This window comes from Schistocerca piceifrons, chromosome 5 (assembly GCF_021461385.2).
Source record: "Schistocerca piceifrons isolate TAMUIC-IGC-003096 chromosome 5, iqSchPice1.1, whole genome shotgun sequence".
Classification (NCBI taxonomy): Eukaryota; Metazoa; Arthropoda; class Insecta; order Orthoptera; family Acrididae; genus Schistocerca; species Schistocerca piceifrons.
Window position 1 is genome coordinate 402,173,187 of NC_060142.1, and position 1,153,433 is coordinate 403,326,619.

Consider the following 1,153,433-nt stretch of genomic DNA (forward strand, 5'->3'; position numbering starts at 1 on the left):
CTGGTACTTACAGGTGAGTTTACAGTACTCAGCACAAATAAACAAGATGCATAAGAAGCACTGGAAAACTTACAATAACTCTCTGTTTGAACAAGTCTACAGGTATCATATAAGGGAAACGCAATACATGGATAAAAATAACAACACACAAACCATGCACACCAAATACGAAAAAGGTAACACAGTGAAAGCATACAAGTAACTAGGGGAATATGACCAAATAGGAGGATCAAACAAAGCATTCTACATAAGACAAAGGGATAAAACTTCACAAAGCATGCAAACTCACATGGACGCATGACAATAAAAGAATCCTATCAAGACAGGCCAATCTCAGGCACTACAATACTGTTTTACTATCAGAAGCACTTAACGTACCAGAAACAACGACACTCAGAGCATCAGGTATCACAGGCGTCAATGGAACATAAAATTGTCATCAACCAAAGGAATGTACGAACACACAGACTCATAGACATGATCGGAGTACGCCATTCTGTGGATACATACATAGAATGAACAACAAAAAGAGAATTTTAGAAGTACTCAACAGGTCAATCAAAGAAACCAAGTGGCATCAAGAAATACGTGAAGACAAAAAAAAAAAGGATCAGTAGTGAAATGAAAAATGAAAAAGACAAATTCAGGAACATCTGGACTAAAGAAAGGAAGAAAACAGCGAAATAATGGACACAACAAAGGAAAAAGGAACACAGTCAAAGAATGAAGTGTGAAAAACAACCAAGAAATAAAAAATTGAATAATAATGTAATATTCAAGTTCAAACATTGTCTTAAGGACAGAAACGTATAACAACAGTAGCAATAATGTATAAATTGATAATCACACTATGACATTCCCTTGTGGCGCTCCTGAAATTACTTTTACGTCTCACAGTTTGGACCCTTAAGGAACGTGTTGAATTCTGATTTATAGAAATTCCTGGCTCTTGGTTTGTTCACTGAACTATAGTGCGTAGCTTTTCAGAATGTCATTCCGGCATATATGTAGCTAGTTGGAAACCTAAATCTGTGGGCCGGACGCGAGCATAAACCATGACCCTGACGAATGTGAATCCAGTTTGTTGACCATTGTGCAATGTCACTCAGTGCATTAAGCAGGAAGACACAACAGACATATGTCTTTCCTCACGAGCCAGAAAACGCGAGTAGCATCGTAAGTGTGATAATAATGAGAATTTTGGGGCGTGTAGCTCACTCCCCTTTCTGTTTCAGCAGCGGTTGGATCACTTGAAAATAATCCTTCAAAATTTCTGATCACGTCTTTAGAGAGTACAGTGTTGGCAAAACAATCAGTTGACGATACCGCAGGTCCTGTAGCTTTACCCAATACATTATCGAGGAGAAAAAAATGTTAATCTCCTCTCTTAATCGGACCAGCTCATCTGAAACAAACTATTAGATCAAATTGTGGTCACGCATATATCGTGAGCAAGATCACCGTCTTCGCCTGCACTGTACACTAGTGTACAATACTTAAGGACGAAAGTAAATTTCGCATGAATTCTCATGGCCAGGTAACATAGCTGGAAAGAACCTCGACAAAACACTGGAAAAGCTGCCGCGGTGTCGCACAGAAGGTAATCGAAGGGAACAGGTAATGAGGTGAACAGAGATGGTACTTTTATTCATAGACAATAATTGCACTTAAGTCACGGCAGTTTATGATGATTCGCTGGAGACTGTAAAAGGCGGGGCATGTGTTTTAGTAAAGCACTCCCTGGAACGTGCTGACATACTAGCCACAAGTCTGGGTAGGAATTCTTGCGGTATGTGTTTCACTCCACCACCGGCGTGGTTGATAATTGCTGAATGGTGTTTGATGCACGTGGGCGTGCTGCACAATGTCTCCCCAACGCATTACAGAAGTGTGCTTCGGTATGTAAGTCGGGATAACGTGCAGAGCATTCCCTCCGCTGTATATTCTCTCCTCCCAAGAGGTTCTCCACCTGTGCTGTTCGGTGAGGTCGCGCATTGTTATCCACAGAAATTAAGTCAGGGTTGAATGCCACTAAGAGATGACGCACGTGGGGAAGGGGTACAGTGTTAAAGTAACTTTGACCGTTGAGTGTACTGTGTTCAAAGATTATGGATCAATACGCCCATGCGATGTTACTCATCACAACACCGCGGCACCTAAGCTTCAAAACAATAACACTGGATAATGTTCCTAAGTGCATAGCTTTTTCCCACATCTCGCAATAAGGAGATACGTGTACAGCTTTGGGACTAGATCTGCTCTCATCCGAAAAGAGCACGCGACTACACTCGCCGTTGGTCCACTCAGTATGCTCCTCGAACCATTAGAAACGGCGCCACATTAGTGCGGGTGTCAACGTGTAATGGTTCTCTATTTTCGTGACCATTACGGCACTCCAACCCCAGTTCTCGATACCAGTAATATCATACTACTTTTCTGCGAAGTAACAGACAAATTCTTGTGACCATATTCACATTTCGTTTTATTAATGTATTAGTACTCAGATGTATCGATATATTATAGTGATATGGTTCTTGTGTGTATTCATTTCTGTGAGACTGTCATAATCTTTGACTTACTTGTAATCGTTTTGGCGCGAATGCGCACAGAGCAGTCTTTGTTTCACTTTGCAGAAGTTAAGTTGTTATTTCGCTTTGTAAAATAACAGTAAGTCTTTTGTTTGGTTAAAGTGGAAATTAAATATATGAAGATTGATACAAAACTGTTTTCTTGACGATGTGACAATTAGGAAGAAGTATATGTGAATTTACAAGAAGTTTAATAAATATGTGGATCCTGAACACCAAGTCAAAACTTATTTCTACCATACCATTGTTCTGATCTGAGATTATTTGATCATTAAGAATTTCATGAAAAATGCATTTGTTAGGTCTTCAAATATTGCTAAAATGCAGGTCTGGACCTTCTAGCAGTCAAAGTGGAATCTCCCTAGAATCAACAAGACGAGCCATAACGACGTCGACGAAATCTACGTCGGAATCCTTTCAAGATAAGTGCCAAATTAATGACTTTTTTACAGTGAACTCATTATTTCCATTCCGACGATACCATCCACAGTCAAGAACTTTGTTGTTGCCCGATAAAGCGAATATATGCTGAGTGAGCAACATTACCAATCTGATTTATAACCTACTTTGCAAGTGGTGGTATTGTTAGAAAAGGAACACAATGTATTGGTCGTCGGGCAAAGAGACCAGTCCCACGCAGTCGTCATGCCACTGTGATGTGTGGGACTGCGTGCCTTGTAGTCCTGTGGTTGCTATTACATCCGTTATTTGATGTGAGTCCCTTCCTGTTACTTGCACAATATAGGGGCCATCTGCGCCTCTAGTTGACCGTGGTGGACCACCTCTTCTCCTTCGACCAGCAGTACCTGTTGTTCGAAATGCTCCCCGTGCACGTGAAAAAATGCTATGAACGAAACGAAACCTGTTTGCTATACAAGTCACACTTCGTTCTTGTCCCAGTTTTCCGACCATTTTTCCTCATGTGAAGTTATCCAGAGGTTGTCTCCAGGCCTTAGTGCAAGGAGGAACACCAACAAAGTGCATCGTAATTACTCGCTGGTTGGCGCACACTTTTTGCCGCTCCTTCGACTGTCTGCTGTTGCAGGGTCGCAACCTTTTGGTGCTTTGGTCTTGCTGCCTTATGCCATCTGATTTCCAACTTCCTGTGCACAACTCAGAGACTTCTGAGATTATGTTATTGCAGTTTCATTTATTTCCACCGAGCAGTTAATATATTATGTTACTTTATCTACATCGTTCTAAAGTTTTGCATAGCAGTGACACTTCCAAGAATTCCCCCAGTAACCCTACGTCACCAATTTCTTCCCCTTACAATAGGCTTTATGCAAGAGTGTCATCATCTATAACTTTGCAATGTCGCTTCTAAATATTCAATCTGTACTATCGTATTCAGTGGCATATTGCTGCTGTATTTTCAGCACACACAACAGATAACTCTATCTTAAGTCAGAGGCCAATTTTTTCTCTCTTCATCGTCAAGGGTCCTGAAGAAAAACTTGTCTGTCTCTAAGTCATAATAAAAGTGACAATCAGTGATTGACGTTCAGTTTTAAGTGAAACAAATTATTTGTAAACAATAAATTGTTGGAATTTTACACAATTTATGAGATTAATAATCCACCCCTACGATTGAATTACAGTTGTGCTACTACACAATGAAAATTTCAGTTTAACATATTTCAGTGGGTTTTTGGCCTTAAACCATTATCAAGTAAGTCTTTAGAACACGTAAGAATGCTGCTGTAGTACTGGTGTTTAGATTTTACCCATCAATGATGTGACACTTCGCTTCCGAATTTTTGATGTGTAAACTGTTAATACTTTTTAAATAAAACGAACTTTATTAATATTCTCCATCTTTATCACGGCCACGCATTTATTTCTCACCATAGTCGCCCTGGTTACAAACACATTCCTCCCAACGGAGACCAGTTTCTGGACACCGTCACTGTTAAATCTTTGATTTCGTTGTTCACTACCAAAGTGAAGTCCTCGAAGGTGTTTTTTACGTCATGTAAACAGATGAAATTGAATGTGACCAAGTCGAGACTGTATGGAGGATGATCGATGACAGTGAACACAAGACGCCTGATTGTTGCATATGTCGCAGCGCTAGTGTGTGATGTGGCATTGTCACGCTGAAAAACAAAATGTGAACGAATTTTTCGAATTCGAATCTTGACTACAGCGAGCTGTTTCTCACGGATAGACATAGTTACGTCACACATCGCCTTGTTACACGTTATAATTCGGAGCCCTCTAGCGGCATAAGGCTGCAAATATGTAAGCATAAAGAATAAGGATGTAAAATGTTAATGACATTTGCTTTAGTTTAAAAGCTTCAACAGTTTTCGTATAAAAATGTCGGAGAAATTACTTTTCAACACGCCCTCGTAGTTGGGGGTCCGGTCGTATTACATATTTTTGTTCTTTCCACTAAAAGCAGTTCGCCGAATTTCACTTCATCTATGAATGTTAACCTGCCTTTTCCTGCACTTTTACCATCTTATGTTCCGTTTTCTTCCGTGACGTCTTAACATACGTTCTGTCATCCTATCCCCTACTTCTTCTGTGTTTTCTGTAAATTCTTTTCCTTTCGGTTTCTACAGTGAACTTCCTCACTTCATGTTATCGGTCAACCAAATTATCAAGTCCCTTGTATAGCACTACAGCTCAATCGATTCTATTCATTTCTTCTGCAGTTTTCCCACAGTCCATTACTCGCAGCCATGGAAAGCTGTGCTTCGCATTATTAAAAAACTGATTTTTAGATTACATTTTGCGGCTGTCGTCGTATCGGACTCGATATGTCAGTTTTACGTAGCGAATATATTTCGTTATGATATAAACCGGGGTATGCGGCTAATACAAACACATGTCTAGGTATACATGGTCTCCCAGAAATGTTGCGACAAAGTTCGAGAGGTTTTAGAGTTAGTTTGTACGCTGTGGGTCCATAGCGGAAAGTCTAGCAGTGTTGTCTGTTATTCAGTTATCGAGACTGAAGGCTACTATCGCCAATGGGGAAGGTAGAGTTAGCTCCTGCGTGTAAAGGCTTTGTCTCCTACGAATGCGATACTGTGTTGCCTCGGTTTTGAATACGAATTTCCAACTGCAGTTAATTTTTCTCCTGTATATCGAGAAACATTGGAGATTTTACAAGTTTCCAGGATAAAAATAAACTGCTGATGGAAACCTGTGTCCGAAAGTATCATCCGTCGTTGGTACAGAGCATCAAATTTGTGGGAAAATGACTATTCTACACAGCAGCTGGCTCCATTTTCTCCACTGGAGAACGTGGTAATCAGTGGCGAACATGAACAAGAAAGAACATTGCGAGCCCTTCCGCCTACTGTCCGGCGGCATACTACTGAACGGGTGGCCGAGTGGCAGGTTCCTGTTCCTGTAACTACGACGCTCTACAGCGTCGTTAAATGACGTCCCTAGACACTGTTTCCTATTCTTGTTTTGTGGTCAACATCCTCTCTAGGTCTCCTCGAAGTCTGTCGCAACATTTATGGAGCACCCTGTACTTCTCAAACATTCAAATTGTTCAGTTGAAAAATGCAAGTTGTCGCTTTGATGTAATAACAGTCAAGACACTCTCTAGATCTCCTCGAAGTCTGTCGCAAAATTTCTGGAGCACCCTCTACTTCTCAAACATTATAGAGGTTAACACGGATCACGAATGCCATTTCAATTGCTTTCTACTACCAAAATGTTCCTCCAATAAAATTACTGATTCACAAAGTCAGCACCGTTTCAACCATAAATCTCATAAGTAACCCCGAACACCATTCTAAATAAATTACTGAATCATTTCTTCTGTACGATGCCACATAACACTTTCCGTTCTTAATTATTTTACTACCAACTACTACATACTGTTTATCTGCGACGCGACTCCATGCGGTCGCCATGCCCTGTAGCCCACACCAAGACGGGGAGCGACCACTAATCCTGGCCATTATACGGCAAGACAATGCACCCTCCATGCAATTGGCACATTCACCTCACATCCGAAGCTGTAAGTAAGTAGTTCAATATCTATACGTTAACACCAAAGATACGAGTACTCCATACACAGTCTCGGAAATTTCTTCCTATACTTAATGTCAGGGTTTGATACTTACACTCTAGTAACAACTTGCAGCTAGTAAATCCCATTTTCCATTTGGCCGCCCACTTCTTATGCCCTCTTCGCTTTGTCCATGATGTGAAGTTTTGCTTCCGAGGTAGCAGAAGTCTTGCTCTTTCTCTTGTGCGGACCTCAAGTTTTATGTTTCAGTTTATCGCTAATTTCATTTCTGATACTCCTCATTTGCTTGGCCTTCCTTCACTTTAACTTAAATCCATATCCTATACTCATTAGACCATTAATTCCGTCGAGCGGGTCCTGTAATTCTGTTCACTTCCAGTGAGAACGGCAATGTCATCATTGAATCTTGTTGTTGTTGTGGTCTTCAGTCCAGAGACTGGTTTGATGCCGCTCTCCTTGCTACTCTAACCTGTGCAAGATGCTTCATCTTCCAATACCTACCGCCACCTACATCCTTCTGAGTCTGTTTAGTGTATTCATCTCTTGGTCTCCCTCTACGATTTTTATCCCCCACGCTGCCCTCCAATACTAAATTGGTGATCCTTTGATGCCTCAGAATATGCCCTACCAGCCGATCCCTTCTTCTAGTCACGTTGTGCCACAAATTTCTCTTCTCTCCAGTTCTATTCATTACCTCCTAATTAGTTATGTGATCCATCCATCTAATATTCAGCATTCTTCTGTAGCACCACATTTCGAAAGCTTCTATTCTCATCTTGTCTAAACAATTTATCATCCACGTTTCACTTCCATACAAGGCTACACTCTATACAAATACTTTCAGAAACGACTTCCTGACACTTAAATCTATACTCGATGGTACCAAATTTCTCTTCTTCAGAAACGCTTTCCTTGCCATTGCCAGTCTACATTTTGTATCCTCTTTACTTCAACCATCATCAGTTATTTTGCTCCCCAAATAGCGGAACTCATTTACTACTTTAAGCGTCTCATTTCCTAATCTAATTCCTTCAGCATCACCCGATTTCATTCGGCTACGTACCATTATCTTCGTTTTGCTTTTGTTGATGTTCATGTTATATCCTCCTTTCAAGACACTGTCCATTCTGTTCAGCTGCTCTTCCAGGTCCTTTGCTGACAGAATTACAATCTCATCGGCGAACCTCAAAGTTTTTATTTCTTCTCCATGGATTTAAATTCCTACTCCGAATTTTTCTTTTGTTTCTTTTACTGCTTGCTCAATATACAGATTGAATAACAACGGAGATAGGCTACAACGCTGTCTCACTCCATTCCCAACCACTGCTTCCCTTTCATGTCCCTCGACTCTTATAACTGCCAGCTGGTTTATGTAGAAGTTGTAAATAGTCTTTCGCTCCCTGCCACCATCAGAATTTGAAAAAGAGTATTCCAATCAACGTTGTCAAAAGCTTTATCTATGCCTACAAATGCTAGAAAGGTGGCATTGAACCTCATCATTTTTTTATCCGGAAATTCAAACGTAGATCTGAATATTTTATTTCCAATTTTGGTTCTCCAATGTTCAGGTTGAAAAGTTGGAGAGAAAAACGGCACCCATGGCGAACGCCCTTTTTAACCAGAGCAATTCTCTCTTGGTCTTCCATTCTAATTGTTCCGTCTTGGTTCTTGCATATTTTCCACAATATCCGCAGCTCTCAAAGGCCTGTGCATATCTCTCAGACTACAGAAAACATCGTACGGAATTTTACATTACCGAACACTTCCCCTAGCTCGTCTAATACTACGAGGGTTGCTATGTATGGCCTTTGCTCTCAATCCCCTCTGGTGTCTTTACTTTTCGTAAAGTGAACCTGATCGTGCTCTAACAGATAGTTATTTTTATTTTACATTCTTCGGCATATTATTCACGTTTGTTGGTTCGGCGATAGTTCTCGCACTTACCTGCCCTTTCGATCTACGAGATTTTGTGCGTAATATTTGTCCGGAAAGTCAAGTGGTGTGTATCTGGATTCATAGATTCTACAAACATACTTGGCTGTTCTTTTTTTGCCATTTCAGCCGGCCGGAGTGACCAAGCGATTCTAGGTGCTACAGTCTGGAACCGCGCGACTGCTAAGTTCGCAGGTTTGAATCCAGCCTCTGGCATGGAGGTGTGTGATGTCCTTAGGTTAGTTAGGTTTACGTAATTCTACGAGGTGCATTCAAGTTCTAAGGCCTCCGATTTTTTTCTCCGGACTGGAAAGTGATAGAAACATGCGCATTGTTTTAAAATGAGGCCACGTTCATTGTCAATACGACCCAGAGATGGCAGCACCATACGGCAGATGGAATTTTACCGCCAGCGGCGAGAATGAGAACTGTTTTAAATACTTAAAATGGCGACGTTATCCTTACTTGAACAGCGTGCAATCATTCGTTTTCTGATATTGTGTGGTGTGAAACCAATTGAAATTCATCGACAGTTGAAGGAGACATGTGGTGATGGAGTTATGGATGTGTCGAAAGTGCGTTCTTGGGTGCGACAGTTTAATGAAGGCAGAACATCGTGTGACAACAAACCAAAACAACCTCGGGCTCGCACACGCCGGTCTGACGACATGATCGAGAAAGTGGAGAGAATTGTTTTGGGGGATCGCGGAATGACTGTTGAACAGATCGCCTCCAGAGTTGGCATTTATGTGGGTTCTGTGCACACAATCCTGCATGACGACCTGAAAATGCGAAAAGTGTCATCCAGGTGGGTGCCACGAATGCTGACGGACGACCACATGGCTGCCCGTGTGGCATGTTGCCAAGCAATGTTGACACGCAACGACAGCACGAATGGGACTTTCTTTTCGTCGGTTGTGACAATGGATGAGACGTGGATGGCATTTTTCAATCCAGAAACAAAGAGCCAGTCAGCTCAATGGAAGCACACAGATTCACCGCCACCAAAAAAATTTCGAGTAACTGCCAGTGCTGAAAAAATGATGGTGTCCATGTTCTGGGACAGCGAGGGCCTAATCCTTACCCATTGCATTCCACAGGGCACTACGGTAACAGGTGCATGCTACGAAAATGTTTTGAAGAACAAATTCCTTCCTGCACTGCAACAAAAACGTGCGGGAAGGGCTGCGCGTGTGCTGTTTCACCAAGACAACGCACCCGCACATCGAGCTAACGTTACGCAACAGTTTCTTCGCGATAACAACTTTGAAGTGATTCCTCATGCTCCCTACTCACCTGACCTGGCTCCTAGTGACTTTTGGCTTTTTCCAACAATGGAAGACACTCTCCGTGGCGGCACATTCACCAGCCGTGCTGCTATTGCCTCAGCGATTTTCCACTGGTCAAAACAGACTCCTAAAGAAGCCTTCGCCACTGCCATAGAATCGTGGCGTCAGCGTTGTGAAAAATGTGGACGTCTGCAGGGCAATTACGTCGAGAAGTAACGCCAGTTTCATCGATTTCGGCTGAGTAGTTAATTAGAAAAAAAATCGGAGGCCTTAGAACTTGAATGCAACTCGTAAGTTCTAGGGGACTGATGATCTCAGAAGTTAAGTCCCATAGTGCTCAGAGCCATTTGAACTATTTGTTGCCACTTCTCCCAACGGTTTTAAAAATTCCGAATTAATTTAATGTGTTCCCTGTGTCCTATTTTAATGCAAGTACCCCGGACCTATATGAAACCGACCCTGATACTGTCTTCCACATCGACTCCCATTCCACCTTTTATTACATTAGCCTACAGTATCTCTCCCTCGTAGAGGCCTTCAATGTACTTTTTACTCATATTAACTCTCTCCCCTGCGTTTAACAGTGAGTTTCCACCGGCATCTTAACGTCGACCCCTTTGCATAACTTTCTATTTGCAGTCGAGAGACAGAATACTAACTGATGAAGATACATTAGTGGTTTTTTTTTTCTTTTCGTTAGGAGTGTGTGCTATCTGTGCCTCAACCAAGCGGAGATATTACATATTTGTTTGTAGATCTATGACGTATGACATAGCATTTCTAGGTGTTGAACGTACCCACGAGCAGTGAACACCGACTTGGGAAGACTGAGGATGCTGGCCCGCCGTTTCGGCCTGCTTTCCGCCTGTGTATAGCTACCGGTGTGCCTGGACATAAAGCAGGGATGAAGTGATGATCCCTGCTGAGTGCTTCCCGTTCGCTTGCCTGTTTACTGATGAGTGGATTGACCGTTAATGCCGCGGTATCTCGCCCAAGAGGATCGATAATCGATATAGCAAACGTGGTCAAGCAGAGCACAACTTATCGCATACCGTAGAGTGGCTGGATTTGCCTGCTGCTATGGACGATTTTAGTTTTCGGCCCGAAACTAAAGTTTGGTGGGCGTTTTGTGCAGAGTCATACGAAGGAGTGACATGAAGACATCCATTCTGAGACGTCATATTACTGTAACATTAGTGTAGTAACGGAATTTTCACTTTTGAATCGTTTTCGATATCTGGGACTAACGATGTCGTTATCACTGAATGTTAATAGACGAATCAAGAGTGGTCTCCTCCTACATCTGTAAAACTTTGTGACCTTCTGATAAGTAGCGTACGTGATGAGTCTAATTTAGACCTACACGTTATCGGAGATAGTAGATGTACACGAAGTCCGTTAATAGACTAACCGCTTCATTCAAAAACATTGTTTTTGAAAAACGTCACGTGATACTATTTTGAAATTGTACACTCGAAGATTGATGTCTTGTCACAAAAATAAGCTTGGAGTTTTAGTTATTTTTCTGTAAGTAAAGCAAGAGCTTGTGAGGATATTATGAAAGAAAATGTATAAAGATTAATTAACAGAGAACTGCAGTCGGCGACCGTATCCATAGGAATGGTGAAATGAATGAAATAACTTTCTTCTTTCTCCCTGCACATCTATACCGTCGTCCATGTGGCTTTCCATTTATTCTGAGCTGCATATCTTTATCATGCTGAACAGTTAAAAAGTTTATTCAGCTCTCTCAAAAACTAAATTCTTTGATGGAGCTGGATCATGACTGTGATACTACTGTCGTACACTTCTCGGTATTGGCTTCAGTATTGCTACAAACTCGTTGGACAATAGACCGCGCCGCTCGAACTGTCAACACAACTGACACTGCTAAGAGTATCATACGACTTCCACATCGCTGGCAACGGGTTGTACACAATGCTGGTGACTACGTTAAAGGTCAGTAAAACATTGAAACACGTATCTATTTTTTAAGTGCTGTAAATAAATAGTTACCACTATTAAAGCTCCAACCATCGTATTACTCTATTTTCACGCCACCTGACAGTCGTGTAGGAAGATTTCAACCTTGGTTCCGGTCAAACTAGGGGTCAACATTCAACGTCTGGTATCTGAGGATTTTTAATACGACGATTACTTCAAACATCATCTTGTAATATATCGCGAAACTGTTAGCCCAATAATATAACAGGTCGGAAATTTAGATTGCTGAAAGTGTCTGATTTGGCCTCCTTCTGTGTGGTGAACAACCGAGGTCCAACGCTGGAAAGATGGATTTACTGAGGAAAGGAGTTTCGTGTTCTTATTTAAGAACAGGGTACTTGTCGCCAGTATCACTGAATCCATGTTCCTCTCTTGTGACAGACTGCTCGCTCTTTTCCGCTGTAGTGCTTGCTGGTTGGTTACCATCTATCAAGAGGCAGTAGAAGAGAAGAGTGCTAGTGACACCCCATCTGAGCGAACATTGCTTAAATTATTTATAAAAAAGGAAACTTTAATTATTGTTGAGACATAGGCTTAGACAGAACTGAAGTTGATTATTTGTTAGCAATGTACGACGATAGAGGGAATAAAGATGAAAATTTTATGTTGTAAATATATGACATAATGAGATTCACTGTGATTGGAACGAAAAGTAAATTAATTTGCAAGTCAGCTACCAACAAGCAAAATACTATTATCATTATACTAATTTATCATCCTTTATTTTGCGTTGGTATATTCTGACTCAATTCAAAGTCATATTTATGAATACAGCGCTCGTTAGGTACAGTAACTGCGGAGTCCCGTCTGACCTATACATACAGGAAAATACACATAAGTGATGGAAAGTGGAAATTATTTTCTTTTATCATGGTTAATCGCTTGAACAAATGTAGGAGAGCAATGTCACTTGCATTGATATCGTTAAAGAACTAGCGGTGCTGCAAGTAAGTATACACGATATCACTGGAAGAATGGTCAGTGTTCAGGAAACGAGCATTTGAAGTAAAAAATTTCATATTCTTAGATTCCGTATTTCAAATGATTTCCGAGACAGAACACAATTATTATACATTCTTATTTATTTTCTGTATTATTCAGTTCATTATCAGTTTTACAGATGTATAACAATTGGTAAACATAGCAACTTGCGTTTTACAAAGCAGCCTATCAATTGAAAAACACGATTAGCAACACATTTGCTTTAAGCAATGTTGTACACGACAAATTACAGCTGTTTGGTCCTCTCCCCCCAAATCCACCAACCAACCAACTCTTAGGAGAAAATGTGTTGCTTGTCTGAGTGTCTCTGCACGTTCCCTATAGAGGACACCTGTGTCCATGATGCGACCAAGCGGTTCACCTCGCATATTCAACTTTCTTTTGTACACATCAGCCTTCATCCGACCCAATGAACAAAACTCTAGTGACGAAGAGTATGGCGATCTTGGAGGCCAGTTAACTGTACTACCACGCCCAATCCAGCGATTTGGGTAAGTGAAATTAAGATGTTCCCTCATACGTTTGGCATAAAGGGTTAGGTCTCCGTCATGGTGGAGGTACATTGCAGTCCTCATGGTGAAGGAACGTTCTCAAGATGAAAAACAAACGAATTTTTTTAAAAAAAATACAAGTAATTACATCCCAGAATTCGCTCTTTTAGAATTACTCAATCCATCAACATGTTACTGATCATGCAGCAAGAAACACTGGTCGAAAAACGAACTCTGAAATTGGTCCATTGCAGCCTGTGGATTTTCCTGCGATCACCGGTGATAGTTACATTTTGTTGATTCCATTCCGTGCAAATATACGCACCACCAGCCCAATAACAAACGCACAATATGTTCTATCAAATGGTTCAAATGGCTCTGAGCACTATGCGACTTAACTTCTGAGGTCATCAGTCGCCTAGAAGTTAGAACTAATTAAACCTAACTAACCTAAGGACATCACACACATCCGTGCCCGAGGCAGGATTCGAACCTGCGACCGGAGTGGTCGCTCGGCTCCAGACTGTAGCGCCTAGAACCGCACGGCCACTCCGGCCGGGTTATGTTCTATCCCAGAAACCATTCGTACTTGGGTATATGTCCATATAAAGTTCTTGTTTCAGTTGAGCAGTCCTTTATTGACCATTCCTCCCGTGACACCTTATACAGTGCCGTAGCGGGTGAATGTTACCTATATTTACATTTTCTGTGTACTTCCGCTACAATGAGCGAAATCAGAATTATGTTTCTCCATAGATATCAACTTACAATAACATATGCACCATAAAGTCACTTAGACTCTTACATTCAGTTCTTTTTCCGGTTTCGTACAGAGTATACCAGAGTGTTGTTCAAATGGCTCTGAGCACTATGGGACTTAACATCTGAGGTCATCAGTCCCCTAGAACTTAGAACTAGTTAAATCTAAGTAACCTAAGGACGTCACAAACATCCATGCCCGAGGCAGGATTCGAGCCTGCGACCGAAGCGGTTGCGCGGTTTCAGACTGTAGCGCCTAGAACCGCTCGGCCACACCAGCCAGCCAAAAGTGTTATCTAGACGACACACGCATAAATTTCTTCTTCAAATTGAAGGTGTGGTATCGAAACCAGTCGATAACACACAGGTGGCAATCGTTTGAGGCTGCAAGGTTGGCACTAGAGCTGCCCCGTCGTCAGAAAGCAGGACTGACAACGACCGGAGCCGACCAGCTGCTAGTGGCGAGAATGCTGCGCCTCCTGAGCTGAGACGCCACCGGCTGCACGCATCACAAGGATAAAGTGATCGCCTGACAACAGCTCAGCCAGTTCGTCCCCAGCCAAGTTGGTGCAAGTTTTTACGTAGTTCTTACTCACTTCTTACAGAGTTGTAGCTGATTTATTGTGTGGCTCCATTATAGATCAGTCTGCTATCGTCTTAGAGCAGACGAAAGTCTCTGGGTAGTTACCTATAAGGGCCGTGCAGTGGGACAACAAGGTCCACATCAGTGACCAATTTGCATTTTTAAATAATTAATTAGGGCAGTGTAGACAAGTGCAGCATTGATGTGAACAAATGAATGGTTCATCACGCTAACCTAACAGAGATAGCTAAGGGATGAGCAATGAGAATGTACTGCATTGCATTAAGTGCAAATAATTTTTGCAGACAGACTTTCGTGCGGGATTTTACTGAGGGAGCGGGTGACGTAAAGCCAGCGCGTTTGTACAAAGGTCAACTTTTGCAATTTGAAGCATTTCAGGAGGTGCTGTCCCCGCCAAGCCGGTCCGACGACAGGTGGCTTTTCCAGCAGAACACTGCGAGACAAGCAGAATGTCTCCCCATAGTCAATAACGGAGGGAGCGCTGCTTCCCTCTCGCCCGGGTCGCCCTGGGCTCAGAAAGGCGTCGCGGGCGACATTGCCAGCAAGGAATGTACCTCCGCAATCCCCTACTCGATGCTTTTTGAGCGTTGGCAGAGGAGCGCAATGTGTCCGTTTTACACGCTGGCGCCAAGGAAGGGTCTGGAAAGTTTTTCGGACAAGCGGCGAGTCCCACTGGCGACGATGTGAAGTAAGCAGTGTTTCCAAGCAGTGTTTCCAGTGCACTCACAGTCGAGAGGGAGTGGTGCTTAATGGTGAAACATTTGTTGGAATGTTGCGATTGGACAGCCGCAGCAGCGGAGCTGCACGCCACACTAGATTTTCGCGGAAATGAGACACTCGCGTTTCCGCGTCCGTTCTATAAGGGCGCAGTACTCTGTACTGGGCGATACGGTGTAATTGTGGAGTAGCTGCGTACCTTATCCGGAATTCCGGATAATTTCGTGGAATTGTGTCGTGTACATGCACCGCTGTAGCTGCAGCGACATCACACCAGATCGGTATAATTTCACGACACTAACACCCGGCTGGGGACCCTGTCGTGGAGCAGAAGAGCAGAATATGTAATACACGCAGCTACGGCCGCAGTGCGATCAGCCTTGCAGTTTATAGATGTTAAACGGGTGGCCAATAACCCACTGAGCATCACAGCACACTCTTGCATAATTTCTGTTATTAGATACTTATGGAAAGAGCGTGACCTACGATCTTGTTCTCTCATTCAATTAAGGGGAAGTGCCAAACCGTACTACTCTGTTTTACAGTCGTAGATTCGTGTTAACCTCCTTTCTATTTTTTAAGATATTAATCTGTTCACATTCAAGAGGGAACACCTCTTTAATGGAATTTATGAAGTATGTCAATTCTCAAATGAAATGAAGCTGGTTACCCTTCTCGACATTTCAGACTACATATGTACACATACCAACTCTACCCGACAAGCTTTTCATAAATGTTGGTGGGGTTTATTTGGGGTTAATAATTGACATCTGTCACTACTTTCTATGAGGCAAGCAACCTAACCAAATCGGATTCTTCGGCAGAGGCGTGTATTGCATAGTCAGATGTCATTAAAAGCATAAGAATCGCTTTGGGAGAATTTATGATAAGATTCTGAGTTTAGTAAATAGTTCATTTGTATATCGCTCCACGGTGGCAAAGGAAAGTCGGAGATCGCTTCCCATGCTTTATCCACGGAGACTGACCACCAGACTTAAGATTATTCTCAATACTTAAAATTTTTATGTGGTACCGGCATCTTCCAAGGATCTGCATTGGGTTTCAACGACTAGTCGTTGTAAAAAATCTTAGTGTAACAATAATTCTAATCTCAGTGGCAGTGTTATGTCAATTCCTGTGATTGATGCCTCAGAACGCACCCACCGTCCAGGTGGGACATTGTATTAGGTTGGTGCACAAGTTCGTAGAGGCTTTGTTTTATGTGTTGGTATTCCGATTCCTGTGGCTTGATTTAAATCCGATGAATTTTGGGTAGACGATAAATCGCACAAATCTAAGTTCTGTCAATTCGACTAATTATCTAGGAATTACGAGCAACTTAAATTGGAAAGACCACATAGATAATATTGTGGGGAAGGCGAAACAAAGACTTCGCTTTGTTGCCAGAACACTTAGAAGATGCGACAAACCCACTAAAGAGACTGCCTACGTTACACTTGCCCTCCTCTGCTGGAATATTGCTGCACAGTATGGGATCCTTACAAGGTAGGATTGACGGAGGACATAGAAAAAGTGCAAAGAAGGGCAGCTCGTTTCGTGTTGTCGTGCAACAGGGGCGAGAGTGTCACTGGTATGATACGTGAGTTGGGGTGGCAGTCACTGAAACAAAGGCGGGTTTCTTTGCGGCGAGATCTATTTACGAAATTTCAATCACCAACTTTCTCTTCCGAATGCGTAAATATTTTGTTGACACCCACCTACACAGGGAGAAATGATCATCATAATAAAAAAAGAGAAATCAGAGCTCCAACGGAAAGATTTAGGTGTTTCTTTTTCCCACGCGCCATTCGAGAGTGGAATAGTAGAGAGGTAGTATGAAAAAGGTTCGATGAACCCTCTGCCAGGCACTTAAGTGTGAATTGCAGAGTAACCATGTAGGTGTAGATTTAGATGTATTTGTAGTTCACTGTTGTTATATAAGTGTACATATTTCGTTTTGCCCTTAGTAGATAGTCAGAACATTTCCAACATAGTCTTCTGTTTGAGTTTAGCAGAGGAATGGCGGCAGCGAATGCAGCCAGCTACAATTCCTTGGTTTATGGGAATAATTCCATTCGACCGAGTATGGCAAGAAAATGTTTTTGTCGTGTTAAGGAGGATCGTTTTGTCATTAGAGACTCTCCACTTTCAGGAGGACCGTCAAGGTTTGAAGAAGATCGTTGAAAAGCATTAACCCTCAATGATACAGAGCAATGTAATCTAGAACTGGCCAATGTGATGAACTGTGATCCTTCCACCATTGTGCGACGTTTGCATACAATAGAAAAGGTTCAGAAATCGAGTGTATGGGTACCATATCCTCTAAACCAAAAAAAAAAAAAAACAATTATCGTTGGGACATATGTGCGTCTCTGCTTGCTCACCATCAATTGGCTCGTGAACAACGCCGACCATTCCTAGCCTATATCGATCCTGGCAACGAGAATGGTTGAGCCCAATAAAAGCATCAACTCCACGTACAAAACCTGTGTGCACTCACAAAACATAATGTCATACCTGTGGTGGAACAGCAACGGTATGGTGTACTACGAAATGGTTCCCCTAGCAGTAACCATCACTACTGACATTTATTGTCAACAGCTGAGACATCTTGCACACGCAGTTCAAGAACTACAACTAGGAAGACTGACTGAAGTGGTGCTACAACCCGATTAAGACCACCCGCATTCTGCTAGAGTGACAAAAAAGAAAGAAAGAAACATTATACAGCAGTTGGGATGAGAAGTCATACTGCTCTCACCTTATTCACCTAATCTTGCGCCATCAGATTTTCACCTTTGCACTTTCTCTGGAACAACCTTTAAGGAACTTCCTTTCCGGATGAAAATGCTCTCTGAACATGTCTCGACGAGTTCTTTGCCTCAAACGTCACGTGATTTCTACAGTTACGGAATCGAAAAGTTACCCCAACCTTGACACACTGTTTTCAGTAGTGAAGGAGAATATAATATTTATGACTAAATTGTCTGTTACGTTTATCTGTTGTGTTTACTAAACTTACGGCAAAACGCTACGAACCTGTGCACTGACTTAATACTTTTGGCGACGAAATTTTCTTGCCCACTTCAGAAGAAAGGAAGGAAGGGAGGAGAAACGATTAGGGCTGAATACAACGACTATATCGATGTCAACAGAGACGGAACACACGCTAGTAATGTTTCAAGGGTAAGGAAAAAAGTCGGACGGGCCCTTTTCAATGAGGTATTCCACCTTTTGTCTGGAGCGATTAGGGAAATCACGGAAAACCGAAATCTGCAGTGCTGGCCGCATATTTGACCCGTCGTCTTCCTGAATGCGAATCCAGTGGCAGACCACTGCACTATGACGCTCAGCACACTTTTATGCCTAAGAGGAGAACACAGCATGTACCATCACCTGATTTTTCAGGAACTTCACTCAGTACAAGAGGAGTCAAGCGAACGCCCGTCTCGGTTTATCCGTAGGTGGTTCGCGTCTCAGATATTTAATTTTGCACCTTGTTTTCGAAACCAAATTATCGTTTTCATTTCCTTTATTTTATTTTTATCGTTTTCGTTTATCTGTTCGTGTCCATAGACTGTTACTATAGGCCTGTTTCTTATCACATTATGGGATACAAGGGCGCTACATTAACTGTAATATTTCAGCTGTATCTTACAATAAGTCCAACACATTTATTACATAATAAATGTCTGTATGGAATGTTGAGGGGTTATAATATTTTCAAATTCTCATATTCTGATATTACGTGCTTATATCAATTCTATTATTTTATTTGTGTTTACTCTAGGATGCTATGGAGCATTCCCTTGCATCATACCGGTCGTGGAAACATTAGAGAAACCCATATTCCGAACAGTAGGAGCATCGCGTGAGACAGTTTTACCATAGCGACATTTCTTCTTACGAATCTCACTCGAGAAAGGAACAGCGTTAACATTACATTTGTAACGTGTTGCAAATATGGACAACCATCAGGTCTAGAAAATAATGACGACAATGAAAATTTCTACCGGACCGGGATTCGAACCAGGCTCTCCCGCTTGTTGCGAGAGGCCGCCTTACCATTTAGCTATCCGTGCACCACTCACAGCCATAGCCAAACTTCCATATCTCGACAACCATGCGTCTGCTAACTATATTCGTACATCCATTGTATATAGTTCCCGTAAAGGTGAGCCATTTTACTTCAAAATCTCTTTCGCTATGTCGGCAGATAAATACTGTACTGCTGTGCAGATTGCTTTGGACATGCATACATGTTCAAATGAACAGGCACTTGTGGCGACTACACCCATTATGAAATACGTGAAGTCTATTCGCAATTTCAAATAAGGAGAACCAGAATGCAACGACGACAGTGAGGATTTATTTTCCTTAGGACATTCATGCATGGCCGAGGTAAAATTGCATCGTAATTGGGAATAATACAGGCATTGCAATACAGTATTTACCCGCCGATACCGAGCAAGCGACTTTCAAGCAAAGTGTCCGACCTCTACGGGAATATATGTAACGGATGTACGAGTACAGATTGTAGACGCATGATTGACGACATATGGAAGTATGGGTCTGGGTCTGAGTCGTCTGCGGATAGCTTACAAAAGCTGATGACCCCGATGGCAGTGATCCCTAAGGCGTTTCCCGATCGCATCATTATCCCCGTTCACAGACCGCACTGGCGACAGAGGGTCCATCGACGACTCATGTTGCTGAGAAAAATAAATACACGCCTGCTGGCATTGCGACTCATCACGGTAGTACGTTACATCACATTTGTGAGCAGACTTCCCTGGGAGGCGACAGCAATATCAGTGCGGCCCTTTGCCGTTGCCGAGACATGATAGCAGTTCCTCGTCACCAATGTCTCCCTGGCGCCGTGGCATCACTGTGCTTAAGCCAGACCTTCGACCGTGTTGACCACAACAATTTGCGGACGGGTCTTAAGAATATGGGTTTCCCCGGTTGTATCGCCTTCATGTACATGGGTCGCCCCATGCCGCCCCCGGTCATAGCACAGTATCTTCGGCAAGGCTGCCCCCTTTCCACGGTTTTATGTGCTTTCGCTTTGGAACCGACGTCCCAAGGACTGTGCCAACGCTTGGAAGGTACGACGTTGCACGGACGCCGTTTTTGTTGCATGGCCTATGCAGACGACCTAGTCCTTTATCTGCAGAATAAGGATGAAGTTCGAGCAGCCCTGACATGGATGGAGGGCCTACCAGAGAGACGCGTCACCCGCTTAACGTCGCCGTCATCTCTCAGTGCCTTGCCGTTGAATACACTGCCGATTTCCGTCGCTCAGCGGCTGTCAACGGTAGGCTCTTACTACAGACAATCAGAGCAAGCCTTGAAGATTATCGGCTACGATCGCTCGACATTACCCAGCTCGCGCAATCATGCCTCCAGTATACCACGCGTGGCTCAGGTCCTCCGGGTCCCAACTCTCCTGGTTCGACGTCTGTTGATGTAATTGGGCTCTTCCATCAGCTCATGGATGTTATTCAAGGAGCAATGCGACTCCCTTGCACTCCCACGGGACCGTGGTGGAGTGGGTCTAACACACATGCTAACCAGATTCACTGCGCTGTGCGTCAGGTCCCAACAAAAACTCTGATATCGTTCCCCGCAAAGCCTCACTGGACCTCAATTCCAAGACGTTGAGCTGGTCTCTTTATACGCCCAAGTTTTGGTGTCGACCATTCCATCTCCATTTTATTATATCCTACGATTTTTCCGGGACATGAGTTGTGTCTACCAGTCTTTAACCACTTACACGTTTGCACCAGACGAAAACAGTGCCGCCCGCCCAATCTCATCAAAATTAAGTATCCCAGTATGTGTGGCTACCAATATGGAAACCGGTCCAAGCACGCTTCCTCAAATCAGACGTCCAGTCAACGTGGTATATCGCAGCGAATGGCAAACTTGTCAGCCAACGTTGACTGCAACGCATTCATCTAGTCGACTCGCCCCTCTGCACCCACTGAGGAATGGACGACACAGACGACAATCGGTTCCACTGTGGTCCAACGTCCGATGCCTGGGCGCTTGCGCGGCGTATTTTGGCGTTTCTTACACATCAAACACCCGCTCAGATCGACGTCCAAACACTTTTATTCCTCGCGGGGAATTTTACCCCACAACCAAAACTCACTCGTGAACTGGATCTGTGGCAACACTATCCGTTATCTTCATAATTGTGTCAATAAGTCAGTGCTAGGTTATTAGAATTACTGTATCTCAACGAACGGCACTGCATCCTAACATGCAACACACGCTATAAGCAAAACTTTTTCAGTTTCTACCGAGCATTGTTAATGATCCGCCTCGCAGCTGGAACGCCCAAGCCCTGAGAAGCTGAAACCTGATCTGAACCTACTCGAACCGAATAAAAGCGATAACGGAATTTACGTCTACTCAATGAGACGACACGTGTAGGCGCGCCGGCCGACGTAGAACCCGCTACTCAAGGTGCTCATATAAAATAATAATAGTAATAATAATAATAATAATAATAATAATTTTCATGGCTCCCCTGTGGTTTTCATTCCTTTTATCCTTTCTCGGTCCCTCAAAGCTCTACGTTAGTCGTATTGCGATGAGGATTAGATGGGGGCCAACGCCTGAGGGGCGGTTTGTTTTAATTTTTCTTAAATAGGACAAAAGTGGCGGCGGCAATGTTTCTTCTTTTTGTAATCCCATTTCTACTCCCAATAGGAGGAAAAAGAAAACAAAATATAGCCAAATACATTACTGACCATTAAAATTGCAACACCACGAAGATGACGTGCAGCAGACGCGAAATTTAACCGACAGGAACGAGATGCTGTGATATGCAAATGATTAGCTTTTCAGAGCACTCACACAAGATTGGCGCCGGTGGCAACACCTACAACGTCCTGACATGAGGAAAGTTTCCAACCGGTTTCTCATCCACAAGCAGCAGTTGGCCGGCGTTGCCTGGTGAAACGCTCCTGTGATGCCTCATGTAAGAAGAGGAAATGCGTACCATCTCGTTTTCGACTTCGATAAAGGTCGGATTGTAGCCTATGACGATTGCGGTTTATCGTATCGCGACATTGCTTCTCGCGTTGGTCGAGATCCAATGACTGTTAGCAGAATATGGAATCGGTGTGTTCAGAAGGGTAATACGGAACGCCGTGCTGGATCCCAACAGCCTCGTATCACTATCTGTCGAGATGACAGGCATCTTATCCCCATGGCTGTAACGTATCGTGCAGCCACGTCTCGATCTCTGAGTCAACAGATGCGGACGTTTGCAAGACAACAACCATCTGCACGAACAGTTCGACGATGTTTGCAGCAGCATGAACTATCAGCTCGGAGACCATGGCTGCGGTTACCCTTGACGCTGCATCACAGACAGGGCATCCTGCGATGGTGTACTCGACGACGTACCTGGGTGCACGAATGGAAAAACGTCGTTATTTCGGATGAATCCAGGTTCTGTTTACAGCATAATTATGGTCGCATCCGTGTTTGCCGACATCGCGGTGAACGCACATTGGAAGCGTGTATTCGTCATCGCCATACTGACATATCACCCGGCGTGATGGTATGAAACGACACTGGTTACACGTCTCGGTCACCTCTTGTTCACATTGAGGGCACTTTGAACAGTGGACGTTACATTTCAGATGTGTTACGACCCGTGGCTCTACCCGTCATTCGATCCCTGCGAAACCCTACATTTCAGCAGGATAACGCACGACCGCATGTTGCAGGTCCTGTACGGGCCTTTCTATATACAAAAAATGTTCGACTGCTGCCCTGGACAGCACATTCTCCAGATGTTTCACCAACTGAAAACGTCTGGTGGCCGAGCAATTGGCTCGTCACAATACGCCAGTCACTACTCTTGATGAACTGTGGTATCGTGTTGAAGCTGCATGGGCAGCTGTACCTGTACACGCATCCAAGCTCTGTTTCACTCAATGCCCTGGCGTATCAAGGCCGTTATTACGGCCAGAGGTCGTTGTTTTGGGTACTGATTTCTCAGCATCTATGCACCCAAACTGTGTGAAAATGCAATCACAAGTCAGTTCTAGTATAATATATTTGTCCAATGAACACCCGTTCATCATCTGCATTTCTTCTTGGTGTAGCAGTTTTAATGGCCAGTAGTGTAATAGAACGACCGCTCGCGAAAAGCGGGATATCCGGGTTCGAGTTCCAGTCCGGCACAAATTTCCAGTCTCTACCCCATTCTACAGGTGAAGGTTGTCCACATTCGCAATTGCGCGTGTATTGAAAACGTATTTCATAACGGCTGTAGACGCCGCAGTACCAGTTCCCACGTCAGATCGTATTTCAGAATAACACAGGCTTTTCAATATCGTATCATCTTTAACACTGGTGAAGATTTCACGCATTGGCGATAATACCGCAGCAAAGCCAGCATAAAAGATGATTTTTCCGGAAACTGGCGCTTCCAATTTATAATGGATCGAGATGCACTACAGGAATTTCACAGAAAAGGACATACAATTACTAGGCAACTAAGGGCAACGTTATGTCATTATACGCTGGAAAACATTCAAGTAATAATCTTCTACAGACATGGTTATATAAATGAAAAACAGAAATAAAATTAATACTCGAGTTTCGAATAGGGGGCGCGAAATAAAAAAACCGTGACGCTAACTACTGTGTCAATAGTTCGTCTGAGGATACCGCATAGTAAAAGGCACGTAAGGTACGTGGAAAATACATCAAAAACTTCGACTGTAGTTTTTCCAGAAACCGTCGAGTGTCTACGGATAAGCTGAGACACATGCTCGCTTATTTTGACCCCTTTTTCAGGGATCGAAGGTTCTGGGAAATCGGGTTTGGCACTTGCCGTGTTCTTCTCGTCAATAAACGGTTCATTTTATTCTAAAGGTTTTACTATTCCTCATCTCTTTACAGTAAAAATATGATTGTGTTATTACTGTTTGTTTATGAAAGTCGTAAGTTGAGAACACATGTTCTGTTTTAATTCTCATGGTATCCGCTCTACAGCTAACACTACTACATCTCTAAACCGGTGTGTGTGTGTGTGTGTGTGTGTGTGTGTGTGTGTGTATTTGAGTTTTGATCCAATAGAAACTTTCTCGATTAGCCCAGAGCGTCCCACGGACTGCTGTCTAGGGCCAATTCCTGTATCCTGCTACCACATGGGGTTTCATTTATGATTGCTTCTACTCGTTGTCTGGGCTGCGACAACAATAAAAGTGCCGCGAGGACTAGGCGATTGGGAGTGCTATGCGACGTGCATTCGCTACCAAACTACAATTCGGAACATTGTGATGATGTCCTCACGATCAAGTGGTTGTAGCACACAGTACGTACTCGTACATTGTTTTTATACTAAAGGCACGTTACCGGTTGTTGTAAAAGGTGAAAACATTAACAGATTTTACTATTTTCACTGCCAGCACTGCATCGCCGATCGCACTACAGAAAAAATAGAGTAATGCTTATAGGTTTTCACCAAATAACTTACAGCTTCCTACTAAGCGATCATTTCCTTGACAATCGACCATGCTAATCACCAAGGAGAGCATATTGTCTCAGCACGATTAGTTGATACGTTTCCGGCAATTATCATAAAACTACAGAAGTGTATATGTATAAACGTCATAAAACTTGCTTTCATAATAACAGAATTCTATTGGAATGTTACCTCTACCAACAAAACAACTGTCAGGAAATTTACTGCTAAAATAAATCTATGTTTACATCATACTTTGTGAAGAGAAAATTACGCGATTGCAGTCCACGATGTATTCTCGATGCTGTTTTGTAAACTATTTTTCTGTGTGAACGTTTACAATACAATTCTGTGATGCAAGGTGCACAAAAATTTGACTAGTGACTAACTGAACAATTTTAACGTTATCGAGTAAGCCCACTCTACTGCTGCTGTGTGTTATACAATCTGTTTTTCTTCGGGGAAATCCAGGGGATTCGTAAATTACCCCTCCTCCTTATATGGTTCATTACAGTGCAGTTTCATTTGCCCTGTCAAAATTTTTCCTTTCAGTCGCACTTGTAATACGAAGGTTGCCCAGAAAGTAAGTTCCGACTGGTCGCGAAATGGGCACCACAGTGGGAACGAGATGAAGCTTTGCACAGATGTGTTGAGTAGTGTCTCTACTGTGACCGCTGATCGCATCAAGGCGCTCTTCACTGGTGTGAGCGCACTGTGAGCGAGTAAAGGTGCGTAGAACAACGATGCCTCCCACCAAGTAGGAGGGCCTGCAGAGAGGATTCACCTTAATGAATGCAGCCCACCTAACACAACTGCCACGCGCTTCCTTCTTCATGCCAATTCTCAGCCGCACTCTGCAGAGGCAGTGAAGACGCTCCAGCAGCCTTTTCGATGGGAAGTGTTCTATCACCCACAACACAATGGTAACTGGCTCGTCCTGAGTATCATGTCTCTTCACATGAAATGCTGGATACGAAGACAACACTTGCGCGCAGGCTACACGCTATAGACCAGCGTAGAGAATTATCGGAAAGCACAGGTGGCTGCCTTCTATGACGATGGTGTTGGAAATTTGGTATAACGGCCCGACAAATGTATACGTCGGAGCGGCGAAAATGTAGAGAATTATCTGGAAAGTGTAGATAACTCCTGCAAATAAAATGTTTCTGATTTTCACTGTGATTTCCATTTAGCGACCGATCGGAACTTACTTTCTGGACAACCCTCGTATTTTACAAGTTTGTAATAGAGCACTTGTCAAGGACAAGATTATCTTCTTCGCCCTTGGAACACGTTACCAAAATTTACTACAAGTTGTTCAACGTATTTCTTTTCTCAGAAAAATTATTGTAAATTGCCGTGTAGTTTATTATTTAATGTGTTGCATGTTCGATCTACTTTACATCGCATTCTACTGAAATAACTCATCTCACAATTTTAGTCGTAATTCAAACACTTCAGCTGTCTTCTTCGAAAACCAACTCAGTTACCCTGTAAAAGAATCTAATTTAAGAAATTGGGACCCAAAAACATTTCTCAGCCATACATATATGTCTTTGTGCCTGAAGATGATGTAAGAGCCAACACTGGTTGATAAACTTTAAACAGTGAGAAAATTACGCAAGTTTCTTGAGTTATTTCGTTCGTAGTGTACAAAATATTATAGCATGAACCAATAGAACAGCCAAACCACATCTGTATGTTGGCCATCAGGAAACAGTCAGTAGTTACAAGGAGTGGTGCATGGGATGCCATTGGTTACACGTCTCGGTCACCTCTTGCTCACATTGAGGGCACTTTGAACAGTGGACGTTACATTCCAGATGTGCTACGACCCGTGGCTCTACCCTTCATTCGATCCCTGCGAAACCCTACATTTGAGCAGGATAACGCAAGACCATATGTTGCAGGTCCTGTACGGGCCTTTCTGGATGCACTGTGACATACGCTGTCTAAATTTCCTACAATCGCGCAAGAAACTTAAAATCTCACAGCCAGAGACCAACATAATATCAAAATTTTCATTCAGTATAAAGACAAATGACATACTTTGCCACAGATTGGTCTGTTTAAAATCTCTGTGGAAAATTATATTTTGTGCAGTTAGACAGAGCTGTGGCAATAAGGATATCTGAACATTAGCCAAGAGAGATTGTATTATGTCTACAATATTTTATTGTGTGTCTATTTACGCTGCTGCTTTCAGTAGTCATTTAATTTCCAAAGTGAACTGGGTACAAAGGAAGTAATTGGTCAATCTGACTACCTTCAGGTATGGCTCGTCACGTACATACACGCTTAAACACAGCTTGATATCCTTTAGCATCTGAAATGTTTTACTGTTGTTTACGTGCTAATTTTACCTTTATTGGACCCAAGTTTGATCCTAGAAACAACATTTATTTTCACCTGCTCATCACGACATGAACCCATAATCGTACATTTTGTCATTCACAAATTTATCATACTTCGCTGTTGTGATCTGGTAATGCCATGATGTCACAAAATATATCATCAAAATGGGTAAGTAATTGCTTTTCTGAAGATCGTGTGGCAAATATAACTTTTGTGACCTGAAATTAGTTAACTAATGCAAAACAAATGCTTGCCATTTGACTCCATATTGTGAGCGACAGTGATTCAGATTGAACTATCGATTGACTTAAAGACAAGAGAATATTGATCTTATTACTTCTGCACAAAGTCTTGGTGCAAGACCTCATAGATATTCATTAATACCACCTTGAAAAAATTTTTACTCCATTTAATTAGGAAAGGAATGAATTGTGAATTAAGACATTAAATTTTATTTCACAAGGTGAATATTATTTTATTTCAGTAACAGTTTCTACACAGGGCAACGCGATTGAGATTACACGAGACAAGTGACTTCTGTTTCAGCACAGTCACACAAATATCTCCTCCATAATTTTAATTAGAAGAAGAGTATAACGGTGAGAAATCTGTTTGGTTAAGGAAATGGCGTCTTACTAAACGTGATTGCAAGTAAAATACAGTTAATAAACAGAACAGAATCCGCCACATTTGATCGTAGCAATGAATGCCATTCATTCAATATCAGTGCCAAAGAAACCTCGCAACGTCAGTTAAGTTCGTCAAACATTCAGTTGTAGAAAAATGTATCCCTCTGTCATACAATAATTTCATGAGAGGAGCTACATTAGTTATTAATACAAACCAATTGCTACTTTCATGCAGCGCGCTCTCTCTGTCTCCTCACCTTCTCTCTCTCTCTCTCTCTCTCTCCCTCTCTCTCTCTCTCTCTCTCTCTCTCTCTCTCTCCCTCTCTCTCTCTCTCTCCCCCTTCTCTCTCTCTCTCTCTCTCTCTCCCTCTCTCTCCTCTCTCTCTCTCCTTTCCTTACCCTCTCTCTCTCTCCTCTCCCTCCCTTCTCTCTCTCTCTCTCTCTCTGTCTCTTTCGCAAGATACTACATGCAGGCACTTTCAGTAGCATACGGTATCACATCGTAAGAAATGTACACTCTAGCACAGCTTCAACCAGAGTAGAGTGAAGAAGAACGTTTTGTCTTGCTTCAAAACTTGCAAACCTTGCCTAGTCTCTGAGTGTTCTCGCTCCTCATTGCCTGAGTCCGCACACTTCTCGAAGATCATCGACAGAGAAACACACGGAAGAAGACGCCGTAGCGGACATACAGTAGCCGACCAGCGGGTTCCAAGGTAACGGTAAAAGTTGCTCACAAGTAGTTGACACATAATAAACTTGGATAATATAAAAGTCAGTCCTCAAGATTCAACGTTGGGGAACACGTTTTAACAGAAAACAATCCATCTTATGTAGAGTGTGGGGTTTTACATTCTGTTATGAAAAGCACGAAGGTGACGCTACAGGTATAACTGGAAACATTAAACGCATGATACGGACTAAATTACATTTTAGTTATACAAATAGCAGATTACATTTGTAAATCGAATTTTACTTTTCACCCGTTCTTAAATGTAACAACACTAACGTGAGTAATAAATTTTCATTATTTAGTAACATGTAACCATGTTACATCAAACAGTAGCACTTTCCTTTAGTTAGTACATGTCATCACGTTTCTATCCACTGTAGCAGTAATACCTGTGTAAGTAACGCGTCATTCCACACATGTTCGCGACAGTAAATTTCCACTTGATGAAGATCTCTGGAGCAGAAACCGCTTCGTGACTAAATAATACAATTTTGCAGAACATTAGGAACTTGTTTCCAACTATATTATTATAGTATTAATTTTTATATATTTCTTTATTATTATTATTATTATTATTCTTTCTTTTCTCAGACGTTATGTCTGGTCAAAAATGGAAAGTGGCCGGGACCTTGATCAAGAGTGACTTCCTTTTAACTGTACGGTATATGTTACATTGCATTTAGGAACTTTCGGGTAATTATTATTATTATTATAATTGAAATGCTACGCATCTGTGACACATTAATAGTGGAGGTGACGACAAGTTATACTACGTGCTCAAAAGTGTCCTGCCATCTATTTGTGGGCATTAAAATGTAATTTACCCTCAGTTCACCTTTATGACTGCTGGACGCAGTTTCATGGTGGTGTATCAAAATTCAGCAAAGGAATTACAGCTAAGGGATGTGAGGAAGGGTAAAAGATATAAAAAAAGCACTGCGTCTTCAGGCCACGAGTGGCCTACCGGGACCATCCGATCGCCGTGTCATCCCCAGTGGAGGATGCGGATAGGAGGGGCGTGGGGTCAGCACACCGCTCTCCCGGCCGTTATGATGGTATTGTAGACCGAAGCCGCTACTATTCTGTCGAGAAGCTCCTCAATTGGCATCACGAGGCTGAGTGCACCCCGAAAAATCGCAACAGCGCGTGGCGGCCTGGATGGTCACCCATCCAAGTGCAGACCACGCCCGACAGGGCTTAACTTCGATGATCTCACGGGAACCGGTGTAACCACTGCGGCAAGGCCGTTTCCGAAGGGTAAAAGATAGTAACAGGAATCTTTTGAAACTTCAGCATCACGTTCTAAAAGATGTAGCATAGAAATCTGTGATGTTTGCAGTCCTGTAGAAGAAATTAAACTTTGTTATTGTGCTCTAAATTTGACGAAGATGCAATACATTACAACGAAATACTTCCTGGACGCGCGCTTGGTTTCCTTTAAACAACTTACTAGAAATCAAGATAGTTTCCTTTGGGAATGACACCGCAGGTTCCTTTCTTAATCCCTCTCCACTCTAAGAATGTGCCCCGTCTCTAATTGCCTAGCCTAGTCGTTGACAGGTCGTCAAACTTCACGTTGTTTCTTATTTTTTTTTCTTCTAGTCCTCAGCAAGTACCGTCAAAGCTGCTTGCTCTTAACAAGGCACGGTAGCCGCACAAATCCGGCCGCTACTACTGTTCCGCTTGTGTTAGGTTGGTTGCTGGCTGCACTGCGAATTCACGCCTACGTAAGCCGGTCTCTGGCGGTCGCGCGGCCGCCGTCGGCCGCTTTGCAGGAATGGCCACAGCTCTCTCACACCCAGCTTACCCGTAAATTAATTTTAAATCCCGGCCATGCCTCAGCATACAGCGCGTATTAATTTTCGCCGTGATGAATGTGCGGCATCAGGAATAAAACGGAGAATTTCTCTCAAACGGTGATGTCGGTCGGTGCGCGCTATAAACCACTCGCGTGGCGTACCGCTATATAAGCACCCACTAAAATCAGACCAAAAGGAAACTCGGAAGACCAGCTTGGCCAAATTACGTAATACGTTAGCCACCAAACACAGTGACGGAAAAGGCACCAAGCTGTCTATCTGAACAAGTATTACAGATTTACTAATTGATTAAATCTCTATGTGTGTAGAGTGACGATGGCTCACTTCTTCGTTTATGGTATCGTAACTGCCTTACAGGAATTAAAAATTATTGCAGGAATTTGTAAGAGCATTCATTGTGTTTCCAAAAGGGTAACACTTTCACAATATCTTCGACATGGATGAACAGTGTTGATTAGATAGTTAGTTACATACACCATAGATCATTTGAACGACTCTCTTACTGAAATGACATGGAACGAATTTACATGATATGTATACACGTTTAATGTTAACATTAATGAACACATTATTTTTTATTCGTACTCATGCAACTACACTTAAAAACCAGTTTGCTTTAAAGAAGAAATAGAAATCTGTCTACGGAAGAGAAGGGGTTCTCCAGAAAAACTGTTTACATTTAAGACTTGTTTCGTTACATCTCACACATTTTATGTTACTAGATACATGATAAAAAAATTTTGTTGCTGGGTACTGAACTCTTTCCTGTGCCGTTGACAGCTTTAGTAATTGGTAATAAAAGACATTTTAACTCTCTTTTAGTAAGTGTGGATATCACAATTGTTCTCGAATCCTGATGGATTATGTATGACGAATTTCGTCAGGGAGTACATGTATTGTAGTGGTTCTGTTAAAATGCCTCTTACTCCAAGAGGAACCTACATGACGACCGCTGTACAGCACCGAGATTGTACTTACTGCTTGCTTTTGTGCCATTAGTACTTTTTTCTAAGTGATGCATTGCCCCAAAAAATTATTCCCTAATTTATTATTTAGTGGAAATGTGCAAAATATGTCAGAAGGTTAATCATTTTGTTTCCAAGATCAACAATTATGCGCGGATCAAAGGTAGCTGAACTTAACTACAAGAGACGCTCAGTAATACACTTCTTGTAGTTCAAGTTAAATCAAAATATACAACCAAAACTTTGGATCATTCTACCCTATTTACAACTCACGTCTACATCAGTTGTAGGTATGACCCTGTTTGTTGTACCGAACTCAATATAGTGAATACAAGATTAGTTGGTTAAATTTTAACTGACACATATTTTATAAAGCTTTCACAGTCAAACCAATTATCTGGGTTTATAAGCACAGGTCTTTTACATACGTCCACATAAGACCTTACTGTGTATTTTACAATTACGTTTAGCATCAGAATTTTCATTTACCGTTTACAAATGTTCATTGTGTTGTTCACTGGACGAACTAAAACCATGTAGTCTGTATCTAAACTAGTCCCATAATTTTGCGAACAAGTTTGTATTAACTAAAATTGTCTAGTGGCATCGTAGTTCACGCAAAGTTATGAGAAAGGGAGGCTCATAGACGAAGTGTCTCACAAACCCTCACGAATAAACCACATTCATAGAAATAAAGCTATCTGTGATGCAATATGGGATCCGTAAACCCCTTTTGTCCTTATTGAGACAGCTCACTGTTGAGGGACAGACAGGTGATACGCGGTTGTGCTCCGCCTTGTTGAAAAATGTTTATTTTTCAAGAGTCATAATGAAATTTTTGTCATTCTCTCGCAACTGTGGAAAGAGAAACAGATAAACGAGCGAGCGAGTGAGCTAACTATACCGGGATGACCCCTACAGCAACATCCTCAACTGGTTAAGGTAAAGTTTTAGTTTCAATGTGTAAGTCAACATGCATCGTGTTGAAACCTTGTGAAAACCGATGAATCTCTTTTTTAAAAAATCTGTGTGTTAAGTACCCATGAACATAAATTCGTGATGATGCTGCAACCAGAACTCAGATAGCGAGAATATTAATTTGCTCTCACAACTGGCGGCGTCTCATACTAGCAGTAGGCATCAAGCGCACTGAAGCAGACTAGTGCGTCACGTAGAGTGATCCTTTTGACTCTGGAGTGGAATAAGGTTGCCCGCACGGTGATAAGAAGTGTGGCCGTAGTCACCCTACATGCTTGCAACCTACATATCGGCTACCCTCTTGTCGACTGCCTACACTGCGAACTTCGACAGGATTTGGTGTTTGGCTGGATTCCTCTAATATTACGACGAACTTCGGCTCATTTCACGCTGTCCGCCTTCATCATCGTTACCAAAATTTGCCTTTATTTTACAACAAGTGTGGTATAAAACTACCTTTAAAACCATATAGGAGCTGTTTTTATCCATTTGAGATGACTGGAAGCTGGTTTGAATTCCAACGATCTATCTGCACCATATTACTCATGGTAATGTGTTGTGTTTTCGGAGCCCCCATGTTTTTGTCCATTCCCTGTAGCTCTGACCCTGTACTACGTTGGTCCTGTCCTGGTAGCTGGCAAGGGGTACTCTTTGTACTACTCTCTACTCCAATTACTGTTCAGATCGCGAATAGTGTGTGACACCATCTACTGTCAGTAAGCTCCATATGGGCTTTAGAGGAATTTTGTGTCATAGTGTGGCCGAGCGGTTCTAGGCGCTTCAGTCTGAAACCGCGCGACTGCTACGGTCGCAGGTTCGAATCCTGCCTCGGGCATGGATGTGTGTGCTGTCCTTAGGTTGTTTAGGTTTAAGTAGTTCTAAGTTCTAGGGGACTGATGACCTCAGCTGTTAAGTCCCATAGTGCTAAGAGCCATTTGAACCATTTGTGTCATAGTGACGTCAGAGAGGTATGTAGGAGGAGATAATATATTGCTTCACTCATCTTCAACCCTACGCTCTCGAATTTATTGATGCACAATACCTTCTTAATTAGGTCTGCCACTCGTTTTCATATGAGTATCTCTGCGATGCTCTCACATTCTCCACACAAACTACGTAGCGAAATGTGCTTATCTTCGAGATTCACTACTGGTATCCAATAATTGGCAATACGTGTAAGTTACACCTCCCTTGGGCAAATTAATTCCCTCACATTCTTTTCTTTGAATTCTTTGATGCATTCTATGTTCCAAAATGTAGGTTTATGAGATTTTTACACTTTAGGAAGTTCTGCGTTCATACTCCTACATAATGATTTTTATTGTGTTTCTGGATGCACATAGCCAATTGCGTAATTATAATGGTATGGTATATGCGAAAAGTCTTTATACTGGATGGTTATAATTAAAGTGCAGCTATTCAAAAGATCAGTGTGGACTTCCATTATCGTATGGCAGCGAAACTTGGCAAATATTCTAATGCCGTAGTGTGAAACCAGTTTACGCTGGAAGAGAGTTAGGTCCAGTTTTGGCTATCTGATGCAAATCTGGCGCTGTGAATACATTAAAGGCATATAGAAATTTTCTCATGTTTGGTGAATGGCAACATGAATTTATTGTTACACAATTTGTTCAATATGAGAGCTGGAGACGTTGGTTGCACAGAGTTAGATTTCCACCATGTGGTCAAAACTGGAACTAAATTTTTTTGAGTGTAAGTTGGTTCCTCATTAACGCATTAGCGTATCTACATAAGTTTCGCTTCCATACAATAATTACAGCCCACAATGGATCTCAGTAAGTAGCTGCACTTTACACGTAACCAACCATGTGCTAAAGGTTATCTGCTAGTCTTTGTATCAAGTATCGATCCTCAGCAGATCTTTCTCCATTTCATCACTGTTTTCTTTCTTGGCGAGGGAACGTTAGTTAAGTTTCATCACATAGCTGTTTTCGGAACGTACGTGAACTTTGAAACAGTAGCTTTTTGATTCACACTATAGCTGGCCCCGGAAGCTGACATATCGTGCGAGATCTTTTGTAGGGGATCCAATCCGCTATTTTCCTTAATCGACTGAGTAAAGCCCGATAAATCTTAATTAGGATAGCCCCTTAGAGATCTGGACTATGGTACTATCGCACGCCTGTCCACTGCTTTTATCAAAAGCGCCGTCTAATTCGTTCGCTAGAGCTGAGCTTCACACTTCGAGCTGTGAACAAGGCGTAATAGAACTCTGTCTGGCTGTACTGCTCATTGATGCCCTTGGCTCAATATTGGAACACGTTTTCACGTTTAAACATGAATTCAAAGCATTCGACAACACGTGTCGGGGCTCATAAAAGACCTATGACAATGCACGCTTGGATTTACGACTATCTGTTCTATAACTGACGTAATCACACTGCTGACCCATTGTATGTTCTTTGTTACTGATCTGAGCACAACGGCCAAACAATGGGAAGTCACACACTAGCACTTTGACATCCTGTGAAAGGGCATCTGCAGCCTGTTGACGAACAGTACGTTTCTTAGCTAATAGAAATTCCGATTTGTGTTCCTGATAGCACAGAGTAATGTTCGGCACGCTGCGGCACCATTCTTTCTTTTCAGGGAGAGTTTTAAACTATGGAGTACATGACTACTGTTCCTCTGTTCGTCACAACACTATTATGAAATGAATTAAGACGCTTTTTCTCATTTCAGGTGGTCCATGTCTCGAGTGAGTCCTTCCTATAGCTTTTAAGGTAAGTATCAACATATAATTTTCTTGAGTCTTTATTCGACGAAAATAAATTTGTGTCGTGCTACACTGTTTAAAATTGAAGTGAAGGGGAAAGTCGTTGCCTACTGCGAAGTTATTACAGAGCCATCAACATACCCTGTTGATGTCAGAAACAACTGTTAAGGGTGACCTTAGCGATACTAAACTCGCTTCCAATAGAGTCATGTGGATTTAATTACAGTTATTACACGACGGATAACAAATTTAATTCATTAGAGGGAAGGCCTTAGGGAGTTTCATCAGAATATTCAATGAAACAATGGTCACTATAGAATTCTATCTTTTGCATTATACAATGGACTTCAGATATACAAGGGCATGTAACCATTACGCTCATTGGATATTAATACAAGTAGACAATAGAAGTGATATAACGGCACCCTGAATAAGATACTCTAATGAGGTTGAGGTGAATACGTCAAGTCAACTCACTGTTTTAGGGGAAAGATTAAGTTAGCGAAAGTCGTACAGTGATTGTCGAATGTTAGAGAGGAATGGAAGAACTACAGAAACAATCATAAATGCACCCATTTTCTGGATTCAGCGCATCTTGAGTTCGATATTGCTAACAAAAATGGTTGAATTAGAAACCTAGATACTCTAATGTCATTCTGAAAACTTGGCATCTATCCCACCACTTGCTATGCGGACGCAGCAGTTGCTTATTGTACTTAGAATAACAATAACCAGCGAGTGGAAGCTGTGGCGGCTGAAAATTCTGAGTCATCAGGCTGCTCTTCCCGGAATCAAACTCCATCTCTCGGTTAAAAAGTCCCCTGGTGTCAGGCGAAAGTAAATGCACTCCCAGCAAGAAGCAAAATTCTTGGAACATAATATTCACTTGAGAACGATATTGCCCACCAGTGACAGTGATTCTTCTCAGTGTTGACCAATCATGTCTATTCCAATAATGCAGAAACTACCTTTCCATACTCAGATTAAACATAGTTAACAAGTCGTGTGGTTTTTGAATGCTGGTGTTGAGAAACAAGTAGCTTCTGACCACCACTTTCTGTCCTGTTTTGTCTTAGCCAACCAGGCCTTCCCCACATACATACAGTGATTTCATTTCTCCAACTCTAGATTTTATTTATGTTAGCCAATGGTAGCTGCTCTTCCTTAGCCGAGTCAACAAGGTTTAGCAGAGTCAACGAGGTAATTACTTTGGCGCCAGGCTGACACTTGCGGCTGTCGTGTCCTAGAACACAAAACGGCCACATGGCCTCCTCTTTCACTCTACTTTACAGACTGTATCATTCTACTGCTTCAGTTCCAGAGTTTCCCAGGGTACTGGCTTCCTGCGGCGGGCGGGCCACCGTAAAACTGCGATCTCTCATTACATGTTTGTGGCGAGTCCTCTTCGCGCCAGCGGAGTGCCTATGTTTCAGTCACGATACAATGGCTTTCCGTCATTTAGAACAGAGATGCTGTCTCTTTGGTGGAGTTCATCCCACGTGCAATACACAGATCCTAACTTCCTACCTTCTCTGCTCCTTCACCTGGTGGTGTTTGCATTTAAAAGGCTATGGTCGCTCTCAAAGAATGGACGCTGTCTTTCCTAGTCTTGTGGCCTTGGTTCAACCTGTACTCGAATCGATTCCCAGCCACATTCCAACAGACCTTCAGTAGAGAAATTTAATGTGGAAATATAATAATTGAATATGGCAGTCAATGATGTTAACTTCAATATAGCCTCACAAAAAGGAATCGTATGCGTTCAGATACGGAGATTACGGAGGCCTATCGAGGCCCAAGCCAGTGGTCTCTGGGTACGCCAGGACATCAAACACTCTCCAGCTTCGATGGTGTCGAGTTCCGTCTTGCATGAACCACGTCTTATCGAAATCAGAGTCGCTTTGAATAATAGGGATGAAATCATCTTCCAAAATCTTCACGTACCTTTCGGCAGTCAATGTACCATCAAGGAATATCGCATCGGTTATTCCGGGACTGGACATTGCACACCCTACAGTCACCCGTTGAGGGTGAGTAGACTTCTCGATCGCAAAATGCGGCTTCTCAGTCCCCCAAAAGCGTTACTTTTGCTTATTGACAAACCCATACAAATGAAAGTGGGTTTTGTCGCTAAACCAAACCATTCTGCGCACACTAATTCCCATCATGCCCCACGGTCAACCGCGCAGTTTGAACGTCATGATGCAAACCTTTCAGAAGTTATGAAGATTTTAATTTATGTGTTTCAATAACTGTCACCCTGTACTCGTACTTTCATTTCTAGATGGAGGTTAATTTTGATTGGATATATTTACTGATTTGTTGGGCTTTAGTAATGGTATGTGGCTGATTTGACAAAAATGGTTGAGTATCGGTATTACACCGGGACTGAATGCTGACAAAGGGTGTTCTGGTCGTGGAATCCAATCTTTTGTCTGTCTAACAACTCTAAAGCCCTCTGAGCCCGCCCTAGATTAAGTTTAAACTTTCTGTCTTGTGCTATTACATCGTTCACGACGATCTTCCCCAGTAGTTTTCTGGACGGCTTTTCAAGGTTTGTGTACCTACAGCCACTTGATTTCCCTACACTCTCTCTACAGTCTGAGGTGAGTCTAATCGTTCTTAGTTGTGCATTAGAAGCTACCAACCAGTACCTGCGATTAATATTCCAATATTATTACTTGCATTCTATTGTTGCATTTTTATTTATAGTTATTACCGGTTTCATTCAAATTTAGAATACTCTCAGTTCCATTGTAATTGTAAAGCAGCCCGTCAGTTGTATGTGATTCATGCAGGCTGCAAACAGAGCAAAAAACTGAAGGATTGTTCCACAACTGCAATGGATATGAAGACGTTCAAAATTTGAAATAAACCGCTTATTGTTATAAAGATAAATGTGACATTAGACTGCAGTAAAAATGATAGACTGATAAATCAGTTGTCGCTGGTGTATCTTCGGCTAGTAAAATCATCAGACAGTCAATTCCTATTACAAAACTATCTAGAGATAATTTCTGTACAGTGTGAAAAATGGCAATTGGCACTAACCAAAGAAAAGTGCAGGGTCATCCACATGGGTACTAAAATAAATCCAACTAATTTTGGGCATACGATAAATCGCACAAATCTAAGGGCTGTTAATTCGACTAAATACCTAGGAATTACAATTACGAGAAACTTAAATTGGAGACACCACATAGATAATATCGTGGGGAAGGCGAAACAAGACTCCGCTTTGTTAGCAGAGCACATAGAAGATGCGACAAACCCACTAAAGAGACACCCTACACTAGTCCGTCCTCTGCTGGAATATTGGTGCGCGGTGTGGCATCCTTATCAGGTAGCATTGGCGGAGGACATCGAAAAAGTGCAAAGAAGGGCAGCTCGTTTCGTGTTATCGCGCAGTAGGGGTGAGAGTGTCATTGGTATGATACTCGAGTTCGGCTGGCAGTCACTGAAAACAAAGGCCGTCTTCTTTCGGTGAGATCTATTTACGAAATTTCACTCAGTAACTTTCTCTTCCGAATACGTAAATATTTTGTTGGCACCCACCTATGAAGGTAGAAATGATCATGATAATAAAATAAGAGAAATCAGAGCTCGAAAGGAAAGATTTAGGTGTTCCTTTTTCCCACGCGCCATTCGAGAGTGGAACGGCAGAGTAGTAGTATGAAAATGGTTCGATGAACCCTCTGCCAGGCAGTTAAGTGTGAATTGCAGAGTAACCTTGTAGATGTAGATGTATATCATATCAAGCTCTAATAAATGTGACATTTCAGGCCTTACACTTTAAACATATAGTTGATTAACCAGCATTGGGCCTCAGATCCGTAGACTGCCCTTTTGTATAGCAATGAACGTGTGGTGCAATCACGGTTAACGTTTTATTGAACATATCAGCTATACTCTCAGCAAGGGGAGAATTTATTTCAAGACGAATTAAACAGTTTAGTTTCAATATCCTAGAGTTCACGTTGAAAAAAATCAGCTAATGTTCCAATCAAGCCAAGTCCCACACATTAACTATAGGCGTCACATATTGCTTTTTTATCGGCGTAAGTTCATTACCAGAGACATGAGTTTACCACTGCTCTCAAATTAATTCGCATGAGTTAAATTTCCTGAATATATTGATTTTGTTGTTATACCTCTACCTCGCTCAAGAATCTCTTCGATACCGTTATAGACACGCAACTAGATGACTATTTTTAATAAAGCCAACAGAACTCGTTCTCTTCTAAGTAAAGGGCAATAATTCAGATCTTAAGAAGCTTGAAATCTAGGTTTAAATTTACGCAAATACACGCCTGTCACCTGTATTGAAACGAGTCAAAATTAAATTTCGGTTACTTAATACAATGGACATGACTGTGGTGGGATTTTTAAAAATTAATATTTGTACAAATTTCTTGTGGTGGCCACTTTTCACGGCAGCTGTATATAAATTGCAGTATTCTACAAGAAAAAGCGCTTTTGCATGCTGAGTATTAATTTTTTATCTATGCCTTTTTAGCAAGACAGCTTTAATCGGTGTCCTCGAATCCTACAGGGTGTTCAAAAATGTGTTGAATACTTTGAGAGGTGATAGATTTCATCAAGAAAAATAAGTCCATTAAACATGGCCCTCTGTAGGCTGTTCGTCAGATATTCCCAGCGTCTGAGAGACGTAGGTACCCTTGCTCCTCGGAAGACTGGCAATGAAAGGCCTCTCACAATTCGCACGCCAGGCAAGGAAGAGGGTGTGCTCCATTCTGTGGAAGAAGCCGCTGGGACGGCTGTGCGACGAATAGCAGCAGCATAAGGCCTGTCTGACTCTCTTATCTGGAGAATACATCATGAAAAACTGCTGTCTCCATATCATCTACAGAGCGTTCAGGCAGCAGGCCACAGGATCATCACGGCAGACAGCGGTTCTGTACATAGCTGTTGCAGAAGTCTGCAGCAGATCCACTGTTCACATCCAAGATATTATATACCGATGAGGCATGGATTACAAGAGGTAGTGTTTTGAATTCCCATAACCAACTTGTATGGTCAAATGTAAATCCCCAATCAATTCAGGAAAGAGGGCATCAACACAATCAACCTATGTGCATACTGGGCGATAGATTAATAGCGCCACACGTGCTATCACAAATGTTAACTGGGGCACATTATCTGGAGTTTGCCATTAATGTATTGCCTGCCTTGCTAGAGGTTGTGCCATTGCAGCAACGAATACAAATGTCGTTCATGCGTGATGGCGCTCCAGTCCACTTTCGTCACAATGTGCTCGAACATGTGGCGGAGACATTTCAGGACCGCTTGATTGGTCGTGAGACCCCACACCTTGGCCTGATCGTTCCCCAGACCTCAATTCCGTAGATTTTTGGTTACGGAGATAAGCAGGAATTGGTCTTAGGCACGCCAATTAACGATGCGTGACAACAGGTACAGCAACAACCGGGAAAATATCAATTGGTGCGTCACTCCTTACGTGGTGGGCAGAGGGGTGAAGTGTCATGAATGGACGCCCCTTTGAACACCACCTGTAAACCTGCATTTATCACGAAACGTATACATTTTCAGACGAATGTTTATTGGACTTATCTCAGAAAGTATTTATTCGAGTCGTTTCTCGTGTTTTGATAAGTACTATCACCTCTCAAAGTAACGACACTTTTTTTTTGAACAGTCTGTATATAGTGTCTTTGCTGTCACGTGCTAGTTATAGATTTAAAAAAGAGTTTCTTGAAACTTTTTACAATAAAGTAGAAAGGTACAGTGAGTCTCAGACCGAATTAATGAAAGCTTGAACTACAGAATTTTTTTATAGTTACAGGAAACTACCATTACGATTATAACATACAGTGCATGCAATAATTAAACAAAAAGTATACGAACAATAATAGTTATGTGAAATACTGTAGATAATATTTAATTGAAAGACAACTAATGTAAAGACGTCATAGTAACTAACGATAGGGTTAAACAATTCTAAATTACAATACATATTCAAAGGTTACACAGACAATCTTGAGATATAGACTACTGCATATAAATATTACTCTGTGAGTTCAAAAATACAAGTCTGCCCTGTTCTGCAAATTTGTACGGTGCATTTACTGAAAAATGGTAAGTACTCGTATTTTACCACTTATTTGCTACTGTCATCTGGATAAACAATTATATGGTCCACAGCAACCAAATCGACACTGCTGCCCGACGATGATTCATAGCAAAATTTCATCCCTGATGTCTGTTAACAATAGCGTATACAAGGAAATTAGATTCTTTTGTGTATTAATCTTTCATCACTTGTTGTTGCATCCATTTTAGTGCATCTTCATGGGCGGGGCATGTTTGTGTGTATTTTGCAACGTTAGGGGCCAGGTGTCCTTCTTGTCGACCCCCCTGGCCTCTGACCCTCCTCAGTCCCTACTGGGGACGGAATTTATGTAAACTCCATTTTTCTGCGTCCGGTGTTATCCCACGTGAAAGAGGGAGTACGTTGTCGTAGGTGATAACAAATGCGGGTGCCAGCCCAGTATTCACCTGTTCGTATGCGAGAAACCAACTAACAACTGCATCCAGGCTGGCGGGCACACCAGTCGTTGCCGTTAACCTGCTCGGCGATTGAATACAGGGTCGGAGCGCCTCCCCGAATTTAAGGAAGCGGCGTGATAACGTGCGGGGCTGTCAGACCGTTTCTGAATGAGACTAATATTTCTTTCCCAATTGTTCCCCGCTTTTGACGGTTTAAACATTTAACAACTGTTAAGCACTCAATTCGCTGTAACCTTAGAGAAATTTTTATGTTATGTTCTTAATATTATTTAAAAAATGCATTAACAGCTATATGGCTCAAATGGCTCTGAGCACTATGGGACTTAACATCTATGGTCATCAGTCCCCTAGAACTTAGAACTACTTAAACCTAACTAACCTAAGGACATCACACACGTCCATGCCCGAGGCAGGATGCGAACCTGCGACCGTAGCGGTCACGCGGTTCCAGACTGAAATTCCTACAACCGCACGGCCACACCGGCCGGCTTAACAGCTGTCTGTATACCAATTAAAATTTTAATACTGAGAAGTGTTTTGCTGTTGGATTCAGAAGTATCCCACCCACCTTACATTTCAAGGTGGTGAGTTACTCTGTACTCTTAATGAAATAAGTAAATAAATTGGTGTGTCATCCGTACAATCACTAATATTGTTCACTATTTTTTCTTCGATGGAAACGTTTCATTGTCAAAAGAGCATTCCGTGATGGCTTCTATGACTACCTTAGCAGAATATTGTCGTATGATATTTTACAAAACCCAAAGAAATTTTGGTCGTATGTAAAGGCTGTTAGTGGCACCAAATTTGTGACCAGTCCCCATCGAATGAGACAGGAACTGAAGTTGAGGGTAGCAAAGCAAAGCCGAAACGCTTGTTTTGAAATGTGCTTTTACAAAGAAAAACCAGGAGAATTGCTCCAATTAAACCCTCTTCTCACTGTAAAGATGAATGGAATAAGTATTAGTGTCAGTAGTGTTGAGAAACAGCTGGAATTGTTAAAATTGAACAAAGCTCCAGGACCGAATCGAATCCTTGTCAGATTCTATACTGAATTTGCCGATGAGTTAGTCCGTCCTTAAACTATAATCTATCGCAGATCTCTCGAGCAAAAAATCGTCCATAGTTCTTAAAAAGAAGCACAGTCCACTCCCTCTACAAGAAGGGTAATAGAAGTGATCCTCAAAACATAGTCCAGTGTTTACATTAATTTGTTGTAGAAAATTAGAACATATTGTAAGCTCAAATATAATGAGCAATCTTGAAACAGAATGTTTATTTTCAAAAATAAAGAAACCACAGGACAGCTACTTAATCTACAATCTTTTATTGGGTACACGCTGGTTTCGGAACAGATACGGTTCCATCATCTGGTGTAAGAAATAAAATCACTTAATCATCTGAAGTCATCGTGGTGAGGGTGAGAACGACCTCAGATGATTGGTGCAGCCCGAATGGTCACAGGTTTGTTTGATAAAAGGGAGAGTAACAAAGAGATACTAAAGGAACTGAACAGGAGGAGTATTGAAGTTAGACGTAAACCGTTCCGAGAAAGTCTATTGACCAAGCTTCAAGAACCGGCTGTAAATGATGACTCTAGGAATATACTACAACCTCCTACATACCGCTCAAATAAGGAGCGTGAAGATGAGATTAGAGTAAGCACTGCACGCAGAGAGACATTCAACCACTCCTTCCGCGCTCCGTACGTGAATCTTAGGGGAAGAATCCCTAATAACTGATATAATGGGATGTAGCCTGTAGTATAAACTTCACGGTAATTTGCAGAATATGTATATAGCCAGAAAATAGTTGCTAGAATTTTTATCTTTATCTAGCCAGCCAAGACCATCCATGGCTATAGGTCCAAACGCGTCGTTCGTATCTCCCATTCCTTCAAGATTAAACTCAATTTCTTTGTTTCACAAAATGATATTCGATGTATTTTGAAGAGAAGGAAACAAACACAAGACGATCCGTTCTCTCGCTAGTGTTTAATGAACAAAGTAAGAGCATATGGACTATCGGACCAATTGTGTGATTGGAATGAAGAGTTCCTAGATAACAGAACGCAGCATGTCATTCTCAATGGAGAGAAATCTTCCGATGTAATAGTGATTTCAAGTGCGCCGCAGGGGAGTGTCATAGGACCGTTGCTATTCACAATATACATAAATGACCTTGTGGATGACATCGGAAGTTCACTGAGGCTTTTTGCATATGATGCTGTTGTGTACCGAGAGGTTGTAACAATGGAAAATTGTACTGAAATGCAGGAGGATCTGCAGCGAATTGACGCTTGGTGCACGGAATGTTAATAGCATCTCAATGTAGACAAGTGTAATGTGCTGCGAATACATAGAAAGATAGATCCCTTATCATTTAGCTACAAAATAGCAGGTCAGAAATTGGAAGCAGTAAATTCCATAAATTATCTGGGAGTACGCATTAGGAGTGATTTAAAATGGAATGATCATATAAAGTTGATCGTCGGTAAAGCAGATGCCAGACTGCGATTCATTGGAAGAGTCCTAAGGAAATGCAATCCGAAAACAAAGGAAGTAGGTTACAGTACGCTTGTTCGCCCACTGCTTGAATACTGCTAAGCAGTGTGGGATCCGTACCAGATAGGGTTGATAGAAGAGATAGAGAAGATCCAACGGAGAGCAGCGCGCTTCGTCACAGGATCATTTAGTAATCGCGAAAGCGTTACGGAGATGATAGATAAACTCCAGTGGAAGACTCTGCAGGAGAGACGCTCAGTAGCTCGGTACGGGCTTTTGTTAAAGTTTCGAGAACATACCTTCACCGAAGAGTCAAGCAGTGTATTGCTCCCTCCTACGTATAACTCGCGAAGAGACCATGAGGATAAAATCAGAGAGATTAGAGCCCACACAGAAGCATACCGACAATGCTTCTTTCCATGAACAATACGAGACTGGAATAGAAGGGAGAACCGATAGAGGTACTAAGGGTACCCTCCGTCACACATCGTCAGGTGGCTTGCAGAATATGGATGTAGATGTAGTGTGCTACCATTGTTCCACTCGTTCAGACGGTCGCCACTTCACCTGAAAATCGGGAGTTACGGGAAACTGGAAGGACCGGGCCCACAAATCAACTGGTTATTAGTTCATGCAAATAACAATTGATTGGTAAGTTAAAATTTAACTTAAAATGAAAGAAATGAAATGGCATTTTAAATCTTAAGGCCACAGTTTGGGGAGATATAACTTGCTTTTAATAATAATAGTAACAGGAAGAAAAGAGCCAGCTATGTAAAAGTTCAGCTGAAATTTGCAATTTAAATCTTACTGCGACAGTTTGGAGAAACATGACTACAATGTTATTCTTTTTAGACTACTAGTCAAACGAAGCCACACTTAATACTAATCTTGCATAAGGTGTTGGCATGGATTCCAGAGTTGACTTGATATGGTAATTTTTAAACAAACAATCAGATGGCGTATCCGGCAGAACGGTCCATGGTGAAGCAGACGAACCAGGCTGCAGACCCCACCAACCGACCGACACGCCCCACACACCACTCGTCCAACATTTTCCTGTGTCGGGCGGATGCGGCTTTCACAGGCCAACTTGGATCAAACAGCCCAACCTAGCTCCCACATAGGAACCCGATGTCACGGCAAACCGTCTCTAGCCGAGCAACTCCGCTGCCTCAGACTAACTCTCTTCCCACCCAGAGAAACACCAAACAGCCCGCACTTCCGCCCAGGGCGACTTCGACCAAAGATGCTTACTGAACAAATAGTAAATCGATGGCAAACTCGAGCGAGTGCCGCCACACAAGATCCAAGCGAAGTACAATATGGCACCACGGCTCAGCCAACAAGTCAATGATTTAGACCACGCAAGCCAGGAAAGATAGCAGGCTGTGCATCAAATTCAAGGACAAGAAAGACGCAAAGGAAATACAGACGCGTTTGCCACAGTTAATTGACCCGAATAAAGAAAATATAAGACTTAGGAAAATAGAGACAGCTACCAGTGTAGTCTGAAACAGAAACAGAAGAGGAATCGCTCCAGGCGAATGCCGGGATTGTTCCTTTGAAAGGGTGCGGCTGACTTCCTTCCCTAATCCAATGAGATCGATGACCTCGCTGTCTGGTCTCTTTTCCCGAAACAACCCAACTATAACTGCCACGGCTTTGAGCACATTGCAAAGTACTGTACGAAAAACAAGCCAACTAGCTCTCACTGTGGAGAGCATGACTCTCTCCTCTTTGTAATAAACGGAAAGATCCATCGGAAAAAAAGAGAGATACAGAAAGAGGCAAAATATTTTGGTCCATTGTGAAGGTCAGAACGAGAACAGACATAGCGACACAAACTGAAAACGTGACTGATCATATTAACAAGGACTATAACGAGGTGGACAATAAAAAGGTCAATAGTAATAATAATGGAGAGAAGGAGTCGAGTTTCTGAAAGTGCCTAAGAAGTAAGGAAAGCAAGGGGCCGACAGCATGGCTGCCTCTAGATAACGAAGACTGAAAGAAGGACATGCTGTCAAATTCACGCAAGGCTGGAAGTGCAATAAATGAAATCTGTGGCAGCATGAAATACGTTGTAGTAGCGGTGTGTGGTAGCGTGCAACAGCTAACAGAGTAAAGCCCAGTCATCCGAGAGGCTGCACGATAAATTTTCCTGTCATGGAGGAAGTTAATTATATTCAGCTCAGTGTCAACAACTTGCCAACAAATAGGAAGGAAATGTAGACTCTACTTGACGTCGTCTTTAAGATGAGACAGAAAACACTTGATATCGAGCACATGCACTGGCAATTATTGACGATATATGGCCGAAATTATATGACTACAGATTACACTAGCCGTATTGCTAAGTACTCACTAGGTTCCCGTAGCATTCACTAACAATCAGATCGCACCCCAACGGCACTGGAACAGAGGCAAATGATTAAAACGCCCAGATAAATGTGTTGTGCCGGGCCAGATAAAGACATAACAGTGACAAAGCTACACCAACTCTGTGACGAACACGCGGTCACAATGGTAATAAAGACAGCCTTAGCAAAAAATTTACATGACTAATCAATATTTTCAATACAATCAGGAGATACAGTCACACATAGAAAACTTAGAAACAGCAGCAATACTGGGTTAAGAGACAGAAAAATTTTCGTAATGAACGCAAAAGCGAAAACAACGTTGTGGCATAGCACAGTAGCGGACGAAAGAGGACTGCGCCATCAGGACACTATACAGGAACTTGGCCTTCATGTCATGAATAGGCCACTCAAGCCACCTGCTTTCCAAAAAAGCGTAGGTGCGACAGCAATGATAGATATAACCTCGCAAACTCGAAAGTCAGTGACCACACTGCCGACTGAAAGATCTGTGACGGATTTACAAGTGACCATAATATTATTTACTTCATAATTACAAACGCGGCTAGTGAGTTACACACTAAAATCCATCCCGAGCTACTACAAAATCTAAGCAGAGCCAATCGGAAAATTTTAAAGGTAGAACTCAAGACACAACCACCGCAAGGAAGCGTATTTGATGTTGACGACAAAGCGGACGAAATGGCGCGAGCGCTGCAGATGGTGCAAGACAAGGCGATCCCAACATTTGTTAGGGAGTCAAAAGGGTTTAAAATTTCCTGGAATCCCACCCTAAATGCAATAAGATGTAGAGCAAGGCAGACGATGAGACACTACCAAATATCTTTAAGGGAAAACGCAACTACAAAGAAGGCTGATTTCCTACCGAACAATCAAACGACAATATAAAGAACTACTACACCAAACAAGAGTAGAAAAAATGGGAGACGAAATGTTAAGGACCGAATGGTAACAAATGTTTGGTGTTTCCCATAAAAACTTGCAACAAATAAAGTTCGATTACGCACTGTATTATCCACACTGAGAATATCCGACGGCACGATGACGACAGACTGGGAAACGTGAAGTTTAGTACCTATTCAGAACTTTGTTGTCTGACGATACAACGATGGAGGACAAAGAGTTCAATCTGAATATTCGTTTTGAATAACTGGAGCAGCATGTGAAAAACAGTGTTGTGATTCCATTTTTCAAGGAGGAAGTGAGACTGGCAATAATGAAGTTAAAGAAAAAGAAAGCACCAGGACCTGATAGAACACTAGCAGAAGTGTTGCATCAGCTATTGGACCAAACTGTGACATATATCACAGTGTTATTAAATCAACATTTTTTGCAGGGTCGGGAGCCCAGAATACAAAAAATGTCGAATATCATTTTACTAAAAGAACGGGAATCCAAAAACCCTAGAGAAACGAAATCTTACAGGACGATTTGCATGGGAAATGCACTAGCCAAACTACAGGAAAAGGTTCTGTGCCGACGAGTGAGGGACAACGGACAGTCGGCATCAACCCCCTGCAGTACCAATTCAGGAACGGGAAATCCAGCGAGGATACGATAAATCACGCAGTGAATATTGTGAACTCCTCGAAACACAAATACGTCATAGTCATAATGACTGATGTTGCCGTGGCGTTGGAATTTGATAATCTTTGGTGGCCTGTCCTGTTAGAAAGAGTGAAACAGATGGACTGTCCAAGGTGTCTACGAAATTACTGTACAGACAGGCAGGTGTAATTAGAATGTCCTAGAAAGAAAATTTTGAAAGACATTATCAAGGGCTGTTTGTGGTCCAGAGTTCTGGGACGTTGGCATAAAGCCGCAACTGAACCAGAGTATTACGAACACTAGAGGCTGCATCGCCTACACACACAACCTGCTAACTATAGTCTCTGCTAACACAAGGACTAAATTAAAGTAAAACGATAGCGTTTTTCTTGAAAGACTAAGCAACTGGTGCGTAGTAAACAAACTAAGCATAGCAGCGCACAAAACAATCTGTATGGTATTAAAAGGAACATTATCAAGCACGAAAAAACCTGCAATCAGAATAAATGATCAACCTGCGAAAAGAAAAGAAGTATATTGGTACCCTTGAATTAACATCGACGAAAGGCAAAACTTTCATGCACATGTAGAAATCGTCTGCCACAGAGGCATTAAAATGCTGAATAAAATAGTAACAATTCGCCAAAGAAGTTTTCAGTTGCCACTAAATGCAACAAGAACGTATCATAACGCAATATTATTCACTATTCTGGGATATGGGTCGAGCCTCTGGGCTCATAGAGCAAGAAAGGTAAGGGCAGCACAGGCTCTACGGCGAGCGCAGAGGAGTCAACTGCGCATGACAGGTGCGTGTAGAACAACAATGGCTGAGGCGCTGCTGGTTATATCAGTCTTGCTACCTCTAGACCTAACAGTAAGACTGAGAGGTGCACAATATTGCCTCAAAGAGCCCGAATATGATAAGGTATAGGAGATACAGGGCACAAGAGCCGTCTCAAACAAGGAAATAAAACCATGCATTGATAGAGAAGGGCAAGAAACCTAGGACAAGGCATAAAAAGGAAGGAGAACCCACCAGTTCCTATCATAAAAGAAAGAACAAGAATGAGATATTTCCTTCCGACCGAGGGAGCCGTACACTTCCTGTCGGAACAAGGTCGAAGATATTGGCATACGAACTGCAGGCCTCCATGACTTAGAGACAACCAAGCAGAGTCCTTACATCGTGATAAAGAGACGCGAAACGGCAAAACCTCCCCTACGACAGGCTTATGGAAGCAGTGTGGAGGCGAGTCTCTGGAGGACCAGGAGAGCTAATGGCGTCGCGTTCCTTTTTTTCTTTTTTTTTAAAAAAGAAAAAAGACAGAATATTACGTCCGACCTCGAATCTTGTGTCGAGAATGGACAAGATTTTTTATCTTTCTGTTACCTTGAGACGTTGTTAAGGAGATCGTGAACTAATAACAGTATGGCATGTTGGGCCAATGAAAATGACATTTTTAGCTTGTTATTAATTTCGATTAAGTGCTAAGCCACGTAAGATACGCAGTTCACGAACAATGCTCGTTCATGTCCTTCAGCCAGTCGACCCCCAGTCACATTTATCGTGCGAAGATAATGATAATACTGTGCCTTGATCAAATATGGTTCTGTTCCTCCATTGTAATACAGCTTGTTTCTACTTCTGCTACGGGCACTGTGGTACATGTATGAGTGACAATTTATATGCCGTGAGTTGCCCTTGTTGCTGCCACCAACTCGTATATGTCAGTGCGTGGTGTTTGTTCTTTGGAACAAGAACAGACACCATCCATTCCCATAAATGATTCACGTCGAAGGCGACGAGGCCACCTTCCTCAGTACGGCACAGTTTATTTCCTTTTTTAACCCTAAACCTTCAATTTACATATAACCAACTTGTTTGACTGACTTCATCGTATCGGCTGCGGGAACTACAGAAAGCTACGGGCATCAGTTGTTATACAGTCACGGCCTCTTCGACTTCGTTTATAAAATGTCCCTGCCTTCTATTCAGACTTCTCGAGTACAATGTTACCTACTTTTGAAGACATAGTATTCTAGTGCAAAAAAAAAGCAATCCCTTTATTGACATGTCAGTACTTTAACGGCAGTGTGGGGCCGAATATCTGCTCTTATGATATGAGAATTCTTTTCTGCACCCCAATCTAAATATATTTCGCTGGATACAAAATCTCGCTTTGCATGAACACGACTGGGGCACTGAGGAACGACTGGGGCACGTTTCGCAGAAGAAGGTTACTCACTACAAAATCAACGGGAACAGCTCTCCTTCGCCAGTCTATTGCATTCATGGAAGGCAACATCTCTCAGAAGTCTCTGGCAAGAAGGGTTTCCGTTTCCTCGCTGTCTCCTGCCCTCTCCCCCTCCCTACCAAAGACCTCCTCCCCCATTTCTCTCTCTCTCTCTCTCTCTGTTACGACAGTCTGGGCCAATGCCACCCAATAAAACGTCTTAGTGGACTTAAGCAACCGCATGTAATATAAAAAGTATCACCTCTTACAATCATTTACCATTACAATTTACTGAATTCCTCTGTTGCCTTATTCGCACAGTAAGAACTTCACTGTCGGTGACTTTGGGGCTCCATGCTATGAAATCGGAACTTCGTAACCCGTGTAAACTGCACAGCTCCAGAATAATAATTATTGGAGAAACGTCTGACGGTCAGGAGGACATTAGACATGAAACGTAACGTCGGATACATATGCTGCTATCAATTTAAAAAAATGTAGTCGCACGTGTAGCAGACGAAGAAATGACGCAGTATTAGTTGTGGTAATTTTTCTGTCCATTCCCAATACTAGACTAATACGTAAACAGTGTACCGAACATACGCCAGCGGCGAACACCAGACAGTCCAAAAAAAAAAAAAAAAAGCACAGTCACGTTGTGACCGCACCGTTATGACGACATAGTAAGCACAGTGCCGGTACTGCTCATAGGCAGGCTTATGTCTGCGTTAGGCACCCACGTGACACACCAGTCCCGCTTTTTGGATCAGCAGGGGCGATTTTTCTGCTAGAGACGTGCAGCACCTCGGTTTCGACGCTGAAATCGATACTCACTGTAGGTGGGGACACTGAATTAATTCACTGTGCCATTTCTCAAACACAAATAAGATTATTCCGGCAATTTTTGGGAGTGCGTATTATTAACTCTTGTACCGCTATTTCCTCTGGCAACCTTTGAGCCATTCTCAAGGTGAATCATTTGTGACATGTTTAAAGCACTTTAAACTGTCGAGTAAACGCGCATGCGTTAAAAATAACGCTTCTGGAAACACGAGCATCAGTCACAGATATGACTAAGCCTCTAAGAGTAAACAAGAGTGGAAAGGAGTACGTCTGGTACAAGCATCGCTCCTATATGCCTCATTTGTAGCAGATCTCAGAATGTATTTGGCCTCACTATTAATGTGCTACAATATGCAGATGATACTTGCAAACGCACTGCATCTGTCAACCTGAAACTATGTTGCTCACGGACGATTAACACCACCGCTCCAGTGTGAGAATGGTTCCTGACGAATTATCTCAATCTGGCGCATGCAAAATCTTCTGTAGCTTCCTTTACAAGAAAACACCGGTAGCACCCTCTGAATACGACGAGGCAGGATCCTTTTAGATTCAAAGTACGAACATCAGCAAAAGTATTGGGACAGTCGACTATTCTGGGTTGAACACGTTAAACATTTTGATATGAAAACACAAAAAGTTCTGAATGCCTTCCGTGCTGCAAATCATGTGTGGTGGGTGGGGGGTCAAGCCGGACTGATCTTATTCTAACAAGGGAACTTCCCCATCGCACCCCCCCCCCTCCCCGCCCCTCAGATTTAGTCATAAGTTGGCACAGTGGATAGGCCATGAAAAAGTGAACACAGATCAATCGAGAAAACAGGAAGAAGTTGTGTGGAACTATGAAAAAAATAAGCAAAATATACGAACTGAGTAGTCCATGTGCAAGATAGGCAACATCAAGAACAGTGTGAACTCAGGAGCGCCTTGGTCCCGTGGTTAGCGTGAGCAGCTGCGGAATGCGAGGTTCTTGGTTCAAGTCTTCCCTCGAGTGAAAAGTTTACTTTTTTTTATTTTTGCAAAGTTATGATCTGTCCGTACGTTCATTGACGTCTCTGTTCACTGTAATAAGTTTATTGTCTGTGTTTTGCGACCGTACCGCAAAACCGTGCGATTAGTAGACGAAAGGACGTGCCTCTCCAACGCGAACCGAAAAAAATTGATCACAAGGTCATAGGTCAACCGACTCCTCCACAGGTAAACACGTCTGATATATTCTATACGACACTGGGGACGGTATGTGCGTCACATGACAGGAATATGTTGTTGACCCACCCAACCTGTACGCTTGGCGAATGGGTAAAAAGATTCTTCTAATTTTCCCGATTTAGGTTTTCTTGTGGATGTGATAATCATTCCCAAAAAAGTGATGAAAACATAAGAGTTTGTCAGATAACCGTCTGAGAATAAAAAGTTAAACTATTCACTTGAGGAAAGACTTGAACCAAGGACCTCTCATTCCACAGCTGCTCACGCTAACCACAGGACCACGGCGCTCCTGAGCTCACACTATCCTTGATGTTGTCTATCTTGCCATGGACTACTCAGTTTGCATAATTTGCTTATTTTTTTCATAGTTCCACACAACTTCTTCCTGTTTTCTCGATTGACCAGTATTCAGTTTTCCAAGGCCTATCCACTGTGCCAACTTACGACTAAATCTGAGGGGGGTGCGATGGGGAGGTTCCCTCGTAAGAATGATACGCTCTGTAATGGACTACTGAGGTTTTCTGTGTGGAAATGCCCCACAAAATATACTAAAAAAGCTATGAGGCACTGCCTAGGATCAATGAAGTCTACATCTACATCTACATTCTACATTTATACTCCGCAAGCCACCCAACAGTGTATGGCGGAGGGCACTTTACGTGCCACTGTCATTACCTCCCTTTCCTGTTCCAGTCGCGTATGGTTCGCGGGAAGAACGACTGTCTGAAAGCCTCCGTGCGCGCTCTAATCTCTCTAATTTTACATTCGTGATCTTCTCGGGAGGTATAAGTAGGGGGAAGCAATATATTCGATACCTCATCCAGAAACGCACCCTCTCGAAACGTGGACAGCAAGCTACACCGCGATGCAGAGCGCACCTCTTGAAGAGGCTGCCACTTGAGTTAGCTAAACATCTCCGTAACGCTATCACGGTTACCAAATAATATTGTGACGAAACGCGCCGCTCTTCTTTGAATCTTCTCTATCTCCTCTGTCTACCCAACCTGGTACGGATCCCACACTGATGAGCAATACTCAAGTATAGGTCGAACGAGTGTTTTGTAAGCCACCTCCTTTGTTGATGGACTACATTTTCTAAGCACTCTCCCAATGAATATCAGCCTGGTACCCGCCTTACCAACAATTAATTTTATATGTTCATTCCACTTCAAATCGCTCCGCACGCATACTCCCAGATATTTTACAGAAGTAACTGCTACCAGTGTTTGTTCCGCTATCATATAATCATACAATAAAGGATCCTTCTTTCTATGTATTCGCAATACATTACATTTGTCTATGTTATGGGTCAGTTGCCACTCCCTGCACCAAGTGCCTATCCGCTGCAGATCTTCCTGCATTTCGCTACAATTTTCTAATGCTGCAACTTCTCTGTATACTACAGCATCATCCGCGAAAAGCCGCATGGAACTTCCGACACTATCTACTAGGTCATTTATATATATTGTGAAAAGCAATGGTCCCATAACACTCCCCTGTGGCACGCCAGAAGTTACTTTAACGTCTGTAGACGTCTCTCCATTGATAACAACATGCTGTGTTCTGTTTGCTAAAAACTCTTCAATCCAGCCACACAGCTGGTCTGATATTCCGTAGGCTCTTACTTTGTTTATCAGGCGACAGTGCGGAACTGTATCGAACGCCTTCCGGAAGTCAAGAAAAATAGCATCTACCTGGGAGCCTGTATCTAATATTTTCTGGGTCTCATGAACAAATAAAGCGAGTTGGGTCTCACACGATCGCTGTTTCCGGAATCCATGTTGATTCCTACATAGTAGATTCTGGGTTTCCAAAAACGACATGATACTCGAGCAAAAAACATGTTCTAAAATTCTACAACAGATCGACGTCCGAGATATAGGTCTATAGTTTTGCACATCTGCTCGACGACCCTTCTTGAAGACTGGGACTATCTGTGCTCTTTTCCAATCATTTGGAACCCTGCGTTCCTCACCAATCAATGCCCTTCTAATAGAAGCAAATAAAATGGCTTTTGACGTCCGTAGAGAAGTACTCGTCAAAAAGTTTCTGCTTGAGAGATACCTGGTAATTAATGATCCAGTCATAGTTAAAGCTGAGCTATTGGCAGAATGAGGATATCCAGGGGAAGAAAATCCAAGACCACTGATAGTAAAAGTTTTCTCGTGTCTCAGATTTAGGTTCGGTTTTTGCCATCAGACAGAATGGATCAAGAGTTTAGAGCTGATTTATATTGATAATGAAGAAATTCCTCCAGCTGTATTTAAGGCGTCGATTTTATTTTGGTCATTAGTTTCAACGTTCTAACAACGTCATCTTCAGGCCCATACACTTTGTTGACGTCAACTGCATGCGGTTGATACTAGAAGTCAGTGGTGAGATATGGACGTGCTCCGTGTGGAACGTGGGTATTTAAAAAGTGTATGTTTGCAGAAAGAGTCCACTTTATAAGCATTATTAAAGTCTGTTGATTGCCTAATAATATTAGCTTCTGACTACCGATCCATTCTGTGAAAACCACACGTCAGTATTACATACCATTTCCGCAATATTTGGGGTGCAAATTTTAGGTAATTCACCCTGTATATGCAAAAAATCAGGCTATTTTAATTCACTTTCAACACGAAGCACGTCCGTATCTCACCACTGACTTCTAGTATCAGCCGCACGCAGTTGACGTCAACAAGTGTATGGGCCTGAAGATGACGTTGTTACAACGTTGAAACTAGTTGCCAAAATAAAATCGACAGCTTAAATACAGCTGGAGGAATTCCTTCATTTTTAATATAAATTTATACCAGCTGACGTCCCACTGTCCTCCATTTAAACTGTGGATGTACGAAGGTTTAGAGCGAATAGTGATATAACAAATTACCCTGAAATAAAATAGCCTGATTTTTTGCATATACTGAGTGAATTACTTAAAACTTGTACCCCAAATATTGCGGAAATGGGAAGTAATACTGACGTGTGGTTTTAACAGAATGGATTGGTAGTCAGAGGCTAATATTATTAGCCAATCAACAGACGGTAATAATACTTAGAAAGTGTACTCTTTCTGCAAACATACACTTTTTAAATAGAACAATACCTATTGAAATTAACAAACTAAATGTAGCGTAAATTAGAATGTCAGTGTTGTTTGTTGCAAAATTCTCGTGCGAGTCGTTTATGAAACGTATTTTGGAAAGTTTCCTCATTGACTTGCTAGGTACGAAGCTGTTACGTTTGCTTACATTGTGCGTGTGTTCCTTGAGTGCTTTGCGACTTGCTGGTCAGTTACTGTGTGACAGGGCAAACATTATGTGGTGAGTGGGCGATGAGATTTTCCGATGCAGAAATACCCGACATGCTCATTGTCTGTGGAGAGCGTAGGAAAAATGCACTTCATCCTTGTACAGTATATGGGGCAAGATGTCCCGATAGACGTCAACCAACTCGTCAGTTATTTATCAACCTCAACCAATTACGTGAGAGTTATATTGTAATAGCTAGACAATGTAACAGGAGGGAAATAAGTGGCGAGAGAAAAGCGGGAAGTTAACGTTCTTGCTGCTGTTGCAGTTGGTCCGCACGTCAGCTCTCGCACAATCGCTCTAGGAAGTGGTCTGAGTGATGCAACTGTCCTAAGTATTCCACATTGACATAGGTTCTATCCAAATCAAATCTTCCTCCATCAATTGTTGTATGAAAACGAATATAAGAATCCTGTTAACTTCTGTACATGGGCGTTGAGACAAGATACTCTAGATGTATCATGTATCTCGTTTAGTGATGAACCACACCTACTAATCATGGCCAAGTAAATCGCCGAAAAATGCACTATTGGTCTGTTGACAACCCCTCGGCTCCTTCAGGGGCAACGTCAGCGTCCATGGATTGGGAACGCAGGATGTGCGATAGTGAACCTTCATATGAAAGGTCCGTTTTTAATAGACGGAACACTGAACGCGCAGAGGCATCACAGCCTTCTAATAGACCATCCTCCACGGATGCTGGAAGACATTACTCTGCAGATTAGGAGAAAGTTGTCGTATCAAAAAGATAGTTGTCCAGTCCATAGTGCACAAAATACTACAACATGTGTTCATCAATTTTTTACAAGTCGCTTGATCTCACGCAAAGGACCAGTACCCTGGCCGGCTCGTTCCCCTTATTTGACGATTGTAGAAATTTTATTTATTTTTTTGCGGAAATCTCCAAAACGCTGTCTATACAGACACACCAAGTGTACCCAATAACATGCAACGACGTATTACCGCAGCCTGCTAGGACATCTCCAGTGAAATGCTAGTACGTGTGCAGTAGTCGTTCCATACCAGACTGGAACAGACTGGAAGCGGGTATCACCACTGCCTTTGGTCATTTTGATCACAATGTGTGATGATCAGTTATCTCCTTGCTGCTCAGAATCCACAATTCTAGCGTAAGAACTTCTCTTGTTCTACCCTACTTTAAGTTGGTAACGTCAAAAGGCATTGTTCCATTTAAAATAGTGTTTGCTTCCTCGGAAGTCCACTTTCTAAGTATTATTACAGTCTGTTCGTTGGCTGGGAGCCCCTGACTACCAATTCACTCTGTTAAACAGCAAATCATTGACACATTCCATTTCCGCCATATTTCCGGTGCCAATTTTAGGTGATTCACTCGTATACAGTGATGGATCCAATTTTGGTTGCGCATAATATTACCCTAGGTCGTTATAGGCTGAAAGTTTTATTGCCCCTGCGATGCAGTATTTACACTGCAGAAGTAACAGCAGGTAAAGAAGTAATAAAGTTTGAAACCTAAAAAAAAGAAACAAAATACTAGTTGTAACTGGGACCTCATCGTCATCATCATCAACTACATCTAACGCTTTGGAGTGATTAGAACATTGAAAGTGGAAAACTCGTAATGGCTTTATTTCTGATCGGATATAAGTAATAACGATAGGAAAAAAAAGAAAATAAATCCGTTCATTTAACTGGGTAAAGGGATATTCAGATTATTCGCCATTCTGAAGTAGTAGACAGTCTTGCTAAGGAAAGTGTCAAAGAAGGGGACCCGCATTTTACATAACATTGCGACTGTCTACGCGTATCAAAAAACGAGGCCTACGAGCGGTGGGAAACCCAGTGGCAAATGTCGCAGCTGGAAAAGGTATTTTTGTTTGCTTTATTTCAGCGCGTTGTAGCAACAAAATAGTGGTAAACCCAAAATAATCTCCCAAAGAGATATGTAACATAAACGATGAGACTGAGGTTCGGATACGCATGTTACATGCACGTCTCTGCAGGAGTGGAGGCACAGTATCTCCCAAGCGAACACCAAGAATGCGATGGAATTTTAGTCGTATCATATTGGTACGTTCCGAATATATTCCACATCAAAATAAACTGTGGACACAATCAAGTAAAAACGAATATTCCCTTGCCAAAAGATATTGAAGCAGTAATTGAGCCACGTTGCTGCTCACGTTGGTGCTGTTGATAGGTTGGCATCATGTGATAGGGATAGTGCCGTCTCGTTTTCTTCTCGTGTTTACTGGCGCCACTACGTTTCCTAGCGTTGTCTGTCCACGAGTGGCAGCAGCAGCAGTTATCGATATCTAGTACCCTAGTACTATCTTTGGAAGGACGTCAAGTGTTTCCCAGATCGCACTGAGACAGCTAGTTCGGTTGGGAAGGAGCAGCCGAATCGAGGGGCTGTAGTTGCGAGGGCCACAACCTCGTTGTCCACCAGACCCAGGACGTTTGTGTTGAGTGAACGTTAAGCCAGTAGTGAAACCTCCACCCCGCAAGGTAGCTGAGACGAAGAGCAACGAGTGGAGTCTTTGGAGTGGGCGAAATTAGCTGTCCTCTGCTTCTTTTTATCAATCATTGAATTCCTTGTGTTTATTGGTGAAGTTCAACCAGCGATATTTTTCTGCCTAGGGGCCGCTAACGACCCGGTTACCTTCCCTGGAGGTCAGCGTATTTTCGCGGCAGTGTACCTTTCCCCGCCGTGCTTCTGCTGTCCGGTAAGGCCTGTAGTTCGACAGCCTCCGTGATTGTGTTTGTGGTTCGGAAGTGTTGTTTCTGTTGCACTGCTTTGGTCGTAGTTGTTCCTTCTGCTTCTGGATGATCTGAACGCCGGATTGTGAAGACGCAGTACTGTCCGCCAGTTCCACCTTGCTTGGGTTATTCCATCGCTGTATTGGTAATCGGATGTTAGGTAGAGGCCGGCCGCAGTGGCCGAGCGGTTCTACGCGCTTTAGTCCGGAAATGTGCGACTGCTACGGTCGCAGGTTCGAATCCTTCCTCGGACATGGATGTGTGTGATGTCCTTAGGTTACTTAGGTTTAAGTAGTTCTAAGTTCTAGGGGACTGATGATGACATCCGATGTTAAGTCCCATAGTGCACAGAGCCATTTGAGCGTTAGGTAGATTTTTCAAGTGTTTTGGTCTGCGTTTAAACTGTGTCTAGTGTGAGTTGCCATCCGGTTACGTGATTACAACTCTTGGTTGCCTGTCTCATCGGTTACGAAGTTGAGTGATTTTCCCAGGCGGATCCTTGGAGCACTGTCTGAGGCCCACTTCTCTCTTGGTTTGATCAGATTGTGATGATTGTTTGTTTTAAAAAATATATATATTTTAATTTTGAGTTATTACCATAGGGGCCTTCAGCAGACAAGTAATTTGAATTTCTGGTCAATAAGGCCTCCAACCGTGAATGCAATTTGTCTTAAGAATTTTTAATTAGATATTGTCTCTCAATAGTGAAATGTTGCTGATTGTGTTTTTTTTTTAAAAAAAAAGTTTTAGTATCTGTTGGAGAAGTTTAACTGTTCTTAAGAATTCGGTACCCAGGCCTTCAGCCGTCAAATTGTTTTTTTGAGTTATTACTATTGGGCCTTCAGCCGACCAATAGTTGTGAATTACTGGTCAATAAGGCCTTCAGCCGTGAGTGCCACTTGCTTAAGAATTTTTTATTAGACATTGTGTCTTAACAGTCAAATTTTTTAATCGTTCCTTATTGCCAACCTTATTTGCAATTGGTCCTAATAAAGCGTACGTGATTTAAAAAAAAACTGAGCAACCAAAGGCAACTGAGTAAGGCCCCGTCCACAGCGAATCCTGCCTTTCTCTAAGACCCACAACTCAGTGATGAATGAGAACAGCCTTAAAATTTACTGTTTGATAGTACATTACCTACTAGGAGCACATATAAATCTCTGACATATAAAGGACAGAGTTTGCAATTTTATATATCTACAAAATAGCTGTGTTTTTAAGATTTAAGTGTAGTGACTAACCTAAGAAATTGTGAAGACTGTATTGTTTGCTGCAAAAAGCTAATATAATTTTATTTAAAAAAAGCAATGACATAATCAGCAATCTACGCTGCTGACGAAGTATTTGGTTCTTTATTATGGAAGTAATATGTTAAACTGCCTGACAGAGAAGACTTGGAACAGTATTTTCTTTGAGAGCGCAAATGTGAAATGACGGCTTTCCATTATTTGTTGAGGTGGGTGCCCTCGTCTCGGTTGAGTAGATTGTCTGCTAATTGTATTTTCACAGCTACCTAGACCGCTGTATCCCAGTGGGATGCGACTGTGGGCCGTATCTGATATTTATCGCAGGGCATGGAATAGCCAGTGGAAATACAACTTTCAGCCACTGCAGATTTGTTGGGCTGTAGTAGGCAAATGTGTCGCTGGTATTCAATGTAACGCTCTTTTAATGTGCGTATAGTTTACCCTATGTTTCGATTATCACGCTCACAAGGAATTTCGTATATACCCGCCTTTCACAAGAGATCGCAGAATAGTCGCTGTCTTGGTCGGTGGACGGAAGAACACATCTACTTTATGGTTTTTCTGAACCATCTTTGCTCGTTTTGATCAGTTACTTCCTCTCTACGATAGAAAAACCGTAGATTTTACTTGCCCATCTTTCGGATGGTCTATTGTTACCGTTTACAGTGTTCTATTTTATATTCTCTGTATGTATTTTTACGGGGTAATCCAAGTATATCACTTCACTCTGTAGCTGTCGGATACTACATGAGCCCTGTGTACAAAAGTTTTAAAAACGCTCGTAGTCTGTGGAGAACAGTCACAGCTACGCAAATGCGAGTAGTAATCGGTATGGGTGGGCTAACGGTAAACATCATGTCCTAAAAATCCACTTTCCTGTCGTCACGATAATGCGTCCAGAAAGGGTAAACAGCCATTGATTTCCCGTTTCATTTTAAACATGATATTTTCGTAAATCCATCGTAAACAATCAGATACTTCGTAAGTAAGAGGTGGAAAATTTCAGGGTAACGCTCATCTTACCAGACTTCTCGCAAACGTTACGTGATGTTGACATCAAATTCGATGTGACAGGTGGAATATTCATTTTGCCGTATTAAGCTGGTCTGCGTTGTAACTTCAAATATATAATTTCAAGAGAACACCACACTGAAAATTTATCACAAACACGTCATCCTTATTATTAAATGTCAGTTAATAATGCGTCAATGGTATAAGACATCAAGAGTCCCTATTATAACCAAAACAGAAGACAAAAATCGAGTCTGCAAGCCTTAGCGTCAGAGATAACGTCGTGATTTAAACATTCATATGTCGTAGGTTCTCATTACGCTACAAGTCATGTTTCTTTTTCGTCTTTTTTCATCTTAGCATTATTTACACAATCTGGGACTTTGTTATGAATCTAGCGTAAGTGTATTATTAGGTATTATTAGGTATTATTTATATTTACGTCTGATTCGAAAATGATGGATGAACTAAATACCATACCGTTTATTTCCTAATAATTGGCGATTTCCGAGAGTGTGGTTATACACGAATCCAAACTTCTTCCGAACAAGCCTCGGAAGCCAACGGTACCAATCGACCGCCGCGTCACTCAGCCGATAGGTATCACTGGATGCGGATACGGAGAGGCAAGGGATCCGCTCTCCAGGCCGTTGTCAGCCTTCGCGTCCAGAGCCGCTACTTCTCATTCAAGTAGCTTCTCTATTGACCTCACTAGGGCTGAGTGCACCACACTTGCCAAAGTCATTCGGTAAACTCGGACGATCACCCATCCAAGTGCTAGCCAAGCTGAACAGCGATGAACTTCGGTGATCTGATGGAAAACAGTGTTACTGCGGTGGCAAGACCATTGCCCAAGGTATCTAAGAGGAATGTTTAAACCTCGGCGATTGAAAGGATGAGCAATAATCTTCAGATAAATTTTCACCATACGTAAACGAAAGTTGACAGCCGTTTCTTCCGTTGTCGATATTGTGAGTAACATCAAAACCACATCAAGTTGGCATGACGACTTGTGAAATGAATAGTGCCCAAATTTTGTCTGTGACTGATGCTCCTGTTTCCATCAGTGGTATCTTTGACGCATGGATGTTTATTCCACAGTGAAAATAGCTTTAAAAATCTGCCTTGAATCTCACCCTCAGAATGGCTGAACTGTTGTCAGCCGCAATGTCGGTACCAGGGTTAACAGTGTCCCGGATATTCTCCAGAAAAAGTTTGAATATTCGATCCGGGGGGGGGACTTTAAGGTACCAAATCAGATTGTCCTGAAGAGTGACCATTTTTCTATGACAGACTAATAACACTGCTTTTTATACTAAATCTCTTACATTTAATTTGAGTCAGGAAGCAAGAGCCGGCCAAGACACATGCAGCAACAGAGAAGTAACCGAATTTGTGACATTTTACGAGTTCGTAACCCGGAGCACATCTGTCCGCCAATCTGTCCGGACCAGTGGCTAGCCCAGTTATTGCTCGGACTGAGGGTGACCCCTCACCCACGACAGTGCAGTGGGTGTTTTCCTCGAGGCGTGGCAGGCAACGAAAGACTTCCCAGAGGTCGAACGTAAGGTCTCCACGAATAGTCTGACAAAGAGGTTCCAGGTGCTGTCTGTGGCTGACATTGCCCCTCAGCCACATGCAGTCGCTTGTCTTGTTTCAGAGGAAACCTCTCACCTGCAAGATCCGGGCAATCAGAGTGGGTGAAATTTTCGGTAGTTGGGTGCTCCAGTTACAGGCGCGTTATGGGGGCCCGAAGGGAGGTGGCTGCCAAGGAGGGGAAGAAAGCCAATGTCCTCTCCATGGGGATACCGGGTGGAACGGATCCTTCCGGGTTCCTTGAAGAGCACGGGTCGCCACCAACTGCAGGTGGTGGCTCACGTCGTTGCCAGTGATGTGCATCGCTTTGGAACAGAACAGATCCTCTCAGGTCTCCAGCGGTTAACAGAAGGCTGCCAGTCTAGCTTGCGAGATGAAAGCAGAGCCTACCATTTGCAGCATGGTCGACATGACTGACTGCGAACCTCTGGTACAGAGCCGAGTGGAGGGCCTAAATTAGAGGCTCACATCGTTTTGCGGTCGTGTAGGCTGCAGATACCTAAATTTTCGAAGACATTCTGTGATTGGGTTTCGGTTTCCGCTAAACGGGTCAGGAGTACACTACATGCAGAAGACGGCTACACGGGTAGGAGGGGCTTTGTGGCGTGAACAGGGTGGTTTTTTAGGGTAGTGAGTCTCAGTGAAACATAAAAGGAGCTTCAGTCTCAAAGCAAGAACGTAAATGTAGGAGCCATCTGTATAACAGTTGAAAATAGTCGAACCTGTGTTGTGAAATTACCAGAAATCTAAGCGCTAATAGAAACCACTGATGTTCAAATCGTTTTACGCACTGAAAGTTGGCGAAAGCCGGACATAAGATCAGATGAAATTTTTACGAAGGACCTAACGGTGTTCAAAAGGTTAGGCTAAGCACAGTTGGCGGTGGCGTGATTTTTGCTGTCAGAATCTTGTAGCGAAATTGAAGTAGATAGTTGCTGTGAGTTTGTACGAGTAGAGGTCAGTCTTGGCAACCGGAATAAAATAGTAACTGGATCTTTCTTCCTACTTGCCAACTCAGATGATATAATTTCTGCAAGGATCGAAGACAATTTGAATCTGATTTCGAACAGGTACCCGGCTCACATAATTATAGCTGATGGTGACTACAATTTACCTTCATTCTGTTGGCGAAAATATACGTTTAAATCCAGAGATACGCATAAAATATCGTCAGAAATTGTGCTAAACGGATTCATGAATATTATTTCGAGTAGTTATTCATGAGTTACCCGAACAGTACACGGTTGTAGGAACACACTTGATCTGTTAGCAACTAATAATGCGGAGCTAATAACGAGCATCAAAACGGATATAGGCATAGTGAACAAAGGGTTGTCGTAGCGAGACTGAATATTGTAACTCCCAAATCCTCCAAAGATTAACGGAAGATATACATATTCAAAATAGCAAATAAAAATTCACTTGACGCCTCCCTGAGAGACAGTCTCCTCTGTTTAGAAATTAACAATGTACCGGTAAGTGTAGACAACATGTGGCTTGAATTCAAAGAAATGTTGTCGACAGCAATTATCAAACGACGGGGTTGATCCTCCTGAGTACACAAAACGTGTCAGACCACTGTTACAGAAACAAAAAAAAAAAAAACATGCCAAATTAAAACGAACGCAAAATCTCAAAGATTGGGGAGCTTTTACAGAAGCTCGAAATTTAGCGCGGACTTCAATGCGAGATGCTCATAAGGGTTTCCAGAACGAAACTTTGTCTCGGAGCCTGGCAAATGTAAAGTATGCTAGCGGAAAGACGCAATCAACGCCTTTGCTGCGGCATCGCAACGGAAATTCTATCGATGACACTGCAGCTATAGCAGAGTTACTAAACACAGCCATCCAAAATTTCTTCACCAAGGAAGACGAGGTAAATATTCCAAAATTCGAATCAAGAAGAGCTGTGAACGTGAGTAACTTAGATGTAGATATCCTCAGAGTAGTGATAAAAGCAAGTCTTCCGGTCCAGACAGTATGCCAGTTAGGTTCCTATCAGAGTATGCTGATACAATAGCTCCATACTTAAGTCATATTCAACCGCTTGCCCGACGAGAGATCCGTAGACAAAGAATGTAGGGTTGAACAGTTCACACCAGAATTCAAGAAAGCCGATAAATAAATGTCGTGTGACTAGGGCCTGCCGCCGGGTAGTCCGTTCACCGGGTGCAAGTCTTTTGTTTCGACGTCACTTCAGCAACTTGCGCGTCGATAGGGATGAAATGATGATGACTAGGACAACACAACACCCAGTTCCTGAGCGGAGAATATCTCCGACCCAGCCGGGAATCGAACCGGGCCCTTAGGATTGACATTCTATCGAGCTGACCACTCAGTTACCGGGGGCGGACAAGAAATGCGATAGGAGTAATACACTAAATTACAGTTCCATATCATTAACGTCGACATGCAGCACGATTTTGGAACACATATTTTGTTCGAACAGTATGAATTACCTTGAAGAGAGCGGTCTGTTGACACACAGCCAACAATGATTTAGAAAACATCGTTCTTGTGAAACACAACTAGCTCTATATTCACACAATATGTTGATTGCTATTGTCAAGGGATTTCAAATTCATTCCGTATTCCGAGATTTCCAAAAGGCTTTTGACACTGTCTCACAAGCGCCTTGTAGTCAAACTGCTTATGGAATTTTTTCTCAATTATGTTACTGGATTCGTGACTTCTTTCCACAGAGGTCACACGTGGTAATTGACGGAAACTCATCGATTAGAGCAGAAGTGATTTCTGGCGTTCCTGGACGTAGTGTTATAGGCCTTCTGCTGTTCCTTATCTATATAAACGGTTTTGGAGACAAATTTAACGGGTTGTTTGCAGTTTATGCTGTCGTTTATCGTCTATTAACATCATCAGAATTGCAAAACGATTTTGAAAGGATATCGCTATGGCGTGTGAAAATGGGCAGTTGATCCAAAATAATGTGTAAGGTCATACATATGAGTGCTAAAAGTAATCCATTAAACTTCAGTTGTACGATAAATCAGTCAAATCTGAAGGCCGTAAATGCAATTATATACATGGGAATCATAATTACGAACAACTTAAATTGGAAAGAACACACAGAAAATATTGTGGTGTAGGCGAACCAAAGACTGCGTTTTATTAGCAAAACACATAGATCTACTAAAGAGACTTCCTACTTTATGTTTGTCCGTCCTGTTTTGGAGTACCGCTGCACCGTCTAGGAACCTTACCAGATACGATCAAAGTTCAAAGAAGAGCAGCACTTTTGTATTATCGAGAAATAGGGGAGAGAGTGTCACTGACATGATAGAGGTTTTCTGGTTGACATTATTGAAACAAAGGCGTTTCTCGTTGTGGCAGATAATTAACACGAAATTTCAATCACCAACATTCTCCTACGAAGGCGAAAACATTTTGTTGCCACCGACCTACTTAGGAATAACCGATCATCGTAATCAAAAACGGGAAATCACAACTCGCAAGAAAAGGTACAGCTAAGTAACAGGAATCACATTATGCTGCCACAGTTTGAATAAAACTCTCTGAGCCACACGTGTGCAGTGTGACCAAGACGTTTGTAGAGCAGTTCAAATTTATTTTTTATTTATTAAAAATTTATACCTTATCTCTCACCTCTAATATCATTTGCTCCCAACATTAAATTAAATGTTAAATCGAATCAATCTGCAGTCAGTAATTTTGATGTAGAGGATAGTAATAGCAATACCTGAAAACAGACAAAAAATGTAAAAGGCATATTTTTCTCACCTTTTCAACATATGACTAAATTTTATCTTTACGTCGACAGTACTTCAACACAAAATTACAAAAAGTCATTTCTACTCTTCAAAACACTTCACTTTACGTAAGTCCGTTTTGCAGAAAATCTTATCTGAATTGCTGCTTCAATTACTATTTTAATGGACATTTCAGTCTTGATAACCTTTGGAGTTATGTACACTCCTGGAAATTGAAATAAGAACACCATGAATTCATTGTCCCAGGAAGGGGAAAATTTATTGAGACATTCCTGGGGTCAGATACATCACATGATCACACTGACAGAACCACAGGCACATAGACACAGGCAACAGAGCATGCACAATGTCGGCACTAGTACAGTGTATATCCACCTTTCGTAGCAATGCAGGCTGCTATTCTCCCATGGAGACGATCGTAGAGATGCTGGATGTAGTCCTGTGGAACGGCTTGCCATGCCATTTCCACCTGGCGCCTCAGTTGGACCAGCGTTCGTGCTGGACGTGCAGACCGCGTGAGACGACGCTTCATCCAGTCCCAAACATGCTCAATGGGGGACAGATCCGGAGATCTTGCTGGCCAGGGTAGTTGACTGACACCTTCTAGAGCACGTTGGGTGGCACGGGATACATGCGGACGTGCATTGTCCTGTTGTAACAGCAAGTTCCCTTGCCGGTCTAGGAATGGTAGAACGATGGGTTCGATGACGGTTTGGATGTACCGTGCACTATTCAGTGTCCCCTCGACGATCACCAGTGGTGTACGGCCAGTGTAGGAGATCGCTCCCCACACCATGATGCCGGGTGTTGGCCCTGTGTGCCTCGGTCGTATGCAGTCCTGATTGTGGCGCTCACCTGCACGGCGCCAAACACGCATACGACCATCATTGGCACCAAGGCAGAAGCGACTCTCATCGCTGAAGACGACACGTCTCCATTCGTCCCTCCATTCACGCCTGTCGCGACACCACTGGAGGCGGGCTGCACGATGTTGGGGCGTGAGCGGAAGACGGCCTAACGGTGTGCGGGACCGTAGCCCAGCTTCATCGAGACGGTTGCTAATGGTCCTCGCCGATACCCCAGGAGCAACAGTGTCCCTAATTTGCTGGTAAGTGGCGGTGCGGTCCCCTACGGCACTGCGTAGGATCCTACGGTCTTGGCGTGCATCCGTACGTCGCTGCGGTCCGGTCCCAGGTCGACGGGCACGTGCACCTTCCGCCGACCACTGGCGACAACATCGGTGTACTGTGGAGACCTCACGCCCCACGTGTTGAGCAATTCGGCGGTACGTCCACCCGGCCTCCCGCATGCCCACTATACGCCCTCGCTCAAAGTCCGTCAACTGCACATACGGTTCACGTCCACGCTGTCGCGGCATGCTACCTGTGTTAAAGACTGCGATGGAGCTCCGTATGCCACGGCAAACTGGCTGACACTGACGGCGGCGGTGCACAAATGCTGCGCAGCTAGCGCCATTCGACGGCCAACACCGCGGTTCCTGGTGTGTCCGCTGTGCCGTGCGTGTGATCATTGCTTGTACAGCCCTCTCGCAGTGTCCGGAGCAAGTATGGTGGGTCTGACACACCGGTGTCAATGTGTTCTTTTTTCCATTTCCAGGAGTGTATATTACCTCCAAAGGCAATAACAAGAATGAAAGAGCAGTCGTGTTTTTTCATTCGCTTCCTTATTGTATTTCATGGATAAAAGAGATCTATTTAAGAAAATGGGCAGCTACAACTCTTACTAAATTGACAATCAAATTAGTCCATCGCGCCATTGCAGCCTACAAGTAATCATCCCCACATGAACCATATACATATCTCTTCGGATTTAGTTCTCAGCGGAGACGTGTCGTTGGTAATGCTTATTCAGTAGACACTAGAACACAGGATGCTGTCAGTACATCGCTCTCAACATTTAGCTTAAAGTTAATAATATAAATTGTATGAAATGAATTATTATCTTTCTTGTGTGCTGAAAACATCTGCATGGAAAACTGTAAAAAAGATGCAAAATTTAGAAGAAAAAAAATTAGAGTACAGTCTCCATATAACTCACCCCATTTTAAAAGAAAGGAGAAATGTACATCACATGACGCACTACATTGAATTTACATTCTAGTCCACGGCCACTAGCATAAAAAACCGTCCAGCTGAAGTTTCCCGACGTTTCAGATGTTAGGACATGCGATATTCCCACGTTCTTATGGACTTCAAAACTTACACCAAAGTTTTGTGTTCTAGTGTAAGAGGACCTGATAGCTATCGATAGACATGAGACCACCTTATGTTACTCACACGGTAGATGTTTCCAGAACGTATTTGCTGCTAAAATCACCGTCACTTTGATGCAACTGATATACAGAAGTAACGAAAAAGATCGGAACTGAAGAAACTCTGTCTTTCACAGTTAAACAGAATATCCAGTTGCACAATGATTTACTGTCACGAAAGGCTTGTAATACTAACTGTAATCCGCACGGCTAACCATGAGTCCTTACGGTTAATGAGGAGCTTTGCGTGGTTGCTTTGCTTGTCTACCAAAACCGTTCACAAGAAACGATTTTGTATACTTCTTGACCACAACTCTGCTCTGCATGGCCATTGTTTTCAGTTAGGTGTCTTCGGTGTCACCAGCGGCCTTTTTCACTTCACAAGAAAATATAAAAAAATAAAATAAAAAGAGTACTGGCACCGTCCAGGGCTCTGCCTTAGCCGTACGTAATTCTCACGAAATTTTGTGGCTCTAATGGATATGCCAAAGTAGTGCTCATTTTAAAAAAGACTTTTTCTGGATACAAACACTGCCAAAGTGCTAGCAAGTGATGCTGAAGCTACATGGAATCATCATAAGGCTCTAAGGCAATTCTTTAGGAGGGACAAATCTGGAGACCGTCATTAAAGGGACAACATTTTATGAAGACTTATTGATTAGTCAGAAGTACACCGGAAGACCTATTGTGTGGAGTGTTGTGGCAGAGAAGCCTGAAAACTACAAGCAGAAGATTCGAAAATACTAACAGCGTCTGAAATGAAAGTCTTGAAACCAACGATTGGTTACACGGTGTGGGATCACAAAAACAATGAAGGGGTTTTGAAGCAACGTAAAATGGAAAACGTCAACAACGAATGACTTTAAAGAGCGTCCAAAAGCCATGCTACACCACCATCCCAACGATGCGAGTCGATCCGATAAATGTCGGCAGGAAAAGTCGACGATAATGGAAAAGACCAAGAGACCTAACACTTGGAAAAAGAAGAATAAATTATAACCATGTGAGCGTAATATATTTGTCTTCTTTTAAAGTGAAGGAAGTGGTTCTGGACAAGGACAGTTTTTCGTAGTCTTAATATTGCAGATACTGACAAAACACGTACTTCGTCGTTTTACACAGACGGCGACTTCTCCCGTTATGCACGGATGTAAAGATTTTCTACAGGTTGCGAGCCCTTAACGTTGTTCCCTGTTAGCATCTCGCAGGATATCAAATTCCAGCCACAAACTCCTCGCTGATCTTATGAATATTCACCGGAAATAATTTAATCCCACTCACGTAGCAACAGCCAGCCGAAGAACGGCGAAAATTCCTCTCTGCAAGCTGTTTTGATAATGCGTGGTGACAGGATCATCCGCTTACAGTTTCGTGTCTCTGAAATACAGTGATAATATTTTGGATGCTACGAGCAAAGGAGATAGTACGGAACAGCGGTTTTAGTTTTGGATCTCAAAAAATGAAACGTAACCTTTCTTTTTTATCCTGTAATGCTTAGTAGAGTGTAATATTATGTTATTAACTAATACCGTACTTCGTCCAATAACAACTGAATAAACCAATTTTTCGTGCGATAAGTGTTCCGCCTTCATTATTCGAAAGGCATCATTATCGCTAAATTTTATGGAAGCGTCTCTATATGTGTTCTTTTTTCAGTTTTATAGCGTTTTTTTCTGCTAGTTTGCCATTCGCAATTTCATCTGCATATCACTACGATATGACCGTTCATTTTATCATTCTTAACATAATCTGAAAACTAATTTACACGGAACAAACTGTTTCATAATACACTGCGGACAATGCTTACGGAAATAATCATCTTGAAAGTACAAAATGACTAGTTGATTCTGCAAGAAATCTCATCGTAAGAACTCGAAGAAAAATGTTATTCAGGAAAGTAATCCGAAAAAATTTAGAATTCCAGTGGAAAGTTTTGCATAATACGTCTTACAATAACGTATTCATGACAATCACTGGCTAGTATTTAACAGGTGAAACATTTTTTTCTTCTCACGCTAAGGGATAGGTAGAAAAAAGTTTCTGAAATGCCCTAAGACAATGTTCATAAGTGGAAAATGTAGCAAGTTTCTCTACGATACTCGTGAGATAGCGGGGTAACTTAGAAATGACATAGTGCAGGACAGAAAATATTACATTTTACTGTTGAGCTCGGAAATATTTTTAAAACAAATATGATTTAAATTTTAGTTTGATTCTCTACTAGAATTTTGCCGAAAGATTAAGAAAGTACTCATTTCCGGAAAATGATTAAAAACGAATTATAGCTATTAATGACATACTGAGTTCTGAGGAACACAGGAAACCTGTTGTAATTCTTTTGCAATGGTTGTCGGTTCCATCACTGAATCTCGTTATAGCCTTGTTGCGGTAGTATCGTGTCTTGATATCTGTCACCTACCCCGCACTCCAAACAAATAAAACAACTATCGAAGTTGAAGCCAAGCTGATGACCGAAAACGAAGTACGCAGCAAAATTAAGGTGATCTCAAGTCGTAAGTACTTCACAATCAGAACTCCAAGGTCCAGGTCCTCAGGGTGAGGTATAGTTGTATTCAGACATCAGTGTGTCAAAGGCTTGAACGGAGAGACACAAACTTTCCAGGGGGTGTATTCACACTCATGAGTGAAATCATTATGATCACTTGGTGAATATCACGTTGACCAACCTTCACAATGCAGGGCAGGACTGATTGCTTGTGGTGTGGATTCGATACATCCTATGTAGGTTCCAGAAGATATGTGGCACTAGGTGTCTATCCATATATTCGCCGTAAATTTCGGGTGGATGGTTTTTTGGCTGTGGAGCGTGCGCCTGATAGTGGCCCGGAAGTGTTCCATCGGTCAACGCCGAAGGAAGGAGCGTTCACCGAGCGAGGTGGCGCAGTGGTTAGACACTGGACTCGCATTCGGGAGGACGGCGGTTCAATCCCGCGTCCGGCCATCCTGATTTAGGTTTTCCGTGATTTCCCTAAATCACTCCAGGCAAATGCCGGGATGGTTCCTCTGAAGGGGCACGGCCGACTTCCTTCTCCATCCTTCCATAATCCGATGAGACCGATGACCACGCTGTCTGGTCTCCTTCCCCAAACCAACCAACCAAGGAGCGTTCACTGGCGAATGTTTTCGTGGCGTTCCCTCGGTAATCTCGCCATTCCGGAAAGCTCAGTGTATCAACACATACATGCATTTATCCTGTAGGGCCCCTGTCCACGTCTACATGCTTTCTGCTCGTCACGTCTGCATCTAACAGGAGGACAATGAAACCTATCACACAGCCCGCAGTGTACGTGAGTGGTTCCAAAAGTACCAAGACAGGTTTACCGTCGTCCCCTACCCACAAAACTCCGCCGATTAAAACCCAGTCGAGAATCAGTGACGTCAGATATGTATGAAAATTAGTATTTGACGTCGAGCAAATAAAGTCGTGTTTGTTAGAGAATGAAAATTTCTATGTAAATATCACCATAACAACTCAAAAGTCAGGATTAACAAAAACCTCCAACTACCAAAATCGCTTGTTGATCAAAAGTACGTTCGGAGAAGAGCATGCTGTTATGTCCTTAATTAGCGTAAAATGTTTGGCAGGTGTTGCATTGTGTGAACTGACTGAAAGAAAGCTATTTAACAGTCAGCACGATGAATCAATTTAGTAAAAATTGCATAGAAATTGAAAAGGAGCTTTAACACATCAGTTTTTCAGTAAACTTAATGTATTTTTATAAAATTATTTTTAATGTAATTGCTACGCTAGCGAATTACTTTTAAAGACAAAATAGATTCCATCTTTAAATGCGATTCCGTGTCCAGAAACATCAGTTTCAGATGACGAGGTACAGTGTTTCTCGACTTCTGAAGTGCACATGATCAATGTCCGTAAGAATATGCAAGTTCAATTAAATTGTTTAAAAATGTGCAAATATTATACGAGGAGTTGCTTTATTAAATTTTCATACCCTGCCCGCAGCTTACTTTGTGAAGGATAGCTAGACTGTTAGAAAAGTGTGTCGATTTAAGCTTGAGCAATGGGCGTAAATACACATAAATTTGATAACAGAAGCACAAAAAGAAAACAAAAAAAAAAAAAAACGCTGTGGATACACTCTATGTTTAGAGTACTTGGAACTGATGCTCTGTAGTTGATATTTTTTTCCCTTTGAGTCATTAGTTTCGTGACTTGTTTGATGCGGCCCGCCACGAATTCGTCTCCTGTGCCAACCTCTTCATCTCACAGTAGCACTTGCTACTTGCGTCCTCAATTATTTGCTGGATGTCTTTCTAATTCTCTCTTCCTCAATTGTTTTTACGCTCTACAGGTCCCTCTCGTGCCATGGAGGTTATTCCCTGATGTTGTAACAATTTCTTATCATCCTGTCCCTTTTTTTTTGGTCGGTGTTTTCCGTATATTCCTTTCCTCATACCCGTACATTCTGCCCAGAACCTGCTCACTCCTTACCTAATTTTCGACATTCTTTTGTAGTATCAAACCTCCAATGCTTCGATTCTCTTCTGTTCCGGTTTTCCCACAGTCAATATTTCACTATCACACAATGCTGTACTACAGAGGTTCGTTCTTAGAAATTTCTTCCTCAAATGCAGACCTATGTTTGATATACGCAGTCTCCTCCTGGCCGGGAATTCCCATTTTGATAGTGGTAGTTTTCTTTTTATGTCCTCCTTGCCCCGTGCGTCACGGATTTTTTTTGCTGTCTAGGTAGCGGAATTCCTTATCTTCATGTCATTCGTGATCACCAATTCTGATGTTAAGCTTCTCGCTATTGTCATATCTGCTACATTTCGTTACTTTTGCCTTTCTTCGATTTATTCTCAGTCTAATACTGCATTCATTAGACCTTTCATTCCATTCATCATGTCCTATAATTCTTCTTCACTTTCACTGAGCATAGCAATGTCATCAGCGAATCTTATCATCAATTTCCTTTCACCATGAATTTTAATTTCTCTTGAACATTTCTTTTATTTTCATTAGTGCTTCTTCGATGTATTGGCTACGCCTTTGCCTCACTCCCTTTATAACTCAAGCATTTCGTTCTTTGTCTCCCACTCTCATTATTCCCTCTTGCCTCTTGTATATGTTGCGTAATACTAGTGTTTCTACTACAGCTCAGCCTTATTTTCCTCAAAGTTTAGAACATTTTGCACCATCTGATATTGTCGAATGCTTTTCCCAGGTATACAAATCATCCAAAGAGTGCTTTTTTATATAGTCTTGGGTCCGTTATAAGCCTTAACGTCAGAATTGTGTCTCATCACGTAGCACAACTTTATTTCCATTCTTCTGTGTATTATTCTCGTCAGCAACATGGATGAATGAGCTGTTTAGCTGATTGTGCCATAAGTCTCGCACTTGCCAACTGTTGTAGTCTTCGGAATTTTGTAGCTGATATTTTTCTGAAAGTCGGATGGCATATCTCCAGACTCATACATTCTACACACCAAGGTGAATAACCGTTTTGTTGCAACATTCCCCAATGACTTTAGAAACTCTGATGGTATGTTAGCCATCCCTTCTGCCTTATTTGATCTTAACTCTTCCAAAGCTGTTTTAAATTCTGATTCTAATACTGGATCCCCTTCCATTTGTTCTTCAATCTTATCAGACAAGTCTTCCCTCTCATAGAGGCCCTCGTTGTACTCTTTCCATCTATCTACTCCGTCCTCTGCATTTAACAGTGGAATTCACTTATGCAGAATTCACGTTGTACTCTTAATGTTACCACCATTGCTTTTATTTTCACCGAGGGATTTGTATACACTGACTCAGTCCTTCCGACAATTATCTCTTTTCTATTTCTTCACGTTTCCATGTAGCAACTTCACCTTAGTTTCCCTTCAATTCATATTTATTTCATTCCTAAGCCACTTGTATTTCTGTAGTCCTGAATGTCCCTGAACGTATTTGTGCTTCCTTCTTTCATCGATCAGCTGAAGTATTTCTTCCGTTACCCACGGTTTCTTCGCAGCTGCCTTCTTTGTGACAATGTTTCGTTTCCAACATCTGTAATTTCCCGTTTTAGAGATGTATATACCTATTAAACTGAACCGCCTACTGGGCTATTCCTTACCGCAGTATCTGTAGCTTAGAGATATTCAGACGTATCTCTTCATTCATTAGTACTTCCATATCCCACTTCCTTCCCTACTGATTCTTCATGACTAGTCTCTTAAACTTCAACCTACTCTTCACCAATACTTAAGTGTGATCTGAGGCTATATCTATATCTGAGTACGCCTTATAATCTCTGCCTGACCATGATGTAATCTGATTGAAATCCTCCAAAATTTTTCGCTCTTTTCCAAGCATACCTGCTCCTTGTCGTTCTTGAACAGAGTATTCCCTATTATTAGCTGATATTTATTGCAGAACTCAATTAGTCTTTCTCCTCTCTCATTCCAGATACCAAGCCCATATTCTCAAGTAACCCTTTCTTGTACTTTTTCCTCTAGAACCGTATTCCAGTCCCCCATGAGTATTAGATTTTCATCTCCCTTTTTTTTACTGAATTACCGTTCAGTCTCCTCATATACTTTATCTCTTTCAGATTGCTACGTCGACATGTATACCCGAACTATTGTTGCCTGTGTTGGTTTGTTGTCGATTCTAATGAGAACCACCATATCACTGAACTGTTCACATTAACACAATCTCTGGCCTACCTTCCTATTCATAACTAATCATGTTCCAGTTATACCATTTTCTGCTGTATTGGTATTACCCTATGCTCAAATAACCGGAAATCCTTGTCTTCTTTCAATTTCACCTCTCTGACCCCGATTTTCTAGCTTTCCTACCACGTTCAAAAGTGTGGCAGTCTACTTCCGGAGATCTGAGTGGGGACTATTCCGAATATTTTTCCAATGGAGAGACCATCATGACACTTTGTCAATTACATATGTCCTGTGGATACACCTTATGCCTCTTTCACAAAGTGGTTTCCATTGCCTTCCATATCTTCATGCTGTTGATCATTGCTGATTCTTCCGCCTGTAGGATAAGTTTCCCACCCCAAGGACACGAGACTGCCCTCAACTTGTGTCCGCTCCTCCGCCCTGTTTGACAAGGTCATTGACAGAATGAAGGTGACTTCTTAAGCCCGATGGCTTCAGTCGCCAATGCTGATTATTAATCAAAATTTAAGCGGTGGCGTGGTTCGAGATCGAGCGTATTTTGATTACCAATCAGAGATACTACCCCTACACCACGGCTGATGCTACAAATGATAAATAAAAAGGTTGAATGGGGTGCTGGAGTGAACGCTTAATAGGGGCTGTGGGGGACCGGAGATCACTTGTCCAGCTATTACAATTTAGATTTTCTACTCTTTACATAAATCCTGTTAGACGGATACTGTATGAATCGTTTTCACCAAATTCTGATGTCTGTAGCTTCATAACAAAACTGAGATGTTAATATCAGCGGAACGACGTTATCAGTGCCTATCTATGTGGCTTTAATTTGCACACTGTAAGAAAATTTTATATTGTGTTGTTTTTGAAACTGATAGAACTTCCTCCGGACGTAATCTAATGTTTCAGATAAGAATTTACGCTCAACTTGGTAATAAATCAGTAACTGCTATAATGTTGTCATTGTTCGCTTATGATCCGGTTTTTCACGGTGGATTTGGAAAGTGAATCGATGATCCGTGTGACACATAATTCCGTTCACTTTCATCCTTGAATCTAATTATGCTGAACTAGGCTAGTTTTCGGTATGCCACAGAGTTCAGCGGGACTAAGTAGTTGACGTCATATACGTGTGAGATTACCTCTGTATCTCGCAACTTTAAATCGTAACTGAGCATACTGGATACACAATCCTTTATACAGGACAAATTCTGAGACAAGCTTAAAACACATAAGATAAGAACTGCAGCTACCACCAGGAACTATCATGAGACTTTACCAAAAGGCAGCTTCTGGCAGAACTTAACTAAAAAGGCAAACTCAGCAAAATTTACCCTTTCGATTTTATGATAGCAACCCTCGACAGTTTTAATAGAAACAAATTAATGAAATCAGTATTAACCATCACTGCCAACAAGATTTGCTATTGCAGCTTAAGAAGAGCGACTGTTATCACAACAAATCTGAGCAATGACTCCGAACAGAATTTCTACAGAAGCTTAAGGAAAGCTTAAAATTTAATAGAATGACCAAATGAGTATAAACTTAGGTAGTCACTGTCAATAAGGGATCATAAAAACTACTGACATAATCAGAATTTAGTATGATCCTAACAATTTAAGTGAATGTTAAACTTAATTCAGAGTAGCTAGTCCACAGATATACTGGAGTAAATATATTTACTAGTTCTGGACCAGCAAGGTCCTACTAAAAAGTGAAACTCAAAGCAAACGTTACACGATTTCCACCGGAAGACTTAATACAGAATAGACATTCAAAATTTAATAGCACGAACACTCAATACTACTAAGCATATCATGAAATAGTGTCAAGGCACACATAATTCTGTATGATGTAAAATCAGACCATTAGATGATGACTGATGCATACCAAAAAAGGAAAAAAATAGACTCAGCAGCACTAAACTAAACAGTTAACCTGGCGTCCTTCCTTCTTACGTTAACCCCTTTCGTACAGCTTACGGATGGAATAAAGCTTTTGCATTGCAAATGAACAACCCGTTTCAGTAGAGGTGTCACTTGTACATGCTGACACCAGGAAACAGACAGGATTACAAATCTCCCTTTTTGTAACACACGAAATGCAGACGAACAATCAGAAAAATTGCTAAAACGTACAAACGCAGAACAGAAAAACTTTTGTTAAGAGAATCACTCGTACAAGGTACGATAAATAACGTTAAATAAGATTGAACTACCACGCCACAGTAGTGACGTAATTCACCTGAAGTCTGCAATTTTGAGCGGGGCCTTCAAGAAACCCGACACATCTTTGCCAAGCGACACCATTAATACTGCAAGGTCAGCTACACACAGTCGCTAGAGCTCCACGTCACAAATCACATGACGTAACTGGTTTACCGATTCTACTGTGCAACTGGCAAAACTGAATAACCAAAACCGAGGGAAAAACAGTTGATAAAATTGCATAACAACACAACAGCCGTCAAAATGAAGAAAAAAATGCTCACCGACATTTCAGAATATTGGTGTATGAAGCAACAGCAGCTCAAATAACAGAGAAACAGTGAGGAAGCGGGTGTTTCCACAATATAACTTCAGTTCCGGAACCAACTAGAAGTAAACGACAACCAGCTCTTGTGCCCAGTGATCGACACTGAGGACAGATAAGAAACCCGCCACCGCAACTGATACAGGTTTCTTCCGAATACTCAAGCGCATAGCACAAGTAAATGTCCAACCGTCCTATCAGAATAAGTTTACCAAGTAGGCCAAACAACACAAATCGGCACATAGGACAAGCTCTCACTATCGTTTTAAGCGTAGCTGCCGCCCAAGTGTACCTACGGCCACAAAGCCACAGCCCTTGCGACACTCAATCTTTTCATAGGAACCAACTTTCCCCGTGAATGAGTGTGCGCTGCCCTACGTGGCGGCGCTTAAATCGCCATTCAGGAGATACTGGCTCCCGTGTGGTGGCAGAAACACCATTTGCTTGACAGCCAGATCCGTCTATGTTGCCAGCCAGAGGCACCTATCGATTGTGAGCCTCAAAGAAAGAAGTACCTCGCAGGGCACAATAGTACGAGCAAAGTATATGTTAACCGCAGATTTGTGCCACTTTCGTTTAGGGCCAGAGACTATTACATCGTAGTAATAGAAGCGTTCAATCGATGTACCGGACACCACATTAATTTTCGCATACTCTGCTGTTTTGTATTATAGCTTGCAGGATTTCGTTTCGAGGTAACGGGCGGCACATTGAGGATTTACCACCTTCACCTCATCTTTATTACTGAAAACATAAAATGTATTCGCAGTTTCCAATATGGACTACCATCAGCTGTGTAACGGAATGACGACAATGAACACGGATTCTCCGCTTATCGCGGGCGGTTGCCTTACCATTAGGCTATTCCAGCACGTCTCAGGGCAGAACCAAACTTCGGCACGTAGTCAACGATGCATCTACAACCTGTTCTCGTACTTCTCTTATGTATATTCCCGTACAGAGGAGACATTTTAATTGAAAGTTGTTCGTCCGTTAACGGCGGACAAATCTGGTCTTGCAGTGCCTGTATTGTTCCAAGATACTATGTAATATTCCTTCGGACATGCATGCGTCGGGTGTTGCATCGTACTTCGGAGCAGCACGACACTGCAATATCGTATTTATCTGCCGACTGGGCAAGCGACATTCAATTAATATGTCTCTCCTGTACGGGATTGCACGTAATGTGTTCTGGCGTAAAAACAAGCGCCTTGTATGCATGTTACTTGCGACACTGATGTAATTCCAGAGTTAAGTGCTGTCAATTTGTTTTATAGAAACAAAACTACTAATGTTATTTGCTTGAATTGTTGTGTAGCATTCTTAGAACGCAGCATTCTTTAGGCACCCTATTAGCGAAGAGTGGGCAAGATCCAACATAATGGATGTACGAGTACAGGCTGTAATACATGTTTGATAACATATAGAAGTCTGGGCCTGGCTCAGAGGGCCTAATGGTAAGGGAATGCTCATTATAAACATGAAATCTGGGATCGAGTCTCGAGCCAGCACAATTTTTCATTGTTGTCTACCCATCACGCAGCCGGTAGTTGTCCACATTCGAAATTGCGAATACATTTCATAACTTCTGTAATCGTCGCAGTGCCTGCTCCTTCGAATATAGCTGCATGCCTGCATTGCATCGTACCTCAAAACAACACAGGCACTGCAGTATCGTGCTTATTAAACATACTAAGCCCTCAAGAGATTTTACGATAACAGAGACAAAAGACGAGAATCTTACGAATTCGGCGTAGTGTAAAAGGTAACACTGTGGATTACAGGACTGACGAGGCTAGTTCCCGTCCTGCTACAGCAAATAATTTTTCATCTTAGCGTTGTTAACTCGTTCTGGGACCTCCTCACAAATGTAATACAAGTACGTGTTAAAATATTCGAACTTACTTATGTCTCAGTCCGATTAGAAAATTAAGAATGAAATAACTATATGGCTGTTTATTGCCGTATATGTGGTGACGTGTATAGTTAGGCAGGAAATCAAGAGGACAGCATGTTGTTTTTGTCGCAAATATCTCATTGTTTATTTCCTAGCGGACGCAAAGTTCATGAAGATATAAGATACTGTACATGTTATAAATAACAGCACTACCAGTTGGTATATTTCTGTCACAATTTTTTAAACTGAGGAGTCGTTACTATTTCATGTAAAGTGAAAGCAGAACTAGACTACAAGTGAGAAAATACGGACTATCGTATAGTATGGAATATCATGCTATAATGTGGACTAAATAAATAATGTTTTGTTGCAAACAAGACCATTTTCTCACTTAATGTATGTGACATGACCGTAGAATCCTGCATTGGCCAGTGGACAGTATGTCCTCTGTGGCGGGAGACGTATGAGGTCGCTGAGATATGCTGGGCGTTGAATACGGTTCCTTCTGAACCAATTTCCTCGGAAGGTAATGGCATCCCGAACATCACGAGCAGAAAAACAGCAATCACGTTCGTAAGCGATCCTAATCCTGCTGTGCTTGTAGTCGTTTCTCTTTCTTCCATGTGGCATAACACAATTACTCACAACAAACGATCAGATTTCTTATGCGATGTCTCAATGAGAAATCATCTGCAAAATATTGCCTTATACAGGGTGTTACAAAAAGGTACGGCCACACTTTCAGGAAACATTTCTCACACACAAATAAAGAAAAGACGTTATGAGGACATGTGTCCGGAAACGCTTAATTTTCATGTTAGAGCTCATTTTAGTTTCGTCAGTATGTACTGTACTTCTTCGATTCACCGCCAGTTGGCCCAATTGAAGGAAGCTAATGTTGACTTCGGTGCTTGTGTTGACATGCGACTCATTGCTCTAAAGGACTAGCATCAAGCACATCAGTACGTAGCATCAACAGGTTAGTGTTCATCACGAACGTGGTTTTGCAGTCAGTGCAATGTTTACTAATTCGGAGTTGGCAGATGCCCATTTGATGTATGTATGGATTAGCACGAGGCAATAGCCGTGGCGCGGTACGTTTGTATCGAGACAGATTTCCAGAACGAAGGTGTCCCGACAGGAAGACGTTCGAAGTAATTTATAGGCGTCTTAGGGAGCACGGAACATTCCAGCCTATGACTCGCGACTGGGGAAGACCTAGAACGACGAGGACACCTGCAATGGACGAGCCAATTTTTCGTGCAGTTGGCGATAAACCTAATGTGAGCGTCAGAGAAGTTGCTGCTGTACAAGATAATGTTGACTACGTCACTGTATGGAGAGTGCTATGGGAGAACCAGTTGTTTCCGTACCATGTACAGAGTGTGCAGGCACTATCAGCAGCTGATTGGCCTCCACGGGTACACTTTTGCGAGTGGTCCATCCAACAATGTGTAAATCCTCATTTCAGTGCAAATGTTCTCTTTACGGATGAGGCTTCATTCCAACGTGATCAAATTGTAAATTTTCACAATCAACATGTGTGGGCTGACGAGAATCCGCACGCAATTGTGCAATCACGTCATCAACACAGATTTTCTGTGAACGTTTGGGCAGGCATTGTTGGTGATGTCTTGATTGGGCCCCATGTTCTTCCACCTTCGCTCAATGGAGCACGTTGTCATGATTTCATACGGGATACTCTACCTGTGCTGCTAGAACATGTGCTTTTACAAGTACGACGCAACATGGGGTTCATACACGATGGAGCTCCTGCACATTTCAATCAAAGTGTTCGTACGCTTCTCAACAAGAGATTCGGTGACCGATGGATTGGTAGAGGCGGACCAATTCCATGGCCGCCACGTTCTCCTGACCTCAACCCTCTTGCCTTTCATTTATGGGGGTATTCGAAAGCTCTTGTCTACGCAACCCCGGTACCAAATGTAGAGACTCTTCGTGCTCGTATTGTGGACGGCTGTGATACAATACGCCATTCTCCAGGGCTGCATCAGCGCATTAGGGATTCCATGCGACGGGGGGTGGATGCATGTATCCTCGCTAACGGAGGACATTTTGAACATTTCCTGTAACAGAATGTTTGAACTCACGCTGGTACGTTCTGTTGCTGTGTGTTTCCATTCCATGATTAATGTGATTTGAAGAGAAGTAATAAAATGACCTCTAACATAGAAAGTAAGCGTTTCCGGACACATGTCCACATAACATATTTTCTTTCTTTGTGTGTGAGAAATGTTTCCTGAAAGTTTAGCCGTACCTTTTTGTAACACCCTGTATAGAGACTGTAGATGATTCTCTTACCTGTTTTGTTCGGTTGGCCTGACGAGGTATACTTTTTTGTATCCAAGCACTTGGTATTCTTTACACCATGCACTCTGCATGTAGATGCTATTTAAGTGGTAAGCAATGTAGTAGTAGTCATAACCATGCATTATTCTATTGGAGATTGTATTTCATTGGCCTCCTCCAGCCAAAATGGAGAACCAATACTTCCAGGTAGGCTGCGAACTAAGATGAAAGACAGCATTTTTTACATTAACTAAAGTTTCTACAGATAAAATCAGTGATCAGTGACTGATTAAAACCCCCAAGATTGGTAAAGTTTTAAAGAAGCTCGTAACTTAGCGCGAACTTTAATATGAGCTGCTGTTAATAGTTCCCATAGAGAAAGTCTGTCTGGAAATATGGCACAATTAAATAGATTCTCACCGTATGTAGCGTACACCAGCGGCAAGATACAATTAATACCCTCACGGTGTAATAACGGTGGTTGATGTTACGGATGACAGTGTCACTAAAGCAGTGTTACTAAACACAGATTTCCGATATTTCTTCACCAAAGAAGATGAAGTAAATATTGCTGAATACTAATGAAGAAGAAATGTCAACATAAGTAACTCAGAAGCAGATATCCTCGGTGCAGTGAAGCAGCTTAAATCACTGAACAGAGGCAAGGCCTTCGGTCCATACTGTACACCAGTCAGTTTCCTTTCAGAATACGCTTATAGATAGCCCCATAATTACCGGTCATATGCAATAGCTCGCTCGTGGAAACATCCATACCTAAAGACTGGAAAGGAAAAGGGAGTAATCTGCTGAATTACAGACCCATATCGCTAACGTCGATTTGCAGTGGGATTTTGGAACATCTGCTTTGTTCGAACGTTTCGCATGAACTGGAAGAAAACGATTTATTGACAAAGAGGCAGCAGGGATTCAGAAAATATAGATCTTGCGACAGTCGGCTAGCTCTTTCTTCTCACGAAGTAATGAGTATTATCGACAGGATGTCAAAATGCTTCCATATATTTAGATTTCCAGAAGACTTTTCGCAACGTTCCTCAGAAGCGACATCTAATGGAAGTGCGGGCCTACGGAGTGTCGTTCAGTTGTGCGACTTGATTCGTCATTTCCTGTCAGAAAAGTCACAGTTCGTAGTAAATGAAGGAAAGTCATCGAGTATAACAGAAGTAATATCGGTATTCCACAAGGAAGTGTTATAGGCCCTCTGCTGTTCCTAGTCTACATAAACTATTTAGGAGATAAATCTGAACAACCTTCTTAGATCGTATGCAGATAATTCTGTCATTCACCGTCTTATAAAGTTATCAGATAATCAAAATAAACTGTAAGACGATTTTGACCACTTATCTGAATTTATCTGTGTGGTGTGAGAAGTGGCAATTGACTCTTAATAATAAGTGTGTAGTTATCTGGGTGAGTACTAAAAAGAATCCGCTTAATTTCGGTAACAGGATGAACACACAAAACTAAAGGCTGTAAATTTAACTAAATACTTAGTGATTAAAATTATGAAAAACTTAAATGGGAACGATCACATAGGCAGTGCTGTGGGGAAAGCAATCCAAAACCTGCTATATATTGGCAGAATACTTTGGAAATGGAACAGACCTCCTAAGGAGACTGATTACACTACGCTTGTTCGCCTTCTTTTAGGATTATGCTCTGCGGTGTGGAACGTGCGTCAGATAGGATTGACGGAGGGCATCGAAAAAGTTCAAAGAACAGCAGCTCGTTTTACATCATCGAAAAACAGGGCAGAGTGTGCCTAGGATGTGATACATGACTAGCGACGGCAATCATTAATGCAAAAGCGATTTTCTCATGAAATTCCAGTCACCAACTTTGTCCCCAGAGCGTGAAAATATTTTGTTGGCGCCCTCCTACATAGGGAGGAATGATCATCATAATAAAATAAATCAGAGTTCGCACGTAAAGATTTGTGTTAGTTTTTCCCGCTCTCTGTTCGGGAGTGGAACGGTAGAGAAATAGCGTGAAGGTCCTTCATTATACCCCTTTGCCAGGCTCTTTATTGTGAACTGTGGAATAATCATGCACATGTAGATGCAGATATAAGAGTAATTGATGCCCTAACTCATGAGTTTTGGATTTGCAGCCTGGAAAATTACCTCTGTCACCAAAAGCTAAAAACTGGGTAATAAGTACCTCCCTTTATAATATGACTTTACAGGGCGCCTCGAAGCACGTCACACTTCCCCCAACGTCAACAGCTTTGAATGAATCACAAATTGCCGTTCCAGGTCGTTGGTAGCACTACCACACGCTATTTCTTTAGCTACGAATGTGTTATGTGTTGCTTTCTACTATATGTGTCATATTAAAACGTCTATTAAAATCATTCCATTGCGTTTTAGCGTAGGAGTAACGCTAACAGACACGTGTACCGGAATTAATCTACTTACTAAAGCACAAAAACAAATCGTTCCTTAACATTGTTACCAAAAGTCTCAGAAACTCCTTAACTGCTCTACTTCATACTTTTACACGATGCTCTGATAATGTTCAGAAATATGTGCTAAGTATTTTTTAATGTATGATTTATACAGTGTATAATGGACATAACTGCAGATACTTCTATTGTGAGTGAGGAGTATTGAACAACAATAGATCATTATTTACGTCATTTGCAGACCGATAATTATAGCAGTTGGGAAAAGTATTTTGTTGGTTCGTTAGTACCTCCAAGTACATGGGCAAGAGCAAGCAATTAATGCTTAATTACTCCTGGGCAGTAGATCAGGGGTTGAAGTGTGCCCCGAGGAGGCCAAACGGTTACGTGTAGTCCTATTAGTAATTCAGTTACAACAGCGCAGGAAAAATGAGGTAGCAAATTATGTGACGTGTTTGTGGGAATGCTGTTCGAAGCCAACAAACTGATGTTAGTACATATTAAGATACCACATTTAAAGACATACGTACTTGTACTTGGTACTCCCTGTATAAAGGGGAAACCTTTTTTTCAATAATCTTGAAAATTTCTTGACCGGTTTAATTCGTAGTTTTACACGTTATTCTAACAAACATTCTGACAGACATAACTTATATTATTTTAATACATGAATGTATGTGTACAAATATGCAAGATCTGTTCAGTAAGTACTACAATACATTACGCTTGTCAGCCAATTACTGTTGAAAAATTTGGGGATTGTGTACCACATATTTATATATATTATATATAGCGAAATATCCCCACTTCAGTCCCAATAGTTTCATGAAGTACCGGTAGGTGGCAGCGCTACCCGCTGCGCCGCACACAGCTGTGACTCCTGCAATATTGGAACGTGCAGTCACTCTCACACGAGGTGATCGACAGAGAATATTCAACCGCCTCGCTGCTAAATTGGACATCTCTGGTTGTAGTGCTGACACACTCGTCCACCATTTCGGGTACTCAAAGGTGTATGGCCGGCCCCGGTGGCCGAGCGGTTCTAGGCGCTTCAGTTCGGAACCGCGCTGTTGCTACGGTCGCAGGTTCGAATCCTGCCTCGTGCATGGATGTGTGTGATGTCCTTAGGTTATTTAGGTTTAAGTAGTTCTAATCGTAGGGGACTGGTGACCTCAGATGTTAAGTTCCAAAGTGCTTAGAGACATTAGAACCATTTGAAAGGTGTATGCACGCTGGGTTACTCGCCACCTGACAGAAAACCATAAAGAGCAACGAAGGACCATCTGTGCGGAGCTGCTGGCGCTTTTCAAGGCTGATCATAACAATTTCTTGTCGGACATCGTCATAGGGGATAAAACATTGGTTCATCACATGGAACTGGAAATAACATGGCAGTCCTTGGAGCGGCGCCCATGCCACCTTTTCTCTGAAGGAAAAGTCCAAAGCCACACCCTCACCCGGTAAAGTTACGGTCATGGTCTTCTGGGACTCTGAAGATGTCATTCTGTTTGATGTCACCCCTCATGATGTAACGATCAACTCTGAAGTGTGTTGTACTACCCCTCAGGATACCACTTCAGCGTGTACGTCGCCACAAAAATACAAACGAACTTCTCATTCTCAATGACAGCCCTAGGCCTCACACAAGTCTGCGCACCCGAGAGCAGCTCACAAAACTTCACTTTTCTTCCTCATCCAACCTGCATCCCGGATCTCGCGTCTTCCGACTTCCATATCTCTGGTTCAGTGCACTCCACGGGAAGCAGTACGTCGACGATGAGGAGGCTACTCAGGCAACATGGCGTCGAGTAATAGAGTGGTACCACGCAGGAAATCAGACCCTCGCATTAAGGTGCCGTAACGGCATCACACTGATCGAAGATTATGTTTAAAAATAGGGTTTTTCAGCCAAAATATTGGGGAACAATATAGTTTACTAGAACTCTGAATAAAACCAACTGCTTTAGGAAAAAAGTTTTGCGTTGCTTATGAACGCCCACATATAAAGACGAAACGGTGTTAATAAAAATTTCGAAAAGTTTTTGACCGACATGGTTAGAATTTTTACACGATACACTAATAAACATTTAGACGGACAAGAGCTTTATACGAAGGTTGGCGCTTAAATAATGGCAACTATTTATTCATAACCGATACAGCAGAGTTACATGTTTGCAGTTGTTACTGTCCTTCTGAGTAGTCACCAGGTTTTTGTAGAACCCGATGCCAGCGATATGGATGGCGTAGTATACTATTAGCAGAGCCTGTTATGTTGATGGTGAGAATAGAGCGAATCTCTGGAACTGTTCTGAAGCGAATGTCACGAAGTGGTTCCTTCACCTTCGAAATCAAATCAAAGTCAGAAGGACTTAAGTTCGGAGAGAATGGTGGATAGTACAGTGCTTCCCAGTCCCATCGACCGAACAAAGCAGCCACAGCTTGCACTCTTTTTGACTGAAGTAAAGATTAGCACATTTCTGCACATTCTACTGTATAATTCCGTTGTCCATATCAACGCTGGTTCCATTCCAGCATTGATGCATTTCTACTCACTATCAGTCAAATAAAATTTTCTTGTGAACAGCTATGTTGCTTTGATGGCTAGCTAGATGGCTGAACTGCTGCGTTTATATACAGACAACAACCCCTCCACTGTTCCACCCCAGTTGCTGGTAAGTAATCATGGCAGCTTACGCCCTTCTGGAGTGGTGGGAAGGGCACTATTGCATTTTCTAGATGTTGGTCCTGTCATGGGAAAAGGAATAGTAGATTATACACCGAAAATGTAACTGAAAGTGGGTCATGACACCCACCATTCCTAGGACACCATTCCAGTGACTCACTTCACTATTTCACATTGGAAGGCATTTATCAAAGTCGAAATGTGTAGTGTTGTCTTGAATGCCTTAATAACATTACTTTGCAGGGGAAAAAAATACAGATGGGTAATGTACTCTTAATCCTGTGAGGTAGATGTTCACATGTATTACAAGACGACCAACAAGTACTTCTACTGACCCCTCTCATAATTGTTATGACAGTAAAGTGAGCATGGTTTACTTCGATCCTTGTAAGGAAAGAGCATTTCACTTCCATGCTCATAGCTATGAGATTCTCGCACTAATATAACTCATGTAATTGCGCAGCGTGCATTTGTATGTGGTTGTTCGCTGCCTCACAGCTTCCAAGCCGCTGGGTGTACTAGCACTAGGAGTTCCCACATGCTTGCTATTGTACACATCCACTTTTTTATGTCCTAAAACGCAACAAACGTGAACTTAGTTATCTGGCCCTGCCCTGGAGGGTGCGCACTGGTGTATCAAATGGTTCAAATGGTTCAAATGGCTCTGAGCACTATGACACTTAATATCTATAGTCATCAGTCCCCTAGAACTTAGAACTACTTAAACCTAACTAACCTAAGGACATCACACAACACCCAGTCATCACGAGGCAGAGAAAATCCCTGACCCCGCCGGGAATCGAACACGGGAACCCGGGCGTGGGAAGCGAGAACGCTACCGCACGACCACGAGCTGCGGACCTGGTGTATCAGATTTATCTTTTTTCCGTCTACGCAAAATTACGAAGCATTATAGCCGTGTGGTTGGTGATATAGTCATTATTTAGCTTATGTTTAGTTCGGTAGGAACGAATGCATTATCAAGAGGTCAAGGGCAGCGATAAGTTATTTTTGAAACTGCAAAAATGGCTCTGAGCACAATGGGACTTAATTGCTGTGGTCATCAGTCCCCTAGAACTTAGAACTACTTAATTCTAACTAACCTAAGGACATCACACACATCCATGCCCGAGGCAGAATTCGAACCTGCGACCGTAGCGGTGGCACGGTTCCAGACTGTAGCGCCTAGAACCGCTCGGCCACTCCGGCCGACTTGAAACTGCAGCAGCGTACTGTATACACCACGTGCCTGGTTACACAAGCATTATATAAAACCGCCAACGCTATCTCTTGTACGTTTACTTGAAGTGGTGTACTGAAAAGCCGTATATCTTAAAAATGTCCTACATTATTTTCATTAGCCATTAACAATAGCACCTGTTTCTGACTTAAGTGCAAAAATACTTGACAGAGGATGGCTTAGAGTCGACTGTTAGAGGTGCTTGTGGAAGAAGATGACTTCGAAGATATTAATGATTTTTTTTTTCTGATGGAGAGGATGAAGTAATGTTACCGAGTGATCATGATAGTGATTCCGAACGATTGAGTGTGATGTAAGATTACATTCCTTCGCTACTAAACACGATATGTTTATTCAGGCATACTTCCATCAGGGTAGGGAGAAACAAACAAAATGGATGAAAACCAATATGCATAGACAGACATCACGTGTACCCATCCCGTGTACCAGCAAAAACATTATTAAGATACTTCCGGGCCCTAGAATTGTAGCTCCAGGTGTTGCAGAAGAAATAAATGTAACTCTTTTCTATTGGTTATGAGTACATAATTGCCACTGTTTAATTTCCAACCCTCGTATATATGTGGAAAACACTGTGCTGTGCTACTCTGTGAAAATGTGTGGTTTCGTTTTCTCTCTTGCAATTACTTTTAGCGTCCATAAAATGGCATATAAACAACTAGACAAATTGCTTCTCCCTTATATGCGAGGTATGTGAGAAATGTAATGAGACAAGTTTTCTATCTACAAAAGTTTCTTTTTTTTCTAACAACGACAAGATCGCTTTCGATGTAGTCCCCTTCGATAGGTTAACATCGGCAGAGTCGTCATTTGCTGAAAGGTTTGAACTGGTAATGCCTTCAACATGTCGGCCACGACCTCTTTAATGTCCTCCAGAGTCCCACGACGACTTGGTTTTAACGAGTTTTTCAATTTAGGGAAAAGAAATGGGTCATAAGAGCTCAGATCAGATAAATAGGGGACTGCGGAACAACAGGAAAGGCTTCTGAGGTCAAAAATTGCGTGATGCAAGTGGCCGTGTGACATGGGATGTTGACATGGTGCAGCATCCACTTGTCTGCAGTGTATGGTCGCACTCTATTCGTCCTTTCCCATTGCCTTTCAAGGACGTGTTTGTAAAACACTTGGTTGACAGTTCGCCCTGGAGCAACAAATTTCTAATGCACGGTATCCCTAATGTCAAAAACGCCAATCAGCAATATTTTTTCTTTGATTTGATCATTCTATCTTTCTTCGGCAGAGGAACCAATGTGCCACCCCTCCATGCATCACTTTGTCTCAGGATGTCACTAAAATATCCGAGATTAATCTCGTGTAGTCACACGACTAAACCTTTCTTGGACGTTGACAATCCTCTCAAGAAGATTAACGCACACGTTTTTTCCATTGTCCTTCTGCTCAGTAGTGAAGTTTTTCGGCATCATTTATACACAGACCTTTCCCGTGTGCAAATCTTCATTCAGAATTCGATGAACGATGAAAGTATGTAACGTGTCACCCATCATCCTTATTATTAAAAGCTGGTCTGTCTCTATGAGCGAGGTTCATCATCAGCTCATTCTCGGACTTACAGAAATGATTTGTACCAACGAAAAACCAGTGCTCTTGATAAGAAACATTTCCGATATATCTTTTCCAACTTTTCAACAGAAAACATGGTTGCATAACTTTGCTCCAAATTCCGCTGTTCCGTTTCCGTAACACACAACAACAAAAATCAAACTTCACTGATAACGCTGTCCAAAAGCACGGGATGGCTGTACGGAGCTGGAGCTCGTACTGCCGCGCGGTTTGAGGCGCCGTGTCACAGACTGCGCGGCCCCTCCCGCCGGAGGTTCGAGTCCTCCCTCGGGCATGGGTGTGTGTGTGTGTGTGCGTGTGTGTTGTTCTTTGCATAAGTTAGTTTAAGTAGTAAGTTTAGGGACCGATGACCTCACGAGTTTGGTCCCTTAGGAATTTACACACACACACACACACACACACACACACAAATTTAAAACTCGGACTGAGCAACTGAGCATCTATGTGGGATGAACACAACGGTCCACACACGTAGAACAGCACAGAGTTGCCAGATCGCTCACAGTGCTGTCAGGTTCATTATTTTTCTTACCGTCCTCGTATTCATTCTCCTTATATGCAATTTTAAACAAAAACTGTTTACGCAAAAATGTGCTGTTCTGTTTTCTGCGTCGCCTTCGGTTATCGGCTTCTGACTGCAATACTGGTACCGAATACGCATCTTCCAAAACTATTGTAATCTTACCCATTCACAGATTAAAACTGGGGGTAATACTGTCATTGAAACGACTAATTCACACATCCAGTAGATGGAGTGCTGTGTGTCAGACGCAATATACACTAATGATCACAACCGATTTTTCCATTCATCTTCAGTTACATCAATTCTCAATTAAGTTCTCGTTAGTAACAGCAATAAATAAGGCTTAGTGTAAGAGAAAGATAGAGGAGAAGAAGAGACGGATAGAAGGAGTTTACGATGTATACCCGACTCCCTTGTATATATAGGAATTGCCATGCTTTGCCGGTTTTGCTAGTTCATGAGACATTAATATGCGGGGAAATAGTAGACTGTTATCCGCGAGAAATAATATTTAAATTTCTGCTCAGACGTCCTAATTACGTAAAAAAACCAGTAGATGAATGCCGGGTTGAGGAACAGTTCACGAATTATTAAACAAAACTGAAACTTTTGCGAGGAACAGTTCACGAATTATTAAAAAAACTGAAACTTTCGGAGTCGTAATCCACAACGGTTTGAAACTAATGCTTTGCAGAATCACTATCATCTCTATCCTGAAGCGCTTAGGTTCTACAGTGATACAAATAGCACAAAAATTATGCCACTGGCCTAAAAAATAATGATGCAAAACTTCTCGTTATTCGTTTATTTCTTTATTATTCTAAACTAGTTTTGGCGAGAAATATCACCATCATCAGTGGTTTTTTTTAAATCTAAAACACGCAGAAAATGGCATGGTTGTACAAACACAGTAAAACATTATTACATTTTTACAATTCGTCTTTTTAACTATAGTTTTCTATTGATACTTTCATACTACCCTATTTATTGTATGGTACAGCATGTTTTAAGCAATTATTGGCGCTGTTTGCGATATATTTTCTGTGCCCTTTTTTTCTGTTGCCGTCTTTTTACTTAGCGAACATCATGTCATCGGCAACCATGTGAGCGGCTATTAGTAAACAGCCGCTCACATGCTCAAGGCAACAGAAAAAAAGAGCACAGAAAATATGTCGCAAATAGCGCCAATAATTGCTTAAAATATGCTGTAACATATAATAAATAAGGTAGTATGAAAGTATCAATAGAAAACTATACTTCAATGGACGAATTGTAAAAATACTGTAATGTTTTACTGTGTTTGTAAAACCATGCCATTTTCTGCATGTTTTAGATTAAAAACCCCCTCTGATTATAGTGATATTTGTCGCCGAAACTAATTTGGGAGCCGGCCGGAAAGCCGTGCGATTCTAGGCGCTACAGTCTGGAACCGAGCGACCGCTACGGTCGCAGGTTCGAATCCTGCCTCGGGCATGGATGTGTGTGATGTCCTTAGGTTAGCTATGTTTAATTAGTTCTAAGTTCTAGGCGACTGATGACCTCAGAAGTTAAGTCGCATAATGCTCAGAGCCATTTGAACCTAATTTGGGATAATAAGGAAACAAACGAATAACAAGGTGTTTTGCATCAAGGCGGACTCAATTTCTGATATTACTGTTTTCCCATGCAAACACGGACCAAACGGAAGAGTTCCAAGATAATATTATTGCTAATGAGTACAGCTATTTAAAAATTTCCCAATGTCATGCATATTTTCATTCCGGGTATGCTGCATACATAATTGAGATAAGACACCGATGGACCTGCTACCAAGATACTAGGATGTGCGACTATTTCACAGGATGGCTTATCATGTGTAATAATTTGTAACCTGTCTCAGTATAAGTCCATGCAATTATGTTTCTCTAAATACTGAAGACATTTTCCACACGGAATATACGTAAAACCGTGGTGCCCACTGAGTAGCTATTCTTATTTAAAGAATGTATCATTAGACACACAGTACTTTGTGAAGGATATCTGACATTTACATCTAATTTGACGCCACCTATGAATGCGTAATACAGTAAGACCAAACTTCGATGTGTACCACTGATAACTGTTTTACATATCGTCTGGTACTACAATACCTATTTTTGCTGCCCCTTCAACAGAGCGACTTAATCACTCTTGCACATCAACTGAAAATTCTGCCCAACATGTGAACACATTAAGCATGCTGAGTTACTCGTATTAGCCTTCACGTTTCAAGTCAAATGCCCACCTCATATCTGCTTGCGAATTTCAGATGAGGTATGGAGGAACATGACAACGTTTCCCGGAGAAACACGGTGTAGCACAATAACTATTTGTTGTATTTTGATTTTAATGATGCATTCTTATAATGTTAAAATAAATCTTGTCATTGTCTTCTTCCAAATAAGGTTGAAGCCTTTCCCTCATAATCAAAGCTACGTCAAAAGTAGAGTAGTGTGTGACAATTTTGTCATTCACTTACAGTATTTCTACGTGATAACTTTGTGACTTCAAATGTCTCTTACAGTTAGGATGGCGTTCATAAGTTAGAAGAGTCGCTGATTTTTTTGGGAAGAGCTGTGCTCCCGGAGAGTCAACAAACCGAGAGGTCAAGAGAGCACCGGGAAGTAAGAAAATATTTGTGCTTTTAGAACAGCTTTGCGAATCGTGGGAATGGAGGCCGACAGTGGATGACGTGACCGAATGGAAATGGTGTCAGGAATAAACGATTTTATGCAGTCGTTGGAGTTATCTCCTGCTGGTATTAGAAGTGAAGAATGACTGGCTCAAATTGATCCCATAGTTAAGTGCAACTCAGGAAGTCACAGAAAGACATAAGAGTAAATTTAACGTGTATTTTTAGTACCGCACATGCTCTCTCTCGCTCTCTCTCTCTCTCTCTCTCTCTCTCTCTCTCTCTCTCTCTCTCTCTCTCTCTCTCCCCCCTCCTAATACCCCCTCTCTCTCTCTCTCTCTCTCTCTCTCTAACAAACACAAACACACACACACACACACACACACACACACACACACACACACACATGCACCCTCGTACAAATGCGTGTGCTGTAATACACCTCTCCAAGACATCAGTTGAATGACATGCTCACTAATCGGACTTCATTCCTTATCCTGAATGAAGTGTCACTGAAGAGCATGTTCACTTTACTAAAGTATTACCTTTTACTTGGCTGTTGTCTTTGAAGTTCGTTTAGTTTTCTTCTTATCAGGGATACGACTGCGACAATAATTCTTGATTGTGCGAACAAAGTGAACTGTTTCTAAGATTTTGTATCTTCGATGACTTACTAACTACGAAATTTATAAAAATTCACAGCTTTTAATTATACTTATTTTTAACTCATCAAACATCAGCTGCAAAATTTAGCATCCAATCACTCCGCGGAGCTACAAATTCCAACTAAACATGGCTCCATTCTACAGCATCGCAAATATGGCTTGACTCCATTACTCACTAACTTCCCGCCAAGTGCAAATAAGAATTAGCACAAAGTTAACATTTGAAATAAAAAGTCTTAAATTGTTTACATTATTGTCAAGGACTAGAACTGGTACAAGATTCATCAAAACCTGATAAAATTAAATTTACAGATTTCGGGTTAAAACTTCAAAACTAATACTAATTAAAAATAATATAAATACTTCTGGAAGAAAAAATGAACTTAAGCTTACATAGTTTGATATAATACATAAAATTACCATTGTTGATCGATATCAAAGGCTTGAAAAGGTATATCATGCTTCATTATACCACACCACGCACATACGAACGTGCTTGCAATCGTATCTGAATTCACACGTCTGCTCGGCTCAAGAAAAAGATAAAGAATGTTTCCATATTTTCTTAATCATAGCAGGTAGACAGTGGTTCTAGTATTCCTATACCGAGGAAGGTTTAAATATATTCGCACTGTGCACATACATTCGCTGCAAATTAGTAGCTAAGCTCATATTTTTCCCCTTGGAAAATGTTGACATCATGTCATCGGTTGAACGATAATTTTGTGTATTGTCATTTGTGAAATTCACATCGACAGCCGTCAATTCAGAATACAGTGACCGCTTGAAATGAACACGTGCATGAATGACATCAAAAATTTTTAAATCGTGGTTACATACGCAAACGGAGAAATACGGCCCATCTAAGCCTAAAAATATGGCAGGTATTTCTACAACTTCCGAACACAGGTGTAGATAAGCTTTAACAGAGCAGAACAATGGCTTTTACATTCCCCAAAGTCGCACACATTATGATTTGGAACACCGCATCTGAACCTGTAGAAGTTGCAGGAACTGTAAGCACTGAATTGAGTGCCGTTGTTGCCGCAGACCTCTGGACAAAGACGTTTGGTTTTTGCACCTCTCCACGCCAGATGTCCTGTGCAGATGTGTTCATGTATGTGTGATGGCTCTAAAGTATAATCATTCCAAAATGTCTTGGTGTCCCATTAAAATTTTTAGCCCGTACTTCTTTCCATTACCAAGTTAACTATTTTTTTTAAATTTGTTCAGCCTCAGATTCTGTATTATTAGTTAATGCATTCTTAAGCAAGTTGCGCTACAAAGTATTTTCTCTGCTGTGCGATTCGCTAGCTGCTCATTAGTTAGTCGATACACCCGCACTTTTCAGTATTGTCCTGCAACACTACATTTCCAAGATTTATATCATCCTTTCTTTGTCCTGCTTTTTGTCCTCATTTCAGTTCCACACAAGGCTAAATTCTACACAAATACTTACAGAAATGGCTTATTAACGTTTCAATTTCTTCCGATGTAAACATTTTTTCTTTTTAACCAGAAATTTTTCGTTGCTATTGAACGTCTTCATTTCGTATCCTCTCTGCTTCGGATATCGTCTGTTATTTTGGTATTCGTTATTTTGGTACTGGTCTAGCACTTCTAATACATTTCCTAATCTAATTCATTCAACAGTGTGAAACCAAATTCGGCTATATTCCATTGTTTTGCATTTATTGACGTTCTTCTGAAAAACTCTTTTTGGACACTATCCTTTACGTCAAACTGATCTTACAAGTTATATTCCCTCATTGACAGAATAAGAACGTCATCGCCAAACGTAAAAGATATAATTTCATCTCCTTCAGCCATAGACCCTCCGTCAAATTTCTCTTTATTTTCCTTACCAGCTGTTTACATTTAGGGTAGCAAGTGGCGTGTGGCACAACTCAATCTCACTGCTTCCACAAATACAGCCTCCCTCACTTGTCGTCCACCTCTAACGACATTATTGTTGGTTTACTCTGGTTATTTTAAAACTTACAGGTAGCCTGTCGTGCCTTTTGTTACATGTCTCATAACTTCACAATTTGGAAGAGTAGTAGCAGACTCTTTCTGTGTATATGTGTGCTGCAGAATTACGTTTGGATAACTTCAATGCGTCCTAGGTTCAGAGGTTCAGTATTCCTGGCATATCCCTACCTTTCTCTAGAATCAAAAGTGCTTCTTCTGCCAGTTTCATCGGCTGTCAGTCATTCGATTGTTCTGTAGATGATTCGTTATAATCTTGTGCAACTGTTGTCCATTAACATGATGGGTCGTTAATGATTACAACTGATACCAGCCACATATTTGATAGTGAAATCATTAAGCACACAAAACAGAAAGCTGGTCATCTCCAGAGAACATCACGCTAATACTATGAAGCTGGAACTGAAGAACCTCTGCATCTGCACCGATACTCCACAGTCCACCTTAAAGCTTGCCGCTGAGGCTACCCCGTGCTACAACAACAACAACTACTACTACTACTACAACTACTACTACTACTACAACTACTACTACTACTACTACTAGTCATTGCCTTTCCTGTTCCACTCATAAACAGAAGCAGGCAAAAACGACTGTCTATATCCCACCATATCTCATATTCATGGTCCTTACTTGCAATGTGTGTTGGAGGCAATAGAATCATCAAAAGTCAGCTTCAAACGCCGGTTCTCTTAATTTTCTCAAAAGCGTTTCTCGAAAAGAATGTCGCCTTTCCTCCACACATTCGCATTTCGAGTTCCGAAGCATCTCCGAAACGCTTGAATGTTGTTCAAACCTACCAATAACAAATCTAACAGCCCGAATATGACTTGCTTCCATGTCTTTTTTTAAGCTTGCTTGGTACGGATCCAAACACTCGAGCAGTAGTCATGAACACGTCGCACTGTGTGCGAATTTCTTTACAGGTGAACCACACTCACCTTGAATCCTCCCTATAAGCCCAAGTCAACCATTCGTCTTGCTTACTATAAGCCTCACCTGCTCCTTCCATTTCATATCGCTTTGCAACGTTACACCCAGATATTTAAAAGACATGATTGGACAACATACTGCGTTCCACTATTTAAGAGCCACTCACATACGCCCGCACCTTCTTTAACGGCCTTTAATGGTGCACCGTCTCAAATACTTTCCGGAAATCAAGAAATATGGAATCGGCCTACTGCCCTTCATCGTACTTCGCATTTTATAATGCGAGAAAAGGGAAAGTGGAGTTCCGCAACAGCGATGCTTTCTAAAACCATGCTGAATCGTGGGCAAAAGCTTCTTAGTCTCAAGGATATTTATTATATTCGAGCTGGTAACATCTTCTATAACTCTGGAGCAAACCGTTATTAGGAATATTGGTCTGAAATTTTCCGGGTGCATTCTTTTGCCATTGTTATACACAGGAGTCACCTGCGCTTTTTTCCACTCCCGTGGGACCTTGCACTGGTCTAGAAATTCGCGATAAATGCAAGCTAAGTAAGAGGACAATGCCGTAAAGTGCTCTTTGAAAAACCGAACTGGTATTCCATCCGGACCTGCTGACTTATTCGTTTTCAACTCCTTCATTTGTTTCTCTTCGCCAGGGATGCTTATTACTATGTCGTCCGTATAGCTGTCTGCTCGATGGTCAAACGATTCTCCTGCGTGAACGATTATTGATACGTAAAATTTAGGACTTGGGCTATCGTTTCGCTGTCTCCAACTGCCACATCAGATGTGTCAACAAGTGACTGGCTGGAAGCCTTAGACGCACTTACCGATGTCACATAGGACCAAGCCCCTCACTCACTGACACGGTGCCCCACTGCAGACGAAGTTACGGGCATAAAAAATAGCTTCCCAGATATGTGAATGGCTCGAAGAGTTCTTAAATAACGGGATCCAGTACAATGTCCAGACGGCGAGTGTTCATCAGAGGCAAAGGTATCCTCAGGAGCCCCATCTTGTTCTTTATATACTTCAGCCTTGTAACGGAAGGCGTGAGCAGCTATCTGCGGCTATTGCGTGTTGATGCTGTGGTGTACTGGAGAGTGTTTTACAGTGACTGTAAAACGATAAAAGATGATTTAGTAGAAATTTATAATTGGTGTAATGAATGGCAGCTAGAGCTTAATAAATAACAAGTAAGTAAATTCACATTATTAGAAAAAACAATCTCATGGTGTTAGAATACAACATTAGTAGTGTGGTACCTGACACAGGTCGAGTAGATGTCCAGGTGTAACGTAGCAAAGCTATGTGAACTGCAACGAGCGCGTGAGGGTTGAGGTGAGGAAGGCGGATGATCGACTTCGGTTTATTTGTAGAATTTTGGGAAAGTGTGACTGACGTGCAAAGTGCTGTAGAGTGCTACTAGAGTGATTCTGATCTCCATCAATTCGGATCAAAGGAAGATATCGATGCAATTTAGAGGCGGGCTGCTACATTCGTTACCGGGAAGTTCGATCAACACGTAAGTATTACGGAGATGCTTTGGGACCTCAAACAGGAATCCATGGAAGAAGGTGTCTTTCTCTTCGCGGAAAGCCACTGACAAAATTTAGAGAAACGGCATTTGAAACAGACAGTATAACGGTCCTGCTGCCTGTTTCTCATAAGGACCATGAACACAAGATAACAGAAACCAGGGCTCGTACGAAGGTGTATAGAGAGATTCATAACTCGGTCTATTTGCTGTTGGAACAAGAAGGGAAAATACTAGTACTGGTACAACATTCTCTCCACCACGCGCCATCTGGCAGCTTGAGGAGTATGTATATAGATGTAGATGAAGGGGTAAAATGAAAATTTTTTGGGGTGAAAGTTAAAGAGATTGATGCGTGCTTCGGTAAGGAAAGTTTCTTCATCGACAAGCAAGCTGCATTCTTTCTGTTTCCCGTACAGTTGTCCAGTTTTAACAGTGGGACATCCTTTGTACATATATCAGAATATGAAGTGAAGCTTGAACTTTAAGATATGTGCTTGAAAATGATCCACGTTTGAAACAGGCCAATCGACGAAAAATGGAGTACGACCTACTTGGACTATGTCTTCGTTCTGAAGACGCAATTGGGCTGCTGACGCCCGCAAAAATAAAATTTTAAATTGTTTTTAAAGGATCATCATTACTGTCACTATTTCTTAAAACTATAATACCAGTTTCATTAGTTACGAATAATTATCTTTTTTTCAAATACCATCATTAACGCTTGACATAATGTGGTGTAGGTTACAGACAAGGAGACAAATTTGTGAAAATATTCCTCACATAGTCGACCCACAAAGTTCATACTTTATTCTAAGCACCACGCATTTATGACTATAAAGAGACGTATATATCTCATACTCTTAAATAAATCATAAAAAATGCCTTATCCAAGTTGGAAGTAGTTCCTACAATACACCAGATATTTTTTCATTACTACCTCCTAACAATAAACTAGCAAATTGGTAGCACAACACAACCGTAACTTCGCAATGGCTACTACCATGCTGAATGACGTACAAACACATATTTTAATTTGGTTGATTTTGAAGCAAGTGTCGCTAGAGAGAGACGTGGTGATGAGAATCATGGTTTGTAACTAACGCCTCTTCTCAGTGTGAACAGTTAGCGTTATTTGCTTGGAAGGGGTTACAAGTGTACAAAATGTATGCTATCTGTGCATGTTCCTTATCTCCTCATAAATCACTGGGTAGATTTCAACCAAATGTGGTACATGTATTACTTACTGCCTGGAACTGATCGCTCTGGGAGAAAGGCCCAATTACCTGTCAGAGTAGGGATGAAAAATAAGTGTAGCTCACGACGTGCACATACTCAGATTTTATTCATGCAGTATTTTAGAATGAGAACCACTAGTGACTTGCAACAAACTTAAAACTTAATTCTAATCTCCACTAAACTTTTACTTGCTAACTACCGCCGCAAAATTGTGGAAGAAAAATTAGTTTATCGCTTACCACATTATCGCAGTTCATGCAGTAAAACTGCTGCATTAGGCATGACGTTTTAATTGATTACTTCTTTACTACTAACCCTACTTCAAACGCCTTTTGGAAACAGTAATCAAGTATACCACTAAATTTAATTGCAAAATTACATCACTGTATGAAACTTAGTTCAGGAGATATGGCGCCATAAACAGCGAGACGCGTGAAAAACTGCCGCATAATGCACGACGTTTAAATTTATCGCTCAACAAATTTCGCATACAATATCCCCAAGCGGAAAAAATGGACAGAAAGAGAGGGGGGAAGGGGTATGGAAAATTAGCAGATGGTCAGAGGGCACAAGGAGCAGGACAGAGAGTGGGCGATGGAAGAGCTAGTCACAGAGGGGGAGAAGAAAATGGACAGAAAGGGGGGGGGGGAGAAAGAGATGGACTGACACAATCGTAATAAATTTATTACTTCTTTGTTACTAACACTCCACAAAAAAATCACAGAAGATTATCCACATACTCCCCTGAATTTACCTACAAATTTACACCAAGCAGGTGGCTAGTCACTCTATGAAAAGTACCGTGAGAGGTGGCGCAGTAGATAGCAATCAGGGCTCGCATTCGGGAGGACGACGGTTCAAACCCGCACACGGACTTCCTGATTTAGGTTTTCCGTGATTTCCCTAAATCGCTTCAGCGAAATTCCAGGATGGCTCCTTGGAAATGGCACGGCCGACTTCCTTCCCTAATCCGATGGGACCGATAACCTCGTTGTTTGATCCCCTCCCCCAAATCAACCAACCAACCTTCTAGGAAAAGGCTGTTGAAGGTAGGAAGTACCAATTATCTCACTGAATCATTAGATCTTGGTTTAACAGAACCTACAAAAATTAAACATCATCCATCTATCCCCGTTTTAAAAATAGAAGGGTTCAAATAAATTCTTTTTCATTCTAAAGTTTAGTTATGTATAGGTGTCAGTGGTGGGTGAGAGAGGGATCTACTGTCTAATATCCGACTACATTCAGGGGTAGTCGCGTCATAAGAGCGGAGAACAACTGTCATAAAGCTATCAAATTACATTGCACCCAGCTGTGTCAAATAGTTCCACAGTTTTATATTGGATGAAGTTGAGGTAAGATAGCGGATTAGTCAAAGTGCGATATGGAGACTGAGTAGCGGTAAAATCCCGGGACGTAAGCAAGCAGCTTTGTGACAATGACAGTCGTCATCTTGGAAGAAATGAGTGTCCACAGCATACGAAACATGAAGATGTGGAAGGAAAGCTAATTCTCTAACACTGATAATGTTGAAATAAATATCTATTTCCGGTGACATACAGTAATTGAGTACACTCCATATACGATACGAAAAATCTCCCTAAAAACGCTACAGAACCATTTCCAGTTAGATCTATAACCTGCACTCCGTGTGGGCTAGGCGCGTCTTTGGACTGTCGTATTTAACGCCTTGCGTCATTTGAAAAGAGGCTAATTCTATAGTACCCTGTATGCCTGAAGTCAGTTACTATTCAGTTTCAGTATGTTGTTTTTCGTATGTTGATGATGCGCTGCTTTATGCATGCCGTAAGTTACACAGTTTTCCAGTGTAGCTCACCGCAGATCTCCACTACATCTGCAGTGTTCGTTCGGAAACTGATGGAAATGGACTTGTATTCACTTGTTCCTTTGAAACAAAGTGTGACACTTGTTACAGCTCTGTGGTTTGGATCTATTTAAGATCGCTGCTCGTAGTTTTTTTTTTTTTTTACTTCGCTGCGAGTTGTACACCATTCATCGGCGAGACGATGGGCAGTTTTGACAGTCAGCGTTGGCACACTAACACATCTGGCAATTTCAGTCTCGGTGTGGGCATGGGAACGTTCAAACATGAATGATTTTTCCACCCATTATGTATTTTTCACAGAAGCAACTGATGGGAACGATTTTCTTAGGCTTTCTGGAAAGCGACCTATTTGACAGTGGTTGAACTGAACCCATCTTTGAGAAAGACGTTGCCCCTTATAGATCTCACCATAATGCGATTAACTGAAAGGCTACAGAAATAAATGCACCTTTCCATGTTTCTGCCCATTCTTCAATATATATGTCATAAAACTTCTGCCATGAATTACATAATTTAGGGACAAATATTTCGTGTGTGGCATGAAACGAACTACGGTAACTCCGTCATCTTTTAGGATAGGTAATCTGAACAACATATTGAACACCTGTTTCAGTGATTTATGAAATCTTTTTTTTATATTTCTGTCGCAATGATAGACAAATTTTTCTGCAACAGACTTGTTACGACGTGAGAATTTGTACTACCGTTGTTTGTAATACAGTAATTATTTGTGTAATATCCTTATTTATCTGTGCCAGAAGAAAATATACTTCACGGCTGCTGCAAATAAATCGCGGTTTCTTCAAAGTCGCCATGTCATGTCCATCGCTTTTAAGAAATAGTCGCAACAGAATAATTTCTATCAACGCACTATATCATTGCCAGACAACGTTCGTCTAACAGCCACGTACTGCAGTCCGCCTTCAGTTTCAGTGAATCGGGGAAAGGCTATAAGTCTACCAAATGTCATACTTAGACGACATTAACAACAATGTAACTGAACTCCAGAAGCATTAGGATGAACGGAGAATGAAGTGTGGTGATCTGGTACTCCAAAATACGACAGTTTGTGTTCCTCTGGTCAAAATTCCCCTCAGGGACGTTTTGCATCTCACACGTTACGAAAAAATATGATTTAGTGACTCACTTGTTTTAATAATTGACATATTTGTCGGAAACGTATTTTTAGGGTATCTCTAAGTAGCACGTTTTTCTATTGGATGCCGCATAGAGCCCTAACACTGTAGAACTGTACACAAAGCTTGCAAGTAACAATTAAGCGAGGGTACTTTCAGAGACATGGAGTTGAGTGCAGTTGAACCTGTTTTCGTATTTCCTTTGGATATAAGGTAAGAAATGATTATGGTGTGTTTTTTCTATTGTACTAAATTTTCCCAATTTTAGCGTCTTCGAACTTATTGATGTTCTAAAAATTTCTTTGGAACTGGTGGTACGAACTGTGCAGTTGGACACTACTCCACCAAAAGACGTCCGCGGATCTGGGATAGCGTGATAAACTGCATAATCTACAGCGTACTATTCCCAACTGTAGCGATTATGGAAACTTCAAAATTCGTAACAAGGTATACCATCTCAAAATGTAACAAAAAAAGGTGACTGAATCGCTTTTATCCTGCATGTAACCACGTTATACTGTAGCTTAAGTGCTGTATTGCATAGTGTAGGATAGGGATGGCGGTTATCGCTGAAACAACCGGTTTACGGATGTGTCTGTTTTCTCCACGCCAGTTTAACGTGACTGTTAAGAGCACTGAAAAAAAGTGATTGCTGAAGTAACCGATTTTTCTGATTTTTATTCGAATTATTTCCTGTAATAAACATACACGTCGAACGAAGATGGAAAAATTGGAATTCTCTCTTCACGGTACATAGAATCAGTACATTAAATTAAACAGCCATATAACAGAAAACTTTGACGGTCAGCAGTATTGTCTAATTGATTCCAGTTTTCTGAAACTCTGCTCAAAAATAGTGTTGTGATTGACTTTCACACCACCATTTGTGCATTACGAGTAGTCAGTGTTAAAGGGCGAACACTGGCGTTGAAGAACTCTGTTTTCGTGTTGATTTGTCTGTTTTGAATGGCTACTGAAAGATAAAGGAGTATTGTGTAGACACAGGCAGCAGATCAACTAGGAGGGTCGTTCAATAATTAACGCCCCAAATTTTTTTCTCAGAACATACATCAACATGTCTTGTCCATGTCCTATTTTTCTATGTAGTCTTCATCACGTTCTGTGGCTGTACGCCAACTTTGTGGAAGAGCATGTATTCTCTGCTGTGAAAGCTCTTGTCCTGTAAACCCCATAGAGAATCTTTAAGCTCCAACAGTTCAGATGAAATGGCCTTTCTTTGAATGTTATGGTCCGCTGTGAGCATTCGTAGAACGTATCGTGAGCACCTCTATGAATATCCGAGAGTCTCTATAATTGCAGACGCACTTTCAATGCTGAGCCTCAACCGTAGAGCCATTTGCCGAATTGTGATGCGCCGGTCGGTACGAGTAATGGCAGCATCAGGATTCAGCATATGTGGAGCAGTTACGGTGACGGGACGTCCAAAGCGTGTCTGATCATTTTGGAAATTTGTTGTAAGTTCCCATGGGACCAAACTGCTGAGGTCATCGGTCCCTAGGCTTACACACTACTTAATCTAACTTAAACTAACTTACGCTAAGGACGACACACACCCATGCACGAGGGAGGACTCGAACCTGGAAATGGGGGAGTCGCTCGAACCGTGGCCAGGGGCCCAGACCGAGCGGCTACCCCACGTGTATGTGGCTGTTTGTGGAGGTCTGTTTCTGCATTTCCTGGGTTTGTAACTTTCTTTACCCATCGACCGACTCTACTCATATCAACTGCAGCATCGCCATACACTATATACAAACGTTCATGGATTTCACCACGGTTTCTGTTTCTGTACACAAGAATTCAATAACAGCTCGTAACGTGAGTAGTATGAAGACGCCATTTTGATGCTGTACTACTGCTCTGCCATCTGCCACAACGGCTCGTACCTCACCGGCACACGGAACAAAGATCAGATATGAAGCACCAACAAGGACGATTGTCTATGTATATTAACGGCTTTTCCAAAAATGTGTGGGGCTTTATTTGTTGAACGACCCACGTACTTCCTGTTTTTATTTTATACTATGAATGAATTAATGTTCCATAGCTTCTTTCCTCTTTTATTATTTCATATAAATGGCAGATAAGTCTTTAATCTTTTAAAGCAAATGAAGCATCGTACTTCATTGATACATCACTTCGTAAGAGTATTTCCAGACTGGAGTTCGTGCCATTATGCAATACAACGGATGTTCGGCGACGACAGCGAGAAACTAACGTTTGAAACTCGTGGGGTCAAGTTTTGCACAATGCATGTACTCGCGTACCGTAACCCACAGTAACAGGAACCTCATCCTCAGCAGTATTGTACCAATCCTTATGCCATGTGTTTGTTGCTAGTTTCTGTCTACATTGATATTAAAATATCACTGGTCGCTTTTTCAGTTTTCTGTAAGAACGCAGTGTTTCAAACCAATGCAAATTTCACTAACAAATTATACTTCCTTCTTTTTTAAAGAGAAAGGTTTATTTAAAAATGCAAAAAAAAAAAAATTAGCACCGCTGCTATGGCTAATTGATTTTTCGTTTTTTTTTTCGCAATTATTAGTAAAAAAAGAGAAGTGTCTGTTACACCGAGACCAAACAAATACCGAAAAATACCAGTTATTCAGAACTAAAATACCGATTCTGTTTTACCCGATCGGTTTTTCCCATCCCTAGCGTGCGGTAGTATTTTACTGCACAACAAGAAATAAATTGTAGTTACGCGTCGCCTCTAGCATGATGCAATTAGCATTTTTTTAAATTCTACGCTAGCAATCTGCTAAAGAGCTTGTGTACAAGACAGTGTATTAATACACTCTCTACCATGTAGTGGCCGGAAGTACCAGCTCCTGCCACAACAATCGTTATCGAAATGATACAATGTAAAATCACCAAGACGCAGGTTGTGTCTTAAGTGAAATCGAGCCCAATTGGCCACAGGTTGTTGGTTTTGGAAAAGCTGGAGGCATGAGACTGCTTCGAGCATGGGTTCTGTTCATAATAATATGCAAACTCTGCGATCCAACACTCCGGTCTGCCAACAAGAGACGTGATCCGTCTCTCCCAGACGTCATTCCACAGTTGTTCGAATGCTCCCCAGCTGACTTGCATTGGCGGCGCGCGTGGAATGTGCGCCTTCTTGTAAGGTCTCACCTGGTAGTTGCGAGGGGTAGAGGGGGGGGGCGAGGGGTGAAGGAGCAGACAAAACGGCTCACTGGAGCCTCCCACATTCTTCATAGACGACGTCACGACGCCTAAGTTTCCATATCCCCCCCCCCCCTTTTCGTCGCATCCCATTGTATTTGTTTCTTTTCTGTAAAAGCCACGTTGGAACTAAACAAGAAAACTTACAAGGCTGAGAACTTACTGGTTTTAGAGGTGTGGCTGAAGTACTTGGCGAGCAGAGCTCCTGCTATGTTTACCGCTTCGCATCTTTGCAGCTTCCAGGTGCTCCACAGACATAAATTAAGTCTGTCCCGTCTGTCCTACGAGAATGAGTGGCTGTTTGAATTGCACAATGTAGTACGTTACCTGAGTATTTTGAAAGTTCTCCTCGTTGCTCGCCGTTCCTTCTTGCATAATATTTCTCAGTTAATTTCGTGTAAAACACAAACTGACATTACTGAAATTCGTATTTTATGTTCTCTCATCCGACCAACGAAGGGAAATTGAAAGCCGTGACAGTAAATATATTCGTCATATTTGCTTAATAAATGAAGTTTTAAATTGTTGGTATCAACATTACAATGGTTCATTACACACTGTTAATACGAACATGTTATCACTTCGCATATTTCCGTTTGAAAACCATCATACGTTGACAATTGTAAAGAGTTTCTGGAGCTCCCAGCATAATAAACTTTTTGATAAATAAAAAATACAGTCTTGATCTCAAGCTTCTTTTGATCGCAGTGACTGGTATCAGTCCTTAAGACTCATCTTCAGACTCCAGAACGGCAGATGGACTTCCATGGAGCAGGCAGCGCCGATTGCTAAACGTTTGGCTTATATTTTATGTGAAATACCTTCTACTGTAGCCCGCCGAAGTGGCCGTGCGGTTAAAGGCGCTGCAGTCTGGAACCGCAAGACCGCTACGGTCGCAGGTTCGAATTCTGCCTCGGGCATGGATGTTTGTGATGTCCTTAGGTTAGTTAGGTTTAACTAGTTCTAAGTTCTAGGGGACTAATGACCTCAGCAGTTGAGTCCCATAGTGCTCAGAGCCATTTGAACCTTCTACTGTAGCGGAGTAAAATTTTTCACTAAGAAACATTTTCTGTTATGCCGTATGTACTAATAAGAACGTCATGCATCCATAACTCTTCCATCTCAATGATTTTCGTGTGATCTGACAGTACTTTGGTTTCAACATACTTTAGGTTAGCAATTTCTAGAGTGTCTTATTTTTAACACGTTGCATCAATTCCAGGACACTTGTATCATTAAAACTTATGATTGGACAGAGCCGTATTACCGCAAAATTTACTGCACAACCGATTCCATTCGTTTACAGGGCATCTTCTGGTGACTGCGTACTACAGAAAACCAAAGTGAGACACAAAGTCTCGTCACAGAGATAAATGTAAATATAGTAGTCGACACATACAACTTATTGAGAACATACACTTTGAAATCGCAGTATGATACAACTTTTAATCATTATAAATCATTATGGCACAAGCCATCTTCTCCATTTAACTCTAAGGAAAAAGAACACTAAGAAAAACTTAATGAAGCTGATATCCTGAGAACAGGGGGCATCATCAAAGAAGTTAGACATGTAGGAAGATATCCTACACCTGACTAAAGAGCAGCACTTTAGCATTATTGTTCCAATAATAAAATAACAAAGAATTAGTGGAATACAGGACGACAAATTCTTTTGGATATGACCTTTTGTCATAGCGGATTGCATCGTGTAAAATAAAGTAGAATGATATTTTACATAATTATAGATGTACATAAAAAAAGAGGAAGTATAAACGTGAGGACATCATTGTCTCAAGAAATCATTAAACATCCCATATTGTCAAAATAGTAACATTATTCTCCTTACAACCATTTGTCATAGCGATTTACGGTACAGTATAATGCAAAATATTTAGAAAAAATGGAACACACATCTTGACAACTAGATCTTAGTATCTGACATGATTTGAACTGGATATGAACAGCCGTCCCTGAGAATGAGGGTTCTTAACAGTCCGACAGACAGACAGATGGGCAACAAAACGGTCCCCAAAGGTTCCGTTTTTATCGACTGAGGAACAGAACCTTAAAAATGAAACACACATTTTGACAATCAACAAAATCGTTCAGTACACTATTTAAGAAGAATCACGCTCCTTAATAACATAGTCACTATGTGTATGTACACAATACATTGAACCCATTTCATTGTGATCATCAGTAACCTAACATAACCTGAGAAAAACAGAGATTTGTTGAAAGTGTAAACAACCATGCAGCTGTACGGACCTGGTACTCATTCTGTTATTCACACTTACAAAATGAGCAATAAAATTATAAAAATGAAAAGAAAGATACAAAATGGAAGTATGTGGAACACACCCATGCTAAGTTAAAGAATCAGAATAGAAACATCTCAGTCAAGTAGTGCAACCAATACCACTATGCATATACAAAGGGTATTAGGAGTGTAGGTGCAGATATTGTGATCACTGGTACCTTAATCTGCACCCACTTCATTGTGTTAGTTGTTTCTTATCTTCCCGCAAACACATCACACAATTTACTGCCTGATATTTCCTGGATGATGGTAACTGCACCCTGTAGTATACTGCGCTTGAAACTTCCTAGCAGATTAAAACTGTGTGCCGGACCGAGACTTGAACTCGGGAACTTTGCCTTTCGCGAGCAAGTGCTCTACCGACTGAGCTACCCAAGATCGACTGACACCCCGTCCTCACAGCTTTACTTTCGCAAGTACCTCGTCTCCTACCTTCCAAGCTTTACCGAAGCTCTCCTGCGAAACATGCAGGACTAACACTCTTGAAAAAAAGGAGAAGTGAAGCTGTGAGGACGGGGCGTCAGTCGTGCTTGGGTAACTCAGTCGATAGAGCAGTTAAGTCCCATAGTGCTCCGAGCCATTTGAACCATTTTGAACCGCGAAAGGCAAAGGTCCCGAGTTCGAGTCTAAGTCCGGCACACAGTTCTAATCTGCCAGGAAGTTTCATATCAGCGCACACTCCGCTGCAGAGTGAAAATCTCATTCTGGAGACTGCGCTTGTCAGTTCAGACTCCCAGTTTTGTCTCCACACTTCAGTACATCACCTGCTTGAAAAGAGGATATGAGCACTAATGAGTGTGCTTGCGTAGTGGGAGGTACTAACCAATCTAGGAAGATACTACTCGTAAATACACTCATACTCATAAAATAAAGATAATTACAGAATGTGGTGCCACACAACGTGGCGCTACACAAAACTGGCGCTAATAGCATAGGCACATAGGGAACACACACGACACAGATCTGTGAGTCCACGGTATCGATGAGAAGTTGAGAAAACCGTCCCGAAACACGAGCTACAAAACGCAACTGTTTCCTGCGCATCTACCCCGACATCAGTATGGGATATGATCACCATGCAAACGTGCACAGGCCGCACAACTGGTTGGCATGCCCTGGATCATGTGGTCGAGCAGCTGCTGGGGTATAGCCTCCCATTCTTGCACCAGTGCTTGTCGGAGCTCCTGAAGTGTCCTAGGGGTTTGAAGACGTGCAGAAATACGTCAACAGCATCCCAGAGAACCGGCAGGCCACTCCATTCCTCTGTTTAAAGGTACTCCTCCATGAAGGCAGCTCGGTGGGGCCGTGCGTTATCGTCCATCAGGTGGAAGGTGGGACCCACTGAACCTCTGAAAACGCGGACACACTAGTGCAAAATGACGTCCCCATACACCTGACCTGTTGCATTTCGTCTGTCAAAGACATGCAGGGGTGTACGTGCACCAATCATAATCCCACCTCACACCATCAAACCATGACCTCCATACAGGTCCCTTTCATGGACATGAAGGGGTTGGTATCTAGTAACTGGTTCACGCCAAATGAAAACCCGGCGAGAATCGCTGTACATATACCTGTACTCGTCCGTGAACATAACCTGGGACCACTACTCAAATGACCATGTACTGTGCTCTTGACACCAGGCTTTACGGGCTCTCCTGTGACCAGGTGCCAGAGGAATGCACCATGCGGGTCTCCAGGCGAATGAACCGTGTCTGTTCAGTCGTTTGTAGACTGTGTGTCTGGAAACAACTGTTCCAGTGGCCGCGGTAAGGTCCCGAGCAAGGCTACCTGCAGTACTCCGTGGCCGTCTGCGGGCCCTGATGGTGAGATATCGGTCTTCTTGTGGTTTTTTACGTTGTGGACGTCCCGTACGTTTCCTGTCTGCTGCAATCGTTGCCATAATCTTGAGATCACACTTTGTGGCACATGGAGGGACCGTGCTACGACCTGCTGTGTTTGACCAGCCTCCAGTCGCCCTAATATTCCACACCTCATAACGATATCAATATGTGTTCAACATATTTTCAACACAGTCACCCTTTGCACGTTTGAAAACGCCTGCACACTTACTCGCTGCCCCGTATTCTGACATGCACCAGCACACCTCTGCGCATGTGGAGTGCTGCCATCACCACCGTGCAACGACCGCAGGTCAAATGCACCGCATGGTCATACCCCGAGGTGATTTAAACCCACAAACTGCCCACCAGGTCGTTGCTTCACCGAGTATCAGTATTATCCTGGTCTGTAAATAAAGTAAATACTAATGTAATGTTGTTCAGTACGCTGTTCTCAGTCATTAATAGAAATATCTGCACTTATACCCACAACACAGGCATCTTAGCAGAGGTAGCATCGTTGTCATAATATTTGGCAGCTTAGTACAGTCTGGATAAACACTGTAAACTGAAATGATTTACCACAATGTGTTTCTAATTATTAAACAAATAAACACCAATATGCATACATCTACATTTACATAAATACTCTGCAGTCTACAGTTCCTTAGCTGAAGACTCACAGAATTACTTTTAGACTATTTATCGACCGTTCTGCTATCGAACTGCAAGTGGGTAAAAATATTGCCTTGCGAGCTCTGAATTCTGTTATTTTATCACAATGGTCATCTCTCCCTATGTAGTTGGCAGTCAACAAAAATTTTCGTATTCCGATGAGAAAGTTGGTGATTTAAATTTCATGAAAAGATCTCGTCATATCGAAACACATTTTGTTTTAGTGGTAGCCACTCCAGCTCAGATATCGTATACGTGACAATCTCTCCCCAATCTCACGATAATACCAAACGAGCTGTCCTCCTTTGAACTTTTCCGGCGTCCTGGGTGAAACACAGCTGGTAGGGATCCAGAACAGGCCAAGAGTACTCTAGCAGTGGATGAAAGGTGTAGTGTATGCAATCTTTTTAGTAGCCCTGTTGCAATTCTAAGTGCTCTAGCAATAAAACACAGTCTTGTGTTCGCCTTCCCCATAACTTGTTCTGTGTGATTTTTCTAATTTAAGTTGTTTGTTATTGAAATAGCTAGGTACGCAGTTGAATGAACGATCTTCAAATCTGGATTATTTATTGTGTAACCCAAATTCAACGGCTTTTTTCTAGCGCTTGCGTGGAATACATCATACTTCTTATTGTTCGCTGTGAGCTGCTAGTTTTCGCACCATACAGGTATCTTGTCTGAATCATTTAGTAAACTGCATTGATCTTCTGATAAATGAGAGCATCAGCAGTAAACAATCAGAAACGGCTGTGCACATTGTCTACCAAACCGTATATTCCATCATACACGGAAGAAGACCTGTAACACTTGGTTGGAGAACGCTAGATATCTATTCTGTTTCGCTCAACGACTGTCGACAAGTATTACGAATTGTGACATTTCTGGCAGGAATTACCGAATCTTCTCCCACATCTGACACGATATTTCACAGGGTCGAAAGTTGGAAATGTGATTAGGAGCACCTTGTGAAGGGCGGTGTCGAAAGCCTTCTGGAAATCTGAACGAAATCTAGACATGCGGAATCAACTTGAGATCCCCTATCGATAACAGCCATTACTTCGTGTGAATAAGGGGATTATTGTGTTTCAATGTTCGAGCACAACATATGTACCAAACTCTTATTGCAAATTGATGTCAGAGATATGGATCTGTTATTCAGTGGACTACTTCCGTTTTCTTTCTTGTGTATTGGTGTGGTCAGTGCAACTTTCCAGTCCTCACATACGGATCTTTCGTTTAGAGAGCGGTTGTATACATTTTTTTAAACACGGTGCTATTTCACTAGTGTACACCGAAAGGAACCTAACTGATAAACATTCTGAATGGGAATACTTCTCTTTATTTAGTGATTTAAGTTGGTTCGCTACAATGTGGGTATGTTATTAGTTCCTCGTGTTCTTGGCTCAAATTCTGGAATATTATCTGTATCAATTCTAGTGAAGAAATTGGGGAAAACCGTGTTTAGTAACTACGCTTTAATGGGGATGTCGTCGGTAATATTAGCAATTCTGTGGAAGAGTGAAGATATTGTTTGTGTGCTGCTGCTGGTGTAGTTTACACACGAGCAGAATCGCTTTGAATTTTCAGCCAGATTTCGAGACAGAGTTTCTTTATACATAGTACAACAAGCATCTCGCAGTGATGTACGTGATAGATTTCTAGCTTCTGTAAAACATCGTCAATCTTGGAAATTTGTGTTCTTTAACATCTGGATTGCATTTTTCGTTGCTTCTGTAACAGTGTTCTGACCTCATTTGAGCGGGATATCGGAAAGTTACGTTTGATGAATATTTAGAGTAAAATGCGGTATGGAGAGTTAATGTGACAAGAAGTAATCTAATGACCACGCAATAAAATAAATTAACACGACAATTTTTTGGATATTTTTTTTTCTGTTTGTCGGTGCACAAGCCGTGAATATGATGTGTACTCACGGGTTATCAACGATTTTCAGTTTGCGTGTACACGTCAATTAGCGCAGCTGAAATGCTGTGAAGCCCCCAATCTTATAGGGAAAGACTGGCAGAATTCAGCAGTAAGTTAATTGCTATGTAAAATAACACACAAAATTCCTAATAATAAATATGAAGCATTTACCGATGAGCTTCACGTATTATTCTAGTGTTTTTTAACTTCTTCAAAACTTGCGAAAGTATTTTTCTCGCTATGAGCAACGAAAACACGATTTCAAAGTGATTCCTGTCCAAGAAATTGACCTTTCAAACGACTCTGGCGGGGAAAACATTTGCCAGTCAGCCGTGGGCAGGCGGTATCATTTGAGGGGCAGTCATGACCAGGCCTTGTTTGGGATCGATAAGGTCCTAGTCTGTCAAAAAGTAATTTTTTATATCCTTTCATGTTAACTTCATGCTAGCTATGAACCACGTAAACATAATTATTTATTTAATTTGTTCTCGCTTTTGCTACGAAACTCCTTATTATAAATAAAAAAATGAGCTCCTTTCTTTTGATGTGGCAACTTGATCCTCTTCAGTTTTTTTTTTTCATTTTCCTGAGAAACTCTTCATTTATTTGACATATAGACTGAATTTGTCTTTGTTCAGTAGAGTCTCCAGTTCAAACTACAGTTCTTTTAAGTACGTTTTGTATTGCCTCCACATCTATTTCCTTTGTTGGTTTTGGGAGAACGTGTAGATCTGTTTCCTTAATCGGTCTTCCTTCAGTCTCCCTAGAAGTCCATAGTGACTTTACATGATTTCATATGTTACGTTAAACTTGAGTGAGTATATATCCTTATCATATCTCAAGACCAAATTTCTATCTTTGTTCACAATTGGACCTAATATTTTTCGTGAGATTCCTGTTTCTTTCTTTTCCAAACCTTCGGAAACCATTTCACATCCATATAAAAGTAGTGTTGCATAATCATAGAGGACTTTTAGTTTTACAGCTGTATTACAATGTCTTAGTTTAACATTTTAGAAAAACTTTTGTACTGTACAGATTTCTCACTCTCATGTACTCTCTTTTAAGGTTTTCAGTTCAATTTTTTGTTTCTGATTTTAACTTTTTACGTTTACATTACCCAGTGACTTAAAGTTTTACATAACCTTGATGTTACATTTCTTTTTTTTTTAATTCTTGATGAGTCTCTTGCTGTGATCATATATTCTGTCTTTTCAAAAGATATTTGTAGACCTGTCCTTTCAACTGTCTCATTCGTAAGTTCTCGTTTTTTTCTTTGTATTCTCTAAGGTTACATCTATAATTACGCGATCTGTGAAGACTAAATCATTAATTTTTTCCTTCGATCTACACAGCTTTATGAAATTACTCACTTTTGTTCTTCTTCCTCCATTTTTCATTCTCCTATAACTTTTTCCAGCACACAGTTCACAACTGACTGACTTTGGTGACAGTCTTTTTTCTGACTCTTGACATTATTTGGAGGTGATTACAAGTTCTGACAAGAAATTTATCTTCAGTTACTATGTTTGTAAGAGTCTGTTTAGTTATTTCCAAAGGTTTCCTGCCTGTAGCTAATTTATTCATGATTTTAAGAACAGAGTCTCTCTCTGTCGAATCATAAGCCTTTTTAAAATCATCAAATGTTAATACTACGTTTACATTTTTAACTTCTTATATGTTTGAGGTTTAATCATTATTTAATGTAATGTCTTGTTAGCTCTTTTTGTTAAGTGTATTAACTAACGCAACCTTCATGTTTCCTGGAATTGTTTCTGTGTCTCAAATTTTATATGGTTCCTTCTTTTATAACTGACTCCCAGATTCCACTGTCTCTTAGAATTTCTGATGTGAGGTGATATTCACCTGGTGATTGTAGAGTTTCAATTGGTTGACGTAACGTAATCGTGTTTGACGGATTTGAAGTTTCATTTGGACTATTATCATGGAAACGCAGTAGTTGGGTCAGTTTTCCACAGTTCAGTGGCTTTTCGAAACATGCTGCCAGTAGCTTACGGTTTTGTTCATTGTTAAGGGCAATTTCTCCATTTTCTTTCCTGAAACGTACTGATTGCGCAGCTTACCTAGACATATAGTTCTTGAACTATAGTCTCTTGTGTTATATATTTTATGTGTTCTTCTATAGTTTCAAGTTTCTCTCTTTCGAAGAACCTCTTTTGTGTCCTAACAACTAGCAGATTTACCAATTACTGACGTGGAAATTCGATCCTGCCTTCAGTTTTTAGAATAACCTTTTTATACTACTGCTATGATCAGAATTGACAGGCATATTCTCAGAACGATCTCGATATAAAAAAAGAACAGTATTTATGGTTTTATGGATTCTGGTATGGATTAAATGGAGATAATGAAAAATCGGACCGTTTCAAAGTGCCAAAATTCCGTTAACCATTGGTTTAAAGTATATTACGTATATTTGGATTTGAAATGCATGGGGTGTGACCTAGTACTCCTGGAAATTTGGTGCGAGACAGACTTATTTCGCATCAACTGTCAACTCAAAAATTCAGCCGAATAAACCCACAGAAAACAACTACGTCTACAACTCTTACGATTACGACGGGGCAAGAATTCAGTATTAAAAGAAATATTTTATTTATGGAATTCTAACAAGACATTGGCAATAGCATTACCTGCTGTGTTCAATCTCATATTTTGCCAGTGCAGATGGTTCGGAAAAATAAAGAAAAAGATCCAGAATGAGATTTTCACTCTGCAGCGGAGTGTGCGCTGATATGAAACTTCCTGGCAGATTAAAACTGTGTGCCCGACCGAGACTCGAACTCGTGACCTTTGCCTTTCGCAGGAAAGTGCTCTACCAACTGAGCTACCGAAGCACGACTCACGCCCCGTACTCACACCTTTACTTCTGCCAGTACCTCGTCTCCTACCTTCCAAACTTTACAGAAGCTCTCCTGCGAGCTACGAGTTCGAGTCTCGGTCGGGCACACAGTTTTAATCTGCCAGGAAGTTTCAAAGAAAAAGATGTTTCAGTTATTTATCTTAGAACTAAGTACACAGTGTCGCCCGGGTGTGTATACATTTCAGTTCGAGTAACAAAGCTCTTTCTTTCCCTCTGTCTGTCCACCTATTCCACCCCATACTCTCTGTCCATGTTCTCCCACTCCTTTCTCTATCCCTCTGCTACACTCTGCTGTCTTTGTCCATCTCTTCCTCCCGATCTCTCTGTCCGTCTCATTCTCATCCCTTTGTCTCTCCATCCCCTCCTGGATCTCCCACTATGTTGTGCAAGGATGTAATTATGGAGTTGCATTCAGCGGCATATGAGGACATTGTTTACTAAATGTGTCGCAAATAAAGGTGGTAGCAATGAAGTAAGTTAAATGTCATGACATCAGGCCCAATGCTACCGTTTTACTGCATGAACAACAGAAGTCTTTTAAGTGATAAATTATTTTCTTTCTTTCTTTTTGAGTGGAGTTTAATCGAGGAAAGGTTTCGTAAAAGTTTGAAATTATGAGTAACGTTTTTTGCAATTCCTCTCGTTCCCAAATATCGATGAATAAATTCTGGGTGTCCGCCGTCGTGGCCTGCACTTCATTTTCACCCCTACCTCCACCCCTGTGTTAGGCTTATGGTTATTACTCCTCATCCTTTCTTTCCAGACAGTAAGAGATTTGTGTACCTAGTTTGGTTAAAATCAGCCCAGTGGTTTTTGCGGAGATGTGGAACACACGTAAGTATATATGTTTTTATAATATGTATAGGTATCTTCTTTTTTAGCGATTCAGTTGTGATGAAGTAAAGTCTGTCAGGTGCCTAAAGCTATACCGAAGTTACCTGTGAAAACGCCTTCAAAACTCGTCTAGTAGTTTTGGAGACTAACTTGCACGAACTGTCAGACAGAAAGACAAGAAAATTTTCTCGTGATCCTATATTGATGAAGTAGTGGCTGCACATTGCTCCGAGCCAAGCTGAAATTACCAGTTTATTGATATCTGTATGGTAGTTGTGGTGATCAATGTTTTCAAAGACAGACAAGCGAGACATACTTACAGTTTTGTAATTTCGAGGGGCCTTCAGTAAGTAATGCTAGGCATTTTTTTTCTGAAAGCACGTTAATTTTATTCAGGATTCCAATGTACCGAATTATTCCTCGTTCTTTCGACTACAAAACATTATTTTTCAACATAATCTCCGTTCAGTGCAACAGTCTTACGCCACCGTATTGGGAGAGCCTCTATGCCCGTATGGTAATGCTCTATTGATAGACGCGGGAGCCAATGGCTTGCTGCTTTAGTAACGTCCCAATCATCTACATGCCGACTAGTCAGCAAGTAGCTCTTAACGTGGTCAGGCAGTTTATGTGATTGATATTACTAATGTGACAAGTCCTTGATTTTAGGGGCTTTAACTTGTACAAATGGATGAACAGATCGCTGTCGACACATTTCGTGTGGATGTCTTAGATCTCATTAGTGATTGACTTTTTTCCAATGTTAAGTTTGTTTCTTGTCCGTCTGAAGAGGACTATTCAATCCGTTGAAACCATGGTTATGGCTAATTGGATACCACCATTTATTGCAACTGGATGGCTGTCTTATTCACCTGCTATTCTGTAACGGTTGCTGAAGCGCAACTATCTACAAAATAACTGAGACATCTCTCTGCGAGGATCGCATATCCGTGGCTGATGCCAATTTGAAGGCTACGTATAGCGTCGCCACATTTCGGAAGTTCATGAAACTGTAGTGTCTAAAGAAGGGAATATTTCACGATGTCCCACAACAACTTTAGCATTTTTATTCAATTGAAATTGGTCGAGTCATTACTTACCGAAGGCTCTTCGTAGTATAGATTTTTTGGTGAGAATCTTAGATGCAGCCCAGATATCCTGCGCAAAATTGCGGCCCTGGTCGTGGCTGCTATTGTAACATTACGTAACAGGAACCTAGGAAGTCCCAAAGTCACGTGTTACATGCTACCATCAGGCCACGTTTACAAAAGCCTAGAATTGGGAGCCATTCTTCAGGACAGCGCGTTGCCTCCCATCCACAGCCGTCGAGCAGCAGCGCGCGTTACAGATAGCGCCGCCTCAAAGCTGCAATCGCGTCCACGAGGGCGGGTCGCACCTGGAGGCGCGGCGCATGCGCGCTGCGACGATCGCGCCGTGACGTCACGCGGCTGCCTCTCGACGTCGCGCCGGACGCCACGGCCTGGCAGTCGGCTGGCGTCGGCGTCGCTGGCGCGCCGAAACCTCCCACGGCGCCGCTGCGTCTGCGAACGCGTCTGCGGACACCTGCTGAACGCCCGCCGCTCTGCTGCGCAAGAGGTACTCACATGGCACCGGTCAGCGATCCCACCCACAATACCAGCGCAGCACAAATGATATTGAATTTAAGAAACTATTTAGTAGGTCTTCTCTAGACGGTAGGCAGTGAACGTGAGCTTTTCACACAAATTGTCACTGATGGAAACATCAGTACACGGTGAGAAGGAGGATAAGTTATACAGTTTTATGAACCCTTGACGGATCCGCCTAGGCACACTTTATTCAGCATATGTTTGACTCCAGCACGTTTCAGGCAATGGGTCGCTCAGTAACAGGCAATGTACGTGCAGTTTGGAACAAAAGTTCATAAGTAGTCTCTTTCGTAAAATTAAGCTCTGCAGTACATGCTGTCTTTCACAACGTTACGTGAACTATCCGGCTAAGTGGCAGTACGCCTGACTTACCACCGCATCATCTATTCTTTTTTTTCCCTAACTTAGCGTGCCTTACTGTTGCTACTGTGAGTACCGTGTAAGTCAGATTCTAGGTGTAAGTATACTTGCTGTAGTCTTTGTTATCTTATCGATATGTAAAGAAACTCTGATAAATTTTGTCTCTTGACAGTACCCACCAGCAATACTAAAATTTATTTTAACTTACGATTGGCACTTGACTTTCGAAAAGCACCCCTAAGGAATTACTTAAGAATCATTAAACGGTTATTGAAGTCATGGTAATCGTAACCGATTACGTTATGAATGTGAAGAAACTTGAAAAAGCGTGTCACTCACTAAAAATTTTCAATTTACGATCCGCCACACATCATGTTTTTCCGCCATTACGTAACGCTCACCTGTTGGCAACCGCAATGTTTTGATCGTTAATTTAAGACCGTGTTATTGAGTTGCCTTACTTAGTTTTTCCTGTTTACTTTGTTCTACATAACCCCGCTGCTCTACCGAGGCAGAGTGAACAAAGAGATTGGATTGTGCTGATTATTTTTATTTCGTTGCATGTTCAAACGACTTAATCTAAAGTGTGTCACAAAGACGGTTACTATCGTACAAAGCGAATGATTTATTGTTATGTCACTTTCGAAATGACTTGCAAACATTTATAACGAATTCGTAAATTTTGAAGCACACATGCGATACACACATCACACCTACTGGCCGTAGCATCTAATAGACTTCTTATTATAGCTGTTATCACTCATGGCAATGCATGCATTTCGTACTGCTGGTGTAGCTCTAATGACAAAAATTTTATTAACAGATTTATAAATATAGAAGAGGAACGAATGGTTATCACGGTTTAGGCTGTCATTAACGGTTCCTCTGAAATTTTGTTACACAAAATTCAGTATTTTATAACCTACTACGCGTGAATTCCACCTCCAGCTAGGGGATTCAAAATTTCCAGAGTTTGTGGTGTTTAGTTCCCTGCCGCTAAAGGAATGTGTTAAGTCAGATGATTTAACTAAATTGTTATATATGGATGATTTTGATGTGAATTTAAAGCAGATGCCTCGCCCCTTTTTTATTGTCAGTTTTCTGTGTGGTTTAGCCACAGCTATATTAGTAAATATGTGCCCTGACGATATGTTTTATCGTATGAGTAGTCTTGTGTACGAATGCGAATGAGTGGGAAACATAACAGATTTTCGTGATATATGCCATATCTTCACTTTCAAATATTTTAATATTTTTTGTGTCTGGATACTACTCAGAATCACTCTTTTGGGGGCACCATTCACACAGTAAATAATTATTTCCTATTTCTACTTCCTTACCTCACGATTTTCTATATATGTGTGTGTGTTTTCTTTTAATTTTATTATGTGAGCCACGTTGCATTTATTTCCAACATGTCAAATTCAAACAGGTGAAATATCTCTGTATGGGTTCAGCTTTTTCGTAGCTAAACTTGACGAATGCTTTAGCAGACTTTACTAACAGTTAAGGAAGGGTTTTTTCTTTATCAGTTCATGACCTCATTGAAATTTTGCGACTATACTTCTGTCTGTATTATGACGCAACTGTAGTATATTCAGATCACACTACGAGACCTTGAACTGTTATGTCATAAGTTGCATGACTCATTAAGTGCTCCTTCTGTATCATGCTGTGTAGAAAACATCACGTAAACATATAGACTTAGCATAGCCACAGCTGATACGCCGTTCTAACGACGTTGCATGGAAGATGAAAGAAGTTCCGCTTTTAAGATGCTGATATCAATCAATCATTTTCTTTGTGACAAATATTTAAGGTACAACCAATTTCATTTATTTTCTAACTGGTGTACAAGACTTTAAGATAATACTTATTCTCCAAAATTGTATTAAGTTCTATTGAAAAAGGTGTAAGAACATTTCCAGAACACAAATGGTACCTGGACACAAAGCAAACTTCTAGATTTTTAAGAGAAAAAAGAGTGGTATAAACGCACTTGAATTTCGTCACTAAAACCGAATACACGCAATGAAGCAGGATAACAAGGATAAAAATGCCTCTTTAACATAATTCTAGGTTAGAAGTACAATTCGTGAAATGAACACATCCGTTCGACTGTCACATCATCAGCAACATCGTTGTCCTGTTACTTTGTTGTTGTGTTAAGAGCTTGGATCTCTCCTTTTTTTATTATTCCAAACAGGAATGTAACACTGCAAGAACTATTTGAAGTAATATTTTGTAATTTGACTGAAGGGATAATAAATCAATAAAAAGTGAGGATTCAAGTTGTTGATAAAGACAGATAATGACAAATAAAAGGTTGACATTATAAATTTTCTTCTGGCTAAGGCGTAGAATGCCAATTGACAGCAGAAGGTTTCTCGCTTACAGTAAGTCCGTTGTAGTGTCAACTACATAGCCATGTAAATGTATTTCCAATTATGCTCTGCTGGCCGATTTCTGCTTCACGTATGGCACATAGCTACTATTTATACGGCGTATTCTACCGCAAACTTTAAGAGGCCTTATATGAGTTTACATGTGTAAAAACTCTGGAAACCCTTTAAAATCCTATCTTTCTTCAGTATACAAATACAATGAAAATCTAAAATTATTAAACATACTGAAACATATTCGACGCTCTCGGAAATGTCACATACCGAAAACAATGTTCCGATATCCACAATTGTACTGCAATTATGCAGGATAAAGAATACTATGCAGTGAACCATTAAAACCCACTATTTATTCATAACTGAATGTATCGGGCGTGGGGAAATTGTTATCTTATCTGAAAACTAGTGCTTCTTCTTGCTTTTCTGTCGGAATGAATAAGAATAACCAGTTACTATTACAGATAACATACGAACGAATATATTATGTGTACTTAACAATCAGCACACATAGTACAGTTAGGAAATAAATACATTTTGGAATGATATTCTAGTATAGCACGTATCACCATTTATGTATTATCATTACCTTCAAATATTACATTTCTATCAAAGCAAATATTTTTAACGTAACTAAACTGCATCCGCAGATACACAGTGATGTACAGTTAGACAAATACCACTGCATATATACCCTCTCTCTGCCCTTGTATTTGAAACATTTCATTAGGAACGTATATAACGTGAGGGTATTTCATCTTTTTATTCTAGTTTAGGGATAGAGTTACATATCGCATCATGTAATGTTCATGCATTATCCTATTCCTTTGCTTGTTTTCGAGTGACAACAAAGTCTTCCAGTGACCTAGTCAAATTTTTAATTCGCAGAAGAATTAAACAGGATTCCGTAAATTGATCTTTTAGTGGATAATGCGGCTGAAATTAAAGTGATGTGCTGGAACTAGGCAAGCCATAAAAGATACGTTCCTGGATTTTGGCGGCAACTGCTCGATTTATTAGATATAGGGTGATCACCCTTTGTTGCATAGGAGCCTAAAGATGGTGGGTTGTATCACCAAAACTGAATGTAATTAAATAAAGTTAATAAGCACAGATGCTCAATTAATTGCCGCTACGCATATATTAAATAGGCGTCTCTATTGAGAAAATATTGTTGTGCATCGACTTATTGTGGTTTACGAAATATGTAAATGGCAGGAATAACGATAATGGCCCATTTGGGTGAGCAGTTTTTGTGTCACTATACGCAACTTCGGTGGAATATTTTCATCTTAAGTTAATGTGATAGCATACAGTTAATGCAGTGGCTTTATACTCTTTGTGTGGTGTCACCGCCAGACACCACACTTGCTAGGTGGTAGCTTAAATCGGCCGCGGTCCATTTAGTACATGTCGGACCCGCGTGTCGCCACTGTGTAATCGCAGACCTAGCGCCACCACCAAGGCAGGTCTCGTGATACGAGAGAGCACTCGCCCCAGTTGGACGAGAACCTAGCTACAGCCCAGTTGTACGAGAACCAAGCTACCGCCCAGTTGTACGCGAACCTAGCTATCGCCCAGTTGTACGAAGCCTTTCTCTCTCATTAGCCGAGAGACAGAATAGCCATCAGAAGTTAATGGCTACGAACTAGCAAGGAGCCATTTGTATCAGTGCCTATAGCTTCGAGTATTCAAGAGAGATGTATTCCAAGGAATCAATAAAAGTTAAGTAAAAAGCATCTACATACTTTTCTTCTTATTCATTCATAAGTTTTTATGTTCCAGACTTCACGCCCGACTGCTTATTGCCGTTCGTGCACTATCGGCCACAGCGTTAGTCTATAGTTCATTTTCAGAAATCAACTCCACGGTGTCGGTCCAGTTACCGACACTACACTTTGTCCTTTCTGAATTATTATGGCCAAGAGACCCTGAAGACAATACCGCTTTACAGTACATAATGGTATAGTGTGCGCCAACATCATTTGTTCATCTCTTACTAAGGACGGCCGATTGGGGCACGTAACGTTTGAAATCTGTAAGGAGGTCACATAAGACGTGACTCGGAATGTCCAATCAGCACCCACGTACAATCGCATTAGGCATCATTTCCTTTTCACTTAGCGTAACACATTGCATTCTTACTCGCTCTTTCCAACTGCGACTTGGCTACTAATGGAAATGATTAATATTTTTGAAAGAATCTTCGTGAATAACTCCAATGTGACTTAGTTTACGAACCAGTATTGCGGTAACATTGATCCCACTTAGCATAAAAGGCAGCAGGTACAGATCACACGAGTTTACTAAATGCTTTACAAACAGTCTGGGATGTCCAGCTCACGGCATTCCGTCTGAAAAACGTTTGCACAGACAATTAGATCCCTTCACGTCATTCACGGCTTGCACGATATCCTGTCGTTGCTCCCAAAAACTTTTAGCAACCCGTTTGGTTTCAGTGATTTTCTAGGGCTACTATTAACGTCTTGGAATTTGCTTCTCTTTACATGGCCGGGATAGCGTTCTATTAGTTTTGAAATTCTCTGCTGCTTCATCATAACCCGTGACAAGAATCACAGAGGTGTATTCAGCAGAAAGAAAAACCTTTTCCTCCGAAAACAGTTGCAAATCATTCATATTGAACAGAGGACTTCGTATTTTCCCCACGATACTGTCTAGAGAGTCTCGTGAAAGAGTGTGCCAAACAAAACACTAATTTTGAAAAATTATTGCTCTTATATGCTTAAGTTTTCTTCTGGCAATTTGCAGATCTTCTCACATTACCTTAGCGGAGTAGCTTATTAATAGGGCCCCTAAAAAAGGCTTTCGACCAGTACATGATACATAACGCAAGTGACGGGTGTATTTTAGTGGTTACGGAATTGAGCCATTTGCGTCCAGCTGAATATTCAATTATTTTTAGATACATGTAATCAGTCACAACTACTTGCCGGTAATGTAACTGTACAGGGCATGCCTAATAACTGTCATGTTGCAGCTAGGCAAGGCCTCCAGTGTACTTCAGTGATAAATCTCTTGTATTTCGCCAGCACTAGATAATAAATCACTCCACCTCCGAGGTCAGCGTGTCGGACTGCTACGCAGAGAATCTGGGTTCGGTTTCAGATAATGCCAGGAATTTTCCTAGCTGTATGGACTATAACGGGCTGCACTCAGCCTCGTGATACCAACTGGGGAGCTACTCGAATGAGAGGTAGTGGCTAAAGAGTCAAGAAAACCGAAAACGACGCGGAGAGCGGTGTGCTGACCCCACCCCACTCCACACTACAACCAATGTCGCCCTTAGCAGAGGATGACACGGCGATCGATCGGGCCCGATTAGCCCATCAACGTCAGGACACGGAGCTAGCTAGGCAATAACTCAGAAGCCAAGAGTGGTTTTCTTTTACAGATTACCTTCGTGTCCGTTGCAGGCAACTAAAATGAATTCCACCACGACTAGTGGTACGATTCCTGAAGACATGATTCTAGCCAATACTTCCATTATCTATGTTCATTAATATCTCTTTATTAATACAGTCATGCTACTGCAGTTAGTCAGCTTTACGTTTGTCGTTGTGTAACGTAAAAAAGACCTACATTTGGGTCTGCATGAGTGCGAACGCGATTATGTATTATTGTGGACTTGTCAATCGTCTCGATAGGCATTCACGTGAAGGGTTCCTACCAATTTACGGATGGAGGTCTGCAGAATACGCTCTCGCTGCGTGTTAGATATGTGACACGTCTCCCGGTGACATTTGGCGTACGGTCTGGTTACCAGGAACTATAAAATCTTCTTCACCTTCTTCTTTTGGTGACTAGGTTAGGCTTGTTTGTCTATGTCGTTCCTTGAATGTACGGTATTGCGCCAACTGGTGCCCCATTCGATGGTTGGTAGTCTAAGTACTCGTTTCCCTTCGTATCGTCCATGTTTACAAATTTTAGCCAGTGTTCTGGGGTCCGCCATTTCCACATGATCCGTCCAATTTGTTTTCCTTGCCTTCAGCCATTTATTTACATTCTGTATTCGACAATCTTCCTTACTGACACATTTGTTCTTTTGTCCCTCATGGTTACTCCTGGGATCTGTCTTAGTATCTGCATTTCCACTTCCGATAACTTTTGGTGTATCTTCTTCGTTTCTGCTTCAGTTTGTGCTGCATACGTCACAACGGGACCCAACTTTGGTTTATACATTTTTATTTTTCTCTCGATTGTCATAAATTTGTTCCTCCATATAGTATTTTGCAGGCACCTGGCTAATCTTACTGCCTGTGTCAAAATGTTTCAAATGGCTCTGAGCACTATGGGACTTAACCTCCCAAGTCATCAGTCCCCTAGAACTTAGATCTACTTAAATCTAATTAACCTAAGGACATCACACACATCCATGCCCGAGGCAGGATTCGAACCTGCGACCGTAGCGGTCGCGCGGTTCTAGACTGAAGCGCCTAGAACCTCTCGGCGTGCCAGTGTCATTTGATTTTTCACTTCCATGGTTAAGTCTTTATAGCTGATAATAACGCTCACTACATAATTGAAGTCCGGCATCTGTTCAATGGACTCGCCATATACTTCTAATGAAGTACTTTCCGCTCAAACGCCACCACTTTGTCGAGCATTTACGACCTCTGTGCCGCGCGGGATTAGCCGTGCGGTCTCAGGCGCTGCAGTCATTGACAGTGCGGATGGTCCCAGCGGAGGTTCGAGTCCTCCCTCGGGCATGTGCCGCGCGGGATTAGCCGTGCGGTCTCAGGCGCTGCAGTCATTGACAGTGCGGATGGTCCCAGCGGAGGTTCGAGTCCTCCCTCGGGCATGTATGTGTGTGTTGGTCCTTAGGATAATTTAGGTTACGTAGTGTGTAAGCTTAGGGACTGATGACGTTAGCAGTTATGTCCCATAAGATTTCACAAACAGTTGAACAGTTACGACCTCTGTGAGTGATAACACGCTTCTCAGCCGCTGGTGGTGCTGAAGTATAAGAGCTTATGAGCAACGTCGGAAATATTTCCCTGGCTGCCAGCGTCATGTGGTAGCACTGAAGTTGGTGGGCGTTTGGCCGGTGTGTCACCGGCACTGGACCTCGAAGTGTTTTCCTCTCCACCTATTCTGAGAAGCTGTTTGCGGCCGCTGCAGCGCGTGGACAGGAGACAAATAGACTCTTGTGGAGAGAGAGTGGCCGGCGGGTGTCTGCAGCGCGTTGAGGCGGCACTCGGCCGGCGCCTCGGTCGTTGCCGACGAGGCGCGTGCGTCCCTCAGTCAGCGTGGCGGTCACATTCCAGTCACGCGGAGGCACGCTTGCCGAATTGCTGAGTGCGCCGGCGGGCGCTGGACACGGTGAAAGGTTCTGCAGAGGCAGCCAAGTCTGCAGGCCATCTGCGTCTGTCGATAAGCCCGCTCCAGATACGCAGTAGCCTACATCTACGGCCCGCCAAATTATTTCGTGGTTAAAGCATAGTCTTACATGTGAAGTCCTGATACTCACTGCTATGAAAGCTGTTATAGTCTCGCAGCCGAAAACACACTAGCGCCCTAGCAGTGAGAGAGCCATTCGTAATCTTGGGTCGTATGTATGTTTTCTGTTCTTAAAAATGGTTCGAATGGCTCTGAGCACTATGGGACTCAACATCTGTGGTCATCAGTCCCCTAGAACTTAGAACTACTTAAACCTAAATAACCTAAGGACATCACACACATCCATGCCCGAGGCAGGATTCGAACCTGCGACCGTATTGATCTCGCGGTTCCAGACTGAAGCGCTTAGAACCGCTCGGCCACTCCAGCCGGCTTTCTGTTCTTATTCTACTTAATTTACGAAATACTGCTTTTGTTATACAGGGCTATTACAAATGATTGAAACGATTTCATAAATTCACTGTAGCTCCATTCATTGACATATGGTCACGACACACTACAGATACGTAGAAAAGCTCATAAAGTTTTGTTCGGCTGAAGCCGCACTTCAGGTTTCTGCCGCCAGAGCGCTCGAGAGCGCAGTGAGACAAAATGGCGACAGGAGCCGAGAAAGCGTATGTCGTACTTGAAATGCACTCACATCAGTCAGTCATAACAGTGCAACGACACTTCAGGACAAAGTTCAACAACATCCACCAACTGCTAACTCCATTCGGCAATGGTATGCGCAGTTTAAAGCTTCTGGATGCCTCTGTAAGGGGAAATCAACGGGTCGGCCTGCAGTGAGCGAAGAAACGGTTGAACGCGTGCGGGAAAGTTTCACGCATAGCCCGCGGAAGTCGACTAAAAAGCAAGCAGGGAGCTAAACGTACCACAGCCAACTGTTTGGAAAATCTTACAGAAAAGGCTAAAGCAGAAGCCTTACCGTTTACAATTGCTGCAAGCCCTGTCACCCGATGACAAAGTCAAACGCTTTGAATTTTAGGCGCGGTTGCAACAGCTCATGGAAGAGGATGCTTTCAGTGCGAAACTTGTTTTCAGTGATGAAGCAACATTTTTTCTTAATGGTGAAGTGCTTAAACCTCCTCTACCAAGAAACGTGCCAGAACTGTGAGCTCGCATCAACGATGCTTTCGAACTCATTGATGGGGAGATGCTGCGCCGAGTGTGGCAGGAACTTGATTATCGGCTTGATGTCTGCCGAATCACTAAAGGGGCACATATCGAACATTTGTGAATGCCTAAAAAAACTTTTTGAGTTTTTGTATGTGTGTGCAAAGCATTGTGAAAATATCTCAAATAATAAAAGTTATTGTAGAGCTGTGAAATCGCTTCAATCATTTGTAATAACCCTGTATAGTTGCTCTCAAGCTTCAGTGAAGTATCAAGAGACCTGAAAAATAGTAAAATAAGTGTAATCGAACCAAAATTTATTGATAGAATGACATAAACCACTGTGTCTTCGTGAAGAAAGAACTCTCAAATGGTTCAAATGGCTCTGAGCACTATGAGTCTTAACTGCTGAGGTCATCAGTCTGCTAGAACTTAGAACAACTTAAACCTAACTAACCTAAGAACATCACACACATCCATGCCCGAGGCAGGATTGGAACCTGTGACCGTAGCGGTCGCGCGGTTCCAGAGTGTAGCGCCTAGAACCGCTCGGCCACTACGGCCGGCAAAGTACTCTCAAAATTGTGTGTAACTTCAACTTTTCAAACTAAAAGCCATCTCCATAAATACAAGTAAAAGGAAATCTCCACAATGATTCAGTGAATCATCATCACCCAGCCCAGACTGCTAAGGATAGAAACTTCAAATTTTGGGAGAGTACTGATTTTACACAGTAGGCAGTTTAACAAGGCGAGTACGAGATAAAGCATGGCAGATTTTTTGAAAAAATGTCTCCATTAAGGCAATTTTAAAGCTCGAACTATAATTTAAAAAATACGTGGTTCATTGTGTTTGGAAATTCAACATCTAAGGGGGTTAAATAAGATACGAAAGGTCGTTTCGAAAAAATGTCGCTGTTAAGAGAAGCTTGAAGCTACAACTACGAAAATTGGTATATGGTTTGTCAGTTATAAGTAATAAGTACATGTTTCAACATTTTTGGAATTCAAAAATGAACCTGAACATTCTAAACCAGGTTGAAATGGTGGGTGGATATAATTCTTAAATAAATAAGTATTAAACCACTACTAAAGCATTTTTAAAGCTACATCTATGAAAATTGGCATTTTACTTCTCGATTAGTAATTAAAAAACACATTCTTCAGTACTTTGGAAAATTCAACCCTTAAAGTGATACAATAGTAAATGAAAGTTGTTATGGAAATATTTAATTGGCATTTTAGAAGCTTAAAAAAATATGTATTTTGCTTTTCAGTGGAAAAAAAATATGTTTCAATGTTTTTTGAAATTCAACCCCCAAAAAGGTGAAATAGGAGACGAAAATATTTCTTTATACGAAAAATTTTAAGACTAGAATTAATGAAATCTATGAGCATTTCCATTTATTTTTCAATACGTGTTAGGGGATGAAATATTGTATGGAAATATCACCACAAGAAATCGAAAGGCAGAATTTAAAAAATCTCAGACTCCAGCTACCAGAGTTTATTTTTGACCAGAAGTATATTCGGGAAAATATTCTTCCATGGCCCTAATTACGGTAAAAAATTTAGAAAGTGTTGCAATTTCTCAAATAAGTGAAAGACAACTTTTCAACAGTCACCACGACAAATCGGTTTTATCATAATTGAAAGACGAGCCAAGCAGTGGGCGCTAATCTAGTAGAATACATATAAAGTATTTCATTCAAAAGAAGTATACATTGTTGTTTTTTACTGTTTTTATGACTCACAACGATTTCGCACCAAGTCAAAAGACTTGCTCGCTGGTGCATTTAACTTTACATTCGAGTTCACAGTTGTTTTGTTAATATACGTAATTCTTTCTCAAAAGACGACTGTGTTGAAAATTTCTGACGTTTGTTGTTCAGATGTTAACAGCTGCAGGACTTATTTATTTTTTCTCTGGAAACAATTTCATGGTTTTTCCCTCTTATTAACACGTCTGGGGGTAGTTTTCCCTTTAGCTACAGATGTGGTGGCTTACCTGGTGCGTTAATTAATACAGTCAGTACATTCGATACAAGTTTCCTATTTTATGCATTCATAAACTGGTTTGTTTGGCAGTGTAGTGAACAAAATTTTACCTTATTGTGGTGATATACTACGTCTTCCTACGATTTAGGACGTCTTGCGCTATTTATCTATTGCTCGTTCTTAAAAAAAAGTATTTCTTCAGCAAATGAAGATGAAATGGGGACAGTTGTTATTGCCAAATCTCACATTTGTTAGGAGAATTTAGGAACAACGTATCCTTGTTTGTAAATAACTTATTTGTACCTAAAAAATCGAGAAGTTTTTCTGTTATCACAGAATTCTGGAGCTCAACAAACGACCGCAAAATATAACTAAACGAACTAGGGAATAAGCAATTTACTAAGGAAATTCTAATCGCCAGATGAGTAAACAGACGGGTTATAAGTGCAAGCAAGAATGGTTTTACGAGTCGATTCTTGAAAAGTAGAAAACAGTAACCAGGTAACGCTATTTATTTACATATATAGCGCCGTTACCGGTTTCGAACGTTCAAGTTCTTATTCAAACTCCTGCTCGAGCTTAACATACATTTGTGGTTCTTCATATTAGTTATTAGCTTTTTATTTACAACAGCGGCGCTGTTTGTTTCAATAAATAGCATTATTATTGACAGTGGCTGGTTGTTCTTTTCTTCTTAGCAAGAACCAACTTGTACATTGTACACAGCCACAGACTCAAAAATGTCCATTTTTGACAAAACAGGAACAAGAAAAGTTTTGTTCCCAGTACCATTAATACAGAGGCACTACGTTTTATTTGTGATAATAGAAAGACAGAAATCGAGCATTAAGTTATTAAATAGTGGAACTGCAGTCAATAAAAACCTCTTATCTTTCTATTTCGGAACTCCAGAGGGAAGCAAAACTCACACCAAGACCGTGCTGAATCAACTGACACATATTTAAGAGATTTTTCTCCAGCTGGAAAAAGTTTAGAGACATGTCACAGAGTACCAAGAACAAAACGGCACAGAAAACACGTTTCTTGAAAACAATGGCACCTTAGAAAACCAGTTACACAAGATACATTATATCCCTTTCCTGTTTCATGCACCTAGTGCAGTTCTTCAGATGGTTATAAATACTGCATTATGCATTAGAGCGTTCTGATATCTGGCAGATATTTATACTGCTCTCCTTTCGCATAAATGGTTACACACACACAATGGAACCTGTTAGAACAGTAACACTTGGTTGACCCAGTGCTTTTCACACGTGTATAACTGAGTTACTCGATAGTTAATGAAGTAGCGTTACATGTATATTTTAGTACCAGATTTATATTGACGTGTTATTGCAGTTGTGGCCTTCAGTCCGGCTTATATACACGAGAAGATACAACTTGTCATTGTTTGATGCAGTCTTCGTGTTATTCTACCCTGTGAGAGCCTCTTTATCTCCGAATAACTACTGCAACGTATGTCCTGAACTTGCTTACAGTATTCATCTTTTGGTCTCCCTCTACGCTATTTACTCCCTCACACTTCCCTCCAATAATGAACTGGTGATCCCTTGTTATCTCAGAATGTGTCCCGTTAACTGAAAACTTCTATTGGTCAGCTTTTACCACAAATTTCTTATGTGCCCAATTTTATTGAGTACTTCCTCATAGCCCCTCCGGTTAGCCGTGCGGTCTAATGCACTGTTTTCCGGGCGGAAAGGCGTGGGGGTCCGCGGCACGACTCCGCCCGGCGAATTAGTGGCGAGGTCCGATGTGCCTGACAGTCTGTGGATGGATTTAAGGTGGTTTTCCCTCTGAATCAGCGAATGCGGGCTGATTCCCCGTATTCCGCCTCAGTTACACTACGCCGGCGATTGCTGCGCAAACACTGTCACCACGCACGCGTACACCATCATTACTCTGCCACGCAAACATTGTGGTTACACTCGTCTGGTGTGAGACATTCCCTGGGCGGTCCACTGGGACCGAACCACGCAATAACCCTGGTTTCGGTGTGGGGCGGCTGAGGGTTGAGTAGACTGCTGTAGCGTGTTGTGGGGTTGTGTACCACAGAGGGCCGTTCGTCGTTTCCAGGATCCCAGTGCAATACAATACAATACTTCCTCATTACTTACGCGATCTACCCATCCATTCTTCAACATGATTTCGTAACAACACATTTTGAAAGCTTCTACTCTTTTTGTCTAAACTGTGTATCGTCCATGTTTCACATCCATGTATGGTTAAACTCCAGACAAATACCACCAGGAAAGACTTCCTAGCAGTTAAATGTATATTCGGTGATAAGAAATTTCTCTTCTTCAAAAATGCTTTTCTTGTCATTCCCAGTCTAATTTTATACCCTATATAATTCAACCACCATCGGTTACTTTGTTAAAAAAATAGCAAAACTGATGAACTACTTTTTCTAACCTAATTCCCTAGGAATAACCTAATTTAACTCCATCACGTTCCATTTTCCTTGTTTTCCTTTTGTTATTGTTCATCTTATATCCTTCTTTCAAGACACTGTCCACACCGTTCAACTGCTTTTACAAGTTCTTTGCTGTCTCTGACAGTATTACAGTGTCATCGGCAAACCTCAAACATTTTAGTTCTTCTCGCTAAGTCTTAATTCCTGTTCCATATTTTTCTTTGGTTGCCTTCGCTGCTTGTTCAATATACAGATTGCATATCACTGGTGATAGGCGACAAACTTGTCTCAGTTCATTCTCAACGGTTACTTTCTTTCATGCCCCTCGGCTCTTAAAGCTGGCGTCTGGTTTCTGTACAAGTTGGAAATTGACTTCCGGTGCCTGTATTTTACCCCTAATACCTTCAGAATTTCAAAGAGATTATTCCGGTCATTATAGTCAAACGTTTTCTTTATGTCTACAAATGCTATACTCAAAGGTTTATCTTTCCTTGACCTATCTTCTAAGACAAGTCTTAGGACCAGTATTGCCTCGTGTTCCTACATTTCTCCGGAATCCAAACTTACCTTCCTCGAGGTCGACTTCCACCAGCTTTTTCACTCTCCTGTAAAGAATTCGTGCTAGTATTTTGCAACCGTGACTTATTAAACTGGAAGCTGGGTAGCATTCACATCTGTCAGCATCTGCTTTCATTGGAATTGAAATTATTACGTTCTTATTGAATTATTATTAGATCCTTCTTGAAGGATGAGGATATTCCGCCTATCTCATACATCTTGCTCACCAGATGTAAGAGTTTTGTCATGGCTGCATCTCCCATTGCTATCAGTGGCACTAAAGGAACTTCAGTGGGCCTTGTTTCGACTTAAGTCTTTCAGTGCTCTGTCAAAATCTCATTGCACTGTCATATCTCCCATTCATCTTCATCTACGTCCTCTTCCATTTCTATAACATCGCCTTCAATTTTATTTCCCTCCTCTCATAGACCCTCCGTATAGTCCTTCCACCTTCCAGCTTTCCCTTCTTAGCGTGTTACTTGCTTTCCATCTGGGCTGCTGATTTCCATATAGCTGCTTCTCTTTCGTCCAAACGTCTCCTTAAGTTTACTGTAGACGGTAACTGTTTATCCCCAGTGAGATATTCTTCTAAATCTTTACATTTGTCCTCTACCCATTGCCGCCTAGCCATTTGCGCTTCCAATCAGTCTCACTTTTAGACGTTTATATTCGCTTCCGCTTGCTTCATTTACAGAATTTTTATGTTTTCTCATTTCGGCAGATAAATCCAATATCTCCTGTGTGTACCCAAGGATTTCTACTAGGCCTTGTCTTTTTACATATTTGATACTCTGCTGCCTTCACTATTTCATCTCTTAAACCTACCTTTTCCTAATCTACTGCATTCCTTTACCATGTTCTAGTCCACCAATGCCTAATACTCCTTCCGAAACTCCCAGTAGCCTTCGGCTCTTTCAACTTCTCCAGATACCTTCTCCTTACTTTCCTAACTTTTTGTAATTTCTTCAGTTTTTATCTACAGTTGGTAAGCAATAAACTGTAGCCAGAACTCACATCTGACCCTGAAATTTTATTACAGTTTAAAACTTGTTTCCTTAATCTGAAACTTTCCGGTGTCTTCAATGACTCTTAAACCAGGTGGTAGCAATGATTAAATTGTGCTCTGTGCAAAATTCTACCAGGTGGCTTCCTCTTTCATTCTTTTTCCTGATTCCATATTCGCCTACTATTTTTCCTTCTCTTCTTTTTCTACTATCGAATTCGAGTCCTCATCACAATTAAATTTTTGACTCCTACGCCAGTTGGCGTATAAACTTATACTACCGTGGCAGACGTGGGCTTCATGTGACTACGTGAATGCGATCATTATGCTGTTCACAGAAGCTTATCCGCGTTCCCATTTTCTTATTTATTATTAAACCCATTTCTGCATTACCGTTATTTGATTTTGTATTTATAACACTGTATTTAACTGACCAGAAGTTCTATTCCTCCTGCCACCGAAATTGAAAAATTCGCACTAAATCTAACACCAACATAGCAACTTCCATTTTTAAATTTTCTAACCTACCTGAATGATTAAGTTCAAAAATGGTTCAAATGGCTCCGAGCACTATGGTACTTAACATCTGTGGTCATCAGTCCCCTAGAACTTAGAACTACTTAAACCTAACTAACCTAAGGATAGTACACAACACGCAGTCATCACGAGGCAGAGAAAATCCCTGACCCCGCCGGGAATCGCACCCGGGAACCCGGGCGCGGGAAGCGAGAACGCTACCGCACGACCACGAGCTGCGGACTGAACGATGAAGTGATATACGATTTCACCCTTCAATCGGTACGACCCCAGATTTGTTCCGCCTCATGACGACATCCTCCTGAGTAATCCCCGACCGGAGATCCGAATGAGAAACTATCCTAGCTCCGCAATATTTTATTAAAGAGGAAGTTACCATAATTTAACCATAACAGTAGAGCTGCACATCGTCGAGAACAATTAAGGCTGCAGTTTCCATTTGCGCTCTGCCGTTCGCAGTACCTGCACAGTGAGGCCATTTTGGTTGATGTTACAAGGCGAGATCAGTCGATCATTTAGGTTGCTGACGCTGCAGCTACCGAAATAGCTGCTGGCCCTCTTGAGGAACCACATGTTTGTCTGCCTCCTTAACAAATACCCTTCCGTTGTGGTAGCACCTACTGTACGCCTACCTGTATCGCTGAAGCACACAAGCCACCCGAGCAACGGCAAGATCAATGGTTCATCGCCTGTTTATATCAACAAGAGCACTGTAAGCTGATGGATTCCTCGAGCTTCTCTGCGGTACAACCGTCACTACTTCCGCACAATCACTGTCTCGTTTCTGCCTAAGTCTCTTCTTAATATCCGTGCTACCGACTGTCGATTCTAAACTTCTCAACGCGCCTCCTCCCGTCACTCGCCTTCCTCCGCCGCTGTCTCTCTAATTATACACTATGTGATCAAAAGTATTCGGACACTCCAAAAACATACGTTTTTCCTGTTAGGTGCACTGCTCCGCTGAGCTCACGGACTTCGAAAGTTGTCAGGTGATTGGGTGTCATATGTGTCATATATCTGTACGTGATATTTCCACACTCCTCAACATCCCTAGGTCCACTGTTTCCGATGTGATAGTGAAGTGGAAACGTGAAGGGACACTTACAGCACAAAACGGTACAGGCCGAGCTCGTCTGTTGGCTGACAGAGACCGCCGACAGTTGAAAAAGGCTGAAATGTGTTATAGACGGACATCTATCCAGACCATCACACAGGAATTCCAAACTGCGTCAGGATCTACTGTAAGCACTATGACACATAGACGGGAGGTGAGAAAACTTGGATTTCACGGTCGAGCGGCTGCTCATAAGCCACACGTCACGCTGGTAAATGACATACGACATCTTGGTTGGCGTAAGGAGCGTAAATATTGGGCGATTGAACAGTGGAAAAAAGTTGTACGGAGTTACAAATAACAGTACACAATGTATCGATCAGATGGCAGGGTATGGGTATGGCGAAAGCCCGATGAACGTAGTCTGCCAACATATGTAGTGCCAACAGTAAAATTCGGAGGCAGTGGTGTTATGGTGTGGTCGTTTTTTTCATGGAGGTGGCTTGCACCCCTTGTTGTTTTGCATGGCACTATTACAGCACAGGCCTACATTGATGTTTTAAGCAACTTCTTGCTGTTAAAGAGCAATTCGGTGATGACTACTATATCTTTCAACATGATCGAACACTTGTTTATAAGGCACGGTCTGTGGCGGAGTGATAACACGACAATAACATCCCTGTAATGGACTGATCTGCACAGAGTCCTGACCTGAATCATATAGAACACCTTTGAGATACTTTGGAACGCCGACTTCGTGCCAGGCCTCACCGACCGACATCGATACCTCTGCTCAGTGCAGCACACCGTGAAGAATGGTCTGCCGTTCCCCAAGAAACCTTCCAGCACCTGATTGAGCGTATGCCTGCGAGAGTGGAAGCTGTCATCAAGGCTACGAGGCTAAGGTTGGGCCAACACCATACTGAATTTCAGCATTACCGATGGAGGACGCCACGAACTTGTAAGTCATTTTCATCCAGGTGTCCGGATACTTTTGATCACATAGTGTACATCTGTATCCATACTCCACAAGTTACACCACGGTTGTGGTTGAGAGGACTTCTTCTATCATTACTCGACCTTCCTGTTCTATTCCAGATTTGCGCGTAGACAGAATGTTGTTGTCGTTGTGGTCTTCAGTCCTGAGACTGGTTTGATGCAGCTCTCCATGCTACTCTATCCTGTGCAAGCTTCTTCACCACCCAGTACATACTGTAACCTACATCCTTCTGAATCTGTTTAGTGTATACATCTCTTGGTCTCCCTCTACGATTTTTACCCTCCACGCTGCCCTCCAATACTAAATTGGCGATCCCTTGATGCTTTAGAACATGTCCTACCAACCGATCCCTTCTTCTAGTCAAGTTGTGCCACAAACTTCTTTTCTCCTCAATCCTATTCAATACCTCCAGATTAGTTATGTGATCTACCCATCTAATTTTCAGCATTCTTCTGTAGCACCACTTTTCGAAAGCTTCTATTCTCTTCTTGTCCAAACTAGTTACCGTCCATGTTTCACTTCCATACATGGCTACGCTCCATACAAATACTTTAAGAAATGACTTCCTGACACTTAAATCTATACTCGATGTTAACAAATTTCTCTTCTTCAGAAACGCTTTCCTTCCCATTGCCGGACTACAATTTATATCCTCTCTACTTCGACCATCATCAGTTACTTTGCTCCCCAAATAGCAAAACTCCTTTACTACCTTAAGTGTCTCATTCCCTAATCTAATTCCCTAAGCATGACCCGACTTAATTCGACTACATTCCATTTTCCTCCTTTTGCTTTTGTTGATGTTCATCTTATACCCTCCTTTCAAGTTACTGTCCATTCCGTTCAACTGCTCTTCCAAGTCCTTTGCTGTCTCTGACACAATTACAATGTTATCGGCGAACCTCAAACTTTTTATTTTGCATGAACCTTAATACCTACTCCGAACTTTTCCTTTGTTTCCTTTACTACTTGCTCAATATACAGATTGAATAGCATGGGGGAGAGGCTACAACGCTGTCTCACTCCCTTCCCAACCACTGCCTCCCTTTCATGTCCCTCGACTCTAATAACTGCCATCTGGTTTCTGTACAAATTGTAAATAGCCTTTCGCTCCCTGTATTTCACCCCTGCCACGTTCAGAATTTGAAAGAGAGTATTCCAGTCAACATTGTCAAAAGCTTTATATAATTCTACAAATGCTATAAACGTAGGTTTACCTATCCTTAATCTTTCTTCTATGATATGTCGCAGGGTCAGTATTGCCTCACGTGTTCCAACATTTCTACGGAATCCAAACTGATCTTCCCCGAGGTCGGCTTCTACCAGTTTTACCATTCGTCTGTAAAGAATTCGCGTTAGTATTTTGAGGCTGTGACTTGTTAAACTGATAGTTCGGTAATTTTCACATCTTTCAATGCTTGCTTTCTTTGGCATTGGAATTATTATATTCTTCTTGAAGTCTGACGGAATTATGCCTGTCTCATACTTCTTGCTCACGAGATGGTAGAGTTTTGTCAGGGCTGGCTCTCTCAAGGGTGTCAGGAGTTCTAATGGAATGTTGTCTACTCCTGGGGCCTTGTTTCGACTTAGGTCTTTCAGTGCTCTGTCAAACTCATCATGCAGTATCACAGAACCTCTATGTACTCCTTCCATATTTCTGCTTTCCTCCTTTGCTTAGAACGGGTTTCCATCTGAGCTCTTGATATTCATGCAAGTGGTTCTCTTTTCTCCAAAGGTCTCTTTAATTTTCCTGTAGGCAGTATCTATCTTACCCCTCGTGAGATAAGCCTCTACATCCTTACATTTATCCTCTAGCCTTCCCTGCTTAGCCATTATGCACTTCCCGTCGATCTCATTTTCGAGACGTTTGTACTCCTTTTTGCATGCTTCACTTACTGTATTTCTGTATTTTCTCCTTTCATCAATTAAATTCAGTATCTCTTCTGTTACCCAAGGATTTCTACTAGCCCTCGTCTTTTTACCTACTTGATCCTCTGCTGCCTTCACTATTTCATTCCTCAAAGCTACCCATTCTTCTTCTACTGTATTTCTTTCCCCCAATCCTGTCAATTGTTCCCTTATGCTCTCCCTGAAACTCTGTACAACCTCTGGTTCTTTGAGTTTCTCCAGGTCCCATCTCCTTAAATTCCCACCTTTTTGCAGTTTCTTCAGTTTTAATCTACAGTTCATAACCAATAGATTGTGGTCAGAGTCCACATCTGCCCCTGGATGTGTCTTACAATTTAAAATCTGATTCCTAAATCTCTGTCTTACCATTATATAATCCATCTGAAACCTTCTAGTATCTCCAGGGTTCTTCCATGTATACAACCTTCATTCATGATTCATGAACCAAGTGTTAGCTATGATTAAGTTATACTCTGTGCAAAATTCTACCAGGCGGCTTCCTCTTTCATTTCTTAGCCCCAATCCATATTCACCTACTACGTTTCCTCCTATTCCTTTTCCTACTGTGAATTCCAGTCACCCATGACTATTAAATTTTTGTTTCCCTTCACTACCTGAATAATTTCTTCTATCTCATCATACATTTCATCAATTTCGTCATCATCTGCAGAGCTAGTTGGCACACAATGTTGGGAGGCGTGGACTTCGTGTCTATCTTGGCCACAATAATGCGTTCCCTATGCTGTTTGTAGTAGCTTACCCGCACTCCTATTTTTTTTCATTATTAAACCAACTCCTCCATTACCCCTATTTATTTTGTATTTATAACCCAGTATTCACCTGACCAGAAGTCTTGTTCCTCCTGCCACCGAACTTCACTTATTCCCACTGTATCTAACTTTAACCTATCCATTTCCCTTTTAAAATTTTCTAACATACCTGCCCTATTGAGGGATCTGACATTCCACGCTCCGATCCGTAGAACGCCAGTTTTCTTTCTCCTGATAACGACGTCCTCTTGAGTAGTCCCCGCCCGGAGATCCGAATGGGGGACCATTTTACTTCCGGAATATTTTACCCAAGAGGACGCCATCATCATTCAATCGTACAGTAAAACTGCATGCCCTCGGGAAAAATTACGGCCGTAGTTTACCCTTGGTATCAGCCGTTCGCAGTACCAGCACAGAAAGGCCGTTTTGGTTAGTGTTACAAGGCCAGATCATTCTATCATCCAGACTGTTGCCCCTGCAGCTACTGAAAAGGCAGCTGCCCCTCCTCAGGAACCACACGTTTGTCTGGCCTCTCAAAAGATAACCCTCTGTTGTGGTTGCACCTACGGTACGGCTATCTGTACCGTTGAGGCACGCAAGCCTCTCCACCAACGGCTAGGTCCATGGTTAGGGGGAGGGGGGAGGGGGGGGGGGGTAGAAAGAATATTGTCGAGAAACCGTTTTGCTGATTAATTTCTCACTGTAATTTCAAAAGACGTATGTCGAAGGAAGTAATAAGTAACTATAATCATTTCAAATCTTACTCTCTCAGAATTTCAATACCAAATTTCTCTGCAAATTACACAATAATTCTCACGTAGCATCTGCCGCTGGAGTTTGTGGAGCAGCACCTGCAATCCTCAGTTATTGGCTGGATATACCCCTCTGTCGTTCTTTACACTTTTTACCGTCTACAGCTCTTGTGGTACCACGGAAGCTACTTCCAGATGTCTTAACAGTTGTCCTGTCATCCTGTCCCTTTTTCTTGACAATGATTTCCATTTATATTGCTTTCCTCTCCAATCCTGCAGAGGACCTCAACATACCTTATTTAATCAGTCCACCTAATTTTCATCATTCTTCTGTAGCACCACATCTTTAGCACCATTTTCACACGGTTCATGTATCACTACCATGCACTGCTGTGCTCCAAACATGCATTCTCAGAAATTTCTTCCTCAAAGTGAGGCCTATATTTGATACTATTGGACAGGAATGCCCTTTTCAGTGTCAGTCTGCTTCTATTTCCTCCTTTCTCTGTCCTTTATGGGTTATTTTGCTGCCTACGTAGCAGAATTTCTTATCTTTATCTACTTCGCGAAGCGCATTTTTGGTTTAAATTTTCTCACTGTTCTAATTTCTGCTGCTTCTCATTACTTTCGTCTTTCTTCGACTTACTCTCCTTCCATATCCTGCACTCATTAGCCGTTCATTCCATTCAGTAGGCACTTTCGCTGAGGGAGGCAGTGCCATAGACGAATCATGACACTAATATCCTTTATACTACTTCTGTGCCTTTATTTCCCTCATTCAATCCTCGACGTATAGATTGAACAGCAGGGTGAAAGACTACATCACTGTCCCACTCCCATCTTAATGTGGGCTCATGGTCTTTCGCACTTACTGCTTCCTCTATGTTCTTACAAATATTGCAAATTATTCGCGTTTCCTTAAAGTTTACCCCAATTTGTTTCAGGATTCCTAAGAACTTTTACTTTTTGACACTATCGCCTTTTCCAGAACGACAAATCCTCTGAATGTGTTTTGACTTTTCGTTAGTATTGCTTCCATTATCAGCCGCAAAGTCAGAAGTGCCTTCAACTTCGCTAAAGGCAAACTGAACGCCGTCTAACGGATCCTAAATTTTCATTTCGATCCTTCTGTATACCATTCTTGTCAGCAGTGCGGGTAGTGGAGCTCTTAAGCTAATTGTGCGATAATTGTCGCACTTGTTGGCTCCTGTAATCTTGGGAATAGGGCGGATGATACCTTTCCGAAGGTCGAATGGTACATCGCCAGTCTCACACATACTACACGCCAACGTAGATAATCGTTTTGTTGCCACTTGATGATTTTTGAAATTGCGATGGAATGTTATCGACCCCTACTTTTTATCTGATTTTAAGTCTTCCAAATTCTTCTAAATCTGATTCTAATACTTGATCCCCTATCTCCTCCGAATCCTTTTCTTCTTCCCTCATAGAGCCTCTCAGCGTAATGTGTCCACCTACACGCTCTCTCTTCTGCATTTAACAGTGCAACTCTCATTGCACTCTTAATGTTATCGCTTTTGATTTCACCAAAGATTTTTCATAGAGCCATTTCGGCTTATCTTCCCTACACTTCGTTTTAATTTCATTCCCAAGTAAAAGTCACTTGATTTGTACTCCGGTTTTCCTTAATTTTCCTGAACGTTTTTGTACTTCCTTATTTCGTCGATCAACTTAAGTTTTTCCTTTGTTACCGAAAGTTTCTTCGCAGTTACGTACCTTGTAACTGCGTTTTTCTCTCCAACTCCAGTGACTGCCCTTTTTAGGCTTGTCTATTCTTCTCAAATTTAACTGCCACTGAACTAATCACTATCACAGTATCTATAGCCTCCGAGAACTTAAGACGTATCTCTTCACTTCTTAGAACTTCAGAATCCCACTTGTTTGCTCACTGATTCTGACTAGCATCTTAAACTTCTGGCTGCTCTTCATATTTATCAAAATGTGATCTGAGTCTATATCCGTCGCTGGGAACGCCTTACAATCCAATATCTGCTTTCGGAATCTGTGCTTGACCTGTTTCTCCCTACCTTTTACAAGTTTAATTCGTCCTCCTCTTTTCTCTTTATCCTCTACTAAACCAACCAGGTAAGAGTTCCAGATTGTTGAAGAGTACTCAAGAATCAGCAGAATTGTTATCTTTTAAGCCACTTCTTTCGTGGCTGTATCGCATTTCCTTAACATTCTTCCGATGAATCTCAGACTAACGTCTGCTTTTCCAACAATATTTTAAAAGGCCATTCCACCCTACATCTGTCTGAAAGTTTAGTCACAGTTCTTTAACGCTAGTTGCACTTTAGAATGATTCGTCACCAATAGTATATTCACACAGTGGTAGATACCTACATTTATTTATACGTAGCATATCATATTTATTTTCGTCCTTTTCCCACTGGATGTCCCTGCACCAATCTTCTTCTCTGCAATCCCTCCAGCATTTCGTTGCAGTCTTCTGGGGTGTTCATCTTCTTTAGACAACTACGTCACCCACGAACAACCTCATGCCGCTTCTCTCTCTCTCTCTCTCTTCCTCTCTGCGCTCCCACCTCTATCTCGATCTTCTACACTGGCCTTTAGTTTTACCCCGGCATTTTTTTCGTAATCTCTGTTTCTCTTTTTACCTTCCAACCCCACTTTTACCTACCTATTCACTGTCCTGCCTCTCTCCTTCCTTTCCCCGTCTGTTGCAAACAATTCTGTCACAAAAGAGTAACGGAGCGTGAAGATATGAGGTTATTGTACGTGTGTGTGTGTGTGTGTGTGTGTGTGTGTGTGTGTGTGTGTTGTGTGTGTGTGTGTCTGTACATGTGTGTGCTACATTCGGCAGACTGCGCCCGGTTAATCCGTCATATGCGTCCAGCGGACGCCACACAAATACGCATGCTTGCCGAATCCCCAGGGCTCAGCTTCTGACCGTACATGAATCACATATGTCTGTCCTCCAGACCACACAATTCCAGGTGCTCATCAGCGTGTTACCTGCAACCTGCTCGCTCTAATTCAGCATCATGTAATATATCACCCTTCATGTGAAGAGGAAATATGCCGCAACATTTATATGCTCTACAGAAATAAAAGTCGCTTTTATTTATTTATTTAGTGTCTTGATTTTTCCGTGTAACAAATACTGTAACGTGACACATCATTAGGATATAGAACATATCATTACGTTACAAAGTCAATATATGAGATACATCGATTAGATATTTTTATAGCTCTATGCTTTCCTTAAGCCTATTTAATACAATGAGTGTGATGTATGAAGTTACTCCAGCATTACTGAAAGAGGTTACTGAAATTTGTATGTAGCCACATTCGGTATAAAATTAGTGTATATGATATGAAGTGGTTACGACTGTACATGATATCACTTTGTTTCCAGAGTTACCTTTGTTAGGATGTTTGTTGCCCTTCAAGCACAGATCAAAAAATTCAGATATACTTGTGCCAGAATTGATACCATCTTCCTTTTATTATTGGCAATTAACTTGAGTAGTGTGCAGTGTTTGTGTTTCGAAAAACATCAAGATAAAATATTCAAAGATATTTGTGCCAGCATAGGTGCCTCCTTTCCGCTATTACTGGCAATTAAATTCAGTAGTGCGTAGCATGTATGTTTCTAATAGAAATTTATTAAATTTACTGTTGTTTTTAATGGCTAATTGACTATTGATCTAAAATTTCGAAGATAAGTAAACATGGTGTGCAGTTGTCGGCATCATCCGCGTTTCTCTACAGCGCTCTCTCCAAGCGGCTGAAAGATGAACACGAATTAGGTTCCCGAGAAACAAACGAATTCTTCTTCAACGAACAGCTTTATTCCTAATTTACTGTTATAAGCGCTATTTTACTTGATTTCAATTTTACTGTTTCATTTCTTTTACATTTCTGCTAAGTTTAATTGTAAATATAGTTCCACCTAAATAAGTTAAACTCCGATATTGTTCAAATGGTTCAAATGGCTCTGAGCACTATGGGACTTAACATATATGGTTATCAGTCACCTAGAACTTAGAACTACTTAAACCTAACTAACGTAACGACATCACACAACACCCAGTCATTACGAGGCAGAGAAAATCCCTGAACCCGCCGGGAATCGAACACGGGAACCCGGGCGTGGGAAGCGAGAACGCTACCGCACGACCACGAGCTGCGGACTCCGATATTGTATAATAAAAGTAACAGTATGAAGTATATGTTGCAAAAACATATCTGGTAACCAACAGCGGTAGTTATTACAAAAATTATTGCGATATCTTGGGAGTTTCTTCAATCGGTCTGGAACGATACTCTATGACATCCTCTACTAATCTCATTCTATTACGACGACTAACTAATGAAAGACCATTACTTTACCGTCTGGTGTCTTAATGTTAATTTTGGGGAGCAGTTTTTGCCAGGGAAATTACATAACGCAAGGGAAACACTTTCCACGCGTTTGCCGTTTAATCAGGAAGTACATTTGGACATCATTAAGTCTATTTATATTTCGAAATTCTAAGGCGTGGGGGGTTGTTTAGCAATATAGTTTTCTTCCGGTGATTGGCTGTCTGAACGTTGGTACGTAAGCATCTAACGTAAAGTTATATAATTCCCCACGCTGCGTGATCTCTTGGTGTGCTGTGTTGCAACGAATCCACATTCGTCTGACCAAACTGACATGAAGAAACGTGTGTGGTTTAATTCAGATACGATGCTACCTCAGTAACAGTAGTGAAACGTCGTGGTTTATCGCTGGTAAGACAAAGCTTCTACGACCGGATGACTTGTCTCGTGTAGCTGTGAACTAGTTTAGCGGCTACTGCGTAGTTGTGTTTAAAACTGCAACAGTTTGATATAACCGCGCTTTGATGCTTGCGCTTTGATATAACTTAAATGATTTAAGAAGCGCAGTTCAAAATGGTTCAAATGGCACTGAGCACTATGGGACTTAACTTTTGAGGAAAACAGTCCCCTAGAACTTAGAACTACTTAAACCTAATTAATCTAAGGTCATCACACACATCCATGCCCGAGGCAGGATTCGACCCTGTGACCGTAGCGGTCGCGCGGTTCCAGACTGAAGAAGCGCAGTTCTGAGGAGGCTCCCGTTCCACATTTCATTAGCGTTTGGAGTGACGTCTCATAGCAATGATGAATGATGCCAGATACCCTTCCAACAGGTCCGCGCGACTAAGTGCCTGCACATAAGACAGCATGAAATCTGTTCCCATCAACTTAATATCGGATTCATCGTAGGTCGTTTAAGAAGTCGGTGGCAGCTCACGCAAATCTCCCGCCAGCGTCAGATTGCGCTGTCCTGATACAAATGTTGGTTTGCCATACGCTAGATACACAGAGCTTCCTGCCGAACCAGGCTAGTATTAGTGGAAATAATATCAAAATCCGTATAGTGGTTCCTGCGATTAATACAAACATAAAGTCAGAAACTCCGGCGGGGGGACTTTATTTATTGGTGTATAGTTAGGACAGGATATACAGTAATTAGATGGAGCAAAAAGCTGGTGTATAGTTAGGACAGGATACACAGTAATTAGATGGAACTATAAGTATTACAGGCACTGTTTAGCAGAGAAGAAAGGCTGTTGGTTGTACGCGTTATGTGACGAATAAAATATTAGCACAAGGTAGGAAATGAGGTACAACGTCAAAACTGTCATCAGACTGAAAACTGATGAAATAAGTTAATAGAAATGGTAATAATCTTTATGTATTATTAAAAGTGATTAAACAATGAAAATCGATACACACAGATTTTTTTTTAACTTTAAATTGTAAAAATCATTCCCGAACGTTTTGAAATAAGGAGATTTTATTCCCTAGAAGCTACCTTAGAGATTAATTTCTGAGGCAAATCTTTCACAAGTGAATACATTTAACGGTATTTAGATACGATCCCCGATTTTGTCTTTATAATTATTCGGTCTTCTGAGCCACAAAACACAATCCTTGAAGATCCGTAAGGTACGGTTAGGAAGAAACAACGAATGATGCAATAATTTCAATACTCCACTATTGGTTAACGTAATCATCTTTGGTTTACAAAAGCTAACTGGGCAGTTCTCTTATTTATTTCTAGCAAGACCGTTTGAGCTGCGCTGAGTACCGTCGATGAGGCCGCTGAAATCAACATTAGAATATTTAATTTACGCGTGCGGCAGAGATCCATCTTCTCTGCAAACGGCCATCACAGGGGTTGAAATCAAACTTTTAGTAGCCAACGACATTAATGCATACACGTCTTGTCACATTTTGACGGACATTCAACCGGCATCCGTAGCCGAAGTCGCTATCGCATGCCTATGCAGTAGCATTCGACTCAGTGTACACCGGTGCGAATCCTGATGGTGGATGAAATTTACACTGCGGGTATTTGGTCGGCAAGGGGAGGAGAGGTGGCGACGTTAGGTTCCGATCACCAGTATACGCTCCACTGTCCTTAAATTCCAGACCTCTGTGCAGTGTCTCATGAAATGAGAGGGTGTGACATGGTCTTGTGACGTGCACGTTGAATATCGCTATGTTATACTCTATTGCCTTTAAAGGTCCCACTATCTGAAACCTTATTAAGGTCAAGAGGCGACGAGATCGTGGTACTTGACTGCTTCGACCTTTCCATCGCCCATAAAATATCTAGACCAGGTATTCTCATACGAGGCGCAGCAAATGGAGAGGTGCCTCACCTAGCAAGATTAATGTTCTGCAATATCGGAGAAAATTTTTCATGCAAAAATTGAAGATATACAACAAGCAATAATCTGTCTAGTAAAGGTTATGGCCCTATGATTCTATCGCTCACAATTCCTGCTAGCAAATAAACACTAAGGCGAACCTAATGCCTTGAATCTCTCATCACCCAGAAATTAGCTACTGTGCAGTCATGGTTACTGTGCCAATTTATTACCCAATTTGCGTGAATCCCACCTCATCCGCTAATAAATGCATGTTGTGAACTGTGTGTCTTAGAATTCATTGGTAGAACTGTAATCACCTTACACATTTTTCATGATCACGTACTCTTCGCAATGTCCGGCGTGTGAACTGTGCGTGGTCAGCCGCGATTCTCTGCCCTTATTGCGAATTATTCCATGGGTGACATTCGCTCCAATACGACTTATGTTAGTGAGTTACTGCGCGTTGTCCACACGGCGCTACGTCTTCCGACTCTGTTACGACTATACTCCTTCCGTGTCGCGTCGCGTGAATTCCCACATAACATACCGCATACTAGCTGTATTCAGTCACTAAAGAATAAAATAGACTAGGACGTCGATGAGGCTTTCGGGACTTAGTTTCTATGAGAAGTGAACAACAGCGGGAAAGAAAGAGACGTCGTTACTGGATGCACCCTCTTTTCAGTGCTAGAGAAGACGAATTCAACACAATATTTAAGAGGCTTGCTGATGACTGAGTGAAACTGATAAAGTATTTTACAATGAGATTGTCTGACAATTTATTGGATCCTCTTCTTCCTAAGCTTCAGGAAAAACACAAGAAATGGAGAAATTTATTTCAGCTAAGGAAGAACTGGTTGTAACATCAATGTCAGAAATTTCAATTTCAATTATCATTAGTGTGGAAGATAACTGCTTATTATGTATTTACGTTTATCATTGATTGCTTCTTGTTTTGTTCACTTTATTCATTCGTCTCATTTACCTGATTTGTAGATATGTCGCTAGTAGGGATTCTCAAGTTTCGATGAAATTCAGTTACAGAATATCCTCTGCGTCAGTTCATCGGATTAACATTTCCACGTGCAAGGTTCTGTTACCTCATGAAATTCCACAGCCAACGGAGGCAACGTGGAAGAAAATTGCTGGCGAGAGGTAGCAGTTTCCTAGCGGTCTAGGTGCTATCGACGGAAAACATTTGTTCGTACAAGCTCCGAAAAACAGTGGAAGTCACTACTACAAATAAGTCATTTCATGCAGTCCTGTTAGCAGTTCTGGACGCGAACTGGAAATTTATTTGTATTTATGTTGGAGGACGTGGGAAAACCAATGATTGTGGATTGCTTGCCAAGTTTTCAGTAGGAACAATGTTCGACCTCAGCCAAATGAACGTAACATGGGCAGCATTACCTCCCAAGGGCAACGAGGATCTACCGTTTGAGCGGTTCTAGGCGCTTCAGTCCGGAACCGCGCTGCTGCTACGGTCGCAGGTTCGAAGCCTGCCTCGGGCATGGATGTGTGTGATGTCCTTATGTTTCTTAGGTTTAAGTAGTTCTAAGTCTAGGGGACTGATGATCTCAGATGTTACGTCCCATAGTGCTTAGAGCCATTTGTACCGTTTTTGAACTACCGTTTGTTGCAACGTGTTCCATGAAAATTTTTTAATGAGACCGTATGCTTGCAGTCTAGCCTCTCGAAATACATCAGAGGCTGTATTCAGTTATCACCTCTCACGTGCGGGGCGAGTTGTGGAGGATGCCTGTGGAATGTTGGTTCATACGTTTCACGGGTTTGAAGAAGTGGAGTAAGGAATGGCAATTCATCTTTCTTTATCTTCTTAGCAGCATGGCCAGATGTGGTTTTGCGTCTAACACGAGCTCGAATAAAATACGACCTCAGTAGCTCTCTGTAGCTTTCTGCATTCATCACCTACAAGTCAGTAAACTGAATATGAAAAATATCATCACTGTTACCTTCAGTAAGTACAACAAGAGATAGCACGAACAGGAAAACAAACGCTATACTTATTTCATTTGTTAAGCTTCCCATTGATGTTCATTCACATAATGTCTTTGATAAGGGTATTGTAATCTTTATGCGACAAATCATAAGAGACCTAGATGCTGCTGAAGAAGTGTTGTAAGCTCCTTGTCCATGCTTACGCAAACACGCAAAACCTAGTGTGACGTCAGACAGGACACACGCGTTAACAGAGAGGTTCATAGGAGTTCGGACATAGCCAGAACGACGCGTACAGCGAACGACTGCCAAAATGCGACGTACCGGCGCCTTGATGTAGTGTCCACAAGATGTTCGTGTTCCCACTGTGCACCTGTCATACCCCGTGGAATCGCTCTCCCAGCGGATTGCGTACAGCATGACACGCCCACGGCATGGACACAGCAGTTACACAGCAAGCTATTTGGAAATGAGGCGCTCGATGCCTATGCAAAGTGAATAGGGCGAGTTCAGTCGTGCATGATCCCATGCTTCTTGAAAAGCCACGTCACAGTTTGAACATGTCATTGCGTGTCAAAACAGACTAAACCATGGTCGGATACCATGGATTCTACTTCCCGCGTGGGTTAACAAGACTTCCTTTCGCTTTTAGAGTTGTTCACAGTCCACGGAATCACAAATATTTTCCTGATGACAGCACACCTTCTATAACATATGGACCAAATTAGTGATATAGGAGCAAGCCGTAGGTGCTATGTCTCATTACAACATCACAGATGGAGGACAGGGACAGGCACAACCAAGAAGATATTAGTAGCGAATGTCAACAAGAAGGATAGCCCAGGTTACGGAATACTGGTTACTCTCGACACAAGTAAAATGGTCCGTATCTCAGCAAGCATATGTTTCGGGACATTTGTTCGGAAGATGTTTTCTTACTGTTGACCAATACGGGATTGTATTGTGTCTTGGTACACTTTTCAGATTTTTGCCTCTAGACAGCACTGTAACAGAATTATTTTTACTATAGCGTATCGACAGGCTCTGCGGAGCAGAACCAACTTGTCGCGGTATAGCAGTACGCTAGCGAAAGCATGCCTTTCCTCACTTGCTGTACAGAAGTGTTTACTGTATTTGCCTTAAGCTCTAAACATACACAGTCCGGAGCATTTAAGTACCTAGCCATCAGTGACAAAGCTACACCACGATCCTGTGACATCCAGAGAGACGTCCTGGAATGCAGTATGGAGTCCGCTGTTCGACCACGGGGCAGGGCAGCCTGCACTGAGCCATGAGAAAGCCGCCGCCAATGTAGAGAACCGGCCGCCCACTGGGAGGAGGTCGTGGCTGCCTCCACGGTTTTGTCAGCTGCGCTGCCTTGCTGTCATCAGGGCTGCAGCCAGTAACGTCACTGTCAGTGACATTCCAGAGAAGCCACGCTCGGCCACGCTCTTTGCGTTGTCTGTAAAGCCAGACGTCTCTTGTTCCGCATGAGAGGTAACTGGACACCGCCACCAAGCTGTTCTAGAATTATTGCGGCCAAGGGTCAGACTAAAGAAATCAATTAAACAAATCTTCTGTCATCCTGACGTCTCATTTTTCTCTCCACGGGTGACAAAGGGTCATCTAACACTATTACATATGTAAATGACATCATTCATCTTTTATGTGCCGCAGCTTTTTTTTTGTTTTTTCTTTTTGAAATTACAAAAATTACTCGGAATAATTGAGGTTTAATCAAACGTGAAAATATGTTCGAAGATACAACATGGACAAATACACAGGAAAAATATTTCATTCAAATTTAAAAGCATTGAAATCGATAATGTCTTGTCTATATAGTATATACAACCGTCCATCCCTTAGATTATACACATCACTATTCAGTAAGTGGAATCAGTTTAAGCAAAAGTACATGTTAAATACATTTTGAAACGGAAGCTTTTGGAAACTAACACAAACTTCAGTTTTCAAACAAGTGAAATTAAGATACTAAAGAAAGTCAGTTCGTCTGCAAGTATCACATGTTTCATAGTGAAAGACCTCTTCGTGTTTTCACGTAAAAGGTTGTGCTTTTACATAAATATTTCCGAAATTGTATAGGATTTTACTCACCATAAAATTCTTTACCTGAAGAATTAACTATGCAGTCCAAATATCTTTAACATATTACACAACACTTCAAAGAAAACTCAGTACATGGCATCAGATCCACGAGAAGTCGGCCACTTCACTGTTCGCGGAGAAGATCTACCAACAGTATTAAAATTTAAGTATCGCTGTTCTAGAATCTTGAGCGATGGCTAACTTGCAGACGAGGTCAATGTGTGGACAGAGGGAGACTGGATGAAGTGGGGAACGACAGCAGACGTCACCTGCGATGGTGAGATTAAGGATCATCTGAAGTCAAAGATCTGATCGACTGTCATCTGTCCTGTTCCTCTTTGCAGCACCGAGTGGTGGCCAGCAGCAGAATCGGCAGAACGACGATTGAGGGTAATGGAGACTAAGATCTTTCGATGGACAAATGGCATCACTTGACTGGATCACGTTTCAAATGACATTATCAGGGAATGTATTGGTGTCGCTCAGATCCAGGAGAAATTGCGAGAAAACCGTTTTCGGTGGTCTGTACATGTGCTGTGTACAGAGTACGATGCAGTAGCAAAGACAGCCTACATATTAGAAGTCATGGTATAGAGGACCAAGGCACGACACTGCACAACGACCTGAAGGTTGTAAATTTTCTTTCACATATGACCCACGATCGAATTGAATACAGACAGCGAATCCATTCAGCAGACTTTGCACTAGGTGGGACATACGAAAAAAAGGAGATACAACCCGGAATATTATAAAATGCTGCACGAATCATAACCTCAGTTGTTGTTGCGATCTTCAGTCCTGAGACTGGTTTGATGCTACTCTATCCTGTGCAAGCTTCTTCATCTATCAGTACCTACTGCAACCTACATCCTTCTAATTCTGCTTAGTGTATTCATCTCTTTGTCTCCCTCTACGATTTGTACCCTCCACGCTGCCCTCCAGTACTAAATTGGTGATCCCTTGAGGCCTCAGAACACATCCTAGCAACCGACCCCATCTTCTAGTCAAGTTGTGCCACAAACTCCTCTTCTCCCCAATTCTATTCAATTCCTCCTCATTAGTTATGTGATCTACCCATCTAATCTTCAGCAATCTTCTGTAGCACCATATTCGAAAGCTTCTATTCTATTCTTGTCTAAACTATTTATCGTCCATGTTTCACTTCCATACATGGCTACACTTCATACAAATACTTTAAGAAATGACTTCCTGACACTTAAATGAATACTCGATGTTAGCAAATTTCACTTCTTCAGAAACGATTTCCTTGCCATTGCCAGTCTACATTTTATATCCTCTCTACTTCGACCATCATCAGTTATTTTGCTCCCCAAATAGCAAAATTCCTTTCTACTTTAAGTGTCTCATTTCCTAATCAAATTCTCTCAGCATCACCCGACTTAATTCCACTACATTCCATTATCCTCGTTTTGCTTTTGTTGATGTTCATCTTATATCCTCCTCTCAAGACACTGTCCATTCCATTCAACTGCTCTTCCAAGTCCTTTGCTGTCTCCAACAGAATTACAATGTCATCGGTGAACCTCTAAGTGTTTATTTCTTCTCCACGGACTTTAATACCTACTCCGAACTTTTCCTTTGTTTCCTTTACTGCTTGCTCAATATACAGATTGAATAGCATCGGGGAGAGGCTACAACGCTGTCTCACTACCTTCCCAACCACTGCTTCCCTTTCATGTCGCTTGATTCTTATAACTGCCATCTGCTTTCTGTACAAATTGTAAATAGCCTTTCGCTCCCTGTATTTTACCCCTGCCACCTTCAGAATTTGAAAGAGAGTATTCCAGTCAACATTGTCAAAAGCTTTCTCTAAGTGTACAAATGCTAGAAACGTAGGTTTGCCTTTCCTTAATCTTTCTTCTAAGATAAGTCGTAGGGTCAGTACTGCCTCACGTGTTCCAATATTTCTACGGAATCCAAACTGATCTTCCCGAGATCGGTTTCTAGCAGTTTTTCCTTTCGTTTATAAAGAATTAGTATTTTGCAGCTGTGACCTATTAAACTGATGGTTCGGTAATTTTCACATCTGTCAACACCTGCTCTCTCTGGGATTGGAATTATTTTATTCTTCTTGAAGTCTAAGGGAATTTCGCCTGTCTCATACATCTTGCTCATCAGATGGTAGAGTTTTGTCAGGAGTGGCTCTCCCAAGGCTGTCAGTAGTTCTAATGAAATGTTGTCTACTCCCAGGGCCTTGTTTCGACTTAGGTCTTTCAATACTCTGTCAAACTCTTCACGAAGTATCATATCTCCCATTTCATCTTCATCTACATCCTCTTCCATTTCCATAATATTGTCCTCAAGAACATCGCTCCTCTATATACTCCTTCCACCATTTTGCCTTCCCTTCTTTGCTTAGAACTGCGTCTCCATCTGAGCTCTTGATAATCATGCAAGTGGTTTTCTTTTCTCCAAAGGTCTCATTAATTTTCCAGTAGGCAGTATCTATCTTACCCCTCGTGAGATAAGCCTCTACATCCTTACATTTGTCCTCTAGCCATCCCTGCTTAGCCATTTAGCACTTCCTGTCGATTTCATTTTTGAGACGTTTGTGTTGCTTTTTAACTGCTTCACTTTCATCAATTAAATTCAGTATATCTTCTGTTACCCAAGGATTTCTACTAGCCCTCGTCTTGATCCTCTGCTGCCTTCACTATTTCATTCCTAAAAGCTACCCATTCTTCTTCTACTGTATTTCTTTCATCCATTCCAGTCAGTTGTTCCCTTATGCTCTTCCTGAAACGCTGTCCAACCTCTGGTTCTTTCAGTTTTAATCTACAGGTCATAACCAACAGATTGTGATCAGAGTCCACATCTGCCCCTGGAAATGTCTTACAATTTAAAATCCGGTTCCTAAATCTCTGTCTTACCATTATATAATCTATCTGAAACCTTCTAGTATCTGCAGGGTTCTTCCATATATAGTACCTTCTTTCATGATTCATGAACCAAGTGTTAGCTATGATTAAGTTATGCTCTGTGCAAAATTCTACCAGGCGGCTTCCTCTTTCATTTCTTAGCCCCAATCCATATTCACCTACTACGTTTCCTTCTATTCCTTTTCCTACTGTCGAATTCCAGTCACCCATGACTATTAAATTCTCGCCTCCCTTCACTACATGAATAATTTATTTTACCTCATCACACATTTCATCAGTTTCGTCATCATCTGCAGAGCCAGTAGGCATATAAACTTGTACTACTGTAGTAGGCGTGGGCTTCGTGTCTATCTTGGCCACAAAAATGCGTTCACTATGCTGTTTGTAGTAGCTTACCCGCACTTCTATTTTTTTATTCATTAGTAAACTGACTCCGGCATTACCCCTATTTTATTTTGTATTTATAACCCTGCATTCACCTGACCAAAATTCTTGTTCCTCCTGCCACCGAACTTCACTTATTCCCACTGTATCTAACTTTAACCTATCCATTTCCCTTTTCAAATTTTCTAACCTACCCGTCCGATTAAGGGATCTGACTTTCCACACTACGATCCGTAGAATGCCAGTTTTCTTTCTCCTGATAACGACGTCCTCTCGAGTAGTCCCCGCCCGGAGATCCGAATGGGGGACTATTTTACCTCCGGAATATTTAACCCAAGAGGACGCCATCATCATTTAATCATACAGTAAAGCTACATGCCCTCGGGAAAAATTACGGCTGTATTTTCCCCTTGGTTTCAGCCCTTCGCAGTACCACAACAGCAAGGTCGTTTTGTTAGTGTTACAGGGCCATATCAGTCAATCATCCAGACCGTTGCCCCTGCAACTACTGAAAAGGCTACTGCCCCTCTTCAGGAACCACGCGTTTGTCTGGCCTCTCAACAGATACCTCCCCGTTGTGGTTGCACCTACGGTACGGCTATCTGTATCGTTGAGGCTCGGCAGCCTCCCCACCAACGGCAAGGTCGATGGTTCATGGGGGGAACCTGGTGTATAACAACATCAAAAACCGTAGAAGATGGCGGAAACTGTTTATGACGGTTACAATTGCGCATTTCTTCATGCGATTCTGAAATGAGTCTCTAGTCTGAACACGCTCCCCTACAATTTCCTGTGAGAGCATGGGACGATTCTAAGAACACACTAACTAATAAATTTATTAGTATGAAAATAATATCCACACCTGCACCCACCCTCCACACATGACCTTACTTTGTGCAGTGAAGGGTACTTCTGGTAGCCCTACCTTTCTCCATCTCCCCTGTTCCGTATGCGAATAGTCCCAGGGAGGAGCGACTGTATATACGCTTCCGTATAAGCTCTGATTTCTCTGGTTTTCTTCCCTTTGTCCTTTTGGTAGACATGTGTGATAGGAAACAATATGCTTCTTGACTCTGCTTCGAACATACGTTCTCAAAATTTCAGCAGAAACTCTGACCTGTGATTCACCACGCTTCCCTTGTAGCGTCTGCCACTTCAGTTTTTTCCCTGCAATTTGTTTTATGCGGTCCTTACACTTTAGGTTGTTGAGGACGGTTGCTCACAGGTATTTTACGATTTTCACTGTTCCCACTGAGTCTTGATCAGCAGCATACTCCATCAGTAAGGACTGCCAAGAGAAACAGTTGAGACACGAAGTATCAAAGGCAGTTACTAAGCACAGATTCATCCAACGATTTCTAGAGTAACATGGGGTAGTAAGGCACAAACATCGAGGAACTTTACGGCACTTACAGCACGGATGGACTTTAATTACTGGTTTTTTAACAGGCGCCTATGTCGGCTCAACTTAAGCGTTATAGCCCTATGTGTTTGCGGAGAGGAACAAGATCCAAACTACTCCTACAGTGCCATCGGAACACGAATCTCATAAACTTACTTGCAAGCAATCGTCGAGTTCATGGTCACTATTTCCCAAAAGACCTAAGAACCTTATTATCATCCAAAAATACAGCAACGTATGAAATTCTGTACGAGTTCATCAAATGTGCCAATGATATAGATTCCTGCGCTACTAAATTAAAGCTCTTCATAATTAGAATGCAGGGGAAATGCAAGTCACAATTAACTCACTATATTCCCACGACCTAATCAACAGAATATGGAACACTCAGCCTATAAATGCATGCACTATGAACCTATTGTATGGATGTATCTGAATATGGTGTCTCTGCACTTACGGCTGCAATACCCAAATCTAGTTCGTGCACACTCTTCTCATGTTGTATACATATATTACTTATACAAATAATCAGTTCTCTGTCCGAAGCTTTTATAACAATTCTTATAGGACATATAAACGAAGATTTTATTGCCACATTAGATAAATAGTCATTGATATGGACTGAGCCGTGATTATACAAACTCTGTACAAACAGCGATTTATCATTTCTCACTGTGTTACCAGTAGGATTTTTATAACATGCTACCTCTGTGTATCCCGTGTAATATTTTCATCCTCTTTACTCGTTTCAGTATCCTGGAGATATCGCAATTGTCTTTTGTTAAGCCTATTTAACTTCGTACCGGGCGACGACAGAAACTGATATAAACCCTAAATTGTAAAAACAAACATCAGTATAGCATTTCCAGAGTTCAGATCGCTGTATGGGCACGCTCCAATAGCCAAAAATGATAACAACAATAATAATAACAGTGACAATATTCATGAAACTCTTCATCCATTTACTCGCAAGATGTCGCATTTGTTTACGTTTAGCGACAACTGTCTGTCCTTGCACCAATTATCAATAACCCTGAGGTACCGAACGAGATGGAGCAGTGTTTAGCACACTGGGCTCACATTTGGGACGACGACCGTTCAAACCCGCGTCCGTGTCGTGACTTAGGTTTTCCGTGACTTCCCTAAACCATTTAAGGCAAATGTCGGGATGGTTCCTTTGATAGGGGACCGCCGATTTCTTCCCCCATCCTGCCCTAATCCGATGGGACCGATAACCTCGCTGTTTCGTTCCCTCCTCCAAATCAACCAGCCATCCGAGGTGTTCTTGCAATTCGTTAAAGTCTTGTTACCACAAATCTGTAGACGACAGCGTCGCGTGCGAAAAGCCTCATATATCTTCCAGCCTTATCCACTAGATCATGTACTGTTTATTTTGCAAACATACACTGAAGAGAAAGAGAAACTGGTACACCTACCTAATATCGTGTACGTGTTGACACCGTGAATCCTGCAGAGCTGATCCTAAGTGCGTAAGAGCAAGAGGGGGTGGAGATCTCTTCTGAACAGCACGTTGCAAGGCATCCCAGATATGCTCAATAATGTTCATGTCTAGGATTTTGGTGCAAGCGGAAGTGTTTAAACTCAGAAGAGTGTTCCTGGAGCAATTCTGGACGTGTGGGGTGCCGCATTGTCCTTCTAGATAGCCCAAGACCGTCGGAATGCACAAAGGATGTGAAAAGATGCAGGTGATCAGAAAGGATGCTTACGTACGTGTCACCTGTCAGGGTAGTGTCTAAACGTTTCAGGGGTCTCATATCACTCTAACTGCACATGATCCACATAATTACAGAGCTTCCACCTGCTTCAATAGTCCCCTGCTGCCATGCAGGGTCCATGGATTCATAAGGTTGTCTCCATACCTGTACAAGTCTATTGCTCGCTACAACTTGAAATCTGACTCTTCCGATAAGGCAACACTTTCCAGCCGTAAAGCTTTGTGTCGTGCTGTCATCAAGGGTAGTCGAGTGGGCCTTCGGCTCCGAAAGCCTATGTCGATGGTTTCGTTGAATGTTTCGCATGCTGACACTTGTTGGTGGCCCAGCATTATAATCTGCAACAATTTGTGGAATGTTGGCACTTGTGTCACGTTTACGGATTCTCTTCAGTCGTCGTTGGTCCCGTCCTTGCAGGATATTTTTCCGGCCAAAGTGATATCGGGGATTTGATGTTTTACCGGATTCCTGATATTCCCGCTACACTAGTCTAGTGGTCGTACGTAAAAATCCTCATTTCATCTCTACTCCGGAGATGCTGTGTTCCATCGCTGGTGTGCCGACTATAACGCCACGTTGAAACTCACGTAAATCTTGATATCTGCCATTATAGCAGCAGAAACCGATCTAACAACTGTCTCGTATTCAGACTGTTGTCTTATATAGGCGTTGCCGACAGCAGCGCCGTATTCTGGCTGTTTACATATCTCCGTGTTTGAATACGCATGTCTGTACAAGTTTGTTTGGTGCTTCAGTGTATATAGCCCTAAAACACTACCTTGAGGTACTACAGAAATTAGCTTTAAATCTGACAATTTCTTCCCTTTAAAAATAATGCCTTGCGGTCTAACTCTTAGAAAGTCGTGAATCCAGTCTCAAAAGTGGCTCCTATATTACTCACTAAACCTTTATGCGAAACTGCATTGAACGCCTTCCGGAAGTCAAGAAACACGGCATCAATCTGGCCGCGTTCTTCTACTGCGCACTAGATTTCAAGGACGAACAGGGCGAGTTGTAGTTTGCAGCTCTGCTCTTAACGAGTTCCATGTTGGTACTCGAGTACGTACATTCAGATCTACTCTACCTCATATTTCCTATGTTAAAATGACGAATTCATATTCCGCATATCTCCGCTTCTGCTGAATCACTTTGTATTTACCACCTTTGGTAAATATGAGCGAGGTGACGGGTCGCTACCTTCTAATACGTGTACCTGTAGAAGTACTGTTTGGAGGTGGTTGCAGTTCTATGGTTAACTGAGATAGTGTTCACAGTTCAGTTCCAACACAGCTCGTCTAGCGGAAATCGAAACGGACTTGGCGGCAACTCCCGGTTAAGCCGGAATACAGCCCGGCAACTGGGATGAGTTAGGCACGCAGTTGTATTGTCTGGACTAATCAGAAGCCGGTCTTCCTCCACTCCTACCAGCGCCGATCTTCCGCCCGGCTAATTGGAAGTCCTGTCTGCCATTAACAAAACAGGTGCGCCGTCGCGGGCAACCCCCCTGCCGCTACACGGTCCTGCTCACTGACTGCTTGTCTCTTACCGTGCACTTTGTAATCTCATTAAAAATAACAATGACCAAGCCTTGCCCTGCGTCACACAAAGGCCAGGTTCTTTGATGCTTCGTTAGGCGTGGTCGGGATTAAAGTCTGCGACCATTTCGCACGCACGGCTAAACTTCGTCTGGCTGAAAGTTCGTCATTTCTGAGCAGGTTTTTTCTTAGATCGTCATACTAAAACCGCCCAAGGCGGATGGTTATTAAACTAACGTGACACCTCTTTAATAACGCAGTATGTACTTTACTCATAACTGATCGTTTAACAGGGTATAGTTTATTGCGTTGAATTGCATAGATCCTCGTATTCAGCGATATCGTTATACATTGTCCCACAACATTGAAGTGAGCACTCCGTATGTTAGACGTCAACGTGCTATAGCCTCTCACAGAAGGCACCACTAACATGATTGTGGGGAGAGGAGGGGGGGGGGGGGGGGTGGTATAAAGCATCTCGGGGCGCACGCGAAAAACGGTACAGTCGTTCTCTTAATGTAGAAACGGAGCGATTTATGTGTCGCCCAAATGAGCATGTTCAATGTTCATTGGCCTTCGGGAAAAGTGTGGAAAGATTCCGAAACGGCTAATATGGCAACCTGTCGCGTTCCACCGTGGTTAAAGTATACCACGCATGGCAAAATCGCGCTTTCCAAAACCGCCGCCGGGGAAACTGTGGTGCAGTACGGGCCATCATAACAGAGGTGAATGACAGCTGCGGAGATGTGTACAGACCAACAGGCGCGCAAATATTGAGCAACTTACCGCCCAGGTGAACCAAGGAGGTACCAGCAGGGATGGTGGTGTCGCTGAAACAACTGCTTTTATGTTATCCCGGATTTTTTCATGTACAGTGTAACCTGGCAACTACAGCTGCTAAAAATAACCGGTTCCTTAAATAAGCCATTTTCAGTTTTTTTAATGTATTTATTTCCAGCAATAAACGTAGACATCGAACGAAGTTTGAAGAAATGTAAGACTGCCACAGCCTTTAGCATTATACGTTTAAAGACAAGTAGAGTCAAATAATCAAATGAGATCACTAAATGAAATAAAATTCAGTCTTCCGCAGTTCACTGCGTTTCTCTGAAGTACTGAGGGGTTGAACACTACAAAAAATCACCGGTATTCTCCTATTGATTCTAATTTTTAGAAATTCCGCTCAAAAATAATGTTGTAATAGAGAATCATACCACTATTAGGACACTAGGAATAGTCAGTGGGCCGCGCAGGATCAGCCGAGCGGTCCTGGCGCTGCAGTCATGGACTGTGCAGCTGGTCCCGGCGGAGGTTCGAGTCCTCCCTCGGGCATAGGTGTCTGTGTTTGTCCTTAGGATAATTTAGGTTAGGTAATGTGTAAGCTTAGGGACTGATGACCTTAGCAGTTAATTCCCATAAGATTTCACACACATTTTTTTGAATAGTCAGTGGTAAATGTGAAAATTGAGGCAGGATACCTCTACTTTTCGTGTTGCCAGTCTCTGAGGCCTACAAGCAGATAAAGGCCCATTATCTAGACACAAGCAGCAGATCATCTACAGTCTGTTTTATTATAAGCTATGAAGGAATTGTAAATTTTAAATTTAGTATTGTTACCGTATTGTACTTTATAGAAATGACAGACAAGTAATAAGTTTTCGTGATAATTTTGTAGCATTCTTTTTCCTTAATTATTGCCAATGAAAACCCAGCTTTATAGTAAAATATTTTTATTTACTTTTTAACATAATTTGTTTAAAATGGAATCTTTTGTGTTTAAAATAAATGCTTTTTAAACGAAACTAACTGAACAATTTAAACTGCAGGCAAAACGGAACATTTACAAGGAACAATTACATAACTATAGTTAGAATATTAATAATTTTTATAACTAATTTATGTGTTTTCCAATACTTATGTTACATTCTGGTCATGAATACTCTTTAGATGCTGAAATTAAAGCTCTGTTTATTTAGGAAATAAAGTTTCAGTCTGCACTAGCCCAGTCTTGGCTACTTCCTGATCATGTGACGGCCAAAGAGGATTCGCAGTTGCCCCGACCCCCTCGCCGATTTCGTCCAAGTAGTTGCTTAACACTTGGATCAAATTGTAATGGCTCTGCCTGCGGTGAGCGGATTTTTGTACATGCTATTAAAACTTGGATCAGTGAGTATATAACTGGACAGCAGTGATTTGTATAATACTTTGGCTCTTCCGTGCTTAAGGCTGCTTAGATGTTTGGAGACAGGACCTTGGTTCCACCCCTTTACAATAGATTTGTCTTAATGGTCATTATGGGAATGAAAATACTTCCTGTGATCTACTCGCTGCCAGAAAGATTCTTTGTGGCCTCCTTGAAATGCATTAAAATATCCGATGTTTCTGACAACAGTTCAATACCTATAGGCTAGGGCTGGTGTCATTCTGAAATATAACTGCAACAACGCATGTCCACATCTTGCGAGAATTCTGCTTGTGTTCTTGGATTAAGCGGAAACCGATGCTACGGCTTCGCTTCCTGGAAGCTCTGATTTGAATCGTATTGAGCGTGTATGGGACTATTTGCTGAGAAGGACATTGCATCATTAATCGTGAGCACACCTGAAACTTTGGAATCCGCGGTTGGTGCAAGAGGAGATAATACACGCTTTTGAAGATGCGAAGAAGAGGATGATGAAATACGAGTGAAGTGAGAAAACCAAAACACATGAGTTTCCTTAAAATTTGCTTGAAGTCTGGATTCATTCGTGTTTATAATCGTCTTTCGTTTCCATTGTTAGACGAATGTATGAAACTGTTTCACAATATCTTGCCATAAAATGGATGACTATCATGTAAATGACTGGACATTAAAAAATTTATTCAAAACGTTTGATTATAAAGTAAAAGTTTGTGTTTTTTGTGCCGGTCAGTGTATTTGTTATTAGCTTTTCCTTTATTATTATTGTCACCTACAGTGAAGACAGTTACTTTCGAAGTTATGGTATGATGCCGTACACGTTTTATTTTTAATTGATGCATTTGTGTAGTCTTAAATTTATTGTTTATGAAACGGTTCGGTGGACCATGCGAGTTAATCGGTGGTAGATTTCTGTAAGGAAACCATGTCAAGATTATATTTTGGAAGGTTAGAGTCAGACAGTTATCGTAGTCAGGTTGTACTTATCATGTCCCAATAGGAATTACTAACACTCTTCTCCAAAATACAACCTCAATTGTGTAGATGCTGAAGCACGTTTAAAACACTAATAGGAAATGATAAGGATACAGTAACTACTTCGGATGTTTAGTTGTAGTAGCTACTGCACACTTTTTAACTTTTGGTGTACGTCTCAAACACGTATGTGCCATTACTATTGTACCACAACTGAATAACACTGTGAAGACTTCACAGTTGTAACCGACTGCTCCGTTGGTTTAATGTTGTAGGGTATCCATATCTAGAAACACGTTCATACACACTTCTTAATGTGTGAATTAAATAACAAGAGAAAACGAATACCATAATCACTACATACATTCAAAGATAGTTTACGTCAATGTGCAATTCGCATGTTAACTAATTCTGCTGACAAGGGTAATTAATTAATTAGTAATTACATGTACAAACAAACTGATTGCAGAGCAATTAATTTTGTAGATCCATTAGCCTAAATGTGTTAAAGGAGAGCAAGACCTGCTGATATAGAATCGACGAGTGACATAGTTTCCTGTTTGGTCAAAGACTAACAGGAAGGAAATAAAGGAAATAGCGGATTTTGTTTTGACACAAATTTCGTTGTAAACTGATGCGGTCCAAGAGTAATTTGTTTCTGCTGATATTCAAAATGTGTGTCCCTAATTCCGAAGAAGATTTTACAGAATGAAAGGTTGGGAGTATCTGTACAGTAAAGAAACTATAAAACAAGGAGAAACCGGAATACAAAACGTAAATGATCCTGTAGCATCTATCCAAGCTAGAACAAGGCTTTGTTTTCTAGACCACAGGCTACACCGTTAACAATTTCATTCTTCTGAGAGCAGTTTCACGGCGGTCGGTCACAAGTAGAGTTCGCTCAGTTCTCTGAAGCCATCCGTTACCTGGTTTGCCTCCGTCGATCTCGCTTTGGTTTAGTTCAGGGTCATATACGGACTGTTTTCAACTGTATATTACTGAGAGTGCAATGGTGGGGAAAAAATCATGTTGAGGGGTGGGGGGGGGGGGGGTAGTTGCTCTCCACACAAGTTACCGCTTCAGTTACAGTGGAGCAGTACGACCTGCAAATTCGTTTGTTCATGTATCACTTTTACAATTCAGTTTATATTGACACGGAGAAGTCATAACACAATCCTCAGGTGCGTGGGACACTTCAGATCAACTATAAACGTAATGGATAAGAAGCGTACAGGTCCAAGCCACAGTGTAACGTAGCCAGAACATGCAGCATGGGTAAGGGAAGCGATAGTCACATGCCCAGAACCCTCAGCTAACGGCTAGTAATCATGAATCGTGAATCGGTCAGTGGAATTTTGACATACCATAAATTCCATCTGTACAAAGTTCTTTTTGTGCAACAACTGAGGCCAACTGATTTTGGAGACTGCAAAGATTTTGCGTTTGGAATGCAAGTGAGTTTGAATAGTGATGTGATTTTATTGACCAGTAATCAAGCTCATTTTCATTTACACGGTACCTTCGATAAACTAAACCTGTGTTTCTGGGCCCCTGAATATCCACCCCTTATTCACCAGCATACATTACACTCTGAAAATGTCACAGACTAAATTGCTCGTGGCTCTATCGCCATCAATGTTCCGTATGTTTTCAAAAAAAAAAAAAAAAAAGAAATGGGGTCAGAATCACTGTCAGTTAGGTTCAATACATTCATATGCTTGAAACAGTCTTCAAGCCAGAACTGAAGATATGAAGGATCCCTTTAAAAGATAATGTTTCCATAAGGATGGCGTTACCTCACGCACTGCAAACGTTTCAATGGCAGGTCATCGACGCCTGTATCCTAGACAGATTATCTCACGTTCTGACAATGCTCCTTGGCCTCCTGGATCTCCAGACTTATCAGTGTGTGACGTTTTTCTCAAGAGCCGTGTCGATAACCACAATCCACAGAAATTTGGACCGGTTAAACAATGCAATCATTCAAGAAACTGCTGTCATCCATACAGAGATATTTGTCTGTGTGTTGGGGGATTTGGAGAAAAGACTTGATTCGTGTTGTAGAAATGATGGCCCTCACCTCGACGACATTGTTTTTCATTGCGGTAAGTAATTAGTTTCGATTTAATGTCAATAAACATACATTAATTTTAAAAATTGACCGAGTATTCTCTATTTAAAAACCGTCTGCCTCCACTGTATCACTCTGTAATTTCGCTTGATTTGCCGGCTGGACTCGTTACATTGTCTTATGACGACTTTGACTCCGAATGCTAACTTTGAACTAGCTCGCAAGTGTAGTGACACTTTTGTACACCCACGAATACCATGCATAAACTGGAGTACTGACTGATCGCATTGGACGTGCTCTCAGCGGTAACTCTCATAAGGAAATTGCTAGTGAAATACGCTGCGGTATACTGAAGCTTCAGCTGCGAATGTAGTCTTCTCCAGATAACAAAGACAACAGCCTAGACTCCGACAGGTGAATGAAGCGTAAAAGTGAAAAGATTTAACACTGAACTTAACCACCACTTTGATTGCAGGGAAACTGTAGTTCGTTCAATACTTATAAATTACAGTCTCTATCTACATAAAATGAAATAACTTGGTTGCGTCTATCTGTATAAGCAGGCTTATCACATGAAATGCGGTGGGGATTTTGATTCGATTTTGACAAATAGATACAGTGATTCACGATGAAAGTTTTTGTATACAATTTATAAATATTTTGAGTAAATGGTCTGAATTGTGATGATTTAAAGTTAAGTTGCGAGAGTGATGCCATAACCACCTATGGAACAGCTGCCATAACTCGAGAAACGAGCAGTGTCTCGAGCATGCAGCATGTGGCATCTGATTTACCTCTGATGTGGTCGTCTAGCAGCTGAACGTGTGGCTGGAAACTGACAGGTTGTGGGATCGAATCAGTTATTTTCACTCTGTCTTTTAACCTAGCATTCACCTCTCAATGACGTGGAGATACGCTTTTCGAAATACGACGAAAATTTCAGACTGTTAGTTTCTGCTTTCATCGGATTAGCAATCGCAATTTACACACTTAATTCACTGAGAATTCTGCAAACAACGGGCAGTGAGTTACTCAGATTTGCAGTATCGTAATAAATATGGCTAGTAATGGAAAAATAGCCACTTCATTGTCAGGATGTGATGTGCGATCTAGAATTAGAAATGATAAAATATCTACAACCAATAGTTTCCCTTCAAGCATTTGAGAAAAATTGCATGTGAATCATAGTATGCGAAGTTTTGTTTTTTTGTGCTATATTTAAAACGTTTTCCAAAAAAACATCAACTTTGCTTCGCTTACATACCGTATGTTCTCTCAACAGCGCAGTTGATGATTCAGTTTTCATGTTTCTGCTTTTGTTGAACCACACCTAAATGTGGGCACGATTCGATGCGTGACACGGCGAGTAATTTTGCCATTAAGAGTCTCAACAATGCGTCAGGGTGCGTACTATGTTCCACAAGAGGTCTGCTGTAACACTAGCTAAACATACACATAAAGGGTGTTTTTTTCTGTTTTGTTTTATTCTCGCCATCTCAGCAACCCTCCCGCACATATTGAATAACTCATGCACATGCAGCCTTCATGCAGTTATAATATTACATTGGTTGTAAACATATTACTTTCATCACGATGTGCTCCCTTCACTGCCACGATGTGTCCCTCCAAGCGCTAATTCAAATTGCAACATTCATGCCTCCAGATAACTTTCCTGCCGTACATTGCTTACAGCACGTTATGTGGAAGTGACAATATTTAGCTACTTAATATTATTCTCTGAAATTTATTCATAATTCGACTCAGCGGTCTACAGACAAAACACGCTACGCCAAACAAGTCATCTGGTCGCAGGTACATAATACTGGCCGTGTCGCTAATTTGAGTATAGATATCTGTAAGCGGTTTCAAATTTTACGTCTGCTAATTCCCTTACAGACAGAATCATATCATTTTTCGATAGATCTATATGGACGATAAAGGAGCACAAAACTTGCAAAACACAGTGATGAATCAAAACACAGTACCCACATGCTTTATAACGCAATGTGAAACATCCCCTTAGAAAAATTTTATAGATGACAGTGCTGGAAAACCTGTATGTTGTTTGATTTTCAAACAGCTGAGCAGAACTGAACGTACTTAGACATTTCTCTCTTTCTTTATTCTGCTCATCACTAAACTGTCACACAATATTTTTTTAGCGCAACGCAGTCTCACTTTCAATAATCCCTACAAAAGAATGGCCCTGACTAACAGTAACCTATACCTTTCAAGAATCACTTACCTCACAAAAATCTTCGTTACTCGAACTACTCCAATACAGCGAGCGCCAATACTGGCAGCTAAATAAAAGATTCTAACTACAGAAGGCACTAACTACTGATAGGCATACTTAGTAAATGAAAGATTTTGATAGAGAACAAACAATGTATTTACCTTATTAGTATTCAAAAGTCATAACATATATATCAATTCATGACATCCAGTCTTACAAATTTACTGTCTCTGATGGACACACGTCCAGATCATCCGCTCTCAGAATTCTGCCATCTCTCTCCCCACATCCACCACTGCTGGCGGCTCACCTCCAACTGCGCAACGCTACGCGCTGTTCACATCCAACTGCCCAACACTACAATAGCAAATATTCCAACAATGCAAACCAGCCACAGACTGCACACAGCACAGTCAGTGATTTTCATACAGGGCGCTATGTGGCGTTACCAACATAAAAAACCTAACAGTCTGCTTACAATTGGTCCAGTTTTAGAACGCAAAAATGCAGCGACTCTGCATGGCATAGATTCAACAAGTCCTTGATAGGTTTCCGGAGGTACATGGGCCAGAGGGCTACAAAGAGATAATTTCTATAAATTTCGAGAAGATGGTTTAATCTATGAGGATCAGGCGCGTGACAGAGTACGAGATGCGTTTCATAGGCCTCAAATCTGGCAAATTTGGTCGTCAAGACATCAATGTGGCTAAACTATCATGCCTTTCAAACCACCGTAACACAATTCTGAAGTCAGATGCCATTACTGTAAGGGAAGACGTGAAGCATAAAGGGACGCAGGCCGTCCGTAATGACGACCACGGAGTCCATGGTAACGTATTTTACTACCACATGGAAATCCATTTGATTGCCCACATTGCATAATACTACCACCATCGGACACGGCCTGTGTTACAGTATATGTCGTGAGCAGAAGTTCGCCTGGACGACGGCGTATTGATCTGCTGTTACAGGAATCGCGTTTCATCCGACAAGACGATACGTTTCCACTGACCCACGAGCGAATCTCGATCATTGCGTACCAGCTACAATAGCAGAGAACGAGCTTTGTTGGGCCATCATGGGAACGCGTAGGGGTTTCATTTTTGAAGGGGTCCGTCTTGAGCAAAACACAATTTTATCATGGCTTCTGTTTACCAGAATGTTTTTCTGAAGTTTCAGCGTCTTATTTTCTTTCTATTAAACAAGAAATATGATTTGTACTACTAAAACTCATACAAATTTGACTTTTTGTCACAGAATTTACAAATCTGAGGGACAGACAATCCTTCATAAATGTACCTAGCTGCCACACAGTGTGGTTTTCCTAGATGTTTTTGTATTTTATTGCGACGGTTTGGTTTCATAGTTTGTCACCTGCAACCATATAAAACATCAAGCAGTAAAGTTATTTACTTCGAAATTTTACGAAGGGGAATGTTATGGTTAGGCCTAACATAAGGCTTATGTGTGTGTGTTTTTCCAAAATATTTCACATACTTTATCTGTTTTCCCTGTTATCTTCACTACGAAATCCAGCACTAAGTAGCTCTTACTGTAGCTGACTTCAAACAAGATGGAGGATAGTAGAATACACACACACACACACACACACACACACACACACACACACACACATACATACATACAGGGTGGTCCACTGATCGTGACAGGGCCAAATATCTCACGAAATAAGCGTCAAACGAAGAAACTACAAACATCGAAACTTGTCTAGCTTGAAGGGGGAAACCAGATGGCGCTGTGATTGGCCCGCTAGATGGCGCTGCCTTAGGTCAAACTGATATCAACTGCGTTTTTTTTAAAATAGGAATCCCCATTTTCTACATATTCGTGTAGTACGTAAGGAAATATGAATGTTTTACGTGGACCACTTTTTTCGCGTAGTGATAGATGACGCTGTAATAGTCACAAACATATGACTCCCAATTTTAGACGAACAGATAGGTTTTTAAAATTAAAATATAGAACGTAGGTACGTTTGAAAATTTTATTTCGGTTGTTACAATGTGATACATTTACCTTTGTGAACTTATCATTTCTGAGAACGTATACTGTTACAGCGTGATTACCTGAAAATACCACATTAATGCAATAAATGCTCAAAATGATGACAGTCAATCTCAATGGATTTGGCAATACGTGTAACGACATTCCTCTCAATAGCGAGTAGTTCACCTTCCGTAACGTTCGCACATGCATTGACAATGCGCTGGCGCATGTTGTCAGACGTTGTCGGTGGATCACGATAGCAAACAGAAGGAATTCCGGGGACGTCAGATCCAGTGAACGTTCGGGTCATTGTATGGTGCTTCGACGACCAATCCACTTGTCATGAAATACGCTTTTTCAATACCGCTTCAACCGCACACGAGCTATGTGCCGGACATCCATCATGTTAGAAGTACATCGCCATTCTGTCATGCAGTGAAACATCTTGTAGTAACATCGGTAGAACATTACGTAGGAAAATCAGCATACATTGCACCATTCAGATTGCCAGCGATATAATGGGGGTCAATTATCCTTCCTCCCATAATGGCGCACCATACATTAACCCGCCAAGGTCGCTGATGTTCCATTTGTAGCAGCCATCGTGGATTTTCCGTGGCACAATAGTGCATATTATGCCGGTTTACGTTACCACTGTTCGTGAATGACGCTTCGTCGCTAAATGGAACGCGTGCAAACAATCTGTCATCGTCCAGTAATTTCTGTTGTGCCCAGTGGCAGAGCTGTACACGACGTTCAACGTCGTCGCCATGCAATTTCATGGTGCATAGAAATATGGTACGGGTGCAATCGATGTTGATGTAGCATTCTCAACACCGAATTTTTTCAGATTCCCGATTCTCGCACAATTTGTCTGCTACTGATGTGCGGATTAGCCGCGACAGCAGCTAAAACACCTACTGTGGCATCATCATTTGTTGCAGGTCGTGGTTGACGTTTCACATATGGCTGAACACTTGTTGTTTCCTTAAATAACGTAATTATCCGTCGAACGGTCAGGACACTTGGATGATGTCCTCAAGGATTCCGAGCCTCGCATACATAGCACACGACCGCTGGGCATTTTGATCACAAAATCCATACGTCAACATGATGTCGACCTTTTCCGCAATTGGTAAACGGTCCATTTTAACACGGGTAATGTATCACGAAACAAATACCGTCCGCACTGGCCGAATGTTACGTGATGCCAGGTACTTATACGTTTGTGACTATTACAGTGCCAAATATCACAAAGCGAAAAGCGTGGTCCAACCGAAACATTCATATTTCTTTAAGTACTACTTGAACATGTAAAAAATTGGGGTTCCTATTTAAAAAAAAAGGAAGTTGATATCCGTTCGACTTATGGCAGCGCCATCTAGCGGGCCAACCATAGAGCCATCTGGCTTCCCCCTTCAAGCTAGACGAGTTTCGTTCTTTGTAGTTTCTTCGTTTGATGCTTATTTCGTGAGATATTTGGCCCGGTCACTATCAATGGTCCACCATATGTAGTAAGTTACGATGTAATAAAAAATTGTTTCAAATGGCTCTAAGCACTATGGGAGCTAACATCTGAGGTCATCAGTCCCCTAGACATAGAACTACTTAAACCTAATTAACCTAAGGACATCACACACATACATGACCCAGGCAGGATTAGAACCTGTGACTGTAGCAGCAGCACGGTTCCGGTCTGAAGCCCCTAGAACCGCTCGGCCAACGAAGTAATAGGTGACGGAAATATTTATTGCGGTAGTTTACCATGAGAAACGTTACATTATCTCCGCAGCTATGAACACAGTTTATTGTGTTATTATTCAAAGATTTACACCAAAAAGATACAAATTTTAAATGGAACAATAGTTAATTCTATTATGCACTGGAATCAGTAACACCAGCTGTGTATACATCAATTTAAATTACATTCCTATCACCTTTAGTTTGGGAGCTGCTACCTTTCAAAGTTTCTGTGGCAGATACCACATACGCTGCGCATAACCCAATGCTCCTTCTAAATGTGGTGCGACCGAGTTGTAACGTCACCGGTGTCACGGAGCGAGAAGCTTCCTTGACGCGTTGTTAGACCGCCGACTGTCGCCGCACACGGCCGTATGCCCGACAGTTCGAGCCACACACACAAATGGGGCTCAATATACCACAGTTGCTGACATTGGATGAAGATGGCATACAAACACAACGAGTACGTGGACATGTTGCCGGTGCTCGGCGAGTGCCGACACGATGCCACTGAAGCAACCATGGCGTACGCCGTGAGATACCTTCTGCGAAGAGCTCCGGCAGCCATTAGGTTCTTACGTGCCGACCAACGACTTCTGGAAACTGGCAGCCTGGCAATGCGCCAGCAGTAACAGACGAAGAACTGCAAGAAGTGAGGAGACGGAGGTGTCTGCTTTAGCTGCAGTACACCACGATCTTCATGTCAGCTTACGAGCCGTTTCTGCAGTCTCTGGTGCCAGTCTCACATCTGTGTGGCGTATAGTACACGGCCACAGGTTTCACCCGTACCGCCTGTCACTGACCCAGGAGGTGCATGGGAACGATTTCCGTGCGAGACTTACATTCTGTGAATGGACCATGAGTAATTTCACGCTGGTGACCTTACAAGGTTTTATGTTCTCTGATGAGTCCACGTTCACAAATTATGGTGCAGTGAATCGCCATAATGTGCACTACTGGACCGCAGACAATCCTCGGTGGGTACGACCTGTCGACCGTCAATGTGGGCGGTCTATTAATGTATGTGTGGAATCCTTGGGCATGAAATCATCGGTCCACCGTATTTCCCAGGTACACTGACAGGTGAGTTATATCGTACCTTTACAGTCGACAGTTTGGAGGGTCTCCTTGAACATGTGTGTCTAGACACGAGAGTCCATATGTGGATGGAGCACGATGCTGTTGTGGAAGAACTAAACAACAGGTTTGCAGGAAGGTGGTTGGGCCGCTATGGTCCGCTTTCATGGCCCGCAAGGTCGCCCGATTTAACACCATTAGATTTATTTTTGTGGGGATATCTAAAGAATCGTGTTTATGTCACTGAGCCCACATACCAAGATGATCAACAAACCGCGCATCGAAGATGCATGTTGCTCCGTGACACCGGCGATGTTACATCTCGTCCGCAGATCCTTTAGAAGGCGCATGGCATTGAACATTCAGGAACATGGACACACATTTGAACATCTCATTTAAATCAATTTCTCACCGTCAGAAAATCCATCAGCCACCACACAGCCACGTATTATTTACAGCGTGTGGTATGTGCCCCTGAAACTTTGAAGGGTTGTAGCTCCCAAACTAAAAGTAACAGGAATGTAATTTAAATTGGTGTATACACAACTGGTGTTACTGATTGTAGTGCATGGTAGAAACAACTATTGTTACATTTAAAAAATTTTATCTTTTTGCTGTAACTCTTTGGATAATAAGACAGTAAACTATGTTCGTAGCTCCCCAGACTGTGTAATGTTTCTTATGGTGACCTACTGCAATAAATATTTCCTCCACCTACTACTTCGTAACTTACAGAGGCAATCACATTTAGTGAAACACCCTAATATATGGTTCAAATGACCCTGAGCACTATGGGACTTAACTTCTGAGGTCATGAGTCCCCTAGAACTTAGAACTACTTGAAACCTAACTAACCTAAGGACATCACACACATCCATGCCCGAGGCAGGATTCGAACCTGCGACCGTAGCGGTCGCGCGGTTCCAGACTGTAGTGCCTAGAACCGCTCGGCCACTTCTGCCGGCCAGCTATATATATATATATATGTTGTTGTTGTGGTCTTCAGTCCTGAGACTGGTTTGATGCAGCTCTCCATGCTACTCTATCCTGTGCAAGCTTTTTCATCTCCCAGTACCTACTGCAACCTACATCCTTCTGAATCTGCTTAGTGTATTCATCTCTTGGTCTCCCTCTACGATTTTTACCCTCCACGCTGCCCTCCAATACTAAATTGGTGATCCCTTCATGCCTCAGAACATGTCCTACCAACCGACCCCTTCTTCTGGTCAAGTTGTGCCACAAACTTCTCTTCTCCCCAATCCTATTCAATACTTCCTCATTAGTTATGTGATCTACCCATCTAATCTTCAGCATTCTTCTGTAGCACCACATTTCGAAAGCTTCTATTCTCTTCTTGTCCAAACTATTTATCGTCCATGTTTCACTTCCATACATGGCTACACTCCATACGAATACTTTCAGAAATGACTTCCTGACACTTAAATCTATACTCGATGTTAACAAATTTCTCTTCTTCAGAAACGCTTTCCTTGCCATTGCCAGCCTACATTTTATATCCTCTCTACTTCGACCATCATCAGTTATTTTGCTCCCCAAATAGCAAAACTCCTTTACTACTTTAAGTGCCTCATTTCCTAATCTAATTCCCTCAGCATCACCCGACTTAATTAGACTACATTCCATTATCCTTGTTTTGCTTTTGTTGATGTTCATCTTATATCCTCCTTTCAAGACACTGTCCATTCCATTCAACTGCTCTTCCAAGTCCTTTGCTGTCTCTGACAGAATTACAATGTCATCGGCGAACCTCAAAATTTTTATTTCTTCTCCATGAATTTTAATACCTACTCCGAATTTTTCTTTTGTTTCCTTTACTGCTTGCTCAATATACAGATTGAACAACATCGGGGAGAGGCTACAACCCTGTCTTACTCCCTTCCCAACCACTGCTTCCCTTTCATGTCCCTCGACTCTTATAACTGCCATCTGGTTTCTGTACAAATTGTAAATAGCCTTTCGCTCCCTGTATTTTACCCCTGCCACCTTTAGAATTTGAAAGAGAGTATTCCAGTCAACATTGTCAAAAGCTTTCTCTAAGTCTACAAATGCTAGAAACGTAGGTTTGCCTTTCCTTAATCTTTCTTCTAAGATAAGTCGTAAGGTCAGTATTGCCTCACGTGTTCCAGTGTTTCTACGGAATCCAAACTGATCTTCCCCGAGGTTGGCTTCTACTAGTTTTTCCATTCGTCTGTAAAGAATTCGTGTTAGTATTTTGCAGCTGTGACTTATTAAGCTGATAGTTCGGTAATTTTCACATCTGTCAACACCTGCTTTCTTTGGGATTGGAATTATTATATTCTTCTTGAAGTCTGAGGGTATTTCGCCTGTTTCATACATCTTGCTCACCAGATGGTAGAGTTTTGTCAGGACTGGCTCTCCCACGGCCGTCAGTAGTTCCAATGGAATATTGTCTACTCCGGGGGCCTTGTTTCGACTCAGGTCTTTCAGTGCTCTGTCAAACTCTTCACGCAGTATCATATCTCCCATTTCATCTTCATCTACATCCTCTTCCATTTCCATAATATTGTCCTCAAGTACATCGCCCTTGTATAGATCCTCTATATACTCCTTCCACCTTTCTGCTTTCCCTTCTTTGCTTAGAACTGGGTTTCCATCTGAGCTCTTGATATTCATACAAGTCGTTCTCTTATCTCCAAAGGCCTCTTTAATTTTCCTGTAGGCGGTATCTATCTTACCCCTAGTGAGATAGGCCTCTACATCCTTACATTTGTCCTCTAGCCATCCCTGCTTAGCCATTTTGCACTTCCTGTCGATCTCATTTTTGAGACGTTTGTATTCCTTTTTGCCTGTTTCACTTACTGCATTTTTATATTTTCTCCTTTCATCAATTAAATTCAATATTTCTTCTATTACCCAAGGATTTCTACTAGCCCTAGTCTCTTTACCTACTTGATCCTCTGCTGCCTTCACTACTTCATCCCTCAAAGCTACCCATTCTTCTTCTACTGTATTTATTTCCCCCATTCCTGTCAATTGCTCCCTTATGCTCTCCCTGAATCTCTGTACAACCTCTGGTTCTTTTAGTTTATCCAGGTCCCATCTCCTTAAATTCCCACCTTTTTGCAGTTTCTTCAGTTTTAATCTGTAGGTCATAACCAATAGATTGTGGTCAGAGTCCACATCTGCCCCTGGAAATGTCTTACAATTTAAAACCTGGTTCCTAAATCTCTGTCTTACCATTATATAATCTATCTGATACCTTTTAGTATCTCCAGGGTTCTTCCATGTATATATAAATATATATATATATATATATATATATATATATATATATATATATATATATATCGGAATCGGGCAACACTGTAATCACATGTAAGGTAACTTCCCCTGTTAACATATAGGAATAACGTTGTGCAGTTGGTGCAGCGGATGGCATTCACACAGAAGGTGGAGAGTTTTTGAGCTTTTTTTTATTTATATGGCTTCTCGTATTTATACTCTATCTATACATCTAAAACAGAAGGTTACGTTGTATAAATAACTGTACGAAGAGCATACGTAATTGCATATATACGAGTACAAATATAAAAACGCAAGCCGTCGCAGAATCAACAACAAAATTATTACAAGTAAATTAGACAGTTTTGATTGTTCACATAAATTCTGCAATTTAATCTCATAAGCAAGAAAGGAAAACTAAAATATGCGTATCATTAAAACCTACAATATTTTCAATATACTCTTAAAGAATGTCTTTAGTAACCAAAGCAGAAGAAGCAGATTGAGGGAGGAGGTAGCCCGTACTCAAGGAAGTCTTCAGAAGTGCCGATCGCTCTATGTCAAATTTGTGACACGAAAAAAAGATGTGATTTAAATCAGTTTCTGACTCAGAATCACACATATGCAGCGAAACCATGAACGTTGATTCTGTATAGATGGAGAGTAAAAGAGGCATGATTAAAGCGTAGACGAATGATGATGGAAACCATTGATTGGTCTAAATGAATCCTGGTTTTCCCCAGCGTTGTAGGAATCGGTTGTTTTAATATTACATAATATCCACGTTTCCTTTGTTGGAAGACATTCCACAGTTTTTCCTGTAGCAGTAGTCTATTGCTCTTGACTTCACGTGTGAAATCTGTATACGGTAATTCAGAATCAAGAATATTTCCCATAGATGAAGCTTGCTTCGCTAAAGCATCAGATTCCTCATTATAGCGGATGCCAGTATAGGAGAAGATTGGTTTCTGTCCTCTCTCTTTACAGCGAACTTGTTCCTTTACTATATCCAATATATAAATTATATAAACTTACATATAACTTGTGTTTTTAAGGACACTCTAGGTGTAGGACACGTTTAATATTTGGCGAAAGAAGTTGAAGATACATTCTTGATTGCTTCCAGAATCGTAACATTCTTCGTTGTAAGAACTTAATCGTTTTTAGACTGTCAGAAGGCTTAACTGACTTGGGTGTGAGGGCACAGAAAATCAAATCCAGTGCACTCCTCTTGTTGAATTTTGGATCCACATATACATAAAATTAGGTCAGTGAGCTCCAAGGAGGCGATTATATCTGGAATTGGCAGTAATACGTGTCACGTTGATATAGTAAACTGGAATATGTCAGGTGATTGTGTCAAGATCATATTCAGATAATGGCAAATCTGAAGTACATCTCACTGAATGTATGGCAGAAGTCCAAGTTTGAAAGATGGTGCTGATGACCATAAATTTGTTTCTTCTGTTGAGGCTGTCCATGTTCGATAAATGCAGTCTCTGCTTTTGGAGACACAACTGTCGATAGAGGCCATTCCTTCCATGAAAAATCATTCTAATTTGATTTGACATCTAATGCTCAAGCTCATCTGTGCCTCATCTGTGCCGGCGGGAGTGGCCGAGCGGTTCTAGGCGCTACAGTCTGGAACCGAGCGACCGCTACGGTCGCAGTCTCGAATCCTGCCTCGAGCATGGATGTGCGTGATGTCCTTAGGTTAGTTAGGTTTAAGTAGTTCTAAGTTCTAGGGGACTGATGACCTCAGCAGTTAAGTCCCATAGTGCTCAGAGCCATTTTTTTGTGCCTCCACTAAAAGAGCATTTGTGGACGGCAAACGCTTGGCTCCGAAGCAGTTAGGATTGGCTTTGTAATGAAGAGTAACTTTCAGCTAATTGTGATACTGTATACAGCCATAGTCCAGCCTAGAACAAATAATCCCACGCTACATGGTGAGTACAATATTCTGATGCGCTCCTCACCACACAAAGCGAGTGAGCGAATTGCAATTAAACCCTCTTCATAGTAATAGTAGATTGAATGTGAGGCGCCCAGCTTAGCCATGAGTCCGTTTTCATTGCTAGAAATAGAGCATGAGATATTTATTACCTGTGAAGTATACATTCCACATGTGGCGTGATTGTCAATTCGAGCAACGTTCGAGCTGTAAAAAGAAATGATCACCGATTTCTCAGCTGAAAACTGCAGCCTGCTGGTAAACAACCATTCATCGATGCGTCCTGTGTTAGTGGCCCTAGAATACGGGTCTGTTGTTGACTAAACACATATGTCATCTTCATACTGTAATACTTCAGTAAGGAAAGTTATTGCTCGTTCTAAATCATGATTGTTCAGAGTATACGTCAGGACTCCAAGTTTCAACGTGCAGCCATCCCTCTGAGACAAAAAAAAAAAAAAGGGAACGAAAATATTTCCTTTGAATCTCATATAGATTGCTCTCTGAGTGACCAGGTTAGTGATGCCACATATCAAACTCGAAGAAGTTCCAAAGTGCGCCATCTCGACCAAGTGAACCTGAATCTGAACGTGAAGCGCCCTTAACGTCAAGGAAAGCGGTGACGAACTTTTTTGTTCCTTCGTTTGAAACGCCGAGATGATGTCGAGATCAGCAAGCGAATATGGATTGCCCATCGTCCCCTTGCCTTTACCTAATTGTATGGACCCTCAGATATCAAATTATGGCATTGCAGATATGCAGTAGTCTATACCAAAGCAGCAATGCCAGAAGATAGTAAGAATTTGCAGAAATACCTGCAGAGAATTGATGAATGGTGCTGGCTCTGGCAGTTGAACCTGAACGCAAATAAATGTAACCTACTGAGCATACATAGGAAAAGAAATCCACTATACACTTACACTATTGATGACAAACAGTTGCAGACAGAGCCTGCAGTAAAATACCTCTGCATTCCTATCCATGGCGACCTTAAGTGAAATGACCATATATAACAGATAGTGATAGAAGCACACACCAGACTCAAATTAATCAGAAGAGTCTTAAAGAAATGTAACTCATCCACGAAAGAAGTGGCTTATAGGGAGCTTGTTCGCCCGATTCTAGAGTATTGTTCATCTATCTGGGATCCCTATCAGGTAGGACTGATAGAGGACATAGAGAAGATCCAATGAAGAGCGGCGCGTTTCGTCACGGGATCGTTTAGCTGGCGAGAGAGCGTTACGAAGATGCTAAACAAACTCCACTGGCAGACGCTACAAGAGAGGCGTTGTGAACCACAGAGAGATTTACAATTGGAGTTTGGGGATATCACTTTTCAGGAGGTCAACATACCCCCCTCCCCCCCCCCCCCCCCACACATAAATATCGCGTACTGACCACGAGGTGAAAATTCTAAAAATTAGAGCCAGTACAGAGGCTTTCCTACAATCATTCTTCCCACACACTATTCGCGCGTGGAACAGGGTTGGAGGGACAGATAGTTGTACGGAAAGTACCTTTCGCCACAGTCCTTTAGGTGGCTCTCGGAGTATGATGTAGATACGGATTGTCAAGCAACTATCTCCTTTGTATCATTAGTTCCAGTTGTTTGCTACAAAAGACGACAAGGCTATCGGTTGATAGTTAGAAGCTATATATTTGGATGATATACACTTTTCAGAAATGTAATTATAGCCAGAATTATAACCACTTATGTCTTCCATATTTGCATGAGGTCTTATTGCACCCAATACTGTTTAAAGCAAATCCTTCGCTTCCATGGAGTTTCGCTAGGATAGAGTAATGAATGAAATCAGTACCACGACATGTGTCAAGCGATGATTTAATATCATCATTGAAATCTTCTTCAGAGAATGGATAAAGCAGAATACCATGACAGTAACCTTCAACAGAAAATTGATGTTCTTGAATGGGGCCGTTGTAAGTGCGAGCGTACTGGTAAGTCCTTCTATCGAGCAGCAGCAGTAGAAGAAATACGAGATGTCAGTCGTTTGGACATGCCTGCAAGTCCGAAGGCACTCTGCATGGTAATTCGGAATAACACAGGTACTGTAATGTCAGATTTATTCGCCGACACCGGGGAAGCTACTTTCAAGTAGAATGTCTCGTCTGTACGGGACTAAACATGATGGATGTACGCGTACGGGTCATAGACACGTGGTTGACGACATGTGGAAGTGTGGACCTGGTCGCGGGTCGTGTTCAGATAACCTAATGATAAGGATAGTGCTCGCGGTAAGAGGGAAACCCGTATTCCAGTCCTTGTCAAATACTAATTTTCATTGTCGTGATTCCACTATACAACTCACGGTCGCCCACAGTCGCAGCCGCGAATACATTTCATGCTTGTCATACTGGTTGATTTATTGAGTGGGGAGCAGAAACAGAGTGGAGTGTTGCTCATATGAGTGAACTTTTCTTTCTTTGGAATGCTTACAGCACATGCGATTTCCATAGTGTTCATTATGGCATGGTATTCTTTCCGTTCCCGTAAGTCATGCCGAATGCCGTCGAGTTTCCTTCGAAATATGTTGTTATATGTGTCCCATTTGGTTTCCGTAATTATTCGCTGATTATTACCGTAATATCTACTGCTGTGGGAAACTTAAGTTCAAAAATGGTTCAAATGGCTCTGAGCACTATGGGACTTAACATCTGTGGTCGTCAGTCCCCTAGAACTGAGAACGACTTAAACCTAACAAACCTAAGGACATCACACACATCCATGCCCGAGGCAGGATTCGAACCTGCGACCGGAAACTTAAGTGTGGGGTCCTGCCCACTCTTATCTTACAGGGTGCCTATAGGTTGCTGCTTCCTCGGATAGCTATACAACAATTCAGGCAAATCACATTAATGTTTTTTGTTACAATAAAGTAGATTGACAACACTTTGGTTTAGGAGAGTGTGTCGCAGGCGATTAGCGACATGCAGACAATCAATGTCCTTTGCTATATACAGTGTCCATGTAAGCACGTGATATAAGGCACAGGTCTCAGTATAACAGTTAGGATGACGGCTCTTGTAGTGCTGCTCTTCTAGTGTCCGGTCTACCAACTGTCTTCTACTGTCCGCGGAGGCTGCAGGAGCGGTGCTTATATTCCCTTCGGCTGGAGGCCGCTCCTGTCGTGGTACAGTTCTAGTAGGCGAACTATTGGCTGACGTCATCTCACAGCCTTCTCTGCTCTTACGTTCTCCATCTTCGTGTCAGAGCTTGTCGTTACGCCGATACATCAAGGACGAAAGTAACTTTCGCATGATGTGTCACTGACAAGAAACATACCTCGATGAAATTTGAACCATACCTACAGAGAACTGCTACAGTGTAGGACAGTAGGTAACTGAAACAAGTAAACAGTGAGACGAACTGTCAAAATACGTTTATTGAAAGACAGTAGTTACACTGAAGCCATCGCGATTTGTGACGGTCCTGTGGATTTTACAAAAGGTGGCACGTTATTCTTACTGGGTTGTGTTATCACCGCTGACTGCACTGCATGTATCACCATAGCTGGCAGTGCTTGCTCTAGAATATGCTCTCACTCTGCTCACAGGGTTCGTAAGGGGTTCTTGTAATACGGCGTTCCATTCCCCCAACAGGCGGTTGACTACCGCCGGGCGTTCTTTGGTGCATGTGTGCGAGGTACAACTCATCTCCCCAAGGTACCCTACAAGGGCTCGATAGGATTTAAGTCGGAGGAACGGATTTAAGTCGGCGAAACTGGAAGCCTATTCCATTCTCCGAATGTAGTCTCGTTCCAAGAAATACGGCGTCTGAAATGTTTGATGTAGTCGAGCACGTCATCCATAAAAATGAAGTCAGACGGGAATGCAGACCTGAAATGACGCACGTGTGGATGGACTTCAGTGTCACAGTAACATTGAGTGGTAGGTGTACCGTGTTCAGAGGTCAGTACTCCCATGCAACATTATGCCTTCCCACACGAAAACATCTAGACCACCTAATCGATAATGTTCGACTGTGCTGGATGTACCCTCGTATGGCGAGGGTGGAATCACGTCATGCACCCAGCAACATTGTTGAACACGATCGTTTTGGTGGTCCCTTTGTCCTGGTGTGGGGAGAAAATACTGCATGGGTCAACTGACCTCCAAATCTTTGAACACGGTGCATCCACCTGTTCATGTTATTGGGACATTGTACTGCATCCCCATGTACGTCTTTTCAGGGGCGCATTCGCCCCTTACTTCATTTATAAGGATGACAATGTGCAAACCCATCGAACAGCACGGACGCAGGAGCTCCAGGAACGATGGGTTATTCAGCGAAATGACCGGCCCGGCCGTCCTCATCACTCAAATTCCATCGGGCACGTCTCTGGTGCGTGGGATAGACGTACTGCAGCACGTGGACATGCACCAAAGACCACCCGGCAGTTGTCAACCTCGCTGATGGATGAATATGACGACCTAACACAAGAAATCTTTCCCAACCTTGTGTCAGCGTGGGAACATGTTGCAGAGCGTGCAATCCAGTCGGTGGTGATCACAAACTTTATTGAGAAACACATTTCTCTTTCATGAAGTCCATGGAACCATCATGATTCTTGATGACTACTTTCTAATTACTGTCACTAAGTAAAGGTGTTACGTCTGTTCGTCTCATAGCGTATTTGTTTCAGTTACCTTCTGTAGTATACTGTAGCAGTTCTTTCTGGGTATGGTCCATATTTCATCGAGTTGTGTGCTTCGTCAGTGACACATCATGCGAAAGTTACTTTCCTCCTTAAGTTTTGCTAAGCTGCTTAATTTTTTTAGTATCAGCGTTGACGTGAACGGAGAAATCGACTGGTAGAGGATCGGGCCTCATTGAGTCTCTTTCAACGTGCCATTCGTAAAGTCTAGCAAAACTGGAAGTGAACAGCGTTACATCTGTTGCAGAACATCTCCAAAAAGGGGAAGATATTAATCTAGGCAGTCACTGAATATCACTAGAGTGTCGTCGTTTACAACATTCATAAAAGCCCTGCCGTTCCTGTTAGTCATGTATCTTTCTCAGGCCACGTTAAGGAAATTCAGGTCTCCACCTACTGTAAAGGAGGCCGAATTTGACTAATTGTCTGCAGTTGTGTTCCACGATAGGCTTCGTAGTTGGGAGCTTTATACACTGGGACCACTGCAACCGAATCAACGCCCAATGGAAAGGGGTGTTTTCATCGACGTTGTTTGTGCCATCCCCTGAGGCCTTTTCATGTCGATTCCGAGTGGCAGTGTGTCTGAAATACCTCCTCGGCCACCGAGAACAAAACCGCATGATTTTATCACTGGGCGTCGCGGTTCTGACCCACATCGCAGAGGCGTCAAACGAAGTTAGGATGGTCAGCTGGGTTATGACGACTCACCATCGTCTGACACGTCCGCGGTGGCGTTGGGCAGAACTGTGCTGAAACATGGCGCCAGTGTGGCATCATTAACCCACTTTACACCTCATGTGGACCACTGTGCTCTGGCCCTTTTTTCGCTGTTTGAAGTGTCACCGAGTCGTAGGGTGATGTCGCAGGGCGTTGCGCTTTTTAACTGTTACTGAGCAAGTTTGTAGACACCATTGTGCAAAATGTAGAACTTCTACGAGGCAATGGCTTTCAGTTAAGAGGTTTCGAAAATGTGATCGTTTAAATGTGTTGCGCATTGTATACTAGCTATCTGACTGATGGGGTAATGAACAGTCTGCGACTATTTGCGATTGAGTGACTGTAGAAGGATGGCTTAGACAGAAGTCCTATTTGTTGTGGTGAATGGCAGCTTGCTCTGAATGTAGAAAAAAAGTGAGTTAATGAAGGTGGGGAGGAAAAAGAATCGTGTAACGTTCGATTTAGTAGGCCTGTGCTTGACGCAGTAACATTCATTAAATGCCTAGTCGTGTCGTTGTAAAGCGATGTGAAATGGAACGAATACTTAGGGCCGACTTCAGTTGACAAGAGAAATCATCGGAAAATGTACGATACCATTGAAGGTCACCACGTGAAAAAATTACTGTGAGCATTCTTGAGTACTGCTTCAGTGTAAAGAATTTCCAATTGGGATTAAAGGAAGACATCGGACAGTCGAGTATCTCGGTGATGCTTCGTGAACTGGAGTGGGTTCAAATGGTTCATATGGCACTGAGCACTATGGGACTCAACTTCTGAGGTCATCAGTCCCCTAGAACTGAGAACTACTTAAACCTAACTAACCTAAGGACATCACGAACTGAAGTGGGAATGCGTAGATGGAATCCGTTGTTCTTTCACGCGAAATACTGCTGAGAAAATTTAGAGTACCGGCATTCACGTCTGTCTGCTGAACGATTCTACTGCCTCTAACGCCACATTTGTCGTAACGACCGTGAAGACAAGATGAGATAAATGTGTTTTTCTCTTTCTTCATTTGTGATTGGAACTGCAAAGGAGCGATCAGTTGTGGTACAACTTTCGGGACGAAAACTTAGCCAGAAAATGGAAACACTGTGAAATAAGATTCTTTCGACCAACTGACATTCTTCCTTAGTCTAGGTTCTATGACTTCGCGGCCAAATTTTCCTGTTACCGGCGTTTGCATCACTGATCAGTGGTTTTGGAATTTTATCTCGCTCTGCAATTTGCTGTGTTGTTTCGGTGTTCGTAGTGTTCTCGAGTGCGACATTTAGATCTGCAGTGACTCTTGCAGATGTTATCTTCTTGTTTCTCGTCGCAATCTCTTCAATGACCGTCTGTCTCTATCACTAAACACAAACTTTCATCCTTGTTTTGAGTTAACAGATAATGAATTTTCGCTTTCCCTTTATGCGCTATAAATCTTCGACATGTTGCCTATTGAAACACCAAACACTTGGCCTCCTAGGTTATTGGACGCACCCACCACACGACCACCAACAATTTGCCCAAATATGAATTCACTCGCTTCCGCCATAACGCAATCGCAACTACAAAGAACATTGTTCTAACTACGACTGGCAAATACAACGTATTCACGAGATTGCACGAGTGCTGTTCGAGTTCAAATACAAAAGTGCAACCTGCAGATTCTTACGGTCTTCATTTATGCCCAAACAAGCAATTTTCGTGGTGTTTCCATATTATTGCCCAACCCATTTATATAGATCACGCGGTGAATACTACCCAAGATCGTTTTCGAGAACACTAATGGCAATGTCTATTTCTTCCATACTACAGTTCTGACACAGACATCTAACTTCTGGTACTGTATTATAAAAGAACTGAGATTCGAATTAGGGATCCGCTTGTCAGTTGTAATAGTGGCTGTCATCAGTAAGACATGTGAAGCTTCACTTATATTAAAAAAAAAAGAGTAAGCAGATATCTCAGAATGAATTGACTTTGGAGGCAGATGGAGCAAAAGCACTAATTCCGCCAACACGTATCTGAGGGCGCGAACCGAGAACGGAGTAGTGTGTCGGTGGGAACATGGAAGTACGGGACGTACCGCCCCCCCCACCCCCCCTCCCTGGGTGTGGACTACAAACAGCAGGTGTTAATGTGGGGGTAGACGATGGTGGAGAGGGGAGGGGGAGTTAGCAAAGCGCCACCAACGCAGCCCCCGCAGCGAGGCAGACGACGCAGGAGGCTTCACTGGCAGACACTCAAACACGGGATGAGGCCAAAAGGAGTTGCTTCAGATCACTGAGCTACTCAAATAACTCAGCACACTGTGTCAATCCCACTCTCTAGAAGACTGGAGCAATGAAGATGGGATGCTTCGTCCGCTTCCCGAGAAGAATCGAGACAGGCATGGTTCCTGAGAAATGGCTCCCTATCCCAACCAGTTCGGCCGTCGTCACCAACTCATTATTCATATATAGATCAATCCTGTCACTTCAGGAAATTACCTTCAGATAACCAGAGGAGACTGCTTCAAATCATACATTCAGATCACAAAGCCTCCATCCCAAACTTCATCGAATTCCTGTTAGAAAGCTAAAGTCCTGAGGTGCTTTTAATATACAAAATACAGACATACCAGACGTTACACAGTCGGGTCGTCATCACACCTGATGATCACAACGTGGTCGGTTGCCGAAGTATTGTGTCTGTTAGACACTAACATACGTGTATTCACCTGTGAACCTAGGCGATGCAACAGGTCCGGTAGAAACACGGCCTAAGTTACGCTTGTCCGTCCTCTTCTGGACTACTGCTGTGGGATCTGTGTCAGATAGAATTGACAGAGGACACCGCAAAAGTTCAAATAAGAGCCGCTCGTGTTCCATTATCGGGAAGTAGGGGAAAGAGTTCGGGGCCGGTGGGCATTAAAACAAAGGTCTTTCTCGTTGCGGCAGGATCATTTCATGAAATTTCATACTTTCTCCTGCTAATTCGAAAATCCGCACCCAATACTATCTATATTCTACTCACAGAAGATCCTATTTCCTGTCTGCCACCGCTAACCGTACAGATCATCCCGACCAACTACTGGGTAGTCGGCCAACTGGTCAAAAAAAAAAAAAAAAAAAAAAAAAAAAAATCCTGTCCTTCTCAGGCGTGAGCACAATCACCACCGTCAAAACAGAGATGAATCGATATCCGCAACCACACCAGATAGATCCGCACATACATTGCAGACAGTGATGATTGCTTGTCCGGATCACACGCCTGCGGCCCAGAAACTACGATGCTGGAGAAAGTTACCTGTTGATCGGATTGTCTAACGCAGCGTAGCTACATAGCCTTCCTGCTAAGGTCCACGTCTGCGTCTGGCTATTCTGCGTATCCTTCCCGAGTTCTGTGTACATTAAGTGAACCCCAGCACATTAGTGTGTCAGTGAACCAGTACACGTGTAATGTTTAAAAAAAATTTTCTAAACGGCAGATAAGGCTCTGTTTTATTAGAATGTTTGTTGAACGTTTATTTTGCTTATTTATCGTTTTATATTATGAGTTACATGTCTTGGACTGAGAATTAAAAATTAAGGATACTACCAAAACTTACCTTTGATGATGTCTTTGTTCAAATGGCTATGAGCACTATGGGACTTAACATCTCAGGTCATCAGGGCCCTAGAACTTAGAACTACTTAAACCTAAGTAACCTAAGGACATCACACACATTCATGCCCGAGGCAGGATTCGAACCTGCGACTTCGCCGTCGCGCTGTTCCAGACTGAAGCGTCAGAACCGCTCGTCCACTCCGGTCGGCAATGATGTCTTGTCTCCGTTGTTCTTGTACCTTCCACAAACACTCACCACCTTTCGTCAAACCATGTAGTTATTAAGTATACTCAACAGACAGGATGCAGTACATAAAATCCTCAAAGAATAATGTAACCATTCTTTAAACATGGGTAGTCATAAGAAAATTTATTTCATGATTTAATAACACTATTTAATAATTAACAGTCCTCAAGTCATGTTCTGCTTTGGATTTTTGCTTTTGGTCAGTGTCACGATAAATTCATCCACATTTAAGGGTGCATATGTACAAACTTTTCATTACACATGTTCTCACTGTTAATAAAGAAATTACAGTTTACACACTTCACACGTCTTAGACACATATATCAATGACATTCAGTCAGATGATGTAATGAAAGTGCAAGGAGCCAATGTAAATGTCAGGCAGAGCAAGTTTTCTAAGTATGCTGATTATCATAATACTAACTCTCACCAGTGAGTCAAGATTTGTTCTGCATTGTTTGTTAGATCGTCAGTCCTTGTTTGTTAAGATGGAATCATCTCGAAGGACGTGCCTTCTGCAAGCAATGCTACAGTAAATATACGGTTAGGGTACTTTTCTAGGATTTGAATGTGGTTGAGTGAGTTTGGTCCTAATAATCATACGACACACTATGGATAGCAGCGTCTCTTGAAGCTTGACAATCTGAACTGTCCTTCAGGCAAGCCAGAGGTTGTACAAACTAGTCGACGTACTTGGGGACAAAATTTTTCTTGTGACTGTCCCACTACCTCTATGCAAAATTTTAATTAGAGCAGTGAGTGTTATGAAAAACAGCAGGCAAATCCGCATACTGTCTTCAACAAAATGAGACTGCAATTTTGTAATTCAGAGACCGACGACAGGATAAAACGGTAAAGGAGCGTCTACTGGTAAAGTGGAATTACGGTGTCTGGAAGTACAGCGCTTTACGTAATTTTCATTTCTTTACTTTATTAACAATATGATGTGCCACTGATTTGCGAAAGTTTTTGGTCCACAAGCGAATATACAATGGGTTGGATCTGAGTCTAGCTAGCAGGGAACTCTACGGTCAAAGGGCACCGACTGGGAGCGACTGTAGGATCGGCCACCCTGCTGGTGAATTCTTAGAACGGAGGTCGGAACGGCCGTACTAAGAGGCGGCAAGCTATTTTCTGCATATAAGGCTGCACAGCCTAAAGTCCGGCGGGAAGTCAGTGAAATGTCAACTGCAGGAGGCGGAACTCCTTTGAAAGTAACTATCTACCGCTTTTGGACAGCGTCGGCTTCAGGAAACAAAGACTAGCCTTACACCGGTCTTTCCATATTTCTCAAGTTCTCAGTAGCGAAGATAACGGCATATGCAGGAGTAGGTGCGATTGGACTAATAGTGTTTGACGTCCAGAACGCAGCGATTAAATCAATGTTTCTCCTTAGTGGTGGGATTTGTTGGTGTTGTGATTGACGTCTGAAGGAGACATGCTATTTTGATGGGATTCTCTAAGTGGAGGGCACCCTAGCCATTGGGCAGCAGCGCTTCTTAATCTTTCAGAGGCCAATTAACACTTTTCCACGGGAAAGAATTAGAAGGGGGTAAGTGAGCGCTTCAGGAGAAGCACTTCGGGTTCAGTCACAGAAGCGTCCTCTTCAACTTGCAGTTTGGCCACGGAGGTGTCCGCAACATCTTGCATTTTGGTCGTGGAGGCGTCTGGATAGATTACGAGGGCGTTAGCACTAGAGAATGTATAAACTTGAATTACAGTTGATCCTGTAATATCTTCGAGTTTATGTCCAAACTAACTGCACGCCACGTTATCACTTAACACACAATACTCATAAGCCGCACAAGACCTTATCAGCTTACCACAACAAGAGCAGCTCCCAAACGGCCCAGACAACCATTCCGATTGCTCCTTCCTCAATTGTGTTCACGTAGCTCACTACTCAGGCCAAAAGAGCATCGGCATACCTGACCACAAGTGTCTACACATACGATTTACACAAATGTTGAGTATTCCGAGTATAAACATTAAATACATGTGAACAACTGCCAGGAATATTATTTCATTACAGTCAAGTACCATAACTTAATAACTTTAATTCGCGTCGGACATCGCATAACTGGAACGGCAATCGCTAGTCAAATGTGCTTCTTTATTCTCTCTTGACAGCGACACACTATGTTGTTCAGGTAACTCCCTTACAAATATTAATTGCAGATTTCTCGTTAAATAAAAATAACAATAATTAATTCAAAACAATAGGACAAATGAGTCATTCAGAGGAACTGCTCATGTAATGCAGACAATTATTTGCTTTGCCACGCAGAAATAACAATGATACATTTTTACTTACGACAGTTCGTTCGTCTGTTTGCCGGCTTGTCATATACACTTACGCTGTAGATCATTTCTATAGCTATTCAACAAATGTATGACCCGCATATGTAAGGCATTTTAGTTACTTGTGGCTTTTGTTACAAGCAATTTTACACATTAACGTTGACATCTTTCTATGCATTGTACAAAGTTGGTGCTAATTTTACTGAATTTGTCTCTCCATTATGATTTCAGTACTTTTATAAGATATTCTGTAGCTCTACTGGAACTGGTTTTAGTGAGTATATGAGCTTTAGTTCTCGACATAGAATCTCACCATTCTGCGTAGCGTCCATAAACTTGCTGAGGCTCAGTTTTGTTTCTTGCCGCCCACGTGAAAATCGAGGCGTCTTCCGTATACTGACTCGCTAGATACAATATCTACCCACTTCCACGACCGGCTCCTGCGAGCCCTCGGACATCCACACGGTTCCTATTGACCTACCTGGTTCGAACACGATACCGCAATTTGAAATCCATATATTATTCTGCGATGTACGTTTTGTAATGTTATACATAGACGCTCTAGTCCAAGCAAGCATTCTGGAAAATATATGTCTCCTTCGATGTCGTACGCCGTTGCTTGCTGTTGGAGAAAACATTTTCGTACCTACTACCGATATTATGTTGCTCATACACGAATCTATCAAAGCAAGATGCTCGACCTTTTACTCCACTTTTCTAATGATACTCTGCGTTTGACAATGTTTATTGGAACACTCGCTTTCAAATTCTGAAGTTGGCAATGATCAAATACAGGGAGCGAGAGGCTGTTTACAATTTGTAAAAAACCAGAAGTCTGTTGTAAGAGTAGAGGGACATGAAAGGCTCTGCGCACTATGGGACTTAACATCTATGGTCTTCAGTCCCCTAGAACTTAGAACTACTTAAACCTAACGAACCTAAGGACATCACACAACACCCAGTCATCACGACATGAAAGGGAAGCAATGGTTGGTAAAGGAGGGAGACAAGGTTGTAGCCTATCACCGATGTTATATAATCTGTATATTGAGCAACCAGTAAAGGAAAGAAAAGAAAAATTTGGAGTAGGAATTAAAATCAATGGAGAAGAAATAAAAATTTTGAGGTTTTGGCAACCACTTCGAAATTCTGTCAGAAACAGCAAAGGTCATGGAAGAGCAGTTGAACAGAATGGACAGTGTCTTGAAAGAAGGATATAAGATGAACATCAACAAAAGCAAAACGAAAGTATGGAATGTAGTTGAGTTAAATCAGATGATGCTGAAGGAATTAGATTAGGAAATCAGACGCTTAAAGTAGTAAATGAGTTTTACTATTTGGGAAGCAAAATAACTGATGACTGTGGAAGTAAGAATATAAAATTTAGACAGGCTATGGCAAAGAAAACGTTTCTGAAGACGACAATTTGTTAACATCGAGTATAGATTAACGTGTCAGGAAGCCTTTTCTGAAAGTATTTGTATGGAGTGTAGCTATGTGTGGATGTAAAACGTGTACGATAGCTAGTTTAGACAAGAAGATAATAGAACCTTTCGGAATGCGGTGCTACAGAAGAATGCTGAAAATTATATGGGTAGATAACGTAACGAATGAGGAGGCACTGAACGGAATTGGAGAGAAGAGGAATTTGTGGCACAACTTCCTAGAAGAAGGGCTCAGTTGATAGGACACGTTCTCTGTCATCAAGGGATCACCAATTTAGTACTGGAGGGAAGCGTGGAGGGTAAAAATAGTAGAGGGAGACAGATGAATACACTAAGCAGATTCAAAAGGATGCAGGTTGCATTAAGTAATCGAAGACGAAGGAGCTTGGACAGGATATAGTAGCATGGAGAGCTGCATCAAACCAGTCTCTGGACTTAGGACCACGACGACGACGACGACGACGACGACAACAACAACAACAACAGATCTGCCATAGACCCAAGATCTGTACGTCTACAAAGAGTCTATAGGGTGGTTGTGGTTAAACTTCTGGTACTTGAGATGACTCCCATGAAATACGAGTGATCGTAGGACAATGAAAATATGTCGAAACATTGTAAGGACTTTGCTGAAGAGAAATAAGGAAAGAAACACATTTTAATTTTCAGGTGCAAGGGTAACCATGTTTCCATTACAGGTTACAAACGGTGCTCGGTGTCACAACCATCTGCACGCACGACAGTCTGGAAGCTACTACGGATACCGTTTCACAATTACTCGCAGCACTTTTAAAACGGTCGTTACACAGCTTGTGCACTGCTTGAATATCGCACATTGCGTCCACCAATTTAGGCATGCTAACAGCAGCTTTTTCAATAATTTGAGGAGCACCCGGCTGTCATACTCTCTCAGGAGCAGTTAACAAATCGACAGTTAAATCGAACTTCCAGATCACGTTCTTCTGCCCCGGTGCGGAAGAAAGACCTCTCCGCTTTCCTTTAACGAGTCGATACTCGCGAAGGGCAGGAGAACTGTGGCTATTGTTTTGATAAAAATTTACGACTAAGCTCCAGCTCATCTTGTCCAGACCAGGTTGAATGTCTGCAGCTCTAATGCAAACTTACGCTTTTGTTTGAACCCCACGTCGCCGTGACAGTAGCTCCAATTCGCGACACTAACACTACGAACAACGCAAATCCTGCAGTGCATAGACTGAACATCATTGTTATAATCTTGTGTACGCACACGGTAAACAGTTTTAGGTTTACACTGGCTGAAGTAACAAAAGTTTAATTATAACCACCTTGTACCTCTAAACATAAACTACGATACCCCCATTGGAGCACCACCTGGAATGAACGAGTTGTACATGGTGGGAGAGAAGTCCGATGTGGTTTGCATATCTTCGCCAGCTTCACTACATGAACTATTGTCCACTGACTGTTTCTGCGGGTGGTGTTAGGTGATACTTGGACTGACGCGCTATCACATTGAGCATGCTTGCCTAATTTTTTTCATTTGTGGTTCCCTCAGCTATCCAACCCTTTTTTCCTCGCATGTTTTATACAACGCCGCAACTAATTCTTCTGGCAATTGCGGTACTGTTGTAGTGCCGGCTATTAGCCTGCGTCATCAATACCATTGTTCCGATTATATTACCTGTGTGCTACCAATATCTGAAACCTTATTGTCATCTGACGATACAGTTGCACTCCGGAATATAAACATCCTACAGATTTGTCAGTACCATTAATTTCGAAGTTTTTGAGCACTGCCGTTACATCGTTGTCCTATTTAACTAGTTTACTTACGGGATGTAGATTTTCTACTTATCACAATGCAAGAAAGTATAATTATTCTGTAATACCTTCGCCTTGCACTCAAAGTATGATGCGGCATGACATAAAAATAATTTAAAACATAAATCATCATTCTATTGTAACAATTGTGAAGAATTTATTCGGACCCGTTCTCTGGCGTTATTATAGCGATTTTAACATAAAAAGAACAAATAATACTACCGTTTCATAGATTCACGAGTACATAGCTGTAGGAATGCTGTCAACAAGACTTTAATTCATACGAATCATATAAATTCCCGTCTCAACACTTCTTGTATTGACTGGCGACTCCATGGAGTGCTGTGTGCACAACGATCATATATGTGATATTAAAAGGAAGGTCAGCGTTGGTCGAAATATTGATCGTTTATTGATAGCAAAATCGATTTTCAATCACATAGCGATCATCTTCAGTGCTGTGGTGTACAAATCAAACTCATAGGTACTGGTATGAAGTTATTATCAGTAACCAAAGCTGAGAAACGATCACAATAACCGAAGCCGCTGTTAACATTCACCTACCTTACCGTCGGGTAACATTTTTCTTCATAAACTCCTTGTTGAACAGGATATGTTGACTTGTGATCACCAGCTTGATTTTTTAATTTCTTGTATTTAAAATACGCTGCACATGCCCAGCTAGGCAAAATTTTATTGATTGGCGACTCCAAGGAGTGCTGTGTGCACAACGGATGGTGAATGTAAACAGCGGTTTCAGTTATTGTGATCGTTTCTTAGCTTTGTTTACTGATAATAGCTTGATACCAATACCTACGAGTTTAATTTGTACACCAAGGCACGGAAGATGATCACTATGTGATTGAAAATCGATTTTGCTACCAAGAAACAATCATTATTACGGCCAAGGCTGACCTTCCTTTTAACTTCTTGTATTACTTTGAGTTGAAGCTGCCCCTTATAGGCGAACCTCGAAATTATTTGTCAATGCCTGAGAAACCTGTGGACATCAGATACATTTATCGCAATAAAGACTCCAGTATGCTAGTGTAGATGTTTACAGATTTTTTTGATATCTAATACCCAATCGAATTCCAATTATACACATTTCGTGACTCAAAGTTAAGAATTGACTTTCTAAAACGGAAGTGACACTGAACTAAAAATACGACAGCAGCAGCAATCTTGAAACAACAATGTTTACAAATCCACGCAGCTCTAGTAAACACTTTTTCTGACATTCAGCTTAAATTAAGAGTCGAAATGACAACAGAGAAAGAGCAAGAATATTTACAGGGGAATGTTTACAAATCTATGAAGATACATTAATAACCACATCCTGACACTCGGCTGAAATTAAGAAATGAAATGAGATACAACATTTATAGATTGTCAGTTTTGCGCAAGATTTTACAAAATTACTTCAAAATTATTGATTTTGATATTTTTTTGTTTTCCTTTTGAACTTCACCCTGTTTAGAAATTTTTGCTGACCTACCATTTTAGCTTTTCAAAAATAAATAATTTCAGATGCTAGTGCAATGCACTTGTATATGAACCTGTTTCTGAATGATATAAGATCAATGTAAAACACGATATTCATTGTTGTGACCTGTAAGAAACATGGGGGGAAACTACTTCTAATGAACTCAAATCTCTCCCTATTACAGCAGTATACGCTGGTATTATATAAATAAGGTAAGGGAAGTAATTTGATTGAATAAGCTGCGAAAGCTGTTATGTTTTTAAGAGGTCATTGTGTTTTCCCTGCGGTGTAACGTACATGTATTGTTACTCAATGTGACACACGACGCAGTGGATCACAAATCAATAGCTCGTAAGGGTCAGCAGTTATGCAATGTACTCTAAATAGGAGTAGCTTAAGCATTAGGTTTACAGCCAACAGATTTCACCCAAAACAAAAAGAGAGGCGACGAAGTATTTCGCTTGGTTGGCCTTGAGAAGGTGTCTAATTCTACTTGAAATTCTGTGTCGCATTGAAAAGTGGAGGTAAAACTTTGAATGTGTGGAAGCGCCTGTTTCTCCCCATACCATTCTTACAAAATATTGTGGTATACGAATGAATGTAAGAATGAAAAACGGAAAAAGAAGCTAGAGAATTATAAGTGAGAGAAACCACGACACTAGTGTAGTATTCTACAACCATTATTTTACTATACAAGTGGGTTTTTGGCTATGATGCCATAGATGGAAACAAATATATCTTTGTACCCGACGATGGCGTAGCAGCTGAGACCCGGTTGATAAAATAACACATAATCGTAATATGGTAATATGTAATTCTACGCCAGTGGCGCATGTTTTTCCATTGGTAATGTATAAGCTGTTCTGCGAAGAACTGACGGAGCAGCCGTCGTAGTTTGATAAATATATTTATAGCTACGAATAAATCAACAAAAGAAGGCTCCCGAGGTCAAAAGCGACTTTATGCCGAGTAAACAATGACTGTTTCACTCCACTACTTTCTACATAACTATAGTTTACATTGTGAGCAGCGCAAATACCTAAATATTAGTTTGCAAAACATCGATTCAGCGTCACAAGCGAAGTTTTGTTTGACGAACGATTCTCTTTCTCTGCCAATGTTGCAGCTATAAAATCGTTCGCTTATTTTTGCGTTGCGATGTGTTTTATATTTTTAAACGGTGATATCCTCATAGCGAAAAGCTTTGCTAATCAACTACACAGTTATTTTATTCATGGATGTAATTTTCAGCAACAGTAGCATTATTGTTTCAGGATGAATTTCAGTCATGAGTTGCAAATAAATATTACTATCTTTACGGGTTTCGGCGAATTAATTTGTCACCTTCAGAAGCCTACAAAATTAGGGATACTACAAGTCTTCAGAAATTGTCTACACAGTTATTGGAGGAATAAAAAGTATATTACAGAAGTATATTACTTATTTTGGCATTCCTCCCCCAACCATTCTTAACACCGAAATTAGGGTTACAAAACGAACCTTTTAGAAGAATTTGGAATATATAAATGTTATCACCTAAACTCAAAAGATTTGTTGAATGATCAACTTGCATTTAGAAACATAAACTATTTTGATTGAATATCATCTCTTGTAAAATACGTAAATTAGCCCATCTCTTTCATATGTTAGAATTATGTGTCGCGTTTTTTTCAAATGTACTTCTTTATAGGACATAATCATATTTTATATTTGCTTTTATATATAATACTTGCTGCTAGCACAAGAGATACATAGCTGTGATTCAGTTATTATAAATTGTCAAACAGTGTTTAAAATACTCACACGCAAAATGTGAATTTCTAGACATAACTTGGCATCATCTTTCTGTCAGGAAGATATTGACTGTCTGATAAACTAAGTAAGTTTCTGTAATATTCTTTTTATGCTGCATCCAAATGCATACCAAAGTTCTAAAGAATTATAATATCCCAAATTTTTTAGTCTTATGACGATGAGAAAGTAATTTGTCGAAACCGGTAAGAACAATAAAATTTATTTGCAACTGATAACTGAACTTTATCCTGAAAGAAACATATACACAATATTAGTTGCGTGACTAGAGCCACATTGTTGAAACTTTTTTGGCATGCTTGATGACCTACGACAACTTCTGTGCAAGTATTCTTTTTCGTAAAGTGAAGTATACGTTTATAATTACTGTCAATTCTACTGGTAATGCAAAGGCTTATTTCAATTTGAACATTTTTAATGCTCTGTGTCACGAAAATCTGTTGTGCTATCCGATCTCTACGGTGCAGTAGCTATCTGGAAGACGGATTTGAAAGTAATGGATATGAATAACAAACTGCATTTTCCATAGTTTATGATACAAAATCAATACAACGTCTGCGTTAACTAATACGCACATCAAAAAAAGTTGTACCTGACCTCGGTTCCGAGAGTTCTGGAACATGTACATAAAATTGCAATAGAGAGCAACATAACCATCATTTACGCCCTCTTTATTGCTCATGAAGACATCACATTACATGTTGTACCACCATACAGCGAGACCTTCAGAGGTGGTGGTCCAGATTAAGGTACACACCGGTACCTCTAAAACCCAGTAGCACATCCTCTTGAACTGATGCATGCCTGTATTCGTCGTAGCATACTATCCACAAGTTCATCTAGACACTGGTGGTACAGATTGTCCCACCCCTCAACGGAGATTTGGCGTAGAACCCCCAGAGTGGTTGGTGGGTCACGTCGTCCATAAGCAGCCCTTTTCAGTCTATCCGATGCTGGCCACTATATTCGAGCGATGTCGTTATCCTGACTATTCACCAGATACGTACGGTGGGGGCGTGAATTGTAGTCCATGAAGACTAGTGCCTCGCCAATATGCTGCCGATATGGTTGCACTATTGGCGGAGGATGGCATTCACGTATCATAAAGCCTCTATGGCGCCTTCCATGACCACCAGCGGCCTACGCCGGGCCCACATAATGCTACCCCACAAGAGCAGGGAACCTCTACATTGCTGCACTCGCTGGACAGTGTGTCTAAGGCGTTCACCTGACAGGGTTGCCTCCAAACACGTCTCCGACGATTGTCTGCTAGAAGCCATATGCGACACTCATCGGTGATGAGAACGTGATGCATATCGTGAGCGTTTCATTCGGCATGTTGTTGGGCCCATCTGAACCGCACTGCATGGTATCGTGTTTGCAAAGGTGGACCTCACCGTGGACGTCGGGAGTGCAGTTGCGCTTCAGAGAGCCTATTGTGCAGACTTTTGGTTGTAATACGACGTCCTATGGCTGGACGAAAAGCAATGTTCAAAACGTGATGGCGTTTGTTGTCAGGAATCCTCCGAGCCATAATCCGTAGGTAGCGACCATCCATTGCAGTCGTAGTCCTTGGTTGGCCTGAGCGATGCATGACATCAACAGTTCCTGTCTCTCTGTATCTCCTCCATGTCCGAACAACATCGCTCTGGTTCACTCCGAGATGCCTGGATACTCCCCTTGTTGAGAGCCCTTCCTGGCACAAAGTAACGGTGCGGACACGATCAAACGGTATTGACCGTTTAGGCATGGTTGAACTACAGACAACATGAGCCGTATACCCATTTCCTGATGGAATGACTGGAAATGTTCGGCTGTCGGACCCCCTCTGTCTAATAGGAGCTGCTCATACAGGGTTGCTTACATCTTTGGGCGGGTTTAGTGACATCTCTGGACAGTCAAAGGGACTGTGTCTGTGATATACTATCCACAGGGAACGTCTACCTTCAGGAGTTCTCGGAACCGAGGTGATGCAAAACTTTTTTGGTTTGTGTATTTCATTCGCAGAGGCATCGAAATGTGATGCATTTCTTATCATTTCAAAGGTTCATATCGAAATGCTCACAGGTTTTCAGCGGACTATAATTGCAAATAAAAATGAAATTTTTAAACAAAAAAGAACTTTCCGTCCCTAGTAACCTTTATATATCAAAAATCTGAATGCTACGTAAATTACTGCGTACCGTCATTCAGAACTTGAATGTTGTGGTAAATGAAGACTTTCCAAGCGACAGTAATTCGCTAACACTTGTTGTAGAAAAGAAAGTATCGATAGACATTTTACATATTATATTGAACAGTAGTTAATCAAGATGCGCCTACAGAACACTCGGGCGTGGACTGGAACTGTTTCAAGAAAATCTCAATACTCCATTTTAAAAGGTGCGAGCATGCCAACCACGAGATAGCGGAAGCAATAAGGTAGACATTGAGTCATACTTCGTTGTAATATATGTGATACTTTAACAAGAACTTACCCACTCGAAAACAAATAATGTACAAGATTTTATACTGTCCGCCGTCGCTGCTCTCTATTTAAAAGAAATTGGGGCAAATGTAATTTTGCAAAAGGACCGTGTTCCGCCGCAGTGGAACTTGCGTATTAGACTGAGTCTTCAAGATAGTTTCTCACGTATGTGGATTCGTCAGGATTACCCCTTTACAGAAAACATCCTTCTCTTTGTCAACATTGACGTTCTTTCCATCTAAGGCTGTTACATTGAGGACATTGCAGGTTTGCTTCACTCGCAAGAGGACTTAAAGTAAATTGTGAGCATTCTGATCTGGCAAACGCTTGATGACAGACGCGTAGTACTATTGGAACGCCTACTTAAAAAGTTTAAATAACCATTGAGGAATGTCTGAACGCACCGCTTCCGTAGTTACCGCGAAGATAAGATTATACAAGTTACAGTGTACTCAGAGGCTCCAAAGCAATCATTCTTCCCTTGGTCCAATGAGACGAGATTAAGCCGTATAAAGAAAACCTTGGTATGAAGGCCTCTGCCGAGCTCTTCACGTTGGTGTTCCGATTATGTATGCAGATACAGAGATAAAAAAAAAATTGTACTTGGTCCACATATGTTGACTGGAAATGGTTCTGGTAGCTCAAAGTCGTATTTTTATTTACACTGAATTGCAAGATATTTCTTAGGATTACCATAATACTTGTTGACGCAGTGCTGTAAATATCTTTCAGTAATGACATTTTGCTCCTTACGCTATTGAGATATTCGTTGCTCCTCAGGAACTGACGCAAAAATTAACTTTACCTATGTTATATTACATCTGTTCATCGTCTACGAAGAAATGAGACAGCCAACTGGTTGCAAGTAATTGTTTAGTCAATTGACCTACGTTTCGACACCTCTAAGGTTTGACAGAAATATTAAGCAAGATGAAAGAAAAGTGGTATCGTAGAAAGGTTACTCTCGTAAAGTTACTTTGCAAGAAGACAGTAGTTAAAATTTAGAGCAGATATCCTCTAGCCAAAAATTAATAATTAAAAACTCTCCAGCCTTTAGTAGGTACATTTTGTAAGGAACAAATCAGACTGACGGGACCTGCGGCTTACATTTCTGCTACGAAACAAGTTGCGCCGCCTATCGGGCGCGCACAGTGGCATATGCCCATTTGAGACATTATAGCAGAAATAACCGAATTAAACAGCAGTTAATTTTAAAAAACAAAATTCTAAATATGAGAGCTTAATATATGTTTGAGAATACAACGTTATCAAGTAACGGAGAGCCATCCATTAGTCATTACAGAAAGTCCCATTACGGAAAGTAGAGAATATTGTAGCATATTTACAGATACGATTGCACAGTCCAAATAAACATCTGCACGATGCTCCTCTTTTAAAAAAAATTAACAGTAGCTTCAAGGAGCCCATTCTGTTTCATGAACTTCAACGAAGAGAAGATACCGCACAGAGCAACCCGATGTAATAGTTGATACTCATGACCATAAATTAATCGGAAACGGCAAACTTGCTACACGTTTGTATCCCTGTATTGCTATATAACAGTATATGTGAAACTGGGGCTCGAGTCAATTATTCGTACTGCCTGCAGTTCTCATCCGTACTTTATAATAACGTGCATCTAGCAACTAACAGTTGAATCAAAACGTCGAGAACTTCAGGAGTGTAATGTTCCTGCTCAGTAGCAAACGAAAATACAAAGAAACTATTATTTTAAGACGTACTTAATTGTAATTGGCCCCAGTGATTTTGGCCGCAAGCTAATTGAGATTGGACCTTTATCTTAGGGGCAGAAGGGTAAGTAGCGCGGTCACTGAGGGATTAGAAGACGTCTGAGGTGGAGTGTTTTATTGTCTGTCTTCTAGTGCTAACTTTGCATGGCTGTGCGTAACTTATGCAGATCAGTTGCTATGATACAAATTTCAAAGGGAACTAACGTGGATTCGTAAATACACATTATCGAGAAGTCCATCTAAGCATAGACTACATATTTGTAACAATGAGATGACATCCAACTAAGGCTGTTGTAGTACAGTACAACGCAGTCACTAGAAGAATAATCTCATTCAAAACTTATAGTAAACTCGGTGATCTTGTCTCATGTTGCATAATGCAATTAAATATACGTACAGTAATAGTCAGTTGACCATCTCAGTTATCAACTGACCATCCGCTCGTACAGACAACACAAAAACACTTCTTCACGTAGTTACAGTGGCACGACTCTGCCAACGCTGAGGGTGGCAGCAGCCTGAAACAGAGAACCACAGACACGTAATATTCCGAATTGTGCAGACTTTTTAATAGGAGGGCCGGTGGCCAGCTTGCAACGCCCTTACTATAGCTAATCTGTTAGGAACTTAAAACATACTATTTTTTGCAAGTTAATAATTAACTATAAAATTTATTCATGTGGTACATAAACGGCCCGAGATGCCACCGCACAATGTCAGTATAGGCTCTGGAGCAGAAAAGATTGAAAGTTTGACGGCCGCTGTTCTAGAAGCACGGCGGACTTTTACCAACGGCAAAGAGCTAGTCTCTATAGGGACGTCTAACTATGGAACGAAACAAGTTCCGCGCCGCACTGGGACGGTAACGATTCTACGGCGCTCTCCGAACATGTAGATGTCAGACGCCTGAAACCCTCTCTACAACTTCTCCCTCTCCGCCCCTCCCCCCCCCCTCCCCATCCGCCCGCTTCTCAGTACGTAAGATCACGCGGCACCATGAGGGTGGCTTTTGTGATGCTAATCGCAGGGGTCGATCTCTGTGGCAGTATCTCGAACAACCACCCTAGTGTACAGCCTGGTGAACATACGCTGCTTGACGTCTCTGACAGCAGCTGAATGCTGGAGCAGAACTTTGTATTCTTGTTAACTTCAAAGGCGCTTTTCGTGAACATACTATGAAAGAGCACAAATGTTGCAAACTCCTTCCCTTTTCACTGTTCCACTTGTTGTGAAATCCAGTTCTACATCTGGTGCAACACATGTGATGAATATGGGGGTAGGCGGGGTTATAGAATGTGGAACAAGTTGATTTTTCCTGACAGGAGGCCATCGCATCTACAGAGGGAGTGCTGAAATGTAATGCCTCTGAGTTTATTATATGAGAACTCTTACAGCTTTTTCAATAAAACAAGCTTTATTAGCATTCCTTATGTTTGTTCCTCCTGACTACATGTTTATTTCTCATCATAGTCACATTTCTCCCAACGAGAGATCAGTTTCACGATCACTGTAGAATGAAACTAACTGGCAGATTTAAACTGCGATAGAGACTCGAATTCGGGATCTTTGCCTTTCGCGGGCAGGTGCTCAACGGACTGACCTACCCAAGCACGTTTCACGCCCCTCCTCACAGCTTTATTTCCGTCAGTACTTGGGTAGTTCAGTCGATAGAGCACTTGCCCGCGAAAGGCAAAGGTCCCGAGTTCGAGTCTCGGTCCGGCACACCGTTTTAATCTGAGAAGAGGTTTCATACCAGCTCATACTCCACTGCAGAGTAATATTTCGTTCTGGGACCACTGTAGAATGTTTGAAATTGTTGACGAAGCCACAGCCTTACCTCTGCCTGCATCTGTTCATCACTATCGAAGTCCTCGAAGTTGTTCTTTAAGTTCTGGAAACAGATGAAAGTCGGCTGAGGTCAAATCGGGACTATATAGAGGACGATCGGTGACAATGAACCCAATGGGCCGTATTGTAGCAGATGTCACTGCGCTCATGTGTGGCCTGGCATTTCCATGCTGAAGTAGAGGGTTATGTTATGTTATGTTATGTTAACAGAAACCTAGAAAGACGAAGAGGCTCCGGCCCCGCCGCAGCCGCAGTGGTCCGCAAACCCACGACGACTACCGCAGTCCACTTCTCCCCTCCGCCGCCCCACACCGAACCTAGGGTTATTGTGCGGGCTCCCGGTGGACCCCCCCCCCTCCCCCCAGGGAGCGTCTCACTCCAGACGAGTGTAACCCCTATGTTTGCGTAGTAGATTAATGGTGGTGTACGCGTACGCGGAGAACTTGTTTGCGCAGCAGTCGCCGACGTAGTGTAGCTGAGGCGGAATAAGGGGAACCAGCCCGCATTCACCGAGGCAGATGGAAAACCGCCTAAAAACTATCCACAGACTGGCCGGCTCACCGGACCTCGACACAAATCCGCCGGGCGGATTCGTGTCGGGGACCAGCGCTCCATCCCGCCCAGAGAGCCGTGCGTCAGACCGCACGGCCAACCGGGCGGGCGAAGTAGAGGGTGCTCCATGGGTTGACGAACTCCTCGAATTCGTGTTTTCAGTTATCTTAGGGTCTCTCAGGGAGCAACATAGTTACTTTACACACCGCCACGTCACAACGACAATTCGGAGTCTTCCATCGACAGGGAGTTGCAACTTGCACCAGCGAAGCGGGAAAGTCCGCCGAATGGTATGCATGACATGTAATGGTGGTGGTGGTTAGTGTTTAACGTCCCGTCGACAACGAGGTCATTAGAGACGGAGCGCAAGCTCGGGTTAGGGAAGGATTGGGAAGGAAATCGGCCGTGCCCTTTCAAAGGAACCATCTCGGCATTCGCCTGAAACGATTTAGGGAAATCACGGAAAACCTAAGTCAGGATGGCCGGAGACGGGATTGAACCGTCGTCCTCCCGAATGCGAGTCCAGTGTGCTAACCACTGCGCCACCTCGCTCGGTCCATGACATGTAATACCTCAACCTATATTGAGAACATAAAATTTCTCAGGCATTACATTTCAGCACTCCCTGGTACTTTCATTGGTAAAATAATGTTAATAAGTAAGAACAAAAATGATCCAATGAGGTTCTCTAAACCTTATGGCTAGTCACCGTATATAGCAAGTGGAACCCTTCCACAAATGTGACTGACTCCTTCGTACCGACGTCGTAGGGAGTAAATGAGCTTCTTTGAATGAATATTATGCGCTAAATAATTGTATGAAAAACGAGATAAAGCAGTGGCACGTGAACATATAGTAAGATGATTTCCATGTCAATACATTTCTTAATAATTCGAAGCATTTTCTCAGAAATTCTAAGAATCGACTGATAAATCGAAAATTCATTACCACATGCCTGCAGTAAGTGGGAGTAAATTCATCACACTCTTAAATGAGCTTTCATTTAGAAACACAAGGCAGCTGTAAAACGTATGAACAGGATTATAGGAGGTCGCTCAACAACTTCGAATTGTGGTTTGGGTGGGATTGAAGGGACCAGACTGCTAGGGCCATAGGCTTTGAATTGTGCTGTGGCTAAGTAATAATTTAGGGAATATGCAGAAATTTTTTGTGTCGAAAAACTGAGCTGCTTTACTAAAAATTCCTCAGCATTTTAACCATACATGTAACCCATCCACATCACAAACCAGTGGTTAACTTTTAGAGTCGAGCACCACTACTTCGAAAATGACCCTTACCATTACTCTGAATGCACTTTTGATGTATTTGTAACGCCAGTTATTCTGTAGTAAGAGAAAGAACCTTTGCCATTAAGCTTGTATCACGACTTTGAATGGAAGGCTTGTAGTTAGAACATGATCTGACTTAAAGAAGACATTACCTGTATCTACTGAGCAGAATTATCGATAAAGATTTAGTTTTAACAGTTATACAAATTTCTATCATGAGATTGAATGCCCTTTTTATTATAAAATAATAAACTGGTAGCCAGGATCGCAGGAATTCTTATTATTCCATGATTACCGGTTTCGGCGAGACTAAAGCCGCCATCAACATGCGTCCTCACCTTATTTATGTCATTTCATTGTAGCCATTTTTGTTACTGTTTTTGTGGAATAAAAAAATATCCGATGATGACGGCTTTAGTTTCGCCGAAACGCATAATCATGCAATGAAAAGAATTCCTGCGATCTTGGCTACCAGTTTATTGTTTTACAAGCATCTAGATCGCTCCCACATGAGCGCAATGTGCTCCCTACGTTTTTGTTATGACTGTATTTATTTGCAACTTACATTCTCCACTCGGTCTCTCCCGCATATGTGCAATGAAGAACTTAATTGTTACTTGGTGGGCGTAGCGGCCACTGTTGGCAAAAATATTGAAAGACGCTTGTTTACCTAGCACTTTCATTTTCCTTACGTTATACCTTTTTTCTGTGAAACTCGATGTTCATATTTGCTATACTTTCCGCAAGTTTTCTATAAGAAGCTTCAGTCAATCAGTACAAATTCTGTAGCATCATCTTCACTTGGTCACTATGGCAGTTTTAAGTCTCGGCAGTCTGTTCTGCTTCCAACCAGTAGGATTCGTCCGCAGGTGTTGGGCCATGTGCCCCTGCTCATTCGAACAGAAGTCGCCAGTTCATTATGTTAAATTACTTGGAAGCTCTCTATTGTGACACAGTGTTGTGAAGTCGAAGAGGCTCTGTGCTTTGTTCTGAGGTTGAGTGGAACGCTGCCCTAGTCTGGCGGAGGTCTATGCTGTGTTGCAGATACTACAGAGCCTTAGGAATCGAGTAAGATCATTACAACTTATTTGCTATGATGAATTACTTTTCGTTAAGAGATTAGTGTGGCACAGATAGTGAAGAACATTCGGCGTTTAGGTATCGGCACCACACGTACTTTTTCTCGCTTCGGGATATTGTAAAGTCAGACATGTTAAACTCGCTCTAAAGTATAGCGATTCATTTGTCCAACAGATACAACTAATTATTATGAATACAATATGTCTTTCGGCTGAAAATTGTTATCCTGGAATTGTTGGTTGAAACATCGCTACGGTCAGTAAAGTAATTTTTTTTTTTTACTTGGTGATGATTTTAACTCATTTCTTTTCATCTCATTTTGCTACGAAGGTAGTCACTCTTTGTATTCAGACATGTAAGTGCACTACGTTGTTACTCTGTTATTCATGAGAGCTGAGTACACAGCCCACATGTACTTTGTTGGATGAGTACTCCATTACTGGTCTCATATTGGAAAATATTAATAATAGTCTTTCTGTCCTTGCTTCAGATTTCTTGTGCTGATGGAGGTATGGTGATGTCACCGACGTACAGTACTGATTTCGGGGGCGTTTATGGATGGTTAAAGAGTGATTAAAAGATTGATCATGTTGCTATTTACTTCGATTATTTATTTATTTGTATATTTGGAAGAGAGGTACTTGGTACTAGGCAGTTGTGTATGTGAAAGGGGATATGAGGCAAGGTTAGACATACTGGGACGAGTTTGAAATCATAAATAGAAACAGGCCGTTTTTGTTGTATATTCTGATTAAACGGCAAAAAAATCCGTAACTTTTATACATAACACTCTTTGCGTTACGTGATAGATGACGCCGTAAACGACTAAAAGAATTAACTGAGTTCCGGAATGGTATTATGTCGAGAAAAATGTATTGAAATAAAAAATAAATAAAACCTGACATTTTAAGTGATAGTGAAACAAGGTTTTTAATGTGTGTCTTTGCCGGCCGTGGCGGCCGTGCGGTTCTAGGCGCTGCAGTCCGGAACCGCGGGACTGCTACGGTCGCAGGTTCGAATCCTGCCTCTGGCATGGATGTGTGTGATGTCCTTAGGTTAGTTAGGTTTAAGTAGGTCTAAGTTCTAGAGGACTGATGACCTAAGATGTTAAGTCCCATAGTGCTCAGACCCATTTTTTTTGTGTGTCTTTTCGCCTCTCAAAGTTGTGCGCGTCCGTAAGAGTTACTTCACAGTAAGAACCCTAAAATGTGGCCGTCCACTGCAGTGCACTTATTTAATCCGAATATGGAATGATTCGACACAACTGAGAACTGTTTCCCATCTTCTGAATGCATTGATTATAAACCGAATAACGTTACCGCTCTTCATTATTAGCACTGCATTCTAACTTTCACTCTTGAAGTAACCCTATAAACGGAAGTCTGTCGACGTATGATCTAGCGATCTTACTGCACCACCTCTTGCGATTCACCAGCTCTAGTACGCGCGATCTAATACTTCCTGTACTGCTACGTAATAATGTATTGCGCAGTCATCGTGTTGAAACCACATTGTTCGTCGCCAATCCCAGGGAAGGTCTGCAAGCAATACTAGAAGCTTTTCCTTCAAGAATGTTCGTCATTTATTGCCATTCAGGGTACCATGGATAAAGAATGAACGAATGAGTTTGTCAGTAATTACTCCACACCAAACATTCGCATTCCGCGGACACTGATATTCAGCTTGGTGTAACCATTGCGGGTTTTCTGTATTTCGATAATACATATTGTGACGATTAATCAAACAGTGGTTTCTGAAGTTCAACTCATTAGAGAATAATAACCGAGCAAAGAAATATGGTAAATATGGTTCTCTGTGTATTTGCTTCGGTGGCCACTGGAAAAGCGTTACTCTAGTCTTGAACTCATTGCCGTGAAGTACTTGACGAAAAGAAATAAGAAATGGACGACGTTTTCTGCTTTTCAAAATTTGGCAACCCTTTACGTGCACACAACTGTCAGTAAGTAATTACAAGTCTGGAAAACTTTGCGAAGAAATATGTGGAAAATTATTGGGTTGCATTGAAGAAGCCGCAAGACGATTCTGCGTAAACTATTATTTTTGGCAAGCGTCCCCCGCTAATATATGTAGTTATAAACATGGCCATAGTCTGAAGCCGCATCAGTGCATGAATTTATACATTAACTTAAGTTACAAAATCATTGAGAAAACACACAGAGATAGTCCAAGCTGTTGTAAACAAAGTTCACAAAATGCAAGGCTGTCTATGTTAGCCTTAACACGCCCCGAATTACTACTTGGCCACTAAACAAGTAGTGAGTCTAGAACAGATTCCGCGAGCGCCAGCTGACTGCTATTCCAGAAGAGGGATATATTAATGACATTTGTTTTAACAGATAAGTAATACCTGGAAAATGGAGAGTTACAATAGACAGACAATCCACAAAATATACACGTACATGTTTAGCATGAGATATATTCGTCTCTAGGGAAAGTGCACTATACTCGATAAAACGCGGTTTTCACATTCCCCTGTTAATGAAAAGCTCTCTGAAGACCATTCACAATATATGTAAAGCATAGTGAAAATTTTTTCACCAAGTCCACAACTTTCAGCAGGCTCCATACAATGCGCCCAATTTAGCTCCTCCACAATGTCACGCCAATGTGGGTTTGTACAACGGGAAATGACGTAATATTCCCTGGACGACTTCACCGAAGAAAACATAGCAATGTGCACATGAGCCAGGTGGTCCATATAATGGTCGTGCCGATCACTTACTTGGCTGGTACAGGGGTAAATAGACAGCAATATGTTAATATGAAAGGCACGTTCTACCCTAAACACCAGTGCCATCGAAACTTTCTTAAGACTGGTCATGGTGTCCAGAAAACAAGGTCGGTATTGAGGAAGCCAGCAATATGCAAAAATGGTACACCAGATAACTGCAACTCGCGTCCTGATTAAGGCACCGGACTCCTGTCATGACGCGTACCGTTACCATACTGTTACCATTCAAGTGGTAACAGTTTTCTTTTTTTTCTGAGTCAGCAGCCTTATGAATGGCTTGAAGCGGCCTGCCACGATTTCCTTTCTTGTGCCTACTTCTTCATCTCTATACTTGCACCCAGCGTCTTCAATTACTTGCTGGACTTTTCCATTCAGTGCATTCCCCTACCACTTTTACCCTCTACAGCTTCCTCCACTTCCACGGAACATCTTTATGACGTCCCCTCTTCTTGTCAGTGTTTTCCATATGTTCCTTCCTCGCCGGTTACGCAGAAAATCACCTCATTCCTTACCTTAGCAGCCCACCTAATTTTCAACATTTGTCTGTAGCACCACATCTCAAATTACTCGATTCTGTTCAGTTTTCCACACTGTCCATATTTTACAATCAGACAGTTCTGTACTCCAAATTTATTCCTCCAGCGTAGACCTGTTTTTTATGATATTGCTCCATCCATCTTGAGTTATATTGCTGCCCAGGTAGCAGAATTCCATAACTTCGTCTGTTTCCTGAACCCCAGTTGTGGTGTTAAGTTACTCACTATTCTCATTTCTGCTACTTCTAATTATTTTCACTGTCTTCGGTTTACCCTCAGTCTATAGTGTGTACTCATTATACAGTTCATTCCATTCAACAAATCCTATAATTCTTCTTCACTTTCACTGAGGATAACAATGTCATCCCGGAACCTTATCGTGGCTATATTTTCACTCTGAAGTTTATTCCCACGCTTGAACTTTTATTTATATCATTGCTTTCTCGGTGTATAGATCGAGCAGCAGAGGGCAATGACCGGATCCCTGTCTTATATCCGTTCTAACTGAGCAGATCATCTTGTAATCTCCCCACGGAAAATTACCCTCTACCACGCAATAATTAATAATGGTCAACCAAATCATCCACATTTATTTACGTTTGAAAAGTATCTGATCAGATTTTCTAGTAATATATGCGCCGACAGCTCGTCGACGCCAAGGTATTTTTCTAGTACGTTTATTCTTTGGAATAACAGAGGTACAGAAATGTATGCTCCATGGTTATTATAGAGAGAGAGAGGAACAGCTTCGGAAGTATCGGTTGGAAGATTATCGGATTGCTAAAGGAGATTTATTTACTCTTCTTCGCGCTAAAGCGAGCTAGGAAGTTTGTGCCGCTAGCGTGATAGATCAAAAGAAAGTAAAAACCTGTAAAAGCAAATTGCATGAAACTTGGAACCCACACAAAACGGAGCATGTACGGAAATGGATTCAATATACAATTTTCCTCAGAAATAAGGTTTGTGACCATTTTATTCTAGAGTGAATGACGAATGAGTTCTCTGTCTGAATCATTGATGATTGTCTGGGCCCTGTAATTAATTGGGAAGTTTCAGCTGTGACGAAGAGAGCCTGCAATCTCTTAGTTTTTAGAAATCGTCCAAAGAGGCTTCGTCCACATCTGAAATTTTAGATCTGTCGTAAACTGAACGAATTGTTCAAACGATCGATTTTCCCAACTGAATGCAGCGCTTAATAATAATAACAAATGTAAACATCTTTTCTACAAGCCAGCCGGTGAATATAAAGACGAAGGGCTCCACCAGAGATTCTACTAGGCTGATTTCACGTAATTAATATATTTAAACTGGACACAGATAAAGGACAGAGAGAGAGAGAGAGAGTGAATGGAATTCGAGAAATTACTCAGAATCCTCCACTAGCATAATTGTTTGTCTGTCTTTTCACGGATCAGCCTAATAACAAAACACGAAGCCCTGACTTTATTGTACCGATTTATGTGTGAGAGTGAAAGAGTAATAAAGGCGACAGATACACCTCTGTACAGACAAAACATTACACCAAGTTAGCGGCAAGCTGCATTCACATAGACTTTCATCATTTACAGAGTAGAATTCATTATAATCTTCTAGTGTTATTGTTTCCTTTTTGTTGTTGTGCATACTATACGCCATCCTTCTTTCGATATAGCTTAATTTTTTTCAGAATTTCGAATATATTGCATCGTTTTAAATTGACGAAAGGTTTATACTTATCTACAGATCCTGTGAACGTGTCGTGATGTTTCTTCAGTCTTGCTTGCACTATGAAACGCAACGTTTGGACAGTATTACTGTTGCCTTTACCTTTTCTAAACCGAAACTGATCATCTAACAAATACATAAGCTGATTTTCCATTATTCTGTATTCTATTTTTGTCAACAACTTGGATGCGTGACGTGTTAATCTGATTGTGCTGTTGTTCTCGCACTTACTTGCCGCTACCATTTTCGGAGTTTTGTGGATGATATTTTTTCCAAAGTATAATGGTATGTCACCAATCTCGTAAATTCTACGCACCAACTTGAATAACCGTCTTGCTCCCACTTCCCCAATGATTTAGGAATTCTGTTGGAATGTTCCCTATCCGTTCCACCTTATTTTAAATAAAGTCTCCCAAAGTTCTTTTAAATTCTGAAACTTCCTTGCAGATTAAAACTGTTTGCCGGACCGAGACTCGAACGCGGGACCTTTGGCTTTTGCGGGCAAGTGCTCTACCATCTGAGCTACCCAAGCACGAGTCGCGCCCCATCTTCACAGCTTTATTTCTGCCAGTACCTCGTCTCCTACCTTCCAAACTTTAGAGAAGGTCTCCTGCGATCCTTGTAGAACTTCTAAATTCTGTCTCTATTACTGGATCTACTATATCTTTCCTGTCGACTCCAATATATTCTTATTTCACATCATCAGAGGCCTTGGATGTACCCTTTCCACATATCTGTTCTCTCCTCTGTGTTTAATAATGGAATTCCCGTTGTACTCTTTAGTTGGCCGCCCACGATTTTAATTTTTCCGAACGTCGTTTTCACTTTTTGGTATGCTGAAATGGTTGTATGATTTTTCGGTCTTTCTGATTTTTCTGTTGACCTATCTAGACTGCTTCTCATATTTTCTACAGCCATTTCGCACTGGCTTCCCTGCACTTTATATTTACTTCATTCGTCAGTGATTTATATCGCTGTACTCCTGTCTTTCCCCTATCATCTTTGTAGCTACTTCTTTAGTCGATCAATTGAAGTACCGGGTGATAAAAAGTCAGTATAAATTTGAAAACTTAATAAACCACTGAATAATGTAGATAGAGCGGTAAAAATTTACTCACATGCTTGGAATGACATGGGTTTTATTAGAACCGAAAAAAAACGAAGTATTGCTAGACGCGTGAAAGATCTCTTGCGCGCGTCGTTTGGTGATGATCGTGTGCTCAGCCGCCAGTTTCGTCATGCTTGGCATCCCAGGTCCCCAGACCTCAGTCCGTGCGATTATTGGCTTTGGAGTTACCTGAAGTCGAAAGTGTATCGTGATCGACGGACATCTCTAGGGATGCTGAAAGACAACATCCGACGCCAATGTCTCACCATAACTCCGGACATGCTTTGCAGTGCTGTTCACAACATTATTCCTCGACTACAGCTATTGTTGAGGAATGATGGTGGACATATTGAGCATTTCCTGTAAAGAACATCATCTTTGCTTTGTCTTACTTTGTTATGCTAATTATTGCTATTTTGATCAGATGAGGCACCATCTGTCGGACATTTTTTGAACTTTTGTATTTTTCGGTTCTAATAAAACCCCATGTCATTCCAAGCATGTGTGCCAATTTTTACCTCTCTATCTACATTATTCCGTGGTTTATTAAGTTTTCAAATTTATACTGACTCTATCTACATTATTCCAGATTTATTCAGTTTTCAAATTTATACTGACTTTTTGATCACCCGGTATGTCTTCTGTTACCCAAGGTGAATACGCGGCTGGTTCCCAAGTTCCTCCTCATACACTGAATTGTTCGTTCAGTATTTTAATATTCTTTATTTCTTTGTCATCTGCATGCGTCGTCTGTATGTAAACCTGAAATATTGTTGCCGCGGATTGTGATGTTCAGAATGACAACTGTTGGTACTGACACACTCTCTCTCCAACCTTCCTACTCATAACGGATCCAACTCCGACCATAACATTTTCTCCTGCTGTTGATACTATCCTTTATTGTTCTGACCAGAAATCCTCGTCTTCTTTCCACTTGACTGTAATGAAATCCACCCACGCAGATTAATTTCACTTCATCGATCCTTGCTAAGAGGAACGGCATATATATATATATATATATATATATATGTGTGTATATATATATATATATATATATATATATATATATATATATATATATATACATATCACCAAAATGAGAAGGAAGCAGGTCTTTTGGTTTATTAATTATTGGTTATATATCTATCTTAAGTTATATAGCTATCTTAGGTTATATATCTATCTTAGGTTATATATCTATCTTAGGATTTATCTTCTCAGGTTTTCTGTCTTTCTTACCATCTTCAAACTGCGCCCCAATTTATAGTCATTCAATCTTTTTGTCTTGGTTGGCTCTGCGTTGGCAGTCGCCTCCCGGATATCAGAGTGTGGAATCAATCAGGAAACATTTGTCAATGGGGAGATCATCACAACATCTTGCAGTGACAGGCCACATGCCCTGTCGATATAGCTTATGTGTCTTTAGTACAGTGGTTTCAGTTGGCTGCTGCTTCTTCAAGCCGTTGATCACTGTTGATTATTCGACCTTTACGGGCAGTTTCCCACCCCAAGAGCAAGAGAGTGCCGAGAACCTCTGTCCGATCGTCTGCCCTCTTTTTACAAGGGATTTTGCGGGATGAGAGTCATTCCTTATATCAGAAGTTATCGACACACACGTTACGTTCCGGACATTACCAAGTTTTTCTTTATTGTTCGATGAAGACTGTAACGAGTGAGGTTTCTCTTACAGTATACTTTACCCTCTGTGACCATATGATTAACTTTGACTTGGAAATGTAGTGTTAACGGTTCTCTCGGAAACTGCAGACATTTTTTAAATCATTATTGCACTGTCGGCCACGGAAAAAACTACTACTCATTTCGGTTTCTTTCGCTGATGTTACCAATCGGCAACGTAAGGAAAACACGTCAGATGAGCTATAGCTTACTGCAGCAGTGAATATACGAACAGGTTGTAACCTCCCCACCGTAATTTAAAAGGAAAGAAATGACAATATTTAATACAAATGGGAGCCGAGTATAACCTTGCCACCGAAATTTTAAAGTAATGACAATATTATTTAGGAATGCTAATGGACATTGCACTAAGTACAACTTTCCCACAATGGAATCTAGTGACAATGACAATTAAACAAAATTAGCAGTCTGACTCAAATATAAGTTCTTCACGAAAAATTAAAGTCTATTCAGTGATAAGAAAATTCAATTAAACCGAAATATCGGTCTTTGGCCCTGTGCAAGTCAGAAATTAAACTCTTACCTCAGAATAACTGGATGTCAAATTTCTACTCTTATTTTTGCGCACGGCTTGGAGGAACTGCATTGCAAATAATAATATTCCTTTTTTTTGTGATTTTACTGAAATTTTTCTTTAAAAAAAGTGGAGTGAAATGGGAAATGCAACGAAATCTTTAGTTCAATAAAAATTAAATTTTTGAAAAAATGCTTTTGAAATAAAAATTATTATTGGGGCACTTGTTGGAGAATATTTACAATAAATAAATTTTTACATTATCTAATGATTATATTAATTAACAGTATACCTCATTCAGCATCTTGACCAGTGTTGCCGACCGCCTACATCACACAACCGCACTGGGCTGCTACTACTGACCGACCGCTCTGCATGACGACTATTAGCGTACTGCACTACATGACGACTAGTAGCGAACTGCACTGCACGACTACTCCTGACCGAATGCTCGTAACTAAATCGAGCTACAGACTTCCACGACTACAGACAGAGTACTGCTCTGCATAGCGACAACTAGCGAACTGCTCGCAACACTCGCGCGGTCAAGCGCATACTCTCTGGTCAGAGACGCTGCAATGCCTCGCCATCGCTGCTGCGTTACATACGTGTTTCATAACCCTCCACTGGGGGGGGGGAAAAAATTTGGCAGCGATGGTGAGTCATTTGGACTTGCCAATCGCGGCAAAATTTTTAATTAACTAATAAACTACAATTTACAGAATATTTAGATGCAGTACATGAATTAAATATTGTGCACACGCACTAAGTACAAAATATATAAGACAAAGACAAGATGTGAGTACAAAACATAGTAGCAAATCAGAAAAATGTATATTCAAATTTTTTGACAGAAAACAAAGTGCAGAGGCACTGAAAAAATTCGTTGGCATATTCAGAACAAATAAACAGACTGGCAAAAAATATTATGTTGACAAGTGACATGAGTGCATATGCACTGCAGTTGAGAACATCTCAGTAAATGATGAAATGTATATACAATTAGTAACAAATGACATAAGTGCATACGCATTGAAGTATTGAATATACAGTATAGTACAAATCATATTGAAAAATGAGAAAAGTGCACAGGCACTGAAGTTCAATAGAAAACATATTAACACCTAACATAAGTGCACATGCATTGTAGTTCAGAACATATCATTAAAATAAAAATGTATATACAATATAAAAGACAAGAGTGTACATATACTGTACTTCAGAACAAATCGAAAAAAAAATGTCTTAAGCATTTTCGCAATAAATAAACATAATGGCAAAAAAATCATGTCCAAAGTGCACACGCACTGAAAAAATGTCTTTAGCATTTTTACAACAAATAAACATAATGGCAAAAAATCATGTCGACCAGTGCCATAAGTGTACTCGCACTGGAGTTCAACAAATCGAAAAATGTATAACCTATGAACATAAATGATGTTACCAAAAATTTTTTTTTTTCTTTATGTGACAAGAATCAGGATAGGAAAGGGAAGGATTGCATCATGGTTGTAGCACTTTAGATTGCACACAGCTGTTCTGAAAGTCCATATCTTTCCACAGAAGTACAACACCAAGTGACACAACTTGAAGTTCATTTCCCATCAGAATTTATCAGCGTAGCCAAGACACTGAACTGTCGTAGTAATGTTCCATGTTTTCATTTTGGCAGTACATTAGGTTCACCAAACAGTGGGACCATAATAATGTCTTCATCGCTCACGGTGGTGGACAGCATGTCGTGTCAACACCACGCTCTTACAAGGCACACCAACGTAGAATTAGTGCAAAACCAAAGATAGTGCTCCATGATCACTAGGATAAACAGGACATATGGACATTGCAATAATTCAGGGTAGTCAGCTTATGAGGTGAAGGACATCAAGTCACATAATATTGACAATTACAGACTTAATTAGCAGTTTGTGGCATTCATCGCCCAGTTATTGAACATTTCTGTACCAAGTATGTAGTATTACAGAAAAATGTTCAGTAATTGTTTTACATGGAATCAGTAGCCTTCTTTTCCTGGTTACAAAGCATTATGAAATAATCGCATTCTTTTCCAGTTACAAAGTATAGCATAGTTAATTAATTATTTGTCAGTTAATTAATCATTTGTCATTTGAATTTAGTAAGAATTATTAGCCTTCTTCTAATTACAGTTAATTAATCATTTGTCGTTAATTAATCATTTGTCATTCCAATAGTAAGAATCATTAGTCTTCTCCTAATTACAAAGCATTATTAAACAGTCTCATTCTTTTCTGGTTACAAAGTATCAACATTGGAAACAAGAGCTAATCAATGGCATAATTAATAACAATTCTTCAAGTGACATTAATTATTGGCACTCAGTGGCCAGCAAGTATTGAATAGAATAAAACATAGTTCATCATTCAGTATTATTCAGATCATTACAAAATCAATATTAAAATCAGTTAATTACAGTCATACCATTAATAATCATGGGCATTATAAGTAGTCTCATTACAATAAACAGTTTCTCATTCAGTAGTATTAGGATCATTACAAAGTCATTATTAAAATCAGTTAATTACAGTCATAGCATTAATAATCATGGACATCATAAGTAGTCTCATTACAATAAACAGTGTTTCTCATTCAGTAGTATTCAGATCATTACAAAGTCATTATTAAAATCAGTTAATTACAGTCATAGCATTAATAATCACAGGCATTATAAGTAGTCTCATTACAATAAACAGTGGCAGTTATTGTCTAGTGACAAAGCATTATCTTAAATATATCCTTTTTTTTGTCTCATTAAGAAGTCATTACTCAAGCGACATACTATTCAGAGCTAATCAGTATTATTCAGAATTATCATAAACTAGTGACATTATGTGTTTTTTTTTTTTTTTTTTGTTAGCAATGCATTGCGTTGGGATCGATAATTAATTGCTGAGGCATAACACTATTTGCTTTTGACCTATTGCTGCAAATGAGGATAGGTAACGTCATTCGTCATGAGTCAGCTGTAGCAAGGTTATGCAACAAGGCAGTATATGTGATCACATTCATAAATGATAAACACAAATGGGTAAAAAATAAAAATGCAAGTACTAGAACAGGTATAATAAGTAACTGGTTTAGTAAGTATCATGAAAAGCTTCTCCTGGAAAAAATACAAAATGAACTATTGACCTGAAAGAAGAAACGCACACTATGCTGAAAAGTAGTGAACTTCGAATTAACAGGTAGTGAAATGTGTATAAAAATGTGTTCCATAGCTGTCCTTTCCAAAACTTTCCGTCATCCTACTATGCAATATAACACCTGCTGTCAAAACAAACTGCAACAAATACTTAAATAACTACATAGCATAAACACATATCTTCAACATTATCATCATCTGTAAAGAAAAAAACTTCATTATCCATCACTTCATTATCCACATTACCATAACTTCATTATCATCATCACCTGTAAAGAAAAACTTCATTATTCATAATACCATATCCTTCATCATTATTCATTATCATCTGCAAAAAATCACTTCATTACTCATTATACAACTATTCCTTATCTCTAGCATATTTCATCACTAAAACTAAGATGTGTAGTTCTCTCTGACAGCCTGCATCAATCACCTTGTATTCTGAAAGAAAAAATTAGTTAAGACTGCTATTCTGTGATGAGTATTGTATATTCTTGTTAATGCCTGCCAATCCTGATCCATTTACTCTTCCTCATAAAGTTATTGCATCTTCTTTCGTTTATTCCGTAGGTGAAATTCCCATTTCTGTTGAATTTATCTCTTACACGCATCATTTCTTTCTGAAATTGATGAACAAAGATTAATGTCTTGCATTTAAATCCTATACCCACTAAATAATGACTGGTTTATGGTGACATAATTAACCATACAGCATAACATGACAGAAAACGTAATATGTCAAAGACATTGACAGTGTTCAGATGCAAAAATGTACAGAGAATACCACAATGCAGCAGCAAAAAATGTAAAACAGTCACGATCTTGAGATGTCATAGGGCAAAAAAAAATGTCAAAGTCGACTGGTGTGTGTTATATCTTAACTATTTCACAGTGCATATAAACAAAACTGGAATACAATCGTACATAAAAAGACAAATGTGACGTTCGTTGTGTTCAGCTTGTATGTAGTGTAATTAATCAAGGCGAGAATTAAAGACTTTAATAAAAAAATGTAATGAAATTAACATGTCATTAGCTAACATTGCATAATTAGTCATAAAATACGTAAGTTCATCTGGAAAAATATGCACGGTCTGATGTGTAACGACAAGAAAAGCGACCTGCTAACCTTACCTTGCCGGGCACTTGCCAAGAAAAAATACGATAATCATCAGTAATTAGTCAGGTGAAATAATTGCGTTAGTAAATGGCATCATAGTGTGTTGAATCATACAGTGGTTTCACTCAATAAACGGTTTAATGTTTGAGATATGGTGATTGCCTTTCGATTTTCTAGTTCTCAAAGTTTCGACGTGTACAACATTGGGGTGAGGGATGCTGCGAATCCGATATGGACCTGCGTATAGAAGTTCAAATTTACTGCACTTACCTTTTAATTTGCTGGATAAATAGTGTGTACGTACTAGTATCTTCTGTCCAACGTGAAAGTCGCGGCGTGTACAAACCTGTTTTTGCTGTCTTCTCCGGCGCTCTGCGGCACGTTTGATGTTGTTCAGCGCAATGTTAATTATTTCGTGGTGTCGTACGCGGCGATTTTTGGGGAATTTTACTAATTCTTTAATTTTGTTTGGTGGTTCAACGTTTTTCAGTATAGCTGACGGAGATAGCATAGTGGATTCATTTGGAATGGAATTAATTACATCTTGGAAGGAGAGTATGTGTGTATCCCAATCAATATGTTTTTTGTGGCAGTATATTCGGCACAGCTTACCAATTTCTTTCATTAATCTTTCACAGGGGTTCGAAGAAGCGTGGTACTTGGATATATAGATCGGAGAAATGTTTCTGGCTCGTAACATGCGTGTCCATATGGTACTACGAAATTGAGATCCATTGTCAGAAATTACTTTCATTACATGCCCTACATGAAATAGAAAATGTTTTACAAATGCTTTCGAAACAGTTTTAGCAGTAGCTTTGCGTAATGGAGTGAAAGTAACAAATTTTGAAGTGAGCTCAACAGCGACAAAAATGTAGCAAAAACCTCTGTTAGTTCTCGGAATCGGACCAAAAATATCTACTGCGGCCATGTGTCTTAATTTAACAGGTATAATGGGATATAAAGGAGGAATATGTAAAGTGGTGTCAGATTTAGCTTTCTGGCAAATTTTACAAGACGCTAAAACTCGTCGTATACGTTTCTCCATGTTGCTAAAATAACAGTTCTATCTCAGTATAAGAAAACATTTTCGTGCTCCGTAATGTGCGTAGCTTAAATGAGTGTACCAAATTAATTTGTTAACCAGTTCGTCAGGTATGCATAATAACCAATTGTTGCTGTCAGGATGAGAGCGGCGAAACAAAATGTCATTGCGTACAGTGTAGTGGTTCCTAATCGTAACATTATTCTTATCTAGCCAAAGCTGTTTAATTTCTTTCCACACGTTGTCTTTATTTTGTTCTTGTGCTATGTCCTGTAATGACGATGAAATAAAGTTTTCAAATGCGACTTGCTGAATGTACATGACACTGAAATTTGCTTTGCAGAAGTTGGTTGCTACGTCTTGCTGATTGTTGCCGAGAGAACGCGATAGTGCGTCTGCTATAACATTTTGCGTGCCGGGAATGTGAACTATTGTAAAATTAAATTCCTGTAAATATAGTTTCCATCTACTTAACCTGTCGTGAGTGAATTTAGCCGAAAGTAAAAATTGTATCGCTCTGTGGTCTGTGTAAACAGTGGTATGTCTGCCATAAAGAAAGTGCCGAAATCTCGTGAAAGCCCATACAACACATAATGTTTCCAATTCTGTAACGGAATAATTTCGCTCAGCAGGTGACAGAATGCGGCTTGCAAATGCGATGTTTTTAATTACTGTAGAGCCATCTTCTTCAATTTCCTGGAAAATGTGTACGCCTAAAGCGGTGTTGGAACTGTCGGTAGCAATGGAAAAATTTCTAGTAAGATCTGGGTGCGATAATAGTGGTGCATTCAACAGAGCATGTTTCAGGTTCATGAATTCAGAGTGTGCTTGTTTATCCCAAGACCAAATAGTGTTTTTACCTGTTAATTGGCACAATCTAGGCGTGTCTAAAGCGGAGTGATGAATAAATTTACGAAAAAAGTTAATTAAGCCCAAAAAACTGCGTAATTGTTTCTTTGTCGTAGGAACAGTAATGTCACGTAGAGCTTGAAGTTTTTCTGGATCAGGCGCAATGCCTTCTGCTGAAATTACGTGTCCAAGAAATTTTATAGAAGTTTTGCCAAAGTGCGATTTACTAAGATTAACTGTAAGTCCTTGTGCATGAAAAGTTTGTAACAGTTGTTCAAGAATCAGATTGTGTTCGGACCAGTTAGCTTCTGCGATAAGAATGTCGTCTACATACGTCGTAATTCTGTCCTTAAGTTCTGTCGGAAGTATTGTGTTCAAACCGCGAATAAAAGCTGCAGAAGAAATAGTTAAGCCGAACGGTAATTTGCAAAATTGATAACAGTCCCCGAAACAGAGAAAAGCTGTGTATTTTCTGCAATTTGGATGAAGTTGAATTTGCCAAAATCCCGATTTCAAATCTAATGTAGAATAAATAGCAGTACCGTGAAATTTTTGTAGAAGTTCCTCTAGTGTCTGTGGTCGATCTGTTTCATTAATAATAATGTCATTAATGTGACGTGAATCAAGTACAAGGCGAAGTGAGCCATCTTTCTTCTTAACAATATGTAGTGGGTTTATGTACGGACTAACTGCTGGTTCTATAATTCCTTGGTCGAGCATATCCTGCAATTCCTTTTTAACCTGTTCTCTGTGGATATATGGGATAGGATAATGTTTAGCTTTAAATGTATCGTGCTGTTTGACTTGAATTCATACATAAAACCGGACATAGTACCAGGAATGTTGTCAAAAACTGGAGCTTGCTGCAAAAGAATTTTGTGTAATTGCGTTCGTTCGTCGTCTGTAGTTGCACTGCTTTGTCTAACTTTATCGGAAATCATTTGCGTTACGTCGTAGTCAACTTCGTCTGGAGTATTATAATTGTGTACGTATGTATCCGTGAACAATGTGGGATTACAGTCCATGTTACGTGTTGCGGAAATGACCTCTGTGCGGTTAATTGTTTGTTCTTCCGCAGATAAAGAGTGCTGAAATTCTAAAGCCAATTGTACATTTTCCTCCTTTAACATTAAATAAGAATTTTGAAAATCAATGACTGCGTCGTGTTGTACCAGAAAATTCGTACCTAAAATAACGTCTGTTGTCAATAAAGGAACAATCCAAAAATTTGAGTGGAAAGTATGACCTCCAATACAAAATGATAAATGCGTCTGTAATTTAACGTCTACACCTTTACTCGATACTGCTCCTTTCACTTTTGTTTTGCCTAAAGGTAATGTCGGATAGGTATTCTCTTTGTTGCACTCATTAAAAGTCTCTTCATTTATTACTGATATAGGTGATCCGGAATCAATTACTGCTGAGAATTTCGATGAACCAATTTTAATTTCGATGACAGGATGTGAAATAGCCTTCTGAACAAATGGTCTTTCCTGCAAAAGAGTGTCTCTGATGTCGTCAAAAGTAATTACATTTTCGTGAACAACATTTTGCGTGTCTAAGGTAGTGCTTGTATTATTGGAAGATGCGTCCTGTACATTATCTAGTCAGATTCTATCTGACGTGTTATTATTATTAGGAGGATTCTGTGGCATTTCGACTATTTGAACTGTCCTATTACTTCTTCCAGACGTGTTACGCTCTGGATGGTACCTACTGTCGGGTTCATTCATGAGAATATGTTCTTGCGTATGATTTTGCTGTTGGTGAGACCGACTGTTATTATATGTACGCTGGTAATTGTGCTCATCGTTTTTACGTCTGTCGTAATAGTCATTCCTATACGGTGTATTGCGATGGGAATTGAAATACTGTCTTCTTTGTACATAGTAGTTTCTCTGCTCCCGTGCGTTACTATTTGTTGGACCAGGGACTATACGTCCACGCGGCGAAACATTTAAGTTTGGTTGACCTTGTAGACTGCATTGTTGGTTACGTATGCTAAGCGGCTGACTTTCATGCTATTGTGGTGAAAAACATCTATTGTTACTAAAATGTGGTTCCGATTGCTCAAAATTTTATACATACTGATGATTACGATTTTATCTGTAATTAAAATTACGGCGGTAGTTGTCATTACGGGAGTGCCTACTGAAAATTGTCACATTCGGTAAAAGTTTGTCACATCGGGTTTTCATTACTCGTTTCTTAATACTAGATAGAGCAATAGTTAAAGAGCAGTTTTGATAGATATAAAGGATAGTAGAAGAAAAGGCAGCAGTGCAGAAAACTAAAGATGAAACAGCACTACTACAGCTCGGGGCCCTATGCTCGCTACGGCACATACTCATTAACGCGTAATGAATCCCCTGGGGTCTGTCATTACGGGAGTGCCTACTGAAAATTGTCACATTCGGTAAAATATTTGTCATATCCGGTTTTCATTACATGTTTCTTAATACTAGGTAGAGCAATAGTTAAAGAGCAATTTTGATAGATATAAAGGATAGTAGAAGAAAAGGCAGCAGTGCAGAAAACTAAAGATGAAACAGCACTACTACAGCTCGGGGCCCTATGCTCGCTACGGCACATATTCATTAAAGCGTAATGAATCCCCTGAGGTCAATTACGCACTGCAAATAAATTTTAGTTTTTGCGTTACAGGCAATATCGGTAAAAATTCAAATGCAAATAGTTGTATCCATGTTAATTCTAGTTTCTGCATTATAGGCAATGCTGTTGTAAATACAATAGCAAATTGTCGCATCTGGTTCAAAGCTAGTTTCTGCATTACAGGTAGTAGCGGTGAATGAACAAAGATAAATTGTCGTATACAGTGCAAAGCGTGTACCTGTGTTCTGTCATTATTAAACTCCTTACATTTTCTTACAAATGCAAACTGCTTATTATCAACGTTCTCGTCCCTGAATTTGAGAACACGTTCGGGTTTGTGTGAGAATCTGTTCGTCTGTGTCATTTCGTACTTCAATTTGCGTAGCTTTTCAGATTTTAAGTCGCGTGTCTTTTCGGATTTTAAGTCGCGTAGTTGCTGTAAATTGCTCACATTATACACGCTGCGTAAGTCTGACAAATCTTCGCAACGTGGCGGATTCTGTGACGTATTGGTGACTGAAATAGTTTTTAATTCTGTTACTTGAAAACTTTCGACATTTTGGTTGTTCTGTCGTTCACTTTTATTATTGACTTCCGTATTCGGAGTGTGTGAAACTTCCACTGACTCTAAATTAACTTCGTCGCGAATCTGTACTGCGTTTTTAGGGCATTTTTCAGTGATTGCATTAATTTCGTGTATCTGTGTTTCGTTTGCTGAACATTGTTCGGTGACTGCAATAATCCCGTCTTTATGTGATTCTGTTGTGTCTACACGTGTGCTACTTAATTCTTGTGCAACAGTGCCAACTTCTTCATTACCGTTATTAGCACAAGTCTTAGTATCTACACGTAATTGTACTTTATTGTCCCGACATTGCACGGTAACAGCTGTAATCTGCTCACTAACTTGTTTGTTCTGTTCTTTAAGATCGTCTTGTTTTTCGTTTGTGAGTTCGAAACTTTTATCAATTGTTTCGCTAAGTTGTTTGTAATGGTTGTCGAAACTTTCACTCTGGTGTCTGATCTGTTCAATAAGTTTGTCTAGTTTTTTGTTCTTATTGACTAATTTTTCATTTAAGTGTTTGTTGTCTTCCCTAAGTTGTAGCAGTATTGCCATAATTGGATCCGAGCCAAAATTACCATTCCTATTATCTGTACTGTTTAATGGCGTACCTGCAATTGTCTCGCTTTCTGTAACCATTTGGTTATTCTGAGATTTACAAAAAGGTCTGCTTATCGAATCTCCACTGTGTGTCCCTATTTCGGAATTAAATGTATCCTTCGTACTCTCAGTACACTGTCCATTTTCATTAGAAATAATTGTCTGTTCGTCACCTGAATTTTCCAAATCTGGTATGTTAAGCTGGGCAGCGCTCATTACAATAGAGCGTTCTGCGTCATCAATTGTCGTCAAATTAACAGACGAGACAATTGAGTTCGTTTGTTCATCATTAAGACAAAAGTCATCATTAGTGGTTGGAATGCACTGATTGTTAGTGAACGCAGGATTGTCATCATTACACTGCGTATCACAATTACTATCGGTCACGTTGTTTAAGTCGGTAATTTCATTCACAATACCTCGCGATACACTATTCACAGTCTTTCGCGGCATTTTTATAATAGTCACAATTATTCAAAAACAAATAAGCACAAATGAAAAAGCAACACACAAATACAATAGAGCAACGAATTGCCGTTGACTTGTAGAAAGAAAGTCACAAGTTAATAAAAGCGTTGCGCCAAATCCTAATTATATCTAAGCAAATAAGAGCAGATATCTGACTGTTTTTCAAAAGATTCTCAACGAAATACGATCCTGGACTGGGTGTCGCCAAGTGTAACCTCCCCACCGTAATTTAAAAGGAAAGAAATGACAATATTTAATACAAATGGGAGCCGAGTATAACCTTGCCACCGAAATTTTAAAGTAATGACAATATTATTTAGGAATGCTAATGGACATTGCACTAAGTATAACTTTCCCACAATGGAATCTAGTGACAATGACAATTAAACAAAATTAGCAATCTGACTCAAATATAAGTTCTTCACGAAAAATTAAAGTCTATTCAGTGATAAGAAAATTCAATTAAACCGAAATATCGGTCTTTGGCCCTGTGCAAATCAGAAATTAAACTCTTACCTCAGAATAACTGGATGTCAAATTTCTACTCTTATTTTTGCGCACGGCTTGGAGGAACTGCATTGCAAATAATAATATTCCTTTTTTTTGTGATTTTACTGAAATTTTTCTTTAAAAAAAGTGGAGTGAAATGGGAAGTGCAACGAAATCTTTAGTTCAATAAAAATTAAATTTTTGAAAAAATGCTTTTGAAATAAAAATTATTATTGGGGCACTTGTTGGAGAATAATTACAATAAATAAATTTTTACATTATCTAATGATTATATTAATTAACAGTATACCTCATTCAGCATCTTGACCAGTGTTGCCGACCGCCTACATCACACAACCGCACTGGGCTGCTACTAATGACCGACCGCTTGCATGACGACTATTAGCGTACTGCACTACATGACGACTAGTAGCGAATTGCACTGCACGACTACTCCTGACCGAATGCTCGTAACTAAATCGAGCTACAGACTTCCACGACTACAGACAGAGTACTGCTCTGCATAGCGACAACTAGCGAACTGCTCGCAACACTCACGCGGTCAAGCGCATACTCTCTGGTCAGAGACGCTACAATGCCTCGCCATCGCTGCTGCGTTACATACGTGTTTCCAGGTCTAAGTGCACACAGATGCAGGTTGTCACTTGCAAAAATAGTGCCTCTCTTTGAAGCAAACTGAAATGCAGAAATATGATTGAAAAATTGTCGTTTGTCTTCTTAAGTTACAATCTCATGTACTGTAATAAGTACAGAAAGAGGGGCTTTGGGGCGTTTGAGAGTCAGTAAATAATCCTCAATAGTGAAGTCGTCGATGACGTCTGTCAGAAACACGAGCAGCTTTCCAGTTTTTATTCTATACCACTCCATCGTCAAACAACCCAGTGTTAAGAGAAGCAAATTCATGTCGGTATCTAAGAACAGCAGAGAGGCTGCGTCGCTGAAAACCTCACAGTCCCCGAATTCGTCAGAGAGCGGATATATGTATTCCTGTCTCTGGGGGACGACGTTAATGGGATTTAGAACCAAATATCGGGGATTGGGGGCGATTTGGGTTTTCGAGAGTTCTCGATGCGTCCTGAGTTTGCAATAACAAAAAGCCTATTGCAAAAGCAAGCAGAATCGGAGAAACGCAGAATACTTTTAGAGACGTAGTTGTGAAGAATAATCTGTTGTGGTCATTAGCCAGTGCTCCTACTGCTACTGATATTAGTTGAAACATGTGGCTATGCATTTTATTATATTGGAAAGAATCATAAATGAGTTGTTAAGGAATCAAAAATGACAGTGGACTTGGCCGGCTGGAGTGGCCGTGCGGTTCTGGGCGCTACAGTCTGGAGCCGAGCGACCGCTACTGTCGCAGGTTCGAATCCTGCCTCGAGCATGGATGTGTGTGATGTCTGTAGGATTTTTTTTTTTTTTTTTTTGGTCATCAGTCTACTGACTGGTTTGATGCGGCCCACCACGAATTCCTTTCCTGTGCTAACCTCTTCATCTCAGAGTAGCACTTGCAACTTACGTCCTCAGTTATTTGCTTGACGTATTCCAATCTCTGTCTTCCTCTACAGTTTTTGCCCTCTACAGTTCCCTCTAGTACCATGGAAGTCATTCCCTCATGTCTTAGCATATGTCCTATCATCCTGTCCCTTCTCCTTATCAGTGTTTTCCACATATTCCTTTCCTCTCCTATTCTGTGTAGAACCTCCTCATTCCTTACCTTATCAGCCCACCTAATTTTCAACATTCGTCTATAGCACCACATCTCAAATGCTTCGATTCTCTTCTGTTCCGGTTTTCCCACTGTCCATGTTTCACTACCACACAATGCTGTACTCCACACGTACATCCTCAGAAATTTCTTCCTCAAATTAAGGCCGGTATTTGATATTAGTAAACTTCTCTTGGGCAGAAATGCCTTTTTTGCCATAGCGAGTCTGCTTTTGATGTCCTCCTTGCTCCGTCAGTCGTTGGTTATTTTACTGCCTAGGTAGCAGAATTCCTTAACTTCATTGACCTCGTGACCATCAATCCTGATGTTAAGTTTCTCGCTGTTCTCATTTCTACTACTTCTCATTACCTTCGTCTTTCCCCGATTTACTCTCAAACCATACTGTGTACTCATCAGACTGTTCATTCCGTTCAGCAGATCATTTAATTCTTCTTCACTTTCACTCAGGATAGCAGTGTCATCAGCGAATCGTATCATTGATATCCTTTCATCTTGTATTTTAATTCCACTCCTGAACCTTTCTTTTATTTCCATCATTGCTTCCTCGATGTACAGATTGAAGAGTAGAGACGAAAGGCTACAGCCTTGTCTTACACCCTTCTTAATACGAGCACTTCGTTCTTGATCGCCCACTCTTATTATTCCCTCTTGGTTGTTGTACATATTGTATATGTCCCTCTCCCTATACTTACCCCTACTTTTTTCAGAATCTCGAACAGCTTGCACCATTTTATATTGTCGAACGCTTTTTCCAGATCGACAAATCCTATGAAAGTGTCTTGATTTGTCTTTAGCCTTGCTTCCATTGTTAGCCGTAACGTAAGAATTGCCCCTCTCGTCCCTTTACTATTCCTAAAGCCAAACCGATCGTCACCTAGCGCATTCTTAATTTTCTTTTCCATTCTCCTGTATATTATTCTTGCAAGCAGCTTCGATCCATGAGCTGTTAAGCTGATTGTGCGATAATTCTCGCACTTGTCAGCTCTTGCCGTCTTCGGTATTGTGTGGAAGATGCTTTTCCGAAAGTCAGATGGTTTATCGCCAGACTCATATATTCTACACACCAACGTGAATAGTCGTTTTGTTGCCACTTCCCCCATTGATTTTAGAAATTCTGATGGAATGTTATCTATCCCTTCTGCCTTATTTGACCGTAAGTCCTCCAAAGCTCTTATAAATTCCGATTCTAATACTGGATCCCCTATCTCTTCTAAATCGACTCCTGTTTCTTCTTCTATCATATCAGACAAATCTTCACCCTCATAGAGGCTTTCAATGTATTCTTACCTCCTATCTGCTCTCTCCTCTGTATTTAACAGTGGAATTCCCGTTGCACTCTTAATGATACCACCGTTGCTTTTAATGTCACCAAAGGTTGTTTTGACTTTCCTGTATGCTGAGTCTGTCCTTCCGACGATCATAACTTTTTCGATGTCTTCACATTCTTCCTGCAGCCATTTTGTCTTAGCTTCCCAGCACTTCCTATTTATTTCATTGCTCAGCGACTTGTATTCCTGATTTTCCCGGAACATGTTTGTACTTCCTCCTTTCATCAATCAACTGAAGTATTTCTTCTGTTACCCATGGTTTCTTCGCAACTACCTTCTTTGTACCTATGTTTTCCTTCCCAACTTCTGTGATGGCCCGTTTTAGAGAAGTCCATTCCTGTTCAACTGTACTGCCTACTGCGCTATTCCTTATTGCTGTATCTATAGCGTTAGAGAACTTCAAACGTATCTCGTCATTCCTTAGTACTTCCGTATCCCACTTCTTTGCGTATTGCTTCTTCCTGACTAATGTCTTGAACTTCAGCCTACTCTTCATCACTACTATATTGTGATCAGAGTCTTTATCTGCTCCTGGGTACGCCTTACAATCCAGTATCCGATTTCGGAATCTCTGTCTGACCATGATGTAATCTAATTGAAATCTTCCCGTATCTCCCGGCCTTTTCCAAGTATACCTCCTCCTCTTGTGATTCTTGAACAGGGTATTCGCTATTACTAGCTGAAACTTGTTACAGAACTCTATTAGTCTTTCTCCTCTTTCATTCCTTGTCCCAAGCCCATATTCTCCTGTAACCTTTTCTTCTACTCCTTCCCCTACAACTGCATCCCAGTCGCCCATGACTATTAGATTTTCGTACCCCTTTACATACTGCATTACCCTTTCAATATCCTCATACACTTTCTCTATCTGTTCATCTTCAGCTTGCGACGTCGGCATGTATACCTGAACTATCGTTGTCGGTGTTGGTCTGCTGTCGATTCTGATTAGAACAACCCGGTCACAGAACTGTTCACAGTAACACACCCTCTGCCCTACTTTCCTATTCATAACGAATCCTACACCTGTTATGCCATTTTCTGCTGCTGCTGATATTACCTGATACTCATCTGACCAGAAATCCTTGTCTTCCTTCCACTTCACTTCACTGACCCCTACTATATCTAGATTGAGCCTTTGCATTTCCTTTTTCAGATTTTCTAGTTTCCCTACCACGTTCAAGCTTCTGACATTCCGCGCCCCGACTCGTAGAACGTTATCCTTTCGTAGATTATTCAATCTTTTTCTCATGGTAACCTCCCCCTTGGCAGTCCCCTTCCGGAGTTCCGAATGGGGGACTATTTCGGAATCTTTTGCCAATGGACTGATCATCATGACACTTCTTCAATTACAGGCCACATGTCCTGTGGATACACGTTACGTGTCTTTAATGCAGTGGTTTCCATTGCTTTCTGCATCCTCATGTCGTTGATCATTGCTGATTCTTCCGCCTTTAGGGGCAATTTCCCACTCCTAGGGCAAGAGAGTGCCCTGAACATCTATTCGCTCCTCCGCCCTCTTTGACAAGGCCGTTGGCAGAATGAGGCTGACTTCTTATGTCGGAAGTCTTCGGCCGCCAATGCTGATTATTTATCAAAATTTAGGCAGTGGCGGGGATCCGTTGGTAGGGTGGCTACGGTGCCCCAGCGAGATAGTATTGTAGGAGCAACCATAATGGAGGAGTACCTATTGAGGGGTGAGACAAATGTGTTGTTCCTGAAAAGAGGCAGTAGCCTTTCAAGTATTTACAAGAGGAAAAGTCTGTATGATTGACTGATCTGGCATTGTAACATCAACAAAAACGACCTGGCTTTGCTGGTACTGCGAACGGCTGAAAGCAAGAGGAAATTACAGCCGTAACTTTCCCCGAGGGTAGCAGCTCTACTGTATGGCGCCCTCTTGTGTAAAACATTCCGGAGGCCCAACAGCACCCCATTTGGATTTCCGGCGGGGAGTTCTTGAGAGGTTGTCGTCATCAGGAGGAACAAAACTGACGTCCTATGGGTCGGAGCGTGCAATGTTAGATTCCTTAATCAGGCAGATAGGATAGAAAATTTAAAAATGGATATGCATATGTTGAAGTTATATAATTGGACTTAGTGAAGTTCGGTGCCAGGAAGAAGAGGACTCCTGGTAAAGTGAATACACGATTACAAATACAATGTCCCGTAGGAACAATGCAGGAGTAGATTTAATAATGAAGGAAGACTGAAAAGAATGAAAACTGTAGAGGGAGTGAGAGATTGGAATACATCGAGAAAATTACTGAAGACATACGTTGCTTGTGCTAGTTTCAGATAAAATGGTTGCAACAGGAAATGAACTCGTGGTGGCTCGCATCAAACCAGACTGATGGCCCAAAAAAGAAAATAGAGGAAAGAGCGAGAGAGAAAATAGAAAAAAAGTAAGCTATAATTAACAGCACAGTGATTGCACTATTATGTTGAAGACAGACACAAAGTCAACAAAGTTTGTAAGCCAACTAGCTCCGCATATGATGAAGAGACTGAAGAAATACTAGATAATATAAAAGAAACTGTTCAGAAAGTTAAGAGAAACTAGATTTAATTGTGATGGATTCGATACTACGAAAAGGTAGGGAAGCAAAACTTGTACCTGGATATGGACTCGGGGAAAGGAATGAAAGAGAAAGCCGTCAAAAGAATAAGCCGCGTCGTACAATTTTGCACAGAGAATAATTTAATAATAGCTAACAGTTGGTTTTGTTACGAATGAAAGAAGTTTGTATAAGTGGAAGAGACTTGGAGACACCGAAAGATTTCATAATGACTGTATGATGGTAAGCCAGAGACTTCGGAACCAAATTTTAAGATGTGAGACATATCCAGGGTAAATGTGGACCCTGACCACAGTTTACTACCTACGAACTGAAACTAAAAAAGGTAGGAAATTAGGGAGGTAGGACCTGGGTAGATTGAAAGGATCAGAGGCTGTTGAGAGTTTCAGATGGAGAATTACGCGACGACCGACTAGAATAGGGGAAAAATACAGTAGAAAACTAATTGGTAGCTTTGAGAGATGGAACAGCGGACGCTGCAGAGAATTAAATAGGTAAAATGTCAAGGCCTCTTAGAAATCCTTGGATAGTACAGGAGATTTTAAACTTAACAGATGAAAGGAGAAAAGCCGCCGCAAATGAAGCAGGCGACGGGAATTGCAAGATGGATGGCAGAAATGGCTGGAGGAGAAATGTAAGGATTTAGAAGTGTACGCTAGAGTAAATGCAGGTACCACCTACAAGAAATTAAAGAGGCCTTTGGAGAAACGAGCCGGCCGCTGGTGGCCGAGAGGTTCTGGCGCTACAGTCTGGAACCGCGCGACCACTACGGTCTCAGGTTCGAATCCTGCCTCGGGCATGGATGTGTGTGTTGTCCTTAGGTTAGTTAGGTTTAAGTAGTTCTCAGTTCTAGGGGACTTATGACCTCAGCAGTTGAGTCCCATAGTGCTCAGAGCCATCTTTGGAGAAACGAGAATCAGGTGTATAAATATCTAAACAGAAAGCTCTATACAAGCGGTATGAACTTGAACACAGTGTTATAGAAATGGAAGAGAAAGTAGTTGAAGATGAGATAGGAAATATGATACTGCGAGAAGTATTTGACAGAACACCAAAAGACCTAACTATAAACAAGGCTCCGGAATTAGACGAAATTCCGTTAGAACTACTGACAACCTTGGTGGAGCCAGCCACGACAAAACTTTTCCATCTGGTGGGCAATGTCTATGAGACAGGCGAAATACCCTTAGACTTCAAAAAGGAAGTATTAATTCCAATACCAAATAAATCAGGTGCTAAGAGATTAGATGTTACCGAAATGCCTGTTTAATAATTCATGTTTGCAAAATAAACGAAACTAAACTGCGCCCGAAGAGGCCATGAAGGCCCAACGCTACCGGCTGGCCGTTGTGTCATCCTCAGCCCACAGGCGTCACTGAATGCGGATACGGAGAGAATGTCATCAGCACACCGCTCTCCTGGCCGTATGTCAGTTTACGAGACCGGAGCCGCCACTTCTCAATCAAGTGGCTCCTCAGTTTGCCTCACAAGGGCTGAGTGCACGCCGCTGTGCAACAGAGCTCGGCTGACCGGATGGTTACCCATTCAACTGCTAGCGCAGCCCGGCAGCGCTTAACTTGGGTCATCTGATGTAAACTGGTGCTCCCACTGCGGCAAGGCCATATGGTTCCAAAATACTAATACGAATTCTTTACGGAAGAACAGATAAAACTGGTAGCTGGCAAAAGGGGGAAAGGTCAGTTTGGTTTCCGAAGAAGTGCAGAAACACGTGGGGCAATACTGATCCTAAGACTTGGCGATAGGTTAAGGAAATGCTAAACTACAATTATAGCATTTGTAGACATAGAGAAAGCTTTTGACAATTCTCTCTTGGAAATTCTGAAGCTATCGGGGTTAAAATGCACGGAGCGAAAGACTGTTTACAAATTGCTCAGCAACCAGACCGAAATTATAAGAGTCGACGGGCATGAAATTGTAGCAGTGGTTGAGAAGGACGTGAGACAGGGTTGTAGTGTATTGCCAGTGTTGTTCAATGTGTACATCGGTACACTGTGCAAGCAAAAGAAAAACTGAAGCAGGAATTAAAGTTCTGGCAGAATAAATAAGAACTTTGATGTGTGCCGATGACTTTGTAGTTCTATGCCAGAGACAGCAAAGAACGTCGAAGAGTAGTCGAACGGGATGACAGTGTCTTGAAAGTAGAATATAAGATGAACATCGTCAAACATAAAACAAGGATGCTGGAATTTAGGCGAATGCTGAGGGAATTAGATTGGGAAACGAGACACTAAGGGCAGTACATGAGTTTTGCTATTTCGGCAACAGAATAACTGATAATGCCCGTTGACGGGGGGATATAAAATGTAGACTGGAAATAGCATGAAGCGTGTTTCTGAAGAAAAGAAATTTAATAGCATCGAATAGAGATTTAAGTACTAGGAAGTATTTTCCGAAAGTATTTGTGTGGAGTGTAGCTCTGTATGGAAGTGAAACACGGGCGATAAACAATTTAGACAAGAAGAGAATAGGAGCTTTTGAAATGTGGTGTTGCAGAAGAATACTGAAGATTAGTTGGGTAGATAACGTAACTAATGAGTAGTTACCAGACACAACTGGGTAGTAAAGAAATTTGTGACACAACTTGACTAAAAGAAGGGCCTGGTTGATAGGACTCTTGCTGAGACATCAAGGGACCACCAACTTAGTACTGGAGAGAAGTGTGGTAGGTAAAAACAGTAGACGGGGACTAAGAGATGAATACAGTAAGCTGATTCAGAAGGATGTAAGTTGCAGTATTTTTTCTGAGCTTAAGAGGCTTGCACATTACCACTAGTATGAAGAGTCCTCCAAACTATTGTTCTGACTGAAGCATGTGACTACAGTAACTAGATACATTGTATTTCAACGCAGCGACGAAACAGTTTTCGGCATACTGAGCACATACACAAACCCTTACATAAGAAAAAGCAAGATATCCCACGCGCTGCTTTGATACTACACTGCTGATATTCTGTCATGGAAATCAAAAAAGAAGAACATACGTATGCCGCAAATCAGAAACAACTTGTCAGCAAAACTGTAGTTTGTAACTTTCCTAGCTGAGGTACTTCTTCAGTAGTTTATATGAATATTGGAAGCGTCGAGGCAGTCGCAAGTAGGATCAATTTTTCTGAGTCTCGCCGTGCTAGGCTTCGGTATGAAACAAGCAAGCTGTAAAAGATGTACCCTTACGACAATCTTCTAAATTGTCACATTAATCTGGTCTTTTGTATACAGGTAAAAGAAGATTATCATCTGCAGGAATTTCTTCTACTTGAATATCAAGGAGATAAGTCAGCGGTGACGTTCGATTTTTTAAAATTGTCTCTTTCTTTCACAATGAAAGCGTCTAAATTTTTCTTTTCTGATGTATCGGTCTTATGCTCAGAGATCTTTAGAAACGATTCTAAAATTCGGAATGGCCGTGGTAAATTGTTTTGTGAATATGATTGTCCATTCCCTGTCACACCGAGTTATGACGAATCAAGTTCTGTTTGTATCTTTGTGATGACTGTTAACAGAAATTCAGTAGTGTTTCGTTGCATGTATTTCGAACTGGACGTTTAAGATGTGAAAAAGACCAAGAGGACGGAAAGATACCACAAGACAGTATCCATGCTTTCTGTTCAGGATCTACGACCTTGTTACAGATAATAACATACCATGTCACTATAATAACTTCGGACAATGGATTAATGAAAAGAATAGAGAAACTTTAAGATGGTAGTTTTAACGCTTCAGGTGTTCCACGTACACCCCTACCCACTTGAATACAATGGACTCATTGGACATATAACTACGTGAAATTGTCGGAAAACTCCTTTGAAACGTTGTTCAATTCACGCGTCACTGTCGCACCTTCTTCGGTCTTGGCGAATCAGCAGACATCCATTCCACACTTTTGCCGTTTTGTAGGAGTTTTGTCTGGTAGGGTGCACATTATTTGTTTACATTTGTTATTTCAAGCTGCCACGGTAATTACTGCGTGGTCATCGCTTATACTCGACAAAATCCTGCTCGGAACTTTCTGAACGGACGCAGTATGCAGCCAGTAAGTGCTAGAAATGACAAGTTCTCCATCTCTAACTGCTGCTTCGGTATACACTTCGGTGCATATCGCCCTCTTACCTCCATAGGCGGCCAAATTCTTGCAATGAGAATGTTGTCAATAGTCGGCGTTCGAACAGACCAGCTTCGATTCAAGCATCCCTCATTGATAGTCTCAGCTGCGGACACGAGTAAGTATACTACCTATAAGTAACACGCATATAATCCATTATTCGTACTCATAAGTAAATTTCAAAGCAGTTCCGTTATGAAATATGGAAAAAAATATGCTTTAGAACTGTCTCATATATTTTTCAATGAAATTAAAACTGAGACGTTTCGGGAACACAGTTACCATGGGTGCAACGATCATATGTTTGCCCCTTACTGAATGCCAAAGATGTCGATGCCAGAGAAACCTAAATGTCCTTAATGAGTGCTCATAACATAGATGGTTACAAATGATCAGTTACTCACATCGCTGATCCTTTCATAACATGGCAGCCGATGCTCGCGGAAGTAATACTGGCGGTCAGACATTCCTCTTAGGGGGTAGGCATCAGGCAGTTGTGCACTGCCGCCGTCTGGGTATGTTATGAGTCTGCCAAGGAATTCGTATTACGAGTCGTGACAGATAGAAATGATCCTGTGCTGATTCCATTTCAAGCCAACATTAAATCTCTGGAACGAAACACGTCCAACTTTATTGCATACTTGCCACAGATGCAGAACTCCAAATAATTCTTCGTTCTAAGGATGACATATAAAAGTTTTTTCAAGGTATAGGAACGATAAAACAACCATTTAAACTTATTCCTGTATTTTATTACAATAGTAATGATCATGTATTCATTAATTGTTTGGTTTTTCACAAGGTTAGATGACATTATTGGGAACAGCGATGTGTCATCAAAGTAAAATTAGTAAAATTTTACGTTTTTTTTTCTTTTAATTCTGCAAAGTAATTGTTTTTGACATCATCTGTAAATTCACATCGTTTGTATAAATTTTTTGCCTCTGATGGTAATACTCTAAACTGCAGATGCAGTTAAGAGAAATTGTTTGTAGCAATTGCTTCTGAATGAGGCTAAGTTGAGAAATACAACTGTAATTTCACTGTTCATTTTGGGTCTGGCGCAATACGTAACAAATATCTTGCACTTCCGATTGATTTGTACTATCATAGGTTTGTTGTTTATAAATATATCTCATTATTCAAAAATGGCTCTGAGCACTATGGGACTTAACATCTATGGTCATCAGTCCCCTAGAACTTAGAACTACTTAAACCAAACTAACCTAAGGGCTTCCCACAACACCCAGTCATCACGAGGCAGAGAAAATCCCTGACCCCGCCGGGAATCGAACCCGGAAACCCGGGCGCGGGAAGCGAGAACGCTACCGCACGACCACGAGCTGCGGACTTTCCTTGTTCTTTGTATCCCACGAGTAAATTTCGCAAGATTCGTAACGTACGAAATAGTTCTTTATATCTGAGTTTCTTACGTGATGCTTTCTCTGAATTAGTCAGTCCATCCCTCAGAAAGTACGAAGTCATATTTTCCTTCGTGAATTGCTTTAAGATCGCGTTTGGTTACAGATTTGGCTAACATAATACAACTTGATTACGTTCCATTCCCAGCGAAACTTCTGTATCGTACTTGAAACAAACTTGTCAACAGGTGGGCGGGGACATATCCCCCATTCAGTCCCGATTTCTCTCCTTGTGATTTCAATAGTTTTGGAGCCCTAAAGGAAAATATTCGTGGCTGTCGATTTGTTTTGAACGACGACTTGCTCGCCTGGGTACAGTTATGGTATGTGGGCAACTGCAGAAATTTTTCCATGAAGGCAATGCCCGCCTTGTTCCGCAATGGGATAAAGTGTATTAACAATTACGACGTTTAGTTTTGAACTAATAAATGTCTTAGTTACTTTTGTCGATCCGTCTCGTTTCCGTTTGACAGTCTCTTACATTTATTGTTTGTCTAATTGCAGTTTACAGACGTGCATAGCCTACTGTGTTCTATATATCAATAATAATCCTTTTGCAATATCTGCCGGCCGGTGTGGCCGAGCGGTTACAGGCGCTTCATACTGGAACCGCGCGACCTCTACGGTCGCAGGTTCGAATCCTGCCTTGGGCATGGATGTGTGTGACGTCATTAGACTAGTTAGGTTTAAGTAGTTCTAAGTTCTAGGGGACTGATGACCACAGATGTTAAGTCCCATAGTGCTCAGAGCCATTTGAGCCCATTTTTGCAATCCCTGCTATATAAAATAGCTTTGGCCAAGATCGTTAATCCCAGTTTCCAAACTAATATTATCAATGCGAAAGTAAATCTCTCTGTTACGTTTTCACCAGTAAACTACTGAAATGATTTCGATGAAATTTGGTATGAAGATTTCTTAAACCCTCAAAAAGAACACAGAGTACTTTACAAGGTAAAGAAAGTTCTACTTCTAAGAGAATGAAGTAGGTAATGGAACATATTTTCTAGCATCAGTAAAGAAACCCATAAGAAAAGACTGAATAATCAACCAAAGGATAAAGTTATACGTGATCTGGGTGTGGCATGTAAGGAATTTGAACGTGCTCAGGAATCTAGAAAAACTGAAAAGGGAAATGCAAAGGCTCAGTCTATATAATGAGGGGATAACTGAAGTGAAATGGAAAGAAAACAAGAACTTCTGGTCAGCTGACTATAGGATGATGAAGTAGGAGGAGATTTGTGTTCAATGTCCCGTCTACAACTAGATCATTAGAGACGAAGCACAAGTTGTGGTTAGGGAAGGATAGAGATGGAAAGCGGCCGTGCCTTTTCCCAGGAACCATCCCAGCATTTGCCTTAAGTTATTTAGAGAAATAACGGAAAGCTGAATCAGGATGGCCAGACGTGGGTCTGAACCGTTGTCCTCTCGAATAGGACTCCAGTGTGCTAACCAGTGCGCTATCTCGCTCGGGTAGTATGTGGGTAACATCAACGGGAGCAGAAAAAGTTTTAACGGGTGTAGGATTCGTTGTGAACAGGAAGGTATGGTGAAGTATGAGCTACTACGAACAGTTTTCAGTTCAGTGATCCGACAACAATATTTCAGGTGTACGTTCCAATGTCACAAGCAAAAGATGAAGAGAGAGAGGCAGTGTATGAGGAGACGGAAAGCGCAGTTCGGTATGCAAAGGGAGATGAAAACCTAGTAGCCACAGGGGACTGCAATGCGATTCCAGGGGAAGTAGTAGAAGAAAGGGTTAAATACTAATATGGACTTGGCAGTAGTAATGAGAGAGGAGAAAGACTGATAGAGCTGCGCAGGTAATTTCAGCTAGTAATGGCGAATATTCTCCACAAGAGGAGGATGTTTACTTTGAAAAGCCAGGGAGATATGGAAATATTTCAGATTACATCATGGTCAAGCAGAGATCACGAAATCAGGTTTTGGATTCTAAGGCGTACCCAGGTGAAGATATAGACCCAGATCAATTTAGTGATGATGAAGAGTAGGCTGAAGTTTAAGCGACTAGTCAGGAAGAGCCACTGGGCAGAGAAATGGGATACGGAAATACTAAGAAGTGAAGAGATATGCTTGAAGTTGTCTGAGACCATAGATACTGCGATATTGAATAGCCCAGTAGGCAGTTTAGTTGAAGAAGAGTGGACATCTCTAAAAGGGGTAACCACGATGTTGGAAAGCGAAATATGTGTTCTAGTAACGTAACTGCGAAGAAACATGGATAACAGAAGAAGTACTTCAGTTGACAGACGAAAGAATTAAGTACAAAAATGATTAAAGAAGTTCAAGAATAAGAAATACGAGTCACGTAGGGATGAAATAAATAGAAAGTGCAGAGAAGATAAGGCGAAATGGCTGTACGAAAAAAGTGAAGAAATAGAAAAAGGAATTGTTGTCGGAAGAAAGGAATGAGTATACAGCAAGTCAAAACAACCTTCGGTGACATTAAAAGCGAGAACGGTAACATTTAGAATGCAACGGCAATTCTAATGATAAGTGCAGTGGAGAGAACGAATAGGCAGAAGTAGAAAATTAAGGTCTCTATGATGAGATCAAGACGTGATAGAAGAAGAAACAGGAGATCCATTACTAATATTAGAATTTAAAACAGCTCTGGAAGGTCAAATAAAGCTGAAGGAATAGGAACTTTCCATCTAAATTTCTAAAACATTTGTGGGATATATCAACAACTCGTGTAAGTGGACAGTATACATGAAAGTGGCGGTATACACCCAGACTTCCGGGAAACCATCACCCACAGAGTTCCGTAGATTGCAAGGAACAACAAGTGAGAGAATTATTGCACAATTAGCTTAACAGCTCATGAATCCAAGTTGTTGACAAGTACAGCATACAGAAAACTGGGGAAGGAAATTACGGCTCTGTTAGATAATGATCAGTTTGGTCCGATGAAATGGAAAGCCATGAGGGAGGCATACTGAGGTTGATAACGGAAGGAAGATTTAAAAAAATTCAACATACGTTCATAGGATTGGTCGACCATGAAAAAGCTTTCGACAAAGTAAAATGGTCAAGATGTTGAAATTCTGAGAAAAGTAAGGGTGAGGTACAGGGGACGACGAATGACTTATATGTATAAGAAGCAATATGGAACAATAAAAGTGGAAGACCAAGTACGATCTGCTAGGATTAAAAGGGACTAAGACGTGGATGTAGTCTTTCGCTCCTACTCTTCAGTCTATACATCCAAGAAGTAATGATGGAAATAAAAGAATGATTAAGGATAGGGATTAAAATTCTAGGCGAAAGGATATCAGTAATAAGATTCATTGCTATCCTTAGTGAAAGTGGAGAAGGACTACTGAATTTTCTGAAAGGAATTAACAGTTTAATGAGTACAAACTATGGACTGAGAGTAAATCAGAAAAAGATGGAAGTAACGGGAAGTAGCAGAAATGAGAACTGCGTGAAACCAAACACGTGAACTGGTGATCACGAACCAGATGAAGTTATAGAATCCTGCTACCTAGGCAGCCTAATAACCCAAGTTAGATGGAGGAGGAGGATATACGAAGCAGACTAGCACAGACAGAAAGGACATTCCTGGCGAAGAGAAGTCTGCTAGTTTCAAACATGGGCCTTAATTTGAGGAAGAAATTTCTGAGAATGTTCGTTTGGAGCATAGCACAGATGGCAGTGAAACATGGACTGTGGGAAAATCGGAACGGAATAGGGGCGACGCATTGGGGTAAGGAGAGATAGAGGAATATTGAAAATTAGCTGGACTGATAAAGTAGGGAATGAATAGGCTCTCGATAGAATCACGAGGAAATCAGTACATGGAAAACACCGAAAAGACGAACGGACAGCATGGAAATGGAAATGTACGTTTGGCGACATTGGCCGGGAGGCCACTTGCGAGGCAGGTCCGGCCGCCTCGGTGCAGGTCATATTACATTCGACGCCACATTGGGCGACCTGCGCACCGGATGGGGATGAAATGATGATGAAGACAGCACAACATCCAATCCTTGAGCGGAGAAAATCCCCGAGCCAGCTGGGAATCGAACCCGGGCCCGTAGGACGGCAATCTGTCAAGCTGACCACTCAGCTAACGGACAGCACGATATGGCATTTGTGAAGACATCAGGGAATAACTTCCACGGTGCCAGAGGGAGCTTTAGAGGGTAAAACCTGTAGAAGAAGACAGAGAGCACAGTACATCCAGCAAATAATTGTGGACATGGGTGGCATGTGGTACTGTGTTTGTGTTGGCAGAAGAGCCAACACCGTGTTACTAGTGGGGGCCGCAATGCACGCGTTTTACCGCACGCAGGCTGGCGTGAGGAGGGAAGGACTCCACTGACGTGAGGTCTGGAACATGACAAGGAATTAGAATTCAGTAAGCGGACATAATTAGTTTGATACTTAACTTTAATCCATTAATGATGAACGTCGCTCTTGACGGTACATGATTCACAATATTATCTGTTCAGAATAGTAATTGAATATGGCGCCTTGCTAGGTCGTAGCAAATGACGTAGCTGAAGGCTAAGCTAAACTGTCGTCTCGGAAAATGAGAGCGTATGTAGCCAGTGAACCATCGCTAGCAAAGTTGGCTGTCCAACTGGGGCGATTGCTAGGGAGTCTCTCTACACTAGACCTGCCGTGTGGCGGCGCTCGGTCTGAAATCACTGATAGTGGCGACAAGCGGGTACGACGTATACTAGCGGACCGCGGCCGATTTAAAGGCTACCACCTGGTGTCTGGCGGTGACACCACACTATGAGATGAAAATTTTGATACAGGAGAAGAATTCGTGGCTGGCCACATCCAACCATTCAGAAGACTGATGAAAAAAAGCATGTGAAATTTGTAGCCTCAGGTACACGTCCTGCAATACCCAATTACTTCAGAAGTACGTTGGTTAGTTGGACGCACCCGCCCACGCCCCTCTACATCTACCGCTCTGCAGTGGCGGTGTGTCTGCTACGTTCCATGCTTTGGACACTTGCTGGAAGAAGGGGCCCATCACGAGCTGTTATTACCCGAACTGGCAGACTGGTGAGGGCAGCTGACGTTATTGCACATGCGATAACTTACTTACTCGCCATCAATCAGCATAACAATACTTCTGACACATGCGTGCAGCTGCAGGTAACAGCTTGTTATCGGTTCTTGACAGTTCAAAGTGATTGTTGAATTCAGATTGTTGTTCTGGTATGTTTGTTAATATGGGTTGCATAAAAGGGTCTTTCATAAATAATAATAATAATGACAACAGGAAGAAGAAGAAGAATTGAGGTTATGTTGACCGATCAAGAATCACTGGTCAGGGGCCCCAATGCGACCGATTCCTCTACATCAAAATGGAAGTATGGTGAAGCATAATTTTTACTTATGACAAGAACTAACTTGTAATGTGCCCAGATCCGTATCCTGTTCCAAAAAGGAAAACAGGTCGTAAAGTTAGTGACTTCGCAGAGTGCACAGTAATTTGTAGTGAAACAGGGAAGCTAAGCACGATATGTATGAAAGTTCTGTGCACTTATTCTGCCAACTGTGTATGTTTACAGCAACATTAAAAATTTTGAAGCCGTTAGGAACTACAAAAGGTAAGGTTACTGCTTTTAGAATTTCCATAAGATTTTCCAAACAGTCGGTTGTGCAATATTTAGCTCTCTGCCCGCTTTGTTCGTTTCTTTCAATACAACGTAGGATAGTCATCGGTCCGTGCTAATACGCTTCCCCTGGCAGAAGCGTTGATTTCCCCTTACAGAGTCATCTACTGCTTTATCACAATGGAGTTGACACTCGTAGCTTCTTTGTGAAACCTCATTTTCAGCGCTTGTCAACATCAGTAAGAACTGTAGAACTCTGGTGGAATAAAATGGTATAAGGTGATAAAAGACAAATATTGAGACTTCATCGACGTGCATGTCAACATTTTGGACACTACGCCTGCGTTTAATAACATAGCTACTATAGATTGGTAAAGCCACATAAATCATTTGTTATCGGCTGTTAGGTAACGATACTGGGCTTGCAATCGAGAGGAAACGTTTTCGAGTCACTTTATTGTTCGCAGATTTAGAATTCAGTGATTCTCTGAATCACGAAACGAGTAAAGTGAGATGTTGGCCTTGCTTTAGTTAGTAAGAAGTGAGTTGCAGTACTCCTTTGCACATGCATCCGTGTCAGAGGAAACATTGCATCGTACTTTTTAATAACAAAGGGACCGCTGTTTTGTATTTCCTCGCCGAAACATGGCCCTAGACTATCAATAAATACACTCCTGGAAATTGAAATAAGAACACCGTGAATTCATTGTCCCAGGAAGGGGAAACTTTATTGACACATTCCTGTGGTCAGATACATCACATGATCACACTGACAGAACCACAGGCACATAGACACAGGCAACAGAGCATGCACAATGTCGGCACTAGTACAGTGTATATCCACCTTTCGCAGCAATGCAGGCTGCTATTCTCCCATGGAGACGATCGTAGAGATGCTGGATGTAGTCCTGTGGAACGGCTTGCCATGCCATTTCCACCTGGCGCCTCAGTTGGACCAGCGTTCGTGCTGGACGTGCAGACCGCGTGAGACGACGCTTCATCCAGTCCCAAACATGCTCAATGGGGGACAGATCCGGAGATCTTGCTGGCCAGGGTAGTTGACTTACACCTTCTAGAGCACGTTGGGTGGCACGAGATACATGCGGACGTGCATTGTCCTGTTGGAACAGCAAGTTCCCTTGCCGGTCTAGGAATGGTAGAACGATGGGTTCGATGACGGTTTGGATGTACCGTGCGCTATTCAGTGTCCCCTCGACGATCACCAGTGGTGTACGGCCAGTGTAGGAGATCGCTCCCCACACCATGATGCCGGGTGTTGGCCCTGTGTGCCTCGGTCGTATGCAGTCCTGATTATGGCGCTCACCTGCACGGCGCCAAACACGCATACGACCATCATTGGCACCAAGGCAGAAGCGACTCTCATCGCTGAAGACGACACGTCTCTATTCGTCCCTCCATTCACGCCTGTCGCGACACCACTGGAGGAGGGCTGCACGATGTTGGGGCGTGAGCGGAAGACGGCCTATCGGTGTGCGGGACCGTAGCCCAGCTTCATGGAGACGGTTGCGAATGGTCCTCGCCGATACCCCAGGAGCGACAGTGTCCCTAATTTGCTGGGAAGTGGCGGTGCGGTCCCCTACGGCACTGCGTAGGATCCTACGGTCTTGGCGTGCATCCGTGCGTCGCTGCGGTCCGGTCCCAGGTCGAAGGGCACGTGCACCTTCCGCCGACCACTGGCGACAACATCGATGTACTGTGGAGACCTCACGCCCCACGTGTTGAGCAATTCGGCGGTACGTCCACCCGGCCTCCCGCATGCCCACTATACGCCCCCGCTCAAAGTCCGTCAACTGCACATACGGTTCACGTCCACGCTGTCGCGGCATGCTACCAGTGTTAAAGACTGCGATGGAGCTCCGTATGCCACGGCAAACTGGCTGACACTGACGGCGGCGGTGCACAAATGCTGCGCAGCTAGCGCCATTCGACGGCCAACACCGCGGTTCCTGGTGTGTCCGCTGTGCCGTGCGTGTGATCATTGCTTGTACAGCCCTCTCGCAGTGTCCGGAGCAAGTATGGTGGGTCTGACACACCGGTGTCAATGTGTTCTTTTTTCCATTTCCAGGAGTGTATGTTCACCCCGGATGGCAGTACGGGTACAGTTTATAACACATGGACGACGTTTGGAAGTCTGCGTCTGCCCGTGATTAGTATGCAGATAACCGAAGGGGTGAAGAGACTGTTCGCGTAAAGCGGGTAATCTGGGTTCGAGTACATTCATCATTTTCTTTGAGCCTTCGTCCCACTTCAACGCGGGGTCGGCCTTGTTACTATCGATTTGGCGGTGTTAGTGTTAGGAAGTGCCGGGAAGCTAAGACGAAATGGCTGCAGGAAAAATGTGAAGACATCGAAAAAGATATGATTGTCGGAAGGACAGACTCAGCACACAGGAAAATCAAAACAACCTTTGGTGCCATTAAAAGCAACGGTGGTAACCTTAAGAGTGCAACGGGAATTCCACTGATAAATGCAGAGGAGAGAGCAGATAGGAGGAAAGAATACATTGAAAGCCTCTATGAGGGTGAAGATTTGTCTGATGTGATAGAAGAAGAAACAGGAGTCGATTTAGAAGAGATAGGGAATCCAGGATTAGAATCGGAATTTAAAAGAGCTTTGGAGGACTTACGGTCAAATAAGGCAGAAGGGATAGATAACATTCCATCAGAATTTCTAAAATCATTGGGGGAAGTGGCAACATAACGACTATTCACGTTGTTGTGTAGAATATATTAGTCTGGCGATATACCATCTGACTTTCTGAAAAGCATCATCCACACAATTCCGAAGACGGCAAGAGCTGACAAGTGCGAGAAATATCGCACAATCAGCTTAACAGCTCATGTATCGAAGCTGCTTGCAAGAATAATATACAGAAGAATGGAATAGAAAATTTAGAATGCGCTAGGTGACGATCAGTTTGGCTTTAGGAAAAGTAAAGGAACGAGAAGGCAATTCTGACGTTACGGCTAATAATGGAAGCAAGGCTAAAGACAAATCAAGACACTTTCATAGGATTTGTCGACCTGGAAAAAGCGTTCGACAGTATAAAATGGTGCAAGCTGTTCGAGATTCTGAAAAAAGTAAGGGTAAGTATCGGGAGAGACGGGTCATATACAATATGTACAACAACCAAGAGGGAATAATAAGAGTAGACGATTAAGAACGAAGTGCTCGTATTAAGAAGGGTGTAAGACAAGGCTGTAGCCTTTCGCCCCTACTCTTCAATCTGTACATCGAGGAAACAATGATGGAAATAAAAGAAAGGTTCAGGAGTAGAATTAAAATACAAGGTGAAAGGATATCAATGATACGATTCGCTGATGACACTGCTATCCTGAGTGAAAGTGAAGAAGAGTTAAATGATCTGCTGAACGGAATGAACAGTCTAATGAGTACACAGTATGGTTTGAGAGTAAATCTGGGAAAGACGAAGGTAATGAGAAGTAGTAGAAATGAGAACAGCGAGAAACTTAACATCAGGATTGATGGTCACGAGGTCAATGAAGTTAAGGAATTCTGCTACCTAGGCAGTAAAATAACCAACGACTGACGGAGCAAGGAGGACATCAAAAGCAGACTCACTATGGCAAAAAAGGCATTTCTGCCCAAGAGAAGTCTACTAATATCAAATACCGGCCTTAATTTGAGGAAGAAATTTCTGAGGATGTACGTGTGGAGTACAGCATTGTATGGTAGTGAAACATGGGCAGTGGGAAAACCGGAACAGAAGAGATTCGAAGCATTTCAGATGTGGTGCTATAGATGAATGTTGAAAATTAGGTGGACTGATAAGGTAAGGAATGAGGAGGTTCTACGCAGAATAGGAGAGGAAAGGAATATGTGGAAAACACTGATAAGAAGAAGGGACAGGATGATAGGACATATGCTACGACATGGGGGAATGACTTCCATGGTATCAGAGGGAGCTGTAGAGGGCAAAAACTGTAGAGAAAGACAGAGATTGTTTGAAGTGGTTCTCTCTGTTGCCAGTAAAATTGACTGAAGATTGTCAAGCATACTTTTCAGGTTAAATAAAACTAGACGTCATTAAAGGTAAATTAGATTATAGTGGAAATATTGCAAATCGTCAACAGCTTACAGTTACCAACAAAGTTAACGCTTGGTTAAAATCTCGAGGCACCTTGAAAACGACGTATTATTTACAGTAATATGTAGTATAAAACTGTCGCTAACGTCACCTTCAACGAGCGCTACATCCATGCACAGTAACATCTTTCTTCGCACATTGAGGTTGATCTGTAAAGATTTCTTTTTTATATTTGTACTATGAGCAGGTTCATCCCACATTTCATGTTATGACTGATACAGTATTAGGTACAAGGTTATGTTATAAATTCTTTCACATGAAAAGCAATTTTCTATGTCTCACTTTTGCAAACTGCATATATTCTGGTACGGGGATTAGATATAGCCAACCTGTGCGACGTCCTGAGATCGTGAGAAAATAGTTACATCATTGCTAAAAGTATTTTTTACCCCTCTACTAATATGGAGGGTGAATATAATTCACCCTCCATATTAGAAGAGGTAAGAAATACTTTTAGCAATGAAGTACATATGCTCGATAAGTCGAACGACGTTCATAAATTACTGTTGGTTTCAATATATTGTGTAACCCTTTTTACGAAAACCTGTGTTTCAGGAGCTACTTTTCTGTAGCTCGCAGATGACAGTTCAGAAGTACATAAAACTAATTCAGTCATGTTTAAAGTTATCACATTGTAAAAATTTCATAACCACTGAAAATATCATGAATTTCATAACTATTGAAAATATTACGCAGCGTTCTGCGAGCAACGACGATAATGGAAAGGGGAGACTACGTACGTAGTGTGCGACATAGGGAATTTGTTTTGTACAGGAAGCTTGATAAGATAGCTGAACTTGCTAAGGCGATTGTGCGCGATAAGCGAAAAATCCGGGTTGCAGTCCCGGTCGGGCACAAATTTTCACTCGTCGCCACTGAATTCTTTTCAACTCCAGATTGCAACTAATGTCGAAATTTCTGTAGTCATATTGGGACATCTACGTCGGCATATTAAGTGTTTAACAGAAATATTAGAATCAATAATTTTAGGAAAAAACGGTAGGGGAGGCCAAGGAGGAAAATAGGAGGCCAAGAAGGAAAATAGTCGAACACGTATTGCAAATAACAAATGGAATTATCAAGGAATGAAGAGGACAGCTCAAAACGAGGAAGAGAGCTTACAGCGATAGGTGTCTTTAGGCTATGATGATGAAAATTCCATAGAATACATTCGTATAAACGAAGATCGTTGGTCGTAAAGTGGAAAATAATTTCATTAGTGAACCAATCAAAAGGTGATCGAAGTTTTGGAGTCACGGTACTGCCTCTGGACTGGACTGGGAGCGTTACTGGGCGAATGTGGGGTACTTTTCATTGTAAAAATATGTCGCCTACTACTGATACGAATCTGGAAGTATCCCACAAAGCTGCGTATTCCAGATACAGGTGGTTTCCCAAAATCATAGCTGTAAACAAAACAACTGTGAACCAAAAAATGGAAGAGGAATTTTTGTCAGCAATTGATCCGTACCTTCTGCAGACAAATTGCCATACGCGTAGGAAAGTTACTCTATACATGTTGACTGAAGAGTTTTCATTGCAGTATTCCTAATGTCAAATTTTTTCATCTAGAAGACTTCAAAATAATGTTTCGCACCAGTAGCATACCATTAAACAAATTTTACTATGCATTCATGGGATTTAAGGTACACCATTTCGAATTAGTTTATATAAGGGACGATCAAAAAGTTTCCGGTTGAAAGCGTTGCTGCAGTGTATACGCACGTAGTATTGCTCCAAAGAAGGTATATAAGCACCGAGATGTAGCAAGGAATTCGTGTCTTTGTGACGTCTGTGCATTAAACTCGGAAACGTGAAATACAGCGACGTTATTACCATAAACGTCCATACAGGACGGATGTGCTATTATTCTCTTCTTGGCAGCCAGAAGACCTACACCAGTAGACTTCCATCAGAGAATGAAAAATGTGTTTTGAGCAACATGCGTGTAGAAGAACTTCCGTTGCGGAATGGTGCCCGACAAGGAGTGCTGCCGTTTCATGATAACGTACGTTGCCATTTCGCCAACACAAGTGGGAGACACTGTAGCTACTTCCCCATTACCCTGATCTCTCCATAAGCGATTATCACACCTTCGCCCATAAAAAAAAGTCTTGAGGGGTGGATGATTGCTGCCGGACGATTATGTGCAGCAAGCAGTTGCGACCTTCTTTGCTCAGCAGCTGGTGGCTAACATTGCTGCCTCTGGATCACCGGGTACCGGGTTCGATTCCCGGTCGGGTTGGGGATTTTCTCTACCTGGGGACTGGGTGTTTGTGTTGTTCTCGTCATTTCATCGTCATCATCATCATAATCATCATAATTCGGACAGTGGCTAGATAGGACTATGTAAAAAATAGGGCTGTGAAAAAAATTGGGACTTCTTAGCGCGCTGATGACCGTGCAGTTGAGTGCCCCACAAACAAAATATCGTCATCATCAACATGGTGCCTAGGTGGAATGGTTGCCTCCAAGTTCACGGCGATTCTTGGTAACTGGCATACCGATTCTAGATTGCACGGCCTTCTAAAAGAAACTTTTTCAACGGCACTTGTAGTTGCCTAAGACGGGACTCTGCGCAAGTTCAACGAAACTTCATGTGTGCTACTATGCCAGGTATCTGATTACTAAGCGACCATCTTGGAACCCGATATCAGATGCAGGTTGCCTGTCTAAAGGTTTTGATAAGAAACAAGTAATTTACAGTATCCTAGTAATTACTGAGCGAATTTAAATAATCCATACATTAAAAGGTATAATCTTACGTTTTGAAGTATTACAGTTAGTAATTGTGTGTTTGTCTTGAGGTAGCGCAACTGACGGCGCTTAAATAAACGGACTATACTTATCCAGTGTTTGGGAATGGAAGCTCTTACTGGCTTCCAACAAACTATAAATATAAATCCACCTTTCTAACATTATTTCTCGCCTACATGCTTAACGTCAAACTTTTAAGACTGTCACTTGTTTGTAAAGTAACCATGCTACTGAAGTTGCTTTATACGTGAAACTTCGATTCTTTAAAGAATCGGAGGTTTATTGGTTTTCTAGAATGCACCCCTACGTACACACTCACCCGATCGCTGTACAGTTTATGGTAGAATGTAATATCCAGTCTCTCGGTGGTGTAGCGTGATCAGTCCCACACGTACCAGCTTCCACGAGTCCCTTACACCTGCGGTGAAATTCCTACCGGCGATGGAAGGCCAGCACGTGGACACGTGCTGCCGACGTGGCATTTAGGCGGCAGTATCGGGCACGTGCGCTCCGGCCGGCGGCAGCCCCTCCCGTCTGACATCCAATACACCACGCCGTCCACCGATGAGGAACAGCTGCGCCATTCTGCACGGGCACGTGGAATACAGGTGTATACTGCCGTCGGTGACCGATAAGACTCCCCTATAACGTGCAGCTGACACTGTATTGTAAACAGACAAAAAGTATTCCGCGGAGGCGAACATATAAAGGAGAGAGGTATTTCTGTTTACCAAATGAAACTCCTTCGCTGGCGGTACGGTCAATCAAAATATGTGGAAGGCAATGAAATACCCTTTTACAGTTATTAGAAGGAGCGAAGAGAAATCTCAAAACACGTGAATGTAAGTGCTGATAGCGGTGTATGCTGTATACCGAAATAGGTATGTTTTCTTTTTCTAATGTAGAAGTCCTTCTTAGATTACCCAGAGAACCACGAGAATTTATGGAAGCGTTTAATGACAGTCTTTAAATTCAGTTCTGTTCTTTTGAACACCATATGTTCTCCAAAAGTGTTGAGACATTTTGTGTTTGCCCTCGAGCAGGCTGCTCCGTATTTTTGCAACTTAATGTTGCTTTTATTTTACATCTAGTACTGCATCGTGCGTGTAACTCAGAGAGAGCAGGTGTGTGGTTAGCACTTTTGATAACTATTCCGCAAGAACGTGGCTCTAGCTCTAATATGGTCATCATTCATGTATCCCGGCGTTTCCCTGTTTTAACTGAGATTATGGTCGGAATGATTATCTTAACAAGGGACCCCCTAATCTCATTACTGCTTCATTTGTTGAACAATCTGGACGTCTGTGGTTTATTTAGTAATACTTATTTCATTTGTCATGCCTTGTTGCGGAAAGCTAAGTTGTTTTGGGGTTTGGACTGCGCGTTAAACTGTTCTTTCTTCTGTATCTGGCTGCCTGAAGGTGGTATCAGATCTTATAAAAGCTAATGAAATGCTTTGTTATTGAAACCAATGCTTGAAACCATGCTTAGTCATTCTTTTTCTTTTTCAGTTCTTTAATTAACATACAAACTCAATTGGCCGGCCGGTGTGGCCGTGCGGTTCTAGACGCTTCGGACTGGAACCGCGTGACCGCTACGGTCGCAGGTTCGAATGCTGCCTCAGGCATGGATGTGTGTGATGCCCTTATTTTAGTTAGGTTTAAGTAGTTCTAAGTTCTAGGGGACTGATGACCATAGATGTTAAGTCCCTTAGTGCTCAGAGCCATTTGAAACATTTGAACCAAACTCAATTCCACAACAGGAAAAGCATGTATGATACCTGATCATGGACGGTGCAGTGTATGAAATATAGTTGAATAGACTGCGAATAGGAAAGCAGGTCCGTATACATTTTGCTGAAAACTGAGAAATTAATAAGCTAGATCGTCTTTATAATGTTTTTAGAGCAATTAAAAATTTGTTACAAAAACATTAGGACATATGTCAGCGTGTTTCGTACACACCGTAATCAAATACAGACATCGGTGATTATTGTACATGTGAAGCATTTAAACGAAAAAAATGGAAGGTACAGAATACAGGAATGGAGTAACGAAGCGATATCATACCGGACACCTTTGCGTTTTTAAATAAAAGCGTATACACTACCGCTCAACTCTCACAACTGTAGTTTTACTATTAAAACAAGGTTTCATTCTAATTCTGTCGTATCCCAGTTCTGATGATAAAACAATTTTAAACATACAAAGACTAAGCGCCTCTGCTGTGTATTTAACTGGTTGTTCGCATAAAGGGGTGGTTCCACAGTATACAGTTGCGCATTTTTAAATAATAGCGTACACCGGCTAATAGTTTTCAATTACTTCTCAAAAGTACGGTATTGTTATTAAAACAGGGATTTAATTCTGCATAGTCTATTATATCCTCATTCTGATAATAAAACAGTTATAATGACTAAGGGCCTCTGTTGCGTTCTTGGCTACTTGTTGGCCTAAAAGGTCGCTGATGAGTGTCCACAACGATACTGGCGTTCCATTCGAATTGGCCTCAGTCCTTTAGCTGTCTGTACAGTAATCAGTTCACATTAGTTTACAGAACATTGTGTATACTAGACATGTGTTTATTTACATAGTCGGAATCATACCATATTATCTCCTAATTGCACAGGAGCAGGAGACTGGAACTCAAAAACTTGCTGTAGCTGTAGCTCCACATCAGGAAGGCTATTCTTGTAAGACAACAGCAAAAGTCACCGTAGCCCAGTATTCAGTGGTGTTTACATTCAAGCGGTTCAAGCAAACTGGTGTCAATGCTCGGTACGGTCCCAACTGGAAGACCCCGAGTAACATCATACAAAGAAGATCAGTTCATATGCACTCAGAGTAAGCGTCAGAAAGCTCGTACTGCACCTGAAATTCGCTAGGAAGTCAATGGTATGCGAGCAGTTACAGTCTCTGTCCCAAGGTTTAAGGGAGTGCATAGCGGCAAAAAACATTTACTACACTAACTGAATAAGGTGAAAAGATTGCAATGGGCACAGCAACATAAAAACTGGAGAGTGCAGAAATGGTCCAAAGTGATATTCACGGACGGATCTAAGTTCGAACCAAGTCGAATGTTTGTTCGCAGACTTCGTGGAGAACGTCAGTATGTGACGCCAAGAGTGCAGCTGGCTGTAGTGTCGGTCATGGTGCGGAAATGTTGGACGAGTGATAAAGTCGATGATCTAATGAGCATTAACGCGACTCTAAATAAGGAATAATACCAAGGGGTACGGGTCAACAATGCAAATGTGTTGGGATAGCGGATTATTGGTCGTGGGTTTGTTCTGCAGAAGGACAATGATCCCAAGCATTCTTCTAAATTGCGCTGAGCGCACGTCAATAGAAAAAAGAAATATGTGAAACTGAAGAATGTCATTCGAACAAATCAGTCACCTGACTTAAAACCTATTGAACTATAATGCGATGAAGTTGACAGGGATGTCAGAAAACTAATATCATTTAACGCTGAATATCAGTGGAGTAATTTACTGACATGTTAGGCTGCAGTATCCTCAAACACACTTCAAAATTTTATCCGTAGAATGCCAAGAGTTTGTGCAGCTTTTCTCGGGGCGGACGTTTGATACTTTGGAGAGATTAAACTCTTACCTATAATGCCTAGCAGTTAATGACAGAGAGAGAAAATATTTATTTTGTTAGTATATTTAGTTTTTAAGATCTGTTTGCACGTTGGAATGAAGTATATACGTTTTGTCATGGGTGTTAGAAAACTTTCGACCAGAGGTGTATATTATGTTAACCCAGCATATTGCGTAAGTGCCAATTTGAAAACAGTTCCGACCAACGGCGGCTGCTGTGGAAGAGCACAGGAGCACATGAATACCCTAACATTCGACACTTTGCGGATTTATTGGTTATTTTTCTTTGAAAGCTGTTAAAGGTAACATAAATGCTGCAATCTGAAAGATACAGAACTGAAACCTACTTCGGTACTGCTCCTCCAGTCTGTGAAACTTGGCAGCAGGGTCACAAGCGGACTTTCAGTTGGGTACGTCTTAAGGAACTTTTGCACATGCGAAACTCGCATTACGTAATTGCCTTACGAGCCAAATACATAGGAAATTGATAAACAAAGTGCACATGTCTCGATGTGTGCAGGTATCCTTTGCCACTCAACTAGAACTTTACATCAGTGCCAACAGATGGTAGCACACTGCGGCACACTTTTATTCCCGTTCACTCTGCATGAATGCTGATGGGTGATAGCACATTCCTCAGATATGCTAATTCACTTACTTTATACTGCAGTGAAATTAGATCAGACGTCAGCATCTGTTAAAGTGGTACTGACAGTAAACATATTTTGTGAGTTTCTGAATGAATTACAGTGTATTAAGTTATGAATTGTGTCATACAGTAATCCATTTGAGGAGGTGAAACTCATGAGGACCTAAAGCTCATCACCATCCATTCTGAGACGTAGCAATTATTCATGCTTCAGAAATCTGTTGATCTTATGGTGAGTCAGGTTTATTTGTGCTGTAGCCCACACTGTATATATGAAAATTCACGAAAACCTGTATTGCTGGTTTCTTCCCTATTCACTTAAATGAGAGATCGGCAGCGGTGTGCTTTAGGCCATTATGGACCTCAGCGCCTCATTTGTATTCTAGTCAAGTGACCACAATGGTAGGCATTATTACTTGGGTTTAATAATTTCCAGAAACGACACTTTGTGTTTGGAGTTGGTTCTTTAATGTGTGGAAATTGGCTTTCGTGTGCAGTGTAAACATAAACGCTGTTGAATCTATATTAAATGCTAGCAGAGTAGTGAAATTGTGCGGACGGGTCATGAGTTGTGCATGGGTATCTCCGTTGCTAGTGAATTTGCCTGCGAAAGGGAAAGATCCCGACCTCGAGTCTCGGTCAAGCACACAACTTTAGTCTGCCAGGAAGTTTCATATCAGCTCACACTCCACTGCATATTGAAAATCTCTTTCTGGAAACAGAAAAGCAAATTACCAGGAAAAGGTAGCCGCAAAGGAAGTAGGGCCTCCGAGAACAGATCCTTTGACTGAGAGAGTGACGAAATCAAATAACCGTAACTACAAGCGAACGTTTAACAAGGAAGTGAACAGTTAGCACAAGTTATTGTGTGGGTGCAGCCAAGAATGTTTCATTTGCAGCCCGGAACAGAATTCGTGAACTAATACAGCTGTTAGCTATCTTGTACATTTTTCCGACAAATTGGAAAAGCACGAAAACACCCACATACACAAAAATTCGAAATTGAGAGTTGCGAAAGTTTGTATATTATTTCACAATTGCCCTAAACTGTACTTAATTATGTACAAAACAACAAAGTTCCATAAAAACGATTCTTTCTTTTCTCAGATAGGCTGAGACTCTTCTTCTTCTTCTTCTTCTTCTTCTTCTTATTATTATTATTATTATTATTATTATTACTGTTGACTGTTGTTGTTACTATTTTCAGTAGCCGTAGTTGTATAAATTTGTTTATAATCATAAATGTTATACAGCAGTTTGTATTAATATCACACTCTCGAACCTCTAAAAATCTGTGAACACTCAGAATGTATACGCCCGAGCCGCCACTTCACTCTTTTCGGTTTGATTTTTTAATGTCACCTTGTTAACTCCTATAATTTCTGAAGTCTTTTATGTTTACCAAATTTATAATTAGAGAATTAGCGTAATTTTGTGCACTTGAGTTTACTATTAATGTATCGAATAGGAGAGAAAGTCTTCCGCTTTGGGTCATAGGCAGAGATCCATGTGCAATAGAGGCTATGTTAAATACTGCTGATTGGAGGTCCTCGAACAGAGGACACATAGATTTCAGTGTAGTATTTTCCATAGTATGCTTGACAAGAACTCATACCACCTTGTGATAGTTTGCAGTATTTGCGTGAAGTATTATCGCCAGAGGATCGGCTGATGCTCATCAAACATCAAGTTCTACCCACGACCAGAATGTGGGTCATGCCTGAGATGTGACGTGAGTCGGCCAGATACGTTCTTATATTTCCACGCGACGAAAAATAATGGGATTAACGAAACAATCAACGAACTATTGCAGAGAAGTGAGGAACACGATCTCGCAATAACTGCTGCAGGCATAAACCTGGTGAATGGCAAAGGATCAGCGACCTCTATATCTCCGAGTCGTTCATGTTCCTCTCTGCTGACTGATCACCATGCCGACTGAGGTCATTTATGCACCCGATGACACTTGGAATACTCTTCTGGAGTAAGCCCCCACAGGGCGACCATGTTGTTGCCTGAATCACCTCACTGGACGATCACCGTTGTCATTAAGTAGCCGAATACGCAACAAATTCGAACGTCGCAATCCACCAGTACTCATTACTAATGTCCAATACAGCACGGCACGCCACGACTGACCACCATCACCATTGGGATCTGCGATCAAAGATCCACGTAGAACTATTTATGCACAATTACTATGTCGCCAAAGGCAAGTACTCTTAAATGTATCTAGCGACACTCTAGTATCATTGATTACAACAGCTTACAAATTACCACAAATATCGATTTCAGTGTGACTTCCTTAGCCATTTGTCGTTCTAGCAACCAGTTCATAAACTAGCTACTTTGATTGTTGACTGCTAACTACAAGAGTTCTAGCGTCTAACAATATCATCATCATCATCATCAGTTTAAGACTGATTATGCCTTTCAGCATTCAGTCTGGAGCATAGTCCCCCTTATAAAATTCCTCTATGATCCCCTATTCAGTGCTAACATTGGTGCCTCTTCTGAAGTTAAGCCTATTGCTTCAAAATCATTGTTAACCGAATCGAGGTACCTTTCCCTTGGTCTACTCCGACTCCTCCTACCCTCTGCTGCTGAACCCATGAGCCTCTTGGGTAACCTTGCTTCTCCCATGCGTGTAACATGACCCCACCATCTAAGCCTGTTGGCCCAGACTGCTACATCTATAGATTTCATTCCCAGTATTTCTTTGATTTACTCATTGTGGACACCCTCCTGCCATTGTTCCCATCTACTAGTACCTGCAGTCATCCTAGCTACTTTCATATCCGTAACCTCAACCTTATTGATAAGGTAACCTGAATCCACCCAGCTTTCGCTCCCATACAACAAATTTGGTCGAAAGATTGAATTGTGCACAGATAACTTAGTCTTGGTATTGACTTCCTTCTTGCAGAAGAGAGTAGATCGTAGCTGAGCGCTCACTACATTAGCTTTGCTACACCTCGCTTCCAGTTCTTTCACTATGTTGCCATCCTGTGAGGATATGCATCCTAAGTACTTGAAACCGTCCACCTGTTCTAACTTTGTTCCTCCTATTTGGCACTCAATCCGTTAATATCTCTTTCGCACCGATATTACTTTCGTTTTGGGGATGCTAATCTTCGTACCATAGTCCTTACATTTCTGATCTAGCTCTGAAATATTATTTTGCAAACTTTCAATCGAATCTTCCATCACAACTAAGTCATCCGCATATGCGAGACTGCTTATTTTGTATTGACATATCTTAATCTCACCCAGCCAGTCTATTGTTTTCAACATATGATCCATAAATAATATGAACAACAGTGGAGGCAGGTTGCAGCCTTGTCTTACCCCTGAAACTACTCTGAACCATGAACTCAATTTACCGTCAACTCAAACTGCTGCCTGACTATCTATGTAAAGACCTTTAATTGCTTGCAAAAGCTTGCCTCCTATTCATTAATCTCGTAGAACAGACAATTACTTCCTCCTAGGAACCCGGTCATATGCCTTTTCTAGATCTATAAAGCATAAATACAATTCCCTGTTCCACTTGTAACACTTCTCCATTATTTGCCGTAAGCTAAAGATCTGGTCCTGACAACCTCTAAGAGGACTAAACCCATACTGATTATCATCCAATTTGTCCTCACCTAATACTTGCACTTTCCTTTCAACAATACCTGAGAAGATTTTACCTACCACGCTTATTAATGAGATACTTCTGTAGTTGTTTAATAATAAAGATCTCAAAATAAAAAATGTTTATTCATAGTTGGAAGAATCGTGACTTATGTCAGTGAAATCACTGAGACTACTGAACTGCTTATTTCTTCATTACTTTAAATTACATTGATGAGGAAAACTTTGTGATCACCTTCATAATACCTTGTTGGTCCAGTTCTCAAATGCCATGTAACAGCGATTCCTAGTGGCGTGGATTCAAAAATTCCTTGCTGCATTTGCAGAGGTGTATAGCTCGAAATGTCCACCCACTGGTGACGCAATTCCCGTTCACAGAACCAATCTCCATTTTTAGTCGATAGTTTTGCCGTTCCTGATAACAAGATTCTCCGTAAACGGCAAATGAGATTGAGCGGCAGGTTGTTTATCCTTAATTGCTTCTCAATTATGCTACCCGGAAAACACTTACGTGTAACGTGTTACGTATCTGTCAGGTGCCATGAACAGCTGTGAATACAATTACTTCGTGTGACCCTTCAATGAGAGTGCTTTCAGCACAAATGAGGTATCGCATAATCTGTAGATAATTTAGTAAACGCCAATGCATTAAAATAGTAGCTTCAGGGGTTCGAAGACGACCGATGCCCCACGACAAGAAATACGGAAAGCAGGGACGCCACGCTGAAGGAAAATATGAATACGCACATCATGGCGAAAAAACATTTATCAGCGCCTGCGTAAACATGTTAAATACAAGTATACTCACCGTTATTAATCTATTAATCATCCGCTCACATAGACAACACAGAACTTCATGAGGTAGTTACAGTGCCACAACTTTGGGTTGTTGAGTGTGCCAGCGATCTGGAACAGAGTACGGTTGACACGAAGAGTTTAGAATGGTGCCAAATTTTAACGATCAATACTTGTGGCCGCCCGCCAACATATTGTATCCTTACTATAGCTATTCTGTTAGTGGCTTGTAACATTATAATTTATGTAGATTACCAACTAATAACAAAATCGGTACGAAAGGGGACTGAAGTGCCTCCATATCTGTCTCCATTGGCCCTTGAGCAAAAATGTTTGCCGGCCACTGCTTTAGATTGTTAATTGCTGTTATAATCGCATGATGTAAGAATAATACAATACTACCAACGTTGGATATTTCACAATTTTTTGAAAGTACTTACCAGTAACTAAATGTGTTATACGCTATTTTTCCACACAAATTTCTTGTTACATCAAATTTATCTTCGAGACTCGTTTTTTTTTTTTGTTGTACTTATTTACGTATTCTCATGCAGATAATTTTAGTATAAAATAAGCTTTCAGAATGTTACTCGAGATTCTCTAGTGTCAATATTAATCGAAAAATTTTCGTTAATGCTATTTTACATTAATTTTCGAAATCTTGCTGTTTTGAAAGAAATGAGAAACTGACATTGGAGAGGTAATTTTTGAATTAGTCTTAGTTATTAAATATTGGAAATTTTCTAGCCTATTAATCCTGAATCTGTTACAAATGTTTTTCCTTTTGACATACAGCTTTAAACATGGCTGTTACTCTGCAACAATATACTCAACATAGGATTATACAGTCAACCGGTTGCACATAACTGGTAGGCACATTGACCTACTAACGGTGTCTTCATCAGAATGAAATTCTGAGAACCGTAAAATTACATTGCGAAAAAGCAGTGGTCGGAATTAGAGCAGCTCAGCGCAAGTAAAAAATAAAAATAAAATTCTTCGCCCGTTGCCACGTCTGCCTAGCAGAGAACAACGTCAGACATACTTTCGTAAGTACAATAAATTAAGATTAATGTATAGCAGAGTAATTGTGAAAGATGCAATTACAGTTAAGAGGGCTATTCGGAAAATAAGTTCCTCTCGGTCACGAAATAGAAAGCAATGTAAAAATCCAATGAAGCTTTCCACATATGTGTTGTGCAGTATCCCTAGTATGTCCGTCGATCGCATCATGCCGCTCTTTTCGGTTCTGAGCACTCGGTGAGCACTTAAAAATGCCTCGAAAATGGTTTCTCCCACCACATATGGGGACCTAGTGACATAACTGTCATACGCTTCCTTCTTCGTGACAGTTCTCAGCCGCACTCTGTAGGGGCAATGAAGATGCTCCTGTAGCGTTTTCGATGGTAAGTTTTATCACCTGCAATACAGCCCTTAATTGGCTCCCTCTGAGTTTTATCTCTTATCACATGCACTGTTGGCTATGAAGTCAACGTTTTGGCACAGACAACGAGATGTTGTAGATCAGCGTAGAGAGCTGGCAGAAAGCGCAGGCGGCTGTCTTCTATACGAGGGTACTGGAAAGTTGGTACAAAGCTACGACAAATGTGTAAGTCGGAGCGCTGACTATGTAGAAAAGTGGCTGGAAGGTGTAACTAACTGTTGAAAATGAAAGATTTATGATTTTCACAATGTTTTCCATTCCCCGACCGATGGGAATTCTCTTCTCTAATATCAATTTCAAATATTAGTTCAGCGTAATTCTCTTCTCAGATGAATAGTCTGTTCGTAAGTACCCTCAAGAAATGTAACTGTAGAGTGTCGTAGTACTCAGAATCAGCGTTCGTACATCACTTTAAAGGACCAACCTGTAACACACTTCGAAAAATTGTCATAAATTACGTCTCTTTAGGTCACAATAAACATGGTATGATTTCCATTTTATTTAATTCTCGATCAGATTAAAACCCTCGTCTCCGCCTGTCTCGCATTCGTGAGGACGACCGTTCAATCCCGCGTCCGGCCATCCTGATTTAGGTTTTCCGTGATTTCCCTAAATCGCTCCAGGCAAATGCCGGGATGGTTCCTTTGAAAGGGCACATCCGACTTCCTTCCCCATCCTTCCCTAATCCGATGAGACCGATGACCTCGCTGTCTGGTCTCCTTCCCCAAGCAACCCAACCCCGCCTGTCTGATAACATCACTTGTGTGCATCCAAGTAAGATGGACTTTATCAGCGATTCTTGGCAGATAAAAGGAAAGTTTCAATTCAACGATCCGCCGGTGTCCAACGAGTCGAGGAGTTGGAGCACGAGAATAATTTACTCAGGTATGGGTCGCGAAATCGTCCGAGCCCGTTTCGAAAGAACCAACAAAGCATTCGCCGAGTTATACAACATACTCGCACACCAACTTGAAATACGCTTATCGTAATATCATGATTATTATTTCATTTTCCCTGTCCCAATCGACCCATTCATTTGAGTTAAGAATCCTGAAAAATCCGTGACAAATTGGCTGTGATGTCTCTTACAATCCAACTTGCGCTACATGCTCTTCCACAAGACAGAATGGCAGAGTAACGTTGTCTTCTGAACGGAAGCCGAGCTCCTCTGGCTTGGTGACAGCGTTGTCCTTTAGGAAGTGAGTAATGACCCTTAGAATAGTACAGTGGAGAACTTTTTCCACGTATGGAAATACCACGAGTGCGGGAAAGGTCAGAGCATGTCTAGCAGACGAGAGCGAGCATACCTTTCGATGCATTCTCGGTCAGCTAGCCCTACGCATTATGGTATCCCAGGGTGACCCCTGCAATGGCTTTTTTTGGAACATTTACTGAGTGAGAGCTCATACATAGGAGTAATCTTCTCATAAGTCTGCCTCTCATCTGTAGAGAGCCTCTAACGGAGTATCAAAAATCCATTTTGACCTTCTGGATTTCGTGAGGAATTTGGGAACATATCTTGATGTATCCCAGTAGTTTCTCTCCTACATAAGCAAAATATGCGAGTTTCACATCCCGGTATGGCTACACGAAATTCATTTGTGCTTATAGCAGGCTTGTTTTTTGTGCATTCTGTACCCAACTTATCGTGTTCTGCACTCAAGTGAAGTTTCTTCCTCAGATGTCTTAATCTGCATAATGATGTGAATCTGTTTTTAATTGACTAGGTTATGTTAATTCACCCTTTTCAAAATGTTTCAGTATATTTTCTGATACCCACAGGTAGCTAATATTTCGATTTACACCATTTTATCCGGGTATCTGAAAGGCTGTTATATTAACTGCATAAGCTAATATGAAATCTTTGTTTCTATGGTACTATTCGTTGAACAGATTTTTAAAACTTTCGCCTCCATGTTAGTCAAGATGCCGCCTCATTTTGAAATAATCTGTTATATCTCTGCCAGTCTCCGTACGCCGCATAAGGATGCCCAGTAAATGTTTCTGGACCTGACACAGGAATGATATTACCAATTCTTTATGTTGTCACATAATTACATAATTAGGAATAACGAAGCAATAACTTGCTGTACCGATTCACTTTTCATACGGTTGTTAAAGTGACTGTGTTTCATCTGCTTGGTTTGAATGGATGAATTGCTACACCATTCCGCTGTTAAATGCTTTGTTTCTGACGGTTTTTCATCAACGTTAGTTTATCTGATGCGAATAAAGGTTCATATGCACATCTGTGCTTCATATTAAGTCGATGTAAAATGGGCGGCTTTATTTAATGTGGAAGACTACCTGACCTGGAACCACACAGGAAAACATCGAGAAAGCATAGGGAAAGGGACCCTGGAGTCTTGAACACGATTGAAATACCTGTTGGAATATGCATGTTAGAAAGAAATGACTAAGGTGCATATCACATATATATGAAGCACGAGAATGCTTTGTACAAGATGGATTCCGCATGATTGCTCTAAAATAAATGTGTTTCATAGCGAACTTGATTCTGCGCACTGATATTGTATATTAGATGTAGGTTCACTACTTCACATCAGAACCGAAATCGCAATCGATAGACTTAGTGGAAGACATATTCCTTCAATCGAAAAGAAAGAACTGGTAGATTTCATTTGTTGGTTTCGTCAGCAAGTACCATACAACCTACAACAGTGCTTCTTCTGGTACAGAATTTTCTAATGCACGAAAAATGTCTTACCAATGTATTCTGTAGTAGACGAGATTAAAAACAGATGATATGGCGACAGACTTACAAAACAAAAATATAAAAACATTGGTCCACTGGAAAATCATGGAACGGAATTTAATATACTAAGTGATTCAAAGAATTAGTCCTTTTACACTACTGATTGTATTGATCATCGTCTATCTTTCACCTGAACCTTCAGAAACAGATATATGAAGCTGAAAAATAATTACCTCTATTAAATAGTGTCATGTCATTGCACAGGAGTTGCCATCAAAATTGACGAACGTGTGGTCTGCGTAGAGCACTTAGGATGTGGTGACATGTGGCATGAAGTCTATCAAGTCACCTGTTAGGATACTTATCACAAGTGGTTCTCAAACGGAGGGGAGAGGCTGTGCTAGGTAGGAAGTGAACAAGAGTGCATGATCTTCAGGACTGTATTTAAGAACGAACAGTTTTCCCAGTAGTTCAAGATTATTCGGAGAACTATCTCACAGTGGTTGTATAACTTTGCAAATTAATGAATATATCTCACCACTCTGTACGCTAGGATTTTCCAGCAATTACCAGTTCTTGAGTTCCATTTTTCGCTTTCAGACACAAGCGCTCTGCTTGCAATTTGTCACGACACTACACAATCAAATATCCTACTTACAATAAATTGGAGGGAAGTGCTGGAAAGCACTTGTTCCTCCCTTCACTGCATACAGAAAATGTCAAATAGTACTCGTTGCTGCTAGAAACAAACGCACTTGTGCCTGTTCTTCTCTCTCAGGCAGAAAAATGAAGATAATAACTGTAGCTCTACACTACTGGGAACTCAGTTGCCCTTCATCGAATGTGTACTGACTTCTTCTAGTTTTTGCTGCAGCAGCACCAAACTGTAATTATATAGTGACTCTGAAGCTTGGCAGTGGTACTGCTCCTGACGACTTCCAGCTGGGATCTCTTACTAGTAATCATTGCTTCTAACTTACGGTGCTGACTTTCTCGACTCCTTTGCGCTAGCTGTTAATACACTGATTTTACAGTGCTCTCTGACAAATTTCTCCACTGCTGTTACTTTCCCCTAGCTCTTCCGATGGTCTTCTTAAGGACCAAGAATCCTCCAGAACTTCCTCGAGTGATCTCGAACAGTCTGGTTTTATGCCAGCATCTGCTAGTCACTTTGGCGCCGAAGAGTGTTGTCATCGCTAGCCATTACAGCATCGCCACTTCCTCAGCAGAATGTCAACGAGTCTGACTTCAGACTGATCGTTGGCCTGATTCCGCATGCTTGCCTGGCTTCATATCTTGGGTAGTGTCTTACCATTACTCTTAATAAATTGTCTCTCCTTTTCTCACAGGTATGCCGCTTCTTATACGAAATTTGATAGCCAGCTCTAGACGGGTATTTTGCACAACACTGAGTCGCATTTTAGGACATAACGTTGTCGTATTCACATCAAGAGACAGAGTACCGTTACAATACTAACAAATTTTCATATAAGACGCATTCATGAAACACAATAAAATGATTTTAGATCTGGTATCTGATTGTTAAGAAATTTGTTATATTTTTGTACTAATCTCCAAACTACTACATTTAATACATTTCCTTCATGACTATTACATACTTAGGCGTGTGACGGGGATAATCTGAAGGCAGATTTAAAAAAAAAATTGCTTTTCGTCTAGCCATAATACATAGTTCTACTTTCGTATGCACTTCATTTCGGTTAACTAAGCAGGAGCTCAATATACGGAACTAGGCTTCGCAAAGTAAGTCCCTGCTGCTGTGCGTAACAACACGACTTGATTTTAAATTTATTCTTCATTCCACCGTCTCAGTTACACATTTATTATTTTGGTAACCAGTTTTGATCAATATTTGATCATCTCGAGATTTATCTAGTTGAATATGCGACCCGTCATTTCCACACGGAACTGCATTTTATAAAGTCACTCATAGAAGCTTTATGTGGCGCTGCACGCTTGATTCCAGTATTCGATGTTGATGCAAGCGAACGGAACTGAAATTGTGTAAAAAATATACACTCCTGGAAATTGAAATAAGAACACCGTGAATTCATTGTCCCAGGAAGGGGAAACTTTATTGACACATTCCTGGGTTCAGATACATCACATGATCACACTGACAGAATCACAGGCACATAGACACAGGCAACAGAGCATGCACAATGTCGGCACTAGTACAGTGTATATCCACCTTTCGCAGCAATGCAGGCTGCTATTCTCCCATGGAGACGATCGTAGAGATGCTGGATGTAGTCCTGTGGAACGGCTTGCCATGCCATTTCCACCTGGCGCCTCAGTTGGACCAGCGTTCGTGCTGGACGTGCAGACCGCGTGAGACGGCGCTTCATCCAGTCCCAAACATGCTCATTGGGGGACAGATCCGGAGATCTTGCTGGCCAGGGTAGTTGACTTACACCTTCTAGAGCACGTTGGGTGGCACGGGATACATGCGGACGTGCATTGTCCTGTTGGAACAGCAAGTTCCCTTGCCGGTCTAGGAATGGTAGAAAGATGGGTTCGATGACGGTTTGGATGTACCGTGCACTATTCAGTGTCCCCTCGACGATCACCAGTGGTGTACGGCCAGTGTAGGAGATCGCTCCCCACACCATGATGCCGGGTGTTGGCCCTGTGTGCCTCGGTCGTATGCAGTCCTGATTGTGGCGCTCACCTGCACGGCGCCAAACACGCATACGACCATCATTGGCACCAAGGCAGAAGCGACTCTCATCGCTGAAGACGACACGTCTCCATTCGTCCCTCCATTCACGCCTGTCGCGACACCACTGGAGGCGGGCTGCACGATGTTGGGGCGTGAGCGGAAGACGGCCCAACGGTGTGCGGGACCGTAGCCCAGCTTCATGGAGACGGTTGCGAATGGTCCTCGCCGATACCCCAGGAGCAACAGTGTCCCTAATTTGCTGGGAAGTGGCGGTGCGGTCCCCTACGGCACTGCGTAGGATCCTACGGTCTTGGAGTGCATCCGTGCGTCGCTGTGGTCCGTTCCCAGGTCGACGGGCACGTGCACCTTCTGCCGACCACTGGCGACAACATCGATGTACTGTGGAGACCTCACGCCCCACGTGTTGAGCAATTCGGCGGTACGTCCACCCGGCCTCCCGCATGCCCACTATACGCCCTCGCTCAAAGTCCGTCAACTGCACATACGGTTCACGTCCACGTAGTCGCGGCATGCTACCAGTGTTAAAGACTGCGATGGAGCTCCGTATGCCACGGCAAACTGGCTGACACTGACGGCGGCGGTGCACAAATGCTGCGCAGCTAGCGCCATTCGACGGCCAACACCGCGGTTCCTGGTGTGTCCGCTGTGCCGTGCGTGTGATCATTGCTTGTACAGCCCTCTCGCAGTGTCCGGAGCAAGTATGGTGGGTCTGACACACCGGCGTCAATGTGTTCTTTTTTCCATTTCCAGGAGTGTATTTTCGATAGGCGAAAACCATTTAGTTACAGAAAGGATATCTGTGATAATCTGCTGATTTCCGGTCGAGCATCGAGAAATATGACCAGATACAATCAGAACGTCGGTAGCATCTTGGTATCGATATTAGGGGAATAGAGGATTAACCACGAAAGTCTAAATTCCCTCTACAGAAAAGATTTGATAACGGACTGGATCTGATTCACGTTAGGCGCACAGAAAGAACGAGAGCAGTCGCTACAGAAAAAGCTCACTGAAATTTTATTGACATTTTGGCATTTATCTTTTGTATAAGAGAATATCAAATAGAATGAGGGAACTGACCCCAACCAGATCGATCAGAAGTAAGACAAACAACCATTACGAAAGACCATCAACGTTTGGCGGACCTCATAAGGCTCGTCAAATAAACGCCTCGCTCGATTTCAGACTAACCCTTTACTAAGTTTTTTGTACACAAAAGGAGTTATTGCCGTTAATTGTGAATACATCGAAGGCAAATTAAGATATTACTGAAGCGGATCATTATCTTACTGATCTGAAGATGGTCGTATAGATATAATCATATGGAAACTTCTGAAGGCTACAAAAAAAAAAAAACCAGTTGACTGTTTCGTCTGCTAAATACGTTCTGTATTACCACGTTACCTGAAATAAAACTAGACACAGCAAAAGGTGTGTGATGCCATAGGTACAGTGGGAAAAATCATAGGGTGGCTTTTCAGACGCCCCATTGTAATCAGACGGATTGTGGTGTTGGAGCAGACTCATCTGTCTTCATAACAGTGGCGCGCAATGGACTAAAACTATTCCATAAGGTAGGGAATAAGGGAAAGTAAACAGTTACAAAGAGTAGCAAACAAAAGAACTTTTCCAAGAATCGTCCCGATGTCACTCATACCTTATCTGTGGCTCTGCATCCCATCAGTCGCTGACAATCTGACGGCATGATATATAAGCAGGTAAAACATCAGAATGCCAAGCAGAAAGTGATCTTTGTCAGACAGCTTCATGTAGACGTTACGGAAGCCGTGCGACGCCACATCAAGTCTCGTCGTCCTCTGTCCATCGAGCTAGAGTGACCAACCCTTAGTAACCAACAATGAACTCTTGCTTTTCACTAGAAAGTCAGGAGCTGGCTTCGGTTCATGAAGCACCACTTGAGGAGATAATTTCTTTGCGTATTACATTACGAGTTTCTATTCAGAAGTGAGATATCCATTCACCTTTGTCTGTGTGATTTTGTGCAGTGCAGCATATCCCACGTATCCCCAAATCGGCCAGAGTTGATCCAGTCACTGTCCGCATTGAGGTTAACCCCTCGTCGGTGGACGAGGTAGGAGAGGTGGGAGGCGGAGTCTCACTTCAACACGTGACAATCAGTGAAAGACTTTCCCCAGATAGGGGGGGGGGGGGGGGGAGACGATCGAAAGGACCCCTGCTTGTCTGACAAGCAGGTCTCTGCCGCTAAGTGAGGCTGTTAATGATCATGTGCGGACTGAAGTCCCTAGTTTTGTTTCAGAGGAAGCCCGTCGACCTTCAACAGCTGGGTATTCAGACGATGTAATTTTTGATAGGAGCTCCAGTGTTAGGTACGTGATGGATCCGCTCAGGAATAAGTTTCCCAAGGAGACAGTCTCCACTGCTATAGTAACTGTGTTAGCGTAGACCAGTTATGGCCTTAACTCAACCAAGTTAAATGATAAGAGGCGGAACAGATCGCTCAGGCTACACGAAGCAGGTCACGAGGCTGTTGCACGAGCAAGAAAAAAATTGTGGCGTATTTAACACAAAGCAAAATCTCGAAGATTGGCAACGTTTTACAGAAGCTGAAAATTTAGCTTGGATACATTGCGAGATGCCTTTTATACTCGTAGTTTCCACAATGAAACTCTGTCTTGAAATCTGGCAGAGAATCGAAAGAGACTCCGGTCTTATGTAAGGTATATCAACGCTAAGACAAAGTAAATACCTTCGATATCTACGCTAATACTAAGAAGACAGTGGCACAAAAGCGTGGTTACTGAACAGACTTTTCGGAAATTGCTTCGCTAAAGAAAACGTAGTAAATATTTAAGAGTTCTGAACAAGAACAACTACCAACATAAGTAATTTAAAAGTAGATTCCCTCGGTCTAGCGAAGTAACTTAACTCATCCAATGGAGACAAGTCTTCTCGTCCTGCTAGTACACTACTTTGATTTCTTTCGGATTATGCTGATGAAATACATTGAAGCTGCAAAAAACAGTTGAAGGCATGCATATTTACATACAGAGACATGTGAACAAGCAGAATACGGCACTGCGGTGTGCCAAGGCAATATAAGACGTTAAGTGTGTGGCGCAGTTGTTACAGCAGTTACTGCTGCTACAATGGCAGCTTATCGAGATTTAAGGGAGTTTGAACATAGCGCTATAGTCAGCACACGAGCGATGGAACACAGCATCTCCGAGGTAGCGATGAAGTGGAGATTTTCACGTATGACCATTTCAGTGTACCGTGAATACTATGAATCCGGTAAAACATCAACGACATCGCTGCTGCCAGAAAAATATCCTGCACGAACGAGACTAACAACGAATGAAGAGAAGCGTTCAGCGTGACAGAAGTGCAACCCTTCCGCAAATTGGTACAAATTTCAATGCTGGGCCATCATCAGGTGTCAGCGTGCGAACCATTCGACGAAACGTCATCGATATGGGATTTCGGAACCGAAGGCTCACTCGAGTACCTTTTATGACTGCACAACACAAAGCTTTACGCCTCACCTGGGCTCGTCAACACCGACACTGGAATGTTGATGACTAGAAACATATTGCGTGGTCGGACGAATCTCGTTTAAAATTGTATCGAGCGGATGGACGTGTATGGGTATGGAGACAACTTCTTGGATCCATGGACGCTGCGCGTCAGCACGGTACTGTTCAGGCTGGTAGAGACTTTATAATGGTGTGTGGCATGTGCAGTTAGATTGATATGATACCCCTGATATGTTTAGACACAACTCTGACAGGTGGTAGATATGTAAGCATCCAAAACGTGCATCCATTCGTGTCCATTGAGCATTCCGACTGTTTTGAGCAATTCCAACGGGACAATGCGACACCACACAAGTCCATAACTGCTACAGAGTGGCTCCATGAACACTCTTCTGAGTTTAAACGCTTCCTCTGACCACTAAACTCCCAGACATGAACTTTATTGAGCATATCTGGGATGTCTTGCAACGTGTTGTTCAAAAGAGATATCCACCACCTCGTACCACCTCGTAGTCTTACGGATGTATGGACAGCCATGCTGGATTCATGGTTTCAGTTCCCTCCTTCACTATTTCAGACATTAGTCGAGTCCATTCCTATTGCGACACTTCTGCGTTCTCGCGGGGACCATGCACAATTTTAGGCAGGTGCACGAGTTTCTTTAGCTCTTCTGTGTATCTCCAATTTCAGGTATCACACACAATCTTCCTCTCTACAAAAGATCGATGTCTAGATACTGGAAAGTCGCTCAAGTCACACCAAAACACAAGAGAGGAAACAAGAGTATCTTGCCTATCCATCGAAGTGGATAGTGGGACCAAAGCTATATCTACCTCTTAATTTTCATCGGAAACTCTTAAAGATGTGTAAGTAAAAGAAACGTTATTAGCTCTCTACATTGTTATTATTCATGTGTAAATACTTGCAGCTCTCTGCTTCTGGAGGACTCCGAAATATGGCGTATAAAAGACGGCATGTAAAGCAAGTCTGACGATGCTTGAGAATCATTGTGCTGTAATCGAGATTCGAATTCGACGAGCTCTTCCATACATGGGGCACCTTTTCCTTCAAAGTGACAATGTCAGCTCGTACACAAGTTCCGCGACATCTGCAACAGTCCGGCGCCTTGCGTTCATAGACATCGACCTGTATCTGCATCTGTATTTCTAACCACCGTACGGCGTGTGGTGGAGGGTACCCTTTAGCACTATTAGTCATTTCCTTTCCTGTTCCACTGGCAAATGGGGGGAGAGAAAAACGACTGTCCATATGCCTTCTATGAGCCCTGATTTCTCATCTTCGTGCCCTTGGTGCGAAACGTATGTCGTCGTCAGTAGAATCGTTCAACAGCCATCCTCAAATGCCGGTTGTCTGTCTTATCTCAATAGTGTTCTACCTCTCTGTCCCAGGATCCCGGGTTTGATTCCCGGCCGGCTTGGAGATTTTCTCTGCCTGGGGACTGGGTGTTTGTGTTGTCCTCATCATTTCATCATAATCCTCATCAATCGTGACTGTGGATAGACTGGGTTGTGAAAAAAACGGACTGTGAAAAAATTGTGACTTTGTACAGGCTCTGATGACCGCGAAGTTGAGCACCTCACAAACCAAACTTTATCTTCACCATCATCATACCAATAGTGTTCCTCCAGAGTTTTCCATTTGAGTTCCAAAGACATCTCCGTAATAGTTGCGTGTTTTCCAAACTAATCGGTAACAGATCTAGCAGCCCGCCTCAGAATGGCTTCGATGTTTACTCTTACCTGATATGTATCCAAAAAAAAAAAAAAAAACTCGGGCAGCACTCAAGGAGACGTCGCACTAGTGTCCTATATGTGGTCTCCTTTACAGGTGAACCACTTTTTTCCAAATATTCTCCCAATAAACCGAAGTCGATCATTTGCCTTCCCTACCACTGTTTTCACATGCTCGTTCCATTTCATATCGCTCTGCAACGTTAATTCCCAGATATTTAAACGACATGACCTTGTCAAGTAGAACAACACTAGTGCTCCATCCGAACATCATGGTTTCGGTTTTCTTACTCATCGGCATTAACTTACTTGCTTCTACAATTAGAGCTAGCTGCCATATATCACACAAACTATAAACTTTGTTAATTCGTGTTGTATCCTTCTACAGTCACTGATTTCGGCGCCTTACCGTACACCACTGCGTCATCAGTATAAAAACTGCAGATTCAGCAGGTGTACTAAAAAGAAAGATTGCAGTCCGTTTGTCCGACCATTGCTGGAGTATTGCTGCATAGTATGGGATTCTTAGCAGAAACGGTTGACGGAAGATATCGAAAAATCAAAGCAGTCAGCTCGCTTTGTATTACCACGGAACAGATATGTCGCGGATATGTTACACGAGTTGAGGTGGCAGTCATTAATACATAGGTGTCTTCCGTTGCGGTAAGATTATATCACTAAAAATCTTCTCTGGATGCGAAAATATTTTATTGACTCCCAACTACATAGGGATAAGCGACCACGACGATGCAATAAAACATAGCTCGCACGGAAAAATTTGGGTGCTTCCAACGAGGTATTCTAGGTTGGAGCGTTCGGGAAATAGTCTGAAAAATTGATTTTATGAGCCCTTTGCCAAGCGGTGAAGTGTGAATTGCAAAGTAATGTAGATATAGACGTTTCTATTCCCTCAGCTGCCCTTGGAACTTTTGAAATTCATATTTTACAATATGGATGTGAATCTGTGTGTGTGTGTGTGTGTGTGTGTGTGTGTGTGTGTGTGTGTGTGTGTGTCTGTGTGTGTGTGTAGGGGAATGAGGTATTAATGTGCCGGTAGTATAAATCTTACACTTGAGACATAGTTTTCTATGTTTAATTTCCTTGAATTATTGAAAGGGAAATTTGATGAACCTTTCTTTTGTTATTTCAACAGTTTCGTTTACCTCGTGCTGCCCTGCCTTCTACACGTTCGTAATAAGTGTACAGTCGATCCTCCCTCCAAACTACTGATGGTAAAACAACACTGACATAGTTTTCATGATTTTGTATAAATAGGTATATAAAACTCGAAAACTTCTGCTAGGGTGTCTTCTAAAGATCGTATCAATACTTATCAACAGTTTACGTCAGTATCATTAGTATTTTGATACATGTAGACGTTCTAACTCGATAGTTTCTCACAAAGGTAGCGAAAAATGCGATCTCATAAACGAAGGATCAACAGAAGCAAAACACTACTGAAGACACGTTGCCGAAAGAAAATCTCATACAACAAAAAAGGAGTACATTGTTTAGTGTAACAGTTATCTCGCTTACTTCGATTGTAAAAATTTTAAAAACGGACTTGTCTCACGTAGATATTATTAATCAGTTCCCTTAAATCATGTCCGGGAATATCATCAAGCTGTCAGATTCTGACATAGTGAAACTTTGGAAGTACTTATCACTATATTTTCCACTTAATTTTTATATCGTTGCTGCGAGATTGGTATAGCTAGTGGTCCCTATAAACTTCCCATATAAATTTTCAATGAGATTTTCGGCGCTTCTTAAAGCAATTTTCTAGCAAATCAAATGTGTTCGCTGTTGTGAATATCAGCTACCATTAACTGTATAACTGAATGACAACAGTGAAAATTTGTGCCGGACCGGGACTCGAACCCGGATTTGCCGCTTTTCGCGATCTGTCTTCTCAGCATTTGGCTATCCGAGCACGACTCATGGCCGGATTAAAAATTCTCTATGTCGTCAACCATGTCTCTGCATTTAAATTGAAAGTCGCTTGGCTGGTGTCGGTGGATAAATAGGGTATGCCAAATAGGTTATACCAAAGTATGTGCTTGTAACAGCGAATACATAATTGCCGCAGTACTTGTTCCTTTGGATAAATGCATGCCCAACACTGAATTACGAGAGTGCTATTCTGCGCTAGTACAATTTGTTTTTAAGCGAGTTATACATGGCTGCGAGTTGTACACCAATCCTTGCAGACACGATTCTCAGTACTCGTTGACACACACATTGGGCCACTTCTTTCACTGTGTGGTCAGGGGCACGTGAAGAAACAACAGCTCCTACTTACCACCCTGAAGGCCGACCCACGTTACCTCTGTAATCTACTTCATCTAGTGGTACATACACATAATTAATCAATTGCCGTGGTTTACGTCATCGGTCATCGGCGGAGACTTACATGACAGCCTGGTACCAGTTCCATATCATGTATATCTCACCTAACTACTGATGATTTTTTAAGGAGATGACTAAAATCTTGTCCATTGACGTTATATTTATAATTATTATTTGTGTTATCATTACTGTATCATCCACTGAAACTCTCAGAAGTACGTTGTATAGTTCTATGTCAGTAAACCCCCAAATCTTTAAACAACCGAGCTACTAGGGCGTGCTGTGAAGTGCACATTCGAAATTTTTTTATGCGAAAATTCTCAATTAAATAATACAAACGTTAATAATTTTTTTACGTTTCTACCGTTCATGTCTACACAGTTGCAGCCCTCTAACGCTAGAAGCGTGTAACGTGGCCTTGAGTAACGCAACTAATTTGGTGCGTGAGAAACAGCGTGCTGTATTCGAATTCCAATGTCGAATAGTTTATCCATATAGGGAGTATCCTCTCCTTCAGCTTTAAAATGCCAGACCACACACGAGTGCTGCAACATCTGAAACAAGCCGACTTTTTGGGCCGACTGTCATCGATCATCCTACTTATAGTCCCGATTTGGCCCCATCCGATTTTCATCTGTTTCCAAAATTTAAAGAACACCTCCGAGGACTAAACTTTAATAGTGACGAAGTGATACAAGCAGATGTGATGTGGCTCGGTCAACAAAGTCAAACAGTCAACAGTATCGGTATCTCGTTGGGAGTGATGTGTTTATCGCCAGGGCGACTCTGTAGAGAAATAAATGCATGCAAATGAAGAATAAAGATATGGAATATTAACAATGTTTGCTTTATCGAAAAAGCTTTAAGAGTTTTCACATTAAAACCCATAGGCATTACTATTCTGTAGGCCATCGTACCATTTATATAACAGCTTCAAACTTTTGATTACCGCAGAAGTGAGTCAGTGTGTATTTGATATTAAGCATCCAGGTGAAATAAAGTTTCGAAAAGGTCTGAAATTATGCTTAAGGTTTGTTGAAAGTTGCTTTTGGTCTTATTATCATACATCGAATGGGTGTATTCTGGGTAATTTGTGCTACGTTTTAAGCAAAATCTAGTTTCCCCTGCATTTCATTATTTATGAAGTCATATTTGGTGAACCATGAGCGGTACTATGACAAAATTTTGCAGATAAATTAAATGCTATAAGCAAAATGTCTTGCAAGTAGAGTTGATAGTAAAGACGAAATAAATTTGAACGTCAAGCATGCTGATGCTTGTTTTCTGGTTGGACAGCGAAAAGGTAATAAGGGATAAAGTTTTTTTCCGTGCAGTGTTTTGTAGGTTATGTGAGCGATAAAGAGTTTCGTAAAGTAGTGAAATCATACATAAAGTTTTTTGCATCTTAGCGAGAGGTCTCATTCTCAAACACGGAAAGTATACAGCCTGGGTTCTTGTTTGCACTGAGTTATTGTGTCCGAAGGCATAAATACAGTCAGCACCTGTAATAATTATCTCTCTCTGTTGAACCTTTCACGTAAGATTGTGCCAGTTAATGACTTGATTATCTCAGCATTTTATATATTTAAATCCTGTCACTTTTTATATGAATTATTGATATTTGGGTTTTTGTGGCCCCTGGAGGCTGTTAGATACCCAACGTGAAAATGTTTCTGGTTTCGTGTCTCGGGGTACTCGCTTAGGGATGTATTGTCTAAGTCTGTAAGCCTTCGCGGCCTTTATCATTAACGATAAAAGTTTCTGAACCAGGTGGCGTCGTACTCCAGTTTAAGCTTCCCCAATGGTTAACTTCTCGATACCTCTGTTATTTCTTTCAGAATTCTACTGTTGTCCCTTTTTTGCTGTATACGTTGTATAGTTGTAGTGCACAGGGTGTAAACGATAAGTGTTTACAACACACCACAGTGGTGTAGGCAACGTAGAGACGAACAGTTATGTATAGAACACCTGTGGTCTGTCACGTCGAGAAATAAAAGCCACCTAAACTACAGCGTATGAGCACCGCTCGATTTTAAGAATATCGTCTCGCCCTTTATTCCTCCTGCTTACTAGGTGTTGTTTTGATACTTCTTATTTCGTGAGAATTAGTAGTTTAAACATTCCCCTGAAGGTAACGAAAGAAATAATACATTTGTAAATCTTATGCAAAGATTAATTACGGTGACAATTCGATATAAACTGAACGCATAGAGGCGGAGTTTCTCGTACTAAGAACGGCAGACAAACTAAAATACTGAACTTTTAATTTTACACTGTTAGAAACAACTAAATTTGAAGTTCTATTTACACAAATGTTCGTGTTTTCTAAGTGTGAGAACAAGGCATATTTAACGCTCTCCAGCCAGATGGGTTTCAAAGGACTCTTTACTTTATAGAGTCACTAAACAGCACGGGCTTGAATTCATGCGCTATCGTCCTATATGAATGTCTTTGTACCTCGTTCGTAGCGCAGGAAACTGGCTGTGATACTTAAACATCTCTGCCCACAGAAGACCGAAAACAGCGACAGACTTGTGTACCGCCGTGTTTTCCATATCGTCACCGAAAAGCACGGTCCCTGATTACGTGAAAGGACATTATTGTTAGTATTTCAGTGTCTATAAAATGATTTAAATGGCTCTGAGCACTATGTGAGTTAACTTCTGAGGTGATCAGTCGCCTAGAACGTTTATAATGTTGTTGAAGCGCGTCCCGGGCGTGAATGACCTTCAACATCTTCTCAGCGATCATGGAGACGCTTGAACTCTCAAAAATTCGCGAACTTGATAGTCTTCGCCATGCACTTCTATTAGTAACAGATCGGTTTTAGTAGCAGTTTTTCCAAGTTCCATGTGAAACTTGAAGACATATGGTTGCTCTGTTATTATACTTACCATTTCTCCGCTAACAGGTGTTACTCGAACAAAGTCCACGGCCACACCCTTTTGGTCGTTCACATTCGACGCATACGTACTTACTCTGTGATATCATCAGTCGCGTTATTTTACAGCAACACCTCGTATTCTGCGTCCCTTTCCTTTCAGTATATTGATCAATTTTTGAAGCCATATGTTTTGTCCTTTCGATAAGTCACGCGCCCTCTCCACATGTACTGTTACACATTGCCCGGGGGGTGGGGGGGGGTACAGCCCACATATTGAGAACTGCAGCAACAGTCTGTTTTTAGTTTGGTAATATTCTCCCCAAATACAAAATCTTTTGGTACAGTTCTCATACCTCGGTCAGAAAGCGGTTGAGCATAGTGATATCAATATATTTTCTGCAATGCGTACTACAAGGGTTGGGGGGGGGGGGTTCTTCACGCCCACCACAAAAAAATAAAATTTCGTTTATTGTTGCTAACCTTTATTAACAACATAGTTTTTAAACAGGTACTGAGCTGTAAATGGTTGCACAACCTTAAAATATCTTGTACCGCAATCTTATCAGTACCGATGCATTTTCCATTACGTGTATACAGACAGAAAAAGTACTTCATGACCATAAGAAAAAAAATTAAAAAATATACGGATTTCCTTCAATATCGCTGAATTTTATTCACAGCATACTTTTTACCTAGCTGTGTAAGTAGGGACCTGAACTCGAAAACATTTATACTGCATTTGTTTGTCAAAAGTCACATTTACCAATCAGGCTTTATGGGTAACGTTTCACAGAAAAACTGAAAACCCTTACGGAACCTGGGATAAGAAATCGTTAAGATAATAAATATATTTTCAAAATTTTAAAAAGGAAAATATATTTTCAGAAGTAAAAGCATAAAGTACACGTCCTCCCCCTCCCCCCCCCCCCCCCGCCCCCCCCACCTCTACCACTCTCCCCCGGGATCTTGGTATCGTGAGGGTTAATACGCTTTGTGGAACAAAACATGGGAGCTTTAAACAGTTAATATCGTTAAAAAATTCCTAAAATCAAGATCGCTTAAATATTTCTTCATTTTCAGCAGCCGGTTTCGACAGGCTTCACTCTATCTTCAAGTCCTCAAGGAAAAAGGAAAAAAAAAAATGAACTCCATTATTTGTGGCATGCTGCCACGGGTAGGCTGCTATCAGTGAGGATACTTGTTTACTTGTTTCCGATAGTATACCTTTCTGTACAGAACCTGTTCGTGCCTTTTGGCACGATATTGTATGAAGAGTTAGGAGTAATAAGAAGCTGTGTTGTCTGAGAGCCGGCGTGCCAGCCTGAAACCGATAACCAATACAACGAAAATTTTGTATCAGTGTGACTGAGACGGACAAAGACGATAAATCATCCAATTTTCTCAAAACTTTTAAAGACCTGAAGATGACAGCAATCTCTGCCGAAGCCGGTTATTGAAAGTAAAGAAATATTTATGCGATCGTGGCTTTAGAGAGTTTTGCCAAGTAAAACAGAGCGCTACTTCTAATTTCTCAACTCGAGAATAATCAGTTAAAACCGAATACGCTGGCGTTGTAAGATGGCAGGGAACCTTCCAAAAACTCATGTGGCGTGCATTCGCTTGCTTAGGTGGCTTCGCATTGCTTAGGTGGCCCCTCTAAACCTGTTTGAAATGCTTTCCCAGCTTGATAGACAACAAGTGTCCTATATCAAATAGCGCGTCTCGCCTTATCCTGCACTACTGCGGCACGGTGTAAACAGGCAGGCACGCACTGGAGCGAGCCGCCAGGCAGTTAGGCTTCTGCCGTGGCCTGGCGGATGCTGAGGCGTGGTTGGGGCGGTTTGAGTGGAAAGCCCCGCAAGTGCCTGCCGGCCACTCGCTGCGGCGGAGGTGGGGGTGTAGGTGAGGGTGGGGGGGGGGGGGGGGTGAGGGGAGTATAGACGGCCAGACCGTTCCAGGGAGAATGGGCGAGGCGCAGCTCGGCGCTGCTCGGCGCTGCCCGTTCCGGCCTCAGGAAATTAAGGCGCCAGCTTCCGCGCCGACCCTAACTACACCGGTCGGCAGCTGCTCTTTTCTGCAAACTGAAGCCGTGCCCGCAAAAGGCGGCCTCCTGTTATCGCCCCTCTGCCTGCGCCGGCGAGGCCGCCCACGCGCCTCGCTCCGAAATTACATTGCGAGATAAAGAAGGCGGGGGCGCCGAGGGCCGCCGATGGGTGGCCGGAACACAGGCGACTGTCCGGCCCGCCTCACACCGGCGGCCGGCGCGCTATCGTAATGGAGTGCTAAGCAGCGGCGTGGGTGGCCTCGCACCACGGCCTCTGAGGCTCATTCGACGCTGTGCTGAGCGCCACCACCATCCTATAGACAGGGAAATTTCCGTTTCGTTGCTTGTCTCTGACTAAAACTGATTGTCGACGTTGATCACCTATCCTACACCAGTTGGAATCCAGCACAAACGCTGTATTCGTCACGAAATAACACACCAACAACTGATAAACCGATAACTTTGTTTAGCGCGTTTCAAGTAGAAACCATCATCAGATTGTCTGCAGTCCAGAAATACACAGCAAATTAAAGCAAATGTAACTGCAGATATAATGTACAAGGGCATGAAACTACAAGTCTTTCTTTATTTCTTTAGCTTGCTTTTTCCCGCAATGACGCAGGGTCGGCGTAGTTAAGCGGACTTGGCAAGGTTAATAGACAGGGAAATTTCTGTTTCGTTGCTTATCTCTGACTAAAACTGATTGTCGACGTTGATGACCTATCCTACACCAGTTGGGATCCAGCACGAACGCTGTATTCGTCACGAAATAACACACCAACAACTGATAAACCGATAACTTTGTTTAGCGCGTTTCAAGTAGAAACCATCATCAGATTGTCTGCAGTCCAGAAATACACAGCAAATTAAAGCAAATGTAACTGCAGATATAATGTACAAGGGCATGAAACTACAAGTCTTTCTTTATTTCTTTAGCTTGCTTTTTCCCGCAATGACGCAGGGTCGGCATAGTTAAGCGGACTTGGCAAGGTTAATAGACAGGGAAATTTCTGTTTCGTTGCTTATCTCTGACTAAAACTGATTGTCGACGTTGATGACCTATCCTACACCAGTTGGAATCCAGCACAAACGCTGTATTCGTCACGAAATAACACACCAACAACTGATAAACCGATAACTTTGTTTAGCGCGTTTCAAGTAGAAACCATCATCAGATTGTCTGCAGTCCAGAAATACACAGCAAATTAAAGCAAATGTAACTGCAGATATAATGTACAAGGGCATGAAACTACAAGTCTTTCTTTATTTCTTTAGCTTGCTTTTTCCCGCAATGACGCAGGGTCGGCATAGTTAAGCGGACTTGGCAAGGTTAATAGACAGGGAAATTTCTGTTTCGTTGCTTATCTCTGACTAAAACTGATTGTCGACGTTGATGACCTATCCTACACCAGTTGGAATCCAGCACAAACGCTGTATTCGTCACGAAATAACACACCAACAACTGATAAACCGATAACTTTGTTTAGCGCGTTTCAAGTAGAAACCATCATCAGATTGTCTGCAGTCCAGAAATACACAGCAAATTAAAGCAAATGTAACTGCAGAAATAATGTACAGGGGTATGAAACTACAAGTCTTTCTTTATTTCTTTTGCTTGCTTTTCCCCGCAATGACGCAGGGTCGGCATGGTTAAGCGGATTTGGCAAGGTTAATTGAAGGGGTGGCCGGATGCCCTTCCTGCCGCCACCCCGTACCCCCACGGACGGAATTAGTGTAACCCCAGCTGTCTGCGTTTAGTATAATCCATGGAATTGTGCGAATATGTTCAGATGTCTGCGAGGTGGGACGTGGTGCCCAGCCCCGTATTCACCTAGTGGGATGAGGCAAACTGCCTGAAAACCACATCCAGGCTGGCTGGCACACCGGCCTCCATCGTTAAGCCGCCGGGCGGATTCGATTCAGGGCCGGCGGGCCTACCCCAGTCCAGGAAGCAGCGCATTACCGTTCTCGGCTAACCTGGCGGGTTTGAAACTACATATCTCGTTAAAATAAAATGTCTTGGTGATCAGATGTATAACGACAGTACCTGTAACTAACACAGAAAGCTCTAATGGCACACTGACTAGCGAAACACACTAACTGGAAAGACAGTTTAAGGCACCAGAGAAGTCGTGATGAAAAAAAAACTTGCACCACAAGGAGATAATCAGTGTTTCTTTTTTTAAGAAATATAGTATGCAAAATTGAAGATTTACAAAAGGTAAAAAGAGTGAATCATAAAATGAACGAAGAACAGAAATTAACGATTATATAAAAATACCCGGAAAAAAGGGACACACTTGTAAACTGACAGAGAAACAGCATGGAAATTCCAGAATAGTTACATAAATTCAAACCTTCACAAAAATTACACAAATAAACGAATGAAGGAAAAAAATTAAAAAGATATAGTAAAAGAGAAGTAATAAACGCAATCATAAAATAGGACAAGAACTCAAACCCTCGCAAGATAGGTGAGAATTAGAACTCTAGAGCAGTTACATCAAGTCAAACTTTCATCCAAGTTACTCATATAAAACAAGTGAAGGAAAAACTTTGGAAACGTGCGTTAAAATAGGAATAATAAAAGGTATCGTAAGTTAGGGCAGGAACTCAAACCCTCGCGAGATTATGTTAGTGGGATGGTGCAAGCAAAACATAAGTACATAACGAAATAGGAATGAAAACGAAAATATAGGACATAATAAAATTTTCTAAAGCATTACACCGAGCGGTAACAACAAACTGTTTCGTACATGAGCATTAATGGTTATAATATTAGGTGTCAAGGATGTCGGGTATTTAAAACCTCAAGAAATACATACAACATAAACGATAAGTAGCCATATAGGAAACAGCTGCATGGAGGTCGACATATAAAAACTGGGATAATACATGCCTCGCAGCCATGTATAGCTCACGTAAAAACAAATGGCGCAAGTATTCTTACGTCCTCCACACGTCTGTACAATTCTGTTGTGATCCTTCGATGATCTCAATAACTGTAGTATGTGACGTACGGTTACCAGAGGTGTCGCAAGTGAGTGATAGCTGATGTACGCTATAACGAGGACGTGGTACTGGGTATTATGGCTGTTCTCCAGGCGTTGCTGTTCGGTATTTAACTAGTGACTGCTGTAATGCTCATAATCAGTATACCACTTCCTATGAACACTAACAGCGGCCAATTTCCCCGGCTGCATGGGGACCTACTGATGGGGCGCCTCTGATTTCGTTGTGCATGGAAAGACTGTACCCTGTACAGTCCTTGAGCTTAAATACCTCACGTGTCGTACAGCTAAACACGATCAGAGGCTATGTATTACGTGTCTCGGACAAGCTTCCCTCGTGTCTCACCCCGACGGCCACTACAAGGTCTGATGAGATTCTGTTTACGAGATAACAGAACAATTCCAGTAGTCCGTTTACCAGCATATTGTAGATATTTGCGATTGCGATGTTTGCATCTTTGCTGGGTAATGCATTGTATTTAATCATATTTTGTATTTACATATACTTCAAGTAAGAACGAGAAACAATGAAATCTCTTCTCGACTGAAAATATAATTACTTCTTAACAAACGACCTCGAGCACTTCAAGAAAATGTGCACATACTACGTTACAATACAATTATTATTCATTGAGAAATGCAGTATAGAGCTGGTGTTGAATGACAAGGTACTGAGTCATAGTGAATTTATTAATGTTTCTAAAAACACTAATGAATTTATTTTTTAAACAACAAAAATCTATGTATAACACTAACTAATCGCCTCCAGAAGTGAAAAGACTCAATTTCAATAACGCAACTGGTAGCAAACACCTCAAAACGTCTACAGCATACAATCAAATGGCTCTGAGCACTATGGGTCTCAACATCTGAGATCATAAGTCCCCTAGAACTTAGAAATACTTAAACGTAACTAACCTAAGGACATCACACACATCCATGCCCGAGGCAGGATTCGAACCTGCGAACGTACCAGTCACGCGGTTCCGGACTGAAGTGCATACAATCACTTCCATTTAGTAAATAATATTAAATAAGGTAAAAATACAATATAAATAGCAAAATATATGATCAAATGAATACGTCACAAATATGAGTGACTGGCTACGGGCAGTAATGGCTATTGCCAGTAATTATCAAAATCGCATTACCTTTGGAGTAGCCAAAACGACTGACAAATGTGGTTCAAATTTATGATGATAGAGGCGGTGGTAGAGGCAACGCCAGTAGCAATAATTCCTCCTTCTCTACTAACACAGGACGGCGGTTGGCGCTATCACAGTACTAGAAACCTTCATTAAAGATTTCAGTCATGGTACACAGACCACTTCAAGTAGACCACAGTTACCAAGAGATACAACCACCTATTCTGTAACACAGAGACAACTCAATTATTTACTAAAAATAAAACATACTACAAATGCAGAAAAGTATGAACGTTCTGCAGGAAACTTTGATCTGATTACTGAGGGACTTTTTTTCCTTCTTTTTGTAGATGCAAACAATTTAGTAAACAGCTCGGGTTCGTGATACTAGCCAACAAATAATTATAGACATGCCTCAGAAATAAAGTAGCTAGACTAAACAATCTTCACTGACTATAAAGTACAATTAAGTCATAAGAAGTACATCTGCATTCTGTACCCTTAGATTCTAAAATCAGTTTGGAATAATGACAGCCACATGCCCACCCACATTGACAGAACTAATCCCAAGTAGTACCAGACAAAACCTTCATTAATAAGGAAACCAGGATACGGAGTCAAAATAGTCACCCCGCGACACGAAGTGACCTGCAGACCGTGATTTGGTAAAATCGCTTGCTTGGAGAGCACAGAGAAGGATGTGAGGAAGATTACTCGTAGTCGGAAACCCACGGGTATCATCCAGCAGACGACGGCACGTCCAGTACTCGCAAGGGTAAGAACCGGACTCCAACCCGGCACCACAATGGACCCAAACTGCTTCCCACTTCAATAGCAAAGGACACGCCGAACATTGAGCGTCCTGCCGAAGTAGCTTTTAACGAGCAATGTTCACTGCTCCGAACAACACTCGGCCCAGCCAAAACCCGCAGTGGGCAAAGGCACCACTCTTGCCAATGGACCACGGCAGACGCTTGGCCACAACAACATGCCACCTCACTTGCACTCTTCGCCGCCCGTGTCACTCTCTCCTTTTCTCCAGATCGCCGCAGCCGTTAATGACCTTCTCCTCCGGCTGCCCTCTGCCGGCGGCAATGATGCTCCATGCGCCCTCGCGGCCAGAGGCATTGCAGATCCGCGGGAATTACGCAAAATTAAACGCGGGCGCACGGCACACACTGTTATAACACTTCTATGAGCCATCAAGCGTATATTACGCATAGGAACATGAGCGTCACACTGAATTGACATTACCAATATCCACTGCGCATAAATCTTACTTTCTTGCCCCCAGCCAGTTTTAACACAGGCTCTTCAGGAAGTAACATTTAATACATCTACAGTTACATCTACATCAATACTCCGCAAGCAGCGTTATGGTGTGTAGTGGAGAGTACTTATTGTACAAATGTCACCTCCCACTTTGCTGCTCCAGTCGCGAAAGGTCTGTGAGAGGAACGATTGTTGGTAAGCTTCTGTGTGGTCTCGAATATTTCTAATTTTACCTTTATAATCATTTCGATGTACATACGAAGAAGGAAGCAATATGTCAGTTATGTTGGTAAGCTTCTCTGTGGTCTCGAATCTTTCTAATTTTACCTTCATGATCATTTCGAGGTACATACGAAGAAGGAAGCAATATGTCAGTTAAGTCTTCTAGGAACATTCGCTGTGGGAATTTTAACCGGAAACCACACCATGATGCACAACGCCTCTTTTGTAGCGTCTGCCACTGGAGTTGAAGGGGCGTTATGCTTTCACCCTTATTACGTATACTTGTGCCGAAACGCGCCTCTCTACTTTCTATTTTCTCGATCAATTGTATCTCGTACGTACCCAAAACTTACGACCGATATTCGGCTATTGGTCAATTGAGGGTTTTGTAAGCTACCTCCTTGTGGGTGGACTACAGCTCTTGGGGATTCTTCTAATGGATCTCTGTTGTCTGCCTTACCTGCGGTCAGTTTTATGTGGTCGTCCCTCTTTAAATTGTTCTTGCGCTTCTTTCAGAAAGCCTTTAGCAACGTGCTAAATTTCTTGTGTCTAATGCTGTTATTATTTGCGATTTAGATTAGCTTCCAGTAGTAACAATAAATTTCACTCATTATTAGTATAAATTGCTAGTGGACCAGCAATAAATTAAATTAAAGTTTCAGTTACCCTGTAAAATGAATGGAATTACTTTACCATGAAATATATCGTTTCCTCCGAGTGACGACTCGCACTTCGCGTACACACTTAGAGCATTAAAAGAACTGATATGAATAGAATTGCTTTACCATGAAATATATCGTTTCCCCCAAGTGACGACTCCCACTTCCCGCACACTCTTAGAGCATTAGAATAACTGAAACGCAAAAGCGCGTCATCATACATTTGAGGAATGATGGAGACTTGCAGAGTGTGACCCCCTGTCCTTGGCACATGAAAACGTAGCAAGACTGAGTGAAAGAGCCATCCTACACACTACGCCATTATTATAAGTATCCGTGTGCACAGTTAAACTGCAGGGTGGCGCTTGGAATACGCCTCTGTGCCATAAACCGGTCGTGCTGTACCCAGTCCAACACAGCACTGTAGACAGCGATGTTTGTTCTAGGATCAGAAGGTCTCTTATCGTTTTCTATAAATTTCTGCGTGAACATTAACAGTTTACTATGCACTTAGTGCAGCTACACGGCCCAGTCACTTTAATGTGACAACCGACTAAGTTCGTCAACGTGCAATAACCACTCACAGGCGGCAGGTGACAGTACTAGCAATGGAGGGTGTGTAAATCGTGTGGGGGACACATGGAAAACGGTGCAGTCTTTGTCGTATTGCGGAAACGAAACGATTTATCTGACGCCCAAAAGGACACGATCAATGGATTTTGGGTCCGTCCCCGGTAGCTGAGTGGTCAGGGTGACAGACTGTCAGACCTAAGGGCCCGGGTTCGATTACCGGGTGGGTCGGAGGTTTTCTCCGCTCAGGGAGCGGGTGTTGTGTTGTCCTCATCATCATTATTGCAACCTCATCGACGCCCAAGTCGCCGAAGTGGCGTCAAATCAACGAGTCGCAAGTGGCGAACGGTCTAGCCCACGGGAGGACCTAGTCACACGGCATTTACATTTAATGGATTTTGGGCCAAAGATGGATGAATTTTCGAAACTGTGAAATTTGCAAACTATTCGCATGCCGCTGTGGTTGAAGTACAGTATGCGTGACAGAATAGGGCTACTCAAAACCGACGCCGAGTCAGTTGTGGTGCGCCACGGGCCATATCTGACTGGGCTGAACAACAGCTGTGGAATTGTGTACGGGAAAGAGACCTGCAGCTGTTGAGTAGCTGACGGGCCAGATGAACAAAGGGGTTACGAAGAGTGTTCCCTTAACGACCATTACTTGAACGTTACGGCGACTGGGCGTCCGCAGTAGGCGCCTGGTTCATGCATCCATGCTGACTGCTGTTCGGCAGCGACTAATGCTGCAATTTGCACTCCAGTACCGCAAATGGACGTTCACTTTCGCGAAATTTCCAGATGACATTTCCATTGGTGTGTCCGGATGAAATTTCTCAGCCGGCCGGGGCGGTCGAGCGGTTCTAGGCGCTACAGTCTGGAACCGCGCAATCGCTACGGTCGCAGGTTCGAATCCTGCCTCGGGCGTGGATGTGTGTGATGTCCTTAGGTTAGTTAGGATTAAGTAGTTCTAAGTTCTAGGGGACTGATAACCTCAGAAGTTAAGTCCCATAGTGCTCAGAGCCATTTGAACCATTCTTTTGAAATTTCTGAAAGCAAAAAAGGAAATTAGCGTATGGTGTCGTTGACCGGGAGGCCCCAGTACGGGAAGTTCGGCCGCCAAGTTAAAGTCTTATTTCATTCGACGCCACATTGGGCGACTTGTGCGCCGGTGATGAGGATGAAATGATGATGACAGCAAAGCACCCAGTCCACGAGGAGAGAAAATCTTCAACACGGCCGTGAATCGAACCAGGTCCCGCTTGAATGGGAGACGACCATGTTACCACCCAACTAAGCGGGCGGACTTCTGAAAGCAAATACCCTGCAACAATCTTCGGAAACTCATCAAAAGTGTCCAGGCCGGAGGAGGGAGCGTTTTAATCTGGGGAATATTTCCGTGGCTTTCCTTGGGTGACGTCGTCATTCTGGAAGGCAGGATTCATCAACATAGGAATGCAACTATCCCAGGAGACCCACGGCCACGAATTATACACAATGCTGGTGACTACTTTGAAGGTCAGTAAAGCTTTTAAACACGTATCTATTTTGTACGACCTGTTAATAAATAGTTGCCACTATTAAAGATCCCTCGTATCTTTAAAGCGTGATATTGACAGACGTCATCCAAACAGTTGAAAGAAGGCAGCGAAATGAGAGAGTGCCACGCATGGTACGAGAGTTGGGGTGGCAGTCTTTAAAACAAAGGCCTTTAAAGCCACAGCGAGACCATTCCAAATCATTTTATCAACTAAATTTCTCCTCCGAATGTGAAAGAGCTTTGTTTTACGCCCACCTACATATGTAAAAACGACCACAGTAATGAAACCTGAGGAATCAGAGCTCGCACAGAAACATTTAGGTGTTAATTTTTCCCAAGTGCTATTAAAGAATGGATCGGACGGGAGATCGTCTTAAGGGGTCTAGAAACTTCTGCTGAGCACTTAAGTGTGAACTGCTGAGTAGTCATGTAGATATAGACCTGAATGTAAAGGTACTGAAACGTAAAAATGTACAAGCCTTTCATTAACGAATGGACGAATCACAACTAGTCACACATGCCATACAGCTCTCTTAGTGAAGCTATGCGCACAGATTGGAAATAGAAAGATGACGTCAACCTAACTGCCGGCTTTTGTGTTACTGTGAAACCTGCGGTCCGTCCGCAATAGTAGTTAGCAACACACCTCTACAGTCCATACTGGAATGTTTTTCAATTTTTTTGAATCCACACTCAGTTGGAGGGGAGTAGGACACTGCGTATGTACAGAGAAGTGTCGATCGAATACTCGCAGACAAGTCTACATCACGGAAGAGTTTAACGGCAATCCCGAAACTCTAGGCTGGCAGGTCTCTGACGGAAGGCTCCATATTTTACTTTAAAGCATACTGTGAGAATCATGGAAACAGGTTTTTAGGACCAATCTCGCAGAAACCGTAATGTGTAGATTAATAAACTCTAATACAGTTGCGTAAGAGGAGCGGACCGTGAAAACTTCTGTATGAAATTACGATCTCACAGGCACTTTAGAGCTTTTTGTGGAGTACGTATGTGCTTTTGGTAATATGAACGTACGAGAATTATTCGAGGTGACAGTATTAACATAAAAAGCGACGCCTGCCGAAGCGGCCGTGCGGTTCTAGGCGCTACAGTCTGGAGCCGAGCGGCCGCTACGGTCGCAGGTTCGAATCCTGCCTCGAGCATGGATGTGTGTGATGTCCTTAGGTTAGTTAGGTTTAAGTAGTTCTAAGTTCTAGGGGACTGATGTTAAGTCCCATAGCGCTCAGAGCTATATGAACCATTTGAACTGATGACCTCAGAAGTTAAGTCCCATAGCGCTCAGAGCCATTTGAACCATTTTTAAAAAGCGACGTAAACAACTTTATAGTTTTATTCAGAATCAATGAGATTTCCTTTAATGACAATCAATTGTAGAATGCTCTAGTATCTTCCACTGAGTTCACATGTAATACTAACAAACTGTAGTAGTTTCCAAGAAAAACGCTTTGTTCATGTTGCACATTAATTTTTATATTATTTGTGGTCTCAAAAAGACCATTCTAATTAGGCCTCTTTAGTGAAGCCCTAGAATATTACATGACTTTTTCTTTGACAAATAATGGTTAAAAATTTAAAAAATGAATCGTAGAAGGTTTTTCAAATGAAAATTAAAGGTACATACTTAATTCCTCTCGTTCATTATTTGAAAACCATACAGCTTTCCCACATGTGGAAGACCTGTTGAAAGCCTAGACCTTTCGTGTAATCACTGATAGTAATTTTATGCAGACATTATGAACCACTGACCGTGGCATTTTGCTGTATGCATCTTATTGTTGATATGATATCGCACTGAAGAAGGGCACTAAGTGTCCAAAGTGGTAAAGCAATTAAATTTCCTTTATGCAGCTGGTTGCTTATTATTTCGTCATATATAAGTTGCTGAACATGGATAAGATAATAATCATTAAGATTTCGTAACAATACGTTTCAACTGCCATTTTCGGTGTTCAGCGTGACATTTATATTTGTAAGTGTTGCCAACATTCTGATATTTGCATTTTCTCTCTTGTTGTAAGACTTTGTGTGTGTGTGTGTGTGTGTGTGTGTGTGTGTGTGTGTGTGTGTGTGTATGTGTCCATACATTACGCATATATAATAAGAAAAACCAGATAATTTTCTAATTTTACAATAAACTAATCATATATACGAAACAATGGGAGATAAAGCGCTATTAACTGACAACGTGAATATGACTAAACAAGCACTTTGTATACCAGCCCTATTCACTTGGTCAATTAATAGGACTATTTTGCCTGCTTTTGGTTTATATATGTGATTCATTTCTTGTAATATTAGCTGGTCTTTCTTAATATACATCCCCACGTCGTCGCCCATGTCCGTGTTCAACATATATATTGCACACACTTCGTACTCTCGTGCTCTATGTTCATGTATTCCTCCTCCGTCTCTCCGTGCAGAAGAACCTTCCAGTTCCAAACAACTCTCGGACGGCAGGTGAAATCGATGTTTGCAGCTTATGAAGTATAATATTATGGCTCAAAAGAAGAAATTAATGTTTTTAAGCTGGTAATTTTAAACTCGTTGGTATTGAACTAGTGTGTGTAGTATCTTTGTTTGTATGTCTGTGAAGGAAAAAGCGGCGTCGACTACTCCCAAAGCATATGTAATTTCGTACACGTAGACCAGTTACTCTCGTGGGGTAGAAGCAGCTGCCGCCTCCTACGGTCGCCCGTAAAATTCTTGAAATGTAAGAGAGAGAAAACTTCTATAGGATCTTCTCGAATTGGGATACTGCCATTCACATTTGGTCATTCGATGATTGTCTGCGAGTGAAATGAGCTCGTTTCAGCACAAAAAACTTTCTCTATGCTTTTGACGGCGTTACTGAAGCAGTTTGTACAGCAAACATCGACCACCAAGTCCTGTACAAGCTTGTCGTGCATTAAAATTTATCACAAAATCTTTTGATCAAAAATAAATTCGCAAAATTACCTTTGAAATGACCCGACTTTATTATGGTAATTACTAAACTCCACATTAACGTTACATATCGCTTGTGAATCTCAAAAAACACAATTTATACACCATGGCGGCTAACATTGGCTGTTTCATTGCACACACTTCATACAGGTCCTCTCGTTATTCTGTCTCGCAACAAATTCCGGTCACATATCGATTTTCTTACATTTCTTCGCTCGCCATGGAACAACTCTAGGACAAGGAATAAATATTAACTAAGACCCAATAACGATACGAAAGTCCTTGGATCAATCAGCTGATCCATTCACGACACCCAACCGCTAGCACTGGCCAAGGGCAATAGTCAGGAATTTCAGGAGTGGCGGCTTACAGTACAACCCACTCTCAATTGCAACTCGTCAGACTAGATAACCCAAAAATTTATCCTGAATAAGACAAATTGTTGCACGCGTTAGTGGCTGAGCTCCGTACACATTATGCGATTATCATTGCACCTCTATCATGCTTTCGTTCCTGTAGTAGCATCTAAATATGGTTTTTAGTAGCTCAAAGGACAAATTTACCTCATTCGTTGCTGCACTGGCATCTGCTGAATACCACGTCCAAAGATCTGTTGAGAAAACAATGGACTATCTTACCACGCAAAATTGCAACGATGTCATTTTGTTCGAAAGATGTCAACTGTGAATGAGTGTCTTCAGTTTCCTGGACCCCTCTGTATTCACACAGAGAAGTACATATATTGAAGAGCACATACGCAGCGGCAGTTACATGATCCCCATTAAGGAAAGTAGCACGCAATATACACAACTGACTATTTAACTGAATTGTAAAAAATACTTTTCTTTATACATCCAGGCGCTAGGATGCATAATTTCTGGGGTGAGCAAACTACGTGTAGATGTCCGTGGCAGAATCATGGGTATGACAAATCCACTTCATACTATGTAATAGACTGCCCTGTGTCCTGTTTAAAGTAATTGAAAGTGCAGGTCGTACGGGAAATTGCTTTCTCCGGAAAGTCAATGGGAGGTGTATTCCAAAACGCGGCATTCGCGCGATGTACATTGTTTAACCCTCTTTCGTTTTTGATATGTGGCAGCCTCAGTCACATTGGCCAGCGTCTTCGTAACACACGGGCGTGCTCCGTTGCAAAGTTTTCCTCCATCAAGATTTTGAAAGAACGTGGTTGGTGCTCCCACTTTGAGTAAACGGCGATACGGCATCAGACCAGCGACATCAACCGAGTTTAGTACCTCCATTGGTAACTGTAGGGCCTCAGCGCCAACAACAACATTGTCAACAGACTTGTACTCAGTAACGACACTTGATAACATTTCTAGTATTTTTTATTTCGTTGACGTTCTCTTTTTAGGCGAAAGGGCGCAATAATGGAAGAATGGCCCCCTTTCGAAATAGTGCATAGTGCAAAGGTTGTTCCAAATATAGGATCCAACCAGATCAATGAGCTTTGCAATGGAAGATATCAAAATACACACACATGCACCCTTACGTCAACACACATACCGTCACTTAAAGAAGTGGAAGTAAATATCAGAAAGTTGGCTACACTTACAAGTGACACTCTAGACACCGAAAATGATAGGTGAAACCACAGATGCAACATGGAAAATTAATAACTTTCAAGCGGTTTTCCACACGAGGGAAAGCTGCAACGTTTTAAATAATGAATCACACGCATTACTGTAAGTGCCTTTATATTAAATTATAAAAAACTTCCATGAACTGTTTTTAAATGTATAACCATTATACTATCCCGAAGAAAGACACAGTAGTCCAGGACACCCACTAAAGATGGCTTTTTAAGAAGGAGAAACGAGTGTGCATGGATAAATAAAATTAAACACTAACGTGCAATGTGCAAAAAGGCTTTTTCCTGCACACTACTGCAATTTATATACAGCAGCTTACACTATGATTAGCAACATTCAAATATTTTTTTACCCACAAAAAGTCAACAGTAGATTATTTTTGAATACTGTACTATGAAAATGATCAAAGTGTAATTATTACCGAGGCCTCTTTTATTTTGTTCACAGAGAGTCGTCTGCGCAGAATGAGATCACCCCTATTAGCCTATGTAAGTACAACTCATGGTAAATCCTATTTCTCTCTACGACTAACGTACATTTTACAAATACTTGTTGAACTAGCAGAATTGATCATAGTTTGCTTTTCAACCTTCAAATTTTACAAGACCTCTGATTTTTCATGTATTACTTTCACTTTTCTTTGTAAACATAGACGAAAAGACATACGTGTTTTAGACACAAAATATAGCTTTTTTATTATTTCATTTTTTTAAAAAATCACATTCGATGGAGCGTAATACATAGTACAGTGTTAGTAGAATCAGAAACATAGTGCTGAAAATATAAACACGTGAACAGACATGAAAGGGCTTAACTGGTTGTGAAATAAGTGTCACACAAAATATCAGTTCAACCTGAAGCTGAGCAGTCATGATGTACATTTGTCAACGGGTATAATATCCATAATCGCGGTGAAACAAATGTGTTCATGTTCGAACACTATAATCGGGTACAGAAAAGATGAGCTGTCATAATTCAACTATGTCTAGCAGTGATGAGGAAACTATTTTCATGTAACTTAATAATGTACAATCCTAAGTATTAAGTTCTGGACAGAAAAGTGCCATAAGGTTTAATTCATTATTTACAATCGCAATCTAGATAACACGAAACCCACAATGTTTACTATTGAGCGGCACGTTTTTTTAATTTCTTAATTAATGAAAACCCTACACGTAAAGGCATGCAGCGTTGAATTTATTCGTTGCAGGACTGATGAAGCTGGTAAGTTATTGCTGCACAAAACTGCTTCTTTAGTACACACCCAAAGGTGCTGCATAATGAATGCAACCGCTATTTTCTAAGTTGAACGGACGGTGATTGAAACAACCATTGTAGCATATTGCTGCATAAGTAAATTCGAGAAGATTCCATGTCAAACATAAATAACAGTGTTAAAATGAAAAGCTTTAATGTAATTTTACTTCTATATGAAATTAGACGAAATAAAACCAGTTAGTTCAGTGGAGTGATTTTAATTAACGTTTGAAGCTAGAAATTTTCATCCTCGACATCATTTAGTGCTTCTAATTGTTGCTTCAACAACAAAATCAAATGAAACGAGTTATTACTTGATCATCGGATAGTTGCGAATATTTTTGGTTCTTAATGTCTGTTTCCCATCGAGAATTACGTGTGTCATTACATGCCAAAAGCAAACAGTTCTTATGTTTGAGAAATGCATACTACCACAGAGTGAAAACAAAGCTCTCGCGACGTACGTAGTTTGTTTTACGTAAGACAGAACGAGGAAATATGCAAAATCCATTTGTGACACGGTGTTACAGGCACACGAAATGTCGCGTTTCTGGAAATATGGAATTACAGGGACAGACGTGTACACAGTGGCAGATCTTCTCAGATTATTCTGGCTTGCTAAAATGTTTTCTGTAAATGGTAGTCCTAGTACTTAATTCTCAACTGCTTGGCCGCATGTTGTGCGTGTTAGTTATCTCATTGGTCGGTGTGGGTCTCCTAATGTGTAGTCTGCGCACAGAGTAAAGATTTTCTTTTCTAGATGAACAGTAGGAAGGAATGGGTTTATGTAATTGCAAATGAGCCGAGATTATAGCCCACAGCCATTGCTCAATAGGTTTGCCTACAAAACTGTGTCGTTCAGAATGCGGCTAAAGCTGCTTCTCGAAGCAAATGAAAGCGCAAATAGAAACAAACACATCTCGAATGCCGGTACCTTCAATGTTGTTAGTCACGTACAGCAAAGTTTTGCCCATTTGAAAATCATATTACTAAGAAATGGGAAGGCGTGGCTAGGAAACCACATGCAGAAAACTCAGAACTGCTTTCAGGTTTTCAGGCGGGGAGATTCTTTTTCAGCGATGTCTGGCAATGGACGTATTTATTCGTAGGACCACAAGAAAGATACTAAGTAATTTTTTACAAGAAAAAACTTTTTGCAGCTTTCAACTCAGTTCTGTCCCAAGAAGAGGCAGATTTTCAATTTAATCTGCACACACCGCTTTGGGGAAGAGTCTTTGAGTTGTAGGATCCAAGAAATAATGAAATAGGGATACATGACTGACGTTTGGGAACGTCTAAAACAGGCTGTCGTAAGCTACATGCAATATCATCGTCGAAGCAGTTGACAGTAATCGGATAATAACGCAGCGATAAATTATGATGGTACATGTCTATAGAAAACTAAGTATATAGCTATCATTAAAGAATACTCTTGTCTTCTTATTGACTGATCACTTATTGACACTCAGTTAATATCCTTGCATAAAATGTACCATTTACAGCATTAGTTGGGGTAACGAATGGCTTATTAAATACAAAATGAAAGCGGCATCGCTACAGTTAAGACACTGAACTCGCATCTGGGGAGACCGTTGTTCAAATCGCCGTATGCAGAGCTAAATCTAGTCACCCAGAGGATTTTTTTTTCCTCGAGACCTGAAATTGGAGTAACGCGTCGAGGCATGGAACCTTCATGATCTTGAAATCGTTCTGGGGAACCTGTAGATACTTGATCCACGAGTCTTACAGTGTTACCAACTATTGTTCCTCTGTCTTTCGTGTTGCGTTCACGTAGTCTATATGGGTATCGAAAACATCCCATAAATGGTCGACTGAGTTCAGTTCGGGTGATGTAGGTGGCCAAGACGTTGTTGAGAATTCTCGGGAATGTTCATCAAACCACCTGCTTGCTACAAAAGGACGGCGAATTGAGGCATTGTCATGCTGGAAAAGGCCATCTCGTCAGGGTAGTCTATCGTCAGAAGGGGATCCAGAAGATCAGCGTCAATGTCTGTGTAAAGTACGTCTCTCACTGGTCATGGACAATAGGGCTTGATTGCAGCCATGTGATCACAACTGATTTTATTGAAAGGCCTCTAGTCCTAAATTTAATGAAATTAATTTCTGGTAATGATTAATTTGTCTTCATTGATTTCAGAAGAGTGCATTTCCGTTACTTGCTGACGGTACAGTCATGCCTGTGGAACCAATTTTGTTGATTTTATTTCCTTTCCACTTTATATCAGCGTGCTATGGACCTCTTATCCTTAGTTCTAACCACGGACAGGGCTGCGGTATGAATGTGTTCATCACTGGAAGTAAAATCAGAGTAGCTTTCTTGTTTCTTATTGTTGAGCCGTGGGATTGACTGTTGAATTTAGTCTTTTTAAAAACTACTTCGTGTGTTTGGTCAGGCACAATAATAGGGAAGCTGAGGAAATTTCCACCGAACTCTTGTTCAAATTTTGTACACTAAACTGAAGGGAGTCTTGAGAAATTCGTGCTGGCTTTTACAGCATCCAACCGATTGCGCAAAACCCTGCACTGCAGTGTTGGCTATTGCCTGTCCTCCGTCCCCACTCAAGCCACAGCTTTAGAATTTTTCTGAGTCAGTTTGTCGAGGTCTGACGGCGTGCTGAGTGCATCGTCATTTCGAGGGGACAGGATAAAAAATTTTTGTTTTGATTCCAGTGAGTCGTTTCGCTTCATAGTGTAGGTAATCTCTGTAGAATGACACTGTTATAAATGACATTACGTAGCTCACATTTGTGTGTATAGATTTTATGGTTTTAATTTAGTTTCTGGGAGGACGAATTTGATTTCGTTTTCCTCCATCATTAGGATTTTTCCATTGTCCTTTATAGAATTTCTTGAGCGGGATGAGGGATCACTAGCCAGATTCGACGGCAACAGTTTGTAATTCGCCGGAACTATTAGGATTTTCCTTGACATGGTCAATTTATTTTCTAGTGGTTTCCTTTCACACATGTAGCGAGCGTTTGAGTTTTATTGCACACACAAGAATATGCATGTCCAAGCTTTCTGATGACACAAATCTTTGCTGAGAGTTTGTTAACAACTAACCACCCGTGAAGAACCATGTTATCCGGACGTCCTTGCTTAGCTAAGAAACAAACTGAGGAGAGTACCTTTCTGGTTATAAACGCCATCACGGGCCTTTCACCACTGCCTTCCACCTCCTATGATTGCTTATAATAGTTGTCTTTTTAAAAGACCAATGAAAATCATTTCCTGGGCAGTCGAACTGATGTCGCTTACGCACCGTTACGCATTATAGACAAAAAATTGAGCCATATTACATCAAATTATCTCAATGGCTTCAGAGGACGTTGCACTCAGAGCAACTTTCAAACTGAGAGGCATTGTCTACTCGTGGTGAGAACCAAAGTGACTTCATGAAGTCCATGGATTATAGCGAAAGTTGTATCCCATATTGTAATAAAGTCAAATCATAAAGTTAGCGAAATGGTAACCTGTTTACATACAATGCAGCGTGGCCGGGTCCAGTTCCCGGCGGGTTGGAGATTTTCTCTGTCGACTGGGTGTTTTATTGTCTTCATCATCACTGACACGCAAGTCGCATAGTGGAGCGTCACCTGAAATAAGACGTGCAACCAGGCTGCGGTACTTCTCTGGTTGGGGTTTCCTGGCCAACAATACAACACGATCATTTAATTTTTTTCTTATCACACATACTTGGAGATACTGAAAATCCTTCTCCTAATTGCTATAATTATTAGACTGCAAATGAAGTAAATACTGATGTAATGTTATTCAGTGCATCATCCTCAGTCACCAATAGAAATATATTCACTTATGCATGTTACTTCCAGTAGAAAGACCAAAGGACATCTTACACCATAAATGAGCCGCCTCCTGCCTGGACAAGACAAATGGTTCAAATGGTTCTGGGCACTATGCGACTTAACTTCTGAGGTCATCAGTCGCCTAGAAGTTAGAACTACTTAAACCTAACGAACCTAAGGACATCACACACATCCATGCCCGAGGCAGGATTCGAACCTGCGACCGTAGCGGTCGCTCGGCTCCAGACTGTAGCGCCTAGAACGGCACGGCCACTCCGGCCTGCTGGACAAGACATTATTGGCTCTCGAATGCATATCTTCATGAGACACATGCAGCATTACAATGCGCCTGTCAACTCGCTGTAACTGAAATCGGGATCTATCAGACCATTCTATACCCATCCGCCGTTACGAAGGACATGACGGTGTTCGCGGAGACACGCCAGCCGTTAGCTCCATGTCAGACAGTCGGGAAACGGGTGATGGGAGATGGTGTAGCCTATGAGCTACGTTCGTCTCCGCACAATGATGGCAGAAACGGACAGCCCTCATCTGAGCTGACAGAGATCCGAGTCACAGTAGGTTGTCGGTCTTCCCATACAGCTCTGCAGATATCCTACGTCCCCTTGCGGTAGTTACGTATGTGAAAACATTCTGTCTGCGACACTAAAGATACACTGTAGACACTACTGATTTCGAAATTAAGAATTCTTTTGCCATCTGCTTTACGTACTGTTCAAGTGTCTTCTGCCGACTAACATCAGCTCTCTGAAACATACTGTTCCAATATTGTGTCTACATATGTTCTGAATGCCGCATCTAGCCTCATAGACGACATCTTCAGATGTGACTTTCGGTCACTCAGTTAAAAACGTATCCCAAAAAGCAAGGTTAAGTGTCAGCTTGTCGATACCTGACTGTATACTACCAAGTGCATGTTACCTGGCGCTGTCAGATCCGTCTCAGTTCACTAGATTCCGGTGTTAAAAGAACAGATCTGCCGATCTTATGAGAATTGTTTGCTAACCTAAAAGTAACATAACTGTATCGTTATAGAAGCCACCGAAGATGCCTTAGAACAAGAAAAAGTCGAAACGCATCTGGGAAAAATAAATTAAGTTGCTGCAAGGAAAGGCGGTTTCAGTTACAAAGCAAGTATAGCAGAAAATAAGTTTGCAAATTTTTTATGGCTAGGTATGGCTAGAATGATAGAAAAGTGAGACTTAGGGCGTCGACTATGACGGGATGACCGGTACTTAATCTCCTATGCGAGGATCTGGGGTGCGTGCGCAACGAGTAGCCAGTGAAGGAGACGTAGCGTGTGGTAGAAACGCAATCAGCCTTAAACATCTGAAGCGCTGACATGGTCACATACACGGATGTTGCAGATGTAACGCACACAAGCATTCATCGTTAGTTCTAATAATCTCGTTTTCTTATTACTCTTCCCGTGTTGTATTGCAACGCAATTGATGAAGTTGTGAGGCTCTTTTCCCCTGCTCACTTCGTTTTCTCGTCGATTATAGATTGTTCCACCATTACTATTGTTTGATGATCGGCTGGGTGAAGTTCATTATACACTACGGATTGAGATGCTGCCATTATTTTGTAATAAACTTTGTTGAAGGATGTTATTGCATGACAGCTACAAAATCATGACACAGGATTTGAATAAAACTATGACTATCACGAATGCTTCAGTTCCGGACGACGTTCGCTAGTTGCAAATTACTGTTTAATTTCCTTCCGATACGCAAACAGAAATTCAGTTCACTACATGGTTGTTTTATTTCGAATGCTTCCTCCGACCCAATTTCTCGATTGACCACGCCTGAACTCTCGTAATTAATTACTGTCGCGCTGGCGCACACCTAAAAATAAGCAACCGTAAAACCAGATTTTGAGACCAGAGGTGTTTAAACGCAAGACCTCTCAGAGGCTGTATATGTCATCTTACCGATCACGATTCAGCAACGATGAACGAATGATTGCAGAAGTTTAGGTTACGCGTCCTGGAAAAGTATGTTCCAAAATTTTTTGGGCCATAGAGGCAAGCGGTAGTCTTCTCGCATTGGCAATAGTCTTTTCTACCAGGTTGAGATGCTAATCCATGAGGTTCATAATCTTTCACCTGTGCGGTCGCAGCGTTATCTTTAGGTTTTGCACTTGGATATAGCTGCAGGTCGCACGCAGAGAAATAATATTTACAAGAGGAGAAATACCACATCATTGAAATACAAGGAAAACAAAAGAAAATGTTCAAATGTGTGTGAAATCTTATGGGACTTAACTGCTAGGGTCATCAGTCCCTAAGCTTACACACTACTTTACCTAAATTATCCTAAGGACAAACACTCACAGCCATGCCCGAGGGAGGACTCGAACCTCCGCCGGGATCAGCCGCTCAGTTTATGACTGCAGCGCCTCAGACCGCACGGCTAATCATGCGCGGCCGGAAAACAAGAGTGGGCGCAACATTGATACGTACGCACGAAGAAAACTGGAATGGGGTTACTCTGACAGCAGAGGAACCGACGGAATGAAACATCACTGCCTAAAAGTAAATTTCGTAGGACAAACGACAGAACTGTTGAATAGCTTAGTCGTTTATGGTGTGCAGTTAATACTGAAATCGAAACGGACAGCGTATGTTCACACACACAATGCTATGTAACTTTACACTCTGAACTTCGACATAGTACGTTCCAAAATACTAATTCAAAATAATCTTGTCTTTAAGTAAAAGATTCTAGATCAACCAACCGTGTTATCGAGAACTAGAATGGTCACTGTCAAGGTTATTATGTGACCCAAGAATCTAACACCTAGTCCATGACCAATTCTGAAGCAATTTAAAAAATAACGTTTTCACTTCTTATCTGGGGAATACTTCAACTGGATATTTTCTTTCCAGAACTGTAATACTTGTATATCAGTCTCAGTCAGAGACTAGTACCCTCACATTTAGAAAAAGATCTGTTACACTTTAAATCCGTCACCAGTCACGGATGGATAATTGTTTGTTCAACATATTTTATTATCTCTCGAGGCTGCATGTATCTGTAAAACTGTGACCGATTTTGGTTGCATCAAACCATTTTCAGATGTGAGTGCGTCGGCTGCAAGGATAACCTCCTCAGTTTCTATATGAAACTTACGTGCACATGAGTTTTTACAAAGAAAACAGTTTATACATGGAAGTTTATGTGCAGCAACTGACCTTTAGGGAAAAAAATCTATTATACCAGTCTCAGTTGGGTAGTAATTTGTTTAACAAATTTTATTGCCTTTCGAGGTTGCATATATTTCTAAACTCTGACCGATTTTGATCACATCAAACGATATTGAGAACTGAGTACGTTGACTGCAAGGGTGACACGTCTGTTTCTATATGGAAATATATGGTCACAGGAGGTTTTACGTGGAAATTAATGTCCCAAAAAACAGTGTCTAATTTATGTGTAAAGGCATAGAACAACATGTTGATGTTGTATTAAGTAGCATGGAAATTTGCGTATAGAAGTGACCGTTTACTCTTGAAGCTGAAGATGGTTTGACGAAATGGTTTTAGTACCAAGTACTATCTAGATGGACATTAAAATTTCTTGTACAACTATTCATTGGGAATTTCTAAAAGAAAACACAACATCTAATTTTCTGCAAAATTATTGATTTTATACTTTAACTAGTCGGTTATCGGTATTTGTGTATTGTGCAAATTTTCAGTTTAGTAAAGATCGGGATGGTGGGACAGTTTATCCTATACATCAGCATACAAGATCTTTTGTCATAACAAGACTTAGATGATATTCTGTATATTGATACACTTCTTTCAATATTTCAATGCTCCTACACAAATCGATCGTGAAATAGCAACAGATGGTAGCATTTCTTTTACTGCCACAACATTCAAGATATCGCTACTTAATTCAATTTCAAGTGTGCGTGAACAAACAATGACAGTTGACACATCATAATCGCGTAAGTAAAGCTTCACAGAGCCATTAGTATAATAAACAAGTCATGACTATAATAGGTCTAGAGCGCAATTATTTGCTAAATAGAACAGTTGCAAGAAGAGAGAAGGAGTAATCACATGGAAAATTCGGTTTCATTGATTACAGATTCACCAATAAGGTTGTAAAAGGTACATATATTAACTTTTCAAAGACGAAAAGAGGAAAGAAAGAAAGCTGATCTCTTTTTACAAAACTAAAACGTATCTACGGTCAATATTCTTGCTTTATTACAACTGAAAACTACTTAACAGCTCCCGATCTCTCATTGCAGCAACTCTATACAGCGTCTAAAGGAAGCGATCACCCAGCACATCAAAACTATTTTCGGGTTTCCAACACACAAAAGTCCCACTTTATTATATCTGTACATAGATTAGAAGATCGTGAAGCGAGCTTCTTTGTTGCTTGCTTAGTTTAACAATCCTACATCAATCAATTTCTCATTCGTAGCTTTTATAATTTCGTACCATTGCTATCGATTGTCTTGACGACGGTGCCTAAAATCTGAACATGTGCCAACGCTGTGTGTGCCTAAAGCGTTAGGTGCTGCTTCCCCTGTCTCGTACCAAATTTAATGCTACTTATCTCTTCGACGCTAGACCAGTTTGCACAGAATACAATAGAGTACATGGTTAAGATATAATTAATAACTACTTTCATTGTTGTGACTACGTAAGTTTTCCTGGCGTGTAAGCTGATAACATTCTTGCCGACTCTTCGGTGGGATAATACAAGCAGCTCACAATATCACGGCGCTACATACGGAATCAATTTTGGGGTAGGGTGCTATTTGCTAAATCTCACCGAAAAATGATTCCTACCATGAATTTTTAAAGTATTCATAAATCGCATCAGCAAAAGGACCAAAGTGAAAATGCAGCGCCCCAATGACGAAAAGTGGAAGATATTGAATGGCTACGGAGTACGTAGTTCTGCCGGCCGAGTCAAAGTCTGTTTTTAACATCAAGTAAAGGAGCATTACACATTTTAGTTAAATAATACTCCTTGTCTCTCTAAAATTATCTACCAGTACAGTTTCAGTCGGTTCCTACAACATTCAGTCCCAACAGCTAGACACTCACTCCGTCTGCAGGCCAAAAGCGGTTCATCGGGACCATCCGACCGCCGTGTCGTCCTCAGTTGAGGATGCGGATTGGAGGGGCGGGTGGTCAGCACACCGCTCTCCCGGTCGTTATGATGGTTTTCTTTGACCGGAGCCGCTACTATTTGGTCGAGTAGCTCCACAATTGGCGTCACGAGGCTGAGTGCACACCGAAAAATGGCAATAGCTCATGGCGGCCTGGAGGGTCACCCATCCAAGCGCCGGCCGTGCCCGACCGCGCTTAACTTTGGTGATCTCACGGCGGATCCACTGCGGCAAGGCCGTTGCCAACTACTAGGCGCAGGAGCCAATATTTGTGTCACATCATAAATCAGTTATCAACTGTTTCACCACCGCTTATTTCTCGCGTTTTGGTAATCGTGTGCGGCGACAGTGACCAACACACTCATTGTAATAGATGTGAATCGCATGGCTAAGGTAAGTTTCATAAGAAAGGCAAGGGATTCATTAAACACTGGACTTTTCGAATCGTAGATCATATTTAATCGATGGAGTTAGAAGTCCACTTTTTGGTTCGCGGACACGGAACACTTCTAAAATTATAAATATTTTAAATCTTTGCTACATCTGAAGATACACTACCAGCATTTGGTAGGAAAGCAACCGTTCTACGCGCGTTTGATGCTGATTCTGGCGAAGCACGACGGATCAGTTCGCCAGCGCAGCCATTCTGCTTATACACAAGCTTAGGGTCATTTAGTTCTTGTGTCAATGTGTCCACATTTCCAAGCGTTCGATTCATAACATTACAATTACAACGTAGGAAGCGCTATTTAAGAAGCAGATGATATTGTCAACTATGAATGTCTGTATTGTAGTTCCATTCATAGTAACTAATAATAGTCTACCAAGAGATAACAAACATATTTAATTTCATTGTAAAGGGTATAGAACATAAAGTGCCACACATACTACTGTTACGAAAGTTAGTTAAAGCTACGTACTATAACTACTAATAAATGTTCTTAGTTATTTCCTGTTGTGTTGTCACTTTTTGTTCCACGGCTGCCTGTCAACCAAGTTCATTTTCCTTGTATGCATACTGTGTGACAATGTTGGGTTGTCCTACACCATCTTCTTTTATCCACAGTCATAATCTATTAATTAAACCATATATAAAACATTTTTGTTTATATTCTTATTCAAATATTGATTGTAACATTATGCTAGTGATCATATGTTACACAAAATGTCAGTTTTGCATAAACGGAAATTCCATTCAAAACCTTATTATTCAGGTCACACTACTTATTGTTCCGATAGTAGTGTAATAATTAATTTCACTAGAAATGCAGTAGTTCAAAAGTAACTGTAATTTCAAAATTTCCTGCGGTCGCGGGTTCTAGTCCCACCTCGGGCAAGGATGTGTGTGATGTCGTTAGGTTAGTTAGGTTTAAGTAGTTTTAAGTTCGAAGGGGCCTGATGACCTCAGAAGTTAAGTCCCATAGTGCTCAGAGCCATTTGAACCATTTTTTTTAAAATTTCGTACAGCTAACTATCCACAGAAATAAGTTAAATCTAAAGGAAAAAAGCCATACATTATAAAAAGTAATTTACTCTGGTTTCGCGGGTAAGTGCTCTACCATCTGAGCTACCCAAGCACGATTCTTGCCCCGTCCTCACAGCTTTACTTCCGCCTCCTACTTTCTGAACTTCACAGAAGGTCTCCTACGAACCTTGCAGAACCAGCACGCCTGGAAGAGCGTGTGAGGCTGTGAGGACGGGGCGGGATCGTGCTTGGGTAGCCCAGATGGTAGAGCACTTGCCTGCGAAAGGCAAAGGTCCCGAGTTCGAGTCTCGGTCCAGTATTAATCTGCCAGGAAGTTTGATATCAGCGCACACTCCGCTGCAGAGTGAAAATCTCATTCTTCTTCAGTATATTTTAAAAACTACTGCTCGCATCTGATATTCGTTAGATCAAACTTGACTATTGTTTTAACTGCCAGTTAGAAATGAACGTTTTAACATACGTTAGTTTCAAACTATAACTAGGGAACTGACATTGTGCAATATTGCAGTGCGAGTCTTTATAAGGCCGAATCTAGTGCTATGTGAGTCAGTCTGCTCTAAGTCTACGCTTAGGCTTAGCTTTAATTTCTTTTCTGTCAGTACGTGTTAAGTCTCAGCTTTGCTTTAGAAGTCGTAGCATTGCATCGATCGCGTCACTGAATTACGCTTTTTTTTATTCCTTCGGCACCACATTTTGGTTACAGAGAAGTATGCAGTGCGTCTCGTATTTGTATTTATTTACAGCAGCCTCAGTAATCCTAGTATTACAATATAAAGTGGTACAAGCAATACCGTTAGTAAAGATTAAATGTTATACGTGGTTATTCTGGTGCAACTGGCTAACAATAGTACAAAGAAAATAAATTCATATGTAACCGGTGCAAATACTACTAGCCGCCAAATTTGGTACCCCTTTACGTAACCAAAAATGTTGACGTGGAGGACGTAGTATACATTTACGTAACAAAAATGTTGGCTTGGAGAACGATGAACAGGTGTATACTATGTGATGTGTGTACTGTCGTAGCTTTATACTCTGGGAGTGTCGTGCAACATGGAGGGTGAAATTTCCGCAGTATCGAGCGCCGGACTGCCTGCTCTCGGCGTGCGTGCTGAGACCGCGAAGGGAAACTGCTACGTGCACACAGCTTGGCTGGCAGTTCGTCAGATCTGCCGACGCCCTCAAATGCCTGCGACTCTCTCTGTCGGCGGCGTCTCCGTCAACGCGTCTGCAATTTGCCCCTCAAGTCGCCTGTTCGCCTACTGCGGAGAAGCTGCTCTCGAGCACACAGCCGCGAATACAAGTACAAAGCGGTTTCGTGGCTCCGTGTAGACACCGACTTAATCATCGGACCTGAAAGCTAGTTTACGTCGTCACTGTTTCGACTGTCGCTGCTAAGACGCACTCATGTATTAGCTTTCCACATTAGAATGTTTTTATTGTGTTATCGGACGTTTTTATCTATTATATCAACCATGTAATGCGTTCTGTTAGAAGGTTTTATTTTCTTTCTTGGATCTATTTTTTCTGTCATACCAATTCTTCACTGTTTCCATTTCCTTTCCAAGACACTTTTCTTTGGTCTTGCCCCTGGGCACAATATCTTCAGCATCATTCTCCTTTGCTCAGTTATAATAAAAAGTTTCTCCAAATTTACGCTTTATCTTATTGGAGTCAAGCTACGAGGATGAATCAAATGAAAACCTTACATTTTTAATAACAAAACGAAATTTTGCGCTGTTATCCTGTAAGTTGGTAAGCCTGCTACAGACAGCATGCAGAATGGCCTGTAGGTAGCAGCATAATGCACATGCACACATACCGTCGCAGTATCAGTATAAAGATGGCCGCCACATTTGCGGCTTGCACCAGGGAAGAACAGCGTTCTGTTATTCGGTTTTTGCGTAGTGAAGGTGTGAAAACTATTGAAATTCATCGAAGAATGAAGATTCAGTACGGTGAGATGCATGTTTGTCACAGCGGCATGTTCACTAACGGAGTAGGAAGTTCGCAAATCATGTGACTTCAGTGGACGATGCTCCTCGTCCAGGTCAGGCACAATGAGTTGTGACTCCACAGAAAATTGCAGCAGTTGAAGCCATAGTGAGGGAAAAACGCCGAGCGACACTGAATGACATTCCAGCATGTTTACAGATTCGTTATGGGGAAGCACACCACTTTGTGGATGATGTGCTCCAGTTTCACAAAGTGTCTGCAAGATGGGTGCCACGGCAGCTGACTCCTGAAATGAGAGAACGACATGTTGATGCTTGTGAAGAACTTCTTCGGCGCTTTGAACGAGAATGTGATGGCTTCCTTGCAAGAATCGTTACTGGGGACAAAACCTAGGTTCATTTCCACCAACCGGAAACGGAAAACCACCATACTCATCAGACCTTGCCCCAAGATATTTCCATATGTCTGGACCACTCAAAGACGCAATGAGAGGAGAGAAGTTCCGTTCTGATGAAGAGGTACGCCACGCTGGTGCATGAGTGGTTGCGCGGACTACGAAAAGAATTTTTTTCTAAAGGAATTTATGCACTTTGTAAGCGCTGGAGGATTTGCCTTGAGCGTGGGGGAGATTATGTTGAAAAGTGATACAGCTTTGTACACTTCTGCACAATAAATAATATAAAAAAAAAAGGTTTTCATTTGACTCACCCTCGTATATTGGCAACCAAATAGAATAGAAACTTAGTTGAAGGATATAAGCTAGCTATTTTTCGTTCATATTACGAATCAAAGACCGTCGATATATTTGATGTTCTTCCGATAGGTATTTCTGAGCGAAAGCTCCTACATAAGAATTTCCAAGATTAACCACACAGACAGTGGACGTACTTTTATTCGTAAAATACGTATTTCCCTGTCTTTGTGTGTCACGTCAAGCATTATGGAAGCATAAAAAAGGATGGTGGTTATGTCTGATTTATTGGGCGATTAACTGCGCGGTTATCAGCGCCCGTTCAAAATTTCCTGTCATTACCGAGTACAATCTCGCCAATTTCATTAGCGATGAATTTCAGGAATGATGAGATGACGAGGGCAACACAAACACACAGTCCTCGGGTGGAAAAAATCCCCAACCCGGCCGCATAAAAAAGGAAATGAAGGATTATATAATTAAGAAAATATCGTTTCTTTGTAGTTTGACACTAGAAAAAGTTTTGTGATGTACTTTCTGCTTTTCCTCTTTCATACAAATTTTAAACTAAGAACATACTTAAAATTATGCTATTATTTATTACTAATACCTATGTAATGAACTCTCTCAGATAATGTTCTAAATTTTTGGATTGGTACTGCAGTGTACCGAAGTGAGGCTCAAACGCGGACGTAGATTTTTCACAGCTATCAAACACCCGGTACCTTTACGCTAGCATGACTGGCAAACTGAGTTTCGATCTTAGAAAGTAAAGGATGTGCTGTAGAGAAGCTCGGAATCGGTCTCAGTATTCTTAGTATACAAATTCGTTTACTTGTAAGATACCCCACAACAGGGCAAAGTATGTGCGTCGTGGTCAGTTTGAGTGGTGGCTGGAACTACATGCTTGCGTACCTCATTAATTGAAAGGTTCTCTTTTGTTCGTGTCCTATCTGCACCTTTAATGTAATGCGGTCAAGTTCTGATGAAATTGAATAATGCAGCTTTATATGTGGGTTTATGCGTGCGGTTCAGCCACATTAATGTGGCCATTGTCTACGTTCAACGTCAGCGTGCAACAACCGCTCACACACGGCAGGTGGCAGCACTAGAACTGGAGGTTATATATGGCATGTCAGGGGGGACGCGTACAACAGTGCAGTGGTTGTCTGTCGTAATGCTGAAACGGAGCTATTTATCTGATTTTCCGGGAAGCATTTCCTGAACGGCTACATCTGTAACCTCTTCTATTACCACCGTGGTTAACGTATACTGTGCGTAGCAAAATGGCGCTATCCAAAGTCTGCGTCGAGGCATCTGTGACGCATCACGGTCCATAGGTGACAGGCCTGAGAAACGGCTGCGGAGATGTGGAAGAACAGACCTGCAGCGGTTGAGCAACTGATCGTCCTGATGAACCAAGAGGCTACGAACAGTATCCGCTCAACGATCGTTCAGCGAAAGTTGCTGCGTGAGAGTCTCTGCAGCAGGCCCTGCAAGCCAAAACGCCAACTCGACGTCGACTGAGTGTTGACAGGTGGCCTTTTCAGTTGAGTCACGTTTTATGCTCCATCGGACAGTTGTCCGTTGGAGTGTACCGCATAACACGTCTGAAAACAAACACCCCGCACCAATCGCCGGAAAGATCCAGAATGGAGGCAACCTGCTGGGTGATCTCGTCATTCTGCAACACACAATGGATGAAAAGCAGTGCGAACCTCTCCAGAGGCCCATGTCCACCCCTACAAGCGGCTGTTCCTCCTCGCCACGACGGCATTTACCAGGAGGACAATACGACGTGTCACACAGCTCGCAGTGTTCGTGCGTGGCTCGAAGAGCACTAGAATGAGTTTACCGAACTCCCCCGGCCCCCCAACTCCCTGGGTTTAAAAGAAGCCGTGAATCTGTAGGGCCACCGTGAGCGAGCTGTTCCCGCCGTGGATCCTCAGCCGAGACACCTTTCACATCTGGCCCCGCATTCCGGTTGCTACCGTCCAGATCCTAACGGGAGTACTACATGGAGGTGGGGCCTCGTGAAGATCTTTTGTCCTCTTCCTTGTGTAAACGGCAGCTATATAATAAAACTATCATGCATCGTATTCGGAACCGGAAATAGTAATTCACGAAATGAATTCTCATAATCAAGACCGCCCGTTTGTATAGAACGTAGCACTAATCACTTGGTGCTTAAACCTCGTTTTATTGAATTTGTTGTAGTATGAACTATGTCAGCACGAGCTAAAAACAGGAAAAGATCGAGTGTTAAATGATAATTTTTCTCTGTCGAAAGTAGGGCGCGAACAGATTAATAGGTCTCCTGATCGCACAGGCGGAGCGATAAGCGACGGTGTAGCGGCAGTGAATGTGAAGCTCGGCAGCTAAAACCTACACAGGAATGCATATCTCACATAATTCATAAGGTAGAGCTAGGGAGTCTGCAAAAGACCGTAGTAACAAGTCGTAACTGTACTACTAATAACGCCACAAATCAATAGTCTTTAACTAGAGTACAGAATAACATAACCTGCGTTTAGACTTGACGTTTTCATACTCTTGGGTTCACAGCCCCTTTGACCCAAACATAAATAACCGCGGCTCCTTTCGTACATGCGATTGGACTCGAAGAGTTGAGAAATTAAGTTAAGTTTCGAAACAAATGAATAAGAGTAATTATTTAATTATTCTTTTATTATCTTTTCATATAACACATTTCACACTTGTAATTTTATTGTGTCTTATCCATCCAACAAAAAAATGAAAAGGACGAGGTAGCTTTCTCATCATTAGTTCTTAAATCCCGTACAAGAATGGAAATTGCCTCTAGCATCTCTATCTCCACGTCCATTCGCGTTCTACGGCGTGTGTGAGAAAAGTAATGTGACTGATTTCTTATCGACCAAAGTTTTTATTTTTATCAAACAACAATATTTTCCCTTGAATATAGTTCTCTACGGCATCTAAACACCGGTGGAGTCGTTGTTCCCAGTCCTGGGAGCAACGCTGAAATGTTTCAACTGGCAGGGCCTTAAGCATGTCGGTCACATTCTTTTTAATGTTCTCCAGAGTCCCAGAACGTCCTTTTAAGAGTTTTTCGATCTCTGGGAAATAAAAACTATCACAAGAACTCAGATCAGGTGAATAGGGGGCGTGTGTAACAACAGAATTTCGTTATGAGGTAAAAAATTCGGCGGCGGAAATAGCTGTGTGACATGGGTTTTTGTCATTATGCAGCATCCACTTGTTTATAGTGTCCGATCTCACTCGAATCATCCTATTCCTGATGTTTTAAGGGATGTCTTTGTGAAACACTTGACTGATACTTTGTCCTGGAGGAAGAATCTCATAATGGCACGCAAACGTCCGACGTTTCGTTTGTTTTGGAAGTTGAAGATATCACTGAGCGAGGTTCATCTTCAACGTGATCTCAGTCTTCCTGAAATGGTTTGCACTAGCGATAAACTTGTGCTCTTGACAAAGAATGATCCCCATATGCCTTTTTTAAGTTTTCAAAAGTCACACTCGCGGATTCCCCGAGTTTAAGATAAAACTTGATTTCATAACGTTGATCTGAATTCCGCTGTTTTCCATTTTCTTAACGCATAACAGAAACACAGCCTCAGTGATGGCACCCTCAAAAATCACTTGATGGCTGTACGGATGTGAAACTCGCACTGAGCAACTGAAAGGAGTGAGCACAACGGCCTACACAAGTAGAACAACACAACGTTGCCCAATAGCTCGTATTGTTGTCAGTCTCATAACTTTTCTGATACACCTCGTATATGTCGTATTTATTTCTGCCAATTATGAAAAATCTACCGCACATACGTTGTAGCTCCTTGTTACCTAATTTCGAATATTCCCGCTTCACCTAGCACCAAAACTGGAGCAGTAAATGATGAAACTAACTTCGAATTCTATGTGACGCACGAATGAATGTCAATAAATTGGTCTTGTTCCACTTGTAAGTGTTGATAAGAGGTTTGTTGTGAAAGGGTGTTGATCTAGTTGTGTTGATCCACCTCTTCTGGAAAATACTTCAGGAAGTTATCACTGAGTTTGGTTAAATGACCGACAAGCACAAACTTTAATTCTTCACTTAACAGAAAATAACTGACTTCGGAAACCGCGCGAAGAGCAGGGAAAACTTAATCAGTGAAGTTTTTCTTCCACATTAGGAATTTCTTTCAGAAAGGTGATATTTTTTTCTAACAGCTGAGGAATGATGGTCTTATTACCTTGAAACGAGGCATTCAACGAATTGAGTTTTTCAGAGATGTCACTACCATACACCAACTTCAAAACAAAGTGACCGTCTAGAAACTTCTTGGAACTCAAATGTTTGCTCTGCACTAGATAGAGTAAAGTTCATTCTTGAGTTCGTACACACTCTTCAGTACATTCAGAACTGAGACTCAACGAAACCCTCGGTAATAAATCATGGAAATGAAAATGTGCTGACCTCTTATAAAAATTCCCATATCAATGCACATCTGTCGAAAAGATCTCGACTTTGGTGACCTACTTCTAATCACGTTTACAGCTTCGATCGCTGTTTGAAGAACCTTATGGGCAAGACTCATGCTTTTTTCATTCCGTTGGTTGTTGGTGAATAAACAGCGTGTAGAAATAGTAGGAGGAGTCTCTTAACGGATCAGAGCTTGCAGTCCGTTGAACTTTGCAGGGCACTGCACAGGAATGTCGGGATGGAGATAACATTCTGAGACCTTCGCCCTGGGCAACGCAGGTGAAGGAATCTCAGTCTACCCTAACTTTTTCTAACACTTTCCTTCAAACAAAAGTTTTTCTTTTATAATGCCCTGCATCGAAAGTGATGTATAATAGATTTGCAATACAGTACTCATTTACACAAAAAAGAGGACAAAAGTTCTCCACGAGGCCCCACCTCCACGTGGTGCTGAATGGGCGACAGAGCCCGCTGCTGCCTCAGCTGCGTAGCATGAGAGCTACGCGGGGGCCACTGCTCCCAGCTAAGGAGACTGCGTGGAGCACTACGGCCCGCACAAAACGTTTTAGATGGCGAGCATCAGTAGTTCAAACGCAGCGTGGTAAAAATTTCGTCCAGATAGTTCGCTGTGCCTGGTACACGCCGCATAAGCTGTTCCAAGTCACTAACGCTCCGTTTGGAGTAACCCTCTATAATAGCCTTCCTTTTGGCACTGCCAGTGGTCCAACTACTTTTCAACGGTCGCTGCTAAAACGCCAAGCGTTTCGTGGCCAATTTTGATGCCATGTCTGCCGTTCTTTAACGAGCCAATATCAAGTGTAATATCGACAAATGCAAATCCATTGTTCCTCATGTGGAATGTCTTGGTCATGGTCTCAATGCATCAGGAATACGACCCATTCCAATTTAAGTTGTCTAGTTGTCTAGCAACTCCGAATCTGAATGAACACCAAGCCGGTTTAATTAATATCGCAAGTTCATCCCGCATGCCGTGACCATCACGGAAACACTCCATCACACGTTGCGCAAAAATATGAAGTTGAACTGGACTTTCACCTGCGATAAATCTATCGAGATCTCAAGTAAGCCCTGCTCCATCCGACATGCTTTATGGATTACGACACATATAAACCTTTAATTTTAGTAGTCAATTCCTCTGATCACAGCTGGGGCAGGGTGTTATCTCTGTAGAAGGGGTGGAACGCCCTGTTGAATTCATATTCAGAACTCTGATACAGGCACAGCACAACTACAGCCAAACAGGAAGCCCTGACTATTGTTTCCGCAGTCAAAAAATTCCATGCTTATGTGTACGGCTGACATTTCACATTACTGACTGACCATAAACCTCTTTAATCCTTGTTCAAGAGAGACTCCACTATTCCGACCAGATCAGCATGTCGCTTCTATCGATGGGCATTGTTTTTGCCTCGTTACTCATAGGACGTAAGACATCAGTCGACAGCCTACAAAAAGGCAAATGCTGACATCCCCTCCGGATTACCATAGGGACAGTCGACGCATTTAGATTCAGAAACAGAGGTCTGTTGCCAGATGAACACAGAAGAGGAAGAAGCCGTTAAACCCTTCCCTTGGGAGCAAACGTCATGGCCTGCCGCTCCTCGGGGGTTCCAGTTACTCGAAGAATACTCCATCTGGTACACCGATGGTGACTGATCTGTAGAAAACGATTGGACCATCCAGAAGTACAAGCATACTGGCACAGGTGCCAATAGTTCTCCATCTTAAATGTAGTCCTCTTGTTGCAGGGAGGCGATTGTCACACTGGCATCATGATCCCACCCACTCAGTGGCACGACATCCGATCTCTCCGGCATCAGGGCCAGTAGGGGATAGTGCTCACAAAGAGCCTGACCCATCAACATGTACTTGACGAGGGATCGATGCAGATATTACCTGCGTGGTGGGGGCATGCAAGATCTGCGAAAACAAACAGATCGTACCTGCTCATAGATATTTCCCTTGACCAGTTGCTTCAGCAACATACACGCGGATCCATATAAACTTTGCAGACCCCTTCCTTGGCTACTCATGGTTTGTCATGGGCCGGCCGTTGTAGCAGAGCGGTTCTAGGCGCTTCAGTCTGGAACCAGGCGACCGCTACGGTCGCAGGTTCGAATCCTGACTCGGGCATGAATGTGTGTGGTGTCCTTAGGTTAGTTAGCTTTAAGTAGTTGTAAGTTGTATGGTACTGATGACCCGAGAAGTTAAGTCCCATAGTGCTCAGAGCCATTTGAACCATTTTCGTTTATCATGGTAGACGTGGGAATGGATTAGCGGAAGGTTTTGTTTTCACATTCAATCACAATTAGCAAATTTGCACCACCATCATGAATCAGCGGACCCTCACTGTGCTATTGGCATCTTATCGCTCTACCACTCAGGATGCTGCCAGTCCAGGCGAGAAGCTCCATTCATGGCAGCACTGGTCCAGTCCCTCCATCCTCTATCCTGTGACTCCCTATCCCCATCCACAGTCCCGGTGCTAACGCTGTCTTGTCAAAGGTGATATCTGGGCGTAGGTTTTTTCAAAAAATGGACACCAATGAGCCCGAGCAGTGGTTATCAATTTATTGGGACAGCCATGGTGAAAGTACGACTTTACGAGGGTCTCATTTATCACAAGCCTGTAAACCAGGTGCACCCATGAAACTCCAGGACACCTCCTGGCAGTGGATTGTCATGGTCTTTAGCTCCAGAATCGAAATTCTCCTTCCCAGAACCTTGAACAACGCAGCTCAACTGCAGCAAACATGGTCTCCACTTCCTGTGACCTGTGGCGAGGACAGATTTTCATGGTCCATACGCCGATACTGACGAACGTGTTCAGCCCACTGGAGTCACCAGTTCCACGAGTTGTCGACAAAGATGATAGACGATCCTTGGACGTCCCTTCTGTCGAGTGAAGAGACGCGCCGTGCTTGGACTGTATGCCCTACATACTAATAACACTTCTTACAGGAGTGCTGTATTAGCGGCATAGCGTCGAATGGGTTTCAACAACATATGACAGAGTTTGACTCTTACATCTACCTACGGCAGCAGGTGGCAGAGCAAGACCTGTCAAGTGTCGCTGGCCCCGTGGACCAGTTTGCCACCAACGGCCATATGATGTTACTTAAAATCCGTCTTGATTGCAAATTTTTTTTATTATTCATATGACCGGTTTCGGTTCATTCAGAACCATCTTCAGATCTGATATTTCAGTTACAGGAGTAACCCGTCCAAATCCAGCAACTTTCACATGCTACGTCACATGATCATAAATGGTTCCTCTAGCATCCTTACGTTCGCTGGGTATTTGTGTCGGTGCAAATCTGCTGCGAGGCAGTTTTCGTGGAAATCTGGACCTGGAGCCCACAGCAACGAAGTTCTTCAATCAGAAGCTCGATTGGAACTTGGTCTGCTTAGGTCATGATGCAGCACCAGCCACGGCTCTGCGGGAGCTGCCGGTTTCTGATTTCACCGTCACCAAGACTTGGTCTCCATCAGAGAAGACCAAGTACTTGGTTTCGGCTATCGACCTTCACTACGTTATTTCGTTCTACTTCCTATTGTATATTAAGCTTTCACTACAGCCCTCAATCTAAGTTATGGCGCCTAAATTCAGTGCCAATTACTAATTGTAACTACCTGTTGTAGTGACAAACTTTTCTCCAAAGGAAGAGTACTTTCGCTTATGTACTTTTCAGTAAAGCTGTTCTCCATTGTTTGCATGGACTTTGTTTTCATTGTGTCTGAACGGTTGGAAGTGTCAGCAACAAATATCAATGCGCACATCACACTTCTCAACCATCGTTTATACAGTAAATTTTATATGAGCGTATTTTACAGAAAAGGTCACTTAACAACTTCAAATCACTATTCATTTCAATATACTGAAAATAACTCCAAACACGAGCTCAGTGAAGTTATTTGGTCCATTCCCATAAGCGAACAGTATATCCTGCCTAAAAACTGGAAAGTGAGCAGTGCTCATGCTGGGGGAAATCGCTTTTGGCGGAAGCTGCCGTACAGGCTAACTAAAATCAACGTCCCTTCTGGTAGTGTAGAACAGTGAGGAGAGAGTTACATAAATTTTTCACTGCGCTTCAATTGCTTTAGTATTATTGACAAATCGTATGTGTGTACCGTGCGGTGTTAATGCAATTTTCGGAAATTCCTGTCTGCGTAATGCGTCAGTATTCATATGGCGCACTCCAGAAGGGCCGAACAAACATGTGAAGCACCTTGTGACATACTAGAGTGGATACATACCACTAAAACTTTGGATTTAATAATCTCTTATTCTTCCAACTTTAGGAACGCGGAAATTACTGGTCAAAAAGAAAAAATGAATAGCATCCCCTCTGTAGAAAATTCCTTATAGTTTAATTTTGTACCAGTAAGTATATTCACTAGAATCCACGGCTACGGGTTCTTGAAGAAAATCATTAAAATGTGACGTTCAAAGGGCCATTTACCCCAACCCTAACACCATCCGTTCAGAACTCTTGTTCATGGTACTTCCCCCAACACGAATTGTCCACCTATTCACCCATTTTAGTCTTCTTTCAGTGGGCTACTACGAGTGTACTGCTATTCACACAAATAGCTAAGCTAGGTCACAAAAAATATTTTGTTATATAATGCTTGCAAAATACGGTGAGTGGCATTCTAGTTGAGGAACTATTCTGCGATCCAAGCAGTTATTTCCTAAGGATATTATTGTTCTTCAGGTGTGGAGTACATCACCTACACAAAATTTTTCGAAAATGACATCACTTTTGAAATAGGTCGGTGTTGCTGATAGAGCTGCTGGCACCTTTGTAATAGATTAATTGAGATATGGCAAAGATCAGTCTTTCGGCAATTGTGCAGTGACTACCTGCGGAAACTGTCAACCCAAGATACTATTTTCTAAAAAGGGTCGTGTCTCTCTTTCAGAAGAGCAAAAGAGCCGCATTTAGCCGAGTAGAAAACATGGAGGTCAGACCAAGTAGCCCACGCCTCGTGGCTGGGATCTTCCTGACGAGGCTATAAAGACGTAGCGAGGTGGCGGGCTTCATTAGGCCGTCGCAGCCACTGCTGCCACCGTTGCTAATTAAATGCGCATCACTGCCGCCCCCAGCTGCCCCTGCCCCCAGCACTCGCTGTTATTAACACCTACCTTAAAGCCGAAAAGCCGCTCTAAGCGCGTAATGGTAACCGCTCATAATACCTTGAAACCCTTTGTCGAAACAGAATCTCAATGAAGCTCTCCAGGCACCCGCTGTTTCCCAACTGTTGATAAGGAAGCCACCATTAAGCAGTCGATTGTGCTAATCTAGGAACAAAGTTTGAAATGTAAAGGGTGAGTTACCTAAAACTTGCACGCAAGTATTGTGGAAATGGAAAGTGATACTGATTAGCGGTTTTTACAGAACGGGTTGGTAGTCAGGGACTCATATTGTTAGCTAATCAAAAGAATATAATAGTTCTTAGAAAGCGTATTTTTTTAATGACAAATACTTTTTTTGGATGGAACATTGACATTAAAAAAGTAAAATTGGGGTAATTAAAATGACAGTGATGTTTGTTGTAGCAATCTAGTGCGATTTATTTACGAGTTATCGTATTTTGAAAAGTTCCCAAACTCACACTTGTACAAAACTTGTGGTAATACACTCCTGGAAATGGAAAAAAGAACACATTGACACCGGTGTGTCAGACCCACCATACTTGCTCCGGACACTGCGAGAGGGCTGTACAAGCAATGGTCACACGCACGGCACAGCGGACACACCAGGAACCGCGGTGTTGGCCGTCGAATGGCGCTAGCTGCGCAGCATTTGTGCACCGCCGCCGTCAGTGTCAGCCAGTTTGCCGTGGCATACGGAGCTCCATCGCAGTCTTTAACACTGGTAGCATGCCGCGACAGCGTGGACGTGAACCGTATGTGCAGTTGACGGACTTTGAGCGAGGGCGTATAGTGGGCATGCGGGAGGCCGGGTGGACGTACCGCCGAATTGCTCAACACGTGGGGCGTGAGGTCTCCACAGTACATCGATGTTGTCGCCAGTGGTCGGCGGAAGGTGCACGTGCCCGTCGACCTGGGACCGGACCGCAGCGACGCACGGATGCACGCCAAGACCGTAGGATCCTACGCAGTGCCGTAGGGGACCGCACCGCCACTTCCCAGCAAATTGGGGACACTGTTGCTCCTGGGGTATCGGCGAGGACCATTCGCAACCGTCTCCATGAAGCTGGGCTACGGTCCCGCACACCGTTAGGCCGTCTTCCGCTCACGCCCCAACATCGTGCAGCCCGCCTCCAGTGGTGTCGCGACAGGCGTGAATGGAGGCCTTGGTGCCAATGATGGTCGTATGCGTGTTTGGCGCCGTGCAGGTGAGCGCCACAATCAGGACTGCATACGACCGAGGCACACAGGGCCAACACCCGGCATCATGGTGTGGGGAGCGATCTCCTACACTGGCCGTACACCACTGGTGATCGTCGAGGGGACACTGAATAGTGCACGGTACATCCAAACCGTCATCGAACCCATCGTTCTACCATTCCTAGACCGGCAAGGGAACTTGCTGTTCCAACAGGACAATGCACGTCCGCATGTATCCCGTGCCACCCAACGTGCTCTAGAAGGTGTAAGTCAACTACCCTGGCCAGCAAGATCTCCGGATCTGTCCCCCATTGAGCATGTTTGGGACTGGATGAAGCGTCGTCCCACGCGGTCTGCACGTCCAGCACGAAAGCTGGTCCAACTGAGGCGCCAGGTGGAAATGGCATGGCAAGCCGTTCCACAGGACTACATCCAGCATCTCTACGATCGTCTCCATGGGAGAATAGCAGCCTGCATTGCTGCGAAAGGTGGATATACACTGTACTAGTGCCGACATTGTGCATGCTCTGTTGCCTGTGTCTGTGTGCCTGTGGTTCTGTCAGTGTGATCATGTGATGTATCTGACCCCAGGAATGTGTCAATAAAGTTTCCCGTTCCTGGGACAATGAATTCACGGTGTTCTTATTTCAATTTCCAGGAGTGTACATACTGAAGAACAGCACAAGTGCAAAACGCAAGTTATGTGGATTCGTAGCCGTAACGAGACAACTGACCGTCACAGGTTGTGCTCAAAATGACCACCGGCAGCGGCCACACGCTTCCAGTCTGGTGTGGAACGACTGCTGCACGCGTAGTAGAATTTCTGTGGAGATGTCAGAGCAGGCTGCAGTAAAACGTCGTTGCATATCACCAGGTGTAGTTGGTATCTCCTTGTAGATAGTGTCTTACAGCTTTCCTCACAGAAAGAGTCTACAGGTGTCAAATCTGGGGAACGCGCCGGCCAAGGTACAGGTCCTCTGCGTCCAGTCAAACGATTTGGAAACAACTTGTGAAAACGTGCTGTAGTACTTCGTGCACGATGGGCTGGACAGCCATCACGTTGATACCACAGGTTCCTCCTAGTATGCGGAGGAATGTCGTCTACCGTCAATGGAAGGTGGTCTTTCAGGCGGTGACAATACCTGGGCGAGTTCCGTGTTCCATCTATGAAAAACGGGTCTATAAGATGATGGATCACTATCTAGCACCACACGTTTACACTCCATCGATGCTAACGTTACACCTGACGAAGCCAAGGGGGTTTGTCAACAGACCAACAGCGCATGTTTCGGTGGTTTATCTGGCTGTGATTGGTGAATATGGCTTCATTACTGAACATGAGACATAATACATCTGGTGAATCCTGTCATAATGACCATGTACAGAAGTTAAGGCGATTTTCATACTCGTTTCCATAAGGCCATTGATGGAAAGAGTTGTGATAGTGATGGAACCTATGTCGATGGAGAATGCGTAGGAGACTTGCCAGACTCATGCCACTTCATCGTGGGATTGCGCGGGAGATAACGTGCGGATCAACTGAAACAGCAGCAAGAACATTAATTTCCACCCCTCTTCTTTCGTTACTTGCTTCATTCAGTTACGTTGCCTAGGTGTTACACTAAAACTTGCACGCAACTAGTTAAAGAAGTTGAAAAGTAACTGCTGAGATGGTTGACTTCTATTGGGATATCTTGTCACATACGCCGTACAAGAACGAACTACATCCTTCCTTTACTCACCATACACCACGAGCACGTCGGCTTTTTCTGCTTATCTAAATCCCATCACCGTCACGACCCACTACTTGGACTGACACACACAGACTGACTAGCAGCGTGCAGTGCACTCGAACGACAGGCAAGCACACTCTAAGCAAACATGAGAACATCGCACCTAGCCACTATGTGGGTTGAATGGCACACACGACTAACAATTTAATAGTGAATATACACCACTGAGATTCTAATTTATTGTATTCTTAACTTTATTTCAGTCTGTTCATTAGCTAACAATACAAGCCCCACATTACCAACCTACTCTGTGAAAACTGCACACCACTATCGCTTTCCATTTCCGCAATATTTGCGGTGCAAATTTTAGGTGATTCGCCCTGTATAAGTCAGTTTAACAGTAAGCATAGCCTACGAAAAAGCAATTCAAATGTTTTTATTTGTTGGCGTCGCTTGGTGGGAAACTGCCGTCTGATAGTCGTTTAGCGGTCTATAGTCTCATAAAAATTATTCTTTTAGAAACCCTTTTCATTAGGACCGAAAGTCATATTTCTATTATCATTGTAGTCGTCATAACAGTCAAGAGTGATATAGATATGTTAGAGAATTCTTATTTATTGTTGCGTCTCAGCTGAAACTACTTATATCTTAATATAATCCAAAGTGATCGAAACATGTCACATAATTTTAAAAATGTGCGACTGAGACGGAACAATAAATGAGAATTACCTTAAATATTTGCATTACCTTCTGGCGAGTACAACAGTCGTAGAACATTTCTGACGTGGCACGATGTACGCCGGCGACGGTAATCATTATTTGTTTTCCAGTAACGGTCTGTTTTGACTGTTATTTCATTATCAAGCGGTAGGTAATGTGCATGAGAATAGACCACGTAGCTGCTCCGTAACCAGAATTTGATGAAACGTGAAAGTTATGCATAACTACGTGTCGCAACAAAATATTAAATCACTTTTGTTTACGCGCAGAATTTTTAGCATTACTGTTACAATTTAATATTAATATTGTTTTTGAAGGTAAAACGATAGCAGACAGTGGAAATAAGACACAGATGAACTATAGCAGATGTTTTTAAATTGCGTATGTCCTTTGTCCAAACAGTTTAGAGATTGCATTAATAAAAATACAGAAAAAGTTACGATGGTCTTTTTAATGCTTCAGGTGTCATACATAGTGAGACGCAACCTCCTTCCTCCCCCTCCCGCTCCCCCCTCTCTCCACATTTGAGTAGAGCGCGCAAAACTTTCCTACAACCATGTGGAACTGTCGGAGAGGCATTCTTTGGGACGTTGATCAAGTCGCACGTCACATTCGCACCTGCTTTTGTCTTTTTCTGCATTGTATTTTTCTGTGGTAAGTTAGTCACCTGTGATGATTTTCGTTTTCGGCAAATAATTGTCTACTTCTTCTATTTTCAATCAAGGTGCGGAAGACGTCTAGGTGTCGTTGTTATTGTTCAGGAGTCAAGACGTGCAGACTAACTTAGTATACACTTTTCTGTTATTCACAGAATTCCGGGGAATATCCTGAACACTTGATTTAAAGATGTTGCTTCACTCCGCTTTGTGACAGGGAACTTTGATACACCACGATTCGCATCTTCTACTAAACGCAGCCCGCTCGCAATTTCCTGATAGGATGCGCCGACTTCATTTATACGCATGAAATAATATCAGTCTCTGAATTTCTTGGACAGATGGTGTAAGCAGAATGGAAGAAAAGGGAAATGAATACCTCGGACCACCAAATACTTGGTCAGAAGTCAACAATGTTTTGAACAACTGGATCATTAATCCTTGGTCTAAGGTAAATATTCGTACAATATTTTAATAAAAAAAGTAACAAGAGTAGTTTCGGAGATTTTTGTTTATTATCTTAAAACAAGAAGGAGAATATTGGTTTAGTGTTACTTAGCTCAAGAAGAATGAGATCTTTCCCTTTCATACCAAGTGGGTGAAGGTATTTGCATCACAAAGTCGTAATAACTTTTTCAATTTCAGTTTTAATTCATCTCCTTATTAAAACTGCAAGAATAATAAATTATAATGTGTCTTCACTAACTATTCTATGGACCGGATGACAGGGGACGCCTCATAAGTTCACTTGTTACCCATTCACAGTAAAGAAGATTTTAATTTGCAAAAGTACAAATAGTTTATTTTCTGTAAAGATTAAAAAAAACTTTTATGGAAATGCTTTATTTATATTAAAAAGAGCATTTAAAGAAAGAATAATAACAGCCTCATAAGAAGGAGAGGTTTAAGAAAGAGAAGTATTTAGTTAATTTTAAGAAGAAGGCTTACATTAATTAAGATAAATACGAACATAGCCAAAAGAAGATAACTGACGAAAGCACTATCTGGCGAGAGGTAGGACGGGCGCTAGGAGCGGCGGATTGAGGCAAAACACCTATTTTTATAAAAAAAAAGAGAGCCTAGCTTGCTTGACGGGTAAACAAAACATCATGGGGCCGAGGTTTGTATTCAGCCACTTATATTTTGAATAAAACTTACCAGATCAGCAATGGCTACCAAAGACTTCCACCATAGGACGTCACCCTCGTTCTGCCAACGGCCTTGTCAAAGAGCGCGGAGAAGCGAACAGAGATTCGGGACACTCTCTTGTCCTTGGGGTGGGAAACTGCCAGCAAAAGGCTGTAGAATCCGCAGTGATAAGTGGCATGAAGATGCAGAAAGCAATGGACAACACTGTGTTAAAGACAAATGATGTGTTTCCACAGGCCATGCGGCCACTAGCTTAATAAGTGTCATGATAATCTCTCACGAATGGATCTCTGGAAGGGAAACGATCAAGGGAAGATATGAGGCAGAGATGCAGTAACTAATGTAGGGATAAGATTCCATGACTCGGAGCATGGAATGAACATACTAGGAAAGCTAGTAAATCTGAAAAGGGAAATGCAAAGGATCAATATAGATTTAGTGGGGATCAGTGAAGTGTGATGGAAAGAAGATTATGATTTATAGCACAGTAACAACAGAAGAAGAATATGGTACAACACGATCAGTATTCGGCATGAATAGGAAGGTAGGGCAGTGAACGAGTTACTGTGAACAGTTCAGTGATAACGTTGTCCTCATCAGATTCCACAGTAAACTGACGCCCACAATGGTAGTTCAAGTGTGCATGCCAACTTCGCAAGCAGAAGATGAAGAGATACCGAAACTATATGAGGATGCTGAAAGGGTAATTCAGTATGTAAAGAGAGATGAAAATCTAATAATCATGGGAGACTGGAATGGGCTTTGGAGAAAGGAAAAGAATAAGAAGTTACGGGAGAATATGGGCTTGGTAGCTGGATTGAGAAAGGAGCCGGACTATATGGGTTTTCCAATGAGTTTAAGAAAGTAATAGCGAATACTGTGTTCAAGAATCACAAGAGAAGAAGGTGTCTTATAAAAGGCCCGGAGACACAGGAAGATTTCATCCGGATTGAATCATGATCAGATAGAGATTCCGAAATCAGATATTGGAACGTATGGCGTACTCAGGAGCAGATACAGATTCAGATCAGAATTTAATTACGATGAAGGGTAGACTGAAGGTTAAGAGAAACGTGCGGAAGAATTAGTGCGGAGTGAAGTGCGATATTACAGTGCTGAGGAGTGGTGAGACGCGTTTGAAGTTCGCTGAGGATGTGGATACGGCGCTAAAGAATATTACAGCAGGCAGCTCAGTGGAAAAGGAATGGATATCTCTGAAAAGGGCAGTTGCCGATATTGGGCAGACATAGGTACAAGGAAGGTTAACTGCTAAGAAACTCTGAGTAACAGAAGAAATACATCAACTGATCTACGAAAGGTGAAAGTACAGACAGCTTCACTGTAAGATTGGAAAACATCAATAAAAATCACTTAAAAATGAAATAAATAGGATGTGCGGGGCAGTGAAGGCGTAAAAATGTGAACTAATCGAAATGACTGACTTAACATATTGAGAAGTGAAAACAAACATCTGTGTAATTAAAAGGAAGGGTGATAACGTTAAGAATACATGGGAATTAGCACTGTTATACGCAAAATGCACATGGAAGATAGGAATTGAAGACCACTATGAGTGGGAGGACGTGTTTGATAACAGAAGAAACCGGAAGCGATAGGGAAGGCAATTATAATGCAGTATTAGAACCAAAATTTAATATAGCTGTGGCAGACATGAAATCAAATAACGCAGAATTGATTCATAAAATTCCACCTGAATTTCTAAAATCGTTGGTGCAAACGGAAACCAAACGGTTATTCGAGTTGCTGCATAGAATCTGTGAGATTGGTGATGTGCCTTCCTTTCTGAAATATGTCATCCCTGCTTCGAAGATAGCAAGGGCAGGTATGTGCGATGCCTGTCGCACAATCAGCTTAACTGCTCCTGGATCTAAGCTGCTGACAACAATAACTGCCGACAAGAATAGTGTATAGAAGACTGAGAAAGGAAATGTAGGATCTGTTAAACGACCATCAGTTTAGCTTTAGGAAAGGTAAAGGCACCTGAGAGGCAGTTGTGACTTTGTGCTAGGTAATGGAAGTAAGACTGAAGAAAAATCGAGATACGATCATACAATTTCTACGTGTAGAAAGGGTCTCCGACAATATAAAATGTTGCAAGATATTCGCAATTATGAAAAAAATTTCAGTAAGCCCCAAGGAAAGACAGGTGTCTACTATATGTACAAGAACCAAAGGGATCAATGAGTAAAAGGCAAGTAATGAAGACTTCGAATTAAAGGGTCTAAGACAAGGAAGCAGTCTGTCCCCCTACTATTCCTGTCCTCAGTGAAAGTGAAGATACAGAGGATTTGAGCAGTCTAATGAGTAAAGAATATGGACTGACACTAACCCAGAAAACAGAAAAGTAATGAGAAGTAGCAGAAAGGAGAATAAAGAGAAACACAAGATCAGAATTTGTGGTCACGAAATACGTGAGGTTAAGGAAACCTACTTCTTCTGAAGCAAAGTAACCCATGACAGATTAAGCAAGGAGGATATAACAAGAAGAATAGGGCAGGGAAAGGGGGAATCCGCATCAAGAGAAGAGGAAGAAATTTCTGAGTATATACGTTTAGGCTACCGCTTAGTGTGTGGACTGCGGGAAAACATTAACTGAAGAGAATCTAAAAGTCAGTGGAATGGTTCTACATAAAAATGTTTAAAATCAGGTGGACTGATGAGGTAGGGGTTGAGGAGGTTCTCTCTACAATCGTGGAAGAAAGAAAGATATGGAAAAGACTGACAAAAATAAGGGACAGGTTCACAGGACAGTTATTACAGCATTACGGAATAAACTATATCGTAGTAGACAGAACTGTAGAATCATCGTACATACATATTTAAACTGGATGATGGTGGGAGATCAGCTGGTGTATTTTTTATTAAAAATGAAACCCATCCAGCTGTACTTAAAATTTCATATTTATTTGGCTACTAGTTTCGACGTTGCGTCAATTGTGCGTGGCTGCGTACTAGAAGTGCTCCTAGTACTCAGCCACAAACAGCTGAGTTCATCAAAGTGTACGTGCCTGAAGATGGCATTGACGCAACGTCTAAACTAGTAGCCAAATAAATATGAAATCTTAACTACAGCTGGAGGATTTTCATTTGTAATAGAAACTAAGTGTAGAAGGTGAAACCTATAGGGAGTGGCAGAGATTGGAATATATGCAGCAAATAACTGAGGTTACAGGTTGCAAGTGCTACTCTGAGATGAAGAGGGTTGCTAAGGAGAGGTTTTCGTGTCCGGTCACATTATGCCATTTAAACGGCACGCTTATAAACGTACAAACGTACAGCATCAGATAAATTATTATGGCAGCTGGTATCAACTGCATAATGTAAAGAGAAACATACAAAGAAATAAATTTACAAAACTCGTCCTAAAGTAATTCTTTCAAGGTATTATAAAGATAAAGCAGAAAACATGGATAAATTAAGCACATTTATATTGTTCTTTACTTCTTTACTTCTTCATAGTCTCACGCGAGTTATTAAACACTGTTATAGATAAGACGAAAGAACAACTGCATAATTATATATGTGAATTCAGTGAGGATGGAATACTGCCGATGGATCAATAGGAAGTGAGAAAAATGGGTGCCACACCTAAGATAGGAATAGTCAATGATTGTCATGTTACAGACCTTCGGCATTATTGAGCCGTACTTCACAAATTACATCCGTTATTGTAAAGGAAAGACTAGAATCTACAATTGACCAACATTTAGGAGAAGACTAATTTGGTTAAAGTAATGGTGATAAAAAAATCGAACAGACAAGTAAGGAAGGACAACACAAACATTAGGGGAAGATATAAAACGCTAATAAATGAATTTTTGTTCCTGGGAAGTACAATAACAGAACACAGCGGAAGTACAGTGAATAGCAAAATAAGGATTTCAGAACATAAACAAGCTTGCAGAAATAAGAATAATGTATTAACAAACAAAAAAATTCATATAGAAACAAGAAAGTAATCCATAAAGACTTTTATTTCAAGGTTTTGATACTAAGATTGTGAAAAGTGGACCGTGGGGAAACAAAGACAAAAAAAATTAAGTAATACACTACCGGCCATTAAAATTGCTACACCATGAAGATGGCGTGCTACAGACGCGAAATATAACCGACAGGAAGAAGATCCTGTGATAAGCAAATGATTAGTTTTTCAGAGCATTCTCACAAGATTGGCGCCGGTGGCGACACCTACAACGTGCTAACACGAGGAAAGTTTCCAACCGATTTCTCATGCACAAACAGCATTTGATCGGCGTTGTCTGATGAAACTTTGTTGTGATGTCTCGTGTAAAGAAGAGAAATGCTTACCAGCTCTTTTCCGACTTTGATAAAGGTCGGATTTTAACCTATCGCGATTACGATTTATGGTATCGCGACATTGCTGCTCGCGTTGGTCAAGATTCAATGACTGTTAGCAGAATATCTAATCGGTGGGTTCAGGAGGGTAATACGGAACGCCGTGCTGGATCCCAACGACCTCGTATCACTAGCAGTCGAGATGACAGCCATCTTATCCGCATGGCTGTAAGGGATCGTGCAGCCACGTCTCGATCCCTGAGTCAACAGATGGGGATGTTTGCAAGAACACAACCATCTGCACGAACAGTTCAAAAATGGTTCAAATGGCTCTGAGCACTATGGGACTTAACATCTATGGTCATCAGTCCCCTAGAACTTGGAACTACTTAAACCTAACTAACCTAAGGACATCACACAACACCCAGTCATCACGAGGCAGAGAAAATCCCTGTCCCCACCGGGAATCGAACCCGGCAACCCGGACGCGGGAAGCGAGAACGCTACCGCACGACCACGAGCTGCGGACACGAACAGTTCGACGACGTTTGCAGTAGCATGGACTATCAGCTCGGAGACCATGGTTGCAGTTACCCTTGATGCTGGATCACAGACAGGAGCGCCTGCGAGGGTATACTCTTCGACGGACCTGGGTGCACGAATGGCAAAACGTCGTTTTTTCCGATGAATCCAGGTTCTGTTTACAGCATCATGATGGTCGCATCCGTGTTTGGCGACATCGCGGTGAACGCACATTGGAAGCGTGTATTCGTCATCGCCATACTGGCGTATCACCCGGGGTGATGGTATGGGGTGCCATTGGTTACCCGTCTCGGTCACCTCTTGTTCGCATTGACGGCACTTGGAACAGTGGACGTTACATTTCAGATGTGTTACGACCCGTGGCTCTACCCTTCATTCCATCCCTGCGAAACTCTACATTTCAGCAGAATAATGCACGACCGCATGTTGCAGGTCCAGTACGGGCCTTTCAGGATACAGAAAATGTTCGACTGCTGCCCTGGTCAGCACATTCTCCAGGTCTCTCACCAATTGAAAACGTCTGGTCAATGGTGGCCGGGCAACTGGCTCGTCACAATACGCCAGTCACTACTCTTGATGAACTGTGGTATCGTGTTAAAGCTGCATCAGTAACTGTACCTGTACACGCCATCCAAGCTCTGTTTGACTCGATGCCCAGGCGTATCAAGGCTGTTATTACGGCCAGAGGTGGTTGTTCTGGGTACTGATTTCTCAGGATCTATGCACCCAAATTGCGTGAAAATGTAATCACATGTCAGTTCAAGTATAATATATTTGTCCAAGGAATACCCGTTTATCATCTATTTCTTCTTGGTGTAGCTATTTTAATGGCCAGTAGTGTAGACTTGTGGATGTGGAGAGGAGCCTCAAGGATATCATAGACAGGAAAAAAACGAAATGAACAAATACTAGAAGAAATTGAAGAGAAAATTATTGGTTTTAACGTGACGCAGAGGAACGGAATAAGAATTATGGTAAGGGTTTAAGGTCCCACCGATGACGACGTTATTACACACGGAGCAGAATCTCGAATTGGTTATGGATGGCGAAGGAAATAGTCGTACCCGTTGAAAGCAGCCAACCCGATAGTTTCCTTGAGCGTTTTAGGAAATAAGAGCAAAACTAAATGTGTATGACAACACGCGGATTGGAGCCGTCGCCCAGTCTTCTAATCACTGCGCCACCTACCTCTATACGAGATAAAGAGAAGAAAAATTAAATTATCTGGACGCTTAGTTCGACATTAGAGCTTAATAAAAAAAACATCTTGTAAGGAAAAGGCCGATGAAAAACTCAAGAGGCTCATCCGGAAGATCTGTATTGCAGAGAGTTATCTGTAGACCTGACTCCAGGAACTTCCACCAAATGGTGCATACTGAAAGGGACAGAAGGATAGCGGTATCACAAGGCTTGGCCTTTAGTGAGTGATGATGATGACTTGTTACGTGTCTTATGGTTTTCAACGGTTGGCTGGACAGTTTGGTGGCCTGTACGCAGGTAAACTATAATCATTTAGCAATAGAATAACAGACGAAAATGGCTCTTACCATAAATATTATTTCAGTACCATTTACATCTAGTAATTTGAGCCATTTAATCGGAACAGCCTCTGCAGGTTAATTTATTGGATTAGCTATTACGTTTGCATGATTTCGCTGCCTTGTCGCCCGGTAGTAGCTGCCTATCATGTGGTAGAAACTAACGATACACCAGTCATCTAGTGTACTTTCGGACTGGAATTTTCATCACTGCGTCGGTTTATACTGACGTGCCTACTGCCGGACAATAACAGTAGAGAAAACCGTAAAAGTATTTGAAGCAACAGGAATATGCTCAGACGAACCCGAAGTTTATTCAGCGCACGATTTCACCCTCCGTTGTGTGACGGCAAGAAACGGAACTGCATTTGAGATAAAGAGGACAGTAATACGACAGGAGACGTTGGTCCAGTGGACGTTTTGAGAGTGCTACGCAATTCAGTGCCGAGGAGCGCACACGTGTTTGTCACTTCTGCCCTCTGGCGTGGTTGTGGTCAGTCGACAGCAGGAGGAGCGGAGTCCACCAATCGGAACTCAGCTCCTCATTACCGATGAAGAATACTCTTCATCACAAACAGCAGATGAAGAAGGAATCGGGAGAGTGGACGAGAAAGATAGGAAAAGCAAAAATTTTTAGAGCAGAATAACACTCATTCTGCAAAGAGTAGTTACTCGTAACCCATCTGAAAGTTGATTCTGCAAAAAATGCATTTGCTCAGAATGTAGCTGTGATTTTGACAATGACTGGATACAGTGCAATAAATGTAAAGAACAGTTGCGTGAGGACTCTACGGACTGTGAAAGTGTAGCACGTTATCTCTGCGACCACTTCTCCAGAATTTCACTTACGAGCTCGGTGTCCTTTAGAGGGGTACACCTGGTCGCATGGAACGCAGTTAATGAAAACACTCTCGCTCTTATTGTGTCTGTACTAAGAGTGACCATGCACGTCACTGTATTGATTAATATGTTGGAAATTTGACTATAGACTTGTGTAAAAATAGAATATAAAAAAAAGTCAAGTAGATGTTGGCGTAGTTCTCTTAACCGCCTGCTCCTTCTCGAAACTCCCTTAGGTCTTGAAATTTACTTCCCGTAATCACAAATTTAACATTACAGCTAAGTAGACTCTCCATTTGTTATCAGCGTCACTGTAGTCTCGTTTGTAAATGCTGTTTCGTTTAAATTGTGTGGTTAAGCCTCGCCAGTCCACCGCATTCGCTAACAACTGGCCCCCAATAGAAGTGACGCCATAACATGAGGCATTGAAAGTATCTGATTCTAGTCTACCGGCAACTGTGAATCAAGCACTCACTTTGAACACTGATTACTTGAAATTATTAATGGGAATGTAGGTGAACAGGCAGGGATGTACAGCAATCACAACAACGTGTAGAGCCCAATTTCTGCTCTTGAACTTTGAGATAGTATGAATTCAAGATTTACGAAGCTCAGAAAACAGATATTAACCCTCGTAATACCAACGCATTTTCCATAATTCGCACTATCGAGGGGCTTGGTTACTTCATGGCCACCATAAAAAACTTGCAAAAAAACAAGATTCGTTAACTGCTGTTGACTTATATTAAAACCACACAACAACTAGGAGAGCCAAATTTCTGCTCTTGAACCAAGATATAGTATAAATTCCAGATTTACGAAGCTCAGAAAACAGATATTAACCCTCGTAATACCAACGCATTTTCCATAATTCACACTATCGAGTGGCTTGGTTACATCTACATCTACATCTATACTCCGCGAGCCACCTTACGGTGTGTGGCGGAGGGTACTTATTGTACCACTATCTGATCCCCCCTTCCCTGTTCCATTCACGAATTGTGCGTGGGAAGAACGACTGCTTGTAAGTCTCCGTATTTGCTCTAATTTCTCGGATGTTTTCGTTGTGATCATTACGCGAGATATATGTGGGCGGTAGTAATATGTTGCCCATCTCTTCCCGGAATGTGCTCTCTCGTAATTTCGATAATAAACCTCTCCGTATTGCGTAACGCCTTTCTTGAAGTGTCCGCCACTGGAGCTTGTTCAGCATCTCCGTAACGCTCTCGCGCTGACTAAATGTCCCCATGACGAATCGCGCTGCTTTTCGCTGGATCATGTCTATCTCTTCTATTAATCCAACCTGGTAAGGGTCCCATACTGATGAGCAATACTCAAGAATCGGACGAACAAGCGTTTTGTAAGCTACTTCTTTCGTCGATGAGTCACATTTTCTTAGAATTCTTCCTATGAATCTCAACGTGGCCCCTGCTTTTCCCACTATTTGTTTTATGTGATCATTCCACTTCAGATCGCTCCGGATAGTAACTCCTAAGTATTTTACGGTCGTTACCGCTTCCAATGATTTACCACCTATGGCATAATCGTACTGGAATGGATTTCTGCCCCTATGTATGCGCATTATATTACGTTTATCTACGTTTAGGGAAAGCTGCCAGCTGTCGCACCATGCATTAATCCTCTGCAGGTCCTCCTGGAGTACGTACGAGTCTTCTGATGTTGCTACTTTCTTGTAGACAACCGTGTCATCTGCAAATAGCCTCACGGAGCTACCGATGTTGTCAACTAAGTCATTTATGTATATTGTAAACAATAAAGGTCCTATCACGCTTCCCTGCGGTACTCCCGAAATTACCTCTACATCTGCAGAGTTTGAACCGTTAAGAATGACATGTTGTGTTCTTTCTTCTAGGAAATCCTGAATCCAATCACAAACCTGGTCCGATATTCCGTAAGCTCGTATGTTTTTCACTAAACGTAAGTGCGGAACCGTATCAAATGCCTTCCTGAAGTCCAGGAATACGGCATCAATCTGCTCGCCAGTGTCTACGGCACTGTGAATTTCTTGGGCAAATAGGGCGAGCTGAGTTTCACATGATCTCTGTTTGCGGAATCCATGTTGGTTATGATGAAGGAGATTTGTATTATCTAAGAACGTCATAATACGAGAACACAAAACATGTTCCATTATTCTACAACAGATTGACGTAAGCGAAATAGGCCTATAATTATTCGCATCTGATTTATGACCCTTCTTGAAAATGGGAACGACCTGCGCTTTCTTCCAGTCGCTAGGTACTTTACGTTCTTCCAGCGATCTACGATAAATTGCTGATAGAAAGGGGGCAAGTTCTTTAGCATAATCACTGTAGAATCTTAAGGGTATCTCGTCTGGTCCGGATGCTTTTCCGCTACTAAGTGATAGCAGTTGTTTTTCAATTCCGATATCGTCTATTTCAATATTTTCCATTTTGGCGTCCGTGCGACGGCTGAAGTCAGGGACCGTGTTACGATTTTCCGCAGTGAAACAGTTTCGGAACACTGAATTCAGTATTTCTGCCTTTCTTCGGTCGTCCTCTGTTTCGGTGCCATCGTGGTCAACGAGTGACTGAATAGGGGATTTAGATCCGCTTACCGATTTTACATATGACCAAAACTTTTTAGGGTTCTTGTTTAGATTGTTTGCCAATGTTTTATGTTCGAATTCGTTGAATGCTTCTCTCATTGCTCTCTTTACGCTCTTTTTCGCTTCGTTCAGCTTTTCCTTATCAGCTATGATTCGACTACTCTTAAACCTATGATGAAGCTTTCTTTGTTTCCGTAGTACCTTTCGTACATGATTGTTATACCACGGTGGATCTTTCCCCTCGCTTTGGACCTTAGTCGGTACGAACTTATCTAAGGCGTACTGGACGATGTTTCTGAATTTTTTCCATTTTTGTTCCACATCCTCTTCCTCAGAAATGAACGTTCGATGGTGGTCACTCAGATATTCTGCGATTTGTGCCCTATCACTCTTGTTAAGCAAATATATTTTCCTTCCTTTCTTGGCATTTCTTATTACACTTGTAGTCACTGATGCAACCACTGACTTATGATCACTGATACCCTCTTCTACATTCACGGAGTCGAAAAGTTTCGGTCTATTTGTTGCTATGAGGTCTAAAACGTTAGCTTCACGAGTTGGTTCTCTAACTATCTGCTCGAAGTAATTCTCGGACGAGGCAGTCAGGATAATGTCACAAGAGTCTCTGTCTCTGGCTCCAGGTCTGATTGTGTGACTATCCCATTCTATACCTGGTAGATTGAAGTCTCCCCCTATTACAATAGTATGATCACGAAACTTCTTCACGACGTTCTGCAGGTTCTCTCTGAGGCGCTCAACTACTACGGTTGCTGATGCAGGTGGTCTATAGAAGCATCCGACTATCATATCTGACCCACCTTTGATACTTAACTTAACCCAGATTATTTCACATTCGCATTCGCTAATAACTTCACTGGATATTATTGAATTCTTTACTGCTATAAATACTCCTCCACCATTGGCGTTTATCCTATCCTTGCGGTATATATTCCATTCTGTGTCTAGGATTTCGTTACTGTTCACTTCCGGTTTTAACCAACTTTCCGTTCCTAATACTATATGCGCACTATTTCCTTCAATAAGAGATACTAATTCAGGAACCTTGCCCTGGATACTCCTGCAGTTTACCAATATTACGTTAACTTTTCCTGTTTTTGGTCTCTGAGGACGGACGTTCTTTATCAACGATGATAATGTCCTCTCTGGTAAGCCGTCAGGTATTTTATCGTTTCGCCCAAGGGGGGGTCCCTCTAACCTATAAAACCCCCGTGTGCACGCCACACGTACTCTGCTACCCTAGTAGCTGCTTCCGGTGTGTAGTGCACGCCTGACCTGTCTAGGGGGCCCCTACAGTTCTCCACCCAATAACGGAGGTCGATGAATTTGCAACCATTATAGTCGCAGAGTCGTCTGAGCCTCTGGTTTAGACCCTCCACACGGCTCCAAACCAGAGGACCGCGATCGACTCTGGGCACTATGCTGCAGATATTAAGCTCAGCTTGCACTCCGCGTGCGATGCTGGTTGTCTTCACCAAATCAGCCAGCCGCCGGAAGGAACCAAGGATGGCCTCAGAACCCAAGCGGCAGGCGTCATTCGTTCCGACATGTGCTACTATCTGCAGCCGGTCACACCCAGTGCGTTCAATAGCTGCCGGAAGGGCCTCCTCCACATTACGGACGAGACCCCCCGGCAAGCACACCGAGTGCACACTGGCATTCTTCCCCGACCTACCCGCTATTTTCCTGCTTACCATTTTCATGCTTACCATAAAAAACTTGTAAAAAGAAAGATTCGTTAACTGTTGATGACTTATATTAAAACCATACATTTTAAAGAGATACTGACGTATAAGTAGGGTCCAGAAACTGAACATATATTTTAGTACACTCTTAGCAGTATAAGTTCATCTTAAATAACGCGTGCTACTGACCGGGGTGAGGGGATGTGTGTACTTCACGCCCACTGTAAAAAATATTTAAAAATACGATATTTGTATGTTGAATTTTAATCACAACACGTTTTTCAAGAAATGTTGAATATGATGCACTATGGGAACGTAGCGTCTACTACTAAACTTTAACTGAAAGATTTGGAACATTTATGCAGTGTTGTAGAAGAATTCATCAAAACCATAATATTTTTTCAAGATTGTACAGTATAAAATAGCTGACTAGTTTACAATATTTTCAGAAGGGGGGCCAATGCATCGCCTCGTCACTGGTATTACGAGAGTTAAGATCTGAAATCTGGAGGAAATGTTACCAAGCATCAATTAAAAGTAAGTCACAAAATGATCATCAATGAAGGCCCTATAATGGGGAGACTAGTGAGAAAAAGAAATGCTAGCAACGCTGGAAGATGATGGCGCGATTCCTAGTCTATAGACCGTAGCACAGCGTTTCTTAACGGCGGCGGTAACCACCACCAATGGTTGGTGCAGAGGTCTTGGGTGGAGGAGGGGGCGGTTTCGATCCAGGGCAAATTTAGGCGGAGCTGACAGCCACTCGTCGCTCCACGGGCAATACTCTTAAAACCGCAATGGAAAGGTGCAGTAAGATCAGAATTTATTAAACACTTGCTACAAACAAAAACAAAAAAAGATCTAAACTATATCCAGCTAAATTAGTCTGCTTACAAGAACAGCTTACTCTTTTACAACATTTATGACAAGACTACACGTCGTTTTACTTAGCGAGTATGAGCTGTTTTCTTAAGGTGCTATCTTTTCTTCTGCACAGCTTCTGATGCGCTCCGCTATCTGACACGTGGGCGCAGTGAGCGAGTAGTAGCACGTGTAGGTCAAAACACTGAACTCAATAACAAGCTATGGTTGTGGCCGAATCAACAAAGCCTGCGTCATAACAGTCTGCAGTCGTTCGTGGAAAGATCAACATCCGTGCAGAATAGCGAAGGTATATTCGGATGTTTTTAATAGTTCGTTTATTTACAGCATTTTAAGATTTTTGAAACGTCTTGTGACTCTCTTACACAGAGGTAAGTTGAACTTCTTCTGGCGTCTGACATCAGTAATGTGCGGAGTGGCAACTGAATGTATATTTATGTCAAATATTTTGATTAAAAACAGTACGGACGAAATAAAATGTATGTTTTTTGAGGTCGATGTTGGTTTTTAATTGAAAATTTTGATATTATTTTTCAAACGCTACTTTTCCATTAATAATGTTTTAAGAAGTCTTATATATTTATCCAGATTTTAATTTTATGTGTTATACATAACATCATATGTGAATAGCAGAAAAATATTAAAAAGGTGCTTACTCATATTTCGAAAACAGCAGACTTGAGATATCGTCTGTTAAACCACAATAAAAATAAAAAAATAAGTAAAAGAATGTGAACAACCAGTTACTTTTCTTATGGCTCTTTTAAAGCCCAGTAGTTGGTTTGCGAAACAGTCGATAAGCCGTTGACCTAAGATACTGAGAGGAAAAACCTCGCGCGGCAGGCATGCACAGTAGCTTCGGTGGCTTTTGTAGGCGAACTTGAGAATGTTTTCCGGTTTGAGCGACCACAAGTGTCCCGTATGAAGTTGTCCAACTCGACTTCCTCCACACCAGTGTGGTACAATGTAATCAGTTATTCTTTGCACCCTGTATAAACAAATTACATTTGTTTTTCAATCACAGAGACACTAAAAAAACATATTATTTAATTGTATGGTCTGTATCTTCTAAATTTTTTAACGTCTTACACGTAAATCAAAGAAAATCATTTTTGTTGCGTGTCGTTTTGGTGAGAAATATTCTTTCCACCATCTACACCAAATCTAATGATAAAATAAACGGTTAATGGAGCTATACCTCATTTCGAAGAAAGTACATTAGTTTTAAATGGACTTTGGTTTAAGTGGCCATTACTTGCCGCCATTCCTCTATCTCGCACAAAGACTGAAAAGGAAAAATGTGTTCCTAGCTCAGAGAGGCTTGTCATCAATCGTTTTTACCGTGCAAGTTTTTGTTACTGGAACATAAAATGTTGGAGTTGACAGGGTTTCGCAAAGTGCCCCCGAAGAATCACCAAAGGTAGCTTGCAGGGAAGAGATTAGATGTGCATTATTATTTAAAAATAGTGGCTTGGACCACTACCTGTGTGTTACGCTACTATTAAAACTGCCAGATACGTCCAAACAACAGACAGCATTTTGGAATAGAAAACGTCACTTAGAGAGCATAGGTCTTGGTGATTTGTATCGGGTGGTTATAATGGAAGTGTAGGTGTTTACAGAGGTCAATTGTCGGTTGTATGTATCGTATGGGAGTGAAAATTGACAGATATTCTAATGCGTTAATGTGGAATCGACTAACGCTGGAAAAAAAGTTTGGCCGTCCGGTGTACATCTGGCGTTGTGAATGCAAGACAGACGTATAGAAATGTTTCCATACGTAAGCGATTAGAAACGGGATGTGGGCTAAAAGAGTCACTCAAGTGAGAAAGGCCATATTATTCACCACCGCTTCAGTACGAGCACCGGAGACGTCGAATAAATGCTGCATCTACAAAACGATGTGATTAACAGATGCTCGCCGCATTTCCGTGGAATCTGAGTAACATGTTCATCTACACATGGCTTCACATCAGGTAGAGACCGAACGTGTCCCTGGTTAACGTTTTCTTCTAGATATCTCCAGAGCCAAAAGTCTCATTAATTGAGACCAGCTGATCATGCAGGCCATGCAACTGTAACACCATTGGAGATAACGTTTTCGTGGAGGGTTGCATTAAATAGATCTTTCACTGCGCGAGTGACATGAGATGTTGCCACTATTGCATGGAAAGAGTGGTTTCTATACATTTGCGCTCTTGCAAAGCGGGAATCACATGCTGTACGACAAAGAGGAATCACTAACATGGAGACGTCACGGTACCTCTGATAGGCCTTCTGGATGTATTCTCTTCAAAGAAGAACGAATCAAGAATAAAGGTACTTGTGAACCCACAGTACACAGTCACATACGCCGAGCACTCAGAATCCCATATTTGGCAGTTACTTGTATTCACTGGACTCTGTTGTGTAAAATGTGCCTTGTGACTCCATAAAACACTCCCGGGCCACATGTCTTTGACTCAAACTAAAGAGCAAATTCAGAGTGTTGTTACGGATCATGAAGTTTCAGTTGATGTACCGGTGTGAATCTTTTACGATTTGTAGAATAGATTACTAAACTTTTCGTATTGTTGTCTACTGGATGGAAAATTCTCTTGGCAACACACGAGTACTAAAGCTTCTCAGGGCATGTTTTGCATGGTCAACTAAAGCAACAGTAAACTTCTCAATAACTTCCACAGGGTGTAGGACAGCTTCCTCTTCCAGGTGCCACACCAAACTCACTCTTGCTTCCGACTTTCGTTATCATCTTCCTCAGACATTTAAATTGGGAGTACTCTCTCAGTGCAGCAATACCAATTATGTTGACTCGTATTATAGATTGTCAAATGTTTGTTTGGATGTAGTATTGTCATGCAAACAGTGTACAGCGCTGGATTTGCACCTTGTAGCCACAACTGGAGCCAATGTTTTTTTCCAGTGTACATCGTTTCCGCGTTAATGCATTATTTCAAATGGCTCTGAGCACTATGGGACTTAACATCTGAGATCATCAGTCCCCTAGAACTTAGAACTACTTAAATCTAACTAACAGTGTACAGCGCTGGATTTGCACCTTGCAGCCACAACTGGAGCCAATGTTTTTTCCAGTGTACATCGTTTCCGAGTTAATCCATTATTTCAAATGGCTCTGACCACTATGGGACTTAACATCTGAGGTCATCAGTCCCCTAGAACTTAGAACTACTTAAAACTAACTAACCTAAGGACATTAAACACAGCGATGCCCGAGGCAGGATTCGAACCTGCGACCGTAACGGTCGCGCGGTTCCAGACTGAAGCGCCTAGAGCCGCTCGGCCACAACGGCCGGCAATGCATTTGTGTATCTACGGAGATTTGCTGCCATACGATTATTTCATTCAACAATGGGCTTCGGTCAGTACCTGTGTTAAATTGGCCGGCCGGGGTGGCCAAGCGGTTCTAGGCGCTACAGTCTGGAATCGCGCGACCGCTACGGTTGCAGGTTCGAATCCTGCCTCGGGCATGGATGTGTGTGGTGTCCTTAGGTTAGTTAGGTTTAAGTAGTTCTAAGTTCTATGGGACTGATGAACTCAGAAGTTAAGTCCCATAGTGCTCAGAGCCATTTGAACCATTTTTTGTATAATTGTATCACAATTACGAACTATAGAAAAGTACCCGAATTATGCCTTAGATGGTACGTAAACGGATCACTCGTCTATCTGGAGCCATTAAGCAGAAAAGTACCCGAATTATGCCTTAGGTAGTACGTAAACGGATCACTCGTCCATCTGGAGCCATAAAGAGATAGTATTGCTGGAAGAAATAAAGAAAATTCGAAACAGAGCTGCGCATTTCGTCGCTGGTTCGTTTAGTAACCACTGTCATATTTAATAAAATATCATGCCTAGTAATGATGTTTTTAAAATATTCAATAACTTTTAATTGCCATCTCCTTTAATTCACATCGTTTTTAATGTGTAATATACGATTTCTGTTCACTTTTTAGTAATTTAGTGTCGCATCACTTCGGAACTGTCTCGTGTACTGTCCCACTAAGCAGATAAAAATCCGTGAGATGCCTGTATCGGGAATAATACTTCGTCTTTAGGGAAATAGCGGGTAATATTCGGTGAAGAGGGCGCCATAACAAACTCGTCGGGGGGCTGATGAACCCCTTTTCTCGCGGAGTGCGCGACAGCAGCGTGGCGTCCGCTTCATTTTGTATTCCTCCTCCCGCCGGTCCTCCAATTTTTCTCAGGCCTCTGGTAATGCAGACGAAATTCTCAGGGTCTCAATAAAGAAAGGGCCGTGATTACTGGCTGCATTTACACAAATGGAGCGGCCGCGGTTCGTTGCGCGCCCGGGTCGCAGAGCTGAGTGCCCTAACTCGGGGCGCGCCCTCCAGGAATTCATATCGGCGCAGCGGCGCCGAAGAGCAGATTATAAGAACCGCGCCGCGCCGAGCTGCGCACGCCTCTCGCCACCGCCGCTGACTGACACTTGACGGCTCACCCTGGCGTCCATTTCAGATACCGCATCACGGGAGCTAATTCATCCTGGGGGCTCGCTTCCCTCCTAACTTTAGACTACTCGTCGCCCCCAATCCCTCAGAGCAACTGTAAGTAGGCTGTTTAGGTTTTTTTATTGGTAACGCCACCTCTGTATGAAAATCACTGGCTGTGCTGTGTGCAGTCTGTGGCTGCTTTGCATTGTTGTAATACTCGCCATTGTAGTGTTAGGCAGCTGGCTGTGAACAGCGCGTAGCGTTGCGCAGTTGGAGGTGAGCCGCCAGCAGTGGTGGATGTGGGGAGAGAGATGGCGGAGTTTTGAAATTTGTCATGAACTGCTGTATTTATATATGATGATATCAAGGTAAATACATTGTTTGTTCTCTACTAATATCTTTCATTTGCTAACTATCCCTATCAGTAGTTAGTGCCTTCCATAGTTTGAATCTTTTATTTAGCTGGCAGTAGTGGCGCTCGCTGTATTGCAGTAGCTTGAGCAGCGAAGATTTTTGTGCGGTAAGTGATTTGTGAAAGGTATAGTTTAATGTTAGTCAGGGCCATTCTTTAGTAGGGAATTTTGAAAGTCAGATTGCGTTGCGCTAAAAACATTGTGTGTCAGCATAAGCACAGTCTTGTATAAATTGTTCAAAGGGGACGTTTCATAAATATTAAGCTACATTCACTATGATGAGGAATACTGTTATCCTCGAATATAATTGGCATTAATAATATGTTATTTACCTTATAAATATGCTTACACATTATTTATTCTGTTTTGTTTTAATGCTCATGTGTGAAGTTGATGTTTCGAAAGTGATTCTGATCTTTTATTTTTGTACTCATGTCATAATTCCTGTAACACTGATGTATATGTTCATTTCTATTCCTTTGTAAAGCCTGTACTACAGATGTTATCTGTATTATTATGTTCTTTAATGATGCATTTTGTACCTTTGTTATTGTATTTTTATGTTACCAAATTGTAATTGTTACCAGTTCTTCAAATTAAGTAACATTTCACTGCACACGTTTCTGTTGGTCATAGTACAAGGACAATATGTGAGAAGTAGGGACTGATAGTGTTTGCATGTGTGTTAATGATTCAGCAAGGGACTGGATAACAGCATTGCTGGATCTAAGGACAATTCCAGAAACTTTGTGAGTCCACAAGTGGTGGTTTATGGACTTGCTATATTGTCCGCAAGACTCTTCGATGGTGATTGTGCACCTGCACATTTGCAACAGATGGCTGCTGGCTGTCTCTACCAGGACTACAGTGGGTCTGCATCTTTGATGGCCCACCAATTGCTACAAGGACTGCAGTGGGTCTGCACTTCTGGTGGCCCACCAGTACCGTAATTTCTACCAGGACTACAGTGGGTCTGCTCTGTGATGACCTAACTACCAATATTCTTCAAAACGTCGACTGACTCTGCTGTGGGTTTACTCTGTTGTGGCCCATTACCTGTCTGCATGTCGAGTCAGCACTGTCTTTCCGTTGGAAGGACAACACTACTTCTTCAAGACTGCATGGAAATCCACTACGTCTGTGTGCATTGTCTTTTACTGGTCAGACTTTGAGAAAAACACTGCTATTTTACTGTGACGAATGATGAGGACTGTCTTTATGGACTGTGAGAAAATTTTAGCTTTTGACCAACATTGTATCAATAAGTGTGTGCCTTTGATTTCTTTGTTATTGTAATTGTGAAAAAAATTTTAACTAATATGTATTGGCCAGTGCCCAAAAAAATTTGTAAAATTTTTTTTGGGTAGCATGGGGGCTATGTAAGTAGGCTGTTTAGGTTTTTTTATTGGTAACGCCACCTCTGTATGAAAATCACTGGCTGTGCTGTGTGCAGTCTGTGGCTGCTTTGCATTGTTGTAATACTCGCCATTGTAGTGTTAGGCAGCTGGCTGTGAACAGCACGTAGCGTTGCACAGTTGGAGGTGAGCCGCCAGCAGTGGTGGATGTGGGGAGAGAGATGGCGGAGTTTTGAAATTTGTCATGAACTGCTGTATTTATATATGATGATATCAAGGTAAATACATTGTTTGTTCTCTACTAATATCTTTCATTTGATAACTATCCCTATCAGTAGTTAGTGCCTTCCATAGTTTGAATCTTTTATTTAGCTGGCAGTAGTGGCGCTCGCTGTATTGCAGTAGCTTGAGCAGCGAAGATTTTTGTGAGGTAAGTGATTTGTGAAAGGTATAGTTTAATGTTAGTCAGGGCCATTCTTTAGTAGGGAATTTTGAAAGTCAGATTGCGTTGCGCTAAAAACATTGTGTGTCAGTATAAGCACAGTCTTGTATAAATTGTTCAAAGGGGACGTTTCACAACCGCTAGCGAAAAGTACCGACGCTTTTCTTATGAGTGTTACCACTGTGCTTTTGGTTTTTAGTTCTGTCTCGGCCAATAGCAGTTCTGCTAATGATATGGGTATATGCCGTCTTTTGCGCCTGTAGTAAGAATCTTATTTAGTCCAGACGCATTTCTTTCTGTTTTCAAGTACATTCAAAAATCAACATTTTCGTTTCCTACTTTTGTCGGTAGTCTCCGATGAACCATTGAAAGTCGCGAGCTCTATCTCCTTATCTCGTGTTTTCCACTGAAAATCTTTTGCTTGTACTTTTGTTAACTTTACTATTACAGAGATCGCCAAATCTTTATTTTTTTCTTTATTGGTCCCGTGCGCAACAAATAACTTACTTGGTCTTTCTGCTGCCACTGCTTGATCTGCTGCATTGCAATACTTAACAAAAACATAAAACACCTGTTATTCATGCTGAGTGCAGTGCATGTTCTGTATAGAGGCTCCTGCTGTTGCTGCGGCTGCTGCTGCTTACTACGACTACATATAATTCAAGAGAAAGGATTTGGTCAAATCTGAACTCGATAAATGATAACCCAAACAAAAAACTATATTCTGAAAGCGATTCTTTCTCATACAATAAACAAAACGCTAGAAGGTCTTTGAACAATCGCTTCGTTTGTAAATCTGCCTCCAGTGGCATTAAAGCAATATTACAAATTAATCAAACTCTTGAGACAGACTGAAATACTTCTCAATTGAATACATAGTGAAACAATTCTCTGACAATTACAAAAGAAATCAATGACAAAAGTCAATACTTAATATAACAATCGTTTCCCCTTAAGAATTCAACTCGTATCATTATCAAAATTACCGTCTGCTGCTACGCACATACACAAACCCTTTTCTTTAAATTAATAAGAGCGCTGTAAATTATAATAAATATCATCTAAATGCCAAATCCTGCGTCGCTGCTGGCGGACACGGCAGTAAGGCAACTCGGCGACGAACCCTCGCCCAACACACGTGCGCACCACAGCAGGCGGGCTCCTACACTGGCTTCAAAACTTCCACTAGTTAATCCGTGAACTGCGAGGCGCGACAACAATATCTTAGATTCTAGGGCTTGTGTATGCGCGCTGTAGCCAACCTTTACATCCTAAGAGAGTATTGCCAACTCTCACCATGGACCTCGCCGTCGGTGGAGAGGCTTGCTTGCCTGAGTGATACTGACAGCCGTACCGCAAGTGCAACCATAACGGTTGGTTATCTGTTGAGAGGCCACATAGACATGGGGATTCTGAAGAGGGACAACAGCCTTTTGGGTAGTTGCAGGGGTAACAGGCTGGATGACTGACTAAACTGGCCTTACAACATCAACCGAAACGGCTTTGCTGTGCTGGTATTGCAAACGGCTGAAATCAAGGGGAAATTACAGCCGTAATTCTTCCCGAGGTCATGCAGCGCATCTGACTAGTCAAATGATGATGGAATCCTCTTGGGTAAAATATTCCATAGATGAAATAGTACCCCATTCTGATTTCCGGGCAGGTACTACTCAGGGTTACGTCGTTATCAGGAGAAACAAAACTGGGCGTCTACGGATTGGAACGTGGAATGTCAGATCCGTTAATCGGGCAGGTAGGCTATAAAATTTAAAAAGGGGAATGAATAGGTTGAAGTTAGATATACTGGGATCTAGTGAGGTTCAGTGGGAACAGGAATAGGGCTTCTGCTCAGGTGAATAGGGTTATAAATACACAATCAAATAGGGGTAATGCAGGAGTATGCTCAATAATGAATAAAAATGTAGGACAGCGGACAAGCTACTACGAACAGCACTGTAAAAGCATTATGTAGCCAAGATAGACACGAAGCCTACGCCCATCACAGCAATACAATTTTGTATGCCAACGAGCTGTGTAACTGACGAAGAGCTCGAGGAAATATACGATGAGCTAAAAGAAATTATTCAGATAGTTAAAGGATACGAAAAATGTAATAGTCATGGGGGGACTGGAATTCGATAGTAGGAAAAAAGGAAGAGAAGAAAAAGTCATAGGTGAAATATGGAGTGGGGGAAAAGGAGTGAAAGAGGAAGCCGCCTGGTAGAATTTTGCACTGAGCAAAATTTAATCATAGCTAACACCTGGCTTAAGAATAATGAAAAAAGGTTGTATACATGGAAGAGACCTGGAGACACCTGAAGTTTCAGGTTGAGTAAATAATGGCCAGACAGAGATTTAGGAACCAGGTTTTAAGTTGTAAGACATTTAAAGGGGCAGATGTGGACTCTGATGACAATTTATAGGTTATAAACTGTAAATTAAAACGGAAGGTACTGCAGAAGGTAGGAATTCAAGGAGATGGTGCTTGGGTAAACAAAAAGAACCATAGCTTCTAGAGAGTTCCTTAGGGAGCATTAGAGAACGATTGGCAAGAACGGGGAAAAGGAACACAGCAGAAGAAAGATGGGTTGCATTGAGCGATGAAATATTGAAGGTGCGCAGGATCAAGTAGGTAAAAAGACGAGGGCTAGCAGAAATCCTTGGGTAACAGAAGAGATACAGAATTTAAAAGATAAAAGGAGTAAATATAAAAATGCAGTATAGGAAGCAGACGAAACCAATTTCAAATATCGCAGAAATTGGATCCACAGGAAGCGCAAAATGGAAAAGCAGGAATGGTTATAGGATAAATGTAAGGGTGTAGAGCCATATATCACTGGGGTTAAGATAAATGCAGATATATTAAAGGCAACTTTGGAGAAAAGAGAAGCATCTGTATGAATATCAAGAGTTCAGATTCAAAACAAGTCCTAAGCAAAGGAGGGAAGGCAGATAGGAGGAAGGAGTATATAAAGGGCCTACACAAGGGAGATGTACTTGGGGACAACATTATGGAAATGGAAGTAGACGTACATGAAGATGAGATGGAAGATATGATACTGCACGAAGAATTTGACAGTGCACTGAAAGACCTAAGTCGAAGGAAATCCCTGGGAATAGACAACATTCCGTTAGAAGTACTGATAGCCTTGAGAGAGGCAGCCATGACAGAACCCTTCCATCTGGTGACCAAAGTGTTTAAGACAGTTGAAATATCATCAGATTTCAAGAAGAATATTATAATACCAATTTCAAAGAAAGCATGTGCTGACAGGTGGGAAAATTACCGAACTAAGAGTTTTATAAGTCACGGTTTCAAAATACTAACGCGAAATCTGCAATGAGGATTGGAGAACTGGTAGAAACCGACCTCGGGAACAGTTTGTTTGGATTCCGGAGAAATGTAGGAACACGGTAGGCAACACTAACCCTACGACTTCTGATATCTACGTGTGTAACATTTGTAGACTTAGAGAAAGCTTTTGACTATGTTGATTGGAATAATGTCCTTGAAATCCTAAAGGTGGCATGGGTAAAATACAGGGACCGAAAAGGTATTTACTATTTGTACAGAAACGAGATGGCGGTTATAAAAGTCGGGGAGCAGGAAAGGGAAGAAATCGTTGAGATGTTATTCAGTTTGTATATTGAGCAAGCAGTAATGGAAACAGAATAATTTGGAGTAGGCATTGAAGTCCAGGCAAAAGAAATAAAAACTTTGAGATTTGCTGATGACATTGTAATTCTGTCAGAGACAGAAGAGGACTTGAGAGAGCAGTTGAACGAAATGGGCAGATCTTGAAAGAAGGATATAAGATAAACATCAGGAAAAGCCACACGAGGATAATGGAATGTAGTCGAATTAAATCAGGTGATGCTGAGGGAATTAGATTAGGAAATGAGACACTTGAAGTAGTAGACGAGTTTTGCTATTTGGGGAGCAAAATAACTGACGATGCTCGAATTAGAGAAGATGTAACATGTAGAATGGCGATGGCTTGAAAAGCGTTTCTGCAGAAGAGAAATTTGTTGACATCGAGTGTCAGGAAGCCTTTTATGAAAGTTTTTCTGTATAGTGTGGCCATGTCTGGAAGGGAAACATGGACGATAAACACTTAAGACAAGAAGAACATAGAAGAATTTCAGATGTGATGCTACAGAAGAACGCTGAAACTTTGATGGATAGATCATGTAACTAATGAGGGGGGTACTTAAAATAATAGAGGACAAAAGGAATTTGTGGCACAACTTGACTACAAGAAGGAATCGGTTGGTAGGACACATTCTGAGGCGTCGTAGATTGAGACCAAGAGCTGAATACAATAAGCAGTTTCAGAAGAATGCAGGTTCCAATATTTACACGGAGATTAAGAGAATTGCACAAGACATAGTAGCACGGGGTTGTATCAGACCTGTCTTTGGACTGAAGACAACAACAACGACAACGTTTGTTGATAACGGACTCGTCTGAGAAGTGACCTTGCTGAGAAAGAGAACCTAATTGCTGTGCTGTAACTGGGCATAAGGGAAGCTATTGTGGACTGTAAATGAGCAAAGTTGGAACAACGAAATGTCATAATTTAAGGAAACAGGAAAAGACCATTACCGATTAACATGACAAATCATTATAATTGAAGAAGCGCCAATCATTGTAGCATCACTTCATTCGTAACGAATGGCAGAAAGAAGTGTTGCTCATGTGCAATAAGCTTAGCATTAGAAAACAGAAAAAAATGAAAAGCGCACACTTCGGTGAAGATGGAAGTGCCATGCTTCACTTCAAAGGAATCACTGACTGTGCATAGATCATCTCACTTATTTCTGAGCTGGAATAAGGAATTTGGTGTTGACATTACTGACAAAACGACAAATAATATCCCCTATATTTCACTTCGCTTAAAGAGATCATGGCTAAAAGTACTTCTCTTCCTCAGCACATAATTTGAGGGTCAGTACAAGCCGCGGGATATTTTTAGGGTGAGAATATTATGCAGTTTGAACCCCTTTTTCAACACACCACAAACGAGCCCAGTCTTCATCTTCGAATGAAGTTTCAGTCAGATGTTAGCCTTTCATCTCATTGCTGAAGCTATTGTTAACTGTAATTTTCTGGTGTTTAAATATCTATTAGCCAAGAAACCTAGATGTAAGAAATTACATTCATCCATTTCCAATACCTGAAAATTTTTTTTGCCTCCAAGAGTAGGAACCGTAGTTTCTAGTTCTTCCATTTGTGGTTGTTATTGTCTTCACTCCGAACACTGCTTTCATACAGCCCTACACGCTAGTCTATCGTGTAGAGGCGTCTATATCTCTGCACAACAGCCACAATGTACACACTTTTGGTGTACTCAAGCCTTGGTGTCCTACAATTTTTATTCCACTCGCAATTACATGGAATACCGAACTGAAAATTCCTTGATGTCCCAGAATGTGTCCTCTCCACCGAGCACCTCTTTTAGTCAGTTGCGCCATGACTTCTTGCCTCCTCAATTAGAATCATTACCTCGTCATTAGTTACACGATCTGCCGACATAATCTTCAGTATTCTTTTATAGCCCCACATTTCAAAATCTCCTGTTCCATTATTGTCTGAATTACTTAGTCCTCCTATCCGAAATGTTTTTCTTGTTATTAGCAGCCTACACTTTATATCCTGCCTTCTTCGGCAATCGTTAGTTATTTTACTGTCCAGTTATCAAAACTCATACTCTGATTCCTATTCCGTATTTGTCCTTAGGTTCCCTCACTGCTTGCTCAGTGTACCGTCTGAATAACATCGAGGATAGGCTGCAACTCTGTCTCACATCCTTCACTACCGCAACTTACCTTTCATGTCCTGCTACATGTGTGGTTTCTGTACATGTAGTAAATAATCTTTCGCTCCCTGTATTTTATACCTGCTACCTTTAAAATTTCAGAGTGTAGTCCAGTCAACTTCATGAAAAGCTTTCGCTAAATCTGTAAATTCTATTAATGCCTATCTTCTAGGGTAAGTCGTAAGGTTAATATTGCCTCACGTGTTCCTACATATTTCCAGGATTCAAAATGATTTTACCAGAGATCGGCTTCTAACAGTTTTTCCAGTCTTCTGTAAATAATTCGAATCAGTATTTTCCACCTACGACGTACAGTATTGAACTGATGTTTTGACTGTATCCACACTTTTCGGCATCTGCCTTCTTTGGAAGTGGAGTTATTACATTGGTATTGAAATCATGCGTTATTTCCCCTGTCTCATACATCTTACTCAGCGCATGGAATAATTATGCCATGCTTTGCTCTGCCAAGGATTTCAGTAATTCTGAGCAAGTATAGCTTCTCCCAGTAGCCTCGTAACAACTTAGGTCTTTCAGTGCCCTGTAAGATTATTCTCCCATCTCAACTTCACCTGCCTTGTTTCATCAAAGTTGTTGCTCTTATATTCATGGTCCTGTATTGATCTGATCAGATATACTGTTCTTCCTGGCGACTCACTTCAGTAATTCCCAACATATCTAAACACTACATCTGATTTAGTCTTGACTCACCACTGATACCCTTCCATTGTGGTTGCACCTACGGTACATCTCAGCATTTCTGATGCACGCAAGCCTCCATACCGTCGGGGTAGCTCCTCTGTTATCCTGCAAATTAACATTCTGTTCACTTCTACTCTTCTAGGCCTGCAGCTTTCATATATTCAGAATATGACGTATCCTTTATACTATACCTTATATTAGCTGCGAATTGCCTATTTCTTGTTGATTACCTATGTTGACGACAAGCTTGTTTCGGTGTATGTGTAATTATAAAATGTTCCTGTTGACATTACATTTATATATCATTTTATTCTACGTCTATGTAATAGTACACTTAATCTTATATTACACTTATGTCTAGATGAAGTGACGTCCATAAATCATCTTGGAACATAAGATCTTTTATGTAATATGTTGTCAACGTAGGTCACTTATTTACTGTATTCAGAAGAATAATAATGAAAACACGTGTTATTTCGTTTTTTACAGTTGAAAAGTAACAGATCATTTCAGTGACTACGTAATATATAATTTGCCTATAAACATAAAGCATCGTTACAAGGATCTATCGTTTCTCAACTGTCAAAAATAGCACGAAATTTCACTTTTATTGTTCTATGGAAAGAAAAACATGGTCTATTTCAACAACAAAAATACATAAAATAACTTACGTTTCAAGATTATTTATGACCGTCAGTCGGTTTAGACGCAAGTATAATATAATATTACTATTACGTAGAAGTAGAATAAACTGATATATATGAGTATTGTCAACAGGGAAACTTAGTAACTGTACAGCCACCGAAACGAGCTTGTCGTTACTTACGTGGTGAACAAGAAATAAACAATTAGCAGTTAACTTGGTCAAAACTATACAGAAGATTCTTTTCCTCTTCTCGATAATACCAAAATCGCGTTCCGAAGGCATGTTGCTGTGACCAGAAACCGACAGCTGCATTCTAAGGTCAGTATTCTTCGTTATGTTTCTCGTCTTCATTTTCCTTTCCATCATGAGTCACTGGGCACAAAAAATTGAAGTCTAAAATAACTAAAACAAATAATAATACGTACTATTGCCTCTTTCTCGCAGGCTGTTAGCCTTGCTCGGCACATTCAGCGTTTCTGATGTCACGAACAAAGCAACTTATACGTGCTACATTTAGTGGAGGCATTTTCAAGTACAAGGAAGCTTCTCTGATTCTTTCAAATCCGTGTCAAGTTATTAGCCGTGGCATATTCTGTGTTCTATAGGAAAAAAGCGAAAATATTAAATTATGTTGCATTCATCGATTATTTGCAGTCATTTCTGCTGCTTCAGGAAGAAGAAAAATCACAAAAAACAAGAAGAAACTAGAAATAGGAAACACGTAAAGAGATATCATAGGCTTTAAGAAACTGAAATAAGTTCCTTAATTGTTTTGAAGTTACTTTCATTTTTTATCAGTTCAGGATATTTCTGCTGTAAACAGCTTTTCTAATTTTCTGATGTTTTTTTCATAAATTTCAGTACATATACTGATATCATCAAACCACGAGCATCCCACCGTTCTCTGATTAAGCTGTATCTCAGTAATGCTTTGCTCTTTGGAACATCGTCTTAAAGCTTCCCTGCCTGGGGACCGTTTCAAAGTAAAAGCCTTCTAAATATTGAAGAGCACTTCCGCTACGGTCTTCTTCAAGAAGTGATACATAATATATTACGTCACATGGAGCCTTAGGTATTTGTCCAGTGTAGCTAGGAGGCTATACTACGTGGAAATATACGAACATGCGAACCGGAAGTAAAGAAGCGCTTTTCTTCTATTTTGATGGATTTAGGCACATAAGTTTCCTGTAAACATCTCAGTGGGTTTACTACTGAATCACGCTGCTAAGCAGATAAGATAGTATCTTAAATTCCGAAGGTCTTGTAACTTCCAATTATGACTTATCATTGATTTATATATTTACGATTTCCACCAAATCTGGTACACTTACAACTTACTCTCGGTAAAGAAGCACTGTTGATGTGAGTACACAAAGCAGTGACTCAGCATTACTTTTTATTTCTTTTTCAATTTTTGGGATAAATGTGTTAGGGGGTGTTTTACGGAAACGAAAATCTCGGTGGAAACTTCCGTAAAGAAAATTTCGGTTCCGGGTGAAGTGGGGAATTATTTTATCTGCCGAACCTTACTAATAATGCCATCTCTGACACTTTACCTCAAACAACAAGTAGTTAGCTTTTTGGATAAGCCAAGAGGTCATTCTCTCTTCAAATCACTTTCGCGTTTGTGGGTGACATTAGGCCCATCGAAGTGATACCTCCCATGACTTCACTATGAAGTGTACATGACCAGTTTAGACCGTTTGTGAAGTCTATCGACTTTCATGGACGTATCGAGTTCTGAGGAAACTTCATATTGCTTTTCGTTGTTCCAGATGAAGCTTTTATTCATTGTGTTTTATGCTATGAACTATGTACTATGAATATATGCTGTTTCAGATATTGCGGATCTCTCGAAAACGCATCGGGATTGGTATGAATCGTAACCATTAGATGTAAGGCAAAGACAGGTCGGTGGTTAAGAACCTTCAGGAGTAGTAAATAAAAAAAACACAGGCAAAAATTCTATGCGTTCACATTAGTTAACGACATAAAGGTTTCGAGCTGCGAAATAAGAATAGGTGGCGTGCTAACGTTAAATCAAAAGAGCAATTTGAAAAAGCCTAAAGAACAAATGTGTGCCCTTCGACCAGGTTCCTTATTTTTCTGGTCAGGCTGTTGTTTTTATTTATAAATTAAAAATTTTAGTTTATGAACTATAAATTTTGTTACATACAATAATTCTGTAGCCCTAAGTACATGACTGCACCTCTTCAATCTGCAAACAGTGTGAAGGGACAATACTTTAAAGGAATAAGTAGGTTTAAGATATTTGGGGAAAAGTTGCCCAAATGGTAAAATTTTGGGGAATCTTTTAGTCGACTATAGGGAATTTCGAAAACTTTGTCTGTAAACTCTGGTGCAAAGCATGGAAACGTAATATCTGGAGCAATATCAGCCAAATTTTTCATATTAGCAATTCAGGGGTATAAAAGTGCGATTGTGGTGATTAGAGAGTCTAGGAGTTATGTACTGCTAGCATCCGTCACTTGCAAAAGTACTTGATAATGAATGAAAGTCTATAACTTATCTGCATATCGTGGCACACTTAAACAGTGTGCCCTTAAGATACTGTTTTTACCGGTGTGAATGGGCTTGTGGGTGCAAGCGGGTGACAAGAAAGAGTGACTCAGGAACGACTGGAACAAATTTACTTCAGGAGTAACACACCCGTCTCGGGAAGATGAAGGGACCTCTGTCGTAGTAATTGGTATTTGAATGTCATAGTCTGTTGTCACAGTACATCTATCGGTAGTCAACTTCATACGTGTGCCATGTATCTGTCCATCTCCACCTCCACGATCTATCGATATTGCACTAAAAGTCACTTCATGGTTGCACATTCCTATTTAATAGCTGTATATGGTCTTGAATCCTATCTCTCTATATCCTCTTGCACACCTCTTTGTGTCCACTTCTCCTCTCTCTGTCAACCTCACCTTTCTCCTCTCTAAGACCATCTCATCCTCACTCTTCTCTGCGCATCTCCTCGTTCGCACTCTCCTGGTCCACATGCTCTTTCCCCCTTTGTCCGCCCACCTCATCCTTCCCATTTTCAACTCCCCTTCATCTGCTGAGCCATGTCCACCCACACATGTGGCCCCTACAATGCATACCGATACTATCGGCACAGCACGCATGTACGTGGCTGAAGTGTATGCAAGAAGCTACTCTATTATAAAGACACAGATTTTTGCACATTTCTACATAAGATACCATATATAATATTAATTATATGGAACAGTTTGATTTCAGACTTCGTCATCACTAAATTGCATATGGAGAGATTTCAGAATTTATCATTCTTAGACAATAACGAATGGAAAACCACTTCTATCACACTTGTGGTTCTTGTGAACACAGTGCGTATGTCATGGCTAATTAACCAGTATCCAACACCAATCCAATTTCGAAGCTTCAAGTGTAGCAAGAGGTCTGAGGTCTGGGGATGCGAGTAGGGGGGGGGGGGGGAAAGGGGGTCAGCGTAACCACTTTTGGTCAGAAACAGGAAAATTGAACTGTCTTTCTTCCTCTCTGTTTTTCCGACTTGCAGTTGCGTGTAACGTGGTGAAATGAACGGAAATGAACAGCTGACTATGTTCTGTTTACAATTGACCATTGTCCTGATGTCTCTTATAATTAACAACGTTTTCCACAAGAGGTGTTGTTATACATATTTATTTATTTCTCAATCGCAGTGCTGGCTGTTGTTCCATCCTCAAGCAATAGTTGACTAGGAGTGCGTCACTGGATAATAGTTTTCACTAAGAGGACATCGTCGTTGTGTCAGTCATACTTATATCTTTCGTATGTGTAGTAGAACATGATTTCTTGTCATCTAAACTGCATTATTCAAAACGAAAGAGCAGATATCAAGAAAAGACAGAAATGCACCACCATCGCTCCCAGACAAAGAAATTGTGAAACTTTTCAAACAGTCTGCGTAGAAGCTCAGCTCAAAGCCACAGTGGTACTGTTGCTTCTTTATAGGTAAATGACGACTGCGTTTCTGTCCCATATGTGCCTGCTACTCTTCACGATCTGCAACGTGAATTGTAGAACCTGTGGATTCGATAACTAGAGACTAAGAATTGAGCTAACTCCTTCATGGTCGTCGTGAATACAGTGCGCATTTCATGGCTAAATAACAAATATCCACAACTAATCCAGTTACTAAGCTTCAAGTATAACAAGAGCTGTGGGGATGCACAACCGTTTATACATTGAAAACTAAACATTTCGATGTCCAGTACCTGATGCAACGAGTGATAAGTAAAGCTTTAAAATTTATTCCCACATTTTAACTATCTTGTACACAATTTCGATTACTTTTTTATAATACTTCATATCGAAGTTAGGTCATACTGCACTCTTTTTCATCACTGTATGTGCACTAGGTGCGGCATTTAAAATTGAAACGTCCCCTTAGAAAAACTGTTGAATTACTGTGCTGATAAACCTCTTACATTATTTGATTTTCAAACAGCTGAGCAGAACTGAACGTACTCAGACATTTCGCTCTTTCCCTATTCTGATCTACACTAAACTGAGACACACAATATTTTTAGCGCAACGCAATCTGACTTTCAAAAATCCCTACAAAAGAATGGACCTGACTAACATTAACCTATACCTTTCACAAATCACTTACCTCACAAAATCTTCGTTACTCGAACTACTGCAATACAGCGAGCGCCAGTACTGCCAGATAAATAAAAGATTCAAACTACTGCAGGCACTAACTACTGATAGGCATAGTTAGCAAATGAAAGATTTTGATAGAGAACAAACAATGTATTTACCTTAATAGTGTTCAAAAGTCATAATATATGTAGCAGTTCATGACGTCCATTCTTACAAATGTACTGTTTCTGATGGACACACGACCAGATCATCCGCTCTCAAAAATCCGCCATCTCACTTCCCCACATCCACCACTGCTGGCGGCTCACTTCCAACTGCGCAACGCTACGCGCTTTTAAGAGCCAACTACCCAACACTACAATGGCGAATATTGGAACAATGCCGACCAGCCTCAGACTGCACACAGCACAGTCAGTGATTTTCATATAAAGCGCTACGTGGCGTTACCAATAAAAAAAACCCAAACAGCCTACTTACAAAATGTTCCGCAGCGCGCAGCACTCATCTCATGACGACTCGGAACAAGAAAATCACTAAGGAGCGATCATAATAGGTGGTCGTTCAATTTCGCGGAAAATGTTTAGACAGGCTGTAATGTGTATTACTGTCTGCCTCCTCGGCCAGGTTTGGTATTTTCTCTGCCCCGGGAATGTGTGATTGTGTTGTCTTCATCAATTCACCATGATCATCATCATCATTCTTGACAGTGGCAAGATTGTACTGTGTGTAAATTAGTCTGTGTGAAAACTGGGTCTTTGTACGGGCGGTGCCTCTATGGTATCCCATTCTCGCAAAGAGATTCAGAATGGTTCAAATGGCTCTGAGCACTATGGGACTTAACGTCTTAGGTCATCAGTCCACTAGCACTTAGAACTACTTAAACCTAACTAACCTAAGGACATCACACACATTCATGACCGAGGCAAAGTTCGAACCTGCAACCGTAGCGGTCGCGCGGTTCCAGACTGTAGCGCCTAGAACCGCTCGGCCACCCCGGCCGGCCGCTAAGAGGGATTAAACCAGATGACTAAGGGCATTGGGATGATGTACTGTCCTCCTGAAGGTAAATATTGCTTACGTCATGCTGTGAGACAACAAACGAACGCACAAGCTTGTAGAACACAAAGGTATTCAGTATTTGACTCAGAATTTGAAAGATATTAGGAACATTTGAGATCAAATAAGGCAGAAGGGATAGATAACATCCCATCGGAATTTCTAAAATTATTGGCGGATTTGACAACCAATTGACTATTGAGGTTGGTATGTAGAATTTTAGCCGGCCGCTGTGGCTGAGCGGTTCTAGTTGCTTCAGGCCGGAACCACTTGGCTGCTACGGTCGCAGATTCGAATACAGCCTCGGGCATGGATGTGTGTGATGTTCTTAGGTTAGTTAGGTTTAAGTACTTCTAAGTCTAGGGGACTGATGACCTCAGATGTTAAGTCCTCTAAGTAATGCTTAGAGCCATATGAAGCATTTTGTAGAATTTTTGAAACCGGCGACGTCCTGTTATACTTTCGGGAAAACGTCATCTACACAATCCCGAAAATAGCGGAAGTGCGAAAACTATCCGATAATTAGGTTAATAGCTCGTGCATTCAAACTGCTGACAATAATAATATACAGAACAATGAAAAAAAATTGAGGATCTGTTAGATGACGATCATTTTGTTTTTAGATAAGGTAGAGGCACCAGAGAGGCAGTTCTGACATAGCGTTTCATACTGGAAGCAAAGCAGAAGAAATAAAACACGCACTCATAGGATTTGTCGACCTAGAAAAAGTGTTGGACAATGTAAAAGCAATATACTTGTAGATAGTGACAATATTATTTTACATAATAACTCATGTGTGACTTCATTCTGCAACAGGACTAAATGCCTCCCAAGCATCTGCATGGAGCTCGATGCTCGTGGTTAAGTGGCTACAAAGGAATATTCGTACTTTTCCATTTTTCTTCGAGATCTATAGCTGTAATTTAATTTCTCCTATCTCTGGCACTGATATAGTTCTAAATGGCTCCGAGCACTATGGGACTTCTTCAGTCCCCTAGAACTTAAAACTACTTAAACCTAACTAACCTAAGGACATCACACACATCCATGCCCGAGGCAGGATTCGAATCTGCGACCGTAGCGGTCGCGCGGTTAGATGCTGAAGCGCCTAGAACCGCTCGGCCACTCCGGCAGGCTTGATACAGCTCTAGCTAGGGACAATTTGAGAGAGATCTCAGAATGCCAGTGGAAGAATGACAGCCCATTCTACCTGAAGAGCCGAAACAGGAAAGGTAGTAATTGTTATTTACTCATTTATTAACGTTACAGTGTCCCACCGCCTTAGTAAGCATCGTGGGTCGTTTGGCTTAAACACTAGTAACAAACCTGCACACATGGCCTTCTCGTCTTTTCATGCAGCTTCTCTCATTGTTGTTGTTTATCCTCTCCTTATTTACGATTTGACTGTCAATTAGAAAAGCATATGATACATTAAATACATTTTAGAAAAGAAAAAAGTAGCTACTACGTTATTAAGAAAAAATAATACACGATATAAGAGATTTATATTGAAAAACAGGTCCTTTTACCTGACTGTTTCAAGTGACAGAGATCAGTAAACAGTACGACGCTGTCTCACCTATTTTAACATATTCTCTTGTCCTCTCGAATAAATCATGAAATTATCTCTACGTAGTTAGTGTATGAGGTATGACAGTATCACACGTTACAGCAATTCCCTTATCCATTTTCCCACGCCATAAGCAGAAGAGCAGCCTCAGATGGGTGACCTCAAAGGTCATCTCCCAAAACGGCATCTGATCTGTAGTGTGTTACTGTTTCTCTAGTTAAGTTCTATCATACTTCATGTAATTCCTTGTGTACATTGTTATAAAGCGTTGATTTGCTTCTTACACAATTTACATATGGGGCAAATACATGTGCATAACTAATGAGCCAAAGAACTGGAGATTTATATGTTTTACTTTGTACTAACGAGAAAATTTGTTGTTTTATTTCTAAGAACCAATGGTCTAGGGATAGCGTCTATGGTAAGTGCTCAAAACGTCCTCTGTCCTGAGTCCAAAACACGCCATTGCTTAAATTTTGATTAATAGTCATTATTGGCGGCCGAAGACTTCCGGCATAAGAAGTCAACCTCATTCCGCCAAGGGCCTAGTCAAAGAGCGCGGAGAGGCGGACAGAGGTTCAGAGAACTCTGTTGTCCTTGGTGTGGGACACTGCCCCTAATGGTGGAAGAATCAGCAATGATCAACTGCATGAGGATGCAGAAGGCGATGCAAACCACTGAATCAAAGACATATAACGTGTATCCACCGGACATGTGGCCAGTAATTGGAAAAGTGTCATGATGAACTCTACACTGGCAAGAGATTCCGAAATAATCCCCCAATTGGATCTCCGTTAGGGGAATGCCAAGGGGTCAGGAGACCATGAGAAAAAGATTGGATAACCAACGAAGGGATAACTTTCTACGAGTCGAGGCGTGGAATGTCAGAAGCTTGAAAGTGGTAGAGAAGATAGAAAATCTGAAAACGAAAATGCAGAGGCTCAGTCTAGTAGGGGTCAGTGAAGTGAAATGGAAAGCAGACTAGGATTTCTGGTCAGATGAGTATACGATAATATCAACAGCAGCAGAAAAGGGTATAACGGGAGTAGTATTCGTTATGAATAGAGTGTGTTAAAGTGAACAGATTCTTATTAGATTCGATAGCAAACCAACACCGAGAACGATAGTTCAGTTATACCTGCCGACAATGCAAGCTGAAAGTAAGAGACAGAGAAAATATATCAGGATGTTGAAAGGGTAACACAGATAAAGGGTGATGAAACTCTAATACTTATGGGGGACTGGAATGTAGTTGTAGGGGAAGGAGTAGAAGAAACGGTTAGAGGAGAATATGGGCTTGGGACAATGAATGAGAGAAGAGAAATACTAGTTGAGTTCTGTAATAAATTTCAGCTAGTAATAGCGAATACTCTCTTCAAGAATCACAAAAGGAGGTGGTGGTATGCTTGGAAAAGACCTGGTGATACGGGAAGATTTCAGCGAGATTATATCATGGTCAAACAGAGATTCCGAAATCAGGTACTCGATTGCAAGGTATAGCGAGGGGCAGATATAGACTCAGATCACAACATAGTAGAAAAGAAGAGTAGGCTGATGTTCAACAGATTAGTAAAGAAGATTCAATACGCCAAGAAGTGGGATATTGAGGTACTAAGGGATGGCGAGACACACTTGAAGCTCTCTATGGCTGTAGATACAGCAATAAGGAATAGCTCAGTAATCAGTATAGTTGAGGAGGAATGGACATCTCCAGAAAGACTAACCACAGAAGTTGAAAAACATAGGTACGAAGAAGGGAACAGTGAAAAATCCGTGCCTAACGGAAGAAATACTTTAGTTAATCGATGACAGAAGAAAGTACAAAAATCTTCAGGGAAATTCAGCAATACAGAAATACAAGTCGCTGAGGAATTAAATAAAAATGAAGTGCAGGGAAGCTAAGACGAAATGGCTACATGAAAAATTGAAGATATCGAAAAAGAAATAGTTGTCAGAAGGACTGACTCAGCTTATAGGAAAGTCAAAACATCGTTTGGTGACATTGAAGGTAAGGTGGTAGCATAAAGAGTTCAACGGGAATACCACTGTTAAACGCAGTGGAGAGAGTGGGTAGGTGGAAAGAGCACAGTGAAGGCCACTATGAAGGGGAAGACTTGCTTGATATGATAGAAGAAGAAACAGGAGTCGATTTAGTAGAGGTAGAGGATCCAGTGTAAGTCGGCTGTTTAGATTTTTATATTGGTAACGCCACGTAGCGCTCTGTATGAAAATCACTGGCTGTGCTGTGTGCAGTCTGTGGCTAGTTTGCATTGTTGTCTGCCATTGTAGTGTTGGGCAGCTGGATGTTAACAGCGCATAGCGTTTGGCAGTTGGAGGTGAGCCGCCAGCAGTGGTGGATGTGGGGAGAGAGATGGCGGAGGTTTGAAATTTGTGAGACTAGATGTCATGAACTGCTATATATATTATGACTATTAAGGTAAATACATCATTTGTTCTCTATCTAAATCTTTCATTTGCTAACTATGCCCATCAGTAGTTAGTGCCTTTAGTAGTTAGAATCTTTTATTTAGCTGCCAGTAGTGGCGCTCGCTATATTGCAGTAGTTCGAGTAGCGAAGATTTTTGTGAGGTAAGTGATTTGTGAAAGGTATAGGTTAATGTTAGTCAGGGCCATTCTTTTGTAGGGATTATTGGAAGTCAGATTGCGTTGCGCTAAAAATATTGTGTGACAGTTTAAGCACAGTCGTACATAATTTTTGTAAAGGGACGTTTCACCAGTAATAGTATCAGAATTTCAGATACCTTTGGAGGTATTAAGACCAAATAAGGCAGAAGGGGTAGATAACATTCCATCAGAATTTCTAAATTCGTTGGGGAAAATGGCAACGAAACGACTCCTCACATTGGTGTGTAGAATGTATGAACCTTGCGTCATACCATCTGACGTTTGGAAAAATATCATCCACACAATTCTGAAGACTGCAAGAGCCGACAAGTGTGAGAACTATCGCACAATCAGCTTGACAGCTTATGCATCCAAGTTGCTAACAAGGATAGAAGAATGGAATAGAACATTGACGCTGCGTTAGATGACGATTAGTTTGGCTGTAGTAGAGGTAAAGGCACCAGAAAGACAATGCTGACGTTGCGGTTTATTTGACGAAAAACAGTTCTACATAAACTGCATTAATAAAAACTTGGCATCTGCATGCACACAAATTGGTCAATATATCTGCAAAAGCATTTGCATTCCAAACGAAGGACAAAAATGGCTCTGAGCACTATGGGACTTAACTGCTGTGGTCATCAGCCCCCTAGAACTTAGAACTACTTAAACCTAACTAACCTAAGGACATCACACACATCCATGCCCGAGGCAGGATTCGAAACTGCGACCGAAGAGGTCGCGTGGTTCCTGACTGCAGCGCCTAGAACCGCTCGGCCACTCCGGCCGGCAAACAAAGGACAAGGCAGGTAAATATAACATATACAGCACTCAGAAGTACACACGTTAATAAAGTTTTCGTGTCAAATTTGGGAATTTGTGGTAAGTTCCTATGAGACCAAACTGCTGAGGTCATCGATACCTCGGCTTACACACTACTTAATGTAACTTAAACTAATTTACGCTAAGGACAAAACACACACACACACACACACACACACACACACACACACACACACACACACCGATGCCCGAGGAAGGACTCGAACCTCCGGCTGGGGGAGCCGCATGAACCGTGTAAGGCGGCCAAGACCACGCGGCTAGCCCGCGTGCCAATGACGTTTGGTTTTTGGGGCGCTCAGCTACACCGCCATCAGCGCCCGTACAAAGTCCCAATATTTTTACACTGAAATCCAGTCACCGTCATGAATATCCGCCCCGGTAGCTGAGTGGTGCCGGCACGGTAGCTCAGCATGTTCGATCAGGTCAGATAGCTGCCTGCTCTCTGTAATAATAATAATAATAATAATAATAAACTGAGTCAAGGAATCGACGACCAACTTGAACGGGTGTGTCTTGTGACGTCCGCCCAGACCAAACGCAACGAACTATATCGAAAAAAAATAATGGATAGAGCGTTTAAGCCGGCACGGTTGCTCAGCGTGTTCGGTCACAGGGTTAGCTGCCCTCTGTAATTAAAAAACTGAGTTAATGGATCAACGACGAACTGAAACGGGTGTCTTGCGACGTCCGCCCCGAGCAGATGAAAAGAACGAAAACGAATAAAATGAGATTAAAAAAATAGTGGTCAGGGCGACAGAATGTCAATCCTAAGGGCCCGGGTTCGATTCCTGGCTGGGTCGGAGATTTTCTCCGCTCAGGGACTGGGTGTTGTGTTGTCATCATTTCATCCCCATCGACGCGCAAGTCGCCGAAGTGGCGTCAAATCGAAAGACTTGCACCCGGCGAACGGTCGACCGGACGGGAGGCCCTAGTCACACGACATTTATTTACCGTCACAAACATCGAGTCCCTGGGCAGAGAAAATCCCCAACTCGGACGTAAATAGAACTTGGGACCCCGTGGTTCAGAGATAGCAACGCTAGCCACCTGACCACCAGCTACGGACTTTCCGTGTCATTTCACCTGAATTCCTTCAGCAGAATGCCGGAATGGTTATGCAAAAGAAGGCTACAGTGGGATTCCTTTCCTACTGTCGCTTAATTCAAGCAAGGTGTCTGTGTCCAATGACTACGAAAACGGTTAGAATATGCGTCTCTCACTATGAACTTATGTGAAAGGGTAGTAGGGGTCACGCGTTTGAGTCATGCGCGTGTACGTGGAATATGCGACACAAACAGGTGGTTATTTCTGTGGTGCCGGACGCCTCAGTCGCCGGCGACGACGCTGGGCGGCCACAAGGCAGCGGACGCGTCGCACGGATTGGCGACGGCGCGCGCCGCCGCCGCCGCCGCCGCCGGCTGTTTATACCCCCGCGCGCAGCTCCGCCGTAAATCTCCCCCCAGGCGATCCGAGTGCGTTCCGGGCCGCTGACTCCTTTGTTTACGAGCCACGCAGCGCGCAACAGGCTGGTCGGGGCGATGCGCAGCGCCACGTCACGTCACAGCACGCGACGCGGACAGCTGCGCGCAGGCCTGGCGGCAGCGTCACGTCGTGGAAAAAAGTGACATTATCCTGACGCCAGAGGCACGTCACGACTGCTAAGATGAGGATACAGTTTTAGACAATTCTTTAGGCTTCAAACGTTGACGTCCATGAGACAATGAAGACAGCGACATGGGTGCCTTAAAAGACGCCTCAGTCAGGAAAATTGCTTGTTGCTACCTTCAGTGCAAACTGGGGGAGCGCACTACCTCTTGCGTAGTACCTCTCAGACTTCTTGACTGTAATGTGTTTCTAGCAACAACTAGGAAATTGCGAGAACCACTAAGATAGATAACATTAACGAGGACAAATATCAATTGTTTTACACTGAAGAGCCAAAGAAACTGGTACACCTGCCTAATATCGTGTAGGGCCCCCACGAGCACTCAGAAATGCCGCAAGACTAATGTCTGAAGTAGTGCTGGTGGGAACTGACACCATGAATCCTGCAGGGCTGTCCATAAATATGTAAGAGAACGACGGGTTAGAGATCTCTTCTAAACAGCATGTTGCAAGGCATCCCAGGAATGCTCAACAACGCTCATGTTTGCGGAGTTTGGTGAACAGCGGATGTGTTTAAACTCAGAAGAGTGTTCCTGGAGCCACTCCGTAGCAATTCGAATGTTGGACGTGTGAGGTGTCGCATTGTCCTGCTGGAATTGCGAAAGTCCGTCAGAATGCACAATACAATGGACATGAGACAGGATGATAACGAATGTGACACCTGTCAGAGTCGTATCTAGACGTATCAGGGGTCCCATATCACTCTAACTCCATACGCCCCACACCATTACAGATCCTCCGCCAGCTTCAACATTCCCCTGCGGACACGAGGATTCATGAGGTTGTCTCCATATCCGTACACGTCCATCCGCTCGATACAATCTGAAACTAGACTCGGCCGACCAGGCAGCATGTTTTTAGCCATCAACAGTTCAATATCAGCGTTGACGGATGGAGGCGAGGCGAAAATCTTTGTGTCGTGCAGTCATAAAGGGTACACGAGTGTGCCTTTGGCTCCGAAAGCCTATATCGATGATGTTCGTGAAATGGTTCGCACGCTGACACTTGTTGATGGCCCAGCATCCAGATCTGCAGCAATTTGCTGAAGGGTTGCATCACCGGACTTTTGATATGCACGATACACACGTGAACTGGTCGTACGGGAAACTTCCCACTTCATCGCTGCCTCGGAGATGCTGTGTCCTATCGCTCGTGTGCCGATTGGAACACTACGTTCAAACTCACTTAAATCTTGGCATCTGCCATTGTCGATGCAATAACTGATCTAACAACTGCTCCAGACACTTGTTATCATATATAGGCGTTGCCGACTGCAGCACCTTATTCTGCCTGTTTATGTATCTCTATATTTAAATACGGGTGCCTATAGCTCTTTCTTTGGCGCTCCAGAGTACAGGAGATAAACGATAGGAAAAAGAAAAATGAAGAAAAAGAGTTTCATCGCAATCCCGGGAAAATTACCTGGCCGCTTACACAATGCGACTCCAGAGAGGACGTTAAGTACATCTGCGGTATTCAACCGTGTGGCATCACCTTTGGCTCCGAAATACGATGGTGAAACTATTTGACCTTTTCAGAGTTACTTATTTAGTTTCGTGTTTCCTGGTCCATTTGCACAATAAAGCGTAATTTACACTCTCATAACATATTAATTTGTAAGTACAGCTACTTGCTGACCGTTTACAAGCGCTTATTCCTATTTTATCTTATATATGTGTGTGGCACTTTGCGATCTCGTGGATGCTTTGAACAACGCATGTAAGTTTGCACCGTATACTTGGTAAGTAACCCTAGTGAACTAAATGTTTCCGAGCATTTTACACCTCACACTGGTCAACCCACCACAATTTCCAGTAGTACGTGCATCTTACTCCCGTTGTATGTTTAAACACATAGTGAGTCATGTGTAGGCCTACACCAAATCTGATTGAAATTCCTTCAGGTTTTTTTAAATTATTCCTTTATGTTATCGATTTTCAGTCCCACATTCAGCCACGAAATACCAGAGATATCCTTCTGCCACAGTAAGTTTTTTCAGCAGCGTGCTCAACCTGCGCCAAGATTGGTAGAACCTACTTCAGGTACAACAGAAATATGCTGATACGTGTCAGTCTTTAGCGAATATCTTCACATGGCACAGATTTTCACCCCTAATTAACTTCTTATCCTGACCTCTAGGAATGACAGCAGTGGTAGGTCAGAAGCACGTATTTCTTAACTTCACTGTGCTTCTTACCATACAATAAGTGTTTTGTGTACCAAGTATGGCAGGGATCTACCTAGTGGTTAGGAGACGATTTGGTGCGTACATGCACGAATAAAATGATTTTTATATTAATATATCTCTATTAAATTTAATATTTTAACTGTGCTAGCCAGCCTTACTTCCTCAAAACTGAGAATTTAACATTTAATCAAAAATACGTAATTCAGAGACAGTGAAAAATTTAAAACCCCTTTCCAAGATTTAAAGTACAAAATATAGCTTTACAACATTGCCCTGAGGACTGCCATGGCAACAATAAATGTTATGCCCAAGATCAGCAATCATTACTTCAAACGACACCCCACCGGCATTACATTGAACTGGCATGAATGGATCCCAACAACATTCTGTGGCCGCTTCACTAACACATGGAAGTCCACTATGCATAATCAACGCTCATCGTACTGACACCGTCATGCCCTGTCTGACAAGCCGGTCTGCTGCTTGCTGTTCACTGGAACTCCCGCCGAGAATTCCACACTGGTGGCCAAAATGCAAGCTGAAACCAATGGAATCGTCCCCATCACGGCACAAGGTACATACTTTACTACGTTTTGAATTTAATGACTACAGTCCGAAAAGTTATGTATTAATTAGCATTTAGCTTTTTACCTGTTTTTCGACAACAAGGTAATGAATGTTAATCTACATTCAGACCCGATGATGGCACCTTTAGTGTGTTGAAACCGGTTATCCAGTAAACAGTATTTAAGCGATCTTGGTTTTTGAATTATTTCTATAACAGAGTGATCGCCCCACTATGCTCTATGTGTTCACTGCAAAATAGAGAAAACTTCACTTAAAGATTTACAGATGAAAAAAGTAGTTTGTTCATGGCAGCATCCTTTTCAGTAAAAGTTTTTTAAGGAGTGGGTATTCGAACACTGAAAATAAACGCCGTGTCAGGTTTCGGCTGCAAGCCCCAAACTCAGCTTTATGTCGGTACGTTTTCAGTCTGATGTATATTTATTTGAGGCCGTTCTCCAGACAGAAATTATGACTGGCATATCATTTCAACTAAGTGATAAAGTATGTTCGTCAACCAAGTGTCTCACATTTTCCGGGGCCATCCCAGTTCATTCTTACTTCCTTCCTGACCTCTGTTATTTAATATTATGAGAAATCATACTTCATATTTACTCTCACCATACGACCATGTGGACTATATTCGAGTACTCATCTACTTAATATTATTACTATTAAATTTTAAACTAGAAAAGTCAAGATGTCAATTAATTTTACCCATATGATTTAAACGATACTTTTACCTAAGTTAAATTGTAGAATGATCACAACTGTATAACTAATTATGTTAGGTCAACCTCTGAGGCGACTTTCTATTGACTCATTTCTTGTATTCTTAGCATGACAGATTCATTTACCTGACTTAAAACGACCTTTCTATCATGAGTGGTCTGTATTCTCGTTAGTGCTAGCTCTCACGACGCCTGTAACACTCAACACAGAAAACAAAACTTGCCGATCTCTTTACTATTTCTTCCATTATTCTTTTCAAGTTGTAAAATCTGTCACGAACTCTCAGTGTTGCTTCCAGATACGTTCAATTGTTTTATAGAGCCATACAACACGTGCCACCGTTTTCACAAACACATCCAGTAAACGGGCACAAAAATATTTCTCTCGATGGGAAGTCCGACATGACAGTAGATCCGAAACATAACACAACTATCAAAGTGATAGATTGTATTATTCCATTTAATTACCGTGAAAGAGTAAAGAAAAAGACATGCTTTGCGCGTTAATGTTGCTATAAAATAGGCTCTTTTAACGACGTGCTTGCTAGACTATATGTTACTTTGTGCAAGTTCTATACGTATGCGATAGATCTCGGACACTCCAATCCTTTTCACATTTGTCAGACATCAGCAGAAACCCCCTGTGAGTGCGTTAGCGTCACTATAATAAATGACTGAGGTTATCAGTGGACCGTTGTTGTATGACAGAGCACATAGGTGTTTAGCTATATAGAACTTATTTTATTTCGGAATTATTGTCAAAGAAGTACACGAATTTGGATAGATTGTGACGTGCCAGTTTCTGGACAGTTGTCAAGATAACTCATTACGTCCTGTTTAGCAGAAATAACGCTGAACACAACAATATCAAATTTAAGTAGACGGTTCTCTACAAGATTTTTCTTATTTATACACCGTCAAGTTGGCTAATATTACGACAAATCATCCGATTCCATTTCAAAGTTCGGTACTATTTCGGATCACAATCAAGTCTTTGGAGGATGGTTAGCTTTCGTGACAAGATGAGCAAAAGATTACTCAAGGTTGCTCGAGTTCACAGTAAACGCAAGGTGATGAACCAACATGTGAGGTGCGAAATAGACATTCATTCAAGCTGCTACCTTACATATCATAATCTTTTAAAAATGTTTTCATTATTTTTTTCATTCAGCTGAAGTAAACCATCCAACTGGATATTATTTACCGTTTATTTCGTTATATTTACGATCAAGGTCATTAGGAATAATATTTATTCATATGCTACAAGCTCATCAGATGACTCCGATTAAAGGGAGAATTGTCTTTAACAGCTAGATACATTTATCACGGAAAGAAAGTTGTTGATTCATACAACTGGTTGAAGCATATAGTGGCAAATGGTACATTGGAGATGCGCAATTTAAAAATATATTGTTAACGCTTTAATACTGATTGCGAGAACAGTTTCATATTTTGTAGATAGTTATTAGTATATTGTCAACTGTAATCAATTTATAGCGAACTGTTGGATGTGTACTTAGACTATGGGGGACATGTTTGTGCTAGGACATCTCATCGAGAACGTTTAGGAGCATAAGGAAAACCTCTGTGTGCTCTTTATAGATCTTAAGAAGCTATACGACTCGAGGCTACTGAACTGCCTCTTCTACTTTACCAAGAAGATGTTTGGTGGAAGAAGGGGAGATCGAAAGCAGTGGACCTAAAAAATATGAAAAGCTAGGTTGACTACGGTAGTTTGTCAGGTACTTGAAATGACAGGAGAAAAACAAATGGAGAATTGTCTGAACATAGAGCTCGTCTCACTGAGCCAAAAGACAAAGTGAAACTGGGGAATAAAGTCACCGAGAGCTTTAACGTATTCACGAGTCTGTGAGGCAAGGAGGTGATGAACCAGGGATATTGTTTAAACTGCCTCTCGAAAAGATAACGAGGGAAGCTTTCCACAAGAATATGAACGGAATAGAGGTTGAAGGAGCATCTGCTAACGAAGTAGCCCTGTTGACCAGATATAAGAGAACATTTATGCAGATTAGCTTGGAGGCTGCAGGGAGGAAATTCATCTCCTGCTGAACGAATCGAAGAAAGAGTATTTCTTACGAGCAAGTATTATGCTTACTCAGGGAACTTCTTCCAGCTACTGTTAGTCAGACCATGATCCTATAAAAATGGTCATAATTTTAAATATCAGATGCTGAGCTTTATAAAAGCATCGGCGTGAAGCAAAGTTCAAAACGAAGATCCAAGCCGGAGGACTTACATAATCTTCTCGGTTTTGGGCGAAAAGTGTGGAGGATGATGTATGGTCAGTTACGAGATCAATGTGGAACGGAGGGTCTGGCATCATTGTGACGTAGATGAGGTCTGCAACAACCCATATGTTGTAGGTACGATGAGAACCAAAGGGCTGGTATTCTAATAAACAATTTACTGTATTTAAAACCAAAAAATTTGATGAGCAGTGTAATACTGTGATATCGAAGAAGTTTGATTCGTTTAGACTCTATTCGCCTCCTGTCTCTTGTCACTCTCTCTTCCTTGTTCGTCTTGCATACTCTAAGCATCTCATGTTATTCTCTCGTATCATATTTCAAATAACTTATTCTATATTTTATTTATCAGGAATGGTATTACTACCCTGTACTAACGCAGTGTAAATGTTTTTTTTCTGTTTCATTGTTAATTACGTTGGAAAGTGATCGGTTTCTTTGACATCGATTTTCGCGCTGTCCGTGCGCCATTCTGGGCAGATTCGTACGATGTAAAAAATGTCGAAACTTTCCGATTCCTGAATTTTAGTGTAACGCAAGTCATTTTCTTATATTATACTTTAATCACGGTTCGCCGGCTGCTGTGGCCGAGCGGTTCTAGGCGCTTCAGTCTGGAACGTGCGACTGCTACAGTCGCAGGTTCGAATCCTGCCTCGGGCATGGATGTGTGTGATGGCTTTAGGTTGGTTAGGTTTAAGTGGTTCTGCGTTCTAGGGGACTAATGACCTCAAATGTTAAGTCCCATAGTGCTCAGAGCCATTTGAACCATTTTTAATCACGATACACCGTCACCAAACTTATATGTTCGCCAACACAGATTCTGAAACGGCCAACTTCTAAAGCAGGTAACGAAATAAATATAACCCATATAGAGGATAGCCTATTAGAAACTGGAATTATCTTCGTAGGCTTTCCACTTTCTGTTACTGCGGTAGTCGCTATGATGTGTCCCAACTTCTGAACAATTCTACTTCGAAAGAATGGAACATTAGCATTTCAATTTAAATTCTAAAATCTTTCTTCACTAATCTGCAGCTTATGTCACTCGGATGCAGACACATCAATGGTAAAGTGAGTGTCAATTTATACAATAATAACAAACATAAAATACAAATTTGTTACTAATTGCTGGACATACACTACGAACCGCTGAGCAAAAGTATTTATGTATCGTTTTCCGTTATGGAAACTATTATATAAAGGAAATAAAATTATAAATCATTGCTATAATACCAAAACACGCTTTTAACAGAGTCAGAGGTAGCTGGCACTGAACTTTACGCAAGTAACTAAGCCCGGAGGGTACGGTGAGCATCTCGAATCTCGACAGGTTTCAATGCAGCGAAATCAATACCGCACAATAGGAGTCACTGAGTAGCAATTTCATCCAGAGATATCACGTCATAATGGTATAAACACGCCGTTATTCACCCACGTAAACCTCTTCTCACTGTTCGACAGACATGAGTAGAAGAACGGTAGCTATTGAACACTCGAATTACGAAGAAAGGTCGCTTCGACTAATTAATCACGATAGATTTCGCGCAAAATGAAGTGGCACTACGCAGACTTACCGAACGTGGCGTTTCCAACCCTTTGGTACGTAACAAGCAGGTACTGTAGCGCTTCCAACCAACCGGTTTAGCACCGTAGCGTCTGCGACCAGACCCTCCCTCACTATTGATTTACGCCCATCATTCACAAGCAGTGGGTGTCTTGTTACCGTCAGTCGGGCAGTTCCCTCACGGACAGACTTTGTTTCCGTATAGTTTCGTAGGCCTAAGCTACTTGACTTTTATATAATGTGAGTAATGGAAATAATTACAACGAAATGGAAGTCGGTGTCGTCTCAAGGATGGTCATCGCTAAAGGGTGCACAGAAAATATTATGAGTGTAAAAACTGGTTGTACGTAAAATGCGGCCGGCCGGTGTGGCCAAGCGGTTCTAGGCGCTTCAGTCTGGAACCACGTGACCGCTACGGTCGCAGGTTCGAATCCTGCCTCGGGCATGGATGTTTGTGATGTCCTTAGGTTAGTTAAGTGAAGTAGTTCTAAGTTCTAGGGGACTGATGACCTCAGATGTTGAGTCCCATAGTGCTCAGAGGCATTTTTTTCGTAAAATTCGAACGGAGTAAGTACCGAGGTCATCATGGCAACATCATGGCGGGATAGGAAATTCTTTCCTATTTGGCGATACAGATATGCAGATTAAAAAACGATCGCATAACTGCAGAAGAAAAGCTCGCGAATGAGAGTAATGTCTTTCTCCCAAACTTTTTAAGAGGAGTTTCGAACGTATAAAGATAATGGTTTAAATTCAACACAAATATGCCAAATAATGGGAACATCAAGATTGGATAATATAGAGCAACAAGTGGAGCTGTTGGGACGACCCAGAAACCTGACCCTAGCTCGGAGATCAACGTAAAAGAAGATATTTTGAAACTTAGTGAAGGTAACAGTTTTTTTTTTTTTTTAACTGGCGATATGTCTGTTCTTGACAAAGGAATCCTGCTGTTCGACTATGAAGATGTGGAGAAAGTCCTGGGTGAAAACTGAACTGTTCTTGTGGAAGGGAGGTTACATAGTCCATCGAAACTTTCCAAAAAACTGTACGCAATACAAGTCGACATCGGGTGCACAGAAGAATAGACGAAGGTATTTCCATTTTATTTGTTGTGATCCCAAACAAAATTCAAAAGAAAATCGAAACTCGAAAGAAGTGCGAGCAGAATTGACACTCTGATGATTTCGTTTAATATACATATAGTAAACATGTTACACCAGTGGCAGGAATCTAGTATCTGAACGATTTTTGCCATTATCGACATTAACAGTGGCAAGATATCGGTAACGGTAGTTCCAAGACTTTCGGGGACGTGTTAATTCTTTTACGTCACATAACAAATGATAAAAGAATTTTTTTTTAGTTTTGTGTACTTACAAATTAACACATATCGAATTTTTTCCTTTGATTGTACTGCGAAACCTATTTCCCTGCCAAATTTCATGATACTAGGGAGCGGAAGTACCATATAGGTTTTAATGAGTGAGATTGCGAGTATCGACATATGTGACATAAATAGCTGTGTCTCCTAAATGAACTGACTTAGAAACTTCAGTTCCTTATACCACCAAGGGACGGTAGACGTTATTGCGCGGCAGGAATTTTAACTCGATGTCTGTATCCGTTAGTGAGAAAAGGGGCATTAAGTGACGGACGAACAGTCAGTCAGTCTGATGACAAGTGAAACATTTTTTTTCCTTGTGATATAATTACAGATTTAGAGTTGTCAGATTTCATTCTTTGGTTCTACTGTGAAACTTTGCTTCTTGCTAAATTTCAGGATTGTAGGCCGACGGGAAGTGGCCTATAGGTTTTGATGAGTGAGTTTGCGAGTGTCAATGTATGTGACATACATAGCCATATTTTTGATTGCTTTGGCTTAGAACCTTACATTTACTACATCGGCAGTTGACCATAGATCGTAGTATAGGACGTAAATATTAACTTGATACATCTACCCATTCCTAAGAAAAAGGGGTTTCACCCAACAGACGAACAGACAGACAGACAGACAATCGGATAACAAATGACAAAGAAATTCGTGTAATTAAACTAGAAAGTAACCATTTTTGGATTTTTTTTTCATTTAGCTGTATTGTGAAACCTTACTCCTTGCCAGATATCATGATTCTAGGTCAAGGCGAAGTACCAGGTCAAGGGAAGTATCCTAAAGGCTTAAATGTTTGTTTTTACAAGTGTGAAAGTACGCAAAATGTATGAGAACGGCGAAATACCCTCAGACTTCAAGAAGAATACAATAATTCCCATCCCAAAGAAAGCAGGCGTTGACAGATGTAAAAATTACCAAACTATCAGTTTAATAAGTCACGGCTGCAAAATACTAACGCGAATTATTTACAAAGGAATGGAAAAACTGGTAGAAGCCGACCTTGGGGAAGATCAGTTACGATTCCGTAGAAATATGGGTACACGTGAGGCAATACCGACCCTATCACTTATTTTAGAAGCCAGATTAAGAAAAGGCAAACCTACGGTTCTAGCATTTGTAGACGTAGAGAAAGCTTTTGACAATGTTGACTGGAATACTCTCTTTCAAATTCTGAAGGTGGCAGGGGTAAAATACAGGGAGCGAAAGGATATTTACAATTTGTACAGAAACCAGATGGCAGTTATAAGAGTCGAGGGACATGAAAGGGAAGCAGTGTATATTGAGCAAGCAGTAAAGGAAACAAAAGAAAAATTCGGAGTAGATATTAAAATCCATGGAGAAGAAATAAAAACTTTGAGGTTTGCCGATGACATTGTAATTCTGTCAGAGACAGCAAAGGGCTTGGAAGAGCAGTTGAACGGAATGGACAGTGTCTTGAAAGGAGGATATAAGATGAACATCAACAAAAGCAAAACGAGGATAATGGAATATAGTCGAATTAAGTCGGGTGATGCTGAGGGAATTAGATTAGAAAATGAGACACAAAAGTAGTAAAGGCGTTTTGCTATTTGGGGAGCAAAATAACTGATCATGGTCGAAGTAGAGAGAATATAAAATGTAGACTGGCAATTGCAAGGAAAGCGTTTCTGAAGAAGAGAAATTTGTTAACATCGAGTATAGATTTAAGTGTCAGGAAGTCGTTTCTGAAAGTATTTGTGTGGAGTGTAGCCATGTATGGAAGTGAAACATGGACGATAACTAGTTTGGACAAGAAGAGAATAGAAGCTTTCGAAATGTGGTGCTACAGAAGAATGCTGAAGATTAGATGGGTAGATCACATAACTAATGAGGAGGTACTGGATTGGGGAGAAGAGGAGTTTGTGGCACAACTTCACTAGAAGAAGGGTTCGGTTGCTAGGACATGTTCTGAGGCATCAAGGGATCACCAATTTAGTTTTGGAGGGCAGCGTAGAGGGTAAAATTCGTAGAGGGTGACCAAGAGATGAATACACTAAGCAGATGCAGAGGGATGTAGGCTGCAGTACGTACTGGGAGATGAAGAAGCTTGCACAGTATAGAGTAGCGTGGAGAGCTGCATCAAACCAGTATCATGACTGAAGACCACAACAACAACAACAAAGTACGTATATGAAATAAACTGCCTTATCTTTTGATAGCATTGACTTGGAAGCCTAAAGTTCTTATACCGCCAGGCAACGATATATCTGAGTATGCGACACAAATTTCAGCTTCGTACATCTACACGTCCACGTTCCTGGGAAAAAGTTTTCTTAACAGTCAGGCATACAGAAAGACAGAACACACTGGCAAAAAAGTGATTCTATGAAGGTTCTTTTTTTACTGATCGAGGCACGGAACCCTGTTGGTACACTGCGTCCTATACTTGTCCACCGTGGCGCTCGGGTCCCGAAATCAGTCGTGGTTTAAATACTGGGAAAATAAAAAGAACATTACAATAGACACGGCATTTTAAACCCCTCTGATAATGCACAGTCGCCGACCTTCTTCCAGCGGGATTGTTTCTCCTGCCCGCATTGCTATGTGGCTTTCAAGCACTCAGTAGAGATATTAATTTGTTTGTCTCGTAGTCGTCTTCGCTGTGCTGCTCTTGTATTTTTGCAGCTTTCTAAGATTTTTTGATCATGATTATAATCGAATACGTCACTAAACCATTTGCCTTAGATACAGTGAGATAAAATAAAGTTTTCATGCGTCCATATCAGCACCGTAGTCCATTTTAATACATTTCTGCAGTCCTCTTACACACTGAAATTCACATTATCATAGCATATCACTAGGGGATGCTAAAACATAGCAGCGGAGCTCAATGGTATATTGGAGAACGGCTTCAAAATTTTGTTGCGAATTTTCTAACTGGGTGTTACGGTATTCTGGTGCGGTTATTTTAATGTGCGCCCCGATTGCTAACATGTACGTGACAAGAAGCATTATCGTTAGAGCTGTTATAACCTTTCGTTGAAAACGGGTACGTGATTTCTTTCTGATTTCTTTTTTCCTTTGATGCCAGACCTGGGTGCAACTTTGAAGTTGGAAAATAATGACGTACTTATTTGTTGACCTCCTTGCCTACTAAGGGTTTCGTACATTAACTGATCTTCCTTGTCGTACCTTACTTACGAATAGAAATGTTCTTTCTTAAATGGGGCTCCAGAACTTTTCCCAAATGGAACTGCGAGCCATTGAAGTGCCACGCAATGAACGGATTTCCATCGGCGTATTCCAGAGCTTGAACACAAGAGCTCCACCAGTGTCGCGCATTGGGAAGGCCCGCACGTCGGAAGGGTTGGAGGTGTCCGCGGAATTATAGATGAAGCCGTCGTCACGCGACACCACTCCCTGCCACGACCGCTGAATGATGGAGCAAGGCGGGCAGTTGCAGCCGACACCGTGAGGTCGCGTGGCGGTAGCTGAGCTACTGTGCGACGCATGGTGGTCTCATGTCGTCTGTATTAGGTCACCAATACAATGAAGGCCTCATCAAATGTAGCGTTACAACGAAATTTCTCGTGGCACTATTTGTGCTCAAAATTATTCATATTTTCTTGCCACATTGCGTTCTAATCGTATCCTAAAATTTGTCATCTACAACTTCCTTCGTCGTTAGCATGTGGAGCCGACTGCCGTAGCCCGTCGGAGGTTCAAGTCCTCCCTCGGGCATAAGTGTGTGAGTTGTCCACAGTGTTAGTTAGTTCAAATTAGATTAAGTAGTGTGTATTCTTAGGGACCGATGACATCTGCAGTTTGGTCCCCTAAGACCTTACCACAAAAAATTCCAAATTTACTGCCGTAGCTGAGGCTGTGTTGCTACTTAAGTGATTCTGTTCTAGTACACTGTCTAATTAAAAGTATCTGGACACCCGAAGTAATGGTCAGCTGGCTACTGGCTATCACGAGAGTCGGGGCCGTCAGTGTAAAAGGAGTCGTAGAGTACTGTCTTGTCGTTAGTGGAGAAGTAACAATTGAGTGAGTCGTTCAGGAGTGCTCAGTGACTTGCTCGTCGGCAAGTCGGTGGGTGTCACCTGAATGGCAGATCACCAAGCGACATTTCAACCCTTCTAAAGCCCCAAAAGCTGACTGTAGGTGATGTGATTTTGAAGAAGATAAGCAAAGTAACAACAACAGCTAAACCAAGAACTCATGTACTGAGGGACAGGCTCAATCAAGCTTTATGGAGAGTAATTTCTGAGAACATTTCTCGTACATAAATAGCAGTCTGGCTAAAATTACTTTCAGATGAGTTGAAGACAGGTTGGACCCCTAGAAAATAAACAATCCTGTTGGCAGAACATCAGCAACCGAGCATTATAGCAGAGGTGGAAAATATCGCTCATACGCAGCACACTGTGCCTGGTACACGCGGCGCTCGGGGACCACAGCACAGCTACAACACCAGAGGATGGGCTTATAACACTTCGAAACCGGTCGTGCGGAAATAAAGTAATTTACAACTGAAGCGGTATTTTAAACTTCTGCCCTATGAAACATTTATTCCAACAGTTAAAGGCCTCTACCAGAATGTGACCATCTTCAGATCACTTACACCATGATGGTCGACGGTGGCGGTGAAGTGAGCAGGTGTTATGACTCCACGACCATCAGCTCAGTTGTTGTGGAGTCATAAGACCTGCTCCGCTCACCGCCACAAACGACCATCACCGTATAATTATATGGATGTTGTGTCTAGAACGAAATTAGAAGTATGTTACTACCTTCAGCTGCTGACGGGCGTTGATATATATTGACGAGGACAGGTGAATGTGTTCCCCGACCGGGACTCGAACCCGGGAGCTCCTGCTTACATGACAGCCGCACTATCCTCTCTGCCCTCGGTGGCTCAGATGGATAGAGCGTCTGTCATGTAAGTAGAAGATCCCGGGTTCGAGTCCCGGTCGGGGCACACATTTTCATCTGTCCCCGTTGATATATATCAACGCCCGTCATCAGCTGAAGGTATTAATATAATTTTAATCACCGTGAAAGTGCCTTAAAACGGTCACATTCTGACAGAAACCGGTAATGGTTGAAATGGCTCTGAGCACTATGGGACTTAACGTCTACGTTCATCAGTCTCCTAGAGCTTAGAACTACTTAAACCTAACCAACCTAAGGACATCACACAACACCCAGTCATCACGAGGCAGAGAAGAAACCGGTAATCGTTGTTCATGAGGGGTGCATTATTTTTAACCTATTTTAACCTTAGGTTCATATTTTAACATGCACCTGAAGGTGAGACATATGTCTCGAAATCGAATAGTGCTTCGCTTTTTAAAAATAAGTAAATTTTACAACCGTTGCGGTTTTTATCATTGACGGTGGATACTAGATGTGGACGTAAGTTCAGCAACCGGATAGTGATTCGCATTTTAGAAATAAATATTTTTACAATTGTAGCGAATTTTTTCATTGATAATGAATAACAGTTGTGGATGTCCCGTGAAGAGAAACGTGTCTCGTGAAGAAAAACGTTATCAATGAATATTTTACTGCAGTCATGACTGTTTTTAGTCCTTTTTAAAGTATTGCGAAGGGTGGTTCAAAAAATTCGCATGAAATCAGAGGAAGGAATCACTCGTTCAAGCCATAACCTTGACTTAAACTACGTACTTCGCAGTTATATATGAATTCACTATATTCTTCGTCCTTTTTCGTTGAGAGCTGTTGAAACTGAAAATGGGTGTGACTTAAGAAATTTTACTATTCGTGCCACCAATTTCTGTAAGTGCTCCATGCCTGAAAATCCAGCACAAAGTGCTTCGACGCATAGAACAGTGAGTCCCGACTGTTGATGGTTGTAATTTTTTTGCTCTTTCATTGTCATCCGCAAGTTTAAATTCTTTCTACAAGGTACTATAATGTTGTCTCGTAGCAAATAAGCAGTACATGTCGCTTACGCGAACTAAGAATTCTCATCCCTCTCTTCTGTCATTTACATTCATTTTAAGGGCTGTTATGATAGATCGCTGGACTGTCTCTTTGTGTACAAACACCCGTTGTGCCTGTGAACGTCCATCATACCACAAACAAACAGCAAAGGGTAAACAGCTCTGACGCCACGATTCTGCCAAACTCAGAGAGTTGTGCCGACCGCAAGACGCCGCACCGCAATGCTAAATGAAATATCGCGCTGTTTGGGGTACTTCCGAGAAGGACCGAGCAAACACCCCGGGCTTTCGCCTATCCACGGTCAACACACGCTGAACACATGACGTTTGGCGCTACGAGTTCACGCAGCTCACTATTTTTTTGCATGACACGGTGAAGGCAAGCAGTTTGGTACAGTAATTCTTGGCAACTTGGAAGCATTTGAAGCCGACCACACCAGTGCTTCTTAGCGAAAGTACGACAAGATGAGCTCTTGCACTGAGGATTTCTTTGTTGATAGAGCACAGCGTATTCCCATGGATGGGAAGTCATCATCAGATGTAGCACTAAGTTAAAGACCTGACTCAGGAGAGTGAGTAGAGAACCTTGCTATTTACGTTGAATGACGCTGTGGAGGCCGACAATATTCGTGGCAGTCTTAGAATTTTTGTGCATGACACAGTTATCTGCAATGAAATAACGTCGGAAAAATATTGCACAGATATTCGGTCAAATTTTAAGATTTCAAAGTAGGGCTCTACACAAGAAGAAAAAAGTCAAACAGTTCCCTAGTAGCAGAGATAAATATATCTAAATTGGAGGCAGTCAACCCTAAAAAACACCCGGATGTAACAATTTGTAGGGACACGAAATTGAATGATCACATAGATGAAGTCGTAGGTAAAGCACATGATAGACTTCTGTTCATTAATAGAATACTGTGAACACAATCGTGCGCGCATCCTAAACTATTCCTCCACTGTGTGAGACACAGAAAAACATACGACTAACATGGCAAATAAGGGCAATACAAAGATAATGACGTTTGACACGCAGAGAAACGTCACTGAGGTGCTGAATTGACCGACGGTCGAAGGCGGACGTTAAATATCACTCAAGAGCCTAATCGCAAAGTTTGAAGAAAGATTGCTGATATCACTAGCAAGGGAGCACATAGGACTGGTAAAGTGCCAGGACACGACAAAACTCAACATGTCGCCCAGAAAAGATCCGTTAATTTTATTTAACAAGTCGCGCAAGTTATTATTATGAACTTTTTTAAATACGTGAAACTTGACAAGCCCAGATGAACGTAATTATTTATGAACATAAAAAAATCAGCAATAAAGATTTAGTATTTCATGTTTAATGAATATTAATTTAAAATTTCGAATTGTGACCTGACATAGATTTTCACGTCAAAATAAATTCGACAAAGCACAGGTTGAATTCCGAGATAGAAACAGTTCAATTAACGTGCTCCAGAATCATACATCAAACATGAATAAACATTTTGTTCACGCATATGTTTGTGCAGTCCTAAAGCATGGAATGCACACCGACCAGGTCAGCGCAGCGAAAGAGCATCATGAAATCGCTGACCCGCGCGGCAGTGGAAAGATCGGACAGCGGCACATTTTCAACAAGACAAGAGTTCAGCGCCCCCTCTCGACGTTGATTTAACCACCCGCCCTTCGCTCGTCGGCGCTAGTTCGGGTCGCAGACTTCGAGAGCATCAATACTGAGTGGGAGGAAGACATTACGTAGCCTGCGTTCTGAAATTAGTAATGGCGAAAAGTACTTCCATGTATGAGTCACTGAAAGTTAAGTAATTATTATCTTCTTTGTAGAAATAAAGTGGTACATTAATCAGCATCTGATTTGTACAGATCATTTTGGGTTCCTGCTAACAGCGAACAGTTCCGAATATCTGTTGGTACAGTCTTCACACTAAGGTGATCACCAAACAAGTGCAGAAACCAGTGATGGCCACGGCTTCGCGGAGTGGCCGCGCGGTTTGAGGAGCCATGTCACGGACTGCGTGCTCGCTTCCGCCGGAGGTTAGAGTCCTCCCTCGGGCATTGGTGTGTCAGTGTGTGTGTTGTTCTTAGCATAAGTTAGTTTAAGTAACGTGTAAGTGTAGGGACCGATGACCTCAGCAGTTTGGTCCCTTACGAATTTACAACCCTTGAGACTAAATTTCAAGGCTGTCTTCCACCAAGACAAGCGACATGCTTCCAGACATGAATTTTGGTAGAATAGAAAATTACACACCTGCTCAAAGTGATCCTGAACCGCGGAAAATGCTAATACATCCACGTGTCACATAACATACAGCATCTCTCCTTGGATGGCCATGCTGAAGGTATCGGTGATAAACTACCGAAGGAAGGCTCATCTGCAACGACGATAAGTTGGTGCATTGGAGGACGCGCGTGCTCCACGGTGGCACACGAGAAGGCAGTTGCTTAGCTATACAGACAAAGAGATTGCACCACATTTTAGAGTTCATGTCGAAGCACCACACGGACCATCTACTGAGTGAGCAGTATAATCTGTAACTCCACACACATCGCTTCCGTAGCGACGTCAAGAGTCGTGATTGGCGTAACTACTGTGGGAAAATGGGCAGTTATTCAGTCATTCTTCCCGCGTTCCAAACGAAAATGCAGTGGGTAGGAAACTTTATATGTGACGCCATAGAAGGACCATCTTGCATGCACTGCACAGTGGGCTGCAGAGTGGAGATGCAGATATAGGTATAGAATGTAATGGCTCTTGTACGCTGCCTGTCTCAGACGCATCTGTAAAGCCCGGAAACTTCATTACTCACCTGTCCCGCGGCGAGAGGGCGGAGACGCCGGCGTCGCCCAAGGGAAACCACTGAAACTGATGTACACACGCCACTGTTTGTAGAGCTGCACGCTGGGCGCTCTCCAGAGTATCGCCTCTGGAGGCACGGGCATAGCCAGTGTGCCGCCAGCCGCTCTCCGTGGAATACCGGTGGCACAGTGGTGCCGGCTGGCAGCTAGGCGTGTGCTTGCACGCACTCCAGAAACAGCTCCCGCATTTGAGATCAGTGTAACTTTCACGTAGTGCTTATGACTGAGGCTGTACTACTGAAACGTACTAACGTACTGATTCTCTCGCCGACAGCAAATGAGCCCTTACTGCACTGAGGCAAATTATTGTCTTAACTAAAGTGCGCGTCATTTATGTCGGCGGCCGAGTTCAGGTTCGCTCTGCGCATCAGACGACACAAATGTCAGCCAATGAACAGAGAACGACGTTGCCAGATCTCGACTGCAGTGCAGAGCATGGACGAGTGTCTTCAGTTTTAGAAACGTTCAGTCACAAATAAAGTAATAGAGCAAAAGCAACGTCTTGATAGCATACTTTCTTTTATAGAAAGTTTGGAAAAAGCATTCTTTATACCAATTGCTTCATATTCTATTAATTAATTAGACCCAACAAGCAATAAGACTCCTAATTCAGGCGATAGCAAGGAAAGGTGTTTGTATCAATCTCACGAACCGCTTTTTCGCAATAAAGAACAGCGGTAATTGTTTATTTCCTATTGTACTTCGACGAAGCGTGAGTAATTCATAGTCTTACCAACAGTGTTTGTCAGTATTTTGCGTGACGTGTTATAGTCCTCATGGCGTAATGTAGTCAGACGACTCACGGCGTAATGTAGTCAGACGAGGTGCGTTAGCATAATGGTTAAGCTGCTGGGCTTATACGCGGAAGGTTATGAGTTCAGACCTTGTGCGGTGTTTAATATTTTCAATATTTAAAAACAATATCGAAGTTCCGTACTTCACGAATTATATTCGTTTGAATGTAATTTTTTGAAATTTCTAGTGCTTTGCCTCTTCATTAACCATTTCGCTGCAGATACGTGCTCCCCACATTCCGCGCTGTGCGCGATTTTGTCATCACTGCACTGCTCGCCTGTGCAGACACATGGTGTTGCCACTGCTTTGACACACTTATCATTCGATTTCACAAAAACTATTTGACCCAAAACTTTGATTATTACACGTCTTCTTGACCGATACCTTCCCCCCATAAATGACTTAATTTTGTTTCGATGTTCAACGCAGTTATTATGCAGCATTAAATGTAGTAAACCATTGCACGAAATTTTGAAGAGTTTACAGAGGTAGAAGTCCATAGCGTATTCTTTCGGTATGGTCGATTTTAGTTGCCACAATGTTGAGAATGAAATGTGGACAAGATACCTAAACTTCATATAAAACTTACTCCATAACAATGTCTCATTTAATTTAAGTACCACATAGGTGTCGTATGTAATATTGAGAAATATTCCGTCTTTCGCGACTGTAGTAAAAGTTTTATTTACACCGGACGCGTTTGACTTTATTTTAAAGCACTTGTTACAGTCGCGAAAGACGGAATATTTCTCAATATTACGTACGACACGTATGTGGTACTTAAATGAGATATTGTTATATAGTAAATTTTATATGAAATTTAGGTATCTTGTCCACATTTCATTCTCAACATTGTGGCAACTAAAAACGACCATACGGAAAGTATACTCTATGGACTTTTACCTCTGCAAACTCTTCAAAATTTCGTGCAATGGTTTACTATATTTAATGCTGCATAATAACTGCGTTGAACATCGAAATAAAATTAAGTCATTTATGGAGGGAAGGTATCAGTAAAGGAAATATGTAAAAATCTAATTTTTGGGCCAAATAGTTTTTGTGGAATCGAATGATAAGAGTGTCAAAGCAGTCGGAACACGATGTGTGTGCACAGGCGAGCAGTGCAGTGACAAAATCGCGCACAGCGCGGAATGCAGGGAGCACGTCTTTGTAACAGCAAAAGGGTTAATGCGGCCGTGGTGGCTGTACTTCATGAACTGCGCTCTCCCCCCTACACGTAAGCTTGCGAACTATGCTATACTATGGCGCTGCTTCTCTTGGCGCGTGCGTCGTGTGCAACTGGCAACGCCGCAATCTCCCGCGTCTGGGCGGGCATGCACGAGCCGCCAAGATAAAAGAATTGAACTATAATTAACTAGCTCGAGAAAAGGTCTGATGGCTGTTACAGGACAGAAGAACCTGTAGGAGAAAGACACGGCGAACTATAAACATGAAAACTATGCATGAGTGAGGTGAATGCTTCGAAATCCGCGCCATAAGTAATGGCATACATTTTATCCGTTTCTCACGCTATATGCCGACAACAACGGTGAAGTCACTGATGACAGTGCCAATAAAGCAGTTATTAAACACGATTTTCCGAAACTCCTTCACCAAACAAGACGGAGTAAATATTCCTGAATTCAAATCAAGAACAACTGCCAAGACGAGAAACATAGAAGTAGATATCCTCGGTGCGCAAAGCAGCTTAAATCACTTAATAAAAGCAAGGCCTCCGGTCCAGACTGTATACCAGTCATGTTCCTCCCAGAGTATGCTGATACAATTTCCATATTTAGCCATTATATACAACCGCTCGCTCACAGAAAGATCCCTACGTAAAGAGTGGAAAATTGCTCAAGTCACACCAATACCCAAAAAGGGGAGTAGGAGTAATCCGCTGAATTACAGGCCCATATCACTAACGCCGATTTGCAGTAGGGTTTTGAAACTTATACTGTATTCGAGTATTATGAAGTACCTCGAACAAACCGATTTATTGACACGTAGTCAGCACGGATTCACAAAATATCGTTCTTGCGATACACAACTAGCTATTTATACTCGTGAAGTAATGAGTGCTATCGACAGGGGATGTCAAATTAATTCCATATTTTTAGATTCCCAAAAGGCCTTAGACACCGTTCCTCACAAGCGTCTTCTAGCCAAACGCTGTGCCTCTGGAATATCGCCTCAGTTGTGCGACTGTATTCGTGATTTCCAGTCAGACAGGTCACAGTTCGTAGTAATAGACGGAAATTCATCGAGTAAAACAGAAATAATATCCGGCGCTCCCCAAGGAAGTGTTATGGCCCTGTATTGTTTCTGATCTGTATTAACAATATAGGAGACAATTTCAGTAGCCGTCTGAGATTGTTTGCAGATGATGCTGTCATTTAACGTCCTGTAAAGTCCTCAGATGATCAAAACGAACTGCATAATGATTTAGGTAAGATATCTGTATGATGTGAAAAGTGGTACTTAACCCGTAATAAAGAAAAGTGTGAAGTTATTCACATGAGTACTAAAAGAAATCCGCTAAATTTCGATTACGCGATAAGTCACAAAAATCTGAATGCTATAAATTCAACTAATACTTACGGATTACAATTACAAACCCCCTAAATTATAACGATCACATAGATGACATTGTGGGTAGAGCCAACCAAAGACTGCGATTCACTGGCAGAACATATAGAAGGTGCATCACGTCTACTAAAGAGACTGCTTGCAGCACGCTTATCCGCCCTATTCTGGAGTATTGCTGTCCTGTGTGGGATCCGCATCAGGTGGGACTGACGGATGACATCGAAACAGCACAAAGAAGGGCAGCTCGTTTTGTATTATCGCGATGTGGGGGAAATCGTGCCACAGACATCATACGTGAATTGGAGTGGCAATCATTGAAACAAAGTCGTTCTTCGTTGCGACGGGATATGAAATTTCAATCACCAGTTTTCTCCTTCGATTGCGAAAACATTCTGTTGGCACCCACGTACATAGGGAGACATGATCATCACGATAAAATAAGAGAAATCAGAGCTCGTACAGAAAAATTAAAGCCCTCGTATTTCTCGCGCGCTGTTCGAGAGTGGAACGTTAGAGAAAGGGCTTGAAGCTGGTTCACTGTCAGGCACTTCATTGTGAATAGCAGAGTAATGACGCAGATGTAGATGTAGATGTAGATGATCGTCGACATACCACGCGACATACGAATCGTTTCTGCCATATATAAAAGGCCACGCTCCCAGGTGATCTTGTAAACCCCAGCCTGCCAGAGCATCAAGCCATCTTTAACGAAACCCAGGTGTGCTACTTCCTTCGGTAGAGGACGAAAAGCAGCTTTGTGCTTGCTGAGGTTCCGTTCTATTTTGAAAAATAGGCTCCCAACATATTGTAGGAAAGCCACAGATTTAAATCTTTCTACCTCTTCATCGGCATTTCTTATTCTCATCTTTGGTTTCATTCGTAACTCCTTTGTATTTTCTACGGAGAAGAAGAAGACGAATCTATGTGGTTGAACGGCCGAAATATAGTAGACTATGTCTTCCTTGGCTGCTATCCTAGCCTCAAATCCATACTGAAGCAATGAAACAGCTGGTGGTATGTAGAATTTCAGCTGCGTTTCTGTGGTTGTCTTTTTGTTCAATGTTAATCTTATAGTTTTACAAGCACCCCTAAAATTTTGCTGTCTGGTTCTTTATATATTTATCGTAATGTAATGAAATGTCGCAGACCAGACAGTAAAAATTGTACACTTCTCGATTATACCGTTTTCTACCACTGTTTTGCATCGTACCCTTCGTTTTTCTCAGACTCCACTACTTTTGTATTTTGTACAGATAGTTTGAAATTATAATTTTCAAGAATTTGATTTAATTTAAAAATAGTTCTTTGCAGTTTTTCTTCTGAACTGGCTATTTTAGCCTGACCATCGGCATGGATTAACGTTTCTGAAATAATGTTACTTATCTAGTTTTATTGCTTTGTTGTTTTTTGTTCCTCTTTCTACATTTCAATCATTTAGTTTATGTAGGGAAATGCTTTACTTAGAGGAGGGTCCACTTACGAACACACGATGTTTTTCGGTTGGTAATTGAGTCTATTGGCTTATTTTAGAGTCTCCTGAAGGAATGCGCACTAGAAACCACCCTAGGTGGTACGCCATTTTCTACAGTTTACATTGTTTTTAGATATGATGTTGTGTTCTGCGCAGTACTTCTAAATATTTCGCTTCCTACACATTAAAGTGCTATATAACATATTGCAATTATATGGATTATATTGTGAATTATTCATGTGCTATGTAATTTGAAAACTAGTTGTATAACATGTGGGCAGTTACGCCATATGTCGTCATTTGGGCTTCGTTTTGTACTTTGATAATGAAGGTATTTTATCACAGATCATATGATACTTGCAAATCTCTTTCGTATCTTCGTAATTCTACTTCTTCGAAACTAGAAATTAGCGTCAGTTTCCAACTATTCTGCTTCATTTGATTTCTCTTACAGGTTATTAGTCTGCAGCAGAGTAATAATTTAATAGACTGTTAAATACAGTATTGGCAATCTTATCTCTATTGCAAAATTTCTACATTTCAATTTACTTGTAGGACCAAATTTTAGATTTTTATGAAAATCATTCATTTGCAATACCCTTAGTTTTTGAACTAATTCCTCATTATATGACAATTACAAATGTTGATGTTCATCTATACTTACAAAATATTGATAATATGAGTTCAATCATCAGTATTTCACTATTGGTACTTAAGTCTCTGAAACACCATGTTAATGAAAAACTATCAGTGTCGACTTTGCTAAGAAGCATGGATACTTGTTGCCACTATCAATAATTTTTTCGTCATTTAAACTAATTTTTTACTGTATAAGTGTCATAATGACGCCAGATCCATATATTTTTTACTTGTCAGTCGTCTCCATAGTGTGGACAGCAGGTGGGGGGGGGGGCATAAAAGTGGGAGGAGAACGATATTTTTTCACGAACTAAGGAACATGTGCCATTGTTGTATCTGACAGTGGACTAATGCCTTTCATTGTTCTTTCAGTTCATGCTTTCATGGTATCAAGAAATTTAGGGAATACGTTGATGCATGATGGAAAAACAGATAAACCAAATTTTATTTGTGATGATTGCTATAATACAAGAAAAGAATATTCTGCAAACTGAACATGTACAGATCTATTATCAAAAGTCAATTATTACCTCAAAAATCTCTTTCTGCATTTTCAGTGTGATGCTTTAAACATACTGTATTGCATCACCAGTACTTCAGATCCATAACTAAAAGAAGCTGCAACAAAATATTTCATTTGTATAGCCAAATCCTCAGCTTCTGAAGGACTACTTTCCCTACCATCAACGCAATAAACCGAGGGGGAAATTTTTATCAACTTTTACTTTTACAATCTGTAGACGAAACGTTTTCAGATACTTAAATGTATGTGTTTGTGTATAAAGAAGTATTGACTACTTTTATCAGCAGTGGCAAGTAAGATGTGATGCTTTGAAAATATGCAATATGTAAATTTTCAGTACCTAAGAGGAACCAACTTAGTAACATGACCTGACACAAAAATAGCTAGAAAATTCTTACACATAGTGTGCAGCTGTTTGATAGGAATGCCTACCCTATTGTGTACGCATATATTCAGAATATAGGAAGTAGTTATCAGTGAAATGCATGATTGAAACACTATATCGCTTCATACATAATATTGTATTAGTTGAGTGAAGTGACACAACACAGCAAAATATAAAGTTAAACCAAATACAGCGCTCGGTCGCAAAATTAAGTCTTTTGAGCTGGTTTCGACACGTACATGAGTGCCTTAATCAGAAATTAAATTCAGATTGGCATGTCACTTATAAAATAAATATCAAGCGATAAAGCTTTAGTCACAAAATTTGTAAAAAAGAATACATGTAAGGCGAGCCACTGTGGGCTGCTTGTACATGTAAAGCCACGGGATTTTTAAAAATTTTGTAACTAAAGCTTTAGCGCTAGAAATTTATGTTATACTTGACATGCGAGAATAGAAGCTTTCGAAATGAGGTGCTACAGAAGAATGCTGAAGATTAGATGGGTAGATCACATAACTAATGGGGAGGTATTGAATAGGATTGGGGAGAAGTTTGTGGCACAACTTGACGAGAAGAAGGGATCGGTTGGTAGGACATGTTCTGAGGCATCAAGGGATCACCAATTTAGTATTGGAGGGCAGTGTGGAGGGTAAAAATCGTAGAGGGAGACCAAGAGATGAATACACCAAGCAGATTCAGAAGGATGTAGATTGCATTAGGTACTGGGAGATGAAGAAGCTTGCACGGGATAGAGTAGCATGGAGAGCTGCATCAAACAAGTCTCAGGACTGAAGACCACAACAACAACAACTTGACATGCCGATTTGAATGTAATTCCTGATGATGGCACTCATAAAAGTGTTGAAACCAGGTCAAAAGCTTAATTTTTGCATCCAAGGGCTGTAATTGCTTTAACTTTAATTTGTAGATGGTTGCTGACTATGCAGCCATGTTTAAAACTTTACAGTGTGAAATCTAATATAATTCCAGAGAGATTCAACGTATTATCTGTTATACATTATGGATATAAAGCAGAGAGTGTATGACTAGTGTCCGCTAAACACCTTTACTGATTTCAAGTAAATTTGGCACAGGCATTGCAGGTCTAACGAGTATCAACACTGTGGAGTTTATAGCCTCCCAGCAACAACAGGAGCAGACAGATGGGCAAAAACGTGTTTCTTCCAGCCTCTGGCATATAGGCTGCCCTACATGACAGGCATGTTGTGTGGGAACGGTATGGGCCTTCCAAAAGAACTTCCTTAGCAGGGCAGCCAACGTCTCAAGAGAGAAATACAGTTTTGGGGGCTCTGGCGAGTAGGCGTAATTGCATGACTGGATTTTCTTTGTTGAACTCTAATGTTGGTTCTATACATGCTGATGAGCATGGTTTGGGACAGGTTGAAATTGATGGAGGAGGGGATGGACTCAGTGAGGGAGACGAGAAAGACAGAGGGCAGATACATGAGGCGAAGTGGAAGTAAACAGGAGTAGTGGGCAGGTAGGAAAGAAAGAAGGGAAGGTGGAGATGGAAAAAGAGAGGTGAAGGACGACATAGTCAGAGAAAGGGAGAAAGTATATGTGATCAAAGAGACAGGGTGGAGTAAATGAACTATGTGTGTGCTAAGAGGTGATGAGACAGAGAGAGATGAGGAGATAGATAGAGGGGGACGATAAGGTGGACAGAGGGAGGAAGGGGTGAATGCACGGATGGGGAGGAGGACATCTGTTCAATATGTGTGTCGAATGCATATGCGGGAGAAGCTGCGGGGAAAAGTCTCAGTACCAGCTTCATAGCTGAGTGATGATTCGATAGAGTTACTATGATTCACGTACTTAACTTCAGTAATTTGTAGCACATTCAGACAGATGAAGTACGAAGAATAATGTAGTTCTGGCGATTTAATTTATAGTGCGAATTTGTCAAAGAATATAACTTTAAATGCGAGAGAAATGCTATTCAGCCCTGTGTAACATTCCAACTCACATTCAACTTTACAAACCAGAATACTATCGTCTCAAAAACATAATTATGAATCCATGAAAAGTTTTGTGTGCCCTTCAGGAAGAGTTATCGCTGATCGCGGAATGAAGTGAAGCAATGACTGACGAAATAACCAGCTTCCAAGCAATTTGTGACAGGAAACTTTCAGAGCATATTTGCAACACACAAAAACGCTCTATCGGCAAGTAAGTATTCTCAAGCTAATGTCGCCATGTAGAAAACTGATGTTCATCACAGCACATATAATGAATTAGTCCACCCAACCCTCAAATACTGCAGCGCCTGTTCAACAGCACAGACCTCGGCCAGCATACTGCTCAACATTTGAAACACAGCATAAAGTGGTTCTTAGACTATGTCATACCAAGTACAGACAAAAAAGTGACCAAGACTAATGGCGAACTACATTCAAACCCGTTACAAATAATAATGGTTAAGAGCGATCACGGCCCGCCAAATACGTGTGTGACTATGACCAAGGGATAACGATGCTGAAAAGCTGTACTCCGTGTATCAAAGATGGTTAGTTGTAGATCTCATAGATATTTTTCTTCCCCTTCCTCTTCTTCTTTTTCTTCTTCTTCTTCTTCTTCTTCTTCTTCCACCTCTGCCGTGTGGTAGGACTTGCTCAGGCTTGCAACGACATTTGTTCCTTCCATCGTTTTCTTTCCTCTTCGAATGCATGTTTCATCTTGATGAAAAAAATATAATATATGTTTTGGTAATCATGAGTCCTCCACTCGTAGCATTTGGGATATCTGCATTTGCCTATTTTCCTCAACCTTTACGTTTACGCCAAATATTTCCAGTTCCTTCTAAAATCTATATTTCCTTTATGACTTAACTTTATGTGTCAGCTATGTTTCTAAGAAATTTCGTTTAGTTGACCTGTAAACTAATTTTACCATTTTTCTCATTAACCTAGATTCACTTTCAAGCAAGAGTGTTACTAGCGACGCCACTTTATAAAATTTAAGAAAAGCTTGAGTTCGAACTTTATTTTGGAAAGATCTTCGAATAATTTCTCGATCTTGTCTTTCTTTCTCTTGGCTTTCTTTGTACATTATCATGGCCCCTAAAAATTTTAATATGTCTGTGTGCTCTATGATCATCATTTCTATTACTATATTTGCACTTACTAGACTTTTTGCACAGGAAGCTATGTCTTTCGTTCCATATTGTACGTAACGTGTTAAATATCTAACATTTTTTTGTAATTCATATGAAGCTCTCTGTAGTTCATCTTCACTGGTCAAGGTTTAAAGTTGATCATATGCAAATAGCATAGTCATTCTACTAAGACAAAGTCGAATGTATAACTCTATTGCTTCATTTTCCATTTCCATGACCATATAAGTTCTTCTGTGTATGTATCTAAGAGCTGTAGCCAAAGACTGCAAAATTTTCCCACATTTTAAAATTCTTTTATCTTTTCTCATTGTACCAAATTATTTGGACTTTTCTGTTAGCATTACACGCATTAAGTGCGCCTCCTTAGCTGGAGAGTGGACAGCGTAGATGGCTGCCATGTGGAAGACCCGGATTCGCTTCCTGGTACTGCCAAACATTTTTCTTTGGTGGGAGGGCTTGTACGGAACTTTGTTTTAAATCCTCTCAAGAGTTATGAGATCGCTATTTAAACCTTCACTTTCTGCTGCCTTTCTGTTCTTTGTGTATCTGAGAGCGTGATCTAGTTCCTCGTATTCAATGTGGACTGGATTTGATTTTACTGTTCTTGTTGAGTACTAAATAATACGTCCACAATTATTCATAATAATGATGCCAGTCTTTGTTATTTATTACCCTAATACCTGCCGCATCCTTTTTCATGTTGTTCAGAAGTCTTACAATTTTATATCCAAGTGTTTGTCTCCCTTGGACATTAGTTACAATCCGCTCTAGGAAGCTACTTCAGCCATCCTGATACAGCTTCCTGCTTAGTTTTTTTTACTTCTTCTCTTCGCTTTTTTGTATGCTATTTAATCCAACTACAAAAATGTCTAAGAATTTTCAAGGATTTTATTCAAGTGTTTCGACGTGAGGGAGCTGTTGTCTCCGGTGGCACGTTGCAAAGTAACTGCATTTCGCTTTATTTATTTTCCTTTAAGCCGGTATTGCATTGAAAATATCTGGACGTCTGAGCAAGTATCGACAGTATGCGGCCGGCCGGTGTGGCCGTGCGGTTAAAGGCGCTTCAGTCTGGAACCGCGTGACCGCTACGGTCGCAGGTTCGAATCCTGCCTCGGGCATGGATGTGTGTGATGTCCTTAGGTTAGTTAGGTTTAATTAGTTCTAAGTTCTAGGCGACTGATGACCTCAGAAGTTGAGTCGCATAGTGCTCAGAGCCATTTGAACCATCTTTTTTGACAGTATGCGTTGTGTGCTTCATTTGGGAACAAACTTGTTCAGGCCACTCACGGCACTTGCTTTTGGTAACAGTAAGGCGTACATTACTCTTGATCCTCATACTTGCATTCAATATTGCCTTCTCCTCTCTATGCTTTGCTTTCCCAGCAATGTCAGTTGTCCGTTACCGGTGCTACACGGAAGTGTAGGTAGGTTTATTGATGAAGAATCGACTGATATGCATCTGTTCCCTATACGATGTATGATGGTCCTGGCTGAGGTCGCTACTATTTTCTCTTGCTAGAAGCTCGCCTTGATGCAGCTTGATGCACGTGAAGTAGCATATGGTACAAAATTGGAATGCGATACTAGGAGCAGATGTACCATTTCCGTGAGAGAGTCCGTCAATTGGACTGAACTTGCTTCTGATTGGTCGGCACATTCGGGTCCTAGGCGCCGAAAAGCCTAACTTCTCTTATTAATTAATTATATACTTTTCATTGTATTTACACAGTTTTCAGTATTATAATCTCTCAGGGTTACCCAACGAGTCCACCGTTTTTGTTTCTTAAATTTCACCAGCTGCCGGCCGGAGTGGCCGTGCGGTTCTAGGCGCTACAGTCTGGAACCGAGCGACCGCTACAGTCGCAGGTTCGAATCCTGCCTCGGGCATGGGTGTGTGTGATGTCCTTAGGTTAGTTAGGTTTAATTAGTTCTAAGTTCTAGGCGACTGATTACCTCAGAAGTTAAGTCGCGTAGTGCTCAGAGCCATTTGAAACATTTTCACCAGTTTTGGGAAACATAAGAGTAACCATATGGCAACCGAAATGTTTCGGACGCCTTTGGGTCGCTTTGGCCCTACTGGGAGGCGAAGTACTTCGGCTGCATTAGCCAGACTGTTTCGGGGGTTCTGAAGATCCGGTCACGCTACTGTGTTTCGGGTGTTCATCAGAACCAGATGTGTATTTCTGTACCTGGCGGACATGTCGTACTCAATATCGGGAGTTGTCAGAAAAGCAAGCTATGTCGAGTATTGTAGAATACCGTGTAAAAAGTGATATTTTAAAATGTAAATAAACAGGATCATTAATGAGAGGTGTCGCCTGCCATCATTGTCAGTACTACAGATCTTGCCCTAATGTATGTTCAAGATAACAGCATAGCAGCCTCCACAGATGAAGATCCCACGACGAACGAACTGTCTTTTGCGCTGGGGACACAGCTTTAGAAGATGAGGTTGGTGGAAAGAACGGTTAGGGGCTCTTATTCAATCTCTAGAGATCTCTGCAGCTTCCAGATCTGACTGCTAACACGACAACATATATTTTATAGATGGCAAGCATTTTCAAAGAAATGAAGAAAGTTCTGTTAACAAGGCCGAATAAAGTTTAATTATAATATAATTGTACCGGAGACCGCTAGGTACTTTTACAAAAATACTCAAAAATATCACAGGACAGCCTCCGAAACTGTCTCGATGGAGTCATGACTCACCCTGAATACTTTCCGTCTTATGTCAACTGTATTTATTTTGTCCAATAATCTCATGGATTAAAATTTGAAAATTTGTGGTAAGGTCTTATGGGACCAAACAGCCGAGGTCATCGATCCCTAAGCTTACTCACTGCTTAATCTAACTTTGATTCATAATCAAAACGTCTTCGGTCCCGGGTTCGATCGCCGCCACTGCCTAAATTTTGATGAATAATCAGCATTGGCGGCCGAAGACTTCCGGCATAAGAAGTCAGCCTCATTCTGCCAACGGCCTTGTTAAAGAGGGCGGAGGACCGGATAGAGGTTCAGGGCACTCTCTTGTCCTAGGGGTGGGAAATTGCCCCTAAAGGCGGAAGAATCAGCAATGATCAACGACGTGAGGATGCAGAAGGCAATGGAAACCACTATATTAATGACACGTAACGTATATCCACAGGACATGTGGTCTGTAATTGAAGTGTCATGATGATCTCTCCATTGGTAAAAGATTCCGGAATAGTCCCCCATTCGGATCTCCGGGAGGCGACTGCCAAGGGGGAGGTTACCATTAGAGAAAGATTGAATAATCAACGAAAGGATAACGTTCTACGAGTCGGGGCGTGGAATGTCAGAAGCTTGAGCGTGGTAGGGAAGCTAGAAAATCTGAAAAGGGAAATGCAAAGGCTCAATCTAGATATAGTAGGGGTCAGTGAAGTGAAGTGGAAGGAAGACAAGGATTTCTGGTCAGATGAGTATCGGGTAATATCAACAGCAGCAGAAAATGGTATAACAGGTGTAGGATTCGTTATGAATAGGAAGGTAGGGCAGAGGGTGTGTTACTGTGAACAGTTCAGTGACCGGGTTGTTCTAATCAGAATCGACAGCAGACCAACACCGACAACGATAGTTCAGGTATACATGCCGACGTCGCAAGCTGAACAGATAGAGAAAGTGTATGAGGATATTGAAAGGGTAATGCAGTATGTAAAGGGGGACGAAAATCTATTAGTCATGGGCGACTGGAATGCAGTTGTAGGGGAAGGAGTAGAAGAAAAGGTTACAGGAGAATATGGGCTTGGGAGAAGGAATGAAAGAGGAGAAAGACTAATTGAGTTCTGTAACAAGTTTCAGCTAGTAATAGCGAATACCCTGTTCAAGAATCACAAGAGGAGGAGGTATACTTGGAAAAGGCCGGGATATACGGGAAGATTTCAATTAGATTACATCATGGTCAGACAGAGATTCCGAAATCAGATACTGGATTGTAAGGCGTACCCAGGAGCAGATATAGACTCAGATCACAATATAGTAGTGATGAAGAGTAGGCTGAAGTTCAAGACATTAGTCAGGAAGAATCAATACGCAAAGAAGTGGGATACGGAAGTACTAAGGAATGACGAGATACGTTTGAAGTTCTCTAACGCTATAGATACAGCAATAAGGAATAGTGCAGTAGGCAGTACTGTTGAACAGGAATGAACTTCTCTAAAACGGGCCATCACAGAAGTTGGGAAGGAAAACATAGGTACAAAGAAGGTAGTTGCGAAGAAACCATGGGTAACAGAAGAAATACTTCAGTTGATTGATGAAAGGAGGAAGTACAAACATGTTCCGGGAAAATCAGGCACACAAAAATACAAGTCGCTGAGGAATGATATAAATAGGAAGTGCAGGGAAGCTAAGACGAAATGGCTGCAGGAAAAATGTGAAGACATCGAAGAAGTTATGATTGTCGGAAGGACAGACTCAGCATACAGGAAAGTCAAAACAACCTTTGGTGACATTAAAAGCAACCGTGGTAACATTAGGAGTGCAACGGGAATTCCACTGTTAAATGCAGAGGAGAGAGCAGATAGGTGGAAAGAATACATTGAAAGCCTCTATGAGGGTGAAGATTTGTCTGATGTGATAGAAGAAGAAACAGGAGTCGATTTAGAAGAGATAGGGGATCCAGTATTAGAATAGGAATTTAAAAGAGCTTTGGAGGAATTACGGTCAAATAAGGCAGAAGGGATAGATAACATTCCATCAGAATTCCTCAAATCATTGGGGAAGTGGCAACAAAACGACTATTCACGTTGGTGTGTAGAATATATGAGTCTGGCGACATACCATCTGACTTTCGGAAAAGCATCATCCACACAATTCCGAAGACGGCAAGAGCTGACAAGTGCGAGAATTATCGCACAATCAGCTTAACAGCTCATGTATCGAAGCTGCTTACAAGAATAATATACAGAAGAATGGAAAAGAAAATTGACAATGCGCTAGGTGACGATCATTTTGGCTTTAGGAAATGTAAAGGGACGAGAGAGGCAATTCTGACGTTACGGCTAATAATGGAAGCAAGGCTAAAGAAAAATCAAGACACTTTCATAGGATTTGTCAACCTGGAAAAAGCGCTCGACAATATAAAATGGTGCAAGCTGTTCGAGATTCTGAAAAAAGTAGGGGTAAGCTATAGGGAGAGACGGGTCATATACAATATGTACAACAACCAAGAGGGAATAATAAGAGTGGACGATCAAGAACGAAGTGCTCGTATTAAGAAGGGTGTAAGACAAGGCTGTAGCCTTTCGCCCCTACTCTTCAATCTGTACATCGAGGAAGCAATGATGGAAATAAAAGAAAGGTTCAGGAGTGGAATTAAAATACAAGGTGAAAGGATATCAATGATACGATTCGCTGATGACATTGCTATCCTGAGTGAAAGTGAAGAAGAATTAAATGATCTGCTGAACGGAATGAACAGTTTAATGAGTGCACAGTATGGTTTAAGAGTAAATCGGAGAAAGACGAAGGTAATGAGAAGTAGTAGAAATGAGAACAGCGAGACACTTAACATCAGGATTGATGGTCACGAAGTCAATGAAGTTAAGGAATTCTGCTACCTAAGCAGTAAAATAACCAATGACGAACGGAGCAAGGAGGACATCAAAAGCAGACTCGCTATGGCAAAAAAGGCATTTCTGGCCAAGAGAAGTCTACTAATATCAAATACCGGCCTTAATTTGAGGAAGAAATTTCTGAGGATGTACGTCTGGAGTACAGCATTGTATGGTAGTGAAACATGGACTGTGAGAAAACCGGAACAGATGAGAATCGAAGCATTTGAGATGTGGTTCTACAGACGACTGTTGAAAATTAGGTGGACTGATAAGGTAAGGAATGAGGAGGTTCTACGTAGAATCGGAGAGGAAAGAAATATGTGGAAAACACTGGTAAGGAGAAGGGACAGTATGATAGGACATTTGCTAAGACATGAGGGAATGACTTCCATGGTACTAGAGGGAGCTGTAGAGGGCAAAAACTGTAGAGGAAGACAGAGATTGGAATACGTCAAGCAAAAAATTGAGGACGTAGGTTGCAAGTGCTACCCTGAGATGAAGAGGTTAGCACAGGAAAGGAATTCTTGGCGGGCCGCATCAAACCAGTCAGTAGACTGATGACCAAAAAGAAATCTAACTTAAGCTAACTTACGCTATGGACAACACACACACGCATGCCCGAGGGAGGATTCAAACCTCCGACGGGGAGAGCCGCGCGGACTGTGGAAAGGTGCCTCACAGATTAAAGAAAATACGAGTATTAAAATTGTGATACACAAGAAAAAGTAGACTATGCAGAAATGAAAATGCTGATTAACAGGTATCTTTCAATATGTAACCTTAATTATTTGCATAGTTACTCATAAACGTATACGATATTAGATGTGCTTGAATGTTTCTTTCTACGCCATTCTGTAAATTAAAATCATCGAAGTTTAGGAGTCTATTAATGAGGCTATCGACGTTTACCCGTCCGCGATGACGTAATCGAAATCAGCATCGCAAATTTCGCGTCATCACACACGTGTAATCACAATTAACTATGTGTGAATGTGCGAAAATTATTAATGCCGATCATCGGATACATCTGACGTAAGAGAACATTTCAGTCTAGATATGCAGACAGGAGTTTTTGATTTACAATTCTTAGCGTCAAGATATCATACAGTCCTTAGAGTAAAATAATCAATAGTACAAGGAAAACTAACAAGTAGAATCACGGAGGCTTTAAATATTATAGTTAGCTACAATGACGGTAACTGTAGAGATTAATATTTCTCTCTTAAGCACTTTATGAATGATACTAGTGCAACAAGTACACTAGACAGTAGAAGATATTGGCAGAGCTGCTGTGCCAAGTCTCTCGTATAACTCTTCCATAATGCTACGAGAACCAGACATCGAAAATCGGTAACGGATGTATATGGCGCGGTCTGCAGCGAGTCTATTTTTACACTGTTTCCTATCACAGAACGTGTTTACTTATAGAGAAAACAGGAAGAGACGTACAATCCAGACTATCGTCGTCCAAACATAAAACAGCTGTAGCCTCTGCGACCTTTTGTGACGTCAGTTAGTTCCATGCTCACATTGCAGAAAAGCCTGTATGATAATGTCAGTGGAAGAAAATCCTTTCAACTGTGCATTTACTATACTAGTCAGAGGAGTTCACGTTTAGGGGCTATAACTCTCTTTCTACGGCACTGTAAATAGTATAACATACAACTGAGTACCATTGTCATCTACTATATTTCCATCTCCAGGGGGGTAAAATATGATGTACATGGCCCAAACATGGCCCTATGAAACATTTCGTCGAGATTCGCGTTCTTTTGTAAAAAATGTATATCATAACGACTTTTACAGCCAACATTTTATATCAACTGACCATATTGTGACTAGTAAGATCGATGCCTACACATTTCCCCCTTCTATTCTTTTTAATTCAGCGACCCCGAGGGGCGGGTGGGGTGGGGGGAGGCTCGTCATCACTATTCTTATTTATTTGATACGGTCTCCTGGGTTGAGCTTACATCAAGCATCCTAGATTGTTTGCTGGATTTGTTGCATTCCCTGCTTGCCACTACAGTTCGTGCCCTCCAGTTCAAAAAATGGCTCTGAGCACTATGGGACTTAACCTCTAAGGTCATTAGTCCCCTAGAACTTAGAACTACTTAAACCTAACTAACCTAAGAACATCACACACATCCATGCCCGAGGCAGGATTCGAACCTGCGACCGTAGCGGTCGCGCGGTTCCAGACTGTAGCGCCTAGAACCGCTCGGCCACTCCGGCCGGCCCCTCCAGTTCCATGAAGGTTACATCCTGGTGTCTGAACACAAGTCCCAACATACTCTCCCTTCCTCCAGCCGTTGTTTTCTATTTAGTTATTTTCTCGCCAACACTGCGGGGAAACTGCTCGTTCTTAGCGGTACATTTAATTTTCAGCATGCTTCTGTATCACCAAATCTCCATCACTTCGATTCCCTTTTCTTTTCGTTTTCCCTGCACTCTGTGATTCACTTCCATTCGATCCTGCGCTTCAGCCGTACATTCTCAGAAATTTCTTTCTCAAACTAATGTCTGTGTTTGTAACCAGAAGGCTTCGTTTAGCGATGAGTGTCCTTCGTGTTTGTGGAAGTCTCCTTCATATAACCTCTTTCGTTTTTCCTTGATGAGTTATATCACTTTGAGGATAGCAGTGTTCCATCACTTACTCTACTACGTGGTTCCCAATTTAGATGTTAAATCCATCCCTATCTGTCATCTGCTAATCCTCACTACTTTCACCTTTTTTTAGCTTTATTATCGCTCCATATTCTAAACTCATTAGACTATTCATTCTAAACGTAAATTAATTCTTTCTTTGCCTTGGGCTCTCTTGCGACGTGTCGTAGTACTTCGTTGAAGAGATTTGAAAGTGGACGAGGACTGCAGACACGAGTTTGGAAAATTCACGTGGCATCTTGCTGTTCATAAGTTGAAGCAGGGAAATAGTTTTTCATAGTTTACAACAACGAGCAGCGTTTCTGTTATTTGATGACGCGTGTATTGCTCGGGCTGTGGGTTAGACAAAACCTAAGGCAGCCGACGTTGGCGCTGATCCCCTCTTCCCTCTTCTATGCCACATACGGCAGTCGCGTATAAACTGATGTCTGATGATATGCACATACCGCCGAAACGTGTATTACACGAGGTGCCATTAGCATTATTGATGAACTTCCGCGTCCTGAACAAGGCCGGGCAGTCAACTTCGAGCACAGCACGACGTCAGCGGAGGCCTCAATTAACGACGCCCCTCAGGAATTTGTATCTGTCATAATCTAGGTGAGACTCATCCCTTCTCTACAACTCCAGTAAAAATTAAGACCTATGAAGAACGGAATGCAAACTGCCTGACAACTATTAGCAGTTACATTTGGCATCGGGACCCAGATTTTTTTTGAAATGGCTGCACTTAACCGCACCACTACAGGAAAGTAAATGTCTTCTGAAGCCATATACGTAACGAGAAGAAATTCATTTTTGAAATTATTTACTCAGAGATATGAAACAACAGTGAATTGGAGATGCGACAAGAAACTTTCAATATTAAAGCCATTCATTTACCAAATGATGTTTTACGAAGTTACCTATTCAGCATATGTGCAGTGCTGTTTCAGTGAAACAATAGTGATGTTAGCCAGCTGTTGAACGCCCGGAAACTAAGTCTATAGTGGGTTTCTTTCCCTGTTATTCTATCGAAGCCAGCCTTACCCTTAAAGAGTAGTACAAGACCCTTTATTAGTCCTTTACTAAACAAAAGTCCTTCAGTAGTTAACGACCCAATTATCGTGTGTCTTTTGGCCTCCAGTACAGTCTGATCTCCCTCAACATATACTCTGCACTTATTGTACCATAAGCTTGCCAGTTTTTTATTTTTGGGTCTTAGTCCAACATTTCGCGTGTTGCCTCCTAATCCAGCTAAGTAGTTCTGATTTCACAACCGCTCTACGAACGATTAAGACGGGTTCCGGTCCAACGAATGGAACCATCACTTTTGTCTTGGTCAGCTTTGTTCATTGCTACTAATACCTGAGCGGCCATCGACCCTGTTGTTTCCCAGCCTCACATGGACTTCATGGTGTTCTGCAGGGTGTGTGATCTCTTTCCGAGGCTCATAGAGATTTCAGAGCTGCTTGGATGTCGTAATGAATGTAGATGTCACGGTCCTTGTAGCATCGTCGTAAGGCATCCTACGCGGACACTCTGATACCAAATATCTCCTGAGATACCATGACCAGCTTCTCTAGAGAAACTGTGCTTCATAGTCTACACTGTGCTTCGTTCACATAGGCCCCAGCTTTTACGTCTGCACTCGACTCTTCAATAAGCCAGACTACGTCTTCCAAATGGTATCGTGATCCATTCTTCCACTGCTCCGTATTTACCGTTGTTACCTTTCCAAGTTTATTGAACCAGCTCGAAGTTATTATATAGTCATCCAGCATTTACCTAACCATTGCTATATTTACCACATTCACAGTGTTGGTGAGGGATTCTGGATATCCTGAAGTATTTCAGTTATTTCCTGCAACTGTCTCCATTGCAGCCTAGAGGTGTATTGGGGCTTCTTCAGCTTCGCCTCCATGCCAGCAGTGGATATCTTGTTAATTCCGCATGTTATGCTTGGGCAGGACAATCTCTGCACCTTAAAAAATGTGCCTCGTTCTGAAAAATAGGATTAACATATGCATAGAGCAGGTTGCCTTTACTTGGCAGTGTCGCTCGGTCAAAAGGGTGTGGTATTTACGGAAACTGAACAAGGCAAATGCCTAAAACGATTTTTTGTAACATGTGCTTCACTATAATCTCCCTAATAAAGCAGCTTATTTTACCACATGGAGCGAATTTTCATTTAGGGTCAAGTAATGAGATACGTTATTTTCTTTGAATGGAGGAATGACACGCCGTTCATCTTTGTGTTGTCTATCGTATATGCCAGGATCAAGACGAATCAGAGAAAAATTAAGTCCTAGCACCTGAATCTAGTCCAGCAGAGGAACAACACATTGGAAACACAAGATCCAACAGACTATACGCAGACCGAATTCCAGTTTCATTATCATTCTTCCTCCCTGTGAAATTCTTTACAGGTGCTTCTCAAATTCATCTACGTTAAACTACTACTTTTTTGAACGGGGCGGGGGTGGGGGAAGAGGGTGTATTATCATTGAAATAAGGAATCGTGAACTAACAGCAAATTTACTACAAAGCACCTCATCTTCAAACACAAAGGATATGAATAAGCCCTTTTATGCAATTCAAATCTGTTCTTACAATTTTTCCTGTACGACTACGTTAACCCACGTCTCAGCAGTAGTGTCTTTCGATAAGGACTCAAGTAAGACTTTAAAATGATTAGTCCGGAAAGGAAAGAATAGCTACATCTACATCCACGTGTGATATGAGGGAACCTGACCGTTATGAAATGAAAATGACGCAAAAGCTTGCAAAGACCTTCCGTACTACACTATATATATTTCAATTATTTAAATGCAAACCATTAATATAGCAAGGACGAATATATAATGGCTGATTCGGCTGTCGAAAAGAGTCACCTACTCGCCAAGTGGTCTCAAGATCACACTCACAGCGGCAAGATACTTTATTACGTAAACAGTTAATTCGCACATGGATTACAGACAGAATAGGAGATCGATGAGAACGAAAACAATCAAATTACACAAGAAAATGTTACCTGACGTGGGTACCAAGTATCCCACACGTATAAAAGCTGAATCCTAGGAAGTGACCGAGCTGTTCCCACTTCAAAGGTATCGTCCGAATATATCCACCACTCACACGCGTATAAACGAACTACAGGGTGGTCCAAAAGTTCGGAAACACCCTGATAAAATCCAAATGGAGTAGCAAACAAGGAAACACAGTCCCTACACATGAGGAACGGGAAGGGGGAAACTTTATAGGCTATGCCACCAACATGGCGGCCATCTTGAAAGCCGCCATCTTGGATTCAACTCCTAAATTTCAAATGGGAATGTGGTCATGTCACATACCAAACAGATAGAGAATTTCATCAGAAAAACAATGCCGTTGTTATTTTAAACATAGCTTTATTCATTCTCTGGTTAAAGCCAATTACATGTGGCAGCAGTGGGACGCTCGGCAGCATGTGCGTTATGTGCCGAAGAGACATTACGCCAATGTTATACAGTCCCGAGAGACCACCAATAGTCATAGGAATGGCTCGATATGTTGTCCATTATGTTGGATTGTTGATGCCACCCTCCGAACCCAGTCCTGATGAACTTTGACCAACGCATCTGGCTGAATTTGACCACACGCATCAACAATGCGCTGCTTTAGATGATGCAAATCCCGTATTTTCACAGCATAAACCAATGCTTTGACATGACCCCAAAGATAAAAATCCAAAGGAGTCAAATCTGGTAAACGTGGTGGGCACTCCACAGCACCCCTACGACCAATACACTTTTGAGGGAACTGCACATCCATGTATGGTCGCACATTGTGCCCAGAATGTGGTGGGCTCCATCATGCTGGAAGAATTCCAGAAATGCCCCGTCCTCCGTTAACAACGAGGGAAACACTTCTTCATCCAATAACCTCAGATAACCGTTGGCTGTTAACGTACCATCAATAAAAAAAGGTCCAACGACTTTGGTACCTCACACACCACACCAGACCATCACTTTTTGTGAGTCGACCGTTTTGGAAGCATCAATCCAGTTCGGATTTGTGTCGGACCAGTATCTGTGATTCTGCTTGTTCATTTCACCATTGATAAAGACATTGGCTTCATCACTGAACAGCACCTGATAGGGGAAACGTGGGTTTATCTGCAGCTGCTGTGTCACCCATTCTGCGAACTGTACCCGAGGGTCTGGGTCATCCTCGTTCAGGTGTTGGACCAGCTGAATTTTGTACGGGTGCCATGTGTGCTGCGATAAAATTCGCAGTGTGGAGGTACGGCTAACCCCACATTCTTATGGCAGGCGATGAGTACTCCGTTGCGGACTCTTGCTAAATGATGCCAACACGCTCACTGTTGTTGCTTCATCGGTGGCGGATTTTGGTCTTCCAGCCTTAGGTTTCTCTGCGACAGAACCTGTTGCTCAGAATTTGGTCCAAAGCTTGGCAACTCCGCTGTGAGTAGTGGGCTGTCTGGTTGGGTGAAAACTGTTGAAATCCTCAGCAATGACCCGTGTGCTTCTTTCTCCTGTCATCAAGATAATTTCAATGCGTTCTTCACGTGTTTAGGACATTTTGTAACCTGTAAATAAGGAAACAATTATTTAAACGTTAGCATGAGTAAATGATACCTAACAGTTAAACACATGTAACATATCAGGTGTGGGATAGTCACTTTGCACCGTTTCAGACTCCGTTTATGACTTCTCAGTACGTAATACTCGCGCTGCCGAGCGTCCCACTGCTGCCGCAAGTAATTGGCTATAACCCGAGAATGAATAAAGGTATGTTTAAAATAACAACGGCAATGTTTTTCTGGTGAAATTCTTTATCTGTTTGATATGTCACATGACCACATTCCCATTTGAAATTTTGGAATTGAATCCAAGATGGTGGCTTTGAAGATGGCCGCCATGTTGGTGACATAGCCTATAAAGTTTCCCCCTTCCCGTTCCTCGTGTGTAGGGACTGTTTCCTTGTTTGCTACTCCATTTGGATTTTATCAGGGTGTTTCCGGACTTTTGGACCACCCTGTAGAATGATGTCGGAAGATTATCGTTGCATCTCTTAGGAAATTGGCGTATTTTATATGTCTTTTTGAGTCGGAAAAGTACGTATGTTAATCCCATTTCCTATGTCAGCCGTGCTTATAAATAATAGCAGCGGTCTGACGGATGTGGCCATGCCTCACTAGGAACTAGAGCGAGGAAGAAACGACATGAGTATTTTCGATGGTTCATACACAGAGCTACAAACCACGCCCTGCTGCAAGAAAATGTACAAGATGAAACTGTGACGTCTTACGAGGGAGTAAGCACCACGATCAGTAGCCAAAGGAGATGTAACAGTCTTATTGCTGTTTACAGTAGCATGTACATGGTCCTAGTATCATTTCTCTTACAAACACAAGCCATGGTTGGATGTTAGGTAGTTTTGCTCATGTGAGGGTAATATACGATTTAGACATAACATCACCTTTCTGGAGTGCACTATTAAGAGAGATGTATGTGGCATCAGTTCATGCTCCTACAGATCACGCTACAAAATTGCTTAAATCTGTTAAATAGATTGATATTTTTCTCCTTAATACTTTGGAATGACATTACTTGTGAGAAAAACACATGATTCGGCAATATCTATGACTGCATGTGTGAGAAAGTGTCCTGGATTGGGATGCATGTGTTTCGAGTGTTATTATATAGCGCTTTCATGTTTTACTTATATAACCTTTGTTGATGAATGTATTACGAAAACCCATGTAGTTTACAGGAGGAGGCGGTGGATTAAAACTGATTGCAGACAGAGCATAATTTTTAAGCTCTTCTCGGTCTTGAGTGTCTGGGCACCCCCAACCCTCATTCTTTTCCCACACTGTATGGTATTTTTTCTGTAATTTTATACATCCTCAGTCAATCAAGGTAATTTTCCAAGCTTTTCGTGATTTTGTGTATTTCGTCATATTTACCTCAATTTTACGTGTTTACCGCACATTTCTCGTAATTTGACCAAATTTTCCGCAATTTTTACCGCCTTGATATCATTTTTCATACTTTTTGCGATAGTTCTCCATATGTATATAGTCATATTGAAGGCATACCAATGCTTTGTTTAATTTTATATAAGGATATTTGTGTGTCTTATACACAATCCTACTAAGAAATTGTAAGAATTCCCTTCTTCCCGCAGATGCACTTGACTACATTTTGGACAGGACTATCCTGAAAAATATAGTAACACTCGCTTTGTGCCTAGATGATGCTCAATGAGTGACGCAGATTTGAAACTCGAAGTCGAGGAACAATTCTGTGTACTGCTACCACACATCAGAGAGCTTGTCTGCAGACTCATGTAGTGATGCACTCGATGGTAATTGAAAGTCTGGTATCAATTCTACACGTTCATTTTACTTCCACTCTATGTAGTGATTCACTTGATGGTAATTCAACGTCTGGAATCAGTTCTACATGTTCGTTTTACTTCCACTCTATCGTGTACGTATATTCTACAGGAAGTTGACATGTGTACGGAGTTGAGTTTTGTTCTTGCTCCGATACTTCCCCCGTATGTATATGCTCTCATTTCTTACCATTTTAATTCGGAGTTTGCTACAGACGCCTCCCGTTACATTGTTAGACAATCACCCTGCAACGCTGCAGCTCGAAATTCAGGAAGGCCAATACACGGTATCCGAAATCTACAGTTTGTGAATGCCCTGACAGGGTTGTGTGTACTTATCAGAATGGGAGGGCATTAACAGAAGTAGCGAAGCTACTACAGCACTAAGACTGTTAAATGTCCTATGGCTACTCATCGTGGTGCTTCCTCCCTCGTAAGAAGTGGCTGTTTCTTCGTGTGCATTTTACTGCAGCAAGTTGTGGGTGGTAACTCAATGTATCAAGTAGCGAAAATATTTATGTCGTTTTTTCATCGCTATTGTTTCTATTGAGACCTGGCTCCAGTTGTCAAACTGCTACTACTGACAATGAGCATGACTGACATGAGATATGTGATTGAGGGTAAAAAGGCGCATAAAATCCGACAATTTCCTTAGAGACGGAAGAGCAGTCTTCAGACATCATTGTAGTTGGTTTACAAGCTGTATGAATGGTGGATATACTCGGACAATAACCTCGTAGTGAGGAACAGCTCGGTCACTTGCTTGGCCACCAGAATAGTATAGAAGGAAACTGTAGTAATGGGGGTATAAAACTTGCAGAATGGCTGTATGGCACAAGTTGGACATTTATCTCCTGCATTAGAGTACTAACATTGGGGCATTCCACACAACTGATACTTCAGAAAGCATGTGGTTTTAACAGTATAGCATTTTTAGGTGCTGAACCATGTCGCCTTAGGAGCGTGTGTGTTTATTCTGTACGATAATATCTCTCTCGCCTGTACGTTCTAGGTACTGACTCCAGACACTGGAATAATACTCTAGAATAATTTACGTATAGTGTTTCAAACTCAACCTGTCTGGAGCTCCATCATGCATAAATCACACTTTTCTTCTTAACTGTCTGGTATATCACCACAACACACTCATACCTGCTGCACACCGATAAGTGGTGCTAACCTCCTCCACATGCACGCGTCTGGAGAAATCTTCTGCATTTGTATGGATGCCAAGAATAAGAGTGTTGCGGAACAGTTCTCGCTGAACAGCAGATACTGATTCTGTTTGCTCTTTTACTTCACGAGACGCGGAATGTAGCTGTAGTAGTACCCTCCTGCTTGCAGATTGCATTGTAAATTATGTTGCAGGGAGGCTGTGTCAATCTGCCATTGTATCCTACGAATGCGAGAAATCTCTGTGACTCCCATCCTCATAAGGAAAGGCGGCCAGTCTTAATCGTAAATTCCGCACTTTGATTGTGTGCTAGAAGTATGTAGGTAACCTATCTGCATCGATACAGGACGGTGCGTTGTATACTTTGGTGTATATGACCGAATGGACGTACTGCACAGTCACCTATCTGAATTTGCTGTCTATTATATGGTACTCACAAAGAAGTGGAGGGATGAGTTTGGAAAAATGTGTGTGAAATCTTTTGGGACTTAACTGCTAAGGTCATCAGACCCTAAGCTTACACACCACTTAATCTAAATTATTCTAAGGACAAACACACACACACCCATGCCCGAGGGAGGACTCGAACCTCCGCCGGGAAAGTATGGGTGCAAGAACAAAAATCAACTCCGTACACATGTCATCTTCCTGTGGAATATACGTACACGATAGAGTGGAAGTAAAACGAACATGTAGAACTGATTCCAGACGTTGAATTACCATCAAGTGCATCACTACATGAGTCTGCAGACTAGCTCTCTGAAGTGTCGTAGCAGTACACGGAATTGTTTCCATACTTCGAGTTTCCAATCTGTACCACTCCTTAAGTGACATCTAAGTAGAAACAAATGTTCATAAACTGGTTCAAATGGCTCTGGGCACTATGGGACTTAACTTCTGAGGTAATCAATCCCCAAGAACCTAAGTAACCTAAGGACATCACACACATCCATGTCCGAGGCAGGATTCGAACCAGCGACCGGAGACGTCGCGCGGTTCCAAACTGTAGTCCTAGAACCGCTCGGCCACTTCGGCCGGCTACATTTTTCAGGATCGGAAAAATATCAGAGTAAGAACAGAAATGAACTCTGTACACACGTCAACTTTCAATTACCATCGAGTGCATCACTACATGAGTCTGCAGACAAGCTCTCTGATGTGTGGTAGCAGTACACAGAATTGTTCCTCGACTTCGAGTTTCCAATCTGCGTCATTCATTGAGCATCATCTTGGCACAAAACGAGTATTACTATATTTTCCAGGGAAGTCCTGTCCAAAATGTAGTCTAGTGCATCAGCGGGAAGAAGGGAATTCTTTCGATTTGTTAGTAGGATTCTGTACAAGACACACAAATATCCTTGTGTAAAATCAAACAAAGCATGGGTGTGCCTTCAATATTACAAGACATGCTGTAATGATTTTTTTTTACATTTATTAACGCCATAGTGATATAGCATCCTGCAATAATATGCAAAACAACAATGTCTTATTGAATGATAGCCTGTTGTAGCTGAACGTAAAGCGGCTGTGTTTTTCTGGACACGTGAACAAATGACGTGAAACGCTAAATTCTCGAATGTTATTTCATGTGTCTGAAATGTTTGTAATACACAGATGCATGACAATTTGTTAATGGACACTTACTTGAATTTAAGGCAGCTCACAAAGCATGTAACTTTTGTCTGTGAACTGAAAGAACTCACTTGACAGCGATGTTTTTCTTTTCTTGGGAGTTTAAATTTTCGCCTTTTCTTTACTCCCATAGGAGTTACGAAATTTCGAAATAACGAGCACATTTTACACTGAGTGACAGTTCCTACAGCAAAATACTGTACGTTTTTGCCATAATATTCAGGGTTGACTTGTTTAAGAGATGTAAAATAAGTAATACCTGTCAGATGTATCGCTAATAGAGCTCCACCTCTGCAGTTTGCTCATTTGTAATCGGCAGCAGGGTTTTCGGCTTTTTTCACGTCGTTGGATGGCCCAGAATAATAAGATGTGGAGAGAGAGAGAGAGAGAGAGAGAGAGAGAGAGATGCGACAGAATCCGGCAGTCAAATGTAAATGAATGATTGTATAGATGTCGTTCTAGATTGATATTTCAATCGTCCAAAATGGGTGTAATGCACTCGTACATGATAGTTTATAACTTGAACATGAAGAATGCTCTCAAACTGTATCAGTTTTGCCCATAAAAATATTTTCGTGGAAACAGAACATTTGTTATCTTATAAGAGGTGTGTTAACATTAAACGTAATTGTTACACTGAAGTGTTCCATCTGTATGAAGCGAGTGCTTGTGGGGCTGGGTGAGGCGGGCGATGGCGGCTTGGGAACGTATCTTATAGGCAATCACATCTACACTTCTAGAGAACGACTCACCGTTAGGGTGGCCTTCGTTTATCTCGCTTTGTTTTGTGGCCCTCTGCTGTTGTGGCATATTGTGTATGTGTAACTGTCGTCGGCATATAGTGCTGACCGCCGGGACCTCCGACCAAAGCCGGCCACACCTGCCGGAGACAGTGCACTCAGCTATGGCCGTTGGCAGTGAGTGGTGTATGTCAGTCGCAGCTGCCTTTCCCCAAGCACCGGACGTTTGAAAAAGCATTCTGGAAAGTTCACTGGAAATTCGATGTTTTTTCTGGGAGGGGGGGGGGGGGGGGAGGGATCAGTCTTTCCGAGATATGTGTAGTATCACAGATTGCAGAAAGCATATTGTTATTTTTGTCTATCCGTGATTCCCACAGACCGGAGACAGTATATCCTTGCCATCATATGGAACTCGCTGTGAACCATCAGCAACAGGATGGCGAGGAGAAGGGTGGAGACCACACATCTAGCAGAACACAATTAACATTACAGAGGAACGAAGTTAATTAGAGCCTGTTTTATATTATCTATTGAAGGTTCCACTTCTTCCAAAGTATTTCTCGAAAAAACAAAAACATAACCTAAGGGCCGGTTTCCGCGTACTTTAGACGTATGTTTACGTACAAATCTGAGACATTTATTTAAGTATTGTATGAAGAATTTAGGTTGTTTTCGTTTTATTGAGGAAGTGTCTTCATGTAAAGACATAAAATGCAAATGGACGCCTCAGTAATTTAATTTGGATTAGACGAACTAAAATCACATTCTGTGGACTTGAAGTACTCAAAATAGGTGTCTATGACACACTTTAATGGTACAATAACGGAAATAGTTGCAGAACTGAAGTGCCGAAAGAGTTGGTATAGATCCTGGTGTGTCTACAACAAAAGCACTTTACACCATCGACGAGAGCAGGGTGAGAAAGTAGTCCATTCCTTGCAAATACAGGTCAGGCAGATTCGAGGAGGAGAGAAGGGAAACCTGGATGATGAGGAGTATCAGTAAGGAGGATTTTAAAAGTGAGGTAAGCTTATTACACGTAGAAGTATGAGAAGAAAATCTTTGAACCTCATTTTCTCTGTTACACATTTTTTACGTTATCAGAAGCCATTTCTCAAAAAGTACACTACACACCATTAAAATTGATACACCACGAAGATGACGTGTTACAGACGCGAAATTTAACCGACAGAAAGAAGATACTGTGATATGCAAATGATTAGCTTTTCAGAGCATTCGCACGAGGTTGGCGCCGGTGGCGACACCTACAACGTGCTGACATGAGGAAAGCTTCCAACCGATTTCTCATACACAAACAGCAGTTGACGCGCGTTGCCTGGTGAAACGTTGCTGTGATGCCTTGTGTAAGGAGAATAAATGCGTACCATCTCGTTTCCGACTTTGATAAAGGTCGGATTGTACCCTATCCCGATTGCGTTTATCGTATCGCGACATTGCTGCTCGCGTTGCCCGAGATCCAATGACTGTTAGCAGAATATGGAATCGGTGGGTTCAGGAGGGTAATACGGAACGCCGTGCTGGATCCCAACGACCTCGTACCACTAGCAGTCGAGATGACAGGCATCTCATCCGCATGGCTGTAACGGATCGTGCACCCACGTCTCGATCCCTGAGTAAACAGATGGGGACGTTTGCAAGACAACAACCATCTGCACGAACAGTTTCAACGACGTTTGCAGCAAGCATGGATTATCAGCTCGGAGACCATGGCTGCGGTTACCCTTGACGCTTGCGTCACAGACAGGAGCGCCTGCGATGGTGTACTCAACGACGAATCTGGGTGCACGAATGGCAAAACGTCATTTTTTCGGAAGAATCCAGGTTCTTGTTACAGCATCGTGATGGTCGCATCCGTATTTGGCGACATCGCGGTGAACGCACATTGGAAGCGTGTATTCGTCATCGCCATACTGGCGTATCACCCGGCGTGATGGTATAGGGTGCCATTGGTTGCACGTCTCGGTCACCTTTTTGTTCGCAGTGACGGCACTTTGAACAGAGGATGTACATTTCAGATGTGTTACGACCCGTGGCTCTGCCCTTCATTCGATCCCTGCGAAACCTACATTTCAACCAGATAATGCACGACCGCATGTTGCAGGTCCTGTACGGGCCTTTCTGGATACAAAAAATGTTGGACTGCTGCCCTGACCAGCACAATCTCCAGATCTCTCACTAATTGAAAACGTCTGGTCAATGGTGGCCCGAGCAACTGGCTCGTCACAATACGCCAGTCACTACTCTTGATGAACTGTGGTATCGTGTTGAAAGCTACATGGGCAGCTGTACCCGTACACGCCATCCAAGCTCTGTTTGATTCAATGCCCAGGAGTATCAAGGCCGTTATTACGGCCAGAGGTGGCTGTTCTGGGTACTGATTTCTCAGGATCTATGGGCCCAAATTGCGTGAAAATGTAATCACATGTCAGTTCTAGTATAATATATTTGTTCAAGGAATACCCTTTTATCATCTGCATTTCTTCTGGTGTAGCAATTTTAACACTCTAAGCGCCAAGCCCGTAAAATTTACGGGCCTGGGATCGCGCGAAAATCACCAAGCCCGTAAATTTACGGGCCGCTACATTTAATTTCATTCAAAACACTGCAACGTTATTTCTACGGGTTGGCCAGCGCTATACGTTTTTCAGATGTTTATTAACAAAATGCGTCCATAGATGTCACGGCAGCGCTGTAAATTCATGTTAAAACTTATCTTTGCGTTCTCAGTCTGTATATCATTCAGTTGTTTGTCATCATGTTTCGGCGCGGTTTATCAGACGCAGAAATTGCGGATTTGTTCAATCATAGCGGACACTCTGGATAATGTAGAGAGTGATTCAGACGATTCTGAATGCAATGGTGTGTTTGAAGGTACGTATTCCGAATTTTCCACGTAATTGTGCAGTACGCACATATCTGTTGAACATGTGTAAACGATGTATGTAGTTACACATAATGTGATATTCTTTTTAGAAGACGAGATTGATGACAGTTTGTCTTCAGATGAAGACGAGAATGATGTTGAAGGTGTTGCTTCAAATCCAGCAGCTGTGCCGTATCCGAAAGACAGTGAGTGGACTGCAGTTGACACCTACCGACCTCTGCCTGTCAACACGACACCCAGGCAGATACTAGTGGATATTGATGAGTCGAGTTCTGTACTGGATTGCAGTAAAGTGTTCCTTACTGACAGTGACGTAAATGAACTCAAGAGACAGACAAATTTGTATGCATCACAGACAATACAGAAGAAAAGAAGAGGAAATAATCTGAAGCCCCATTCAGTTTTGAGTTCGTGGAAGCCAGTGACTATAAGTGAGATGAGGCGTTTCCTTGGGTATTATTTTCCACATGTGTGTTTCGAAAAAGCCCAAAATTGCGGACCATTGGAGCACTAATCCTGTTCTTAGTTGTAACTTTTGTCCCCATGTCATGAGCCGTTTGCGTTTCACTCAGATACTGTCATGCTTGCATCTTGTTGACAATTCAAATCAGAAAAAACCAGGCGAAGATGGATTTCATCCACTTTACAAAGTTTTGCCATATTATAATAATTTGAAGGAGCGATGTATCCAGGCATATCGTCCCTCAGAAAAAGTGACAATTGATGAAGGAATTTGCCCATTTCGAGGTCGTGTGAGTTTCCGTGTTTACATGCAAAATAAGCCTCATAAGTATGGACTGAAAGTATATGCTGTTGCTGAAGCCAGTAGTGGCTATGTTGTAAATTTTGAAGTTTATGCTGGTAAGCATATTGTTGACAATTCTTCGTCTGCGGTTATTTTGCGATTGTTGTCTGACAGCAGCTTGCTGAACAAAGGCCACACTGTGTATTTAGATCGATTTTATTCCAGTCCAGAGCTATTTCAGCAACTGGCAGAGAAAGGCACTGGAGCTGTTGGTACTGTGAACAAATCCAGGAAAGGATTGCCTAAAGATTTAGTATCTGCTACGCTGAAAAAGGGCGAAATGTCTTTTCGGCGTAAAGATAATGTATTGGCAATGAAGTGGAAAGATAAGAGAGATGTGTATACATTGTCTACAAGGCATCAAGCAACATTTGGTACGCATACTAAGAGAAATGGGTCTGTAGTATTGAAACCACTTCAGGTACTTGATTACAACCTCAATAAAATTGGAGTGGATATTGGAGACCAACGCCTGCAGTACAATCCGTTCCAGCACAGAACTGTGAAATGGTGGCGAAAATTATATTTCCATTTGCTGCTTATGGGAGTATCAAATGCATTTTGGCTGTACAATGCAGTGCACAGGAAGAAAATTACAATAACAGACTTTATAACAGTGCTTGCAGTTCAGCTTGTTGAAGACGACACACTTGAATTCATTCCAAGAAATGAAGGAACTGTAGGTCGGCTAACAAAGAGACATTTTTTGCAGCACATACCTGCAACTACTAAGAAGTATGCTGCTCGTGTGTGTCACGTGTGCAGTTCCAGGAGCAAGAAACAGAGTGGCAAGGCTTCTCGCAAAGAGACACGATACGAATGTGAACAGTGTGGCGTTGCACTCTGCCTGGAACCTTGCTTTAAAATTTTCCACACTAAAAAACAATATGATTCTGTGTGAAATTTATATGTAATACTGTATACTATCAGAAACATGTAATGTAGTGCCACAATTTTGGTTAAAAATAAATCACAATTGTATTCCCTTATTCGTATGACTTTTTCTAAATTCTTAAAACATCTAAGTGATTTCTATAACTGTACCTTAAAGCTGTGCATTGTAAAGTAGTTTCTTTCACTCAGAATTAAAGTAGAAATGTGCAGCTTCAAGATGGTACCAAATTTGCCACAATCCAAACAGTAGATTTGATGCAGTAATTTTTTTAATATTGGTAAAATTGCCCGGTTTCTAGGGACGGGTGCATAAAATAGGCCTGGTACAGAGAGTGTTAATAGCCAGTAGTGTACATCCGCTAATGCTAAGACATTTTCAAGAACTGTTCACAACGTGTAGCTGTCTCCCTGGAACTAATAAATAAGAGATTCTGCATTACATTCTGATTTTTAGATTATTGTATGTAGAAAAAAAGTTAATTTTGGATGTTCAAAATGAAAAACTCTGTTAATGATACAGTTTGTACCATAAATTAATAACTGTAATACAGTGGTCTTATATCAGGACACTACAGTAAAATTTTCAGATTAATTACATGATTAGAATTTGAGTTATGGCTTTTTATAGAAAATACCATAAGAAATATAAATTCAAATATCTAGCAAAATATTAATCCTACATATATTATCATATTTTTCTGTTATAACACAGCGCATTTGCTTTATGCATGCAAAATTTTAGATTTGTACATTAATAATTATGGCTGTAATGATTTTTAAATACATTTTTACATTTTCCGTTACATCTCCCCTGAATAGGTATTGTGAATTTTCTTTCTGCAGGATATTACTAGTTGTAATACAACATCACCCCGCTGAAGAGGTATTATGAATTTTCTTTCTGCAGGATATTAACAGTTGGAAAACAACATCATTTTTTGATCTGTATTGCGATTTTAGGCGCTCCTTGTGTAGCGCTATGCATGTAGATGTGTACTTAGGCCCGGGCTTTATGATTAATTACGTAATTACGACCGATCTTTACCTCAGTTTCCTACACAAAACAAATAAAGCTCATTAAGCCAACCTTCCTCTTCTGCAGCTGGACAATTTCCCTGTGTTGGTGGGTGCACTAGGGATTTCTGCCTAGAAGGACTGAGGTTTGAGTCCCAGAAATCGCACCGCCATTTTGGGTTTTCCATGAGCTGCGTGGTGAGGGGTGGGGTGGGACGTCAGCACAGCCCTCTGACGGATAAATTCCCATCATTTCTTAAATTCCCATCATTTTAGAAATTCCCATCATTTTTAAAATTTCATGCCAAAATTTCCGGCAATAGGCTGATGGAAAAGGCGGACGTGGTGAGGAGGAGAGGTTGGGGATGGTAGTGGACGGGAATGTGTTGGGAACTACATGCTAGCCGGTGAAAACCCATGACATTAACCAACGGCTGGAGATGGGGTGTGGTTGAGGGAGGCTTGGTAATAAATTAATCGGTTTAATTTATTTGGCTATGAGTATAATATCAAAATTGCACCTGGAGCCCTATTGCCCGACTACTAGCCTTACTTGACGTAATTACTAACGCAACAACTTCAGTGTCAGTCTTTTGATATTTTGAAACAGGACGTAAGGCATTCTAAGCGGGTAGCAATCATTTACGTGCAAACATTACGCTCGGGAACGGGAACAGTCTCAGTCATGAAATTTGAATAGCAGTGTTTACAGAATACGTGCGCAGGACTTCTCTCAAAATCCGTCTTCCGAGTCACTCCCGGGATAACTGCCTTTCACCCCATATCTGGATTCCTATGTGTGCATTGTACAGAATAATACGACAGTAATTTTTCAGTGTAGTAGAGAAGCAGTAATCGTTCCAGTCTATCTGTCTGATGGCTTTAGTAGCTTATAGAGCAGAGCTTCTATTCTTCGACCGCAAATAGTGTTACGCTGTCGGCGCATAGAAGTTAGTATATACAGTGATCACACACGGCACGTTACAGGTTGATTCTATAATGAAAATTGTTGAACTCGTAACAGTATACGCTAGCACCATTAAGCGATTTGGGTGGTTAATGTGATTCTACACCGTCAGGAGAGTATTTAACTGACGTGAATACATTGTATTTCCTCCACACACTTTAACAGACTATAATGCAATTCATTCATTACGTCCAATACCTGGTCACGCATAATCGATTGTTCACACGCACTCATCGCAAAGGTTCCACTAGACATTGTAATTAGCGTATTAAATCAGTCTGAAAAGTTTTCACTAGCTTGATAAATGTAAAATATTAAATGATCGATACAAAGCAGGAAAACAGCCGTAAGAGCTTCATGTTTGCAACGGATTGAAATAAAATTTCTCTTTACCTTGATTTCATCACTATAAACTTAAAGTTCTTTGAATTCATTTTTAAATGCATATATAAGTACATCACAACGGGCATACAGGGAAAATGTCCGTGAATCCATTCGATCAATTTGTTGACAACACTATCTGTGTTCATAGAATGAGGGTCACCAACAAGTACATCTTTTAAAGTAGTTATTCAGTGCACATGTTGCGCTACGTGCTGTTGTTTAAGGATCTTCAAATGATGCAGTAGCGTTAAAATAATTCACAGATTTTGTTGTCAGTGGGCGTAATATCACCTCAGATGCGTTGTGTCACGACACTACCGTTTGTACCTGTCTCTCATACATCTGGAAACAAATGGGTACAAGTGGGTCACACGCAGAGAAAAGCGCTTACTGGACCCAACGATGTGACCACATTACGGAATGACTGCCATTTCTCCACAATACCGCAGCTAATTCTACAGTTGCTTCCACAGTATTGACTCGATGCTGAAGGTGTGCGATGGAAGTGTCTGCCTCCACGCGACGGTAACGGTTGCTGATGATTGTTCGGAGTACTCCATTGCCAATCACACTTTATACTGCCTTACACATGTGAACGCTGATGCTGCCTCACTGAGTGGACAAGTACGTGCAGTGATAAACACTTGCGTGTAAGAATCTTCTATAGTGAGCTTCATCTGGCAGCCTGTATTGTAGGGCGGCTTAGCGGAGAGATATGGCGACTACGATGCCCTGGAGAGCAAATCCAAGCAGCGGCCCCGCCATCGGAGAGATTTTCGAAACAGAGATACTGCTATACCTTCAGAAAACTTCAGCTGCACTCCTTCGGCTGGCGTGTCTACCACCTCACACTGAGTTCCGCTTAGTAGGCAACTTGTTTATAATCTCTGTCGAGCTACCAGTGTGGTCATATCTGCAGATAATATGAGGGTTGTTTTCAAGTATACATACACAGCGCCTCGTGGGATGCTCAGAGCAGTCAGAAACTAAGGCAGAGTGTTGGATCTCGTCATAATCCTGAATTTTGAAAGTAACTCATCATACATTGACATATAATATTGTTCCATTGGCGAATGGTTCATGAGAAGAACGATTATTGGTAACCCTGTTTGCGAACTCGAATCTCTCAAATCTATCTCTCTTGACGTTATACGCGCGAAACTACACTCTGGTAGTGTATAAGTAAAACACAATGTGATGTGAAAGCCTCTCTATTAGCGTATGCAACTGTAGTTGGATGACAAACTCCGTGACGTTTTCTAATCTACTAAACGAACTGTGGCGATACCCGCTGCTCTTCTATGGGTCTTCTCTGATTCATCAACATTGTCTGCTACGGCCCCCATGCTCATGAGAAACATTCAGACATCAGTCGAATGTCGGTTTTGTACGATACCTGCTTTTTACGTAGATGGCTGTTCCTGAAGTTTCTTCCAATGAATCTCAGTCTCGAATGACCCTGTTCTGCGATTATTTTAAGTGGTGCATCCACATTAAATCGCTCTGAATGCATACTCCGTGATATGTGATGGTTGCAACTCGTTCCAGTGACCATAAATCGTACAATAATAACGGATATTTTTGCCTGTTCTGAGGAGTACGTTACATTTTTTTCTGGAGGTTTTCATGCACTTCGCTACGATTTTATAGCTTTACGATTTCTGTATATACAATAGCATCATCTGAGTATAGCCTCTAGGAGCTTTCGACGTTATACTCTAGGTAATTCATGCATGCTGTAAACGGTAATGGTCCTATAGACCTGCCTTGTAGTACGCACAAAATTACTTTTAGGTCTGAAGAGTTCTCGCTGTTACAAATGACTTGCTGTGTTCTATTTACAACTAACTCTTCAGTCAAGTCAGAAAGCTCGTCTTATATTCGTTATGGGCGAATTCTTTTCACTAGGGGACAGTATGCAACTACAATGAACGCCTACCAGAGGTCAAGGAACATTGTATCACCTTTTGCACTGATATCTACTGCCTTCTGGGTCTCGTGAATAAACCGATCGACTTGGGTTTAACACGATTGTCGTATGCGGAATCCATCTCTTTGGTCTCCGAAAGGTCATAATGCACCAGCATTAAACGTGTTCGAATGTTCTACGACAGAGTAACATAAGCGGTATGGGCCAATATCTGTGAGCGTCTCTGTGTTTTACGTTCTTTCAACACTTCATTTATGCGGCGAGCCACGGTAGACTGCTGCTAGAAGATGTGCAATTTTTTTCGCATGCGCTACGTAGGTAACCCACCGGGCACAATCGTCTTTTCTTTGTTAAGACATTTTCAATCCTACTGTCACTTATGTCACTTTCTGTCATTTTTTAATTCCTGCGACGATAGAAATGTGGCACCAAAGTACTTTATTTCTAAGTAGAACCATTTTGGTAAAAGGAAATTAGTGTTTGCTTCCGTCATCTTACGTTCCGCTGGCAGTATGGGCACTAAGTTTCTGACTAATATCCATTTGCTGACCCGACACAAGACCGAACTTATTTTCAGGAATAAATTAACATTACATCCATTAGTCATACAGTGTGTTCCTGGAGGCGTAGTCAGCACTTAGGGATGTTACAGAAACGGTCATTTGAAGCAAAAAATCTTCATCTGGATATTTTTCAAAAACAGTTGCTGAAACTGATGAACGAAAATCTAAATGACAAGACGTGTCTTCGCGGTAGGCGGCGGTGTGTGAGGGAAATGCTGACTAATCGGCGCTCGGCGTTACCAACAGAAACTGCAACACTTAGCTCCACCACGAAATTTTGACAATCAAACTGCTAGGTCGCTGGAGCTTGCAGGAAAAAACAAGGGAGGGTGGGGAATCGACATGAAATGTTCCAAACCCATACGATATGTGACGAAACTGAACAACAAACCCACCATACTTGTTTTATTGTGCCACATTCCTGCAGCAACCCTTGTTAGCAAAGTGGTTATCGCCAAGCATAAGCGTGCATAATTTTCCTTTCAAACCTTGCTCTAAGGCGGATAACCAGGCTTGTTGATGTACAGAAAATCCAATAATAAATCAGTACTTCAACGTACAGCTCTAAAACTGGCAGTATAATTATAATTTGCAGCCGATATTTTTTTGCCGGTATGTCGATACTTTCTGCAGCAATTTACCGATAAATATTTCACTACTTATACTCTTTAAATATCGATATATCGGATTCCTGGTATTTTTAAAAATATCGACAGTCTTAGTTCGAAGGGTTAAGAGGGTATCAAAGAGAAGCATCGATTAACTGTGTTTGTAGACGCGCTGACTAAAATGTTCTACGTCGGATCTGATAAAGAACATGCAGTTATCGCTATATTTACGCCTTCTGAAATGCTAGTGCTCCTGCTGCTGTCGAAAAATACCTTCGGCGCTCTCCGACGCGTCAAATTTCTGATGGTAGATTGTTTACCAGAGTTTTCATCATATCGCGTATACTTTTTAAAACGCTTGTTGTATGGTTTACTAACTGTTCTACATGTCTCCACGTGTAAACCAGACAACGTACTGAATAAAACAGAAAATAAGTAACGATGAACATTAAATGTGTTCTATCTACGAAACCATTTAGAAGAGAGCATATGTCCCCATGAAGCTTTAGCTCCAAACGATCGATCCTGTCAGATCCCTTGTAATGTTCTTCTAATTATTTTTATCGTTTGGTTGCTTAAGTGAGCGCATATGCACATAACAAATCTGTAACTTTCTTTAAATAATTTATTAAATGAATACCTGACTGTGGACTGGATACAAAACTCGGGTTGTCGTGTAGGGTGTAGTAAATGTGAGTGGTGTACTTAGTCTGTGTTATTGTTAGCAATAACTTTATACCACTTGATAGGGCAATGCAACTCCCAATACCTATAAAGAAATACAGTCACTGCAAAATACATTCAGCCGCTTAGGCTCTGAATCCTCTGGCCCTGTTCAAAACTGATAACTTTGGTCCCTGTGCACATAACAAATAAATTAAATTGTCTTACCTCGAAAGCAGCAACGGTGGAACGCGATATATTATGGTCTCTCATAAGAAAATGTAAATATGTTAGCTACAGGCTCAGCAGTGTGCAGTGCTGACCGTAATTTTGGAACGTACATGAAATTCTTTTCGTTGATAAATGAAAACGTTTAAGAAAAATCCAATGTCGCTGAAGAGCATATGACCTGGACAGCGAGGCGGTACTGATTGTGGTGAATTACTGACCCTGATTTTCTTAGTGAAATTATGTTCCAAGCTAAGTTTGGTTTTTCAGAACATCTGGAAACTGAAATTACATTGCTTAGAAAATTACATTTATTTTACCAATTGATCTACAAACAATGAGATTTATACAGCAAGTGTTATCTAACCTCACAAAACGTGATTAAATACGAATCATCAAATTACATATAACTGGGTTAGCATATCCTAGAAACGTTACAAAAGGGAAATACATAACTCTCTTTTTCATCAAATCAGTTTACGTACATTCTCGGGTTACTCAACAATTACAAATTATCAGCCAACTTCTGCACTAACGCGCTGGCAAAACGAAAGTCATAATTATTCAACATCCTTATCTTTCTTGCGTAAAGACTTCTGCTTCCATGTTCTCGTAATTCCTGTATTAATTTAACTCTTGGTGGGTTCACAGAGGACACCACAAAAACAGCCTACTCTATCGGCTTTCGCTCACAGACAGCTTCCAACTACTGTGCACCAAGAGTTCCCTTACTGCAGTACTACAATTTCAGGCCAGAAGCGGTATCTTTAGTTCTGCGGTCGTGCACAGTCGGCGATCCGCATCATAAAGCCTATCAGAGACATTCATGATTTATAATATAATAGTTTAATTTTAGCTTACATTAATATTACTATCATATTCGGGTGCCACTGACAAGTGTGCCTCAGTAGAATCCTTTCACCCTGAATACTCGCCATTCCTCCTGGGGCACCCTGCATGTGTCCACGCTGACTGTTTCTAATGCCGTATGTCAGTCGTATCTCTTATTATCTAGATATGTGAAGCTGTATGTGTACAGTAAAGAGTAACTAGGGTCCAAATGAACAATCAGTGAATCACACCGACATACACTGCAATAAGGTACCCTTAGAAGCTACTGATACATCGCTTCTCGAATCCAGTGTTATAAGACGTTAATGATGAGTATGTAATTACTGTCCTGAATGGAAATCCGTGAACATCTTACACTACGTGATCAAAAGTATCCGAACACATGGTGAAAAAAACTTAAAAGTTCGTGGCGCCCTCCATCGGTAAAAATGGAATACAACAAGGTGTAGCCACAACCTTAACGTGGATGACAGCTTCCACTCTCGCTGGCAATGTTCAGTCAAGTACAGCAAGGTGTCTTTAGGAATGGCAACCCTTTGTTCACGGAGTGCTGCACTGAGGAGAGGTATCGATATCGGTCGGTGAGGCCTGGCGTTCCAAAACATCCTGAAGATGTTCTATAGGACTCAGGTCAGGACTCTGTGCAGGACAGTTCATTACAGGGATGTTATTGTCGTGTAAACACACCGCCACAGGCCGTGTATTATGAACAGGTGCTCGGTCGTGGGAAAGACTCAATCAGCAACCCCGAATTGCTCTTCAACAGTGGGAAGCATGAAGGTTCTTAAAACATCAATGTAGGCCAGTGTTGTGATAGTGCCACTCTAAACAACAAGGGGTGTAAGCCCCCTCCATGAAAAACAGAACTACACCATAACGCCACCGCCTCCCAATTTTACTGTTGGCACTACACACACTGACAAATATTCACCAGGTATTCGCCATACCCACACCCTGCCATCGGATCGTCACATTGTGTACCGTCGTTCGTCACTCCACACAACGTTTTTCCACTGTTCAATCGTCCAAGGTTTACGCTCCTTGCACCAAGTCAGGCGTCATTTGGCATTCGCCAGCGTGATGTGTGGTTTATGAGCTCGACAATGATATTCAAGTTTTCTTACCTCCCGCTTAACTGTCATAGTACTTGCAGTAGATCCTGATGCAGTTTGGAATTCCTGTGTGATGGTCTGGACAGATGTCTGCCAATTACATATTACGACCCTCTTCAGCTGTCGGTGGTCTTTGTCAGTCAACAGACAGATCGGCCTGTACGTTTTTGTGCTGTACGTGTCCCTTAACGTTTCCCCTTCTCTATCACATCGGGAACAGCGGACCTAGGGATGTTTAGGAGTGTAGAAATCTTGCGTACAGACGTATGACACAAGTGACACCTAATCACCTGACCACGTTCGAAGTCCGTAAGTTCCGCGGAGCGCCCCACACTGCTGTCTCACAATGTCTCCTGAGGTCCTTGATGTAGAATACCTGGCAGTAGTTGGTATCATAATGCATGTAATATGAAAAACATATGTTTTCGGGGGTGTCCGGATACTTTTGATGACACAGTGTACGTGAAAGGAAATAGCAGGCCATTAATAACAATTGTAGAGATATACATAAAGACTCCTCTATGAAATTTTATGTACACGACACATACCGAGTAAGTCAGTAAACAGGAACACCGGTTGACAGTGGCATATGAGTCGCATACTCAAACAATACTGTTGCTGATTTTCTTCTACGTTCCGGTCGAGCTCGAGCTCAAACATCATGACTTTGAACTCAACAAAACATTGAACTAAAACCTTTCTCTTCCCTGCACCACTTAGCCGTATTACGCCGGTTTTCCTAGTCCTCTACATTACGAGTTCCGGATAAATAGAGCGAGAGAAGGTTTCTCACTTTAACTCATCCATTCTGTTTTAAAGTACTTCGTAGTTACAATTAAACTTGAGTTACTTGAGCCGGTGTAGACGGAAAACTATATTCCGCATGGGTATCCAGCTCCATAGTAATGATGTTCAGGCTGTGCGCTGCAGGATTTGCGCTGTTAGTGGCATTAGTCACATAACTTGTCTTTAGGCACCTGTATTGGTACAGCAACATACCAGCAGCACACAGTCAACATGGGTTCGGACAAGGTGAACGGGGACTTACTCGTAAAGCTGCTTTGTCAAAACAACAGCAACAGTTTGAATAAAGAAATAACCGCAACAGCTGCCGTGGTAGGAGGTCAATAAATCCTCTCACGGCAGGTATTTATTTATTCAAATGAATTTCTGCATCTGCGACTGCAACACTCTCCAAGTGATTCCTAACAGCAACACTGCTCTCGCTCTTCGCCAGTATCGACTCATTTGCTGAGATGTCCTTTTCCCGCAGCGGGATTGAAGAACACGATTACAAAGTTTGAATTAACTCGCGAATTGGGAGTTGCTTCTGGAAGAGGTAGACGCCTATTTGCACCAGAAAATGGTTGATGTAACGGTTGCCATGGCTGAGAATTCTGGTCGCAATATGCCATCTTCAAGCAGTGCAAGAGCTATGTCACGACAGCTGAACATTTCATTGTCCACCACTCGAAAAGTATTGCGAAAAATAATGAAATTGTATCCAGGTGTCAATACACGGCTGTCGGGGCTGCAGATGGTAATAACATTGAGGAACTTTTGTAATCTGGAACTTAAACATAAAACGCAATTAGCAAAAGTTATTCCCTCATATGGAAACTAAAATGAGTTTCTTTCAATGGTTTATTAGTTTTTTCACGAATGTTCTTTTAAATGCTTCAATAATGTTTCGTTATCCTGCAATTACTTGTTTTTCAAGAAGCCCTCTCAAGTAGCTAAAGTTTAATTGTAACCACCCTGTAACGATATTTCCTAAAGATGAATTTGAACACAGTGTTAAAGGTAACACGATACATGTGTTTCCTAATAAATGAGGGCTATATGTCAACTGTCAAAATGGTGGCTCTGAGCACTATGGGATCTAAAATCTGAGGTGATCAGTCACCTAGTCCGCCCCGATAGCTGAGTGGTCAGGTTGACGGATAGCCGTCCTACGGGCCCGGGTTCAATTCCCGGCTGGGTGGGAGATTTTCTCCGCTCAGGGACTGGGTGTTGGGTTGTCTTCATCGTCATTTCAACCCCATCCGGCTCGCAGGTTGCCCAACGTGGCGTCGAATGTAATAAGACCTGAAACAAGGCGGCCGGTCCTACCGGCCAATGACGCCAAACGCTCTCTTCCATCAGTCCCCTAGAACTTAAAACTACTTAAACCTAACTAACCTAAGGACATCACACACATCCATGCCCGAGGTAGGATTCCAACCTGCGACCGTAGCGGTCGCGCGGTTCCAGACTGAAGCGCCTAGAACCGCTCGGCCACTGGGCCGGCACCCTCATTTCATTGCGTTGCCGGAAACTGTCATCAACACACTAAATTTCATTTTTTTACTGAACGTAGCACTATAACTGTTAGGAGAAGTACCCTTGAATAAATATTTCCAGAAATGCTAACTTGATGACCGCGTATGTCTCAACTTCTAGATACTTTATTTTTTTGAGTTATCAAACTTCTGGCTGGTTTGATGCGGCTCGAAACGAATTACTCTGCTGTGCCAACATCTTCATCTCAGAGTAGCACTCTTAAAACCTAAATCCTCAATTGTTTGCCTGATGTATTCCAATCTCTGTCTTCCTCTACAGTTTGTGGATATTTTAACAGATGTCTCATAGCCCTGTCCCTTCGTCTTCACAGTGTTTCCCATATGCTCATTTCCTCGCCCATTCTGTGGAGAACCTCCTCTTAGCATCCGTTAACACTCCACATGATTTTCAACATTCTTCTCTACAACATCACAGTAGCTTCGATTCTCTCTATCGTTCCGGTTTTCCCATAAGTCTATATCTCACTACCATACAGTGCTGTGCTCCGAATGTACGTTCTGAAATGTTTCTTTCTCAAGTTAAAAGCAGACTCTTCTTGGCCAGGAATGCCTTTTTGCCAGCGCTTGTCTGCTTTTTGCGTACTAATTTCACTATCCGCCATCAGTTATTTTGCTGCCAGGGTAGCAGAAGTCGTTAACTTTTCCTGCTTCTTGATCTCCAATTCTGATGTTGTTTCTAGCTGTTCTCATTTATGCTACCTCTCATTAGTTCCATCCCTCTTCGATTTACAATAAATCCATATTCTGTACCCGTTGCACTGGTGATTCTATTCAGCAGATCCTGCAATTCTTCATCACTTTCACTGAGGGGAGCAATGTCATCACCAATAATGACCTTTCACCCTCTTGAATCATCTTTTTTTTCCTTCATAGCTTCTTCGATGTTAGACAGAACAATAGGGGCTAAAGACTTCATCCTCTCCTTACACACTTTTTGATCCAAACAATTCGTTCTCGGTCCTCCAGCCTTATTTCCCTCTTGGTTCTTGTACACGCTCTATATTGCCTACCTTTCCCTATAGATTAACAGTATTTTTCACAGAATTTCGAACATCTTGCTCCATTTTGCACTGTCGAACGCTTTTTCCAGGTCGACAAATCCAATGCATATGTCTTGATATTTTTCAGTCTTGCTTCCATCATCAACTGCAACGTCAGAACTGCCTCTGTCGTGCTTTTACGTTATCTAAATCCAAACTGATTGTCACCTAACAGATAGGTAAAGTTATACACGACTTGTAAGAAAATACAAGTACTCCGTTTCCAATTTACCTCGCTACTTGCTCAGTTTATATTTCCTTGTTTATGTATTTTAATAGCGATAACAGCAATTTTATTGTTCTTTAGTTTAAGAGAAATTGTTGCAACATAGGTAATCACTTTACGCTTCATAAGGAATTGTTATATGAATTTTAAGAAAAGTTGACATATTTCTGTTTCTGCCAATTACTTTATATTTATTTCACATTTTAATTTGTTCGAGGCGTTCCATTACGCAGCCACATGTTAGCATTAGGTAATTTTATCTCGTTTTGTATACATCCTATACAGACCTTTTAGTGAGTAAGCTGCGTGGTTAAATGTCACCTGCGAGGAGAAGTTGTAATAGAAAAAATTTAACTAAATTTACGGTTTAACTAATTTATTGATAACGGATTTGGACCTGAAGGTAGGTGCAAGGTGCCGAAATGCGTCGCGCCAGCTACAGTTGTGAAATAAATACATGATGTAATGGGAAATATTTCAACATTTGTATTGTATTGTATTGTATTGTATGTCAACCGGATTTAGTAAAATTTAATAGATATGAAACAAAACTATCTGAACATGAATAAAATTAACATGAAACTGCCTAGGTGGTCGTGATCGTCCGCAGGACCCATGTTCACGATTGCGAGGCTAGTCTCGTAACCTACGACGAGCCCAGTTACGTGAGCCGCTGTCTGCACTGTCACCTAGATTAATGGCGTGTGTCCGCGTCCCCAGCAGCATCTGATGCCTTATCACCAACCACGTCAAACACACCGGACACTGTAAACGTTTGCCTGCTATTTCCATATCTTTCCATCTCATCTTCCCGTGTACTGTTTACATTAGCTTTGTATTTTATGGTCACGCCAACATCTCTGCAGTAAAATATTTTGTCCCATGTGCCGTTAGACCACAGTGGTTTCATTAACACGTCTCCTGTGAGGTTGCATTCGTCTTCACGTCCATATTTTCCTAGAAGAATATGGAAAGCAAGCGTTAGTTAAAAAGGGAATCACCACTCCAAGCTATGAAGATCAAAACATTAAAGACTTACGGGTATGGAGCATCGCTGTTTTTCTACAGTATTGTGCAATACCCGCAAAAGAGTACTGGAAACAATAAGTCATTGTATGGAGTAAATGGATAATTTCTTTTATCTCTGTACCACCATTTCTATTAGTCTGCTGAATATGTATTTCACTGTAAGAAATCGCCGACCTTATTGCTGGGCATTATTGTTGCTCAATCACTGTCTCCAGTCACGCGTGGTTTCTGTCGGCCTTTACTTCCTCATCATAAAGGCTCCAATTACAAGAAGTCACTGACTTGCATTTCATCTTTCCCCGTGAGCTTCAAACTCCGCAACTGATGTTATGTGATACTGCAATGCAGTATGTTTAAACTTTATAAGAAATGAGGTCTGACTTTGCTATATGACAGTTATGGCGAAAATGTGTGGTTCAGAATTTCTTTTACTTTTTCTTGTGAGAGTGTAATCCTTGGTGTAATAACGTTAGACATTTACTGAAACAATGAGTGTAATAAACCTTCTTCATCTTAACGTTTTCTATATCTGGAAGGGTTGCGTCACAGTTCGTGAAATCTTTGGATCTGTTAAATCTTTTGGTCGGCCTGCGATCTAGTGACTTTTCTTGGTACTATCATAAGTCCTTTGTTAGCATTTTTAATACGGCTATGGATTTTAATAATGAAAATTACTTTGAAAGTCGAGCTGAAATGCCTTCTAGCGTGCCAGGCGTAACAATGGTATCTGGTAAGTATGGTACGACCTCCTGGAAGGGTCGTACTGCTGTAATTCATTCTCGGGATAAAAATTACACTCACCTATTACAACATATTTTATGTCATCGGTATTAAATTCTTCATTAATTTTCTTTGTTTTTTCATCTGTTGTTCCCGAACGGTTTCAAATTGACGATCATCAATCTAGCGCATAACGTCTTTACCTGTTATTGTAATATCTGAACAGGTTTGAATTACTAATTTGCAACCTACCTGGTAAATCATTACCGTCTCTCACAAACAAATAAAATACTACATTGAGTTCAGTCGAGTAATATTTATTGGAGCACAACACTTTCGCCTTTGTCTCTTGCCTTTCCTAGTAAGCTTAAAAATCAGCATAAATCTTTATTCACCCATTCACGCCCTTACTGCATGAGAACTCGTACTGTAAATTTGTTCAAATATAATAGAAATTTTTGAAGTGGTAGGATTTAATGGAATGTCCTTCAGTGTTTCACGAAATCGTCGCATTTTAAGCAGAGCCCTAGCTTATTGTTTTGGCTAGTTCATAATTTCTTGCGTATCCTTTGCAATCGCGCAGCGCATTCAAATCTCACTTGATTGTTCAAATAAGCTCGATACTGTGTCCAACGCTGCAGCGTTTCGACGAATCTCGAGCACGTTTGAAAGCGAGTATCGTCTGACCGGCCCTAGTAGCTGGCACCCATCGATGTAAGATGTAGCTATTTTTCTTCTTAAGCCACATACTATCCTAATTTTACGAGAAATTAAGTCTGTAGTTATTTTTATCTACCTATACCATTATCATCATTATTTGTGTGATGTGGAGATTACGCAACATCCACGTACTTTTACAAGAATCATGCCTTTGATCACTGTAGGACCTGCCGTCTCCTTTGCTTTCGAAAACGAGCTCCGAAGATTCATAGTTGTAGACTGTGGAACATTACCTCGTATTGTACTGCAATTTTACGCTTTCGTACATTAACCGAATTGTTCCATCTAATAGTGGACTCCGCGTCTGCATATAAATATTCAAACACAAAAAGTAACAAGAGAAAGCTCAGAACAAGCTGTGGAGGCAGTCGGATCGAAACAAATAGCAGGATCCTTTAAAAAAAAAAAAAAATCTGTCACCAGCCATTTTCATTCTCGGAGCAGCTCTTGACATTTGTTCCATAGTGAGCAAACTAAGAATTAATTCTGATATTACTTGCACAAACTACGTGACATATTACAGTAGTTTACTGCTTTTTTAACATGTGCAGCACGGTACATTCTGTTAGGAACTCCATCATATCAATGACAGTCCTTAGTCTTGTAGTGGGAAGCTTCTATGTGTTATGTTTCCGGCTCATCAGTTGGCGTGGTGTGAATGAGTCTTCCCACGGATGTTCTTTGACTACCTGAAGACAGCGTCCCAAGCCTTACTTCGTTGTAAACTGCAGTCTGTAGCAGTTGATGCCGACTGATATGGTGCAGCGGTTAGCATACTGGACACGCTTTTAGGAGAACAATGGTTCAGATCCGCTCCCAGCCATCCAGACAGGGCTAGTTTAAGGCTCAAGCGACACAAGCCGCCATTTGGGTGGCCAAGATTTTTTTTACAGGACGTACCACTATTAGTAGCGGCTACTTAGAGGTGCCAAGGTGAGAGGGGCGCTAGGCTCGCCCAACTGACAGGCGTGAAAATGTACAAAAAAAAAGGAGTTGAGGTGAGGAGTGGTGGGGGAGGAAAGGGGGCCGGGGGGGGGGGGGGGGCAAGTGATAAGTCGCTTTCGTGGAAAGAATATCTAGAACCAACCATGCATCCAGATTTAGGTTTTCCGTGATTTCCCTAAATCGCCCCCATGCAAATTCCGGAGTACTTCCTTCGAATGGACATGACCAATGTCTTCCCCCATCTTTACTATCCTAGCTTGTAGTTTGCCTCTAATGACCTCGTTGTCGATAAGGGTTAAATTCTAATTTTCCTCCCTTAGTTCATTATGAAATCGGATTTCTACAGGTGCTTTCGGCCTGGTACCCTCGTAATTCATGCTATAAATGTCAGAAACGCAATGTTCTGTGACAGATGACTGCCAACGAAGATACTGCTGACATACTGCTTCTTACCTTCTGTCTCGGTTTCTTCGGCCGACGTTTGTTTGATGATTTTTCTGACGTTTCCCTAGCACTTCATTGCTGGTGGTGGACAGAATTCGAGCTCACGACCGTCGATTGTATGTATCTGGCGCGCCACCGTCCATGGGCTTTTCCGTGGTCATTTCCGTTGTGATTCTCCCCTTTATATCAGAAACGGTCGTTCAGTGCAGCACAAGAATCCAAGTTCCTTTCATCTTGAGGCTTTCTCCTTTCTTTTTGAAGCTATTCTCATGTCTGTGTGTGCCTGTAGCTATTATTCAGTGACTCGCAACATATTACGTTGATGAAAATGACAATGGAAAATCTGTACGATCAACTCTCCACACGGTTATTCTGATCTATGTTTTCCATAGTTTCCATCTATTTTGTGATGAGTTTTTCTTGCTTATTAATTACGTCACCATAGATAGAGAGGTACTGCCACTATGAAGTTGTCGTCGACAATTTCGTTAATGTTGGCCACACTCTTAAACACGGTGGTGCGAAAGACTGTGCATAAGGTACTGTATAGTGTGGAAGAACGTTCTTACAACATAAGTGCAATCGAACGGTAGCACGAAAGAGCACTGAATTCTCTGTAACCCATACTTCCCAGAATTTGTCCTCCTCTGTATCTCGAAATTAGCTCTGATTCGTGTGTCTATCGTCGAACTGGAGTGTTCACGTGAGGAGTCCTCGTGGCTGTGCCACGTCTGTCCTGTAGAAACGGCCGGTGGCGGAGGGTATTGCGCACAGGCCATTGTCCGCCACGCCTGGGCGGAGCACGCTGTTATGCGGGCGGCCGCCCCACCCAGGGGACAAAGGCTGGATTATGTCCGCAGCCCGCAGCCCAATGCAATACCCAGGGCGCTCCGTGAAGATATTTTTCCTGTCACGGGCAATATTAGCACCAGGCATTGCCAGTGGCCAAGCCCATAACTATTCACCATCTTGTTTGGATAGGCAAGTGCTACATCTGCCTTTTCAAGGCCACCAATCAATTAGCAATGTATCAAGTAATCTTCGTCTCCAGCACCTCATAATATTACCATCAGCAAATCAGTATGTTACTGGTAAACGTTGTTTATCATTATCTGAAGCTATTGGAGTCTTCTGACAGCTTTAGCTGGTGGTAAGCAAGCTTGACAAAGATTTTCACATTTTGGGTATTGACGAGTTTCATTTCCTAACGAGAATGTGTGGACTTTGTACTCAAGTACACCTCTTATTAAGCGTGGCTTTTTACTGCTGTCCATAATTTCACTGATATAACCAGCAATGTATTTAGTTTTGGCTCATTAGTGTGTATGTATCAAGAAGTGGATAACATCGCTCTCCATGATGTGCGCTATTGACAATAATTTCGCATACCTAAAAACGAAGGACAAGGAGGTAAGGAAAGCTTTGGTAGGGATGGGAGGCGAGAAGGAGGGGAGAGCCGATAAGGAGACCGAGGTACTACTACAACTTTGGGCAAGAGGAAGACTGGAGCGCTCTAGCCACAGTCTACGTAGACAGAATGTCTACATCATGAGTCAAATGTAATGTAATATGTTTGTGAGCTCAAGAAATTTAAACGATTTGTAATTCTTTATTTTTTCAAAAATACTGAAAGTCGCTATTGTCTCACTTGATATGTCAGGTTATATTTGAACGTCTAACGTGCAACCATTGTTCAAGAAAAGTCGCGCAGAAAGTCTAGCATGGTCTCCTATACCACCTAATCTGAAACCTCTACTTTTTTCCATGTGGTGTCGTTACAAACCTGAGATGTACAGTACTACTATTGATAAAATCGAAAAACTGCATCAGTTAATTGCAAAGTGTCGTCAAGATTGATGCGAAGATCCGGGGTAGATCAAAATAATTCGTCACTAGTTGCAGTGTCGATAGACGTATTGCATTCAGATTCGGGGATGACACGCCAAACACCTCTGTACGGTTATTGACATTAGTATGAAGTCAATTTCTGTGCATGATCACTCCTTCAAGTTATGTCACCCACGTTGACAGGAACGTTACTGCTTCCACTGCCCTATACTGTCACCCGTCAGTTTCTGCTAATAATTGTGGCAAACCATGTATATTCAAAGAAAGCTAATACGCTAACGGAAAAAAATCAAAGCACGAAATAATAATTAACGGAGGGTATTGAACTTTTGGGAGTACATTTGTCCAGCTAACATTTTTAAGTCACTAACATTGCAAGAGTACAGTGCGAGATAAGCTATTGAACTTGCATGTATTGTGTTGTACAGGTGCCGGATGTCAATTTGTGGGATAGAGCTCCGTGCCTGTGGCACTTGGTCTGTTTGTGCATGAAGCCAGAGTTGTCATCCGATGGTGTCCCATTTGTGCTCGACTGGAGGCAGATCTAGTTATCGAGCAGGCCAAGGCGACGTGCCGACACCTCTTGTCTGTTTCCAAAACTTATAAGACTTCAGTTTAATAGTGACGGATCGGTGCGAGCAGAGGTGAGGCTATGGATCCGATACTGAAATCGAATATCTTACAGCAACGGTATCGACAAACTGGTCTCTCGTTTGTAATAAATGGGTCAGGGTGACTATGTTGAGAAATAAATATGCATACATGAAGGAATGAATATGTAGAAGGTTAGTGACGTTCATTTTATTTAAAAATCTCTGTGAGTTTTCACACTTTTCATTTGGCCGTCATATATTGTTTCTAAGGATCAATGTCTCAAAGCTAAAATGGAATGCTTTATGTTATATCAGTAGGGAATGAAACAGCAGGGCTCATGCCCAAGCATGGCCACTTTTTTTCGCAAAAGCACCATCGCGTACATGAAGAGAATTAGGAAAATAAGACCACTTACAAATCTGCAGCAGAACACACCGAGACAACACACTGACAGTACACCGCTCAGTCGTATACGAAATTAAAATATGGCAGGGAGCTGGTGTTGAGTAGCAGAATGCTGCCCATAATTTTATTATCAAATTCATTGAAATATAAAGCGCTTTATTGGCACATCATATACATCAAAAAAGTCTCAGTAACTACCACCAGAATTTATCAGTTCCTTTGTCCTGTGGAAACGAAACAACTGGTGGTAGAAAACCCCTTAAGTCACATTAAAGAAAAATATTCAAAAATTCTTGAGACAAATTACCTGAAATCTTGACATTAAATCTAATCCTTTACATAGAGGGTTAACAATATCAAAATGTGGAATTCTAAAATACATTCCAGATTTAAGCTATAGGAACCTACAGAAATTATTAACAGGCACTAAACATCCAACATCCACTACCAAGTAAAACAGATCGTACGTAGGTAGGAACAACAGGTTAATCCAAGTAAACAGACTGATGAGAAAGTTACATAAAGTACAATCAGTAGGTTATGCTGACTAGGTGCCCGCGTGGGGCCGAGAGATTTTATTTCTATTGCTTATGAGCAACAGTCAAATTGGTTGGCCAGTTGAGTTTTTAGGCTGTCACTATAGTTCGGTTTCCGGTCAGCCAGGCACATAGGATTGAACATAAGGGTGACAAGTGGATATGCTCAGTCGATTACTGCCGTAGACCTAATGATTGCTGACTTGCTTTTAGCGGAACTCTCAATATAAACCAGATGTTCACAAAAACTATTGGGCAACATTAAAGTACTAATTAACAATTTTAGAAAACATTACAACACCGAAAGACACTGGAAAAAATTTGTAAAAAGTAAGCCATGTGCTGAAATCAAGTTCTGTGCTGCTTAATTTAGAGAACGTCAGTTAACTTGGCCAAACCCAGGCAATAGCCATCCACTCGTATAACTGAGCTGAATGAGATCACTGCTTTACAGACGATGAAAGGTAAACAGGACTGAAAGTAATCCATAACAATTAGCTCCATAGTTAAATGCTCACCATATTTCCCAGGAAGTAAGCCAGAACCATAACATAATTGGCATCAATCGGTTGAGCATATCCACCAGTCACCCTCATGTTCAAGCCTTTGGACATGGCTGATCTGAAACCATGCGTATCTGGCCATGCCAGGGATCAGGGTGCAGGAGAGAAGTGACTCGCCTGGCGTATCGTCAGTGTCATAAACGCCCGCTGTGTAAAGAGCTGGTCCCAATAAAAATCCGCGAGTTTCCATACTCACCTTGAACTAGATGCTATCGATGGAGTCATCAGATGGTGTCGTCCCTCTGACTGCCGAGGTATTTGCGAAGCCTCAGTCTTTCAAAATAATTTTAGGGTGGAATACAAGTTTAATGGCACCTCTGAAATTGTTTATGTTGGGATACAAATGCACATCTCTTAGTTTAGCCGAGGCCCCTGGTCAGACATGCCTTAACGTTCGGCCCGATAAGATAATGATCTCTATGATACGTGTTTTGTTCACTGTAGGCCTAAACAGAACCTCAAAACACGCTGCCAAAAGTGGCCGTTGGAAAAATAATTTATCAGTGTAACGTCCTCCACGCCATGTCCGAAAATTTATGAGTCAGGGGGCGGCTGCTTCTCCAGCAGGGAGAAGAACATTACTAACTCTGATTAGGATTGACCGGAAGGTGGAGCAGACGAGCTAGAGGATAGATACGGCGCACGTGGATTCTTAAGAACTGTTATGAAACTCTTGTGGGAGTGGTTTCATGAGTGCACTTTTCGAGTTTACTGAGGTTTGATGGAATGGAACGAATGGATAAATGGAAAATTTGGGAAAAGCAATCGTCACCGAAGTTAATCTGTCGGTAAAGAGGGAGGAAAGGGTTACATCTAAATGAAAGGAAAAATGCAAATGAAATTGGTGGAAATTAATTTTGAGAAAAGGGTAATATTAACAAAAAAAGTAAATGTGCGGTCGTTACGTTAACAATTAATTGGCGTTAATTAGATATTTAAGATTTGGGGAAAATTACGCTCGCCAGTACTATGGAAAACTACTACTTTTACTGAAAATGAAATATTAATGCACATATAATTAGCAGTAAAAGCGTGGCAACTGAAGGTTTACACGTGTTGTGTGAAAACTGCATGTTTGTCAGAAGTAATAAATTTCGCTAAACTCTAACTTAATTTAGCGAAAGAATTAATAAAACCGGAAAACTAAAAGTTAATTTAGTGACTGAAATTAATAGTGGACTTTGTTTCTGAAGCATTACGTAATTCAATAAAAGTCTTGGGCTACCTCAACAATCATTTCAAAAGCTACTTGAATCTTCGCAATTTAAAAATAAGAGATTTAACTTTGAACATGAATTAAATGATGCTGAACAATTAACAAAGGTAAACAGGTTGACGGCATATCAAAATTCATAGAAAACATAGAAAATGGTTTAGCTGTTCTAAAATCATCAAAATTCCTAACAGTATCAAGAAATGGAATGCTATTTACAAAATTAATCAGAGTGCGAGGTCATAAGAACAGGCAGATCAAAATACGCAGATTAATAATTAATTACAAAGAATACACATTTTATATAACCTTTTCATAATTAATATTCTCGCCATGAGAGTCCACTTAACGCTAAACAAGAAAATAACATACAGCAGATCGAAAAAAGACATACATAATGACAACAGAATTCTTTCACATCAGCTGTCCGGGAAGAAAAACAACTCCGCCTTCCGTACCGGCAAGTACAAAGAATGCCGACAGCGGCACAAGAGCCTCGCCAGTATCGTTGCGCTCCAGAACGTCCGTGTCACTGAATTCTTTCGGAAAAACTCACTCCCGCGTAATCTCAAGGAGCCCATTAATACTATCACAGTGGATAACTCAACACTGTCCAACATTACACACACGTACTAGCCTGAAACGTACAACAGCGACTAAGTACATCGGCAATGACTTGTGAAACACACATTCATGAAACCTGACAGCTAGTTACAAAATCATATTTACATTTCTTAATCTACTGTGACTCAGCTGAAAACTTAAACTAGCAGCTTGGATTTTTCAATTGATTAATAATCAGTTACTCTTAAATCATTTAATCAAAATTAATTAATTATTAATCACAATTTCTTTAAAGTCCTCTTGGTCAGGCAAAAGCATGGCAATCTAGCAAACCTTAAATCTTACACTCTATATTTACATACTGTACAAATTACCCATTGTGTGGTATTAATCGATCCTAGGTTGGTACAATTTCAAGTCTACAATGTTCCGTATACCTAAAAGTTTTCCAGAGCTTGGATACTCTAAGCAATAATTATTTGTGTGAGGTATACCAATGACTTTATATGGTCCATTATAAACAAACTTAAATTTAGAGATTTCATTGTCTATCTCGGTCGATTTCTCACGAGCTTTTACAAGTACTAAGTCTCCGATTGCAAACTTAGCAAAACGCGCTTTAGCGTCATGACGACGTATGCGACCATCGGCTTTTAGCTTCATTATTTCTCGGAAACGATCTTTTTTCACACCAATACTAATGTCAATCCGTGGAGGAAATTTGATTATCTCTTCCACAAGTTCCGGTTTGTCTGAAAACACAGTCTCATTCCTCATTATTCATACAGGCCTCGTCTTTGTTCGTGTGTTACGTTTGACACACCGTCTACAATACTTTCCAATTCACTTTCTACACTAATGTCAATGCCGAGATTCCTAACGTTACAGTAGTTCGAATTCATACCTACATCAATACCACCCGGCCAGTTAACAATGTGTGTAGGCTGGTGTTGCCTATCCACTCCGTCTCCTGCCTCGTCAAAACTTATTACTATTGATTTATCTTGTGACGTACATGTCAAAGTTTTGGTTTCGCAATTAATTACTGCACGGTACTTTAATAGCCAATCTAACCCGATAATTACTTCCGTAGTTAAGTCTGGCACGACGACAAACTCTTGTTCAAATCGTGCCCCACATATCTCGAAGTTGAAAAAAATCTGTTTTGTGACCGGTTTACTGGCCTTCCCAGTAGCACCGATAATTTTCACTCCTGTTACTGGCATAACTATGATGCCAGGTCTGTCTTTCAGTAACTCAAATATTTTCCCAGATACAGCACTCAATTCTGCACCGGTGTCAATCAACACGTTTAGTTGTAGGTCGTGCATATTAACAGACACTACTATCTGTCTACACTTGTCCTCGACTGTTTCATTATTTTCCCACAGTAAATCCTCGTCTATATCCAGGTCATTCCAGAAAAAACCGTCCGGCTTTGATCCTAAATCCGGCTTATCTGGCGGCTTTTTCAGCCTCTGTTCGCATACAGTTACAATTTCAACACGTTTGTCCTGAGGCTTAGCCTGTAGCTTCGCCTCTGATTCCAAAACCTTTTCCTGTAACTCGTCAACTAGTGAGTGTTGCTATCAATTCACTAATTATCACCTTCGTTGATTCCTCCTTGGTCAGATTGATCTCATCTGCCAATCTACCTGGAGGAATGTGCCCAGTAGTAACTGCAATTACTTCCTCTGTGCAACCCACACTGCTACCGTCTGACCGTGTAACGTCAGCTCTAACCTCATACACGCTGCAATCTACGTGCTTTTCTACCAATCGTGTCCGGCTATCACTAAAATTTTGGTAATCTTTCTCCTTAATACTCTCGCAATGTTTAAACCGGAGGTTTGCGTCGGCTACTTCTACCACTATAACTTTCTGTAAGGTCTGCCGGTTAGGGCCAGAACTTTCCGTTACCACTTCAACATGCAATTGCTGCGGGACGAATCACGACGGATCTTGCTCGTGGTCGCCATTAACATCAACTATTTCTGGTAAAGTCTGCCGGTTAGGGCCAGAACTTTCTATCACTTCACAAATACTATCTTCCTGTGGGACGAGACGGGGCAAATCCTGCCCGTGCTCCCTATAAACACTTCACCCGTACAGGCCCCTATAATCTCTTAGTTCGCCGTATAAGCGACCGAACTGCCTGAACCAGACCTCATCCCTCGCTGCACCTCCTCACTCGATGACGGACGTGTTATCCGACATCTGATCTTCTCTCAACAATTGCGAATCATTCTTAAACTCAATCTCCACTTCCGCTGTGGGTGTTACAGCTGCCACTTTATAATCGATATCCGGAACACTACTTAAATTGTTCTCTCTGACAGTCAATGTATTTTCTACTGCCGTGTCTACAGCTGATCTACTATTTGTGGGTGCACTACTTTCTCTTAACACTGGCAGAGTCTCACGCCGTTGAATATTCCGTACGGAATGTTCATAACGACGACACCTGGGTTTTCTCCTGTTATTGGGCCTCCATAATATCTCCACGCCCGGTCGGCCCCTCACCGGTGCGGCTAATGGTTTCCCTGTCTCGTCCCAGCAGATCTGCTCCCCGGATACTGCTGAGGCGGCTGATCACACCCTCTGGCGTTATTACTATTCCGCGAAGCCCGTATCACGCTAGTATGATATTGGTTTCCGTCATTCCTGTTATTATTTGCATTGTACCGATTGTCATTACGGCCCGAACCACTATTGTTATTGCTGCCAAGATTGCGGTATGCATTAGTCCCATAGTTATCATTGTTGTGGTTGCTGTGGTACCTGTTGTTGTTCCCACGGCCTCTATCACTGTCGCGATTATTGCGCCAATTGTCCTCGTCCTCATCTCTTTCCAGGAAATCATTGATTGTCCTGTAATTGCTTCCTACGTATCGTTTTGTATCATCTGGAAGTTTCTTGTAGAGTTCCCAGACTATTTCGGATTCTTTGCGACGATCACGCAAATATTCCAACTTGCGGATCCAGCCCTCACAAAACTCCTTCATCGACCCGCGCGAATTCGCATCGAAAGGCGTCGATACGATGAATTCACGCCAGACACTTTGTTGTTTTTGCTCTGACCAGTATTCAGCCAGAAACAAATTTTTAAACTCGTCAAAAGTCAGGTTCGTGATGTTGAGGTTTAAGCCCCAACGCTTGGCATCACCAGCCAACACGTCAATAACCTCATTAATTTTTCTCTCATTAATCCATGATCTGGGTAAAACTCTTTCACAATTTTTAATGAAATCCGTCGCGTTTATACAGCCTTTTCTCAAGGGGTCGAACCGCTCCTCTTTCGTCAACAATCCCGAACTATGTGCACAGATTGGCACATAGCTCTCTTTTTCGTCAAGTTTCTTTTCTAATTCCGAAACTCTCAAAATTACTTGGCAAGTGGTTGTCGCAAGCGTTTCCACTTCCCTCGTTTTCTCTTCGCAGGTATTAGCCTGCTTCCTCACTTTGGTATCTACTTCGGATACTAAAGCCTTTAAAGTTTCCACCTTCTTTTGATCCTCTTTTTTCACTAATAGAATTTGTTCCATCACCTTATTCTCGATGATCGGAGCAACTGCTTCTCCTACACTTTTCTCGATTCTGCTAATTTCGGAATAAGAAAGAGTAATTATGCTCGCAATTTCCGCCTGAACGCCTATCATTTCTTGTTTAAGATTACCGATTTCGGTATTAATTACAACAATATCTTCATTGATTTTATCAACTTTTTTGTTATCAATTACAACATTGTTGTTAACAAAATTAATAGCGTTGCTCTGATTGTATAGCTTCCTGTCAATTTTTTCAGACTGAGCTCCTTGCTTGGCGGACTGAGCTTTAATTTCTGCCGAATGAGTTTCTATCTTGCTAGACTGAGCATTTCGTTAATCAAAACATTCAATAAATCAGCTAAATTCCCGGAAACCAGCGTATTTACTTCCGTAGCGGGTGCCTCTTTAATTGTCCCTTCGTATTCGTCATCAAGGGGTTCAGATTTGATTATCACTTCCGATTCCGAAACATTTTCTAAAGTTTGGAATTCCATTTCTGCTCTTTGTTGCGTTCCGGCGGTCGCGTCTTTCATGCTAGCCACCTGCCCCTGAACATGGGGATCGCTGTGCGCGTTTCCCACTGTTTGACCGATTGTTCCGTATCCAAGTCTACCAAATTTTGGTAATTGTTGCCTTCACTCATTTTAATAATTTTCAATATATATGCCAAATCTCAAATATAATTAGGATTACTCCCCCTACTTAATCTCGCTGACGTAACGGCCTGTTCGTAGCCAGTACTTTGTTACGAGATTTGCACAATACAAAATTCGTGTCCAGAACAACCTCAAATCTGAAGATCGTCCTGTCACCAAGTCGCCACGTGTAACCTCCCCCTCACTTATCGACCTCAATGACAGTGAAAAATTAAACCGCGTGTACCTAATGGAAATTTGGGAAAAGCAATCGTCACCGAAGTTAATCTGTCGCTAAAGAGGGAGGAAAGGGTTACATCTAAATGAAAGGAAAAATGCAAATGAAATTGGTGGAAATTAATTTTGAGAAAAGGGTGAAATCAATAAAGAAAGTAAATGTGCGGTCGTTACGTTAACAATTAAGTGGCTTTAATTAGATATTTGAGATTTGGGGAAAATTACGGTCGCCAGTCCTATGGATAACTACTAGTTTTACTGAAAATGAAATATTAATGCACATATAATTAGCACTAATAGCTTGGCAACTGAAGGTTGACACGTGTTGTGTGAAAACTGAATGTTTGTCCGAAGTAATAAATTTCGCTACACTCTAACTTAATTTAGCAAAAGAATTAATAAAACCGGAAAAGTGAAAGTTAATTTAGTGACTGAAATTAATAGTGGACTTCGTTTCTGAAGCATTACGAAATTCAATAAAATAAGGTTAGTCTTGGGCTACCTCAACAATCATTTCAAAAGCTACTTGAATCTACGCAATTTAGATATAAGAGATTTAACTTTGAACTTGAATTAAATGATACTGAACAATTAACAATAGTAAAATTTATACGTACCAAGCTGAGCTGCAGCCACAGGTTAGCTAATATATGGTAACAAAACTCGCACTCTTAATTTCTGCTTGTGTAATGTAAATATTGTAGCCAGCTATGAATACCTTAACTGAACTTTGAAATTAAAGCAGGGATATCGAATGATATTACGTTAATGCTGGCATTAGAATTCCAGTGACACTCGAGTTCATTTCGGAAAAGGAAGTGATCCTGCTTGGTAATGCAATTGGGACAATGAGCAACAAAGATTCATGCTAAGTTGCTGTATTTTAGTGATGGAATAGTTTGAAAAGCTGAGGTCTGCCATACAGTTCTAAAACTTTACGTGCTTTCAGTCTTCCTTGTTGGTTGATTGAAGGTTTGAAGCCGTCGATCGAGGAGGTAGCGACAGTCACTCATTGTCGGCCGTCGCTGTTGCAGAAGCTGGATGTTGGCGCACCTTCTCCTCGACACGGTCACCAGGCGAAACGGGCTCTTGATGTGCGCCAGCTAATGCTTCCCGTCCGCGACACCGTGTCAGAAACTATCATAGCAAGTCAAGCGCAATAACATGCTCGCGGGAGCGTCACACAACACACCTGCTCCACCGCCCGACTCCAGCCAGACTCCGCTCTGCCCACGCTCCACGCGACCGAGTTGGCACTACCAAAGATCCTAAACACTTTGGTTCTCCACACGACCTATCGATGTATTCGTTCGATAGCATAGTTTTCCCTAGGCAAGACCCAGCGTAAAAATACAAATAATGTTTACAAAACAAACCAATTATACATCGACATAAATATATATATATATATATATATATATATATATATATATATACAAATAGTAAAACAATTACAATATATAAACACAAAAAGTGGTTCAAATGGCTCTGAGCACTAAGGGACTTAACAGCTGTGGTCATCAGTCCCCTAGAACTTAGAACTACTTAAACCTAACTAACCTAAGGACATCACACACATCCATGCCCGAGGCAGGATTCGAACCTGCGACCGTAATATAAACACACAGAAATGTCATATCTTGAGGTAACAAAACAAGGAAATAAATTATAGTACAATAGATGGAAATAGGAGGATATGCATTTCCGGCGTTACATGTTTCATTAGGAACATTCGTACCGGTAGTGGTGTTAACTCTGGAATCTGTGGTGAAGTCTTAGCTGTACAGACAGTTTAGACCTCAGTCATCTCGGACAACTTGCTTGGCAAGGACAATCTTGTTCGTATCAGGTCTGTCGCCTTAACGTTTGATCTCCTTGTGCCCACTGATGCATAAGTGAGTCAAATTGGTCCATGATATGATGCGAAACTGCCGAGATTTCAGGGCTCCACCAGAGAGTAGTTGCGATCTATCAGATCGATCTCCACGACTTTACACATTTTGTGCCCAAGATAATTACAGGCGCCGTACACCGCCACTCTGTAGACGCTTGTACCGCGACCGTCAACTGAGACAACGCTACTCTTCAAGAAAGGGGTTCGGTATTACTGCTTCGGCTTGTTAGGGCAAAGAGAATTACAGTTTTCCGCTTGGTCTCAGCTACACCAACGTGGTATAACTTCTGTACAAAATAAATCCATCAAAGTCTATTCGGCGCTAGATAGTTTCAGATTGCATCATCCATGTTTTCAGCTAAGGTACTTGGATTAAACAGATATACATTTGTCTTTGTCAACCAAACGCCACCCAATGCAGTGCTAATTATTTGTTGCTTCTATTTGTGTTGCCAACAGCATATGTTTTGTTTGCCATCTCGCTTAACTTGTGATGTTTGTCCTATTTTATGATCAATAAATTCCTGCCATTTTCTTTTATAAATGGTTAATCCCATATTGATATATAAATCACCCATCAATAACTGACTACAATAATCACATGATCACCATCTCATTAAATTATTTCAACATTCGATTTCGATTTACTACTCCGATAAAAGTGATGACCTCCAATGTAGGCTAGCAAAAACATCCACTATCAGCTGGCAGAATCAATTTAGCAGTCTCATGGCCAGGTAGACAAGTGCAAAGCTTCCAAGTATAAAGCGATTGCTATCAGGGTGTAAAATTTCAGTGGTTCTAATCTTTAAAATCAAACCGCAAGACCAGGGCAGTCTTGCCACCGATCCCACTTGCTTAGTGAGTGCTACTGAAAGGCTGTAAGTGCTGACTTCAGATTTCGGTTCATCCGCTTGACAAAGGATGGTGAGGGTAACAGGGCGTTGTGATGACCTGAGATATCCCACTACTAAAACAGAATTTCTTGAATTCTTTAGGGACTAACGTCGGTGCCTTATCACTGGTCAAACACAGCAAATATCCCAGTCAGAATCTCCATCGTAGTTTCCGAGATTCATAACTTACTCAACACTGGCCAGTCCAACCTAGAAAATGCGTCAGCCACCATGAAAAATACGTATTCCCACGCCTGGTGCGTGGTAAGGGGCCCAGCTAATCGACAAAAACTTATCTAAGGATATCTCCTCCCGAGTTGATTGAGTTTAGCTTTGCAACATTCCTGACACAGCCCTGCTAGCATCCGAACATCTCCATTTAGGATAGACACGATTAGGTATTGCCTTACCTTAATGATTGTCTCTATACCCCCGAATAACTCCTACACAAGGACTTGAGAAAAACTTGAATACGGCAGGAACCAGTTCCTTGAGAAGGCGCAACTTGTCTTTGTCATCATTACGAGTATGAAAGCAAAGAATCTCTCCATCTTGACGCAAATGCTGATTTAGCGGAGCTAGCTCAGGATCCCCATCCTGTTTCTGGCCCATGTCCCCGAACTACCCCGAATCTCCCCTAACATTGCTACTACGCAAACATGTCCCTCGGTATATTCATTAGATTCTCCGTACCCGTATTCTTCGGAGAACATCAGATTTTGGGTGTCTAATCTAATGTAATGTAATCTAGAGGCTACTTGTTTATCCATCCCCTTAATATGATTTTAAAAAATGATCAAATGTGTGTGAAATCTTATGGGACTTAACTGCTAAGATCATCAGTCCCTAAGCTTATACACTACTTAACCTAAATTATCCTAAGGACACATACACACACCATGCCCGCGGGAGAACTCGAACCTCCGCCGGGACAATAATATGATTCCACCGGGAATGAAACGCCCACCTGCGTACATGCGCCGTCTTGCGAAGTCGAGCCAAAAGCCATGACAATGCTTGATTGTCAGACTCCAAACAGAACAGTTTCTGTTCAAGATATAGGTTGAAACGTTGTACAATTAACGATAAAACATGTAACTCCGAATAACACCGCCAGAGCCTCTAATGCGTATACCGAACACTTCTTATAGACGAGGGACAAGATTCTCGAAGCATAGCCAATTGCCGGCCGGAGTGGCCGTGCGGTTCTGGGCGCTACAGTCTGGAGCCGAGCGTCCGCTACGGTCACAGGTTCGAATCCTGCCTCGGGCATGGATGTGTGTGATGTCCTTAGGTTAGTTAGGTTTCATTATTTCTAAGTTCTAGGCGACTGATGACCTCAGAAAAGTAGCATAGTGCTCAGAGCCATTTGAACCATTTGAACCATAGCCAATTGGCAGTCTTTCGCCTCAGTTTTTCTGGAGGAGAACCATGGCTGTTCCAGAAGTTGAAGCGTTCGTTTGGAGAATGAAGTCTCTCTCAAAATTCGGTATGACCAACACCAAGACATTAGCTAATGCCGCCTTAAGAGTGTCACGCGAATTTCTCTCGCTCCCATCTCAGTTGGTTAAGGTGGGCCGCCAGTTGTGCGAAAATCTGTACGAATTAACGGAAAACGTTTGTAATCCTGAAGAACCTAGCAATATCCATATTTTTAGGCACCGAAACCTGATGGTTGTCTTATTAATGTTCACGTCGTATATATTTTATTATATGACCGTCACTTGCTCTTACTTACCAACGCACTTGCTGTTTTAGGCATTTGCAGTTCAACAGTAAATATAAAGAATGTTGGAGTTATAGATACATTATAAAAGTTAATATAGACCGTTTACAGCAAATCATCCATCGTATTGAAAGTAAAAAAACCCAATTTTTCTAACCAAAGTTCAATATATACACACCATCAATTTTAAAGCACACATTCAGCCTTGAATCCAATTGTTCCCAAACAAGAGCAGATACCGAAAATAACAGCCTCTTAAATTACTTTTCTCAACTCTTTTACATCATCTGATAGCAGTGGAACGCCGACACAGTCTTTTATAAAAATCCGAAGGAAAAGTCGCATGGCCTGAGGTCAGGTCAACCTGGAGGCCAGCGATAAAGAGTATTGCCATATTGACCATTACGACCAATCCAGCGGTCTGGAACTTTGATGTTCAACCACTCTCAAGCTCAGAGGAGCCAATGGAAAGTGGCTACATCTTGTTGCCAAATAAAGTTTTCAGGCTCACCTTCTAAGAGGGAAAGGAGTCATTCTTGCAACAAATGCATAAAAACCATCCCTCTTACGGTAGCTTCACCGAAAAATTGAACAGTACGCTTGATGTCAGGAAACAGAGAAGAAACCGTTTAATTTTAGGGAAACTCTGTGATTCTGTACACGTTCATGAGGACGTTCTGAACCCCAAATAGGACATTATTTACCTTCCCACTTAGATTGAAAGTCGTCTCATCAACGAACACTACACGATCAAACAATACGTCTGCAACACTTCACTTGCAAAACTATAAAGAACACCATAGTCTTTAAACTGTAACCAGTGCGGACACATGTGTAAACGTTTTCTTGAAGCCTTCCGCACTAACGGAGTGAGGTGGCGCAGTGGTTAGCACACTCGACTCGCATTCGGGATGACAACAAACCCGCGTCCGGCTGATCGGTATGGTTCCTTTGAAAGGACTCGGCCGACCTCACTGTTTGGTCCCCTCCCCAAAGTCTACAAACCAACCAGAAATTAGATGACTCACGAAAGGACGAGAAGCTCCAGCAAGGATACAGAACAATCTTATTTTAAGACATACCCTCGATGATAGAATGATAGGCGTACCGGATCTTGTGTAGCATTTGTGAGGCATGATAGTTATTTGTAAGGTAGGAATGGGACATCGAGGTAAGCAGTTACCAACAACCGGATGAAGAACATACAACGTATTGTACCACTGCTAGCGATTCCGTTTCCTGCTGCAAGCGCAAATGGAGCGAGTACAAAATGACTATCATGACGCTTCCCTAATTTCGCTCATTTTCGATGTTCTTACGCTCGTCTGTCATAAATGTCGGATGTCTAAGCTTTGTCAACAGTGTTTCGCAACAAGAGCATCGTCTTCCTTTGAGGAACTCGTGTTTTACTTCAGAGAACATTTTCATAATACTCGCGTGTTGGCCAAACCCACCGGTAACCGATCCAGCAGCAGATGTTACCTTTCAATCTGGTCTGGTTGTGATACCAACCTCTGGAGAAGTCTTCTAGAATAGGTCGAACAGTTGTACTGCACGCGGTCTCCATTATAAATGAGACACGCTTTCCGGTCATTCTCTCAAAACACGGTGTCAACGATTCCCTTCCCTTTATCCAAGCTTACATGATCGCTTTGCAATGCTATGCATAGATATTTAATCCAAGTGACTTTGCCAATAACACGTCACTAATACTGCACTCCAATATTAAACGTTTGTTTTTCCTACTCATCTTGAGTAATTTCATTTTTCCACGTTTTGACCTAACTGCCATTCGCTACACCAATTAGTTCTATCCAGCTCATCCTGTATCATCTTACAGTCATTCAACGATGACAATATCCCGTACACTTGAGCATCGTCAGGAAACAGCTGCTTTTACGATCGGTCTGGTCGCTCATCTATTTAGAAAAGTAGCATGGTTCTATCACATTCCTACGGGACATTCCTGACTATTTCCTTCTGATGAACACTCGCCTTGCAGGACAGCGTACTCGGTTCTGTTACATAATGAAGTCGTTGAGCCATGCATATTCATAATTCTATTCCATATGCTTCGTCGACCTATAACAGACTGCAGTGTGGCATAGTGTCAGCCACCTTCCGGATATCCAGGTTATAGAAACTGCCTGTTCATCCGTGTTTCGCCGGATATCGTTCGGGAAATAAGTAAGCCGAATCTCTCAGCTTTCCAAATTCGTGTTGACTTGTGTATAGAAAATTTTCTCTCCCCAGAAAATTTTTGAGTTTGGACTAAGAACACACTCAAAGAATCTCCAGGAAGCCGATGTTTATTGTAATGGTCTGCAGCTTTGCGGCTATGTCCTTTTACCTTTTTTCATGTTCGGGAACGCCGACCAGAACCTTACGTTCGGTAGATATTCGCGATTATGATGATGCAGAAGAGAATGCACCGGTTTGAGCACATATTTAATCCTATTGGGGAACAACCAGAGAAGCACCAGTCTTTATCACCATATCCTGCTTATAAATCGCCATCAACGGTTTTGTACACACTCACTCTACGAGACATTGCGGCGAGGTGCGGTAGTCACGAACTTTCAGCCAATTACTGGTAATGAAAGTATCTCTCAGCATCGTGATATTATATGGTAACCTCCTAGCCGAGCGTGTTCTGACGACCTCGGCCGCGGAGCTGGTTGTCACGCCCCGCTGAAAGAGTGAAATGTTTATGAAATGAAACACCTCTAATTTCTGAGGAAAGCAAAGTGCTGTTTGCTCTTTACATCACGGGAGCCTTCCATTAGCGTAATTACAGAGAACAACTGCCGAGCTAATGCTAAAAAAGCAGATAAAAACATTAAATGTCTGTGAAAATACAAAACAAGATCAAAAGTCCACCTTGCTTAGTATTACAAAAATAAGTTAATTTCAACCACAAACACAGCTCATCTAGTTCCTTGTATGATGCTGAGAATGAGACATTAGCACATGAAACGCATTAGTGAGAATGCACCTCATAATTACTTCACAGCAGTGGGTGATTATGGTATAGTTAAACAAGTGATAAACTTTTGGGAAAGAATGTCATTTCAGACGAAATGGGTGGGAAAAGGGGAGAACAGGTCATTTATTGCTCTGAAAATTGTTGACTTCGCAATTTAATCATACCAATTTCAAAACGAAATTAGCGATTTTTGCCGTCAGCTAAAATTCTCTAATTTGTTTAAGAGCTAAAAGGAAAGCTATGCAGAATGCGTGAATTTTAAAATACAGTAAAATAAAGTGGTGTCATACTATATTAAATATTCAGTGGTTTACGCTGTTAGTGCTCTCGTTCTGAATGCACGGTTTGCAGCAGGCGGCGGGCGAACAAGTGCTGCATACATTGGCGATTCTCTCCAGCACCCAATGCTACATGTACTTGTTAGATTTCCGGAGATATGTGGCACAAGATATCTACGCACTGCACACGTAATTTATATAAACTACAGGCAGGTCGTTTGCGGGCGCGGAGTCGGAGCTCGATAGCGCCTCGGATTTAACTACCCAATACACACACATACGTATTGGGTGTCCAGCGAAAGAGTCCTTGGTTCAAAATAAAATATCTCGAAACTTACGATCGATAGCCGAATGCAACAGCTGTAACAATTTTACACAGATTTTCTGTAGAATTTTCGTAATAGTTCTACAAGCTGCTGACAGACATCGTGAACGTAGTGGACCTCGTACTGTACCTGTATGCAAAAATGAACTTTACAAGCAGTCTTTGCAATAGCATCACAATCTTCTCGGAATGTTCACCACTCGCTGTGCGCAATGAAATTTTCCATTACATCCTGTAGTGACTCAAATGAAACGGATTCAGGTGCCACGTAGATCGCCGATTCAGGCTCATCCAGGATGATGTGATGATTCCGGCAGAGAGTATTTCAATGTGGGCAAAATGTAGTCACAAGGAGTCTGATATGGGGCAAATATGGAGCCCAGTACTTCCCTGCACCAGTAAATTTGACGTAATCCAGCGCAGTGCCTCTATTCCAGAAGTAAACATCAAGCAAAGAAAACACCTGTTCAGTGTGATGTGATCTGGCTCAATTTTGTATGAGCCCCTAGGTGCCTAGTCGACCCTCCAATGCTAGCTGTGTGGCGACAAAATGATCCAACTGCAACGTAACCTTGACTAGTGACCGTTTCCCGCATGAAAAAACCGCCAATAATGCCTCTGGGGCCTGTCACTTCCAAGAAAGTAACCTTAGGAAAAACGCATCGGTTTCCCTATTCACAAATGGGGATTTCGGAACCCCAAAATCATCAATTTTATTTATTCACGGCTCCATTCAGGTGTAAATGTGCTTCAACTGCAAACCACATGCAGATAACATCAAATCCTCCGTTTTCACTGATTGTGAGAATCTGTTTCGCAGTCAGCTTTTTGTTGTCCAGCTCGTACAGCTATGGCGTTGTGGCTTAAGATTTTGAGTGGAAAATTCTGTGAAGTTTTAGGCGTGCCGCTTTCAGTTCAGCATATTGCGGCTACGTGAGTCCTGTATATTGATATTAGGGCAGCCCTCGATCTCGCTGGAGATCTGCCCACCATCCTCGCAAATACCATTGTTATAAGAGTGTTGAAATTTTGTGAACTGTCAGGCTTCATCCGTAAATTGGTGAGCCGGCCGAAGTGGCTGTGCGGTTCTAGGCGCTGCAGTCTGGAACCGCGTGACCCCTATGGTCGCAGGTTCGAATCCTGCCTCGGGTATGGGTGTGTGTGATGTCCTTAGGTTAGTTAGATTTAACTAGTTCTAAGTTCTAGGGGACTGGTGACCTCAGAAGTTGAGTCCCATAGTGCTCAGAGCCATTTGAACCATTTTGCACCGAAACTGGTGAGGAAGGGCGGCAGACTTTATTACGTTATAAACTGTTTCGCATGTGGCGACAGCCTTCGTCCCCACCCATGAGATTTCGTGTTGACTTTTCGTCAGGGCGCTGAAGACCATGATGTCGAGTGCCCCCTCAACCCAAATATTCATCATCATTTTGAATGGAAACATGTGTCTCAGTATTTTCTGTGTGCTGGAACGCTTGAATTCAGTCTTTCCTGCAATTCTCCGGACAGATTTCCTTGGATTTTGCTGAGTATTTCCTCAAACGGTGGCGACATTTTCAGAAGTAACTACAGTTTGCCTGAGGCCAACAATCCCTCTAGAACATTAGCGACGCTGCCTGTCCGGTGGAATATGGCGAAGAGCTTGGTAATGGTTTTCGCATCTGGTCTTTCGGCATATTAAATCATGTTACAAAAATGTGCCTTGTTGACATAGGGTTGGGCTCTAAATCGTGGTATTCTAGTACTATAAAAACACTTTCTTCAACGGAACACGTGATTTCAGCCTGTTCCTTCGTTACGCTAACCACCTTTCACGTTTCATCGGTGGAAATGATCCCACAGAGCTCAGGCGCACTATTTATAGGAACAACTATAGCGAGCAAACCGCCTTCCGTTAGCAGCTTCTCTAACTGGTTCTAAATTTTTGTACAACTCCTGTATACAATTCTTACAGCATTCACAATAAACATTCGATTTTCGGCACTCGTCTATCAAGATTAGACTTCGAGACATGTAATTGTGAAGTCATGGAGTTCTTCGCAGTGTATCCAGTATATACAAAACACATACCCAATTTTTAATTTTCGTCTGAGACAGTTCACAAAATTCTCTGCGTCATAAAATGAAATATCTCCAACCTGCAATCCGACCAAGATTTTCGGAAGGGAAGCAGGGCTGAATGCTCGCTGATTCCAAAATTATTTCCACCAAATGGAAAAGTATTTATTTGGACTGCATCATTGCGGATTACACATATATCATTTTTTCGCTAAATTGATCAAAGCGATCACGTCTTTTTTGATTGCTGTATTTTACATTTGTGATAACACTGGCCTTCACATCTATCTGAGTTTTGAAATAGTTAATTCCTATTCGTTTCGATGTGAAATAAACGAATACGATGTTTCAGATGTTTACATAGCTTTCATTCCCTCTAAAAAAAAAAACGAAATTACTTTAAAGATTGGGCCAATTGGTAAATTTTACACTGTTTTTTTTTTTTATTTCGAGAAGTAAAAGATATCAACACTGAGTGCACCATATTTAGTTCCTTGAAAAGTTATTGTGTTTCCATATATGTGATGTGTGGGCAGAAGAGCCCACACCGTGTTGCTAGAGGAGGCCGTAATGCACGCGTTTAAGCTCACGCAGACTGGCGTGAGGTCTGGAACAAGGTAAAGTAATTATAGTAGCCAAAAATAGTACATAGCTTCTGGAATACTTAACTTTAATCCATAATTGGTGTACATCGCTCTTAACGGTACATAATTACAATCTCAATATAAACTGGTAGTGACGCCTTGCTAGGTCGTAGCAAATGACGTAGCTGAAGGCTATGCTAACTATCGTCTCGGCAAATGAGAGCGTATTTGTCAGTGAACCTTTCCTAACAAAGTCGGCTGTACAACTGGGGCGAGTGCTAGGAAGTCTCTCTAGACTTGCCGTGTGGCGGCGCTCGGTCTGCAATCACTGACAGTGGCGACACGCGGATCCGACGTATACTAACGGACCGCGGCCGATTTAAAGGCTACCACCTAGCAAGTGTGGTGTCTGGCGGTGACACCACATTATGTCCTTTGTTGTGCGTACAGAACGTATCCGTTCTTCTTTCTCAGTAATTTTCTGCGCCTTAGCTAAATTTTCTCAGGTACAGAAGAACTCAAGCGCAAATCTTTATTGATCTTCAAGCATTAAAAAGACATGTTCGTAGTTTCATATATCCTTGAGCAAATTTAATTTTATTAATTTTCAGATTAATTCAACTTTAAGAAGCCACGTAAATATTTTAACACTGTGAATATCTTTTGCTAATGTGCGGGGAACTGACGTTTGCTCTCAGAAATATTAATTCACTTCATTAGTAAGGACACCATGTTAACATTGCTCCGACTGTAAAATAGATGAGGATGAAACTTAGGCACCAAATATTTGCTGCGATTCATGTTCAGTAACTCTCCGTTATTTGTTAAACAAAACAGTATAGTCAATACCATTCCCAGTTTCCGTGACATGGTGATAACCTTCAAACATCTGACGGATTTTTAGTTTCGTATGCCGCCTCCTCTAAAAACATAGAATGTCGAGAAAGAGAAAGTGGACCATCACATATCCAAGTTTATCAGCTACACGACAGGTTCTGAATGGAGATAATTTGCCTGTTCCTGTCTGTCTGGAACATGATGTCCTAGCCGGCCGGTGTGGCCTAGCGGTTCTAGGCGCTTCAGTCTAGAACCGCGTGACCGCTACGGTCGTAGGTTCGAATCCTGCCTCGGGCATGAATGTGTGTGATGTCCGTAGGTTAGTTAGGTTTAAGTAGTTCTAAGTTCTAGGGGACTGATGACCTCAGGTGTCAAGTCCCATAGTGCTCAGAGCCATTTGCACCATGATGTCCTGGAACCTGATGAAGACATGGGGGGTGGGTGTAGACAATAGACTGAGTCCTCACAGCAAGATCAACACCGTACTCCAGAATCAATCTGGCTCAGCAGGCCACTTAATATTATCAGGAAGAACTTAGTGATTTAATTCGTGATTGGAGCTACCAAAAAGCAAGGCTGAACGTCTTAGATCCACAAATCAGCAGTGGAATATTCTGAAAAACAAAACAAAAGACGATGTGAAAGTGCCCGTACATAATCTAACAAGAGACTTAACGTCATTCTTTGAAATGGGAAACAGCGTCGTCTGGTGGCATATTTAAGAAAAGACCATAATAGTGAAGACTAGAAACTAATCATTGACTCTTCTAATTAATGCTTTAAGACTGTTTTGTTTAACAATGGAAACGCATTGCTGTTTGTGCCTCGAGGTGACGCTGACGATATGAACAAGTGCTACATAAATGTAAAATTGTTTGCAGAAAAACTGAGTTATTGAATCCGTCAATGGCAGACATGCGGTGATCTGAAGATTCTTGCTATTGTACTCGGCATGCAGTTAGGATAAGTCAAGTATTGCTGCTTCCTTTGCGAGAGGTGACACACGACATGAAATCTCATTACATACGAAATATCTGTCGTGAAAGGAAAATGATAGAGCCTGGAGAAACAAAATACAGTATATTCCCTTAGTTACCTGTGATATATTCTTATTGCCACTTTTACCCATAAAGTTAAAAAAGCGATGAATCAAAAAGTATAAGCTCTCAAGTATAAAAATTTCCCTATCTCAGTGAATGTAAGATAAAAGGTGAATCTTCGTTGAACCACAGATGTGAGAACTCTTTAAAAATGAGCATTAAAATGATCGTTGAAGGGAACGAGGAAGTATCTTAGTAAGCATTCAAAAATATTGTTCAACATTTTTTGGGAAATCGAAGAGCTGAGAACTACAGTCTAGCTATTATCGAATTTCTGAGGACATACCAAAGAGCAAGGCTGTGGCATGTAACTCACGATTCACATTTTAGACTCACAACTAGACAGCTTTACAAGCAAATGTGGCGCTGTGACTGACAGGAATGGAGAGTGTTTCCATTAAAACGTTTCAGCGATATAAAGAAGCTATCAGGGCAAGTGGAACGTTCACAGACTATTACAGTCTTATTTTAGAAAACTTTTTTATTTGCCAAGAATGCAAGGAAGGTTAGAACGAATGCTAGTTTCGAACGGTTAAATGTCCATCTTCAGATCACATGAAAGAAAACAATCTCTACATCGGTTATTAAAACGAAGATTTTGTCACAGTCATGTTTACAATTCCAAGCTCAGTCTTATACTGACAGCTGGATAGCTTCTTCCGATATCATCAATAGACACGATGGTGCCTTATTTGTTACACGAGGCAATGGAATGATGCGTAGTATATATATATATTGCAAACATTTTTTTTTACTCTTGAATTGTAAACAAGATTGTGACAAAGCGTCTCATTTTAATAACGGATGTAGACACTGATTTCTGTTACGTGATCTGAAGATAGTCTTTTAACTGGTCGAAATTGGTAATCGTTGTATTCTTCCTTGCGATCTTAGCAAATAAAAGGCTTACCACACTAATGCAGTGAAACTGTATTTAAAGGTAGCCGTTCCCAACACTGACAATCTCAGGAAACTATAAGTCCTGATAATTGTTGAAAAATCATGACAGATGCCCGAAAAGTAGATTGGAAATGGAAGAAAACGCTGAAGTGAATAATGAAATCTGTAGGAGGCTAAAGAAGGAAGTTCCAAACATACATGTTTATAAGTGCAATAGGTGACTGAGGACAAGGTACTGAACAACATTAAATCAGCATTTACTTCATTTGCAGACTAATAATTTTAGCTGTTAGTAGTAGGATCTCGTAGGTTGATTAGTACCTCCAAATACATATTGCAAGAGCAAGCCACTAATGCTTATTTAGCCCTTGGTAACAGGCCAGGTGTTGATGTGTCTACAATGAACGCAAAAAGGGTAGCCTGTACTGACAGGCGTAATCCACTAATTGGAGCAGTTACAGTCATGCAGAAAACGTCAAAATGATTCAAATGGCTCTGAGCACTGTGGAACTTAACATCTGAGGTCATCAGTCTCCTAGAGCTTAGAACTACTTAAACCTAACTAACTTCAGGACATCACACACTTCCATGCCCGAGGCAGGATTCGAACCTGCGACCGTAGCAGTCGTGCGGTTCCGGACTGAAGCGCCTAGAACCGCTCGGCCCCCGCGGCCGGCAGAAAACATCGGGTTGTAAATTTTGTTACCTGTTTGTGAGAAACTGTTCAATGCTGAGAAAAAATAGCCAGCACACCTTTGTGTTTACGTATTACGGTAACAGATATAAAAATATAAGCATTTACACCCGTTTCACCCAGTGCGTACAGGATGACTCAGAATGGACTTTAAAACTTTGGAATGATATAGAAATTTATTGAGGTAATTTACAGAATCGGTAGATGTGACACTTTATAGCAAATAGCCCCAAGTTCGATGCATGTAGTACTCCAGCACTCCTACAGGGCAGTGAACAGTTAAAATAGCTATTTTCACTGGTATTGTGAATGTAGATAAGCTAGAAAACTTTTTAATTCCACTGATCTATGAAGACGACTGAGATGGTATGGTTTACTACTAGCAACACAGTGCGCCACTTAATTTCCACACGGAATTCCGAGGTTTCCTCGATAGTCACTTCCGAGTCAGTGGATTCGCCGTGAAGGGCCAATTGCATAGTCACCTTCTCCACAGACTTGCAACCACTGGATTTCTTTTTGTGGGCTTTCATTAACGAACGTGTGGATGTTCCTCTGCTGCCAAACAATTTATCCAATATGACAAATCGAATATATGATGATTGTAAGGAGAAACTGATTATAAGTAGGATGTTTTCCGCATCACTTTTATTTAAAATTTGGGGTTGTTTGCTTGAAAACGACGAATCTCCAGATTCTGTAAGTTACATCAATAAACTTACATATCATTCCAAACTTGTGAAGTACATTTTGACTCAACCTGTAAACAAATATCTTTGAACCAAGAGTCAGCAGAAATTTTCTGACATATTCCTGTTCTTCGACCTCTGTTTGGTTTGAATTGGCTAATTTTGTGTAGGACTGAGCATACTTGAACTTTTTTGTAGGCTACAGTATTTAGCATCTGCAAATAGCTTTGCGAGCGCACCCAAAAACAAATTTCGCAGCCGGTGCTGTTGAGGCAGCGTGGAGCACGTATTCTCGCCACTTGTGCTCCACACCGCATTTTAATGCTCTTCTTTTCCGTATCTCTAAGTAATAAATCATGCTTGTCCGACTAGGGCTCGTGGCCATGAAAAATTCATTGCCGGCGAGACTTTTGCGCGCGAGAAGCCTGTTCTCTGTCAGGCGGCGGCTCCCTGCGGCGACGCAGTGGGGGCGGCGGAGGCGGAGGCGGCTGGCGAGGGGGCCGAAGTTGTGGCGCGACAAATTGAGCCGTCGCGGCCCGCCGACTGGGCTGCGTGTCTGCGTGGGCGGCGCCTGCGAACGTCGCAGCCCATTCCGGCTTTTAGCTCAGGCCGGAAGGGAAGTCCCTCCGAGTCTGTCTCGCTTAAAGTTCTTCCCAGGAGCTCGTTGACCAGGTTAATCGAATATGCTGGGTACTTGTATGTGCTCACAGTTAGAGGTGCGAAATAACGACAAAGAGGTTAATTTACATAACTGCCATGAAATAACCACATCAGACCAGACGTTAGTCACCCTTCTCAAATACCAGACTGGTTCCCTTCGAGTGCAGAAATAGAGGCATGTTGCTACGTGATCCTCCACCACTCGCATAATTTGTGAAAGTGAAATGGTGTAAACTGAGGTGACAGAAGTTATGCGATTGCGATGTGGTCATATATAGCTACGATAGTACCGCGTACACAAGGTATCGAAGCGCAGCACATTGGCGGAGCTGTCATTTGTACTCAGGTGATTCATGTGAAAAGTTTTCCGACGTCCAGAATGAGATTTTCACTCTGCAGCGGAGTGTGCGCTAATATGAAACTTCTTGGCAGATTAAAACTGTGTACCGGACCGAGACTCGAACTCGGGACCTTTGCCTTTCGCGGGCAAGTGCTCTACCAACTGAGCTACCCAAGCACGACTCACACCCCGTCCACGCAGCTTTACTTCTGCCAGTACCTCGTCTCCTACCTTCCAAACTTTACAGAAGCTCTCCTGCGAACCTTGCAGAACTAGCACTCCTGAAAGAAAGGATATTGCGGAGACATGGCTTAGCCACAGCCTGGGGGATGTTTCCAGAATGAGATTTGCAGTCTGCAGCGGAGTGTGCGCTGATTTGAAACTTCCTGGCAGATGAAAACTGTGTGCTGGACCGAGACTCGAACTTGGGACCTTTGCCTTTCGCGGGAAAGTGCTTTAGAGGACTCTAGAGAACTTGCCCGCGAAAGGCAAAGGTCCCGAGTTCGAGTCTCGGTCCGGCACACAGTTTTAATCTGCCAGGAACTTTCAGGTTTCCGGCGTGATTATAGCCGCACGACCGGAATTAACAGACTTTGAACACGGAATAGTAGTCGGAGCTAGACGCACGGGAAATTCCATTTCGGAAGTCGTTGGGGAATTAATGTTCCGAGATACAGAGCGTCAAGAGGGTGGCCAGAATACCAGATTTCTGGCATTACCTCTCACCACGGACAACGCAGTAGCTAGCGGTCTCCACTTAACGACCGAGAGCAGCGGCGTTTGAGTAGACTTGCCAGTGCTAACAGACAAACAGCACTGCGTGAAATAACCTCATAAATCTATGTGGGACGTACGGTGAACATATCTGTTAAGACAGCGTAAATGGGCTGTGGCAGTAGGAGACCGAAGCGGGTGCCTTTGCCAACATCGCCTGCAGCGCCTCTGCTCGACTCGTGACCGCATCGATTGCAACCTCTACAAAATATGTAATTGTATATACTGTACATATGAACAGTTAACATTTTTAATCGTTTATATACATTTGTGACCAGTTAATTTATACAATTTCTTTTGTGCTTCACGTAGTTCTGGTACAAAGTAGACTTACAAAGTATTTTCATTCATGTAATATTATCTTCATTTTTTCCTAATTTACTTTTGCACTTCCAGAATGGCACTGAAATTCATCAATGCATAACACATAACATAATTCAAGTAATTATTCACTTAAAATTTCTTATACTGAATCTTGGAACATAAATGCGTATTAATTAGTGAGTTATTTATACAAAAATGTAATTACTTAAAGAAACTAGAGCTAAATATTTACGAAGATGGTGATTTTATATGGTTCAAATGGCTCTGAGCACAATGGGACGTAACATCTGAGGTCATCAGTCCCCTAGAACTTAGAACTACTTAAACCTAACTAACCTAAGGACATCACACACACCCATGCCCGAGTCAGGATTTCAACCTGCGACTGTAGCGGTCGCGCGGTTCCAGACTGAAGCGCCTAGAACCGCTCGGCCACACCGGCCGGAGGTGATTTTATATCATTTTATACTGAAATAAACGTAACTGACTCAAAATCATGCAATTTACACACTTTCAGTTCATATTTGCTGTTCAGAGTATTTCCGACATTAAATTACAAAAATAAGAGCTTATGTTACGAAATTAGCAGTAGTGTCGTTAATTATATGGTACAGTGTAGAGGGACAGGCAGTAGACCACTGAACACACACAAACACACACACACACACACACACACACACACACACACACACATCACGACATTAAATTCCTACTGGAGGCTTTGGGGGCTCGTGAATCATTAAGAAAAATATACAGACTGAGCGGGGACTAAGACGTAATCGTTCTAGTGATGATGCTGGTCGCAAAAGAGGAAGTATACTGACGTAAGCTACAGTGATAAATAACAGAGTGGTATGTCCCCGAGAGCTTCACAGCACTGTGACACAGCGATTAGTTGGCAAATGTGACGTCAGAATATAAAGCTGGTGCAAGGACATATGTATTGGGGCACACTGTTCCACACCCCTTCTTGATCACGGGGCTCCACAGAAGGCGTCCACTACGAGTTTCCATGTTGACCCAAGGACATGCTCAACTAACATCCTCAATTATGCACAGAATCATCGTGATTGGACCTTGGGTTAATGTAAACGTGTCCCCTACTCTAATTAACCACGTTTCTTTTTATGCCAGCTAGATGATTGTGTCGGGATAGGCCGTCTTCCAGTAGAACGTTTGCTCGAAACATGCACTGCGCCACGGAACCCGGCCGTTGATGCGGTATTATGCCCCGAGCGACATTCTCCATGGCTTCCAGACCTGTGATAGCAGTTTAAGTCTTCATGGTTTCACTGGAGTATGTGAACATTATTGCGGACCACCGGCATCCATTCACGCTTCATGTCTTCGCCGGCAGCTATGACGTCTGCCAGTAGGGTCACTGTCCATGTAACAAACCCGGGATCATTCTACGACGCTTTAAGGAGCATCATAGGGTACTCATGCTGATGTCTTGGCCACTGAATTTGCCTAATCCTACTCCTGTATTACACAACAGTGACGCAACCGAGTTTGATAGCGACCACAATCCACCGGTCCGTAACTTGCGCTACACAAATGAGAAAATGTTCAGAATCGGCATCTGAGGCTGACTGCAGAACGATTCAGCTCTCGCCTATGTCCCTTTCACTTAAGGAACACGAAGACAAGATGATAGCAGCTAGTGTTGGTACGGAGGAGTACAGATAGCTGTTTTTCCCTCGTTCTGTATGCCAGTGAAAAATGTATGTACCTGTAGATAAAGCCAACTCGTTTGCAAATGATGAATGACCTCCTTATAATACATTAAAGGCTCCTGATATCCAGCAGTAGCCTTGAATAAACGCCATGACATCAGAGTCATCGTAATAACGAAAATAACTTTAGTTGGTCCTATATATTCACCGCTATCGATAGAGATAATGGACTAATAGATACTAATGAAATAAATAAAGAGCATAATTTCTGCTTTGTTTGGTTGTAAGTTTTCCGTATAGTTCGAGGCTGCCTACCTACCATATCATCCTCTATCGCATAACCCACCAGCTCTGCATTCTAACACACACAACGTCCTCAGTAACATGTTCTACTTATTTTAACCGTTACACGTTCTTATGAATTATCTTTTCAGTGATTTATGCCTGTATATCTTATTACATCTCCCTCGAATTTGATACTTCTTCTAGAGATCTGAATGACCTTTTAACCTCGTTTTTTGTAAATAGTACGGCATGTCTTCTTCTCCAGTCTTTAAATGTCTACTTAACTTTTCACATTCTTATGCCACAGTCGCAATACAGTTGTTTCAAATTACTTGCTGCATATGATCATAGTCCACATTTTATTTCCGCAAGATTCTACACTACAGACGTACATTATGATCAACTCTTTCCTCAATTCGTAATTATTTTTAGATATTGTTAGAGCCCCATTCATGAAAAAACTTGTTTCGAAATTGCCAAACTTCTGCTGTCGTCTTCCTTGTTGCGATTACGAGGGTGAGCTGAAAAGTACTGCCTCCGAATTTTGTACGTAAAAACTACTAACTTTTTTTCTAAACATAAAGACGTTGTAAAGCAATCTACATCATAGTTCTTAATGTCGACATATCGTTGGAGCTTGTGAATATACATTCTGGGTTACCACAAGTTTTTAGATTCAAATAAATTTGTCAGTGTGAAATTAATAGCATTTGCTAAATAACAGTTATGTTTATCACCAAGTTTATGCAACTACAGACACTGCCAATAATAATAATAATAATAATAATAATAGCAGCAGTCATAATAAAAAATTATAAGAATTAGATGCATAACTTGTGTGACAAAGTCCGCAGCTCGTGGTCGTGCGGTAGCGTTCTCGCTTCCCACGCCCGGGTTCCCGGGTTCGATTACCGGCGGGGTCAGGAATTTTCTCTGCCTCGTGATGACTGGGTGATGTGTGCTGTCCTTAGGTTAGTTAGGTATAAGTTGTTCTAAGTTCTAGGGGACTGATGACCATAGATGTTAAGTCCCATAGTGCTCAGAGCCATTCGAACCATTTTGTTTGACAAAAGTAAGAATGTTTGTTGTTGAATTTTGTTGTTTTGTAAATAATTAAGTGTAGTTTAGGGCAACGACGAAACAATGTGTAACCTTTCGCAACTCTCTGTTTCGTATTTTTGTCTAAGTGGTAGTTTTCTTGGTTTTCCGTTTTTTTTTCGGACAAATGCGTAAGATTCCAAACAGGCGTATTAGCCCACGAATTTGCTTCCGGGTTCTTAAGATGCACTCGCATAACAAATTATGCTAACTGGACACTTCCTTGCTAAGTAGTCGCTTGTAGTCACGCTTATTTGATTTCGTCACTCTCTTAATCAACGGACCTGGTCTCGGAGTCCCTAGCTCCTTTGCGGCAACCTTTCCCTGGTAATTTAATTTTTTGTTCACAGAAAGAGATTTTTCACACTGCAGCGGATTGTGCGCTGATATGAAACTTCCTGTCAGATTAAAATTAATTGCCGGACAGAGACTCCAACTTGGGACCACTGCGTTTCGTAGACAAGTGTCCTAATGACTGATCTAGACTCACGCACGACCCCCACTCACAGCTTTGGTTTTCTGTTAGCATCTGAAATAGATTCAACAAAGTTCATGTTTACACTGCGTACGTAAGCCGATTCCCGGACAGTAAACAACCAACTCCAAACACAGACTGTCCTTTTGTGGAAATGATTAAACTCAAGTACTAATGTCTACGAACGGGATCACTCCACTAGAACACAATTGAGGCGCTGAGATCCATAAGGGTCTAAAGCACAGCGTCGTCGATTCCACATTTAAGTGAATATCACAAAAACCAGTGATACAGCTTTCGTGAATTTTCATATATATACAATGGGGGCCCACAGCACAGATAAACCTGACTCACCATGGGATGAACAGATTTCAGAAGCATGAATAAATGTTATATCTCATATTCGACTGTGATGTGCTTTAGGCGCCCATGATTCTCAGCGCCTCAGATGGATTACTGTACGATAAAATCCAAAACTTATACACTACATCTCATTCAGAATCCCACAAAATAGCTATTTCTATCAGTATAAGTTAACATATATTGATATCAGATCTAATTTTACTACTGTATGTAGTGAGCGAATTGGCATATCAGTGGAGTATGCTACTATCTAGTGGGGTTTATGCCAACCGAACGGGGATAAAAGTCTGCTGCAGTGTGCGACGACCTGATGGCGTTAAATAAATAAAAATCGTATGAGTAGGGCCTCCCGTCGGGGAGACCGTTCTCCTAGTGCAAGTCTTTCGATTTGACGCCACGTCGGCGACTTGCGCGTCGATGGGGATGAAATGATGATGATTAGGATAACACAACACCCAGTCCCTGCGTGGAGAAAATCTCCGACCCAGCCGGAAATCGAACCCGGGTCCTTAGGATTGACATTCTGTCACGATGACCACTTTTTTTTAAATCTCATTTTGTTCGTTATAGTTCGTTGCAATTGTTCGTGGCGGACGCCCTCTGACGCCCGTTGAAGTTCTTTATTGATCCATTCACTCAGTTTTTTTATTACAGAGGGCAGCTAACCCTCTGACCGAACACGCTGAGCTACCGTGACCACTCAGCTACCGGGGGCGGACACCTGATTGCGTTGACGTAAAGGTGTAGCTGAGTGGTGAGGGCTAGCTGTGCATGTGCATGCCGGAGCCGTGCGCGCTGTTTACCAAATCCGTATGTATCAATTGAAGTAATAAAGTCTGGCATTTTATTTTACAGGTCTGTCTTGATCACACAAACTTTTACACTTCACTATTACTACTACCATCTTCAGATCATAAAATATTTTGATGTAGGTATTAACATCAAATTTTACACGTAGGTACATAGTAAGTGTATTTGGCCCACATGGGAATTACGTCACGCCAGCATGCGCGAAAGATTCTTAAAATGTGTACAACTTGAAGTATGCTCGCTACCTTGATGCCAAGTTTCACACAACGTAAAGGAGTAGCAATGCAGCATAGAGCGGTAGATTTAAGTGCCGTATCTTTCAGATTATAGCATATATGTTACGTTTAAGACGATTAAAAAAATAGCGAATAAATCTTACATAAAGTAGTAAAGGGGTTTTGCTATATGAGGAGCAAAATAACTGAAGATGGTCGAAGTAGAGAGGATATAAAATGTAGACTGGCAATGGAAAGGAAAGCGTTTGTGAAGAAGAGAAGTTTGTTAACATCGCGTATAGATTTAAGTGTCAGGAAGTCGTTTCTTAAAGTATTTGTGTGGAGTGTGGCCATGTATGGAAATGAGACGTGGACACTAAACAGATTCAGAAGGATGTGGGCTGCAGTACGTATTGGGAGATGAAGAAGCTTGCACAGGATAGAGTAGCATGGAGAACTGCATCAAACCAGTCTCAGGACTGAAGACCACAACAACAACAAATCTCCAAGGTGTCGAAAGTTAGTGTTCACGTGCTCTTGTGCTCTTAAAGCAGCGTCAGCCGCTGCCTAGATATTTGTTTCTCAACAGATGCACATTGGCGACAAACACATTTCTCCCAACGAGATATCAGGTTTTGATACCGTCACTGTAGAATGTTTGACACTGTTGACGGAACAACCTCGCCTCTGCATGCACTGCTTGATCACTATGAAACTGAAGTCGTTGAAAGTATTCTTCAAGTTTCGCAAACAGATGAAATTCGGATAGGGCCAAGTCTGGAAAGTCTACAGCAAGATTGATGACAGTGGACTCAAGGCCTCGGACGTCGCTGCGACTGTGTACAGTCTGGTATTGCCATGCTGAAGGAGTGGGTGCTTCAGGTCAGGACAAACACTTCGAATACGAAGAGAGATTACAACACGTTGCTTCTCACGCATATACATAGTTTTAGCACACCACTATGCCATACCCTACAATTCGGAGCCCGCTATAGGAAGCGGGCTGCAAATATGTAAACGCGAAGAATAAACATATACAATGTCATAACGTTTGTTTTATTTACTAAGCTCTAAGAGTTTTCACTTAATAAATTCAGAGGCTTTATTTTACAGCACGCCCTCTTAGCGTAAATTTAATATTAATTTCTATAATTATTGTCCCACGCATTTCCCTGCTCTCTGTTATTACGACGCTTAGAAAGTTGTTACTCTTCCTTATCTTCCCTTTGGCAGTGGTAATTCTCGATCCAAACTATTTTAAATAAATAATTCTATTCAACAGTTTTTCTGAGTCTTCGTTAGGTACGTCTATACCATTTGAATCTCTACCTGTTGCCGTTGTTTTATTGTAGTTTCACTTCAGTTATTAAGCCGACTAAAGATGTGAATATCTTCAGCACTATCTAAATTACCTTTTATAAAGAACACCTCTTTCCGTAAGCGCCTCTTTCACTATTATCATTACGATTAGGTGCTCAGTAGAGCAGGTCTGTACATGTCTGTATTCTATAGTAAGTATTCTCAGGGTTACTGACTTTGGCGAAGGCTCTCTCTGGGAGTTAGCGACAAACTAGTTGTTTACGCTCGCTTGTACTCTTACTACGGCAGTTGCGAAAATATTGAGAACTGTTTCTCCTTGTAATTTGTGTTATTGATCGCATGGACCACGAATGCAGTACCTACATGGATGGCTTATCTCTTTGAAATACTTATCTACTCGTAACTTAGCACTACTTTTCCTGTCGTAGATCGTTTGTGCCCAGGGTACATCTTCTGGAAGATCATACATATTTATCCATTACAGTAGCTTAGGTGTATTCATCGATTTGCCAAGTTTGGAATTGCTATTGAAGGCTTGACACAGTAACACTAATGCAGAATAAGTTTTCACCCTGCAGTGGAGTGTGCGCTGACATGAAACTTCCAGGTAGCTTAAAATTGTGTGTCAAATGGGGATTCAAACCCAGGATCCTTGCCTTTCGGCGGAAAATGCTCTGCTATTTGAACTCCTCGAGCTCGATTCACAACCCTTCCTCAGCTTCATCTCCGCCAGTACTTCATCTACTTTCCAAACTTCAGTTCTCCCACGAAAGACAGGGGACGAAGGTACTGGTAGAAGTAAAGCTGTGAGGACAAATCGTGACTTGTGCTTGGGTAGGTGAGTTGGTAGAGTACTTCACGAAGTAAAGTCAAAAGTCATGGGCTCGAGTCACCATTCGGCGTACATTTTTAATTTGCCACGAGGTTTTCAATAGTAGTGGTAGTATGGAATGTTTTCAATAAGACTATCCTCTGTGAAGTCTTTTTGATGTCTATATAATAGAACTTTGCTGATTATACAGTTTGGAACATTTTTTGTCTTAACCACTTGCTAGTCGTTCGACATATTTTACGGATTCCTCTGAATTCGAAGACATGGCAGTAGACAAGTATGATGCATAGTTTTCATTCTATCCGAAAGGAATTATATGCTAGCAGAGTGGAATTCGGTACTGACAATCAATCAGTTGTATATAGGTCAAAAAGAGAGAATTATTGAGGAAAAGCGAAAACGTAGGTACTTTCATGAACATTCCTCACGCGACGTAAGACACTGAGCCACATGGTTTCTTGCCAGGATTGAGTTTCAGTGAACAGTGAACCTGTCAGCGCGCGAAGCGCTCATATGGAACAGCGGATTCCTGATCGCGTGAAAGGCTGTTCGCCACCGGCCCGTGAAAAATGTGGGCAATGAGAGACAGAACGTCAGGGGTGGCGGTTTACAGCAGATAGGGCGCATCCAGGCGCCTAAATTACTGTCAGGGACGAAATGTCAGACAAAGTGAGATGCTGATTTCGTGTAAAAAAGTGGTTCCCAACCTTTCTGAGACCATTACCCTTTAGTGCAGTCAATACGCTCGTCCCCCATCCATGGTCGCTATTAGTGTCTAGCTAAGCCGGCCGCGGTGGTCTCGCGGTTCTAAGCGCGCAGTCCCGAACCGCGCGACTGCTACGGTCGCAGGTTCGAATGGATGTGTGTGATGTCCTTAGGTTAGTTAGGTTTAAGTAGTTCTAAGTTCTAGGGGACTGATGACCACAGCTGTTAAGTCCCATAGTGCTCAGACCCATTTTGTCTAGCTAAACTTTAGAATTGTCTTTGAATCCTTATTTTTTGAAATAACGATAGATAAATGATATTAGTCTCTGTGGGAGTTTTTGACAACCGCGAACTATTTAGCCAATGAGATATCTGTTACTGCTTATTACTACTTTATTTTATGGAATGATGAAGCAGTCTCAATGATTAGCGAGTGATTTCAGTGAAACGCGAGTGCTCCATACAACTCCTTCTGAGAAAAGAAAGGTAACTATCCACACTGAGAATAGACATTTATTACAAAACCTGTTTCCTCTGTAATTCTCGACTTCCAAGCGACGCTTGCTTGCCCGCACCACATTTAAAATCCACCGAATTAAAATTCTACACTGCAAAACTGTTTGTAAATCACTCTAGTACTGGGCTCGGTACATTCAGAACCGCCGAAATTGGAAGACTTCAGGTTGGCGAAGTTTCGCCTCTGACCACTACCACTAATAAAAATAAAAACCTATTGTAGGAACTAAAGCAGTACGATAGCCATTACAAAATTACTCTCTACTTGTTCGTTTCCTTGCGTAGTGAAAAATGAGGCAATTTCTGGCAGTTTATGGGAAGTATTTTTCATGAGATATTTAAGTGTCAGGTTTACTGCCATAGATGCCTGGTACAAAGTGATTAACTTCTCATCTTTGGGATATGTGTGCAGTGAGGAAGACGTTCGTACAGTTGCTTCTCAAGCTGTAACCTGCGCCACGTTGTGCAACGACTGTGATAGCAAGTCCCTGAAAAAAAAGTAACAATAGGGAACATATGTAATGAGTGTTATATTATCACGAAATAGCGATAGTGGTAATGATCTTTTAATATTAATGTAATTTCCTGAGAAACAGCCCAACCGTGTTGCTTCCATCCCTTAAGAAATTACATTTTTGCCACCCCACAGGAACCACTGGTCTGAGATACACTGTCCAGTCACACGCCTTTGTTCGACGTCAACGTGTAATAAACAACTGCAGGTGACAGCACTACCAGTGGTGGGGATATAAAGCGTGTCGGATGGGTGTGGCGCGGGGGGAGGGGGGGGGGGGAGCGGGGATAGCGAAAAACAGTGCAGTCGTCATATTGCGGAGTAGGAGCAATTTATCTGACGTCTGGCTTACGGGTCAAGGGTGGAAACATTTCAGAAACGACTACGTTTGTCAATTGTTCGCGTACCTTCGTGGTTAAAGTACACAGGGCGTGACAAAACGGCGCTATCCAAAACATGCATCGAGGTGTGATACGTCACGGGCCATAGAAGACAAGGTGAACGACGACTGTGGAGACATGTACGGACGAATAGACTCCAGCTGCCGAACAGCTGACCACTCAGATGGAACAAGGACTACTAACAGTATCTGCTCAATGAGTGGTAACAAAACCGTTAAAACTTGATAATAGCATTTTCTATTTTCTGTATTAACTGCCACGCCTCTACATTAAGGCTCACTTATGGAATTATAGAAAATGTGAAGGTACGTTGAGAACAAGCAGACTGAAAATTCCTTCCGATCCGGCCTTTTAAGTCGACCGCGACCGATCGACCGCTGTGTCATCCTCGGCCCTTAGGTGTCACTAGATGCGAATATCGAGAGGCATGCGATCAGGCATGTGATTACGGCCGTACGATGGGAATTAACAGAATCTCAACGCCGAATGGCAGTGGCAGCTAGACGTATGGAACATTCCGTTTCGTAAATCGTTAGGAAATTCAGTATTTAAAGATCCACAGGTTCAAGAGTGGGCAGAGAGTACCAAATTCCAGGCAATAGCTCTCACCATGGACAACGCAGTGGGCGACGGCTTTCATGTAACGCCCCGAGAGCAGCGGCGTTTGCGTAGAGTTGTCAGTGGTAACAAACAAGCAATACCATGTGAAATAATCACAGAAGTCAGTATGGGACGTACAGACGACTGATGAGACTGCCTCTGCTAACAGCACGACATCGCCACTAGAGCCTCTCTTTGGCTCGTGCCCATATCAGTTAGACCGGTTAGATCCTAAACGATTGGGAAAACATGATTGATTGACAATTCATACAGTAAACAGCTTTTTTAATACCGGTGTTACGGTTATTAAACATTGAACGGAAAGTCCAATAGTTAGCTGTAGTACACAGAAGCGGTTTCGAAACCTTTAAGTTACATCTTCCTGTGTACGTAAACGCTATGTCATGTGGTGTGGGGAGTAGTTACAGAATGTCACGGAGTAGCTGTTGGCGTGGCTAGGCGAAGTTCTCAGCCCTCGGTTGAGGACCCTAGAATTTAGAAATTATGTTACCTAAGCAGCAAAATAACTCATGATCGACGGAGCTGCAAACCGTTCAAATGGCTCTAAGCACTATGGGACTTAACATCTGAGGTCATCAGTCCCCTAGAACTACTTAAACCTAACTAACCTAAGGACATCACACACATCTATGCCCGAGGCAGGATTGGAACCTGCGACCGTAGCAGGAGTTTGGTTCCGGACTGAAGGGCATAGAACCGCTCGGCCACAGCGGCCGGCACCCACGGAGCAAGAAAGACATCAAAAGTTGACTAGCGCTAGCAGAAAGGGCATTCCCTACCAAGAAAAGTCTACTACTATCAAACACAGGCCTGAATCTGAGGAAGAAACTTCTAATAATGTACATTTGGAGCACAGCATTGTATGGTAGTGTATCACAGACCGTGAGTAACTCGAAAAAGAAGAGAATCGAAGCGTTTCACATGTGTTGCTGTAGAACGATGTTGAAAATTGGTGGGATTGTTAAGATAAGGAACGATGAGTTTTCCGCAGAATCGGTGAAGAGGAGAACTTATGGAGAACACCTTCGAGAATAGGAGACAATATGACTGAACATCTCATAAGACTAGAGAATGTTTTAGGTAAAGTCGTACAGTGTAGAAAGCGTAGGGGAAGGCAGGAATTGGAATACATACAACAAATATACGAGGACGTAGGGTGCCAGTTCAACTCTGATATGAAGAGGTTGCTACAAGAAGAAAATTCCTGGCCGGCTACATCAAACCAGTCAGATGACTGATAACTCAAAGATTATGGGTCTGCTGGAACGGAAGTAACATAACAGCTCAAGCCACTAAGCAGCCTTGTATACGTAATGTGTCAAGGGAACAAGGTGTATTTTGCAGAGAGACGTAACGTTATTTTCCACAATATTTTTGCCAGTGTCAAGAAAAAAGTCTAATAAAAATCCAAGATTGTCATTTCTTCTGTCCTCTATCTTCCCCTATGGTTTTCACCATATGGAGCTCCCTCAGATACCTGTTCTGGATTTAATTATGGTAGCCGAAATTTTCATTTTTATTTCCAGGTATTGTACTTCGAGGTAACTTTTTGCGGCGTGGGAGTTATCTTGTCGCATCAGCAGAGTCTCCTGGGACAAACGTCAGGACCAATTTTCTGTGTGCTACTAGGGGAGGTTATCTACAGAAGCGAAAGCTAATGAACCGCAGATGTATGCTGTATGTGTTGTGCCGCTCTCACTAAGAGATTTATATCTCATCTCAGCTGCCTGAGTCTTTCGTTTATGTTTCATAACGCATACAGCTCTTGCCGTGTAGTTCGCAGCGTAATTACGCAAGGCTGAGAACGTGCGTTAAAGATTAGCACTTGCATCGCGAACTGATTTATTCACGTCAACATTGTAGTGATTGGCTTTGCTACTGGAACATGTAACTTCATGAAGTAGCGCCACATTCACCGTCTATGTGCTGGCTACCGGTCAACCTCGCATTTTTATTAACCATTTTTACTGACCCCGACAACACTTTGTGGAAAATATCGTTACCTTTCTTCGACAAAAACACCCTGTGGCTTCGTAGACGGTATGTACACGGACAAACTTTGAGACCTATTTCCTGGCTGGAAAACAATGAGATGAACGACCATTTTATCACGTAGCTGGAAGTGCTTTGTGTTTCAGTTGCAAGGACATAGCTACATTTCACCACAGAGTAATTAAAGACCATAGAAAACATTCAGAATAACACTTTCTCCGAAAGTCTCTCATGGTTATCTTATTTTATTGATGTAAGAAGTGCCATGGTTGCAAGGAAAGGAGAGAAGCTTTACTAAGAGTAATATTTAAGACAACATGCAAAGGGTGGTGTCAGGTGAACACCGGAGAGTGGGCCAACACTCCATGTGACGCTAGACTTGTTACAACCTGCTGAGAAAGCTGTGGGGCTATAATAGTTAGTTGACAATAACACCCTCAGGCACCAAGACGGCTACCAGAAGCTGGCGTACAGCTAGAATTTCGTAAACCTTCTTGGAGGTTCTGGAAGAATCTTTAGGAAGGCCTTTGGAACAGTCAGGGAAAACATCTCAACGGAAGAAAGTTGCATAAATGTCCCTTTAAAACCAGTATATAAACAATCAGTGCAGGGTGCCAAGACAGGGATTACCAGGAAACACCTAAGAGGAATACTACAGACGAGTCATCGGGAACAGTCACTATAGAGTGACACTTTGATTCTGATGCAGTAACAACCACAAGAAGTCTGTACACATTTGACTGAGGATAACTAAGTTTCCGAAAAGTATCCAGCAAAAGTTATTATCTTGAGCTTTCTACCTGTTAGTAAAGAACAAGTTCTGTAGAGTGTCTAGCAATGAGTAGTAGTCGATATTTAACAGTGAGCGCCCCATAACGATTCAACCTACTTATATCTTAAGCTAAAGTTAAAAGGGAGATAGCTATGACTACACTTACATGAATGTGACATACAAACTTTTGTCATAATTTTATGAGATCCAAGCAGCAAAAATTTATCTTTAAATCAACTTTGTGTGTCAATATGTGATAAATAATGAGTAAGAGAACAATTAGAATAATAAAGGACATCACATTACGGCCTAAGGTAATTCATTAGTGCACATGTAACTCTAACAGCTTAAACTACATTTTCTGATTCCATCATAGTCTTTATTGAATGCAGTGACATAAAATTCTGTTAACGTTAGTCACTCCTATAGTAGGGCTTGACATTTTCCACATGACGTTTTCATTCATAGTTGCCAGAACTTAATACTTCCAGTTCCACTGTTTTTGGTCCTTCAGTGACAATTATTTTATATGGTCCCTTATATTCTAAGTTGAATTTTTTTATTTCATCTGTTATCTTACTCGAATTTGTATGCGTCTTAATCAATATTAAATCACCCACTTCGTCTGATATTGGATGAACAATTGTATCATTACGCTGTTTTCTTTGATTTGCCTTAGCTTCTAGAGTCTGCATTGCTGATTGTATTTTATCATCCAAGGTCATGGTGGTCTTGGTGACATCCTTAATGAGTTCAGTAAATACTGACTCTGGTTCCTGGTTTAACAACAGCTCACAATGTGCAAAACCTGTGAACATATGTGGCATGCTGTTAAATACAACCTCAAAGTTTCTCAAATAGTCCCTGCAGTGGCTATGTTTGCGATGACAGTAGGTTTTGCACATACGAGGAATCTCCTCCATAACCTAACTTGTTGAATTTGAGGATGGTCTATATTTTGCAGTTAAGACTTCTTCAATGTTATTTTGACATAGCACCTCCTTGCACTCTTTGGAGATAAATTGTGGACCATTGTCTGTAAGTACCCTCTTTGGTTTACAAACATTTATAAAATAGTCATCATCCAACTTCTTCACCACCATGTTGCTAACAGCTCTTTTCAGTGGGTAAAATTTTACGTATTTTGCTCCTACATCCAATACAACCAAATCTGAGTAAAATTTCCTTGCGACTCTGGCAGAGGGCTGAGGTGAAAAATTGCAACTATATGCCCAATTCCATTTGGAATCACTGGATGCGTAGGGCGTTGATGTCTAAATGTTGTAGTCTTTGCCTCTTGGCAGGCATCACAAATTCGTGATAATCTCCATACCTTTTTGCTCTTGCAAAGAATAGACACTCTCTTCTTAATTTCTCGGTGCATTTGTCGGCACCACAGTGTGCATTGCTGTAGTGGATGTACCAAATCAACCGCTCTATAGTGTGTTCTGGAATACAGACTCTCCATTCTTGTTTTGTTTCATCAGTACGTCTATATAAGACATTATTATGAATCAGGAAGTATTTCTGAAGTTTCTGTTGACCCACACAACCATACCTAGTCTTAACTAGCTTCAGTGCTGGATCCATGTTCGGCTCACGTGATATATTCTTAATAAAATTCGTCACCTAAGTCTCATGTGGAACACCTTTCATAAGAGTAACATGCAATATATTTTCGTGCGGTGCATGTACATTAATGTCTTCCATACGAGATGGCATTCTGGACAAGGCATCTGGTACAATGTTTTGGCCCCCTGCTCTGTAGATAATATCAAATTGATACTCCTGAAGTGCAATAACCCATCTAGTTAATCTCCTATGATACAATTTACTTTCAGTCAGGAAGGAAAGTGCCTTATGGTCTGTTATCACCTCTGTCTCTCTACCAGCCAGGTAACACCGAAATTTACTAAATCCCCAAGGAATTGCTAATGCTTCACATTCTGTAATTGTATACTGGCATTCCCACTTCATCAGTGCACGACTTACGAAAGCTATTGCCTTATTCCACCTTCAATCTTGTCATCAATTTGATATAGATGCGTGCCAAGTCCATAGTCTGATACATCACAAGCCATGTAGAAGTTCTTTTCTAAGTCTGGGTGTGACAAAATTTGTGGATTACATATATGCCTCTTGAAATCCTCAAAATCCCTCAGACAGTCTTCGGCCCATTGCCATAGTGTTTTAGCTTTCAGAAGATTCAGCAAGTGAGGACTATTTAATGACTGATCACTCATAAATTTTCTATAGAATCCAGCTAATCCAAGGTATCCCCGTAATTGTTTCTTGCAGCGAGGCTCAGAAAAATCCTGTATACCCTGCAGCTTTGCCTCTTCTGTTTCAATCCCATGTTCACTAATTATGTGTCCCAAGAAATGAATCACTTCCTTCCCAATTCTGATTTATCTATGTTCACAGTTACACCAGCACTCTCAAATGCAATCAAGACACCATCCAAAGTCAAAATATGTTCTTCCCACGTCGTCGTAGCGATGAGAACGTCATCTACATAACATGTTCAGAAGCTGAACACCAAGACTAATAATCAAATGAAGGCTGATGTAGAAATGTTGAGCCCAAAAGAAAGAACACAGTATTGGTAGCTTTTTGCTTCATATAGGAACGCCGTATATTGTCTTGAGACCTTATGCAGTGGAATCTGCCAATACCCAAGTTTCAGATCAATGCTGCTGAATAATTTTGCCCCTTGAAAATTTTGAAGCAACTCTTCCATACACTGAGGCCTGTCTCTCTGTGCCGGTATGATTTTATTCATTGGTCTAGCATCCAGCGCAATTCGACATTCCCATTTTTCTTCTCCACAACAAATAAGGGATTATTATATTGGCTTGATGAACGTTCAATAATTCCCATTTTCTACATCTTACTAATCTCCTCATCTACAGCTTCACGTTTGGTTTGTAGAATATCATATGGCCTTCAGAGTAGGGTTCATGGTCCTTCACCTCTAGCTTGTATTCTGCACCCTTGATTACTCCAGGTTCATGTGCAAAAACCAGACCATGCCTCCTCATAACAGCTGCAAGGGTTCCTTACACCCATCCTGCTGTAACAAGACTAACTTCTTCTTAGGCGCTCTCTCAGAGTCTTGGATTCTAATTTGATGTTTCCATCTCCTCTGCCTTTTGTTCAAGCCTGCAGTGTCACCTTTGTATATATGTTGTGGTACAGCTTCTGACACCATACCAATTTGAATCTTAGCCAACCCTATTTCTTCACATGCCTTCATGGCACCTTTGAATGCGATAACTTCCTCTTCTCCGTTATTAACTATCCTCATATTCCCATTTCTAAAATCTCAGTACGCTTGCCACTTGCTGCTTTGCCAACCACTCTACACCAAATAACAAAGGCAATGCCAGTCCAGGCACAACCAGTACTGAAACATCGTAAGTCTTCCCATTACACTTCACTGTAATCAGGATTTGTTCCGTAAAAGTTTTTACTTTTGTACCGACAGCACCCACAATGGACACACCATTTACTGGAAAATTCGGTATTTCACTACCTTTGTGACACCCATTAACTAGACTTCCTGAATCTAGAAGAAATGGTTCAAATGGCTCTGAGCACTATGGGACTTAACATGTGTGGTCATCAGTCCCCTAGAACTTAGAACTACTTAAACCTAACTAACCTAAGGACATCACACACATTCATGCCCGAGGCAGGATTCGAACCTGCGACCGTAGCAGTCGCGCGGTTCCGGACTGAGCGCCTAGAACCGCTAGACCACCGCGGCCGGCGAATCTAGAAGAATGTCATATTTTACATTGAAAATTTCTCCCTCTACAATTGGTTGCACAGCTTCCTCCAGAACATCAGCATCTTCCTTTAGCAAGTCATTTAAGACTTCATTCCTTTGTTCCAGTTGCTGTATGGTCAGCACTATCGACTCCCTACTTCTATCAGCCACAAAATCCTCTTCAACCTTGCAAAGCTCCATCAGGTGGCTTCATTTACCTTGTACTCCTTTTCGTAAGTCTCGTTTCACTCTGATAACTCTCATCATGTTGTTGGCTTAACGGCAACATTGTCATCGGAGACACAATATGAGAATGCATTTTCACACCTTCACTCCTATTAGTAGAGTCAGTGTTCTCAACATCACCAGTGACCTCATACACACTATAATCCTTATAAACTTCTAAGAGACATACACAGTCACCACCTTCACACCAACCATACCTTCCTTCCTCGCGCACATATCTGCTAATGTGATTGGGTTGACAGTCTTTCATGGTACCAGAACAAGTTTCATTGGCATCACAGAACATTTTTGTAGTGCTATCTTTCTCATAACTAACAATTGCATCAAAATCCTCATGCTTACTCTCTTGTGCACATATTCCCCTATCTCTTCTCGTCTTTCTAGCGTCATACTCTTGCTCCCTATGTACCTGATCATCATACAGTCTAACAAACTCTGCCACCCATGATTCTCTGCCCTTTAACTGTTGCAGATCTTTTCTTCGGCATTTAGTCTCCTCTGCCTCTCCATTTTGTATATTAGTGACCTGCACATAAATTGCATGAGTGATCCTGCAATTTCCTTCACTACCTGCTGCATTATCTGCCATTCTTCTTTGATGCTGAACTACGTGATCCATTACATCCTCTCCATGCTTAATTCCAGTTCTCAAAAATGGTTCAAATGGCGCTGAGCATTATAGAACTTAACGTCTGAGGTCATCAGTCCGCTAGACATAGAACTACCTAAACTTAACTAACCTAAGGACATCACATACATTCATTCCCGAGGCAGGAATCGAGCCTGCGACCATAGCAGCAACGCAGTTCACGACTGAAGTGCCTAGAACCGCTCGGCCACAGCGGCTGCCTCCAGTTCCCCTTACTCTATCACTCTCCACTATGAACTGTTGTCCGAGGCTTTGGTCCTGTTTCGGGGATTCCTAATCAGACCTCTTCCGAAATGACACCTGATTTTCCTCTCTTCATGGTTCATGATTTTGTTCTAGCTCAGTCCATTCACTGAAACCTGTTCTCTGATATCTATCGTTGTAGAATGCAACACAACTACCTCTACCTCTGTGGTCACTATGTCTTCCTCTGAATCCGTGCCCATATGATCTTCGATAATTATTGGACCATTGTTGATCATAGTGTCGTCTGTCATTTATTGGTCTGTCCCTGTTGGCTCCATCATGAATTCTTGGCTGTCTTCATTCAGATTCCACCTCATGATTTCCTTCTTCCAAGTTATCTAGTTGTCTCAGTGCTAGCTTAATTGCATCTACATCATCGCTTAATATAGCCAGTACCTTCTCCTGTGTTGTTATTAGCATCTTATTAATGGTCAACGACACTAATGCCTCTTTGCCTATTGGTTCATAAAGATACATGTTTTTATCATATAGTTTTTGAAAACACTTCTTTAGACCTCTGTCACTTTCATAACTGTACCTTCTATGCTGATAGAGATCATTCCGAACCTTATTCTGTTTCCTTGCCATCCAATATTGACTTAGGAATGCCTTCCTAAAACTTTCTTATGCCTCACATTCTCGTCATACTCTTAATCCCCATGTGCCTGCTTCTGCTTCCATATATGACACCACAAATCTAATTTTTCTGCGGTCTTTGCATAGTACTGATAATATATCCTCAAACTGATCCAAGAAATCACTTGGATGCCAATTCCCATTAGGACTGAACTCTTTGAAAGTCTCCATCACATATTGCACTTGTACAAAATTACTCTTAGTGACGACACTATCACGTAATAGTGCCCTAACCTTGACTTTCACCTGTTTCCCTACCTCTCGCTTGACACATTGCTTTTGTTCCAACTCCAACTGTAAATGTCATGTGACTCGGGCCTCCCATCGGGTAGACCGTTCGCCGGGTGCAAGTCTTTCGATTAGGACTACACAACATCCAGTCCCTGAGCAGAGAAAATCTCCGACTCTGCAGGGAATCGAACCCAGGCCCATAGGATTGACGTTCTGTCGCGCTGACCACTCAGTTACGGAGGGTGGACACTCCAACTGTGAAACGTTTTCATCCAGCTTTTTCACACAGTTCATCTGCTAGGTTGCCTCCTATCTAAACATCAGTCATCTGATTGGTAATCTTCTTATGCCATTGCTCCGTTTCTTCGGTTTGTATATTGACACTTACTGATTTCGCATCTATCCACCTTTTGCATTCCTCCTCTGTATTACATTTTTCATCTCTGAGTTTATCTGTCACTTAACCGAGTTTTTCATCTTTCTTCTGGAATTTGTCATCAAACGCTTTCAATTCTACATTGAAATTTTCTCGGACCCTTTTGATCTCCTCTACCAGGAACCTTTGAATTCTATTACTCTGTTCCATCTCTTTCTTAATCTGCTCATTGGATGCCTTAAGTTGCTTAATCTGCTCATCAGTTTGTTCATAAAATGCCTCACTTTTCTTACTATACACAAACAGCTCTCGTAATAGGACATACAAGTTTAAATTTTAAACTTGCTGTACTCGTTTGGCTGCATCCGAATCTGAAAGCAGATCTGCACTAAATTTCCATACATCATCTATAATGGTAGCATAAGCAATACTTCGATCAACTGATTCCTCATTCTTCGATATCCCTTATCATTTAGCTACAATATAGCAGGTCAGCAACTGGAAGCAGTTAATTCCATAAATTATCTGGGAGTACGCATTAGGAGAGATTTAAAATTGAATTATCATATAAAGTTGATCGTCGGTAAAGCAGATGCAAGACTGAGATTCACTGGAAGAATCCTAAGGAAATGCAATCCGAAAACAAAGGAAGTAGGTTACAGTACGCTTGTTCGCCCACTGCTTAAATACTGCTCAGCAGTGTGGGATCCGTAACAGATTGGGTTGATAGAAGAGATAGAGAGGATCCAACGGAGAGCAGCGCGCTTCATTACAGGATCATTTAGTAATCGCGAAAGCGTTACGGAGATGATAGATAAAATCCAGTGGAAGACTGCAGGAGAGACGCTCAGTAGCTCGGTTCGGGCTTTTGTTGAAGTTTAGAGAACATACCTTCACCGAGGAGTCAAGCAGTATATTTCTCCCTCCTACGTATATTTCGCGAAGAGACCATGAGGACAAAATCAGAGAGATTAGAGCCCACACAGAGCCATAACGACAATCCTTCTTTCCACGAACAATACGAGACTGGAATGGAAGGGACAACCGAAAGAGGTACTCAAGGTACCCTCCGCCACACACAGTCAGGTGGCATGCGGAGTACGGATGTAGATGTAGATGTAGATACTCTGATGCTGGTAAACCAGAGTCATTTAACACCCCACCACTTACCACTTCCATTTTACCTTCTCTACATGTACTTCCTCAGGTTCAGATTTAAGTGACTTCATGGTGTCAGAAACAGAGAACATGTCATTGTCATCTACTTTCAGCTTTATCCCCTTTACATTATCCTTCAGATGTCCCTCATTAAACATCCATACTAACATCTATTTCCCTTGCTACTTCTATAAAACAAATTGGTACCTTTCGTAACTCTAATTTATTTGACAGAGTCATTTCAAACATACAGGGTGTTACAAAAAGGTAAGGCCAAACTTTCAGGAAACATTCATCACACACAAATAAAGAAAATATGTTATGTGGACATGTGTCCGGAAACGCTTAATTTCCATGTTAGAGCTCATTTTAGTTTCGTCAGTATGTACTGTACTTTCTCGAATCACTGGCAGTTGGCCCAATTGAAGGAAGGCAATGTTGACTTCGGTGCTTGTGTTGACATGCGACTCATTGCTCTACAGTACTAGCATCAAGCACATCAACACGTAGCATCAACAGGTTAGTGTTCATCACGAACGTGGTTTAGCAGTCAGCGCAATGTTTACAAATGCGGAGTTGGCAGATGCCCATTTGATGTATGGATTAGCACGGGGAAATAGCCGTGGCGCGGTACGTTTGTATCGATACAGATTTCCAGAACGAAGGTGTCCCGACAGGAAGATGTTCGAAGCAATTGATCGGCGTCTTAGGGAGCACGGCACATTCCAGCCTATGACTCGCGACTGGGGAAGACCTAGAACGACGAGGACACCTGCAATGGACGGGCAATTCTTCGTGCAGTTGACGATAACCCTAATCTCAGCGTCAGAGAAGTTGCTGCTGTACAAGGTAACGTTGACCATGTCACTGTATGGAGAGTGCTACGGGAGAACCAATTGTTTCCATACCATGTACAGCGTGTGCAGGCACTGTCAGCAGCTGATTGGCCTCCATGGGTACACTTTTGCAAATGTTTCATCCAACAATGTGTGAATCCTCATTTCAGTGCAAATGTTCTCTTTACGGATGAGGCTTCATTCCAAAGCGATCAAATTGTAAATTTTCACAATCAACATGTGTGGGCTGACGAGAATCCGCACGCAATTGTGCAATCACGTCATGAACACAGATTTTCTGTGAACGTTTGGCCAGGCATTGTTGGTGATGTCTTGATTGGGCCCCATGTTCTTCCACCTACGCTCAATGGAGCACGTTATCGTGATTTCATACGGGATACTCAACCTGTGCTGCTAGAACATGTGCCTTTACAAGTACGACACAACATGTGGTTCACGCACGATGGAGCTCCTGCACATTTCAGTCAAAGTGTTCGTACGCTTCTCAACAACAGATTCGGTGACCGATGGATTGGTAGAGGCGGACCAATTCCATGGCCTCCACGCTCTCCTGACCTCAACCGTCTCGACTTTCATTTATGGGGGCATTTGAAAACTCTTGTCTACGCAACCCCGGTACCAAATGTAGAGACTCTTCGTGCTCGTATTGTGGACTTTTGTGATACAATACGCCATTCTCCGAGGTTGCATCAGCGCCTCAGGTATTCCATGCGACGGAGGGTGGATGCATGTATCCTCGCTAACGGAGGACGTTTCGAACATTTCCTGTAACAAATTGTTTGAAGTCACGCTGGTACGTTCTGTTGCTGTGTGTTTCCATTCCATGATTAATGTGATTTGAAAAGAAGTAATAAGATGAGCTCTGACATGGAAAGTAAGCGTTTACGGACACATGTCCACATAACATATTTTCTTTCTTTGTGTGTGAGGAATGTTTCCTGAAAGTTTGGCCGCACCTTTTTGTAACACCCTGTATAACACAACTCAGTAGCACCTGTGGTGTGACCGCCAGACACCACACTTACTTGGTGGTAGCCTTTAAATCGGCCGCGGTCCATTAGTATACGCCGGACCCGCGTGTCGCCACTGTCAGTAATTGCAGACCGAGCGCCACCACACGGCAGGTCTAGAGAGACTTACTAGCACTCGCCCCAGTTGTACAGCCGGCGTTGCTAGGAAAGGTTCACTGACAAATACGCTCTCATTTGCCGAGACGATAGTTATCATAGCCTTCAGCTACGTCATTTGCTACGACCTAGCAAGGCGCCATTACCAGTTATATTGAGCTTATTGTACTTTTGTATCATCAAGAGCGATGTACTCCAATTATGGCTTAAAGTTAAGTATTACATCATCTACGTACTTTATTTGCAATTCTCAAGATATTGTCCTGTTCCAGACCTCACGCCAGTCAGCGTGTAATTAAACGCGTGCATTTCGGTCTCCTCTAGAAACACAGTGTTGGCTCTTCTGCCAACACTACAGCATCTATGTTCGCAATGCCAAAACTTATCACCATATTCCTTACCAAATAGTAAACGTACAGTAGCAGTGTAAGTAGTCCTTGAAACGTTAATATGTTAAGCAATTATATTACAAGCAATAAAATTCAGATATATTTGGGCGTAACTGCAGCTATACATAATTTTCCTTATGGGAAACAAACGATTTACATGCAACAATTCAGTTGAATTCAATCATATCCTTATTACTGGGTACGCTACTGTTGTTAGTTTCGTTACGCACGCATCGCGACACTTATGCCTCCTATATTGTGTGTCTGTTGCGTGTTGCTGCAGTTCTGTCAGCGCTGCTGCTATTCCGCGCGGCCAAGATGACGCGAAGCAATGCGGCGCGCGATGCTCCGTTGTCTCCATCTCCACGCCTCAGTGCGAGGCTACGCCGAACTGCTATGATCTCCGATGCTTAGTTCCGCCGTTAATGGAGACCAGGCGCCGCTGCAACTTGCGATATTCCGTTATCTCGGCGTCAGCTCTTCCGTCGCGCTGCACGGCGAACGATTATTGAATTACACACCTCCCGTTATTTGCATCAGTAGTGGGCTTACAACACGGCCACGTTGCTCTGCTGTCTTTACGTCAGCTCTTCAGTGGTGCCGTAGTACGACCGATAACTGAACGGCTGCAACTTCACTTGTCAACATCCAGGTTCAGTCGGTGGTAGGGATATCGTAAGGTTCACGACGCTCAGTTGTTCACACGTCACCTCAATGTGGTACTACTGTATGCAGTATTACCAACTGCCACGATCGTCACATATTCGACTACTGTCGTGGGAAGTTGATATAGTTCATTGCCACTTCTCTGACCTCACGTTCTTTTCACCGCACTGCCGTAATACTATCTTATGATGTATCACTGCGCATTCCCGATTTTGTTCGTCATACACAAAAGCACATTTGACATCACTACCAATTGAATAGAAATTAATTTTCAGTTACTGCGATCGGCACTCCTATCCGAAGATTGAAAGTCCTAAAACTCAGTCGCCATGTAAGCGAATGGGGCAGGGTGGGGTTATAGTTTTGACTGTATTACAATTCCTACCCACTCACCTCCCCAATCCAGTCGTCATTCGCATCTTCCCTTGAAGTCCAGGAGCAGCAGCTTGAGTATTGCTGTAATAAATGGTAACTAACAAGGGGAATAAAGGAGTGCCAATTACTGAAATTTACGTTTCAGCCTAATATAATCAATAGGTGTACTTTTTAACACTTGCACTACACACGGCTGCACTATTACACGCTTCACAAAGTAACAAATACGTTGATACACTGATACATACAGTAACACTACACCACAATACATCATCCCACACTGCAATCCAGATGCGGCGCTCGTGGTAATATAGGTAATTCGAGTTTCATTTGCCGGCGTGGATGAGATTTTTGTGGCATCTAATCATGTTCTCGCGATTGTTCTGGGGGTTTTTAACTTCGCGAACCGCGGATTACGTCTCGTGAGGTACGTGAATACTTACACAGCATCAAACACCTTTAAAGTCACAAAATTTACTTCTTCTCTTAGCCTGATTCCTTAACCTCTTCACACCAAACCCACGGTTAAACATCTCCATGTAACTCCTTCGCCCGTTCTGGAGCGAAAAAAGAAAGAAGCGCTACAAGATACATGCTTACATCAGGTTTGAGACAGTTAATATGGTTGCGGCCTCCTCTACAATACATTTCAGTTAGTGGCAATGTTTGAGCTACACATTGATAAGCACTCAGATATCTGGGAATTACATTAACTCTTGTCATAAGAGAAAATTTATGCAAACGGGTCACAGCCATCTCACCTGCAAGGTGTATCTCCCTTTTGAATACATGAATCTGCCAACGACGTACTTACGAACTTTTTACGAATCTCATGTTTACATTATACTATTGAATATAAACATGAGATACATAACAAGCCAGAAGTACTCTTGGAAATTTTACTTTCAAACGAAAATTTCAGGATAGGTCGTACAATATGTAAATAGAGATTTTTTACAAATAAACAATGGGAATCAATTGGATGAAGAATACAAAGAAATTTAAAATTAATTAGTTTCACACCATAGATACTGCAAATACACAAGTCCAATACAAACAGGTAACTGAGCATAATGTAAGTCATCATGCTAGAATAATTGGCTATACTGAGAGATTAAGCATACTCACTATATTAATCATTACAAAGGAGCGGTATTATCCCGTAGGTTGATTGATATTGCGAACTTCATTGTCGCGATGCGAATTAATCACGTACGGGTTACTTATTGGAATATTTTTCTTTTCAAATATATTGCCTTACTTCTTCTGAAGCCTTAATGAAACGGATTAACCAGTTGTTCCAGGGCACTTAATGGACGCCCGTCGTATCACATTTACGAACTTATCTGTTAGTATATAGTTTTCTGGCTGTATTCACAGGGCAACGGGTGTCTCTAATGACTGCAAGGAAAATCTTATTACAATCTTTCGGTAACAATTTGCTTCATCAGTGTTTTGTTACAGATAAATCATAAATTACTCGTTTAAATCTATTGTGTGATGCAACGAAACTATATGATCTTACCCACATGGTAGAAGGAAGGAAGGAAGGAAGGAAGGACGATCGATTTTAACGTCCTGTCGACATTGAGGTCACTAAAGATGTATTGTGTCAAGAATGGGGAGGAAATCGGCCGTGAACTTTCGAAGGAATCATCTCGGAATTTTCCTAGAGCGATTTAGGATGACCGGAGGTGGGTTTGAACCATCGTCCTCCCGAATGCGAGTACAGTGCCATCCACAAGCAGAACAATATTTTCCTTATCATGAGGAATGTGGAATATGGCAATCTGCGTTTTATGAGGAGATAGTTACACATTTAGGGCATTAATTAATTTGTTTCACGTGAAACACAGTTCGGTATGTAAAGCATCTTTCTTAGAGAAAGAACGAGATGTCCTTAAAACTTCTGAAATTTAGTTAACTTCATCATTGCAACAGTTGTACTGAAAATTTCGAGTCGAAGCCCTTGGTGAAAGCCAGCCGCCCTACCATTTTCAATAAGGTACCACTCGAATTCAAAAATCTTAGCAATAATCCGCGCGCTTTCCGATCGATACTGGAGAGTTTCCTCATGGGTCACTCCTTCTGTTTTGTCGAGGAGTTCCTTGAAAACTTAAGCTGATTCTCGTTATATTGTTGATTGTGTTTACTTAAACTTACAGACTGACATTTTTCGGGTTCATAAATATTTTATTTTTATTTGTTATTATTTTTCTGATGTAATTTCATGTACTGACAAGTTCCACAACCTTCGAGATTTGCTCCTCAGTTTGATCCTACGGAACTTGACATGTAAATAAATAAATAAATAAATAAATGACAAATTGATTGGCAACAGTGACGTAACTGTCAACGTCATGCAACAAAAAGTTTCAATCTTAATTTACTTAATTATTTTTAAAATGAAGAGCTTCAGTAATAAAAATATGTTTACATAAAATTCAATCTGCACTGTCACGGAGAAATAATTACTATTACATTTTACTTTTTAAGTGGGGAAGGTTAATTACGCGACTTTCAGCGGCCTGATAACATTACACGTGGAATGATGTATGACGATCAGAAAAGACGGCTGAGTGGCGACGCATTACATACCTGATGGACTCCCATCATGCATTCACAGCCAAACAATAACGATATCGTTACAGCACCGAAGCGCTGTAACCAATGTGTCAGAAATGACTGCTCGAAGAGCTAGGAAAATGGCAGACAAACCATGCAGCCATTTTTACAGTCATTCCAATATCCATCTTACTGTAGCGATGTTACAGTTGTAATGGTGGAGACACCAAATGTTGTGGTATCCGATGTCAAATGTGGCGTATTGACACCAAATATAGTGTGTGGGTGCCAGGAGTTGCCGTATTAAAACTCGATGAAAACTTTCCAAGTGATTTATTTGTCCCCACTACAATGCTTCGTTCACCTTGGTCTGTGTCACATGGTCCCGCAATGCTGAGGAAGCACCCCAGTGGCCTGTGCAATGCAATGCTGTGTCGTGCCGGCCATCACCTGCTGCAGAGTTCCTATTATGTCAGTATGGCAGCACCAGCCGCTGACTCAGCCACTGTCCTCAATGTCTCCACGCTGCTCCACCAGGAGCCATAGCGTGGCCAGCTGACAACTGCACAATGCCCATGCCGCATGTACTCGCTGGCGTGGCCCGAGTTGCGGCACCACACAAGCTCCTGCTATCCGGCGTCCAGATCTGCAGCCCTCACCTCGGAAGTCTCCAGCATGTGTGGGGAGCTGAGACGACTACCTGCAGTAGCGAGCCTAAGAGTGGCCTGCCGTTGGCTGGCTGCAGATCCCGTGTCGGCCTCAGAGCTTCGAATCAACGACCGACTGTGGACTGGGATGCTGTCGTCCCATCTGTTGCTGCATGTAGCCCAGCGGTGTGACACGCGCCGCTGTCCAGGAGAGCTGCCACACTTGAATGAATCTCGTTAGAAAATGGCACTTATTTATAATTAACTGTGTGCCTCTGTTCTGCCAAGTGCGCCGATTCGCGTCACGTACGTGTAACACTTAGGTTGGCTAGTGGCCCCCTTCTGCATGTGACTTGCGCTTCAGATACAGCTGTGTACGCGCTCTCCGGCAGTTCTACATCCCCCGTGGCCTCTGTTTGCCTTCGCAACTGTTGGTATGTGTAACTTACTGCAATCCGGCCCGCACCTGGCTGTAACTCGTGGTCTGAATATCGCACAAAACTAACTTTCCGTATCACAAACGGTGGTGCCGCTACACAGCATATTAACCAATCTTTAATATCTTTTGTAAAAGATTTTAATTGGTTTGAAATTAATGCTCAACTAATGACACCATTTGTATTTGCACCACTGCGCAGGATTACCCGAGCGGTCTAAGGCGCTGCAGTCATGGACTGTGCTGTTGATTCCGTCGGAGGTTCGAGTCCTCCCTCAGGCATGGGTGTGTGTGTTTGTCCTTAGGATAATTTAGGTTAAATAGTGTGTAAGCTTAGGGACTGATGACCTTAGCAGTTAAGTCCCATATGATTTCACACACATTGGAACATTTTCTATTTACACCATTCGGATCTTACGTGCAAAACCATGAAAAAACACGTTTTTAGAGAGCTTTTCGTAGCGCATCTGTAGTTTAAGTTTTTACGAATCACTTAAAACCTCACACGAAGGTAGACAAACGTATAAAGTCAAAGATTAACATTTTATCAAATAATTTTTATCCATTGTCGAGATACAATGGTTTAAAACTGAGCAAAATATAGCATCTAAAAAAGGAAGAAAAAACACTCTTTTCTGGGAGGTTTTTGAACTGCATCATTTCTATACTTTAATCTTGCACCAATCGGTTAGAATTTTGCACGAAAGTAGACAAGCGGACAAAGTCAAAACGAAATTTTTTTATCCAATAATTATTAGCCATTGTGGAGATGCGATGGTTCAAGGTCAACCTAAATGTAGCACGTAAAATTCGTTCTCACGTAAATTGAATGCTCGGAAACTGTTTAAAGTGAATTAAATGAGTAAAAGATGCCTTTAAAAATGAATTTTTTAAAAGTACTTTCGTTTAGAATTTACGTGCAGAAACTATGTTTTTGTGAGATTTATTTATTTATTTTTTCAGCTCGCCGTTTCCGCGTTTAGATTTGTGCGGATAGATTTCAATTTTGTGATGTCGTAGACAAATACATTGAATTTAGCTGTCGTCCTGTTGTTTTGTGAAAGCCTTATCCGTTGAGACAGTATTGCAGTCTAAGTTTGTACGTAAACTGTAGGTAAAATATTCTAAAACCGTTATGATGTTGAAAATTTATTTCTGTAAACAAATAAGTTGAAGACGTCAGTTATCATGCAGGACTGAAAAGTTGATTTTTTTGTTGTGAATAAATTGTTTTGCAATTCTCCAGCTTATTACACCCAGTCATAACCCATACGTAATTCGGATTGGTTGTTGGAACATTTGTTAGAGTGTTAGTTGGGAACCAGAATGAACATTGCTCCTATCACAGAACAAAGAAACGCGAATATGTCGTGGGCAGGGTTATTAGTGTGGAAGAAGGGAACTAGCTTTTCAAATTATCTGGCAGATTCAATGACATGTAAATCGAAACATGTAAACATATTCACTCATTTTTACGAGTAAAACCTACTTCCCACTGAAACGAGCTCTCTTAGCTGCAAGGAGTTGGTACACCTGCATTTTGCAAGCTACAGGCTGATCCTGTGCCCAAAAGAATCACCAGCCATAATAACCAGTGCATAAGGCAGCACTGATGAAGAGCATGCCTATAGCCTAAAAAGTTTTTCTGGGGGATAAAATTTCTGGGAGTGGATTTGTTCCTGGGGAGACGCTAAAACATACTTTTCGTATCTGGGTGGGGATGGTTGATATTTTTCCCGAAGAGACCATTTCTCTCCAAAACCCGCGACTTGTTACGTGTATGGTAAGGCGTGTAATAACAAATAGCCACAAATTTATGTACTTCTAGAGAGTGGGTTGCATCTACAATAGGAAGTACCCAAGAGATGAGTGCCTCTGTAATAGGAAGTACCCAGAGTGCGGATGCACACAACCTAAACTGTTACAACACGTTGTGTCATATTGCTGGGCTTGACAAATCCTATGTTGGATTGTGCCATGTGTCACGTTATACGACATGATATCATATATCATGTTACTTCACTTGGCGAGATGGATTGAAGTAAATACGAATATGTCAGGACGCGAACAAGTCAAGAAGTTTTGATTTAAATGTCTTTGAAGCTTCCAAATAAGTCGAAAAGCTAGTTCCCTTCCGTTTCATCCCTAAGCCTACCCAGAACGTATTCCCCCTTCGTTCGGCTATGAAGGAGTATTTTTCGTTCTGGAAGTATTCAACATTTTAGCGGTAAGAGCACACCATCTGTGCATCAAAAACAATAAATGAAATTGTTGTGTAGCACCTGGGTGTCCATTCTAACTATTCTTGGTCGAAACAAAAATCGTTTTCACTTTCATTGTCTAGGAGCCATTCGCACTCATTTTGTCTAGATCTACGACCATAGATGAAACTACGGCCCTTTATTCGAAACATCGATCTCCCATGTTCCCTGACTCAGTTCCCACAGTCTCTCAGTCAACTCTAGAGCATCTGACCAAGTTCAGTGCAAGGATGTGCAGTTTACTACAGTATAGGTTATGTCTAAATAAATAAGTACTGGGAGAACCCTATAATTTGTGCATTTAACGCATATAGAACAGAATATGGCTGCATGAACATGACTCCAAAATGAATGTAAGTAAAAAACATAAGCATATATCTTTAAACAGAAATAGTTAAATCCAACAAACTGCCAAAGAATCACAAAAATATCATATCAAGACGTTTATGATTAAATAATTTTGTAAGTGTTATAGGCAATGAAGATGCCTAACATGAAAAGACGAAAAATATCTGGTAGTCAAGAATAAATTTCAGTTTCAAAAGACGGAGGTTTTCTTATCTCCGTGATAAAACATAATTGAAGTTATCAGACAAGGACGATGTGTGTAATTAGTAACAATATTACAATAACCTGGATCAAATGGATTTAAGCTGCAGTAACTAGGTGGAGATGAAGAGACTTGTGCAGTATAGATTGGAGAGGATAGTTGCATGAAACAAGTCTTCGGGAGGAGAACTACGGTAGCAATAATAACAAAATATTCGTTCCTACAACACGGGACCGTTTCAGATGAATATTTCTGAGTATCCGACGCCTATTTTCGTATCTCGCACTGTCTTACATTGTTTTCCCGCCAGAAAGAGAAGGAATGCCTCAGGGGAAAAGTGAAGAAGTTAAAAGTTTCCTAAAATCTATAAATAATGAAGGTGCTTACATGGAGAATAAACTAAACAATCATAATCTATGTGCGCAAATAAACTGCTTAGGAGAAGATTCTGTGCTTTCTGTCCATAGATCACCATTTGAAACTGTGCGCTTATGGTCAGAGCTTGGCATATTGTGTCAAAATAGGTATTATACCCGTTTATTTAGTTGTTCATCAAATGGATACATCAAAAAGGATAAGATTTACCACTATCTCAAATTACATACTAATATCCCGGCCACGAATCTAGTCTATTGATCCCTGTTCATCACTAGCAACTCATTTGCGCCGCCAAAATGAGACTGTCGTGAACTATGTGGTCGTTGCTTTTCAGTGGAAAAGTTACTTCCTTCAACTGCTGGAGCTTGTCGGCATACCTTCCTGAGATCGTTCTTATTCGGTTAACAACCGACCAGATATATGTGGGAAAGGCTGCGAGTAATTAGTGGTCAGGGGCGATACGAATATAGTGCGGGACAATAAGTTGGGAATGTGGGTCTCACGGGAGGCGTGCCAGAGATAAGTCCCTGCAGTCGTACTGTGTGTCCTCGGTGGCTCAGATGGATACAGCGTCTGCCATGTAGGCAGGAGATCCCAGGTTCGAATCCCGGTCGGGGCACACATTTCAACGTCCTCAGTGACATATATCAGCGCCTGTATGCAGCTAAGGTTATTCATTTCATTGTATTGATTTAATTGTAACAGACCACATCTTGCGCGACCGTTCAAAGCTGTATGGCTTGCTCGATGTGCCAGGCATCTGAAGTTGTTCCGAACGTAGCAGTAATCAACCATCTATGTCTCCAAGCAGTCATTAGAAGTAAGGCCGTTGCCAACCAATTGCCTTACGGTTCCCAGGCGTGGGTACGAAAACGAAAACTTCATTTTCTGATATTTGGAGGGTGAGGATTTTTCTGTAGTATTTTTCTCGTGCAAGTGCACTTATCCGCCGTACAGATGGAGGTGGTATTTGTGTAAGTACAAGTAGCCAGAAAGTAGGCGTACGTTTCATTGTATCGCAGATAACCGCATGGTTCGGTTCAGCTGTCTGTCAGCAAGTCCTGTGCGAGTACTGTTCATATAAGCTGGGGAGAAATATTCTGCAACAGTGCAAACCAGTCCTGGACATGTAGTACGGAATGTCGATGTAGAGAATCTCCCTGATGTACCATGGAGTTTCAGGAGAACGTTATTTCGACTTTTGATTTTGGGAGATGCTCTTAATAGATGTTTTCTGTAACTGAGCTTTCTATCAAGCGTAGTTAAAAATGTCAGTTTTGTTTCCTCTGCAACACCCTGCGAGGTATGTAATATATGTGCAATGCCAGTGAACCAACGCCAATCCAAAAGTTTCAATTGATACGTTGACACCCCTGCCCAGAAAGCCTCACAAAGTTGGTTTCATTAACTTGGCAACGATGGCTTCATAGAACTGACTACTGAACAATTTTAAAGTAATCGTGTTTCATGTTAAGTACTTTCTCTTATTTTATGCTTTCACATACAATTCTCGGTGCATCTGAAAATGCTATTCATTATTTACAGGAGTGCGAAGCACAATGCCGATAAAAATGGGTTAGGCTACTACGAGAATGTCTTCCAGCTTCATTCGGTATCTTCTGCTGCAGATGACTGTTATTGGCTCCCATCAGTGTTCACAAGTGAAAAATGTGCTGTTAATGAAGCCATGGTTTGTTTTACATTAGTTTGTCTGGATATAGGAGCACAAAGTATTAAATGTTCCAACGATGTAAACAGTGGGGATGATTCGATATTTATTGGAAGTTTTAAAAGACCGTAGAGGTATTTTTCATTACAAAGAATGACCAATAGGAATCATATCATTCAGTACCTCCTGTACGGTCTGAATAGCGGAAAACATTTTCTGTCGTCTACCAGTACAAGGTCTGACTTCGTGTGATCACAGTGAACACAGTTGAGTCCTTTCTCATTATCCCACGAGGCCATGCGTGAATTGTGCGCAGATACATCAGTTTTATGCAGTACGCTGAATGTAAGCTAAGCCTTCACTGACATTGACACACCGTGTTATAAATGTAAATTTTCTCACAGTTGGTCTCTACAGCGGTAGCGATGCTTCAACGTCACTTTATTAACGGAATTTGTCCCGGCGTTGGTAGCACAGATTTTTTATGTGTTGTTTTAATGTACTGTTGTAGTATCAAGCTCTAGGAGAATTTAAGTTTTCGGGTATATTTCTTTCCGGTACTCGATATCTGGTTTCTCTTACTAATTGCTCAGTGTACAGATCGAGTAACATTAGTGATAAGGCTACTGTCGACTTTTTACTTCGTTTTCAAGTCGTTCGTCTCTTATAATTGCACTGCAGCTCCTGTAGAAGTAATAGATAACCTTTGTTCTATGTATCTTATTTCTACTGTCTTCAAAAATTGAAAGACTGCAGTATAGTCAACATCACCAAAATATTTCTCTAAGTCTATTAATACTGTAAACGTATGTACGCCTTTCTTCAGTCTCTTTTCTTAGATAAGTCGCACACTCTGTATCGCTTCGCGTTTTCGTGGAACCGAAAATGATGTGCCCAGTCTTTCCAAATTATTCTGTAAACCCCTGCAGTTATTTAGAAACCATGACTTAATAAACTTTTGATTCGGTAAACTCCTTACAAGACAGTGGTTAAAGAGTCATAATTTCTTTAGTTTCAGTTTTATTAAAGATGCCCACACATTCTCAGAGAAGCATGTACATTCTAGAAAAATCAATAACCTTTTCAAATAGCTGATGTATCGTAATGTACAAGCAGCAGTTCGTCCCCTCTCCCCTTCTATACTGTTTACAGAAGCTACTCATGTTCTATTAGTGGCCGAATGAGGGCAACTACTGAAGACGTTGTTGGAAGTAGTTCACTTGAACTCTGTTGAAATCTCTTAAAGTTAGTTTCAGCGGTTTTCTGCTCAGCCACCTGAGATGTGACGCTAACTATAATACTCATCCTTCTTTGTGAATAACATACAAATATATTTTCCATTAGATGGCAACGGTCGAGAGTTTGGTGTGTTGACTCGCACTCCTTAATACCGTATCCATATGACGCCATGGGCTGATGGATGACACGACGGTTAGACGTGAACGACTGACCTGTCTGTGGTCAGAACGGTGGTGCTTATACTTCTCAAGCAACTGCTTCATCGACGGCTATCGACTGTAAACCTGCGCACCATTAGGGAATGCCTTAGTGTGAAAGAGTGTATTTGATGCAAATACAGGGATTTTAAAATACAAGTGCAGGTATTTGCCGAGGTCCCTGTGGGTTGTAATTATGATATAGCAGCGAAAACTGGTAGGTATGCTAAAGAGTTGATGAGTAACCGATTTACACAGGAAAAAACTGGTTACACTCTTGGCCATCATGTGCGAATGTGGCGCTGCGCACTATTTGAATGACGGTATGACATCCACGATGTCCTTTAACAAGTCGTAACATCAGCGAACAGAATGGCTACCCAGAACAGGGACCCTGTTCTGTTAGTGAAACTGTTTTATGCGAACGGCAGCAATTACAGTAACGTACTGAGAGAGTACAACTGACTGAAAGGTCTAAGGACAGGCCCGATGTCATAGATTCCCAGAGGGCTTTTGACACCGTTCCCCACAAGGAACTTCTATTTAAATTGCATGCCTATGTGTCACTAGATACCTGATTTTCTTTCAGAAAGGTCACGTTCGTAAAATCTAACGGAAAGTCACTGAGTAAAACAGAAGTAATATCTGTCGTTCCCCTTGGAAGTGCTACAGCCCTTCTGTTGTTCCTAATCTACATTAACGAGTTAGGGGACAATCTGAGCAGACCTCGTACATTGTCTGCGAAATATGCTGTCATTTACTATAGTGTAAAGACATCAGGTGATTAAAACAAATTGCAGATTGATGTAGACAAGATATCGGTATGGTGCAAGAAATGGTAACTGACTCCAAATCATGAAAAGTGTAAAGTCATCCACAAGAGCACTAAAAAGAAACCACTCAATTTCAGTCACACGATAAATTACACAAATTTAAAGGCTGTAAACGCAACTAAATACATAGGGATTACAGTTGGGAATAACTTAAATACCAACCATCACGTGAATAATTTTGTGGGGAAAGCAAACTAAATACTGTGGTTTATTGGTTGAACATTTAGAAAATGGCCGACCGGTGTGGCCATGCGGTTCTAGACGCTTCAGTCTGGAACCGCGTGACCGCTACGGTCGCAGGTTCGAATCCTGCCTCGGGCATGGATGTGTGTGATGTTCTTAGGTTAGTTAGGTTTAAGTAGTTCTAAGTTCTAGAGGACTGATGACCATAGATGTTAAGTCCGATAGTGCTCAGAGCCATTTGAACCATTTGATTTAGAAAATGTAACAGATCTGCTAAAGAGGTTGCTTACACTACGTCAGTCCGCATTCTTTTGGACTACTGCTGTGCAGTGTGGGATCTGCATCAGATGGGATTGACGGGTATTGTCACGAAATAAGAGAGATAGTGCTTCGGATATGATACACGAATTGCGGTGCCAGTCGTTAAAACAAAGTCATTTTTCTTTGCAGCAGGCCCTTCTAATGAAATTTCGATACCACCTTTCTCCTCAGAGGGTGAACATATTTTGTTGGTGCCTACCTGTTCACGGAAAGTGGTCATCACAATAAAATAAGAGAATTAAGACCTGGCACGGAAATATTTAAGCGTTCGCTTTTCCAGCGCCCTGTCCGAGAGTGGAACGGTAGAGAAGTACCGTAGCCTAAACGTGATTCGATTAACTCTCTGTCAGCAAGTTAACTGTGAATTGCAGAGTAATCATATAGATGTAAATGTAGATTAAATGGTTCAAAGAACATAATAACGAGATTCGAGAATATGGGTGAGCCTGGTATGGCACCTGTAAGATGAAGGCTGCCTCTTCCGGTGGAAGTTCAGAGAAGGTTGCTGCTGCAGTAAATAACCATGCAGCAGGTGCCCGGCCTAGTGTCAGTGCTTGTGCAGTGCCACGAGAATTGTCCATCCCTTTGCTCTTCCGTTTTTGGCACAGATAGAAGTTGATAATATGTGGCCGGGGAACACTCTATGGAGTGACAAACCTGGTACATTTTACACTACAGGGTGCAGTGACTCACAGAACTGCCGAATTACGAGTGCTATTAAACAGCGCGTCGTTCACGAAGAGCAACTGCGCTCGCCGTGTGTGACTGTGTGCTGTTGATACGCAAGCACCTTCATTCATGATCCATTCTTCGTTGGATAGAATACATCCAGAGGGCCTGTCAGGTGTAGCGTGACGTCCGCACGTTATCGATATCTCCTCGTACAGCATGTGATGCGTACTTTGGAAGTGCGCAACTGTGTGGGTACCAATGCTTTCATGCAAGATAGGGCTGCACCTCATGTAGCTGGCCCAATGACAGATCTGATTAATGCAACCTTACACGAATGTGCTATCTACAGAGGGTTTCCAGAAGCGGGGCTAAAAGATCGGCTGATCTGAATCCATGTGGCTTTTGGCTCGTGGAGGGGGGGGGGGGGAGGGGTGTATCTAAAAGAACAGGTTTATCGGGTACACGTTCGGTATCTACATGTTTCTAAAGCCAGTATACAGGAAAACTTTGCTGAGATTCCACCGGAACTGCTGCATACAACTGTTGATCACGTCGTTTTACGGACGCAGCATCAAATCAACGTGTCCGGCGGTCATACTGGATAGATTGCATCAGTGGAGTTTAGTAATAAAATCAACATTAGGTCTTCATTATTTATTTGACCTTTTTTGCCCACGTCTTGTTTCTAATCCATTACATATGGACACATTTTTATACGTCTTTATCGCATTCAGAGCGCCAGATTTGCACATGGCGGCCAAAATTGGAACTATTTCTTTTTTCCTGCGTAATTCGGATCCCATTAATGGACTGGACTATACACCAAGTTTCGCTGCCGTATGATAATTACAACTCACACTGAACCTCCTTGAGTAGCTGCACTGTGTTAATAACCACCCGATTTTAAGGGGCGATAGCAAAGTTTCCGTTCTAACGCCACACTAACCCTTTGCCGGGATGTCGGCCCTTATACTCACATCGTGGTAACGTTGGGTTGCTTATAAGCTGCAGAAATGCCGTCAAACGGAAACTTTTTGATCATCCATTATACAGGGTGGTCCATTGATTGTAAACGGGCCAAATATTTCACGAAATAAGCGTCAAACGAAAAATAACTACAAAGAACGAAACTTGTCTAGCTGGAAGGGGGAAACCAGATGGCACTATGATTGGCCTGCTAGATGGCGCTGCCGTAGGTCAAACTGATATCAACTGCGTTTTTTTAAATAGGAATCCCCATTTTTTATTACATATTCATGTAGTACGTAAAGAAAAACCAATGTTTTAGTTGGACCACTTTTTTCGCTTTGAGATAGATGGCGCTGTAACAGTCACAAACATATGGCTCACAATTTTAGACGAACAGTTGGTAACAGGTAGGTTTTCTAAATTAAAATACAGAACGTAAGTACGTTTGAACATTTTACTTCGGTTGTTTCAATGTGACACATGTACCTTTGTGAACTTATCATTTCTGTGATCGCATGCTGTTACAGCTTGATTACCTGTAAATACCACATTAATGCAATAAATGCTCAAAATTATGTCCGTCAACCTCAATGCACTTGGCAACACCTGTAACGATATTTCTCTCAAGAGCGAGTAGTTCGCCTTCCGTAATGTTCGCACATGCATTTACAATGCGCTGACACATGTTGTCAGGCGTTGTCGGTGGATCACGATGGCCAATACACTTCAACTTCCCCACAGAAAGAAATCCGGGGACGTCAGATCCGGTGAACGTGTGGGCCATGGTATGGTGCTTCCACGACCAATCCACCTATCAGGAAATATGCTATTCAATACCGCTTCAACCGCACGCGAGCTATGTGCCGGACATCCATCATGTTGGAAGTACATCGCCCTTCTGTCATGCAGTGAAACATCTTGTAGTAACATCGGTAGAACATTACGTAGGAAATCAGCATATATTCCACCATTTAGATTGCCATCGATAAAATGGGGGCCAACTATCCGTCCTCCCATAATGCCGCACCATACATTAACCCGCTGAGGTCGCTGATGTTCCACTTGTCGCAGCCATCGTGGATTTTCCGTTGCACAATAGCGCATATTATGCCGGTTTACGTTACCGCTGTTGGTGAATGACGCTTCGTCACTAAATAGAACGCATGCAAAAAATCTGTCATCGTCCCGTAATTTCTCTTGTGCCCAGTGGTAGAACTGTACACGACGTTCAAAGTCATCACCATGCAATTCCTGGTGCACAGAAATATGGTACGGGTGCAATCGATGTTGATGTAGCATTCTCAACAACGATGTTTTTGATATTCCCGATTCTCACGCAATTCGTGTGCTACTGATGTGCAAATCAGCCGCGACAGCAGCTAAAACACCTACTTGGGCATCATCATTTGTTGCAGGTCGTGGTTGACGTTTCACACTTCCTGTTTCCTTAAATAACGTAACTATCCGGCGAACGGTCCAGACACTTGGATGATGTCGTCCAGGATACCGAGCAGCATACATAGCACATGCTCGCTGGGCATTTTGATCACGATAGCCATACGTCAACACAATATGGCCCTTTTCCGCAATTGGTAAACGGTCCATTTTAACACGGGTAATGCATCACGAAGCAAATACCGTCCGCACTGGCGGAATGTTAAGGGATACAACGTACTTATATGTTTGTGACTATTACTGCGCCATCTATCACAAAGGGAAACCGTGGTCCAACTAAAGCATTCATATTTCTTTACGTAACAAGGAATATGTAATAAAAAATGGGGGTTCCTATTTTAAAAAAACGACGTTGATATCCGTTTGACCTACGGCAGCGCCATCTAGCGGGCCAACCATAGCGCCATCTGGTTTCCTCCTTCAAGCTAAACGAGTTTCGTTCTGTGTAGTTTTCCCGTTTGATGCTTATTTCGTGAGATATTTGGCCCGGTTACTATCAATGGATCACCGTGTATATAGAAAGAAATAATAAACTAGTTCATATAGTCGTGCGAATTCTGCTGATTTAATTAGTATCTTTCTTTCAGTGAGCGAATTAATAAAATAATCAGTTTACTGCAGTAGAGTATCGCTTTATCTGCCGATCAGTCTCGCCAAGATAAATCCAATATGTATTTTAGTTCGCAAACTGCACATCATTGCAGACTTCATTTTCAGCATTTTGTGCACTGCGGCAAACACAGTCACTCCTGTGTGTCTATACGAGCTGCGTTTACTTTGATACGCTGTATTCAGAGCTTCCCTACCTGTATCCTGCGAATGAGAAAATACCGACGTAAATATTCATGGTTTGCTGCAATCCACTACACAGTCCAATCTGAACCTCTTCACCTACCCCTTCACCAGGCCACTCTTTTTTTCAATCGCTTTTCGGGAGCTTAGTAACTAAGTTGAAACGCTGTTTCCCTAGTGAAAATTTAAAACCGGAGAGGCCACGCAACGCCTTTTTAATTTGCAGCGGGGCTCCGTTATTTTGCGATTGCGCTGGACGTCAGAGAGTTCCGCCGAGAAATTACGTGTCCCACGCGAAACTCGAATGCAAATTATAATTTGGCAGCGCAATTTGTTTTTCCGCGGGATGAATGGTTACACTGGGGGAGCAAAACTATCCAAATACGCTTGGGTGCGCATTGTGAGAGAGGAGTTTCTTCACAGTGGCGCGATTCGAAATACAGGGGTATTGTATGCGATAATACCTGTCCCCATCAGTGTCATTTACGCTGGCTGTGTGAATGACATGTTAATGAACTGTCATATCAATATGTTTGAAATTAGAAGTAAAGACCACGGTTCCATTTGTCAATCACGGATTCAGTACATTTCTTTTACTACAATGTAATCGGCAAATCACATGCTGTTTTTCACTTTTTGTCACACGTAAAACAAGCTGCAACATATAACTAGTCTACAGCAAAAACGCGATTTCCCAAACCTTTAGTCCCTCCAAGAGTCTTAGTAAGCTTTACATTAGAATCCTATAACTCTTCCGTACTCTTGACAGTAATCATTCAACAAGGAAGAGTAAGTCTCTACTGTAAACTTGTTTGTAACAGTTTTTTTCACCTTTTGAATAACGAAGGTAATTGTATTTGCTATAAACAGTGCTGTTATCTTTGAAAACCACATTCAGAAATTGTGTCCCGTGCATCATCTACAGTTGAACTGAGAATTTAGTTTAACTACGTGTAACACAGGTATCACGAGATCTATCGACGATTTTCTAAGAAACCCGATGCCGCTCATAATAAATAAAAGAACCGGATGATGCAGGAGGTTAAAAATCGGATAAAATCACAAAAATCTTGAATTCCCAAGCACTGTTTGACAGATTAGGAAAAACCTAGTTTCATTCAGTCTTACGTATAAGTTATTTCTCATTTAACGTTGATTGAACTTTCTGTCACGTTCAGTACAGACCAAACTAGCGAGTCAGCTCTGTAAATAGCGCAGTTTACGATAGCTTTCGGAACTACTATCAACCAATCCAAGAACGTACAGATGAATTTATATTGTTGTCTTCACATGCTCAGTTTACTTCACTTGCCTCAGTTACAGTCAACATTGCTTTTGGAGGATAAGTAGAGAAGGAGGTTTCAAGGAGTCTCAGATTGTCTTCACGGGAGTTAAGGTAACTTAGTAGTTCTTACTTTGTCTTTAGTGACAGAAATAGTAACACAGCAACAAGTGAAAAGTTTCAGAAAATTAGAGAACTGGCAGGAATTACTATTATGAAGCGGTATAGAATGTTCAGAATCCTCTGGAAACTACAAAATAAGTTGGTTTCACGTACCGTCGATGACGAGGTTATAAGAGATGCAACGTAAGACCATTTGATTGGAGGCTGGGAAAAGAGATCAACTAATTTTAAAGGCACTATCCAGGTTTTCACATAAGTGAAATAACAGAGACCACTGAGATTCCAAACTGCGGTGATCGAATGGGTATTTAAGTCCCATTTCTTCCGTATGTGAGTCTACCTTTAAACCATAATAGTGTTATTGCTGATACGGTAGAAACGAGAAACAAAATACGAGTTATTTTATGTGTCTTACTAGAATGCCTAACAGGCAGAAGATGACGCCAAAGAAACAGCCACAGTAGGAATAAAGTTGCAGGACGGATGACATACCAGTGACAAACATCACAGAAAGCTCAATTGTTTTGCTTGAAAATAAGTTTCACTCTTATAACTGAGCAGATAATAAACTATAGGCAATACGAATTATTGGTAAACAAAAATGCGATTAGTAATGAAGACGGATAAATTAACACTAGTTATCATTCAAATCAGGAAAGTCGGATTGAAAGATACAGAATGATCTTTTGCTCCAGGATAAAGCGTTGTGCAGGGTGTCCAAGAGGGAACGGACAACATTCAGGGATATGACTGGAACGAATAACCAAAGAGAGAAGTCTAGTAATAATGGGAACTAAAATGCGTACGTTCAGAGCTGTGAGCACTTCTTTATCTTCGAAACTGTGAAACAAATCTCATCCGCTGCAATTTCCTTGCTTTCCGTAGTACTGAAAAGAACTAGAAATATGGGCTAAAAATGCTTGCCTTAAGACCCACGAGCACTTCTTCACTGCAAGAGAGGTATGCACTAAGGAACCCTTGCTTTCTGGACATTGTTTTCATATTCTATACATACTGGCACGTCTAGGGGATACGGAATCGGATTTTGGGTTAAAAAATCGAATTTTTTTTAATTGGCGTATTATATTCTGCCATGTTTCCTCTTTAAAATGACGTATCATACATAGCTCTACTACAATTATAACTATTTTATTTTTATATATTTGTGAGATCGGGTATTGCGCTTTAGTTATACACGTCTCTCGTGGCTGACCATGAACTTTTTGGCAGTACCTTTAAAGTGACATGAATTCAAATATCCCGGTTTCCAGCGACTATTTATACACTAGTTGCCCGAAAATGTTTCTCTCTGGTTTCCTCAAGTTACTCTTTGACTTTGTGGCGGGACTGTTTTGTAAACAGTGTGATATAAGAAAGTAGTTGTTGTTGAGTTATTTCGTATTTAGTGCTTCATTTTTCGCAGTGAAAATGCCTAGAGCTAAAGCAAAGGTATTTAAAAAGCGTGTGAACTGGCAAAAGAAAAGAAATAATGATTCATTAGCAAAGCAAAGCAGTTCATCATCATCACTGTTGGAAAATGTGAATCCACTTATTACTGATTTGCCGAACGAACTTACACCAAATGAAAACAGTGCTTCTCATAAAAAACTAAGAGATTTGGAAGAGAAATATAATTTACTTGATAGAGGGAATGAAGTTTTTGAACTCATTGATACGAATATATTGTGTGAAGCTCTTGAAAACAGTTTGTGCTGCAAAAAATGTCATGGAAACGTTTCTCTGAAAGTAGAATCCCATGTTGGCCTGGCTGCCCAGTTTAATTTAATATGCAGTGTTTGTAAATACAGCTGTAAGTTTCCAAGTTCGGTTTCAGTAACTGTAAATAATGGATACAAGAAAACTGAACTTTATAGTGTAAATATTAGGTTAGTTTATGGATTGCGAGCAATTGGTAAGGGCAAAGCAGCTGGTGATATGCTATGTGGTGTTCTAAATCTTCCAAGTGCACCTTCAAAGTTTGAAGCTTACAATTATGTACTAGGATCTGCAGTTGAAGATGTAGCACAGAAGTCAATGCAGGTTGCTGTGGAAGAAGCAGTGGAAGAAAATGACGGCAGTCGTGACCTCACAGTGGCGTTTGATGGCACGTGGCAGAAAAGGGGCCACACCTCCAACAATGGTGTTGTAACAGCAACTAGTGTTGATACTGGCAAGGTTATTGATGTTGCAATAATGTCTAAATACTGTAGGTGCACAGGCAGGCTGAAAAATGAACACAGTGATGACTGTATTGCTAATTATTATGGTAGTAGTGGTGGCATGGAGGTTGCTGGGGTGAAGAAAATTTTTCATCGTTCTTCACAGTGGTATAATGTTCGCTATGTCAAATATCTGGGAGATGGTGACTCTAAAGCATTCAAAGAAGTTTTGGAAAGCAAACCATATTGGAACAGTGTAAATATAAGCAAACTTGAATGTATAGGACATGTGCAGAAGAGAATGGGTGCCAGGCTGAGAAGGTTAAAATCAGTTATGAAAGGGAAAAAACTAGATGATGGGAAAACCTTGGATGGCAGAGGAAGATTGACTGATTCCATAATAGACCACATTCAGAACTGCTATGGCCTTGCAATCAGGCAAAATACAGGCAATCTTGAAGAAATGAGGAGAGCTATATGGGCTTTATATTTCCACACCGCATCCACGGATGAGCATCCACAACATGGTTTGTGCCCCAAAGGTGAAAACAGCTGGTGTAAATACAATAGGGGACTAACAACAGGAGAGAAATACATTCACCACCACAGTCTACCATCAGCCATCATGGCAGAAATAAAGCCCATTTTCAGAGATCTGGCTGACAGAAGTCTTCTGATGAAATGTCTTCACGGAAAAACGCAGAACCCCAACGAGTGCTTGAATAGTGTGATATGGCATCGTCTCCCAAAAACAGTGTTTGTCGGAATTAATACACTACATTTTGGTGTGTATGATGCTGTGGCAACCTTCAATCTTGGAAATATAACTAAATGCCAGGTCCTTCAAAAGTTGGGTATGTGTGTTGGTTCCCATACGGTACGTGCTATGTTCTTTTTAGATCAGCACAGACTAAGGCATGCTGATAATATAATCAAGACATTAGTGAAAAAAGCAAGACAGGTGCAGAGGGGTGCCAAAAGAAGACTTGAAGATGATTATGAAGACTGTGAAGGAGGTATTAGCTACGGATCAGGAATGTTTTAATCTTCTTTCTCCGTTTCCCGTAAGTTTACTTTTTACTTCATCTAGGAACATTATCTCAGGTACTGGTCAACCTAGAAGTCTGAAATTTTTTATGACGTAGTGACATAGGTCCCTATTACATACTGAAACAACGATTTTTTAATTACTTGATTTACAAAAGACTTAGGGGTGATAGTCTAGTAAAAAGCGATGGAAAAAATTTACTTAAAAATAAATGTACAATATCTCTGTAAGAAAATACTTTGACAATAAACTGTTGTTTCAGTATTGTTGTAACATATGAATGCACATACAGTAAAATTTTTACCTCTCTGTCTCCAGTAGTTTGTGAGAAAATGTTCCCTATAGTAGGCATATATTAACATTGCGGGGATAGGTGATTCCGTATCCCCTTAAAATATGGAACGCAAAGCGGTACCAGTAACATTTTTTTTCATATTATTGAAGATGAAGGGCTCATAGCTCTTTAAAGTATGTATTTTAGAGTCCACGTTTTCTAGACTTTTTTGCTTCCAATGATAGTTCTTATACCTCGGATATTCACCGTCCCTGCTGGGGCACCCTGAATGATATCGGCAAAGAAAGATTATTAAAAAAAAATTACCAACGAAAAATTGAGATTCCGTTTACCTCTGTATCTAGTGAAAACATGTGTATCTATGTATGTATGTATGAATGGATGTTCAACATCTCCTCCTAAACTACTTGATCGATTTCAAACTAACTTTGTAAATATATAACATGCTCTCAGGAAAGAAGCACTGGAAGGGGCCGAGGTGAGGGGGGGGGGGGGGGAGGGGGAGGTATGAACCACTTACCTCTCAAAAGAGTGGGAGTGGGGGTTAAAAAGAAACACCATGCACCGCGTGCAAATACCAAGGCTATACTCATCCAGTACCTGACACTGAGAGCACTTGCCGATCTGTAACTAACTTTCCACATAGCTTTAAACATGTAAGAAACTTGTTGATGGTGTTGTGCCAGCAACCAGTCACAAATTTACTTTCAGTTCCTTTATTCAAAGGGTACCGTTACCGGTTTCGAATCGTTATGATTCATCTTCAGACGGTACCCTTTGAAGAAAGGAACTGAAAGTAAATTTGTGACTGGTTGCTGTCCCAACACCATTAACATTTGTCTTCAAATAACAGCCACGGTCTCCAACCATGTCATCATATGGCAAAATTGCATGTAAGAAACTTCTTCCTACTGACAGGCCGCACAAAATGACGCGAAGGAAAAAGTTCATCGCTTGCTACATACTCGCGCAATTCATGCAGTGAATTTGCCACTTGAAACATGACTTTTAATTTATTACTTATTTACTGCTAAGTATACACGCAACACATTCTGCACACGATATTCACATATACAACTAGATGTCCAAATGTGCCAACATAATTACATTATTTTACGACGCACATTTCAGGACACATGATACCATAAATATTCAGATGCGCGAAAATCTGACACATCATGCATTGTAACCTGCTACTCGTTTATTACTAACTGTGTTCGCAACACATTTTTCAGACAGTACCCACATATATCGCTTACTGTACCTGCAAACTTCTGTCTCTGTAAGAAAAATAGTTCACCTGATATGATGTCATAAACATTGAGCTGCATGAATAACTAGTTTTTCTTAAAACGGAAAACTAATTACCCAAACTATACTTATCCAGTCTATAATACTGAGGGTACTTAGTGGCTTACAAAAAACTTTAATCATAATGTGAAACCTTTTCCAAACATCTTTTCGCTTATTTGGCGAACATAAAATATATAACACGTCAATTCATTTGTAAGGTAATTAAGTCTGACGCCGTCTGATAGAAGAGAGACTGATTCGGAGGTTTTTTGGTTACTGTACGCAAAGAATCAGTATGGGACTTTAAAGCCACCTAAATCCCATAGGAGTGAGTGTGAAAGTGGGACGGCAAATAGCCAAATTTGTTAAGCATATTACATATTATTCGTATGGTAGTACTGTAGGATTACGATATCCTACTATCACGATATCTCTCGAGAATGGGTGACGTAAAAAATGTTCGAAAACACCTTCTGTACTTGTTTTATGTATTTAATACTTTTTAAAATATGATGTGCAATTTGTCATTTAACTGTGGTGTTCAGTGCGTCAACCAGGCAGCGAGAATGCAGGAGCCAACAATTACATTAACATGTTTCATTTAGTTTTACATTTGGAGTCATATCGTGCAAAGCAGCAGAGAATGTGACATATGCGTGTTCCGCGTAGGTTAAATACGCAACTGTAATATCTTCTCATAAGCCCCTCGATCAATTCCTACCAAACTTGGTACGTGTATTTATTACTACTAGGAAAGAAATACTGTGGGGTAAAAAACAACCAACTATTCTCCTACTGTGGTGAGGGGATTGATAATAAGGTGATAAACAGATTGATAATAAGTTGATTAACAGCGAGAGGAGGGGGAATTTGAACAGAAAGTGGGAGTGAGTAGGGGGGAAGTGGCGGGAATGGACAGAGAGAATGGCAGGAATGTCCTTTAATAGGGTCCGCAGCTCGTGGTCGTGCGGTAGCGTTCTCGCTTCCCGCGCCCGGGTTCCCGGGTTCGATTCCCGGCGGGGTCAGGGATTTTCTCTGCCTCGTGATGACTGGGTGTTGTGTGATGTCCTTAAGTTACTTAGGTTTAAGTAATTCTAAGTTCTAGGGGTCTGATGACCATAGATGTTAAGTCCCATAGTGCTCAGAGCCATTTGAGCCTTTAATAGGACAGATGGACATTAGGAGATTGACGGGAGTGGGTGTAGGAGGATAAGAACAAAAAAGAGGGCCAGGAGAAAATGGAAATGGGGAAGAGGAGTTGAAGGACAGGGACAGGGAGGATGGATAGAGAAATGTGGGAGGAGGATGTAGAAAGAGAGGAGCGGGACGGGATATCGACAAAGAGATGGAAAGGAGCAGATAAACAGAGAGAGGTGGGTGGAGACGCTGGACTAAGAGATCACTGGAATAAACAAATACCTTGGAGAGGCCGGGTTTCTCATCTAATTCCTAAATGAAGAAACACTTGGTGTATCGTGCACCATAGCATCAATGAGTAGATGTGTTATCACCGTGCAGTGGTGTTAGATTTCCATTGTTATCTGCGAACCAGACCAGACCGACGTTGGCCGAGAAATAGGGAGCCACGTTTCAGGGCGTCCTAAACAAGTACACTGCTCTGCAAAACCTAAAGACGAGATAGGTAAAGTAACATAATGTGTTAACTACACCGGTGTCCAAAACTAAAGCAACAAAGCGCTATTTCCCCGTCCTTTGTCTAATTCATTGTATAATCATTCAAACTGTCAACAGATGTCCGTACAGTCGTGTTCTACGCGGAAGGTGGCATGCCGGTCAACGAATAACCATGCCAACGATGATGTCACGGCACCTATCAAACGGGGTAGTGTATGACGGACGGTCCCACATCCACAATCGCTGTGTATACAGTTGCACAGCGGACGGATTGGAAGGAAGAATAATGGAAACAGGAAAATCGCCAACCGATGTGGCCCGACGTCTTAATTTGAATAGTTCTGTTGTTTCTCGTATGTGGCAACAATTTATAGAAACCGAAGTTGTGTCCCGAAGACAATGGCTGGGCCGATGATCAGATATAGAGGAGCATTATTTGGCTGTAAGGGGACGACTGTACCGCCTTAGTAATGCTCGGCAACTGACATTTGACCTCGCAGGACTGGACGTGTTGTATCGAGACAGTGTACACAAGCTTCGGCAGAGTGGCTTTTACTGTCGGAGACCTGCTGTATGTGTACTTGTGAATTGAGTCGTCAACATACCACCTGGACATCGAGCGGCGGGTCAATGTTCTTTTCACAGATGAGTCACGATTTGGTCTGGAGAGTCATTCTCCAAGCATTCGCCTCTGGAAGTAGCGATTTCAGCTCCCAAACATTGTGGAAAGAGAACGATATCGAGGAGGATCGCTAATGGTATGGGCACGGATTATGTTGACCACTCGAATATCTCTTCATGAAATTGTACAGGTAAATCGATAAGATTTAACTGCTGTCAGGTATAGTGACGACATGTTGGGAACCCATGTGCGGTTATTGAGAGGTACTGTGAGAACAGACTCCGTGCTGATGGGCGATAATGCTCGATCTCGTAGAGCACAGCTGGGTGATGTTTTCTTGGAAACCGAAGATACTGCACGTGTAGCGTGGCCTGCTCGCTCTCCTGGTTTGAATCACGTAGATCATGTCTGGAATGCACTAGGGAGACATGTTGGATCACGTCAGCATCCGCCAACCACTCTTCAAGACTTGTGAGCTGGTCTGCAGGAAGAATGAGCGTTATTGCCTCAACATGAGATTGATGACATCATTCACAGTATGCCCTCTCATTGTCGGGCCTGTATTGCTACGAGAGCTGGTCAGATTCCATAGTTGTCGGAATATGTGTGCAAATTCATTGAGTTGGAAGAAACGAAGAACATTTTTCTCTAAAGTAATGCATACAGCAGTTATTTATATCAAGTATTCCTTACATCGTTTATACTTTAATATCGCCTGTTTACACATTTTCGTGGCAAAATAAACGCAACCTTGAAAAATTTCAATTTGTTGCTTTAATTTCGGACACCAGTCTACTTCGTGGATTGTAGCGCCTAATGGATGTGGCCTCACGATCCGAGTCAGTTGAAGGAACGGGAAAATACAGTGTCTGTCAATCAGTGAGCAGCTACGCTGCGCTTTGGTAGTGTTCCTCATTAGAATGCGACCAGGAAACGACAACTGGGTGACTTCACATGGGGAAGCACCAGCGGTAATCTGGATGGAGGATGCGTTACGAGTGTAGCGCAGGAGATTGAAAAGTTCACAGGACTCTCCCAAGTGCGTCGAAAGGGCTTCGAACCACGGAAGCTGCTGCCCAAAGATAAGGTGGTGGCCGACCACCGTCAGCTACAGCAGCAGGTAATGACTGCCCTGTGCAACAGGCAATAAGGGTCACACGTGAAATAATGGCTGCCATTGCAACCACATTTAACAGAACTGAAAGTACATAACTTTTCGCTTCATAGTTGCAAGGCGACTCTTTCTCTAACGACCAGTTCGTTGTGTTCCACTGGCACCTGCATATGGGCTGCACCATTTTCGATGGTGCCAAGGGCAGAGAGAGAATGGACCAGCGAGGAGTGGGGTCGCGTGCTCTTCTCGTATGAAAGCAGATTCAGTAACATGTACTGATTGTGGACGTACCTTAAAACGGCGAAAGGTGGGAACGAGTCATGTAACTATGGACATGTCGAACATGATCGTTTTGATAGTCCAGTTCTTAAGGCGTGGGAGATTTAATATTGTGTGGGCGTACTGACAACCAAATCTTTGAAGACGGTACTACCATCGGTCAACGGTATCGTGACACTGTACTCCGTTCCCATGTGCATTCTTGCGGGGATGTCTCCTGTTCTGACTTTGAAGGACGACAAGACGCGACCGCTTCGAACAGCGCTGGTGGGGTGATCTTGGAACGAGAGGATATTCGAGAAATGGCTGGCCTGCCGGTTCCCCAACTTAAACCCAATGGAAGACGTTTGCAATTCGTTGGGGAGGCATACTCGACACGTTTATATATACCAACGATATTCCACTAGTTGCGCTGGTGGAGGAATATAACACTTTACCATAAGAACTTCTTGCCAACCTTGTGATCAGCATGAGCGCACGTCGTAGAACATGTACCTCCCTATTTAGAACCACAACCAGTCTGTTTAGTCCTGGGTGCCATCACAGACCGTGATGACTGCGGTGTCATTCTCGTTCTAGAATAAAAATTGTGACGAATCTTGTATGGAATGGTTCTAGCTTATTCTGGGTGATTAGGATTATAGCCCACCAATGGTGAATGTAATTTGATCGATGTGAGAAAGTACCACAGAACATGGGCCTGAGCTAAATCTCCCGGTATTCGTTAAGTGCATTAGTTAAAAAGCCTTGAAATATTTGAGTTCGTGAATCAAGTTAGCGAGTAATCACGACTAAGTAACTGCAACATGCAAAGAACTCATAGCCCGTTCGAAGAATAAATAAGTGGCTACTCTCACAAGTCTCTCCCAAAGAAACAAATGTAGCTGACAAACATTGACTTCTGATGAACCCACACAGCGATAAACCATACATCAGTGAAGTCCAAGTACTAAACACAAGTCGGAAAATCCTGTCAATCCATGGACTTACATACTTGTCATTCTCATACAAATGTTGCGGCAATATTTCCCTAGCTGTCTTTAGTTAATGCAGAAGTCCTTTAAATTAGCATAAAACAACTGTGGCCTGGCTTGAACATTCATAAAAACTCAAGACTTCATACAAGACAAGACGCTGTGAATACAATGTTCTGTTCAAGTATCATTTTCCAGTGATCGCAGGCCGTCCCAGAGCCGCGTCGCTACCGCAGAACTCGCTGTTAACGTCCGGTTGCTCACACCACCCGTCTCACAAGGCAGTGGTCCAGTTCGGCACGCTCAACCCTACCCTGAAATTATGAACGCAGGGAGAATACACCGAAAGAAATGCACTGTCGAAATTATAGCTGCTGAGGGTTTTGAACGGGTAATTCACTACCTATAGGGATATGAAAGGCTAATCGTCGTGGGAGGACTGGATTGCCGTTGAAGGGAGAGAATAGAAAAAAACGATTGCGGGAGATTATGGACATAGTACTACCAGTGAGAGAGTATAAAGACTAATTGAGCTGTGGAATAAACTTTAGCTAGTAATAGCGAATGTTCTGTTCAAAAATCACAGGAGGAGGAGATGTACAAAGGAAAGGACAGGCGATATGGGAGGATTTCAGTTGGATTCTGTCATGGTCAGGCAGAGATTCCGCAGTCAGATACTGCACTGTAAGGCGCACAAGGTGCAGATGTAGACTCAGATCACGATTTAGGCTGAAGCTCAAGAGAGTAGTTAGAAAAAATTAATACACAGGGAAGTGGAATTCGAAAGTACTAAGGAATGAAGAGGTACGCTTGAAGTTCTCTGAGGTTGTAGATACAGCGATAACGAATAACTCAGTAGAAGCTCAATTCACGAGGAAAGGACATCTCTAATCAGGGCAGTCAGAGAAGTTGGAAAGAGAAACTTATTTACAAAAAAAAACGACCGGGAAGAAACCATAGCCGGCCGGAGTGCCCGTGCGGATCTAGGCGCTACAGTCTGGAACCGAGCGACCACTGCGGTCGCAGGTTCGAATCCTGCCTCGGGGATGGATGTGTGTAATGTCCTTACGTTAGTTAGGTTTAATTAGTTCTAAGTTCTAGGCAACTGATGACCTCAGAAGTTAAGTCGCATAGTGCTCAGAGCCATTTTTTAAGAAACCATGGGTAACAGGAGGAATACCTCATTTGATCGATGAAGGAAAGAAGTATAAAAATATACAACGATATGTAGCATTACAGAAATACAAGTCACCTAAGAATGAAAAAAATAGGAAGTCCAGAGAAGCTAAGCCAAAATTTCTGCAAGATGTGATTGTCAGAAGGACCGACTCAGCTTATAGAAAAGTCAAAACAACGGTCGGTGACATTAAAACAAAGGGTTGTAGCATTAAGAGCGGAATGGGAATTCCACTGTTAAATGCAGAGGAGATGCTGACAGTTGGAAAAATTTCAGTGAGGGGGAAAACCTTGCCTGATGACTTTATACGAGAAGAAACAGCGGTTGCTTGGGCAGTGATAGGGGATCCAGTACTAGATTCAGCATTTAAAAGAGGTTTCGAAGACTTACGGTCAAATAACGCAGAAGGGATCGACAACATTCAAACAGAATTCCTAAAAATAATTGGGGTAAGTGACAACATAACGACTATTGAGGATGGTCTGTAGAACGTAAGAGTCTAACTATCATCTAACACCCGGAGAAACATCCACGCCATTCCGAAGATTGAATGAGCCGATAAGAGCGAGAAGTATCTCACAATCTGATTAACAGATCATGCATCCAATTGATGGCAAGAATAATATACAGAAGAGTGGAAAAGTGAAGATCTGTTAGACGACGATTAGTTTGGATTTAGGAAAGGAAAAGTCGCCATATACACGGTTGTGACATCGTGGTTGATAATGGAAGCAAGGGTGAAGGCAAGTTAAGACTCGATCATAAGATTTGTCGACCTGGAAAAAGCGTTCGACTGTGTAAAATGGTGTAAGATAATCGAATTGTTGACAAAAATAAGTGCTCGTATTAAAAATGGTGTAAGACTGGGATGTAGTCTTTCACCCCTATTGTTAAATCTATATATCAAAGAAACACAAAAATAAAAGCAAGTCTTAGAACTGGAATTAAAATTCTAATATGAAAAATATCAGTAATAAGATTGGCTCATGACATTGCTATCTTCAGTGAAGATGAGGAGAATTACAAGAATGAGTAGTCTGACGAGTACAGAATTGGGACTACGAGTAAATCGAAGAAAGGAAAAAGAATTGAGGAATAGAACAAATGAAAACAGCGAGAAAATTAACATCAGGATTGTTTATCAAGAGGTAGATGAAGTTAAGGAATTCTGATACCTAGGCAGCGAAATAACCCATGATGGTTGCTGCAAGGAGGACTAAAACGCAGACTAGCTCTTGGTAAGGGGGTATTCCTGGCCAAGAGAAGTCTACCAGTATCAAATATAGATCTTAATTTGAGGAAGAAATTTTCTGAGAATGTATGTTTGGAGCACAGCACTGTATGGACTGTGGGAAAAACCAGGAAAGAAGAGAATCGAAGCATTTGAGATTTGGTGTTACAGAAGAATATTGAGATTTAAGTGGATTAATAATGAATGGAATGGGTAGGTTCTCCGCAGTATCGGGGAAGAAAGCGATATGTGGTAAACACTGACAATAAGAAGGTACACAATGGTAGGACACCTGTTAAGAAATTAGGCAATAAGTTCCATAATATTACAGGGGGCTGTAGAGAGTAAAAGCAGCAGAGGAAAACAGAGATTGGAATGCAGCCAGAACGTAACTCAGGGCATAGGTTGCAAGTGCTACTCTGAGATGAAGATGTTGGCACAGGAGAGGAATTTGTGGCGGGCTGCATCAAAACAGTCAGAAAACTGACGACTCACAAAAATAAAGAAAAGCGCACTGCAAGTATTTTTTTAAAAAACTATTAAAGTTACTCATTTTTGCCGCATGAATGTCCTCTTCTAACAGCGGTTTGTATAGCCCTTCCCGCCTAGCGAGCGAGTCGATGAATAAGCAGACGCAGCCATGATAAAGAAGACGTAGTGCCAAATAGCGCGATGATCAAAGTGCACACAGGTGAACTGTAAGTCCTTAAACCATACCAAACATATCTCAAATCATTAATGTATTGAGACTAGAAGTGGAAAGGTAGTCAAGACAGTGTGTGATGTTACACTACAGACGCCTTCCGTCAATAGAAACTTTAATTTATTGACATTAAGTATTTTATAATAATTCCTATAGAACAGATCTTATGATAATTTTTAAATAGTATTAATCCACCGATAAAACTGAAAAGACAAACAGCTGTCAGACTCTTAGAAATCATATTGCCCAACTATTTTCCGAAAAATTTCTGATTTTTTTTTTATCTAGAGGCTAAATCGTTCTATTAATTCCGGGTGTAATCAAAATTATATTAAAGTATTTTCATCGTTGTCCTAAAGACAGTGCTGTCGTTATGTCCAGTCCAAGAATCCAATGAAAGCAGTGAATTATTCTCTGCAAATGGTAAGGCGACGTTCCGGATGTAATAATGAAGACCATTCTCTCTCATTTTTCCAGATTTTGCTACGTCGATTACAGGGGTTCTGCAAGTAAGAAGTCCTTTTCTTAAGGAGTATTTTGGTCCTAATTTGCCTTGTTCTTAAAGACAGAGATGAAGCTGCAAAATCATTTACTGGCACTCCAGAATGAAATTATCACTCTGCAGTGGAGTGTGCGCTGATTTGAAACTTCCTGACAGATTAAAACTGTGTGCTGGGCCAATACTCGAACTCGGGACCAGGTGGAAGTAAAATTTTGAGGACGGGTCTTGAGTCGTGCTAGGGTAGCTGAGTTGGTAGAGCACTTGTCCACGAAAGGCAAAGATCCCGAGTTCGAGTCTCGGCCCGGCACACAGTTTTAATCTGCCACTCTGCAGTAGAGTGTGCGCTGATTTGAAACTTCCTGACAGATTAAAACTGTGTACTGGGCCAATACTCGAACTCGGGACCAGGTGGAAGTAAAATTTTGAGGACGGGTCTTGAGTCGTGCTTGGGTAGCTGAGTTGGTAGAGCACTTGTCCACGAAAGGCGAAGGTCCCGAGTTCGAGTCTCGGCCCGGCACACAGTTTTAATCTGCCAGGAAGTTTCAGTTACTGTCATTGTTGTATACGATTGTGTCATAGCATTCATCGACAGCACGATCAACTCTGTCTTCGTTTTCCCTCGAAATTAAAATGCACAGGTCTTAAGGCATAACAAGAAGCTTCGTCTCCACGTCAAATACATATTTCGCTAGAGTAGTAGTATTAGTTATATCACCTCTATACGTTTACTTAAGGTAAAATCAATAATTTTGCGACTTCCTTTTCCGTATAATTTTCTAATCTGTTTGATAAAGTCGAAGAAGCTTGGAAATCAGTAATGTTAATCGCACTTCCAATTCACAGAGCAGAGGTTCGTAGGCTTCCATCGCTAACAATGCAATGGTTCCCACGAGCAGTGCTAAATCTTTCTAATGGTTTTCTTTTTCACACTTTTGTGCAAATTTCATACTTCGTGTAAGTCTTTGTTCCTTTTATACGATTTATGTTCAGATTTTACGAGACGAAATCGGCTTTGGAAATGGCTTAATTTAAAGCCTTTCCTACCTCCTTCGTTTAACCAAAATATTTACGGCCTTTCTTTCTCACTGACAGCTCTTACTGCAGACGGTTTCTTTGGTCTTGGTTTTGGAAGACCCTCTATTCTTCTTCTGGACTTTAATTATCAGAAAAATCATCGCTCAGGCCATAATAATCAAGTTATTGGCTGTGTTTCCACGATTTCTAACGAAATGTCAACATCATGGGAATGAATGCGCAAGAAATTTACTACTAATTGAAGCTTATGTAGGGCTTCAAGAAAAGTAAATGATTTCGACAGCGTACCACATTCTTCATATTTCATATTTGCAAGTCTGAAAATATTAATTGGGTTCCACATTAGAGTGGAACTCTGGAACCTGCAGAAAGACAGACTCAATTGGCGCACATATACGGAGAAATCACAAAGAAAATTAATTCACTTTTATCTCCATTGCTAACACTTCGCAACACCATACAGGCAATTACTAATTATTATGCACATTGAACGAGTTGCTAATTCGAAAGAATAGTGACTGCGAACAATTGCGTCATTAAAACTATCAATGGAAACTTAAATTTGCCTTTACAAATTATGATCGCGCTGCCTCGTGTTATATGTTGCCCGTTGTGTCGTCGGCCAAGGCTGTGTGTCCGCCTTTGTTGTCCCCAAGGACGGAAGGAGTGTACAGTTATCCAGTCGCCGGACGAACAAGGAATTCGGCAATTTTCCACATTCTTTTGAGTACTTGTGTCTCAGCAACTAAAATTCTGATAATGTGTTTCTTTCGGCATTTTCTTCCTGTATCAAAAATTTTACAACAGATTTCTACATGTCTGACAGCGCAGTTCCCTCGTCAGCAAGTGCAGCGTAGCTCGATTATTTACAACTTTCTGAAACAGTTGCAGTCCATATCAAACAACGAAAATCCTTCCACAGTGGTTGTTCGTCGGCCTCTGAGTAGACGAGTTAGTAAAAAAATCCAGGAAAATATCGCTTACTCAAACACAGGGTAATAACAATTGAACTTTTGGTGCTTCATACAGCCCTCATATAAAATGAATGATCGTTGGACAATAAGACCTTATGAAAACATTCATAAGGTCACACGGAAGAGAAATAAATGTAATTTCCAGTTGAGACAGTAGAGATTGTTAACTGCGTATCATGTTTACGTTCCAGATTACAAATGTTTTTAAGAATGGCGATCGTCAGCCTCCGCCACAATCTGGAACCGCACTAGATATAGCCGTAACTACTGCACGAAACTTTTCAGGTGGTATGTTGGCTACCTCCGTGAACCTTGTCTTTCAGGTAACACCACAACACGAAATCACGCGGCGGTTTTCTCGAAATGTGTTACGGCATCAGGAGAAATGTGGGGTGGAGCTCCATCCCTCATCAAAACAGTTGCATCCGAAGCACCTCTGTCTCATAGAATATGGATGACGTGCTGTCGAAGCAGACCACAGTAACGACTGCCGTTCACGCTCCGCCTCCTTGGGAGTTCGAGTTCCTCCAAGGATATTGGACCAATCACGAACAGTGTCCTGAGGCCAAACCCCACAGTGACACTATGCAAGGGAACTTCATGAACTTTCGTTGGCGGTGACGTTTCAGAAACGTTAGCGTTCAGTGATCCGGTGGGCGTAATTGTACTCCATCACTCCAGAAAATGTTCCAAGTCCACATGTCAGCTTCAACCCTTGCAAGGACCGTAAGAGCGAAATGTAATTTCTGTCCGTCTCTTTGCGTATTTCTTTCAGTTAGCTTCTGTACTATGCTGTGGCAATTCTTTTTTATAAATACATAGTTAAGGCTCACGACTATTGGACCATCTTCTTCTGTGCGGATGCACAAACAGTGCACGAACTCTTAGGGGAATCGGCAAAAAGCCGCGAGTAATGAGTATAATGGGCAGAGGCACTATGAATATAGTGCGGGACAATAAGTTGGGAATGTGGGTCTCGCGGGAGGCGTGCCAGAGATAAGTCCCTGCAATAGCACTATCATCTGTGTCCTCGATAGGTCAGATGGATGCCGGCACGGTAGCTCAGCGTGTTCGGTCAGAGGGTTAGCTACACTCTGTAACAAAAAAAAACCGACTTAACCGATCAACGACGAACTTAAACGGGTGCCTTATGATGTCTGCCTCGAGCAGATGCAACGAACGAAAGCGAACAAAATCGAATTAAAAACAAAAAAAAATTATAGAGCGTCAGCCATGTATGCTGGAGATCCCTGGTTCGAGTCCTTGGCGGGTCAGACATTTTCAACTGTCCTCGTTGACTCATATCAACGCCTGTATGCATCTAGGGGTATTCATTTCATTGTAATTTAATTCTTTTCATGCCGCGTGGAATAGCCGTGCGGTCTTAGGCGTCTTGTCACGGCTCGCGCGGCTTCTCCCCGTCGGAATTCAAGATCTCACTCGGGCATGGGTGTGTGTTGTCCTTAGCGTAAGTTAGTTTAAGCTAGATTAAGTAGTCCGTAAGCCTAGGAACCGATCACCTCAGAAGTTTGGTCCCAAAAATTTCCAATTTTCCAATGGTACAAGTTCCATCGAGCTGTGTTCTTTGGCTACGACATGTGAAGGCTACTTTCATCCATAAGTTTGCACACCAATGTAGAAGAACAGATCTTCAGGAATATTTTAGCACACAACCAGTAATGTTAGGAACATAATGCACGGCGTCGCCTACCTCCGGTCCTTAAGATGGGGAATATTCGATGTGTTCTCGTGGATTGGCGTCGTAACTGGTTACGGATTCAGCAGTCAAGATAAACGAGTACAGTTAAGCTGATAGAAGCTGTAGGGAAAGTAACACGTCTTATTTCCAGAAATACCTCTTTCGACTCAGTATTTTCTGGGCCGGGGTTTACCGTTCTCCATCATCTCTGAAAGAGGGTACCGCTGTCACAGAAGCCCCCTGTATCCCACAGAATACGAATGTTTTTGTATGTGTGTTTTGATGGAGAGATGTCAGATTTATATCCATTCTAGTACATTTTACACATATACTGCTATATGTTTCTGATAGACATTAAAGTGATAGTGTGTCTTAGAATGTTAGTGGATCATCTTTACCTTACTTCTGTGGGTTGAAATTGCTCATTTTAGTAACCAGAAAGCAAAGTCTTGCAATTAGTAGTAGTACAATGCAAGCCTTTTCCATTATCCGTCTTAACACAGTCTGATTTTTAAATACTTTACTCGCTTAAACACACTGTACTACTGAAACAGTATACTGAAAGAACGATACACATCGTTTCTTCTCAGTAGTAATGATTTTATAAGACACCAGATTTTGCGCCCCTTGCGAGTGATTTCGAGCTGTTCGTATTAGTGTTTCACATATTTTTCACCACTCAAATTCCGTTCACGACGTGGCGTTCACATTATCTCAACGTATCTACTTACGTTTATGAACATTACTTTCATTTCTGCCCAGAGTAAGAAAAAATGTTCCCACGGCAGACGACAAAATCAAACGATGAACCGAGAACACTCACGTTGTCGTACAAAGCGATGAGCGACTGTTACATGACTGAACACTGCAACATTTATATTAATGTTTCATTTGTGTTCTCCAAATAACAGCCGCTCGCGCCACGTGCATTTCGTACAGCCATATTACCGATTCACATTTATCTTCATCAGTCGACAGCCAATATTCCGATATCCTTCACTGTTATTCATTACTGACAGATAATGAAAACCAATATACACCTCAACCCGTAGCAATGAACCCATTCGATGTTTCAATACCTCGAGTACGGTTCTACCAGTGTGCTGTCGCTCATACAGATCAGGCGTTCATTCCGCGAACAGTAAACCTGATATGAAATGGCTTCGTCAAGTAAAAGGATGAAAGTTAAACTTTTACAGCTTTGTTTACTGCAGATCTCTTGACGAAACCGAAAAAATCCAAAACTTGTGAACCGGGAAGGTGACAGAAAAGTAATTTTTGTACTCAGATTGAGAGTGAGTTTTCTGCTGATGAAACGTAGAATAGTGATATACGGAATAAAGAAATACAATTTATGGTTTCGTATAGTGAGAAGCTGTAGTAAACTGGCAAAACGAGGGTGAGGTAAAGGTAGTTGCAGTTCACTCGATAACAAGGACATAATTCCATAACAATGAATACCGTAAGACCATAGTAAAGATTACTGTTTCTGTCGATTTCGTTGGAGATGTATTGCTTAACTGGTTGGAGCATAAGATCAGGAAATATACGTCCTCTGCGTTCCCCTTAAAAGGTGTAGGATACGGAAAACGTAAGTTATGAAGATGAGAAGAGACGTGACCATTTTCTGTTTATAATTAGGGCACAGAGAGTTGACAAAAGAGCCACATTACTTTGTCAAGATGATTTAGATTTCAGGCTGTGTGGTAACAGTGTTTGTAACTTTTCTCCCTTACTGTATAATAATTACATCTATCATATTATCAATATTATAGAGGACATGAAACACCATTGACTGAGTCTGTTCCTACTGTAATAGCCTTAATTAATCAAATCCATTACAGCCCTCAACATTCAGAACCCATGAAACGTAAGAGGGCCTGCTGATAGTAATGCCTCCGTATCTTGTACGTGAAAATTTAAAAGCTTTAAATAAAACAAACGTTATTAACATTCTACAACTCTAATTTTCATGTCCACATCCTTACAACCGTCTGACGCTAGAGAGCTCCGTGTTGTAGCGTGTAACATGGCGGTGTGTAACGTAATTATGTCGGTGCGAAAGAAAGAGCTTGCTGTAATCGAGTTTCGAATTCAGAGAATTAGTTCACACGCGGGGCACCCTCTGCTTCAGCATGACAATGCTAGACAATACACGAACGCTGCGACATTTGTAACAATCCGACGCCGTGGGTTAATTGTCATCGACCATTCTACATATATTCCGGACTTAGCCCCATCAGATTTTCTTCTGTTTCCTGAACATAAAGAACACCTTCGAGGACTTCACTCTGACAGTGATGACGTGATGCAAGCAGAAATGAGTCAAACATTCTACAATGACGGTATCAACAAACAGGTCTATTGTTGGAAGAAATGTGTTTATCGGCAGGGTTACAATGTTGAGAAATAAATATGTAGACATGAAGCAGTAGTATTCCGAATTTTAATAACGTCTATTCTTTTCAGAAAAGAATCTTTAACTGTTTCCATATAAAAATTCGGAGGCGCTACTTTTCAGGTCGTCCTCGTAGTTCAGTCTCTAACTTCCACTATAAATCTGGAACAATTACGATATCACTCGCCTGACTAGTGTATTGAAAGATATTCTACTGGCCGTTAGCACGAAGGTGAAAGATGAAGTGCGCTAGATCCATGACATGCGTCCACAGCCACGATTCATTTCTCAAATAAAAACATTGTACAATTTTTATATTAATTTGTTATTGGTACATTTCGACTTAAACATAGAATACAGTTTAGTATCTGTATTCACATAACCTCTTTGCAACATGTCGCACATCCACCATGCAAGTGAAACCACCAGCGAACCTATGGACCCAAGTACAACCAATAACTTGTTCTCTATCAAATGGGAAGAATGGTTACATTGCATTTGAGAGATCAGAATACGATATAACTCGTGAACAGTACGATATAACTCATTGTGGAAAACAAACCACTAATAAACCCCGTATTTTAATGCACCAACATCATATATATATTCGTGGTAAGACTAAAAATTGACTGAAGAGCAAAACAGCAATCCCAACGTATAAGAAACATTATAACTACATGTTTTTACTCATAATGTATTCCTCACAGATAGCATGCATCAAATGTACATATCTGTTTTTAGGTTGACGAGTGGGGATAATGATATGCTTTATATCCGAAATAAAATACATTTAATATTAGCTACAGAGTCACAGCTAAACAAACTTAGTAACAGGAATGGCAACAACTAAGTAAACCGTTAAGCGCACATCTGTGTTGTAAAACATGACAGCGCATAAAATCCAGGTAAGTAGTGGTTATTAATGAAATAAGAAAGGTGTGATCTTTCTAAAACCGAAGACTTCGTGAACTCTGCGCGGTGCATTGGAGCAGACACTACCGGACGTAATATGGCTAGCGTATAAAACTATAATGAACTATTATGCAACAATTGATTCTCTATTATGAATAAAAGAAAATAATCTACAATTATATGAGACGTAATGGGAAACGGGAAGAGAAAGGGGCAGGAATGAACACACATACATGTAGTAGCCGATGAAAATCACGCCAACGCAGATAAAGTACAGTAACGAGTAGGTCTCGGTCCTAACGCCTTCCAAAACAATTTGAAAATTAAACATTCCATAAAGGGAAATACTTCCAGTAGAAAAGTCAGAAAATTTGATTGCGACTAGATCTAGGGTGAAGAACGTACAATGCCGATCCTGCTATCGCTGGTCCCTTAATACGCCCCCATAATAAGCCAATACCACGAGTACATAGAATACGAAAACCTGACAAAGACACGCACTTGTTGATAGCAGAGGTCCACATTAACTATCGCGATAGGCTGCCTATAGTGCAAAATACCACTCGACAATAGGTGTATAATGGCACAAGTGATGAGTGAAAATAGCTTCCAATACTACCACTTCACAGAGAGGTACGAGAGCCTATGCGCCACTGATGCATATTAGGTTAACACTCGTCACAAAGTACATGACACCATTTGTATCGCTTGCGAGCAGGACACTGTTCTGTCAATGGTGGAGTCTTTTCGTCTGGAGGACGTTTACTTGGGATGAAGTGGCACTGTAATCATATCTGCTATGTATCGTCTTTCGCCGTTGGATGACGCAGGATTCTTTTAGTTGATCATGTGGATCATTTTCTGTGAGGACAACCTGCACTTTCAGCAAGACAGTGCGCCCATCAGTTGCTCCTGAATGCGACAAGCAATACTTCACCGCCATGAACAAGTCAGGATCCAAGTAATGCCATGTATACCGAATGGGAACAGGTCGTCATTATCGTAAGTGATTATTTTTGTGTGTAACTGTTTGTATGCAATCAAATGGGACCCATGGTACGTTAGCCATCTGTTCCCAACTGTGAATGGTACAGTAATCTTACGGCTCATCTTGTGGATATGTTTGCTTTGCCCCTGGTTTACCTTCACCTTCAGCAAGTCAATGCACAACTTTACGGCTCGCTAATTAAGTGTATTACCCTTTCAACACCCTCATAAACTTCCTCTATCTCTTCATCTTCAGCTTGCGACATCGAAATGTATGCCTGGACTATCGTTATCGGTACTGGTTTGCCGTCGATTCTGAATAAGAACAACCCTCCTGTGAACAGTTCAGTCTAAATTGAAAAAAGTTTGCGCAAACCAATTGGACTAAGTGACGTAATTCTGCGCATACGACTCAAATGATGATGTTTTACAGTTTCGTTCAAGAACCATTCAGAGAGAATTTAAAATGAATTTAAATAATTTTGAAGTGTGTTGTAACTTACGTAGGGGACGAAGTCTGCACATGGTCATATGTTAAAAGAAAATCATTTATACAAAACTGGCGTCGTTACACTGCACACTTCCTATTTATTTAATTCCTCAGCGGCTTGTGTTTCTGTATTCCTGAGCTTTCCCAAACATTTCTTTACGTTCTCCTTTCATCGATCAACTAAACCATTTCTTCTGTTACATATGATTTCTTTGCAGTTACCTTCTTTGTACCTATGTTTTTCTTTCCATCTTGTGTGATGGCCGTTTTTAGAGATGTCCTCTTCTCTTCAATTGAACTGCCTACTGAGCTATTCCTTAATGCTGTATCTGTAGCCTCAGACAACTTAAAGCGTATCTAATCATTCGTTTGTATTTTTGCTTCACACTTCCACAATCCAGTATCTGATTTCGGAATCTCTGTCTGACCATGATAACTGAAATCTTCCAGTAGCACCCGGATTTTTCAAAGTATACCTACTCCCTTGTAGTTCTTGAACGAAGTATTGCCTATTACTTGCTGAAATTTATTATAGAACTCAATTAGTCTTTCTCCTCTCTCATTCCTTGTCACAAGCCCCTATTCTCCTGTGCCCTTTTCTTCTACTCCTTCCTCTTCAACTGCACTCTAGTGTCCCATGACTGTTAGATTTTCATCTCCCTTTACGTACTGTATTACCCTTTCAATAGCCTCATATACTTCCTCTGTCGCTTCAGCTTGCGACGTCGGCATATATACACGGACTTTCTTTGTCGGTTTTGGTTTTCTGTCGATTCTGATAAGAACAACCCTCCTGTGAACAGTTCAGTGACAGGGTTGTTCTTATCAAAATCGACAGAAAACCAAAACCGACAAAGAAAGTCCGTGTATATATGCTGACGTCGCAAGCTGAAGCGACAGAGGAAGTACATGAGGCTATTGAATGGGTAATACAGTACGTAAAGGGAGATGAAAATCTAACAGTCATGGGACACTAGAGTGCAGTTGTAGAGGAAGGAGTAGAAGAAAAGGTCACAGGAGAATAGCAGCTTGTGACAAGGAATGAGAGAGGAGAAAGACTAATTGAGTTCTATAATAAATTTCAGCAAGTAATAGGCAATACTTCGTTCAAGAACTACAAGGGAGTAGGTATACTTTGAAAAATCCGGGTACTACTGGAAGATTTCAGTTATCATGGTCAGACAGAGATTCCGAAATCAGATACTGGATTGTGGAAGTGTGAAGCAAAAATACAAACGAATGATTAGATACGCTTTAAGTTGTCTGAGGCTACAGATACAGCATTAAGGAATAGCTCAGTAGGCAGTTCAATTGAAGAGAAGAGGACATCTCTAAAAACGGCCATCACACAATATGGAAAGAAAAACATAGGTACAAAGAAGGTAACTGCAAAGAAATCATATGTAACAGAAGAAATGGTTTAGTTGATCGATGAAAGGAGAACGTAAAGAAATGTTTGGGAAAGCTCAGGAATACAGAAACACAAGCCGCTGAGGAATTAAATAAATAGGAAGTGTGTAGTGTAACGACGCCAGATTTGTATAAATGATTTTCTTTTAACATATGACCATGTGCAGACTTCGTCCCCTACGTAAGTTACAACACACTTAAAAATTATTTAAATTCATTTTAAATTCTCTCTGAATGGTTCTTGAACGAAACTGTAAAACATCATCATTTGAGTCGTATGCGCAGAATTACGTCGCTCAGTCCAATTGGTTTGCGCAAACTTTTTTCAATTTAGATGTCGTTTGTTTCTCCTCAGAAACTATATTAATGCACGTGATTTGCTTTAATAAATATTAGAACCACACTGAATAAACTTTAGAGATTCAAACTCGGGATGATAATAGTCCAAAATTAATAATCTTGTCAAATAAATTACGTAACATAACCCTTCATAAATAAATTCTCGGAACACGTATTTAAACTTTAGTAGCATCCACTAGTTTGTTATCTTCCTACATAAAGACGCGAACCTGAGCCTTGACAACACAGAACTGAACATTTACAATGTGATTAAACTTTCTATGGCGTCATTGTTGTACAACATTACAAAATCTTATTTTTTCAGTTTTTAGAAGCACGACGTAACAACTCGGGTTCAGGATCTTCCGTTGCTCTTTGGCTGTCGACCCGCGACGTATAGTGGCCAGCAGTTTTCTCTCTGGTCCCGGCAGCGAAGATGCTGTCTCCGTTGGTTGCGCCGCCCTCTCCGTACATGAAACATAAAAAATAAATACAAAACTTTAGACAGTTCACAACCATTACAAATATATCAAAAATACATAAACAAAAACTAAATTAAACTTATATTCACCTGCAAACTGGGCTGACACTGGTGGATGGGTGACGCTTCAAATTCGCGTCCCACTACATACCCCACCCACAAGCTCAGTTTGTCAGATTTGAACCGAAAATAAAACTTCTTCTTTATACAATATTTAACTGTTAATATTATACATGTTTCTCACATTTTCCGTAATCTAAAGTTCTAGCTTTTAGATAGATTCAATCCTTTTATGACGATATTGTTGTAACTATTATGGTAATTCATAACCAAATATATGGAGATCACTCCCTTTCATTTGATAGTTGCTAGTAAATAATATTTTAATACGTTCTTTAACGTTGTTACATTAGGACAGAGCGTTCAAATTGTGATAGGTTAGTTTCAGTTTTATTCATTTACTAGAGTTATTCTTTCCAAAATATACATTACTAATAAGTTTCTCACAATAACTAATAGTAATATTTACTTTACGTCGTTTCTTTCCCTAATGTTTTATTTATGCCTGAGGTCAAGAGGAAATCATGCAAAACTTTCTTTAGAATCTCGGCATGGCTTTCTTTACCTTCGGACACTTTGTTGGGTAATGGCAATTTATTTAGGAGAAACAAGCGAGAGAGCCCCGTTTGGTGTGTTCTATATTAACACTATTACAAATCCCTATTAAAGTCACTCTGCTATGTTCTCGTGAGCCATATAGCTCTGGACGCCCATGGTCCCTAAAATTATTAACGATCCCCTTTGGTTCCTACTATCCGAGTAAATATAAAATATACAAAATTCTTTCTGACCTAATAACAAAATTTCTTCCATATAAATCCCCTTTTGGTTATCTTTCTCTTTTTGAAGTATGGTAGATTATTGTAGAACACTTGTTTAAGCTTCCTGTCAGTTCTTTAAAGTAACACGTAAGTATCACGAAAAACTTCACATGAATAAACTATGAACGCTCTTCCGTATGTAACATATACTAAATATTAACTTATTTAGGAATGAAGGGTTTAATTTGATCGACACTATATAATCCTTTAATTACACCTGATGAGGGTTCCATAAGAAGTAACGCTTTGGGATGTACAATCTTATGTACAACATATGGACCTTCAAAGGTAAAGAAGAATTTTCTATGTTCCTTATTGATCTTCGAACTTTTAGGATGAGATCGTACTAATACAAGATCTCCTACCCGAAATGAGGGTTCTATGGCATGTTGATTATAACTTTTAATTCTCCGTTCGGCATTTTTAACAATCTGTTCGCGAATTCTTTCGTTTGGAACGCATTGTTGTATTTCATTTACTGGTGGCCAAGGTAGAGCAGCTAGTAAAGGCTCACCTATAATTCGTTTGCCTAAAATTTCTATAGGTGATAATCCCGTCGTTAGATGAGGCAATTAATTTAATATCTTTTCGAATTCATGCATTAGTTTGGCCAACCGAGTATATTTATGTGCACAATAAGTTCTACATAATCGTCCTAATTCTTTCATGACTCTTTCTACTAAATTACTTTGAGGGTGATATTTCGAAATTAAGATATGTTTGATTCCATATTGTTTTATCATATCCTGAAACTTTTGACTAATAAAGGCACTACCGTTGTCAGACATAAGTCGTTTAGGAATGCCCCAGTTAACATAGTAATTTCGGGTAAGACAGCGTATAACGCTTGCGGTATTCGACTTTTGACTAATAAAGGCACTACCGTTGTCAGACATAAGTCGTTTAGGAATGCCCCAGTTAACATAGTAATTTCGGGTAAGACAGCGTATAACGCTTGCGGTATTCGCTCGTTTCAAAGTATATAGCTTCACATGTTTGGACCAACATTCCATTACAACAAACACATAAGTAAATCCTCCTGATCTACGAGGCAGAGGGCCGAAAAAATCAATTGACAGTAGATCCCACAGACCTCGAGGAATTACAGCATATAATTTATAACGCTTAGATTTGTTATTAACTTTAACCTTTTGACAGGTTTCACAAGCCCTAATAATACTTCTCACAATACGGGACATATTTTTGAAATAATAATACTTCATTAGATGTTTAACACATTTATGAATTCAAAAATGCCCGTAACCTTCATGAATGTAAGTAATTAATTCGTACACAACAGTTTTAGGAATGCAGATTTTCCGTCTCTGGTGTTCCCTCTGTGCTTTCCAATACAACAAGTCGTTGAAATATAACCACACACCTCGGGTGTTAACTGTTTCGTCCCCATTATTAAGGTTTTATATAAGGTCCCTATATTGATCCTCATTTCTTTGATTGCATCTAATAGCAGTTACTATCCGTTTATCCTTACGTTCGTTCTCCTGAGTTAAAAGGAAATAAACATGGTAATTTGTTCCTGGTTCTTCTGCAATGTTAATATTCTCCATTCCTACTGGAAGTCTCGACAAAGCATCCGAAACTACATTTTGAGATCCTTTTATATACCTAATTTCTTACTGAAATTCTTGCAAGCATAATACCCAACGTAATAATCTACGGTGAAGTAACCGACAATTGTTCAAAAAGGTTAAAGCCTGATGATAAGTGTATGCAATTGTTTTCCTTCCAATTAATAATCCTCTAAATCTTTGAAAACCCCATACCACTGCGAGAGCTTTCTTCTCGGTTACAAAATAATTTCTTTCATGTTTATTTAAAGTTCTACTAGCGAATCCAATAGGCTTATATTATCCCTTTTCATTAGTCAGATCACCTTGGAATATTACGCAAGACACACCATAATCAGAGGCATCCGTACACATACAAAAGTCTTGATTGAAACCTGGATGGTATAACATTTTGGCTTCTGTTAACGCTCCTTTTATCTTATTAAAAACTTCCTCTTCCTCTTTTCCCCAGAGCCATACTGATTTCTCTTTTAATAAATCCAGCAATTTAGGATTAACAACATCCTGCCCTGGAAGAAATCTTCTCAGAAATCCTACCATTCCTAAGAATGATTTCAGTTGTTTCCGATTTCTACGACTCGGGCATCGAGCAATAGCTTCAATACGTGCTGGGTCTGGCCTAATACCTTTACTGTCCACTATATGCCCCAAAAATCTCACTTTCTCCTTTCCGAAGTAAGACTTAGATAGTTTTAAAGTAATTCCTCTGTCAATTAAACGGTCAAACAATTCCCGTAATATCATTACGTGTTCTTCCCACGTTTTAGTGGCTACCAAAATATTATCTACATATAAAATAATCTTTTGTAACAATTGCTGACCCAAAGCAGAATCTAATGCCCTAATGAAAGTTGACACTGATATATTAAGTCCAAAAGGTAAAACTTGGAACTGATATGATCTGCCTTCAAAAAGAAAAGCCGTATATTGCCGTGAATCCGGGTGTAATATTACTTGATGGTACCCAGCAGTTAAATCCATTGTACTCATATAACGAGAACCAGCAATCTTAAGAAGTAAGTCCTCCATAGGAATAGGTCTGTCTCTTTCCATTTCTATAATTTTGTTTAATTCACGAGCATCCAGAACCAGTCGTACCCCACCAGTAGCTTTCTTAACTACCCACAAAGGACTGTTAAAAGCGATAGATGATCGTTCGATAATATTTTGTTCTAGCATCTTACTTATTTCTCTACTAGCCAGTTCTTTGAACTGTACTGGAATAGGATAAGGTTTCTTAAAGAATGGTTTTTGATCCTTAATCTTAAGTTTACAAACGTAATCTTTGATTCTCCCCGGTTCATCTGAGAAGACGGCTCTAAATTCTAACAATAAAGATTCCAACTCTTCCTTTTCTCGTTCGGATAGACAATCTGTAGAATAACATTTTTCTTTCACTTCGGTTTCGATACTATTACTAGTATCACATTGGTATACTTCATATTCAAGATCACTAGAATCCATTAATAGGTTCATAGTCTGTGTGTACTTAATCTGTAAGGATTCGTAGCAATTTTCAGGTACTTGATTATTAGAAAACCTCACTTTAAGAGCACATGCCTCCTTATGGATGGTTAAAGAAGAGTTTTTAAAATCTAATATAGCTTTATATTTACACAGCCAATCTATACCTAAAATTATGGCCACATTCAAGTTGGCTACGACAAGTACAGAGTGAGCAATTAATTGTTTAGAAATTTCAAAAGTTAAATAAACTTCCTCAGTAATATTTTGACTTCTTTTACCAGTAACTCCTATGATTTTCAGTCCAGTTACAGGTAACGTTGGGAAATTCCAATACTTTCTTTTAAGTTGAAATAATTCTTTAGATAAAATACTTACTTCGCTACCCGAATCGATTATAATATTTACTTCGGTATCTTTAATATAACCTTTAATAACGGGTTTATAAGTTATATTCTTCCTTATCTGATTGTCTTCCTGAAGTAAATCTTGCTGCCAATCATCTTCCTTTTGGCAGCTTAATGATAAATTGCAATTGGGTCTTGTATAATCTTGACTAACAGTTCCCTTTAGTTGACCCGTACTAAAGGACTTTACTAGTTTTCCGAACTTTCTATGATAACGTCACCTACAACTTGACCTTCATTAATTACTTGAGGATGATTTATCTCATTATCGTTAGTGTGTAATTTCCTCATTTTAGAGTTATTATCACGATTTTGTTGGCTCTCTTTATCTTCAGATTGATGTTTTCTACAACAAAACCGGCTGTGGTTGTTGTTGCTAAATTTTCGTGGTTCTAAATTATTATTATTTCGAGGATTGTCATTTCTACTAAATCTAAATTTCTCGTCTTCCCATTCTCTATTAAGTATATCTAACTGTTCTAAATATCCTAAAAATTCGCAAGGTTGTGACCATTCCCTTTCTATCATTCTTTCCTTTACATAACACGGTAACCTACTAATTAGGACTCGTATTAGGTGACTTTAGATTATTGGTTCTTCAATTAATTTAGCACGGTTTAAATGCCATTCGAAATAATTCCTATAACCTCCCCACCGTTTAGAATATGGAGGAGGGTCTAACAACTCTAAAGTTAAGTGTTGTGGTTTTCCTCTTGACCAATAATTTTGTTTAAACTGCTTAACAAAATCATCCCAGTCACTAAATTCAGTTCTATGCAGTACTGCCCATTCCGCAGCTTCTGCTTCCAAATGTCCTATTACAAATTGAATCCGTTTTTCATTACTCCATTTAGGAGATAATGAAGTTTCAAAAACTTTTATAAAGATTATAGGGTGACGTTCGCCTCCTGGTTTGAATACAGGAAATCGACTTGCTACATTTGAATTTGCCGTTATATCATCCCAACATTCTGCGAGAGACATAGTTGGATTTTGTTTAGATTGCAGAGACGGAGTTGCATCGGATTGTCTTGCCGTGATTTCTTTATTCGTATTGTTTTCGTCCGAGCTATCAAACACGATGCGACTGTTGTCTCTGATTACGTTATTACTTCTACTAGTTGAAATGTTTTCATTATTATCTAATTCCGATAACCGTTTAGTAATTTCCTGTATTCGCATTTCTGTATTGGATACGCGATTAGCCAATATCGATTCTTCACTGTGTTCACGATGTGAACGCTCTGTACCTTCGTCAATGTTATTATCTTTGGACGTCTCAAGGTTACTGCATATTTCGGTAATTAAAAATTTCATGTTTTCTATTTCAGTATGATCTTTTTCTACTCAATGAGTTAATATCTCTAAGTCTACATTATCTATTGAAGAAATCTCTACAGGTTTGGTAGAAACCTCTTTAATAGATTCTAATAATTCTCTACGAACAGTTTCTGTTTGCATAAAAAATTCATCTCGTAACTTGTCGTTATTTTTCTCTATTTCATTTACAACTAAGACATTGACATTATCTACTCTCTTGGTTAAGTCAGTAATATCATTTCGCATGCGAGCTTTTTCCTCGCGCGATTCCTGGATATGTTCTTCTAACCTTTTACAATGATCAGCAATTCTTATTACTAAGTCCTACTAGTTTTTCCCGCATTTCAACTTTAGAAGCCTCTATTTTATCACTTAATTCGCGACTGGTTTCATTAAAATGTTCCTGTAACCTGTCTGTCGATTTTGACAGCTTCCCTTTAAGTTCCTCTTTTAATCTAGCCGTAGATTCTTCGTTAGACTGTTTTAATCTAGCAGTAGATTCTTCGTTAGACTGTTTTAATTCCTGTTTTAGTTCCTCTTTTAATCTAGCAGTAGATTCTTCGTTAGATTGTTTTAATTTAGCGATCGCCCTAAAAAGGGATCTCATGCTCCTATCGGACACAGATTGCTCTTCGTCTGACATTTCACTTCCCGACATTAATGGAAGATATTAACTACTTACACACGCAGACTTATAATCAACAATCCTATAAAACACACTCCCTATGTACAACACTCCACTTCCAACTTAAAACAGACTCACCGGACGCTAATATTGTAGTTTGTAGTTCTTGGTGATCAGTGTGCTGCTATGGGCTGCAGAAGTAACAGCCGTCGATGCAACCGCTGAGATGCTGCAACCCCGCTTCCGCAATCGGCAGGACGCTGAGTCGAACACCGGAGACGTCACTGGCTGCAACCACGCCCGGCCCCACCGTCGACAGGCGAAGCCCTTAGCAACACCTCTAATACCAGCCGGAAGAACGCCCCCCAGCTGACGTACTGGGCCTGTTAGTTTAGGGAGAAAAAGGTTGTCGGGGTTTGCAGCATTCAGCTGCTGCCCTACAAATGCGCCTTCTCGTAGAATAACTGCGTGACCGTACTGCTTGGCTGCGCACCGTCAGATGCCCACACCCGCCAAGTCGCCGCTGGCTGGTGAAGGCTCCACGAAAACTCGCGTTGACTTCCGAAGGACTCTTGATGTTTTGTTTCGTACCTGTGTGTCTTAGTTGCACACAAGTCCTGTTTATAAGGTCGCCACGGTGTAGTGTAACGACGCAAGTTTTGTATAAATGATTTTCTTTTAACATATGACCATGTGCAGACTTCGTCACCTACGTCAGTTACAACACACTTCAAAACTATTTAAATTCTTTTTAAATTGTCTCTGAATGGTTCTTGAACGAAACTGTAAAACACCATCATTTGAGTCGTATGCGCAGAATTGCGTCACTCAGTCCAATTGGTTTGCGCAAACTTTTTTCAATTTAGATGTCGTTTGTTTCCCCTCAGAAATTATATTAATGCAAGTGATTTACTTTAATAAATATTAGAACCACACTGAATAAACTTTAGAGATTCAAACTCGCGATGAAAATTGTCTAAAATTAATAATCTTGTCAAATAAATTACGTAACATAATTCTTCATAAATATATTCTCGGAACACGTATTTAAACTATAGTAGCATCCACTAGTTTATTATCTTCCTACATATAGACGTGAACCTGAGCCTTGACAAGACAGAACTGAACATTTACAATGTGATTAAACTTTCTATGACGTCATTGTTGTTCAAAATTACAAAATCTTATTTTTTCAGTTTTTAGAAGCACGACACAACAACTCGGTTTCAGGATCTTCTGTTGCTCTTTGGCTGTCGACCCGCGACGTATAGTGGCCAGCAATTTTCTCTCTGGTCCCGGCAGCGAAGATGCTGTCTCCGTTCGTTGCGCCGCCCTCTCCGTACATGAAACATAAAAAATAAATACAAAACTTTAGACAATTCACAACCATTACAAATTTTACAAAAATACATAAACAAAAACTAAATTAAACTTATATTCACCTGCAAACTGGGCTGACACTGGTGGATGGGTGACGCTTCAATTTCGCGTCCCACTACAAGTGCTGGGAAGCTAAGACGAAATGGCTGCCGAAAAAAATCGAAGAAGAAATGATTGTCAGAAGCACAGACTCAGCATACACGAAAGTCAAAACAACCTTCGGTGACTTTAAACGCAAGGGTGGTAACATTAAGAATGCCAAGGGAATTCCACTGATAAATGCAGAGGAGATAGTGGATAGGTGTAAGGAATTCACTGAAAGCCTCTATGACGTGGAAGATATGTCTAATGTGATAAGGGAGGAAACAGTAGTCGATCCAGAAGAGATAAGGGATCCATTATTAGAACCAAATTTGAAAAAGCTTTGGAAGACTTAAGATCAAATAAGGCTAAGTCATTGGAGGAATTGACAACAAAACGACTATTCAGGTTGGTGTGTAGAATGTATGACTCTGGCTACATACCTTCTAGATTTCGTAAAAATATCATCCACACAATTCCGAAGACTACAAGATCTGACAAGTGCGAGAAGTATTGCACAACCAGCTTAACAGCTCATGCATCCAAGTTACTGATTAGACTAATATACAGAAGAATGTAAAAGAAAGTTGAGGATTTGGTAGATGACGATCAGTTTGGCTTTAGAAAAAGTAAAGGCACGATACAGGTAATTCTGAAGTTGCGGTTGATAATGGAAGCCGCCCGCGGTGGCCGACGGTTCTAGGCACTTCTGTCCGGAACCACGCGACTGCTACGGTCGCAGGTTCGAATCCTGCCTCGGGCACGGATGTGTGTGATGTCCTTAGGTTAGCTAGGATTAAGTAGTTCTAAGTTCTAGGGAACTACTGACCCCAGATATTAAGTCCCATAGTGCTCAGAGCCACTTTTTTTTTTTAATAATGGAAGGAAAACTAAAGAAAAATCGAGATATGGTCATAGAATTTCCTGACCGGGAAAAAGCATTAGACAATGTAAAATGATACAAGATGTTCGAAATTCTGAGAAAAATAGGACTAAGCTATAGGAAGAAACGAGTAATATACAACATGAACAAGAGCCCAGGGGGAATAATAAGAGCGGACGACCAAGAACGAAGTGCTGGGATTAAATAGGGATGTAGTCTTTCGCCCCTACTGTTCAATTTATACATCGAAGAAGCTCAAATGACTCTGAGAACTATGGGACTTAACATCTGAGGTCATCAGTCCCCATCGAAGAAGAAATGATAGAAATAAAAGAAAGGTTCAGGAGTGGAATTAAATGTTAAGGTGAAAGGATATCAATGACACGATTCACTGATGACATAGCTATCGTGAGTGTAAGTGAAGATTAATTACATGATCTGCTGAATGGAATGAACAATCTAATGGGTACAGAATATGGATTGAGAATGAATCGAAGAAAGACGACAGTGATGAGACTTAGTAGAAATGAGAACAGCGAGAAACTTAACATGAGGATTTGATGGTCACGAAGTACATGAAGTTGAGGAATTATGCAACCTAGGCCGGAAAAAAATTACGGAGAGAGCAAGGAGGCCTAATGAAGTCTCCTAGTATCAAACATAGGCTTTAATTTGAGTAAAAAATTTCTGACAATGTACGTCTGGAATACAGCATTGTATGGTAGTGAAACATGGACTGTGGGAAAACCGGAACAGAAGAGAATCGAAGCATTTGAGATTTAGTGGTACAGACGAATTTTTAAAATTAGGTAGACAGATTTTGCAAGGAATGAGGAGGTTCTGCGCAGAATCGGAGAGGAGAGGAGTATGTGGAAAACACTGACAAGGAGAAGGGAAAGGATGATAGGACATCTGTTACGACATCAGGGGATGACTTCCATGGTACTACAAGGAGTTGTAGAGGGCAAAAACTTTAGAGGAAGACAGAGGCTGGAATACATCCAGCAAATAATTGAAGACGTAGGTTGCAAGTGCTTCTCTGAAATGAAGAGATTGGCCACAGGAGAGGAATTCGTGGAGCGCCGAATGAAACCAGTCAGAAGACTGATGACCTCCCAACCCCTCGTAAAAAAAAACTGACGTTCCACAGACGTTAAAGTTATCTGCTTCCTTTCTCCTACACCTCCTCGCAACATTAACTGATCGAAATCCTATTTACAACGTTGTATGAGATGTACAGGCCATTGACCCATATCCTACTACTTCCCGTCTGTTGTGCACAGGGTAAAAAATATTTATTAGGGATCGCTCCCAGCGATACTGTTTTATTGAAGGCATTACATTTTTCACTGTTAAGGTACAGTTTCGGTTCCAAGGTTCTTTTTATTTTTCAGTACTAAAAGCACGATCTGTTTCGGGCTATTACACGCCCATCATCATGTGTAATAGTGAAAATAAACAAGAGCCCGAAGCTCTACTAACTTTTAAACGTCGTAATGCATACGAAAAATGGAAAAAGAAATTTCAAATAACATTTTAGAAAACAGTTGTTGGGCTACGTGTGGTAAAACATTAGTCAATGGCAAAGCGACACCAGACAATCCTACGGACGACTGCCTGGATAATGAAATTTGCAATGAACGCCAGGACATTTACACTCTGTGCTGTGGCCCTGAGTGCCTGATGGACGCCGTGTAACAGCAGTTTGTGTGTAAACAGTAAAACACAACGAAAACTTTTGCCCATTCCACTATGATTCAAATGGCTCTGAGCACTATGGGACTTAACATCTGAGGTCATCAGTCCCCTAGAACTTACAACTTCTTAAACCTAACTAACCTAAGGACATAACACACATCCATGCCCGAGGCAGGATTCTAACCTACGGCCGTAGCGGTCGCGCGGTTCCAGACTGAAGCACCTACAACTGCTCAGCCATAATCGCCGGCCCCATTCCATTAGTGTCATGTAAGTTTTTAATTTAGTGGGGACACATAAGGCGAGTTGGAATAACGTGCCACACTCATGAGGTAAACGAATGTACATAGGTGCCACTCCTATTAAAAAGCATCTCGTTACTAAACAAAATGGATGACAGCAAAAGCTGTAAGTCCACACTCTCAAAAACTCGTATACCAATTAATAGATATAGTACTAAAGGGACAAAATGAATTGCTCCTACTTTGTGTCAACAATATGAGGTAGAACCCAACAACATGTATACGTGGACTTACTGTACTTTCCAAGAGAAAAACTTCTAACGGTAATAAATTGAGTATAACCTACATATCACGTCGTACTGAGTAAGACGAAACATCAGAACTTCATTTAATTATTCTCTCCCCAATCCCTTACGTATACTAAATATGAAGTGTGGGGACTGATGACCTCAGAAGTTAAGTCCCATAGTGCTCATTGCCATTTGAACCATTTGAGCCAAGAAGTGTGAAAAAAATAAAGGAATATCGTGGGGAACTAATTGATCTTAGCGACATATTAACGTTACTGTTAAGTCATAAAAAGCAGTTCTCTGATAGCTTTTATATCATTTTTAGAACTGCTAATACCATCTTCACATTGCGATTGCCTCACCTGCCTGTACGCATAAGGAGTCATGCCTACACAATTCTTCACAGTCGTATACTAAGCTTGACTCCGTCCTGTATATATTTTAATTTGAATAGCGCAGTATTTTCTCTTCAATGTGAATGAAATTGAGCACTAAATAATCGTTGGAACGCAAGGAACGTGCCAATGAAATTGCGCATTAAATAAGCGTTGGAATGCAAGGAACGTGCCATCAGGCGCAGCAGATGGAGTGGCTTTGCTAATAGAAAGCAAGAGTACGACGAAGAGGTGTGCGTGTAAAATTTACCAAATACCATAAACGGAAAATAGTGATGAACTGTGTAGTCGAAGTTCAGCTACAATTACGGGGGACAATAATGTTTAATGGCTGGTCAAGGCAAAGCACTCAGTTCTCACGTCTACCCATTTCAGTGTTAACATCCAACAAATGGTGCGTTATGTGGTGATCACACTATACAGGGTCTTTCACATTTGGAGTACACACTTCTAGAGGTTGTAGAGGGGACTTAGTAGATTTGCTTATTTATTCGTGTCAAAATCATTGCATACAAGATAGACAAAAAGAGAAGAGCAAGCTAAATATAAAAAATTTATGCATATACAGGAAATATAGATACAATATGAGGCCAATAGACCCAAATAATAGTATTTATATATGAACAGATTACAAACACTAAACATAATCAAACCAAAAATTAGCAACCTCGACAGCGTTGTCCCTGGCCCACAGCAGGTCCTCCAGCGTGCAGGAAACTGGGCACTGAGGACAGATATACAGCTATTTACTATCAAAAACAGTCTTAATTACAAATTATTTATTCCGGTTACCGGTTTCGACTACAACAAATTTACCACTTACTCATTGGTTTGAAGATAACCACAGTTGTGGTCAAAATCGGTCATCGGAATAAATAATTTGTGATCAAGACTGTTTTTGATAGTAAATTTTTGTAACAACGTCTATCACTGTTTACTCCCATAATGTATTCTGATGTAGAGGTGCTTAGTGATTTGTTCAGCAGCACATTCACATAAAGTTGATGGGTCCTCAAGACAGTTCCATTTGGCCACATTATTTTTTGTTCTACCCACACCACTTCTTAGTCTGTTCAGGGATTTCCAAGTTCTCCATTGCAGGTTTCCGCCTGGGGGGAGGACCTACGAAGGTGGAATCCATGATGCGATATCTGCGTTTCTGGTTGTCCACAGGTTTTCTCGTACCATTGACGTTGATGTATTGTCTTTGAAGGAAATTTTTGGAAAGCTCTTCCAAGATTTCAGCCTGCCTGGGGGAGGTTGGTGACCATGGAGCGGGTGAGCAGTGTTTAGTTCCACTTTGCTTCTCTGTGCGTTCGCGGTAACTTCCCTTCTTACATATGGTGGGGCTATCCCCACCAGGCTCTTTTTCTTGCAGGTAGGAGCTGCTCTCAGTTATGCTGACGTTATTCTACATGTCTCGTTGAGAGCAACTTCCGTATTCCTGGCATGAGCAGAACTGTACCAAACAGGGCTATCCCCACCAGGCGCTTTTTCTTGTAGGTAGGAGCTGCTCTCAGTTATCCTGACGTTATTCTACATGTCTCGTTGAGAGCAACTTCCGTATTCCTGGCATGAGCAGAACTGTACCAAACAGGGCAGGCATATTCTGTGGCAGAGTTACATAATGCAACTATTAATGTTCTGAGTACTGTCGGTTGGGCATTCCATCCGCTACTTGTGAGCTTTCTCACGGGCACGGAGAGAGCCTCCAAGGAGAGTGTGCGTTTTACGCTTTACATACACTCGTGCGTCTCCTGCGCAACAGTTAGAATTACCCACAACCGGCTGATCTTTCCACCACAGAAGAGTCGCTATGTGCGAGAGACAAAGCGCAGGTACTCTCTCTAAAGCCCAAAATTGACGATAATGACCATAAACATTGAGGGCTTATCTGCGAGCGAAGAAGAACTTCCAAAAACTTAGTAGATAAAGCCTTACATCAATACCCACGTCCGGAAATGTCTTCCAGCGACGCTAAAGAGCGTAAAAAATATAGGCTCCGGCGACTGTAAATGTTTGTGTATATACGGTGGTTCCGTGATGATGTTACAAACTTTCTGGGATTATGGAGAAAGATAAATGTATACGTTTGAGCAAGGGTCCCTGTAACGGAAACGACAAGTCGAAAGTTATAAGCGAAGATAGTTCTGATACCACTGACGCTGAAATACATGTACCGGTACTGTTGTAAGATTGTAGGATAGACAATTTTCAGAGGTGGCAACATAGACAGAAACAAGAATAAATGTCTAGTAAACATGGGTTCTAAAATGCATACCTTAAAGGCTACAACCACTTGTTCAATACTGAGCGAGAAGACGCAGTGGTTAGCACACTGGACTCGCATTCGGGAGGACGATGGTTCAAACGCGGGCCCGGCTATTCTTATTTAGTTTTTCCGTGTTTTCCTTAAATCGCTTCAGGCAAATGCCGGAATGGTTCCCTTGAAAGGGTACGGCCGACTTCCTTCCCCATCCTTCTCTAATCCGACGGGACTGATGGTCTCGTTGCTTGGTCCCTTTCCCCACCACTAACCCACGTCAACCAACCAACCAACATATTCAAGAGAGGAGATATGAATCACATTAGCGTTGGTGAGGAATTGCTCATTTCTCCTCAGGTATGCGTTTTGGAAATCATGTTTACTCGACATTTCTTCTTGTTTTGGTCCATACTCACCTCTGAAAGTTGAATAAGCTGCATTCTTAGTGACAACAGTACCGGTACATGTATTCCAGTCTGAGGTATCAGAATGATTTTCTGTTGTAGCTTTCAACTCATTTGTTTCCGGTACAAGGACCGGTACCTCAAATCGATACATTTATCCATCTCCACCGTTCTAGGAACTTTGTAACATCATCACTGAATCAACATGTATATGCATAAATTTACAGGCACCGGCGCATATGACTTTGACGGTCAGTAGCATTGTAGGATGACGTTGCGGATGTAGGTTCCGATGAAAAACTTGGTCTACTAAGTCCTCTCTACAACCCTCGAAATGTCTGGCATGTATTCTTAAGCACTCTGTATACCGTGAAATAGGAAAGAAGTTCCACGTTATCGAGACCATTTAGTGAAGCACACGTACTAGCCCTGCTCGTTAACTCTACAACTTTCTATCACGGGTTTGGAACAGCTATAAACGATGTGGAAAAGAGGTTCTATATCATCGTGAACATCTCACGCATACATGCGGAAAATCGTACACATAACTCCGTTACTGTGTTTTATTTAACTCATGGAAGACGTTGCACCATCTGCGAGTTGGGAAAAAAAAGACAGATTACGGAGTGATGATCGCGTATGTTTATTAAAGCACACAGAACTCGTATTTCATTGCTTCTATATCCCAAGACTCTATCACGGGTTTGGAACAGCTATAAACGATGTGGAAAAGAAGTTCTATATCATCTTGAACATCTCACGCATACATGCGGAAAATCGTACACACAACTCCGTTACTGTGTTTTAACTCATGGAAGACGTTGCACCATCTGCGAGTTGGGAAAAAAAAGACAGATTACGGAGTGATGATCGCGTATGTCTATTAAAGCACACAGAACTCGTATTTCATTGCTTCTATATCCCAAGACTGCAAAATTGGGCCTTAATCCGTAACTGAAGATCGTATGGAATGCTGGTCAAAGTTTCTTTCCAATCATGTTTCAGTCATTACAATTGAAGCCTGATGCGGTATGAAAGCTTGCATCTCATTTTGAGTGCGGCACAAGGCGACACTTCCATTAGGCTGAGAATTAATTTTATGTCGTCGTGCCGCGAGGGAGCCGAACCAAAATCAACACTTAGTTTCAGTCAAGAAGTACTTAAAAAAATCTTATGAACCGAGCACGCCACAAAATGGAAGTTAAATAACACATCCTAGTGTAACGAGCCTCTTTTATTATTTTATTCGCGTTTTAGTGGGATGTTAAGCCACATGTATTGCAAGAGAGGTTTTCACTACCTCTCTCCCCCTACCACTCAGTCTATTCCTCTCTCTCTCTCTCTCTCTCTCTCGCGTCCTACAGTGGCATGAATTTAATTCATAAAACAGGGGCCAACATACATGGACATGTAATCCCCATAATGTCAGTGTGTTTTCCTTCTCAATGTTCATTTCAGGAATTATATTAGAAATCACTAACCATCTTAACAAGACAAAGGAATACGATCAATAACTTACGTAGAGTATGTTTAGAAATTTACGTGTTCTTTTGTGTGATGTGACTTTAACACGTTGTGTAGATCTTACACATGCTTTAAACAAAAACAAATACATTAAGAAGAGAGTTGCGTTTTTGCGCTCGTAAGTGCTTAGTTTTCATGTCCGTTTCTAGAGTTTTGAATGGTAAATAAACCACTCAGACGGGAGTATTTGGACGGGCAAAGTGCGATGGGGAAATTTCGAACATTGAACGGACTTTTTCCGCAAAGAACATGGTATTCGCGTCACATAACGCAGAACCAGTGTATCCATAGGATAAAAACTGAAGCATTGGTGTACAGGGGGGAGGGGGCATGGGGGGGGGGGGGCGCTCTTACTAGAATCCGTGATACAGCGAACGAAATTCTTTCCACTTCCTCTCGTTTTTCAGATTGGTGCTGCGACGAATACATTTTCACCGAGGAACAAGCATAATTTTTCTTTTTTTTCTCTCTTAAGTACTTTAGTCGTTCCGTTGTCGGTCTCGATGTCAAAATTTGGATATGTATTACGAAATGTAAACCTTCTCTCTTTTTGGAGTGGCCTCGGTACCTGTTTCTTAACGAACTCCACGAGCTTCGAAGAAGACTCCAGCTAACGCATGTTCTATTCTCATTTTCAGATACCTCACTAGCAGGGAAAACGATAATGATGGCCCCATATCTCTGGTAAGTGATGGTCAGTTCGACAAAACTATAGTGTAGTTTCCGATAAACCAAAAAATTTTAATGCAAAATTAAATCAATGTATCATATTCGTTCATAGATAAAAAGATACCTCAAATTCACATTCCATTACAGTATTTTTATGAAAAAGTCTAGAAGGAATATAAAATAAGTGTGGCGGCTCTTAAGTCTAGATTATTTACTTAGTTTCTATGATTTCTTAGTTAAGTATAAGTAATGATAGTTAATGCTAAAGCACAGTCGTTAAGATTATGTTAGAGTGAGGAAAAACTAAATCGTAGCATCATAGTATAAACTACGGCAACGTGACGAGAATGTTTTTTCGCCATTGATATATTAGTGACGAAATAATGTAGACTCTAGCAATAGCATTCACATTGTCATACGCATCGCATTGCTTTGTTGATTTGATTCTATTTCTGACTGCTGTTCATTCCCGAATTAACGTTATGTGTATGTTGAAAACATAATTTAGGAGCGAAGCAGTATTCAGAATCGTGTGTATTATTTATGTAATCTCAGTCAAAAATTAATTTCAAAAACATTGTGAGACGACATCCATATGTTAGAGATGTTTTTGTGAGAGTGTTTTGAGTCGACTTACTGACATTTAATTGCACCGTTTATCTGCAGAGCCATCTGCAATTTTCTACATCACGTTAAAGAAGTTCGATGATTTTCCTGATCGGTCAACTATTTTCGGTAATCTTGTTCAAATTCTACAAAGCGAAATCACAGAGAGTTTAGTTTGGAGTTTTATTTCATTATCATTTCATTCGAAACAAAATTTTCTTGATATTTTATGAACCAAAGATATAGCACAATCACATTCCAGTTTCGTATAGGATTTCATTCTTATAGCTATATGAAAGTAATCAAAATCAGCCAGTGCAAACAATATATAAGCGTGATTAGTCAAATTTAAAATATATATATATATATATATATATATATATATATATATATATATATATATATTTTATTTGGTTATATAAGGGAGGACACTCTCCAGAAGAGCCATTTCTACACTTCATCTAACATATCTGATCAGTATATGAACCTCAAAGTGACAGCTTTATTTAACTAAGGACGAACTGTCAGCAGTGTGTTCTATAGACGTCCGTCATATCTCAGCTCAGATTACTATTGATGCCGGCCGGGGTGGCCGAGCGGATCTAGGCGCTACAGTCTGGAACCGCGTGACCGCTCCGGTCGCAGGTTCGAGTCCTGCCTCGGGCATGGATGTGTGTGATGTCCTTAGGTTAGTTAGGTTTAAGTAGTTCTAAGTTCTAGGGGACTGATGACCTCAGAAGTTAAGTCCCATAATTCTCAGAGTCATTTGAACCGTTACTATTGATATTTACGTTAAAGATGCGAAGACTGCAGCAAGAAATTTTACGATACTACCGAGAGAATGAAACTTTCTTTGCTCTGTGATTATAACCATTAAAATTACAACTGCCAGGACACAGTCAACACCTAAAATTGGGAGAACCTTAATTCCCGTAGCAAATAACGCACTATAGCATGTTTGTGTTTCCAGAGACTTGTTTAAGCTAATTTACCGAATAAGGCTAGGGTGAAATGTTAGCTGAAGTAGCATCTTGCACCATTGTCAGATTACCGTATATATTATGATCAATCTTATGACCTAACTGTTCAGAATGATATGAGAGCATTTAGTATCATTATCAGTGATAAAGGTATTTTTCATTGGTAGAACACAGCTTCTGGTAATTCTAGTTTCAACATTCGGCAAGTGTAGATGTAAATTCTGTTCACAATGTACTGGGCGGATATAAATAAAGTGACCTTGTTCCGAGCTCTACAATGCGTGCTGTATACGTAACAAGGTGCAGAAACATCGTATGTGTGTTCATTAATCGGTGTCCTTGTGGACAATACTGAAAAAATATTAGTTCCACTTTCTGACACCGGATGAAAATATAGCTCTTCACGCAATTAGAATGTTGATTTATTTTAGTCTTTTATTTGTTTATCATTATCTGATTACCTCCATCAGGTCCTCTCTTACCTCGAACCAAGGTTGCACATATACAACTCATTTTTACGTCGTAGTTACCCACGAAATAACAATCTAATATGACAAATACCATTAAAATGACTTGAGCGTATATAGTGACAATGTGAATAAATAATACTGAGTTGGAACTCTTAAAGTTAATACTGGCAGTACTTGTACTGCTGCCACTACTACTACTACTTTCTGCTTATTACTACTACTAAATTTGCAATGACCCTAGTAGCATAAGAAGCTGGACTCAAACGTTTTAGCAGATCTTTAGTGTGTCTTTTCCAGTTCAACCCATCATCAATACATACACCTAGAAATTTTGAGTATTCTACCTTAGCTGCCGATTTCTGATCGAAGTCTATATTTATTAATGGTATCATTCCATTTACTGTGTGGAACTGCATATATTGTGTATTGTCAAAGTTTAATGAGAGCCCATTTGCAGAGAACTTCTTAATGATTGTCTGAAAAACATCGTTTACAATTTCATCAGTTAATTCTTGTCTGTTGTGTGTGATAGCTATACTTGTATCATCGGCAAAAAGTACCAGCTTTGCATCTTCGTGAATATAGAATGGCAAGTCATTAATATATATTAAGAACAGCAGAGGACGCAAGACCGAACGTTGTGGTGCCCCATTCTTGATCGTTCCCCTGTTTGAGAAATCGCCAGTTTTCTTTAATATACCCTTGTAAACCCTTTCTGCATCCATGACAAGATCCAGGTCATCGTTTATCTTTATTAAGGCAGAGGTTGTGCGGTCATGTTTATGGAAACGTGATTGGTGTTCTTCTAGTAGGTGTTTTGTGATTAGATAGTTTGTTAGCTGGTCGTGGACTATATGATCTAAGGCCTTGGATAATACAGAAAGGAACAAATAGGTCGATGGTCAGAGGGTGCTGTGGAAACGTCCTTTATAGTTAGTGGTTTAAGTAGTCGCTGTTTCTATGCTTCAGAAGAAACACATGTGATTAAGAAGTGATGGAAGATATAGTGGGCAGTAATGAATCAGTAATAAGCTTCATCATTTGCAATGTGATGCCATCGTGTCAAGAATCTGATACGCTCTGGATAGAATTTTTCATGGCTACAATTGTTTACCTCCTTGAAGTAATCAATGAGTTTGCGTTTCGTCGTGGTTGTAGGTAATATGAAGTACAGGTTCAGTTCATAGGTTGGAACATTGTCGTCAGCTGCCGCTTTTACTTTAACTTTACAAAGACCATGCAGGTTTTTTTACAGGACACCTAGTCTCTTTCTCTTGTCGGTTAATGTACATGCATACATGTTGTTGTTGTTGTTGTCTTCAGTCCTGAGGCTGGTTTCATGCAGCTCTCCGTGCTACTCTATTCTGTGCAAGCTTCTTCATCTCCCAGTACCTACTGCAGCCTACATCCTTCTGAATCTGCTTAGTGTATTCATCTCTTGGTCTCCCTCTACGATTTTTACCCTCCACGCTGCCCTCCAATGCTAAATTTGTGATCCCTTGATGCCTCAGAACATGTCCTACCAACCGGTCCCTTCTTCTTGTCAAGTTGTGCTACAAACCCCTCTTCCCCCCAATTCTATTCAATACCTCCTCATTAGTTATGTGATATACCCATCTAATCTTCAGCATTCTTCTGTAGCACCACATTTCGAAAGCTTCTATTCTCTTCTTGTCCAAACTATTTATCGTCCATGTTTCACTTACATACATGGCTACACTCCATACAAATACTTTCAGAAACCCTGACACCTAAATCTATACTCGATGTTAACAAATTTCTTTTCTTCAGAAACGCTTTCCTTGCCATTGCCAGTCTACATTTTATATCCTCTCTACTTCGACCATCTTCGGTTATTTTGCTCCCTAAATAGCAAAACTCCTTTACTACTTTAAGTGTCTCATACATGAATTTTGCATTTCTCACAGCTTCACGGACGTTGTTGCGCTGCTGCTTAGAAGCAATACGGTTTTCAGAAAAAAGGGGAGAGGCGCTCAAACACGTGATAACTGCGGTTCTGGCACGTTTATTAGGATATGTTCACAACGTACAACATGTGTTCCGCATTGTCTCATGACTTAGCAGCATGTTTCATCAGTAACACGGCATGGTAAACAGTTAAGCCTAGCATTTGCGGTGTAACCGGAGAGATATGTCATCATTTATTATCCATCAGATCAGAAAGAGTCCGGATACATCCATGATAGACGCGATCCTTCAGATACCCCACCGTCAGAAGTCACTTGGGTTTAGTTCTGGGGGATCTGGAAGGCCACACATCTTGAAACTGCCAAGAGATTTCGCAGTCGTTATCGAAGGTCTCGAAGTAAATATTTCGCCTGATAAGCGGCATGTGATGCCGTCTCATATTGCACGAAAGTAGTGGTTGTAGACACAGTTGCGTTCGTCCCACACTGGAGTCACATGTTGCACAAGGAGGTCTCTTCTCCTCGAAGAAAGACGAACGGTGAATGAAGGAGCTCGTGAAGCCTGGTTAGGCGTAAGCTGAGTGCAGTGGATCTCGATACAGAACACGTGACGGTGCACAACACCACAGGCGACAGTTCTTGAGTTCACGGCACCGTGAAGAGTAAAATGTGTTTCGCTCGTAGAAAGAATGTTTCCCGGTCACATGTCATCTATTTCCATGAGTGCGAAAAACCGAAGGGCGAAGTCACGGCGTTACACCCTATCTTAGAGCTTCATTTGGTGCGCATTCTGAATCTTGTAGGGAGACCAGTGTAAACTGCGCCGAGAAATCTTTAGACCTGTTGACTAAAGGCAAGACAATTCTCATGACACACCTCGAACTCTGGCCGCAAAGTATGAAGCATGTGGTGCACGGTCAGCTATAGCTACACCAACTTCATCAACCACAAATATGGCAATGGACCGCCTCCGTCGCACTACTTCACCAACTGACTCATCTGTTTCTTCAAATCCATATTCATATTCTTTAACCCACTTGGAAATGCTGCCTCTTCGCAGCTGCTTCTGACGACTGTATTCCCGTAATGAAGAGCTGCTGTTGCTGCCGTACTGATGAAATAACTTTAACAGCAGTTTACGGTCTTTCTTCTCAATAGCCATTGCGTTACGCGCAGAAAATTTTAGTGTTCTTAACTCTTACATCAACGGTCACTTCACAAAAGAAATCAGCTTGCGTCGCCAAGTGACACACAGCAAACTGACGTCAAAACAGGAAACATTTCACATTCTGACTGCCTACAGCGCCATACTTTCAGCTGGTGACAGAAAGTGGAACTATCATTCATTCAGTGTACTTCGCGGGAACACCAACAAATGAAGATATTTACGATGTTTCGGCGTCCTGCGGAATATGCAGCCTGTAACGCAGCACTCGGAACGCCATCAGTTTAATTGTAATTACACGCTACACTACATTCCTGATGTGCAATTTGATTAAAATTAGAGCAGCATTTAAATGCTCTTATTTGAGAAACTGCTATCTCTTTCTTACTTTCAGTATTAAACATGATCACATTCAAATAATCTGAATTAAATCGGTAGTGCTATCGTATTTCAAATAAGGAATGCTATACTGCGAAAGCAATATCCTGGCTTCTCCTCATAGTTCTATTCTAAAACTTGTTATTATTTACTCTGTCCTAGCTGTAATAACTCCAGGAATAACGAGAATGAATTCGTCAACAGTACGAGGTTTCTGGTAGCCACATAGTTAAAAAATCACAAAGACAAAACTTGGTGACGAAGAAATGCTTCATCAAATTACTTGATGTGGAAACACTCGTCGATTTCTGGTAGCCACTGAGGAAAAATACATCATCGAATTAAATGATTTGGAAACGTTCGTTGAACATCTGCACAATTTTGGCAAAGTAGACTGTTGTTCGATGTTAGTCGATCACATTTTCTTTTAAGTAGACGTGTACTCTCTTATGTTAACGTGTGTTAAACATGGTGTGGCAATCTGCACGCAAAGTTTGTGCAGTGAATGTAGCATTTACCGACGTACGACGACGTTTCTTTCGTCGTGCCGTAGATCTTAAGGTCCATTGCAGCTAGAGGCCTGTATCGGCAAAGTGCACATCCTGTTTGGTATGCCAACATTTCGTCTTCTTTCTGGACGATATTGGAACTTTGATTCAGGAATTCTTCCCTTGGTCGTCGACTATTAATGTGTCCAACACAATACAGTAACCTAAAATCTTTTCCTCTAAGATCCAGACGATGACCTGCTGCCGTATGTCATCCGGTCTCATTCTATTATTGTGACACACAGAACTAAGCCCATAAATGTAATATGAGAGGAGCGCATCCTGGTTAATTTTTTTCTCCTACAATTCATAACGTACTAACATATGCGGAACTCGCTGCTGCCATTATCATTTCGTTATTGCATAAATCGTAGATTCTTTTGCGTAATATTGTAAGATTTTGACATGTGTAGAATATCATGTTTGTAATCCTCAACTCCTTCTTGGCTCAATGCTGCCCTTCAGCCTAGAAAAATTGATCATTTAATTAGATCAACTATCTTGGTTTCGAATATTAGCTTCCATCGTGCTAGTGAGGATCCTAAGATGAAGATGGTTTGTACGAATTAAGATTTTGACGTTATATGACTCTATAACGTCAAGCAATTCATAGGGTTACTTGTGTATCACTCTTTCCTCACCGAAAACATAGTATCTAAACCAATTAATAGTTCATAGCCAACTAGTATGGCAGGTAAAGCTTAAAGGTTTGGAGCAATATTCCCTAAAAGACTTTTTCTATCCCGAACACCATGCGTTTAATGTTTACAGTATTTTATAAAGCACTCCATCGGCAGGCCACAAGTGGCCCATCGGAACCATCCGTGTCATCTTCAGCTGAGGATGCGTGTTGTCAGCACACCGCTCTCCAGGTCGTTATGATGGATTTCTTTGACCGGAGCCGCTACTATTCGGTCGAGTAGGTCCCAAATTGGCATCACGAGGCTGAGTTCACCCCGAAAAATAGCAACAGTGCATGGCGGCCAGGATGGTCACCCATCTAAGTGCCGGACACGCCCGGCAGCGGTTAACTCCGGTGTTCTCATGGCAACTGGTGTATCCACTGCAGCAAGACCGTAGCCACATTATTTTGTAACACTTCTGATATCTTCTTCAGAAAAGACCTCTAATTTACTTTTTGCTCTATAATTCAGAACTGCAGAGTAAACAAGGTCACAGACATTTATATTCCATAGTCTTTGTTTGTATGCTGTGTTCAAATGTTTCAAATGGCTCTGAGCACTATGGGACTTAACTGCTGAGGTCATCAGTCCCCTAGAACTTAGGACTACTTATACCTAACTAACCAAAGGACAACACACACATCCATGCCCGAGGCAGGATTTGAACCTGCGACCGTAGCGGTCGCCCGGCTCCAGACTGTAGCGCCTAGAACCGCTCGGCCACTCCGGCCGGCTGTGTGTTTATCACCATATCTAAATGAACATAGCAGCGTGACACCAGTGTGGATGATCTGGGTCGATTCTTATCTTCACCAAGATACTTGTCTTAAATTTGAGGAGGAATCAGAAGCAACTTGAAATGCCTAGAATTTCAGTAGAAGACACAGTACAACCAGATAAGAGAATGCGCCTGCAACACATGCCCTTCTAGCTGTAGTCGTGTGATGCCGTAGATGGGAGATGAAACAGTGATTGGTTGTGAGGTAACAGTTCTACACTGAAGAGGGTAACAAGGAGTAGAGTTAAGTTCTAGCAAGGAATTTTCCAAGCATTTATGTACTTACTCAACGTCAGCTGTAGCAAAGCTTTCACAAATATTACCTAATGACATCAAGAGACTGGTACATTCAAAACTGGAACAAGCAGTTTGAAGAGATAATTCAAAGAAAAATTACGGTTCAATACTCCATCATCGACGAGTTCAATAGAAATGGAGAAGGGAGCAGGAAACTGACTGTGACCATTCTGCCCTTCTGCTGAAGTAGGGAAACCGTGTGAAGCAAAATCAGACTCAAGCGCTTTGCACTTTGCTCTGTTATAGTGTCGGACGAAGTGTAATGCTTATCGTTCTCTCCTTTGTAACGGACGAATTATGTTTTACGTACCATACTTTTACAGTCAGCACGCATGTTCCTGATTTAATGACCTTGTCAGGAAAGGCTTTCTCACTTTTATAATAAGATAAGCATCAATGAATATCTTCATGGCCTTCGCAATGCGCATGAGAATCTTGTTTTCCCGTATGCCGTAGAAGACTAGATAAACTCAGTAGAGCGAGTACAAATGTAAGGCATAACATTAAATAAATAATGTATAGTTAGTATACTCATAGGACACACACGTCCGTATGGTCGTAAAGGTTGAACGGCCGCTTTCGTGACGGAAAAGTGCTCCGTCTCCAGATCTAATACGCACGGCGGATTGGTGAGCCAACCAGCCTGCATGTCGTTTTTAAGTTGTTTCCTACATCCCACTGGGCAAATACCCGGCCGGTACCTAACTCTCGCCTCAAATACACTATTCGCAAACATTTAGAACAGTTCGCGAACTTTCGCATGCATTACACTTCACACAGAAAATTTTTATACATTACCTCCCGTTGGGGTAGCTGATTGGCGACAGGAAGGGCATCCGTCAGCCCCTTAAATTGACTGTGCAAATGCATAGCAACAATAACAATCCTGCGTCGATGCGTGACAGGGGCAAAAGAAGGAAGCAGTAGCACACAAATGGGCTGTTCTATACTGTTCTATACTGTTTACTTACAACTAGAAAAACTGTTGGATTGGTTCTAAAAGGATAAGTGGACAAGTGAAAATGAGCTGTACTTTACTTGGAAATAAGTATATATTATAAATCAAAATGCCAGTAATAGATGCTCGTAAACTTGTAAACAGATAGCATTAAGGTATAGAACTTTTTTGCTAGATTTTTCGTCATCGGAAGTGGTGTATCGAGGTACCAGACTTTCTAGTTGGGTATTCAAACGTGAAACAGGAAGTATTTCTTGCACATTTACTAAACAAACCTCAAAACCATCATATTTGGAGAAACCTACAGACATACTTGACACCGAGAACGACATTTAGTGAAATGTACAGTATTTGTGATCTGGATGATCACCCAAAACTTGAATGTAAGCTGTAGGAAGTTGAAATTAGTGACTATATTTTGAATTTATTGGCGATATGAGAAATTGATTGTAGTATGTAGAGTCGCATGATTATGACCCGGAAATGACTTGTCAGTATGCTGTTGTCACAAGGAGTGTCATTAAACTGTGAAACGTACGTTTCTTTTCACTATTCCAAGCATAGCATGATGGCTGCCAAACTCTCTGCACTGGAAGAAAAAGATGGTACCTTCCAGGGAAATGGGGTAGCTCAAAGTCCATTTGTGGTATTGTTGTGGATAAGAAACTGAAAGTGTTTTAATGGCTTCGCTTCTATGAAACTAGAAGAAGAACCTCTTCAACTTACTCTGTTGCGATAAATAATAATTTTAGGACGATGAACGTTTTAGACAGTCATTATCACGAAATTACGAAATAAATGTACGTAATACAGCTAAATGAAAACATAACTGTTTATTAAATGAGGATTAAGATAGAAAACATGGAACAATATGTGACATAAAATATGAAATAGCTGTGTAATCGCAGATTCTTCATGACTATCATTTAAGTGTTTGCTGTACTGTAAAGGAACATCATTAAATTAAAATTTTGACGTATTAAGTAGCATGACTATCACAGCTATAGTGAAGAAACAGCTCTTTGTGAGACGTGCACTCATGTTCAGACAGACAGACGCCTTGAACGACTAGTACATTTGAACGTTCTGCAGAAATGATTAGCATTTCAGTCACCTCGTTCAGCATGTGTCCTAGGGTCCGTCTAGGGTCCTCACAACTAGTTCCACGCGTGATGGCATCAACGCGTACAAGATGCGAATGGCCTCCTGTGGTACAGCCATCCATGCTGTATTCACCTGGTTCCAAAGTTCATCTGTGGTGGTTGTCATTTTGTCACAGAGCTGCACACGACGTTTCACCACATCACACGTACTTTCGATTACCGACAGGTCTGGTGATTTGACGGGCCAGGGCCAAGGATGATGTCCTGTGACAGCAAGAAGGCACGAGTTCGTGCAGCAACATGTGCTCGTGCATTGTGTTCCTGAAAAATGGCATCTGGGGGTTGAGAAGAAAGCGTATTGCTACGGGTCGCAGGATATCATTTACGTAGTTCACACTGGTCACAGTGTCCCGGACACGCACCTGCTGTGATTTGTGACTGTACCCAATAGCACCCCACAACATAAGGCTTTCAGATGGCATAGTACGTCTTGTGCGAATGGAGTCACTCTGACGCCGCTCCCTCTGTCTACGGCGAACCAAAATGCGGCCATCATTTTTAAGCAAACGGAACCTGGATTCGTCCGAAAACATTATCTGATGATATTCCTGCCCCTTGTGACGTTCCATACACCATTGCCGTCTAGCATGTTTCTGCACATACGTCAAAGGTAGGCGGAGAAGTGGACGAATCGCACGTAGCCCCTGCCGTAATAAACTGGGACAAACTGTCACCCGCGATGGTGTACGAGGTGCTATACAGCTCTGTCCTGCAGTGCCATTCGGATGAGATGTCGATCCTCTCGGGGATGGGGGTGGTCTTTGCCGTACGACTTGACCCATCTCGTCGTGTTCCAAGGCCTTCCGTGAACCATTCTGCACACACCCGTTGCGCTGCAGAGAAACTTTGCCCTACACGAGCCGGAGTTTCCAGGAATGATACATCACATTGTTTTATGCCAATGATGCTCCCTATTTCAAACTCAGTGATTTGACGATACGGTTCATCATTCGTCTGCAAGGCATCCTGCACGTTTGTTGAAGTCACACTGATCCATTATCTTTATTTGTAGCGGCAAACCGATAGGTGGTGTTGCGCCGCGATGGCGAGGTTGACATTAAAGCCGCGGGCCGACATGGTTAATATGCTAATCATTTTTGCAGAACTTACTAATGTATCTTCACTGTGCATATGAACGTCCTACCGATAGTCGTTCGAAGTGTTATGTATTTTTTTTTTGTGAATATGAGAGTATTAATACCGTATGTGAGATCTTGCAGTAGAAGGAAATGAGCGTCATACTACTTCTTGCTGGATAATGGAGATCATAAGTGTGGCCAACTCATCATTCCATCAGTAAGGGAAAGCTACTCATCAAACTTGAGCTAAACTGAAATAATTAAATATCTTTTGAAAACAGAGAGGAATAGCGTAATGAAAGTCATGGGTTGTCGATACGCACATCTACAGGTGCAGGCAGTTTCACGTACATAAGGTATAAAAGGACAGTGTATTCGTGGAGCTGTCACTTTTAGTTAGACGACTCATGTGAAAAGGTTTACAACTTGGTTACGGCCACACGACGGTAACTAACAGACTTTGAACACGGAATGGTGGTTGGAGACAGTCGCATGGGACATTCCATTCTGGAAATAGTTAGTGAATTCAATATTTTGAGATCCACAGTGTCAAGAGTGTGGCGAGAGTAATAAACTTCAAGCATTACCGCTTACCACGGGAAACGCAGTGACCGACGGCCCTCACTTAACGACCGAGAGCAGCGGCGTTTGCGCATACTTGTCAGTGGTAACAACAGGCAACACTGAGTGAAATATTAGCATAAATCTATAAGGGACCCATGAGTAACGTATGCATTAGGACAATGCGGTGGAATGTAGCGTTAACGGACTATGGTAGAAGAAGACCGATGCGAGTGCCTTTGCTAACAGCAGAACATCGCCTGCAGTGCCTCTCTTGAGCCCGTGACCATATCGGTTGGATCCTTGACGACTGAAAAACCGTGGCCAGGTCAGATGAGTCCCGATCTGAGTTGGTAAGAACTGACGGTAGGATTCGGGTGTGACGCAGATTCCACGAAGCCTTGCGCCTAAGTCGTCGACAAGCCACTGTACAAGCTGGTGATGGCTCCATAATTGTGTGGGCTATGTTTAGCGCAAATGGACTGGGTCCTCTGGTCCAAATGAATCGATCATTGACTGGAAATGGGTATTTCGGTTGGACTTGATGTTCCCAATCAACAATGGAGCTATTACGGATGACAATGAGCCATGTCACTGAACCACGGTTGTTCATGATTCGTTTGAAGAACATTCCAGACAATCCGAGCAAATTATTTGGCCACCCACATCACCCCGATATGAATCCCATCGAAGGTTTTCGGGACATAGCGAGGAATTCAGTTGTTACACAAAATTCAGCATCGCCTACACTTTTGCAATTATGGATGGTGGCAGAGGGAACATGGCTCTGTATTTCTTTAGGGGACTACCAACGGCTTATTGAGGCCACGCCACGTCGAGCTGCTGTACTGCGCCGTGAAAAGGAAAGTCCGACATAATATTAGGAGGTACTGCAGTGTAAATACTCTAATAATGTGGGAATCGTCGTACATTACTGAAGAATTCAAACTCAACATAAATGAAGCATTAGACGGATCGTCTCTAACAGCGAGTGACAAAGGCTGACAGAGCTAAATACCGGTGTAAGAATTATATTTCCAGTTCTGTTGAATGGATGTTTCCAGTAAGAAATTGAAACTATATGAATCTTTTCAAACTGTTCGAAATCGACCGTGGTTATTGTAGTGACGCTCTTTTAAATATTAATTGATATGTGGAAGTCGTTAAATACTTCCCAGTTTCTCGAGCTGTTAAAATAAGTTAAATACCCCATTAGAAATCACGTATAGATGACTGAGCTGCTAGTAAATACGACAAATTTCCCCCGAAAGACAATTTCGAGGACTTTACCTGCACCTCGTTATGCTAGTGTATTTCCTAAAGGAAGTGATTTTGTCGAGTGAAATCCGCGGTTACCTGAAGTCCCGTCAGTAAGCTCTTAGGTCATTCTTCACACTTCCTCGCTATCTTTTGGAGTGCTGGATGTATTGGATTCCATTTACCTGTTGCTTGATGAACATGGAGGCTATACTTTGAAGCTCATCTAAATGACGTTTTGATCACCTCCGAAAAGTTTGTAATACTATGTGCCCTTGATTCTGCCAGTGATTTGAGATAACATGGAGGTAGATGTCTCCAGCTGCGAAGCACTGGTTATGACGTTCCTGTAGAGCTATAGGAAGTGGTTTGTGAGTTGTGTGACGGTACTTCTTGACATCTCATCCATGTTAATAGAAGATGAATCTGTGGGTCATAAAGCTGAGTGCTATTCGACCTGCTGCCCACTAAACCATTTCAGCACTGTTGGGATACTGCTAAATAGCTGGTGAACAGTAAATAAACTGCAAATAGATGTATCTCTTGTATGCCATCCTTCACCAACTTTCAAAATCTTTAGGTGACCACTCCTTACCAGTGTACGTCTTGTTAAGCAAAATGTAACTGCTTCTTTTCTTTTTGGACAGTTGTCTGCCACATGGCCAGAAACCTATCTATGCATCTCGTAATGATAAGAGAGCCTCTCTTCACTATGTGGTAATTTAGTTTGCAGAACGTGTGGTAGTACCAACGTAGTCTGCATGCTGCCCACGTTTCTGAACGGGTGTTAAAGCTGTCATAATAAAGTACGGTTTACGGATTCTTTACTGACTTCGTCCCTGATTGTAAATCCTGACGATCATCGCAACACGTAAGTCTCCTTTGCCTCCTTCTCCACTCACAACATACTTCCGGTTTAAAGGCTAATTTTTAAGCATTGTCTTATGTTCTGATCCACCATTTTCGTGTCACGTGTCTCTGGAATCTGTAGCAGTAGCTCGATCATATCTGTCTGAATTTGATAACTTACAGTATCTTGAGATCATAGGTTTTAAGCTTTGACAAGATATGCTCCACAATGAATGCGCGTTGAGGTGCTGTTACACGTTCTAAACCAACGAAAAAAGACGACGCACCACAAAGGAATTATCCGAATTTGACGGAAATCAGTAGATGTGATGTACAAGTACAGGCAAACAAATTACTAAAATTTCAGAAAAGTTGGGTGAACTATTCAAGCGAAAGGGCTTCAGAAACTGCGCGAGTCAATAATCCGTTGGTCCACCTCTGGCCCTTATGCAAGCAGTTATTCGGCTTCACATTCATTGATAGAGTTGTCGGATGTCTTGATGAGGGATATCGTGCAAAATTCTGTGCAACTGACGCGTTAGACTGTCAGAATGCTGTGCTGTCTGGAGCGCCGTGCCCGTAATGGCCCAAAGTTCTCCATTGGGAAGAGGTCCGTCAACCTTGCTAGCCCAGGAGACAATCCGTAGAAACTCTCGCTGTGTGTAGGCGGGCATTTTCTTGACGAAATGTAAGCCCAGGATGACTTGCCATGAATCAAAACAAAACGGGGCGTGGATATAGTGGACGTACCGCTGTGGTGTAAGAGTGCCGTAGATGACAACCAAAGGAGTCGTGTTACCAAAAGAAACGGCACCCGAGACCAACACTTCTGGTTCCTGAGCCTGTTTGGAGGGAGACAATAAGGTTGGTACCCTTTTATTCTCCGGGGCGCCTCTAGACATTTATTCGGCTGGAATCTCAGTAACTGGAGTAGAATTGTCTTCAGTGAGGTGTCCCGCTTCGAACTGAGACCCAGTGGGAAATGTTAATTAAATTAAAGATCTTTATTAAAAACAACCTTTCACAGGAAATTTAAAATTCACGATATTTAGAACACAATCCATAAAGCATTAAACCAAATCAGCAGCCAGTCTGTCGTAGCTGCCTCTTACTGAAAATTAATCCGATCTTAGCTTCGGCAGCTGAACAGGTTGGTATTTATTCACCAACAGGAAATTTGGTCCATAGACATGCCTCCTACACACACCAACAAGACTAATTAGTTACTTCAGCGTAGAGTTTCTCTGAAACACAAGTACTTTTACGCAAAGATTAGAATAATCGGTTTATACACAGCCGCTAGACGGCTTTCACAGTAAATGCCTTCAGCAAATATCATAACCCACTAACCACTCGCCACTGTGAGAACAAAACAAGAAAAGGCATGAAAGAACCACAGTAAGGCATCGTAATTCCAGCCTAACAAGGCGGCATCTGTGTAGGAAAAAAAAAAGACAGAATCCGCAGTCCAACTGTCCTACATACACATATTAAATGCCACCAATACTTAAGATAGAGAACGTAACGTGGAAATACGAAGTGACGTTGAGTCCACTTACAACGTGCGTCTGGCTGGAGAGAGAAGCCATACGTTATATTACACTGATCACACTTTTTGTGTCCGACGGAGGCTCTCAAGGCTCCGCCCAACGGAAAACGTGCTTAGCAGTTCCTTCGTTACGTGTAGCTGTCATGCTGCTTTCACGCGGAAGTGATTGCACTCCGTTACTTCCGAAACATAGGCAAACGACTACCTGGCCGCCACAGTCGAGCGAGACCTCCGTACAGTCCAATTGCATAGCCGTAACTGGTTTTCAACACGAGGGATCATCACTCTGTTCTCTTTCCATCAATTCTGAACATGGGCATCTGATAAGCCATTTCTCGGCAGCCGCAATAGAGACACACAACCATACCGTTCGACTGCCCAAAAAACTGCCTCCTCCCTCTTCTGTAGACAGGGGAGAGAGAGAGAGAGAGAGAGAGAGAGAGAGAGAGAGAGAGAGACGCCTGCAGCCGTCGCATGACCGCTCGACCTCTATGCTACAGCGGCGCTACCACACAATAGTACCAACACTTGGCACAACCTATCACCAGATAACGAGTAAAATTTTTAAAATAGCTTCTTACTTATGAAAGAACGCATCCACTATGCCCGGTTTCTTTATTTCTTGATAAAATTTTTGCTTGTAGAATCCAAAAGTAGCGAAGTCGTAGTTAGTTCTCTTTCGTCCATTTCGCTGTGTTACTGTAGCTAGCGTAAAAATTTACGGCTCGTAAATGGAGATCCCCAAACATTGTCCGTCAACGGTGGCCGTCGATGTAGCTGAATGTGTGACTGGAAGTCTTGTGGAAGCGTGGTCGCTGGGCAACATGCCGTTTCATGCTGTCGTCAATACGAAATACCTGCGGCTCTATTAAACGCATTTGCCTTTACAGATTGACAAACCTTCCTTTCAAATGTAGTAATATCCGGTGATCAGTTCGATCTGTAAGATGCATCACGCACGAACGTAGTTCTTTCACACTTTTATTGTTGTTGCGCGGTATTTCTTCACGCACAATAAAACGGCTCTTCGCTGCTTCCGACGTAGCCGCGGATGACTGGCGGTGGAGAGGGTCTTGCTGGTTGCAAAGTACCGTCCCAGGGGAGGAACAGGATGCTGCAGCTCTGACGACTAATACGCTCCAGGTAATTCGAAGCTGGGACCAAGATAGGCCGTAGATCTGTCTATGTGCAAGCGAGACACAGCGGTCCTAATCAGAGCCATTAGGAGCCACATGTTCAGTGTGTACCTTAGTTGTTGCTATGTACTGCATTACTGGGCTTAGACGTGCGGGTTCGTATGTCATCTTGACGGAAACGGCCATTCAAAGGTTCGAATGTCATTTAATGTCCTGTATATCACAAACTTAACGAACACATAAACAAGAAAGAGGGTAATAATATTCCTAGTATAAAAATGGAAATGTCATGTGGCTAGGGCCTCCCGTCGGGTAGGCCTTTCGCCTGGTGCAGGTCCTTCGATTTGACGCCACTTCGGCGACCTGCGCGTCGATGGGGATGAAATGATGATGATTAGGAAAACACAACACCCAGTCCCTGAGCGGAGAAAATTTCCGACCCAGCCGGGAATCGAACCCGGGCCCTGACAGTCTGTTACGCTGACCACTCAGCTACCGGGGCGGACATATGCCTAGTAATACTACAGTGATTTGACTCGCATCAGACGGATGAGGCACCCAATGTTCTGTTATAAGTAAATGGCCAGTGGGCAGAGCAGCAGTGAACGTGAAATACTTAGAGTACGTGTTCCCAATTATTGCATATTATTTTTAATCTCAGGCAGAATTTTCGCTTGTACTGAAAAGATGCGAAGAGAGTAGATGCAACTGTAAGACCAAACCTATTTAAGGCCTTTCCTCCTCAATTTAAAAAAGTCATGGCACTGTCAGATACTATCTCTGCGATGAGAAAATTGTATCAAATGTCATCCGGCTCAAAGGTAATTCAAAATCGGTCTATATAAAATGATTATCCTCAAAGTAAACGGGGAGACAGATGTCTTAATCAATGCTGAAGTGCGCTACAGATCAGAAATATGTTAGTAAAAGACCTTCTGAAAAAAATGTTTTGCATGTTACTTCGACAGTAAATCATGGGTACAAGTATCACCACTACAGAAAGAACACATAGAAAATGTTGTGGGGAGGCTAACTAAAGGCTGCGTTTTACTGGCAGGATACTTAGAAAATGTAACAGACCTACTAAGGAGACTGCCTACAATACGCTTGTTCGTCCTGTTTTAGAATACTGAAGCACGATGTCGGATCCTTACCAGATATGACTGACGGAGTACATCGAAAAAGTTCAAAGAAAGGCACCACGTTTTGTATTATCGCGAAATATGGGAGAGAGTGTCACAGAAATGATACAGGATTTGGGCTGGAAAACTATTAAAAGAAAGGCGTTTTTCGTTGCGAAGGCATCTTCCCACGAAATTCCAATCACCAACTTTCTCCTCCGAATGCGAAAGTATTTTTTTGACACCGACCTATATAGGGAGGAACGATCACCACGATAAAATAAGGGAAATCAGAGCTCGTACGGAAAGATATAGGCGTTCATTCTTTCCGCGCGCTATACGAGATTGGAATAATAGAGAATTGTGAAAATGGTTCGATGAACCCTCTGCCCTGCACTTAAACATGATTTGCAGAGTATCCATGTACATGTAGATGTAGATGTAGACACATAGGCCATATAGAACTTTACTTTCAAAGCTCATTGACAGTGGCTGGAAATCTCTGTCGATCCTTCTTTCTTTCTCGGGCTTTTGTCCCGCTGCAACGCGGGGTCGGCTTTTTTATGAAGGATTTGGCAGTGTTAATGACAGAGGGTGGCCGTACGCCCTTCTTGCTGCCACCCCGAACCCTCCCCCCCTGCCCCCTGGGACGGAAGTAGTGTACCCCCGCTGTCTGTGACTAGTGTATGTCATGAAATAGTGCGAACGTTTTCAAATGTCTGTGAGTCGTGTAACAGGCGGAACGGGTATTCACCTAGCGGGATGTGGAAAACCGCCTAAAAACCACATCCAGGCTGGCCGGCATACCGGCCCTCGTCGTTAATCCGCCAGGCGGATTCGATTCGGGGCTGGCGCGCATACCCGAGTCCAGGATGCAGCGCATTAGCGCTCTCGGCTACCCTGGCAGGTGGAAATCTCTGTCGATATTTTCATACTATTTAAGTATCGTGGGCAGTTTGACAAACAAGAATAAATTTATAAAATGCTCTATTAATAAAGTGAAACGGCCAGTGTCAGCGTGGTTGTAAAGTATTGGCCCCATTGTTTAGCGGCGTGGAGCTGGAATATCATTATCGTCATCGTAGTCATCATCATCATCATCATCATCATCATCATCGTCGTCGTCGTCGCCGTAGTCATTTTTTTCACTTCAAGCATTATGCCGTTTTTTGATTTGCTTCCTCAGTCTTCCTTGACTTTTTCTTCCATGCTGACTTAAATCTTTCTATCTGGAGAGGTGATGTTCCTTCATTTATCCTCTCGAGATTTCCATTCCAGTATGTCCTATTTTATTGCGTTGTATTGAGGATAATAAATATATTCATCTATTATCAAATTTTCGAATTTCGAAATCTGTCTTCTCGTCTGCATCCCAGTTCTGCTCTTAGAAAGAAGTCCCATCTCTTTTCCATGTATACGAATTTCTTGACGTTTACTTACGATTCTCTTTCGAAAACAAGCATTGAAAATACCCTTGTGTAATAAAATTTCAATCTTGTTTCTTTTGTCGTTAAATTTTTTAGACATCTGTTTATTCTTCCGCATACATTCCCAAACTTTGCTAATTTCTTCTCGATATCTTCGTCACGCTCCTACGTGACGTCTGAGTATAAATAGATAAAATGCTTGACCTGTTCTGTTATTCTATTGTTGATTTCTTTCAAAAGCCACTGATTTTATCTTCTTTTCAGAAACCTAATAAATGCATTCTGCTTTCTTGGACATCTCCATTCTCCGACAGAAATGGGCGTCCCGTGCATATTTAAGACAATTGAGGCGGAACGTTATGTTAATTTTCATTCCTTCGAAAAGATCTCCTGCTGTTTCCAAATTTCATCATCTAAATGAATGTCAAAAATTGTGGTAAAAAGCGGCACCCTTGTCTATCTGTGTTTGTGGCTGTGTTAGAGCACCAATTGTATCTGAAATTACAATCGTGTGTTTGCACAGACCCTTTAAAAAGTTTATTAGGTATTGTAAATTTCATCTTTCCCTACAATTCTCTACAGTTTCTTTCTGCCATCATTATCGAAACCCTTAATGAAATCAGTGAACTCTAAATGGGTTCCCTTATTAAAATATCTCTGATTCTCGGTTATTTGTTTAATTATAAACACTGCATCCCATTTGTTCTTCGCTTTATAGACTCTCAGGGGTAGCCTTTAACCTACTGGTTAGTATTGTTCTATAAACATTGTGTGGGGTATCCAGTAAACTGATACCTCTATAGTTCCCTCAATTACTGCGGTGTCATTTTTTTACAGTGACATTAACTTTAGTTGTGACCATTCTTCTGGAATAGCTCCATTTTTTCAGCATATGTAAATATATGTAGTAAGGTGAAATGTTAAAATTTATTTGTAGCTCTTTTTATGAATCTGTGAAATTTAAATAATAAACTAGTCCGTTCTGTAGTTGGATGCGTCCGCATTTTAGCAGTTCATTTTTTATGCTAACCATACTAGTACCTTTTCTATTCTTTGTGAAGCAGAGGTCTTTCTTAGTTCTTCCATACATAAATCAGCTATACATCCTATGTCACTTTCATCGTGTTTTCTCTGTGGAACATATTTTCTTACACCACAAATCCTTGTAATATTCTATCTATTAAGTTGTTGGATGTTATTTATTTGTGCAACTTGTTTTTCTATTGTTTGACCATTTTCATTGTTTTTTAAGCTACCGTTTGCCTTCCATAATTTCATGTTCTGTTACCCTTATAAACCGGTTCCAAGATTGTTGACGGTGTAGTTTCGTTCTTCCGCTTTTACTTATAATAGTTCCTGTTTAAATCTCATCTGGTACAGATGTCCAAATGTGTGTGAATTCCTAAGGGACCAGACTGCTGAAGTCATCGGTTCGTAGACTTACACACTACTGAAACTAACTTAAACTATCTTATGCTAAAAACAACACAAATACCCATGACCGAGGGAGGCCTCGAACCTCCAGCGGGAGGGGTCTCTGGTACAGACCTCGTAGGCAGTGTTTATTCAGTAGATGTACAGCAAATAGTAGATTCTTTGTTCCTCTTTTCCTCTGTCAACTTTTGGTTCTTTCTCTATTTGGTGTACACATCTGTTTGAGATATCACAAAGAAATAGTACGAACCTATGTCATATCCCCTGTACACTACCGTCTCTTACTTTGCCTTGTAATTTTTCATTAATTATAATGAAGTCAATAAGAGTCTTCAGTCCTCGAGCAGACATTGTATGATTCTATTTATGCGTACTTTTTTGCAGAAGGGAATATTCGTCACCTTTAGTTTATTAAAGCAAATGTAATCTCTAAGCAATCTTCCGTTGTATTTTCTGATATTTTCCCACTTCGCTCCTGCAGTCTTCGGTGTAGCTTTATTCCCCACCCTTGCGTTTAGCTCTACACATGTCACAATTTCCTACATATCTCGCGATTCGCATGCGCGCGTGTGACACACACACACCATACTTCAATCCGTCGCTTGGTTCTGGCACCTCACCGATGACTGCTGTACCGTTTTCATTTTTTGTACCAGGTTGACCATTTACCTGTCCCTTTTCTGGTGACTTTGGCTATGCTGAAGTATGCCTGAACATGTCAGCTACTTTCATCAGCTACTACACTTGTCCTTACCTCATATTAATTCGAGAATCGTAAGTTCCTATAAATTATCAAATGTAAGAGATGACGTACTTGACTGCATTGACTTCCGTGCGTTTAAAACATTGAGTGTCTTCATACTGATACCAGTTGTCCTAAGATGATCCAACTTCTTCCTTTCCATCACTACTGTCAACTGATAAGCGTACGTGTGTACGTTACGGAATTACTCTGCAGTAGTTGTCTCTCTGCCGCCGCCCAGTTGCTTAAAACTATTCTGGTAGCAGCCGGTGTTACAGTCATTGGACGTGGAAGTAGCTGTAGAGCATGCGATATTTTTTTCACCTCCAATCTATGGAGTACGTCTGAGACGCTACCGGTCATTAATCCTCCTTCTGCCAAGCTTCAAGATTTTTTTACCACGCGATGAGATCCATGCTACTGCCATAATTAAGTCTGTCTACAAGATGATAATACTGGATAGAATGAAAATGATACTAAGTCAGTTATTAATTACTGGACTCAGTTTGTTTCTCACAGTGAAATATATTTCTTCAAACGCAAGGCTTAGAATTTTAGCCGAATTTGACGCGGCAAATGAACAGAGAAAAATTTATGCGAAAAACTTCGCAGTAAAATTTATTTTTGTTGGAAGTAGCAAAAATTTTCTTGGACCAAAGCTCCAATGCATCTTTACCTAGATTGTTCCTACTTCTAGCACTGTTCTGGTGAACTAAGCTGCTGCATTAAAAAATGAATGTTATTCATAACAAACACCTGACGTAACATTTGTAATAAAAGGAGTGTTCAGGCTGGCTGATTCTTTAATCGATCTTCTAGACGATATTCAAAAACTCACATGTCAGATAATTCATATTGTACGCTTACAGACTCGGAATACCGTAGCAGGGTTTCAAGTGTTAATAATTTATTTATGAAGCACGTGTATATATTTATTTGTCATTTCATTTACCCTCTGTCACTTAGCATCTATGGCACCGTAGATTGAAAATAAACAATAAATGCTAGAATATGTACATAATGGAGCCTAAACTTGTCAGTATTAGCCTTACAAGTAAGAATTATTGTTTTCATATATATTCCTTTATACAGATTCTCCTCCAAATTCACTTCCAGTTTTGAACTCCAGAATTTGTTGCTGCAGCCTATTCTACTGCACCGGCTCATATGTTTTCGTATCTGGAGTTCACAACCCTCTTATCCATATCGAACTGCAAGTTAAATGACAAAACCCTGGCTATGCCCCATGCGTTAACATCAACGAAAATTTCGCCAACTTTCTACATGCATCCTTTGTATAATAGTCACGTGCGTATCTAATTCAAGTTTTTTAGAAAAAACTGAGCTACATTAATATAAAACGTATTCTACTGAATTTTCTCACGCTGGTAAACACGAAGGAACTATCTGTTTTACTTGGTAAGAAACTGTCTATAGCCAAGATTGCATAAATTCTTCTTTATTTTTGACAACAGATTCCGACAGACTTTTCGAAAGATCAGAAGATGACAGCAAATTCCATCAGAACCGTCGGTCGAAAATAAAAAAGAATTCATGCGGTCTTTGCTATAGAACGTTTCTTATCAAAAGTGTTCCAGTAACGCTTTAATCTTCTACACGGATGCTGTGAGCCAGTACAGAATTCCAGGACTTTAGCGGCTACAAGCAGTTGGTAGCTATTTATGTGCTGTGGTCACAGTTACTCAGTATGACAATTTTTCAGTACAACAACTTCATAGACACAAACTGGAACGCGTCATTGTGAACTAATTATACGTATCCACGTGTTTCGACATCGCGTGGGCTGCATTCCAGGAATTTTTGCTGGAACGCAACCTGGAGCGTGGCTATGGTAACATCACGAGAAACAGTACCTTTGGGGACTATTATGTGTCCTCTAGCTCTGTTCAGAGGACACTAAAACATAACACAGGATTACGGACACCGTGTTGGAATACTAAAGAATTATTACGCTAAGATCTCGGCGAAAGTTCTTTATAGGTAATATGGGGTTAATAGAAACAAGACACGGGGTTAGGAGAGGAGGCGGAACTCCACGATTGCTTGATACTGATTTGTATTACAGGAGGTTACAAAAATCTGCGGCCAAACATTCAGGAAACATTCCTCACCATTAGATTAAGAAAATGTGTTATATGGAGACGGTTTCGGAAACGCTATCATTCCAATGTTATAGCTCAGTTTATACAAACAACTCTTGAACAATTTAATCATCAAAAACACATAGGGAAAGGGAGCATCAGCACAATATGAAACTCTCTCCTAAATTAACTGTTCGAAATACCTTCGGATAGCACAGATACGTGCAGCAACGTCCTTTTCATTGAATCCCTGATACGTTACTGAATCCAGTAGAATTGCGTATTGTTTCACAGTAGAATTGATTATTGTTTCACAGCCTTCGACAATACGGGTACGAAGACTATGTGCACAAGAGTTTTCAAATACCACCACAAGTAAGAGTTTGAGGGTCTAGATCCGGAGATCGTGGTGGCCAATCCCTGTATTTGTCCATCTGTCACGAAATGTGTTATTTGGAAGCCTACGAAGATTAACACTGAGATGAGGGGGGCATCCATCGTATATGAAGTTCATTTTTGTAATACTCGCAAAGCCACACGTTCTAGCATAACAGGTAAAGTATTCTCTAAGAAAGCATTCTAAGGTTCTCCATTGAGGCTGGGTGGAAGAATATGAGACATGAACAGTTACCAACAATGCCGGACCAGCCAGAAAAAGTTTGTTGATGACGTGATTGTCAATTTCGTGAGAATTCTCGACAGCCTATACGTTCTGACTGTAATATTGGCAGGCTGATGACTTGGAAACGAAACCTTATCAATGAACAGCACATTTGCACTAAAGTGAGCATTGACACGTTGTTGAAGAAAGTGTACCATCAGAAAAATCAGCTGCTGATAGCGTCTGCACACACTGTACATGGTACCGTTACAGCAGGCTGTAATGTAGCTGTCTCCTGACAGTCATGTGGTCAACATTGCTTGTTGCAGGTAATCGAATTGTTTACGCTGGCACTAGAGCTACCGTCAACTGTACGAAGAAGTTATTCCTCTTTTTGAGGTGTCCACATTCTCCTACGATTTCCGCAGCCATTCCCCTCCGCCCCCTCCCATACCGTGTCACGAGTAGCAAGCTTTTAACTTCCCATGCTCTCTAAGACGACGATCAATTGCCTCAAAAGTTCTCCTGTTGCTCCATCGTCGTTCTGGAACTGATCCCAATACAAACGTTGAGCGCCATTGCCATTACTATCTGCCAATCCCTACATCAAATGTGTATTTGTCAGCTCCACACTGAGTACACTTTCATTGCACTCCAGAATCAGCAGTGAGGTTCATCGCATGTCAACACAAGTAAAACAGTGAATCACGTGTCAACATTGCCTTCATTCAGTTGGAGGAATAAACACTAGCAGTGAACCAAAGAATTACCATTTGCTGTGCATTACAACCAAACGTTCCGATGAGGGTATATCGAACATTTCATGTAATAAAATGTGTCATGTAACACCGGTACATTCCGTTTCTATGTGATTCCGTGATTAACGTGATTATGAAGACAAGTAGAAAACGATCTCTGACACGGAAATGAGCGTTCCCGGACCCATGACCCTATAACGTTTTATTCCTCTATGTGTGAGGAATGTATCCTGAAAGTTTGGCCACACCTTTTGTTATACTCTGTATAGACGCTACTGTTATATTTCTTTTCTTTGTTGTTTTTCGAGCCTATTCACATAAACTACATCAAGAAATGATGTGTATTTTTTTTAGTTTTATTTCCTGTGTTTTATATTTTGAACATTAAACGCTTTTCACCTTCCAACATGCCACCAATTGTTGTCAAAAGCAAGTTGAACATATGATCTCAAATAGCTTGCAGAAAAGTAGGTTAAGAAACTGCAATGTGTGTTACAAATTAATACTTATAAAAGGTATAATAAATTAATCTTAGAATCTCCATATATAGTAGATATCAAATAATGACTCCTTGTGTGACCATGTGTGGGCTGTAATTAATCTAATCGTGCAACAAAATCTTGTCGAGTTTCTTGCAGCCTACGTTCGCAGCGCGAGCCGCTTTCGGAGAGACTGCTCTTGTCCGTTGTCCGGCGCTTCCCTACGCTATGCAAACAGCTGCCCCTACCGTATTAGTACTTCCAAGGCTAGTTGCCCATCTGCGCCGAAGGCTAAACCATCACCTGGATTAGCAAGACGACATACTTATTTTCCAGATTAATCATACTATTTTCCGTTACGCTGTCTTGGCTAGTGCGGATTTATTTTCTCGCCAGAGCCTTCCGTCCCGTATGTGTTCAATGCAAAGTAGAGGCCACTGTAGCGTTTTTCTTCTGTAATATTATTCACATTCACGCGAGATCTGATAGACGTTAAGTGTATGAAGTCAGATCTTTAACGCTTCTCAAAACGTTTCTTATTTCTGCAGGTGCTCGAAATATTAATTTCATACCTTTCTTAACAGTGATCATCCGATTCTTGTGGAAGCTGCATCCACCAACGGTATCTTCTGTACTTCTTCATGCTTTCTCCCTCTACGCTATCGTCGTTGCGTCTCTCTTCCCACAGCATCATCTTAATTTTTTCCGCTCTGTAGTCATTGGCAGTAAGTCTTATTTAAGTGATCCAGCTCCACTGACAAGTCGCTGTCGCCACATATTTTCTTCACTCTGGGTACCGTCGTCATAAGACAGTATTATCGCCGTCCTGGTGACAGCTAGCGATACTATGCGGCAGGAAAGCTGTACAGGTTTTATTGCGCTGACACGACCCTAAAATGCTGATAGCCTTATTTCGTGTTTCCTGTTCTTATGGTTTCTGGAAACTTTGCAAGCTGGCTTTCACGGGAAAGCTGACTTTTGCAAGTGTCTACCAACTACGGTTTCACAGCACTGCGCTGATGCAGTCCCACGATTGAAACAGGCCTGTGGCCATGCCGCCCTTCTTTGTATACGTAGCGCCACTGAGAAGTACTGAAATAATCCTTGGTTCCGAGTTCGATCACAATCATTGCTGAATTTTTGAGTAAGAATCATCAGTAACGAGGCACGACAACTTTCGGTATTAGAAAACTACCTCGTCCTGCCACACTTGGAGTGGAAAACTGCCCTTAAAAGTCGGAAGAATCAGCAATGTCAACGAAATGATCAAATTACTACATCAGAGACGCGTAATGTGAATTCACAACGTATGCAACCTGTAACATAGGAGTTACGATGATCAATCCAGTAGCCAAAGATCCCGTTTTGTGGCCCCTTCCGATCTCTTGGAGGAAACTGCAAATTGGAAGCTGATCATAAAGAAAGGATTTAATAACCAACAAAAGAATAACATCCTACAAGTCGGATAGTGGAATGTCAGAAGTCTGAATGTAGCAGGAAAGTTAGAGTATCGAGAAAATGAAATGAAAAGTCTAAATATAGAGGTAGTGCGGTAATAGGAATGAAAGAGGAAAACACTAACTGAGTTTGGCAATAACTTTCCGCTGGTAACAGTGAAAACGTGGTCAAAAACCATAAGAAGTTGGAGTACGAGTATACTTGGAAAATGTCTATAGATTCCCGCGGAATCACATGTTGCCCATACTCAGTTTTTGGACTGTAAGAACGTCCCCAGGAATATATATAGACCCAGATCAGAATTTATTAATGACGAAGAATAGACTGAACTCAGAAAATCATCAGGAAGCATCAATGTGGAAAGAAATGGTATACTGGAGTAATTACCGATAATGAGATCTTCCAGTTGTTCTCTACTGTTACGGATACTTCAGTAACGAAAACCACAGTAGAATGTAGGAATAGACATCTGCAAAAAACGTCAGTGACAGAAGCTGGACGGACATATTTAGGTACAAGAAAGGTTACTGCAAAGAATACTTGGATAACAGACAAAGTACATCACTTGGTCAACGGAAAAAGGAAGAACAATAAAGTTCAGGGAAAGACAGGAACACAGTAATATAAGTCGCACTGGAATGATTTAAATTGCAAGTTTGAGGAAGACAAGGCGGAATGGCTGCAAAATAAAGCGAAGAAACGTGTAAATCAGACTGATTAACCAAACAGAATATTGTGAAAAGCCCTCGGTAAAATTAGAAGCGAATGCTTCAAAGTTAAGAGTCCCAGAGGAATTAAACCGTTGAACGCTGTGGGACAGCGGATTGGTGAAAATAGTTCATTGTAGGCCTCTACAAAGGGGACTACTTTTCCGATTAAGTAATAGAAGAAGAAATAGGAGTGGGTATGGAAGACGTAGGGAGTCTGATATTAGAGCAATGGAAAATTTGCTAACAAATAAAGCGGTAGTTTAGACAAAACAGCTTTAGATTTTCTATAATCAGAGAGAAGTGGTGAGAATAAGACAATTGAAGCTCGTTTGTGGAGTATACGCCGTTTGTGAAATATATGATACGGTAGCGGTACCATCCACAGGACATGTGCCCTCTAATGGAAGAAGTGTCATGATGATCTACCTATTGGCAAAAGATTCCGGAATACCCCAGTTCGGATCTCCGGGAAGGGACTGTGCTACAGACGAATGTTGAAAACTAGGTGGACTGATAAGGTAGGGAATGAGGAGGTTCTGCGCAGAATCCGAGAGGAAAGGAACCTATGAGAAACACCTTAAAGAAGAAGGGCAGGATGATAGGACACCTGTTAAGACATGAGGGAATGACTTCCATGGTCCTAGAGGGCAAAAACTGTAGAGGAAGACAGAGATTGGAATACATCCAACTAATAATTGAGGACGTAGGTTGCAAGTGCTACTCTGAAATGGTTCAAATGGCTCTGAGCACTATGGGACTTAACATCTGTGGTCATCAGTCCCCTAGAACTTAGAACTACTTAAACCTAACTAACCTAAGGACATCACACACATCCATGCCCGAGGCAGGATTCGAACCTGCGACCGTAGCGGTCGCGCGGTTCCGGACTGAGCGCCTAGAACCGCTAGACCACCGCGGCCGGCTGCTACTCTGAGATGAAGAGGTTAGCGCAGGAACGGAACACGTGGTGGGCCGCATCAAACCAGTCAGAAGGCTAATGACAAAGAAAAATGCTGAAATTAACATGAACAGATAAGCTGGGGAACTCTCAGTCAGCTTAGCGGCTCAGACATCCATGTCGCTAAAGGAAATAATATACAGAAGAACGAAGAAGAAAAATCAGAAACTGTCAAATAAGGATCAGTTTCGCTTTAGGGTACTTAAATGCGCCAGAGACGCAGTTCTGACGTTGGGATTCATAATAAACTCAAGAGTTAAGAAAAGTCGGATCATCTTGACAGATTTATTTAAATCAGGACACCTTGACAGATTTTGATTCAACATTGTAAAATTCTTAGAAACATAGATGAAATCTTAGAGAAAGACGGGTGCCAGAACCAAGAGTAAAAAATAAGACGGTAAACGAACAACGACGTGCCGAAATTACAAACCGTGCAGGACGGGAATGTAATATTTCGCCCTTTTTCGTCCCTAGCGTTCACACCATACATCGAAGAACCAACGACAGAAATAAAATGAATGTACAAGAGTGGGATTAAAGTTGAGTTTGAAAGGATAACAATATTAAGATTCGTTCATATTATTGCTATTCTCATTGAAAGTTAGTAATATTTGCCGGACGTACTGAATGGAGTGTAACGTCTAATGTGAACAGTTTGTGGATTGAGTGTCAACCAGAGGCAAAGGTATGAAGATAGGGAAGAGTGAGGGTAACAATCAACGAACCAACTGGGGTTCACGAAAAAGAAGTAGTGAAGGAATTCTGCTATCATGGAAGCAAAAAAACAGACGCAAAAAAATGAAGGACATATAGTGAAAACTAGCACAGGCAAGAACTGAATTCATGGTCAAAATAAGCCTAGCAGTATCAAACATATAATTTAATTTTAGGAAGAAATATCAGACAATTTATATTTGGGGCTCAGCATTGTATGAAAATAAATCATGGACTTTGGGAAAACCGAAAAAGAAGATAATCTAAGTCGTTTAAATGTGGTGTCATAGGAAGATATTGATTATCTGGTTTAGTGGTGGTAAATGTTCTCAAAATCGGCAAGAATGGAGCGTGAGGTAGCCGTTGAAAGGAAGAAAGGATAGGATGAAAGGACAGGAATTAAGGCATCAAGGAGTAACTTCCATGGGCGTTGAGGCAAATGTAGCGAGTAAAAACTGAAAAGGATGAGTGAGACTCGAATATATCGAAGAAATAATCCACTGACGACGTTGGATTTATTCGATCTGCTATGACTTCTTCTCTTCTGCAATCCTTTCACAATCCCTTCATCTCAGAATAGCATTTGCACCCAGTCAGATGGCCGATGAGGAAAGAAAGAAACTGCACCATATTATGGTTAAAATGGGAACTACCTCAGCTGCAAATTATTCATAGAACCTGACAGGAATTCCGTCGGTCACTGTAATCTACTCTAATTTTACCATTTTTAACTGCTTGTCGACACCAATAACACTAGTGTCTATACCACCCACCTTTGAAGTCGTTGCGACAAATAAGTTAGGGAAGTAGGTGTTATCTTACTAAAGGAAGATCTGAGAAGAATCCAGTTGAGTCTTCCTGCTTATGCTTTGCTATCTGAAATTCCAGTTCAGTTCACGGACAGCCTTTAACCATGAACAGACTATATTTAGGGTTTGTAAGTGATCTTTAAATAATATTCAGCTTATGTAGTCAGTCAAGGCACAACACTTTCTCTTCTCTACAACCAAAAGTGTAAATGATAACGTTTCACTATTTTCCATTACGGATATGGGGCCAGTTTGCAGAGTTAAAAAAACGGTAGGGAGCTAGGATCCGGGAGTGGTAAGGTGCTGAGGACAAAGAAAATTATACATATATTTCTCTAGTAAAGGACAGTTTCTAAATTACAGTATCTGTAATAATATAGAGAATTTTAATAATTTGTGTTACAAAGACCACAGTGCGAATAAAGACAACAGAATATTCAAAATAACTGACACTCCTACAGAGACTTTAAAATAAGGAAGTGAGCACTAATAAAGCAACAAGAATAAATGTTACAAGAGCAAGTAAGGACAAATGCAAAGTAATGGGACCTAATGCATGCATGTACCAATGTACGGTTCAAATGGCTCTGAGCACTATGGGACTTTGCATCTTAGGTCATCAGTCCCCTAGAACGTAGAACTACTTAAACCTAACTAACCTAAGGACATCACACACATCCATGCCCGAGGCAGGATTCGAACCTGCAACCGTAGCGGTTGCGCGGTTGCAGACTAAAGCGCCTAGAAGAGCTTGGCCACTACGGCCGGCTATCAATGTACGGTAATGAAGTCCAGACCCTCGCCTGGAATGGTAGTTCAGTATAGTACACAATCTAAAACATACACCTAACTTATAAGTGGCTAATAGCGCAGGGAGTCAAACGTGACACCTAGTTAAGGCAGACAACAGAGCCCTTGCGACTCACCAGTACATTAAAAAAGTATAATTTACAAATATAAAAAGTCACAAAACACACCTGGGCCCTTCAAACATAGCTGACAATAAAAAGTTAAAGAGACCTGAACTTAAAAAAAGAAGTACGCACTGGTAGTGGAGGTACAGCTAGGTAAAAGTAGACTGACAAGGAAACATTCTAAGGCTATCGGAATCAAGAAGGTGCGTACACAAATATTACGGGTGATATCAAGTTCTTTTGCATCAAAAGCTTATGGACAGCGACGAAAGAGTATAAAAATACAACAAATAATACACTCACTAGGGTGCCAGGTAACGGCAGATGTCGGCCGATGAAGAAAAAACTGACAAAAAGAAATTCTAAGAACACAAACTTAGAAACATACACGCATCAACAGTGCAAATAAAAAAAAATCTCTCACGAATATCTCTTGTAACAAAATCAATGCGAAATTAACCAGGACAGCGTATATTACAAGAACATCACACGAAACTCATTAGATAAAGCACAGATGTTTTCACAAACCATGCCGGATATTTAACGGATGATGCTCACTGTTATTCCTGCGTCAGGCCTGGGAGAATTAAGAGGAACGGCAGGGTGACGGTCAAAAACATCCGAATTTTTTTTATTACGGAATTTAAATGTATATACATTGAAGAAATATTCCCCCAAATATTTTGAACGAACTCCAAAAAGTAACGATTCTGTGAGCGTTTGAAGCTGATCGTGCACGGCACGCCTCGGCGTTGGAGAACCGGTTCCGCGCTCACGCTCCCTTCGTTGCGCCTGTGAGATGGTTGAGTAAGCCTGATCTGCTGGTGAGTTGTCTGTGCGGTTTTATTCAAAATGTGAACGACAGTTTCAGCTGTCTCATTTGGAGAAATGCTCCAAAAATAACATCCAGTCGAAGCGTAATCGTCAACAAACCTTCAAATGTAACCGTATGTCTATTTAATGTGGCCATACTACATTAATGCATGTGTCAAATGCACTTCAAATCAAGATCGGTGATGAAATAGGCCAATTCTGTGAAAATAGATACGCCATCGGCGATGCACTCAGCGACCAAATGGGCTTTGAGAACGGAAATGGAAGCCTATCACGTCAAATGTAGAATGCGGCCATCCACTAGCCGGGGAGACAGTTATTATGGACCAGGCACAATGATCTCTCGTAAGTTGGAAGCTTTCTCCTTTTTTTATATAAGATAATTACTTGTCAAACTTTAAATGCGTTTTTCTCAAACCCATGATTTTCGGCATGTTAGCCGTCGCCCACGCTACAGTTTTCATCCGATTTTAATGATTTTTGGCCTTCCTTGAAGCAAATTAAATTCTGTTCTGTTCATGGTATCCGACTTTTTTTATGTTGAAATTTAGTTATTTTCGGCCGAAAGAGGGATCAAACAATGAGCTATTTTTTCAAATGCCTATAATTTCGACAGCAAAAAATTCTTTTGCAAGTTTGTAAAATGAACTAAAATTACGTCTGTAAGGATCAGGGTGATGTGTTAATTCCATGTTCCAGATGATCAAGACCGGAGTTGCAGAGACAACCGTCGATCTACCTCCTTTCGGAGCTCCCTCGGGAAAGTCCAAATTACATAGTGAAGATATTAATGTTTTTCAATAAAAATACTAATAAAATCTTGAACGTATGCTCTATTGATTGCAGTAAACCCTGTTTCTCTACTACCGAGAAAAAAAACCTTAATTTGAGCAGTATTTTCGTCCGTCACTTTGTCGTTCCCCTTTAAAGACGGTGCATGTGGGGACCTACAAGCAAGGAAGAATGAAGCAGGGCTAGTCGAACTCCAAAGTACATCTCACTGCCACAGACACATAGGGACTCGGTGACTCCCAGTAGGCAATAGCCCGTTTCCAGCAGTAAACATACACCATCCAAATGCACCAAGATGACGTGCATGACTAGTAGGCTCACGCTGCGAGCATGCTTAAATCTCGCTCATGAGTCGCCAGAAAAACGTGGTTGGGCAACAAAACCTAGTTTCCGCAAGCCGAGGTATCGAAATAAGCGTTCCAATGGGTCACTTATTCCCTGCCCCTACCATATAATCAATTCATCAACGTACTTAAAACTGGTTGTATAACACTGAAAAAAAAAGAAAACATGTGGCACTGCAGTTGTCGACAGGGGTAACCGAAGTAAACTACACTGAAGAGCCAAATAACTGATACACCTGCCTAATATCGTGAAGACCCTAGCGATCACGCAGAAGTGCCGGTACACGACGTGGCATGGACTCGACTAATGGTTGAAGCAATGGTGGAAGGAATTGACACCATGAATCTTGCAGGGCTATCCATAAAGCGGAAAGAGTACGACGGGTAGCTGATCTCTTCTGAATAGCACGTTGCAAGACATCCCAGATATGCTCAATAATGTTTTTGTGGCCAGTGGAAGTATTTAATCTCAAAAGAGTGTTCCTGGAGCCACTCTGTAGCAACTCTGGACATGTGGGTGTAGCATTGTCCTGCAGGAATTGCCCCAGTCCGTTGGAATGCACAACGGACATGAGAGAATGCTCACTGGTTGCTTACGTACGTGTCACTTTTCAGAGTCGTATCTAAACGTACAGAAGTTTCATATCATTCCAGGTGCACACGTCCCTCACCACTACAGATCCTCCACCAGCTTGAACAATCCCCTGCTGACATACAGGTTCCATTGATTCGTGAGGTTGTCTCCATGCCCGTACACGTCCATCCGCTCAATGCAAACAGGCAACGAGTTTAAAATCATCAACAGTCCAATGTGTGTGTTGAAGAACCCAGGCGAGGCGTAAAGCTTTGTGTCGTGCAGTCATCAAGGGTACTCGAGTGGGCATTTGGCTCCGAAAGCCCATATCAATGATGTTTCGTTGAATGTTTCGCACGCAAAGACTTGTTGATGGCCCAGCACTGAAATCTGCAGCAATTTGCGGAAAGGTTGCACTTCTGTCACGTTAAACGACTCTCTTCAGTCGTCGTTGGTCCCGTTGTTGCAGGATCATTTTTCGGCCGCAGCAATGTCGGAGATTTGATGTTTTACGGGATTCCTGATATTCACGGTACACTCATGAAATGGTCGTACGGGAAAATCCCCACTTCGTCTCTACCTCGGAGATCCTGTATCCCATCGCTCGTGCGCCGACTGTAACACCACCCTGAATCTCATTTATCTGCCATTGTGGTAGCAGTAACTCATCTAACAACTGCGCCAGACTCTTGTTGCCACAGCAGCTATACATCTGCTGAATGATCACAGCCCACGAGATATGTACCAGAGGAGATTTAATCAGGAACTATTATAAATAAAAGCGGAACAACGAATCTAGACAGTCAAGAATCTGGGAATCGGTTTATAAGCGTAACAGAAGATTACATTATGGAAGGCAAACGGTAGCTTACAAAACAATGAAAATGGTCAAACAATAGCAAAACCAGTTCCTCAAATAAACAACATCCAACAAGCTAAATAGATAGAATATTACAAGAATTTGTGGTGTAAGAAAATATGTTCCACAGAGAATAAACACGATGAAATTGATATAGGATGGTAGCTGATTTATGTATGGAAGAACTAAGAGAAGACCTCTACTTCACAAAGAATAGAAAAGATACTGGTATGGTTAGCATAAAAGCTGAACACTCGTTAATCTCACTCTTCCCTATCTTCATCACCTTCGCCTATGGTTTACACTTTTGTAAAATGTCTATAGCCAAGAACGCATGCCTGTACCAGTTTCCTTTGGCGCTTCAGTGTAAATTACTTCCCACGTCTAAATACGTCCATAATTCCTATCTAAAACCGACATCAGTGTCAGCCAAATATTATAGTATTTATTGCTCGGGTATTAAGTTCCTCTTGCATTTGAAACATTTGTGACCATCGGCTGTCACACTGTGGAAGCTACGTGTCGCTTCAGTGGAATATCTTATGAATAGTTGCACATCCTCATATTTCGTGATGAAACTGTTGTGATCAAGCATGGCAAAAATGCACAATGAAGTGTTAATTTCAGTATATGATGTAGCGATATTGATATTTGTCCAGTAAAAGCACAAGCACCCTTCACATTTCTACTACGACTCTCCACAGCAGTCTCCTTGCCGTTTCAAAAGTATAAGATAGCGAAAACAATTTTCATCAAGAATATATCATTCGGGAAACGAGTTGTTTGTCAGATGATTGCGAATGTGTGGTTACAAGCAGCCACTGACCTACACCATTCTCCTAGTTAGTACAAATCTATTTAGTAAGATAATCTTTAGTTGAGGCGTCCATTTATTTAGGCATGAATTGCAGCCATATGGCATGTTTGGGAATGTCGTACCGCCCTGAAGAGAAACTGGCATATTTACCTGCCGGTGTAAGACGACAGCCAACGCGCCACTATAGTCTCAGCTGACCAAATAGAGCAAGGCCTCTATCTTGGCTGATCTTAATCATCTGAATTTTTCAGCCTGGTGTCGTCTCAGTAGTGAAAACAGCTCTCCCATTGAAATGGTGAAAGTAGTGGAACAGCTAATTGTAAAGGTTTGTCAAGATCTGTGATAAGCTGCTGGGGTGTTTAAAATAATCCGTAATTCAGAGCAGATAAAAGTACAGCGTAGCATCCAAATACGACAATAACACGTCGAACACCCCCTCTCACAGGTACCAGTTTTGGATGAGAGTGTTTTAACTAGAGCAGGAGTTCGCAAACATTTCCGCCAAAGAAGCACACGAGAATCATGGTACTGTGTTAGAAGAGCTTGTTTATTTTGAAGATTAATTTTTTTTGCAGTTATTGCTTCGGGAAACTTTAAGTCATAGCTCAGACCACAAAAATGATAATACAATCTTAAAATAACAAGGAAAAATGACAAAAAGAAACGCCATGTTTTTAATAGACTTTCGTGGATTCATTTCCCGTGGAACTCCAGTAGTTTGGAAACCCTGACCTAGAGGATAGGGCTCTTAAGAACACAGGATGCTGTTTTGGTCGGTACTCCGTTGTAGTAATTGATTTTAGAATCACACGACGTAATGCGCACTGGCGATCGTTGTAAACAGTTTCCGCTTTTTTCCATAGTTTTTGTTGTTATTCATTAGGCTCCGTTCTGGATGGAATATATAAATATTTCGCGTTCTACAGAAATACGTACTGTATAATATGTTTATGCTATTTGAAATGTGTCTTTAATTCTTCAGGTACTGCTTTCTATGATGAGTAAAATATTATATACATTTTACCTAACATATGCACAGTTGAATCATATTTCGTCGGTCTTGCACAATGTTCTACATTAAAACGGAAGATCTTTTACCAAGTAACATGGGATATTTGCACATTAATTGAGTTTCCTAAATGTCCTAAAATTTTATCTTCCCTATAAATGGAAATTCTGTTATTTTCCGACAACTTCCATTTCAAAATTCACTTAACTTTTATTTAATTTTAGAAAATAATTCTGCTTAATTTGATTTCACTTACTGATTTTTGCAATAATATAACGTACAGACGATTAAATACAGTACTGACAAATTTTTTCGACTGCAACGCCTCAAAATTTCAATTAAATATTCTTTCATAGGTACATGACCATGTCGCACAATGAAACATGTTTTCACATTTATAAAAACCTTAGTTTTTCGGAGCAACGATTGTAATTTCAGTGAAAGTCGTCAGCATATAATAAGTGAATGTCATAATCTAAAAGAGGAAAATGAAAATACACACATCAAAAAAAGTTTTGCGTCACCTCGGTTCAGAGAGTTCCGGAACTTGTACAGAAAATAGGTATAGAGATCAACATAAACATCACTTCCGCCCTTTTCATTGCTCATGAAAACTACAGATTGCAGGTTGTACTACCATACAGCGAGGCCTTCATAGGGGGATGTCCAGATTGCTGTGCACACCGGTACCCTGTAGTACGTCCTCTTGTATTGATGCATGCCTGTTTTCGTCGTGGCGTACTTACCACAAGTTCATCAAGCCACTGTTGGTCCAGATTGTCCCAGTCTTCAACGACGATTCGGCATAGGTCCCTCAGAATGGTTGGTGGGTCACGTCGTCCATAAACAACCCTTTCCAATCTCTCCGAGGCGTGTTCGATAAGGTTCATGTCTGGAGAACATGCTGGTCGCTCTAGTCGAGCGATGTCGTTACCTGAAGGAAGTCATTCACAAGATATGCACGACGGGGGGCAACGAATTGTCGTCCATGAAGGTGATTGCCTCGCCAGTATGGTGAAGATATGGTTGCACTATCGGTCGGAGGACGGCATTCACCTATCGTATAGCCGTTACGGTGCCTTCCATAACCACCATCGGCGTAGGCGGCCCCACATAATGCCGCCCCAAAACAGCAGAGAATCTCCATCTTGGTGCACTCGCTGGACAGTGTGTCTAAGGCGTTCAGCCTGAACGGGTTGCCTCCAAACACGTCTCCGACGATTGTATGGTTGAAGTCATATGCGACACTCATCGGTTAAGAAAACGTGATGCCAATCCTAAGCGATCTATTCGGGATATTGTTGGGTCCATCTGTACCGCTCTGCATGGTCTCGTGGTTGCAAAGATGGACCTCGTTATGGACGTCGGAAGTGAAGTTGCTCATCACGCAGCCTTTTGCGCTCAGTTTGAGCCGTATCACGCCGTCCTGTGAGTGCACGCAAAGCATTATTCATCATGGTGCCGTTGTTGTAAGGGTACCTCCGAGCCATAATCCGTAGGTAGCGGTCATCCACTGCAGCAGTAGCCCTTGGGCGGCTTGAGCGAGGCGTGTCATCGACCATTCATGTCTCTCTGTATCTCCTCCATGTCCGAACAACATCGCTTGGGTTCACTCCGAGACGCCTGGACACTTCCTTTGTTGAGAGCTCTTCCTGGCACAAAGTAACATTGCGGACGCGATCGAACCGTGGTATTGACTGTCTAGGCATGGTTGAACTATGAACAACACGAGCTGTGTACCTCCATCCTGGTGGAATGACTGGAACTGATAGGCTGTCGGACCCCCTCCGTCTAATGAACGCTGCTCATGAACAGTTGTTTATATGTTTGGGCGGGTTTAGTGACATGTCTGAATAGTCAAAGGGACTGTGTCTGTGATAGAATATCCACAGTCAACGCCAATGTTCAGAAGTTCTGGGAACCAGGGTGATGCTAAACTAGTCTTGATGTGTGTATATCAAATTTATGTTATGTGGCCAGTTAGGGTCTGAAAAGTGTACCTAGGTACAAAACTTCCCCTTATAGTAAATTCTAACATGTAGTGTCCTGAATCAGTATTCTTGTAACGTGGGCCACGGACGAAACTTGGAGCTAATTAGATGGGGACTTGATGGAAGAGTTTACATATCAAATGCCATTATACTGTCTGCGGAATAGTGGTTACTGAATCCTGGCACACATCCACAATTATCTTGCAAAAGGCTCTTTGAGTACTCATGTCCAGTGGAATGTTTTTGCTTCTGTTTTCGTATGCTTTTACCCTTGTCAATTCTCGCTATTAATTACGATGAAACCGCTTCATTCATCACACAATTAGTTTCCACAATTAACCACCACATATCAGAGGCCTTCAGTAATCCTCGGCGTACTGTGTTGCAGGTATCTACGGTAGTGGTAGAAGCGCCATAATGGACAACAGTACGTGTGGCAACGTAGCCGAGGTGTCCCTCGACTTGGACCCGGATGCTGACGTCGAGTGCCCACCGGTGAAGGCCATGGTGCTGGTTACGTGCGGTAACGTGAGCAGACCGATGCCGTTCCTCAACGTCTCTACCGAAGTTCCCATCGAGTATGCACAGCCCATGCTGGGCTACGCGATGCCCTTCCTGCTGGTGATCACCATCATCGCCAACACGCTGATCGTAGTCGTGCTGTCCAAGCGGCACATGCGCACGCCCACCAACGTCGTGCTGATGGCCATGGCGCTGTCCGACATGCTGACACTGCTGTTCCCGGCGCCGTGGCTCTTCTACATGTACACCTTCGGCAACCACTACAAACCGCTGGCGCCCACCAGCGCCTGCTACGCCTACCACATCATGAACGAGGTAAGTCGCTTGCTTACATCTAGAACTACTTGCAGCCACTTCATTTCTTGCGGAAAATAGAAAATGTTCTGTGAGATACCATGCCATCTATTCTGTAGTGTCCTTTCTTCTCTATTTCCTCAAGTAAATGTTTGTTTTCATATTTCCCAAAGAAATCATATACATATGGAATATTTTCTATGATCTCCATTGGCAGACGTAAAAGATAGCACCAGATATAAATAAAGACTACACGAGATATGCATGTTTATGTGCTTACTGATTATTTTAGGTTTCTGTGTCTGGAAACCAAACGTGACAAGGGATTTTTTGTTGTCCAGCCACAAATCGTAAAGGTTGCCTCTCTAGTGACAGTTTGGACTGGCCAGGAAGTGTTAAATAACTTCCACAGCACCACCTTCGCACATGTCAGCATCCAAGTCACCGTATCCCACCTGATCATATTTGTTTTCACTGGTGCCAGCCGTGTTCTTATGTGGTTCGTGGTTCTTCATGTTTTCCAGTTTGTTATGGGGTCCCAAAACACACACTTCTTGTGCTGGTGGATAGTCAGGTGGTGGTTCTCCAATGACGGCATCTAAGAGCCTTTTACGAGATCTCAGTCGTCCAGGCCCACACTCAGTGCCAAAGAGAGGATGTCTATCATCTCTCGTTTTTCTGAGACTCTCTGTAATTTAGTGAGAAGGTCTTCGGGAGCTGGGTCTGACAAGGCCAGCAGCTCTATAAAGATTGGGTAGGGGCGTGGGTTAAATACACACTGTTGTGATTCGATATGTTTCATTAAGCCTTACGTCGACCTTCTTGGCTTAATTCTAGTACATACTGGGTAGGCATTTTAGGTCGTTGACAACCACAGTACTTGGCCAGTGGTTCTCAGGATAGCAGATTTTGCTCCCCATTTGCAGTTAACGAGATCGCTGAAATACTACTGCATGGGGGCTTAATTAAATATATGATTGAAAATATTTTTTAGTTGCTGTATGTCCGATTACGTAAGTCTCGTAAACGGTTGGCCCTGACTAGTATTATTACGCTATCTGACTGCTAAGAACAATGTAAGAAAATTTTCATAAACACAGTTAATTAATTAAGTCCCCAGCAACTATAAAACCTACAAAATCCAAGCACAAATGTAACTGTTCTGTATGTGGGAGTGTGACTCAACGCCCACATCTGGCACGGTTCTTTTCCAACAAGACAAGAATTTTGATACCAATTATACTGACGTGACAAAAGAAATTTAGAAAAACTATAATTACGCAAGAAAACCAAAATTCACTCTAATACAAGAACACGAGCCAGATGCTTTGTTGACTGAACCTGTAGTGACACATTATTTCAGATACACAACTAATAAAGGAACATTATAAATTTTACCTTCATATATATTGACGAAATGCACTCATTACAATAACATCTGCTATCTCTCCCATCAAATAACTGCATAGGACATGGAACTACACTCTTTACTACAACATCTTGCTCCAACTTCACAACAACCACGAGCTCTGCCCACGCACACACTGTCTCTATGAGTTCTTAACACACACTGTCCTCTCCAATGTCACAACAAGCACTGACTGCTACGATCTCGTAACACGCACTGTGGAGGCGGCTTAATAGTACTCTTTGGCGCACTCTCTGGCGCAGTGGCACAGTGTAGCCACCTTTCATATGCCCCTCCTCCACAGGCCAGAATTTGATGGTATTTTTGCCAGCATTGGTGGTGAAAATACCACCAAATTCGTCCAGAAAAATACAGACAAAAATAAAAGATAATATTAATACCTAAACATCACATAACTAGTTAAAAATTTTGGCTTTGCACTGACCTTTTACTAACCTAACATATAAAATACAGTAGGCAATACAACTTCTCTTCATACATGTGACTTTACATAATAGTTTACACAATATACAAAAAATCAGTTTATACAAATGTTCACATAAAATGCTTTCAATGATTAGTTTATACAAAAAAGACACTAACAGGTGACATCTTTTCAGTAGAAGCAGTCCATCAGTTGCACCCAGTAAAATTTAGCAGGTACACCCAGCAACAAGTAACATTAGTTCAGTAGAAGCAGTTCATCAGAAGCACCCAGCAATGTTGAGTAGGTGCAGACAGCAACAAGTGACTTCATTTCAGTAGAAACAGTTCATCAGTTGCACCCAGCAATGTTGAGTAGGTGCAGACACCAACAAGTGACATCATTTCAGCAGAAGCAGTTCCATCTGTGGCACCCAGTAAAGTTGCAGAGGTACACACAGCAACAAGTCACATTAGTTCAGTAGAAGCAGTCCATCAGAGGCACCCAGCAATGTTGAGTAGGTGCAGACAGCAACAAGTGACACTATTTCAGTAGAAGCAGTCCATCAGTTGCACCCAGCAAAGTTCAAGAGGTACACACAGCAACAAGTCACATTAGTTCAGTAGAAGCAGTTCATCAGTTGCACCCATCAATGTTGAGTGCAGGTGCACACACCAACAAGTGACTTCATTTCAGTAGAAACAGTTCATTAGATGCACCCAGCAATGTTGAGCAGGTGCAGACAGCAACAAGTGACATTATTTCAGTAGAAGCAGTTCCATCTGTGGCACCCAGTAAAGTTGAGAGCAGGTGCAGACACCAACAAGTGACATCATTTCAGTAGAAGCAGTTCATCAGTTGCACCCAGCAATGTTGAGCAGGTGCAGACAGCAACAAGTGACTTCATTTCAGTAGAAACAGTTCATCAGTTGCACCCAGCAATGTTGAGTAGGTGCAGACACCAACAAGTGACATCATTTCAGCAGAAGCAGTTCCATCTGTGGCACCCAGTAAAGTTGCAGAGGTACACACAGCAACAAGTCACATTAGTTCAGTAGAAGCAGTCCATCAGAGGCACCCAGCAATGTTGAGTAGGTGCAGACAGCAACAAGTGACACTATTTCAGTAGAAGCAGTCCATCAGTTGCACCCAGCAAAGTTCAAGAGGTACACACAGCAACAAGTCACATTAGTTCAGTAGAAGCAGTTCATCAGTTGCACCCATCAATGTTGAGCAGGTCCAGACACCAACAAGTGACATCTCTCAACCGAAGCAGTTCCACAAAATTCACAAGCACTGATCACACAGTTCATCAGCAGAAATTAAACACGACCAAATGTCACACATCATGTTGAAAAGTGCAGGTAACAGTTCAGAATATTTATCTTCACTAATCAGACAGTTCAGGCATGAACAATAGTTTGAATGCACATACAAATGCTTTTACAGTAACATACAAATCATAACAAACACACAAATGATGTCAGATAATTTTCATATTAACTATTACAATACACAAATACCAGTAAACCTATAATATTTATGGGTGTCAGTGCAAGCCACTACCAACAAATAAAATAATACTTAGGAGATAGGTGGGTAGGATTAGTAAAGGAAAACACACAGAACACACTCACTCATCCTTCATCCACATTAAGTACTACTGTGTAATCAAATAGTGTTAATTGTGTAAATGTAATTCTGTCAAAATCTGATGTTCATCATGTGTATCAAGTAGTACTGGCAGCAATGTATAACAGTCAATAATAGTTAGTCAACGTCATAGTCATCATGTCAAGACCAATGTTTGCCAAGCCAGATCAAATGTACTGTTGCTGAACAACTGTCAGTGAGCCACGATATGCAATTACTTCCTCTCTCCAAAAAAAAGTATATACTGCTTAGTGATTTAACAAAGTGTGTGTATAGACTGTCTTCTTTCTACTTTAGTGTTTTAGTCTGCTCTCTTCATCCTCTTTGTTCCATAAGACCAACAAAAAAAATATGCTCCTCACTTACTTTACCTCTTATCCACCAAAACTCCAATAATCATCAGTATCACATAATCTCAATAATACCTCAATAATACGTCGATAAATGTAAACCTCAGCACCAATATCACCTTACCTCTTGTCCACAAACAACTTCATATACTCTCAATACCTATAATAATACATCGATAAATATAAACCTCAGCACCAATATCATTTCACTTCAATAACAACTCTTTCCTCTAGTCAGTCTCCTCGAACAAGAACAGATAAAATCCTAATGCAACTTCAATTCAGCATCCCATACAATCCGAAGACACAGTGTCCACACACAACCTCTGTGTAATCCATCTGACCCAAATTTTCTACTCATTATAAATTATAAACAAAGAAATGCATACATGACCTCTAACAGACTTAGTTCGAATAACTCTCAGTAATTAAGTACGATTACGGAGTGTGAATGATCATAATATTTCACAGTGTGTACACCACTTCAAGAATTATGGCAAACAGAAGCAAACATGTGGAGTATTTCTTGTGTCAAGTGTCACTTCCTATTTCAATTGCTTACGAAAAATGGAGTCTAATAATTGTTAATGGTCTAAACCTCGTAATGGTATGTCATGTCGTTAGCTTCCTTCCTATTAGCATAAATTTATACAGCTTCCATAAAACCTCAGCTCATGTGACTTCAATGACTTTCTTGTACTAATGTCGTTCGTCGAATTATAGCAGTTCATTTTCTTATCTTAAAATGTAAGGCACTGAGCGTAAGCAAAACAAGCGATAGCGAGTAAATATACCAGTGGAGAACAGAATGTCAACAAGTGGATGCAGCACAATCCCTACAACGAGGCTCTGCCAAGCGAACAATCTATAATTAATACAGTAGTGTGACCTAAACTCTATGTTTATACACAGTACAACAGCGTTTCTATACACCAAATTAAAGAGCAGTTATGGCAACAAAACAGAAATGTGTAAATATGTAATCCATACGCATAGCAGTAAACATATATCTTACGTAATAAACAGGTCATTAGCATCATATCAGCATAAGCAAATAAATATTCATATGTCATCTTAATAAGCAAACATGAAGGCACAAGCAGATAAATCACAAAGTATAACTTACATAACTAAACTCATCAGCACAATAAATCAGGTTACAATTATAATTCAAATAAATAAGCACAGCAGGCACATAATAAAAAAAATATGACATCAGTGAAAAAGCATAGCACCCAAGCGATGCATAATCTATACAAGTCACAACCCAGTTCATTAATCAATAATTGTCAAAATCAGTCAGTGAAAAAGCATAGCAGCCAAGCGATGCATAATATACACAAGTTACAACCCAGTTCATTAATCAATAATTGTCAAAATCAGTAAATGTACACAAGCACGTCGCTTCACAAGTAAATCCATAGAACATAAAATTAGCACAAAGTATGAATCACGTAATCGCGAGCAGCAAATTACGTCTAAAGTACGTACCTATGTGGAAATATGTTACCTGAAAAATAAACTCAATTAATAGTTACCCTTTTTTAGTTAATTAGTTTCTTCTTGGAAATTACATTCTTCCTGAAAATTTCTCGATAGCAGGTCGTCTTAACGTCGGAGACACACAGAGTTTACCTGAAGTTCTTAAATATTTTATAGAACCGTATCCTGCAAAATACTGAATGTTAATAACAGAATTCATCAAGTCACTATAGCTTTATACTGAATTTAGTCGGAGAAATTAGACTGTGTATTTGTTTACGGCTGTCAGTGCATTCGCACTGAGCGCTCGATCAGCTGTAGGCGCGTGACGTAGGAAGCTATTGTTTTCCGTCAACGACTGCCTTGTGCGGCGCGCAGACTTGACTGTTGCTTTGAATATGTGCCGCCGCCAAAACACAGCGCGGTATCCTTGTACTCTCTGCGTGTTTACATCTAGCTGTTAGTTTCTCACAACTATGTCATTCCACAAAAATTTTAACGTTTGATATATGATGTATTCCTTTAGAGCGTCGTGATTTAAGAGTTTCTACTTCGACAGTGTTATCATGAATAATTTTGCGAATCCTATATGGACCGTTATAAAGCAGAAAAAATTTGCGACACAAGCCTTTTCCTTTGTGAGACAAACGGTGGGACTTAATTAATACCTTTTGACCAACTGAAAAAGTTTTTAAACGACCAGGACGTTTAGCTGATTTCTCTCTTCTTGCAGCCGCAGATGCAATATTTCGTAGAGCCATGTTCACAACTTCAGAATGCCGTAGTTTCCGTGAAGGCGGAAAAGGAACTATTTCAGAAATGCGATTTGTTGGTACTTTATTTTTTAATATCAATAGAGGCGGTAAAGAAGTTGAGTCATTAGGAAGTTCATTCAGAATGTTTTGAAAAATATGAAGGTACTGATCCCAAGTTCTGTGATTCTGATGACAATAAAGACGGCACAATTTATTGATTTCCTTCATCCATCTCTCTGAAGCGTTCGATTGAGGGTGAAAAAGTGAAATGAAGATTGGTTTAATTTTACGACGCTGTAGAGTACGAAGCCAAATTTTAGAATGAAACTGTGATCCATTATCTGATATAACCTTGTCAACATGACCAACTTCTTTAAGAAAATGTTTGATAAAAGCGTTAGATACTGAACGAGCTGTTGCTTTGCGTAACGGTGTAAAACACACATATTTTGATGTCAACTCCACTGCTACGAAAATGTACGCAAAACCATTAGTAGATCGAACCACTGGACCAAACAAATCGACTGCAGCCATCTCCATTAATTTCGCTGGAATGACGGGAAACAACGGTGCTCTGTGAGAAATCGTTGGAGGCTTAGCCATTTGACATAATTTACATTTGGAAGAACAGATCGAATACGTTTTTCCATATTACTGAAATAACAATTTTCTCGTAATTTATGAAAGCATTTTCTGGGACCAAAGTGTGCATAACAGAAATGCGTATACCAAATCAATTTATTGACACACTCATCAGGAATACAAACTAACCAAACGGAGTTGTCGACCGATTTTCGTTTAAAAAGAATGTCATTGCGAACTAAATAATGCTGTCTAATCGCCACGCTCTCCTTTCTCCTCCACTTCTCCTTAATGTCCTTCCAGATTGGATCCTTATTTTGCTCCTTAGCGATGTCCTGGAGCGAAGACGAAATAAAGTTCTCAAACGCAACACCTTGAATATACATCAAACAAAAATTGTTTTCCTTGCAGTCCTCTTCAGCACTTTGTTTCAAACCCATAGGTGCACGTGATAAAGCATCGGCAACAATATTTGAAGGACCTTGTATGTAAACAATACTAAAGTCAAATTCCTGTAGGTACAACGCCCATCTCGACAATCTGCCATGAGTTAATTTTGTCGACATAAGAAATTCCAGAGCTCGATGATCGGTGTAAACCTTAGTATGTCTGCCAAACAAAAATGTGCGAAATTTTGTGAAAGCCCAAACAACAGCCAAAGCTTCAAGTTCCGTAATCGAATAATTCTTTTCTGATTTAGAAAGAACACGACTTCCAAATGCAATAGTTTTCTGTACTACAACGCCGTTTTCTTCTATCTCTTGAAATAAATGTGCACCTAGGCCTTTGTATGATGAGTCCGTTGCCAAACAAAATTCCTTAGATAAATCCGGATGTGAAAGAAGTGGAGCAGCAACTAAAGCATCACGAAGCTGTTCAAATTCTGACTGAGCTTCCTCATCCCAACACCAATTAGATTTCTTTCCAGATAGTTCACATAAACGAGGTGTGGCCAAATCGTCCAATTTAACAAAGCGTCTAAGAAAATTACAGACACCAAGGAAACTACGAACATCACGTTTTGTGGTAGGAACAGCATAATTACGAATAGCGTCTAATTTCTCTGGATCAGGAAGAATACCTTCTGTAGAAATAATGTGACCGAGAAATTTCACCTGAGAACGACCAAATTCTGATTTTTCCAAGTTCACTGTCATGCCAACTCGTGCAAAAATACGTAATAATGAATCCAAAATTTTGTTGTGCTCACTCCAAGAACGTTTAGCGATAAGAATGTCGTCAACATATGAAGTAATATTGTCACGAAGATAAACAGGTAACGTTTCGTTTAAACTATGAATGAGTGCTGCTGAAGGTACAGTAACTCCACATGGTAATTTACAAAGTCACTTTTGGGTAAAACAGTCATATCCGGTTATTGTTCACTTACTCACTAGATAGATTGATAGTCGAAGAGTTGGTTTGACAGATGCAAAGAATAGTAAAAGAGTAGGCAGCGGTACAGAAAACTAAAAGAGAAATAGCACCACTACAGCTCGGGGCCCTATGCTCGCTACGGCACATATTCACTTAGAGTAGTGAATCCCCTGAGGACTTTAATAGCTGCACATAATTTCTAGTTTGTGACTTAGTAGCAACTTTGGCAGAAGTGCGTTCATAAATTGATCTAGCCATGAACATGGATGTATGTCATTCTTAGAATTGCGGAAGATCTTAAATTTCCGGACAGTCAAAAAGTGTTTATAATCAAAGTTTTCGCCTCGTGGCGACCAAGACCTACCGCGTCTGTCCCGGTCCGAATGTCGATTATTGTAAAGTTCGCGCGCCTGGCGCTCTCTTGTTGCATCCCGTAAATGAAACAAATTATTTTCTTCAAACCCCTCTGCTACCTGTGATTCTAAATTTCTTCTGCTATCTTTTCCTACAATTTCGCCTTCGATCTGCTTGACTTGTTTCCGTAATGCCTCAGATTCCCTTTTCACGCGTTCATTAAATTTTCCCTGATTCTCAACATGCTTATTTATGTTCTGATACTCTTCGGTTTCTGCAAATGGTAATGGGGCTGTATCATCCGAATCTCTGTCCCCATGTAAACTAAGATTTGTCAGTTTATCTGAAATTTCCTCAACTCTTTCCGATAAGTCACCTAATTGTTCTTTCTGTTTATTTACGTCTTCCGTAAGTGTCGCGACTCGGGTTTCAGTATTGTCACATTTGGTAGCTAGCTGTTCATTTTGTTGTGTTAGGTTATTTAATCTGTCACTTGGTACGGATTCCTCGATTCTTTCAAATATTTCTTCCTTATCCTTTGCATGTTGTAAATTTAACTCTGAAAAATTCTGTACTATCACGCGATCTCTTTCTTCCTGTTCTCTATCCTGTTCCCTTTGTCTGATTTCTACTGCAATTAATCTATTATTGTGAGAATTCAGAATCGGTTGTACTTCTTCCCTGATTTCTTTCTTTAATTCATCTTTCATATTTTTGAAACATGTCCCTATTCTTGAATCTAACCGTGTTTCCAAAGTTCCCATCTCTGTTTTAATTGTTCCTATCTCTGTTTTTAATTCAGATCCTAACCGAGTTTCCATTGTTCCCATCCGTGTTTCCATTGTTCCCATTTGTGTTTTAATTGTTCCCATCTCAGTTTTAATAGTTCCTATATCAGTTTTAATTGTTCCTATTTGTGTTTCCATATCTGTTTTTAATTCAGATCGTAACTGTGATCCCACATTTAATATAGCACTCATCAACTGCTCCATAGTAACTGTTTCAAAATTCTTTTCACCCCTCACATTTCCCACAAAACCAGCTTCCTTCTGCATGGCTATAAAGCTATCTGTGTTCGATACTATTCCAGAATCTTCTATCGTTGATCTCGTATTCTGTGAATTTTCTGATTGAGAAAAATTTTGAAATGGTTCCGGACTATTTTCCCGACTTATCACATTGTTTTCCACCTCATTATCCACCATACTGTTTTCCTCTGTTGGCGAGTTCGCCATGTGAACAATTTCGTCATTCTCACTATTCATCATTTTTGCCTTTTTCATTGATCGCGTAATCATTTACAAAATATACGAAAGATTCGTCACTGTACGAAAATCACACACAATGACTCCTTATCTCCAACAGTACTATTCACACGAGATGTTTCCCTCAAACACGATTAACGAACAATTGAAATAATTGCACAAAATTGTCAAACGCGTATACAAGGCAATAAAAATTAAATTTTGAAAAATACCATTAGAAGAATGCCAATTACCAAATCTACACACTCAATACTGACTACAATCACTAAACTCAAAATTACTACAACAATACTACAGTCTACAATTTTCACAATTAGAAAAATTCCAAGGGACGATCCGAAGCAGCGGTCGCCACGTGCATGGGGGCTTAATTAAATATATGATTGAAAATATTTTTTAGTTGCTGTATGTCCGATTACGTAAGTCTCGTAAACGGTTGGCCCTGACTAGTATTATTACGCTATCTGACTGCTAAGAACAATGTAAGAAAATTTTCATAAACACAGTTAATTAATTAAGTCCCCAGCAACTATAAAACCTACAAAATCCAAGCACAAATGTAACTGTTCTGTATGTGGGAGTGTGACTCAACGCCCACATCTGGCACGGTTCTTTTCCAACAAGACAAGAATTTTGATACCAATTATACTGACGTGACAAAAGAAATTTAGAAAAACTATAATTACGCAAGAAAACCAAAATTCACTCTAATACAAGAACACGAGCCAGATGCTTTGTTGACTGAACCTGTAGTGACACATTATTTCAGATACACAACTAATAAAGGAACATTATAAATTTTACCTTCATATATATTGACGAAATGCACTCATTACAATAACATCTGCTATCTCTCCCATCAAATAACTGCATAGGACATGGAACTACACTCTTTACTACAACATCTTGCTCCAACTTCACAACAACCACGAGCTCTGCCCACGCACACACTGTCTCTATGAGTTCTTAACACACACTGTCCTCTCCAATGTTACAACAAGCACTGACTGCTACGATCTCGTAACACGCACTGTGGAGGCGGCTTAATAGTACTCTTTGGCGCACTCTCTGGCGCAGTGGCACAGTGTAGCCACCTTTCACTACTTCTGGAGACCATTTTCTGGCGGACCATTTCACGGTGGTGTCTGTATGTTGATGTCTGTATATCAGAGATATATCTAACGTCACGGCTAGATATATTGATTTATCTGTGTGTTCCTGGGCGGTATTGTCCAAGGAAACGCTGAGCTTGGGGCTTGCTTGTCCATATCGAAGTTGGGAGCTCTTACTTGAGTCTTCGAAGAATTTGAGTTACTGGAGTTATTTTGACAGTATTCTGGCAAGGCTGTGAGTGGTGACTCCAGCTTCAGCTGTAGCTCCTCGAATGTTGTCCCCTCAGCTCTGATTGTAAGTCATCTGCATATGCTAAAGGCTTAGTATAATTATGTGTTGGTTGGTCGATATTGTATGGACTCAAAAGGCAGGGTGCCACAAGCCTGGGAAGCCACCACCGGAGACCTGTCTTCAAATGCTTAATGACTGATAAGTCTTAGTTCTTTCAACCATGTTACTCTGAAGAAGTGCGTTGGTATATGATGTAAGTGTATCGACGCACATACTCTACAAACCACAACAAAACGCGTGGCTAACGGTGTCTTCTATTGTACCAATAGTTATGATTTCTTCCCGGTCCAATAACGTTTGAAATGCAGGTGCAAGTGCCTCTGTGCTCGGTGTAATTAATTTAATCATGTCCTCACAATTTCTTCAGGGGCGATACATAGAAGGCTGAATTATTGACTCAGTATTGGTTCTTGAGATGTAAGTAGACTTTCGCAGGATAATTGGCATCATTCTTCAAGTGTCTGCCGGTACGGTTTTTTTTTTTTACAGCGTGACTGTATTCCGTCAGTCAAACAAAGCTATGACAAACGTGCTGTCGTGTATGAATTCGTTCAGTAACCCCTCTCAGTTTTATTTCATATGACGCCCACACACTTCAGCAGTGTTCTACGTTGTGATCCACAAATCTTTTGTATACTGATCGGATTTTCCCAGCGTCCTGGCAGTGACAAAAAGACTTGTCTTAACTTTCGACTTAGCGAATGTGGTCAGTTCATTTCATAGTGCTACAAATTGCTAGAAACTGGTATTAGTAATGGGTGACTGATTCACTCCGTTTCTCATTGACATGGTAGTCATGAGACACTACCATTCATCGCCCCATTAATCTTACACTTCTGAACTTTTAAAGCAATCTCAGTGAGACAGATTAAGCCGTATCGGATACGTTATAGGTACAATGAATGGCAGATTTTAATTTCTGGTAGTTCTTTTAAGTTTTAATTTCTTCGTCTTGTACTCATAGTCTTTTGAGCAGAATTACCGGTTTCATTTCTGCAATAACCACCTTCGGACTCTCTCATTCTGACGTGTTTTTTTTTTCAAGTGTTATTTTTAAATGGTTGTAACTTTTTTCAGTGCATCAGAATGAGAGATCCTGTTCCAAAAGCAATGTATGGGATACAAGAAAACAAAAAATTATGTACATAATATGATCGCCAGGCAAACTGTCATTTTATGTCAATTCCGTTTCGTAGAATAGCCAAAAATATTCCTCTATGAATGTGAAGGCTTATGTACAAGAATGTCATGTTTAACGATTCTGACAGACTGAGCTAATAGATGTCGAAAGCGCACTAAGAAGGGCAGACTGTAGATAAATACTGCTAAGTCTAAAGTGTTGGAATTTTTGATAATAAATGTAATATCTAACAACCACCTAACATGGCACCTGTGGGAGCCCAGTCCTTTGCAGACTGATCAACCAGTTTCAGATGCAGCTCTTTACTCCACGAGGCGGGCAAAAGAATTGAGTGAAAGCTGATGACCACCGACTCATTCAAAGTAGTTAGTACTCTGAAAACAGGAGATGGCGTCCTCAACCGGATGCCCCGATGTCAGAAAACTGCACCTCTCGCTGAAGAGTACGTGACAAAGAGGATAGTTTTCAAGTAGAGATTTACTCTAAGATGGTTAAATACCAGAAGGTGTTGTTGCTTACCTCTCCGCCCGAACCATGTTGAAGTGTCTGCTTAACGATTGGACTTGAATAAAAGTTGTATTGAACTGTTACTAGTACAAAACCACTGTCGGTACGGATGGAAAAGGTCATAATACATTCTTGATTTAATACCGATGTGTAAGATTTCCTAACTTATGCTCTCCTCCAATGGAAACCTTCTGGATCACTGTCCTCTATGTTGGGGTCTAAGTCACTACCAGTCATGAGTGGCGTACATCAATAAAATGTCATCATTATCATTATCTTCGACCATTACAAAAAGACACGCCCATTTCAAAATCGCAGGTTGAAATATGCTTTCAGTAGCTGTCTCCAGGTATTCTGTGGGCTGCTCTGTGCCAGGTGATACGAGAACTTTATATAGCCCTCTAGGAATTCCTTTTGTGTTTTTTTTTTTTTTCAATTCCACTGAAGCAATAAGTATGTTCCCCTCTTGTCTTAGCGTCTTCACGAGTAGCCTGCCCACAGACGGTTCACTAACGCTACCAATTTCAGATTTGTTTTTAATATGCAGATCGCATGTGAGGAACAGTTCCGTAGCTCTTTGGGCTGTCCCAAACTTCCGTTTCATGATCTCATTGTGAAGGTCTCGGAAAAGTTGGTCAGCACTGTTCAAATGCACTGGAAATATGTACTACGATACATTATTTTCTTCTGGAAGAGCAGCTGAAGGGAATGGACAGTGTCTTGAAAGGAGGATATAAGATGAACATCAACAAAAGCAAAACGAGGATAACGGAATGTAGTCGCATTAAATCGCGTGATGCTGAGGGTATTAGATTAGGAAATGAGACTCTTAAAGTAGTAAATGAGTTTTGCTATTCGGGGAGCAAAATAACTGATGATGGTCGAAGTAGAGGGAATATAAAATGTAGACTGGCAATGGCAAGGAAAGCGTTTCTGAAGAAGAGAAATTTGTTAACATCGAGTATAGGTTTAAGCGTCGCGAAATCTTTTCTGAAAGTATTTGTATGGAGTGTAGCCATGTATGGAAGTGAAAGTTGGACGATAAATAGTTTGGACAGAAAGAGAATAGAAGCTTTCGAAATGTGGTGCTACAGAAGGATGCTGAAGGTTAGATGGGTAGCTCACATAACTAATACGGAGGTATTGAATAGAACTGGGGAGAAGAGAAATTTGTGGCATAACTTGACTAGAAGAAGGGATCGGTTGGTAGGGCATATTCTAAGGCATCAAGGGATCACCAATATAGTATTGGAGGGCAGCACAGAGGGTAAAAATCTTAGCCGGAGACCTACAGATGAATACAGTAAACAGGTTCAGAAGGATAAAGGTTGCAGTAGGTACGAGGAGATGAAGAAGCTTGCAAAGGATAGAGTAGCATGGAGAGCTGCATCAAATCAGTGTCTGGACTGAAGACCACAACAACAACAACAACATTTCTAGAATTAGCTAAGAAAAAGCTGAGCCAGATGCAAATTATTGTTTACAAATTGCCACCGTAGAAGCACTTACGACAATGTGGTGCCCCTTACGAAAACAGGTAATCTCCAATAGTACCGTAAAATTTAAAGATTATATTTCTGTCCAGTATCTGGGATTGATAGCGTTAGTCTGCTGTAACATGGAAGTGTATATACAAGAGCGCGCTTGCGTGTGGGCATTTGTTTCGAAAGTAAATAAAGTGCAAGAATCAATATAACGGTTACAAAAACACCACTATCCAAGGAAGAGTGTGTAGCGATCTAAGTCGAAACAAGAAATGCAGGAAAATTAGGGCTTAATGTCTCGTCGTCGATTAGGTTTTATGAGGCAGTGCATGCGCTTAGATTGGAGAAGGATGGGTAAGGAAATCAGCCATGTCTCTTTCTAAAGAGCTACCCCTTTTAAGAAATCAGCCTTACACTATTTAGGTAAACCTCTCGATGGTTGAATAAGGAGGCCAGTGTCACTGCTCTACTTCGCCTGGTGGTGGTGGTGGTGGTGGTGGTGGCAGTCATCTGCGCCATTACTAAACTAAGCAGAGACAACTATGGCTCAAATGATCAGAAGTGAAAGAGAAATTTTCCAGTCTCCACTGCATATGAGCACTATTATGTGCAACCGTGACATGTGGAAATTAGTGACGGACCAGGACTCGAAACCGGATGCTCCGCTTCCCTATAACGCCCGCCTCTACCATCTGAACGCGGCTCTCGTCCAGCCGTAACTCCCACATGCCGTACACTGCAGGCGATGTGTTCTCCGGTCATTAACTTCCCATTTTCTCGCAACTATTCAGCTGAATCCCGCAAGGTTTCCGACGAGTGAGTGTATCCGCACAGAGCACAGCGCTTCGCCCTCAAAGCGAATATAAATATGTTCAAAGTATGCACCTGAGGATAAAATTTGAAGTATATAAAATCAGTGAAAAAGCAGTCTAGGTTGCTACGGTTATTCTGTTAAAATGACCGGTTTCGGCCTAATCTTAGGCCACTTTCAGAACAGCAGCAAGAGTTGAAGTTGACGATGTCTAGAACAGTCAGAAGACCTCAGTCGCTGAAACTGAGTCTATTGACTGTTTTACACATCATCGACTTCAGCTGATGCTGCTGTTCTGAAAATGGTCTAATGCTAAACCGAAACCGGTCATTTTAATAAAATAACCCTGATGATCTAGACGGATTTTTGACTGATTTTATGTAGCCTATAAAATCCCTGTTTCCCAAAAATGTTACAAAAAATACTGAAAAATTTGAAGGATATGTATAATCCACTCTTCTTAATTCTCACGCAGTAGCACTCAGATGTTTGCATGGAAGAACAAAATACGCGATACTCAGTAATTCTCTAATATCCTTTGATAAAATATGCATACTACAACTACATGATACTGAAATGGCTAAAGACGCACGGATCCGGAGACAGTAAGCGAGTGGGCCTACAGCAGATACATTTCAGTGAAATACTTTCGTGATGAAATTCAGCAGGGAAACAGTCCAAACTAGCAACGGTATTGCCACGAAGGAGTCGAGGATGATCTTTACATGTGCCACTCATTAGACACAGCTAACTCCAAATACGAAACCACATCACATTTCCAAGTTAGCAATGGCCGCTGCCGCGGGCAACGCTCATGTGCTCGCGCCTGCTAGCAGACTTCCGCTCTCCCTGTCCAACGTACTGCTTGCGCCGCCCTCCCTCGCGCCGCGCTTGCGCACCGACGTTAAAAGTCGAACATGTGATAGAGGCGTCTACGGCGTCAACTTGCGGCGTGCCAAATAAGCTCCAGGTCAAAGCACAGCCGCTAGCTTACCCACAATATCGAGAAGAGCGCATCAGTCATCTTCTCCTCCCCCCCCCCCCCCCCCCCTCCCTTAAGCTATGAGCTGGGGTGGACAGCTCAGTTTCGTTCATTTTGTGTGTATCACCTTCTCCTTCGACACTGTCTGGTTTCAGCTAATTCAAGAAAGATTAGGTTTCTTACGCGTTTTAAGGTTTAGGAAGGCGAAGATGACTGGGAACAAACCACTGATGGTCTTACATGGGCCGAGAAACTGCGACAACGCTATCCCCTTGATACCCTGCGCCCGTCTATACTGTCCACAGATACTTTTCCCGTAGATATTGGCTCCCACCCTGAAGCAACGTCTCTCTCTCCATTGTACCTATTAGCCTATCTGTGATTCGCAAGAGAAATGTTGTCTTTTGCCGCCTCCCATTTACACCTGACATCCTCATCCTCAGCATGCGCTAGCAATAGATAATTCAACGACCTCAAATCACTCAGCAGCGAATTAAGAGAGAACACGAACACTATTTTGGCAGTCATTGTCTTGTGTGCTTTATGGCTGGCGGCATTAAAGGCACGATTAAGCCAATTCTGGGAACGACCCTAAAGTTTCTAAGACCAAGAACGATAATTTTCTTAAGCAGATTTCAAATTCCTGTTAACACATTACACAAAAGAGAGCTAAGGTTATAAAACTCATTTGACAAGTGACAAATGACACTACCAGAAACATAACAGTCTGAATTCACGTGTCGTAAACGTGGGAGCATTGTCACGTACTAACACTCTAAGGGGTCCAAAATTACAAATAAAACTCTTAAGCGCTCGTTATTAACGGTAGTCATCATTCCTCTACTATGCACCATCCACTGAAACCTTGTAAATATATCTAACAGCACTAAAATATTACCATTTTTGGTGCTTGGGAGTGCCCCAGATAATAAATAAAGAGCGGTTCAGTAAGCAGATGTTCCCTGGTGGTCAAAAAAAAAAAAAAATGAAAATAAAAAATAAAAATTAAAAAAAACCTTCTGCTCTTAGTGTTAGGCATAACGGCGGACTTGCGTTCTTGATATTGTCTATTAATCTTTTAATATCTCAGTCGATGCTTTTACAAGACTGATGTTCTATAGTTTTCATCCCTGTTACGAAAAGCCCCAGGTGCCGCTCCCCCCTCCCCTCCCCCGCCCCACATAACGAGCGGTGAAAATAACTAAGCTTTTAGGATTACAGATCTTGAGTTTCCTATCGTAACGAGTATAGTAACATAGCATCCCCGACTCCAAGGAACCCCCACTCCAAGGAACAAACTTCGTCTTCCATTGTTTCATCCACCTCTAGCCTCTCCTGAATTTCTCACAACTTACTATCATGCTGCCGTCTCTCCGTAAGATGAACAAACAGTGAAGGAATCTCAGAAAGAACTGCTACTGAAACCTGCGCCTTTGCTTTTCGGCAGATTCCGGTATGTTCGCGTGAAATGTGTGACTAAGGCATCCACGACTTGGTTTTCTCCCACTGATAAATACTGCTTCAAACCAGAAGGCCGTCACTGAAACGGCCCATTGCGTAATTCTTCCAGTGGAAATTTTGGAAATTTATGGTACGTTCCTATGGGACCAAACTGCTGAGGTCATCGGTGCCTAGGCTTACACACTACTTAATCTAACTTAAAACACACACACATCCATGCCCGAGGGAGGACTCGAACACGCGACGGAGGGGAGCCGCGTGAACCGTGACAAGGCGCCTGAAACCGCTCGGCTACCCCGCGCGGGTAATTTTTGCAGTCTTACGGGACCTGTCAAGAATCCAACTTAGTGTTTTCTTGTCATTTTCTAAGGTAAACGCATCATGCTCAAGGCAGAGCTTTAACTGGCCTTGGGCAGAAATGTCAGCCAAAGCTTCCAGATTGTAAACAGAAGAATTTATTTCTGCAGCTGACAAGGCTCTTGATACATAAGATAAATGCTACCGCTGTCCATCATTTTCTTGCAACAGAACGGCGTTCACGCCGGAATTGGGCATGTATGCCTGCACAGTAAACAGGATATTGAAATCTGGAGTATCCAGTGCTGGAGCACTGCTGAAAGCATGTTTCAAGGCATGGAAGGGTGCCTATTGAGAATCTCTCCTAAACTAATGAGCTGATTAAGCAGAGCCAAAAGTTATGCAAAAATGTGGATAACTTCTCTAAAATAAATCAACTAGCTTATAAAATGGGCATCTCTTTGGTGACGGGAACTTGTAAATAGCTAGGATAAGGGCCTGAACTAAACTAATTCCCCTGGCTGACAAGGTATGCTCCGAAAACGATATGTCCTGCAGACCACATTTTCTTTCGATGGCTCAGCGCTCGAGCGTGCCTCCCTCACATGCCCGAACCCTTGCCTAAAATGCTCTAAATGATCAACAAAAATTATACTGTAAATGACCACGCCGTCTAAGTAACTTTAGGTCTCCCATCACAGAATGTAACAGGCCAGACAAAACTGCTGTCCCTGTGGAGACACCAAAAGGAGTACATTGAAACTGAAAAATGTGGCAGTCAGAGGAGAACACTGTCAAAGGCTTTGAATCTTCGGTGAGGTGTATATTGTAACAGACTTGGTTAAGATTCAGCACTTTAAAAGCGCGAGACCCTGAAAACCACGTGAAGTAGTTATGTGGATCAGGAGGTGGAATAGATTCCAAAATCATCTTCTGATATAAGGCATGGTAATCAGCGCACGGCTTACACCCTACAATATTTCGTTTTCGCACCAAAAACATTGGAGCTGAGTAAAAGCAAGTGTTGAGATCAGTAAGTTGAATCTGGTATTGGTTCTCATTGTTAGCACGTAATCTGCCCATTAAGACTTCCCGAAATTCATCTAGCAGCCACAGTAACTTCGCCGCCTACGTTTCGCCTGTGTGACCTACGTTGTATTCAGTATCATCAGCCAGAACACCAATTACACCAGCAATCTTCACTTGTTTTCAGAATCTGTATTTCTTTCGGCGTGTAACTTCAAGAACATACCTGTACCCTTATAATCCAGAGCACACTGGGTAGCATGAGAAAAATTACAGCCGAAGAGTTCCTTGCCAGTAAGCCCTTCGGCAGTAATAAACTTTCTAGATTATGCAAAGTCCCTCAGTTCTTTTTTAAAAAGGAGCCTGCCCTGCAGCATTTAATAAATTACCTGAAACAGAAAGGCAGTTCTTCCGAAAGGCATTGCAAAGTTTGAAATTTACCTACCTGGCGATATCTACAATACCAGCGGTAATCAATATTAAAGAAACATTACTGCAGTAATCGACCAAAACACAAACCGGTTCCGAACCGAGGGCGCTGCAGACAAAACGAAGACGCAGTTTAATAACGGTGCGCATCCTACGACAGCCGTTCGGTGGCGAAATGCGATTAATGATCCCGACAACGCTCGGTAGCGTCTATTTCTCGGACGCCGTTCCTGTGGCTCCTCACATCCCTTGTGACCCACCTTGCCACAGCGAAACTACAGAGTGTTTCAAAAATGACCGGTATATTTGAAACGGCAATAAAAACTAAACGAGCAGCGATAGAAATACACCGTTTGTTGCAATATGCTTGGGACAACAGTACATTTTCAGGCAGACAAACTTTCGAAATTACAGTAGTTACAATTTTCAACAACAGATGGCGCTGCGGTCTGGGAAACTCCATAGTACGATATTTTCCACATATCCACCATGCGTAGCAATAATATGGCGTAGTCTCTGAATGAAATTACCCGAAGCCTTTGACAACGTGTCTGGCGGAATGGCTTCACATGCAGATGAGATGTACTGCTTCAGCTGTTCAATTGTTTCTGGATTCTGGCGGTACACCTGGTCTTTCAAGTGTCCCCACAGAAAGAAGTCACAGGGGTTCATGTCTGGCGAATAGGGAGGCCAATCCACGCCGCCTCCTGTATGTTTCGGATAGCCCAAAGCAATCACACGATCATCGAAATATTCATTCAGGAAATTAAAGACGTCGGCCGTGCGATGTGGCCGGGCACCATCTTGCATAAACCACGAGGTGTTCGCAGTCTCGTCTAAGGCAGTTTGTACCGCCACAATTTCACGAAGAATGTCCAGATAGCGTGATGCAGTAATCGTTTCGGATCTGAAAAATGGGCCAATGATTCCTTTGGAAGAAATGGCGGCCCAGACCAGTACTTTTTGAGGATGCAGGGACGATGGGACTGCAACACGGGGCTTGTCGGTTCCCCATATGCGCCAGTTCTGTTTATTGACGAAGCCGTCCAGGTAAAAATAAGCTTCGTCAGTAAACCAAATGCTGCCCACATCCATATCGCCGTCATCAATCCTGTGCACTATATCGTTAGCGAATGTCTCTCGTGCAGCAATGGTAGCGGCGCTGAGGGGTTGCCGCGTTTGAATTTTGTATGGATAGATGTGTAAACTCTGGCGCATGAGACGACACGTGGACGTTGGCGTCATTTGGACCGCAGCTGCAACACTGCGAACGGAAACCCGAGGCCGCTGTTGGATCACCTGCTGCACTAGCTGCGCGTTGCCCTCTGTGGTTGCCGTACGCGGTCGCCCTACCTTTCCAGCACGTTCATCCGTCACGTTCCCAGTCCGTTGAAATTTTTCAAACAGATCCTTTATTGTATCGCTTTTCGGTCCTTTGGTTACATTAAACCTCCGTTGAAAACTTCGTCTTGTTGCAACAACACTGTGTTCTAGGCGGTGGAATTCCAACACCAGAAAAATCCTCTGTTCTAAGGAATAAACCATGTTGTCTACAGCACACTTGCACGTTGTGAACAGCACACGCTTACAGCAGAAAGACGACGTACAGAATGGCGCACCCACAGACTGCGTTGTCTTCTATATCTTTCACATCACTTGCAGCGCCATCTGTTGTTAAAAATTGTGACTACTGTAATTTCGAAAGTTTGTCCGCCTGAAAATGTACTGTTGTCCCAAGCATATTGCAACAAACGGTGTATTTCTATCGCTGCTCGTTTAGTTTTTATTGCCGTTTCAAATATACCGGTCATTTTTGGAACACCCTTTATGTACTCCGAAGCAAGCAACGCTTCCGTCTGGATCAGCGGACACAGCCACTATCTGACGTTCCCTCATACATCTGCCCCTGAATACGCCAACACTGCTAAACGTACATTATCAGTACAGTGCTCTGATGACTCTTTCATGGTCAGTATCCGTAAATATGCTGCTCAGTGAGTTTCTTTCGTATACGAGTTCCTAGGTTTTCTTCCGAAGCCCACGTAGTGACCCCGTAACCCTTTATATCTACTCCAATTAGGCTAATTACTCGACTGACCGCTGATGAATAAATGTTTTGAAACACCATGCTATAGGGAACCTGCAAACACTTCAGCCCGTTTCGCAATCTAACAATTAACCGCAATAACTACCAATATTTCTTTAGTATTTTCAATAGGTTAAGTCTGAATACGATATTGCGGTGCCTGCGTTATTCCGAATTACTATATACATGCATGTCCGAAGGAACATTACGTCGTGATTCGGAATAACACAGCCACTGCAATATCATATTTATCCGCCGACACCGGGCAAGCTACTTTCAAGAAAATGTCTCCCCTGTACTGAATATACCTAATGGATGTACGAGTACACGTTGTAGACAGATGGTTGACGACATGTGGAGCTTAGGTGTAGGTGTGAGTCTTGAGGTTAACATTTTCCTGCACATCGCGAAGCAACTTCCTACAATAGGAGCAGGCACCAGTTACTGCTCAAAGTGTCCTTACGGTGATGATTATTGGAGGAGTCGATGCTTCCTGCTAGTGCTGTTATAACTTATTGACGCGGCCGTCCTCAGATTCATTACAATATTCATTACGTATTGCAAACTTTTTTTTTTTTTTTAATGAGTCAGTCCCAACGTCTTTCTTGCTCACATGGCCATATTCTCTGCAGGCTAAACAAGACAGTACTTACCCAAACCACCCACCACCTGCTCACTACCTGGTCCGCCCGCCGAACAATGACGCAACCTGCTACCACCGAGCTGGTCGGTGTGGCCGTGCGGTTCTAGGCGCTTCGGTCTGGAGCCGTGTGACCGCTACGGTCGCAGGTTCGAATCCTGCCTCGGGCATGGATGTGAGTGATGTCCTTAGGTTAGTTAGGTTTAAGTAGTTCTAGTGTTCTAGGGGACTGATGACCACAGATGTTAAGTCCCATAGTGCTCAGAGCCATTTGAACCATTTTGCTACCACTGAAATTCTTAAGAACGCAGGGATCGGTGAGTGGTAAGCGAGTGAGCCCACTCTCAGTAGAAATATTTCACAAATTCGTTTAACACATAAAATTTTGCCGGCCGCGGTGGTCTAGCGGTTCTGGCGCTGCAGTCCGGAACCGCGGGACTGCTACGGTCGCAGGTTCGAATCCTGCCTCGGGCATGGGTGTGTGTGATGTCCTTAGGTTAGTTAGGTTTAAGTAGTTCTAAGTTGTAGGGGATTTATGACCTAAGATGTTGAGTCCCATAGTGGTCAGAGCCATTTGAACCATTTTGAACATAAAATTTTCATAAGATATGCCCTGGTAACCATAGCACACTTCATCATTGGGTTAAGACTTCAAAATGATTATTAAACTCTCTACACTACAACAAATACTGTAAATATGAAACGGATTAAGTTGAAAATGAAGAGAGCCGATAGTGTAGGACCAAATAAATATATCGAAATAATCAGCAACCTGTTGCAGAAAAGAAATTTTATTTTATTTACCGGCTTCAGGCACTTAGTGTCCTTCTTCAGAAAACTATCACATTACTTGCGAGCGTCAACAATAAGACGCATGCAGCATATGGCTGTGACCATGCGGTTCATAGCGCCTTTTAAAAAATGGTATATACAAACCAAACAGCAATTACAACTGCATAAATAGTATTGTTGACATTCACAATTAAAGCAGTAGTTACAGTCTTCTGAAGAAGGGCACTAAGTGCCTGAAATCGTTTAAGGAAAAAAATTGCTTTTGTGCATCTGGTCGATGACAATTTGAATAAAGATAGTTGCTGAAGCTAAAGTGCCACTAATTAAAGAATCAGTTAAACCCTAAAAATCTAAATCCCAAATCATTAAAGCGTATGATTTAACATCAAAATTACTGAAAAGTACTAATAATCGTATCAGAATCCGCTTTTAACAAAATAGTTTGTAAGTGCCAACAGACAGGACAAACATGATGTACAGACAGAATCTCAGTAACACAGACCGAATTACAACTCGTAATTTATACCAAAATCGCCGGCCAAAAATGGACGACGAACATTAAGGCCTCATTTTGAAAACTTTGTGCAGAAGATATCATCAGGCTGTCTCTGTGGGTTCAAAGCCACTGTAGGCTAATCAAATTTTAGAGCTCTAGAGAAGAAAAAAGCGATATTACTACCGTAGCATATCATCTGATAAAAATTACATAAAATTTTAGAGGAGGAGTTAGTTTTCATCTCTACCATATTTTGACAATATAAATGCATGTACGAAAATCAGTGTTAGGGTACCTAGTTAAATACAAGACCCTGTGACCAAGACACACACAAACTGAGTGTCCGCTCAGGCAGATCAACACAAAAGCCATTTACGGCAAGAAACCCCTAGGCACTGCAATAGTTTCAGATAAAGTTAGATCTCCAAAACACGTATACCTTACTGCTGTCACTCTCTTCAGATTTCAAACAAAAGAACACACAAATGATGAGGTCGCCGAGTTCCCTCGAACACTATCAAGATTGCTGTGCACTTGTTCATTTGGCCAGCTAAATAGCACAACAGGCGGGAGCCCACAATCTACTTCCGTTTTACGATGATACTAATATCAGCATGGACACGCTACAAACCAACAATGGAAATGTCAAGGAGCAACCGACAACATTATATGTGCCTCCAAATACAAGAACCGACCACCTTCTCAAGTTGGCACTTGCCGCTGCCCCTGGAAATTTTTGCGTGCTCGCGGCTGGGAGCAGACTTCCGAACTATGTCTCGTCATCAACGAATTATTACAAATAATGCAATCTTTCATCCAGTGAGGCCGTCCGCGGTGGCCGTGCAGTTCTAGGCGCTGCAGTCCGGAACCTCGGGACTGCTACGGCCGCAGGTTCGAATCCTGCCCCGGGCACGGATGTGTGTGATGTCCTTAGGTTAGTTACGTTTAAGTAGTTCTAAGTTCTAGGGGACTGATGACCTAAGATGTTAAGTCCCATAGTGCTCAGACCCATTTGAACCATTTTTGCATCCAGTGATGAAAGAGTTGATGCATTATGTCAGTGAAATCTTTGAGACACTTCTGATACTAGAACTAATGCCCCAATTTCTCCTGCTACCTTAGCCCACTGTACTGTCTACACCCCTTCCGTCGTACCACGCTTGCGCAATGTCTTCACGAGCGGCACAGGCGGAAGAGGTGTCTTCTCGCGACAGTTCGAGGAAGCTTCAAGTCAAAGCACCACCGCAACTCAGCTACAACATTGGTACGACGGTATCAGGTAGCTAAGATAATGTAACGGGGAATTGTGACTGGATGAGCGCTGGAAAAATGTTGGATAAATCCGCCACCGTGAAAACAAACCAAAAGTTCTTCATTGTATCCCATGTAGACATTAGACAGAATCTTACAACAAAGGCCAAAATTATGAGATCCTAAAATAGAGGACAGAACAGAACAGCTGGTACGCTAACTGAAGCACTCATATATTAATACAAAAGGCATTCAATTCAAATTTGTTCAGAAATTTGTAGACTGCAAGCACTGCACACGTGCTGTCTTCTCTCAATGGCCGAAGATTGCCTCCTCGGTCAGTCTCATGTTTAGCATTCTCCGATCTCTTCTGATATCCCTCGTTACGTTTTTGTCGATTTCTCTGTATCTGTGAGAGTATCTTTCAGTGTTTCTCCTCTCGTGTATAAAATGTTCCGTTCCGAGGCTGCAGTACTCGAATAAAACTGTATAGAACGTTTTAAAAACGGTCTTCAGAATAGCTGTTTGTGTGCTTTTTCACAGTAAAAATTAGATAGTATGTTTATGCCTATTCAGTCAGAGTTCGGATCCAGATTAATTCGTGCGAATACATAAATTCATCCCGTGTAGTTGTAACTTTTCACAAATCATTATGCACGACACTTTTCGTGTTGTTTGTTTACAAAGAAACTTGTTAGGTTAAATCGTGTTAGTGGTACTCCAGTTTTCTGCAATTATTGTATCCGTTGAGAGATTTGAAACTAGACTGTTCGGTTTTTATAGTGTAGGTTGCCCATTCGTTCTGTGACAAACAACTCCCGCAAATTATGCGTAAAGGCACGTCATTAAGAAAATATTGCCATTTTTATGTACTTGGAAATTAGTACGAAGTTGTAAGAAAACGAAAGCTTTGATATATGGCGAAATGCCCTGAGTATATCTTCAATCAGACATAAATCATTGGTGTGTGCCGCGTGGGATTAGCCGGGCGGTCTAGGCGCTGCAGTCGTGGACTGTGCGGCTGGTCCCGGCGGAGGTTCGAGTCCTCCCTCGGGCATGGGTGTGTGTGTTTGTCCTTAGGATAATTTCGGTTAACTAGTGTGTAAGCTTAGGGACTGATGACCTTAGCAGTTAAGTCCCATAAGATTTGACACATATTTGAACATTTCTTTAAACATTTGTGTGTGATATAGTGAAGTGCTAATTGGAAAACCTAAACAGAAGCACCACTAACCTGTACGTAATAATGCACCGCGCCTCTGGCGTTCAGTCAGCCTTCGGCGGCGCAGCGGTTCGGACGGTGTTTACGTCCCTGCCGCACGTCTGCGCGAGAGGTGTTTACGTTACGTGTGTAGCGGTGTGTCGCGGTATACATAGAACGAATCATGGCCTTGTCGTTCCGCAAATCGACACTGAAATTTAGTTTTGTTAACGAATATGCTCAACCGAAGGCTTACGAGATCGAACCTTATTTACGAGACGAGGTGAAAGTCGAACCCGACGTTCTAGTTGGAATACACTTATCTATAGTCAGCAGCGTGGTCTGTGTCAAGCTCATCAACGAAGCGGCATGTGACGAACTACTACATCGACACCGACAAGGACTTCGTTTCTGTCATTCGGACGGGAATGTTGGAGCGGTAACAGTTGAACACGCCGGCATGGGCGTCCGAACGATCCGCGTCTTTGAGCTTCCATTCGAAGTGCCAGAAGAATTGGTGACAGACACCCTGCGTCCTTACGGAACGGTCCTATCCCACGTGGCTGAAAAATGGGCGAGTTTCAAGACGTATCCTGTCCTCAATGGCGTCACACAAATACGGATCGAACTCCGAAAACACGTCCCGTCATACTTGTACATCGCCGGTTGTAGGGCGATTGTCATTTACGACGGACAACCAAGGACGTGCTCTGGATGTGGGAAGGAGGGACACATACGTTCTGAGTGTGCTCAACGAAGGTTATTACAGCTGCCACGGGATGATCCACCCCTCACGCCGCATCCGACTGTGCTCCCCATGACTTACGTCGCCGCATTACGCGATGACGTGGGCCGCGAGACAGACGCGTACCAGAACACACAGACAGCGGTGGATCGTGACGAGCCACAGACAGACGACGTTGCGCTGGACCGCCTGCAGCAGTCACAGGACGCCCTCTCTTCGGTTCCGCTTGCGGCCCCTTCAGATAAGGAACTTGGAGACGTCCATAATACAACGGCGCGCGATTCCGACGCCCCCTTCGAACAACTGGAGATCATGTTGACCTCTGATTCCGAGGCCCGGCAACGTAAACAGCGATCACCAAAACGCCGGAAGAAGCGCCGCCTCACAGTGGAGAACGACCACTCTGATCTAGCAGACAATTCTGAGAAGTTTACGGGTACAGAACAGATGACCATGGATACAGAAGAACTGCCTAGCGTGGATGTAACGGTGGCCAGCGGGACGGCGGTACGACCGACCGCTGACGATGCTCCCGACACAGCGAAGGAGCTCAATAGACGGTAACGGGCTACTGAGGAGGCTACGGCGCCTGCACCGCACGACAACGATGGGACACTAGGGGACTGGTCAGAAGAGCCACTCCCGTGGGAAACAGATGATGCCGGAGGAACTGCTCCCATGCACTCTCCCGGTGTAAGACCGGCAGAGTGCACGTAATAATGACAGAACCATATGAGGGGACGGCGGGGGACGTTAGTCCGACAGCAGCCTATGTACGGCAAAATTAGCGACCGTACGGTACCCTATCTACGTTGACCGCCATGCAACAAGCTTATCGGATAGGGTCTGTTAACATCAATAGCATTGGGACTCCGGTAAAAATCAAGATGCAGTGACATGATAAAGGCTGCGGATTTAGACATAGCACTATTACAAGAAGTTCGGGTACTTCCCCCCTCGGACTTTTATGGTTACGACATTTACTGTTCCCCGCGTGACGAGAGAGGCGTTGGCACAGCTATACTATTAAAGGAAGGGATACGTGCAAACGAAGTAGAGTATTTGCCTTCTGCCCGTGGTACGGCCGTGACCATAGCTGGAATATGTTTGATCAACATATACGCACCGTCAGGCTCGAATAAGAGAAGCGACAGAGCAGATTTTTACGCCCATGAGGTTACACCGTTGTTCCATGGACGATACGATGGTTGCATACTCGGCGGAGATTTTAATTGTGTGCTCGACAGAAAGGACCAACAACCTAACTATACTACTAGCCAAGAACTTAGGAAGCTGATCAACGGGATAGAATTAGTCGATTCATGGGACCTGAAGTATCGCAACCGACCAGGATATACATTTTTTACCAGCCACTCCGCAGGCCGTTTGGACCGGATCTACGTTTCAAGGGCGTTAGCTATGTCGACGGTGGACGCAGAAATATGGCCGACAGCGTTTACAGACCACGAGGCATATATTTGTACCGTTAACCTTGATAGACAGCAGGTGTGGAGACGGAGGGGTAATTGGAAGATGAACGCCTCCCACCTGCGAGATGCAGAATGCCGACGCATGGTGGAGGACGCGTGGCATGGCTGCCTCCGTCGACGAAATTCCTTCAGTTCTGTCCTGCAGTGGTGGATCGAGTGTGCGAAGTCAGCTTTACGGAGGACGTTAGTAGGTTACGGGAAGGAGGTTTCTCAATGGCAGCGCACGACCACTGAGTTTTACTTTACGGCTCTCCGGGAACTGTTAGCTCAACCACCTACACCAGAACGCCAGACGGCCGTCCACCGAGTTAAGGCGAAGCTGGTACAACTTGCGACGCAGAGGATGGCAGGTACGATGACATGCGCGAGGTCGCAGGATTTCCTGCCCAACGAGGTTCCCTCGATGCTTTATGTGATAAAGGAAAGACGAAGAAGACGCAGGAATTTAATACATGAGATCGATCTCGGCAATGGCCGTCGTTTTACAATACAAAGGGGCATAGCACAGGCGTTCACGGATCATTTTAGCAGATTCTATGCGAGCAACGGGGAGGGTCAGCTGGGGAACGTTCTGGAAGAGATCCCAGACGCGACAAGTGTGAACGGGGAAGCGGACGGGTTATCTGAAATTACGTGTGAAGAGCTGGAGGAAGCGATTACCCGAGGTGCTTGCAACAAGTCCCCAGGTCCAGACGGATTCCCGTTGGAATTTTACCGTGCCTTTGTGACCATTATGACACCGATGTGGCTATGTATGTTTAATGAGCCTCTGTGGCAAGAAGTACCGGTTCACATTCAATTCACGGAAGGACTCATGATACCGATACCGAAGCCCCGTGGTGGCAAACGGCCTTGTGATTATCGCCCCTTAACCCTCCTTAATAGTGACTACAAGTTCTTCATGCGCATCCTGGGAAGTTGTATCAAAAAGTCTCTGGAGAATCGAATACATGCCGATCAGACTTGTCTTGGCGGCATCAGTAATGTCCACACAGCCTTGGGAGACTATCGTGACGTCGTCGCCCTCGCGGCTGCATGCCGCCTCCGGGGGGCGATGGTTGCCGTAGATTTCGATCACGCTTTTGATCGTGTGGATCATGTGTACCTCGCGGCGGTGATGAACAGGATGGGTGTCTCGCCATTATTGACCAATGCTGTGATGCGGCTGTTGCACGTCGCCAGATCAGCGATGGTGGTCAACGGAGGGAGAACTGAGTATTTTAAAATCTTAAGATCAGTGAGGCAGGGTTGCCCCTCGTCGATCCTCCTTTATGCGATCGCCTTAGAACCGTGCCTCGCCGGCCTTCGCCGCCGTCTTACCGGGATCTCCCTACGGCAATTGTCATTCAAATGCAGAGCATACGCGGATGATATTGTGTTCCTCGTACGGAATGAGAGGGAGACTCAAACAGCACTGGGTTGGCTACAGACGTATGGGATGGCAGCTGGAAGTGTGGTCAACTACCGAAAATCACAATTCATGCATGTGGGGCGTGGACTAGAACCAGGAATGGAAGGACCCTTACCTGCGGTGGAAACCCTCCGCTGTTTGGGTATCACCTTTCATAAGGAGACAGCGAGAACGGCTGCGGACAACTACCGAAGACTGTTACTCAGAGTCCGAACGGCAGTACGACTAAGCGCCCTACGGTCGATGGATATGCTGCAGCGAGTGTTACTCGCTAACCTTTATCTCGCGCCCATGATGTGCCACCTGACACATCTTCTCCCCTTGACGCGCACGATGGCTATGAGGATTCAAGCGGCTTTTGGGTACTATGTGTGCCTGGGACAACTCTTTAAGGTACAGTGCAACAAGCTTACCCTCCCAGCGCGAGAGGGGGGCGTTGGTTTAGTGAACGTGCACGAGAAAGCGCGTGCCATGTATATTAATACTATGCTCAAACGGTGACGCAATAGGAATCACTCGCTTACGGGGACGATCATCGAAGAACTCGAACCAACATCGCATCTTCCTCCAGTCAGTGACGGCCATATATCGCCCCCTTTAACGTATGTGTGCACGTTCATCGTGGAACACAGTTCCGGTCGAGAGCGTTTACCGACGACCCGACAGTCAACATCGAAGGACGTGTACCATCTGCTTCTTCGACAGATCGCCCGGAATAGGGTGGAACGCAAACATCCAGCTGTTAATTGGCACGTGGTGTGGCACACGGTCCACCACCCCCACCTACCTACATCAGTCAGAACAACAAGGTACACTGTCGTGAACCGACAATACCCTACAAATGATAAAAAGTACGCAATACATTTGGCAGATTCGCCCTTGTGTCAGCAATGCGGCGTGCTGTATACGGACGACCATCGGCTGGTCTGCGGCGAGGCATTGGCTGTCTGGACTCAAGCAAGAAAGATAATAGCGTTCATGCGGCGCACTATCTATACAGCAGTCTGTTCTGACATAGTATTTTTTCCAGAGGAAACGTATTTTCCGCGTCATAAGACGAACACAGTGGCGTGGATCACAGGTATGACGGTCGATTACATCTATAGAGACACACGTACGAACTTACTGAACGTCCTGGATTACTGGCGATACTTGCAAGATGGACGCACAAAACTATTACGGCTACAAAAGTACAAGGATTGGTAGACCAATTTCCTAGGAACGGTTTTCGCGGACCCGCCATATACTTGAGGTGTGCCGGGTGCGCTCCGATGAGCGGCGGTGCTTTCGTTGTGAAACCGACCAAGTAATGTGATCGACTAAGAACACTATGCGAGTATGCGACCTACGAAAAACACAGGCTTGAACAGTTAGCAAATGGATGTACTTCAAATTTTGTTTCATTTCCATAAATACTTTTCTTTAGGGTGCCGGAGGTGGCCCCACTTTGATTTTGTTGTTATTTCATGCTGCATGGTAGGACGGCAGCGAGGTTCCTTCCAGGACAGTTATCATGTATCGGGACGTACTATTGCATGGGGGCTTAATTAAATAAATGATTGAAAATGATTTTTTTTTTTTCGTTGCTGTATGTCCGATTACGCTGTGTCTCGTAATCGGTTGGCCCTGACTAGTATTATTACGCAATCTGACTGCAAAGAACAATGTAAGAAAATTTTCGTAAACACAGTTAATTAATTAAGTCCCCAGCAACTATAAAACCTACAAAATCCAAGCACAAGAGTAACTGTTCTGTATGTGGGAGTGTGACTCAACGCCCACATCTGGCACGGTTCTTTTCCAACAAGACAAGAATTTTTTTAATACCAACTATACTGACGTGACAAAAGAAATTTAGAAAAACTATAATTACGCAAGAAAATCACAATTACACTCTAATCCAAGAACACGAGCCAGATGCTTTGTTGACTGAACCTGTAGTGACACATTATTTCAGATACACAACTAATAAAGGAACATTGTAAGTTTTACCTTTATATATATTGACGAAATGCACTCATTACAATAACATCTGCTATCTCTCCCATCAAATAACTGCATAAAACAAGGAGCAACACTCTTTACTACCACATCTCACTCCGACTTCACGACAATCACGAGCTCTTAACACACACTGTGCTCTCTACTAGCACTGACTGCCACGAACTCTCAACAACCACTGACTTCTACAATCTCATAACAAGCACTGTGGAGGCGGCTTAATAGTACTCTTTGGCGCACTCTCTGGCGCAGTGGCACAGTGTAGCCACCTTTCATATGCCCCTCCTCCACAGGCCAGAATTTGATGGTATTTTTGCCAGCATTGGTGGTGAAAATACCACCAAATTCGTCCACAAAAATACAGACAAAAATAAAAGATAATATTAATACCTAAACATCACATAATTAGTTAAAAATTTTGGCTTTGCACTGACCTTTCACTAACCTAATGTATGAAATACAGTAAGCAATACAACTTCTTTTCATGCATGTGGCTTTACATAATAGTTTACACAATATACAAAAAATCAGTTTATACAAATGTCCCCATAAAATGCTTTCAATGATTAGTTTATACAAACAAAAAAAAAAAGACACTAACAGGTGACATCTTTTCAGTAGAAGCAGTCCATCAGTTGCACCCAGTAAAGTTTAGCAGGTACACCCAGCAACAAGTCACATTAATTCAGTAGAAACAGTTCATCAGTGGCACCCAGCAATGTTAAGCAGGTGCAGACACCAACAAGTGACATCATTTCAGTAAAAGCAGTCCATTAGTTGCACCCAGCAATGTTGAGTAGGTGCAGACAGCAACAAGTGACTTCATTTCAGTAAAAACAGTTCCATCTGTGGCACCCAGTAAAGTTCAAGAGGTACACACAGCAACAAGTCACATTAGTTCAGTAGAAGCAGTCCATCAGAGGCACCCAGCAATGTTGAGTAGGTGCAGACAGCAACAAGTGACTTCATTTCAGTAAAAACAGTTCATCAGTTGCGCCCAGCAACGTTGAGAGCAGGTGCAGACACCAACAAGTGACTTCATTTCAGTAGAAGCAGTCCATCAGTTGCACCCAGTAATGCTGAGTAGGTGCAGACAGCAAGAAGTAACATCATTTCAGTAGAAACAGTTCTAACAGTGGCACCCAGCAATGTTGAGCAGGTGCAGACACCAACAAGTGACTTCATTTCAGTAGAAGCAGTTCATTAGTTGCACCCAGCAATGTTGAGTTGGTGCATACAGCAACCAGTGACTTCATTTCAGTAAAAACAGTTCATCAGTTGCGCCCAGCAATGTTGAGTTGGTGCAGACAGCAACCAGTGACTTCATTTCAGTAAAAACAGTTCATCAGTTGCACCCAGCAATGTTGAGAGCAGGTGCAGACAGCAAAAAGTCACATCTCTCAGCAGAAGCAGTTCGATAAAATTCACTAGCACTGATCACACTGTTCATCAGCAGAAATTAAACACGACCAAATGTCACACATCATATTGAAAAGTGCAGGTAACAGTTCAGAATATTTATCTTCACTAATCAGACAGTTCAGGCATGAACAATAGTTTGAATGCACATACAGTGCTTTTACACTAAACATACAAATCATAACAAACACATAAATGATATCAGATAATTGTCCTATTAACTATTACAATACACAAATACCAGTAAACCTATAATATTCATGGGTGTCAGTGCAAGCCACTACCAACAATAAAATAATATTTAGGAGATAGGTGGGTAGGATTAGGAAAGGGAAACACACAAAACACACTCACTCATCTTTTATCCACATTAAGTACTACTGTGTAATTGAATAGTGTTAACTGTGTAAATGTAATTCTGTCAAAATCTGATGTTCATCATGTGTATCAACTAGTACTGGCAGCAATGTATAACAGTCAATAATAGTTAGTCAACGTCATAGTCATCATGTCAAGACCAATGTTTGCCAAGCCAGATCAAAATGTACTGTTGTTGAACAACTGTCAGTGAGCCAAGATATGCAATTACTTCCTCTCTCCAAAAAAAAGTATATACTGCTTAGTTATTTAACAAAGTGTGTGTATAGACTATCTTCCTTCTATTTTAGTGTTCTAGTCTGCTCTCTTCATCCTCCTTGTTCCATAAGACCAACAAAAAAAAAAATATGCTCCTCACTTACTTTACCTCTTATACACCAAAACTCCAATAATCATCTGCATCACATAATCTCAATGATACCTCAATAATACCTCTTCAATACGTCTTATCATCAATATCATTTACCTTACCTCTTGTCCACAAAAACTCCAATAATCAACAACTTAATATACTCTCAATACCTCAATAATACGTCGCTACATATAAACCTCAGCACCAATATCATTTCACTTCCATAACAACTCTTTCTTCTAGTCAGTCTCCTTGAACAAGTACAGATAAAATCCTAATGCAACTTCAATTCAGCATCCCATACAATCCGAAGACACAGTGTCCACACACAACCTCTGTGTAATCCATCTGACCCAAATTTTCTACTCATTATAAATTATAAGATACATTTTGGTTCCTTGTCCATCATTAAATAAAAGAAATGCATACCTGACCTCTAACAGACTTAGTTCGAATAACTCTCAGTAATTAAGTACGATTACGGAGTGTGAATGATCATAATATTTCACAGTGTGTACACCACTTCAAGAATCATAGCAGAAGCAAACATGTGGAGTATTTTTTGTGTCAAGTGTCACTTCCTATTTCAATTGCTCACGAAAATGCAGTGTAATAACTGTTAATGGTCTAAACCTAGTATTGGTATGTCATGTCGTTAGCCTCCTTCTTATTAGCATAAATTATACAGCTTCCATAAAACCTCAGCTCATGTGACTTCAATGACTTTCTTGTACTAATGTCGTTCGTCGAATTATAGCAGTGAATTTTCTTATCTTAAAAATATAAGGCACTGAGCGTAAGCAAAACAAGCAATAGCGAGTAAATAGACCAGTAAAGAACAGAATGTCAACAAGTGGATGCAGCACAATTCCTACAACGAGGCTCTGCCAAGCGAACAATCTATAATTAATACAGTAATGTGACCTAAACTCTATGTTCATACACAGTATATCAGCATTTCTATATACCAAATTAAAGAGCAGTTATGGCAACAAAACAGAAATGTGTAAATATGTAATCCATACGCATAGCAGTAAACATATATCTTACGTAATAAACAGGTCATTAGCATCATATCAGCATAAGCAAATAAATGTTCATATGTCATCTTAATAAGTAAACATGAAGGCGCAAGCAGATAAATGACAAAGTATAACTTACATACATAATCACAGTCAGCACAATTAATCAGGTTACAATTATAATTTAAATAAATAAGCACAGCAGGCACATAATTAAAAAAATGACATCAGTGAAAAAGCATAGCAGCCAAGCGATGCATAATATACACAAGTTACAACCCAGTTCATTAATCAGTAATTGTCAAAATCAGTCAGTGAAAAAGCATAGCAGCCAAGCGATGCATAATATATACAAGTCACAACCTAGTTCATTAATAATCATTGTCAAATTCAGTTAACGTACGCAAGCGCGTCGCTTCACTCGTAAATTCATAGAACATGAAATTAGCACAAAGTATGAATCACGTAATCGCGAGCAGCAAATTACGTCTAAAGTACGTACCTAAGTGGAAATAGGTTACCTGTAAAATGAACTCAATTAACAGTTACCTTTTTTAGTTAATTAGTTTCTTCTTCGAAATTATATTCTTCCTGAAAATTTCTCGATAGCAGGTCGTCTTAACGTCGGACACGCACAGAATTTACCTGAAGGTCTTAAATATTTTATAGAACCGTATCCTGCAAAATACTGAATGTTAATAACACAATTCAACAAGTCCTTATAGCTTTATACAGAATTTAGTCGGAGAAATTAGACTGTGTATTTGTTTACGGCTGTCAGTGCATTCGCACTGAGCGCTCGATCAGCTGTAGGCGCGTGACGTAGGAAGCAATTGTTTGCGGTCAACGACTGCCTTGTGCGGCGCGCAGACTTGACTGTTGCTTTGAGTATGTGCCGCCGCCAAAACACAGCGCGGTATCCTTGTACTCTCTGCGTGTTTACATGTAGCTGTTAGTTTCTCACAAGTATGTCATTCCACAAAAATTTTAACGTTTGATATATGATGTATTCCTTTAGAGCGTCGTGATTTAAGAGTTTCTACTTCGACAGTGTTATCATGAATAATTTTGCGAATTCTATATGGACCGTTATAAAGCAGAAAAAATTTGCGACACAAGCCTTTTCCTTTATGAGACAAACGGTGAGACTTAACTAACACCTTTTGACCAACTGACAAGAATTTTGAACGACCAGGACGTCTAGCTGATTTCTCTCTTCTAGCAGCCGCAGATGCAATATTTTGTAGAGCCAGGTTAACAACTTCAGAATGCCGCAGTTTCCGTGAAGGCGGAAAAGGAACGATTTCAGAAATGCGATTTGTTGGTACTTTATTTTTTAATATCAATAGAGGCGGTAAAGAAGTTGAGTCATTAGGAAGTTCATTCAGAATGTTTTGAAAAATATGAAGATACTGATCCCAAGTTCCGTGATTCTGATGACAATAAAGACGGCACAATTTATTGATTTCCTTCATCCATCTCTCTGAAGCATTAGATTGAGGGTGAAAAAGTGAAATGAAAATTGGTTTGATTTTACGACGCCGTAGAGTACGAAGCCAAATTTTAGAACGAAACTGTGATCCATTATCTGATATAACCTTGTCAACATGACCAACTTCTTTAAGAAAATGTTTGATGAAAGCATTAGATACTGAACGAGCTGTTGCTTTGCGTAAAGGTGTAAAACACACATATTTTGACGTCAACTCCACTGCTACGAAAATGTACGCAAAACCATTAGTAGAACGAACCACTGGACCAAACAAATCGACTGCAGCCATCTCCTTTAATTTCGCTGGATTGATGGGAAACAACGGTGCTCTGTGAGAAATCGTTGGAGGCTTAGCCATTTGACATAATTTGCATTTGGCAAGAACAGATCGAATACGTTTTTCCATATTACTGAAGTAACAATTTTCTCGTAATTTATGAAAGCATTTTCGGGGACCAAAGTGTGCATAACTGAGATGCGTATACCAAATCAGCTTATTAACCCACTCATCAGGAATACAAACTAACCAAACGGAGTTGTCGACCGATTTTCGTTTAAAAAGAACTTTCCAGATAGATCGCAAAAACGAGGTGTGGCCAAATCGTCCAAACTAACAAAGTGTCTAGGAAAATTAGAGACACCAAGGAAACTACGAACGTCACGTTTTGTGCTAGGAACAGCATAGTTACGAATAGCGTCTAATTTTTCTGGATCAGGAAGAATACCTTCTGTAGAAATAATGTGACCGAGAAATTTCACCTGAGAACGACCAAATTCAGATTTTTCTAAGTTCACTGTAATACCAACTCGTGCAAAAATACGTAATAATGAATCCAAAATTTTGTTGTGCTCACTCCAAGAACGTTTAACAATAAGAATGTCGTCAACATACGAAGTAATGTTGTCACGAAGATAAACAGGTAACATTTCGTTTAAACTACAATGAATGCTGCAATAGGTACAGTAAGTCCAATCGGTAATTTCCAAAGTCACTTTGGGGTACAACAGTCATATCCGGTTATTGTTTATCTACTGTTTAGATAGATTGATAGTCGAAGAGTTGGTTTGACAGATGCAAAGAATAGTAAAAGAGTAGGCAGCGGTACAGAAAACTAAAAGAGAAATAGCACCACTACAGCTCGGGGCCCTATGCTCGCTACGGCACATATTCACTTAGAGTAGTGAATCCCCTGAGGACTTTAATAGCTGCACATAATTTCTAGTTTGTGACTTAATGGCAACTTTGGCGGAAGTGCGTACGTAAATTGATCTAACCATGAACATGGATGTATGTCATTCTTAGAGTTGCGGAAGATCTTAAATTTCCGAACAGTCAAAAAGTGTTTATAGTCAAAGTTTTCGCCTCGTGGCGACAAAGACCTACCGCGTCTGTCCCAGTCCGAATGTCGATTATTGTAAAGTTCGCGCGCCTGGCGCTCTCTTGTTGCATCCCGTAAATGAAATAAATTACTTTCTTCATACCCCTCTGCTATCTGTGAATCTAAGTTTCTTCTACTGTCTTTTCCTACAATTTCGCCTTCTATTTGTCTGACGTGCTTTTTTAAAACCTCAAATTCCTTTTTCACGCGTTCATTAAATTTTCCCTGATTCTCAACATGCTTATTTATGTTCTGATACTCTTCGGTTTCTGCAAATGGTAATGGGGCTGTATCATCCGAATCTCTGTCCCCATGTAAACTAAGATTTGTCAATTTATCTGAAATTTCTTCAACTCTTTCCGATAAGTCACCTAATTGTTCTTTCTGTTTATTTACGTCTTCCGTAAGTGTCGCGACTCGGGTTTCAGTATTGTCACATTTGGTAGTTAAGTGTTCACACTGTTGCGTTAAGTTATTTATTCTGTCATTTGGTACGGATTCCTCAATTCTTTCAATTATTTCTTCCTTGTCTTGTGCACGTTGTAAATTTAACTCTGAAAATTTCTGTACTATCACGCGATCTCTTTCTTCCTGTTCTCTATCCTGTTCCCTTTGTCTGATTTCTACTGCAATTAATCTATTATTGTGAGAATTCAGAATCGGTTGTACTTCTTCCCTGATTTCTTTCTTTAATTCATCTTTCATATTTTTGAAACATGTCCCTATTCGTGAATCTATCCGTGTTTCCAAAGTTCCCATCCGTGTTTCCATTGTTCCCATATCTGTTTTTAATTCAGATCCTAAAGTTTCCATTCTTGTTTCCATTGTTCCCATCCGTGTTTCTAAACGTGTTGCCACTGTTTTTAATTCAGATCCCAAATTTAATATTGCACCCATCAACTGCTCCATATTTAATGGTTCAAAATTCTTTTCGCCCCGAACATTTCCCGCAAAACTAACTTCCTTCTGCATGGTCATAAAGCTATCTGTGTTCGATACTATTTCAGAATCTTCTATCGTTAATCTCGTATTCTGTAAATTATCTGATTGCGAGAAATTTTGAAATGGTTCCGGACTATTTTCCCGACTTATTACATTGTTTTCCACTTCATTATCCATCATACTGTTTTCCTCTGTTGGCGAGTTCGCCATGTTAACATTTTCGTCATTCTTACTATCCATCATTTTTGCCTTTTTCATTGATCGCGTAATCATTTACAAAATATACAAAAAATTCGTCACTGTACGAAAATTACACACGGTGACTCTTTATCTCAACAATACCATTCACATGCAATGTCTCCCTCAGACACGATCAATCGAACAATTGAAATAATTGCACTGGATTTTCAAACGCGTATACAAGACAACAACAAAAAATAAATTTGAAAAATACCATTAGAAGAATGCCAATTACCAAATCTACACATTCAATACAGACTACAATTACTGAACTACAAATTACTACAACAATACTACAGTCTACAATTTTCACAATCACAAGAATCCAAGAGACGATCCGAAGCAGCGGTCGCCACGTGCATTTTTTTTTTCGTTGCTGTATGTCCGATTACGCTGTGTCTCGTAATCGGTTGGCCCTGACTAGTATTATTACGCAATCTGACTGCAAAGAACAATGTAAGAAAATTTTCGTAAACACAGTTAATTAATTAAGTCCCCAGCAACTATAAAACCTACAAAATCCAAGCACAAGAGTAACTGTTCTGTATGTGGGAGTGTGACTCAACGCCCACATCTGGCACGGTTCTTTTCCAACAAGACAAGAATTTTTTTAATACCAACTATACTGACGTGACAAAAGAAATTTAGAAAAACTATAATTACGCAAGAAAATCACAATTACACTCTAATCCAAGAACACGAGCCAGATGCTTTGTTGACTGAACCTGTAGTGACACATTATTTCAGATACACAACTAATAAAGGAACATTATAAGTTTTACCTTTATATATATTGACGAAATGCACTCATTACAATAACATCTGCTATCTCTCCCATCAAATAACTGCATAAAACAAGGAGCAACACTCTTTACTACCACATCTCACTCCGACTTCACGACAATCACGAGCTCTTAACACACACTGTGCTCTCTACTAGCACTGACTGCCACGAACTCTCAACAACCACTGACTTCTACAATCTCATAACAAGCACTGTGGAGGCGGCTTAATAGTACTCTTTGGCGCACTCTCTGGCGCAGTGGCACAGTGTAGCCACCTTTCACTATGTTTATTTAGTGAATAATAAAGGTTATAAAGGTTTCTGTTTCTCCTACCTTCCTTCATATTAAATAAAAAATAAAAGATGGATAGAACGTAAAAAAAAAAAGCGGTCTAGGCGCTGCAGTCATGGACTGTCCGGCTGGTCCCGACGGAGGTTCGAGTCCTCCCTCGGGCATGGGTGTGTGTGTTTGTCCTTAGGATGATTTCAGTTAACTAGTGTGTAAGCTTAGGGACTGATGACCTTAGCAGTTAAGTCCCATAAGAGTTCACACATATCTGAATATTTTTTTAAACATTTGTGTGTGATATAGTGAAGTGCTAATTGGAAAACATAAACAGAAGCACCACTAACCTGTACGCAATAATGCACCGCGCCTCTGGAGTTCCAAAGTATAATACTTAATAGTAATGTAATAGAATTAAATTTTCGTATGGATTACTTAGTTACATCAAAATGATTTTCACAGAAATAAACGCAAGTATCGACCATTACCTCATTTTGGTCTCTACGAGCGAGTTTCAACCACATTTGAGGAGCGCCCCGTCCGCAGCTCGTGGTCGTGCGGTAGCGTTTTCGCTTCCCACGCCCGGGTTCCCGGGTTCGATTCCCGGCGGGGTCAGGGATTTTGTCTGCCTCGTGATGACTGGATGTTGTGTGATGTCCTTAGGTTAGTTAGGTTTAAGTAGTTCAAAGTTCTAAGGGACTGATGACCATAGATGTTAAGTCCCATAGTGCTCAGAACCATCTGAACCATTTCTTGAGGAGCGCCGGAACAAAACCCGAAATATCCTCTTTTTTTGTATTCCCTGTTTGAGCTGTTGGGGGGGGGGGGGGGGAGGGAGATACGGTAGCAAATAGTATATCGCCTTCGAGTTTAACGAAGGCGATGTTGGCCTGATAATTCGACGATGCCCTTTGGCTACACTGACTAAAGGATTCATCAGAGATACCAAATTAGGATAACCTGAAGATGCCTAAATAAGGCGAAACGCGTCGTTGAAAAATAAAAAAAACTAAATTAGCAACCAAGGCTGTTTTTAACCAATACTGTTAAGCACTGGTTTGCTGTTATGCCACATATTGACTGGAAGAATTTCTATAAAATGACGCACTTAAGCATTTAAGGTGATTTGCAGAGAACAGTGGAATACGGTGTTCCGACTGGTGGCGGCAGGTGATCCCGGCGCTGTTCCACACGGCGAGCATCTGGCTGACGCTGGCGCTGGCGGTGCAGCGGTACGTGTACGTCTGCCACGCGCCGGTGGCGCGCACCTGGTGCACCATGCCGCGCGTGCTCAAGGGCGTGGGCTGGATCGCCGGCTGCGCCGCGCTGCACCAGTCCACGCGCTTCGTCGACACGGTGTACGAGCCGTGCGAGGTGCCGTGGCGCGGCCAGCCCGCCGTGCCCGTGTGCGTGCCCACGCTGTCGCCGCTCGTCGAGGCCATCACGCCCGACGTCTACTTCGTCTCCTACTACATGTTCCGCGTCGTCTTCGTGCACATGCTGCCCTGCATCTCGCTCGTCGTCCTCAACGTGCTGCTCTTCCGGGCCATGCGCGCCGCCCAGGTCCGGCGCAGGATGCTCTTCCAGGTACGCCGCAGCTGCCTGCGTCTGTAACGTTTCAAACACCAGTTACATTCTTCCTTCTATACCCGACAACCAACTGCTGTTCGAAACGATTACGAGAAAACAAGGGGGTAGACCAAGCTGACGCTCAATTTTGGAGCCGATATTTATGAGGTTTCTTCAATCAAATAAAAATATTACTTAAACTGTGATACGCCCTACTAAACCCACAGAACAGGAGAGGTAGTTGGAATTGTCGAAAGGGGCCAAAATGAGCGGGTGCCAGTTACACTCGAACACATAACTTTATTTATTTGACAAAACGTTACATTACAAATTCTTGAACTTACACTACTGGCCATTAAAATTGCTACACCACAAAGATGACGTGCTAGAGACGTGAAATTTAACCGACAGGAAGAAGATGCTGAGATATGCATATTATTAGCTTTTCAGAGCATTCACACAAGGTAGGCGCCGGTGGCGAAACCTACAGCGTGCTGACATGAGGAAAGTATCCAACTGATTTCTCATACACAAACAGCAGTTGACCGGCGTCGCCTGGTGAAACGTTATTGTGATGCCTCGTGTAAGGAGGAGAAATGCGTACCATCATGAATCCGACTTTGATAAAGGTCGGATTGTAGCCTATCGCGATTGCGGTTTATCGTATCGCGACATAGCTGCTCGCGTTGGTCGAGATCCAATGACTGTTAGCAGAATATGGAATCGGTGGGTTCAGGTGGGTAATACGGAACGCCGTGCTGGATCTCACTAGCAGTGGAGATGCCAGGCATCTTATACGCATGGCTGTAACGGATCGTGCAGCCACGTCTCGATCCCTGAGTCAACAGATGGGGACGTTTGCTAGACAACAACCATCTGCACGAACAATTCGACGCCGTTTGCAGCAGCGTGGACTATCAGCTCGGAGACCATGGCTGTGGTTACCCTTGACGCTGCATCACAGACAGAAGCCCCTGCGATGCTGTACTCAACGACGAACCTGGGTGCACGAATGGCAAAACGTCACGTTTTCGGATGAATTCAGGTTCTGTTTACAGCATCATGATGGTCACATCCGTGTTTGGCGACATCGCGGTGAAGGCACATTGGAAGCGTGTATTCGTCATCGCCATACTGGCATATCACCCGGCGTGATGCTATGGGGTGCCATCGGTTACACGTCTCGGTCACCTCTTGATTGTATTGACGGCACTTTGAACAGTGGACGTTACATTTCAGATGTGTTATGACTCGTGGCTCTACCCTTCATTAGATCCCTGCGGAACCCTACAACTTTTAGCAGGATAATACACGACCGCATGTTGCAGGTCCTGTACGGGCCTTTCTGGATACAGAAAATGTTCGACTGCTGCCCTGGCCAGCACATTCTCCAGATCTCTCACCAATTAAAAAAGTCTGCTCAATGGTGGCCGAGCAACTGGCTCGTCACAATACGCCAGTCATTGCTCTTGATGAACTGTAGTATCGTGTGGAAGCTGCATGGGCAGCTGTACCTGTACACGCCATCCACGCTCTGTTTGACTCAATGCCTAGGTGTATCAAGGCCGTTATTACGGCCAGAGGTGGTTGTTCTGGGTACTGATTTCTCAGGATCTATGCACACAAATTGCGTGAAAATGTAATCACATGTCAGTTCTAGTATAATATACTTGTTCAATGAATACGCGTTTATCATCTGCATTTCTTCTTGCTGTAGCAATTTTAATGCCCATTACTGTATCGGCTGAATACGCCACATTATCTTATGCCTTAGGGGCACAACCACTTTAATTTTAAAAAAGAAAAAAAAACAGCTAAAAGCCATTAACTCAAAATTCAGACGCCAAAGAAAATGTTTAGAAGGCAGAATGCCTCACGTCAAGCAAGTTCTATAATTTGGCTGAAAGCACAAAAATCTAACACTTGATTAGGAACAACCTTAATTTAAAGACGGCTGAAGGCTCATGATGTAAGGCTCAATGTAAAATTAAATTTAAACAATAAAGCCTTATCTTAAATTATGCTGAAGGCCCCAAACAATCTAACACTAGACAAGCAAGGAATTTTAATTTTAAAACTGCTGAAGGCCCGTGAGTTGAAACATAACTAAAATAATTTTTTGTAGGCAGAAGGCCCAAGGCTTTATCCTTAAACAATATTGCAATCAGGCTGAAGGCCCAAACAATCCTACACTTGAAAAGCAACGAACTTCAATTTTAAAACGGCTGAAGGCCCTTGACTTAAAACACCACCAAAACAATTCAACTTTAATTCAAAACCATCCGCTATGAGCCATACAAATACACACAACAGAAAATAAGGAAAGGCAGGGCAGCTAACGGTGCTCAGAAGTTTCAGGGGTCGGCCAGCACTTGAAATACTAACGTTCCCTTAGGTGAGGCAAGCAGTCGGCCCAACCATTCTCGATCCGACGACAACCCAACCAACAGTCAACGGACTCACCGACAAGGTAACTTGGGCTCCACTCTACCAGCACACGACCGGGAGTTCAGTGCAAACGTAAAAGGCATGGACGCCCACAACCAAGCATACATTAAGCTGTCGAACTACACACAGTGCTGGACAGTGACAACATGGTGAGGAAAGGACACTGCCTCAATTTACGTCAACAGCCAGAACAGCTAACCGGAACGTTAACAGCCACAAGGCGGAAAATTCAGCTGGTACACTTAAATTGCCGCCGGGGTGGCCGAGCGGTTCTAGGCGCTACAGTCTGGAACCGCGCTACAACAACTGTCGCAGGTTCGAATCCTGCCTCAGGCATGCATGTGTGTGATGTCCTTAGGCTAGTCAGGTTTAAGTAGTTGTAAGTTCTAGGGGACTGATGACCTCAGATGTTAAGTCTCATAGTGCTCAGAGCCATTTGATTTTTTAACACTTCAATTGCAAATGACCAAATACAGTTAGATTCCACCAGACGGTGGCTAAACCTTCGCCAACTCGAACACACACGTTGTTGCTCGCGGGAATGTCCCAACAGCCAACAACGAGAACCAAAAGGCACAATGGAACGGTCTTGACTTGCAGGTAAATTAAACCCAAACTAAACTTTCGTGTCCAGTGTCGGTGAGCCACGTATCTCGTAGCGATTGGAACAGCCCCACACGCTCCAACATTGCGCAGAGACCACCATCGGGAAGTAATAGCAGTCAGCAAAGATAATACGCCAGGGCTTATATCGATAAGCGCCGCTGCTGCCGCTTACGGCAGGCAAGGCCGCAACTCAGTGACATCAGTAATAGAAATTAACATAACGAGGGGGTAGTACAGTAAAAACAGGATGTCAAATGATATATTGCACGAACACGAGCCACGCACGGCTCAAGCTGACTTTAGAGTTAGCTTTTACGTCCTTAAGATGATTCTAATTAAACTTTCCCTATTTAACACGTTATAACACGGAAACTAATTGTCGTGCGAGCATAAATGTGAAAGACATGGAGTAGAAAAATAATGCAGAATAAAATCAACTGAAACACTTCTAAAGTAATGCTAATGTACATCATACCATTACATACCGGTAACATTGCTGCTACAAAAGGTGCTCAGTGTGGCACCCATCAGTGTCCAGAAGAGTCTGAAGCCGCTGGATGTGTAACTCTCTTGATATGATGCTCTTTAGATCATCACATGTGTGAATTCTCCCTTGGTAAACCCTGCCATTCAGGTAGCCCCATAGTCAGCAGCCACAGGGAGCGAGATCTGGTGATCGTGCCGGCCAAGCATTTGTAAAAAATCGGCTGGTAATTCGATCGTTTCCAAATGTGTTTCGGAGAAGCACGTGAACTTCATTAGCGATGTGTGGCGGGGTCCCATCTTGCATCAAAACTGCTGAGTTCAATTCGTATCTCTCCTGTAGAGCTAGCATGACATGTCGGGGAAGTATATCACAGTAACGCTGGTCAGTCACACTGTACGTCTTTGGTCCTTGAGCACTAACCTGTACTGTGACAGGTTCGCCATACACAGGAACTTCATGCTGATAGACAGAGGGTGGGGGGTGAAAATCCCCACATCCGGCAATTCTGAGTGTTCGCCTTTACGCATCAGAGAATAATTAGCTTCCTCTGTGGATAAGATGGTCCAGGGCCAGCTCTCGTCGACTTCAGTCGTCACGTGAAACTGGAGAGCGAAGTCAACCCGTCGTTGTGCGCCGTGTGATGCAAGCTTCTATACTATATGGATGGACCATTTCAGAATGATTCGAAGCGTCTTCCGTACAGTGGACCACGGGATGTTCAACTGTCGTGACTCAGCAGACGAACTGCCTGACAATCGGGAAGTGCGCACAGCGTTCTCTGCCATAGCAACAGCGATATCATCAACCATATGTGGTGCAACTGGTCATCGGCCTCTTCCTGGAGCGACGCCCAATTTCCCACTTGATTCGAACTTCATCAAGCTCCGCACAGCAGATGAAGAAAGAGGACCCTTCCGTAACCCTTTCACCAGGCAATAATCCCGAAGTGCAGCTGCAGCGTTCCTGTTGTTTTGATAACAGAGCTTCATCAATAATGGCCTGCTTTTTTTACCCAAGTTCATGCTGATACGTCAACTAGTACACTGCGACTGCTCACGTGTGTGATACTATGAGTCAAGGTGACTGATCACGGCACCTCGTAGGCATAGTTCAAACTAAACGGTGGCGCTGTGACGCATGGAAGTCATGCACCCCATACTCTGGACATTAATACTAGCAAGTATCGTACTCGTACGGCAATTAGTTTCCACGTTATAACGTGATAAACAGGGAAAGTTTAATTATAACCATCGGTATTTTTTTTAAGTAAAAACTTGTACCCATAGGACACTGCACGACAGCGACGAAACGCCTTTCCTGAATGCAGTGGTGGTTCGTAGGAGCTCTGAATGCCACAATTTGTAGACTAGACCAAAATGTCGAAAACTGTTTTGAAACTTTATATTTCGTAACAATGTACGAAGGGATATTTTAAAAAAGGCTTTTAACAAAACGACAGCACTCTCAAACAAAAGTCAATGTTTTTGACAAAAAAGTCGTTACTAAAACACGCACCAAAAATCAAAATCAAAATCTGTCAAAAAGTCCTACACACTAGAGAAGAAAAAAACTCCGACTCACAGGTTACAAAAATGAATAACGTAATTGCGTATATATTTCATATGTTACAACTCGCGCCAACTTGAAAAAAAAAAGTTAATTTGAAAAAGCAAGAGTTTACAATTTCAATTTGGGTTTTTTAATACTGGAATGAAACAAACCTTTAAGTGGCAATGCCGGCACCACAGAGTTGCTCTTTTCTTTTCGCCAAGTTGAAATACTCTCATTTTGGCGAAATTGTATCTGTTAACTGGCTTCCGCTTACCAGTCAAAGCGTCTTCTTCACGATTTGGATTGCTTTTCTAACCTTTTCATCCATGTAAATACCTTTGTTTGTCATTTAAAGAACTCACGTATTACTATCTACATATACAAAAAAACTAAAACAGGTGAAATGATGAGTAGAAGCGAGACAAGCATGTGCTTTCAAATTGTCTACAATAAACAAATTATGTTACGAAGAGAAATAGTTTTGAGAATAGTATTTTAGTTGATACTGATCCACTCCGTGATATTATCGCAAACCAACACGACGCTTATTCCGTCCTGATTATCATAGTATTACATCGGATGCATTAGAGTGCTCGGATGCGTCAGACCCCATCCAGTAAATGGCAGTTTTAACATATTTTGAAATTTATGGCACACTTTGTATCAATGAATCTTAAAAATAGACTCTCTTAGGAAAACTTCAAGCCACTTAAAAAAAATGTGGCTAAAAAGATTTTTATCCTGGTCTATCCCCTTAAGGGAGTCTGGCAAACCTAAAGCCTCCCTTTTCCCTATGCTATGGTAAACATACATAAAAACTTCAGTACCCATGAAAACATCACAGACGAAGAAGAAAGATACATGTCCAGTCAGTAACATCATCAGCTTATAAAAGTTCACCAAGTCGCAGAAACTCACTCCTCACAGAGAGTTCACTTATATTTACATAACATCAAATAGTGGAGAAATGATTTATATTAATTCCACAAGAAAGTCCCATAACCTTCTGGAAAATGGGTAGGTGAAAAAAAATAGTGGTAAACGAATCCTACACTCAGTTCCGTAACGTGATGCCTCTACTAACTACGCAGTACTGACAGTCTGCAATGAGTGACCATGTATTTTATGTCATTTTCTGAAGGCTTTAATTGCTGAAATGTTATTAGTTCACATTCAGTCATAACAAACCCTTACAAGAACGAGATGTTTTTCATGGATCTTCAATATGCTGTTGCTTCAAAAAGGTTTACTTTCCTAATACGTGAGTTATAGTGTGAAGAGAACTGAATACGAAAATTGTTTAACTACCAATACAACGTACCGCGTCATTATATTACAACAAATCGTACCAGTAACGATTTCTTCTCGAGACATTCAATGATGTGATGCGTAGAAACAGCTTGCTTGGTGGTCCGAAAAGCTTGTAAGAGTGCTACAGGAGAGGCTATGATGACAAATAACTGTTAAGAAAAAAATCGATATGTTGGCCCATTTCCAAATTATTCAACGTTGAAATCAGCCAATCAGGACGCTGTGCATGCCAATTAAAACATTTGGACTCGCCAAATTCGGTACACACAGACACCTGTGGGTCTGTGAGTAACCACTTGTTTAAGTGCTCTTTAGCAGTTAATACGTGCCTTTCTCGGAAGTGATAAATTTAAGCTAGATGAGCAAAAACTACGTTTGTTCCGTCTGAGGAAACCAAACGAAGAACACTTTAGGCGACACTGTCTCTGGCCGGCTGCTTGAGTTTGCGCATGCGATGATCTGAATGCCTTACTTTAATAACTAAATCGAAAAGGGCGCAAAGCAGCAAATTTTTTACTTAACAGTTATTTCTCGCCACAACATATCCGTCAACACTCATACAAATTTTTCAGACTGTTTCTGACCATTCTATGTATAACATACGACACCTGTAATTGGGCTTATACTGAATGCGGCAAATACAATATGGCATCTCGCTGTCAGCTTGTTACTTAGGGGCCGTGCTTGCTTGCTATTGCTTCCGCTGTAAGTGGCAGGCTGCCGAACTATCTTAGATCTTATTCTGTGTTTCACTTGACGAAATAGCTCCTAAATGTGAAATAGCTGAAAGTGACGTAATAAAACTCGCAGAGCGCCACATTGACTCTAGCTAACTCGTTCCACGTGACGACAGCTTAAGGGAGTTCTATTATTAACCACGAAGTTAACTGTTGCTTCCGTTGCTTTTTGGTAGAACATCATTATAATAAACGAAAAGCAAAATATTGTGTATGTTCTAGAGGATTAATTTATTTAGTTAACCGGTTTTCGGCTTACAAGGCCACTATCAGACGTACTATCATCTTCAAAGAAGTTACAATGTTGATAAACAATATGAGAAACGATGTTACCCCGTCTAGACATATAGTGTATATCATTGCCACACAATCAGATAAAGGCAACAGTTTTTTTTTTTTTACTTTTGAACTAGTGTGATTATTTGAAAATAGGGATTTCCTGACTCCCGCATGTTTCCAACTCCTTCCTAAACACCCTAGTAAATTATTTAAAGATGAAATTGAATGTGTAGCCATTTCATTTTGAAGCAAAGCTATTAAATAACATGATCCCAGTGCCTCCTAAATAGTAGGGGCTTCCTAAATTATATGAGCAAGGTGTCCTCTTCCGTTCTGTTGTGTCATCATTCTGTGTCCCATTACACATATTGGCTAACATACAGTGCGCTCCATCTGAAGTTTCGGATGCGATTCTCTCGAAAATTGTACATGGGGTAAAAATAGTGGGTAAGACAAGTTCGTAAGCTCAAAGGGGGACATCAAATGATACTACACGTAACCTCCAGCCCCCACCCCCTTGGGCAGGGCGGGGGGCAACTTTTAAATCTTAAATGGACACGCCCATTTTTATTGCAGATTCGGATTCTCCAGAAAAAAGCAATCAAGTTTGGTCTGAAACATTTGTTAAACGATTGGCAGATGCCGCTGAAATCGAGAAAAAAGTAAAATTGGGGAAGAACTCTGATTTATTTAGAATTATCCGAGAAAAACACATCAAATCGATAAAAAACGTGCACCAATTCTTTTATTACGCCAAATTAAGCTATTTTTTGACAAAATGTATCCTACCCGCCACAGTTTTTGATGGAGGGAGGCAGAATGGTATTAAAATCCCGTTAGGGAACTCTTCACAATTACATTACTCACCCGACTGTGGCGCTACCGTGACCAACCTGCGAACTAGGCCTCAGTATAAAGGTCGGTGCAGTGCGATCAGACGTCACTTCACTTTCAGATTGTGAACCGTAAATATCAACTGACGGAAGTGAATTATTCTTTAGCGAAACATGGCTGACTATTCTCCTACAGAGATTGTTGATATGAAGTAAATTTTAGTGGAATGCCATAACTGTGGTGTCACCGCCAGACACCACACTTGCTAGGTGGTAACTTAAATCGGCCGCGGTCCATTTAGTACATGTCTGACCTGCGTGTCGCCACTGTGTGATCGCAGACCTAGCGCCACCACAAGGCAGGTCTCGTGATACGAACAAGCACTCGCCCAGTTGTACGGACGACCTAGCTAGCGACTAGATGTACTAAGCCTTTCTCTCTCATTAGCCGAGAGACAGAATAGCCTTCAGCTAAGTTAATGGCTACGAACTAGCAAGGCGCCATTAGCCTTACAGTTATTGTAATTAAAGTCTCCTGTGTATAGTCAAGAGCGATGTACCACAATGATTGATTAAAGATAAGTATTAATCCAGCTACGTACTTTTCTTCATAGCATTAATTACGTAGTCTGTTCCAGTACTTCACGCCCGTCTGCGTTAGTCTAGCGTGCATTTTCAGCCATCTCGACCTACAAGGTGTTGGCCCAGCTGCCGACACATCAATAACAATTACGCAGCAGCTGCGCAATTGTATGCGAATCGTTTCCCAAACATTATCCGAAATTGCACTCAACGAGCTCGAAATGGATACAAGCGCAGTCCACCTCGTCATTGCGAATACAATGAAAATAACGCTCGTACCCTTACCGCTCTCGCCTGTGTCCAACTGGATCCCGATATGAGTAGTCGTGCGTTTCAGGGACAAACTGGAATACCGAAATCAACTATTTCGACGATTTTGTAGGCACATAAATATCATGCACATCATACCACACTGGCACAGGCATTAACCCCGAAGGATGTGCAAGTACGTGTGCATTTCTGCCAATGAGCCTTGGAAATGATAAGAGGTGACAATGATTTTTAGATACGTAATGTTCACCGATGAAACCACATTCAAAAACAATGGAGAATTAAATCGTCATGATTCTCATTATTGGTCTCCGGTCAATCCACACTGGCACAGACCCATTGACAATCAACACAAATGGTCGTTAATGGTGTGGTCTGGAATTTTGAACGGTTACTTGATAGGACCGTATTTTTTTGACCGAAATGTTGCTGGGGAATCCTCTATGATTTGTTGGAGCTAATGGAAGATGTTGATTTAGAAACTTGGCAACGTATGTGGTTCCAACACGACGTAACAGCTCCCCATTATGCTAAAAATGTGAGGAACGTTTTAAATTTATGGTACACTGGTCGGTGGATAGGACGCGGTGGACCAATTCAGTGGCCTCCACGTTCACCAGACCTAACTTCTCCTGATTGTTTCTTTTGGGCGGTTATTGAAAAGATATTGTTTATGAAAGATAGCCCACAACCCGAAACGATATGGAGCAACGCATTCGAAGATCGTGCGCAGCCATGCCACAGGATGTGCTGCTCAAAACTGTGGACAACTTTCGCAGACTATTGACTTTATTAATTGAAGCAAATGGGGATAATTTTGAACAATTCCTTCGTCGCTAATTTCATTAATTAAACACCCCTAATTGTGAGAGGCAAGGGGACTCACACTAATGAAGCACCAAATGGGAACATCATTCTACTACGTCAATGTCGTCGTTCCTGAGTGACGCTAAAAGTAGGATACAGTACATTTTGTACAAAAATAGCTTAATCTGACATAACGAAAGAACTGATGCACATTTTTTATCGATTTGATGCGTCTTTCTCGGATAATTCTAAATAAATTAGAGTCCTTCCGCGATTTTACTTTTTTTCGATTTCAGCGCCATCTGCAAATGGTTTAAAAATGTTTCAGACAAAACACGATTATTTTTTTATGGAGAATCCGAATCTGCAATAAAAAATGGGTGTTTCCATTTAAGATATAAAGGTTTCCCCCCACCCCACCCAATGGGGCGGGGGCTGGACGTCACGTGCAGTATCATTTGATGGCCCCCTTGACCTTACGAACTTGTCTTACCCACTATTTTTACCCGATGTATAGTTTTCGAGATAATCTCATCCGAAACTTCAGATGGACCATCCTGCATATGACACATTAATTAAAGTAATACTAAATTGAGACCAGAGCATGGTATTTCAAACTCAGTGGACACAACTGCAACTGCAACGATTGTATCCTTTGATGACTGATGTATTTTCCAACATACCAGTCTATACTGCGTTGATATTCCGACAGACACAATTCACAGATACAACGTCAATTGTATGGAAGTGAATGGCAACTCAGACATGCTTAGCACAAAACTACTTTCCATTCCAAGCGACTCTGTATGAACAGGATGGCTTAGTTATGGGGTTCCCTCTTAGTCCACTTGTGGTAGAGATATTCATGGACTACTTTGAACAACCTTTTTTTTAATAAGAAACCTTTGAGAAGAAATATTAAATATACACATACGTGAATAATTTTGTAGGCTCCTTAGGAAGGACGTGGAAGCATTTGGGGATCAGAATATCATTGACTGTTTTCAAATATCCACGCTTGTTCAAAAGTACAAAAGTGTTGCCTTTATCTGATTCGCGGAAATGATACCTTGCTGATGCAAGGTATTTTCGTAAGTGTTGACATATACTGTGAGCCTAGATAAGAAACATCTTGTGCCATATTGTTTACCTGTACTAAATGTTAATATGTGTGTTTAGTCTTATGGGACTTAACTGCTAAGGTCATCAGTCTCTCAGCTTACAAACTACTAAACCTAAATTATCCTAACGACAGACACACACACCCATGCCCGAGGGAGCACTCGAACCTCCGCCGGGACCATCTACATCCATACTCCGCAAGCCACCTGACGGTGTGTGGCGGAGTGTACCTTGAGTACCTCTACCGGTTCTCCCTTCTATTCCAGTCTCGTATTGTTCGTGGAAAGAAGGATTGTCGGTATGCCTCTGTGTGGGCTCTAATCTCTCTGATATTATCCTCATGGTCTCTTCGCGAGATATACGTAGGTGGGAGCAATACACTGCTTGACTCTTCGGTGAAGCTATGTTCTCGAAACTTCAACAAAAGCCCGTACCGAGCTACTGAGCGTCTCTCCTGCAGAGTCTTCCACTGGAGTTTATCTATCATCTCCGTAACGGTTTCGCGATTACTAAATGATCCTGTAACGAAGCACGCTGCTCTCCGTTGTATCTTCTCTATCTCTTCTATCAACCATATCTGGTACGGATCCTACACTGCTGAGCAGTATTCAAGCAGTGGGCGAAGAAGCGTACTGTAACATACTTCCTTTGTTTTTGGATTGTATTTCCTTAGGATTCTTCCAATGAATCTCAGTCTGGCATCTGCTTTACCGATGATCAACTTTATATGATCATTCCATTTTAAATCACTCCTAATGCGTACTCCCAGATATTTTATGGCATTAACTGTTTCCAGTTGCTGACCTGCTATATTGTAGCTAGATGATAAGGGATCTTTCTCTCTTTGTATTCGCAGCACATTACACTTGTCTACATTGAGATTCAATTGCCATTCCCTGCACCATGTGTCAATTCGCTGCAGATCCTCCTGCATTTCAATACAATTTTCCATTGTTACAACGTCTCGATATACCACAGCATCATACGCAAAAAGCCTCAGTGAACTTCTGATGTCATCCACAAGGTCATTTATGTATATTGTGAACAGCAACGGTCCTACGACAGTTCCCTGCGGCACACCTGGTATCACTCTTACTTCGGAAGACTTCTCTCCATTGAGAATGACATGCTGCGTTCCGTTGTCTAGGATCTCTTCAATCCAATTACACAATTGGTCTGATAGTCCATATGCTCTTACTTTGTTCATTAAACGACTGTGGGGAACTGTATCGAAGTCAAGAAACACGGCATCTACTTGTGAACCCGTGTCTATGGCCCCCTGAGTCTCGTGGACGAATAGCGCGAGCTGGGTTTCACACGACCGTCTTTTTCGAAACCCATGCTGATTCCTACAGAGCAGATTTCTAGTCTCCAGAAAAGTCATTATACTCGAACATAATACGTGTTCCAAAATTCTACAACTGATCGACGTTAGAGATGTAGGTCTATAGTTCTGCACATCTGTTCGACGTCCCTTCTTGAAAACGGGGATGACCTGTGCCCTTTTCCAATCCTTTGGAACGCTACGCTCTTCTGGAGGCCTACGGTACACCGCTGCAAGAAGGGGGGCAAATTCCTTCGAACTGGTATCCCATCAGGTCCAGCGGCCTTTCCTCTTCTGAGCGATTTTAATTTTTCTCTGTCCCTCTGTCGTCTATTTCGATATCTACCATTTTGTCATCTGTGCGACAATCTAGAGAAGGAACTACAGTGCAGTCTTCCTCTGTGAAACAGCTTCGGAAAAAGACATTTAGTATTTCGGCCTTTAGTCTGTCATCCTCTGTTTCAGTACCATTTTGGTCACAGAGTGTCTGGACATTTTGTTTTGATCCACCTACCGCTTTGACGTAAGACCAAAATTTCTTAGGATTTTCTGCCAAGTCAGTACACAGAACTTTACTTTCGAATTCATTGAACGCCTCTCGCGTATCCCTCCTCACACTACATTTAGATTCCCGTAATTTTTGTTTGTCTGCGAGGCTTTGGCTATGTTTATGTTTGCTGTGAAGTTCCATTTGCTTCTGCAGCAGTTTTCTAACTCGGTTGTTGTACCACGGTGGCTCTTTTCCATCTCTTACGATCTTGCTTGGCACATACTCATCTAATGCATATTGTACGATGGTTCTGAACTTTGTCTACTGATCCTCAACTCTATCTGTACTTGAGAAAAAACTTTTGTGTTGATCCGTAAGGTACTCTGTAATCTGCTCTTTGTCACTTTTGCTAAACAGAAAAATCTTCCCACCTTTAATATTTCTATTTACGGCTGAAATCATCGATGCAGTAACCGCTTTATGATTGCTGATTCCCTGTTCTGCGTTAACTGTTTCAAATAGCTCGGGTCTGTTTGTCACCAGAAGGTCTAATATGTTATCACCACGAGTCGGTTCTCTGTTTAACTGCTCAAGGTAGTTTTCAGATAAAGCACTTAAAAAAATTTCACTGGATTCCTTGTCCCTGCCACCCGTTATGAACGTTTGAGTCTCCCAGTCTGTATCCGGCAAATTAAAATCTCCACCCAGAACTATAACATGGTGGGGAAATCTACTCGAAATATTTTCCAAATTATCCTTCAGGTGCTCAGCCACAACAGCTGCTGAGCCTGGGGGCCTATAGAGACATCCAATTACCATGTCTGAGCCTGCTTTAACCGTAACCTTCACCCAAATTAATTCACATTTCGGATCTCCGTCAATTTCCTTCGATACTATTGCACTTCTTATCGCTATAAACAGCACAGTCCGCACAGTCCATGACTGCAGCGCCTAAGACCGCTCGGCTCACCTGTACTGTAACTTGTCTGACGGTAATAGTTAGTCTGATTGTTGCCCTGTAAGCAGAAATCCGGATAACTAAATAAATATTTCCTGCACAACGTGCATAATATTGCGCTTTTTACGTATTATCGTGTTGTATACATAAATTGATGGAATTTGTTCTTAAACATGCAACGATGTGCCTTTATCTCGATGCTGTGACGGTATGACTTTTTGATGATTTATTTGTGTAAGATAGTACAACTATTAATATTTCCATTTCACCTTTTTACCCCAAAATAGCGTAAAAATGACGTCTCAAGTGGGGTGAAATGACGAAATGTACGGTACTCAATTTTCTGCTTTTCGGTTTTCTTCAGAATTTCATTTTGTTTTAACGCACTAAGTAATTCATATTACGCTTAATCTAAAGACACAACATATGAATACAAACTACAGAAATAAAGCTCCAAGTCCAGTGTTGAAAAAGATCAATCCAAATCTTATAAATTACATGTTTGCTACCGACTGTGAACTGTACGTTACTGAATGGCACAGAAACTTCCAGTGTTGTTTTTGAAGATTGTTACATACAGACAGACTGTCTGACGAAAGCTGACTGGAGCCATAAGCTCATATTCGTGTTGCTCAATTTACTGATACTGACAGCTGCATCTTAACAGTTGATTATGACTGCAGCCGATGAATTTACAGTCTCTGGAGAACCTACTCATACCTTCCCTCAAACATTCTTCTGTAGCACCACATCACAAATACTACTATTCTCTTCTGTTCCGATTTTCGCACAGACCATGTGTCACTGCCATACAATGCTGTGCTCCAAACGTACATTCTCAGAAATTTCTTCGTCGAGACCTATGTTTGATACTGGTAGACTCCTGTTGACCAGGAATCCCCTTTTGGTAGGGTTTAGTCTGCTTTTTGTGTCCTCCCTGCTCCGTCCATCGTGTGGTACTTTGCTGCCCAGGTAGCAAAAGTCTTGAAATTCATTTACGACGTGATCAACAATATTGATGCTACCCATCCCACTATTCTCACAGTTGCTGCTCCTTTTTATTTTCGTCTTTCTTTGCTTCACCTTCTCTTACTATTCTGTACTCATGGAATTGTTCACTCCATTCAACAGGTGCTGTAATTCCCCTTTCATTTCACTCAGGATAGCAATGTCATCAGCAAATGTTGATATTGGTACCGTTTCGCCTTGAATTTTAATCCCATTCTTGAACCTTTCTTTTATTTCTATAATTGCTTCTTAGATTTATAGATTGAACACCAGAGGCGATTGACTACACGTATGTCTTACACCCTTTTTAATGCGTTCACTTCAGTTTGGTCTTCCACCCTCACCGTTCCGTCTTGGTCCTTGTACTTATTATATATTACCCATCCGTCCCTTCGGCTTATCCCTAATTTTCTCAGGATTTTTAAAATGTTGCGCCATTTTAAACTGTCTAATGCTCTATCCAGCCCGACAAACCCTATGGACGTGTCTTGATTTTTCTTCAGTTTTGCTTCCATTATAAACCGCAACGTCAGAACTGTCTTTCTGGTATCTTTACCTTTCCTAAGCCAAACTGATAGTCATCCAACAGATACTCAATTTTTCTTTCCCATTCTTCTACATATTTCTCTTGTCGCCAACATGGATGCATGACATATTAAGATGACTTTGCGGTAATTTTTTCTCTTGTCAACTCTTGCAATCATGGGAATTATGTGAATGTTTTTCCGAAAATCTGATGGTGTATTGCCAGTCTTATACATTCTACTCACCAACGTGTGTAATCATTTTGTTGCCACTTCCCTTGGTCTTATTTATCCCTTCCCCGTTATTTGACTTTAAGTCTTCCAAAACACTTCAAAATTCCATTTCTAATACTGGATTCCCTGCCTCTTCTACATCGACTCCTGTTTCTTCTTCTACCACGTCGTCAGAGAAATCCTCCCCTTCACAGAGGCCCTCAATCTACTTTTACCACCTATCCGCTCTCTCCTCTGCATTCAACATTGGCATTCCCATTGCAATCTTAATGTTACTGCCTTCCCTTTAATTTCACCGAAGGATGTGTCGACTTTTCTCCAAATGGTTCAAATGGCTCTGAGCACTATGGGGCTTAGCAGCTGAGGTCGTCAGTCCCATAGAACTTAGAACTACGTAAACGTAACTAGCCTAAGGACATCACAAACATCCACTCCTGAGGCATGCGACAGTAGCGGTCGCGCTGTTCCGGACTGAAGCTCCTAGAACCACTCGGCCACACCGGCCAGCTGACTTTTGTTCATGGTAAGTCTGTCCTTCCGAAAATCATTTCTTTTTCGATTTCTTAAAATTTTTCATGAAGCCATTTCGCTATAGAATCCCTGCATTTCCTATTTATTTCATTCTTATGTGACTTCTATTTATGTATTTCTGAATTTCCCTGAACATTTTTGTACTTCCTTCTTTCGTCGATCAACTGAAATATTTCTTTTGTTACCCACGGTATCTTCGCTGTTACCATCCGCGTACTTACGTTTTTCTCTCCAACTTTTGTGATTGTCCGTTTTAGAGATGCCCATTCCTCTTCAGTTGGACTGCCTACTGAGCTACTCATTATCGCAGTACCTGTCGCCTCAATGAAGCGTACCTCTTCATTCCTTAGTACTTATGTATCCCATCTATTTGCTCATCGATTCTTCCTAAGAAGCCTCTTCAACTTCGGCCTGATCTTCACCATTACCAATTGTGGTCTCATTCTATATCTGCCCCTGGGTACGCCGTATAATTTAGTATCTGAGTTCGGAATCTCTGCCTGACCATGACGTAACACCGTATATCATGGCCTTTTCGAAGTATGCCTCCTCCTCATGTGATTCTTGAACAGAACATTCACCGTTAACATCTGAAATTTTTGTTGCAGAGTTAAATTAATCTTCGTCCTCCCTCATTCCTACTACAAAGCTCATATTCTGCCGTAACCCTTTCTTCTACACTTTCTCCTACAACCGCAATCCGCTTCACCATGACTATTAGATTTTCATTTCGCTTTACGTTCAGATATACCTGTTCAGTTTCTTCGTACACTTTCTGTGTCTCTCCATTTTCTGCTTGCGACGACGGCCTGTATATCTGAACTGTGGTTATCGGGATTGATTTTCTGTCAATAAGAAACTCAGTGAGACTGAGATCCTGTGACGTTACAGCAGAGATTTCAACATACAACAGTGGATGTTAGACTGACCCGCTTCAAGTGGACTGGCCAATAGCCAGATCGCTATTCATGGGCTCATAGTCTTTTAATATAAGGTGCCATGCAACGAATAACTAGGAGGACATTATTGGTCCCACGAAATGTGAGACGTTGAGGTTCAACTCACAAAACATGGCAAACAGAGTGATCAACTAACTATGGAATGAAACAGGAGCCCATATTATTCACAGCCAAATTTGATGAAAGTTACAGCAGCTGTTCCATCACAAAAAATGCTGGGTATAGCAAAATTAACAGTTGTTGACATAGGACAGTACCACTCTAACACTTGAATATTCCGGTAAAGACTGGATAACTTAGGTGAGTGGAATAAAAATATAACCTACATGTGAAATATGGAACGGTAAATCATCAGTGGTTATGCAGTTATTGAATCCGCCAGAAGAATGAAAAATTACACATGCAACTTACTTTGCTGATTAAACCATGACTGAGCCTTCAGTCACTAGAGAAAAGTATTAGATTGTGAAATTTACGAAATCCCAGCAACGTGCCTACAATCACACGGTAATGTTCATACATTGCACATCCAAACCGCGATCTCTCCCGTAGTCAGCACTCATTTGTGCGGACAGTAGCGAGTGCCCTGTTCTGATGCAGACTGAAACACATTAGCTCTCTATTAGATCTGCAGAAACGCGTTGTCTCTAATGCTCTGGGCCGATGCGCTCTCCCCACGAACCCCAGAAGTGCTCTCCACCACATCCCAAACCGAAAAGCATTCGCCATCAACAATGAGTGCTTCCTCCTTTCGACATGTCTGCACAGTGTAAAAGGCAAAATACAAAATGTTGGCCAAGGACAGTTTTATCAGCGAGACCAATATCTCCCATAATGGCAAAAGTTTTACAAGATTAACAAATCGTTACACATCCGTGAGCGCGGTTCTTAAACAACTGTGAGCTACTCTCGCTCTCCTCGGCTAAGGTTTGCACTTCAGCAAATACACTTGGTTCCACAAACGCATTTCCCGGAATTCGCGTCCCAAATTCTTTTATTCTACTATTTCCTTAGATTTACCAATAAGGAACTCTCTTACAGCATTTTAGGCCAGGCGTTATTCACCCTGCGATAAACGACACCGAAAAATCGGTTCATTGCTTTACAAAGAGACACCTGGATAAACAGGTCACCCTGCCCTCATCAACAGGAACAGATACGCGTCTGTCTGCATGCCCACCGCAAGAGGCAACTGTAGGGTTGCAGTAATCGCTAGTCTAATTACAAAACGAGAACTGCACATGCGCGAAATTGCAATCATCTTAACTATCTACAGCCTATATTCCGCCTAAATTTTCTGATAAACATAACCTGGACAGATATTAGTGCACATTGATATGAGTTACGTCTACGTATCGAAAGGCATGCCATGCTTGAAAAGAAAATCACGACTGGGAAGGCAACAGGATTTGTGATACATTTTAAGGGCTTGGTTTCGCGCTGTTGTAGCGTAAAGTTCTCAGTGATTGACTCGGATTCTCATCACTTTGCAACAGTACTATTCCATTCTGTCATTTCTTGGTGTTGTTCTTGCTATAATTGTAGCTCTACTTACACAGAAATGGGCGAAATAATGTGTCATCCACAACAGTGGGGAAGGATGAGAAAATACTGCATTTTATTGCCACAACACTTCAAAGATGCAGGAGATCTATAGTAAAAGAGATTACCTACACCATGTTTCTTCAACCAGTTTTCGAATACTGTTGTGCAGTGTGAGATCGTTAGCAAGTGGTATTGATGGATGATATCATTGAAAAGGCACAAAGAAGGGCAGCTCATTTTTTTGCCATCGCGAAGTGGATGGGAGTGTACCAGGCTTACGATGTGGTCGGAGACGACGGTCATTTTGGTGTAGGCCTGCACGCCATTCAGTGGAAGATTCATTTTGCGAACAAAACATCGAGTTTCATGACAAAGTTGCAAATGGATTGAACATCGTAGATGGAATTAAAACACATGGACGAAATCAATGGATGTGTCTGTAACACTGTCTGTTGAAAAGTATCTACACACCTACTAGTGGATATTAATTTTGGTTACAGCATTCATGTCCTCAGCTTCCGTCGTCCTGATTTTCCAATCCAATTGAATTACGTAGTCAGCAATTCTCTGACAGTAAATGTTACATCACAATCTGTCAATTGTCCATGTACTCAACCCTCGTTACCTCTCTAACTGGTAAGCTCCTTCAAAACCTCGAAAATTTTGGTTCCTGTGACTTCCGAATTACAGTGACAATGAAGAACCGCAATATATTACGGAAGATCATTTGCATCCAGTAGTAGCTTGCATACCACCATCAGGGTCAGGGAGTTCCGAAAGGAATAGCATTTCCCTCATTTAAGTAGCAAAAAGCGAACACTATTGTAAGCAGTCAGATACTTATAATCACGCTGCACGGGGTAGCCGTAGGTGTAGGAAAGAAATTTTACCGTTACATATACTGGTACATGCGGATACTCTCTGCAAGTTGAGCTGGGAATAGTGTTAGCAGTAAAGAAGCAACAAATTAAAACGTCGTGCCTTATGCTTCAGTTTTACTAGATGAACATCGAAAATACAGTAACCGATAAACTCCCTCCTTTTACCATTCTTTGGGTGCTGTCTGAAAATGTTTGATGAAGGTTGTTAATTATTTTTGAAGTTTCTTGGAGGTGGCTAGGTACTGTCGTTCTGAAATACCGGATGAGTATAATCTGGGTAATTTGTCGCCACAAGACATGTTGTCGTGGTCTTCAGTCCGAACACCTCTTCATCGCAGAGTAACTAATACAATTCACGTCCTTCTGAATCTCCTTACTGTATTCATCTCTTGGTCCCCTTCATGATTTTAACCCCTCACGCTTACCTCCAGTGCTAAATTTGTGATACCTTGCTGTTTCTGAATGTGTTCTATTAAATGCTCCCTGCTTCTAGTCAGGTTATGAGAGGTGCACTTGACTCTGTGAAATAGATTGGGGGCACATGACATCTGTCGTAGCTGCTATCCTATACCTAATCGGTCCGCGACGGAGCTTTAGTGGAATCATGTGGAAGTGCACCTAACGTACACCGTATTAAACGGAATTATGTACGCGGGATGTGTGATAGAGACGTCCGCACTCCCCATACGCGGAGGTGAAGAAAATCTTATTTAGTCTCTCGCACATGGAATGAACAAAGGGGGTGAGGCATTGATTGAGAATAATTTTCACCCATAACACCTGCACAAAAGAAACATTTCTTCTTTTGTCCCGGCGAAGAGTTTATTCATGTAAGGAATAAACATCTAGGGAACCACAAGACTTTGAGATTATTATCTGCAGGATTGATCAACTCAAGAATTAGGAGTTAAATTTTCTGAATTGAAAAAGAGAGAAATGAGCATCACTATAAAATTTATTATTCGTATACTGGAACGCGAAAAAAATGTACGAAGAGGGGCTAGCAAATTAACGCTCGCAAAACTGAGTCTTTTTTCTTTTTTTCTTTTTTCTCTTTTCTTTACACACGATTGCACGGAATACGCAGCCACACGCTGTACCTAGTTCGGTAAGATGGCTATCATAACGCCGAGAATAAACTCGGAGAAAATGGGGATTTCCGAGAATATATCACACACCATTTTCAACGGCAACAATTATGAAGAAGTCGGGAGACAAGGAGAAAAGAGATAGCGGCTCCTCCTGACTTAAGTAAAGCACACTCGTTCAGAAATATCACCAGACGCTTTGTCGTTACGGTAAACGGAATGAATTACGAACAAGCAGCAAGAAGGAATGAGATTAAGCTTATGATGAACACTCAAACCGCAGACGCTTGTTAATCGGTTTACACAATTGTCATAAATGACTACAGTTACTCATAAGAAAAAATATTAAATACATGTGAATTACACGTGACCGATAAATTGAGAGCAAGGAAGGAGCTACATCTGAGCGTTGAGATTAATATTGATACCCGCCATTAACACGGGGTGTACAGCATGGTCCAACGAACAAGGCCTCGATTTATGAACTGCTTCCTGGAATTCTCATCAAAATTTTGCACCCAAAATTAACACCACACGATTTATCGTAAAAAGGGGCAGTTAATGATGATGTTACCATCAACTCAAACCGCATAGCTAATGGTCTAAACTACCTATTTCTCGGTCTCCACAAGGTGTTGTCTTCCACCTACGCTGTGAAGAGAGGTCGCTGAAAACCAATCATTGACGTGCCCGGGACTAGGAAACAGGAAACCAATTTTTTACACAACCGATAGTGCAACACGGTATGTGATTCTCTAGTTCTGTTTGAACATGCAATCTAACAGTCAGCAAAAGGAAGGAAAACCAGGTTGGCGATCTACATAGAAGAGCCGGAAAAAGATGCTCTCTGGTCGATGGAATAAATTTGAAGCTAAACTCGCGTTTCCACTGCAAATAAAAGGTCGGGAAAAGGCATCCATGACGGAACTCCTCTGCATGTCCGCCATAAGACCAATAAAAGAAACATATAAATAAAAGAAATAAAAAAGAATTAGCCTGAAATCTTTCCTGCTGTGAGCAGACACTAACAGAACCTCAAAGTGTAGAAAATATTGTTCACGTTACAATATTACAGAAACTAATTACAAAAAATATATGTGAAAAGGATCACAACATCCTTCTTACGAAATTGAGCCATACCATTCCTTTTTCTCCCAATCGTATTCAGCTTCTCAAAAGCCAGTTTAGTCTTCATCGTTCTTGTATTGCATCACTTATCCCAAGCATAAATTTTCTTTTTGTCTCAACTATTTTTCGTCTACTTTTCACTTCCGTACAAGACCAACACACTCAGAAAAGAATTCCTATCACTTAAAACAATATTCGATATTAACATGCTGTTTTTCTCCAGGAAAGATCTTCATGCTCTAGGCAGTCAGTATTTTATTTTCTCTCTATTTCAGCCTTCATCAGTTATTTTACTGGCCAAATAGGAAAGCTCATAAACTACTCTTAGTTCTTGTTTCTTCCTCTTATTCTGTCAGTATTACCTGATGTAATTCAACTGCATTTACATTAACCTTGTTTTACTTTTGTTGATGATCATTTTATATCATCCTTTCAAGATGCTGTCCATACCATTCAGCTGCCCTTCCAAGCCCTTTTGCAGTTATTAACAGAATGACGGCGTCATTTACCGACCTCAAAGCTCTTATGACTTCTCAGTGAAGTGTAACTCCTTCTCGAAATTATTGTTCTTGTTCAGTGTACAGATTTAATAACTTTAGGGAAAGGTGATAATCCTGTGTCGCTCTTTTCTCAACCACTACATTCCATCCACGTTTCTGCACGCTTCCATCTGTAGTTTTGTTTCTGAACAAGTTGTATATAAAGTTTCGCTCCCTCTGTGTTTCCCCTACTACATTCAGCATGTCAAAGATTGTATTCCAGTTGACCTTTTCAAGAGCTTTCTCTAAATCTACAAAAGCCATAAACGTACATTTGCCTTTTCTTGACCTATCTTCTAACTTAAGTCTTGAGGTTAGTATTTTCTCTCGTGTTCCTACATTTCTCCGGTATCCAGACAGATGTTTACCGTGATCGGCTTCCACCAGTTTTTTTCCATTTTTCTGTAAATGTTTCGTGTCACTATTCGACAGCCGTGTCTTATTAACATGATAGTTCGGTGATGTTCACACTTGTACCGCTTTCTTTGGAATTGGAACACTATATTTCCTCTTGAAAGCTAAAGGTATGTCGCTTGTCTCATGAATCTTGCACATCAATTGGAATAGAAAACTTCCTGACAGATTAAAACTGTGTGTCAGACCGAGAATCTAACTCGGGACCTTTGGCTTTTGCGGGCAAATTCTCTACCATTTTCTCCTCGTTTCGTTCGGTATTCTTCGTTGTGTTTGGTCGTAGCGGACGTCATATAACATCCGTTGAAGTTCGTTGTTGTTCCGTGCAGTTAATTTTTTATTTTTTTTTTATTACAGAGACCAGTCAGAACTCTGAACGAACACGCTGAGCTACCGTGCCGGCAACCATCTGAGCTACCCAGGCACGACTCACGCACCGTCCTGACAGCTTTATTTCTGACAGTATCTCGTCTTTTACCTTCCAAACTTAACAGAAGCCATGTCTCCACAATATCCTTTCTTCCAGGATGCTATTTCTGCTAGGTTCACAGGAGAGCTGTCAAGTTCGGAAGGTAGGAGACGAGGTACTGGCAGAAATAAAGCTGTTAAGACGGGGAGAGAGTCGTTCTTGGGTAGCTCGGATGCTGCCGGCACGGTACCTCGGCTAACTGCCCTCTGTAATAAAAAGAAAGTGAGTAACCGGACCAACGATGAAATTGAAGAGGTGTCATGCGACGTCCGCCTCGAACACATGCAACGACCAATAATGAACAAAATGAGATTAAAAAAGGATGGTAGAGCAATTTCACGCGAAAGGCAAAAATCCCGAGCTCGGGTGTCAGCTTGGCACAACGTTTTAATCTGCCAGAAGGTTTCATATCAGCACACACTCCGCTGCAGAGAGAAAATCTCATTCCAGTTGAAATAGTTTTGATATAGTAGTTTTTGATATGGTAGTTTTGATATGGTAGATAGTTCTGATATGGTAGATGATGATGATCATCATCATCATGGTAGGCTCTCCCAAGGATATCAATAGTTCTGAGTGATTGCTGTTTTCTCAGAGGGCCTCGTTTCGACTTAGATATTTCAGTGCTCTCTCAAATTCCTCACTGGTGTTTTTTCTAAGCTCTTGGTATTGATAAAGTTGCTTTTCTTTGTTCCAAACATCTCTTTAATGTCATTCAGGCAGTAGCAATCTTCTCCCTAGTGATATACGCTTTTATATCCTTCTCTGATCGTTGCTGCTTAGGCATTTTGCATCTCCTGTCGGTCTTATTTTTTAGACGTTTATATCCCCTTTCGCCTACTTTATTTGCTGTATTTTTGTATTTTGCTACTTTCATCAACTTAATTCAGAATTCCCATTTATATCCAAGGGTATCTACTAGGCCTTGTCTTTTTACTTATTTGATCCTGTGTTGCTTCCACTATTTCATCTCTCCAAGCTATCCATTCGTCTTCTACTGCATTCTTTTCACCTGTTTAATCTAACGTTTCCAAGTGGTCACTCTGAAACCCTCAACAACCTATGATTCTTTCAACTTATCCAGATCCCATATCCTTAATTTCCTTCCCATTTTGCAGTTTCTCCAGTTTTATTCTACAATTAACAAATAAATTATGATCAGACTCCTCATCAGGCTTCCCGAAATATCTTAAAAGCTTAAATTATGGTTCTGGAAATTCTATCATACCGTTAAATAATTAATCTGATACCTTCCAGTGGCTACAGGCCTCTTCCACGTGTACAACGTTTTTCATGATTTTTAAACCAAGTGTTAGCGACGATCAGATTATGCTCTGTGCAAAATTCTACCAGGCAGCTTCTCCTTTTACTTCTCTCCCCAGTCTGTATCCTCCTACCAATTTTTCTTCTCGCCTCTTCTTACTATTGAATTCGAGTCACCCATCGCAATGAATTTTACTCTCTCTCCGTAGTCTGAATAATTTCTTTTATTTCAGCATACATTATTTCAATCTCTTCCTCAGCTGCGGAGCTAATTGACTTGTACTACTGTGCTAGTTTTTTTACTTTGTGTCTATCTTGGCTACTGTATTCTCTCATATGATGTTCGTAGTAGCTTAACTACTTTCCTGTTTTCTTATTCAGTATTAGACCTACTCCTGCATTATCTGTACTTCATTTTGTATTTGTAACCGTGCAGTTAGCTGATCTGGAATATTGTTCACCCTCCACCGAACTTCACTAATCTCCACTATAGCTTCAAACTAAAAATCTACCTTTTTAAATTTTATAAACTACCTGCCCAATTAACAGATCCAGCATTACACACTCCCACACGCAGATTGCGTTTTATTTTCCTGATGACGGCACCCTCCTTAGTACACCCCACAGGAGATCCGAATGATGGACCAAGTTTACCACAGAAATGTTTCACCCAAGAGGATGCCAGTATCATGTAACAATATAGTGGAGTTGTATCACCTCCGGTAAAATAACGGCTATAACTGCACCTTGCATTCAGCCGTTAGTAGTGCCAGTTCATCAAGACTATGTTGGTTGATTGTTACAAGATCAGCTTAGTCAATGATCCAGACTATTGCCTCAGCAACTACAGAAGAAGCTGCTACCCATCATTCCTACAGTAGGAGTCCAGGTACTTATTAAACCGTTAACATAAGATTATAAGTCTTAATGAGTAGATTATTACAGCATTTAAAATTTTAAGTCCGTCCAGTTACTGCATGAAATATTGCAAATCAAAGTTTGGCAGCTCCTGGAAGCCGTAAGTTCAGAAAATCTGCAAGTAGGACCGTGCCCCATACTAGCCGATTAGTGAGTCAAATGAAAACATTAAACATTTTTTTTAATATTATTTATTGTGCAGAAGTGGTACAAAGCTGTGTCACTTTTCAACATAATCTCCCCCACGCTCAATGCAAGTCCTCCAGCACTTACAAAGGGCATAAATTCCTTGAGAAAAAAATTCTTTTGGTAGTCCGCGCAACCACTCATGCATCGCGTGGCGTATCTCTTCGTCAGAACGGAACTTCTTTCCTCCCATTGCGTCTTTGAGTGGTTCAAACATACGGAAATCACTTGGGGCGAGGTCTGGTGAGTACGGTGGATGAGGAAGACACTCAAAATGCAGGTCTGTGATTGTTGCAATTGTTGCACGGGCAGTGTGGGGCTTGAATTGTCATGTTGCAAAACGACACCTGCTGACAGCAATCCACGTCGCTTTGATTTGATTGCAGGCCGCAGATGATTTTTTAGGAGTTCTGTGTATGATCCACTGGTGACAGTGGTCCCTCTAGGCATGTAATGCTTCAAAATGACGCCTTTTTCGTCCCTGAAGAGAGTCAGCGTAACCTTCCCTGCTGATGGTTCTGTTCGAAAGTTCTTTGGTTTTGGTGATGGGGAATGGCGCCATTCCTTGCTCGCTCTCTTCGTTTCCGGTTGGTGGAAGTGAACCCAGGTTTCGTCCCCAGTACCGATTCTTGCAATGAAGCCATCACCTTCTCGTTCAAAGCGCCGAAGAAGTTCTTCACAATTGTCAACCCTCGTTCTCTCATTTCAGGAGCCAGCTGCCGTGGCACCCATCTTGCAGACACTTTGTGAAACTGGAGCACATCATACACAATGTGGTGTGCGGACCCATGATTAATCTGTAAATACGCTGTAATGTCAGTGTCTCTCGTCGGTTTTCCTTCACTATGGCTGCAGCTGCTGCAATGTTTTGTGGAGTCACAACTCGTTGTGCCTGACCTGAACGAAGAGCATCTTTCACTGAAGTCACACCATTTACGAACTTCCTACTCCATCCGTAGACTTGTTGCTGTGAGAAACATGCATCACCGTACTGAACCTTCATTCGTAGATGAATTTCAATAGGTTTCACACCTTCACTACGCAAAAACCGAATAACAGAACGCTGTTCCTCCGTGGTGCAAGTCGCAACTGGGGCGACCATCTTTATACTGATACTGCGACGGTACGTGTGCATCTGCACTATTCTGCCACCTACAGGCCATTCAGTATGTTGTTTGTAGCACGCTTACCAACTTACAGCGTAACGGCACGAAATTTCAATTTGTTATTACAAATTTAAGGTTTTCGTTTGACTCACCCTCGTAATTATTCGCCAGACACCGAAACATGTAGCGATAAGGGACGACCAAAACCATTTCCTTCGAATGCCGGACAGTTCAAAATCGGTAGGTCCAACAGGCAATATCGTCATGAGCACTGAGTAAATTTATCCCAACGACGCTCCCAGTCGAAGATACCAGTGTCCTGCCGCGTGAAGAAATCCGTATCTGCTTGCTGCACATCCTCGCCTGACAATAATCGTCGACACTTTTAGGCGCTTTCTAAGGGGAGACATTAGGACCGTGAGGTAGGTGCTCCAGTGTCTCCCATTTGACCGTAATGGATGGATCTGGCCTCCCAAATCGAACGACGAGTTGTATCGAACTGCGATCGGCACGGAACGAGGCGCACCATTCCACAACGGTGGATTTCGGCAAACATGCTGTCCCATACACATTCTTCATTCTCCGATGATACCTGCAGGTGTTTGTCCGACGGCAGCCTAGAAAATAAAGGCATCACGTTGGTCCTGTCTGGACGCATTTGCTAATAATGTCGCCCTAGTTCATGTTTCCACGTTTACCGTACGCACATCAGAAAGACACGAATGATACACTAATCACTTGGCTGCATGTTGGTGCTTATGTACCCGCATCCGAGACGCGCTTTGTTACATACACGATGGAGCAACGCCCTTAACTGGAAACGCTTTGATCTTCTCTCATGTGTCACTGCAAACAGAGGACAGCCACTGATTATGAAATCTCGTGAATGATGAAGCTTGTGCGCAAATAAAACATAGAAATACGAAATGTTACCAAAATTCGAAGCCCCAGTCAGCTACAGAGGTGAAAACGTAGGCATACTAATCTTCCGTAATACCACGTAACAGAAAGATTCTCCAAACTAGAATAACGTACTGCCCAATACTATCCTCATCAGTTTGGTGAAGATTAAAACGGATCGATCGAAGACGGGTGATGCCAACAAACTAAGAGGCGTTAAATAAAATCCTGCAGAATTTTATCAGATCAAATGTTTCCTACCTAGGAAGGCAGTAATCTAGTATGTAGAACCCATCGCAATTAGCAAGCAGGGAAGTATACCAGATCTTGCACCCAAAGCTGTGTGGTAATATTAACAGATTCCCAAAGTGTAGTCGTAGTGAAGAGCGTCAAAAACCAAAACTGAACAAAAGAGGTGTTTCCAGAATCAGATTTTCACTCTGCAGCGGAGTGCGGCTGATATGAAACTTCCTGGCAGATTAAAACTGCGTGCCCAACCGAGACTCGAACTCGGGACCTTTGCCTTTCGCGGGCAAGTGCTCTACCAACTGAGCTACCGAAGCACGACTCACGCCCGGTACTCACAGCTTTACTTCTGCCAGTATCTCGTCTCCTAACTTCCAAACTTTACAGAAGCTCTCCTGCGAACTTCTGTAAAGTTTGGAAGGTAGGAGACGAGATACTGGCAGAAGTAAAGCTGTGAGTACCGGGCGTGGGTCGTGCTTCGGTAGCTCAGTTGGTAGAGCACTTGCCCACGAAAGGCAAAGGTCCCGAGTTCGAGTCTCGGTCGGGAACACAGTTTTAATCTGCCAGGAAGTCCCAAAAGACGTGTTGCCTATAATTGTTGACATTACTAAGGAATTCGCCACAAAGAAGCAAACAGAAATAGCAACAGTTTTTGTGGATTCCAGGACACAGTGGCTTCTTTCATAATGAAAAACTAGGCAGCTTAGCGAAGCTAGCAATTAACTTCGGCAAAATCCTATATTAAAGATTAGGCAAAATCCTAAATTATAGACTTTCTTGTGAAGAAATGCTGAGCTTAATCAATCGAAAAATGAGAAACGACTGGCAGACCCAATGGGATTCAACCAAAATTTCAAAAGAAGAGCATTATGGCCGGCTGCATGCTGAAATGGTATTATGTCGATGGTCTACCGATTGCGACAGAAGCAGACGATTCATTATAACAGTCGCACACAAGCGTTTAAACCATGGTAAGTTAGCAACCCACCCATTCTGATCAAGATTGAAGGAATCTCAATTATACGATTCATGTGATAAAGAAGGAAACTTAAACAATGTTCTACTTTCGTTTACCAGATACAAGTCGGAAGCAAAGACTTTTATCCGAGCACTGGTTAATGCAGAGGCTCCCCCTCTAATATCAGCTGCAGTGTTGCTGTCAACCCAAAGAGCGAACTAATATTGAACCAGTAACCCTTCGTTTCTTTAAAGAATCAAACTCAAATGTATAAAACAGCTTCAAACGTTTGACTACTTTACAAGTGAGTTAAGCTTTAGATGTTTGACGTTAAAAATGTAAGCGAGAAATGTTTAGAAGAGGTCTGAATTTGTGATGAAAGTTTGTGGGAAGTCGCTAAGTGCTATAAATATGAAACACTGGATGAATATAATTTGCGCTCCATTTAAACCAAAGGCTAGTTTTTCCGCGCATCTCAACGTTTACGACGTCATATCTCTTGGTCTATGCGTTGTACATTGATATAATTTTTCAGGTACTTTGAGATAGATACGTACGTGCTGCCTAAAAAATGAACTGAGGATAGAGTTACATGTAAAGCAGTGGTAAATTAAAACATCAAACTTGATAATAAAGTTTGACTGCATATCATTTTAAGCAGAAGTTGGGTTTTCATGCAGCTAAATGTCTATGACATATCTCGTGAAGTGTGTGTCGCGAAATTAGTTAATTTTGTAGTTGTATTAAGTTGTATTCGTGGGTAGTGTATGCAAACTGTGCTGAGAGTAGCGTTGTTAGTAAATGAGTAATAAATTAAAACGTTTATGCTAAAGTTTCACTCCATGAACAGCTAAAATGTAGTACGCGATAACTTTTCGTCTAATATGTGTGTGTGTGGGGGGAGGGGGCAGGGGGGGGAAGGTGTCAGAGTGGAAAAGTTTAAGTCACTCCATGAACAGCTAAAATGTAGTACGCGATAACTTTTCGTCTAATATGTGTGTGTGTGGGGGGAGGGGGCAGGGGGGGGGGGGAAGGTGTCAGAGTGGAAAAGTTTAAGATATTAAAGTAAGTAATGAGTAATTTATGATAACTATTTTAATCTTTAATTCGGTAAATAACTACGAGAAGTACTGAAAATCAAATTTGTGCTTCCTCTGGAAGCTTTGTGGAAGACAACCTGCAACGAGAACTGGGTTCCATGTCCCGGGATAGTCGCTTTTGAATAGACGTGTTACATCACTTGAATACGTGCGACCAAAGTGTATAGATATACTGAGCACGTGATAATATTCACATAGGAGTACTTTTACATGTTATCTGCTGCAAGTGGCTATAGAGGTCTAAAACTGTGTATCCTGCAGCAACGGTTTTGGCCTTACTATGGGAGCTCAAAAGTCAACAGTTTGGAATGCGATAAACATTTTTCTCTATGAATCAAGTAACATTCACCTTTATTAGCACAATGAGAGAACTTTTGGGCTCGGCATCACATACACTTATTACTGCTTTACACTCTTCTCAATGCCGTTTATAATCCATAGTAATTAAGAACTCGCTTACAACGAGTTGTCCGCATAATGGCCGGCCGGTGTGGCTGAGCGGTTCTAGGAGCTTCAGTCTGGAACCGCGCGTCCACTGCGGTCGCAGGTTCGAATCCTGCCTCGGGCATGGATGTGTGCGATGTCCTTAAGTTAGTTAGGTGTAAGTAGTTCTAAGTTCTAGGGGACTGATGACTTCAGATGTTAATTCCCATAGTGTTCACAGCCATTTTGTTCGCATATAACATCATATAACACAGTACCACGAACATTATTGTACGTGTTCGTATTATCCAATCATTTTGGCGAGACAGGAATCCAGATGTAAATAACTTTCGCGTCATTAACACAGTTCAACGTCACTCGGGAATTTTCACGTGTATTTACCTCAGTTGTGCCAATCCTCCGTAGATTAACATACACATTACCAACTACAGCCCGAAAACAGATGGCTGCCCGAAAAGGAAAATGTTATTAACATATTTAAACATTATCTTCTGCCAGAACCTGAACTCCATCGACATACATTCGGATGTAGTAGTATGGACCAAACCAAGGAAAAACATCAGATAGACGTGGTCTCTCAAACGTATACCTAAAGAGCTATGAGTAGTTGTTCACCTTCGATACTTTGAAACATATTTCTTCTACTATAGGATGTTTAATTTTTATATTTTATGAGGTGGTAGTGTGAATCAAAACAAAAGAAAGTCCAGTAAACAAGGGGGCAAAAATGCATGCTTTACGGGCTATGAGGACTTTCTCAATAGAAGAGATGCGTTTGACAGTAACGAAGATGGATAAGTACTCCTCAAGTGTACATTTTAGAGCCCATCTTCAATAGACAGTTTTTCGTGGTTTGGTCGATACTTTCACCGCGGACAGTTTGTCGGTAGACTTTTGGCTCACTCTGCATTTATTATCGTTAATTCGAATGGTTATTTGAATCAGGATTTATAACAAATGATACCCTCAAAATAAAATGACGTTAAAGAAATTCATTTATTACCAACTAATCTAGTTACCTTATCGTGTACATTATCTATTTATTTCTAGATGTACACTGTAGCTGGCACATCAACTGCAAAGTTTTTGTATTATCTTTGAGGCATTTCCGTAACTAGCAAATAGATGTCGCAGGCGTGTACAGTCTTACTTTCGATACCACTGTTCCCGCTAACGGCATCCGTTTAGGACGAATTCGGCACTGTGCACCGAATTCGTCGTAAACGGATGCTTTTAGCGGTAACAATGAAGCTCTCATCTCATTTATAAGCATAGAGCCTCAACAAAATGTCTTATACTACGTTTTTATGAACCTTGGCTGTATCCATTCGTTGGTTGGTAGTTATTTTCAGATGAAACCTTACTTTAATATCTGACGAACCGCTGCTGACTGTTGCAGGAGAACCGCAAGAGCGAGTGCAGGAAACTTCGGGACTCTAACTGCACGACGCTGATGCTGATCGTCGTGGTGACGGTCTTCCTGCTCGTCGAGATCCCGCTGGCAATCGTCACCATCCTCCACATCATCTCGAGCAGCGTCACCGAGATTCTCGACTACTACGTCGCCAACGTGCTGGTGCTCTTCACCAACTTCTTCATCATCGTCAGCTACCCCATCAACTTCGCCATCTACTGCGGCATGTCGCGGCAATTCCGAGAGACCTTCAAGGAGCTGTTCGTGCGTGGGGCGGTGGTGGCCCACCGGAACGGCGGAAGTTCCAAATACTCGCTCGTCAACGGACCGCGTACGTGTACCAACGAGACGGTGTTGTAACGACGAGACAGTTCAACCATACTTCAAGTGAACGCCCCATGCGACGCGTCGGCTCTTCCTCGTACCTTCTTCTGTGGCGTCAATGGAACGCGTTTCAGCATAACCCCCGCAACATCACATTAACTCTTCGTCTTCGTTTACCCTCTATCCAACATCTGGTCGGATTGGGGTATCCATGGTACTCTGACGACATTTCTCATCTGTTGGAGTTTTATTTGTTGCTCTCAGACGCTAGTTTCGTCAAAGAGAGGGGCCTGTTGTACTGTAGCGTACTAAGATGGATCTCCTCGGCTAGACGTTGACGAGCGAGTGTCATTCTAACGCACAGCAGTTTCTTCTGTGACTGCACCGTTGACTTCCGCATACATCGTAATTCACAATATCAGCAGAAGACGGTTCAGAACGTAGGCACCGCCGTCTTACTGTACTGACAACTTCAATCGCAACAGTCCAACAGGGTAACTTACATTTTTTACCTTAGTCAATATTATTAACAAGAACTCTCCCCAGTTTTCATGCCCTAGTTACACTGAAACACAATGTTGCCAACCAAACATGTCTCAGTCACATCAAGCGACCGTGTACTTCAGACCAAGATTCAAATGTTCATCTTTCCTCACCAGGAGAAGAAGATGAATGTGGCTGCAAGTAAAAAAAGAAAAACAAAAGGAATTGCATAAAACGAGCGCAGTTATCGACTTTAATACAAGGTACTCTTCACATTATACGTACACAGCCATAAAAGTTAGTAACATGCCCCAAATTTTGTTCAACAAGAAATTCATAATTTTCTGTATTGTGCGGATAAATAAACCTATCGACCAAAATCCATTTGGTGGTGTCTCCAAACATACATCCTCGATTTTGAATGAAATGCCGTTAGCGGTTTTTCACTTTTAGTTTATCAGATGATGCTTTGGATGGTTCTGGACCAGTTTCTGTTAAGCGGTCAGGTAGACAACTATAGTTTGATATTTATCTTTCAGGTGTTGCAACACAGGTTTAATTCTGCAATAATGTTCCCAATCCATTTCTTTTAAACCCTTTAAACGCAAGGCAAAGGTCATAGAGAAGAGCGAACGTTTCATTTCTTAAGAGACCTTCGACCACATGAATTTCATGTAAAGAACCGTTTTTGGTTCTATATTCCGGCATGGACTCCATTATTTTTCAGTCATGTTCATATCACATTTAGAGAGGGATTGGTTTACACTATTTCCCTCCAAGAACTCTTTACCATGGTTCAAGGTCTATAGGATCACCACCATCATTCTCATGTCATTTACCTGTCCTTGTGGTCTTATTTTGACAGAACCTGACTCATGGTATACGTAGTGGGAAACTGCTTGTAGCTTACAGCCAGTTCAGAGACGATCATGCAGCCTTATTCAATTGTTAAAATACCGACCTTCACAAAAGCAGGAAATCGGACAGGCGTCTAAATTTAAGAAGAGTGAAACGTGTAATGCCTCTTTATAGCGCAACATGCGCCATAGTACATTGTATGTCCAGCAGATGAGAAATTAATTTCGTACAGAAAAAAGTGTCACAGGTACGTGCATAGCGTTACTTGTAGAACAGGATTGACGCAATCCACAAAGGCCTCATTTTCAACTCATCTGTTAAAATAACTTACAAATCGCGTTTTCCGCTGATCTGGAATCTCAACACCATTTTCCAGTAGTTTCAATATGTGATTCAGCTTTGAATGTCATTCACATGTTCGCTCATAAGATATAATGGTGTTTTCCTCTTTGTCCATAAACGTGTCAGCTGCACAATTATTTGGACGTTTGCGCAACGGGATTTTGTTGTTGTAAGAAACAAATTTGTCACTAGCGAACGTGGGGGAAAGTCACTCATGTGTTACAACGTGGACTGCAGATAACAGAGTTACGCAGTATCTACTGACCAACAAGAGAACAGAATTTCCCACTTCAAACTGAGTGCAGTGACTAATATGAGTTACCTTAAGAACAATCTCACTGAAAGCATGTCAACATGATACACATTTTGTAATAAGAAAGAAGACTTCAACTTGTGTTTGCGTGTTAGAGACTGAACAAAGAGTTAATTAGTGTCTCCGAAAAGTTTTTACTCTCAGTTACGTAACTACATGTCGACTGTATAATCCATAATACTTGTAAATATTTGTAAATCATATTTTTAATTTAACATTGCATTGTATGAGGTCAGTAAATTCCTTCAGTTAAATGTTTAAACTGGTGCTATGTGTCTGTTAAGTGTGTGCTCTGTACATAATAATGTGGTTGGGTAAATTTTGCTATGTGACTGTAAATATCTATGTGTTTAAATATGAAGCTAAAAAATTTATCATAAGGATACAGAAAATGCCGAACATTAATTGGACAATGTAAACAGAGATATCTGTATTGAGTGTTACTGGGTAAGCGATATGGTTCCTTCATTCACCATCTGCCTGAGGAATTAATTCAGAAAGGACTGAAGCGAAGCTGGTTATATGTCTGATGTGGGGAGTCAAGGAATCACTAACCTGCACTAGACCACTTAAGTACTGAACTACTGTACAAATAACTGTGGCCCACTAAGAAGCAAATACTCGAAACTGATCTTGTACTCTTTGCGATGCGTGAATGTGAGCTTTTCCATGATGCTTGTCCAGCCAGTGAACAAAAGACCAGATTTGACCCTCACTTTGGGCTGTTTATTCAATCTAGAGCTAAAGCCTCTCGATTGAACATCTCAGGCATTTGCTGTAAAATTTGTGTTTATAGCTTTATACTGAGTTTATGGCAACCCCACATACGTGCATCTTGTTTGCAATCGTATTTTTCCCAAACTGCTACTGGTGTGATATATTCGAAGCTGAAGAGGACTAGTCAAAATGATGCTAATAATTTGCTACACCATTAGGGTGGTACTATTTTCTTGAGGTACATGAAAACAAAATTACATTTTTCGTCATGGCAGTGATCACCATTTTGTATTGTGGAGGATTGGGTCATTTTAGAGAGAAACACTGACTTCGATGAGCTGAATAACCTTAAAAATCTGATTTTCATTCAGCTTATACCCACTGCAGGAGAAAAGGATAATCATATATACCGAATGAGGGACGTTTCTATTTGACCTAGTTTGGACTATGCTACATGTCATTCTTTAATAACAGTTTTATCACTACGTAAGATCTAAATGCTAGGCATGGTTATTACCGTTATTACCTAATCGATTAAATGGAAACTAACTTTACAAGCAGAATAAGGAAGCAAACACGCAGTATGATTAAAATAACACTCTGGGTCAGAGTGTGAAATGTTTTGAAACTTAACGACAGATAAAAGCTGTATGCCTGTCAGGGACACAAACCTAAAAACCAGCCCTAGATGGTCGATGCTGTTACCAACCGAGATATCTAGGCATGGCCCACGACCTGCCCTCACAGTTTTACCTCGAACAGTACCTCTCTCCTACCTTCTAAATACCAAAGATATTGTTCTGCATAGCTGGCAGTACTGACACTCCTGGAATAAAAGATACTTTGCAGACATTGCTTAAGCACAGATTATGGGATATTTTACACAATGAATCTTTCATTGTGTAGCAGAGCATGCACTGATTTGGCACATTCAAAGTAGCAGAGTACGCTCCAATAAAGAGTTAAAGTGTTATTCGGGAAGTAGTCACATACACTGTTCCATCTTGCTTGCCCACTGGTGGGCGGCAAAGCGCCTATATTCACAGAAAATGGGTAACAGTTGTTGTGTAATCAGTAAGGCTCCCTAGGTGTAGTGTACGGGGCAGCATGCAGACCGGGTTGGCCAAGTGGTTTGCACATGTACTGTAAGTGTGTAACAGGGCCATCTTTCCTAAAACTGAAACTCATCACCAGACAATGAGCGAACTGAAGGGCACTTGGCAGTGCCGGCACTCAATGAATGTAAGGGGAATGGAGGGAGGATGTTAAATAGACATGCATAGTTACCCTACTGATCTGACATAATTAAGACGTGGCACCCCAAATTATTATCAAGGATTTTTTAGCTACAAATTTCAACAAGAGACACAATTAGTTTGGTTTTTTACAGTATAGTATAACATACAATTTCTGACAAATATTAATAGTGTTAAGCTAATTCATTGGCAAGGGGTTTAGAGTCTGATACTAAACAACATGTATCGGGAAGATACGATAAAATTCTTGCCGAAAGATTAGTATTAAATGGCGAATAGTGCAATAGCAGCGTATGCGTTTCGAACTATGGCTGGACCTGGAACAGCGTCGACCGTCAATCCGCATGTAATGCTTCAGAATGAAGCTTGAATTACTGAAACTCAGTAAAAATGACACACCTGTCCGCACAGTTCGCCTCGCTGGTGTGGATAGGACTCCACCTGCAGGTGGAGGCTGAAGTCATTAGCTTCTACTAACAGTTTACCTCTGCGGCTAAATTCCAACCAACCAGAAAAATTTCTAAGTCACCCAAGATGGAAGAGCTGTCAGGCTACAGAGATGCTCCGCAATGATGACTCCTGAGGACATAGTAATCCATTCCATGTGATTCCTAAAACTGAAATCCATGACTCTGCATTTTTCGTTCATCACATCATTTTGCCTGACTGAAGTATGGATATTTCGAGTGCCAGCCAGCGGAAAGATGTCTTAAGAGATGGTGGTTTCTTTTCCTGGCTGTGATTTCAGGTGGTTAACCAGTAACATGCTCCATAACACTTGATGCTGAAAAACCGTGTCCTCCTCTCTTTCCGTCTCTGTCTATGGCCAATGAGGATGAACCTCTGTAGCACAGCTGCGCTGCTCTATTTAACTATCAACTTATTTATGTTGCACATTCGTTACAGCTCTTGCATTGAGTTAAACATTTCTGTCAAGCAGCGTCTAAGCTCAGTGTTGTGTCCCATGTCCTCAAAGGTCTCCTAACTACCTTGGTCCTCAGTCCGCTTTCGAATGTGCAATAGCCGTCGATGCATTTTGAAGAAGCCAGCTTTTTATGGTTCTGTTCACGAAAGTGTTCTTCCTGGTCTTGCCAAGAAGTGCAAATCACCCACTTCTATATGCAGGTTGTTAAAAATACTCTGCTAGTTCGCAAGTACCACAGCAGATAGTATCTGCATTTTTTCTCGTGTTATTTGGTACCCAATGGCAGCTTCCTCAAATTCTTAGTGGGTCTGACTGTATGATACTGACCCTGCAGTTCTCTACGAGTCCCCTCCATTCATTCTCCTAGGGTGGTCCACCCGCTCAATCAACATGGCCTTCTGCTGGTCCACTTGCTTACAGCCCAGTGCAATATACTGTCATAGTGGCATCTTATGTGGGAGAACATGAAGTCCAGTAAAAAAATTTAATCTATGTTAGTTAAGCATTGGTAAACACTGCTACTAATTCACACCTCAGTCATTGATTGGGATTAATTACTCAGATCTGACTTACCTTTTTAATTCTGGTTTTATATGAGTTACGGGACAATTTACGAAAAAATGTTTACATAAAATTGGGCAGTGGTGCAATAGCCTTTGAGGCGACGATTAAACTTCTCCGCAATGTCCTTTCATCCAGGAGTGCTAGTTCCGCTAGTCGTGCACCAGACTTCTGTGAAGTTTGAAGGGTACGGGAGAGGTTCTGTCGGAAGTCAGACCCTATGGACAGGTCATGAATCACGCATGGATATCTCAGGAGGAGCATTGCCCGAATAAGGCGAGGTTCGTTTTTCAACTCTCCCTCAGGGACGCTGTTTTAATCTGCCAGGAATTTTAAGAGGAGCTGTAACCTAAAACTGTATTAACAGTACCCGATCAGGCAAGAAGTAAATTATGACTACCGCTAATATACGATTACAGCCGTCCGCTGCTACCAGCAGCATCCAACATCTACAGATGCAAGGAATACACGAGCAGTCCCCCGCTAATACAGTTTTTATTACGACAAGAGTGATGTAGACAGGGTACTGGAAGAGTTATTTCAGCATTTTACTGTGAAGCGATTCCGCCGTGTAAGTTCGTCCCAAGTTTCGGTCCTGGAGCGGCGTCCTCAGTGTGTGGTGAGGTCAGACGCGCGGTCAGCGGCAGCTGCGCCCCGAGATGAGCCCCTTCGCGGTCGCCAGTCGCCCCTGACCGCCCTGCGCCTCGGAGGCACAGTGTGTGAGTCTTTATGTTTGTAAATCTGTATATATCTCTTACGAACGACGCTTAAATTTGTATAAAACATAATAATAGACAGATATTTTGGACTGTGTTAACTGACTGGAGCTAAATGTTTGTTCATGTACAAAAATATTAATTACATGTGTGTTAAAAGTGTCATACGAAAAAATTTTAAGGATTTACTGCGAAGTAGTAATATGGCTGTAAAAAGAATTATGGTCTTCTCAAGAGCTTTTGTAAGTGTGGTGTAATAATAAACCTGTACTTCTCTGGTTGAGACTGGGCAGCCCTGTTGCTGTCTTCTGTAGCCAATTCCTGTTTATGAAGCATGTCCTGTTCACCATGCTACTGTGTGGCCTGCAGAATACACTAAATATAATAAATTCCCTTTTAAATTGTCAATGTATTCTTCGTTGTGCTCCTCACCCTGACTCAAAACTTTCCTTATCCGGCAAAAATCGAATACACCTGCTCTGGAGATGCTCTCTAAATGTAATGGTGTTTTGCGTGAAATCTCACTGTCCATCTAACATGTCATTAAGGGGCAAAACTGTAGAGTACACAGTAACAATCCAGACAAACGTTACGCATCTAGGTCTTGGCCCCACTTACTTTAAGTTCAGTATGTAATATCAGATATCTTTGAACGTGATTTGATGTACCATTCTCCATGTCGAATACCTAAAAAGTCTATCCTCAATATAATGGCTACTGTGCCTTTATTCCAGTACACCTATCCCACATTTTGAAGATGTCAACTACGAATTGTCTACTTACATTATCTGTAGCTCAGACTCCTTCTTATGGGTTTGTGCGATTGTGCGTGTGTGTAATTGCGGCTCTCCAAAGATTCTCCTTAGAGACAGCAAGTGAGATTTTTGTAATTTGGTAATGTAGTAACTTTCTTCCTTATAATTTTACATGTTGTACAGACAGAATGTTTATAAATGAAATGGACCTACATTTATAAACCATAAGCTTCTTTAGTTACAATGGGCTGAAATACGCACGGAACATTCAGCACGCCGCCTGTGGGATAACACTCTCTGGTTTCGCCTATGTCAGTATTTGCTAATTTCTGTACGTAAACTAAAGCAACGATGTATACACCACTTGACTTGGGTGAGTCAGTCGCAATACAAACACTTAGCAGCCCTCTTTGACCGACTTTTATAGTCGAGACGTTGTAAGAAGGTCCATGACAGCTAGCAGCGCTGTTGCAAGCTTTGAACTGCGAAACGGCTGCAGGCGAAAACAGTAGCCGTCTAAAGACATGTGACAACAGTGAGGCGTAGCCATAGAGACGTTTACTACGTAGCGTCACGTTTTTGGATCAGGCTGAGGCGCGAATCTGTCACAACCAACATACTAGAGTTGTCAAGGACCAACTTACGCTAACTCAACTGTGGCTCTCATATCGGTGCAGTTTCAGTGGACACAATAGAATAATGGGGAAGTGCCCCTGATGATCTACACCAGAATTGGATTTGCAACAGACAGAGAGTGGAGGGAGAGCCTGATCACAAAAGTACCATATTGCAGTGCATGTCCAAAGGAACTTTGCATCGTAAACAGAATAACACAGCCACTGCAATATCGTATTTACCTGCCGAAACCGGGCAAACGACTTTCAGGCACAACTTCTAACCTGTACGGGAATATAGATAATGGATATACAATTTCACGTCATAGATGCATGGTTGACGACATACGGAAGTTTGGGTCTGAGCGTCCGGGCGTGAGTTGTGCACGGATAGTCAAATGGTGCTGACACGGTAGCTCAGTGTGGTCAGTCAGAGGGTTAGCTGCTCTCTGAAGTACCAGCCGCGAGGTATTAAAGGAAACTATACTGACAGGGCCTTCGAATCTATCACAGGAGGACGGAAAGAAATTTAAAATCAACTCCTGTGGTCATGATACTGGTGATCTGTTGCTTTATTATTTCACCACTACAACCTTGCTTGCAGGAGTGTAAGTCAAGCAAGGTAAGGAAGAGAGCTGCTGTGAAGTCTGGAAAGACGTGTTGGAGAATTTAAACAGTTAGTGACAGGAGATCTCGGGTTACCAAAACACAGGGTGTTTATAAAAGAATATCGGGGTTTTAACGCTTTATAATATTTATTACATTAAACGTACAGTTATAAATGATATGTCAAATGAAAGAGTAACTCAGTTTTGTTTGGCACCAGTGCGCATGCGCAGCGTGATATGTTTCCACCGCAATCAACTAGACAGCGGTAGTAGCTTCTTTACTGGTGAACCTACTGTATCTGGCACATCTTACCTTGATACACTAGAGCAATGGCTCTTCCCTTAGTTGGAAGAAGATGAGCCAGAGAACTTCATTTTCCAGCAAGATGGTGCGCCACATCACTGGCATAGTGCAGTACGCGTTTGGTTGAACTTCACTGTACCCAAGCACTGGATAGGTCGCAAGGGGCCCAATGACAGGGCTTGCTTTGCATGGCCTCCTAGTTCACCCGACCTAACGCCATGCGATTTTTTCCTTTGGGGCCTTCAGTACGCGATTGGTTGAACTTCACTGTACCCAAGCGCTGGATAGGTCGCAAGGGGCCCAATGACAGGGCTTGCTTTGCATGGCCTCCTAGTTCACCCGACCTAACGCCATGCGATTTTTTCCTTTGGGGCCTTCTCAAGGATCGTGTGTACGTGCCTCCGCTACCAGCAGACCTCCCTGAATTAAGAAACCGGATTGAAACAGCTGTTGCTGCAATCACTGAAGACACACTTATCAAAGTTTGGGAAGAACTCGGCTATGTACTTCATGTGTGCCGTGTGACAAATCGTTCTCACATTGAACATTTATAAAGCTCTTGGTAAAACTGTCTGAGTTCCCTTTCACTTGACATATCATTTATAACTTTAAGTTTAATGTAATAAATATTATAAAGCGTTAAAACCCCGATATTCATTTATAAACACGCTGTAGCTAGCAAACCTCTCTGAACATTCGTCAAACGGTCGCCGGGAGTATTCTAGCTCACTTTGTTTTCAGTTTTTTGTGTAATAATACTGTTAAAAGCATGCCCAACTTAATATTTCATATACCACTAATTCAACATACGAAAACGGTGTACGACAACACTTACAGAGATTTACAGCACTGCGTCTTCAAATCACGATGTGAATCTTTTTCTTCCTAGTTTCATTAAAAAATATGGATCTATCATTTTTAGTTAAACTCATATCTGCCTTTGTGTTCGTCTTCCTACTGTAAATTGTATTTTATTCAGATACGAACAATTGGAAATAGAGGTTCTCAACACTCGCTCTTCATTTAGACTACTCCATAAGCAAGTATGAGTTCAACAAATTTCTGTTTTCTTGCACACGCTAATTATTCAGCCAGAGTTTACCCTCCTGATTGTACAATTGATATCTGCTGCTCACTAAGAGATTTAATTATAGTTCACTTTGTTAAGTTACCACGTATTATTTGCGGTAAATGCAATGATACCGCAGCCTGCGCTGCTTAAGATACATACAACACACAACGTTACCTGTAGTTAGATGTACTTTAACATTCACGACCGATTGCATTATTCGAAAATCATCGTGTGACCTGTAGCACAGCGTAATATAAACGCATATTAGTGAATGTAGCTATCAAACTAGCCGAGTGGTACTACGAGGCCACCTCGATTTACCACTATTGGCTGAATCAGTGTTTCGGTATGAGTTGTCGTACGTCACTTGCTTGTGGCTCTCAGGACGAACAGTCAGCTCACTTCGGATTGACATTTAACCATTATGTTGTAACGAATTTACAGTTGATGGAATTCTAACATGGGGTTACATGCTATTGAAAATGTCTTGTACGTGCCAAAGCATCCCACGAAGTCCCAAGCAGTTGCAAGCAGTCAATCTGATGCCCAGCTTCGTGCACTACACTTGAAGGAGTTCCAAAAGCAGTACTGCAAGACGACTAAACCGGAGACAATGGTATTGTGATGGTTGGGTAAGTTACAGTCTTTAGTAAAATTGTGACTAGTACAGTAACCAGTTAAGTAACGGGTTATTTTGTTTATAGCTTAAATGCCTACAGCGAAACAACTTCACCTACCATTTCATTAAATATAATAGTTTTGGAGTTTATGTATGCCAGAGTGGCAGATCGCCTTTTGCTATATTAAATTTTGTTACTTTTAAATACTGATTCATACTAAGTCAGTGCTGTAATACTGATAATGACTGTGCTCCCAAGATGTTTAAGGTTATCGTAGTCATCGCATATGTCAGAACGTTATGTTGTAGGTTTGGAAGTCAGGTAAATCACTGTGGATCAGAGCGTAATGCACTCAACCAGTTCAAATTTATTACTCCGGAAAGAGGGCATTTATTCTAGCTTCCTGCTGGTAACTTGTAAAACTCGAAACTGGTCTTTACAGTTTATCTCTAACGTTTATCTACCGCATGCAGTCATTTATCAAGCGGTCTCCCTGTTCTACTAACAGTTTATAGCCGAACACCTTTCCGTAAGGTTACAACATCGCTCACATTTTCATTTCGCCTTTCAACTATTTAAACTACCTCCTCCCACACTTTCTTTGGGCGCAGTTGCGGTTTTCTAACGCGCGTCTCTCTCAATAACGGAACAGGTCTGTACATTCAATTATATTTCAAAACTCCGAGTTGACACACATCACGGAGAAATTATCAAACCCCTCCCCTCCATCGCTCTGAATGTAATGCACAGTTAAAATTAAGCCTTGGCGCTAAATTACTCCGCAGCCGAAATTCACATTCTCTGCTTCAATTTTGTATCCACACTCCACTCTGGCTAATTACCGTCTTTTTCATTAACAGATTAATCTTTCGACTTTAATAAATATTTCACAGATATTATTAATGCACCTAACTCGATCATTGTATTATGTTTTAATACAAAGTACAGTTTTTACATCACACTTTACAAAGAAACACAACAAAAGTACACACGAATACAGACAGTAAAAAGGAGAAATTTATACAGTTTGTAGCCAGTTTTGTGTCCACATGGAAAATATTCCATGCAATAAAATGAGAAATCAAAAGAATAACACACCTACACATACAACGTGTTATTTAAACACGAAAGTAATTATAACATTTTCCATTATATTACCAAAAGTAGATATAGTCAGTTACTGATGTCCCTTAGTTTCACATTCTCTTCAACTGGAGATGTCAGAAAAACCGTTTTCGCGTTATTTTTATTTATATGAGTAAAATTAACGATTAATTTCCATTATAAATAATATTTTTAAGATTAGATTTATACCACCCGTTGCCGTACGAAATTCCATCATTTATTTGGTTTGTTCCTGTGTGCCAGATTAACCATTTACACATGTCATGTTGACGAAGAAGTTAAAAGTTACCTATATCTTCCTAACCTCTGTTAGTGTAGTATTCATAAGTTCATATACCGCCGAAAATTATCATGTACAATCTCCCAATTTACGTCTTGTGTTGCACAGAGTCACATTAGCATTATACTTTGGTTGAGCCATATGAATCAATGACCACAAAACAAAACTCATATATCCACACTAAACTGACATTTCAGCCACTGGTGCAAGAAAGACTGAGACAATACACATATACTGTGATCGTGCTGATTAGACCAAATGCATGACCACTCATTCTCTCCGACAGTCTTGGATTTCGACATTAATCACTATCGCCACCTTTAGTAAGAAATTTTCTACCACCTAACAGCTAAATATACATTATGTAATTCGTTGCCCTCCTAAATGGACGTTTTGTATATTCACTGTTATTTTTTGTTTACCTTGATATTGTAGTTTCTGCAAATTAAATTAACAGTTCGTAGCTGATACATTTATCGAGGATCTTAGATTTACTGTCAACCTACTAGTGTCATTAATTGCTTAACATTGACACAGACACTGTTACACTGAGGGACGTGTAATTTTTCTCCTTTTCTTATGTTTCCTCTATCCAGTCTCGTTCACAGTCTAATCTTCTTTCCTCTCATGCAACACCTTTTATCAGATTAGGTATTTGTCAGTTTTACTGACATAGAAACAATTATTATTTAGCTGTACTGCTAGTGTTGCTTCTTACGCCTCATACATACATACAATGACATGCGTTATCATTGCTAGTGTTAAAATGCCACTATTTCCGCTACTTTTCCGCAGTAGCTGGTCGTAGGTATACAAATTTTGGACAACTGTTTTGCACTGAATTTTACTTTGTTTCTTAATAACAACAAAATCGTCGTGCCATAGCTTTAGGAGCTTTAATGGTGTACAAAATAGTTATTTTCATTTTAGTATTACAGTTAATTCATTTTCAGGTGTAAAGTACGAATGCGTTGTGTTTCTTCTCAGCAGCTTCATCTTAATTCCATAGCATGACTATAAGGAGCATTCGCTGAAATGTAAGTCCATTGGCATTACACTGACGGTCTGTAAATGATGCCTGTTCCCATCGTTACAGGACGTCCACCCTTCATCGGTGTTTTGTTCGCATCTTGTTGAGGCTGCTCCACATTACTAGGTCCAAGTCGAAGTTCAGTGCTTTTCCTGTGAACCAGGGAGTTCTTGGGCACACACTGGTGATGCCTCTTCCCATTGATTTTGTCTGTCTTCGGTAGTATTAAAATCGCCAGCAAGTAAATTCCTAGCTTTCAAGCAGCGCAGCTCTGGAGCGCAAATGGCTCTGAGCACTATGGGACTTAACATCTGTGGTCATCAGTCCCCTAGAACTTAGAACTACTTAAACCTAACTAACCTAAGGACATCACACACAACCATGCCCGAGGCAGGATTCGAACCTGCGACCGTAGCGGTCACGCGGTTCCAGACTGTAGCGCCTAGAACCGCACCGCCACTCCGGCCGGCTCTGGAGCGCAGACTGTCGATTTCCACTCCTTCACAGAGTTGGTGAATTGAGAGAAGAAGATTACGTCAGATTTTCTTGTATCCTGTGAAGATAATATGGCCTGGCCTTCTATAGGGTGACTAAATGTGACTTAACATAATGAACAAATACAACTGAATCGCTAACTGCTGAAAAGAAACACATCACAAATTTTCAAAATTGGCTTTATTGTATCATAGAAGTTTAAGTGGGTAGGTGCATAGTCTGCTCCAGATAAGGAATTTTTCCACAGTCGATAAAGAGCCTCCATCAACAGGTGTAATTCACCAATTACTGCAGAAAGGGAACATGTCTTTGGCGTGTTCCCTTTCTGCTCTAAACAGTATAAGGATGTTGGAATTATCTAGAGAAGAATGGGAAACCAGGAACGATATTACACTGTTAGCGAGGTGGTAGATCTCATATTTGGCTCTTTTCAGAAAAAAATAGTGTAGTTCTCATGAAAACATATGACTTTACAGCGTGCGATACTTGGTGCCCAAGAGTCTACAAAAAACTTGCATTAGTAATGATTGTTATAGAATACGAGTTCCAAAGGACCAAATATTTTTTTCCGTATCAATAATTAATTTGATTTCCGCAAAGACACACCATAGGTAGCTCAATATAAGATAAACATCAATATGCTGAGAGCTAATAGCTTTTATTTGAGAAATGCTCAGATGACTAGTACTTTCCAAAGAATCGACCTACAATGCAAATCTACACAAAGTCATCTTAAAAACAGATGACATTAAATAAAGTTTAATTTACGTTCTGGAAGAAATGTGTAATTTTATAAAAAATTCTGAGATATCTGACCTCAAAGAGAGATGAAACGGTCAAGATTGTTTACGTCCATGAACTTATGTTGATGTAATAATGTTCTAAATATGTTTAGTTTGAGGAAAAATACAAAATCTGTATTCTCAAATTCTAAGAGTTTTAATTTACGTTTCACATTGTTTACTGCTCAAAGGAAACATGTCCAGCTTCAAACCAAAATATCTAAGCTACCGGTGAAAGAAAGTTGAATAAAATGGCATCATCTAAACACATATATTTTACAAGAACAAAGAATAACTTCGCTCAAGTGTTTTGTATTAAATAGTTTTTCGTCTCTGCAGTAAAATCTGTGAAAGTAGACTTGTTCTGTTTCTGTAGCTAGCAGTTCAAATGGACTTAGGAATTGTCGTCGACATATTTCATTTATCGTTCATCGTCTTTGAGTCCTATTGAGCCAAACTTGTGCACTATCTGCATCTACATCTACGTGACTACTCTGATAAACATACTTAAGTGCCTGACAGAGCGTTCATCGAACCACCTTCAAACTAATTCTCTGTTACGAAATTAGAATTATATTAATCCCCTCAGCTGCTAACGGGCGTTGATATATATCAACGGGGACAGGTGAAAATGTGTGCCCCGACCGGTACTCGAACGCGGGAGCTCCTGCTTACATGGCAGACGCTCTATCCATCTGAGCCACCGAGGGCACAGAGGATAGCGCGACTGCAGGGAGTATCTCGCGCACGCCTCCCGCGAGACCCACATTCTCACCTTGTATGTCCACACACTACATTCGTAGTTTCCCACCCCAACACACTCATTACTAGTGGAAAACATTCTTACCAGTCCCGTAAGAGGTCGGGGAATACGTGTGCATCTGCACAGAAGAAGGTCATTCTCTGTTAACCCCACTCTCAAATAGCGTGCAGAAAAAGCAACACCTATATCTTCCCGTGCAAGCTCTGATTTCCCTTATTTTATTATGATGGTCGTTTGCCCCTGTGTGGGTTGGCTGCAGAAAAATATTTTCGCATTCGGAGGAAAAGTTGGTGATTAAAATTTTACGAGAATATACCGCGCAACGAGAACCCCTTTGTTTTAATTATATCCAGCACAGATCATGTCGGAAAACTTCTCTCTCCAGTTTCTCTATAGTACAAAACAGGCTACCTTCTCTGAAATTTCTCAATGTTCTCCGTTATTCGCATCGGGTAAGGATCGCACACAGAACAGGAGCACTCCAAAAGAGGTCGGACAAGCCTAGTGTCGGCAGTCTCTTTAGATCTGTAGCATCTTCTAAATGTTCTGCCAATTAAACGCAGTCTTTAGTTTGCCTTCCCCATAACATTTTCTATGTGCTCTTTTCAATTTAAATTTTTCGTATTTGTAATGCCTAGGTACTCAGTTGAATTTACGACCTTTAGATTTCATTGATTTATCATGTAATCGAGGTTCATCAGATTCTTTGTAGCACTCTTGTGGATGACCTTACACTATACGTTAATTAGGGCCAATTACCATTTTTCGCACCATACAGATATCTTACCTAACTCGTTTGGCAATTGGTCCTGGTCTTCTGATCGAACTAGGGCATTTTCAGAAATAACCTAAAATGACTGCTCAAATTGTTTCCTAAATCGTTTGTATGGATAATAAACAGCAGAGGGCCTATAGCACTACCTTGGGCAGTACCAGAAATAACTTATCTTTACTCGATGACCTCTCGTCAACTATTACGAACTGTGACCTCTATGACAGGAAATCACGAATCCAGTCGCACGCTGCTTACAAGCCGCTTGTGAAGTACGGTTTCAAAAGCCTACTGGAAATCTGGAAATACGGAATCAATCTGAAAGCCCTGGTCGATAGCATTCAACATTTCGTATGAGTAAAGAGCAGGTTGTGTTTCACAGGAACGATGTTGACTATTTGTAAGTAGATCGTTCTCTTCAAGGTAATTCATGATGTTCGAACGCCATATGTGTTCCAAAATCCTGCTCAGTATTGACGTTAATGATGTTGTTGCTTTTGTGGTCTTCAGTCCTGAGACTGGTTTGATGCAGCTCTCCATGCTACTCTATCCTGTGCAAGCTTCTTCATCTCCCAGTACCCACTGCAACCTACATCCTTCTGAATCTGCTTAGTGTATTCATCTCTTGGTCTCCCTCTACGATTTTTACCCTCCACGCTGCCCTCCAATACTAAATTGGTGACCCCTTGATGCCTCAGAACATGTCCTACCATCTGATCCCTTCTTCTCGTCAAGTTGTGCCACAAACTTCTCTTCTCTCCAATCCTATTCAACACCTCCTCATTAGTTATGTGATCTACCCATCTAATCTTCAGCATTCTTCCGTAGCACCACATTTCGAAAGCTTCTATTCTCTTCTTGTCTAAACCATTTATCGTCTATATTTCACTTCCATACATGGCTACACTCCATACAAATACTTTCAGAAACGACTTCCTGACACTTAAATCTATACTCGATGTTAACAAATTTCTCTCTACTTCGACCATCATCAGTTATTTTGCTCCCCAAATAGCAAAACTCCTTTACTACTTTAAGTGTCTCATTTCTTAATCTAATACCCTCAGCATCACCCGACTTAATTCGACTACATTCCATTATCTTTGTTTTGCTTTTGTTGATGTTCATCTTATATCCTCCTTTCAAGACACTATCCATTCCGTTCAACTGCTCTTCCAAGTCCTTTGCTGTCTCTGACAGAATTACAATGTCATCGGCGAACCTCAAAGTTTTTATTACTTCTCCATGGATTTTAATACCTACTCCGATTTTTTTCTTTTGTTTCCTTCACTGTTTGCTCAATATACAGATTGAATAAAATCGGGCAGAGGCTACAACCCTGTCTCACTCCCTTCCAAACCACTGCTGCCCCTCAACTCTTGTAACTGCCATTTGGTTTCTATACAAATTGTATAGAAACGTTCGCTCCCTATATTTTACCCCTGCCAAGTTAATGATATGAGCGTGTAATTGAGTGGATTACTCCTATTGTTTTCCTTGAATATTGGTGACTTCCAGTTATCCAGTTTGGGTACCGATTTTTCGCCGAGCGTGCGGTTGTATATGAATCGGAGCTATTGCATCATCCTATTCTGAAAGGAACCTAATTTGTATGCAGTCTGAACCGGATGACTTGTTTTATTAAATGATTTAACCCACCTCACTACTCCGAGGGTATCTACTTCTAAGTTACGTTGGCTGCTGTTCTTGTTTCGAATTCTGGAATGTTTACTTCGTCTTTTTTGTTGAAGGAATTTCGGAAGGCTTTCTTTAATAACTCTGCTGTAGAATCACTGGCATTGTTAGGATTTCCACGGCTATTCCGTAGAGAAGAAATTGATTTTGTTTGGCCGCTATCATACTTTACATACGACCAGAATATCTTTAGATATTTTTGGCCATGTTTCGAGGCAAAGTATTGTTGCGGAAACTATTATAGGCATCTCGCGGTGAAGTCCACGTTATAGTTCAAGCATCTGTAAAAGATAATCAGTCTTGGGGACTTAGCGTTCATTTAAATCCGGCATGCTTTCTTAATTGGTGCTGCGTCTCGTTTACACTTACATTGTTAATTAGGAAAGACTGGAAGTAGTGTCTCAGGAAGGTGTCAATTCCATCAACTGCTGCTGATGCTGTTTCTTTGAATTCATGCCACATCTGACGTACACTTACGTTATTAGTTTGGGAGGAGTGAAGATTTTTCTGAGGAATACGTCAACCGAATTTGTTATCTGCTGTACTCCACAACAGAGTACACAAAACTCCGAGCTGAAATTCTGAGAGTAGAGGCTAAGGATCCCAAATTAGCACTGATTATGTGTGGAGGTTGTTCATATTCAAAAGTTTCACTGCGGTTTTCTGTGAAAGACCTGTTCAGGGTCACTTTGAGGTATGCTGGATTTTTTGTTGCAACGACGAACGTAGTTTTGAAAATGAACGGCGAGATTGAGGTTGTCCAGCCGTTGAAAACCATGAAATGCCCTTTACATTATTTAATACCATATAGCACTGCACTTAACTTCGTTGCAAGACCTGCAGAGAGATCAAAATAAGTAAATTTTTTGTAACCGGAATTAATGAAATACGGACATATTTCCATTAATTATATAAAAAGGATAAAAAGAAAAATGAAAAACAGTCGTATGAATACAGTTAGATCCTAACAGGTGTGCCCACCATTGAACTTATGGTCACTTATAGCAGCACTCCACCGATCTCCTCTGCTTGTTATAAACTCTCATTAGCTCTCCGCTACCTTTGCATCAAGTTGAAACACTTCGCACAGCTTCACTAACGGATATAAAGGCGTTTTCTACTTTTATCAGTTTTGAAAGACCAACAAAACGAACACATACATTTTCAGCAACCAGTTACATAAAATGAATTTGATGCATCATGTTAATAATTTCAAAGTAAATAGTTGTGGACCTATAATGGCTCATCTACTACCACAATAATAAGCTCCACCGCATCGTCGTCCACAGTTCTTCTTTTGGCATTAATACCTTTTCCGTCAGAGCAAAATATATAATAGTTTACAGTAAAAAAATATATTTAGTTTAGCGTGAGCTGGAACAAAAGCATTTAACAATTATATCCTTAAAGAAAAAGGGAATATTTCATCTTCTCCATGTTGTATTCATCATTGTTATTCTGAGGCCTTTTAGTATGTAAATCACAGAACCGCACTGAACTATCAATACTGAGCGATTGTAGTGCACATTTAAAGGTACAATCAAATATAACAATATAAATACACTTTTAAACGGCATATTATCAGTATACATGGCCCAGGCCATTGGATAAGACTGGACGTTAATGTATGTATATAACATCAGCCCATGTTGCGCACATCACGTGTACACGTGCGCGTGATCCACAGCGGTTCAGAGAGTAGTGTGTGGAATGTCAGTGTGAGTGGTGTGGTGCAAAGGGGACGATGGCACTCACAGTGGAGGAGCGTGACAAGCTCGCGGAACCGGTGTCGTCAGTTGTAACTCTTCAGGTTTTCCCGGCGATCTAATGACATCTTGGGTTGTCGGGTGTTCTGCCGGGTATCAGTGTCGTACTTGCACAATATTTCGGTAACGTAGCCCGTTGACGTGATGGAAGTTACCATCTACGTTACCGAAATGTCGTGCCAGTACGCCGGCCGGTGTGGCCGTGCGGTTCTAGGCACTTCAGTCTGGAACCACGTGACTGCTATGGTCGCAGGTTCGAATCCTGCCTCGGGCATGGATGTGTGTGATGTCCTTAGGTTAGTTAGGTTTAAGTAGTTCTAAGTTCTAGGGGACTGATGACCTCAGCCGTGAAGTCCCATAGTGCTCAGAGCCATTTGAACCATATTTCGTGCACGTACGACACGATATCCAGCAGAACACCCGACTACCAAGACGTAGGTGCGGTCAGTAGTTTACTGAGAAGTGTAATGGTGTCAAACTGCCAGCAAACAGTGCCATGCCCCGATTAGTCGGAAAATGGTGTCATAAAACATTCCGAAACGTGCCCGCACACCATAAAATGTGACTGCAGTTTACCAGAAAATGTTTCAGAGTCTTATCAAATCAGCCCAATGCCTGTCGCAAGAGATCGGTATATCACGTCGATCATGCGGACGAATACCCTACCGAATGTCTGTTGTTTATGCATAAAAGCCAACAGATGGTATTGGCCTCCTAGAATTTTGTGAGCGTCTTTTCACTGAGATACTAGTTAATGGCGTCGGCATGGATCTGTTCTTTATGTCTGATGGAGCCTGGTTTCACCTGAATGGTTGCGTCAACTCACAGAACCGCAAGTTTTGGGCAGCAGAGGCTTCGCATAACTTCCACGAAACACCTTCGCATGTTCAGAAGGTTAGGGTTTGGTGTACAGTGTCTGCACGCCAAATTATTGGCCTCATCTTCCTTTATCAGACGCTGATTTCGGCGCGTAACGCTGCCAACATTTAGAAACCATTTGCAACAGAAATAACGAAGGAGGAAAAAACCTACAGCTGCTTCGAATAGCATGTAGCAACTGCCCATACAGTCGACCGAATATTAGAGCACGTTTGCAGTACTCACGCCTTACAGAAATTTTAGCAGAAGCCAGTCTGCTTGCAGTCCTAGCTGGCCACCCAGGTCACCTGATCTGTCGGTTTGCGATTGCTTTATTTGGAGACCCCTCAATTTTAAGATGTATTGCAACAACCCTCATATCTTCAAGAACTGCAGCAGAACATTTCGTATGAGACTGCAGCAATTCCATCAGTCAAGCATCGATACGCCTTCAGGAACTTGCTGACCGGGATCCAAAAGTGCCAAGAGATGACTGACGGTCACTTTCAATATCTGCTACAGTCATGGTAGTACTGTATTTCCTTTCCTCTACTGGGTTCCTTTATACTCTGGTACTCTGTTCTCCTGGCCACTTTTATTTGCCCACTCTGCAGAAGGAGGCAGCAATTAGAGATTATCGCGTGTCTTTGAGCAATAATGAACTAAAGGAGTATCTGAGCATAGACAAATAACGAGGGATTGCTTCCTCTGTGAAAATAGTATTCTTCCACAAAAGAACCTTACTAATACTTAATACCATTAAATTATTCACAAAACATCGTCTGCCTTTGTCTTATGAATGTATGATTCCCTAAACCTAAGTGGAATTGGGGATAAGTATGTGGATCCACAGAACAGGAAAGCGCATACTGTAGGAGCTCATCTACGAGCGAATTGGGTCATAGTCATATGGGTCTTTGGTGCACACAGAAATTCACATACTGAGCAACGTATGATGACAGTAGACCTAGCAGTGAGAGAAAGAGGCGTACAACATTAACATTTAAGAAAGTTACAGCAAACGCAGCAATACTGACAACAGACCGATATCTCAGAAGATACAGCGAGGTACGTACCCCATAAATAAGAGCCCATAAGCAGACTACCAAACCTGTTGGGGTGAAATAATTGCACAGTATTAATGGATACGTATCTCTAGTATCGTTTTCAATGTGCTAAGTGATTAAATATCAGGAAGTGACCTACAACTTCATCTTACTTAAATGTAACCAGAAGATTATGAATTCAAGATATCGCAACCATTTAGCATCTTCAACACTCATCAATAGAGTTCGGATAAATATGTATTAGAAATGACGAAATATGAAGATACAATATGGGCTTAAAAATCAAATAACTATTTGCAAATAAACCACATTTTATTTTCTATTTTTTGCTCATCATTCCTCTGACTGGTTTGATGCGGCCCGCCACGAGTTCGTCTCTTGTGCTAACCTCTTTATCTCAGAGTAGAACTTGCAGCCGACGTCCTCAATTATTTGCTGGATGTATTCCAATCTCTGTCCTCCTCTACATTTTTGCCCTCTACAGCTCTCCCTAGTACCATGGAAGTCATTCCCTCATGTCTTAACAGATGTCCAATCATCTTGTCCCTTTGCCTTATCAGTGTTTTCCACATATTCCTTTCCTGTCCGATTCTGCGCAGAGCCTCATCATTCCATACCTTATCAGCCCATTTTATTATACTAAAAGCAAACAATTTGATGCTCCTTCAGTCTCATTAGCATTATTTGTATTGTTACAGTACAAAGTCACAGGTTTTTTTTTTAATTTCTCAAAGGTAAAACTATTTCTGTGTACTGACTGAAAGATCTTTCAGCGTCGCAGGTTGTGATAGGAGCAAACTTATATTTGCACAATCGTGGAAGTGAGTATGGGACGTCAAATATGTTACCTATTCTTTCGCACAGCATACCGTTAATTTTTGTCAGCAGATTAAAATAATTTTTTTTTGGAGTACATACTTCAATTTTTGCTTGAACGATTCAGCAACGGGTACCTTCGCTTCGCTAATTTTTCTTTCAATTACGTTAAAGGTTTCTCCAGCGGCTTAATCTGACGCGATAAGAAACGATAATTGCTTTTGATGTACACTAAATCACTCTGTAGAGTATAATTTTCAGAAAGTTCTTTTTCATTCGAAATACAAGCAGAATCATCTTCAAATTGAAAAATAATTGCTTTAATGTCACTGAAATGCTCAACGCAGCATTTAACTGCTCTTACCCTGTTTACCCCGACATGGCGTTAGCGGTTCTGGTGGCAAAATAATATCAGGATACGCCTCTTTAAATTTTAAGATCCTGCTGGGACCTTTCAAAAATATTTTTTTCACGTTTAATGTCAAACTACTCATATTTTTGTAATGTATCCTTATGCAATCAGCTAAACATTAAGGACATCTGCAGCTTTAACCGTATGAGGAGCAAAATCGGTAACTAAAAGAAAACTTGTTCGTATTTTACGCCATTAGGCCATAAAACACTCGTAACATCATTAAAGAGGTTTGCTGATGTCTGGTGGTTACATTTAGAAAGTTCTTCACACACGAAAAAAAAAAGGATTTGCTGGATTTATGTTCAAGTAGACGGTCAGTTTCGACATTGCCAATGTTCCCCCCCCCCCCCCCCCCCTTGAGTGTCCGTATTCTCGTCGATTCCGGCCCCATGTAGAACTACCTTGAATCACGTTTTCAATCAACGGCAACTATCCTCGTAAATGCTGATGACGTAGCTCCCTTTGTAAGTGTAGGTTCGTCAGGAATATGTTTGCCTGAATACTTCTCTAGCTTCTCTAGGAAGCTTTTAAACATTGGATTATTTAATTTCCATTAAGGTATATGTGCATAAACCATGGAATGACACAAATCTTTCCAGAAGGAAGAACTTTGAGAGCTATTTGCTGTTACATAAGAAAAAAAGTTTTTGTTTGAATTTATCCTTCCCTGTAATATTTACCTTATGTTTTGTGGTAGATATGTGTTGTAGATAGTAGAAACCATTGCTCTGTCGACACGGATTTCACAAGCATTACAAAACAGTACTTTACCATCTGTAAAGTTTGGACGATCAGTGCAGTTTTGCAGTTTGAAACACAACGTTTGCTCATCCTTAGACATTTTTACGTATGTATAAAAAACCAATGGCACACAGTACGTGAAAGAAAGTAGATGCGTAAATAAAACGACGACGAGTAGCGGCAAACCTAGTGTTTATTAACACTAAATGAGACGGACATGAAGTTATACATACTGTTAGCGTACTGCTTGTGGAGGTGCGTGTCAGACCCTCAGACGGTTGAAAGAAACACTCGAGTATAACAGTGAGGAAACGTTTAATGCCGCAGACTTCTTGTTCGCATAGCTGGCATGAACTACTCCGCTTGATTATAAGGCCCATTTTGTGATTGACGGGAAAGACAATCGAATGACGAAACAGAAACCGTGGACGAACAGAAATCATGTAGCAGATTAACAACGAAGACGGTGTATAAGGTACCGTGTGTAAGCTTCTTAGTGAGCCCTAATGCCCTAGTTTCGACCGGTAGATTTCAAGGACGTCAAGGCTACCGATAACCTTTGCCATGGAGAGAAATTGCGTTTTAGATGCCTTAATTTTACGTCATGTTCATTATTACAAAGAAATACAACATCTGATAATAACGTGTTTATAAATGTGCTTTCACAAAAGCTTGTAACTTTGGTGAGACATTTACACTACAAGAGGTGACTGGTAGGGAAGGGTACGTTGACAGCACTGGCATCTCGATGCTTCACACCACGGAAGAGATTTTGCTTCCTTGTCTCTTCAAAAATCCATGGGAAGAAACACTAAAAAGCCTGGAGGCCATCTGAAACACTAGGTTGTTTCAGATTGTGCGATTTGTGTTTTCGACTCATCCATTCCGTGGCCAGGAATCACTCTTTGAAGTGTTATTTAATGATTTTTTACTGCTGTTAGGCTTTAGAAAGAACACCTTTACATGAAGATGTGTTGTAAACTTTTTTATGCAATTTTGATATAAAAATACGGACTTAACTTTGAAATACGGAAAAATATGGACTACACTTTGACATACGGAAAAATATGGAAAATGGAAGTAACATTTTCAGACTCAAAATGCCATGATTTATGTAGAAAACTACAAAAAGAACGAAAATTACATAAAACGGAAATAGGTACTTAGATATTCATCAGAGCCCTACGGATCAAAGAAAAGTCCTGCGGACAACCAAGAATGACTTCGAGATACTCTCGTAGCCACATCCCTTCCAAATTGCTTGAAATTTATGAGAGAAATGGCAGAAGGAGGTCCCACTGTGGAAGACGAAAATAACTGCATACAACCGTACAGTGCAATTCGGACTGACTAGGCCAACGATTGTTAAAGCAGGTAATAAAAGAAAATACAGTCGAGCAGAAAATGGTACTTTTTGTCGCTGAAGAACAGTTCCGGCCGTTAACTTACGAAACGACTACGGGGGAGTTAACCTGAAATTCATACTGTAATCTAAATACTAAATCTAGAGAAACGTAGTAAATCATCACCTTAAGTCATGTCCTGTTAGCAGTAGCCACTGTCCTACAATATTTTAGAAAAAATGTCCACTTTGACTATTACTAAATTTATTTATTCACCACGATAACGGTAACGGCCAATTAGACCGTTTTCAAGAGGTAGGAGACGACATCTATTCTATAAAGAGTAGTTCAACTTTGACAGCACATCGTTTCCTTAAAATACATTTTAAGGGGCTCCGGAACGCCCTATACTTGTAATGTTAAAATAACGCTTATAAATTACATCTTTCCTCACAAAGTATTTGAGGTAGGAAGTTGAACTTTTTACAGATTATTTATTGGAATATGGACTACAACTTAACACAGGGATTTTACAAAATTTTAGTTCAGTTATTAAAGATGATTTTTTTTCAATTGTAATGAAAATTCACAACATTTTTTTGCAATTTTTTATTTCTTATATTCAAAAATATACAGTTTTTTGGAAAAAGGCTGTGTTAAATTATGCAGAAGGTACTGTGTAACATTTACTGAAAGTTTGAAACAAATATGTTTGGAAGATCCTTAGAAAACATGTAATTAGTATGAGAAAATAAAAGTTTTGGGAATCGAGCGACAAAGATTGGATTAACTTTTTAGTGCATTCCAGGTCCATAGGATGGATTATCTTCATCCTCTACAAACTCCTCCTTCAGCTTCCTCTTGTTCCTCCTCCTGTTTACATTTGCTTGTATTTCTAGACTCTTTACAGCCCTGTCTGCAGCCCGAAGGCGTTCCTTGTCTAAAGCAAGCATCGCTCGTTGTTATGTTCGTAGATTTTGTTACCATTTTCTTCAGTTGCAGTTACTGCAACACTGTTCCAAAAGGTGGTCATGTATGAACACTTATCACATTTCAGTTGTATTTCAGTAGCAAGTCCTACCTGCTTTATTATGGAGAGTTCCAGACCAACTTCACTACAATGAATACATCTTACACAGTTTGAAAAAATTCCTTTGAGAACCGACATATCAAATATTTCATTCACATCCGATTTGCCCATAAAACATTCATACTTTTCACTCATTGAACCAAGCTTCTTCTGTGAAGTATTTTCTTTCTCACTTTGACTGCTATGGGCAGGTGTACTTGAGAGGTTAGGTTCACTCACTTGGTTATCGTCTTTTTGTTTACAGTAATAACACATACCTTTGGCTTTCCAACATTTCTCCTTTTCTTAAAAGCCTTCAGAGGATTTCTAATAACTTTACTTTTACTCATTATTATACCTCAACAAAATAGAGACTCAAGAAACAGAATTAATTACGAATGTTTTCGAGATAACAACAGAGTAAATAAACATGAAACAATCGACAATCACACCAGCGATATATATTGAACCATCACAGGTTAGCCACAACACATACTTTATCTCACATCACTAAAATGTACCTGATGAACAGGGACGTTAATAATAACACCATTTGACAGCAGTTTAACAGCGCCACAGTGGGTCACGCCCATGTAGAACACATTTCAAAAAAAATTTAAAAATAGTTGTAGTCTTCGGAATTGAATAAATTATATACCTATTAAAAGGTAATAGTCTGCAGATTCAGAAAACGCAAAAAAGGAAAAATTGTACTTTTCATGATTTTGAGCCTTTCCGGAGCCCCTTAACAAAAATTGTTCTTAAAATACTTTAGTAATTCTGGTGAAAGGAATGGAAAGAAAACTGGATGGGAAAGAGATAAGGAGGGAATCATGACTTCCAGTCGAACAGGGCACTGCGGCATTGCAACGGCGAGAGTGAAACTTTTGTGTCCAAGGGTAAAATGGAACTCGGATTCTCCACTTCTATAGAACGGTTGCGTAAGTCGCCTCTTTGACGCATACGTTTCTGTCGTTTAGTTGTTATTAATTATAAATCTAATATTATTTGTGGAAGTAAAAATTAGCAACCAAACCCATAACATTCGAAATTCACCAAAAGTTCATAAAAATAATCTCCTCTTTTAATCATATTACGTTTCAAATGGGATGGAGTCATGAGATTATCATACGCCGCGGCAACATCTATAGGGAAAATGGAAAGTGTGGGACGTAGTACGATGCAGAGGGGTGCGTCGCTGCTCTCTTTACGCTTGATTATCCAGGTGTATCTTCACGCACGGTCGTAGGTTATTCCACCGATAGCAGTCGCGGTTTCATTAACTCAGTCAATAAATACCTTCTCCTTCTTGTTCATGATCCATAAGTATTTAGAAACATATTTATGAAATAAACTTTAAAAATGCAATAAGGTTGCTCAAAATCATCCATTTTTTGTGAATTTCATTATTGTCTCTTGCGACCATGCATTTCGGTATTATCCCGTCATCTTATTAAACAGAATTTCTTTTTACATATGGTAGACTTTCTTCTTTTATTGTTACTTTCCCCAGTGCCCCTTATGCGCTAGGGGTGGGGTTCAGTGTTGCAGGCAACCCACTCTTCAGCCAATGGACAGTAATGTACTAAAGTAGATATAAAAACAAGAAACAGATAGCGGAGAAATACTGTATGCACTGAATTTCAAACTTTTTAAAGGTGGAAAACAGAATGGAAATTTGGAGATACACTGTGGATAACCATGTGCACTGGTAGTTAAAAACTATAATAATAAAAGGTAAAATGAATAGAATAAGGCCACATTTGAAATATTTCAATAATGTTTTCGAAACACTGATATGTAAAAGATGCACAATCGTCTCACTACAAATTAGAAGGACCTGACAATGGATAAGGATACAATTTTTGAAGGGGAGAGGTTGTCTGGTGAAGAGGGGAGGGATGTGCTGGTATAACGATGGTGGAATGGTGCATTGCAGCGGTGGGGTATAAGTGATTGTGTGAACAGAAGAAGGAATGATGTAGAGCGGGGGTCTGGTGACAGTAATAGTTGTTGAGAACAGGATATGGAGAAAGAAAGGCAGAAAGAAAAAATAGGCGGTAAGGGTATGGTGTAGGGGATGGAAAGCAAGCCCTTGTTAGGTGGATTGGGTGGGGTGGACCAGTAGCAGCTAGGAGGCGTAAATATTGTGGCAGAGTTCATGATCTGAGACGGGGAGACGGTTGAGTTTTCTTTGGGAGAGCATGTGGAGGGTGTATAGGTGTAGAGTTAGTGGAATGTGTTGGTGAAGGCGCGGCAGCATATGAGGATAGGAAAGTAAAGTGGAAACGACAGGATTATTGAAGTTGAGTTTGCGGATGGTGTAGATTGTATGGGGTTGCACAACGTGGGTGGGGAGAGGCGACAATGTAATGAGTTGGTAAAGGATCCTTGTGGGGGAAGGTAAATGAATGAGGAAAGCAAGACGGATTGCATGGCGTTCGAGGATCTGGAGGGACTTACAAAACGTAGGAGATGCAGATATCCATGAAACATTTACATAGCAAACAATGGGGCGGATTATGGATATGTTTGTGTGAAGGATAAAGAAGAGTGGAGTAGCGTAGTTCCTACGTTCGGCCTGTTAGTAGTTTTGGTAGCTGTCGTCTACTCTACCATGTGCTATTCAGAGCAGTACCTGACATGGCGTGTCAAACTTCAAGCATGCAGGGTGTGCCTTCTACATGCGAGCCAAGACTTGGCTTCCATCAGGTTTGCTCCTTCCTTCCCGGCAGAACTAGTTACAGCGAACATTCCATTTAGTATCACTGTACAGCATTTTTCGGCTGGCACAACGCCCTTCAATTAGACAGAATCATACCGTCAGCTCTGTTTACCCTTGCCGTTTTTGCGTGTTGTGAAGTAAGTTTACACATACTGTGAATTGTCAACATCTATTATGCAGTGACGTAAGTGATGGGAACTGCAAATCAGCTAAGAAACGATATTGCAGTACCATGCAGAAAAAAATTTAAAGATTTAGTTGACAATGAAAGAGCAAAAAATAAATAAACGATCAACAGACATGATTCATTGTTCAGTACATCTAGAAGAACTTTGGCTAAGTTTCCAAGCATGCGGCACTTGAATAAACTGGTTGTATGAATAGTACAATTTCGAATACCACACGCATAATTCTACTGTGAGCTGCAACAATTTTAAATGGAAAACAAGGAATAATATGGGAACGTTATAGAATGGTGCTGTAACGTTACACGGACCAAGGGTACAGGACTCGCCACGCGCAGTCTAGTTCATTGACCGATTCCGCCCCCTGCGAGCTCAGTTGCAGAGACAATGAGCGCGTCGCCGGAAAAGGGCAAATCCCAGAGTTGGGAATTTGCACGGCTGATGTTCGCATTGCCTTTGTGCAGAGTATGCTCCAGGAAATGTCGGAGTGTCAGTCTTAAAGATGGACAAGTTGCAGCTCTTTGAGATTCGAAAATAACTCACATCAAATATTAATGCAAAGCTGAATACATCAGCGATCTCAGCAAAATGAGGCGCACATAGCGACGCGATAGCATCTCAATAAATTCAAAACTACAGACGTTAATATCGGACTGCGAGCAAACATTTTCACAATGACCCTCTGAATTAATAACGTGTAACCGCTTCTTGATATTTCTTCAAACGTTATCACAGATCATAGCATTGCACTGTATCTGTTTTTTTTTATTGATTTACGACGTATTTAAATGCGTTTCATTATGCATATGTTTGTCAGAAGATTGTATTCTCCACATTCACACAACAAATGAACAGAGCACCAATTCCTCATATTTTTTTCATACTTGTGTTTTTATTTAATGAGTAGTTTACTATTGCGCCAGTAATTTCATTTAGGTATTGACTGCAAGTGCTATTTAAAAAAGCGGTAATTTAAAAGTGGTTAATCGCTTGTGGTAGATGACACTACTATTGTAAAAAGTCCGAAAACACGCTTCTCTGAAGCAAGCACATATAACTGTTTTAAACAATACTTACGGACAGTCTGCTGTCATTTATCGTGAGCACACTTGTTCAAGAATGCTGGTTTATTTTTTTTATGAACCAACTAATAGTTATATTTATTGTAAATGATCTGAGTGTAACTGAATGCTTATGACGTTTCTTTATTTAAATACTGTTGTATATTAGTTTAGTCTCGGAAGTGGACAACTTGAATTCATCATCTATGTGGAAACTGAGAACAATATATTTTTGGTGGGGACTGCCATCATCCAGTGAGAGTTGAAGAGCGGCAGAGCGTTGTTGGAATCAAATGGAGACTGGGACTTCATCAGTGAAGAGTTCAAGGGAGCCACTGTGGACACTTAATATCGAGCTCTTGAAGACGGTAGACCTACCTGATATCACCTGCGTGATTAAGTCGCATAAGTGACCATTTCTGGGCGGTGAACGGCCGCTACCACACCTTAGCTTCTGAAGGGACTTTACATTTCGAGAGGTCAGAATGTGTTCCAGAATAGGACCCAAGCTTTAGCACCTTGATTTACGAAACTGATAATAGACAGAGTATGAGCCACTATTCTTCGTATCGATTGTGTTAATTTGTGAATCATCATGCCTTCCACCGCCCAGATTAAGTCACGACTGAATGACGTAGATGATCTCAAGGAGGTCTACCTTCTTCAAGAGTTCCACAGTAAATGTCCAGAATCGCCCCTTTGAGCTCTTCACTCGTGAAGTCCCACTGCCAACTTGACTCAACCACCACTGTCCAACTCTCAGTGGCTAAAGGCCGTTACCACCAGAAATATATCGTTATCGGATTGTACATATATCATATGATTCAAGTTGACCACTCCCCGGACTAAACTAATATACTACAACAGTATCTAAATAAAGAAACGTCATAAGCATTCGGCACACTCACATCATTTACAGTATATATAACTATCAGTGGTTCATGAATAAATAAACCAGCAGCATTGAGCAAGTGTGCTCACGATAAATGACAACAGATTGTCTTTGAGCATTGTTAATAATAGTTATTTGTGCTTGCTTAGCAGAAGCGTCTTTTGGCACTATTTGCAACAGTGGTGTCTATTAACACAAGTGATTGACCACTTTTAAATTATCGTGGTTTGTAAAACACTTGCAATCGACATTGAAATAGAGATACTGACACAACAGTTAACTTTTCATTAAGTAAAAATGCCAATATGACAAAATGTGGCTTATTGGTGTCCTGTTCATTGGTCGTGTAAATGTGGAGAATACGATGTTCTGACAAATATTTGCATGATGAAGTGGACTTAAATACTTTGTAAGTCAATAAATAAAATAGATACGTATCTATCAGAGATTACGGCTATAGCGCAATTCTATCATCTACGACAACGTTTGTAGAAATCGCATGAAGCGATTTAAAGTTGTATATTCAGAGGGTCATTACGAAAATGCTTAGTCGCTGTGAGATATTAACTTCTGCAGTTTTGAAGATATTGGGATACTATTGTGTGAGTGGATGCGCCTCATCTTTCTGAGATGGTAAATGTATTCGGATCTGAATTTATATCTGATGAGAGTTTTCGAATCTCAAATAACTGCAACTTGTTCATCTCCAAGAGTGTCTGACATCCGCGATTTCCTGCAGAATATTCTTTACTTAGGCAATGCGAGCATCAGCTGTCCAGATTCCAAGCTCTGAGATTTACCTTTTCCCGGCGCTTCGCTCATTCTCTCTGCACCTGAGCTCGCCTGGGGTAAGTGTAACGTTACAGCAGCTTTCTATAAAGCCTCCATATTCTTCGATCTTTTCCATCGAAGACTATTGCAACTTACAGTGCAATAATGCGTGTGACTTTAGAAGTTTTGCTATTCATACATCCAGTTTATTCACGTGCTACATTTACCGAAAGTGCTTCTTGAAGTACTGTGTAATGAATTCTGTCTGTTGAGTGTTTTATTTATCTTTTTTTTTCTTTTTTGCTCTTTCATTGTCAACTAAATCTTTAAATTCTATCTGCATAGTACTGTAATATCGTTTCATAGCAAATCTGCAATTACCATCACTTATGTAGTTGCATAATAGATACTGAGATTTCCTTTCCCACACTTCCATTTTACGGGCTTGGGGCGATAGAGCTCTTGCCTATTTTTGTATCAAATAGCCAGAGGTGGGAACGTCCTAACACGAAAAATAGCAGTCGTAAACCGCGCTGACCCTTTAATTCTGATGAACTGAAGTTGTGCCAACATAAACATTGTGACAGTGATACTAAAAGAAATGTCGCGATGTACCGAGTACTTCCGGAAAGGAAGGAGCAAAGTTGATGCATGCACAGTCATGGCATGCATGTGGCAAGCACACCCTGCACCCGTGAAGTCTGGTACACAATGCCTGGCTCTGCTATCAATAGTACATGTCTACAACCTCTACAAGAAATTTTAGACTAACTTATCCTATCCTTCGCAGTAGCTTCTTTTGCTAAGTCGCCAAAAATTTCATTACCTGTAATCTATGTGATTTAAACTAAATGAAGGTTACACATCTACTTTCTACTCACATCAACATCAACCCTTCAGTAATCCTATATACAGTAATTTCCTAGAATAATTAGAACTGTTAACAGAATTCTAGGTAGTTATGTATTTAAACATCCATTACCTGAGAGAGCCGCAGTGAGTTGTGGGTTATGGGGAGAATGAGTGGGAATAAACGCAGCATCGAGTCAGTGCAAGTACGGGTGGAAAATATGCTGACATTAACATCCGCGCTTTCTTATCTGCGTTTCATATTGCAGCTGACACAGCTACACATTTCATAAACAAAGTTCATGTCAAGGATAGGAAGCAAGACTCAGCATCTGCAGTTATAAGTTAACTGTGCTTGTTATTTTTGTGACATTATAAATTCCTGCAACACATAACAAACACATGACAAGTTTATGGAGAGGAGGGGGCGGAGCCCCAGCGCCCCCATGACCCAGCACACCCACCCATCATAATGGAGTCAGCCGAACTCAGGTTATCCCCCCCACAATTCGAGCAGTTTTAATTTGCGTGCAGTGCGGCTACTGATCCTAAAGCATTTGTGCTTGTTATATTTTGCTCTTTTGTCAAATATGTTTGCATTACTGACATTCAAAAACTCGTTTAACGTATGGCTCGCCTGTTTTTTCCTCTTTATTAATATTTCTTCCCCCAAACCCCATATGGGGCAGGAGGGAGTAGGCTGCCAGTCGTACAATACTTCGCTCTTCAGTACAGAGCATTCATTAAGAGATAACAGAGATAATATAATAATAAAAATACGAAGACTTTGCAATTAAAATTAAAAAAAAAATAGTGAGGGACAGTCACAGGGATGAAAAAATTTGCAACTAAACAAAAACCCATTTGATGAGGTGGCTGTGGAGCACTGCACTTTCACTTAACATCGTAAGGACCTGAACTGGATGAGTAGTACTGTAGGAGGAGAGGATGTCTTCTGTAGAGATTGGGGGATGGGGGATTGTGGAGAGATATAGAGATCTGTCAGGTGGGCAAACTATGCAGGATACAGGTAGGAGGTGTAGCAAATAGTGGGAATATAGATGGTGGGAAGCACAGAGGGTGAAGAGGAGTAATACCATGTGGGCAGGGTAGTGGTACAAGAAGTAGGGGGTAGGCATGATTGTAGGGGGAATGGGAGAGAGGAGCCTTGATGTGGAGTGGGATAAGTGGGGAAGAGTTAAAGTTAGTAGTAGGGTAAATATCTGGGTTCTGGGTGGATCTCATTGTATGGGAAAGGTGCTGTTTATTGTTGCTTAGGGTTATGATGTGGAGTGTGTGTAGGTATAGGGATGGAGTGATGCATTTGTGAAGTTGCAGTGGCATACCAGGGTTGGTGATGGTAGAGGGTCCACGCAGGGAAAGGTAAACAGACGCAGAAAGTGGGACAGAAAATATGGCGTTCGAGGATCAGGAAGGACTAATAGAACTTCGGTAGAACAGACACCCATACAACATTGTCATAGCAGAGGATGGGTCAGATCAGGATTTTGTTGGTGTGAAGAATACTAGAGTCGTGTAATCCACAAGTTTAGCCTGTTACTAGTTTTACCAGTTTTAGTCTGTCGAGGACTTTCTGTTGGATGGTTAGAAGGTGACGTTTATACATTATTTGCTAGTCGAGGGTTAGTCCGAGATATTTTATTGTGACAGTTAACTGGATGGAAAAGTCACATGTGTTAAGGTCAAAGTCATTAAGGCCGAAGTTTCTGGTGATTCGTCCAATAATTATTGCTTGGGTTTTGGAGGGGTTGATTTTGAGGTGGCTCACCAGTCACATCAGTAAAGCTATATGCCATTTGCTATGGAATATTGAAGCGAGTAGATAGCATATTTCTCTATAAATAATTAAAAATCAGCATTTGCTTGCAAAATAAAAATAACAAATTATTGTTGTTTTACCTTAAATACTATTCTGCACCCCCTACCACCCATGAACCATGAACCATGGACCTTGCCATTGGCGGGGAGGCTTGTATGCCTCAGCAATACAGATGGCCATACTGTAGGTGCAACCACAATGCAGGAGTACATGTTGAGAGGCCAGACAAAAGTGTGGTTCCTGAAGAGGGGCACCAGCCTTTTCAGTAGTTGCAGGAGCAAAAGTATGGATGACAGACTGATCTGTCATTGTAACATCTGCTAAAATGGCACTGCTGTGCTGGTACTGCATACGGCTCAAATCAAGGATAAACAATAGCTGTAATATTTCCAGAGGGCCTGAAGCTCTACTGTATGGTTAAACGATGATGACAACCTCTTGGGTAAAATATTCCGCAGGTAAAATAGTCCCCCGTTCGGATCTCTGGGCGGGGGCTACTCAGGATAGCGTCGTTATCAGGAGAAAGAAAATTGGCGTTCTATGGATTTGAGTGTGGAATATCAGATCCCTTAATAGGGCAGGTAGGTTAGAAAATTTAAAAACGGAAATGGATAGGTTAAAGTTAGATATATTGAGAATTAGTGAAGATTGGTGGCAGGAAGAACAGAACTTCTGGTCATTTGACTACAGGATAACAAATACAAAATCAAATAACGGTAATTCAGGAGTAGGTTTAATAATGAGTAAAAAATAGGAATGTGGATAAGCTGCTATGAACAGCATAGACGACACATTATTGTAGCCAAGTTGATACGAAGCCCCACACCCACCACAGTAATACGCATTTATGTGCCTACTAGCTCTGCAGATGAGGAGGAGATTGAGGAAATGTATGATGAGATAACAGAAATTATTCAGATCGTTAAGAAAAGGAAGTAGGTGAGCATTGACTGGGGGAAAGGAATCAAGACAAAGTTACCTGGTAGAATACTGCACAGAGCATAATTTAATCATAGATAACACTTGGTTTAAGAACCATGAGAGAAGGTTGTATACGTTGAACAGACCTACAGACACCAAAAACTTTCGGAATGACTATATAATGGTAAGACAGAAATTTAGGAACCGGATTTTAAATTGTAAGACATTTACAGGGGCAGATGTGGACTCTGACCACAATTTATTGGTTATGAACTGCAGACTAAAACTGAAGAAACTGCAAAAAGGCAGGAATTTAACGAGTTGGGACCTGTATAAACTGTAAGTGGCAGAGGATATAGTTAGTATCAGAAGGAGCGTTAGGGAACGATTGACAAGAACAGGGAAAAAGGAATACAGTAGTAGAAGAATGGGTAGCTTTGAGAGATGAAACAGTAAAGGCAATGGAGGATGAAGTACGTAGAAAGACAAGCGCTAGTAGAAATCCTAGGGTAAAAAGAGATATTGAATTTAATCGAGGAAAGTAGAAAATATAAAAATGCGGTATATGAAGGAGGCGAATACAAACGTCTAAACAATGAGATTGACAGGAAGTGCAAAATGGATATCCAGGAATGGCTAGAGGGCAAATGTAAGGATGCAGAAGCATATATCACTAGGGGTATGGTAGATACTACCTGCAGGAAAATTAAAGAGACCTGTGGAGAAATGAGAACCACCTATATGAATATCAAGAGCTCAGATGGAAAAGCAGGGCTAAGCAAAGAAGAAAAACCAGAATGATGGAAGGAAAAAAATGTTCAAATGTGTGTGAAATCTGATGGGACTTAACTGCTAAGGTCATCAGTCCCCAAGCTTACACATTACTTAACCTAAATTATCCTAAGGACAAAGATACACAGCCATTCGCGAGGGAGGAGTCGAACCTCCGGCGGGACCAGCCGCACAGTCCATGACTGCAGCGCCCTAGACCGCTAGGCTAATCCCGCGCGACAAGATGGAAGGAGTAAATAGAGGGTCTGTGCAGGGAAAACATGCTTGAGGGCTATATTATGGAAAAAGAAAAGGACGTATTGGAAGATGAGACGGTAGATATAATACTGCGTCAAGAATCTGACAAAGTACTGAAAGACTTAAGTCGAAACGGGGCCCCGGGAGTAGATCACATTCCGTTAGAGGTACCGATAGTCTTGAAAGAGCCAGCCACTACAAAACTCTTCCATCTGGTGAGCAAGATGTGTGAGACAGGCGAAATACCCATAGACTTCAAGAAGAATATAATAATCCCAATTCCAAAGATAGCACGTGCAGACAGGTGTGAAAATTACCTAACTATCAGTTTAATAAGTCACGGCTGCAAAATAATAACAGGAATCCTTTACAAAAGAATGGAAAAACTGGTAGAAGCCGACCTCGGGGAAGATCAGTTTGCATTCTGGAGAAATGTAGGAACACGCGAGGTAATACTGACCCTACGACTTCTCATAGAAGATACGTTAAGGAGAGGCAAACCTACGTTTCTAGCGTTTGTAGACTTCGAGAAAGCTTTTCACATTGTTGACTGGGATACTTTCTATCAAATTCTGAAGGGGGCAAGGGAAAAATACAGGAAGCGAAAAGTTATTTATAATTTGTACAGAAACCAGATGGCAGTTATAAAAGTCGAGGGGCACGAAAGGGAAACAGTGGTTGTGAAGGGAGTTAGACAGGGCTGTAGCATATCCCTGATGTTATTCACTCTGTATACTAAGCAAGCAATAAAGGAAACAAAAGAAATATTTGGAGCAGAAATTAAAGTACAGAGTGAGGAAATAAAAACTTTGAGTTTTGCCGATAAGATTGTAATTCTGTCAGAGACAGTAAAGGCCTTCAAAGAGCAGTTTAACAGAACGTTGAATGGAGGATATAAGATGAATATCAACAAAAGCAAAACAAGGATAATGGAATGTAGTCAAATTAAATCAAGTGAGGCTGAAGGACAAGAAGAGAATAGAAGCTTTTGTAAAGCAGTTCTGCAGAAGACTTCTGAAGATTAGATGGGTAGGTCACGTAACTAATGATGAGGAACTGAACAGAACAGAGGAGAAGAGAAATTTGTGTTACAATGTGACTAAAAGATGAGATCGGTTGGTAGGACACATTCCGAGGTGTCTGAGGCGTCTGAGGCGTCAAGGGATCGCCCACCTTAGTACTGGTGAGAAGCGCGGGGAGGGGGGGGGGGGGGGGGGGGGAGCAAAAATCGAGAGTGAGACCCAGCGATGAATATAGTAAGCAGTTTCAGAGGGATGTACGCTGCAGTAGTTACTCGGAGGTGAAGAGGCTTCCACAGGGTAAACTTGCATAGAGAGCTGCATCAAACCAGGCTTTGGATTGAAGACCACAACAAAAACAACAACCCTATTCTACAAACCCTGAAAACGAGATACAAAATCAAGTTCTGCTTCCCATCCTAGTTGTATACTGCCACTCACAGATGGCTCCACTGTTAAACAGCGACGAAAGTTTTGTCTCTATACCACGAGTTTCTCTCATTGCCACCAACTGATTCTAACCTTCCCCTTACTAATCGGATTAAGCTGCTTGCATAATAAAATATGACCTTAGATCGCGTGTATACCTAATGGATTTTTACCAATTGGATAAGGCTATTTTTCCGAAAGAAATAATACCGGTAAGTAGGAGGAAAGTGTATTAAAAACCCTTAAACCCTTCTGATGGAAAAGTCTACCAAAATTAAAAAGTAATTAAGCCGAACAGCGTTATAATTTGGAAAAATGAAAGCTATTTTGTTCATTCACTCACGAACAACACTGGACAGAAAAGGGGTACCACTGATCACGAATCCAAAGGTTACACTAATGAACGAAACGGAAATAATTAATGGTCGCCAGTCCACTAGGGCAATTTCCATCCAAAATCCTGTACGAGGTGACTGGAAACCAACATTTTTAGCACTGATGTGGCACCTGAGGGTTGCAACTTTTTTTTGTGATAAATTCTAAGTAAGTATGTAATGATAAAGAAAACTGAGAAATCACTCTTACGTTATGTTTGTTATTAAATTTAAAATAAATCGAGTGATGATTTGAAAATATGCAATTAGACTGTATGTTAACATTGAACTTTGTTACGTGAAGAATGACTTTCAGTGACCTCAACGTAACTTCATCAGTAAAATTTACTTTGCAGTTGCTTATTTTGCAAATTGGATTTCAAGTTGTCTGAACAACAGAGCCTCTTTCACTGACTTGAACAGAAATAAATAATAGAATATGTGCCAAACCAAACAGTCATGTGCTCCAAGCTATATGTAAAATAAATAAAACTTACGCTCTCTCAAATTAAAGCATTTCTTTAGATATGGATTTTTTCCAGTGATTGATTCTCAAACTTGAAAAATGAAATTCCTTTACTTTACACATATACTGAAGCCTCTGTTGTACGGCAGTTAATTGAAAGTAGACCGAGGCTAAAAGTCTTAAAAGTGAAATTATTCATTAATTAACTGGCTGTATCAATTTGTTTCTTATGACACTCAGTTAGCATATAAGAAAAAAAAGGAATAAAGACCCTGCTTGGGAACAAAGTCTGAGGACAAGGAGGACATAATCACTCTGAGTTTAACTGATTGTTACTTAATAAATTTTATCAATCAAATCACATTCAGTTGTGCTGCTGGGTTAGCAGTTAATACTTTCTACCAATGAACAGTCTTACTTCAGTGCTGTGCATATGACGAAACTTGGAGCCGACGACGAATCTGTATGGCTGGAACGGCTGCTGTTGTTGAAGACAGTAGCATCTTGTGGAGCACGGATAATTACAGGAACGGGCAATCATAATTAATACAGTCTCTTCCACCCGTCCACTGTATTTCCTCCTGCTACTAGACATCTGGCCGGCGCGCGTACATACAGCAAAAGCGTTAACACCACACTTCCGCACACTGTAAGCGCTTGAAACCCTCTCTCTCTCTCTCTCTCTCCACGCAACAACTCCCTACCTAAAGATTTTACAATGTGCAAGCACTGCTATCATCTTTGCTAGTCGATGCAAATAAGAATTCTCTTTGCTTTTCCCCAGAGCTCATAAGTTTCACAGTAAGACACAGCCGGCCTTTGTAGCCGAGCGGTTCTAGGTGCTTCAGACTGGAACCGCGCTGCCGCTATGGTCGCAGGTTCGAACCCCGCCTCGGGCATGGATGTGTGTGCTGTCCCTAGGTTAGTTAGGTTTACGTCTAGGGGACTGATGACCTTAGATGTTAAGTCCCATAGTGCTTGGAGCCATTTGAACCATTAAGACACAGATAAACACAATGAAATGTCGACAGACCTCTACCTAAATTTACACATACAGTGAAGCATGTCCTTACTTATTAAAAGAAGGCATTTAAATTACAAATATTTACATACAATTCAGCAACAAAAATCGTCCATCGGTAGCGGGTGCCATGCTTTCTGCATTTTCATTGTTACACGTACTCCACATTTCGTAACTTTTTTTCCGGAGTGAAACAAATCAGGGAATGTTCTAAAACTGAAACAAACAGAAATGCAGATGCATACAGTTAAACAATTTTGTCTGCATAGAATCCATTAATCGCTAGGTTATCAATTCAAATAATTATTGCAGTTAGGTAGGTGGCACGTTATTTACATGACGACCCTGTGTCATTATTACTCAAAACATTATAGTATGACAACACATCTTAGAAACAAACACTTCCTTCAAGAAATAAATACGTTTGAAATTACTACAAATATTATGAAAAGCATACTCAATATTGGCATAAATTCAAGTATCATTTAAAGGTACATAAAGAATAGTAAAAAAATCTCAACAGGATGAGAAATAGTAATTACAAAAATGCATTATGGAAGTTTGTATAATGAATATAAAACTTTTTCATGTGTCCTCGTGAGTGTGTTTTAAATAACTTCGATACCAGACATAAACATTTAACAGCTGATGCTGAATGAAAAACTATTCGCGTTGCACACGCACATTCACAAAGAACGTCGCAGCGCTACAAGAGCCGGCAACGCCTCAGTTCGAGGGGAGCATTGCTGCTTGCGCCATAGCGGCACACAAGATCTCCGTGTTTGTGTGTGCAGTGGCATTCCAGGACGTCCAACTGCTTCAAATTGTTGTTACTGACTCCCGAGTAATCTCAAAGAGTCATATCTTTAATTCCATCACAGTGGATAACTCAACACTGCCCGTTCTTACACACGTGTGCACAGACCTAAACTTACAGTTCATCTAAGTGCTTGCCTGATTTAGAAAAAGCTAAACAGTAAGCGTTAGTATGAGGTACACTGATAATCTCAAACTGTCTATTGTAAATGAATTTAAATTTTGAAATTTCATGGTCGATCTCGCTTGACTTTTCGTGTGCTTTAACAAGTACAAGTTCACCAACATCATATTTGGCACACCACGCTTTGGCTTCGTAGAGTCGTATTCGCGCTTCAGCTTCCTTTTTCATCATTTCTCGAAGGTGTTCTTTCTTTACTTCAAGGTTAATATCAATTCTCGGAGGGAAATCAATCATTTCTTCCACTAAATTTTTAGACTTATGGTCTAATAGTATTTCCTCCGGAGTGTAGCCCGTGGATACTTGCGTCAAGGCGTTCATTATTTTTTCGAAGTCGCCGACGTAATTGCCCCACGATCTATGACTGTGATAACAATACGTTCGGCAAGGCCGATCCAATTTAAGCATGTGCCGTTCCGCGGGATTTCCGCTCGGGCAATAGGCCTAAATGTGTATTACTTCAATTCCATTACTTTTCATTCCTTCATTCCATAATTTGGAAGTAAATTGCGCTTCGTCATCGGACAAAACCACTTTTGGTGCCGACGTGCACAAAGTAATCATTAACAAATCTGTTATAAACCGCCCTAGCTGTTGCCTTTCTTATCAGATATAACGTGATGAACTTAGAAAATATTTCTAGCACCACTAATATGTACGCGAAATTCCCTGAAGTCTTGGACAGTGGACCATAGAGGTCCGTACAAACCAAATCCAGCACATCGTTAGGTCTTATGCTCTGCATAGGGTCACGGTTCGTGCAATTTGTTATCTTCACCCTTTGGCACTTATCACAAATCTTCATTCTTTCAGCAACTCTTTTTTTGCATATTATTAAAATTTACAACTTCCGCTAGCTTCTCAGCGCACTTCTTTGGTCCGCACTGACCATAAGCGAAATGACAGTAGTCAATTATCTCTATGACGTACTTAGCTGGCCAACACACTCGCCAGTTATTGCTATCGTCACTTTCACATATATACAAGATACGGTTATATATTTTGTAATACTTTCTCAATTTCTCCCCTTCTCATTTCGTCATACTCGTTCTTAACGATTATTAGACAGTTGTCCCCGTTTTGATGACAACGCATGTTTTTACAGGTGCTCTCTATTCGTCAGTCCGCACAAATGGCGTATTTTTTTGCAACAAGTTGTTCAGGTTTGGATCTTTGAACGCATTCCCCTGCACTAACTTGAGAGCCCTAGGAAACTCTTTAACTGCTTCCTAGTCTTCGGCGGAGGACAGTTCTTTATTGCCTCCACTTTCTGTGGATCTTTAGTGCTACCCTCTGTTTTCACAATGTGTCCGAGAAAATTCAGTTCTTTCTTTACAAACTCGCACTTCAACAGTTTCAGCGTCATTCCACCTTTGCGTAGCGCACTGAAAGCTTCATCTTACGATTTGCAATGTTCTCGCCACGACGAATTCCCCTGCAGGAAATTTTCCACGTACACTGTCAGATTTGGGCTCAGGGCAGCGCCTAAAACCTATCTACGGCCCTGATAAAGACAGAAACAGATATATTCGGGCCGAATGGCACTACTTTGTACTGGTAACATCTGCCTGCCTATAAAAACGCCGTATATTTCCTACACTCTTCTTCCAAGGGTATTTGCCAGTTCGCCGTTGTGAGGTCCAGGCTAGTCATAAACTGTACATTGTGAAGTTTTTGCGGTATCTCTTCCATATTTTCTGGTCTATCCATCTCATGTTGAACGACCTTGTTCAACGTGCGTGCGTCTGTCACAATTCTTACACTACCATCTCTCTTTCCTACTATTATTAAGGGGTTGTTATAGGGGCTGGTACTCCTCTCTGTAACATTCCATTCTAACACTCGATCTATCTCTTGTTGAACAGCTTCCTTCCTGGATAGCTGAACTGCATATGGTCTTACAAAGAATCATGTGGTATTACGTTTAACTTGCACTGATACCCAGTAACAAGCCCCAGTTTATTTGAAAACACATTCTTGTCTGTCATTTTAGGTCATATAGGTCTCGTTTTTGTTCAGGCAGGGCGTTTATCAATCTGTCTACAATGCTCTCTAATTCGTCTTCCAAACAACTGTCGATATTCATATTGCGGATACCGTAGTATTCCACTTTTCTGCCTAAACCAATCTCATTAGGACAAGCAACAAGATGAATAGGTTTGTATGCACTACTCATATCGTCATTCGTTTCATCAAAACTCACATTTACTTCGGTCTTGTCTTTGGAAATGCATTTCATGATCGTTTTATTGCAGTTAATAATTGCGCAATATTTTAACAACCAATCTAAACCCACAGTAATATCGGTGTACAGATCTGGCACAACGACAAATTCCTGTTCGAATGGACCTCCTTGAATCTCAAAACATACAAATATTTGGCTTGTTGTCGGTTTTCTATTCCTTCCGGTAGCACCGATTATTTTGACTCCCATTACTGGCATTACTACTACTTCTGGTTTATCTTTCAGTAATTCTATATTTTTCCCGACATAGCACTTAGCTCTGCCCTTCTCTCAATTAAAATTGTTATTTGTAGGCCGTGCATATTAAGGGGCACTACAATCTGTCTACACTTGTCATTATCAATGGTTTGGTCCTCCTACAACAAATCCTCATCTGTATCCAGGTCGTCTCAGAAAAATCCGTCCGGCTCCGATGCCGACAGCGGTTTATCCGGTGGTTTTCAAATTCTTTATGCTTTATGTTTGAACGTTTTTTATCTCTATTTGGTTGTCCTGCGGTAGTTGAACCTGTTTTGGTCTTAACACCGCAATCTTACTATCAACTTCATCGATTAATGAACTTTGTTTAACCAATAGATCGCTAAATGTCAGGTAAGTTCGGTATTCTTCGGAAACATAGCTGTCTTCTTCCAAGATACTTGGAGAAATGTGCTCTGTTTTCTTTTCTATCTTATCTTCCGAACTCACGCAACCCTCATCACTCTCGTCTGACTCTATAACGTCAGTTTTGACCTCGTAGATATTGTAATCTATGCGATTTTCAATTAGTTGTACCTGGTCATTATCACCAAATTCATCTTGCCCCTCTTCATAACATCAGCCTCAGTTTTCAATAGGACTAGCGTCGCTCGGGTTAGCTGCTTCAAAAACTTCATTTGGATAAGCCTGCCGTTCAGGTAAAGAGCTTTCCGTTTCAAAAACGCTAATTTCTTGCTGGCTGAGAAGCGTCCATTTCTGTCCGCTCTCCCCATTTGCACACCTCCCATACAATCTTCTATAACTTTTCAGTTCTTCGAACATCCGACCGAACTGACCTAACCACACCTCATCGCGTTCCCCATTTCCCTGCTCGATAACGGAAACTTTATTCGAGATCGGCTCTATTACTTCTGCTGGCGACTCATACTCTACTGAAACTTGCGTAACTGTTGTTTCTTCAACAGCGGCCGCTTCCTTCTCCCCTACCGGTACACTTATTATCATTCATTATTACTTTTACGAGCAGTGACAGCTGCATCGACTTCCGTTTCCAGCTCAGTTATCATTACTCTAGGCGCGTCGCTCTCTTTACTCTCTCACATATTCTCCCATCGCTGAGTTATAATTTCGGATTTATTATAGCGATATTGTCTAGGTTTTCGTTTGGGCCGCCAAAGTCTCCCCACGCCCGGTGGACCCCTAACCGGCGTGTCTAGTTATTTCCCTAACTAATTTCGAAAGACCTGTTGCTACCAGACTGCCGTGATGTATTACTCCGCTCCTGTCTACTATCACTTGATATAGGCCTCTATCATTTCTACAGTTGTTGTTATTGTTACTATAACCATTATTGTTATAGTGCTGTGGATTGTTATTACCATGGTGGTTGCTACCTTGATTGCCATGGTTGTTGTTATTTTTATGGTTGTGACTATGGTAGTAATTGTTTCCATTACCACAGCTTTTAACATTTTTGCGGTTATTCCGAAAATTGTCTTCGTTTGCTGCTTTCTCTAAAAACGTAGCAATCGTTCTCGAACTACTGCCGATGTATCTCTTGGAGTCATCTGGAAGCTTCTTCTACAACTCCCTGACAATCCCCGATTCAGTTTTCCAAACGCGCAAGTATTCCAATTTGCGGATACAGTTTTCACAAAATTCTTTCATGGAGCCACATGTGTTTACATCATAGGGCCTCGACACTACAAAATCTCACCATACAGACTCTTGTTTCTGCTCTGGCCAATACTCTTTCAAGAATGCATTTTTGAACTCTTGAAATGTCATGTTTTTTATATCAAGGTTTAAGCCCATCGCTTAGCCTCGCCAGCTAACAACGTCGATTACTGCATTTATATTTCTCTTGTTTGTCCATGATTCCAGCAATATCCTTTCACAATTTTTAATGAAGTCGGCAGCGTGCAGTCCACCCTGCTTTTTTAGGGGATCGAAACGCTCCTCCTTCGTTAATACTTCAGCGCTATGTGCATGGTATGATACAAAGTGCTGATTTTCGCCTAATCGTTTCGCTAACTCATTAATCCTTGTGACTACTTATCAAGTGGTAACTGATAACGTTTCCACCTCCTCCTTCTTTTCATTAAACACAACCGATTGTCCATTTACTTTAGCACCTACGTCGGATACTAAAGTCTGCAAACTCGTTATTATCCCTACATCCTCTTCTTGAGCTACTTTCACTTTTTCAGCTACCTTGCTCTCTATTGTGGGACAAACAGTCTCTACCAGTTTCTGTTCGATACTCCCTACTTCAGTTTCGAAACGGCTATTTACGTCTCCTATCTTTGTCTGGGCTTCCTCCACGTCACGCTTCAGATTACCGATTTCGGTACTCAATGCTACTATTTCTGTTCCAATTTTATCTACCTTTGTGTACACAATTCCAATATTTCTGTTAACAGTTATAAGTGCTTTATTCTGGTCATCTATTTTTGCTGATTGGCGACCCATTTTAGAATTCATTGCTGCCGACTAGGCATCAGTTTTACTGATCAACTAACTGAACAAATCTTTTATATTTCCGGAAATCACAGGTTGCAACAATGGTTTTGCGTTAATAGATTACTCGTATCCGTCATCAATAGGTTCTGTTTCAATTTTTATTCCGTATTCCGTAGCATTTGCAAATGCTTGGAATTGCATTTCTGAACAATGGGTCACGCCTCCTCGGTCGTCCTTTGTTCGACCGATTGTTCCGCATTTGGTACAAATTAACTTACTCGTTTCGCCTATTTTATTCATGGTGCCCAGTTTGCTGATTACTGTGAAATTTAAATGTGCGGCTTATTTCTGCCACTTACTGTTATTGGTCGTGAGCGACTTTGTTTGTAGCAACAAGTTATTATTCGCTACAAAACTGCACAATGCAAATTCTTGCCCAGAACAATACCAAACTGACATTGTCCTGTCACCTGCGTCGCTACGTGTAACCTCCCCCTTACTAAACGGCCTATTCTGCTAGCGATATAGAATATGACCATGGATAGCGTGTATGCCTAATGGATTTTTTACTAACTGGGTAAGGCTATCTTTCCCCAAGAAATAATACGGATAAGTAGGAGGAAAGTGTACCACAGACCCTTCTGATGGAAAAATCTACTAAAATTAAAAGGTAGTAAAACCGCATAAGGTTACAATTTGGAAAAATGAAAGTTCTTCTGTGCATTCACTCACAGACAACAATGGACGGAAAAGGTGCACCACTGATCATGAATCCAAAAGTTACACTAATGAACGAAACGGTCATAATTAATGGTCTCCAGCTCTGTAGGGCAATTTACATCCAAAATACTGTACAAGATGATGGGAAAGAAAAACATGTATTTTTAAATATTGACGTGACAACTGAAGGTTGACACTTTTTTTACACTAATTTTAAGTGAATATGTAATGAGAAAGAAAACTTAGAAATCACTGTTACATTACGCTTGTCATTAAATTTAAAAAAAAATCGAGTAATGATTTGGAAATAAGCAATTGAACAGTATGTTAGTATTGAACTTTGTTACATGGACAATAACTTTCAGGGACTTCAATGTAGCTACATCAAAGAAATTTAGAAAAAAAAACACTTTTACTTTGCAGTTACTTATATTGCAACCTGGATTTCAAATTATTGTCTGAACAATTGAGCCTCTTTTACTGACTTGAACAGAAATAGATAATAGAATATCTATCACACCAAACAGCCATGTGTTCTAAGCTATATGTAAAATAAATAAAACTTCAGCAATCTTACTTTCTTCCAGTGATTGACTCTCAAACTTGAAAAATGAAATTGCTTTACTTTACACATATACTGGAGCCTGTGTTGTACAACAGTTAATTGAAAGTAGACTGAGGCTAAAAGTCCTTAAAGTGAAATTATTCATTAATAAAGTAGCTGTAACTACTCAGTTTGTTTTTTGTAACACTCAGCGTATAAGGAAAAAAAGGAACAAGGACCCTGCTTGGTAACATAGTCTGAGGACAATGAGGACACAGATGCCCTGAGTTTAACTGATTATTATTTACATAAATTTTATCAATCAAATCACATTGACTTGTGCTGCTGGGTTAGCCATTAATACTTTCCACCAATGAACAGTCTTACCTCAGTGCTGTGCAAACGACGAAACTCGCAGCCGACGACGAATCTGTGCTACTGGAACTGCTGCTGTTGTTGTCTTGTGGAGCACGGCTAATTAGAGGAACGGGTAATCGCAATTAATTCGGCCTCTCCCGCCTGTCCACTGTCCTTACTCCTGCTTCTAGACATCTGGCCGGCGCGCGTACATGATGCCGCCGAAATGGTACTCTCTACTGCGAGAGCGTTAACACCACACTTCCCGCTCTGTACGCTATAAGCGCTTAAACCCGTCTCTCTCTCTCTCTCTCTCTCTCTCTCTCTCTCTCTCTCTCTCCATGTGCTAAATGCTGCAACTCCCTACCCAAAGATTTTACAATGCGCAAGCACTGGTATCATCGTTGCTAGTCGCTGCAAATAACAATTCTTGTGGCTTTTCCCCAGAGCTTCTAACTTTCACTGTAATACACAGATAAATACAATGAAATGTCAACAGACTTCTACCAAAATCTACACATACAGTGAAGCAATGTCCTTACTTATTAAATGGTTCAAATGGCTCTGAGCACTATGGGACTTGACATATATGGTCATCAGATCTTAGAACTACTTAAACCTAACTAACCTAAGGACATCACACAACACCCAGTCATCACGAGGCACTTATTAAAAGAAAGCATTTAAATTAAAAATATTTGCATACAATTCAGCAAACAAAAATTATGTATCGGTAGCAGGTGCCTTGTATTTTGCATTTTCGGTGTTACAAGATAACTACACTGTTAATATAGAATAAAAGTTCTGCCTCTGTACCACGATTTGTTCTCATTGTCACCGCCAGGATTCTGTACTTGGTAAAAGTGTTGTTGGTTGTCTATGAAACACACTTGATTTAAGATGTAACAGGACCTTTAATTAATTGTTTTCCACATGTATGTTATCACAATATTCTAAAATGTCTGCAAAATAAATCGGCAACGTGAGTAGTGGGATGTACGTATCGATTTTCTAGGACCTAGCTGAGGTTCAGTACAAGGATAGTCCTTTCAGCCACACATACGTTATGGTGATTCTGAACTCTGTGGTGTGCGTCAGAGTAAAGGGAGGAGCAATGATAATGTATCGCTAGAAACATATAATCGATAGCAAATGTTTGTACTGTTATCACCTAACGTTTCCTTCAATCATCATCAGATTAGGAGGAGTGGTGGGGTGGGGGGGGCGGAGCAGTGGGGGGGGGGGGGGGGGGGGGCAGGAATAAAATGCACCACTAGATACAATAGAATCAATGACATGTGTTACATACAAATGTCTGCATCATTCCGGGGAAATATGTCTCGCGAAAGTAAATTCTGTAATCAACTACACCAACAGTTAATTAAAGTACCACCACACAGACACACACACAACACAGCTGCCTTATTGGGGAAGGATGAATAACGTGTTAAATTTGAGGAGGTTATAAGGAGCTTTATTTCGATGAATTACATTAGCTGCAGAACGAGATGGGCCGTTTATAAAGCCACACTCGTTAGACCAACGACGAAAGACCTAAGTGAGATATGGAATATTACCAAAGACAATGTAAGAAACTATATCCTTGGAATAAAGAAAAGTACTATTTATTGTGAGATGTTTCACACCTTGGAAGCCCAATGTAGCTCCAAAAATTAAACGTTTCAGCATCTAAATTATGTGTATTACTTATTGAAATGCATGCTCATGGTAATGTACGTAAAACCTCTATGAAAATTAGAGCCAAAGGAAACTACATGGTAAGTAGTATATCTCACACGTTGCAAGGACAATGGAGCTTCAAATTAAATACTATGATATCTAAATCGTGTGTATAACTCATTGTAATACACACACAAGCAGCATGCTTATCGATATATGCAAGACCTCTACAAAAATTCTTGAAAAAGTGAAGTTGCATCGTATGGAAGATTTTGCTCACCTTACAAGCACCATGAGGCATCAAATACGCCTAATGCATAACATCTGACGTCTAACGCAGCATATTCTCAGTAAGCACACTACTGCTATACATGCTAAACAAATGCCGTAACACGTTTTAAAGTGATGTTATTCCCGATAATGTGCAGTTATTTAGATGTAGATACGGAAGTAATTGTGTTCTAAAATTTTGGGGGTACAACCAGGAACGACAGAGATTCTACCACCTCTTCGAGTTGCTACACCTTAAATATACGCTTAATACCAAGTTTTCTACCACATCGTTCATGTTTACAACTCCAATAATCAATGCTTCAACAAAATGGCTGTAAAAAATGTAAACGTCGAGTGACTGTGGCCTCCCGTCGGGTAGACCGTTCGCCTGGTGCAGGTCTTTCGATTTGACGGCACTTCGGCTACAATCGCGTCGATGGGGATTAAATGATGATGATTAGGACAACACAACAACCAGTCCCTGAGCGGAGAAAATCTCCGACACAGCTGGGAATCGAACCCGGATTGATATTCTGTTGCGCTGACCACTCAGCTACCGGTAGCGTGGCTGTAAATTTTACGAGTTACAGTACCTCCACATAGCTTGACAGTGTCGACTGGCAGAAATGAAGATAACGACATCGTAATACACACAAAACATAGACGAAAAAATGTGATTACAGCAACTACAGTGGTGTACGACACCCAATAATTGCGAAGTAACGGAATTATATTCCAAACAGAATAGTTGACAAGAAAGTTGTAAGTTAACGTGTACATATCTAAACAGTGTTACACAGGAATCAAACACACGATTCATTCTGTAGTGGTTTCCAGCGTGGTATTACCATGTTTTCCACCCACGGAAGCCGCTGCCGCATGAGTTTTACTCTACAATTGGAGGACATTCACGTTAAATAGTCAACTTTAACTATGTCGTTTTATATGCAAGATGCCACATCCTACCGCACATTACGGTCCATCTACAAAACTTTATAGAATTACCGAAGCAGGCTGATTCCAATGACCGCTGCATGGCGGCGAAGAAGCGCAGAGAGTCTCTAATCGGTTAATGTAGATTTATAGTGCATTTTCGTGGGGCAGAATAATACGTGAAAACCACGTGTGGTATCTATAAATTATTAACATCATAGCATATTCCGCAAAATGGCGGCGAATAATGAAGTAACGGAATATTGTAATGGTTTCTTTCTCGATTTGTGTGTGACAAACCACCAAATCGCAACGGACAGAATACACCGCTGGCGGAGAAAAATGTTTCCCCTGTTTCAATATAGCACTTCTGTATCCTCTTTGTCACCGAGCGAGGTGGCGCAGTGGTTAGCACACTGGACTCGCATTCGGGAGGACGACGGTTCAATCCCGCGTCCGGCCATCCTGATTTAAGTTTTCCGTGATATCCCTAAATCGCTCCAGGCAAATGCCGGGATGGTTCCTTCGGAAGAGCACGGCCGACTTCCTTCCCCGTCCTTCCCTAATCCGATGCGACCGATGACCTCGCAGTTTGGTCTCTTCCCCCAAACAGCCCAACCCTCTTTGTCACAGAGTAGTCTATCAAAGCTGTATGCAGGTAGAAGGTGGTAATGGTTTACCCGTACACCACTTGACAATCAGCAGAAAGGTTATTAAACATCACACAAGGCATATTCTGTAAGTAATTCGTTAATGAACACCACATGGAAGCATTCGGCTAAGGGCAGAGCGGTGCACGTCGTAAATAGAGTATGATGGTGTCCATACACTTACAGAGTATTCTGCAGGGTCAAAATACACGGTCCATCCTGTTCCCAGCTATAGGATTCTATCGTACCCTTTATTTCGATACCGAATGCTTTGCAAGTAAAGTTCTAGAGCTAACAACATAACAACTTTTTGTTGAGTTTAAAACTGGTGGTAGAACAGCTTGTAACGATAATTCAAATCGCCTCATGGCAGCTAGTTGCTAGATGCCAGTGGGAAATCTCTCTGCATACAGAAAAATGTCAATCCGTACGCGGTGCTCTGCAGTTTGTATACTGTAATAATAAGTCCCCAAGTGTGTGTAATGTGTTAAGCGTATGAAGGAAATGCAGGACCTTGAAATCAAGAGATGAAAATGGAAGTATATGGCATTCGTGGGATATCTCTTAATATCGTGTCTGACCTTTTTTCCGTCGTAGTGCAGCAACTCGACTTGGCGTGGACTCAAACGCTTGGAAGTCGCCTACACAAATATCAAGCTATGGTGCCTCTACAGCCGTGCATAAGTGCGAAAATGTTGTCGGTGCATGATTTTGTGCATGAAATGACCTCTCGATTACGTCCCATAGATCTTCGTTGGGATTCATGACGGGCGATCTGGGTGACCAACCCAATTGCTCGAAATGTTCTGAATGTTGTTGAAACCAATCGGAAGCAGTTGTGACCCAATGACACGGCGCATTGTCATCAATAAAAACAAAGCCTACGAATGTCGGAAAATGTTCACGAAGTGGCCTAACTTAACCATTTTCAGACAATGATCGGGTCACTTAGACCAGAGTACCCAGTCCATTCCAAGCAAACACAGCCGACACCATTTTGGAGCGCCTTGTCGTAAGCCCGGGTCCATTGCTTTCTGGTGCCTGTGCCACACTCGAACCCTACCACCAGCTCTTACCTACGGAAATCCGGACTCATCTGACTAGGCCACGGTTTTCCAGTTGAGGTCCAACCGATACGGTCACGAATGCAGGAGAGGCGCTACAGGGGGTATGGTGCTGTTAGCAAAAGCACTTGGCGTTGGTCGTTTGGTGCCATAGCCCATTAACGCCACATTTCCCCGCACTGTCCTAAACGATAAGTTCGTTGTACGTCCAACACTGATTTCAGGTGTTATTTCACGCAGTGTTGTTTGTCTGTTAGGACTGACAATTGTACGCAAACGCCGCTGCTCTCAACCGTTGACGTTGTAGATATCGGAATACAGAATCGCTAGTGATTTCCGATATGGAACGTCCCACACGTCTTCCTCTAACCACCATTCTGCGTTTCAAGTCTCTTAATTCCCGCCGTGCAGTCATAATCGCGTCGGAAATCTTTTCACCTGAATCACCTGAACACAAGTGACAACCCCGGCAATGAACATCCCTGTTATGCCTTGTATAGGCGATACTAATACCATCTGTATAAGTACATATCGCTATCCCAAGAAATTTGTCACGTTAGCGTATGTAGAGGCACTTTAGTTCTTCTGCAGAAAAATAATTTTTTTCAAGTCGCATTCAGTGAACCGCGTAATGATGCCAAATACCGAAGACATATTGCTACAGCCTGTAAGTGTGCGTTAAGTAAGCTCCCTTGGTGGATATGAATTATTCCCTTACACGAGTGTGGGTACCATTTCGTAACTGACGTACCTACTGCTTCGAGGAAAGCGATCTTCGTTCGTCGCAAGTATCAGAAATAGCAGGAACTGAAAACTTTATTTTTACAGTAGTAAACGAGGCTCTTATTATTCAGCTTACGCGGTATGCCATTAAACTAGCATACCCAAGAGAATGAAGGGGTCACTGTCTTGTAAGCGCTTCAGGTTCTTGACTGCGACGCAGAAGTTTCAAATGGTGCTCATCGTTTCCTACAATCTCCCTACGCAATGGTACAAAACCGTGGTGCTTTGAAACGGCACCCTCAAGCTCGGTGACGGTTCTAACAGCACGGTGTCGACACATACGAAAAGCACAGCTAGAGCTCATATGTTATCAAGAGGTATAAGGTGGGTTAATGACGTAATATTGATACCACCACAAATAAGTCCAGCGCCATCGTTGACGTGTCACTCGAGGGAAAGGCCATCACAGCGCCTCTTACCCACGTCCCATCACTTGTCTTGACGCCTTTGCGACGGACAGAACCGTGGTGCCCTGCGATGAAATCATGCGGTTTTCTTACGTGTGGCGTAGGATAACCTTTCAAACACACCGCCGTTCTGAGGCGACACTAAGAGTCTTCAGGAGGTGGCATAAAGGACATTAATGAAACCACCCCTTTTGTCTTACCGCGTTCATTCACACACATTTCGCGGTCGAAAATGACAATTATCAGTGTGGAGTACGACAGACTGACGTGCCTGCCACCTTTTGACATTACTGACACCTATTGGACGCTTCGGCCTTCTATAAGGACATGGTGCGGCTTCAGCACTACTGTATGTCCTCTGATTCCTTTGGAGTGTAGTGTGATCCCAATTTTTGCTCTGGTATACAGAATGGAACCACTAGAGAGCCTTCGATGCCATACCATGGTATTCCAGACGCCTGCAAGCAGGCGCTGGAGTACCAACGTCGCACCACTCAGCTGCTCAAGGATATGGAACGGGTTGCCTGCTGACAGGAGGCTAGGCACTCGTCAAAAGTTGTCCCTAAACACTTTAAAGTGCTCATCAGAGTTGCATGAGTAGCACTGAGAGTGTTGCCGAACTGGAGATCTTTGCCGGTTTTATTCAGGTACGTGTCAGTTTCGCCAGCCATATTCGTACCACACTTCACCACAATCCTGTATACCAGCGCAGAGAAGAGCATAAACGCCCTTTACTACTTTGTATCAAAGTTAACCCAGAACGTCGTCCTACTGCTAATCGTATTGCAGCCTGTTCTTTTCGATCGAGAACTATGTGGGAACCAACACCGCAAGTGAAGGGCTGTTTCCACTTACGCCTTTTACTCCACCCCCCATAGCCTTCTCGTGTTAATGCTGAACGACAGTGTGCATGAAATATATCATCGGCCACCCAGAAGAAAACTGCGTGATTTTTACACTTGGTGCCTGAATCCAATCACCATCCAAGAGGCGTCTAGACAAGTATTAAAATTGTCATATGTCCACGGAGGGCTCGAACATAATTGTGGTGAAGTGTGGTACGAATATGATGTCGTTAACTTACATTACAAATGAAATGTACTTCTGAGATGTGGTCACTTTTTCGTATATGGTGACATCTTGATCGTAGAAGCGTCGCCAATCCGAGGTCGAAGTCGCAGGGCGTCACGCCTTAGCACCGTTAGACAGGAAAGCTGTAGCTACCTTTGAGCTAAATTCGATAGTTCTTCTTCGGAAAAGGGAAAATTATGGGGCTATAAAATGGCTCTTTAATTCTTTTGTACAGTGTATTAAATAACCTTAACTGCATCTGGTATTAATTTAGGTCACGGATGTAAGCAAGACAGACTTCCGTGGATGAGCGTTCTAGGCACATCAGTGTGGAACCGCGCGACCGCTACGGTCCTAGGCTCGTACTCTGCCTCGGGCATGGATGTGTGTGATGTCCTTGGGTTAGTTAGGTTTAAGTAGTTGTAAGTTCTAAGGGAACTGATGACCTCAGATGTTAAGTCCTATAGTGCTCAGAGCCATTTGAACCATTTTTAAGACAGACTTAAATTTAGGCGAGCTCTACCGCGAGTCCACTAGCTCACTCTAGGTATTGTCTAAAAATATGGGTTATAAGGATGTTTTCGCTGTGATGTTCCTGGTAGTGACTGACCCTCCCGAAAAACAAGCATGCCCTGACAGCCACTGACATCCGTGGGTGAAGGGCAACACAGAGGCAGTCTCTGCTGATGCGGTACAGGGGAGGTCCGACGCTCTACATGTATGTGTATGAATCATTTACGCGCTAATATGTCTTGTTGAGGTGTCAGAGAGGGATGTTGCTGCCGGAAATCGCGGCCCCTTTTCGACAACCGATCGTTATTTGCCTGGAGGATGTCTACAGGGGATCGTACATTGACAGCATGCGTTACTGTCCTTTATCTCCTCGATGCGTGAATGTTTCGACAAGTATGCTGCTGGCGACCATTCAAAGCTTAATTTCCTTGTGTTTCATATAGTTGGGCACAGAGCTTTTAGCCCCTGGAGACTGCACTCTACAGGCTGGAGATCTTTAGAACACCGTCACAGCGGCTGCACCGTTATTGCTTACAGGAAAGTGCGTGGCACTAATGTAGGACCTTACCTGACTCTGTCTACTGACACGCCACCGTCCGAGCTAAGGCTTCACTACAACGCGCGTATTGGCAGGTGACCGGACTCTCAGGACACGTCACCCTATATGGCTCTGCAGAGGCTACGTGATGACCGTAGGTCAAACCTAGACACCGCTGAAATGGGGAAGCCCAATACTTGTATAGTCTCCGATATGTTATGATTTATGCATGTTGCACCAATGATTCTACTATACTCGATGTCTCTTAACTCGGAACATCGTGTTATGCGAACTACACTCCAGTCTGTATCAGACTGATCGTATATCGTGCCTACACTCATGTCATATGGCTCACATCAGGGAATCGTGGACACCACTTTTGAAAATGGGACAGATCTTTCCGAAATAGAAAAAAGAGAACAGCAATGGAATTATTTCTAAAAAATGCAATGAAAATAAATTTAGATATTAGGGAATATATGTTTAAGGTTTTTCTAGGAATTTCAACTATATGGGTATATCGTCCGCAGAAGAACAGAAGATTTAGCCATGTGATGCTGTAGACGAAAGGTGGAGGTTAGAACGAATCATTAATAAGGAGGTACATCGAAGTGGGTAGAGAAGAACCACCACAACTTGGCGAAAAGAATGGATCGATTGACAGGACACATTCTGAAGCATAAATGAATCGTAGATCTGGTAACGAAGAAAAATGTGGGATGGAAAAGGCTTTTGGGTAACGACGGGGAGGGGGGGGGGAGAGAAATGGAATTGGTCTAAACTGGGGACGGGGGATTTCTGGATAGTGTTACTTTGTTCTGCAAGTTATTCCATATGCAATAACAATAAATATCATTTATCCATTGCATAAGCAGTCCGAATTTATTTGCCTACGTGCGGGCGGAATTCGTGTACTGCGTTTTGGATGACAATGATTTTAAGATTTACCATGACTTGCAAGGGAAACTACATATTTACGAAAGAGTAACAAAGATACAGTTGGAGGAGAGAAACTGTTGCAATTGACATGCCAGATGTATATATGAAATGTATTTGCAGTTCCGAATATTATCAACCATTACCTGTAGAACGGAATGGCGACAGTGAAAATTTGTGACGGACCAGGACTTGAACCCACACTTCCCGCTTTATGCAAGCGGTCGCCTTAACCCCTTTAGCCATCTGTGCACGACCCCCGGCCAGACCGATACTTCCATATGTCGTCGGTATTGCGTCACAATCTCCACTCGGACAGATCATGTAATTCCCAATGGGGGGTGGACATTTTAATTTAAAGTATTGGCAGGTAAATTCGGTACTGCATTGCCTTTTTTTCTTAAGAATTACGATGCAATGTCTCTTCGGACAGGAACATTGCAACGTACTTCTTATTTATAAAGCACTACTATATCGTATACCTGAGTCATGTTTATGATGTTATAAATGTCAATTAGTGTGGGCAAACGGTGCCAATATTTAAATGGAAAAACATCCATACACAGCGAACACATATACGCACACACTCTCACACACGCTCTCCCACACAGTCACACACACACACTCATACACACTCACTCACTCACTCTCTCTGTGTCTCTCTCTCTCTCTCTCTCTGTCTCTCTCTCTCCACAGAAAACGTTGCGAGAAGATATTGCTATTCCACAGCTAGTCACCGGGGAGTAATACGTGAATCGTCTAGCCAGCGATGAGAAGATGGAGTGCGCAGAAAGGGAAGGGAATTACGAGGCACGTTCACCTCATTTGTTGCTCGAATCTTGGCGCGAAACTTCACAAAACGGCTGAGTGACTGCCATCTGAACAACGAGACAGTTGTCCGTAGAGCGGGTTTCAAACCACCTAGCTCAAGGTGTCAGCTCTAGCACCGGTAACCTAAAGGAAGCACCTCCGACTTCAGCCTTGCACAAGGCAGGGGCAAACATAAACCACAGGTGGCAAGACGCGATGCCATAGCGCCCAAACCAGGGTCTACGTCTTGTGTGCTCCACCTACGGCGTCGGTTTTCTAGGAAACCTTCTATCCCGGTTCGTAACTTATCTTTCCGTACTCAGATTTTTGTTGCAACTTTCCTGCACAATTCTGCAACGTAACTATTGATCAAGCAATGAAGGCTTCACAAAAAGACATCATAGTTGACGATGAGTCTTCCAGGCTGTATGGCAGTGGTCGAAGGAACTTTTCGGTTCGTGACGTTCGTCCACAGCTGCGCTGGACATATTTGGAAGTTTTATCATACAGTGTAGGTTTTCACGACCGGCATTGTCTTCATTTAAAACTTCCGGGCTGATAGGCCGTGGTCGATGTATAAAACTCTCCCCTGACGTTTCGTCTCCGTCTGCGAGAGACATCTTCCGAGATAAAGCGGCGAACTGCAAAGAGAACGCGAGGAAGCGCTGACTATATAGGCAGTACAGAGGGCGTCACTGTCCATCACGTGGCGTCGGCTATGAGACTATCTCTGGTAATTTCAACGTTCTCGATTGAAAGTAATCGATCGCACGCTTCCGGTGCAACGCTGACATCCAAATTTTATCCAGTTTAACAACTTCGTCTTCCCTGTTAAAATTGTTACGGTGTTTATCAATATCGACAGCCTCTCTGTACTTGCGCGTGTAATATTGCGAGATCCTACATATGACGCTCGTCTCGCTGAATTTTATTTTACGATTATCTTCCTGGTAAACATGTTCTGCTACGGCTGGTTTATCTGTGGCAATTCCTCATGTTCCACAAGACGGGTGTTCGCACTTTTCTTTGTGGTACCGATACAAACCTGTCCACAACTACAAGGAATTTTATATATCCCCGGTGTAGCCTAAGGGTGTCGTGCATCTTTTGCCGATCTTATATATTCTTTTATTTTCCTGGTGGATCTGAAAGTAATTTCGATAGTTGCTTAACACTTTCCCAAAGCGATCTGTGACCTTACTAATGAGTGGAAGAAAAATCTTGCCGTTGGGCGACTGCTGTTCGTCGTTGCTCCTGATTGTCTGCCTAGAGCGAAGTGCTATATCTATATACTTGCAAGAATAGCCATTCTTAACGAAAGTTGACCGCAGATGTTCAATCTCATCTTCTGAATAAAGAGGTTCACAAATTTTGTACGCCTGTCTACCAAGTTTTTTATTACACCTCTTTCTTGTCTAGGGTAGTGGTTTGAATCTTTATGCAGATAACGATCACTATGTGTGGCCCTTCTATACACCCTATGGCCCAACGTTTGGAAGTACTCCAGGTGAAGCTGTCTTTCCGACTGAAGAGTCGGATGTCAGAGAGCGACATTAATACTATGTATAAATGGGGCGTGGTCCAGTTTACATATGATCACCAGTGACAAACTTTGTCAGAGATAAAATTAAACTATCGAATTTCACCTGTCAAGCAAGAAAATGACCTAAGATTGCGCAGAACAGATGAATCACTACGCTTACACTAAGAAGCCAAAACATTATGACCACGTGCTTAATGGCTTTTTGTCTGTATTTGGAATTAAATACATCACTGACGTTGCGTATCAGGGGTGTGACAGTTTATTGGTAGGTTTGTGGATGAATGTGGCATTAGATCTCTACGCACAGGCCATGTAATTCGCGAAAATAATGTGCTGCTAATCTGCCTACTGGGTGATGGCGCTTGATAGCGACCCAGATGGTTTCCTTAGAATTGGCATCAGGTGGATTAGTTCACTATGATGCACCTCAAACAACTATTTCACGGTTGTGGCTCCGAGACACTCACAATTACACTGCTGAAAGATGACATCACCGTCGGGTAAGACATCATGCAGATGGCTGGTAACTGCCAGCGTATGTTGGGTTGCCACGCAAGCGCAGCAGATGTCTGCCATAACATAATACTGCTCACACCAGGCTGGGTCCGCGGCGCGCTGTACGTTTCGAGCCGCAGTTCATCTCGAGGACGACGTTTGTAGAGACGACGATCGACCTAGTGTAGCAAAAATGTGATTCACCCGATGAGTCGACGCGTTTGCATTGATCGAGGGTGAAATCCCAATGGTCCCATTCCCACTACAATAGTAATTTACGATGTCGTTGGGTCAACATGTGAACACGTAGGGGTGGTCTGCTGCGGAACATTTTCAACAATATACCGTGAACGGTGTGCTCCTAAACACTTGTGTATGCACCAGCATTGTGCTGTTTCATACGACATGTCACAAATCACCATCTGTCCTACGGCACAGAGCAGACAAACCTCTGAATCTCACGTTCTGTGAAGAGTCGTGGGCGTCCATGCAATTAGCATCTAGTGGTAGTTTCACTTTCCTTCAACCTAATTCGTAGATACGACAGTAGCATGTGAACATTCGACCAGCTTCGCCGTTTTTGAGATACCCTTTCACAGGCGCTGCGTAATAATTATCCGCCCTTTGTCAAAATTGCGATCTTAATGGACCTCGCCATCTGCAGCTCATATCTTCGCTAGGGTGATCCCTGTCCATGTCTGCTCCGCTTACATACTTTTGTTACCACATTAGGTGCCTGCAACGCCACCAGGTGGCATCCAACATCACGGTGGGCAATGGCAATAATGTTTTGCCTCGTCAGTGTACATTCAGATGGCTTGTCTGTATAGTCATGGATAACAGTTTGACACAGTAGATAAAATTTTGGTTTCGGGAGACTTCATGAATTCCTGCTAAAGCTGATTTATCTGTTTTCCTTGGTCGACAAAGGCTTTTAAGTTCTTTCAGTCTTGTATTCACGCTTCTCATGGTAATTTCGTTGTAGATCTTTCCACGTGTACACGGAATCAAATACACTCCACTTGCCGGTAGAGGAGGGCGCCCGTCCTTTTACACATCGGACTGCTTGACATATCCAAGATCACGTGCAAACTAAACCACGCCACCTGTACACAGTATTCATGTTGCCTTCCGACGTCCGACTCTTAAGTCGGCAAGACTCAACGTCACCAGGGGCACCTCGGAAGACGTCCGTCGCAACTCTGGACGAAACATCAGGAATAGAAAAGCTCCTTCGACTACTGCCTTACAGATCGGAAGACTCATCGGCAGCTGTAACTGTTAAAAAATTTACCTGCGGTGTCGCATTTAATGAGACGAAAGTAAAGGTGATAGATGTTTTAGCAAAGGCTCTATATGTTCTAGTAATTTACAATTATTATGTGTCACTGAGTGATTAAAATTTGGAAATCCAAGGTTAGCCATTTTCATTTAGTTATACTACTTGATAAAGTTCCGTCATGTAATTGACAATATCCTGCTTATATGTACGCGTGCGCTACGTCTCTCTAAGGATAGGAGCATAATAGCAGACTCTCGCACCAGTTTTGGAAGCGAAGTCGAACAGTGACTAAAGTAAGTTGGTTTAAATTCATGTAGGTTGCAACAGGTCAATTGCACAGCATAAACTAACACAGAGAGGTGCAACTAGCAAGTTTCCGAAAATTTTATTTGTTTGTATTTCACTGTTTTAGGCAATTATCTAGAAAGCTATCATAGGCTCTAAACCTCCCATTTCTGTGATTAATATAAGAAATATATATTAATTATCTGTTCCTGGTACTTATAAGAATTATTAAAAAATGAAAATGCAAATATTGAACTGGACAAAATCTCAGTTCTACGTCAACTTTATACCGCTACAAAACTACCAGAAACCTCATAAGCAATTGCCGAAATGCTAATACCACAGTTGGTACCACATATTCGCTCTTGTTTGTGTTCATTTATTAGGACGCTCTTTCCTTCTCTGCATACGCGCAACAGTTTTTCTAGCTGGGATGGAAGTATTCTTATGTGTAGTTGAATGCCTTGTGAAGTCTGCCTCTGCGTTCCTGGACCCCGCGGCTTCAATATCGTTCAGGAGGCTCCGGGTTGATTCGTTCCTCAGTTCTGCTTTGGGATACAGCACCATTAACGCCTGAGGACCATTACCCACTGCATCTGCGTAGGGCGCACCGTCTCACAAACTGTACCCTCGAGTTTCGGAACTCTTTGTTTTAAAATATTGTGTTACACAAAAACCAATTCTCTAATGATTACTATAAGAGACCCTGCTACTAACTTACTAAACAGTGCTACAAGACTGACCATGGAAAAACTACTTCTGTCTATTTACAGTTTGCACGATTTCGACCCCTTAGCCATGCTAGGCTAATCCTAACACGTTTCCATCGTTTGGACCAGGACCGGGGTCTCTACTGTAGGAAACCACAACCTTAAAATTGATAGAGAATTGATTAATTTTTTACGATCACTATCACTACTAATCCGCTAATACTACTACTGAAGAGTGATGACCTAGAAAAGAACTACAATCATCTTTGCTGTATAGCTAGAGGGTAGGAACCAATGGGTTTGACAGGGTATCCAGTCTGCGCATGGTTGTCCAACCAGAGGTCGGTCATTCCAGACCCAACTGTAACCATATTGTGGTACGATCCTGATCCTCCATATCCCTGTTAGCCAACAGGGGGCGCAGCCACCAGCTTTCATACAAACCGACTCAGTCTCAGTGTCAAAATGATAATCGACATTGGCTAGTTGGCTGACATTGTTATGTCCGTTAAGATATTGTTGTTGTCACATATTTGAAATTAAATGAGCAAGTTTCCTTAGTATTTGCAACAAATCCAAGTTGTTTACAAGTTGTGTAAAGTTGTTTGTTTGGAGTTGTCCTCCATATGTTACCACTGCCATATCAAGAATGTGACATTCGAACCTGATGCGCTCTGTGGAAAACCTATCAGCATCACAGTCACATCGCTGCTGTCCTATGCAAGTATACAGGATAAGGCCCATCGCCTATAAAGAGAATGCACCGAGCCCTTAGATGAGCCGAGACGTTTTACTTTTAACCTGTCACAGATGTTTTGGAATAGCTGACTAACGTACCCTAGAACAGCGACAGCCTAGAGAGCTGCAATAAACAAGTTGTTGCTCTGAAATGCACAACAACTACGCCGTGTGGGCACTCATATTAATTCTGCCCTTTGTTGAGCCTCCCTGGTCTTCGTTTCTTAGGGACGGCTTCCCCTCACGAGGGGGCAGCCTTGTGGCTCTTTGAAGGCATTTAATCTCACGTACCCGATCTCTGCTTCTTCCTGTCTTATAGCTGTCCCTGACGCTAAACTGCAGTCACTCGCCTGTGGTTGACGATCCTTGACACAATCAACGTGCTGTCACCATGTGAAGAATCACTGCTTCCCTCCAGCTTCATGGCCGTGGGTAGCGTCTTCTGGGTCGCACATTTCCGAATTCTACTGTTTGACTGGGGGACGTGGTCATGGTGGTATACCTGATTCAAAAAGGTCTGTCGTCGAAATAAGTGGTGGGCGCTATGTTTTGATTGTGATTAAGTGTCGAATGTGATTCGCGAAAAGCCCTGTTCTATTGTTCAGTCCTTGCCTCTGAAGTTTGTATTGGGTTCTTGTGTACAGATTTGTGTAGGTTTCGCTAGTGGCCTTTGTTTTGGTCTACGTCATTAAAGCAGGTCAGCATCACTGGTAGCTGGAATATGAGTGAAGTATTCTTAAGACCAGTGTAAAAAGGTTCGAATTCACATTATCAAGGGTAGATATTGATGTTTTAAAATTACATTTGCTGTATTTTCAATATTCAAAGAGCTATAAAAACAGTTGTGTGTCCAGTTGCCTGTTAACTTGAAAGCATTCGTCGTGTATTTTTTAAAACTGTATATGCGTGTTATCCTTAGTATTCAGGTGTTCAAACTGATGTAAAACATTCGTGTCTCTCATTCTGTGTATATTTTAAAGCTCTTGCAGGTTAAATGGGCACAGTTAGTCTTCCTTAAGGTTTATTATGTGAAGGCCAAAGACCCGTGTGTGACCTGTAAAACATTTCTAATATAAAATTATAATACGTATCTTTTTGAGTATGAGACGAACCAAGCAGCTGTGTCCGACACGCACTGAGGTGAAACCAATAATCGCATTTTGGCTAAGATATTCATTTGCAGTTCCCTTGAATTCTGCTCTAAATCTCTTCTTTTTATTGTGCCTTTGCCCCATTCGACGTAAAATCGGCAGTGTTCAAACGGTTCAAATGGCTCTGAGCACTATGGGAGTTAACATCTGAGGCCATCAGTCCCCTAGAACTTACAACTATTTAAACCTTACTAACATAAGGACATCACGCACATCCATGCCCGAGGCAGGATTCGAGCGGTCGCGTGGTTCCGGACTGAAGCGCCTAGAGCCGCTCGGCCACAACGTCCGGCAATCGGCGGTGTAATTAACGGATCTGGCGTGTTGCCGGATGCCCGTCCCGCCGCCACCCTGTTAACCCCGTCCCCCATCACCCCCTCCCCACGCCTCCGACGAGATAGAATATGTGTACCACAGCTGTCTGCGAATAGTGTCCTCGATGTAGAATTAGGTGAAAGTTTCCGGAACGTTCGCGAATCGTATAACGGAAGCGAGACTTGGGTATTAGCCCGTTATTCACCTGCTGGGATGTAGGTAACCAGGTAAGAATTACATGGAGGCTGGCCGGCACATCGATCCTCGTCGTGAACCTGCTGCCCGGATTCCATCTAGGAGCAGCACAACTACCAGTTCCGGAAATGGCACTTAAACACGAACAGAATCTGGATTAATAGTTCTGCTCTAAATCTATCAATTAAATATATATGATTTATTGCTGTTTGGTGATTTATTCTTTTAAGACTTCTGTATATCACCATCATTACATTCTCACTAAATTTAAACAGTTGCGTGAGTTAAATATATTAGGAATCTCAAAATTTTTGCTTGATATTTAAAGTGTCATTCATATTTTGGTTATTTTAGCACCTGTTTTGCAAGAAGGCAAAATATCTGTTACTATTTGTGAGTACCTCTGCGGCTATAGTTCAAATGTTCATGAGATTTAAGAGTGCCAATATTAAATTGCGATTGAGTAGCTCTGGTCAGTTCCATTACTGCGACTACCCGCAACTTAATTGTGCATTATTGTTTCCACGAGTATCACTGAAGTAGTAATGAAACATACTTTTCCTTTTCTGGAAGCAGATTGGCTTTATTCAGGATTCCAATACCCCATATTATTTCCCATAATTTTTGCTGCAAATTCTACCTCTGAACATAACCTCCGCTCAATGCGACTGCCTTAACCCAACTTGCTCAGACGGTCTGTAAGCCCGTATGGTACCACTCTATTGGTCGATGTCGAAGCCAGCTGCTTGCTGCACCAATAACCTCTACATCATCAAAAAATGTTCAAATGTGTGTGAAATCTTATTAGACTTAACTGCTAAGGTCATCAGTCCCTAAGCTTACACACTACATGACCTAAATTATCCTTAGGACAAACACACACAACCATGCCCGAGGGAGGACTCGAACCTCCCCCGGGACCAGCCGCACAGTCCATGACTGCAGCGGCAGAGGCCGCTCGGCTAATCCCGCGCGGCTCTTCATCATCCATGTGTAATCAATTCCGCGCAGGTGGTCCTGCGTTACTCTGCATGAGCACCTCCAAAATGTGGACGACTGTGCCAACACTACCAACAGAGACATCCAGTTGTGCAGCAAGGTGTTTGATTGTGATCTGTCGATGATCTCGAATTAGAGTGTCCACAGGTTCTAACATTGCAGGAGCCACAGCTGTGTGGGGCCAGCAAGCTTGTAGGAATTCGCACAACATTGTGCGATTCTGTAACAGTGATGTCAGACACCACGCCCCATGATTCACCGTGCTTTTGTCCAGTGCATGGTCGCTGTGGACATATTACAGGCGCCTATATGTATCAGTGATGCTCTGGTTTTCCGGCTAAGGAAACACGATGACAGCTCTCTCCTTGGAACGTGTCTCCTTCATGGAAGCCATTTTGAAGGCTACGTATAGCAACACCACCCCTCGCGGGAATCCGGACAACATTGTGCGACCCTGTTACAGTGATGTCAGACACCATGCCCCATGATTCACCGTGCTTTTGTTCAGTGCATGGTTGCTGTGGACATTCTGCAGGCGCCTATAATTATTTGCGATGCTCTGGTTTTCCGGCAAAGGAAACACGATGACAGCTCTCTCCTTGGAACGTATGTCCTTCATGGAAGCCATTTTGAAGGCTACGTATAGCAACGCCACCCATCGGAAAATCATGAAACTATACGGAATGAAGCGACAATATTCCAAAATGTCCCACAGCAAATTCTGCATTTTCGCAGTCGAAATCGGCAGAGAAACAGATGCATTATCTATTGAACGGCTCTCTTACTATTTGATGCCCCAGAGGCAAAATAAACAGATTCATCACCTCACTACTCCCAGATTCACGCCCCCTGCCATTTCAACATCATTAACAAGGGAACCTCCCCATCGCACCCCCCTCAGATTTAGTTATAAGTTGGCACAGTGGATAGGCTTTGAAAAACTGAACAATGATCAATCGAGAAAACAGGAAGAAGTTGTGTGGAACTATGAAAAAAATAAGCAAAATATACAAACTGAGTAGTCCATGTGCAAGATATGCAACGTCAAGGATAGTTTGAACTCAGGAGTGTCGTGGTCCCGTGGTTAGCGTGAGTAGCTGCGGAGCAAGAGGTCCTTGGTTCAAGTATTCCCTCGAGTGAAATGTTTACATTCTCTATTTTCGCAAAGTTATGGTCTGTTCGTTCGTTCATTGACGTCTCTGTTCACTGTAATAAGATTGTGTTTTGTGACCTCACCACAAAACCGTGCGATTAGTAGACGAAAGGACGTGCCTCTCCAATGGGAACCGAAGACATTTGACCGCAAGCCTCGTTAGCAGGACTACTCTCTCTTGTGTGCTGTAGTCGACTGACGTCGTGTGTTTCGATATTTTTTTAGGTGTAGCGTCCCCATACTACAGCTCAGTTACCTCGCATCGGACGGAAGGACAGACAGATAATAAATGTCTGAAAATAAAAAAATAAAATTTTCACTCGAGGGAAGACTTGAACCCAGGATCTATCGTTCCGCAGCTGCTCACGCTGACCACGGGACCACGGAGCTCCTGAACTTACAGTATCCTTGATGTTGCTTGTCTTGCACATGGACTACTCAGTTTGTATATTTTGCTTATTTTTTTCATAGTTCCACCCAACTTCTTCCTGTTTTCTCGATTGATTTGTGTTCAGTTTTCAAAGGCCTATCCACTGTGCTAACTTATAACTAAATCTGAGGGGGGTGCGATGGGGAGGTTCCCTTGTAAGTAACTTGGCCGTCTCTATTCATACTTACTGACAATTGACGTAATTTGTATGCTTCGGTGAAACTCATTGGGAAGCTGGTGGAGTAACGCACCTCCAGCCTCTACCTGTCGCCGGGACCGCCGACTTGAAGGAGGCGGCGCTAAGACGCCGCCTTTGTGGAGAGCGGGCCGGGGCCAGGACGCGGGGGCCCGTTATCGGCGCTCGGCTCGGCAAGGCGCTGCGCGGCTGGCAGGGCCGGCGGTCGGCGGTCGGGAAGCGGCGAGGAGAAGGAGGCTCTGCTGCTGTGCGGCGGGATGATCCCGCGGGATTAGACTGCGCGTGCGCGGGGCCGCGCGCCGCGGATTGCGGCCGGATTTGGCGGCGTCGGCGTCGGCGTCGCAGTCGGCGCGCGGGGGATGGGAGGGGCTGCCGCCTGACGCCGAGTCGCTATCGTAGCGGCCCGGTGCCACCTCGCAGCCCATCTGCCGCGCAATGCGGCCTCTCAAAATCCGGCTGCCTCCCGCTGTCAGGGGTGCGAGTCGCAGCCTCCGGCCAAACTGCATTTTCCTTGCGAACTGTCTTTGCCCATTTCATTTACTGATTGTTGTCATCAGAGTGGAATGGACCTGATCAATAAACGTTTATCATCTACACTGTGCTGAGTGTATGGTAGGATACTTCTTGTCGAGTACCAAACAAAATAACTTGGCCAGTGGCTGTGAAGACTGCGTAGTAGGGAAGAGGACAATAGTAATGGCGGTGGTTCCGCTTCGTAGGGGAACTACAGTTCGGAAGGTGAAGTTCATTCACTGTGCTGTTCAGCCATCCATGCGTTTTTTCATTCCCTCTTACTACCTAGAACAAACCGTGACATCTTGCCAGTGAACTACGGAATTAACCTAGAAATGTGGGATAATCTATAAGTTAATTTGTGCGAAAACTGTTTCAGTAAAGCTGCGTGCTGCCACGCATTAGTTCGACATGTTGGGAACGTGCTACGTGGCCATAGCAACATGCAGTGATAGTAACGTGACAGAGCATCTACTGGAATGGAGTATACAGACGTCAGCGCCGTTTATTGAACATTTGATTTAAGCTATATCTTCTGAAAAAAGAGTACTTTTTTAAGATGTTTCCAGTTCACGCAAGATGTAACAATGTATAATGGGTACTGATCAATAGCACAAGAAGTTCTGACATACCACATATCAACCCAGGCAGAAACACCCATATTACTACAAGGAGGGTTGCAATGCCGACGCTCACTGGCATCCAGTCCATAAATGTAAATGTCGTGTGGCTAGGGTCTCCCGTCGGGTACACCGTTCGCCGAGTGCTAGTCTTTCGATTTGACGCCACTTCGGCCACTTCCGCGTCGATGGGGATGAAATGATGACGATTAGGACAACACAACACGCAGTACCTGAGCGGAGAAAATATCCGACCCATTCTGGAATCGAACCCGGGCCTTTAGGATTAACATTCTGTCGCACTGACCACTCAGCTACCGTGTGCAGACATCCAGTCGATCAAACAGGTGGTGAATACTGTTCTGGTATGGGTTATGACACGCCTGCTCAAACTGTTCACATAGTGCTGTAAGGTTTGTTGGCTGATGAGTCCCAAGAGTCCCTTCTCATCCCGTCACACCACACATGTGCTCGTTTGGAGACAATTCGAGAGATCGTGCTGACGAGGGGAATTGCTGCATCTCCTGAGAACAAGTTCAGTTTCAGGAGCAGTGTGCGTTTGAGCACCATCCTGATGGAACAACACATCACCTTCCTGTTGCAAGAACGGCATTCGGCATTTAACGACCACTAGTTAGCTTCCTCTTCAGAAACGTCAACGGTGAATGAGAGTTGCAGGTTCTCGCACTCCAGACCAAATCACCTAGGATGGAAATGGTTCAAATGGCTCTAAGCACTATTGGACTTAAGATCTGAGGTCATCAGTCCCCTAGACTTATAAACTACTTAAACCTAACTAACCTAACGACATCACACACATCCATGCCCGAGGCAGGATTCGAACCTGCGACCGTAGCAGCAGCACGGTTCCAAACTGAAGCACCTAGAACCGGTCGGCCACAGCAGCCGGCGCCTAGGATGGAGCCAGTGTGTCTTTGACAAATACGCTCTATGAGCCAGTGCTCGCCAGGTCTCTGTCATATGTGCAAATGTCCACCACTACTTCATCACTGAAGACCATGCCATGTCATTTCATCTTCTAAGTGATTTCCTGACTGCAGCAGTCAAGCCGAGCACATCGATGCTGTGGCTTGAGTCGAAGACAGGGTACAATTGTGTCTGTCCATCATCCCACTGCCAGTAAGGGTTCGCAACAGTTTCTGTTGACATAGTTGGGCTCACAAGCCTCATATCTGTTGCGTGGTAGATGTACTATGAGCCACCACTGTCATTACAATACGAAGATCCTTACGGGTGTCTGAGCTGTCTGGACATCCAGAACAACATCTACATGTGTGAGAATGTTCACGCGACCACTGATAGCAGCGCCGTTGCACAACTGACTGAGCACGTTCAACTTGTGTGGCAATGCTCCGAAAGGACCGTCCCGCCACTCAGAAGACCACAGTTTGATCCCATTCAACCCTACTCAGTTAGCTGTAGGAAGCCCTAGTGTGTCTCCACGGCTATGTTGCCTGCTTGCTTCACACACTTGAACCACACTGAGCATTCTGGCTGTGAGTATTTCCATTTAAAGGCTTGGCGCAGATGGCACTACGATGTGGCACTACGCCATCCGTGGGCGGACGATGTTGAAACCATTATCGGCGTATCCACTATCCCGCAGGTGACATATGTCGTTATTGGAATAAAATAGACGCGTCTTTTCAGGTGTACTACATTGTTCTGGCAATATTTAGTCAGTCTCTTCATAGCATACTTACAGGACAGGTGTACTGTTATTAGGTAACAAAGGCCCATCTATTTGAACAAACTAGATCTTAAGACTGACTGAAATATTTGAAAGGTAACTAGAGAATTATGAGGTGCTGTGCCTGAAACAGTTATTTACAGAATACCTGTTGAAGTTTTGTTACTTAAACTGTACATCATTTTTCTTGGTATTTCAAGTATAAGCATCTGTGTGGATTATCGATTTATTGTGTGCAGTGCAATGATTTTTAATGCACTCAGTACGTTTTTACCCTGTGGAACTGATATATTCTTTGTGCATTTGGCAATTACGTAAAGGCGAGCTTTGTTGAATATGTAGTCAGACGCACATTTATGGTCACAAATAGAGAGTTCAATCAATTACCCATCGTGCATTTTTTGGACATTTTGTGTATCAGGCCCTTGTTGACTGATGTTTCACCTGAGCCAAAACTATATTAATATTTATGCGCTCACGAACAGAAGACTGGGACAGTCAGAAGTCAGGAAATGTTTACAGCCATTACACATTTATATAAAAAGGGTTGCCACAGTTTAAGAGTACATATGACATAATTTGCAAGCTACAGGTAGCATTTCGTTTATTTCAGTCTCCACTAGATCTTGTGTTAGACCTACATTTATATTGCTGTTTTCTTGTATCCCTTCCCCAATCAGAACGCTTTCAGTTTCAGCAGATATTCTATGTGTCGGTTACCTATCCTGGTCTAGGGTTGTATCTCATTTATTTTTCTAATAACTTAGTTTCTGCCTCAGTTCATGCAGTGTATATGAAGTTTATTAATTTTAGGTGGTATGCGAGGTGATGTGTGTGTATTTTATTCCCACAGACGGACAGAAGCAACACACTACACAAAAGCACCCAAATGTATCAAAATGTAGAAGCAAACATAGAATGCACAAACCAAACACTCTGACGTGAGTTGTCATTCATTTTACGAATGAACCATCATAGTGTGTGGCAAAACACATAAACCAAATCATAATACAGCACTATGAAATGTAGAACAAGAGGACAGTGCGACACACAAATATACAACAAAAATAAGAACAGTGTACTCATTCCACAAATAGCTTCGCTTTTTCTTTTCACAGAACATTTACTTCTCAGAACCAACTTTAGCCACAGTAAAACTAACTAAAAAGAGCATACTGATGTCGACAAAGCTATCTGCAAATATTAGGTAAATAACCAAAACCATTTGAGTAATCACGTCTTTAATATACTTCTGGTTTGAAGTATAATATCAAAAAGGTGACATTCCATTGGAATCCTCAATATCTTGAACACTGGAAAATGTTTTCATCAACCACATATGAAATGCAATCCTTCATCTAATAATAACAATAAAAGGATGCAAAATCGTTTATTGGTACAGATTTGTAGATGATCTAATATGTATGATAGGTGAACCAACAGTAAAAAATAAAAAATAGAAATTAATTGGTGAAGGAACACAAGAGCAATTACACTTCTTGGATGTAAGAACAGAGAGAGACAGCAAAAAGCACAGATTTGCTGTGTGCAGTAATCCAACAGGCACAGTTACACATGCCACAACAAACCACCAACAAAACGACTAACTGGCAGCTCCCCAACCCATGTAACAAAAACTGAATAAAATCTTACATACCAAAGGCGAATGCAAAAAAGAAATAGAAACAACATAGCTCATATCAGAAACTATAGATGTAAAACTCATATAATATAAAGATTTAATCATAAAATCAAAAGACAACTAAAGAAAAATGATAATAAGCAAGGGAAGCGAGCACCGTAGTACTCCACAAGCAACACAGATGGTAAAGTACCCACTAATCCACAAATAAGGATCAAATATAACATAATGATCAAAAAAGGGCACATTTCAACATACAAACACACATCAACACACAGAATAGCAAGTGGGGATACACATAGGATACAGAATAATAAACACTCTCCAGTCACATTTGCTAACAGCAATGGAGAAATCAGGAAAACACCAAGGAGCTGTTATACACAGGTTAGAATGACAGGACTGCTAATCATTATATCAGGGGATGAGAAATAGATATTACAAAACTAGATACAGAGAACGAATGAGAAAGTGAAACTATGAAAATAGCCATTGTAAATTTGGTGAAAACTTAATATAGTATGGGTAGGTACTACCTAATACGTACCAAAGTATAAAAATTACAATAGGCAACTGTTACAAAGAGCTCTGCAATCAACTAGAAAGTAATAGATAACCAAATTAATATAATTTGCAACTCATTCACAACGTTAGCGAATAAAACAAGAAAGAACAGATGTAGAACAAACTAGATTAAATAATAACTTAATTTTCCACAACAGACATTGAAGTAACACACTTGTGATTCCTTCCAAAGAGTAGATACACCACACCCAATAATACACTACAACAATTAATAAATAACAAACAAAAGAATGTCAAACTACATGTAGATGTGACAGCACAAACAGAAAAAGGAACGTAAAACACACACCGACAGTTAGCAACAGTGTAAGCAGTAAACACACACAACCAAAACACAGTAAAAAGTGAATCGTTCAGCTGGCAAGCGTTTGTCAATGCCGAAAATTGGGCATCCTGGTGCACATACGCCATTGTAAGAGAACACATGTGGAATAACAGGATTACAGAAGTGTAAGCTGAACCAATTAGTAACTTAACCATACGAAACTAGCAATCCCAGCAAATGTTTCCTACTTAAAATAAGAGAATAACAAAAATCTGCAATATTGTAACTCATCTGGGATAGCAAAATCTCTAACATTATGACTCATCTGGGATGATTTCGCCTTACAGTCGATGGTAACTTCTCACATGCGTAATGCAGGCAAAGAATCCGACACAAGATGTAACAAGATTTTTAAGTACTCATATTTTATGTTACCTGCGAACGAATACATTTATTGCGCTTATGTACATATAAAACACTTATATTTCTCTTCCAGTAATAATTAAATATTTATTTATCACTGGAAGTCACGTCATACATAAAGACCTGTGCCTTAAAGGTGTGTATAGAGCAACTAACAAAAAATAAACAATTGAAATAAACTTCTCAGCGGTTATTTTGCCACTACTGTCAACTAATAATTTCTATTCTGTCAAAGGGAATGAAGCCCAACCTCTGGCATGTCAATACTTTTAATGTGTACCCATTAATATACAATTATTAAATCTTTCAACTCACCCAAACGGTAGTACTTGACTCCGGTCAGAATGAATGTGAGGTCTCCTGGATGTAAAGCACGTTCCGCAGCAGCTGATCTATCAATCACCCCCCACTCCCCCACGCCCCGCCCCCTTTTGTAATTGCCTTTGTGTTCTTCGAGTCGTGTTTTGATATTTCTTTTTGTAGTATGCACGTACACCTCCCCACAACTACATGGAACCCTACAAATTCCAGCGTTTTCCGGCGGTAGGCGAGCATCCTTGGCCGAGTTTAGATGATCTTGTATCTTCCGTGTGTGTGTGTAAATTACCGCGATGTTCCGCTTTCTCAAGATCTTTTCTATGCCAGTCACGTCCGGCAGTGAAAGTTTACGTTTTACATTTTTTTTATTGTTATATACAGGAAGTGTACATGTCTTCGAATTCATTTCTCTTTGATAAATTGGATATTTTGTGTGTATTTTCTACTTCTGCATAAGTTTTTGGATCGACATGTGCCGCGCCGCGTACTCCCAAGTAATGAATTTCAATATCGAGAATTTTCGCCAAAGTTTATATCCGGGAACAAATTATTAAGTACGAAATAACATTACCTTATCCTGTTGGCGCTGCTAAAACAAGTTGTTACGTTTCCGTTTGGCTCAAATATTTGTTTTTAATAACTTTACGAAACGTACCCTTACAAACGATTGATCTGATGGTAGCACAAGCAGAGAGTAACACATTAAGTACACCTAACTGCATCCTTCGCTGGCAGCAGAGACACGCTCGCAAAAACTAACGCTACAGACGCATCTCACACAAACGTTCAACACTCCCAAGAGGAGTGAGCTTTCATACCGCATTTCTCAAAAACTCACATCAGTATAATCAAAAATTGAGATTATTACAGATTTTACTAACTTCTTTTCTAGTGAATGAAGAAATACTGTTTTATATTTATCTGTTATCTGAAGTGAAGCTGACATCATCTTACACAGTGAATTTGCGTGTTCAATTTACAATTAAGTGATAGTCCAGAATTATCTCCCGGTTCTTAGTAAGGGAATTTCCTTACATACCATTTAGGGTTAGGTGTGGAAGAGATTTTCTGGACTGAGCGACTAAATCTGTTTGCGAAAATCGTGTACCTTGGATGCACCGCATTCTGTAGGAAAGACATCCTGTTATATATAGAAATAATCAATAACCAGTTGTTTAAACGAAATATAATTTTTTCGCCGGTTTCATACATGCACTTCTTCAAAAGATTATAATTTTATTATATAATAATAGTATATAATCTTATTATGATTATAAATATATCGTATTATTGCGTACGTCAATCATAAGACGCTTGCAGTATACTGCAGCATTTATTATGCACATCGTAAGTTTTTACTTGCCAACACAGTGCTCCGGGTTAGAACCCATTATCTGTGGTATATAATGCGAACATCTACATCAAAACGAGGTGTCTGTCAAATAAATAAACTTTACGCTTGTTAAAATGGTGTGAACGTTGCGGCACTTGTGTATAGATACATCCAGGTCCACAACGTTCTATCTGTAGTCTTGTAATACCTAACCTCTGTACAGTAAAAGTCTGATGCAGCCGATGCTCTATAATGACGTCATGTTCTCAGTTGATCAATTAGGACAACCGACAATTTGTAACCTTTCTTCACCGAACAAGGCGGCAACATGTACAGTAAAAGATTTCTACACTTTTTCTAAACGTTCTTCGAAAGGAAGTAAACATGATCCCGCTTGGATCAGAAGATATATCGAAAAGCTTATTTAGAGTACTGCATTAGTAATGCAAGGAAGTAACATACAATGTACTTTAGCATCATACAATTTGTATTTGCTTATTGATTCCAACTGTGACGAATGGATACTGGAGTTATGGGATATTACTACTCTGCATATAGTAAAGAGCACATTTTTACATTTAAACCAAAACTGTCATTATTTGAAAAAATTTCAAATGTTATCAAGATTTTAATAGATATCTGTGCAGTTTTTTATAAGCGGTATTAAGTCATTAAAATACACAACATTAACAGCAAGGGTCCCAGTACACTTCCCGGGGGAGCACTGAATATTACACCTAGTTGAATCTATTACTCTTTATTCGCCATAATATTCTGCGTCTTCCCTAGCAGGAAACTCTCATTTACACTTATGGTTAGATATCCGATATGATCATAAATTAGTGTTTTATATTTTGCATTCGCCGTTATCGTTCTGCTTACTATGGAATAGAATCGTGCTGAAGCAGATTTTCCCATTTCCAAACTAGTGCATCAAGTAACATCAAATTCCTCAAACTAGGTTGAATACATTATTTACTTTTTGGATAGTTATATCAACATTGAGAGGGAGTTCGAAGTCGGGTTATCGCTTGCGCTTTCCTGTGACTGTGCCGATCATCCCTGCCATGTATCTTGTGCCACGGGCCACAAGAGTAGTTGTGTCGTCAAGAAGAATTCGGCGAAAGGCATGTCAGCAAAGCCAGCGACTGGAATCTGCCAAGCCGGGTCTTAATAGCCTACGCGTTAAGAAACTCTTATCATTTCGAAACTTTATGTCCTTGCTGCCTTCCCGAGGAAGTCACAACTCCACCAGTGGGAGGGACTACTACCCGCCCCCCGATAAATGATTTTCTCTCAGCTTTGTATCGATTTTCAATGCTTCATTTTTATTAGGCAGTCACAGATATGTTTTCACTCCATCTTTTGAAGTATCATGTCTCTGATATCGATAATCACTAAAAACACTCTTACTACGAATCATTTTCGGGACACATCTGGATTATGGCATAGATTCTTCTCAACTTGATGGTTCTAAGTAGAAATATAACATAAATGTGTTGGTCCTTATGTTCTTCTACGGTATCTGCTCAACAAGGACAGAATGGGAAATTCTATTTGAGCCCATTTTTTCCCGTATATGATTTGTGTGATCAGACTTCCTATCCAGTCTTGTGATGGGAACAAACTGCGGCCTTTGAAAACAGCATATTGACATTTGTTCGGATTGGAGAGAGTGCGCACAAGTTAAAATTGCACCAATTGTGTTAACTCAAAGAAAACAAGTTGAGCAAAAGTAAAAGATATACTTAATCCTGAAAAACTGAAGTACCCGTAGAAACTGAACGAAAATATAAAACGGCTCTGTTATGGAAAACAGTTCTTCATCGGGTGCTCAGCTTCTGAATGAAATCTGTTCCTAGGCAATTACCTTCCGAGACTAGAGTTTAAACACAAATGGTATTCATTCATAAATTTCCTCTCGCCATTCCAAATGACGTCAGGTCTCCAACCAAATCGTGGGTGCTCTCTTATCAGCAAGCAGAGAGCATGTCGCGTTAACATGGAAAACGCAATGCACATCAGAATGTTGTACACACAGTTGCTGGAAAATTGTCTTATGCGTCAGAGGCTAAATCAAAGCCGTATCTGAAAGATATTTTAAAATTGGTAGCTGCTGCTTGTGCTGTTGACAATATTGACGATAACTTTGAAAAAATGGTTCAAATGGCTCTGAGCACTATGGGACTTAACATCTAAGGTCATCAGTCCCCTAGAACTTAGAAATACTTAAACCTAACTAACCTAAGGACATCACACACATCCATGCCCTAGGCAGGATTCGAACCTGCTACCGTAGCAGTCGCGCGGTTCCGGACTGATGCGTCTAGAACCGCTCGGCCACCGCGGTTGGCTGACGATAACTTATCCTCGCTTTTTTTCTGATCACTAATTCGTCCTGTGTGACACAGCCCTTTATCGAAATAAGAAGTGACTGTTTACTGGTAGGGTTGCAGTACATTTAATGACTTATTGTTCTGAACAAGATGAATTGTATTTATGTCTTTATATTGCCCTAGTCACTAAATCTGCAACACCAGGAAGACTATCAAACAACGAAATTTTATTATGTACCATATATGTAGTATGGTAGGAATAACACATGATTAAATACTTAAGTCATTAAAGTGCATAATATGATACACAGAGCTGGCACATCTGGCAGCATCAGAGGATCTAACCTTGTAACCTCCCCACAAAAAATTTAAATAAATATGAACCAGGAACCAAGTGTAACCTCCGCACAAAAATAATAACCAAACGAATTTTTGAAGTATTGTAACCTCTGAACAAAATTGACTTCAATGTAACCTCTGAACAAAATTAACTTTAATGTAACCTCTGAACAAAATTGGAGCCCATTTATAATCTCCGTGCAAAAATGCATTCACATTTTATGTACCCAAAAAAATTCTTTTCTCATTTAACGTTAATTTCAAAAATAGAAAAATTCCTAAACCCAAAAATAATAAAATTCGGTAATCTGGTAAATTTTATGACGACAGCAGCGCTGCGCCTCGGCCCTGTATTCTGAATAAAAAAAGGAAAAATTCTTACCTCAATAAAAAAAACTGCGAATATATATCTGCTCTTATGTAGAAATTTTTTTGGCACAGCTTCGTGCAATGCTGGCGTATATTTTTTTTTTTTTTGATTCTTGGAAGGAATGATCATGCATTGGAAATACTCTTTAAATTGAAATGAATGCTTTTCTTTAAGAAAATTACTTTATATTATGAAAATTATTATTGCTGGCATTTTTTAAAAGATATTAATGACAGTCAATGTACATTACTACACTCCTGGAAATGGAAAGAAGAACACATGGACACCGGTGTGTCAGACCCACCATACTTGCTCCGGACACTGCGAGAGGGCTGTACAAGCAATGATCACACGCACGGCACAGCGGACACACCAGGAACCGCGGTGTTGGCCGTCGAATGGCGCTAGCTGCGCAGCATTTGTGCTCCGCCGCCGTCAGTGTCAGCCAGTTTGCCGTGGCATACGGAGCTCCCTCGCAGTCTTTAACACTGGTAGCATGCCGCGACAGCGTGGACGTGAACCGTATGTGCAGTTGACGGACTTTGAGCGAGGGCGTATAGTGGGCATGCGGGAGGCCGCGTGGACGTACCGCCGAATTGCTCAACACGTGGGGCGTGAGGTCTCCACAGTACATCGATGTTGTCGCCAGTGGTCGGCGGAAGGTGCACGTGCCCGTCGACCTGGGACCGGACCGCAGCGACGCACGGATGCACGCCAAGAACGTAGGAACCTACGCAGTGCGGTAGGGGACCGCACCGCCACTTCCCAGCAAATTAGGGACACTGTTGCTCCTGGGGTATCGGCGAGGACCATTCGCAACCGTCTCCATGCAGCTGGGCTACGGTCCCGCACACCGTTAGGCCGTCTTCCGCTCACGCCCCAACATCGTGCAGCCCGCCTCCAGTGGTGTCGCGACAGGCGTGAATGGAGGGACGAATGGAGACGTGTCGTCTTCAGCGATGAGAGTCGCTTCTGCCTTGGTGCCAATGATGGTCGTATGCGTGTTTGGCGCCGTGCAGGTGAGCGCCACAATCAGGACTGCATACGACCGAGGCACACAGAGCCAACACCCGACATCATGGTGTGGGGAGCGATCTCCTACACTGGCCGTACACCACTGGTGATCATCGAGGGGACACTGAATAGTGCACGGTACATCCAAACCGTCATCGAACCCATCGTTCTACCATTCCTAGACCGGCAAGGGAACTTGCTGTTCCAACAGGACAACGCACGTCCGCATGTATCCCGTGCCACCCAACGTGCTCTAGAAGGAGTAAGTCAACTACCCTGGCCAGCAAGATCTCCGGATCTGTCCCCCATTGAGCATGTTTGGGACTGGATGAAGTGGCGTCTCACGCGGTCTGCACGTCCAGCACGAACGCTGGTCCAACTGAGGCGCCAGGTGGAAATGGCATGGCAAGCCATTCCACAGGACTACATCCAGCATCTCTACGATCGTCTCCATGGGAGAATAGCAGCCTGCATTGCTGCGAAAGGTGGATATACACTGTACTAGTGCCGACATTGTGCATGCTCTGTTGCCTGTGTCTATGTGCCTGTGGTTCTGTCAGTGTGATCATGTGATGTATCTGACCCCAGAAATGTGTCAATTAAGTTTCCCCTTCCTGGGACAATGAATTCACGGTGTTCTTATTTCAATTTCCAGGAGTGTAGATATGCGTAAGGCTGCTTCTTTACCTTCTACAATAATAGTCATCCTTCAGAGTCCCGACCAGAGCAGACTGCCGACACGCGCAGGCACGCGCCGACTCCTGCAGACTAGTGATTACTAGCACAGACTGACGACTAAAACCGACTGACTACTACTGCCGACACGCGCAGACTAGCGCAGACTCGCGATAAGCAACAACTAACTACATACTACTCTCTGGTCAGAGATTCTGCCATGCCTCGCCCATCGCCGGCAACACATACGTCTTATAACCTGTCTAGGAAGTGAGACTTAGGCTGCGTGACATAACTGAGTAAATCGTCTTACAAAGTGAAGGCATGTAAATTGGCCGTGTGAACTGAGAAATTAAATGGAGACTACCCAAAATAATGTTAGGAGCTCAACAAAGGCTACTAAATGAAGCTAGAATTACAATTAATTCTGTTTATTAAATTAAACTGGTTCGTAAAACCTTTGAAAAGCTGTAATAATATAAAAGCCTTGGAACATCTGATAAAAGGATCTGGGGTAACATTCTGATAATTGCGTATATGAAATTACTGCAGTCACATAGTTGTACTGATGTTGTCATGCTAGTATAAGAGACAGATAGTACTGAAGAAAGGAATGCAGCGGATCAGTGGCAGGAGTGGAGAGCAAACTGGTCATTTGAATTTGAGTGCAAGCCTTAACAATGAAGCTTGAAGTTACTGAAAGTCAATGCAAAATTTACTGTCCCTAACCGTCATCTTGCTGTCATGGCTCATTCGTAGCATAGTAAACTGTAGATAGAGGCTGAAACGGCTGCTGAATCAGTCATTCACATCAACAACCCTAGCCAATGGCTAAGTCAAATCAGCCCGAAATCTTTTAAGTCCCTCAGCTCACCAGCACTGATTGTGTCGCGGGACAGTGATGTCGGAGGCTCCTGGAAATCAAGCTGTGAAGGCTCTCCTCGATCAACCCTCCCAGTGAGGTGTTAATTTCGTGTATGTGGATACCACATGTGCAGTGTGCAACAAGTTGAGAATTTGGGATAGTAAGAAAGTGCGTTGAGATAGCCGAAGCAGTTAAGGAGAATGCTCGCACATAATGGAAAATCTAGGTTCGAATCCCAGCCTGACAAGCTTTCACTTGCCGACATTGGATTTGTTTCTGTACCCAGTTGCATCTGAGGTCCGAATCTCCCCTGTAAAATCATTTAGTACGAAATGCTTACTAAAGGAAAACTCATCTTTCTGCATTTTAAACATCTTACTCTGTTCGGATTGGCTCGGCTACAGTTCTTCTGTGTGCTGAGCTGTAAAATTGTTCCTTGAAAATACTGTTCCCCTTCTTTGTATTTTTCTTCAGGTGGTTAACCTGTAACACACATCCTACTATACAGTGCTGAATAAAGGCGAATCACTCTTTCTGTCTCTCTGTGTGGTGTATAAGGTGGGTCTGCAAGCTTCGCCTCTTTCAGTTGCGATCAAGACTTTAATAACATGGCAAAAGCACTGTTGATCACAACACAAGGAGGAGTTGTGAACTAAATAACAGTAGATTTATGCATTATTAACATCACATGACAAAAGGTGGCTAAAGAAACGCCACACAAACAGTTATATTTCACAAACTCTTTCAATCATATGAGGTCTATGGTTAACAAAGTGATCAGCAGGGGATCAACATACCACACTAACGAGATCTAATCGCTTTATCTGGCTTCATAAATGTGAATCCGTGGTATGTACCAAAAACAACACTACAATCAATCATCTATACCCTACTATTCCATAAAGAAAAATATGATTCCAAAGAACAGGGTGCTGAGAAGCACATATTGGAGTCCTATGCCGTAGTAGCGGGTACTTTACACTTCTGCAGGTGAGGGTGGCACAGCACGAGTCATAAGTACCTCCATTCAGCGCTCCGCAGCTCGCCGGTGATGCAGGATACTCCCTTTCATTCAGCGGGAGGTGCCATGAGACCTTGGAAGCTGGAAGTGGCGGCGAAAGTGCACGCATGTCACCAGGGCACCAGCATTTTGTTGACAGCTCATGGCATGCACTGGCTCGCCCACTCCTGCCTCCATTCACGTAGCCCGATAATGTCATGTCGACCAGCTGCCCCGCTGTCACCATGTGGATCACCGCCGCCTGCATCGAGCTGTGCCCCCTGCATCTCACAGGCACGGCAGACGACCCTAACTGCCACTCCAGTCTTTGGCACCCTGTCTGCTTAGCTGCAATGGCCGTCCGGGTGTCAGCGACCTCTCCAATGGCCTGATACGTCGCCATACACTCAGCTCCCATGGTCTGCACAATACTTACATGCGGATTTAGTGCCATGTTTCTACAAATGTGTTTATAGCATAAATAATGAGAGAACTATTGTAAAGGATTGCTTTACATGATTACTCCAACAAAAATATAAATATAAAATGGTTTACAGAGCTCTTTTGACTAAAATTAAATCTTATTCTATTCCAGAATTATTTTTCGATTGTGTTGCAGCCATAATTCTAAATGATTAATTTTCTGTATCTAAATATTTGTAATCTTAACTAGTGGTGAGGTGTTCTAAAGTACAATAGTGTAGTGCTAGCCGGCCGCGTTGACCGAGCGGTTCTAGGCTCTTCAGTCCGGAACCGCGCGACTGCTACGGCCACAGGTTCGAATCCTGCCTCGGGCATGGATGTGTGTGATGTCCTTAGGTTAGTTAGGTTTAAGTAGTTCTAAGTTTTAGGGGACAGATGACCTCAGATGTTAAGTCCCATAGTGCTCAGAGCCATTTGAATTTTGTAGTGTTACTTTCCCAAAACCTTTCATGCAGCTCAGAGTACTAACACAGCTTAGACTACGCATTCACTTCAGTCACTCTCATACCATCTAATTCTACTACCTGTTCATGCAACACAACTACTATAAAAGGTGAGAACTTCTGATGATACTACAGGCTACTTCCCCATTACTTAGTCGTTATGATCGCACTAACACTGATGTATAGCGTGAATCTCGATGAGTGCTGACTTTACCTGTCTGTTCTCTGTGCTATGTGGGCAAAACATCTGCTCCGAAATTCTCTTTTTGCTGTAATTGACATAAAAATTTCTCAGGTAGGTGTACATATTTTCCACTCCAGCTCCTGAAACAAACATAAAAAAAGCACAAGGTATTATCGACATTTGACTGCAAAACAAAGTTTCTTCTGTTCTTCTCTTTCTCACAAATTTATAGCGTGCCTCGCTCACTCTGCAGAAACATACCAAAGTGACTCGCACATTCTGTGCTCACGCCACATAGTACAAACTGTCGCCCAAGATCTACCATTCAGGTGCACACAAATCACTCGCGAAAGCCCACACGAATATCAATGCACAATAGTACGGAAAACCACATGTGAAAACCACAAGCGAATAACCACAGTGAACGACAATTGGATAAGACGCGATAGCCCCTCTATGTAACCACACTAGAATGAAATACCCCATTCGTGAGAAACATCGCACCAAAGGCGACATCCATAGACGAAAAACACATCACAAAGAAATGGTGACAATAATCAACCCACAGTGAAGACACACTGCACTGCGGCAGTGGTCACAAACCACTGCAAAACACACAAGAAAGTCAACACGCTTCTCGATTGCACAAAATGCACAAAAGATTATTCCAGCAATGTTTCTTCAAAATCGTCGTATCCTATAACATTGATGAGGCTACGTCCGAGTTCAGTTTCAGATACGTTTTGTGCCCTTCTGCATATTCAACTAGTCATTGACGTTGCGTTACGGGCACAGGTTCGAATCCTGCCTCGGGCATGGATGCATGTGATGTCCTTAGGTTAGTTAGGTTTAATTATTTCTAAGTTCTAGGCAACTGATGACCTCAGAAGTTAAGTCGCATAGTGCTCAGAGCAATTTCAACCATTTTGAACCATTGACGATGGTTGTCATTTCCTCGCTCCCTTCGTCCTGGGTCTGCTCCCCGAATCTCAATTTCCTCAGTCTGACCTACATTTCCGTTTCCTCCGTTGTTCATTCGCACACACCTTCCATTGTCATTGAAACGTGATCCATGATTTTGGCATTGGTTATTTTGCGGTATGTAGCCTTTTTTTCCTCCTTCCATTCAAGCCACTGTTGCGTAGTACATACCCATTGCGGTCCCTATTCCAATCACTTCGTTGCTCCACATCATCACTCCCGAAATTTCCCGACCGTGAATGGTTTCCGTAAGGCGTTCCATTTCGTACATTTCCATTCCTAGTATTATATACATATTACGTTGTGGACGCGATATAGAAAAATGGTTCAAATTGCTCTGAGCACTATGGTACTTAATATCTGAGGTCATCAGTCCCCTAGAACTTAGAACAACTTAAACCTAACTGACCTAAGGACATACCACACATCCATGTTCAAGGCAGAAATCGAACCTGCGACCGTAGCGGTCACGCGGTTCCAAACTCAAGCGCCTAGAACTGCTCGGCCACCCCGGACGATACAGAACCTGCGACGTATCTGTCAAGTGTTTCATTTGTGTTCCCAGATTATCTGCTCGGAATGCGTACTGTAATTCGTAAAGAGTGTTTCACCAAGTACTGAGCTCCACATTACAGCTGCCAGCTAATACTTGTTCATATGCTGACGGGAGTAACAGTTGAAACGTCCCCTTTAAACAATTATACAAGACTGTGCTTAAATTGACACACAATATTTTTAGCGCAACGCAATCTGACTTTCAATAATCCCTACAAAAGAATGGCCCTGACTAACATTAACCTATACCTGTCACAAATCACTTACCTCACAAAAATCTTCGTTACTCGAACTACTGCAATACAGCGGGCGCCATACTGCCAGCTAAATAAAAGATTCAAACTACGGAAGGCGCTAACTACTGATAGGCATAGTTAGCAAATGAAAGATTTTAATAGAGAACTCACAATGTATTTACCTTAATAGTCATAATATACATAGCAGTTCATGACATCCAGTCTTACAAATTTCAAAACTCCGCCATCTCTCTCCCCACATCCACCACTGCTGGCGGCTCACCTCCAACTGCGCAACCCTACGCGCTGTTCACATCCAGCTGCCGCTGCCCAACACTACAATGGCAGACAACAATGCAAACTAGCCACAGACTGCACACAGCACAGCCAGTGATTTTCATACAGAGCGCTACGTAACGTTGCGATTAAGAAAACATAAACAGCCTACTTACATAACCCCCATGCTCCCCACAAAAAATTTTACAAATTGTTTTGGGCAGTGGCCAATAATGATTTGATAAAATTTTTCATAATTACAATAACAAAGAAATCAAAGGGACACACTTATTGATACAATGCTGGTCAAAAGCTAAAATTTTCTCACAGTCCATAAAGAAAGTCCTGATCGTTCATCACAGTAAAATAGCAGTGTTTTCCTCAAAGTCTGAGCAGTAGAAGAAAATGCACATGGAAGTAGAGGATTTCCATGCAGTCTTGAAGAAGTACTGTTGTCCTTCCAACGAAAAGACAGTGCTGACTCTTGACATGCAGACAGGTAATGGGCCACAACAGAGCAAACCCACCGCAGAGTCAGTCGAAGTTTTGAAGAATACTGGTACGTAGGTCATCACAGAGTAGACCCACTGTAGTACTGGTAGAGAGTACGGTATTGGTGGGCCACCAGAGATGCAGACCCACTGCAGTCCTTGTAGAAATAATGGTAATGGTGGGCCATCAAAGATGCAGACCCACTGTAGTCCATGTAGAGACGGCCAGCAGCCATCTGTTGCGACTGTTCAGGTGCACAATCACCATCGGAGAGTCTTGCGGACAATATAGCAAGTCCATAAACCACCACTTGTGCACTCACAAAGTTTTTGGAATTGTCCTTAGAACCAGCAATGCTGTCATCCAGTCCCTTGCTGAATTTTTAACACGCATGCAAACACTAACAGTCCCTACTTCTCACATATTGTCCATATACTATGACCAACAGAAACGTGTGCAGTGAAATGTAACTTACAAGTTACTTAATTTGATGAACTGGTGTCAATTACAAGTTTATAACATAGGAATACAATAACAAAGGTGCAAAATACATCATTAAAGAACATAACAATACAGATAACATTTGTGGTAATGCAGGCTTTACAAAAGAATAGAAATAAACATATACATCAGTGTTACAGGAATTATGAAATAAGTAACTAAATAAAATAATGAGAATAGTTTTCGAAACATTAATTTCACACATGATAATTGTAACAGAACAGAATTAATAATGTCTAAACATCTTTACAAAGAAAATAACATATTATAAATGCAAATTATATTTGAGGATAACAGTATTCCTCATCAGAGTGAATGTAGCTGAGTATTAGAGAAATTCTACAACATAAATCTTATTAGCTAAACACCTAAAGACAGGAAGAACACAAATACCAAATACACAAGGGTACACAAACACATAGCAGAATAACACAGGGGGGAAAGGACAGGGTTTGTTTTCAGTGTAACAATTGGTACTGCAGTATTTTGCAAAAAAACCTTTTTTTTTTTTTTTGGAGATCTCCCTTCGTTCATCATTATTCCCAAAAAGTCCTATCTATACCTGCTTTCTGTACTTTTTTCGTATAACTTCTCAATGCATTTCTTCCAATTCATCGCAACTCATTCTCTTATATAGTCTACCCCCTCTTATGCTAACTTAAATCTACTGAGCTCAGATGCTAAACTAAGGGACGAGGCTATGCTGCAGCATAAAACAATACAAACAGCAATGAAAAAAATGGAAATTGTCACAGCAAGCTGCAATAAATCTAAATTACCAAGCAATGCAACATTACAACTAATATGAGCCAATGTGCAGCAACGAGAAAAATAAATGAGTAGTAAAACTAGCTTAACAGAGTAATACAAAGTGAAATTTAGTAGCACTATGCCTGGAAAACAGCAGCAGCAAAAGGCACGCTTACACACACGCCGACGGGCGTGAATTCTGGAACAGGATAACTATTGAATGGTAGCAAGAAAAGTACGTAGCTGCTTTATACTTAACTTCATTAGTTGATGACTACAGCGTTCTTCTTGAGACATTTATACTATAATTCTCAAACTATGTAAGGCTAATGGCGCCTTGCTAGGTCGTAGCCATGGACTTAGCAGAAGGCTATTCTAACTGTCTCTCGGCAAATGAGAGGAAGGCTTCGTCCGTATTGTCGCTAGCAATGTCGTCGTACAACTGGGGGCGAGTGCTCGTCCGTATCTCGAGACCTGCCTTGTGGTGGCGCTAGGTCTGCGATCACACAGTGGCGACACGCGGGTCTGACATGTACTAATTGGACCGCGGCCGATTTAAGCTACCACCTAGCAAGTGTGGTGTCTGGCGGTGACACCACAATACCTATGTCACATCTTAATACTAGAGTGATGCATCAATGTAACTTGTTCTAGCAGACAAGTTGCCAAGTCACTAACAAAAATTATGTATGCAATTCCTGTGAAGTGGAAATGTCTGTTTGTGCTCCCTCATTTTTTTTGGAGTACGTCATGCAAGCAAGTTCGGAAGAATCGAATGCTTTATCCTCAGCAACAGGCAAACGGGACAACGCATCAGCGTTGCCGTGCTTAGCAGTGGACCGATACAAGATATCGTAGCGGTACTGCGAGAGGAAAATAGACCAGCGAATGAATTTCTGCGCTGTACGTGGAGGTACAGGCTTGGTCGGATGAAAAAGCGATGTCAAAGGTTTGTGGTCTGTGATGATGGTAAAGTGACAACCATACAAGAAATCATGGAACTTAGTAACACCAAACACGAGAGCCAAAGCTTCTTTCTCTATCTGGGAATAATTTCTTTGCGCAGACGAGAGCAATTTGGACGCAAAGGCAATAGGGCGATCCTGCGAGCCAACTTTGTGCGCAAGCACAGCACCGATCCCGAAATCCGATGCATCTACCATCAACAAAAGGGGTTTCTGGGGATCGAAAGGCGTGAGGCAAGTATTAGAAAGCAACGCCGATTTCAACTGGCGAAAGGCGCGTTCGCATTCCGTCGTCCAGACGAACGGAACACCCTTACTGCGTAAGCGATGAAGTGGAGGTGAAATGAAAGAGGCATTGCGCACATTCACTCATACCTTGTGATTCTAAATCGTTCAATGTTCGTGCGACCTCATTACGCAATGCGTGAGGAACATTGCGCGCTCTGAAAAATTGCGGTTGCGCGTTGACCTTTAGTTCCAAATGTGCGTCATAGTTTGTAGCGCAACCTAAGCCCGGTGCAAAAATGTCTGCAAATTCTTCACATACACGAGAAACACTGTCTGTAGGCACAGTTTGATTCACTGATAGCACCTGATTTACAATAGACATGTTAAACAACTGAAATAAATCTAAATCAAACAAGTTCACTGCAGTAGAAGAACGAAGAACGTAAAATGACACAAGTTTTGTTTGTTCCTTATGTGTTGCAAGAAGAGTGCACTGTCCTAACACAGGAATTGTCTGTCCGGAATATGTAGTTAGCTTAACTTTTGCGGCACGCAACGGAGGTGTGCCCAGTTGTTTGTACGTGTCGTGATTGAGCAATGAAACGGCAGCTCCGGTATCGAGCTGGAATGGTATCACTTTGCCTTCAAAGTCTAAGTCCACAAAAAGTTTGTTGTCCTGCTGACGACAAGAGCGACTGTTATGTGCAATTTGAATAGACACTGGTACAGAATCACTTGCTAATTGACGTGATTTCCGGCGACGTCGACGCACAGTTTTTGTGGGACGAACACAGTCACTGTTAGAGAAAGTGGCACTGGACGAATCGGAATTAACTACATGAATGTCCATGGGCGAAGGTCCACGATCCTGAGTGTCCTTGGTTCGATTCCGGCGCGAAGCAAAGGGCCTGGAATGATTGTGATTGTCTGATCGGAGCTTTTTCTGGCAAACACTTTGAACATGTCCTTTCCTATTGCAGAAAAAGCAAATAGCTTGGCGTGATGGGCAATGTTCACGCGAATGTCTAGTAGCACACCGCGGGCATGATTTCACTGCATTTGTGGGCTGGCGCGGCACACGTGGCTTAGAGCGCAGCGGCAGCCGCTTCGACGTGCGCGAGGGCAATTTACCGGGCCGCGCAGCTCGCCCGGCGGGCCGGTTAATGTTACACACTGCTGGAGAAGTTTCAAAAGATTCCTGAGCACAGTCAAGTGTGTCTTGTCTATCCAATATGTCTATCACTTGTTGAAGGGAGGGATTAACTAGTTTCAAAATGTGCTCCCGTATGCGAACATCAGAAACGTTCTGTGTAATAGCATCACGTACCATTGTATCTGAATAAGAAAGGCCACAGTCACAGTCAAAGGCACAGTCCCTAGTAAGTCCTTGCAATGTTGCTACCCACTCCCTATTAGTTTGACCGGCCGTACGTTTTGTACGAAAAAACGTATACCGTTTTGCAACCACATTAACTGTTTCTTTGAAATAGGCATCTAAAGCAGACAAAATTTCCTCGTAGGACAGAGTTTCTACGTCGCGTCAGGGAAACAATTTCACTATCACATGGTAGGTGGACACACCGACACAAGAAAGCAAAAACGGCTGCCGCTCATTACCTTGAATTCTGTAGGCGGCGAGATGGAAGGCGAACTGTCGGGACCATTCTGGCCACGACTCGTGCGCCTCATTAAAACTGCGAAACGGTGGTGCAACGGCAGGTTGTGGCTGCGGTACCGGTGAAGCGGCGGCTGCCGCATCGGTTTGAATGGCACGTTGACCCTGGACGAGCTGTCCAAGGGCATCTAATAACGCCTGCGTCTGCTGATTCTGCAAGCGATAAAATTCGGACAGTACATCTGGCGAAGCCATGACACAAGTAAATGTAAGCAATCAGAAAGAACTCTTTACTCGTCGCCAATCTGTTGTGATGTAACAAGACTGTTACACCACACTGAAGTAGCCGAAAGAAAGGCATGCGTACACACACGCCGACGGGCGTGAATTCTGGAACAGGATAACTATTGAATGGTAGCAAGAAAAGTACGTAGCTGCTTTATACTTAACTCTATTAGTTGATGACTATGTAAGTAGGCTGTTTATGTTTTCTCAGGCTGTTTATGTTTTCTCTATGTAAGTAGGCTGTTTATGTTTTCTTATTGGCAACGTTACGTAGCGCTCAATATGAAAATCACTGGCTGTGCTGTGTGCAGTCTGTGGCTAGTTTGCATTGTTGTCTGCCATTGTAGTGTTGGGCAGCGGCAGCTGGATGTGAACAGCGCGTAGCGTTGCGCAGTTGGAGGTGAGCCGCCAGCAGTGGTGGATGTGGGGAGAGAGATGGCGGAGGTGTGTAATTTTTCATGAACTGATATATTTATATATGATGATATCAAGATCTATTAAATAATTATTTTATGATCCACATTCTTTAAAAAAGGAGCACTTGGAAAGGAAAGAACAATAAGAAGGGACTAATACCAGTAACTGCATCTATAATTTTCTTTTCAAGTACATGGTAATATTTCTTTTTACAATCAGTTGTTGTGGTGCACCACTTTAATTACTTAGACATTAAGATGTGATTATACATTTCCCTTATCTGCATTGTTGTTTTTACTGTAATATTTTTTCTGCTTGAGCTATGTCATGTTTAGATATAAGTTATTGCATTTGCTGTTGCTGTTTGCCAGGCATAGTGCTACTAAATTTCACATTACATTACTCTGCTAAGCCAATTTTACTACTCATTGATTTTTCATGTTGCTGCACATTGGCTCATATTAGTTGTAATTTTGCATTTTATCTGTAAATTAGATTTACTGCTGCTTGCTTTGCACTCTGCATTTTTTTGGTCATTGCTGTTTGTGTTACATGTTTTGTGCTGCTGCATTGCCTCGTCCCTTAGTTTAGCATCTGAGCTCAGTAGATTTAAGTTAGCTTAAGAGGGGGTAGCCTCTAAGAGAATGAGTTGCGATGAATTGGAAGAAATGCATTGAGAAAACAGGTTTAGGTAGGATTTTCTTGGAAATAAATGATGAGGTAAGATAATGGAAAATAAAAATGAGGTAAGAGATGTGTGAACATATAAACACAGAAAGCATGCTTAGTTAGAATTTTTTTTGGTGGAAACAAAGGATGAAATAAGAAGAAAGATATATGAAGTTTTGGGTTGGACTGCAGTACCAAATGTTACACTGAAAACGAACCCTGTCCTTTCCTATTGGTGTTATCCCACTATGTGTGTGTGTACCCTTGTGTATTTGTTTTCTTCCTGTCTCTGTGTAATTTCATAGAATTTTTTTCTTCTTTTAATATTAAGCTACATTCACTATGATGAGGAATACTTTTATCCTCAAATACAATTGGCATTAATAATATGTTATTTACCTTATAAATATGCTTACACATTATTTATTCTGTTTAATGCTCATGTGTGAAGTTGATGTTTCAAAAATTATTGTGATCTTTTATGTATGTACTCATGTCATAATTCCACTGATGTATATGTTAGTTCGATTCTTTTGTAAAGCCTGTACTACAGATGTTATCTGTATTATTATGTTTTTAATGATGTATTTTGTACCTTTGTTATTGTATTTTTATGTTATCAAATTGTAATTGTTACCAGTTCTTCCAATTAAGTTACATTTCACTGCGCACGTCATAGTATATGGACAATATGTGAGAAGTAGGGACTGATAGTGTTTGCAAGTGTGTTAATGATTCAGCAAGGGACTGGATAACAGCATTGCTCGTTCTAAGGACAATTCCAAAAACTTTGTGAGTGCACAAGTGGTGGTTTATGGACTTGCTATATTCTCCGCAAGACTCTTCGATGGTGAATGTGCACCTGCACAATCGCAACAGATGGCTGCTGGTCATCTCTACAAGGACTACAGTGGGTCTGCACCTCTGGTGGCCCACCAATACCATTATCTCTGCAAGGACTACAGTGGGTCTGCATCTTTGATGACCCACCAATACCATTATTTCTACAAGGACTGCAGTGGGTCTGCACCTCTGGTGGCCCACCAATACCACAATCTCTACCAGGACTACAGTGGGTCTGCTCTGTGATGACCTACCTACCAATACTCTTCAAAATTTCGACTGACTCTGCTGTGGGTTTGCTCTGTTGTGGCCCATTACCTGTCTGCATGTCGAGTCAGCACTGTCTTTCCGTGGGAAGGACAACACTACTTCTTCAAGACTGCATGGAAATCCACTACTTCCGTGTGCATTTTCTTTTACTGCTCAGACTTTGAGAAAAACACTGCTATTCTCCTGTTATATACGATTAGGACTGTCTTTATGGACTGTGAGACAATTTTAGCTTTTGACCAAGATTGTATCAATAAGTGTGTGCATTTCATTTCTTTGTTATTGTAATTATGAAAAGAAAAATTTTTGTCAAATCTGTATTGGCCAGTGCCCAACACCATTTGTAAAAATTTTTTTGTGGGGAGCATGGGGGCTATGTAAGTAGGCTGTTTATGTTTTCTCAGGCTGTTTATGTTTTCTCTATGTAAGTAGGCTGTTTATGTTTTCTTATTGGCAACGTTACGTAGCGCTCAATATGAAAATCACTGGCTGTGCTGTGTGCAGTCTGTGGCTAGTTTGCATTGTTGTCTGCCATTGTAGTGTTGGGCAGCGGCAGCTGGATGTGAACAGCGCGTAGCGTTGCGCAGTTGGAGGTGAGCCGCCAGCAGTGGTGGATGTGTGGAGAGAGATGGCGGAGGTTTGCAATTTGTCATGAACTGATATATATATTATGACTTGTGATGATATTAAGGTAAATACATTGTTTGTTCTCTATTAATATCTTTCATTTGCTAACTATCCCTATCAGTAGTTAGTGCCTTCCATAGTTTGAATCTTTTATTTAGCTGGCAGTAGTGGCGCTCGCTGTATTGCAGTAGCTTGAGCAGCGGAGATTTTTGTGAGGTAAGTGATTTGCGAAAGGTATAGTTTAACGTTAGTCAGGGCCATTCTTTAGTAGGGAATTTTGAAAGTCAGATTGCGTTGCGCTAAAAACATTGTGTGTCAGGTTAAGCACAGTCGTGTATAAATTGTTCAAAGGGGACGTTGCAACTACAGCGTTCTTCTTGAGACATTTATACTATAATTCTCAAACTGTGTAAGGGCTAATGGCGCCTTGCTAGGTCGTAGCCATGAACTTAGCAGAAGGCTATTCTAACTGTCTCTCGGCAAATGAGAGGAAGGCTTCGTCCGTATTGTCGCTAGCAATGTCGTCGTACAACTGGGGGCGAGTGCTCGTCCGTATCTCGAGACCTGCCTTGTGGTGGCGCTAGGTCTGCTATCACACAGTGGCGACACGCGGGTCCGACATGTACTAATTGGACCGCGGCCGATTTAAGCTACCACCTAGCAAGTGTGGTGTCTGGCGGTGACACCACAATACCTATGTCACATCTTAATACTAGAGTGATGCATCAATGTAACTTGTTCTAGCAGACAAGTTGCCAAGTCACTAACAAAAATTATGTATGCAATTCCTGTGAAGTGGAAATGTCTGTTTGTGCTCCCTCATTTTTTTTGGAGTACGTCCATCATAAAGTCATTTTTTACTGGATCTATAGGCATAAAATATTTATATTAGTACATCTATAAAATTTTATTTTAACCAATGCTGCAGTGCAGCTAGGAACTAGATATTAAACCAAATAGGCAAAGCAAGGCGTGAAACGTCATTCACTAGCCATATGGCATTTCATAATGCAGTAAACAATCTTTCAACTAGCAAGACAATAGACATGAAAAGTTTCTCAACATTTCATTTCAGTAAATATCATAAATTAGGAACTCTACAGTGTAATCATGTTTTCAAGTTTGAGGGTGCCGTATTTACGATGCTTTCTACAAAGGAATGTCAATAGCGAGGATAATGGCCTCTTCCTTTTTTTTCCACCTGTGCCTCTGAAAGGCACACACTAATGGCTTTTTTCCAGGTGATTGTCGTGCAGCTTGGTGCCTACAACGCATTACGTGAAGGTGGTCACTTAACTTTCTTACCGAAATATTTACGACAGCAGTTTCCGCTACAGTGACAGTCTCATATAAAAATATTTCACAGGTCAAGAATTTGCGTTACAAATCTGTAGAAACAAAATCGTATTGATATAACAGTGTCCAAAAAATTTTCGTCGGCATTGTAATACATTCACGCATTTACATACATTTCATAACTCTTAAAGTACGATTCTTGGTTTCCAACAACCTTTTTCACAAACCATAGTCCCTAACCACTACTCATTATTCCTTACCTTATTCGTCGACACTTCTTCAATATTTCATCATAACAGATATGTGGCATAATCAAATAACTCATATAGCATCAGCTTATTGATCATAAACATACCGCAACAGCATAATACACATAGTCATCGTAATAATAACATCATTACACCTCAGTCAAATCCCAAAAAACGTTGTAGCTTTCTGCAATAATGTCAAAACCTAAATAAAAAACCTCTGCTCATTTCAACAGTGTCATCTACCTCCAACGTACTTTAAAAATCATGATCCAATACCAAATACATTATTCAGAGCTCTCATAGTACCACAATGGTTCTGAAAAACTATGAACAGTTCACAAAGTACAGACAAAATACAATTTCATAAGTACGAAGTTATCCAACGGTGTAATTACGTAAACATCTGTCACTGATGTAGTAAAAAAATGTTTGTCTCTCTCAGTTAAATGATCATATAGCTGTGTAATTTATGTGTTCGAGAAATATGGTACCGATGTGTAAAGTTGTATAAGCAAATACCATACTAGCTAGGGTTCCTTGTGATTGCCAAACTCATGGTACACAAAATAGGCGTGTACCCTCCTGAGGATTAATGTAATTATACCCTCAGGTGTTACAGATTACAGCAATGGAATGAAATGTATCACGGAAAACCTTTGTAATTCAAAAATCTTGAAAAATAAATGGTTGAAGTACAAAATTAATCACTCAAATGCGTGTCCTGTAGCGCTAAATGTACGTCTTGTTGTAAGATAATTCTGTGGAAGTGTTGTAGTTATCGTCCTCAGTAAGCAAAGTTCTGCCGAAGTCAATGTACCTACCTCGTAATAAACGAAGTGAATTGCTTTGCGTATAGATGTCTTAGTTATTACGCTTATTTCCGTGATGAAGAAAGTACTGTGCTGTAACGTATTGTTGTGCTACTTAAAAGGCTGCCTCATTGTAGCTATACCACAAAAGTTACTACTAAAACATGTTTTACTTTCCAGAATAATACAGAAAACTGTGCAGATATAAAACAGAAACACTGCAAAAGCAACATTGTAAATTGTCACTCATTAGTAGCGTCATGATAACATCGTGTAGTTGCCACATAAACTAACCACTGTCTCATCTGGTATCTCACAGAAAGTACTTTAAATCCAGAATGTATTTTCAAGTAAACCAAAATGTTGCATTAAAATCTCATTAGCAGTACTGGTAAATGTTCTAAGTATGTAAGCCTTATAGTCATTACGTAATCATGCAACTAACAAGCAAGAATGTACACACACAATAACACTGTGACGTCTGTTCACTATAACAGTGCATTCGTAATTTCTGTTTAAATAAGTTCTCTTGGTTCTTGATTGGATATTTAACTTCAAACATTGTTGCATGTTAACAGTTTCTAAGTCTGACAATGCATACTTGAAATGTGAAGAGTTTTATGGCAAAGACAAAGTTAAAAAGCAGATTATCTTTCAATAAACGGTTTTACATGTGAAATGTGGTGTAAACCTTTACTCTTCCTAGTACGCAGAGTTTCAACTTCAACGCAATTATCATGTGGTATACGTGGATTCTGTAAAGTCCATTGTAAACTAGAAAGAATTTGTGACTCAAGTGTTTCTTCTTATGTGACAATGAATGAGCTTTAATGAGAACTTTCTGACCAATATATAATTTCCTTGCATTTGCTTTACCGTGTAGTTTACTCCTTTTGTCTACTGCAGACTTTATATTTTTAAGAGCCAAGTCAATTATGTCTTTGTGTCGAAGTTTACGTGTATTCGGGAAAGGTACAAGCTCTCTGATTCTGTTCGGTGCTTCTTCATTCTTCAGTACAAGAGTAGGTGGTAAAGCAGTGGAGTCATAAGGCATTTCATTCAGCATGTTTTGAAATAAGTGTAAATATCTGTCCCAATGCTGATGCTTTCTGTGACAATAAAGTCTGCAAAGCTTATTGATTTCTTTCATAATCCGTTCGGAGGGGTTGCAATGTGGTGAGTACAATGAAATAAAAACAGGTTTGATTTTATGATTTCGAAGCATGCGTGACCAAACAGCAGATCTGAATTGCGGACCGTTATCTGAAATGACTTTAGCAACGTGGCCAACTTCACGTAAGAAATTTTTAACAAAGGCGTTAGATACAGACCGTCCAGTGACTTTACGTAATGGAGTGAAAGAAACAAATTTTGAAGTAAGTTCAACAGCGACTAGAACTTACGAAAATCCATTAGATGTTCTGACAAACGGTCCCAAGAGATCAACAACAGCAAATTCTTTTAATTTAGAAGGAATCATAGGAAACAGCGGAGCACGATGGAAGATAGTAGATGGTTTCGCCTTTTGACAAAGTTTACAAATAGACAAGACTCTTCGAATTCTCTTTTCTATATTGTTAAAATAACAAGTCGTCCGAAGAATATGATAACATTTTCGTGGACCAAAATGTGCGTAGCTGAAATGAATGTACCAAATGAGCTTATTAACAAAACCATCCGGAATGCAAAGAACCCATAGCTTGTCATCAACAGTGCAGTGTTTGAACAGTATGTTGTTTCTCACCAGATAATAATGCCAAATCTGCGAGTGTGTCTTTTCATGCCATTTACTTTTGATGTCTTTCCAAATCGGATCTTTATCTTGTTCATGAGCAATGTCCATTAAAGATGTGGTGATGAAGTATTCAAAGGCGACTTTCTGAATGTAAAGAATACCGAAATTTTCTCGAGGTTGCCTTCTGTGTTACTTTTCTCAAGCCCAGCCGGTGCGCGGGACAGTGCGTCCGCAACAATGTCCTCCTTGCTGGGAATGTAGACTATTGTGAAGTGGAATTCTTGCAGAAACAATGCCCAACGTTTTAACCTGTCACGATTTAATTTTGAAGGCATAAGAAATTGTAATGCACGATGATCACTGTATACTTTTACATGCTTACCAGAAAGAAAGAAACGGAATTTGTTAAATGCACAAACGATAGCTAAAGCTTCTAATTCAGTAACAGAATAATTTTTTTCAGATTTTGTTAGCACTCGGCTAGCAAAAGCAATAGTTTTCTGAAAGGTAATGTCATTTTCTATGGCTTCTTGAAATAAATGGGCACCAAGACCGACTTTAGAAGAACCCATGCTAAGGCAGAAATCTTGTGACAGATCTGTATGAGCTAGTATTGACGCCTTATGTAACGCTTCTTTCAAAGAATTGAATTCTAACTGTGATTGTTCGTCCCAGTTCCAAATAGTATTTTTTCCAGTGAGAGAACAAAGTTTTGGTGTAACAAGAATTTGCATATTCAGAAAACGACGGTAAAAATTTACGAGACCTAGAAAACTGCGGACTTGTTTTTTTGTGGATGGAACTCGAATGGCTCTGATTGCTTCTAACTTTTCGGGATCCGGCTGAATGCCTTCAGAAGAAACAATATGTCCCAAAAACCTCACCTTTGACCTACCGAATTCAGACTTTTCCAAGTCAACTGTAATTCCAGATTCTGCAAAAATACGTAAGAAACTGTTGAGGATGCGATTACGTTGTTCCCATGAAGCTTCTGCTATTAGAATATCGTCCACATATAAGGTGATGTGACGTTTTAAGAACTCAGGTAATATGGAATTTTGCCCGCGAATGAATGCTGCCGAAGAAATGTTCAAACCAAAAGGAAGTTTCCGAAACTGATAACAAACGCCGAAACAAAGGAAAGCTGTGTATTTTCTACATTCTGGATGAAGTTCGATCTGATAAAAAACTGGATCTGAGATCAATGGATGACAATACTTTTACACCATTAAAATTTTGAAGAAGTTCCTCCAACGTTTGCGGCCTGTCTTTTTCAGAAATAATGATAGTATTGATTTGTCTCGAATCTAAGACAAGCCTGATCGATCCATTTTTTTTCTCAACAACATGTAATGGATTGTTGTATGAGCTTACTGCAGGCTCAATAATGCCCTCGTCAAGCATAGATTGTATTTCTGTTCTAACACGGTCCCTATAATGTGCTGGAATTACGTATGGTCTAACACAAAATTTAGTATGCTCACGAACACGAAATTGGTATTGAAATCCCTTGATTGATCCTGTTTTGTGAGTAAAAACTGTGGAATGTGCTTGTAAAATCTCAAAAAGGTCCTGCCTATCAGTGTCATTACAATTCTCAATTGTTTGAATTTTATTCTGAATTAACTCATTAGTAGCAAATGTGTCGTCGATATCATCCCTGTCAGTACTTGCAGAGTGATTGTCAGTGTCTAGTTCCGTAGAAAATTCCGAACTGTTGTCTAACAGAGGGTAAAGCCGATTAATTTCCTCGTCATGGTTTGAGAGCCAATCTTCAAATTTCAAAGCTATTGACTTACCTTCTCTCTCTAAACTTATTTCAGCATCGTGAAAGTTTAAGATTGCTTTGTATTCTTTCAAAAAGTCTACTCCCAGTATAATTTCCGTCGACAATAATGGAACAATAAGAAAGTTCAAAGAGAAGCTGTGGCTTTGACAAAAGAATTGTAAGTTGGTTTGTTGGCGTACATCTACACTTTTTCCAACGATTGCACCTTGTAATTTAACCTTACGTAACGGAAGTGTGGGGCAATCGTTCGATTTGTTGCATTTGCTAAAGGCTGTTTCACTAATTACTGAAATGGGACTGCCAGAGTCAAGTACTGCAGTAAATTTTACGTCATTTACTGTAATGTGAATCACAGGATATGCAATGTTGTTATGTTTTACGTCGTGTTCCTGGAGTAAGATGTCCCTATTGTCTTCCATTTTTACGTAATTACTAGCTACGGCAGCTGCATCGTCAGTTTCATACGTACGTTTTGTGGCTGCCAGTGGTATGAGTCATTGCCTATCGTCTCTTTGTTGGCGCGCGTCGTTATTGGGATTTGGAGACCTAACTTCTACAAATTCACCTTGTCGAGAGGGCCCTGCTCTGTTTGAATCCCGCCAGTTCTGATGCAATTCAGGTCTGTCGTTACGATCATATCGTCTGTCGTCATGTCGGTAGATTCCATAGTTTCTTTTTTGTCGGTCACATGGTGGAGAATTTCTCCCTGAATCGTAACTTTGCACTGGACCGTTGCGTCTAAAGTTATTCTGTCTCCCCTGATAATACTTATTTTGGTTCCCATATTGTCTGTTTCTCTGATTGTCTCTGTGATAGTCATTACCGTGGAGAGGTGATCTTTCCCTGTAATTATTACTATTCTGCCAACGGTTGTCATACGGGTGGTGTCTGTTTTGGTCACGATTTGTGTTGTGAGAATAGCCTTGTCGCGTCCAGTTATTATTTCTTTCATCGCGGAATTGCGACGGGTGTGACCTGTATTTGTTGTGCCGGCCGGTGTGGCCGTGCGGTTAAAGGCGCTACAGTCTGGAACCGCGTGACCGCTACGGTCGCAGGTTCGAATCCTGCCTCGGGCATGGATGTGTGTGATGTCCTTAGGTTAGTTAGGGTTAATTAGTTCTACGTTCTAGGCGACTGATGACCTCAGAAGTTAAGTCGCATAGTGCTCAGAGCCATTTGACCCATTTTTTTTTTTTTTTTGTAATTGTTGTGTTCCTGTTTTCGCGTTCCGCGATTGTCAGTGTCAATTTCTAATTCTTGTAAGAGTCCCTGAAAAGCTTCAATGTCGTCGTTGCAACGTCCTGCCAAAATAATATGTCGTAAATGTTCAGGCAATTTGATTAAGCAAATGCCAATGAGTTCTGTGGGGCTGTATGGGTTTGACAGGTACTGATTCTTGTGCAACATGTCTTCAAAAGCGCCGGCCGAAATGGCCGTGCGGTTAAAGGCGCTGCAGTCTGGAACCGCCAGACCGCTACGGTTGCAGGTTCGGATCCTGCCTCGGGCATGGATGTTTGTGATGTCCTTAGGTTAGTTAGGTTTAACTAGTTCTAAGTTCTAGGGGACTAATGACCTAAGCAGTTGGGTCCCATAGTGCTCAGAGCCTTTTGAACCATTTTTTTGTCTTCAAAATAATTCACGAGACTGGAAAATTCAGATTGTTCGAAATGTTTCATCATTAAGATGCTATGTTTTACTCGGTCTTGTGTAGCTTGAGACCAATATGCTGAGAGGATAGCATGATAAAATTCTCCTTCACTGTGACAATCGGGAATGACTGATCGCATTCTTACAGCTAGTTCATTCTCTAAATAGCCACACATAAATTCTAATCTGTGCTCTAATGACCAGTTGGGAGGAAAACAGTGAGAGAATTGATGGAGCCACACTTGTGGATGAATGTCGTTGCCAGAATTCTTAAATGTTTTGAATTTACGTGTAGTAATCAACAGCTTATAGTCAAAATCATCATGTCAGCGAGTCGCATGTCGGTCATTGTTATGTCGTGTTGGCGATTCCATCTCAAAATTCGGTGCACATTGCCAATTTCTTTCATAACTTCCGAAATGACCTGTGTTATTATTTTGTGGCTGTTCCGTATTTCTATGTCCCTCTTCCCGTATTGTGGCGCGAGTGTCCTCTGAAATACGTAATTCTTGTATTACCTGTGTCAGCTGATCTTGTACTTCCCGGATTTCTCTTTGGTGTTGCGTATTAATTTGATTCTGATTTTGTTTGAATTTCCTAATTTGTTCGCACTCTTCTGTGTCATTAAAGACTACCGGTTTTGTGTCGTCCAGATTATCTTCTACCTTCGTAGATAAATTATTTAGCTGATCCGAAAGTTCAACTACTTTCTCTGATAATGAACTAATTTCCTCCAAGTGTCTCTCTGAAGCAATTTTCAGACTATCTACTGTGTCCTTTAAGTTTTCCTGAGTTTTAGCAAGTTGCGTAACCAAATCGGTAGATGCAACTGAGTCAATTTTAGCTTGCAAGGTCTCATGATTTTCATGAACAATAGTTTGCAGTTCTTTTATGGCTGCTTCGTGATTCTGTAATGCATTTTCATGCCGCAAAAAAATAGGTTGAAAATGCTCACAAATTTGTGTTTTTATGTCATTACAGACTTTTTGACATTTCGATTCAATGTTGTGTAACTCAGTAGTTAAATCTTCACATGTTTGTTCAAGCGTTGTGTCTAACTTCCGAAGATTTTGTTCCATTGTGTCTAACTTTTGAAGCTTTTCCTGTGTTTGTCTCTGATTTTGTTCCATTGTGTCTAACTTTTGAAGATTTTGTTCCATTGTGTCTAACTGTTGCTGTGTTTGTCTCTGGTGTTGTTCCATTGTGTCTAACTTTTGAAGCTTTTGTCCCATTTGTTGCATTAATTGTAATAACAATGCACTGGTGTCTGAAATATGTTGCTCAGTGCTTTTCGGCAGTGAATTTGCACCGGCAACATTCACATTTTGACAAGCGGAAAATGTGTCTTGACTCATTTGAGAAAACGGTGAGAACCCAAAACCTGAGTCTACAGTATTTGCAATATTGTGTTCTGTCATTCCCGATTCCTGAGGCGAGCTGTTGCCGACCGATCGATCGATAATGCTTCCCTGTTCACTACCTGTTTCACTGTCTACACCATTATTTGACGCCCGCTCCATTTCCCTATGCACAGTTACCAAATTACTACTTTGAATATTAGTTAATTCATTACATGGTGGCGCTAACACACTGCTTTCGTCTTCACTGCCATTTCTCAGTTTACTTTGGAGCCTAGTATTACGTTTTTCACACGCCATTATTGTCACAATATTTCACACGGCAACACAGAAAAACACAATTTGAAGAGCAAAAATAAAAGAACACATTAACATAGCACTGAAAATAATATCTAGTTAATTGCAGCTGCGAAATACTTGGTGCAAATCTACATGCGTGCAACACCTGTTTTACTGTAGAACAATGAAAGACTGCAACTACAAAGGGAATTCTCTCTACAATTACGCGCTAGCAATAAACAATAGCTACACTAATTTCACAAACTACAAGAAAAAATCAGAAGATTCCAGTGAGGTATCCTCGGCTAAGGGTCGACATATGAAACGTCTTCTTTAAACAATTATACAAGACTGTGCTTAAATTGACACACAATATTTTTAGCGCAACGCAATCTGACTTTCAATAATCCCTACAAAAGAATGGCCCTTTGTAACATTAACCTATACCTTTCACAAATCACTTACCTCACAAAAATCTTCGTTACTCGAACTACTGCAATACAGCGAGCGCCACTACTGCCAGCTAAATAAAAGATTCAAACTACGGAAGGCACTAACTACTGATAGGCATAGTTAGCAAATGAAAGATTTTAATAGAGAACAAACAATGTTTTTACCTTAAAAGTCATAATATACATAGCAGTTCATGACATCCAGTCTTACAAATTTCAAAACTCCGCCATCTCTCTCCCCACATCCGCCACTGCTGGCGGCTCACCTCCAACTGCGCAACGCTACGCGCTGTTCACATCCAGCTGCCGCTGCCCAACACTACAATGGCAGACAACAATGCAAACTAGCCACAGACTGCACACAGCACAGCCAGTGATTTTCATACAGAGCGCTACGTAACGTTGCCAATAAGAAAACATAAACAGCCTACTTACACAGTGACGTATGTTTTCACTGGTAGACCATGGTACGTCAAAATACCGGTTCTTATCGGTCTTTGCATCAAGTAACTTGACTAGGCTTTTGTAGACTGAACTCTCGAAATCTTTGCCAACAATCATCTCGTACTTCATGCGCTCTTGCGTCTAGTTGGACCAGTCGATATTTAGGAAGCTGTCTTTGAAGTCCTGGAGACTTCTACAGGTCGCTGATATTCCGCGAATTTTCTGCGCAACTGACCCTTGCAAGTGTCCACAAATAAAGTTTAATTAGAATTTAAAGGCCAATTTGGAGGTAAAGAGAGGTCAAATTGTGATATCCAAGTGCGTGGGTGAATAAAATTATTCTTCATCTCGGAAAATTTCCAATTTTAGGACTTGTAAGAGGTGTTGAAAATGAAATGGCGTTTCGTCGACAACTTCCGTCCTACGGAAAACATTAGTCCTTTGGATGTCCTCGTTCGACGTTCCCTCATTTGCGCCGCCGCCACGGCTTCGGGAAAATGCGACGTTCATCTCACCATGTCCTCTGCTCGCTGCTAACGATAGGCAGTTATCTGTGCCGTCCGAAATTCTTTCTGGCTGTGTTGCGTTTTCGCTTGGTCGTATTTGAAATTGTTTCCTTAGCGCCTCTTCCCGTTTCTTCTCCATACGCGTGTTGATCGCTTCCTGTTGAGATTTGAACGAAAGAAGAGTCTGGACCTCTTCAGTCTCGCTCAATGTAGCTGCAGTTGTTACCTCTGGACCAGTCCCTAATTTGCATAGCTCGGACTAATTTTTCCATGGCTGCTGTTGCATGAAAATCCGTGGTTTCAAGTATTTTCGTGTCGAAGCGCTGCTGCGCATCATTTTCCAGCTTTCCACAGTTTCGACGTTCTTGTTCAAATCGATCACTGCTCTTCTGTGCGTTTACTCGTTTTCGATTCCTCAACTGCTACTCGTCATGCGAAACTTGCTACTGTCTTGGCGCTCTCTGCCGTCTTCCTAGCATCATTGATTGCTTTGGTTTTTACCTTGCGTAGGTTTTCCTGGGTCTCTTTGCCCATGACGTGTGTTACTCTCGCATCTGATTTCCCTGAGCACCAATGATTTTGATGTCCGTCATCGTCTCGTTATTGTCTCGTACTAAGTCATTAATTTTCTCCTCCATTCCTTTTAGTCCACCCTCCATTCCCTCTAGTCCAGGGGCGGGCAAATTTGCACGCGGCTCATAAGCGCACAGCGCTGCAAGTGTGCTGCTCGCGTGCATGTGTCGACCGGGGCTGTGGCGACAGCCGGCAGGTTGCGGCAGCGTAGTGCCAGGCTAAGCTGCGGACGTTGATGCGAAGCGAGCACTATGTAGTGAACGTTGTATTTCAAGAAACGGAGAAGGGGAGATTTGCTATCTTTTAAAAAGTAATGGGAGAATCATTTTTTCTTTGTGCAAAAAAGTGAAAATTCGAAATGTTTAATATGTATTCTCGCTGGTCAACGGAAGTTTAGTATTGAGGGCCATTATAATATATTTCACAAGGACGAGTACGATATATTGTCGGATTCTGAGCGGATGGGGAATTGACTGAGCTTAAGAAGAGCGATCTGGCGATACCAGATGAATCTGTCGTAGCTGGCCGGCCGTAGTGGCCGAGCGGTTCTAGGCACTACAGTCTGGAACCGCGCGACCGCTATGATCGCAGGTTCGAATCCTGCCTCGGGCATGGATGTGTGTGGTGTCCTTAGGTTAGTTAGGTTTAAGTAGTTCTAAGTTCTAGGGGACTGATGACCACAGCAGTTAAGTCCCATAGTGCTCAGAGCCATTTGAATTTGTGGTAGTTGCTGTTGTCACGAGAGATCTGCAACTTTCTCTCGTCATGTCTCTCATCTAACTGATTTAACATTTTATGGAGCACTGTTTTCAAGTTTTCAGGACGACAACAATAATAGCCCAGCGGTATGTGCAAGTTATAACACTGCGCTTAATATAGCGAGAGCTGGAAAACCATTTGCTGAATTAATAAGTCTCGGTTAAGAGCAAACATCAGTGATGAAAATTTACGTAACTGTTTGTGTTTGTCTGTATGTAGAAATTTTGTTCCAGATATTAAACGTATTGTAAACTCCACCTGTGATAAATAAAACGTATCGTGGGTAATAGTTACTCTTTGAAACCATGATTTATTTCAAGCACTCCTACTAACCTTATTCATTCACTCAATAAAGCAAGCTAGGAAACAAAACGCATTACAGAGGAAGGAGCGGACAGAAGGTATGGTAGGGATGGGAGATAAGCGGGTGGCCAGCTTGCCGCTGTGTGCACGCAGAACACCTATTAACTGCACGCGTGCAAGTGCACCGCACATGTGCAGGATTCCTGCCCGCCCCTGCTCTAGTCCATCAGTTTTCTTCTCCAGTCGCATTAGAAATGCCACCATAATGAAGTCCTCTTCCTTTTCTTCTGTATACTGATGGACCTAACTCATGCTTGATTTCTGCGGTGTTGTTAACGCATCATTGCGTTATGATACCTCCCTGTCTTCTCTTTCTGGATTTCTAATAATCATCTCTGCTTCGATATGTTGTGGTACGCTCACATCTTCTATCACACTCGTTCTGACACTGACCGTCCCCTTAAGATAAACCATATCGCTTATAGTCTCCCTTATTTTTTTCTGCACGACATCGTTGTTGCTAACACCATTCAACAGCAACGTCTCCCTACGTTCAAGCTGTGACTCCAATGTTTCATTGCACTTTTCCTCCTTGACGTACGCTTTATTTTCCCACTCCCAGCCTGCTTGTCTCCGTGCCCTACTTCTCAATACCATTCAAATTCTCCATCAACAACAAACTTCAATTATCCGCGCAAAAAGTGGACAGCCATATTATCTACCTCACATGATATACACAGTAAGATACAATGACGTGAAAAAATAATTAGCAAAGCAGTATGCAGTCTTAAAACACGACAATAGTACAATAGATTCGGAATAAAAAAACCAAATACAAAAAAATACAATGCTAATCAGCACAAAAATAGTACAACGCCATTGGCAACGACGGGAAAACGGTCGATATGTGACACAGAAGTCACTGACACAAATACTCTGTAAATAAAACAAATAAATACATAAACAACACATTGAGAGAAATAAGGGAGGAGTTGTGGTCTAAATAATACCAGATTTATTCATTCTTAACACCACAGGACAAAAGGTGGCTAAAGAAACGCCACACAGGCAGTTTTATTTCACAAACGCTTTCTATCATATGAGGTCTATGGTTAACAAAGTGATCAGCAGGGGATCAACATACCACACTAACCAGAAATAATCACTTTATCTGACTTCATAAACGTGAATCCGTGGTATGGCCCAAAAACTACGCTACTATCAAGCATATCTACTCTATTATTCCATAAAGAAAAATATGGTTCCAAAGAACATGGTGCTGAGAAGCTTATATTGGAACCCTACGCCATAACAGCGAATACTTTACCCTTCTGCAGGTGAGGGCAGCACAGGACGACGCGGTCGCTGACTGATGTCACGGAAGTATACAAATACGTGGTCTCGTGTTCAGCTGATTCGGAATGCAGGTACCTCCATACGTGCCTCTGAAACCCCAGTGGATTCCAGTGTGCAGCTGGATCCGTTTGCTTGTCTGCCAAACCTGTTTGTAACACATATATGCTTGACGGAATATATCTAAAGTTTAGACAGCTGACTCAAAACAAATAAGTACACCCTCGCATCACTCGTTGTGTGCATGATACAAGAAGCAGTACCTCTGACGGTTCAGACAGTGACTGGTACAGGCTCTAAGTGGCACACTAGCACAGGAGACAAGTTTCACTGTTTAGGTACTGACTTGCCGCTCCTTACTAGCGAGGCGTCAGTACAAGAATGATTTCATCTCTTTCTCTCAGCTTTCCTCACCAGCTTCGTAGCACAGCACTTTTACATGCTTAGACTACTTCCACTTTAGGACAAGCAAATCACGAGCTGGAACTCGCCATTCGATGCTGGAGATCGCCCCGGCTCTGCATACACAGATCTGACATTAAAAATTAATTGGGAGACAAGGAAAAATGATTCAGCTTCGCGGCCTCTTTCCAACTCGTTTATGCCATGTCTGTGCTAAAAGCATGACTTGGATGGATCCACAGCCCTCCCTAAAAAGATCGTTATCTCTCCTGTTGTGTCCGTTTCGAACTTTCCAAGGAATGGCCATAAACTCGCTAAAAGCCTCGTGCCTTCACAAATATGTTTTGTAGCAGAGTCTGGACGCCTGGGCGCAACTGCCCTGTCCCAAAGAAATTCGCAGAAACTCACAGCCATCTTATCCGCTTTCTCTACCTAAGGAGGGCCCATTCCCTGCTTTATTGCCAGTCGTCAATGCTCTGCTCATAGCTGCAGTGACTCCTCGGCACTAGTCAGCCTACCTGGACGCGGCATCCGACTGACTGTCGCCACTCAATGTGTCTGCAGAATGAGAAAATGGGACTTGGCCGTCCACGAACGTTTTCACCCAGGTTCCACTAAAAGAAATCTCCCCTTGGCTCTCAGCCGCCTTACGCTTTTGCTCCAGTCGATTAACTTCTCGCCCTCTTCCTTTGAAAGGAAGTAATGTTTACTGCTATGTCTTCCCTATATCACACAAGCAAGTGTGTTAATTACTGCAAACCATTTAATCATATGAATGAAGTCAGACCGTATCAGATATATCAACCAAGTAATAAAGATCATCTTCCGTAAGAATATTACGCAGCATGACACCAAATCAAAAGTGAGAGTGCCCTGCAATCTCTCAGGTTCTCATCAGCACAGTCCAGTTTCTCTCTCTAACATCCAGTTTATTTTCATTAGCAAACCCTGGCAATTCTTATGTAGCATAGATATTTAGATTTTGTGAATTCAACATTCAGCGTCTGGCACCCAACTGCCACACTACAAAAGAGTCCGGTGGCCTGCATGGCAATGAACTGCGCCACTTCCAGCATCTACTACTGAGAACTGCTCCAGTGTTGGTTTTCTATTTGCCCAAGTGACTCTGCTGCTTGCCCGAGTATGGTTAACTCATCCGAATATGCTGCATACACCCTCTTACTTACTTATAAATATGCCAATTAGAATAAAAATGTGATTTATAACTGACTACCGACACTCACTAATACCAATCTGCAATACAATATTTGGTAATGATTAATTATTTTGATATAATGGATCTTTTAATTATGATTTTATATACGATCTTATGCAATTTCGAAAAAAATTGTCACCCAAAAACGACACATATGGTTCTGTTATTCCATACTACAGTGACTCTATGTGAATGTTCTTCATTCCTACTAGCCGGTAGGTAGCGGAGTGTCAGTATCTCAGAAATCCATGACCAGACGTTTTAAATGGATGTAAGATATGAAGACAGCGTCAGCTAGAGACATAATCGGACATTATCTGCAACGAAGAAGGTCAAGATAACACAGGAAAATGTGGTATTGAGTTGTATTGCTGAAAAATAACGAAGTCATCGAAGATAAGGCACAACCACTGGTCTTAATGCATCAGTAATGAAAAGGCTGCTGCTCAAAACACCAGGTATGAGAACCGGACGTGATTGTGTTGTGTACTTAGTGGCGACAGATACAATCTGGCCTGGTACTAGGAAACATGACGATGACTGTAATCCGGCAAACCCTGCGGTTTTCACACATTAATACGTCCAATACAGATACTGAATGAAGAAATGGAATTCGTTATCAAAGATAATGTGGTACTGCGGTTGCATCTAGTGTCGAGATGGCTGTTCAGTTCTGCATAGCTGAATGAACAATATGTCTGTCCCCTTGGATACTAGTCGTATGGTGCCGCCAAGATCCCACAAGGCGTTGATTGTAGCCCTCCTGACCTCGACAGTAGTGGGGTCTCGTCCGAAGCGCCGAGATATAATGTACAGATTGGAAAGGTCAGAATCCTCTCGTTGTCGAGTTGCAACACTTGCTTGCAGACTCTCCTCCTCCACAAACTATACATAACAGGATTTTCTCTCAAACAACAGCTGGCCGGTGTGGCCGAGCGGTTCAAGGCGCTTCAGTCTCGAACCGCGCGACCGCTACGGTCGCAGGTTCGCATCCTGCCTCAGGCATGGATGTGTGTGATGTCCTTTGGTTAGGTTTAAGTAGTTCTACGTTCTAGGGGACTGATGACCTCAGTTGTTAAGTCCCATAGTGTTCAGAGCCATTTGAACCATTTGAAGACTGCCGATTTTACGTCGACATGGGGAAAAGGCACAATAAAAAGAAGAGATTTGGAGCAGAATTAAAGGGAACTGCAAATGAATATCTTAGCCAAAATGCGATTATTGGTTTCACCTCAGTGCGTGTCGGACACAGCTGCTTGGTTCGTCAACAATAACTAAACGCTATTTCTGAATGACAAACGCGCTGTCTCACCGGGTGTGGATAAGTAAGGGCATGTGGTCAGCACACCGCTATCCATGCATTTGCCGCGCTTGTGCAACGCTAAGTACACTGCCCCAGATCCGCGCGAAGCGAAGTCATGTATAAAATGCTAAGTCAACGATGATAGGAAGAATTGCTTCTTCAGACAAGCCGAATGCTATTTCTATCGTAGCCCAGTTCATACAGAACAGACCTGCCTGCAAAAAACTACAAAGGCCCTCCTCTGTTTCACGAAGAACAACGCAAACAGTAATGGACCGAAATCAATTTCAATTCATGTTCAGATTCTGCGCCTTTTCATGCTCAAAAATCAGACAGGCGAAGTCGCAGAATACGCAAACATATAATTTAATGCGAATACCACACACTGCAAATAGGAGCTCCCTATCTCGAAATTCACGAAAGCACTCAAGTGCTCAGCTGAAAACAGAACAGTTTTTCACCAGACGGAATGGACAAGTAAACCCAGGGAACACACCGCAAACTATGGATTACGTTACAACTTTGTAACCACTCAGTATCTTTTCAACTAGATACTGGAGCTCCTGTGACGTTGTTTCACTTAGATACATACGGAAAAATTGACCGACCTCCTTTGCAGTCATCAAGTCTGCATCTCAATGCCCGTAACGGCGACAGTATTTCAAATCTTGGAAAGCATCGCTTAGATGCAAAATACAGAAACACGACTAAGATAGTCCTTTTAACTGTATTTCTCTCACGCATGAGGCCAAATATTTTTGGTTACGTTTGATTTCTTCGGATCAGACTGAAAAGACAGAGTCACGGCATTAACAAAAGTTTCCCATGCCGCACTTCAACAACTTCGTGACAGGTATCAACCTGTGACCGCTATCTGTCTAAAGATACATCTTTCTCCTACAGTTTTATTGACTGAGTAGAATTGTGTTCGCCGCTCGGGATTAACCGAGCGGTCTAAGGCGCTGCAGTCATGGACTGTGCGGCTGGTCCCGAGGGAGGCTCGAGTCCTCCCCCGGGCATAGGTGTGTGTGTTTGTCCTTAGGATAATTTAGGTTAAGTAGAGTGTAAGCTTAGGGACTGATGGCCTAAGCAGTTAAGTCCCATAAGATTTCACACACATTTGAACATTTTTGAGAATTGTGTTCAGTGATTCGTCCTACTTGCGAACTGAGGCACGAAGGCAAGCGAAGACATGTCTGTAGACATACCGGACAGCGGCAGGATACCAAACTGATTGCCGCCCGCCATACAGCCAAGAGTGATGCTCTCTGGCTGCCACTCCTTCTCATAGCCGACCGCTCCAATGTTTATCCGCGGCGCACTAACAGCACAGTGGCACGTCGGCGACCTGCTACAATCCGTTTTGTTGCCCTTCATAGAAATCATCCAGGGCTTGTATGTCAGAAAGATAATTCCACTACCCCCCCCCCCCCCCCCCCGGAACCCCTCTCACCCCTGTCTCAAGGCGAGAGTTTCAACTGCCAGTAACGACGCCTGATCTCCACCAAATTAAGAAGGTTAGGATAATGGACACGGTCCTCCAAAGAGCTCGAGAATTTGACGATTTGACACACCAGTTGGGCAGAATTTGACTATCAGCCAGTTCCAACCTGATTATATGCTTGCATAATGGCCAGAAGTGGATCAACACGTTATTAACTTGCTTTATTTTCGAAGCTCTTGTTCTTGAATAAATCGTCCAGTTTTTCTGAAATTGTAATCATTTGTTTGTGTTTATATGTATTCGTACATCACATTTACCAATGTGGTAAGCAGCTTTCTTTTTGCTTCTTAGAGTGTATTTCTGCATGTGTTTCGTTCTTTGGTAAGTATTGCTCTCCTTGAGGGATCATTACTTCTTACCAGATCGCCGGCCGAAGTGGCCGAGAGGTTCTGGGCGCTACAGTCTGGAACCACGCGACCGCTACAGTCGCAGGTTCGAATCCCGCCCCGGGCATGGATGCGAGTGATGTTCTTAGGTTAGTTAGGTTTAAGTAGTTCTAAGTTCTAGGGCACTGATGACCTCAGAAGTTAAGTCCCATAGTGCTCAGAGCCATTTGAACCTTATCAGATCTTTGTGAATTATTGCCTTAATACTGCCTTTAGTTACCAAAAATTATTCTGATATCGTGAAAATACGATCGTTGATATTTGTGTCATTACTTGTCGCATTTGAGAGATATATACTAAGTGACCAACCTAGCCAGTATGCGCCACGATAGGAGCAGGACGATGGTGTAATAGGTATGCGTACTTACAACACAAGTGTTACATTCTCATGAGGGTACATGAGCTCTGCATAGGGTGAGGCATAATGGACGATGTCAGACTGTTGGGTGTCGTCAGGAAAGGACCAGTCCGTCAGAGGTCGTGACCAGAAACAAAGACTGCGGGCGGATTACTAGGTTCTCTGTAGGTGAACTTCACATGATTTGACTGGAGGAAGCGGATCGGTGGCCTGTGTAGCATCACAACATCACCACTGACAAAGCAACGCCAGCACTGGCGGTACTCCACTTAGTCCAGAGCTTCCCGGCACTTCTTGGTCGCATGGAGTGCAAGAATTTAAGACTTCATTTGTTTTAATTATTCCTATCCTTTCAGAAAGTTCAACTTGACCTGATGATTTTGTTCTAACTGGGACTTACAATAAATACGTGAAGAAAGGATAATAAGGGAAAAAATTTGATTTGTTAGATATGTGTACAATATAAAATTTGAGAGGTCCAATAAAACGCAATAGTAACATTTATGTAATCTGGCTCCCCATTAGCATTGGCTGTGGTTTGGGGCGTGACGGAGCTGCTTAACGGGACAGTATAGTCGTGTGACTGCTTTAGGTGAGTAAATGCAGATGGTATGAGACATGCACTAGGTCCACCTTCAGCTGCTCAGCTGAAAAATTGAAGTTTAAAATAATTACTATAATTTTCACGTCTTTCGTTGCGGGGATAACATGAGAATATGTTAATAGTCAAAAATCTCTGTTGAATAAATACCAGTTCCATCTCACCTAAAATCTCAGTTGAATAAATAATATACCTTTCTTGGATTAGTGGACCAATTACTCCAAATAAATCTTCCATCATCATCATAACGTGACACAATAAGTCTGCTAAGCAGCTACATATTCCGAGTGTCTCATTAAGGTAAAAACGAATTACTCCTAAATAAAATGTAAAACAAGAAGGAACTATTCTGATCTCTTTCACATGTTTAAGAAAGATTTAAGCACAGAAAAAGGGTCAGTTTTTTCTTTATCACGTTGATAAAAAGCGGCCGTATAACGGGATATCCTCCTCTACCAATACATTTCCTCAACAGTAGTTGTCCATTACTTTTCGAATTTTGGACAGAATATTATCTCAGTTGCTCTTCTTGTAACACGCCCGGGCTACTAATTTGGGGGGAGGGGGGGGGGCGGGGGGTATACCTGCAACTGGTTGTCGTTTCGTGACCGTGCGCCCTGTCCACACCACGTACCTGATAATCCCGCGGCGGTCTCATTGTCCTGCTCCACACTGCTGCTGGCTTGCCTGAAATTATCTATCGAAATATGCAAGCGAGTAAGGGGAGCCATTCAATATTAAGCACAACACTGTTCTACGTCTGGTATGAACATCTACACTCTGAGACGATATGGAAATCACAGGTTGCACAGTTTACACTCTTAAGTCGTAAATGTTTATCCCAATTGACAGTCTTGATGATTATCTGTCCACAATATCACTCAGACGAGCGTACGCATAACCGACACGACGCAGGTGATTGTTGATGCTGCGGAAGGCGAATGATCGAACGAAAGTTCTTACGTTCGTCACACTTACAGATATCTGGTAATAGTCGTCATTAACACTAGTAATGAATTTTAACACTGTTCACAAGGTTAAATTTACAGTTCACAGCTCTCAGTTGTACGAGCGTGCGCGTAACCGTCGCGGCGCGGCTAATTGTTAATGATTCGAAACGCGATGATCGAACGCACGTTCTCACGCTCGCTACAAGACACTGGCACTTAAATGCTCTCTTTGTAGTAAATAGTATTACTGGTTCACATTAGTTTATTCTTGGAGACCGAACACGGCGCAGATGATTGATACTGCACGGTACGACACGCAACGAGTGGATAAACAAATACGTTAGCAGCAGCACTGCTCATTTTTAAATTACTTATTGACGCACTTTCCTCTGAATCATTTCCATATTTCATCACTTTACTGTAATAGCACTTGTAGCAACACTTCAACTTCCATACTAACAATGCCTCTCACATGCAGCGCTACACACTACACAACATAACAGTTCCGTGTCCCGCGCTCGGCTTTGCAGACGTGGCTGCCCGCAAAGATACTCCACAACTAAGCCAGCGATATGACAGTATGCTTACATTCTGAAAACTTTCATATTATTTTACACACACTGTGTTATATTTCAAGTTAAATTTATGAAAAGGTATTACTTTATAAAATATTTTAGTTTCGATGTTATAATAGATAAGTACTAGTTATTAATGTACAGTTAAAATTACTTTTTTTTGGAAACATTACAAATTACGAATCATTTGAACTCTTAAACTTTCTATTATTATTTACTCAATCCTGTACTGTTTACTATGTTTAATTCTGGATTAAATCATGAAATAATAATCGAAATTAATAATGTAACGAAACTTAGTAGGAATTCATTTGTTAAGGAAAATTGTATACCCTTTGGAATATTATTTCCGCAGGGTGTGGGAGTCTTAATACTACTTCTTACGTGATCGGACGTGTTTCTGTATTATAGGTGCAACAATATAATTTCGGTTTCGTTAACGTGAAAAATCAATATACTGTATGATATACTAAAATGTGAACAAATCAGTGGAACACATATTTACGTGAAAAAAATTCTGCAACAACAATTTTCTCATTTATTTAGTTCAAATAAACTGTGAGGGCCTGAGCTTCAAGAATCAGACCCCTAGACAAGGATTATTGGAGCCATCTCAACATATCAAGCTAAGTAAACTTGAAAATTTATTGTAATCTTCGTTTCTCTAAAATCATCATAAAGGACTCTTTATTATTTACTAGGACTGGCCATTGTTTAATGTGGACATGTGGTCAATAGATGGAAGAAGGAAGGAGGGGGCAGATTTCAACGGGTTTCCTACTGCAAATCCCCTCTAGTTACTCGTCCAAGGACTTAGTCTTGATAAAAATGGTTCAAATGGCTCTGAGCACTATGGGACTTAACATCTGATGTCATCAGTCCCCTAGAACTTAGAACTACTTAAACCTAACTAACCTAAGGACATCACAAACCTGCGACAGTAGCGGTCGCGCGGTTTCAGACTGAAACGCCTATAACCGCTCGGTCACTCCGGCTGGCTTGATAAAAATATAACATAAACATAGAGATGGTGCTTTCAACAACTGGCGTCGCAGGGAAACACTTGGATGAATAAATAAGAGTCTGCAGTTAGATCAATATTTATGTTAACTGGAACGTATAATATTCTTGTGTGCCTGGATGTAAGTATTACATGCGTTGAACATCCCAAAAGGTAAATATGAAATACAAGGCACAAAATGAACTCGCGTTAGAAAGGGTAAATATGAAATACAAGGCACAAAATGAACTCGCGTTAGTAAGGGAGACTAGGCGAGAAGTAGATAATATTATACTATTATAGACTTTTCCATTCCTTGTATCTAGTTTTACGCATAAGCCAAGCATCTCTGAAGCAGGCACGGCGCCGAGATGGCTCCAGGTATATCAAAAATAATGCAGCTAAGTCAGTTTTTCAACCAATAAAAACACACTTTATGAAATAAAGTACGGTAATTAACGTACATCGTACTAAATTAAATGTGGCATTAAATTTACAAATCTCTTACTCGTGCCCTAGTAATGCGCATAAGCATAAACATAATTGGACTAATCATACATACACTCCTGGAAATTGAAATTAGAACACCGTGAATTCATTGTCCCAGGAAGGGGAAACTTTATTGACACATTCCTGGGGTCAGATACATCACATGATCACACTGACAGAACCACAGGCACATAGAAACAGGCAACAGAGCATGCACAATGTCGGCACTAGTACAGTGTATATCCACCTTTCGCAGCAATGCAGGCTGCTATTCTCCCATGGAGACGATCGTAGAGATGCTGGTGTAGTCCTGTGGAACGGCTTGCCATGCCATTTCCACCTGGCGCCTCAGTTGGACCAGCGTTCGTGCTGGACGTGCAGACCGCGTGAGACGACGCTTCATCCAGTCCCAAACATGCTCAATGGGGGACAGATCCGGAGTTCTTGCTGGCCAGGGTAGTTGACTTACACCTTCTAGAGCACGTTGGGTGGCACGGGATACATGCGGACGTGCATTGTCCTGTTGGAACAGTAAGTTCCCTTGCCGGTCTAGGAATGGTAGAACGATGGGTTCGATGACGTTTTGGATGTACCGTACACTATTCAGTGTCCTCTCGACGATCACCAGTGGTGTACGGCCAGTGTAGGAGATCGCTCACCACACCATGATGCCGGGTGTTGGCCCTGTGTGCCTCGGTCGTATGCAGTCCTGATTGTGGCGCTCACCTGCACGGCGCCAAACACGCATACGACCATCATTGGCACCAAGGCAGAAGCGACTCTCATCGCTGAAGACGACACGTCTCCATTCGTCCCTCCATTCACGCCTGTCGCGACACCACTGGAGGCGGGCTGCACGATGTTGGGGCGTGAGCGGAAGACGGCCTAACGGTGTGCGGGACCGTAGCCCAGCTTCATGGAGACGGTTGCGAATGGTCCTCGCCGATACCCCAGGAGCAACAGTGTCCCTAATTTGCTGGGAAGTGGCGGTGCGGTCCCCTACGGCACTGCGTAGGATCCTACGGTCTTGGCGTGCATCCGTGCATCGCTGCGGTCCGGTCCTAGGTCGACGGGCACGTGCACCTTCCGCCGACCACTGGCGACAACATCGATGTACTGTGGAGACCTCACGCCCCACGTGTTGAGCAATTCGGCGGTACGTCCACCCGGCCTCCCGCATGCCCACTATACGCCTTCGCTCAAAGTCCGTCAACTGCACATACGGTTCACGTCCACGCTGTCGCGGCATGCTACCAGTGTTAAAGACTGCGATGGAGCTCCGTATGCCACGGCAAACTGGCTGACACTGACGGCGGCGGTGCACAAATGCTGCGCAGCTAGCGCCATTCGACGGCCAACACCGCGGTTCCTGGTGTGTCCGCTGTGCCGTGCGTGTGATCATTGCTTGTACAGCCCTCTCGCAGTGTCCGGAGCAAGTATGGTGGGTCTGACACACCGTTGTCAACGTGTTCTTTTTTCCATTTCCAGGAGTGTAGTTTACACACCGGTATCTCTCGATCCTTGGGACTATAACTTCCTTCGGTGTGTAAGCCGTCAGGGCAGCATCGGGGAGAAAGGTATGTTTTAGTCTTAAGTAATACTTTCTGAACAACGTTATCTAAACGCTTCTGTAATTAATAAAATAGCCTATGCACAACGACGTTCCAATGTCTTTAGTTTCAGTATTTTGTTGTAATAATGCACATCCATAGTATAGGCAACTGCCCTTTCTAACGACTTTGGTCTTTCTCTTTGTATAATAACTATTCCAATACCGTAATTAAATCAGTATTAGTGTAATTAGTTCACTCAGCCAGTCATTGCGTTCTAAACCGGACGCCAAGGTAGAAATATACAGAATAACAAGTACGGTTGCACGGTGACACAGCTTGACACAGTACATGAAGCTGGGGCCACACTATCACCAACTCTCACTCAAGGAGAAGTGGTAAAAATGCCTATCTAAAACTGTTTCACAGTAGGAAATTGAAGTTTGTAGGCGACACAAAGAACTGCATAGCCAAATACTACCAATCATAGTAAAAATTGGTTGAATTAAAGTGAGAAAGGGGAGTAGCAAGTTCGGCTAAACAAAATGCTATTTCATGCCGACTACGGAGGACTCTGAGAGGTTATTTTCGAATTAGCGAAATAGATATCACATGCAATCAATCCTAAATCTGTAGGAAACTCTGTATCTAAACTGAGAGAACGCAAAGCATTTTCAATAGTCATAATGCCATGAGTGAAGCACACTAAATACAATCACTGCTGAAATGCCTAACACAGTATCTCAAAAACACTAATTCGCACCACAGAAACACGAGAAAAAATGTACAGTGATACATTTTCAGAGCCTAGGAATCTATACTTCCAAAGTGATAAAAAAGTGATGAAAATATTAGTTCAGATGGTTCACGAAAAGATGGAGAGCATTATATCTAAGGGATCATCGGTTCGACTCTGATAATTAGTTGAATCGTCGCTAGTATGCGACCGAGAAGGAAGAAAAGTGCATTTTAATAAAGTCGTTACGATTTTGAAGAATTTTAAAACAGTTCACTTCTGGATATCGTAGCAAACTGTTGCGCCTTCGTCGTGTCTGAGTTCGTGGGGCTGTGCTTTTAAATGTCAACAAGTGATGAACTGGCTGTTGCACTAGCAGCTGTACATCATATAAAAAATAACGGCGAAATGACAGATTAGCATCAACTCTCCAGTCGGTACACGGCAATCACCGACACAGGTTAAAAGCTGTAGCTGAAAGGTATGCGAAAGTTCGTGAAGATCATAGAAGCAGCGTTCACAATATCATGAAAACGGAAGATGGTCCTGAGGCAGGTTTACAACAAGCAGCGACCACAACGACGGTTATATCCTTCAGTGATAATCTTCGCCGTCAACAGCAGAAGGTAAGAAGCGCTACTCAATATTTCTGTGACCAATATTATTTAGCTTTGTATTGTATTCATTCAAAATGGTTCAAATGGCTCTGAGAGCTATGGGACTTAACATCTGAGGTTATCAGTCCTCTAGTACTTAGAACTACTTAAACCTAACTAACCTACCGGCATCACACACATCCATGCCCGAGGCAGGATTCGAAACTGTGACCGTAGCGGTCGGGCGGTTCCAGACTGAAGCGCCTAGAACCACTCGGCCACAACGGCCGGATTGTATTAATTGACAGTGTGCAAGTCAACACAGAGATTACATACGGTAGCTATAGGGTTGTGGCGATTATAAGGTGAGTCGGCAAATCACTAACACTGTTACGTAACTAACGTCATCTGGTGTAAATACGTTAAAATCGAATTTAAGACGGCATCTAAATCTATGGTGTCTTCGCACGTGATTGTCTTTAAGTACATGAAGCAACTATCCACACCAGAAAACAGGGATTAACAGAAACTGTATTGCCTGAATTGTCAGAAAAAGAATAATTAATTTTCAGTACTCCACGTCAAACGATGTGGAAGGAAATCCTGGAAAATGGACAGTTTAGGACAACGCCGTGGCCATTGCGTCTTTAACACTAATGCTCATAAATAGCCTTACACATACACTGCTGGCCATTAAAATTGCTACACCAAGAAGATGACTTGCTACAGACCCGAAATTCAATCGACAGGAAGAAGATGCTGTGATATGCAAATCATTAGCTTTCCAGAGCATTCACACAAGGTTGGCGCCGGTGGCGACACCTACTACGTGCTGACATGAGGAAAGTTTCCAACAGATTTCTGATACACAAACAGCAGTTGACCGGCGCTGCCTGGTGAAACGTTGTTGTGATGCCTCGTGTAACGAGGAGAAATGCGTACCATCAAGTTTCCGACTTTGATAAAGGTCCAATTGTAGCCTATCCCGATTGCGGTTTATCGTATCGCGACATTGTTGCTCGCGTTCGTCGAAATCCAATGACTGTTAGAAGAATATGGAAACAGTGTGTTCAAGAGGGTAATACGGAATGCCGTGCTGGATCCCAACGGCCTCGTATCACTAGCAGTCGAGATGACAGACATCTTATCCGCATGACTGTGACGGATCGTGCAGCCACGTCTCGATTCCTGAGTCAACAGATGGGGACGTTTTCAAGACAACAACAATCTGCACGAACAGTTCGACGACGTTTGCAGCAGCATGGACTGTCAGCTCGGAGACCATGGCTGCGGTTACCCTAGACGCTGCATCTCAGACAGCAGCACCTACGATGTTGTACTCAACTACGAACCTGGGTGCACGAATGGCAAAACGTCATTTTTTCGAATGAATCCAGGTTCTGTTGACAGCATCATGATGGTCGCATCCGTGTTTGGCGACATCGCGGTGAACGCATATTGGAAGCGTGTATTCGTCATCGCCATACTGGCGTATCACCCGGCGTGCTGGAATGGGGTGCCATTGGTTACACATCTCGGTCACCTCTCGTTCACGTTGACGGCACTTTGATGAGATGTGTTACGAACCGTGGCTCTACTCTTCATTCGATCCCAGCGAAATCCTACATTTCAGCAGGATAATGCACGACCGGATGTTGCAGGACCTGTACGGGCCTTTCTGGATACAGAAAATGTTCGACTACTGCCCTGGCCAGCACATTCTCCAGATCTCTCACCAATTGGAAAAGTCTGGTCAATGGTGTCCGAGCAACTGGCTCGTCACAATACGCCAGTCACTACTACTGATGAACTGTCTTATCGTGTTGAAGCTGCATGGGCAGCTGTACCTGTACACGCCATCCAAGCTCTGTGTGACTCAATGCCCAGGTGTATCAAGGCCGTTATTACGGCCAAAGGTGGTTGTTCTGGATACTGAATTCTCAGGATCTATGCACCCAAATTGCGTGAAGATGTAATCACACGTCAGTTCTAGTATAATATATTTGTCCAGTGAATTCCCGTATATCATCTGCATTTCTTCTTGGTGTAGCAATTTTAATGGCTAAGAGTGTATACAGGTTGTTTGTTTTAACTTGAGATAACTAAACATCGCGAACGCGCGGTTAGAGGTGCCATGTCACGGACTGCGCGGCCGCTCCCGTAGAAGGTTCGAGTCCACCCTCGGGCATGGGTGTATGTGTTGTTCTTAGCATAAATTAGTTTAAGTAGTGTGTAAGTCTAGGGACCGATTAGAGCAATTTGGTCCCTTAAGAATTCGCACACATTTGAAGACATTTGAAACGTCGTGAGAATGGCGCATAGTACGAAAAAATGTTCCGGATGAATTATCAGTATTAGTAAAATGGAACGTATGCTTATGCTCCAACTGGGTACCTACTGTTCACTCCTCCTAGATAGTTGGGGTCAATATAGAATTTTAAGCCGCCCGGGATTAGCCGAGCGGTCTTGGGCGCTGCATTCATAGCCTGTGCGGCTGGTCCCGGCGGAGGTTCAAGTCCTCTCGCGGGCATGGGTGTGTGTGTTTGTCCTTAGGATAATTTAGGTTATGTAGTGTGTGTCTTTAGGGACTGATGACCTTAGCAGCTAATTCCCATAAGATTTCACATACATTTGAACATTTTAAAATTTTAAAATCTGAACCACTCATTATTAATGCATATTCAAATTCTAATCCAAAAAATATTTACAGTTTTCTCAAACCATTGTTTCATATTCGTGATACACGGTTTTGTAATCAACAAATATCAAGAGCGCCTGTTTTTGCAATTAAAAAGTAAAGTACATTTGATTTTGCTGGTCATTTACGATATAAATTTAAACCTTTGTTCACGTGTACACTCGAAATTTACTTTTGTGTTGCAGATATGATTGTACAACACAGCATCGTTAGCCGTCCGGCTAGAAACAACGCTTGTCGTGATCCAGGAACAACGACACAGATGTGATAGTTTTCTGTTCCCATCGGGATGCTTGAAATCAGTTTAAGTTCCCTTGCCTCTCAGGACAGGGGTGCTCCATTTGAGTGAACGCCCATTGGCTCTCAACTTTGGGTCCTTAATTTCGGTGAGTCTTCTTGCCTCTCATCATTAGGGTGCTTCATTGGGTGAGCTTCCCTTGCCTCTCACCATTCAAGTGGTTGATTTCTGTGAATGCCCTTGCTCTCACCCTTGCTTCTTGATTACGATGTGTATCCATGGCACTGTCACTCATGGACCTTTACATAGTTACAACAGATGTGGTTTATATTCTGCCGGTAACCGCATACACTACGTAATCAAAAGTATCCGGACATCCCCAAAAACATATGTTTTTCATATCAGGTGCATTGTGCTGCCACCTATTCCATATCAGCGACTTCTGTACTCATTAGACATCCTGAGAGAGCAGAATGGAGGGCTCCGCGGAACTCTGAAACGTCCCCTTAGAAAAATTTATGTATGACTGTGCTGGTAAACCTCTTACGTTATTTGTTTTTCAAACAGCTGAGCAAAACTGAACGTACTCAGACTGTTCTATATTTACTTACTCTGATCATCACTAAACTGACACACAATATTTTTAGCGCAACACAAACTGACTTTCAAAATTCCATACAAATGAATGGCCCTGACTAACAATAACCTATACCTTTCATGAATCACTTACCTGGCAAAAATCTTCGTCACTCGAACTACTGCAATACAGCGAGTACCAATAATGCCAGCTAAATAAAAGATTTTAACTACTGAAGACACTAACTACTGATAGGCATAGTTACCCAATGAAAGATTTTGATAGAGAACAATGTATTTACCTTAATAGCGTTCAAAAGGCATATATATATATATATATAATCTTGTGACATCCATCGAAACAAATTTCCTTTTTCTGACGAACACACGTCCAGATCGTCCGCTCAAAACTCTTTCATCTCTCTCTCCACATCCACCACTGCTGGTGGTTCACGTCCAACTGCACAACGCTACGCTCTGTTCACATCCAACTGCCCAGCACTACACAAACTAATATTCCAAAAATGCCAACCAGACACAGACTGCACACAGCACCGTCAGTGATATTCACACAGAGCGCTACGTGGCGTTACCAACATAAAAACCTAAACAGCCCACTTACACAGCGACCTCAGTACTCATTAGACATCGTGAGAGAGTAGAATGGAGCACTCCACGGAACTCAAGGACTTCGGACGTGTTCAAGTGATTGTCACTTGTGTCATACGTGTGTACGCCAGATTTCCACACTCCTAAACATCCCTAAGTCCACTGTTTTCGATGTTATAATGAAGTGGAAACGTGACGGGACACATACAGCACAAAAGCGTACAGGCTGACCTCGTCTGTTGACTGACAGAGACTGACGACAGTTGAAGAGGCTCGTAATGTGTAATAGGCAGGAATCTATCCAAAACGCATCAGGATCCATTGCAAGTACTATGACAGCAAGGCCGGATGTGAGAGAACTTGGATTTCATGAACAAGCGGCTGCTCATAAGCCACACATCACGCCGGTAAATGCCAAACGACGCCTCGCTTGCTGTAAGGGGCGTAAACATTCGACGATTGAATAGTGGAAAAACCTTGTGTGGAGTGACGAATCACAGTACCCAGTGTGTTGACCCGATGATAGGGCGTGGATATGGCGAATGTTCGGTGAACGTAATCTGCCAGCGTGTGTAGTGCCAACAGTAAAATTCGGAGGCGGTGGTGTCATGGTTTGGTTGTGTTGTTTATGGAGGGGGGTTGCATCCGTTGTTGTTTTGCGTGGCACTACCACAGCACAGGCCTACACTGATGTTTTAAGCACCTTCTGGCTTCCCACTGTTGAATAGCAATTCGGGGATGGCGATTGCACCTTTCAACACGATCGAACACCTGTTCATAATGCACTGACTGTGGCGGAGTGGTTACACAACAACAACGTCGCTGTAATGGACTGGCCTGCACAGAGTCCTGACCTGAATCCTACAGAACAGTTTTTGGTATGTTTTTAAACGCCGACCTCATGGCAGGTCTCACCGACCGACATCGATACATCTCCTCAGTGCAGCACTCCGTGAAGAATGGGCTGCCATTCCCCAAGAAACTCTCCAGCGCCTGATTGAATGTATGCATGCGAAAGCGGAAGCTGTCATCAAGGCTAAGGGTGGGCCAACACCATATCAAAATCCACCATTACCAATGGAGGGAGCAACGAACTTGTCGTCTTCAGCTCTGTGTCCGGATACTTTTGAGCATATAGTGTAGCAGCCAGCGCGAGGGTTGCGGCGATTGGATGGAAACACACCATGAAATCAGTCGCCCTGAGGCGGGGTTCGAGGACCGTCACTGTTATGGAGCATTCCGTTGGTTTCCCACGTAGGGAACAGAAAACAACGTTACCACACAGATAGCTTCTTTACAATGAATGCCATGTGTAGCCACCTCTGCAACATTCAAGAAGCGTTTGGCTATAAACAGCAACCAGTGGAACAAATGGTTCAAATGGCTCTGAGCACTATGCGACATAACGTCTGAGGTCATCAGTTGCCTAGAACTTAGAACTAATTAAACCTAACTAACCTAAGGATATGACACACATCCATGCCCGAGGCAGGATTCGAACCTGCGACCGTTGCGGTCACTCGGCTCCAGACTGTAGCGCCTAGAACCGCACGGCCATGTGTAAATGTAAACATTTGTGTTCCACTGGGCCACTCCGGCCGGCCCAGTGGAACACAAATGTTTACATTTACATTGTACATGATAGGTGGGAAAGAATGTGTTTGCTCTTAGAGGCATCCTTCATACTTGTCTGTTACAGCTCCGTCTACCATAAGTGGAAAAATTTGTTTGTGTTAGCCGTGAATATTTTTTTGTTGTAGAATGCGAACATGCAATAAAAATTAGGTTCGGGGTGTTTCCGCTTGAAAATAAAGTTGACCCGGCCCATACAGGTGGGATGGTAAAGAGGTAGTTAGTCGCAGCACAGACAGATGTGCCTTTTACTAATATAATCTTTTCACCCAGGACACCTTCTTCGTACCATGCATTTTTTGTGATAGTTCTCTAGTTAAAATAAATGCTCCGTATACATGGCGTTAGATGTTCTGCTAAAACGTACGTGAGACCTTATCTGCAATACTTCGATTACTTCAGTAAACAATGCCTATGTCTGAAAAGTTCCCTGTACTGCTCTGGAACTCATGACGTTAACGATTGTCAACGAAATTTTTGCGTCCACTTTTTAGGAGCCCATCCGTCTAATTCCAGAGAGTGCTGGAAGTACGTGCAACAGAGGAAAAACAAACAACGACTGTTTTGAAAGGCATAATATAACTGCAAGCAGCCTCATAAATAAATTAAGTGAAGGACGCAGAAGTAGTCACTTGAAACTTTCCGCCTTCCCAGACACATGCTCCCTGCCTTGTCTTTTACAGCCGGAAAACAAGAACCGCATAATGAAACGAACAGTTCTTTCGCAAGTCATCCGCTTCAGTAGACACCACGTGTCTTTACAAATATCGCTCTATATGTCAGTGATCTCCAGCACATTTTTAACAATTAAAGAGTATAAGGAGGACATCAAAGGCAGACTAGCATTAGAAAAATGGGCATTCCTGGTCAAGAAAAGTCTACTATGAAACATACAATTACGGATAAAGGGATGTAAGGCGAAATATAAGGCCAATCTATCTTCATATGTCATTTCCTGTTACTACCTTATTGACATAAATATCTCTGAAGTAGGTAGGTCTTTGCCAATCGCAATTTCAGTTAATTGTAACACAGATTGAATAAGACATCACATCACAAAAAGAGGGTAGTGATATGAGATAGGCCTTGATTGAGAAGAGTTTCATCTAACAAATAATGAAATAGCTCATATTTTAATTAAAATGAACAAGGCAGGCCTTCAATGATAGCAGATTCAGCTGAGCAAAATTACCAAATGAAAAGTAGGTAGGCCTTCAATAACAACAGTTGCGACCTCAAAATGCAAAACTTAACTTAGGTGAAACCTAACGTTTCCAAAGGGGCCCTGATTTCTGTATGGGGAAACTGCCTTCAACTCACAACGGTGTGTCACGTTCCAGAGCTGGCTGCCCAAGCTACGCACGAAGACAGCTACGGATTCAAATCGGCACACAAATAAGCCCAGCAACCATTCGCCGGACTTCGTGCGCAAGACGCTTGTCCAAGTGCTCACCTTATTCGCCGGGCGGACCGCTCACACCCGTCCTCCTCTCTCGGTTACCACTCCTCAAGGCCCGCCCGGTTAGCCGATCGGTCTAACGCACGGCTTTCCGGAGTGGGAAGGAGCGCCTGGTCCCCGGCATGAATCCGCTCAGCGGACTTGTGTCTAGGTCCGGTGAGCCGGCCAGTCTGTGCGTAGTTTTTAGGCGGTTTTCCATATGCCTCGGCGAATGCGGGCTGGTTCCCCTTATTTCGCCTCAGCTACGCTATGTCGGCGATTGCTGCGCAAACAAGTTCTCCAAGTACGCGTACACCACTAATACGCTACCACGCTAACAAAGGGGTTACACTCGTCTGCTGTTAGATGTCCCCTGGGGGGGGGGGGGGGGGCGGGGGGTCCACCGGGGGCCGAACCGCACAATAACCCTGGGTTCGGTGTGGGGCGGCGGAAGGGTGATGTGGACTGCGGTAGTCGTCGTGGGGTTGTGGACCACTGCGGCTGCGGCGGGGACAGAGCCTCTCCGTCGTTTCTAGGTCCCCAGTTAACATTCAATACAATATAATACAATACCACTCGCCAACCCCTTCTCACCGGAACACGCTCTGTCCCCATCAACAGCCCCGACAAAGATTTTAGTGGGCTGAAACCAGAGGGGAAATCACGACAGATCGATCTAGTGGCGCCAGGAATTCGAAATGCGACGCCAGCAGCCCAGCCACGGCTCAACTAGTTTCAAATGGAGGCCTTAATTTGAGGAAGATATTTCTGAGAATTTATGTTTGGAACTCGGCCTTATATGGTAGTGAAACATGGACTGTGGAGAAACCGGAACAGAATAAATTCGAAGCGTCTGACATGTGGTGCTACAGACGAATGTTGATAATTAGGTGGACTGATAAGGTAAGGAATGAGGAGGTTCCGCGCAGAATCGGAGATGAAAGGAATCTGTGGAAAACACTGACAAGGAGATGGGACAGGATGGCAGGACATCTGATAAGAATCAGACAATAACTTCCATTGTACCAGAGGGAACTGTAGATGGTAAAAGCTGTAGAGGAAGACAGAGATTGGTACACACAGTAAATAACTGTAGACGTGGGTTGCAAGTGCTACTCTGAGATGAAGAGGTTAGTGAAGAGGAATTTATGGCGGACCGCATCAAACTAGTCAGAAGACACATGACTTAGAAAAATAAAAAAGGTTTCATTAGGAAAACACAATCGTTTCAGATGTAAACAGTTTTATTGGTTCAAAATCACGACTTCTTTGGGGCAATCATAAGCCCAGATTCAGGTGTACGAAACTACAAATGGGAAATGAAGTTATAATAAGATATTGTATAAGACTTAAAATTTGTCGTTGCAGTAATAGTGGGGATTCACTGTCCAACTATAAATAAATATAGAGTAGACAGAAAGACACACTTGTGTCGCATAGTATAGTTACAAAGTAACCTAAGAAAAAAGTGGGGTCAGTGGAAGAAACAACGAGAAGAAATACTAAGTGAACATCAACGAACAACTTAAGGTAACTTACACCGTGAGAGACATGATGGACGCACACTGGGAAAACTAGGCTGAAGGCAGGTTACATCCGCACATGAAGCCCACATACCTATGGAATGACGCTGTGGTAGAAGGCAGACGCGCACGGACGTTAGCGACCGTCACACTACGAGGGAAAGTGAAGCCATCTAGTGGCGAGTACTGTAAGAGGTGATTGACTAAAACAAATGTTAACAAGTGGTAAATACATAATGTATACGTGGACAGAAAATGGTGAATTGTAGATCGTCACAATATAAACTAAGGAGAAAATTACGTAGTTGGGCATAAACAGTGAGAGTGTTCCAACTACCTGCTAAAAATGATAGAAAAGATGATTTTTGTAAAATAAAAAGGCCCACAACGAGCCAATGGTAGCAAATTGGATGAAAATAAAATTAATATAACGACGCTAAAGAATCATAATGAAAAAATAGTGTCAATTAAGCGATTAAAATTCAAGGACTAAAAAGAAAAAGACAATTTCTTTGAGAAGAAAGTAAGACGGGAATATTGGTGAGGTCTAAGTGCTATTTCAAAAAGGAATAGTTTCTTAGAAGATACATGTGTTTCAGTATAGTTTGCTCGTTAAGGCTAGAAGAACGATTCTTGTTTGAACTTTGCACAATTTTGTTTCTGCTGTTAAATTAAGGACACATCCGTTACGATGTCGATTAAGGATACTCAAGTAGGTATTTATATCACCAGACTAGAACCAATTGGCTTTCAAATAAATGGATAAAGTGGACTTAGGTTCCTAACGTCCTGATGTTCTTGGAATGGGATGTTGAAATTACGCCCTGTTTGAGCGAAGTAAAGGCGTTGACAGACACTATACTTACTTTGATTAACGTCTGAGCCCAAGTGGTGGTTGTGGGTCCTAGCTTCATGGTATCTGTATTGGAGACTAATTCTGTTTAGTGTGCAAAAGCCGCTGTGACATCATTACCTTAAAAAGTACCTAAATAGGGTATGTTACTGGATAATTACGCATTGATGCGTGTGAAGGTAATACTATGGTGATTGCTATCAAGTCGTTTATGTTGAATTTGCTGAGTTAGGGTGTCCACAGCCTGAATTTGGTAGCCATTATAACTCACAATGGACTGTGTAACCTCAAGTTTATATTTATGTTCGCTAAGGAATACTTCGACGGTAGAAGGCAGCTGCGAACGAAAATTAGCGACCGTCACATTACAGGAGAAAGTAAAGCCATCTAGTGGCGAGTATCGTAAGAGGATATCCACGGAGTTCCACGCAACGGAACCACCTTATACACTCCTGGGAATGGAAAAAAGAACACATTGACACCGGTGTGTCAGACCCACCATACTTGCTCCGGACACTGCGAGAGGGCTGTACAAGCAATGATCACACGCACGGCACAGCGGACACACCAGGAAACGCGGTGTTGGCCGTCGAATGGCGCTAGCTGCGCAGCATTTGTGCACCGCCGCCGTCAGTGTCAGCCAGTTTGCCGTGGTATACGGAGCTCCATCGCAGTCTTTAACACTGGTAGCATGCCGCGACAGCGTGGACGTGAACCGTATGTGCAGTTGACGGACTTTGAGCGAGAGCGTATAGTGGGCATGCGGGAGGCCGCGTGGACGTACCGCCGAATTGCTCAACACGTGGGGCGTGAGGTCTCCACAGTACATCGATGTTGTCGCCAGTGGTCGGCGGAAGGTGCACGTGCCCGTCGACCTGGGACCGGACCGCAGCGACGCACGGATGCACGCCAAGACCGTAGGATCCTACGCAGTGCCGTAGGGGACCGCACCGCCACTTCCCAGCAAATTGGGGACACTGTTGCTCCTGGGGTATCGGCGAGGACCATTCGCAACCGTCTCCATGAAGCTGGGCTACGGTCCCACACACCGTTAGGCCGTCTTCCGCTCACGCCCCAACATCGTGCAGCCCGCCTCCAGTGGTGTCGCGACAGGCGTGAATGGAGGGACGAATGGAGACGTGTCGTCTTCAGCGATGAGAGTCGCTTCTGCCTTGGTGCCAATGATGGTCGTATGCGTGTTTGGCGCCGTGCAGGTGAGCGCCACAATCAGGACTGCATACGACCGAGGCACACAGGGCCAACACCCGGCATCATGGTGTGGGGAGCGATCTCCTACACTGGCCATACACCACTGGTGATCTTCGAGGGGACACTGAATAGTGCACGGTACATCCAAACCGTCATCGAACCCATCGTTCTACCATTCCTAGACCGGCAAGGGAACTTGCTGTTCCAACAGGACAATGCACGTCCGCATGTATCCCGTGCCACCCAACGTGCTCTAGAAGGTGTAAGTCAACTACCCTGGCCAGCAAGATCTCCGGATCTGTCCCCCATTGAGCATGTTTGGGACTGGATGAAGCGTCGTCTCACGCAGTCTGCACGTCCAGCACGAACGCTGGTCCAAGTGAGGCGCCAGGTGGAAATGGCATGGCAAGCCGTTCCACAGGACTACATCCAGCATCTCTACGATCGTCTCCATGGGAGAATAGCAGCCTGCGTTGCTGCGAAAGGTGGATATACACTGTACTAGTGCCGACATTGTGCATGCTCTGTTGCCTGTGTCTATGTGCCTGTGGTTCTGTCAGTGTGATCATGTGATGTATCTGACCCCAGGAATGTGTCAATAAAGTTTTCCCTTCCTGGGACAATGAATTCACGGTGTTCTTATTTCAATTTCCAGGAGTGTAGTTCAACGAGCGATTCGATGTGCTGTAAATTATAGTGTCAGACGTAGTGCCTTCTCTAAAAATGGTCAATTAAAGATGCAAGCAGGCTTAGGTGGAGACAGCAGCGGCGCAACAGAAAACTGTTAATGGAACAGGAAATGACCAGTGGTTGCACAAAGCTATCTCATCATTACGTAGATAGGTCAGTGGGTAAATGATTTAACAAAAAAACGTGACGAGAAAACTTAATATGATTGTACCATCGCTTTCATGTTGAATTAAAAATTGTAAAATTTACAAAAAAATGAGATCTATAAAAACGAGATTTTCAAGAAATGTAAAAAGTGCGTCTAATGGAGTGGCTCCCAGTCTCGTGGTAATTACCTCTTTCATGAAGCTGTAATACTAATTACGTAAGTTAGCAGTAATTAAATTTTTTGTCAAATAGGGTTTCGTAGGTGACACAATGTGGTGGATATTACAGATTGTGAAAGGAATGTATGAACAGCATCTTCCTCACACAGTCCACAATCTACAAGTATGCTTTTGCAATAGGTGGTTGCAATTTAAATGCAACTACACACGAAGTTACAGTATGGGCTGTAATTATCGTGGCATGGATATAACGTTCATGTGATGGACCGGTACATTATTATTTGACATTTGACTTTGTGCCTGGCAGTTTTCCAGCCCTGGCGTTGCCAGCGGTTGTTGGCCGAGCGCATGTTTTTTTGTGAGAAGTTTGTGGTACACCTTCCTTCACCTACCCCTTTACGGTTATATTGTTCATTGCCGTTTTTACTCGGTGAATGAGTAGACCGTGATTATTGGTTTTCTTCCGCACGGTCGGGATGCCAATTACTGTTACTCGGATGCTGGTTATGCCCCGCCTGCCCTTTATTGTACGCTTTACCATTTGCAAAGTCATTATTGTTCGCGAACCCGTTCATTCTGCGGCTGCTGCTATTTGACTGTCGCGATTTATTGTTGTTTTGATTACTCCCCGCATTCCTATATTCGTTTTGACGTGCATATTCTAGGATTAAATCCAAAGAATCTAGTACTGACATAAATTGTTCTATGTCGTGTCAGGGACAGGCACGAGTTTTCTCTAACGGCAGTGGGTAGTTTTCCTTTAAGAATGTTTAATACATCTCTTGCCAACATCAGTTCATCCCAATAGCTCGTCTTATTATAATATTTCTCAAAATATTTTCTTAACTGCCCCGGGCGGGGTTGAACAATTCGGCGTTGTAGACCAGTTTTCTTAAACGTTGTTGTACAGATCGGAACCAGAACCTTGCAAGAAATTTGTTTTCAAAATCAAAAAACAACGCGTACTGTTCAGCTGTTTCTAAAGCCTATAGCGCTGCATCTCCTGTTATAAAGGATGTGACAAAACTGAATATTTTGCTTCTCTGTGTCCTCACTTGAGCTTATTCTGTAATTTCTGTAAAATCGTCAGATGTTGGTCCCTGTTCTGGTTCCTTTTAAGGAACAGGTATTCTCCGATGGGTCAGTTATTTGGAGCTCGTGGACATTATCGTTCACTTTTGTATCAGACAGAGCCTCACTCTCGGAACATTTCTCTCTAAGTGGTCTATCCATGTTTATTCAAGGACAATATACACAAGACATAAACAAAAACACCACCTTAAGTAGATTTGTGTCAGAATGTACTAAAAAAAAGACACACAAAACTTAGAAATTTCCACTTAAATTCACTTTCTTTTAGATATGAAAGCCTATCTCTAACTAAAATTCTTTCAAATTGACCTAAAACTTCACTCTTTATATGAACTGAGCTAGAGCACCTATGCAGAAGTTTCTGCTACTGCAGTGCACATTTTACCTATACTGAATTGTTAATTATCATAAACACTGGAAAATTATCTTGTGATCTGTGCGTCTTCTACCTTACATTACCTTACACTAATCTGGCAAACAAATTCGTATGAAATATGCACTGCGCGATACTATCTATGTCAGACACTCAAATTGAACGCTATGATCCATTGATTTTCGTAAATGGATCGTTCTGACTTTACTGCAAAAATATGGAAATAAAAATTCACTAAAGTATGTAGATAATTTAAAGTAGACAATTTAAACCTTTTCGCTGTGCAGAGTGCCTGGCCCCTTGTTCATTTATGTCATCCACCAACCAGCAGCACTTGTATCTGCACTCTTACCTCTTATAGTTTTTAGTTTATTGTTCTGGTTATTTGTACAAAGCTGCTGCCCAAGGATCAGTTACTGCAGCCACTTCTCACATTAAGATAGGTTGCTTGTAGGATTTTGATAGAAGTGGTACACGAAACAGTTTGCTTTTACAATGTTAAAATATGTACCACCTACAATTTCTATATACACAAATATAGATTTACAGCTAAGTTTTAGTTTGAAATTCCGAGTTCAACCAACACTAAATACAGCTGTTATATCTGTTTGCATATTTGCACGGATATGCTTATGTAAGTGGTTCGAGCTGCTCACTTTGGGCTCCAGCTGTGGTGGTGCTTTATGTACCTCCACAACTGGTATATTTATATAAATCGGTGTTTCATGCACAACGTTTTGGGCGTCATTGTGGTGGTTCACTTTATGTATTGGTATTTATATGTTTTGAAAAGCTGGATTTAGTGTTATTCTGGTTGCTTCACAACTGAAAAATTATTTATGTTTGTGACTCAGTTGTGGTACTCCTTGCAGTTAGTTTGCCCAACACGAATTTTTTACATTAAAAATGCTTTTTTATGTGTTATGATGCAATACAGCATCACCGGTCTTTTGCAGTTTAACTGTGTTGGTAAGGAAGTAGATTTATCCACAAGGCAGTGACACAGCGTCACTGCAATCACTTTGGAGGTGTGGCAGTGGGTTCAAATAGTTAAAATGTCTCTAAGTGCTGTGGGACTGAACATCTGAGGTCATCAGTCCCCTAGACTTAGAACTACTTAAACCAAACTAACCTAGGGATACCACACACATCCATGCCCAAGACTGGATTCGAACCTGCGACCATAGCAACAGCGCTGTTTCGGACTGAAGTGCCTAGAACCACTCGGCCACAGCGGTCGGCTGTGGTGGTGGGACTTGGAGTCCAGTACCACCCTCCAGCGGTGACACATTACATCAATCAGGCAGAGAAACAGCCCAGCATGGGCAGGTTGAGTGGGAAAGTAGTGAACATAGAATGGGGGGGCTAGTATCGCCAAAGGATGCATCCATGGTGGGCGTGCCAGGCGTATCGTTAGCGGTGGTCAGACTCTAATTCTTCTAGGAAGGTTAGAGGAACTGGATGTCAATGCCAGCTTCGTGGAAGTGTCATCCCAACGTGGCATAAACCCATGGACCGTGTCCCACAGGGCATCCACTTTCTCATAGAGCTGCCACGCATTGTTGCATATGGTCGTGTTTAGGGGGACGATATCTGCTTCCTAGTGGAGAGACACAATTCCTGTGAGTGCTGGAGCATGCAGGCTCCACATGAGAATCTTGTTCTGTAGGTGTTGCAATGTCCACATCCTGGTGACACTAATTGTGGCCCATGCAGCAGAGACATACATGAGGGCAGGCAGGGTAACTGTTCAGTAGATGTGGAGCTTTGTATGCAGGTTACGTTCTGTACTGCAGAAGAGGAGGTACAAAGTCCTGATCAGCTTTCAGCCCTTTGTTGGCGACATACTCCACATCACAGTGGAAGAGTAGCTTGTGGTCCATCCATCTGGGACCAGGGCACCTGCATGCCTGGAATCGAAATACTGCCATGGAGGACTGGGCGCCGTTTGGTGAAATAGTTTTGGCTGCACTGAGAGCTATTATGTTTGTCTGGCACCAGGTGATGGTGGCATCCACCTGTGGCTAGAGGCGGGCGACGACCGTGTAAGTAATATGGCCAGTGGTATATAGTGCTGTGTAGTCCGCATATTGTGCCAGGTGGCACTCAGAGATGACTGGCATATCATTCACATAAATATTAAAAAGGATTGGAGACAACACTCTTCCTTGTGGAGTGCCCGCCAACAATTGGCAAATGCTGGAATGCATTGCCCGTTGAGTCACTATGAAAGTTCTACTTCAGAGGAAATCAACCATAATCTTGACATAAGTATCCGAAATAGGTTGTCTTGCCAAATCTTATCGTAGGCAATCTGCAAGTCCAGAAAAACGGCCCTCTGTCGACTTGGCGGTGTTGAAGCCTTTGCTGATGTGTTCAGTGATCAATAGGACCTGAAGTTTGGCCGAGAGATGCAAAATGAATCCAAACTGTTCGGGTTGGATCGTCTTTGCCGCCACCAGAGGTTGGGAAAGTAGTTGGAGGATCACAAACGAATTTCGCCATAGTATTCAGGAGGCTGATGCGCCTGTTGTTGGTTGGGACCGTAGGGTCCTTGAACTGCATGCGGATCGCAATCAGCTTGGCCTGTTTCCACTGAGGGGGATAAGGCCAAACTTGAGACAACTGTTTAAAATCTTGGTGAACAAAATGAGAGGAGTGCGGGGAAGGTGGCAAAGAGGTTCATTTAAAATGCTGTCCAATCCAGAGGCCGACCGACCACGTTTCCATCATAGGATATGCTTAATTTCTGCAATGGACGTAATGAGGGGGTCAGACTGGGGTAAGTGGTTGCGGAAAGCGGCAGCAGCTGTCATGACTTCGTGTTTGTCCTGTAGTTCGTCCAGAGAAAGGTCTTGGGCAAGGGGGCGGTTTTGAGCCTCAAACACATCAGCCAGCATTTCCACAATTTGGAGGGTACAGTATGACAAGCCAACTGCTGTGTGAATAGGGTGGGCAGCTTCCGGCATAGAACGCTGCAGGGTGCGAATGACAGCCCAGTCACACTTATGAGAGAGTAGGAAAGTGGACATCTTGTCCTCCCATTGTTTGGACCTCCACTTGGCTAGCCAGTGGGAGAATTTCTGCTTGAATTCTCATTTAGCGTTTGTACCAAGTACCGCGAAACTGCTCCACCGCTGGTGGTAGCGGTTCTTTTTCATGGAGAATTTCATTGCTTTTTGTATTTTGGAAGTAAGGTAATCCAAAGCATTGATTATATTGGTCAGTGTTGTCAAATCTATGTTTTGTCGAGAGGTGTTTAAGTACCCTGGCAAACTTGTCCCAGTCAGTGAGGGTCACAATGGAACGAACATCAAATCAAAGGGCAGCATCTGTGAGGTGCAGGAGTACTGGGTCATGCTCAGAGGCCAGTTTGTGGAGAACTTCCAGTGAAAATCTAGCGGCGATGTTTTTCAAGATGACCACATCCAGAATGTCTGGCTGGCAATTAGAACGAACTGGGATATGGGTAGGTTCGTGGCGGCCAAAGAACGGTAGCCCTGAAGTATCCTCCAGGTCAAGGAGGAGCCAGATTTTGGGGCTAGAGTCCTGAGAATGAAGAACTGGGTGCTTTGCATTGGGATCTGCCCAAATGATGAGGCCGAAGGACGTCAATGCATGGAGGTCCTCTTCCAGCAGCGGCTTGTTTGGGCTAAAATACGCTGCTGCATAGGTAATGGCACCAAGGTATGTGGAGACAGTAACTGCTGTGGCCTCTATGTGTTCCATTGGCTGGAGAGTCTCTAGGGTATGGACAAGAGCTTTTTTGAGGAACACTGCCATGCCTCCACCACAGCAATCAAGGCGACCAGAGTGGTAACTCACCATGTTTGAGGTGTGTTTCTGTTACCAGTAAAACATCCACACGATGGTCATGGAGAAAAGCATTCAACTCCATCATCATCCGTTTTATGCCATTGGCATGAAAAATGTAGGTGAGAAGATCCCGAGGGGACAGGTGATGATGTGGTGGCCGATGCACCATTACAACAATATCTGACTAAACATTTCCTCTAGGGCGATGACCTTGGAGAGCCCGTCTTCCGACCGACGGACTTTGTGTGCACTGTCACGAATAACAGCCTTAATGTGGGGTTTCATGATGAAGGAGATGATCTGGAGGATTCTGTGCTTGTCCTCCCGAAAGGACGCATTAGTCTCCACCACTGGGGGAGTGTCGAGGTGGGCTTCTTGCCCCTGCAGCAGGTATGGGCCGGTATAGTAGTAGGCTGTGGGGATAGGGGCAGACAGCTGGGGTCCAGATACAACGCAGGAAGAGGTGCACTCAGAGGTACAACCACGTGGTGGTAAGACACAGCCGAGAAGATAGCCGCCTCACTACAAGAAAGATCAAATACTTAGTGGTCAGGTGAGTCGTCGGATGACGACGATACAGAAGAACGGACCATGACAAAGAACGGTGAACGGTCGTCACGGTTATTGCTTTCAGTGCCAGTGGTATCCACTGGCTATGTGTGGTGATTGCCGCGATTCAAGCGATCCTTCTCCCGCTGCGAGGTGAGCGGAACATCAGGCGCGACTGCAAACCGAGATGAGAGGTGTTTCCAACGTGATTGGCCCCGAGCGGCGGCGGTGTAAGAGGCGGAAAGCCGCGAGGGTTGCTCTGCGGATTCCTCCAGGGTAGACATGGGTCCGCCTGACGTAGCCAGGGTTCCAGCATGAGAGGACTACACACTACATAAAAATAACCACCACAACGTGAGCGAACAATTAGCTCTCGAAAAGATACAGCATGTGCTGCTAGTGGAAATGTTTTATCTGAGCGGCAGCATTTGCAGTGCTGCATTGAGAGACTATCGCCAATTAAAAAGTCTGAGGAGTAGCCGGATGTCATTAAATGGTTTAAAGAAGATGATAATGAAATTAGAAAACGAAGGTGAGCTTGGCGTGGCACCTGGGAGAGGAAGACATTCTTTCCCGGTAGAAGTTATAGACAAGGTTGCTGTTGCTGTAACTGACCATGCAGCACGTGTCCGGCTAGTTCTAGTGATTGTGGAGCGTCACGAGAACTATCTATCCCATGGTCAACGGTATAGAAAGTTTTGTTGTCTGTTTTACACAGGTACCCGTACCAGATCTAGACGGTAATGTAACTTTCTGAGTCTGCTCCTCAGTTCACAGCACGGATCGAATTTCAAGACATTTAGCGGGGCAATCTTCTATGGAATGACGAGGCATATTTTACACTTCTGGGTGCTACAAAGATCTGCTGAATTTTGGGTACTGTCAAACAGCGAGCTGTGCATGAACAACGGTTCCACTCATCATATACGCCTGTGTGGTGTGGGGTCATAAGCACCTTTATTTTCAGTCCGTCCTTCTTTGAAAAAAATACATCAGAGCCTCTGAGGTGTACCGTGACGTCCTTGTACAGCGTCTGATTCTTGCTTTGGAAGAGCGCATCTGCGTGGAAGTCACTGTTAATCATGCAAAATCGGCAACACCTCATATCGCCGACCAAGTGAAAAGTTTGCTTAATGCAACCTGCCGCGAATATGTTTTCTCCAGATGCTATTCAGCTGCATGGCTGAACCCATGTGACTTTTGCCTCTGGGAATATCTAATGCAATGAAAATAGGTCTCTACCTGATTTGAAGGCCAGTATACAGGAACACTTTGCTTATATTCCACCGGAACTGCTGGTAGCAACAGCAGATAACGTTGTTTTATGGATGCAGTATCTCGGCGACGTCTGCAGTGCTCATGCTGAACAAGTTGTGTAAGCGGCGGTAAATAATAACATCAACGTTATACGTTTCTCACTTGTTTAACCTTTTGCGCCGACGTCCCGTTCCTAATCCAATGCATGTAGAAACTTTCTATACGTCTCCCTATTTCACAGCCCCAGACTTGCACGTGGAGACTGAAACTGAAACTAACTTCTCCTCCAGCGTAAGTCGGTTCCGCATTGACGCATTAGAATATCAATCAATTTTCGCTGCCATAGGACAATAATAGCCTACACTGGACCTTTGTGAATACTGCTCTTTAATTATAACCACCGGTATAAGTGTCAGTCAGATGAAAACGAGACAGATTAGAAGAAATTAAGTTAGCTGTTCATTATTTCAAAATAATTGCCATAATTGTTAATACGTTTACCCAGGCGTGCTCCTCTTCGCCCAAGGCATACTCACCGCTACGAATGTCTTTCTTCGGGGCTCCAAGAATATGGACATCGCAAGGGGAGAGATCGGAACTGAGTGGAAGATGTGTAAGGGCATTCCAGTGAAACTTCTGCAGCGTACCGCGTCATAATGTAAAAAACTACTGCTGCTATAGAAAAGCCAACGCTTCGACCACGATTGCAGCGGCCTTCTGGGTCTATATCAGCAGTAGTTTTTTACATTATGTCGCGGTACCAAACCAAGAAAACTTTTATGTCGACTGACTCTGGCCGCGGAAGCCTACGCAATTATATTCTACAACGTAGTCGAAACAACACGTGGGAAGGCAACATGGCTTCATAGGCAGCGGCTAACATTTTTCCATGAAGTCACTGACCTTCTTGTTTAACATTGATGATGATGAAGTCCCACACTCCGTGACGGAGCGTAGGGGAACGATGAGGGAGACCCGCACCGCCGTACTAGGCAAGGTCCTAGTGGAGGTGGTTTGCCATTGCCTTCCTCCGACCGTGCTGGGAATGAATGATGTGTTTCACGTTAGGGTAGATATATTAACAGTTATGGCAGTGACTTTTGAAATAATACAGTTTGCTTAGTTTTTTTCACCGCCTTGTTTCCATTTGACTGCCCCTTATACTTTGTACCATCTATCGATGACTGTAAAATTGAGACATACATATTGTATATGTTTCAATACCTTTTGACGATGCCTTTTCCGAATTGTAGGTAGGTCCTGCGATGAATCCTAATTGCTATATTATTCACTTCTCAACAGATAAACGAAATAACTGACAGCACAATGCAAGAGTAATTATGTAATGGCTACTACTCTTCTGTGTGGCATACACATCATTATTATTTTTCATTTGGATTTACTGCTCTTCCATTTGCCGTGAACGCAGTTAAAATTATTAGATATAAGTTCCGCTTACTACGCAAAACACTGTAATTTTTTTATATTATTCAAACATATTTCAGCACCTCCTTGCCATTTTCAGTGAGCAGCTTAGTACCTATCCCGGTTTTTGTTTCTGTATTTGGCATTATCTTAATTTTACGTTATGCAGTCATGCAGAACCATTTGTACGTTATCATGTACTGTTAGCTTATCACCTGCAGCCAAATAATATTAATGGCGTGTTAACGCATAACTTCATGTTTAAATGTAATTTGGTTTTGTCAAGATACTTCGCAAATATGTTTGCTATTACTTATGTTTTGCTTTGGCCGACCCACACGCAAAAACTAAACATGTTTTGCAAAATTTTGTTTGCAATAAACGCTTTTCACTTTGTCAAAACACAGATTAAACGTTGTTATTGTGAGCCCATAACTGTCGGCGTTCACTTGTTTTCAGGTTCAGGTAGTTGGCGCTAATATTAAATCTGGTTTATTTTCTATCTGTGTCTTTCTATGTTTCATGTGTGTGTGTGTGTGTGTGTGTGTGTGTGTGTGTGTGTGTGTGTGTGTGTGTTTGGAGGTGGGTGATTTTCTAGCGGTTCAAAAAAATTGCTCTGAGCACTATGGGACTTAACATCTTCGGTCATCAGTCCCCTAGAACTTAGAACTACTTAAACCTAACTAACCTAAGGACATAACACACATCCATGCCCGAGGCAGGATTCGAACCTGCGACCGTAGCAGTCGCGCGGTTCCGGACCGAGCGCCTCGAACCGCTAGACCATTTTCTAGCAGTTTCTGTCGTTTTCTCTGAAAAGTTATTTACATATCGTGACGTTTTCATTTATAAACTTTTCCTTTTGCTATTGTGTTCTGTATGCTGAAGTTTTCTTATGTTGTCAGTTTGTGTAATAGGTTGTGGCTGAATTTTATTGTGTGAGCTGCCAATTTTTAGCGATCTGAGGAGTTGTGAACTTCTTGTTTTATATTTCCTGAATGTCTGTCCTGTGTACACCGACTGACAAGTAGTGTGTATGGGTCCCTATATGCAAGACCTGTAGAACTTATCTGTGGGAGTTTCCTGTGTTCTGAGGTTTTAGTGTGCTGTTTTTTCTGTCCTGTACCCTATTTGAAGTCCTCTCTTCTTTAATATGTTTCATATACTGTGAAAAATTTTATTTCTATAGGTGCGTATGTGCCATCAGCTTTTTTTTTCTTTTTGTGTGTGTGTTATTGCTCTACTGCGTCCTACGTGACTTTATTGTCGGTACGTTGTGTTCTTTTGTGTTGTGCAAAGTATTGTGTGTATTGGGTCTGTTCGTTCCTCTTCTGATAGCAAGCTTGTGTTTCTCCACCATGCAGGTTTACATGAATTGAGGACATGCACATTGTTAAGGTTAAGGCTGTTGGAAGCCAGCGAGGGCACTCCAAAATAGGAAATCACAGACGCAATACAGGTAGCAGGCAAAAGTACTAGAGATTAGGTTGTCAGAAGTAAACAGTAATGGTAGAAGCCTGTGAACTTGCTGGCACCCAGCGCAACTGTAACTTGTAAACGCTTCACTTCCGAGAATTAACTAGTAATTTGTTACGCCACCTACACACTGTTGTAATGTATTAGTGTAGACTGTATTACAAACAGGCACCTTTCGGCATATACAGCAAGGATACTACCTTTTCATTAGAATAGCAACGTCAGTGGATTAATACAGATTAGAGTGAGAATTGAACTGAGTTAAACTGATAGGCCAGAGGCCCCCATTTACGAAAGCTACCAGGGTGGGGCCAAGTCATGTGAAACGCTGTTGTTGCTAGAAGTAATAGGAAGGGTAGTAAAATTTCAACTGACACTGGTACTACAAAGCTTTCAGTTCGTTGATGCAGAGACCAGGAAAAACCCTGCTAATAGGAATGGAGGATGGAAAAGACCTGAACATAATTAGCCACATGCACCAGGGAGGTACAGAGCTGCCCGTAAGATTGTCTGATGCTGGAAATATGCCAGTGGATTGGTAGGCCAAACACAGATAAAGAGGAACGGGTCACCGCCGCACTCATTTTAAAAGTGCGGTTCCTTAATGATTTTTGAGGTAGGTACATACTTTGTACATACTCAGCCTGACAGCATGAGACTCTTATGAGGAGCAGCACTTGCACTCCAGTGCTAACAGTGTGAGAACTGCAGAAGGAAGAAGCAGATATCTGGAGATAGACACAAGATGGTGCAAGACACAGCCTGGGCAGCGTTTCCTCATGTCTTGTGGCAATGTGCAGAGCTATGAGAATGGCTGAGTGACAGCAAGATGGAGCGACAGTTATGGTAGTGAGTAGACTGCCAGATGACCTACAGTGACTGTGTGGTCCTGAGGTAAATTGCGGAAGTTCTCCTTGCGAGTTCCAGTGGCACACAGCAGAATTCAGGGAACTGCCCAGTACAACAGGACTGAAGGCAATATGATGCCATGGGTATTGTGCAGTCAAATCCCACTCACCACAGCCCAACAAGATACAGTGTAGCAGACAGGAAGTGTATTCATCACTGACGCCACAACCACTCGTCTTTGCACAGCTTGCAAGTCACCAAAGTAAGTCATAGTCTCTCCTATATACCCAGCTGCCGATAGTAGAGCAGCAGGAGCTAACATTACCACTAGTGAAGGCCTTATACTGGTTCTCCATGCTTTTGGTGTTATTAAATCCACATTAAATTGAATTTATAAATGATGTGCACGTAGCTTAGGAACTAGTACGGGCAGTGGATCGTCCAGGTCTACTGAAATTTGTAAAAATCTCTATTCAGATTCCTGCTTGGAGTAAACTGCTCATGCTTGAACTGTCTTCCACATGGGAAGAAGTAACATATGTTTTCTTAGAAAATTTTGCATGTAAGTATACCTGAGACTCGTCTGCCTGTAAAATGTTTTTTTAGCACCTAGTCAAAGGAAAAATCGACAGCAGATTAGGCCCACAAAGGAAATTCACTACAATAACAGTTTTGTAAGACTGTCCATATTTCAGTGCCACTCTAGAACTGATGGGATCTTTGCCATTAGTAAGAAAATTAAGCAGAGAAATATTCATTCAGGGAATCTATGATGATTGTGTACAGCCCATTATGCACGGAAGGGGTGAAAAAATCACTCTAACTCATGCTGCTGAGGCAGGTTTGTTACAAATACCTGTGGAAAAGGATTTTGTGATAAAAATGATCCAGGCCAAATGGGGAAAGACGATGTTAAGTGTTTCGTATGTTGATGTGTCTGGCACAGGCCTAAAGACTGAGATAAGAATTCGTAAAGTAGAATCAGCTCAAATGTGTGAGGAATCAAAGGCACCAAAGCTAGTCAGGTACGAATGTTGCAATTTATTGGCCTAGACAGGTCCTTGCGATGAAGCGAAGCCAGTTGCGTGTTTCAAGTGTCATAGTTCATGGCCCAAGGACAATAGAATATGCTGAGAATAGGGGATAGTCTATGAATAATAAGAAGTAGGTAAGCGACAAGTAATTATACGATTACTGTCGCCTTATGCTGAACAGAGAAAAATAGTTAAAGTCGACCATGAAATAAAAGGTCAGTTTATAGAATGTAGTTGCCATCAGAGTACAGTAAGTCCCTTAACTCTCCAGTGGGTACATGGTGGCATACATCAGAATTTTTTTTCTGAGCGTCCACTGGTTGATGCTAGAAGTGTACTTCCATGCAATCTAGTATTCAGTATTGATCAGAGATGGAGTGCGTGTGATCTCATTTGGAACCAGACCTCGTCATAGATCAGTTGCAATGCCTTTGATAACTTCAGTTCAACCTCTTAGATGTGACTGCTGCCGTGCACCTAGTCAAGTAAGTATATGTTCAACAATGTATAACTACGATTTGTGGCATATACTTTTAATATTTATTCATAATTACAAGTTTGGTTGGTTGTGTTATGGGTGTATTTATTTCCTGGTAAATAAGAAGTATTGAAGAGATCCAGTAGATGCTAGCGGAAATTTCTGAAGATGATTTGAGCTGTAATGAATCTGATGACAATTTTGATATGGAAGAGGAAATTATTGGAGCTGATGACCATTTTAATGAATCTGAACAATCATAGGAAATGACATTATGTGACAGCAGGTAGCCATACACTCTACAATGTAAATGACAATGAATCTACTTGGACTAGTCAGCCCTTAACTGAAGGAAAAGCACGTGACAAAAATGTTATGAGAATATTATCTGGGTCAAACCTGGCATTAAAATGCATACTATGTGTTTGTCATTGAAAGACGAACCTAAACCGTCAATGTATCACATACATGCGGGACACGAATATATTAGGATGAAGACATCGTACCACAGTTGTGGAAGCATTGTCAGAAAGTTACGTGTTTCTCCAATGATGTCAATGATGAGCGGAAGAAACTTTTTTTCTGATTGAAGATGTTTATTGATGTAAACAGTTTTCATAATGTGACTACTTTTCTACTTATTTTTACCTCAAATAAATAATTAATGCATGGACAAGCCATTTCACTTCAGTTTTATTTTACGGTTTGCCGAGAACCGATAATTATGCTAAGAGCTCTTTATTCTCACGAAGTAATGAGTGCTTTCTGTTGGGCATATCAAATTCATTCCATGCTTTTAGATTTCTAGAAGGATTTTAACACACTTCCTCAAAGTGACATAAGTTTTGCGTTTGGATTCGTGAGTCGCATTCAGAAGGTCACATTTCGAAGTAACTGAAGCAACGTCATCGAGTGAAACAGAAGTAATATTTGGCGCTCCGCAAGGAAGTGTTATAGGCCCTTTGCTGTTCTTGGTCTACATAAACGACGTAGGAGACAGTCTGAGGAGCCCCCTTTTATTGTTTGTAAATGATGCTGTCATTAAGCATCTAGTGAAGTAATCAGATGATCAAGAACAAATTACAAAATGATATGGGTAAGAGATCTGTAAGGTGCGAAAAGCGGTAACTGACTCTAAATAATGAAATGTGTGAAGTTATGCTCATGAGTACTTAAAATAAATCAGCTAAATTTCAGTTAGCGGTAAATAACAAAAATTTAAAAGCTGTAAATTGCACTAAATACTTACATATTACAATTACGAGTAACAGAACCTGGAACGGTAACATGGATAACGTTCTGGGAAAGCGGGCCAAAGACTTCTATTTATTGGCAGAATACATAGAATGTGCAACAGGCCTACTAAAATAGCTGCTAGCACCATGCTCGTCCATTCTCTTCAGGAGCAATGGCTGTGCGGCGTGGAATCCGCATCAGATGGAACTGAGGGGAGGACATCGAAAAAGAAGAGCAGCTCGTGATATATTATCGCAAAATAAGTGAGAGTGTGTCATGGACTTGATACATGAATTAGGGTGCCAGTCATTAAACAAAGGCATTTATCGCTGTGTAGAGATCTTGTTGCGAAATGTCAATCACTAACTTTCTTCTCCAATTGCGAAAATGTTTTGTTGGAGCCCACTTGCATAGGGAGAAATGGTCTTTATAATAAAATAAGAGGAATCAGAGCTTGGACCGAAAGATTTAAGTGCTCGCTTTACCACGCGCTGTTCGGTAGAGAAATACTGTGAAGGTGGTTTGATGAACTATTTGCCAGTCACCTAATTGTGAATTGCAGAGTAATCATGTAGATGTAGATGTAGATGAAGTTGCGGTGTAAATGTCACAGTGCGTGTGAAATCCTGAGACAAGCCCACGTGAGGGTCGAAACGCCTTCTAGATAATGAACCATAAACTAGCTTGTTTAATATGAAGTATTTGCGACAGTAGGTCGTATAGAGACCTGAAGAAAGTACTAAGATTATCGTTAAGGCAGTTCCTAAAATTTGTACATATAGGACACAGTTTTAGATTGTTGAATAGATCAGGAATTAAGTGAGAAACGTAAGTTTCATCTGGTAGAAAGGGAATTGGATAATCTTTACGCCAGTTTAATTGGGAGAGGCTGCTTTACAAACCAAGGTGCAGTAATTGACTACGCCAAGAGGACCCTGTGAAAGGTCGGTAGGAAAGGTGTACGGAAACAGAAGTGCCAGGTGCAATCTGCAAAGTATGAATGCAGCACAGTTCATAGTCCCTTGAGTTGTTCAGAGAACGCAGTACAGTAAAGTACACTGAAGAAATTGTGAAGTAAACATGATATAGGCAGGCAGTCACGCCACCGACGTGAATGAATAACGGGCACTACAGAGCCTAAGGCAAGGTCATGTGCTAAAACAACATTATGTCCTAGCGAGTAGAGGTTTTTAACAGTAAAGTCTGCAGACATTAGCCTCAGAGATATCACTGATAAGAAACAAGGATTGCCGGAAGGCGTGTACCTAACACAGGCCTTACAGAGTACAATAAATCTCTTGTTTAATTAGTGTGACAAGCACTAGAGGAGGCGATTCTACTGCAGTGACTCGCCTTAAAGTGGAAGAGTTTACCGCAGTTTAGCACAAGTCCAAAGAAGACTGCGCGTGACGTAGAAAAGGTGTCGAATGGGAAAAATAGAGAAACTGTTTATTTAACGAGAAATTATGGGTACATTATTTGAATGCTGTAGAGAAGCAGTCAATAACATACGTGTATTCTTCGTATAATAATATATTTCACGGCCAGGGTATAAGATGACACACACTGATATACTTTGCCATAAAATAAAACTGATTCCCGTATCAAAGTGTCTAGTAATTTGCTGTCCTCCTCACAGAACATCGGAAGCGCAAAAAGACTGTTTCAACAGGAAAGAAATCAGATGTCAGAGGATGATATAATATTGTGTTCTACTAGCCACTGGAATTCTCCATTAATACTGCTTCCCAAAGGGATTTAAATTTTAGACGTGCCGAGAATTTTTATGTTTTTACGGAAATTAAATGCAATTTCTTCAGTTATGTTTTATCATTAAGATAAGAAAATTTTCGTGTTTTGCAACTGAAATTTATTCTTGAGTACAAACATGTTTCGCCTATTCATGTTAGGTGTCTTCAGTGGCCTATAACAAATATGAAATTGTTTCATTATACACATTTTGTGATGAAATATGACATGCTTCTTTGGCAGTTTGTTTGGATCTAAATATTTATATTTACATTTATTTGTCTATGTTCTTTAGTTACATTTATTTTTGTGCGCTGTTCTTCGACAAATTTTTTGTTCTGTATGTGCTAAATGTCTTTAGCAAATACTTCTTTGCACATAATCTGTAGTGCCATACAACTGTCTGAGGAATCATGGGAACTGATTAAGGGATGAGGGAGAGTGAAGTTGTGTTTAGGGGTGGGTGTGGAGGGTATGTAAATTGTAATTTATGTAAATTGTAATTTATTTTTAATTATTTTGTTTATTTATTTTTATATATATTTCCACGGATTGACTGTGATTTAAAGAAACTCTTTTGGTCACTGAGAATATTTTCGTTTTTATGTATGGCCTTCTGTATGAAATTGTCTTCGTGTAGACTGAGCATTCCCTTTCTTTTTTTGCTGTGGCAGAAGACTGCCATTTCTGCTTTAACCCAACTTTACGGTGATTTATTTTATTAGATGCTCTGCATATGTGGGACAGGTATATTTACTTCTATGCCCTTGTATGGTTTTCGTAGCTAATGTTGAAGTTTTTAGCAGTCAGTATTATATATAGATTTGCCGCTATTGCACCTTAATTCATATGGACTGGAACTGTTATACATACCTTCCGCTTCTGTCAAAGGCTTTAGCTTATCTTATATTGTGTTATTTGTCTTGATGTATACATTAATTTTTTGTTTTTGGAAGATGTTACCAATCTTGTGTGTGAGCTGGTTCTGGTGTGTCATGGTGCGCCGTTTTTGATAAGGTCTGTGTTTTTTAGTGTAAATGCACGTTTCGTGTTATTGTTATTTGTTTAACTGCAGGCAACACGAAGCTATCCTAAGAACGAAACCGGTCATAACACAACAACTGCGTATTAAAATAACTGAGGTGGTTTTCTTTAATCATTAACCTCGATATATTTATGTTAGACCTACATGATAATTTGCACACAAAATATGACAGTTTTTCAGTATGATGACAACTTCAGCATTTGTTATGCGAATGACACTTTTTCTGTTGGCCTACAGAAGATGGGTGAAGCTAAGACTAGACTGCACACATACAGGGTGTTAAATAAAGTATTGGGTATTGTGAGAGGTGGCAGTACAGACCAAAACAAGAAAAAAAATAATGTTCAAAAACAAGGGGTCTAAAACACATATCCTAAGCTAAGAGCACTTGTTCATATTTGCTGCTGTTAAATACATCTTATATACTGTAATCTCTTTGCTGTTATGAACAACCTGCACATTCCTCTGTTATTGTTCATATAATAGAATACAGTATAGATCTGTTAGTTTTGTTACTGTAAAATGTGTTCTCATTCTTAGGTAACTGTAGCAGAAACATTAGTTCTAATGAAACCAGTTTGTTTTTTAAGAGTTTATATATACACTCCTGGAAATTGAAATAAGAACACCGTGAATTCATTGTCCCAGGAAGGGTAAACTTTATTGACACATTCGTGGGGTCACATACATCACATGATCACACTGACAGAACCACAGGCACATAGACACAGGCAACAGAGCATGCACAATGTCGGCACTAGTACAGTGTATATCCACCTTTCGCAGCAATGCAGGCTGCTTTTCTCCCATGGAGACGATCGTAGAGATGCTGGATGTAGTCCTGTGGAACGGCTTGCCATGCCATTTCCACCTGGCGCCTCAGTTGGACCAGCGTTCGTGCTGGACGTGCAGACCGCGTGAGACGACGCTTCATCCAGTCCCAAACATGCTCAATGGGGGACAGATCCGGAGATCTTGCTGGCCAGGGTAGTTGACTTACACCTTCTAGAGCACGTTGGGTGGCACGGGATACATGCGGACGTGCATTGTCCTGTTGGAACAGCAAGTTCCCTTGCCGGTCTAGGAATGGTAGAACGATGGGTTCGATGACGGTTTGGATGTACCGTGCACTATTCAGTGTCCCCTCGACGATCACCAGTGGTGTACGGCCAGTGTAGGAGATCGCTCCCCACACCATGATGCCGGGTGTTGGCCCTGTGTGCCTCGGTCGTATGCAGTCCTAATTGTGGCGCTCACCTGCACGGCGCCAAACACGCATACGACCATCATTGGCACCAAGGCAGAAGCGACATCGCTGAAGACGACACGTCTCCATTCGTCCCTCCATTCACGCCTGTCGCGACACCACTGGAGGCGGGCTGCACGATGTTGGGGCGTGAGCGGAAGACAGCCTAACGGTGTGCGGGACCGTAGCCCAGCTTCATGGAGACGGTTGCGAATGGTCCTCGCCGATACCCCAGGAGCAACAGTGTCCCTAATTTGCTGGGAAGTGGCGGTGCGGTCCCCTACGGCACTGCGTAGGATCCTACGGTCTTGGCGTGCATCCGTGCGTCGCTGCGGTCCGGTCCCAGGTCGACGGGCACGTGCACCTTCCGCCGACCACTGGCGACAACATCGATGTACTGTGGAGACCTCACGCCCCACGTGTTGAGCAATTCGGCGGTACGTCCACCCGGCCTCCCGCATGCCCACTATACGCCCTCGCTCAAAGTCCGTCAACTGCACATACGGTTCACGTCCACGCTGTCGCGGCATGCTACCAGTGTTAAAGACTGCGATGGAGCTCCGTATGCCACGGCAAACTGGCTGACACTGACGGCGGCGGTGCACAAATGCTGCGCAGCTAGCGGCATTCGACGGCCAACACCACGGTTCCTGGTGTGTCCGCTGTGCCGTGCGTGTGATCATTGCTTGTACAGCCCTCTCGCAGTGTCCGGAGCAAGTATGGTGGGTCTGACACACCGGTGTCAATGTGTTCTTTTTTCCATTTCCAGGAGTGTATAAACATAAATATACAGCACATAGGATTTTGTCAATTGTGGTTCTGTTTTCTTGTTTTGACTACAAAGATACTTCACCTTAAGACAAGATTAATATTTTCTTATGTAAGAGTATTAGCTCACTACATAAACATGCATCATAAATATTTAAACACATAGAAAAGTAAAATCATAGTGAAAATTAAAAATAGATACAATATCTTACTGTTATTGAATGTAGTTTCTTTGCATCTTTGTAGTGGTACCAGCTTTTTATTTTGACTGATTCTGGGTACATTATGAGGTAACTTCAGTTGTGAGGAATACTAATTAGTTTTTATGGCCCACAGAAAAGGAGTTGCCACATGTTATTTTTCCATTGCAGCAGGGATGGTTTTTTATGGTTCCTAAGAAATATTTTACTACACTCATGAAATCTCTCTACATGTTTTCTTCATTCATTTCTTCATTAAGTGACACTTGGGGCAGGCGATCTACCCATACATTTCTTTCTCTGTCTCCAGGCTTGGTATTGGCAGGTTTATGGTGTATTGATGTGTTTGGAAAATTGTTTACTAGCTGTTCATATGGAGACAAAAATTTGACCCTTTTAGTCGGTTTATTTGCTGCATATGTTCTGGCAAGCTGCTTAAATTCCCTGAAGTCTTGGGGCAGGATTTCATTTGGAATGAAAGTTAAATATTAAGATGTTTCATTTTCTTGTTACCACAGAAAGGATCTACATGCTTTACCTGTGAAACTTCATGCATTGTCAAACATTATCGCCTCTAGCTTATCAAACCTGAACATTTAATCATTCACTGTCATTTTTATAACTGGAGCTGCTGATGCAGTTTTAGTGGCATATAATACAACAGACTTTGAGAAAAAATCTTAAGGACCATCGAGACACTCGACGCCTGCTCCAGCCTGAAGAATCAGTCCTGGTGTTCGACCTGATATAATATTATGTGGTTTTGTGGGTCAAAGGTGTGTAGCTTTATTTTATCAGGCTGATTCAAACGTTTGGCCTTTTGCAGATAGAACAGGTATGTGATAATTTTTCCACCCACCGATGCATGTTGGCAAAACAGCAATCCAGCACCAATCTCCTTTAACATTTTTCGACACAGAAGAGTCCCCATACATATAACATGTAGAAGGAATGCACACACTGTAAGTAAGATGTTTATGTTTTCACTATGTAAGTAGGCTGTTTATGTTTTCTTATTGGCAACGTTACGTAGCACTCAATATGAAAATCACTGGCTGTGCTGTGTGCAGTCTGTGGCTGCTTTGCATTGTTGTAATACTCGCCATTGTAGTGTTAGGCAGCTGGCTGTGAACAGCGCGTAGCGTTGCGTTGTTGGAGGTGAGCCGCCAGCAGTGGTGGATGTGGGGAGAGAGATGGCGGAGATTTGTAATTTTTCATGAACTGCTATATTTATATATGATGATATCAAGGTAAATACATTGTTTGTTCTCTATTAATATCTTTCATTTGCTAACTATCCCTATGAGTAGTTAGTGCCTTCAGTAGTTTGAATCTTTTATTTAGCTGGCAGTAGTGGCGCTCGCTGTATTGCAGTAGCTTGAGCAGCGAAGATTTTGTGAGGTAAGTGATTTGTGAAAGGTATAGTTTAATGTTTGTCAGGGCCATTCTTTAGTAGGGAATTTTGAAAGTCAGATTGCGTTGCGCTAAAAAATATTGTATGTCAGTTTAAGCACAGTCATGTAAAATTGTTCAAAAGGGGACGTTTCATATGTCGACCCTTAGCCTAGGATACCTCACTGGAATCTTCTGATTTTTCTTGTAGTTTGTGTATTTAGTGTAGCTTTTGTTTATTGCTAGCGCGTAATTGTAGAGAGAATCTCCTTTGTAGTTGTAGCCTTTCATTGTTGTACAGTAAAACAGTTGTGGCATGCATATAGATTTGCACCAAGTATTTCGCAGCTGTAATTAACTAGATATTAATTTCAGTGCTATGTTAATGTGTTCTCTTATTTTTGCTCTTCAAATTGTGTTTTTCTGTGTTGTCGTGTGAAATACTGTGACAATAATGGCGTGTGAAAAACGTAATACTAGGCTCCAAAGTAAACTGAGAAATGACAGTGAAAATGAGAGCAGTGTGTTAGCGCCACCGAGTAATGAATTAACTGATGTTCAAAGTAGTAATTTGGTAATTGTGCATAGGGAAATGGAGCGGGCGGCAAACAATGGCGTGGACAGTGAAACAATTAGTGAAGAGGGAAGCATTATCGATCGATCGGTCGGCAACAGCTCGCCTCAGGAATCCGAAATGACAGGACACAATTTCGCAAATACTGTAGATTCAGGTTTTGGGTTCTCACCGTTTTCTCAAATAAGTCAAGACACATTTTCTGCTTGTCAAAATGTGAATGTTGTCGGTGCAAATGCACTGCCGAAAAGCGTAGAGAAACAGATTCCAGACACTAATACATTATTATTGCAATTAATGCAACAAATGGAACAAAATCAGAGACAAACACAGCAAAAGCTTGAAAAGTTAGACACAATGGAACAACACCAGAGACAAACACAGCAACAGTTAGACACAGTGGAACAAAATCTCAAAAAGTTAGACACAGTGGAACAAAATCTCAAAAAGTTAGACACAATGGAACAAAATCTTCAAAAGTTAGACACCACACTTGAACAAACACGTGAAGATTTAACTACTGAGTTACATAACATTGAATCGAAATGTCAAAAAGTCTGTAATGACGTAAAATCACAAATTTGTGAGCATTTCCAACCTATTTTTTCGCGGCATGAAAATGCATTACAGAATCATGAAGCAGCCATAAAAGAACTGCAAACTATTTTTCATGAAAATCACAACACCTTGCAAGCTAAAATTGACTCAGTTGCATCTACCGATTCGGTTACGCAACTTGCAAAAACTCAGGAAAACTTAAAGGTCACAGTAGACACGATTGCAACACAAATGGACACTCTGAAACTTGGTTCAGAAAAACATACAGAGGAAATGATTTCACTATCGGATAAAGTAGCCGAACTTTCAGATCAGTTCACTAACTTATCTACAAAGGTAGATGATGATCTGAATGACACAACACCTGTAGCCTTCACTGACACAGAAGAGTATGAACAAATTAGAAACTTCAAACAAAATCAAAATCAAATCAATACACAGTACAAAAGAGAAATCCGGGAAGTGCAAGATCAGTTGGCACAAGTAGTACAAGAATTACGTATTTCAGAGGACACTCGCGCCCCAATACGGGAAGAGGGACATACAAATACGGAACAGACACAAAATAACAACACAGGGCACTTCGGAAATTGTGAAAGAAGTTGGCAAGGTACGCCGAATTTTGAGATGGAACCGCCGAAACGACGTAACTATGACCGAGATGCTACTCGCCGACACGATGATTTTGACTATAAGCTGTTCATTACTACACGTAAATTCAAAACATTTAAGAATTCTGGCAACGACATTCATCCACAAGCATGGCTCCATCAATTCTCTCATTGTTTTCCTCCCAACTGGTCATTAGAACACAGATTAGAATTTATGTGTGGCTATTTAGAGAATGAACCAGCTGTAAGAATGCGATCGGTCATTCACGATTGTCACAGTGAAGGAGAATTTTATCATGCCTTCCTCTCAGCATATTGGTCTCAAGCCACACAAGACCGCGTAAAACATGGCATCATAATGATGAAACATTTCGAACAATCTGAATTCTCCAGTCTTGTGAAATATTTTGAAGACATGTTGCACAAGAATCAATATCTTTCAAACCCATACAGCCCCTCAGAACTCATCCGCATTTGCTTACTCAAATTGCCTGAACATTTACGACATATTATTTTAGCAGGACGTTGCAAAGATGACATTGAAGCATTTCAGGGTCTGTTACAAGAATTGGAAATTGACACTGACAATCGGGGAACGCGGAAACAGGAGCACAACAATTACAGGTCACAACTGTCACAATTCCGTGACGACAGAAACGATAACTGGACACGACAAGCCTATTCTTACAACGCAAATCGTGATCAAAACAGACACCACCCATATGACAACCATTGGCAGAGTAATAGTTACAGAGAAAGATCGCATTTCCGGAGTAATGAATATGACAGAGATAACCATAGAAACAGACAATATGGTAACCAGAACTATTTTTATCAAGGGAGACAGAATACTTTCAGACGCAACAGTTCAGGGCGCAGTTACGATTCAGGAAGAAATTCTCCACCACATGACCGACAAGAAAGAAACTATGGAATCTACCGACATGACGACAGACGATATGATCGTAACGACAGACCTGAATTGCATCAGAACTGGCGGGATTCAAACAGAGCAGGGCCCTCTCGTCACGGTGAATTTGTAGAAGTTAGGTCTCCAAATCCCAATAACGACGCGCGCCAATAAAGGAACAGACAATGACTCGCACAGCAGGCAGCCGCGTGCGCCCGCTGGCTCCGAGAAAAATAACATAAGACGCTAACCTTGAGAAATATTCCAGTATTCTTTACCGACGTATACCGCACGATAACTGGGTTGATGTTGAAACTCTGAGTACTATGAAGAGTAAAAGATTGTACCACATTTCAAATGTAAAACCGTTTATTGAAAGATAATCTGCTTTTTAACTTAGTCTTTGCCATAAAATTTTTCGCTTCACATTACTAATATGCATTGTCAGACTTAGAATCTGTTAACATACAACAATGTTTGAAGTTAAATATCCAATCAAGAACCAAGAGAACTTACTTAAACGGAAATGACGAATGCATTGTTATAGTGAACAGACGTCACAGTGTTATTGTGTGTGTACATTCTTGCTTGTTAGTTGCACGATTATGGAACGACTATAAGGCTTACATACTTAGAACATTTACCAGTACTGCTAATGAGATTTTAATGCAACATTTTGGTTTACTTGAAAATATATTCTGGATTTAAAGTACTTTCAGTGAGATACCAGATGGCACAGTGGTTAGTTTATGTGACAGCTACACGATTTTATCACGATGCTACTAATGAGTGACAATTTACAATGTTGCTTTTGCAGTGTTTCTGTTTTATATCTGCACAGTTTTCTGTTTTATCCTGGAAAGTAAAACAGGTTTTAGTAGTAACTTTTGTGGTATAGCTACAATGAGACAGCCTTTTCCGTAGCACAACAATACGTTACAGCACAGTACTTTCCTCATCACGGCAATAAGCGTAACAACTAAGACATTTATACGCAAAGCATTTCACTTTTGTGTATTATGAGGTAAGTACATTGACTTCTGCAGAACTTAGCTTTCGGAGGACGATAACTACGACACTTCCACACAGATTATGTTGCAACAAGACGCACATTTAGCGCTACAGTACACGTATTTGATTGATTAATTTTGTACTTAAAATATTTATTTTTAAAGATTTTTGAATTACAAAGAAAGTTTTCCGTGATACATTTCATTCCATTGCTGTAATTTGTAACACCTGAGGGTATAATTACATTTATCCTCAGGGGGGTACACACTTACTTTGTGTACCATGTGTGTGGCAACCACAAGGAACCCTAGCTAATATGGTATTTGCTTATACAACTTTACACATCGGTACCTTATTTCTCTAACACACAAATTACACAGCTATCTGATTATTTAACTGAGAGAGACAAACATTTATTTTACTGCATCAGTGACACATGTTTATGCAATTACACGGTTGGATAACTTCACACTTATGAAACTGTATTTTGTCTGTACTTTGTAAACTGTTCATATTTTTTCGGAACCATTGTGATACTATGAGAGATTTGAATGATATATTTGGTAAGGGAGCATGATTTTAAAGTACGTTTGAGGTAGATGACACTATTGAAATGAGCAGAGAATTTTTTTTACGTTTTGAAATTTTTGGAGGAAGTTACGACGATTTTAAGATTTGACTGAAGTGTTATGATGTTATTATTACGACAACGATGTGTACTATGCTGTTGAGGTATGTTTATGATAAATAAGCTGATGCTATATGAGGAATCTGATTATGCTATGTAGCTATTATGATGAAATATTGAAGACGTGTTGATGAATATGAATATGTATATGTGTAATAAGGTAAGGAATAAGGAGTAGGGGTTAGGGACTCTGATTTATGAAAAGGTTGTTGGAAACCAAGAATCGTACTTTAAGAGTTATGAAATGTGTGTATATGCATGAATGTATCACAATGCCACTGAAAATTTTTTTGGACACTGTTATATTTATAGGGTTTTGTTTCTACAGATTTGCAACGCTAATTCTTGACCTGTGAAATATTTTTATATGAGACTACCACGGTAGCAGAATCTCCTGTCGTAAATATTTCCGTACGAAAGTTAAGTGACCACCTGCACGTAATGCGTCGCGGGCACCCAGCTGTGTCAGACGCCTGGAGAAAAAGCCATTATTGCGAGCCCTTTTCAGCGGCACAGGTAGCACAAAAAAAAGGGGAGGCCATTATCCTTGGAAATATTCTTACATCTGCAAACCTGATAATGACAAATGTCTTTCTACGAGAATTGAGAGCTACTGACTTACGAAATGCCACATAGCTATTGAATGATGTTTTTATGCTTTGGTTTGCGTAATTGCTTATTTCATTTGACATCTGTTTTCCAGCTGTGTTGCAGCATTGGTTTCATAAAATAAAATTAAATGCATTTGCTAATGTGAACACTTTCTGTCAACAGATCTATTAAATAATTATTTTATGATCCACATTCTTTAAAAAAGGAGCACTTGGAAAGGAAAGAACAATAAGAAGGAACTAGTAACTGCATTCATAATTTTCATTTCAAGTAATTGGTAACTTTTTGGTAGAATAACTTCTTGTGGTGCACCACTTTATTTACATAGACATTTAGATGTGATTATACATTTCCCTTATCTGCATTGTTATCTTTAGTGTACTATTTTTTCTGCTTGAGCTATGTCATGTTTTGATATAAGTTATTACATTTGCTGCTGCTAGCTTTGCCAATCTGTATTTTTTGTCATTGCTGCTTGTGTTAATTGTTTTGTGCTGCTGCATTGCCTCGTTCCTTAGTTTAGCATCTGAGCTCAGTAGATTTAAGTTAGCTTAAGAGGGGGTAGCCTCTAAGAGAATGAGTTGCGATGAATTGGAAGAAATGCATTGAGAAAACAGGTTTAGGTAGGATTTTCTTGGAAATAAATGATGAGGTAAGATAATGGAAAATAAAAATGAGGTACGAAATGTGTGAACATATAAACACAGAAAGCATGCTTAGTTAGAATTTTTTTTGTGGAAACAAAGGATGAAATAAGAGGAAAGATATATGAAGTTTTGGGTTGGACTGCAGTACCAAATGTTACACTGAAAACGAACCCTGTCCTTTCCTATTGGTGTTATCCCACTATGTGTTTGTGTACCCTTGTGTATTTGTTTTCTTCCTGTCTCTGTGTAGTTTCATAGAATTTTTTCTTCTTTTAATATTAAGCTACATTCACTATGGTGAGGAATACTGTTATCCTCGAATATAATTGGCATTAATAATATGTTATTTACTTTGTAAAGATGTTTAGACATTATTTACTCTGTTTTGTGTTAATGCTAATGTGTGAAGTTGATGTTTCAAAAGTTATTGTGATCTTTTATGTATGTACTCATGTCATAATTCCTGTAACACTGACGTATATGTCTATTTCTATTCTTTTGTAACGCCTGTTTTACTACAACTGTTATCTGTATTGTTATGTTCTTTAATGATGTATTTTGTACCTTTGTAATTGTATTTTCATGTTGTAAATTTATAATGTGTACAGCCACCAGTTCTTCAAATTAAGTTACATTTCATTGCACACGTTTCTGTTGGTCATAGTATATGGACAATATGTGAGAAGTAGGGACTGATAGTGTTTGCATGTGTGTTAATGATTCAGCAAGGGACTGGATAACAGCATTGCTCGTTCTAAGGACAATTAAAAGAAAAACTTTCTGAGTGCACAAGTGGTGGTTTATGGACTTGCTATATTCTCTGCAAGAATCTTCGATGGTGATTGTGCACCTGCACAGTCGCAACGGATGGCTGCTGGCCGTCTATACCAGGACTACAGTGGGTCTGCACCTCAGGTGGCCCACCAATACCATTATCTCTACAAGGACTACAGTGGGTCTGCATCTATGATTACCTACCAACGCCATTATTTCTACAAGGACTGCAGTGGGTCTGCACCTCTGGTGGCCCACCAATATCGTAATCTCTACCAGGACTACAGTGGGTCTGTTCTGTGATGACCTACCTACCAATATTCTTCCAAACTACGACTGACTCTGCTGTGGGTTTGCTCTGTTGTAGCTGGCAGTAGTGGCGCTCGCTGTATTGCAGTAGCTTGAGCAGCGAAGATTTTGTGAGGTAAGTGATTTGTGAAAGGTATAGTTTAATGTTTGTCAGGGCCATTCTTTAGTAGGGAATTTTGAAAGTCAGATTGCGTTGCACTAAAAAATATTGTATGTCAGTTTAAGCACAGTCAAGTAAAATTGTTCAAAAGGGGACGTTTCACACTTACCTCACAAAAATCTTCGCTGCTCAAGCTACTGCAATACAGCGAGCGCCACTACTGCCAGCTAAATAAAAGATTCAAACTACCGAAGGCACTAACTACTGATAGGGATAGTTAGCAAATGAAAGATATTAATAGAGAACAAACAATGTATTTACCTTGATATCATCATATATAAATATAGCAGTTCATGAAAAATTACAAATCTCCGCCATCTCTCTCCCCACATCCACCACTGCTGGCGGCTCACCTCCAACAACGCAACGCTACGCGCTGTTCACAGCCAGCTGCCTAACACTACAATGGCGAGTATTACAACAATGCAAAGCAGCCACAGACTGCACACAGCACAGCCAGTGATTTTCATATTGAGTGCTACGTAACGTTGCCAATAAGAAAACATAAACAGCCTACTTACATAGTGAAAACATAAACAGCTTACTTACAACACCACAAGGTAGAGTCTGGAGTAAGCCTATCTATCAAGACATTAGTATGCATCTTGTACTACTGAAATAATTAATAACATGGTTTCCAGGACAGAAGTTGCTTACCTTTCTTCTATTTCTGCTCTGCATCTTGCAGTGCCTCCATATTGCTGTACATGTCATGGATGAAGTAATTTATGACTTAGTAAAAAGTTTAATGTCTGATGGTCACAGTATTCCTTGACACGTTTCTTGCGGATGTAATAATTTAATTTTTTAAATGTCTATGCTATTAGTAGGGCTCCTAGCTCCATAGTTGAATAAGATCGCTAACACCCTGTGAAAACATGACTAGCAAAACTCATAACATTAACTTCAGCCTCAAAATCATTTTCCAAACATTAAAATAAAAGTTCACCAAGCCCAGAGCACGATGCATTAGTACGAATACAAAAGTCTTGACCATGTTAAGTTGTTGTAGGATTATTGACAAAATGTAAGCCTTTCTAATTTGGTCAAAGGCTTCCTGAAATTTTACAGACTAGAACCAGGTGATACTCTCACGTAATAAGTTTAGCAGTGAATCCATATTCAGTAGGCACAAAGCACCCAAAGAATGAAGCTAGCCCTACGAATGCCTTTAACTGCTTCTTTGTCGTAGGAGAAGGAAAATATTTGATTGACTTAACGTTGTCCAAATATGGTACAACACCAGTTGGTGAAATGGTATAGTCTAAGATTTTGATTTTGTTCTGACTGAATTTAGGTTTATGAAGAAAAACATTTCCCTCTGAGCTCGAAAATTTTCTTAAAAATTTTGTAACAATTGTGAGTGCTCAGTGGGAGTGGCTTTTAACAAATTATTTACATACAATGTGATGTGATATAGATGTAGGTGTAAGTGGTCTAACTGCTCACGACCAAGCACTGTATCCAGAGATGTTTTAAGGAGTCCAGAACTCACATTCAATCCTAAAGGAAAAAATTTAAACTGAGAACTTCTGCCTGAGAAGATGAAAGTAGTTTACTTCCATCAACTATCTGTTAGTAACACTTGTCAACTGATGTATTGAAGATCAATAGTTATTAAGTATTGTATCCCATGGAAATTTTTCAATTGCTTTCCGATACCTCAGTCCTAGTTCTTACTGGAATAGTAGTTTTATGTATATCTCTGTCATCAAGGGCTATTCAGACATTTCCTCCCGGTTTAGGTCTCATTAAGAGCGGGCTGCGTTATGGTGACAAATGTGTTTCAGTATTTCCTCTTTGCAACTTTTTCATCACTTGTTTAACCATCTTCCTCTTTGCCCATGGGATGGGGAATACTGCATGGCGTTATGTCTGGTAAGGCACTACTTACACATAATGCTGATAACATTTTATTATTCTTGGTTAATCAGAAGAAACTTATAGATGTTTATAAAAATCCTCTAATTTGGTCTACTGCTCACAGTTCAGACACTTGGCTTGCACAATTTTCCTATAAATAGTAGCCGAGTCATTATTCACATCAGCAGAGTGACAAGACTAACATACTTGCGAAGAATGAGATTCAGTACTGTTGATGTGCAGCCCCTTGGGTCTTATCATTTTAAGTTTCACCATGTGCTAACGACTGTTATTCAGAACCATAGTTTCCGATAGATATGAGACAATACTCTCACCATCAACTGTCAAATAAAACTTTCCGATAGTGAGGTGTATTCTTTTGTTCTCCTCTTACAAGAAATCATGCCGATTATACAGTTCACAGATAATCCTTTAAGCATAAGGAACATGGAACATATGACTCCACTTCCAAATTGTACCACAGTCTGTGCCTACGCCGTTAGGCTGTAAGATCTAGCACCAATTGGGCCAGGAATTGCACAGTTCTGCACCAGCATGATGGGTGCTTTAGTTGTCTTATACTGTCAAAAAGTTACTTACCATAAAATTAACTATTGCACAAGTAGAGACTATTGTGGCAGTATATATATGTTATCTATTGCATTAACAGCTGCCTGAATAATGTCTTCACCCTGTTCTCTGCACAATTCATAACCAAAGCAAAGTCATCCCTCATATCAATATAATCATTGTAATGTAACATAGTGAATAAACTCTTTGGTTTAAGTTAGAGAAGACATTCCATCCCTTGACCGACACTGGGCAGCATGATGTGGTCGCGTTTAGGGTGATGTAGCAGTTGTGATGGAGGGGTATTCTCCCATCACCTCCACAATAGGTACAACATAGTTCTGTTGTTGTGGTTGCCAGTGTGGAGGCGGTCTGTGATTCAGGATTTGTCCACTACCTATGCTTGACTTATTCATGTTAGGTGACAGATAATTCATACAATTTTGGTGTAATTAATTCTAGAATTGACTTCCTATTGACTTTGTTAATGAAGGTTGTGGTTCATGTTATATCCTGACCTAAACTTGCTGTTACGTCTCTGCTAGCTATTGAAATGCGACAAATTGTGTGCATGTTTGATGTGTTTTGATTTACAAATCCACCATGTGGCACTGTGATTTTTTCATGACAGTCAGCGGTTTGACCGTGGTCTTTGACGTGACCGCTGGAACGTGCAGATTGTACGTCACCGTTGGAGCCGTTTTTGTTAGAATCTTCCTGTATTAGGTCTGTAGAATCTAACACTAACAGGAAGTGTTCTAATTTGGTTTCTGGAACATGTACTAGCATCTGACGAATATTGAGTGGTTATTTTACTTTCAGTATTCATACGACATCTCTATGTGGAACCGGTTTATCTTTACTTCGCTTTTTGTTTATATCATTCAAAATATTTTCTCAAACTATCTTGCTTGCTATTACATTGTTCAGGATTAAAGATCTCCTTGGGGTGTTTATCTTTGACGCGACCTGACCAACATTTTTCCAATATCGCTTTTTCAAATTCGTCGTACGATATGCAATTTTCGCAGTTCCCATTGCCCAGAGAGCGGCTTCACACTGAACGCAAAACGATTTTTTGTTGATCTGTCCACGTTTCTTTCAGAACTCCTTTATAAGTTTTAATAAATACGTCAGGGAGCATCGTTTTGTTACCTGGAGAGGAAACGTTATATCGTCGATGCTTTATCAGGCTTTCCTCCATTAACATTAATGACAAACTAAGTGCCGCCCCCATCGTACAGGTTGTATTAGGGAGACGGCCTAAATTGTTGTATGTTGTTTCTACATACAATGTCATACTGACTTTTTTTGTTACACATGTCACCTGTTCTAGCTATTAAAAAAAGTATGCTAATCAAATTATTGTTGATTGTTAAAAATTACCTGTGTACAATTCATTTGTGCACTTACTTACCCCATCACTCAGGAAAGCCTCTTGTTAGGACTTCTCATTTCATTCAAGTCATCCTTAAATTCCAATCTGGTTTCTGGAGCATGGACTCACGAATACTGAGCGGTTATTTTACTTTCAGTATTCATACGACATCCCTATGCGAAATCGGTTTATCTTGATATCGCCTTTTGTGTACGTACCATTCAAAATACTTTCACGAAATATCTTGCTTGCTATCATATTGTTCAAATACTATTTTCACGCTAGCCATTTGTACATACACTTTAAGTTCAGGAGTCTGCACGTCTTGATCAATAACGCACATTGAAAAACTGTTGGGAAATGTCTTTCCCTGAGCACTGAAACTTCCTTAACAGTCATATTGTTAAATTTCTCAGTTACCTGCTGAACGATCTGTTTCAGTCGGAGCAATCTCAAGGGAACGGACATCGATAGTTACTTAATTGCTTCTGATATATTTTTATACCCTTCTCTCATTTTAGAAATCTTGGCCCAAAAATTATAATAATGATCGTTTATTTCAACAACTTGCCCTTGTGGCAACCGTTTGAAATGTGCTTCAGCTTGGGCAAATTCCTCTTTGGCCAATACTTTGAAAATTGTATCGCTCGAAGCCGTAAGTTTTTTGAATAATTAGGTAGATGGATTTCAAAGCTCGACCATTTATAAAGTACTAGCTGTGGATTGTGACTACGGTTCCATTTCGGCTTCTGTGGACTCAGGAGTTTTGTTTTCTATTGTCAGATCAGCTATACTGAAATCTTCAATATGAAATTCTTCCTAGCTATCATTTTCTGAATCCGTTTTTGTAGGTTACCCAAATTTAACCACATCAGATGCGGATAGTTCAGAAATTTCCGCACTCCTTGAATTCATTTACCAAGAATGTGCACTGATACTTAAATTCAAAGCAAATTAATTTACAAGCTATTCTGTGCGTTTTTGTAAAAGCAATCTAGAAATGGCATTCACTCGAATTAGCTTCGTTCCAGCGAAAGTCGGCCATGAGTGACTCTCGACCGTGAAAGTTTCACAAACTCTTACAATGAAGAAATGTAAACATTAATGCAATCGGACCTCATATTGACGAAGATAGGTTCTTCCTCTTCGAAGAGAATGATTGACGAAAGTGTAGAAAATGGGGATCGAAACTTTCGATCACTTAAACATTTGGCTCAAACCTATCGCAGATGGCCTTTGAGAATCATAAATAACACATATAATACAAGAATATTATTCCAGTAAGGTGTTTAAATTAATACTACGAAATTAGACACAGTAAGACAATTCATGTTAACATTTCATTACGTAAGCAAGATGTGACATAACATACTTGTTGGTTCCGCAAAGACAATACAGAGGAAGGTAAGTAAGTACGGTAATGACAAATAAAGGTAAGTAAGTACGTAAGTGACAAATGAATATGAAGTATAGCCATGTTAAAACAAGATCGTGTAGCATACATATACCTCTCAGACTCGTGATTTTATTTACATGCGTATTGCGACACTGAGAAATTAAAGTTTTGGGTTTTGAATACTGCGTACATATAAAATAATTCTATTACATAGTTTAGTCTGTGATTAAAAGTAAACAGAAGACACATGCTATGGAAGCTGTCGTTAGTTAAAAGTCCACTAATATACTGCCTCCTCTCATGAGTGTGAGTTGGGGAGCCGATTCAGGCAATTGGAATAAGGATGTATCATGCCTTAGTAGGTCAGTAGAAGAATTGAACTTGTCTTCGTTTTCAGTCAGCTTCGGACTTACGTCAAAGACGACTAGACAAATATCACTACAAAGCATTTGGAGTATGCATACGGGAAATGCATTCTGCACCGGTTAGTGCCTTTGTAGTCGAAGCAAATACGCTTCCACTGCATCTACGTTACGAGTATTTGAGAGCGAAAGTTTTACTAGAACGGTCGCAGTTCGCACAAGACCAGATATTATGAGACGCCTATATCATATCGGGCTTGCGCTACACGACCAGACAATTGTTCGACTCAACAAAAGCTTCCTCCTCTTGGTGCCACATACATGGATACTAAGTCGGTTTCTCCAGTTTCTCAGAAGAAGCCCCTCCCCTTAACAATTACTGCCTTTAGACGCAGATTGCCGTACAACTGAATTTGAATCCCTAGTAATTTTTGACCTACACCTTGAAGTGATTCCATGTTCATTCGTCGTAGGACTGGTGGCAACAATATACAAGGTGCTTCCGTAAGAGCGTGCAAAAATGTAACAGAACATAGAGAATGCTCCACTGAACATAGAACCTGGGGTTGGAGAGGCCAGCTTAGGAAGATATGGAGGTAAACTTGTCTATCGCTTTGTCCAGCACTGTTGTTTTCCAGCTTATTTACAACGAACATGGTTGTATATTTACATGTACTGTGATGTTTATTTCCTGCAAGGAAACGAGGAGAACGACCCTGATTATCAGGAAGTACACTATGTGATCAAAAGTATCCGGACACCTCCAAAAACATAAGTTTTCCATATTAGGTGCATTGTGCTGCCATCCACTGCAAGGCACTCTATAGCAGAGACCTCAGCATTTAGTAGACGTCATGGGAGAGCAGAATGGGGCGGTCCGCAGAACTCATGGATTTAGAACGTGGGCAGGTGATTGGGTGTCACTTGTTTCGTACGTCTCCTAAAGATCCCTAGGTCTACTGCTTCCGATGTGATAGTTAAGTGGAGACGTGAAGGGACACATACTGCACAAAAGCGTACAGGCTGACCTCATATGTTGACTGACAGAGACCGCCGACAGTTGAAGAGGTTTAGAATGTGTAATAGGAGACATCTATCCAGACTATCACACAGAAATTCCAAACTGCATCAGGATACACTGCAAGTACTATGACAGTCAGATGGGAGGTGAGAAAACTTGGATTTCATGTTCGAGCGGCTGCTAATAAGCCACACGTCACACCGGTAAATGGCTAACGACGCCCCGCTTGGTGTAAGTAGCGTAAATATTGGACGACTGGCAGTGGAGATGCGTTGTGCGGAATGACAAATCATAGTACACAATGTGGCGATCCGACGACAGTGTGTGGGTATGGCGAATGCCCGGTGTACGTCATCTGCCAGTGTGTGTAGTGCCAACAGTATAATTCAGAGGCGGTTGTGTTATGGTGTGGTCGTATTTTTCATGGACGAGGCTTTCACCCGTTGTTGTTTCGCGTAGCACTACCACAGCACAAGCCTACACCGATGTTTTAAGCACCTTCTTGCTTCCCACTGTTGAAGAGCAATTCGGGGATGGCGATTGCATCTTTCAACACGATCGAGCACCTGTTCATAATGCACTGCCTGTGGCGGAGTGGTTAGACGCACGACAATAACATCCCTCTAATGGACTGGCCCGCACAGAGTCCTGACCTGAATCCTACAGAACATCTTTCAGATGTTTTGGAACACCGACATCGAGCCAGGCCACGTCGACCGACATCGATACATCTCCTCAGTGCAGCACTCTGTGAAGAATGGGCTGTCATTCCCAATGAAACTTCCAGTACCTGACTGAACGTATACCTGCGAGAGTGGAAGGTGTCATCAAGGCTAAGGGTGGGCCATCACTATATTGAATTCCAGCGTTACCGATGGAGGGCTCCAGGAACTTGTAAGTCATTTTCAGCCAGGTGCCCGGATACTTCTGATCACATAGTGTATTTCCTGGTCGCTGGAATGGAAGGGAAGGTCCTATTCCATGGCCTATGTGGTCATCTGACCTGAATCCCCTCGATTGTTTCCTATGGGGATATCTAAAGTCACTTGAGTATGAGACATCAATGGATACGGAGATGGAATTAGTTGCTAGAATTGTAGCTGCTTGTGATTTATTTATTTATTTATTGTTCCTTGGGACCAAATTAAGGAGAAGTCTCCATGGTCATGGAACGAGTCAATACATGAAATTATAACACGATATGAGAAACAGATAAAATGAAATATAAAAAAAACATATTCAGGTGACAAGTCGTAAGTTTAAATGAAGAAAATCAACAATGTAACACTGGAATTTGCTTAATTTTTTAGCTCTTCCAGGAGCTCCTCGACAGAATAGAAGGAGTGTGCCATGAGGAAACTCTTCAGTTTAGACTTAAAAGTGTTTCGGCTACTGGTAAGATTTTTGAGTTCTTGTGGTAGCTTATTGAAAATGGATGCAGCAGAATACTGCACTCCTTTCTGCACAAGAGTCAAGGAAGTGCATTCTACATGCAGATTTGATTTCTGCCTGGTATTAACTGAGTGAAAGCTGCTAACTCTTGGGAATAGGCTAATATTGCTAACAACAAATTCTGGCTTTCCTACCTGAGATTTTTCAATGGAGCATCTTCTACGTCCAGTAAAATTTTTGCAAGCTTCTAAGGAAACACCCAGTAAGTATGACCATCTTCTTTTCTAGAGTATCATGAGTCAGGTCAGCACGAACGAAATGTGGAATAACAGTACGTACATCGAATCTGCAGAATTCCTGTCCTTCATAGCTGTAAAAAATAAAGATGCAAATGAGACTTACACAGACTGAAAAGAAGAGTGCAATGAAATAAACTATCATGCCGGTGACATCGGTCGGAATTTGTCTGTTTCAGTTGCGAATAAGGCATGGAAGGTTGTATACAAAATTCTTCGTGAAACTCTTACACAAATAACTACATTCACATTTTGTAATCTGACATTGTTAGAAAGATTATCTCTTCCTGTCATCAACAGAACAGTAAGAGGTGTAACATAAATCTAATAGGACATATATGGGATAGTGAATAAGTCGTTGAATTGACGAGGAATTCGACCGCGTTATCTCCGAATAAGCGGTGAGTTCCTTAGCCACTGTGCGACTCCCTCAATTGGCCGTTTTAAGGAACTGCTTCGTTCCTGTTGCAAGTTTTTGCATTAATAATTCTGAAGTTATTACGGACTTCTCGCTTAATATCAGACTTCTTCTCTACTTAGCAGGTCTTTGTGGGTGAAGTTAAGGTCGAAAAATTTTAATCCGAAATTTTCTCTAGTACATTATGTAGCCTGGTTGACAATGGTGTCATAGATTACGGATTTCTCTATTAACAGTTCAATAGGGTTTCATTATGACCACTCTTCAATTTATAGTTCTGAACGCAAACGTCAACAAAGCAAAGTACCTCTAATTCTCATTCAGTCATCCCACTCGCGGCATATTCTGGCCTGGCATGATGCGCCAGTTCCTGCTTTTCTTATGTATCTTTCATTACATTCTACTTTTAAAGTATGATGACTTAAAAAAAATGCAATACCTCTTTCAAGCAAAATTATTTAAGCTATGACTTGAAGTATTTTTCAGGATTCACTATTTAAGTCAGAAGGGCCCTCTATTCTCAGAAATAGTATGGAATACAAAAAAAACAAGCCTGTCACAGACGAGTTATTACCATTTTTAAAAACTTACGATATATTTGATCTTTAAACCTGGAATCAGTAAACAAGTGTGTGAATATTGCTGTGGGTAATCATGGTAGTTAGGCTTTTTGGTTTTTATGAAACGTATTCTCTACTTTTAAGTCGCCAAAAATGACATTGACGAAAGAGATTAAAAATTGCAATACACACTTAATTTAACGATTCTTGAATGAAGTCTATAGTCATAGTGTCGTAAGGGACTGGCCAACGGGTGGTCCCGGCGGAGGTTCGAGTCCTCCCTCAGGCATGGGTGTGTGTGTTTGCCTTAGGGTAATTTAGGTTAAGTAGTGTGTAAGTTTAGGGGCTGATGACCTGAGCAGTTAAGTCCCATAAGATTTCACACACATTTGGACATTTTTTTTTTTTTTTGACTGGCCAAAGAAGTATGTCAGCGTGCACTGTTCGTTTCCCGAATACTCATAAATCACAAACAATTATAAAATTCTTTTCCTAAGAATAATGACTGAAGACAGAGATTTTATAAAAACCCTTTATGAAGACGTCATTTATGGCGGAGGTCAAGCACGAATTCAGCCAGGTTGTGAACTTTTCAAAGGAGTGGCTTAGATGTTCTCCTTAAGGGAGATTCAGGGAAAACAAGAATCTAGGTCAGTGGTAGTCAACTTGGTCCTTACCACTCACTAGCGAGCGTTGCAGATTTCATGGTAGGCTTTTATTATATGCTTTAACTTGCTGTAACCCCCCGTATAAATTTTATGATGTAAGTTGGTTCTCTACGTTATAAATCACCATTACTCTGGCACCGGTGAGTGGTTAGAAAATTTCACGACTAACAGACGCACAAAAGTGGGCGGTAGGTAAAAACGTTCGACTATCATCAAAATTCAGGGTCGGAGAGGTAAACGCCGTTCCTACGTAACGCATATCTACTGTCTTTTTCGCATCTTACGAAAGGAAATGGCCAATCATTCATGAAGTGAAGGTGCCTGTATAAAATACTTTACGTCTAGCCCAGCTGTATTGCATGTTGGAGGGGATCCATCATTCTAAATCATGCATTACACTTGGAACTTGTTGAGATTATTACAATTTATTTCGCGCTGATACAGATTTAGTAATACAAGGCTTCAAATTTAATAAATCATTTTGAGTTATGCTGTACAAAGTAATTATGAAACCACAGATATCATTTCGACACGTTTATAACGCTCTTAGTTTTCAGACGATGTATATTAGAAGTCAGTCGAAAAGTTGGGTTTTATTTAATAGATGTTCACATTATGATGTAGGTTAACACCAGTTTGAAATCAGTGGGTGAATAGTAGGAATATTGGTGTCTTTATTCCACAGTTTCACTAGCGCTCTGTTTCACAGCCTATGCAAATTTCCATCCTGGGCCAACTGCACTGCCACTGAATTGTATTTGCTATAATCGCATTAAACCAATTGGCCCCTCTTCCTACCACTTCTGCTAACGAGGTTATTACTTCCCATGTCTTAGAGATAAATCTAGACCTGGATTAAGTCCACTTCGGTAATGGTAAAGGTCATGATCCCTCTTTTCACGAAAACAGTACAACCAACGCTATTTGTACTTCGCTTACAATACGGCTCTTGCGTTGTAGATCAGAGCTTTAATCCACAGACATCTCTGCGGATAAAGATCTTATTACCGCCTCTGTTTTTTTCTCAGCACCCATTAAGAGATTATTTAAATTTCGTACACACGCTGTACGCTGAAATACCTCTGAATTTCCACCCTTCCTACAAACTGGAACCCAGACGTACTGTCACATACTTTACGCAACTTCAGTTTACGTAATAGTGACTCTTAGGCGTTACAGTATGTAAGTACATCACATGAATTACGATCCAGCTAGATACAGTTCAGGCTGACTTCTCTCCCCCCCCCCCCCCCCCCCCATCTCGCCTCCTTGAAAAGGGCAAAGAAAAAACAGCCGTAAGATCAGGGAGAAAACGTGAAACCTGTATTCACATACAGACGAAAGTATGTGATATGGACTTCCGAACCACAGTCACATTTTGAAATCTTTTGGCAGAAGCTATCCATAGACTGCCTATAAGAATTCAGTCGAAGTAAATAGTCATTTACAACTGCATCATAGTCATACGTTAGTCAAAATTTCCCTTGTCCTTTCGAGCATTTTAGCAGCAGTGTATCTCCACTTCAACCCTCTTTCAGCACACTCATCCCGACAGGAAAGGTTCACTACGAATTCTGTTATTTCTATTTCCGCAGATACTGACTACCACAAATGATGATTATTCCAAAACAGATTCTGAGACATTCATCGAATTCGCGGGTGACATAAAATAAATAGCAGATGAAATCCTTGGAGCCAGATTAATGACCAACATCGCATTGATGTGTAAGAATTCGCCTTAGAGCATGAAGAGTACTTCAGAAGTGCTCCAGATGAGACCAGTACGATTAACGTCAGCTAACCCGGGTGACATAATTTTTTGATGCTTTTCTGACGACAATTCACTCCACTGTCGCTATAGCGCTCCGAACTTTGTCGTGTTACATGGCAGTGTGTAACGTAACTATTTCAGTGCATGAGAAACAGTGTGCTGTAGTGGAGATTATAACCGTAGAACACACGACTCCAATCGAAATACATAAAAAATGGATGTAGTGTACGGCGATGTTTGTATCGACGTCAGTAAAGTGTGACCTTGGATTTCCATACTGATAAAGAAGGGAATGGTGGAGCAAACCTCAACGTCTCTGACAGAGCTAGAAGTGTTTTCAAAACTTGAACACTTGCGAGGATTTCACTTTGATAGTGATGAAGCAATTCAGGTAGAAGTGAGATTGTGATTCCGCCAACGAAGTCAAACACTCTACAGTGAAGGTATCAATGAACTGATTCCTCGTTGGGAGAAATATATTCATCGCCATGGTGACTGTTGAGAAATAAACACGTAGACACAAAGATTAAATATCTAGAATGTTAATAACGTTGGTTTTATTTAAAAAGCTTTAAGCCTCCAAGGAAATGTGGAGAATATTTTCAAGGTATAAAAGAGAGTTGCAAAATTTGATTTTCCAAATCGGAGTTTTACTAATGCGGGCCTGAACTTTAGGTCCTCCGGATGTTCCTAGGAATGACGCTGGTACTCGACGCAAGCAAATGAAATTATTCATTCACAGATGAATCGAGTCTATACTGGTCATAAGCAATAAATTCTGTTTACATTCAGGCTTATTCTGTGATTTTGAAAAGTCGGCAAATAAATACTTTGGTTCTAAAACAATTTTCAGTGAATGAAGAAATATTTTCGTATTGTGATGTTAGATTCAGAGTACGATTCCTTCAAACACTGAAAACCTTTGGACAGACCTAGCAACTATATGGCGAATTGTTGTTGACTAGCGTGCACTAATATAGAAACCATCAAGAATGCTGATACTGCTCAGCATAACTTACAGCTGTGAAAGGGAATATTTAACTGGGATGCAAAAGTAAACCAAAGTTTGGAACCAAATGACCATTACTGTGATTATAAAAGTGCGTGCTGAAAACTGATGCGTCAGAGTTTATGTGAAAACTGTTAAATCTTTTTAAATAAAACAAACGTTCCAGAATGAGATTTTTTTGCCTGTGCAGCGGAGTGTGCGCTGATATGAAACTCCCTGGCAGATTAAAACTCTGTGCCCGACCGAGACTCTAACTCAGTGCTCTACCAAGCACGACTCACGCCCGGCCCACACAGCCTTACTTCTGCCAGTATCTCGTCTCCTACCTTCCAAACTTTACAGAAGCTCTCCTGCGAACCTTGCAGAACTACTGAAAGAAAGGATACTGCGGAGACATGGCTTAGCCACAGCCTGGGGGATGTTTCCAGAACAAGAGATACTGGCAGAAGTAAAGCTGTGAGGACCGGGCGTGAGTCGTGCTTCGGTAGCTCAGATGGTAGATCACTTGCCCGCGAAAGGCAAAGGTCCCGAGATTGAGTCTCGGTCGGGCACACAGTTTTAATCTGCCAGGAAGTTTCAAAACAAACGTTGTTAACATTTTAAATCTTTATTCTTCATATCTACCTGTTTATTTCTCAACGTAGTCACCCTGGCGATGAACACATTTCTCGCAACGTGAGACTAATCTTTTGATATCGTATCAAGAGAGTGTTTGACTTTTGACGGCGCCACAGCCCCACCTACTCGTGAATCATTTCTTCACTATCCAAGTGAATTCCTAGGAGGTGTTCTGCATGCTTTGCAAACATGGAAATCGGATGGGGCGAAGTTGGGGCCTTCATTGTTGCCGATCTCGCAGCACTCGTGTACAATCTGGCATTGTAATACTTACGGAGAGTATGCTCCTTGTATGGACGAGCTCTTCGAATTTGAAACTCGATTGCAGCACGCTGATTCTCACACGTCACCATGTTACACGCTACAGTTCGCAGTTCTCTAGTGGCAGAGGCCTGCAAATATGTAGACATGAGAAATAAAGATGTAGAGTGTTAACAAAGTTTGCTTTATTTAAAATGCTTTGTCGGTAGGCATTACTTTACAATACGCCCTCGTATGTTAGTCAACCATCCGTGATTAGAACATTGATCACGTGGTCGATTGTCGTACTAGGAGCTTTATCTTTGCCCAGGTATTCACGACAGGTTCATATTACAGTGAGAAATAAAAGCGCAATATATCTGAACATGTTCTGACATATGCCACAAGTTTCCTAGAAATTATGATCATTCCCAAAGTGTTAGCAGACCGCAAAAGGGAAATATTTTAAAGTGAAGGTCTGGATTCCAGTGATTATCTCATACATGTGTGACAGTGAACAAAATCAATGGCATTCGTACAGTGGTATCCCACCTTTATCCTACACAACCACAGTCGCATCTGTTCGGTGTGTGGTGTAGGGTGCACTGTGTACTTGTACCACTTTCCGTGTCACAACTGCATTCATACGAGGGTTGGAACTTAAATAGTGGCAACTATTTATTTACAACTGATACAAAAGAGTTACATGTTTGCACCTGTAACTGTCCTTCAAAGTAGTCGTCACCTTTGTGCAGACCCCGTAGCCAGCGATGTGGAAGGCGTAATGTACCGTTAGCAGAGCTTGTTCTCTAGATGGTGCGAACGGAGCGGTCTACTGCCTTTCGAATCTCTGGAACAGTTCTGAAGCGTATACCACGAAGCGGTTCCTTCATCTACAGAATCAAATCAAAGTCACAAGGACTTAAGTCCGGGGAGTATGGTGGATGGTATAGTACTTCCCAGTGCCATCGACCGAACAGAGCAGCCACAGCTTGCGCTCAATGCGCCCACGCGGTGTCGTACAAAATGATAGGTTGCGCAGAAAGTTGGTCGCAGGTGATGCTCCAAAAACGAAAAGTAATACATTGACGGTCTGCCGTGGAGGAACGTAATGCGTTAGGAAAACACCGTCATAGTCGTACACGAGAATCACCATAATTTTCACCATACTGGGGCTCTGATGCACTTTCGACTTTCGCGGCGACCCATAATGCTTTGCGAAAGAAGCGGCGACACTTTCCGCGCAACCCACACATCATTTTGCACTACAATACGCTGGCACATACAGTGCAAGCTGTGTCTGCTCTGTTCGTTTGATGGGACTGAGAAGTGCTGTACGATCCACCATACTCCGCGGACTTAAGTCCTTGTGACTTTGATTTGATTCCGAAGATGAAGGAACTACTTCGTGGCATTCGCTTCGGAACTGTTCCAGAGATTTGACAGGCAGTAGACCGTTCCATTCGCCGGCCGCTGTGACCGAACAGTTCTACGCGCTTTAGTCCAGAATCGCGCTGCTGCTACGGTCGCAGGTTCGAATCCTTCCTCGGGCATGGCTGTGTGTGATGTCCATAGGTTAGTTAGGTTTAAGTAGATCCAGGGGACTGACGACCTCAGATGTTAAGTCCCACAGTGCTTAGAGCCATCTGAACCATGTGAACGGCTCCATACGCACCATCAACAGGACAGGCTCTGCTAACGGTATATTACGCCTTCCACATCGCTGACAACGGGTTCTACACAACACTGTTGATTACTTTGAAGGACAGTAACAGGTGCAAACATGTAACTCTTTTGTATCGGTTGTGAATAGATAGTTGCCACTATTTAAGTTTCAATTCTCGTATATTGTACTGGAGTGGTTATACTGTTGATACAACTCTGTATAGGCCGTAAGTCCTGAAACTGTTCCGTTGTGGTGGTTACAGGAGATGTGTGTTCGTGCAAGTATTGTGCTTTTTGACTCGTATTTTGACTTGGGCTTCTGAATACAGTACGAAATCCTTTTTGTGGCACCACTCCCTAGTGTTTCACATTGACACTTTCATGCTTACAGAGTGCTCAGTCCCGGGTTCGAACAGCGACACTCCTTAAATTATGAATACAATTGATCAACAATGGCGGCCGAAGACTTCCAGCAAAAGAAAAAAAAATGGTTCAAATGGCTCTGAGCACTATGCGACTTAACTTCTGAGGTCATTAGTCGCCTAGAACGTAGAACTGATTAAACCTAACTAACCTAAGGATATGACACACATCCATGCCCGAGGCAGAATTCGAACCTGCGACCGTTGCGGTCACTCGGCTCCAGACTGTAGCGCCTAGAACCGCACGGCCACTCCGGCCGGCCCAGCTAAAAGCAGTCAATGTCATTCTTCCAGCAGCCTTGTCAAAGAGGGTGGAGAACTGCACACATCCTCAGAGCACTCTCTTGCCCTTTGGGTGAGAAACTGCTCCTAAAATCGGCAATGATCAAACGCATGACGAGGGAAACAGAAATCACTGCATTAAAGATACAGAAATCACTGCATTAAAGAAACGCTTGAAGTTCTCCGGGGCTGTAGATACTGCGATAACGCACAACCCATTAGGAATATAGTTGAAGAGGAACGGGCATCTCTACAAAAGGCAATCGCCGAAGTTGGAAAGAAAATATATGTACAAGGAAGGTAACTGTGAGGAATCTTGGATAACAGAAGAAATACTTCAAGTGATCAAGGAAAGAAGGGTAGAGGGAAATTCAGGAGTACAGAAACAAGTCGCTGCGGAATTAAGTGAACAGGAAGTGCAGAGGAGGAGAAATAGCTTCCACAAAAAAATGCGAAGCAATGAGAAAAGAAGTGATTTTCGGAAGGAATGAATCTCTGTATAGGAAAGTAAAAGCAACCTTCGGTGAAATTAAAAACAAGGGTGGTAACATTAAGAGCGTGATGGAAATCCACTGTCAAATGACGAGGAGAGAGTGGAATGGTGGAAAGAATGCAGCTATTGCCTGTATGAGTGAGTGGACTTGTTTGATGACGTGATAAAGGATGAAACAGGAGTCGATAGGTAAGGGATAGCTCATCCAGTATTCGAATTTAAATTAGCTTTCGAGGACTTAGGATCAAATAAGGCAGAAGATATAGGTAACATTCCATAGGCATATCCAAATTCATTGGAGAAGTGGCAACAAATCGACTATACACGTTGATATGTATAAATTTTGAGACTGGGGATGTACCGGCAGAATTTCGGAAGATCGATGTCCACAGAGTCCCGAATATAGGAAGGGCCGACATGTCAGAGAATAATCAAACTATCAGCTTAACTGCTGATGCATCCAAGTTTCTGCTAACAAACAGAATAATGGGAAAGAAATTTGAGGAACATCAGTTTTGCTTTACGAAAGGTAAAGGCAACAAAAGACAGTTTGTCGCTGCGATAAGAAATGAAGGAAGACTGAAGATAAATCGAGACAGATTCGTAGGATACCTGGAGAAACCGTTGACAATGTAAGATTCTGCAAGACGTTCGAAACACTGAGAAAAATAAATGTAAGCTATAGATAACGGTGAAAATTATACAAAATTTACAAGAACCCAGGGGGAAGAGAAGACGAAGACCAATAACGATGTGCCCTGATTAAAGAGGCAGGAAGACAGGGATGTAGTCTTTTCCTCCTGCTGTTCAATCTATACATCGAAGACGTAGTGAGGGATATAAAAGAAATATTTAAGAGTGAGATTAAAATTCAGAGTGAAAAGACATCAATGATACGATTCGCTGATTATATAGCTAACGTCAGTAGAAGTGAGGAATTGCATGATGTGCTGAGTAGAATGAAGAGTCTAATGAGTACCGAACAGGGAATAAGAGTCAATAGAAGAAATGAGGGGTAGCAGAAATGAGAACAGCGAGAAACTTGACATCAGCATTGATGGTCACGAATGAGAAGTTAAGTAATTCTTCTACGTAGACAACAAAATATCTAATGACCAACGAAGCAAGGTAGACATGAAAAGTAGACTATGACAATGAGACACGGACTGGCTCTGAGCACTATGCGACTTAACTTCTGAGGTCATCAGTCGCCTAGAACTTAGAACTAATTAAACCTAACTAACCTAAGGACATCACACACATCCACGACCGAGGCAGGACTCAAACCCGCGACCGCAGCGGTCACGCGGCTCCAGACTGAAGCGCCTTTAACCGCACGGCCACACCGGCCGGCAGACACGGACTGTGGGAAAACCGGAACAGAAGAGAATCGAAGCGTTTGGGAAGTTGTGCTACAGACGAATGTTGAAAATTAGATTTACGGATGAGGTAAGAGATGAGGAAGTTCTTTGCAGAATCGGCGGGGAAAGGAATGTATGGAAAAACTGACAAGAGGGACAAGATAAAAGGAAATCTGTGAAGACACAAGGGAGTAACTTGTATGCTACTAGAGACCGGCAGTGGTTAAAGACTGTAGGGGAATTCGGAGGTTGGAATATACTCAGTAGAAACTTGAGAACGTAGGTTGTTAGTGCTACTTTGCGGTGAAAAAGTTGGCACAAGCGAAGGATTCGTGGCGGGCCTTATTCGACCAGTCAGAAGGTTGATGGCTGAAAACCTCTCAGAAAGTTACTGTACCCAGCCATACATACTCGTAAAGCAATCATGTTACCGCTGTCGGAAACAGCTCAGACGCATCACTGTAAGTCACTGGAAGCTTGTAGTGTGGCTCGAAAGAGCTGCAGTTTTTCCTGTTTGCAAATGATGCGAGGCGTAGAGTGTACCAACGGCTCAACGATACGCTTAGCTCGCTTTATGTGGAGAGTGCAGCTTAGGCCAGAGGTCTTTCCATGATCTCTGGTGGGTGTTTTTCGTGTATGACACGGACGCTCTCCTTCAGGATAATCTGAATTTGAATCATCATGTTTAACGCTGTTGGTGACGAAGCGTAGCCTTTCTTTTTACGTTTTCATTGTAACAGTGCCTTGAACACTCCCATCGTCCGAAATGTCAATAGCTGTGTTGGCAGGCCGCACCCGTACTGTCCGAGTTTGGGAACTACTAGTGCAGCTTGATGCACCTCGATTGTGAAGCTAAATCACTGGATCTGTATCCAATAGAAAGTGTCAGGGACAGCTGGGAACAGTTTATGAAACGTAGCAGTCACCGTCCCCTCAGAATGTTAGCTCTACAGAATTTATTAACCAACAAGTTTTTTTCAGGGCTCTCTCCCCTCGCCTAATCGAGTACATTATCAGGGTTACACGCACTGTTACTCGTTTATACCGTTATGTCTCCTGTATTTGACAATTTTTTTCTCTGGCGTGTTTATGTGGATACTACCAGATGAGTAATAAGAGCTAGTACTAAAAGTGTTGTTGTTTTTAATTATATATCCATACATGTTGTAAGAGGTCCATGATTAAGGAATTTGTTGCTAGCGCACTCGAACCGGTGTAATTTCGATGGATTGCTCACGCGCTGCCTGCGATATGTAAGCTATTAGAAAATCTCAGACCACAGAACAGTGTTGACTGCAGTAGGAACTGTGCGTTAGTAGTAGTAGTAGATAGAAGTCGTGTGAATCGAGTTGGCTGGGCCGGTCATGTGGAGAGCGATGGCGGAGGCTGAGCGTTGTAGTAAAAGGTAAAAGCAGCCTCGCGCATGTGTAGTATTGTTATATCAAGTCCCATGTAAATGTTTTTAAAAAAAAAATCTCTTAATAATAATGTTTCTCATAAAAAGTAACTTTTGACAATTATTCATTTCAATTTCAAGAATATACTAATTTCTCCAATCCATGGTCATCCCGATTATTGAAAAGCAAACTCAGTTGTTTCTTTTTATACATGATAAATCTATCGGCCAGCATTGCACTTAGCCGTGCCAGAAAAATTTCTTGTATGGGCAGATATATACGCGTTATCCGGCGACCTAATTAATTTTAAGATATTTCAATTTATTCAGAATGAATTTTCAGGGCCATGACGCAGCACTGCTGACGTCCAAAATATACCAGGTTAAATTCACAGTCAATTATTGAAAGGTTATAAGTGAGTCGCAATTTTATTGAGAGATTAGTAATTTTTTTATTATTCCTAGTTTACGGAATAATAAACTGTTCGAAGGTTACGCTGAATGTGAATGAAATAAATAATTATTATTGTTTATACTGTTGGGAGGTTACGGAATTTTTTTCTGGGGAGGTTACACTTGGCAACATCCAGCCAGGATCGTATTTCTTTCTGAATTTCTGAGAAGTAGTCACTTATATATCTGCTCTTATTTACCTAACATTAAATGTAGTTTGCATCTGGTGCCACGCATTTACTAACTGGTCAAGCTTTCTTTCACAGATCATCGACAATTTATTGCTCTTTGTTGTTATTGTATTGGTTCCATTTTTGCTTTGTCTTTGTTTGATTTTGTGCTTAGCTTTGATTTATGAAAATGCCGCGAAAAACTGCTAACAGTTCATCGTGATGTGCAATGAGTGAAAAAGCCGATTCCAATAATTTGACCGATAATACTAGCGCCACTCAGTGTAATAGTGATATTCCTCTAATTACAGATAACCAGTGTGTGCCGATCAATAGTAATGATTCTAATCTAAATGATGATCAAACAAATTGAAATGAGTCCACTGTAAATTTAACGACAATTGATGACGTGGCACTTTCCGTTACAATGAACGCTGCCCAGTTTAACACACCTGATTTGCAAAATTTACACAACTAAAATCCATGGAGAAGAAATAAAAACATTGAGGTTCGCCGATGACATTGTAATTCTGTCAGAGACAGCAAAGGACTTGGAAGAGCAGTTGAACGGAATGGATAGTGTCTTGAAAGGAGGATACAAGATGAACATCAACAGAAGCAAAACGAGGATAATGGAATGTAGTCGAATTAAGTAGAGTGATGCTGAGGTAATTAGATTAGGAAATGAGACACTTAAAGTAGTAAAGGAGTTTTGCTATTTGGGGAGCAAAATAACTGATGATGGTCGAAGTAGAGAGGATATAAAATGTAGGCTGGCAATGGCAAGGAAAGCGTTTCTGGAGAAGAGATATTTGTTAATATCGAGTATAGATTTAAGTGTCAGGGAGTCATTTCTGAAAGTATTTGTATGGAGTGTAGCCATGTATGGAAGTGAAACATGGACGATAAATAGTTTGGGCAAGAAGAGAATAGAAGCTTTCGAAATGTGGTGCTACAGAAGAATGCTGAAGATTAGATGGGTAGATCACGTAACTAATGAGGAAGTATTGAATAGGATTGCGGAGAAGAGAAGTTTGTGGCACAACTTGACCAGAAAAAGGGATCGGTTGGTAGAACGTGTTCTGAGGCGTCAAGGGATCACCAATTTAGTATTGGAGGGCAGCTTGGAGGGTAAAAATCGTAGAGGGAGACCAAGAGATGAATACACTAAGCAGATTCAGAAGGATGTAGGTTGCAGTAGGTACTGGAAGATGCAGAAACTTGCACAGATAGAGTAGCATGGAGAGCTGCATCAAACCAGTCTCAGGGCTGAAGAACACAACAACAACAACAACAACACAGTGAACAGAGAAATATTTCTAACGAAGGTGAACAGTATACGCAAAACACGTCACATTTATTTGATTCCGATGTAGTGACCAAGAGTGCACGTCCGTTTGGCAAACCTTTTTGTGAATCAGACAATGACCAAATGGTTACCGGTACACAAAACGAGACCCATGCAGATACACCATCACGCAGCACAGTGAATGCAGCGGCTAATTTTGGAATGGATCGAGTAATGGCATTATTGCTACAACTTAATGAATATCTCAAACAAGAAATTAATGAAAATAATGAAAATCTCAAACAACAACTAAATGAAAATCTCAAACAGTCGAATGAAAAACAAGACAACAATTTCAAACAACTTAATGAAAGTTTCAAACAGTCGAATGAAAAACACGACAGGTCGTTCAAACAAATTAATGAAAAACTTGACACATCTATTGAACAGCTTACTGAACAAATTACAGCCGTTGAGGAGCAATGTAGTGAAACTAAAAAACAATTACGTGAGGAAATTAAGGCCTGTGCCAGGAATAATAGTGAAGAGATACGCAATACACATGCAGCCACAACGAAATTACTTAGAGATGAAATTAGTGCAGTCGCTAAACAATGTTCTGAAAACGCAACACAGTTACGCGACGAGTTTAAATTAATGTCAGCAGAAATTTCACATACGCTGGTCGCGAAAGTCGACAAGAAATTTGAACAATAAAACAGCCTAATTGACGTACGTTTTAATCACCACCTACAAAACAGTGAAACACGTTACCGTAAATTAATACAGGAACAGAACAAAGTAAAGAAACAAGAAGAGACAGGAAGATAAGCGTAAAATGTTTACGAAGGCAAACACATACGTAGACAACAATAATGCTACAGTATCAGACGAAATCAAACAGCTGAACGCTGAATTGCATGATGAAATCTCCGATCTTAAAACAAAAACAGACACACACACAGTATCCTTTCAGACAGTGACCAACAGACTTGAACAATTAGAATTAATACAGGATCCTGATGCCATCAAAGCAGACGTTAAGAAATTGAACAAAACCACACGAAAAATACAAAAGCAAAACAATGCTTGTGACACTAAAAACGACGACCACGTAAAAGCACTGACTGAAAAATTTGATGAATTGGCCGGTCGTATTGACGTTATCGAAAATAACAATGACACCAAATCAGACGATACGTCACCAGTTTCTTTCAATCAAACACCCGAATTCCAAAATTTACAGCAGACAACCAGTGAGTTAAGTTCGTCCAATAATACATGGCGTAGAAAAGTATCATCTTTACAGCAAGAAGTGACAGAGATGAAAAATGTTTCAGCCTTTGGCTCGTCACGGTATGCTCCACTTTCCGAATATTTCTCACACTCACCCAGCCGATGTAACTTGGGTGATTTGCAGAGAGTACGAGATTTAGAATCCGAACAGACACAAGCAAATAGATTCTCATGCAATCCTGAACCTGCTCAGACATACAGAGACGATAATTTTGATTATAAACACTTTCTATCCGTGAGAAAATTTAAGGTATTTAAGAATGACAGAACACAGATTCATCCTTTGGACTGGATACAACAATTTACTTTTGCATTTACACCGGGTTGGTCTGTATCGCGGAAACAAAAATTTATTTGCAGCTTTTGACCTCAGGGGATTAATTACACCTCGATGAATATGTGCCGTAGCGTGTACAGGGCCCCGAGCCGTAGTAGTGCTATTTCCTCTTTAGTTTTCTGCACTGCTGCCTTCTCTTTTACTATCCTTTATATCAAAACAGCTCTTCAACTATCGATCTATCTAGGATTAGACACTCCCGAAATCACGAGAGCTAACAGCATAATTTTAATAACAGGCAAAATTTCAATCATCAGTACGTACAAAATTAGCAGCAATCGCAGACACGTTCTGTCAACAATAGAGGGTTTTGACCATAACAGTAACAAAAACCAGCCGGTTAGCATACCTAACCAACAATGTAATGTACAAGGTCAACCAAGCTTTAATGTTTCGCCCGCTTCACGTATAGCGTCGGCTCCACCAAATAGTAACACAACAAGGAAATCAATACGTACAGAAGACACACCATTTCAACTCCTATCGTAACGTGCCATATAGCAAATAAGTAATGAGCACAATTTTCAGCGTAACAGTCGGTCTTACCAGTAGCAGGATCAACCACAACAGATTATCATGAATGAACCAGATAGTAGGTATCATCCCGAACCTAATACGTCAGGACGAAGTAACAGGACAGTACAAATAGTCGAAATGACACAACATCCTCCCGCAAATAACAGCACGTCAGACAGAATGTAACTAAATACAGTACAGGTTGTATCTTCCAGCAACGTAAGCAATACTTTTGACACGCAGAATCTTGTTCACCAAAATATTATTACTTTGGTGACATTCGAGACACACCTTTGCATGAAAAACCATCTATTCAAGAAACCATTTCCCATCCTGTCATTGATATAAAGATTGGATCACACATTTTCAGCAGTAATCGATTCTGGATTACCTATGTCAGTTATAAATGAAGAAACTTTCAACGAATGTAACAAAGAGAACACCTATCCTACGTTACCATTATGCAGAACTAAAGTAAAAGGAGCAGTATCTGGTAAAGGGGTTGATGTAAAATTACAGATACACATATCATTATGTATTGCAGCTCATACGTTCCACTCAAATTTTTGGATTGTTCCCTTCTTGACAACAGACGTTATTTTAGGTACGAATTTTCTGATACAACATGATGCAATTATTGACTTTCAAAATTCATATTTAATGTTAAAGGATAAAAACGTACAATTGGCATTAGAATTTCAGCAAGCTTTTTCTGCAGATGAACAGGCATTTAATCGAACAGAGGTCTATTCTACATCGTGCAACACGTACTGTCATTTCACATTGTTCACAGATACATACGTACACAACTACAATACACCAGATGAAGCTGACTATGACGTTATGCAAATGATTTCTGATAAAGTAAAACAAATTAGCGCAAATACAGACGACGAACGTACAGAGCTAAGCAAAATTCTTTTACAGCCAGCTCCAGTTTTTGACAACATCCCTGGTACTATGTCTGGTTTTATGTATGAATTTCAAGTTAAACAGCACGATACATTTAAAGCCCAACATTATCCTATTCCGTGTATCTACAGAGAACAAGTTAAGAAAGTATTACAAGCTATGCTAGACCAAGGAATTATTGAACAGGCAGTTAGTCCGTACATAAACTCGCTCCATATTGTTAAGAGAAAAGATGGCTTACTTCGCCTCGTACTTGATTCGCGTCATGTCAACGACATTATTATTAATGAAACAGATCGCCCACAGACACTGGAAGAACTTCTACAGAAATTTCATGGTACTGCTGTTTATTCCACATTAGATTTGGAATCGGGATTTTGGCAAATTCAGCTCCATCCGAACTGCAGAAAGTACACAGCATTTCTCTGTTTTGGTGATTATTATCAATTTTGCAAATTACCGTTCGGTTTAACAATTTCTTCAGCATCATTTACTCGCGGTTTAAATACTATACTTCCGACAGAACTTAAGACCGAATCACAACGTATGTAGACGACATTCTTATTGCAGAAGCTAACTGGTATGAACATAATCTGATTCTGGAGCAACTGTTGCAAACTTTTCGTGCACAAGGACTCACAGTTAATCTTAACAAATCGCACTTTGGCAAAACTTCCATAAAATTTCTTGTACATGTAATTTCAGCAGAAGGCATTACGCCTGACCTGGAAAAACTTCAAGCTTTACGTGACATTACTGTTGCAACGACAAAGAATCAATTACGCATCTTTCTGGGATTAATTAACTTTTTCCGTAAATTTATTCATTACTCTGCTTTAGACACCTTTAGATTATGCCAATTGACGGGTAAAAACGCTTTTTGGTCGTGGGATAGCCAAGCACAGTCTGAGTTTGTTCATCTGAAACATGCCTTGTTGAACGCACCACTTTTATCACACCCAGATCCTACCACAAATTTTTCCATTGCCACCGACAGTTCTAACATAGCTTTAGGCGCGCACATTTTTTAGGAAATTGAAGAAGACGGTACTACAGTAATCAAAAACATCGCTTTTGCAAGTCGAATTGTGTCACCTGCTGAACGAAATTATTCTGTTACAGAACTTGAAACATTATGTGTTGTATGGGCATTTACCAGATTTAGGCATTTTCTTTATGGAAGACATACTACCGTTTACACAGATCATAGAACTATACAGTTTATACTTTCCGCTAAATTTACACATGACAGGTTAAGCAGATGGAAACTGTATTTACAGGAATTTAATTTTACAACAAAATATTGTAGCAGACGCACTATCCCATTCTCTCAGCAACAATCAGCAAGACATCACAACCAACTTCTGCCAAGCATATTTTAGCGTCATGTATATTCAACAAGTCGCATTTGAAAATTTCATTTCATCGTCATTACGAGACATAGCACAAGAGCAGAGCAAAGGCTACGTGTGGAAAGAAATTAAACGCCTTTGGCAGAATAAGAATAATGTTACCATTAGAAACCATTATACTTTACACAATAATATTCTGTTTCGCCGCTCTCACCCTGACAGCAGCAACTTGTTATTATGTATTCCTGACGAGCTTGTTAACAAATTAATTTGGTATACCCATTTAAGATACGCACATTATCGAGCCAGAAAATGTTTTCTTATACTGAGGCAGAACTGTTATTTTGCTAACATGGAGAAAGGTATTAGACGAGTTTTAGCGTCATGTAAAATCTGCCAGAAAGCTAAATCAGACACGACTTCACATATTCCTCCGTTACATCCCATTGTATCCGTTAAATAGAGACACATTGGCGCTGTAGAGATTTTTGGTCCGATTCCCAGATCTAATAGAGGTTTTTGTTACATCTTTGTCGCTGTTGAACTCACTTCGAAATTTATTACCTTCACTCCGTTACGCAAAGCTACTGCTAAATCTGTTTCAAATGCATTTATAAAACACTTTCTGTTTCATGTAGGGCATGTATTGAAAGTAATTTCCGACAATGGACCACAATTTCGATCCGTAAAATGGAGGCGTATGTTACGAGCAAGAAACATTTCTCCGATCTATATATCCAGGTATCACGCTTCTTCGAACCCACCTGAACGACTGATGAAAGAATTTGGTAAACTATGTAGAATCTACTTCCATAAAAGACATATTGATAGGGACACACACATACTCTCATCTCAGGATGTAATTAACTCCATACCAAATGAATCTACTATGCTATCTCCGACTGTTATATTGAAAAATGTTGAACCACCTAACAACATTAAAGAATTAGTATCTTTTCCTACATCTCGTCGACTACGCCACCATGAAATAATTGACATTGGGCTCAACAACATCAAACGTGCCGCAGAACGGCGGAGAAGACAGCAAAAACAGGTTTGTACACGTCGTGACCTTCACATTAGACAGAAAATATTAGTACGCACACATTATTTATCCAACAGAGGAAACAGTAGATCCAGTAAATTTGAGCTTCTATACGCAGGTCCATATAGAATTCGCAGCATTCCTCACCCCAATGTATTACACATCGAAACTTTGAGAACCAGAAAAAGCAAGGGCAATCACCATATTTCCAATATTAAACCGTTTATTGAATGAACATACTTTATGATTTACCACACTGTAATGCCATTTCTAGATATTTATATGAACACTTACTGATGATGATTATATTTTTTCTTGGCAAGAGCCCGGCAAGGTAAGGTTAGCAGGTCGCTTTTCTTGTCGTTATATATCAGACTGTGCACATTTTCCATTTTTTATGTATATGTGATGATTTTCCTATCGAAAGTAGAATTTCTCTGCATGCACTACGAAATCTTTAAGATGTAACAAACACCAGTTGACTCTGACATTTTTCCTGATGATATCTCAATATCTTGACTATTCTACAGTTTTTGCTTCTACATTATGATACTGTGTGTACATTTTTAGCACTTGAAAACTGTCTAATTTTTCGACATAATACATTTTCTGTGATGCTATGCTGTATGCTTAGTTATATCCCTAGAAACAAGTTTTTATTTAATGGGTATATGAATTAAATGCTAAATTTTAATCCCTATTCATCATTTTGAGAATGCAATACTATGTAAAGGAAATAAATTATACAACCACAGTGGATTACTATGAAATGGAAATTTCACAACTGGAATGAAAGATAGAAAATGGAATACCTTGTCATGAAGAGTAAATGGATCAGAATTAACAAGCATTAACCAGAATATACTATACACACTGTATAATAGCAGTCGTAACTAATTACTTTTCTTTCAGAATACGAGGCGATTGATGCAAGCTGTCAGACAGAACTACAGATGTTAATTTTAGTGATGAAATATGCTAGAAGTAAGAAAACTTTATACTATATGAAGTCATGAATGATAATGAATAGTTGTATGAGGAGAATGGTAATGTGATAATGAATAATGACGTTTTTCTTTGCAGATGATAATAATGATGAAGTTATGATAATATGAATAATGAAGTTTTTCTTTGCAGATGAGGATGATGATGAAGTTTATATATTTTCTGTTAGTTAAGCTATGTTATGTAGTTATTTAAGTATGTGTTGCAGTTCCTTTTGACAGTATGTTTTATATTGTGTTGTATAATGAGTGAATGTTTTGGGAAAGACAGCTAGAGTACATACATATTGAGTTCACGTTTCATTACCTGTTAATTTGAAGATCACTACTCTTCAGCATAATATACATTTTGTCTTTCAGCTCAATAACCCATTTGTAATTTTTCTAAGAGAAGCTTTTCATGATATTAATATGCTATAAGCAGTTAGTTATTAAAACTGTTATAGTACTTGCATTTTTTTACCCAGTTGTGTCTATCATTTATGAATGTGATCACATATACTCTACTTGTTTCATAACCTTGCTACAGCTGACTCTTGACTAATGACGATATTAATCCTTATTTCCAGCAATAAGTCAAAGGCAACTATTTTCATGCTCCAGCAATTAATTATTGACCCCCAGCGCCATGCATTGCTAGAAAAATTTTTTTTATTACCAGTCCCAACTATTACCAATAAACAACTAAATAATGCTACCAGTGTAAGATATATTTCTAGTCCTAAATATAATGCAAATTTCTCTGATGTATTTAATCCATTATATCTATGTATTATTGGACTACAGACTTTGAGTGACAGTTACAATGTCTTACATTTGAATATGTGTTATGTCACTTGCATGATATCATATATTAACATTAGCAGGTTGATGCTACACCCAATAACTCTTGTTTAGAATGATGACTTCTGAATAATGTATAAAAATGCTTTGTAACTGGCCAATGCGTGCCAATAATTACTGTAATGAGATGACTTATGCACAAATGCTATGCCAATAATTACTGCAATGAGATGCGTTATGAATAGTGTTTCGTAATACTCAATACTTACTACATATTTAGTAACTAGCCAATGAGTGCCAATAATTATTCTAATTGGTTGATGCACTAGTGTAATTCTGAATGATGACTAGCATAAGACTTAATGTGTCCTTCACCTTCTGACCTAATTGCCAGCAATTACTGCAATATCTGTTTGTCCTGTCCATCCTCATGATCATGGAGCACTATATTTGGTTTTTGCACTAATTCTGCGTTGCTGTAAGAGTATGGATTCTACAAGAATGTGGTGTTGACATATCAAGCTGTCCACCACCTGGAACGATGGAGATGTTATTATGGTCCTACTGTTTGGTGTACCTAATGTACTACCAAAATGATAGCATTGAATATTAATACAACATTTCAGTGTCTTGCCTACACTGATAAATACTTCATGGAAGAGAAATTCAGATTGTCTCACTTGGTGTTGTACTTCTCTAGAAAGATATGGACTTTCAGTGCAGCTACGTGCAACCTACTGTGCTACAACCATGATGCAGTCCTTCCCATTTCTTTCCTAGTTCTTGTAAAACCGTAAAGACTTATACAGTACGTTTAAATTCTTTTAAAATGATGAAGTCTTCTACAGTGCGTGTGCTCTTTATTTCATTTGTTAATGTATTCAGTTCATGTAAATATGCTAAAGACTTTTACAGTGCATGTGACTTTATTTCATTTGTTAATGTTTTCAGTTCTTCTAAAATGATGAAGACTTTTACAGTGTGTGTGCAATTTATTTCATTTGTTAACGTTTTCAGTTCTTGTAAAAAAATGCTAAAGACTTATACATTGTGTGTGCACTTCATTTCATTTGTTAATATGATCAGTTGTCCTAAATATGCTAAAGACGTTTACAGTACGTGTGCACTTTATTTCTTTTCTTAAAGTATCCAGTTCTTGTAAAAAACTAAAAACTTTTACAGTGCGTGTGCACTTTATTTCATTTGTTAATGCTTTCAGTTCTTGTAAAAACTGCTAAAGACTTAGACAGTGCGTGTGAACTTAATTTCATTTGTTAATATGATCAGTTGTCCTAAATATGCTAAAGATTTTTAAAGTGTGTGTGCACTTTATTTCATTTGTTAATGTATTCAGTTCCTGTAAATATGCTAAAGACTTTTACAGTGGTTGTGCACTTTATTTCACTCCTTCATATGTCTAATTCATGTAAAAATGCTAAAGAGTTATACAGTGCTTGTGCACTTTATGATATATGTTAATATATTTTGTACTCATTGCGTATACATTTTGTCTTTTCTTAATATGTTCTGCACTTATCAATAACGTATAAACTTCTGTGACCGTAGAATTAGTAACTAAATAGATTATAAAAAAATTGATTGCTCATGGCAAGTCCAATTGACTCAACATCGCTGCCAAATTTTTGCACCCTCCCAATGGAGGGTTATGTAAGATGTCTATGATTAAGAAATTTGTTGGTAGCGCACCTGAGCAGGTGTAATTTCGATGGATTGCTCACGTGCTGCCCGCCATATGTAAGCTATAAGAGAATCTCAGACCAATGAGCAGTGTTGACTGCAGTAGAAATTGTGTGTTAGTAGTAGTAGTAGCGAGCAGTCTCGTGTGTGAAATTGGCTGGGCCGGTCGTGGTGGAGGGATGGCAGAGCCTGAGCGTTGTACTTAAGGTAACAGCAGCCTCGCGCATATGTAGTATTGTTATATCTAGTCCCATGTAAATGTTTTTAAAAAAAATCTCTTAATAATAATCTTTCTCATAAAAAGTAACTTTTGACAACCATTCATCTCAATTTAAGGAATTTACTAATTTCTCCAATCCATGGTCATCCCGATTATTGAAAACAAAGCTCAGTTGTTTCTTTTTATACATGACAAATCTATCGGCCAGCATTGCACTTAGCTGTTCCTGAAAAATTTCTTATAGGGGCAGATATATACGCGTTATCCGGCGACCTAATTAATTTTAAGATATTTCAATTTATTCAGAATGAATTTTCAGGGCCATGACGCAGCACTGCTGACGTCCAAAATTTACCAGGTTAAATTCACAGTCAATTATTGAAAGGTTATAAGTGAGTCGCAATTTTATTGAGACATTAGTCACTTTTTCATTATTCCTAGTTTACGGAATAATAAACTGTTGGAAGGTTACGCTGAATGTGAATGAGATAAATAATTATTATTGTTTTTACTGTTGGGAGGTTACGGAATTTTTTCTGGGGAGGTTACACTTGGCGACAACCAGCCAGGATCGTATTTCGTTTTGAATTTCTGAGAAGTAGTCACTTATATATCTACTCTTATTTATCTAATATTAAATGTAGTTTGCATCTGGCGCCACGCATTTACTAACTGGTCAAGCTTTCTTTCACAGATCATCGACAATTTATTGCTCTTTGTTGTTATTGTATTGGTTCCATTTTTGCTTTGTCTTTGTTTGACTTCGTGCTTAGCTTTGATTTATGAAAATGCCGCGAAAAACTGCTAACAGTTCATCGTGATGTGCAATGAGTGAAAAAGCCGATTCCAATAATTTGGCCGATAATACTAGCGCCACTCAGTGTAATAGTGATATTCCTCTAATTACAGATAACCAGTGCGTGCCGATCAATAGTAATGATTCTCATCTAAATGATGAGCAAACAAATTGAATTGTGTCCACTGTAAATTTAACGACAATTGATGACGTGGCACTTTCCGTTACAATGAACGCTGCCCAGTTTAATACACCTGATTTGCAAAATTTACACAACTAAAATCCATGGAGAAGAAATAAAAACATTGAGGTTCGCCAATGACATTGTAATTCTGTCAGAGACAGCAAAGGACTTGGAAGAGCAGTTGAACGGAATGGATAGCGTCTTGAAAGGAGGATACAAGATGAACATCAACAGAAGCAAAACGAGGATAATGGAATGTAGTCGAATTAAGTAGAGTAATGCTGAGGTAATTAGATTAGGAAATGAGACACTTAAAGTAGTAAAGGAGTTTTGCTATTTGGGGAGCAAAATAACTGATGATGGTCGAAGTAGAGAGGATATAAAATGTAGGCTGGCAATGGCAAGGAAAGCGTTTCTGGAGAAGAGATATTTGTTAATATCGAGTATAGATTTAAGTGTCAGGGAGTCATTTCTGAAAGTATTTGTATGGAGTGTAGCCATGTATGGAAGTGAAACATGGACGATAAATAGTTTGGACAAGAAGAGAATAGAAGCTTTCGAAATGTGGTGCTACAGAAGAATGCTGAAGATTAGATGGGTAGATCACGTAACTAATGAGGAAGTATTGAATGGGATTGCGGAGAAGAGAAGTTTGTGGCACAACTTGACCAGAAAAAGGGATCGGTTGGTAGGACATGTTCTGAGGCATCATGGGATCACCAATTTAGTATTGGAGGACAGCTTGGAGGGTAAAAATCGTAGAGGGAGACCAAGAGATGGATACACTAAGCAGATTCAGAAGGATGTAGGTTGCAGTAGGTACTGGGAGATGCAGAAACTTGCACAGATAGAGTAGCATGGAGAGCTGCATAAAACCAGTCTCAGGGTTGAAGAACACAACAACAACAACACAGTGAACAGATAAATATTTCTAACGAAGGTGAACAGTATACGCAAAACACGTCACATTTATTTGATTCCGATGTAGTGACCAAGAGTGCACGTCCGTTTGGCAAACCTTTTTGTGAATCAGACAATGACCAAATGGTTACCGGTACACAAAACGAGACCCATGCAGATACACCATCACGCAGCACAGTGAATGCAGCGGCTAATTTTGGCATGGATCGAGTAATGGCATTATTGCTACAACTTAATGAATATCTCAAACAAGAAATTAATGAAAATAAAGAAAATCTCAAACAACAACTTAATGAAAATCTCAAACAGTCGAATGAAAAACAAGACAACAATTTCAAACAACTTAATGAAAGTTTCAAACAGTCGAATGAAAAACATGACAGGTCGTTCAAACAAATTAATGAAAAACTTGACACCTCTATTGAACAGCTTACTGAACAGATTACAGCCGTTGCGGAGCAATGTAGTGAAACTAAAAAACAATTACGTGAGGAAATTAAGGCCTGTGCCAGGAATAATAGTGAAGAGATACGCAATACACATGCAGCCACAACGAAATTACTTAGAGATGAAATTAGTGCAGTCGCTAAACAATGTTCTGAAAACGCAACACAGTTACGCGACGAGTTTAAATTAATGTCAGCAGAAATTTCACATACGCTGGACGCGAAAGTCGACAAGAAATTTGAACAATAAAACAGCCTAATTGACGAACGTTTTAATCACCACCTACAAAACAGTGAAACACGTTACCGTAAATTAATACAGGAACAGAACAAAGTAAAGAAACAAGAAGAGACAGGAAGATAAGCGTAAAATGTTTACGAAGGCAAACACATACGTAGACAACAATACTGCTACAGTATCAGACGAAATCAAACAGCTGAACACTGAATTGCATGATGAAATCTCCGATCTTAAAACAAAAACAGACACACACACACAGTAGCCTATCAGACAGTGGCCAACAGACTTGAACAATTAGAATTAATACAGGATCCTAATGCCATCAAAGCAGACGTTAAGAAATTGAACAAAACCACACGTAAAATACATAAACAAATTAATGCTTGTGACACTAAAAACGACGACCACGTAAAAGCACTGACTGAAAAATTTGATGAATTGGCCGGTCGAATTAACGTTATCGAAAATAACAATGACACCAAATCAGACGATACGTCACCAGTTTCTTTCAATCAAACACCCGAATTCCAAAATTTACAGCAGACAATCAGTGAGATAAGTTCGTCCAATAATACATGGCGTAGAAAAGTATCATCTTTACAGCAAGAAGTGACAGAGATGAAAAATGTTTCAGCCTTTGGCACGTCACGGCATGCTCCACTTTCCGAATATTTCTCACACTCACGCAGCCGGTGTAACTTGGGTTTTCTGCACTGCTGCCTTTACTTTTACTATCCTTTATATCTATCAAAACAGCTCTTCAACTATCGATCTGTCTAGGATTAGAAATGAGTAAAGAAAACCTGATATGGCAAGCTTTACCTGGAAGTGACAGTTTTCATTAGACACTCCCGAAATCACGTGAGCTAACAGCATAATTTTAATAACAGGCAAAATTTCAATCTTCAGTATGTACAAAATTAGCAGCAATCGCAGACACGTTCTGGCAACAATAGAGGGTTTTCACCACAGCAGCAACAAAAACCAGCTGGTTAGCATACCTAACCAACAATGTAATGTACAAGGTCAACCTAGCTTTAATGTTTCGCCCCCTTCACGTATAGCGTTGGCTCCACCAAATAGTAACACAACAAGGAAATCAATACGTACAGAAGACACACCATTTCAACTCCTATCGTAACGCGCCGAATAGCAATGACTATCATGACAGACGTAAAGTAATGAGCACAATTTTCAGCGTAACAGTCGGTCTTACCAGCAGCAGGATCAACCACAACAACAGATTATCATGAATGAACCAGACAGTAGGTATCATCCCGAACCTAATACGTCAGGACGAAGTAACAGAACAGTACAAATAGTCGAAATGCCACAGCATCCTCCCGCAAATAACAGCACGTCAGAAAGAATGTAACTAGATACAGTACAGGTTGTATCTTCCAGCAACGTAAGCAATACTTTTGACACGCAGAATCTTGTTTACCAAAATGTTATTACTTTTGACGACATTCGAGAAACACCTTTGCATGAAAAACCAGCTATTCAAGAAACCATTTCCCACCCTGTCATTGATATAAAGATTGGATCAAACACATTTTCAGCAGTAATCGATTCTGGATTACCTATGTCAGTTATAAATGAAGAAACTTTCAACGAATGTAACAAAGAGAACACCTATCCTACGTTACCATTACGCAAAACTAAAGTAATTATTGAAAGGTTATAAGTGAGTCAAATTTTTCATTATTAAGAGATTAGGCACATTTTATTATTGATAGGTACGCAGTTTTTCTGTTGGTAGGTTGTACTGAATGTGAACAACATAATTATATTTTTTAATTGTTGGGAGGTTACGGAACTTTTTTATGAGGAAGTGTATCCATTATTTTTAAAGGAATAAGATGAAATTAACCTTTCTTCCTTTTTTGCGGATCACTCAGCTTCAGTGAATAAAACGAAACAGCACAAAAATGCTTCGTTCCACAAAGTCAGTCCGCCTGTGGGTATGCGAAATTGGATATATATGTATGAGCTGAGCCCCGATCGTTATACGCAAAGAAAAATATTATCAATTCATCTCTGGCACTAAAGCCTTCCGGTCTGTTAGACACCCTACACAGGCTACAGTACAGTTTGCTTGTGTTTCGGTTTTATTTAAGTTTAATTAAATTGTTCCACTCATCTTCTTTGCTCCTTGTTTCACTGCACTTTACACTATGATTGAAATACTAATTCCAAAGTTGGAGATGATGATGTTACAGTCACTGTGTTACATCACTGAATTCTCTATCAGATAATGGATAAAAGTGGTAACAATGAGTATGACGACGATTCTAGTGATAATGATGTGGATAATAATAATAATAATAATAATGACGACACTTTACCCATACAGGCATAGGCTTTAATGCACGATCATCAGCATTTCAAAAAGTTGCCTTAAAATAACTAAAACAATGGCTATTGTATAAAATATGAACTAAGAAGCGGGACACGTATTTATTCCCACATTCATATTTGTTAGAAGTGTCATCGTTCAGGACACTGAAGCAGAGTAAATAACGGAAAGTGGTGCTACTTATCGTAGAAATCAGTTAGTGAGATAGTGTGTGGCTGGGTTTTCCTGAGTGCAAGACTAGCTGATGCAGTTAACAAGACGTTATAAATAAGTTTCGAAATACAGAACGAGCTATTTTACAACCAAGTTTAAATAGCCCTTCAAACTAGTTGATACAACCAGCCATAACATAAGATAAAAAAACAATTAATATTGCAGCTGCTGTCGTCTATGAAAATAAAATATACATCATTAACATTATATATTTTGAAATGTGTAAGTCATACGGGTTTTACCCTAGACGTTCTCTATGTTAACTAAAATGCTGATGTCCTGCACAAAGAGGGACATGAGCGTATTGTCCTGGCTATCTGTCAGGAAGTAGATATGGTGTACGGTCAGTCTCTGGTTTTATTGTGCACATTATGTTTCCCCTTTGCCTATTGCCTACTCTTCTGCTCGCAGAAATAAAAAATAACAAGTTGAAACGCCTCCGCCAGAAAATGTAAGAACTCAGTAATGGACGGCCAAGGTAATCTTTATTATTTTGTTTCTGGACCGCCGTGGTGTGATAATAGGCTATGCTTCTAAGACGCAAATCATCTAAGTAACAAGCTATGTAAATCTCCTGCCTGAGGCTTAAGACTAAATAAAATGGAAAACAGTCCACCGGCTGTTTTTGCTACACGACAACGGCCTAGATCGTTCTAAGCGCGTTTCAGTCACTCATGCTTCGGGTATCAAATTTTCCCATACCCGTCGTATTCTCTTGGTTATTTACTCCTCACGCATGAAGACACCTTTGTTTGACGTCCATTTCGAAATGAAGACGATATGATTATCTAGGAAATGATTCCTGTGCAGCCAAAATGGAAACCCCTACGACCAAGGTCTCTGCCAGGTCATTCATGGTTGGAATACATATGTCATATTGATGGGCGAATATGTGGAGAATAACTAACGCCACCAGCAAGTATCATGATAGCAGCTTCATTTTTTTTTTTTTTTTTTTTGAGATGATATTTTAAAGTTTCTGTACATATAATGTTAAGTTCGTTTGAACAGCAGCTCTACAGCTTGGCTAATTACAAGAAGCATCAATTGAAGTCAGTTCTTTGGGTTGTAACTCCAAAAATAGTCACAAAGAAATTATATACAGGGTGTTTCAAAAAGAATACAAGTATTATTTTGTCCAAACTATCGATCGCTCCGTCTCGTCTCGGCTACTGCAGAAACGAATACATAGTCTAGTTTATATTAATAGCCGCTAGATGTCAGTTGTCTTCTGTTTTGCTTGGGAAACGTCATGTGTTTAAAATGCCTACTCCTCAGCAGAAATCATTTTGTGTTCTCGAGTTTGTGAAATGCATTTCCGTGATTAAAGTGCAAAGAGGTTTCAGGTTGAGGTACCAAATTGATTCTCGGAATGGGTGAAACATTCGCAGATGGTATCGAAAGTTTCTAGATACACGATTTGAATGTAAAGGAAAGAGTCCTGGCCGTCCTCGTGTTCCTGGAGAAAATGTTGTACGAATTCAAACTGCTTTCCACCGTAGTCCAGAATCAACTCGCCGTGCCAGTCGGCAGTTAAAACTGCCTACAACAAAAATTTGGCGTGTTTTGAGACGTCGTTTAGTTATGAAGGCATAGAAGTTAGAGCTTTTACAAGCTCTGCGTCCTGATGACAAACGCAAACGTGCGGCATTTCGTAACGAGATTCTTGATGCAACTGACAATAATCAGTGATGAAGCGACTTTCCGTGTTAGTGGTCAGTTAAACTACATAATGTTCGAATTTGGGGCCCACAGAACCCACATGTAGCCATTGAACATGTCCGAGATTCGCTCAAAGTCGATGTGTTTCGTGCGATATCCCGATCATGTGTTTACGGCCAATTCTTCTTTGATGGAAACATGGTTAACGGTCAGCAGTAGGTCGCTACGTTACAAATGTGGTTATTTCCGAGGCTGCACGAAGAAAATGTCATTTTGCAGCTAGACCTGGCACCCCCTCATTGGAGTCGCCAAGTGCGTGAATATCAGAATGAAACTCTGCTAAACCGTTGGATTGGTCATCAAGAAGCTGGCGACTTACCATGTCTCAGCTGGGCTCCACAGTCACCGGATTTGACACCCACTGACTTCTTCCCGTGGAGTTTAGTTAAAGACAACGATTATGTACCACAACTCCCGTAGAACCTGGAAGAGTTGAAGAACCGGATCCGTACTGCCATAACAAAAGTGACAAGGGACTTGTTTTCCCTAGTATTGGGGGAATTTGAGTACGATGTAATATTATTGGTGTCGCTGATGGAGGACATATTGAATATCTGTAATCTGAACCCGAGAGTTTCGTAAATATGTGTGTAAAGTTTCATATTGTATGAATTTGATCTACGTATATTCTTTTTGAAACACCCTGTATATAAATAAAATCAAACTAAAATAATAATGAGATGTTGGCTATTCTTAGTGTGAATAATTTGGCTCTAATGTTTGTGGGTGTCTAGGGCAATCACATACGATGTTGTGCCTTGTCAAGCTGCACGTTGGTTTCATCTGTGGCCATAGCTGAGCTTGGTGGATTTTGGTAGGCGTGCACCGCCAGAGGGCAGGATGCCCACGTACGTCATCGATGCGAGCACCTCTGAAGTACAGACGCGAGAAGCGAATGACAGAGTCAACTGGTGGACAAGCAAGAATGGGAAGTCTTCTCCCAAACTGGTGCACCCACGACCCGAGTTCGGTATTTCATTTACGCTCAGGTGCGGGTTAGCCAATGTGTACAGACACACAATCCAGTTGGGCAGTTAGTTTCTTTTGCCAGGCGAGAGGATTGATGGTTCGAAATTAGATGCAGATTAAGCTTCCACATTACGAAAGGAGCACTAGCAGGGTGCTTTAGTGATAGCGGTATTTTAGTAGGATGCCTGATACAACATGTGGTACTGCGAGGAGTACAGGCTTTGCATTCAGTGAGATGAATTACAAGTAACATTCCACACACATCCATGTGAAGAGTGCGATATGTGGAGATTATTTTGTGGTGCCACGCTTCATCTGGGGATCTCACTAGTGAGGTGGAGAGAGTCTGAGCCCAGTGATTTTTAACCTATATGTAAACAAACCCAACAGATCAGCCACAAATGCACAATTTCTGTTACAAATTTTAAACCGTCTTACTAGCGTGTAGCAGTCTGGTTTATAATATTACAGCTCTTCCAACAAAAGTACTGCTACCGACAAATTTATTTTATTTCCTCTAAAAGTTAAGGTCAGTTCGTCGGGTCTTGCATTATTTGGCAGTATGAATGCCAGATGCATTTCGTTGAGATAGAGGCGGATGTTGTCCCGGTTTCGGTAACAAACTGAAGAGTAGACATGCGCTGTAAACAAAGCCTTTATTCAGAATATTACTTTACACGGCAGTGAGACCCTAAGGTATGACCAGAGTGAAGAACACCTTTTCATTGCTGCTGTTCTCTTTAGTAAACTTCTGCCTGTGTGTGTGTCCTGTTGAGCTGTCACAGTCCCACTTACAAAACAAGGTACAAGGAAGTGAGAATCTGTCGTGTAAAATTGGTGTTTAGCCCGTCTGTCAGACTCACTGAAATATAGTTCAGCAATGCGTGTTGTTCCACTGCCACAGTACGCATCCGTTACCGTTACATTCGGTTTTGCCAGATAACAGTGTTTTCTATTTCATCATGCGATGGAGATACGGAGATATAGTAGTTCTTATTTGAGATATCACGTACCAAGATGTATTTGCCTTACCCAGTTAACCCAAGACAATAACATTGAGAGCTTAGTCTACAGACACGTCGTTCCGCACTGGTTTCTGCACATCTTTATATACCTTCTGGCAATTGCCTGCTCCCTCTGGCGAATTTGTTGTAACTGCTTTCAGTAAATAGGTGGCTACAGGAACACCATCCACACAAAGACTCATCTGCATGGTGTACACCATCTCCGCTGTATTGGTTCTTGATCTGCAGTTCCTGCGTCCTGTGATGCTTCGTTAGTATCATCTAATGGGGAACAGTTCCGACCAGACGACCTTATTTCAGTGTTTTGTCTGGGCTTCTGTGGCTAGACCATTCTGTAATGAACAATTAATACTACCACAATAATAATAAATTGTAGAAAGAAACGATATTACGCAATAGAACGGCCTCACCACAAATGCTAATGAACTATTAAATCGCTGTGTGTTGGCAATCTTAAATCGATTTTGTTTCCATTGAACCTGGTTCCACCTCACAGAATATTTCGATCAAATTAATCGAAACTGCCTTTCATTAACAGCTCTCAGCTGAAATGGGCTGCCTACATCCTCAGAATGTATTGACTGTGTTGCTACGACTTGACTGTCAGAAACTGTTGTCCATACGTCTCACAGAAAATCATATATTTGTTTGCGAGTTTTTGAATGGAAAGTAGACTATGAAAAAGAAATCAATCAAAACTTTTATCAGAAAATTATCACAGTACATTGTTCTTTGATTAATTTTCAGTTACGTAATCAAGCAAATATCTAATTGGTTACTAATTAATTTATAAGTGTTGTATAATATTGCAGAATATTGAGCAGTATTGCACAATAATTGTGTACTATGTGGCACTGCTGCACGGCAGAGAAACGATCATCCACTCAAAATGTGGAAATATGCACACACAAAGACACTTGAGCTTCTTGACTATATTATCAAGCTAGTGGGAGAGCCATTTACGAAAGTGGAGCAACGCACAGGATTTTTTTTTTTTGTAGGCAATTGTTTCGGTTAATATTGGTAATAATCTTGTTTTAAGGCGATTATGCCACTATGTCAGTTAGTCATAACATACATTCTGGAATGTTGCCCACCTTATTTTACTGTGACAACTAGGCTGGATCGCTTTCATACATCAAACAAGCCACACAAACAATATCAGACAAAGGAGTTGTGGTCTGACAGTTTACTGGCAACTGTAACAGCACATACCATACCAGCCTGTGAAGGGAATGACAGTGCAGCATTGCACCAGTGTGCAGCAGTGCAACCTACACAACATTTTGTGGAACTAGATTCACGTACTCACGTTTTCCTCTATCTGTTCTGTCCAGGTTTTGAAGCAGGTTAGCCTACTGTGTGGCATAGAGAACATGAGTGTCGAGTCCTTCTGTGGTTAGCATCCCAAGATGCCTCAGATGATTGGTGGGGATAGGTGGCAGCAATGCTGCAGATTTAGGAACGACTAATGTGGTTTGGGGGTGTTGGGGGAAAATGTCATGGTCACCCATTTCTTTTCTTCTGGCCGCCATATTTTATTATAGATTATACTAACCATGTAAGGCTCTCAGATAAACAAGTGGTATCCATATTGGGCCATAAATTATAGTGATAAAATTAATAAGTTATAGTGAGAGGTTCATAGTTACAGACATATTTTGGGCAATTACGTCTGACAGTGACATCATTGGGTCAGTTGGGTGAGGTGGGGGGGGGGGGGTAAGGGGAGGGGAAACAAGGATGACAGGTGAAATTTGTTTTCATAAGGATTATAATTCATTGGGTTTCAAATCTTTGTCCCATTAACGTTGCTTTCTCTAAGATAAAACTGTAATTATGTTACTGATTCTACACTTTAAGTATGATCTACTTTATATGTGCTGCAGGGTTAATTCCTTAAAATCATTATTACTCTCTTAGTAGTTATGTGGCTTCATACACAAAACAGTAATTGCGGATCCAGAATATGTAGTATTCTAGTGAGTTGACAATAGTGTTATTTCGGTGAAGAGTAGATGATGGGAATGATCAAAGATAGAGATACAGTTGAGTGCTAACGTAATCCAGAAAGCTCTCTTCTGGTTTCTTATTTGTTCTAAGTGATTATTACTGGAAGCTATTTTAATTTGCACTTTGGTCTCTGTGACCAGCCTCATATATTGTGAGCTATTGTTTTTGTTGGCTCAATTTTCCTCATAGGGACAAAAATTAATTTAAATTTTGCTATATTACTGTAAAGTAATTTTATGTTATTATCCTCGTGTTTCAGGTATTGCCTTTATGAACTGTGTTTGGTTACAGATTATGTTACTGTCAGTATTGGGAAGAATATTTTACGTTTACTAAACCATTTATCAGAATGAGCATTGAGTCCACTCCTGGACAGCTCCAGTCATGGACCTCACTCCACCAAAATCCAACATTACAATGTGTTAGCTAATACCTTATGCTCACTGGAAAACTAATAAACGTATCAAATATCAGAGCAGTGAATAGCGAGGCATCTCATCTAGTTAGAGTGACAGGGATTGTCTCTGCATTAAACGGTTTACCATTGTCCATAGAATTTATTGTATTTCGAGTTCAGCACATGCCTCCAGCAGTGCACAGGAGAGTACAGTAGTCGTTCGTGCATTATGCCCCAGCCTATAACTAGAAACGATTTATTTAGTTTTAACCTGTTTGCTTTGCAGTTCTAAATTTTTTGCTGGTCTGTGTATTTCGTCAGGCAGGGACCTGTCTTTTACTTGTTGTGTAGCATACAGTTCTCCCAACTGTATCGCCACAATTCTTGTCTTGTTTGAAAACCCAGTTGTGGTTGTAAGGCAACTTAGCTAAGATGCAGCGTCTGTTCCAGCAGCTGCAATAGAGAATACAGCGTTTCTTTGTGCATTATTTTACGAGCTTCGAACTAACAACATTATGCTTTACGTTTGTGTGTTGTACCTTCATTCTTCAATTTATTGAGTATTTGTGTATTTAACAGGCACATTACAAGATTTGGTTCATTGTGTAATGTAGCGGACTACCGTCTTTACTGTGGATGGGGACTGTGACTGCTGTGTTCAGATGTGAACTAAGTTGGTAACTCTTCAGTCACAGTTCCAGGCAGTGCCGGTTTTGTTTACATAGATTCAGGCCTATGGGAACACTGTGGAGAGGGAGGGTAGCGCGAAGATGTGGTGATCCAAAGAAATTCCTCCTCATCCAGGTGTCCCAAGGACGGTCAAGTGCAGTGGCTAGTGCAGTTACTGCCCAGATTAAAGGCACCCTTCACCCATTGTCGGGTGGGAGGTCGTTCCAAGGTGTGTCAGGCAGCAATAGACTTTCCTGTGGACTGACTGAAAGGCCTGAGAAAGAGGTTTCAGACACTGTGGCTGATAAGGACACTGAGTTAGATGCAGTCGTTTTCCCTGTTTCAGAGAAAACCTCTGGTCTGCAAAGTCAAGGCGTTTACTGAGGGTCGATTAGTGGTAGTTGGAAGCTCCAGTGTTAGTTATGAAAAAGGACTTCTAGAAGATGCGGCTTGTGGGAGCTCCAGTGTAGGGCCCCTAGGGATGTGTGTGCTGAGGAGGGGGAAAAAGTCTAGTGAACAATCGGTGTGCGCATCAGGGTGAATCACCTCATACTTGTAACATGGCCTTCCAGATGCCGCGAAGAGCAAAGATTGCTACCAACTGCGTCATTTTGAATAAGAAGATAGTGTCACTAGTTTCTGGTCCCTTTCTAAAGTGATACAGAGAAACTCTTGGTTGTGAGAAGAAGGCAGAAATAACAGTGTGTAGTGTCATCGACAGGAGCGATGGTGGACCTTCGGTAAAGTGCCAAGTGGAAGGTCTGAATCGTGGGCACGGACTGTTCTCCGACTCTGTGGGCTACCGATTCCTTGTATTCCAGTTGTTTTGGTAGAGAGTATCGGGGAAGTATAAATGTCTTTCATTGTCAAGGTGTACCGGCCGGACACTGGACGAGGCTAGAACTATGAGTCATCGGCATCACGGCAGTAAATTTTCGTAGCTATGTTCAAAAAGGATCCGAGCTACGAGCATTAACATGGAGAACTGCAGCTCAAAACGTTATAGGCACCGAATACCGGTTAAAACTCGAGATAAGTTCAGACGAAGTTCTTACAAAGTATATAACGGTATACAGAAAGAGCAGATTAAATTCAGTTGATGGTGGTGTGTTTGTTACCGCTAGAATTAGTTTATCTTACAGTGAAATGAAAACATAGTTCATCTGAGTTGGGTACACGTTGTACTTAACAAGACCATAAATTAATAATTTGTTCCTTTTAGTGGCCTCCCAACTCAGACGACACAATAGCTGAAAGGCTGATTTTCATTTCAAATAGATACCCCACTCAAACGATATTATAGTTGGATACATGTTTACTGTCGACGACACTATAGTGTGAGAAATATTTCCTTATGAGATGAAGACAGAGCTGACCATCTGTATCGTCATTCACAGAAGCGATTGTGGACCTTCGGTGGAGATTAACTTATTGTATCTGGCAGCTCACGGCAGAAAGTAAAACAATGTTATTATAAGCTACTGCGGAAGGTAACGTGTGAAACGTCGCACTAAGGTGCAGATTCGGATTATCAACATAAAAAAGCGGTTGCACACATTCTCAGTCATTAGCCCTTACAAATAGAAACTTAAATACGTCACACACTATAACATTTATCAATAATAATCCCTTTCTCATGAAGGGAAAAGCTATGTTAAATAATAAATACTAGTTTCCTTGTCTGACGTAACCTTTCAGTTAATAAGCACTGATTTACGAGTTTCACTTGTTAACAACATATATTCACTGAGGCTTCAAGGGGATCAGTCGTTGGAGAACAACAAAGAATGGGAATGAAAAAATGGCTGATGTGTCCTGTTATAATTTCTTGTAACCAGAGAGTAGAACCGAAGGACGACAAAATTTAAAAACCGCACGCATAATGCCTTTGTAATCCTAAGTGATTCCTTACAGCGATACAAAAGTATTGCGAATCACGTAAACGCGATACGATGACTTACGATGCCTTAATGGTGATAGACCTTACGTACTGTATAAACAAGGCTGTCTCCATTCCGATTTTACTCGCTTCGTTACTGTTTAGTCTTTATCTTTTGTTTTCTTTGAAATGGTCAATCTATGGTTCATATTTTCTTTCATTGGGAATTATGACTATCTTCGATTGAGAAAGCAATGTGAGTATAGAGACGTCGTTGTAAACAGATTTGGTTTGTGCTTTCCTTTAGGTACGCATCAACAACATGTATCAGCAAGTCAGTTTGGTTTCCTACAGTATTCAATATCGATCATTGTCGATGTTACTGTTAAATGTGAGGAGGATGGATTTACATATCACCCTGGACTTGTTTCTTATTTGGTCTAACCATTCTATCAAGTTCCACGGAAAACCCGGAAAAACCTCATGAGACATTTACCCAGCTACATGAAATAGCTTTCTTTGCGATGTGTTTTCACATGTAAAGTTGAATATTTAATAATTAAGGTTTACGTTGGGGAAAAAAATGTCATTCACACGGATGAAAGTTCGTTGCACCGGTTATCATTGTTTTCCAGTGCGATAGTGGATACAAGGAACTGCTTTGATTCGATAATTTACATTTTAGTATGGTTCGTTCAATTATTTTTGGAGTGGAGGAATATGGATTCACTTCTGGTTTTTTCAATTACAATGTTAAAATTGTTTTGATAGCTTGTTTTAGTCGATTTGATGGTTACAAAGCGATTCATGGAAACTTTTCTTAACTATATCAGGTATTGAGTTTTGCAATAGTTCTCACTGATGACTTCTATGCTGGTAGATGGAGGGAAGACTCGTTGCGCCAGCCAAGGTTGTAGTGAGTTGGTAAATTTTAGGACAAAGGAATGGAACAAGGTGCAGCTTGGAGAAATGTCATCTTCATCAGATGGTATGAACACATGAACCAATAGCACAAAAGTATCATAACCCTATCATAACAACAGCTGCCTTGAGAGATCAAAAGCGAAAAATTCATTATTCAACAGTAGAGAGAGGTATGCTCTCTCGCCAAAAGATTTTAACGTAGCACAAACTGTAATCGCGTGGATTACGGAGAGGCAATCAATGATATATTTTAGTTAAAAGCAGTAAGCAAAATCTCCCTTCTGGCTAAACCAGTTTGCTGCACGCCACCTCGCGACTCACAGAACAGTGTATAACCGAAGTAGTACATCACTGTCCATAGCTGCTGCAATCTCATTTACACAGAATCTCTGTAGTCAGTTAATTGCAATCTGATCGTATCGTGTAATGATAACGTTCCTAATGCACACAGTCTCTCGCTAACAATACCAGTGAGAAAGTCTATTGTAGTCTAAGCGATGGCAGGTCAGTAGTAGAATCTATGCATTCGTGTCGATATATATAACGCACAGCGTTTCTTAACGACAAACTGGGATTATTATTCATGAATGGCAGTACTTCCGTCACACACACAACAGAAGTTCACATTCTCAATAGCTGAGATGCTGCTTTATGGTGAGTGTTAGTCACATTTTATTTCTTGAATACACATCTTTAGTGTATAATTCCTTCCTCACACTGTAATGTCAGTCCATACACCAGTAACTTGGCTTACGTAACGAATGTTTGAATATTCCTGTTCTTAGTTTTCTTATATAAATCTAACAGGAGCATATGGACTCCTCACAATGCACTTCACATTTTGAGGCTGCACCCACAAACCCCTCACGAGTTTAGGCTGTCCTACGATTTAATAAAATCAACCTACTAGCGTAAGAGTTCACATCACCTATGAACGGGAAGAGTTCTCTTAACTTGACTGCTCATCAACTATCTTACATATACCTCTTTGCAGTTCCATTCTTGCACGGATGACTCTTGTGTACAGATGCAGACAGTAAAGAGTTCTGTAAGACACATTGATGGACTCGTTGCACCGCACTCAATGAGATGAACAGCTGAAAGCAAAACTAAGAAAAGCTGAACAGTCGAGACAATGATTCAACATGATAATCTTTAGAATATCATTCTCTTCAAATGAGTAATGTACACAAGTGACCCAGACGAGAATATCACAGCTGACAGTATAACCACTACATTACTTAAAATACTTAAGTACTCTGCATTAACTGTTAAACGGCAATGGCCTTCATTAGTTCGTTAAGTGAAAATCCATTTACTTTCAAATATGTACACTGTTGTCTGATTTTCAGTTATCCTTCTGAATAAGAGATTCATTATTATCGTTGTCTTAACAACATGTACGTAAGAAGCAGTTCATTAAACGACATAAAAGCACAACATCACTTAGTGTTTACAACTCATTACAGGTCCCGGATAGTCTCTCATAAAGGAGGACAACTCATTAATGCTACATACATGGACAAGTTATTCTCCATACACAGACACTTCTACAAAGCACACATAGGCCAGTATAGTTAATAAATGAAAAGCACCAGTTTGCTTTTGTTCTACAATATTACTTTTATTGTTAACCGGTTTTTGGCTTACAAGGCCATCTTCAGACATTTACTGAGTATTATCACCAAAGAAGTTAAATGTTAGCAAACAACATAGGAAGAGAAGTAACACATCTAGACTGAAGTAGAAGCATACAGTAAGTAACATCTTTGCAATGAAAAAGTAAAAACTGAACAGTACATAAATAGCAATGGAGTAGACAGGAAAACCTTTAACACAAAATAGAACTAGCATGCCTACATAACAATTTCTATTAATAAACAAAACCAATAAAATAAAATAAGATTAGTACTAGACAAGGCTGCATCAGGAGGTATGAAACATGGAGAGTGATACACAACCAATTAAAAGAAGAGACAGTTATCAATGTAAATACAGAATACATAAGGAACTTAAGCAATATTAATAAGATAAACAGAAATAAATAAATTTAGGAAAATGCAGGTGTTTGAGGGAACCTACAGTTTGAGAGTGTGGTGGTACTGAATTTTAACATTAACATTATAATCAAAGCAGTGGCTGTGTATCAGTTTTCATTAAATAAATGAGCAAAGTAAAATGGTAACAGTATTTGATGAGACAACTACAAGGGGTGTTAACATGGACAGTAATACAAGTACCAGTTAAAAGAAAGCCCTAACTATTGAAACTAAAGTCTGTGTGGAATACAAAAACAACTTGAACAAAACAAAACAACTTAATGAATACAGGAAAATGGGAATATGTAGGAAGAAAGAGTGTGGGAGGTAATGAACAACAAAGATGATCATATGAAGTTTAGAAGAGGGGAAGTGTTGAACTGTGTCTTGTCATTTAGGATGAGATCTGGACTATGAGCAAGACGTTTGTTAATTTCCAGTGCTTCCAGCAGGTTGAGATTCTGGACTTTGTTTGCTAAGCGAAGTACATAGGACACAAACGGAAATTTATACTCATCCTCTATGCCCCACCTGCTCCCCCATCCACTGTCTGCAAGAAATAGTGTACACTACCATTTCTAGGTCAGGTATCACAGATTGTAGCCAAAGCACTGAATTCTTGCAAGTATAGGCTTTTCTACTATGTCAGGATCTCGACAGCCCAGTGTGTTTTTAATATCAAAGACAAGATCCAGTTATTGGCCAACAGTGGGGTGTACAAAATCACCTATTCTGATTGTGACAAATTTTACTTTGGTCAGTCAGGCAGAGACATATCAACTAGGCTGGCTGAACATGAACGCAGATGGAGATTGCAGAAATCAGAATCTGCCTTTGCTAAGCATGTACTGAGTGAGGGTCACAACTACCAGCCAGTGTCCCATGCACTTCACTTAGCAAACAAAGGTCAGAAACTCAATAACAATGTTAATGTTAAAATGCAGTACCACCACACTCTCAAACTGTAGATTCCCTCAAACACTTCCATTTTCCTGGATTTATTTATTTCTGTTTATCGTATTCATATTGCTTAAGTTCCTTATGTATTCTGTATTTACATTAATAACTGTCTCTTCTTTTAATTGGTTGTGTATCACTCTCCATGTTTCATACCTCCTGATGCAGCCTTGTCTAGTACTAATCTTATTGTATTTTATTAGTTTTGTTTATTAATAGAAACTGTTATGTAGGAATGTTATTTCTATTTTGTGCTAAAGGTTTTCCTGTCTACTCCATTGCTATTTATGTACTGTTCAGTTTTTACTTTTTCATTGCAAAGATGTTACTTACTGTATGCTTCTACTTCAGTCTAGATGTGTTACTTCTCTTACAATGTTGTTTGCTAACATTTAACTTCTTTGGTGATAATACTCAGTAAATGTCTGAAGATGGCCTTGTAAGCCGAACACCGGTTAACAATAAAAGTAATATTATAGAACAAAGGAAAACTGGTACTTTTCATTTATTATAATGTTGTACTACCAAGAGCCGACGGAAGATTCTGTTAATTTGACCAGCATAGTTAGATAAAGTCTAGGAATTAGATATCTACCGCTTCATACTTCAAGTAAAGATTTCATTTATGTAGATTTTGTCTGTAAAACATAGGTAGAGGGAAAGGTGTAAAAATGGGGACAGGTGTAATTTGGACACCCCCTCACGAAGAGGGTATGCGAAGTGCTGCAGTCTGGCGACCAGGACTGATACGGTGCCTGTTGTTGACAGATGGCAGCAGTGAATTGTTGGAAGCATTGTTTGAAACAGTGTAGTTAAAGCGTCGATTATTGTGTGAATTGGTGTTTGTTCAGGACTTCAAATGTTTGGCAGGTATGTGAAATCGTTCTCTTTTTATATGCTTCTTATTAGTTTAAAACAATTTGTCAGTGATATCCAGAATAACGGAATCCTAAGCTACTTTAGAAGCACGTTTTACGTAACACACGCTTTTAGGTTAGGCAAGACAGTGGCCATGTTACTTATGAGTGGTTGGTGTATATACGGGCACATTTGGTTGGTATAAATGGAAATGTCGTGTGGCTAGGGCCTCCCGTCGGGTAGACCGTTCGCCTGGTGCAGGTCTTTCGATTTGACGCCACTTCGGCGACCTGCGTGTTGATGGGGATGAAATGATGATGATTAGGACAACACAACACCCAGTCCCTGAGCGGAGAAAATTTCCGACCCAGCCGGGAATCGAACTCGGGCCCTTAGGATTGACAGTCTGTCACGCTGACCACTCAGCTACCGGGGCGGACATTTGGTTGGTGTAAGAATGGGCCCCTTTTTAAGGAGGGCCCACAATTGCACCAATCTCTCCTATTAAACAATGTAAAGCATTGAAATAATTTTATTGGGATACAGTTAGCTGAATGTTCTTTAAAATCCATATATGCAACTCACACAGCAACAAACAAACTAGTAGTGTTTTCAAATAGCGATAATAGACCCTAGTGATTTTGTTCGTACACGCAGAATGTCGAGAACGCAGAAGCGCTACGAATCTAAGAACCAGAGGCACCAGTGGCATAAATCTCAGATAGTACATGCCATAGCAGCTGTGAAAGCAAAGGAGGCTTGTGTGAAGGGTACTCCAAGAACATTGGGAGTGCCTTGTCCACTTTACAGAGGTTTCTTAAACATGATAAAATCCCTAAGCAAGCGGTTCAATAACAAAGCTAGGAAGGAAACCGATTTTAAATGTAGACCTCGAAAAACCGCTAGTCTCTTTGAGATGGAGCAAAAAATTTTTGGGTGCATTTTGGCGGATCTGAGGAGAATGGCATTTTTACTTGTCTAGAGAAATAGTTGGACAACCCATTTCAAAGTAGGAAAAGCAGGACGAGCTTGGACTGACCTTCTTCTGGGAGACACAAGGATCAGCTGTCCATTCACAAAACTTGCGGAACTTCATATGCCAGAACCTTAGGCTGCAATGAAGTTAATGTGATAGTTTTCTCTGATTTATTTCCACAAACTTTCAACAAGTACTTATATCCAGCAGACCGAGTGAATAGCATGGACGAGACGGGTCTGTTCATTTTCCAAAGCAAAATTGCAAAAGTGATAGGTGAAAGGGAAGAAACAAAATGCAGCTCTGACGTCTTCACGTCTTCAGAAAGAGGGGCTACAATCATAGTTATTGCGTGCATGAGCGCTTTGGGGCATTACGTCCCGGCAGTGATAATTTTCCCTAGAACCAACATGTCCCAAGCTCTAATAAGAGGCTGCCCCCCCCCCCCCCCCCCCTGATGCAATGGTTCGTTCACTTCATTGAGAAAACACGTCCGACTGAACAAAGGCTTGTTCTCCCCATCTTGGATGGTCATTATAGCCACGTACGAAGACCCAGATGTGATTGACCTGGTGAAAGAATACCACTTGACCATCATCTCATTTGCTCCACACCGCACCCAAAAACTTCAGCTTCTAGATAAGAAGTTCATGGGACCTCTGAAAACGTACTACAACGAGGCAGTGAGAGTATGGTTGCATCACAATAGGCGTCCTCTCACACCTTCGACGTTATGGAGGTTTGTGGCCAAGCCTACCTTCGTACTCAATCAGCTGAGTTAGCAATAAAAGGATTCAAAGCAACTGGGTTATACACTATGAACCGTTACTTCTTCACCGAAGCTGATTTCATAGCCGCTGAGTTGGTTGCAGGAAAAACTTGCTCCACAGTGGAACATAGACCTAATGTTTCTAAATCACATGCTCCTCTACTTGCTAACTCTGGACCATGGACATCGTCTGCTCCTTCTGGCTATACCAATGTTCAGTCACATCAAGCCCTAGCTATGCCAGTTGATGAAGCCATTGAAACGCCGGGAAGTTTTCGAGGGACCTCAACAAATGCAGTTTCACTGTTCGACCGATCTCCTGTCCCCAACATTAAGAAGAGAACCACAATGCGGGGACAAAAAGCACCTATCGCCTGCCACATCACTGGAAAGCCACACAAAGATCAGTTGACAAAGTCGCTTGATGAAAGTGCTGTCAAGAAGAGATCGTTGAGTTTCTCTGAAGCTAGAGGCCGCCCTGCGGACAGAGGCGCAAAGGCTCTCAAAAAAAGTAAAATTGTTCCACAAAACTATCTGATTCATCATCGGAATCTTCAGGTCCCTGCAGCCCTCACCTTGTGGACAGCGATAATGACTTTGATGTGAACGATGGGTATACACGAGACTCAAGTGATGCAAGTTACATCTTTTGTGATGAAAACATCTCTCATGAGAGGAGAGGTGTGGACGAAATGAGTTATGTGCCAAACGTGGACACACTTAGAATGTGCTGGCGCTGAAGGAGCTACTTACATTTGCGATTACTGTAAATAATTTCAGATTTCATGCACAAATGTACGACAGTTGCTTTTTGTAGACTAGTCTACAATTTTGTATTGTTTTAACCCATTTCATTAAAATATTTCAAAAGATTTCTTGCACCTTTTTGTGGATGCCCATATTTGCACCCCCTTTTATTAAGTCCCATTTTACAAGCATTTTGAAAATATTTGTTTTCGAATAGAAACAATGGACACAAATCATTGTTCCACCTCTCATCATTTCTTAAACTTGTTACAGTTGTTAAAGAAGGTATAAAATCTAGAATTTTTGCAAAAGAAGGTACCTTTAAATCAAAACGAAAGAGGGTGTCCATATTTACACATTTTCTTCAACCACATTCATATCTAAACAATTATGTACACATCTACATTCAAAACAATGCTACCAGCACCACTTTCGGTCCTCTTATGTGTGTAGTACTTTGGTTTGGTTTGTCCCAGAATATACTGAGGAATTAGATCTAGTGTGTGCTATACTGATGATTTGAAATGGACCAGTATATAAAATTGTCAATTTCGAGTCCTTTTCATTGAAGACTGATGGTTTTGGGCCGTTTGAGGTAAGTACTCTCTCTCTCTCTCTCTCTCTCTCTCTCTCTCTCTCTCTCTCTCTCTCTCTTTCTCTCTCTTCTATTAATTCTTTGCACTTTTTTAACCATTGTTTTGTATTTCGCCAGCGATAGTATGTATACAGTCACAGAATGGGGCAGGGTATGAAACAGGAGGTATCTTGCAGTATGAAATTTTAAGTGACGTTGATATCCCCAGCTTACAGTGCGTCTTTCGTCAAATATCTTTGAAAGCTGTAATAAAATACTTGTTAGCTTCGAGCGTTGTTCACTACTTGAACATGTAGTCCTCCATATCTACTTATTCCTTAATCTCGGAACCAGAAGTCCTCTCTTCAGCTTACTGCGTACCTACGCTGTTAGTATCAGAAGTTATTGCCTTCATTTTTAGGCTGTAGCAAAATATTTGCACGAACCGCATTCGACTTCAACAATTCTACCTCCACCTTGACACCGTCAACGATTTATTGGCATATTCACAAGGAAAGGACCATTGCGGCATTCTCTTCTCATGCAACCCACAAGCACTGAATCACCCACGAGGAATTGCATGATGTCACTACGTTTCCTAGCCTAAGTGCTATGCCGACTTGTAATTCCACCTTGTAAGACACGGGGACAATGTGTCAGTGTATTGGAGTTGCTGAGAGGCAAGGTTTGCACATCCATACTCCAACATATTCTCTTAGAGAAGTCAGTAGAGGCTACATTGACTACAGCAACTGTGTGTAGTATTACTGTTGTTAAAATTTTGTCTACTTATAGATGGATTGCCGACTGGCCATAGTAATGTATCCATTATCACATTTAGTACCACCAGAGTATAATTTGTGCCAAATGTCATGCCCATTTTCATATATTATTAGACGAATTGACTGATCACTGCTACAACATGATTCCTCGGCCGTCATTGTAGGGCTGAATGCAGTCTATCTAGAGCTCCGGGGAATATGTGGACCTACAGTTTACATCATCTGCCACATCCCTGTCAGGATTTGAACTACATCAGTTCTATTTATTTTAATTACCATGTTACGGTTGTTTAACTAAGTGTACCTGTTGTTTGCATAGGCAGGGCTGTACCTGTTATCGTAACACGTTTGCTTGTCTGTTTAAGTGGTTATTGTGGTTCACATGGTTCTTGCTGCTATCAATGCACTGCTCATGCAGCCCATTACGTGATCCATTGTGATTAGCACGATGGCTATGTCCAGCAATTGTGATTATTGTGATATTTGGTGTTAAGCTTTGTTACTTGTCATGTCTTGCACATATTCATGGATTAAATCTATGGAATCCAAAATAGATACAAATTCCTCCAAATTCACTCGTGATATGGTGATTAATTTCTCCCTGATACGTATGGACAACTTCCTATTTGACAATCGTGAGACATCACTGAACGCCTTTGGGCGATCCCCTGTCCGCGCCCGGTAGCTGAGTGGTCAGCGTGACAGAATGTCAATCCTCTGGCCCGGGCTCGATTCCCGGCTGGGTCGGAGAATTTCCTCCTCCCAGGGACTGGGTGCTGTGCTGTCCCCATCATCATCTTATCATCCTCATCGATTGCAGGTCGCCGGAGTGGCGTCAAATTGAAAGATCGGCATCCGGCGAACGGCCTGCTCGACGGGGGGCCCTAGCCATACGATTAAATAAATAAATGAATTGGACTATCCCGAGTATTATTGTATATGTCAGAATACTTCCGGAAACGATGCTGAGGGGCCTGGAATCGCTACAGACTGAAGTCTTTTTTACTCATTCGCTCCTGAGCTCTGGCAGGCCAATGCCTTGCTAAGCGTGATACTCCTCCTGCGTGTGACAATATTCAACTGCCTCTGTGGCCCACTAGGCAGTAACACCTTGAATGTAACCATTTACAAAGCTGATTTATCTCGTCCCAACGGAAATATCACACGAAAATACATCAGAATCGCCATTGACGGGTTTAACCGTAAACAAAGTACATGTCGCACATAAAATGTCAGTGGCTCTTTCGTAACACAATAACATCCAAAGAACAAACATGGGTCTTCTTTAAGTGAGCGCTCAACAACAAAAACAACTTCACAGTTCCACAAAGTCAAAGTTCAGAAGTTTGGCAAAATTAATGTCCGAAATGTAACATGAAGTTATACAATTACTTAAATAAAGTTAATTTCTGAAGCAGGAACCAAAGCTAAAGTCCAGAGTCTTAAGCAGACGATAAAGTGCAAAAATTGTGATGGAATCACAACTCTTGCAAATCCCTGGAAACGTACTTCGCTGACGGAGTGCCACCGAGAAAACCAGAAAAAAATTGTCTCAGTTTGTGCAAATACTACCAGTGCTAAATCCAGTTCAGTCAAAGGGGTGAAGAACTGGTGAAACGGAATATACCAAGGGTTCCCGGCGAGGCACTGTTGCATTTGTAGAGTCCAGTCACTGGTTGACGTTCAAGAAGGACAGTCGTCCACGTTATAGCGAGCGTTGTCCTGGTGAAGTATTCCCAGGTTTCGTCGCTGCGCTGGTACGGACTTGTGAAACAGTAGCGCTGGCCTACGCCCGTTTGTATATTTTCTTGCTCTCGGGTCTTCAGAAGTGTATCGCACGTTTTACTTCATGACACCCAACTTGCACCGCGTCAGCTGACACCCGCCTGGCCGTGTGCCAACGTGGAGGGATATTCGGTTTCCTCCCCTTGCTAGAGGCAGGCGGCGGTCGCCGTATGCCGTGGTGTGGATCACCGAGGGGACACCACCTCTCGGGTCGCGTTTACAGAGCGCCAGCCACCTTTCCTATCACCCTTTCAAACACGACGTACTACTTCTAAACAACTTGTTCAGTTACTTCGACTCTCGCGATAACCTGTACCTTCACGTTTCGTAGATAATGAAAAAAATTTGGACTGCCTAGTTCCAAATACATCTGGATTATTTAGTTCCAAATAATGGGTGATCAAAAAGTCAGTATAACTTTGAAAACTTAATAAACAGCGGAATAATGTAGATAGAGAGGTAAAACTTGGCACACATGCTTGGAATGACATGGGGTTTTATTAGAACAAGAAAAAAAAAACACCCCATATTGCTAAACGCGTGAAAGATATCTTGCGCGCGTCGTTTGGTGATGATCGTGTGCTCAGCCGCCACTTTCGTCATGCGTGGTCTCCCAAGTCCCCAGACCTCAGTCCGTGCGATTATTGGCATTGGGGTTACCTGAAGTCACAAGTGTATCGAGATCGACCGACATCTCAAGGGATGCTGAAAGACAACATCCGACGCCAATGCCTCACCGTAAGTCTGGACATGCTTTATAGTGCTGTTCACAACATTATTCCTCAACTACAGCTATTCTTGAGGAATGATGGTGGACATCTTGAGCATTTCCTGTAAAGAACACCATATTTGCTTTGTCTTACTTTGTTATGCTAATTATTGCTATTCTGATCATATGAAGCGCCATCTGTCGGACATTTTTTGAACTTTTGTATTTTTTTGATTCTAATAAAACCCTATGTCATTCCAAGCATGTGTGTCGATTTGTCCCTCTCTATCTACATTATTCAGTGATTTATTCAGTTTTCAAATTAATGCGACATTTTGATCACCCGGTATATCTGCCAAACAACAGAATCGGAAAAATTGAGATTTGGTGTCGAAGGAGGTTCCCCAAAAATTAAGAGGACTGCTAAAAAGACAATGTTCTCCGCAGAATCGACGAGGAAAGGAATACTTCTAGTTAAGCTGGGAAAGGGCGATAATACATAACTTTTATGATAGTAGAGGGAGCCACTGGGAACAAGACTTGTTGGGAAAGACAATGATTCTAATATATATATAACAAATATTTGAGAGCACTGAGCCTTAGCGTTATCCTGAAGCAAAGAGACAGACGCAGGATAGGAAATCGTAAAGCGTGATGACAAAAAAGTCTGTGCCATTGCGAAACCCCATGTGTGACCGGCTCCAGCCGATTTCCGAGGAAATAGGAAACAGTTCGACCAGCTGGCGCAGATCGTAGCTGCACTCCCTCGGTGTGTTGATCCACACGCTGATGACGCCATCTGTTCGCCTGGCGGTGCGGCACCCGTTTTTAGTTGTCGCATCCTGCATGGGCAGCTGCCGTGCTTCTGCCGCCAAGGCGCAAAATGTCGTGCGGGCAGCTGTTCACGACTGCTGTTCGTGTCGTCATAGGACAAGCCTATCTTTTAAGCATCCGACCATCGATCGCGGCATGGCTCCGCGACATGCATATGTTGACTTAACGCGGTGAATACCCCTTTTATCTGGCAAAACCACTTAAATTGCCAGTTTTGGATTAAATTCTCCGCAAGTGGGACAGCCTCCATAACACGTTCCGAATCGTGTGGCAATGAAACCAATGGCTCTGACTATATCTGCACCGACCTGATTAACGTAGATTTGGAAGTGTTATTTTCTTAGGAAATTTGTGCAACTGATTGTTTATTGTGCACTATATCCTTTACCTCCGCTAAATCGTACACATTTTCTAATTGTTCACTGACAGCATTCTGTCATAGTGAAAAATACGGACCTAATTTTTCTGTTGCATTTCGCAACTCGGTTTCTGTTGGACTATTGGATCGCAGATGTTCCACTCTCACATCACTGGTGTTTTGCGATGGCTTCGTGGTATATGGTGTCCATTAATTGACAAATTTGGGTGCTCTTAAAGATGTCCAAGAAGTTAGCTCCTCAGCTAACCGTTTTCTTTGTGGTTCGAACTGATCATGCATGGAGTTCTCGTGCTCGACAACATTATTCACCTTTTTTGGTAACTGCCGAACTGTTTCGGAGAGCATAGACTGTTCTCAATTTATTTCAACAGCCTTAACTGTTAACTCCTCCACTGCCTCAGGTAAACCGACTGCTACTGATTTTATGGCTAATATATCTGCATATAATTTCCTTCGTCGTTGTGTCCTGTTTCTCCGAAATCTGTCTACACTGCTGACATTATTTACTGTTTTTCGAGATATCTGTAATTGCAGACACCACTTCGCGTGTGTTTTCTCAAAGCGATGTGAAATCAATAGACTCCACTATAACCTGTCCTGTCAACATTTCACTTATGCTGATTAACACTATGAACATCGTTGAAGACATCAGTTCTAATTTTCACGAAGAGCTTGGCTAATGGATCCACCAATTGGATTTTCTGAGTGGTAGATACTTCTACTGCGTGGACCAGTTCGACTTCGCTAGTCCGATCAGCACCCATTGTTATCTGTTTAGCTATTTTCACGATAACGTGGTTTTCAGCAAAATTTCGAAAATGAAACTTCTCACCAATTAAAATAATAAATAACCTTACTTTTTACTCGATTAAGTGACTTGCTACAATGGTGTTTGTGTCTTTACGAACTCAGAAATTAAAAAGTCTGACAGCACCAACAAGATTCTTGTCTCAGTGCACAGTTGTCACTACCAAACTACACAATGTTGCTCATCATTGTGTAAAACAGTAGTAAGAACCGCATGAAACTACCAGGTTTAATTCTAAACTGTTCTAATCGAGGACTTCGTAGCAAGAAAGCTAGTGTGGAAATGCGTAAATTTAAGACTTGCGTTATTACTCCACCAACGAAATTCTTTCTTCTCTGCGTGTCATTCTTTTTACTCTTTCTTGTGAATTCTCTACTCGAAAAATGGGGTTCGATTATCAAGGAATTCATGAAAGTAAGATATACATACACATTAGTTACATAATCAGTTAACGGCTTACAAAAATCGTGTCAGTGGATGACATTTAGTAATGTGTCCAGTCATGGTCGAGATTTTATAATTTGTGAAATATTTGCAGGCAAGGATATATTGTATTACATCTGCTTGATCTGTCTGGCAGCCCATAGCAGAGAGCGAAATAAATTTATTGTAATCCCCTGTGGAAAGCCATCTGTGAAACATCACGTGAAAACGAATGTTCGAATTATCACAGAAATAAATGTGTCATTATATGGTTTCCATTATTAGCCCTTTCAGATAGAAACTTAAACAACTCACACATCATAATCTTTATCGGTAGAAAATCATTTCTCATTCAGTGCAAAATTAATGTAATAATTACTAATTTCTTTGGCTAAGTTTCACGTAATAAACATTGATTCACGAATCTGAGCTAATAACAGCATTTATTCAACGGAGAAACACACGTATATTCATGTCTGTCAGCCCCGGGGAAGAACAAACAGCAAATCCGAATTAAAACTGGTTAGATTGTTCCTTTAAAATTTCTCTTAACCAGATAGTAGAACAGACGGGCGAAAGAGAGTTTAAAGTTTGCGCACATAGCGCCTCTGGAATCCTATCCGATCGCTAACAGGTATAGAAAACATCATAAAACACCGTTAGAAATTGTATTCATGCGTTGTCTGAAAATTATTTTGGACAATTAGTTCAGGAGGCACATTGAAGTGTAAAAGTTTGCGGAGACGTACTTAAAATATTAACACTTGAAATCCTGAACCCTCAGTAACATGACAGACACAGTAGAAGGCACCATAAAGTCGTTGTAACATGACAATATTGTGACATACAAATAAAAAAATAAAATAAAATAAAATAACGCAGAGTATATGTAATTACAAAATCAGATAAAAATTCGCTTGTCACTTTTCTAAGAGACATTCTCCATCCTCTCCAAATTAACGATGCAAGCGTAGACCACTTATGGACAGAACTGAAAGAACTGCTACTAACAGCAATTGGGAGATTCATACGAAATAAATCGCTAAGACATGAAACTGATTCCCGAAGCCACATAACACTGTCTACAACGCTGTTGAAGCAACGAAAAAAGCAAGTGTAATTTAGATGAAGGGAAATCTCAAAGATTTGGATGTTTTAAATAAGTCATAATTCAAAAGAGACTTCAAGGCGAAATGCAGTTAACTGTTGCCACAAAGGAACTCTGTCTCGATATATGGCACAAAATAGATATTCAGGTCATATAAAGTACACAAGCGGCAAGATACGGTCAATACTTTCACTGTGCCTTAGCAGAGGTAACATTAGCAACAACAGTGGCACTGTAGTGAAGTTAGTAAACACGGTTTTCCTTTACCAAAGAAGGTGGAGTAAATATTCCAGAATTTGAATTAAAAAGGACTGCCATCACAAGTAACATAGAAATAAGGTAACCTCGGTTTAGTAAAGCAACTTAAATCAATCAAGTAAGGCAAATCATCCAGTCCAGACTGTATATCAGTTAGGTTTCTTCCGGAATATGCTGATGAAGTACACACACATTCAGCAATCATAGAAAACACCTGCTTGCTGGCAGAGAGGACCCTAAGGACTTCAGAGCTGCCCAGGCCAAAGCAGTACACAAGAAAGGACATTAAGTAATCCGATCAATAATAGATCAGTAACACTGATGTCGATTTGCAGCAGGGTTTTCGAATATATACCGTGTCCGAACATTTCTAATTACCTTGGGACATAATCAGCTCGGATTAATGAAGTATCGTTTCTGTGAAATGCAACTAGCTATTTACTAACACGAAATAGCGAGTGCTATCATCAGGAGACTGCAGATTAATTCCACAGTCCTAAATTTCAAGATCGCTTTCGATACCATTCCTCAGAAGCGACTACTTCTCAAATAGTGTATCTATGGAGTATCCTCTCAGATGTGCCACTCGGTTTGTGATTGCCTGTCAGAAAGGTCAAAGTTCATATTAATTGGCGGGTAGTCACCGAATTTGACAAATGCAAACTACTCTGTGGTCGGGACATCCGCAGCTGCGGCAGCACATTTTGTAGCAGGAACACCGCAAACAGCTGTATTTTTAAACAAGTTTATTAAGGCAGCACTGCTTTCGTGGCTTGTAGCCACATCATTAAGCCCATATAAAGATTAAAAATTTGAAAAACAACCTGTTGAAGAATATAGAAGGCCCAACCTTAATAGATAAAATCACAGTATCCGTATTGTCAATGTATAAAATGTTGGGCGGAGGAAAACATATGCATACAAACATTAAAACGTGATGAATACATAGGACCGAACCTTCATAGTTCAAATCATAATGGCTGGGCCTTCTCTATTCTCCATCATTTTAATCAACTAGAAAGGTTCCGGCATTCTATATTCTTCGCCCTGTTGTTTACCATGTTTTAGTGTTAATATGCACTTGATGATGTGGCTACAGGCCACGACAGCTATTGCGGAGTTCTTGCTACAAAATAAAAAAGGTGTGGTATTAGGGATTCCCCAAAGAAGCTTTATAGGCTTCCTGCTGTTCCTAATCTACGTAAACGATTTAGAAGATGATGGGAGCAAATCCACTTGGAGTGTTTCCAGATGATGCTGTCGTTTACCATGTATTACAGAGTCTCCTCCGTGTGCCGCCCAAAGGCTCCGTCGTGCCGTTACCGAGCAGCACTCCGGCAAAGATGCACGCACGATCACTCAGTCGAGAGGTCGAAGCGAGCCGCGTGGCTCAAGTTCTGTGAACGGGTCATGGAGTTTCTTCACCCATGCTTCTATAACACTGGTCAACACTCATTTTCTTGCCAAGGATATTTGAGTGGCTTTAGGATGGGTTAGTGGTGCTGAGGACGAATATAGCAAGCATTTATGCAGTTTGGCTCTAGTTTTTGAGATAATGCATGATTTATTCAAAAAATTAGAAAAAATTGCTAATACTGAACTCGAGCGCTACAAACTACAATGAAAAAGGAAAATAATCTTTATAAATAGCTTCTATGAAAACCTGATAGGCATTTGTCCACGTATAAAACATAATTGAAAAGTTTCTCTATAAGTATATCATTTTCCGTCCATGACGAACCGCTTCCTGCACGCTTTCCTTTTATAGGTCTCTTCAGAACAGTCACGTTGCAGATTCCAGCAATAATCTGCCATCATATGCCTGTCCCATCTTTCTTTATATCTTTCCTCTATTCCTTTCATATCTTGATGGAACCGCTCTCCTTGTTCCTCACTGAAATCACCTAGATTACGAGGAAATCGATCCAAGTGGCTGTGAAGGAAGTTCAATTTTATGCTCATGTTAGCTCCTAAGTTTTGAAAGTTAGTGAGCATGTTTTTGACCAGTTCCTCGTAATTGGGAGCTTTATGATTGCCCAAACAACATTTTACAACAGCGACAAAACTGTTCCCGGCCGATGCTTCAGTGACAGTCATGACACTTGTAAAATTGGTATCGTTGATGAGCCTGCGAATTTGAGGACCATCAAATATTCCTGCCTTAAGTTTTTCACTACTGAGTCCAGGGAACGTATTGCAGATGTATGTGAAGCAATTACCATTTCTGTCTAAAGCTTTGGTGAATTGCTTCATTAGTCCTAACTTAATATGTAATGGTGGAAGAACAATCTTGTCCCTACTAACCAGAGGTTCATTAATGATGTTTGCTTCACCAACAGCCATATGTTCCCTTGGAGGCCATGTTTTCTGCTTCCAATGTTCGTTCTTTGCCCTACTATCCCACATGCAGATAAAACATGGGTGCTTTGTGTATCCACTTTGTTGTCCAAGCAAGAAGTTCACCATTTTCAAATCAACACAAATCAACCACTGGTGCTGCATATACTGAATTTTCTGCAGAACCATCTTGATGTTAGCATATGCTTCACAAAGTTTTGTTGAGTGGGCAATTGGAATAGATGCGTAACGATTGCCATTGTGTAGGGGAACACATTTTAAACTTCTAGTGGAACTGTCTATGGAGAGACGCCAGTCCTCTGGTCTATATTCCGGCAGCCCCAATTCAAGTAAAAGTCCAGGTATATTGCTGCAATACACTATAACCTCTTCTTGGTTGAAGTATGGAAGAAGGTTTTCTTCTCTCGTCCGGTAAGCTGTTATTTTAACACTTGGATGAAGACAGTTCTTTTCCTTAAACCTGGATGCTAATAGTTCTGATGCTTGCTTTGAAAGATTGAGTTCTCGTATCAAGTCACTGAGCTCCTTCTGGTCGAACTGCTGGGGTTGTGTCTCACGTCCTTCGTATTCCGAACCACTACTTGTACATTCCTCGCCGTGCACATCGTCATCTGATGATGTTAGCGTGGGTAATGTTGTGAAGGTTGGTACAGGAACATCGTTGCTGTGCACCACCGGTCTTCTTGCTGACTCCAAATCGGGATATTCCCACTTTCGTTTTTTGAACCTATTAAAACCTTTCACATTAACAATGCAAAAATAGCAATCATCTGTATGGTTCTTCTGCTCTCGCCATACCATAGGCGCTCCGAAGTTTAAGCTTTTCCTTTTTCGTTTTGTCCACTGCCGTAAGCACTCCACACAGCATTTACAAACTTTATGGGGTGCCCACGCCTTGTCTTGATCTCCAAGTTTAATTCCGAAATATGCCAGATACGCTTCCTTCACAAAAGGAGTGATATTCTTCCTGTTCTTTTGAAGAACGTATTCACCACAAATGTAGCAGAACTCATCTGGATGGTTCACGCAAAGACGGCGTGAAGAACTCATGTTTTCCTAAAACAAAATTGCACAAATACTACAAATTATGCAGAACATTCTTGTATTTGCATGTCAATCACATCCAACAAACATCATTAATTGTTTTGTGTGAAATGTATACTCACCTCTTATTTGCTACGTCACGATGAAGAGGTTCTATCTCCTTGAAGCTGCACTGCACATGTGTGTGACTTTCGACCATCGCCATTTTTCTTGTTTACACTGAACGCTACCTATCGGCTGTTGCGGGGATTACCTCGGCCACCGTTGCGGGGATTACCTCGGCCAACAAATGAATGTCGAGTACCGCCGAATTCAAATCTGCACAAGCCTCAATATCTTCAACACACGCACCGCACAACAGGACTGAACACATGCCGACAGTGTCATGTTTGCATGATGTAATCCTCAACCACACAGATGCACTCCCTGAGCACAATTGTTTAATAAAGATAGTACAATATCACTAATTAAAAAACAGGTAGTAAATACATTACACCTTATATGGACCCTGCAGTCGATATTATCCACATGAAACTCTCATTTCCACAAATAACCTACATCTCAAAAACCAGAGCCAATTTGGAAAAAGTACAAATATACTCGGAATGAGTATCATAACAATATCCCATTTTCGTTCAAACTTCCCTGGCAACGAAAAAAAAATTTTATTTTGTAGAGCTGTGTAATCTACCGTAACGGTGAAACAGCCTCCCTGGCGCCTTTACCTTTCCCAAAGCCAAATTGATCGTTATATAATAGAACAACAGTTATCTTCTACATTTTCTGTGTATTATTCTTGTCAGTAACTTGGATGCATTAGCTGTTAATCGGATTGTGCGATAATTTTCGCGCTTGTCTCTTGCAAACTTCGGAATTGTGTGGATGCTGTTTATCCGAATATCTTATGGTATATAGATAGTCTCATAGATTCAATGCATCAATTTTTACCACTTCCCACCAACGACTTTAGAGACTCTGTCAGAATTTTAAATATCCCGTATGCCTTATTTCCTCTTACGTTGTTCAAAGCTCCTTCAAATTCTGACTCAAATACCGGATCCCTTACCTCTTCTCTGTCGTCTTCTGTTTATTCTTTCATCACGTCATCACACAAGTCCTCGCATTCATAAAGAAATTAAGTGTGCTTTTTCTGCCTATCCGATCTCTCCTCTGCATTTAACAGTGGGTTATCCGCTGCTGTCTTAATGTTGCCCCTTGCTTTTAATTACAGCGAAGGCGTTTTCCACTTCTCAGTATGCTGACGTCCGCCTGCTCAGGTGAGTGATTACGTGCTTGCCTACCATGCAGAGGGTCAGAGTTAGATTCCCAGCAGGATTGGAGATTTTCTCCGCTCGTGCGCTGGATGTTGTGTTGTCTTCATCGTCATTTTATTGTCATCACCGATACGCAAGTCGCCCAATGTGGCGTCGGCTGAAATAAGACTTGCACTCGTCGGCCGAACTTCCCGGATGGGGCCTCCTGGCGAACAAAGCCACACGATCATTTCATCATTTCAGTGTGCTGACTCTCTCATCCTGAGAATAATTAGTCACATGTTATGCAGCCATTCGGCCTTGGCTTCCCGGAACTTCCTATTTATTTCACTCGTAAGTTTACTTTTATTTCTGTATTTCTGAATTTCCTTGGTCACTTTGGTCTTCATTATTTCTTCGATCAGCGGAAATATTTCTGCTGTTACATGGTTTCTAGGCAGTTATCATTCTTGTTCCTGTGTTTTTCTTTCCAATTCCCCTCAGGGGCTCAGCATTCGTTTGCTGAATATCGGCTTGGCGACCCCAGGGTTCCTGAGCTGGGGACTGGTAAGCGCTACCGGTACCACTCCTTTGTCACCGTAAGTTCTGGTCATACTTCTGGGATCGCCGTGCGGCGCAGCGATGGAATGTTGTGTGTTTCGGATAACGGGGGTCTTGCCTTCACCGCCTGGACCGCGAGGAAGGTACGCATCTCTATAAAACAAAACTTCAACCTCAAGGTGTGCTACGTGCTGAGGAGGTGAATGGCTGTTGAGTTAAAGCAGTCTTTAGTGGGCAAACTCTGGGGTACCTGCCACCCCCCAGTTGTATAAGGCTTGCGCAGGTATGTAGGGCTGTGCCGGGGTCGACGGGTGTTTCCCTAGAGTCTCGTGGGATCCATATGGAACTGTCTCGAGAAACTACTACTCCTGACGGCATGGGTGTACTGTCAGGTAACACCTATACCCACTCATCAAAGAGAGCTCGGTTGGTGAGTTCTCACGAAAAGAGTCCTCAGTGTAATAGGGCATTAGTGTGCCATAACACTTTCATTGTAATCAAGCGAAACGAGTGAAGCTTTGAGATGACATCGTCTTTCTATATTCTCAAGGCATTGGAAGGTATTGCTGGGTCTCTCAAAAGTATCAAACGACTTCGTAATGGAACACTTTTAGTTGAAGCTGCTAATTCCAACCAAATATGTAAGCTTCTGGGATGTAAGTCCTTAGGTGACTACCCAGTCGAGGCTGAGTTGTATAACACCCTTAACTTTAGTGAGGGCGTGATTACCTGCTCCGATATAATCGAGACGGACCCCGCGGAGTTACGTGAAGAGTAGAAGAATGTGTGCGTCACGGAGGAGCAGAATTATATGAGGAGAGACGTTGGCAAACTGGAAAAATCTACATCGTTTATTCTAACGCTTAGTACTCCAGAATTACCGGAACGTATCCTTGCAGGCTATATCCGCCTTAACATTCGCCCATTTGTTCCTAACCCCATGCGATTCTATAAATGTCAACTATTTGGCCATACCACTATGGGATGCAACGGGAAGGCTGCGTGTGATAGTTCTGGAGGATCCGCTCACGACTCAGGGACTTCTTGTACACTTCCTCCTAAATGTGTGAACTGCTCTTGGGATCACCCAGTGTGGAGCAGGGAGTGTGGGGTTTACAACAAGGAAAGGAAAATTCAAGAGTTGAAAGTAAAGAGACGCACACCCTATTGTGAAGCTAAAAAGGCTCTCAAAGCCACTCACCCACCGGTTTTTGCGACTTTTTTTGCATCAGCTCTTAAGGCACTAATCTCTAAGTGTGATACCTCCACACAAACTCACGACACAGATTAAACCATGTACCTGTGGGGGAAACGCTAAACTTGCAACTGATGTCGTTCGGAAGCCGTCAGCAGCAGACTTACCACCTAAGCCACACACCACTCACCATCATCAGAAACCAACTAATCCATCCCTGCAACCCAGGCAACCGCCTCCTCTTGTCAGTAAAGAAAAACGTCATTAGAAAAGTAGTTCTAAGTCCAAGAAAGCGATAGGTAAACCCTCGGATCTATGAGCTCTCTCTTGACGATATGGACTTCCAATCGGAGGAACCAGAGACCACGTCATCGGCTAACGTTCCCCTGACCTCCCTGGAAAATCATCGCTTCCGAGGGAGAAAGAAAAGAACCACCATCGCTAACCAATGGCTTTCACAGGGACTTCCGTGTTGCAGTGAAATTTTAATGGATATCGCTCACATTTGGAATAATTTCAGTTGCTGGTCCAGGATAAACCTTCCTGCATCTGATTACAAGAAACGCATCTTAGTCAAAGATACACCTGCATTACGGGGCTACCGCATATACACGAAGGACGATACCACTGGAGACAGGTCTAAAGGCGGAGTGGCTATTCTTGATGATAGATGCCACTCCTTTCCTGTCCCTCTTACCACGACCATGCAACCAATTGCTGTGAAAGTTCTCGCATCCGTTACTATCACAGGGTGTTCTTTGTACCTGCCACCCCAACCCCCCCCCTTCCCCCAATGACGCTTTGGATGCAGACGCACTGGCAGACCTCTTCCAGGCACTCCCAAGCCCATTCCCCCTTGTGGGGTACTCCAATGGCCACAATGTGCCATAGGGCTTACCTACTACTTGCTCCAGGGGTCAGATGATCGAGCGACTTATTCATTATGAGTATATCTGGCTTCTGAACGCGAGTCAGATGACTCACTTTTCCACAGCTACAGGGTCTTTTCAGCTATTGACCTCTGTTTTTGTTCTCTAGCTATTGCAGACTCAGTTCAGTAGGAAGTGGCTCCTGATTTACATTATAGTGACCACTTCCCAGTGTGGATCCGTCTGCCAACTAGCACAGTGACCAACAGGAGACAACACAGGTCGATGGTACATAGGGAAAATTGGTTACAGTATAGTTGACAGGCTATTTTTGAACAAAACGTTTGTGCACAGGAGGCGGTGGCCCATATCACTCATGAGATCCCAAGGCCTGCCGCAGAGTCCCACCCCAGATCAAGTAACCACTGAGACGACGGCCTGTACCTTGGTGGAATGACGACTGTCGATTGGCCATCAGCGCCAGATGGGCAGCTCTGCGGAATTTCAAACAGTGTCCAACTACATACAATCTTCATGCCTTCAGGCCTGCAAGAGCAAATACAACGTGATTAATGAAAGAACAGAAGAGGGCTTCCTGGAGGGAATTCACGACTTCCATTAATTGGTCCACTTCCGCTACACACGTTTGGGAATCAATAACACGGATATCAGGCAAGGGTAATCACCATCCCCTTACGACCTTGTCAAATACTGGAGTCTTTGTGAATACGTCAGCAGACATGGCTCCCGTTTTAGGTGAACACTGCTTTACTGTTACTAGGTCATCCAAACAAGCTCCTGCTGTTCAGGTATTCCGTTGGACTACAGAGATGAGGAAGCTAAATGTATTCTCACGTAATGAGGGAGTCTACAACCTTCCATTCTCCATGTGGGAACTGGAATCAGCTTCATCTGCAGCCAGATACACAGCTCCAGGACCTGATGAGATCCATTATACCATGCTTCGTCATATGTGCCCTGAAGGGAAAGGTAGGCACCTCTCTTGTTTCAGATCTGGTTTGATGGACAGTACCCCCTGACTTGGAAGGAGGCAATATTAATTCCATTCTGGAAACCAAGCAAGGACCGTAACGCCCCTAATAGTTATCGGAGGGTCGCCCTTACCATTTCTATGGGTAAGACTCTTGAACGCAAGATCAACCACCACCTCGTCTGGCTCCTCGAGTCCCGAGGCCGGCTGAGCCGCTCCCAGTGCCGTTTCAGGCGCTACCGTTCCACTCTTGACAACTTAATTCTACTGGAGGCGGTGATACAGGAGTCCTTACGCCGAAACCATTTATTTTGTGTGTTTTCTGGCCTCGAAAAAGCCTATGACACTGCTTGGAGGTACAACATCTTTCGCCAACTTCATGAATGGGAACTATGTAAACGCCTACCGCTTCTGATCGGCGGTTTCGTTATCACATTGGCAATTCCATGTCTGATTGCTATGTTCAGGAGAATGGAGTGCCCCAGGACAGTGTCCTCAGTGTCACATTATGTGCCATTGCTATCAATGGCATTTCCTCTGCAGCCAAGAGCCCTGTCAAATGCTCTTTGTTTGTGGATGATTTTACTATCTTCTACTCTTCCTCTGATCTTACGACGACAACGACGACGACGGCGAGGCAGCTACAGATGACCATTAGGAGGCTGGAAACCTAGGCCAAGACAACCGATCTGCGGCTCTTATCTGGGTTTATTATTTGACTCGAAATTAACATGGCTCCCACAGCTGAAAGACCTACGAACAAAGGGCTTCCAGCTGTTCAACATTTTGAAATGCCTTGGCGGAAAAACATGGGGACCTGGCAAGTCCTGCCTCCTGCAGTTTTATAGGGCGTTAGTTTGATCACGCTTAGACCATCGCAGCGTCGTCTACGGATCAACACGTCCTTCCTACCTCGGGATGTTAGATGCTATCCACCATGAGGGCATTCGGATATCGACTGGAGCCTTTCGGACCAGCACAGTTCAGGGTCTGTGTGCAGAGGCTGGTGAACCACCACCCTGGATTCGGTGACGTATCCTTTTGCCTCGACAGGCGCTGAAAATCTCAGTGTCACCTGAGTCATAGGCGTTTAGTTCAGTGGTCCAACCCACCGTCGAACGACTGATCGGAAACGACCCCAAGCGACCCACCATTTGGTATAAGTGCTACAGATTGTTTCAAGGACTTCGATCTCTTGGACACGAAAATACACACCCAGGGATGGAACGCACTGCCACCTTAATGTCTTGAGAGGCCCAAAGCGACTTTAAGCTCCACACAGTACACGAAAAGTTGTACTCCAGATTTGGTTTTTACAATTTTGTTTTCGTCTGTTTTATGTATGTACCATAGTTTTATCGTTATTTATACAGATGGATCGCAGCAGTGGAATGCTCTCGATTGTTCTGCGGTTTTCCCTGATGGGATTTTAATGTGTGTCTTCCACAATAATTTACAAATTATGATGCAGAGTTATATGGCATTCTGATGGCACTGGCGAGGGTCACAGACATCACCGTACGAGTTTTCTTGTCTGTTCCGATGCTCTTTGTGCGCTGCAGGCACTTCACCAAATGTATCCGATAGACCCACTGATTCAGCTCATCCAGTGGCTCCAACACCATGGCAAGGAGGTGATCTTTTCCTGGGCACCTGGTCACATGGGGATACGGGGTAACAACATGGCTGACATAGCTGCCAAGGAAGCATGTTGGGGTGGTGCTGTCCATCAATGACCTACCCGACAGCACGCCATTATCTTATTTTCTGACAGATGTATCATACGTCAGTGGGAGACTGAATGGTTGCAGGTGACACATAACAAACTGCGGTCTCAAATCGATCACAAAAGCTTGGCGGACTTCATGTCAGCCTCGCCGCTGGACGGAGGTTTCGCTTACCAGACTACGCATCGGGCATAGCTCTTTCACCCATGGCGGGAGGGTCCACCATTCTGTGCATTTTGTTGCTTGCCGCTTTCAGTTCATATTGTGGCTACATTTGCCCTGTATACTGATATAAGGGCAGCCCTCGGATTTGCTGGAGATCTGCCCACTTTCCTCGCAGATACCGATACCAGTGTCACAAGAGAGGTGAAATTTTGTGAACTGTCAGGCCTCATCCCTAAACTGAAAGGGAAGGGCGGCAGACTTTAATACGATGTAAACTGCACCGAATGTGCGGACAGCCTTCGTCCCCACCAACGAGATTTGCATGTTGACTTTTCGTCAGGGCGCTGATGACCATGATGTCGAGCACCCCCTGAGCCCACATCATCATCATTCTTTCCGATTTGCATTAGCGCCCTTTTTAGAGCTATATATCCTTCAACTGAACTCCTTACTGAGCTATTCATCATCACAGTATTTATAGCCTCAGGAACTTAAACTTCACCTCCCCAGTTGCTAGTAACCCTGTATTCCATGTCTTTGGGCACTGATATTTTCTTGAGTGGTATCTTATGTTTCAGCCTACTCTTCATCATTATAAAAGTGTGATCTGAGTCGTTATCTGCACCTAGGTTCACCTCAGAAACTAGTATCTGCTATCAGAATCTCTACCTGATTATGATGTAATCTATTTGCCATCTACATGTATCTCATAATCTTTTCCAAGTATACCTCCACCTCTAGTGATTCTTGAACAGAGTATTCGCTGTTACCATCTGAATTTTATTGCCAAACTCCATTTTTCTTTGTCCTCTATAATTCCTCCTACCAAGCCTATACTCCCCCGTGGCCCTTTCTTCTACTCCTTCCCCTGCAATCACAATGCAACTCGCATGCCTATCACGTTTTGGTCTCCCTTTAGGTAGTGAATTTCCCCTTTCATTTTTCTCATATTCTTTCTCTACCGTTTCATATTCTGCTTTGGATGTCGACATGTATACCTGAACTACAGTTGTGGGTGTGGTTTTTGATGAGAACAACACTATGACTGAACTGTTCACAGTAACTAAGTCTCGGCCCTAGCTTCCTTTCCATACGGAATCCTACTCCCGTTATACAATTTTCCGCTGCTGTAGATATTACCCTATACTCGTCTGCCCATAAATCCTTGTCTTCTTTCTATTTCACTTCTCTATCAGCCCACGACACCCTAGTATCTCTACATTAAACTTCTGCATTATATTTCTCAGATTTCATAGCTTCCATATCACGTTCGAACTTATGACACTCCACGCCCCGTTTTGTAGAACGTTATCTTTTCGTTGGTATTTCAGTCTTCTTATTAAGGTCACCTCACCCTTAATAGTCCCCTTCGGAAGATCCAAAAGGGGCACTAGTCTGGAGTCTTGTGCCAATGGAAAGATCACAATGACACTTTTTCAATTACTTGCCTCATATCCTGTGTATACAGATTGTGTCTCTTCAAGCAACCGTTTTCATTGCCTTTTGCCTCTTCATCCCGTTGATCATTGATGATTCATCCACCCTTTATGGGCCGTTTCTCACCACAAGGGTGAAAGAGTGTCCTGAACCTGTGTCCGTTTGTCTTACTAGTCTGAAAGGATCGTTGGCGGAACAAGGCAGGCTTCTTATGACGTAAGTCTTCGGCCACCATTGCCGATGATATTTATTCAAAATATAAGCAGTAGCAGTGGTCGAACCCGGAATGTTCTCATTACTAATCATAGATGCTACCCTTCCTGTTTTCTTTCTTCTTTTTTTCGTCATTGTTCTCATTTATTTTGGGCAGAGGCCACATGTGACCCCTTAAAGTTCGTTACAGAATACACTACAGAGTTTTTTTGTTACAGAATGCAGCCAGGAGTCTGAACGAACACGCTGAGCAACCGCACTTCTACCAGTAGACCACAGGGTTAAATGAGAGATAAAATGGATTGTTTTTATATTGTCTCGTAGATCACCAGATTATCAGCAATTGTTCATCATCCGTAGGGCTATGAGTTCTAGTGCATTATGAAAACGTACCCTTTCTGTGTGCAAGTTGGCTTAACGTTTACTGTAAACTTTAATGAGGCAATGATAAAGGTGCTGCACATATTAATTTGATTATTGCAGTTATCGTTAAAGAAGAATGGTTTGGAAAGAAGCTTAATCTTTCCTCACGGCTATCCCAGCGCATGATCATAACGCTTATGATCCACCATCGTCACCGAGGTGGCGAAGTAGAGTTATTTCACCGCTGATGTCAACAAAGCACACAATTACGATCCCAGAAAGTGTCTGCTACACCTGGATTGGTGACGACTCAGACACCTCTTCATCTAGGATCTTAAATTACCTCTGAGGTCCGAGTCATCCACAATGATATTTTCAGTCTGGAGCGGAGTGTGTACTGATATGATACTTCCTGGTAGATTAAAACTGTGTGCCAGACCGAGACTCGAACTCGGGACCTTTGCCTTTCACGGGCAAGTGTTCTACCAACTGAGGTACCCAAGCACGACTCACTGCCCGTCCTCACAGCTTTGCTTCTGCCAGTACCTCGTTTCCTAATTTTCAAACTTTACGGAAGCTCTACTGAGTACCTTGAAGAACTAGCACTCCTGAAAGAAAGGATATTGCGGAGACATGGCTTAGCCACAGCCTGAGGGATGTTTCCAGAAGGAGATTTTTACTTTGCAGCGGGTGTGCGCTGATATGAAACTACCTGGCAGATTAAAACTGTGTGCCGGACCGAGACTCGAACTCGGGACCTTTGCCTTTCGCGGGCAAGTTCTCTAACAACTGAGCTACCCAAGCACGACTCACTGCCCGTCCTGACATCTTTGCTTCTGCCAGTACCTCGTCTCCTACCTTTCAAACTTTACAGAAGCTCTGCTGAGAATCTTGCAGAACTAGCATTCCTGAAAGAAATGATATTTTGGAGACAGGGCTGAGCCACAGCCTGGGGGATGTTTTCACTCTGCAGCGGAGTGTGCGCTGATATGAAACTTCCTGACAGATTAAAACTGTGTGCCAGACCGAGACTCTAACTCGGGACCTTTGCCTTTCAGAGGCAAGTGCTCTACTAACTGAATTACCCAAGCAAGACTCACTGCACGCCTCATAGCTATAATTCTGCCAGTACCTCGTCTCCTAACTTTCAAACTTTACAGAGGCTCTGCTGAGAACCTTGTAGAAGTAGTACTTCTGAAAGAAATGAAATTGCGGAGACATGGCCTAGCCAAAGTTTGGGGGATGTTTCCGGAACGAGATTTTCACTCTGCAGCGGAGTGTGCGCTGATATAAAACTACCTGGCAGATTAAAACCGTGTGCCGGACCGAGACTAGAAGTCGGGACCTTTGCCTTTCGCGGGCAAGTGCTCTAACAACTGAACCACCCAAGCATGTGTCACGCCCCGTCCTGACAGCACTTGCCCGCGAAAGGCAAAGGTCCCGAGTCCGAGGCTCTGTGCGGAACATAGTTTTAATCTGCCAGGAAGTTTCAGGTCCATGTCATGTTTATATGCAGGCGTTGCGCATCAGCCCACTCATATCGCAAGACCACAACGAATCTACTTATTGGAGCTGTGGAATGAGCGTGATAACCTTCCGTTACATGAACAGCAAAGGCAGAAAGGATTGTCGGATACAAAGCGCAATCGACCTACTGTTTCTTAACCACGGAGCAGAAGTTCCGACAGGAAGACTGGAGATGTATAAGATTAGAAATAACACTTGATTTTTCCGAAGAAACTATTCATGTACCATTCATGTACGAACTTCTGAGAAACTACGTAAAATGGGATTCGTGATGGCTGAACATATTGGAAGTTTGCTTGCTATGAATGCAAGCGTCGCGCTGTAAGACCAGTTCTACAGCGCTCAGTGTGCGTATTGTATTGAAAACACCACAGTGGATCACATTATATGCTCTTTGCTTTCTTTCTTTTTTGTCATCAGTCTACTGACTGGCTTGATGCGGCCCGCCACGAATTCCTTTCCTGTGCTAACCTCTTCATCTCAGAGTAGCACTTGCAACCTACGTCCTCAATTATTTGCTTGACGTATCCCAATCTCTGTCTTCCTCTTCAGTTTTTGCCCTCTACAGCTCCCTCTAGTCCCATGGAAGTCATTCCCTCATGTCTTAGCATATGCCCTATCATCCTGTCCCTTCTCCTTATCAGTGTTTTCCACATATTCCTTTCCTCTCCGATTCTGCGTAGAACCTCCCCATTCCTTACCTTATCAGTCCACCTAATTTTCAACATTCGTCTATAGCACCACATCTCAAATGCTTCGATTCTCTTCTGTTCCGGTTTTCCCACAGTCCATGTTTCACTACCATACAATGCTGTACTACAGACGTACATCCTCAGAAATTTCTTCCTCAAATTAAGGCCGGTATTTGATATTAGTAGACTTCTCTTGGGCAGAAATGCCTTTTTTGCCATAGCGAGTCTGCTTTTGATGTCCTCCTTGCTCCGTCCGTCATTGGTTATTTTACTGCCTAGGTAGCAGAATTCCTTAACTTCATTGACTTCGTGACCATCAATCCTGATGTTAAGTTTCTCGCTGTTCTCATTTTTACTACTTCTCATTACCTTCGTCTTTCTCCGATTTACTCTCAAACCATACTGTGTACTCATCAGACTGTTCATTCCGTTCAGCAGATCATTTAATTCTTCTTCACTTTCACTCAGGATAGCAATGTCATCAGCGAATCGTATCATTGATATCCTTTCACCTGGTATTTTAATTCCACTCCTGAACCTTTCTTTTATTTCCATCATTGCTTCCTCGATGTGCATATTGAAGAGTAGGGGCGAAAGGCTACAGCCTTGTCTTACACCCTTCTTAATACGAGCACTTCGTTCTTGATCGTTCACTCTTATTATTCCCTCTTGGTTGTTGTACATATTGTATATAACCCGTCTCTTCCTATAGCTTACCCCTACTTTTTTTCAGAATCTCGAACAGCTTGCACCATTTTATATTGTCGAACGCTTTTTCCAGGTCGACAAATCCTATGAAAGTGTCTTGATTTTTCTTTAGCCTTGCTTCCATTATTAGCCGTAACGTCAGAATTGCCTCTCTCGTCCCTTTACTTTTCCTAAAGCCAAACTGATCGTCACCTAGCGCATTCTCAGTTTTCTTTTCCATTCCTCTGTATATTATTCTTGTAAGCAGCTTCGATGCATGAGCTGTTTAGCTGATTGTGCAATAATTCTCGCACTTGTCAGCTCTTGCCGTCTTCGGAATTGTGTGGATGATGCTTTTCCGAAAGTCAGATGGTATATCGGCTGACTCATATATTCTACACACCAACGTCAATAGTCGTTTTGTTGCCACTTCCCCCAATGATTTTAGAAATTCTGATGGAATGTTATCTAACCCTTCTGCCTTATTTGACCGTAAGTCCTCCAAAGCTCTTTTAAATTCCGATTCTATTACTGGATCCCCTATCTCTTCTAAATCGACTCCTGTTTCTTCTTCTATCACATCAGACAAATCTTAACCCTAACAGAGGCTTTCAATGTATTCTTTCCACCTATCTGCTCTCCCCTCTGCATTTAACAGTGGAATTCCCGTTGCACTCTTAATGTTACCACCGTTGCTTTTAATGTCACCAAAGGTTGTTTTGACTTTCTTGTATTCTGAGTCTGTCCTTCCGACAATCATATCTTTTTCGATGTCTTCACATTTTTCCCGCAGCCATTTCGTCTTAGCTTCCCTGCACTTCCTATTTATCTCATTCCTCAGCGACTTGTACTTCTGTATTCCTGATTTTCCCGGAACATGTTTGTATTTCCTCCTTTCATCAATCAACTGAAGTATATCTTCTGTTACCCACGGTTTCTTCGCAGCTACCTTCTTTGTACCTATGTTTTCCTTCCCAATTTCTGTGGTGGCCCTTTTTAGAGATGTCCATTCCTCTTCAACTGTACTGCCTACTGCGCTATTCCTTATTGCTGTATCTATAGCGTTAGAGAACATCAAACGTATCTCGTCATTCCTTAGTACTTCCGTACCCAACTTCTTTGCGTATTGATTCTTCCTGACTAATGTCTTGAACTTCAGCCTACTCTTCATCACTACTATATTGTGATCAGAGTCTATATCTGCTCCTGGGTACGCCTTACAATCCAGTATCTTATTTCGGAATCACTGTCTGACCATGATGTAATCTAACTGAAATCTTCCCGTATCTCCCGGCCTTTTCCAAGTATACCTCCTCCTCTTGTGATTCTTGAACAGAGTATTCGCTATTACTAGCTGAAACTTGTTACAGAACTCAATTAGTCTTTCTCCTCTTTCATTCCTTGTCCCAAGCCCATATTCTCCTGTAACCTTTTCTTCTACTCTTTCCCCTACAACTGCATTCCAGTCGCCCATGACTATTAGATTTTCGTCCCCCTTTACATACTGTATTACCCTTTCAATATCCTCATACACTTTCTCTATCTGTCAATCTTCAGCTTGCGACGTCGGCATGTATACCTGAACTATCGTTGTCGGTGTTGGTCTGCTGTCGATTCTGATTAGAACAACCCGGTCACTGACCTGTTCACAGTAACACACCCTCTGCCCTACCTTCCTATTCATAACGAATCCTACACCTGTTATACCATTTTCTGCTGCTGTTGATATTACCCGATACTCATCTGACCAGAAATCCTTGTCTTCCTTCCACTTCACTTCACTGACCCCTGCTATATCAAGATTGAGCCTTTGCATTTCCCTTTTCAGATTTTCTAGTTTCCCTACCACGTTCTAGCTTCTGACATTCCACGCCCCGACTCGTAGACCGTTATCCTTTCGTTGATTATTCAATCTTTTTCTCATGGTAACCTCCCCCTTGGCAGTCCTCTCCAGGAGATCCGATTGGGGGACTATTCCGGAATCTTTTGCCAATGGAGAGATCATCATGACACTTCTTCAAATACAGGCCACATGTCCTGTGGATGCACGTTACGTGTCTTTAATGCAGTGGTTTCCATTGCCTTCTGCATCCTCATGTCGTTGTTCATTGCTGAATCTTCCGCCTTTAGGGGCGATTTCCCACCCCTAGGACAAGAGAGTGCCCTGAACCTCTATCCGCTGGTCCGCCCTCTTTGACAAGGTCGTTGGTAGAATGAGGCTGACTTCTTATGCCGGAAGTCTTCGGCCGCCAATGCTGACTATTTATCAAAATTTATGCAGTGGCGGGGATCTAAACCGGGACCGAAAACGTTTTGATTATGAATCAAAGACGCTACCCCTAGACCACGGGCTCTTTTCTACAAGTACACTAATTAGAGGAAAGGGTAACAGTATTATGATCAAGATAAGCATACCAGTGAAAAACTGTCCTTTCCTGTTTCCATGAGAAGTCACTTTAACATTTCATTTATGTGATGGGGTTCAAAAGCTGTTCAGTTATGCCATACCCAGCTGATGCCACTCAATATGCTAACTTCCATTAGACCTACTAAATTACACGGATATCGGAGGTTTTAGTCGTGCGCTGTTAGAGACAGCGTCAGGAATTTTCTGTGCTGTTAAGAACAGGTGACTGTCCAGCGACAGCGTGCGACAGTGTTCGTCATCCAGGAACGTATGCATGCAGCCCTGCGAAAGTAGCTGTTTTCATACTGGAAGGTGGAAGTGTCCACGGCTTATTCCTCTTGAAGACCTAGAACAAAGGGCTACATTTGAACAACGAGAATGATTAAATGAACATTTTTGTTGGTGTGCACGGAAACCTAAATGACTGGGCCAAGTCGTAGTACGAAAAATAGCCAGAAAAACATCACTGAACCACGTAGGGTCTGAAGTATACCTTCCTCATTTCGTTGGACCATACAGGTGGCCATCGGCAGAATCACCACTCCTTGGATTATATTACACAAAATCAGTAAACTACTGTCCAATTTCCATGATGTCTCTCTCACTGAAGATACGCAGCCTTATGTGCAACGCTGAGCAGTGCCCTTTTGCGAGGTACCGACTTAAGATGCCGTTGCAGACAGATCTTTTCACAATGTCGTTTCGATATGGTTCTGCATTAACTGATGCCAGTGATTCAGATCGGATTTAAAATTGTTCGTCGTGAACATGGCGTGACATTCGTCTCCAGGCCCCACCGGTTAGGATAATTTTACGAGGACCGTGTTGAATGAAACACCTTTCTTTGTAGATACATTACACTTTCCACGTGGCTATAATAACAAATCGGGAAACTTTTACCCACGTTGTGGACATGGTGGTTAGTTGATTTAGGTGGAGGAGACCAGACAGCGAGGTCATCTGTCCCGTCGGGTTAGGGAGGGATGGAGAAGGATTTAGGTCGTGCCTTTTCAAAGGAACCATCCCGGAATTTGCCTGAAGCGATTTAGGGAAATCACAGAAAATCTAAATCAGGATGGCCGGATGCAGATTTGAACCGTCGTCCTCTCGAATGCGAGTGCAGTGTGCTAACCACTGCGCCACCTCGCTCGATTATCTAACGTGGACCTTATGCCATTCTGTCACGTCCCAAATCAGACCCGTCTTACTGCGCTGAATCCATACGACAGTAACTGGTCTAACTGGGGCCATAACTTCGTGTTAAAAAGACCGCGCCCGAATATAGGTCGGACCCCTATTTCGTCGACGGGCGAGCCGCCAATCATTCGAAAACTGGCCTTATGCCGCCTGAGAACAATGTACAGATGTCTATCCGTCCGTTGCCTGGTACTGTTGTTAATTTCGTGGATTATTTCGAAAGAAACTTCAGCGCATCTAAAGCACAGGCGCAAATGGCTAGGCCGATATTATTCCATTGACGAAGTTTCGTGGGTGTACACGTTATGTTTCGCAATATCCTGCGAATCTGCTACACATACGCTACGTTCGTTGAGTAAGACAGAAATTTTAGAAGCTCAAGCGTAGGATAACTGCACTGTTATCATCATTGTTTAAAAATTTCTGATGTATCATAGAACAAAAGCAAATATGGAAATTAAATGCTGAGGCTATGTTCTTCGTAATATGTATTACTCTCGTAGATACATCAGTTATATACACTCCTGGAAATGGAAAAAAGAACACATTGACACCGGTGTGTCAGACCCACCATACTTGCTCCGGACACTGCGAGAGGGCTGTACAAGCAATGATCACACGCACGGCACAGCGGACACACCAGGAACCGCGGTGTTGGCCGTCGAATGGCGCTAGCTGCGCAGCATTTGTGCACCGCCGCCGTCAGTGTCAGCCAGTTTGCCGTGGCATACGGAGCTCCATCGCAGTCTTTAACACTGGTAGCATGCCGCGACAGCGTGGACGTGAACCGTATGTGCAGTTGACGGACTTTGAGCGAGGGCGTATAGTGGGCATACGGGAGGCCGGGTGGACGTACCGCCGAATTGCTCAACACGTGGGGCGTGAGGTCTCCACAGTACATCGATGTTGTCGCCAGTGGTCGGCGGAAGGTGCACGTGCCCGTCGACCTGGGACCGGACCGCAGCGACGCACGGATGCACGCCAAGACCGTAGGATCCTACGCAGTGCCGTAGGGGACCGCACCGCCACTTCCCAGCAAATTAGGGACACTGTTGCTCCTGGGGTATCGGCGAGGACCATTCGCAACCGTCTCCATGAAGCTGGGCTACGGTCCCGCACACCGTTAGGCCGTCTTCCGCTCACGCCCCAACATCGTGCAGCCCGCCTCCAGTGGTGTCGCGACAGGCGTGAATGGAGGGACGAATGGAGACGTGTCGTCTTCAGCGATGAGAGTCGCTTCTGCCTTGGTGCCAATGATGGTCGTATGCGTGTTTGGCGCCGTGCAGGTGAGCGCCACAATCAGGACTGCATACGACCGAGGCACACAGGGCCAACACCCGGCACCATGGTGTGGGGAGCGATCTCCTACACTGGCCGTACACCACTGGTGATCGTCGAGGGGACACTGAATAGTGCACGGTACATCCAAACCGTCATCGAACCCATCGTTCTACCATTCCTAGACCGGCAAGGGAACTTGCTGCTCCAACAGGACAACGCACGTCCGCATGTATCCCGTGCCACCCAACGTGCTCTAGAAGGTGTAAGTCAACTACCCTGGCCAGCAAGATCTCCGGATCTGTCCCCCATTGAGCATGTTTGGGACTGGATGAAGCGTCGTCTCACGCGGTCTGCACGTCCAGCACGAATGCTGGTCCAACTGAGGCGCCAGGTGGAAATGGCATGGCAAGCCGTTCCACAGGACTACATCCAGCATCTCTACGATCGTCTCCATGGGAGAATAGCAGCCTGCATTGCTGCGAAAGGTGGATATACACTGTACTAGTGCCGACATTGTGCATGCTCTGTTGCCTGTGTCTATGTGCCTGTGGTTCTGTCAGTGTGATCATGTGATGTATCTGACCCCAGGAATGTGTCAATAAAGTTTCCCCTTCCTGGGACAATGAATTCACGGTGTTCTTATTTCAATTTCCAGGAGTGTACTTACCAATGACGCTTTACTAGGCACGATATTCTTCTAAGCGACTAATAATGTCTGGCTTACCCATTTATGTCACTTCTACCGTTCAGTATCTGACCCAATCAACAATGAAGTCTTACGACCACTTGTTACTAGTGTTCAGAGACTCTATACAAAGAAAAAGAGTGGATTGAAATCTGGATGGAGCCCAGGCATAGATGGGGTATGATGTTAACTATTTCTGTGCCGTAGTATGTGCATTACTGATCATTGTTGACGTTAAACTCTCGTCTTATGATCAAACAAATAATGCCATTGAGAAAAGAAGAACCAAATAGGCTTGTGCCTTGACTGAACCGTCTCGGTAACCGAGCGCGCTAACGCACCGCTTCCGGGATTAGGGAGACACTGTAACGCTGGAAATGCATATCCTCGTATTTCCATCTATTGTACTATAATTTTTTTCCTTATTTTGTTACCTGAATATATGACGTTTGTGTGTCTTTGTATATTGTAATTGTTTTACTATTTGTATATATATGCATTTATGTCGATATATAATTGGTTTGTTGTGTAAAGATTACTTGTATTTTTACGCTGGGTCTGGCATAGGGAAACTATGCTATCGAACCATTACATCGATAGGTCGTGTGGAGAACCAAAGTGTTTAGGATCTTTGGTAGTGTGAACTCTGCCGCGTGGAGCGCGGGCAGAACAGAGAGAGTCTGGCTGAGTGGTGCAGTGGAGCAGGTGTGTTGTGTGATGCTCCCGCGAGTTGCCGCGCTTTCGCAGTTGGGCAGCATGTAATTGCGCTCGACTTGCTATGATAGTTTCTGACACGGTGTCGCGGACAGGAAGCATTAGCTGGCGCACATCAAGAGCCCATTTCGCCTGGTGACCGTGTCGAGAAGAAGGCGCGCCAACATCCAGCTTCTGCAACAGCGACGGCTTCAAACCTTCAATCAACCAACAAGGAAGACTGGAAGCACGTAAAGTTTTAGAACTGTATGGCAGACCTCAGCTTTTCAAACTTTTAAAATTGTTGCATCACAAAATTACAGCAACTTAGCACGAACCTTTGTTGCTCATTGTCCCAATTGCATTGCCAAGCAGGGTCCCTTCCTTTTCCGAAATGAGCCCGAGTGTCGTTGAAATTCAAACGCCAGCATCATTCGATTTCACTGCTTTAATTTCAAAGTTCAGTTAAGGTATTCATAGCTGGCTACAATATTTAGATTGCACATGCACAAATTAAGAGTGCGAGTTTTGTTACCGTATTTTAGTTACCTGTGACTGCAGCTCAGCTTGGTACGTACTAAATTTTACTATTGTTAATTGTTCAGAATCATTTAATTCAAGTTCAAAGTTAAATTTCTTATTTCTAAATGGCGTAGATTCAAGTAGCTTTTGAAATGATTGTTGAGGTAGTCCAAGACTAACCGTATTTTACTGAATTTCGATGTGCTTCAGAAAGAAAGCTCACTATTAAATGCAGTCACTAAATTAACTTTCGATTTTCCAGTTTTAATAATTATTTTGCTAAATTAAGTCAGAGTGTAGCGAAATTTATTACTTCTGACAAACTTTCAGTTTTCACACTACGCGTGTCAACCTTCAGTTGCCACGCATCTAGTGCTAATTATATGTGTAATAACCTTTCTTTTTTCAGTTACTACAGTAATTGTCCTTAGGACTGGCGACCGTAATTTCCCCCAAATCTCAAATATCTAATTATCGCTAGTTAATTGTTAACGTAACGGCCGCACATTTACTTTCTTTATTAACTTTACCCCTTTTCAAAATTAATTTCCACCAGTTTCATTTGCATTTTTCCTTTCATTTAGATGTAACCCTTTCCTCCCTCTTTACCGACAAATTGACTTCGGTGACGATTGCTTTTCCCAAATTTCCATTAGGTACACGCGGTTTAATTTTTCACTGTCATTAAGGTGGACAAGTGAGGGGGAGGTTACACGTGGCGACCTGGTGACAGGACTATCTTCAGATTTGAGGTTGTTCTAGACACGAATTTTGCATTATGCAAATCTTGTAACAAAGTACTAGTTACGAAATGGCCGATATGTCAGCGAGAATATTAGTGTGAGGAATCCTAATTAGATCTGAGATTTGGCATTTATATTGAAAATTATTAAAATTAGTGAAGGCAACAATTGCCAAAATTTGGTAGACTTGGATACGGAACAATCGGTCGAACAGTGGGAAACGCGCACCGCGGTACCCATTGTTCCGGGGCAGGCGGCTACCATGAGAGACGCTACCGACGAAACGCAACAAAGAGCAGAAATGGAATTCCAAACTTTAGAAAACGTTTCGGAATCGGAAGTGAAAATCAAATCTGAATCCCTTGATGACGAATACGGGGGAACAATTAAAGAGGAAGCCGCTACGGAAGTAAAACCGGTAGTTTCCGGGAATTTAACTGATTCATTGAATGTTTTGATTAACGAAATCAAGAGTCCATCGGCAGAAATTAAAGCTCTGTCTGCCTAGCAAGAAGCTCAGGCTGCCAAGCAAGAAGCTCAGGCTGCCAAGCAAGAAGCTCAGTCTGAAAAAATTGAACGAAAGCTAGACAATCAGAACAAAGCTACTAATGTTGTTAACAACAATGTTGGAGTTGTTAACACAAAAGTTGATAAAATCAAAGAAGACATTGTTGTGATTAATACTGAAATCGGTAATCTTAAACAGGAAATGATAGGCGTTCAGGCGGAAATTGCGAGCATAAATACTCTTTTTTATTCCGAAATTAGCAGAATCGAGAAAAGTGTAGGAGAAGCAGTTGCTCCGATCATCGAGAATAAGGTGACGGAACAAATCAATTAGTGAAAAAAGAGGATCAAAAGAAGGTGGAAACTTTAAAGGCTTTAGTATCCGAAGTAGATACCAAAGTGACGAAGCAGGCTAATACCTGCGAAGAGAAAAAAAGGGAAGTAGAAACGCTTGCGACAACCACTTGCCAAGTTATTACGAGAGTGTCGGAATTAGAAAAGAAACTTGACGAAAAACAGAGCTATGTGCCAATCTGTGCACATGGTTCGGAATTGTTGACGAAACAGGAGCGGTTCGGCCCCTTGAAAACAGGCGGTATACACGTGACGGATTTCATTAAAAATTGTGAAAGAGTTTTACCCAGATCATGGACTAATGAGAGAAAAATTAATGCGGTTATTGATGTGTTGGCTGGTGATGCCAAGTTTTGGGGCTTAAACCTCAACATTACGAACCTGACTTTTGACGAGTTTAAGAATTTGTTTCTGGCTGAATACTGGTCAGAGCAAAAACAACAAAGTGTCTGGCGCGAATTTGTCGTATCGAGGCCTTTCGATGCGAATTCTCGCGGCTCGATGAAGGAATTTTGTGAGGGCTGGATCCGCAAGTTGGAATATTTGCGTGATCGCCGCACGGAATCCGAAATAGTCTGGGAACTCTACAAGAAGCTTCCAGATGAAACAAAACGCTACGTAGGAAGCAATTACAAGACAATCAATGGTTTCCTGGAAAGAGTTGAGGACGAGGACAACTGGCGCAATAATCGCGACAGTGGTAGAGGCCATGGCAACAACAACGGGAACCACAACAACGATAACCATGGCAATAATGCATACCACAACCATGGCAGCAATAACAATAGTGGTTCGGGCTGTAATGACAGTCGGTACAATGCAAAGAATAACAGGAATGACGGAAACCAGTATCATACTAGCGTGATACGGGCTTCGCAGAATCGTAATAACGCCGGAGGATGTGATCAGCCGCCTCAGCATCACCCGGGGAGCGTATCTGCTGGGACGAGACAGGGAAACCATTAGCCGCGCCGGTGAGGGGCCGACCGGGCGTGGAGATATTTTGGACGCCCAATAACCAAAGAAAACCCAGGTGTCGTCGTTATGAAAATTCCGTATGGAATAATCAACGGCGGGAGAGTGTGCCAGTGTTAAGAGAAAGGAGTGCGCCCACAAGTAGTAGATCAGCTGTATACACGGCAGTAGAAAGTACATTCACTGTCAGTGAGAACAATTTAAGTAGTGTTCCGGAAATCGATTATAAAGTGGCAGCTGTAATACCCACAGCGGAACTAGAGATTGAGTTTAAGAATGATTCGCAAGTGTTGAGAGAAGATCAGATGTCGGATAAAACGTCCGTCATCGAGCGAGGGGATGCAGAGAGGGATGAGGTCTGGTTAAGGCAGTTCGGTCGCTTATACGACGAACTAGGAGATTATAGGGCCCTGTATAGGAGAATTTATGGGGAGCGCTTGCAGGATTTTCTGCGTCTCGTCCCGCAGGAGGATAGTGTTTGTGAAATGATAGAAAGTTCTGGCCCTAACCGGCAGACTTTACCAGAAACAGTTGATGATAATGGGGAGCACGAGCAAGATTCGTCGTGTTTCGTCCCGCAGGAGTTAGATGTTGAAGTAGCAACGGAAAGTTCTGGCCCTAACCGGCAGATCTTACCGAAAGTTGTAGTGGTAGAAGTAGCCGACCCATCCGACGTAAACATCCAGTTTAAACATTCCGAGAGTATTAAGGAGAAAGATCACGAAAATTTTAGTGATAGCCGGACACGATTGGTAGAAAAGCACGTAGATTACAGCGTGTATGAGGTTAGAGCTGACGTTATACGGTCAGACGGTAGCAGCGTGGATTGCGCAGATCCAGAAGAAATAATTGCAGATACTACTGGGCACATTCCTCCAGGTAGATTGGCAGATGAGATCAATCTGACCAAAGTGGAATCAACGAAGGTGACAATTAGTGAATTGATAGCAAAGCAACACTCTCTAGTTGACGAGTTACAGGAAAAGGTTTCGGCATTGGAGGCGAAGCTACAGACTAAGCCTCAAGACAAACGTGTTGAAATTAAAACTGTTGTAAGTAGGCTGTTTAGGTTTTTTTATTGGTAACGCCACCTCTGTATGAAAATCACTGGCTGTGCTGTGTGCAGTCTGTGGCTGCTTTGCATTGTTGTAATACTCGCCATTGTAGTGTTAGGCAGCTGGACGTGAACAGCGCGTAGCGCTGCGCAGTTGGAGGTGAGCCACCAGCAGTGGTGGATGTGGGGAGAGAGATGGCGGAGTTTTGAAATTTGTCATGAACTGCTATATTTATATATGATGATATCAAGGTAAATACATTGTTTGTTCTCTATTAATATCTTTCATTTGCTAACTATCCCTATCAGTAGTTAGTGCCTTCCATAGTTTGAATCTTTTATTTAGCTGGCAGTAGTGGCGCTCGCTGTATTGCAGTAGATTGAGCAGCGAAGATTTTTGTGAGGTAAGTGATTTGTGAAAGGTATAGTTTAATGTTAGTCAGGGCCATTCTTTTGTAGGGAATTTTGAAAGTCAGATTGCGTTGCGCTAACAAAATATTGTGTGTCAGTTTAAGCACAGTCGTATATAATTTTTCTAAGGGGACGTGTCATATGGCGACCCTGCCAGGATTCGAACCTGGAATCTTCTGATTTTTTCTTGTAGTTTGTGTAATTAGTGTAGCTATTGTTTATTGCTAGTGCGTAATTGTAGAGAAAATCTCCTTTGTAGTTGCAGTCTTTCATTGTTGTACAGTAAAACAGTTGTGGCATGCATGTAGATTTGCACCAAGTATTTCGCAGCTGCAATTAACTAGATATTATTTTCAGTGTTATGTTAATGTGTTCTCTTATTTTTGCTCTTCAAATTGTGTTTTTCTGTGTTATCGTGTGAAATATTGTGACAATTATGGCGTGTGAAAAACGTAATACTAGACTCCAAAGTAAACTGAGAAATGACAGTGAAGACGAAAGCAGTGTGTTAGCGCCACCGAGTAGTGAATTAACTGATGTTCAAAGTAGTAATTTGGTAATTGTGAATAGGGAAATGGAGTGGGCTGCAAACAATGGTGTAGACAGTGAAACAGGTAGTGAACAGAGAAGCATTATCGATCGATCGGTCGGTAACAGCTCGCCTCAGGAATCCGAAATGACAGGACACAATTTCGCAAATACTGTAGATTCAGGTTTTGGGTCATCACCGTTTTCACAAATAAGTCAAGACACATTTTCTGCTTGTCAAAATGTGAATGTTGCCGGTGCAAATGCACCGCCGAAAAGCATAGAGAAACAGATTCCAGACACTAATACATTATTGTTGCAATTGATGCAACAAATGGAACAAAATCAGAGACAAATGGGACAAAATCTTAAAAAGTTAGACACAGTGGAACAAAATCTTAAAAAGTTAGACACAATGGAACAACACCAGAGACAAACACAGCAACAGTTAGACACAATGGAACAAAATCTTCAAACGTTAGACACAATGGAACAACACCAGAGACAAACACAGCAACAGTTAGACACAATGGAACAAAATCTTCAAAAGTTAGACACCACACTTGAACAAACACGTGAAGATTTAACTACTGAGTTACATAATATTGAATCTAAATGTCAAAAAGTCTGTAATGACGTAAAAACACAAATTTGTGAGCATTTTCAACCTATTTTTTCGCGGCATGAAAATGCATTACACAATCACGAAGCAGCCATAAAAGAACTGCAAACCATTGTTCATGAAAATCATGAGACCTTGTGGGCTAAAATTGACTCAGTTGCATCTATCGATTCGGTTACGCAACTTGCAAAAACTCAGGAAAACTTAAAGGACAGAGTAGATTCGATTTCAACACAAATGGACACTCTGAAACTTGGTTCAGAAAAACACACTGAGGAAATGTGTTCACTATCGGAGAAAGTATCCGAACTTTCGGATCAGGTCACTAACTTATCTTCAAAGGTAGATGATGATCTGAATGACACAAGACCTGTAGCCTTCACTGACACAGAAGAGTATGAACAAATTAGAAAATTCAAACAGAATCAAAATCAAATCAATACACAGTACAAAAGAGAAATCCGGGAAGTACAAGATCAGCTGACACAGGTAATACAAGAATTACATATTTCAGAGGATACTCGCGCCCCAATACGGGAAGAGGGACACAGAAATACGGAACGGCCACAAAATAATAACACAGGGCATTTCGGAAGTTATGAAAGAAATTGGCAATGTGCACCGAATTTTGAGATGGAACGGCCGACACGACCTAACAATGACCGATATGCGACTCGCCGACATGATGATTTTGACTATAAGCTGTTCATTACCACACGTAAATTCAAAACATTTAAGAATTCTGTCAACGACATTCATCCACAAGCATGGCCCCATCAATTCTCTCATTGTTTTCCTCCCAACTGGTCGTTAGAACACAGATTAGAATTTATGTGTGGCTACTTGGAGAATGAACCAGCTGTAAGAATGCGATCGGTAATTCACGATTGCCACAGTGAAGGAGAGTTTTACCATGCCTTCCTCTCCGCATATTGGTCTCAAGCCACACAAGACCGAGTAAAGCATAGCATCATAATGATGAAACATTTCGAACAATCTGAATTTTCCAGTCTTATGAAATATTTTGAAGACATGTTGCATAAGAATCAGTATCTTTCAAACCCATACAGCCCCTCAGAACTCATCCGCATTTGCTTAATCAAACTGCCTGAACATTTACGACATATTATTTTGGCAGGACGTTGCAAAGACGACATTGAAGCATTTCAGGGACTCTTACAAGAATTAGAAATTGACACTGACAATCGCGGAATGCGAAACCAGGAACACAACAATTACAGGTCACATCTGTCGCAATTCTGCGATGAAAGAAGTAATAACTTGACACGACAAGGCTATTCTCACAACACAAATCGTGACCAAAACAGACACCACCCGTATGACAACCGTTGGCAGAGTAGTAATAACTACAGGGAAAGATCACCTCTCCGTGGTAATGACTATCACAGAGACAATACGAGAAACAGACAATATGGGAACCAAAATAAATACTATCAAGGGAGACAGAATAACTTTAGACGCAACGGACCAGCGCGCAGTTACGATTCAGGGAGAAATTCTCCACCATGTGACCGACAAGAAAGAACTATGGAATCTACCGACATGACGACAGACGATATGATCATAACGACAGACCTGAATTGCATCAGAACTGGCGGGATTCAAACAGAGGAAACTTCATCACCACATCTTTAAAGGACATTGCTTATGAACAGGATAAAGATCCGATTTGGAAAGACATCAAGAGCAAATGGCATGAAAAGACACACACACAGATTCGGCATTATTATCTGGTTAGAAACAACATACTGTTCAAACGCTGCACTGTTGATGATAAGCAATGGGTACTTTGCATTCCTGACGATTTTGTTAATAAGCTCATTTGGTACATTCATTTCAACTACGCACATTTTGGTCCACGAAAATGTTATCATATTCTTCGAACGACTTGTTATTTTAACAATATGGAAAAAAGAATTCGAAGAGTCTTGTCTACTTGTAAACTTTGTCAAAAGGCGAAACCATCTACTGTCTCACAGCGTGCTCCGTTGTTTCCTATTATTCCTTCTAAATTAAAAGAATTTGCTGCTGTTGATCTCTTGGGACCGCTTGTCAGAACATCCAATGGATTTTCGTACGTTCTAGTCGCTGTTGAACTTACTTCAAAATTTGTTTCTTTCACTCCGTTACGTAAAGCCACTGGACGATCTGTATCCAACGCCTTTGTTAAAAATTTCTTACGTGAAGTTGGCCACGTTGCTAAAGTCATTTCAGATAACGGACCGCAATTTAGATCTCCTGTTTGGTCACGCACGCTTCGGAATCATAAAATCAAACCTGTTTTTATTTCATTGTACTCACCACATTGCAACCCGTCTGAACGGATTATGAAAGAAATCAATAAGCTTTGCAGACTTTATTGTCACAGAAAGCATCAGCATTGGGACAGATATCTACAATTATCTCAAAATGTGCTGAATGAAATGCCTCATGATTCCACTGCTTTACCACCTACTCTTGTACTGAAGAATGAAGAACCCCCGAACAGAATCAGAGAGCTTGTACCTTTCCCGAATACACGTAAACTTCGACACAAAGACATAATGGATTTGGCTCTTAAAAATATAAAATCTGCAGCAGACAAAAGGAGAGAACTACACGGTAAAGCAAATGCAAAGAAATTATATATTGGTCAGAAAGTTCTCATTAAAGCTCATTCATTGTCACATAAGAAGAAACCCTTGAGTCACAAATTCTTTCTAGTTTACAATGGACCTTACAGAATCCGACGTATACCACATGAAACTCTGCGTACTAGGAAGAGTAAAGGTTTACACCACATTTCACATGTAAAACCGTTTATTGAAAGATAATCTGCTTTTTAACTTTGTCATTGCCATAAAGCTTTTCACTTTACATTACTAGTATGCTTGTCAGACTTATAATCTGTTAACATGCAACAATGTTTGAAGTTAAATATCCAGTCAAGAACCAAGAGAACTTATTGAAACAGAAATGACGAATGCATTGTTATAGTGAACAGACGTCACAGTGTTATTGCGTGTGTATTTTCTTGCTTGTTAGTTGCACGATTATGGAACGACTATAAGGCTTACATACTTAGAACATTTACCAGTACTGCTAATGAGATTTTAATGCAACATTTTGGTTTACTTGAAAATATATTCTGGATTTAAAGTACTTTCAGTGAGATACCAGATGGCACAGTGGTTAGTTTATGTGACAGCTACACGATTTTATCACGACGCTGCTAATGAGTGACAATTTACAATGTTGCTTTTGCAGTGTTTCTGTTTTATATCTGCACAGTTTTCTGTTTTATCCTGGAAAGTAAAACAGGTTTTAGTAGTAACTTTTGTGGTATAGCTACAATGAGACTGCCTTTTCCGTAGCACAACAATACGTTACAGCATAGTACTTTCCTCATCACGGCAATAAGCGTAATAACTAAGACATTTATACGCAAAGCATTTCACTTTTGTGTATTATGAGGTAAGTACATTGACTTCTGCAGAACTTAGCTTTCGGAGGACGATAACTACGACACTTCCACACAGATTATGTTGCAACAAGACGCACATTTTGCGCTACAGTACACGTATTTGAGTGATTAATTTTGTACTTAAAATATTTATTTTTAAAGATTTTTGAATTACAAAGAAAGTTTTCCGTGATACATTTCATTCCATTGCTGTAATCTGTAACACCTGAGGGTATAATTACATTAACCCTCAGGGGGGTACACGCCTACTTTGTGTATGATGCGTTTGGCAAGCATAAGGAGCCCTAGCTAATATGGTATTTGCTTATACAACTCTACACACCGGTACCATATTTCTCTAACACACAAACTGCACACCTATCTGATCATTTAACAGAGAAATAAACTTTTTTACTACTTCAGTGACACATGTTTACGCAATTACACAGTTGGATACCTTCACACTTATGAAATTGTATTTTGTCTGTACTTTGTGAAATGCTCATACTTTTCCGGAACCATTGTGATACTATGAGAGCTTGGAATGATGTATTTGGTATGGGATCATGATTTTTAAAGTACGTTTGAGGCAGATGACACTTTTGACATGAGCAGAGAATTTTTTTAGGTTTTGAAATTATTGGAGGAAGCTACGACGATTTTGAGAGTTGACTGAGATGTTATGATATTATTACGACGACGATGTGTATTATGCTGTTGAGTTATGTTTATGATCAATAAGATGATGATACCGTATATGAGGAGTTTGATTATGCTACGTATTTCTTATGATGAAATACCGAAGAAGTGTCGACGAATAAGGTAAGGAATAATGAGTAGTGATTAGGAACTCTGATTTGTGGAAAAGGTTGTTGGAAACCAAGAATCGTACTTTAAGAGTTATGAAATGTGTGTAAATGCTTGAATATATCACAATGCCGGCGAAAATTTTTTGGACACTGTTATATTTATAGGGTTTTGTTTCTACACATTTGCAACGCAAATTCTCGACCCGTGAAATTTGGTATATGAGACTGTCACAGTAGCGGAAACTGCTGTCGTAAATATTTCCGTAAGAAAGTTAAGTGACCACCTGCACGTAATGCGTCGTGGGCACGCAGCTGTGTCAGACGCCGGGAGAACAAGTCATTAGTGAGTGCCTCATCAGAAGCACAGGTAAAAAAAAAGAAAGGGAAGGCCATTGTCCACGCTATTGACATTTCCTTGTTGAAAGCATACTGTGGAGCTCGTAATTTATGATATCTACTAAAATGCCTAATGAAATGATTAGAAACATTTTAAATCTAGTGTCTTTGTAGTTAAGAGATTGCTCATTTTGTTTAATATCTGGTTTCCAGCTGTGTTGCAGCATTGGTCTTATAAAATAAACTTAAATGCATCTGCTAATGTGAACACTTTCTGTCAACAGATTTATTAAATAATTATTTTCTGATCCACATTCTTCGAAAAAGGAGCTCTTGGAATGGAGAGAACAATAAGAAGGGACTAATAACAGTAACTGCATCTATAATTTTCTTTTCAAGTACTTGGTAATTTCTTTTGTAGAATAATTTGTGGTGCACCACTTTAATTACATAGACATTAAGATGTGAATATACATTTCTCTTATCTGCATTGTTGTTTTTACTGTAATATTTTTTCTGCTTGAGCTTTGTCGTGTTTAGATATAAGATGCTGTTTGCCAGGCATAGTGCTACTGAATTTTAATTTGTGTTACTCTGCTAAGCCAGATTTATTTTTCTTGTTTGCTGCGCATTGTCTCATATTAGTTGTAATGTTGAATTGCTTGGTAATTTAGATTTACTGTAGCTAGCTTTGCAATTTTCTATTTTTTTGGTAATTGCTGTTTGTGTTACTTATTTTGTGCTGCTGCATTGCCTCGTCCCTTAGTTTAGCATCTGAGCTCAGTAGATTTAAGTTAGCTTAAGAGGGGGTAGCCTCTAAGAGAATGAGTTGCGATGAATTGGAAGAAATGCATTGAGAAGTTATACGAAAAAAAGTACAGAAAACAGGTTTAGGTAGGATTTTCTTGGAAAAAAATGTTGAGGTAAGAAATGTGTGAACATATAAATACAGAAAGCATGCTTAGATAGAATTTTTTTGGTGGAAACAAAGGATGAAATAAGAGGAAAGATATATGAAGTTTTGGGTTGGACTGCAGTACCAAATGTTACACTGAAAACGAACCCTGTCCTTTCCTATTGGTGTTTTCCCACTATGTGTTTGTGTACCCTTGTGTATTTGTTTTCTTCCTGTCTCTGTGTAGTTTCATAGAATTTTTTCTTCTTTTAATATTAAGCTACATTCACTATGATGAGGAATACTGTTATCCTCGAATATAATTGGCATTAATAACATGTTATTTACTTTGTAAAGATGTTTAGACATTATTTATTCTGTTTTGTGTTAATGCTCATGTGTGAAGTTGATGTTTCGAAAGTTATTCTGATCTTTTATGTATGTACTCTTGTCATAATTCCTGTAACACTGATGTATATGTTATTTAGATTATTTTGTAAAGCCTGTACTACAAATGTTATCTGTATTGTTATGTTCTTTAATGATGTATTTTGTACCCTTGTTATTGTATTTTTATGTTATCAAATTGTAATTGTTACCAGTTCTTCAAATTAAGTAACATTTCACTGCACACGTTTCTGTTGGTCATGGTACATGGACAATATGTGAGAAGTAGGGACTGATAGTGTTTGCACGTGTGTTAATGATTCAGCAAGGGACTGGATAACAGCATTGCTGGATCTAAGGACAATTCCAGAAACTTTGTGAGTGCACAAGTGGTGGTTTATGGACTTGCTATATTGTCCGCAAGACTCTTCGATGGTGATTGTGCACCTGCACATTTGCAACAGATGGCTGCTGGCCGTCTCTACAAGGACTACAGTGGGTCTGCACCTTTGATGACCCACCAATACCATTATTTCTACAAGGACTACAGTGGGTCTACACCTTTGCTGACTCACCAGTACCATTATTTCTACAAGGACTGCAGTGGGTCTGCACTTCTGGTGGCCCACCAATACCACAATCTCTACCAGGACTACAGTGGGTCTACTCTGTGATGACCTACCAATACTCTTCAAAACTTCGATTGACTCTGCTGTGGGTTTGCTCTGTTGTGGCCCATTACCTGTCTGCATGTCAAGAGTCAGCACTGTCTTTCCGTTGGAAGGACAACACTACTTCTTCAAGACTGCATGGAAATCCACTACTTCTGTGTGCAATTTCTTTTACTAATGAGACTTTGTGAAAAAAAGTGTAATTACTATTATGATGAATGATCAGGACTATCTTTATGGACTGTGAGAAAATTTTAGCTTTTGACCAACATTGTATCAATAAGTGTGTGCATTTGATTTCTTTGTTATTGCAATTATGAAAAATTTTTTCAAATCTGTATTGGCCACTGCCCAAATCAATTTGTAAAATTTTTTGTGGGGAGCATGGGGGCTATGTAAGTAGGATGTTTAGGTTTTTTTATTGGTAACGCCACCTCTGTATGAAAATCACTGGCTGTGCTGTGTGCAGTCTGTGGCTGCTTTGCATTGTTGTAATACTCGCCATTGTAGTGTTAGGCAGCTGGATGTGAACAGCGCGTAGCGCTGCGCAGTTGGAGGTGAGCCGCCAGCAGTGGTGGATGTGGGGAGAGAGATGGCGGAGTTTTGAAATTTGTCATGAACTGCTATATTTATATATGATGATATCAAGGTAAATACATTGTTTGTTCTCTATTAATATCTTTCATTTGCTAACTATCCCTATCAGTAGTTAGTGCCTTCCATAGTTTGAATCTTTTATTTAGCTGGCAGTAGTGGCGCTCGCTGTATTGCAGTAGCTTGAGCAGCGAAGATTTTTGTGAGGTAAGTGATTTGTGAAAAGTATAGTTTAATGTTAGTCAGGGCCATTCTTTTGTAGGGAATTTTGAGAGTCAGATTGCGTTGCGCTAACAAAATATTGTGTGTCAGTTTAAGCACAGTCGTATATAACTTTTCTAGGGGGACGTTTCACTGTATGTTAACAGAGGCTGAAAAAGCCGCCAGATAAGCCGGTTTTAGGATCAAAGCCGGATGGTTTTTTCTGGAATGACCTGGATATAGACGAGGATTTATTGTGGAAAAATAAACAGTCGGAGACAAGTGGAGGCAGATAGTAGTGTCTGTTAATATGCACGACCTACAACTAAACGTGTTGATTGACACCGGTGCAGAATTGTGTGCTGTATCTGGGAAAATATTTGAGTTACTGAAAGACAGACCTGGCATCGTAGTTATGCCAGTAACAGGAGCGAAAATTGTCGGTGCTACTGGGAAGGCCAGTAAACCGGTCACAAAACAGATTTTTGTCAACTTCGAGATATGTGGGGCACGATTTGAACAAGAGCTTGTCGTCGTGCCAGACTTAACTACGGAAGTAATTATTGGGTTAGATTGGCTATTAAAGTACCGTCCAGTGATTAATTGCGAAAGCAAAACTTTGACATGTACGTCACAAGTTAAAACAATAGTAGTTAGCTTTGACGAGGCAGGAGACGGTGTGCATAGGCAACACCAGCCTATACACATTGTTAACTGGCCGGATGGTATTGATGTAGGTATGAATTTGAACTACTGTAATGTGAGGAATCTCGGCATTGGCAATAGTGTAGAAAGTGAGTTGGAAAGTATTGTAGACGGTGTGTCGAACGTAACACACGAACAAGGACGAGGCCTGTATGAAAAAATGAGGAATAAGAGTGTGTTTCCAGACAAACCGAGTATTGGTGTGAAAAAAGATAGTTTGCCAGAAATACACTCCTGGAAATTGAAATAAGAACACCGTGAATTCATTGTCCCAGGAAGGAGAAACTTTATTGACACATTCCTGGGGTCAGATACATCACATGATCACACTGACAGAACCACAGGCACATAGACACTGGCAACAGAGCATGCACATTGTCGCCACTAGTACAGTGTATATCCATCTTTCGCAGTAATGCAGGCTGCTATTCTCCCATGGAGACGATCGTAGAGATGCTGGATGTAGTCCTGTGGAACGGCTTGCCATGCCATTTCCACCTGGCGCCTCAGTTGGACCAGCGTTCGTGCTGGACGTGCAGACCGCGTGAGACGATGCTTCATCCAGTCCCAAACATGCTCAATGGGGGACAGATCCGGAGATCTTGCTGGCCAGGGTAGTTGACTTACACCTTCTAGAGCACGTTGGGTGGCACGGGATACATGCGGACGTGCATTGTCCTGTTGGAACAGCAAGTTCCCTTGCCGGTCTAGGAATGGTAGAACGATGGGTTCGATGACGGTTTGGATGTACCGTGCACCATTCAGTGTCCCCTCGACGATCACCAGTGGTGTACGGCCAGTGTAGGAGATCGCTCCCCACACCATGATGCCGGGTGTTGGCCCTGTGTGCCTCGGTCGTATGCAGTCCTGATTGTGGCGCTCACCTGCACGGCGCCAAACACGCATACGACCATCATTGGCACCAAGGCAGAAGCGACTCTCATCGCTGAAGACGACACGTCTCCATTCGTCCCTCCATTCACGCCTGTCGCGACACCACTGGAGGCGGGCTGCACGATGTTGGGGCGTGAGCGGAAGACGGCCTAACGGTGTGCGGGACCGTAGCCCAGCTTCATGGAGACGGTTGCGAATGGTCCTCGCCGATACCCCAGGAGCAACAGTGTCCCTAATTTGCTGGGAAGAGGCGGTGCGGTCCCCTACGGCACTGCGTAGGATCCTACGGTCTTGGCGTGCATCCGTGCGTCGCTGCGGTCCGGTCCCAGGTCGACGGGCACGTGCACCTTCCGCCGACCACTGGCGACAACATCGATGTACTGTGGAGACCTCACGCCCCACGTGTTGAGCAATTCGGCGGTACGTCCACCCGGCCTCCCGCATGCCCACTATACGCCCTCGCTCAAAGTCCGTCAACTGCACATACGGTTCACGTCCATGCTGTCGCGGCATGCTACCAGTGTTAAAGACTGCGATGGAGCTCCGTATGCCACGGAAAACTGGCTGACACTGACGGCGGCGGTGCACAAATGCTGCGCAGCTAGCGCCATTCGACGGCCAACACCGCGATTCCTGGTGTGTCCGCTGCGCCGTGCGTGTGATCATTGCTTGTACAGCCCTCTCGCAGTGTCCGGAGCAAGTATGGTGGGTCTGACACACCGGTGTCAATGTGTTCTTTTTTCCATTTCCAGGAGTGTAATTAAGCTAAAAACCGATGGTCGCATACGTCGTCATGACGCTAAAGCGCGTTTTGTTAAGTTTCCAATCGGAGACTTAGTACTTGTAAAAGCTCATGAGGAATCGAGCGAGATAGACAATGAAATCTCTAAATTAAAGTTTGTTTATAATGGACCATACAAAGTCATTGGTATACCTCACACAAATGCTTATTGCTCAGAGTATCCAAGCTCTGGAAAACTATTAGGTATACGGAACATTGTAGACTTGAAATTGTACCAACCTAGGATTGATTAATACCACAGAATGAGTAATTTGTACAGTATGTAAATATGGAGTGTAGATTGCCATGCTTTTGCCTGACCAAGAGGACATTAAAGAAGTTGTAATTAATAAGTAATTAATTTTTATTAAATGATTTAAGAGAAACTGATTATTAATCTACTGAAAAATCCAAGCTGCTAGTTTAAGTTTTCAGCTGAGTCACAGTAGATTAAGGAACGGAAATATGATTTTGTAACAAGCTGTAAGATTTCATGAATATGTGTTTTACTAGTCATTGCCGAAGTACTTAGACGATGTTTTAAGTTTCAGGCTATTACTTGCGTGTGATGATGGACAGTGTTGTGTTATCCACTGTGATAGTATTGATGGACTCCTTGAGATTACTCGGGAGTGAGTTTTTCCGAAAGAATTCATTGAAACGGACGTTCTGGAAATGCCGTTACACAGGCGAGTGAGATCAAGCGTGCCGCACAGACGGGCGCAACAATACTGGCGCGGCGGACCCGCTGTCGGCTCTTGTGCCGCAGTCGGCATTCTTTGCACTTGCGGATACGGAAGGCGGAGTTTCTATTTCTTCCTCGGACAGCCTACGTGAAGGAATTCTGCTGTAAATATTTATGTTTTTTCGATCTGTTGTATATTATTTTCTTGTTTAGCGTTAAGTGGACTCTCATAACGAGAATATTAATTATGAAAAGGTTATATAATATGTGTATTCTATGTAATTACTTATTAATTTGCGTATTTTGATATACCCGTTTTTTATTACCATGTACTCTGATTAATTTTGTAAATAGTATTCCATTTCTTGATACTGTTAGGAATTTTGACGATTTTAGAATAGCTAAACCATTTTCTATGTTTTCTATGAATTTTAATATGTTGTCAACCTGTTTTCTTTTGTGTAAGATGACAGAGTGAAATAAGATTAGGAGTGTCTCCACTCAATTATTATGGTCTAAAAATTGGTTTATGGTCAATCAGCCTAATGCTAAAATTTCTTGATGTTTCGAGTATATGCATTTCCGCTGTTTTGTTTTATTGGGACATTTTCTGAGTCTTTAGATTACACGAACATCCTCAGACAATGTGGGGCACATGTAACGCCGGAAATGCATATCCTCGTATTTCCATCTATTGCACTATAATTTTTTTCCTTATTTTGTTACCTGAATATATGACGTTTGTGTGTCTTTGTATATTGTAATTGTTTTACTATTTGTATATATATGCATTTATGTCGATGTATAATTGGTTTGTTGTGTAAAGATTATTTGTATTTTTACGCTGGGTCTGGCATAGGGAAACTATGCTATCGAACCATTACATCGATAGGTCGTGTGGAGAACCAAAGTGTTTAGGATCTTTGGTAGTGTGAACTCCGCCGCGTGGAGCGCGGGCAGAGCAGAGAGAGTTTGGCTGAGTGGTGCAGTGGAGCAGGTGTGTTGTGTGATGCTCCCGCGAGTTGCCGCGCTTTCGCAGTTGGGCAGCATGTAATTGCGCTCGACTTGCTATGATAGTTTCTGACACGGTGTCGCGGACAGGAAGCATTAGCTGGCGCACATCAAGAGCCCATTTCGCCTGGTGACCGTGTCGAGAAGAAGGCGCGCCAACATCCAGCTTCTGCAACAGCGACGGCCGACAATGAGTGACTCGCCACCTCCTCGATCGACGGCTTCAAACCTTCAATCAACCAACAAGGAAGACTGGAAGCACGTAAAGTTTTAGAACTGTATGGCAGACCTCAGCTTTTCAAACTTTTAAAAATGTTGCATCACAAAATTACAGCAACTTAGCATGAACCTTTGTTGCTCATTGTCCCAATTGCATTGCCAAGCAGGGTCCCTTCCTTTTCCGAAATGAGCCCGAGTGTCATTGAAATTCAAACGCCAGCATCATTCGATTTCACTGCTTTAATTTCAAAGTTCAGTTAAGGTATTCATAGCTGGCTACAATATTCAGATTGCACATGCACAAATTAAGAGTGCGAGTTTTGTTACCGTATTTTAGTTACCTGTGACTGCAGCTCAGCTTGGTACGTACAAAATCTTACTATTGTTAATTGTTCAGAATCATATATTTCAAGTTCAAAGTTAAATTTCTTATTTCTAAATGGCGTAGATTCAAGTAGCTTTTGAAATGATTGTTGAGGTAGTCCAAGGCTAACAGTATTTTACTGAATTTCGATGTACTTCAGAAAGAAAGCTCACTATTAACTCCAGTCACTAAATTAACTTTCGATTTTCCGGTTTTAATAATTATTTTGCTAAATTAAGTCAGAGTGTAGCGAAATTTATTACTTCTGACAAACTTTCAGTTTTCACACTACACGTGTCAACCTTCAGTTTCCACGCTTCTAGTGCTAATTATATGTGTATTAACCTTTCTTTTTTCAGTTACTACAGTAATTGTCCTTAGGACTGGCGACCGTAATCTCTCCCAAATCTCAAATATCTAATTACCGCTAGTTAATTGTTAGTGTAACGGCCGCACATTTACTTTCTTTATTAACTTTACCCCTTTTCAAAATTAGTTTCCACCAGTTTCATTTGCATTTTTTCTTTCATTTAGATGTAACCCTTTCCTCCCTCTTTGCCGACAAATTGACTTCGGTGACGATTGCTTTTCCCAAATTTCTATTAGGTACAAGCGGTTTAATTTTTCACTGTCATTAAGGTCGATAAGTGAGGGGGATGTTACAACACCACACACTGATTGAATCCGTGCCGCGGGCTAACGACAATTGTCGATGTGTCTCATAGCTTGGGTCTACTCTTTACACGATTCGTCATACCCAAACAGGTAAATACCAGACTGGTTCCAACACCTCGCCTCAAGTACACGATGCGCAAACATTTGGAAAACGGTCTCATTTACATCTACATGGATACTCTGCAAATCACATTTAAGTGCCTGGCAGAGGGCTCAACTAACCATCTCCTCAATAATTCTCTAATATTCCAATCTCGCACAGCGCGCCGAAAAAACGATCATCTGTATCATTCCGTGCGAGTTCTGATTTCCCTTATTTCATCATGATGAGGCGTTTCTCTCTATGTAGGTCTTCATTAATAAAATATTTTCGCACTCGGAGGAGACAGTTTGTGAAGGAAATTGCGTGAGAAAACTACGCAATAAAGAAGAACGCCTTTGTTTTAATAGTGTCCATTCCACATTCTGTATTGTGTCCGTGACACACTCTCCCCTGTTTTGCGATAATACAAAACGTGCCGCCCTTTTTGAACTTTCTGTATGTACTCTGTTAACTCTATCTGCTAAGGATCCCAGACAGCGCAGCAGTACTCGAAAAGAGGATGGACAGGCATAGTGTTGGCAGTCTCTTTAGTAGATCAGTTACATTCTCTACCAATAAAACGCAGTCTTTGCTTAGCCTTCCCCGCAACATTTTCTGTGTGTTCTTTCCAATTTAAATCGTTCGTTATTGTAGTTCATAGGAAATTAACTGAATTGACGGCGTTTAGATCAGACTGATGTATCGCGTAACTGAAGTTTAACGGAATCCTTTTAGCATTCATGCCGATTACCTCAAACGTTTTTTATATAGGAGCAATTGTCAATTTTCTAAATCGATTTGCAATTTGTTTTGATTTTCTGATGAGTTTACTAGTCGATAAGCGAAAGCATTATATGCAAACAACCTAAGACGGCTGCTCAGATTGTCTCCCCAATCGTTTATATAGATAAGGAAGAGCAAAGGCCTATAACATTACCTTGGCGAACACCAGTAATCATTCCTGTATTAACCGATGACTTTATGTCATTTACTATTAAGTACGACCTCTCTGATAGGAAATCATGAATCAAGTGACTTACCTGAGACGATATTCCATAGGCACGCAATTTCACTAAAAGCAGCTTGTGTGGTACATTGTCAGGAGCCTTTCGGAAATATAGAAACACGGAATGAATCTGAAATCCCTTGTCGATAACACTCAACACTTCCTGCAAATAAAGAGAACGTTGTGTTTCACGAGAACGATGTTTTCTAAATCTATGTTGACTGTGTGTAAAATAGACCATTTTCTTCGAGGTAATCTATAATGTTCGAACACAATATATCTCCCAAAATCCTGCTCCATATCAACGTTAATGATATGGGCCTGTAATTTAGAGGATTACTCCTACTACCTTTCTTGAATATTGGTGTGACCTTTGCTACTTTCCAGTCTTCGGGTTTTCTTTCAACCTTCACAGCAACCTTACTGTCCGAGTCATGGGTTCGGAATAAGAAAAAAAAAATAGTTTACAAAATGAGCTGCTTCTAACAGCCATAAACAGGCTACCACCAACTGAAGTTGACCTACCATTTCTGAACACCATATGTCCTTTGTATAAATTGCTACTGAACTATTCCCCTGATTTAGGCAGGGTTCAGTACCTGTAACGATTTCTGATTCATTCTTTCTATGAGCGCTTGAAGCTCTGGTTCTTTGCCATAACAGCTGTGGCAATTTACAGCTATAAAACCACTGTTTCCTAGGACTACCTTTGCCCTGCGAGAGGACTGTGCCAAATCCGAAGCCGTGTGAGGGTCACTTCATCCTGTCTGAGCAATTAGTAGGAGGAACGCAACGGCCGCGTTGTTGACTTCACCAACCGCAGCCTATTGGCCGTCACCGCCAGCCATCCCTCCTCCCACAACTACATGCACTTCATCCGCTTCCTGTCGAGTGCAGAAACGACAACATGCAAGGGAATAGGACACTGTGCCACATCCTCGTCTCTGCAAATCTCCTTGGCAGTCAGATCGGCCTTTTCATTGCCACATATTCCGACATGACATGGCACCCAGCAGAATGACACCTGCTTACCCCGCCGTTGGTGCAGGTACAGTTGGCCATATATCAGCTGGATCAACTCCTCAGCTGGGTACAGATTCTGCAACAATTGCAAGGTACAAAAGGAATTGGGGCATATGAGAAACAGATTGCCCCGAATACGATGAATCTGCTCCAGTGCTTTCAGGATCGCATGGAGCTCCGCTGCGGAAACGGTACATTCTTCAGACTACAGAACAGCCAAGGGAATTCCCTTGTTTGGAGCCATCAGTGTAAACGACTGTAAAACCCTGATATACATCTAAAGTGTTGTAAAACTGAGATTGGAATGTAAAATCTGTCGTACTATCTTTCATAAAATTAATCAAATCTAAAATAACTCTGGGTCTCTGGAAGAGCTAAGGTGGAAATCTGCTCCAAACTCAACGTAAAACATTGAGACCAGGCATGTCCAGCTCATAAAGGTAATCCTGCTTTCTATTACTGCGGAAAGATCCCCCGTTTTGTGATGCTTGTTTTGTCCACTTCTCTGTTCGCCATATTCTAACAGAGTGCATTTTATACCGTGGTGCAAGAGCAGAAGAAAAAATTGATGGGAATCTGCCCTCTATTTTAGCTGATGATGAGACGAGTGTAACTTGGGTTTACAAGTTTTACGATGTGTCTGGACTCTGGCCTAAATTTTTAGGATAGAGGTTTTAGTGTGTAGCAAAGTGGCTGTTTTAGCTCCTATCACTTGCTTCTTGTGCCATTCATGTTTTACTACTGACGCAATGTTTCGTCCCATGTTTCACTGTGGGTATGCACATAGTTTCCCAACCGTTGTTCCCTGTTTTACCTTCCAGTTCTGGGTATTTTTCTGACACCTGTCTCAACCTGTTTTTGCGCGGGCGCTGAAGACCTGCCCGAAAAAAACTCTCCGTCCCACCGCTTTGTCCTGCGATAGTCCTGCACCTTTCGAGAGTCAACAGCACCTATTCTCGTGGCTACCGTTACTTACTCTCGATCATCGAAAGCCGGTTTCAATTCCCGGCGGGGTCAGGGAATTTCTACCTTTGAACTAGATGTGTGTGTTGGCCTCATTATTTCATCATCGATGTGCAAGTCGCCGAGGTGTCGTCAATGAAACAGATTAGTAGCATGCTGCAGAATTCCGTAGATGGGACTCCCGGATAAATACGCCGTTCACATATTTCTTTTTTCAGACTGAACCCCAACTTTTATTTTGTCGCGACCCCCGAACCTAAATAACCGCCCAGTTCATTCGACTGCTACCACCGCCACTCGTATAACCAACCCTTGCTTGTACTGATCTGACATTTATGGCGTTGTTTCTTATCGCTCTTCTTTAGACCGTTTTGGGGCATAGAGCTACTTTCATTTAGCAGAATGTGTTTTGCAGATAGCTTTGCTGGAGAAGGACACACTCGGTCGTTACGAACGGTCTATACTCCTCTGTTGTGAACTATCCATGGCGTGATCGTAAATCGGACAGCTTAAGTACGAATCACATACATTCAGGCGACGGAGAAAGCTTGCTAGCCAGATTACAACCTCAAGACGATGTACATTTAATCTTAATTACATTATTACGAAAAGGCAGACTGCCGTTATTCAGCCACTACAAATAATCCGTCCGTCAATTTCAAATTGAAATCAGACTCGTAAATCCTTACGCCTAATCACAGTTTCCGCTTTCACTATCACAAAATCCTGAAAATAAATAACTCTTTTCACCTCATATTGGTTACAGAATTAGGACAGTTTATCGCCAGGGTAGACGAAACTTTGCGACCTACATAAGTGCTGAAGATACATACGTAGCGTCTGTTCTGCCAGGCCTATATACAGGGTGTTACAAAAAGGTACGGCCAAACTTTCAGGAAACATTCCTCACACACAAAAAAAGAAAATATATTATGTGGACATGTGTCTGGAAACGCTTACTTTCCATGTTAGGGCTCATTTTATTACTTCTCTTCAAATCACATTAATCATGGAATGGAAACACACAGCAACAGAACGTACCAGCGTGACTTCAAACACTTTGTTACAGGAAATGTTCAAAATGTCCTCCGTTAGCGAGGATACATGCATCCACCCTCCGTCGCATTGAATCCCTGATGCGCTGATGCAGCCCTGGAGAATGGCGTATTGTATCACAGCCGTCCACAATACGAGCACGAAGAGTCTCTACATTTGGTACCGTGGTTGCGTAGACAAGAGCTTTCAAATGCCCTCATAAATGAAAGTCATGAGGGTTGAGGTCAGGAGAGTTTGGAGGCCATGGAATTGGTCCGCCTCTACCAATCCATCGGTCACCGAATCTGATGTTGAGAAGCGTACGAACACTTAGACTGAAATGTGCAGGAACTCCATCGTGCATGAACCACATGTTGTGTCGTACTTGTAAAGGCACATGTTCTAGCAGCACAGGTAGAGTATCCCGTATGAAATCATGACAACGTGCTCCATTGAGAGTAGGTGGAAGAACATGGGGACCAATCAAGACATCACCAACAATGCCTGCCCAAACGTTCACAGAAAATCTGTGTTGATGACGTGATTGCACGATTGCGTGCGGATTCTCGTCAGCCCACACATGTTGATTGTGAAAATTTACAATTTGATCACGTTGGAATGAAGCCTCATCCGTAAAGAGAACATTTGCACTGAAATGAGGATTGACACATTGTTGGATGAACCATTCGTGGAAGTGTACCCGTGGAGGTCAATCAGCTGCTGATAGTGCCTGCACACGCTGTATATGGTACGGAAACAACTGATTCTACCGTAGCACTCTCCATACAGTGACGTGGTCAACGTTACCTTGTACAGCAGCAACTTCTCTGACGCTGACATTAGGGTTATCGTCAACTGCAAGAAGAATTGCCTCGCCCACTGCAGGTGTCCTCGTCGTTCTAGGTGTTCCCCAGTCGTGAGTCATAGGCCGGAATGTTCCGTGCCCCCTAAGACGCCGATCAATTGCTTCGAACGTCTTCCTGTCGGGACACCTTCGGTCTGGAAATCAATCTCGATACAATCGTACCGCGCCACGGCTATTGCCCCGTGCTAATCCATACATCAAATGGGCATCTGCCAACTCCGCATTTGTAAACATTGCACTGACTGCACAACCGCGTTCGTGATTAACACTAACCTGTTGATGCTACATACTGATGTGCTTGATGCTAGTACTGTAGAGCAATGAGTCGCATGTCAACACAAGCACCGAAGTCAACTTTACCTTCCTTCAATTGGGCCAACTGGCGGTCAATCGAGGAAGTACAGTACATACTGACGAAACTAAAATGAGCTCTAACATGGAAATTAAGCGTTTCCGGACCGTGTCCACGTAACATCTTCTCTTTATTTGTGTGTGAGGAATGTTTCCCGAAAGTTTGGCCGTACCTTTTTGTAACACCCTGTGTACGAGGGCAACAGCTGTTGTAATGACTTCAGTGCTGGTGCCCATTACGTATGAACTCCTGTAGGAAGAGGTAGAACAGGAGAAGAATGAACAGGGACGCTACTTGTGTACGGCTGGGTGGGAATTTGGGTCGAATAGCAAGCGTGCCAGGATGGCCTAGGTAGAGACATGCAGTGCGTTATTTATTTATAGGTGGAGAACACTTCATACTTCTTGAAGCACTTGCGGGAACGGCGTTTCAAGATCTTTCGTAATATAAAATATAGACACTACATCTCTAATTTCCACCACACAATTTTATTCATGGCTTCCTTACCAAGCACGTCAGTGTTTTTACTTTTGCTACGAACACAGCTATATATTACGTTCTGTCACTTACCTTGATACGCCTCGCCCCCAGTTGATGCAACGAGTGCAATAGTACAGACTTGTAGAAGAGGCATGGTTTTAATTCGACGCAGAAAACATCTATTTCATATTTGGAAAATGCATTGTTTGAAGGCGATGAAGCTAAGTCTAGAAGGTTAGAAGAATTCATATATCTAAGTATTCTCATTGAAAAATGTGCCGTAGTGTCCCTTCAAAAGTCATTAGCGGGTTTTCAGCAGGAGAGGTAGATAACGTAGAGATAGTTGACATTGTAGTGATATTGCTTTGTCTCCGAGAACCGAACATAAGTGCAAATTGGTAGCAACTGAACGAGTATGCGTTTGCGGAAACAGTTGCCTCAAGAAAACCAGTATAAGATTAAGGAAGACGTTCAATGTACCATATTTTGATCAAGCTGCTTCTAACGGTTGTTTTCCGTAACACTTATACAAGGAGGCTCATAGATTTATGTGTGATAAGAAAGTATGTCACAGCCGTAATATTACATATATACCACGTGGAACAATGTGATGTAAATGAAAACCTGTATCTTGGTCAGCAGAAACGGCGATGTCCTGCAAGTAGGGTAATAAAAAATTAATCTAGAGAAACTAATAAATGCAGTACAATTATTACGTGTTATGACTCACGGCGCAAACAGTGCTAGAAATGACGAAAGTGAAATCTACTATAGCCCATTTCCGAAGAAATGTTTCGTCAATGGCCTTGACGTCATAGTGACGTAAATTTCGTACGTCCTTTGAAACATCTTAAGTACGGAACATTAACAAAAACAATTGTCAGTGTCTCTCTCCAGTGTTGCCCTTCACAATATTGTTTTCGACGTGAAACAGCGAAAATAACAGCGCTTATTACTCCTGTTTGGCCGAAACGTCGCAAAATTTAGCAGTGTCACAGGCTCTCTTCTTTGTTTCCATTCACAATATTGTTTCCGAGATGAAACGCTGGAAATGACAACACTCGATACCTTTGTTTGAACATAAGGTTGCAAAATTTTGTAATCTCACTTGAGGAAAGAAGTGTTTACGTTAAACACTGAGAGTTCATCGCCGATCTTCTCCTCTGCTTTGCTGACCATCCGTCTGCTATGGTGTGTTAAATTCGTGAATTTGTAATTTATTTATTGGTTTTATTTAAGCAGCCACAAAAGGAAGAAGGTGCACAAACTTCAGCTGAACTTCAGTGCGGCCAGAAGCATGTAAAGTGCATCGTGTGTGTCATGCACGTACAGTAAGAGTTTACGTTGTCGAGTAGCTGATCCACTGCTTAACCGAAAGCGGTAGATACCTCAGGACACAAGAAGGTTTGTTCTGAAATACAGTCAAGATACCACTATGAGGAGATGGGATCACTAGCAACCATCACGGCAACTGTAAAAGAAATTCCTCCTCTGCAGAGTAGAAACTGTCATTGACTCTAGTCCTTCCACTTCCAAGCTAACAAATCCCTTAACATGTAAACATTGTATAGTGCGTCATTTTGCTAAAAGGAACACAAATTATTTCGAAAACTGTGACCGTCGTTTTCTCTGAAACGGTCGGATACCGACAGATAAATCGAAACACATGTTCGCTTATTTTGATACCTCTTCCACTGAGCGAAGTTTCTGGGATATCGGGTTGTGGCACTTGCCGTGTTCTCCTCGCCTGAACATACCTAGTTTTTACAGAAATGAATAATAATACCCTCTAATGATGTAGCGAAATAGGTTTGAATACCTGCAAACAACTGATGATTGCGTTACAGGTGACCATTAGTTCATATTAAGTAATTTTTTTGTTCTGCTGCGAAAAGTGGTGCACTGCAATGTTGAAAGAAAATTGGCGTACTTCGTCACTTCAGTATGGCCGTGATCAGCGACTAAAATAAGTAACATTGTGGTAAAAATGCTAGAAAATATATCTCAAAGGGGCTGCAAAACTTGACTGGACGTAAATAAAGCAAATTATGTTTGGAATTTGCGTCAACGTAGGATGTATGGCGTAAGATGTCAAGATTCCTGGGGTAACAACTAGTATGTATGTTTATAGAAAGACACGAAATAGAACATTGGCAGTTAATTAACATCTCTGGCGTCGACCGAAGAATGAGGTCCGAGGTTATAGTTGGTACCTCACAAGGGCACCACAAGCTAAAGACAGTGGCTGCCAGACGTGATACGATTGAGAGACGACAACGCAGACACACACCCAAGAGTTTCCATTCGCCGCCGCTGCAGGAAGGTTACTCACATCAGACCACAGCACCAGTCACCCTGCTCTGTAATTATCGCTTACGACGACAGCATCTCTTAACTCCTCAGATCCGGCTGCAACTAACAGATCTATTGATCTCAACAATGTATCGAAGCTCATAGAGAATTGTACACTGAAATGTGTCTATCATTCTATATTGTATCAAGTCATAACAGCCATAATTCTCAGCGACAGTAATAAAAACATAGTGATATTCTTGTTGATGTAAATTATTTCCAAGTGAAGTATTTTAGATTGTTCAAATATTAATAAACTGATGTAATATTTTGCTTGTGTTATAGCATTCACTCCACCTCGTCCAGAAGTAATCTATGCTTGCTACGACACACACTACAATATCTATGGAAATCCCGGCCAAACACCGCCTCGTTGCTACAAACTAGATATGCGGAGAAAGAGCAGACAATTTTCGAAGCATTCTCGATACTGACTTCAACGTGGGCCTCATAATTTACGAGTGAGCTTAGATTACACAAATTTACTTTTTTCTATAAGTCATTTCTTGTATTGCTGCCGATTTAGTGGGTGTGACATTAAAAGCTTCTTCAGTGTTTTCATGTCAGTAGAATCTTAATGCCTAATAGGATTTCCATTTCTCTCATACTTAATATCTTGTGTCCAAGAGAAGCAGTGAAACAAAGTGATGCAGCGCAGTAGAAAGACACTAGACTCACATTAGGCAGGACTGCCATCGTTATTCATGTTTTCTCCTTGTTTTCTTCATTGAAAAGCCATAATACCTACTCTTTAGCCGCAATACCTACTCTTTCCTTTCCAGAATCAGAGCTTGTGTTCAGTCTCCAGTGACTTTGTCGTTGACTGGCCATTCAATACTAATCTTTCTTGTCTTGTAAAATTTTTGTCCGTCGGAGCGGAAAAACCCAGACAAGAGACACCTGCCATACAGATACACTGGATGGCCGCCCGAGGGCGCTCAGTGAGACGGGAAATGTGCCGCCTCGAGGCGTAAGAGGTTGGTCGCTGCTGGCTGAAGTTTCTGTAAGCCGCCACAGGCTGCTCTCCCATATCATCATACGACAGGATTATCAGAGAAACAGCGATAACTATAACTAAGTAATAGCTCCCAAGAAAAATTTCTTTAGCGTGTAAGTGCGGTAATTCCAACTGATAGGATCGATGACCTCGGTTTCGACACTTACTGAAGTTGTATCCATCGGAATGAAATTTCGATAGATCCTATAAATATGATAATATAATGCATAGAAAATACAGTATGGCAAAAAACACAATAACTAAGAAGGCAAATTTCAAAACGTACAAGGTCACTTACGTAAAATCACATTACTAAACAGCTATAATCAGAATTTAGGAGCAGATATGCTCAACGCGAAAGTAAAATAAAATTTTCCAACCATTGCCGCGTGTACCTAGCTAGGAGCCACATCAGACTGGTCAGTCTATTGGCTTAAATTGCTGCCACGAAAACAGTATGAGTTGCGCCGCCTATCAAGCGCGAACAGTGACTTGTGACCATTTGAAACATTATTGCAGAAACAATTGAATAAACGACAGTTAATTTTAAGAACAAAATATAAAGGAAGAGAGCTTAATGCCTTTTTTGAAAATAAACACTACTCAAACAGATTAAGTTTAATTATCAGCCATCTGTTAGGCTTTACAGAAATTACTATTACGTAAAGGACAGAGTGAAATAAAAAAATTTTACAAGCAATTGTAAAATCCAGAAAATACTTGTATGAAGGTATCTTTAGCAGCACATGTCTATGAGATTCGAAGAGACTGACATTTGGGAAACAAATGCAGGAAAATGTATAATAATAGATGAATCAAAATTCTGCCAGTAATGGATTTAAACGACTAAAAAACTTTTTGTTTATTAGTTGTAACTTTTCATTGAGGATGAGGGCATCGTTCTTTGAAAAAAGCCTGAAAATCTGTAGCTCTTAGAGTACAAAAAACCCATGGCCATTCTTTTCTCTATGTAAAATGGGAATTTATTCAAAGCATTTTAGTTTGTGTCCGGAAATTAGCATTTGATGATCAAAAGTGGAATTGTGTACATTAGGGCCTCTTTTTTACAACATTCCTTCTACATGACACTCAAAGTCCTTTCAGTTTGTCCTATATAATAAGCACGGACCCGTATCAGGAGTGATTTTATACACTCCTGAATTGTGGATCGGAGGACATGAGATTGTGAATCAGATGTTTTTGGAAATTATTGGTGGGAAAGGATACTTTTAATACCTATTTTTTTAATCAGAAACCGATGAACTTTATATGAAACAGGGCCTAAAAATGAAATCGTTACTGTCAGAATTAGCACTGCTGACTTAAGTGGTCACTTTAGCGTCAGTTTTAACTTTGAAGATCTTGTCAACTAACGTTGGATCATCTTTTTCTGTAGTGGTGAATCCAAGGATTGGTTTGCAACAGCTACAATGGCAGCTTGTCTCCATTCTGTGCGTCTTTCAGCTTTTCTCCTCATTTCTTTATAGGTGTTACATCCCATATCTTTCACGATTTGATCCATGTACCTCAGTCGTAGTCTTCCTCTTGGTCTTTTTCCCTCGACATATCCCTCTATGATTGTGTTCAGGAGTCCTTTATGTCTTAATACATGGCCTGTAAATTGCACTCTTCTTTTAACAATGAAACTCCAGAAGCTTCTCTTCTCACCTGCTCTTTCCAGAACCACTTCGTGTGTGACCTTGTCGATACATTTTATTTTGAGTATGCGTCTATAGCACCACATTTCAAAAGAATTTAGCTTCTGGTCTTCCTCTGTCCCGAGAGTCCGTGTTTCACATCCATAGCATGCCACACTCCACACATATGATTTCAAAAATCTTTTCCTGATTTCATGGCTGATGCTCTTAGATGTTAATATGTTTTTCTTCTTGTTAAAAGCAGCCTTTGCTTGAGCTATTCTACTTCTCACTTTCTTCTCACGTTGGATCATAGCCGTTATTAGTTGCAATAGATTCCATTATATTCCTCTCTTCGTGAAGCTTGTCAGGTGACGAAGGTACAGAAGCTGCACGATGAACGGAAAAATGCTTTTTTATGGGAGTGATGATGCACTGAACTAGAGTGCACAATTTTATCTGTATTAGTGCCTTTTTGAAAAATACCGAAAGGAAGTCTGCCATTGTGAACAGTAATAGTGAAGTTCAAGTAATTAAGCTGACGGTCGTTATTTTCTAATTCGCAAGTGAAGCAGATTTCTTCATGAACACCACTAAAAACGTCAAACAAATGCTCAATTCCTTCCCAGGACCACTGTATATGATCCAAATGTCGTCTAAGTACCGAGCATGAGACAAAATACCAAGGTCAGCAGCTGAAAAATTATTGAAGAATTTCTCTTCCAGCGGATTAATGAAAAATAGGTCAAGATTCGTGCCAGTGGATTACCCATTGCCAGACTGTCAGCCTGATGGAATAATATGCCTCTGGAGACAAAACGATTATATTTTATTACTATTCTTACCAAACTAATTAGCTCAGTGATTTTCTCATCAGAAATACCTTTTTTAAAGGTACGCAAATTTTTTTCGTCAATGACTATTTGAATAGGCACATTAGTATATAGGTTCGTAATAGCTATGAAAAGCATTTAGTATCTTGGTCACACTGCGTGTCTTTGATTTTACTTACTATATTTTGACTATTAACGACAGAATATGTCGAAGAAAAAAGGATTCCGTATTTTTTCGTTAAGAAACCTTGCTAACTCATGATACGCACTGTTCATACTGTTCACAATCGGACGTATGGAATGGTGACTTTTATGTACTTCCAACGGGGAACGAAATTTAGGGGTCTGTGGATTCGCATTAATAAACTGTTTTATTTTATGAAACTGTTTGAGCTAATACGTAGCGCTGTTAACGGAAAGCTTAATTTCTTTTTGTATCATGGGGGTCGGATCCTCGTCTAGCTCCGAAACATTACTCCCCTCAAAAAACTGTAATGTTTTTGACACATACTCGTTCTGAGTAGCAATGACTATAACTTTCCCTTTCACAGACTTCGTTACAAAGGCATTGTCTTCTTTTAGTTCGGTATAAATATTTTTAGTAAATTTCCTGTCACAATCATATTGACAGGAATATGTAACTGCATGCATCTCAAAAATCTACATACATCATAAGCCACCCTCGTTTGTCGAGAAGCGTCTACTGTAACGCCATCAAAGCCTGTTTTAAGATGCACAATCATATTTTCTACAACATACCTATCTGACAGGTTAGGCATTACATGGTATGTAAATCCTCTTTCCAACAAAGCAGTTTTTTCTGGTGTAAAATCCATTTCAGCCTTATTCCGAATTCTTAAAAAAAATTATACTCAGACCTTTGAAAACTACTAACAGGATTTTTTACAAGTAAAATGCTCTTAAGATAAGCCAGTTTCTTCTCGTGGCTTTTTGCAATATACTGCTTACAGTTATCGAACCTGCCATTAATAAAATTCCAAAATGTATCAATATTAAAATTAAAGTGTAAGCGAAAAATTTCAGTGAGCTTACTTTTTACTTTCAAATTGTGCGCTGTTATGAAACTTCCCAGCAGATTAAAACCATGATGGACCGGCTATCGCTATGCCATCTCTTCGCTCTACCATTCTTCCGGAGCGCTAGTTCTGCAAATTTCGCAGGAGAGCTTCTGTGAAGATTGCAAGGTAGGAGATGAGGTACTAGCGGAATTAAAACTGTGAGGACGGGTCGTGAGTCTTGATTGGGCAGCTCAGATGATAGAGCACTTGCCCGTGAAAGGCAAGGGTCCCGAGTTCTAGACTCGGTCTGGCACACAGTTTTCATCCCCAGAAAGTTTAACTCCTGACCTATCTAGCAGAACCCGAAACCCCACAAGCATACGACCAAATTCGAGTGATTTGCAGCCTATACGGTCGCTAAACCGTCTGAGCTTGTGGCGGAGACCCTCCACTTTGCTCTGTACCGGAGGTCCGCATCAGTCCTGTCGAGTATGCTCCAAATGGTCAGCTCTGCTACATCATGCAAGCTCGAAACCAGATATAATTTCTTCTGCCACAAAGTGACACACATCATTCGTACAAACGTGAGCCACCACCTGCAGTTGCCTGCACGCTGTGCTCTTCATGGTATCAGAAAAGATCTGTACCTCATCTGGTAAGACCCATTCCGATATGCATACTGAATGCACACTGACTTTTCGCCCCTCCTTGGTAGCCATATGCCTAAGGGGTGCCGTAACATGCCCTACTTTGGAGCTTCAAACTACCAAAAATCTCACCCTCTGTGCCTGCCCAGATTTTGCATGCTGAGGGGTTGCAAGATTGTGATCTTTCGATTGCAATCACAACTTTAATAGAAATGGCAAATGTAATGTTTATCAGAACATTGGGAGGAGTTTTGGACTAAATAACTATAGAATTATTCATTCTCAACATCATGACACCACAACAAAAAATGGCTAAGGAAATGCCACACATTTTTACTCGACAAACGCTTTCACTAATGTGCAGTCTATGGTGAACAAAGTGATCAGCTGGAATCAACACACGACACTAACCAGAACTAATCGCTTTACCTGACTTCATACATGTCAATCAGTGGTATGGCCCATAAACTACACTATTATCAAGCATCTGTACTCTACTATTCCATAATGAAAAATATGGTTCCAAAGAACAGGGTTCTGAGAAGCGTATATTGAAGCCCTACGCCAAGGCAGAGAATACTTCACCCTTCTGCAGGTCAGGGCAGCACACTACAAAACACCGAGCGAGGTGGCGCAGTGGTTAGACACTGGACTCGCATTCGGGAGGACGACGGTTCAATCCCGCGTCCGGCCATCCTGATTTAGGTTTTCCGTGATTTCCCTAAATCGCTCCAGGCAAATGCCGGGATGATTCCTTTCAAAGGGCACGGCCGACTTCCTTCCCCGTCCTTCCCTAATCCGATGAGACCGATGACTTCGCTGTTTGGTCTCCTTCCCCGAAACAACCAACCAACCACTACAATGCACTCGGCGACTGCAGTCACGGACAGCAGCAATTTGATTTTAATGGCGCATGCCTGGATAAAATGAAGCATGCGGTCTCGCATTCAGCTGATTCCCTATGTATCTTTGAAACACTAGTGGATTCCAGAGTGCAAGTGGACAAGTTTGCTGGACTGCCAAACCAATTTGACTTTGTGCCACGACTGTGGGTGGTAGAATATGTCAAATGCTTAGATGGCGGACTCAAAACAAATAAGTAGCCCCATGCATCACTCTTTGTGTGTGTAATGCTAGAAGCAGTACCTCTTATGGTTAAGATGGTGACTGGCACAGGCTCTAAGTGGCACACTAACAAAGAAGACAAGTTTCACCATTTATGTAAAGACCTGCTTTTCTTTACTAGTCAAGTGCCAGTACAAGAGTGAGTTCTTCTCTTTCACTCAGCTTTCCTCGCCAGCTCCGTAGCATAGCACATGTACATCTTAAACTACTCCCACTTTAGCATAAGCCAATCACGAGCTGGAGCCCGGCATTTGAAGTTGAAATACCGCTCCCTGCTCTTCATACACAGATTTGACCGACTTTAAAAATTAATTGGGAGAAAAGGAAGAAAGATTAAACTTCTAGGTGTCTTTCCCACGCGTTTACGCGATGTCGTTGTTAAAAGCATAACCCGGATGCAACCCACAGACCTCTATATAAAGATTGTTATCTCCCCTGATGTGTCCATTTCGAACTTTCCATATGGCCATAAACTCGCTAAAGGTCTCGTGCCTTCACAAATATGTTTTGTAGCAGAGTCTGGAAGCCAGGCACCGCTGACGTGTCCCACGGTAATTCGCAGAAACTCTCAGTCATCTCATCAGTTTCCTACCTAACAAGGGCCCATCCTCTTCTTTATTGCGTCATCACAGCTCTGCCCATAGAAACAGCGATTCCTCTGCGCTAGACAGCCTAAATGAAAGCGACTGCCGACAGACCGGAGCTGTAGAACATTTCTACACTATGAGACCGAGGAACTCGGCAGTCTGCAAACGTTTTCATCCAGGTTCCGTAGAAAAAACGCTCTCCTCACCCCTCGGCTGCCATACGCTTTTACTGCAGTCGTTTAAGTCGGCACCATCTTCCTTTTAACACAGGTAAAGCTTACCGCTGTTCCTTCAGTAGAACACACAAGCAAGAGTGTAACTACTGCCAACCACTTCATCACGTGATTGAAATCAGATCGTATCCAGGTATAGCAACCAAGTAATAAAGATCATCTTTCCTAAGAACATTACGCAACATAACACCATATGAGAGGTTTCCTCTGAAATGGGACAAGCGACTACATCTGGCTGCATGTAGCATCTGAAACCGGTTTGTCAAACTAAATGAGGATACTTTAAATTCACCCTCCCACCATCCCTCCCACTCAGGAAGTCTTTTGCAGCCTGATACCCTCCGATGCAGCCTCCGTCTCAACCACAGATGAGGGATCAACCTCAGTGCGAGCAGTAACTGCAATTGCCACCAGTGCAGACCCATCGACACACTTGTGGCTCATGCTGGACGTCCGTTGGATCCCCACGGCTGATCCGCAAAAGTGATGCCAATCCACTGCAGCTGCAAGCCTTATAAACGAGGCAAAAACGGCCCAGAGCTGAGAGTGAAGTCCCACTAACTTAGGTCGAATCAGCATACATCAATCACCGTTCACATACATACTAAGGATGGTGGAAAACTACATTACACAGCCAATCAAGCGACTATCGACATGCCCTGTCAAGCTCAAGAACTGTGTCTAGTAAACCAGACAAACACACACAAATTCACAAACTAATACCAAAGCACACAGTTGAAGCTAAATGAATTGCTCACACATAAAATGTCACAGAATGGTTACTTCCCTGTTGCTGGTGTTTCTCGGTCGGCGACTGCTGCCTGGCGTATACAGTCAAAAGGCAGACAGAAGAGAAAGGTGGAAACTTTGTTAAAAAGATAGTGACAATCCTTCTTCGTCTGTCTCTTGCAGAAATGCTGCAATGGAACAGGCTGCCTTTTATAGATTTTGAGATTCCTCTATACACCTATCATTGGTTTCCCTCTTCGATTATTTTACAACCATTCCAGAAATAATTTTTTCCTGTAACTATCTTCTGTAAAAGATTTAGTTTGAGTTGAGATCAGTAGCTGTTTTGAAGTGATCGTGTAACAGTTACACAATGCATTTTAATTTTTCAGTTCACTAGTATACCTCATTTTGCTTTCATTAGGTTCTTTTGAGAGTGTGACTTTATTGCAGAATTTTTTGGTTTTTGTAGATGTATAAAATCAAATATGATTTCGGTGGGCTTAATAGCTCTTGAAATGTATCAGTTCCCGTAATTTTCTGCAACCCAGGCTGCCACTCTACTGCATATAGTGATGTTTAAAAAGCACATAGCGTTTTTTTATTTATGACCCTTTTTCAGAGTACATTATTAGACTGCCAGCAATTACTTGGTTGATTATTAACTCTGTTTATATCCATAACTAGTTTTCTATAGTCATAGTTCTGTGCAGCAACCGCAGTTGCTATGAATCTTGTTAAGATAAAAACATGTTGGCGGTGGAATGTTTGATTTTCCTCATTGATTGTCTTGTATTGCGTTTTTTAAGTAATTGTTGTTGTCTATCTTCATTCAGGGATACACAAGTTCCACAAATCTCATTTGGCTGAACAAATCAAACTATACATTAGCAGCCAGAATGAGCCACTATTCATACCATGTGTACTAATAACAGATGCTGACGGGAGAAAAGAAGTTTCTTTGAATCATACGTCCTGGCATTTTTTTAGTGGTACATAGTTGCTGTTACTATCTACTATGCCATTCTCAGCATTTATGTAACCTTACTCATTTCAACGTATATCACCTGTCTACACTGTAGATGAAAAGTGGTTAATAACAGCAACAGCGTGGAATAGAAGTTGCATGTCTAACTCCAAATATTCTGATACTCTAGTACACAAGAAATTAATGTTTTATCTCAGTTTTAATTGTATTCTGACGTAGAGAAAAGGCTTTATTTCTATTTTAAGACTAACATCTCAATATCTTGCACAGGTCTGCTGTGTGTGTTGTCCATGTGTCTGACTTCTTGTAGTAATTTACCGGTTTCTATATTTCTTACAATTTTTCTGCGCTAAAGAACAAATTTTCATTCACTCTGTGGCCTTAAAATGTTTAGTATTCCTTGCCATTCCAACATGATTCGAGAATCCACTCATTTTACTTCAAAGAGCTACAGGATCACTTTGGACATTTGTAAAAACATCTACAGAATCACTTTGATGATTTACAGAGGTATGACCTTAATTTTGAGCTTAAATTACCATAAAAACTTGTTTTAACTATGTCAGTGTGTTACCAGCTAAGCAATATAGAAAGAAGCACTGTGAGATAAGTGCCTTATGATGAAATTCACAGCAACCTCTGAAAGGAATTGTCAGGTTTTCCAGTGAAGGATATGAAAGACAGGCACAGTATTCGTTTTTCAGTTTCCCACAGGCCTGAAAAATTGGAAAAAGAGAGGTTTGTTTTAGATTTATTGGACCTTATCTCAGGAGGTGCCCTGTTCCGTCGAATGATATGCGTTTCACGTACAGTCCAGATAAGCGGACTGAAAAATTTCATAAAATAAATAGGAAAATAAGTTCTTATATTATGTATTAGTACTGTTGTTTCGTTTCAAACGGGAAACGTATGTTTCTTGTTACATATGACGACTTTTTACTACAAGAAAAAATAAACTGTCGAGACGAGAGAGAAAGAGGGAACTTAGAATTACAGTTGGTCTTCAGGCCTAGGGATATGTATTTACTGTAAATTATGAAAACAATTTTGCATGCTCAAAATGTTTCATCGGTTCTGTTAAGTTATTTTACATAATGGAATAAATTTTATTAGTTTTATAACAAGTCTATCTACGAGTAGAAAGCACGAAAAGCCCTATATAGTTTCAACTCTGAAATTCTTGAAGTCAACACAGCCGCAGCGTGCTTCACAGTGCAGTTCCAAAATAGTTTCGGTCATCAGTATGTAACGTTTGAACAGCGCACACAGACCTGTAGTCTAGGTGGCTTAAAATGTTTATTTTCAACCATGCTGTACATACTTATTTAATTGGGCTGGAGAACACGTAACCTACAGTAAGTAAAATTAATACAACTGAATCATGAGTAAATAAAGTAAAGGTTTGAATAATAGAGTACATTGTCAGTTACTTTTGGACTTATTGTCACCTACGAGTAGTTATAAGAATACATACCTACTCACACATACGTATAATCAATCGAATATTAGTTACACGCATTTTCATGGCAATTACTTATATGTGCAGTTTACAATTACTAATGGCAAGTTGAAGCAATGATAGTAGTATTTCTTATTTACAGGTATATTTATTCGTGATTTTAATAGTACGATTATTGCATACAACTCTATCGAAAAGTACGGCTTCTCAGTACCCAATTCTTGAAAATCACTCTCCATGAACTCATCAACAGTTCAAAACTCTAGCACTTTTAGCAAAGTTTCAGATATTCTTTCAGCTAGACTAAGGAAGTTAAATGAGCTGTTTTGGCAATTTATTTAAGAATTTTGAGGCTCATGTGTTTATGTCTTTCGTGTGTGAGGACAACTCTTAAGTACAGTAAAGCCATCATGTGCCTATTTCCTGTATTGTGCAAATCAACCTTGCTTATTACTGTGCGTCTGTTTAAATTTTTTGGCATAGATTAGAGAACTGTAAATCTTAAAGTCTGAGGATATCAAAAAGTCTCTCTGGGAGGCATACCCAAAATTACATCTAATGGCTCTCTTTTGCGACTGAAAAACGTAAATCGACTCTGGTGCATTTCTCTACAACACTACCTAAAATTGCAGGTGTGAGTGGATGAATGTATAATAAGAGCATTGTGGTAGAGCCTTACAGAGATTTTGTCTTAATTATGTAACAAAAATAGTATTTTTTTTGTTTGGTGTCCATTCTACGACAGTTCTTATCAGTCACAAGTCCTTGTTTTTTAACGTTATTACTCTCAACTTCACTGCTCAGAGACTGAAATTTAATTACGTTTTTGTTTGGTTAATGGACAGCTTGTTGACAAGAGACCAACGATGTGTCATTTCGATTGCTTCTCTGTTCTAATTCTGAACACATTCTAAGTTTTCACCTATTGTTGTTAGTTTCATGTAGGCAGTGTACAGTGCATTCTCACATCTTAATATGAAACAGGATTTATATGAGCAATGAAACAGTCCGAGAACAGAGCCCTTGGTATTCCTCCATTAACATTCGACAGCTGTGATGCCTGCTTATTTGCACATACCGTAGCCTGTCAGTGAGACATGCTCTAAATATACTTACTGACATATCTCCAAAGCAATAGTTAGCTAATTTTATTAATGTAGACTTGTGTGACACAAAGTCGAAGTCTTTCCTCAAATCTATAACCATCATATATAATATCTAACAAATTTCCTTCTTCGATCACTGTTGACACATTTGATCTAAAGACGAACTGCTTTGCATCCAATAATACGTTATTTTTTGAAAAGTCATAGTCAATTTGTTATAGAATAATAAAACATGTTTAATGCTCAAGAATTATTATGTGTTTGAAGAGTGATACTCTCCTCTATATAAATCGACATCGATTTCGCAAACATAGGTCTGGCGAAATTCGGCTCGCTTTGTTCATCCTTGACATCCATAGAGCAAAAGGTAACGGCGCTCAGGTTTATGCCGCCCTCTCTGACTTGAGGAAAGTATTTGACAACGTCCCGCACTGCCGATTAGTGAAAAAAAGTATGAGGCCAGATTTATGACTGGTTTCAAGACTTACTTGCATATTAAACTCAACTCGATCTTAACGGAACTAAATCGGCAAATGCGTAATACACCAAGGAAGTATGATGCAACCATTACTGTTTAACATATATAAAATAGTGTTATAGTAGAAATGGTCGGAAGCGTTTAAAGACGGTTCGCAGATGGTGCAGTAGTCTATAAGAAAGTAACAAATCAAGAAGCCAGCATCGGTTTGGAGAATATCCTGCAGAGGATTCATGAATGGCGCAGGTTCTTTCAGTTGACCCTGAACGTAAATAAACGTAATATATTGCGCATATATAGGGAAAGAAATCCACCACTCTATAACTACACTTTTTATGGCAAATTTCTGGAAACAGTTTCCCCCTTAAAATACCCAGCAAAAATATTTCAGAACGATCTTAAATGGAATAACTACATAAAACAAGGAAAAACAGACAGAAACTGAGATTCAGAGGAAGAATCTTCAGGAAGTGTAAGTCATCCATGAAGTAAGTGCCTTACAAGGCATCAGTCTGGGATCCTTACAGATAGAACTGATAGAAGAGATACAGAAAATCTAACGAAGGGAGGGCGTTTTGTCGTAAGATTGTTTAGTCTGCGCGGAAGCGTAACAGAAATCCTCAACAAACTCCATTGACAAGAAGGATGTAGTGCATCATGGAGAGATGTACTACAGAGAGTTCGAGAGAGCTCGGGGAGAGTTGGACAGCATATTACTTCCCTCGATATACATCTCTCGAAATGAAAACATTGACAAAATTTGATAAATTAGAGCTAGTACTGCTTAGCTGCAACAATTCTACCGACGAGCCATTCGCGAGTGCAAAATGAAAGATGGATTAGTTAGTGATAGCAGAAATACCTTTCCTCAAAACCCATTAGGTTGCATGCGGAGTATGATGTAACTGTAGATTTGTTTCGACTATATCTATTATTTATGATACAATTGAAGCAACTGATTTTGGACTGTTGTTACTAGCGAGATCTTTCCCTTCTTTCCTAAACACCGGTAGTGTAACACAAATTTTAAGAGCTTAAGGGAAAATACCATCTCTTAGAATTTTATTAGCTACATAAAGCAACAAAATTTTAATTTCATTTCTTATGCTCTTTTTCCAAAACTAATTATTCCATAATAGTCATGTTTTCGAATTTTGAAGCTTGTTACTGTTTTGCTGACATCGTGGGAAGTAATTTTAGACCATTAGTAATTTTAGACCATTTCTAGTTATGGGTAGATGTGTCTCAGCAACAGATTGTTGTTACAGCTTGAATGCTGGCAGCCTTTTCCGGTTATAAAGTATTCATTTAATACAGTAGAGTCCTTTTAATGGCGTTATATGGTGCTTTACTGTTTTTAGATTTCAAAATGTAGTTATCATTTGCTTTGTAGTAGACCGTTCTCATTATAGTTCTGTAGACCTGTTTTAGTTTCATATATATTATCCTAATTTACCCCTTTCAAAAGATCTGGCTTCAGCTATAAGATGCAATATTCTGACTTTATTTGGATACAGAATTTACTGTATTTTAATATTTTGTGATCTACTTTTAGTAACATTAATTTCTTATAGATTGTTGGACAGTTGCTATTTGGCATATGTTGTGTCATATACGGAAACAAAATAGTACATTCGTCAGCAGTTCTTTCAGAGCTGAATATGCAGGACCAGAGCACTGATTTTAGTTTCCGTATCTTATTTTAGATGTTATTTTCGTTTAGTGTTTGTTTTTTTCAAAACTTTTGGTACATTCAAAGAGATACTGTCTTATTTTTAGGGTTAGTTCTGAAAGATTGGGTATTCCTAGAGTACACACACTACTTTCTACAGTGCCTTTCTGCTAATTGGTGATTCCATTGTCTAAACATGCACCTAACTTTGTGGATTGTTTATTGAAGCAGCAGAGATTAAGTGACTTTGTTTTATTTATTACCTTCTTTTCAGCTGAACCTGCAGTGCAGACTACATCATATTTTGACATTTTATAAAGAATAATTCAAGGTATGGAGATTGTTTTGTTAATAATACTTTTTCTTTATTATATGCTTGTTTCGGACATATCACCAATCCAAAGTAAACTTGTAGATGTTATATTTGGTGAGTCTAGTTACGTTTATGAAAGATGTACATCAAGGTCAGTTTACATTCATACTAAAACGTCGATGAGAATAAACTGTCAATCCAACTGTCAAAAATATTTCATGAAAATATGTTATATAAACAAAACTTACCTGATTTTAGTGGTCTAACGACAGATAGTTTTCTGTCTATTCACTGATGCAATATGGGCATCTGTTCCAACTAGATGTAAGTATTAAGCAAAACGACCTATGACATTTCTGTACAGCTTTCATAAACGTAAGTAGACTCATCAAATGTAACATTTACAGGTTTACTAAAGAATGGCAGCTTAGCCGAAACAAGCTTGTAGAAAAGAACGAGGGTTACTACTAATTAAACCAATTGCTGCTTACCTACAATTATTTATTAGAAACCGTTTTTATTACATGAGATTCTTTCTTTTTTTCACCTTTTGTCTATGTTAATGTCAACATACATGAAAAATATGTATCTGGAAAGTAATAATATTAACTTACTGACACTAAGCTTATCTGCAAAACTTTTTCATCATTTGCTGATGTACGATAAAGTGGTACAGTTAATACTTTCTGTGTGTGTAGCACCACTGCCGTGGCATCTAATACACATTACAGACACAGATTGTATGTATAGACTACTTCTAACGTAGATTAATGCCTAGCATGTGCAATATTTATTCTGATACAAATTCTGATACAATTTGTGATCAGAGAGTATCCAAATAATAGAGGCCATTCCCCATGAGAAGCATTTTATCGCTTGTCATTAGTACACGGTATGCTACTGATAGTCTGTTCAGGCGAATATGATTTTTATATGTAAAAAGAAACAAAGAGTACAAAACTTCTAATGAACTACTGATTCATTTCTGTGCTTACATTAATATGGTCAGACGAATTAGTAAATGCATTTCCTGTGGTTTCAGGTATAGATAATATGGGACGTTTAGATATATAATGCAGGACTTATCCTGCTGTAGGAGATTTACATTGACAATAATATACTTAGGACGTAAAGAGAGGGGTGTCACTGTGGGAGAGGGAAGGTTTGTGATAAGGGCACGATTGGTTGACTGAATACTGTTTTGAACCATTAAGTCTTCGAAATTCTGTATGAAAAGTTTATTCCCCAGTTCAGTCTGAACATTGAGGAGGTAGTCAGGTGTTGTTTTTGTGTTGAATTGCTAGCAGAATCATATCAACGATCAGGAAAAGAACTTTTTCAGATCCCAAACAACTGCATCCCAGACACAACAAATAACACTTTGCTGATGACCCTCTCCTTCTATCAATGGAACATTAAAAGAAATGGAAAATCTAACCAAAGAACTTAAGAAATCGCACCACAAAATTGAATTCACTGCAAAAAGTGAAGCACCAGAAGGTATTAACTAACTTCATTCAGGAATCTCAAATACAAATCTAAAGCATACTTTTCATATTTTCAGAAAGACAGCAAACCCCAATCTTCCCTCACGTAACTCTTCTTGCCACCCAGACCAATGTAAGAAAGCATTCTTCATGACAGTGGTTAAATCTATGCTTAAAATCCCAAAGGGCAGAGGTGAAAGAGTAATAGAAACAGAAATTTTTAAATCAGTTGCCTTCAGCAGTAGGTACAATCCTGTAGTAATAGACAAATGTAGGACAACCAACCAAAAACAAGAAGACCACATTTATATTCCTGTTTTTCCCAGGGAAGATTCTCACGAAATTGCCAGCCTCTTAAAAGACATACAACACAAAAATAAGCTTCTGCACCCACAATAAAACACAAAATAACATCATACACAGTACCAAAATCGTTAAATAACAGTATCAAGGCGAGGTGTGTGTAAAAATTAATTTACAATTTTGTCCACATTGGACAAACTTACAGAAACTATACAACAAGATATAAAGAGCATATGGATGTATTCTGTCTTTACAACCTGAACAGATCCAGCTTTTCCACACATCTTGTCCAACACAATCATTCTGCAAGCAACAGAGTGCAGAAATCTCCAAATACTTCATCTTGCCAACAAAGAGGTGATGCTTCACTTTCTTGAAGAAATGTAAATCTTGTTCAAGACAAATCAGCACCTACCTACCTACTCAGGGGTTGTAATGAACTGAGAAATAAATTTTCCGTTCAGAATTTCAAATACACTCCTGGAAATGGAAAAAAGAACACATTGACACCGGTGTGTCAGACCCACCATACTTGCTCCGGACACTGCGAGAGGGCTGTACAAGCAATGATCACACGCACGGCACAGCGGACACACCAGGAACCGCGGTGTTGGCCGTCGAATGGCGCTAGCTGCGCAGCATTTGTGCACCGCCGCCGTCAGTGTCAGCCAGTTTGCCGTGGCATACGGAGCTCCATCGCAGTCTTTAACACTGGTAGCATGCCGCGACAGCGTGGACGTGAACCGTATGTGCAGTTGACGGACTTTGAGCGAGGGCGTATAGTGGGCATGCGGGAGGCCGGGTGGACGTACCGCCGAATTGCTCAACACGTGGGGCGTGAGGTCTCCACAGTACATCGATGTTGTCGCCAGTGGTCGGCGGAAGATGCACGTGCCCGTCGACCTGGGACCGGACCGCAGCGACGCACGGATGCACGCCAAGACCGTAGGATCCTACGCAGTGCCGTAGGGGACCACACCGCCACTTCCCAGCAAATTAGGGACACTGTTGCTCCTGGGGTATCGGCGAGGACCATTCGCAACCGTCTCCATGAAGCTGGGCTACGGTCCCGCACACCGTTAGGCCGTCTTCCGCTCACGCCCCAACATCGTGCAGCCCGCCTACAGTGGTGTCGCGACAGGCGTGAATGGAGGGACGAATGGAGACGTGTCGTCTTCAGCGATGAGAGTCGCTTCTGCCTTGGTGCCAATGATGGTCGTATGCGTGTTTGGCGCCGTGCAGGTGAGCGCCACAATCAGGACTGCATACGACCGAGGCACACAGGGCCAACACCAAGCATCATGGTGTGGGGAGCGATCTCCTACACTGGCCGTACACCACTGGTGATCGTCGAGGGGACACTGAATAGTGCACGGTACATCCAAACCGTCATCGAACCCATCGTTCTACCATTCCTAGACCGGCAAGGGAACTTGCTGTTCCAACAGGACAATGCACGTCCACATGTATCCCGTGCCACCCAACGTGCTCTAGAAGGTGTAAGTCAACTACCCTGGCCAGCAAGATCTCCGGATCTGTCCCCCCCTGAGCATGTTCGGGACTGGATGAAGCGTCGTCTCACGCGGTCTGCACGTCCAGCACGAACGCTGGTCCAACTGAGGCGCCAGGTGGAAATGGCATGGCAAGCCGTTCCACAGGACTACATCCAGCATCTCTACGATCGTCTCCATGGGAGAATAGCAGCCTGCATTACTGCGAAAGATGGATATACACTGTACTAGTGGCGACATTGTGCATGCCCTGTTGCCTGTGTCTATGTGCCTGTGGTTCTGTCAGTGTGATCATGTGATGTATCTGACCACAGGAATGTCTCAATAAAGTATCCCCTTCCTGGGACAATGAATTCACGGTGTTCTTATTTCAATTTCCAGGAGTGTACTTACTAGTTCAAAACAGTTAATTAGTCAACCAACCCTGCCCCTCACCACAGCCCAACAATGCCCAGGCCTCCTCCTCTTTACATCATAACTACGTTATTCTCATAGTAAATTATTACCACAGAATAAATGCTGTACTATGTGTCTAAATCTCCAAGCACTCCACTGTTAATATAAATCAGTACTTTTAGTAATATTATCTTTAGCTGAAGGGAACAGAATCAGCCCTTATTACTATTCCAGATCAAGTTCATATGAAGCTTTGTTCCTGTTGTATTTTAAATATAAAGTCCATGGTCATACAAATTGCTGCAGTTCATTTGCAAATACTGAAAACTTTATATTATTTGACGTCTGGGCATTCATGTTAATGCCAGTTTTGATTAAAGTATTTGCCCATACATCGACTTTCATACATGGAAACAAAAACATGTGATATCTCTTAGCAAAGTAGGCCTGCGCCACACTTTAGTGTGATTATCTTTGTAACAAGCAACAGTAGTAAAGGACATGCTGGATTCTGGCAAAGTTTCGTTAATACAGTGTTTATGCACACATGTTCTGTACAAGTGAGTAGTGTGGCGCCAACTGTCCATCACAATGCAAGTAGACACATGGATATTAAGAATAAAAGCAGGCCATACTGTCGCAATAAGTACAAAATGAAATTTAGGATCCAAATCGGCATCTAAACAGTACTAATGGCGATGCATGAAAGCGTGTTCCATCCTCTTGCCACAGAGCCAGCACTCAGCATTAAGCTTTGAAATAGCAATGTAACCTCCTATACGCCATCTGTAAAAGAGCTTGAAAAGTTTCGAATGCCGGATCATTCAACAGATAAATATTTCAAGAAAGTAAACAGTTGCAGTTTTCTGTAATCATATTTAATAAGCAATTGATTACTATACTATGTGTTCTATACATGTGATAACTGCGTACAGATTGAGGAGAAATTAATGCCTTAAGGGAGATGAGGAGGAGGTAAAATCAGTACAGTTATCAGTTCCTTCTTTTGAGTTCTTATCCATAATTTATATACATGCCTTTAGTATTATTTTTATGGCAAACAGGTGTGCTGATATTATAATAAATATATTTGTATCAACAGTCTTACAGACGCAGCTATAAACATGAAATGGGGCAGATTTATGAACTGTGCGGAAGTAAATAAAAAGTAAATAGCTCCAATAAAACGAAGAAAATTTCTTCAGACCAATAGGCTGTGCGGTCGAACCTGCATCTAGTATCATTTGCGAAGTCTTATCTCTGATACATTCTTTGTTTTTGGTCACGTTCGTTAACAGGTGAAGATTTCGGCTGATGTGGACTGTGCCTGTTCCCAAACTTTTATTAAAACTGGTGACGTTTACTTGGATGACTAGTTTCATGCATCTGCTATCACAAAGATAAGGCTCAGATTCGGAACCACTTTCTTGGCATTCTTATGTTGTAAATGTGAGAGTTGTTCCTTATGAGTAACTATATAATGAGGGTTAATGTGATGAATGCACGTAGCGCGTATAGTGCAGCGGTTTTGTGACTTACCTGAACCCCTTTGTCATTGTTTACAAGATCAGATATTAGCCACTACTCTCAAAAAATTTTCCACTGAACTTCAGTTAATTCGTCTCAAACGTTTCTCTAGCTTTTTCAGTTAACCAAGGTATAATGGGTTAATGACACGGCGGCCATTGCTTATTACTGATAACTGTTACATTCGGTTTGGTGTCAGACAATGAATATCGGAAAAGTATCCGTAATTTAATTCTTTCACTCACTTTTGTTTACGTTGGAGCCTTTGTCTAAAGTCGAATTTCGCAACTTGGATATGGCGGGTTGACTTGTTAGAGTTAACATAATTTTCGATTATAATGGATACATGCCACTAACGTATTTTTTCATGAAACTGTAAACGAATATTTCTGCTCCTGGCCTTATGTGTTAAAACTACTAATATCATTCCAATCAAAAAGTTTGCCGATTTATAATAGTTACGCTAAATGAACTGTTAAAATCTGTAACTATAAGAGTTCCAGTAAACTTCTGCGATTGTGTACTTCTTTGTTCTACCAATGTACAACCATGTCATATATGTTACAAACGACATTATTTTATCTCTTTCCTCCTCTCTTGGCAGGTGCACGATAAACATGTAATCACATTACATTTTTTTTTTGTGGTTTTAGGGCGCGCAACTTCAACGGTCATTAACGCCCTGACTACGTTAAGAATGCACCGCGAGGCACAAGTTTAAAACAACAACTAAAAGGGAAAACACGATAAAAGACAGACTGACAGGCATAGGATTAAAAAACAGCATCATCAAATGTCCTTAGAGAGGTTTGCCAAATTGATAAAACGAAGAACGCGAGCAGCTGCTAGTGGGTCATCCGCTAAAATGGCATCTAGAGTACATGGCAGGCCAAGATCAAGACGCAGTGTGTTAAAATCCGGACAGGACATTAAAATGTGGCGGACCGTCAGCAATTGCCCACATGGGCAGAACGGCGCCGGCGCAGCCGTCAGCAGATGGCGATGGCTGAACCGGCAGTGTCCAATGCGTAACCGGGCCAAAACGACCTCCTCCCGCCGAGAAGGGCGGGAGGAGGGCGTCCAAGCCGCGGGAAGAGGTTTCAAGGCCCGAAGCATGTTGTCTGTAAGTGCAGCCCAATCGGCATGCCACAGCGATAAAATGCGCCGACAAATTACCCTGCTACAATCCGACGAAGGGATACAACAAGAAGCTGTCCGAGGCTGGAGGACCGCAGCCTTGGCCGCGGCATCTGCAGCTTCGTTCCCAGGGATACCGACATGGCTAGGAACCCACATAAAGCTAACCGGAGGACCGACGTCCACCAGCTGCTGAAGAGAGCGTTGGATCCGGTGCACGAAAGGGTGAACCGGATACGGATCACTGAGGCTCTGGATGGCGCTCAGGGAATCGGAGCAGATGACATAAGCAGAATGTCGGTGGCGGCAGATGTAAAGAACAGCCCGGTAGAGAGCAAAGAGCTCAGCTGTGAAGACCGAACAATGGCCATGGAGCCGATATTTGAAACTTTGTGCCCCGACAATAAAGGAACACCCGACCCCGTCATTGGTCTTTGAGCCATCTGCATAAATGAAGGTCATATTAATGAACTTCGAACGAAGTTCAACAAAACGGGAGTGGTAGACCGAACCGGGGGTAACCTCTTTTGGGAGCGAGCTGAGGTCAAGGTGAACGCGGACCTGAGCCAGGAGCCAAGGTGGCGTGTGGCTCTCGCCCACTCGAAAGGTTGCAGGGAGTGAAAAATTAAGGTGTTGAAGGAGGCGACGAAAGCGAACTCAAGGGGGTAGCAGGGCAGAGACATACAACCCGTATCGACGGTCGAGAGAGTCGTCAAAAAAGGAACGATAAGACGGGTGGTCGGGCATTGACAGTAGCCGACACGCATACCGACAAAGCAGTATATCGCGCCGGTAGGTGAGTGGCAATTCGCCAGCGTCAGCATGAAGACTCTCTACGGGACTAGTATAAAACGCTCCGGTCGCAAGTCGTAAACCCCGATGTTGTATGGAGTTGAGGCGGCGTAAGATGGATGGCCGTGCAGAGGAGTATACGAAGCTCCCATAATCCAGCTTGGAGCGGACGATCGACCGATATAGACGAAGTAGGACGGTTCGATCCGCTCCCCACGACATACCACTGAGAACACGGAGGACATTTAAAGAACGGGTACAACGGGCAGCCAAATATGACACATGTGGAGACCAGCTAAGTTTCCTGTCAAATGTAAGACCTGAAAATTTTGTTGTCTCCACGATTGGGAGAGCAACGGGACCGAGCCGTAAGGACGGTGGGAGAAACTCTTTGTAGCGCCAGAAGTTAATACAGACCGTCTTCTCGGCAGAAAAACGGAAGCCATTGGCGACACTCCAGGAGTAAAGACGGTCAAGAGAACGGTGAAGACAGCGCTCCAGGACACGTGTACACTGCGTGCTGCAATAGATGGTAAAATCGTCCACGAAAAGGGAGCCTGATACATCAGCTGGGAGGCAATCCATTATTGGATTGATCGCGATGGCGAAGAAAGCGACGCTCAAAACTGAGCCCTGTGGCACACCATTCTCCTGGTGAAAGGAGTCTGACAGAACAGAACCCACACGTACCCTGAACTGTCGATCCATTGAAAAGGAACGAATAAAAAGAGGGAGGCGACCGCGAAGACCCCATGTATGCATGGTGCGGAGAATGCCCGCCCTCCAACAGGTGTCGTAAGCCTTCTCCAAATCAAAGAACACAGCCACGGTCGGGCGCTTCCGCAAGAAGTTATTCATAATGAAGGTCGACAAAGTAACCAGATGGTCAATAGCAGAGCGGCGCCTACGAAATCCACATTGTACATTGGTAAGTAGGCGTCGAGACTCGAGCAGCCAAACCAAACGAGAGTTAACCATTCGCTCCATCACTTTACAGACACAGCTGGTAAGCGAGATGGGTCGATAACTGGAAGGCAAGTGCTTGTCCTTCCCCGGTTTAAGCCCTCGGCACACGGACCGTGCTGTCGAACGTTAACGTTGAGCGTGCCAAGTTCAACGTGCTGCTGAACGCTTAGGAACGATGCGACTTGTGCATATGGTAGGTGGGTCCCAACGTGGTATACGCGATCGCAACGCACTCCAGCGGCAGTTTGAGAGATGTTTCTAGTTCGTAAATCACACTGTTTACTCAACGGGCGCGCGTAAAATTCCCACGTTAGCTCTATTAAAACGCACATTTCCTCTATCGTCCACGAAAAGGAAAGTGCCATGTACAATCAATAAGGACACAGGCTTATAAAAGTTCCATTACAAAGAGTGCGGTACAAATTTAGAATACTTCTCCGAATAAGATAAACATTATTTCATCATTCCCACATTTTAGTGAAACCCCAAGGGCAGTCTTACTTGATCACTGTTCCTACCCAGCAGCAGAATCTCTGCAACATGTGAATTACGAAGCGTAAAAGAAAAAGAAGCAAAATATCTTTATACAAGTAGCGCAAGCTGTCCTGTAGATTAAGCCAATCCAACAAAGTCACCCCTCATATAAAGGTGAACTTATATTTACATAACATCAAATATTGTAGCATATTCTTATATTACACTAATAATAAAGTATCAGAACCTAATAAAAACGCGAATGTTGGGAAACAAAATTTGGAACTGTTCAGACGCGAACCACTGCCCCAACAAAAGTTCATTACGGGATACTGACGCTACTCATTACGCTAAACATACAACACAATGCATTTCTTTCGTCATATTGGATTACCCGTTCCCAGAAACGTTAATGGTATTTAATTATGTTACTAATTGAAATTTAATTATAACAAATTGTACGAAGAACAATGCGTTTTGGATGGATCTTCAGTGTGTCGCTGCCTTCAAATAGCCTACTCTCATAATACGCTCGTTACAATAATTCTTTTGCCACGACTATGATGTTTCTCATTATTTTATTGGAACGAATCACACCGTTAACAACGGGGTTCCCAGTGATTCTCACTTCGCTTTTGCTCAGAAACGGCGTATACATGTATAGACTCGAAATGAATGGCAATATGGCGCCTCACAACTCTGTTCTGAAGGGAGACGGCATGCGTGTGACGTAGGTAGCGTTGTGCCATCTCATTGGTCAACGCTCAGACGCACGCTCAGAATATCCGACATGCTAGATATTGCTCTGCACGTTCGGAAATACTCCCGAGCGTGCTGTTCCATGCTATGACGTCAGAAACTGGGCACGCTCAACGCTCAACGTTCTGATGCACGGTCCGTGTGCCGACGGCTTTAGGAATCGGGACAACAATAGACTCGCGCCAGCATGCGGGAACATGTCCCTCAGTCCAGATGCGATTGTAAGTACGAAGAAGAAAACCTTTACCCGCAGGAGAAAGGTTCTTCAGCATCTGAATATGAATAGAATCAGGCCTTGGAGCGGAGGACCATGACCGGGCAAGTGCGTTTTCGAGTTCCCGCATGGTGAATGAGGCATTATAACTTTCACGATTCGAGGAGCGGAAGTTAGGTGGCCTAGCCTCCTCTGCCTGTTTGCGGAGGAGGAAGGCAGGGTGGTAATGAGCGGAGCTCGAAACCTCTGCGAAAAAGCGGCCGAAGGCATTGGAGACATCCTCCAGGGCCACAAGGACGTCATTCGCGACCATCAAGCCAGAAACTGGTGAGTGGACCTTAGTGCCAGATAGCCGGCGCAGGCTACCCCAGACAACAGAAGAAGGAGTAAAACTGTTGAAGGTGCTTGTGAAAGCAGCCCAGCTGGCTTTCTTGCTTTCTTTAATAATACGACGACACTGTGCACGTAATCGTTTATAAGTGATACAATTCGCCACTGTAGGGTGGCGTTTAAAGCTGCGTAAAGCACGTCGACGAGCACGTAAAGCGTCTCTACATGCTGCGGTCCACCATGGGACCGGTATGCGACGTGGAGAAAAAGTAGGGTGAGGGATGGAATATTCAGCAGCAGTGAGAATGACTTCCGTGAGGTGGGCGACCTGACGATCGCAGCTTGTGAAGGTTTGATCCTGAAAGGTCGCCCTGGAAGAGAAGAGCCCCCAGTCTGCTTTGGAGATGTTCCAACTAGATGAGCACGGGGAGGGGGTATGCTGCAGGAGATGGATAACACACGGGAAGTGGTCGCTCGAATATGTATCAGAAAGTGCATACCACTCAAACCGGCGTGCAAGTTGGGTAGTACATAGAGAGAGGTCTAAATGGGAATAGGTGTGAGATGTGTCCGAAAGAAAAGTAGGGGCGCCAGTATTGAGGCAGACAAGATTGAGCTGGTTGAAAAGGTCTGCTAGCAGGGAGACCCTCGGGCAGGATGCCGGAGAGCCCCAAAGGGGATGGTGAGCATTGAAGTCTCCAGTTAACAAAAATGGGGCAGGTAGCTGAGCAATAAGCTGCATCATGTCTGCCCAGGTAACGGCAGATGACGATGGAGTGTAGACGGTACAAATGGAAAATGTAAAACCGGGGAGAGTAATGCGGATGGCAACTGCCTGCAGGCCGGTGTGCAATGTGATGGGATCGTAGTAAATATCATCCCGGACCAGCAACATAACCCCTCCATGAGCCGGAATACCTACCACAGGGGGTAGGTCAAAACGCACAGAGGTGTAGTGTGCCAAGGCAATTTGATCGCATGGGCGTAGCTTCGTTTCCTGGAGGGCTACGACGAGCGGACGGTGCAAGCGGAGCAGCAACTTCAAGTCCTCTCGGTTGGAGCAAATGCTGCGAATATTCCAGTGAATAAGTGCCATCGTAAGAAGAAAAGGAAGGTGAAAGAAGGGGTCACCCCGAAGGCCGCTGAGGGCCTGGCTTCGAGCGAGCACTGCCGCCGCTATCAGTAGGCGGACAGTCATCGTCCATTGGGTCTATAGGTTCATTGGCCATCTTGATAAGATGGCCGGGAGGGGGAGCTTCCTCCGCCGGTGAACGGCCAGATATTCGGCTACCAGCGGTGCGGCCAGGCGAAACGGATGACGGCCTGGGGCGGCAACCACTGGGTGGTGCAGGAGAAGAAATGCGCCGTGGCGGAGAAGGAGAACTGTGCTTCCTATGAGCCTTCTTGGAAGGTCGTTTGGTGGAAGTGCCGGTCGAAGGCTGGGAGCTCGAGGTACGTAGGAAGTCTGCACGGAACGGTTCCTTCTTGAAGGCCCGTGCATCTGACTTCTGGGTCTTCGTCTTAGCAGAAGCTGATGAAGGGGCTGGTGTCTGTGGGGTGATGGGAGGAAGAGGAGACGTCGACCGCGCGATCTTAGCACTGGCCGAACAGACGACCGTGGTGCTGAAGGTCAGATCGCATGTCTGGGTTGCCACCTCCCTGGTAGTCCGAGGAGAGGCGAGGACAGTACTGTATTTCCCCGCTGGGAGCAGCGTGGGCTTCCTACTAGCCAATAGCTTGCGAGCAGCCGAGGTGGACACTTTCTCTTTGACCCGAATTTCTTGGATACAGCGTTCGTCCTTATAGACAGGACAGTCGCAGGAGGATGTGGCATGGTCACCCTGACAGTTCACACAATGAGGAGACGGAGGTGGACAGTCTCCTTCATGGGCATCCCTGCCACAAGTGACACATTTAGCCGCATTGGAACAAGACTGTCGTGTGTGATTGAAACGCTGACACTGGAAGCAGCGCGTAGGTGTCGGGACATAGGGGCGAACAGAAATAACCTTGTAGCCTGCCTTGATGCGCGATGGCAGCTTAACACTATCAAAGGTCAAGAAAAGTGTCCGTGTCGGTACAAGGTCATTGTTGACCTTTTTCATGACCCTATGGACAGCCGTCACACCCTGCTCAGCGAGGAAAGATTGAATCTCCTCATCAGTCAATCCGTCGAGGGATCTAGTATAGACTACACCACGAGAAGAATTCAAAGTTCGGTGAGCCTCCACCCGGACAGGGAACGTGTACAGGAGTGAGGCCCGAAGCAGTTTTTGTGCCTGAAAGGCGCTCTCAGTTTCTAGTAATAAGGTACCGTTACGCAACCTAGTACAAGATTTGACAGATCCGGCTATGGCATCTACGCCCTTCTGGATAACGAAAGGGTTGACAGAGGAAAAATCCTTTCCGTCCTCAGAGCGAGATACGACGAGGAACTGTGGGGCAGGCGGTAGTACTTTTGTCACTGGTGGCTGGTCAAGTTTCCGTTTTTGGGCAGAAGTCGAGAGAGATGGAGTGAAATCCATTGCGGAGGAATCCCCCATGATTGCCAGCGTCTCCGATGGCGCGCTCCTTCCTTGTGGGGACCCTCTCAGAGGGCACTCCCGCCTTATGTGAATGTTTACACCTCAGGTCACACCTCCCGTGAAACAGACGGAGGGACCCAGCGGCATGGTCAGAAGGTATCAGCTCAGGCAATCACCCCTCCCTGGGCCTCGCCTTTACCAGGGGGTACGTGCGTGCCTTACATGTCTACCCAGGGCGGGCAATTACGCGTTACCCCGTCACCGGCTACGCGTGCGAACGCGTGGGTCGGCCTTCAGGCGCGCACAGGGAGGAAGGAAGAAGAGGAAAAAGAAGAGAGAGAGGGAGAGAGAGGACAGACTGTCTCAAACGCCGAGGCGGAGACCAGAGAAGGCAAGGAGAAGAAGGCAATGAGAAGGCAAGGGGAAGAAGGCAACGAGAAGGCAAGGAGAAGAAGGCAACGAGAATGCAAGGAGAAGAAGGCAACGAGAAGGCAAGAAGAAGAAGGCAATGAAAAGGCAAGGAGAAGAAGGCAATGAGAAGGCAAGGAGAAGAAGACAAGGGAAAGAGTAAGGAAGACAGTGAGGTGGTAAAGAGCAAAGAAAGAAACCAACCAAAGGAAGGAAGAAACGAGAAGTGAAAAAGCAAAATGACCGCAAATAGAGGTCGTGGAACCGTCCGTCTCCGAACGCAGGCGCTAACTACCCCCTTGAGGGGGAGGGACTCCTTTTAGTCGCCTCTTACGACAGGCAGGAATACCTCGGGCCTATTCTAATCCCCGGACCCGCAGGGGGGACATTACCTTTAACACTTATAATAATAATTATAATAATAATAATTCAACAGTTTATTTCATAAATTTGTGCTTTTATAAAATAATCAGCCTTTCGTTCAGGTGTTTCTGTTGTATGAAACAATCGATTTTTGGCCACGTAATTTGTTGGAAGCTACTTGCTTCCTGACGTCCTGATGGAGCACCATAAGCGCTATGTTTCGGTAGCCGAGCCTGTATCTTTACACGAAGTCCGATTAACTTGACACAAAGCAATTTACTATGTATGCATATTAAGTACTTACACGGTTATTCGTCACTGAGCGTGCAGTCAACCAACAATGATCATTTCATCCCGGCTTTAACTTTGAATTTAGACGGTAAGAAGCAGTTTCTGACCTTATTTCAATCAAAAATGTTTAGAATGTATATGAATCTAAGAAAAAGAGTAATAACTGTGCCTTCTACTTTTTTACCGCATGTGAAGTGGATTCGCTTTCTTTAAGACTCCGTGATAGTCACGAATGTAGCACCCTAAAAATTAATATTTCGAGAACCATATCATCACCTACGTCTCACCTGAAGAACACAGTTCCTGTTACATCGGAATCTATTTGTAGTTAGTTACCATGAAGGTGTGCACGATTTTATTCTTTGTATTCAAAGTTAGCGCTCGCAAAAAATCCTGGAAGTGAAAATGGTTTTTAGAACTCGTGTAGTCGCTTATTGATACTTAAAATCGGAGATAGAGATGCTAAAATGTCTTATTGCCGATGAAAACATTATCACGAGCGCAAAATTTGGCTGGAGTACTTTAAGTAAAATTAATAAAATCTTCGAAAGAATCTTCCAATACATTTCAAAACGTTTACCATCAGTGTGTAAGCAGATGAAAAATGCTCCTATCGGAGCTCAAAGAAGGCGATTATGCTCCTCTTCTTTGAAAGACTCCGACTGAAGAGTGTGCTTCTACTTTCTACTTTTCTCAGCACTTATTTTCGCAAAATTATTGGCTTACGAAGTATTCCTGATGTTTTAACACGCAACTCACCTCTCACTTCCACAAGCTGCCCTACTGTTACTATCTCACATCCACTAGTCCATCGCTGTAGGTGTCTCATGCCCATTCACTCATCGGCCCAACACATTGTCATTATCTCTTTGAGGCTCCCCAAATGTCACTGTCTCTCATCTCACAGCCATACCATAGTCGCCTTCGTTCTGTCGTACTACTACTACTACCACCACTGTCTCCCCTCACTATCACTGTCTTCCTCTTCTTCTCTCTTATTGCTGCTATCTCATTCTGCTGCTGTCTCTTGCCACTGTCTATCTTTCCCTCGTTGTCATTGTCATCGACTCTGCCTCTCATTTTAACTGACTCCCACCCACTTTTACTTTCTCCCTCTCTTCATACTTTTCCGACTGAGACTCTTTTCCTAGCACTATTCTCTCACTTTCTACTATGTTCCACTGACACTGTGTCCCTCTCTTTTCCTCACACTGTTATTATTTCCTTCGCTCTTTCTGTACCACAACCACTGTCTATCATCTTTCAATATATATTACTTTTGCGTCTCTTTCCCACTGTTGGATTGTTCGCTTGCCAATAGTTCTGCTAAAATGTTTAAAGGTACTGAGGAAGGTAGATTAGCTGGTAACCACTTTCCACTTAGTCTTTTAATAAAGAGGATGCATATTCGTTTTTCTGCGCCTCGATAGTAGCATTGTTATATTCGTTCCCTGCTTCACCTTACCACATCAGCGCGTGTCAATTTTACGAAAAGATCTTCAAGGGTCAGTAGAATGTTAACACTTTGCTTATGCAAAATTGAACGTACGCAAAACTAAATTTACACCTCAGACTGAATTTTACATTCACAAATATTTTGCATGTGATTCAGTACTACAACGTGGAGTTCCCGGACCCATTCTCGTGATAATGGAGACACTCTACACCATATTTCTCCGTGCTATGTAACTTTATAAATTATGATTCCGTCTGACTCCGCATATTACGTTCGTATTTTACGTGTACACGTAGGTTATCCTTGAACCTCTGTGTGTTGGAATCAGACGAATTTATCTAAAAACTGTTAAAGACTGAAATATTACGAATATATTGCAAAAAATACAGCCGTTCACTCTGCATAGCCGTTATTGAATCAGCGACTGGGTTTAGTCCGAGGAAACGGTGAAAATGCTGTTATAGGGTTCTTTCCATTATCTGTGCATAGCCGTCTTCGAATCCGTGGGTGGGGATTTTGTCCGTTTCTGACGATGAAATAATGGTGAAAAACACTTTTTTGGGGTTTTCTCAGGAACTGCCCATGAACTGACGCAAATGCATCATTCATTTGTTCATTCATTCGCGATTATGACCGTCAGTTTAATTAAATCACGGGTATACCCCTCAACAATCAATCAATTTAACTTTTAAGTGCGTGTTTTATGTGTACGCGTAGAGTAACTTGGAATTTGTGTATGGGAAAGGGGGGTAGATATGCTATGGCATGCATACCGATATCACCTTTTCTTGACGACAGGTGTAAGCAGACTTTAAACGGGAAAATAACTGTAAGGCTAGGACTGCTCAGTGATTGCTGGAGGCATACGTAGTAAGTGCAAGGAGATACAAAAAAACTATAGAATGATATATGAAATAGACGTTACTCTAATTAGAATGAAGTCCAAATTGAGGTGGACGGGACGGGACACATAGCCAGGAAAATCGACCGACGATGATTCAACACTCTCTCTGCTGGAGTCCAGTAAATGAGTATCCTTGTGTTTGGATCTTATTTGAAAACATGCAGATGTGCAATGCCGAAAACTCTGTGTAGAAAGGTCAAAAGACTCATTTACTTAATGACACATCGGAAATGTTTCATTTAGAGGATGACAATGACGACAACGATGATCATAAAGTTAATAAATGTTAGAATACAACGATGTAATGGAAATAGTTTATTTACTTCCAATAATTTTTTAGAGTCTCTAGTTATTTGCAGTTGAAGTCCTACTGTTCTTATCCTAGAGAATATTGCATTTCATCCTCACGCTACGTTTTAATTATCAACAAGCCTGGAATAATTTTTCCAGTGTTCATTGTCCAGTCTATTGGAGATCGGACCAGTTGAAATTTCACGCCTTCATTAGCACTGAAGAGATTTGGAGCATATACAAAGCATGTGAAACCAAATGGTAAAATATCGCTTTGCGTGGCGAGATGGTGGGAAATGTCCCTACTGTGTGAGAGTGAGTCAGTAACAATGTCAAAGAATATTCTTGTATGGTATTTTCGTATTCGTCTCTGTTCTAATTTAAGAGATGTGTCTATTTGGCATGTGCGATTAGAGAGTGAGAGAGAGAGGGGTTCAACGTTTCGTGAAAATTCATTTTTCACACGCAACTCTGGCTTTCGTATCGGTCAAAGATACACGTCAGCTGTGTTCTGTAAGACAAATAAATGTTGAGCGGAGCACCATCTGTGACCACTGGTCAAGGGGGATGTCTTAATCTCAGTCAAAGGACTTAGCGGAGAAGGATGAACAAATGGCGGCCACTCTTAACACTTACAGCCACAACATTGTTGCCCATTTTTGTTACATACTGCGACGGCAGAACTCAATGTCGACAGTAAGGTACACTTCGGAATACGATATCGGGCTAGTGCCAATAGTATCATTTACATTGATTAGTTAAGTATTACTTAAAGTAGGAAGCATGTTTAGTGCCATAAAAATCGGCAATACTAATAAATGATACCATATTCGTCTATCTACAGGTTCCCAAGGATCCGGGACGCATGAAACAGCACATTAAAGGACATCATTTATGATTCTTGAATAATGTCGTTTTCACTTAACAACCAAGAACAATGGCTAGGCAATAGCAGCAGACCTGGCCAGTTGCTAAAGACGTCGTACATCTATTCAGCAACGTGAAGTTTTGTTCACTACACTTCCAGTCAAATCAACAAATGTGAAATTTAGGAAACGCATATGGAATGCAATTCCTGCATTATATTACGTGCCAATTGCGGCACCTCAACTGTAGCTGAAGGGAAGCCCACACAGACGACATAATAAAACGTCAAAAGCAATAAACCACAATCACAATTGTTGCTACATCTGAGTGACAACCAGCAAGAAACTTCAACGAATTCGCTTTTGAAGCAACAGTAATTACGTTTACACAAGTATTCGGTATTAGAAAATCGATTGAAGTGCAAGAATGTGCGAAGCATTACACTCCCTACAACATGGTAAAGTCTCAAGGAAAGTGCATATCGTAAAAGGAACAGGCAACAAAAGAAATATTTGCTTTTCATGCATGAAATACATGTTTACTCTTATATTGTCTTGCTTTCAGCACAGTACGCATAATTGTGCTTATATTCTAGGCTATTTCTTTATGAACATGTTGCAGTTTGTCGCTAAACCAGTGCAATTCACCTGTGTATGCACTTATTTCACCATCATTTACGTCTGTTGATAATTTTCTAACGCTTGGAATCCAAAAAAAAACAAATTTAATTTTGCAGAAAAATCTTAAGGCTGGCTTTGCCGCCGACAGGGGCGCTAGTGTCGTTCCAGCTGTCAGACGACAACAACTTTCACAGCAGTGGGTGACTCGACTAAATATTTTAACCTGTCTCGGGGAGACATTTGGATCCTGGACGCTGACTGTAATGGATCTCGCTGCCTCGGCGCTGCTGGAGTACCTGGAATGATACAGGTATTGGATAAAGTATGGAAACACCAAAATACAACATATTATCATGACTGATACGATGCAGGAAACCCTTTGGTACTCAATGCAGCTTACAGCCGTCTCGGAGTGGATAAATACAAGTTCTTTATGGTTTTTAAAGGAAATCTTACATATCCTTCCTGCAAAATAGCGGCACCTTTAGGTAATATTGATGGAGGCGAATAAAGAACCCGCAGACTTCTCTTCAAAGTGGATTGCTAGAGTTAAATTACATTGAGGTCTGGTGACTGTGGTGGTCAGAGGAGGTGGGACAGTTCATCATAGCCCTCACAGAACGAGTCCCGAACGACGTGCACCGGGGTCCTGTATTCTTGAATCACGTCACCTGTAGGGAACAAATACTGTAACATCGGATGGTCCCGGTCAACCGTAATGGTCACATAATCTCTGGCAGTAATACGACCTTGCAGAGTAGCCATGAGGCTCAGCGGGCACCACATCACGGTTGCCCAAATCATCAGCGAACCCCCACCACGTTTCATTCTTGGGACGTAAACTCGCCCAGAGATTGGAAACAGTGTGAAACAATACTCATCCGACCAGATGACATTATTCCATTGCTCCATACTCAAGATTTTTATGACTTCGGCACGAGGTGTCCCTGTAATGGGGAACTGCATCAGGAATGAATCTTTTGGCATTCCAACTCGCCTTGCAATACCTCTTTACATAGCTCCGTTTCTACAGTTTTGGTACCGACGCGGTTCGCGAATGCACCATTCAATTCCGCAGTAACTTTTGCATCTGTCGTCCTATTATTTTTCGTCACAATCCTCCTCAATGATTGTCCATCATGACCACTTAACACACAATTTCGCCCGCGTTATGACTTAGTGAATGAAGTTTTTCCACTTTTCTTATACGCAATAAGAATACTTTCGAAACACCAAATATTTCGGCTCCACTGGCTGCAATACGAGTGCCAACAATTACCCCAAGTTCCAATTGATTCATCTCCGCCATAATGGACACACAACTACACAGAACTGTTCTGAAAACGACTGTCACCTGCAACGTATGGAGGACACTAAGCAGGTGAGGTGCCGATCGTGGTCAAATATAACAATGCAACCAGCATGCTTTGCTAGCATTTGCATTAATGTTCAAATCTGTATCGAAGCATGCATTTGTCACAGTCTTCATCATCATCATCATCATCATCATCATCATATAAGACTGATTATGCCTTTCAGCGTTCAGTCTGGAGCATAGTCCCCCTTATAAAATTCCTCCATGATCCCCTATTCAGTGCTAACATTGATGCCTCTTCTGATGTTAAGTCTATTACTTCAAAATCATTCTTAACCGAATCCAGGTATCTTCTCCATTGTCTACCCCTACTCCTCCGACCCTCTACTGCTGAACCCATGAGTCTCTTGGGTAAGCTTGCTTCTCCCATGCGTGTAACATGACCCCAACATCTAAGCCTGTTCGCCCTGACTGCTACATCTATAGAGTTCATTCCCAGTTTTTCTTTGATTTCCTCATTGTGGACGCCCTCCTGCCATTGTTCCCATCTACTAGTACCTGCAATCATCTTAGCTACTTTCATATCCGTAACCTCAAACTTATTGATAAGGCAACCTGAATCCACCCAGCTTTCGCTCCCATACAACAAAGTTGGTCGAAAGATTGAACGGTGCACAGATAACTTAGTCTTGGTACTGTCTTCCTTCTTGCAGAAGAGAGTAGATCGTAGCTGAGCGCTCACTGCATTAGCTTTGCTACACCTCGCTTCCAGTTCTTTCACTATTTTGCCATCCTGTGAGAATATGCATCCTAAGTACTTGAAACCGTCCACCTCTTCTAACTTCCTTCCTCCTATTTGGAACTCAATCCGCATTCCCACTGCCAATACTTTCGTTTTGGAGATGTTAATCTTCATACCATAGTCCTTACATTTCTGATCCAGCTCTGAAATATTACTTTGCAAACTTTCAATCGAATCTGCCATCACAACTAAGTCATCTACATATGCGAAACTGCTTATTTTGTGTTCACATATCTTAATCCCACCCCGCCAGTTTATTGTTTCCAACATATGATCCACAAATAATATGAACCACAGTGGAGACATGTTGCAGCCTTGTCTAACCCCTGAAACTACTCTGAACCATGAACTCAGTTTACCGTCAACTCTAACTGCTGCCTGACTATCTATTTAAAGACCTTTAATTTCTTGCAAAAGTTTGCCTCCTATTCCATAATCTCGTAGAACAGACAATAACTTCCTTCTAGGAACCCGGTCATATGCCTTTTCTAGATCTATAAAGCATAGATACAATTCCCTGTTCCACTGGTAACACTTCTCCATAATTTGCCGTGAGCTAAAGATCTGGTCCTGACGACCTCTAAGAGGCCTAAACCCACACTGATTTTCATCCAATTTGTCCTCAACTAATACTCGCATTTTCCTTTCAACAATACCTGAGAAGATTTTACCCACAACGCTGATTAAAGAGATACCTCTGTAGTTGTTACAAACTTTTCTGTTTCCATGTTTAAAGATTGGTGTGATTACTGCTTTCGTCCAGTCTGCTGGAACCTGTCCCGACTCCCACGCCATTTCAGTTATCTTGTGTAGCCATTTAAGACCTGACATTCCACTGTATTTGATGAGTTCATCCACCCCAGCCGCTTTATTGCACTGCAATATCCACTGTATTTGATGAGTTCATCCACCCCAGCCGCTTTATTGCACTGCAACATATTGACCATTTTCTCCATTTCCTCAAATGTGATCCTATTTCCATCATCATTCCTATACCATTGTACATCGAAATCTGAAACATTACTCTTCGTATTTTCACCTACATTGAGCAACTCTTCAAAATATTCCCTCCATCTGCCCAAGGCATCAACAGGATTCCCCAGCAGTTTTCCTGACCTGTCCATAATACTTGTCATTTCCTTCTTACCTCCCTTTCGAAGACTGCTAATTACACTCCAGAATGGTTTTCCAGCAGCTTGACCAAAAGTCTCCGACCTGTTTCCAAAGTCTTCCCAAGATTTCTTCTTGGATGCTGCAATTATCTGTTTGGCTTTGTTTCTTTCCTCAACATACCTTTCTCTTTCGACCTGAGTTCTAGTATGTAGCAATTTTTGATACACCATCTTTTTCCTTTCACTGGCTACCTTGACTGTGTCATTTCACCAAGCTGTTTGCTTCATCCTACCTTTACACACTACTGTTCCAAGACATTCTTTAGCAACTTCTAGTACTGTGTCCCTGTACCTTGTCCATTCGTTTTCCAATGACTGTAATTGGCTACATTCAACTAGCTGGTACCTTTCTGAGATCACTATTATTTACTCGTGCCGGATTTCCTTATTCTGAAGTTTCTCCACTCTTATCCTCCTACATATGGACCTGACCTGCTGCACTTTCGGCCTCACAATACCAATTTCACTGCAGATTAAATAGTGATCAGTGTCATCAAAGAATCCCCTGAATACACGTGTGTCCCTCACAGCCTTCCTAAATTCCTGATCTGTTATTATATAGTCAATGACAGATCTGGTTCCCCTGACTTCCCAAGTATACCGGCGAATGTTCTTATATTTAAAAAATGAGTTTGTGATTACTAAGCCCATATTGGCACAGAAATCCAAGAGTTGTTACCCGTTCCTGCTGGCCACCATATCCTCTCCAAATTTACCCATAACCTTTTCATACCCTTCTGTTCGATTTCCAGTTCTGGCATTAAAATCACCCATGAGCAGAACACAGTCCTTGTCCTTTACTCTAACAACTATGTCACTGAGTGCGTCATAAAAACTATCCATCTTATCTTGATCTGTCCCTTCACAACGCGAATATACTGACACAATCCTAATTTTCTTGTTAGACACTGTCAAATCTATCCACATCAGTCCTTCGTTTACGTATCTTACTGCAACTACGCAGGATTCCATTTCTTTCCTGATGTAAAGCCCTACACCCCATTGTGCTATTCCTGCTTTGACTCCTGACAGGTAAACCTTATATTCTCCCTCTTCCTCTTCTTTCTCACCCCTTACCCGAATGTCACTAACAGCTAAAACGTCCAACCCCATTTTACTTGCAGCCTCTGCCAACTCTACCTTCTTCCCAGAGTAGCCCCCATTGATATCCATAGCTCCCCACTCGTTACCATTCGTTTGCCGAATCGCATCTTAGGAGTCCCTGGTTTGTCAATTGGAGGTGGGGCTCCGTCACCTAAAAAGGTCGGAGGCATTTTCCTCTGATTGTTGTCAGCATCATATTTAAAGTACCAGGGAAGCAGGTTGCTAGCCTTACTTGACCCAGGTCCCATTGGGTTTTACCCCTAACGGTTGAGGGACTAACCCGTGGATTTGGTAGTCTTTGCCGTCTGAGCACAAACGTGACCACGACTCAGAATATGTCCGAGATGCCCAGCCTTATTCCAAAGTTACTGGTATCCTGACTGTCAGGACCACTTACTTGGCCACTCATATGTTGCTCGTGGTTCATGAACTAGGACATGACAACATGAACCCACACCATGAACCAAACAGTGTTTTCATATTTTTGTCCAAAGCCTGTATGTTCCTTCCTCAAAAGTGCGAGAATTAAGTTTCTTATTTTGATAATTACTTCTCTGAAGTCAGTTTCATAACGAATTCATGAAACTATCCAAAACTTCTTAGCAATATTTTCTCAAAACTCACAATTTCTTCAGCTACTAGTCCATTTTATTACTACTGTTCTCGTTTATTGTATTAATATTTTGCCTTGCATTGCATTATGTGTTTAGATACATACGACGTTTCTTAAAGGGGAAAGACGTTGGGGTTTCTTACCGTGCTCCAGTGTGTGAGTCCACATACTGATATTGCGGCCGCTTCTCTGCTGCGTACTTCGTGATTGTTCGGTCCCTCTGAAATTTTGGTATGCTAATAACTTCCTGAAAAGTAAATTTCTGGCAAACTTGAGATTGCTAGTGAGCCACGATTCCCATGTCGGATCAGATGGTGATTAATGAGATCAGAATTCGTGAAATAGAACTGACACTGTCTGATATGATGTCGGAACTCATGGTTATTTGGGTCAGCTTCTAAATGGACTTATTTTGTTAATTGTGTAAAACTGAGGCCTCCTTGAAGTGCATGTGGAGCGTATGACAGAGTCAGAAGTGTCACCCTATACCATAATTTTATCTTTTTACTGTGTATTGTGTAATTTCTGTTGATCCGATTTTTTGAATACACAGTCTAAGTGAAAACATGCTTTGTGGGCTTTGGTTACAGATTTTCCATACCACTAAACACTTCGTTTCGGGGCGAACAGTATGCGAGACGTGAAGAACATGTGTGCCTTTAGTTTAGAGTACACTGAGCACAAAGTCGCTGCTTGCGAGTAACCATTCATACTTTTCTCCCAATTTTGTTTTACTAATCTAGTCTGAATATTTGTGTTACAGTTATTCATCATGTGGCACCTATGTACGCTCATTCAAATCATTTTTCATTAGAATAGATCTGCTGTCTGATTACGGAGCTATTATGTCGAGAGAGTTACTATAAAGTGAGCTGCACTAGAAGATGTGAAAGTTTAGGTAACTATTTGGTCAGGATCACGTACATAGTGCAACTATTGGTTACAAGCATACTTCATCAGTTAGCTTTATGTTCTGGTACGAAGTGCACTTCTATCAAGATCACAGGTAAGAATCAATGGTTCGTTTATCACAAGGGGCTTCTGTGAAGTTGAAAGCTTGGTTAGACACAGAATAACAGAGTAGATAGTGTGTTGGTCTATCTGTGGTCAGAATTGCTTTCCTTGTAAATATTTTTGTTTATGTAACAGAAAATTAATTCCCTTGAGTTTCCATATCCATTATAGTAGGATGTTTATTCGTTATTAGTCCGTTATACTTGTATATTCATAATCATTCCGTTGCGCTTGTATATTCTTCAGTCCATAGTATTTGTATACACAACATTAGTCAAAATGAAAGTTTCAGATTGGAATATTAGCAATATAAGGAAAATTTAGATTGCTACTAACTGTAAACATGACATACTGAGTTGCATGCAAACACAACGGAAAAACACAAATTAGATTCGGGGCAAAGCCTTCTTCAGAAAAGGAAATACATACATACTCATTGACACAAGTAAGCACAGAGTCACGCCCACATGACTGTCATCTCCGACTTGTTGGACCCGAATGACGGAATTCCGGTCCGAGGTGCCGAAGATGGCAGTCATGTTTGCGTGACTCTGTGCTTACTTGTGTGAATAAGTATGTGGTTTGGTTTTCCGAAGAAGATTTTTGTCGGAAGCTACTGTGCAAGTGTCTTCCCGTTGTGTCTATCCGCGGTTCAACGTGTCATCTTTACAGTGAATAGCAGTCTATCTTTACCATATATTGCCAAGTCACCTGTGTTTAAAAAAGTCATATTCAGATTTGCTTTTGTGTTATCAGTCACGTACATTTCTGTATTCAACGGTAATAGGATTTAGCATACAGCAATTTTAAGCAGTCGTGCCCTACAATCTAAGAGTACTAAAACTTTCAGGTGTAATAGAAATGTAGTGAAACCTCAGCTGGGACTCACTCGAAAGAATACAAGCAACATGTCGCGATAATGTACGGACCAATCTAGCCCTTATCATCAGATCAGTTTCGACGTTCATACAATGCACCTCTCCCGCCCACCCCCTCCCCGCTCTTTTTCATTTTACATTAATTTCTGAAATGCAAACAGAAACCCTATTAATATATGATACAAACCTAACATAAAATGGAATATCTCACGAGATGCGAACTGTAGACATCAAATCCAACAGCGAGGAATAATAATAATGATAATAATATTTAGCACGTATCTTCATAAAGTGAGAGGATCGCAATTCTCTATCAGGTACTGAAAATACTTCATAAAAATTATAATTAAACGCCTCTAGGCTAAAAGAGTGATAGTAGTTTGAACAAACCTGGAATACATCGCAACTTATTTCACTTGGTCATATCTCACAGCTTGATGATAAGAATTAAATTACTAACAGCGTAGAGTACATGTTTTCTGTGGAAAGGAGAGCGCGTGTTCGTAAGCCGTTGTTGGTAGCGACTGCTTACGACGCGACAGTCGCTCTGTTGTTGGCAATAGTGCTGAAACGTTATGCGCACAGCACAGCACCGGACATACAGTCCCCCCATTTGCCCGCCGGCTGCTCATGGTATACAGCCACACGGTGCAAAATTTGCCAGCCGGGCGTGGTGCTTCACTTTACGCTAATGCGGAGCCTGCTCTCAGTGCATTTTCGCGTGTTAGTTTTAATGCAACAATAAACGCATAATAGCCGAGCGAGACCACTTCGAACCACATTCGCTCACATTTTCAGTGGACATGAGTTGATACTCTTATTATGTAACCATGTTTTCGATAATTTCGAATAAAACTGAAAAAAATATGGCCATCATGGGTTAGATCAAAATACATACAGTATAGCATAAAAAACTGCAAAACTCACTAACAAATTCACATGTGTTTCTCACATCTGCTGAAAGAGTGATGGAAAATGCTGTAGATTAACATATAGTAAAATGAAATTTTGACGACAAGGAAGCATGACGTTATGGTTCAATAAACTGTATCAAATTTCTAAACTTCGAAACATAAATTACTTTTGATGAACATTTCGGTTATAATCCACAACAAGATGAGGACTCTGATAACATAATTACAACTAACGCTCGATGGCATATTTTAACGGAAATATGAGCGAAACAGGAATGTTATCTCACAACAATACAAAGAAAATTAGCAATGCGCTGGAGATATAAATCTTTACGAAACTATCTCTCGCTGACAGCTTGCACGAAATGACAAAGGGACGCAAGACGTTTTAATTTATTATTTCTTTCCCGCTAGCTATATTGCAAACAGTTTTTACAGACAATGTTCGCATAGACCACTGAATATACTAGAAAAATTATATCACTGTACGACACGTAGGTCCAGAGATATGACGTCATAAACACTGAGATGCCAAAACTGCCACATCATATATAGTGTTTAAATTTATTACCATCATTATTCGCAACACATTTCGCAGACCGTATGTACATATGTCGCTGAATGTACCTAGGAAAAATATATCATTCTACGAGACATAGTTCAGAAGATTCACCATTAACATTGAGCTGCGTGAAATGAAACAGCAGAGCAAAGCTCGCTGCAGATACAAATGAAATAAGTGTACAAATAAGAGGAGCGTTCAATGTCTAATGCAAAACTTTATTTTCTATGCCAATTCCCGTTTAAAAATTTCGCCATTTGTTTTGGGCCATGGTGGAATAATCCCTCTTCAGCCCCTCGAGTTTCGTGAAGTTCCGACAGCTGACGGCGGCAATATATTTCAGAATGAGGTCTGTAACTTAGGTGCTTTCCAAGCAGGGAGCTGCCGATCAGTTTCTTTTGGCGTAAAACAGGATATCGCAATATTATAGGCGCTTGCAGAATGTCTATGGAGACCTGTCGGTGTACAAACGCATTGTGAGTCATTGGGCGAAGCATCCTTTGTCATCGCAACAAGGTCGCCCAAACCTGTCCGATATTCTGCTTACTGACCTGTCTCACACAGCTGTGACACCTGAAATACTGGAACGTGCGGACACTCTCATTTAGTGTGTTCGACGGATCACAAACACCTCGCTGCACAACTGAACGTCTATGTTAATTTGTCACGAAATTCATTGCGAGATGCCGTTAATAGGTTCCACAACGAAACATTGTCTCGAAATTTGGTAGAGAATCCGAAGAAATTCTGGTACTATGTAAAGTACCAAGCGGCAAGACGCAGTCAATACCTTCGCTGCGCAGTGCCGATGGTACTGTTACCGACGACTGTGCCGCTGAAGTGGAGTTATTGAACACAGTTTTCCGAAATTCCTTCACTAGGGAAGACAAATGGAATATTCCAGTATCTGAAACACGAACAGCTGCTATCATGAGTTTCTTAGAAGTAGATACCTTAGGGGTTGCGAAACAACTCAAATCGCTTGATACGGGCAAGTTTTCAGGTCCAGATTGTATACCGATTAGGTTCCTTTCCGATTACGCTGATACAATAGCTCCCTACTTAGCAATCATATACAGCCACTCGCTCACCGATAGATCTTTACCTACAGATTGGAAAATTGCGCAGGTCGCACCAGTGTTTAAGAAGGGTATTAGGAGTAATCCATCGAACTACAGACCTATATCACTGACGTCGGTTTGCAGTAGGGTTTTGAAGCATATACTGTATTGAAACATTTTGAATCACCTCGAAGGGAACGATCTAATGATACGCAATCAGCATGGTTTCAGAAAACATTGTTCTTGTGCAACGCAGCTAGCTCTTTATTCGCACGAAGTAATGGCCGCTATCTACAGGGGATCTCAAGTTGATTCCGTATTTCTAGATTTCCGGAAAGCTTTTGACACCGTTCCTCACAAGCGACTTCTAATCAAGCTGCGGGCCTATGGGGTATCGTCTCAGTTGTGCGACTGGATTCGTGATTTACCGTCAGGAAGGTCGCAGTTCGTAGTAATAGACGACAAATCATCGAGTAAAACTGAAGTGATATCAGGTGTTCCCCAGGGAAGCGTCCTGGGACCTCTGCTGTTCCCTATCCATATAAATGACCTGGGTGACAATCTGAGCAGTTCTCTTATGTTGTTCGCAGATGATGCTGTAATTTACCGTCTAGTAAGGTCATCCGAAGACCAGTATCAGTTTCAAAGCGATTTAGAAAAGATTGCTTATCGTAATCCAAAAAATGCGAACAATATTCATTTTGCTTGAAAGACTCTGAAATGCAGGGTACCAGCTCGCTCATTCTACCTTCCTCAGCGCCTTCATAAACTTTTCTAAAAATGTGGCACGCGGAAATACTTCACGCGATTTTTACACTTGCAACTCACCCCAAACTCCCACACCACCTCTAATTGTAACTCAGTCACACCTACAGGTCTATCGTTGTAAGCATGTAAGGGCTTCGCAACGAGACTTGTGCAGAATACTCGAGACAACCTTGACTACAATGGGTCTGAAAATGAGATTTCCTTACGTTTATGTAGAAGGACATTCATGACATTCGACATACTTCGGACGAAGAGGTGCACAGTTGGGCACAATCCTAGTTCTGTAGGCAACAGAAAACACTTTTTTCCATTAAGACATTGACTATCTTGTCTCACAATGGGATAAATTTAAGAGTTATGGCAATTGGTTATGAAATAATAAAAAGTTCAATTTCTTTTTTGCATCTGTCTTGTTTCTATTTGACTGCTCGTTATACATATATTGTAAACTAAGGAGTCCGAGCCCCAATACTTAAAAACCACTTTATAGGCAAAGATGTGCAGTCATTATGGTGATCATGCATGATTAAATAAGAAAGCGTAAAAGAGACGCAAGAGTAACTATACAATATACTGATGCTGCCAAATACACTAGCCATTACGTCTAATTTGGACATCGTGAGGCGCTGAGGATAGGTGACCAGACAGGGAAAGCAGGTCAAGTGACGTTACAGTTGTCTGACAGTAGCATAATGTATCTCATATAAAAATATATCTGCACCTGACAGGTCCCTCATCGAGGCCAATGTCAGATGTAGAAACGTGAAACGTTATCACAATGTGCTCAACAAATTTCCTAGTATGTCATTCTAAACTGAAAGTGGTTGCAGTTCCTATAAGATAATCTATTCGCTAACATAGCATGTGTACTTTACATGTTGTAGTCCTTAGAGAAGGGCCCCTTTGTCAAATACTTCTTACAGTTATTAGAATAGACATTGTTTCTAGGTTACTGAGACCAGATGAGTTTCGGTTGACATTAAATGCTGGCACTCAAAAATGTCTTACGGCCAAGGCTCTGATCAACAGAGATCGGAGATCAGCTGGGGCAGACTATAGCACAGTCTGACGTCACAACAGGTTCTTACCATTCCACGAAGTCTGTACTCTGTTCTTAACTGATGGACGTGCATAAATCGTTCAGCAATCATTCAAGTGATGTTGCTGATTATTGCTGCACTTTCTCTAGAAACCTCTCATTCCTTCTACCAAACAGCTTACAGCTGTAGTACATAGCACATCTCAATATTTTTCTTTATGTGGTAAGTAGGTAACGGCTGGCTGACGAAAAGAAGTCATTGGTTAGATTCTGTAATCATGCTGTGCGATAAAAAGTTGTATATACAAGGTTATTAAAATTTACGATAATCTGACTTTAACTTCTATTTGTATTTAATCACTAAAAAGAAAACTTTTAAAATGAACTTTAGCAGACGGCCATTGTTGATGGTGGATGCATCTTTGTTAGTGCCTAAATTGACTTCTAGAAAAATGCTACAAAATTAAATATACTATCATCAGTTTTCTGGAGCCGGTATCTGCTACTTAGGGGCGAAAAGGAATCATAGCTTGGAGACTGTGATCGGATCACATAAGATTCCACGGCTGAATTCAAGTTTGAAAAACGCTTCGTGCTCATCGGCACTTAATCTCAGGTTGTAGCAGGTTGCAGACGAATAAATAGTTGAATATTACTTGTATTCGGCACTGCGTCTCCACGCCACGATCTCATAAGCTCACCATAAGCTCATCTTGGTCGTTGGCTCTAGCAATAAAACATTTCATGTATCATATCTGTGTTAGGATAAATGTTAAAAATTCATGAAAGTTAATTAATTTAGTTGCAAATGACTTCAAAGCCAATGAATACATCTACATCTTATTTATCTGAAAAGAAAGAGAAATTAAACGGTCATCACTTACTAACAAAAACATAGAAATGAACTACAATCGATCGCAATCAGCCATAGGCTGGCTTGCGGCCCACGAAGGCTTGAAGCTATTTCAATTATAAATTGTCTTCAGCTCTTCGTCACACAACTGGAGAAATGTTTATATGCAGTTTGATACAATTAAAAATTACACATTTTTGTCCGTACAGTTGTTCGTACAACATGTTTGAGCATTTCAAATTGTTTTTGCACACAAACCGTTCTTTCAGAACATTCGTATAAATGTCAATTAAAAAAAGGTATTTACGTAGTCACATATACAACGAAATAAAGCAGTACATTGGCTATACGAAACGGAACCAGTAAATGAGAGTAGCCTGAATATATGATAGGTTGATTAAAGTTTCATAGTTTTTGTTTGTTTGATTATAGCCTCTTTCGTGCTGATTTCAGTAAATTATCGATGGTTTTGATTTTACACATAGTTATGTACATTTGTTGTCCACGTGGGATGATGTGTGTGTGTGTGTGTGTGTGTGTGTGTGTGTGTTTGGTTTGGGAACGTATGGGAGCCCAACGACGAGGTTATCAGCGCCCTGACATCAATGAAAACAAACGAATGTGGATAAGAACGAAAACTGTCGGACACGCATGCATACCAAACGACCACACAATGACTATGGCACACGACTCTCCCATACATTAAAACCAATGTGGAGGTAAGATAGCTAATCAAGAAATTAAAACAGAGGGAAAACAAAACACAAAAGAGCTAAAAGAACAGCACACGGAAATGAGACTGGCTGGCCACTTACGAAAAAATTTGAGTGAGCCAGCCACACAGTTGACACATTAAAAATATCTCCCCAAAATCTTGTTAAAAATGTGGGACGATTCACAAAACTTTAAAACTGGAGCCACATTCGTTCGAGCATTGCATTAAATAGACTGCAGATCCGCTGTCAAATCTGCTGCAGTCCTCTATCAGCAGATACAATGCAGTCCAATAAAATGTGGTGCACCGTGATCTGCACGCCACAATCACCACACATTGGAGGGTCGTCTCGCCGGAGTAAAAATCCTTGTGTCATAGGGCTGTGGCCGATGTGAAGACGAGTAAGGATGACCTCGTCCCTTCGACGTGGCTAGAAGGAAGTACGCCACAGCTGAGTTGTGGGCTTGATCATACGGAGCTTGTTGTCGGTCACTTCTACCCACTCATGTTCCCAACGACACAGGACTTTATACCTCAACAGCGAGGTGAGGGCATGCAGTGGGATAGCACACTGAAAGACCTGAAGGGTCACGACACTCTTCCTCTGCTGCTCGATCAGCCCTTTCATTCCCCAGAATTCCCGCGTGCCCTGGTACCCAACAGAAAGACACCTGCTTCCCCAGTCGCTGTAGTTGGAGGAGGGCGTCGTGGATAGTCTGGGTTCCTTTATCTGCTGGGTACAAACGCTGGAGAGAGTAAAGGGCGCCCAAAGAATCTGAACGGACGAGAGATCTAACACTGGGAGAAAGTGTCATCTGATCCAATGCCCGCAAGATGGCATATAATTCTGTGTCAAAGATGGTAAATTCGGGAGGCAGTCTGACCTTGAGGATCCGAAAAGACGACAGAGGAACCAACAGCTATATGGTCTTGGTGCTCAGTTAAAACGGCAGAAAAGACGAGATTAAAAGCGCAGGAGTGCTATCTCTCCTGTACCGCACCAAATCTATAATCACTCTGAGCCTCTTCAGTAGCCAGGATGGCAGACGGTTAAAACCCAAGATTTGGGGTCGTATGGACTCAACACCAAGGGACTCTAGCACATGTTGCACACGGATCCCAAACGGCAACGTAGCCTGGGGACGGTGGGAAGAAAGGCGGTCCAGAGGCGGATGACCAACAATATGATGAGCAGGCGAGGTTAGAGCTGCAAGAAATTTAAAGGCCTGGTGCACCAGTAGGAGCTGCCACCGGATGGTAAGTGGCAGTTCCCCGGCCTCAGCATTGAGGCTGGGTATGGGACTTGTCCGATAAGCACCTGTGGTCAGTCGAATCCCTGCATGGTGGACAGCGTCAAAGATTCGCAAATAAGAGTGCCTCGCTGACTCATACACTGTGCACCCGTAGTCCAGCCGTGAACGCACAAAAGCCCGATAAAACTGGAGGAGACGCACCCTGTCGCTCCCCAAGACCTATGGCTGAGGCACTTGAGGATGTTCAGTGCCTTCAGAGTTCTGGCAATTTACAAAGTTTCGTTGATGTATTAAAATCAGTCGTTGCAGTTGTGGGCCTGGAGAATATAGAAGACTAAATTTATACAGTGTTACGTAGAATGATTGTTCTGCTTGTAGATGGAATTACAGAGGTTTGTTGTTGTCTTGGTGATCGGTAGTTGTAAGTGTGGAGCAATAGAATTTATTATATGTAACACTTTCAAGCCCGGGCAGGGTAGCTAGCGTCGCCTTTCGAATTCCTGGCGCCACTAGCTTGATCTGTCGTGTAGTATCCCTCTGTTTTGATGTCACTAAGATCTTTACTCGAGGTTGTTGGTGGGGACGTGGCGTATTGAGGGGTGGCGAGTTGGGGAGTGGTAATGGAGCGAGGAGTATTGTGTGAGAGGTCCGCCCGGGGAGTAAGGCGACCACTTCCGCAAGCGTCTTCGGCAAAGAGCCCGGCGAGGGGTTTCTAGGAATTTTTGTGGGCCGATTTGAATCTGTGGCTGATTTCGAGTGCCATCTTCGAGCATAGCCTGTCCCGCCAGCTGTGGGACGTGGCACACTGATGAGAGAGCTGTAGCCAGTTTCGCTGTGCTGCAGTCATGGACTGTTCGGCTGGTCCCGGCGGAGTCCTCCCTCGGGCATGGGTGAGTGTGTGTTTGTCCTTAGGATACTTTGGGTTAAGTAGTGTGTAAGCTTAGGCATTGATGACCGTAACAGTTAAGTCCCATAAGATTTCACACAAATTTGAATATTTTTTTTCACTGTGCTGAATTCTGGGCCCCCTTTGGCACCAGCAAGCTTCAGCTCCGATTCACGAACTTAATTAAAATTTTGCATTATGAGGTCTTAACTATTATTTTATTCTTGATACCTGTAGTATTCTTGAAATCATTGTGGTTTCTTAGCTGATCTATTTCACACCAGTTGGTTCCTTGAATTGCGACTGTTGTTCGCTTTTCCTGAGTCGATTCTGGCCTTGGCGTTTGTTAACCGGATATCTTAATATCTGTATGAGCCGATGGTATTTCCTCAGCCGGCGTGATAACGTGTTTCTTCTATGTTGTGACTGGAACCGTCCCCTTCTCCCCCCCCCCCCCCCCCGTTCCCCGTCGTCACACGATATCTATTTTGTTGGGTTTTAGACTATCTCTCTTCCAGACGTCTTCGGACAACACACAAGTACTTTTCTCTTGTAATACGATGGGGTGCTGGTTTCGAGATACCTTCGGCCGTTGCACACGTTATCGCTCTGTTAATTATATTGGGTTAGGAAGTTCCTGCGTCTCAAAATTCGCAATTCCTGAGGCTATGTGATTGGGTTTGGCAGCCTATCTTTCTTTCCGGTCTTTCGCTGTAGTAGCGGCCGTGTGTTCCAGTGATACGGCTATCCCGTTTGGATAGTAATTGTTGCTTTCAAGTAATTAACCTTGCCGTGTTATTCCTTTTGCTGGTCCGCACCCAGCGAAAAGGCCTTTAGAAGGACGGATCACTCGTTGTAACCTTTCTTGGCCTTCCTATTTTGTGCAGTCCTCGCTCCTTACGATTAAGCCTTCTGTTACATCCCTTTGGAGGAGGCAACTTAAATCCTGGTTACTTAACTGAAACAGTTATTCATGAAAGCCTACCTGTTTTCGGTTTGGTGGTCTTAACGTAACGGAAGCAGCTATTAAAGAAGGCCTGCCTGTTGGTATTTGGTAATTTTTCTTAACTGAAACTGTTATCATTGAAGGCCTGCATTTTTTTTTAGTTTGGTAATTTTACTTATCTGAAGCTGTTATTATTGAAGACCTTCCTGCTCCCTTTTAATTAAGAGTTGTTTCATAATTTGGGTTAGCTGAATCTCTTATTAATCTAGGCCTGCCTGTTGTAATTAACTACAATTTCCTATGTGTTTCACAGGTACTTATTTTAAAAAGATAGTAATATGTTGGTACATTATGGTATTTCGCCTTATAGCCCTTTACCCATAATTGGAAGTTCCAGCTATGTAGATTCGTTGTTCTAGAGGTAGATTGGATTATATAGTTTGTTGTCTTTTGCTGCTTCGCCACCCTATATGTGAGCACAGTTGTCAGCTTGCTGTGACACCTGACTCTTGCTGCAGCTTTGGTGAGAAACAAGCAGCTGCAGTGTCACCAACTCGTTCACCAGCGTCTGAGGTTGTTTTTGGAGAAGATAAAACAGAACTACTAGTTTCTTTATAGTTTCTAAAAAACGCTAAACTGCACACACTGTACTTGCTTACTGTGAATCTGTGTAAAGTGCACTCAGAGTTATTTATGGATCACTATCTAAAGTTTACACAAACTTGTGATGTTCTTTTTTTACGTTGTTAAGGTATATGTTCGTGGCTAGTTAGACCACATAGCCGGAACCGAAATTTGTTGGTTCATTACCGTTAGTGTTCATTTATTACAGTTCATACATTGTGATAATAATTTTCAGTGCACACATGAGTGTCTTGTTATGTGTTCATTTAGTAATTCGCGCACGTAAACATTAAATTTGAAACGTGCACTCAACAACGCACGCTAAAAATTACTCTGTAGCACTTCACGATGTTCAAAAAATGGTTCAAATGACTCTAAGCACTATGGGACTTAACATCTGAGGTCATCAGCCCCCTGGACTTAGAACTACTTAAACCTTACTAACCTAAGGACATTACACTCATCTATGTCCGAGGCGGGATTCAAACCTGTGACCGTAGCAGCCCGCGTCACCTGTGTTGTCGGCGGCAGAAGTGACCGTCGTACGTTTATTGAAGCACAAATTTCGCATACGTACGAATTTTTTTTGCATTGTGTTTTCTAGCATCTCGTCGATACCAGGAGACTGTGTTTATGTTTCATCACTTCTCTTCGCATTACAGCTTGATGAAGGTGAGCAATGCGCTGTTTACACTACCCTTGCGTCTTTCACTTAGGTAGGAGATTGCAGCATTTAAGTGACAGTCTGTTCTGTAATCGTAAGGTGCGTTTTTCCCGGCTATTTAGTCTGCCCAATTTCATTTACACAACTGTTTTCAGATAATTTTGTTTCGTCCTTGCGTTACTCCGTATCGTGAAACTTTGATATTTATAATTTACAATTTGTTCACTCTGATTTTGACATATTCATTTTCTGCTGTGTTTGCTCCTACTGTCAGATACCTTTTCTTGTCCCACTATCTTACACATATAACTAGTTTTACAGTAAAAGTTTCGCACCCAGACGTGTGTAGCACCGCCGGTCGTGTGACCCAAGGCTCCTAACTTGACAAGACGGAAATTTAAGTGAAAAAGCGTCAACGAAACGTGAATGACACAAACGGTCAGGGCAAAGAATCAAATCCTGATTGCGATATCATCCTTAACGTAAATAAGGCATGGCTCATCACCACTTAGATACTATGACATAATACATGTATGAAAAAAATGTAATAAATACAGAAGGAAACGTACAATGACATCTTATTTGTAATACAAATCAGGAAAAGTGGGAACTAGTAATATACTTTCTTTCCTAAACATAACACTTGCTTGCTAGATTCTAAGCCAACTTCCAAACTCAGTGCATGCTTTGCACTGACCTGTAAACCTACTCTTACTTGGAATCTGAATTTCACAGTAGCCTTTGGTTTTGTTTCTTGCATAACACTTCGTTTTTGTACATTGAAGGAATTGTGAATGTTTGACATGTACTGGGTTTGTCTCTTTATTCCTGGGTTTCTTTAAAATTCTTTCATCTGATGCGAATAAAAGACTTACATCTAGGTTAATGTTCATGATATGAGTAAATTCCTTCTTTATAACGATTCATACTAAAGATTTTCAGCTTTCTGCTGCCGAGATACTCTTCCCGTCAACATGGAATAGCCACGCAAGCTTTTGCACATTACAGATAATAGTATCTTTAAAATTTGTGACAATATGAATTTGTATAAGACTTAAAAAACAATAAAATACACAAATACGCACGTGACATAATAATAATACAGAACAGGTCATTGACGTGTTTTTCAAGTTGTGTAAACATATGTCTTTGCTGAATAAATGATTTCGGTTCGCGGTGGTGGTACAATTCTTTGATATTGTTTGTGTTTGGACATGCCAGCAAATACGATAATTCATAACGTATTATGACAGTCTTCAATGGGCCGTTATAGAGTGTTTGCTAATTGTCGTTTTTGTCTATAAGCAAGGATGGTTTCGGATGGCTTCTTGGGAAAATTAAATCTCCTACTAAGTATTTTTCAATGCGACACATAGATTTGTTTCTGCCATGAGTACATGCGTTTAAGGAAAAATAGTTGCTTGTCGTATATTCTCTTGTATTGAAACACCATTGTTGGGAATGCGAGGAAGCGGATTCATTCTATCATTTGGTTGTTCTTTGCCTAACATAAAATCGTCTGGAGTGAATCCTGTTGAAAAGTTAGGCAAACCGTTCATTACCTGTTCAAAAAGTGATCCACATTCCACCGATTGGGACAGTCTACCTGGTGTATATGAGCGTATAAACCGGTTAAACTTAGTAAATGACCTTTCAGTACAATTTGTGTCGGGATAGAAACGATACATTAAAATCTGATTTAGTCCCTTTTTCTTGAAGAAAGAACGCTGTATACTACCTGTGAAATTTTCAGCGCTTGTTTTTGGTTTAACAAAATGTGTAAAATAGTCATCCTTCAATCTCTCCACAGTCGGAGTTGCTTTTGTTGACTTAGAAGTATTCAAATGGTTAAAATGGCTCTGAGCACAATGGGACTCAACTTCTGAGGTCATTAGTCCCCTAGAACTTAGAACTAGTTAAACCTAACTAACCTAAGGACATCACACACATCCATGCCCGAGGCAGGATTCGAACCTGCGACCGTAGCGGTCTCGCGGTTCCAGACTGCAGTGCCTAGAACCGCACGGCTACTTCGGCCGGCACTTAGAAGTGTACAGCCGAGTGTGTTCCCCAAATAAATCATGTGCTCCTACAAGATACTTGATACCACCTCTGCCCTGAGGATATGGCCCTTTAATATCATTTGCTAAGATTTCTCTACGCTCAGTTGTTAGAATGGGGTGTAGTGGTTTCTTTGTGGAAGGGTTTATAGACTTCGCATTCTGACAGACGTAGCAAGTTCTTGAGGACCATATAGGGCAAAATGCATTCTTGTACGCAAACATATATATCTCCAAAAATAATAAAACTTGAGAACATAATGTACAACATAAAGCTTGATTTTCTGTGCAATTTTTGTTTGAAAACGCGCATCGGCATACATTTCATAAGGATTTGAATTTTTCATTACCATTGTTTCTCTAATGTACCTTTTCTCGTAAAGTAATGAAGTTATAAAACTGAAATTTTGCACTTACATCTAGATAAGAAGCTAATACAACGGGTGAAACAAATTTTTGTTTGTCACAGTTGCTTTGAAACTAGTTTTTCAGTTTGTTACCCGGGACAGCTCTATTTTTCTCCAATTTTTAAGAACTTTTCTCAGAGAAAAGATAACGAAAGACTGCTGCACAGGATTATTCAGTATGCAATTCTTAAGAACTATGCTAAATTTAGGATGTTAGCTTTTATAGTTCCTGAGAAAGGGTACATTTAACTCAAAAAAGTCAGTTTAGGGCAATCCGCATTTGATGTTTTTATTTCAATTTTTGACAACGTTGCATACCTCTAGTGACTGATGCTGTCCATATTCATCATCTTTTTTCTCTTCCTCGTCTTCCTGGAGTAATCTCCTCCTCTGCCTCCCTGACCTAGACAACTTTTGCATTTTCTCTTCTGTTGCCTCAGCTTTGTGGAATCGAGCTTCACTGATGCTTCCGAGTATCTTAAGTTGAACACAACTGGATGGAAGCCCAGTATCTGCAGTCACTTAGTCCTACCTACGTTTCCACTACTGAACACAATACAGGCATCACAAGCAGCTATCTTCACAACAATTGAGGACACAAATACTGTTTTTGAAGAAAACACCAATATATTGCGGTTGTAGCCCTAATTTGTATTCCATGTTTCCCCATGAACACATATTTTCAGCAGGTCACGACTGGCTAGGTACCTGAATGTTATAACATCTAAAACAGCAAGTGACAAACAATGTTTGTGGGTGTATAGCTTTCTGCTTGCTTTCTACTGGCTTCTGCCTGAAGATATTTGCACCATGATATGTCACAAAGGGAATGTCGAGGTCTATCATCTGTGGCGAGTATGTGAAAGGATAGAGCCCACACGGCTTGCTGCATTGTATTCACACTAATTTCTCCCTGATAGCTTTTCTGTAATACATTTCTAAAGCGTGAATTTCCTTGTCTGTCAGTCTGTTAACACCTGCCAGTGGCTTTCCATTTTCTTATTTCTTGTCTTTGATTTCTTTCCTGAAACAAAGAAGTCTACCACCCATTCACTTTTGAACTTTTTGTTTGTTATTTTGTTGCCAGCTTCCTTCACTACCACCATCGTTCTTTCTTGTGTCACACTGTGAGCTATATTTGTTTATAACTTGGAAAGATAAGATCCATATATCCACACACCAGTAACTGATGTCCGATGCCTCTTCATCCAGGTTTTATCACAAGAGACACACAGATTCGTCTTTACTACACAGTATGCTTTTTACCCTTCGTCGTTTAAATCTACACCTCCCTCAAAAGCTGCTTTCATGTCTTCCTTGTGCAAACTTCAAGAGGACTGAGGAGTGTTCTGTTGAAATCACTGAATATAGTCACCGATACTTGCATGTCTATCAAGCCACGAAACAGATGTCTTCTCTGCTTACACATCAACATCTCATGGCGTTCCACAATCATATATTTTCCTCATACATCTTCACATAGAGAGCAGAAGACTTGCACTAAACATTAGTAGTGGGATGATGGGGCCCTGGGGGCAATTTTGATATCAAATTGATTATCAAGTGCACCACCAAACACATGTTATCGGTCCAGATGCAGGAGAGGAAAGTTTGGATCGTGTACTTCATATTTTTTGATTTGAAAACTGAAGTAAGGATCGGTCCCACTTACATAATTAATCATAAAGGTTGATTCTAATTACACAAATGTAGCACAGCGCTACACAAGGAGCGCCTGTAATCACAATACAGCGCATGAAGATGCCATACAGTTGGTGTTATGCTCCTCGGAAAAAAATTTCATAATACCACTCGAAACTAGTGGCAGACATAATCAAACTCTACACTTCACCAACAGTCTGGTGGCCAAAAGGTTGGAGTGGAACTAACCATCTTCATTTTTTGGTTCGAAATATTTTCAATTGATCAGATGCTGGTGTTGGACAGAGAGGAGTTTAATAAGTTAACTACCTGCTAAGGACTGTATATGTCGCTGTTTGACGCTACAGTTCGCTACAGACGCTTTTCCCTACATTAATCAACAATCACATTGCAGCCCAGATAATCGAAGCCAATATGTGCTATCAAAACTGATGGAAAATGCTTCACTCCTCTGATCATACATCGGAATTGTCATGAAAAAGGCCATCACTCATAATCATTGGGCTATAACGCAACATATTTATGGTCAGGAACTAGGGAAATTAGTGCTGCTCTTACCTCCCCTTATTCCTACCCTTTATGCACCTACGTTGGGGATACAGGCTTTCTCAAAAGGCGAGCTACTGCTGCTGGTGTTTAACCCGCACTCTGCCAGCTGCCACGGTGACAGTCTTCAACCGGCAGACCAAATTGCTGAGTGTTTTTCAGCTGTAACAAATCCACGCATTGTATGACTACAGCTATGTACAATGCCATACACTTCCTTTCTCTACCCTGAATTGGTTGCCTGTGTCAGGTGCTAAATTGTCAGTAACACGTTTCGATCCCTTGGCTCTCACAGAAAGCTGAACATTGCATAGAGTAAACTATGCAGATCCCACAACATGCTGGATGTTAGAAATAATAGACAGTGGCCGATGTTCCTCATTGACAAAAATATGGAAAACATTGTAACATATGGAAACTGGATGAGTTTGTGGCACTGTAGAGCGTTTCCAAACTGCTATCCAAAAAAGTGAACTATACAGTTAATCTCAACTTTCATAGTGACAGGGTAGCAGATGTCTCGGTGTTCCAGTTTGAAGGGCATTGTTTCCACATTTTGCAGCCATGTACATGACTACTGTTTTGGTGTTGACCATCGCTGGAAGGTGCTATTCAAAACACATGTGTGGTAGTAGAAATAAAAAGAGGTACTGACATCTTACTGGTCAAAAAATCATGTGGTGGGCATCACAGCAGCATATGGAAATAGGACGAGTTTGCAGCATTGAGGAACGCTTCAAGACTACTCTCTGAAGGTAATGACCTCTACATTTACATCCACGTCTATATAGATACTCCGCAATCCACCATACGCTGGATGGCGGAGGGTACACTGTACCGCTACTTGTTATATCCTTCCCTGTTCCACTCGCAAACAGAGAGAGGGAAAAACGCCTGTCTATATGCCTCTGTATTAGCCCAAATTTTTCATTTATCTTTCTGGTTCTTACGCACAATGCTTCAAAAGCCGATTCTCTAAATTTTCTCAACAATGGTTCACAAAAGGCCGTCACCTTCCCTCCAGGGATTCCCATTTGAGATCCTGAATCATCTCAGTAACACTTGCCTGTTTGAACCTACAGGTAACAAATCTAGAAGCCTGCCTCTGAACTGCTTGGATCTCATCCTTCAATCTGGGTAAGGATGCCAAGTACTCAAGTAATCCGATGCGCCACAGTGACAAGTAGCAGATATCCAGTGTTTTACCAAGGCTCTCTCCAAATCAACCAAGAGATGTCAATCATTAAGTGATAATCGACCGCATACCACTGGACGGATAGGATGGAAAAGACACCGTCGATATGGGACAATGTACTGTAATCTGCATTGCAGTTGATAGCATGATCGATTTTGGCAATTTTACTGTTGTTCTGTAATTTCTACACAGCCATTGACACAGGAGAATACTTCCCCATTTCCCTATCATCGCTAAATCACCCCTCCACTACTTTCCAAGTACCATACACTAGATTTCAAATGCTGATAGATGACTGTGCAGTACGTCCATTTGGTCATATACACTAAAGTATACGAAATAACCTTCTATACCGATGCAGTTACATTATTTACATATTTCCAGCACATCTACAAGGGTTACCCAGAAAGTAATGCGCCTGTTTTTATATATACAAAGAATTCTTTATTGCACTTAATTAGAATTACACGAAATAATGTTGTTTTATCTACACATCCTATTTTTCCACGTAGTCTCTATCTCATTCTACGGCATTTCTCCAGCGCGAAACTAGAACATGTATGCCGTGTAGGTTACAATCCTTGTCCTTGCAGCGGGGCCTGTGCTTCACTGTGTGTACTTCCTTTGGGGATTGACAGATGCAGCGTCAATGCCGAGTCGTAATGCGTCTGTCTCGCGAATTACAATATCAGCTCGCTGCAACATACCAGGTTTCACAGCCGTGTGTGATCTCCCGGACCGCTACAAATCGTGGAGCTGCACCGAACCGCCTTCTGATAATCTCAGTCTCGGTGCCCAGCGACGAACCGCACTTCTGTCAACAGCAGCTGCTCCATAGACTTTGCACAAGAGTTTGTGAATATTCCCCACAATGTCTTTCTCTGCAGTGAGAAATTAAATGACGGCACGTTCCTTGTAAGGTTCATCTCCTGCCGACCATTTTGAAACTGTCCTGCAGGTACACTGTCAGAAGTGATGGAAATTTGGCGCGCTCACTCAGGAGACTGCAAATAATACATACATAAAGTGTAGCGTTCGTAGTATTGTTTTTGACTGAGAAAAAAAATGCGGTGCACTACTTTCTGGGCAAGCCTTGCATAAAACAGGAAACTATGTTATTGTGGCCCCATCTTTCGGTGTGAGGTTGGGAGTCACAGAGTACTGTCTCATTCGTAGGATATAGTCAGACATGACAGTTCCCCCGGATTGTCCTTGACTAATCCTTCCTGCAACATGGTTGCCAATTTAATCTGCAACTGACCGTAAGTATGACGGTACTATACCCACTACATTAGGCGTCTCGTGAAGTAACAGAGGGAGCTGTGTCCATAACTGCTTTTCAGCGAAGACAGTTTCGCACCAATCTTACCTATCGCACCCGTCCAAGCTCCAAAATCTCTCCAGATATGTGGAAGTCGAGGAGGGTAGCATACTTTATTGATATATAGTAGACGTGTGAGTGCTGTGGTGATATAACAGACAGTCAAGAAGAAATGTGTGGGTTATACATGATGAAGCTATAGACAGATGGAGTTTGAAACATTTCACGTAAATGACTGTGCTATCAGTTCTGGAGCATTATTCCAGTGTGTGGAGTCAGTACCAAGATGGTACCAGCATGAGAGAAATGACGGTAGATCATACTCACACTCCTATGGTTACATGGTTTTGTACCTAAAAACTCTATATTGTTAAATGTATACAAATTGTGTGGAAAGCAACTATCTTCTTACTCTAATGCAGGCTTTATTTGTCCGACATCAGACATACAACCACACTGGAAGTTTCCTAACCTAATCACTAAGGTAACAAACTTAAAAATGATAAAACTAAGTGCTTCTACACTATTCTCGTGGACTACAAAGCGGTTGCCAGTGTATACCCGCCGCTCAATCTGCTGATAAAGAAACGTGACCGGAATCAGGAGGCTGCTGTTCTCTCTCTTAGGAAATTGATGGATTTCATCTGTCTTCCTAAGTCAGAAATGTACGTTCCCCTCAATCACACTTCCCACATCAGTCATGCTTACTACTATTAGTAGTAGTGGTTTTGAAGTATGCGTCAATGCCACAGTAGGAAATAAAGTGAGGAATAAAAACGACAAGAATATTTTCGATATCTGATACAATGAGTTACGACCCAAGGTGTGCTGCAAGGAAATGCACACTAAGAAGCAGCAACTTCTTATGAGGGAGTAAGCACCATTACCAGTAGCCATAGGAGATGTAGCAGTCTTATTGCTCATACAATGTAGACCTTCACGGAAGATATTGTCTTAAAACTTCCGGGCTGAAAGGCCATCATCGATGTATAAAACTGTCCCATGACGATTTGTCTCTGATTTTCGGGAGACATCCTCCGAGAAAAAGCTGCGAAATGCAAAGAGAACTCTCTTTTTTTTCTTTATTGTGATTTCATTACCCTGCCCCATATGGGCAGGGGAGGGCTGCAGCGGCACAATCCGCCACTCTTCAGCCGAGTGACATGACAACTAAAACAAGAATAAAATGATACATACATAAGGAGATAACAAAGGGGAACATAAAACAGAGTAAGGGGAGAAAATTGAGGTAAAAATACATTGACATGTAGACATTCATGGGGGACAATTAAAAAAGTCACCAGAAAGTTAAAAAACACAGTTGGCGATTCTTGAAACACAGAGAAGCCACTGAATGCGCATGCACAGGTTAAAAGTTGGCCACAGCATTAAAAGCACTCCGACACAACACACTTAAAACCCACTTGAAACACACACGACGAAGAGCAAAACTACCAGGTGGGACCTGCCGAGGGAAAGGTCAGAGAGGATGGAAAAGGAGGGGAGAGCATGGGGCAGCTGGGGAAGCAGCGGGATGAAGAGAGAAGGGGCAGCTGTGGGTTCACGAAGAGGCAGGAGACACATGGGGTGGGAGAGGAAAAGGGAAGACAGGGCAGGAGGGAGCGCAGACACTGAAAGGAGGCACAAGAGATGGAGGGGGAGTAGGAGCGGAAAGCCGCTCAGAAGGAGGGAGGGGGAGGAGAGGGAGCCCTTAGGAGGAGGCAGGAAGAGGGGGGTTAGAGTTGGTAGGAAGGGTAGATATCAGGGCGAAGCTCATCATCCAGGAGGGGGAGATGGAGGAAGTTGTGTTGGGAAAGGAGATGGAGGGTGTGGAGATGGAGAGAGGGAGGGACACAACGGTAAAGGCGCGGCAACTGGTTGTGGGTAGAGAGGAAGTGAGACACCAGGGGGTGAGGGGAATCAAGGCGGCAGACAATATATAGTGTGTGGATGTGTTCAACGAAAAGGTGAAGGTGGGGGAGTGGATGAGGTCGTAGAGGATGCACGTGGGGGATGGAAGGCGGATGCAGAAGGCGTGGCCGACTGCAAAGAGAACTCGAGGAAGAACTGATTATATAGGCAGTGTAGAGGGTGCCACTGTCCATCACGTGACGTCGGCTATGAGAATGTCTCTGGTAATGCCAACAGTCTCAACTGAAAGTAATAGACGGTTACACTTCCGGTGCAACGCTGAAAATCAAGTATTATCCAATTTAACACCTTCCTCTATCCTGTTAAAATTATTACGGTGCTTGTCAATCTCGATAGTCTCCCTATACGTGCGCATATAATAATGCGAGGTTTTAAATATGACGCATGTCTCGCTGAATTTTACTTCATGATTCCCTTCCTGGTAAACATGTATTCCTACTGCCGATTTACCCATGTGACCTAGACGGCAATTCCTCTTATTTTCAGCGAGATGGATGTTAACACATCTCTTTGTGGTACTGATATAAACCTGTCCACAACTACAAGGATTTTATATCCCCTGGTGTAGCCAAAGGATGTCGTGCATGTTTTGCCAATCTTAAACACTCTTTTATTTTCCTGGTAGGTCTGAATATAGTTTCCGCCCCATACTTGCTTAACACTTTCCCAATGCGATCTGTGAACTTACTAATGAACGGAAGAAAAACCTTACCGTTGGGTGGGTGTCGTTCGTCGTTGCTCCTGATTCTCAGCCTAGATGAAAGTGTTCGATCTAGCTCCTCGCTAGAATAGCCATTCTTCGTGAAAGTCGAAGGTAGATGTTCAATCTCATCTTTTAAATAAACAGATTCACAAATTTCGTGCACTCTGTCTACCAAGGTTTTTGTTACACCTCGTTTTTGTCTAGGGTGGTGGTTTGAATCTATATGCAGATGACGATCAGTTTGTGTGGCTTTTCTAAAAATCTTAGGGCCCAACGTTCCATCCCGTCGTTTAATCACAGACACATCCAGAAATTTCAGCTGCCCATTGCTCTCCGTCTCCATAGTAAATTGGATTTTCGTATTAGTGCTGTTTATATGTGTCAGGAAGGCATCCAGCTTCTCTCCTCCGTGCGTCTATACTACTAAAGTGTCGTCGACATAGCGATAGCATCTGGCTCTCTTACTGCAAGTCTGCAACATCCGTTGTTCTAAAGCCTCCATAAACAAGTTAGCACAGCAGGACTAAGAGGATTGCCCATAGTCACCCCGTCAATCTGCTAATGAAAGCCACTATTGTATCGAAAGTAGGTTGCGGTGCAGCTGTGTCGGAATAATGCCACAATATCGGTAGGAAAAATATCCGCTGTGCATGAGATACTTTCGTTTACCAGAATCATGGTAAATAACGACACAGTATCAAAACTAACGAGGATATCATACACGCCCACGCTCATTGTCTTTAACTTGCCAATGAAATGAGCTGAATTTTTAATATGACTGTCAGTCCTACCCACATAAGGTTGCAGCAATGAGGCAAGGTGTCTAGCTAGCAGCCCACAGCGCGGCCAATTGGCATCAAAGGAACGTCAGGTTTATGCACTTCGGGTAGTCCATAGAGTGTAGGTGGGTACGCTTCTACGTATTTTACGAACAGCTTCTTATCGTCGGAGAAGAATGATGACCCTTTCACCAGTCGATTGGCTATTTTTAAAATATTCATAGTTGGATCATTCTGTAGATTATTGTAATTGGAGGGAACCAAAATATCATTGATTTTTACATGATAGTCCTCACTCTTCAAATGATGGTGGCATTACCATTATCTGCAGTAAGATAAATAACGTTTTTATCTTTGTTGATATTCCTCAGCTCCTTCCATTGTGCCTGCGACAAGTTACTGTTAGGTGGCTTACGAGTATGTAAAATCCTAGCTGTTTCCATCCTAATTACATCAGCGGACTGCTGTGGATGCTGACGGATACGCATGTTTCGCCTGTATTAATATAGCACTTCTGTATAATACTTATATCGCCATTATTGAAGTTTGTGTTACGAAAATCGGTGTAGTTTATAGTGGGAGAGAGAGGGTTAAAACTGAAAACGGCCAGTGCATAATTTAAGCTTTCCCCGGTGTTGAGAGTCTGGGAGCTTCCAGACCACCTCATTTCCTCGCATTTCTGGGTACTTTTTCTCTAATTTTATGGATTCTCAGTCAACTTACATAATTTAGCAAGGTTTTCGCTATTTTTACATATTCCGTCGTAATTCATTAGATTTTACGTACATCCCATCAATCTGTCGTAATTATATCTGGTTTTCCTAGGTTTTTACCGATTTCATGACAATTTTTTCATATTCATTTCGATAGTTTTCCGTATGGCTATGGACTTAGTGCTGGCATACCCATGCGTTGTTTGATTTTATACCAGGGTATTTGTGTGTTCTATACACCAGCCTATTAAAAAACTGTAAAATTCTCCTGTTCCCGATGATGAACATGCATGCGTTTTGGACAGGAAGCTCCTGAAAAGTATAGTAACACTCGCGTCATGCCTAGATAAGAGTCAACGATTCGTGCAGATTGAAAAGTCGAAGTCTGGAAAGAAATCCGTGTATTGCTACGACACATTACAGAGCCCGTATGCAGACCTATGTAGCGATGAATAGCTATGAACTTGATGGAAACTCGAAGTCTGGCACAGTTCTACATGTTCATTTGACTTCTGCTCTACTATGAAGGGATCCGCAACAGGAAGGTGACACTTGCTCAGGGCTGATTTCTTCTGTTGCTCTGATATTTTTCCCAGTGCAGCGGCAGCCGCCGTGCCGAGAGGAGGTGCAGCAGAAACACTTGTGTGATAAACTGTAAATTAATGTAGTCTTCGTATTTTATTCACGAGCTTCTGCAAAGAATCGAACTGTACGCATGTATTTTACTGTGCGACTACTGGTTAGAAAATCAATCGTATTTTTTGTTTTTGCGTAAGTCTGGAGAATATCCTTGTGCAGGGTGGCTTCCTAGTGTCAATTTTCCATGCAGAGAAATTTATTTCTGATTAACATCTTGTAGTGTCAGAGTTCAGTGAGAAATTTGCACAACAACTTTTAGTGCTACTTTCAGTTCCTTTTGTATATTTTCAAACTCAGTAGCGCAATTTGAGACCTTATATCTATTTTATACACAGTAGGATATGGCTAGGGACTGTGATTGTTGTGAGCGGACACAAGGAGAGTTTGCTGCTGTCCGTGAACAGCTGGAAGCTGCGTGGGCTACCGTCGACAAGCTTCTAGCTAATGCTCGAAGTTTCGGTGACGTCGGGGCGCCAGTGACGAGACCTGCGACGCCTGTGGTGTCTCTGTAATCTCCTGCTGGCCCGGACGTCACTGTGGCCTCTGATACGCAACATTTGACAGGTCCGTTCTCACTCCAGAGTGGGTGGCAGACTGTGGTGGGTTCGCGTGATACTGGGCGGAAGGCGAAAGAGGGAGCACGCCGTGCGGTTGGTTCACTACGTCTTAGCAACAGGTACGAGGTGTTTCCCAGTGTTGATGATAACTCTGAGCCAGCACGGGATGCCTCTCCTGTTGGGCCAGCGGTCGATTTTCTTGCCCAGTCCGGTCAAGTACAGAGGGTGGGAATCGTAGTCATTGGGAGCTCCAATGCTAGGCGGGTGACGGAGCCTCTCAGGGAGACAGAGGCAAGGCGAAAAAGAATTCCAGTGTGCATTCGGTATGTTTGCCGGGAGGTGGAGGAGGACCTGCCGGCGGCTATCGAACGCACTGGGTGCAACCGGCTGCATATAGTGTCACTTGTCGGCTCGAATGACGCCTGCTGCTTAGGATCTGAAGCCATCCTCGGCTCCTTTCAGCGGCTGGCTGCTTTGGTGAAGGCAACTACCAAAGCACACGGGGTGCAAGCTAAGCTGTCTCCTTCTAGCATCGTAAGCAGTGTTGATCGCGGTCCTCTGGTTTGGAGCAGAGTGTAATTTCTAAACCAGAGGCTCAGAAGGCTCTGCGACGGTATTGGATGCGAACTCCTCGACCTCCGCTATCGATTGCTGAATTGTAGGGTTCCTCTTAATAGGTCAGGCGTGCACTACATACAGGAAACGGCTTCTAGGGTAGCGGAGTACATGTGGCACGCACTTGTGGCTGTTTTAGGTTAGAGGACCCCCTCCCTTGGGAGCAAACACGTTTTGCCTATTAAATCAGCCACAGCGACCTCAGAGAACCTTGGCCCACGCAGAGCAGAGATACAAAAAGTTAATATGAATTTAGTAAACTGCAGGAGCATCCAAGGAAATGTCCTAGTATTAGTATCGCTTATTGAAGGTTATAACGCACAGATAGTATTGGGAACAAGAAGCTGGTTGAAGCCAGACGTAAATGACAACGAAATCCTAGGTTCAGACTGGAATTTTATCGTAAGGATAGGTTAGTTATCAATGGCGGCGGCGTGTTTATTGCAGTAAACAATTCGATAAAATCTAGCGAGGTTATCAGGGATTCCGAATGTGAATTAATCAGGGTGAAACTGATTATAAAAGAATGGTCAAAATGGTGATCGGATGCTTTTATAGACCACCTAGATCAGGATTTGTAGTTGAAGAGTGCTTCAGACAGAGGTTGCAGAATATTATTAGTAATTTTTCTGATCAAGCGGTTGTAATAAGGGGTGACTTCAACTTGTCAGGTATAGATTGGGAGTGTTATGTCATCAAAACTGGTGCCAGAGACAGGCAATCGTGTGGCATTGCTCTGGATATCTTGTCCAAAAATTACCTTGCGCAGATAGTTAGAGAACCAATTCGTGAGGGTAAGGCTTAGACTTCCTGGCAACGAACAGACCTGAACCTATTGAATCAGTTAACGTAGAGTAAGATATCAATGATCATAAGGCTGTGACAGCATCTATATAACGATGGGTCCTACAAGGTATGTTAAGAAAGGTAGGAAGATAATTTTATTCAGCAACGCTGACAGAACACAAATTTCAGAATATCTCTGCAGTCAGCATCAAATATTCGGTGATGAGGACGAAGATATGGAGTACAAATGGAAAAAATTCTAAGGCATCGTTCAATATGCCCTACACAAGTCTGTTTCGAGTAAGGTTTTAAGGAATGGCAGAGATCCGTCATAGTTAATTGCCGTGTTAGAAAAGCGCTGCTAAACAGAGAGCACTCCATCTCAGATTCAAGAGAATTACAACCTTGCTGACAAACAAAAGATGAACGAAGGGAAAATGAGTGTAAGGATAGCAATGAGAGAAGCGTTCAATGATTTCGAAAGTAAGACGTAGTCAACCGACCTGAGTAAAAACCATAAGAGATTTTGATCATATGTAAAATCAGTAAGTCTGTCAACATCATTCATTCATTCTCTCAGCAACCAACCCGGCACCGAAACGGAATATAACAGAAAGAAGGGTGAAATACTGAATTCGGTCCTCCGAAGTTGTTTCACCGCGGAAGATCGTAACACTGACCCTCCTTTCAATCGTCGTGTGAAAGTCGAAATGGCAGATATTGAGAGAACCGATCGCGGAATTGAACAATCGCTTATTACTGGAAAGGCATCAGGACCGGATGAGATACCTATAAGATTGTATAAGGTTTATGCGAAAGAACTTGCTCCCTTTCTAGCAGTAATTGGCCGTAGATCGCTTGAGCAACGACTAGTACGTAACGCCGGGAAAAAAGCGCTGGACATTCTCGTTTTTAAGAAAGGCCGTAAGATAGATCCACACAACTATAGACCTACAACGTTGACGTCAATCTCTTGTAGAATTTGGAACATGTTTTATGCCGAAGAATTACGACGTCTTTGAAAAATGAAGAGCACCTCTATAGAAATCAACATGGATTCCGCAAACTCAGCTCGCTATGTTCCTCCATGAGATCCACAGTGCAATGGATAACTTCGCTCAGGCTGATGCCATGTTCCTTGATTTCAGTAAAGCATTTGACATCGTCCCGCATTGCCATTTAATGAAAAAAAATACGAGTTTACGGAGTATCGGAGCAGACCTGCGACCAGATCAAGACTTTCCTGCTCATAGATCTCAACACGTTGCTCTTAATGATTTAAATGCAAGATATTAATCCTTATTCATCATTTTCAGAAAGCAATAACGTGTAAAAGAAATAAATTAAACAAACCACAGTGTATTACTATGAAGTGGAAATTTGACCTTCGGAATTAACGAAATAAAATGCAATACCTCGTCATGAAGAGTAAATGGATCAGAATTAACAAGCATTAAAAAGAATATACTGTACACATCGTACGATAGCAGTTTCAACTAATTTTTTTCTTTCAGAATATGAGGCGATTGATGCAGGCTGTCAGACAGAACTGCACATCTTAGTTTTAGTGATGAAATATGCGAGAAATAAAGATACTCTATACTATGAATAGTTGTATGAGTAAATGGTAATATGAATAATGAATAATGAAGTGTCTTTTTTGCAGATGATGATGAATGATGATGAATAGTTATATGAAGAATATGCTAATATGAATAATGAAGTTTTTCTTTGCAGGTGATGATAGTAATGAAGTTATGGTAATATGAATAATGAAGTTTTTCTTTGCAGATGAGCATAATGATGATGTTTATATATTTACTGTTAGTTAAGAGATGCAATGTAGTTATTTAATGATTTATTGCAGTTCGTTTTGACAGTATGTCTTTTATCGCACGGTATAATGACTGAATGTTTTGGAAAGGACAGCTAGAATACATACATATTGAGTACACGTTTCATTACCTGTTAATTCGAAGTTCACTACTTTTCAGCATAATATGCATTTCTTCTTTCAGCTTAATAATCCATTTTGTATTTTTTCCAGGAGAAACTATTCGTGAAATTAATGTGCTATAAGCAGTTAGTTATTAAACCTGTTCTAGTACTTGCATTTTTTTTTTTTTTTGCCCATTTGTGTGTGTCATTCATGAATGTGATCACATATACTCTGCTTGGTTCATAACGTTGCTACAGCTGACTCATTACGAATGACGTTACTAATCCTTATTTGCAGCAATGGGTCAAAAGCAAATATTTTCATGCCCCAGCAATTAATTATCGATCCCAACGCAATACATTGCTGGCACACACAAAAAAATGTATTACCAGTCCCAAATAATGCTACTAGTTTAAGAGATATTTATAGTACTAAATATAATGCATATTTGTCAGATGTACTGAATCCATTATATCTATGTATTATTGGAACACAGACTTTGAGTAATAGTTGGAGTGTGTTATATTTTAAATATGTCCGATGTCACTTGAATGATGAGTTCTGAGTAATAGTGAATGATGTTTTCTAGCCACAGACCTTGAGTAAGAGTTATAGTGTGTTACACTTTAAATATGTCTTATGTCACTTGAATGATGAGTTCTGAGTAATACTGAATGATGTTTTGTAATAATGCATAAATGCTATGCCAATAATTTCTGTAAATAATATTTTTGTTATACTCTATAAATGCTATGCCAATAATTAACTCTCATTTTTGATTGATGACTTCTGAATAATACTGAATAATGTTTTATAAAACTATATGAATACTTTGTAACTCGCCAATGAATGCCACTGTTTCTTATATTTTAAAATTGTCTTATGTCACTTACATGCTGTTATATATGAATACCAGTAGTTTGATGCTACACTCATTAAGTCTTGTTTTGAATGATGACATCTGAACAATGCATAAAAAAATGTTTAGTAACTGGCCAATGAGTGCCAATTATTACTATAACTAGATGAATTAAGTTAATGCTATGCCATTAATTAACTCTTGCTTTGAATGATCACTTCTGAAAAATACATAAAAATGGTTTGTAACTGGCCGATGAGTGTCAATAATTACTATAACTAGATGAATTATGTAAATGGTATGCCATTAATTAACTCTTGCTTTCAATGATCACTTCTGAATAATGCATAAAATGGTTTGTAACTAGCCAATGAGTGCCAATATTTAGTGTAATCAGATGACTTATGAATAATGTTCTGTAATACTCCATACATAGTACAGAAATGCTTAGTAACTAGGCAATGAGTACCAACTATTACTCAAATCGGTTGATAGACTAGTGTAATTCTCTATGATGACTAGCATAAGACTTAATGTCCTTCACCTTCTGACCTAATTACCAGAAATTATTGCAATATCCATATGTCCTGTCTATCCTCAAGATCATGGAGCACTATATTTGGTTTTTGCACTAATTCTACATTGGTGTACCTTACAAGAGTGTGGTGTTGACACATCATGTTGTCCACCACCTTGAACGATGGAGATGTTATTATGGTCCCACTGTTTGGTGTACCTAATGTACTACCAAAATGATAACATTGAATATTAATACGACATTTCAGTGTCTTGGCTACACTGATTCATACTTCAGGGAAGAGAACTTCAGATTTTTTCACTTGGTGTTGTGCTTCTGTAGAAAGATATGGACTTTCAGTGCAGCTACGTGCAACCTACTGTGCTACAACCGTGATGCAATCCTTCCCTTTCCTTTCCTAGTTCTTATTAAATGGTAAAAAAAATATATACAGTGCATGTGCACTTTATGTCATTTGTTAATGTGTTTTGTACTCATTGCGTATACATTTTGTCATTGCTTGATATTTGTCATTGCTTGATATGTTCTGTACTCAGTGCATGTACACTCTACGTCATTTCATGTTCTGCATTTATATATATATATATATATATATATATATATATATATATATATATATATATATATATATATATATATGTATGTATGTATATACTCTGTGACTGTAAACTTAGTTAACTAAGTAGATTTTAGAAAAATTTGTTGCTCATGGCAAGTCCAATTGACTCACCATCGCTGCCAAATTTTTGCCCCCACCCCCCTCTCCCCCCCCCCCACCCCCCCAGGGGAGAGTTATGTAAGAGGTCCGAGCAGATGTAATTTCGATGTATTGCTCATGCACTGCCTGCAATAGGCAAGGTATAAGAGAATCTCTGACTAGGGAGCAGTGTTGACTGCAGTAGGAACTGTGTAGCTGTAGCAGTATGTTGTTGCTAGTCTGGAGTCTGCTCTGGTCTGGTATGGTGTATCGTGTTGGCTGGCCCGGTCGTGGTGCAGCGATGTCGGAGCCTGAGTATTATTGTATACGGTAAAAAAGCAGCCTCGCGCATATGTAGTAATGCTATCTCAAGTCGCATGTAAATGTTTTAAAACTCTCGCAATAATAATTTTCCTTATAAAAAGTAACTTTTAACGACCATTCATTTCAATTTAAAGGATTTACTAATTTCTCCCATCCATGGTCATCCCGATTATTGCAATAGAAAAATCAGTTGCTTCCTTTCATAAATGAGAGATATATCGGCCAGCATTGCACAGAGCTGTGCCGGAAAAATTTATTGCAAGAGCAGATATATCCGGCGACTTTATCTAGGTAAAATTTTTTCCTATTTTTTTATTCAGAATGATCTTTCAGGGCCATGACGCAGCACTGCTGTCGTCCAAAATTTACCAGGTTAAATTCACAGTGAATTATTGAAAAGTCATAAGTGAGCGACAATTTAATTGAGAGGTTAGTTACATTGTTTTATTACAAGGTTACTGAATTTATTTTTTTTATTGGGACGTTACACTAAATTAGAATCATACTCACATTATTATTTATTTAAAATTTTTGTGGGGAGGTTACAGTGTGATAGGACCGTTGCTGTTTACAGTATGTATAAATGATGTAGTTGAAAGCGCCGGAAGCACTTTAAGGCTATTCGCAGATGATGCTGTAGTTTATATTAAAGTTTGAACGCCAGAAGATAGTAAGAATTTGCAGAAAGACCTGCATAGAATTGATGTATGGTGTAGACTCTGGCAATAGACCCTGAACTTAAATAAATGTAACATATTGCCCATACATAGGAAAAGAAATCCACTTCTGTTCATGTACACCATTGATGACAAACAGCTAGAGACAGTGTCTGCCGTAAAATATCTAGGCGTAACTATCCAGAGCGACCTTAAGTGGAATGACCATATAAAACAGACAGTGAGAATAGCAGACACAAGACTCAGATTCATCGGAAGAATCTTGAGGAAATGTAAGTCATCCACGAAAGAAGTGGCGTATAAGGCGCTTTTTCGCCTGATTCTTGAGTATTGTTCATTTATGTGGGATCCGTATCAGGTAGGACTGATAGAGGAGATAGAGAAGATCCAACGAAGAGCGGAGCGTTTCGCCACTGGATCGTTTAGCTGGCGAGAGAGCGTTACAGAGATGCTAAACAAACTCCACCGGCAGACGTTACAAGAGAGGAAAGATGTACTATTGAAATTTCGGCACAGCACTTTTCAGGAGGAGTCAGACAACATCTTACTTCCCCCCACATACGTCTCGCGTATTGACCATGAGGAGAAAATTCGAGAAATTAGAGCCAGTACTGAGGCTTACCGACAATCATTCTTCCCACTCACTGTTCGCGAGTGGAACAGGGGAGGAAGGATCAGATAGTGGTATAGAAAGTACCCTCCGACACACACCATTAGGTGGCTTGCGGAGTATGACGTAGATGTAGAAGTATATGATATTACTGCTTACCAGATGAACTCCATTACTGCTTACCAGATGAACTCCACTACTTCTGTTTATACCTTCCAATTCTGACACAGTCCCACAACCCTGTCGGCACATAAACAACCTGCAGATTTCGGCTATTTTTTATCCTAGTAATAATTTCTCCGTTAGTTGACACTGTGTAAATTGCACTTACCATCTTGGAACGTAAGTTCCCTTCTCCATATCTACAGAGACCGCATTTCTGGAAACGTAGTTCATAGACCAACAGCAAAATATATTACCGATATTTAGAAACAGTATTGTCCAAATTCTAATAACAACAAACCATTGAATCCAGCAGCGCCTCTCACACGTCCATCTATGCTCTTAAAAACGCACCGTGAGGGCACATGATCATTCCAATTCCATTATCTTGTGCATTAGATGTCAGTCGGTTGGAAGGATACTGTCCTTCATGAGTATTACCCTTATGTAAGAGACACAACAACATTTTAGTCGAACGTTGTAGTATAGCACTGTTCTCGAAGACACAAGCTCAATCACAACCAAATGTTCTACAAATACTATTTATTTTCTGTGTTTTCTGTATGTCCATATCTATGCATGTGTTTCGGATGGATCGTATGTCCCAGGAAAGGTGTCTAATTGTGGATCGACAGAGCACTACGTCTGAGAGAGGGTTCGAAGATTTTGATCTACCATGCATTACGAGGTGCATTCAAGTTCTAAGGCCTCCGATTTTTTTCTCCGGACTGGAAAGAGATAGAAATATGCGCATTGTTTTAAAATGAGGCTACATTCATTGTCAATACGTCCCAGAGATGGCAGCACCGTACGGCAGATGGAATTTTACCGCCAGCGGCGAGAATGAGAACTGTTTTAAATACTTAAAATGGCGACGTTTCCCTTACTTGAACAGCGTGCAATCATTCGTTTTCTGAATTTGCGTGGTGTGAAACCAACTGAAATTCATCGACAGTTGAAGGAGACATGTGGTGATGGAGTAAATGGATGTATCGAAAGTGCGTTCGTGGGTGCGACAGTTTAATGAAGGTAGAACATCGTGTGACAACAAACCGAAACAACCTCGGGCTCGCACAAGCCGGTCTGACGACATGATCGAGAAAGTGGAGAGAATTGTTTTGGGGGATCGCCGAATGACTGTTGAACAGATCGCCTCCAGAGTTGGCATTTCTGTGGGTTCTGTGCACACAATCCTGCATGACGACCTGAAAATGCGAAAAGTGTCATCCAGGTGGGTGCCACGAATGCTGACGGACGACCACATGGCTGCCCGTGTGGCATGTAGCCAAGCAATGTTGACACGCAATGGCAGCATGAATGGGACTTTCTTTTCGTCGGTTGTGACAATGGATGAGACGTGGATGCCATTTTTCAATCCAGAAACAAAGCACCTGTCAGCTCAATGGAAGCACACAGATTCACCGCCACCAAAAAATTTCGGATAACCGCCAGTGCTGAAAAAATGATGGTGTCCATGTTCTGGGACAGCGATGGCGTAATCCTTACCAGTTGCGTTCCAAAAGGTACTACGGTAACAGGTGCATCATACGAAAATGTTTTGAAGAACAAATTCCTTCCTGCACTGTAACAAAAACGTCCGGGAAGGGCTCCGCTTGTGCTGTTTCACCAAGACAACGTACCCGCACATCGAGCTAACGTTACGCAACAGTTTCTTCGTAATAACAACTTTGAAGTGATTCCTCATGCTCCCCACTCACCTGACCTGGCTCCTAGTGACTTTTGGCTTTTTCCAACAATGTAAGACACTGTCCGTGGCCGCACATTCACCAGCCATGCTGCTATTGCCTCAGCGATTATCCAGTGGCCAAAACAGACTCCTAAACAGCGTTGTGAAAAATGTGTACGTCTGCAGGGCGATTACGTCGAGAAGTAACGCCAGTTTCATCGATTTCGGATGAGTAGTTAATTAGAAAAAAATCGGAGGCCTTAGAACTTGAATGCACCTCGTATATCCGGATCGGTGTCTAGAGGATGATCCACAGTGCAGTGCGTCTGGGGTATTGTTTGAAGATGGATCAAGCTGCGAGAGGACTGGGTCAGGCCATCCACGATACATGCATAGACATCATACAGAAAATAGAGCAAATGAAATCTATCTATAGAATATTTAGTCGTGAGTGACTCGGTGCCATTGAGTACAATACTGTACTGTGCCATCACACTAATGTGCTCTTCTGTACCGAGCATAAGAATAATACAGACAAAGGACTGTCTACCTATGTCCAACGGACGCTTGGCACACAAATAACGCAATTGGGATGATTATGTTTCGTCGCCATAGATCTTTAAGATTACAAAAGGAGGCGTGACAGGCACAGCTGGTTGCGATGGTTTGATGTTACTACTGGAGAATCTAGGCAATACTGTTGCGAAATATCAATAACTTAACTTGCATCGTAGACGTTGTGATCTTTAGGAGGATGAATTTAAATATGCTTAAATCCCCTACAGAATCATTTTACGAAGAGTTTTCCGCAATTTTCAGGGCTGTAGCACTGTCAGTGATAACGTACAAGTGGTCGAAATCGAGACTTCGAGACGGTTAATATGCATGAATAGTCTCAAGATGTATGTATGTTGAACTGTCAGCAGTGGACTGTTGCGGTTCGAATGCATAACTTGCTAACTGTGGGTTCATAAATTATGGTGCCAGGGATGCGCACTCAGTAAGTATGGAAAAAGGAAAGTCTCGCGTTCCAGGATGGTAAGTGAAGTTGACACACGGTCAACTAATGGATAACTTAATACTAGAATACTACAGATTTTAGATGACCCAACAGGGTTGTGCAAACATATCAGAGTTAAAGTATGTAATCAAAATTAGCGAAGCTCATCTGGTGTGCAATAAAAGCATATATATGTATGGCAAAAATATCAGAGCAGTAAAAGGAAAAGCTCTGTACACATGTCAACTCCCTGTTGCAGATCCCTACATGGTAGAGCGGAAGTCAAATGAACATATAGAGCTGCAACAGACTATGGTTTTCCATCATGTCCATCGCTACATCAATCTGCTTACAAACTCTATGATGTGTAGTAGCAGCGCACGAATTAATTTCTAGACATCGAGTTTCCAATCAGCACCACTCGTTAATCCTCATTTAGCTACGAGGCGAGCGTTACTGTACATCTCATGATCTTCCTACCCAAAATGAATTTATGTAGATCATCATTAGGTGTGGGATTCTAAGGATTTTTTAGTAGGCTGGCTGTAGGACACGCAAATATCCTCGTATAAAATGAAATAACGCATGAGTAAGCCAGCAATTTACACGTATCGAAAAAAATATGGCAAACGGACCTACAATTAGTAAAAATCGAGGAAAGCCTGACAGTTACGATAAATTGTTTGAAAATACCTAAAATAGAGAGAAACAGGAAGAAATAGGTAAATCTCGAGAAACTTGGGAAATGAAGTTGATTGGAAATAAATAAAATTAGAGAAAAAGAATCATGAAATGTGGGTAACTGAGGTGAGTTGAGAGGTGCCCGGACACTCAATCTCCGACCTTATCATACGAATACGAGAATGCGAGACGCCCATCCACACACGGATAGATGGCGAAGCATCATATATTCTGCACTACTTTAGATGTTCTGGGCATTTGTAGGTAACATGGGAGCATCTGTATAGAAAGCTGTCTGGTATACTTCCGTGTATATGACCAAGTGGATGTACTGCACAGCCATCTACCTGAATTCGCAATTTAGTGTATGGTACATGCAAAGTAGTGGAGGGGTGATTTAGCGATAATACAGAAATTGGTAAGTATTCAGCTGTGCCATTGCCTGGCGATGAAATTACGCAACAACTGGTAAATTTGCCAAAATTGATTGCACTCTCAGCTGCGGTTTACATTAATGTACATAGTCCCATACTGATGGTGTCACATCGGCCCATATTGATGATGTCTTTACCTTACCACTGAAGTGAGTCACGTTCTCCCAGCCGGGAATCCCGTTCATCGAATTTGGTTATACGTTCTTCCATTCGTAACTCACGCTCTTTTCGCTCAACATTGCGTTCTTCCATCTTAGGTATGAAACTGAACAGGTTCATATCAAGATGTTGCGTGGAAGAAGCATTCGCCAACCCAGAAGTTTCTATTTGTTGATTAATTACTGTTACTTGAGCTTCCACGACATCCGGAATTTTTTCTATCTCATCTTCGGAAGTCGTGAGCACTTTCAGTTCGTCCATTCTTTCTCTACGCTCATTTTCTGTGTCAATAGAAGGAATGTTTTCTACATTTTCACTCGTTTCCTCTTCCGATTCTCCTCTGATTTCAGGTTCATCTTTGTCGTGATCTAATTTACCTTTTCTGTTTCTCTTTGACATCTTGAAAGTTATTATTCTCTAGCTAACAGTTTACTAAACCTTTCTGCACAATACGTACTCAGTTGTCTTTGTGATTGCATACAATGTTACACAGATACACAAATAATGGTACAAGGATTTCGGTGCTGCACCACAATGAATAAACTTTTGACTAGTACTCAATAGCCTGAGTTGTTCAGTTCTTTACTGATAAGTGTTTTGTTGTGTGGAGGCGGCGGATGTGTAGTCAGCTTTGACAGCAACAGCGCCCCCCCCCCCCCCCCCCCAATCCTCACGGCGCCGGAAGTCGTCGCTCTCAGCAGTCGGCGGCCTCCGCGTAATCGAAGTCGGCTGTAGTCATAGCTCGGTCGCCACTGCGTCCTCCGACGTCCACTCGAAGTTCTGCGTGTTATATTGAGGCGCAAATGTGGAGCCTACGCCTTTCTTGCTACTTAAAGTGCTATATTCTTAATCTAAGGGTCGTGCTTCATGGTTTCGAGCCCCGCTTCATGGGCGTCAATTTTTTGTGACTTCCCCTTTTATATTTTTTGATTGTTAATTAATGATACTCAGGCTCCGACTGACTCGTGGTATAATGTTTGCGAGGAACGTCACGAAAAAGAATTGTCTTACTGCACTGTATTTATGCCGAGTGCGTGTGCACCGGCTTACTCAGATGAATATTTGCTCCCCGAAGCGTACGTGCCTAGCTACACGTAAATGCATACAAACTGAGATTGTTGCCCTAGTCATGATTACAGTCTATATACATCCAGAGTTTATCTATAAAAGTTTATAATTCCCGTGAGCTAAATAGTCTGAATCAGTACGATAACTTTCTAGAGCGCCAAAGAATATCTATGAATGCAGCTCTCTGTTGATAATCTATGTTGTCGCACAGATAAATGTTTCATGAGCACGTAATATCAAATGGATTGAAAGAAATGTCAAACACTGTAAATTCACTTTACGTCGGTTTATTCTAGTCTGTGCACATCCAATCATTGTCTTAGAGAAGGAATCTTTCATTCAGGTGGGTGGAATTAGTTACGTAAATTCAGCCAAAGAGTTTGCAGCAAGATTCAGATTATGCTATTTAGTTTATGGCAGTTTAGGTATATTCCTCACAGTTTACACTATTCATTACTTCCTATCAGTTGAACTATTAATTGTCTGTTTCACTGGGTCTACGTTCAGTCTTTAATTGATGATAATCAAATTAAGACAATATATTCGGTTATTTTCCTAGATTAAATTACTTCAAAGATGTTTTCAAAGTTGCCGATTTACCTTTTTCAGTTTTCCATCATTTCTAGCAGATCGCAAATCTTCAAAATGTAACAAACTATCTCGTATCGTCTACCAATATTACGTATGAGCGGCTAAGTTCAATTACGACACGATAAGGCCAGGGCCAGAAGCACATTAACAATGTAAGCTTTAGCTTCTGTTGTAAGCAATGTCCACAAAGGTATACACAAGGAGTATTCTCTGAGGTCACTTGTTATACTCCGTGACATACAAGTCTACTACCTTGCGTTCTACTATTAATTTATCTTGAAACTAATGGATTTTATTTCTTTTTTATTCTTTTTCAAAAAATTAAGTTACTATGCTACCAGTTACTCTCTTTTCAGTCTACTTGCTACTAGTCATGCAATGTTAGTACAGAGGGACTTTGTTTTTTTTTATGAAATTTGGATCCTGGCCCTGGGGCCGGTATTGGGGTGTGAGGACTAGATTTATATTTTTCATTTTTGCGTCCAAAGGGTAGCGGCGTTACGCCACCCATCCATTGGTTCGCTGTTGATTATCACATAATGACTGATTGACACCACATGGTTGACAGAGATAGCATTTGCAGAACACAGGATATCTCCTACTTGTCACTGATGAGCATAGATTAAATGCAGAGGACATCACTTTGACTATTGTTTGGAAGCGTTCCTAATTGCTGCTGACTCATGCTATTTCCATATGCTGCTACGATGCCCACCACATTTTTTTCACCAACAAGATCACAGTATCTCTCCTTGCTTTTACTGTTGCGTGTGTCTTGTGAAAAGCACCATCCGGCGATGGTCAACATCAGAGCAGTAATCATGTACATGACTGCAAAGTGCGGAAACAATGCTCTTCAAAATGGAACACTGAGACATCTGCTATCCCATCACCGTGGAAACTGGGATGAACTGCATAGGTCATCACATTAACATGGCTGTTTGGGAACGCTCTACAGTGCCAAAAACTCATCCAGTTTCCTTATGTTAAGGTGTCTTTGACCTTTTTCTCAGCGAGAAGCATTGCCTCTGTGTTTTATTTCTACCAACCTGTATGTTGTAGGAGCTGCATAGTTTACGCCTTGCGATGCTCAGCTTTCTGTGAGAGCCAATGGAGTTTAACTCCTAACACAGACCTGAAAGTTACGATAGAAACACCAATGGCGGTGTACAAAGCTATAGTGATACAATGCTTGGATATGTTACAGCTGAAAAGCAATGTATTAAACAACTTGCGAAAGAAAACACAAGAACTCTATATTGTGATTGATAGTCTTTTGGATGTGGCCTTCCCCCCAGTAGAGGCAACAAAACTTTACACAGGCCTGTGCATGCGACTTCGACCACTGAATACCTGCTCCAATGGAGCAAAACGTGTGTATCTAATAAGCTCGATGTCATCATGCAGGCGGTATTTGTTTTTCGATATATCGGAAGAGAGAGATGTGGTAAAATCTTATAGGAGGTTCTATTACAAAGAGTGTCATAACTAATTAAAGTTTCGATGCTTATAGTTCATAGTTCATTACCTGCAATGGATGTTACAAAATAACGATCAGAAATGCCCTCCAATGTACTAAATGATTGTATAAATGCTGATCTGTATTGGTTTTTAATGTGTCTGAAATGAGTGCAATGCCCTCGTGAATGACACTTTTGATTTGACCATGTGGATTAATCTGAGACTACAGCTCATAAAACTAATAGAAATCTACTGTTTCTATTCTCGTGGAATCATGACTGTTTTTATTATTATCATCTTGATTGTGTGTTTAAAAGTAGTACTTACCGCGAGTTCGGTGAGATTTCATACTTTGTAACCTTATATTATAAAGTAGACATAACTTCAATTATAGCTCTATGTGAAACCTCGATATGTGAGTTGAAACAGGCTGCTCTGTGATTACCAAATTGATTATGAAACTGGAACACAAGAATCTGCACTATTCTAGACAGTTACTTGCTGGATGACAGAATCTTTGGACACCTATTATTAGAGCTACATTATGGAGGAAAGAGATGAGTTGACACTAAATACAATTATTCTCCATCGCAGAATGGCTGGCTGCTCTATGGGTGTGGGTTTTTGGGTTTGTGTTTCTTTGTGTGTTGTTTGCCCTAGGAAGCTGTGTTCTGGTCAGGGCGTGATTACAGTTAAGAGGAACAAGCGCTTAGTACTTGGGGTGTCAGTTACTTATCTTGCTTTGCTTAGAAGACCTTACAGTCTTTTGTGTTAGCAGAGAGATGCCACCCTTGACTACCAATTCACATGCTCCACTGCTCAAAAACTCTACCACTGTAGCAGCTGGCAGGGTGCGGGTGAACGAGGGGCTGAGAGGCTGCAGTAGCAGCTGGCTGTTTGAAAATCCTGCATCCTCACTGTAGGTGAAGGGATTGATGGTGAGGGAGGCTGAGGGATGGATGAAGGGAGGAAAGACCTGCTCTAATTTCTCTACCTCCTTACCATACCTTGAGGACAATGCATGTTCAACTGTTGTCCCTCCCTCCTATTGCAATCTCTCGGGATGGCGATTTTCCCTAGCCCCCACACATGTGTTGCAGTGTGACCCATTGATTATGAGTTGTTTTTTTCTTGGTAATTTCGATATGTAATTAGGAGAGTGAAGCATTTTCTATCAGCTGTGGTAGTGTGTATGGGCTTAGTTCACCTGGTCTGCAGGGTGACTGTTGAGTAATGCAGGGAGAGGGGTCCGTAGCGACCTGTGACGTCAAACAACGACAGATACAGTCTTCATCTGCATGCTTACAGGTAGTTTTCTAGTTTACATATTAAACTCCGCTCTATCCAACACGAGTGACTCATCAGCTGAACGTATTTCCCACCAAAATATATAGATAGTAACGTACACTCCAACATTTTGCCGTCAGCTTGTAGGTAAAGGGAAGAGTTTGAGTACGTCTGCCACTAGTTTCGAGAGGTATTGCGAAATTCGTTCCCAGCAGGATAACACCAGTTTTAGGGCATCGCCAATTTTTGAGCTGTATTGTGATTTTAGACGCTGCTTGTAGCTCTGTACATGCCGTTGTGTAATTACGACGGAGCTTTACTTCAGTTTACCAACCGAAATAAATGAAGTACATTAACCTAACCTTCCTCTCCTGTATCTTGGCAGATTCCATGTGTTGGGGGTGCACCTGTTCTTTCCATCCAGATGGATCAGGTTTCGAGTCCCAGAAAGGATGCTGCAACTTTTAATTTCTTGCCAATCCATGTTTTGGGGTTGGGTTTGAGGTCATCACAGCCTCAGACAATAAAATTCCCGCCAATAGGATAGGTGGGGAAGGGGTGGGAGAGGGGTGGGGGAGGGGAAGGGGAGGGAGTGGAGACCCACACGCTGGCTGAAGAAAATGCTTGACATCATCTGGGGGTGGTGGCAATTAATTGATCTATGTAATTAATTGACATATATAATCTGATACCAAAATTGTACCTGGTGCCCCATCATCCCACTACTAACATTACGACAGTCTGCTGCACATGTTGGTGCAAAATTGGTATGTAGCAGTATGCTGCAATCTTCTTTTTGAACATTTCTACTCCATGTCCCCAGGCTAAGTGCTTGTACCAAATTAAATTTTCTTCATGTCTGCGAGGTATACAGACATGCCATGCTTCAGACTCTGGATTAATTCTATGAAATAAAGCATCATTACGCAATTGTGTATTTGCAAACCTTACAACTTCACACAAAATAGGTACATTATTTACAATTACAAGTCTACTACTGTTATCATAAAGTCTAAGGCCATTTGACCAACAATTACACATGCACACGAAACATTAATCAGTTAACTTAAACCCTCTGGAAAATTTGTCTTTGGCACTGTACAGAGCAACATGAATTTCTTCACTAGTTTTCTTCTTCGATAAACTCAGTGATTTTGTCTAAAACTGTTCTTCACATTTTGGAGCAGAATCTGTTATTATTTAAATTTCCTGTTCCCTTTACATGTGAAAATTCCCTCACTTATTTTAATATGCATCCTTTGTTACGACCCATTTCGAACGAAACAGTTTGATATACGAAAACCTAAGAACTGAAGTAAGTTTTTAACATGCACTACTAAAAAAACTACGTTGTAAACAAAGTAACAAGCATAGATAATCTTTCTCACAGCCTTATGCACTCACCTGCAGTTAGTTTAGATTGTGTGAACGACAAATGAACGCTCAAAAAATTTCTAGTGCCGAGAAAGTATGGGTCACAGCATGGAAATAGGGGGCGTGGCAGGTGCAGATGCCAAAACTAACTTTTTAAAAACATATTTCCACCCAGAATTCGATTACAAAAATCTGCGATGTTAGGCCTAGATTCAATTTAATAAATTACACAAAAAAGTCGAATTTTTTCGCGCTTTGGCCCTACATCTGCCATTGGTAACACATGCATACTGAAAGGTATCTGCTGAGATTCGATCAGGATAGAGCCAGTGAAAAATGTCGATAGTTCCCAAACGCAAGGTTGGACGAGTAGTACAACTTCGAGTAGTAAGATCTTTGACAGCTAACAGAGCTAGGTGCACGCCGTAAAAGTTGGAGTAGTGGTGAGGAGACGCGCAGAGACAGCAGACGTGTTTCGAGTCGGAGCTAGATGCCTGCAAGAGGCAGCCGGGTCGTGACAGCATCAAAGTAAGAATTGGCGCTACGCACACAATAAGCTATACATTGAGCGAAACTCGCCACATACCTGGGGAAACTAGAAAGAATAATTAATAAAATAGGTTCTCTCTGGTTAAATAATGTCTAAAAGCTAGATAGAAATCCCATTGTTGATGCAATAAGCGTTTTGTGAAACTTTCTCGTAAATCCACGCTATAGAAGTTTTTTTTTTTTTTAGTTTTTCACATGTGCCTCAAAAGTTTGAACAATAAATATTTTTAGATAAAAATAGAATTTCATCTCACACCTTATGTCTTTCTCCGCATCCTGTGCTTGCATTGAACCAAAAGGTACATTAAAGTAAAGTTCGCATGAGTAAAGCTAATAATTTCATATATCAGACTAAAATTATCTATATACCATTGCACAGTTGGTTAATTATTCAGATCAGGACAGAATTTTTATTAAGTAACAAACAGGGCCAAAATGAGTAAAGTTATCTAGAATGACAATTTTATGCCATTGCGCTATGGCTGAGTTGAATATATGTTTCATTATCGGCTAAACGGGAAGGAGTGCACGAGCTAAGTCCACAGACGCAGTCAGATGCAGGTTGGTGACTTTCATTTATTTTTACCACTAAACTTTCATGAAGTAAGATGTTTATTTTGAGTATTAATTTTCCAACAATATTTTTATGCAATCAGATAAAGTTCAGTTCAGTTAAATACGCAGTCGGATGTAAGTTTTATCAAAGACTAAAGCAGTCACACGCAGTTCAGTCCAGGTGAAATAGAGATGTTTTATTAACAACACTTTCACTTGGCTGTATCCTCTGTGGTGACGTTCCTGGACATATTTTTTCCGTAACTGTAGACTTTGTTTTCGAGCATTCTTTTTTGCCACCATTGTTTCAGATGTGCGCTGCGTTGCTAGTTGCGTAATATTGTGTTTGCTGCTACGCTTGTGAACATTCATTTCAGCTTGCTTTCTGCATTTTTACAGATTGTGTGTGTCCATCCTAAATAATTTTTCTTCTTTTTGTCTGTGAAATACCGTCTTGTGACTTACGTCCATTTTAAAATTGTTGTTAGCCATATTGTCTCATTCAAGATTTCTGAAAAGAATAGACAGGGCGATAAAGTAAAACTACGCAGTTCCTCAAAATCGCGTAAGCTACAACAACCGGACAATGACCCAGTTTAGCCCCTTAATCTTCCGACGTCACAAACTGATCAGGAAGTTGCGAATAAAACTGCAGCTAGTAATGATGCAACAGAATCACAAATTTCCGAATCGGTTCCTCTTCTGCGTTCGGATTCTCAGAACACAGTAATCCATGTAGAAACAGTTTCCCATGTTTCGTTTTTGCTTAATCAACCTGCACAAAGCAATGCAGTTGGCTCCAACAATCAATTTCTCTTGCAAAATCCTTCTACAGATAGAGAAATTGTTTCATCTGAGAGTTTTCAAACAGTCCTTAATAACCCTAGCCAGCAATATCGGTTGCCACTCTCAAATCCTGAGGTGACGCCCCCAGTAACAAATGAAGATAAATTTGACCGTTATTTTCGACTACTACAGGAACGTGACGCTAAGAGTGAAGAACAGAACGCAAAGCGCGACAAACAATTTGCGCAATTCCGTGCAGATATTGCGGAACATAACAAAACATTAACGGGACGATTAGACGCCTTGTGTGCTGACAATGCTAAGCGTGCTCAGGAATTGACACACACTATTGAAACATACAAGGAAGCAAATGACAGGAAATTACAGGATATCATTGAAACACATAACCGTGACATTACTGACATTACGAACAGAATCACTGCAATACTTCCAACAGAGGTTATTGACAAGTTGCAAAAAACTTATGCTACTCATTCAGAGCAAATACAGGTCTTACAATCATGTTCAGAATCCCTGACATCTGACGTCACTCAACTTGAATGTAAAGATAGGGAACAGGGTGAACAATTCCAATCACAGTTAGAAAATATAACCGAAAGAATAGCTGCTTTGGAAACGCACGCAGACAATGAATCAGACCATACAACCCCAGTTCATTTTTCAGAAACAACTGAATACCAAGCCCTGGCCAAATTTAAGAGCAAACAAGTCACTATTAATGAACAGCAAAAAAGAGAACTCAACTCCAATCGGAATACACTTTCTGATATTCGGCAACAATTGCAGGACGACAGTGCGCCTCGTAACTTTGTCCCAGAACACCAGGGAAATAATTGTGCTTATCTGCAACAATAGCCCCCCTTCGTATCTTTACAGGCTCCATTTTCACAGGATTAAACTCAACAAGGTAGTACTTTCCCAGGCAGTTTTTCCCTACCCCATGATGTTTCTTCCCTTCCCCGCCAGGACAATGTCGATTATAAACACTTCCTTTCAATTAAGAAATTCAAAACGTTCCGGAATAACCCGAACGATTTACGTCCGCTTGATTGGATTCAGTAATTTACTTTTGCGTTTCCTCCGAATTGGCCAGTCGCACATCAGTTAGAACTTGTTTGTAGTTTCTTGGAGGGTGAACCTGCAACGAGAATGCGACACGTTGCACGACAATGCTTGTCTTTCCAATCATTCCAACAACTATTTTTGGATGCTTACTGGAATCCCACTTCACCGCGTGCTAAAGATCAGTTGTTAAATATGCCACCTTTCCATAACTCACAATTCCGCACCTTGACGCAATATTTTGATTACATGATCCAACAAAACCAACATCTCACAGAACCTTACAGCCCGTCTTGTCTCATTCAGCTCTGTATCTCCAAATTACCGAGATCATGGCGAGTTCCGTTGCTGACAGGGAGTCGCACAGAAAACTTGAACACTTTCCGTGACGTCTTACAGCTTCTTGAACTAGACGAAACTCATAATTCACGATCCAGTCAACACTCTTTCGCGGAAACGCAACAGAATAGAGACAATCGTTTCCGTAATAACGAACGGTAGGCAGTTTCCGAATAACAGACCCCAATATGGAAATACAAGACAGTTTCTTCCACAATCCCAGTATCAGCAGAATGATGTGAATGCCTATTCATCAAGGAATCAAAATTATCACACCTCTCCCTCAATGTCATTCCGCAATGATACCCCACAAGATAATCGGCGGTACGGCAATAGTCAGAGATCCTGGGATAATCAGCGGAATAATTCCAACTCTGCTTTCGTACAAAGGAACCAAATGTGGCGCCAGAACCGCCACCAGCCATACGGAAACCATAATGACTACCAACCCTTAACCATCCACCCACTCATCAGCACAGTCAACAGAATTTACCAAATCGTAATTGTAATTATGCAAATCAGGACCGGAGACAAACCAGTGAAAGCCGACAGAATTACGGCAATGACGGACGTGTATCATTTCATCAACCAAATTCCCGGTTCCACCCCAGACGAGATATCAACAATTCATCCGGTCGAACAGTACAGTTAGTAGAGGTTCGTCCACCAAACCCACGTAATAATGCAGATACGCAGCGTGAGGCAGAACACCAACAATAGCAATTAACTGCTCCGCCTACGGAATGCTCTCCGCAGAGCGGGCGGTGTCATGATTCTTCAGAAAATTTAACGTCACACGTTATCTGTTGTGATGTTATACGAGAGGATCTTCTGCTGGAAAAAACCGAATTGCGACCTATTGTTCATCATCCGATCATTCATATTTCGATTGCCACACAAAAATTCTCTGTTGTACTTGATTCGGGTTCTCCAGTTTCTGTTATCAGTGAAGCCGCCTTTCAAAAATGCGCTGCTATTTCTACTATTCCAACACTTCCGCTTACGCATACCAAGATCAGTGGTGCTGTTCCTGGCAAGAGTATAGACATCAGACAACAACGTAATCTGGAATTTCAAGTTGACACACACCTTCTTTATGCAACATTTTTAATAGTTCCGCTCCTCACTACAGACGCCATTTTGGGGATCGATTTTTTGAACAAATATAAAGCCATTTTAGATTTTGAAGATAATTTCATTTGTCTTTGTGACGATTCAGTTTGCTTCTTTATGGACTTTCACAAATAGTTGTCGAAAGCGGAACAAGATATTTAACTTCATTCAGTCTCAGCTCCCGTCGGACGTAACACTGACGTCATTCTTTGTTCCTTACTCACATATGGACAATAATGGTACGACTCCAGAGATTAGCGACACTATTGAGGATAAAATCAAGGTCGTCAATTCAGCCTCAGTTCAGGAAAAGGAAGGTTTACATGCCATCTTAACCGAATTTTCCCATGTTTTCGCCACAGCTCCAGGCACAATCAAAGATTTTGTATATGAATTTAGAGTAAAACCCCACACCCCTTTTGCTGTTCCACCTTATTCGATACCGTTAGTTCACCGTGACAAAGTCAAACAGAAAATCCAATCTATGTTAGCTCACAATATTATTGAACCTGCTAGCAGTCCATACAATTCTCCAATACATGTTGGTCAGGTGTATTATCCTGGGAGGGATCTACCTTTAGATAAATCAGTGGTTCTTTGGAGGGGGCGATTGTCATTTAGACAATATATAAAGAGCAAAACGAATAAATATGGCATCAGATTGTACATTCTAAATAGTCCAGATGGTTTCGTAAATAAATACACTGTGTACACGAGGATGCGTGGTGATATGGGGGAAAAGGGCAAGGTGGGAAGATGGCATTACATTTGTTGGAAGAGAAGCCGCAAGTCGGCCATCAAGTTTACATGGACAAATTTTGCAACAGCTTTGCTTTAGCGAAAAGCCTGTTGATTTCAAAAACACATTGCACCGGGTCACTAAGGGTAAATATTAGAAATACCCCTAAAGACGTGGTATGTGCAAAACTGGGGAAAAATTGCACGATATTCGGGCTGCGTAATGATCTGCAAATGGAAGGATAGACGAGACGTCTCCTGTACTCCTACAGAATATCCTAATACAATGGAACGAGTGCCGAATGCAGGCCAGCAAATAGTCTAGAAACCACTGCCAATTATCAAACATAGTAGATGTATGTCTGAGACCGATACGCAGAACCAGATGTTGTCGTATTAGTTATGTATACGAAATACTATCCATTGGCCAAAGAAACTATTCTTCCATGTAGCTTAAATGCTAATGTTAAATTCACATTACCTACATCATAAGTACTCAGGGCTTAAAATGACAATGTATGATCATAGAATACAAATAATTAAGGGAGTACATCCACCAATGGACGTTACAAAAGGTGTGCGTAACAAAAATCGTAAAAACACACGTGTTGTGCAAAAGCTGGACGCAACGGAAGGGAACAAGCAAGTTATGAGGCAGCGATATACAACGTGTACAGAACGGAGCAAGTGTACGGATACACCATAAGGGTGCATAACGCGTCCAAACAAACCCGGATTCTGTTTGACCTGTTGCACAATTAGACATCAGTAATGTAATGGGATGTCGTAACTTCAGAGGAAGATCTGCTCGGATTTGATTTGTAGAGAGTTTGTTTTATTTGATAGCCAATTACAATGTTGTTACATTGATTGCGCAGAACATGAGGTTTCTGTACAGTTTGTGGACTTATTTGTGGTTTGCTTTAAAAACATCACCTCTACACCTTGCAAAATTATTTGTTATGGGGGATTGGGTTTCAATAGCACCACATTGCAGATGAGTCCTGTTTCTTTTTCTCCGTTTGATAAATCTTTTGGTGTTTTCAGACTCTAATTCTTTCTCAATGGAGTGGATTTATCGCTTGTTTGAATTGCATTTTCTTTCCAGTTTGCAATAATATCAGTAAGTCAGAGGTGTTGTTAGAATTGTTTGCAATAAATGCATATGATGCTTATAAGCGTCAGGCAGCATGTAGCATTCATCACATAATCGGCGTGCTGCTAAAGCCTACTTGTATTTCTCAATAATATCAGTAAGTCAGAGGTGTTGTTAGAATTGTTTGCAACAAATGCATATGATGCTTATAAGCGTCAGGCAGCATGTAGCATTTATCACATGATCGGCGTGCTGCTAAAGCCTACTTATATTTCTATATCTAGTACCACCTCTTGCGCAGCCGTTATATTCGCTGTCAATATTACGTACGTGCGCAACATTAACTTACAGGTTTCGCAGGGGTATGATTTCAGCTCTCAGCTCACGTGCTCAGCGTCCGCCCAGAGCGTTTGAGGCCAGCGTTGGTGGCCGCTGCGAACGTGTGAAGTAGCTGTCCATGTTTCGCTTCCCAATGCCAATGTCGGAGTGGGTATTATCTTCTAAAACTTCATTTTTCTATCTTTTTTCATTATTTTACGCGATGTTATGCTGACTGCTTCGCATATAGTGTGATATTTCTGCAGTTGTAGTTATTGTAGAGTTCCCGCTGGTAGCTTACAATATTTCCAAGGTAACTGAAGTGACTAACTTGTGGAATCGTTTTGTGTCCTGTTACGATCTAAATTCTTAGCGATCTTGTCCCTTTGAAAGTGATGACTTTTTTTTGTGGGGGCGAGGGGGGGGGGGGTTGGTGGATAGGATATTTTTACACTATATTCTTTAGAAATTTGGTTCAGTCTACGGATGGATCTTTGTAGCGAAGTCTTGCTATCCTGTACCACTGCAATGAGGTCTGCCAAGTGAATCGTATTAAAAAATATGTTATGTGATAATCTCAAGCCTGTATCAGTTTGTTGTTTCCATGTTTCAATCATATCGTCAGCGTGTATTTTAAAAAGATACCTTTGTCAAACCCCTTGGCTTATCGTTATGTATTCCGATGTAGCATGCTTAGTTTTTATTCCTATTTTTGAACCTCTATATAAACGTTCTATCACCTCAACTATTTGTTGAAGATATCCTGTCTTGTGTAATATGTTCCATTACATTTTCTTTTCTTTCAATCTAAACGCGATGTGTATTTCCCTATTGAACTCTCTTTGTTATTCTATAATTTGTTTAAATGTGAAAAAGTTATCAGTACAGGATCTTGCTTTTCTGAAACAATTTTGTTCTTCAGATAACATGTTTTCGGCAATTATATTTGAAGACGCTGATTTATTATCTTGACGTAAATGTTATACGCTGTGGCCGCTAATGTTATACCAGAATAAACATTGCATTCATTTCGTTTACCTCTTTTTAAAGATTAAAATACATCTGCAACTGTCCCAGGTTTTTGGATTTGGTGACTTTGCAAGCAGATACTGTATAAACGAAGAAATCTATGTTTCGAAACAATCCTCCAGTATTAAATATCTCGGCCCTTATTCCGTGCGAGTCTGTTACTTTCGGGTCTTTAGTTTTACTCAGGGCCTCGTTTAGTTCTTGGGTCGTCATGACATCGTTGTCATGTGGTTCATACATTTCAGTGGGGTCCTCCTCTAAAGCTTGATTCCAACTACAGAACAGCTGTTTATAATGTGCAATCCATTTATATTCTGGCGTTATACCCAGGTTTGTTTTCTCTTTTTCAGTTTCATTTAACTGTATTGTACGTCTTGTTAGCTATGGACTGTCTTTCATGGATATCAGGTTCATTTTCGCTCACGAAGTTGTTAGACGATTCTGCATTTGTTTTCCTGACAATGGTTTTTACTTTATTTCTTTTCTCTTTATATTCTTGTTTCGCGGCTCTGTTTTCACCGGTGGCTCTGTTTTCACCGGAAAATATACCCAATACACTAGTTTAGTTTCCTCAGCTGAGTTTGAGATATCTTCATTCCATACTCTAAGTAACGTCTTACTTCTTATTTTTTCTTCCTAGTGACTAATTGGCAGCCTGTTCACTAGAATGCTCTGTAGTTCCCGAATCGGTTTTTTAAACTATAACTGGTGTCTGTCTGTTTTACGCTAGGAGACACAGATGTTTTATGCTCTCATCCTGTATTAGTTAGACCTTAACAGCACCTCCTCTCCTTGTCTCAACTGTCTTTGTCCTCTTCCATCTAGCGAGCTTTGCTATTTTTGCTACTACTAGGTACTGATCCGAGTAAATGTCACTATCTCTGAGAACACGATAAGCTGAATTTGTTAGCATATTTTACTGTTGGTGATCACATAATTTCATATTGATTCCTGTTACCTCGCTCTCCAAGTGCAATTATGTATGTCTTTCTTCCTAATAAAAAAGACTTAGTAATTTTTCACTCCATTACTTGAGGCAAAATGTATAAGAGAACGTCCACTGTTATTTATGTGTTAAACACTAAACGTTCCGAATATTAGATGCACTGGATTATCTTGTTCTGGCATTTAAATCTCCGCAGATTTATAGGAGGTCCGTTTTGTTTTATCTACCTACTACTTTTTGTAGATTTACCCCTTCCCTTTTTATTGAAGCATATGTCGATGACGTAGCCCTTTGTGATAACGACACAGGAGGGCTTTAAACAGGATGGCTGATAAACTGTAGGCACTCTCTGCTACTTCGGATGACGATCAAATGTCGTCGATTAGTTTGGAATGGTACCTATTGGTTTTACCCTCTACACCAGAGCAACAACTGTGGCCGCAGTACTCTCCAAATGGGTACGATCGCGTTCCTTGGTGTATCTGGTCCAAGATGTTCAAAAATCTTCGACTTGTCGGCAGTGTTAAGGTTTGTGAAGAACGTTGTCAAATTGCTCATCGCACTCAGAGCTGTTGTTTTCGACCGCGAAATATGTGGAAATCAACTCCGCAATGGAAGGGATAATTTCATTGACCTATTTTATGCTGCACCTTAAGCCCTTTCGTTTGGTTCTGTGGCGTGGTAAGTCTGAAATAAATTACGACCTTTCGAAAGAGTGATCACTTAATTGTCTTGCGCAGCATAGATTACATTAGCTGTTTTCACATAACTGCGCACTTACGTTTCTAGTGCGACGAATACTCTATGTCACTTTGATCACCGCGACTGATCATCTAAATCAAATACATAGAAAAAGCCTTAGTCTGTCTGGAACTTCGCGTGAAACATAGCGATCAACGTACTCAGAATTTCTGTATTTCGGACTTCTATTAATGGAGTTGGACTGCGACTGGTCAAAGACTTGACGAAACTAAGTTCCGATAGCTGTAATTTTCTTAACTATTTTATTTGACCACCAGTTACGGTGTTTCATTGCACAATCTTCCGGCCCCCAAACACATATCTAGGTAAGTCATCTAAAGTCTACGCTATTTTGCGGATCACTAATTTCAACTGGCTTCCGTAGATTTCTGAAACTGCGAGGTAAAACATAGGATAAGTAATAAATACACAACGTGCGTTGCGTATCATTACTCATCGTATGTTTTACCTCACTTATTTAGCTACGTGTGTGGGAGCCTGAAGATGGTACCAGTGAGGCACCGAAACTGGCAGTCCAACACAACAGTTAATAAAATTATGGCTGTCGACACTTATTTTCTTCAAGTACCCGGAGTTTGATAACTCTCTTCATTGCCGAACTGAAGAAATTATCTCGGCTACGGTATTAACAAACACACACATACACACACACACACACACACACACACACACACACACACACACACACAGTCGCTACAGTCACTGCTCTGAAACTTGTTACAGTCTGTCATTTGGAACGACACTAGCGCTCCTAATGGTGGGTTCTCAGCTATAGGATAAACGTTTGTTTTCTATTACTTTTCTGCCTATTTAATAAAACAGTAGTTATATTTCGGCGTTCCAGGTGTCAGTAAAGTATCAAGACAGGTGAATGATAGTGAAATAAACGTAAAAACAGATTAATCTCACTGATTCAGTGACATAAGATGCAGTTTATTCATGGAGAATAACTTCTGAATATATGTATAATAACAGCTTACTGCGCTGTGTGCATCAGCAGAATATGTTACTCTTGTTGCTATGGTTATTTTGATAGGCGCTTTGCGTGACACCTAATAATTTGGTATGGGGTCCAATGATTCACTCATTTTTACATTTGACAACAGTTGGCCAGACGGAACAGGCCTAATGCCCCACCCGTGAGTGGTGTTTAGGGTTTCATAATGCCACAACGCTTCAAGAAGACAATAATGAATCCAAAGAAAGATAAACTAGCTACACGTTTTTAGAGGTTTCAAATTCACTCAAGATTTATTGGTGCAACAGTAAATATGGAGTACATGAAATGACTATATTTACAGACAAATGGCACAAGCGGTTCTGAGATACCAAGTATTGGCCCACGCATAAACTCGCATATCAGTAAGTGGTGAAGCCTCCATGGGTGGCAACGCAGGTAACGACTCTGGCATCCAGTCGATCGTATTACAGAGCATGTTGAGTTTCACGGACAGTGTGTGGGTGAGCGTTATCCTGCTGGAAAAAGTATCACCTTCCCGTTGCAAGAACAGCAAAACAACGCCAACAACATTCTGCATGTACATTTGACTCGACATTTTAATCCGTGATTTTTTAAAAATATAGTGCGTTTTGCTTCAAAAGTGATCGTGTTCTAGGTTCTATCAATTTGTGGCTCAGACGTTGCAACAATTGTGTAACTGGTTTCTTCTGTGTTGGAAAACAATTTTACTGCTTGTGAGGTTTAATGATCATGTCTATTTGGTTTTTCTCATCAGTGACAGCTGGCTTATATGACGTGTTGAACAATCTAGGAATTGCATTCCATGCAAGTTTGACACTTTTAACATTCAGTGTTTGGGATGGAAGTGTAGAGACTGAAGCCTCAAGTTGTTGGGTGGATATACGACGTCTTTCTGCAAAAGGTAAGCTCTTCTGTTGTTTACTAGGCATTTTTAGATTTTAGAACAAAACAACCTCATTTGGTAAATTTTGGTGGGTTTCAAAAGAATCACAAAGAAAGTGAGGCAATGTACCAGTTTCATACAATTCATTGTCAGGAATCTAAAGAAAGGGAAATGTGTAATTTTTAGTTGTTGCAGATTTTTATGGCACTACGTACACTCCTTACTGTAGACACTAAGTTACAAATCTGTATAAATTATACTTTTCGCTCTCATCCGATGTCGTATTCAGAAAGCGTAACTTTCTGTCCTCCAGGAGCGCTGATGTCGCAGTGTACTACAAAAATGTGGAGGAGTGTCGTGACCGTGTGTGTTAGTCTGTGATATTAGCGACGTGTCTCTTTGGTGTCAGTTATGTCTTAATTGACGTGGTTGCTTTCTTCCGCTATAACCAGTGCTGATTTGTCTTGTGATACTAGATAAACATTTATGCCTAATGTTTCGTTCATATCCGACTCCGTGCAGTATGTTTATGTAAGCTACACGGGTGACACAGCTGACACAGTGGACAGAAAGTCAGACGTGTACGGAAGAATCTAATCATTGCCGAAGGACGCAAGATTATGAACGAATGTTCTGGCATTTGAGCAATGTCTCTGATAGGACAAGAATGGCTGCTGGATACGGCCATGTCCTTTTCAAAGAAACCATGCTCATATTCATGTAATTGAACTGGGCAAACCACAGAATACCGCAACCGCAATAGGCGTACAGAGATCAGAATTCCACTCCACCAGAATCAGAGTCCCATATGCTGACCACACCAGCTCACTCGGTTTTCTGCCGAAATTGGGATGGTTCCTCCATTTTCGAGCTAATCGCGCGAAACACGTTCATTGCCTTTTGATCCCTCATCGCACTGCATGTTCTCCAAGTCCGTATTGTCCTTGTGCAGCTCGCTCCCAATACCTCTTTCTGTCTCTATCTCTCTCTATCTCTCTCTCTCATCGTGTTTCCACGTCTTCTTCTACCCCTCTCCATCCTCGAGTCTTTCTGTTCCCCATCTTCTCTCTGTTTTCTGATGCACATGCACACAGAGAAATAAGCAGTGCTGTGAGAAGCACGTGCGGGACAAGCGGAAAACGGAACCAGGTGCGGGATTTAGTACTGATCTCTGCGCGACGCGCCGTGTGTTAAGCTGCGCCCTCACAATGGCGGCGTTCCCTTGGGAGACCGGCAATACGGATTGTGGAGTAGGATATCCAGCATAAATAACAAGAACTGCGGCCATTACTGCAGCGAGAGATACAGCTCTTCATGGTTACCAGTTGGTTTTCCGTATAATGCTGCAAGCGATAGTATCATCTGCCACAACTCCAACAGGAAGAGCTTACGTCTGCATTTAGGTGAGAAGGAGAAACAGACGAGGATGTGCTGAAAAGTAATTCCTCCGGATTTTCTATGTGCAAACTCTTAAAGCTTTTTAAACCTTATTACCATTCTACGTCTTCATTCTTCGTGTCTGCTTATTTGAAACTCTCTGCCGCTAGATGGCCCTAATTGTAGCGTGTAACATGGCGCTGTGTAACATAACTGCGCTGGTGTGTGGGAAACAGCGGTCTGTAATCGAGTATCGTGCAGTCATTCGCCGCGTTGATTCATCAATCGTACTCCATACAGTTCTGTCTAGGCCCCATCCGATTTTATCTGTTTTCAAAACTTAAAGAGAGCGTTATGGGTCTTAGTTTTGATAATGATGAAGCGGTAGAAGCGGAGTTGAGGTTGTGGCGTCATCAGGAATGTCGAACGCTCTGCTCTGACGGTTCTGACGTTGTGGTCTCTGATTGGGACAAATTTGTCCGTCACCAGGGTGGCTATGTTGAGAAATAAATGTGTTGACATAAAGAATAAAGATGTAGACTTTTAATAAAGCCTGTATCATTTAAAAACAGAGTTTTCACGTAAACATTCGGAGGGAAATTTTTCTGTACGGCCTTGAAGTGCTATAACCACGTGGAGGAATCCGCGCATATTATATCACAGATTGATCTGCATCGTTCATAAGAGACCCAAACACGCTATTGTCTGATGCTTCAGCTTCTCACATCTGTCGAAAAGACTACATATCTGACATAATCAGCCTTTGTTTTTCTATAACTTCACGTAAATCGTCACCGTTTCCGAAGTGTTAAGTTACTTACACATTGCACAAGGTATCATAATGACGTGGGACGATTCAGTTTTCAAAATATTAACATAACCAGTTTTTTAAATATAGCCGCATGCTGACTATTTACAAATGAGTACAGATAACAGAAAGCAATATATAGATTAATAACAGGAGTATGTAAATCTTTTGCACTACAAAAGCTACAAGTTACTAAATAAACTCTTGTCTATGGAATAGAAATATCTTCCCAGAAGGATATTTTTCAGCTTTATTTCAGGTTTAGCTTAGCTATCTTTCAGGTAAGCGATAAGTCTTGTAATGTTTTGGTAGCAGAAATATTCATCATATTCGGAGCTGAAATAGATTTTATTGAGGGGTTACATGTTCTTGTAGTATAGTAACTACATATAGTATTCCCACTGAAACAAATTTCGTGCGAAGAAACATGTACTTTGATGTCGCAGTTAAAATATTAAACTACATAGTCTCTTGTCTCCCAATTGATTAAGACTGAACACCAAATATAATTTTAAAAACACGTTTTTGTTCAACGAAGACTTTCTTGTGTAATATAAGTCCCCCCAGAACACAGATCCATATGGCAATACTGAGTGAATGTGAGCACGTCATCTTACTGGAATTACACAAAGGTAATTGTGGCTGAAGAGAGTTGCGTAAGAATCTCTAAAACTTCTTCTTAATTCATAACCAAACACATATATGCAGCGAAAACTTTTAAATATTTTGTTTTTCTTACTAACACGTCCCTAAACTTCAAATTTATTGATTGTGTTTAGCCCTTTCATGTTTATAATGCAAATGCTACATTTTCTTAAAGTTGTGAGGGCAACTGTTTGCGGAAACATAGTGCTCTGAACTGACCAAGTACTCAGCCTGTGTATTTGATTTCTGTATACTTGACGAGCAGTGAGATCAGAAATATAAGTCATCAAAAAGAAATGTCGTTTTGTTCAAAGTCAGTGTCAAACCTTTCCAAATTTTCTATCAAATTTAAGAACAATGTGGTTTATTTTCATAGCGTTGTAATCATCAGCCTTCTACATGTATCATGTATATATATATATATATATATATATATATATATATATATATATATATATATATATATATATATGTGTGTGTGTGTGTGTGTGTGTGTGTGTGCGTGTGTGTGTAACAAAGATCGATCATGACTACTGTTGATAGCAACTTGTTGAATTGTTAAGAATGATGGTAGTACAAATTGTTGAATATTCTGGGGTTTGTAAGGGACAAAACTTGTCAACAGCTAATAGCTGATTACTCCTGTACTATCTGAGAATATCAGTGTCTTCTCTCATCAGATATACCATCTTTTTAACAATTTTACATCTTTCACGAAGCACAGGTAGAATAGTCCTATCGAGTTTAACCCACCGAAAAATAAGTCATCTGAGCTCTGAATTTAAAAGAAGAATCATAACTTAACCATGCAAAAGGGAACTCTAACTAGCTACAGCCTTAAAGAGGCGACTACTAGACCTTTTCATGTAACTGGTATCTTTCTGATTTGTACTACCGATACAGCTACGTGGGACGGGGAAATTCGTGACCAATGGACATGGAATTTGACAGTAAAATAATGGAAAATTATTTCACCTAACTCTTCCATACTAATTCGCAACAGAGTGAAAACCAACTGGAAAAGGTTAGCGTGGGGCACACACTGTAGAATGAGTAAATGGCTACCAAACTGGAGCGGTTGCTGATCATGCAAGCAAGTTACAGCTCACCTAAATCTTCGGTGGTTAATGACATGATGGTCCTATTGGAACAAAGTCCATTTGAAATGAGAAACCGCAAACTCACGCAAAACGAAATAATGATTCTAAATAATCTCATTATTTAACTGTTCTGCAAAAGAAGAAAGATGTAATACAAAAAAGGTATCAGTTTCTCTTCCGTCCATAATTCATCGCTAACCTCGTTTAAAACTACACGTTTCTCAGTTTGCAGGCTGGACCACACGGTACGGCAGCAACCACTGCGGTCTTTCATCATTCATATCTTGAATGCGAAGAGGATCTGATCTCCGGATCATCCAAAGCTTATTTAATAACTTCAGCACTGAAATTACTCCCAGGTACTGTCAGCTTTTATCTGATCGTGGCCAGAAATGGAGTTATTCTTCGTGATCTCTGTAATTTCTAGTATAAATCGCACAAAAAAGAAAAAGGTCAAATAGCGATAATGTGATATATTGATAGTAACGTGACACAGATAATATTACTAATAATACTGATAATGCACTTTATACTAGATTCTGCACTCACAGCAATTTCTTAGCAGGTTTTGGTGCAGATCGGAGAGAGAGAGAGAGAGTTAATTGCGTTGCGTCGGTTCACGATTGTGTTCAGGAGTAATAATGTCTGATTACGCAACGGTGGCTAGACCGTGACGTTTAACCCAGATTGCCTTCAAGCAATCAGATTCTTCGGTACAAGTACCTAAGGGACCTAACTGAACGTTATATGAAAAAGGATGTGGATACACGAAACTGGGTTTTGGTAATAGTTATCAAGTATGAGATTGAATACATTAGTAGCCTACCGAAAACAACCGAGATACCGCTACAAAGAGCTGACCTGTAACATAGATAGCATGCATCAGAAGAACACTGAGATTACTTAAAGAAAAGAGTGAAAGAAAAAGATTTCATTATGACTCATCAATATATTCTAAAAGAATCCATACCACTGAACATGAACAAATATCTAAGGAACATAAAACTTACATTGTAAATTTCTTTCACACATCGCGTGCTACAACAATGTCCTGTTTTGTCTGTCCAATATTTTCTTGAAATTAGATGTCCCTGCGTGTGCGTGAGTATTTCATTGCGTCACACGGTTTTTCGAAGCGTTTGATCGAAGATTTACATTTTTTAGTACACAAAATATGGTATAACATGTAGCGATGCTACAGTGCCCTGCTTCACACGTCGGCAACGAAACAGTAAAAGGCAATCAAGTCTCTAGAACTATACATAACAAAAGATAGATTTTTATCATTCATATGTTTCGCATTATATTACGATCGAGATCTGCGGCAATGATTTAAATATCTGGACACAGCGGGTCATATTGTTAATTTGAAGTAGTTAATGCTGAACGCGCGCCTTTGTGTAGAAGCACGTTACAAAAAATATAACATTTTACCAACTACACCTCGAGAGCTGTTCTTCTCTTTTACGACAAATATTTTATGTACAGAGCATCCGAAACCCAATAATATTACTTTGCTTATCGCGTGAGGAGGGATGATTCCGAGCGGATCATCACGACTCATGCGCAGTCGTAATATTATAGCTTTCGTCAAACAAATAGGGATTACTCTTTAAAATTATTTACAACAGATTAAATTTTATGTCTCACATATAGCATTAAACAAAGTAGTTGACATAAGGGATAACAGGTACATATTCGTACTCAAGTAGATGATTATGACTTGTTGTTAGGGTAAATACCTGACATTTCAGTCGTACACCTTCTAACGTATTTCACTAGCATAACAGATACTCATTTCGTAGTAAGAGACGGTGAAATTAGGATAAAAATATACATACATAGGTACGTTACACATGTCATAACAAATATACAATATAATGAAAAAATAGATTATTTGACTTCACATGAAATCTTGGTGCAATGTGCACTCTTGGCAAAATATATTACAAAGAATTAATATTTTTGTTCTACAGTGACATATTACATGAATACTTTCAATGTGGTTTCAACGAAGATTCCTTGCAGTAAACACGTAGCAGTTTACTGATTTCTTGCATTCATTACCCCCCCCCCCCCCCGCAAAAAAATTAATCACTACACTTGGGTAGGTATGATTTTCACTGGGAGTGGTAGAACTTCTGATGGAAATGGTAGCACTACACGTAAGTTGGGGAATTGATTGCACTTTCACAGTGGAGGATAAGTTAGGCATCACTTTGACTGTGGAGGCTGAAGTGGCTGTCTGGACGTCATTGTACGTTAGGATTACGTCGTGGATCAGGAAATGGAAGACTGGTGTCCGTGGCGAATTGAGCCGTTTGGTGGCGGTCTTTATCTCACTTGACAAATGTTCGAGCTTCCATTCATTTTCCCGTACATAGAAAATACAGAGAAAATCTGTATTGGAGTGCGCTTAGTTACTAATAACGTAGCCAAAAAGGAAATAGGATAAGGTAAGGATAACAATTTTTTTGTACATAAAGTCTTATTCTCATATGAGTGTTTAGTTATCGTATGGATTTAACTTTCTTGTTTTATTTAGTTTGACAAGTTTCGTCATTACTTGGCCTGGTCCATAAACTGATTGTGTCAGTATCTCTGTAGCAATTTTCAAAGTCGGACTTAAGATTTTTTATTAGTGTCTTAGTGATTTTATAAAGTAAATGAGTGCTTAACTCATTGTCTCATCATATTTCACATTGAAAGTATTTCAAACAGATCTGGTCCTCGCGCCCGCTGCACAGAGAAATGCTGATTGTTGAGAGCGCACTGTACGCAGTGTTACAGCCGTGCATCATCGTCACGTGACAATAACATGGCGGTTTCACAGCGCTGGTAGCAATTATTCCGCCCGAGGTACACACTTTCATCGACTCGGGAATAAGGGAGCAGCCAGACACGGCAACTTCCGTAACTGTATCGTAGAATATTTCCGTAGAAAGGTGTACAGTATCAGTTCAGGTAAGTACAACACTTATTCACTTGAACTGTTCTGCTTCACATCACTGTTACGCGGTACAAGTACTTATAGGGTTATTCCATGACAAGTGTCCCAGTTTAGAAGATGATTCTAGCTCGACCATCTTCAATTTTGATGAAATTTGTACAGGATGTACCTGAGTGTCCTACATGAACTTATGCAAAGTGTCAGGTTCTCCTGTAACTTGGTTGAGATACTAGAGCCATTTTCGCGAAGACCACTTTTACAGAGAACGAAAAGTCGTAAAGACATCGTCAAGTTTGGCATTCCACTGTTCCTAATGTTCTTGCTTCTGGGTATAGTGGTAAAACTTTGTGTGCTCTGCACACAAATGTTGCAAGTACAATTCAGAACGCAAGCATTTGGCATACTCTCAGTTCAAAGTGTGCAACAAATCATTCGCGAGAAATTTGCCCCATAGTTTAAGGAGGCATACGAAGTGGAGAAAGTGCGCTATGGACCTGGTCTTTTGCCAAATTACTGTCTGTCTGGGTGTTTAGTATACCACAAATTTTAGCCTGGCTTATGTGTTTAATTACTGTGCCACCATCCTGTAAATTTGTTAAAAAACATGAATGAATCAAAATATACCCGTGTTCAAAGTCATATACCTGAAAATGGACACCTACCACATAACATTACTTCACATGCGGTATTCCACACGTATCCATGTAGTTACCACCCTTTTCAGTTCACACTTTACTATTAATTTGTGTCCACATGTTTTTTGGTCGTCATGTTTAAAGGTTCACACGCACGATTTTTATACGTGTCCGTTAACTGCTTGTCTATAGTCAGTTCACACGGCAATTCAGACCTGTACATTAAATAGTAACCGTTTCATTACTGTAAAGTACAATTAACCATTGGTATACGCACTATGCCTAGAAATAATTTACAAAAGAAAAATAGTCTCTGTGTTTACAAGGCCTGAAGAAAAACGTGTCTCCTATTCATAAGTAGTGCTTCCATGGGCACGTTAGGCTTATACCCAGTTTAAAAACCTTTTATTCTTTTCTTTTTACAATAGTTGCTCTTTAGCTCTTTTATATTCTCTCCATTAATATAGACAAAGTCAGTCTAGTCTATTTGTCGTAGCGAACAGTTTATATTCCAGCTTCCACCAATGGAAATTAGGAAGCAAGTCGTTCCCTAATGTGCAATTGCAAAACAACAAATCATAATTGAATTCGCGGTTCGCGGAAAGAAAAATAAGCTTAGCCTCTCAACAACCAACGTGTCACTATTATCCATATTCACAGTCTGTACGTATCGTGTACTCAATTAACCATAAAAATTTGCTTCTCTACTTGGTAAGGTAGGAAGCTATGGATTCAGAATAGAGGAAAACATAATGTAATTGAATAGAGTAAAGAATTACAAGACACAGATATAGTGATGTAGGAAATGATGAGCTTAACATAAGTTGTTCGTTATCACCCTAGCTTTTTCATGACAATAAGTTAGTATCATAGGATCGATACAACAGTGTTAATATTGTATGATTCAGCTTACTAGGCATCACTCTACACACATTTGAAATTACTTAAAGCGTGCGTTAGCAGTAAGCGTAAACAGAGTCTATTGGCTACTCTCTGTTCCGTATATCGTAAAATAGTTTTTTGAAAACAAGTATCTCGTCTCAAAGGCTTGACATATTTTTTTTAACAGCACATATGATCTTATTTGTGCTGTAACAACAAAATTTAAGTCGATCAATTCTTTCCCGTAACGTGGATTGTTAATGACTTACTTGAATCTTACTTGCTAAGTTGCTGCCGTTATTTGCTGTGTTCCACTGTTGATCCTATAGAAACTGTTGCCAAACACGCCTTATTCACTAAATAACATTAACCTCGTTAGAGTAGGCAACTATAACCAATGTTCGTATATGAGCAGCCATTCTGGTCCGAATGATCAATTTAATTTATTCCATTTTTGAAGAGAAAGCTTTGCATTCTTAAAACTAGTTGTAGCAGGTGGCACTTAGCACGTCCCTGAATCGACGAATAGAAGAAACTATATTACTTATTTTGTCAGCTCTGGGTGCGGCCGTTCATGGCTCAATTAACTTAAAAGTACCTTACATCTCAGGCAAAACTTGCCTTCCAACTGATAAATGCATTTCATTTCAGATGCTCACACGATTTAATTCTCTCGTTGAGGCGTGTCGACAGCGTATTAATCTTGTGTATCATCTTGTGTATGCTTGTACTTTACAGATACTATGACAATTTATAATTATGTATATACATTTAGCAACTCAACATAGCAGATATCTTCAATGATTTACTCGGTATTTCTTTAAGTCTGCATGGTGATACAGCCCTTTTATTCGTCCGGATACAGATTCGGCTAACAAATAACAATCAATGTGCGGCTTTCTTATAATGATAAATGGTCTTCATATAAGTGCTGCCACTTGTGATTCTTGTGGTGAATCGAATATGGTTTGAAATGGGTCTTTAATAGCACTCGCTCATTTAAATGATACGATAACACTTTACGAATGTGCTTGTCATGAGCCTTTCCTCTTAAGCTGGTATGGATGGTTAATCCTTCGTAGCTCGCGCGGATGACCCTCTCATCGACATGACTTTTCCGCTCAATTTTGTCTGATAGGCCAGGATTGAGATCGCTCCATTTTCTGTACCTTTCTCTTATCTCTCCAGCAGTTAGCTCTAATCATTGTTGGCTTTCAGTTACGAAAGATACATTGTTTATGAAACCTTATTATAGTCTGGAGGACACCAGTAATCCACGTGAGCTCTGCTGCCACTTTCTGAAACAAAGTAAGTCTGTATTACTTTATTGCTTTCCTAGATTCAATCGATCTTTCATGTGCGTAAATTTGGACTTATTGAAACTGACTGCAATTACCCTTCCATGTTACCTAGTATTCTCTTTATTTTTAGATTGTGGAAGAAATGTCAAAAGGAAAAAAAACCTGTGACAGAATTTAGTAGATATCCTAATGTATGGTTGGAATGATTCAATGAGCTGAGTGATGAAGATGTTCACAGTGATAGCGCTAACTCAGAGACTGAAGACTGTGTTCATGAAAGAGGTCATGATTCAGGAAGAGAACATGAAGTGCCAGAGGATGATGAATACGAGTCACAGGAAGAAGTAACTCAAGGAGATACATTTCTTTTAGGGAAAGATGGAATAACTAAACGGAGGAAAAATAGATATCCTACCATTGTTAGAAGCAGTCCTTGTAACATTATTACACATTTGCCTGGACCAAAAAATCAAGCTCGTATAAAAACGACAGAAATAGAAATTCGGAATTTGTTCTTGGATGAAAACATAATAAGCATTATCGCAAAATTCACTAATATATACATAAGTGAAGTTCATGGTAACTTCTCTAGGGAAATGGATGCTAAAGAAACAGATGCGGTAGAGATCAGAGTTTATAATACTTGTGTGGATCTTTGAGATGTTCTAGGAAGAATATATCGAAATTGTGGGATAACTCAGAGGGAAACGGACTTGAATCATGTTATTTATGCATAAGTGAAAACCGGTTCAGGTTTCTGTTGGGATGTCTTAGGCCTGATAATATCCGTGATAGAGGTGTTCGCAGAGAGACTGACAAGTTGTCTCCTATCGGAGAGGTACTTGAACCTTTCACGAACAATTGCCTAAGTTATTTTTCACCTAATGAATATCTTACTGTTGGCGAAAACCTTTTGGCACTTACAGGAAACGGCCCCTTCCATTCAGGCAATATATCCCTAGGAAACCAGCAAAGTATGGGTGAAAAGTGTTTCTTTGGTTGATGTAAAAACCGCTTCCACTTTGAATTTAGAACCCTACCTCGGCAAGCAACCAGAGGGACCATGTAATGCCAGTAATTAAGCTGAAGATGTTGCTCTTCGAATGGTCGAACTGTTTCATACGTTAGAATATATTGTACTGTGTACGAATATTAAATTTTTATATTTAGATCTAATAAAAAAATCATAAAATCAGTCATAAAGACTGTTCAAAGTATAAAAATAGACCGCTTGCTTTGTGGATGACACCTGTCATCCGCGCGAGTGACAGTGTCACGAATTTTCGTACGAGTAACGGAGGGTTAAAGATATGAGAGTTTGCCTCAACGTGTCGCCTATTGTTACTTCTGGGTGTTATATTTTAGGAATAGGGTCTACCCATTCATTTCTCTCTAGTCGTTTAGAAGTGAATTCGGATGGTGTGAAACCAGTGGATGTGTGAGGTAGGTTTTTAACAATTTCTTCAACGGGTGTGACGAAATCAGTTCAGCGGGTCTGCTGATTTGGAATATAAGTTCGGATGATACGACTGAACTCTTATCGATTCCACTGTGGGATTACTCTGTGGTCTGTATCGGGATATCAAAATTTGTCTGATGTTGTTGGTGGCAAGAAAATTTCTCCACTGTCTCCCTCCAAAAGCTGATGCTTTATCAGATAATACGGCTTCAGGTTTTCCGAAGCGAGGAAAATAATCCTTTTCAATTCGCCTGATCGGTGTAAGTGCGTTAGATGACTTCATATCACAGAGAGTCTTACATGCTTGGTAAAAATATCTAACAAAATGACTAGATACTTCACACCTCCTCTTCCATGAGAAGGGGACCTGCATAATCTAAACTGACATTTTGGTTTGGTCTTTCAGTACGTATTGTGTTCAAGGGTAAGGCATTTGATAGGTTAAAAGGTTTCGCCTTCTGACAAATGGAACGATTTCTTAATAGTTTGTGAACTTCCTTGTGAAGTCTGGGTACGTAACAATAAGCTGAAATTATGCGTTTACATTTCTCCGGGCTATAAGGAGATGTTCAACATTATATTCAGGAATAGACACACTACCCCCCCCCCCCCTCCCGCCCTGTTAAAACAGAAGTTCGATGAAACAAAACTCCATTGAGTAGTTTATAGAATTTTGACAACGAGTGATCAGGATTGTTTTGAAGAAGTTACTTAACTTTTTAACCAATTGCGATCGGTGTCTTGAAGAGTGTTCATTTGACGGCAAAGACGAAGAAAGTAACTCCGATGCAGAGGATCTTTCATGAGGAGCATCTTATGGTTGGGAATCTGTTCTGTTCATTCAGTACGCTCCGGCAATCCTTCCGGCATACGTGACAATGTATCAGCAATAATTTTTTTCTTGCCCTTTAAGAAAATGACTTGAAAATCATACTCTTGTAAAAACAGGCACCATCGAGTAAGTCTAGGATGATAAAGTTCTGAGGAGAGTAGGAAGCTCAGCGCTTGATGATCTGAGTATACCTAGACTTTATATCCATGAATATAGTAATTAATACAGCGCAAAGCCCACACAACCCTTAATCCTTCTAATTCAGTTACCGAGTACGATCTCTCACACTCGGTTAGAACTTGACTGGTAAAACTGATAATTTTGATTTCATCTTTGAAACCGGTTTTGTCTATATGAAACAAACAGGAACCTAATCCTTGAAATGATGCATCGCAAGAAAAACAGAAGTTTAAACTCATGTTCGGATGACTTAAGATATTATTCCTTAGAAGAGCTTCTTTAATTTTCTCAAAGCCAATCTGACATTATGAAATCCACATCCAGTGGACGTTTTTCTTAAGTAAATTCAACAACGCTGGACTGTTCATTGACTGATCTGGAATGAAACGACGAAAGAATGAAGCTTTTTAATTGCCTTTTAGTGCAAAGTACAGGAACGTTTTTTAAAGCTGATAACTTGCTGGGATCAGGAGAGAGTCCTTGCGAAGGAATTAAATGTCCTAAAAACCTAACTTCTCTCTTGGCGAATTTATATTTTTCTAAGTTAGCTGTAACTCCAAAATCAGAAAATCTTTGAAAGATCTTTTCTATTAGGGCCAAATATTTCTCCCAGGAAACTTTCGCTATAAGTAAGTCACCAACGTAGATTGTTATTTGATCAAGTAATTCCAGACCTAGCACATGATGAAGTGCTGCAATAAAAACACCATAACTAATGTCGAGACCACTTGGTACTACTCGAAAATGATAAGAGCGACCAGCAAAAATGAATGCTGTGTACATCCTGGATGATGATAGCTTTACCTGCCAATAACTACTTCAGAGGTCAATTGAAGACAGTATTTTCTATGAAATCTCTGTAATTGTTCCTCCAGAGCTTCAGGTCGTGTACATCCTGGAATGATGATCTTAGTGATATTTCTTGCGTCCAACACAAGACTAACGCTTCCATCCAGCTTGAAAACAGACAATAAAGGACTGTTATATGGAGAGTCGGAGGTTCTATTATTTTCCGCCTTAGAATCTTACGAATTTCTTGCTTAATTGCTTCCTCACGGGCCTGCGGAACAGAATAGGTCGTTTTACATAAGGTATCATGGGATTTCACCTTCGTGTCGAATTCATAGTTAGCTATGATGCCTCGTTTCCTGGAAAAGATATTGACAAACTTTGCTAACAAGTCATGAAGTTCACGTCCTTGTCGATCGTTTAGTCCGTCTGTTTCCAAGGCTTTGATGCGTAATTCATCTGCAGTGGGTTAGAAGTCAGAGTCATTGACGACGTCATCTGCCTCGTCAGTCCCACTGTTGCCTGTAAGAGAGCTTGCGTACCTTTACTTTGCGTTCAAGGCTAGATATTCTGGCTTTTGTCCTCATCAGATGTGTGACTAATTCTAGATCGCTGAGTGTTAATGTACAATTACCTACATCAAGATCGGTAACGGCATGATTTTTTACGTAGAAACTCCATTCCCAACCGACATGGAACGGACAAGTTCTTAACCGCTAAGAAAGTACACGGTATACTGCCTGATTCGAATTGTATCTCTGATTGTATTTGTATGCTGACTTCCTGTACTAGGGAACCTACAGCTCCGGATACAGTATATCCTTGAACGGGGAGTGAAGGAATTTTAGTAAAAGAGCACACTTTCTTATATACGCACATAGATGAAAGATTTATGTGAATAGGAGCTGATGCCTGGGCTTGGTTTTCCCACAGGTCTTCGTTGTTGCATGTGTCATTTTCTTTCAACAGGTCGTCTCGTAAGTTACAGTCGTCTTCGTACCGAATTACATTGATGTGTCGCTTAATGAAGGTGCCCTCCGTTTGTTCCAGAGCTTCTCCGAGGAGGCATGAAGAAGTTGCTACTGGTTTTCCGCGTTAGGTTCAAATGAAATTTCAATTACTTTTACTTGAGCAGTATTCTATGGCCTGTTCGGTTGAAAATTGGCGTTAGTATTCCACACAAACTGTGATTCATTTAAAGGCGTTTCATTTTGCACAATATATGGGACTAGATTTGCCTGCGTGTAAAAGGTATTTTAGTTTCCCGGACTATTCTAGTTTGCTGTGTTCTGAAAAGAATTTGGCGGATTGTTTTGCGCATTGTTTCTGAACTGTTGATTTGGTTGCTGAGGAAGTGTCGTATTCGGAGGTTGAGCAAAATTCATTTGTGGTGATGGAGTTAATTTACATTGATGATTATGCTGTTGTTGTCCATTATAGTTATTCCATCGCCTCCTCCCATTGCGATTTCCATTACACTTTCTGTTATTGTGGTAGGTAATTTCAGTTATAAGTTAATGGTAAATTGCCATACTGTTGCTGCGTAGTCTGGTTAATGGGATATATCTGTTTTGGTTTTGATATTTATTGTGATTCTTTCCGTTACGACGCTTAAAGTAGTTGTTATTATTATAAGGCTGCACGTTAGGCTGACCGGTGTTAGGTTGGTATGACATTCCATTGCTACCGTTTGCAGCGAGCTGTTACGGTGCGGGCGGTCCATAATTATAGTTGTTCCGCGCTCTCGCACGCACGTCGTCGTTATCAAGCACCGAAAGAAAAACTTCTTGGTCGTCCTCATTTACATTAACCAATTTTTCTCTGATTTCATAATGACTTCTTTCGTGGAGATGAGCGTGTCCCATTATTGAATTTTGCGTAAATACTTTTCAAAGTAAAGCCTAAGACCTCCTCCTTTGGTGTTAAAGGGTTCAGTATTATATAGCTCCTTTCGGAGTCTTTGCTGGATACCACAGTTCCAAAACTTATTCCGAAAGTGTCTCTCAAGATCGGCATATGTGTGGCACTTATCTATGATGTCTGTACCCTAGATTGACCCTTCTCCTTGGACATATCCTGACGTGAACTGAATTCTTTGTTTGTCATTCGAAGTTTCTGGAAAAACGCCTGAGAACGTTTTCAGAAAAACCATGGGGTGAATGTTCCGTTTTTCTGGTATGAACGGCTGGAAAACTCGATATTTTAAAACGCTTCTGTCTCTCATTAATTAAGCTAACGTCAACTGATCATTGTGACCACGCGACGTTGAAATTTTGTCACGTGTACTATTTGCTGGTGGGGAATGTTGTACCTGATACTCCGGATAATGCCAAGAATCTGGTTCAGGCGGTAAAGAATGCGGATAGTCACTTTGATAATCGGTCTGCAATTCATTTGCTTGTCTCTTAAGCTGATCAGTGTCGTTAGTTAATTGTTGCTTCTACTCAGGAAGATCATGACTAAAGGCCCTTCTAATTTCTCCAAGTTCACTAGACACAGTGTCACCGGATGTTCCAGGAGCAGTTAAAATCTCAACCGTGGCAGATTTAACTGCGTCGTTCAGTTCGGATTGTACTTTATTCTCCATGTAGTAATCTTTTGAGTCGATCCATTCCTCAAATTCTCTATTAATTGTGGGACGTATACCTGCAGTGACGTCATTTATCTTTTTGCTAATATTGACTTCTGATTTGCAATATGTTCAACTCGTTCCACTATATTATTTAATTTTTCTGTCAGATGGTTTACATACTTTGACACTTTACTATAATGTTTCAAAGAGTCGTCCGCGGCAGATTTACATACTTCTACCTGAACTTGCAAGTCCAAAAACTTCCGACCAATGTTGGTATCAGAGGATTCAACCATGGAAAAGACGTTGTCTATTCCAGCATTTACATTTGCGCCTAGTTCGTTCGCGTACTCAGTGGCAATAGTTTTAACATTTTCTTCCATGCTGTCGTTTGTACTTTTAATTTGGCTTTGTATGTCACTGATAACATAATTTATATTACCCATACGCACTTGAGTATCCGATGTTCGCAATTCAAGACTGTTTAATTTACTACAAACTGTTCTATTTTGTTCCTGCAACTTGGCATCGACATCAGCTCTCTGGGTTTGTAAATCGCCCACGCTGACTGTAATGTTATTTACGTGAGTGTCTAATCTTTGTTCGATCTCACGGATACCAGTTTCAAGATTTTTCATGTTAGTGGCAACATTATTTACTTGAGATCGGAGGGTATGCTTTAAGGTACCAATTTTGGTTTCAAGAGTGTCACTATTGCCTGCTAGATTACCTATTTGAGTGTGAGTTTCAAGAATAGTTTTCATATCGGCGAACATTTGCATTACATTGGATAACGTATATTCTCGCGCCTGTGACGTGAACTGTTGCGCCGGTACATCGCGCATCAGGTCGTCATCATGTAAACCTTCAGCTCGGGATTCGGGTCTATTAACACCTGTTCGCGATCGATGCTGCCTCTGATTTCATCTGCCATCTTAGATTCAGCGATATTACAACACAAACCAAAGAAGATATTTTAGAATTACGATAATCACTTAACAGGCGCGGCAATGGTTTTGCGTCCTGTTTTCTCAGATATTAATCACGCATACTTAACAGTTGAAATTCTAACACACTAAAACGCCAATATGGAAACCGGATGAATAAAATAAATGAAGGTTACTTAAATGGCAATGAAATTGATAGTGATAGGAGCCATTTTCTTTTCCTAAAGATAGCAACAATGGCAAATTCAACAGAACTATTTCTATTGGAGCGAAATGATGAAAAAATACTTTTCTCACTACACGGGAAGCGGTCTTTTTGGAATAAGATTGCAACAGGAGTAGAATTGAAGCGTAGAGAACGAACTTTCGTTAGCCGAATGAATACTCGATACGCAAAACTTCACACGTATTTGAAAGTCGTACTCACAATCGCTGTCTTGCGCGCTGCTATTTACTTCAGACGTGGGTTTGAAGGGCGTTTTCTGCAGATACGTCTTCTTTGTTGGTATTTAACAGGGTTGCTTCCAAATCTCCACTAGATTGTTGCATGAAACATGAAAGGAAAACAGATTAATTTTCCTTCAAGTCGCTGATCGGGCGCAACATCTAGTATCAATCGCGCAAAAAAGAAAAAGGTCAAATAACGATAAAAAGATATATTGACAGTAACATAATACAGATAATATTACAAATAATAATGATAATGCAGTTTATACTAGCTTATGCACTCATTGCAATTTCTTAGTCACTTTTGGTGCAGGTCGGAGAGAGAGAGTTAAGAACTGCGTTCCGTCGGTTGACGATTGTGTTCAGTAGGAATAATGTCTGATTACGCAAAAATGGCTTGACCCTGCCATTTAACCCTGATTGCCTTCAGGCAGTCTGATTCTTCGACACAAGTACCTAAGGGACCTAGCTGAACGGTATATAAAAAAAGGAAATGGATACACGAAACTGGGTTTTGGTAATGGTTATCAAATCTGAGATTAAATACAATATTAGCCTCCCGAAAACAACCGAGATACCACTATAAAGAGCTGACCTGTAACATAGTTAGCATACATCAAAAGAACACTGAGGTTACTTAAAGAAAAGAGTGAAAGAAAAAGATTTCATTATGACTCATCAATATATTCTAAAAGAATCCATACCACTGAACATGAACAAATATCTAAGGAACATAAAACTTACATTTTAAATTTCTTTCACACATCGCGTGCTACAACAATGTCCTGTTTTGTCTGTCCAATATTTTCTTGAAATTAGATGTCCTTGCGTGCGCGTGAGTATTTTACTGCGTCACACGGTTTTTCGAAGCGTTTTATCGAAGATTTACATTTTTTAGTTCACAAAATATGGTATAACTTGTAGCGATGCTACACTGCCCTGCTTCACACGTCGGCAACGAAACAGTAAAAGGTATTCAATTCTCTAAAATTATACATAAAGAAGATAGATTTTTATCATCATATGTTTCGCATCTTATTACGATCGAGTGCTGCGGCAGTGATTTAAATATCTGCGCACAGCGGGTCGTAGTATTTATTTGAAGCAGTTAATGCTGGACCCGCCTCTTTGTGTAGACGTACATTACCAAAAATGTAACATATTACCAACTACAGCTCGATGGCTGTTCTTCTCTTTTATGACAAATATTTGATATACAGAGCATCCGAAACCCAATAATATTACACACTCCCCAACGCAATCTTACATCAACTACTCCAAAGCTGTCTCGACTATAGTTCTCGGCCCCCCGAAGCTATCTGCATGTATGTCTCGCTTTCTCAAAACTATCTTGACTAGACTTCTTGCACTTTCAATGTTACCTGCCTACACTAGAGCGACCAAGGGGGTTTCTTGCCTGTGTTTCTACGCAGTCCTTACCTACCAATCCCTTGTCGCGCTTACCCGATACAGACCTATCACACTGAGGAGAGCGCTTAGGAATACGACTTATCAGGCGCTCTTTCGCCGAAAAAGGGTACCAGAAGCTTCTAGAAGATTCCAGGGAAATGAGACAAACCAATGTAATGATTTTCCTAAAAATATCGATTGTCCGTCTCCTCATTGGTGCACGACCTACGAGTAACGTAGAACGTGCAGGAATGTGCCGTTCCGCACTCCTACCGTTTTCTCAGCGTGTCCATGCGCTATTGTGCCACGAAAGCTAACCGAAACTCCATGTTGTCCTTCGCCAAGGCAAAGCATAAACCCGTTCTAACACTCAGATAAACTTATTTACTCATATACTTCAGTGAACTGGCACAGAGATTAAAATAGGCACGTACATGATATGATACCAACTGAAATTAATCGATACTATAGTCGATGAGAGAGGTACAAAGGCTAAATATCTCTTACGCTGTTTTGACAAAATGCAGTACATTAAACTGAAATTTTTATTGTGTTTCATAGAACATTTATATTTCTAGAGAACGTTCGGACAAAGGTATCAGAAAAAGAGATTCAGATTCATAGAGGAGTCCGCAAAGGCTGCCCTTTCCAGTCCCTTTCCTGTTCCCAGTATTTATCCTGGAAAGCACTGGCAGAAATTCAAATATTTGCAAATGTCAATGATGTCCGTTTGCAAAATGTTTACTATATTTTATCGATTACAAACAACGGGTAACATCTAATAACGTGCTTAACATTGAGGGTGAATTAAGCAAATCTGGGTTGTAGAAACAGCATCAAGAGCAGAAAATACATGACGCCAAGAAACAGATATGCACTATTTAGTAATGCCATACTGTCATTTGAATATTCACCAGGGGAACAAGTACCTAAATTAAGGTATCTTGTTAAATGGAATTCTGGAGAACTGATGTCAGCTATGGAAATAAAATCTTGAATGAAGTATGTTGACAATAGCTTTATGAAATTTCAATAAACTCTTGATGAAAAGGACTGCAACGTAAATATCTGTTTGTCCGTGCCTGCGTCGGGTTGCTTCTGCTGCATCAAAAGGAAGGTTCCGTCACGAAAAAAGTAGCGAACTCTTAAATGCGAACCCATCGTCAACTCCTCAAAATTGCAAGAACAGCACGATTTTTGCAGTTATTAAACGAATTCTGTGTATTTAATTGAAGTGTAAGGCAGAGATTACTTTTTATTTTGGCTAATGATAAAACGGTGCAACTAATCACTCAAGGAAAAATGAAGTCCAACGAGGAAGAAATAACAAGAAGACGTCAAGGTTGCAAACTGTATTTTAGCAGACAGTGCTTCTAACCCATGACATTGTACAGGGTGAAGCTGAGTGAAGTGGTGATAAACATAATACAATACATACACATCCAAACGGCTTTGGTGCCTCGCTAGCCATGAAAGGTGTCAGTGACCTGTCCTTCAGCGATTGGCCGTCCAGCTAGAAGAGTGAAAACCGCCGCCTTTTCGTCTGGATCGTCTCTGTGACACGTTAGAAACCTGTCGACCTTCTTTCGGCATTAAAAGTGTTTTGTCTCAGGCGACAGCATGTGGCGTGATGGGAAGATGTGGTGGTGGTGACGCTGGATATGTTGAGATGAGCGCACGACAGGAAGATCTTCCGCACCCATGTGAAAACTGTTTGAGAGAAGTGTCAGAGAATGACTCGAAACAGGAGTATAAAACACCACGGAAACTAAAAGGAACACCATGTGGAAACCCATGAGTGTACCCACGCAGAAGCACGAAACGAAGTGACATGTCAGTATCAAAAATATTAATGGAACGGAAGAAAGGCGAAGAAGCAATTAAAACAGTATATCAGATGGACGAGGCTGCCCGATCGCAAGAATAAAAAAGGTGTAGCTAGCCAGTCTGCAACACACTAAACCCACCAGCCTAAGAGCTTAGGCCAGAGTCCAGACAAATCACTAGACTTTAAAACTTTAGTCACACTTGTCTCATCATCAGCTAGAACAGAGGGCACATCACCACCGAGATTTTTCTCTACCCTTAGAACACGGTATGAATTGCACTCTGTTAAAATATGGAGTACTGTGATATGCACGCCACAAGCATCACAAAACGGGAGATCCTCTCCCTGTAGTAAGAATCCATGTTTAAGAGGGCAGTCCCCTATGCGAAGACGTGTGAGAGTCACTTCATCTCGCCTGAGCAACCGGTAGAAGGAATGCCACGGCCTGATGTTTGACTTCACCAAACGCAGCTTATTGCCCGTCACCGCCAGTCATTCCTGCCCCCACACGTGCATGTACTTCCTATGTAATGCAGAAACAACAGAATGCAAGGGAATAGGACACTGTGCCACGTCCTGTCCTCTGCAAGCCTCCTTGACAGCCCCATCGGCCTGTTCATTTTCTCGTATCCTAACATACCCTGGCACCCAGCCGAATGACAACCTGTTTCCTCTGCCGTTGGAGCAAGCATACTTGGTCATATAGCAGCCGGACAAACTCCTCAGCTAGGTGCAAATTCTGTACAGATTATAAGACACTCAGGGAATCGGAACAGATGATAAACTGTTTGCCTTGAATCCGGCGCATCTGCTCCCGTACCTTCAAGATCGCGTAGAGACCCTCTGAGGAAACTGCGAATCCTGGTGACGTGGTCGGGGAACGAAAGAGCAGCCAAGAGGATTCCCTTGTGTGGAGTCACCAGTGTACACTACTGTGAAACCGTGATGCATATTTAAAATGTTAAAAAACAGAGACAAAAATATAAAATCTGACGTACAGTCTTTCTTGATGGGAAGAGGAGCAGCAGGAAGGAGTTCGTAAAACTCTAGTGGCCAGCTCGCTTCAAATAGCCATCCACTCATGAGGTACTGTATAATTTCTCAAGCATACTTAAACATTAAACTGATAGGATAAATGGTACAATTTTATTCTTAAAATGTCGAAAGATAATAAAGCTTCCAAATCCCACAACAGTCTGGAATGACCCTTCTGTTAAGCTAAAAATAAGATACTGGAATAATTAAAGCAATTTTTTCAGAAAATCTTAAGAGTCCTACTTTGTACGACGTCTCTAGATGGTAAAAACATTCAGATTTAAGAAATAATCATGTTTCTTACACATTTGATAGTTCTCTACATAAAATTTTGATGCATGCTATGGTAACATCTTCCTTGAAACAAAGAGACGGAGCGTAGTTAAAAAGCGCTGACAGAAAAATTCCTATACCAACCAGTGTGCGGTCGAGCGTAGTCGTGGAAAAAGGCGGCAATGACATTCAAAAGACAGCATCGACTGTTTTGAAAGGATCCTCTTCGTTTTCTTAACGTCTCGCGGTCGCCTTCAGGCATAACCTTTCTAGATACCTGATTCTGGTGTGGCTTTTATTAATTGTTTGTTGAGACGATATGATAGCTCACAGTTGGTTGTTTAGTTTTCGTGCTAGGATAAGAAACACGTGTCTCGTCAGAGATAATGACTCCGTTCAACAGAATTTATCCTGCGTAGTAATTAAGATAGGAAGTCCAGAGAAGCAATCACAAACTGAGGTTTTTTGGTTTTCATACACGTGTTCTGGAACACAGCGAGTATGGACATTGTGAAACTCTTAATTGCAGGAAGGCGCGCTGACAAGAATGCCTCCAATTTTTTTATAAAAAAATTCTAAAACCTTTTCAATAAAATAAACTTTATTAATATATCGCATCTTTATTCTTGTATCGCCTAAGTATTCCATTGTCTGTTTTCAGAATTACGTCATATGTTATTACATATGACAATTGCAGACTTGTTTCTTCTGTGAATGAATAGTTTTATTGGATAGTTTTATTTCACTGAGTCGAGTATCATTCTCACTCTAGGGAACATCTGAAAGTCCTAACATTCAGCCCTGCGTTAGTAAAACTCCGGTTTGGAAACCTTGTAATCCTCTTTTAAGTTACCATAATATTCTCCACATTTCCTTAGAAGCCGCAGTTGAGCCCATTTATTTTTCCAAAATTATTACACAAGTCGTATTCCTTCTGCATTGTCCCTACAGGCTTGTAGCCAAGAACACGTTTTGGAAGTCTATTTTTAGGCCTTCTATGTACGTGCCAACCTACCATCCTGCCGTCCCCCTCCCCCCCGGTCGGCATCTGTTTCTATTTAGATCTGTTTTCTTGTGATTTCAATCAACTTACAGTTAATTGCTAAAGTCTTCATTGCTGGAGTGATAATCTCTAGCACACCCTTTACCGCTATGAAGAGATATCATTTCTACAGCCTGGAATTTGCTCACATCCTTTTACGTCGGAAACCGACTTTCACATCCATATAGTAGATACTGGGGTGACCATGTAAAACTTCGTCTATGTCTCTTTCGCGGTTTTTTGTAGCACATTTCTAATTGTTGCAAGGGCTTCTTTAACTTCTAAGATCTTTTTATTAAGTTAAGGACATGTTCTCATTAAAAATGATCAAAAACTCGATTTTCCTTTTATTACACTTTTTGCAAGGCACATGAGTCAAGACTGTTGGGACGAAAAAGATTTTTTAAATCCGTGCGTTATAAACTTTATACAGCCCATTGTTCTAAGCAGTGTCATGGCCGCCACGGGACGCTCTCAGCCGGAGGCGCCTCGCTTATGTAGAAAACTTTGTAAGTAGCCAGTTTGTATGTTGACAGCGCTCTCCGCCCTCGGCAAGGGATTCTGTGTTTGGACGAACTAGCACTTATTGAGTGGATAGAGAAGTGTATGGACATGGTTTTTCTTAGTGAAGACTCTATGTTGGTAGGACACGCATTGTAAAGTGAGACGCAAGGAAATGTATGATGACGTATGTTTGATTGGATATTTTGAGCAGTGTGATTATTAACAACTAAATAATGTCACATGAATAAGGTAAAATTTTCTAAATACATTGTTTCCTCTTTCTTTTGCTAACCATATGCCTCGTAGTAGTTTGAGTCCATTTGTAGCTAGAATCTTTTTATTTAGCTGGCTGTAGTTACTGCTTGTTGTAACTGCTGTAGTTGGTGTAATGAAAATTTTCTGTGAGGTAAGTGACTTATAAAATAAAAAATGAAATCCCCGCTATCAGGAGTCATAATTGAAATGAGTTTAGGCAATTAACACCGCTGGAGGTAGTTTCATACTTTTTAATTTAATATTTTTCGATTTTTGTTGTTGTTAGGATATCTTGCAATTCAGGGCTATTCTTTTGTGTAATTATTGGAAGTCATGTTGTCACTGTATAACACTCACATTGCGTTGGGATTGTATATTGTGGGAAATAAATGAATAGGTGAAGTCTGAGTTGTCTTTGTCAGGGAAAATTTTGTGGGTCAGTGTTACAAAGAAAAATAATTAAAGACATAGTTTCAACTTGTCTTGCCGTGATGCACGTTGACAAAACGATTTATATTGCAGTATGCATGCAAACATATTCGCCGAAAAAGCTGACGAACAACGTGTACAGCTACCACACGCATGATGTCCAGCTCAGCTCGATCGGCTTTTCTCGCCAAGAAGAGCTGCTCTCCAGCAACAATGCGAGTTAAAGGAAGGGTTGATATACTGTCCTTAAATTGTGACCGAAAGGTAAGAAACGAAAACACTTTTTGTCAAAATCGCTCAAAAAATATCTTCGGGTCCGCCAGATTGGATTAACCATTATGAATTTTAAAAATATAACTTGAGATTTCTGTTCAGCTACATCAAAAATATAAAATAACATGTAGTTTTCGTGCAGTTTGAACTAATAATACAAACAAAAATTTCCCTGTACTTTAAACGGGTCTTTCTCGAGAAACGATTTTTCTAAACTGCGTGCAGCATAATATAAAAACCGCTCAACCTGTTAGCTTCTACTTTTGACTCCCGAAAAGTAAATACTTTTCTTGGAAGTTTATTTCTATAATATGTGAAATTTGTTAATATAAACTATTTTTTTGCCAAGCGATAGGGAGTGGAACAATCCCTCAAAAATCGAATTAAAAGTTCGAGTTAGCACCATATCGTTAAATTTAACGTGATGTAATTATGGTTGGGTATGAGCTTCCTTAAATTTAATGTATTATCGACTGATATTATCCAGTTTTTATTTCAGGTAATTCCTGTGGGGCTACACTGCACACAGCCTGAGTACTTGAGCCTCGCAGTCCCTTGTTGTTGTTGTTGTTGTGGTCTTCAGTCCTGAGACTGGTTTGATGCAGCTCTCCATGCTACTCTATCCTGTGCAAGCTTTTTCATCTCCCAGTACCTACTGCAACCTACATCCTTCTGAATCTGCTTAGTGTATTCATCTCTTGGTCTCCCTCTACGATTTTTACCCTCCACGCTGCCCTCCAATACTAAATTGGTGATCCCTTGATGCCTCAGAACATGTCCTACCAACCGATCCCTTCTTCTGGTCAAGTTGTGCCACAAACTTCTCTTCTCCCCAATCCTATTCAATACTTCCTCATTAGTTATGTGATCTACCCATCTAATCTTCAGCATTCTTCTGTAGCACCACATTTCGAAAGCTTCTATTCTCTTCTTGTCCAAACTATTTATCGTCCATGTTTCACTTCCATACATGGCTACACTCCATACGAATACTTTCAGAAATGACTTCCTGACACTTAAATCAATACTGGATGTTAACAAATTTCTCTTCTTCAGAAACGCTTTCCTTGCCATTGCCAGTCTACATTTTATATCCTCTCTACTTCGACCATTATCAGTTATTTTGCTCCCCAAATAGCAAAACTCCTTTACTACTTTAAGTGCCTCATTTCCTAATCTAATTCCCTCAGCATCACCCGACTTAATTAGGCTACATTCCATTATCCTTGTTTTGCTTTTGTTGATGTTCATCTTATACCCTCCTTTCAAGACACTGTCCATTCCATTCAACTGCTCTTCCAAGTCCTTTGCTGTCTCGGACAGAATTACAATGTCATCGGCGAACCTCAAAGTTTTTATTTCTTCTCCATGAATTTTAATACCTACTCCGAATTTTTCTTTTGTTTCCTTTACTGCTTGCTCAATATACAGATTGAACAACATCGGGGAGAGGCTACAACCCTGTCTTACTCCCTTCCCAACCACTGCTTCCCTTTCATGTCCCTCGACTCTTATAACTGCCATCTGGTTTCTGTACAAATTGTAAATAGCCTTTCGCTCCCTGTATTTTACCCCTGCCACCTTTAGAATTTGAAAGAGAGTATTCCAGTCAACATTGTCAAAAGCTTTCTCTAAGTCTACAAATGTTAGAAACGTAGGTTTGCCTTTCCTTAATCTTTCTTCTAAGATAAGTCGTAAGGTCAGTATTGCCTCACGTGTTCCAGTGTTTCTACGGAATCCAAACTGATCTTCCCCGAGGTTGGCTTCTACTAGTTTTTCCATTCGTCTGTAAAGAATTCGTGTTAGTATTTTGGCAGTCCCTTGATCAAACCATAATGCGGATGCCATTTTGTTTCTTTTTATTTTTGGATTGAAGGTCTAAAACAAAGTTCAGAGTATGATCAATCATAATCTCCAAACAGATCCTTCGAATGCCCTTTCATGGCTTGAAAAAATTTGCAAATTTTGCCTATTTTTTTGTTCATTTGTATAAGAATTTGGCCTTAAAAGTCGAAATTTCGTCTTGTTACAGCCCATATGCTGAAAATGGGTTACCTGTTCCAGTATCGGATTGTTTACTACAATTTTGTATCTTTTCGAAATTTCGTCTTGTTACAGCCCATATGCTGAAAATGGGTTACCTGTTCCAGTATCGGATTGTTTATTGCAATTTTGTATCTTGTAAGTGATTTTCCATTGAAAACCACAATTTTGGTTTTATTTGCGTGTTATACTTTGAAGCTAATACTTTAAGATCATAAGACACCTATTTGAAGGTTACCTTCATTTTCCGCGGTTATTATTTTATCAGCTGAGTACGTGTGTAGTCGGCTGTTCTGAGTACTGAGTCGTCTCTCCGTGTATCGTTACACGTAGGTGATAATAACATAAACTACGGCGTAACGATAAACAGCTCCGATGACCTCGTCTATGTAGACGATGAAAAGAATTAGAAAGGTCACATTCTTGTCTAACTCCGGGTGTTGTTGTTAATTGTTTATATAATTTATCTTCGATTACACTTAGTCTCTCTGCAAAGACATATAACGAAGTAGAGAAGCTACGCTGGAAATCCTGTTTTCATTACCTACACAGTAGCTGTGCATAGTCTTTGTACAAAGCATTTTCATCGACATCGACAAACACTATGAGCAGCAGTAAGTTAATTCATTCCATGCGTTCTCTACGCGACTTAACGAGCTGAAACAGCAACCCTCTCTACTAGAATCAACTAACAAAGAAACTCAGGTGTAAGCTTTGCGATGGTGGCACCATTACCTCCCTCACCAGCGCAGTACTCATAAAAGGGCCAGTGTGCACATAAATTACGGATGAGTAAATGAAGAGAAAAGAGCACGGATCAAACCGTTGACGAGAAGACAATCGAAAATGGCACTATTGTATTATGGAATTTGAATGTAGATATACAGTGAACGTTTCCAAATGATTCATAACGTAATACTGCAACAGTGATGCGCTTTTTGTGATGTTGTTGTGATCAACAGCTGGCTCGTTGATGAAGACTCAAATTTGACGACACCAGCATAAAAGTTTCTTTAACAAAAGTTGGAACACCGAAACAAACGTTATGATGTTTGCTTGAGGTCTTTCAACATTGCGGTCGGACGCGTGGAGTAAGTTGTAACACCAGTCTAGTGGAAAATGTGCTGCTAGTGGGAATCACAGTTCTTGGGTTTCAGTGGGCATACAGAGCTAAACAAGGCAAAGATATGACCCAGCATCGTTTCGCCAGCGAACATCCTCCTACATATAAGGTATTAGTGAATTTCCATTACAAATTTCTAGTACTTGTAGTGGGGTGTGAGTACATAGCCAAATATTTTCATTAGGAACACACGTACGGGAACGTACCGATTTCATTCTACATCGGTTTCATTTTAAATGTTTAACTTATCCATTTCTGCTTGAAGAGCTGAATTAGGCGTGACGCAATACAATTACTATATTAGGTAACAATTTCGAAATAAAATTTAACGAAACATCCATTTACTACCTGAGAGCCTTTTTTGCTTTAACGCTTCACACATTATATGTCTACCTTACTCCAGAACAACCAAGAGCCCAGCATACAGTTTTACAGAACAGTGCTTATGCATTACAACGGCGTCTTGATGTGGTAACCACCAACGTTGTTACAGACTTTGTACCTATGGAACATGTTCTGGCAGACACTCTCCACCTCACCTGGTATATTTTTAGTTTCTACAGTTGCTGGCAGAACTCGTGCCAGTCGATCTTCCTCTGTCTCTACAGGAGAGTTGTAGCAAGGCAGTCGTTAACTGACATCAGGCGATCGTCTGACGCAGTAGACGTAATGCTGTCTACCTGTTGCACGCCAGGACAAGCAACTCCGAGGTTTTTCTCCTTCCCTCAGCAGACGTGGATGCGTTACGCTTGTGAAGAGGAACCATCGTACAACGGAAACATTAAGTTCTGGGCATGGGTTCCTGTTATCCAAGAACTTTGTAGAGAGAATATCCGAACACCCTATAGAACAACGCAAATAATAATCCAGAAGACGACATGGAATAGCGAAGCTGCACTTATGAACGGAAGTCGTAATTAATACAACATGGAATGATGGTAAATGCCAGAAACTACTATGAAACCAAATTTCATGTAATAAGAAACAAAATTTTTGTACTAATGAATGCTTCACTGAGTTCTTGCTGTGTTAAATTTCTCAGTCACGAACCTCTGACTACTTCCTCCGTCATTATCGTCAGGAGATTAGATTTTAATAGGTCGTTACGTGTTTTAGTTGGCCCGCTGAAACCAGAAGTTCATCAGGTTCTTTAGCTGCTCTACTGAAATCGAGTCTCAGGACAACGGCGACAGAGGAAGTCGTCCAAATATTGAGACTGAGAAATCTAACACAGCAAGAATTTCGTGAAGCATTCATTCAAGGATGTCGTCGCGAAAACTGCGATCTCTTAATATTCCCATATGGTAGAAAATTGTTTTATTATCCCCTGGCAAGAAGTGAGTAAGCAACCAATCCGTACTATTTATTGTTATATACTTTATTATTTGTTATAGCCTGGCATAAGTAGCCATTTTTTCGAAGGCGAATTCACAAGGTACATATGCCGATAATTAAAGTTCTGAACATTAGTGTACAACGCATGCCCTATTTGCTATTCCACATTGCTCTATAATTCCATCCTTTCCAAAATACTGTAACAATAATGTAGAGTTTGTTTACATGTGAACACGTCTGTACGACACAGCTAATCTGTTTTACTTAAAATTCAAGTATCATGTCTCTGCTTATTCTGAACGCATTCACATTACATTTACCGTCATTCATCCACCACGAGCTTTTATGAATTTACCACTGCCGATTCCTCACTGTACGATCGCCTTTTCATTATATAACAACTTCCCCGATACTAAATTAATCCCGAGCTTCAAAATTATTGTATTATCCATGATCGCGTTTCTCAAACACATACGTACCTACTAACGTGACGAGTTCGTGCACCTCAGTGTCTCCTTGGCGCGAAACCATCTCTAGTTGTCAATTTGTTCCTTCTGGAAACATGGGGCATCTGCGTCAGCGATGTCGCTGCACTATAGCAAAAAATTGTAAGGGACCCTTCGCTCTATCAAGTACAGTATGGATATCTGCTTCCTGTCATCCACCAACTAACAGTTTTCAAAATCCGCTTGAAACAAGAATATTTGAGAAAAAAAATGCCCTGACTTATGAAAAGGAAATTTCCCGATTACTGAAAGAAATCGAAAACGGCAATGGTGCCGTCATACTTGGCAACTTTGACTTTTTTTTCTTCAAAATCTGTATATCAGACATACCACATCCACCTTCCACATTATTTTTGGCATTTCTAAAGAGATACTCAGTTCGACCATGCATAGAATTATTGAGACAGGAAAGGACCAAATTGAAGGTTATAATTACATTTCGTTTCAGTCATGGAATATGAAAGTCCACGCTGAAATAAAAATAGATTAAAAACATTTCAAATTCTTCTTATCACATTTTGTTCTTTACTTTCATCAAATGATCCATATCAGGTAACTAAGTAAAAATTGTGCTGCGTGTGACAGCAAATATTGAATTCAGCAGAATTCAGCCAATTATTCAAATATATCATAGAAATGTTTTCCATTTTTTTAAGGCTTTCTTACTTTGCCCAAAATTTACCATTGCTTATCGTAATGCTTTTGAAATCTAATAAACATAAATGAACAATTAATAAGACAAACTGAAAATTTCAGTGTGTTGCAAGAATAATGCGTACAAGTACAACAAATAATTTTGTGCATTCATGAGCATCTGTTTACACTGCAAACATAAATGCACAAGAAGACACTGCTGGGATATCTAACAGGACAATCACTTTGTTGAGGTGCAAACTCACACTCCTAGCACGCCGCCTGATATACCACATATTACATATGCAGTGACCTGGAGAGTTCCGATAGTTGGCTGGCACCTGCTAGTGTCAGCTGAGCGGGTCGAAGTCTGCGCACGCTGAAGACGTCCGGTTGGCTGCTCAATTCTCAAGTTCCCGTAGGCTCCTTCAAGCGCTGCCTGACGTCTTGGGAACGGCCAGACTTCTCTCCGCATCTCCTCGACACGTCGCCCACGGGAAAAACAGGCCGTGGTGCGAACGTCACAGCACGTGACACTGCAGGCCTTACGAGTGCAAGCTTCCGTCTCCGTTAGATAACTATTTCAGACGAGTTTAATAATTTTTGAATGTGTGTTTAAATGCTTGCAAGTTTTCGACAGCACACGATAAAATTAAGACCTTTAGTGGGTGCCTTTTGAAATAAATGTCGATTTCTCGTAGGCCCTGCACGGAGCAGAGCATTCACGAAGTATGGCAGACAAGCCGACTAGAGTGACGCCACACGTTCGTTGCAGAGCCCGTATTTCTCGTTCGCCCCGTGTAGCAACACATTACGCTTTGTGTGAGCCACAGCTCCTTCTCGTAAATGCTCTACAGCCGCTCACACATGCAGCACCGACTGACAAGTATCGCCAAGTGCTGAGCCCACTCTTCCGGTCTTTTGAATCACTGCGCTTTAACACCAGTCTACATAAGTCGCTGCGTACTTAAATAAGTTTAAAGCAACCTTAATTAGCACAAAACAGACTAGTACACTTATAACACTGGTTTAACATTGTTCATTAACGCAGTCACCATAAACACACAGAATTCTCCTTACGGGAAGCGTTGCTAAATTTAACTACAAATAGCTCACAATATTCATTCCAGGGAGTCACATCTACTGTAATTAGGTAATACTCTTTTAACACTGCTAATTTCTTTTTCTATTTTCCTCTCCTCCTCTTCTTCTCTCTTGTAAAATATTTCTTTAAATTTTCAATTCTGGCGTCACTGCTTCGTTTGGTTCTTTTGCCACTATAGCTTGCACAAATCCTTCACGAAGTACCGTAGTAGTTCTTGTTTTTTGACATATTTCACATTTCTTAAATAAATTCCTAAATCAACTAACCCTTTCCCAAACCCTAGACCCTCGCTGAAGCTTTCCATACATTTCTTCAGACCACATTGCCCGCAGCTAAGGTGGGTATACCACATCGGAGTTTCCATACTTGTTATGGGATACACACACTCCATCTTCGTTTCCATTGTTCGTAAGCCATAAAATAGCGTTGTACACAAGTTAATACATTTTAATTCTATCTTCATCTTCACTGTTACATTTTCTTTTGTTTAGTACCAGCTTTTCACCTTCATTTTCCTCTCCTACTTTTCCTTATCGCTTTCGTCTCACTCCTTCACGCTTAATACCTTTTGTAAGAAAAATACAACTTTCCCTCTTTTGATACGGTGTTAGTTTGTTCTCTAGTCCTAAAAGGTAACATGATAGCGCACCCGGTACTATTTTTTGTGTGCATGACACATAATGAATACGAAAATCAGATTCTTGCCGAGCAAGAGTCCAACTTTTCAGTGTACTGCGATGAAGTCTACAAGTTAGCATAAACGACAGGGACTTATGATCTGTTAAAAAACTCATTTTCTTCCTCCCAGCTGAAACCTAAACTTTGCGAATACGAACACTACTGCTAATCCATCCGTCTCTGTTTGGAGTACTTTTGTTCGTGGGCATTTAGTACCTGACTACCGAAAACAATTATTTTTGTCACTTCCTTCCCGTCTTCTTCTTCTCTTTTGGTAAAAATCGACCACGAGACCATAGTCCGGCACATCTCAATCTAGCTACAATATTTTCCTCATAACTGAAACAACCAGTATTGGAGCATTATGGAGCTTTCATTTTATTTCCATTCTCACGCCCAAGACCATACACTATTTTTCTTTAAGGCTGTGTGTACCACCTTCCTACATAAAGTTTGTTCATCGACGAACCGACGATGGAATCAATAGAGACAGAAAAGGCTTTTTAATTGCTCCCTGTTTATTCGTTCGAAAAATATCTAATGGCTGCCAGATTTTCTTGCTTGTTATACCCCTTCTGGTCGTGTAACGTGTCCTATGGGATGTATCATCAGTGTCCGTAATTCAGATTATTGAGAAATAAATCTTGAACCAGCCATTGCACACTTTGCAAATATTTCCTCTAATGCCTTTAATGATTTCTTCCGGAGTTCCATTGACTATCAATGTCGTTGTTGTGGTGGTCTTCAGTCCTGAGACTGGTTTGATGCAGCTCTCCACGCTACTCTATCCTGTGCAAGCTTCTTCATCTCCCAGTACTTACTGCAGCCTACATCCTTCTGAATCTGCTTAGTGCATTCATCTCTAGGTCTCCCTCTACGATTTTTGCCCTCCACTCTGCCCTAAAGTACTAAATTGGTGATCCCTTGATGCCTCAGAACGTGTCCTACCAACCGATCCCTTCTTCTAGTCAAGTTGTGCCTCAAATTCCTCTTTTCCCCAATCCTATTCAGTACCTCCTCATTAGTTATGTGATCTACCCATCTAATCTTCGGCATTCTTCTGTAGCACCACATTTCGAAAGCTTCTATTCTCTTCTTGTCCAAACTAGTTATCGTTCACGTTTCACTTCCATACATGGCTACGCTCCATACAAATACTTTCAGAAACGACTTCCTGACACTTAAATCTATACTCGATGTTAACAAATTTCACTTCTTCAGAAACGCTTTCCTTGCCATTGCCAGTCTACATTTTATGTCCTCTCTTCTTCGACCATCATTAGTTATTGTGCTCCCCAAATAGCAAAACTCCTTTACTACTTTAAGTGTCTCATTTCCTAATCTAATTCCCTCAGCATCACCCGACTTAATTCGACTACATTCCATTAGCCTTGTTTTGCTTTTGTTGATATTCATCTTATATCCTCCTTTCAACACAGTGTCCATTCCGTTCCACTGCTCTTCCAAGTCCTTTGCTGCCTCTGACAGAATTACAATGTCATCGGTGAACCTTAAAAATTTTTATTTCCTCTCCATGGATTATAATGTCTACTCCAAACTCTTCTTTTGTTTCTTTAATGCTTGCTCAATATACGGATTGAATAGCATCGGGGAGAGGCAACAATCCTGTCTCACTCCCTTCGCAACCATTTCTTCTCTTTCGTGTCCCTCGACTCTTATAACTGCCATCTGGTTTCTGTACAAATTGTAAATAGTCTTTCGCTCCCTGAATTTTACCCCTGCCACCGTCAGAATTTGAAAGAGAGTATTTCAGTCAACATTGTCAAAAGCTTTCTCTAAGTCTACAAATGCTAGAATCGTAGGTTTGCCTTTTCTTAATCTAGCTTCTAAAATAAGTCGTAGGGTCAGTATTGCCTCACGCGTTCCAACATTTCTACGGAATCCAACTGATCTTCCCCAAGGTCGGCTTCTACCGGTTTTTCCATTCGTCTGTAAAGAATTCGCGTTAGTATTTTGCAGCCGTGACTTATTAAACTGATCGTTCGGTAATTATCACATCTGTCAACACATGCTTTCTTTGGGATTGGAATTATTATATTCTTCTTAAAGTCTGAGGGTATTTCACCTTTCTCATACATGTTGCTCACCATATGGTAGAGTTTTATCAGGACTGGCTCTCCCAAGGCTGTCAGTAGATCTAATGGAATGTTGTCTACTCCCGGGGCCTTGTTTCGACTCAGGTCTTTCAGTGCTCTATCAAACTCTTCACGAAGTATCAGATCTCCCATTTCTTCTTCATCTACATGCTCTTCCATTTCTATAACTTTGCCCTCAAATACATCGCCCTTGTATAGACCCTCTATATATTCCTTCCACCTTTCTGCTTTCCCTTCTTTGCTTAGAACTGGGTTTCCATCTGAGCTCTTTATATTCATACAAGTGTTTCTCTTTTCTTCGAAGGTATCTTTAATTTTCCTATAGGCAGTATCTATCTTACCCCTAGTGAGATAAGCCTCTAAATCCTTACATTTGTCCTCTAGCCATGCCTGCTTAGCCATTTTGCACTTCCTGTCGATCTCATTTTTGAGACGTTTGTATTCCTTTTTGCCTGTTTCACTTACTGCATTTTTATATTTTCTCCTTTCATCAATTAAATTCAATATTTCTTCTGTTACCCAAGGATTTCTACTAGCCCTCGTCTTTTTACCTACTTGATCCTCTGCTGCCTTCACTACTTCATCCCTCAAAGCTACCCATTCTTCTTCTACTGTATTTATTTCCCCCATTCCTGTCAATTGTTCCCTTATGCTCTCCCTGAAACTCTGTACAACCTCTGGTTTAGTCAGTTTATCCAGGTCCCATCTCCTTAAATTCCGGCCTTTTTGCAGTTTCTTCAGTTTCAATCTGCAGTTCATAACCAATAGATTGTGGTCAGAATCCACATCTGCCCCTGGAAATGTCTTACAATTTAAAACCTGGTTCCTAAATCTGTCTTACCATTATAAAATCTATCTGAGACCTGTCAGTATCTCCAGGCTTCATCCATGTATACAGCCTTCTTTCATGATTCTTGAACCAAGTGTTAGCTATGATTAAGTTGTTCTCTGTGCAGAGTTCTACCAGGCGGCTTCCTCTTTCATTTCCTAGCCCCAATCCATATTCACCTACTATGTTTCCTTCTCTCCCCTTTCCTACTACCGAATTCCAGTCACCCATGACTATTAAATTTTCGTCTCCCTTCACTATCTGAATAATTTCTTTGATTTCATCATACATTTCATCAATTTCTTCATCATCTGCAGAGCTAGTTGGCATATAAACTTGTACTACTGTAGTAGGTGCGGGCTTCGTGTCTATCTTGGCCACAATAATGCGTTCACTATGCTGTTTGTAGTAACTTACACGCACTCCTATTTTTTTATTCATTATTAAACCTACTCCTTCATTACCCCTATTTGATTTTGTATTTATAATCCCGTATTCACCTGACCAAAGTCTTGTTCCTTCTGGCACCGAACTTCACTAATTCCCACTATATCCAATTTTAAAGTATCCATTTCCCTTTTTAAATTTTCTAACCTACCTGCCCAGTTAAGGATCTGACATTCCACGCTCCGATCCGTGGAACGACAGTTTTCTTTCTCCTGATAACGACGTCCTCCTGATTAGTCCCCGCCCGGAGATCCGAATGGGGGACTATTTTACCTCCGGAATATTTTATCCAAGAGGATGCCAACATCATTTATCCATACAGTAAAGCTTCATGCCCTCGTGATAATTACGGCCGTAGTTTCCCCTTGCTTTCAGCTGTTCGCAGTACCAGCATAGCAAGGCCGTTTTGGTTAGTGTTACAAGGCCAAATCAGTCAATCATCCAGACTGTTGCCCCTGCAACTACTGAAAAGGCAGCTGCCCCTCTTCAGGAACCATACGTTTGTCTGGCCTCTCAACAGATGCTCCTCCGTTGTGGTTGCACCTAATATCCACGTAAACGGTACCTTTTTCCAACAGTTCTTTTCCTAGTACTCTGTTTCGTGTCCTGATAAAAGGTCATACCAATACATTCAATCCAAAAGGTAGTACTCTGTCTTGATAACATTTCCCTTCATATAAAATGTTGTATATGGCCTTAATAACAAGTCGAGCCGAACTTGATATCCAGAAGTTAAATCGAGACTTCTAAATATTCTTGCTCCCTTAAATTTTTGAAGTCTTCTTTGTGGCGTATGGAATTGAATAAGGCAATTTAAAATATAGTTTATCAGGCTTAATTTTCTACGATCTCCCTGAACCTGTCAGTTAAGAGATAGCTGTCCAGCAATACATCCTACATTTTTCCTCATGTATGTTCATTTGTTCTTCCTCACTTTTCGGAGATTTATCATTTGGAATATACCATATCGACTAAGATGTAGTAAATATCCCTTTTCTACAACATTTTCGCAAGCTGCTATTCGGTATATGCAGCAGAAACCTTGTGTTCTCCTGTTGTTTTGTCATTAGATTTTAATTTTTTTTCTCCTTTTCCCGCCATAAGGCCTCATTTTACTTCTACCATAATCTATCTTTGTATTTTACTCCGCTAAACGATCGGCGCCTATAATGGCTTCCTCTTGCACATTACGTACGACTAGCGTCCTCTGGGTATGGTTCTCCTATTCCACACTCCATCGTTACCTGACAGTTAATTGTTTTTGGGTATACACCCACAGTCACTTTTATTTTGAACCTACTGATCGACAGATTTTGTATTTCGTCTCGTAATTTCCGTAACTCGTGCTATCGCATACAGCTGGATTCCCGAGTAAACTAATGAATCAGTCAAAAACCCACTCACTTTATCTTAAATTTCATTACAATATCGCCTTCTAGCAGGTATTCTTTTTTTCACTTAATTTTTCTGCTTTCATTATGTGTTTCTCTCTTCCTTCCGACCTCTTACGAGGTCCCCCGATGTACGTATCAGATCGGGCCAATCCTAAAACTGCTGTATGTTCCTTGCGATCTCATTCTCTTCTCCGGCTCCGAGCAACTTCTCAGCCACCATCTTTCGTATTTATGTCCGAACGCGCCACGCTCTTCTTCCCCTTGTCGGCCTGTCCCTCCCTCTTCGTGGTATCTTCCAACATAACCGCCATGTCGGCCACTTCTGTTTCTGTTTTAATTTCTCCACACTTCTTCATGGCGCACTCCATGCTTCGGTGCTAGATTACTTACGTTGTCTTACGTTTTAATTGCGCAAATGTGATCCTTGCCAACTCCACTGACTCAATAATTGTTCGTCTTAACTCTTAAATGACCACGTAGTTCACGTGGTAATGTTTGTAACCACTCGTCACACTACATTTATTTCGTCGTAGGATGTGTCAAGAATCTGGTTTCTCTCCAATTCCTTTTCGAAGAACTCACCGTAAGTTCTATCTATTCTCCTATTATATGGGCTGTTCTCCTATTATATGGGCTATAGAAATTAGAATATCGGTTTGTTGATTTGGAGCAATATTTTTAAGATGAATTTTTCAATTTTTGCATACTTTAAGAATTTCTTTTCTAACCAAGTACACCAGTTACATTCTTCATCGTATATTTTATTTATAACTTTAGATATTTCTGTTTTGTCACTCCTTGTTTCTGGTAATAACCTGCATAAATTTTGTATGAATGTAATCGGATGCATCTTGCCTTCAAGATGGAATTCGCAATTGTGTATAAATTATATTTTGGGGACATTCTTGGCCACTATTGCTATTTGGCCAGTTGTTGACTTTGCTTCGCTGTGTAATTTGCTATTAAAAGCTGGTTCAACCTGCTGTTCAGTAGTTTTGTATACTTTCTGTACTCCTACAACTTTTTTCGTGACTTCTACTTTCTGTTTGATCTCCTTTACGTGTTTGCTTTTTACCTGTTTGCTTTGCCAAATCATATTCGCCGGCACCAGTATCACATTCAGTTTTTGTAATGCACTAAAGCTGCTGCTTTTAAAGTTCCCTAAATTTCTTTATTGTTGTTTCTCCTTTCATTCGCTGTGAGTTTGCTACTTCGTTCATTTTCTTCTCCTCTTCCCTCCATTTTTTTAAATTTTATCATTCATCCTTTCATCTCATGTTTTAAAAATTTCCTTTAATATTCTTCTGTTGTGTCTACATTTTTTATTAATTTTCTCTCCTTGTTTCTCAATTGTGTATGAGTTTTCTCTGTTATTCCGGCTTTAATTTCCTTTTCTTCTTTCTGACTCTCTTACAATTGTTCCATTACTTTTTGGAGACCGATACCGGTCCCTACTCTCGTTATTGGCGTTTCTACGATTGTGTCATACCCACTATCTTTGCTCGCCAGTGTGTTTCGTGCATTTTTTTCCTGGGTGTGTTCACGTTTCCAACGTTTATTGTTTGGGGCACACAAGTCCTGAAGGAGAATTCAGTCTGTTAACTGCTTGGTTATTCCCTATTATGTTCTTTTTCCTGTTTAATTTCACTTTCTGATACGCGTTTCCTCTTCCTCTACATGCGACTGGTAATCGTTCTCATGTGACACACTCCTTTTTAGCTCAGCTATCGGCGATTTGCGGTCCATTTTTGCATTTCTTACTTTACTGTTACGTTTCTTAAGTGTAATGTTAGATTCGATCTGTACAGCATCGACACCTGTACCATTACAAGTTCTGACTGATACAAAGGGATTCGGCTGCCCTTGTAGCTGCATTTTATGGAACCTGCAGCGCCATCGAAAACTATGTGCGAGATTTTAATATTCTCTCGCTTGCTATGCGCAAACTAGCAGTCCTACTGTAAAATGAACGATAACTTTTTGTACCAATTAAAATGATCTTAAATTTTGTACTGGGATACGTTTCCACTGGAGGCCATGGTTTTCATTTATTAAAGAAAAACGCGTTTGAAGGTAAGATTTATCTATAAAATTCAGTTTAACACGTGCAAGGCAAGCTATGTAGGCCAAACTGGTAGGTCCTTTAAAGTACGTCACAAAGAACATGGCGATGCTTTCCGGCTTAATAATTTCGAAACGTCAGCTGTAGCCACGCATATTTGGGAAACGGGACACCCCATGTTGGGAATAGATCAGGATCTCGTTATTTTACATAGACAGGACAAAGGCAAAAAGCTGGATCTACTAGAACAGCTGGAAATTACAATACATAGCATGGATAATCAGAACACACTGAATGAACAGCTAACTGGTGATACGAATAACTTTTTCAAACATTTCACTGGTTTCTTTTAGTAACTACATTTTTAGCAATTGGCAGGATACCATTATTTCATGAGGTCCTTGGAACATGTATACGTTATCTGTTTGCATAGACATCTCTGTGACTTCCTTGTTTACTTGCGCGTGAGTTCACTCGCGTTTCAGTGTCGTGTTTGGCTACGTGGTGTGTGCTATCAACGAAGACGCATGGGCGGTTTACGACGATAGAGGAGAGAGCCATGTGGTTAGATGTTGAACACCATAGGCGACACCATTTTATAGTTTTTTATATTTTGACGACTATGGGGAGATGTACCTTGGAACACACGGCTGCAACAAGGGAAGTAGCCACGATGTTTTAATTTTATTATCAATTTCATTGTGCCTGGTGCATGTTCCATTTTAGCGAGCTTTAACAGGTTCATTTACTTTTTATTATTCTGATGATGGAAGCTTGACTTACGAAACGCGTCAATATTAGTGTTTTACACAATAAACAAGCGGGTGAGTCGATATATTTTTTAACATTGACATTCACAACCACGACCTCTCATCTTGTATGGATAAAATCAAAATAATTTTTATACGTTTTTCTTGAATAACTCGGAGACTAAGCCCCCTAGAGACAACGTATCCTGGTACAAAATTTAACTCCATCAAATTTTTCACCAAATGGTGCTGTTCATTTTTATGTAGGACTAATAGCTCGCAGAAAGAGAGGGAATATGAAAATCGTTTGTGTGACTTTGAATGCTTTGTGGTTTGCAAAACAACCCTGTGGTAGGGACGCCTGAACCACGCTGTATGGAAGTCGCAGTGTCGGGAGGTCGCCTGTGTTACTTCAGCTGACAGGCACTTACCATTGAGAGTGTCCTTTAGGACAGCTGGATCAGCCAGACTGATAACGCTGGAGAACTTTATGTCTCGTCACTCCTTAACAGAGGTACGAAGTTCTACTGATCAATGTTTATTCCTTTGTTTAATTGTTTGCCACCCAGGCTCGTTCTACACATGTCCTCATTCACATTTACATGGCACATCATTTGACTATGCGAAGTAGAGTAGCTGAATAGAATTTCTGCACAAAAAAAGACTAATTAATTCATTAATGAACCAGTTTACTTCTACATACCAACCACTGGGCAAAAACATAACAATTTAATACATTCTGAGTATTGTCTGTTGACATGGGTGTCTGGCTGTGTGCTGTTGTACTGTTGCCTTAAGATATTCATTAAGTAATACTAAGGTAGTCCAAGGAACAATCAATGAATTTAAAACACAAATTAGAGTGAAATGTCAAGTAAGATGACTGGTGAATACTCTGTTAGGAATAACAATATATTTGTACTCAGTTGTAATTTTATTTAAATCAAGAAAACAAGTTACCTGAAATGGTGGTCTTACAATGATAGTACACTCAACAACTAAACCGTTTTGGATTACTATTGCGAACAAAGAGAGCTGAGCGTAAACAGGCAATGTTTACTTTTGTATCGAAAGTTTAGTTCAGTGCACTGATTCGTTACTCTAACCCAGTACCCCTCATCTAACCAGATAACTGAAATCTGCTGAATCACCGATTCTCAAAATAGTGCAACATAACTGATCACACATATTATGAGTATGCATCTCAAAAATCATATACTGTTTCGCTCAAGTGACTAAGTAAAGCTAAGTCGCATCACATTATTGCAAATGGATAGCTACTCTAGTCAACAAAGAGTCTTACAACATTATGTTACCAAAATTTATTATTAAGGCACATAACCAATACAAGATAACAGTGTCAATAATTTATGTGTGGACTAATGAAAAACTTTCTATTTTGACAGTTTTTAATAGTGACAGGAAGTTTTACTTATAACAAATTACTCTTTTGTTTAATAGGGGGTGTCTGGTAAGTAGGGACGAATATCGAAGAGCTATAGAATGTACAAAATGTATTGGAAATGCTACTTTTTATAAACACATTAAGTAACTTTTCCCATTTATGTATGGAAAATTATATCCTCCATGAGACCACCCAAGGCCACGCAGCAACGAGCAGTGCGTTCGTTGTAATTCTCGATGACACATTCTCAGACATCTGGTGGGATGCCGTTCATAACCCTTTTAATTTCATACTTGGATTGGTCTACCATTTGTTGTTTGTTCACGGACACTTTAGATTTCATAGATCCCCATAAAACAAAAGTCAAGGAGTAAGATCGCATGATCAGCGAGGCCATTCCTGGTTGCTATACAAATAGAGAATTTTTTGAGGAAACTTTTCATTCAATAGCTCAATTGTTTCACGGGATGTGTGACATGTCGCACTATCTTGTTGAAACCAGAAATCGTCATTTCCATTAATAAGAGGAAAAACCAATCAGAAATCATGTTTCGGTAATGGCCGCCGTTCGCAGTGACGGCAGCTCCCTCACCATTTTCAAAAATGTACATACTAAAGACTCCTCCTGCCCAGAACCCTCACCCCACAGTCGTGCGTTGTGGATGCACCTAATCTTCCACAGCCAATCGCGGATTTTCAGTATCCCATATTCTGCAGTTCTGCTTATTGACGTACCCACTGAAGTAGAAGTGCACTTCATCTGAGGAAATTATTCTTTTTGTGAGGTTCTCGTTCTCCGCTTGTCGAGCCAAGATCCTTTGAGTAAATCGATGTATCTTTCCATGATCTGCAGGCTTAAACTCTTGTGTATGTTTAATGTTTCAGCATGCATGGTCAGATATTTTGAAAGTGTCTCATGCAGTGAACTTTGTGAGAAATTAAATTGTTGAGCTCGTCGGCGAACCGATTCTCTGGGGGCTTACCGTCACATTGTCACGGACGACAGCATTGATTTCTTGACGTTTGAAACAGAAACAGCCGGCCTTTTTGGCCGAGCAGTTCTAGGTGCTTCAGTCTGGAACAACGCGACCGCTACTGTTGCAAGTTCGAATCCTGCCTCGGGCATGGATGTGTGTTATGTCCTTAGGTTAGTTAGGTTTAAGTAGTTCTAAGTTCTAGGGGCTCATGACCTCAGAAGTTAAGCCCTATAGTGATCAGAGCCATTTGAACCATTTTTGACACAGAAACCGTGGTCTCAAAGTTGGAGCAGTGTTACGTCCGAGTGTCACACGCATTTACGAACGGTTATCTTGGGATTTATTTTTGTAAGGACTTTTTATCCCTCCGATACGTTGCTCAGTTGTCATTTGCTCCATTATTAAATTAAACATCAAACGATGATGTTCATAGAACAAAAGCTATCAGGCTACTGATGGGAGGGATCGCAGATATCTTTTGAAGAAACTACGGCTGCCAACCGTCATTTTAAAAAATGGCGGAAAACTCAAATTCGCCTTTATTTCCCGGACCCCCGTTTGTGACACAGAAAAGCTCGTTATACACGCACATTTAGATAGCATGTCTTTTTATTTTGAAAAGTTATTGTAATTGTGAATACTTTTACTAAAACAGTTTATATTTGAACATAAATAACATTGCTAATATTGGTACTACTGCGTGGCGAATTGTTGTAACCGTTCTATTATCGTGGGATGAAATTAGTGGTGTAATCAGAGTTGAAGCAGTTATATATATACTAAGATGGTGAACTTTGTGAGCAGGATATCACGGGTTCGAGTCCCGGTCGGGGCACACATTTTCATCTGTCCCCGTTGACGTATGTCAACACCTGTAAGCAGCTACGGGTGTTCATTTCATTGTAATTGAAGCAGTTAGTCTGGAATTAGTTTAGCGTCTCTGGTTAACGTTCTAAATATTCCTATACCGGAGGTGACTCCTTCTCGTAATGCTGGTGTTGCTAGCGAACGTGGCGATTGTCGTTACCCCTGCCCTCTACCCGGATAGCTACCGAGCTCTTCTTTATTTTTTTCAGCAACCTCGCTACACTGTACAGCTGCAGCATTACTTGTATAGACAGACTCGCGTAATTTCATATAAACATTACGACACAAAAACGACAGAAAGCAAAAAAAGTGTGCTTACCTATTTATTTACTGTAAATAACTTAAAATATAGATAACTTGTGTGCATTAATTTTCTGAACTGTAATTATTATTTCATAAATAATATTTCAAAGATATAGGAGCGGTCAGCCTGTGGCTGATTGCGATTGTTTGCAATACTTTTTTTTTTTTTTTGTTTAGAATGTAGGTGAAGAGCGTTCCTGCTTGTATCGCTCTCACTCGTCTGTTAGCTTTTATACTGATGAGGCGCACTATAGCTGCGTTCCTGGTGTATCTTTCTTCAGAGTAGACAAATGAGATGTAGGTGTCTTGTATTAGCTTTAGAACCATTTGGAATTGATGTAAACTAGTTAAGTATCATGAGTTCTCAATTTGACACTTCTCCTAATAGCTATATGATACCTAAAATGTTTTAGTGAATTATTGTTACAGCCCATGATCAATGCAAGCTTCACTGGTGGTGGCATGGAGACGTAACGGCCGAATACAATTAATAGCCTGCCACTTATTCGTTTGCAACTTGCTACAGCGTATATGAGATTAATTGCCGATTATCACGAAGAGTTATGCAAACATGAATTCAAGCGTGGAACCTTAAGAGATCTGGCCACAGTCTACAAGCTATGACTCCGTTTCGCCCGTAAGTGACAGATACCGGGCCCACAAAACTGATGGTATTTCTAAATTTCATAGGATCTTTTTAGAACTGAATTTGCCCACTAACAAAGATGCATCAACCATTAACAATAACCGTCCGCTCTAGTTAATTTGAACACTTTTTTCCAGTGATTAAATTCAATTCCAATTTAAAGTCAATTTGTAATACATTTTAGTAATCTTGCATGTGCAAACGCTTAATTTTGGCGCCCAGCGTGGGGCGCTGTAAAATCTTTACACATTAATTACGTATATTTATTCTCTATTTCATGCATCCAATCTTTGAAAGGGCGAACTAATGTACAAACCTTGTGTTCTGATGGAATTTTAGTGTTAACAGGTGCATATCCGCTGAGAAACCAGAAAATTTTTTCAGCCCTCACGCCACGCTAAACATTGGTAATCCGCCTTTGGATTTCGGCAACGTTTTCATAATTCACGTATTTAATATGTAGCTCATTAAATACAAGACCTGTAAAGGATTATTTTCATTACCCTTCATGTATAATATTTACATATGAAGCGCTGTTGCACAAGTTACAAAATGGCTGCTCTTGCATAACTTGTTGGCAATATGGACATTTAGCAATTCTGCTGTCTCTATAATTGGGCATCCATCTTGTCTTTCTTAGTTGTGCATCATTTTTCTGCATTGTTTATATATTTGTTTGTGGTTTTCACAGGTGTGTAATTATTTGGATTTGTGCAAATAATTTTAACTTCTGCAATTTATTGTATGATTATGACAAAATTAGGAAATCCTGAAAGCAGGGATGCAAATCAGGAAAAACAGAACCAGACTCTAGTCAATGTTGACAATGCAGTCGAGCCGACTGACAGGATTCAGATTCTGATACAGAAATGGCAGAATCTGGAGTAGAAAATACAAATGTCTTGCTTGAGGGAGTGGATGTACAATCTCATATTTGTGAACCGGTCATGCCACCCGTACAGTCAGCTTCCACAATAGCATATTTGATTGCGTGAATTACTGTAAGTTTCAAGCAATTTCTCAAGGAACAATGTTTAGATGTGGCCGAAAAACAATCTCAAAATTTTCGAAAACGTAGTACAGGATCGAAAATATTCTCAAAGAACAGACCGATAAAATTGGTAATAAATTCAGACAACAATCTGAAAATTTAAAACAGCGAAATATCGCAATCGCGAGACATACGTGCAGAAGATTGGTTCAAATGGTTCCAATGGCTCTAAGCACTATGGGACGTAACATTTGAGGTCATCAGTCCCCTAGACTTAGAACTACTTAAACCTAACTAACCTAAGGACATCACGCACATCATGCCCGAGGCAGGATTCGAACCTGTGACCGTAGCAGCAGCGCGGTTCCGGATTCGAGGGCCTAGAATTGCTCGGCCGCAGCAAAAGATTAAATACATAGTCCGATGCCGTAGTGGAAGTTATAAATACACTGATCACTACTATATTGGACTAAATAAAAACAGAAGTTTCTAATTTGACTACGACGTATGGCGATATATATAATTGTTGATCAATTATCAGATGATGTCACGAAAGTAGAACACAAGCAATCCGAAATAGAGACCAAAGTTTCGAACCTAACTAGCAATGTAAATAAGATATATCACGAGCAGGGTCACAAGGTAACTGATCAAAGAGACAAATACGATAAAGCATTTAGGAATTGGGTTCCTAATAGGAAATCGAAATAACCGGAACAAGAAATGTGTGCTGCGGTGGAAGGCATAAGCGTGGAATCTGCGTCCGAGCCAGGAACTTCAGACGAAACTATTCGCACAGATCTTTAGGAAATGTGGAAAATCTTAGCAGAAGATTTACCCCAATAAATAAAAATATCGTGTGACGAGGGCCTCCCGTCGGGTAGACCGTTGGTGTGGTGCAAGTCTTTCAATTTGACGCCACTTCAGCGACTTGCTCGTCGATGGGGATGAAATGATGATGATTAGGACAACACAACACCTAGTCCGTGAGCGGAGAAAATCTCCGACCCAGCCGGGATTCGAACCCAGGCGCTTTGGATTGACATTCTGTCGCGCTGACCACTCAGATACCGGGGGCGGACATTTGCCCCAATGGCGAAACGAAATTAACACTCAAGTAACCGATCTCAAACAGAAGGTACAAAGAGTTGTTAACCCGCCGCGTGACAATACAGACTCACATGTACGTGCCGCAAAGGTACGCGAATGTACTGATATACAACTAGCAAGTACAAAATGAAGTAGAATGTTACGGTACATGTGCAGGATGCAGTTACGATTCTGACGGCGCAGCGCAGACATTTGCGCCCGTGCATTTGGAAGAAAGCCTTCTTAAGCAGACATTTTAAGATGTTAATTCCAGAATAAAGTTTCCACATCTGGTACTGTATATACTCAATTTAAGGATACATTGCCAAGACGTGACACGAACGACTGAAAATTCAATTAGCTGCCTCGTATATGCTGCGCGACTCCACGTTATGAGCCACGGCAACGGATAAATCCTGTTGGACTTATGAACAGTTCGAACAGGCGTTCTTAAACCAACGTTTGTAACACATATTCAAACACGTCTAAGGCGTGAAGTATTCAACCCAGAGACTTACAGTGTGAAGCAAGGAAGTCTTCGGAAGTACAGTGTAAAGACACGGCAATGGGACAATCTCATATCAGAGAAAGATGTTATGGGAATTTAAAAGGCAAATAGCCAATTAGAACTCGGGAATGCGTCCGAAGATACTTTGAAAACGTTTGATCGGTGGTGGATTCGCTTGACTTAATTCGAGAAAACGTGAAAAGTACGAACGGCCACCCCTGTCATGGCCCTCAAAACAAGGCGAATCACAACAACAATGGTAGGAATCACGCTGGAAACGGCAGCGGTGCCACGCCTACTGGCTTGCACAGGAAAAGCAGTGTGCACGCACAAAACCAGAACGGTTCCGTTTTTGTGCGTAGATTTAAAAATAATAACCATAGACATCGCCCTGAGTATCACAATAACAGACACTCGCGAAATCAGGGATACGGGGGTAGAACTAAAACGGGAGTCAATGGCAACCTAATTTTCGGGGGTCACCGGCAGCAAATTTCTCACAGCCGCCTCCCGACTGGCAAGAACAGTACCATCAAGCCAGGTATAATAACCAACATAAATAATTGAAGTTACCGATCAGCAACCTCAATAAGAAAACCAGGCGTCAGACTAAAATCGGTCCTATCCTGCTCCCGGATATCAGTCACGGAATGGAATGGGGTGAAATGAGTAATGTTTAGACGAACATGTTTCTTTGTAACGAAGGAACTGACATAAGGGATGAGTTATTTAACAGTCCAATGTCGAGTACAGAATGTTATGAAGAGCACGTTCTGGCAGCAGTAAACGCTGTAGTAGGTGGAATACCAACCAGTCTCATTATAGATACTGGGGCGAAATTTAGTGGATAACGATGATGTTTGGTCTGTGGGGCGCTCAACTGCACGGTTATCAGCGCCGGTACAAAGTCCCATCCTTAGCTCAGTCCAGTCTCGCCACTTTCAGGAATGATAATGAAATGATGAGGACAACTCAAACACCCAGTCGTCTCGAGGCAGGTGAAAATCCCTAACCCCGTCGGGAATCGAACCCTGGACCCTGTGCTTGGGAAGCGGAACGCTACCGCGAGACCACGAGCTGCGGACGAAATGTAGTGGAACCGCTTTAAATTTTTTAATATGATATGAAAGGCTCCGATTTACCCTGAGGAGAGTTGTTTTGTCCCGTGAGTCATTGGTGCATGGGCACAAAAGATTTAAAGCAGGCACAGATTGAAGTATTACTTGAAAGCGAAGCTATAGAATGCAGCTTTTTCATTTTTATGGGCCCATCTCTGTCCCGTCCGTTAGGCACGGACTTTCTACGAAGAGGGGATGCAAGGGTCGACCTCTGCAGTGGAATCTGGCAAATAAATAACGGAGGTAAAGTTAATTTTGAATTTGTTACGCACTAGGGCATATCAAGGCCAATTCTGCTATAAACTTAAACTGAAACTGAAGATTATAGGCAGCAAGATGTGCAGACAATCATTTTGTTGACTATGAACATGCAAGCCCTGTCTCATCAAATTAATGATGATTTACCCGATTCTAAAAAGGATGTTCGCTAAGACACGAGAATCAGAATACCTTAGCGAACAGCAGGTTGTTGAGCTGTGCGATATGTTGTTATCTATTGTAAATGAATTTTCTTGTAAGCCTGGCGTCATAAAAGTATACGTTAATATGTTAGCTGTTGTTCCACATGAAACTCTTCACGTCAGACTTATTACATTCCGTGGTAGAAATTGGAGACAGTGAAACGGTAAATACAAAAGATACTTGCCTGGAATAATATAGAAGCATCCATGTCACCTTAAAGCAGTCCATTGTTAGCAGTAAATAAGGCAGTTGAAGGCGTGCGACTTATACTTGACGCTCTAAACATAAACAAAATTATTATACCCGTGAGAACCGGGCCTGAGGTTTACGAAGAACAACTTCAACGATTCAGGGACTAAAATATCTGTCCACGATTCATTCGACATCAGCGTTTTAGTACGTGTCACTGTTTAAGTAATCTCTACAGTACACGACGTTCATTTTTCCGGACGCTCCTACAGTTTTAAAGTATTGCGTTCCTGTTTGAATGTCAATTCAGATGTTTTTATCGCAGTCCTTTACACTGTGCTAGGTGCTGATTTGTTGGATAAGGTAACTGCATATATAGATATGTTAGTTGCTATTTTTTATTAAAAAGGGTGTTAAAGAAATTTCCCGAGTCAGGCGTTGCTGCAAGAGTTGACAAGTCCAAATTTTCCAAGGCTACAATTAAATTCCAGGATCACATCGTATCAAATTCCAGGGTCACATTGTATCTTCTCCTGGCATTGTTCCACATCTGGACAAGATGTCTGCAGTTGCGAACTTTCCACCTCCTACTACAAAAAGGCAACTAAAAGGTTTATGTAGTCTCCTCTCATCCTCTAGAAATTTCTTTCCGAACCAGCTACTCAATAGTCAGAATCTTTTGAATTTGTTAAAAATTCTCGCTGGGGTGTCAGGAAGCTTTTGACAATATTAAAAGAGTGTTGATGGCTGCCAACAGTCTTCACAATACAAATGGCTAAAGACATTTGAATTGCGTTTGAGGCATCGAATTCAAGACTAGGTGCATGTCTCTTTCAGATGATTGAATATAGTGGGGAAGCAGATTCATAATATTGTTTTTGCAAGCAGGTGTTCGATCTTTCCATGTGCTAACGAGATTGGAATAATAGAGCATTTTGAAGGTGGTTCGATGAAACCTCTGCCAGGCACTTAAATGTGATTTGCAGAGTATCCATGTAAATGTAGATGTAGATGAAAGAGATTATTCAACAACAGGAATAGAAGCATTGAGTGTCGTATGTTCATTTCGCAAATTCCATTATTACATCAATTACCATAGTGCAAAGGTATTTTTCGACAACAAGGCGTTGTTTTTCCTATTATGCAATTTGGCTCACCAGAGATTACCCAGGTGGTATCTCACATTGCAAGAATATGACTATCAGACTGTTTACGTTAAGGGAAGTGAAAATATCATAGGAGAAGCCTTTTGCCGGTTACCACGAGGCTTCCTGAATTCACAGAGTTAATAGAACAAATAACGATTGCTCGATCTATTTAATTAAAGATGCTGCAGGCCCCAAGTACTTTCTTGAGATGTGTAAAAACAAGCTCACTTCACAGAATGTTCATTTCAGATGGAATAAAGTGAAGTAAATCATTGAAAAAAATTGTACACCCTAGACTGCAAAATTTCACAGATTACAGAATGAAGTTTTATTCCATAGAATTAATCCAGAGTCTAAAGCATGGCACATTACTTTACCTCAGGAAATCTAAGTTCGCACAGGCACTTAGCGTGGGACATGTGGGGGTAGAAGAGTGAAAACAGAAGAATGCAGTATTCTGTTGGTACCAGACCTACACATACGTATTGAAAGTGTTGTTAATAAAAATTCTCTATTTAAACTACACTGAACTGCATGTGACTGCTTTAGTCTTAAATATTTAACTGCACTGAACTTTATCTGACTGCATGAAAATATTGTTGGAAAATTAATACTCAAAATACACATCTGACTGCATGAAAGTTTAGTGGTAAAAATAAAAGAAAGTCACCAACCTGCATCTGTGGATTTAGCTTGTGCACTCCTTCCCGTTTAGCCGATAATAAAACATATATTCAACTCAGCCATAGTGCAATGGCATAAAATTGTCATTCTAGATAACTTTACTCATTTTGGCCCTGTTTGTTACTTAATAAAAATTCTGTCCTGATCTGAATAATTTGCCATCTGTGCAATGGCGTGTAGATTATTTTACTCTGATGAATGATATTATTAGCTTTACTTATGCGAACTTTACTTTAATGTACCTTTTGATTCAATGCAAGCACAGGATGCGGAGAATGACATAAGGTGTGAGATGAAACTCTAATTTTATCTAAAAAATAATTATTGTTCAAACTTTTAAGGCACATGTGAAAAACTAAAAAAAAAACTTCTATAGCATGGATTTACGAGAAAGTTTCTCAAAACGTTTATTGCATCAACAATGGGATTTCTATCTAGCTTTTAGACATTATTTAACCAAAGGAAACCTATTTGATTAATTGTTCTTTCTAGTTTCCCCAGGTACGTGCCGAGTTTCGCTCAATATATAGCTTATTATGTGCGTAGCGCCAATTCTTACTTTGATGCTGTCACGACCCAGCTGCCTCTTGCAGGCATCTAGCGCCGACTCGAAACACATCTGCTGTCTCTGCGCATCTCCTCATCACTACTCCAACTTTTACGGCGTGCACCTAGCTCTGTTAGCTGTCAAAGATCTTACTACTCGAAGATGTACTACTCGTCCAACCTTGCGGTTGGGAACTGTCGACATTTTTCACTGGCTCTATCCTGATCGAATCTCAGCACATACCTTTCCCAACCCTCTGGTCCAATCGACCAGAATTTTGTGGGGGGATCTGTGCAGTTAGGACAGATTTTCCCACGACATTCGTAAAAAAATTACAATGGAAGATACAATATAAAATAATCATAGTGTTCTCATTAAAAGAGTATTAGAGAACAATGAAACTGATCAATAAACCTAGGATGTTAAGTAAAATGTATAATACCATGAGATTTGCTATTCACTGTGAAACAAATAACATCAAAACGTACAAAAACTGAAAAACCTGTTACATATAACCAAATGTTACCAAATACAAGCAGACAAATATGAGGGAACATACCTCACATAACATGAAACTCTACCTAACAGTTATGTAGAATGTGAGAAAAAATACATAAAATAGCGAAATAGAAGTGAATGAATGTCACACAATACTACGTGTTACAAAATGGAAACATAGAAATATAAGGAAAAATACCTCGAAAAATATCAAGGTTTACGTAATAGTTACATCATATAAACTTGAATGTTGCCACATAGAAGTATAGAAATATGAGGGAAAAATACCTCAAATCATATCCAAATTTACCTGATAGTTATATAGAATATGAGAAAAAATACATAAGATATGCAATAAGATACTTTAGTTAATAGAAGGCTTAACTATTATCTTTGTCACATTATGTGACAGCATCAACTGACTTTCAATTACCATCATTATCTTGGAATAAACCTCAGATACATGTCGACTGTCTTGGACAATAGTGAATAAATGGCCTCGGGAGATCAGACACCCTGAGCCCTAAATTAGGTCAATTGTACAGGACAGGTCACATCAGGTGGGAGACCACACTGACTTATTATTGAGCTGTAGTGTAAGAAAATAGAAACACTGCAGTGGCATCAGGTGATGGGACACAATGAGCAACCGATTAGGTCCATGTACAAAGCATGTCACGTCAGGTGATAGAACACACTGACCCCAATAGTGATCTGTAGTACAAGAAATGTGAAGAATAGTGGGCATCAGGCAATGGGACACACTGAGCCGCTGATGATGTCCATGTACACAGCATGTCACATCAGGTGATGGAACACATTGACCATAATAGTGAGCTGTAGCACAAGAAATGTGAAGAATAAAAGGCATCAGGTGATGGGACACACTGAGCAACCGATTGCCTGTTAAATCAGGGGATAACTCACCCTGTAACAGATGTCTCAGGTTATTAAAAACCCTGAGCCATGGTATACCGAGTGTGAAATATATGTCAAGTCAGATGACAACACCTAATGACATTCAGTTACAATTATCAGTCGTAGAAGGCATGCTATGTCAGGTGGCAGTCCACACTGACGTACTCTTAACATCATTAACTTCAATTACTTATAGTAGACATTTGACATGAACAGGTAGCCCACACTGGCTTTTGTCACGTTCTCTTAAACTACATTTAGTAGTCTTTCAGGTGACAATTCACTCTCTGTTATAATATTAAAAGCAATATACAATAGGCAGTGAACATTTACTGCAGAATGTGTTATCTACATTTAAGTTAACAGGAAATTAATGTTTAAAGTAATATACAAGAACTGTATGCAGTGGGCGTTTGCTGCGTAAAGGATATGTTATATATCTTTAAGGTAACAAGAAATTAATATTTAAAGTAATTTACAATAACTGTCTGCAGTGCATTTACTGCATATCTATAAGATAACACTAATGTTACCAACTCTCCAGCAAGAATAGTCTTGAGTTGAATAAAATCTATGTACAAAAAAATTCCTTTAAAAGGCAGTAAAACATGCTTGCATACTATTTTTTGATAAAGTGCAGTAAAGTGATCCTGCACAAATATAGTGGGAATAAATTTTACCTAATCTTCTTACATACAATGTCAATTGAAGTGCAAGAAAGTCATGCTGCTCAATGGCAGCAATGATTAAAAAATTTCATACAATCTCCTTACATACTAGTTATGTCAAATTTAGAAAAGTCATGCTGCTCAATTGCAGCAGTAATCAATGTCCATGAAGAAATTCCTTACAAGATTCAATAGTACAAGTTTAGGCAAAGTCCTACTCAGTAATTTGACTTCATAGTCACATAAAATAAATTAAACCTTCCATTTACATCATACAATATAAGCCTCTCGTTATGAAACAGTAAGATCAATTCTATCCCAAAAATTTGTATTCAAAAGCTTCCTTTCTTTTTACCATAAATGTACATTATTAAATAGTCTTTACATATGTATTTCAATAAAATATTCACAGTGCAAACACTCCCAAACGTCTCACATAGGAAACATCAATTCAATCCTACAAATTAGAATTGAAAAGCATCCTTTCCTTTTTAACAAACTTAATTCTCGAAGCCTTGCATATTAAATCCTTAGTACCATGAAATGGGGCATTACAAACAGTCCCCCCCCTTTTTTCTGTTCATATAGTTGGTCCTCTAAATCATGCATTTTAAATCCTAAGTACAATGAAATGGGGCATTACAAATAGTGATTTTACTTAACAGAGAACTGGTACAGATATCTGACAAAAACAACAGAAAAAAAATATTTAGAGCAGAATGAAGAGTGGACTGAGAACTCAGAAAGGAAGAATGAGTTCTACAGATCTCAAGGATATGGGGCACCAACGCCACATGGTGTGTCAGTTAAAGAACAACCGACCCTCTACCCCAGTTTGTCCTGTTGTGTAGAACAAATGGGTAATGTGTTATTACGTGTTAATGTTAAAATCATGTCAATCATGGAAATCATGTGTGAGGAAAAAAGTAAAGTTAGTTATATAAATAACACAGAGACAATAAAGAGCTTACTAATTACTGTAGCTGAAAATAATGGTACTTATGGTGCACCAAAACACATGAGTATCATGGAAATAAAAACACAGTAATCTTATATTGATATAGCATGAAAAGAACACACTTAGGGAACAGGCATTAGGAATGGACAACACACTGAGTTCAGTCAAGGAGAGGTACTGTCATGTGTCAGCAAGTAGCAGTGTGACAAAACAGAAGTGTGCATAAATTGAAGCATATATGCATAGTATGTGGCCACATAATCAACATCACAAAGTACAAAGGCAAAAGCATTGATTAAAAGATCCATAAGCAGTATAGCACAAATATGAATAATAAATATGTAGACAAACTATGAAAATAGCTGTAATGAAATGCAAGAAGTTAACGTCAGATAATAAAGCAAATTAGCATGCCAACACAGAACAAAATTTCAGCAGAAAGCATATTGCAGATAATAAAGCAAAAATATCAGGCCAACACAGTACAAAATTGCAGCAGAAAGCGTAAGGCAAAATTAGCAGGCCAACACATAACAAGATTTCAGCAGAAAGCATAAGACATAACATTACTCTAATCCTGAAATAGGTAATCTTACAAAAAAATAAAAGTGCAGAAACACAGTCACACATAACACACATGATAAGCAATGAGATAGAAACAGCTGTTTATTTCTTGGCGTGAAAAACACATGATAAGAGAAGAAGCAACATATAAGGTAGTACAGAGACATCGTAAAAGGCAATAAGTGTAATACTTTTGGTGCTGTAGGTATAAAAAAAAGGATTAGTAAAAAAAATGCTGTAGCGTGGCATGACTTAACTCATCAGTAGATCCTCAATAACGAGTCCAAAAACAATTACAATTGGCCTCTAGTAATCCCAAGTTATCACATTATTGCATTAATGGCATCTGAAAAACAGTTGAGCATTAATAAGCATTTTAAAATTGGAGACACAAAATGTTAAGTTTTCAGGAACACGAATGGTCTTACTTGCAAAGACAAGGGTTAAAATAAAAGGTACTGCCCTAAAGAGAAACTGGATAATATCATAAACCATGTGTGAACATATTACTCGTATTGTACTCATCATGAAAATACCTGAACATTTGATTACCCATGGCAACGAGAACATTAATACACCATCTGTACTGGCAACGTAAAATGAAAATATTCTGACAGAGGCAAATTCTGGTAAACTAGGTACATCATAAAATCGTTGATACTTGTTCATAAAAGCTGTGAAAAGAAATTAACTGTTAAATAGTATGAAAGTGAAACCTGAAGCTCGTCATATAACCATTTTTGACATTCCTAGTAAATGCAAAACCACATCGTTCACACTTCACATTTCTGTTGTCGTAACTTCAGCACACAGTATTTGCTAATCATCAAATGTAGAGTCCAAGATCCCAAAGTCTCAAAAAAAAATGCAACTTCAGTCTAACAATACCTCATTCTCCACACAAACTTCCAATATCATCTTAAAAACTCTTATAAACCCTCATTTTCTTCAAATACATAAAATTCATCGAGAACATTAGTCTTATCTTCATATCCTCATTGTCAATACTCATATTCACTACACGTAATACAACCTTAAGCACTAAGACCCTATGTAAACTTCAGGACGATTGTTACCACTAGCTCAACATCAACATACAAAGTAGCCTTCGTTACGACAAAATCTTCATACAAGCAGTGTCATTATGTAATAATTCCATATAATCATTGCAAAGTAACAGTGTGAGGGACCAACAAAAAAATAGAGCAAAATTATCACGTAGTAAGTATCAACATCAAATTGATGAATGGTGACCAAAATACTCCGCTGTAACGTCAACTTCGCCAGCATGAAATGAGTCCCACAGAAAACAATAACGTAGTTTGTTAGTAATGTACAGAAAAATCTCAGTTTATTCCAATACGTAAGAAATCTGTAAATCTCAGGGAAGATAACAGGTAACATTAAAAAAAGGTGACTCCAGAAAAAGATGTCTCCGAACTCTTGTCTTTATCATATTGCCAGAACAAAACAGAGGTGGTGTTATTTGAAGTTTGTATACGGTCAGAATGTTCGCACTCTGTGAAAGAAAAGCGTACGACGCAGGCCGATGGACGTGAGAAATAAAAAAGTTCTACCCTCCTGAGGTACTTGACTGGGGCTCGAGAAAAAAATTTAAATGGCCGACCACCTGTCGCTAATGTGGTTCCCAGGCAACGGTAGCAGCGACGCGCTACGCGCACGCTAACTGTACTCGGGCCAGGCAGAAATAATGTGAGCAAACTAGCTGGACGTATATAGCTAGGATTACAGAAGTAAATGTAAGAAATAAGATTTAGAAAGTTCCCAAAGAAAGCAGTATTGCCTATTCAATAAAATGTTTGCAGTTTGTGATGTGATGTACACCACGTGATTTCTTTGTACGTAGGGATTGTACTTCAATTGCATTAGGATGTGCTATACGGACGACACGATATGGACCCTTATATAACAGAAAGAATTTCTGACAGATTGTGGGCTTTATTGGATAGCCTCTGGGAGCGGACCAGAACTTTATTTCCTACTTGAAAAGAAACATTTCTCTTTGTTGACCTCAATTGGCGCAGCCGTTGGTCAGCAGCTCGTTTAATATTCTGCAATGCAATTTGAATAATCTCGTGATGCCTTAGGCAGCGAGACTGTGGGAAACGTATGAGTTCTGTTGTGTCGGTAGCTGTGCCGACACCGTGAAGTTTATTGTTGAAAATGAAAGCTAGACTAACGCTGTAGCCGATAGTGCACGCAAGGCTAAAGCAGACGGGCGTGAAGTCTGGAACATGAGAACTTATAAATGAATAAGAAGAAAAGTAGGTAGATGCTTTTTACTTATCTTTTATTTAGGCCTTGGAATACATCTCTCTTGAATACTTGTAAGCTATAGGCACTGATACAAATGGCTCCTTGCTAGTTCGTTGCCATTAACTTAGCTGATGGCTATTCTGTCTCTCGGCTAATGAGAGAGAAAGGCTTCATACAACTGGGCGGTAGCTAGGTTCTCGTACAACTGGGCGATAGCTAGGTTCGCGTACAACTGGGGGCGAGTCCACTCTCGTATCACGAGACCTGCCTTGGTGGTGGCGCTAGGTCTGCGATCACAGTGGCGACACGCGGGTCCGACATGTACTACATGGACCGCGGCCGATTTAAGCTACCACCTAGCAGTGTGGTGTCTGGCGGTGACACCACAAGTTCTGTAATCTTGTCAGGTGGATGTTGGTTCTTTAAAACCAGATGTGGAGACAATTGTGTGGAAGAATTTGGTAACGAATTTATTACATCCTGAAACATGTGGAGGTATTTATCCCAGTCATTGTGTTTTGCATGACAAAAGATCTTAAATAATTTCACCAACCCCTTCACTAACCTTTCTGCTGGGTTGGAAGATGCGTGGTACCTGGAAATGAAAACGGGGGAAATTTTGTGATTCTGAAGAGTATGTCGCCAAGTGCGCGAACGGAACTGCGGCCCATTGTCGGATATAATGATGTTACATGGCTCACTTCTTTCAGGAAATGTTTAGTAAAAGCACGTGAAATAGTGCAGGCCGTAGCTTTACGTAATGGGGTGAAAGTGACGAATTTAGATGTTAATTCCACACTGACAAAAACATAGGCGTAACCTATATTTGTAGAAGGAATCGGGCCAAATAAATCAACGGCCGCCAGCTGACGAAGACGTAAAAGTATGATGGGGAATGTCTGAGCAGCAAAGGACACTGTAGGTGGTTTAGCTTTTTGACAAAGCCTGCACTTTGCAAGGACTTGGCGAATACGTTTTCCCATATTGAAAAAGTAAGAAGTTTGATTAAGCAGCTGATAACATTTGCACGGTCCATAAAGTGCATAGCTAAGGTGAACATACCAAATCAGTTCGTTAATTAAGTCTTCAGGGATACAATCTAGCCACGTTGTCGTATCTGGTTTGATACCGCGGAGCAGAATATTGTTGTGTATAAGGTAATACTGTCATAGAGAGGTATTATTAACATCGCGCCATTGTTGTTTCACGTCTTTCCAGATAGAATCTTTATCTTGTTCTGACGCAATATTGTGTAGGGCATCGGAAACAAAATTCTCAAATGCGACCTGGCGCATATGCAGTAAACTGAAATTGTTATGGCAGAAGGTGTCTAAAGTGCGCGACAAAGCGTCAGCAACGACGTTTTGACGTCCTGGTACATACACAATTGAAAAGGAGAATTCTTGTAGCAAGAGAGCCCATCTCGCTAAACGACCATGGGATAGTTTAGCTGACATAAAAAGTTCTAGTGCTCTATGGTCTGTGTATATACTGTGGTGTGTCTACCGAAAAGAAAAGGTCTGAACTTGGAAAATGCCCATACAACAGCCAAAGTTTCTAATTCTGTGATGGAGTAGTTTCTTTTGGAAGAAGTTAATACTCGACTAGCAAAGGCGATGTTTCTTTGTACTTTATAGTTTCACCTTCCATAAACTCTTGGAAGAGATGAACTGCAAGGGCTGTGTTTGAAGAATCTGTTGAAATGCAAAAGTCAGACGTAAGATCAGGGTGAGATAATAGGGGTGCATCTATAAGCGACTGTTTTAATGTCTCAAATTCCTTCTGAGCAGAATTATCCCAAAGCCATATAGAATTTTTTCCAGTTAATTTGCACAAGGTAGGCGTATCTAACGCTTTGCTGTTAATGAACCTGCGAAAAAAGTTTATCATTCCAAGAAAGCTACAAAGTTGTTTCTTTGTACGGGGAACCTGTATGTCATGAATTGCTTTCAGCTTATTACGGTCCGGTTGAATTCCGGATAATGAAATGAGATGGCCTAAAAATTTGATTTGAGCTTGTCCAAAGTGAGATTTTTTCAAATTTACTGTAACACCAAAGCTAGAGAACGAGTGAAGAAGTTGGGATAATATTTCATTATGCTCTTGCCAGGAAGAAATGGCAATAAGAACATCATCCATGTAGGTGGTAATCCTGTCTTTCAAAGGAGCTGGCAACGCAATATTTAATCCACGGATAAAGGCTGCAGATGAGATTGTTAACCCGAAGGGCAGTTTGCAAAATCGGTAGCATGTACCGAAGAATAGAAAAGCTGTGTATTTACGACAATTGGGGTGTAGTTCGATTTGCCAAAAACTATTTCGGAGGTCTAGCGACGAAAAAATAGATAAAATACACCATGAAACTGTTGTAAGATTTCATCCAATGTTAACGGCCTATCCGTTTCTGGTATGATGATCGTATTGATTTGCCTTGAATCCAAAACAAGACGAATTGAACCATCCCCTTTAGGCAACATTCTGTTGTTAAAATAATTCAATACAGGGCGTACCTTATATAGTCGATCATCTGGTTTCGGATCTCCTGACTCTGGATTTTTGGCAAAATGCAGTGAGTGTGAACAAATATCTGTCTCTGCCCATACTCATCGCTACTGCTCTATTTTCGAACAGAGGGTTTTTCTTCCAGTAGTCTTCCAGTAATATGAAATAAACAGGAAGACTAGTATTTCTCCTACAATTACAGGTTTCTAATTACCAATCCTAGAACCCTGTTTCGTATTTTCGCTTTCAAATATATTGCGTGTGCTGCCGTTTGTTTCATCAACTACGAGCTGCAGTATGTCTTCTGCAACCAGTAACCTAAAGAAACCCATTGGCGTATTGCCAATGCTTTGTAAACGGCTGGTACTGCAGCCCATGTAGTTCTTTATGCCAAGTGGCACCTAGTTTGCTTGCTTCTGCTAGCGCGGGTTCTTTATGGTCGGCGATTTCCCCCTCATCGTCGTCCGTATTGTCCGATTCCGAACTGTCGCGAAACATATTCGACAGTTCTTCTTCCACACTGGCATCACTATGGTATGTTTCTGCAGTCTCCAAATTCCAGCCACCCTCTTCTGATTCGTCACCTCTGAACTCAACATCACTATCTTCTAACACATTCAGTAACTCATGGTCAGTATATTCTTCACTCTTCCTACTCTTTTTCGGGTTAGAAGACCCCGTGTCGGTTGATTCGCAGCCATTGCAAACAATGCACAACACAGACGACTACAGACGAAAACACACAACTGCAGACAGGAAAACGTTACATAATATTTCGTTCCTTACTTGCACTAACACGAGTGCACAGGCGAGCAAACTAAACTGACTACTCACCTAGCAAACGTCCCGCCTATAAAAGTTACCGGCACTGGCTTGTTGATCGCGGAAACGCTTATAATTGTCTGCCGCACTGGCGTGTTGATCTTGTAAACGCTTACAAGCGTCAGCGGCAGTGAAAGTGTTACTGCAGGAAACTAGAGCCCAAGAGGCAGAAATAAAAGTTGTAAGAGGAGTTAAGTGCTGTACAGTTTCAGATTAAGAAATGAAGACATAAAAAGCAGAGCTATAAATAAGATCAAGTTTAATCGACAATGCTGGCTAGAACATCTACAAAGAATGCTAGATTGAAAACTACCAAAACAAGTCCTAAATTTTCAAACTTCATGTACAAGGTCCGTAGCTACTTGCAAATAAATTTTGTTAATTTTCACCTTCAAAGTAAGGAACGGTCATCGTAATAAATTAAGGAAAATCAGAGTTCACATGGAGAGATGTTGGTGTTCGTTTTTACAAGAATTGTTCGAGAGTGGCATTACAGAGAATTACTGTGAATGTGGTTCAATCAACCCTCTGCCAGATGTAGATGTAGACGATCAGTAAAAAAAACGGCTGGATACTCTGAAGGCACAAGAGGCCTGTATCCGTATTAAAAAAATGTAAGGTGACAATCTCAAGGTCGGAGCAGTTTGTTGTTTCCATGTTTCAATCATATCGTCAATGTATATTTAGCCTTAACTTATATTTGGAACGATTAGAGTGTCGATTTTTTCTCGCTCCCCTGCTTTGTGACGGTAGGATTGGCCACGATCGCTTATTTAGGCGCTGCGCGGAACGATTCAGAGAGAGTCCTCTCAGGAATGAGACGCGGTGGAAGTTACGCTGGTTACCGAGCGAGGGTAGTGACACTGTTAGTCGTCGTCGTTGCAGTACTGGTCATGCAGTGGTTGGTGGAAGGCCGTGACGACAGAAGAAGAAGAAGAAGATGTAGGGTCCATCTAAGACGCCCTGGCTGGACAACACCCTCGGTGGAACACACTCTCTTTTCTGGGAATTTTAAAAATGTACATGAACAGAGAAAACCAGTGGCGATAACCGCGGACCTTGGAGATAGGCAACCCCTTCGACGCGCGTGCGATTCCAGATGGCCTAATAACAGGCTTAAGAGCGTAGGCGTAATCTGCCTCCAGTCGCCTATGACTCTCGTCGGGGTTTCTAGTTCAACAAGTACATTTTGAAGATGCCCAGCAGAGAATGGTGAGTCGCACTGGTGGGTTTTAGAGATATGTGTCAACGTCGTACCCCTTTGTGGTCACGTCACAGGAAGTCGCCAAGCAGGAGGTCTGTTAAGCCATAATCACCCTTTGCTGGTTCGAATCATTCTCAAAGTTCGTCGAATGGTTACGAACGATAGCTAGTGACTACTCCCTATACGCCAGCGAAAGCAGTGTTCGCACTGCTCTCCAAAGAGTGTGAACAAGTTCTGTGGGGTTGCTGGCGCACGATGCACGTAGAGAAAGATTGAATCATTAGGGAGTTGTCAGGAGTTATTTTAAATACCTTCATGTTGCTCATAGCACTGGGAACTGTTGTTTTCGACGGCGAAATGTGTAAAAATCAACGCCCCAAAATTAGTGGCTGCACTGACGAAATTTACCCCACACACTAAGGCCTCTGGGCGGTTCTGAGCGCCGGTGTCTCTAAAATGTTTTCCTCACCACCCATAAGAAAACCCAATGATTTCAACGCTGGGCGTCGTGGTTCAGACCACCATCAAAATGCGTTAAAAGGAGTTATGAAATCTGGGAAAGCGGAGGTGTGACGACTTTTACGTTGTGCGATATGTCCATGATGCCTTTGGGCAGAATTGTGGTGAAATTTAGTGCCAACGTGACATCATTAACCCGTCCCACATCTCACATGAACCTCTGAGCTCCAGCCTTCTTTTCCTATTCGAAGCGTCGGCGGGCCCGTGTGTGTTATCTCAGAACGCCACGCTTTTGCATCATTGCAGAGGAAATTAGTAGGCACCTTCGAACCAAATTTCGAACTTAAATATCTCAATGGGAGATAATTACGTTACTTCCGAAAAGAAACTCATTATGAAGTTGTCGAAAGAATTGCAAAACTTATCAACCGTCAATGCTGAAATTAAGAATCTAGTTCATGATCACGGAAACCTGAATGTGTGGTCATAAGTCAAACTGCCAAGATAAACACAAAATACCATGGAATCGCTCCTGTCATGAGCAGAATCTTCCACACATAGTGGTTTCAACGCCGCCTTGGGCTCTCTGTACGTCCGACATCCTGCACCATCTGGAGAGTGGCAATTCGTGCTTCGTCGGACCTCCCTACAAGCTGGCAGTCACCTACTGTTCCCTTCCTGTCTTACTTAGCCACTGAAGACGAGCAGTTTTAAGTAAATGTCCTTTAGCGACGCGTCGTGTAAATTAACCACATACGTAGAATGCGCCGGACACGAGTAGCTAGATGCACAGGTCGCTACAGTGTTGTAGCATTTGGCGATGAACACATTTTGTAAGCAACCCCCAAACAAAATACGAAATCAAGTGAAGAGATGTACTTTTCCATACATTCCACAATGTTCGGCGGAGGTCAGCTGATTGCCAAGATGAAAACATACCTTTAAATGCTGGATCTCTGAGAAGGAGAGGCAAAATAGTAGTTCAACAGAGGAAATGCAGAGAGTACGAGTACCTACAGTTAAGGTCCGATCTCCAGAAACGGTGAAGCAGTGGCTGGTGTTGACGGAACGAAAATGGCTCAATTGGCTCTGAGCACTATGGGACTTAACATCTGAGGTCATCAGTCCCCTAGACTTAGAACTACTTAAACCTAACTAACCTAAGGACACCACACACATACATGCCCGAGGTATGATTCGAACCTGCGACCGTAGCGGTAGCGCGGTTCCAGACTGAAGCGCCTATAACCGCTCGGCCACATCGGCCGGCCTGCGGAATGAGACGGAACGTTTCAAGTACGCTGTCTCGTAGGCCGGTAAGATAGCAGCGAATACTGATCTCTGAACCGCTCTCGCTATGTCTGTAGGTGCGTGCACGTCGACTCCATAGTTTTTTCTCCAATTAGAATAAACACTTTTTGAAGCAGAAGAGAGTTTCACTTCTGTCTACCATTGTCCCAGTCTGCCTCTTCATAGGGTTCAATAGACTTTGCTGCTCCTAAGCGTATAATAAAATAATATTTTGTCCAGCAATACAGCCTACAACTGATAGTGTATTCTTTTATTCAACAAGTTCTGTTGAACCAGAAGAAAGTCCTCGTAGAACGTCTGTACACAGTCGATCACCAGATGGAAAAATCCCGAAACCGTGTGGTAGGACCTCTAGCTGGACACACAGAGCTTCCAGTTACAAATGTTCGATTACATGCAGTTCTCTTCAAAATATTTCGTAGGCTACTGGTTGAGATGAACCTACATCCAGTGACAGCAGCAATTCCTGTCAGCTGTTTTCTCAATTTGTCACGTCTTGTTGTGGACACATGTTACTGAGCTTACTCCACACAATCGACTAGCACATACACTGAACTCCGCTGCTACGACTTTCATCAGAATTGAAAGTTCAAATGACAGCTTCGTGCCGGCCTTACACCGCCTGCAGAGCTTCCAAGTGACCTTTCTGATCTCGTAAGGCGTTACTAATATCTTTTCATTTGAGTTTACAACATGAAGCTATTGGAGTTTGGCTTTATACTGGTAAAGCGCCCTCGAAATTACATAACTTAGGTCCAGTGACAAAACGTGTGTAAATACGTAAGAAATTGCTAACACTGTAGTAAAGACAGAGCTTTTACGACAGACTTTGAGAAAAGTAAACCAACTGCAATGGCTGTGGATGACTAATATGCTTTGCACAAGATGCCAAGTGAGATAAGCCAAGGAGAATCAAAGTCTGCGGGCAAAAAAAGGTTTTACGAACGGTTTAATTTGGTAAGTGCCTCGTAATATCTGAATGTTCTGAGGACTGCAACGGCATTACGAAGTGACATAAAAAGCACACGTAAGGAAGAAATAACATTTTTGACAGAGATTCACGAGGATGTGATACCAAAGAATCAAGCCTACACAGAGAATTAGCAGTACGTAACGAAATTTATACCAGATGTGGACTCGTTTATAGGTACGTAGACGACGGTAACACATACTCTGGGGAAGGTATTACGCAACGTACAGGGGAAAATTAAGTGTTGCCCTTAAGAGTTTGCAGTAGTAGTACGAGCAGTGTGTAAATACTATAACCATAGCTGCAAAGCAATAAATTAACAAATGAATATGATTCTATTGCTTGTTACAGTTATGTAGGTAAAGGGATAAATAAAGCCATAGGTAATCTCGTCTAGTTGTGGACAACAAAGCCGAGTGGTAGCTACCTTTTGGAACCAGACGCAAAAAAATTAGGAAAATCATGACTCACAACTGCGAAATAAGCGGTTTCCCAGGCAATGGTCGGCTAAAATAAATGTAGAAGGGAGTAGGGTATCACTGTATAAAGTTCTAACCAGCACAGATTTTTTTCTTCATTGCGTCGCACCAAATAATCTTATCTTTTGCTAGCGGTTTCGGAATAATTATGTCAATAGCATTTTCAAACTAATATACGTAATATCTTCAAAACTGGAATAAAATACTGAGAAAATAAGCACACGATTAGTTTTGAGTTGATTCACTCAGTACCTTAGTAAAGTGTTGACACAGTATACCGCAACTTCCGTTCACAATTAGATGACAATATTCAGAAACCGTCAGGGGGAACCAAAGTTTCCCAATTACGGCGAATGACGTAGGTTAACACTGATATTGCTACTTACAGTCCACAGCCGCGGCACTTTAGTACAAAATGAAGAAAAGAACGCGAAGGAAGTAATGTTTACCAATCACTGACTTAGGAATCTGAGTAGTTGCATAGCAAACAACGCAATGCCTCCCAGATTGTTATAGCGCAGAACAATAGCTGTAAAGAACGAAAGAATTACACCACATTGTAATATGAAATGTGCAATGTAGCTTAAGAGCAAGTGCCCTATTGCAGTTACAGAAGAAGTCAAGAAACAAAATACTGGTACGAAAGACGTCAGATGCGGAGTGTCTCTTTAGAGCAGCTAAATAAATCGGTCTCATTTTCCTATGAGAAAACATTTCTACATTCGCCTTGTTCGATTGCATGAAACCTTGAGCAGTATAACCAAATATGGAATTAATCGGCATAAGTTCTGAATTCTGCATAACCAAAAAGGCTGGTAGAAAGAAGGAGATATCAAAGCTTTGGAAACAGTCGAAGCTATATGGATCTACGGAAATCGAAATACAGTATCGCATATAAACAGAATGAAGTGAGGCTCCTCAAGAAATTGGAAAGGAGAATTACAACATACACTAAAGCATAACACATGAATGACAAGCAAAGGCGCAAACATACCAAGGATAAAATTATATTAAGACATAAAGAGGACGCTGTAAAACACTTTCCAATAAAACAAGGTGATCATAGAGATCAAAGTGTTTGAACTTACAAGATTCATCTTTAATTCAGTATTTATGGCGCAGATAATGAGCTGCAACTGACAAAGAAAGTAAAGAGATCGGATTATCCGTCCAATGACTATGTATGTATTTATGCCTCCGTAGTTGGTACTCTAGATGTTAAAATACTTTTGTAAGTAGAACTTAAGAAAACAACTGACTCTTACGATATCATCAGCGTTGTGTACAGTCGCCTTAGTGCAAAACAAAGGACGTTCATCACACCAAGAACATATTTGTTAAAAGAAGCAGAAATGACAGTGCCGGAACTCGAAACTGGGACCCTCTCACGACCTACAATAAATAATCAGCGGGCGTAGCTGAAATGCAAGACACAAAGCCTCAACAAGACGTCGGTATATTTCTTTCATTTACATGTGATTGCTGGAGAAACATTGTAGTCCGAACGTTTTGAGGAATCTTGCACTTCGCTCTTTTCTCTCACCGTGGATCCACGTTTGAATAATTAGTATGTCACTTCACCATAATGTGAAAATCCCAAATAGTATAAACGGCAATACTGAGCTTCGCACTTAGTAGAAAATAACTGAAAGTAAAAATAACAAAAAAGACGATTAGTTAGATGTGACGAAGCTCAGATCACATTTAAATTAACTCTTTGCATTGAGACAAGTTTTGAATTAACGAAACTAACTTCCTGACTGGGTGAAGCCGTGAAGGATCTAACAGAATGTTATTACTAATATTTACGGAAAGCCGCCAACATATCCCAGATAGTAAAGTCACTCAATCAGGGAACAAATTCTCTCCACAGTTGGCCTTAAGACTGTCGAATGAATGCTTCTGCAGCGTGATAGATCAGCTTTGCGATTGAAACACCCATTTCTAAACAGTCATGAAATTGAGACTTTGCGAGTTGGCTGTACAGCATGCATTTCGTTCGACTGAGCATCTGCCGTCGCGGTTTCTTTTAGGGATCTGCTCTTGCCGGAAAGTGACACCGGTTCATGAAATGGGCACTAGATTGCAATTCGTTTTCCACTTCCCAATGTGCATTGTGTAAAGGGGCTTTAGAACACATACAGTTCAGGAAGTTAGCAAGTTGCATATCAAGGTTTCTGTCTGTGCTTTTATACTTGATTCTTATTAACACTGTGATGAGTAGGATTTCTGCTTGCTGTGTGGGGACACAGGAGGAGGAGCTGGCCGCAGTTCGAGAACAGCTGAATGTGCTTTTGGCTATCTACATCTACTGGAGATAGGCAAAATAACGTGAACAGTGTAAGTAATGGGATGGTTGTGTTTGACGATCAACAACGTACGTAAGGTACGTGTCGCGCTGGACTGTGGGTGTTCAATGCGGACTAGGCATTAGTGCAGGTTGCTTACGAGTAGTGCATACTTCATATTTGCATTCAGAGGCCGAGGTCGACGTGCAATGAAAGACCTAACAGAGGTCCATAGAAGACAGATTGTTGGGGCCCGATTACCTGGAGCTTCAGTAACCAAGACAGCCAAGTTACTGAATGTTTCAGGAGCAACTGTTTCAACAATCATGAGAGCCTACACAAAACATGGAAAGACGTCATCGTTTAAACGTAATAATGGGTGAAATCAAAACCAAGTGACTGAGATTGTCGTACGCTAACACGAATTTCGTCAAAACAACACAAAACTACGACGGCTAAAGTGACTGCAGAGCTCAATAGCCATCTTCGAGACCCCGTATCTATCGATACTGTCCGCCGAGAACTCCATAAAGCGAATATTCATGGACGAGTTGTTATACCGGCAACCAACGCAAGGAAGCTTAAAACATGGTGTCAGGAATATAACTCCTGCACCGCTGATCAGTGAAAAAACTGTCATATGGCCCGACGAGTCAAAGTTTTCGTTATTTCCAACATCGGGCTGGGTTTACGTCTGGAGAACGCCAAAAGAAGCCTACAATATTGATTCCTTGATTCCAACGGTTAATCATGGAGGTACACCCCATGATTCAAATTTTGTTCCCCATCAATGACGTCATATTTCGGGACGATACTGCACCCATTCACACAGCCAGGATTACAGTTGTGGTGTCAGGAGGATGCAACTGAAATGCAACGTATTTTCTGGCAGGCACAGTCCGCGGTCTTTAACGTTATCGAACCCTTGTGGGCGGTATTGAAGTGAAGACTCCGGAGCAGATTTCCGTGTCCCTCGTCACAACAGGAGTTAAAAGAGGTTCTGATCGAAGGGTGGTAAACCATTCCGCTGGAGACTATACAATCATTATATGTCAATATTCCAAGAAGAGCCGCAGGTGTGTTATGGGCAAATGGGGTCCAACCCTCATTAATAAACCATTCCCAAGTAAGTATAGGTGTTTACATTATTTCGCCCATCCTCTGCACGTCTACGTGGATGGCTTATCGACAAAGTACACTTAAGTCTCTGGCAGAGCTTTCACCGAACCACCTTCACAATGTATCTAAAAGACAGATCACACACCATACGAGGGTGCGTGTTCATTGCAGTTGACAAAAGTATTGTCTTTATAGAGATCGAATTTAAGTGTGATGGAGATTACCTGGTGGCTTATAACAGGTCTAGGTGGAGTCAAGTTAATTGTTGGATGTTTTTACCGGACAACTGATTCTGCTGTCACGGATTTAGAGTCATTCCATAAAAATCCATAGCCAGTATCGCGGAAATGCGCAGATCATGCAGTGTTAGTTGGAGGCGACTTCAACATACCGAGTATAGACGAGGTGTCTACGGATTCAATGCAGGAGGGTACAGGCAGACAAGTTCCTTTGAACACGTTTCCCCAAATCTGTCATGAGCAGGTAGTTCGAGCTCAGTCACAATGGGTTTGTAGTTACAAACAGGATTAACTTAATCCACGGCGTCAGTAAAGAAACAGGAATTAATAATCAAGATGTCAACATAGGGACTGGTTACTAAAGTTAATAAATCAAGCAAGTGGGATAGGAGACTATTTGTGGGAGAGAGAGCCGACAGACAGCTGTCAGTATCCCACTTAGACGATGAATTGAAGTCATTTACACTCCTGGAAATGGAAAAAAGAACACATTGACACCGGTGTGTCAGACCCACCATACTTGCTCCGAACACTGCGAGAGGGCTGTACAAGCAATGATCACACGCACGGCACAGCAGACACACCAGGAACCGCGGTGTTGGCCGTCGAATGGCGCTAGCTGCGCAGCATTTGTGCATCGCCGCCGTCAGTGTCAGCCAGTTGGCCGTGGCATACGGAGCTCCATCGCAGTCTTTAACACTGGTAGCATGCCGCGACAGCGTGGACGTGAACCGTATGTGCAGTTGACGGACTTTGAGCGAGGGCGTATAGTGGGCATGCGGGAAGCCGGGTGGACGTACCGCCGAATTGCTCAACACTTGGGGCGTGAGGTCTCCACAGTACATCGATGTTGTCGCCAGTGGTCGGCGGAAGGTGCACGTGCCCGTCGACCTGGGACCGGACCGCAGCGACGCACGGATACACGCCAAGACCGTAGGATCCTACGCAGTGCCGTAGGGAACCGCACCGCCACTTCCCAGCAAATTAGGGACACTGTTGCTCCTGGGGTATCGGCGAGGACCATTCGCAACCGTCTCCATGAAGCTGGGCTACGGTCCCGCACACCGTTAGGCCGTCTTCCGCTCACTCCCCAACATCGTGCAGCCCGCCTCCAGTGGTGTCGCGACAGGCGTGAATGGAGGGACGAATGGAGACGTGTCGTCTTCAGCGATGAGAGTCGCTTCTGCCTTGGTGCCAATGATGGTCGTATGCGTGTTTGGCGCCGTGCAGGTGAGCGCCACAATCAGGACTGCATACGACCGAGGCACACAGGGCCAACACCCGGCATCATGGTGTGGGGAGCGATCTTCTACACTGGCCGTACACCACTGGTGATCGTCGAGGGGACACTGAATAGTGCACGCTACATCCAAACCGTCATCGAACCCACCGTTCTACCATTCCTAGACCGGCAAGGGAACTTGCTGTTCCAACAGGACAATGCACGTCCGCATGTATCCTGTGCCACCCAACGTGCTCTAGAAGGTGTAAGTCAACTACCCTGGCCAGCAAGATCTCCGGATCTGTCCCCCATTGGGCATGTTTGGGACTGGATGAAACGTCGCCTCACGCGGTCTGCACGTCCAGCACGAACGCTGGTCCAACTGAGGGGCCAGGTGGAAATGGCATGGCAAGCCGTTCCACAGGACTATATCCAGCATCTCTACGATCGTCTCCTTGGGAGAATAGCAGCCTGCATTGCTGCGAAAGGTGGATATACACTGTACTAGTGCCGACATTGTGCATGCTCTGTTGCCTGTGTCTATGTGCCTGTGGTTCTGTCAGTGTGATCATGTGATGTATCTGACCCCAGGAATGTGTCAATAAAGTTTCCCCTTCCTGGGACAATGAATTCACGGTGTTCTTATTTCAATTTCCAGGAGTGTAGATCCAGGACCATGGACGTAGAGGAATTATGGTCATAGTTTGAATGATTGTATATCATACCTTGGAAAATCATGTGCCGAATAAGTGGATCAAGGATGGAAAAGACCCACCATGGTGACAGTCAAATTCGAAAAATGCTGAGGAATGGAAGGCTTTTTGTATTCTCAGGTCAAAAGAGGACTCACAAATGAAGATAGGCAAATCTTAATAGAGATACGCGAGTTTGTATAAAGATCGATGCTCGAAGATTACGAGAAGTACCAATGTCAGTCCATAGCAAAAGACTTTGTCGACAAACCGACAAAATTCTGGTCCTACGCAGAATCGCTATGGGGTTCAGTCACTCACTTGTCAGTCTGGTGTGGCAGTAGAAGATAACAAAATTAATCTCAAGTTTTAAATTTTTACATTTACGAAATCTAACGCACATGAGACTCGTTCGAACGTACCGTCGTTTACCCAATGCACAGACTACCGTATGTAGGACGTAATAATTCGCATCCCTGGCCTATAAAAACAACGGAAAGAGCTGGAAGCGAATAAGTGACCAGATCGTGATGGAATCCCTGTTATGTTTTACAATGAGTATTTTACAACATTGGGCCCTTACTTAGCTTACATTTATCGCAGATCTTTCGCCCAGCACAAAGGCATCAAAGAGGGAAAAAGCGCATCTATCTCCTGTGTATACGAAGGATAAAAGAACTCACCCGTAATTTTTCTTTCTTTCTTTCGCTTACGCCATAGTCCCGCAGCGATCGCAGAGTCGGCGTGGTTACCACGGATTTTGGCAATGTTAGTCTTAGGGATGGCCGGATGCCCTTCCTGCCTCACCCCTCCAGGACGGAATCAGTGTACCCCAGCTGTCTGCGCCTAGTGTAAATAGTGAAATAGTGCGGATGTGTTTCAAATGTCTGTGACGCGTGTAACTGAGGCTGAACGTGGGGACCAGCCCGGTATTCACCTAGCGGGATGTGGAAAACCGCCTCAAAACCACATCCAGGCTGGCAGGCACACCGGCCCTCGTCGTTAATCCGCCGGGCGGATTCGATTCGGGGCCGGCGCGCCTATCCGGGGCCAGGAAGCAGCGCTTTAGCGCGCTCGGCAACCCTGGCAGGTCAAAAGAACGAACCAGTAATATTAAAAATAACATTTTTATCATCGGTTAGCTGCAGAGTTCTTCTTCGTATCATCAGGTCGAATATAATAAGTGTCCTTCAGAGGGAAAGGCTTCCGTCCACAAATCAGCAATGTTTTCGAAAGCATCGCTAGTGCGAAACTCATTCCTCCCCTTTCTCATATGATATCCTCCAAACCGTGGATGAAGCGCAACGGGCCGATTCCATATCCCTAGGTTTCTGGAGATTACTTGGCACGGTGACACACTGACAAGTGTTAACGAAGGTACAAGCATACGAAATAGGTTGCCAGACACGTGAGTGGCACGAAGACATCTTAAGTAGGTGAACCCAGTATGTTGTCCTGGACGGCGAGTGTTCGTAAGAGGCGAGGTTATCGCCAGGAGTGCCCCAGGGAAGAGTGGAAGACCGCCATTATTTTCTAATAAATGATCTCGCTGACAGGGTGACCAGCAGTCTGCGGTTTCTTGCTGGTGACGCTGTGGTGTTAGGGAAGGTGTCGCCGTTGGGTGACTGTAAGAGGATACAAGATGACTTACGTAAAATTTCTAGGTCATGTGATGAATAGCAGCTTTCTCTAAGTGTAGAAAATGTAAGTTAATTCAGATGAGTAGGGAAACAAATCATATTGTTCGAATAAAGCATTAGTAGTGTGCTGCTTGATACAGTCACATCGATTAAATACCTAGGTGTAACGTCGCAGAGCGATATGAAATGGAATGGATATGTAGTAGGGAAGGCGAATGGTGGACTTCTGTTTATTGGAAGAATTTCAGGTAAGTAGCTTCATCTATAAAGTAGATCGCTTATAGGACACTAATGCAACCCATTGTTGAGTACTGTTAGAGTCTTTGGATCCGCTCCAGGTCGGATTAAAGGAAGACACAGAAGCCGTTGAGAGTCGGGCTTCTAGAATTGTTGCCCGTAGGTTCGTACAACACACAGGTACTATAGAGATGCTTCGGTACTAACAAATGGGAATCACTGGTGGGAAGGCGACATATTTTTCGAGGAACACTATTGAGAAAATTTATAGAACCGTTATTTCAGGCTGACTGCAGACCGATTCTACTGCTGCCAACATACGTTTCGCGTAAGAATCAAAATGAAAAGATTAGATGGATTAGGGCTCATACTGAGGCACACAGACACTGGTTTCGCCGTCGCTCTATTTGCGAGTGGAACAGGAAAGGTAATGACTAGTAGTGGTGCAGGGTACCCTCCGCCACGCACTGCGCTGTGCCTAGCGGAGTATATATGTAGATGTGGGTGGACCGACAGAACGATCCCACAGCAGTGCTATAGTTTATTAGCTATTAACTGTTTCACTTAATAGCTGGATGGTTGGCTTTGCGGAGTCATTAAAAAAGTCAGACAGAAATAGATGTAGGGGAGACAGGGGCAAGTTCGCGATGTTAACGGTTCCAAATTTTTAATAAATTCATTTTTTGAAGAAAATATTTTTTCATTGCAAACATTATTAGACTGGTCTTCATTGCAATGTTCGTAATAATATATAATTTTATTGTAATGTTATCCGAATTTTTTTGTTAATTTTAGAAAGTAATGCAAAACTGTCACCTTGCCCCAGTACTGGGGCAAGATGACTTTGACCACGGGGCAAGATGATACTTAATAAAACTGCGATATATATTTATTATTATAAATATTAATTCATTGTGTACACACATTAACAAAGTCAGATACGAGTACAAATTTCCCTCCTTCACAGATTGAACAGTCTTCGTGCCACCATATAAAGCACTTACAGCACTGTATCCAATTTTCTGGAGGTCTTCATATATCTCATCACATCCAGGACACTGAACTAAACTTTCTGGGAAAGCATTGGTTGATTTTATCGAAACTCTGGGTTTTTTCTTTACATCACAAGGGGAAAACGCTAGTTTTTAAGTAAAACTTCTATTCCTGGCATCCCGAGCCTGTCGTCTTTGTTGCTTTAGAAGTTCTTGTTCCATTTTCTGTGCTTCTTTCTACTCTAAACTGCCTTTCATAGGCGTGATTGTTAAAACAATTGCACATTCTTTGTGAGTTCTACGTTTCCTAATTTTTTTTGCCTCTGGTTTGAACTCAAAAATACGTCTGCATAATTTTGGTTTATCCGGATGGGCACTACTTGAAGGTCCTGCTTCTTCATTCAGCTTGTATGAGGACTGGACACTAGGCTCTTCACTCTGAACTGGAGGATTTTCATGTTCAGTAGGACTGTCTGAAGCAAGGGCATTGTCTGTGACGTCTACTGCAGGATTTTCATGTTCAGTAGGTCTGAAGTAACAGCATGGTCTGTGACGTCTGCTGCAGCAAAATCGTCCTCATCAATGCGAGTTTCCATATTTTCTGAATCCCCTAACGGTGGCTGCTTTGAAAGAGGCACTGCTCAGTAGCCCACCCAAATTTTTGTCAGTTATCGCCTGTCCTGGATGAGTGATCATTAAGTTATCACAAGCTTGGCTATAAAAGGTCTTTAAAGGTCCAATACATGAAACGTCCAGTGGTTGTAGGCGATGGGTAGTGTGAGGAGGAAATCCAACCATAATTATATGATGGTCCCTGCCAAATTTGATACCCTCTAGCGTTATGTGATATTTGTGGTTGTCAACCAGCAACAAAAGTGGTGACTCAGAAGTCAGCGTAACATGAGAATTAAAATGCTTCAAAAACATCAAAAATGTATCTCCATTGCTCCATCCATTGTGTATCCAATTGTTCCTGTTGGTGCTCATTCCACAAGCTCAGGCCACATCCGTTTTCTTGCAAAAATCAAAAACGGTGGCAGGTAATATCCTGTAGCACTAATGCAACAAATTATGCTAACATTCCTTCCTCTCTCCGCTGACACATTTTGGACACTCTCTTAGTTCCTGTGGGTGAAATGACGTTTGGTATCTTATTAAGCACAGTGGAGAGTACAGATTCATCTGCATTGTAAATGACAGAAGCAATAATTTTATATTTCTCTCCCACTTCTTTCAATATAGAGAAGAACTTATCAACACTTGGCTTGTTAAAACCCATTCCTCCAGCAATCGATGTTGCCTCTAGTTTCCGTAAACTGAATTTAATTTTTTAATGAAATTTGATAACCAGTCATCAACTGCCATCCTGATAAAAGGGTTGAATGGATGGGATATCCCACGCTGCTCTGCGTAATCAAAGACAAGCCTTCTACATTGCTGCTTCGTTATTCCAAAACACATTTTATCCGTTGTTGTCACATAGTCGTTTTGATCTTTTAGTTGCACTTCATGAAAATCGTCTCGAAATCGTCTACCATGAATAGGTAGTTCCTAACAAATTTAAAAATAAATAAGCGACCTGACCCAGGTCCTACAAAGTTTCTAAATATTATGTTATGTTGTGGTAAGCCTATTTATTATAGGATCTAGGCCCTATATAGGCTAAATATCACTCACACACACACAAGCGCGCGCACGCGCAAACCTACAGTTGCACACACGCACACGCGTGCACACACGTACGCTTGCGCAAACAAACATGCACACGAAGTAATACGAATATTTTTGCTTGTGAAACAAAGAATCAATTCTTACGTCATCTGTTTTCTTCAAATGACGACGTAGTGTTGCTTCAGGGATATTATAAACATTTGCTGCAACCAAGCAGGTCTTTCTTCCTTCTTTGACGTCTCTTATTGCAGCAGCCATAGCATTTCGGTCCAACTCGCCACTGGAGGACCTTTTTTTTATAAGCTGTCACCATGTCTGGATCATAATGTGTCATAAATTAGTAAAGTAGCCCACTTTCAGCAAGTTAAGAGATACTTTGTGAGTAATGAAAGTCGAGACTGTTAGACAAAACACAAAAAAGGCAGTAAAAAACTGAAACAGGCACAGCAAAAATCATATGGAGTAAGATGCCGACGTCGTCAACTTGCCTCAGCCAACTTGTCCCGAACGACAATGTTACAAACTTTCCATTGTAGAGGCAGTTTAAAAAAGAATGAGGTATAAATACACAGTCTTTATCAAAAGCACATTGTTTAAGTTACCTGTGTGTGGCGAAGTATAAAACAATATCATACCTGTTAGTCTGCGAAGTCTTAATTCAGAGATGTATAAAACTGCAGCGCGTTACATAAAATTCTCGATCAGAGTATAGAAAGGAACGATACGGCACGAGCGGCGTCATTGTACTATATTTTACTTCCTAGTCGTGTGGAGCGCTAGTAGTATGCACACGGTGCTGCTACCTAGATATGGGAATTTAAATTAAATCATTTTTATCTTGCCCCGCTAGTCAGCTTGCCCCAGCCTCCCCTACATATTCTAACGATTTACGGCCTGTTTTGTAACACGACATTTCCCATTTTGTTTTTCTTACGGAAAGGTCTTCGGAGACACTTTCGTGACAGTGGTAGAGCTTGCCTCATTAGTTGGGCCTGATTATTGAGGTGCTGGACACTCGGTAACGGTGCTAAGCAAGAGTGTCAGCTGGCGGGTATCGGTGAATGATAATGTCTTCCTAAGGGCTGAAGCTCACTCTGTAGCCAATTTAGGGGTTGCACAAACTTATAGATCTTTATTGCTTCACATCTATGGTGTTTTTAGCTCTGGTGTCATCCTTTCTTCAAGACAAACGGTGTACTCTTCAAATCAGACCAGAGGATCCCCAGGAGAGCTAATGCACCTTGGTTGAAATAAACAAATCACCTCATCTCGGTATGTCTTACTGCAATTACTGGAAGTTCCCTGTGCCTTACACACCAGGGTTGTGTGCCCAAACTGCTTGTAATTAAAGTAGCGCGTCGGATTAAGTAAATGAGGCGTATGAACCTTACGTTATGTGTTCTGTGATTATCCTGCCGTCAGTGTAGAAATAAATAAGGACATTCATAAGAGTTTTCTACTACCTTCACGTAGCGATATGGTGCTGTGGTTAGCACAATGGACTCGCGTTGGGGAGGACGACGGTTCAAATCCGCGTCCGGCCATCTTTTTTAGATTTTCCATAATTTCAATAAATCGCTTTAAGCAACTGCCGGTTTGTTCCTTTGAAAGGGCATGGCCGACTTCCTTGCCCATCCTTTTCCTAATCCGATGGGACCGATGACGCCGCCGTTTGGTCTACTCCCCCAGATGCAACACCCATCTACTACTTTCAAGACTTTTGCACACAAATAACACCTTCTTGCGCTCATTCCACTTTATATTTCCGTTTTTGGTAGACGCATAAAATATCTGCAAGACAGAAAAAACTTGATACCTTCCAGAGCGTTCTATAGAAATATTTCAAAGTCTTATTCTCCTTGAAATTTGGTTGAATTGAATCTCAGCGCTTATTGGTTGGTGGATATTTCAAACAGTGTCTCACCGACTGTAATGAAAGAGCAATACCCCCAACAACCTTCTGGGCGCCGATTGGAGCTGCTGTATCATAGTAGTCTCCTATTCTCTTTACAATTAAACATACACCGTGACAAGCCGTACGCGGTCTGTTGCTCATACTTCAAATTCGATTTGCTACAGATTTTCAGTGGGACTGGATACACCAGTGGGTCAAAATTGTTCAAAGGGCTCTGAGCACTATGGGACTTAATAGCTGAGGTCATCAGTCCCCTATAACTTAGAACTACTTAAACCTAACTAACCTAAGGACATCACACACATCTATGCCCGAGGCAGGATTCGAATCTGCGTCCGTTGCAGTCGCGCGGTTCCGGACTGAAAAGCCTAGAACCGCTCGGCCACCGCGGCCGGCTGATGCACAAATCCTCTTACTGAGTAGGTGTTCTCAGCCGTGAGCAGCGCTACCATATCGCTGGAAGTTGAAGAGTGAGTTTTTGAAGTGTCTATCTCGGTCCCACGAGTGGCAACAGAACCAAAAGCCCAGTCAGATGAAGTGCCGAGTTCTTGGACAAGCATTATACAACTAGAGTGTTGTGGGAGCCCTAGTGTTTAATTCCTAATGACTGTTTAGCATGAAAATCCATACAGATTGTACCATACTCGCGACCCAGTAGTTTTAGTCGATGTTCTTCTCCCTGTAATGCAACAAGTCCTACATCCGGGCCATATGGTTTTCCTTGAACCGTTCTCTGGAGTTACGGTGACAGTGCGCTAGAGATGATCCCAGAGTTCACTGTGATGCTTGACACCTGACGCGACCCAGGGTACGCTGGTCACTTACCGACTAGTGCGAAAGCATTGAGGTTTACCCCCTTGGTATTCGGTAACTACACAAATATACCAGGCTTATTGCTAGGCCAATTTCTGCGAATCAACATTCTGGGGAGTTACTCTGCGTACATAAATCATGGGGTGTAGGGCGCGCAGAATCCCCTTACCGCTAGGAGCGCAGACGGTAGGCCACGGGTGGGAAGAGCGGTAGTGGTGTGGGTTATGCGCAGGCGCTGTAGAGGGAGTGAGAGACTAAACTGAAGCCTACGCTAATATTTTTTGTAAATATTAAGTTGGGGCCCTCCACACCCACACTTTCATGGTCGTCATGCAAAAACATCTATTATCACCTCTGCTGTGGTTAGTATCCAAAAAGAATATCTCCGAAAAGGCAGCGACTTATTTCGGCCTGGGTTGTCAACCATTTGTAACTTTTAGAGAAGCATCATGATTGGCGAATTTTGAGTAAAACCTACACGTTTATCTGATTGCTATGTTAAAATTTTCTTCTTTCTCCAAAACACAGTCTTGCCTCACTAACATGTTGAGCAGATGCAGTTTGAAAAAGAACAAAAAAATGTTATAATTTAATCTCAAAGATACAAGAAGAGAATTTGTTCGACTGTCATACCACAGGAATCCTCTGAAAAACTGTTTTATCCTTTATAGTCAAAGGACTAATTCCGAAATTCCTTTATTACTTCTAATATTAACCACTTTTTGTTCTGATGTTCTGACGTAAAGACGTACTGTATAATTTCATGTCTATGTGTGTGTTAAAGGAAGGTGTTAAATGATGAAAAATTTGTTTTATAATTTCTGTCAAGATCAAGCCTAAATCCCATACCAATGGAGTGCAAATTACTCTGTTAATTCGAGAAGGCGAATTTTAGATGGAGGCGACGATCTTCACGGCGACGCTGCTCAACAATAGAGGTACGTGATTGTGTTCTGTTTGGGAGTGGAACACGGAGGCCGGCCGCGGTGGTCTAGCGGTTCAGGCGCTGAGTCCGGAACCGCGCGACTACTACGGTCGCAGGTTCGAATCCTGCCTCGGGCATGGATGTGTGTGATGTCCTTAGGTTCGTTAGGTTTAAGTAGTTCTAAGTTCTAGGGGACTGATGACCACAGATGTTAAGTCCCATAGTGCTCAGAGCCATTTGAACCATTTTTTTTGGAACACGGAGAGAAGATGCTAGTTGTGGTACGAGGTACCCTCCGCCACGCACCGTATAGTGGATTGCGGAGTATGTATGTAGATGTAGATGTAGATGCTCACTATTTTCCTTTGGTGGCCGCTACGATTAACTCCGGTGTGTTTTTGCCGAGACATGCTGAAGCTGCAATCTTCCTTTTCGTATAAAAATAGGAGTCCGATAAAAAAAGAAATATTCTTAAATATAAATAATTGCATATCTTTTACCCAGGCCACGGGGAGTGATAGAACGTACGTGCCTCTGCCCTGATTGTACGTTCGCAATCTTCGAATGTGTGGCGACGTAATTATTTTACGAAAAATTTAAGATAGATCTTTCTCATTAGATCGCAACCACTCGCACGCGAATGTACGTACCCTCTGAATGTGTCTAGTCAGTCGTGCGCATTATTCTAAAGCTTTTCTGTTAATATTCAGTGGATTGCATCTCCGCAATTAATTTTTGTTTATGCCGCAAATCGCACTTAACGCGAAGTATTTCTTACGCAAGTTTCAGGCTCCATTTAATGTCAAAAATCCCGAAGTACGGCTGACTAAGCAAACCGCTACAAAAATATCATATCTCTACAACTACAATAACACTAAACAACATTAACATAACAGAGAGGGTACGTTCCAAGTTGCACAAGAATTCTGAAAAAGCGGTTTATTAATTTTATTTAGTGAGTAACTGAGGAAAAGCAAGCACATCTTATGAAGGAGCACATTGTTGGTGCAAAATAAACGTGTAATGTATTTACTTACTTCGTTCCAAAACCGATAGCATTTCTCATTTCACCAGCTTTTGATGGCCCTTAAAAAGTGCATTCTGTCTTCGAAAAAGGCAATGAATTTTTTGTAATTCTCATATTGCACAATGTTCTCTTCCTTGCGTGCTATCATTTGCCAATATCTCATTCCGATATCTCAAACCGTTTATGAAATATGAGGGATGTTGCGGATATTTCACTCTGGATTTATCGCTGGAGCAGCGCGATCGCAGATGAGTGTGTTATGAGTGTGTTACCTCATATCAATTTCCTCGAGGCTGGTGACAGATAGAGACCTCCACCAAAGCCTAGAGAAAAATTCAGTATGTTTGCTAAATTACGTACCCTGGAACATATCATGTATCATGCACCAAACGCAAAATCATAGCGACCTCTATTGTTCGTTACAAACTTTTTTCGAATTTCGTTCAGTGTATTATTTTCGCGTAAATATCACAATAACTGTGACCATTAACGAAATGATTGGTACGCCATCATGAAATTGACATGCAAAGCTATTAGTAAAGCAAAAATGATTTTTTTACCGAACAGTTTTCTGTCATCGCCGACTGGGCGAAAGGTTTCAGATAATGTCGGCCTCCCCTCCCGAACAAACGAATGAACTAGCCCCGCGCTTTGGACGAAAACTGCTTACTCTGCACCAGGCACCGCATCCTGCGCGGGCGACACCTCCTAATACCGTGTCTAATTTTATTTTGAACTACGAAGTACATCAGCTCGACGTAGCGTGGACTCAACGAGTCGTTGGAAGTCTCCTGCAGAAATATTGAGCCATGCTGACCCAATAGCCGTCCATAATTGCGAAAGTGTTGCCGGTGCATTATTTTGTGCACGAATTATGTCTCATAAATGATCGATGGGATTCATGGTCTGAGTGGCCAAGTCATTCGCTCCATTTACCCAGAAACTTCTTTAAACCAATAGATAACAATTGTGGCCCTGTGATGTGGAGCATTGTCATCCATAACAATTAAATCGTTGTTTGAGAACAGTAGTCCACAAATGGTAGCAGTGGTCTCCAAGTAGACGAACATAACAATTCCCAGTGAGTGACAGATACGGTTGGACCAGGATAACCAGTTGGTTCCCTGCAAATACAGCCCACACAATTATGGAGCCACTACCAGCTTGCACCAGTCCTTTCCTTGCAAACACAGCCAACACCATTGTGGAGCCACAGCCAGCTTGCACAGTGGCTTGTTGATAACTTGTGTCCATGTCTTTATAAAGTCTGCATCACACTTGACTCCTACCATCTGCTCTTACCAACTAAAATCGAAACTCATCTGACCAGGGAGCAGCTTTCCACTGGTATAGAGTTTAACTGATACATCACCAGCTCAGGAGAGGCACTGCAGGTGTTGCCGTGCTGTTAGCAAAGGCACTCGCATCGGTAATCGGTTGCCATAACCAATTAACCCTCAATTGCGCCGCACTGTCCTAACGTGTATGTTCGTCGTACGCCCCACATTGATTTCTGCCGTTAGCAGCGTTTCTTGCCTACCAGTAATGATAAGTCAACGCATTCGCCGCAGTTCTCGGCCGTTAAGTGATAGCCTTCGGCCACTGAGTTCTCCATACTGATAGGCAATCCCTGTATTTTGGTATTCTCGACACACCATTGGCACTGTGGATCTCGGAATATTGAATTTCCTAATTATTTCCGAAATGAAATGTTCCATGCGTCTGTTAATTCCCATCATGCGTCCATAATCACGTAGGAAACTATTTCACATGCATCACATGAGTACAAATGACAGCTCCGTCAATGCACTACCCTTTTACACCTTGCGTCTGCGACACTACCCTATCTGTACAAGTGCTTATCGCTATCCCATGCCTTCTGTCACCTCAGTGAACGCCATCAGTGAGCATGCCAAACACGTTAAACTCCGGGCAGGCGAACAACCATGCCACATTTTGGCACTGAACTTGACACAGGTCGGACTGTACGTTTCAGAGATTTGTCTTTCTGCATGAAGTAAGAAGTGTAGAGCCAGTGTAGCCTCGTCTCTCCGCTGTAAGACAAAGAAGCATATCCGTCAACCTAATACTGGCCACTAGATAAAATTACCTTAACTCACGGTACTGAAGGAGGTATCAATTTACCTAATGTGAATATATTCTTGTTGATCCTGTTGCCTTATACGAATTACTTAGACGTCCATCCATAATAAAGAATTAGAAATCCAACGATTACTAAATGAGACAAAAATCATAATTAATTCCGTTTATTACGTCACAGTGACACATCCGCGACCCATGGCGTAGGGTTAGAGTCTCTGATCAGTAATCGAGAAGTCCTCGGTCCCAGGTTCTAAACCCGTCAGCATTGACGGGCGAAGATTTCCGGCATAAGAAGTCACCCTCAAGCTGCCAACGGCCCTGTCAAGTAGAATGCTCAAACATTAGTTTTATACGGCGACATTATATTGAGAGCTAATGTATACCAGCGTAGAGAGCTACAGTCGTCTGACCACAGGTTTGCTGGTGTTACTTGCCTTGTCATTAACGGCAATGATAAAACAATGCACAATGTAAGTTAAAATTTCTCACAGTAAAGTTACTAGTACAATCAGTTATACTCGTTGTTGCTAAAATTTATTCATGTGGTAATTCGAATCTCGTGATTATTAATTTATATGATACTTAAAATATTCTCCATAATGTCACCAGTATATTAAACCATAATTGTTGTTACTACATAAAACATAATGTGTTATCATAACTTTGCCATAAGTCTTGATGTTACAAGCAGTCCCTAGTGTTTGTTAGTTCATATGTTACGAAAACTATGACTTCAGTTGCTCGAACATCTTATACTCCGCAGTTGGTTAAAATGACGACACTAACGCAACCAACTGCATTCGTAACTGCTGCACAGAGCTCAATTAAATCACCACTAAACTTGGTATAAGAATCATAAAAGAAGGCTGTACACGTTGAAAAGGCCTGGAGAATCTGGAAGGGTTCCGATTGATTATATAATCGTACGACAGAGATTTAGGAACCAGATTTTCAGTGGTGGACGCTGAACATAATTTATTGGTTATGAATTGTAGGATGAAACTGACGAAATTCCAAAAACGTGGGAAATGAAGGAGGTAGGACCTTGTTAAGCTGAAAGAACCAGAAGTTTTTGAGAATTTCAGAGGGAGCATTGGGTAACGATTCAAGAAAGTTTCTAAAAGGATTACAATGGAAGACGAATAGGTATCTTTGGGATACGAAACAGTAAACACAGCTGAGGATCAAATAGATCAAAAGGCAAGATCTAGTAGGTGTCTTTGGGTAACACAGAAGACATTGAATTTAATTGATGAAAGGAGGAAATGTGGAAGTGCAGTAAATGAAGTGGACGAAAGGGAAGACAAACGTCTAAGGAATGAGACCGACATGAGGTACAAAATGGTTAAGCAGGAATGGCTAGAGGTCATACGTTAGGATTCAGGGCATACATCACTACAGTAGAGATAGCTACCACTTACAGAAAAATTAAAGATGGCTTTGGAGAAAAGAGAAGCAGCCGTATGAGTATCAAGATCTCAGATGAAAAACCAGTCCTACGCTAAGGAGGGAAAGCTGAAAGGTGGAAAGAGTATATAGAAGGTCTATACCAGGGAGATGTACTTCATGGAAATATTATAGAAATGAGGAGGACGCAGTATCATACTACGAGAAGAGTTTGACAGAGCACTGAAAGACCTAAGTCCAAACAAAGGCCCGGGAATAGACGACGTTCCATCAGAACTACAAATGGCCTTCGGATGGCCATCCACGACAAAACTCTTCCATTTGACTTGCAAGATGTACGAAACAGGCGAAATACCGTCGGACTTCAAGAAGAATATAATAATCCTATTTCCAAAGAAAGCAGGCAATGACAGGTGTGAAGATTACTCAAGTATCAGTTTAATAAAGTCATAGTTGTAAAATACTAACACGAGTTCTTTACAGAAGAGTTGAAAAACTTGTAGAAACCGACATCGAGGAGGAACAGTTTTATATTCTGGAGAAATTCAGGAACACGCGAGGCAGTACTGATGTTATGACTTCTCCTAGAAAGTAGGTTATGTAAAGGCAAACCTACGTTTATAACATTTGTATACTTGTGGTCCAGGCAATAGTTACGCCAAGCGCGTCTAGCGAGTAGGTTGTTCGTAGTTCCGCCTGTATAACAGTGCCGTGTGTGTCGAACATTTGTAATCTGTCCTGTGTGCGTATCGACCGGTGTCGCACCGTTCTTGCCTAGCAGGGTTCGTTCTTGGTTTGTTCTCCGGCGGCGGAGTTCTCTGCCCGCGCTATGATGTCTGTCGAGTCGACCAAGGACATTCTTCGACAAAGCACTGTTCGCTTTAGTTGCGTCAAGAGTACGCGTCATGTGTAACCGGAATTTCTAGGAAATCACGATTCTTTGGTTGCTAGAGCTGCTCAGCTAGATACTGCTTCTTTTTATTCTAATTCGTAAAAATTTATTGTGAAGGTTCAAGATCTCTTGCAAGTAGACCGGCTTCTCTCTCCGGTTGGTTCTCAGGTAATGTTTACACGTAGTGATTGTTCCGTTAGTCCAGTCCTTGTTGCAAATACGCCGATCGCGTGTATTCCAGTTGGAGTTTACAGTCTTCTACCCGAAGTGGACGATTCGCTTGCAATGTTACGGTGCCATCTGAGCCGTAGAAATGTGTGTTCAAAAGATTATTCCTTGATAAGTGAATGTTGCGCGGGAGGGTTTGCGTGCTTCAGTGAAGTCGAGAGCTATGCCGGCGGTAGCATAGCTACTGGCAGGGTCTCCCAAGCCGGACTGGTCTCGACAGAGGAGCCAGATAAAGTGTGTCCCACAACATAGGGCAGGGAGGGCTCTAGAGGTGTAGTGAAGCCAGCTTCCCTAGAGGAGTAAACCTCATACAAATCCTGGTCCTCCAGGTTGGAGGTTGGGCATGGGGCTAATAACCCCACACTGTTAAAAAAAGAATATTACGGAAATTCAGCAGAAGCCTCGGAAACTGGATGGAAAGCATGTATCACGACCCTGGCAAAGGAAACGGATAAAGGATCTAACTGTAGCATCGTGGAATGTGAGGACAATGCTTCAGCCTGGAAAAATGAAAGAAATAGCCAATGAAATTTTAAAATTCAAATATGGTATTGTAGGGCTACAGGAAATAAGATGGCAGGGGAATGGGCAGATAGATAAACCTGATTACTCATTGGTATATAGTGGACCAGAAGAAAGAACAGGCCAACTTGGAACAGGGTTTATAATAACTAGGGAAGTTAGGAAAAGCCTTCTAGAATTTGAACCTATAAACGAAAGGATGTGCAGACTCAGGCTAAAAGGTAAATTTAGGAATATATCAATAGTTAATGCACATGCACCAACAGAGGAAAAAGACGATATAATTAAAGAACAGTTCTACGAAGACTTGGAAAAAGTATGCTGTGCAGTACCTAAATATGACCTGATGCTAGTAATAGGAGATTTTAATGCAAAAATAGGGAGGAATAAACATCCGTATGGAGTTTCTGGAAAATATTCACTACATGAAGAAAATAATGAGAATGGAGACTTACTATGCCAATTCGCAGCAAGGAATAATATGATTATTAAAAGTACCTGCTTTCCACATAAAAGGATCCATCTGGGTACTTGGAAGTCTGCAGCCAATGGAGTAGTCAATCAGATTGACCATATTTTAGTGATTGCACGCCACTCCACGTTAGTTACGGATGTACGGAGCTGCAGAGGACCAAACTGTGATTCAGACCACTTTTTAATAAAATCAGTCTTGAGAGAGAAACTGTCACTAACAAAGGGCAACAGAATGGGAAAGATGATGAAATGGAATACAGACAAACTGAATATTCCTGATGAAGTAAAAAAATACCAAGTAAAACTAAGCAGAAAGTTGAGCAATGAAGAGACCACAGTAGGAGTAGATGGAAGGTGGAACAGGTTTGAAAAAGCAATTAAGGATGCTGCAGAGGAAATAATAGGCATAAGAAGGAACAGAAGAACCCAGGAGTGGTTTCATGAAGATTGCAGGTCAGCAATAGAGGAAAAGAACAGGGCAAGAACAAAAGTGCTACAGAGAGAAACCAGAAATAATGTGGAACAATATAGAGAATTAAGGAGAAGAGCTAACAGACTGTGCATGAGAAAGAAAAGAGAGTGGAATAAGAAGAAATTTCAAGAACTAGAAGAACTAAAGGAACAGAGTGAAATAAGAAAGTTCTGTCATGCCATAGGCAAAATGAAGAATAGATTCCAACCAAAAACAACGACCTGTTCCAGTAAAGATGGGAAAATGATAAGGGAGGAAGAACAGATAGTGGGAAGATGGGCAGAGTATTTCAAAGATACACTAAGCACCAGCCTAGAAGATGAAGAGACAGCTGCACATGAGGGAAGAGTGGAGCTGGAAGTAGACAATGAAACCAATGAGGCAAGAAAGCCAACACTACAAGAGGTCTCCCAGGCTGTGCACAAGTCAAAAAACAACCAAGCCCCTGAGAAAGACAGCATAATTGCTGAATTAATAAAAACTGGTGGTGAGGCTGTAATAAAGGAACTGCACACATTAATATCACATATATGGGAAACAGAAACTATGCCAGATAATTGGAAAATTGGAATAATAGTCCCCACTTATAAGAAAGGGGACAGAACAGCATGTGAAAACTATAGAGGTGTAACACTCCTAAGTACAGCTTATAAGATCTTCACAAGTATATTAAACGAAAGGATACAGAAGTGTGCAGAAGGCATACTAGGGGAATATCAGTGTTGCTTTCGACCAGGCAGAGGAACAACTGATCAAATATTTGTGATAAGGCAAATGATGGAAAAGTTCTATGAATATGATATAGATCAGCATTTCTTATTCATCGATTTCAAACAAGCCTTTGACAGCATAAATCCGCAAGAACTATGCAGAGTACTGAAAGAAGTTGGTATATGTGCTAAATTAATAAGACTAATCAGAACGACAATGACAGAGACAAGAGCAAAAGTAAAGGTCCTTAGCAGAACAAGTGATAGCTTTGACTTTAATAAAGGTGTGAAGCAAGGGGATAGTCTCTCCACTGTCCTATTCAACATAGCCCTGCATAGTGCACTAAATAAAATCAACAAAAGAGGCACCATATTTATGAAAACTAGCCAGATATGTGCATACGCTGATGACATTGCTATAGTAGGAAGAAATACCAATACACTCCTAGAAACATACCGTGCAATGGAAACAGAAGCCTTAAAAATTGGCCTCATAGTAAATTAAAACAAAACAAAATATATGGTAATGTCACAATCTGAGGCCAGAAGAACCCCTAAAAACCTAAACATCAATGGGAAATGCTTCAATGGAGTGTCCTCTTTTAACTACTTGGGAGCCCTAATAACAAATGATAACAGTATTGGAAAGGCTATAAGGGAAAGAATACAAGCAGGAAACAGAGCTTACTTTGCAAATATGCAGCTTTTCAAAAATAGCCTTGTTACAAGAAAAACTAAACTGCTAATATATAATTCCCTAGTCCGCTCAGTTATCACATACTACTCAGAGGTATGGACGTTGACAGAACACGATAAAAATGCTCTAAGAAGCATTGAGCGGAAAATACTACGCAAAATCTATGGGCCAATAAGGGAGGAAGAAGGCTGGAGAATACGCTACAATGCCGAATTACAGGAGTTAATACAAGGCAGGGACATAGTAAATTTTGTGAAATCACAGCGAATACGATGGCTAGGACACTTGGAGAGAATGGCAGAGGGTAGAATTCCAAAGAAAATGATGAAAGGTATGATCCATTCAGTTAGGCGAAAAGGGAGACCTAGAAGAAGATTGATCGATGAGGTTATAATGGATATCAGTAATATGGGAGTCCGGGGGTGGAAAAGAGCAGCAAATAACCGAGAAGTGTGGAGGAAGATTGTTGAAGAAGCCAAGGCTCACCAAGGGCTGTAGAGCTACTGAAGAAGAAGAAGAAGAAGAAGAAGAAGTGAATGTTGGTGGTTACCGGATTCACGATACATATGCAGGGCAAGAGGGAACCTGCTTTCTTTGTAATGAAATTGGCCATTTCAGATACAACTTCCCGCGCCCTGTTCCGGTTTTAAAGTCGCCCTATGAACAACATCATCCGTTGACAATAGCTGAACTAGGGTCTGCTGTCAGTACTACTCCAGCTGTAGAGGACGTTGGGCAGACGTTGCTCCCCGCTCCCCGCTCCAATAGACTAGCCGCCGTTACCGGAACGTTCGGATTCGGACCCCGCTGCCGCTATCACGCTGTCACCGGTTTTTTTATTGTCATCAGTCTACTGACTGGTTTGATGCGGCCCGCCACAAATTCCTTTCCTGTGCTAACCTCTTCATCTCAGAGTAGCACTTGCAACCTACGTCCTCAATTATTTGCTTGACGTATTCCAATCTCTGTCTTCCTCTACAGTTTTTGCCCTCTACAGCTCCCTCTAGTACCATGGAAGTCATCCCTCATGTCTTAGCAGATGTCCTATCATCCTGTCCCTTCTCCTTATCAATGTTTTTCACATATTCCTTTCCTCTCCGATTCTGCGTAGAACCTCCTCATTCCTTTCCTTATCAGTCCACCTAATTTTCAACATTCGTCTATAGCACCACATCTCAAATGCTTCGATTCTCTTCTGTTCCGGTTTTCCCACAGTCCATGTTTTACTACCATACACTGCTGAACTCCAGACGTACATCCTCAGAAATTTCTTCCTCAAATTACGGCCGGTATTTGATATTAGTAGACTTCTCTTGGCCAGGAATGCCTTTTTTGCCATAACGAGTCTTCTTTTGATGTCCTCCTTGCTCCGTCCGTCATTGGTTATTTTACTGCCTAGGTAGCAGAATTCCTTAACGTCATTGACTTCGTGACCATCAATCCTGATGTTAAGTTTCTCGCTGTTCTCATTTCTACTACTTTTCATTACCTTCGTATTTCTCCGATTTACTCTCAAACCATACTGTGTACTCATTAGACTGTTCATTCCGTGCAGCAGATCATTTAATTCTTCTTCACTTTCACTCAGGATAACAATGTCATTAGCGAATCGTATCATTGATATCCTTTCACCAGGTATTTTAATTCCACTCCTGGACCTTTCATTTATTTCCATCATTGCTTCCTCGATGTACAGATTGAAGAGTAGGGGCGAAAGGCTACAGCCTTGTCTTACATCCATCTTAATACGAGCACTTCGTTCTTGATCGTCCACTCTCATTATTCCCTCTTGGTTGTTGTACATATTGTATATGACCCGTCTCTCCCTATAGCTTACCCCTACTTTTTTCAGAATCTCGAACAGCTTGCACCATTTTATATTGTCGAACGCTTTTTCCAGGTCGACAAATCCTATGAAAGTGTCTTGATTTTTCTTTAGCCTTGCTTCCATTATTAGCCGTAACGTCAGAATTGCCTCTCTCGTCCCTTTACTTTTCCTAAAGCCAAACTGATCGTCACCTAGCGCATTCTCAATTTTCTTTTCCATTCTTCTGTATATTATTCTTGTAAGCAGCTTCGATGCATGAGCCGTTAAGCTGATAGTGCGATAAATCTCGCACTTGTCAGCTCTTGCCGTCTTCGGAATTGTGTGGATGATATTTTTCCGAAAGTCAGATGGTATATCGCCTGACTCATATATTCTACACACCAACGTCAATAGTCGTTTTGTTGCCACTTCCACCAATGATTTTAGAAATTCTGATGTAATGTTATCTATCCGTTCTGCCTTATTTGACCGTAAGTACTCCAAAGCTCTTTTAAATTCCGATTCTATTACTGGATCCCCTATCTCTTCTAAATCGACTCCTGTTTCTTCTTCTATCACATCAGACAAATCTTCACCCTCATAGAGGCTTTCAATGTATTCTTTCCACCTATCTGCTCTTTCCTCTGCATTTAACAGTGGAATTCCCGTTGCACTCTTAATGTTACCACCGTTGCTTTTAATGTCACCAAAGGTTGTTTTGACTTTCCTGTATGCTGAGTCTGTCCTTCCGACAATCATATCTTTTTCGATGTCTTCACATTTTTCCTGCAGCCATTTCGTCTTAGCTTCCCTGCACTTCCTATTTATTTCATTCCTCAGCGACTTGTACTTCTGTATTCCTGATTTTCCCGGAACATGTTTGTACTTCCTCCTTTCATCAATCAACTGAAGTATTTTTTCTGTTACCCACGGTTTCTTCGCAGCTACCTTCTTTGTAACTATGTTTTCTTTCCCAACTTCTGTGGTGGCCCTTTTTAGAGATGTCCATTCCTCTTCAACTGTACTGCCTACTGCGCTATTCCTTATTGCTGTATCTATAGCGTTAGAGAACTTCAAACGTATCTCGTCATTCCTTAGTACTTCCGTATCCCACTTCTTTGCGTATTGATTCTTCCTGACTAATGCCTTGAACTTCAGCCTACTCTTCATCACTACTATATTGTGATCTGAGTCTATATCTGCTCGTGGGTAGGCCTTACAATCCAGTCTCTGATTTCGGAATCTCTGTCTGACCATGATGTAATCTAATTGAAATCTTCCCGTATCTCCCGGCCTTTTCCAAGTATACCTCCTCCCCTTGTGATTCTTGAACAGGGTATTCGCTATTACTAGCTGAAACTTGTTACAGAACTCAATTAGTCTTTCCCCTCTTTCATTCCTTGTCCCAAGCCCATATTCTCCTGTTAACTTTTATTCTGCTCCTTCCCCTACAACTGCATTCCAGTCGCCCATGACTATTAGATTTTCGTCCCCCTTTACATACTGCATTACCCTTTCAATATCCTCATACACGTTCTCTATCTGTTCATCTTCAGCTTGCGACGTCGGCATGTATACCTGCACTATCGTTGTCGGTGTTGGTCTGCTGTCGATTCTGATTAGATCAACCCGGTCACTGAACTGTTCACAGTAACACACCCTCTGCCCTACCTTCCTATTCATAATGAATCCTACACCTGTAATACCATTTTCTGTTGCTGTTGATATTACCCGATACTCATCTGACGAGAAATCCTTGTCTTCCTTCCACTTCACTTCACTGACCCCTACTATATCTAGATTGATCCTTTGCATTTCCCTTTTCAGATTTTCTAGTTTCCCTATACGTTCAAGCTTATGACATTCCACTCCCCGACTCGTAGAACGCCATCCTTTCGTTGATTATTCAATCTTTTTCTCATGGTAACCTCCCCCTTGGCAGTCCCCTCCCGGAGATCCGAATGGGGGACTATTCCGGAATCTTTTGCCACTGGAGAGATCATCATGACACTTCTTCAAATACAGGCCACATGTCCTGTGGATACACGTTACGTGTCTTTAATGCAGTGGTTTCCATTGCCTTCTGCATCCTCATGTCGTTGATCATTGCTGATTCTTCCGCCTTTAGGGGCAATTTCCCACCCCTAGGACAACAGAGTGCCCTGAACCTCTATCCGCTCCTCCGCCCTCTTTGACAAGGCCGTTGGCAGAATGAGGCTGACTTCATATGCCGGAATTCTTCGGTCGCCAATGCTGATTATTTATCAAAATTTAGGCAGTGGCAGGGATCGAACACGGAACCGAAGACGTTTTGATTATGAGTTAAAGACGCTACCCCCAGACCACGGGGTTCACCGGGGTGGCACCGGTAGCACAGTTTAAACGCCGGTGGACCGAGGATTGTGAAGAATTTGAAATCACCTCTCCCCAATCTCCTCTCTCCGCGAAGTTGGTGATTGGTTGCGTAGATCGTTTGCGTCCCGTGACCAAACAATGAGGTTATTCGTCACATCGGATTAGGGGAAGATGGGGAAGAAATAGGACGCGCCCTTTCAAAGGAACCATCCCGGCATTTGGCCGAAGTGATTTAGGGAAATCATGGAAAACCTAAATAAGGATGGGCGGACGGGGGTTGAACCGTCGTCCTCCTGATGCAAGTCCAGTGTGCTAACCACGGCGCCACCTCACTCGGTCAAGGTGGTGGTGGAAGGTGCTTCTTCCAGTGGTGGTGGTATGAATACTAATGATGTTCAGACTTTCGAGTCTTCCAGTGAAATTCAATCCCTTCTTCAATCTGATACGGTGGAGAAACAGGTTACTGCGGTTTCTCTTCGGGGTATTCGGATGATGCAGACACCTTCCGACGCTGCAATACCCCTCTCTTCGGTATCTGATGACGATGTTCATCACTCTCGATTGTGTTTCTCGGATTCCGTTGGGTTGAGTCGGGACGCCTGCTCCCGCAGCGGACTTTGATGAGCCTCCCACTCTTCCGCGTCAAGAAGTTACGTTGTCACAGAGTGGTATGAAACAACGTTTTCAACCTGAGCGTACGTCGCGACGAGGAAAACAAAGCATGGAATCTGCATCTTCCTGTGGAAAGGATCCTGTACCTAAGTGTCCGTCGTCTGCAGGTGATGTGTTCAGCGGGAGGTGATAGGTACATTTTTTTCTAACTTTGCATTCATGCATTACATATGTTAATTAATGTAGGCGTATACGTTGGTTAGCCTACACATTAACAGGATGTTCCAGTGGATTCCAGCGGGTTCCGATGTTCGGCCTTTCCATTACGGCTTGCTGCCTTACGACAGTTTATTTATGATTCCATGCAGCTACTGCGTGTTTGCAAGAAGTGTTGTTTGACGTGTTTCGCCTCCCTGCGTATTCTATGTTTTCTAAAGTAGCGCCAAAAAGTTCTAATGGCGTAGCCATTGCACACGACGCCTACTATTGTCAAAACAAAATCGAACGTCCACGGTCCCGGATTCGAACCCCACCGGCAACCGAAAAAACCTTTAATAACAATAAGCAATGGCGTCCAAAGTCACTTATAGAAGTCACCCTCTTTCAGCCAACGGCCTTGTAAAAGAGGGTAGAAGAGCAGAGTTAGGATTAGGGCACTATCTTGCCGTTGGGTTTAGAACATTTCCCTAAAGGGAGAAGAATCAACAAAGATCAGCGTCTTGAGGGTACAAAAGGCAATGGAAACCACTGTGTCAAAGGCACATGATGTGTATTCAGAGGACATGTGGCCTGCAACTGAAAAAGTATTATTACGATCTCTCCATTGGCAAAAGGCTCCTAAATAGTCCTCTATTTGGATCTCCGGGAGTGGACAGCCAAGTGAGTGGTGAGCATGAGAAAAATATTGTATAACCAAAGAAAGGATAACTTTCTGCGCCTCGGAGCATGGGATGTCAGAAATTTGAACATGACAGGGAAGCTAAAAAACCTGAAAAGGGAATTGCAAAGACTCAGTCTACATGTAATATGCGTCAGTGAAGTGAAACGGAAAGAAGATAAGGATTTGTGGTCATATGATCATAGAGAAATATCAACAGCAGCAGGGAATGGTATAAAGGAAGTAGGATACGTGATGAATAGCAAGGTAAGGCAGATAGTGTATTAACGTAAACACTTCAGTGATAGGGTTGTTCCCATCAGAATCGACAGAAAATCAACACTTACAGCAATGGATGGGAGCTCGAATTCGGTTGTAGAGAGAGGAGTAGAAGAAAAAGTTACGCGAGGATATGGGTTTCGTGCTAGAAGTGAGAGAAGAGCAAGATTAGTAGAAATCTGTAATAAATTTCATATAGTAATACCGAGTACTCTCTTTAAGAATAACATGAAGAGGAGGTATATTAGGAAACGGCTAAGTGATACGGGAAGATGACATAATGGTCAGAGAGAGATTTCTAAGTTTGATTCTGGATAGCAAGGTGTAACTAGGAGCAGATACAGAATCGTATCATAATGTACAAGTGATGAAGAATAGGATGAATTTTAAGAGATTAGTCACGAAGGATCAATACGCGTAGAAGTTGGATATGGAGATACTAAGAAATGAGGAGATATACTTGAAGTTCTCTAAGGCTATACAGACAGCAACAAGGAATAGCTCAATAGACAGTACAGTTGAAGAGGAATGAACATGTCTATAAAGAGCAATCACAGAAGTTGGAGAGAAAAACATAGGTACAAAGAAGGTAACTGCGAAGGAACTATGGGTAACAGAAGAAATACTTCAGTTGATCGATGAAAGAAGGAAGTATATAAATGTTAAGGGAAATTCAGAGACATGCAAATACAAGTCTCTGAGTGTGAAAACTTTAAGAGTGCAAATGGAATTCCACTTTCTAATGCAAGGAGAAGGTGGATAGGTGGGAAGGGTACATTGAAGGCCTGTGTGAGAGGGAAGATTCATCAGATGTGATAGAAGAAGAAACAGAGTCGATTTAGAAGAGATAGGAGATCCGGTATTAGAATTAAAATTAAAAGAGTTTTGGAGAACTTAAGATCAAGTAGGGCAAAAGGGATAAATAACATTCCATCAGAATTTCTAAAATATTTGGGGGAATTGGCAGCAAAACGACTATTCACGTTGGTGTTAGAATGAAAGAGTTTGGTGACATACCAACACTCTTTCTGAAAAATACCATCCACACAATTCCGAAGAATAACAGAAAGTGCAGAAGTTTAATTGAAATTCAAGGTGAGTGAATATAAATGATGAGGAAGAATTACGTGATCTGCTGAATGGAATGAACAATGGTGGTGGTTAGTGTTTAACGTCCCGTCGACAACGAGGTCATTAGAGACGGAGCGCAAGCTCGGGTTAGGGAAGGATTGGGAAGGAAATCGGCCGTGCCCTTTCAAAGGAACCATCCCGGCATTTGCCTGAAACGATTTAGGGAAATCACGGAAAACCTAAATCAGGATGGCCGGAGACGGGATTGAACCGTCGTCCTCCCGAATGCAAGTCCAGTGTGCTACCCACTGCGCCACCTCGCTCGGTGTGAATGAACAATGATCATTCTAATGTGTACAGAATATGGATTTACAGTAAATCAAAGAAACATGAACGCAATGAGAAGTAGCAGAAATGAGAACAGCGACAAAATTAACATAATGATTGATAGTAACGAAGTATATGAAGTTAAAGAATCCTCCTACCTAGGCAGTAAAATAACAAATGAGACGGAGCAAGGAGGGTATCAAAATCAGGTTAGCATTAGCAAAAATTATATTCGTGGCGAAGAGAAGCCTACTAGTATCAAATATAAGCCTTACTTCGAGAAAGAAACTTCGGAGAATATACGTTTGGAGCACAGAATTGTATGGTATTAGAACTTGTACCATGGGAAACCGAGACAGGAGAGAATCAAAGCATTTTAGATGTGGTGCTACAGACGAATGTTGAAAATTAGGTGAGCTAATATTGCACGGAATGAGGAGGTTCTGCGCAGAATACATCCAGCAAGTAATGGAGGACGAAGGTTCAATTGTTCCTCTCAAATGGCATTGTTGGCACAGGAGTGGAACTATTGGCTGACAACATTAAACCGTTCAGAAGGCTTATGACGCCCCCCCTCCCCCCCCAAAAAAAACCTTAACGAAAATTTTGAGGCTGTTGATTGAAATAATCGAATCTCTCTTTGAAATTCAGGAGGTACATGCAGGGATCGAAAGGCTATTTACAACTTCAACAAAAACCATTTATTGAGAATGGAGTGCGAATGAGTTGTACCCCATCCCCGATGTTATCCTTAGCAGCCTTAAAGGAAACCGAAGAAAAACTAAGGAATTAATGCCCAGAGAGAGGAATTAAAAACCTTTGAGGTTTGCCGATGACATTGTAATACTGACAGAAGGAGCAAAATACTTGGAAGAGCTGTTGAACGGAATTGACTGTGTCTTGAAAGGAGGATATAAGATGAACATAAGAAAGTAAAACATTGATAATGTGTTGTAGCCGAATTAAATCACATGATGCTGGGGGAATTAGGTTTGGAAACGAGACGTTGAAAGCAGCTGGTGATGTGACGTGTGTGTGTGTGTGTGTGTGTGTGTGTGTGTGTGTGTGTGTGTGTGTGTGTGTGTGTGTCGGCTTGACGTAGATAGTTGTTCAAGTCTGGTTGACACAGGTCGGCGTCCGTCGATCGCGACAGTTCCGATCTGTAACTGTTAAAACAAACTCATCGCTTTGTTTGGTTAGTTTAAGATACTATCCCCCTTTAACATCCGCGTATCGATGGAGCAGCACGTCGAAATGTACAAGCGGCCCTCGCTTATAATTGAAGCAATGGTGTTCAAAGTATGTCTGTCTTCTTTACTGTTACACACAGCGACTGCACTACTCGGTACCGCAACAACTACCTTTGTCTGAAAAGATAAACCAAATATCCCTCTCGCGTTCGCGACAGGCTTGTGAGCTTACGCGAGACTTGATAACTGTAGTTTTTACGCCCAGTTCGCAAATGAATGTTCAAACGTAGATAATACGATATCTCGAGTTATAAGTTTCACCATTCAAGCCGATGCCACATTATAGTCTTGGAGGATGTTAATTTGTGAAGTATTATAACGTCGTTAATGCGTCGCTACGGTGCTAATTCAACAGCTCCTACGTCGTAAATCCAGAGATAATGTATTCTCTAAATAACGTACAGAAAGCGTCGTAACAAAGTGTTCAATTACTGTTGTGAATCTTCAGGTTTTGGCGGCGCAAAGACTGTTCCATTAAGTTTCGGGTGTGCAGCCGCAAGAAATCTCCTTCTTCTTCTAATATTTCTTGGAGATTTCTTGCGGCTGCACACCCGAAACTTAATGGAACGTGTTCAATTACTGTTCACTGTTAATAAGGTCACTCAATCACCTTTAGCTTCGGCCTTCTATCAAGAAAATAATTATTTCTCAGTTACACAATAAAGTTCAATTACATGATGTAGACGACACGAAGTATTAAAGTTATAACTGAGTTTCTTGTATTCTGAATCATTTAACCACTGCACTGGAAACCACACCGACCTGTCATTCAGGTAATTGAAGCTACGATTTACATCAGCAATTCTGACACTGACTACAGCTTCCGACAAACCGACGTACCTGTGAATTCTTCATGATTGCTTGTATATGTTTCCTACTCAAGACTATTTTTAGAGTTTAAGTCTGCGTTTGGTATATAGCATGCTGTGCCCTTCAATATTCGTGACGATCACAAATGACGACGACTAACTCCCAGAATTGATTAAGTATCAGATGAGTTACATTTCCCACACATATAATATATGTACCGTTGTCTGGCTAAACGGTAAATGTTGTATTACTTTTCTTCAGAACTTTGACTAATACGTCAAGACAATACTTGAAAAACTTTAAAATTCCCGATCGGTCTGAAACAGTCTAGTATCGGTCAATAAGCTTGCTTCTATCGCGACGTCTACACGAATTAACATCTCCATTGAAGTTTTTCATTGTAGTCGCAGCGAAAGTACAGCTCGATGGGGCTACAACTTTTTTCTTGGATAAATGTTGTCTCTGATCACTTTATCTCGTCTAGGTTTTATTCTTCGTACAGCTTATGTTTTGAATTCTTTATTTAGAGTTTCATTCTTCGCAGATTAAGTGATCATCTAATAGTCTTTCATTCAGTTCTTTCCATGGAATAGATAATGTTAGTTTCCTTGTATTTCTGTTGGTCAAACTGTCAATAGTACTAATATTTTGTCGCCAGTAGCTACCGTAAAGGTCACGATAACTTATTTTTATATCTTTTGCTGTCAAAAGGGATCTCACTGGGACCTCTATATTTGGGGTGTTATATGAGTTTTGCTATTTGAGCAACAAAGTAAAAGATGGTGGCCGAAGTAGAGAGAATATAAAATGTTGACTGATAATGACAAAGTGTCTATATTTGTCGGAGTATAGACATATATGGAAGTGAAACATGGCTGATAAACAATTTAGACAAGAAGGAATTAGAAGGTTTTTAAACATGGGGCAACCGAAGAATATTGGGGATTAGATTTGTAGATCACGTAACTAACGAGAATGTAATGAATAGAATTGGGGAGAAAAAAAAAATTGCTGCGCAGACTGACTAGAGAAGGTATCGTTTGATATCACATATTCTGAGACACCAAGGGATACAAGTTTAGAGGGGAGTGTTGGGGGTAAAAATCGTAGATGGTGAACAATAAATGAATGGAGTAAGTAGATTCAGAAGGATGTAGGTTGCTGTAGTTATTCGGAGATGAATAGGCTTGCACAGAACAGAGTAGCACAAAGAGCTGCATCAAACCATCCTCTGGACAGAAGACCACAAAAAGAATATAGCTGCACAAAATATGCTACCATTTTGTTTAAAATCTTCAGTGTCAGTGATAAAACTGGGCTCTCGAGTTCTTTCTAAAAATGCGGTACTTTGAGGTTCATAACATTGTAACTAATGTAACATAATACATTAGTTATTAATTCATAAATTATAATTGGGTTTTTCAAATTAGACAGCTGTCATGGTGGTAAAAGTTCTCCCCCACATATAATGCTTATTAGTATTACGAGCTGCCCTCTGCCGCTAGTAAAAATCATCAACTACTCTCATGAACCGTTTTAGCAATAATATCACCAAGAGTGTGCAATCATTTTAAGCGAGAAGGAAGTTAGGAATGATAATTAAAAAACTAAAATGTTCTCGTATGGTTTTCATGGCCCTTCTTCGAAATTATGGCTCATTGAAAATGCTTTTGCTGGAATAATCATTGCACGTCTACGAATATGATCGGATTTGTTTTAGTCATTTTATATTTCCATATATCACAAAGCAGTCTCCATTTTTGATACAATAGATTAAATTGAATATAACTACTTCATATCAGCTACTTAACCACTCGCGCCACTAGTCACCAAATTACTGTTTCTAACTAGTACTTATAAAAGAGATACAGCCATTAGTACAACGACATGGATATACAGCTGTTTATAAGCAAAGAAAATCAGTTGATAAAAATCAGTTGATAAAAATTTTATAGACAAGAGCATTGCTCTATTAATTTTACCTTTTTGCTTAATTTTGAAAGACAGTATCCATGACTATAACACTAATTTTACATATTCATGACTTCAGACAGGAGCATAACTGAATTACATCGAAATCTTATAAATAAGTGTGCTTTTTATAAGTTAATCTAGATTGCATTAGTAATAATATTGTTGTTTTGCTTATAACACCAAAATTATAGCAAACGCAGAGTTGTAAGTCCAATCTAGTTGGATTGCGTTTGATTCTTCAATATGTGACGAGAATAGCAGCACTGACCAGACCCTTTACAATATGCTACGTACAATATTACTGAAGTTACCGAAAACCATTCTGTTTTGAAAATCTAACAGTACGATCAATAACTGTGATGGCTGGTTTTTCAGATGCCCACATGTATTCGTACCTGTCTGCTTCAAATTGTTCATGCTTTTCTCGTAATTAATTGTGTGTAAACTTTTATGTATTATTTACATCTCATGCAGAGAGACTGTTTTCCCTCAGATATGTGTTGAGTGTTGACAGATTTTTCTCATTCCGTATGATGTGTTCCATGAAACAGGTATTACAGTATCATCGTTTTTGACCATGTAAAACACCTCAGTCTTTAAAAGTTGTTTTAGAAAAGCCAGACTGATTGAACGGATGCTCTTTCTGTGTTTTATATGGTATGATGCTCTACACACGTTATCTGTGCTGAAACTAACACTTGTTTCACAGATTATTCGACGTGTGTTGGAAGAACGCTCGTTTATGCGCATTAAAATGACAAGAGCTGCTGTTAGCTATTCACTATTTTTAAATTGTGAACGTTGATACCTTTACGGATTCTAATTCCATGATAAATTTGAACTTCCTGTGCATCCTGTGTAACTGCTACTGCATATAATTCGTATCTTCTATTTTACCACTGAAATGCAACAATGCGTCCTGTTAATATAGGCTTTAGTGCACGATTCTGTCCGCTTATATTTGTTAAAAAAAACTCGGTTTCTACATGGTAAAACTAAGATGATCACATGTGTGCGCTCACGACTAATTCCCTTTTGTAGATCGTCTTTTCTTTAGTAATTTCCCATTTAAATGAACTGTAATTGCACGATAGCAGTATTTAAATCAGCGCTTATGTTTCGATGATGTCTGCGTTGCCGTGTTTTAATTACTTGCTCTTGGTAATATTTATCGTTTCTATTCCAGGAATGCTAATATTAAGGTTCATAATCTCACATGAATCAGATCTGCCATTTATTGGAATTTTAATATTTTTAATCTAGTTCACTAATTCTTGGGAATTTTTACAGTGAATTTAGTTTCAAATATATACAGTTTGTTAATTAAAAAACTGTACTTTCTGATTAAAATATACGCAGGGCTAATAATTCGATGAATCGGTGTGTCTCCCTTATGAAGCTTGAGCTGGACCATACTATTTCGCGTATAGGCATCAAATACTACGAAGTCCGTAACTTCCTTCTCCCTGAGACCGGAACATCGTCTTTCAAGCATCTTCTTGATTAATGCAGAACATTTATTATTGGGGATATATCACGTTTAGTAATGCCGTTCATTACAAACGAAATTCATGTACTTTGATTTTCGTATTCGTCTTCGTGAATGACGACCAACGTATTATGCTTAGCATCCTTAACAGCGATCGTGTATATCCCTTTGATTTTGGTATTAATCTTTTAGTTTTTCAGTTTCGAGACTTTATTAGTGGGTTAATTCTGCTCGTAAACTGACAATTGTGGCATGCCTTACATAACCTTAGTCCTGGCAAGCATTCAGGAATTAAGTCGCGACTGCTGTTTCCGGTAAGCTTTCATTGGGCGGCTTAACGTACACTATCTGATCTAAAGTATCCGCACACCTCATTGTAAAGCGGAATTGACCACTGCATGTCACGAGAGGCGGTCCTGCTAGAGTAAGAGGAGGAGGGGATATTGTGTTGTCTGTAGAGAAGCAACAGTATCAGAATGGGTCGTCAGGAAATGGCAGTGACTTCGAACGTAGACTAGTCACTGGCCATCGCACGAGTTGTATATCCATCAGGGACATTTCAGCCTCTCTAAAGACGCCCCTGACAACGTTTGGGAATGTGGCTGTGAAGCGGAAAACCGAAGAAACAACCGCACCAAAACCAAGACCTCATGTACTGGGGACAGGCACCATGGAGCACAGCGGTTGGTGGTTAAAAGAAATCGCATGAAATCAGCTGAAGAAATCTCTGGGGGTTTACATCTGCCGCCAGATGGCAATCTAGCACAATGACATTCAGTAGAGACTTAAAATTTAGCTTACAATGCTCCTCATAAGGCTTCCATTTCTGATGTCAGTGCTAAGCATCTCTTTAGATGGATGACTGGAAATGAGTGATGAATCGCGCCATACCATCTGAGAGTACCAAGGAAGGGTTTGTGTTTGGTAAATGCCTGGAGAATATTACCTGGTATCAAGCGCAGCGCCAACAGCGAGGAAAGGCGGGGGTGGTTTGACGGTATGGGTGTTTCTTCTTGGTGAGGAGGAGCGCATCTTACACCACTTTTGGAAACGCTAAATGCTGGAGAATGTGACACTTTTACAGTATCGAGTATTGCGTACAGTGGTGGAACAGTTCGAAGACGGTACCCTGTTATAAAGAAGCACATGTGAGGCACTTAATTTGTATCCGCAGCACGTCACCTGCTGTCGAAAAAGTGTCTTGATGATCTCTCAATGGTAACGTTCTACAAGCCACGGCGTGGAATGCCAGAAAACTGAACAGGGCAGGGAAGCTAGAAAATTAAAAATCGAAAATGTTAAGGCTCAATTTACATACAGGGGAGTTTTTGAAATGAAACGAAAGAAGATAAGAATTTCTGGTCAGACTTGAATACGGCAACGTCAAAATAAGCAGAAAATAATACAATGGGAATAATATTTGTTACAAATAGAAAGTTAGTACAGGGAATATGTTACTGTGAACATTAAAGTGATAACGTTGATTTCATCAAAAGCGACAACAAACCAACGTCGACAGTGATAGTTCAGGCATACATGCCAACGTCGCAAGCAGAAAATAAAGAGAGACAGAAAATGTAAGAGGGGATTGAACGGGCTATTCAGTACGTTGAGGGAGATGGAAAACTAATACTCATTAGCGTTTGGAATGCGTTCCTTCGTGAAGCAGTAGAGGAAATGGTTACAGGACAATATGAGCTTGGTTCCAGGAATGTGAGAGGAGGAGGACTAATTAAGTTCAGGAATAAAATTCAGATGGTACTGGCAAATAATACTTTCAAAAATCACAGGAGGAGGAGGTATACTCGGAAAAGTCCGAGAGAAACGCGGACATTCCAGTTAGAGAACATCATGTTCAAGCAAGGATTTCGAAATCAGATATTGGATTTTAGAGGGTACCCAGGACCTTACCTTGGCTCAGATCAGAAATTATGAATGATGAAGATGAGGTTGAAGCTTACGAGACTAGTCAGGAAAGATCAATACTCAAAATAGTGGGACAAAGATGCGCATGAAGTTCTCAGGGTATAGGTATGGAGTTAATTAGTAGCTTAGTAGATAGCTCAGATGAACAAAAATGGACATCTGTAAAAGAGGCGAGCACTGATGATGGATATAAAACCTTACGTAAACCCTGTGTTCAAAAGTATACGAACACCCCCTCCCCCCTCGCGCAAAACATACGTTTTGCGCTTCCTTCGTGAAGCAGTAGAAGAAATGGTTACAGGACAATATGGGCTCGGTACCAGGAATGTGAGAGGAGAAGGACTAATTAAGTTCAGGAACAAAATTCAGATGGTACTGGCAAATAATACATTCAAAAATCACAGGAGGAGGAGGTATACTTGGAAAAGTCCGAGAGAAACGCGGATATTCCAGATAGAGAACATCATGCTCAAGCAAGGATTTCGAAATCAGATATTGGATTTTAGAGGGTACCCAGGACCTTACCTTGGCTCAGATCAGAAATTATAAATGATGAAGATGAGGCTGAAGCTTACGAGACTAGTCAGGAAAGATCAATACTCAAAATAGTGGGACAAAGATACGCATGAAGTTCTCAGGGTATAGGTATGGAGTTAATTAGTAGCTTAGTAGATAGCTCAGATGAACAAAAATGGACATCTATAAAAGAGGCGAGCACTGATGATGGATATAAAACCTTACGTAAACGCTGTGTTCAAAAGTATCCGAACACCCCCCTCCCCCATCGCGCAAAACATACGTTTTGCATATTAGGTGCATTGTGCTGCCACATACTGCCAGGAGGTACTCCATATCAGCGACCTCAGAAGTCATTATACGTCGTGAGAGAGCAGAACTGGGAACTACGCAGAACTCACGGACTTCGAACGTGGTCAGGAGATTGGGTTTCACTTGTATCAGACGTCTGTACGCGAGATATCCACACTCCTAAACATCCCTACGTCTGCTGTTCCCAATGTGGTAATGAAGTGGAAACGTGAAGGGACTCGTACAGCACAAAAGGGCATAGGACGACCTCGTCTGTGGACTGACAGACACCGCCAACTGTTGAAGAGGGCCGGCCAGAGTGGCCGAGCGGTTGTAGGCGCTTCAGTCTGGAACCGCGCGACCGCTACGATCGCATGTTCGAATCCTGCCTCGGCGATGGATGTGTGTGATATCTTTAGGTTTAAGTAGTTCTAAGTTCTAGAGGACTGATGGCCCCTGAAGTCCCATAGTGCTCAGAGCCATTTGAACCATTTTTTTTTGTTTGTTGAAGAGGGTCGTGGTGTGTAACAGGCAGAAATCTATCCAGAGGATCAAACAGAAATTCTAAACTGCACCAGGATCCACTGCAATTACAATGGTAGTTAGGCGGGAAGTGAGAAAACTTGGATTTCATGGTCGAGCGGCTGCTCGTAAGGCACACATCACGCCGATAAATGTCAAACGACGCCTCGCTTGAAGTAAAGAGGGTAAACATGGGACGATTGAACAGTGGTAAAGGCGTTGTGTGAATTGACGAATCACGGTACACAATGTGGATATCCGATGGCAGGGTGTGGGTATGGCGCCGGCCGGTGTGGCCGAGGGGTTTTAGGCGCTTCAGTCTGGAACCGCGAGACCGCTAAGGTCGCAGGTTCGAATCCTGCCTCGGGCATGGATGTGTGTGCTGTCCTTAGATTAGTTAGGTTTAAATAGTTCTAAGTTCTAGGGGACTGATGACCTCAGATGTTAAGTCCCATAGTGCTCAGAGCCATTTGAACCGTTTTTTGTGGGTATGGGGAATGCACGGTGAACGTCATCTGCCAGCGTGTGTAGTACCAACAGTGAAATTCTGAGGCGATGGTGTTATGGCGTTGTCGTGTTTTTCATGGAGGGGGATTGCACCCCTTGTTGGTTTGCGTGGGACTTCACAGCACTGGCCTAAATTGGTGTTTTAAGCACCTTCTTGCTTCCCACTTTTGAAGTGATTTCCCTAAATCACTCCAGGCAAATGCCGGGATGGTTCCTCTGAAAGGGCACGGCCGACTTCCTTCCCAATCCTTCCCTAATGAGACCGATGACCACGCTGTCTGGTCTCCTTCCCCAAACCAACCAACCAACCAACTAACCCACTTTTGAAGAGAATTCGGGGTTGGCGATTGCATCTTTCAATACGATCGAGCCCTTGTTCATAATGCACGGCCTGGGGCGGAGTGGTTATACAACAATAATATCCCTGTAATGGACTTTCCTGCACAGAGTCATGACCTGACTCCTGTAGATCACCTTTGGGATGTTTTGGAACGCCGACTTCGTGCCAAGTCTCACCGACCGACATCGAAACCTCTCCTCTGTGCAGCACTCCAAGAAACCTTGCAGCACCTGATTGAACATATGCCTATGAGAGTGGAAGCTGTCACCTAGGCTAAGGGTGGGCCAACACCACACTGAATTCTAGCATTACCGATGGAGGGCGCCACGAACTTGTAAGTCATTTTGAGCCAGGTGTCCGGCTACTTATGATAACATTGTGTATAAGGAATGTAACTGTGAAGAAACCAAGAACCCATGGGTAACAGAAGAAGCACTTCAGTTGATCGGCGAAAGAAGGAGATTCTCAGGAAAATTCAGGAATTCAGAAATACAAGTCACTTTATGAATAAAAAATAGGAAGTGCGGAAAATTAAAATGTCTGCATGAAAAATGTGAACAAATCGAGAAATAAGTGATAGCGAAAGGACTGACTTGCGCATAGAAAAGTCAAAACAACCTTCGATGTAATTAAAGATCTTTATGAGGGAACCATTTCTTTTATGGCGTGATGGAAGAAGAAACGGGATCCGATAGGAAAAAGTGATGGGGGATCTATAGTCTTATGGCGTGATAGAAGAAGATACATAAGTTGATAGAGAAGAGATAGCGAATACAATATTAGAATCAATATTGATATTAGCTTTTTAAGACTTGAGACCAAATAAGGCGGAAGGGATTGATGACAGTCCATTGGAAATCCTAATATAATTTCTGGGATCGTCAACAAAACGACTGTTCACATGGTGTGTAGTAATATGAGACTGGCATTATACCATCAGACATTCGGAAAAACATCACCTGTAGAATTCTTAAGATAGCAAGAGCAGACAAGTGGTTGACATTTTTAGGGATTTCGTCCGATCGCGGCTAGACAATGGGTGCACAGTGTGTGGATCAGCGAGACTTTCTGTTTTCAAGATCGTAGACGCTATCCAACATGAGGGGATGAGACTGACCACTGGTTCTTACAGGACACACCCCGTTCCTGTGCTGGGGTGAGAAACTTCTACTCAACACCTAGCAGCAACTCCTCATGTTGGATCAGTCCTGTAAGTTCCTCGCCATTCACAACTCAGCAGCATACCATGCTCTTGCTGGTCCATTCACGGAACACCTTTTCTCCACTAGCTCACGAGAAAAAATTACTTTTGGGATCTGCATGGAGCAAGTGCCACCCCGTATCCAGGGCTTTAAAGGACTGCCACTCTGATGTCTTCAAAGGCCAAGAGCAATTTTAGGTTTTATTGTAGTACTGGAGAGGCTGCACTACTGCGTGTCTTGTAACACAGTGATTTATGGCATTTAAACTGAGCACCACAACTATGATGCTGTGTTTAAAGATCAGTCTAAAAAGTGGCGCTCCACTGATTGCTCTGTTGTTCTCCCTGCAGTCACTGTCTCATTTCCATAGAGCTTCACCCCGCCTTGTTCAACAGTCTCACGGCCTATCCGACTAACAGTACTTCCTCCGTGCCGTGGTCTTCCCTTCGACCCCTTACTGCTTTGAGCTAGCTGTCGCCCAGCAGAGGCGCACTCGGTGAGGGATGACCACACAGCGGCACAACCGATAATCGAGAGATCGAAACGAACCGTATGGTTCATCACCCCTCTCTAAAAACCTAAGAAGTTCCATTCTTGACTAAAAGATAGGCAGCCAAGGCACCTAGACTACGTTCGATCCTTAAATTGTGAGACGTGAACATCGATAACTTGTCCGTTCGTGTGTTCCGGACTAACAGTGTGAGCGCATGGAACATTCAGATTACCCAGAAAGCACCCCAAATCGAGGCGCCAACTTGCTCTAAATGGCACCTTTACGCTGACCACCGACAGCAAAATTGCGGGCGGAAACGTTGTCGCCGAGCTGTACCCTAAAAGCAGGCCGCCTCTCTTTACACAGCGGCACCTGTCTCTGGTGTGTGAGTTCTATGTGTCTGTAGACCCATCTTCAATTCTCTTCGACAACCTTCGGTGTTACTTTCCGGGAAAACGGTCATTCACTGACCACAAGTTAGCTAAAGGCGAGTTAAGGGGGTAGCCCAACGTCAAGGATATAGAGGTAGTCCTAATAGCTTCATGATTAGCAAAATTGAAAGCTAAGTTCAACCAGAGAAACGATAAAAATGAAATGAGCATATGGCATCGTTGGCCGGAAGGCCCCGTCCGGGGACGTTCGGCCAACAGGTGCAAGTCTTATCGCCGGTCGGTGTGGACGTGCGGTTCTAGGCGCTTCAGTCTGGAACCGTGTGGCCGCTACGGTCTCAGGTTCGAATCCTGCCTCGGGCATGGATGTGTGTGATGTCCTTAGGTTAGCTAGGTTTAAGTAGTTCTAAGTTCTAGGGGACTGATGACCACAGATTTTAAGTCCCATAGCGCTCAGAGCCATTTGAACGATTTTTTGCAAGTCTTATCGCAGGTGACGCCACACTGGGCGACTTGCGCGTCAGTGAAGAAGAGATGATGATAAGGACAACACAACAGCCATTCCACAGCCGTAGAGAATCTCCAACCCGGCGGGGAACGAACGCGGACCCGCTGTATGGGAGGCAAGACGTTACCACGCAGCTAAGCTGGCGGACTAGCGAACCGACGTGTACCACTAATGCTGTAAATGGGCTTGGAGAATAATCAAGGTGGATTTAAGAGTTTGGTTTACCCTTTCTGCGGAAGAAGGTTGCGGTAGTAGAGTATGATTGTGTAGTCGTATATCGCATTCTAGAAGCAGAATTTCTTACATTCTCGCGATGCAAATGCGAGGCTATTATCACTGACAATGGTCCGCGGAGAGCCTCAGATGGAAAATACGAGGCCTGTTCAAAAAATTCCGGAACAGTAGTAATGTTGCGCCTATGGTGTGTTGGAACGAGATGCGGTTGGCGTCCCTGCACACGTTTGTGTTTAATGTGTAACTGCCGGAAGTTTCATTGCTGTACGTCTGTTAGTTATTGTTCAGTGCTGTAATGCGTAGAACGTTGTGTCACACAGTTCGCGAATATAGGGATGGCAGAGTTAGAGAAGCAACGAATCTGCATTAAACTTTGCTTGAAACTCAAGAAAACCTTTAGAGAGACGCACCAAATGATACAGGAAGACTACGGAGATGAGTGATTAAGCCGTACTCGGTGTTAACGAATGATTGACACAGTTTAAAACTGTTCGGACGGAAGTTAAAGATGGCCCTCTACAGGATGCCCTTCCACGTCTACCGATGACGCTCATGTCAGGAGCGTCAACGAAATTGTAGGTGCCAATTCAAGACCGGCCGTTCGAGAGACTGCAGAAGCATGTAACATCTCAGTTGGATCATGCCATAAAATTCTGACACACCATCTTGGAATGCACCGTGTTGTCACCAACTTCGTCCCACGGCCTCGCAATCAGTGAAGCGCTTTTGGATCGCGCAAAAGACAACTATATGTTTCTTCAGATAACCATAACTGGTGATGAGACCTGGATCTACGGTTATGATTTTGAGACCAAGATTCAATCTTCTCATTTGGTCGTGAAAGATTCTTGAGGATCAAAATATTCTCGCCTGGTCAAGTCAAATATAAAAGGCATCCTGTTGATTAGTTCATCATGAATTCGTGCCAGAGGGACAAAATGTTAATCGATGGTAGTATCGGGACGTGGTGCGGCGCCTGGAGAAAGTGTGAGAAGGAAACGGCCTGAAATGTGGTGAGACAATTCATGGCTCTTGCATCACGATAACGCACCCGCACGCTTATCCCGTTGGTGCTTGACTATTGTACATAAAACGAAAACACTGTGGTGCCTCATCGTCCGTACTCTCCAAACCAGGCCCCTGCGGACTTTTTTTTTTTCCAAAGTTGATAACCCCGATGAAAGCACAGAGATTTGCAACGATAGACAAGATAGGAAAAAATTCGCAGATGGTGCCTTGCGCGATCCGGCAAGAGGGATACCAAGACTCTTTCCGGAAGTGGAAACAGCGTTGGGAGTGGCGTATCAATTGTGGAGGAGAGTATGCCTATTTCGAAGAAGGCCATGCAGAATAACTAAAGGTAAGCGAAGAAAAATTTTGTGAACAAAGTTCCGGAATTGTTTGAACAGATTTCATACATTAGATAGGTGACTGATAGTCAAGCCTCTACTTACCCCCCTTTTTTTATCTCATTTTGTTCGCTTTTGTTCGTTGCATCTGCTCGGGGCGGACGTCGTAAGACATTCGTTTAAGTTCGTTGTCGATCGATTAGCTCAGTTTTTTTTATTACAGAGGGCTGCTAATCCTCTGACCGAACACGCTGAGCTACCGTGCCGGCAGCCCTAGTAGGCACCAGCCATAAGAATCTTTAGGATGCATACACTATTACCAAGATGTAGCGAATGCCATTACGGGATCGCGGCAATGGTCTACATAATAAATAAATCATTATTCATGGGAAAATTCTCGCTAGAGGAGAGCAAACACACATTTCGAGTTTTCGAACTTCAAGCCCCCTAAACATTACATAACAGTCTGGACAGGACAACTGGTCCGGTAGACAACCCGAATGGAAAACAATCGAACTCTAATATGTTCCAATCGGCGCATAGAGCGGTCAAGTGCTTAGGACCCTCATTCTGAGGAATCTTTTAATACGTTTTATCGAGATGGAAACGTGCAACAGCGAACCAAGTAAAGCAGTGATGCAAGTACTGTAGTGGAATCGATTCTAATTCAGAATTCTGCCTCAGAATTCTATTGTCCACCACCGGGAAATGAGCAGACCCCTGACCACTAGGGACGACTAACGTCGGCGAATCGTAAGGACAGGTGGAAAGTCTTATGACACAGTCTTAAACGTCTACATGCGTAAAACGTAAAGGAGAAAGTTCTATCGCCATAGTTCAAAACCAGTTCTGTACGTTGGGTGAAATCCCAACGCAATAATATCCTAATAAATAGCCGCTTATCCACCATTGAGACAATTCGGCATGAAGAGCCTTGTGTAGAAAAGCTCCTTCGACAGCAGCCAATCAGAGACAACATCTATCCCTTGACAGTCCGACGTCCCTGTAAACTGGACTGCATCGCAGGAAACCTACGCATGCCACTGTTGCTTACATACCACTCATAATCTAGTAGAGAAATACTACTGCCCGAGTCTGTCATGACATATACAGGCTCATGTTTGAAAGCCGCTCAGACTGCCCTAGTACGATTACATCGCCCAATGGGCGGTGAGCGCTTGTGGTGTTTACCCTGCTTCAGGCGTCAGGTGGTCGGACATGGATTACGCTGGATGGACCAGTGACGGACGACATGCTCCGGACTACCACAACGAAAACATGCCGTGGCCTTAAGCAGACCTGAAATCCCGTCGGTTTTCTTCTGCTGACCAACAAGTGATCGTTCTATGGTTGGCATCCGCAAAACACATACTCTCAAACGTAAGGATCAACTTACCCAATTCAGCAAAGGAGGTAGGTTAGCGGGAGAATAAAGACGTGACCGATCTTTAGGTTTGATACCTTCCATGAAGCTTCCAACGGTCTCGTTCTCCGCTACACCTGAATTCAATACCCGCATGGCAATGCATGTCCCTCGATGTACTGCTGGAGTGTTCAGTGTGCATATGTATACGAATGAAATGCATGCTGCCTACTTCATTCTTTACGTGGGGATATATCCTATCTTCAGTAATGTTCTTCTGTAAGATAACTGAGATATTTGCACTCAATAAACCCTTGGCCACCAGGTACATTAATTGAAGAACCACTCGCCGTGCAGTACCCAGTGCGTCATCCTGCTTCTAAAACTACACTGACTGCCACAACACAACATGCCTGCTGTAGCTCTCAATCATCAGAGCATTGAAACCTTGAAAGAAACACCAAATAGTGACGGTACCACCTGGCCCACAACTGAAATTAGATTACACAATTTCAAGCTGATGAACATACTAAGCAAACTATCGTTAGTAAGAGACCTAGAGAGAGGGCATGATACTACAATGGCCAGGCTCAATTGACAAGGACTCGCCCGACAGAGATCCTTTTAAGATCTGTCAGTAGCCACAGTAAAATTGACTTCAAGTGATCACGGCAAAACACGCCAGAAAATGATGGGATTGAATAAGTGCCATAAATATTTCGCCAACAGGCTACAAAATTCTAATTAGAGCTAGGGAGAATTTTCAGGGAACTGTACCTACAAATATGCAATTAGAATAATCCGGCCCGCAACTAATGAGCATTAGATAGGGTAAGCAGTGGACCCCATAGATGTTCAACTTGACATCATGCTTAGGCTCAGGTCGTAGTTTACCGACAACCACAGTACTGCGACTTAACAAGCGGATATCTTAAAGCTGCTTATGCAGTTAACGAGGAACGATTTCTAAATTTCAGTACTCCTAAAAATAACCCACAGTGAGACAGTCGTTACGGCCTGTAACGCAGTACCAATTAACAAGCAGAATAGTGATTAGCTCGGAAAAAGTGCGTTTTAGAGTGAGCACAGTCTTTGACCTACTCTGGTAGAACTCTTTGCGACCCAACACACAATAATTGTTCACAATTTGACGACTGCAAGATTAATCTAACTGGTCAAAGTCTTAATTCACCTTCACAACAAGGCACCAACAGTCCACAACGTAGAACGGAATCTCAAATTTCTCACCAGCTTTTGTAAAATTCGTTTTTCATTACCCAACAGGAACCTGTCACCCGTATCTAGCAGCGGGATGCCGCAAATCCATGTTTCAGGTTTCCCTCACAAGCTTACTTCCCGAGACATAGCCCACCAGCCACAACCATAGCACGTGGCTAAGTCACGGTCGCGTGTCTTGCATACTACTCCAACGGTTATCCAAACGACCCACCTGCCCAACAGGCCTTACGGCTTCTCTAACAACACAGTGTTCCGTGGCCACTTCACGCTGCAGTCCTTCCTTACTGCTTGGAGCCTACCTTCAAAATGAAGATACCCGCCTGCCCCCCGCAGAGGCACAACCGACAACCACAAAATCTAAACGAGCCGCACAGCTCATACTCGCCCCAATAAAAACCGGTCCGAATACCTACACACATTACTGTCTTCGTCACGGAATTATAGGTGATCTTACGAACACTAGAACACATTAGAAGTATTATGATAGCTAAATTCCTTACCTACTCCATTTCACTCTCTCCTATGTTTGTATCTAGCGGATGTCGGCTCCCGGTAGCTGAGTGGCTCACTGCGACGGTCATAGACTAGTTTCATAGGAAGGCCTGTACGCCCCCATGGTACCATGCCGGCACGGTAGCTCAGCGTGTTCGGTCAGAGATCTGGCTGTGCTCTGTAATAAATAAACTGAGTGAAACGTTCAACAACGAACCTCAGCGGATGTCATGTGACGTCCGCAACAAGCAAATACAACGATCAACCACGGAAAAAGAAAGAATGGTCAGGGCGACAGAATGTCAATTCTAGGGTCCTGGGTTCGATTCCCGAGTGGGTCGGATATCTCCCCCGCTCAGAGACTAGCTGTTGTGTTGCCCTAATCATAATCATTTCATCCCCATCGACGAACAAGTCGCCGAAGTGGCGTCAAATCGGAAGACTTGCACCCTGCGAACGGTCTACCCGACGGGAGGCCCTAGTCGCACGACATTCATTCATCCAGGGGATAAATTCATCCGGAATATGTAGCACGCTCTGTATTTGCTATTCAGCAAGAGGGCCGTAACTCATTAGTCCACCCATTTTCTCTCTTTTTAAGTGGCAATGTCACGAATGTGGTACGTCGTTTTAAGTTCTACGTTTTGTGCGATGTCTAATTCCCTAAGGCCAAAAATTTCAATGTGTTATAAGCGTCGTTGGGAGGTTTTTGTCTGATCAGACAGCCAAGAATTCCTGTGAATGTACGAGGCCATTCAATAAGTAATGCAACTCACCTTTTTTTAATCTCTGACAGCGAGTTGGCTGTATCCAAGATGCCAATACACTGTATTATTTCCTCTTTTTTCTCAAAACACTATTTTTCAACATAGTCTCCGTTCACTGCGACAGTCATAGGTCAGTTTCATAGGAGGGCCTGTACGCCCCCATGGTACCACTCTTAGTCGACATCGAAGCCAAAGTCTTGCTGCATCAATAAACTCGCCATAACCCATGTACTACTCCCTGCAGGCACATACCTTTCAGTACCCCAACTGATGGACGAGTTTGTAAGCACAATCAACAGAGGTATTCAGTTGTGCAGTTAGGTGACTGATTGTGACCGTCCGCAGCTCGTGGTCGTGCGGCAGCGTTCTCTCTTCCCGCGCCCGGGTTCCCGGGTTCTATTTCCGGCGGGGTCGGGGATTTTCTCTGCCTCGTGATGACTGGGTGTTGTGTGATGTCCTTAGGTTAGTTAGGTTTAAGTATTTCTAAGTTCTAGGGGACTGATGACCATAGATGTTAAGTCCCATAGTGCTCAGAGCCATTTGAACCATTTTTGATTGTGACCGTCGTTCACCTCGAAAAAGAGTGTCTACACGTTCCAACATTGTAGGAGTCACAGCTGTGTGTGGTCATCCGGCACTGGGAGATTGGACAGGTTTTCGCGACCTTGTTTTGATGATGACAGAAGCCTCGCCAAAGACTCACCATGATTTGGTCACTTCCAGGTCTATGTTGACATTCTGCTAACGCCTATGAATATCTGCGATGCTCTGATTTTCCGATAAAAGGAAACTCAATGACAGCTCTCTGTTTGGAACGCACCTCCGCTATAGACGCCATTTTGAAGGATACATGTAGGGCCCCCATCTATCAGAACTTCATGAAATTATTGGTGCTGAAGCGGGAATACGCTACCGTATCCGGCAGAAAATTTAGAATTTTTTCAACCAAAATTGGCCCAGAAAAATTTCTTGCATTATTTATTGAACGCCCCTCGTATTTTCTATTTTCCTTTCTTCTGATTTTTGTATTAATTGGAAGTTTAGAGCATCCGATATTTATAACACACTCGTACATTATGTGAGTTAGTGTGATTGTGAGGGTGATCATAGGTGACTTTGCGTTAGAGTGAGGGCGATTTTATCTCAGATTGCTTTTGATTTCCTTTATCGCACTTTCTACGTTTTATTCACATTCCTGTAACGTTCATAGGGGCGCTGACAGCCACATCATTGAGAACCACTAACACACACACACACACACACACACACACACACACACACACACACGCACGCACATACACAAAGTCAAATATTATGTATGTTATAGCACTGGAGGCGTATATCTGCACTTCTTGGAATAATCTGTGTATACTTAGTAGTTACTGAAACGTACCACGCAATATTTTGTAGCAGTGAACTGTATACAACTCATGTACTGATTTTACAATGTTAAGCATCGTCTTCAGGCTATTCTCAGAAACCACGACATAATGGTCGCTACTATTGACAAGCCCTCTAAATATCTGGGTATATTTCACTTTTGAATTCGTTCGTCTATTAATTGTTATATAATCAAACTCTTAGTTTTATCCGTTTGATGATCATATCAATTTGAATATGAACTTGTTTTCTTAAAAAATTATACAAATTTGTTCGTTATCTTAAATTGACTAAAGTTTGCAATTTCTCTTAATCTCACGAAATTCCCATTTTTGTGACGACTTTATATCCCGTCTTCAACATTGGTTTCAAAACCAATGCACTGAGGTCTTTTGCTGCTATAAGATGAACTTCTTGTTGTATATTGTCAAGTGTTGTGGCAGTTATTGACTTTGGAGTATTCCTCCCATCAGCTGCATTATCAGAAGAAATCCGTCTATAGTTGCATGTAAAGTATATCGCAACGCACACTGTAGCAGTCGGTTCGCTCTTCTTCGCCATATGAAAGCCTTCTCGGATTTTCTAATAGCCTACTGTAAACTGTGCCGGAAATACTCGTTCGGACCTCGGTAATCGGTTACTCTGAATCCAATAGTCATCTCTGTTCTGACGAATCGGCCAGCACCACTCTTTTTGTTCTGACCATCTTCCATGATGCTTGTTTGCTATTTGGAAGCTCCGATTCCCTCTCTGGTTATCAGGGCCTACTAATTAGCTACTTCTTCCAGTCTCCCCTCGTTTAATAGAAGGCAAACCTTGAGTCCAGTAGCGGAAGGAGCACGAGGAGGTATATACCCGACAACCTGAAGCACTAATAACTGATTGACCGGAAGTACTAAATGCAAAGCACAGGCCTGCGTAGAACTAGAAGTGTAAGTGCGATTTGTGGAAGCCTTGGTAGTAGGCAACCTGCGTGTCATTTAGTTCCCATCACTATTACACATCTACATCAGTGCTACGCAAGCCCCTGACGGTATGTGGTCGAGGGTACTTCTCATACCACTGATTCCCTCCTCCACCTCCCTGATACATTCTAATGGCAGTGATTGTCGGTAAGTATCTGCATTAGTTCTAATATCTCGAATTTTCTAGTTGTGGTCTTTTCGCGACACTTATGTGTTCGACTCTTCCCGGAATGCACTCTCTCGGAATTTCAGTGGCAAAGCACTGCGTGATGCAGAACGCCTCTCATGTTCCACTGCCACTGGAACTTGTTGGGCATCTCTTTAACGCCCTCCTACCCACTAACCGTCCTGTGACAAAGCTCGCCACTCTTCGTTGTACATTATCTATTCTATTGGTCCTACTCTGCAAGGGTCCCATAGTGATAAGCAGCGATCAAGAATGGGTCGATCAAACGTTTTGCAAGCCACTTCAGTTGGGTGTCAGTTACATTTCCATTTCTTTCTGTCAGTCTCAGTGTAGCATCTGTTTATCCCGTTATTTGCTTTATCTGGTCGTTCCACTTAAGGTAGCTCCGAATGGTTACTCCTAGACATTTTACTCTAGATACTGCATCCTTAAGTTGGCCGTCAATAGTAAGATGTATGGTAGTGGATTTCCTTTTCCACGTGCGCTCAATGTTTTGCATTACGTTCATGGTCAACTGCCCGTTAGTACACTATTAGCCAATCCTCTGAAAGTCCTTTTGGAAATAGCTACTCTTCTAGCGTTACTGCGTTGCCACTGTCTAATCTGCGAACAGTAGTATGGCGTTTCCGACATTTTCTACTAGATAACATGTACACATATTCTAAACAGTAACGAACCTATCACACACCCTTGGGGTACTCCTGATATTAATTTTAAATTCGCCATTTTTGTTCTTTCGTGTTGATTCTGTCCTCAAGGAATTCTTCAATCCAATCGCTCCAATGCTTTTGAAGCTGATATTTCACACTCTGAGCTGCCGTGCAACGGTGTCAGATGTCTTTCTGAAGTCAAGGATCATACCAACCTGATGTCTACAGCGCTGTGGATCTCACGGAGGGATAGAGTGATCTGATTTCATTTGAGACGTCTGGGCGGAGAGTTCGTGGTTGATGTACAAAACTGCTTTATAACGTTACGTTTCCATCTGCAGGAGACATCTTCCGAGGTGAAACTACTGTCAGGAAGGGGTGTTATACGTCGAACACGGCCTCGGCCTGCAAGCTGTAACTGAAGAAGACGACGGGCGTGAAACCCAACATTGTATGTGAGTAATTTTGGTTTTACAAGGTCATTGTTTCCGGAATCCCTGTCAGTTTTCATAGATGAGATTTTCTTTTAAAAAACTGCATAAAACACTACCATAAAGTATACTACATGATTCTGCAGTAGACTGAAGTCGGCGATACAGGCGTACAATTTGACGCCCATTCTACAGAACGAGAATGACCTTCGTTGCTTGAACGACCTACTATACATTTCTGATGGAAGTAAAATCTAAACTACACCGCAAAAGGTACAAATGTCCCAGCGTACTACCGTCGGTTAGATTGCATTCATGAACTGAAATCATTAACGATGCTGAAGGGAAACCAACACCCAATTAAATGGATCCTCTGTAAAATTTCTATTGTATCAGTTAAGCTTTGCAGTGTTACACCAACTGTACACAATAGACTACAGTTCCAAGGAGGATATCATATGTTTTTAAATACCAAAGTCTTAAATTTATAAGAGTGGCGAAACAAGCACTGAAACACCGAATACTCCAGAGACAGTGAAATCGAGTGAGGAGGTGAAGAGACTCGTTGACTGAACCAGTAATAATATAGTTTGAGTACAAAGAACAGAAGCAAAGTATAGGAACGTAGTGCTGCAGACTCTTTTGTAATGCGCAACGTCGAACATAACAATTTTTGTTGTACTGGACATGATAAACATCACGAAAAACACAGTATACTTAAAATAACATTTCTTTTGCATGCGAAATAAGAGAATTATAATGCTAATGTATCACATGCTGTGTTAAATTAAGAACACTGTACGCAGTACCTTCTAGCACGGTTATTAGCAGATGAAAACTCAAAACGAAACGACCAATATCTCTACTCTGCGCATTCTTTCTTCCAGCCATATTAACCACGAATCTAAAGTAAGATTACTCAACAGTTTGTTGGGTTAAGTTACGTAGAAATAATGCTCCAATTCAAGCACTTTCAACTTTAGCGTACAGCTATTTTTAAGAATGTAAAGAAAAGTGGTAATTTAACTTCGGGGATTATTTACAGTTTGTACTAAAGTTACAAGTTACTGCAAGTTTCTCCCAGCACAAATTAATTTTCTACTGCTGCAAAATACGGCACAGCAAAGAAAAAAAACAGGGGATTTGCATTCCTAATCTACATACATTGTGGAGCTCATGTAGGCTCTAGGGACTGCCCAGTCCGCTACAGATCCCCTGTGTTCTTATTGCTAAAATTATTCAAAGAAAAGTAAGATACGTTTTTTTTTTTTTCTTATAGCATGAGAATGTTAAGGCGTTGAGTGTCCCGCTCACAACGCTGTAACAAGAGCCTGCAAGTAAGTGTTGCTCCCACCTCCTCAACGCTTTATGTAATCGTTATTTATAGAATCGACACAGTGTCCTGTACACATATTAGGCACTTTACAGCGTACCTGAACATTAACATCCTGTCCTCTGTATACTTTCTTCAATGAACAAAGCTACTATTGGTTGGCTCCAATGCAGCATGATGTTAACTTTTCATTAACAACCGGATGAAGAATTGCTTTCTGAACCATCAAAATACAAACTACAGTTTCCCGAAAAACCTCTTCGTTATTAACTTTTTTTGTCAGTTCAGGGATATTCAGTATTCCTTTATCATGCAGATAACAAAAATTCAGTCTTTTGACACTGAATGTTTTATTTGTGTGTACCAATCACGTTTCAACTTATCATGCTAGGCATCTTGATTGTTCTGTAGCACAAAAACAGTTATTTAATATTACTTATCGTGATATGAGATCTGTAGTAATTCTTGGGAGCTCTTTTAAATCTAACTGTTTTCTTTACAATTATATGTTTGTGTCTTTCTCCGGCATTCATTATGTCTCCTGCATGAATTAGATGTACACAGCAAGGGTTTCTTCCACTTTACGTGTCACATTTAAAAAATTTTCTGCACATAGTCTACGCAACAGCTAACTGCACAAGTTCTTGGTAACGTACTTTAGGGCTGACTGAGGGAGCACGGGAGCTGTAGAGACAATAGAGTGGTGGGGATTGTGGGTAGGAAGAAGGTGGTAGGGGTGTGAGTGTGTATGTGTCTGTGCGTCATTTTCTTTACTTTCCTTTGTTCTTGTTGTTGTCTTCAGTCCAGAGACTGGTTTGATGCAGCTCTCCATGCTACTGTACCCTGTGAAAGGTTCTTCATCTCCGAGTAACCACTGAAATCTACATCCTTCTGAATCTGCTTCGTGTATTCATCTCTCCGTCTCCCTCTACAATTTTTACCCTCTGCGTTTCCCTCCCTCACTAAATTGATGATCACCTGATGCCGCAGAATGTGTCCTACTAACCGATCCCCTCTTCTAGACAAGTTGTGCCATAAATTTTTCATCTTGAGAAACTTTTTTTTGTCATTGCTAGTCTACATTTTATATACTCTCTACTTCGACCATCATGAGCTATCTCATATCCTCCTTTCAAGACACTGTCCATTCCGCTCTTCCAGGTCCTATGCTGTCTCTGACAGAATTACAATGTCATCGGCAAACCTCAAAATTTTTACTTCTTCTCCATGGATTGTAATTCCTACTCCAAATTTGCTCAAAATACACACTGAATACATCGGGGACAGGCTACAAACCTGCTCACTTCCTTCCCAACCGCCGCTCACCAGATGGTAGAGCTTTGTCATGGCTGGCTCTCCCAATGTAGTAGTTCTAATGGAATGTTGTCTATTCCTGGGTGCCTTGTTTCGACTTAGGTCTTTCAGTGCTCTGTCAGATTCTTCACGCAATATCATATCTCCCATTTCATCTTCACTTACGTCCTCTTTTATTTCCCGAACAGTGCCCTCAAGTACATCGCCATTGTATAGACCATCTATATACTCCTTCCACCTCTCTGTTTTCCATTTCTTGCTTACAACTGATTTTCCATCTGAGCTCTTGATATTCATACAAGTGGTTCTCTTCTCTCCAAAGGTCTCTTTAATTTTCCTGTAGGCAGTATCTATCTTACCCCCAGTGATAAATTGCCACTACATCCTTACATTTGTCCTCTAGCCATCCCTGCTTAGCCATTTTACACGTTCTTTCGATCTCATTTTTGAGACTTTTGTATTCCTTTTTGCCTGCTTCATTTTCTGCATTTTTATATCTTCTCCTTTCATCAGTTAAATTCATTATCTCTTCCTTTTCCCAAGGATTTCTACTAGCCCTCGGCTTTTTACCTACTTGATCCTCTGCTGTCTTCACTATTTCATCTCTCAAAGGTACCCATTCTTCTTCTACCGTATTCCTTTCCCCAGTTCCCGTCAATCGTTCCCTAATGCTCTCTGTGAAACTCTCTACAACCTCTGGTTCTTTCAGTTTATCCAAGTCCCATCTTCTTAAATTCCCACCTCTGTGCAGTTTCTTCAGTTTTACTCTACAGTTGCTAACCCATAGTTTGTGGTCAGAGTCCATATCAGCCCCTGGAAATGTCTTACAATTTAAAACCTGGTTCCTAAATCTCTGTCTTACCACTAAATAATCTATCTGAAACCTTCCAGTGTCTCCAGGCCTCTTCCATGTACACAACCTTCTTTCATGCTTCTTTAACCAAGTGTTAGCTATGATCAATTTACGCTCTGTGCAGAATTCTACCAGGCGGCTTCCTCTTTCATTCCTTATCCCCATTCCATATTTACCTACTACTTTTCCTTCTCTTCCTTTTCTTACTGTCGAATTCCAGTCTCCCAGAACTATTAAATTTTCGTCTCCCTTCACCATCTGAATAATTTCTTTTATCTGATCATACGTTTCTTCAATCTCTTCAACAGCTGCGGAGCTAGTTGGCATATAAACTTGTACTACTGTGGTAGGAGTGGGCTTCGTGTCTGTCTTGGCTACAATAATGCGTTCACTTTGCTGTTCGTAGTAGCTGATTGGTGCTCCTATTTTTTTATTCATTATTAAACCTACTCCTGCAATACCCCTATTTGATTTTGTATTTATAACCCTGTATTCACCTGACCAGAAGTCTTGTTCCTCCTGCCACCGAATTGCACTAATTCCCACTATATCTAACATTAACCTATCCATTTCCATTTTTAAATTTTCTAACCTACCTGCCCGATTAAGGGATCTGACATTCCACGCTCCGATCCGTTTGATTTCTCCTGATAACGACATCCTCCTGAGTAGACCCCGCCCGGAGATCCGAATGGAGGACTGTTTTACCTCCGGAATATTTTACCCAAGAGGACCCCATTATCATTTAACTATACGGTAGAGTTGCATGCCCTCGTTAAAAATTACGACTGTAGTTTCCCCTTGCTTTCAGCAGTTCGCCGTGCCAGCACAGCAAGGCCGTTTTGGTTAATGTTACAAGGCCAGATCAGTGAATCATCCGGACTGTTGCCCTGCAGATATTGAAAATGCTGCTGCCCCTCTTCAGGAACCACACGTTTGTCTGGCCTCTCAACAGATACCCCTCCGTTATGGTTGCACATACGGTACGGTTATCTGTATCACTGAGGCACACAAGCCTTCTCACCAACGGTAAGGTCCATGGTTCATATTGTTGGTAAATTGTGAATTAATTAGGATGTTGTTCTTCTGTGCTCGCTCTTTTGGTTATTTTTCATATTTACGTTTTGAATTATGGTTTTTATTGTGAAATGTTCTTGCTGTAGGGTGAGCACCCCTTTCTTTATTGTAGTGGCATAAGACTGCTGTGTCTGCTTTTATCCCATTGCGGTGGTGATTTCCTTTGTGAAATGTTATGCATATATGGAGTAGATAAACTCACTGTTCAGTACTGTTACGTGTTCTCTATGTGTCATACTAAAATATCTCTTAGTTGTACCAGTATGTTTAGAGTTGCAGCTATTGGCTATTAATATACACGTTCCTAATCTATTATATTTATCTTTCCCTCTGCCACAGTTCTTAATTTCTTCAATATTGTGTTATTTGTCATGACGAATATATTAATTCAAATGTTTTGAAGGTGTTACCAACGGCTATTACTAATCTTCTGCAGGGATTAGTTGTGATACTTTACGGTGTGCCAGTTTGTGTTAGTGTTGGGCGACATGTTTTCTGGTGTAAGTGTGCATCGTGTGTTACTGTTACGTATTGGTATATCTAATCTGATTTTAATTTTGTGTCTTCTGTTGGTATCTTTTTTTAATGGAGAAATGTAGTTTGTGCACTGTCTTGTTGATGTATCCATTGTTTGGTGCAATGTTGATGATCATGTTTACTTCTTGTTGCTCACTCTCCAGGGAGAATATTTCACACAGAAGGTCAGAAATAAAAACGAAAAAGTACCCAAATAGCAAAAGCACAATAACTGAAGTACAGTATTCAAACTAATTCCCAGTTTAATATCAATAAAAAAATTTAAACACACGCCCACACACACAAACACACAGTGTCACACCAGTCACCTTCATCCCAGCCCCACCGGACCACTTCACTCTACCCTCACTGTCTACAGTGCCCGTCATCCTTCAGTCTACCCTAAACCTTGTAAGCAAGAACGTGTGCAATAAGCTATAGTACAGTAATCGTGATATGTGTGTTGGAAGAAAATTGTGCGATATGCATTTACATCATACAGAACAGTACATGTGTGCATGAAGAGACTGAAAATGAACCTAAGTAGCCAGCCGGTGTGACCCAGCGGTTCTAGGCGCTACCGTCTGGAACCGCGCGACCGCTACGGTCGCAGGTTCGAATCCTGCCTCGGGCAAGGATGTGTGTGATGTCCTTAGGTTAGTTAAGTTGAAGTAGTTCTAAGTTCTAAGGGACTGATGACCTTAGAAGTTAAGTCCCATAGCGCTCAGAGCCATTTTTTGAACCTAAGTAATAAACATAATCGTACAGGTGTACTTGAAATAGATGTAAATGAGCTGCCAAGAATCACTATGGACCTCATATCAAAATATGTATTATTAAATAAGTTTTTACGCTATAGTTAGATACTTGGCACGAGTGGACGAAACGTGTTTGATATACACAAATAAAAGTTTCTGTTGAAAAAGACGGAATTGCTCTCCTCTATCTGCTAAAGCATAACTGAAGTAGAATTTAATAAAAATGGCTACATATGTTAACGATGTTTATCAAAAGGCACCATTATTTAGTCCCAGATACCTGAAATGTTTTCGACTACGGTCACAAGTTTATCGACACTTATCTTTGCTTCCAGTTTCAACAGGTTGTTACTTAATATTGAAACTCATCGTCAAATGTAATTTTTGTCACGTCTCTAATACTATCTATATTCCTAGGGACCTCTTAGCAACGAAAAGGTTGTTGTATTCCTTCACCCCACTCCCCCCCCCCCCCCGCCCCTACACACACACACACACACACACACACACACACACACGCAACGCTCGCGCACACACGCAAACACACACAAGCTAATACAAACACGCATACAAACACACACACACTTCCATCACCAACATTGCTTATTTGTGCTAAATTGCACCACAAGTTTATTTTCTCCCTATTTGGACTAAGAGTATTCGACTGTGGCATTTCAATTGATTATTTTTGTCCTGTTGTCTATATTGTATGTCGCCGTTGTTTCACATCCATTCAAGGCTACATTCGAGATATCTTCTCTACTTTGTCGATCGTCAGTTATTCAGCTGTGTAAGTAGGGAAAATCTATTACTTTCAAGTTTCTCATTGCGTAGACCAATTTCCTCGGTGTCAGCTGATTAACTTCGAATATATTCAACAACCTCTGTTTTAATTTTGTTGACTTTCGTCTTATGAACGTTTCTCAGGATACTATCCACACCTTTCAACTGACCTAAGTCCTTGCCATATATGACAGAAAAACGTTTTCATTTCTTCTCCCAGAAATTTCATTCCTTTTTAAATATTCCTTACTTACCTTTAATGGTTACACAGTGAATAACATGAGGAATAGGTGACAGATTTTTGTCTTTCCTTTCTCAACTAATGATTCTTTTTCACCTCCTTCGTCTTATATACCTACATTCTGGGTTCTGTACAAGTTGTATGAAATTTTCGGTCCCTGTATTTTACCGTGTAACTATCAGGATCTCAGTCCATAGATTATAATCCATTGATTGCTTCATACCGTAAGCCCAGATAGTTCGCTAGCTTTCCATTATTTATATGTTCATGGTAATCATCGCCAACAGTTGATGATCAAGGTACTTTATTCTGTTTGCGTCCTCACATCACCACCAAGTATCCTGTGTACCAATGGAATGAACACATGAAAAGCAACAAAAACTGAACTGTAAGTACATCGTTAAGCGCAGTACATGTTCATTAAAATCCTGCATAATAAGATTTCACGTACACAAAATATTTCTAACAGCTAGAAGGTGATATAAAATCAGTGGCATAAAAAAATTTAACGTCCTTAACTCGTCGTAGTACATAAAGTTACGACACGTAAAATAATGTAAAAGACAGTGTCAGTAGATACTGAGGCGGCTGTCTTGCATGCATCGTGCCATCTCCTTGACTAGTCCTCATGCAAGGACATCAGGTGCTTGCATAAAAGCTGCGCATCGGCGCTGTGACGAGACGAACGCACCACAGGGTAGTTCTGCGGCTAAGTCCTTGGATGAAAACTACTGTAAGTAATCGCCAGCAGAGGATATAGTGAACATGGAAAATATTCGGAACAATGCAGTAAAATCTACCTCCCCATATGCTTGAACCAAGCTGGAGATATTCGAGACGGACGATTGGCATATTGTGCAACTTGTTTAACCTTCAGAGGATACATGTATATTTTAATTCGATTTACTTTAGTGCACAGTTTTGTTACGTTAAACTAAGAGCTAACATGTCAACGATACACGAACAAGGAGAAAGGAGAAGTTGATTTTGTAACCTCTCAGGTGAAATCATCAAGATATTAACATCACTGGCTGGAATGAGATTACACACAGTTATGGTACGTAACGATCCCTTTGAAATGACAAACGAACACAGTCAATCGCTAATGACGACTTAAGACGGTTTTTGAAATAAAAGAAGAGAAGTGGATAAAAATACCCACTTAAATGTCATAACGGTGTTCGAAGAATCAGCACTGATTAAGAAAAGCAAGTCCGGTCTCACATTATTGTGAAACGTTTTCGGACCTTATAGTCTGGTCAACGCTAAACATGTGCGGTATATGCGCAGTTTGGCCACTTACGGGTGCAGTGTACTCGATTTCGTAGACCTCTTTAGCTATAAGCAGACAGAACCATGGAAGACATCCGAAAAATGGTAACGGAATCAATATATGCTGCACTGACTACTAGTTCAGTCCGGCTAATAAAATCGAAGTCTTGAATGGAAATACACTCTAATTGCTAATGATTCCGCATGCAGTTGACTGTCAAATAACACCACTTACTTTCTCGGATCTCTTCGCCTTTCATTTTCTGTGGCATCATACAAGACAAATTATTTACAGAGTAACAAACTATGCGGGCTAAATGCAAGCTGCCTCACAGACCGATAACATAAGATTATTTCGCTTTGGGACAAACGCGTTTCTTCCCGACCAAGATACAAAACCGGAATTGACTGGTAGCTAAATTGTATCATGCGAAACATCACTCAGTTTTAAAGCATGGGGCCATCCATTAAGGAGTACTTGCAGAACTGTGCGAAGTTTCTGACAAACTACAACAGAAACTATCACTTAGCAGACAATGTAGGGGTAAGGTTCTCCGGCTGAGTAGTACATCTACAATGGGATTTGAAATTAGACCGAGCGATACAGCGATAGAGTTCAATAAAACGACAACCTTATACCTCGTAAGCAAAGATGACATATAATACACTCCTGGAAATGGAAAAAAGAACACATTGACGCCGGTGTGTCAGACCCACCATACTTGCTCCGGACACTGCGAGAGGGCTGTACAAGCAATGATCACACGCACGGCACAGCGGACACACCAGGAACCGCGGTGTTGGCCGTCGAATGGCGCTAGCTGCGCAGCATTTGTGCACCGCCGCCGTCAGTGTCAGCCAGTTTGCCGTGGCATACGGAGCTCCATCGCAGTCTTTAACACTGGTAGCATGCCGCGACCGCGTGGACGTGAACCGTATGTGCAGTTGACGGACTTTGAGCGAGGGCGTATAGTGGGCATGCGGGAAGCCGGGTGGACGTACCGCCGAATTGCTCAACACGTGGGGCGTGAGGTCTCCACAGTACATCGATGTTGTCGCCAGTGGTCGGCGGAAGGTACACGTGCCCGTCGACCTGGGACCGGACCGCAGCGACGCACGGATGCACGCCAAGACCGTAGGATCCTACGCAGTGCCGTAGGGGACCGCACCGCCACTTCCCAGCAAATTAGGGACACTGTTGCTCCTGGGGTATCGGCGAGGACCATTCGCAACCGTCTCCATGAAGCCGGGCTACGGTCCCGCACACCGTTAGGCCGTCTTCCGCTCACGCCCCAACATCGTGCAGCCCGCCTCCAGTGGTGTCGCTACAGGCGTGAATGGAGGGACGAATGGAGACGTGTCGTCTTCAGCGATGAGAGTCGCTTCTGCCTTGGTGCCAATGATGGTCGTATGCGTGTTTGGCGCCGTGCAGGTGAGCGCCACAATCAGGACTGCATACGACCGAGGCACACAGGGCCAACACCCGGCATCATGGTGTGGGGAGCGATCTCCTACACTGGCCGTACACCACTGGTGATCGTCGAGGGGACACTGAATAGTGCACGGTACATCCAAACCGTCATCGAACCCATCGTTCTACCATTCCTAGACCGGCAAGGGAACTTGCTGTTCCAACAGGACAATGCACGTCCGCATGTATCCCGTGCCACCCAACGTGCTCTAGAAGGTGTAAGTCAACTACCCTGGCCAGCAAGATCTCCGGATCTGTCCCCTATTGAGCATGTTTGGGACTGGATGAAGCGTCGTCTCACGCGGTCTGCACGTCCAGCACGAACGCTGGTCCAACTGAGGCGCCAGGTGGAAATGGCATGGCAAGCCGTTCCACAGGACTACATCCAGCATCTCTACGATCGTCTCCATGGGAGAATAGCAGCCTGCATTGCTGCGAAAGGTGGATATACACTGTACTAGTGCCGACATTGTGCATGCTCTGTTGCCTGTGTGTATGTGCCTGTGGTTCTGTCAGTGTGATCATGTGATATATCTGACCCCAGGAATGTGTCAATAAAGTTTCCCCTTCCTGGGACAATGAATTCACGGTGTTCTTATTTCAATTTCCAGGAGTGTACATGCCAAACAGCAGCTCATTGCATCTTGGTAGGTCCAGCTCATAATTCACAAAAATGAAGTTGCTTGGTTTGCTAGAACTCTAACAAAACGTAACGCAAAAGGTAGATCACGCTAACCCCACAGTTTCTCAATCCTTTGACTTAACAGGTACAACGCAAGCTTCAGCTGATATGCCGCCTGGAGCACCTGGTACTTCCATGGGCTTTTATATAACTTTTGGCACTAACTCCGACCACAACTTCTGTAGACCTGCGATAAAACTTCACATGGCACATCACTACCGGAGATTTTAATATCGCTACCGCGGATATTAACTGAGGGAATCACCGTCCTTGTAGCCAAACGGGCCAAAACGAGACTTTTGTAGCGTTATAGACCCAACACGTGCCTTATAGCTATCCTCCAGTTGTATAACCAGGCATTTAATGCACTAATACGTACGGACACTCCTCCAAGACTGAGTATCAGTCTAGTGGAGTAATGGGTGGATCCATGGGAGAGGTTCTTACATTACAGAGAGATGTTGTCTCAAGGGCGTGACATATCCTTTCTCTTCGCATTTTTGCACTTTAAAAATGCGTATGAATGCATGGTGTGTTCATACGTCAATGGCTTCGAGCTCCACTTCGCTCTGAGGTGGAGATGCATGCTATAGGGGACGTTACATGTGCCAGCCATTGAATCACTTCTGCGACGCCTCAAATTAAACCTCAAAATCCGCAAGTTACACAGACATAAATATGGAGTGCAGGCGTTTGCAGATGACATGAGCGTTATCCTTACGGCGTCTAGTGCAACAACTAATCCAGGAAAATTAAGAGAGCAGTGACGCCGCCCTCAGTAGGCAAAAATTATGTTACTACTGGTGGGCCATGAACTCTCCATGCATCAACCGCATGGGCTCCTGAACTCCATGCTCTGTAAGAAAATGAGTTACATCTTAGCTAATCCCAAGCATACAGCAAACAAGAACTAGAACAAACAGCAATGACACAGAATATGGCCCATTTCATTAACACCTATATTTTACCGAAGAACATCCGTTGCATCAGTTCCCCCAACCTCGATCAACAAAGCAGTAGAAATTCAGAAAACCGCTGCTCTGGCAATATGGTCAACTAATATCGTTAGCTTAACCTTTACTACAACCACAGCAGTTTTGGAAGGGGGTTTGGGTTTGCGGGATCCTTTAATGCATTTCACAATGAAAAATACCAGTCCAGATACAGTCTACAGATCGCTTTCCTTTATGTTCAAATGACCGGTTTCGGAGCAGCTGCCAATCTTCATATCTTTTACGAAAATTTAAATTACATTTGTGTTCAAACTATAAATGATGAGCCGTGGCAGTTCGTTTCCTCTTCCCCTATCGATAGCTTCTAGCTGCCGTCTCACCACGTGGTGCGTATTACTCCCCGGTGCTGCTATCGCTGCAGCAGCTAGGTTTAAATAGCGGCAGCTGGAGCGCCGTTGGAGGGCCTCGAACGGCGCAGTGCCGCCAGTTTACGAGTAGTCTTCGCGCAGTGTGGAGCTGGGGCCAGCGGCAGTGCTTGCAGCAACGGACATGAGGAGCGTGCTGGCACGGCGTGTTTCCCGGGTCGTCATACCTTCTTCGCCAGGACTAGATAGAAGGCAAAAGGTTGGGTTCGCCTGTGCCGAGCGGATCTGGCTGTTCATCTCTGTACACCGATTTCCCGCTCTGCGAGCTGTTCGAGAAGATCTGCGTGTTTACATTCACTGAGGCGTTATTCTAGGACCAATTTGCTGCCCTGTCTGCTCTGTGTGTTTCTGAAGTGACCTGTGTTAACCTGCTGGCCAGTGTTTTCTCTAAACATTTGCCACGGTTAATGTTGTTATGGTTCTGTGATGTGCCCAGCTTTCACGCATTATTTTATTAGGGCGCTATGAATTACCTTGCATCTTCAAATTTTGTGTTTATATTTAATTGTTTTATCCGAGCCAACAAAATTTTGTAACTTTAAATATTCGTTTTAACAGTGTCTTAAGAAGCTGATGTGCTATCTGGTATAGTATCCACCCCACTAAGTTTTGTGTAGTCCGTAAAGAGCTGTTATTCATATTCCTTCCTGGAAGAATTTACAGCTCCCTTTTAAGTAGTTCCCGTTTACACCTTACAGTTTTAGCGAAGCTTATTTCCTTCGGCGTATGCCCATAATGGAAAGGCTCTATAAGTGTAATCGGGTATAACAATAACTTTTCCTTGTACCTTAAATCAACGAAAAACGTTCGTTCGATGTCTGTTAACAACACCTACTATGTTTCTGGGAGGGTATTCCATAACGGCAGCCTTTTTTCTGCGTGGGCCTGGTTTGCTTGCTGCCGTGTGGACGGCTCTCCAGCATTTGCAAGTTCGGCTTGCTACTTTTATATGCAGTCGCGCGTTCTGGCTATTTGTACTCAAACTGTGTACCTTACGTTATCTGACTAACACTGTAAATGAAATTTTGCTGTCGGCCAAAAGGCCTTTCATTAATGGTCTTTTCACAGAGAATTTTCCCTTTAATGCTACTGTTTTGTTTAATACTTACTGTAACTTCGTTCCAAACTGTATTTAAACTATTTGATGTAAACCTTTTGGGTAAACCGCAAAGACGAATTTTTATGTCTCGTTTACTAGTTAACATTTGTCTATCGATGGTCTGCCTAATGTCCTGGATTTGAGCTTACTTGCAGAAATTTATCTAGGACTCAGTTTTAATTAATTTTTTTATTTGCTAGTTCATTTAATTATATTATATTTAAATTTTTTAATGGCTAATGTTGAGAAAGTCTTATCTTCTTACATCTTTTCTGAGGCCATTATTATTGTAATTCAGTGATGGCGTCATTTTGAACTCCTTCAAGTCTCCACTTGGCAATTTTGCTGCCTGGGTAGCAGAATTCCTTGAGTTCATCTACTTCGTGACTATCAAACCTGATGTTATATTTCTCGTTGCTCTCATTTCTGCTACTTCTCATTGCTTATGTAGTTCTTCTATTTACTCTGAATCTATATTCAGTACTCATTAGGATTTTTATTACGTTCAGCAGATCATGTAATTCTTCTTTACTTTCACCGGGGATAGCAATGTCAAATAAATGGTCCAAATGGCTCTGAGCACTATGGGACTTAACATCTATGGTCATCAGTCCCCTAGAACTTAGAACTACTTAAACCTAACTAACCTAAGGACAGCACACAACACCCAGCCATCACGAGGCAGAGAAAATCCCTGACCCCGCCGGGAATCGAACCCGGGAACCCGGGCGTGGGAAGCGAGAACGCTACCGCACGACCACGAGATACGGGCAGCAATGTCACCAGCGTATCTTATCATTGATGCCCATTAACCCTGAATTTTGATTCTACTCGTGAAACTTTCATTTATTTCCGTAATTGTTTCCTCGACTTATAGATTGAACAGCAGGGACGAAAAAGCACTGAGAAGTAGCAGAAATGAGAGCAACGAGAAACATAACATCAGGATAGATAGTCATGAAGTAGATGAAATCAAGGAATTCTGCTACCTAGGCAGCAAGATTGCCAGCGCCGGACGGAGGAATAAGGGCATCAAAAGCAGGCTAGCATGACAAAAGGGGCAGTCCAGGCCAAAAGAAGAGTAGTTCACTAGTATCAAACATAGATCTTAATTGGGGAAGAAATTTCTGGGTATCTACGTTTGGAGCACAGCATTGTATGACAGTGTGACATGGACTATATGAAAACGGGAATACTAGAGAATGGAAACATTTGAGACGTGCTACTACAGAAAAATGTTCATAAGAAGTTGACTGATATGTTAGGGAATGAGGAGGTTCTCTGGAAAATTGGCAACGAAAGGGAAATACAGAAGTCTTTGACAACCTGAAGAGACACGATGATACGACTTCTGTTAAGACATCAGGGAATAACATGCATGGTACTAGAGGGAGCTGTAAAGCGTAAAATCTTTAGAGGATGGCGGAGATTTGGGTAAATCTAGGATATGATGGAAGTCATAAGTCGCAATGGTACTCTGAGATGTGGGTATAGCAAATGCCTGGTGAACGTCATCTGCCAGCGTGTGTAGTGCCAACAGTAAAGTTCGGAGGCGGTGGTGTTATGGTATCGTAGTGTTTTTCATGGAAGGGGCTTGCACCGGTTGTTGTTTTGCATGGCACTATCACAGCACAGGCCTACATTGATATTTTAAGCACCTACTTGTTTCACACTGTTGAAGAGCGATTGCATCTTTCAACACGATCGAGCACCTGTTCATAATGCACGGCCTGTGGCGGAGGAGTTACACGACAGTAACATCGCTGTAATGGACTTGGTTGCACAGAGTCCTGACCTGAATCCTATAGAACACCTTTGGAATGTTTTAGAGAGCCGATTTCCTGCCAGGTCTCACCTGCCGACACCGATACCTTTCCTCAGTGCGGGACTCCGTGAAGAGAGGGCTGCCATTCCCCAAGAAACCGTCCAGCACCTGATTGAACGTATGACTGCAAGAGTGGGAGCTGTCATCAAGGCTGAGGTTGGGCCAACACCTTATTGAATTCCAGCATTACCTATGGAGGGTGCCACGAACTTGTAAGCCGTTTTCAGCCAGTTCTCGGGATACTTTTAATCAAATAGTTATATATATAGTGTCTCACCTAACTCTGCCACCTGAAATGTCTCTTTAACAACAATAGATATTCAAAAATGGTTTTCACGAGCATGAACGTAGGGCAGGGGCTTAGGAAACCAAACACCATGCGAATTCTTGAAACGTAGCTAAATACTATATTAAACACAAAATTGTGTATTTTTAAATGGACACCCCCTATTATTTCGTATGCAATCAATAGCATGAAAGTGACAAAAATAATGGCCTTATGATTGGTACGAAACAGTTTTGGGGCGCTTGCGTGAGTGCGTTTGTGGAGTTTACTGATATTTGATGGAAAGTGAGGATAGAAATGGGATCTTATGATTCAGACTCCTGTCTGAAGAGGATTCTGGTCTTGAATCTTGTTAAGGGTGGGTTGAACTTGGGTCACCTGTCCTGAGTGTGTCTTTGATAGCATTGGTCTTGACTGAGGAGCCCGTGGTGTGGACCTAGCTACATGGGCAATTTAGATATCAGTCATCTCAGACAACTTGCTGTGCGGATGGCTGTCTTATTCGTGATAGGTCTGCCGCCTTGACGTTTGACCTTCTCATACGCCTGCCAGAACTGAGGATTAGGGATTTGTAGAGGGGTCATACGTGGGACATGACCTACAAGACTATAATACAGGAAAATAAGAAAAAGGATAGATGAATGCAGTTGATGGTATACTATGTGAGGAATTTATCAGAGTATTGAGACACATGAGTCGAATCAAGGCCCTAAAAATTGAAGGCAATCTTCCAGAATTATTGAGATCCTTGTGGGAGCTAGCCAAGGTAAAAATTTCAGAGTCGGTGTGCAAGATATATGAGACAAGCGAATTACGTTAGACTTCAAGAAGCATGTAGCAATTCTCGTTCCAAGAACTCAGGATCTTATGAATGTGACTCGTATCGCACACTGATTTCGATAATTCATGGGGGCTATACACTGGCACGAATTATTTGCGCAAGAATGGTAAAACATGTGAATATCAGCGAAATATATACGAAGGCATGCTGAGTAATGAAGCCTCCGTTTTTTATGCGAAATCTTTTTAAGTAAAACAAACGGTATTGACACTCATAACTTTATTCTTCAAGTCTGGACTTTTGCAGGACTCCGAATTATAGCGTGTAACATGGCAGTGTCTAGCACAACTACACCATTGCCTGAAAAACAGCGTGCTCTTATCGAGTTCCTCCACACATAGCACACACTCTCCTTCAGCACGAGAATGCCAGACAACACAAAAGCCCTGCGGCGCCTGCAGCACTACGACGCTTTGGCCTCACTGTCACCGAACAACTTCCTTACAGTCCCCACTTGACCCCATCCGATTTTCGTCTGTTCGCGAATTCCCTTTGATAATGATGAATGGATATAAGTAGAGGTGAGGTTGTGGCCCCGTCAACACTGTGAAATATTCTACAGTGACGCTATTAACAAATTGGTCTTTCGTTGGGAGAAATGTGTTCATCACCAGGAAGAATGTGTTGAGAAATAAATATGTATACATAAAGAATAAAGATTTAGAATACCAACAACGTTTGCTTTATTTAAAAAGCTCTGAAGAATATTCACATGATGAATTTTGATGGATTACTTTTCGGCATGCCCTTGTGCATGTTTTAGGAAATGCTAACTTTACATCTCACCGTACAAGATAAGTTGAAGAAAGATAAACCCAGATTACAGCGCCTGTAGATTTAAAGGAAGATACTGACAATGTTGACTAAAGACATTCTTTGAAATTCTAAATATATCAGGGATAACGTAAAGGGAGCTAAAGGCAATCCACAACTTGTACAGGAAGCAGTCTGCAGCTGTAAGAGTTAGCAGACATGAAAGGAAAGTAGCGGTTCCGAAGGGAGTGACAGGATTGTAGCCTACAGTGTTTCCCCTCTACTAATTGATCTGCGCCCTGTGCAAGTAGTAAAGGAAACCAATGTGAAATCTGGAAATCGACAGAAAAAAGAATCTTTGAAGTTGTTCGTTGACACTGTAATCCTCTCACAGATGTGAAAGGACTTGGAAGAACATCTGGACAAATGGAATATAGTCGAACTGATACTAATAAAATGGAGACGAATTTTGCTATTTATGGATTAAAATAACTGATGATGGTCGAACTAAAGATGGTTTAAAATGCAGACTAGGAATAGCAAGAAAACCATTTATGAAAAACAGCAGTTTGTTCACTTTGAATACATGTTTAAGTGTTGGGAAAATTATTCGGACGGTATTTTCGATGCTACAGAAAATGCTGAAAATAGGCTTGGTGAATTGAGTAATTAGTGAGGATAAAGGAATTTGTGACACAACTAACTAAACGAAGCGATCGACTGATAAGACACATTCTGAGCCATCAAAGAAATTTTGATCTGTCAGTGGAGGAAGTATAGCAGGGGGGAGGAGAGTGTAAAAGTTGGCGAGAGAGACCAAAGCTTGACTACAGTATGCAAATTGAAATGGATATAGGTTGCAGTTGCGGCCTACCAAAGTTACGGTGTAGTACATAAATGACGAAGTAAACTGTAGGATTACCTGTAGTATTGATAACATTGGCAGACATAGAAAGATATATGGATTTTTTAAAGATAAAATCAGTTCAGCTGTAAGTGCGTTATATATAAGCACGACAGATTTTGCAGCATTTTAGTGGCATTATCACGTGCAATCTGTACGTCAGATCACGGACATACACGGGAGTATGCACGTATTACATCTGGAAAATAAGGGTAACGACCTTAATACTTTAGAGTAAATAGCAACTTCCTGAGCCTGATGAAAATCTCCTGAGCTCACCTTGAATACCCATAGCAATATTTCGGGAACTTTTGACTGCCTATTAAGAGAGCCCACTGTTTTAATTATCAATAACGTGTTTTACTGCGAGTAAAAGCTTTTAGTGTTTTTAAATTCTCCATTGTGCCTCACATTGCGTGGAATAATATCCGTTAAAAGTATTAGTAGACTACATCACACGGGGTTAACCAGGTTAGTTTTCTATCAACGCATCATCCATGTTTTATATGAACTGTCATTTAAATTGAAATTAATTTTATGCACAGCACCTAACTCTCTTTCACGCTTCGCCGTTCGATGCACTAGTACCACTTTCCCTAGCGCCATCTGGATGGGTTTTCGGATACCACGGCCAATGCAGTTTTCTTTGTGGCTGCTTGCACAGAGCTCTAGCTAATTCAGTGTTCCTTATGGCAGTGCCCGCATCGCCTCCTGCTGATATTATGTCTTTCTGTTGGTGTTTATACGTAATGGCACACGCTTTGAAGGGTTTGTTTTACTCATTCCGCACCAAATACTCGTTTTCTTTAATTGAAGGACACCCCGTTTTACCTGATTGACAAACGTGGGTTTTAATTTTATCAGTGGCGTGAAAGACGGGTCGAGATCTCGAGAAAGCGTTAAATAATGGCGTGAAGACGAGGAGAGGTTTCAAGAAAAGCGTTAAATAATGATGTAGAGACAATATGCAAGTACCAAATGTGCGGGTCTATTCTACTCCATACAACATCATTCGCTAAGCCTGTGTATGAAGGGGAATTGTAAAACGCTTCCCTTCTAAACCGTGTTTAGATCACATGAGGCTGCGTCTAAACTTGCGTGAAACCTCTTGTAGTTTTAATAAATTTTTTACAGCCAGAGCGGTGTTTGTTGCGTTCATATAAAAACCTGTGCAAAGTAATGGACAAAAAAAACATGTAAATCAAGAAAAGTTAACTAAACCTAAAAGATATAGGTATCACGAAAGTGTGCTATGTTGTTTTATGCTTCAAATTGCGGATTGCGAAAGATGGGTAATCCCATTCTCTCTTCTATGTCAGAACATGATTTGACCTTTTATGTGCGTCTTGTACATAATTTAATTTCATTACCTTTTCTTCCCTTACATGATTTCTTTCTATTTCTTTGTGCAAACTGCACCTAATGGTGTAGCTAAAATGCTGCGAAACCGGTCGTGCTTATAAATAAAGTACTCATAGCTGAAGATGTTTTCTCTTCAAAAGGGTACATCCAGGCTGTGGCTGCCCTCGCAACTAAGTCCTCTCCGTAAATGAATGTGTAAGAGAGAGACTGGCAGCCGACGACTTCCCTTTGTGCTTCCGTTTTAATGTTTGTTTTGCACATACTTAGAACCGCACATCACTCAGTGTTAGTCCATTGAGCATTTTATATCATTACAGAATGAAAATTGAATTTCATAAATTATAAAAGTTAGTTGATCAATTAATGTCTGCACTTTTATACAAGCAAAGCAATTACTTCTGATGCAAGTGCAATTTACACACACCAACAAATTTTTAAGTAATTATTAATATTTTTAATTATTAATATTTTGTAATGAATAGAACGTTCATTGTGATCAAAGGCAAGAGTGTTCTGTTATTATTGATAAATGTGGAAGTTGGTGTGAATAACGGAAATACTGTTTTATCTAAGTTCGACGAAGTATTGAATCGATGTCCAATATACTTTTTTTTTAGTTTTTTGCCTTTTTTGCGGAAATTGCGTCTTCTAGTGCTGTATGATAAATCGGTATTATTCTTTTATTTTTACTAAAACATCCCCCTTTTTCACGTTAGAAATGAACAATTTTCAAAGATAAGTTGAATCAGACATTGCAATTTTGCTATAAATTTTGTTTATTTTAAAATAAAAAGCAAGATATAGGAGGACAGCTATGTAGCTCAAAAATGTTCGTTAACTTAGCCGTCACTTTATGTACTCCAACTCAATTTCTTGATAGCTAACTGCTTCTCGTTTTTCTATGGGAATCTGCTGAGACACTAATCGCTTGCGTAAAGGAAGCCCACAGTAGATTTACAACTCTAGTTGCAATAGTTAGGCGGAGAGGGAGAAGCCTGCTCAGGATAGACTAGCGCGGAGAACTGCATTAAACCAGTCTTCAGACTTAAGACCACAAAAACATGATTTGTATTTACAGCTTCAGGCATCTTTCAAACATAATCACTATGCATACAACTTATCTGTCGTTTAATCTAATAATTAAAATTAATTTTCTGAGTGCTGTGCAACTTGCCAACACCGAGAGACCTCACGATTTTATGCAGGTAACCTTCTATCCTCTTGCTAATTTGTTTTTATGTTGAATTATGTTACAAATAATTGAACACTTCATTCGCCGCCGTCGCAGAGTAGATGCTTTCATTTCTTCAAGATAACCGGTTTCAACAGTCTTATACTGCCATTACATGACGTCAGACTATAAAAGGTACTCCGCACGTATATGTGTCCTGATAAAAATCCAGACGGTAAGACGCATGCAAATAAAAAGCTCGTAGTTAATATCTTCATATCGTCGATGCAAGCTGGTGGCCTACATGATTCTAACAAGGATTTTTCAGTAAGTGCTTTTTTTCTTTTGTGTGAATTTTACGAACTGTGTATTTCGTCAACTGGATCTTCATCAACACATGTTTAAGCGGGATGTGCCTTTCTTGCTTTAGTTTAGTGTAATGTAATGTGGCAACTTTGTAGAAAGTCCCAGAAGGTACGACGAATATTCTACATTTTATAAATCCGTCATACGAACTGTAGTCTCCCTCCATCCCCCCCTCCCCTCCGCCCCCCTTATTATCTTTGTTTTCCCCTTAGAGCAGATGATGGCAGCATAAGACTGTTGTAACCAGTCATCTTGGAGGAATAAGTGTCTACACGGCACTCGAAGGGAGGAGTTTATTAGTGATTGAGAGCTCCACTTTGAGCGTCGTGTGCAGTTCTGCCACTGGGCACAAGAGAAATTACGGGACGATGACACATTATTTGCACGCGTTCTGTTTAGCGACGAACCGTCATTCATCATTAGTGGTAACGTAAACCGGCATAATATACACTATTGGGCAACGGAAAATCCACGATGGCTGCGACAAGTGGAACATCAGCGACCTTGACCGGTTAATATATGGTGCTGCATTATGGGAGGCAGAATAATTGGCCCCCATTTTATCGATGGCAATATAAGTGGTGCAATGTATGCTGATTTCCTACGTAATGTTCTACCGATGTTACTACAAGATGTTTCACTGACTGACGGAATGGCTATGTACTGCCAACATGATAGATGTCCGGCACACAGCTCGCGTGCGGTTCAAGCGGTATTGAATAGCATATTTCATGACAGCTGGATTGGTCGTCGAAGCACCATTCCATGGCCCGCACGTTTGCCGTATCTGACGTCCCCGGATTTCTTTCTGTGGGGAGAGTTGAAGGAGATTTGCTATCGTGATCCACTGGCAACGCCTGACAACATGCGTCAGCGCATTGTCAATACATGTTCGAACATTACGGAAGGCGAACTACTCGCTGTTGAGAGGAATGTCGTTATACGTATTGCCAAATGCGTTGACGTTGACGGACATCATTTTGAGCATTTTTTGCAAAAAATGGTTCAAATGGCTCTGAGCACTATGGGACTCAACTGCTGTGGTCATTAGTCCGCTAGAACTTAGAACTAGTTAAACCTAACTAACCTAAGGACATCACAAACATCCATGCCCGAGGCAGGATTCGAACCTGCGACCGTAGCAGTCGCACGGTTCCGGACTGCGCGCCTAGAACCGCGAGACCACCGCGGCCGGCCATTTTTTGCATTAATGTGGTATTTACAGGTAATCACGGTGTAACAGCTTGCGTTCTCAGAAATGATAAGTTCACAAAGGTACATGTATTATTTGGAAAAACCGAAATAAAGTGCTCAAACGTACCTACGTTCTGTACTTTAATTTAAAAAAACCTACCTTTTACCTACCTGGCCGTCTAAAATTGTGAGCCATATGTTTGTGACTATTACAGCGCCATCTACCACAAAGTGAAAAAAGTGGTCCAACTAAAACATTCATATGTCTTTACGTACTACATGAATATGTAATAAAAATGGGGGTTCCTATTTTAAAAAAACCGCAGTTTATAACCGTTTGACCTATGGCAGCGCCATCTAGCGGGCCAACCATAGCGCCATCTGGTTTCTCCCTTCAAGCTAGACAAGCTTCGTTCTTTGTAGTTTTTTCGTTTGACGCTTATTTCGTGAGACATTTGCCCCGGTCACGATCAATGGACCACCCTGTATACTAACGCGCCGGTGTACTTGTGTGCGTGTGTGTTTGTGAAACTTCGTTTTGAAACATTTCAATTACGTTTTTCCCACTTTCCTGCCCTGAAATGCTATCATCATCATCATCACAACGATTTTAGAGAAAGAAATTCTACACAAATAGTCTGTAATGAACGAGGAATTTATTCTTATGGTTCGAGTCTAAATTTGTTCACACCGAAGGTAGAGATTACCATTCACATCCATCTGATTGGAACCTTGTTCTATTACAAAGGCTACGATAAATGTCAGTTGTGAATGGAGCTATAAATCCGTTTATTTTCGATAGACAAGCTAATGGGAATTTCGCCAAGTGCTGCCGTTAGTCCCTTTTCATTGATTTCGATGGCTTTCCAATACGAACGGCGTCCTGTTGTACGTCGTCGTTTCTGTTTATCTGACAGAATATTTTAACACAGAATTGAAAATCTGAACTGTTTTTAACTTCCCATGCATTAACAGCAATTTGTTGAGTTTAATTTATTATCTGCAGCGTTGCTACGATATTTTTGGCAAAAAATCCTTCGTCAATAGCAGACGATAACTTTTCCACTGTGTCAGTTATTAATTACGTTATGCGATTGTTTGCAGTAAGGCTTGACAATGTATGCAATATCTTAACCCATTTCTAATAATCATACGGAAATTCTGTTTGTATAAAAGTGCCTTGAAGCAGACATTTCAGCCCATCCGAGTCATAACTATGTTACGAGAGAGGCACCTGACGATAAGTATCCTATTCCAAAAGCAGATGAACTTCATTCCTGAATTTGAAGAAGCGTCTTCATTAAAATAAACTGTCAACAACGCAACACACACACACACATTCACACCATTATGCACAGCGCAATTCCAAAATGGCATTGGTAAGTTGTTGAAACTGGGCCACTGCCTACCAGAACTTACATATAATACGTTTCAAGAAGTTAACAACGTCACTTTCGAATTATAGTGTGCATCAATTCTTTACGTTGAGTCGTTGACTTGCTTTCACGTTTATCACAAACTTTAGCGTATTGGTGATCCATCTCGACAAACTACGTCGTGTCACCGTCAGATCTTGTGGAAAAATAATGAAAAATCTTGGTAACTTAAGTATAGCACTTTTTGGGAAACTCCATACTGTATGGATTGGAAAAGCTATCATACTCTGTACTGTTAATGAAAAGTCTCCCATAAGTGATATGAGTTGTTGCCTTGCCAGATTTAGGTTTTCAGTGGTTTTATTACATAGTTTCAGATGAATGACAAAATAAATTCTTAAGAAAAAGCCGCAGTTCACTTCATTCCCCATAGTCATACACTCCAAGCCGTTGCTTCCTTCCATTTGACATCGTCATCACGGAGACGTTAGACGCTACTCTCTCTTCCTGCCATGTCGACGCAGGCTGAGGTGTCAGTCAATTACCGTCATTCGTATTAGCTAGTATAGATGCAAAAATAGTTCCCAGTTCCCTTGCACGGGGAAAAGATGTGGGATGGAGTGAAGCCCTGCCAAGTGCATTTCAGCTGTACATTTTCGATGAATATAGTCGGTTCATGCTGAGCGAAGGAGTGTGAAGAGAGTATCAGATTGAAGCGTCATACGAAATAGTCAGTAAAACAGAGGAGGATCTAAAACGAAAACTTCAGGAATTGTTGAAATCTATATTACACTGCGTAAACTACTGGATACTTATAGTATTATTTGGAGTTATGCAAAGTCAATGACTACAACTATATTTTCCATTTAAAGTGTGGCATGTTGTGCACCCGAATACGGTGGAAGTTCACTGCATTAATTATGGTATAACTATCTCCTACAACAAGTAGAAGCTTTTGTTATATAATCACTTAATTGCAGTTATGTTAATAAACTGGTTACAAATATTAAAAGACATTGTGGTAGCAGCAGAAATAGTTTTAAGATTTCTTTCTTCAATACACAGTGTTACTTCACTCGTGGAACAGTTCCGGAGAGATAACGGTCCAAGGCTTCGAACTTGCGAGCAGTGTGTGTGTGTGTGTGTGTGTGTGTGTGTGTGTGAGTGTGTGTGTGTGAGTGTGTGTGTGTGTGTGTGTGTGTGTGTGTTTATGCAGTTTACTTGCGGACTGAACGGAAAGAAGTTCAGCTACCAGAGAAACATATACAGTCACAGTTCTCTTACTTATTTTTCTGTTTACATCTCTCACATCTACACAATTGCTCTGCAGTTCACACTTAAGTGCTTGCCAAGACTACGACAAACCGTGTCCAAGCCACCACGGAAATCTGTCGGTCTACTCTCCGGCGGCACCTCTTATTCGTCACCCGCGATGCACATCTGCCCATTCCTATCATATTCTTACGGAGCCTATGGTGGCTGATGTGATCCACTCGACGCCACTGCAGAGCTTGACCACACCTTCTCCAGCAGTTCATCCACTCTATGACCGTACAGTAGTGATAGACGTCCCAGCAAGTACAAGCTATAATGTTAATACGGATGAGCCACCAATTTACAAAAAAGATCTTGTAATGGTTACAGATTAATCATTGCAAGTAGACTGACGGACACAAATCAGTAGACAAGTAGCTTTCGTTATTCTTCTATTCTGCACTTATCCCTGCGTTTGCTTACTGATGTTTTAAACATCCATGAGCAGCCTTTGAGAACTCTATAATAAGTGCTGACTGGATAAGATAATGCTTCTTTAAGGGGACCAAAATTCAGATAAGGGTCTGTTAGGTGAAGGAGAGCGGCCACGAGTTTCTTCAGGCATGTCGTATACAATTTAATTATTCATTAATTACCATTAATTACTAGATACTGTTAAGGTATCAGACTGCGAGGATGGTGATTCTTGCATCTCACACGCTGTTCCAACGGTCCCAAAAATTTTACATGTGATTAATAGCAGGTGATTTAGCAGACGTGGTGGTAACATACCTGAACGTTCGTCAAAGCAAGAAAATACGAGTGTGTACTGAAAAGTAATCCATTCGAATTTTTTAGGAGAAAACTCCTTAGGCTTTTAAATAAAACAACCGTTCTACATCTCTATTCATCATGTGTACATATTTCAAGTTGTCTGATGTTAGAGGGCTCCGAACTGAAGCCTCAATTTCAAAGAAAGCAGTTCCTGACAGTTGTGAGAATTACCGAACTATTTGTTTGATAGATGATGGCTGCAAAACACTGACACGTATTCTTTACAGAAGAATGGAAAAAAATTGGTAGATGCCTAACTCGAGGAAGATCAGCTTGGATTGAGCCAATACTGACCCTACCACTTATTTTAAAAGACATGTTTAGAGAAGACAAACCTACATTTGTAACTTTTTTAGACATAGAGAAAGCTTTTGATAATACTCAGTGGAATCTCTTTGAATATATTAATATAATATTATTAATATATTATGGAAATGGAAGAGGATATACACTCCTGGAAATTGAAATAAGAACACCGTGAATTCATTGTCCCAGGAAGGGGAAACTTTATTGACACAGTCCTGGGGTCAGATACATCACATGATCACACTGACAGAACCACAGGCACATAGACACAGGCAACAGAGCATGCACAATGTCGGCACTAGTACAGTGTATATCCACCTTTCGCAGCAATGCAGGCTGCTATTCTCCCATGGAGACGATCGTAGAGATGCTGGATGTAGTCCTGTGGAACGGATTGCCATGCCATTTCCACCTGGCGCCTCAGTTGGACCAGCGTTCGTGCTGGACGTGCAGACCGCGTGAGACGACGCTTCATCCAGTCCCAAACATGCTCAATGGGGGACAGATCCGGAGATCTTGCTGGCCAGGGTAGTTGACTTACGCCTTCTAGAGCACGTTGGGTGGCACGGGATACATGCGGACGTGCATTGTCCTGTTGGAACAGCAAGTTCCCTTGCCGGTCTAGGAATGGTAGAACGATGGGTTCGATGACGGTTAGGATGTACCGTGCACTATTCAGTGTCCCCTCGACGATCACCAGTGGTGTACGGCCAGTGTAGGAGATCGCTCCCCACACCATGATGCCGGGTGTTGGCCCTGTGTGCCTCGGTCGTATGCAGTCCTGACTGTGGCGCTCACCTGCACGGCGCCAAACACGCATACGACCATCATTGGCACCAAGGCAGAAGCGACTCTCATCGCTGAAGACGACACGTCTCCATTCGTCCCTCCATTCACGCCTGTCGCGACACCACTGGAGGCGGGCTGCACGATGTTGGGGCGTGAGCGGAAGACGGCCTAACGGTGTGCGGGACCGTAGCCCAGCTTCATGGAGACGGTTGCGAATGGTCCTCGCCGATACCCCAGGAACAACAGTGTCCCTAATTTGCTGGGAAGTGGCGGTGCTGTCCCCTACGGCACTGCGTAGGATCCTACGGTCTTGGCGTGCATCCGTGCGTCGCTGCGGTCCGGTCCCAGGTCGACGGGCACGTGCACCTTCCGCCGACCACCGGCGACAACATCGATGTACTGTGGAGACCTCACGCCCCACGTGTTGAGCAATTCGGCGGTACGTCCACCCGGCCTCCCGCATGCCCACTATACGCCCTCGCTCAAAGTCCGTCAACTGCACATACGGTTCACGTCCACGCTGTTGCGGCATGCTACCAGTGTTAAAGACTGCGATGGAGCTCCGTATGGCACGGCAAACTGGCTGACACTGACGGCGGCGGTGCACAAATGCTGCGCAGCTAGCGCCATTCGACGGCCAACACCGGGGTTCCTGGTGTGTCCGCTGTGCCGTGCGTGTGATCATTGCTTGTACAGCCCTCTCGCAGTGTCCGGAGCAAGTATGGTGGGTCTGACACACCGGTGTCAATGTGTTCTTTTTTCCATTTCCAGGAGTGTAGATGAAGATGAAATGGGAGATACGATACTGCGTGAAGAGTTTGACAGAACACTGAAAGACCTGAGTCGAAACAAGGTCCCGGGAGTAGACAACATGTCATTTGAACTACTGACAGCCTTGGGAGAGCCAGTCCTGACAAAACTCCACCAAATGGTGAGCATGATGTATGAGACAGACGATATACCCTCCGATTCAGGAAGAATATAATAATAATTCCAATCCCAAAGAAAGTAGGTGTTGACAGATATGAAAATTACCGAACTATTAGTTTAATAAGTCACAGCTGCAAAATACTAACGTGAATTCTTTACAGTCGAATCGAAAAATTGGTAGATGCCGACCTCGGGGAAGATCAGTTTGGATTCCGTAGAAATATTGGAACACGTGAGGCAGCACTCACTCTACAACGTACCTTAGAAGAAAGATTAAGGAAAGGCAAACCTACGTTTCTAGCATTTGTAGCCAGAGAAAGCTTTTGACAATGTTGACTGGAATACTCACTTTGAAATTGTATAGGTGGCAGGGGTAAATACAGGGAGCGAAAGGCTATTTACAATTTGTACAGAAACCAGATGGCGGTTATAAGAGTCGAGGGACATGAAAGGGAAGCAGTGATTGGAAAGGGAGTGAGACAAGGTTGTAGCCTATCCCAGATGTTATTCAATCTGTATATTGAGCATGCAGTAAAGGAAACAAAATGAAAGTTCGGAGTAGGTATTAAAATCCATGGAGAAGAAATAATGACTTTGAGGTTTACCGATGACATTGTAATTCTGTCCGAGACAGCAAAGGACTTGGAAGAGCAGTTGAACGGAGTGGACAGTCTCTTTAAAGGAGCGTATAAGATGATCATCAACAAAAGCAAAACGAGGACAATGGAATGCAGTCGAATTAAGTAGGGTGATGCTGAGGGAATAAGCTTAGGAAATGAGACACTTAAAATAGCAAAGGAGTTTTGCTGTTTGGGGATCAAAATAACTGATGATGGTTGAAGTAGAGAGGATATAAAATGTAGACAGGCAGTGGCAAGGAAAGCGTTTCAGAAGAAGAAAAATTTATTAACATCGAGTATAGATTTAAATGTAAGGAAGTCGTTTCTGAAAGTATTTGTATGGAGTGTAGCCATATATGGAAGTGAAACATGGACGATAAATAGTTTGAACAAGAAGACAATGGATGCTTTCGAAATGTGGTGCTACAGGAGAATGCTGAAGATTAGATGGGTAGATCACATAACTAATGAGGAGGTATTGAATAGAATTGGGGAGAAGAGGAGTTTGTGGCACAACTTGACTTGAAGAAGGGATCGGTTGGTAGGACATGATCTGAGGCATCAAGGAATGACCAATTTAGTATTGGAATGCAGCGTGGAGGGTAAAAATCGTTTAGGGAGTCCAAGACATGAATACACTAAGCAGATTCAGAAGGATGTATGTTGCAGTAGGTACAGGGAGATGAAGAAGGTTGCACAGGATAGAGTAGCATGGGGAGCTGCTTCAAACCAGTCTCACGACTGAAGACCACAACAACAATAACTCTTTGAAATTCTCGAGGTAGCAGAAAGCATCTGTTTTCATTCTAATTTTTTCCCTTAAGTTATTGTGACGAATGGCAGGCAGTAATACTACAGCCGTATTTTACTTGCATTGGGAATCCGCCCTTCAAAGTGTTGGATCGGTCTCTTCTTGCAGCTCGATAGGGGCGTTACGAGATAATGGCAGATGAAAGATTACGGCGCTGTTTCTGCACTGTTCTGTAAATGTTCGTCTTGAATAAAGTACAGCGCCAAATCCGCACCATACGTTCCTGTGAAGAGCTCCTAGACAACGAAATTGAAGACATGTAGTGACTTCGAAGATTACAGTATAATTCCACTTCACATTCGAAAGTGTTCATTATACAGTTTAGTACAATCGCTCTCATTGAAACACATACGCAGTGAATAAAAATCCTTTATACAGATACCTTGACGGAAAACTGTCCCATCTCGAGTCTCTAATGCGCCTGGTCACGGTCCGCGCGGCTCCCCCCGTCGGAGGTTCGAGTCCTCCCTCGGGCATGGGTGTGTGTGTTGTCCTTAGCGTAGGTTATTTTAAGTTAGATTAAATAGTGTTTGAGCTTAGGGACCGATGACCTCAGCAGTTTGGTCCCATAAGATTTTACCACAACTTTCCAACTTTCTTAATGACCAATGCAAAAATGTGTATGATTTTATCACTTTACATCTTGTAACTAAAATATGCACATGCAATATGAGACCTTGGACCAAAGTAAATTTTATGACTAATTGTCCGTTAGCCCTCAGTCATTCACTTACACTGATAAAATACTTGAACTCCTATTCTTTGCCGGCCTGAGTGGCCGTGCGGTTCTAGGCGCTAAAGTCTGGAACCGAGCGACCGCTACGGTCGCAGGTTCCAATCCTGCCTCGGGCATGGATGTGTGTGATCCATTAATTAGTTGTAAGTTCTAGGTGACTGATGACCTCAGAAGTTAAGTCGCATAGTGCTCAGAGCCATTTTAGCCAATCCTATTCTTTGAGTATTGATGTGAAAATTACGAAACATGGCCTAACGATTTGTTGTTAACGATTATATATTATGTTATTATAAGTACTATGGTTTCTCGTCTGTCTTCTGTGCTTTCGTATTTGTTTATAGTTAATTGAAGTGTAATTTAATTTCGTAAAACTGACATATTTAATGTGCGTCTTCTGCTACTTCTAATACTATCAAGCCGCCTTGTGTATGCCACTTAGTCAGCAAATATTTAGTATACAGGGTGGGTCAGTGCCCCTACCGATGGGGTTCATGCAATCTGCAACGCCTTCAAAAAACATAAAAAACATGAACAGGACCTTTCTGTAGGAAATTAAATGTAGTTAGATTTTGTACTGTGATGAGTTTTTGCACGAGGCCACAGTTTTCGAGTTAGTCAAGAAAAACGCATTTGAAGGTCATTATTGTGGGTTTTTCTGGAACAATTCGAAAATATGGCCTCTAGCGAAAACGTATCCTAACACAAAGTTTAACTACACTATATTCTCTACAAAAACGTCCTGTTCATTTTTTCTGTAGGACTAGTAGTTTATGTACAGTGAGTGAGAGAATATGAAAATCTTATGCATGGTGTTTTAAGGCATTACACGTTGCAAGAAGCCCCTGGGTACTGCCAACTGATTCACCCTGTATGTTACACTTTCGTTTTATATAATTAATTTAACTGCTCGCTAGTTCTGCTAACAAGGGGCCCATACATACTTGCCGTTACCGATCTGATTCATATTGATAAGGCGTGCAGATCATGGCTAGGACTTCAGTAAATGTAAAAAAGAAGGCACAACTATCAATCGTTTTCGAGAAAATCGAGTTCAAATGTTCAAACGTTTCAGGCATGCTTATACACTAATGTGTCGTCGCCAGCGGCCAAAAAGTCTTTAGCCGCCTGAATAAGCACTTGGCTTCGGAAGATGGAGCCCTCTGGATCGAATTTCGCCGCTGTTTTTCTATTCCTTTTTTTTTCATCGCTTAACAGGTTTTTTATGGTTATGCAGATTATCAGTGTCTAAGGAATCATTTATTGTTAACGTAATCTTAACCTTTAACGTTCCTGTTTTCTCTGACATTTTGGCAGTAGTTTACCAACGTAGCAGTAATACTACAGATACGCTTCAGCTCTGAATCAGCTAATTTTCCCAGTACAACTTACAGTATGAACCCATTTTTCTCGTAATCCTGCAGTTAGTTTTGACCCACCAGAAACAGTTGCATGTACACAAAGAATGTTGGTGGAAGGAGAAGAGGTAATTACATGTGAACTATCCAAGATGCCTGAATTTATGAATAAATGAACTTGGACAGTAAGAAAACGTGAACCTCACTTTGGAATCGAATTACAGTGAAGTTTTAGGAGTATGATTAAAAACAGCACTTCTATATAGTGAGCAGCTCCTTCTCCAAAACAATCTCATCGTTTCGAAACCTTCTGCAGTAATAACGCTACATGGAAATTGGAGAAGAATTGTTCTACACAGTTTTCTAAATACTAGCAGAGAAACAACATATGGCATAAGACCAATTATTGCCCACAAAACATCGTTATTTGGGTGCGTCTGAGGAGACTGAAGAAGTCGGTTCATCTTCATCAGACGATTACGAGGCCCAAGGGAAGCAGTCTAAAATGGACAGCGGTTACGTTCCGTAGTATTACAAAATTAGGTTCAGCTCTCTTGCAACAGAGTATGAAGGTTAGAGTTTGGCGACTCTTCGTGGAAGGGGAGCTTCAATCCTCAAAAGCATGAAAGATTCGAAGATACGGGAAGAACATATAAAATAAGGTGGAACAACGCATGAACAACTTAAAATAATTGATTCGCTGACTTGTGATCTTTTCATAGAGGTTCGAGAATGTGATCTGCAGGTGACGATCAGAAACCTGCAGCAATGTGCTCTTGCTGCTGCTAGCCAATTTCCATGCAGCTTCAACACGATGAACACGATACCACAGTTCATCAAAAGTAGTGACTGGAGTATTGTGACGAGCCAGTTGCTCGGCCACCATTGACCAGACGTTTTCAATTTGTGAGAGATCTGGGGAATGTGCTGGTCAGGGCAGCAGTCGAACATTTTCTGTATCGAGAAAGTCCCTTACATGACCAGCAACATGCGGTCATGCATTATCCTCTTGAAATATAGGGTTTCGCAGGGATCGAATGAAGAGTAGAGCCACCGGTAGTACCACATCTGAAAAGTAACGTCCACTGCTCAAAGTGCCGTCAATGCGAACAAGAGGTGACCGAGACATATAACCAAAAAAAAATGGTTCAAATGGCTCTGAGCACTATGGGACTTAACATCTGTGGTCATCAGTCCCCTAGAACTTAGAAGTACTTAAACCTAACTAACCTAAGGACATCACACACATCCATGCCCGAGGCAGGATTCGAACCTGCGACCGTAGCAGTCGCGCGGCTACGGACTGAGCGCCTAGAACCGCTAGACCACCGTGGCCGGCGACATATACCAATGGCACCCCATACCATCACGCCGGGTGATACGACAGTATGGCAATGACGAATACACGCTTCCAATTTGCGTTCACCGCGATGTCGCCAAACACGGATGCGACCATCATGATTCTGTAAACACAACCTGGATTCATACGAGAAAATGACGTTGGGCCATTCGTGCATCCAAGTTCGTCGTTGAGCACACTATCGCAGGCGCTCCTATTTGTGATGCAGCGTCAAGGGTAACCGCAGCCATGGTCTCCGAGCTGATAGTCCTTGCTGCTGCAAACGTCGTCGAACTGTTCGTGGAGATCGTTGTTGTCTTGGAAACGTCCCCATCTGTTGACTGAGGGATCGAGGCGTGGCTGCACGATCCGTTACAACCATGCGGATAAGATGCCTGTCATCTCCGCTGCCAGTGATATGAGGCCGTTCGGATCCAGTAAGCGTTCCGTATTGCCCTCCTGAACCCACCGAATCCATATTCTGCTAACAGTCGTTGGATCTCGTCCAACGCAAGCACCAATGTCGCGATAAGATAAAACGCAATCGTGGTAGGCTACAATCCGACCTTTATTAAAGTCGGAAACGTGATGGTACGCATTTCTCCTTCTTACACGAGGCATCACAACAACGTTTCACCAGGCAACACCGTCAACTGCTATTTGTGTATGAGAAATCGGTTGGAAACTTTCCTCACGTCAGCACGTTGTAGGTGTCGCCACTGGCGCCAACATTGTGTGAATGCTCTGAAAAGCTAATCATTTGCATATCACAGCATCTTCTTCCTGTCAGTTAAATTTCGCGTCTGTAGCACGTCATCATCGTGGTGTAGCAATCTTAATGGGCAGTTGTGTATTTTCCAGTAAGGAATCTCGCGTTCATCTCTATGTACTAGAAGGTGCCTACTCTGCTCATGTCTATCAGTGTTGCTTGTGCCTCACTTGATAAACTACTGTAAACTGACCTTTCCTTCATTTAATAACTTGTTGGCAGCAGCTTCCCTCCGGCCTTTAACACCTGTTTTGGCTCTAGTAATTCTTGACAATTTACTTCAAATGTAGACAGCTGTAAATGAAAATGACCAGTACCCTACAAATCAGTGAATAATTACTATACACAAATAATTACAGGACATCACAAATATCTTTAGAAGAGCTATGAGAACCAGTACAAGCACTGAAAATGCTAGACTACCACTGTCTCAAAATATATACTTTCCAGAAAAATGTAAACGTGTTTTGCTGTGTGAATACCAAGAAAGAGGAACATCTGCATTACAATAAATAACACAATAGTAAATGGTCAGTATAAGCATGTACCATAAATCAGTGTCTAACTCTGCAACATCACAAGTCTAGAAAAGTATTCATTGGGAACAAAATCTTCTTCTAAAAGTGAAAAAATTCCAATAGAAACGAAAATATTGACAAATTAAATAATGTACTCTAAATAAGCACATAATATAAATATCGTATCAAATATAGAAAACTGTTCCACAGTCGATGCCTATCTTACAAACTAAATGGCAGTTCAGAAAATTACGCAATAATCTTGTTATCGCTGTACTACAGTATTACTTTCCATAAACATCATATGTCCCAACTATCAATAGAAAATCAGTACTTTTCATCTCACATAGAAAAACTGTTCAAAATATTTCCCAATGTTCCTCACACAATACATTACCCAGCAGGAATAAATTATTAGTACAGTTTTCGAAGAGAATTGTTATATGCAGTTAACTGGCGACGAACAGTAGAAACTTTTACACAGTGCTGTCCCAAAAAAGTTATGCTTTCTCTCTTATAAACGTGTGTGCTGTGTAAATACGTATGTTATAAATAATACAAGAAATATTTAGGCAAAAAGATCAAGGCGCACAAATATTATTTCTTCGTAGATGCAGTTGCAAGGCAAGCTTTCATCTGACTGCTGAATCAGAAGCTACCATCGACATCGTATGAAGCAAAAAAAGCGACAAGTGGAAGTTTTTCTTGGTGAAAGTTTTACGTTTTGTAACTTTCTGTCTGCATGACTTTGCAAAATAGACTTATAACTTTAGCATCTGAGCGAAATATTTAGACTTTAATCTGACTGTGTGGGTAATATAGCTTTATGCTCACTAGCAGCTGTACGTAATCATTCCTTGCAGTGGGTAAAAGTGCGCTTACGATATCTGTGGTTTTCCTGTGAGTTATATGTGCTGGCAATGGCGTGATGAAGAACAGGAAGGGAAGACGGCCAATCAGAAGTCTGATCAATACAGACAATGAGATTCGGTATCCTTATCTGTATCGCTTCGTAAACGAATCTGTGTTCTACGGTCTGATTAAAATTACATGATAGTTGACACTTCACGCATTGGAGCTGGTTTCCTCCAATCAGAGCTCTGAACGTCACGTCTGAACCGCTCGTCGCTGCCAAACTGCCACAGCAATTGGTCAGTTCACTTCCAAATCCCTTGTCCGGCTCTCTGTCGTGATGTCTTTGAATCCTGGATCATGAGTCTACCACTTTTACTTCGTATTTAATAACGAATGAGAACCACCCCAATAACAACACACACACACACACACACACACACACACACACACAACAATGCTAATGAAATACGTTTCATACACAGCACTAACTAACATTACATCCACAGCAGTAACATTACTCGATACTTCCGCACAAGCCGTTATTCGGCGTCATATATACAGTTAGCATCATTACCAAGATCGGCTTATGTTAAATAAGCTTCTCACGAAATTGCGTGAAGCTGAATTTTTGAAGTCTGAAATTGATCGTGGCGACTGGGTGACCAGCTATAAATATAACATCTTACCTCTATCCTGTTGTGTACCGCAATGGGTATCATATTAACACATTGTGTTCAATCTCGCTAAATGCAACAACTTTTTTTGTTTCTAAATATCATAAAAAGACTCTGGCTAGTATCTTTATTCAATTAATTGGTTTAAAAGTAAAGTTATATATCTGTTTCTTTGACACGTCATTTTCAACATCGTAACTAAGCATGAACAAGGAATGCTCATAGGTTGGTAACGCAGCAATTCGTGTAGCTAGTGTGACGACACTCTCAGGTAACCAAAGATAGCGGAAACTTACGTTTGCTTTTAACGCTGAAACTGAGTTTTTTCTGTTTTTAATTTGCTCGTACACCTAAGCTTTAATCGCCGTGGACAAAGTGATCGTGATTTTAGTTCCGAGGCCCACTGTTGGCCACAGTTTTCTCGGATACATCTCACGAGCTTGTGGTTAGTTTAGGCCCTGAGTTTAAATTCCTTGCTAAAAGATGCGTCGTCCACTGATCAATTAAAAACAGCTGTCGATAGAGCATCTCACATTCCCGACATACCTCGCGGCGCCCACTTCCAACATTGCTTCGCATCTGCATCTACATCTACATCATACCCCGCAAGCCACATGCAGAACGCCACATGCACAACGCCGATCTCCTAACGTCTGCCAGTGGAGTTTGTTTAGCATCTCCGGAACGATCTCTCGCCAGGTAAACAATCCCGTGACGTAATGCACCGCTCTTCGTTGGATCTACTCTGTCTCCTCTATCAGTTCACCTGATAGGTATCACTGATAGAGAACAATACTCAAGAATCGAGCGTACAAGAGCCATATAAGACACTTCTTTCGTGGATGGGTTACATTTTCTTAAGATTCTTCCGATGGATCTGAGTCTGGTGTCTGCTTTCGCATTATCTGTTCTATATGGTCATTCCACTTAAGGTCGATCTGGATAGTTGCGCCTAGATATTTTACAGCAGACGCTGTCTCCAGCTATTTGTCCTCTGCAGGTCGTTTTGCAAATTCTTACAAACTTCTGGCTTTGATACTTTGGTATAGACAACTCCATCATCTGTGAATAACTTTAAAGAGCATCCGTCACGTTATACTAGATCATTTACATATACTGTAAACGACAACGATTCTACCACACTTCCCTGTGGCACTCCGGGTATTACCTTTACAGCTGTCGATTTTGTTCCGTTAAGAGCGACGTGTTGAGTTCTATCTGCAAGAAAGTCTTGAATCCAATCCCAAGTCTGCTCCGACACTCCGAAACTTGTATTTTTTTTCATTAAACGGCAATGCGGGACGGTGTGAAATGCCTTATTGAAATCAAGGAACACGGCATCAACCTGAGCGCCGATGTCCAGTTCGCTGTGGAGCTCATGGAGGAACAGAGTGAGCTGAGCTGCTCAGGATCTCTGTTCACAGAATCCATGTTGATTTTTATAGAGAAAATGTTCATTTTCCAAAATCGTCATAATTTTTGGGCATAAAACATGTTCCACAATTCTACAACAGATTGGCGTCAACGATATAGGTATGTAACAGTGTGGATCTGTCTTAAGGCCATTCTTAAAAACGGGAATGACCAGTGCTTTTTTCCAGTCGTTAGGTACCTTTAGTTTCTCAAGTGATTTACGATAAATTACTGCTAGAAGGGGAGCAAGTTCTTTCGCATAAACTTTATAGGATCTTATAGGTATCTCATCTGGTCCTGACGCCTTTCAACTACTAGGCGATTGTAGGTGAATTTCAATTCCACGAACGGTTATCTCAGTATCTGCTATTTCAACGTTCGCACGACGATTGAAAGCAGGGACGAAGTTACGATCCTGCGCGGTGAAACAGCTTCGGAAGACCGAATTCAGTATTTCGTTCTTCTCTCTGTTATCTTCCGTTTCGGAACCTGTGTGGTCGCTGATAGAATGAATAGATGATTTTGACCCACTTACTGATTATACATGCGACCAAAATCTCTTAGGGTTTTTACAGGTCGATTGAAAAGGCCTTACTTTCAAAATTATTGAATGTTTCTCTCACTGCTCTCCTTACGCTCATTTTCGCTTCATTCAACTTTTGTTTGTCGGCTAGGTTTTTACTTCTCTTGAATCTGAGATAAATGGCTCTTTGTTTACGTAGCGCTTTTTTAACATGGCTATTAAACCATGGTGGATCTTTCCTTCCCTTAAAACCTTAGTCGGGACATACTTGTCTAGGTCATATTGAACGATGCCTTTGAATTTTTTCCATTTGTTCTCCACGTCTTCGTCGTCATCTCCGAATATTTGACTGCTGAGGTATTCTGAAATTTGTATCCTGTCACCGTTGCTGAGCAAATATATCTTCCTACCTTTCTTAACATTCCTTTTAGGACCAGTTGTCATAGATGCTGTCACAGCCTTATGAAGACTGATGCCTTCCTCTACCATAACTGATTCGATAAGTTCAGGTCTGTTTATTGCCAGGAGGTCTAAGACGTTACCCTCACGAGTTGGTTCTCTATCTGCTCAAGGTAATTTTCGGACAAGATATCCAGAACAATGTCACACGAATCCCTGTCTCTGTCACCAGTTTTGATGTCACAACACTCCCAATCTACTCATGTAAGTGGTAAGTTGAAGTCACCACCTATTACATCCGCATGATCAGGAAAATTACAACTATAGATTATGACAAATTTGGTCTATAGAAGCATCCGATCACCTTTTATGACCGTTCTTCGCTGCCCAATTTCACACAGATTAATTCATATTCGGAATTAGTGATAACCTCGCTTGATTTTATCGAATTTTTTACTGATATCAACGTGCTGCCACCATTGTCGACTAACTTATCCTTAAGATAAACATTTCAATCTGAACTTAGGATTTCGTTTTCATTGACGTCTGGTTACAACTAGCTTTCTGTTCCCAATACATCTCCGTGAATTATAACTTTCAGTAAGCGATACTAATTCTGGGACCTTTCCTTGGATACTCCTGCAGTTTACTAAAACCATAGTAATCTTTTCTATCTCTGATCTACGAGGATCAAGATTCTCTAATGTCACTGTTGCTGATTTAACAGGCAAATTGTTTCTTATCCCAAGGGAGGGGTTCTCTAACCTAAAAAAAAAAACCATGTGTACGCCACACGTAGTCCTCTACCATAGTAGCCTCTTCCTGCTTGTAGTGTACTCCTGACTTATTACCGGGAAACCTACAATTCTGCACCGGATAGCGTAGGTCGAGAAATTAGCATCCGATACCGTCGCAGAGTCGTCTGAGCCCCTGGTTTAAACCTTCCACTCTGCTCCAAACCAGAGGACCGGGATCATCCCTGGGTACAATGCTACAAATAGACAGCTTAGACTGCACCCCACATGCGTTGCTAGTTGCCTTCATCAAATCAGCCAGCCACCGAAAGGAAACGAGGATGGCGTCAGAACACAACCGGCAGGCATCATTTCTGCCGACATGTGCCACTGCGCTCGATAACTACCGGTACGGCCTGCTCCACATCACGGATGAGATCTCCCGGCAAACATACCGATTGCACACTGGAATTCTTTCCCGCCTTGCATGCTATCTCCCTGAGGGGCTCCATCACCCGCCTAACATTTGAACTCCCAATGACTAGCATACCCAACCTCTGTACTTGTCCGGAGTATGTAGCAAAATCAATAGCTAGTCCAACAGGAGAAGCACGCCGTGCTGGCTCACAGATATCATCAACACTGGGTAGCACTTCGTACCCGTTGCTAAGGCGTAGGGAGCCAGCCGCACGGCCTGCTCCCTCTTTCGACTTCCGCCCAGTGACGCGCGATCCCACCATTTGTCTGCCACCCACTCTGGAGTGAGGACAGACCGTCTAGATGCTGCGTATCGGAATCCGTAGCGGCGTTCGGGTCACCATGAGATTTCAATGCCACCAAGGATGTCGCAGGTCTCGTCACTGCAATTTTGAGCATTAGCCAGAAGTTTGTCGACGGTAGCCAACGGAGCTTCAGGCTGTTTTCGGACTGCAGCCAACTCTCCATGGGTCCGCTCACAACAAACACAGTACCTAGCCATATCGTATTGCTTGTAAATTAGAAATATGGGCTCAAATGGCGCTATTGAGTTTGAAATGTATACAAAGTATACCAAAGGAGAATAAAGTAAGCTGTGGCCGAGCGGTTCTAGATCCTTCAGTCCGGATCCACGCTGTTGCTACCGTCGCAGTGAAGCTTCATTATTGAAATGTGTGTGTCTGTAGGCTCTGAGCACCATGGGACATAACTTCTAAGGTCATCAGTCCCCTAGAACGTAGAACTACTTAAACCTAACTAACCTAAGGACATCACACACATCCATGCCCGAGGCAGGATTCGAACCTGCGACAGTAGCGGTCGCGCGGTTCCAGACTGTAGCACCTAGAACCTCTCGGCCAATCGGGCCGGGGGGAAGATGAAACTTCTACGTTATTTGATTCTGAAACAGCTGCGTAAAACTGAACTTACTGAGCCTACTTTCTCTTTACTTTTTCTTATCATGTCAACACTGATCCACAATATTCTAGGGCAACGCAAAGGAAAGATTTTGTTGCAAATCAAACAATGTTCTTTTTTTACCGTAATAATGTGACATCCAGTTCAGACACGAAAATAAGTCATCATTGTTATCCAGTACAAAGGTATGTAATCATGAATAATATTCAATGTCCAAGTCGAACATGTAGAGATCTTTAGCCGACGCTAACACTTCAGACCTCTACCCTCCATCAATGCTAACTCCTCACATCTAACATCCATCACTGCTGGCGACTAACTTCCAACAGCCAAACACTACTGGCGATTAGCTTCCAAAGAATCCAACCAGCCACAGAATCTCTCACAAAGAAAGCGCAGTCAGAGATCCAATGCGAAGCACTACACAGCGCTGCCAACACACAAGCAGTCCACTTACAGCAGGTTCGAATCCTGCCTCGGGCTTGGATGTGTGATGCCCTGAGGTTGGATAGGTTTAAGTAGATCTAAGTCTAGGGGACTGATGACCTCAGACGTTAGGTCCCATAGTACTTAGAGCCATTAGAACCATTTTTTGAATAAAGTAACACTAAAAGTTGCTGTGCAGATTTCTCACTGTACTACGAGACCACAAGCTACTAAACAGAAATAAATTTCTCTACTGAAGTTGATGTATTTACAGATACATGTTATTACAAATGTTGTTCACCGAAAAGTTACTGCACGACATAAATATTTAAACTAGAATGTACTGATCTAAATTGCATGCTGTCTACTAGCACAAAATCAAAACTTTGTGGCGAGACGGAGTAGGAAAATTTACACTAGGTAGCAGCCCTACACGAGGATATTCACAAGAATTACGCAAAAAGCAAAAGTATAATTAATTTTCTAACCACTAGCCTACATAGTAAAATGCACACATATAGTTCACTTCTTTACAGAAGCACGTGAAACAATACAAAGACTAAATTAATTTACTGTTTATCATAAAATTGCTGCTGCGCGTCCTCTCGGCTCGACGGCTGCCGCTACACATTAACGTGTTGTTTGTCACCGATAAACGAGCGCTAGCTGGCAGCCGATGTAACATCACTGTATTGGTCAGCCACAGACGTCAACTATCAAGTAATTGTAATAGGGCTGTAGTCACTGATTCTGCGTTGTAGTAATATTCGACAATGTAACTGTTGTGAGTAGGCTGTGTAGGTTTTTTTGTTGGTAACGCCACGTAGCGCTCTATATGAAAATCACTGACTGTGCTGTGTGCAGTCTGTGGCTGGTTTGCATTGTTGTTGGCTATTGTAGTGTTGGGCAGCTGGATGTTAACAGCGCGTAGCGTTGCGCATTTGGAGGTGAGCCGCCAGCAGTGGTGGATATGGGGAAGTGAGATGGCGGATTTTTGAGAGCGGATGATCTGGACGTGCGTCCATCAGAGACAGTACATTTGTTAAGACTGGATGTCATGAACTGATATATATATATATATATATATATATATATATATATATATATATATATACGACTTTTGAACAATATTGAGGTAAATACATTGTTTGTTCTCTATCAAAATCTTTCATTTGCTAACTACGCCAATCAGTAGTTAGTGCCTTCAGTAGTTTGAATCTTTTATTTAGCTGGCAGTAGTGGCGCTCGCTGTATTGCAGTAGTTCGAGTAACGAAGATTTTTGTGAGGTAAGTGATTTGTGAAAGGTATAGTTTATGGGTAGTCAGGGCCATTCTTTTGTAGGGATTATTGAAAGTCAGGATGCGTTGCGCTAAAAAAAATTTTGTGTCAGTTTAGTGATGATCAGAATAAGTAAAGAGAGAAATGTCTGAGTACGTTCAGTTTTGCTCAGCTGTTTGAAAATCAAATAACGTAAGAGGTTTACCAGCACAGTAATTCACTAATTTTTCTAAGGGGACGTTTCATATGTCGACCCTAAGCCGAGGATACCTCATTGGAATCTTCTGATTTTTTCCTTGTAGTTCGTGTAATTAGTGTAGCTATTGTTTATTGCTAACGCGTAATCATAGAGAGAATTTCCTTAGTAGTTGTAACTTTCATTCTTGTACAGTAAAACAGTTGTGGCATGCATGTAGATTTGTGCCAAGTATTTCGCAGCTCCGCTTGCTATTAACGAGATATTATTTTCAATGCTGTGTTAATGTGTTTTCTTATTTTGCTCTTCAAATTGTGCTTTTCTGTGTTATCGTGTGAAATATTGTGACAATAATGGCGTGTGAGAAACGTAATACTTGACTCCAAAGTAAACTGAGAAATGACAGTGAAGACGAAAGCAGTGTGTTAGCGCCACCGTATAATGAATTAACTAATGTTCAAAGTAGTAATTTGGTAATTGTGCATAGGGAAATGGAGCGGGCTGCAAATAATGGTGTAGGCAGTGAAACAATTAGTGAACAGGGAAGCATTATCGATCGATCGGTCGGCAACAGCTTGCCTCAGGAATCCGAAATGACAGGACACAATCTTGCAAATAGTGTAGATTCAGGTTTTGCGTCCTCGCCGTTTTCTCAAATAAGTCAAGACACATTTTCCGCTTTACAAAATGCGAATATTGCCGGTTCAAATGCATTGCCGAATAGCACTGAGGAATATGTTTCAGACACCAGTGCACTGTTATTACAATTAATGCAACAAATGGGACAAAAGCTTCAAAAGTTAGACACAATGGAACAACACCAGAGACAAACACAGCAACAGTTAGACACAATGGAATAAAATCAGAGACAAACACAGCAAAAGCTTCAAAAATTAGACACAATGGAACAAAATCAGAGACAAACACAGCAAAAGCTTCAAAAGTTGGACACCGCAAGTGAACAAACACGTGAAGAGTTAACAACTGAGTTACATAACATTGAATCGAAATGTCAAAGTCTGTAATGACGTAAAAACACAAATTTGTGAGCATTTTCAACCTATTTTTTCGCGGCATGAAAATGCAGTACAGAATCACGAAGCAGCCAGAAAAGAACTGCAAAATTCATGAGACCTTGTGGGCTAAAATTGACTCAGTTGCATCTACCGATTCGGTTACGCAACTTGCAAAAACTCAGGAAAACTTAAAGGACGCAGTAGATACGATTTCAACACAGATGGACACTCTGAAACTTGGTTCATAAAAACACACTGAGGAAATAAGTTCACTATCAGAGAAAGTAGCCGAACTTTCGGCTGAGTGACACAAGACCTGTAGCCTTCACTGACACAGAAGAGTATGAACAAATTAAGAAATTCAAACAAAATCAGAATCAAATTAATACGCAACACAAAAGAGAAATCCGAGGAGTACAAGATCAGTTGGCACAAGTAAGACAAGAATTACATATTTCAGAGGACACTCGCGCTCCAATACGGGAAGAGGGACATAGAAATACGGAACAGCCACAAAATAATAACACAGCGCATTTCGGAAATTATGAAAGAAATTGGCAAGGTGCACCGAATTTTGAAATGGAACCGCCGAAACGACGTAAGAATGACCGACATGCGACTCGCCGACCAGATGATTTTGACTATAAGCTGTTCATTACTACACGTAAATTCAAAACATTTAAGAATTCTCGCAACGACATTCATCCACAAGCGTGACTCCATCAATTCGCTCATTGTTTTCCTCCCAACTGGTCATTAGAAGACAGATTAAAATTTATGTGTGGCTACTTAGAGAATGAACCAGCTGAAAGAATGCGATTGGTCATTCACGATTGTCACAGTGAAGGAGAATTTTATCATGCCTTCCTCTCAGCATACTGATCTCAAGCTACACAAGACCGAGTAAAACATAGCATCATAATGATGAAACATTTCGAACAATCTGAATTTTCCAGTCTTGTGAAATATTTTGAAGACATGTTGCACAAGAATCAGTACCTGTCAAACCCATACAGCCCCTCAGAACTCATCCAAATTTTCTTAATCAAACTACCTGAACATTTACGACATATTATTTTGGCAGGACGTTGCAAAGACGACATTGAAGCTTTTCAGGGACTGTTACAAGAATTGGAAATTGACACTGCCACCGCGGAATGCGAAAACAGGAACGCAACAATTACAGGTCACATCCGTCACAATTCCGCGATGAAAGAAATAATAACTGGACACGACAAGGCTATTCTCACAACACAAATCGTGACCAAAACAGACACAACCCTTGTGACAACCGTTGGCAGAGTAGTAATAATTACAGGGAAAGATCACCTCTCCGCGGTAGTGACTATCACAGAGACAATAATAGAAACAGACAATATGGCAACCAGAACTATTATTATCACAGGAGACAGAATAACTTCAGACGCAACAGTTCAGTGTGCAGTTACGATTCAGGGAGAATTTCTGCACCATGTTCCCGACAAGAAAGAAACTACAGGAACTACCGACATGACGACAGACGATATAATCATAACGACAGACCTCAATTTCATCAGAACTGGAGGGATTCAAACAGGGCAGGGCCCTCTCGACAAGGTGGATTTGTAGAAGTTAGGTCTCGAAATCCTAATAACGACGCACGCTAACAAAGAGATAGCAGACAATGACTCGCACCGCAGGCAGCCACGTGCGCCGGCTGGCTCAGAGAAAAATAACATAGACGCTAACCTTGAGAAAAATTCCAGTATTCTTTACCGACGTACACCACATGATAATTGCATTTAAGCTGAAACTCTGAGTACTATGAAGGGTAAAGGATTGCACCACATTTCACATGTAAAACCGTTTATTGCGAGATAATCTGCTTTTTAACTTTGTCTTTGCCATACAACTTATCACTTCACCTTACTAGTATGCTCTGTCAGACTTAGAAACTGTTAACATGCAACAATGTTTGAAGTTAAACATCCAGTCAAGAACCAAGAGAACTTATTTAAACAGAAATTACGAATGCATTGTTATAGTGAACAGACAACACAGTGTTATTGTGTGTGTACATTCTTGCTTGTTAGTTGCATGATTACGTAACGACCATAAGGCTCACATACTTACATGTACCAGTACTGCTAATGACATTCTAATACAACATTTTGGTTCATTTGAAATTACATTCTAGATTTAAATTACTTTCTGAGAGATATCCGATGACACAGTGGTTAGTTTATTTGACAGCTACACGATTATATCACGACACTACTAATGAGTGACACAATTTATATGATTGCTTTTGCGCTGTATCTCTTTTATATCTGCACAGTTTTTCTGAATTCTTCTGGAAAGGAAAACATGTTTTAGTAGTAACTTTTGTGGTATAGCTACAATGAGACAGCCTTTTCTGTAGTACAACAATACCTTACAGTACAGTACTTACTTCATCACAGCAATAAGCGTAACAACTACGATATCTATACGCATAGCAATTTACTTCGTTTATTACGAGGTATGTACATTGACTTCTACAGAACTTTGTTTACAGACGACGATAATTACCACACTTGGCACAATTTTTTCCCCCACGTAATGACAGAGATTATGTTACAACAAGACGCACAATTTAGCGCCGCAGTACACGTATCTGAGTGATTAATTTTATACTTAAAACATTTATTTTTAAAGATTTTTGAATTACATAGAAAGTTTTCCGTGATACATTTCATTCCATTTCTGTAATCTGTAACACCTGAGTGTATAATTACATTAATCCTCAGGGGGGAACACGCTTACTTTGTGTATCATGTGTTTGGCAAGCACAAGGAGCCCTAGCTAATATGGTATTTGCTTATACAACTTTGCACATCGGTACCATATTTCTCTAACACATAAATTACACAGCTATCTGATCATTTAACTGAGAGAGACAAACATATTTTTATACTACATCAGTGACAGATGTTTACGCAATTACACAGTTGGATAACTTCACACCTACGAAATTGTGTTTTGTCTGTACTTTGTGAACTGTTCATATTTTTTTGGAACCATTGTGATACTATGAGAGCTGTGAATGATGTATTTCGTAAGGGATCATGATTTTTGAAGTACGGTTGAGGTAGATGACTTTATTGAAGGTCTTGAAATTACTGAAAGAAGCAGCAACGATTCTGAGATGTGATTGATCTGTTATGATAATATTACAACAATGATATGTATTATGCTGTCGAGTTATGTGTATGATCAATAAGATGAGGCTACTGTATATGAGGAATTTGATTATGCTACATATTTCTTATGATGAAATATTGAAGAAGTGTCGACGTATATGTATATGTATAATAAGGTAAGGAATAATGAGTAGCGGTTAGGGACTCTGATTTGTGGAAAAGGATGTTGGAAACCAAGAATCGTACTTTAGAATTATGAAATGTGTGTACTTGTGTGAATGTATCACAATTCCACTGAAAACTTTTTGGACACTGTTGTATTTATAGGAGCTTGTTTCTACACATTTGTAACGCAAATTCTCGACCTGTGAAATTTTTTATATGAGGCTGTCACTGTAACGCAAACTGCTGTCGTAAATATTTCGGTAAAAAAGTTAAGTGACCTTGACGTAATGCATGGTGGGCATTACGCGATAGTCGCCTGGGAAAAAGCCATTAGTGTGTGCCTTTCAGACGCACAGGTGGAGAAAAAAAGAGACCATTAACCTCGCTATTGACATTCCTTTGTAGAAAGCATCGCAAATATGACACACTCATTACTTGAAAACATATGATTACTCGTACTTTGTGCTACTTACTGAAATGCTTATGAATTGATGAGAAATATTCGTACATCCGCACACCTGATTATGTTGTTGTTGTTGTGGTCTTCAGTCCTGAGACTGGTTTGATGCAACTCTCCATGCTACTCTATCCTGTGCAAGCTTTTCCATCTCCCAGTACCTACTGCAACCTACATCCTTCTGAATCTGCTTAGTGTATTCATCTCTTGGTCTCCCTCTACGATTTTTACCCTCCACGCTGCCCTCCAATACTAAATTGGTGATCCCTTGATGCCTCAGAACATGTCCTACCAACCGATCCCTTTTTCTGGTCAAGTTGTGCCACAAACTCCTCTTCTCCCCAATCCTATTCAATACCTCCTCATTAGTTATGTGATCTATCCATCTAATCTTCAGCATTCTTCTGTAGCACCACATTTCGAAAGCTTCTATTCTCTTCTTGTCCAAACTATTTATCGTCCATGTTTCACTTCCATACATGGCTACACTCCATACGAATACTTTCAGAAATGACTTCCTGACACTTAAATCTATACTCGATGTTAACAAATTTCTCTCCTTCGGAAACGCTTTCCTTGCCATTGCCAGTCTACATTTTATATCCTCTCTTCTTCGACCATCATCAGTTATTTTGCTCCCCAAATAGCAAAACTCCTTTACTACTTTAAGTGTCTCATTTCGTAATCTAATTCCCTCAGCAACACCTGACTTAATTAGACTACATTCCATTATCCTTGTTTTGCTTTTGTTGATGTTCATCTTATATCCTCCTTTCAAGACACTGTCCATTCCATTCAACAGCTCTTCCAAGTCCTTTGCTGTCTCTGACAGAATTACAATGTCATCGGCGAACCTCAAAGTTTTTATTTCTTCTCCTTGAATTTTAATACCTACTCCGAATTTTTCTTTTGTTTCCTTTACTGCTTGCTCAATATACAGATTGAACAACATTGGGAAGAGGCTACAACCCTGTCTTACTCCCTTCCCAACCACTGCTTCCCTTTCATGTCCCTCGACTCTTATAACTGCCATCTGGTTTCTGTACAAATTGTAAATAGCCTTTCGCTCCCTGTATTTTACCCCTGCCACCTTTAGACTGTGAAAGAGAGTATTCCAGTCAACATTGTCAAAAGCTTTCTCTAAGTCTACAAATGCTAGAAACGTAGGTTTGCCTTTCCTTAATCTTTCTTCTAAGATAAGTCGTAAGATGAGTATTGCCTCACGTGTTCCAGTGTTTCTACGGAATCCAAACTGATCTTCCCCGAAGTTGGTTCTACTAGTTTTTCCATTCGTCTGTAAAGAATTCGTGTTAGTATTTTGCAGCTGTGACCTATTAAACTGATAGTTCGGTAATTTTCACATCTGCCAACACCTGCTTTCTTTGGGATTGGAGTTATTATATTCTTCTTGAAGTCTTCTTTCTACGAGAATGGAGAGAATTTCTACTAACTTATGAAATGCCTCATGACTACTGAATGATTATTTTATGCTTTACTTTGTACATAGTTGCTTATTTTATTTGGTATCTATTTTCCAGGTGTGTTTCATCATTGCTTTTATAACATAAAATTAAATGCATTTGCTAATGTGAACACTTTCTGTCAACAGATCTCTAAGATAATAATTTTATGATCCACATTCTTAAAAAAAAGGAGTACTTGGAAAGGAAAGAACAGTAAGACGGGACTAATAACAGTAACTGCATACATAATTTACTTTTCAAGTACTTGGTAATTTTTGTGGTAGAATAATTGTTGTGGTGCACCACTTTTCTTTAGTGTACTATTTTTTCTGCTTGTGGGTTTGTCTTGTTTAGATATAAGTTATTACATTTACTGCTCCTTGCTTTGCCAATTTCCATATTTTGTCATAGCTGTTTGTATTAATTGTTTTGTGCTGCCGCATTGCCTCGTCCCTTAGTTTATGCATCTGAGCTCAGCAGATTTAAGTTAGCTTAAGAGGGGGTAGACTATATAAGAGAATGAGTTGCTATGAATTGGAAGAAATGCATTGAGAAGTAATACGAAAAAAGTACAGAAAGCAGGTATAGATAGGACTTTTTGGAAATAATGAAGAACGAAGGGAGTTCTCGGAGAAGTAAAGAAATTTTTGTTTGCAAAATACTGAAGTAGAACAAATCCTGTCCTTTCCTTGTGTTATCCCACTATGTGTTTGTGTACCCTTGGGTATTTGAGATCTTCCTGTCTTTTTGTGTTTAGCTGATGAGAGTTACGTCATAGAATATTTCTGATGATATGTTATTTACTTTGTAAAGATGTTTAGACATTATTTATTCTGTTTTGTTTCATTGCTCATGTGTGAAGTTGATGTTTCAAATGTTATTCTGATCTTTTATGTATGTACTTATGTTATAATTCCTGTAACACTGATGTATATGTTATTTCGATTCTTTTGTAAAGCCCCTATTACTACAAATGTTATCTGTATTGTTATGTTCTTTAATGATGTATTTTGTACCTTTGTTATTGCATTCTTATGTTATAAAATTGTAATTGACACCAGTTCACCAAATTAAGTAACTTGTAAGTTACGTTTCACTGCACACATTTCTGTTGGTCATAGTATTTGGACAATATGTGAGAAGTAGAGACTGATAGTGTTTGCATGTGTGTTAATAATTCAGCAAAGGACTGGGTAACAGCATTGCTGGTTCTAAGGACATTTCAAACAAATTTTTTGTGAGTGGACAAATGGTGGTTTATGGACTTGCTATATTCTCTGCAAGACTCTTTGATGGTGATTGTGCACCTGCACAGTCGCAACAGATGGCTGCTGGCCGTCTCTACAAGGGCTACAGTGGGTCTGCACCTTTGATGACCCACCATTATCATTATTTCTACAAGGACTGCAGTGGGTCTGCACCTTTGATGACCCACCAATACCATTATTTCTACAAGGACTGCAGTGGGTCTGCACCTCTGGTGGCCCACGAATACCATAATTTCTACCAGGACTACAGTGGGTCTGCTCTGTGATGACCTACCTACCAATGATCTTCGAAACTTCGACTGACTCTGCTGTGGGTTTGCTCTGTTGTGGCCCATTACGTGTCTGCATGTCAAGAATCCGCACTGTCTTTCCGTTGGAAGGACAACACTACTTCTTCAAGATTGCATGGAAATCCACTACTTCCGTGTGCATTCTCTTTTACTGCTCCGACTTTGAGAAGAAAAAAAAAACACTGCAATTTTACAGTGATGAATAATCAGGACTGTCTTTAGGGACTGTGAGAAAATTTTAGCTTTTGACCAACATTGTATCAATAAGTGTGTGCATTTGATATCTTTGCTATTGTAATTATGAAAAATTTTATCAAATCATTAATGGCCACTGCCCAAAACAATTTGTAAAATTTTTTGTGGGGAGCATGGGGGCTATGTAAGTAGGCTGTTTTCATCAAATTAAGTAACTTGTAAGTTACATTTCACTGCACACGTTTCTGTTGTTCATAGTATATGGACAATATGTGAGAAGTAGGGACTGATAGTGTTTGCATGTGTGTTAATAATTCAGCAAAGGACTGGATAACAGCATTGCTGGTTCTAAGGACATTTCAAACAAATTTTTTGTGAGTGGACAAGTGGTGGTTTATGGACTTGCTATATTCTCTGCAAGACTCTTTGATGGTGATCGTGCTCCTGCACAGTCGCAACAGATGGCTGCTGGCCGTCTCTACAAGGACTACAGTGGGTCTGCACCTTTGATGACCCACCAAAATCATTATTTCTACAAGGACTGCAGTGGGTCTGCACCTGTGATAACCCACCAATACCATTATTTCTACAAGGACTGCAGTGGGTCTGTACCTCTGGTGGCCCACGAATACCATAATTTCTACCAGGACTACAGTGGGTCTGCTCTGTGATGACCTACCTACCAATATTCTTCGAAACTTCGACTGACTCTGCTGTGGGTTTGCTCTGTTGTGGCCCATTACGTGTCTGCATGTCAAGAATCCGCACTGTCTTTCCGTTGGAAGGACAACACTACTTCTTCAAGATTGCATGGAAATCCACTACTTCCGTGTGCATTCTCTTTTACTGCTCAGACTTTGAGAAGAAAAAAAACACTGCAATTTTACAGTGATGAATAATCAGGACTGTCTTTATGGACTGTGAGAAAATTTTAGCTTTTGACCAACATTGTATCAATAAGTGTGTGCATTTGATATCTTTGTTATTGTAATTATGAAAAATTTTATCAAATCATTATTGGTCACTGCCCAAAACAATTTGTAAAATTTTTTTGTGGGGAGCATGGGGGCTATGTAAGTAGGCTGTGTAGGTTTTTTTATTGGTAACGCCA

General features: G+C 41.5%; 2 protein-coding genes and 2 non-coding genes across 4 annotated transcripts; all 4 read left to right on the forward strand.

The window, feature by feature from the left end:
• The first annotated feature begins 117,339 nt into the window (after nucleotides 1–117,339).
• On the forward strand, nucleotides 117,340–645,137 carry LOC124798449 (sex peptide receptor). Its single transcript, XM_047261868.1, has 6 exons — nucleotides 117,340–117,435; nucleotides 286,480–286,520; nucleotides 526,725–526,770; nucleotides 564,979–565,427; nucleotides 606,176–606,592; nucleotides 638,220–645,137. Exons 4-6 carry the CDS (start codon nucleotides 565,008–565,010, stop codon nucleotides 638,592–638,594), a joined length of 1,212 nt encoding a protein of 403 aa, XP_047117824.1. The 5' UTR covers nucleotides 117,340–117,435; nucleotides 286,480–286,520; nucleotides 526,725–526,770; nucleotides 564,979–565,007; the 3' UTR covers nucleotides 638,595–645,137.
• Nucleotides 367,751–367,825, forward strand: Trnat-ugu. Its single transcript has one exon. It is a non-coding gene; the product is annotated as a tRNA-Thr (tRNA).
• On the forward strand, nucleotides 402,344–403,997 carry LOC124799030 (piggyBac transposable element-derived protein 4-like). Its single transcript, XM_047262567.1, has 2 exons — nucleotides 402,344–402,760; nucleotides 402,864–403,997. Exons 1-2 carry the CDS (start codon nucleotides 402,344–402,346, stop codon nucleotides 403,995–403,997), a joined length of 1,551 nt encoding a protein of 516 aa, XP_047118523.1.
• Nucleotides 634,794–634,868, forward strand: Trnas-cga. Its single transcript has one exon. It is a non-coding gene; the product is annotated as a tRNA-Ser (tRNA).
• Nucleotides 645,138–1,153,433: the final 508,296 nt, after the last annotated feature.

Excerpts from the sequence above, each read along its gene's own strand:
- LOC124799030 (XM_047262567.1), top strand. The coding sequence starts at position 402,344 with ATGTATGTAGTTACACATAATGTGATATTCTTTTTAGAAGACGAGATT. Across the intron at positions 402,761-402,863 it reads TTGGGTATTATTTTCCACAT|ATACTGTCATGCTTGCATCT; the intron begins GTGTGTTTCGAA and ends CGTTTCACTCAG.
- LOC124798449 (XM_047261868.1), top strand. The coding sequence starts at position 565,008 with ATGGACAACAGTACGTGTGGCAACGTAGCCGAGGTGTCCCTCGACTTG. Across the intron at positions 565,428-606,175 it reads CCTACCACATCATGAACGAG|GTGATCCCGGCGCTGTTCCA; the intron begins GTAAGTCGCTTG and ends TGGTGGCGGCAG. Across the intron at positions 606,593-638,219 it reads GGCGCAGGATGCTCTTCCAG|GAGAACCGCAAGAGCGAGTG; the intron begins GTACGCCGCAGC and ends TGACTGTTGCAG.